Here is a 970,108-nt window from a genome sequence, read left to right as displayed (position 1 = left end):
AGCTCAGACTTTTGAGGTATTTCAGATGCATTTGTCTTTTAAATTAAACAACAATGCATGTGTCAAATGTTCAATGATATCAATTAGTTAAACAGTTTTGGCAAAATCACCTAAAATCCTCCCCTGAAAAATGCTCTGCATTTGCATTTCCTGCTATATACATCTGGATGAAGTATTATTTCCAAAAAGTATTTGAAGTCCAGAGTGCCAACATATACTCAGCTTCTTTATATAAGCCCGACTGAATGGAATCAGTTAAGGATCTTACTGTCCTTACAAAACTCCAAGAGCCTCATTTTCCTCTGTCAGACATAGCAACAGTCAGCTCTCCTATGTACTGTTTTTATTTTTCAGTTAATTCCTATCCTAGCTATTCTACAGCTTTTTTTCAGCGTATAACATACACTCCAAAGTCCAAATCAAAGAAAGGTGGCAATAGTTTTTCTACAAAATGCTCCCATCTGTGCTTTAAGCTATTGAAGGTACTCTCAAAATACATAAACGTCTAGCTTGAGACCAATTTTCCTCGGGCTTTTATTTTACACTCATAGTAAATGTGATGCTCAGCTGTTTCTTAAACACTGCTAGTTTCTCAGCCATTGCCTCTGTATCTAAATATTGTTTAACAGTCATCTAGATTACGCTTTTTCTTGAAAGCCAGGTTTCAATTTTACTTTCTGTGGACAGAAGTGTGTTACAGTTTGTTCTGTTATATAATATTTAGAAGTTACACGGCATTTTTTATTTTAAAATGCTGTACAAGCATTAACTAATCCGCACAATACCCCTGTGAGAGAGGTAAGTATTACTCTCTCCTATTTTACAGCTGAAGAAACAGACAGTTCAAGTGCCCTGGGCCACACTGCATGTCAGCAGGACAGCTGGGATTATGACAAAGTTCCCAGCTCCCAGATCCACGGTCAAACTACCAGTTCACTCCTGCATCCCTGGTAAACAGGAAACAAGGATTCCTCATCAGCCAGGAGAGCCTTTTCTGTGATCAAATCAGTTAGGTTAGAGGCCTTGGTCTCCCGGAAAAGGATCCATGCACATACCTGAAAGGGAAGCACAGCTTACTGTGTTTTAAACTTGCCAACGTACATGGCAAAAGCCTCTGACTAGTTGTGATTCTTTGAATTTTAAGATCTACTGGATTTAAAGAGAAACAATTCATTTTAAAAGCCACAAGTCTTTTTATTAAATGAGACCCCCAGAAATATCCTTAAAGAGAGGCTTCACAGTCTCCTCCTCTTACTACCCGGTGGATTAAGCTTCTTATAGCCTTTTAAGATGGATTGAACTAGAGGCTGTTGTCCAACTTTGTCACATTCAATAATCCTAGAAAGTCTGACATGGCTTTCAGGTGAACCCTAGTAGTTCCTATTTACATGTCTTAGTTAAACCGCTTGGAAAGATAGTTTAACACCATAGACAAGCGAGAATCTTTAGGATTGATTTCCAGGACCACCAAGAAAAAAAGGTATTTGAATCATAAAGCAGTATCTGTAGATTTCTTTTGCATAGCTGCCTTTGACTACTTAAAAACGGCGACATTTCTTTACATTTAGACCATTCTTTTCCACCTCCCTTATTAGTCTGAAAGGGCTTGACTGGCTTCCCTTCCACCATGATTAGCCACTCTTAAGAAGCAGCCCTCTGCTTTCTACATATACATATAATTGGGGAACGCACTTCATGTTGTTGAAATGAAGTCCAGTGAAGCTAGGTTTTACGAGACATGACAACATACTAATGCCAAGCTGACACAAATTCTCATGCATGCATTTTGGCTTTAATGGGTTAATTAGCTTGGCTGGATACAAATTTTAATTATCTGAGTTTGACATTAATGTCCTTGGAGTGTTGTCTGTAAGGATTTGGGGAATCATAGACATTATTTTAGTTACTTCTGGAAACTGTGCGTTACACTGGGATTTAAATAGTAAGAAGAGACAAGAATAGTGAGAACAGGTTGATCTATTTTGAAAAGTCAGACTTTATGGAACAGGACAAAGTGAGAAGAAGCTGAAGCTTGGTCTGCCTTGCTTAGTCCAGTTAGTCTTTGTTACATTATATTCACAAAACTTGCCCAAAGAAGAAAAAGCTAGGAAAGTAAGAAAAAATCTCCTCTGGGGATAGGGGACTCGACATAATTTTAAATTAAGTATATCACAGAACTCTATATATAATTTGAGATTTAGAGTTAAGATCTCTTCATCATCTAACACAGCTTCTCAAGTAGCAGGCAACCAACCTTAAGATGTTTATACATACAAAGTGTTTATACATGCCAGGGAACAACTACCTGCTGCCAGTAGCTTAGTTCCTCCAGAGAGCAAACTGAGTATTTATACCTGAAGGCATTAATTCAATGGGTTCTTAGTCTCCACCTTGGAAAAGCTGGGCTGCCACCACCTCATTTCAGATGCAGAAAGAAAGTTACATGAGGGGACCGCAGAATGGCATCTTGCATGTAAAATCTTTGATCAGCAATGTTCCAGAGGAACTATGATTGACCCATGAACAAAAAAGAATATCTATCATTCTGTTAATGCACACATACAATAAATACTTTTTAGCACTACAGAGGATGAAGGCGAAGTATCATACAATCCAATGCACATATTCCACTTCTGCATTCTTGGGGATGGAAGGCATTTCCTTGTAAAAGTACAGAACTACGGTACAAATACAGCTACTGGAACAAATTATGGCATGCTAAAATAAGTGCTCTATGTATTTTTTTGCTTTTAGGGGTCTACATAAGTAAATTAATCATCTGAGGAATTTAACTGTATTTCAACGAATACATATTTGATCTGCAACAAAGTATTTTAGATGATAATTATCCAACAAACTATCACAGGTTATTTGAAAGAAATGAGATCTGCACTTCTATAGAAAGAATCTATTGAGAGCTTTTCAAAATACCCTTCTATGTTCTATTCTATTCTGCTCATTTTTCTAGGGATACATTAGCTTTAAGATTCAAACGAGAATCCTGATTACTTTTTGTGTATACAGATTTAAGCCCGGTAATTGTGAAAACATTTCTTCTTTTAACCGCAACTGCACTAGTTCTTTAAAATGCAGAACTCTGCAATTCACTCATTTGTACAGTAGCTTTGTAGCTTTTAAACAGACTTTCCCCCAACCTGTTTCATGTGTTTTCTTGATGTCAAAACCAAAGTCATTTGGATTTTCAATTGTAAAAGATTGATATAAATAATTTGATTATAGAAACACTAAGTAAACGTGTCACATATGTCTTTTAGGCTCACGCCCCCATGTAACTAGTAGAATTCTATCATTATAGTTAAATTGTTCCTAAATGTAGCTGGACGGCATTTAGACAAGCTCCTCTGCTGCTCAGTAAGAATTATATAAAAGTAAGGGCTTCTCTGAATCACAATATGCACATAATAGAAAGAAGTCTATTCTCCTTACTCTTTTCCACCGTGTTCTGGTTAAAATATCTAGTCTGTGGTCCTGTGAGAAACTAAACAGCTCCTGGGAACTGCAGAGCAAATTTAGAGCATGCAGCACTTCACAGGATCAGCTCCTAACTTAACAAGGGTAAGTAAGGAAGTGATAGAGGTTATCAAACTAAAAAGTGATAATCTCAAAAAATGGTGTTTAAAAAAAAAAAAAAAAAGGTATTGTGAAAGAATATTCTCCAGGACGCAGAAATATTGCAGAAAAAAAAAAAATTTAATAAAGAAAAGCAACAGGTAGATTTCTTTGTAACGTGACCTGCATCTTTTATTCTTTTCTCCCAAAAAAGTGAGTAGGCAAGTTTGCATTCTGTTCTTTAGAATATAAAGGAAGTTACTTTTACTCTTGGAGGAAACATTAAAACCTCTAAAGACCTCACTCATTCACAGATAGGAAATGGAAAGCTTTCCTTTCATATATTTTGGAGACAATATCCTTTTTTCTGGAAATGCTGATAAGGAACAAATTCAAACTCGTCCTCATCCGCCTGAATCACCTTATTTACTAAAAACAATGGTATCTTTTAAACCCTGTATACGAAGCTATCGGTCAATTTTGATTGACACAAATATTTGTATTAAAGGTTACATACTGCAATTTACAATTGGGAACTATCACAATACTGTATGTTAATGTAATCAGTATTTTCATTTCATGAATTCATTTGCAGCATGACACTGCAAGGGTATTCTTACATATGTTGAAGACACAATTACTAAGTAGTTCAACAATTCTCCTTTAAGTGGGATTTTTTTTATCTGATAATTTTTTTAACACAATAAAACCACTCCTAGTTTTGTGTGCATGTTTTAATTTTTCACCTCTTGAAGTGTTCAGACACTTGGAATACCTAGCATACCAAATTAATCCACAAATATTTATAAGAAAAATCTATTTAATTTCTTTCCATAGTAACTACCACAGGGACTATTGTAATGAAAAATTTCCCATCTTAAAGAATTAATGCGATTACTGATATAGAGAAAAAATTTAATTTATATCATCACAAACACGTAAAAGATATAATCCCATATTCACAAAAAGAATCTTTATTCCCTCTTTGAATTCTGAAACAATACAGTCTTGCCTTGAGGAGAACAGAAATATTATGAAGTACCTTAAGCAAGATAATTGTAAGAGAAAAAAAATACAATTGCATTATTGTTGTGCTAAACTGTGACATACTTAAAAAGCTAATTTCTTTTATTATAATGGAATTTGGTATGTGTATCCTTTAATCTACTTCACTATTCTTCATATTTTTACACACAACCACATGTGTAAAGTGTTTCCCTTTATCTATATTACAATAATTTAGTTCATTAAACCAGGTTACAAATTTAAAATAATTAAAAATATATTTAACCATTCTGTAAAGTTCTGGGTCTAACTGAACATCTAGAGATATCAAAAATGCGTAGTAAATGAGAGAGTTACTGCAATTTGAATACTATACAAGAAGACACCATCAATATTTTATGAAAATGTAGTATTTGACAAGAGTCCCAAATTTTACCAAATGCATTTCAACCCATCACAATGCTGAACATTTTACGTCTAACTCGAAACCTTATCAAACAAAAATTTATCCCAAAATTAGTGCTTTCTATAGCTGTGTCAGTTAAAGTGCATTTACCTTGAAAATTCAGTATGATCATCCTCCAATTATTCATTTCACTTAAATAAATTTCTACTAAGAAATTCATCTTCTGTAACTGAGCATTTCTCTACTTCCCAGAAGCAAACATTTTTTCACTTGTTCTCCTTTAAAAAGTAAATTTAACAAATCTACTAAGACAAAAAGGATGACCTAATTAGTACTAGGTAATATTTAAAATCTTTATATATACTACACTCTTATTGCTACCCCTAACTTACAAGGCCTTGTTCATACTCACTCTTATCATTTTTTGATTATTTGATTTTCTGGCATATTATTTGATTTTTCTGGCACCCGCTATTATTACGTAAGCATACAAACTCATATTGTCCATTCTTGTATTTATCTGACATACATATCGCAAATCAAATTGTAAAGAAATTTTTCTAGGAATCTTGGTTAAACTATTAGGTTTGTGACATCCTCAAAGGCAAACAGGTCCACCCTGGTTAGCACAGCTCTTCAGTGGGTAGACCCCTGCAAAACTGAAGTCAAAGACAGTAAAGGAAACTCCCCAGGAAGAGGTGAGAAACAACATTCAGAAATAAACGCATCACAAGAATCTCCTACCCTTTTCTACCTGACAGCCAGTCCCACTAGAAAAACTAAGTCCTAAACGCTATTCAGGAACAGGTGGATTTGCCATACTTTCCTACTCTCCTATACTCAGAAGAATGAGACATGAAATGGTAAGCAACGAAAATGCGTCTTCTATTTCCTTACAACCCTTAATTTCTGCTAAAGCACTGTGTATCATGCTATAATATTTAAATTCATTTCAGTTATCTGAACAGATATGTTACGAAAGAAGTTATGAAAAAACTAAGCTAGCTATGAAAAAAATACCCAGCTAAATAAAACACAGTAATATTGAATAAAATATGTAGGTCATAGAATAAACTACCAACAAAAATTGCCAGTTTACATACAGCAAGCAATTTCATCAGGAACCTTTCTTTATGCTCTTTAGACCTCCAATTCCTATATATTAAAGCCTTTAAGCATGCACTGGCCTTAAGCGCATGCTTAAGAAAGCTTTGCTGTGTTAGGACCTTCTGACTAGCACACAGGATATTCAGGACTGCTTAAAATGTAATCCCTTGAAGTAAGCATGCCCTCTTTTCCAGCGAGTATGACCTACTCATGAAATTTATGCCCAAAACAAAAAGATTAGGTGCTAAAATTGAACCATGTTGCGTCAATGTAACGGTAATGCCAAATATACGTCACCCTGTAAATTATGAAGCCACTACAAACACAAAATCCCAGTGAAATCAGAAGTCATATCTATTAAAGTAACTACAGTGCCACACAGAAAAGAGACTTTAAAATAATACTTAGGAAATATCAGTCTTTCACATCTGTGCCGCAAATTGCCAATTCACATTATTTATCAATGGTTTACACATCTTTTAGGCATATAACTTTTTTTCTTAATTAGAACAAACAAAATCTCCAAGATTCTCCTTTTATTTGCCCTCCTTTAATGTGAAAGTGGTTGAAAGAGTTTAAGTCGGTTGTATTTTTTTATAGGAGAAAACTGTATCAGCGAAAAAAAAATTACTTTTTTCAGCATCATACATACTAACATGGCTTTTATCATCCAAAACTGACAGTGGTCTTTTAAATAAAAAGTTTGTAGTTAATATCAGTGTTTTGGAGCCTCCCACTGGCAGCCATCACACAGCTGAAAAGTGAACCATCAATTGAATGGAGGGTTTATATCCAGGCATCAATGACCATTTCGCTTTAAAAGACATGAGTATTTCTGAGTTCATATTTTAAATGCAATTTAAAAGATCATAAAGGAAAAGAATCCAGCATTTGCTGTGTGTCTCCCAGCAGACTACTTAATGTTCAAACATCTACTATGCAAAGGTCAAATGATTTCACTGAATGTAATGGTGACAAAAATATTCTGAAGCCCTGAAAAAAAATGTAAGATGATCAAGGAAAGAGATATGGACCTCAGATCTTGCAAGAGTCACAATAAATATTGTAGGTTCAGTTCAATAAGAAAGAAAATTGCTAAGTTATGCCAAGAGAACCAGATTAAGATAGATATAATAGATAAAATACAAATCACTTACTTTCAGTAATATTCTTCATAAAGGAAATATTTTAAAGTAACACAGTCAATGAATTTTTATTAGAAAAAAACTTTTACACATATATTGCTTGTATAGAATTGCAAAAAAACATATTCACAGGGAGGGCCTCTGAGATATTCCAAGGTATTCTGCTATAGGTAGCAACATGAATAGCTGAACTTATAAACAGAAATCCAGTGTAAATAGTTATGCTAGCTGTAACATAAACAGGGTAAAACTGTTGTGAGTAGTCATTCAAGAATAAGACAGATTATAGATTTTTAGGTAAAACTGATATGAAAAAAATCAAAAATTCAAATGCTTATCCAAATCTAACAGCAAAGGCTAATAGGTATCAATTTACTTTGCATTTTACTGTGCTTTCCCTTCCCTGACCTTTATATCAAATATTTTAGACTCTCATTCTTTCTAAGGTAAGTTCCAAAATGCACCATATACAATGCTCACTGGCAATCTAGAATGTTGCCTGGTTTTCCTGGCTCTTCAATGCCAAGATCCCAGTAGCAAGTAAAAAGAGCTGGAAACAAAAAGTAACTGTCAATCTGTCTCTATGATCCTAATTTGCTGCTATCTGAGAAGAAAAATGGTCACCAATGGTACTTGATCTGGAGATCAAGTGGATCTCTCCATACCAATGGAGAGGAATGTCAAGGGTGGAAGGCAAAAATGGAGTTGAGTTGCAAGCCCAGGAGAGCAAGTGAGAAAAAGCCTGAGCAGAACTACCGCATGTATAGAGGGAGAAGAAAGCTGGAAACCAGTACTGACAAAAAAAAAAAAAAAAAAAAAAAAAAAAGGAGGGCAAGGTAGCAAAGAAATAAAAGAAAAGACAAGGAACAGAATATAGAGAACAAAATATAGGAAAGAAACAAATTCAAAACAAAAGTACAATGTGATGTCCACATTCTGGAAAAGAAATGCATTTATCGCATTAAACAAAAGTAATAAACGAAAGGTGCTGTTTTGTTTTGTTTTACTTTTGCATATGAATAAACTAATGAACAAATCTTGACTGATCCTGTATTCTAACATCTAGCATCAAAACCTGCATTTTGGTAACTTAGGTGATTGTGTCATAAAAAAACAAAAGTAAAAAGTTCCAGCAAAATGCTTAAAAAAAAATCAGACAGAATCCATAAAATACCAAGTAAAGATGAAAAATAACATGCTACATTGATACTACATCTAAATGGTATTTCTGCTAGCCAGCTCAACAAAAAAGAATAGTGTAAATGTTACCAATTAATACAAAAATAATAAATTTGACTATTAAATTACGCTAAAAATCATACGTACGTTTTTTTCTGTGCTCAACTAGGGCAACAGCCTGCTTTGCTGAGCATTTTGAAAACCAGTTGTCCCCAAGTAGAACAGTGACCTCATTGGTGTGGACAAGTTTTCCTGGCATGAAGGCAAGAGGTCCAAAAGGTACCTGTCAAAGGCACAGAAGAAACTGCTGAAAATCACTAAAGAAAATACAACTAGATAGGCATTCATGCCTACTTAGAGAGAAAAGCAAAAGTAAAATACAGAGTTAAATACATTAAAATTCTACAGCACTGTTATTTAATGACAAATTCTTCACAAATATTCAAATGACCATATCCATTTGAACTTAGCATTGCACTTACGAAACCAGAAAAGTAGCATCTAACTAGAAAACTTGTTTTGTGGCATTAAATTATTGTATAACTGAATGTCCACATGGAAAACAAACTCACCTTATCCTAACATGTAGGCCTTCGTAATAAAAATACTGTTACTTGTTTAGGTAAGTTAAATATTTATTATACACAGAATATATTCATTTCCCAGTAAAAGGAAGCCTAGCTTTGCTAAAACTTTAAAAATATTTTAGAGGTATGGCCAAGTCAGAGATCAGTTGCTTTTTTGCATTATCTGTCTTGCTGATAATACATACACAGAAACTGCAAGTTTGTGGGGCTATGGGTAAAAAACAGCGGGATCATAAAGAGTGCTTACTCTCACTTTGTCTTATTGTTCACCAGTATGAAGCTTCAAACTTCAAGCCATGCTCCACCAACTACATGCACCTCTTCCAACTTCACTCAAGGCACAGCAAGTAATACATAAAATCTGAATAATTAAGATAGTGATAAACACATTTTATAATTTGAGAGATACTTCTTAAAATGTGTAACCCGCACTTTAATATAGCTTACAATATATGGGATATTATTTTTACGATCCCTTTAAGACACCTTGCAAGTCCACATTTTACTCACAGTCCTATCACTTCAGACTAGCTTCACTCTGACCTCACTCATGCTTCATGTACCAAAGTCCCCTGCATTTTCACACTGACTCAGATGTACTATCACCTGGCTGCCTTTAGCCTCCAACCTCAGAGAAGTTAGGAGGTCAAAATTAAAGTTCAAAGAAGGGAGCAAAAAGCTAAGAACCACAGCCAGCTCCAGTTTCTCTTTCTTATGATAAAAAGAGATCTATCTCAGTCTGTCCATATCTGCTCCTTCTACTTTATTCCTTTGCTGCCTTCCTCATTTCTTTGGGATAGCCAACTGCTTTCTCATCTCATTTTTGCTGAGGCAGAGCATTTGACTCAGCAGCTCTGCTTCCTTGGAGAGATCTTCTCTAGCTTATGTATCAAGAAGGGTACCTATATTTGAAACAATTCTGTAGTAAGCAGGATCTTAAGGTGAGATCTATGCAGAATGTGTTCTTCCCTGCGCATATACTCTTCCTGACTTAGGTTTTCAAGTATCAGGCTGCACCATTTGCCTATTCACTCTTCCTCCAAAATGGAGAGAGCAAAATTAAAAACATATGAAAATATTTGGCTAGCAAGATAGGAACTATTTATATACATTTAAAATAACAGATGTGAGTTGACATTGCTGCTTTAACTAAGAATGAGCAGTATCTAGTTTAAAAAAACAGTATTTTTTCTACGCTTTGAAACAACACAAGATCATTTTGCTTTACATCATATGGCCATGCATATACAAACGATCACAGGATTACACATATAAAACCTAGAGCTGAGCCATTAGCACTAGTAAGGGAAACATTCTCTTTAACAAGGTGGTAAGAAGGATACTCCAATGCTGTTTCACTAAGAACTCAACAGTATACAGGATCAGGTTGCCAAGTAAGAAAGTAGTTAAGCACTTTGCGCTTAAATTAGCCATTCAGTTATTTACAGTATAACTTCCCCTGCTTTCAAAGATATATTTTGAATTGGACATTAAAAAAAGAGCCAAAACAGAGAAGCCAGTTTATCTGGTCAAAATTCTTGTAAGTATATGCCAACAAATTAAAGTCTAAACAGGGAGCTGTGCAGTTGCTACAAAAGATTCAGAGAACAAAAGATTGCTATGTCAATGTGAAGATCAGTGAAACAAAAATCAGCAGCACCTTTTTATGTAAAAATCAATGTTCTAGGGTTTATTTCCATGAATCAGAAAATGCTATGGCTACTTTCTTCTCAGGAAATGACTAAGTACCATAATTCAGTCATAATTATAGTTTTCTATACAATAGATTTACATATCAAACATGTCAGGTTTTGTGTTAGCATTTATGTCATCAGTTCTCAGTTGTCAGTAACATTATAATTTACAATGGAGAAAGGAGAAAGAAACAGAAGCAAAGGTTTAACTATTATCATAATAAATGTAACAGTATTAAGTACTATATGGCAACCTGAATATCACCTCATTGCCAGTGCAGAAACCTGAGGTATTAAAAATTTTAATCTATTATCTCGAATGAACTATACTATACATACCATGATATCATAAGACAGTTTATCAGGCAATGTACTGAGTCGTTCTTGAAGAGCCTCATAATCACTCTCCACCTTCTTCCTGTTGACAAATTCAAGTTGACTCAAATTCATATCCGAAGTAAAGAGTTAATGGTTTTCTGCTAGCAATTCAACAAACTATTTTATTCATAAACATATAAACTTAGAATAGGTTAGTAACTTATTTCTAAAAGACTTTTGGGATGGCCAACATAACAGTTACAAATTATTTTATAATAACGTGTATTAATATAATAATAGCCACATTATTATTTCAGATTATGCATGTATTTCTGAATTTGAACTTTGTATGGCACAAAGGAAGAATCAGTTCCTTCACTGGGCTTTGGCATATCTCACACCATGTTCAAGTTCAACAATTATACCACCATCAGTATTTAGAAATCCACTTTATATTTTAGAAGAGGCAAATTCTTCAAAGTATTATTTTTCATAAAATATTCATGACTTTGATTTGGACTGACATAAGTGGACAAAACTTTAATTAACTCTGATTTTCATATGAACTTTTTGTTCCTACCAAGAGTCAACATTCCTGAAAGATCATTTGACCACTAAGATCCTGCACCCTCTTGAAACGCTGTCAAGCAATATAAATGTGGAATATCCGTTCTAATGTTTCCTTATACAAAACAACATAATAAGGGGGTCATACGCTAGGTGTTGCTATAGAAGACAGAAATGGCTTGATGAACTTGGACAAATTATTCCCATGGTAGATACCTAACTCTTCAGAGAACTTTGCAAGATACAGCATTTTAATTGCTACAGGGATTTTTCTCTCCGTGTAAAACAAACAGCTGTACTCCCTCTAAAAATCCCTCTTTGAAACACGCATTCTGCTGCAGAAAGTCTTTGTAATGGACAACTGTCATTTTGAAGACTGGAGAAATCAGCTTCTACAGGAAGCATCAGGCATACAAACGTCAGGTTCAATGATATTGTGTAGTTGTACTTCAAAATAGTACATATACTATATAAGGTACTAAATTCTGGAATACAGGGCAACTGAAAGCACAGAGCAGCACACTGAACAGTGTTGACCCAGGATGCAAGTTACAGGTTTTCTGAGGCTAATTCAGAAAAGCAATGTGTAAATTTGCTAAAAAGTGAATGTCGTAGTTGACAACACAACTCAAAATATTATCATTGATTTTCTTAAATCTTTTTAGATTCATAAGTAAAGTGAAATCATCTTTGGCATTCACTATGAAATATTGTATGATACCCCAATGTTTGGTCTCATGTGCACCCACAGGTGAACTTTGCTATAATTACACTGCATTAAACCTGTGGTATTTCATATTTTAAGTTGCTGAACTTGTTCTGAACAAAAAATTTAGAATTTTAAAGCACTCAGGCATTAAAACTGTATTCCATATAATTAATTTACAAAAGATGCTTGCTTCTTGTTTGGTTTAATGGTTGCTCAGTTTCTCCACGTCATTTTGTGCAAGTTTTTCTACTCATTGACCAAAATATTTCTCCCTTCCTTCAAAGAGGAAGGCCAAACTCATGAATAGCACAAAACTCACTGAGATGCCTGGAGGGAAAGCAATATGACAATTTGTTGTCAATAACAACTATTAATTACTTAATAATAATATTTACAGAATCCAGTCTTTGCCTCAGAGAGATCTGTAGTTTCAGAGAAATGGACAATGATGTAGTCATACTAACTTTCTATTCCTCAAAACAAATGCTGATTTTCGGGGAGGGAAATTTTTAAAAAGCAGCATGGAAGATGTAGGAAGAATGGAAGAACTCACGCTTTTAACTATATTTCTTGGAATAACATTCCTTGAGAGAACTGCCTGAAGTCTCTCATCCGCCCCCACCCCCAAAGAATAAATAAATGACAGCTTATTGAACTAATTCCACTTGCTTTCTTTAAAAGGGAGGGAAATCTGACCGAAAAAACCTTAGACAACATGCATAGGCTGTCATTAGAAAGAGAAGGCCTTTCTTGCTGTCCTTTGCCTGTTTGGTTAATATGCTGACTAGAGAACTTCAAGTGATGTTAAAAAAAAAGAAGATTTTTCTACAAGTCTGGATTGAGGATTTTCCTGTTTTTTTAGCCAAGTATCTACTGCAAAACTAAGACTTGAAACTCAATAAAGACATGGCATTTTATACATTTCAAGTGTCTAAAGTAATTCTGCAATCTGTAGCAAACTTCAAGACTATGGCTATAGGAGTTTGAAAGGCTACTGTGTTTATTTCGATGCTATCCTGCTTTTTTATGATTACGCATTTGAAAACTTTTCATTTTAATTGAAGAATGAGCAGTCAGATATGTAGCATGAGATCAAACTTGCTGGTTTTGGATCAACCAGAACTGTAGCCAAAAGTGAAAACTGTCTTACATGGAAAAATGGAAAAAATAAAGTACTCACTAAAAAACAAACAAACACCCCATACCAACAGTTTTTTCTGTGGATCAAATACAAAGAGAAGACGCCATAGCAAAAAAACAGTACAAAAATAAATGTTCCCTCCATTTGAAGCAGTATTAAAAACTTCCGTCATTTCATGGCTGGAAGTCACTCTACATTTATGAGATTTCCTCATTTATCTGAGGAGAATATCGTGCCATTAAGGTCCAACTGCTGCCCGTTACTGAATAATCTGATTAGGGTACAGCAGAAATCATTTGCTTCAAATACAGAAGGATTCTATTGCCCCAATTCACCACATTTTCTACTCTGGTAATCTTTGGAAGCAGACTTTCTTACGTGGTTATCCACCCTTCCATGGGAGCAAGGTCAATGGAAACAACACTTGGGAAAGAGCAAAATATGTTTTTTTTCCAGTGGAACTACTGCCCTTTGCTGATCAAATTTCTACCATAGGAATTTCTGAAAGTGCAGAAAAATCCTAAACTGGACCACTGAGATGAAGAAAATAAAAATCAATTTCATTAATTGACCTCAGAGAGCCTTACTTAAGGAAGGAAGCTGCCCTCCCTCTTCATCTACAGCACATGATTATGTGAGCTCTTGGGTATGCTGGTAGCATGCTTACTTGTTATATACAACTAAGAATGCAAGTGAACAGTGAGAATGAATACTTCATACAGGCACTCTATTTTTTAAAATGTTCCTAGAAAGGTAAATACTATGCCTAATCCCATGGCTTTGAAAATATACTTTTAAAAAGCTTACTACATTGAAAAAAGAAAAAATATTTTAATGGAAATGTATTGAAGTTGGATATGTACTGTTATTTACCTGATTCTATTTAGCTTTATTCTGTGTCACTGACTACTTAGAAGGTCTTATATGAACAAATTATTCAGCTGAAACAAGAGCACTCAGCTCTTGCACAATCAGGATCTAAATACAGATACTAAAATGTAGGTTAATTTTCCAGAATAAAAATTGTATGAATGCTCTATAAACTGCCTTTCTACATAAAAGATATCAGTAACTCAAATTTTCCTTTTAACATTCCACACAAAACATGCCCAAACTCAAGGGTCATGGCCAGAGTTTATTCAAAACCAAGCACACAAGCAACCCCTCTTTCCACAGTCAACCCTCCCACCTCATTCTGCAAACCTCACCCTTTTCTATAGAAGGAAATGAAAATAGTTACAATAGTTTCCTAACTTTCGAAGATTTGTTTGAATTTTTAAAACTTTCTATCAATTAGTTTATTTCTGAAAAATAATATCTTTTAGTGAAGGAATGTACATGCAGAATTTCACACCATTCCAAATTGGTATGGACACTGCATAAACTCCTGAAAAAGTATGCATATTATGGAAATTCTGACTGACTTAACTACAGCAGCACCAGTAGGCACTTCAATAATATTTCCCTTATTGAAAATTAATGCAGTCTCTGAATTTTAAACATAAATGAAACATATTAGTTTTAGATTATTTTTTGCAAGCCAATAGTCAGAATTTAATATGATGATGTGTATAGATTGCCTTGATTTTTTTCCTCTTATCCAGTGCTTGCAGCCTATGTGCATTTAAACTAAAAACATTTGATATACACTAAATATAAATTATTTGCTTGGAGATCTTTCAGGCATGAAGAAAAAGCCTCTTAAAATAAATTTAAAATATTATATGCTTGATGGTGTATAACCGAAGGTTTAATCTCACCACTAAAGGGGCAGTTGCTGTGATTCTGCAATAACCCTGCAGACAATAATCAAGACAGCTCCTGTTGTTCTCTCAGTAAAATCATGGTAAACACAGCATGGATATATTGTAATTTGATATCTGTAAGATCAACTGTTATATCTCACAGTAACTCATAATGTAAGATTTCATTCACCATTAAATGTACATTTTCCTCAGATGCCACACAAAACTATTATTTACTAAGCATGTTTTCTATTAACTATAGATTACCAACAGAGAAAAAAGTGCCCAGAGATAATTTTTTTACACAACAAATCATTTCTTTCTAAGCTTTATACACTAAGGTTATATACTTGGGGAGGGGGGGTCAGGACAGAGCGCGGGAGTAACAACAGTGAAAGATTACTTTCACTTTACATTTTAGTATATGTGCGAGAAAAAAGCAAAAATTTCCCTACCTGCTCACAGTTAAAGAGAAAACAACTAAAAATAATTATTTCCACACTGGGAATACCTTTTCACCAATCACGCAAATTCAGCATCGTCCCACAAGGTTACTTGGGGAAAAATGACAAACAAGAAGGGTATTTAAAACAGAAGTATAAACACTAAGGTTCGGTGTATCTGGTAGTTAAAGCAACAGTACCATGGAAAACATATACACTTCAGAGAGAGCAAACTGCAATACTTCTGAGCTATCTCAAACTATAAACCGCTAAACGAGCTAGTAGAATTTGGCTAATATTAGAATAAGTAACAGGACAGTAACTTTACTAAAATATAAATAGGTTACTCATTAGTATTTTAGGCATGTAATCAAACATTTTTCACTTACCAGTGCTGGATTTTTTCTTGGCAGCTAGTGACCACCTGTCATTAAAACAGATAACTACTCATGAAAAAACAAGGCTAAGCACACAGCTGCAATGTCAATGTATCAGAAACTACAACAGAGGCTTTACAGATTTGGTGGTGTCTCTATATACATTTTTATTTGTCAGGACAAAGGCATGTGAATGGTAGTTCTTAAGCTGCACACTTTATCACACACTAATGCAGACTGATAACCACAGAACAAATTACAGCTTTTCAGTTCATATTTTGGTACAATACCTGCTCCATAACTATTAGGTGACACACGATACAAGATAAGTAGTATTTTCTGCAATCTGCAGATCTATTTTCAGTGCTATATGCTTGCAGAATAAGAAAACAATATAATTTATAACAAGACATCAATGTAACATCCATATTCATTCATTAGAAAAAAAGAAACAAAAGAACCCCACAGCACCAAAAACATTTTTCCTTTATCAGTACATCTACAAATGTTTCCACTAGCAGCTCTATTCTGAAAAAGCACAAATGAATTTTACAGTGTTTAAATGCAAGGACATTTGACGCCATTAAAGGCTGTTGGCTTCCTTTCTGCTGTTTCTGGGTGCCAAAAAAATGAAGTTTTAATCTATTTCACCTTTTTTATGCCAGAGGCCTTCCCAAGACATCAAAAATAACTTACAAAATAAAGCACATTGTTAAAATGAAATACTTTTTTCTTTTTTTAACTCTATTTTTTAGACTATGTGGATATAGCAAACAGCCAAGATGATGAAACCTGTGACCTCCTCTGCTATAATTGTGTGGAAATTCTGTCTTTCAAAACATATTGTGATCTCCGAATAACGGTTATCAAAAATATAACACAAACAATTTCATTCAATTACATGAAATGCAATGAAGATATGAGGTAATTTAATATGTCTAGATGTCTTCTCAATGTAAGTATTTTTCAGATTTTTTTTTCAAATTTTGTTTTTCCTATAGCCAAAATAATGCTAACATTTGAAAGCAATTAATGAGAAAATTTGCAGAGAAAATAATAACATACATTGAAGTCCCAGAGAAATCACTGAGGCAGATATATATATATTTTTTTAAAAAACAGAATGAAAGACAATTTTTTTTTAAGTTAGCGTATGTGCAGCTATCACAGAACAGATCCCAGATCCTGTACTTTTTATTCATATAGGAGCAAAAAAATGGGAGTACTTTGTAAGCTAATAATTCTTTAAACTAAGTACTTAAAGAAAAAGGATCAGCTCTGCATTTGTGGCTGCACTATTTCATAATCCATCAGGAAATTTGGCCAGGTAGCTTGTTCTGCTTAAGCCAAGTTTAAATTTATCATTTGCTTTAAACTCCTATAAATCAACTTCCTGTATTTTCCTTAATGTGCAAGCTAACTATTTTTAAGCTTCAGAGTAGAGATACAGACTTCTACAGGACATAAATCCAGAGATCTACTTCGCACTGTTAATGTTAGGCCCATTTTAAGAGTAAAGTTTCCCTACAAAGTATAAACCATACAAAGCAGCAACATTTTGTAACAATGCTAACACACAGGGAGCAGAACACTAACAAATACAAGAGTCAGAATATTCTATTGACACGTTTCATTCTTTCAGATTTGGTGGCGATTGCAAAGTACGCAACATAATTAAGTGCACAAAAATGTTTATGAAATCCTTTAAGAAAGTTCCGGTTTAATTGCCCTATTAAAGATGAAGATGGAAAAAAAGACGGGAGGCTTTCCATTCCCAATACATGACTTTCCATGCATGAAGTGAGCTAAAAGCACAAAAAGAAAAGCCCTGCAAACCATAAGAGCAGCATGTTCATTAACCTCTACATGATAATCCTTTCGTAGCTGCATATTAACTAGTTACATATTCATAATCATTTACATTATTTAGAGGACCTTCTATGAAAATTTTCAGGCTATATCCATTAGCTACAATGTTAAAGGTTACAGCAGATAGTCTACTTAATGTTTCCAGGAAGCTTTTTTTAATTAGTAAATATGTAAATTTGCTACATATGCTTTTTATGTTTTTAAAAAATAGTCCATCAGTAAAACAGTATATGGTCATATGCTGTTTCCATCACCCTTTATCCTGTTTAAAGAAAAAAAATCAATAGCACCAATCAATTTTAATTTAATTCTTCTTCTTTGATATAATCTCTCTTGAAGGGATACTAAAGGGTGGAACCAATAACAAACCTTTTCATTTCAGTGGCCGGGATAAAAATGAGACCTTCTACAGAAGGGCTAAAATATACCACCTTAAAAATGTTTCAGCTTGCACTTCTAGGACTGAACTCTTATTAAAAAGAGAGAGAGAGAGAGAGAGAGAGAATAAATATTGAAAAACAGAAGATCAATTATGCATATATCCTTTATTAGGTCAGCTGCACTGTTTGGATAACAACTGGTTTTATCAGAACAAAGAAACAAACAGATAAATATATAAACAAATTTTGATTCTTTGCCTTTAATCAAACACAAAGAAAATCATTAGTCCATCTTCCACACATAATTTATATCTAGAGGTACAATTAAAGAAAGAAAACTCCTTTCAGGGTAAATAAAATAAATCACCTGTGCATTTAAGTTTAATTTGTCTGGACAGCTAGCACTACCAACAATGCATTACTTTTAAGACACTATAATAAAAGTGGTATCAATAAATTCTGAATTCTCCCCTTCTAGGCATAACAATATATGAATTTGTGAATGAATGAGGTTATTAGTAGTTTATTTGCATAGTAAAATAGTTATTAAACTACTCTTGCGGCAAGCTTAACACTACCTAATCATGGGTTCAGTTATCCAAACAGGATCCACTGGTACAAAATACATTCCACAGTCTTAAAAGAAAACAAATGGGCAAATATCCCATTTCTCTCCTTTTCTCTAATAGTAATGTGCTAAAACTTAGTATTTCTCAAGATCCCAATTCAATAGAAATGTACCTGATTTCAGAAATGCTTGTTAAAACTCAGTTGGACTGGAATGCATGCAAGGTTTACTTCCAGCAGGTTTTACTTCACTTAGGGCTACTCATCCTTCTGGGTAGCCACAAGGGGGCATCACCCTGTGAATCTCCTTTCTAAGTACAGTTGCTAAAAGACTGCATTTTTGTGTGCTTTTAATTTAAAATGTAATTCCTTCTTGATTAAAAACCAAACATTTAAAGTAGGAGATTAGATGTTGGTTCTGCTCTCATTATTACTATTTTGAGCTATTTAAATGCAAGTTTACATTATTGTTTCTAAATTTAACTGGTCCTCCCAAATTCCCTGTTGCAATTGAGATGAGGTAGTAAGTGGCCAGCTCTCAACCCTGGGTGAGTAGCCACACAAGTAAAACATTTTTGAAACCTCCAGTATATATACTTGACATTATCAACACCTATCTATGCAGCAATTTTAATTTAAGTGTTAAATGTTAAAACAAGTACAGCAAAAAAGAAGAGCAGGAAGGATCCATTTCGGAGTTGTGATGCACTTTCTACGTATCCTACAGTTCCAATCTGCCAATCCTAACACACCCCAAAACAATTCATACCATACAGCCAAAGACACTGCTAGCTCTCTAAAGGCAGAGATTTCCTTTTGTCAGCTGTACTTTCTCTTTTTCCCATCTACCAATATTCCATTTTCTCTGGGATATCCCTCTAAAGAAGTCAAAACCCTTCCCATGCATTAATTAAAGCACACAACACTTTTCCAAAGTAGTGCACTGGTTTTACAGACTGAGCAACTGAACCCTGGTCAGTGACAGAGCTAGAAACAGCAGCCAGAGCTCACAACTCAGCAGCCACGCAGTACAACGTACTCTGTACAACGTTTTGTTGGGAATACGTGAAAAGGATGCTGTAACATGAAGCTGATTCCTATCTGTACCTGCCTATGGGTCTCTAATCTGCTCCCCATTACTGTATGCATACTTGCTACCTTTCCTCAGCAGGTCCTCCCCTGGATGTACAAGCACATCACTTTCTTCCATTTCATCTTCTTCTTACCTGTTGCTTCTGCACGTGCCCCATATGTAATAGCTCAATATAAGGCTCTGTGGTGTTTCTGATCGTTCAGGTGGTGCACAAATAGTTCCGCTCCCTTCCCAGATGCAAGACTATTTGATTTTATTCAGGTAGTTCTCTAAGGTAGAGCATGTGCATGTGAATGTCTCTACCAACCAGCTGCACCACCTACAAAGGTGATGTTTTTAAGCAGACTGTGAAGGTAATTCTTACCTATTTCTGATATATTCTGAAGAGTCATAAAGCAAGCTGCTAAATCAGAATTTTATTTATGTCTCAGCTTGGGAAAAGCTATGAACAACGGAGCTGGTATTGGAGTCACATGTAGACAGTTTAGGGTACCAATGCTAAATCTGCTGTACTTGAACCACACAGTTATGTTCAAGATGCAAGAAACAGAAACTGTTATTTTTAGGGTGAAAGTTAATTTCAATAGGTGAAAATAAGAAATCACCATCAGATTAGGAAAAAAATCTAACTGAATGAGAGGGTATCTCCAGGCTTGTGGGCCTGAATGTGCAAATACTCAGCACGTGCAAAAAAACAAAGTTTCCTTTTAAACAAATTGCCAGTCAGGCTTCTAAGAGGCCAAACAAACGTGTGACGTTTCTACATGCATACTTGTATAATTTGCATCAAAACTGTGGCTCACAATCTGGCTGATCTTCTGAAATTAGAAGCCAGGGACACAGATCTAATCCCAGCTCTGATTCTATTTCTTCTATATGGCCTTGAGCAAATCACGACCTCTCAGTCTACATTTCTTCATCTGCAAAATGGGGATAATAGTATTAACCTACCCACCTCAGAGTGTTTAATGATGATTAATTAATGTGAGAAAAGCACTCTAAAGATGTAAGAGCACTATATAAGTGATAAAGCATTATTTACCACTTGAAAAGTAATCTGAATAAAATCAGATATGCAAGTAATTTGTTTACATGTAGCAATAATATAATTTGTGACTATTTAATCTTGAATTAGTCTCACTTTAAACATCCCTTTCAATCACATTTCCAGTTACTTAGGGAAAAATGACAGTATGGAATACTTTTTGTGGAAGCAGAGCAAGTAATGAGGCGGTAATTAAAATAAGGGTCTAATAAAGTCTAAAACCAATGATTTGCCCTCAGGATATTGTCTCTGTCATTTGGGACTGTGCAAAGATCTCAGTCTTGACCTTGGTTCTGTTGTTAAGAACCTTCCAAGAACTACAATAGAAACATATGCCAATTTTCTGAAATGCAGATCCATGTTTACAAGGCTCATGATAAATCCAAACTAATTTCCACTGCTGACCTAATTAGGATGACTCCAACTCTCCAGAGTTTAATTGCTTAACTTTGCACATGCAAGTATTTACTTCAATTGATAAACACACAAGCTATATCCATCTACAAACGCTTGCAGTATCACGACCCACTATGCCATTCTGCTAATATGCATGAGACTTCTCTGTCGCACCCAAAAACTAAGTTTATTGATGAGATAACTAGTTCACAACATGACTTTACATTACAGAAGAACACTAATGGGCAATCAAATATTCCATCGTCTCTTGGTAACAAGGATGTAACACACCATGTGCAAAAAAAAAGTTTTAAATAAATTTTCATTTTTTCCTCTAGAAAACCACATAGTACTCACCTGAAACACAGTAATCATTGATGGAGAAAGACAGAATTAACATTTGCACAATTGTTTTTCCTAGAGCCCCAATTTTCAGTCAAAAAACAAAAGAAAACTATTAAAAAGTTCTTCAGTCTGTTGGCACACAGTGTGAGCTAATGGAAAAGGAAGAAAGCATTTCTGAGCTCTCATATTCATTTATTAAACCATATTACTGAAAAACACTACACATCATCAAACTATTTACATAAATATCCTTTTGGGTGGAAAATTTGGGGGGGGGGTTGGTTTTATTTTCTTTAAGAAATGGGTTTGGAAAGAATATTGAAGGAAAGGAGAGACTGAAAGAAATTTGAATCAATCTTCCTATTTAAAAATATAATCTCAACTTTTACTTCTCTCTATAGCAAAACAAATGGAGATCTAATATTTTTGTATTAATTGTCCACATGCAACTGACTTTCTCAGTTTTCTACAAAAATTTGTACATAATTATTGTTTTTCACTATATTAGACCTAACTTCGGACTGAAATGATTTTTGTGAGCTTAAAAATTCTACTTGAATCATCACAGAATTATAAAGCAGACAAGAAAATGTCTCATCTCTTATCTGCCAACTGTGAAATTCTGCCCCCTTAGACTATTCCATGTTGCAATCACTGCTGTGGTTATAGGTCACGTAGGCAAGTGACTTACTGTTACCTCGCAGTAAGGTGACATATGCACACGTGAGCCTGGTAGCCCACTCCGATAGCCAGACAAGCAGTGTCACATTACATGATACTGCACCCTTTTTCCTTGCTTTCAACCATGAGCTCCCAACACCAGTTTTGCTGTTTGTCAGATCCGAGAGCCATTTCAAATCACAAAACCAGAAAAGAAAATGAATCCAGCAGGAAGTTTTCTGCTAAATTAGTGAGTTTAATTAGCTCTGAACCAACAGAACTGGTGCAAGGGAGGAACAAATTGCAGCAAGGTCTTGTTCTTCCCTGGTAGCAAGTCAGTATCCATGTCATGTAACTTCATTTTAAGGCAGAGCTAAGGAACTCATTTTAGCTTACTTCAGGTGAATATATTCATGTTGCTATACCATACAAGCTAGCTCAGATACCAAGACAGCAGTATACTAATGCAAGCGTTAAACTAGCATGACCTAACTTACCAAACATCTTATGCAGATTTTGCAAGCTTTGATGTAGTCTGTGTTGAAACTACGCTGCCAGCAATACCCGAGTTAACTAGTTTAAAATGTACACGAACTGTGGCAAGTGCCTCATAGACATACCTTTAGGTTGTGGTTCAACATTCAACAGCAGTTCTGAGTAAACTAGTCACCACTCCCTCCCTGTCTCCAGCTACACAGCTCCATCATCTCATCCTTCCAACCCCTGCACACTTGGCTGGCAAAGACATTTGTGCTGCTGTAAAATCAGTCAGATTAGGGAACTGCACTGGCCAAAAAAAAATCCAGAAAAATACAGAAGCAAAAAATGAACAATGAAGTTTGTTTTTAAGATGGATCCCAAGCCAGGTCACTGGAACAGTGCTACAAATATGCCACTCTAAATTGTTCAAAGACAAACAAGCAGTCACAAAAAGAAAGAAAAAAAGATTAAAAAGTTGTTCACCAAACTAAAATCATCTCCTTCCTGGATGGATAATTCTTATAGTCATAAAAGAAATTCATCTCAAAAATTTTCAAAAATCTTGAAGAAGGGACTGAGACTGTTCCTCACAACTGCTCTGATTTTGTTCTGAGCATAGCCACAGCTCAAAGGGGCACCCACCGCTGGCTCTCTGTTTCCCCTGTCACATTTGTGCTGACATCTGACATTACTATTTTGGCTTGAACTACTGGATTCCACTTACCACACAGCAATGTGACCACTGGTGCTGGTACAGAAGAGGTGGATGAATTTACCCTTTCTATGGCAGTCAACTCTTCAGTCAGCCTAAACTGAGAGTGAAACTGCAGCCTAAGGTAAGAGACTAGAGGAGGACACAACAGCTCCCATAGTTTTGCTGTCACTATGCATTTTTTCTACAAATTGCACATTTCTACAGTATAAGAATTAAAATCTAGATTTTTGTTTGTCTGGTAATTTCTTTATATCAGTCCAAAGTAGCTATGAGCCCCACAGACATGGAGATATTCTCCAATCCAAGCATATATTCTGGAAACTCAGGGCTAGTATAATGGTCCCTCACCCCATCGCTACCTTTCCTTGTCCTCACTGGAGGGAATGTGACCAGAGGAAAAAGTGAAAAACTGGGGTATCCTGATGCACGGGAAACCTCCAGATGCTGGCAGTGACATTGTCAGCGCAAGTGAAGCACAGCTACCTTGACGCTGCCATACTTTAAAGACAAGATTTGTGGCTGGCTAGCCCCACAACTGAAGGGAGATTACACGCGCAAAAGTCTCTGCCTCACTGCATCTCACCTGAGTTTCATTAAACACAGCCTTGATACAGTCCAGGATCTGGCTCACTGCACTGTGGTTAGCTGGGGAGAGGGATCACAAAAATACAGCAATTGCACACTGCAGCGCAGCACTCTACAGATGCACAAAGCCTGCTTTTATCTGCTGCTTGCCCTGAGACCCCCACTGATCAACACTGGCTTTTACAGGGGTTCATCCAAGTGCAGTACTTCCAGAACAGCTGATGTGTCCTAATGGCCCACTCTGAAAAACTGAAGTATTAGTGTAGCAGCTGCACTGAGGGTGTCACGATGGCAAGCTCCAAGCTAGTGAATCTTTTTGCAAGACTGGAACTTCAAATTAAAACAAAATACAATTTTGCAGTCTCAAAGGAGGAAAGAAATACATGAGGTAAGCGGTACCCAAGTCATTTTGAGAAGAGAGATTATGTCCATAAACTTACAGAACAGAGATCTACAAAGATGCTTAACATACTAAAAATGATTCCCAAACAGTACTCTGGTCGTGGTATTTACTGACATAATCTGCAGACGACTACTGGAGCAGCACAATTTAGCAACATTTAAATTTTATGGCTATAACTACACACATACATTTTAGTTACTGATAAGGCAAGAACATATACAGACTTGCCCACTCCAGAATAAAGGCAACACTCTTTAAACTCTTTTGTGAATAGTTTGACTTCATAGCATTTCATTACCATAAACATTCAATTTAAGATGCGTTAATTTATTTCATAGTTCTTGACACTCTGTAAACTGGTGGATATTTAATTCATATTACTAAGAGCACAGGCAAATATTGCTATGGAACAGTTACCAGAACACTGACTGAAAAAGTAAAAGAGATGATCAATTAACACTGGAAGAACAACAATTCTTACATTTGAAAGCTTCAGTCTTCCAGATAATGACTGAATTTGTCCTTTTACTTGAGAGCAGCACATGACAAAACACTATCGGAATCCACTAATACAGAAAAAGCACCGGATAGGGTGGAGTGGATGTCATCAAAAATTTCTGAAGTGTTAATTGTTCAGGGACCTTTTAAAAAGGAGTGTATCGAATGAAGTTTCAGACACTATGTTAACTCTCCTCAAATAGTTAGTGTGGAAAGTGAAGTCCTATTGCACTGGCATCTCATACTCTTCCTCTATAGTCTATTAACTTGTATGCAGGCTGAAAGAAGTACAATACCGTGAGAAACACCACCCTGGAAACCACACTCGGTCTCATCCTTTGAGTTTGCTGGCAAACAGCTCCAGTTGCTCTTGCACCAGTGCGAAATGTGCAAGGCCCTACTCAGCATCATTGCTTTTTTTCTGACTGTAAGAACTGCTTTAAAACTGTCAAGTAAGTTCATAATACAGGTATTACTTGAAAAAGACTTAAGCAGAAGCAGACAGCCACTGGATTAACTCATACAGGAAGCTGAGAAAACAGAACAGAAGAATGTAAGTTTAGGATTCTGTATTTTGTTTCCTCATAAACCCTTCAAGTTGTTTAATTGCTAAAAAATTTTAAGTTCCCAGGACCTTGAAAACAATTTGGAAATTAAAGTTCACACAGCCTCCACCAATTAAATTCATAAAAATTAAGAATCTGTCATAATATGCAATGGCCAATGAGTTACCCTAATAGCTGTATTAAACCTAATTGTGCATTGTTGTCATGATAAGTGACAAGAGGATGACTTCCTTGTCCTGATTTTACTAAAAAAAAAAACAAAAAACAAAAAAACCCAAAATGCAGTGCAATCCTCCCCTCCCCCCCCAAAATCTGGCTTGACAAACAACACTGGAATCTTCTGGATTCTCCAAACCTGGGTTTGCACTCTACAAATGTCTCTTGGGTCTAATCAGTTCTGTAATGTCTCCCATTATGCATATCTTCATTGCATTGCTCAGAAACTATAGAACATATCAGCCCATTGTAAATTCACTGTCTACAGAACTCTCACCAAATCATACAGGTCCGACTGGTCAACTTCCTATCAGCTAGTAATACCAATCTTTTTGATTGTAGGAATACACATATATAAAAAATTATGTTTAAATTCAGGTTCCATTGTATGAGAATCCACCTATTTAAATATTCATTTTATAATTCCTGTACTAACTTGCAATAGATTTAACACAATATTTTCAGCTAACATATATTGCTTTTGCAAGTAATCCGTGATACATCCATTATATTCTCCTTACAGAACTATCCAAAACTTTACGCAGGCATGGTGCTTCCAATGATGGTCTTTATCATGACAATTACAAGATATTCTTCTATAATTTATCCCCAAGATACACATTCTAAGTCATGTTTTTATACAAAGTGCCTTTAGTGGGAGCACTGAAAATTGCTTTTAACAGTTTGGTCTTACTATCACTACAAATTAACAAGATGAAATCTGTCCAACAGGCCAGCAGTCCTAAAAAAGAATTAAAATTACTTTTCACCAGGGGTCCTAAACCTGGAAGTTGCAGCTTGAATCAGATTAAAGACAGAAAGTCATGAACATCCTGTTCTTTTAATATTTTTAAACAGGAAGGAAGCCTCAGTTACAGTGTTCTCCGGAGCAGCTCTTTCGCACTTAAAAACTCTAATCCATGGCTAAACTATGGTTGTACAATAGCCTAGATGTTAAAACAATCAACTGTGATTCAAATACTATCCTTAATTTCGCAGATAGATAATTCTGCAGATGCGCTTCACTACTACACTAAAGGTTGCCTTCAGACTAATGGGAATAAATGCCTTTCTATCTACTTAATTAAACATGACTGGGAATAGAACAATATCACATTAATTAAAAAAAATATATGCACCTGCTTTAATCCCAGCACATACAGATAGAGTTCTGACTAAATAACTTTACTATTTGTTATGATGCTCACACTGCTGATTACCAGTTTACCAACGTACTGGATAACTAATTCTCCCTCTCTTGTGCTATGACCAAAACATGAGCCTTCAACTTCAGTAATTTTGTGAGAAAAATATGAATCTCCAAAAAGAGGCAGCTAAAATGAAAAGACCTCCTCCATCTTAAAATACAATATTTTCATAACTGAAAATACTGTTGTAATCCAATTATATATATTCATTGCATAGAGAGAACGTCTACTATATCTTCATCATGACACTCCATTGTAACCAAGATTTGTAGTTCTTTAGTGTAATTTCATATTGAAGCTGAAGTGTTCAATTTTTTTTTAGACAATTTGCAGAAATTATGTAAAGTTTCCCTATGATAAAATATAATGTTGGTACATCAGCCTAACAGAGGCTTAATTTATGGTCTCCTGGGCCTCTTTTCCACTGGATCAGATCTGTTTAAGAGGAGTCTTGCTTACAGAGGGGTCTTACCATGAATTGGGAATAATTCTACATGGTTATGACAGACACCAATTTACAAATTAGGCCCAACTGACAGTAATGTACCAAAGATATTATTCTTCAACAAATTCTACCACCTTGAAAATTAACTGAAGGAGTCAAAGCTGACAGATTGCTATCACCAATTACTGGTATAATAGGTTACTATCCATACAGAACGGACTGTACAGATTATTCTAACAGATCTTCTTACTGTTCATCCACATTAATGGTCAGTTGACTGGGCAGATCTTTTAGTAATCATCTAGTCTGGTATTCAGAAGCAGATACTGTTTTGTACCCAATATTCCAGAGGAGGCACATGATTTACATCCTATGTGCATTCAGTTTCCTTACTCTTAATGAAAGCAACAGCTGACAAAGCAATATACAGTGAAGGCAGGGTGAAATTTTCCCTTATTGATAACTCTTATGCAACTCCTATGCGTATCTTCCAAGCAGCTTTAAAACATTTACTTGTATGAGAAAAATGAACAGAAAAACTGAAAAGCATGCAGACTGTGGGCAAACACCTATTTGTGCCAATGATGGTCAAATACAACCACAAGTTCCACACTGAGACACCTGTACTCACACAGAACTTGCTGCAAGACTGGGACTTTAAGAAAAACAAAAAGAAAACACTACCACCTAAATTGCCAGGGCCTACTCACATTAGATCATGAATGCAATCTGCAGGAGGAGGGATCTCAAATTCTGTACTACAGCCAAACAAAAAATCAGCTTCCAAAATCTGAGGAAGCATTTTTACAGAAGACACTTGATAGTTTGGCTTTTTCAAAGCCACTGCAACAGCAGTTGACTTTCTAAAGACAAGTCATGAACAATTAATTTTTGATGAACTAAGTTTTCAAGGTGGCCCATGAGCTCAAACAGGTCATTGACACCAGCAGGGCCTTGCACAGGCCGACCTGCAGGACTGAGTGTTACAAACGTATCTAGTTACACCGTTGAGCAGAAATACAACAAAGGAGGAGAACAAACAATACCTGTTAAAAATATAGCTGTGCACATGGCTGTAGCACTTACCTAAATTTAATGCTATCTGATACCCGCTATAGCAAGTGTTTATAGAGCAGACTGCAATGAAACCAGAGGTGCGTGAGGGAACGCACGGGTCTCCTCAAGACCTTCACCGCAATTGCTATTCTAGTATTTTATTTTTCTAACGACGTGCTAGCAACAGCGCAAGGACGAAGGCGGCAGCGGAGCTAAGAACGTAGTCACACCTCGCTTCACACCTCCGGCTGCCCTTTGCCCATGTGCTGCCGTCAGCAGGGAGAGCGGCCGGCCCGGCCCCGGGGCCGCTCGGCGAGGCCGCGCCGGGGCCGCCGCTAGGCCGCGGCCCGCCGGGGCCCAACGGCAACGGCCGCGCGTGACGTCAGGGCCGTCACGTGCCCGCCGGCCGCACGCAGGCCCCCGGCGCGTGCCGCCTCGGGGCCGCCGGCCGCGGGAGCGCCCCCCCCCCCGCCCCCCACGCGCGCGGCACGGCCGCCCCCCACGCCGGGGCCCCGGCCGTTACCTTCTCGTGCTCCTGGCGGAGGCGGCCCACCAGCGCGGGGCTGAGCGGCGAGGCGCCGCCGGGGGCCTCCATGCCGCCCGGGGCCCGCAGTCCGTGAGGGAGCCGCGCCGCGCGGCGGAGGCGGCGGCGGGGTGGGGGGAGAGGCGGCCGCGCGGGCCGGGCTGGGCCGGAGCGGGCCGCTCCCCTCAGCAGGGCGAATGAGTCCTATAGAAATGTTTGTGGCGGGCGAAGCGCCGGCTCCAGAGCCGCATCCACGCGGGGGCCGCCGCCGCCTGGGCCCGGGGCGCCGCTGCCGGGGGAAGCATCTCACTCTCGCATTCTGGGCCGCGTCGCCGCCGCCGCCGCCTGGGCCCGGGGCCGGCCGCCCCGGCGGGCCGGGAGAGCGCCCGCCCGCCGCGCCGCGCCGAGCTGCCGCCGCGCCGCCGCCGCTGCCTGCTGCACTCTGGGTAGCCGCGCAGCACCGCCGCCGCGCCCGCGGGAGGCCCCGCCGGCGAGCCGCGAGAGGCGGCGCTCCCCCCGCCGCAGCCCAGCCCCCGCCCGGCCCCGCGCCGCGCAGGCCGCAGCCTAGGCCGCGCTGGGGAGGCGGCGGAGCGGCACCGCTGCTCGCGCCTGTCCCGTGGCGGGGGGGCGGCCGCGGCCGGGGGCCTCGGAGGCGGGGAGAGGGGCCGCGGCCGGTGCGGCCCGCGGGGTGCTGGGTGCGCGGCCGCCGCGGAGCGCCACGCGGTCATGTACGTGCGATGAATTCAGGCGCTGATTTAGCGAGTGGTGTTAGACAAGTCCAAAGGAACATGCTGGTAATGGAAAAGAGCCGTACTTTAGAAGTCGGCGCTACGATACCTGGCGTGCAGGAGCACAGTGCAGCTGGCGGACGGAGTAACGTCCACGGGGAGCTCGGTCAACTGCTACAGCTAATTGTAGTAGTCTTATTTTAACTTCTGCGCTCCAAACACCACATTGAGCGGTTCGCTTATGGGATGACCTTGAGTTTATTACTGGACCTCTTCACTGACTGAAAAGGGGTTTGTAAGCACCCAGCCTGCGTATCCACCAGGGGAGTAGGGGGGTCCGTCATCTCCCTGGCAGGCATGTCGTAAGGTGGAGGGACAAAGGTGCGGCTTCTCCATGCTTAGAGCAGGGTTTTCCCCATCCTGGGAAAGAAAGAAGACTTCCATGAACAGGACTAACTTTGCACATGCCACAAAACAGCTATGGTACATACATGATAAAAAATGTGCTGTGCACTTTTCTGGACACAAGTTCCCCCTAGAGTGTGCATTATAAAAGCTCTACATATGAGGAATTTTGAAAAAAAAATTTGAAGCACAGTTACTAACACTGGGAGCTAGCCTTCAGCCATATTTAATAGGGCTTCCAATACTGCAAATAAAAATTTGCAGCTGCAACTGGGTAGATTGGTTTATGAATAACTACATCCATCATCTTCAAGAATAATTGAAAGTTAGCTGAAATCTCTGGCATATATTTGGCACTGAGGGATTTTGGACCCTCCGAATGGACAGGATACTTTTAGATACTGTCTTGAGAAAACAGCTCACTAGCAAAAAAAATGTTCTAGTTTAAATAGTTTATATACATCTTGTATTCATTCTAAATGTTCATATTAAATAACTCCCTTTTGGTCTGTTTAGAACCTGTTCTAAACTTTATTAGTAATACTCCAATTAACAGGGCTTGCAAGAGAGATACTACAAACAGATGATTGATAAATGTTTTAGTTAGATCCCATTTGATTTCGCAACTTGATCAGAAGACAAAACAGATGCATAACATGAAGATGTATGTAAGATTTTAATTTTTTGCCTGACGTAACAACAGAGAACTAACAAGAGGCTCCCACAAGGTAGGAATTTTATATCACAAAACACATTTTAATATCTAAGCAGAGTGAAAAAGCATGAAATCATTTCTCTTGTATGCCTGTTCCAAAGACTTCACCATTTCGCATGCCACTAGTACATCATTTAGTCACTAGAATGTATTGCGCTGACTTCTGACAGTTGGCCTAAACAAGAGGCTACATCATTATCAGAGTAGGGACTTTATGGGTTCAGTTGTACTGACAATAATCTGGAATAGTTTACTGGATCCTTTTGCACATTTTGTCTTTCATCTGCCAATGAAAAATGTTCTGATAGTGACAGACAGATGGGATACAGCATTTGCCAAGGAGGAACAAGAATCATGGCAGTGGGTCACATTGCTTTGCACTTATAACCTGTACAAAACCATTGTCACCAGTGAAATTCTGTGGAGTAAAAAATAAATCAAAATTTTGGCCTTCTAAACTGCAGATTTTTTATTGCTTATTTATTTAATTAAATCTTTTCTATGCCTTACCAGATGATTTTCTTAATAGTTTGGGGAAAACTCTGGAGAACTGCCTGCAGTTCAGTGAGGAAAAGCTAGTAAGAGAAGTTTGCATACCCTCTTCCAAGTGGATGGGTTAGCTGCCAGCAGGTATGTCTGTACTGTAGTTGAAGATGTGGCTGCTAGCAGAGATGTAACCATAGCGCAAGTTTAGATCAGCTTCCAGAAACTGGTTTCCCAGTTTTGGTGTTGGTATAAACAGGTCACCTAGCCTGCACAAGCTAGCTGCACATGTGAGTAAGAGCAGAGCGCTGGAAGCGAAGTTCTGGAAAGGTCAGGTTAAATCTGCAGCAGAAAAACACACTCCAGGGCTCTGGACCAAAAGACATCTTTCTTTGGTGGAGAAATCCCTGCCTTGCTCCGTATTCCCTAAATGCTGTTCACCACCGCTGCACGAAGAGGGCTAGCACATCAAAAAGGGGGAAAGGGAGAGGACAAGAAGAGGAAACTGGAAAATGCCTAGGCCAGTCTTGCTGCTGAGAGAAACAAATGGGAAACCATGACATCTTCCTTTGGCAAGACCAGAAACTTAGGCCGAGAAATATGGGTTGCAACAAAATGTTGTGGATGAGGACAAGAGGCTTAAGAAACAAGTAGTCTCCGGAGCTTGTATGGGGTGGGGAGGTAGGTGTGCACACAAAGCTCCACTATGAACAGCAGTTGCATTTGGATTGACTCGAAGATGAATACTGGGGAAGAATGATTAAAAAGAGCTCATAGTCATCAAGCTGGAAAATAAGTTATCCTGAGACAGACATCCTGCAAGAAGAATTTATTCATGCACCTTCTCGAAAGAAAGATCTGACCTGCCAAGACCACCTCTATTGTCCCCACATGGAGACAGTCTGGTAAGATGAACAGTGAATGAGCTCCCCAGACCAACAGCAAACACCTCCTCTGTTTTAGGAAAATTTCATCCTCACTCTTCTGACAGGAAATACACATGCTAGAACTGTGGATCTGTCTCTGAATTATGTGTTTTAGGTATTTTTAACCACAACTGCTACAGCATAGTATGTTACTGTGGCTGTAGACAACCTGCCTTCTACACGGGTGACTTCAGGATTTGAATCACAGCATGGCATCAACTCCAATGGACGGTTTATGAAAGATATTGCTGTAGTTCAAATGAAGAACCAGCCTCCTCTTGTTAAAGCTACCTCAAAACAAAAATGTTCATGAGACCAGGTCCAACTTAGATTTTAATTTTATCCGGCTGCAACACTCAGTGAATGCTCCTTTTGAACACTTAAAGAGACTCTCTCAGGGTTTGGGGGGGGGGGGGGGTTGGCTTTTAAAGATTAAAAGCCTTTCTTTGTTTCTGTGACTTGGCAGAAGGATAAGTGCACCAGCAAATATGTAAGAATTTCTTCCTATTTACAAGTTTCACTCTGAAAAAGATCATTGCTAATTTTTCTGATGAACATTCTTCTTCTTAAGACAGGAGATATGTCCTTTTGTCTCTTCTGGAGATTCCTCTTGCAAAGATATATGGATATGAGTAAATAGTAGGTTTATTAAAACTGTTTACTCAAATTGGTAAATAGTTCCACTGAACTCAGTGGAACTGCCTAGACAAGTGCAGTTATTCAGTGTTTGCACAACAGTGGTCAAAGGGTACATCTCCTTCAGTCTAATAATTTGAAACTATCAGTATTTTTTATGTTTGGATGCTGACAGTAGAGTCAAGCTACTAGACTGCCTTTGTTGTCCAGAAGTACCATGAATAAGGTTTTTAAGTGGATGTTGGTCTGACTCAGCAGCAGGTGACACTGACAGTAGCATGCTCAGTGGCACCCTTTAAAGTCTGTTTCTTCTGTCCTATTTTTTTCTCATTAGAGCAAGATAAGAAGCTTGAGGGATAACACTAACATGCTGCTAGTTTTTCAGTTACTTACGTGCCATAACTACCATTAAAATGCACAGTTTAAACTGCTTTAGCTGGGAGCTAAGTATCTGCTCAATGTCACTAACTTCTTCTCTCTCGCATCCATCTGCCCACACACCCACCCTTCGGTTCAGCTCTGTGGCAGGATCACCTGTTAAGTAGGCTGATGCTCGTTTGCTTCTCCTCTGCAGGGAGAACAAGGGGCTGGATTTTCCATCACATTAAGGTTTAAGCTGCTGCTGCATAAAAGGACTTTAAAGTCAGCATGTAGCACTTTTGCATTTTGCATCAGACTGATGAAGAAGCATCTGAATTTGAGTGTGCTTTTGACTCAAAGACAAGATGCAGAAAATAATTGGAAATTTTCCGTACATATACATGCACACATACACATGTCCACACATATCTGTGAGTAGCTATTAAAGAAAAACTGGGACAGACTATAAGCTTTCCTGGTGGGAGCAGCTATAAAAATTCTATTTCCTGATCTAAAAGGCATCTATGTAAAATATGTGGAATATTTGGAAGGCAAGATAGCCAACTGTTAGTGTGCATTATTTTTTAATCTTATTATGTGTTTGCTAATAATAATAATAAAGAAATTAACATAATTTATTTTTATACTACTAGTATGCAATAAAGCTCCAGGCACCTCACAGCAATACAGTTGACTGTATCCTAGCTTTTATACCATAAATGCTGTCCTGGCTGGTTTAATACATGAAACTTGGATGCTTTATTTGTATGCTTTGTAGTTGCTTGTGCCATCTTTGATTAGTATCACCTGGAAATCCCAGCTTTTCTGCATGTAGTCACACCCAAGAGGAAAGCCTGACTCAGAAAAGATTAGTGTCACTTTGCTTTTTTTCCTCATCTTTTCTCTGTAAAGGAGGAGAGCTTTCTGATCATATCAGTATATTCGTAAAGATAGCCTAGATAGCTGAATACCTTAAGGGCTTCAATCTCCTCTCATATGTACCAGAATTAAAGCTGGTGTAACTCTGTTGACTTCAATGGTGATTTATACCTGCATAAGTGAATCAAGGCCTGAGATTTTTATGAGGGATACTGTGAAACGTGTTCTTTTAGCATGTTAAACATACAGTACCAAATTGAGGTTTCCACTGAAGTTAAGAATGTGACATCAGGGATGTCTTTGGCCCAAACTATTTCCTTCTGTATTCATTTGCTGAGTTGGTTATGAGAGCGGCAGAGCGAGAGCTGTATTTACACAGGCCCAAGGAGCAGATTTAAGTCTTCTATATTGCAAATGCAGTAGTTCTTTTATAGAATTTTTACACACAAACTCTCTTCTACATAGGGACTGGCAAACATGCACACACATGCATGTGCACACACAGTCTGCACTTACAAATCGAAACTAGGGCATATATTAAATTTGTATGAAGGTTTTCATTAGACTTTTCCAGCTGAAATAAGGCTTTTGGACTTTGACCCGTGATAGTGTGCTTAATAACATAGGTCTCATATCACTTCCAGACATGAACCACCTGGATCAGACCATGAAGAATTCCAAATTAAAAGTGGCATTGTTAAAAACTCTGCTACTAGATATGTTTTTCTGCTAATTATTGATCAACAGTAGGTTATACGTTGTTATTTTTGCTGTAGCTGAGACAGCCGGTATAACGCTGTTGAACTCAGAGAAAGCTGTTCCTTTGTTTTCCAATTTAAAGACCCAAAAGGAGGTGTGCCTGCTGATTGACACAAGACAGTGTGAAATACCCCAAGTGATAAAAGTGACATTTGTCATGAATAAGTGGATTCTGTTCTTCTGCAAGCCACCATCACAGCCTTAAAATACTTCCCAAACTTTTTACCTGAGTTTCTGGAGCTGAAGTAAAGCTTGTAACTACAAAGGTTGCATTCATCATTACTTAATTGCATCAATTAATAACTTTGTCTGTCCTTTCAATCGTAGTTTCTTATTCACATCAGAGAACTATTTACATATATTTACATATACTTATTTATATACTTTAACAAATGCATTCATATGAAAACAGGGCATTTCCCTCACATGATTAAACCTGTTTCCCATCATCCAAGTTTCCCTTCATTTCACCGTTTGTTTTGTCTCTTGCTGAACATCCTCCTGTATCACACTGCAACTGTTACTCAGGGCATCTCTGGTTTCCTGATATTCCACCAGTTTTGTTTAATTCCTCTCAGTACAATTCCAAATATTATTGAGCGTTATGTTGGTCTTTACTAAAAACAACAACTGGGGTAGGATTATGAAGCAAACTGAAGGAAGCCAGAAACATTGTCCTCTTCTTATGCCGCTACAAAAACAAAAGCAGCATTATGATTCACTCCTGTATACCCTGCCTTAAAGCTGTAAACCCATTTATTGAAAGAGTCCTAGCGGCTTCAGTGGACGTACACTCACGTAATTAATGACCCTCTTCATATGAGTAAGACGCATATGGCTTGCACAGGTAAGAAGAGTTTCTCTGGAGGATCCAGGCTGAGGAGACTTGTACTACTGCTCAAACTCAGATCAAATCTGGCCGTGGTAACAGGGATAAATCATTACCAGCTGGGTTGTAATCCATGGCATATGTAAAAGGGGCTGGGTGGTCTCATTATAACTTCTGGTAGAGGAAACCTCGTCTCCTATAAACCACCACTGCAGGTGGCACTTAAAATGGAGGTCTCTAGGCTCAGGCGTGTAAATCCAGCACTTTTTACAGCTGTTGAGTTCACACAACATTTTTAGAAAAGAAAATACCACAAACAAAGTCCACTAGCTTTACATTTTATGGCTCCTGAAGATTTTTACTAGATGTTTGTCATCATTATTTAGGAGCGAAGTGGACTTTTTCAGTGAGTATTTTGCATGGAATATGTAAACTGCAAGTTTGGATTGATTAGACCCCTTCTATGCAGATGTACAAGCGGGAGCGCCGGCAGCAGCCCGAGCCCTCGCGGCAGAGCCGGAGGGAGCGCGCGCCCCAACGCCCGCCCGGCGAGGCTGCGGATCAGCAGCGCTCGCCAAAGGAAAGGAAGGCGCAGCGAGACAGGCAGGGGGGATTCGGCATGATGCATCCTCCGCTTTGCAGCAAACACATTTGCCCTTGGCTAAAAATAGCCAGACTGGCTTCTAAAACCAAAAGTTTGGGGCATGAGAGCACCACGAGAGGGAAGCGGCTGTTTACATAAAAGCGGTGCTGATGAACAGACAGGATGTTGCACTTCAGTGAAGAGCAGATACTATTTTTACATTCGATTTCAATGTATTTTGAATTTTTTAATCAAAAGCATCTAGAATTTAGGAGACGTGTATTATATATAATAAATCAAAACAAGTGAGTAAGTGACAGAATAAGGATCAGAACACTTCCAATAATATGTTTCCTTTTAAAAATATAAGAGCACAAATGCACAAAACCTTAAAGGCCTCCATCCAACAAAGCACTTACATGTATTCTTAATTTTAAGTCTCCCTACAGTCACGCTTTGCTGGATTGAAGCATAATAACGGTAAACTTCTAGGCCAAATTCTGGACTGAATTCAGTAGATGCAGATGTCTTTAAAAGGAAACAATATGTGTGTGTACAGAGCACATCTCCAGACACGCATGCCTGATCACCGCATTCATGTTCTGAAATTCTCAAAAGCATGAACATTTGTTTCGCCAGATTTAAAATACTTTAATTATTATTTACCACAGAGCCACAGAGGTGCTTTGCTATGCAAGCCGAAAAAATGGTCTCTGCCCAGAAGCACTTGCAGTCTAATTTTAAGACTAATGAATAGCAGGTAGAACATAAGGTTGAGATGGGATGGGAATGGCGGAGAGTTGGAGTAATAAGCTCACACGGTTATTTATTATAGACATGTGCATTCTGTGGCTGCCAAGTTATAAGTTTTAAATATAGAAGTTTACTTTTATGTAGAAGTAATAATTATTAACAGAACACAAATCTTAGCAGGCTCTACAGATCATTTTGACAATCCAGAGTGGATGGGAGCTTTGCCATTCGTTTCAATGGGGTTAGGCTTTTATACTAAGTCGCTCTGATTTAACCCTTGGATCCCAAACGAGAGCGTGCACAGGCCTGTTTGGCGAAATGGCTCTGCCCTGACCTGTGCAGTTCTGAAATTGGGTGTAAAATGGGCCGATTCTCTGCCCTCAGGCGGAGGAAGTGCCTTTCCTTGCACAGCGGCAAACCCTCCACTGCCCTCGCTGTCCTTCCTCCTTCTTTTATAGCTAAACCTCGCGTTTATGCTTGCTGTAACTCAGGAGCAAAGCAGGGGATCGTTGCAAGGGAAGAAGTCGCTCCACAGCATCTCACCTGCAGCTCCGCAGAGCTTTTCCGAGACGACAGGCACGGGGACAGGGGAGCCGTGGCGGCGATGCGCTCCCGCTGTGCTGCCACGTGGGAAGGTGCCGGCGGGAGCTCTCGCCACGCAGCAGGTTCCCGTGCCCGGCACCCTCACCCTGCCCAGACACTCCTGGGACGGCTAATGCCACGCACTCCTGGCTCGCAGCAAAAAAAAGTGAGTTAAAGCTGTCAGGCAGCAACTTTCACTATTAACTTTCAGGTTTTGGAACAGCTGAGAAGTGGAGGCTTTGAGAAAATCTGGGTCCAATTTTTATTTTTAGATAAACTGCCAGGGAAGTAAATCACACATTAATGATTTTCAGTAATTTTTATAGGAGAACTGACAACTCGCTGTGGTGACTCAGTATTTGCTGAGTACTCTGCAGCACTGTATAAGCACTTTAATTTTATCCTTAATTAAAGGAATTCAAGAGATCTGGGCTTTATTGTTCCTTGAGCACTTTGGAGGTGTTTCAGCACGAGATGGGGAAAAGGTAGCAACAGAGAGACTTTGTGAGTCTTGCTGCAGCAGACACTTTTAAGGAAGTATGCAAAGTTACATGGAGTTAATATTTTTCTAATATTTTGGAACTTGTGACACAGCTAAATAACAGAAAATTCACTCATTACAGAGAGATAGAAGCTAACCTCAATGAAGTCACTGGTAAAGTTGGACTAAGCCAGGTCCAAGCCAAGTCCAAGCTCAGGTATCATGGTATCCCACCCAAAAATCCAGTCCCCTCGAAAGTTTTATGTTTGATTGTTTTTTAATCTTACCTGGCAAAAAAGAAATCACGGTGGAAGTAATAGAGAAGGTTATGAAGCCCATCTTCACTCAGGTCAGAACTCCTTTGGGCTCTGAGTAAAGAAACCCAGCGACTGACTAGGCTCCACACTGTCTGAAAGGTCCATTCACAGAGAAGTTAATGCAAAACCTTAGCATAAATTACCTCCTTTTTATCACTACCTCCATGCTATTTAGATATAGATTTTTTAGTTAAATGCACTTGTTAAATTTTAATGTCCTTTTGAAACACCGATGAATTCAAATACCACCGTATGCATGGTGGCTTGGTCCAAAGACTCACACAGTGGAGCAGACCTCTACAGAAGCCATACTGGAGTAGTTAAACTACAGTACAGGATCTCTTTATTTTCAGTATAGGTGTGATGGCATATAAGCCAGCTAATAAGCTTTAGCTTTTTATTCTAATACAACTCCACAGTAAGCTATAGTTGAAATGAGTCTTTCCCCAAAGTGCTGTGCACTGTTTGCTCACTCCTAGCAAGGCAGATCTTCAGTAACTGCAGACACTCGGCTGCCCGCACGAGGCTGACGCGCCCTTGGCCGAGTGACTGCACAGGCAGTTACTGACCCTTTTGCAAATGGACAAGCTGAATGCAGCCATCAGTGGGCACACACAGCTCTAGAGTACACTTGCAATATTGCACAAACTCAGTGCTTTTGAAAAAAAAATGTGACTCAGTGTAGCAATAATAGGAGCAACCAGATATTATTTGGAAATGAGAGGAAACAAATAATGTTAAATTCTTTAATTGCAAGAGTTGTTTGAGTGGGGATGATGCTTTGTTATTTGACTAAAATGCTAGAAAATAGAGGATCCAGTAGTTTCCTCGTGAATTCAAAATAGCACCAAATCTATGTTAAAATTCAGCTGTGATGGACAAGGAAGCCTAACACAGATCTGGAGAGGTTTAGGCAAGCAAGGACTATTGATGATCTATCCTAAAATGCACAGCATAAACTACCAGACTTCACCAAAATACCCTTGCATTAAGCACAGTACTTATACCCTGATGAACAACTTATATATAGCTGAAGAATATTCAGAACAATGTATGATGCCTTTCTGAACACAACATCAAGAAAAGTAGAATCCACCATAAATCCTAGCAGCGAGTTCCAGTGGGTACATCAAAACGCGTGCTTTATTTCTCATTTTGACTTTAGTTTTTCAGATGTCGGTTCTTATGGCACATTTCTCTGCTAGATGAGAGAGCTCTTTAGTACCCAGTATTTTCTTCCCATGAAGGTGCTTATACATTATAATTGAGTCACTTCTCAATCTTCTTTTTATAATGAAATACAGAACAAAATAGCCTGTGGCCTTTAGAGCATAGACAGGTTTCCAGAAGAGTTTATGAAGGAGTAGGAGGTCTTAATTCGACTACTTACAATGCTGTATCAATACTGTTCTCAGTTCTCAAACTTGCCAGAAGCTTTCGGTTCCTTTTGGAAAGAGCTAAATACTCGCATTAAGAAGTATGTAAGCGTGCATCAGTTCAGATAGCCCTTCGTCTCCCAGCCTGTTTTTGTGGGCATGATAATCATTTCTTGTAACAAACTGATTTGGAAAGGCATACTAGGCAGAAGTTTAAATCTTGTTCACATCTAGAACTCGTAACATCAGTGCTACTTCTTCTGGCACTTTGTTCAACAGGGGTATTTGCTTTTCATGTAACCAGATCGCAGATAATCCTTACGACGCAGGTTAGAGAAGAACTTTTCTGAACGTCCCCGTTGCCACGCAGGGCTCACGAGGGCTTGCCACGACCGTCCTCCCCATGGCCAGAGCGCAGGGGCTCCTTCCTCCTGCCGCTGTCCTCCGAGCGCAGGGGCTGGTGCTCACGGGGGGCTGCTCGTAGGAGGAAAGGGCCCTTCGCTTCCTCGACACGCCGCACAACCGCCGGCATCAACAGCATCGCATGTCCCGGCAAGGGTTCGCGCTCTGCCACTGAAACCATACCTATTATTTCTGGATACCCCTTTTTAAAATAAGATGATTGCAAATTAGAAAATACATGTCCTTAAATTTGAAAGTGCAAAAAGGGGTTATAAATATGCTAAGTCATTCTTTTATGTGACCCAAATAATTATAGCAACTGTGAGAGTTGCAATTTAAAAGGATTTTCAGAACACATCATCTTCCGAAAGACACATCAGTAGAAGGTCATCTGTGACCCCTGCATTGTGCATTTTCCTCTGATACAGTGGATAGACCTAAAGTAAGATGACAGTTGCCCTCCCGTAATTATCAAGTAGGAAGCTGAAGTGAACTGCAAGCCACCCAAAATATCAATATCAAAGTAGACTCAAATGGAATCTGCCCAAAGATAAGCATCTTTGTGCTTAAATCTTTACAAGAACCTGTGTCTGAACTTAAACAAAGATGCTAATTTTTAATGCAGACATAATAAGTCTGTAATTATTATATCCTACAATTATTATAGCAGCATATGCAAATCTTATATTTTGTAGTATGAGACTAGACAGCTCTTGCAGACAACTAGTTTTTGCAGTCATGGTAATCATCACACAAGCAAGAGGAAGAAATTGTGTGTGCACTTTTGTATTCCCACATTTGGGAGCTAGGGCAGATCCACCCTTCTATCCTATTAATTATGTGCCCGTCAACATAATGTCTGAACAGTGTTTATATATTCAAAAATCAGGAGTGTCAATTCTAATACTAAGGGACAAGTTCCATTGTCTTCTAGCATATCTCATTTTCTTTGAAATGACTTGTCCTAGATTTTTAAGATTAAAAATAACAAGTATATAATTCATATATACTACAAATTTTATATTAAAAAAAAAAAAAAAAAACTTAAAACCATACCTACAGTACTTTAGTACCTGACTTGTATATTTATGTGACTATTGTTAGAAGTGACTAATTGGGTTTGATTAGCTTCATCATTAATATTCTGTCCATAATTTAACATGCTTCAATAAAATACCCTAAAGCAGTATAATGATTAGATTTCAGGAATATGTGTTTTGCAATTAAGTTGCTCTTGATTTTGATATGCAGATTAAGAAATGGTGGTCTCATTTAAAAAAAACTGCCCTTATTAACTCAGCAGTATACTCTGAAGATTAGGTAAGAAATCCAAGATTTTCTCTTTGTATATGCTAGTTAAAATGTATTTCAATCAAGCATATGTGGGCAAATCAGATTTGATTAGTTTAAGTTCACAGTCATTCTATCTAAATGAATAATGTGTCACCTAACATTGCAAAAATTTGATTAATAGTTTATCAGTTAATTAAAAATGGGGTTTAATTTTTCTTTTTTAGGAAAATGCAAGGTAGATATTCCTTGTCTTCATCATAAATGCAAATTATTTCAGCTTGAATCTATTGTTCCTTGTTCGCTTCTTAGCCAACTGGCAAGAAAATAAAGCTTTTAAAACGATCTCTTTTAGAGCAAAGTAGTAAAACTTTGTTTGCTTACACATATGGCTGCCAGTTGTCTAAGTTGGGGTGGGATAATCTGTGCACATCCTCGTTCCTCCCCCTGTCTCCGCATGGACCTCTGCGGGAAGGCCTCAGAGCAGATTCACTCCGTCCCACACCGCTCAGGGAGGACTCTCCAAGTAAAGCAGTTGTGTAGGACCCCGTAGAGGTTTCAAGGAAGACAGGAGATGTCATCAGCTCCAGGGAGTAAAAATAAAAACCTCAGAGGACGGGAAGTTATCTGCAGTCCTGGGCAGCCCCCTGTGAGCTAAGCTCAGTGATTGACGGTCATCAGCGTTTCCTCTGGTTTTCCACAAAAGCGTGGAGCTTCCCCGTTTGCGATAGCAACGTCTCAGCTCACAAAATGCGATTTTTACAGGCTGGCAGGGGTGGCGGAGCAGGGAGGGATTTCCTCCATCTAAAAACTTAGCAAATTATTCACAAAACCCAGCATAAAAGCAATAATAGTGTTGCAAAATCAAGCATGGAAAGTTAAAAAACAGCAAAGCTAAGGTTGCCCTTGAGACCTCAGTGCAGTCACATCATGTAACTTTATCTATATGGTGCCATACTACACTTTCCACGGGATTTTACTTTATCTGGAGCACAACACAAATAACACTCTCTGGATTAGCAATCGTGAAATGTGTACATCAACACATGGCGTTATCTGAGCACTCCATTTAAGACACCTAGCAAAACCTCTTTTAAAGATGCTCTTACTGGTCACCATTATACCATTCCACTGGTCACCATTGTACCCAAAGGAAAATGACAGCAACTTGCAAGCTACCTAGAGCTTTTTTTTTCCTTTGCACGTAAGCTGTCATGTTAAAAAATAGTCTAGAATACTTTTTAAAAAGTCTACTCCGAAATAACCCACAGAGGGTGTCATACACCTGAGTTCCTTCCTTTTCACCTCTCCCAATCTCGGTCACCTCTGGCGCTCCCTCCCTCCCTCCCTCCTCCCCCTCGCTCAGCTGTGCCGTGGGAACGAGCTGTGGTTGATGCTTTTCCAGTGCTCCGAGTATCCGGACTGTCCCGTCCTTTCTCCTCCTTCTATCCAAGCATTTCTACATCCCACCCTTTTCAGCCTCTCTGCAAATCAAAACTCTTATTTTCGCCCTTCTAATTGACCACTGTGTCACCTACACTTCCCATATTCTCTCTCTCTCTTATTTTAGTGCATAAGGACTGATCTAGACAACTATTATCCTTTCTCCTTCTCTCTAAAGCCACTATTGCTGCCACATCAGGAAGAAATCAGCTACTTAATTACAGCATACGAGACAGATAAAATGCCAATTTTACCTCCTATTTATAATGATCACTTAATTCTGCAGGCATCCCACAAAGAGCAAAATCTACATGCTGGTCCCTCATATTTTCATATTGTTATTAATAATCCAAGCATGAGGGGGTGAAAGAAAGCAGAAAAGAGATCATATCTGCAGGGGTAAAGAGTTCTGTACTATACATTGTAACTGCAGCACAAAAATACTGTTTGTGAGCAACTAAATATATCTATATTAATGAAAAAACTGCAAAGTGTCATGCTTTCCTAACATAAACAGTCCCTTTTGACTTTATAGGCCATCTCCTGGCTGATCAAGTAGAAAGCTGAAAAGAGAAGGAAAAGCATTATTTAATTATCCATTGGAGAAAAAAGGGGAAAAAAAACAGTTAACAGTAATTAAACATAAAAATCTCCAACTGCAAGTAGAAATATACAATTATAGTTACATGCTCAAAGATTATATTATATAGAGGGCTATGAGTAACCCTGAATAATGGATCCATCAAGAAACACAATTGACTTCAACCGAAGCTGTGAGTACTCAGACTTCTAAAATCAGGCCCGTAAAGACTACCACCTAGATAGCTATATCCCTAAGATAGATAGAAACTAATTGGTCATGGATAATAATATAACATGCTTGCCCTCCACCATTAATATGTAGCTATATTAATATATCATAGCTTGGTAACATGGTATGACTAGGATCTATATCAAATGATTATGTCAATGGCCCATTAAGCAAATAGTATATTAAACCAGTAGAAGAGCACAGAGTGTTTGCTCCATAAATGGGGATATAACAGCAGGTTTAGGATTTAACTAGGCTCTCCAATAAATGAAATACTATATAAGCTACAGTTTAGCAACAAATTTGCTCTACTTTATTGGTTTCTATACAGAACCAGATACCAGGAGGCATTTTCTATCCTAAGATTTGTACTGTTGCCAATTAATACGGAATATTTTCCTGCGAAAAGCCACACAAACATGACCACATAATTCCCTTCCAACAGAAGCGTTCTACTAACGTTTCTGACAGAGGTCATCAGTTCCTCTTCGTCACGTTATCTACCCCAGGTCCAGCAGCCATCGGCAACACTGAGGGACCGAACACGCCTCCCGCACGTTTCCCCTTCGACGTCCTCAGGTTTATCTTGCCGCAGAAGCTTAACGATGACGATGAAACCTCCCTCCTCCGAGCCTGAGGAGCCTGTGAGCTGGGCGGGCCTCCTCTGCCGTTGCGCCCCGACGTCGAGAGGCCACAACCTGGGCGACGGAGGGGTGGATTTTCACGGTCGTTCCCTCCGGTGCCTTGCTGTTAGAAACTCGGGCTGTAACGTGGACGTGTGTCCATCAAGGAACGTATTAAAGCTGCGGCCACCCAGGAGCGCTCAGCCCCGGCCAGCGGCCCCCCAGGCTTGCCTGGCTCCTCACTGAAGCTTCAGAGGAGCAAACGCGCGTCCTGCCCGAAGGCTGTGCTTCTCTCTAGCGCTGCCCCAAGGCTTGCGGCCCCTCGACTTAAAACCAGCTGCAAAAGAAGCTCCTTCCGCCTTGCAAAGAAAACACAGGACCTTGTTTCAACCAGACAGAGAGGAACTAGAGCTAAATTATAAAAAGCCTGAAGTGTTTCCCCATGCCCTGAGCCCCCAGCCAGGGCCCAGCCCTGGGAGCCGTCTCCGCGCAGCCCGTCCCGCACCGCGCCGCGAAGCCGCGGCACCCACCGCTCCGACCTCGGAGCCGCCCCGGCCTACCCATACTATATACAATATCAAGAGTCACCTTTTTTGTGTATTCTTTAACAAATTCGTGTAAATAAAAGCCATGTGGGATTGATAGACACTAGTACTCTATAACAATGACTTCAAAACAACAAGCTGGAGAGGAGACACAGAATCCAGGGTTCAGCCTCGTTACTGTAAACTGAAAAGGGATCCAAAAATAAACTAGCGAGTCATTTGGTACAGCCTGCAGCTGCGGCCGGGCAGCGCTCCCCTCCCGCCGCCGGCTAATGGGAAGCAGAGCGGAGCCGCGCCGCAGCCCGGCCCGGCCTTCCCGCGGGCCCCGGGCCCTCCTGCCCGGGTTGTCGGCCCGGCTGAGGCACGCGCGACCTCCGCTAACCGCGGCCTCTCCCCCAAGGGTGCTGCTGCCGCCGGTGGCCCTGCAGCAGTCCCGGCACGCAGGTCTGCTGGTGTCCACCCGACAGCATCGCCTGCTTCAGCTCGCGCCTCCACGTCCGTCTCTGCTGACACTTCGCCGCGTGGCCGCGGGTCCCTGCGATTGCCGTTTCCCCATGTACGGCATTTTTCCCAATCCCACCTCCCTTGTGCGGTGTGTGCGAGTTACTGCCGTGCCCGCTCTCACCTGCTCCGCACACGTTGTTCCTCTCCACATGTATTTGCTGTTCACCGATACACGTTGCTGGTGAAAGTAATCCTCCTCGCTTTCACACTGGTTAATGACTTTGTGTGCAAGTAGAGCTCCACTTTGTGTTTAGCTTTCCGACCTATACAAAGCGAGGACAAAATGTAGTTTTGGACACTTCATGTTCACTGCGCCTGAGAGTAAAGTACTTGAAAAGATGCAAGATAGTGAAAAATCAGTCCGGTGTCTTTCTGCCTCACTCATGCCTGCCAATATCATTTAAAAAAAAAAAAAAAGAAAAAGAAAAAAACCCCAATAGATTGCAATTTGCATTAATTTTAATAAATTTGCATAAACTCAGGCAAATGTATCAGAAGCTTTGTCCCTAACAATTTTAAAGTTATGCTTGAGCAAAACCGGAGCGCAGAGAGCTCATCACGCGCAGCCGTATTGCGGGGCAGGCTGCGGCCGGCCGGTCCCTTCCCTCACACGGTGCAGCCTGGGACGGCAGCGCGCGGCCCGGCCGCCTGCCCGCCTTGGCCTGCGTCTGCACCAAAGCGGCGGGAGCCCCCGGGGCTGCTCTCTTCCCCCCGCCACCGCCCGCCCCGAGGCCTCGGCCGCGCTCGGGTTTGGCCGTGCAACTTGGTGCCGAAGGGCTGGTCGCCCCCGAGCACAGCGAAGCTTTGATGTATGTACGCATCTACGTCTGCCCCAAGCACCACGGCCGGGCAGGCAGAAGTGCAACGGCACGCGATTAGACATAGAGCAGTTTGGCAGCAGAGCAGGAGAGCGGGGCTCGTGTTATTCCAGCTCAGACTTCCTTTAAGTGGCCGGTAAAGACTTCCCTGCCACCCCCCAGTTTCAAGCGCCAGCATTAGCCCCCCGGGGGGTCACCCCGCGCGTTGTCCGCTGGGGCCACAGAGCGGGAGCGCTTGCAGAGCTGCAAGAAAGCGAGGCAGGGCGTTAGGAGGAGATCCGGGCGAGCTCACAAACCCTTCCTTCCCTCGACTACTCCGCTGCTTTCCCACCAGGAGTCCAGGCGCTCCCGACTCCTAGGAAAGATTCGGAGCAGGTACTCCTCTTTTTGAAGAGTCGCATCTTGTCTCCCAGGTTTATAACTGATGAGGCATCAAGTTTGTTGCAAGACATTTTGAGATCGCTTAAACTACAGCAGGTCTCCGGGTGTTCTCCTGGGCCGCTCCGGGTGGAGGGACCAGCCCAGCTCCCTCGCGGGGAATCATCCAGCCCCAGACACCAGGGACCGGAGGAGGCTCCAGCACAGCTGAGGGAGACAACAGGCAACATCTCCCCAGCATCGCGTGCCAGCACCCGGGGCTGGGAGCTTGGCCACAGCGGGGCCAGCCCCACCGCCGGTCCCTCCTCTGCCTCTCGGCATAGACATTCGAGCAGAAACACGACCCCCTCCCCCCCCCCCTTTTTTTTAGGTTGGGTTGTTCTGCAGAACAAATGATGTGCTACGGCTGCCCGTCAGCTGCGGTACCCTTAAATTTCAGTGTTCACCCACAGACAGCAAATCAGCCAGCAAGAACTCTTGTGACACCAGCGAGATTTGAAGGGCAGAAAAATATTGCTGCTTACAGGTTCGAAAAGCAAAATACAAGAGTAAAAACGAAATAAGGCAAATAACCACTTTTCTGCAATACGTGTAAAACACATATCATTGAGAGAATGAAACCAGTTGGCTGGAATATAAACAACAAATATACCAGGTCATAAAAAATTACAGATAAACCAAAAAGGAGCAGTACACTGCAAAAAAAATTCCTGCGCGTTGAGTTCATAGAAGCTGATTTCTGATGTTCTTTAACGCTGAGCTTTGAATAATTTTTTTCTAAGAACTTACACAAAAACGGCAAAGAGGGCAAAATATATAGAAACCCAAGAAATAATGACTTTTTAATCTTTGATGATATCTACTCAGAGGGTAACTATCTGTGAGGAGTGCAAAATTTAACCTATCATTTTCATAGTGACAACAGAATTTATAGATTAAAGATTTATAGATTTTAAACATTTGGAACGAAACCATCTGGCTCCGAGATAGCCGGCCCCAGAATCAGTGCTTCAATAGCTAAATCTCTCCTAACTGAACAAAAGCCAAACCTCAAACCGTCGACAGCATCTGGCTATGATAAAGCTTTCCTCCAGCATAAAACATTCAGAAATACACCGCTAAATTAGCGGGATGCTTCTGAGAAGTCGAGTGCCATAAACGAATAGGTGGAGACTTGCCGTTTGCTCGGAAAAAGGCTGAAGGAGGTATTGAATACGTGCCCGTCCCCGGGGAAGCACGGGACAAGTGGAACCAGGTACCGGCCGCAGCGAGAAGGTGGCGTGCCGGCCGCCGCCGTGAGAGCGCCCCGCGCCTCCCCGTTTCGGGATGCGGGACCCGGGGCGAGCCACGGCGCCTCTGGCGAAACCGCGTCTGCTTTTCCGTCGTAAGGTAGAAATAAAAAACTTGAGACAAATCTCTCTTTGACATCTTATAACTGCATTTGCGCTAACAAATGTAGATGACGCATTTATTGACATTGTAACAACTCCTCCAGGACAACAACATCTTAAGAAAAAAAATGGAAAAGTGAAGATAAATCTCCCGCAGATATTGCAATGAATCTTAGGCTGACATCGTAACAGCTCTGATTCAATACTTGAATAGGGAAGAGCTCATTAAAGATATCTGCCACGGCGGCTGCAGGGCCCGTGGCTCCGGCAGACCCCGCGCGGCGGCGGCGCAGGCGCCGTGGCTGGCACGCGCATCTGGGGGTGCCAAGCGCCGGAGATTTATGGTTTCATGAAATTGATGAAGTGACATATACACTCAGATTAGCATGTCAGGGAGAATTGTAAAGGTTTCAGGCCCAGATTTTGTGAACTACAAGTTTAATTGGCCAACGATTACCCTGGCTGCGTATGCAAATCAGATCACAGCAATTTCGCATGGAGACGGCTATAAACGGGGCGCGCGAAGCCTGTGCGCTGCCCTGCGCAGCGAGCCGGGCACGCGCTCGGTCCCCGCAACTCCAGCGGTCTGCACCTTGCGGGTGCTACGCGCAAGACCCCATCTATGCAGCAATTCCTTCGCTTTACGGTCGATGCTGAAGACCACCATAAACCTGCCTGCAAGCTTAAGGAAAGGCGAAAGGAAAGAGCAGAGGCGCCAACAGCGTGGCCACCGGCGTGAGAGGAGGCACAGGACGGGGCGACGGCGGCACGGGCGAGACAGGGCTCCCACCACGGCGGCTGCTCCCCACCACGCGCAGCGCCAACCTCGGCCTTCACCGCGGCTCACCTGCGCTGATTACTCGCCAGTGGCTAGAAGTGAAATTTATCCTCATTTTTTCCTGCAGATTTGGTTGTTCTTAAGATTTTTCCATAAGTTTTCCAGACTTCAGCACTTTTTCCCTCCATCCCTCCTCTGTCTTGCCTAGAGGCAATGGGGACATGCCATTAAGGCGAGCTGCTGGAAGCAGCTGCGGACGTCTATGCTGAGCCCTTGAGTTTGCAGTGGTTCACAGAAGGTCTGAGCCTGGTCGGACACTATCCAAGGCAATGCCGCAACCGAGGCGCTCAGGAAAGCCTCCGGGAGAGTTGTCCCTACCACATCTGGCTGGAGCCATGACAGCCCCCAAGTTGTTTTCCTGAATATCTCCTTTACACACTGCATTGGTTATTGTTCTTCTTAATGAAGAAAGACTTTAGATGCTCAATTGCGGACTTAAAGCTCCTCAAAAAATTGGAAGGATAAAAGCTTAATATTAATGAAGAAAAACAGAGCAATACAAGCCTGAGACAACTAATAACCTATGCAGAGCTATAAGCTGATAGAGATTTGCTGGTCTCCAGTAAAAACTGAAGTATCAAGTTTTTGTATAATACGCTCTTAAGGAAGACTCCAACATCAGTATATCTGAACAACGTGCTTTTGGCTTAGTTTACTGAAGACTTTTGTGCCATTTATAGACTATTTCTGCATGTAAAACAGGAAATTAGTGCACTAAAAATGACTTATGCACCAAATTAGCCTGTTTTCATACCCATGAAATCCCAAAGCAGCTGTATTTAACTCTGACCCAAGCATTCACCTCAGGGGCAAATTACCTAGAGAAGCTGGAGTCAGATGGAAAAGCACTCACCGCTTTCGGAAGCATGTTTCACATATTCCCCAACACCTTCATGTCTCAGGAAAAAGCACAGATTCAGCACGCAGCGTACCACGGCCCAACGTGGCCACAGCCACCCCCATGGCACCGAATCCCCGCAGCGTTGTCTCGCCTGATCATTTCTGTTTTTTTCCACACCTTTCTGTTTTAGGCGAGTCTTAGAAGCGTACTGCAACTTCAAGGCGGCGGGAAGAGGCACGCGTGGGGATCGCAGCCTCGGCCCGGCAGCGGGTGGGAAGGGGCACGCGTGGGGATCGCAGCCGCAGCTTGGCGGTGGGTAGGAAGGGGCACGCGTGGGGATCGCAGCCTCGGCCCGGCAGCGGGACCTTCTCCTTCGTGCAACCCCGCACGCGGCAGCAGGGGCCGAAAGGCGCTCGGGAAGGGAAGCTGAGCTGGGGCACGTTGTACAACAGCCTCCCGAACTGCAGGGCCCTTTTTGGCCATACGTCTCCTACAAGCACAGGGACCCTCCTGCTGCAGGGGGGCCACTCAAAGTTTTCCCATGGCTGTCACTCAGCCTCCGCTGGCACGCACGGCCCTCGCGGAGGTTGTAAGCGAGAGTTGGAATCACGGCTTACTTCTTGTCTTCCTTTTAACTCAATGCAACCTACTCTATTTAGACCTGCAAGATAGACTCAGCAAAAACATACTGCACAGATGAACTCCACAAGTGCATAATAAATAAATAATAACAATAACAGTTTGTGTTAATATAGCACCTCTAATCCAATTATCTGAAAGCTCTTTGCAAATACTAATTAATTAAGGCTTGCGACACCCCTGTGACGTAGGTAATTATTATTATCCCCATTTCACACGTGATAAACTGGAGTAACATACGGATCCCGCTTCCCTCGAGCGCACAGCTTGCGGCAGGACAAGTCTCTGCCGGTCAGGTTGTCAGCCTGCCGCCAGCACCCGCTCCTGCCTCACCTGCACGCTGCAGCATCACGGTGCAAAAGGGGCTTTGGAGAGATTGCCACCCCCAGCACCCTGCACTCCCGCTGTGGGAAACTTCCCGGGCCTGAGCACAGAGCCGCTGCCCCTCCGCTCCGGGGCTGCTTGGAGCCTACGGAGGAGCTCGGCAGGGAAAGCAAAGGTATTCCCTACCTGGATACTCGAGCTCCTGGGAGCAGCACAGCACGAGGGGCATCACGTTCCTTGGGTCTGCTCCAAGCAGAGCTGCACAAAGAAGAGACACAGGACACAAACTCACCCCCCGAGGCCTCCCGGGCCTCTCTTGTGGCTGGTTTTGGTTCCTTACAGGTGCTGCGAGTGCAAGCGTCTCAGAAACACCCTAATTCTTGCCAGGTGGAGCCATTCCCGGTGCGCTGGGAAACGGCCCACCCCGGGGGGGGAGGCGAGCGGGGTCGGGAGGGGGGATCCTGCCTCCGGACGGCTCTCACGGAGCGTTTCCCACGCGGCCGGGAGGATCGGGCTCCCAGCACTCGCTGCGCAGACATTCACACCCCTCATCTGTGCTCGTGCCTTTTGCACATCTCAGCGATTTCCGTATTCACCGTATTCATCAATCCATTAAAACAGATTCTAACACCAAGAAAACAAATAATTTTTTAACTTGAAAAATTCATCATTAAAAAGGAAAAACAAAAGACACTTGCAGCTCACGCTCTGCTGAGAGCAGGTTGGTTTACTTCAAGCACATATAATGTTGTGGCAAAACACCTTTGAAAACTACCCTTTGCTGTAGTCTCCCGAGAGGGAAACGGATGGCGCGTTTGAAAGGCTCCACCTTCGTCACAGCTGCTCTGCACCCACACTGGCTTTAATTAGCTCCCCGTGGCTGGAAAAGCTCCTCCACCTCTGCGGGCTGCCCCAGGCCAGGGCTGGCCCTCGGCTCCCCAGCACCCTCGGGTGGAGTTTGGGCCCGGGCTGGTGTCCTCCGCTCACCCCAGCCGGCCGCCACGGTGGGCAGCGGAGGCTGCGCCTGGCCGTCGTGCCTCCGGGGAAGGGGCCGCGTCTGTCCCGGGGGAGCAGAGCCGCCAGACGCTCCCGCTCCCGCTCCCGCTCCCGCCACGCGAGGAATCACCGGCCGCTTGATACTACAGGGGAAAAACACTCCGTAGTCGGCAATGAAATCCATCCTCCCCCTTTTTAACATCTAAGTAATAAAATTCACACAGCTAAATGAAAGATGTTGTTAATTATTTTGCAGAGTCGTTGCCAATTCGTTCCCTCCCCTGTTAGACTGAGGTCAGTCAAAAGCTGCAGCTGGTTACGCACTCCACCAGCCGCGCTGTGCCTGCACCGCTGGCAGAGCGGGCAGGAAGGGGCATTTGCTCAAGTCAAACAAGATAAGGCATGTTTGCCAGTTGATTGCTAAACGCAGGAAAGATCAAACAGCTCCAACTGCAGAGAACTGGGTGCAGCAGCTCATAGCAAGCGCTGTGGCTAATTCCAGACCAAAGGGGAAGCAGGATAAGAGGAAATTTATGAGTAAGCTCTTGAAGTAATGAAACGAAAGTAATGCTGATTGGCCTCATTTACAGCAGTTCAAAAGCTGATCGTCATCACTGAAGTAGTGAAGGATCAACCGACAATCACTTCTGCAGTGGCGAAGCGGAGCTCACCTGCGGCCAGCCGGCGGGAAAGGCCCCTCGGCCGCCGCCGCCACGGGTCGAGGCACAGCCGTGGCTGGGGCCCCGCGGCCGCCCTGGCCCCCGCGCCTGGCCCGAGGGCTCTGCGGAGGCGCTCGGCAGAGCTCAGCTAGGAAATGCAACTCGCAATGCTTAATAATAGCCGTAACGAAGGTAGATGCGCCTCCTCGTTTTCTGTCTCTGAAACGGGGGGAGGAGCAGGAGGTGCCTGCGCTGGATGGCACTGGAGGTGGATGATCTTCATTGCTCTGACCCTGTTTTCAGAATTAAGTGTACTTCTCTCCAATGCTTTATAGTACACAGCGTAGAAATGGGGCAGAGAGAAAGAGCATCACATTTGTTACTAATATACCTGCACTTAGAGACTGAATTTGACCCATGTCTAGGTTTGGATTATATCGGGATACGTTATTTGTGAACATTAAGCCATCTGGAAAACACGTGACTGCTGAATTTGGACAAAACCATCTGCCCATAGGTTGCACTGAAATGCTGGTGGCACATGCAGTGTATGGAAATGTGTGCCTCTTTCTGGCCAATGTGCTGTGTTATGACTGATTTTTGGAGACCACACTGCATTGAGTCAGGATGCACAGCGAAAACAACACGCCTGATAAAATCTTATGTCAGACAATGAAATATAATACATAGATTTTGAAACCGGAGAGGAAAATGGCATTTTCCACATACACATTCAAGTCCTAACGTAAGCACAAAGTCATCGTCCATAACCTATAGGGCCAAAAGCAGGGTGTTTTCAGTGGCTTTTCACATACCTGAAAATGCAACCCAAACAAGTGAAGTTTTTAAAGCTTTGTAATTTGAAGCTAAAACCACAGAGTTATTTTAGATTAATATTTATAATGTGGAAAATCCTAATCCCTGAGCATTTCAACGCTCTGCTGGGCTCAAAACCCAAACTTCTAGTCACAGCGAAACAAAATCCAGTGAAACGACCCGAGCTTGTCTGCGTTCGTGTCGAAACACAGCGGGAGCAATGACTTGAGCAGTGGGCAGTCGCAATGGCGGTTCTTCCGGGCGAGACCCTTCGGGGAGGAGCTGCTCAGCGTGGGAACCCCTCCAGCCCGCCCGGCCCGGCCCGAAGAGGCGGTGCCGGTTGGGGCCCGCGGCGCGGGGCTCCGCGCCGGCCCTGCAGAGCCGAGGCCTTGCCCGCGAGATGGCAGCAGAAGCTGGGAAATGCCGGCGCTGGGCCCAGGCGCGGCGGGGAGCCCCGAGCCGAGGACGTGGGCCCAGGCGCCCGCAGCCCCCGTTTCGGGGGGCAGCAGCCCTCGGCGGGCAGCAGCACGGCGGAGCCGAGCGGTCGCACCGCTTCCGCGACCAAGGCCCGGAATGAACGGGAAGCACCCAAAGAGCTGAGGGAGGGTGCTGCCGGGAGGTGCTCGTAGGGCCACACGAATTAGCCGGAGGTTTTCATTCCAGCGTCCCAGCTGCCCCCGACGCCGCACGTCCGTGGCACACAGCTCGCACCAGCGCTCCCGGCGCTCCGCCAGCCCGTGGCACAGCGCGGACGTGTCCACCTCGGACTTCAGAGCAAGGAGGTTGCCTTACAGCAGGTTCCCATCACAGGGATTTTACACCGAGGCAGGACCTTCTTCTATAGAAACTTCTCCCGGCAGGGATTAAGCAGTGTGGAAATATTTCCAGAAGGTAACTTGGTTTCCCTTTGAGTGCCTGAAGATGTTGAGGCAGAAGGAGGGCCACTACAAGCCTACCTCTGCCCGCTCAGGAATAACTTTATTCTCTGTGGTTCTGCCACCTTCCACACAGCCTGCAAGAATTCAGCTGCTGAGGATAAGGAACTCAGCGTCATGGATATCTTCTAAGCATGACAACAGCAGAAAACTCTGTCTTAAATATTTCTGTTAATTTGTCATTTGTGGAAGGAGGGCCTGGGGAGGAGCAACCCCATGAGACTCGGCCTAAATGCAAAGCCAGCTCTGAAACAGTGACACTGCTGGGCCACAGAGACACAGTAGGGCCTGTTCCCATCTCATGTGCCACACGGAGAAAGCAGCTCTTCTCTGATATTTGAAAATTAAGCCATTTACCCCGAGGCGTGCACGTGAACTAGCGAGTCTTGCGTTGCCAGCGCTTCTGGGAGAGCTGGTGTCCCGTGGCAGTGCCCCTTCGAGCTGCAGCTACCGAGCACGGTCAGCAACCCAGCCCCAAACACGGCACCGCCAGAGCTCAGCCCGTGGCAGCAATACCTGGGGACGGCGGGCGGTGGCAGAGGGCTGGAGGAATTTCTCCTCATAAATCGAAAATGTAAACACTGCAGCACTGTCCACGCTGATTTTTCCCCCAAAGAGCTCATGCACTAATAGAGACGGCTACACATCTCCTCAATTAAGCAGTCAAGACGTGCTGAATACTAAATGAGTGCGGAAAGACCTCAGCTGCGACTGGAGCCCAAATCCCCAGGTAACGCAGGCAAGCGCAGCGCCCGAATGAGCAGATCGACCTGGCGAGCCGCGCTGGCAGAAACGCTGCAGCTCCACGGGGCTGCCGAGCGCTCGCCCGCCCGGCCTGGCGAGCGAGACATCTTTTCGATGACTCTCTACGCACAGCTGGCTTGTCCCCCCCAGCCATGGCTAGTCTGAAGGTGCTGGTGGTGAGAGGAGCTGGAGGAAAGGGAGCAGAGACCTGTGACATGAGCATCCCACCGTCCCACCCCAGCGCCCTCCTCCTCTGCTCCCCGCTGCCAGCTCCCTGCCGCTTTGCCTCGCTAACATGCAGACCACTGCCCGCTTTAAACAAATTCTGGGGGGTTGTGTGTCTACAAATGAGAATAAAGTCAAAGCTAATTAAAAGATACGACGTACATCAAGCCCATCATCAAGGCTTTGTTACCAGAAATGAGGTGTATGAGTCTTCAGTTCTGCACTGTTTTAGCACTGATGTTTGGGCAAAGCGCGAGCGCAATGGCATTTTACTCCCACGTTGCGTGGCAATGTACCTTTGTTTAAAAACCTGTGCAAGAAGCAAAGAAGTGAAATGAATGAATGTAGTTCGAGGTTATTGCTTGGGTGGGCAGCAGAACATGAAAATTAAAGACATCCCCGCAGCCCATAGATGTAGGCAAACTCACAGCTGTTCAGGCAACTGATTGTTCAATAAATGCAAATGGACAAAGCAAAGCATCACTGAACTTGAGAGATAAAGGTCCTAACAATACAGGCTTTCTACACTGTGAGTCCAATTTTTTGCCTGTTTATATAAGTAAAAGGCAATTTGAGCAACTGGAGCATCAGCTCTTTACAGTGAAAGATAATTTCACTAGAGCAGCCAATAAGATTGTGTAAGAAAGATCCTCTAAAGAAAGCCAAATATGTATCCTCATTTCTTTAATAAATGGCTTGAATCCAAGCATACAAATGATTTGACTTTAATGGTTTATCCAACTGGTAGCCACATTCCTTGTTTGCTAAAGAGTCCATGTGGGAATGTTAAAATAAGACACCCGCACGCAGGGAGTGATGAAATGGGACCTACCAGCTTCAGCACAGATCAGAGGCTGGAGATTGGGAATAAAATGTTCAAATAAGCTATTCAACCCAAAATGTTGCTGTACCTACTGGGATCTAAAGATCTTTATTTTTTTAATACTTAAATGCCAAGTCTCCATAATTAAATATGGAACCTAATGGAAAAAGCTGATAATTACGATCCAGTTTGTAGCGGAAAATTTGCCTGGATCGTTTAGACCCATATTTTGGCTCAACCCAGGAAACTCAGCAAAATTTAGCATCGCTTTGTGAATAATTCTTTGTGAATTTAACATGCCACAGGTAGGAGCGGAACCATGTGATATGGTAGGTTCTCATTTTTTGCTTCAGTAGACTCATTTTTTATTGAATAGCAGAGTAAATATTTAAGCAAAACTAGTGTAAACTGCTGGCAGGTATGCCATGCTAAGTGGCAGTCATTTACTTTTAAATAATTAAAAGTCAATATACAAGCGTAGCATTCTTGTTTCAGTGTGGAATACAGTACCTCCGCTCTGCCTACGTGTCACTTCTGAGCTTGATTTACTAACAAAACATTTAGCTCAGCTCATTTTGCAAAAAAAAGAAGTTTTCAGACAACAGCCCACTTTATTGCATGATTTCAGGTATTTTGGCTGCACAGACCTCAGCTATTTCCACGGAAGGCCGAATTTGCAGTACTTGTGGGGCTGACAAGGGAAGCCCTGATTTCCGTTGCATTATGCATACTGGAAGTGTCAGGATGGCTCTGATGGTGTTTAATTAAATATTTGGCAGTGTTTAATTAATTAAATATTTAAACATTAAATACTAAATAGGATGTGATATCTGCTTAGCGGACATTATGTCTCAATAGCCATTAGTCATTAAACAGAAAGCAAATTGGCCCTAGAAGACTCCCCTTAGCTAAGCAAAGGTCTTAAGTACATGCACTTTCGGATCTTTATTAATAAGTAATAGAGGCCAATTCAGACTATGTAGCAACACAGATATCCCTATTAAGGAAAATGTTAATGTCTCTGTTTGAGACCAGACAGCAGCTGAGCCGGCGGAAGGGAGCGGCGCAACGCCACGTGCGGGGCAGCGGCCGTGAGCCCGAGGGCGCGTGGCTCCAGGGCTTTCCCAGGGAAGCACAAAGGTGCAGCGCGCGGACGCCTGTGGTCTACCCGTCCCACTCGGCATATATGGGACTATTTTAGGTTAACTTCAGGGGATTTTAAGTTAATTACACGGTTTAGAGTTCGCACACACTTACACTCTCTGCAAGAGCCCTCCTCGCCCGGGGAGCCGGGTAGCGCAGCCTCCGCGCAAATGAGAATCAGGCTCTGCACATCCTCCCTCCGCCAGATTCCCACAGCCGTCCGCTGCAGCTCGACCCAGCCAAACGCGGACATGTGCCAACACTTTAAACGCAGGCTCTTCCCAAAGGCATCAGGAGAACGGCTTACAGGCTTAGAATTAAGCACGCACTTAAGTGCTTGGATGAAGCAAGGTCTATAAGAAAGAGAGGGACTGATGCTTTAAAGATTTTTCCGTGAGATATTTTTAGCAGGGAAACAACATTTTACAGGCCCTTGTGGTTTTGAAATTGCTATTTCATTATTCTCTATTCCCAAGAAAACTACTAGTGGCAAACACTTCATACTTTTCATCTCAGTGATATTTTGGGGAAAGATCTATCATTTTTGCTATTCAGTCTGAATGTGGCACTCAAGAACGTATTCTAAGTTTCTTTCAACACCGCTTTGCTCAGCAGTACTTTCACAGACCACACAGCTGGTACCCACGGCAGCCCTGGCTGCGCAGCATCCCCATCCCTCCAGGGAGATGGAGATGGGTCGGGTAGGGTGAACAATCCCAGAGCCCACCGCTCCCGCAGCCCGGCCCTCTTCGGGGCGCTACAAACTCCTGCAATTCAGAGCAACTCTGAGATCATTTTAAACTACACTAAAACCAAACGAACTCCCAGCAACAGGATCCCTAATCAGCCCAGGGTTCATTTTCTTTGTGGATTTGTTGTATTTTGCCATGTTGTCCATGGGACTTCTCAATTCCAGGATAAAAGTAAAGACTGGATAACAGAGTCACAGCACCTGTTTCGAAGAATACGCCTGCCTCACCTCCAGCCCCGGGCTCCTCTCAAACTTCAGTCTGCAGAGATCTTTTGCATCTCACAGGCTGCACACACGCTGATAATCAAATTGCATTTCTGCCTAGTAGTTTTTACTTCAAGTATCATTGAGTTAAGCTCTTGAGGGATTTGAGTCTGGTGACATATATATTGGGATGGAAGTCAGAGGTCTCCTACTGCAAAGATCTTCTTGATAGAATGATTATGGAAAAAGCCTCTTTTGGTTAGAAGACACTCTAACTAGATTTGGTCTTCTTCCTTCAGCCTCACATTAGCGACTCCTGGTTTCTCTCTCAGTGTTAGCAAACCAATCCTTCTTGTTCTGAATTTCTCCCTTGGGAGCTTTCTATAGACACTTTAATATATCATGTTACTCTCGGCAGAAATCATTTGCTCAATGAAAAAAGCAGATTTTTTTTAATTGCACCATTAGCACCATTCCATAGCAGCCACGATACCCCGTGCCCATGCCTGCGACCGGCTGGGGAGGGCTGATCCTGGATCAAAGCCACATTCCCAGCAAACCAGCCCCTTCTCCACTGTGTTTGTGCAGCACCCGGCTGCCAAGGCTGGAGGAGTGAGCTGGGGAGGGTGAGCAGAGGACAGCAGCCACTGGAGCGATGCTCTGCAGAAGGCGGTCCTCCACCATTTCACTCCATGCAACTCCAGCTGCACCTTCTGTATGTTTTAAGAAATTGTCAGTGATGGGATAGGCACTGTAAAGCAAACAACATATCAAATATTAAGCAGCACAGTCACTTGCTGAATTACTAGCTAACTGCCAAACGCAGATTTATTCTTCAGTTTTAATGCTTCTCGTTTCACGGTGTCAAGTCGTCAGAACACACCATCTGAAGAACACAAAACAAGTATCGGTGCCTCACATACCAATAATTCAGACAACTAGCTTAGCGCCCTCTGCCCACCTCGGCTTCCCAGCCTGAAGTGGGGCGAGCGAGTCCGAATTGCAGGCGGGCTGCTTCCTCCCCCAGCTCGCTGCTCTCCCAGTCATTTCTCATGGAGGCTTTGCATGCTTGTTGCGTGCTGTTAAAAGGCTTTTCATTTCCTGACAATTTATAAATATGTATTGGGCCTGAAGGATGAGGGTAAAGCAACTGCCGTTTCTTTTTTTAAAGAAAATTAAACATGACAAACTTAGTTATTCATGCAAACCATCCGCCTGTTATCTCTGATTATGCAGGATCCAAATGGCGAATATGAGTGAATGAGTGCATTCATCAAAGTAAACTGTCAGAGGCAGGAACACAGTTTTTAACCTAGCCTTACCTATTCTCTTTTGTATTTACGTTTCATCATTTTCAACAGGCAGTTCAGTTGCTTAATACCAAGAGCACCTATTTCACTACTATTTTTCTATTTTAAGGGGATTAATTAGCCTCCAGAGAGTGGAGAAGAAACACTGCACGTAGCTCTCTTGTGCTTTAAAACATCACTTCATCAGGATATTTTAAGCTCACAGGCCAGAACATATGGTATTTCAGGAACAGAAGCTGAAAGTACAGTACACATGTATTCCTTCACACACTCAGCATTAAAGGAGACTAAGTATTTTGTTAAGCCTCTGTATGGATGCATATGTAAGTACGTGTGGGAGAAATAAGCAGAAATAAACTTCACACACAGAAAAGTGACACATTTATTTTCATCCATCCACCAACCTGCCCCACAGCAACAGTGAAAACCTGGGATATGTAAACTTGGGAAAACAAGAAAGATGTTATCATACCGTCTGAAATCCGTGGCAAGCGGCACAGTTCACTTGTCTGTTTTAATCCAGAGAAGCTGCCTCAGAGACATCAATTCTTATAGTAAGGAACAGCTTTGATGTTGTGATGTGCTGGTTGAATGCATCTTAAGGGGAAACTCTCTCTTAACTAGCCCGGGGAGGAGGCTGCCGTGTCCCCAGGGAGGGGGCTCCTCCACGGGTGGCGGCGGCAGGCGTCCGCTCCGCGGCTGAAGGCTGCGGGCCACCTTGCTGCTGCCGACTGATGCCTGCAGCACCTCTTTGGCCAAGCGCAGAAGAAAAAGTGGATGATCCTGAGGAAGAACACTAGGTGCAGGACCTCTCTTCTGGGTCACAACCTTGCAAGGCGCTGATCAAAAATTGCTTGCAGTTGACAATGACTCGTTAACAGTGCTTAGCTTGCTAACGAAGCAGCGGCCCTGTTCACGATTTTTGTTCTAGATTACGTTGTGCAAGAGGGGTAAGGCACAGTATGGCAGGAGCTAAAAACCTCTATGGTTCCTACTCTACGAATCTGCCCCTGTTCAAACATTTAGGTGAACAAGGACTCCAAGATGGTCAAGAGAAAACAGGACAGGTCCTGGAACCCCCTCAGCCTTCCCTTCCCTGGTGCCCCACCAACATAGAGGCAGCCTGAAGACAACAGTCTCTCCGTTCAACATATATGGCCCAGCCCAGACAGACAGGAGAAAGAGCTGAGAAGCAAGCTAGGGGGAAACCAGTTGTGCTTCTGTCCCTACTTCACTGGGTGAGCTGGAAATAGAAACCTAGTCGTCTAGTATTCAAATCTAGAGAAGTGGCCTGGGCACTGCTTGGACCAAGGAGCTACTGGTCTGTCCCTGGCCGGGACCAAACACCGGGAGCTCTGCCCTCGCTATGATTCAATGCCTGCTTTCACGCGGGACCAAACCCAAGGGACTGCCCATGATAAAGGAGACTCAGGTGAAGATAAAATTATTTTGAGCACACTTATTTAAAATAACTCACAGAGTAAAGACAACATTTAGGCAAAAAGGCAGTGTACCCTAATGCCTCACTACCACAAACAACTGATTTGCCCTGTCGTTTCTGTCTGAACAGCAACAGCTTGCAAAAGAAACCAGACTCAAGCACATGTTCACATTAAGAGGCCCACACTACCTTGGGTGCGTGTGTGTAACTCTCAGTAATGTTTTTTAATACCTTTTTATTTATCTCAGGGTGTGCATATGAACAGGGAAGGGCCGATTACTGTTTAATGCGACACACTTGAATCATCTGTGCAAAATTTGCAAGTTAATTAGTTGGTTACAAATCTTCCTTTCTTCTTCCCCCAAAAACATTAACATTGTGTTGAATGGTATTCCTTGCTCGGGTGCTGTTCAAGAGGCTGCTGCAGCCGCCCTGCCTCCCACCAGCTCTGTCCCGCAGGCATTCACCACCAAGCCCGCTCACCTTGGGGCAAGCGGAGGAGCTTTTGGTGGCCCCCACAGCCAGCCCCTGCAGTGCTGATCAAGACACCCAAAGCCAGGGGAATGAAATTGGCCAGGAACTGTCAGGGTGGGGTGGAGAGCAAGGAGGGCTTTTTCTAAATTGAAATCTCTTCTGTGATACTATATGATGCTTCAGCACCAGAAAAAAGCCACAGCACTCTATCCGCCATGATTTACACCCTGGCTGAGTCAGTGTGACAGCAGGACTACTTAATGCTACCCTCCGCCCCCACCGTTACAGAGTTATGACTTGAAACATCGAAAATGAATCAAGGATTTCCTTTCCATTCAAGTCCTCCTTCTGCCCTTCTTATCTGACTCATTTCCAAGTTGCCCACTGACCTTCATGCTAATTGATCATTACTAATAGATAAGGATAACACAGCTTTTGAACTGTACTTATTGGGTGCTCTGTACTTCTTGATTGGCACATACTGCATTTGTTGCCTGGACTAAGATCATCTGAAATTAAATCAGAAGCCAGTGGACAGTACTTCAAAAATGCCAGTGTGTACTAGAGTGAACGATGAAATTGCAACATTCATTACCAGAAATGCCTGGAAAAGCCCATCCCATCACAGCTGTGGATTTACAGGAGGGTGGGTGATGGGGATGGCAAGGTAGCTCTTCTTTCCTCCTCCCTCCTCTGCCATCCCACATAACATGCTTGGTGTCACTGAGCCCTCCTCTTACTCCCGCCACTGCTGGATCCACCCGGAAGGTGCCTGGTTTCACTGTTTTGAGTACAGTCACTCACTGCATTTGATCACTGAATCTTGCAGTGCTTTGCAGGTGCTAGCTAAGGAAGCCACACAACACCCCTGATGCATCCTGGCTAGCCGAGCTAATTTTGTCATTGGATACGATGAACTGTAAAGAATTTAAGTGACTTGTCAAGGGCTATCGGGAGAGCCTGAGGCATAGCTCAGAACGCAGCTCAGCAGTTGCTATCCATAGTCTCCTATTCTAACTATCAGATAATGCCAGCTCTCTGTGATGCAGTAATACTGAAGAGCACATTTCATACACAAATGGATTATTACTGGAATCTTACAGATAAAGCTGTTCATCTTCTGAGGCCCTTGGGAGTCTGAGCAGTTAATACATACCAAGGCAGAAAGATATATAAAGCATGCAATACAAAGACACAGCAAGAAGCACATATAGAAATGTTGGAAAAGAAAGAAGGTAGAGAAACTAAACAGAAATGCAAACCTGCACTAGATATACAATTCAGAAGATGTGCATGCAAGTTGACCAAATAAACCATATCTTCATGCACTTTAAGGCAAGGTCTTCAGAAGTACCCACAAGAGCTAAAAATTTCAAACTGACCATGAGCTGTTCTTAAAATCCTGTCAACAATACAGCAATGTTCATTCCTTATCAGATTTGCATGTGCAATAGTAGTAATCACACATGGAATTAGGTGCATAACTGCATAAAGATTCAGGTGACATAGGTGCATAGTTCATTCGTTTGGAAACCCAGCCCTTTATTCTGCTGTGATGCCTAAAGTGAAAAGCAGTAATCCTTACACCCCGTTTTCACCTAGCATTCATACCCTGGTGATGAGTACAGTGTAAGAACCCATTTCAGGCAGAATAGAAAATTAATGAGGGAATAAAAGAGGTTGAGTCACACATCTTACATATCAAATACGCCTTGCACAAGTCGGCTGTGATGAATTGTTGTATGAAGTCTGTGTAAGACTCGTAGCTGGTCAGAATACAGATAAAGCATGTGTGGGCTTTTCATATGTTATACAGAACCCATTAAGAGAAAGGGGCTGTTTACCCCTTTAGTTCTGACCACATCATTCACTCGTCACCTTATTTAGACCCTATTTTTCCCCAGACTAATAGACGATGTGATTGGCAGTGGCCTTGATGCAACTGCAGCTCCCACTTTGCTAGACAGTCCAGCAAAAGCGACCAGAGCCTTTGTGCTGGTGCAGCTGGGAGAGCCGAGCGCCAGCGCGCGGAGATTGCTCCGCAGCGTGAACACACAGCCAGCATCGAAATAAAACCAGGCAACTTTCAGTCCGTGAATATACATCTTACCCAGAGCAAGAAAGGACAATCTCCAGCAGCAATGCCAAACATGTGAATTAATGACAATGTTTTGCCTGTGAAAATGGCCTTGCTGAGTCCAGACACGTTCTTCTGAGATGCCAGATTTTGTAAGTTAGCAAAACGTTGAGCTGTCCATTTGCTTTAAACCATCATGCCAGCGCTGCAAGTTAAGTATGTTCCCTTGACTGACCCCTCCGTTGTGATAGGTAGGACAGTGTTTAGCTCTCTCTCGCTGCAGCACAGAGATGGGGGACAGCTGGAGAGTTTTGCCTGGGAAAGGGCTCACCCAGCAAAGGGGAAGATGGAGGTGTCAGAAGGGCTGATGGGCTTTTGCAGTGGTGCACTTTATGGTGAACTGTATCGTAGCGAAGCCTAATTCCCCAGCCTGGACACAAGTGCTAGTCAGGCATGGATATACTGAGGGAAGAGAGTAGGCCATGGGCATGAGGCCATTTCCCCCATCTCTGCACCTGCATGGCGTCTTCTCCATGTTTGGATCACATTTCTAGAAGTGCTCAACTCTCAAGAGAAATTTCTCCCCTTCCTCTTCACGAAGGCCTTGACAGAAGAAGGGAAGTCTGCACCGCCAGAGCGCCTCAGAGCAGATGCCATGGAAGAAATCTCTCTAATGTAGTCTTAAGTGCCAAGTGAAAACTGACCTATTTTGAAAAGGCAGCCCTTTAAATAGATGTCATCTAGTGCCACACTTCTTAAAAAAATACAGCCCTAAAATAGACAAGATGAAGGAGGCTATTATTACTCCTCCCCCCACTCTCCCCAAAAGGGGAGTTGCTGCAGAAAGAGATTAAATGATTTATCCAAGGTCAAACAAGAAGTCTGTGGCAGAACTGGGAATTGAAACAAGATCCCCTGGGTGCTAGCCCAGTACATTAAGCACAAACTCAACCTTCTCCTCCATAGGAGGAAGTTAAAGGCCAGGTCAAATAGCCTAGATACTAAAACAGCCTGTCAGCTTGTGTCACTGTGCTGCTGAGCAGAAAAACGTTTGCTGTCAATAGTAAGGGCAGAGCAGCATATTTATATCAGAGCTAATGGAGGCAAACACCAATTGCTTTCTTATGATTTACACCGAGCAGACCATACCCAATCTGCACAGGAGGACGTGGTCCCCAAGGCATCCTTCCAAGGGAGCGCAGGCAGGCCCGCAGGCAGCGGGGAGCTACGCCAGCAGCACTGCAGTGATGTAACCGGAACAGCACTGTGCTGCCAGGGAATTTTTCCCATGTGAGCGAGTGCTCACTTGAATTTTTTCACGTTCAGTAAAATGAATCATACAAATACAGTTTTACCCTAGGGCTGATACTTAATGCAAAACCACAGTAGGCTTCTAGCCTGGAAGACACTGGAGGACTGTTCAGACAAACCTGGACTAGATGGTAGCAGCTTTGAATGAACTGGCAGAGGAAATAAAACTAGAGGGCAACCTAGTGTACTTCAGTGGATATATATGTGTGTGTATACATATACATATATATCTCCTAAATATTTCATTGTTGTTATCTCCAAAGCCCATCTAGGCAGCCTTCTGGCATGTGGAAGATCAGGTTTGTGAAAGCCAGAAACGTACTGGGGTATAATACTGGAACAGTTGATCACAGCACAAGAGGTTTTTGAACAAAAAGGAAGAAATGGTTCCTTCGCTTTTGCCATAGCATGGGAGGGACTGTCAGACTGTGAAGCTCTGGGAATCCCCAGGCCACATGCTTTTTGGACAGATGGTTACTGCACATCCTGAGGGCTCAGGTTGCTCTGCAAATCTGTGATATTCAAATGCAGCGGTCTATCCTGTAACAGGAACCTCACTACAGCTTTCAACTACTAAACCTTAATAAAAGTACTTTCATAGGATGCAACTGTATATAAAGCAAATAGCAATTTTGGTTCAAACACAGGGAAAAAAAAGTGTGCACACAAGGACACAGTGGTTATAAAAAGTATTTCCCACATTATAATCACATGAGGAAAGAACATCAACTGTATAACAAATACAAAAAACTATGATACTTGTCTCTGATATTTCAACTTTCAAGCTATCAGCAGATGAGAGGGCAATATAGCTTGCTGTTTCTAATCTTCAGATACAGTTTGGCATCAAAAAAATCTTTCAGAATGATCACAGTCCAGGAGAATACATCTAATTTCCTCTAAAATAATTTGGAGCTTCACTGGGTAGAAAATTGCTATTTCTGCTCCAATGCCAGAGAATTCCATTTTTAATTATAGAAATTCCTGTTATGCACAGTTATAATATTCTTCATGTTCTCTCTCACGGTTAGTTCAAACATACTACTAGCCTTTTAAACTACCACTATCCATTGAGCAGACACAGGTCACTCTTGATGCACAGAAATTCAGACATACATGCCTGTTGGATCAACTCAGACTGAGTAACAAAGGGTGAAGGAAGGAGAGGGTTTTTGTACATTCTAGGAGAAATTATCCTAAAAATCAGTGACTTTTGGTGGAGACTTGGTTTAATGCAACCTTCAGTCAGATTAAATTATGATATAAAAAAAGTTTAATACCTTTTCCATAGTTCAGATATATGGACTGACAAGGCACTATGAAGACTTAGAGAACTAAGGACCAAATTCTGTAAACAGGCTCTCTGAGAAACCCACATGAAAATTCACAGAAGTCAGTGAAAAGTGACACAAGATTACGGATACTAAACCTTTGCTACTGTGTATGTTTCCAGGATCAGAAAATAAAGGAAGAAATTCTGAACTCCAAAACTGATAAATACAAAGTTATCTTTACCAAAAAATTAATCATCCTGTAGAATTAATCAGCTAAAAAAAAAAGAATCTAATTTCTGAAGAGATGGTTATTCAAGGGCAACGGTCTGAGATCCTCAACTAAAATCTGTCCCAGTTAGATGAAATGAAAGATTCCAAATACACAGAAGTTGGTCAAGACCTACATTCTGAGGATTAGCATTTGTAAAGATACAAAGATGATAAATCAGTTGCTTTAATCCGCTGCTGCATTAAACGGATTGCCTCTGTAAGTTTAGTACTTACTTTTTCAGTTCCTACTGGAATTTAGTACCTTTACTGATCTGAATCGATAACTTTAATTGGTAGTTTATAGTTATAGGCAAGGTGCATTGACACTAATGAAAATTAGTTGCTTAATTCACCAGACGTGCAGGGGAGCCTGCCAAGGGGAGCCACTGCAGAAACGACAGGAGAGCTGCAATCCTTTGCCTCCCAGACCTCATGAGCAGGGGGAAGAGATGGGGCTTGGATGGACGCAAACAGGCAAGCGCAGGAGGACGTACAGATGGCTCACTGCGCGCACAGGGACGGGATGGACTGCTCCCTGAGCGTGTAAGGGAAAGAGAATGACTCGGGTGTAAGCCTGCCGGACAGCCGTGTCTCTGCCTGTTGTCTCTGTAGGTCAGAGCATACAGTATGTGCAGGAGAACATGGAAAAGAGGTTGGTTGTCAAAGAGCTGTCAAACCTGACAGATAAACTGCTATACAAACATTAAGACTTTAAATACACTAAACAGATTTCTTACTCCCAGAGGAGGAAATTTTTCCTTGATATCAATTGCAAAACACAGCTCCCATGGGCAGGAGAGAAGGTAGGGGTGCACCCATCTCCATGGGGAAAAGCCTGACAGCAAGGACAAGCAGCCCTCCAGCTGCAGCTCAAGGGGCTGAAAAAGCTTATGTAGTTTGGACTGTGATACTGTAATACCTCTACCCCACAGACCCCAGCAGCAGCCCAGATCTCTCCTTCCCTCTGGCAGAGCCCTCCTGCCTTTCAGATCTTAACAGATCCACTCTGTGCAAATCCATCTCTCTCTCTCTCTCTAATCTCTTACTGATCCCTGTTCCCACAAACAGCCAGCCCTGCTCGCTGCAGGTGAGGCCCCTGTTGCAAGGACACCCACTTCATCACACTAAAGACCACCTCTGGTGTCTGCTCTGACAACAGCCTCCGCTCACTGAATTGAAGAGGATGTGTGAATCAAAAAAACGGTGTCTTCCAATTAAGCTCTTTCAGCATGGATCAAAATTAAAAGTCACCATGTAGGCACATTTGAAGCCCTCACTAGCCAGCAACTGAAGGGTCCAGGCTGTCCCTGCTTCCTTTGAAACATGCCTGCTGGCTGTAGGTTTCTATAGTGCTCACTTGCAATTACTGCTCTTTTCAACTTTTTTTTCTTTTTTTTAAATTTTAAGAGATTGAGAGGAACTAAAAAATCCTCATCAATCAGATTTATTAAATAAAACTGTGGAGGTAGGGCCAGCTGCAGCTACACATGTCAAACTCAGCTGCAGATATGAAAGGGAAAGCTGTAATTCACGGTTAGGGTGCTCAGCTTTTTAAGGGTTTCACAGTGAAGCCAATATCATTGCTATATTCCTAAACTCACAGACATCCCTAATTCTGTGCTAGATGAAGCCACCAGCCTATGAGCACATGAATCTTGTCTCTGTACCTTGTGAAAGCAGGTGTCTGTGTCCTGGAATTGCTGCCTGAGCACACTCATTTCTCATACTTGCTTGATGGCCCCATTCTAACAGGCTTGTTAAGGACTGAAGATTCGTGTGGTTTCATTCCTTGTCCTTGTACAAGACGTGTGGCTGAGCAGCACAGATGCATCACTTGCCTAAGACAGTAAGCACAGGTTACTTCAGTCATAAGACTTCAAATGAAAGGGGGAAAAAAAAAGAATAATGGCAAAACTTCTCACTGATTTATGTGGGCCAGTATTTTATCAGCCTTACCAAGTTTTGCCTCACCCAGATCTACTTTTGTTGAGTAACATTAGATAAGCAACAACATAGCAACAACAACAAAAAAAAAATCCCGATAAAACAAGTCAAACCATTTTCCCCAGATGCCTGCAGGGGCATCTTCGTGCATGGATGAGAGCTGGCTTGAGGTAGCAGAGCAGGAGAAAACGGAGGGAGTAGGAGAAGAGGATGTTGATTGACAGTGTTAGAGGGGTAAGCAGTAGGGATCACCCCCCAGCTTCCCTCCCACGTGTATACTACAACCCCTAGCTCTTCACTGTCTTAATGCTTCAGAGGTCTGAGCGAGAAGTGCAGCGGCGGAGTGCCAGACTGCCAGGGGCAGCTTCCCTGGGCTAATAGCTTGCAAGATGAAGAGGGCAGAATGAGCTGAAAATGATGATTGGAGATGAGGAGAAATAGATGTCCTGGGAACCGATAAAGTCAGAAATGTAGCAGTCTTCCCTCATATGCTTAAAATTACTGCTACTACCACGTAACCACCCCCCGCCCCCACCGGCCTGGTTCTGGGACAGTGTTTGCCATCCTCTTGCAGGTCCTGCTGACAGCTGCATTTTACAGAGCCTGCTCGTGACCCTCATTCTGCTACGGTGAAGTGTCAGGGAAGCACCTGGAAACCACAGACATCGTCTCCCTCTGCTTTGCCACGGTGCTGCCTGAGCAGCCGACTGCATGTAAAGAACAACTCAGTGATTGCTAACGCTTACAAATAACACCTTCTTCCTGTTAAAAAAAATTTAAAAAGGAAATTCAGTGACAAGGATGCATGTTTTTGCATAAGTTACACACAGGGCTGCAATAGGGTAGAAGTACTTTATGATTTTTCTCATACCTATTTTAGCAAAAAGGTTGTAAGAATGAAGAGATGAAGGGACAGAAAACTTACCCGTCTCACCTGACCTGTCTGAACATGCCTCGCACAGACCCTGCCCTGAACTGTCCAGTACGCAAGCTTCTGCCTTCCCGTGCTAAGACATACACCATCACAGCCTGTATTTTGTAGTACTGTCTTCCTGCACAGAGTGCTCTTCAACACTGTACTCATTTTCCCTTCAGACCCTCCTAGTAGCTTTGCTAGTAGCAAAACTGAGGCAATACAACATGGCCATGACACAGAGCAGCTCTCCCAGAGCATTTTTTGCACCTCCCATACACAAGCACTGAAGAGGGGCAGGGAGAAGGGTTTGTTCCCACCACAGAAGAACCTGGCTGTCTGTGATCCCCACATCCACTCACAGCCCTGCTGTACTTATCCAGCTACTACCTCCATCATTCAATGCAATAATACTCTATGCAGCTCATGCTGCTAGAATAAATGGAGATTATTCCCAGCCCTTGTGGCAGGGAGGAGTCAGAGTTTGGTTATGTGGGTGTCGCACATTTTATTTCCTGAGTTTTATAAGCCTGCGGACTTAAATGTTGCAAAGGGATCTGAGATACTACCAGATAATAAACTCTGCACTATTAAAAGTTCCTGTCAAGTAAATAGCACAAACACAACTCTCTGTCTTCTCCTGCGATTACTGGCACGTTCCTGGTTTAGTTTGACCCTCGGTTCCAAAGAGTCAAAAATACTGTGAAACTGGCACCCAGGTCAGCTCTTCCTGTGACATCATTTAAGCTACAGACTGCCAGAGCTGAAAAGCTGTGTGCTTTCCCCAGTCTATAAAAGGAGCGGTTAGAAAACATCATGCACAGACTTGCGCAGCAAGGCTATTCCTTCTGTAAAGGCTAAGCAACCTGCTACAGGGTCCAAGCACATCTGCTTGCACCGTAACACAGATGCTGCACTCTGTAAGGGGTCGTAGCTCTTGCACTTCTGTCCAGTTTAATGCAAATCCACTAAAACTGAAAAATACCGGTTGACTGTGCTGAAACCAGAGTCGTCCTATTTTCTCCACGAGCCGGGGGGAAAACAGGCAGCGATAGAACAAGCTTTCTCAGGCTGCCCCCTGCCAACTCACTGCTACCAGGGGCACTGCTCACTGGGATTGCCAGCAAAGGTGCCACCTGCAAACGCGGACACTTCCCCTTACACCAACTTCTCCTGCAGAGGCCACCAAACAGCAACTTGTATGGCAAAGGTTTTCAGTCACTCTTGAGAGTTACAAAATAGAGCTGATTTCTTACACTACTGCCAGACCTTCCTGTTCTCCAACAGACTCCAGCTGCTGTTTCCTTATACAAACAACTACTGCAAGGACAAAGTATATTGAGTTAAATAACAGATACTTCATCATCTTTTGCTTCCCTCAGCAAATCTGTGCAACTTTGAAGATATTTGTAAATTTGGATTTATTATTACAGTCTTTCATACTATGGCTACCACAGTGTCTGTAAAGAATTTATTGAGGTAATAATGTATTTAAATAGTCAATTTTCAAAAAAATGGAACCATTGCAATGGATTAATGTTCAAATCATTAATATTCAAACATATTAAGTCACTTAAAGGATCTATGCCTATGTGTCTGCGTGTGTTTGGACATACACATTTTGGGGTATATTGTCCTCCTAATACATGAACAGAAGATATGCTTTACTGTTGACATTTAGCACATTTTCTTTATTGTTTTTCATTTCATTATGAGTAAAAATGTTATTTGTCCACCCAGCCTTTCCCAGGACTAATGCTATCATTTCTGTTTGCAGAGGCAACCAAAAATTAAAGGAAATATTTTAGATGCCAACATTAAATGTCAAAAAATGATTTTAAGTAATTACTAATACGCTGGCATGTATGCATTTTATTCAGAAAATTTCTGTTAAAAATATTCTTCCGGGATATTCAAATTTATTATGTAGAACAACACAGCGTTAACACCCTAGCTTCTATTTAATGCTTTGGTTCATAGCAACAAAGATACCAATGGGAAATCATTAAACAAATATGCGATTTTTGCAGCATAATAGGTCTATGTTTGGTATCATTTGAAAAAACTCACTGAGCTCAAACTGACAGAAAAAATGCAATGATCAGGCAAAGTACAGAAACATTATAAATGTTAACAGATTTCAGAAAGTGATTTTATGTTAATTCAAATGTTAATGTCGTCCGAGGCTGTTGAAAGGAATGCAAGTCTGTGAGACGAGATAGACGTTGCAGTCAATAAGAGAGCAAAGGAAACACAAAAGGACAGCTTTTGGTGTGGGTGGGTTGAGTTTTATTAATTATATTTCCTTTAGAACTGTAACAATAAGGTGTCAGTAATGCACGCATTCTGTACTTAATTGATGTTAATGATTTCATTGTTTTCTTATTTTTGCTGGTAGTCTCCTTCATGTCTGCTCTGGCCAAAGCCCAGCTGGACAAGGTCGTCAGAATCCCTGCCATTTTACATTTCTCTTAATGCTGTATCATATTCCCAATTAAGTAAGTGAGAGTAGTACCACTGAGCTGTTACTGTTATTTGCATGCTCCCCAATCTAAGCCAGGTCTCACATGCACATCTTCCAACCCACTTTTAAAACCTTTTAGAAAGTGCATGAATTCCAGCAGGGTCCCTTACAAAGTGATGTATTCATACTTCCTCCAGCCTGTCCCCAGACCTAAGAAACATGAACACCCAGCACACAAAGCTCCTTTTAATTTTGGTAGCAGAAATGGAGACTAACAAGGTCCATTCAATTTGCTGCTGACACTAAGAACACAGGGAAAAATCAGGGATCTGTCATACGCATGAGCAACACATGCCAAAATATACCTAGCCATCCCAAATGCAAGGCATCTAAAATGTCTACAGTTATCCTCAAGGTGATGACTTGAGTATCTCTGAACACTCAGCAAAATCAAATATACAGTTATGAAGGGTGAATTGATGCCTCTCAAAATTATCCTCAGACTGGATTGCTCTAGTATCACTACCAATCTCTCAGTACCAGTCACCACTGCTAGTCAGCAATACGTCCCATACTGACCACTATTTATCTTCTCCAGAGTTGAAGCTTTTCCGTTATGTTAGTCTCAAGAAATACAGCTTTTGGGCAGGTAAGCTGGTAGGGAGCAAGATCCACTTTGCAACAGGAGGATCCATGTAGCCCTCAAACAGGCCTTTGGAAACCTGAATAGAAACCTATAGGCTTAGCATAGTTCAAGAGCACACACAAGTTTATAGTAACGACAACTATTTCAGACAAACATGATGGCTTCTCAGTACATATAATCAATACATTTCTCATATCATCCTAGCACAGTGGAACATGTAGAAGTGAAGCAAATTAACTCTGAGAGCAGAATTAACAGACCTACTTTTGTGCGTGGCATTCCCTCCACCCTTTGAGCTACTTGCAGTCTCTACTCATCTCCACCACAACCCCATTTCAATACCTTTAGATGCCTAATGTATCTCATAGCTGCCAGTGGAGCAGCCCTGATTCCCTCCCACACCCCTTCATTCCTTCTTTCCATCTTCCTAATGCTTCCTACCTTTTGGGCTGCCAGCTGGCAAGACTGAGCGTGGGCCATGACCAGTCCAGAGGTTCATGCACTGGCTGGCCAGCAGCAGCCAAGGAGAACACATGACAGCAAAGCTTTTATGCCTTTCCTTCTCAGGGAGGACCAGCAGGCTGATTCATTTTTCTTGTTACCTACATAACAGAAGTCAGATCTCGAAGTTATCCAGTGGAAGAAGCTGATGGACAAGCAAATGAAAAAAAATCACGAGCCCAGGTTCAATAGGAAGCCAGGCTAATTAAAAAAGAAAAGAAAAGAAAAGAAAAAGTCAGCACATTCTCTCTAAAAGCAAATAACATCATTTCTATCACAAGAACTCAGGAATAATAATCCTGCAGGACCCTACTGAAATGCCCGAAACGTCTGCAGACCGGGGGTGGCCATGGCAGTGAAACATTTAACAAATTGTTCTCTTGCCACTTCTCAGGGGAAAACATTTGTTTAAAAACAGTCAAATGAATTTAGAGTGATCTATAGGGCACTTTGTTATGTTAATGACTGTTACCAACTGTCTCTTCTTTATATTAAAGTGTTGACTCATTGTCAGTTAGGGTGAGACAGCTTGCTTGTGCCTTGCAGTCCTTTTGCACTCACCCAAACTACTCATGTGAAGACACTTTAATATGAAGAGACATTGTCTGTGACCATTATTAATCTCCAGACTGAAGCCCAGAATGCTAATAAAACCACTTAGGATAAGCAAACCTTTCCTCAGTGCAGTCTTCATTCCGCAAGATTTTGGCCAAAATTAAAACATTTTTCTTTGATCACCCTGGCCTGTGGCTGACAGCCAGACTTCCCAAACCACATTTAAAAAGGTTTGCACTTGTCCTTTACCATGCTAAGACAGCAGCAATGTTCAGGCAGGTGCAACTGGGGATGCCTCCTGCAAGTCTGCTCCTGAAGCATCAGCTTCACAAACACTGACATTTTGCAGGTCTGGCTCAGATGAGAGCACGACTTGTTTATTCTCAGACCAATCTTAAAATGAAGTGTAACAACCAAACCTCACTGTGAGCTGTGCAGTCCAAATATTACATTAACAGCTGGTAAGTACTTGGAAGATGAATGTTAGGATGAAAAGCAATGGTTATCTACTGAACTTTTGTCATGGTCAATAATTCTTAACATACAGAAAAATTGGATTGAGGCACTGTGCTGCAGAGGTTGGCATTTTGCACCCCATTCAAAAAAAAGCAGAATATGTTATACAGAATTATAAAGTAAAATATATTACTCTTTTTGTGTCTGATGCTGTTACTTTGGAATTCAATCCAAAAATGTTCATACCATTTATCCTAGTTACACAGAGGGCACACAATAGGTAGGTTCAAGTAAGTGGAATCTGAACATGCTAATCGGGCAAGTCACCACAGTTACTACTTTTTCTTTCCCCTTGTAGAAAAGGAAACCATTCTGACATGGCTTTATTGCTTCTTTACTATCATTGCAGTGAGTGCCTAATTTCCAAGCCACGGACTTTTAGTTCTACATGAGGTCTCTTTCATTCAGGTTTTTAAAAAAAAGTGACTATATTAGATCCACAGTAATAGCAATTTGTGCTATTTTTTCATACTAATGAGCAGTAGTTTCACCTTCTCGGCTTTAATGGGCTTTGCAACCTTATGTCATCAACATGCAAGTTGGCTTCTTTCTGAAAGGTCATATTTGTGCAAAATACTTGCCAAGAAGTTATTGTGGAACTTCTTGTTTAGAGTTCCCCTAACCCTACTGAAAGTAAAAGAATATGCCTCCAATGGAGAAAAATGACATACTTAGATATGCTTTTAGCACTAGGAAAGTCATGTCTGTGATGCGTTCTTTAACTGCATGATTTTCCAGGAAATATTTAGGCTTGTTGCTTATGTTTTTATCTCTGTGTTGGGAAAATTTCTAAACTCATGACTAAGAACAGTAACTTCAGTTTCAATAAATTTTGTTATATATAGTTTGTTTAAAAAAAAGTATTTGATCTTGCCTTTGCCTTCATAACTCAAGAGAGTCTATTGATATATCAGGCAGAATACTTTGGGAGAGAAGACTTTGTTTAAAAACAAAGTGAAGGTCAACTGAAATAGTGCCAAGGACATTTTTATTAAAGAACCATTTAAAGAACCATTTCCCCACCACAATTATGAACACTGTCAATAAATCCACTAGCTCCTCCTCTTTCCAAAGCTCACAAGAAAAAAACCCAGAACACCACCACACACCCTAAGCTCTTATTTCTGTTGCATAGCCAAGGTGTAAATGTAGCATTCAAGGTTTGTAACGCATCACAAGACGACACACTAAAGTAAATATTCTCCCTCCCTCCAAAATAGAGAGATTCTTGTCCGACTGTCACAGGCTATTCCTCTATCACATGAGCAAAAGTAGGTACGTGTGTATTTGAATACATGCATGAGCAGACAGAACTAAGACCTGAGTCTCAGGCCGGACAGCAGAGAATTTTAACATGTTACATTCAGGTGGCAGTGCTCTTCACAAAGCAGATGTTTAAGAACTGAAATATCTGAGGAGAAGAACAGTTCTACCTAGCAAGTGTCCACTTGAAAAAAAGACCATTGGGGTGAGGTTCCAGGTATCATTTTTCCTTATATCCCAACCAATCACAAATGAAGATAAGCAGAAATTTCTCTTTTTTGGAGTTCGATGACCTGTCAGGTCTTGCTTCTGCCACCGCCTCTAGACTGTGCATCCTCCGAGGCCTGCCATGCCCTGCGCCACGGCAGGCCGTTTCGGGGACTGCCTCCGCTTGCTTAAGGTCTCGCCAATAAAGGGAAAATGACCATTTCCAAATTGGATGCACCAGAGCATATAGCAATGGACCTTAAAGACTAGCATGAGGAAACTTTGTTTTGGTTGGTCTGTTTAATGATGAACCATTGAATTTCCTCCTTAAATATTACTGCAGCCCTGTTGAAACTTCAAAGACCATCACTTTATTAAAACCATTTGCTTTCTTACCATACTTGCTACACAAGAACATATTTAGCCTGTAAAACAAAAATAGTTTGCAAACTATTCCAGTAGACCATCTGTGTCTCTAAATTGCCAACAAGCTTAGGATGAAAGCACCATAGATCAGGAAGGCTTTCCTTTCTTCTCCGATAACAATTTGGTCTAATTTGTCCTCAAATGTACGAGCTTGCAGATTTTTGAAAACACTAGTTTTATTCACAGTCTACAACAATACCTTATTTCTTTTTATAATCTCAAATTCACCATAAACAGAAATAGAAACCTTTGTACACAAGCTTACTCTTTTGCACTTGACTTGAAGTGATTACTTCAGGAGACTGAAAGGAGGCAGATTATGTAGTATTGAAGTACTCAGCAGTCCTAATTAAATTTTTGATAAAATACAAGTGGTTTCAGTAGCAGACAATTCAAAACTTGAGAGAAATTTTTTGTACTTTAAAGGTTAAATTTATTTGAATTGTTTGCAGGTAGCATGGTCAAAGGACCCAATCACTGAAATATTTATTGCTCAAAAAGCTAAGACAAAAGACTGCTTGGCTGAAGTCTTGTTACTTCAAAGCCCAGAAGTTTCATGAATTTTTCAAAAACCAAGTTTAATAATGGCAAAAAATGGACATTAAAATCTTCTCCCCATCACTACTTATCCATCACTTCCTGCCATCTCAGATAAAAGTCTTTCAGTTACTCCACCTTGACTTCAACTAAACCACCCTTGCAGATCTGCTCACTGCAGCACAGTCTAAAACTGACAGGGAAGAGGGAAAGAGGTGAGTAAAACAGGAAGCAGAAGCGGTGCTACTTCCTGTGTGTGCCACATTCGGTCACACAATAGATCTGCATGCAGCATTTCTTTAGTGTGCCAAGTCTGAAGAGGAATGCTCCTCAGCCAGACTACAAAAGCCCAGGTCAAGTTGACTTCAACCTTGAGCACAAGGAGGAGCTATGCTTAACTCCCAAAGTCAAGGCTAGACAAAGTCTCAGTTAGCCTATACTATTTCACAGTAGATGCTAGTGTCCCCCCTCTCTTTTTTTTTGGGGGGGGGGGGGAAGGGCGGGGCATGGGAGGGGCAGAGAAGGAGATTTTGAAAGGTGAGCGTGTGAGTAATTTGATGCTTTAAGTGTATGTTAAATGCCTAGAGAAAGCATGATCCCAAGATAGGAGAAGATTTTTGCCAAAAAGCAAGGTAAAGAGGGTCCACCCCAAGGCAACTAGTGCACTTGCCAATTCCTCCCACTGTACTACATACTGCCCCTGACTATTTACTAGCATTCCTTACCTAATCTTTCAGCATCCTTGATTGGGTGTTATTCCCCTTAAAGACTGGAGGAAACGCAGTTGTGATCTTCAGCAGTCCCCAAGTTCAGGTACCTTGATGTCATCCTCCTGAGATGTTACTGCAGCTAAGCCTTGTACATTAGTACAGACCTGCACTGAGGTCTAGGACTTCGCAGCCTACTAGAAGGAAGAGCCTATGGGTGAGAGACAAGCGAGTTGCTCTATACACAAAGACAGCATCTCCAGCACCCAGAAATAGAGAGAAACCTCAGTTAGCATGTAAGACCTTACAGGACCTATGGTTCTCATGGGCTGCTTGGCTCAGTATCTGTGCAAGCACCCCACTGAGCTCGCCTTGGCCACTTCACCTCATGCAAACAGGGAAGTAATAAAACTCCTCATGTCATAATTCCTGAGAACCAAGATGAGATGCTGATCTGAGATCCAAATACTGACAACCATGCACAGATCATCCTACTGCTTTACAGGAGACAAGCTATGGAGGAGACTAATTTCTATGAACTGTCATTAGATAATTACAATGTTTTCAACAATTTAGTATCTGGCAGAATCACAGTGCAGACCTATGTATTTTCATCCTTTCTGCCCACTGGCACACCTCTTTTCTAACCCAAACTCACTATTTAAGCCTCAACTCACTAATATAGGGCTGTTTGGCAGGGGCAATTTTATAGGAGCAGTAACAAACACAGAATTAGCACTGGAGTCACTTCTCTTGTTCAAAGTTTCACTTATGCACCCAGCTTTCAGACCAAGGTGAGGTTTTGATATATAGCTATGACAAACTTTTCAGAAGGAGGAAGATAACCATAAACCACCTGGCTACTGTAGAATTCAATTTATTTTGCAGCACACTATGCTTCTCTGTAGTTATTAAAAGGAGAGAGAGTTTCAATTCAAAGCATGTACAGCAACGCACAGCTAAATTGCTTTCTCAGCATTCTCCAGAGAGCTTGTAAGCCTCCTCCGTTCCTGCACCAGGAATGGTGTACCATCTTCAATAGCAGTAGCCTAGCACATTTTTCCAGATGCCTTTTTACTCAGAATCCCTCCCTGCCTTTCAGGATAACATACTTTAGATTAGATACAGCTTGGAAAAATACATATTTGATATTAGCTCATCTCTACAGCACAAACTTTGGCCCACTTGTAAACAAGCTAAACATTTTTCTGTATCTAGTCAGGCAGAAGTGCCCTCTTCCTCCTCCCCCAGACAACAAGGAAAATGGTGAATTGTCTTTCCACCTCCAATTGATCCAAGACTAGAAAGAATTTAGGAAAATAAGATTTTCAGGCAGAGAAATAGGGAGGGAACTCCCTCTTTTTGTTTTGGCTCTTGGAACGGGGACAACTATTTTCCTCAAAAATTAGTTGCACTGTTCTTCCCCCAGCTGGTTGCCATCCTGCTGCAACTAGTGCATAATTCTTCAAGCTATGCTAGAAAGAGAGCATGCTTCAAAGACAGACTTGAGTATCCCTATGTATTACAAGACAACAAGATTCTTGAAGTATGATAGAGAAAAGAGACAAGAAAAAAGGAAACATTTCAAAGCAAGTCAGCCTTTTGGAAAGTCCAGTATCTCTGGTGAGTGATTGCATTTGTACCTCAGAAGCTGCAAAGCATGCAGAGATCTCCCCATTCTGAACAGACTGCTTTCCATAGAAGTAAAGCAAGCTGACCTCTGAGGAGGAAGGAAAAAAAGTTATCACTTAGCAAATAAGCCAGACTACCATCTAAAGCAGAGATCCAGTTTAGAAAGAATTCTGTTATACAAAGTTACATGGATTATTTTTATGTAGATATTTATAAGTATATAATGTATATTATTTTATGTATATAATAATTTTATGTATATAATTTGGCAGATAGTTTTCCCACACAGCCCAGAGAACATACAGAACACCTGCATTTATTCTTGAATAGATATTAACCAGCAGCTTATTTTTAGCTTAAACTGAAAGTTAATGTTCATGGTATCTGTAGTGTTATTACAGAGTATTTTCTTTAACAGTTAAAAAAAAAAGTCTTAAATAAAATGCAATACCCATTATAGTGGGTCAGTCAGTTTTAAATGTGATGTGCCTTTTACAAATGAAATGTAGCACTCAAAGCACTCAACAGCAGAAGGACTAGTACTGAAATTTGGCCAGTGATCTAGGAATTAAATCTAGATACTGCCTTTCGGGAGTGCTTTTGTTATTGCCAAAATGTGCCTTGACAATTCCTCCAGTGTTACAAATATTTTCACTAATGGGCAAATATAACATTCTTTTGTCTAGAACCTGTAGCTCTGAGAAATGACAAACTCTCTGAACTAGCACCAGTGAACTTCTTCAGCTAACATTTACACTTGTTCCATTAGCATAGAACTTATAATCATTCATTGCAAGAAAGGGGAAAAAAAAAACACACAAGTAACTACATAATTTGCTTACTGTTACTTACATTAGACATTTTTAATACATCAGAGCTTTAACTTTTATCAGAGAACTGGTTCAGGGAGGAGGGAAAAAATAACCTAATAAAAATAAATACATTTTAAAAAGAATGCCTTGCTGGAAACTAATGCTTACAGACATTAACCAACAGAGCAGGAGCTCCCAGAAATAAGTGTTCTAACATCTAAATAAACTACAGAAGCACATGATGAACACTTGAAGTCTCACAAACATTTTCAGTGTTGGTGATAGGCCTTCAAAGTGACTATCATGACAAAAAACAAGCAACTGTTTTTACATCTATTTCTCTATTCCCCTTTTCTTCAGAACCATGACTTTCCAGCCTTACTGCATATCCTCAGGTGTTGCAAAGGTCAAAAGACCGTATTTCCCTAAGAGACAGCAGATTAAAAGGCACATGCTGTTCCAGACATCAGTTCTGCACAGGATGAGACTAATTGTCAAAGAATACGCCAAAATCCAAAAGTTTAAATGAGTATTCCTTAAGAAAAGGTAGGCTTCTTCCTTCCTGACCACTTCTTGGTATCAAGCATGACTATCCAGACAATCCAATTAAAGACATTCCCAATACACCAGTTATTAGAGAATGTGTTGTGCAAAGATTCTACTATACCTGTCCCCCTTTCCAGTCATCTGCAGCTGGAACAAACAGGAAGTCCAACTAGCACAACATCATAATTTTATTTTAGTACCCAGAAAGGAAGCTTTCATTGGTAAGCCAGTAATGGTAAATAAATAAATAAATAAAGTGATAGCTACTGCATCCTCTGCCCCAATTCCAACCCTGTTAGCAATCACAACTGGAAAAGCTTAGCTGACCACAATTAAATGAAAAATAGGAATATATATAAAACCAGCTGTCTTAGACAGCATTTTTATTAAAAATGGATACACAGAGACATAGCAGCATTTACAATAAAGAATTTTTAAAAGGCATCAAGTTGTAAGCCAACCATTTGAAAAAGAGGCTTTGAAATGTAGTCTTCCACAGCACTTTTATGCCCATTTGTCAGTAGGGGACAAAATGACTCCAGATTTCCAAAGGACAGACAGGCACAGTAACTAATCTAAACTTCAAGCCCTTTTTCTGAACAGTTGGTCACATCAAGCATCACCCTCCTTAGCAGCATTTGGAGCACTCTTCGGTGTTCTTTTAAGTGGCTGGTGTACTTGATCCATTTATTTAAAATATTTTAAAGTTCAATAAAAATATTTCATATAGAAAAATCTTCTGTCACAAAAAAGGCAAGTTTTCCTTTTCAGATTCTATAAAAGCTTATGAACTTCACCGGCAGCATTTCCATAATGTAGCAGGAGTTAGAACCAGCAGAACAGGCACTTCAGCAAAATTGTCTGTCAACATTTTCTATAGTCATATTGGTTTTAGTCCAGCAGACTGTTTCTTACTACTTTGTGGTGGTGTAAGGACACCACTGGGGAAAGGTGAAGTCCTATTTTGCTCAGCCAATATGGCTTGTTTTGCTTGAGCTTTGTCCTAAAAACACAGGAAATAGAGAAAAAATCCTTACTTTGGTATACCAATGCAACAGATCAGTATAATTCAGTGTCTCATAACCCAATAGTCTGCTAAGATGGAAACGCATATCTATATCCAACCTGCTTCATAGTAACTAATAAATATCAATCATACAGTACAAAAACTTAGAGAATACAAGCCCTAGGAGATAAGTATTAACTTTTGGAATCTCACAACCAGCATTATAGTACTTGTGTCTTCAAGACAGCAAAATTCAGCAGCTATTGAACTGCAAAAAGTTTAATCTTTACTACAGTTAAGTAACCTAAAGGCGGGGGGAAGCCTGATATTTTAGACTAACTACAATTTGTTGGACAAATCCTCTGCAAGTTTCTCATCTTAAAAATCACCGTTGCTCAATTTATTGTCAACCACCACTGTCCCTCATGATCAGTCTCAAAGGATTAGTCTCTATTTTCTCCTCTTGATCAGACAAGAGCTTTTAGTACCTGTATTTCCTACAGAGAAAGTTCCAACATGTATCTGAGGTATCCCAAAGGATGCAAATATACTTCCCATTTCTGGAGTAATTATTTGTCCTTTGAGATCAGAGGCTTAAATCATGATCACCTTTTTATATACCAAATATTGTATAAGTCAGGTCTCTGCCCCAAGGATTTTGCAACTGGGATGCATCGTTATGCCATTTATTGTTTGCATATACTCACTCTCAGTGTCAATTCGATAATGTATCACTGGAGTTTACTGCATGTTCTAACCAAAGAAGAAAGAAGTTTTTACAGACAGCTTTTGCCTTTGTTTTCCAAATACATACCAGCAAATCCAAGCTGTTTATGTGCGTCTGTATATTGTGCAAGTCTTCAGGAGCTATGCCTCTGAAGTGTTTGAGTTTGGAGCTTCCTACTTCCCTTATAGCCATTGCAAATGGAACCATCCACTTTACACATTCCTCTATCTCACACCATTCATAACCTGGAAGACAAGATGTGTGCTTATGTGCCTGAATTAAGACAGTTATTAGACTTGTTTGTAAATGCCAGCAATACTTACCTGAAACTTTCTGCATCAACTCAGATGAGGAGAAGTGGTACAAAGCAGAAGCTGCAAGTATTCCATATGTATATTCCAAGCAGCCGATATCCAGTACACAGAGATCCAAAAGCTACAAGGCAACACATGCTTAGTAAGCCTATTGCAAAATGACGGTTCTTCAGATGAAATAGCATTTTAAGGATGAAATCAGTCCTACCTCTGCTATTTGTACAAATATTTGCTGTGGATATTGTGGCAGCAGCACCTCATAAAGCTCATTTAAATAGGCAACTTGCATGTAAATGTTTAGCCATGATACAACTGTCAGTGGATTTAAGTTCCAATTAAGAGCCTGAAAGAGTAGATATGCACAAGACTTCAGTGTTAATAGAGTTCTTAGCTTAGACCACACAACTTTATTTACTCTTGATAGGAAGCTGTATTTCCAGTTGACCATGGCATCTTTAGGACACACAAATCCAATCCTCTCCTGTGCTTCCTCCCACTGATAGGGTGGTGGAATCAATTCATTTTGTCAATATGCACATATTAATGGATGCTTTAAGTCATTTGTTACCTAGAGAACACTGGTCTTTAATTAGAAAGAGAAATGTGCCTCTTACTAGCATACAAGATTAACTGAGGCACTCTGCTTTTAGTCTGATTATGCGCAGCTTTAAAGAGCATACAGAAGTACAGGGCTTTAAAGAGGTACAACTAATTCCACTTCAAATTATTACCTTCATAATGATCAATTCCATACTGAGGATTTCATCTTCTGTACAAGCTCCATCTGTAACATACGCAAACTGGTGCAACTTCGGTGGATAAATTTCCTGAAAGATAGGAGATCAAGTACTTCATTTGAGGAATAAGCAGTAGCTAGTTCCATGTGTTACAACAAAAACACCCCACACCTTCAACATTTCAAGATTTAAACCAAAAAAAAAAAGTGTCCTCCTCTGCCTTTGATGAACACAGGTTTTATTGTTCAACTTTCCTGTCCATACCCTTCACCTTTCACTTCCAATGGATCAGTACAACATGCATTATATTTTACTACAGGGCTACTGCAGTGGTATCATAACTAACATTAAGGGGGTTTTTTGTACATAGTAAGGGAAAGGCCTTTCATCTCTTGTGATCAAGTGTAGATCTAATGGTCATATACACTTGCATAGTCTAACAATTTTTAGAAGGCTGTAGCCTGGCAGATAATGACCTCCAGTCCTGTGAGAAGCAGACCAAAGCTAATTAACTATACGTGTTCCAGTGGGTAGTTAAAAGACATTAGTAGCATCAACACAGCCATTATCTGTACTAGATTTCTCACATTAAGGTTACAGCTAACACAGAGGTTGAGAAATATTGCTGGCCCAAGGTTAGCCTTAAGAGATACTGCGGGGAATGGAAACAAACCAGACAGAGCTCTTTTAACTCTAACATTAGAATTTAATTGCTTTTCAACAATGAGGAGACAGTTTGGCCTCAACTACTCACCAAGTGTAAGTTTCACCTTAAACAGAGAGCTCACTAATGAAGCCTTGTGATTTAGAAGCAAAATAAGAATTTGTGCTTGAGAAGAACAGGTTGAAGACGTGAGTCTCAAGACAAACAGTAAGAACTAAAAAAGCATTACGCATTTTAACAGTTCGATTTGTTCAAGTAAATAAAGAATAGCTCCTAGACTGTTTCATCCAGTAGGTATTCCACTGACAGCATAATTGCAACAAGCAGTCTCTGCATACAGCAGCCAGCCATAAACTCATTTAAAAACAGCAACTAAAAACTTCAGTCTTTTCAATATTAGAATAATTCTTTTAGGATTAAGAGAGAGATATTGTGGTGTCAAGTAGTCTTAACTTTAGCTACTTCTAAAAGGTAGGAGAATTTTTTTTTTTTCTCCTTGCAGCTCAAAAGTCATAGTAACAAGCTCCATAAAGCCTGCCAAAATGCATCTAGCATACAGTAAGCATGCTGTCTGTCCATTCACATTTTTATCTATGGTAAGAGCTGCAGGTACTTACCTCAAGCTTTGCTGCTATGAATAAAGAAGAGATCCCAATAAGCTGCAATAGTGTTTTTACAACATTCTGTTGTGTTGCCATAAACCGATCAAAGAAATCTTGTGCTAAATAAAAAGTTTCTCTATGAAGCTTGTAGACTTCACAAACCTGCAAAGAAATGATAACTTACAAAGGACAGGAAAAGTTTGAGAGTGTCAAAAATAGATGCTATAGATTTATTCAAAAATGCAAGAGCTAGAGATATAATTCATACTGTCTTTCTGATTCATTGATACTGAGAGTTAACATGCTAACTAAGAGCAGGAATTAAACAGTTTCCTTTGATTCACAAGAAGATTGCCACTACAGTAACTCGCCAGAACACAGATCATGAACAGAGTGAAAACCCTTTTGGGAAACGCAAGCATATGTTCTAACAATGTGAGAACATCAGTTCCCTGTTTTCCTCAAACATGCATGACTCCAACACCTCAAAAGAGAAAATTCTCGCAACTACTTTAGAATTAAGAGCAGAGACTATGCCACCATGTCATCCAAACAGCAAAAAATACTCACATACAGATAGAAGAGTTGAAGTATATTCTACATGCCAGTAACAGTGTTAGAGATGTTATGAGATGCATCAGGTCTCTAAGCCACCATGCCTTTTTACAATGACTTTCAGAACCATTTGTACAGCTTTTATCTGCAACATGACCTTAAAATGCTTACACTGTGTTGCTTTATGGACAAATTGATAATTACACATTATCAGTCTAAATGAATATCAGATTAGGCTATCAGTTTGTACACCAACAAATCAAAACATCGTATGCATTTTCTTTTTTAACTTGGTGCCATTCACTGATAAAATTAAGACAAAGATGAGTGTCTAGTGCTAAACCAATTACACAAAGATCGTGAAATGTATTCAGGACAGATAGTTATTAGAACACTTCAACAAAAGCACACTTGAAATACTCACAAGCACAGAAAAGCTCACCTCCATTAGCCAGTCTAGAAGGATCGTTCTCATTTTAGGTTGCAGAAGAGGGTGCCTTTGCATATAATGTTTATCTCTCACATACATCTCCTCTTTACTTATCATATTTTTCCACACATCATCTCTGTTTGCCCAGCTAAGATAGATAAATGCACTTAGTCTCAAACTATCACCAAAACGGAAGGTAGACAAGCAGTAGTAAAATGGCACACTTACCCCAGAATTGGTAGTGGTGAAGCTCTAGTTGGAACAACACTTAGATGAATAAATTGAGAGTAATCAACACCAACTGGATCATCATCTTTATCCGGAGTAGGAATCAGCATATGGGGATTTTTGTGAACATTATTCCAAGATGGCTATTAAATGAAAGACAACATTTTACATTGTGCCTTTCTTCAATAATCATTTTAGCTTTAAATAGAATACAAAAGTTGGAACGAAACTATGACAGAACTATGATTACCTCTTCGAACTGTTCAAATTGCTTATTTTCACATTTGGCAAATTTCGCCACTAAATGTAAAGAACTTTTACCCTGTTCTGCTTTAAGGACCTCGTGTGTTCCATAGAAAAATATCCAAGTCAGAGTCTTCTACTGTCATGTTACATTTTGTTTTCACCAAAAATATTTTGCATGAAAGCAAGCTGCTTGCCTTCAGGTAAGGAATAAACAGATGGAACTTTAAATCCTAATCTGCGATTAGGATTATACAGATAGAAAAATCAGGATTTCTGGCAAGGAATATGCAGATGAAATACCTAGAATTCTTGGTTCCATGCAAAATGTCCTGGGCAATGAACACAGCAAAAGAGTAATTTACGGAACTCTCTTAAACCTCAATTCATCCTGTAATGCAGGGGGGGATGGGGCAGCACTTCAGACAGTCCGATTTTCGGAACAAAGCAAGGGTATGTTAAGAAACTGCCACTAAAGAAAAGAATCATGTCAATCATTTCATATACAGAAATATACCAAGCTCTGCAAACACTAGACATCCAACACTTCATCTATCATATCCTTTTACTCTTACATGGACTATAACACAAGTTTAGGTTTACTTTTCTTTAAAGGTTGCTCATCTTGGCTAACCTGGCTAAAGATGATCCTAGCATACACTGCCTATTATTTTCCTGCGAAATAATATTTCTTTTAATTTTGCTGTAAAATAAGAGACAGATGCCTGTCACCATGACTATGCAAATTAAAATTTAGCATCTCCATCTAACATGGAAGTCAGCCGTCTTGTTGCAAACTGAACTATTCTGCAGCATTGGCAAGACAGAAATCCTTAAAGATTCCTAACATGCTTTGAGAGAGTAAAACAAACAACCAAAGTCAGAAGAAACATTAAACGTTTACAAGTAAAATCACTCTACATGAAATATTACCTCTGGTGAAGAAGCTTCCAAACCTTTTTTGCACTGTCCTTGTTAGAAACAACACCACTTTCCAGCAAGATGGCTACCCTTCAGCACTAGCTTCAGAAACAAAAACCACTAACTTCAGAAACAAAAACCACACTGCACAGTTTACTCATACCTAAGTCAGAGTTACTGAGACAGATAGATAGTTTTTCCTCTTGGAGTCCTGCATGCAAATCTACCACAGCTACTTATTCGTTCTTGTGATCCCGCCATACCACAATTTAATTTGGGTGGTGGAGGAGAAAAAGAAGGAACAGTATCTCTATCTGTAAAAATGACAGATGCCTTATGAACTGAAAGTTTGAATAAAAGTGTCACATCAGCATTACTTTAGGTTAATTTTTGTCCTCCCTCCAAGCCAGACTTTAGTCACACTTTGTCCTCCAAACTGCATGGCAGGCCCAGCTGCCAACAGCCTTTTGCGAAGCACTGGCTTATCAGTTAATCAGCAAACCAATAAAAAAAGCAGAAGATTATATAGTACTGATTTAAAGGTGCCTACTATACCAGGAACTTCTAAAAGCAAATCTGAAGTTCTCAGTACCACAGGGAAGCAACAATGACAGTCTGACTTAAGAAAGATTTCTCCCCCCACTCTTTTACATGGAAATACATATGAAGACTCAGAAGCCTCTTAAGTGCTTTGAAGACAAGCGAGAACAAAGTCTTGGCCTAGATAACGCATCTCACCATGGAGAGTGGGGAACAGATATAAGCAACAAGAGTTATGTACATATGTTAGCTAGAAAACAAAGAATTGGAACAAATACATAAGGACTTCAAAAGCAAGAAGCTACCAAGAAGGTAGAGAGAAGCCTGAACTAGCTTAAGTGAGGGGTCACCATAGCTTTGGCATGTATTTTGGTTGAAGGACTGGGAATATTAATCAGATTCTTGATTCTTTAAAGCCCATTTAGCAAGAAATTCAATTGACTCTACCAAGAGATATCAAGAAACTGCATGACACCGCTTTGTAACTGTATGGAAATAGGACCGCTAAACTGTTTCTTTTTTCAGTGGTAGTTTAATGTAAGGGGGAGGGGAAGGAAGTATCAGGAAGTAGGTGCTTTGGGCTGGCACAGAGCCAACCCTGAAGCTGGGTGCTGCTGTCTCTCCTGCAGCCGAAAGGTGACAAATGCAACAAAATCTGTGCAGCCTACGCGAGGAAATCCTATGGCCCTGGGCCTACCTCAGAGGCAAACGGGACACCTGCAAGAATGCTCAGTGACACCCACAGTCATATTCCAGATACACATACAGGAAAAAACAAAACGAGGACATGCGAAGGCTCGTAAGGAGAGGAACCACCAGGAAGAGCAGAAGGCAGGTGACCAAACAAGTCCATGGGAACGGCCAAGCACCTTAGAGGAAAACAAACAAACAAAAAAACAGACACACACACCAAAACACACACATTCAGGAGTTCAGAGGGAGGGTGTTTTTTCTTATGCCTCAACAGTTCTTCTATAGCATGCCCTTATTCACAAATGTATCAAACATTCATTTAAATGGATCTTTTAGACACCCTTCAAGCACATAGCCAGATACAAAACCAAGCAGGTTTTGGCCATTCAGGTTATTCTTTACACTTAGAGCCTTCAACGAAGCAGCTAAATCCAAGAATGCAAGCTACTGAGACACCAGTGCATCATGGCACAAGTTGAGAGCCACCAGAAGAAGCTTCTGCAGATCCAGGGGCAGGGACAGGCAAGAGGAAGGAGGATTTTCAGAGGATTTTCGGCATGGAAACTGAAGTCAAAGAAGCAGGATGGGGAAAAGGTCTGTTCCTCTCACCCTAAAAAGCAACATCTCAGAACAGACACCACTATCAACTATTACACTATAGCCTTCTTAGCTTACCCATCAGAAATAGTAATTCTAGCCATTTTTCACTCTCAGGAGGCACTAGGTTGAAGTACAGGGCATTTCTTTGCCCTGTTAGAAAGGGGTTCTAGAACTACCAAATAGGAGATAGAAGAACAACTCACATAACTAAGTTGTTCCAACTCTTTTTGAACAGCCTAGGAGCTTGCGGTATTTTTAATCTCTAAAAGAATTTAAGTGCTGTCCTGCCTCACATTAGGGCAAAGACAAATTCTCAACTTTGACAGAGTTCACATTGTTCACTTGTTTGAAGACTTTCCACTTTTTATTTTTAATAGATCTTTCAAACATAACCTAGACTAGTTAAAGAATCTTTTCAGATGATATTATTAAAATGCCTAGGTGGAACATTTTGACAATTGTAAGACTTTTCTAGAAAAGCATCTAGTGAGAAATTAGTAAAAATTTCCTGAAAGCTTGCTTTGTCTTTTTTTTTTTAATCTGATAATGTGGATTAATTTCATCTTAAAATTTCTCACCACTTCTAGTTTCAACTCCCCACTCTAGATTTGGAGGTCACATAACTTGTGTCAAGATTACATGGGTTATGATAATCTAGTTAGAGGAATTTTGTTTTACATGGAGCCTTGGAAGCATATCAGTCCACAGAAAGCAGCTAGAATTAATATGAGAAATACTAGCAGAACTACAGCAGTGCCAGTTCTCCAAAATCAAACACAGAATTTATGCAGTATTCTGCTGTCACAAACCTGATGATACAGCCACACTTTCATCACATAAAGGGTAACAGCATCCTAATTAAGAACTCATGCCTTATGTTCAGCAGAAGCAAACTAATGAATTGAGTATGAAGATGCTATAAAGTAGGATGTGACTATGGTATTTGGCCTCATGTATAAACTAGCGTCAGTAAACAATTTATTTAATGTAGAAGTCACATGGTATAGGCTATACTGATTTACAGCTACTTGCATTTTAGAATTAGTGTGCCACAACAGCATAACTATCTCACTGGCTATCATACAAGCCTGCTATACTGCTGCTGGAACCGTAAACATATTCTCATTAGTGGCCCATGGCAATTTATATCAGAGAATAGCTTGTGTCACGCCATAGACTGAAGAGCTGCTGCTGTGCAGCCAAATGTTAGCTTTTTAAACAGATCTGTAACAATCTGGCTACTTTGTTATGACAAAAAAATCTTCTCCTTGTATGGACCGATACAAAGGTACCCATTTTATTTAGAGTTTACAGAACCCAAGGGCCTAATTCCCACCAGTGTGCTAAACTTAACCTGAAAAATTCCTAAATCTGCATTTTGAAATGCCTACTGCATAAATTATCTAAATTTTAATATTCCCATCCTTCATGAAGTAACATTTAATGGCTGCTAAGCCAGTAATACAAAACACAAGCACAGAATTGGAAGTCTTTGCCTACTTTCAGTGATGAAGATCACTGTACATAAAACATATTTCAAGTTTCTTTCCATTATCTTTCTGAAGGAGGGTAAAATTGGGTCCATGTTACGATTTAACAATACCTTTTATTATGCAATAATCACATATAAAAAGCCATTGCTTAGCTCAAACAGAACGAATCCTTTGGTGAAGGAGAACTGTGGTGAAGGACAGGCAGCTCTTCCTTGTCAGAAGTGAGAAATTAGTTTAATATACAGCACAAAAGAAAGACAGAAGGGAAGGAGAGATCCCCTCATTAAATGCTCACCATTTGAGCCCTGCTTAATATGTTGACTGATAACTAGTATACGCAGTTGCAACAAGCAGAGGCCATTCCAAACAATGATGCCCATCTGTTATGGTAGCACTTTAGTCTTAGAACTTCCAGCTGCCACTTCTGGTTAGATGTGCCACATTACGCATAGCCTTGCGCACCAAATGAGTACTCCCTGTATTCCCCAATCACGACTTCCGCAGTTTAAGTATCACCCCGCATGTGTGTTTACTGGCTGAAGTCCTAGTGACAGGGCATGCATGTGTACACACAAGCACGCAGTCTTTCTTCATGCCCTAAGAAAGGGAATAAACCTATTTCAGAAAGTAGGCTAACCTTGCTGTTTTATTTAGAGAAAGCATCTCAACATCCAAAAGCATCATGCAATAACCAATAGCACACCATGTCTGAAGAATACGAAGAGGACACTAACATGAAAGTGAGTTTTGACTTCATAACTCAGCTCATTCTAAGTAACTTATTTAGGAAGCTGGTGATGGCCATTACCAGCCTCCACTGACTGGCCCGATTTCCACAGCCTAAGTGACTTTATAGGAATTATCCCTCTGCTCTCTAGAGGAACTGAGCACAACATTTCACCACAGCATTAGCATCTAGTATTGTAAACTTTTAAGTCCTAATCAGCAACCTCTTATTTTCTGGCAGCCCGACAGCAATACTAGTGAATGGGAATGGAGCTGAAGGTGAAAGGGAAGAACGATCCCTCCTCTCTCCCAGCTTAAGTATAGACATGGATGCAAACAGGTCCATCTCAAGAGGTGATTCTGTTCATATGCGTAAGTGTTTCACATTTTGGCCTGCGAGGTACAGCACATAAGCAAATCACTGTACTCTTACAGGTCTCCAGAGAAGTCAAAAGGTCTCCCCATGTAGAGCTAAATACATATTAAGGCCTTTGTAAGTTGAACCCTTGCAATCCCAGGATAGCTGGATATGCTGAAGTATTAACGTAACATTTTGGACCAGTACGGGCCTTGTCTCTTGCAATGACTTCAAAGCAAGCTGTGTGAACTGATGAGTTTTGTGCTTTACATCATCCATGGTTGATAGCCCCCTCAACCACTGCTCTACAGCATGTGCAGCTGTGCATCAGCTTTACTGCACTCACGACAGTAATGAAGTACTGTAAAACAATAGTAAAGCTGCACATAGTTATATATTAGCATGACCTAAAGGCAAAGCAGTTACCTGGTTTTCATACTGCTTTTTTCTGTTCATTTCTATCTTGGCAATTTCTTCATCTGGGTCCTGCAAGAACTACAGAAAAGGAGATATAATTTCAGATCACAGCTACGGGGAAAACACGCCGTTCACGACCGCGGCGGGCGCCCGGGCCCCGCGGGACGGACCGCGCCTGCCCACCCGGGCCGCCACCCGGCCACCGGCGCCTCAACAAAAGGCGGCGCGGGCCGGCGCGAGCCATTTTGCCTCCCGGCTCGCACTCACCGTGGCCACATCGGCTTTCCTCTTTCGGGCGCGCATGGCACCGTCGGCACCGCCTTCGCCCCTGGCGGGCGCCTTCTCCTCGGGCTGGTCGCTGCGAGAGAGGAGAAATGGAGGGGGCGGCCGGGGGCGCGGCCCCGCGGGTGCCCTGGCGGCGGCCCGGGCCTAGGCGGCGGCGGCGGCCCCGGCACTCACCTCTCGCGGCGCATGGTGCCGGCGCGGCCCGGGCCCGCGCGGGCGGGAGCGGGCGCCGAGGGCGGGCGGGCGGAGCAGGCCGCCGCCGCCCCGGCCGCCACAAAGGGCCGCGGGCGAGGGCCGGGCGCCGCCGGCCGCAGCCCCGGCGCCGCTGCCCGCCCGCCCGCTCAGCCGCCCGCGCCGCCGAGCCCGCCGGCGCCTCCCGGGCGAGAGGACGGGCGCGGAGCGAGCGCTGCCCGCACGGCGGCGGGGTGCGGGGCAGGGCGGGAGCGCGGCGCGGGCGGGCTCCGCTGGGCGCCTCCTGCCTCACGGCGCGGCCGCTCCCGTCCCTGCGCACAGCGCGGCCCGCGCCGAGCGGGACATTTAAACGCGCGGCGCGGGGCCGCCTCCCCGCCCGCACACGTGGCCCCGCGCCGAGCGCCGGGGGCCGGCGCCCGGCCGGGGCGGGGTCTGCGGGGGGCGCGGCGGGGCGCCGCCGGGCCGCGCCGGGGCCGAGCGGCGCAGGGCGCCGCGCGGCGCGGGCACCCGCGCGGGCGGCGGGGCGGGGCGGGGCCGGGCCGCGCCGGGCCGCGCCGGGGGGAGGAGCCGGCGGCCCCACGCGGAAGCGGCGGCGCGGCGCGGCCGCCCCCGGCGTGTCAGCGGGCGGCGGGGGAGCGGCGCGGGCGGCGGCGGCGCGGGGCGGGGCGGCGCCGCCGCCATGACGGTGCCCCGCTGCCCCGCCGGCCATGGCGCTGCCGCGGCTCCTCGGGCGGCCGCGCTCCGCCGTCGTCGGCGTGGTTCACGCGGCCGCGCTGCCAGGTAAGCGCGGCGGCCGCGCTTGCTGCGGCTGGGGGCGCCTCTGCCCCCGGCGTGGTCCCGCCCAGCCGGTCCGGGGCAGCGCCGCGGGGCGTGGGGAGCCGGGAGGCGGCTCGGCGGGGGCCGGCTCTGCGGTTTGCCGGGCGCTCCGCGCGGTAGCGGCGCGTTTTGAGAGGCGGCGGGAGACGGAGCGAGCGAGCGAGCGAGGGGCGGCCGCACTGCCGCCCGCCGGGCCCCGGGCCCCGCTCCCCGCAGCCGCCCGCCCCGCCCCCGGCTCTGCCCCGGCCGCAGCCGCCCGCCCGGCCCCGCGGTCCCCCCGAAGCGGCTGCCGAGCGCCGGGTCCAGGCCGCACCACACTGCGGGGGGAAAAATCAGACTAAGCATTGCGGGAGCAGCTCTTCCAAGTCCGCACGGCTTGGAGGGCTTCAGGAGCCCAAACGTCAGAAGAGACTGCCGAGTTATCTTGAGGAAAACTCAGCGAATTCAAGCAAAGTCGCTGCTGAATGTGCTTTCCTGTCAGGAAGTCCTTAGACGGAGCATCAGATGATACCAACCTTGCAGACTGGAGTTTAAGATTGCTTGAACTAACTTTCAGTTAGCCTGTGTTTAGCATAGCCCTCCTGCAGACCCAGAGGTCTGTTCTTGCCCTAGGCTGTATCGCGTGAGCACCACTCGTGCAGGATTAGCAATAGTAAGTACAGCAGTGACAACCTGAAAGCAGACGCAGTGCAACGAGATATTGTAATGGATGTTCTCAAGTGTGAGAACTTCGTTTTAGGAGCTGAATGATGAGAGCAGATGTGTCAAGTTCAGCTAAGGAAAGAGAGGCCATTAACATAGGCCGCAACGAGACACAGCCGCCTTTTAGCAAGTTTACCTGTTCCTGCCTGTTTCACTATGCTAATCCCTGTAGTTACCTTGACTGAAAGCTTACTCTGCATGGTTTTGATTTCCCCTTGTGCTGGGGTAAGCAGCATTGTTTTTGCAGGGACACCAAGAAGTTCTCTCCCCCTGGCCCAGATCGTTGATCAAGCTTGTCAAGAAGCAGAAACTTACAGGGATGCCGGAGTTGTAAGTATTGGCTTTCACGCTTCCTGTGGCAGTATTTACATAAAGGTGCTTCTGCAGAGCTAACACTTAAAACTTTGAATCCAAGTATACCTAGAACTTACTGAAAGCATCTTAAACACAGAGTTTAGGAAGAAGTTTGAAATACAAAATGTAGCTTTAATATAGTAAGTAAGCCTCCTTAGGTTTTGAGCCATGTATAGTATGCATGCAGAAACAACTGAGCAAGCTGCACAATTCAAGTTGCTGAAGTAGGAGTACCATGAATTTCTAAGAATCAATTCAAAAAAAGCCAACCAACCAAAAGAAACCAGGTGGAAGTTGACTGCAACATGGAGTGTTGCTAGCATTCTAGTTATCTGGCTGTAGGAGGCTTCTTCCAGTTTGACGAGCCACTCTATTTTTAGCTCTGTGCCACACACAATTTTTGTGAAGTCATGGAGGAATGGCATGTGCACAGGCATAGCTCAGTCACTTGTAGGCAATAGGATTCTCCCACGGTTGTGTTTGTGCTGCTTAGGCCCTTTTCTACCCATTTTAATCCTTCCTTTACAGCCCCCTGGCAGAGAGCTTGCCTACTTTGAATATCTGGAGAAGGCCCAAAAGGCCACTCTCAGCCAGTGGCAAGAAAAGGCAGGTACTACTGACTGAATTGCCATTGGACCTAAGGTGGTCTAGTAATCTTCATAGGTCAGCAGTTTTTAAAGAGAGTGTGTGTCCTTTTGAAAGGTCAGGTATGTTTTAAACCTTTCATTGCACCTTGTCTTCATGCATTGGTGTGCTTTTTTTTTGACCTGCCTGCAGTATTATATAAGTTTGCTGGCATGGTGATGTGGTGTCCTAATGTCCGAGATTCAAAAACGGCTAAAATGGACAAGTAGTCAGTGCTCTAAGCTACTGTTTTCTGCCAAACTTTTATAAGAACAACCTTGCTGAAGTTTTTTTTTTTTATGGTATAAATATAAATTATACTTTACAGTTAGAACAAGATTGAATCTAAACTTAATCTAAATTACAGAAGGCCAAAGTCAAAATTTTTGACAACAAGTCAACGTAGGTTTGAACAGAGCAAGGCTTAATTAGAAAAGAGTCATGAGAAGTCAACTGTTGAAAGGATAAACAGTGTGGAAGATTGCTGTTTACATAGGCAGGTTTAAGTGCCCATGGGCCGGTTGGGCATGTGCAGGATGTCTACCCAGTTAGAATATTCTTTAACTGCAAAATCTATGGAATAAGTCAGCTTTCTTCCTTTTCATACTTTCTGAAAGAAAATATGTAAAGTTGTTCTGCATTCTGTACTGTGACTTTGTCTTTTCTTTACGGTCACAGAATCAATGTGAGGTGTAGTGTGATTTGATCTACATCAGAGGAGTGCCAAGTATGAGTTAGTGGCAAGCACTAGTTAGTCTGTCTTCCTGTGTTAGATGAAGTGGTTACACAAGTGATCTATAATTCTGTCAAAGCCATTGTCACACATTCCATACTTACCCATTTTCCTTACATGCTGACTATACTTTGAAACCTTTAGCATCAGAAAGAAAGCACTAAATATATGTAAAGTCGAGGGAACGTAGAGATGCAGTTACTTTCATTGCTGAAATGCAAAAAGCTGAAACAAGTTTAGGAAAAATTTTAAAATCACTATTACCACAAAATTTTAGTTTCTATTTTTACAACTGTTGAAAAGACAACAAGGTGTATAAAGCCTGTTCTTCAGGGCTAACTGGGCTGTCTCTTTTCTTACTGTATTGCAATGATTGAACTCCAATAGATTTTAGAACTAGCTCCCAGGTAGACAGGTGTGTGACAGAAATGCAGTCATTTCTCCACAGAATTGGAGACATTCAGGACTTAGTTTATACTGATGTTCTTAAGAATGCTACATGAAAAACTCCACAATAGTCATTCTAAAGTTAAGTATCTGAAACTATAGGTCCATACACAATAGTGTTACAGCTGTATGACAAACAAGTCTTTTATTAATGCATAAAGGTCAGAGAGAATGAAGAGAGCTTCCAAAAATATCAGTATGGTTGCCTAACACTTTCTGGAATTCAGTTTTCTAGTTTTTTCCTCAGTACTTAAGAGAAGCATAGGCTTTTGTGACAGATACTTCAAGAGGTTCCTGGCTTTTGCACCAAGATCACCACCCTTCCAAACTAGATTTCTTGCTTCCCAGTGGGAATATATTTGTTTCTCCCCCTCAATACTCGAGTAAACTGTTAAACTGTGTCTGTTTTTCCTGTGGAAGAAGACCTAGAAAGTTAAAGTTCCCCCCGCCCCCATGGATGTATTCACTGACCATAGTTCCAAATGCTGTTTACCATAGCCTTTAAGATCTGTAACCATCTTGTTACCACCAGGAGATGTTAGTATATTGTCTTAAATTGCTTGAATTGGTGTTAACATTCAAAAGAGAAGTATATGGACTCACTCAATATATATTGCGCTTGGCAATAAGTTTTTGTTCAGGAAAAGGTGACTTGTACATTAGCAGTTTAACATAATAAATATGAGAGATCTGTGATACTGGAATATACTAATGAAAACAAGTGAGTGTTCAGATAGGAGGCCATCTGTGCTCAAGACATATATGCTTTGTACTTGCATTGCTGAACAACAAAATTCCCAGGACAAGATTTTATAAGCAGCAAATTACGAGACATTATGATGCCTCCCATTTGTATCTGCTTTTGTTTAACAAGAGTGATGCAAAAATATAGTGCAAGTTACTTAACTTTTATTCACTCAGTGCAGCCTGGGGAAAGCCTGCTTTATAGCCAGAAAAAAAGCAGAGTGAGAGTTCCCCTTAGTTTCACTGATATAACTAGCTTTACTAGTTGCCATTATTGCCTAGTTGCAACTGCTTGAATAGCTGACATTAGAGACTGCTAAAGATACACACTTTCAAAAAGAATTATTTTTATTTGTGCTTTTAAAACGCAGTATTGAGTTCCAAGTATTATGATGCTTCTCACCAAGCAAGATTTTAGGTTTGCTTCTTTTGCCAATACAGTCTGTGGAGATGCCTTTGTTGCTATTCTGATCAACTTGATCCTTGTTTTATCTCTGAACTTGAAAGGATAGTTGCCAGTGTCTATTCTGCATTAAGGTTTTCAAGATAAGATGTTCTAAACCTATCATTTTCTTAACTTCTATGGTAGTTAGTATTAAGATTAGTTAAGATTTAGTAACAGTTGAAACAGAGTAAACCAGCATTTCTGTTGTAGAAACAAGTTAACTTTTCAAGTCTTAGCTGTATTACAGTAGCAGATTAAAAAAAATGCCTATGATATATAGAGAAGAACAGAAGGTATCTGCTTACCTAAGTTAAGACAGAGATCTTTTGCTGAGGTAGTTTTTAAAGGAATTGTAGACTTTGGAAGATATACCTGGGCACAGAAAAATACTTTGTAAAGGTGTCTAATTTCCTTTATATAGAGGCACATGGCTGTGGTGGTGGGAGGGTTTGTAATTATCTCAGCACACACCTGCATCTGTTTAATAGTTGGTATGAAACAAAAAAACCCATCTCTTCCTGTAAGAAACAGCAGTTGTTTTAAACGTACATAGGTTCTTATAAATATGTGTCTATTTGGAGGTGAGATCTTTCTGTTAGGGGAAATATTGAGGTTAAAGTTACCGTGAGTAAGTTATGTTAGATAAGGAGCTGAGTTAACACTTGTATATGTATGTTTGTTATAGATGTTGTGCTTTATAGGGTTATGACTGTATATTTTTCTTGAGGTTTTTCTGCAGTGATATGTGTTTGTGGCTGAAGTGTTTTAAGAAGTCACTTCTATAAGTGAAATAAAGCTAAGGAAATTGTTTTTCTATATAATCATAGAGCTATTTAAATAACCTACTATCCGCTAGCCAGCTGTGATACAAGAGGCACTTTGCACATATGTAACACTTTAGATGTCATTCAAAGTAAGAAGGAAGTATATTGTTTGAGAATTACTGAAAATAAGGCTGTTTTAGCTATAAAATAACACACATATCATCTTAATACTCAATGGAAAAGAAACACAAGAGATATTTGGTAGAGTTTTATCTCTTGCTAGCTAAATAAATTCTCTTTTGGAATGTGCAATACAGTAACTGTTCCCATAGACTTCTGCACTATAAGCTTAAGTTCCAAGAACTTTAATTCAGCATAACTGTTTTCTTTCCACCATTTTAATTAGCTGTCTGATAGTACTGAAATCTGTTTTATATATGTATAAATTCAGTAAACACAGAAATCTGTGGTGTTATATTTTTATACAAAAATATGAAAGAAAGCTTTGAGTTAATGCATCTGTAATTCAGCTCCCTGTATTGCAGAGCATATGTTGTTCTTTTTTAATTAAACAAAACATAATACGCAAAAGAACATAGTCTATCTGATGGTACCAGAAAAATAACACATTATTAAACTAAGACCAGGAGTATTCACTGTAACCCTGGACTTTGGGGGCATAGAAACAGACAAAGTTGAAAAGTGGGTATAGTAAGTTTAAGGGAAGCGTATGAGAGATTCTGGAATCCTCCCATCTGCCTCGCTTGGCCATGCATTTTGGACTAGGGTTCAGTAAGGTGTTTGTTTTAGGCAGAATGGTATGGCTAGTGTTTTTAATTACTTTTTAGCTAACTTAATTCATTAACATGCTATTATACATATCCCTGGGCTATCAAAATAGAAACATTTCATGGAAAGCTCGGTTTTACTGCAGTGCTCCAGTGAAATTCTGTGAGTTGGTTTTGCTGTTTTTGCGGCCCCTCGCCCAGCTCTCTAGGCGCTGGGTGCCTGGAGCCCTGCTCCCCGGTGCCTTGCTTCCCGTGCGTCCTGCTGAGGATGGCTCTCAGCTATCTTGAAAGGCTGGGACTTCTAGTTTGTAGACCCTAAGTCCTTGCCCACGCATTTCCTTGGATGCACAGGTTTTGGTGAAGTCTGCCAAGTTGAGCGTTCTTGAGCTGAGGACCAAAGATTTCCAGGTTTGTCCTGAAGGAATCCCCTGGCTTTGAGGGTTTACTGCTTTCTTTTTGTTTTGTTTAGTTTCAAATCAGAATAAAACCAGGTGTCAAATACTGAAGTCCTACATTAATACTTTTGCCACATATCGCTACTGACCAACTTCACTTTCTCACATAGACTGACCCTATACGTGTGTGTGTGGAGAGGGCACAAGGCTAAGGGACTCCTCTTTCTGTTGGTACCTTGAAGAATTCACTAGTTGGCAGTGAGGTACAGGAAGACCGTTTGGTCAGTGTAGGTTTGCCGGACTACTCCTGACTGCACTCCGGAGAGACTTTCTAAAAGTTAGTGATTTAATTTCTGGAAGTCCTGTGGTTTTGTTGAGGGCAGACTGTCATCTTGTCATCCGCCTGCCTCTGATCCCAGGTAGAGAAGTATGGACATTAAATCGTGCAGTTGAGTTGAATGTGGAAACACAAAATGAAGCGCAGATGTTTTGGCGAGTTGTCACACCTGGTTTTCTTTTAGTTGGTTGAGGTTTCTCAGGTGGGGATTGTGAAGCAGCAAGTGATACCTAGGCCTGATGCTAGGTGCTTGTAGTGTTGGATTACTTATTCCATTATTAACAGGTGTAACCTTTTGTTTTTAAGGGGGTACATATTTTGTGTATATAAATATTTAGCTGTAAGTCACTTGGTAAAAGCAGCTGTACTCTAGTGCATGGTCCTCCATTCCTTGTCTTTGAATGTTTGTGGATCTTGGACTTGGACTCACCATATTGTTTCAAGAGAATATTTACAGTCTCAGTTTTCTTTTCCCCTTCATCCATGTTAGGTGTTCATTTATGATGTCTGTGGTTTAGCCTGTAATTCAGCCATTAAATGCTGACTGCATTTTATATACTGCCTTATCTTTTACTGCCAAAAGGGCTTCTACAGTACAACAAAGATTAAAGAAGCATTATTTATGTAATTTTTAAGAAGTAAATCTTCTTTTTTGCCTTCTTGATTCTCTATGTTATTATTAACCCTACTTCTTTATTTCATCTCTGTATTTCATATTTTGTTGTATTTAATTTTTTTTATATTTTAAAATATTGTTCTTTCTATTCTGATTCAGTTAGAATGTCTTAGAAATGCAAAGCTCTCATTTTAAGAATTAAGATATGTGATAAAACTCCAGAGAGAATAGGATTTATTTTCTGTATATACAATGAGTTTGTCTGTTAAACTTTTCATATTTTTAGATTGAAGCAGGTGAGAAATTTCTAGCTTCTTTTAACATTCTCATTTCAAATGCAAAACATCAGACTTGAAATATGTTCCAAGGCTATATTTTCACTCATGTTATTAGTCCTTGACATAATTATATATGATTTGCAGTTGTTGAGAATTTTCTAGTGCATACTATACAAATGATTAAAAAAGTACAAGGTACCAGATAATGTACAAAGATTTTCAATAAATCACATAAATTATATCAGCAGAATATTTTATAGTCACTCCATTGTTTGCTAAGTATATGCCCATGTGGAGTGAGAGGTACAGTAGATAACAAATAGCAATATCTTCCTTCAAGTAATTTTGAATCCAGAATGGGAGAAATACAAATCGTTAATGCTATGGTAATACGTACATTGGAAATAATAGTCAAACAAAAAATTCCTTTATTTACCCAAAATAACACTTATCTTCTAGCATTAATTGAATTGAAAATTGATTATCTAAACCCTCTGTTATCCAAAAATACTCAATATTCTATATTCTATTTGGATAATTGAAGTTTGACTTTACACTATTTTTAATGAGGTGTATGATTTAACTCATTCGCCTATAGTTCAGGTTTTAGGACAGATCAAAGGAAACCTAATTGATGAATGTATAATTGAAATCACATTTATTTCTCTTCATGTTTTCTTTTCCAAATACCATGCTGTTGATGAAAGCACTTTTACAAGTGGTTTTATGCATCAACACAATTTACTATAGATAATCCTTCCTTTGAAGCAAAATCTTTAAACTTAGTGTGTCTTTTAATACAAATCTCAACATACTAGTAAACTAGCTGTGTTTTTTAAATTCCATTTTTTCCCCCCAGTGTAATCATATTTCTTTATAATAATCTCCACAGGATGGCTTGATAATAGAAAACATGCATGATCTGCCTTACACAGTTTGTCCTGGGCCTGAAATAACGGCGGCAATGACAGTCATTAGTGCCGCAGTGAAACGAACCTGTCCCCGTCTCCCGCTGGGCGTCCAGATTCTGTGCGCTGCAAATCAACAGGCTATAGCAGTCGCTCTTGCGACAGGTAATGGGAATGACTCATTGCTTATTACTGTTGTTTGCGATGGCATTTACTCTCTGCAAATTGTGCATTGTACTAACATAGATACCATGAAAAATGAGACATGAAAAGCTCACTGTACCCTGAAAAAGCAGAAATTAGATTTTGAGAAAGATGCCTACTTGATTATAATAGATGATACTTGTGCACTGCTTCAGTAGCAGGCAGCTAAAAATCCCAAGGCCACTGCCACTGCTTTCTAGGTGAAACCTGTCTGAATGTAATGATTAGTTTAAACCTACTCATGTTTAAAAGCCATCTTTGGCTTAACTCTATTTACTTCAGCTAAATTATATTTGGGGATTAGTTTAACCCACTGTAGTTAAGCATCCTCTTTCAGTGTCTAATTATACATTGTTCCTACTACTGCTATCTGTTAAAACTAAGTTTTATGTTGCTTTTTTTTTTTTAATGAATGAATGGAAAAAAACCTTTTGGTGTGATAACTAAAAGTTGAGTATGCTGCTAGCCAAACTACTTAAAATCAAAATGTGTTTAGGAAAATTAAATATAAATTGATCTATCTGTATTGCTTGAACCCTAATCTTGCTAACCTTTCTGTTTCTACTCCTTCTGAAGGAGCTTTAGTTTTCCATATATAACATTTCCTGATTTAAAGGTGGAGGCTGGTCTAATATGGAAGGCTAGAACTGCTTAAATACTTCATAAATTGAGGGGGTAGTGTGTGTGTGTGTGTGTGTGTTCACTCAAACAGCGTATGTAATGACAGTGAAGTTGCACATTTTTTTTGAATGTACAAATTTTTTAAACTGCAGAATTCTGTAAGAAAGTAAAACTAAAAGATATGTTTTAATTAATTTAGAAACATAATTGATTAAAACAATCTCGATGAACTTATCTGCAGTGGCAGTTTTAATTAGGTTGAATATGTTCTAAAAATCCTGGATTCCTTTTTCTTGGGGGAATTCTTATTAGTAGATGTGTTTTGAACTCAATTTGTTTTGAGTGTTTTTAGAATGAGAAGTTGACACTTTTAAGGTATCAAGCTACTTGACAAACTGACAAAACCAATTTTATTTCTGTAGTAAAACCTTTATGAAAGCTAAACTAAAAAAGCCAGCAAAATCCAGTCATATTTTAGGCTTTAAAGATTGTATGCATGTAGGATACTCAAGATGCTTAGGCATTTGCAAAAGTATTTACACACCTTATTTTTAAAAACCAAGGTCAGATTGTTAGTGGGTTATGTATCCTTTTAGGAACAAAATTGATCACTGAAATGGGAGTGTAATGTGGGGATTATGTATTTCTCTTACTTCTCAGCAATTATTAATGAGGGCGAGAATTCCTGGAGGGCTTGAGTTTTGCTCAGCTCTGCTACTGTTCTGCGCTGCTTGCCCTGTGGCTGGAGAACAGCAGCTAGGAAAGACCGCTGTTTAATGCATTTCGTTGCACTTCTCTAAGAATTATTGTCTCAAGTTCACTGAACAGGAAAGCAAAAAGAAAAGAATCATTTTAAGTAAAGCCATACTAACACGAGTGCTGCTTTGGAGACATCTACTTGTTAAGTTTTTCTGCGGTGACTTAGTAGCAACTTTGATATCAATACAATTTTAATGGTCTTTAGAGGTGGCTATTAATAAAGCAAGCCCTGCAAGTTTTCACTACAAACGTACTTGCTGAAGGTGTTGTACCTGAAAAAGCAGATGTGGCATCTCCTGCTACTATGCAGTCATTTCACTTTCCCTGTGGAAACTCTTGTCTTTGCTAGAAATAACCCTTCCGAAGAGAGCTGCACGGGGAAACAGTAAGTGGTCTTTAGGTGTAGGTAACAACTTTCTTTTGTAAAGGGGGAAAAAATCAGCAAGTTTCCAGTGTATGTAGAAGGAACTCATCATCAGTGGCACATGATTATGCTAATAAACATATTGTGGGTAACCAAATAGTAATAGATTAAATTCTGGAATTTTACTAGCATATTAACAAGTTATTGGGTAAATCTGTAAATTACAATTGTAAAATTGAGGGATGAGGAGCTAAAAGTTTAGAAAATTTTTAGAAAATCTATTTTGTTTCTTTACATTTGGGCATTTGGAAATTGGGCATCTGAAGGAAAGAATACCACCAACAAATGTGTTCTCGTGGGGAGCTTCAGCAAAAGTGTGAGGCAGTGGCTGGAAAGTAGTGGGGGATCTTGGAAGAAAAGAGGAACCTCTGTGTCCTCTGTGTCTCCTACTGACAAGAAACAGCGGTCAACATGAACAGTTCTTCAGGTTATCGAAAAGCCACCATTGGCAACAACTGTTTTGGCTCAATCTCCTTCCTGCCCCCAAAGGTTATTGCCAGCTCTTGTATTGGTGCTGGATGCTCAGATGGCTCAGGATGACCAGAGATCGGGGTTCAGCGAGGTGTTTGCCCCAAAGGTGTCCCACAGGCCTGTGCTTCCTCCTGGCATGGCCTTGCCAGCCGGCTCCACGTTCTCCCGTCACCTGTCGCCCGGACGAGCGGATTAACCGTGGGGAATCTTTCGCTTTCGGTTTTGTTTTCAGGAAGTTCTAGTAAAAGTTCCAGAATTTTCCTTTGGTCCTAAAGGCTAACACGATAATACTAGCCCACATAAAAATTAATATACTAGAAATAGTGAGGCAGATTCATGTCATACCTTTCTTAATATTTAAGTCCTTTCCTGCTCAGTTTTTATACTCTTTTAATGTAGGCTTTTAAACTTAAAATACAATATCTATAAATAACCATAGATCTCAAAACATGGGCATAATACAGAAAAGCACAGTTTTGTATTTATGTTTTTGACTGGAAGCCATCTTAACTTCAAATATTTCTTTTTAGAAAAATGCACCTTCTTAATAGTTAACACAATCTTTGGAGGATGTCTTTATCTTCATTCTTTCCTGTTTTATGAAACTAAAATGCCCTTTGTGGAGAAGCCGATGATGACTGTGTCCGAATTTGTTTGCCAGGGTTACTTTTCAGTTGGTTCATTAGTAACAGGTGTACCATGTGTTTTTAGAGGTGTATAATTTCCTGTTTGTAGATTCTGATTTAATTAACTACATCTGCTTGCGGTTGAAACCACATAATGCATGTAAGTAGGGTCCTATGAGCATTTGTAGAAGAGAGAAAAAATACAAATTCTCCCTTACTTATGTTTTGCTTAGCAAATATTACTGGTTATCATTTTTCAGTGCTCGGGAATGTCCATTTTTCAGTGCTCAGGAATGTCCAATATATGTTTACTGAGTCTGAGTCAGGTTTTGTGCATAGTGTTACCTTTTCTTTACTTATTTATCAGTGTGCCTTGTTTCCTGAAGTTAACTATTTTGTATGTTTGAACTGTCTGCTACATACTCATGCTGTTTGTTGTTGACCTACTTCTAAATTACATGGCTTTTGTTTTATTGAAAGTTTGCTAATTATGAAACACTATTCATATTAGAGAGGAGGACTGTTGTTTCTAAAGGAATCATCCAAAAGCTTTCAGCTGCTATATATATTTTTCCTTGCACTAATGAGATGTTCAGCTTCGCTCTAACCTATCAGTGTAGGTTTTTGCAGAGCAAATGCAGAGCCTTTATAGCACAGGGAAAATATGCTGATGAAATTCCCTTGCACATATTCTGTGTTCTCCATTACCAAACTGTGGCAGTGATTTGAAGAACTAAGCAACTGGCCTGCCATTAATCTAAGGGAGACGAAGCTGATGGTGAAGAGAACTTCCAGAAACATTGGTGTTGTGGAATACGCTGGCCTAGCCCTCTGCGGATCTTTGGGGCATAAAATGGTCCCTACAGCTGTATCTAAGTAACGATACGTGGGAACGCTTCCCATATTCCAGGTATGCCTCCCTGTTGTATCTTGACTCCATGGGGTGGAAAACCCAGGCACAGAGGCCAGAGGTGAGTTACAGTGTCCTGTTCTGGCCACATCTTCAGTCTGGGTGATCGGGAGCAAGGTAGCGCCTGTTACAAAATGCAGCTTCTCTACACCTGGGTGAGCCTGTGTTACATTCTCCGTGAATCAGGATTCAGTCTCTAAAAGTTTCTTCTGCCATCTCCAGCTAACTGTGAAAGTGCCCCTTGTTCTTTGAGGATCATGTTGCTGAAATCCCCTGCGGTTGCCATTTCTGAATTAGTCTTCAGCAGTGATGACGGTAGCTGATCGAGTGAGGCTTCACACCGGCTGATGCCCAGATATCTCCAGGTCTTTTATAATTATGTTCTTGCTGCAGGAGACAGTCTCTGTTCCTCTCTCCTCACACGTCCACCAGGAGAGCCATACTTCACAGGAATTTCCCACTTCCTAGACCCTGTGGTAGTGTTTACAGTGGAGTGGAACTGGGCAGAACTGTATGATGCCTTTTTTGTTTCGTTAGGTATCACCATACTCATGGCTTAGGGGGGAGCAGCTCAGCTGGGAATGGTCGTTAGGAAGAGCGCAGGTGCGTGTTTCGTGAGAGCGTCTGTGGAGCAAGGTAGCAAACACCACGGGCTGTCTGGGCAAGATGCTGCTGAGGACTCAGCTGATGATGCTGCTTCTCCCAGGCCTGAAGTCCGTGCTGAGTGGGGAGGGAGCTGTTGCAAATCGATGTCCTGAGTAGTGAAGGGTCTTCCACAGCATGCAGACTCTGCGCCTCAAGCATCAGTAGCAGGCAAAGTCAGTATTCCTCAGAGTTTTAATTTTCAGCAGCAAATCAATGTTTTTCAGGTTCTTTTTGAATTAGGAAGTCAAGGAGAGTTGGGAGCCAGGATTTACTGCTCATAGGAAATAAGATACCACCAGTAAATTTACCCTGCAACATCTTGCCTTTGCGTAAAGCAGTTCAAAATTTAGCAGCAACCAGGAGCTGCTACCTTGCAGAGGCCAGATCCTATTTCTATGAAGGCAATAAATTCTGGTTCCCAGCTCCTTTTGACTTCATAACTCAAGGAAGGAACATACTCTAGAAAGGCTTTGTAATGATTGTGTGCAATTCACAATTTTGTGTTGTTAAAATGCAGTAATATGCACATTTGTAGTATCTGACAAGGGTAAAGTAAAAGTAATATTTCCTCCATTAAATCGGTCTTGCAATATTTTTTGACACAGCAAAAGTAGTGTTTCAATCTCTGACACATTTTTCTTTTAATCATCAACTGTCATGGGAAGGAAAAAAAAAAGGCTTTTTTGTATGATTGGTAGACCTTCACAGCTGTTCAGGAAAAGCTGTGTAACTATGGTTAAAGTAAGTGTGATAACAATTACTAGGTTTTGAAGAAGAGACAAATTCTATTTGCTTAAAGAAGCCCTGCAACTGCTGGATACTTGGTTCCATGTTCTTAATATAGTCTTGAAGTTTTGTTTATTGGATTTCACTGGCAGTTTCCTGTTCTTGTTTTCCAGTGAGATTACAAGTTTTTTTTCTTCCCATATAAGTCAAAAATGGAACTGCCTAGTAACTATTTAACGGCTATTACTTTTCAACTTGCCAAATGTGAAAATAAGCAATAGTATCATTCTCACAGTTTTATGAGCCTAAAAATTGATTCATTAATGGAATCTGATTATGGCTTCATAAAACAGAAGGGTAATGATTTGGTGCCTGCACCATATTATTGTTGGTTAAAATTTTGTATCTCAGTAGTGCCCAAAGATCCAGATAGAGAGCGCAGCCCTGTTAAACTAAGTACAATTCTAATGTTTAGGAGAAAGTTTCAAATTCCTAAGCTAAGGAAGCTATCAATCATCAACAAAGAGCATACAAGGAGTGATTTCAGTAAATGATATTACTGAATAAATAGCCCTTTTCCCAAGGTAGAGATTGATTGCTGAAAATTGAACAGATTTCTAGACTTGATGGTAGTCTTATAATTGCAGGAGAATTGATTTATCTTATTTAACTCTGAAATACACTGTAAACTTGAGTCATTTGAATAGAATTTGCAGCTTTTGTTCCTAGGTGCAGAAATCTCAATCTAGTTATTTGCACTGCATTTCTTGCCAAGTACCTACTAGTATCTTTATATTTGTGATACATTCTTGTCTTTGGACACTGAGAACACTCCATGCTTTTTACCTGCTGATCTCAAGACACAGGACAGCTCATATTTGATTTGGCATCCATCTGTAATGTATCGTGTGAGTTGGAATCCGTGTTGCTAAGCAATACATACTCTCCTCTCTCGTGCATAAGCCTCTGTTTCTGCAACTTCAGGGCTTTTGGAATGAAACTGAAATTTAGCTTTTAAAATAAACAGACACCTTGTCATTTGATAAATATATTGTAAAGATCTCACTTCTGTTTATATTGGAAATGTGTTAAGATGAGGCCTCTGTTACCTAAGCGTTTCTCTGGGAGGTGGAATTGCACCCCTGATGGCTGCCTTCCCATGTGTTCGTTTCCTTGGTACGATGTCAGCTCTAATTAAGTGTGCAGCTCACTCCAAAACTGGAGAAGCAGCAGAACTTCGGAAGAGCCTGGGAAAAAAGCTCGAAAGCAAGCTGGAAGAACAGCAGAAGCTGCAGAAGATTAGTGCAGAGTCTTTACACATAGGTTAAGTGACAGGTGAAATAAACTTCACGGCTATGGAGAAATTGGAGAGAAGAGTAGAATACTATAAAGGAGTCAAAATTCTATTTTTTTTGTGCCTAACAGCTGTTCATTACACCATAGCCCAAGGCATTGGTGTTTTCAACACAAAAATATTTCAGGGGTGTGTAGTGCTGCCTGATAGTAGGTAAATGGCCTGTGTAAAGTCATTTTCTGTCCTCAGCCTTCCTCTTAAGCATCCATCTCACAAAAGCTTCCTAATTGAAAGAGTAAATGAACATGGTTGAAACTGTGTTGCTAAGTCATGGCAGAGTTGATGCTCACAGTAAGTTTGGTGTGGAGTGGAAAATCTTCCACTCGTTCCAAATATGGTCTTTCTGTACTTTTGCCACAGCACAAGAGGTAATTTGTTAATGTAGTGCTGTATAGAAAACCCAAGCTACGTTCAAACAGAGTCAAATAGGTTATATATAATGCACCACAGGTTGTGTTTTCTTGCCTAATTTCCTAAAGAAAGAAGATCTGTGCTATTCCTCTGTCCGCCTCCATGTCCCAGATGCTTTTTAACCTGTTGGCCAGTTTCAGTCAAATTTAACAGCGGAGAAGAACTTGGGAAGGAGGAAGTGATATACTGAAAGTGAGCCTCTGGGAAGAGGAGAGAGACCCAAGTTAACACCCTTTTTTTGCAGAGAAGCCACATCATTAGGGCAAAGGAGGGGGGTTTTTTTGGCCTCTCTGCTGGCCAGTCAGCATACCCTGTTGATGCATCACGGACAGGGGTTGCGGTGGCGGATGCTGAGCCGCAGTGTATGGACTGATGAGGCTAAGAAAGAGGAAGGAACTGTGTGGGCAGGGAGAAAAACTAGTGTACTGTATGGGAGAGGAATTGGAGGTAACAGGATGGAAAGAAGAGCTCAGAGAGAATATAGGTGAGAATAACGGCTGTAAGATTTAAATATGTGGGAAAGCAAGGTTGATTTGTCCTAGAGCATGTGGAACAATTGTGCTGAGACCAAATAGTAAGGGCAGTAAGGTGTTTGGTTGGTTTTAGTATTTCTGTTTTTCAGTCTTCACTTTTGGCTAAAATATTGCTAATTTTTTTTTTTTCAGGTCTTGATTTCATCCGAGCTGAAGGGTTTGTGTTTTCTCATGTTGCCGATGAAGGGATTATAAACGCCTGTGCAGGCAATCTGCTGCGATACAGAAAACAAATTGGAGCAGAGAACATTCAGATTTTTGCTGACATTAAAAAGAAACATAGGTAAATACAAGCAATATTTTATGTAAATGTTAATGTAAGAGTGATCAGATGTTTTTCTCCATTTTCTGGTTTTTTACATCTATTTTGTGTCAGGAAAGTTAATGATGTAGGGACAACTTTATTGTTCAAGCATAGTTTTGCAGTGCTATTGGGGAAATATTTACAGATAAATTTGCACCTGTAAGCTGCAGGTTGCTGCATCTATGAAGTTTGCAGTTGTTTAACCTTTTAAGATTTGTAAGTGTAGACTGTAAATGTCTTGCATTTGGTATCAGGTGAGATGTTATATCCTTAAATATGTCTGTTATGTTTAATGAAATTTTGTTTCAGGAAGCTGCGCATCCAAGGTTGTTTTTAGTTATGCAAGCAGTTGCCGCACGCAAAGCATCTAAATCATAAGATTTTGGCACTTTAGAAAGCGATTCTCTTTTTTTTTCTTCATGCCAACAATACTGGTTCCTTCTACTTAAATCAGTGCTGTCTGTGTACAGATTATGTTCTATGACTATCAAACAAAAGGAACTTATGACAGATGAATGCAGTTTCTCTTCTGCTCATATTTTATCATAATTGTCACATGGTACTTTTAGCTATTTAGATGTCACTCTTTGGGGTTTTTTTCCAGAAGAACTGTTCAAATGTTTTGTATTATACATGCTAAATAACCTAATTAAAATGTTTATGTGTAGTATGTGGGTAATCATGGGAATAACCTGAAAATCGTAAAAAACTGATTTTTTTTTTTTAATAAACTAATTATTTCAAAATATAGAGGAAACAATGTAACATGATCAAATTAAGGTTCTCCAGAGTGGTTTGTTTCTAATGACTTTTTATTTTAAAAATACATTGCATTACACTTTTTCCCCAAATTGATGATTGTATCATGTGATCTCTTCTTTGTCTTGACAATTGATAAATTGACATTTGGATTGCACTCTTTGTTATTCAAAGGGTTTGCTTTTTGAGAGAGGAAAAGAGTGTTTTTTTTTTGTTTGTTTGTTTGTTTTTTTTCAGTGAGATTCCCAAGCTGAGCAGGAGGGGTTAAAGGACTTGGTGGTGGTTGTTGTTGTTTAAATATATACCTGCCACCAAGAGCTGCTAGCCTCCCATTCTCTTAAATCAAGAGAAACTATTTTATAGTCTGTTTGCTCCTTTATAGCTACCCTCCACATGTTAGTCCTGTTTCCTCATTATATGTATTATATACTTAGCTTAGGCCTGCCCTTCTGCAGCTGCAGAAGAGGAATTAATATCCTTATGCTGACACCCAGCAGCACGAGTGCAAACCGCTGCAGAATGAGCACGTGCTGCTGCTTCATACAGGGCAAAGCACGGGCTGCCCCAGGGCAGTCTGCATCCTGGCTCCGCCACCACTCATCAGTGTGACAGTTTGGCCATAGCCATTGGTGTTTCTCTATTTCTGTTTAAGTAGAAAACAGAAGATAAGGTGTTTAACCTGCAATGGCTGGAATTCTTTCAAAGTTTAGAACTGTTTAAATCAAAAGTTGCTATTGCTGTAGGTTTCGGGCCAAGCGCATCACCCATGTGACAAGGGCTGCTGTTTCAAAGATAAGATGCAGGTAATTGATATTTGCAGTACCTGCTACACGAAGATGATTCCTGTGACTATGTTACAGGTAGCAAGTATACTTCGTGTTAGTTGGACTTCATGAAATGAAGTGGAGGGTATTAATTCGGTGCTAGCTAACGGGTTCTCATTCATGAATAGCCAAACATCCGTAACTCCCGCTTGGAGTCAGAGAAGCTGCGTGCGCTCAACATTTCTGAAGGGCAGGTGCTCAACATGTCTCAGCTATGCTTGGTAGGTCACACTTAGCAATCGTTGTTTAGAGACAGAGCGAAGACCCAGAGCAATAGGTTACTTGGTTATGACACTGATGGAAATGCTTTTCTTTTTTCCCCCTCTCTCTCGTTCATATTGCACTGTTACTTCCCATTTTAAAATAGGACGCTTACCCTCTCTTAGGAAGCCTCCCTTGAGTTGTTCTGACAGCAGGGAAGATGAAGAAATGCAGTCTAAACATTCAACAAGATGGATAACAAATGTGTGTGCCGAAAGTAACCAGAGGGTACGTTCCCGCTGTTTACAGTGCTCACGCTCTGACGGCAGACGTCAGCGTAGCCGAGACCGCGAGGGCGGCTGAGCTCTTCCTGGCCGATGGGGTCGTGTTGACTGGAACAGCCACCGCACTGCCCGCCGACCCGCAGGAGCTGAAAGGTGAGAGCTGTCATACGAAGGTTGGACGACAGGCAGTGAATCAGCTTCTGGATTAATGTAGAGAGAAATCTATATATCTGCTGTTCCTGAAAAAAGGGGAGAAGAAAAGAAACTTGCTTTTTCTAGCAAGTTTGGTTTGTACAGCAAAACTAATGTGACTGAGGTTCTATTTAGTTTGTCTGTGACATGTATGTAAACAACAGTTTGGTGGGATAAAAATGAAAATTATTTCAAGCTTTTATAAAATGGAAGGATACTGAGGTTGACATTTTTACATAATGAGGTTCAATTTCTGAAAAGTTTTAGTATAAGAAAAAGATATGTCATAGCCTTATTAAAAAGTTAACTAACTAAAAAAAAATTCTTTTCTGTGGGAAGATTTAGATCTTCCAAAATGAAGATGCAAGTCCTGCAGGGAAGGGCGCATTTGAATTTGATAACATTCCAGACAGTGATACCAGGGAAAATATTGCTTAGAAGATTTTCAGAAAGAGTGCTACTTCACTGTTAGAAAACTATATGGCATTTACATAGTTTTTAAATATTGTGGACTTCTTATGAAGGGAGAGGCATTTGACTTGTGAGTTCTAACCTTTGCATAAGTGCCACATGATTCTTCATGTTTTTATATCGGCACAGATTTGAACTGTCTTCATGAAAGTGGATTGCTCCCATCCTGGCGTTTTCATTCCAGGTTGGGAGCATCATCATTTAGCCTAGTATGTTTTAAAGTTCTACTGCAGACAGTGGCTTGTATTCAGCTTAATGAGTTGATCGGGGTGAACTCTAAGCTGGGAGCCCAGTTAATGTGCATTAAAGTATATTCATCTGTCTAATCTGGAGTTTTAAAACATGCTAGCTAGAATGTTAGCCAAAACAAGTTCAAAAATACCACTTTTATTCAAGTGTGGCCGATTTACAAGAAATATTGGACATCCACAGCTGCCTTTGAAGGAATTTCTGTTCCAAGTTGCAGTGATCACTGGTAAGGATCAGTCCGCAGAATTAATTAGCGCATGCGTGGTCAAACTTAAAAAATACTAGTACCTTTGGCAAAAATAACTTTTGAAGGAAGAAAGATATTAATATGGGCTCTGTTTCTTTAGCATGTTCTAGTCTAAACCACCCAGTTGCTATTCTTTCTTTGTAATCATATGAAAGAAGAAAGGCAGGTGAAAAACATACTTTACTTACTTGCCATAGAGACCTGGGCCTCAAAAACTTGGAATAATGTGAAATCGTTCAGCTTTTTTGGTATTTACCCATATCATACATGCTTACCAGCATTTAAAAGACATGTTGAACTTGTCAAAATTGATTTTCGTTTTATACGCATTAAACAAGCTGTTGGCCAAAGAACAGATGATAAATGAACGTACTTCACCAATGTTAAAAATAAAATGATGGCTTGGTGTGAATACTGAGCTCATGAATTAGTTGGGATTTTTTCATATCATAAACTAGAAATGATGCATAGAATAGATCACATGGAAAGCTAGGTACATTTTAGAGACTGCAAAATTTCATTAATCTAGAGTTCCATCTCTGCCTTCTATTAATGTTGCCTCACAATTAATGCAGATTAAATTAAAAAAAAAAGGATTTAATACGTTTTAGAGCAAAATCCTAGGTTAAATTCTGCTTTCCAGTACGTGCATGCAACCTCCATTGATTTCATGGATCAGGGAGCAAAACCTGTCCTCTAGGCCCATAGGTTTTTCTGTGATAGGACCCCAACCAGACAACACCACGAATTCTTCTTTTCTTTCCTGTGAAAAAATGTCAGTCTCAGTCTTGTTTTCTTTCTGGGTCCAAAGAACAAAATGAATCAGAGTTGGCAGCTGTAATGAGGTACACATGTAAATTTTATGTTGGATTTGTGCTATGAAGCAAGAATCTGAGGATCATGGGCTCACGTTACTCAGGTCACAGGATTTTGAGACATTAGCAGGCCATCTTGTAAGATTTAAGTTGGCTTGAAACAGTTAAGAGAAGAACTTGAAAATCCATATTCCAGGGTATAAGGAAATGACAAATTAGGCACATCTATGTCTGCAGATTCTTAAAAGGAATCAGATCTACTGTATACAAAAGTTGCTGTTGACATGAGTGAAATTTTGCATTTCACGAGTTTATGCAGTACTGGAAGTGCTGTGTTACGATGATACACACAATTGGGCACCTTTCATCACACTGCAAAGCACCTCTTGAAAGCAGAACCAGAAAGACAGATGAGATTTTGTCATGTCTTTTTTCCAGCTTTGTTGTGCAGTAACGCAGAAGTCTTTTTGCCCTTGCGTCGGTGTGTTAAATTGACTGATTTGTGATGGCGTATGGGAAATGAGTGTTTCCCTGTCAAGCCAGAGAGCTGTGTTCAGTAGGGTTTTGTTTGTAGTTGTTTTGCTACCTTCTCGTAGGCAGCTATTGATGTTACTCCTGATGGCAGCTGGCAGGCTTTGCTCTCACAGTGAGCACCGACCTTCCTGTAGAAGAGAGTTGGTTTCGGCGTGTGTGCCAAGGCACCATTGCTCACGGGAGCAGGAGATCTAAAAATCTTACTACTGCCTTCAGGTCATTAAGGAGCAGGAATTATAGCTGAGCTTCTTGAATTACAATTAATTTGTTTAACAGGCCATCTTTCCATTTAAGAGGTTATATGACTTTGTTCCAGTTTGTTACACTGTAAAAAGGCTCTTTGATTGGAGATTGTCAATATGTCGGGTTTTGCTGTTTGAGCATAAATGCTTCCAGCTTAAATTCCCGATTCAGATCCAGTCCGTATTTAAGTGACCAAAGCCTTTGTATAATGATTGCCTAGTTATCGGTATGAACAAAGTGGATGGTCTCAGCTGAGTAACCAGGGGACATCACAAAAACCAACAGCTGACTGTGGCTGTCACCTCATTTGTAATCATTCAGACAAGGGGCATCAAGACTGATTTGCCCTCCCACATTTTGATGGTCTGTTTAAGTCAAAATAGAGGCTGCTGCCTTTGCAGTACCCTCCTGTAGATAAACAGGAGATGTAAGTCTCTGATCTGTACTTTATGTAAGCCTGAGATTTAATGACAGGAAAAAAGTCCTTTGAATTTAAAAACTAAAATGTGTTACAGTGGAGCGTTACCATAAACAGTGTTGTGTACGGTACAGTGATTACTGCATATGAAAAAGCTGTTAAAGAAGAGTAGTCGAGCAAGTTATTGGGCCGGTGGTGCTTATTTTTATGCTGCTCTTTGCCATTGTTTTCAAGCTAGGAGCATTTGGCCTTTATTTCATGTAACTTGTGCATACCATGGTTCAAATGCTTTCATTGTGCTTTGCAACCAAGCACTATTTCATACGATTTTATTAAAGACATGTCTGCAGATGTACTGTCACAAGAAAGAGCACAGTGCCCTCTAGTTACAGTTTATTGAAGTAGAGAAATGTGCAAGTTCTGTGAATGCTGGGATCTAGTTGTTTTAACATCACGAAATTGTCTCCTTTTCTCTCTGTGTCAAAAAATATTATCAGAGGAAGAAAGCTGAAAAACATTTTAAACAAGGCTCTGTTTAGAGACATGTAACCGTGACTGAACGTCACCGTGTGGAAGCATATCTCACCACTGTTGCTTTATTTTCTTTTACAAGTTAGAATTTGCATTAACAAAGCCAATAGACGAGTCATTTTATACTAATCAACTTTAGGCCTTGATGTGTTTGGAAATGACTTAAAAGTAATTTCTGCGGCATACTTAATTAGGTAACCTGGGCTTATTATAGAGAGGGCGCTCCTGTTGCCATCCTTCACGTTGCCTGTCTGCATAAGACTCGAGCACAGGGAGAGCTGCGTGCGGACAGCGTGTGTCACGCGTGGATCACAGCAGGCGCTGGATCGCTTGCTACGCAGGGAAGCGTGGACGTTTGGGTGCTTTCATACCAGTCTCAGGTTTCCTTGCGGCAGTCTTTGCCCAACAGGGCTGCGCTATTGTCTCACACCCTTGTGATCATGCTCTATTTAATAATTTGGTTCTTCGTTTTTCCTGCTGATGGGAAATAATTATGAAACAACTACCTGCTAATGTGTCTTACATATTGTCATAAAAACAAAGATTGACTTGGGACGCAGTTCCTCTGGGAATGCGGTGAAGTACGGTTGCGCAAATCTTTGGTCAGTTGTAGCACCTTAATTATGGATCTGTGTAAAGCAGATCTGATGTTCCTAAGAGTACATAAATGCTATATAAAATTCTAATTTTTCTAGAACAGGATTTCATTAACAATGTTATAAATAACTCAAAAATGAATTACTTTGCTGCTGTAAAAAGTATGGCTATCAGAGTATAAAATATGCATAGAAATAACCATTGCTTTAATCATATCCAGTTTTGTTTCAAATTCTCCATAAAAATTGTGTTGTATGGTTTTATTCTTTTGTGTTCAAATGTTTGCAGCAAGCAGTTATTGTTCCTAGATGGAGAAACAGTAGGATATGTGACCTAAAGAGAATTCTAGTTTAATTGATCCCTCTTTGGTGAAGTAGAAAGGTGATAAATAATTAGTCTTCCCTGAAGTATCATTAATAAGTTTGGCATCTGATGAAACTTTATTTAAATATAAACAGTGTTTCGAAGCAGACTTTTATATACTACATACATGCTTTCCCTAGTTGCCTCAAGCTTTAACCACCTTACATCGGCTTATTAACCCACTTACAGCAAATTATATGTTTTTAAAGGCCAGATATAGTGTCTCACAATATTTCTTTAAGGAAGCAATGAAGCAACCAGTCCCACCAGAGTGACCCTTAGGATGGTCAGTTTGAAATGAAAGAGTGAGAAGGGTGCTTAGTAACTCGTGAATTGCCTCCCCCCCTTTTTTTCTCCAAAGCTGGTACTGACTTGAGTTCTTCAGAAAATACTAGTTACCTGTTCTTTAACCATGGGGAACCTTTCCATGGTCCAAAAAGCCACCCCCTTTTGTTTTCAGTCTAAAAATGTGAGTTACCTTGACTGAGCTGCATATCAGTTTCTGCATGGTGGGAGGATCCTTCGACATGCATGCTGTTCACAGCAAACATGGTCACTGAGACACTGAGTGAAATCCACCCCTATGGATGAGGGATGAAGGGGGTAATATTGTGAGAGCCCTGTTTTGGTATTTCACCCATTTGTCTTTGTGGAACCAGGTAATTGGCCAGTTGATGGAAAAACACATACTATGTCTCAAAAAATAATCTTTGTCTTTTTTGCTGCATTGCAATTTATAGAAAGAGAAGAAATCTTTATCAGTACTGTTGTCTTGCTTTCCAGTAAACTAGCTGGAGTTATCGGTGTAGTCCGTATGACTACTGTTTGCTTTCCTGCTTCCATTTCCCCTGAAATTTATTATGAAGTAGAGAGCATGTTCCTTTTCATGTGAATAAGGCCTTTTTTTTTGCTTCTTCACTGAAGATCTTCTGCAAGATAACCACATAGCATAAGTTCAGCAAAGAGACCTGGCAGGAATATACACCAGACCAACTACCATTATTGTGATTTAAACTGATGACTGAAGAATTGTAATGAGCATAGCCCTACTGGATAGTTCTGCCACTCTAATAATGTCACCACACACTTGCAAAAGAATGTGAGCCGATACCATAAATGCAAACAAGAACGGCATCTTGCTCTTGTTGCTGTATTTCGATCACTTCATAGGAAGATTTTCAGGGTTTATTCAGTTCTTTTAAGGTGAGAGGAAACTGAGAAGCAGTTAAGAATCCACGGGAGGCAGGGTGACTCCAGCAGGAGCAAATCCTCTGCTAAGGCAGTGGACCTTTTTTTGTCTGGAATCTATACTGGGTGCTACTGCGAAACAAACAGTAAACTGTAGCTCCTTTCCACGTATGTATAGTACTGTAAGTACAGTGGAGCCTGTAAGCATGATGGTAGTAATCACCTTAAGTCAGAGGGCCCAGGATGCAGCAAAACCATGCTAGTCCTGCTGTGCAAAGACTTCCTGCATCCAGCGTCTTTTCTTACCGGGGACGTGGGAGAAGAATGAATTTATGAAGGAATGCAGTTGAAGGCAGTGTGTTCTCTGCCAAGCAATCTTGCTGGACCGTGGTCACCTGAGAAAAAAGAGGGGTATAGCTGTGGGGTTTTTAGACCCAACTTTTCACAGTACTGAAACCATCCTCTGATATGTGGCCAGGAATATTATTTTCAGCCTTTCACACAATGACAGAATGCAAGGCAAAATGGTATTTTGTTAACAGTTGCTCAAAGCTAAAGGTGGTTTCCCTAGAGAAGTTGTTTCATCCTTTAGTAGAAGAAAACCATGATCATGCGTTTGACACTTACCTTGATAAAATTTTAAAGACTGGACAGAGGAGGTCAGAGGACTTAACCCTAATATTGGTTTTCTTCGCTTCAGAGGTTAAACATGCCGTGAAGATTCCTGTGCTGATTGGGTCTGGAGTGACTCTGGAGAATGTGAGGAATTACTTGGAGGCAAATGCCCTAATAATTGGTTCGTATTTCAAGAAAGAAGGTTACTGGGCAAACGGTGTTGATCCTGACCGAGTAAAGAAATTTATGGATCACATAAGAAAACTGAGAAAATGAATTTGTTAGCAAACAGTGTTTTTGTTTGTATGTGTAAAAATGGAGTTTGGTACGTTGTGCAGAATTAAAACACAAATGTGTACTTGAAGGGCTAATAACATTAAGTGAAAACACACATCATCTCCATAGCAAGTTGGGAAGCCAGATGACACTTTAAAATAAACTGATGTTTGTTTCTAGGCAGCATATTTCTGAGGCGCTCAAATCCACAAAACCAAGCTCTCCGACAGCTTGGGTAATATATTCCCTACTATAAGTAAAATGCTTATGGAGTTTAAGAATTTGTAGTAAATATTCATCACAGGATGAGCTGAGTTTTCTTTCACATATGAATATGATAGGACACCCTAAGTTTACAGCTAACAGTATTGTAAATTGGACAAGTTAATTAGCCTTTCAGTTTCCCCATCTGTAAAATGATGATAATAGTACCTACATCACAGGGGGGTTTTAAGACATAATAAATGAATGAATGTACAGCACTTTCATCTCCTCAAATGAAGGGCTCTATTAAAGTTCAAGATCATTATTTTTTCATTAGAATTGTGCATTTATTAGAAAAATGTAGTAATTGTATACCATACAAAAATTTAAGATAATTGGGAAATTGATTTACATATAATACTTATTAGAGAATAAATGTAAATATTTAATTACATTTTAAGTACAGTTGGAATTTAGTCAAAATGTTTTCACAAATTTTTTTTTAATAAAGGTTTATTGCTGTTTTTTCAGCAAGCTCCTACAGCTTTGTACCTCTCCAGACTAGTATTAGGGATGTTAAAAACTGCCAGGTTCTTTCCTATACACACAGGTGTAGTTACGATGGAAGCTTTTCTACCAAAACTGGAAGGTAAATACAGATTTTCATTTTTCCTGCAAAATGTGGATAAAAAAACATGACAGTCTGACTGTGTATATTATAAGCGATTGTACTTCAATTTGATCTTTAAGCTCTGAGGAAGTTTAAAAAAAAAAAAACAAAGAATATCTGCTGTGTCGTGGATGTATAAAGTGTGGGCGTTCCTTGGGACTGTGAGCTAAGTTTGTCCTCTGGGATCTCTTTCTCTTTCCTTGACAGCTGTGCATCAGGTTTCTGCTGATACTGATGAAAGCTATATTGTATATGTCTAAGCAAGTACACAAACACGTTTTTTGTGTCAGCTAGCAGTGTGCCCATCTTTCCCTGAACAAAAGTGCATCCTCCTTCCAAAGGCAGAAATAGCTACTTCAGGAAATTTAGTTTTGTTAACAAAACTAGTGATTCCAAAGCATCGCAGTCTGAGATTAAGTCTTCTGCTCAGGTGCTGTTTCTCTGGACTAGTCTGTCTCCCACCTGGCTGCATCAGAAGTAGACAGGTACCGCTGGTGTGCTGGCCTCCTAGAAGACAGATTCTTTAGAGTCTATGACAGCCTTGGTGTTCTTCTACTTACCTCCTTTTTCCTCCCAAGGAGGCTGACAAAGTTTCAGCGCATAGAAATTCTTTCAGGTGCCTGTTTGTTGTGGCTGGCACTACTTTCTAAGTCCGTATTTACACAAGCATTTTAATCTGCTGTGTGTTTGCACTTCCATCAAAAACTGTGGTTCCATCGCAGCCACTTGTCCCCACCATTTCTCTTCTGGCAGCACTAGCATTTGTGTTTCCTCATAGAGATCAGGAAACAGATTGTAGCTGAAAGCTAACCTAGCCTTGTACCAGCCACATGCATGAAGTTAGTTAGATTTTTTTTCTTTTTCATTCCATTTCCAGCTCTAACTCAAAGCTGCAGGTACAGGCAGTACAGAAATATTTGAGGATCCTGAAGACACTTGCTCGATCATTTTTCCTTGCATCCATTCACCCTCTGCATATTTTGATATAAATATATTTACCAGGTAAAGCATTGATCTGATTTATTCTCTAGGTTCTTAGCTTAAACAATGAGTTCCCTGTTATGTCCTCTTTATTGTGGGAAAAAAAATACAATGAAATAAAAAAGAATGAATTTAGATATTAGTAATATCAGTGTGTTTAAATCAGTACATATTTTTCACCTTTGTGTATTCAGGGCTCTTTTCAGGCCTTTCACAAGTTGTATATATTTCCATAGCTGATTGCACAGAAGATATAATGATGATTGTATCAGCACATATTATCTAAGAGAATTGTCAATATTATCTAAGAGAACTGTCACCAAGTTTGGAAGTTATTTTCGGTAAACCTATAAGCTAGAAAGGCTGCCATGTAAGCAATGAGCACTAGTCAACACTAACGCCGTAAGCAGAGTAAAGATTTTAAAGTAGACAGTTGAAAACTATAACCAATACACTGATAAGGATTGTTCAACAACGATAATTATTTTTAAAGAAACTGGTTACAGTTGCCAGAAGTCATGTTGAATAGTACAAATGTGCAAATGTAAAGTGTTATCAGCATGTTTCTTGTGTTGGTTTATACTCGCACACATCCTAAAATCTCAGAAGTGACTAGGACTCCAGTGGATTTACATTGAATAAAAGTGTTGGTAAGTGAAAACTACTTCAATGCTATATATAAGGCGTAACTGAAATAATGTCATACACAGTAATCTTTGTAAGACAAAACCTTAGTGAGTTGGTGTCGTGCTCAGAACATGCAGCGAATAACGTAGACAGCACTTTCACTCTGCCAGTACTTCATTTTAGCACACCATCGTGTAACGCTTCCAGGAGGAACAGGCCATAATTTAGATCTATATTATTACATATAAACTGTAACTGCAGAATTTAGGGACCAGAAGTAAAGGAAAGCTGTTTTTAAAGCCTGGGAAGGTGATTGATCGCCAAATCTTTATCATTCTTCGTGCAGAAAGTATTTGTCTAGCAGCATTAAGCATCTGCTTGCTTGTTTCACACAGATGCTTTAAATAGAATTTGACCTTTTGTTCAGAAAGTGTTTGAATATTTAATGTAAAAATATTAAGTTATCAGAAAGGCTGTCTCTTTTGGGAAGAGCATTCAGTTTTTATACAGCTGAATTCTTAAAGTACTTTGGAGCATGAATAACTTTAGAGCAGAACAAAGCAGGCAGTGCTAATGTGTAGAAACTCCAGAAGTAAATAACAGCTGTTCAAGAAGACTTCTATTAAATATGTATTAATTAAGTTGAAGTGCATCACTTAAATATGTGAAGAGATTATCTTGTGTTAATTTACATTAAAACACACAGCACTTGTTAGCCTCATTACAGTATCGTGAGTATATGCTAAGCTATCACCTCATCCTACATTGAGCATTTTGTTGGGCGTTGATTGCTTTCGATTTGCCCTTTTAAAATGTCAGGTAGTGGCCTCCCTTTCTTGTTGGATCTCTTTATCTCACGTTTTGCTCTTGCATAGTTACTATACTTATTTGTGTCCATTCTGTGCTGAACATAAACTTAAGAGAAGAATAGATTGTGAAAGTACAACATCCATTGCTTACAGCACAATTCCCTAATGTGCCCACCTGTACTTCATGTGTGGTTCTCACTGTTAGCTTACAAACAGGTAGTAGGAATTTTAATATCTATTTATGTAGCAAAATGAGTTCACACAAAGATTCAGTACCACCTTTAGTGCAGAAAAGGTACCTGGAAAAATGGGGTCTGTTTAGTGAAATTACAAATAAGTAGTCATTAAACTTACTGATAATAAAAATGATAGTACTTTGTGCTTTAAGTCAGTATGTAAATCTTAATAAACTGTCACTCCATTCTTAAAACTTAAATACTTTTATCATGCACTGGGCACAGGTAACTTAAAGAGGTGCAGTCCCAGAAAGTCTTGCTAACCTTGGCTCCCAGTTTGGGGTTTATCTACTAACATGGGCCTTTGCCATCTTAGATCTGACTTCTATAAAAGAGTGCTGGTTAGCCCACAGCACTTTAGATTTATCTGACTGGAGACTTGGAAATATTTTCCACCTCTTGGGTCTAGATATAGGCCACCAGTCATTTTCCAGCTCTTTACCAGATCACTGCCCCTTTGGTGATGGAAAATTACCATGGGCGAGGCAGGAGCAGTGATGCGCTCCGTGAGGTCCCCCGTCCGCAGAGCACACCAGCCCTGCAGTTTGGCCACGGTTGATGGAACCAAATTTTAGTGCAGTAGCCCTTGCTTTCTTCAGCATCGTTACTGACTTTTCCCTGGTCCTAACAGTATAGATATTTTTTCAACAAATTTCAGTGCTGGAAATACTTAGGCTTACAAGATTTACAGATAATTCTCAGAGGTAATTTTCTTCTTTGTGCCACCTAGGCAGCCGATCCAGCTTTTAAGCTGTTCTTTGTGGTACCAGCACATCATCCCATTATTTTGTCTCTCTAGACTTCCTGATTACAAGCTGGATTCCAGTTCTTGTTTTCAATGCCTGTTCCCACAAACTCCTCACTGGGGGAAAACTGTAGAATATAGAGGACTAGCAGGCAGGTTCTGGCAGAGCAGGAAAGGGGAAGGAAACCAAAATATTTTGGCTGTAAGAAAACGTTGAAGTCCTTGATAAATTGCTACATTACATGACACTCTTGAGAGAAGTGAATGGTGATGTTTTTCCTTCTTGACTGTAGTTTCAGGTTGTTTCATCAGTTCACTCCTGGGTTATGTTTCCAAGATCATCTCTGCTGGTATGAGTGCTTAGGGAGACATTTTTGCTAAATGAAAGCTGAAGTTCTGTAGGATAATTGTGGCAATAAGGGGTGATTTCCATAGCACTTGGAATGCACAGCTTCTTGGTTTAGGAGCAGATTTAGGCACAATGTATCTATCTTCAAAAAGAAACCATTAAAAGGTTTTCATTCCAAAACTTCTCTCACTTTCTGCATCTTTGCCCCCGGTATCCACGCAGCACTCAGTGTTTACTGTGCTGAAGCCATTTCTGCCCTATAAACTGGAAGCTCTTCAGAGAAAGAATTGTTTTCAGCTTGTGTTTAATGCTGTAAGCATGGTGTCCTGGAACTGGCACAATAAAGAACTCTTGGAGCCTAGAAATGGAGCTTAGGAACAGAACTATCTGTGTTTTCTTGTTCGTAAGCATTTGCAGTGTGATTGCAGAGTGATCACAAGTCTGTGAAACCTGAAGGATTTATTTTTTATTATCATCTTGTTTCAAAAGGGGTCGAGACTTGGGCTGAGATATTCCTTTTATGGCTTAATGGGCCATGGTGCTTAGTTGAATGTGACTCCCCTACACACACTCCACTCTGGGCTCCCTGCTGCAGAAATACCATCAGGAGTTAAAGTCCTTCAGAGGTTTTTTGAGCTGAGTTTTCCTCCATAGAGTGTCATCAGGGAAATATACCCAACTAGTTCCTTGCTTTTATAGGAATTTGTGCTTGTACTGGGGCTTGCAATAAATTGTTCGTGTTGAAGTGTATGGAACTTTTCTCCTTTTTACATATATATATATACTTCTAACCATTGTTTGACACTCAGTGACAAGGATTGTTTGAGCCTTTGAACACTTGTTTTAGGGATGGAAAGCCTGTTTCCCATATAATAGCTGTTAAAGACCTGCATTAAGTTTAATAACTTCAGTCACAGTATTCTCATATGATGAATGGTTAGAGATCTTCTATCGTTAAGTCCATATTTGCTCAATATTAACTTGAAGATCTTACATCGCTTAATCCATTCATATTCCTGGCTTCATCTGTCACCAAGAAACTTTCAGACACTCAAGTCCAGACAGACCTATTAAATACTTACCTTGGGTTATTCTTCAGTTGGCAAAGTTACTTCTTCCATATACACTATCTCAGATTGTTGCTTTTGGGGCATTGACGTATTCCAGCCTTTACAGATTACTCCCTTTCTCTCCTACGCTTTGTTCACGTTCAGAGAACAGTTGTTTCTTCCAGTCAGACTGTGTAGAATTTGCTGCAAATACAGAAAATGGAGGTGGCAGCTGAAGCAAAAGTGAGGGCAGATAGTCTCCAGTGAAATGTTCAGAGTAATGGATGATTTTTTCCAATCTTTAAGTGCACAGATAATCTTGGGGAGAAAATGAGAACTCCTTCTGCAATGCAGATATGCAAGCCTTTCGCCTGAGGCAAAAAGGCTGCAGTTCACAGCCTACTTTCAGTTTCTTTGCTTACCATTTGAAGTTCTAGAAGTAGTAGGGGGTAAGGGGAGCCTAATATGTTCCTTGTGAAACACTTCAGGCTGGGAAAAGATGTGTGAGGGGAATTATCTTGATTAAAAATTACTAAATTTATTATCAGGTATGGCTATTTATAGATATCAAAAAGTGATTTTGCTGATTTGGACTGGAAGTTGCTCTCTGTGTTTAACATCCGTCTTTCCTGTCACTGTCAAATTTTCATTGTTTCATAAAGTAAATTCAGTGGGCAGTAAGTCTCTATGTTTTGTAATTTCTTTCTCCGGAGGACATCACTCTCCTCGAAATGAAAGGGATGTTGATGCTATTTATTGAGTGGAATGCTGGATTATTTGGTGTTTCTCTGCTAATAGATGCCTTCTGCTATAGGCATTTAATTGTTCTTGAAAATAACATCTGTCTTTGTATCAGCAGAATGAGGAACAGATGAAAAATTTAAAAGAAGGAGATGTCAAAGGGTGCATGATCCTTTTTCTTTAGCATAAACATGGGCACAATTGTTGCCAGGTTAAGCAGAGGCAACTCCATTTTGCCTGTTAACCATAGTTCTTGAATCCTTGTCCATCTTTGATTTCCATTTCATATTTTAAAATGCACATGTAACTTCCACTTCTGTTCTACTCCCTATGCAAAAGGGGTAGGATTTCTAGTCTAGGTGTAGGAGCTGATGAATATACTGGCATTAGCACGCCTTTAGTGCTTTGCAAACAACATTAAGTGCAAAAGTGTAAGTTAAGTGTAAAAGTAACTTTAAAGATCCAAGTTTGCCAAATCTTGTATGAGATTAAGATAGTAATAAAATTCAGAATTGTGTGACTTCAAGCTGTAGTCACTGTATTAGCTGTGTCATGCCTTAACCTCATTTTGTGATTGAGGTCACAAAACAGAGGAGATAGATAGAAATCATGTTTCATGCAAATATAGGAGGAATCCCAAATACAACAGTAAAGAAGGTTGAAAAGAAGGCAGCACAGGATGCTTAAGTTTCCCAGAGTTCCTGCCTCATTGTCTATTGCAGCTTCCTGCTTTTTCATTTTGCCTCTCAAGCCTTTCTTGTGCTTACACATAGATTATAGTATGGAGAACACTAAGCTGAAGGCAGAAACTGACTTAATGAAGACATTCTTGTGATAGAGAAAAGATACTGTTGTCCACAGATGCGCAAAGAAAAATAGAGAAGCAGCTGCCCTTAGAAAAGGAGTAAAAGTAGAGATGAGCTCCGCATCATGATGCTTTAGTCAAGATCTGAACTATTGCAAGTCTCTGCATGGGAGGATCTGTTCTTTGTACAGGCATATAACCAAAAGGAGAAAAAAATAAGCTTCTATTGGAAAAATACTGGAAGTCTTATGTCTTAGATACTGTCCTGAAAGGTGTTGACTTTTTGTCAACTTTCAGCTCGAGAATAAGGATAAAAAGAAGTTGTTTTCAACTGTTGCTATAGGTGACAATATTGAAAATCAGTTTCTTGTCAAAAATTTCTTTTTGCGTATGGTCATGCTGTCATCTTCCCGAGGAAGATCTGCAAAGGCACAAAGGCCCTCATCTCAGTCGTTTCCTCCTTTTGTCTGCAGGCAGATCTTTTGGGTTGGTTGGCTGGTTTCTCAGAAAACCTCTGGGGGCACAGACAGTGCAGAGGTGATGGAAGGAACAAATGCAGCGAGTGGGCAGGTAGGTGAGATGGCATGGAGTTAAGATACAGCAATCAAGTGGAGGCTTCTTGGGTCGCCTCACCTGCAGAGTTAAGAAACTAGGCAATTTACAGAGTACATGCCTCACACCCACAAAGTGGTGAGCAGTGGCATTTAGGTGAACCAGGATGGCCTATTTTAGTCTTTGCACTAGGTCTCATGCAAACAATGCTGCAATTTTGCTGAAGCATTCATGAGAGCAAATGAAGCCACTGGTGTTAGGGCTGGGGGAATTATAATTTGCAATACTTCTATAATAGTAAATTTGAGAGCTTAAATAATTTATGTTTAGTATTCCAATTGCATACTGAAAACCTGCAAGTTTCAGGAAGGAATTCTCTTTTACACAGCCTTGATCAAATAGCCAAGAATACCATAGGATTCCTCTGAAGCAGTGGCCATGGCTGCAGCAACATCCCTGATGAAATAGATCAGTGGCCCAGTCTGCTTTGACAACTTCTATGTAACTAAAAATAGGAAAAATAGAAGAGAAAATTTGTAGGACTGGTAGCGGCTTGTATTTTTCAATAATTTATCAAGATTCGAGAGCACAGATATCCTTTGGGAAATATTAGTTCTTAGGTTTACAAAGTGCCTCAGTTGTAAATACCCATAAAAATGACAATTTGGTAGGTTGTATTTATTCTTAAGCGGGTCAAAGGACATTAGCGTATTCTTACTGTATAAATCTGTCAAGTACAGAATTTCTTTATGCTCCCAAATCACAAAAGCGCCTCTTACAGTCAAGGAGAAAATGTTGCATAATTGCCAATCAAGGACAACAGGCCAGCATATTGATCTCTACCCAATAACTTTTGCCCTGCTCGCCAAGTTTTTATCACTGAAACTGGACACATCAAGGGATTGGATTTAATATATACACACAGTGCTGATTTATTACAAGAGGAGAAACACAGTCTGGCCTTACTCCTAGCTCAGTATTTTAACGCTTATTTTATACCTTGCATGGAAGCTTGCTATGATTTTTCCTGCAGACAAGGTGTGCAACTTTCAGATGTCCCTGGGTATGCACAAATCTTCAGCTTGCCTAGGTACATCAAGTGTTATATATGTATGCACATCTTGCATTTGGTGGTCTTTTAGTCTTGCGTCTAGATTTTAAGTTTCATTTATGCACGTGGAAGTCTGTAGAGAGATTGCTGTTAGTTTCACTGCGGCATGATGAAGGAGGTGCACAGGGGAGAGGAGAGGCAAGACTGGAGGGCATATACCCACAAAAGGCCTGGATGTGGCTTGCTGAACCTGGTCTGAAGATGCATTGGCCTTCATCTCGACTCTGGAGCTGTGTATGTAAAGCCTTATATATAAAGGCTGTTTACCAGTCGCAGATGCTGGAACAAAGCAGTGTGCTAGCATTGTCCTTCCACACCCTCTCTCCTGTTGGTGAAGCTTTGTATTTTTTGGTCCCTTTTTGTTGATAACTGCAGAGGATTTGGCCCACCCTGCACACATAGCACTTCTGCACTCTCACATGGCTTAGGATAGAGATGCCATCTTAAACTCCATGGTATGAACAGTGAATTACTCTTTGGAAGGCAAGGACATCTACAAAACTGAAGGGAAAGATGTTCATCATAGAATTAGAGAGGTTGGAAGGAACCTCATCTAGTCCAACCCCTCTGCTCAAGGCAGACTAAACTAGAGCAAGTTGCTCAGGATCTTGTCCAGTCACGTTCTGAATATCTCCAAGGCTGGAGACTCCACAGCCTCTCAGGTTGCCCTGTTATATGTGTATGCACATCTTGCGTTTGGTGGTCTTTTAGTCTTGCGTCTAGATGTTGAGTGTTTCATTTACGTACGTGGAAGTCTGTAGAGAGATTGCTGTTAGTTTCATAGCGGCATGATGAAGGATGTGCACAGGGGAGAGGACAGACAAGACTGGAGGGCACAACCTGTTTCAGTGTTCAAGGACAAGCTACTAGGGTAAAACACAGGCCACGTAAATCAACAAAAGCAGATATCTGCTTTTCACTTGTATTAAATACATAAAGGAAATACCCTAGAGAGCAGCCAGCTCTCTCTTGTTACTGTATGATTTTAAGTCCTGCTGGCTTTTTTACATATCTGAGCAAAAGACATCAGTGCTTCCTAAGAGCTGGGTGACCGTGCAGCGGAATAGATGGATATGGAAGTACCCCATGGATTTCCTTCTCATGCTCATGATGATGTGGAGCACTGTGGAGGGCTCTGCGAAGGGCCTAGGCCCCTCTGCATTATTACTTGACAGAGTAGGCAGAGGGACTTGTGTAGAATTTCCCCAGACCTGTCCAGCCCCAGCCAGAAATTTTGTGCAGAGGTAATATTCAAGGATCTGTACATTAGTCAAGATTTCCAGATGTCTAGTAATGCTAGCCTCTTCTCTGCACGTGAGTAGATCCTTTCTACAGTGCATATATAGCAAATCTGACACTTACTGAAAATGCCTTCTGCATTGCATGAGGTGTGCACGCTCACCATAAGTCCGCTGTGGCCAGGCCTCTTGTGCATGTGCTATTCTGTTGATTTGTACAAGCACAGCAAGTTGGATGTCTCCCAAACTTTTTCGTTTACCGTGCATGTTCTGACCATCTGTGCAACACATGCACCACAGGTCTGATGATGCTTTAAGAGGCTGGACACAATGCATACGCTGCACAGCTCATGAGGATGTATTTCAATCTGAAAAATGCAGAACAGGAGTATGGCATACCTAGAAACATGCTTTTCACTGGCAAGTTCAAGGAAGAATTCTTCCACAGAGAGAAAGTGATTTTTGGTTCTTTCATCTCCTGGCTTGTCACAGATAATTGTCCAGTAAGCCCTGTCCTTCCTTCAGTGTGTTTTCCTATTGCACAGGTTTTGAAAGGATCTGAGAAGGCAGCACAGTTTTCAGTTTTGAGGAGAGGGAATGTCTTGACTGGAATATATTTTCTTCACCAGTGTGAATTCAAGCCAGAAGAGAAAATAAAAAGTGAGTAAGCAAGGCTGGAGTAAAGAGAGGAAAATACAATCCAGAGTACCCACTGTCTGATCTCCAGCGTCAGCTGGAAATGCTGAACTTTGCCAGCCTCTTCAAATCATCTCTCAGAATCAGGCCCAGATGAGACGGATGCAGTCACTTCCAGGAAATTCTCACCTTTCCAGGTAGATACACAGAACTGTGGTTGCGAGATCAGTGATGAATCATGACATCCTTCCATCCAAAGTGCCTGGGGCTTTTTCTTTCCTCCAAACATTTAACTTACTTGCAGGGTTGACAGAAAAGCAGTAGATTTTTTTTCCAAATATCCATTTGCCTTTCCATTTATCTACTTTGATCTAAAATATAGAACCTGATGGATGCCCTAGGTAAATCAAATATTTTCTGTCTGCCAAAACGGTTTTGCAAATGCTTATTTCATGCCATTACCATTTTTCTGTTTCTAGCTGTAAATCAAAAAGTATCACCCATTCATCCACTTTAAAAGTAATGCCTTTCCTTTGCATAATTACACATACCCAGTGGACATCCGTATGCACAGTAAATCTATTCCTTTAAAAGGTTTTGCCTTAAGTAGCACAGTGACATAAATTGGTGTAGAGCAAATTTATTTATTTAATAGGTTTATTCTTTTAACTGGTCTGATAACTGTTATACTTCCCTTGTTTGATTTGGGTGGGGAGGGCTTTTATTAATGTATCAGATTTATTTCTGCAGCAGTTGTTTATGTAAAAAGGTCTCACTCCATACAGGACTTGTAGCAATTGATATGTGTGTGTAATTTATTCTCATTACAAGTTTATTCTTAACTGGTGTTCAGGGGGATCCTCTCCGTATCTCCAGTAGATCCTTGAGAATTAAATAGCTTAACAAGTGTAATGAGCAAACCTGAAAGAAGTACAAGTGGAGAAGTGTATGTATTTGGACATTGCCTTTCTAAATGTGTGAATAACATAAATCAACCACAGTATTAGAAATGAGTGATAAAAAAAAAAATTGCCAAAAATAAATATCTTCCAGTAATAAGTGCCCTGGACAGTATTTTGGCAAAGTGAAGATTAAAAAAAAAGGATGTGTTCATCACTCTCTTGTAAACTTGTTCATTTTCGTAAGTCATGCGTGTAGCTCTCAGGGGTGTCAAACCTAAAGCAGACAGGCCCAGCTGGTGGAAGCCTGAGAGTGAAATAATGAATTTTTCAGCAGATCCAAATTTATTTTTAGGCTTTATAGAATTATCTTTCATTTCCCTGTGAGTGAAATTGCAGGAAGTATCTTTAAAAAATTAAGTTAAAACTTACAATACCAGAACAGCAAAAAGTAGCAAAACACCACAATGTAACTACAGTTGAGCTCACAAACATATCCTTTGAGTGTTTGAAATTATGGCTACAGTGTAACCCTGCAAACATTTACACGAATATTTGATTTAATGCATATGAGAATTCTCCAGACAGGTACAGAGTCTGAGGATATACAAGATGGCAGGTTAGGCTGTGACATGAGTGATGTCATGTGGAGCTGAACAAAATTTCTAGTGTAAATATATTTTCTGTGGATATATTTTACGTGGCACTAGATAGGAAAGTGAAATTCAAGGTGGCTGTATTTCTTTAGGTTACACAATGAAAACGTGCAGAAACATTTTGGGGAGAATACGGTTCATAGGAAGGTTTCACGTCGTGAATCTCATTTGGTTAATGAAGGTAATTTAATGAAGATGATCAAAATACTAAACCCTGTTATTTCACACTATCCATTTCAAAATGTTACCTTTTTCTGCTGGCATTACAGAGCTGTCAATGCTATTTTTCCTACAGTTGGAAGGGAAATTATCCAAGGCAAACCTGAGAAAATATCATGGGCCTAGGATGGGAAGATGCATATGATAATTACAGATCCAGCAAGGGCTCTACATCAGAGAGAGGAAAGTTATTACATGCAGCTCCACATCTCATGTCCATTAAGGTCACTCTTTTGAGATTTCAGTTAAAGTGAATCTGGCTTTTTTTGGTCTTTTTCTAAAACGTTAACTAGATCAGAGATTGCCAACTGTCCCTTTTTGATCAGAACTGATTGTGGTGGTTGTAACCAGATGGTTTCACAACAGTATTGGGGAGGAGTAACAAATGCTGGGAAGAGGGTCTAGAGGAGCAGGGGAGAATATCCAGCTCAGAAATTAAGTAACAGATTCAGTACTGGTGTTTTGACTTCAGTTGATTTACATACTCTGAAAGTCTGACTCTAATTCTTGTTTTAGGTCATTTCTAGCCATCGCATTTCACACTAATACTGATCTGCTACAGTAAATAGCAGGGGGGGGTCGGTATTTAGGTATAGGCATAAATATATATACAATCTAATCCAGTTTCAGCCAAGCTATTTCTGGAGAGCTGCGTGGCCTGAGTAGGAAGAACAAGCACTCTTAACTGGTTTAAAATGGTTTGAGGTTTAAGGGCAGGATTATGTGATGTGGTTGCCTGCAACAGTGGAGACTGGATTAGTAAGCGGCAAAGATACCTCTTTGACTCCCGTGTTCCTAGAATGAGCTCATGAGAGCTGCTGAGCAGAGCCCTGGGGACTGAAGCTTCCCTGCTGAAAACAGCCTCCCCTCCGTTCCCTGGCTGGGAACCAGTGGGGCCGCCCTAAAGGGGGGAGGCAACCTCAGTTCCCAGATTGGCTCAATCTTTGTCTTCCCATGCTGTTTGCATCGATGCTAATCAATGTTAATTATGGCAGTGGGTCTTGTGATATACTCATTATAAAAGCCATCCCATTTTCCCGTGCTTGTATGGTCTATAACACAATAGGGCCCTGATTGGGGTTCCCTAGATGCTACAAATAGTAATACAAATTGTTATAATAATGAATACATGGTTCATGGTGCAAGACTACCAAACCAGCTCATACAGGCTGCTGAAGCATCACATGGTAATTCTGTTTGCTGTTACCACTAACTGATATACTGGATACATCTTGACAGTTTTGGCCACAGTGCAGTAAACCTTCTAAGCTTGTGCTTGTGTTGAAATAGGTGCTTGTTTTGAAATTTGTGCTTAAGTCTGTGGTTGTTTCTGAATGCAAATATATGCTCAAAGTTTAGCATGTGCTTAAAAGCTCTTCTGATTCAGGATCCTTATTTGCAGGGTTCTTTATCTCACTACTGTTGACTACCCTGAGGGCTGGCAGCCACTGAAGGCTACAAGCCAGATTATATGTTTCTTTCCCACATTCGAAGTTATATGTGCAAGAGCCGACAGATGCTGCAGATGCTCCGGAGTTGAGTGGCTGGTTGGGTGTATGTTGTAGCAAGGCCTCCCATCTCCTGGGATCTGGGCTTGGGCCTGGATGGAAGCCAAGAGCTGGGAGCCTCTTTTCTCAGGAGGCTGCAGGTCCATTCCTGGCCAGTGTCTTTCTGTGCTGGGCACCCTCTTGCTAAAATAGCTGGTATCTGATAGGTGAAGGAAAGGTCCCATTCTGCTGTTATTCTCACTGGGAATTGCAGCTCTATTGTTCATTTACTTTAATTGATACAAATAATTACTATTCAGCCTGTGACTATGCATCCCCAGGCCTTACCCTTGTGAGTTCCAGTGACTTCAATAATATCATAAATTTGTATCAAATAAAGTTTCCACAATGAGTCCCTTATTGCTTGTGGCTTGGCTTGTTACATACATTGGTTCTAGTCCCACTTTTCAGTTCTCATTGGACTGCATTCCTGTTTTTTACTTACCCATGTGCAATTTAGGTCTATGATTATCTGCCTAACTCTAGTTAGTTCTTTCATTGTGTACCACAGTATGTTTACCAAGCCTAGGTAAGAAAAATGTTTTAAATTGTTATATTACCTCTCTTGAGTGTGCATGTTTTTTTAAAAGGAATTTGAGTTGGTGTTGACTGGCTTCTATGTTCATAATTAATTTTAAATATTTAGCATAGCAGCTAGAGTTTTCCCTGTTAGCAACTGTGCTTTACTGAAATTCCATGATCTACAGCACACTCTAGTGAAATCTGGAAATCATGAAGTTAGACCCAGTCATTTTTATTTGCTCTGTGGTGAAACAAAGCTTAGGACCCCACTAAGCGACTCAGTCTATGAAAGGAAATGCCTTCATATCCAAAATGGAAAGAGGGTTGAATCCCTTGATTTATAAGATATAAAGTAGACTTAGAAATTAAGACTACAGTATATTCTTCTGTGAAGAGAGCATTTATTTCACGAGTTCACCTGGTTTACAATCTGAAGTGCTGGACTTGTTTTCATAATAGAGCATGAAGAAAAGCAGCTAGAGTTGTGTAAGAAAAGAGGAGAATATTCATTGAGATTCTTTTTAAACTGGAGAGAGCAACCAAATAAAAGTATTGTGGATGAAACCAATGCAGGCAATCTTTATAGTTTGGAAACTAGAACGATCTTTCAGTGTCTTACCACCAAGATATTAAAATTCATGCTAGATATGCAATTTGTCCTTTTGCAAGTCTTTAGGTCACTTGTTTATTCAGATGATGGTACTTGTACCTATTTTTCAGTGACTAATTTGCTCCTGCAAAGGGATGTGCATCTGTCTTTTTAGGCTATATTCTGCTCCCCTTTTAGTGGATTAGAACTTGCATTTGAATAATTTGATTTCTTTTTAATAGTCTGAATGTATGCCTGTGAAGGGCTCTGAATTGGCCACTGTTGACCCCTCTGGTGGGGTGAGAGGAGAAAGTCAGTTTGAGAAGGACTCTGAGAAAAGTTGACATAAATAGTCAGGGAGGAAGGCAGATATTTCAGCAGAAGTTAAATCAAATTGGTGACATGGATAATAGTGAATTGGAAGTGAAAACAATAGGAATGCTAGGAAAGAAGAGTGTAGGCCTTGTAAGTTATGGTTGTTGAAGTTAAACCTCGTATGAATTCTCAAAGAGAGATAGAGAATTCATCAAAGAGAAACACAAGTGAGCAGCGTCCCAACCTCCCCATGTGCGAAGGCTGCACAGCGGCTCCGTTGCAGGTGCTGTCCAGCCTCCCGAGAGTGCCCACATACTGCAGAGTTGTTGTTGTCGTTAGCCATATGCACTTACCTCCCAAACGACTAAGCTCTCCCAGAAGAAGCCGGTTTGGCCAATGAACATCCCAGCAGTCAAGCAGCCCTGAGGCTGCTCTTGTTTTCACGAAGGGCCACAAAGCCCTGACAAGTGCTAGGTAGCACATACCAGTAGCTTTGACCAGCCCTGAGCTCCAGCTCGGCGCAACTCAAAAATCTGATCCTGTATGTCCGTTACATCTACAGAGGACTAATAGGCTATGTAAGGCAAGGTTAAAGGTGGGGTCCTTTCTTTCTGGCTCATTCATGCATGACAAATCTAATATTTTGGGTAGAGACAAGTTTCCTCTCAAGGACCTCTGCATTTTCACTCCCATCAGGTAATCCAAACAACAACGGAAATGAGTATTTTGTTTTACGTAAATAAAAACAAAAAGTTTGCAATAATTTATGGTGTTTATTTAAATGACATGCAAATTACTTTGTGAAACTTAGGGGAGAAAGCAGCACAACTGAAACAGCACAATTGTTTCCAAGAATGCCTCACATTCATTTCAAATCCACATACAGTATTTCATTCATGCTTAATTATTTCCCCAATGCTAGTCTGAGCATTACTAGTTCCTTTTGTCTCTTTGCTTTTGCATGCAGTGTGATTAGCAAAACCGATTTTGCTCTACCAACTCCTGCACATATGGGGTTTAGCCTCATTGTTCAAGGGGTGGAGCAACAAGCAAGATGAACGCTCATGCTGCCAAATTTGGCACACGTGAGCCCTCCAAAGTATGCAGATATCACTCGTTTCATTTAAATCCCTGTCCATATTTTGCATTGCTACCATAATGGCAACTCCATTGTCTGGGTGTATTATTTGAAGCCGCTTTTCTCCCATTGTTTGTGTACTGTAATCCTCGAGGTTTCTGTAGTCATCGTGAGCAGCTTACTTGAAAGAAATCACTTAGCTCTCACGGATCACTCTGAACCTGCTGGAAAAGGAACAGGCCATGACTAAAGCATGAGACGTGATCTTTCTGAAGAAAATCTCTTCAGTAGAGTTTAGAATTTGTTGCTTTCATGGGGCTCTGTTCTCAGGGTTTGGACTCAGTATTATCTTTCCTCCTCCTGTGGATTTTTCTACAAGGCATGATGGGAGTGTGAGCTGGAAAAAAAGAGAAGTAATGCTAGCTGAGGATGTGTACTCAACAACATCTTACACATGTTTCAAATACTGGCAAAGGGAGACATCTACTGTTTGACAGAAATTAAGGACAGTTATTCATTCTAATTGCAGCAAAGTCTTAGCCTTTTATTCTTCCATGGTATAGAGACTGGCACGTCCTGCTGTGAGCCTTTCAGCAGACTTTGGAGAACTTAATGCCTGCCTACTTAGGGCAGAATAAAAGGTCTCCTGGAATTCATCATAGAAAAGGGGCTGGCCAGTACTTTCCTTCCTAGTATTAGGTCATCTGCTTGGTCAATACCCTCCGCTCCAGAGGCAGTTGCGTCTCATGACTGTGTACATGCAGGTTGTTGTAGGTAAAGCAGTTTGGCATAAAGCAGTTCTTTATAAATTATGCCCATTTTAGGGTTTGAGTGCACATCAATTTACTCTTAAGAGAAGGATTTATTTATGACATTTTTAAGACAGTGGTTCCCAAAGTGGTGCCTGCAGAACACCAGTGGAGGGCTTCTTTGTAGTTTGCAAAAGTGGGCTTATTCCAGTTCTTTCTGTTTCCGAACCCTAGATCACATTGTAAGACGACTGCAGATATGGTATAAATACTGCCCTGCTCTTCATTTTGCTTAGCAGTATCTCTTTAAAGTAAATAATGCTGCTGTAGCCACTGAAGCATCACATGATTCCGACTAGAAACACCCTTGTGATTGCAAGTGAAGCTGAGAGGTGGCCCAGGAGACAGTATTAAAACATTACCTGCAAAGTTGTATGTGAGAGTCCGAAAAACCCTTCAGGAAGCTTTGAATCTTGTCCATCAGTGTACAAAGTGATTCAAATCTATCTTTCCATCATGTTGCCTCCTATGTATCACATGAGAAAACAAAATCAGACAATGAAATTTGTGCCTGTTAGCCTCCTCCCTTCCCACTGTCCTACCTAGCTCAGTCTGAGCCCCCCTCTTGCCTGACGCATTATCTGAATTCAGACTCGAGAAGGCTGGAGACAGTTGTTCTTAGGGTTCCCAGAAGAATAGGAAACTTGGTCTAACAGCTGTGTAAAATTCAGGCTCTCATCCAGCACCCATGAAGTCAGTATGAAGTTCAAAGTGAAGTCAGCCAAGGTCCCTTGGCTTTGATGGGACTTCAGTCACCTTGTTTGTGCTTATTCTCTACCTCCCTAATATATTATGTACTTCAGGTTTGAATTGTATGTAGCTAAACATTTACGGAGACTCCACAAGCGTTAGGTTGCACTAAAAAATTCCCACACCACTGAATAGTACCTGGCATGGAAATATATCACTGAAGTTATCCCAGATACCTTCAAATGTCAGTCATCCATTCTTGATACTAGAATATTGTGTTTCTTAACTGAATTTGCCATACAAATTTTAGATCTGATTTTGAACTTTACCTACTTTATGTTTGCCCTTCAATTAGAGGTTTGAATAAACCTCGGATACACTATTCTTAGATACATGCTACAAAGGAGCGATCAGTGGGAGAAAGTGTTTGTAGGAGACTCTCTTTTTTGCTCCTCTCTGGAACCCCAACGGATATTTTGTGTGTAGCTACTTTTTACCAGGATTTTATTTCCACTTCAGTTGTCAGGCGTGCTGTAACATATAAACTCATTTCAGGACACTGACTTTTATATTCAGATTTGCTCTTTTTCCGAAGAGGTCACAAAATGGTTACTCTGAACCAGTAAACACAACTCTTGAATTAGGCTGCTGAGGAAGTAAAGAACAGCATAAATGACTATTACAGTAAGAGCCTAAAAGAGCAGAAGATAGGCAGACAGTTTGCAGTTAAGGATATACCTTAAATATCTTTAAGAGCTTGCTTGGATAGTGCTAGCTAGCTGGCACTGTGTGCTTTATTCCAAAGCTCTAGCTCATATTTTTGGATCACACTTCATGGCTGAGATGATATAAGGCAATTAATAGTGTTTTGTGACCTTCTGCACCAGTAGTCCATCTTTTTGGCATTGAAACTGATTTTGCTCAGCTTGGCATTTCATCACCTGAGAGTGTGCAGGAGAACACAGAAGCACCTTTTACAGCAGTAGTGGGATGATTAAGTTCTGTCATGCTGTTCTTCAGATTCACCCAGTTTCCTACAAGCTGATGAGGCAAACCCCTTTGCTTAATGTCACATACGGCACATAGAAGGCTGTGAAGGGACAGATGTTCTATAACTTCACTTCCTATGCAAAAACCTGTTATATCGTTTATTTGCATTCAATTAGAAGTCAGACCCTGATGGATATCTAATGCTGAAAATGAGGAAAAGATTTGCCATAAAGCATATGTCGTCTTTGTAGTGAATCTCAGTAACCTGCTATTGTCTTCCTGAAGTGATTGGGTCATTTTTCCTGTATTATTTACACCTACATGTACTGAAGTGAAAAGTATTGATAGGTGAAAATTGGAATTAGGTTCCTGGTTTTAGAAATTGGGTCTTTTTTCATCGTAGAGTTCTGGAGAAAGCACAGTTCCTTTCAAACAGTCATTCTGTAGTTGCATAGTTTTCCTTACTAAATGTTTCTATTTAAGGACTTAAATGTCATAGCATTACTCTTACCTTACATTCATTTTCTCTTTCAGTTTAGGTTTTGCCTTGTTTGATCTTTCAAGTACACCATTTTCTTGATAATACAGAGTATAATATGAGGAATTCAGAAGGTTGAAAAACAATACAGTTTCATAGAAAGGAAGGTTCAATTATAAGTATAATATGAAGCAGAAGTGGCAGATTCTTTCAGAACTGATGCTGTTATTCCTGTGAACCTTTAAAAGCATGCGTGCAAGGGTTTTATCCAGTGAGAGAGAGAGTTTGTCTGGAATCCTAGACATTATAGCATAGTGTAGGAAAAGATACAAGTCTCTTCTCCTCCTAAACTTGGTTATCTATTATTAGAAATCTGTGCTTTATAACTGTTACATCTATCCCTTTTCTTCTCTGTGGACCACTCCATCACACATTCTGGGGAACACATGACATTTCTTTCCTACATGCTTTGATGAATAACATTGTAAATTAAACAATCTTCACCAGTATCCAAGTTAACATTGACACAATGGAGAAATCTCAGAGTATTTTAGGTGCTTTGCAAATTTATGCACATGGATCTATATTACTTAAACATGCTTCAAGCTTTGAAGGGTGTTTTTTTTTCCAGCCATTGTAATAGTGAGAAATTTACAGATTTTAAGAAAAAGAAAGTGCAGCTGGACAAAACCAAAAGTCTGTTACATATGCTTGCTTAACCCTCATGTTTTCTCAGGGAATCTTGGGTGTGGAAGAAAATGTAGGTGAACAATGTCTTCAGCTTTTTCTGTCCAACAAGATTAAGGTCATGGTTTCCTGTGAAGGTAATAGATATTTCACATAATTGCATCAGGTATTTCAGGGCAGCTCCTCTAGCCCTTAGCCTGCTCATGATTGCCATTTTTTGTGAACCCCGTAAGAAGCAGGCTGCAAGCCAGAATGAATCATTTGGTTGGTAGCAACAGCGAATCTCCAGCTGAAATCTTTCCTGGCACCCTTTGGCCTATCTCCTAGTGTGTCAGAAGCTGTGAAAACAGGCACAGTGAACCCAGCACTTTTAAGACAGGCTGGACTTACTGTGTAGTTATTTTGGGTTCTGCCATATGCTAGGGAAGGACTTAGAAAGCTGTAAAGTGGCTAACCAAACCGGAAAGCCTAGGTACCATTACTACAGCTGATTTCTGATGCATGCCTTTTGACAGTCCGCTTGTATATGTGTTTAAGGTTTTTTTGGGTGTACTGGGTTTCTGTTTGGTTTTAAAGGTATAGAGTTTCTAGTAACCTGAACATGGAAAAAGATACTAAACATCCTGATAAAAGGAAATTATATAGTGAATCAATGCTGATAAAGGGGACAAAGAGAACCACTATATACGAATAGCAATGACATCTACTACTTATAAGAGCTTAGCATACTACAGTGAATATGGTGAGATTATCAGCAGGATCTGATTTGCAGCTGGATCACCTTGACCTTCTGTCACTCCAACAAGACTCCTAGAATTCAAAAAGTGCATTAACATTTCTCTCAGGTATGGCACTAATTATTTGTTAAGATTGGATGTTGAAATGTGGATAAATACATGTTAGAATTAGAGTGACAGATCCAACTGGAATACATAATCCTGTAAAAGATAACACAGCTGGCAGAGATTTGTCTGTTCATTTATTTTAAGATCACTTTTTCCCAAATGGCAAGCGTGGACCTGGACCCCAAATACGGCTAGGTGTTCAGAGAGCCACCAGATGGAGCCATCCGTGTAATAAAAGCTGTTTGGAAGACAATCTATTGCACGTCTTGCTGTACGAAGAACAGGACTTTTGCCTGTGTTTTTACCCAGTGCTTACAGAATGTTTGGTGAGGATTTGTGGTGTGGAGTAATACTGTGAACAGATCAAGGCTCACCAAGGAAAAAATAGATGTGCCATCAGATGCTGTCTGGTAACTACATACAGAATAAAATCTTAGTCCAGCTGATTAAAATGGCCAGATTGACTGATGGCCGTTAGCTTCAGCGAAGTCAAAATTTCACTCAGAGTGTAGTATAATTTACAGTAGCACTTGTAACCTTAAGGAATACAGTCCCCATCATCACCTCATATTTTCATTTTAGTAACTTTTACAATATAAAAAAGATAGATCTAGTAAGTATCTGCTGATGTAGCCCTAATAAACTGTACATGCTTACCTTTATTTGGAGTTCTGATTGAATCGTTCAGTCTGATAAAAACCCCCTCCTCCTCTGGTTGGCAGACTTCCTTGCTCGGAAATTGTCTCCTTGGAAAGCCACCTATGGCTGGAATTTTGGCCTGTTACTTTTTAAAATCTACGTGGCATTTTGGTTCTTTGCTCATTTTGGGTATTACATTTGCTTTTTATATCCGAATCATAAAAATCAAGAGCACCAGTAGACCTGTAGCATTTTGAGTTGTTGCACAGAGTTACTTTATATCATCATATAAAGCACGGGGAGGTTAAAAAGTCCCTAGTGCAACCATGGGAAGGAGACAAAAATTCTCATTATATTCCTCCTTTCTTTCCTCATCTCACATTTTCATCTCCTCAACAAGGAGCTGGTGGGAGATGGTTTACTTTAAGTCAGAGAGATGAAATCATAATAAGGACTCAGCAGACAAAGAAACAAAGACCTCAGTTAACGATCCACCCCAGGGAAACAACAGCATTTCTTTAACATTAGGCAGCAACTTTTTAAAGATCGCGCTGGCCTTAAGAAACAGCACGACACTTCTAGAGCCACACGCGACCCGCGTGTCGGCGCCGCTTGGGTTCGCAGCTCGCTGGGCCGCGCGTGGCACGCGGCGCTCGGCCGGGCCGGAGATGCGCCGCGGGGAAGCGGCTGGGTCTCGGCCGCCGGGCGGGCGCTGTGGGCCGCCTTGGGGCCGGGAGCGGCGGGAGCTGCTCTCCGGGAGCAGCCAACCTGCCTCCAAACACGCCGGCGCCTCGGCGCTGCCCTGCGTGAAGGCCCCGCCGGGGCACGCGCGTCCCTGAAGCGGTGGGGAAGCGGGGACCAAGAGGGAAAAGGGGGCTAAGAGATGCGGGGGCGCCCACGCAGCCTGCCGCTCCGGTAAATAAACGCCCCGGGTCCGTGTTTCACTCCACCGCGCGGCGGCTCGGCCCCAGCCGCGGCGGCTGCGGCACCGCCTCGGGCCGCGGGTTCGGCCCGTGCCGGGGGGCGCGGCGCTGCCGGGGCGGGGAGCCGAGCGGAGCCGGGCGCGGAGGTGACCCGGAGGCGGGCGGGCGGCGCAGGGGGTCGCCCCGGCGGGCCGCGCTCCTCCCCCGGCGCCGGCTGCACCGCAGCTGCTTCCTGCCGCGACCGGCGGGCCCGGCTCGGCGCTGCTCGTCCCCGCCGGCGCCGCGGGCCAGGTAGGGGCCTGGCCGCGGCGGGAGGGAGCAGGCCCGGCGCCGGGGGCGGGAGCCGCGAGCCGCGGCCGGGGGAGCGCGGGGTCCGTGGCGGCTGGAGGCGGCGTCCCGGGGAGGGGGGGTGCCCTCGCCGTGGGGCGGGCGGGGGTCGCGCGGCTCCGCTGCCCAGAAAACACACAAATAGTCTCATTTCTCCCTGCCCCCCCCCCCCCCCAGCAGAGATTTGCGCTTGTGGCGGTTGGAGGTGAAGAAAATTCCAGAAAATTCCCATTGCGGCGGCGCCTGGGCGTGAGTAGCGGGGCCGGCCGGGCCGGGGGGGACGTTGGGCCGCGGCGTTACCCGGCCGGGCCCGCGGCGGCTGGAAAGGGAAAGCGGTGCGGTGCCATGGGCGGGGGGGGCGCGGGCCGGGCGGCGGGGAGGGGGCCCCGCGGGCGCCTCACGGGCGGGGCGGGGCGGGGCGGGGTGAGGTGAGGCCGGCGGCGGTGGGCAGCGGCCCCGGCGCAGCGGGTCTCGCCGGCGGGTCTCCGGTACAGCGAGAAGAGCCTTAAAAAAAAAACAGAAAAGATTTAAGTTTTGATTTTTTTTTCCAAGCTACAAGGCGGCTGTATGATCACTTCAGCAATAGCCAGCCTGAAATAGGTGTAGTAGGCAAACTTGAAAAAATCAGAAGTGTAATTAAATATTGCTTGTTCGGAAGTCATAAAGGTTTTAACAACTAAGAGCACGCTGGTTAACGAGTTGAAGTTTGGGTCTTCGTAGCTGAATCAGTGTCACGAACACCGCTTGTGGCCATCGGGGTGACTTGTGCTTTTTTCTTTTAACGCTTCACTGACCAAACAGCCAGGCAGTTATCAGGTTTCAGATATTTATTAAGTACACTAGTATCCTTAAGCAAGAGAGTTTAAACAATATAGCAAGTTCCTTATTTAACAGGGTAAAAATAACACCCTACACTGCATACAGAGCAAGCAGGGGTAATACGACCTGTTCCACGTCAGGCGAGGGTCTCAAGTGTGCAGGACGCAATGGGGGGGGGGGTCCTTACATGCTTCTAAGGCGCATGTCTATTGTGATTAGGTTTCTTGGCATCCTTATCAGTAGCCAGAACCTATGTCACTCTGACACATTCCTCTGGGCTCAACCCGCTGACTGGGTTTTCAAAAGGGAAGGGAAAAGAAATTAATGAAAACTTGTGACAAAGTTTTCCACCCCTCAGATTTAGAGAACTAAATAGTGGAGGCCCCCCATCATGGGTCCTCATGCCTGATTAGCATGTAGTTGTAGATATTAATTCCCCTTTTCACTTGATTTATGAGGCAGCTTTGGTGTGGGTCAGGCTCTTGACATTAGTTTAGGCCACAAGTGGTTGGTAGCAGGTAATAGCGGAGGTGGTGACAAAGGCATTGTTATCATACCCTGCACAAGCTGGGGTGTGTGTCCACAGGCAGGGAGAGACTACCCGGCCTACGCCCGGTCCCACTCCCCATCTGTGAACAGTGATACCTTCCCCTCTTCAGCAGGCCTTTGGAGTAAACACTGCCTTGTCTGTTCTCCACAATCAGGGAAGGCGTCTTTAATCGTCCAGGCCGGTTCAGCTCCTGAAGGCGTCGGGTGCCGCGCTGCGTATCGCTGCGAACTCCGGCAGTTACGTGTTGACCCCCGTCCCTTCTCTTTCGCTTGCTCAGGTGGCAGTACGATCATTTTGGCTTCAATATCAGCTAGCTGATGGAAAAAGACTTTTTCTTTCCTTCTTGACTAGTGCCTTCAAAATGGAGAAGCTGATGTGAGAAATGAAAACTTTCCACTCTTGCTCTGTAAATTGAAAACGAAGTTGAGTGGATCTAATAATTTTTTTAAGCTTTGAAGGACTTGAAGGCTAATCTTTCACTGATATTTAGTGACTTAGAAGTCCAGGTAAGTGGGATATTCAGGAGTGCCTAAACAAGGTAGATGCCTGATTTCCTTTAATGCGAGTGGAAGGCAGGTTTTTTTTTTTTTAATTCCACTGAACATTTACCTGCATTAGGCATCCAAGAGCCTTGTAAAATTAGCTCCTAGGTTGCTAGAAGTAGGTTGTTTGCATAGTGAGCAAATGTGTTGCCTCTTTTGTTAAATAAACCAGTTAAATGCTTTGATAAATGTATGTGTTTTGATAAATGTGCAGAAGAAGAGAGGAAGCAACACCTTTAAGGTCACAGTTCTTACAAAAAACAACATTATAATGCTTTGTGCATTTCAATTGAGTTCAGATTGTCTAGCAAACAAATGAGTTTCTTACCATCTTCTAACATAATTGAAGCCTGAAAAAATTGAGCATCTGAATAAATGTATAGTCAGCAACATCATTATTATTATTATTATTGTAATAACTATTTGTAGATGTAGTGAGTCCTCATGGTTGGGAGAGAAGAGCACCAAGTACAAGGAGAATGAGCTGTAATCAGCATGTTTTAATCCTTATACCAACCAGTAAGAGGTGAACCTTGCCTTAGGAAAAAAACTGAAAATTACAAATGCAGAACAGGGTAAAAACTGGTATATTTAAAGCAAGTTTTATTGGCTATTGATGCTAACCATGATTTAAATCATGCTACCTGTTTGCAGATTTTTAAATAGTAGACTGGGATCTAAAGGTAGGAACTTCAGAAAGTAACGATTTAGGAGCACAAATGCTACTCAAGCCAACAGTGTGCATATGGACTATTGATGAGAATGACCTTTCTCATAGGTGTACCTTGAGTCCCTTCCTGCTCCTCAGCTTTTGTTCAAATAATGTACTTCTGGCCTATTTAATCATCAAGTCACATCTTTGTGCACACTGGTTTGTAAAGATGCGTTCTTCAGTCTGTCTCAGTTGCTGAGTACTTTGTGATTGTTTTTGTCCTGGCTGCTGATCTCATACTTACTCAGAGAAATGTCACAAAGGTTGCTGTACAGATAGAGCTGTACACTCTAAACCTGTGTACAGGTAGAGATGGGAAGAAATTATCCTGGGTTATTTCCTGGATGTCCCTGCCTGCGTATGTAGTTGCTGTTGTCATGGAGTTTCAGTTCGAAGACCTGCATGGATCATGTGTATGCTTCCTAGCAGTTGTATGGAGGTTCTCACTGCAACTTCTTGTTTGTCACTGTGCCCTGTCCACCGCTAGCTCCTGATGGAGTGCTTAGACCTGTCTCTTTATTGCTCGTTAGATTTGGAATTGGCTCTCATGAGCTACAGATGATTTTTGTTCTATGCATTTGCATATTGTAGAGGTGGTTACTGAAGGATATATTCAGTTAACTCAATATGAGATTGTAAGGAGCAGTGAGAAATGGTTCACCAGTATGCCAGGCAGTGTACTGGTTAGAGTAGCTGTAGTTTTAATGTTGTTGGGGCTTGTTTGTTTTTGTTTCGTTTTGTTTTGAAGTGGAATAGTGAATCCAGGGGATAAAATGGCTTTTGTGTATTAAAATCATCATTCCCTGAAGTGAGGGAAGCCTGTCCCTAGGGAAATGAGATAGGAATCTTAAATAGGAAAACGCTGCAATGAGGTTTACACCAGAGAAGCAACTGGAGTCTCTCTTTGGTTGTTTGCATTAATAGGACTTTCAGTGAGTTGGGTATGATATAGTCCTTCGGTTGTTTTAATTCCTTCTATGACATTTTACTTCTCAGGAAGTAGTAATCTTGTTCTTGAAAGACTACACTGTTTAGTAAAACTCACTGGTTGTAGGTTCTGAACTGAGAAACACATGGCGATCTCTCTGGGTAGACAGAGCAAGAGTTGCTCACTTTGCAAGCCTGGTCCCTGGAGTGAAAGAGAGCGCATCATGTAACTTATGCAGACAGAAGTACAGAGTCTGTAACATCTCAGATGAGTTTTTGGGGAGACCACAAAGTGAGGAGGAACACAGCCAAATCTGAATGGCAATAGAAGAAAAAAAGGAAGGTCTGTTATACAATGAGGCTTGGTTTCTCCAGTTTATTTTCTAAAGGACTTGGTATTTTTTGTTTGAAGTGCTGAGCATTCTCAGTGCCACATGAAGGTAACAGGAGGTGTGAGGCCTCAACAGCTCTGAAAGCCAGGCCCAATTTTAACCATGGGCCATCAGTGTGTCCTTCCAACAAAGGAGGCCAGCACATTCTGGGCTGCATCAGGAAGAATACTGCTAGCAGGTCGAGAGAGGTGATCCTTGCCCTCTGCTCAGCCCTCGTGAGGACACACTTGGGAGTGCTGGCTTCCCCAGTACGGGAGAGACACATAGAGCGAGTGCAGATGAGGCTTGTTATCCATGTGTATAAATACCTAATGGGGGGGGGCGGTGGGTGGGTTAAGGGAAAATGGACAAAATGCAATGGCCACAAATTGAAATAAAAAATTCCATTTAAGCATTAGAATAAAAACTTTTTTTTACTGTGAGGGCGGTCAAACGCTAGAACGGGTCGCCGAGAGAGATTGTGGAGTCTTCATCCTTGGAGATATCTCAAAACCCGACTGGACACGGCACAGAGCAGCCTACTCTAGGTGACCCTGAATTGGGCAGGGGGTTGGACTAGAGGATCTCCAGATCATCTAGTGCCTTCCAACCTCAACGACTCTGTGATTCTGTGAAGTAAAGCCAGTGCAAGTGAAGCCCAGTGAAAATGAAAGTGAAGCAAACAGAGCAAATAAGTGAAAGCATAAAGGTTTTAAGCAAGAAGCAAAACTACTAGAATCCTAAATGAAAAACATGTTAAAGGAGTAAAGTTAAAAAGTTGCTGCCTTTCTGAATGAGACCCAGAACATCCCAGATCTGTGTGCTCCTAGTTTTGCAGGTGTGCCTCTATTTCCTGTCCGGAAGAATGAACTTTGGAAGCAGATCCTGAATTTCTTCTTTCCTAAAAGAGTATTCCTTAAGTACCCTTTTTATAGTAGTTAGTTGAAACCTCACTGACATTTGCACCCCTCTATTAGCGCAAATCCAGTATTTTACATTCCTCGTGTTTCTTCATGTCTGGGTGGAATCTGTAAAGACTGATCAGCGCTTTCACTGCTAGCATCAAATTGCATTTTTTTTTTTTACATGTCAGTTACACAATCAAAGTTTACAAATATTTTTGGCCATCTTTTGATTCTGCCTCTGACACACATCAGAATAACAGCCCCTGTTAATCTGGAGAAAGATTCTGGCTCTTTTGTAGTTCACTAACACTTTCAGATATGCTCATCTTCCTATTCTCTTCCTCCAGTGATTCTGATCATTAGATTGATGTCAAATGTAACTTTATATTCTCTCCTCCATTCTTGCAGTTGGCTTCTTGCTGACCTTAGCAGTCTATGTGGTGTTAGGTTTGCAGCTGCAGAGGTTTGTAAGCCTTTGTTTGATTGCCTCAGCCTAAAGCAAGCTGACTGCTGGTATTTTTGACTGCTTATGAAACTCTACTGGAGTCTGTGTGCTGAAACTTGCTAATATATTGTTAAAATAAACTGCTTTCCTAGCCAGCAGTGTATGGTTAAAAAATGTGTCCCTTCTGGAAATCATCCGGTTGAGCATCCTGATCAGAAACTGAAATCATCAGAAAAAATTAGTAATGGTCTGACTTCTTAAAAGATTTCTGGAACTTTGGCCTACTCAACCATATGCTTGTGCTAAATACAGGAATCTGTAGGGTAAATGCTTTAATTGTGTGTTTGTTTTAATATATATTGTGTGTTTTAATGGGCCCATCTTTTGCTCTGTATGTACACTTAAAAAAAACTTCACCATATAAATATAGTTAACTATATTTTAATCCTGCTTACTGAGTGCAGCACTTGATGCATGACGTATGTAAGTTGATTTGCCAAGAGATCATAGAAATACTTTTAAGAGTTGGAAGGAAACGAGTGTGTCTCATAATATCTTTGAGAATTTCAGGTGTAGTACATTTAGAATTAAGCATAAAGTTTACTGGTTTGCCAAGAACCTTGTTCAGTCAAACCAAAAAAGAAAAGAGCACCAAATAAATATTAGCTTTCCAAATGGCAATTCCCTTTGGAAAGGTTGTAGGAAGAGTAAAGCAAAAAAAAAAAAAAAAAAGAAAAAAAAAAACACTATGGAAAAATACTTAAAGTTGCTTGATTTCCAATATGTTTCTTCTTCAGCTTGAGACTAATATATGTTATGAATTTGTATTTTTGCCACACTTTGTATGCCACCAGACAGCAGTGTGATGACTGTTTTCATTATGGCCTGTTCTTTCTGCACCCTTAAGATAATTGCGTGTTGAATCTAGCTGTGAAAGAGTTTGTTTATTCAAAGAAATCCTGGAATAGTTGTTCACCTTTGCACTGCTTGAGATGACACATCATTATGAGAAACTTTCATTCTTACTATTTACTTGCCAATGTGGTGAAAGAACGATGCAGATTGATTTCTGTGGACAGCCAACTACTACATACTGCAGAAACCTGATGCTTCTCATTTGGGTTTCTTTGCTAACAAAACATCATTTTGTATATATTGCAATTAAATTGAGTTAGGAAATTGTGGAAGTCAGTCTGATGGGAGGAAACAGACTGTGTTACTTTCAAACTCAGGTGAGCAAGAGGCTGAACTACACTAGAAGAAAAGTTTTGGACTGGATGCAGGAGAGACAACATGTGTCATCTTGTGTTTCTTGTGGGTCGGTTCTCTATACCCATGAGATTAATTCTCCTCATCTGTGAGGTAAACAGTCCCATTTTCAAATTGTGTTAGAATATGCTGATACTTCTCTCTGGCAGAACACAGTGTTTTCAACTTCTGATGGATATTTTTGAGCCTTGTGAAGCCTTCTGTCATTAAGCCTTCTTAGATGAAGAGTCGTGGGGTTATGATAGATGCTAATGGTTGTTGCAGGTCTGTCCACCTGGATAGTTAGAGAATCTCTGTCACTATGTCATTTGACTGTTAATCAAATATTTTAAAATCAAAATAGCAAATCTTTTCTTTATCCCTTCACAACACAAGGAATCACTGTAGGCAGACCTGTCTGATGGAAGGAGAACGCTATATATCATGTGGAAGTGGAATCAACTTGCCTTTCTTTCCCCTATCTTAATTCTCAAAGCATACAGTGATATTGGAAAACTTGAGAGGAAATCAGCTGGACAAAAGAATTGCTAAGCAGCTTACTGGACATAGGATAAATGTCTTCCATGACAGAAAATGTTACAAGACAGACAAAATCTGTCTGCGAGGAGGATTTCCTGAACCTAGCTTTGATAGCTCATCAAGACCCTGGCTTCTGTTAGGTGTAAAGAAAACCAGGGTCATATAGTTAGCTTTGATCCTCAACGAGACCCTCAGCTAGTCCTTGCTCTGCTGCTGGCACTCCAACTCTCATTGTCTTGTCAGTGCTGCAAACGCTTCATACTGGAGAGCTGTGCACGAGGTGTTCTGTGGATTTAGCCCAAAGGGAAGAACCTAATTCGTTTCAGCACTTAGGCAGTTTGTTTGGTCTGAGATTGTGCTACATCGTGATTGCTGGGACCAAATGCTACATGCAGAAAGGTGATGCAGGACAAGCATGAATGAGCTTCCTTCTCATTGAGAGGAGAAACTCAATTCTACAGCAGTGGTGTAAATATTATTTCCAATTCTTACATGGTGAGGCATCCTTTAGTTACCTTTAGTTAAGTAACTAAAAACAAATATTTAATCATTTCATTTTTGAATGTTACCAGGCTTGGCAGTGTGAGTTCTACAAGTTGCACATTTTGAGGGTTTTTTTCCCTACTGCACTAGGAAGAACAGATCAGCCATTTGTTTATTGCTTTGAGCTTGAATCTTCTCAAATGAGCTCAAAAAGAAATACATAACTTTGGAAACAAATTGTGTCACTTTGCTGTCACCAGCCAGCATGAACCAGTATTCTGATACACTGCAGTAGCAGAAGCCTTTAAAAAAAAAAAAAAGCAACTCTGGTAAAATTAAGAATTTGGACGTTTTCATTAGATTGGCATGAAGATGAAGTAGTGAGAGGAATGCAGGTATTTGAAGAACTTCCTATGATGTGTCTGTGCAGCTATGAAGAGTATATGGTCACTTGCCCAGAGGACATGTTTTTGTTTAGTGTCAGCGGTGTGTGGATACTGCAGTGACACAGATGGTTTTGGAGTCAGCCATTTTAGTGCAAAAGAAAGCTTTCCCTTTCTGAGGACCTAATTTTTAATATGAAAAGTTGTGTGATACCACTTTACTTCGACTTTACACCCAGGAGATCTGTTCAAGAAAGATGAAGGTAAGTTGACTTGGGCTGATTAGGTATTGGCACATGCAGTATGTTAAAAAGTATTCTAGAGACTAGAAAGTTAAATGCTCAGCATTAGCTAGCACTAAGGTGACAACACGTTATGTACAACAATGTACGTACAACAGTAATTCTGTGCCTTTTGTGTATATGTGATGAGTTTGTTTATCACATTATGTACCTCTTTCTGCAAGGCTTCTGCTCATTTGGTAAGCAGAGTGAAAGATGTTCACTTAATGAACAAGTACTCTTTTTCTGACTATGCAGTGGTAAGTCCTTAGGCCTTATTTACTGGACACTCCTCAAACTCTGCTATTTGGATAGAATTATTAATTTCACTTCATGGGTGTTGCTCTAATTTCTTTGGTCTGAAATCAGTGTGTTTCGTAAATATAGAATTTGTTTTTGCAATATGAGGTGAGGATATTTTTAATATCTCTCTGTGTCTGATCTATTATTAAAATAGTTGTTAAATTCAGAAGTATCCACTTGCTTTGCCAAACTTGAAGCCAAAGAATGGATTTTTTTTCAGTGCTTAGCATTACATAACACTATATTCAAGCAGAGCTTTGAATACAGTTGTTGTTTTTTAGGGGTCAGCATTTTTGCAAATGTGTGGTTTGCAAAAATGGTCAAAGATCATATGATGAGTGCCTGGAAAAGTGACTGGTTAGTAACCCCATTTCTAAAAAGTTTAGTTTAAGTGGCTGGCTTAACAACACACAAACATTAGCTGCAAAATGAGGGATAGAATCTAATTTTTCAGGGCAGCATTTACTTTTTTTTAGCAAATAAGCTATACTGTCTCTTCCTGTAGTCTTTTGCCTTGCTCACTCTACTTGTTGACACCTGCAACGTTGAGGCATATATTTTCTTTTATTCTACCCTCAATTTACCTGCTGTGACAAGGCAGACAACCCATAGAAAAGAATATATACTATGCAGAGATTCCAAAATTGTGCCCTATATTAGTATTTCTTAATTTTGAAATATTCATGTGCTTCTTATCACAGGTTTTGTTCTGTGTAATAGTTTTGCTTTCTCTTCCTGTAACATGCAGGATTGTAACCTTGATCTTTGTACGCTCCACTACCCTGTGTGTCACCAGTGGCACCGATAGCAGTAATGGTTAGCCACACTCTGTGTGGGTTTCTGTGGAGAGAAGTGCATTTAGATTGTCAGTGACAGCATGTGAGTGAGTTGTAAGAGGTTTGGTTGCAAAGAGGTCAGTGTCTGGTTCAGTTGTGAGCCAGCTCCCGCATGCTAGCTGATTTCTGATCCCATGGAATGGGCTGAGAGAGAGAAAGATTCCATGGGAGGCAGTGGGTCTGGTTTGGGCTCCTTTAGTGTAGCTCAGCAGAAACCAGGAGCTCCTTCTTCACAAGAGCCAAGGTCCTGCTGATCTGCAGCATGTTGCTGCTTTGAGCAGCAGCATCCCCTGGCCCTTGCTGAGTTTCATGTGGGCCATTTAACTTCCAGCTGGGAAAACTGAATACCCTGAAAGGTTGCTAGCTCGTGCTTCACTGAAGAGAGTTTCCAAGGAAGCATTCCTCTTGTATTGGCCTTTCCGATCTTTCCTATTGTCCCTTTCCTGCCTCTGCCTGATTGTACAAATGAGTTGTTTCACTTGTCTGGTCTAAGTCCTGTCTCCCCACACACATACACCCCTGACATTTCTGAATCCCTGTCTCTCTTGCCGCTTCATTCACATCCCTTCCCAGTGGTCTGTTCCAACTCCTTTTCAAACCTGTTTCCTTCCTCGGGACTCTTCCTGCTTGCTGTCGTCAGTCCTGTGTTCAACCATCCCTGTCTCTTCCCTTCAGAAAACAGCCTGGAGGTGTTTAAACTTCCAGCAAGATGGAGCAAAGAATAGGTGTCTGAAAATAAACAACTGATTTATTGGAAGAATTATGACAAGGAGGAAATACCTGTCAGATTGTCAGTTATGATCCACTAGTTACGTTAGAATGAGGCCCTGCTTCGTCTTTTCCCTGGAGCCATACGCAGTGCTGAATGAACATGGCAATTGCTTGAGGCAAAGACAATACACTGTAAAATTAGACAGAATCTTTCTTAAATCTTTCATTGCTGTTACTTGTCCTTGTTCAGACTTCTGAATTTGTCACAAATACCAGATTTCTCTCGTCTATTTCATGGTTTCATTTGCTGCTTCACTAACCTTTAGCTGTTTGCAAATGGGTTTATCTTTTGGTTTGCCCTGAAAGGAAAGAGAAAGTGATTTCTTTTCATGTATTGACTGTGCCTCTGCTTCTTTAGGCTTATGGACTCCTGAACTGTGTTCTAAAAAAAAAAAAAAATGTTTAGCAGCAAGATTTGGCCCAGGTTGCAGTGATCAAAACATGACTTAAAACATCTTTTTCAGGATCTTAACGAGCCAAGATGCCCATCAGGGTTGATGATGTGATACAACTGTTCTGCCACCTCTCTGAGGTGAAGGGAATGAAAGCTGCTGTTAGACACTCAAGTCGAGGAGCGCTGCTGGCAGGTGCAACAGCCTTTATTGGGGGCTTAGTGGGGGGTCCCCCTGGCATCGCCGTAGGTAAGTGTCTTTTAGGAACAAGAAGAACGATTAACGTGCTGGCTGATGAAACTAGCAAGTCAATGTGTAGCATGTAGGAGTTGAAGGGTAGGGCAGGCAGTGGTGAGTTTCATGTTACTGAGCTATAACAAGATGCTAGTTTGTATTTTAGCTTTTTGTAAGAGTTTTTTTTAACAAGATGTGCATCAGTAAGGCATGTGCTGGTGTTTCTTTCTAGAGTGATGGTAACCTGACTTCAACTACTTTGCTGAAAACAGGAAACTACACAGATATTTGAGGTTTAGATTTTGTTTCCTTTGGAACCCTTTGAACAAACTGTTAAAAACTTGCTTGCTTTTGAGAGGTAGAGTGCTGGTTCCCATCTGCTGAGATACGCCAGCGTTAGAGGTGTGGCACAAAACAGAGAGCAAACTTACAGGCTCTGAGCTTGTTGGTGTAGGCTCTGCCTCAGCACTGTAGCAGGAGTGTGAAGAGGAGGGTGGAGGAGCCAGTGGTGTGGGAGCAGTCAGGGAAGATGAAGTGCAGTTGAGCTCAGGTGCAAAAATGTTGGTTCCCAGTGGTACAGAGAAAAGGAAATTGGAGTGTAAAGGGAGGGTAAGTATTCTCAGTCAAACCTTAGCAAGGGGACAGGATCATCTTCCTAATGATCTCATTAAAAATAATGATTGTTTCTTTATTTTAAAACTACCTGCTGTCTACTTCTGGGTGAACTTGGTCTTTTTCTCCAGAACCTGTCACTTTGCTTTTTTTCATGTATTTAAAAGTTACAGAAAGTCTGAGTCTAATAGGAAAGAGTTGTCTCTCCTCTGTATCTCTCTAACTAAGCAATGTTGTCTAGTTTGAAAACCATCTTGTCACTGAGGTCATGTGGACATCAGTACTTGAATACTGGAGTCATGCACATAACTTTTACTCTTGTAAGCAGCTCTGTGAATTTCAAGGACATAGTGGTATCAGAATAAATTGCAATATGCCTGCCTGAGTGTTAGCAAGGTTGAATTACAAAAAATACCAACTAATCTGTGAGGAACTGTAACAGAAAACACAAAGCAAAGCTGGATGATTATTCTTGTTACACATACAGCACTTAATAGCAGAAAATAATTATTTGGACAAATGTACAGCTGAAGTCAGTAAGAGCTCAAAGTAATCATTTCTAAGAAATTCATAAGCTCTGAATTAGAAGTATAATTAAGAATGTAATTGGTCACCTTCTTGAGTGAGATCGTTAGAAGCACTGAATTTATTCTTGGATGTGTTTTCTCATTTGTTTCAGTGTTTGTTTAAGCTGTCTTAGTTTTCTGTGTCTCCAAGTCAAATTCAGTATTCTTCAGCCGTTGGTAATAGAGACACTGGAACCTGTTATTGGAATTAAAAAAAGAAAAAAAGCTGTGTTGCAGCTACACTGCAACTAAATCAGAAAATCCTCCTTTAACTTTTAAAATTGTAGAGGTGAATGTCCCTGGGACTGTGGGGGGTTTTAGCACAGTTGCAGGGACATTTCCAATGAAATGTACTTTGACTTATGCAAGCAGCCTAGGTAGGTCTGTGACTGCATGGCAAGGATTGGGTTTATTGCTGCCTTCCACAAAGAATTAGAGGTTAAGTTACCTTTCATCTGCAGCAGCCACCTGAAAAACTTGCAGCGTGTCTCAAGTGACTATTGCCTTAAGTGCCCCTGAATCAAATATTTTCATAAAGGTTCCTCACAGATGAATTCAGCCATCATAGGCTTTCAGGTATTTCACTGATATCACAGGAAGAATTGCCAACTCAGTAAAATGTGCAAAGTAGAGAATTTTTGTCTAATAAAAAATGGCATCCTAGTGAGTGTATAAATCACTTTTTAAGAGTACTCTCTGAGGATGGGAATTTTGGAAGCAGAGAGTGAGTTCTGACACCTCAATTTTGCAAGTGCTCCTCCCATCGCAAGATCTGTGTCTCTGGGCTGTGTTGTAAATCACGTGAACTTCCTCTGTAAAAGCACTGCTTGGCAAGTTGGCCTGGTAACTCTTTGAAGGAGAAAACCCATGTAGGACCGTAACACTGATTTCTCAGCAGTAGCAGTCATAATCATCACATCAGCTGTACAGGATTCCTCTGCTGTTGTCTTGATGACCTAGAGCCACTCTGCTTATGAGAGTATTTCTTGGCTGATAAGGGGGTATTGATTTGCTGGATGAAAAGTTGAATATGTCTAAATACCCCCACAAAATTGGTGTTTGTTCCTGCTTAGTCTCTGTGAGCAACTTCTGAGGTGTCAACTTCACAGGTGTGGAAGGCTGCAATGTCCCATTTTACAGAAGCAGAAAGCTTGGATCATTCTGGGAGTCTGTAGTAAGAGATTACATGTTCATGGGCACTGATAAGGCAGCTATTGGTTACGTATTTTTCTTTGGGTAGGGTTTTATTTAGTAATACAGCTTATCTTAAAGAGACTAGTGCCCTAAGGAATGCTGTTTTCTTTCTGAGTTTAGGGCTTCAAGTTATTAGTTCAGATTTTGTAACGAGTTTCTTTGTGATTGTTGTTGATGTAAAAAGCTTTAAAAGTCCTTGGTGCTTTGAAGATCTTGTATAAACCTAGTTAAAAGTAGATGTACCTTGTCCCCACAACTCTGCATTGGTTTCTAATAAAGGTGGGAACATTACTGATGCAGCCTCTGCATAGAATTTCAAGTGGCGACATTAAGTGATCAGAGAGTAACATCTGTCTTTATTTTCTAGGGGGAGCATTTGGTGGATTGCTTGGTGCCTGGATGACTACTGGACAGTTCAGGCCGGTCCCTCAGATTTTACTGGAATTGCCTCCTGCTGAGCAGCAGAAACTGTATGATGAAGCCCTTGTTATTCTCAGGAGCTTAGACTGGACTGATGTTGCTCAGCTGACTGCTCTTCTAATGGGAAATCCTAGTCTCCAGCAAAAGTTGACAGGAGTGCTGATAAATTACCTCTCAAAAGAGCTAAGAGCAGAGATACAGTATGGAGAATAAACCTTTCTAGAGCAGGCTTTTTACATTGTAATGAATTTTACTCTGACACTTGTGATTCTTTAACGTAGCAATTACTAGTTATTACTACTAATGATAAATCTAGGCAGATCTAAGGTTTTTTTGTGGGGGTGAAGAAAGCATTAGATTACTACATTATCCTGATGTTGACTTGCTATGTAATTTTGAATTAATGTGCACTGTAGGATGGAACTGAATTCAAAATCAGTAAAAGGAATTATGCTTCTGTTAGGTTGATGTAGCACGGGGTAAAATTTTCGAAGTCACTGTATTTTACATAGGAGATTTAATCTTGTTTTTCAGAAGTGCTTTAAATTGCTTCTGTAAATGGTGCAAAGGTGCCATAGTGGCTTGGATACTTTGAAGAATTTTACCTACTGTCTATTTCAGTCCTGCAAAGGAAAGTTGTACGAAGGAAGGGACTTCTACTGTGAACTCAAAAATCTCAAGCCTTTCTTTATTCTTTGTTTCATTTTTATTGTAATTCTTGAGTTATTTGTTTCTTTATGTAAGATGTGAAGTAAACGCCTAATTGAGACTTAAAGCAACAGGTAAACAAACTATGCACAATTAGTTGTTCCTGATATCCTGAAATGGCAATGCATGGCATTTCTTTTGTTTTAGAAAGGGATGAGTCTACCATTCTTATACTATCCCTAGAATTAGAATTGTCATTTCAACATTATCTTGACTGAATCTGAACAGAATATGCTAGTTGGTTTTCTATTTTCATTAAAATATTCTCAAGAAGTTATATTACAATCAACAATTCAAAGGGATTTTCTTTAAAACAGATTTTCTTGAGAAAATAATGTTCTGTTGAATTCCTAGGAATCATCATAGTGGCATATGTTTTGCTTTAAAGTAAGTAAAATCTTTAGGTATTGGGTGCTGAAATTTGAAGAAGAAGGCAGCCTTTTATTGGTCAGCCAGCAGTTAGGAGTGATAGTATGGGATGACATCCCAGCCACAGTTAGTGTAAAGTCCAAGTGAAGTGTTGCTTAATGTCCTGCTGCTCAATAACAGTTGTTCCCTGTTTATTTCAAGGCACTTGTAAAACAAGTTCATGAACAGAAAATGTACAGATGTGCCTTCTTTTATATATAAAAACGCAAGTGAAACTGTTCTGACAATTTGTCTTTTGTTTTTCCCCTAAAAATAAAGATTTCTCTGTGTGCGTGTGTGTGGTCAGATTTCTAGAAGTTGAGTTTTAAATGGGGAAGTTTTAAATTAGAAAGTTGCCATTGTACACATTTGTTTAATTTAGTTTACAACTATAATTTGTCATTAATAAATGCAGTTTACTTTCCTGTCTGGAGTAGAAGGCAATTTTTCTTTTTTCATCATTAGAAAATACCTTTTCAGAGCAATGAAAGACAGAAGTGAATGGTAAGTGGACAGTCCTTACCTTGTTACAGTTTTGTACTACCAGGCCTGAAATTGGTGTTTATATAGTTTCACTGACAGATTACACACAGAGCAGTTGGCTTCTTAAGACCTTACATACTCTGTATCTCCATTTTAAAACACTATTTTTATGAAGGCAGTTACTTGTTTCCAGTTTTCTGGTTATTTCACAGATCACATGCACTCTTGCCAAAATAACACACTGCTACCAGCAGCAGGTGATTGAATCATACAATAGGATAGCACCTGCCATCTTATGATCAGCTGTAGAAGCCCAGGCATGAAAGAACTTCACATCTGATTGTAAAGTAGGCCATACGAAAGATGTTGCTGTCAATTAATTTATAGTAGTACACAGTATTTAAGCAGATCTCTTCATTAGCAGATTTCAAAGTGATTTTGGACATCAGTATTGTGACTCCCATTTTACAGGTACTCATAAATTGGGGCCTAGATGTAGGCAGTGGTTTGATTTTTATCGCTCAAATCAGTGTCATAGCCATGAATGGAGCACAGGTTCTGTGAGTCCCAGTCCTATGCTCTCCCTTGTTACCCTGTTTCTTAGGGTATTCTCTCAAATATTTTCTTATTATACACTTTGATAATGTTAAACTGTTTTTAATGTCGATCTTTCAGCCTGCATTTACTGTAAGTGGGTATGAATCATATGGTTACCAACAGAAGTCTGGTCTAAGTACTTTAGAGGTCTATGTGGGCCAGTCTAGCCTATGCTAAGCCCTACTGCCATGACGTGAGTTAGCTCATGAGAAGCTTTATACTCTGTGCTACAGAATATGGCATGCTCTTAGTCATTATAACTTCTAATAATTTGTTTAACTTCTTTAGGTTATCAGACAACTGAGGCAGAACCCTTGCTCAGTCAGAAAGAAGTGAATTGAATTCTGTTTCCTGTATCATTGCTTAGCAGGTTTGATGCACGTGGAGCTTCTTGGAAGACAGCAGGTGCTTGTTTTCAAAGTGGTAGCAATAGGTTTGCAGCCAGGTTTGCAGTTTGATCTGAAACGTGTTTCATTGCTGATAATAAGAAAAGAATCCAGCTCAACTGTTTATCCCAAGTGAGTTTGGAGATATAATTAGGAAATAGTACTTGTAATCTAGGAGACTCTGATACACAGCTGCGGAGGGAGAATGAGCAAGTGACCCCACAATGTTTTTGCTCTTCGTATTTCAGTGATTTATGCCAGTTCTTACTGTTGAATGCTGCAAAAAGATCAAACTCCATTTTTATTCTTCTGACTTCAGCCCTATAGTATCAAGGCCGCCACATTATTCGCTGCTTAGCCTTGTCGGGGGATTTGGGCAAGTCAGAAGTACTCTTCAGCAAATTTGATCATCTGAGGGAAAAAAGGCCAGCTGTAAGAGAATGTATTAATCTCCATCTGTTGCTATTCTTTGGTACAGACATGGCTGTCCACCACTGTGTCCCTTGTTGGTACTGGAAGCAGCCACAGGCAGGGGATGACATCTTCTGAAATCCATTCCAGCCGCATTATGTCTAGGCTGAGTGTAAGACACAGCTATCACCTAGGAAACAAGGTAAAGCAGTGCCAGCAGTTTTGGGAAGCAGCTGAAAGAGTCACTGTGGGGAGATGCACATATTTATATAAAGAAACCATCTGTGATGTTGGTTATTAACCTGGTTTGCTTGTAGACACGATGGAATCAAGCTAGCTTTTCACTGGCAGATGGTGTATTTTTAGTTAAAGTCTTTTTTTTTTTTCCTCTGTGCTTTTTTTTAAGCTGTCTGATTTAAAAATGGAAAGCAAACATGATGGTAAAGTATTATGTTTGTGAAGGGAGGGAATATCTATTTTTTTTTAAAAAGCAACTAATTCTAACATAGATTAGTAATTGACATATGCCATCTAGTGGCAATAAGATATTTCTTAAATTAAATTTGAGCTTGGTATGTGACCTATTAAGGCTGCCTCAGTATATGCATAACACAGTTATTTTTTCCATTAAATGTAGGTGAAATTTCTTCTTTTGCTATTAATCCATCAAACTTCTGGACTTAACGAGTTTTTATTAGATTACAAATATCAGCCCAGCTATGACTAGAATTCCTGCACATTTCCTGCTGAAGTTCATGGCAGTTACCATGTGAGCTATGACTGCATGAATGTTCTTCTGCAGTTGCATGTCATTTGTGATCACTGTGAGAAAATACAGAGTCAGACAAAGGAGGTCAGTTTTACCCTTATGCTTATTGAAGGACAAGTGGTTTTAGTGAGCTGAGCAACAGTGAGTTTGTGAAGAATCACTGACCACTGGTAAATCAACAAGCCACTAAGGAATAATTGCTTGGTCTTGGGGATTCGCCTGTAGGTATTTCTTTCCCAGTTTGATCACCTTCAAGCCTGCACCTGCAGCAGCTCTTCCTGGGCCCGCTTTGGAATGGCACTTACCTGTTGCTTAGGGCTGACTGCCCTGTGTTTAATTACTGTTCACGTGGGCTCTGCTCTGCTTTGGCCTTCAAAGCTCTCATTTTGATATTTGCTACTATAATCTAGTCAGAAGTATTTAAGTTAGAAGCAGCATTAAGTCGTTTCCTTATGAAGTTTACTAGCCATGTCTCATACCGATTGTAGTTAAACTGCTTCGACTCCTGACAGCTTTCATTTTATGTGGGCCCAGTTATCACAGTTCATGTTTTTGCTAAGACAGTGCTGCTTAGAGTTCCCTTGCAAGGGAACTATTTGCTATGAAAGGCAAGTATGTTACAAAGCAATGAAGTGAAATCAAAGCCTGGGCAGCCTCTAAAAACCCGTTAAAACTACTACGCCAATGCATCGCCAGACCAGTCTCCAACAGAAGCGGTGATACAGAAAGCTCTGTGGTGTAGGCAGCTTCCCCCTGTTGCATACTGCTTTGGCAGTATGATGCAGCTTTCTTCTGTGCATCTGCTTCAAAATGCTCATGCCTGCTTTTCCCTTTTGTGTGTTGCCTTCTAGAATTGCTTAGTAAAGTTTCCAATTTCTTTGCTAGGTTTGTTAAAATTTAAGAGTTTGCTCCTCTAAAAAGTCACATAGGAGTCATTGAAAGGATTTGTGTTTGCATGGCAAAAAACAAAATGCAAGCACTCTTTATTGTTAAAATCACTTCTAACAAACAGCAACTTTAACAAGCAAGCATGGCAGAAGCAAGACGGATGACAGGCATCAAGTTGTTGTCCTGGAGAACTGCTTAAATGAACCTTTATTAACTTCCTCTTTAACTCCAAACCAGCTAATTTACATCTGATTTCGTTAACCCTGTGTGGAATATGTGACACCAGCCATTAAACTCAGGATGCTCTAATCCCTTTGTTTAGTATGACTCCCTTTGTTTTTCACGTCACAATGACATTAAATTATAATACCATCTTCACTTAATCTTGTAGATACGAATATTTTCAAAGTCAACATATAATTTCTCATGAATTATATCAGTTATATCAAAGCACATTTTCTTTCTAGTCAAAACACATTCCAATCCCAATAAGCTGACACATCACAAAGTTTATTACTCTGCTACCTAATTAACAAAAAACAAATATCCTCCATGTCAAAGCTAAATCATCCAAATATTTCTAGACCCAACATCCACCATTCAAATTTTAGTTCAGTAGGCCTTTGCTTTGCACAGCCATGTTCCTGTCTTACTGATTTTATCAGAAGTACTGAATCTGTTCATGCGGGCAGTACAGTGCCGTTGCATAACAGTCTTTCTCTCAAAACTCCAGGCGTGCATGTACCAGTTGTGGAGAGAAGCTGAACATTGCATTAGTTCTGGAAGTAGTGAGGCCCAAGAGCACCCTTGTCCTTGGCAGGAGGGAGGCCTTTTCTGGCTGTGAAAATGCTGTCTCTTTTACTAGTCACTGCGATAGAGTGCAGGCTTCCTAAGGATTGTGGTCACGACTGCATCTCAGAGGCTCCTAGGCTCAGCCCTCTGGAGGAATTTGAGAATTAGAGATGTTGTGCTGTATTCAAGATGGAGAGCCGGGTGTTGGGTAGTGCACCACGGTAGCACACCATGGCGACTGGGCCACTAGGCTAATGCGTTGTTGTAGTTCTTATTACCTGGAGTTCTGGCAGGGTTTGTGGCTTTGCTCGAGTTCTGAAATGGTTGAAAACTGAGAGAATGGAGCTATGATGGGCCTCGGGACAGGTGACAACATCCTTGCCATTTGCAGATGGAGGGCATCAGAGCTGTGTCTAGCTGGGCATCTGATAGGACTGAGGACTCCAAAAGCATCCCAGACATGTAGCTCCTCCTTTGTATCCTTCTTAATGTGAGAGAGGCTTTTGGGAAAGTAAGTTTTTGAATAAGTTTCTTTCCTCAAACAAGCATCTCTTCAATTTTGTCTGGCCATAAACAGCTTGTCGAAGAAAATGTACTGTTGGCATTTTGGCCTGGGCTGTCTCACCAGTTATCCTAGTAACTTCCTATGAATTTTTATTAATGACCCATAGGAAAGCACTGAGTGCTGATGAAGTTCTGCTGCTGTGGAAGAGGGTTCCCTGTAATCACCCACTGAAGGACTTATTTTTTTAGACCATTTCAGAGGAATGACCCATTCAAACTCATGGACACATCACTCAGCAGCACTTGTTGCTCTCTTGCCCACCACTGTGGCATCCAGGTTTGCCCCGACTTGGAGAGATTTGGGTGAAACTTGATTATCATCTGTCATACCCAGTAGTACATCTAGCAGTTCCAGAGTGCACAAAGTATTTTAGAAGTGGAACAATTCTGAGATCTCTGAGGCTTGAGACAAAAACGTAACTTACTAATCTTGAGTTAACAGCTGGAAATGAGAACCTAGACAGCAGCAGTAATCTGGTCCAAGGGGAGTTAGTCAAAGAGCTGAACCTCAAGAGCATCTGGCTGCTCTTGGCTCCAACTGTTTCATTGTCTTCGTCACGTCAGCTTTCACCTATTATTCTAGTATGAAAAGTAACGTGAATTAGCATTACTTTGGCTCTTTTTGTCAGGACACCTCCCTGTTCTTCAAGCACTACACACAAGTAGTTACGGAGAGCTTTGCTGGGGAAGATTATTCCCAAACTAGATAGTCTCCATCTCTTTTTTCAAATACGGCTCGTGTGAATTGCTGACGAGAGGGGGTGCTGTGTAGCTGACCATGCAGGACTTCTTACCTTCCGGGGGAAAACAGTAGGTGCATTTACTTGGGTGTGCTGGCTGCTTCCCTCCCCTGCCTGTACTTTAAGTGCCTTCTCATTTTGAATAGAGGACTGGTTTGCATAGATGCTTTGCTAATTGTCTTAGGGCAGTTTGTTTAAGGAGGCCGATAGATCTGCCGCAGCAATAACCTGCTGGATGACTTTGTGCAGTCACTAAGCTTCCCCATTCAGCTGCTTTCATGTGAGATGGCGATGACAATACCAAGCTCCTGATGGAGAGCTGTGAGAGGTGATAATTCCTGACGGTAAAAAAAAATGGGTCATGATAGTATCAGCATTTTGGTTTTATTATTTGATTATTTCTCACCTTTTTTTAAATGATTCCAGTGATGCAGCGTGCTACATTGCACACGGTAGCCTGAATGTAGGCCACTGCACCCTGGCAGATCTGCTTTCTCCTTTCATAGTTTATGGTTTATACTTTTGGCCATACATGCTTCAGTGCATGATACATGGGTGACCTGAAATGTCTGCAATCACCTACTCAGAAAGCACTCATCTCTTTCTTAGAGAGGAAAGCCCATGCGTTCCAGAGGACTCAGGGGTGCTGGGATAGCTCTTCTTTTGAAGGAAGATCCTGTGTAGTAAACACAGCATAAAGCTACTGAGACCCACTGTGTTGACATTTCTTTCAGGTGACAGTTATTTGATGATTACAACCCAGTGACTAAATGATCATGATTAGCATCCCTTTTCTGCCTTTTGATCGGTTTGTAGCAAATTAGTGTAACAAAACTCAGTGAAAGATCTTGTGTAAGGGGAAGGTGATTGTGTTATGCAAGGGCAGTAAGCAAAGTGATTTTACACAGTCATACTCTCATGACAAATGTGTTCAAATGTTCTGATCAGGATTTCTTGTATACAGCATGGAGGACAGGTGAAATCCTCACTTCATCTCCTTGGTTCTTCTTGATTGTCAATGATAAACTAATTGTTTGGACAAATCTTTTATATCCTTTAGGATATCTTTTATATCCTTCCTGCTGGGCTAACGGAAAAAGGAATGACATATGTGATTTGCTGCAACCTCATTGCCATCAGCCTGTTGTCAGCGTGCAAGGTCTTTTGTTAATAAGACATCTCTGCTGTGGTCTTACCAGAGTGAAGGCCTTCTGGGCCTGACAGAAACAACACGTTCCTCAATTTGATTAACTGGAAATGGCATCCTTGCTATCAATATAGGCCTTTTTTAATTGTTGTTCTGCTGCTCTATGTTGTTCTGTTGTTCTATGGTGTTTTAACACACACACATATTTCCAGTCATACTTCATTTATACCAGTCTAAATATTTCTGTTAAAAGTCTATTCAGATCCACACAGTAAGAAAAATTCAGTTCTTCCATCTTTTCATAATAGTGTTGCAGCAGCTCCAGCGGTGGTAATGACAGAAACATGGGCCAGTTCAGGGTTTTTATCCTGCCTAGATGCAGTGGTAGAACCCGCTGAGCTCTGTCTACGCTAGTGGTTTTGCCCCAGTGTAACCAGATGGTGGCTGGCTGGTCATGTAGAAGCAACACTTTTTCCCCTGACCCCTCTAAGGAGCAATAACTCCTTAGAAAGGCCTCTTCACCAGCTGATATATAACTCAAGACTACTACAACAGCAGCCTTTCAGCTGGGTTGGAAAGCTTTTTGCAAAAATTGAAGGCCTTTACATTGCAGTGAACTAAAGCTATTAGCCCCTAATTAAAACATGAGGTTTCGTCTTTACCTTTCTAGAGATCACAGAAATCTATGTATTTTTCAGGCTATAAGCCAGAAATCAAACATTCATCATGTAATCGCAGTAAGTCTGTGCTAATACTTCTCATTAAGTATGATTTATGAATTCCACAAGAGCCTAAGAGGTAAATATATAAAATTATTCTGAAGTCTGCAAAAATGAAGCCATTCCAGTTTTTTCGGATGACTGTTCAGCAGGGAGGATATATGCAAATGTGAACATGATGGCTTTCAACATTTGGTAAAGACATTGCGTTTGAACTTCTTTATCTTTGTGATTCTTTCAAATTGGTGTGGTTTTCATCTAGTATCACTGCTGATCTTTCACCAAAGATAACATTTCAGCTGTTGCTAAAGAAAGCAGTGTGGCTTGGTGGAAAGCCCATTTCCCTGGCACTCTGAAGCAAATTTTGCTGGCTCCTCTGCTTGTTTGCTGGGTGACCTTGAGTAACTCACTGTCTCTTTCTTGAATGCCTTTCACTTATCTGTCAATGGGAAATGGTGTGTTACAAAAATATAATAGTACTATTATGCAGCTAGTCGCTCTCCAGTCCTACAGTCAAGATATCAGCATCAAAGAAGGAAGAATGTAATGAATGTTAGTACAGGTTCATAGCAATCAGGATGAGGAAGAAACTGCTAGATTGTGAAACTTAGCTACTTTCATTGTTCCAGGGGACTGAAAGATACACACTGATGCTTGACCTTAACTAATTAGACCTTGTATAAGAATGTCTAACAATGCAAATATTTTTGTATTCCTCATTTCTTGCTCAGTCTTAGTGGGCAGGAGTGGTTTAGGGTGAAATGAAATCTTTCCCATACTCTGACATGCTGCTTTTGAGTGTAGCACTCAAATATTCCTTTGTATGTGTCTGAAGCCAGCATGAAAGGTTTATTATTGCTGTATCAGTCACTAAGATAGAATGAATAATCTTTGTAATTTGAGGTCAAAACTGACTGAACTGAAGGGCTTATATTTTTACCTCAGCCCTGCTGCAATTCATTGAACAGTCTGATGTGTTGAGAAGATGTTGTGACAAGTTAATCAGAGAATCAGAGAACTGAGTCAGAATCAGCCCCCCAAACACTTGCAGAAAAGAGAGGTCAGTCACGAGAGAGACTGTGGAAGCGACTTTTGTTGTGGGCTATCACAGGTGAAAGGTTTGTGTTTAACTGTGACCATGCTCCCCCACAGATCAGCATTCCCTAGGAGCTAAAGGAGATCTGTAGCTCTTGCTGAACTGTGTGAACCAAAGGGGAAAAGCAAAATGGGATACAAAATTATAGGTAAGCAAGTTCTTCTTATACCTCTATGTATTTCCAATTCAGGTAACAGTGCCAATAGTTACTCTCTAGGGTATGTATTTCTGCTCTCTCTGGCAGGCAGTTCCATTTGATACTAATGGAGGTTTTCTGCACGAAAAAGGCTTTGACTTTTAACTACTATCTGCATTTATTGAAATCTCTTTAGCTTTAACTGTTCTACTCTTTTAGGGAAAAATTAGAAGTTAGAAGAGACCATCTAACTTTTCTGCCTTGCCCTTTCAGATTAATTTTAAGCCCTACATAACCAGATCTTCCAAAATTGTAAGTTAAAAACTTGCTCCCTTTAGAGCAGTGAAGGGTACAAAAAACTCAACAGTAGAATATATTATTTTGTCTCAGGAGAGATGGAGGATGAGAGCAAATGCTTCAACTTAGGAAGGGAGGGGACAGGGCAAAACAGTCTAGCAGATACTGTGCTGGAGGAAAAAACTTGCTGAAGTATCAGTAGGAATCAGCTTCCTGTTCTGCGCCTGTCCACCAGCTAAGTTCATGGAGCAGACTTTTTTACTGAACTGCATTTATATTAATTGCTTATGCAGGAACAGAGTCAGTTATAAAATGCTAAGGGTGATGGAGAAGCAGGCCCTCAGATCAGTTTTGGTCGGTTTCCATAAAAGGCGTTTGCTTGCTTTTTCCCAAGCTTCAGGCCATTCTCTCAAGGAATCTGTATGTAGAAATATTTGTTCCATAACCACAGTGAACAGTCTCTCATTGCCTGGCAGTCGTTTACATACTTGAGGCTTTCTTCCCTCTCTGAAGTTTAACTCTGCAGGAGCTTGTGCTGCTGCTGAGCCTAATCTTTCTTTCAGTCTTTCATGTCCCCAGTCCAGGCCCCATGGGACTCGACTGTTGACAATGGCTGCAGCACATCCCCCTTGGGTAAAGGGCGAAGATTAGCCTTTGCATTGCACTACTGATGATAAGTAGCAATGAGGATAATAAGGAGCACTCTCATAGCGCTTTACATCTTCAAGGTGCTGTACTGATACTAACTAATTAATCTGCCAAGGAGCAGGTGACGAAGGTATGTGTTTCTACTATGCATAACTTTAACTGTATTATATTGTTATGCAATAAAACAAAATTGGATGGTGTCTTCAGATAAGAATGAGGAAATCAATTAACCAACTGCTTTCTGTTTATATTTTCCACACCCCAACAGCTGAGACAACTTCAAAGCTGTCCCATTTCTTTTGGTTAACTTTGGCACGTCTTTAGCCTCCGCCAGCTTTTAACCCTATCTAGAGGGTACAATCCCAGGGCTGCTAGAACCGGGGTTAAACCTGGGCCCTCTGGCTGTGCTGGAGCTGAAGAGCCCCAGTTTCTGTGCTGCTGGTGCCTTATTGTACTTACTGTATTTTATGTTTACTAGTCACTAAGGACGAAAAGGTCGCACTCTGTGCATGTGCTATGCTGACATGTCAAGAAGGAGTGGATATGCTCTATTTTAACTGCAGGATTTCAAAGCCTTTCAGTACAGCTAAGTCACTTGCCCCCAGTACTCCACTGTCTGCAATCTTATGTCTACATGAGCTGCTAACATGAACTTGAGCAACTGGTCAGTAGAATGGTAGGTCATGTTCAGTATTGATAAATGTCCATAGAAAGAAGATAACCCTCATCGTACAGGCATAAAGCTAGGCTTTGAATGACGTATTTCCTCCGAGGGAAGAGCTTGAGGTGATTGTGGATAGATTTCTGAGAATATAAGCAGCTCAGAAGGCGAATAGGACATGTGAGGAAGGAAAACAAGAACAAGGCAGTAAACTTTGTTGTGTCACTGAGTAAATCCAGGCTGCAGCTATATCTCGAATACTGTGCACAGTCTGCTCAATTCAGTCTGATTAGTCCTTTTTGAGTCAGGGAGGGTAGTGTAGAGCTAGGAAAGATACAGAGAAGGATAACATAGTATGGGAGAGCATCTCTGCAGAGAGAGATCAAATAGATAAAACTTCAACCTGGAAAAGACACTAATGGGGAGAGCTTTAATAAAGGCTATGAATGGCACAGAGAAGAACAAGAAGAACAATAACATTACATAAAAGTCAGGGTGTACCCATTGAAATGATTGAGGTAAAGGAAGTATTTTTTCACACAATGTAAAAATGAATTGTGGAGCTTATTGGCACAGGATGTTCTAGATGCCAAAACAAAAATGTGTTCAATTAGCGATTAGGAAGATTAATGACAGAGAGGGCCAGCAAGGATCATTAAACATGTTAATCCAGATGCAACCACTGGCTTAAGAAGTCCCAAAGCAGTGGCTGCTCAGAGACTAAAACTGAGGAAGTATCACTCTGTAGTTGCCTCTTGCACATCTTCCCTAACCATCTTCAGGCAGGTGAACTTTTGCTCTCATTTGTTAAGGCTATTCTCATACTTTATCCCAAACACGTACTGAGCACACATAATTTCTGTAGTGCCGTGCCAGCATATGTGCTACTGCAAGTAAAATATGACATGTGCTGCCAAAGTAATCATACTCTGAAAACAGTACAGCACACTTCATATTTTAAGGAAAGTTTTTCCTGTAACAGGGGAAGACCTGCCCATTTGCCTTTGTGTCTGTTAGCCCTTCTCAGGAATGGAACCTTCCTCCCTGAAAACTTTCCAGTGTACAAACAAGTGATTAAGCAAACCATAGGAAAACCTATCTTCTGTCAGTCCATTGCAGTTATTTCTTATTCTCTAACTAGATTGCAGAATCAGCATAAACATTAAAATGGTCTTTATTGCTTGCTCCAAACAGAAAAGTCCTTTATCATGATGTCTTCATGCCACCTGAATCCAAATCGTCAGACAATATTTTTAAAGAAGCAAAGCTCTTTTGACTCACATGCAGGTACAGTGGAGGTTACATTAAAATACCATCATGCTATTGCTTTGTTTTGCAGAAGGAAAAGTTACTTTACAGAGAGAGATTACATGGGTCGTATACTCATGTAAAAGTTCTTCATATTTTCTTTTTGAATGTTTAATGTTCTCATAGAACTAATTAAAAGTTTGTGTGAAAAACATCCTTTTCTTCACCCATCTATTTTCTTGCTCTCCTTCCAGAAACTGTAGCAGACTCTCAGCTGACAGACATATTTGTCATGCAAGGTTTGTTCAGCTGTAAGAGGCACATTTGGCCAGATACACTGTGCTTTAGGAAGTTAGGAATTTTCCACATTCCAGCATACATTCCACTGGCCATAGCTATGAGAGTTTGACTCCAGGAAAATTCGGCCTCTGAAACACAGGAGACAGACAAACTCTCACGGGGGAGTGGGTGGGAGAGGACAGGCAGGGAGGAGAAAGTTCAAGTGCTGCAGGGTGGGAGGCAGAACTATACTGGAAGTGGATCAGTCTGGTTTGGTCAGAACAGCTATTAATACCACATCTGGTTCTTGAACTGCCTGTGAAAACTTGCCTCTCGGGAGCTGCATCGCTTATGCTGTGTTTAACGGCTAGCTCCTCTTCCAGTGCAGGGCTCTTCCCCCACCCCCCAACTGGGAGGGGATGCGATCCCTGTGGGCTCCCTGCGTAGTTCACAAATTGCCCAGATTCACCACTCAAGAGTGGTGAGGACGCTAAAAGGGGGCAAAGCTGTGTGGAGGAGAAATGCTATGTTAGCAGAGTCTCTCTAACTTGTGATGACTAAAATAAGTACGTGCTTTCAAATTCCTTCTGTGACAGTCATGTGCTGGGCTCTGATTACTGCATGTCTCTAAGGAGAGAAAGAGACTGTCAGCTAAAATGGCAAATACTCTGTGAGCGTATTACTGAAGTGCTTGCAAACGTGAAGCTTCGGGAAGGGCTGTGTTTGAGCAACAGGGCACCGTATGAGATACTGCACTGGCCCTGGGGGCCGAGGCTAGCTGCAACACAGACCCCATTTTTATGAAAGTAACGTACACCTAGAGAATATGCCTCAAATCTCTATAAACCTGCTGTGGTCAAATACAGTGAACTTGTGCCCCTGTGGCTCTGACACATATCAGGAGAGCAAGGGTTAGGAAGTGCCACTTCGGAAATCTCAGCCTCACATCTAAACACTCAGAGCTGGAAAGCAGCCGCCCTGGGTGCGCTGCAGTCTGGCAGCACCTTCCTGGAGGCTCTGCGGGCTGGGAGCTTGCTGGAAGATTTCTCACTGCTCTTTTGTGCCACTGTCCTTGTTGCAAAGGAACAAGACAGAAATGAGCTGGTGTGTCAGACTCCGCAGCTGAGGGCAGGTATGGAGCTGAGATAAAAAGCTGTGTGATTTCATGGGGTATCTGAACCAAACAAACTGGGGCTATGAACACCATTAAGTGCTGGCATCTGGCATTTCTAATGAGCTTTTGAACCAATTTTATTCCACTGTGGTGCAGATATAACAATGTTGGGAAAATCCATGATGTAGATTTAACAGTAGTGCTTTTCTAATGTACCTCTAACTGCTGTGTTATAGGAACACCAATGGTACTGCTGAAGTCTTTAAATAGCGAAGCGTGGCTGTCTCTGTGCGTTGTCCTCCCTTGATTAATACCATAGCTCTTCACCTGTTGGATTTCATAGGACCTCTCATCATTAAGGCTCCTTCCTTGCAAACAGATAGCTGCATTGTGTGATGTCCCATGTGCCTGGTGAGACCCAGCACAGATTTGAGGGGTTTTCTCAGCCTTCTGGTCTGCAAGTGTTGTATTTACGTTGAATGTGGTACTAGTAGAATGAACAAATGCAACATCAGCCTGACATCAGGCAGGCCAAGTTCTCCCCCGGCCACAGGAACGGGATGATTGACACTGACCTGTCACTGCTCAGGTCTGGGGGCTAATGTGTCTCTCCTGCATGAATCAAAGCAGAGAGCTATGCTGCAGAGGCCCTGGCAGGGTTAAACCACAGCTTCACTCCTCCCTCTGCTCCACTGTTGTGATTAAATAATGGCAGCTGTGTTAGGGAGCAGGTGGATCCTGCCAAGCTAGGAAAAAACAGCATCTCCTCTGAGAGAAGAAACACACCTGCAAGTCCTGTGAAGCTTCCTCCTGCTGCAGCTCTGCTGTGGTGGCTGTCCTGGGGGTGAAGATGACTCAGTGAGTGCTTTCTGCCTCTCTGCTCTTGCTGCTGGGGGTGGCTTTCAGTGCTGCTGCTGAGGCTGGATAGGTGTCCTTGTTCCTGGTACCTTGAGGGAGCAGGGTTGGGGGGTGCAAAGGGTGTAAGAAATCTTACAGGAAGACACAAAAGACCTTTTGACTAAGAAAGCTGTACACAATGAAATCTTGCTCGGCTGCCTGGCTTCTAGAGGCTGGTCAGTAAATGGGTTTGCTCAAGTCCCTTGTTTGGAAGTAACTAGAAAGTGTTTTGTTTATCTGAAACTTGCAGCTGAGTAAGCCTTCCTCCAGACAGAGGCTCTGATGGAAACAAAGTGGTTGTGACCTGGGTGCTGGTTGTTCTGGTTTGCCCTTTGGGTTTGCCAGCTTGCTCTATAGTATCTGACCCATTCAAGCTGTTAAATGCTGTCGCAGTATTTGGGGAGAGTTGTAATGGGTCTCTCTGTAAGTGCTGCTTTCCTGACGTGAAGCACAGGGATGGTTCTGCGGGTCTGGTAACATGTAGAAACAGAAGTGGCACATGGACTAATGCGTTGGTCCAGCAGCTCATGAAGAGGTTCCCCCTCAGCATGCACACTCCCCCTTGCTGCTGTCCACTTAGGTCCGTAACTCCATGTGTAGCTAGCTGATCCCTTGTTGGGATCTCTCAAAATGATCATGGCTTAAAAAAAGCTGTTGTTAAACTAACCTGGGCCATTTTGGTAGATTCAAGGAGCAGTCCGAGGGAAGGAGAAAGCTGATGATAAGCAGCTGGGCTAGTTTAACCTACGTCATCCATAGCCAAAAAGACCTGTCTACCATTGACTTGAATAGCAGGTATCTCCAGTGCAATTGCACATACTTGCATTTTAATTTATCCTACGGTTGCTTTGGTCCTGAACAATGTCTGAGAAGGGTTTTTTCTCTATGTAAATACAGGATGGACAATGAATAGCTTCTTTTTGAAGGCCTGTGGGACTGCAGTTGGTGCAGATTCTCCTAACAATAAATGAGCACTGCCACCAGACAGGCAGGAAGTTCAGCTTTATTCATTTGGTACATATATATACTAATGGCAGACCTGGAACAGCATTCAGCACTTGCTGTGACTGAGCACCTTGAAGCAGCATAGTGCTCTAATTGAAGCTATTTGGATAGCTGGAGGAACCTGATTTGGTCAAAAATTCACTTACTGTGAGATAGGATATATTTGATGATTATTTCAGTGTTTTCTTTGATGCCTGAATGATCTATTTTCATAATTGGAAGATACACCCATCCCATAGCAATTAGGGCATTCATCTGAGAGATGAATTCATGTCAGAATAGATCAAGTATCTCGTGAATCTGGGTCTCTGCTGTGCTGCGTGAATGCAGTCACACAGGCTAATGGTTATTTGGGGATGTGTTATGGGAGAAGATTCCTTCTGGTGGCTTTGGATGGGAGGAGGAAAAAAACACACTCTGAAAGGCCTCAGTGTCACACTTTTTCCTCTGATATCTCTGGAAGATTTTTCATATATGAAACCACCAAGGCGTCTGTTTTTACCCTGTATATATATATATTTTTTTGATTTAAAAAAGAAAAGTGACTTTTTATTTCTTGTTGTTCTCTGTTAGAGGAAAAGAGGCCTGGCTGGCCTTGAGTTAATGTTTTTTCCTTCTCAAATCCTGTTTTTCTAAGGCTTCTCATGAAATAGGAACCAAGTGTTCTTTAATCAAAAAAAAAAAAAAAAAAAAAAAAAGGCTAGACAAAGCTGAAAAGAGCATTGCTGCGTCCCCGCTCCACCAGGCAAGTCCTCAGCCAGCTGTGCAGGGCTCCCTTGCTGCGGTGTGGAAACCAGTGCCAGAGCATCACTGCTGTGCAGCAGATGTCTGTGCACGAGTGTGGCTGGACTGTGCAAGGGAAGGCACTACGTGAGAGTGCTTTGTAAGAACCAAATCTTATATTTAGGTCCTCTCCTTTTTCTCAACCCTTCCTATTATAAGAAACAGGAGAGATTTTGTGTAACTTGCTATTGGCTGTGAACCGTTGTCCAAGAGGCTTACGGAAAACCTGCTTATGATTTATTTCCGTTTCTGGGTCTGACTGGAAAGAAAACCAAATGCCAACTTCAAAGGGAGTTTCTCAGTGTTACTCAGTATTAGATACTGTTTCCCTGCATGCCTCTTCTCCTTTGGTTGCTGTCCCCGGAACTGAGCACTGACTGCTCTTTCTGTTTCGGGGTTTTACGAGGAGGTGCTCAGATAGGAAGGGCTCTTTCCCACACACGTGTGCTGCACTGTGATTTCCCCTGCATGTGACACACAGCAAAAACCAGACCTGGCTCTTTGTTGCACGCTCAGTGCTTTACCCCATGATGTGGAAACAGGAACTTGCTGGAGGTCTCTGTATAACCCATTTCACAGGGATTCAGTAAAACCAGGCCAGCGCAGCCTTCACTGTGGGTGGAAAGGATTAACTAAGATTAGAGTGGTGACCTGTGGGGCTCTTGCTGCTGGCACCTGGAGAATCACGTGCCCTCCCACTTGTGTTAGGAGTGGGCTGGACTGCGTGGGGAAGAGCACCGCAGCACCTGCCTCCGTGGGAACGTCTCCTGCCTTGTCATGGACACAACACATTTCCCACTGCTACCTTATTCCCTCTGCCCTCCGCTCTGTACTGGCTCCTGATGGCAGCCCGGCCTGGCTGAGCTTCCTCTCCACCATGCAGCAGTGGAGGGAGGCGCGTACGAAGTTGAGGTCTGGCACTCCTCTGGGACTCGGTCGTGTGCCAAGGAGACTTTGCGCAGTTTCACGATGGGTGTGCCAAAGCGGTGTTTACTCGAGGGGCTTGTTCACCAGCACTGAGATGCGTGAAACCAACCTGCTGACAGTGACTTTTCTGGTATCTAAATGTGACATGAAGAGAAAACTAGCCAATTTCCTTTAAACAGCATTCTTGGCTGCTGCTCCGGTTGGGAAAGCTCATCCCAGCCATCCACGTTAGAAAACTACACTCAGCACAAGCTGAGGAGCTTGCTCTGAGCCGACAGGGGATTCTTCCCAATCACTGCTGCTCGGCCCTGAGGCTGTGGAGAGCATCCCCAGTGCTCAGGTCTTGGTTGTTTGGGCAAGCATTTCTTGGAGATCTTTTGCAATCTTCTGTCTTCCATGGAAGTGACAGTAAATGTAGTTTAACTTCCTCTTTCCCTTAACCCCTCTCTTAAAAATCTAAGGCTTAGAGCAGAAAAAGTCAGAAAATAGAAGCCTGTATTTTTAGTTTGAGACATATCTCTTTAAAGCTCAGCAGTAGTTGGGGCCTTCTGTGCTCATCAGTTCCTTCTGTTAACCAAAAATCCCAAGATGAAGAAAATGAAAAACAGCCTTGCAATAGCAGAGAGTTGGAAGAGGCCATGGGCTGTGGCAGAGCCAGAACTCCTGCTTGGATAGAAACTAAGTGTTTAAATAACTTGGAGCAAGAATTTGACTGTGAAGCTGGCTCACATTACTGCCCTCACACACGTGTGAACTGTGCTGAGTCAGCACTATACTCTTGACTTTGTGGTGTTGCTTGGCTTTGCCCCGGAGAAGGTTGAGCACACAGTTTTCATTGCAGCTCTTTGACCTTTTCTTTTCACTTACTCACAAATCAAATCTCCCAGTTACATTTCATTCTGCTTTTATGATTGGCTGCCCCACTAACAGCATTTTCCTTATCATCCTATTGACTATGGAGAGCTGATGTGGATTTCATCATTGCATGGCCTTTAACTCTGTTTACCTGTCATTTTGCTGGAGAATCCCCAGCAATTTCAGCAGGTCTCATGTTAAAATTGAAGTTTTGTCTGTCTCCTTCAATGCATTAACTTTCTTCTTGCTCCTGACAGCTATGGGGACAGTCCTTTGGCTGTTGTGTGCCCAGCTGAAAAGCAATGTTTTTGCTGAGGGGCAAAGAATTCTTGTATTTTTCTAAAAGTAGCTAGATTCCAACTAGTCCTTCAGTCTCTACTTGTCCATTTCTCTGCTATGTTGTTCCAGGATTTACTGAAATGAAAGATCTTCATAGTACGTTCTTATTCTGCTGCCTTTCCCCGCTAGACAGCCCTCCAGGCTGCAGATCTATAACTTTTTGCCATTCACTGCTTTCCTGATGCAGAAGCTGCACGTTTAAATCGGTCTAAGTCAGGGCTGCTTGCTTTCCTCTAGCTGTGCATTATTATCCCTTCGTTTGCATCATCAGTGGTGCTTGTCCAAGTGCCCTGGCTGGGCCAGCTCAGAGAAGCAAAAAGTTTTCAGCCAGTGTGATTTCCTGAGCCAGCTCATCATGGGCTCAGGCGAGCGCCCGGGCGGGTGTGCAGGAGGGGTGGCTGTACAGCGCTGTGCTGATCACAGCCTCACCCCTTCCGTCAGGAGGCTGAGCAAGAAACCCCTTCTGGCAACTGCTCTCCATGCACCATGTTAGGGAGTCTTTTAGGAAGAGGATACAACTCTGCAAAATCCCCAGCATACATTCCTTCTCAGAGTGAGCACTCAGACTACTCCTCTTCCTAGTCACGTGGGTTTGCAGACTTTAACCAATCTCTAGTAACAGATTTATTTAGCTAAAAAACAAACAAAAAAACCAAACAAAAACAAAAAATGCCCTAAACAAGGAAATGCCCTATTAATGCACTGAAAATGGAATAGAATCAGGCTGGAAAACTCCAAAATGGACTATAACAGCACAAACAGTAATGTAAAACCCACATGTTCAGCAGGCTACGAGCCAGGAGCCCCAGGCTCTAATCCCAGTACTGAGCTCCCAAGCTTGGCTAAGAAAACTAAAAAGGGGAAGAAAAAAAAGAGAGGCTTTGTTTAAATTTCATCATCTTTTCCTAGGCAGACTCCTCTTACCATACATATTAACAATTTAGAAGTCACAGGTTACTTGGGCCTTCCATGTGAAATGTCTTCTGAAATCTCTTCCAGCGCCAGCCTCTCCAGGTATGCCTGGTCATCACTGCACAACAGCCAAGGGTCTCAGCGGCAGCTGCTGAATGATACTGAGGCACTCTGCCTGCACTACTGCGTAACTGAGCGTAACACCGATCCACTGCCTAGCAATGATGGAAAATGTTGTGAGAAAGGATCTTCATGTACATGAAGCCAGTATGTCTGTAAGAAGTCTATGGAAATGCAAGTACGAACGTGCACCCTACCTCCAAAACACTATGATCAGACTGATACTCAAAATGCCAGTGTTTGTGATGCTAACTATTTTACTCAAGAGTGTCACAGCTGTTCTACCCTTGACTCTTCTCCATACCTACTCTGTAAGAAATGGGGAAGTAAGAGTTGCTGGAAGATCTCTGCATTTCAGGAAAGGCTATGAACTAGCACATGCACAGAAGGTGTTTGTTTTTTTCCTGGTTCTCTGACTAAGAAAAGGTCTTGCTCTATAACAAGGCATTTTTTAAAGCTGTGACTGCCTCTCATTAGTGGATGAGAACAGTTCATAGCTCTTTTGGGACCTGTTAACAGTAAGACCTTTATATATATAAGATTAAGAAAAGCTGATCACTAAGAGGACTATGAAGTAGATTGAAAACTGGAATATATTTCTGAACCAATTACTGGGAAGGAACTAGGGAGTTTTGCCTGACTAAGGAGTACAGAACTGGAACTTAAGTTATGGAAGTTGATTCAACAACTGTGCTATTTTTGGCTTGTGAACTGTTCTGATGGCTGTTTATTTTTAAGGTCATTTTCTGTTTGCATAGCATATACACCCTTCTGGTGGGTGGGAGGCATTATAAAAACAATCACTGCTGCTCAGAATTATGAACTAAACTTGAAGAGGGATGGAAAAAACAGAACTCTGTGGACTTATTACTTTAAAAAACAGAACATCTGTTTAGGTTGTGAAGTTTGTTGACCCACTCTCAGCTACATCCCCACTGGAAAAATACCATTTCAATTAACATAAACTACTGCAGAGGATTGCAAAAGACTTGGAAAACTTGGTCAGATGAAAGAATGGGATAAACAGAAAGGAAGCATCAGATGTAGCAATTTTTCACTCACACTTACCTTAAAATAGTAAAAAGAAAACCAGAATATTCATCCCATGACTGAGGAGTTGCTGAAGAATTAGAATTCATGCTGGGCTGGCCATGCTTAAATCAAAGCATGTGTCCTGTTTCTTAAGACTCGTTAAAAAACAACACACTTGACTGTTGTGTTTTCCTGGCTTCTTTCTGTTGGGCATATCTTTATTCACAGTCAGATAATACAAATTCATTGGACAGTGGCAGTTTACAAGAAAGTAACAATGATTATGTTGAACATAAATTTAAAAAACCTAAGTCTGGCCATTTGGCCTACAATGCAGTATTTGGACCAGATAATGGTAGGGAAATAGCCTGTAACATTGGAAGCATACTCTCAGCCATGTTCCTTTTCCAGAATATAAAATACATAATACAAAAATATACTAAGAAATAACTGAGATTTTGTTGTAGAAATGTCTGCTGCAATACAATTGCTGTTGTCTAACTTTCAGTATATTTACTCCCATGCTATATTAGGATAGAATATTTGAATAAAAACAGTTTATTTCTAACCTGACATGAACTTAACAGTTCAAATTAAGTTAACTATAAAGTCTTGGGCTTTGGTCCTGAGAACACATTCAGGATTTTAACTTTTAACTCGGTGAGACTGATCCAAATGAGATGAGCACACAAGTAAGCATCCACTTCCCTGGGGTCTTGCTCAGGAGGCAAGCGGACATTGAAATGCTGCACCTCACAATATCCTAATTTAGGGCATTTTCTGGATCTTCTGTCAAGACTTTTAGCAACTCCTCCCTGGGCTACTCTTTTACCTGATAGACTTGAGTTAATCAAGCCTTTGGTAATCTGGTGAATCCACCTATTTAGAGATCTGAGGCTTGGCACTTAGTTGAGTCAACTTCAGGAAGCTTCTTCCTTACCTCATTCCTCTTTATAAAACCTTACCCACCCTCTTCTCCTCTCCGCCTCCCTCCCTGCTTGCCTGATATCACCAAAATGACTTCTTTCCATGTGAGAGCTGAATGCTCTAGTGCTTTGCTAACGCTGCTCCTGTCCAGCCATACAGAGATGAGAAGCTGTCCAGCTGGGCTTGCACACTTTCAATGAGAATCTTTTAAAGTAGATTTAATGCTTATGGAAAATGCCAGCCCTGGGTGTTCTCTGTTCTCCACAGAGAAAACAGACCACAGGCAGCTAAAGCACCAGGTTTCTGCAGTGCCCCATCTGGAGGTCCTCTAGCCTCAGAAAGATGAACTCATCCCTAGCAGACAAACATATTTAAATGAATGATTTCCTGCTCCTTTTCCTTCCAATTGTGGATCTCAAAACATTTAAGAAAAGAAGTTAGTATTGCTTCATTTTTGCAGACACAAAAACTAAGGCACAAAAGGGTGAACTCACTTGGACCAGCATTGATCTGCAGGTCTCCTCTACCTTAGTCTGCGCTCTTCACTAAGCTGTTTTTCTCCCTGCTTGTGTAATGTGACACAAATGCTCAGAATTACTCGGGGCAACCTCCCACCCCTGTCCCCCAAATAGACAGCACAAACAGAGGCCAATATCCACCTTCCTAGGCATGGCCTCCAGAGAAGGTATCAAGAAGGACATGCATTGGAGGCCAGAAGTTGGCTTCCCAGTTTTCAAATGCCACTTACTCCCAAGGTCAGCTATGGAAAGATGACCAAGATACTTCTGAGGTATAAAACTCTGTGTCTGCTGGCCACTGGTCCACTTTGTCGTCATCAGATTTGTCACTGTCGTCGCCACTAGAAGGTTCGTAGCCTGGCATGGCAGCGTGGAACTGCTCTGGCTGCCTGAGATCAGCCTCCGCTTCCTTCTTCTTTTCTGCCAGCAGCTGTCTGTAGCACAGGTTGCAGACCCTCAGGGGCTTGGGGGACAGCCGCGGCATCAAAAACCTCTGCCTGGAGCAGTCTCCGCACACGACAAAGCCACACTTGCGGCAGTGGTGCCTTCGCGTGAGCGTGGAGAACTTGGTCTGGGTGCAGCGCATGCAGATGTCTGTTGCCTTGTCCGGGATCCAAGGGGCAGCGTGCTCAGTAGAGGGCTGCCTGCCTGTCTTTGTCAGCAGGTGTCTGATGCACTCCTCCAGATGGCTGATCCACTCTTTCCGCTCTGTGAGGGAGGCTGCAGAAACCACGAAGGACTTCTTTGAGGTTTTAATCATCCAGCGGTTCTTCATCTGCAAGGTGTCTGGCAGCGTCTCCAAAGTGACGTCTTCAAGGGGAATGATGTGCTGGGAATTATACTTCCTTTTGTTGATCACTATGCTCCCATACACGAGGATGTCGTTGAAAAGGAAGAATATGCGAGGCTTGGGTTTCTTGCGGCATTCTTTGGTTAAAATCCCTTCCCCTAAAAGGACCCTTCCTGGCACAGCTAAGGGCTGCCCAGACGCTCCAAAGCAGTTTTCCACGGCAGCAATTCGCTGGCTGTTGATCTCAGTGTTTGCAAGATGGTCCACCATCTCCAACTCGCTCTGAAGAGAGGAAAATAAAGGAAGTGGTGATGCTGCGCCAAACAATTGTACCAGCAGGAGACCAGGTAGCAAACTTACGCCCAGGTGAAAAGTTTCTACTCTAAACTGAGATTATGATTAATCTCATCAGTCTTTACTTTGAAAAATTACTTGGGGAATGACGAGGGGAAGAAAAAGCACCATCCACGTGAACAAACCTGTAGAAGCCAAGACCTGCCTCCGTTACCCCAGTTATGCTTGGGCCACTGGTGCTTCCAGTTAAAAGACACATCATTCTGAAAATACTCTGACCTCCGCTGAAGGGGAAGTAGAAGAAAGCACGTTCTTCCTTCCCTACACCTCCGCACCATCATTCTCATAGTAGCTGGGATTTTTTTTAAACATACAGATACTCTGAAGCAAAAGCAAATGTTTTGCTATCCCTAGTTTGTACGAAGGGAAGCAAGTTCATTTTTTCTTCTTTGCCCCTAATTTCTTCTGTGTTTAATGGTATTGCCCCGAGACCATACAGGCGTTACGTCCACGAGAAAGTGAGTCATTTCCTCTTAAAGCGAGGTAGTTCTGAGATCACGAGGTAGCTCAGAGATCACAGGAATGTGTGCAGCCCTAGTTTCTATTAGCTTTTCATAGAATCACTAATACAGAGCCCCTGTCCACAGTTTTTCCAATCCTTTTTGTACTGAACCTTTACAGCTGTGGAGTGTTGGAACCCAGATGGGAAAAGGAAGAGAAAGAGGATAATATGCTGAGTCCTGTGTCTTTAGGATAAAGATGATTTACATTCTTGTCTTGTCCTTCACCCCAAAGCACCCCTTCAGACTGCTAGAAGGGAAACCACAGAGTAGCTGTTCAAGGTTGCTGTGCGCTGTTTTATCTCTTGCCTGAGCCATTTTCTGAGTCCCCTGAATATTCTTCTTTGGAGCTGGTCAGGATGTTCTCAATTTCCCTACAGTCTGCAGAAAGTTAAGCTCTGGTTTAGTCCCGGGAGGGAACCTGAATGAACTGACCTAGTCTGCAGAAAGAGCTTTCACCGGGAAGAGTGTTGTGTGGCCAGTGCTTCTGAAAAGCTGGCTTCTGTAGCTGCACATCTTCGGGATTTCTTGTTAATCCATGGGGACAGCACCTTCAGCAGCACAGGGGCTTGTTCGGAGTCTGCCAGAACGCGAGCATCGCCTCTGCGAGCGCCGTCCACTCTGTGACCATTGGTCCAAGAACTACCTTTCAGGAGTTTGGGGATCATCTCTGGTACCGACATGATAAGGTGAATATGAGCTGACAAATCACTAAAAGGAAAAAACCATGGTCTCCCTCAAATCAGAGGGATGACCCAGGGGCCTTTGACTTCCTTCTGTAAGGATGTATTTCTTCAGGGTCTTGAAGCACCAGATAGATTTGATGGAGTTGAACAGGGCTGAGCATATTCACTCATGTATGTTCTTCAATATGAAGTGCAACTTAAAATTAACTACAATGTAGATATTTACAACAAAAAGCATCAGAGAGACAGTAGCAGTGTAAGAAACTACCTTCAGAGGAAGTCAGAGAAATAAGCAGCTCTAGAGTAGGAAACTGCTTCTGAAAACTTCTTTCTGCTTTCTGAAGAACAAACGGAGGGAAAGAAAGAGGCAGGCTTTGGCATGCTGAATGCAAGAACGAGCCCATGCCCCCCTCTCCTGAGATCAGTGCTGAGTCAACAGTCCGTAGTCACGAGGTGGTCATCAAGAGCACTCCTCCAAGGGGCATACGGCCGCCAGATGTGGAAGGGCGTGATTAGATGAGTAGTGGCTGAAGTAATGCCCTAAAGAACCTTCCATTTCAATACACGTATTCAGAAGCTATATGAAGGGATTTACTGTCAGGAGAGGAGAGAGACTCCATCCCCCTCAGTGATTTGCCAGACTGATTGGATCCATGTACTGAGGGAGCAGCTCTGCTACAGGATCTAAATTCAAATCTGTTTTGTGTTGCACAATGCAGCACATTTTTTCTCCCTCTTAATTGCACAAAATTGGGCCATAAAGAAGTTGAAGTACAAACAAACAGTCAGGGCAAAATACAGTCCACAGCTGAACACCAAACTCCCTGACTTTGAATAGCGAGAGTCTTACCTACCCTGGGATGTGTTCTCCTCAGGTTTCTTACAAACAAAAGCTTGGATGAGGGGCTTTTGAGTGAAAGAGACCGAGGAGCACACAAAGGAATAAAGGAAAAAGAAAAACAGAAATTACAGGTTGGAAAGTTTGGTGTGGAAAGGCAGCAAATGCAACAAAATACTGTAAACAATTTTTGGCAGCAGCAACACCAAATGGGAAAAACCAAGCAGTTAATCCTGCTCTCTCCAGTCTCAGTAAATAAAATTTGACTTCTGGGTTCTCTTCTGAGTTCTGTTCCTGACCCCCACTGTGATTTCTCCTCTCCCCCTGCCATGTTACCCATCTGTAAAGTGGTAAGGACTCTGAAGGCTCTGTAGGACTTATGGGGAATGAAATGATTTAAAAAAGGTTCAGTATATGCAGTGGTTAACAGTCTACAGAAGAGAAGGAGCAGTATGTAAAATAAATCCTGTAGGAATCCTTATATACTGCTGTGGCTCACTTCTCAATTACTAATGCTTCTGGATTATGAAGCCCCAGCTTTTTACATAAGACTGCATCTTTTATATTTATTCCCTGTATTTTAGAAGTATAGTCCACTCTCCCAAGTCAGTGTGGTACATGAGACAACTCTATTTTTAGACATCTCCATGTACCAGCTCCTAATGGTAATGAAAAAGTTTTTTCAGAGATAAAGACTGTGCTCGCAAAAAGCCAGCAAATGTAAGCTGGCTCATTTTCAAACACGAGTGCAATCGAGATTTAAAGTCCACTGTATTTCCTTCATTTTGGTAATATTTTTGTCTGTTTGTCCAAGTTTGTTCTGCCAGGTCAGAAGGACTGTGATGTTTACTACCTAAGTAATACACATATAGGCACATATGATGCTTGTGACAGAAGTTTTTAATGGTGTTGCCCTTTTACGTTTGGGGGAATTGGTTTAAGCTTCATTTCAGACATATCAACTATCTATAACCACCAAATAATAAACTCTTAATATAGCCCTGAGCTTCTGACACTGGGGAAAAAAGACAAAAAAAGATGTGCTAAATGAGGGCAGGAGGATGTGCTTTACTAGCATTCTACTTTTCATAGGAGTTTTTGGCATGGCATAGAAAAGTTGTTTTATTTTGTCATGATGGTTCTTGCATGCAATCAATTATTATGCTGCGAATACATAGCTCAGTGACTATGACTGATATTCAAAGGGAAAAAATATCCAATTTCTTCTGCACTGAACTCCAGCAGTAAGTTACATCTTTTAACAATGAGCACTTGTGAACTTGTGATTATAAACAGCTACGTTGATGCATGACAGGCAGAGCATTTCAGCTTAAGCTCCTGGGTCAGTGAGTCTGTGGTATGTTTTTCAAGTCCGTATGCATCTAAGGCGGATAGCTTAGGTGAAGATCCTTGTGGGTTGCTGCACCCAATTTTTCAGTCCTTGCTGTCAAACTGAATTGTCAGTCTTGGTATTCCTTGCATATCTAATGCAAGGGATGGTCCATAAAGATCAGGGTATGGAGAGGGGATCTGACTGCTCAAGTCAGCCAGCAGAAAACGCCCTGAGCCTCATCCCTCTCCAGGACTTGCACCCTCTTGCTGTTCACTCAGCTGTGAAGTTTCTTCTGGACTTGGGGCTGGCATAAGCTCTTTCTCACACAGCACGGTAAGCAGGAGGCATTCGCTATTTATTTACGCATTCAGTGCCCGTGGCACGCAGCGGTAAGCACTGCTCCACTCCTTTTTCCTGCCTGAGGGGATCTGAACTTGCATCTCCCTCCTTCATGAGCTGCTGTAACCACTGAGCCACGGGGGCCAGAGAGAGAGCAGGGCCCAGGCAGCCCCTTCCTGCCACGCTCATGGGGACCCTGGTTCAGTACACCGGCATTTCGGGAAGGACTGTCACGCTGGGCCCTAGATGGAGAAACGCCACCAGCCCCCGTGGGAAACGGGCTAACAGAGCTACTGAGCTGCTTGCCACTGCCGCTGGGCACGTCCAGGACCTCCGGCACGCCGCTCAGCAGAGCGAGGTGGGAGCTGAGAAGGGGCTTTAGCGGAGCTCAGACCAACACCACCCAACAGCAGCTGGTAGTCCAAGCCCAGCTGCAGCTCTTGCATGTACCACCCAGGCCCAGAGGCGTCCAAACAGCCTCGTGGGGAGGGAAGGAGAACCCAAAAATCAAGTAGCAGCCTCATCCCCTGCCCCTGCCCAGCTCTGTCCACGCACACGTCCTCGAGCAGCGATGCCAAGTGCAGAGCGCGTCCTCCCCTCCGCCACTCATCCCGGTGAGCCTGGCGGCCGATCGCTTCCACAGACCTCCGTGAGAGACTCTGGCATTCGTGCTCGAGGCTAAAGGGCTCTAACAAACCCTCTTTGGTCAGGACACCGCTTAGAGGGGCGCTGATGAGAAATAACGTGTGCAGTTTTGCCGTAAGCGTGAATAATCCCCACGGAAAGAACTGCCTTCGGCATCAACGTCTGAAAGAGCGCGTGCCTCTTAAAGGATACATGTGGCCAGATGTGAGGTAGTCCTCTTAAACAGAGCAACAGGATTCATTTCTTTTGTCTCTGTCACATGTCAAACTAGACGACTTAAGGATCCCTTCCAACCTTAATCTAATTAGTTTAACCAACTTTTAGGTCGTTCAGAAACAGCAAGGTGCTGCAGCGAGCAGTGATCCTGCGCCCAGCGCTGCTTGGGGCACGGCACCGAGCCCGCGCCCAGCACGCCCGGAGGAGCGCGACGCCCGTCCCCGGAGGGGCACAGGGCACGGGCAAACGTGCGCGCCCGCAACCCGGCCCGCGATCCCGGGGCGCCAGGGAGAGGCCCGGGCGGAGGTAACGCGTTCCCGTGTGACGCTCGCGGCGGGGAACGCAGCTTCTCCGCTTGCTGGTTTGAAGCGGGGCTGGAGCTGCCGAGCGCGGCCGCCCAGCGCTGCCTTCCCCGGGCCCCGCGGGCCGCGCCGGACTCCCGGCGGGTCCCGAGCCCGGCAGCGCGGCGGAGGGAACCGGCCTGCCCGCCCCGCGCCAGTCCCTCTCCCGAGCGGGGACGTGACCCGCGCCCGTGCTGACTCCGCGCGCCCACTCCTGCCCCCGGGCAGCCGCCCCGCCCCGCCCCGCGCCGCCGCCGCCGCCGCCGCCGCCGCCCGGCCCGGGAGACAGCCCCCCCCCCCGCGCCCCGGTCCCCCCCGCGTGACCGCCGCCGAGCGCCGCCGCTACCTGGGCGGGAAGGCGTCCGCCGCGTCCTGCCCCGCGCCGGGCACCGCTCCCCGCGCCGCCGCCGTCCCGCGGGCCGAGGCGCCGCCGCCGCCCGCCCCCTCGCTCGCCCAGCCAATCGGCGCCGCGCAGCCTCAGCGCGCCACGCCCCCTCCCCGGGGCGGCAGCCAATCGCAGAGCGGGGCAGGCGGCGCGGGGCAGGCAGCGGAGCCGCTAGGGCTCGCCGGGGTGTGGTGTGGTGCGGCGCTGCGCGCGGGCGCGCCCCCCCCAACCCCCCCGCGGGGGGAGGCGGGCGCCGGGGCAGCCCGGGGCACGGGCGAGGCGAGGCGAGACGAGACGAGACGGCGGGGCCGGGGCGGGTCAGGCCGGCCGTTGCCCGCGGAGCCGGAGCTGCTTCGCGCGGGGTCCCGAGCACTGCACTCCCCTCGCCGGTGGTGCTGAGGGGGGGCCGCTCTCTGGTCGCGTCACGGGTGTTTCCCGAAGTTTCTACGGAGCCCGGAGCTGCCGGGTCCGCGCTGTGGCCGCGGCTCCCTGGAGGTGTTTTAGGGGCGCCTGTGCCGAGGCGACGCAGCCCGCTCGGTTCCGCCTGCGTGCGCGTGTGCGAGCGGCGGCAGCCGGACACCGGGTACCGATACCCCGCCCCGCGGGTCGCCGCGGCCTCCACGGCCGGGCCGGGCCCCTGGCGGCGGCGAGGCCGCCGAGGAGGTGCTCGCTGATGGCAGCGGCTCGGTGCTCAGCGCCCCGGGAGCGGCTGGGGGCCTCCCTCCCTCCTTCCTTCCCTCCCTCCGCGCCTGCCCGCCCCGGGGGCTTGAGCTGGGCCCGGGGGCGCGCACGGCTTTTGCCCCCGCGCGGCTCCCTGATCTGTAATGTAGACACTTGCTCGCTTGCTGTAATAGCTCTTGTATTTTTAATGGGAACTGATGGACCTGTGAAGGTATTAGAAATGTTTCTTTTCCCGGTTTTCGTTTTCTTTGGTAATAATAACGTGGGCTGAGAAGCTCGCGGTACGTTTCGGAGCCGAAGTGCTGGGTAGTCGCAGGAGTTTCCGCAAGAACTTGCTGCTTCGTACGCCATGTCCGCGTCGGGCGGGCGGAGTGGCGCGGACAGGCGTTGGACCCCGGCGGCGCGTGGTCCCCTGGCAGGGAAGGGGCTCCAGAGCACCGCTGCGAGGAGAGAGCCCGCAGGGGAGAGCGACGGGCCGAGCGACGCTCCTCGGCCTGTTTCTGAAGCCGTAGCGTGTTTTCTTGTTTCTCTCGTCGTCCGTGGGGAAGATGCTGGGGACGAGCGCAGGGAAGGCCGGATGCAGGGACGTGGCGTTTGGAGGAGGAGAAGGCGCCTGCCTTTGCGGCCTGCTCTTGCAGCCGGCAGCCGCTTTGTGCCGAGCCTAGGTACAAACCGTCTCCGCTGCCTCGGGGGCACAGCGCCCAGTCTGGGAAGACCTGCCAGGTTAGAAGCTAACCCTTGACAAAATGCTTTTTTGCATAAAAGTAACTGTAAATATACAAAGCCCTGAACTAAATATGTCAGAAGTTGCCTTAGCTGCCAGAATAATTCAGACCTAACCTATCATAGATTATTACTCTTAAGCCTTTTTTTTTTTTGTTCCCCATGTGCTATAATTATTTTGAATCTACTGTGAGGTTATCTTTTTCATAGTCTTTACTACTGGGACCCGGTATCTTGATTTCTTCTTGTTTTCTGACTAGCTATAACAGGCTCACCAGGGCAGTAACCACCAATGTGGTGGCCAAATGAAGCGTTGGGTTATTCATACCGTCTGGGATTTGGAGGTTGTTTTTACTTTCTCCCTCTCCAGTAAAAGGTGGAAGTGTGTTCAGGCAACTGCCGCACGGGGCAAGGGAAGCCTTGAAGTACGTGCTGTGCCTTCCACATTAACCAGTTGCACTTGTTTTTTTTCCTTTTCTTTTTGGAAGCTGCTACATCCTGGTTTGAATGCCTTGAGTTGAAATATAAACTCAGAGTTTAACCAGTAATCTTAAAAGCCGTTTGATAGGCAGGCTCAGGAGCTCTTTTCTTCCAGGTGATAAAAGTTAAACATTTGTGAGACCACTCAGAAAAGCTGCAGCCCAAATTACCAGCTTTTAAAGTCTTTTTACCTTTCTCTGGTTGCATTATCTGATCTATTACCTCTGGCATTTTCTCCAAAACCACTTGTTTCTCAGTAGCAGAAATATCTTGCCCAACTGGGATGCTATAATTTCAAAGCAAGTAAAGGAAACTGCAGCTGCTCAGGCTGAGTCAGCCAAAGGTAAACTCTGCAGGGGAGAAAATGGCTCTTTATTATCTTCTAGTGGCAAAGTTACTACAACAGCCTGCAGGAAAAGATTAGGTTATAATAGTAACAAAAACATCTGTTAAATTCTGAGCACAGTGAATGTTTAGTGCATGTTTAAAAAAGCAGACATTTTATAAAATTATTTTGAATAAAACTCAATTTCGAGATTCAGTTTAGGATGTTAGGAACCTACCATGATCATAGGATAGGTAGTGATTTTAACTAATTGACTACATGTGTCATTTTGTCAGTGGACAAGGCAGTTTTTTAACCGTGGAGATTCAGTGTGATATCAAGGTTTTATTCAAATGAACTTGGAATAGTCCTATTACTTAATGAGTGAATAAGTCAATGTGTTCATTATACATGTTACTTAAAAGAGTGAATAATCTCTGTCCCGTGCTCTTGTGAGAGTGCCTGGAGGGATGAATGTTTGTCTGATCTGGCTCCCAGTGGACTTAGAAACTTTTGAATTGCTGTAATTGATTTGCATCTTTGGAGCCCTGCCAACATCGTATGTATACTTGAAAAATGAGGTGCTTCGAAGTGACTGTGCGAGAAACTACAGATTCATGCACCTCTCTGTCAGTACAGATTTAAACTCTAGACTTAAAATGTCAGTTTGCAAAATATCACCAATTCTAAGGATTGCATTGAAACAGCTGCCCGACAGACCAGTTTCAGAAGGTTGTTGTGTCCACGTTGTTTCTCCTAGACTCAAATACTGGAAGCTGCTTGGTTTTTGAATTGTTCCTAGGAATCTGGCTGCAAAATGATTGTCGGAGTGATGAAAATATTCCTGGAAGCAACCTTGAAACCTACTTGCTCCTCAGCCTTTCATGTAAAGAAATACTGTACAATAAATATGCTTTTCTCTTTTTAACATCACAACTGTATTTTGCACATGTGCAGAGCTTTAGTCTTAGGATCTTGAAGTACAGCGTAAATTCTAATAACCATGTGGTGTTTTATACCCTCTTTACAGATAGTAAAACTGAAACTCGGAGAGTTAGATATGGTCATATGCAGCTCGATCATTGAAGTGGGAATAGCGGATGATTTGCCATCATGTTCAGCAGCAGACCAGCTCTGTCTCAGAGTGAATCACTGGGAGGCTGAGAAGAGCCCCAGGAGCTCCTGACTCATGGCCCCGTGTTCCTCACCACACGGTCGTATCCCAGCTCAGAAATCTCATTGATCATTGAAATTACAAAAGCTGTCGTATGCGAGGAGCACAAAAACACTCACACTTGCAGATTCTGAAGTTGGAAGTTTGCGTCATGAGAGCCTTGGTGTTTGCTGTGCGTTGTCCCTCCCTGCTCAGACCTTCAGCACTGTTTTGCCTGGTTATGTATACTCAGTGCTTAGCACAGTGGAGCCTGGACTGTGCGTGGCCTTCAGATAGAGCTGCGACTGAAGTGCTGAACAACCAGTAATGACCCCAAAGGCAAATTGCGCAGGCTAAATTTAAATGTTGTGTAGAAATGTGTTATACAAAGTGGCTGTCAGTGCATGAACCCATTTTATTTGTAGGCTCTGTGTTTGTGTTTGTACTAAGCTTTGGCAGTTGTCTGTTCATCTTAGTACTGTCAAAGGATAAGGTATTTTTCTTGTTTCTTCTTCATTTTCAGCGATAAATAGTAGTGGTGAAACATAGTGGGAGAGAGGAATGCTAAGGATTTGCCTATTAAGCCAATTTCAGTTTTAATAGCTGTTCTATTCACAATGGCCTGTAATTGCAATCACAGAAATAGTAAGAAGATCTGATCCAAAGTGAAGTTTTGGATCAGCATGGAACTAATTTCATTCCATAATTCCGAATTCCATTGAGCTTCCCCTTCCTAAGTCTAAAATGCTGTGAGTTTTTTATCACTGAGTTGCTCTTTCTGTGATGCCGTCCGTCAGTGTGTACCATGATGCATGGTAGAGTATGCTAAAAACATGAGACATGAAAAAACTTAAGATTTAAAAGCATGCACAAACCAAATCCACCGATTTACACTTGTGAGGTTAAGCAGAAGGTGGGCAGGAGTGTGGTAGATGTGTCTGGAGTGCTCACTGGGCAGTGGTGTGACTTCTGCCTCTGGGAACATGAAGAGGTAAGTGAGAACCTGCTGCTGCCAGGATGTGGACATGCCTTGCTTTGCACAGCAGCCACCCCGATGTCCCACACCGCCATCCTTTACCCTGCTTTTCTGAGCACTCAATGCCACATGCCCTGTCACAGCTATGGGCTGTCAGGTTAAAGGTGGCAACAGCATTTTATAGCTCAAAAGTGAGCTGGTCCAAGCAAGGAAGAAGGGAATGGGCAAACTCTGCTGCTTTGAGGATCTAAGCTGGGCAGTGAGAAGTGGGTAAAATCTGTGTTCCCCAAATTAATAGCTGCATTTATCCTCCACAGCCTTGGTGGACATGAGCATATGCCTGTGACTGACATGCTGCAGAGACTGTGGAGTAATTGCATTAGAGCTGCTGATGTTGACACAGCTGTGGAAGCAACACTCCCGTAAAGAAGCCACCATCATGAAAATGGCTCTGTCAGGTAATAAGAGGTTGTTGCAGTGTTTCAAGGGAAAACAGTTTTGTCCAGGTTCCCTAGTCTCAGTTTTTTTCAGGCAGTGTAACTAACTCGTGGCTCCTTTTGTCTTTAGCAGCACATATGCTCCCTGAACTTCGTGTTCGTTTTCTGAGTGGATCCATCAAGTGGGTCAGTCACCTAGAGTCGGGCCATCTCCAGGTTTCACGTGAGAGCTGCCCGGTGTGGGGATGCACAAGGAGGAAAGCTCAGGAGTTTGCTCTGTTCTGAGGAGCAGGATGGGTGAGTACACAGTGATGAGCAAGCAGTAAGTTGGGCATACTGCCACACTATCATTTCTGGGTAGTGTTTTTCCAGTAACGGGAGCAGGTTCTTATCAAAATATGAAAGGGCAAGGTGAAAAAGAGGTAAGAGTGTATAAAATGCCAGAACTGTGAGAAGATGCAGGCAGCCAGTGCAGTGAGAGGTGTAATGTTAGAGGAACAGCATATGAAATACATATGGAAAAAAGAGACATATCTAAAAAAGCTGCTGAAAGCATTTTGCAGCTTGCTCTGACAGCGTACTGCATCTTTTGGGCTCAGCCTTCCTCCCAAAATAACATTATTCTGTGCATGTTCTTCATCTGAACTCTTTTCTTACTGTTGCTGTTCTATTTAAACAGTGATATTGTATTTGGAGTGTGCTTCTTTGCACAAGATAAACTGTGGTGCACAATTAAGTATTTCAAATACTAAACTTAGGTAGATTAAGGATTTCAAATATTAAAACTGTGGCAAAAGCACAGAAACAAGACTGTGATAATCATCAGTTAATTTAAAAAGATGTAAATGTGTTCACCTATGATTGACTGATTAGTCAAAGACACTTAAAAGAGTTTCGTTCAGAAACCCTCCTTTGCCCATGGATATGGCTTCTGTTTACGTGAAGAACATGCTTTGGTCTCTTCCCTTTGGATCTGCTGCCCAGGCTGAGTGTGCATCTTGCTCAGAAAGGGAGACTCATCTCCGTGCCAGGGACCCGCACCCTGCCCTGCGTCAGTGCCTTTTGCGCAGCAGGGCATCCGTTGTGAACGCCCTGGGCATCTGAGGCAGTTTGGTGCATTGAGTGCATATTGCAGAGAGTTCTGTGAAAGGGGAAGGAAAAAAGTAAGGAAGTATTTATTTCCTTTCATGCTTTTCAAATGGTAAACAAAAAGGCAGTGGGTTTTTCAAGGTGTTCTGCTGACATCCTGGCAATCAGAAGGGCAAACCTCAGCCTGGCTGAGAATCCATTGGCATGTTGGGTCTTTAAATGGAGAGGTGCTGAGGTGAAGGAGGAGCCAGGGAAGTATCTTTTGTGGTCAAAAGAAGTTTATTGGCTTTTAGAGAAACTGTATCACTAAGTGGGTTGTGCAAGGTCTGAGATGTGGCATAGACCAGAGTGCAAAGGATGAGTGTGGAGGATCACATCTTAATCTGAAATGTAAAACTTGTTGCTTATTTGAGAAGTATAATAGGCATTGTGTGTTGGGCGGCTTGGGGACGTCTGAAGGAGGAGTGGAGGACTCTGCTGTGTACTGCGGGTCAAGAGGCTGTGCAAAAGCTGTCTGCACACCTGTAGTACCATCCCCTTTCATGGCCTTTTTGGCAGAGGAAGGGGCCTGCAAGAGTTAATGTTTCCAGAGAGTTCTTTTTCTGGTGTGCTGAGATATGCAGAGGGCTTTGGTTTTGGTTTTGTTCTTCTTCCAGAATGAAATACTTTCTTCTCTAACCTCAACCCTGAAAAGCAGCTGGGGGGAGGCAGGGGAGGGCACCACAATTTGGCTCTCTACCATGAGCTGTTTGAAATTATTAGCTTGGGAGCCCCCACAAATGCCTCAGGCCGTGCACCTCCTCATGCACCCAACTTGGGAGAATCTTTTACCACTACTGCATGCATTAGCCTTCATTAATACAATTAGCATAATAGTGATTAGGATTCATTATTCCCTACAAAAAGATAAAGCCAGTAATACATATCTCAGAATCAAATTCCTCAGCTCTTTGTCTTGGGATTGCTTTATTTTGGAGTTATTTGTCTCTTTATATCCTTCCATCTCCTAGAAAAAAGGAAGCCACTTAATTGTAAAACTGTTTGGGTCAAAGAAATGCACTGAGATGATCTTTCACGCATGCTAAATAGGTAAATTGATCTATGGGACCCACACAGCTCAGACAGCCACTCAACAGTCAAAACTGCGAACTTCATCTTCTTCAAGCACAAAAGCTACTTAGTTTCCCCATGTTGAAGACTTTTTATAATAGCAATAAGACAACTCTAGAGAGAACCATCTAATATTAACTCCAGGGAGTAATCATCTAATCACAATCTGGGGGTGATTTGAAGCACTCATCTGGACCAAATGCCTCACAACACCCCAGGAGTGGTTTTATTGCATGATAGCAGTACCCCATTGAGCCTTATTGCTTAATTAAAAACAAATTCCCAAGTAATTTTTTTTGCCTTTCCATAAAAACACAGTAGTACATAGCATGTATAAAACATCCATTAAATGATGGTAGATGCAAATTTACATTGTGAGATACAATCCGTTTCTTTACCACTTGGGGTTGAAGTTAAATGTAAAACCATTTCCTATAATCTGTGCACTGCTGTGTTTAGAGAGGAATAAATATGGGAAAGAGAGGTTCATTGTAGGATGCCTTGTTTTTATTAAGTGATATGTTTGGTCTCCTTACAAAGGAGTTTGAGTTCCCTTCTGTCTTGCAGACACAATGGTCTGTCAATGGTGTGGCCTCCTCCACTTCCTCCCAAAGGTTTCCTCAGCTGGCTGTCCTGTTTCAATGCAGATCTTCAATGGGAAACCCATACTTTTGTCTGGGATTTCCATTTCTCTCTGGGGAGAGAGAGCGTGAACAGTGAAGGTGATATATTCAGGATACATCTAACACACTGGATGGACCCTGCCTGGGTGACTTGTGTGGGTTATATAGGATGAAGCAGATTAAGCCTGGTAGATATGTGGTAGAGCCACTTTTGGTGTTTTACTGCACGGCTGACCTCTGCCTATGCCATGGGCATGGCTGAGATGTCTCGATCTCCTGCAGTTTGACTGTAGTCGCTGCTGTGGCTCCGGCTGCTCTGCAGGGGATCCAGATTGTGGGGGGGGAAGAGTATGGAGGTCCTTTTTGTTCACTCAGGGCCTCAACCGGCAGCACCCTTATGGCTTTACTGAGCGCTTTCCCAGCTCCGAAGTGATTCCCAAATGTAGTACTTCACTGAGGACATTTAGTATTATCCCTATATTACAGTCAGAGGAAACAAATCCGAACTTTCAGTGATTGTCCAAAAATGATAGAGGGAACTTGTGTGTGTACTGGGGACGCTGTTCAGAAATCCTGGCAACTGAAGTTATAATTGGGCTTCAGGCCATAGCACTGAAGTAAATGGGAAAAGGGTTGGTATGACATTTTCTTCAGATTAGTCACTCAGTGGCATCTTAATTAATTGTTCGAGATGTGCCTGAGCCTACAGTTTTTGGAATAAAACCTGAGAATTATCAATAACTAGTACTCTGGTTGGTCCCTGTACTCAAGCTGCCTTGCGGCATCCATAAACTCCAGATGGAGGATGACACTTGTCTCAAAATCTCACCCAGGGTGGGCTCCACTCAGTGTCACACACACCTTCCTGTTTTCCCTCATCAAATGGTGGTTCCCCAAGGACTGGTGAGAGCTGAGGTCATGCGTGATGTATGAGTATGTACTGCTGACAACAAGTCACAGCGTTTGGGGTTCAAACTGAAGAGGTAACACAGTTTGTCCTGTATATAGATTCTATCAAAAATAAATGCCTTAGTGTTTGGTGAACCATTTTAGCAGAATGTTTTCCTGACTTCATTTTTAATGTCCTTTTAGAGAGCTATTAAGTGGTTAACAGGTTGCACAATGAACTGAATTGGAATAAAACTAGTTGCCTGCTTCTGCTGTCTCAAACCCAGTCTGAAAAGGAGGAAAAAAGAATAATTACATGTGCATATATAAAACTGTTGTGTAGTCACTTGAGATGCTGCCAGGTCAGGAAAGGACTTGAAAGGACCTGTCAGTGTTCTTTAACAGTAAACATTTTTACCTGAGAGATCTCTGCTGGCTTTATTAGGCTTTCCATTATTTTGCTTTGATCTCTAGGACTGGCTGCTCATGCAGCCAAAATGGAGCAAGTAGCCAACAAAGGAAAGCCCTAATAGCCTTTAATACCTTTGCTAAAGAGTTTCTCTTTCACTGAGATATATGTCATTTTACAACAGCTCACTTCATCTTAATATATCATGGTGGTGGCTGTGTGATACCAGACAAGCTCTGGGGGCTGAGGGAAGGGGTCAGCATACTGCCTCTCAGATTTGTCGGCCCTGTGGCACCGGCTCGGCGTGGGGCTGCTGGGGAGTTGGGTGATGCTTTTTGCCCACCCTGCATGTGACGTGGCGACCGCTGGTGCTGGTGCAGTCTGCGTGGGGCTGCGGGGCAGTGGATGGAGATATCCTGGAGCGAGGTCTCAGGAGCCTGGCTGCAGCCCTGGTGGAGCATCTCCCATGGGCTCCATTTGGCAGCTAGGTTTCGAAGCAGAACAGAGAGAGAGAGAGTGTGTGTGTGTGTGTGTGTGTGTGTGTGTGTGTGTGTAGGCGTGCTGGCCTTCTTAACGGTGAGAAAAACAAGCTGTGTCTTACCTCTTTGGCAACCAGCCGTGCTGGCAGGGCTGCACCACGCTGCTGGAGTGGGCAAAGGCATGCCCCAGTGGCATCAAATGTACAGCTTACTCTGAACGACTGCAGCAATGCTGAAGGGTTTGCAGAGCACAGACCTATGCTGTTCTCTCCTTTGGATGTGTGTCTTTAAGTGGTAGGACACAGAGTAAACATAAGATCGTAACTACATTTATTTGGCCTTTAACAAGATAAGAAGTTAGTCTTAGATCAATGAATGATTCTGGGACATGCATGACTTCCTTTAGGAATATATCCCTTCATGAGGGAAAAATAAGGTGTGATATTTTACCAGTTGGAAATGCCTGGCTTGGTTTGGTTCTGTTTGCTGTTTTCATTTTGACACAGAAGGCAATTCAGAAAATATATATTTGCAGTAAGTAATGTTCAATTGTTATGGAAACATCAGAAAAGGCAGGTGACATAGGGTAAGACATACACCAGATTAGCTGTGCACACAGGTGCAGTAAAATAGCAAGCTCATATTAGGTAAGGGAGCAGTTTCTAGGCACTGTCAGCTTCATGGGTGCTTTTGTCAGAGCAGAGCAAAAAAAAAAAAAAATTACTTTGTGAAACTGTGAGTACGTGGCTCCATCTTCTGGTGCCAAGGCAAAATGTGTTATTCTGGGCATTGAATGGATAGCCATGAGGCAAGGAAATTTCTGTAGTACTTTCATGTCAGCTGCAACAAAAGCAACAACAAAATAATAATTATTTTAGGAAATATGTAACAAATGTTAAGAGGAAATACACACTCAAAGCATGATGTGAGGTCTTCTGGGAAGATTATAAATAACATCTCCAGGGTTTTGTTGTTTGCATCATGTTTGGAGCAGGCGTGTTGGATACCCAGTCTGCATGTTGCTGCCTGGCTTAGCCTGGTCCCATCCACTGCTGTTGCATCTTTTAGCTATGTGGCTGCTGCTTTCTGCTGGTACTTGTGGCTGAGGAACAAGCCACAAGGTTCTTATGTAGTTTTCCTGAAGCTACAAACTATTCTGCTGTAAGGGTTGAAAACTGTCTTTTGAAACATGCTCAGGAGTCAGTGGCCCAAAAAGTGACCTGTCTTCCAAAGCACACCTCGCCACACTTCTGTGCAAAAATGATGTTTTGTCAGAGCGTGACCCTTGCTCAGGTGCTAATATTATCTCCTGCTTGTAGCTGTAAGAAGCTTTTCTTTGCCTCTCCCTCCCCAATGATATCTTTGGCAAAAAAACTAAAATTCATGATACATCTTCATGGAACTAGTAGCTGGGTAGAAGGAGAGTTGGGCAGTTCTTTGAGGTAGACTGCCAGAAGTCAAAAGAAAGCTAGTTTAGCACTTCACCAAACAGTGAATGTTGTTACAGTGCATGTTGTGCATGCTTAATTGAGCTTAATTCCTCAATCTGTTCACCTTAGTAGCTCACTTTCTGTTAAGCATGGAAGTAAGTCCTCCCACAGAAACAGAAGATGTTACTGTTCTCTGGGATAAGCCTCAGGTTTCTGAGTGATCCTAAAGAATTACCCCAACTTTTTTTTTTTTTTTTTTTTTTTTTTTACAAAACCAAAAATGAAAGTAATTATCTAGATGCAATGCTGACCTAAAGCTGTCATTCACTAGTCATTGCAAATAAGAGACATTACACTGTAAATATACAATTAAAAATAAGGATCATGTGCTTTACTTATTTTACTTCCATATACATATGGAAATAGGTTTTCCTGGAGATTGAACCTAGGATGTATGAGACTCCATATTCTGTGTATGAAACATTAATTTTGCATGGCAGAACTGTGAGAATGAAGGTGAAGGAACATGAATTTTATGGCCTCACTAGTTCTGCCCTTACTGGTGCAGCTCTCCCACTGGCCCACGTGGCGAGTTACTCGTATGCAGCACTTGTCCGTGGGAGGCCAGTTCAGAGACCTGCTTGGAGACAGTATGTTTATGTCAGTCCCGCTCGTGTATGGCAGGGAGTCATATCACAAAACCCATCCCCAACATAAGCACTAACCAGGGTCTTTCATGGTGGCCTCAGCAAAAGGGCCGTGGACTTAAACCGGAGGGAGAAGCAGCCTTTACGTTTCAGCGTGATGCTTTCAGTCAGTACTGGGCCCCGCTCAGAGGGAAGCATTTTATATGGCCTCCACCTGTGCACATAAAATGAGAAGACTGCACCCAGCTTGCATTTAGCATTTCTGCATTTAGCAGCCAGAGTGCTTTGGTCTTCCGCTTGCATTACCCGAGGTCTTCTCTTGATGCTGCCTCCACCATCTACAGTCTTTCTTTTTTTCTCTCCTATATTCTCTCTGTATTCAGCCTTCAGCTTCATCCTGTTTCATTTCATTGCTGGTTGTAAGCTTTGATTTCTGAGGTCTGTGGCTCTTTCTGTATCCTGGAGATTATTCTAAAGGGATCTATCTACTCCCATTTCCGAAAGGTGTCACAAGGGTGGCACCTTTAACAGTGAATAAATACTACAAACCTCTTTTATTAAAAAGTACTACACAACTCTTTTATTAGAAAGTACAAAACCACAACAAATCCAGCCTGGGGTGTGTTTGATAAATCAGATCTTTTGCAGACATCTGGAGACTGTGTTTGCAAATCCCCAGACAGCTTGTTTCATAGTCAGTGTTACCGTAATTCAGGTTAATGTTGTTGCCACTTTTTACTTGTTAAAACACATGTGGTGCTTTATTGCTGAAAAAAGTGGCTGCCTTGGAACAGAAGTTCTTTTAGAATCCTTCTTGGAGGTTTGCTGTTTGGAGAAACAAATGTCAAATCAATTGTCCTAGCTCAAAACAACCATTCTGAAAATGCAGCTGTGAAAAGAGATTACTTGGATACTGCGATGGGGAGTGCATAAGAATCTAGACTGAGAATTATGTAGCAATAGAGACCTAAAATAACATGCAGAACAAGTAAACTTTTAGCTTTCCCTGCAAAGAACTGCTTAGAAATACTAGATCCCAAGTGGGAATGCTCATGCCAAGTTTTAAATCTTATTTGAATTTTTATAGCTGTTATAATCTCTGATATATAACCCACGAAATAGGGTCTCATAACAGAAATGCCGAGTCCCTTGACTATAGCCTTGCAAAAAAAAGAAAAAAAAAAAAAAAGAGGGGAGATACAGTAATAGGCTGTAATTCCAAGACGAGTTTGCAAAGCTGGCTTATGTCTGCATATCGTCACTCAGATGGGTTGAAGCTGGGCACTTCACGTTATTTGAGGATATTTGTGTGTACATGATCAGTGGTATGCAGCTGTTCCAGTAACATCAGCTTTCTGAGTATAACGGGCGCAATCCAGCATAGCCCTTTGCCACTGAAATGTTGCCACAGTGGGGCCTGGGGATAGGACACGCTGTCATGGAAAGTAAAGAAGTGCTTATTTTGCTCTTTTCTTTTTCTTATTCTTCTCTATTTCTGTGCAAATGAAATGGAAGTTCCCAAGGAGCCCAGGCTGCAGAAGGCTTCCACGTGCCAGAATGCTTTTCCCTCTCATTATCATATGCTTGCAATCAAACTCTAATTTTTGAAATAAAAAAACCTGCAGGATTCTTTATTGGGACTATTAAACCTTCAATCTTCATTATTTAGGATGGCTACTTACCTTTTACTCAATGAAGCCATAATGCAACTGCTCCTATAAAAACTATTGAAATGGCTACTGTGGCAGTGAGTAGATTTTCCTCCGTGTAAAATAATCCTCTGTGAGTGAGACATAACTATCATTTACGTTAATTAGGCAGCCATATAATGGGGTGTTCAATAGCTATTACATCATTTAAATTCTTCAGTGAGCACCTCAGCCACCCAAGAACTATACGGCTGAACATTTCCAAGTCCATAATTTTGAAATAATCCTTTAGAGGAAGAATATGCATGGCAGAGTGTTGCAGACAATTTTACTAAAAAAAAAAGTCATTTTATTCTGATTTATGGGATTGTTTTAACATTTACAAGAAGTGCACAATCCTGTTTTTTCCTTCTCCCCAAACGAACAACGTTATTTAGTGGACTCAGTTTTGGAGCTGATACCGTGCGCACACTAGAGGATGGCCAAGGAGCTTGTATTCAGAGGTCTCCATCTGACAGCTGGTCTTGCACAGATAGCAAACGCCTTCCTCTACACATCCTTGTTACGTGTCTGGGGGCTTTGAGCCACATAGCTTCGCTGGGACTCCCTGGTTCATGGACAAGTGAACGCATAAATTCTGCTTTTAACAAGCACATGAGGACTTCAACATTCCTGTTCAGTTTTGATTATTGACTTAAAAACTGAGGTCAAGTCAATGTCCTTTGGTGTTTCTGGTAATACCACACTTCCCAGAAACTCTCATTTGAGTATTATAATTTCATGTTCTAACTATATTACTATCTGCTGCTATCACATGAAATCCTGCTGAGGTCAGTGAAATACACATATATGTTTTCATGTATTTTAAGATCAGGGTCTCTGTCAAAAGTGTACAGCTATGTCATGAGCCTAGGAACTTATTCTGAGAACTGAATGAAATGGGGCTGAATTTATTAACCAGTATGCCGTGAGGAGATTTGTGCTTGAGAGGCCTGTGCTGCAAATCTTTAACGTGCTGTTCAGCTGCCTATAGAGGGCCGTGGTTTTTAGAAGATTGGTCAGTATCTGAAATGAAAAATAACATGTTTTAAATGACTTGCGTTGGGCAGTAGTTAGGTTCTGTGGAAGCAGTTTGTAGCAGAACTGAAAAAAGTAATAGGTTAAAAATAAAGTGTTGTCTGGAGAGCAGGGCAGGGTAGACCATAAAGTTTTGGCTATGCCTTTTCTTCACCCACCTGGTTCAAAACCATCAGTCATGTTATTCTAGTCAGTTACCTACTGTATTTTTTTCTCCTCTTAATGATTATAAGGTACTGGTCTGACCTAATACGATAATAGCAAACAGCAGGGCTTCTTAACAGGGAGAGCTCTTAATTCAGCGTTGAATGTCGTGGGGATCCCGTAGTTGTCTGCAGCCCACGTCTGACGGGCAGACTGAGCGGAGGTGAGTGTCAAAAACGGGTCTGCCGCAGCACGCCAGGCCCCGTTTGCCCTGCAGCCCGGGAGCTGTGTGTTTGCCAGATGTAACTGCTCCTCTCCACAGCAGTGGGTACTTGAGCCTCTATTTTTCACTTTTGCTAATTAATTTAATTAAACCAGTACACTGGGGGAGATTTCTGTCTTACCAGAAGAATGCATATTCATCAGTGAAACCCTGCGGGGCATGTGACTCGAACTGGAGGTAGTTCCCATAGGAATGGTAGCACTGAAAGAGGGGGAGCGTGGGGCAGAGGCAGGTAAAACCGCCACGAAATTCCATGGAAGGGTCACTGGCGTCATATAACTGGGAGCTGTATTTATTGACCTAGTATGTAGGGCCACAGTCTGGTGAATGTTGTAGTACGGTTAGCTTTGTAAATCTGACTTTTGTTGCTGTTTAACAAGACACAGGAAGGTGAGCTTTTACTGTGTATGTATCAACTAACGTGCTTTACTCACCAAGGCCCCGCACACTAACCAGCTGGCCGTGGGTGCGAGAAGCCGGTACAGGTGGGAGAAGAGGCACAGCAGATGAGGGGTATTCTTTCAAAGTATTCAGGTGTTTTCTACATCAAGAGAGCTTGTTTGGAGTGCTGATGTTGCCAAGGAGCCAGCTGTTGGGCATTTGCCCTCACCTGTCATGGTGTTGGAGGCCTCCCTGAAATAGCTGTTACTGGCTATCGGGGACCTCCTGCTCTGGTGTTCCTGCTCAAGCCTCTCACAGGGCGCAGGCTGAGGAGGACGAGGCTGCTGGAGTGTTGGTGCCAAAAAGGACAGGTGAGAGACTGCTGAAGCCTTTTACTTGCATTACCAAGGGTAATATCCCTGCAGGTGGAAAGAGAGATTAGCTGGGGAAATTTCAGAGTGTGCTGAGGGGAGAGGTCCCGGCAGCGGGAGCTGGGGACGAGCCATGCTGCGGTCTCAGCACGGCCATATGAGTTGTTGCATCAGGGCTCATCCTTGTCCTGCAGGGACAGAAAGTTGACTGGCACTTTCTGTTAATTAGAAAATCATCTGTGTATGTTTGGGGACTTGTAATTGGGAAATGAGTGTGGGCAGCTGTTCTGGGAAGGGGCTGAGGAGCTGCCCTGTTTGGATAAAAGCAGTGCCTCCGTGATTTTGAGGTGACACCGCTCCTTTTTCCTGAAAATGTGCTGCTGATGCTGAGGAGCAAGAAAGTGTCCCAGGTGAGTGTCTGTCCCAGCCCAGTGGGACCTGCCCAACATCACAACTGTGTTTTAAGTGAATTAAGAAAGAGGGGGGGAGGGGATCTGAAAAAAGGAACTGTTGTAGTAATATGAGATGAGGCAAGGGATGCCACTTAAGAAAGGAGTTATAAGCAACAATGCTACTTATTTAGTGCTAAGCCTGTCAGCAGCTTTGTGCGATGTGTGCTGTTCTTGGGCACGTGCTGCTCACGGGGCAGCAGGAAACCCTTGTGGTGTGCGGACCTGGGTTGTTGAAGGAGCTCTGTGGCGAGCTCAGCCCTTCCCAGCAAGGCTGTTGAATGCCCAAGGACAGCATCTGCCTTGCCAAGTGAACAATTTGATAATTTTTAGAAGAGATGTTGTGGCTTCTGTCCACTTCCCAAGGACTTCTTTGTATTTGTTTCTACGGTGTGAAAGGTTATCTCTAAGTCTTCATAAAAGCTTTGTAAATGATAAAAATAAAGAAAGTGAAGGTGCAGAAAACAACCAGTAGCTTCTGGATGGTTAGTGGATAACACATAGTCTGTAACAAAATCAGGGTATTTTTTCCCTAGAAAAATGGAAGCGGGCAGAGGACACGGAGGGCTATCACAGTGCCTAGGCAGACACCAGTGTGTACCTGTAGTTGTGCTCTGCAGGATTTCTTTCTGCTACCAGGCTGGTCCTCGTCCCTCTGTTATTCCTTCTCATCTCCATCTCGCTCTGTATTTTCACCTCTACTCTTTCTTACCCCATGCCATTTTTCAGTCTATTTCTATCAGATGACACCAATGTTTTCGGTCTAGGTTTTTAAACTTAATCTTGCAAATGGTGTTGAAAACTAGCTAAGCCAGCTTTGCCTACACTTTATGTGTATACCCCAGTCAGCTTACTTTTCCAAACTGTATGTCTGGCATAGCCATTCCTCTCCTTTTCTAGCCTTTTGCAGTTCAAAAGGGGCATTATTTTAGTAAAAAATACTAGCACATTAAGCACAATGTGTTGCTATGCAAATCGCATTACAGTATCCAAACTGTTTTGAAGTTTGTTTAACAAGGGTCACTTGGTCAAAGGTTGTCATATGCTTAGAAATGATTTTTAACCTCTTGTATTGACACAAATCCTTCCACATCTGAAATCCTAAAATGGACCCTAGGATAGTCTGTCAGTGGGATAAACTTGTCCAAGACATTAAAGAAAGCTCTAGTCTGAATCAGGACTTTATGCTCTTTTTGTAAAACTTCTCTAAAAATAACCAGTGCAGAGAGGCAGTAGTGTCTGTGAGGGCCTGATACCTAATTTGCTTAAAACAACTCCCCTTCCCCTGAAAACCTAGGCCAACAAGTCCCCCAACACTCTGGAAGGGGATGCAAGACTCATCTTCATTCAGTCAGGTTTATGCAAACTATCTATAGGAAGGCTAAGAAACTTGATTTTTGATTTAAAATTTCTGTGGAAAGCAGAGCTAAGGGGGTCTGTCTGAATCTTTCTTCCAAGCTGGTAAAGAACAAGCATCCCAGCAGGCTTTTTGGGTTTTCATTCTACTGCTGGGAAAGCTGTCTTTTGGAGGAAGCATAAAAACCCTTCTCATCCTCAGATAGCTGGTTTTGTGCATTATCTTGCATATGACTTAGCTTTAATTTCAAGCATCTCCTACAGTGATTTACCTTGGTGTTTCAAACAGAAATTACCTTTCTTTTTTTTCCCCCACTCATCTTAAATATTCAAAATTCAGTAACTGGCTTGACCTCTTTTTGTACCGTAATCAAAGAAATAATCTGAACTGAAACAATTGTATAAATACTTGTGGGGGAGGGGGCAGAGACATGCAAGTAACCTTTGTTCGTTATTCCCTGATTAGCCTTTTCTTTAGAGAGAGGGAGAATTTAGGTATAAAAATCATTAAGAAAAATGTGTCCCCACTCCATGCAATTTTGAGTGCAGCATATGAAGAAGGAAGATGCATATTGGAGACAGCTGTGATTAGTTCTCCAATTTGCTAATATTAAGTCCATTAAGTATTTACTATCTTGGCTAATGAAGAGATGGGGAATGGTCATGAATCAGCAGGGGAACAGTAGTGAGCAGTTATTTTCATGTTAGACAGTTTGTAAGGAAGTTGCTCTGCAAGCAATGGGAAGTTTCCTGTGTTAGAATGCAGGACGCACGCGGGACTCTGAAAGATGCTGGGGCAGGAGTTCAGTCAAGCAGCTGATGGGAGTGATTTAGCTTAAGTGACTTATGGGGGCTGCTTGGACACCTCACCAAGTGGTTACGGAAAGGCTGTTCAGGCGATTTACCAACTGCAGTAAAGGCTTCTCCAAGGCTTTGGCTGTTCACATCCCTTGTTAGTCTCTGTTTGTCATCTGTCTTTATGTGCTGCTAGCATGTGATTGCCTTGAAGAGACTTCTGAACATCTCTTCAGCTCTAGTCACTGTAAAAAATGAATGCCTTGCTGTTATTTATTGAAAGAGAGTGCTAGGCAGTGTTCAGGGGGTGGGGTTTCTTTGGGGGGGAGGGGAAGGTGTCACTGAAATATAGCATAAAAAAGGGGGGGGTTGTGGAGGGAAACACTAGTAGCTATAGGAAGTTGTATCACGTTCATCTGTGCGTGCACATGGGTGGAATGTACGTCCTTCACAGCACAAAGAAACAGGATTGTGCTTAATTCCAGTTGTATGGCATTCCCATTAATGATGTCTATTTAAGACAGCCAGTAAATGTTAATTAACTGGACTATGCCAATAAAGTTCTATTAGCTCCCCCCTATTAATTTAATATTACAGGCATTTAACAGATGTCTTAATAAGATCTTACATTGAAGTCGACGAGTAAAATTAAAATTAGGTCATTGTCCTGAAAGGAAAGTTTGTACTATGGATTTACATTTTCTACCACTTGTTTGTTTTTTCCTTCTGGACTCTCACAAGAAACCAAGGGATTTAATTTCAAAGAACTTTGAGAGGAATAATGTTAAAAAGGCATGAAAATATCTTAAAGTGAACAACTTTCATGCATCTTGTTCACATAGATATGCATTTGCTGAAAAAGCTTGTAATCTTTGCCACTTTCAAATGCTTTTGTCTGTATTGGTCACAGCTTTTCTGGCATTTTCTTCTCCTGTCTTTCCATTGCTGTGAAATGGCTCCTGTTTTGTCCCTATACGAAATGAGGAAAATGAAAGATGCATATTTTAAGGGCAGTACTTCACCTAATTGCAACAAAAGTTTATTTCTGTACCAGCTACTTTATTCCCTGACTTCACAAGGAATAGAGCACCAGTCCTTGCTTTTTGGAAAGCAGCATCACCTGTGCTGTAAGTGCAGCTGGTCAGAGCCTGGCTCAGTGGCGAGTAGCTCAGGGGTGCTGAACCTGGGCTGTGCCAGGCATGCTGGCTGGGAGACATGGCTCTCGCAGCCCGTCCCCAGCAGCGGGTCCCAAAAATGGGCTGTGGAGGCCAAGGAGCTGAGGGCTTACCAGCACGGCTGGCGTGTTTGTAGGACTGGGGAGGGATGGAGGCAGGCAGTGCCGGCTCTGGCATGCCCAGCGCAGGGGAACAGTTGTGGGACTTGCAGCGCTGACTAGTCCACTGTCCTGTGCTCTTGGCTAGAGCTGGTCTACCCAGTGCTAGGCTTCAGTGCGTCGTACGTGTGAGACAACAGCTACTGTCTCACTAAAGGGGCCTCCCTGGCTGGCCACAGGCATTTGAAAGGTGGCAGGGAGAGGTTCTTCTTCCTAAATATGAGTCCTTCATTTGTATGCAACTAATATCTTTTACAAGGGATTTTTTTTTAATGCAGAACATAGCATGACTAAAGATGCATAAAAATGGGCTATAGTAAAGCTAGATGAAGAGAGGTTACATAAATATTCATAAAGCAATTTCTTTTGCTAATTAGAAAGTACAAGATTGAGGGTCACTTCTATTTTTGAATTTCTTGCTTCAAGTCCTTCCCCGTTATTTTGTGATATATGTTCACACACCTGGTACCCAATGCCCTGACATGGACTCAACTTTACCATTTGTTTATTAACAAAAGTGCAAGTACATAGACCAGCTTGGCACCTTTAGCAGAATGGTTTAACTGTGCATAGCTCATGTTAGCTTCTCAATGATTGGCTAAAAACACACTATTTCTTCTAAACTTTGGTATTAAAAGGAAACAAGTGATATCATCTTATATTTACCAGTCTAGACATTTCTGATTTAACCTTAAAGTAGTTTGTTATTAGTAAGTGCCTGTTAAGCAAACAGCCTGAATAGCTGCATTACAAATGCATATATTTTATTTTTAGTCTTTTTTTGTGAAAAAAGGCAATCACAAGTTACAGTTTGTTGTATGCAACTAAAACTTCAGGGTAAGACTGGCAAATGCTTTGTGAAATCTGTAATTTTGCTTTTCAAGTTTCTTGCTATCAGTATGAAATAGCTCACAGGAAAGAACAGGACCTCTCTTCTTATTACTTGTAAAATGTAGTGCCAATTTGTCTGATCAGCACAGTGGTAATACCAACTTCTGTTTTATTTTCTCCTAGCAAGAGTATCCCCAACCCTTCCTTAAGGGCTATTATTCTCCTCCCAACCCTGGTGTTCCCATGACAAGTACACACATCAGGCTACCTGTGACTTTCTCTAATGTATAAAGCTGACCAAACTTAGAGCCTGCCCTGGAAGCTCCAGGAAACTTGCAATCACAAATTCTTGAATAAATATTTTTAAGTACAGAACAGACTGATAGCCTTGTATGCATGAGCACTCCGGCTGGGCATGGGAGCTGTCAGATAGGAGCAGGCTATGGTACAGCATCACCTTCATTCTCCCCAGGCTCAATTTTGCCTTTCCTTGCCAGTGTAATTTTGAAGTTTTAACAATTAAAACTTACATGGTTTTTTTTTCCTTTCTCTCTGTTTTTAAGTGGAACTGAACCATTATGATTTCATGCTGTTTATAAGCTTTGAGTGAAGCATTTAAGTGTGCTGTACTTCAGGAGACACTAAGTGTGACACTACCCCTAGAAAGCACAGCCAGCTATACAATTCCCTTCTGGGGGAAAAAAAAAAAAAAAAAAAGTACAGGCCAGAGACATGGAGGAGATGCTCCAGGGAGCAAGGGCAAATGCAGTTTATTCTTGGACATGAATACTCCTGAAATGGTATTATTTAAGGAAAGAGCTGTAAACAGCAAGAATTGCAAGGCTGCCTTGGAGCAGCTTTGACTTCTGCATCCTTCATATGCTACCTCTGCTTTATTTCTTGTATGGTAAGACTAATGATGAAACCTAAGTCTAAAAATGTATCTACAGCTTCAAGATGTTTAACTGAAACTTATATTCCACTAGATGAGAGTAGCATTAGCAGAGCTCTGCTGCCTGAACAGCAGCTCTGAGGGTCCAGCACAAGGCCAATACTCTTTGCTGTGCTCATCTCCTAGCTAGAGCTAGGTTAGCCAAAATTTACACAGTACCTACAGAGCCAAGAGGGGATGGCAAAGACAAAGGCATGCAAATATTGCTACTTCTGAGTGCATGTTAGTAGTTCTTTAATATCAAAAGGAATTTACTTTTGCATAGTACAGGTGTCTCAGAGCTAGCTCAGACAGGCAGCCAGCATTAACACCCCTACCCATGCAAAGATCTCATCCCAAAGCAGAGAAGTTACATGCTGTGGTCAGTCAGCTCTGCTGTGTCTAGACACTGACTCTTCAGAGCTGAGCTGAACACCTAATAAATTCTCCATATGTTAAAGATCTTTTTTTGAGATAGAATAAGGGACTGCATTCAAGTAGGCCAAGGTATTCATTTCTATTTTGTTCTCTAGTGCTTTTCTAATGATTTAACATTTGATTATTTAACTACTGAGTACTTGTTTCCATGGCACTATTATCATAACCCTGATAACTTGCTCTTTGGTAATGTTCAGCTAATTTCCTATGATTTCATTGTGCAAATATATACAACTGAGGCAGAAGCCAGGTAATCCATAGTCAAGTTTAATAAAGATCAGAATGTTACATACATGTAACAAAACATGCAACCACAAAGCAGTCTCAAACTGTTGCAGTTTAAGACAAAACAGATTCTAGTGATTCTTCAGTATGAAGAAATGCTTTACAAAGAACTTCACACATTAGTCATTTCATTTTCAATTTGCCATAAAACCTGGGCTTTAAACTGCAGGAAAGCAGCGGACTTTTATTAGTAACATTTCTGTATTTCCATGAAATCATAGGTCAATAGTTCCTTTCAACTTGAACTTTTTCGCAGATCGTTCACTTGCTCTAAGCTGGAACTTGCTTCCGTAGATGTAGGAAATAAATCCATCAATCTCCAAGCTAAATACATTGTTGAGTTTGGGAACAACTGAAAATGGAAGAGGAAAGAACTTAAAAGTGGGCTAGTGTTAAACCTCTATTACATCAAGATACTGATGCACTGGGGGATATTATTCACATGTAGAGTGGAGTTTTGCCGCCTTTCAGGGTTTTTAAATTTTAGCAGGAAAGGGAAAATAAATCTAAAGGCTTTAAGTTTTACATGGGATTTACTAAAGTTATTCCTGTTTTCAGGATCATGCAGTAAGCAAGTGTTGCAGAGAACATCTAATGCAAGTCAGATGAATCTAAACCAGCTACATAATATGCTGGGTTCACAGGAAATGAAACTGCTCATCTGAGATATGTGGCAAGATCTTGGGCTGTTATGTGGTCAGGCCTCACATAATGCAAAGAACTAAAAATACTGATATAATGTACTACCATGTACATTTGCTCAGATGTGTAAGATGAATATTGTTTAAGAAATATTTCAGAATATTCAAGTAGTGAAAAATGCTGAAATGTTTGTCTTACATACCTTTTAATTTGTCCTCTTTAGTGATAATTTTGAAGACATGTTTCATTTCCTGTAGAATGATTCCTGTTATCCCAACATAAGAGGGGCACTTTGATTTTGTTACTAGAAAACAAGAGTATGCATATATTAGAATATTTTCTGATGCTTTTGATTGCTGTTATACAGTTGCTTCAGTGATTCTAAAAGCTGGTTTGTAATATCTGGAATACCTGAATTTGTTCTGAAAAAAATATTATCACAGTAATTACTCATAAAACTCATAGCTAATCTTTGTAGCTAGCAACAAGGTTTTCAAGAGCACTTGAAAAGTACATAGCATTGGTAAGTGGAGGAAGAGGTAGTCACAATATGATCTCTACTTTATAATTCTACCATTTATTAAAAGGAATTTAAAAGTAACACCTGAAGTACAGTAGTGTCTACTGAACTTCAGAGAATTTTGTAAAAGAAAAGAAACAGAATACCTGTAACAATAGCTCCATGGAGATCAGCTTTTAGCAGTTTGCTCTGAACCATCTGTGGTTGCCTTGAATAGGGTGGGGTCAGAGAAGAGGGAAAGAAAAACATACAGAAAGGGAGGTTTACAAAACATGACCATTGAGATCATGGTCAAGGCTTACAGAAACAGAATGTATCCTTATCAAATAACTATTACATTTCAAGTAGCAACTCAGTAAACTTTGAAATACCTAGTAAATCAAGAACACACTAATTCTAAAATGTCTCAACTTACGCATCTGGTTTAAGTCCATAACATAGGTCTCTGATATACTGTTTCCAAAGTTCATGTAGTGGTAGAAAGAGTGCATATCTGCAATAAGAAGACAGAAATATTATACAAGAACTTATTTATCAGAAATCTACTGCTTGATGACAGTAGTAATGCATATTTATAGAGTTAAGACTAATATTCAGATACTTTATAATCTGCTCTCACGACTTACCTAGGAAGCAAGCCACTGCAAGCAACACATCTATTACTATAAAAAAAGCAAACCGACATCTACCAAAAGTAGTTATGTATTTTACAGGATGTGGGTGCATCTTGTAAGGCTTAAAAGTTTTTACTCCTGTACATCTATTTCTATTCACAAACAATAAGAGCTTTATTCAATGTGAATTACATGAATCTTATGCAAGGGCTTTATTCAACATGCATTAGTTACAGGAATCTGCTGCTAAGTTTTGATTCTTTATCTGGTCACAGGCATGCTAACCTTTAAAAACAGAATCACAGATGATTGTATTTGGTATTGACTTCTTGTTATATTCAGGTACAGAAAAGGAAAGAACCAGCAACAAACATGAGTTCTCCAAATATACAGACAAGGGAATTGGTGAAATGCCACAGACAAAATAACAAGCTATTATATACTGCGCAGGTACATCCATGTGTACTTGTCATTGCTTCTACATAGTTTCGATGAACTTTCCCACTTTTACTACACTGTCTTTAAGGCCATACCTTCGCTGTTCGGGTTCAATTTCAAAAAGCCGCAATTCTCGCCTTTGTTTGGCAGTAAAACCTTTTGTTTTCTTCCTCTTTCCCTTTTTCTTTTTACTAGAGTAATGCTCAAGAACCACAGCTTTCCGCGTCAGCATGTCCTGGATAGCTTCGTCTTTCATTTTTGGCATACTGCGCTTCAGGAAGGCGGTTACAAACGCCTTGGCCTCTTCGGAGCCTTGAGGCTAACGAGACACAGGGGGAAATAATTAGCTTCAGGGAGGCCGGGGGCTCGCCGCGGGCAGGGGCGCCGGCGGTGCGGGTGGCTCCGGCTCGGCGACGGGGAGGGCGCGCTGCGTGCTGCCCTCTCGTGCCTGCGGGGCCGTCCGCCAATACCGCCGTTACCGCGGGGCTGGCACCCCCGGCGCCGCCCCCGAACCGAGAGGCGGCACGCACACGCGGGACGGGCCGGCCCCGGCGGGGCGGTACCTGTGCGCCCAGCTCCTCCGCCGCGCCGGCGGGCAGGCGGCCGTACAGCAGACCTGCAAGGCACAGAGCGGACACCGCGTTACGCCGGCCCGGGCCGCCCCGCGCCGCGTCCCGGCCCCGCCGCCCGCCCCAGCCCGGCCCCGCCGCTCACCCTCCATGGCGGCGGCGGCTGTGCGACGCTCCTGGCCTCTCCTTGTGGCGGCGGCCGCGCATGCGCAGCAGCGCTCCTCCGGCCCTCCAAGAGGCGGCGCTTGCGCACCGCCGCCTTTTAAGCGCGTTCGGCCCGACCAGGGCAGGGGGCGCATGCGCGGGGCGGGGGGGGGCAGTCCGAACCGGTAGGGGCGGGAAGCCCCGCCCCGCACGCGCCCCCGCGGCCGTTGCGCCACGTGCCGCACGGCCCCCCCCCCCCCCCCCCCCCAGGCCCAACGGCCGCGGCGGTGCGAGGGCCGGGGGCCTCGTGCGGGCAGGACCCGAAAATTAACGGAAACCCGCTTTTGTGCTGGTGCCGGGAAGCCCCCGGGGGGCTGTGGACGGCACAGCTGCGTCAGCCCCCAGCGCCGGGCCGGAGAGGTGAGCGGTGGAGAGCGGCGTGCTGACCGCGGCGAGTGCCGGCGCTGTGTGCGCGGCCCGTAGCGGTTATGTAACCGCGCACGTACATGGAATGTGTGTGTGCGTAATAGATACGTATGTATGTCGCTTCCCGCCCTTTCCTACTGTGATGCTGGGTGTTTGCAGGATAAGCGAAGGATCCATCACCTAACGTTTGGTTCTTTGGCTTTACAAATGGCTGTTTTTGACGGGGGTGCTACATGGCGGGTCCCTGCGGAGCCCATCGCCAGCCTCGCCAGGAAGGGACGCTCCGCCACGCCGGCAGGATTCGCTGCCGCGGTGCTTCGTTCACCAGGGAAGTTTTGTTCACAGCAGTGAAGCCACTTAAAACACCTAAGTTTGCTTTAGTAATTTATTTCTTTGTGACAGTTTAGACAGCAATCAGCATTTCCAGTTCTCTTCCGCCTACACACTGTATGTTTTCATGGTCAATGCGAACACTTAGAGCTTGTTGAAAATTTAGTTCCACCACAAACTGTTATGGGGGCTGTGGGAGGTGAAAGAAGGGATATCATCCTATCACAGATTAAAAACCCCTTTGGAGTATAATATTAGCTTATCCTGAATCATATAAATTCTTCATGATTTTACTGGATCCTTTCTTGTTTGGTCAAAGGTGGAGTTGGTGAACTTTGTGCTTAATTAAGCAGATTATCCTAATAGATAAGAAGCTTCAGGAAGTAAATGAGAAAGTTGCATGACATTAATATAGTTAAACCTATGAATTTTACATAGCATATTTAAAGTTTTATTAATGAAAGATAATACAACTTTGCTAATTCATTTCACAAATTCTTATCACAAAAGAGTGCTTTTGCCAAAATTATCTTCTCACTATGGAGTAAAATTCACTATCAGAAGTGATGGATGTTTTTATACAGGTTATTGTTCAACACTGAACTATTTTCTATAATTACTATGTTCTAAAAATCTCAAGACAGTTACATGAATGTTTTAAACTCTCAGTACTTTTCAAAGATGGTAAACCCTGAGACATGACTGTGAGTAGTGAATTATACATGGTCTTTTTCATCGTAGAGAGTAAGAGCTGAGGCCTTCAGTCACTGTTGAGTTTAAACTCAACAAAAACCCACTCAAAATTAATTTTCACACAAATGATATGCTCTATACAATAACCTTAACAAACCCTTCCGAGCTACATGAGAACATAAATAATTGTCAGTAACTGGCAGGATAGAAAGCAGCTTCAGTAAATAAGGGACTGGTCTTTTGTCTTTCACTGGTATTGCCAGCTGTCGCCAGGAGCAGATGGAAAGGAGTGTCAACACTTTCTGAGCAAACAGGAGCCAAAAAAGAGAAGAATTGTTAGATTCTACTTGCCATAAAGCTTTTTTAGAGAGTTTATGCTATTCAGTATACCAAAATAAATACCATCTTGCTATCTTCTCTACACTGCCAGCTAAGGTAGTGAAGCCCAGTCTTTACCTTGAATTTCAGAGAATACACTGTTAAAGGTAACAGAGCTCTGCGTGTCCTGGAAGGGGGAGCCTTGTAAGCAGCGCCAGCGTTTCTGGATTGTTGCAGTGACTCGATTGCCAATGTGCCTGGCACTGGGTGGCTGTAAAATCAAGGGCCCCAAAGAGCTCAGTATCCCTCATAAATCACAAACTATGCCAGACTGCAGACTAGAGGGGGCTGTGCCAGGAAGCCATTTCTAAGACCCAAATGGAAGAAAGGGCATAGAGCAGAGACATGGCATTGCTTGCCACAACGATGGTCTATACAGGAGGACCCTTTTGGCAGGGGTGATTGTTAAATTTGCCATTTAGGTTAAGCTAGATAGAGACCAGTTAATATCTTTTATTTCTGCTAGATTTGTTTCTGAACACTCACATTACTATTATTATAAAAGTCACAGGTTTATTTCAGCAGAGCTCAAGGAGCAAAAGTAACATTATTTCTAATCAGAGTCAAAGAAACATTCTTACAGAGCCAAATTTGGCCAGCCTTCACCTCTTCTAAACTAACAAATTCTGTGACTTGGAAGAATAAGTTGAGCACCAGATATTTCATGGAGGAATTTCTTTTAAAAGAACTCAATCAATGCACTCTCAGTTACGGATTCTGTAATGTAGGCTCTCATTTTCTTTGGTCATCCATCACTTCAGTATGATCATACACACTTGGCGTACACAACTCTCTTGCTGGAGTGTTGATTAATTAGCATCATTCCCATATTAACAGCATTGCTTTAGATTCTGGACACTGAGTGTCACCCGTAAGTAAGAAGTGACAGGCATCCTTGGCACGTCAGGCCTCTGTTCTTCTCCCTCATCGTGTAATTGCTCACACCCATAGATGCTCAGCCGTCCTCCACCACCATCCTGCAGCCCCCTCACCCTCTTCCATCGCTTGTTGCCACTTTTGTTCTGCAAATACTGGGATTTCCCAATGCAGCGTTTGAGCCAGCCAGTCCGAGCTCCCTCAGTTGCTGCTGCCTGCCTTAGGCTGGGCCAGGCCCAGACCCTCTCTGGCCCCCAAGTGCTTCCCACACCACTTCTCCCTGTTTTTTTTTTTGTTTATTTATTTTTTCTTTTTTTTTTCCCCATCTTAGTCCTAGCCCTGCTTCATGAGTCCTAGCCCTGCTTCATGACCTCTCCAGCCACAGCCATTGCATGCACCTATTCACCTGTTCCCACTGGCTAATATTATGTCAAATTCTACTACATCCAGACTGTGCTTGCACACCCAGTCTGTCCCCGTTTCTCTAATGATCAGGCGGATGCTACTGGCTATGTGATTTGCTGCCTCTGATGCTGTCACTCCCTCTCTCCTAGTGTAAGACAAGGTCTTGTTCACAGTATGACACAGAGATACTTTGAAACCAGAGCAGCTGGTTTCCTTGCCAGCCCAATCCCAATTTATGCTGCCCTCTACTCAGATATGAGGGGTCTCTGAATAAAGATGATGTTTATATTCTTGTCACGGGTGGATATTGGCTTAGCACATGATGAACTGCTGCTTGGTAAAGGATACATAAGGGAGAAAGAGAGAGCACGTTAACTGAGACACTGTATCGGAGAGAGGATGATTTTTTTTGTAGAGGCCTGCTGTAGAGCACAAAGGCACTAAAGTGATACCTAAGAGGGAGTGATGGTCTGAGAGAGAGAGAGAGAGAGAGAGAGAGAGAGAGTGTGTGTGTGTGTGTGTGTGTGTGTGTGTGTGCGCGCGCGTGTGCGTGTGTGCGCGTGCGTGCATAGAGGAAAAAAGGGGCTGGTCTCTCCAGAGTATTAAGCATGAGCACCGGCTGGTTTGTATCAAAGACCTCCCGGCAGGTAAGAACATCGCCACAGCAAGCAGAGCTCTCAGTTTTACAAAGCTTTGACTCCTCGAGTCGTCATTGCTATTAAGAAAACTCAGTTTTCATGAATGGAGTACCAGGATAAGCACTATAGGTCCTTAGGGCCATATGAGTGCTCCTTCACAGGATTTATGCTGCAATTCCTAAGGCACTTAAGGGATTAATAGTCAAATCAGTGTTGGCGATGCTGGTGTTGTAAATCCAATGAGCCAGACTAAACTGGTACCTGGGGAAGCCAGTCCCTTCCAACAGCTCCATGTCTTCATTTCCCAATTTATGTTTAGCTGTAATAGCTGAAGGAGCGAGATCAGTGCATTAGTGTGTGTCCCAACAAAGACCTCTGAGTCAGGAGGCGGGAGTCCCGTCAAATAAACATGAAAGAATAGGAGAAGAAACAGAGAAACCAGAGAACATGCAAAGTCAGATTTTGTAGACAAGAAAGAAAGAGAAAGCTCAGAGAAATGACAAAAGATGTATGAAATGTGAATATAAAACAAAATCAAAGAGGAAAAAAGCAAACAAAAATACGAACAAAATAATTATACTTGTTTCTGAATGTGCCATAGCACATGATGCTCCTGTCTTAGTGTCTTAGAACTGTCAAGTTTTTTATTTCTTCAGGTACATCAGCTTGGAAGCATGATATAGGTTTATAGTGCTATAAACCCTTAATATATATTATTTATACCAAGATATAGGTCCCAACACTGACATTTCTTATTCCATTAAATCTATGCATGGCTTTATTTATTGCTCTCTAAAAATTAGAGAAAAATATCTCTGCAAATAAAACAACATTGGACCAATATAAGTGTCTACACTAGGTGGCCACATTGCTTTAACTGTACGGATTGTAAATTACAGTGCTGTGATCAAAAAAAAAAAGGAAGGGGGGGGCTAGGCTAGGGAGCAGCAGCCTCAAGGGGAAATTTCGGTGATGTGGGAGCAATTATAGAAAGACTTTTAAAAAAGCGTCACAGAAAGCTAAAACTTGAGGTGCAGAGTAACCAAAGACGGTAAGTAAAGATGCATGTATGACACAAGAGTAAAAGATCAGGTTTTTGAAAATCAAGAGTGTAATTGTGAACTGAAGCTGGAGATGAGCATAAGTAAGTGACATTAACTGATGTATGCAAAAAGTGTCTGCGTTACAATCACTGTTATGCTGATTGTATCTGACGCAAGAAATAAATACAAAAATTCTCTAGAGGAGAGCATTTCTCAGCAAGCATTTGAGCTCTCAAGATCAATACATTTTATTCCTCCTGGCCAAATTATATTAGCAGCTGAATTTGGTCCCTAGAGACAACTGTACTGGTGAAAATAATTTCCATTTAAAACCCTCTGATCTGATTTCCTTTTTAGCCAAATGTGAAGCCTTGACTACAATTTCCACCCCCTTTCCCCACTGTTGTGATAAAGCAGTGCACAGTCAGGCCTGTGGAAGTATTGCCGCTATCCCGCCATCTCCTGCCTTCTCTGTCCTCCTCGGCTGCCTTTTCCCAGTGACCTGCCAACATCTCCTTTGAGCCTGGACTGGCAAGGGGCTGAGGTCAGCTGTATGCCAACTCTTTTTTATAGCGCTTAGGCTGACCACAGCCTGACGCTGGGGTTCCTCATACCTCCTGCTTGGAGGTGCAGAAGGATAGGTGGCTCTGAAGGCCCTGCGCTGGTGTGCAAACTGCCTTTGATGGCGGAATTGGACCTCCTGTATCCTACAAATGTTTCTTTTCAGTATGTTTTTAAAAGTTTTCTGCTTTGTTTTATCAGGTTGTCTTTAGATCATTAATTATGATGAGAGTATGTTCTCTCCCCCACCCCTCCCTGGATAAACAGTATTCTTTCTGGCTGAAGGTCTATTATTTCCTTAAAATCCTAGCTGCTTGGCTTCTCAGCTTGCAGCTATCACTTGGGGGGGGGGGGGGAAGATTTTGTAAGTGTGAAGAAGAAAAGAAAATGCTTAGAAACATAATTCAAATATAGATCAGAAATCAGAAGGCAAATAATAACCCAAAATATGTTTGCAGAAACTGTTAATGAGTTGAAAGTTGTTATATGGGATTACTTGCGTTATATTAAAAGCAAACAAGCAAAGATAAAAGCAAGTTTTTTGGAGTAACGTTAGCATGAGGCCAGCATCTCGTAACTAATACTTATTTCGCTAGAGGGCAGTCCAAGACAGGGATTAGGATGACAACTCACAGAGGTCAGATCCTGCTCCCCAGAAAGTCTCCCTCACTCCTTGTGTTGCAGGTGGTCCCTATGGAAGCCGATATAAAGCTGTATTTGGCCGCATGTCTGCCGTGGCCTTTTGAGTACTATCTACTGGGATCATTCGGTACGTATTTCTGAATGTTGTATTGTTGTTGTTCAACTATCAACTACTTGTTTCAAGGATAAGAAAAAAAAGTGAAGTTAAACATTGTTTGCCCTTTTGGAAGAATCTACCTGTTTGTGGCTTCTTTTAGCATCCAGCTGACATATACACCAGCCCTTTTTACATCACAGTAAAAATACCTGTGGAAAGTGGATTTCAAAGGAATTCAATTTTACTGCAAGTTAAGGAGGCCACTTTTTAAACACTGAGGTATTTTTTAGATAAAGATAAGAAGCCAGCTCCTCAGAATAGCTGGAGATAACTACTGCCGAATTACAATTACTTAGACGAAACAAGGCTAAAAAGGCAACATGTACTCCCCAAACCAGCAGCGAGCAGTCAGCGAGCTGAGTCTCTGGTGGAGCACCTTTGGTTCCCCTTGCGTGCTGAGGAAATCACGTATGAGTCAAACACGTCGCTATGAGAGACACCACTGCTACTCTTGACCAGATATTGTAGTTCCTAATTACTACCAGTATTCTGCAGCCATGTGTTATTCCATGACAGTCTGTCTTTCAGTCATCCTGTTCTTTGAGTCTCATTTGGAGCTTAATATTTTAGTTTAAAACATGATTAACATTGGCTTATATTGTGATAGGAGCATATGATGCAAAATGACTATTAAATAAAAATGATAAACTATAATAATAGTCATAATTATAGCAGATTGAATAGTTTAATGTTGTATTTTGTTTGGTCTTGTTTAAACTACCTAATATTAACATAATTCCTTAAAAATTAAAAATGCAAATAAAAAGGTTATTAGACTCAAAAATCAATTATGATTGATTTTCATCAAAAAAAAAAAAAGTTTTATAGACTTTTTTCTAGAAAACAGTTGTCAAATTCTGCAAGCCTGTATGGAATGGTTTCGTTGCCTTGACTTTGTACTTTACCAAAGATAAGTTTTGACTAAAAAAAAAAGGTTACTGCACTTGATTTGTAATAGAGCGTGAGAGAAGAATGATACCTTAAAGTACTTCATGGTAGAATACTGCAGCTGTTTTTTTTTTGCTGTATTCCCCATCAGCCAGGGTAGCTACTGTCCTCAGACCTCCAGTGCCACAGACTGCTCAGGAGAGCAGACAGCAAGCTCCTAAATACAAGTTTTAGGTATGTTTTTTGTAAACTCACCTATAACCCTCTGAAGACGTGAGAAGCACCTGGGGACAGGTAGGGAAAAGCACTTCCCACGCCAGAGCTGTGTTAAAATTAAGCTGTGCATCACTTGTAGCATCTTTTGCTACATTTCCCTGAAACGGCTTTTGCACTCAGAGCTTGGGCAGGGCGGAGGCAGGGAGCCCTCCGGCTTGGCGGGTTCCTCCCCTCCCGCGGGGTCTTGGCGGGAGCCGTCCTGGCTCCCAGTGGGCAGGTGCCTTTTCTAAGGAAGCAGCCTGCTGCCCAGCTCGAAGCCAGCAGACATTTCTTGCTGAACTGCGGCATGGAATTAGGAATTGAGAAGTCCCAAGACATTTGAAAAGGTTTGGTAATTAAACAAACAGCTACATAGTCCTAATTTTTCCTCCGTAATGAGGCTTCTTGCACAAAGGCATCCCTCTTTGGCAAGAGCCTTTTCCTGCCAGACTCGTTCAAAGTAATACAATTAGACTGTCAGGAATGAACCATTCTTTTTAATAAAATAAATCCGCTCTCCCTCTCTCTGAAAGATGCATTTCCAAAGTCCACACAGATGATGGCCTCATTTTGTGAGGCACTGATTATCTTCACGTCCCCCTGTTTTGAGTGTGCTTGTTGCAGTATGCCAACACACATTTACTCCTACCCATTTTACAGGCATGTTAATGCTGATCACATTAATAGAAGATTAATAGATGTTTTAACCAATGAATACAGATTGGTGAGTTGTCAGTCAGGTTACTTACAATAACCTGTAACACAGTCTGCAGCTGTGCTGATAACTATGGCTCTTGTACAGGCAGTATGTCTTTTTAATATTCTTTGTTAATATATTAGCTTTTTATGACCCACTATAAAGTATGTCCCAAAACATTAGGAGGAATTCAGGCAGATTTCACTCACTGGAACCCAACTGATCATACTAAGCCATGCATGCAGGGCTCTTTCTGTGTTTCCACCTGAACTGTTCATATATGGGAGAAAGAAAATGAGTCAAAGCCTCTGATGGTTTTGATTCCCAGACAGGACTTGGGGCTTTTAATTCCCACTGCAGGCAAGGGCTTTGCAAGAAGTGGTCAGCTGCTAACACATAACTGATGACATGTATGTGCTCTCTCTATATAGACAATCTGATGGAGCAGCAAAGGGTCAATGTTCCAGTAGTGCCCTGGTAATTGAGAAAAAACACAAACCCAATGAAGTAAAATCCTGTTTGTGGTCAGTGCTGTAATAAGTAATTTTTAAAATACAATAACCTTGTTCAATAGAAAATATTTTGTCCACTCTGATAATCTTAGCATCAGGTGTCTAAGGAGATAAAAGTAGTAAGTGCAGATGCAATTATGGAGTGAGCTAGCCTGTCAGGCTGTTAATTAAATGAACGCCCTTCTCAGGAAATGCTAGAAGCTAATAGATACACATGGTGATGCCAGTTCATTTGCCTCAGCAATATACGTTCATTTTAGCGTGAGATTAATTTATACATTTTGCAGTGGAAGAAAAGGGGGGGGGGGGGGCTTTTATCCTGGGAATGATTATTTCAGGAGGTAGAGATTATTTAAGCATTTTGTACTTCTTAAAAAAACAGAATAGGAACTGAGAAAAAGAGATCTTTAATTTAAGCAGTGCCTCTAAACAGAATTAACTAATCAGAGACATAACTGATCTGAACCATATTTGCAGACAGCGGTGAGGGGATCCTTTGCTTTGCCGCAGATGAGTAAGCACAGCTCTAGTTAACAAATAGCTTGAGCTTGCTTCACTTCTACGTTAGTGTGGTTTAAAAGGATTTCTGAGAGTTACACTAGTTTGAAATTAGGACTGCTGCAGTGGCAGCTCACACCTACAAGAAAAACAGCTCCAGGGATACTGTCTCGCAGTTCTGGGGGAAGAAAGCAGTGATGTTCAAGTCCTCAGTGAAAATATATCACCTGAAGATTACCGCTTCAATTCTGCTTTGGTTTGGCAGCACCAAAAAAATTTTCTCCTTGGAACGGAGGTGACTACCACGCAAACCACGGTGACCACTTCTCTCTGAGCATTGGAGGAGGTGGTTCTGCCATCCAACTTCAAGTGCATCTTCATACTGCAGCATGGCCTTCACTGCAGCTCCACTCTGAGGGCCTGGTGCTGCCAATAGCTGAGGGTTTAAAACTAGCTGAGCATCCCACATGCCAACATGATTTACTAAACCACTAAGATACTGGGTCAGCCTTGTAAATCATTTTAATTGTATCACTAAACAGGTTGCGGAAATAGTCAGTAGAAAATACGGCATTTAGGTTTACGATACTGTGCATTCACTGTGGGAAAGAAATTGTATTAACTGATTTAGGAAGTAATAATAACTGAAAATAACAATTTAATGGAAGCCTTCCAATCCTGCACTTTGAAGGCAAGATACAGGTGTACACAGGCTACCCGCTTTGATCTCAGTCAAGTATGCATAGCAATTTTGTGACTCTCGGAGAGATGTCAGTCGAGAGTAACTTGCAAACATTCAACATGCCATATATTACATTAAAGCAAAAAAACCCCACCTGTCAACAATCATTCTTACATATTGCCAAGCCTAATGTAAAAGTAAGGCAATACAATATTATAAAGTAGGGGTCTTACACAGAAGAGGCTACGTTATGCTTGCAGTTGCTATTTCTGTGAGACCATGGTTTGTGCCTGTGGGTTTAAAGGGCACTTACTGTTCTCTAAAATGTTGGAGGGTTGGTCTCAAACGTATGGCTATTGAATATAAATATGGATATTAAATATATATATATATACACACCATATATATATAAAGAGGAAGGAAAACAAAACAAAACAATCCTAATCTCCCTGGCAAAAGCCAGGTGATACCATACAGTAAGTAGTTAGGGGCAGCATTTTTCTATTACAGTTACTTTACCGTAGCTAAACTAAATTTGTTTCCCTGTGTCCTGGTTTTCTTAATGCATGCATGGTAGTTACCTGTGCTGTTAAAATATCTTCTCCTGAAATAAGCTCTACATTTTGACTATTTAATGTCTTATCAGCTAATTGACTAAGTACATTGAACCAAACAGGCATGACCGTGGGCAGAGTTTAAGCTGCAATAGCATCCCATTAAATATCGCACCATGTCACCTGCTCTTTTGAAGGTCTGCAGCCTACTGATAGGCAGTTATCATATTAGCTATCTGCATTCTGTGTTGTGCAGGGAAAGTTAAGCTTTTCTTTAAGCCCTTGGGCTAGAGAGCATTTGAATTATGCACCTCATTGGACCCCAATTAGCTAGAGATGCATTGTAAAAAACGATTGTTGGTGAGTTTATTTGGGAAAAGACCTTATTTTGCTATTTGGTTCAGCACATGAAAAAAAAAACAACTTTTTTCTCCACTAAGAAGAGCTTGTTTTAGAGTAGAGTGAAACTGAGCCATGGCGAATCTTGCTGCGCTGCTTTTTCAACTGTATGCTTGAGCTCCATCTGGCTGTTTCAGGCATGTAGGTGTAGCTCAAATAAAAACAGATGATTTCAGCACAGTCGCAGAACTGACTGAGCACGTTCCCTGTGCAGACTGTACAGCACGGCTGTTTCCTACTTTAGAGAAACCACAGCTAATACATTTTACAGTGTTCCCAGGTGAGCAGCCCCTGTAGCTTCCTGCACCATCTCCCCATTTCCCTCGCCATCTTTTAATTGCAATTCCAGCTATAAACAACAAATCGGATGGATGGTTTTTTCCCAAGCCCTGGAAATGCCAGCAGCAACAGATGCGCACTGAATCAAGGGGAACACGCTGTGTGAAACACATGGCGTTTTCATGGCAGTGAACATGAGCAGTGCTTTCTTTAGCACTGCTCTGCTCCAAAATACTGCTATGCTGAGGTTTAAATTACCTTTGGGTAATGATCCTAAACTTGGCTGACTTTTCCATGTGCATTTATGACCAGACTGACAAATACTTCTTGCGCACAGCAAAGCTGTATGTATTTGCTTTTGAGATGGTTCGCTTTAGTGAAATGCAGTAGTCTAGCACAAGTAGCATAAGACCACCTACTTGGTCTCAAAATAATTGACCCTTGGGTTAATAATTAGATCTTATGTTCTTGAAAATACTAAAGAAAGTTTAATTTCTTACTTCTGACACTGTAGCAACCTGGATTCAGTTTCATTTGGTCTTAATTTTAAATCTTGTTACAGTTCAGATTTTGATAGCTGTCCAGTGTGTGTTAAGAACTGCTACTACTTGCTTGGGTTTGAGCTTCCACAATTCTGAAGGCAAAGTGATTCAGTGTTCTTTATCCCTCTGCATGCTGAAAGACTGCCAGAAGGCCAAATCAACAAATCCAAAATAGGATTAATGCACTGGTATGTACTCAGTTTTGTTTTCCTGTCTTGTCAAGCCTGGCTCATCTCCCTGGAGACTAAAATGCCAGTATTATTAAACAAGGTCACATAAGAGATTCCACTATGTAAGTTCTGCTGTTGACTTCAGAGGGACTAAAAGCTAACTTGGAATACAAAGTCATTAGCTCAACCAGCAACTTAACCGTAAACTAAGGTTCATTTTAACTAGGATTGCAATTAGCACCTTGCTGTGCATTTAAGTAAGACTTTCATTCCACTATATTACAAAAGTTGAAATTATATCCAAGCACTCTATAAATGGATTGCACTGTTACCATTATTTGTAGCACTGAATGATTGCATTTTTTTCTGTATTGCACTGAATTGGCATAAAGGAATCACAAATGAGTGCATTTGCTGAAGATCATAAAGTAACTGATGTTTCCTTAATCATATGGTAAGTTTTCATTGTCTCACCTGATTTTGTTGCCTTTAACTTCTCTTGCACACTTTCTTGAGTGCTGCATTTCCATCAGAGTAAATGATATCACTGACAGACACAGCTTGGTCTCGATCATCACTCAGTAGTTATTCCTTGGCCTGGCACTGATTTAGATGTGCACGCTATGTCCTTGTATGAAGATTTATCAATTTTCCCAAGCAAACATAGCTCCCAAGCTCACACACTGCTTAGCTTGCTCATGGCAAGGCAGACAGACTATAGCTTTCCTGCTATAGTCTCTTCAGGATCATGAAGCAGGCAGCTTTTCCTTGCACTCAGGTGCAGCTGTTGCACCTGAGTAAAGCTTGCCAGGCTGGCCTGCACACAGGGAACGGTGAATAAGAGTTTCCTGAGTGATTTAATGAATTCAGCCCAGTAGTGATTTCACAGGTGCTGCAACTATGCAAAGGGCTGCAGTGTGTCACACAGCTGTCAGAAGAGTGGACAGGCCAGAGGTCTGAGAGCCAGGCAGTGCAGCCCCCGCAGACAGAGCACTTACACAGTAGCCTGCTCCTGTGACAAATTGCTCATGAATGGGAAGTAGTTACCTACCCGTGTTATACCACTTTCAGTGAGAGGGGATCCCAGAAAGCTGGGGGGGGGGGGGGGAAGGGGGGGCGGGAAGCAGTAGCTCACACTGGTGATTTTCTGGAGGCCCTACAGGACTAATTCTCTGAGCACGTTTCTTCTGCTTTCTCTAGTTCCTCACAGCACTGACTAGCCTCAGCGATGGGACCTGGCAGCTTGCTTCAAGAGGCACAGTCTGGTTCCTCATGCAAAAGCACTGCTAGCCTAAAGTGACTTTTGTCTCATTTCGCTGCTCTTCCTCAGCTGTACGTCAGCTGGCCTGGCCTGGCCACACAGCCCGCTGCAACGCTGTGAGGCGGCTGCAGGAGTGCTGCACGGTGGCGGGCAAGGCCAGCGGCAAGGGCAGTGCCATGCCATGACGCCCATTGAGAAGGATGCATTGATGGGCGAAGGGTGGAGGATGGAGGGGAGGAAGGGCACCTTACTGTGGTCTGATGCTCTTAAGAGGGCAGATGAGCCAAGGGATAATTTAGCCCCTAGCATTCCCAAACATAAACAGTTATCAAATCCTTTGCTAACATTTGGCCAGGCTACTCATATCTCATTCATAGTGACCCACTGTATCGGTCTTCGTGGGAAAAGAGGAAGAGGCAAACACATTGCGGGTATCAAGGGTAGGAGTCTTCAGAGTCACGACAAGGACCTTCCTCGTACACATCCAGATAGTACAAAAAGTCTTCCTGTGGGGCAGATGACACATTTTTTAAACTGTAAAGACATTTCATTAATGATGTACTGACAGGTGTCAGTCACTTGGATCAACTCTGACAATTCTAGAAGTACTGAAATACAATTGTCCAGAACAGTAAGTAAATAAATTGCAGCATATACATTAGAAAAGACTCTGTTATGGAAATACAGAACTAAATCTTGTGTTTACCATAGACTATGAATATAGAAGCACTGTTTACAAAAAAAAAAAAAAAAAAAAAACCCTCAAAAACTATTATAAAAAAATCACAGTAATTGGAAATCAGAAGTATTCTACTAATTTCTGCCAAAGCAGATAACTTTGACTGACAGGCTAAGCATCAACTCCTGTCTAGACACTATGCAGATCACTCTGAAGACTACACAAAATGAGTCATGATACTCCCACTGGGTTGTCAGAGCCACTTATAACCCTAAGAAATATTTATTAAATCAAGAATACCTATTCTAGTTTAAAAAAAAATTACATATTTTCAAGGAAAATGACAAGAAAATCCAAAAATAGAAGCCCATTTTATGTGGTCATCTAGTTTTCCATCCTGCATAACACCCCCAAAGAAATTTCCTTGTGGCTTCCTATTTCAAGTCCATTAACAGAAGTTAACTAAAGTTTTTATATGGATTTAGTCATGGAACAAAACAAATAGCTTAAAACGCCCTTCCCCAACTTGCACATCTTTCCCAGAGTAAATCCAAGAAATATCTTACAGGAAAAGTGTAATTCTCTTTCAAACTTTATACTTTTTATAGTTACTTATAGAGACCTTGTTCATTTCATACGGACTACAGACGATTTTACATGCGAGATTTAAAAAACATTTTAATAATAACAGGAAATCCTATCTATAGATAACAAACAGGGAAATCCATTAACTAACTCTGCAGCATGGTCCTCTTCAATTCACCTCTTAATTTAACAGAGATTTGTTTAGAATGTCTGTAATTGTTAAAATTAAAAGGCTGGCAGTCACCAGAGGTAAAGTAGGAGATTTCAATCCATTCATTAACATTAGCATGCATCCTTAAAAGAGGAAAAAAGGTAATCTTTTTCAGTACTCTTTTTGGATTGTCATTGATGCAGATCTGAAACACTTATTTTCTCCTGGTGTTTCTATTTACAATAAAATCCATCTTTTAGTCAAGTGACATTACTGGGTTTTAGAAACATGGTCTAAAAAGCAAAAATAAGAATACATTCCCCTTTCCCATCCCCTACAGAACCACATGGCTGTGTCCACAGAAGGAGCTCTGCTCCTGGCTGTGGGTGAAGCAGGACTCCTCCATCACCTCCCTCCTGTCTTGCCGAGCTTCTCCTCGACATGGTGGTCCGAGCGCTCTCCAGTCTTGCCCCCACAGCCAGCAGTGTCACCCGGTCGTGCACCCAGCTCCAGTGAGAAGGGCTGAACTGAGCGCTGGCACTGTGACCTGTCAGGCACTTGTCCCACGGCAGTTCCTGTGCAGCCCCTTCCAGCCCCAACCTGCTCGGGCGGCTTTAGCAGAGCGATGGAGGAGTGCGGCAGAGGGAGCGAGCTGGCTCACCACTCCGGGATGCTGCGGGAGACTCAGGGGTGCGTACCGCCTCCCTCCTGCCCCCATCAGTGACCAGCCCATGGGCTGGCTATAGGGTGGCGTACTGCTGCCATCACGCAAGGAGTACGCCTCCATTTTTTTTTGTCACAGGTCCTAGTACTAACCGTTATCATATATATGATTTCTTTCAGCACCATTTACCTGTGGAGTAATTGTAACTGCTCCTATGTGAACCAAAGGCAAAGGTGTCTGGTCCATGCCGCTCACAGGGCAGCCTCCTGCATTGGTGTTCAGAGGGCTGCAGTACTATGAGACTGCCACGGGACAAAAACACCACCAAAGCCCCAAAACAATGAAAAAATTCCCTTGTCTTTTCTCTGCTCTAAGTGAATGTTTGAACATCTAAACACTCCCTTTATTGATCAGAAATAATTTGCATGCATTGGTATTTCAGCACTCTCCCACGGCCACGTAACACGTTTTTCCTTACCCGGCAGCAGACATCCACAGGGTCCCACGGCGGTGGCGTCCCTGAGGGCCAGCAGGTTGGCCGGGCTGGAGAGGGCTCGCAGCGCACACCTCAGGCCAAGCTCCCTTGGCAGGCCTGGCCTAGCTCCCGGGAAGGAACCGGCTATTCAAAACAAGCAATTTACTTGCTTGCTACAAATTAATATTCTCACAACAACTCCCTCCATTCAGTCTTAATTAATGCTTTTAGCAAAGACTTTAATATTTTTGATCCTATCAATTTTCTGTTCTTTTCTTATTAAATAGATGTACTAGGGAAGTTTGAATAATAACTGCCCAAAGTTTAAGGATAATGAATAAATGAACTTTGCCAGCCTCTGGCTAACATGAAATTTACTGTGTAGTAACAAATACAAGAGAGGCAGCACGTATATTGACCAACCTAGTTTTGACACACAAGTTTGGGAGCACTCTATTTATTTACTTACTAATTCTAAATGAAAAGAAGCTCTAAAATCTTTTATGCAGGAAATGAGAAACGAGTTCTGACAGACTTTTGCATTCTCCATCACAGAGTTAACGAACACACTCTCTTGCCCTTCTTCCCTTTGGTGGGCTTCTGGCCCTCTTGCCAGTCAGCAATATTTTCAGGAATGCATGCTTTATTTTCCTTGGGAGTTATGCCAGAAAAGGAGCATAAGCAGGAAATAGGTAATTTTGCTTTTTCACTGGGTCTTGCCATTTTGAAGGTCATTTGCGTGCTGTAAGAACTATTTTTGTTTGATGTATTTTTACATGTGCATGGATCTAGCATCAGCTGTGTTACACCGTTGTAAATCCATTCATTTTTTATGAAATCCATTAACTTCAGTGAATTTATACCAACTTAACTGTTAGCAAACTATGGCTGATAGTGCAGAGTGGAAATATTACAAGAAAATGTGCAAAGTCCTATTGATTTTCTCTTAGGAAAAATGTGTGTTTCCCTATGATTGTATTACAGATGACTCAGCTTTGGCCCCTAAAAGCTATCACTCAGGCTTCCCAACTCAGCTGCTTCGGCAGCTTGGCTAGGAGGAGCCATTAAACACGCTGTCCTCCTGTACAAGGAGCAGGGGCATTCTGCCCACGTGCTCCAGCACGCAAGCATATCTTACGTGCATGACTTACGCAGCCTACCACTGGTTCTTTGGCGGGGGGGGGGAGGATGGGATGGGACTTTCTGCCCAGCTCTCAGCGGTGACTGCAGGAAATACAAAGCCTTTCTACAACTGTGCAGTCCAAGCACTTATTCCTAATAGACTCTGACAGCACACACCACAAGGAATGCTGAGATATATGAAAGAACAACATTTGCCACTAGCCTCTGTCCATTAAGGGTAAAGCAAAAACTCAGTTTGCCCTTTGTAAATATAATCAGCAGAAGTGAAGCATTTGCCCTTTTCAGAAGAAAGAGCACTCTCAAAGGACAGAGATGTTTTAGCAAAAATCCTTAACACATTCAAAAGGAGTAAGGCTCTACATTCTCTGAATTTTTCCATCAGAGTATTTCTCATTCCTTTAAGTGCTTTTTCAACGATTAAGTACTCCACCAAAAGCTGCAGCCTCCTTTTTAGCTGGTTAAGTCCCCTGCACTACTCAAACACTGGACCAAACACAGGCTGTATATTTGAAGGTGGGGGGGGAAGCTAGCCCAAATTTGGAAACCAAAGCCCTAAAATCTGAAGAATTCATTCTTCAGGTTTTGAAGGCAGAAATAAAGTGAGGGTAGAAGCAGAGCCAGGTTATCTTGGCAATCTGCTCCCTTGCTGAAGTTATCCTGTGAGCTGGGAATGAGTTATCTCTGCGTATGTGCAGATCTTCACTGGAAGAAAAATATGCCTATTGCTGTTGTTAGAAGGGATTTTTCACCAAATCCTCACATTATTGTTTAGTTGTTCTGAGGTTTTGAGTGAATGGGAATATAGGAATTATTATTCCTACAGCAGCACACTTAATTCTGTTCTCAGTGAAGACAGAAACACTGTTCTTAGTTGAAGATTTAATATTTTTTCACCTTTAATGTAAGTAAAGTCTAAAAGACCTTGATAATTCTGCTCCTTCCACTGCACACAAAACTTCCAGTTTTCTGTCAAATTGCTATGTGGACAGCCGTCTAAATATAAAGGGAAGGACAAGTGCAAGATGATGTATTCCATACCATATCCTCAGCAAGCCACACAATATGCCATTCCATGACATAGTCTACTGTTTAAGTGATGAAAGAAAAGTATCACAGCACAGGAGATGACCTGTCTACACTACTTACTAAAGTACTATGCTGAGGTATGGCTGGACTGAAAGCATAACTGCTTCTAGACAGACAGGCTCCACTGCTTGAAGCTTCAGCTACTTATTTAGTTAATTGTTCCCTCTGTTTTTCTTCTTCCTCTTGTAGGAAATTTTTTTGGTTCCCTCCCTTAGAAGGCAGATGAGTCACTGAGAAATATACACTGCCCTTGAGAAAAAGCAGCAGGGATGATGAGCTCACCAAAGGACTTGCAGTAAAAACCCAAGCAGGTTTCACTTTAATCACCAGCCATTACTCAAAAGATTAGTGCTCTTGTGGCATTAAGAGACTCCACACACACTTCCACATTGAGTAATTGTCCTTCAACAAGTTTTCAAACATGAATTAAATGCCTGTATTAATTTAAGCAGAGTCCAACATTCAAATCTTTTTTTCACCTGTCTTTTCATTTCACACTATAAAATGTGCTCCCATGTGCATACGGAAACAAGGAACTTTCTCGTCAGCATCCTGCATTATGATGCACTTCCAGGCTTGGGACAAACATTATCCCCACATCCTTTCAAAGAGCAATTCTGCTCTTGGTGGGATGATTATGGATTATTCCCCAATCCACAGTATACTACAGAAGGCTTTAAGGGGATGTACACTATTATACAGATTTTATCATCTTTGTCCATTAAGGGTAAAGGTATCCCCGTAGTGAGTTTGTCCCAGTGCGCCAGGGCTTCTTATGAGCACAATGTAGTAGCATACATGAAACACTGGAGTTGTGGTCTCGCACTCACTGAGATGTGTGCAGCACAAATCTCTCACTGTGACTGGCAGTCCTAAAAAAGCAAATTCTGACTATCAGAAATTGCAAATCCCTTCCTACCCTCCCTCCTCCTACCTTTGCTATCTGAGGGGACTCAGGTGCACGGTGTGGTGAAATGGGTGCTCCCTGCTTTCATTCCACGGCATCTGCTGACAGTGAATCCTGCTGGCTCCACAGCTGTCAGTTAAGCATTTCCACAATTAAGGTCCTTTTTAAAGTGATATGCAAATGAAAGCATAAGAATCACAGTGAGACACAGGAAACTTCAAAGTACTTCACTAAATTCAGCTAAACAAGAGCATGTTTCTTCAACAAGTCATCCTCATTATCTTATTTAAAAACAAGCATTTTGGAACAAGAAGTTACTGAACTGCAGTATTTACTGTAGAAAAAAAGTTTTTGCTTCATTAAAGGAAAGCTCAACTGGCAAGGCAAACAAGTGGCACAATTATATAATTTATAAAATCTGAGTATATTTTAAACAAATATTAGAGCCAAGTTTGGATAATGAAAAGTTCCAGGTTAATTCATATTTTTCCCCAGGCTGATTGATCTTTTTTCAAAGATGACTGGGGTAAAAAACAAAAAACAGAACAACTTACCTTGAAAGTTTCACACTGTTAAACTCTCCCTCTGCCTGGATACTGTATTAACTGCACAGAGATAACCAGTATCACCACAGTAAAATTTATCCATACTTTGTGATTGGCAGAGTCAGACACGTCAGCACAGTCTGGTGCTAGGTTTGGCAGTACACAGGCGTGAATAGTAAACAACTAATTTCAGTCTTATCCTGTCTGTGATGTACCCATGCCTCAATTCTCTGTGCTGTGAAGAGTCGGGGAATAGCCATGGCCAAGAATCCTTCTCTCAGTGCATCAGAACTCAGGGAAATCCAAACACGTCTCTAAAAACTTTATTTCAAAATCTTTTTATTCAACTGTTATTCAGCAATATACAATACAGTTTATAAACAAATGTCTTACCTTGTTTCCAATCTTTATTTAAAAATAAATATTATCGACAGTGAATATTAATTATGGTAAGGTGTGCCTTTTTAATTAAAATGTCTCAAAAAGAAATAATTTAATTAAAAAAAGAAAAAGGAAATCCAAAAAAACCTAAGCACAATAATCTACTAAAAATATTTCCTTTCTTAGGAAGGGCTTTGACCCAACATTTTTACGTATTGTCATAAAGATAACTGCTCAACAGTTCGTGCAAAATGAAGAGTCAGAGGAAAGGTTTAGAAAAGAAAAAAATATTACATTAAAATAGAGAAATCAGAAGTGCCATGCATAAAGCAGGGCGTTACATCACAGAGTCTGGAAACTAGATGCATTATTTTATGTGGTTTACTTTTTGTGACATCCCCAAAAATATGTTTTTCCCCCCATTCAGAATCTATCATGCTTCTTTCAGTCTCTTTCTGTCCATCTTTAAAACTGTAGTTATTTTTGTCAAAGGTTGGCTCTGTTTTTAAATAGGTTCCTTTGTGTTTGGCTGAGGAGTAGCTGAGGAAGTAGTCCGTCAGTGGTTTACTAATAAAGCTACAAGCTTATGCAGTATTAACAGGAACATATATAGGAGTGGGTCTGTGGCATAAATAGGTACTGTACCTAAAAAAAGAAAGAGACAGGGAGAGAAGAAGATTTTATTTTTTATCTTTTCCAATATAGAAGATTAAATGCAGAAAAAAAAAATATAGGAAGATTTATTTTTATCACTCCAGAGCCAGGGGTCAGAAGCTTAATTTTAATAGTAAAACAGCATCCTCAAGCTATCCAACTTGAATAGCTTTCTCTTCATCCCTCCCCCTCTCCCTCACAATCTAACTCCACTTAGGTCATTTCATTATGCATTACTAATGGTATGCCTCAACTTGGCTTCAGCCAAGTTACCAGCAATTGAGATTTCTATAAATACACCTTAATCTGGTATATAGTTTCTTGAGAAATGACAGGTATCAACCACCCATTACTTTAAAAGAAAATAACAAATGCTGTGGCTGCACTCCTTGATTAACAGGACATGAACCCATTTCATTTGGAATGGGAACAGCAAGACCTTGACATCATCTTTACCTTTTATAGGAAAGAGTAGAATTTTAAATTAAATACATACATAGGAACTACAGAAAACAAGTCAGACGCAAAACACATCTGTTACAATCATACCGTCCAAACCCAAGGAGGGCAAGATTGCTCCCATTCATACAAGCAAGGTTATGTGGCATAACATAGGGCTGCACAGAGATACCTATGTACGTGCTAACCCGGGAAAGCAGACACCAAAGAGCAGGGCTGGCTCAGGGTGCAGCTTCCCTCAGGCCCCGTCACACCAGCGAACAGGGATGGGTTCTGATGCCCTGGTTCACAGTCAAATGTGGCACTGGCACTCAGATGGCAATCAAGAGGGCTGTCCCCACCACATGCCTCTTGCCATGCAGGGCCCAGGGCTGCTTTCCCCTCTTTAATAGGTCACTTCTATTCTGTTGGGCAAGTGTGAGAACCACCCCTTTTCTGCTGAAAAGCTCTGCTGCCTTTGTGCAGTCTGTAGCATAGCTGCAGGGCAAGTAATTATTGCCTTTCACCCCCAGAAGCCCTGCTGAGCCCACACAAATGAGGCTGGATTTGTCGGCATCATCAGCTGCTCAAGTCCGAAGTGCCAGCTGAGGACAGCCTTCCAAACCTACTGAATGCAATAGTTTGTGCAGTTGTCACCAATACTGTAATGTGAAAACAAAGAGCTGCACATCTCTTCCACTTGGCTGTGGAACACTTCTCCCAAGAGCAAACAGAAAAGCAACATGGCAGCCTGACCTGGACATTTCAGGCGGAGTTCATTGGGGCACCAGAAGAAAGATTTCACTCGTGCTGCTTGTAGACTGGATACCCTACATACAGGAGCGATAACAGACAAAATACTGATAGCCACCCAGTTATCAACGCCCAAAATACTGAAAGCCACCCAGAAAAGGGACTATCATTGCCACTTTCCAAAGTATGAAAGTTAAAAGAAAAAAAAAGTTTTTAGTGGATCTCTGAAAAAGAAATCAGACCACTTCTATTTAGGAAACTAACTTCAGGCACCCTGATGTGAATACTTCAGTCTTGGCCTCTAGGAGATAGCAGTTTCTCTCAGCTATGACATGATCAAAGGTAATACTCTGAAAAGTTCTTCTGTAGACCACTGTTCCCAAGTTCAGCGTTCAGGCTGCCTCATAACCTATATACGCCTCACCAGAAAAGCTGGAGTATTATTATCCAATATCAAAAATACTTCATAGTAATGTGGTGTGTGATTGGGGAACTTGAGCAATGTCCCCATAGTATGTTATCTCAGACTCCTTAGACTGTGTGGGGATTATTTAGTTATTAAGGTTTTAATTAAATCCTTGCATGCACATACACACACACGGCTAACAACCTACTTGGCTAACAACCTACTTAGCAACAGCAGGACATTAAAACAAATATAGTGGGTTTTTTTTTTAAGCTGAAAACCATTAACACATACAATTAACTCAGGTAGCTAAAGAAGCAATTTCTTAAATTATTGTAAAAAGACATTAGAGATGCGTACAAGAAAGAGCACAACGGATGCTGAAGCTCAGGTTCCAGGGCAGCAGATGGGACAGAGGATAACCAGCCCCAAACTTCACGTTGCTCGGAGAGGCCACAAAGCAGCAGCTCACAAGCTGGGGCCTGCCGTCATTACTTAGAGCAAGCACGCAGAGGGAGACGCACCCCTGCACGCAGCAGGTAGTCTTGCACAGCAAAGAGGCATGAGGAGCCTCTGCCCTTCTACAGCTGCAGGCAGGACAGGCAATCCCTGCTCTTGCACTGAGAAAGAGGGAAGATAACAGGAGCCTTGTGCTGATGGCAACACCGCCAGCCTTCCCAGCCCCTGTAACAGCATCGGAGGACTAGAGGCTACTAGAGCCATTCCCTAGGCTTGGGGAGCTCGCTCCTCCAGGGATCCTGCACACCTGGAGATGAACCCAACTCCTGCAGTGCTGCCAGGGTAGCAGAGATGTCCTTTGGCAACAATCCCCCCAGCAGCCTGGTGGGAAACACAGGTCATGAGCCAGCCACACACTCGTTCTGAGTGAACAAACCTGCACCAAGTCCTGCAGATCCTCCGCCTGAGCTCTGACGGCCGCTGCACCAATGGGGCTGCTGTTACCAGGCGCAAGCCCTTACTCTTCCCTCCTGACATTTCTTACATCTGTTCTTTGTTACACACAAAACAGTTACTGAGGCAATGGGAGCTGAGATATGAGTAACAAATCTCTTTGGAGATCTTTGGGTTCTCCAGAAAAGGGAAGAGGGCAGATAATGACACAAAAGGAACCTTCCCAGTTACATTTTTAAATACCTCTCCATGTTTCACAAACTTAAAATGCTCCACCTATCAGACTTGCCACACGCGGCAGGGCCAGAGAATTTTGGCAGGCAAGATGAAATTTAGTTCAGCAACAAAAAGAGCAGAGCACCCAGATGAAGTATTCTGAGGCACTGGTGGACCCAGATGGACTTTACATACCGTTACTCAATGGAATTTCCTTTATTCCAGGACATCACTTGTGCAGAACAGAGCACCCAACAAACAGGCCATGTACTATTAAATCTCCAGGGCAAAGCACTGTCCCAATGACACTGCCTGCAGCTTGATGCTTCGCCATGCACACATGGGCCTACTTGTGCAGTCCTCAGAGAACTCTGCTGGGCTCAGCAATCTCTCTGAATCCTTTGATTTGAATCAGATCAAGGATGCTCAGGCTCTCTCAAGTCGAGTCCACTACTGCACCTATCACCAAGCTCAGTTCGGATCGGTAGTAGTCCGGAGCACACAGTAGTTACACAATCTGCTCCAAGTGTCATGTGTTTATCTACAGTGTGTGAACGTTGTTCAGTCCCCTTATTTTTCCTTAAACATATACAGTCAATTCACAAATATATTCTATTCTACAGTAATAGCAAGGATAAAACCCTGACACCATATCTACCTACACCAGAGACAAAACAGTTTGCTGATGGGAAAGGCTGGAAAAGTCAACAGTAAAACCCCATGTTATGTCTGTCTTTGAGACTAACATGCTATATGATATCGGAAGGTACAGTTTATTCATAACTTGCAATCACTGAGACAACAGACCCATAATTCCAATTAACTCATCACTATTTCCAAGCTGTCAGATGGCTCTTCTCACTTCTGGGACATGCCACAGCTGTGAACTCAGCCCCAGGTTAGTGTCCAGATCCCATCACACCCTTCCTCCATTCCCCTGTGACAGCAAGGCACAGTCCAACAGGAGCCCATGCTCCTGGCAGCTACACACCGCTCCCGGGTGCCAAATTCCTGCCAGCTCCACACCTGCACACCACTAAGGTGAAGATCTCTGTTCTTATTTTTAACGGAAAGCAATGTTAATCTCAACTCCATGCAGCAGCAGTGTGCCTTCTCCCCTACATCATTCCTATGGCAATTTTAATTTTATGTACCAGTTTAGTTTAAATTTCAATGCAGAATTGTGAATTAAAATGATAGTCTGGATTTTTTGTCTTTTCCTCTTATAGAATTTGCCATATTTTTACCTATCTCCTCCATCTTCTTAATTCTGCAGGAGAACTTGATATTAGAGCCTGTTAACAGAATTTCAGCAATTAAATGGTAAAATAGGTTTCTAAAATTTATTTTAAAGCAATCATTCATATTGAACACCAAATATAAGCTTCTCTTTTCATACCAATTCAATGAGCTGGTCTAAAATTGTTCTAAAAGTAGAAGCAGATACAAAGAATTTCCGAATTCTCATCCCTCAGAGCATAAGTGCGCCATAAATACCATTTCGATTAATTTCTCTCTTCTTAGTTAAACAATATCACATGTAATGAAAACAGTTATAAACAAGCTGGACTAAAGTGTCCTTAATTCTGCTGTTAATGCAGTAGTGGAAGTCTTGACTTTACCTAATAAATTACTCTGTTTGCAGATGTAAATAAACAGAATGTGGTCTTGACCACTAGGATCTGGACGTGAGACTTGACCCAGATTTGAGAACAGAGAGTTACTATCCAGAGTTTAAATCAGGAATATACAGTTATTTAAGAAATAGACACCTGGAAGAAAACATTTATGTTTTGAATATTCATTTGATATTTTGTTACTGTAAGTTTATTTATCACTCACAGATTTAAAATTTTGTTTCTGAATTATTTATATAAACATGGCTTAAAGGGAAAGTCTACCATTAAGTAGAATGGTAACAAATTATTCTGTTCATGTACAGTGAATTGCTCTTTGACATCACTCATCCTTCTTTTGGATTTACAACATAATAATATCTTACCGTAGTTGTCTACTTAATAATTTGTTTTGCATTGTATTCATCAGTTTGACTTATAACAGTTCATCCAGTTGAAAACAATCATTAACTAACCAAGTGACTTGTGACACATGGAAAAAATGAGATTCTTCTACCAGCCATATTTAACCAGTAGCCATAAATAAAATTTCCAGCAGTTTCCTATCCTTTTTCCTAGAAAGACTCTCCCAAGTCCTTTGATCTCTCTTTCTAAGATGGTGAAAGAACACAGCAGCACAAATAATACAAAGTTGAAAGACATTAAGTCTCTTTGCCATGATGAGGTAACACATAAAATTGGACCTCCCATTCACAAAGGAATCAGGACCCCGGCTGGCAGTAACACAAGGCATTTCTATGTATTGCCTTTTATGCAGTGACACTGTTAGCCTCAGTCTGTTTCCTTACAGACCAATGTCCAATTAAGGCTCTCAAACCTGGCACTTCATGAAGAGGTCAGGGACCAAACCGAACGTACAGACTGATTTATTATCTCAGTCCAGAAATTTTAGGCTGTCCTCGGAGAAACTGCACCTACTATCTTATATCCATGGAAAAACAGATTTTTATATAGGTTGTTGGTCAAGGATCATTACAGGCAAGAAGGTCCTAGATAAAACAAGTTCTCTCTCAGTGAGAGTACTTCTATTGAATTGAATGGCATTTCCCAAACTTCAGATCTAAGAGCTTCTTAGAAGTTTTTAATTAAAAAGACACCATTACTAAAGTCACTATACACCTACTAAAAGAGATAATAAGCTACACATTAGAATTACTCCACAGTTTGAGACATGTTTTTAAGCTGCATATATCCTTATTCCATTCTTAAATACATGTACCACAACCCCCACACAAACCATTTTGCTATCATCATTTTTAATCCACCACTTGTAGTTCGTGCCTTAACCTTCCTAATCACCACCAAGTGCTGCTTCTCCAGGATGGCACACAAAAGTGTCAGAGCCTGTGTTAACTTTAACATACATTCCCAGCTAAACCCTAGGATATGTAGCACGTAACCCTAGTATTTAAAATGAGGTGTTCTTGTTAAAAGAAAGATGTGGTACTATGGAAATCCATGCAAAAATACTGAACTATACCGTCTCCATTGCTCCTGGCTTTTGACTGGTTGTGGACCACCATGCCTAGGCAGAACACTACGGCAGAACTAGAAACAGCTCCAAAGCTGCCTTTTGCTGTTGCTAATTTTGGTAATGGTGACTTCCTGCATATTTACAAGAGATCTGCTCACCACTGAGCCTACATAGAAGGCATGAAGAAGTGACAAAATTAGTTTTCTACCCACTACATACTGTTAAGCATGAATGGCTTCAATTTTGGAACAGCCTTCCATAACTCATCTTTAAAAAGTGCTTCACAGAAGCCAGCATATGCACGGCTGCATAACCATGCAGGTAGAAACTAGTGGTCCTGCTCTCTTCCTTCACCTATGTCACTAAGGTCTGTTACAATACCAGTAAACCTTTTTTGGCAGTTGGGTGAAACTATCAGAATTCCTCTCCACACCCTGCTTATTGAAAAAGCTCGAGCTTCCCATTTCTTATCCATACTGTAGCCTCAAACTCTCCAAGAAACAGAAATCAGTTTTATTGGCTTGAAAACACTAGTAGTTTTGTAAACTGTGTCATCATTTTAGACCTTTTCAATTATGCCCAAGTTTCATGTTTTGTCTACTTTCTCTCTTAAGACATCCATTACTATGCTAAAAACAAATTGCCAAACTACTCTGTAACAAGGGTAACTGAAAGCTACTCCTATCCTAATTTTTGGAAACTCAGAAGGCTTTAATATTTCAAGTAAGATTTGTACTCTCATTTCGAGTATTTAGCACTTCCAAAAATAAAACGTTCTGACACTTGCTCACACCTCTACCTATGTATGTGCTGGGCTGCACTGAAGTGACTGAACATGGAGGCGACATGGAAAGCAAGGCCTGATAATTCTACACAGACTGTACACAGGGCTGCACAAGACACAGATAGAAAAGTAAATATCTTTCTTTGTGAAATAAATTCAATTCTTTGTAGTAACCTGGTTTTTAATGTTAATTGTTCTTTACTTTGCATCTAAAAATCCCATTTTAGATAAAAGCCTTTGGTGGTAACCCATAGCAGGACTAGCAGACAATGCATGGGAATCGCAGCATTTTGAGAGGAACAGTACCACTGTTAACGGAATCAGCTGAATCTTGTTTTCTTGAGACACACAGCACCTTCTAGCTCCCTGAGCATTCCAACTGACATGTTTAACCTCTAATTTGAGAAAGAAAAAAAAATAACGTGGTTAACCTCTCTTGAATACCTGCCAGCCCCTGTTTTAGCACGTACTATGAAAAATGGGTCATGTACATGATACAGTTACAGGCATATTAGAAAACAAGGAAACTGGATAGCAAGGAAAGGGAGGTGTAGTCATGCAAGAAAATGATGAGGAAAGACAAGTTACTTTCTCATATATGCTAACAAAAAGATCCCTTCTTCAGTGTTGATTTTGTAAAGTACTGCAGTGCTTTGCTGGAAGTCAATCTGTTTGAGTGCCTGTGGGATAGGACAGATGCAGGAACTGGTAGAGAAGTGGAGCTGAGTGGATGTTCCTTAAGGCACTTGCAATTATCAAAGTGGATTTCTGATCACATTAGAGCTCATTTCAACTGAGATTAATTAAGGCCAAGTTATTCTCAAAATACCAGGCCTGACAATCCCTTCCAAACATGCATATGGTACACAGATCAGTCAACTGCTCCATTATCCTCTATGGAGGCTTTTCCCTATTCTCCTAGATCATCTGGACATTATTAGAAATAAGCTACAGGATTAGATGGACAATTGATCTGACACAGTTTGACAGCTGCTCTGGCTCTTACACTGCATGACATTTTTTTATTCAACACAGCTACTAACAAACAAAAGGAAAGTTACATTAATGGATTTAGTGAATTTATGGAAGTGCTATCAGGCAAAGAGCAAGATATATTTCTACTTTTTACCAGGTTACCCAAAAAATATGCAAATTCATTGTCAATGGGCTAGTAAAAGCTTGTCTCCCACTAAAATTACAAGACGTACCACAGAACACAGGGAACAGCTGGTGTATTTTCCCTGATATAACCATTTCCCTTTGGGGTAGACAAAGATGTACAGAGCAATCTTACAGAAAGCTTAACTCCACTTCTTCTCAACACCACGCTTGACCATGAGAATCGCTGCATTGAGTAAAGGGTTCCATCCAGAAAGTCGCACAGAGCAGCAGCTGAGCCAGTTCACACTGAGCCTGGCCCCCGAGCGGCTGCTGTTTGCCAATGTGTCGTGAACTGGAAACGGTCTAGCAAACCATCCAACCACTCCAAGTATCTGCTCTTGGAGAAAGTAAGGAAAAGCTACAAGAAAACACCATCTGCAACTAATTTATAACAAGTTCCAATAGGAAACGCTATGATAGACAACATCAGGGTAGAAGAGAAACATGTGTCCTGAATACTCAAAAAGTCTCATTCATTCTATATAGATTATACAGCTTAAAATACTTTCATATTGGTCTGAATTTAAATAAACCAGTAACTTCCCTCTTTTGAGATCTGCAGCTGGTCTTTACTTGGTAGCACACTCCCATTAACAGATTTCTGCTTTGGTATCTCTGATTTGACCTCTCCTCAGTGGGAAGTAAAGACATCAGCTATTTAGTTAAAGAGACCCGAAACATACTACTCTGGATTTGTTTCATTTCTAGAATTTTCTAGAATTCCATGATTTAAAACCAAACTAACAAAATCAAGCACCACTGGTTTACTCCTCGACAGTTGAATAATAGAAGATACAAAACTCTTCATAATGGGATCTGGTGAAAAAAATAATTCTGAACTTAAAACATTTAGAAAATAACTGCATTAGTTAAGATATTGAGTGAGCATCCCACCCTATATATCCTTTTTCAGCACTACTCTGTGAGCAATTCCACAGCATACTGCTAAATACAAATACCCCAAATCACAATTCAAAGTACCCAAATCATGAGGCAGATTAAAAATACAGGTATTGGGGTTTCAGCTACTGAGCTTTTCACTGAGCCTGGGCCATATTCTCAAGTTTTCCATTATAAGCAAGAGAACTAAAAAGCCATGTCGCAAAGCAAGCAAGGTAGTTCCTAACATGGTCACACAATTCCAGAAGCTGACACTTTAAGAAAAGACATGCAATAAAGCTCATACGAGATTTCACAGTAGGTAGATGTGATGCAAGTTGTAAATATTTGCAACCCAGAAGAAAACAAGACACTACAGCTCTCACTTTACTGTCTGTTATTTTCGACTTCATTAGGATTAGCAGGGAGCTCCGAATGTACTTCTAATTATCATTCCAATCAGAATTACCGAAGTTAAGTAGATCCAAGTGTAGATAATCTACGGATTTTTTGAAAAATAACTCTATCTTATCTATACTTAAAGAATAAGTCTAAGTGCATTAGCAGAACACATGATGCTACAAGGTAAGATGCTATATTGAGAACGTGCTTGAAAAAAGCAGACCCTGTGACTTGTAGGGGAAAAAAAAAATCACCTTTTTGCTATGAACGAACAGGGACATTTTTGGTACATAAAATACACTCCCCACCACCACTCTTTCTAAGTGACTGATTTTTGCTAGATACTATTTAACTAAAGACACTGCCATGCCCAAGACCCAAGTGATGCAAAACTTTTTGGAATTTGAAAAACTGTGGACATGGGATATTCCTTAGTGTCCTCTTTATATAAGAAAACTCCAGCTCCCTTGAATAAGGATTCAGATTAGAACACCAATCAGATTAGAACACATTTTAAGTTTTATAAAGTAGCAAAACAGTTCTAGTTCTGCTAGTCTGGCGAATTCTATACATGACCAATAAGGTGACAGACAAACAAGATGATGTCCATTACAGGACTTATTAATTGTGCTCTGCCTCATTGGGAAGTTAGCAACCGTTCATAGCACATACAAGGATGTTCTGCTTCCTATCTATAACCATGCAAGAATATGATACAGCCAGATATTACAGCAGCTACTTGACATCACAACTAAGCTTCACTTCCGCAACTTCCTTCTGCAGCCATGGCACAATGACCTGCATGCTGCAACCACACTGGCTTCTCCACAGAGCACAGCTGCTGTTCTGCCAAACTGCTCTTTCCTGCTAACAAAATTGCCTCCCAACTGATAACAGCTTAGCAATATAAAATACTTGGTTGTTAACCACTGTTGTGACAAATAATACCGTTCTGCTGACAACCCCATTTTTTCCAATACAAATCTCCTTGAATTGTTTATTATTGACATACGGTACTGCTTTGCCATTATCTAATTTTAAAAACACATAGTAAACAGATATTGTGAATCTGCCAGTATTTTCACTGCTTCAGCAAAGCTAAATTAGAACCCGAAACAAACTCATCTTATTAATAATACAGTCCTGACAGAGTCTTAAGTAAAGAAAAACCACCTTCTTTAAAGGACTACCTTAAGATCCACTTCCTAGCAGATCCTGCTGTATCTTTTTTTTTCAACTACAGACCCCAACTACACTATCCCTCTTGAAACAAGTACCATTAGGATTGTATTTACACTCCTTTGCTACAACAGACCTAAGACTACTAAGTATACCACTTAAAATATTAAGGAATTATAGGAATTATAAAATATTAAGGGATTGTAGATTACTGAAACGCAGTTCAAGTTTATACATCAGCAACACTCAATATATTGGATGTACTGAATATGTAACAATTATCTGCCTCTCTTGCAAAATATACAGGCTGTAAGTTACCCAGTACTGCAAACTAAGGGCCCATTTTGCAAAGTACCTACTGAGACTGTACCTAAAGAAATAGCAATATATATTATATTCCCACACTAAATGCTATGCTTGTTCATGCAAAAGGACACTCAACCTCCCAAATACGAGCTTCTATTTTTCACTCACAAATGAATTATTTTGTATGAAAATCCAGCCTAAGCTTAGGTATGACTTTCCACTTGGAAAACTCCTTTCATTGCTTTCAATTATTTTTTATTATTATTTTAATCTATAACTTCACGGTATTAAAGAAGTTCAAGTAATATTCAGATTTCTTCAAGGACACTGCACAGGCTTTAATAGGTTAGTACAGTTTTGTCTATCCTCCAGGGAACAAGCAAGAACAGCTAAACGGAGTTTAGTCAAATAAACTGCATTTCCGCAGTATAAAAACACCCTTGCATGGCTTGTTTCTGCCCTAGCTAATGAGGTGACCTGGTATTGACCTGGTATTGCAGTTGGTACTTTTGTCCAGTTCAAGATTTAATCCACATTACACACACACAAAAGAAGATATTTGACCTCACTTGTCCTCAAATTAGTCTAATTTGCCTAGATTTGAAAGTGTTAGTGATGTGTATTTAATGAGAATTCTTTTTGCATGTTTATTATCCAGTGACATTTAGGAGGTCAGCCTGCTAATTCAGTTGCGGCCTGTGTGTCTTCCTACTGTATTTAATGTAAAGGAAAATGTGATGTGACCCAAGTCATTTTACATTTAACTACAAATAACAATAGAATATGAATTCATATATGATCCCATAAAAAACTGAACAACAAAACAGAGGGATTTTTCATTCTTGCTACTTTGTGAAATGCTCATGTATCGAATATAAATTAGTTCTACTGGCTGTTTCTCAGGCTAGCACCCATCAAGTCATTCGAATTCTCACAATGCCAGGAGAGCCATAGATCCAAACTAGGCCCCTTATCTACAGTTAATCCGGAACTCAGCTCATAGCCAGTCCAAACAGAGGCTTTCCAACATGCTACAGCTCATTACACTCGATAAATAATGTGTTCATTTGCTTTCCTTCTTAAACTCAAAAAAAAAAAAAAAATCTTCTGCTTCCCATTCCCCACAGGAGGTCTAATATTCTCCCACGTAGTCTGCTGCCTCAGCGCAGGTTGCCACAAAGCAACTTTGTGCCAGCATCAAGGGGAGCTGCACATGCACAAGGACGGCAGAATTGAGACCTGACGCTTTATTATCTGAAGCCCTGTAGTCCACAAATGGACTTCCTTCTAAACCAAACATAAAAGGCTTTGCAGGGGAAAAGCCAGGATATAGGCACGAAGCAAAAACTTCTTTTCTTCCTCACTGTGAACACTTCATCTCTGCACAACATATGCATTCCTCTGTCCTTCCTAGAGCACTGTAAGCATAATGAATCAGAATTTCTTGTTTCACACTCCTATTTTTATTTCATTTAAAGCTTTCACTTCAGAGCTTTGTGGCTAGAGATCAAACAAATAAAAGGGAATTTGGAAGGTGCAATGTCTGATCCACATTCACCTCAGAAGTTAAACTAAAAATTGCCCCCAAGCCAATACACAGACACTCATTTTGGACACTATTTCATAGAATACACCCAATTGCCTCCCAGAAGGTCCGTATGAAGATACACCTATCAGATGATAAAGTTAGTCTCACAACTACAGCACTGAACTGAAATGTAAGAGCTTTGGATTTAATTTTTCGTACTCCATTTCACAGCCCCTTGTTACATTCTTAACAAAGTCGGTCATTGCTCCTCCCACCATTTGTCTGTTTGTCCATTTGGACTATGTGAATATCTCCGTCCCCAAAAGATCAGACGTCCGCGTCTTGCTCATTGATGCCCCTAACAACCTCCCCCCCCATCCCTTTACCAAGTCAAAACTAGGAACACTTCTGAACATGTTAGCACTATATGCACTCTCACTTGCTCACTCTGAATTTTTTCTTACAGCAATGAATTCAGTTTGCATATAATTCTTTCAATTGAATGCTAAATACTGTTTTCATTTAGAACCTTGCAGACAACTCCTCCTTCTCTGACAGCATTAAAAATAATGATCTTAGCAACAAAACTTTGCCTCTTTGCAGTCCAAGTAATATGTTTTCAATTTCCACTTCGGGTAATCTACCTTAATGGTAGACAAGCAATGACCTCTTTGAATCTCATGAAAACACAATGCTGAATACAGCAGTTTAGATATTACAGATAATCTTCTATTTTGAATAGCTAATATTTCTGACATATCAGACAAATTTTCTGTCACATTGGATATGTCCACTTATGTATCACGATGTTGCTTACAAATTTGTATCAATACCACTTCAGACTACATGTCCCTAACTATGGATTTTCCATTTATAACTCATTTGTCAGATGGAACTGAATGCTCTTTAGAGAATCTGAATGGCAGACATTTATTTTAGTAAGTTCATGTTTCAGTTCAACTGTAAGATGCAAAGAATCACATTTTTCCACTGCATGCGTGACTGGGACCCCAACTGAAATCAACAAGAGCCCTGCAGGCACATCTGAAAGCAGCATTTGATCTATAATCTCATTTATTGGAATACAGTACACAGAAGCCCTATCTTACTATGCTGAACATATCGGGAAGATTTCTACTGCAAAGAAAATAGGATTAGATCCCAATTAATGAAAGACAGTGGCTAGCATCATGCCATCAGCTTTTAGGCAGAGTTCTCCACTGTAACAAGTGAGGGTGTTTCATAATAGCTGATGGCAAATCAGCTTTTGAGCACATTTTGAGCAGAAACAGTGTTTGAGTGCACTTCTGCTTTTATACAAAGGAAACATTCCCATGTACGATGAAAAGACTTATAAATCCTGCACGCTTCAGGGTATACATATTATTACACATATTTTCATGCAAGTATTTATCCATGTGTTTTACAAAGCTCAGAATAAGATAAATAGGCATATATTATGTTATTACGCATATATATTATTCATATACCAACACAGGTTTGGGTCCTGCAGTTTCATACACCTTATATGGGCAATGACTTGGTTTGATTTGGTGTCCCTACTCTGTGAAAAGTCAGCTATGACACTACCATGAGAAGGTGGACACAAAACAGGGCTTCTAATTTAAACAGGAAAAAAAAAGAGAGAGAGAGAATTGTTTTTTATAAAGAGATTGCATTCTTCATGGAGAAAATTAATCACTGAACCTAAAACAGCTTTAAAGAACATCAGTTTAAAGTACAAACAAGAAATGCTGAAGCTAAATAAGGACACTTTTTTTTTTTTTTAAAGAAATTTTAAAGTAAGTCTAGTGCTTGTCCAAGAAGATATCAGAACAACAGCACTGGAGACCAGAGTCTTCTATTTCTTTACAATAGCAGGCAATATCACTGCAAGTTCTAGTCACACAGACTTCCATATTAGTACTTCATGCATGTGCCTTTATTCCAGGTAGGGAGGGACGCTTTATGTCTAGGGGAGATAAAGTTCATTTCTTGCTGCTATACCAAGCTGCCTTGCTCTGCTTTGAACTGTATGGCACAGTGTCTCTAAAATACGCTGGTCATTGGGATTGTGACAGCAGCCACTTATCTGCTTCAAGAAGCTACCAAAGAGCCATCTCACAGTAACAGCTTCTGGTCTAGAAGGCATTTGAATCAGCAACTTGGAGCACCAAGTCTTCAGAGGCTGCTAATCTGAGCCATGCTGTGGCTGACCTTTCATGGATAGGTAGTTACTGCTCCAAACTGTCACAGATTTGTAAACTACAATAGACCAAAGTAGAAGCCTGTTATACAGGGAGTCTTGATTCAAGCACAGTAAAAAGACATCTTCACAGAAGACAGTATGAAAGAAGACAAAATGTGTTGCCTTCCTTCTATTCAGATGAAAGCAGCTGCTGTGCTATACCTTATTAAGTGAGTATGATGAACAAGTCTCAGGCTCCACAGCGACTTCAACTTCCTCCCTGAAAGGAAACTGCCACAGAGTGGCAGTGTTCACTGATACCAGTGTGCACAAGAGAGATATCACAGCAGAAAATTTTGTTTTGCCCATTTTGTAGCCCTCTTAGCAGCAGTCTCCATCTGGAGATCCCCACAAGATACTTTGTTGAATTCTAGTATCTTTTTCACTGATTTAAATCACTCCATTATCTCCATAGCTCACCGCAATGCTTACATTTTATTTTCAGAATTTAATCCAGCCTAAAAAAAAAAAAAAAAGATGCAGCAGTGACATATCCCCAAACCACAGAAATGTAAAAAATTAGGATGGACAGCAGTTTAGATGATCCGGGCAGGGGGGCTTGCCCTAACAGACTTCTGCCATGCTCTCCTGGCTGCACACACTTGCATCCATCTGTGACGATGGAACTAAGCCCATTACAATTCCATAGTACTGTTTCTAGTTCATATGCACTGTGTAAGCTTTGGATTCAGTAGGCAGGCTGCATACCACTGTGAATCCTAAATATAACTTCTGTGGTCTGTATGGAAAACATTGCAAAATTTCTCATTGTGGAAGAGTGGAAAGAGGAAAACATGAAAACAATTACTAACTCTGGACTCCAAAGATGACAACATATCCTTTCAACAGAAAAAAGACAGGAGATGAGCATTACAATGTTCAGTTTAATTTCTGGTGGTCAGCAAAAGCAAACTGAGCTTTTGCATGTGCTCACAGACACCTGCAATTATTCCTCAGTAATTACCACTTTGTCTTTCACTAGACACCAGTCAATACACACTTTATACTCCGAGGAATGATATGGAGTAAAACCTAGTTTTCATATGTATTTCCACATGAGAAAGAACTAAATTCTCCAGAAAAGTGATAGGTAGTAGCCAGAGAAAGCAGAGCATCTGTAAAACACCGCCATTTCACAGTGACCTATATGCAACTGATTTCCATTACTGTGAACCCAAACCTGCAAACATTTGTTTGTGAGTGTGAACAGGTATCAGAAAGAAGTGTGAAAAATCCTGTGTGAGGATTATGAATCTGCTTCAGAAGACTCTCAGCTGTGAGGTGAGCAAGGGGCTTTCCCTAAGCACAGTCAGTGGCATATGATTGTTTCCCTTCTTCCATATGTATCTTGGCACAGTCATTCGTTTGACATCAGTTAAGTGACAGTGGCCAAGAGAGGACCTGAACCCCAGCAAGAACAGCACTGAATGTCTTTCGATATCCCTGCAATGTAGAATTTTAGGACTCTGTGTCTTTTGCACCAGACTCCACTGTCATTAATGCAAATAAAGATTTACAATGGTCTGCTATAGGTAGTCCATAATTTAGTAATGATGCATTAATAACTTTTTCTTAAAATAGCATTAACATAGTTCAGACACACTATCAGTAATATTTACCATTTGCAAACTATTAAATAGAGTATTTCAAATTCTTATAATGCCAATACTTAAGACGTGGAGCTCATTACACAGCATTTGACATTTTAGAGTTCTTCTTTTCCAAACCTGTATCCTGCTCTGTATGGAGCCACGCGCTTGTCCACAGAGATCAGCTTGTATAACCACTTGCTGATTTAAATTCTCTGCAGAGCAGTCATGACATTTTGCTTACTTCAGGTTGCAACTCTCTTAAAAATACCACATTTGAAAAGCTGCGAAGAGAGCTCTGAAAGTGAGGCATCATATAGCTTCCACCCACGGAAACGAAGCTGGCGCCGATCCCGCTGCCAGGAAGGTTTCTCTGCCCTCCCCCGCCCCCCCAGCTGCGAGGCATGGCAGGCTCTCACACTTCAGCTGTTTGGATGATTTAGGCACATACGCTTACAGGCCTAAGCACAGTTATCTAGCTTTAGCACCGCAGATGTACTTTCCTCCGTGGTAGACCGGGCTGTTTGTGCTTATTTTCCATTCACGCACCCCACCGCCCTGACGAGCACCCGCCGCCCCGCACCCGCCCTACCTGACCCGTGCTGCTGGCGGAGGATGGCGGCCTGCCCCGGCGGCGGCGAGGCCGAGGACGCGGCCCTGGTCCTGGCCGTGGCGGTGGAGGCGGCGGCGGGCCCCGCCTCGGCGGGCGGCGGGCGCTTGTCGGCGGCGGGCAGCGGCGTGGCCCTGGCGGCGGGGCCGTGCCGGCGCGGGGCCGCGCCGCTCTGGATGTGCGACACCGCCTCGGCCGCCTGCACGTCGGGCGGCGCGAAGCGCGAGAGGACGCGCAGCAGCGCCTGGGCCTTGTGCTCCTGCGTCTCGTCGTCGCTGTAGTCCGCCACGCGGCACTCGTACACGCCCTCGTCCTGCCGCCGCACCCCCGACAGCCGCAGGCGGTGCGAGATGTCGTTGCCCTGGACGCGCACCGTCTGCAAGAGAGGGCACAGCCGCGGCGCCGCCTCAGTAACGGCCGCCGCCCCCCCGTGACGGTCGACTCCCCAGCGGCCGCCCCCTAACGGCCGCCCCCTAACGGTCGTTCCTGTAACGGCCGCCCCCTAACGGCAGCCCCCTAACGGTCGTTCCTGTAACGGCCGCCCCCTAACGGCAGCCCCCTAACGGTCGTTCCTGTAACGGCCGACTCCCTAACGGCCGCCGGCCTGCGCAGGGCAGCACCTGCGGGGCACCGACTCCAAGCTAATTCCCATCCATAACTAAGCGCATCTCGCGTTTAAACCCCGTGCCTAGACGTCCATGCTCCCCTTCGGGGTCTCAAGCTGCAATCTCCCATCAAAAGCAGTCACCGATCACGCTGCCCCCCCCCGCCCCCGGCGCCCATCTCCTGCAGCTGGGGCTCGGCTAAAACACCTCCTCCTCCTCCTCCCACAGCACCCCAAGCCGCTCTTCCGTGGCCTTCCTCCTCTCCCTGACGCGCCGCTCCCCGTCCCGCACAACCCCGTCTTCCTAGCAGCGTCCTGCCTGCCCCAAGGCCGCCACCTCAGGGACGCCCAGCGCCCTGGGGGTCCCCGTTTGGGTGCTGCAAAGGACCAAACCCCGCTGGGGTAACTCCAGCCTTTAACACCAGGGATGGGACAAGGGACTCGTCCTCGTCCCCCAGCAGCCTGGCGGGAGGGAGACGGCTCCCAGCCCGCTTCTCAGCCCACGGGAGAAGGGCTGGTGCGAGCGGGAGCTGTATCCTGGCCACACAAAGGCAATTCTGGCCTGCAATCACCGAAAAAGGAATCTTTTTTCCTGCAGGAGGGGGGAAGGAGGAACACTATTGCCACAGGTAGCTGCGGTTTGCAGCCTTGCACAGAGCACAGGGCAAGAAAAAAAAGCAAAACACTTCTCCCCTGATCTGAACCACTGTCGTTTTCAAACGTGGGTGTAAGGCAAACCTCAGCTCCTCTGGATTTGCAGGGAATGAGACGTGATGGCTAAACCAGCACCAGATGGCCACATTTTGACCGAGCCACAACAGACCGAGGAGGGGGACATGTGCCACACTCCCACCGCGCTGCAGGAGCTGGGCTGCCCCTGAAGCTGGCTAAGGTCATGTGTCCAGAAGCAGGGGGCTACAATAAATCCAACATATATGGGGAGAGATGTGTGCACCACCCAGCTTCAGCTGCACTTACGCTGATTTTAGTTGCATCCTTATTTGTTACCTAAAAGAACAGAAAAGGAAAGACATTAGGCTCAGTCCTGCACGCACTCAGCATGCTGCTCGTCCTCCCGCCCCCTCCCCAGGTGCACGGAGCAGGACACAGGCGGATGCAGCTGGCACAAGAGCCATTCACCTGCATGGGGCGGCTGGGGGAGCTCCTTGCCGTTTAGGAAGGCAGCTAACTGCTATTTGACTGGCAGGATTTGCTTTGCTAATTAAGTGAGTTTCTGTGGTGCTACCAGAAAAAGTGCTGTCTTGGCCAAGGATACAAACCACAGGCAAAGAAATATCGGATGTTGCTCATATTCAGTGATCAACAGCGGGAAAGAAGCTTTAAACAGTGGCATTAGCATAGCGGTGAAGTGCCTGGGCAGGCCAGATCCTGCACTGCCCAGGGCAAAGCTATGGTCCTGAAACATCCTGGGAGCAGGTATTGCTCATCAGGGTCCGGGCTTGATTATTTTTTCTGTCCACCGCCAACTACTGTAAAACTAAGCAATGCATCAGATCTCATTGATGCGTCTCCCCAGGGGGACGGTCATCATTCTCCAGGCAAACCTTGTCATCATTTATTGTGAACGCAACTCACGGCTTTTTTATAAGGTTAAAGAAGACATTTAAATCCAAGCGATTTATTTCCCTGTCTGACAACTGACTTGCACTTTTCCCCAGCTAGGCGGCATCGCATTAGCTCAGTGTCTATATGCTTTGCATCTCTATTTGAGCGCTGCAGGAAAACAAGCCAGCCACAGAGACGGGACCTGGCACAGGCGTTAGAGGCTCCTGCCGGGAGCATCCTGCAGGCTGGGTGGCTGGAGAAGGTGACATGGTCTCGGCTGCAGGAAAACGCAACTGGCAGCTCCTGCTTTGCCCTGCTCCTTGCACAGCCCTGCTCAGTCCCCGAGAGGCGTCTTGCGCCGAGGGGGAGGCTGCAGAATAAGCTGGCGAGTCAGGGCAATGCAGCTGGAAAAAATGAAGAATAGAGCCTGCCCTCAAGCCAGGCTGGCTTTTAGGGGGAGGGGAGAGGACATGCAAGATTTAACTCTGCTTCATGCATTTTAATTACTACCTCTGACTGTGTCCTGCAGAGCTCCAGCTATGGACACAGGTGTGTACCAACTCCCCAAGAAACTGTGGGTCTGTATATGCACACTGATACGCTTGTAATGCATCAACAGAGAGCGCGGTGTATCCCCGACTCCTTTAGCTGCTTTATTAGTGAGCAAACGGAGTCTCTCCCACGTTTCACAGCGATGACTAGCTCAGCTCGGAGCAGCACTGGTTTTTGCTTATCACCACTTTACAATACAGTTATTTTTGACCGCCTCTCTGGACCCCCACGGCCAATCTTGCAGCGGGATACTTATTATTTTCTATTTACAATCCTTAAAGTGCTGCTGTTTTTATCCCGGGGTGAATGAGCCCCCGTGCACTCCAGTCCCGGGGAGAGCCCGGGAAGCTCCGAGTCCACCCAAACCACGGGCATGGCACAGGAGAGGCGCCTCTCCTCTGTGGGCATTGCTGGGCTTATTTTATTCACCCGCGGGGCATGTTGCACTCAGTGAACATGTATGTTTCCATGGCACTTCATTACCTTGCTCCTGCTGCCAGGGACACTGATGGCTAATTCATGTGCAAGTTCTCTGGCTGGCTCTTTAAGGTACCACCACTGGATTTCCAGGGAGTAAGAGGTGGATCCGCTGGCTCGAAAAGCACAAGGCATCTCAATATCATCTCCCTCCCTAACAGTCACATCTTTGGGAACTTCAGTAAAGGTAGCTGAGAGGAGAAGATAGAATTACAACGGCTGGTTAATGGGAGAGATTAAAAGACAAGATCAGTCCTTTTCGGTGTAATCTGATCTGCTTTAACTCAAGGGCTAAATGCTGACTGCGACACGAGTTTCTCGCCTTTCGGTGACTACAGAACGAGCTGAGCATCCAGGACCGCGCACCTCCGGAGAGCAAGGATGAGCCAGGTCCTCCTTCCACCCCACAGCCAGGTGCCGCGGCTCCAGCAGAAAGAAAAAGTTTGCAGGGGATCTTAAAAACCCTCCTCCTCCTCCTGAGAAAGCCCTGGCAGCATGTAAGGGCACTAGTGCCCCCCCCCTCCCCAATCAATGTCCCTTCTCCCCCAGATTTCAGGGCGCGGACTCGCCGGGCTGGGGCAGCCGGCACCGCAGGTGCGAAGGCTGGGTGCTGGCTGCTCCGCAGCCGAGCGCGGGGCGGTGAAACGCTGCCGACTCAGCCGGCTGACTCCGCCGCGAACATCTGCAGCTGCAACAGTGCAACCTTGTTTGCAAAAAGCCCTCCCTGGACAGCACTCCCTGCCCCCAGCCATAAAACACTTCCACAGGAAGAAGTGCCAGCGGGGAAGGGATTTAGGCATCACCAGTAATTTTCGATAGAAGCGGGGCTGGTAGGGGTCAGATCCAAACCCGCAGCACAGACTACGGCTAGCAGGGATGCGGGGGACACGGGAACACCTCACCTCACCGAGCCCCGGGCACTAGGCTTCCCTGCCCGCCCCGCAATTCCCACTCGACAGAAGTTTATACACGTCCCTTGTGCCAGTTCTGTTTGCGGTGGCTATTTGCTGTAGGAAGAGGCAAAAGTTTGCTACTTACCGTTCACAACGAACAGCAGAGGTGCATTGAACATCAGGTAACAAAGGGTGCAGAACAGCCCTCGATTTTCCATTTCATATATGTAGACTTTAGAGTGAAGGGCAAGTGGAGAACCGAGAGAGCTCACAAAACAGCTAAGAATTCGTCAATCCCATGGCAAACGGCGGACATGTGTCTTTGACACGGGTCCAGGGTTAGGTCTCTCTCCAAAAAAGCCACAGCCACCCGACTAACCTTTGTTTGTTTGTGGGGAAGCAAATACAGAATCCACAGCCAGCTGCTCAGATTCGCTGTCAGGTGGAAGCGACGTTCCTGAGAATTAAGCAATAAATCTCGTCTCGGCTGTTTTCGCCGCCGCTCAGCAGCAAGCACCATTCAACTCCCCTGCGCCGAGCAGGCTTTCTCGCTGCCCAAAAGCGAGGCAGCGCCGCCGGGCTCCTCTCCAAGCCCCATCACAGTGACAAGTCCGGGCTCGGGTCTGCGGCGAAGCTCTAATGAGGCAGCGCGGATTATTCCCGCCGCTCCGGATCCGGGGCGCGATCGATATCCCCGCTCGCGGCCCGGGCTTTCCCTCCCCGCGCTGCAGACGGCCCCAGCGAGGAGGCGCCTCGGCGCGCCCGGCCCCGCCGCTCCCCTCGCGGCCGCAGCGCCGCCGCCGCCCCGCAGCGCCCTCCCGCCGCGCTGCGCCCTCCCGCCGGGCCGCGCGGGGCCGCCTGCTCGGGAAGCCGGGGCACCCCGGCGGGGCGGGGGCGGCCCCGCAGCCTGGCCGGCTCCCTCCTGCTGCCGTCCGTCTGGCTGGGGCAGCTTGGTCATTCAGCTCGCGCGCCTGTCTTTCACGCTGCGTAGCCTCTTCGGCGCTCTTTAATTATTACTACTGCTTTTTAAAGATTTTAGCCTCAAAGCAACTATAAAGTACCTTAATGAAGAGCCATAAAACTACTTGCTAGCGTGCTGGCCCCAGCCTGGGTCCCTTTTGGGGGTGCGTGCCCAGAGCTGATTATTGAGGCACTGTCACACTTCCAAACTTGCTATGTTTACTACTTGTTAAAATGCATTAAGGAAAAAAAAATAACAGTATTGATTTAGAATACAGCATCATAAAGAGGGAATGTTTCTGTGGATCAGCTGTTTCCCAGGCAAACTTCCCAATTAAAAAATGAAATGCTCACAAGTCAAGTCTTTAAAGTCATTACAGTGAGTTACAATCGTAAACGACAGTTTGCTTTTTTTTGCAATTGAGTAATGAGGGAGCAGTGCATTTTAATAAGTTTGAGGTGCCATTCTAAAATCTTTTTTTTTCTCTGAAATTCCATTAAGAGCCACCATTTTATTCAGCCAAATCTTCATTTAATCACTGGGATGGCACAGGAAGTGGGTTTTACGACCCACAGAAAGTTTACGTTATATTTTTAATGCTTTCATTCTATATCAGAAGGCAAAGCTGGATACGTGAGGACTTCTATGGAACGACTCATTTAGAAACACTCCTTTTTGGAATAACTAAATCAAGCCAGTCTTTAAATGCGTGCGAGTATCTAGCTTCCTAGCTAACTTGGCTTGCCAAAGAGCCTGCTGGAGGCGTACGTGGCTGGGCAGCCCCCCAGCTGCTGGCTCACTGCGAGGAAAGCCTGCCTGCCCGGTTTCCATCAGGAGGCTTCACTAGACTTCACATGATCCTGAAGAACACTGAAATTGCACCAAATCCCTATTTCCTGTTGCAAATTATTTATTCAGAACATTTTCAGTCATTTCTACTGATCCTATCATGATTGAAATCTAGCAACATTCCTCCGAAAGGCCTACAGCAGCTCACCCGCAGAGGCAGAGCGACTCCCTGCTCCTCTCTGTACTCTTTACCCGGTGCTTGAACCCTGCCAGTAGGCACAGCCCCGTTCCCCAGGCAGGTGGAGTCCACCCCGACCAATCACAAAAAGCTTTTAATGTGATAATTATTAAACTCCATTTAGTCAAATAGTCTAATAATCACCTTATATCTTGCTTTTCCACCCAGAAGCTCAGTGTGCTTTGTGCAGGAGATAAGCATCATTATTATTTTTTTTTCATATACTGCTTTAAGTCAACTAGCACTGCAGTGAGTTTTATTACCACTTTGCCACAGTCCCAGTGTAGTGCTTTACTTGCTACACCACGTTAAGGAAGGGAAAGGCTGTCAGGACAGACATACCTGGGAAAGTAGATCCAGCGGCGACTAACCTCCGCAGAAGTAGTTTACCTAGTTTATCCCAAGACCAGGTTAGTTGGCTCCTCTCCTAGGGAGGCAGTTCCACGACTTTGTGTCCTGCTGAACAGTGCAGTGCTTAGAAAACACCTACAGGATAAACAGAATGCATTGTCAGATAATGAAAACTCAAAGACAAGTAATACGTAAGGAATGATAAATGGTGGCTCTGAATAGCTGATGGCTTTGACTTGAGCATTGCTTTCTTCTACTTTCTTAAAAACTAGACTTTGCAAACGGCTCTCTGATTGCCTTTAAGAACCAGATGTTTTGAGAATGTAGTTGGCTTTTTATATCAAATTACTATGGGTACACATGAAATAATGACAAATCACATTTGAAAAACCTTTACTCAATTTAATCTTAAATTAAGATTAATTTAATTTAATATTAAAATTGATATGTTGAAAAAAAGTCTTCTGAAATTGCAGCATTGTTAAAATTATAAAGGTTAGGTATGTAAAAATACCCAGTTCATGTTAAGTGAGTTTTATTTCTTAGATATAAAAAATAAGCAATAAAAATGAAAATGAAAGGCAAATGCATTTAAAATTATTCCTATTTTAATAAATCTAAGGTTTTTATTGTAGTAATTGTATTACTGAAATGAAGACAGTTTTATCTGGAATGTGACCCTTGATTTATACCATTAAATCTTCGGTTCTACTGTATTTACTACTCACCAAAATTGATCATAGATGTAGCACCTGAACAGCCAAGTGATATCTGTGTATGCAGTTAAAGGAAGGAATCGGGAACACAAGTGCATTCTATGTTCTGATCTTCTCCTGAAGTTATAATGGGGGCTATTGTGCTCTAAGCTGACTTGCAAGTGTTCTGCGCAAATCATTTTGCTCTTAGGATTGTAACAACATTTGAAGTCATTTATTGATTCGATCCTGCCAGCAAAAGGGACTTCTACAGCACAGGAGTTATCACCTGCCTACGCTCATGCCCTGAAGAGCTGATGAAAGCCAGGAATATCACAGGGAGAAGCTACCTTTGCAGCTGCTGATCCTGCAGCAGCATCCATGCCAGCAGTTCTCAGTGAAATTAGGGAAACTATTCAGGTGCTTGAAGTGAAGACTGTGTTTTGTTGATTACATTATTTTTTGTTTTAACCATCAGTCAAATATTACATTAGCTGTGTGGCAGATAGGTACTAATATTTTACAGTTGGGCAAGCTGAAATCAGTTGCTTTTATAGAAAAATCCTACAGCATTTCCATAGCTTTCCATTTCCAAAGCAAATTTAAGTAGAGAAGATTCTCTCTGCTGTAGGATAAGTTAAAACATGGCAGCATTTGTTTGGCATTAGGACCTTGAGGCACTCTATCCAAGTAACTCCATCCCTAAGCTGTCCCCTAGGAGATGGTGACAGAGCGAAGCGCTGAAGTCCCCACGCTGCTTTCTAGGCTCCAGACAACGCTCCTTTCTGGGGGAGCCAGAAGGAATCCGAAAGGGACTGTTGGGGGAAACCAGCAGAATTTCTCCCCTAGGACAGTTACTTTTGTCTTCTCTTTAATGTAGTCCTATTCTCATATTCAAGTATCAGCGCAAATCCTCATTTGATATTAAATGAGGGAGCATGCCGGACCTCAGGAGCGCAGTGGCCGTTACCAGCAGATGAGTCTCTGGCCCTTTAAGCAGGCACCAAGAATTACGGGACTCGTAATGCAAAACTGTTCTTGCTGTTGCTGGACCATGTTTTATAGCAACTCATGAAATCCCATAAGCGATTCCAGCACTCGGTAGCTGATGACATTTAAGAACATTTCTCCCTGTAATTTTTTTAAATGGCTAGCAACTCCATTATTTGAATAACCAAAATACTTCCTAATGGCTGTTTCAGGAGCCTTTAATTCCTATCCTGCTGTTTAGAGTTAATCCATTCAAAAATTAAAACAGTGCGGGTCACCTTCGAAAAGGATAAAACTGCAAAAATCATCCAAGTTTTCCACACACAAAGCAGATGCAATACGACATTTACCTTGAGTTGGTGTAAAAGCTCTATAACATACTCAGAGAGACTAAGTATTTCTACCATATTTAAGTAACAATCATCTCTGCCCTAAATCCTCTGGTAGAAATAAGCACTCAGATGCTTGTCACAGACTTTTTTCCTCATTTTTCTCATTACACTGAGGTGTTTTCGCAGTCACAGGGGCCAGCTGTGCCCCTGGTGATGGCCAGTGAATGCTTTTGCAGATGCTGTCCGTGAACGTTCGCGGCACTCGTGGTGGTGCGTGCTCGTCCTGCAGCAGCAAGGAGCGCGATGGAGCGTGCTGCAGAGCGGCTTCCAGGGCAGGGCCGTTTTCATGCAACCCTCTAAAGCTCAGCATGTGTCCCCGGGAAACTGAGCGTGCTGATGGGATGCCGACTGGCTTCTGAAAACTGTATTATCTTTAGAAAATAGGTGAGAGGCAGAAGTGAGCATTGGATGTAAACAACCAAAACCCAAGGAAGAGAGAGAGATGCTAAAATGTTCACGTCTCTGCTTCCAGCACAGTGACCTTCACCATGGAGTTTCTGCCTCAGCGTAGCTCGTAACAATAGACTGGCAACTGCCAGCCTGGTTGCTTTTGAAATGTCACTGGTTTAACATCAAATCAGGAAGTATAATTGCATTTTCCCTTCCTTCCCCTTCCCCTCCCCCTGGATTCCAGTTCTAATCAGGCCCAAGCCAAAATGACAGGATATTTGTATTCCCCTAAGAAGTTTGTAAAAGGTCATAAATGCTGCAAGTTCAAAAGGTCTACACTGTTTTCAACATACATGATTATTTCTTATTTCCTATCTGCAAACAGTGGGCCACACTGTCTTGAGGTTATTTCCGAGTCTAGATGATAGACAGAAGCCTAACACAATATTTGAGAAAGGACTGATTGGTCTTATATTAGGAAATGCAGGGCTAAAACTGTCACACTATGCTATCTCTTTTGCTAGATTTATTCATTCTTAGTTTGGATAAATGAAGTTTCCACCAAAATGCTTTGTTTTACTTTCCATAAAACTGATTTAAGGTAGAAAGCACGTTTCCATATTTTGGCTAGACAAAATTCTTGCTTTATGCAGCAAATGCATTTTTAATTGCCTTTCATTTCTACTTTATCTAGCTTTCTTATCAGATATTCTTTGTTAAACAATCTAACAGTATGAGACACTCATGCAAGAGTATAGAAAGGGAAAGCATCATATATTCAGAATAATGCAGCGATAACTCATCTTCTAGTATACCAAGCTTACAATAGAATCAAAAGCTGTCAGAAACTCCACACAGTAAACTTTATCTGGAAGTTAAGGAGTGTAGCCTGTTTTAATAAAAGGCATGATGCCGATAGTGCAACGCTTAGAGTAAGATGGCAAGAGAAGGGGTATAAATTGCCCCTGTTTGGGTCCGTCCGGGCATGGGGTCACCATGCGTCAGCTCAGAGCTGTTTTAGCTCTGCTGCTGAGCGCGGCGCTGGCGTGCAGCAGCCGCTGCCTGTCCCCGCGGCTTCCCGCTGGCTGGCCATGTCCCCAGCCAGACCATCTTTATTGGCTTTATGTCACCTCAGTTCTGCTAAATGGTTTAGAGATAACAGGCCCAAACACAGCCAACTCACTGGACAATTTTTCTTCAGTCGTTCATGTACACGTACAATATCCCCCAGTGCATGGAGCGGATTTGGTAAAGACAGATCTGGCATGACTGAACTGCGATGTAAACACATATCCTCCCTTAGGCAACCCCAGGGCATGAGAAGGGTGCTAGGAAATTCACTGGGAAGAGCTTGAATAAAGTGGATCACCTAGAGATAGGGTAGCAGAGTAAAAGCCAATTCATCTGAACTTTGGGAATTATAAAAACCACTGTGTTTTGCAGAAGTATACTATATGTGGAGAAGCAGCCAAGTTTCAACATCACAACGAGAAGCTTTGTCTCCAGCAGGTACCAGATGGTGTGGGAAAGAGAGTATTACTTGCCTGTGAAGTGTCTCTACCTAGATTCTGTAGTTACTCCCTTTGAGTAACACATTTGTGTTTAACTTCCATCAGAATCTTTATAAATTATACAAGATTACTGTCTTATTGTCATATTATAATATCTTACACCTTTATGATAATTTTTATAAAAGAATATTTTATAAATTAAAAATTAACACTTGTCCCTCCTCTGGGGGAAAAATAATATAACCATTCTTTAAAGGAGACAAGTTGACAAAACTCAAAATTCTACACATGCAGCTCTAAAAAGTATTTTTAACAATTATTTACCAACGTCCTGATTCATGACTTTCATGAAGTGGTATAATGGAGAATTGAAGCCAAAATATTATTAATAAAGACTAGATAACTTACTAAAAAAAGGTAAGTCCAAGAGGGAACCCCCCTGAGTCAGGCAATGCCCACTTCCCGCTGGGCTCACAGAAACTAGTACCATCTCCCATGTGGAAAATTGACATAGATTTGACTTCAAAGAACTCCCAGCATCTCAGGAGAAAAAAATCCACATGAGAAACCAACAGATCAGATAAGATCTGCTACAAACTATTAAGATCTGCTGCAAACTATTAAAAGCTAGGCCTCGGTTCTGCAAACATTTATGTGTGAACTCCAGTGTAAGTGCCTCAGCAATCCTTCAACAAGTAACGTAAAGGGTGAGGAGATGGACCTACTGCACAAGATTTAAAGAAGAATACGTGTTTCTGTGTACAAAACTGGAGAGTTTGCTTTATTTTTTCAAATAAGCTAAAACTATTTCTCTTTTCTCTTTTATTATTCGCCTTGCCAGGATCTCATCATACTAGGCTCTATACAAGTGCAAAGCTAAAAAATCAAAAGAATCAGAAATTCAGGTCACATCTATCCAGTTTTTCAAGGGAGACTCAATGGATGACTGGAGAATTAGTATAATTACTGCAACAACACAGATACTAACCAAATAAAACCTGATTAACCGGAGGTGGGGAAATGAGTTTTATTTGTTTAGAATGCATTGATTTTTTTCTCTCTTGTTTTTGTTAATAATAAATGCCTGATAAACTATTGGAAGAAAAAAGGTCACTGTTAAGCAGACGTCTCTTGCATCTTTGCAGTCAAGGGCTGAAACTAAAGCTAGTATGAAAGAAAAATTTGATTAAACACTGTTGTATTAGATTTCCCGATCTGGCTGCTAGGTAGCTCCCACAAACAAGCAATGAGGGCAGCGAGAATAGCGCTCTTGCCGAAGAAGTGAGAAAGCAGTGGCAGCTTGCAAAGCCGGCACACCATGAAGCGTCCTCTGCAGCAGGACGGCCTTGGTGTGTTGGCCTCACCACGCTGGATATCCAGAGAGGTGTAGTGACCTTCCTGAGCTTCCTCGTGGGCCTCTTGCCAGGAACAATCACGTTAATCACAGTTTAAAATAAAACACGATACATTTTCTTTTATGTATCTCTCTACATATGCATATATATATATGTGTGTGTGTATTTATATATCACTGCATGAGATTTTGAATTTTCAGAGTTAAAATTGGACTAGGCATTATTGTGCTTTAAATGATTTGTAATACTTTCCATACTAAATACTTTTATAAAAGTAACCTGAGCGCTGCAGATGTTGGGGTATACTCCAAATGGACACAAGGTACTGGAACTTTTAGTTAGGGATTTAGATATGGAGCACGCCAATGTACAAAGTCTTTGAATCATGGATGAGTGAGATAGCAAGAGAAAAGGTGTTGACAGATAGTGTGAACCTGGATAGCTGAGACAGCTAAAATCATGGCCTTTGTTAAATAAGTGCAATCAGAAAATGTACCGAAACCCCATCTTGCCAATTAATACTACATCAAAAAAGAACAGAGGGCAAGGAAAAGAAAAGTGAAGCCACAACAAGAATGTTATGCTATGTATAAAACACACAAACAGAAAAATATTCAGCACAAACATTTTGTATTAAACACACTGTATCTGGGCCGACACTCAGAAAGGCTTCTCAGTATTTAATTAATTTTTCTTTAAAATTCCAGACTTACGTATATGTATATTTTTAAGGAACTATCCTCAGCTGCTCCCTGCCTAAACCACAAAAACCTATCTACTTAATAAAAGAATGCAACACAACTCATTGAAGCCAACAGTTTCAGAAAGCATCCATTAATTTTGGATGCTTCAGGTTTTAGATGTCTCCCTTAATGAGCCTGAATGTAAACATGATCTTAATAATTCTGCCAAAACTAGGCTAATAAGTTGATGTCTTCATTTATCAGCCGAAACACCTGACCTAGCATCGTACAGACAAATTAGATGCTCTGATTTAATTCTTTGTATCATTTTTCTTTTTATGAAGTAAAAAGAAACTTTGGGCCACTCTTGCTCCTCTCAGCAACCCCGGCCGCAGCACGAAACCAGCCTGGACGGAGGTGCCCATCGGCACGTTAACTCAGCCCCCAGGCAGCCAGCCTGCTGGTCCCTGGTGCCTTCCCAACCTCCGAGGGCTCCATGCGTTGGACAGAGGAGGGAATGTGAAAGGATGTGTATTTTTTCAGTTAGCAGATAACCCTTTTATCAATAATATATCTCTTTAGCTGGTTGGTGAATCAACCTGCTACCCACTGTTTCAGGAAGACTGCTAGAGACCGTGGCTCCTAAATTAGAATTGAAATGACTATTTTGTTCAAGCAGGATCAATTACTTGCTACTGTTTCCTCCCTGCTCACTGTACTTAGAAAGCTGCCAGCTGATACAAACGGAGGAATAAGCACTTCTCGGGGAAGCGACACTGTGGGAGCCTGTTGAAACATTAACACCTTATAGCCATGGTAGGAGGGACTGAGATGGAGAACAAGTCCGTCCCGCAAATTGAACTGCTTCTCCCCAAGAACGAGTAGGGCTATCAGAAAGCAGTGAGCAAGCTGTATCAGCAGATGCTGGCAGAGAGATTTGTGGGGGACTATTTCCAGAGCTTGGGAACAGGGAGAGCCCCAGCAAGTGCTCAGAGGAACAGAGAGACGCATCTGCAAGTGGTGCTTCTCTCTCTGGTTCTGAATCCTGGCTGGGAAGGTCAGAGCTTGCTCTTTGACTTACTCAATTTTCTCCTCTGTAATTCATCTGCAGTTTAAAGCAACTCTTCCTAAAGGATACAAAATTGTTCAGCCCCAAAGGAACAACAACATTCCAAGAATTTATGTGACTTAAGTCACTTTCTTGGTCACAAATGGCCCAGGAACAGGGACCCAGGAGACTGTGGCATGAGAAGACATGGAGAGATGCTACCACGAACGAGGAAAAAAAAGATCAGTACTGAAAGGCAGGTGGCTCTTGAGTCCACATCCTCCATGTTCAGTTTCTGATGTCTTCCTCAGTGTTCACAGGGAAATGAGATTAAAAATAATCCTTCCTCACCTCTCTTTCCCCCGATCTGAATTGGTTAACTCCTGATGGGTGTTTGCTGCTTCAGCTCTTTGTAAAGGTAAAAATAGAGAACACTAAAACCTAATCTCAGCAGTGCACTTGGTATGTGCACACTATGAATTCTGCAGTCCAAAGTAGCAACTAATAGTTTTCGGTGGGCAGAAGCTTGTCAAGTGGAAAGACAGTGGGCAGAAAATACTGGCTACAGACAAAGCACAATAGTCAGAGCAGGCATTGAACATATGTGAGGATGGATTTAGTGAAACACTCAGAAGAGTTTGACAAAACTTTAAATCAGGTTTTGCGAGTTTAAAATACTGATAATGACCCCCATAGAACTACGTAAGTTCCAGCAATTTATCTGCACAAACATTGTGGAAAACAGCCCAAGACAAAAGATCTTCATGAACTGAATCAGTGGAGATGAGCAAATAGTTCTGACAAAGTGTTTCGGGAACAAATAGGTCTATATGCAATTTTTTAAAATTGCAACACGTTATTTGTTCACAGTGGCACCCCTTAGGGGTAAGCCTGCTTCTGCCTCCAGATGCTGCCCTCTGAAAGCTCCCCCAGCTGTGCGGGAAGGCTAATTCAGGCAACTGAGTGAGAAAAGTATGCTTGGATGTATAAATAGGTGTCTCCCTACCTTGTCTCTTACGCGGGCAGGAGTCCTGATGCTAAGACATCACCTTGCTTTCATTTAAGCCTTTTATGTGGAGAAAAATTTCATGCAGAATGATGAATTCTCAAGCTGTTTGCTCACGGCCAGTTCACTGTGGACCGTCACTGAAACCCAGAGGAGAGGCACCCGGGGGGACGGAAGTGGACAGGCTTCATAGCACACGAGGACTGAGTTTGTGTTTCGGGGTATCAGACCGTATGGATACGATAACGGGCAGGAAGGCTAACTGTGTCAGGGTCAGACGTGTGGGACTTCAGCTCTAACCCAGCATTGCCAATGCAGAGTCTCTCCCAACCCCGGATAGCTACAGGCTGCTCAGATCAACATCCACGCTCAGCCTATTGCAACCAACAAGCGGTGGATAAAAGTATATTTTTGATTAACCACAGCATAAATTATATCACTAAGCAGGAAAATATTTGAAACAAGCAGTAATGACTCTATAAAAACAACATTAGAATTCAAATATTTACAGCTACTTAAATATTAAGGCCTTTACTAATCTGAGATTAATCCACCATGTAAAATAGATCTTTGTTTAAATAAATTGTCTACACTACTAGTTAGAGATAGTTATTTCCAGTATGCGAAAAGGCTCAGTTTCATTTTGATCTTTTTTAGGAGATAAGCCTCATAATCCTGTATAAAGTTGACTATACTACATGTTCTCCCGTAGAGCTCTTCACATATAGTGGTGACCCCACTCATGCTCAGCAGTTCCTGCCATGGTGGGGTTTAGGTTTTGACGCAAAAACTAGAAAGCAGTTATGATGATGTTAAGAGTGATAACCAGAATTAATTCAGCCACAGTACTGTTAGTGGCTGGACACTGCAAGGAAAACTCAAAGTGCAGATTACAATTTTCTATTCCAGCAAAACCAGTATTTTTCTTGCAGCTGTGGGTGCGCTTTGGTTTTATTCCAATGCCTCCCACTTCCGCCACTGTCTGTGGAAATTCAGTCTGTTCTCCCTGCATTATCATTCTGTGCATGCAACCTCTACATAGGACCTTTCTGCTTACCTGTTTTTATTGCATCTCAGTAACAAAGCCCCTCTGAGCTGGGCTTTATACGTGCAAACAAGTCCAATGGCCAGATGCTCTTACAAGTGGGGAGACATGTCACAGGCACTTCTGCACACCTACACTGGGGAGATGGGCTGCAGGCCCCAAAACCCTGAACCTCACCACAATGCTTTCTGTGTTTTCTCCCAGGATGATACATGTAGCTTTTGCTATTAACATTGTACCAAAGATTTATCAGCCAGCTGTGGGAGCTAACCACAAAATCTCCATTCCTAGTTGCCTTGAAACATCTCAACCTTTGCATGCTTCATCTTATACTGATAATCAACATTATAACATATTATCTGCTTAATCAATTATCTTATCATATCCTGCTGCTGGTTACAATTTTGTAAAAACTGGTTTCTGCTGTCAGGGAAGGACTCTTTTCAAGTCCAACTTCATGGCCTTGTTGTATGGATGAGAAATGCCAAGTCAATTAGGCAGGCTTGGCTGGTTAATGAGACTCTGGTGAACTGCTTCACAGTGAATCATGGATTAGCTAATGATTACTGAAAGTCCTGATAATAACAAGCAACATTTTTCTGCATTAGGAAGCTCCTCTGTTGCCTATAGTTTCTCTGCCAATGTGATACCATCAAGTCAAAGCAGAAGTCTGCAAGTCAGAAGCTCGAAGTTGGCAATGGTGGTCATGGCTAAAAGCATACTCATTCATTTTCAAAATAATTCTCATGTTATAGCATAGCTCTAAAGAGAGAAGTGAGAGGGATCTGTTGGAATAATCCGAGGCTTTCTGCACGTGTCGGAAATAAAGCAAAGAAAACGGTTATCAGCACCTAAAGGGTGCTGACAGGAGAGGGAAGGGTAGGAGGACTTGTGCAGAAACTACAGAAATGAAGCTCTCTGTGTCCCTGGACAATCCCTGGGGCTCACGTGGGAAGAGCAAGGCCCAAGAAAGCAGAAGTGCAGCAGACCCCCCCTGTCCCGGGCTGCATCCCCACGGGCAGCCCAGCTGCCCGGGAGGCCGCGAGCGGCAGGCCGCCACGCGCAGGAGGCTGCGGGCCGTGAGCCCGGCGCTTCTGCCGCGAGCGTGGGCTAACTGCACCCTGCGGCCGAGGGTCTAACGCAGCCTGCCAAAGATCTCGTCTCTGCATGGGTAAAGTTAATACCGGAGACAATTACAACAGCAGGTGGATTTCCCCCTCCAAGGGAGCTGCAGTAATGACTTACGCTCTTAAGATATTGTCACAGTTACTTATCTTTTTTTGCAAGAACTTTTTCTTTTTGTTTTCGCTGTACTTGAATCAACCTCTGTATCCAGCAACAAAGAACTCAGTCTTCTTGCCAGTTATTTTTGACCTTTTCTTGAGCAATAGCTGATACCTTTTCAGACTCTTTGTCTAATGGCAGAGGTTAAGCTAAGACTAAAATGTTCACTCGATTGCACTTGAACTTGTGGCTTACTCAGGTAGAAAAAATAGCTGCACTTTTGACACAGAGCTGCTTCCAAAAACATTGAACAACTGGTTGGGCTATAACTTTACATGCTATTAGATTGTACTGCATGGAAAATTTTCACAATATTCCACACAGACAGGAAACTGCCTTTGTAGTTTATGAAATGTTAATACCACAGTGTGAATTTATATAGGTGCATAATCAGAAATAATAGTCTAGCCTGGGGAAAAAAATCTTATTTACAAAATTAAACTTGTTAAATCAAAAATGCAGCTAGTCACTCACCTTTTACTTTTCAAATATATTAGATGTCTATATTTTTATGAATTCTGCAAAGCAACTGATAGGTTTTAGTATAACATTGATAATACACAAAAGCACATTACACGAGCAAATGTTTTAGATGTAGTGAATCCACTGAATCCACTGTTAATTATAGAAAGGCCTTCTTACAAATCTAGGATACCATCTGTCCTGAAGCTATCTTTTAGATAGCTTTCTGCCTGCATTCTGTGCATCTGTACTTTGCCACTGCACTCAAAATAAATAGAGAAGATGCTACAGTACAAGTTTATGAATAAATGACGAATTACTAAAACTGTCGGACCAGATTATTCAATCTCTTCATCATGAGTCAGAAATTCTACTTACGTTTCTTCATCATTTGCATTTACACGTGTATGCTCCTTCAAAGCATGCTTTTTTGTTGTCATTGTTATTACACATTTTAATGGTTGGTTAGATTTGTCAGATTTTTGCAAATTCAATGAAAGCCAGACAGAGAAAGCACATCAAATGCAACATTGCTTCTAGTAAAGAATTATTGTTATATCAACACTTGACTTGTGCAGGTGTTGAGAGAGAGAGAGGGAAGGGAGGAAGGCTCTCCTGATATTGCATATTAATGTTGCCAAAAATTCTTTTTATCTTGGACTACGCAATAATTTTGGTTTTATACCAGCCTTGGAACCAGAGGTTTTGTGAGTCTTTGGTTTTACAGTCTTTTGAGGAGAGACTGTATCTTACAATCTCCAGGTTAGAGGACCAGGAAAACCTTTGTTCCAAAGAAACTGTGAACAATAACGGAAGTGAACTGGAACCAGCGTTAGTCAGACCCCCTCGCTATGATTATGGAAAGGAAAGGAAATACCAGCTTGGGGTGGCATGAAGCTTGCGGCTTTTCATTCAGCTGCCCATTGCCATGGTCCACCTCTCATGCCCGAGTAGCTCAAATTTTCTGGCAGGTTCTGGCAGACCACAACAACATCCGTGTTTAAAATGGTGCCAATCATTTCTACCCAGCCATCTTAGCAGCAGAAGGCATGTGGGGACTGTGATATTGGTGGACTCCGTGGGGATCTCGTTCCGACTCCTATGTGCCAGGCAGAAGCGCCCAGCATGGGCAGTGGGGCGACCCAGAGCCCCGGCTGGCTGGGCAGCGATGGCCGCTTATGGGGCCCATACAAGTGGCGGCAACAGCAGGTCGTGGCTGGCCCCTTTGGGTCATTCCTTCCAAAATGCTGTGCAAAATTTGATATTTTTCAACAGGGATTTAGAATCCATGGAGCAATCCACATTCAGCAGCCAGTAATCTCCATCCCGCAGATGTGATGGAGAAGCACCTGGGATGGAGAAGGAGCACCAGCTCTTGAGAACGAGTCACCAGACCTAGTTTCAGCCCCTTCATCTCGTAATCCTTTCCATATAACAATGTCTAATCACAGCATGTATGAATTGGGAGAACGCAGCCGTTCTGTCACTAATTTTGTGCTCAGGGTCATCATTTTCTCTGTTCTTTGAGTACCTCTGTAGATGAGACCCTTCCCTGGGGATGGACACAGTGGCACGCTCAGTAATGCTGCTGCAGACAGAGAGTGGACCTCTGCACCACGCTGTCATCTCAGGCTAGCTGTTTTCCATGGCCATCAGCTAAGTACATTTTTATACCCTATTGAAATGCATAAAAATACACTGTCCAGTTTGAGAAAACTTCTAAGTAATTATAAAGTACTTTTTGCAATTTCCTATGTAATAGCCTTTCAAAGTTGTCCTGTTTTCTTTCTCTCTGAATGCATATTCAGAGCAGGCAGATTTGTAGGCACACAATGAGAAGCTGATTTTGAAAAGAGGTAAATAAATTGCACTGGCTAGAAAAGGCCTTGCTGCCGTTTCTGTGATGCACATACAACTTGCTACAAATTCTTTACTTTGCATTTCTATCTCAAAGATAAATGAAATTGTCAATCCTGTTCACATTTCCTTTTGACAGCTACATAAAAGTAATAGTCAGGGTGCCAAAAAAAGGTTTCATTAATTCTTCTATTTATTAAGGTGAAAGGAGGAGGACTCTCTAGCAAACAAAGAAGGATAAACAGACCATGAGTGAAATGTTTGCTTTTTTTCCAGAGGATTCACCTTTTGCATCGTTTCTAACTTTAGGATGACTCTCAGCAGCTCTTAAAACAGACAAAAAACTTTTGGATTTTGGATTTCTGTAATTTTCTCTGAGTACCGCACCACTCCAACACTGAAGGGCAAATGAAGCACTGTACAGTATCATCGCTGAAATTTAATCCTAGGCCTCTGACTGTACTATCAAAAAAAAAAAAAAGAAAGAAAAATGCGTATTTATTGCCCCAGTGATGTCTAGTATAAAAAATGATCCCAGCACTGCTTTTTATATGTGTGTGTATCAATACACGTATATATAGGTATAGATATGGGGGTCATTTCATCAAAATCGTCTTGGGCAAAGATGCTCCTCAGTAAATCATTCCTATTGGGAGCAGTTTGGAGCAGAGGAAACCCTGAGTGCTGTCATGTAGCTGACACAAAGTCTACCAAAACTTACTCTTCTAGGCACCGCACTGAAATGAATTATAGCCCAGCAGGATGGGGACTAGCTACCTGCAGCGCCTGGAAAGTGAAATAGAGAAAGACATTTGCCATCATCACTACTGCCAACGGGAAAAACACGAACTGATGATGGCGGACAGAGAAATCCTCCTAGTGCAGAGCGGGGCTGCTGATGGAAGAAAACACGGAAATCTCCCAACGCGGCTGCCTCGCCAGGCGTTGCTGCCTTGGAGAGGGTCAGCAGAGCGCTGGGCTCGGACTGCCTTGCCTCCAAGGGCTTCCCACTCGCTTGGGTCCAGCGTGGGGCTCTCCCTCGGGAAGCAGCCAATTCCACCAGACTCGAGCTGGCTTGCCCCAGACTGCACCCCAAAGAGTGGGAAAGCAAAGGAAAACGACAGAAGCCGTCACCTGTGGCTAGGGAAAGATGGGCACAAAATGCAGTAGGAGAGGAGGAGGGTAAACAGCCCTCCGAGGAGGACTGGAAGAATCAGATGGTAGTCTTTACACGGATGACTTCTGGAGCCTCTGCACATAGGGTAAATACTCATAATTTCAGGTGCTTATGTGAATTTTGATCCTTTACCTTTTTCCCAGCGCTGTTTTTTTTATCCTGTATTTTTGTTACTGTGGGCAGGGGAGTGGGACTTACTGGATTCAGATTTTGGGAAAACAGCAGGCCTCAGAAGAGAAATAGGGGCTTGTGGTCTCTGATAAAAAAGACTGGTAAATTTTTAAATTGTTTGAAATTCACCAGAACGGTATTCAGCCCTGGCATACCCTAACCTCCTGCCTTGCTTGGGAAGGTTTTGAACACGGAGATCGTAAATGTTTAGGTGAGGAAGAAATCTGGTCCTCTGTGGGACAGGGAAAGGGCAATGTGTCCCTGAGCTCCAAGAGACAGGATCAAGTCTAAATTACCGTGCTAAAATTGCCTTATTTGTCCTCCTTGTGCGATGGAGATGCAGCAGTCTTAGGACAATTAGTTCTGACTCTTTTAGTGTTTCAGCGTGGAGCTGCAAACCCCTAACCTTTTATCACATCTATTTAGTTGTATATCCATCGTTCAGGGGACAATTAAAAATGAGATGCACACTCTGGGTTTGGCAGAAAAACGCAGTACTAATTCATTTTCTGGCTACAATAGTCCAGCTGTATTTAGTTTCCCCTTTCTTCTTGCATTCACATCGAAAGCTGCCTCCCTTCTTCCATTGTCTTTTATACAAATACACAAATTTGCATCTATATATGATTATGTGCCTGCGTGTATCTTCAGGGTCATTTTTACAACACCTCTTATTAGTGCAGAATAAATAAGACTCTCTCTCTAGGCCTGAGTTTTCAGGATATAAAGTTATTTTGTTGGTTTATATTTGGTTCAGACTTCTCTAAATGTGATCATGAAACACTCATTTTTAGACACGCAGAGGTCCATAAAGCACGCTGCCGAAGCCGCTGCTGGTGCACTGGTGTGTGATGTTCTTCACAGCCCAAGTCCCGCGCTACCTTTCTACTCTGCTTTGAAGGAATCACTCTCTTTATCAGTGGAGGAAACGAGCAGCTTGCTTGCTACAACATTCAGAAACCTCCCCTTCTCCCTCTCTCCCTCCCTCGGTGGCAATACAAACATCAGAGATGGGAGGAAAATAACGCAGTGTTTCCCAAAGCAATTAATTTTACAATAGCTCAATTTTAACCTCTTTGGATGTGAGCATAAATGGGAAGAAGAATTAAAGCTTAGATTTACAAAGTCATGAAAAACAGCAGTAAACCACTAGTGGAAAAAAAAAAAAAAGTGTTTCCTTATCATCAGCAAGCAAAGGATTTAGCCACTGGGAGATATTTAAAACTTAGGGTTTTATTTTAAATCTACATAGACACTATTTCTGATTCCTTATGAAATTCAGCTCCAATTGCAGACAAAGGCTCCAGAAAAACCAGGAAGGGAAGCTTGCGATGCAACTTTGAAAACATGAGATATCTGAAAGCTCAGTCTCCCTTAATGAAGCCACAATTAAAATATCAAGTTTTGCATGAAGCAGAAAGATGAAAACTCAAAACCAGCTGGCATCGTGTATCAAAGGTAGCTGTTTGTAAAGAGGGAGCCTCATTTTTACTACTGTGTTTTTTGACAGAGGTTGTGCCAGCAGTGGATGCGGTGTGACGTTAGCCCTCGGCACTAACGCTGACCATGCTACGAATGCCTGCATGCAAGAACTGGGGCCCCGAAGCTTTCCAAGCCAGAGCTTTCCATTGCTCTTTCCCCCCTTTTTTTTCCAATTTTTTTCCTATGACACTTTAAAATCATATGAGTAGCATGGGCTAGATTTATGTCTCTCAAACTTGTAATAATATTGAACAGCAAATGTGTCTGCATTTAGAAACACAGGATACTCACTAGCTACTTAGCTGAGTGCTCTTTGCTACACAAAGGCTATGCAATATTTTCAGTAGTGCCTTATAACGTCAGCTTTCGGAGTGTAATAAGGTATCTCAGCTATTTCATATTGTATCCAGTGAAAACCCAGCATACAAATTACTTGCTCGGGAATATTTTACACAAAATCATAGAAATTTTTAAGCTCTTCTTGTTGTTACAGGGAAGGTGGAATAGATTATAGGGTAACAGAAGCATTTTTAGAAAAGTTTTTACTTTTGGGCAATCACTTAAAAATGGACATGTTATACCTATGGACTATTTTACCTTTGTCCTTTGCTACAATCCCCTCCATCACTCAAAAGAAAAGACCATATGTCAGAACCATCAGCAAAACCCAGGTCTGTTCAGTAATCAGGCTGTATTCAGACCATGTAACCATCAACACACATGAGAGACCTCATTTTACAGGAATATCACCATCTTGCCTGCAGAATGCTCTACACTTGATGTTCAATTGTTATGTTTGTTAGGGAGGAAAAATTCTTCAAGTGTATCGTTCTTTTCAAAAGCACATATGCAACCGTGTGCCTAAAAAGCACAAATAACTCTACTCACACTATGCATGCTTGCAAATTAAAGGCATAATAACCCATTTGCATGTGTGTATATCAGGTGTTAGACCTGAATTTAAAAAATAAAGGAGTAACACACACACATGCAAGGGGAACATTTAGAGTTTGCGATGGACTGGAATGATACACAAGGGTGTCAGATCAATAAACTGGTGATACCACACAGACAGAGCATCGTGCGGCATGCTAGACAGCATGGAAGGCAGGGAAATCTGCCTCTACGTTTAGAGACTTTGCTCCACAAAAGCAATGTGAATATTGTCACTCATCCTTCACTTCTGCAGGATGAGGTTTAGGAATATTTTATAAGTAACTGGAGTACAAAGCTGGCATTAGGTCCTGGAGGCAAAGATATCTCAAGGGAGCTTCTGCTAGGGGGCATGGGCATGGTCCATTAAACTTGCTTCTACAGATCAGGTCTCAGATCCTGGTCGGGAGCTACATTCAATGACTTGAGGTCCGAAATCCAACTTTAGATGAAAATAATTCAGATATCTATAAGGAACACCTGGAAGTCCTTTCTGACTGAAAAAGCAAAGGCATCAGGACTGGGCTCTTTGTTGGTGTGCTTGGTTAACGTACACAAATAGCCTCACTGGCAACCGCACGGATGTATTTGGGAAGAGCTACCAGGAGTGACAAAAGCCTCCTGCTCTCCTCCCGTCAGCCGCACCACGCTTCGTGCTCGCATGGCTCCTACAGACAAACTTGCAAAGAAGCAAATCCCTAAGTGGTGAGGACGACGCCAAAGCCACCGGTCGCCCTGCCGGGGGCAAATCTGGACGTCTTGACACTGCATAGCAACGCTGGGCTGAGTAACCACTCAAAGCTGGACATCTCAGCCTTTTTGAAAAGCACGAAGGTGAAGACTAGTTAAACAAAGCGAGCTGATCTCTGTTAGGACACTTTTGAGGGCTGTCTGAAACTTGCTGCTATGGTTAGCAACGGTGCAGTGAAATCCTGGTAATTTAACAGTGGAAAACAACAGTCTATAGGAGAAAATGAAGTTTGCAATTCAAACTCACTCTACCACTGCTGGGTCCGTTCCTGCCGTCCTCGTGTGCGCAAACGCCCAGGCCGTAGCGAACCTGAAGAGCAGCCGTGCTGGGACAAACGCCGGCCACGGCTCTGCCAGCGCTCCCTGCTCCCCGTGGGGCCGGTGTGGGGGACCCACGCTGGCGAGGACGGCCCCGGCAGGGCAGACCCCAGCGCGGAGCCCAGTGTCGCCCACGGCGAGGAGCCCAGCCCCGCGCGCCACGGTACCCTTTGCATTCGGCTCGTGTCTTGCTGTGGTCGCACAGCTGACGTTAAAGCACATTTGGCTGGTGGATCTGTGCCAAAGAGCACAGGAACATAAGTAATTCTTACACGGAAAGCTACTCACTAAAAATAGGGCTACTGCTTCTGCCAGAGGCAAAGGGATGTGATCGACCCAGGGTCACCGCGGCCGTGCCCACCGGGTCCATTCTGCGCTGGGCCGACTCAGCCGGCGGCGGCGGCGAGGCAGAGTCCAGCCCGACGACAGTAACCTGGGGACAACTTTCGAGTGAGATGAGACCTGGAGGAACTGATTTCTTTTCTCTGCAGTTCTTACACTTGAAGAAGAGGCTTTTGCTGTCCCTATATTTTTTATTTTTTTTAAACTTTTCCTTTAAAAAAAATCTGTTTTTATCTGGTGCTAGGCCAATTAATACTAGTGGCTGTGCAAACCATGAGCAGCATCAATAACAGCAGACATGGTCAAAAATAAAGCTGGTCATTTTTGCACTCTTGTCTTATTTGCAGTTTTAAACCCAACATCTCTGCTCATTAAATAATGCTGGAAAGAAGAGCTTTGGGTTTTTTTTTTTTTGTTTTGTTCTTTTCAAAAAGCTATAGTAATTATTTTTATAGTGACAAGAGGATTATTTGACTTAATTTAATATACAAAATTAAGTTCTTAGGAAAAAAAATCACTGTAGCATAGGCAAGTGAAAAGAAAATGTTAACCTGTTGCTATAGCATCAGAACAACTTCCCCATCCTCCCGCGAGACAGCCCTGTTCTGGGGTGCGCCGCGAGGTTTAACCTGGAGCTAGAGCTAACTGGTTTCTGGAAGCGTGTATTCTCAAAGTAAAGCTTGAAGAGGGGCTTCTATCCTGGGGAAGTGACCACGGTACTTCCTCAAAGACCATTTTTCCCCATCTGGCAGCAAGGTTTTGACAAGAGGAAAAGTAAAGACAGAAAAAAAGAGCAATTCTATAAAACACAGGAGAAAAACAACCCAGCAACAAGTTATTCCTTTCCTCCACGACCAGGCATGCCTCCATTCCCTTTCGACACTGGTTACAGACAAGTCACCTTTCTCATTTCCATCAGTAAAACGCATTTAACTCTTGAGCAATGTCTCTTTTTGGCTACAGATGTTAACCTTCCTCATCACATGCCGGGGAATACGGGGCATTCCTGCAATAGGCTGCTATTAGTACCACAGTCAAATGTCAAACACCAGCATCCGAGACCCCACACCAACTCACAGCGCTAGCAATTCCATGATTTTAAAAATAGTTATACCTTGGAAAGTATCCAGGCTTGCTCCTTTCTAATTCAATTTTTAGAGTTTCTTTTAAATTAAGTTTAGCTGTGAACTAATGGAAATAAATTAGCTATGAAGTATATCATGGTGGTCCTGGTCTTGCAGCCTGTGGTGCACTGATGAATGATCAGCATCATAAAATAGCTGTTAATAGATTTTAAAGCCAGAGGGGAAAATTATGATCATCTAATTCTGACCTCCAGCCCAGCAGTGGCGCCTGGATGCCGCGCTGTCCCTTCTGCGTCAGGTCCACCGCTGCTGGCAGAGCAGGAGCGCTTTTTGCAGATAGACAAGGCCACCCGCCCATTTTAGATGAGCGGGACAGATCCTCAGCTTGTGAAAATCAGCCCAGTTCCAGCAAAATAGCACCAAGTTACACCACATGCAAATGTAGTCTCCTACTTGCACAGTGCCGTGACTGCTATTCTCATCACCGACACCAGTGCTGGTCTTTCCCCCGGCTAGCTTGCTTCTGTGCTATGTGGTGTCTTCTCCTTTCTTTCCCTGATCCTTCTCTCCAAGCTTTCCTCTTGCTAGGCTCTCTTGTCATCCCAGCAAGTTGCCTAACTACACGTCTTGGCCATCCTCCCAGCAAGCTGCCTACCAGGCCCTTCCCCGGGTATATTCTCTCCTGTGGCAGCCTTGACCAAGCCTACAGGTTGGCTCTGCTTTTTAGGACAGATGCCAGTACCTTGGTGATGACAGCCTGATCCACAGAAGGGTCCCTGCTGGCCCTGCCTTGTTTTAGCTACTTCCAGAACCTCCTAGACGTCACTGTGGACAAAAACGAGCACCAAGAGAGCAGACGTTTATGTGGCTCCACAAGCAGTTCTTGGAGGACAGGTTGGGGACCACCACTCGGGAAATGCTTGGCCATTTATAGGCAAAGCATGAACAGAGAAAAGGGTTAAATAAATGGATTAAATAACTGATCCTCTATCAACTACTTTGCTATGTCTACTTTTCGTATGGTGAGCACTGTAATTCTTCTTACTTTTCAAAGTTTATGTTCTGTTCAGTTACTTCAAAATATGAAACAAAAAATAAATTGTTCAGATAGGGAACTGCTGGGGAGGAGCGAGACTGACAGGCACTGAAAGGCGAAAACTCCTGTGTGACAGGGGTTTTGTTTGTGACAGTATTTTGTTAGCGACATGGGTTTCACTTCCAAGTGGCAGCAAACTCTAACATATGAAGCAAAGGTATTTTAGGCTTTTGCTGGTTGACTCTAATCAGAAAGTGGGGTGACTGGAATTGATTCTTGAACGTGGCTTTCCCGGTTATCCCTGTATAATGCACATTACAGCACTGTCAGGCCTTGAGGTGATGAGGGCATAACGCACATTTCAGTTCTGAAGAGTAAAATAAATTACTTGGCTTGGGCAGCTGGAAAAGGACACTTCTTCTAACTGCTATCTAGCAAACCAGGAGCAGAGTTTAGTCCACTGAGATCAAAAATAGTCCAATAAAACCTAAAGTCTGCAGCAATACAGATGGCTTATACCATCTCCTGAGCCATTTACTTTCAGAAGCTGAAAAATAGCACCATGGGAATTTTAGGCGAACATTTCACTCCAGGTGATCATCGTGCTGAGCAATGTTAACTCAGGCTCTCATCTCAAGCTGTACTCTTAGTGTTTAACACCTTGCTCTCCTGCCTCATTCCCCCTGCAAAAAGACCTTAAAACCAATCCGAGGCTTCAGCCGATAGGACCGGCGCTGCTAACTTCAGGAACTCATTTCTACATCTTACAGCACATTGTTGGTGCCGTCAGAAGTGGCCGCTGATTACCACTATTGCAAATATTTACTGTTTTCTAATTCTCGAATAGTGTATATTACGAAAATCTCCATATGCCCAGGCACAGCTTGATCGATCAGTGAAAGACAGCTACTCTATTTTGGGTTCACACTGCTCAGAGAAGAACATTTATTGTACTGAATTCAAACCTCATTTAAAATTGCCTTTACAGATAATAAATCCAAATGTTCCTTTCATAATTATTCTGTATTAAAATTAATGCCAAATAATGTGCAAGCAAGCAGGCAGGCCTTTATGGGTATGATTACAGCATCTACTCCTCTTCGGGAACTGCTGGAACTGTCTACATAAATAATACCATGCCATTATCCTTAAAGCAGCACATTTGTTTTACAGTGAACCCTTAGAGGGAGAACTTTCATGTATATAATACTGTAGCTTTCCATGTGCCTTAATCATCTATCATATCATTTAAGAAAAGATCTTCTAGAAGAGAAGTCTTTTTTTCCCCTTCTACTCCTTGACATAAAACCCTAATGGTTGTTAGGCATATTGGAAATCCTGCTATCTTTCTAAAAGACAATTTCTCTTCTTTATTCATTCTACCTGGTTGCCTCGGTAGAGACAGAAACTTTTAATGTGCCCTGTTTGAAATTCATGCAGTTCATATGTTGTAACTGCGTGCAAACCACCAGAGCTTCCGACGGTCTTTCTCCAAGCCTGACTTTCCCTATTCTTCTGCTGCCGTCTGGCCGTGCTGCAGCCTGCTCTTAATTACATGCAATCTTTTTGCTCGGACACTTGGACTTGCGTAGCGCTGCGCTCACTGCCTGGGGCACTGCCCACAGCGCATTTGTCTCCTGAATTTTGTGTGTTTGGCCAGTAGAAACAAAGCCTGTGCCCAGCGAATACATTTGACATATTATGATCTCATCCTATTTATTGTCATCAGTGGATTCTAAGTCAACGGCCGTATTTTCTGCTAAAGGCCAAACCAGACGAACACGAGGAACTGCAAAGTAGCAAACAGGAGGGGCCCATGTAGCAGTGCGCCCAAAAGCACAGAACTACCGAGCTGCTTCTGACAAAAGTTGTCATCAGAAAGCCAAAAATACAAGGATGAGAAAAAATGGCAGTTTTGTCAAAGACTGCCACTGAGTAGCAATTACACTCTAATCAGAAACTTTAAAAGGAAGAGCAAGAGTAACTCAATTCAGAGGCCTTTTACTGTCAATTACGCTAGACCTTTTCTCATTCGCTTTGCTGAGCTGCTACCGAAGTGATCCCTGATGGAGTGAAATCGCGAGCGCTGCATGCCATTACAGCCTTCAGCCGCAGCTCTTCTCGTGCTACCCAGCTGTACAGTTCATATAAGTCAACCTGTGGCCTGATAAATTATGAAGCAAGGACTCCACAATTCAGATTACATTATCAGTGGGCTTATAGTCTTGGGCCCTTTCTTCCACACACACAGACGAGGCAAAAAGCGTAGGTTGTATTACTTACATTTAGTCTACTTTCACTGCTGGAGCTTTGCTGGAAGAAGAGCTCCTTATCAGGTGACGTATTGCTGCCTTCCTCTGCTGTATTTCTGTGCACAGTTCTTGGAAATACTCAGTCCATCACTGTTCTGCAACAGAAGAAGAAGTTTCAAAAGCTAGAAAAAATGATCGCTTAGCAGCGATGCTAGAAACCAAACCAAACATTGCCACCGAAGGATATCAATGGGTTGCCTGCAAAGGTTGGTCAAAATTGGGATTTTTTTTTCCTGTGTGGGAATATGGGTTCTCTCAACATTTTTTCTCTCCAAAAGAGTCTGCCTAGTCTGCAACAGGAGCAGGGCATGAGGCATCACACACTCTTGAGAATTAACACGGTGTCACTTTTAATAGAGATTTCTAGTGTTTAGAGCCAGGATCTTCCTGGTCCCTGAGATTGGAAATAATTTGGTAGGCATTTCCACTTCCCAATAAAACAAGTAGTCAGGGGCTCTCGTTGGCCTGGTGACATGATTAGCCACCTGACCTAAACCCTTCTTGTGGTCATTCGTGTTATACTTAGGTTGTTGTCATTTAACTCTAATAAATCTGCATGGACTCAGAGAGACCTGCACTGGGCCTGGTGACTCTCACCACGGAGAAGGCCTGGGGCGGGAGGTTTCCCTGGGAGAACCAGCACGGGAGTAAAAGATGTTGCAGCTGCCCGGGCTCCCACCAGCACTGTGCTATGTGCTCCCAGGCGGCAGGACCCTGCGTGGTCCTCCTCCTCGCCCTCTGCCATCCGACCTTTCGGGGGCTTGTGTGCCGGGGAACCACAGGTGCTCTCTCCTGTGGTACTGCTACAGCTAGCGAGAAGCTGAAGGACCCAGAGGAGAATAAAATACGGTTGTACTAAGTGAAACAGGACCAACAGGAGGTTCTTGTGGTTCTTATACGAAGGGCCATGCCCTGAGAGAACATCTCGCTGCAGGATGCTGCCTGAGAAATACAGATACCCCGCGCGGCTGGGAGAAAACAAACAGGAGCTGCCTGAGTGAGGAGGTGAAATACAGTGTGTTAGTGTTGCAGCTGGAAATAAGGGACTCAAAATCCAAGAGGAAATAGTTGGTTCTACTTTGTGAAGCCTGAAGAAAATGGACAACGAGTACAGAGACTCAGTCCAATTAGGAAAAAAGATTTAATTTAATTACTTTCCACAGATCTTAGTCTCTGAGAACCAGTCAAATGCAAAGCCAAGAAAGATAAAGGGCTGCTTTAGGCGTGAACATTTTCAGCAAAAGGCATCTAAAGAAAACATAACTGAACAATGTAGGAAAATCCATGCAGAAGCCGATATATTTCTTCTCCAAGTTTACTTACTCCTAAGTGAAGTATTTGCCAACTTTTTTCAATTAGTTTCTCAGCTGAAAGAGCTCTGAAAACGCGAAGCCTTACAAAGACACATGATTAAATTGACTTGGACAGGTGAGGTTCGGAGCTCGCTAAAAGGTCATACAATTCAAACTGACAGGTATCACAGAAGACAACCTGACTAGTCCAATATATTTCCCCTGCTAGAAAAGCCAAGGACTTGCAGGGAACAGATTAACATGGAAGCTGCTCCCAGAAGTTATTTAACTTAGGGACTAAATAAAAGTTGTGGCTATAGGCAGAAAATGACAGCAGAGCTGGTTGCTGAGCCATCACCTGGGCTTGCCTACACAATGATCCATCATCCCAATTTTTCTGCCCTGCTGTTCTTAAGCCTCTTGCAGACTGTCTAACCCCAGGAACATCGTACGCTAGCCACACTGGTTTTGGATGCAGCATACTTACCGCGAGTGACAGTTACAGAAAATAGCACCACCGGGCCAATGTCTATACCCCAACGACGAGGACACGAGCAAGTCGGCCATTTCAGCCCCCTCTGAAAGGATGCTGACTGATTTCAAAGAGCTCTTCTGTCTCTCAGTGAGCCTGAACTTCAGTAACTGCATGAAGACACACGTCATCAGGACACTTGAAAATATTTAAAAGAATTTCAGGCTGCTTTGCTAGCCCTGCTTTGACCAAGACGTAGAGTAGTCCAGTTAGCCATAAAATACAGTGCTCAGCCAGGATAAGGGCAAACCTGCTCAAGTTTTATTTGAAAACCCTCATTTTGTGAAACACCATGCTTTGTGGAAGATGGTGATCTGCTCTCAGGACAGGGATACAGCTATAACCTTGGCAAAAGAGAGATGGGCACCTTTGTGGAGGCTGGGACGCTGCAGTGGAGCGACAGCCTGACGTCTGCCGACAGCCCCAACAAAGCGAGCTTAGGTCCCCTCTGGAGCTGCACACAAAACTGAAATAACCAGTGGGAAATATCCTTGGAACAGCAAGGATATCTCCTCCTCACGTCACTGAGTGGGGTAACAACAGGAGCTAGCGGGAAGGAGACCTAGATAATAGAAAGAAGCTTCACAGTTCCCCACGTTTTGTATTTTGTGGACAAAATAATCATGCAGAACAAGCACACCTGCTTTCCCCAACTGGAACACAATTTTCATTAGGTGTTTTTATTTATAGACAAATAATACATTTAGCCACTCCAGACCCTGAGTGGCAGACAAAATGTTCTTGCAACGATGAGTCAGACTGAACTCCTTGTAGCGCTAAATTACAGAGGGATTTTCACTACACACCGCTTCCAGCAATATGAAAGGTCAGTACACACATATCTTCAGGTGCGAATGTGAGATGAGGAAATGCTTAAGCTTTTATCTTGTTTCAGAGTGCTTTGGGTTAAGCCTTACAGCTTTGCTGAAAGCTTTACTGGCTTACATCTGCTGAACGATAGTGTTAAATCATGACTGCACTGATGGCCTGCACACCACTGTTCCTGGCCAACTCACCCCCCATCCCCACTTTTTACAGGAGGAGCAGGAGGAGGTGGCAGGATTGGGAAGAGAGGTGCTGCCACCTCCACCTCCACCTCCGCCTCCGCTCGGGGAAACAGGAGCGCCCTTCCACGCAGGCTTAACGTGCTAATGCGCTTATGCCGCTTTGGAGAAGAGGCAGGGTAGGCTGGTTGGAGTCCCAGCAGAAAGAGAGGAAAGAAAGAACGAAAACTAAGACGAGAAAAGGCATTAAACACTGTCAGAGAGACAAATAAGCATAGACACAATACTAGTGGCAAAGCTGAAGGGTGCAAGAGCGCACCAACTTGCTGGAAATTGAAATACCTATGACGGAAGGGACTCAGCCAAACGCACGGGACCAGGCGGGTGGGAGGAACGCAGCGCTCTGGGCATGCGCCAATTTGCTGCTGATACGCAGGTTGCCCTGGGTCAGCAGATGCATTCACTCATCACGTTACCCGTTAGAAGTACCTGTTCTGTGTCTGAGAGGTACCGGGGCTACCCCTCTGCCTCGGGCAGGACAGCCCAGTGAGAGCCAGCCGAGAGACGCTGCATGTGGCAGCTTCCCCTTGGTGTCGGGAAGTCACAGGCTGAAGCTGCTCCTTCTGCCCCGAACGCTCGGCTCTGCCGGGCTCACAGCTTGTTTCTGCGCTGCTGCTCCAGGTCGCGACCACCATCAGGTTACGGGAAGCACGAGTTTAAAACCAAGCGAAAAACTTGTCTGAACTTTGGGAAAGAAGCAAAGCAGAGGAATTTTTCTTCCCCGATCGCAACAGCACTGGCCTTCCCCACCGATCATGCTCACCTTCAGAGACCTTGCTTTGCTATTAGCAGGGTCACTGGCTTTTCTATTATATCTTTTACATTTCAGTTCTGGGCTATACCAGTGGGACTACTCAAAATTTTTGCCTGTTTTCCATTTCATAAATAAACATGCATGTGAGCAAAATCCCCAAACACTCTTTCGATGCATAAAATTGATTCACCAACAAATTACAATCTTGCCATGAAAACGGATATTTATGTCTTTCCGACACTATCTCTGTAAAAATGGACATCAGTGATTGCTTTGTGGAATTTTTTCTCACTGACACCATTTTTCGATGTAGTTTTCAGTAGTTCATTAAAAACTGGCAAGGGCTTACTGCTATTTGTCTTATGGTAATAACACAAGTGATTACACTTTCTAAACATAAATAACAAGCGTTGAGAAGTGTCCTTCTACCTGTCTGAAGAGAGTTCTGACTTGTGAGCCTTCTCCCATCACCAATTCCATGACAAGAAGCAATGCAGATAACTTTCAAACATCAAATTGCATCTTTAAAACTTTCCAGAAAATTAACTGGAAATTAAGGCCACGGACCAAACCTGCACTAGGTATTCAAATGCAAAACCTAAATGTTAGGCTTATCTCAAAGACCGCAGTTTTCAGAACAGTATTTGCTGAAGTGACAGTGGTTTTTAATAAAATACAGAACTTAAAAAAAAACAAATGCACAGGGTCTTCTTCAGAAGGTTTAACAAAAAGACAGAAAAACCATGGGCTGAGGTTTGGTGTTAGGTGCAATCCCAGAGTTCAGTTATCCTGTCACCTTTGAAGTGAAAAAGCACCATACACTAACAGGATTGTTAATGGAATGAAAAAAGACACTGAAAGGAACCAAAACGTGGGAGCTGAAGCCAGACACAGTCCAGTCAGAAACCAGGCCTGACCTTTTAAACATTGAGGGAGATTAAATGAATGAGCAAGCCATCAAGTGATGTAGCAGCATCACTTCTGCAGCACCTGATAGTCCGCGTGGCAGCATGCCGTTTCCTGACAACCTTGGGTTCAGGAGCGAGTCCCTTTCTGGCAGATGCACATTTCAGCAAACCACTGGTCTCTCTGCAGGGGTCACAGCAGAAATACATTCATCTGTGATATGCAGGAGAGCGGGAAAGACATCTCCAAGTGCCTTCTGGCCTTAAACTCCAGGAAGCTTGTAGTGATTTCTGCTGCAGAAATCCAGAATCTGAAGACTAAAGAAAAACTGAGAGAGGAAGGAACAGAAAGCAGCCCACACGGGCAGCAGAGGGCTGATACGCTCTTTGGCTTGGCCACATTGGGTCAATTAATGCTCGTTTCCATTCACAGCGTGGGATCATCAGCGAGGAGCACGAGCGGGTGTCCTGCCATCACACCCCTATCGCTAGGGAAAACCTCACGGTGGCTCCCGAGGGCCCGGAGCTGGCACCGGGGCCGGGAAGACGGGGTGCCCCGGACCTGCCTCAGCCCAGCTGAGGGTCCAGCTGGGTCCCGCCCTGCACCGTGCCACCGCGGGAGCCTCCGCACCGCCAGGGAAGCCTTCAACGCAATAGTCTTCCTCTCCCTTTGTGAAGAACGAACACCAAGATCTGCAATGTAACGCACTCAGCAAAGTCTGAATGATAAATGGCGATGGCATTTGCACTCCCTGTTAATATTAAAAAGCTGGGTAAGACTCCCTCTGCTGAGGTGAATCAGTGCAAATGGCAAATATTTTAAATCAAAGGAGTCTCAGGGCCAGCTTGCAGTGAATGCTAGATTACACTGCATTGATACACGCTGAATTTATGGGTTTGGTGTAGCCCTGCATCATCTGCAGGGGGAGGTGAGGTCTTTCATGCCATGTCACCATTCGATCCTCCCCAATTTCTTTTCGGGCAGGATCTGACAACCCTCATATTCGTCTGTTCTGTGCACAGAACTATTTAAAACCTTAAACAGAATAGAGCTCACAGCTGTCCACATAGCAACCGTATCTTAACAATAACGAGAAAAATAAAAGTTCAAGTTCTTTTTTAGTGGTCCAAGTTAACACTCCTCTTTGTACAGAAGTGGGGATGTGGAGGTACCAAAAGCGCACGTCCTCTCTGAAGAGAGCCGCTCACGTGCTGCATGCAGGGACATATGCTACAAACACGAGCACAAGCAGCAGAGAAAAAAGAACAACTTGAAATAAATGCTGTTGCTATAGATTTTTTAAACTTTATCGCTGGCATATAGGAACAGGTTTTCATCTCAAGGACAGACTGGGAGGTTTTGAAGGTTTTTCCCCCAAGCAGCTGGGAGAGTAGATGAATTTCCTCATCACTCCCGGACATATTAGTTGAAACCTGTGCACAGAAGTCGTCTAGCAAATTTAGCACAACTGCGATGAAACTTGGGGTCCTGCTCTGGGCTCGAGCCCCAACTTCAGGGAGGGCTGAACCCGAGCCCAAACCCCAGGGTCAGTCCAGGCAGCCACCACTGCTGAAAACGCAGCAGGGGCCCGGGGCAATGCTGTGGTGCTGCCTGTAGACACTCCCGATCCCATGGGCTATTCTTGATGTTGGCGCCCAAGTCCCAAATGGCAAGCACAGAATAAATCAACCTGGGACAGCCTTAAGGGCTATGCCTGAGGAAGCCTCAGCTGCAAAACTGGCTAAAACAGACTGTTTTTCCACAGCTGATCCTAAAAGTTAGAGAAGCACAGATGGAAGAATAGAAATCACCGTACAGAAAAAGACTCAGATGTAATATGAAGTAGGTCTGCACAGAGTATGTGCACATTTCATTAGTCCTCTGCCATACAACTTCTATCCAGTTTTGTATGCCTGAATTGTACTTACAGCATATAATATTTACAGCAGACAAGTTTTTATCAGAAAGAGCTAATTAGAATAAATTTCAGGGACACTGCTGAAAAATGTCACGAAGACCTTCAGGTTGCAGTTTAGGAGGCAGTCTGCTTTCAGGAACGCCAGCAGAGCAGGGCAATTCCTTAGCTCGCTGTTATTTCTGTTTCAGACAGTGGCAATTAAGAGTGGAGGCCAAGCTATTACCTCTAAATGGCTGGAAAAGGAGAGGGTGACCTGTGGTGGCATATGTTACTAGTGATGGAGGAGGAGAAAGGAAAGCTGGGCGTCATTATTTGCATAGTAAATCTGAGAGCATGTCGAAATAACAGAGGTGACAGTACTGACATTTTCCCTATCTGTGGAAAGCACAGAAATCAGCTAGTAAATATTCAGCATAAAGGCTTTGGAGCCAATAATTTACCTGCTTGGGAAAAAGGAGCCTGTAAAACTCCCACAATTTGGATCTGTTTCCAAGGAGTAACTTCTGGGCAAAGGAGCGGGCTTGGAGAGAGGAGCTGTGTGCATGAGCTCTAAACCGAGGTGCCTGCGTTTGCAGCGAGGTCCCTGGGAGCCGCGTGGCGTCCCGCACCCTCGCGTCCCCCCCCCGGGCGCCGATGGGCGGCTTTCCCTCGCCAGCAGCCCCGCCGAGGCAGCACAGGCCATCGCTGTCCAGAGTCACCGGGCTGAATTTAAAATGTACTCCGATGACCTGGTCAAACTGTTTTGTCCGAAGAAACACCATTTCATCCGAGTTCAGCCATTAATCCAGTTAGGCCTAATTAAAGCATTTGCACAAGTCTGAACTAATTTCTGTTTACAGAACAGATTGGATAAATATCCCTGTGAGAGGCAGAAAATTCATTACAGCAACAGCTTAGGTCCCTGTATTTCTAAGCTGTCTTGATATGAGGAAATTACTTTGGTACCCTAACATAAATCTATCCTTTCAGTAAGCTCTTAATGTAAAAGCACTGTGGAAATAATGTCAACAACCTTGTGATGACTAATAAATGGACTAATGTACATCCAGCTGCACATAATAAACCTGTAGAGAGCCTAATGCCATCATAAACCACGAGGGAAGGTATCACAAGATCGCAGCTGAGGTTTTACACGCAGGCACGACGTTTACCTCCGGTCCCACCCGTGACCCAGGTAACGCAGCTCCTTCCGCACAAGCGCCCGGCGAGAGCCCCCGCGCGAACCGCCACCAGGCACTCTTATCCTGCACGTCTGGGACAACAAAACTATCCCTCATCAATAACGGCAAAACAACCTTGCTCGCATCGCTTTACTAAAGGCTTGGACACGGCACAGGGGCCAGCCACCACCTCTCGACAGCCCGGACGAGGGCCCGCTTCGCCGCGCGGGCGCCTGCCGCTGCGAGCCGAAATGCCAGCGCAGCCTCCACACGAGCTGCCACGTACCTGTGGCACAGGGACGACGTTTCAGGTCCGTCTCCTGGTTCAAGACAGTTGTTTTAGGCCATCTCTGTGCTCGTTACAAGCAAGACAAAGCAGCTAGTTAAAAACTCAGCTGTGCAATTTGGGTTCTCCTGCAGCAAAAGCAGACTGCCACTGTTTTGTTTCTAAATCGAACTCACGGTTCAGCTGGGGGTGTCAGCGTGACTATAAAAATACTGCACTGATCCACGCTACAAAAGTGTGTAATATGGGCTGTAACCAGGTACAACCACGTGTTGTAACTTCAAGGCCAAGAGGTACAGCAAGGGGAAGGACCTATCTCTGTGCCAACATCCCGAGCATCCAAAAGTGCACTCAGCACAGCTGCAGAGCAGGAATACGAAAGGATACTGGCTGTCAGTTTACATTCTTTAAATGACTGGTATTTTTTTCCTATAAACATCTGCTCGCAAATGGATTTCATTACGGCACAGACTTTTGGAGTGGAGACCGTTCTCAAACCCTATTTGCTTTCCAAGTTTCTGTTGGACGTTAACAAACCTGCATACGTTCCAACCTTATTGGCAAAATCCATTTTAATAGCAATTTCTCCTGTCCTTGCTTTAAAAAACCTTGAATAAATAAATCTACTGTTGCTGATCAGAAAAAAACTTGTCTTCATTTGTATTCTTCCTCAGCTTTTAGTCCTCTAGTTGTTAAAGCAAACTGTAAGGTAGAATAGCTGTAGCTCTTCCTACCAGTCTGCACGCTTGTGCTTGCTGTTTCTGCAGCTCCAGGTCACGTCCCCAGGCCTGCAGACTCCTCCACACGTGGGGCTACACCCAAGGGTGCTGCCTTCCCAGGCTGGAGGCCACCACGCCATACTCCCCGGCTTCCCGAGATCCTGCTGTGCTACTCGATGTGGGACGGTACCGTAAAAGCCCAGACATTAATTGCAGGTGTTTGCAGGTTGGTCATTTAACAGCTGTGGTTCTTCTGACACCCTGTTTTTCCCCCAGTTGTACTGCCTGAGATGTGAACCGGCACCTGAACACAAGCGACTCCTTGTTAGGAGATGCTGTCCTGGAGGAGAACGATTCTGCAGTCCACCAGCGGCCAGATTACACTGCTGCTCAGGCACGTTTGCCATTCCAAAATTACTGTCTCTTTGGTTTGTACTCAATAAACACATCAACGAAAAATACCATAGGCAGAGAGAAAACCAGCAGTGGGAAGAATATGGCACTCCTTGAAGTCCTTGAAGTAGCAACTGCACAACCTCTTCATTTATCCAGCTAGGTCCATCCGTCAGTTCACCACAGGAAGCCTGGAGAATTTTAAGCGGCTCTTGTTAATACACTGGCGGAGATACCGTGATTACCTCGCGCTCATTACAACTGTATGAGCCTACCAGAGATAATTGGAAAGCTCCGTGAAATATTTGCCTTTTTCACGTTGCAAATATTGCAGTTCCTCATTAGTTTACCTTGCTATCGCCCATTGGCTAACTAATCAGAGTTTTGCAACCTAAAAGGACAGTAGATGAATTCCTAATAAAACAGGGCAATGTACTGCTTTTTATTTCTGGATTTCTGGATTTCAGTACAATGTGTGAGGTTAAGCAAACTTTCCAGTACTGTTTTGTGTGTGCAAGACACAGGGCACTGTAAGCAAGGAAACTGATGTAAAAAATGATGTGACTTTGTATCATGTCAACAGCGTAAAAATACTAACAAGGGCTTTGCAAACCTTAAGAAGAAAAGCACCAACTAAAACTGCTCTATTTCCTATTTTTATGTTTCATAATTTCAGTCAGAAGAGCGTGAAACGAGTTTACTGTGAAATCGTTTTGTATCGACACTCTTCTGTGCCCCAAGCCGACACACTCGCGCAGGTTCAAGTGTCCGGAGAGGCCTCGGCACGTCCCCACCACTGCGAACCGGAAGGCACGCCGGCACGAGCACCGCTGCAAAGCGCAGTGCCGCTGCGTGCTGCACCACGTGCTAACATACCGCAGCGTTTCTCTGGGGGAGGCAGCACAAGCCGGCTGGTGCCGGGCAGTGAGAAACCCGCACGCCGTTTCGCTGCTGATGTCCATCGGCCTCCTAAGAGCATCCGGGCGCAGGCGGACCGGCGGCAGGCCTGCCGCAGCGCGGCAATTCAGGCTCCCTGAAGGACCAACTGTTTCATCAGCTGCCCATCCGCGTCTGCAGGAAGCACCAGAGCGGCAGCCCTGCCAAAGCACGGGGCAGCTTGCGGGCAGCGGCAGACCCCCGGGACCCTCGAGAGGCACGCTCCCGCGTGCCCCACCGGTGGGTCTCATCGCTAATGCTGAAGGTAAACACCGGCATCGAGCGCCGCTGGCACTAACTGGTTCTGAATTACAGCAGATATTTGAACAACAAAAAATCTTGATTAGTCTCGGAGCTTTGATAGGGAAAGGCGGGGGTCTCAGCTGAACTGAAAATCTTTGTAATTGACCTGCGGCAACAGCTTTACAATGGGAAATCTTAAAAACAACCCCCAGAAATGCCAGTACCCCTTTGGAAAAGCCTGCAGTTTCACAGCACAATTTAGTTCTGAATGATTATATAATTACATTTGTGAATGTAATCCTGTGGGGTATTATTCTAATTATAGATCACAATCCTTCTTAGCAGCTTTCAGAGAAATAATTTGTGTAATGAAATGAAGGTTTCCAGGTGCAGGAAAAACCAATCTCAAACCTTTTCTGTAAATGACAGGGCACCCTTAACGGTGTGATCAAACTCGGATCGACCTGCTGACAGAACTCCATTTTGGGCTGGATTTGGGGGATTTCCTATTCAAAAGCAGAAACACGGTTGAGGGCAGCATGTCGCCTGCAGGACCTCCAGACATTATCTGTGATGATAAATAATGCAAAAAAATCAGCACTGAGGACACAGCCATTCCAGCCCACATTGCTAAAGAGCAGAGTGGGATAGTGCCACAACTCCACGGTGGTGCTGAACACCAGATTTGAAGACAAGGGACCCCTGGTCTTATGGACATGTTTATTCTGATGATTCCAAAGAAATTTCACTCAAGGAAGCTTCTATCCGTAAATACTGAGCTGTGTCACAGAACAACGAATACAGCCAAAAAGTTATCACATACAGAGTAGCTCCAAAAAAGTGCAGCAGCCTTCGCCTGGCTAAATTGTGATCTTTGTAGATACTAAATGTCTGTACAAGAGTTTCCAGCACTCTCATGTCCCTGAACTGCACTTCGCAAGACCATTATGGTATTTGTGCCATGGGCTAAAATCTTTGCGCTCTCCCAAAGCCACTATCAGTCACAGACCTGTCTCACAGACAGCGCCTACAAGGAGCGCTTGACTACTACGTACCTCCCGACAAGCTGCCCTGCCGGCTTATCTGCAGGCCTCTGGTTTGTCACCTAGATGCTTCCCGAGATTCGGTGTCTTGCTGTCACTCTGTGGCTGTTTACATAACATCTTCAGGACACCAACCGAATCAATACCCCCACCGAAGGTGACAAGGCGTCTCATACCAGTGCAGAAACACAGGACTGCAAGAGCTAAAAATGAGAAGGCCCCGCCTGGCCAGTATATCCAGCTTCCTGCGGGAGTAGGATGCAGGTGTTTGATCAAGGGTACGCTGGGATATTAGGTAGCATAGTTAGTTGGTCTGCAACAAAAAGACCAAGAAATAATTATTTACAAAACAGTCATTTCCCTACATTAGCTTGCTGCTTGCCTGGAAAAACCCAGATTCTGAGCTGGGCGAGCTGCTGGGAAGGGACCATGCTGCTCCAGCCTCGAAAGCGGGCCAGCCAAAAGACCAACGTGCAGCCACCGAGGGCAGGAGTCATCCAAGACTGCCTGTGTTTCAGATAATCAGCTTCTGAGTTGGATTTACTTACAAAATGAACTTTCTCTGAATGTACTGTGCAGAAGTGCAATTTGAAGTAATTGTTGTACTGAGAATCAATCATTATTATTTCTGATAGTAAGATATAATTTTGGCAACTACGCGCTGTTGCAGGATGTGGCCACTACACTCTGAAGTCTACGCGTTAGCACAGCCCACGCGCAGAAAACACCAGTGCTACGAAGTTTCCCGACCGTTCCCCGGGGCAGCACTGGAGTCCTCAGCTCACGTTCAGAGCTCTCAGCACATATTAAAATTAGAGAAACTCAAAGCTAAGGCTATGGCAAGATGCTCCTTGATGCACACACGTGCCTGTACCTGCACACGCATAACACGCGCGTTCACAGTCTAGGTCTGCACACACGACTCTCTCCTTTGCATTTCCTTTGGAAAACGTATGTTCCCCGGAGGGACTGGAAGCAGGAGCAGCTCCTGACACAAGCACACCCCACGCCCGTGGCACAGAATTAAAGCAAGGCTCCAAAGTGGGCTCTGAGAAACGCTACAGCTCCCACCACCGCGCCTGCAGCGAAGCGCGCTGGCTAAGCCGGTCTGCGCCCAGGAGAGGCGCCTGCGGAGCAACTGCTTCAGGGGAGGAAAAGGAACAGGGAGCGCTGAGGATTTTTAAATGCAATTTCTTGCTCTCTTTTTAAAATACCCCCCCGCCACTCCCCCCATCAAATTTGATGTCTGTATTGCCCTGGATTCCCAGTGGTCATGCACTTCAGTGTGCCAACGTTACACAGAACACCGTTTTCAAGGGAAATTTGGTGAATTTTAAAGAACAATTTCCTGTACTGCATTATGTGACAGCACTAGAAGCAGGCTGCAGCCCTGTGGAAACGGCAAGCTGTAAGCGGGGCACGGCTGGCGAGCACAGGCACGGAGGGACAGATGCCCAGAAAGGCAGCTCCCCGGCGCGCCCGACACCGACGCGCTGTGGGCACCCATCCTGGCAACGCTCAGTTGGCACTGCGTGAGCACCGCCACGGAGGCACCGCATCCCAGCCGCCGCTTCCCACAGTGACAGCAGCTTGCAGTTATTGCAAAGCCGTGCGACCCAGTGAGACGAATTACATGCTACATTGGGCCGATGGAGCCAGCATACACGTCCCACTGCCTGGAGCTTGCGTGGGGATGAGGGAAGGTGCCATCACTTGATTTTGTGCAATTGCTCCTTTCTAAAGACCCTTATTCTTATCTTTGATGCTCAGGCGTTTCTCTGTCCTCTTTCTCAGTGATCATCCAAAATTAGGCAAGGTAGGAAGAGACATTTCTCATCATATATACAGCTCAGGGAGGTTTGGGGCTAGAGGATGGGATATTTGTCTGCACATCAGAAAACCGCAGCTGCTGCAGAAATACAAGAAATATCACCCTATTTATTATTATGATCTGGAATATATGGGATTCAATCGGACAATATGGGATATCCCATATTAGATTTGGTAATCCTAGCACTAGCTGATGGGTTTTAGGAGAGCTTTCAGTCTGTGCTCCTAGACCCATGCCTTCCAGTGGCATGACAGATAAATACTGCAGCTGGCCAGGGAACAGATATATCACTGCGGTACCCCACATTGAGAAACCGGGAGCAGGGAGCGCTTAGAGGAACAGAGGAAAATACAGGCCAAACCTACTGAGTGTGACCGACACGTTTTGGGTTGAAGCTTACACATTCCTGTGCTGGGAGACTGCTTTCGATAAGCCAGCTTGCATAAAACAACTCATGTTTCTGCTGCATGACTGCCTGGTTCTTCTTTAGGCTTATTTGTTATTACTTCCCCGAGGAACCGAGCAGTAGGTTATCTAATACCTTTTTTGGCTGAACATTTTCACAAATGTTGGTTTCTGGTATTCATTACTTATGAATGTGTATGCTTATGTAAAAATAGGGGTACTCATTCTAGAATCAACATGCGACTGCCTGCCTGTTCAGTCCCTGGTGAAGGCACATGACATGGGACCATCTGAGAAGGCCTGATGCCTGCTGTAGGTTAAGTCAAGCATGGTTACCAGGCACGGGAAAGAAAACGGGTATGTCTATTTTGTGGGACTGTTCTTTTACTGTAGTAGTGTTTGTGGAATCCGTAGTCAGTTTGCATTGTGTTCTGTACACTGTATTACGTATGTAAATTAATTCCTATTAATCTTTACAATGTTAAGCTACTGCTAAAAATGCTCATTTAAGAACTGCCTTTGTTCTTCTGTCTCCCTAATTTCAATTCCCTTCAGTCTCTTTTCCCTGTATATTAAAGCACTTTATTAATTTTGTCACGTTAATCTGATCAGCTCTAAACACATTGCCGTTCCTAAAGACCTAACGCCTGAGGCTGAGCTATAGCGACACGCAGACAAAAAGCCCCATGTGCAACGGACCAAGCTGCGCTGCCCGCGCCGCCCGCGAGGAGGGGAGAAGCGCTGCCCTCCTTCGAGCCCAGCCCAGCCCAGCCCAGCCCAGGCCAGCCCAGGCCAGCCCAGCCCAGCCCAGCCCAGCCCAGCCCAGCCCAGCCCAGCCCAGGCCAGCCCAGGCCAGCCCAGCCCAGCCCAGGCCAGCCCAGGCCAGCCCAGGCCAGCCGCCTCCGCGGCACTGCGCAAAGGGCGCACGGGAAACCAGAACACGGTGGAGAAACAGGACACGCAATTAAAACCTCATTAAAATAACAGGAGGGTTAAGTGCGTCATCAGGAAGGGACAACGGCAAAACCACCCAGCTCTCCGTGCCGCTCCGCCCGGAGCGAGGAGGATTATCTATGAGCGCTGATTCCCCAGACACGGCATGTCAGAGCGTAGCACCTAGGTCCATGGCAACTGGGATTAACTCTGAAATAGATGGGATTAAAACAGAGAAATAACTAACAAATGGAACTGTCTTTCCCTTTGCGGGAGGGACACGTTACTAAACCAAAGTTGCGCTCTCAGGTTTTATGGCAGTGAAAAAAAGAGCTGCAAAGAAATCAGGATGAAGATTCATAAAACACTATGTATTTACAGGAAAATAAATCCTATTCCAAGATTCGTTTTTGTTCTCAAAGATCTGATAGTCTAAATACAGTTGTATATTTAAATATTTCAACACTTTAATTAAAGATTTGTTTTCCTCTTACATTTATATTTGCCACATTTTGGCAAGATTTTAGCAAGCTTTTCGGCTACTATCTGATGAAAATGCAGAGAATATTCAGTGTTTAGGTGGCACTGAAATAGTGCTGTGCCATAAACCTTGCCTGGGGCCCCAGACAGAAGCAACAGCACGCACAAGCAGATTTCTCTGATCGAGCATCTTTTCTCTCATTATGTGATCTTTGATTAAGTATTCATTATGCTTAACAGGCAAAATGTAAGTGATCTGGTTGACTACTTCAAAAAAAAAAAAAAAAAGGAAAGATTTCATGAGTAAATATGAAAAGTCTGAAAACTAAATTTCAAAACTTGATGCTTCACAAACAATCCATACCTTGTCAGCTTTTTGATGGTAGTACTTGTTAAATATTTCCAAAGGCTGAATAGATCAGGAAACCACAGAACTGGTTCACAAAAATTTAATTAATCCCAAAAGGATTAAATTTATAAAGATGATCAATATCCTCTACAAATTAGCTGTTCTGTGACAAAATTATTTTCTCCTTAATCACAGAACCAAATTCTTATCTTGAATACTTTCAGCCCATTAAAGTCCATTAACATAATTGGGAACTGTACGATATCGGGAAACAAGATTTGCCTTGTAGTAAGGAGAGATATTTCAAGTTCATTTTATTTTCAGGAATGAAAAAAAGAAAGAAAAGGAAACAGAAAATTATATGGCTCAAAGACAGTGATGTCCAGCAAATATAAATAGGACATGAAAAACCAAAAGATAAACTGCAACAGTCAAGTCTGTGTACTCAATATTAAAGAAATACAGAGATGCTCAGAATAAAGTTTCAAAGCCCTGGACATGCCATTGCATGATCTAGGGATGATCACAGAAGAAACAGAGACAGTCCTGCTCCACCGAGCGCACGGCGTGTTGGACACAGAGTTCACCTGCGTAGCTGAAGTCCCCCCACGCAGCCTAACGTTTTGACCTGTTATCAATATCCTTGCTGCCACTTGAAACATAACAGGAAAAAAGGGACAGTATGTGGCAAGGAATTCCCTTCCCCATCTCTGGATCTAAAAGACCATTTGTAACGAAAATGTTTTCAAGTTCAGCTCAAACCAGGAAGATTCACACCTCTTACACAATTTTATGCACAAAACCATACTGACTTAAAAACACGACTCTATCACCTATTCTGCTTCCTGCAAGAGGGCTGAAGTGACCTAGAAAGGTTGTTTCTTGCAAACTTTTATCCCTTAATCAAAAAGTTTTGACTCACTGGACACTGAGAAAAAAGTAGAAATGGGTCTGGACTAGCAGCTGAAGGCTTTGGCCACAGTCCCTGGTCTTGTGGAGTCCCTAAGAGATGGTGGCTAAGGCTGACTGAGAGGCCCTGAATCATTATTTATTCTTGCCTATACTTCGGGTTTAACCAGCCAGAATTGTTCAGCCAAACCGATTGTTTCACATAGCGCTTGACAGAGGTTTAATTCTATGGTTTAGAAGTTGTTTCTGATGCATATGATGAGCGTAAGGGTCACTCATCACTATTAAGCCCAAATCCAGAGCTGATGCAAGCACAGCACGCACCGAGACTGGCACTTTCCCCTTCGGGCTGGGCAGAATACCATCGAGAGAGAAAAAGGAAATGTTTTTTGACAAGCTGCCTAACAACTTTTACTTTTACTTGCAGTTTGAAAGATATGTGAAGCACACTGAGAGCAGAGAAAAGCAAAACACCACTCTGGTTTAGGCAATGCACAAAGCAGGACATGAATACCTAAGCTGTCCAATCTTACACACAAGGATTTTTAATGGATCAAATCTAAAACATATTACTTGCATGCTGCAGCAGAGGTTGTAGCCTCCATGACAAGGAAGCAATGGAATTTCAAACACAGAACAACCAGGGGATTTATTTAAAATTGAACTTGTTTTTTCCATGGTGCTGGATCCCTGGGAGCCAGGTAAAACTGTGCTGCGCTAAGGAAGATGCGTTTCCTCAAAGCAAAAATCATCCTGCCTGCAAACACATCATAGCCACATGAGTGAGAAGCATTTTTCCATTATAATGCTGTGACTATTAATAGGAGGATATTCTAGAGAGATAAATATGAAAAATAGCATCTAGCATCAAACACTTGAAATAAGACTCACTGCACACCTCTCAGTACACTTACAGAAGTACAAGACTACTCCAAACTATGAGACTGCCACAGACACGAAAAGACGGAGCAGAGGTAGCTCAAGCGTTACTGCCTGTTCCTCAGAGGGGCTCCAGCGGGCTTCCGAGGGCTCAGTTTCTGTGGAAACTACGCTACAGATTTCTTGCCTTCTGTCAGTCTATTAGAGACATGGTTTTATCACAGCTTTAGTTGCTTACTGGAAATAAATAAGTCTTACAAAATTTTAAAAAGTTGAAGTTTGAAAACCTTAAAATAATTATCATTAGCTCCATCTATTGTAGACTTACATATATGCAAACATAGGTGCTAGCTCTGTAGCAGTTACTGATACAGCAACGCTAACGATGATGACATTCTCGTCAATCTTCCAGTGAAAAGACTGCAGTCAAGGCATATTGGCCACAAAGGTTAAGCAGCTCTGGACTGAGCTACAAAATATTTACCATCAACGGCGGCAGTGCTGGTGCTGGGCTGGGCCAGGGGTAATCGCCTTCTGCAGCACAGCTGATGGAGATTCTGCCCGGCTCTTCACCTATTTTGGTTGTTTGATTTATTTCCTGGGAGCCCTTCATTTCAGATAGTATTCTACTTTATCTTTTTTGTGCACATTTTAACTTGTTTACTGATTTACTAAGCAACTTTATATTAGCTCCCACCCCAAGGACCACTGAAACTGCTCAAAGTATTTACTTTCAATCAGACAGCTTTTCTCTTCCATTTGTTTTCCTGACATTATCGGTACTTCCATAGGAAAGCAGAAGCTCCAGCAGTGCGCCTCTATCACAATGACGACACATTTTAATCAGAAAAGTAGAGGAAACAAATCTGAAAAAATTAATATAAATAGGATACTTAAACTTCATAACACGACTCTCTCACAGTTTTATGTCAAAGAAACTACAGCTACTGCCATAGGAGAAATTCATACTCAGTAAATAACACTCTTCTGACTGTTTTTTAGAGTCGAGTTACAGAACGAACCCGTCTCCAGCCCCGCTTAGCTCCAAGTCCCTGTTGAACTGGCCAGATTTCTGTCCGTGCTGTGATCTGCCCTTTGGCTCGAGGGACCTCTGCTCCCCTCGGCCAGGCGTGCTCTGCCTCTCGCGGCGTTGGGAGAGGTCCGCGCAGAGCCGGCGGGGAACGCGCCCCTTCCAGCAGCAAACAGCGGGTCAGCACAGGTACGTACTCACAGCGTATCTGACTCCACCGAGCTCAGCTCTGAAGATAGCTATTCTGTGCTGGTTTCTCTGTTTTTCTATCTGCTCTTTTAGCTGTCTTCCCTGTCCTTACATCTCTCCTCACTTCTTCCCTCTTTTTACAGCATCTACTAAACTTCTTGTGGATTTCACTGTTCCCTCATCCCATTTGGTAAAGTAATTAACTCAAATACAGCCAAATGAGAACAAGTAAGGAAACACCACTATGCCTCAGAGCTAAGACACACATGAGACAATTAGATTAAGGAAGCCTGCACTTAACAGATTCAGATGGAGGAAGGCTAAACTGTATCAATTTCCCTGATTCTGCACGGAGAATGTTCTCTTCATAACCTTGAAATATTTCTAAAAAATTACATTTTGTGTCTGCAAACTGCAATCAGCCCAGGTGAGCCAGGTAGTTCCGAGCTAAAAGCAAATTCATAAATTGGTGTCAGTATCTTCTTATCTACTACATCCAGCTGTCAAAGATAACATTTGCCACCCCCTTTCTGAATGTGCCTATCCTATCGGGACCCACTTCTCTGAGTGCTGAGCAAATTAATTAGCCTGGCAGGGTAACCTTCTCATTTGTCATGATCACTGGTAATTTCAAAAACTTATATGCTATTTTTCATTTTTAACCCAGCTAAAATGCATTTTTCTCTTTCTTTCAGTGAGTTTTGTCAATGAGAAGAACGTATGTATGGGGGCTGTAAGTTTATAAAGTAGCATCAGGTGTGGGAAAAAAAGCTGGTAGTTTCTTTTGGGTGCATCCTGCAGGACTTTGCAATTTATAGCAGATTCATCACCGGGGAGGACTTTTCAGTAGACCCATACTGACTCTACCCTCACCAAGGGCCAGAATGAAAACTCCTTCGATTTCATGAGTGACTTTCCAAGCTCTTATCTGGTGAAATCAATGACCAACCAAAGACAAACTCCAAACATAGGTAAATACCAAAGCATGGCACAAACGTCAAACCAAGTATTCACCATCCCCAGACGCTGTTGGGAATGCAATAAGCTTAAAACATATTCGATGACATGCACAGACAGATTAGATAGGCATATTGAATCTACTGATATAAAACTTCCTCTGAGTTCAGCAGAGTCAGAATGGCACCTACCTGGTCTGACTCCAGGCTTGCCTTGGCATCCTACTGCTAGTCCTAATTCAAACTACAACGAAGCCAAGACAAACCTGAGAAGCAGTAAAAGCTTGGCTCCTTCTCCCATTTAAAAAAAAAAAAAAAACCACTAAACAATTCCCATGTTCCTGAATTTTTCTAGCTGACTTATTGCTGGCATTTTTCATCCTGACAGCACATTCAGGAAACATGACAAAATTAGGCAACATGCTCAGACTGAAAAATGTTCCTGTGAACTTTTCCCAGTTAGGCTGCAAAGAATTTGCTTAGCAAAAAAACAAAAGGTTTTCTCCTCAGCTTAGCTTCCAGTTACTTTGATACATGATGTTTCAAGTAGTTTTAAAAAATGGACCCTGCATGAGTTTTGTATTAGTTTTTAAAGCTCAGATCATCTTTCAAGATACCATGCAATTTCTCATTGCTAGATCTGAAAGAGGACTGTGAGCTTTTGTAATCCCAAGGCGCTGTCAGTGCCCACTTCCACAGAGCCTAATTTTCCAAAGAGTCCTTTCAATCTGTAGCAGCAACTTAGCGCATGACATCACCTGGCTCTGCAATGGGAGAATTGCTGCACAACGCGATTTTGTGATTGCCAGATGCTCTGGCTCTGCTTCAGCAAGCTGTGGTGCTCCCCCTGCTTCTTTCAGACCTTCGTGCGGTGAGCCAGGCAGTCCCGGGGAGGTCTCGCGTGGCTGAAATGCAGCCACAACCAGCTCCTGTCACAAAATGGAAATAAAAGCTTTGGCAGACTGCGAACTATTGGAGTGGTTACAGACAGGACAGCAGGATTCAGTGGAGCAGCTGGATGCAGTACCTACGGTATTTCACAAACTATTATTCAAAGCAGAAAACAAAGGCGGGCACATTTGTATTGAAAGAAGAGGAAGCGGGTGACCGATTCCACATTGCAATAGATCTTCAGGAGGCCATTAGCCAACTACGCTCTTGCTCTCAGCACGCAAGTATCTTTTAAGCCTCTCCTGGCTGTGTAACCTGTCTCTACCTCATCAATGCAGCTTCAGCACCAAAACCTTCAGGTCACCTTTCGGTGATGTGCAGCGTCAGAGCTGTGCCTTCTCCACAGCCCTCCCTTGTCCAGGGGACTTGACTAGAACCTTAGACCTGGCCTTCCTGAGGTCTGGAGAAGCGCATGTGCAGGTGCCAGAAGCTGCAACCCATCTCCAATGAGTCCTGCAGTGTAGATACTCTTTCTGTGGTACCTTCCCGCTCTGGTACACAACCACATCACCACGAATCATTACAGCAAACAGGCTTTCTTCGTATTCAGTGCATTACTACAGACCTCAAAGATCAACAGCGAAACTGCAACTTTGAGATCCTTTCAAAACATACCAAAGCCCCCCTGGATACTCCTGATTGATATAAGCTGCCCTTACGCTACACATTTAAGGGCCTCATTGTAAACTTCAAGAGCCTTTGGGGTTGTGCTAGCAGCACTAAACTGAAATGAAAGATGGTTTTGGCTAGACCAGAAAAACAGCTTTTTCTTGTGGTGCCATTTGTTCTCACAGCAAAAACCAGCAAGGAAGAAATTAAAAACGAACTACTATAGCAAATGGGTACAAAAATTATTCCGGGGGGTTAGTAAAATGATAAGAAATGGAAACCAAACTACTGTGGGATAATGTAGGCATTATGCTGTCTGACATCAAATTATCAGAAGCTACCCCGAGCCTGGAACTGGACAAAGAGCACACAAAGGAAAATTTCGCACTACCAGTGTCTCCTACAAGACAAAATGTTGTACAAATATCACATAAATGCCTAACTCTACCCTTGAGAAACAAAGTGCTTCTTGAAATGGGACTTCACCACATGCAATACTAAATTAGTCTTCAGGATCTTAGAAACTTCTAGCTGCAAAGCGCAGGCTGTTGACTTTTGAAACTTCTCCTTTTTTGTCAGATATGGTTAGATTAGCAGCAGACCTATTAGTTTCATCACTACTCATAAAACAACCAGTATGCTGAGCTGTTAAGTACCGTGTCTACGGGAACACTTTGTTTATTCTTGCTAAGCATGGGAAATGCTAGAAGGACAACTTGTAAACAGAAATTTTAGAAGCTTTAAAATGAGAAGATCGGAACCATTGTTTCAAAATTAAACATCTGCTATACATTTATAGGAGAATTAGGTCTTGTGTTTCTAAGAGCCGCAGGTGCATTGGACAGTCTCTGACCTTAGATCTTCATTGCAATGCAGAATTAGGTCAAGTCTTCCATCTGCAAGTCTTCTTAATTTGCATCCACAATTCCTAAACCTTTGAGCACAGACTGCAAGCAAAATGCAAATAGGCTAGGAAATGCTCATCTTTTGTGATCAGAATCTAATGATTAGAGTGACTTGAGTTTGGAGAATACTCATGGAAGCATAATAATGAGACATGGAAAAGACCTGAGGCGGTCTTCCATTTCCTAGGTAGTGTGGTACTGAGCCTGTACTGATTACTTTTGACCAATCTTATTTTACAGAGAATTGTGTTAAGGATCTTCCACTCCTTCTCTTGAGAGCCTTTCTCAGTAAACCAGATCTTGCTTTTAAAATATTTGTCTTCATAACTTATATTTTCATTTTCAGTGGTGTAGCTCATTTTAATACTAGGCACACATCGGCTCACTTAGATTACAGAAAGGTATATTCATCTCTATGAACTATTTATGGACAATCCATCAGCACTTACAGCTTTTGTTTTGTCGCATTGCTCTCCATGTGCTTTTCTTTTCAGTGCTTTAGAACCACAAGGGCATTCCTCTAGTATCTCTTCCACAACTTTGGTTCTCCAGCACATGTGCAAGAAATGAAAAATTTTAATAGAAATAGCCTATGAAATCCCCACTAGACTGCACAGATGGCCAAAAGTCATGATTAGAAGCATTCATACATATTTCAGAGTGATACACTGGAAAAAAAGATACATTGCAAGATAAAAAAATTAAAAAAAAAAAAAACAGGAAAGAAAACCCAAGCTCAGGATACACTTCAGCTGGAGCCAGGTTGGTATTCCTCCAAATGTTCATCATGCAATCTGATTGGAAACATAATACTTGAATTAAAGAGATGCAAGTGAAGCACTGTTAAACAGGACTTTTTAAAGAGCTTGGACTGCTACTGTTTGATTATATATCTTATCTTTAGCCAAATTATTAAATATATGAACAGTGGGCCAATTTCACTAGATGCATACTACCCAGCAGAATGCATGTACATACACAAGTGAATCAACAAAGTCAGGCAGTTAATCCAGACTGTAGGGTTGGGCCTTAATACTCACACAACACTGTAGTTGATATTGTGCATAAACAATAAAAATTAGGATGCTTACTGTGGCTCAGCTAACATGCAGGTTTTGTTTTAATGGCTGCATCAGCCTAGTGTTAATGTCGATGTTAAAAAAAAAAAAAAAAGAAAGAATTTCACAGACTTAAAAAGTGCAAGAAACAGAAAATACATGGAGATGTAGGAACAAAGCTAACTATAGCTTTTCCATCATAGAGATTTTACTGGCTCCAGTAAAGAAAGATTTGCTCACTCTTATCTTTAGGACATTTGTGCCAGTTTTAGTGTTGTGTGCTTTTACACCCCTGTCCCCCTGAGTACATCAGACATTGCCCTCCCTTTGGAGTATGCCTAAGGAAAATGTGCTGCAGTTGCAGGGCTGGGTGATGGATGTCTGTAAGCCAGGGATTCTGCGTTCCTTTCCATTTTTTTCCAAATCCCAGCCAAGACATTGTCTCCATAAGTAAAACAGAGTTACTAAAGCCACTAAGTTCCATAGGCTCCAGCATTCCAGCTTGAACCCCCTATTTCACTAGCCTGAAATACCAGACGTCTTCCAGGGCTGAGGATCTCCATGTGAATAATAACAAAAATACAGTGCAGGCAACCTGCGAGTCCGCACACAATCTCAGAAGCTCTCTGTGAGGACAAGATATATTTCCAGGATCAGGGCCTTAGTTAATACTTTGAAGTGATAATTTGGATTGGTTCTCGTGCCAGTTCTAACTGGTTGCACTCCAGTAGATTTGCTCTTGACTTACATCAGTGGCAATGAAAGGAAAAAAATGGCCTTTGAACATTTAGGTGGCATTTCCCATGGCTTCTTTACCTGCAATGATTTCTGATAATACCACTGTTCAGAGAAGAGAAATCTCTGATATGCTTGAAATAATCTCTTTTATTAAAAATATTCAGCTCTGACGGTTAGCAAAAAGCCAAGTGGCCTCCATTATCCACACAGAGGAAGCCCACAAGGTATCAAGGGCTGTCTTTTCTGGTACCTCTATATGCTTCCTCAACCCAGAAACTGTTCCTGATGCATTCGGCTGAACGAGATTTTCAGACCACTCTTGATTTGCAGCCTGCTCCACGTTTAACATTGTTGTGCAGTCACTCACTGAACCATTTTTAAACTCGGTTCCCTGCTGAGAGCTAAATGCACTGTTTGTATTCTAATTTTCATACCTACTGCAGCTAAAGTAGTACTGTAGCTATAACAGTTCCACAGCTAGAAGGCAATAGATAAAGCAGAGGAAATATAATTAAGAAAAAAAAAGATTGATAGAAAATACAGCATATTGCTCTAGACATTAATTTAGTGCTTTCTGAGTGACTTGAACATCTAATTTATTTAAATTACCTGGTAGTATCTTATGATTACCCCAACATAAGCACTCTTTAATTTGCCCCTGCTTCCATTCTTGGCAAGACAGTCCATGTTTTGCATGCTCGATATTCAAGATGCATGAAAACCAATTAAAGCTGTTGACCTATACAAGCAAGATAACATCTATGGACTTGACTGCCACCAGACAAGCGCAGATAACTGGTAAATGAAGGACTTCATCCTAATTTGTTAAGATGGTCGGAATTAAAACCTGCTGCACTCCCCTGGGCTTCAGTGGAAAGTGTGAAGGCTCAGCATCCCGCGCCACGCTGAGACACCACAACCTATCACAGTGCTGACACCTGAGAAGTTCATTGCCAGCAGCAACTAGAAAACAAACTCATAAGAAGGAAACATGGCTAGAATGAGCAAAACACTGTACCTTCACTCCCGGCTCTAGCTTTGTTTATCCCTCACAATTCGTTCCCTTGCCAAAACTGTCCTTGTGCACTAATGGGTCCTGACTCTCAGGGAAGAGCTAGCGTCATGCCGCAGGCTGTTTCAGGCCATCGCCTCAAGGCACGATTAGTCACAGGTTAGTCTCCTGCAGAGGACAAAAACACTGCAGCAGCTTGGTCAGTGAGTGCAGTAAAAGGCCTTGATTTCACACTTCACTGGAAAATACATTCTGGATTGTAGAACTGACTCAAGGGTGGGGGAGTTTCCACTGGGGTTAACAATGTCTAGCTCACACCTTGCTCCCAGGGGCTTGCCCAGAGACGCTGGCAGCAGCATGAGCTCCTTCAGAAGTCTGAACTGGTTCATCTAGAACAACGCAGAGAAGAGCTTCTCTTGTAAAAGCAAAAAGATCAAGTCTAACAGTTGCACAACTTTGACACCTCTTTAGGGGCACTTGTTTTGGTGGAACATTAAAGAATGTTTTGTTCCATGTCCCTGAGCAGAAAACGGAGTGATATGCAGGTCACGTTCAAGGGACGACAGATGTGTCCCAGGCTGACTCCCTATTCCACTGCTCTCAAATCTAGTGCAGAATATCTGGCCCTGCATTGACTCTGGGGAAGGTAAATGTGATATGTAAGTTGCCTGCGTGAAAGATCTACTGGAGGCGCAAGGAAAATCCCCAGTGATTCACTGCATCCAGCAGAAACTCTTGATTCAGGGTACCCTTTTGCTGCTCTTCCATTTCGGCTCGACGCCATTGTGGCCACGTTTGAGTGGTTAACAATAAAAGATGCTGTTAGCCTCCTCGGGTTTCTGGGTAGATGATCAGGCAGTATATTCTCCCTCGAATTAGACTGTCACTTGAGGCTGCTTATCAAGGCTTGACAGAAAGGCCACATACACTTTTGTCATCCCTCCATGAACAGGATGCCAACAATGTCCAGCCCATTCAGTCATTTCTCCTTTTTTCACCAGCAGTCACCAGATTAAAGCTCCCTCCTCCATGAAACTCAGTCCTGGGTCTCTCAGCCGGCTCCAGATTGTTCTTCTCCCAAATCACTCCCTACGGAGCCCTGTGCTCACCAGCGCTTTGGACAGCCGGGCTTACACCTGCGGGAAGGGCACAGCCTCCTGGTGACAAACGCTGTGGCCAATATTTACCAAGCAAAAATATGGTGTGGGGGGAAGGCTTGCTGACCTCTCTTTTTAGTAACTGCCCCTTCGGTAAAAGGCTCCAACTCATGGAAAGCATGAGCTGAATTTGGCTGTTTGTGTTCCTTTAGCACCACGAACAGGATCACACCAGGGAATGCTTTTAGCCCCTTGTGTGTAATCAGAATATGACAGCGGCGCTGCTGAAGTAAGAACCCACGGCACTGCATACTGATCGCTGTAGGTCAGTGAAAGTCGCATCTTTTGTTTGTATAGGTGTTAGAGCACAGCCATAAAGCCTGAAGTTATTACCTCTGTCTGATTTTTCCTGAAGTTCATTTTCTAAATGAATACCCAGCATATGACTCTCTCAGCCCTGTGTCTGTTCTGACGATTAGTCTGCTTCCATTTCGGGCTACATAGACCTTCCCTGAGTTCATAATGGGGAAGATATTAATTACGTTCAGGGAAAATTGAGCTTCATGACTCCCAGAGGAACACGCTATAGTCTCCATGAAACAACTTCTTTCCACCTTTTTATGTCAAGTACAACAGACTCTGCATAAATGGTGCACGACATTTTTATGAGTTACATCATGAGTGGAAAGAACAGCAACTGTATCAAACTGCCTGGGTACATTAACCTTGTTTCTGAGGAGCTAAAACGATTTTTTGGAAGTAAAGTTAAAGAAGATACTGCACAAAGAGCAGTCTGTTGCTTCGCCTTCCTCCTCCTCCTCCTCTGCCTATTTTTCCTTCTGGCAGTGGCCAAACCCTTGCCCACCTGAAAACTGAAGAGGGTTCTAGCTGCTAAATAAAGTTTGTGAACCCTAAAGCTATGCACTTAATTTCTTATCCTGAGGGACATTTTCAACAGACAGTCATACAGAAAACCAAACCCAGTGTATGCTAACTGTACTGCAGACTCGTTTCAGGAGGCAACCTGCCCTGGAACCGAGTTTCAATAGTTAACCATTTCTTACTGCTCTTACCATGACAGTGCCCTTCAGAAGGAGCTCTCAGAAGCGCTCTCTCAGAAATAAGGGAATTATCTTAAATTCATTAAGACTAAAGTCAGAAATTGCTGTTTGATTTTCCTGGATTTGTGCTGCATCTTGACAACCATGAAAATACATCCGTCTCGATCATTCACCGTTTAATGTTCAGAAGCTCCTCCGTATCAAGGCTATACTTTCCCAAGCTGCGTGACATAGAAGCAACAGCACAGAATTGGGAGAAAAAATACACCAAGTTTTATCCTTGTCCTGACACTGCCACACTGCAGTCCTAGTCCTAGTCCCAAATCCTAGTCTCTCTCTATCTTTCAAAGAAGAAAAAACTGCACTCACTCTCTTACTTCTCAAGAAGGGAAATTAATGACACATATACATGCAAGTTTACAAATATGCTCAAGTAGCATAAATATAAGAATTAATTACACATGCCTGGTTTTTTTTGAAGTAAAGGCATATTAAAGACGTAAAGACACCTCTAAGACCCATGCGAACTACTTCTTATCCCAACAATATTCTTAGTCCCTTAGAATCCATAAAAACCTGTTTACAATGCGTTGAGTATGGCTGAAGAGCCCTCACTGCTGCTGCTGCTGCTGAAGAGCTCGTGGTGCTCTGTCGTCTCAGGCCGAGCGCCCGGGCAAGGCAGTAAGCCCTCCTCTCCGAGGCGCCCGCAGACCTGGCGCAGAAGACGCAGTCCCAACGAAACCCACCCCCAGCGCTGTTTGTAACGGCGGGGAACGAACCTCCGGGCTGCAGGGCAGCAAGCGCAGACCGAGGCGCCGTGCCATGTCCTGGCAGCACCAACGCAGGTAGAGCATCTCGCCGTTCAGCGCAAAGGACCGTCAGCTGAGATTTCCATTTCTGCCATCTAAGAGATAGGGGTCAAATCCAATTTCTCCATCTCACTTTTGCTTCATTAAACAAATGCAAATCATACATGTAGGGACCTTACACTAGTTCAGTGTGCTTTGTATCTCAGAAAGTTAGAAAGGCAAAATATCAATATATAAAGTTCCAGTTCTGTGAGAGTCAGGGGCTTAAAACTCCTGTAAGTATCTAGCCCCAAATCTTATGCTAGCAATTCAAAACATGAAGAGCTTAACAGATTCTTGAAAATGCTGATTCCAGCTGTAGTAAAATCTTATTCTTGATTAAATGCTGTATAACTGAAAGTGGTGTGTGTTTTCTCATCATCATAAATAATCTGCTATAATACCTGTATGGGCTGTCAAACCATCATCAAATTGAAATATTTTTTGCCCATCTGATCACAGATTCCATTTTCGATTTCTCTGCTTTCTCTACAAAGGCTTCTGTGCTCAAGATCACAGAGACAGTTTGGCAATAAAAACATTCAAGCAGCAATACAGACAGATGGGAATTTATTGCATCAGGATTTGTTTTTAAAATATAGGTTTCTCCTGATAAACTAATATTGTCATTTGTTCTGGTGGCAGAGCATACTGCAAACAGCAATTTTCCCCTGGAGAAAAAGTGTCAGATTGTGATTTATGAACAGGGAGCCACTAAAGAGTATGATTTCACCCTAAATTAGTAATCTATCAAGTAAAGAACCACAAGCAAATAGCTGAATATTGGTGCCTTAAAGGGTCAATAGACTTATAACTAACTTTTGCTTCAAGCACAAATAACCAGAGACTCCTCCAAGGGAAAGCTGTTCTAGAAGATGCCCTCGAAAATGAAAACATTTTGGTCTAAGCATTGAGAAAAGCATTCACAACCTGACCTTTACCTTGAGTCTCTGTGCGGGGCTCAGAGGAGCCCCATTCACGGGGTCTGCACCAAGCTGCTAAACTTAGTAAGTCCATCCGAATGTGCTAGTGTAGATGAACAACAGGCACCAGGGAGAAGGAGGAGAAAAGGGGAAAGCTAAGCCATCTAAAAGGGTGAAAGTTTGTTTTCACCCTAATTAATTGCCTGAAGTCAAGCAGTTGATTTTCATGTATAATGAACTGTGAATTATTGGAAATCACTATGACACAAGTCACCAGAATAATTGCATTGTAAAACCCTCTTAACTACCAGGGAAATGAATTTCAGCTGGCACAAGTTTCTAGAAATGATCCTCCTGGGAGAAGGAGGTTGTCTCTATCTCTGTTCAGCTGAGGCAGGAGACATGCACTACCAGTGCCCCAAACCATGGCCACGGGTGCTGAGCCATTGAGCCAGGGCTGGAAGCAAACCAAGGGAGCTCCTCACCCTGTGGTCCCTTTGTCGCTGCCTCGGAAGTCATTTCCCCAGGCCCCCTATCCTTCCTTCCCAAGAATGTCAATGGTTTGTAATTTTGTTGACTTAGCAAACACACAGCACTCAAATTCACACTACTTTCAATGTTACTGAATAAAGTATAAGTCCCAAATACCATACGGCAGACTTAGATGCCTGGATCTGTGCCTATAATTTCCAAAAAAATTAGACAATTAAACATCTATCTGAGGTAGTTTAAGTGCATTTGTAAAACTGCTCCTAGTAGTGTCAGTGGAACAATTTATGCTTCTGTGCTCCTAGATCTGGATTGTTAGATGACTTCATTGGGCATCAATCCATGACTGTCATGAAAATGGATGTTTGTTTTACTGGTTAGACGTCAGCAATCTCTTCCTTTATATCGCCCTTCCTTGGGCAACAGCGAGGTCTCTGCTCTTTCAAACTGTAGTGAACGAACACAGTGGCAACCACATGTGGTGCTAAGGTAATGAGCATGCAAAAGAAGAAAATTGGTAAATCACAGGAAATTTCGTGAGAGACACCCAAAGCCAACCACCTAGGTCAGTGTGAATGATAAATGTGCAGTTCTGATCCTGAAGAGAAAGGAAAAGAAGCCTCATTTCCATTCTAACTTTCTTGAACATTCACAACATCTGCAGATGTTGTATTTTGACTCTAGCAGAAATAATCCAGTTGGCTTATTCAATAATAGAGTTATTTCACAGGTCAAGAACTTTCAATGGCTTTTATGAGTACATTAAATATGTTTTGAAATAAAAAAGTCATAAAAAATTACTACTAAATCTACTTGGAGGGCCTAAGTATTTCTTCTTTAGATACCTCGGTGATTAAAAAATGCAGCTAAGAGACTAGGGTTGCAGTTGCACTTTATGTTTGATCATCAGCTCTCAGCCCTTCCTAACACCCAGACCCACTTGGCAGCCGAGGGGATCAAGGCCCCACAGGCTGGCGGCACACTCTGCCCTGGTCAAGATTTTGGCACAGGAACCCAGTCCAGGGCAACCTAAACCCACAGCACGTGCCTTCAGGGAAGAGGGACTGGGATATGCTGGACACCCGACTTGAGGAGGAGATTCAGCTCTGACACAAATAACCTGACTACAAACAGAGCCCAAACACGGGACAGGCAGCCCAGCGCAGTGTCTGCAAAAGCCCGAAGCGGCGCTCCTGCATCCAGCGCCCGGCACCACTGCACCTGGGCAGCACCATAGCTGCTACAGTTCATCGCACGCAAAACCAGGAAAGCCAGCCAGTTAATGACCACTGTCCACACAGAAAAATGGAAGATGAAAGGCAGTTATTTCATTTTGCTATTCTTCAACGAGGCCACAGCCGAAGCATTTGCAAGGGCTCACTTCTTGCACACGGCCGAAAGGATTCGGCAGCGGTGGGGAGAGCTGCGGCCTGGGGCCTGCTCCCCTGGAGGCAATCAAAAAGCAGAGGGTCAGCGCCAAAGCCAGAAACACATTAGTGTGAGCTGGTCCACCTCATCCAAGGACTTTGGCAGTTCACCGCTCAGTGCTGACATATTTCAATCAAAGCATGTCTGCAGCTTAACTTAATAACTGGCCAGCCTACCAGGCAGCGGCCACTAAGCAATTCCCAGCCACCCCACGAATTTTAAAATGGCAATGACTTACTTCAGGGCTGTCGTGAATGACCCGTCCGTCACATGCAGTTGTATCTGCTGCTGACACGGACGTCAAGATCTCTGCTCCCCTCCGTGAACGCTGCCTTGATGCTGTAAAACGGAGAGGGCCTTCTGGGATCACTGCCCTGCACAAGCCATCCACCAGCTGTCCTACGCAATCTTCCCTGCATTTTTCCAGCAATGACATTTCATCACTTTTGAATGAAATAAGTTCTTTCACAGTGAAATTGCATCTTTTTTCTGTCAGCCAGAGGTCAAGCAGTCTGCTTAAAAGTAAAGTAAGACAAAAACGTCCCCTCTTTTTTTATTCTAGTCTTTTCCATAAACAGAACAAACACTGCAATCATTTCAATTCAACTGTCTAAACTTATTTGCTTGCTCATGAAGACACATTTCTTTCTAGTGAGAACTGCCCTGTGAATTCCTATGGAAATCTCTTAAGTCAACAAAGTAATTTCTGACAATCCCTTGTTTTTAAAACCAGTTCATGCCATGTTGATCTGTACGACCAGACTGTTGAGTGATTTTTGACACATAACACACAGCCTCAGAAGGAACAAAAAGAATGAGTTTCTCCCTGAAGAGTGGTGAAGTGAAAATCCCTTGGATTCACCTGATGTTAAACAATTTAATGTAGACTGAAGTTGCCAGGAGCACAGGCAGCTAAACAAGTACCAAGTTTCACACTTAACATGGGATTATCTGACAAAAGTCACGGGATGGACTTGCATTGCCTGGAGATACAGGAACTCCAACTCCTCTGCTCCTTGAATAACGTCGTCGGAGAGCCGCGACGAACGCTGGAAGTTGCAATGCAACCAACAGACCCCAGATAATTAGCCGAGACTACACCAGCACGGTGCAAGTGTCACTTTACAGCAACTTCCACATCTACCCTCTTGTCTCTCCACATCAGGGCAATACACCACCGTAAAGCCGCAACATCCAGAAAACCTTTGGTGACAACTTCTTCATGATTTGAGCTAAGTGCAAGAAGTATCTAAGCAGATAGTGTCACAGAGGCACCTCGGCTTGTTTTCTGAAACACATACTAGTTAAGGTTTGTAAGATTAACGGAAATCTTTATGCTAATATTAGAGCTGCTCTGTTAGGAGGTTTTGCTTAGGCACAAAAGCAATCAGAAAAAGGGCATTTCCAAGCAGGAAATGAAGCAAGCATAGATGGAGCCTCACTGGATACAAAATGCAGATTTTTTCCCAAAATCTAGTGACAGAATCTGAGCTGAAGGAAGAGACAAGGACAAAGATGGGAGAAAAATCAGCTCCCAACAGAAGGGACTCAGATAACTCTTTTGATACAAAAAGCATTCACTTTTTAAAAGTATGCAAGTATGAGTTTTAAAAAATGCAGAAAGCCAAAGTAAAATCCCAACCAAAAGTTTCTCACGAACGATGACCTGCAGAACTAACCCGCCCAGAAATCTCCACGCAACAGCTGCTGCCCAAGTGCTGCTCCTGACCTGCTGCAGCACAAAACCCTCCAAAAGCCCAGTCCCGCACGGTTCAGATTCGCTGTGGGAAAGGACCTCGGGAAAAGGCACACTTCCCAAGGGAGAGCTTTCTCGTAAAGCCCGTTGCCAGACAGAACAAGCTGACTGCCGTGGGAATTTCATACCGTTGTTGCTGCTTGAGACAAAACATTGTGCAAAGCCTAATCTTTTCCTCAGTCAGTTATAAAACTAATATTTACTCTGTCTACAGTACAATTTTACAGCAATAGAGAGATCTTATTTAAAGCCAGACAGACAACCCTGCTCTCACCCTGCCCTTTTCTTATGATAGAGAGAATCTATGCCTGTATCCACTTTCTTGTATTACAGCACTTATCCCCTTCAAGTTTTATATACCAATTAAATGACAAAGGTAACTCACAGATACTAAATTACAAAAGAGACGCAAAATCAAATAAAGAAACAGTAAAGACTAGACAGTGCAAAAACCCAAGGTAAAAACCACTAAACTGCACAGAGAAAAATAATTAGAAATGTCAGTAATAACCAAAGGCTAATGAGGTTTTTGGTTTAGAGGCACAAACAATAGATTCAGGGAATAATAATAATAAAAAAAGGAAATTCAATATTTAATTATGCAAAATCTCTTCAGATTACAATTCAGTAGTGTATTTCAGTGGCTAATCTTCCCCCCCACATATTATAGGAAATGCTTTTGCATTAACACTTATACCATCTTTTAAGAGCAGTAGTCATGAAACATTAAAACTTGCAAATTTGCATGGTATCTGCAAAGGGCTCTGGTCCGGCGTTACCCTCCGTTTTCCACAAGTTACAAGTATAATCTGTAACTGTTTGTTCCTCAGGCGACACGGGAGCTTTCCTCTTCGCTGCGGGTTGCCGAATGCCCGGCAAGCACCAGGAGCAGCAGGGGCTGGCAGCAGGCGCTCCGGGCGGAAGCACATCTGCCTTAACACGGAGCAGCGCGGAGCACGGCCGGCACCCAGAACCCGAAACGTCCCACGGCTTGCTGAGAGAACCGCGAGGGAAGACAGTCCTACGAATGGGCTGGCGGGTCAGCTTGCTTGGACTCAGTGGGCTGAACTGCCAGAAGGGTCCGTCTCTGCCCCGAGGGACAAAACACCGTGCGGCCCACAGGGGTATTTTTAAAGGAACGTGATATAATTTTGGAAAGGAAAAAAAATCCAAATACTGCTTGAACACCTAGCTTAGGGGTGGGCTCCGGGGATAAGAGCAACAAAAGAACTTGCTTTCTGTTGGATGGCAGAAGAGCCTTGGAGAGTTAAGATGAGGCCTTGGTGTTGGGGGATCCCATCATCTTTTGTTCTTGTGTTGTTTTGGTAAAAGTGGCTAAATCTGGATCAGGATGTGTGTCAGGGTCAGAAGCAGAGCACTGCTGAGTTTGATTTTTGCATAATCCTTAAGGAGTGTGTTAATTAAATCAAGGTGGGCATCACTGGATTATGTGCAGGCTTTGGGGGCAAACGGGGGTCACAACTGTTTTTTAATCTGGTATCACAATAGTCAGGTTTAGGAAGAGGTGGCAAGGCAAAGCTTCCATTCTTGCATATTCCTCAAATGTTTTGAAATTTAGATAAGGACTGATTTCATGGCCTACATTTAATTTCTGGAAACTATGAATCATCCTTCTAAATTTAAATCTGGGAAGAGGGCTTGCTTTTGGAAAGGAAAAAGAAAAAAAAAGCATTTTGGAGCCCTCCTGCTTGCATACTCATTGCAAATATATACATATAAAATTGACTATTCATAAAGTCAATGCCTTCCCCAGTTATCATGGGCTCTGAGGTTACAATAAAGGTTTCAAACAAAAAAGTGTTGTTGATATGCGGCTTGATTTCCTGCATAATTTTGGAATACTGTGACGTTACTGGTTGTCAAGTCACGCAGACTTGGCTGTAGCTTTTTTAACTCTGTGCTCTTCCCAGACCAAGACAAAGACATTTAGCTGCTACCCATTAAATAGGTCCAAAACTAATCAGGAAAATTTCACTAAGCGAAGGAATCTGATGTCCCACCAACTTTTTCAAACACAGCTCAAGTGCAAATGCTGCTTTCATGACTCTTCACTGATTGCAAGGAAGTGGAGTGGCTAAAGATTAACTTCCACCATTCCACAGGTAGGAAGCAGGAAGGAAATATTAAACCCCTTTCTTTCTATAACGATCCTCTGATATCAAGAAGTGTTCTCCTCTTTACAACTAGAAAAGGGTTGTGAAATAAAATGAGTGGAATGAGAACAAGATCAGCTCCACTTCAGTATGCAAATATCCTTGAGAGCTGAGAACTGTGAGATAGCACCGTGAACACAAATACATTTCATTTAAACTAAAGAGGCTTTTTATCAATACAGAAGATAGGAACAAATCCCAAAATTGGGTGAATGGAGGCTCTCAAAATCCAAGGCCATGAAAGTGCACTTGGGGCTTATCTTTATTCTTAATGGCGGTCCCATCCCTGCAGTTTTCAGGGAAATCTCCCAGTGGAGCCGCTCTAAAGGAGCACTGCTACAAGGAGAATTATTATGCACCTTCAAGGTGTAGTGTGCTTTTCAGATAAGTAGTTTTATTGGCTTTTTTCAAGTTACAGAAAATGTTCTCTCCAGAGGCAGAAGAAAAGATAAACGGCTTACATTATTCAAAGCAAAAAAATACCATCCTGCCCAATATAGAATCTCTAAATATACCTGCCTTGCCAGCATATCCCGTCTCAGAGACTAGATCAGATTTCCAGCATCAATAACTTTGCAGGGGTGATGTATTATCTCCTCCTACAACTGTTTACTGACAGGAAAATAATCTATGGGGAAAAAGCATAAAAATACCAGAAACTCAAATACTGAATGCTCTAAATAACAATCTCCACCAATTTTCTCAGTAGAGGTTGCTTTCCTGGAACTTCAGGCTTGGTAGAACTTGTCAGACTTGGACACAGCCCTGCTTGTGACTCTCTATTGCCTACTGCATTCTTACGTTTCACCTAGAAATTTGTTAACAGGAAGTCGGATACGCTTATGCCGATGCTCTGTTCCCTAGCTCAGCAGGTATCTGGATTCTGCAGTCTGATTGTGAACCTGTGAAACTTGCAATGCTTAAACATGTGCAGAGGAAAATGAGGCGTTATCTTGAAATGTTGAGTTATTACTTAATATTATATTATTTTCTGTTACAGAATGATTGCCAGGATTTCACTTGTAATGCATGCCTTTGCTGAAAAAAGGGTGCCTTCTGTTTCACTCACAGTTCTCCAAGGTACCAGTTGCTATTAAAACAGCTTCTTACTCAGGTTGGGTTAAAACACTCTTCCAGGAGGAATTTCAGCCTTTATTTTCATGCCAGATCTGAGTAAAAAGTTGCAATGTCATAATTTACAGAAAAATGAGATTTCAGAAATATTTTGTTTCAGGAAGATCAAACAGCTTTGATTCCAGAAGGACACTTCAACCTTCATTACATAATACTCAAAGCAAAATGCTACCTTCTAACTTTGACATAAAAGGCTCCAATAATTTCCCACAGAGTTCTGATAAAACTGGATGCGCTTTTATGAAATGCTTCCATTTTGCCAGATCAGTATTACCAGATAGAAAATGCAGCGACCAGCACCACTCATTCACCTCTGAATTTGATTTCATTCGTTCCATTGCTGCACATGCTATTTGCTTCTCGCTTTTTATTGACGGGACTTTGTTCATAGGATTTCAAAAGTGTTTTCCCAATAGTATCTTTAGAAAATAGAAGAAAAAAGGTTCTCGGCTGGTGGAGGCTGGCAAAGCTCCAGCGAAGTCAATGGGCCTCAGCTGAGGCACTGGTCCTTTGTGAGCTTTCACAGAGGCTTTTTATATACTGCAGAGATGCTGGATTATGCAGACAAGTCAGGAAACCACACTGTGTCTCCAGTTTGCAAAAATTATAGATATTTTAGCAGTCACCCGTCATTTGAGGCTAACGGTTCAGTGACCATTTTGGATAAAGAGAGACTCAGTAGGCTTTAGGTAACACTGATTGCTTTATTTGACCATACATTTTCTTCACTGCATTTTCAGCCTGTAGTGCTCAGTGAGTTTTAGAAGTGAGAGAGAGAGAATACTCACTTAGGCAGATAAGTATGTATCTGGAAACTACTGAAAGCATGACCTGCTGCTTCTTGCATTCATTTTTTCTCTGGTTCTGAGTAGTTTGAAGAAAGAAATATCTACCACAAGGCTGAAGGAAAAACACTCTGTGGCAAAACAGCAGGAGAGATGAGCCTACCTGCAAGGTTTGCTATCGGAAGGAGGCCTTCGAGCCGCCAGAGCAGCCTATCCAAGGGGCTGTGCAGGGGCTTGATGAACGGAGGAGGGATCCTGAGCGCAGCTTCTGGACCTGAAGCCAATTCTTCTTCCTATCAAATTATCTCAGACCAGCAGAAACCTCTCCATGTTGGATCTTCTCATCTCTAGAACAAGGGCTTGAACTGATGGCATTTCTGCATCACGCTCTGCCTTGGAAACTGGCCAACAGCTGCTAGGGCTTTTGCCTTTATGGCTTATTACCATAACCTTTTATTTCTCATCTATATAGAGTCTGTTATAGATGGTCATTGCTCACAGATTTCCCCAAACACTTACTTGCATTTCACAGCACCCCAGCCTCACCCAGGGGGTCACAGAGAAGGTAAAGCTCATCAGAAACTCCCCTTCACTGCTTCTCCTTTCTTAACCCCTCCAGAGAAAAAACAGTATGCCTGCACTATCCACACTTAAGGCGGCAGTTGCTCAGCTACAGACAATGAAAGAGCCAACAAAGAAGGACGGGGATATTATAAAAGGAAACAGGAGGATCTAATGTGATAGCTGCTGCTGACCCACCCAAACAAGTAACTGGAACCATTGCTCGATTTTGTACGCTGTGAGGTTGTGAGAGGCAGAGGGCAGAAGACAGCGGGAAAGCAAAGCTGTGACAAGAGCAAGAGCAAGGACAAGTCAGTTCTCATAAGAGAGACACTAACGAAGGGTGAATCTGGCCAGCGTGCTGCGAACCAACTGTACGGCAGAGACAAGATAAGATGCTTCTCCTGGAGAAAGCAGTCAGCAATTCCTCCTTTGAATTTCATTTCTTGTTTTCATCTCAATAGCACACTTACACCGTTTTATTATAATGCTGCTTGGCAGTCCAAGGTCAGACCTACACGACAGTGGGCAATTCACTGCTCACTCTGGGATCGCAATGCTCTCTGCAGGGATCCAAACTCACACTGCGCAAGCGGGTGAGAACCACCTCACTGTACCAGCAAGAGTCTCTTGTGCATGACAAGCTGTGGGTTAGAAAGGCTTAGCAGTAAAATTTTTGGGATCTCAGAGACTGAAGTAGCAAAAACGCCTTTTCTATATCGCTTTTTTCTTTCCAAATGCGAGTAACTTACCATATAGACTTTTCTTCTCATTGTTACCAATTCCTCTACTCTCACTAACACAAAATTCTTGGTGGGAAAGAATGTAGAATGAGGGTTTAAAGAAAGAAATGAAAAAGATCGTATATCTTAAAAAAAAAAAAAAAGGAAAAGAAAAAGAAAACAGATTCAGTGTGATCATCTAAAACACCAGCCTATGGCTGCAGACGTTGCTGCTCACTGCAAGGAGAGGGCATTCGTTTAGGAGTTTCTTAATAACGACACTGAGCTCTCCTGAGAAGACCGAGGAAGTTGGTTCCGCAGAACTTCTCATGTGTCAGATGTGGTTTAGACAAGTAGAAAGTTTCTAATTCCAAGACATTTGGAAAATATTTCAGTAAGGGAACGTTTCTGTATTTTAAGAATCATAGGAAAACAATATCTGTCAGATCGTCATGTTAAAGCATAAGTTATTTTATAATTTAATTTCCCTGAAATCCCAGGAACAGCTTGTAGAGCAAAGCACTATTTGGTGAGAGAAAAAGACACAGAAACCAGACCTTTACTACCATGTGAAATTTTGAAAAATTTGGCACTGCACAAAAAATCAACAGGCAGCCTAGTCATCTGGCAATCAGAGAAAGATAGGACCAAAGAAGGGAAAAGGCAAGAAAAAACGTCAAAAAAAAAGAGAAGAGCATTGCACTGGAATCAATTTCTTAATACACAGTCATGCCTCAGCACCCAAGTGTCCAGGAGTGTTAAAAGAAAATTAGAGTCAAAAGCACAATGATTAAAAACCCCAAAATCTTGCTTGAGTGGGACTGCAGGAGATGAAGCTTTAGCTCTGCCAGGAGCAGATACAAACGCAGCTGAATAAGCGCTATCGGTGTGAAAACCGGAGATGTCAGAGAAACTGTTCTCACCAAAGCCAAGCATAGCCTTTTTGAAAGATTGTCAAGGTTAAAAATGACACACTTAAATACTGTCACTTCAGTTAGCTACTCGCTGGGAAAACCCGCCCCGCTGGCAGCGCACGCAGGCCCCACCAGCAGCCCCTGCAAGGGACCGGCCAACGCGCCGCTGCTGCTGCCGCCGCGGCTCCACGCGGGAGGCTGCCCCCGGCTGGGCCCCGCGCCCGGGCGGAGGGTCACTTCGGCCTCTGCCATAGACAAATTAAACGAAAGACTTATCCAAACGCCACCTGAAGTAGTGTGCCAACGGCCAGTCCACCTCACAGCTCTGCAAACGGCCGCTCTGCCCGGGGCGACCAACGCTCCCTCCTCTCCCCAGAGAGGCAGAGCGCGACAGGGGAGTCCAAAATCTGTCGGCTGTTTTTACTGCCTAGTGTTGCCTTGAATCCCTGAAAAATAGCAGATATTAACAGAAACATGTGGGGAGAATGTAGGCGGGCATTCAGAAATGCAATTACCCAGAAAAAAATGCTGGAGTTATTTCGGAAGGCAGTGTGAAGGATATACTACCCTCGCAGGGCAAGGGAAAGGGAAGGAAAAATTGAAGCTAATATACAAGTTACTCTATATTCCTCCAACATTGTAAAATAAAACCTAACATGTAGGAAAGCAAATGGCACGGTAGTGATATCTGGTTGCTGTCAGGCCTTGCACCCAAACGTTAAGGTCACTGGTGGTCTAAAAACACATCAGATACAATAGAAGCATTTATAAATAGAGGGAAATAGAGGGAAAAAAAGAAGAAAACCCACTGAAGTGCGTTTTCAAAAATGGTATAGGAGCCTTGGAGGATAAACCTTCTGTGCAAATGCCACTTAGCGCTTCTCAACATTTCCCATCTTCTGCATTAAACAAAGTTGTACTCTTAAAATACCTTCCCCGTCACTCTAGCAGGGCCCTGCAGAGCCTGGCTGTAGCTGTACCACCACATTTGCCCCTGAACAGCTGGATATTTCCTTCCTATTTCACTCAGTTCCCCCAGAAACAAGAGGCTGAAGCTAATATATGTACACTATTAAAATACCCACTTACAAATACCTGTCTGCCGTAACACTGAAGTGGTTTTTTTACAAGTAAGTTTATTTCAACACATAGATCTCTGTTGAGGCCTTTTCTACATCTAGATGCTATCTGAATCATCACTGAAACATTGCCAAACCACATAATCACAGGTATGATTTAGTTTCACAGTTCCTTAGTTTAACAGCAGATAATTCACGTGAAGCCGGATCGATGCCTACCCAGGCACAAGGCTCTTTCTCCCTGTTATGTCTATGTCAAATACGTCCCTGGCGCAATGTCGTCAGTGGAGATACTCCAGGGTTAGGCTTGACTTGCTGTTCTGTCACTCTGTCTAGTAAAGCTGCGCGCTGCCAGACGTCTATTTATGACATGTTGTTGTAATTCCAGAACTCAGGGAATTGAATAAAATATTTTCAGACTCGAACGGCAGACTACAGAAGAAACAGCAAGCTGGGTTTTCTGAAGTCTACATCAAGCTTTGGCAGCATTTTTCTACCTAACCTTACACAGCAGTGTTGCTGGGATGGAGTGATGGCATTTCTTTGTGTTTCATTTTCTGGAACAAACAAGGCAGCTGTTTTTTAAAATTTCAGAGTGCAGAAGCAAAGACGGAACTAGCAGACTGAAGTGATAATAGACAAAAAACTGCAAGTGTAATCTCATACTTGCAATTAAAATACCAGTAACCATGAACACTGGCAAGGGGCTTGGTTTTCTGACATGGGTCATGGTTATCATGGGTCATGGTTATAGATCATGTTAATTTTCCTGCCCTCAATCTAAACTACATATTTGCTGTCTCAGTAACTAAAGTTGCAGAGCCCACCCAGCCAGTTACATATTCAGTGTTTGCTGGCTTAAGAAAATTTAGTATATTGAATCTTTCCAAATCTTCCTCCAAATTTGCCATTTGCAGAAGAAGGAACTGAAGCTTCACATCAGAGAGGGGAAACTGTTCCTTGAGGCCCCAGCAGTGCTCCTGCAGACCACTAATGGAGATAAACCCCAGCTGCCTCTCCTACCTGTGCAGCGGGGACAGAGGCACAACCTCCAGCCTTCACTCGTGCCTGAAGAGCTGCCTAATGCATCATGCAGCGGGCCAGGCTCCAAAGCCTTCAGCCCACCATGTGTTTTATGATGCAGGTCCTCTTTGCTGTAGAAAAAAAGCATTTAAAGTGATGTAAAATAATCCCTCTCTTGCTAGACTACAGCAGAAGTCTTCCCTTGCTCACTCCCTGTCCTGCTCTTCACAGCAGGTAGCCACTTCTCTTATTTTGCCATTAGGGTAAATTCATTTTTCTTACAGTGGAGCACAGGAAATTCTCCAAAGTGATGCAGAACGATTATACCAAAATAAAAAGCTTTGTTGCAAGTTTTGAAAAGCACGATTTCCTTTACAGCCTGAAATACTGCTTGCCTCTTGTTGAGAGTGCTGGCAAATCCTGGATCCAAGACCTCTGAAATTAGCCATCATCTTTCTTCTGTGTTTTGATCTGAGCTGAAACACAGCCACGGAAATCGCAAAGAGGAAAAAAAAAAGAACTTTGGGGGTATGTTGTTGTTAATATCTGATTTGATGAAGCAGATGTTAAAGCCTATATACTGCATTACTGCTTGGGGAGCCAATGGTCAGGAGAAACGTATTTCAAAATGACCAAACGTTAAAGAAGATTTACAGGCCCTATATAAAAATCAGCATCATTGCATAGGTATGTTTAACAGATCCAGACTTTACCACTTCTCTGAATGTAAAACCTGACTCAGGCCAACTTCTACCTGAAATCATATCTGTTCTGGAGAGAGAGCTTTCCCCCTGCTACGTAAGGACGCAAACGCAGAAGGTAATATAGACGTTAAGTAAAAGCCTTCAGCGGCATTACACGTTATACTCTTAACTCAGCACGTCCATGCTACAACGCGAGTACATGCTCATCGTATGTACGAACAAACTCTCAGCTGAGCAGAGCTAGGGCGCTGATCCGCAGCGAGGGAGATGTGAGGAGAAGAGCCGCTATCCACAGTCTCCGTGAGCGTAAGACGATGTACACAGCAAGAGCGACAGGACGAGGCCAGGTAGAGAGCTCGTGTGTGGATTATCAGCACGCTGCCCTGCTTCCCCCACGTCAACACAAGCGTCCTGGGGAATAACTATCAGAAAGCGACTTGCTTTACTGGGCAGGAGAGAAACCTGGGACTGGGAAACCTGGGACCGGGAAACATCGCTAGGACTCGACCCTCCTCGGCTACTGCACACAGCCCCAGAAACCTCTCACCTGCTTAATGTCATGCAACAACCGTAACTTTTCACAGCAAATACCGTCGGCCGAACCTCCACCTGCAGAGATAGCTATCCTCCTTGCTTAGGATACTGTAAACATTAACAAGCAAACCATTTAAATTAACAGAGTATTTGATTTTCTATTGCTGTTTATTTTACTGTCTTCAAACATGAAAATGACATTTGGAGGATCACCACTTTATAATAAACTAATACCTTTCCTAGTAATTGAGGTTTTCCTGTTATTCCCAACCTGGATCACGCAAAGACTGAGAGGCTGAGTTAATTTCTCAGTGGAACAGCAGCGGAAGAGAGGGATGGGGAAAGAGAAAGAAAAAGAAAATCCAAGATAAGACTGAATAAAACCCAATTTTCTCCTGATTTGGTAAAGCCAGATTGATTGACATGGTACGAATTTTAACCAGGTCTTGGTAAAGAAGAGACATCTGATATGAAAATTAATTCAGCAAGTGATGAAGAAAAGAAAGAGTCCAAGTTAAGTCTCTTTGGAAAGTCATTTAGAAGTGACAAAGGGGCAAATTTGCTGCTTTGGGCTGGTGGATATTTCCACGGGTTTGGTTTTGTTCAGTCACGGCTCGCTGCAGCCAGTCTCTGCGATCTGTTACGGAGAAGTCAGAGGAGGAGAGGAAAACTCTGCACTCGAGCGCCGGGGACCGAGATGAGCCGGGAGGCTCCCTGCCGCTTTAGCTCCCCGCGACACCCATCCCGGGCAATTAAAGTTAATGGGACTTTTGCCCTCAGCTTAACAGGGCCAGACTTACGCACTTACTAAAGACAGGCTTTCCCACATAGTACTATGGAAAAGAGTGTCCTTCAGAAGTGACCTGGAAAAATGAGTGACTTCGTTACAGCCTGTAGCGACATAACGAAAAGCTTTCAGAGAAGCTCACTCGTCCGGGGACCGAAGGAAGCGTGCTGAGCCTCCGCGGCCGGGGCCGCGAGGGGAAGGGCGAGCGCCAGGAACACTTTGCGGCTGACTCCTGGCCACTTAAAATCATCACAATTAACAATTCAGGTTCCTGTTTCTATTTCGAAGTCTCTCTCTTTGCAGATTCCTGCAGTAATATATACCTGCCGATACTTTGGCACTGACCTAAAAGTGATAGTAATACTTCATTATGCCTTTTTTTTTTCCTACTGTTTTTGCAGCTTATTCTTCATAACTCCAGCCTGAAGTAAGGGAGAGTAAAGCACTACCCCCTACAAAAGCCATTACCAGCCATTTTAAAATACAGCTGAAATAAAGTACTAGCAGTGCAGTGTAATAAATGCTACTCCATAACAAACGTGCTGTAACATAAATCAATGACCATAACTCAAGTGTTTCCATGCACAAAGCACTTCTGCAAAGTGCTCCTGTTCTAATTTTTCAGCTAATTCCCTCAAAGTTATCTTTATTCACACTATTTTAAGTTACTTTTCTACTTTAGATTTTAACTTCTTTAGGGTAGAACCCAAATCTTACTTTGTATTCAAAATATCACCCTTGTTTACAGTGCTAGCCAAATGGAAATAGAGAAAATAAATGTGACGATAGCTCGGTCTTTTAAGACTATCAGCTCAATTTTCTGCGGTCTCAGTTAAACACGTGGGCACTCATGGACTCTTACCTGAACCACCCCAAAACGGCGAGGTGCTGGAGCCGAGGGCCCCAGGGCACAGGCAGAGCTCTCCGGCGGGCGGCCGCAGCCCCGCGCCCCCGGGACCCCGCTGGTTTGCAGGATGCTCCAGCACATCGGGGAAGGTGAAAAGGCTCCTCCCCCCGACAGACTTTGAAGTCCCAAGACTTTAAGACCCAAGGAAGCCCGAAGTTACGGCCTGGTGTACTTTGAGATATTCCCTCCCCCTTGCACAATAAAAGCTCGTCTTCCCCTTCATCCCCAAAACAGAAAACGAACCGGCTTGGAAAATGCTGTCTGCTCCTGACCCGGCGGCTTCACGACACCTGGACAAACCCCGCACCCCACGTGCACACCCGCCCTCACCGCCGCACTGCCGCGGGTGCCACCGGGGAGCCGGCTGGCGACGGACGGGCTGGGGCTGCTCCCCAGGCAGCAACGCGCGGCTGCACCAGCCCTGGGGCACGGCGGGGCAGCCGACACCGTAGCCCGTTTCAACATCCATTAGTTTTGTTGAAAATCCTGGAAAATTTCCATTACGATCCTTGCAAGTTTCCTATCCTCATCTCTGTCCCTTGGATCCCTCCCTTAGGCCAGGTCTCACTCGTCCCCTGCACGCACGCGCTTGCGTTAGCGCGCAAGCCGCTCCCTGCCCCAGCCGCCCCGGGAGCAGCTGGAATCAGACCGCACAAGCTAAACACGCTGCCTGATAGCTAAACTATTGTGATCTCAATGGACATTTTGCTGTAATAATAACTTCAAACAGCAATCAAAGTTTCCTTCTCAATTTTTGTTGCTTGCGTTATGTGGCAGCTTAATTCATTGTACACTAATTCCAGTTGTGCATTAATTGTATGCTTCTGCACAGTAATTAACTAATCACTACGGCACTCCCTCCCTGTTATGAATAACCTCATTAATTCAAGACTGAAAGCTTGGTGCCTGCTGCCATTGCTATCAAGTTTTTTGGTTCTTTCTACTGCTTCTTGACTTATAATCAAATATGAAACTCATGTATTTTTAAATACTTTCTCTTCTGTTTCTCCCGCTGAAAAATTCATTGTGCTATCAAGCCTTTTAAAATAATGTTTATTCATTACGCGTTTCTTTGCTAGGCAATCAAAAGCTGTTACAATGAAGTGTGTGACTTGCTGTCTTTATAGCAGCACCTCTACTGTGTCAACATCTCCATTTTAATCCTGAGTTTACTATGAATTAGAATTTAGATGTAAAATCACAGCTCCAAGGTTGAAGTCACCATCAGATATCTCTGCATGAGGGGAAATTTCTTTATTATTATTAAAGGATTGGACGTTTTTAGGTTATTCCGTTGGTTAAAAGCTCGCGGACCCGCTCCATGATGCCCGGGGAAGCTGTGCGTGCACTGCAAGGTCACAGCTTGGCCAACGGAAGGAAGTGCTCGAAGATGCCTCCAGCAGGGACACGCGGCTTCGATTAACGGGACGTTTGCGCTGTTGAGGCCTCAGCCATGTGCAGCTCTGAAGCTGTCGCTTCGCTGCCGCAGTGCACTCTGGCTTCTCCTAAATTTAGACCTAAGCATTGCTGAGGTATTTGCTGCATCAAAGTCTCGCTCCTCTAAAACACTTCCTTTAAAGCAACTTGTATTTCACACACACTATCTAGAGAGTGCCCTCTTGTCCTTATTATGCTTAAGGCAAAGTCTGGGATTTTCTTCCCCCAATACAGGCAATGAACTGAGATTCCGAAACGTGGGAACGCCTGCTATCAGAACTGGATGGGAAATCTAATAATTTTGCATATGCCTATGTCCCCAACCCAAACACCTTGCAAAGCCAGCAGGGGCAAGCACACGATTCTTAAGAACAAATCTGAGTACTGCTTTTTTTTCAAATGGACGAAAAAGCGTGTCGAAGCCAAGGGGCTGGCTTCGCCCTTGCTACGAGTCACCGCAGCTCAAGGGAGATCAAAGGGATAGACGACGATACAAGGACCACTGCTACCGAACCGCAGGGCTCCAGGGCTGCGACGCATGCCCAGCAGCTTCTGCTTCACCACGCCACTGTGCATCAACATTTATCCAAATACACATTTGTACAACAGACCATAATGGTCTGTTTGCTTTGCAACAGTCTATTTGGCTGCCCCTGAATGAGTGGTTTGGGTGCAGAGTGAAAGAAGATACTACCGCCATTGCTATTTTGGCATCTGCTCCTCTCTTATCTACTACCGTTTCTCTCATTTCTGTTTCAGATGCTGCTGCTCTTGTTACTACAGCCATCAAGCTCTTCCTGTATATGGCTTCTGCCTTTTTATGAACATCCACCATTTTCTAGTTGTTTCTTTGGTTGTTCCCATTTTGCCCTCTTTTTGCCCCCACCTTTGCCATTTGTCTGAACTCATTCATTCCTGCTTCTCTTCTGCCCAGCCCCAGCTCTAAGTCTTTAACTCCCAAACTGCATTATTTGTATTGAGAACAGATACAGTTTTGTTCAAATCAGTTAAGAACTGGTCTGTAACACCAGCACTTCTTACACACACATATATAAACACACGTGCACACACACATATATATGTATATAAAAGATGGTAATGGTACCCCTGCTAGCTGAAAAGAAACCTGCATGCAAGTTGCAGGAAGGTCTCTGAGTGCACATCAGCTGCTCACGAGCCTGCCCTGCTCGGCCCGCACCGCTGCTTACGCTGAAGGACGTAGCACTTCTCTCGGTAGCACTAAATGAGGGGTCACAGAGAGGGAACTGTAAAGAGCTGCCATCCTCTCCCTCCCTTTTTCATAGGGGGAATTAAATTGTTAGCAGCGGTGACATGTAAATGATTGCACTGGACAGCGGATTAGCATTGTGCCAGGATAAATAAGGCAGTTTGCAGCTCTCCAAACTATCATAGCAGGTTCCCTTCAGGGTTAGTTGAAATCTTGTCATCACTTAGAACTAGTTAATTTGGAAGAGGCGGGGAAAGGAAAAGTCTTTAAAGCATGACCGCAGAGATTTGGGGCTTGTCTGCAAGGAGGAGTGTGCAGAGCAGAAAAGACGGCGTGCTGTCAACTCGCAGCGCATCTCACTGCACCCCGATTTCCTCACACAGGAAAGCCTTTATACTCCATTTTAAAAAGGGAAACTAAGATATTGCAGAAAAAAAGCAGCTTTGGAATAGTGTCTGTCTACTGCATCGTCATACCCACCTAATCTACGCCCCGCAGACAGCCCCAGGTCCCCAGACTTCAACATACCAGAGGATAAGCTTGCAGAAATTTCAATCCCCCTGAAGCCAGTGCGCCAGAACCATCTGTATCAAACTACCTTCAACAGCAACACTAATGCCCACGTACCGAACGGCCGGGTATCGCAGGAGCACGGGCTGGGCGAAACGCTCAGCGTCCTGCGCTGACCTGCGGGCTCGGGAAAGGACGCCGCACTCGCTGCTCTCCATTAGTGTTTGCATTTGGCTTATCTGCCTAACTGCGTCCTTTTTAAAACATTGTTGTTATAGTTAGATTTGTGGTAGGAAGAATAAAAAACATTGCTAGGCTCATCACATGATGTACAGTAAAGCTCGATGCACCGTAAGGCTCAGAACTAACCTTCCTGATTCACCGAACTGCTTCAGAGGAGGCTGAGGGCGCATCATCTACGTATTGCAGCTGCAGCTTAGCCAAACCTTATCACATGAAATAATAATACTGGGAAAGCCGCTATAGGATTTGTAAAATATTTCACCTCTGTGTGTTTGCCTCGAGGCAAGTTATTTAAAACAATTTGTTGTGCTCATTTTGTTGTGCTCATTTTGGAGGGAATAAAAAGATACACTATTATAAAATCTCTAGGCAAAATTGGGTTATTCTGATTTCAAGAAGCAGCTATTTTGTTAAAATTGATTAATTTATTTTGTACAAGTTGTTATATGTGATTTAGAGTTCTTACATCAGAAAACCCAGAGGAAAGTTAAGGGCAAAGCCTGATGAGAAAAACTGGTATGAAAAATTTCAGAGTCTAAACTGAGTTTTGGAAAAAACTTAATACGACTGTTCTTGGATTCGGGTCCTATTTCACCTTGGCTGTAAGTTTTAGATAAATATCTTTGAGTCTTTTTTCTTTCTTTAATTCAAGTCTTGCTCAACATATATGTAGGACCCAGACGCACTAAAAAAGCCTCCTGTTTTGGACTGGATCCGTATCTATCCTAATTAAACCACCATTTATATCAGTCTTGCTAAACTCTGCTAGCCTGCTTGTCTGCAAGTAGTTTTTCAAATTAAATTAGAACAAAATAATTGTTTCTATTGGCACTGTGTGTCTGTACTGGGCAGGGGAACAGACATTATACATTTATTAAAAAAACACTGCTGGCACTTTTCTCAGCATAACATCACATTTCATTTTATACATTAAAACACAGTTTAAAATTGCACCTGTAGTTGTATCAGCTCCAAATATTTTCTGAAGCAAACCTTGAATGAATAAGATGCAGGCAGCAAAAAATAGGTGAGCAGCTCCCAAAAATGGGGTCTGTGCCCATTCTAGGGAATCTTCACTTAGTGCCTCGCAATGTGAGGAAGAAAAGTCTATCACAGCAAACTTTGGCTGTGAACAGAGCTGTGTTTCTGTAAAAATAATGCCGTCCTTCTGCAAGCAGATCATAGCAGGCTAGAAACAGGCTGGGAGCTGGCCATTGACCACAGAATTTTTATCCCTCAGCACACATATTCTCATTTACCTCTTTCCCCCAAATAACTCCAAACAGAGGGGAGGGAGCAGCTAACCAACAAACTTCTTTAAGGACCACCTTTCCCTTCCTGTGACCCATGCCCTGCTATATATTTGTTGTTAGGACTTGAATGAAGCCTTTTCTTTGTTTTCACTTTACTTCAGAAAACAACATATTTTCCCTTTATTTCTTTTTTATTTAGGTGGACCCACATAACCAAATTCATGGCATATGTGCAATCCCTTCCTCTGCCAGTTCTCTACTCCAGCACATTAAGTCTAATGCAGTATCACAGGTATTTCATCAAAACCAAAGGTTTATGAAAAGTTCCTTTTAGTGAATGGTGTATAATGGCACATCATTTTAGCCCAGTGCCATATGGCCTCATTTAGCATAATAAATGCTTGCTAAGAAATCTCAAGTGAAAAAAATGTGGATTTGAATACCAGGATTGCGTTGTGGGATGGACACTTGGACACAAATTCTGACACAAATAATGAAAAGTTCATTCCTCTGCAATTCAGATTCTACGAGGACAGGGATAATTCTTGCACCTGTCCTGTTGCTGCTCCTGAATATCCTAGATGTCATGGAAGTATTTCTCATCTTACTAACCTCTCAACTTACTCTTCCCTTATGACATGCTCCTTCGGTACCTTCAATACATGCAGATGAGCTCTTATTGAAGCAAAGTACTATAAACCAGAAAAAAACACAAATCATCCAGTCCATCTACTCATCTACAACATGCCATAAAAAACATTAGCCCATATGGAAAAGAAAAATTGCAACGGATATCACTATGGTTGATAGAAGCGAAACGTCACCAGTTTGGCCTAGAGTTAACGGGACTACATCTACCCAGAGCCCCAGGAACAGAAGCCTTACACTGAAGGCAGTGAAGGTGCCGGAGGAATAAATCACTGAATTTCCTGCTTCTTTCCTATCCAGGACATAGTTGATGCTGTATCCATTTCACCAGAGATTAATTCTTTCATGGCCTGTACGATAACTAATTATCGGAGCTAGTAAACACTTTAAACAAAATCAAGGCTGCTCACAGCAAAATGGGTGAAGATACTGGACAACCACTGACCTGTAGATCCCACAAAAATCCAGAAGAACTTGGATGATTTGCTGAACCACAGTACTAAGTCATAATGCACTGAGAATAAAAGTCTCGGTCCTATTGTTGTTCCCTTGATCCTTTTTTTTCCTTCCTCCTATATTAGAAACATATTTGTCTATTTTGCTGGAGGATATACATGCTGTTAAGTCTGCCTGCTTTGTCTTCTATTAAAAGACTTTCCAGTACAAATCAAATTTCAAAATAACTTTGGCAAACCACAGCAAAATGTAGTGAACCAGGGAAGGGGATTGTTTATAATTCATTTTTTGGACAGTAAATTATCAATCAAATGAAAAAAGTTATTTTGAGTTAGAGAGGATCAATAGGGAAATCTAGCGTAGGAGGTACAAGGACTTGGCTAAACCCTAAAGCCTTTTCTTGGGGAGCTTCCCTTCGCTGAAGTGCTCCTTCAGGTAACCACGCAGCCAAGCCTCGCTCAGGCAGCAAAGCCCAGCTCAGGAGCCCTGAGTGATTTTCTTTGGGGCACAGAGTGATTGAGTTAACCAAAGATGAACAGCAGAAACTCAAATCGCAGCCTGCAGTTTCACTGCATCAGTTCTACCAACTTTGGGCATAGTCCAATTAACTTGCCTTTGCTGATCCTACCTAGGCAGTTTTCTATTCCCACCTTACTCTGAGTTCTGCACCAATTTCTTCCCTAACTCGGATCATTTCTCAGAGCATTTTTTCAAAGCGCTCAAAACATTTAAGCCAGCAAAAATCCAGGGCAGAATTTTGCTTGTGAATGTGGATTTTTCTTGTGTAAGATAAAAAGGCAAATTCAATCTCTGTCTTGCTGGAATGACATAACCTTTGGGTTTTTTCTTAAACTTCTATTTTGATAAACTCTCATTCTAAATCAATATGAAATCATTACAAAGAGCCATAAACTTGAAATGTGATTTCAGAGAACAGAGTAACATTGCAAAATTATTAGGTGCTAACATCAGATTCATTTTTAACCTCAATTTCGAGGTCAGTCGATGGAGAGAAAGTCAGGGTGGATAGAAAGAACAGACAAACTTCTCTAGTTACCACCTTAAACCTCCCCGCGCGCCCTCTGTGCCCACGCTGCCAACCTGGCACAGCTCGCTGCACCGCAGCTCGCCGGACCACGCAGAAGGCAAAGCGACGTTCACCCTGCTCTCTCCCGCTCACAAAGGTCAGTTTTGTAGAACTTGTCATCTTGATCACTACTCTAATATCAGATTTTTATAAATTGGTTTGCTGATATATGTAACTGTTGTAACTATATATTGTAACTATATGTAACTATTTGTAGTTGCAGTAGATGTTTATCTCCAGACGGAAAAGACTGAAACGTGCAACGAGCACCAAACCGCTAAAGACTGCCAACGTTTTCCTTGACAAGGGGGATCTACTGTCCCCCCAAAACGAACCACAGCCTGACGAGCCCCAGGGAGCCTCTTCTCCAGGCTCCTGGAGCACTTTGGAGGAGGCGGGAGGCTCTGGGCAGCACTGGTCCCTTTAACTGGCAGAGGCAGACTCTTCTGCCCCCGCACAGGAGTATTCTCCCGACCAGGACGAAATTCTTGGTCAGAACGAGAGCCCGGGATACGCGCCCCTTCCCTGGGCTCGCCAAGATAAGAAACACCTCAGATCAAAACCCCGACTTGCTTTGTTCAGCATGGGCACTTGAACCTGTCTAATCCGTGTCTTAGCAAGTTCCCAGAGCAGAGCTAAATGAATACTGATAAATGGACAAGAAATAAAAAAGGTTTTCGTTTCATCTTGATGTGGAATAGGATTTTTCTCAAGTCTTGACAAAGACACACATTCCCAAATGCCAATCAATGTTAATAAAAACATTATATATTCAAAAAGTGCTATTTCAATAGACTGAGAAGGTCAAAAGGACAGTATTTATTACAGCATTAACTGAATTTGAAATTCTAGGGAGATCTCAAGATTTACTGGAGAAAAGGCCATTTACAACCCCAACACATAATGTATACACACTGTTTTAACATTCTTTAAAATGTTTCCAAGATTTGAACAAAGCACTCTCCCCTGCATCCAAGATAAATCTCAAACTTCTAGACAAGAATTAGCTAAAGAAAACTTTAATAAATATAAAAATACCAGAGGTCTCAACATATTACTTATGTTTTACAGAAGAACACTTTTTTCAAAGCCTTTTCTTGCCTACTTTCACTCCTAGCTTTCATTTTCTAGGCTTATATATGAAAATTTGCTAGGAAAAGGAGAAGGAAAAAAGATTCAGAACACACTCAAGCCAAGTTGGAAAATAAATGTCAAAAGACAGAGGTAAAAATCAATATATTTCAGACGTAAAGCTACATATCCTTTTAAAATAACATTAATTTAAAAACTGGCTGCCGTTCAAGTGAAAAGTAAGTCTCTTTGTCTTCCTTTTTTCCTCATCTCTCTAATCCGTGTAAGGTTTGTTATATTAATACATTGTACCTTTTTCTCTGAGCACTGTCTCAGTGCAAAGCTTCAGCCTTCTTCTGTTTAAGTGTCCTCCTGGAGTCCTTTACACCCCTGTATTGCCTTTGGAAATTACCCTGGATGTATATGCTATTTCTTTCTTCACTACCTTCTAACTGCAGATGTCCCCTAATATTTGCCCAAACAAGCAAAATAACAAGGGAAGTTTCATTTCATCCACGACTACTTATCAGCAATTTTCTGGCGCAGTCCAGCCACTTGCGTGCCTACCAGCGGAAGCGTGCAGCGGTGCCTAGACGTTGCGGTTGCATTCCAAAGAGGTCCTCTGGGTTTGCTGTAATTCATTTCTCCCCTTTCTCCAGCAGAACAAATTTATCAGATCTGTTCTCGGACCAGACATAAATTCCTTTGGACATTTTGAATAAAACATAGGCCAGCTGCTTTCAAGAAGAAAGATAGTATAAAAAAATTGCAGTCTAAACTTTCCCTCTTCTATTTCTAGCAGTTTGTTAGTGGACAGGAATTGCGGTAAGACGACAGCTTTTCCATCTCGACAAAGACCTACTGACTTTAGTTATTTGAGATCAAATACCCTGCTGTAGATATGTCTTTCGACAATCTCCTAAAAGTGGTTTGCTGAAGGCTGAAAAGCCTGGTGTTACATGAGCACACTGTTTTTTCTTATTCTGGTAATGAAGTTTCCTGGTATTCTGCAGCTCGTGCTGACCCTGTTCACATAGGCACACCTTACAAACCTTTCCTTGCATTTGGCAAGCACACACTACCTACGGTTTTCCATAGGTTTACTCAAAAAGCACGATACTGCTCAGAGTATATAACTACATAGCAAAAGTTTTTTCATAGAGTGCTACTGAAAAAAATCTAAACAAGCGGTCTTGTTGAAGTAATACACTGCAGCCTCTAACTTGTGCTACTTCTCAGCGGGAGAGGTGCTCTCTGTTTACATATTTACACTGTGTCCAGCATCTGGACACACTCAAAGCTATGTAGGAGGAGAGCAATTTTGGTGGATTTGGGCCAACAATGACATGTATTATGATGTATGGGAGAGCTACGCTCAGCCAAACCCTGTTCCTGGGAATACAGACAGACTTTACCGTGCTCACAAACACGGGTATCATGGTAAAACACAGAGTCAAGACCCTCTGTCTTATGTTTCCCTAGGAAACAGCAGAATAACATACGTAGTCAACTCAGGGGTTATAAAACCATTTAAGGAGATATTTATGTAGCAAATTTTATTTAGATGAGAAAGATTTATTGTTGCATATTTAAAAATAGATCTTACCTCTGCTTAAGGTATAAAATCACGGTGTATGACAAAACCTTGATTTCCACCAATGTACATGCACTATAAACTCCACTTGCATGCAGAAGTTATTTCGGCAATGTATTTGCTACTCTTCTTTCCTTACTTCCCTTCATGAAGAATGATCACCAAGAACTGATCAGAATCACTTAAAGATTAATGAAACCAATGATTTGTCATTCTCTTTTCCCTTAATGTTAAAGCTGTTGACTCCAAGCTAGATCGCATATCCAGAAACTCCACACGCCACCACGTTCCTAATCAGCACATATATGGTATTTTTTGTTTTTGTTTAAACGTATCATTGACTACCCCTCTTACTGCAAACTAGAGACCAAGAGTAGCATCTGCAATCAGAGTAAGAGTGCTACAGAAAGCATGTGTGTACTAACTGTATGTAGTAATCACTGTGTGCATTTCATCACCGTTTACTTCAAAATAGCTAATTCTCATTAAGATGAAAATTAACTGAGCCACAGATATTTGAAGGAAGAAAGTTCAGGACTCAAGTGTCACCTGTTGATTAGACAGTGTTGGCTCTAAAGTTCCTTTGGGATTTGACTGAGGTAACTTGCTTGGGTATCAACGTAGTATTTCCACGTGTAACTCTATAGTGCTGTTGGGCTGTCTTGCATCGATTGTGAAATGTCCCTGCTATCACACAATTATCATATGAAACCTCGTCCTGGCTTCTGCACCTCTGCAAGGCTAGGCTTGATTCACATTTAGGACACATGGATTCGCAGCAGAGGTTTAGATTCATTCCTGTAACTTTACTGAAAACGACTTTCCCCCTTCTATCCAGTTCCTACTATCTGTTATGTGGCCTGATTAACAACAGCAGAACAGCAGGTGGTATTAAAGCTCATGAGGTTTAGCCAGTCCTCCGTGTTGTATACCTCACCAAAAAGTGCTCAGAAGATGAGCTGGATCAGCAAGGCTTCCTGCTCCTACTATCCACCTTTCAGATGGACAAATTACTCTGGAAGCACAGCTATTATTTTGACCTTTCACAGCAGTGTACGCAGAGAGGTCTCTGTACCAACCGTACATCTTTGCTCCTATGCCTACCCCATAGATGATCAGAAGCAGCTTTGCTGCATGCCTGGGCCTTCAGCAAGCGGGGCTGCCGGCACAGCGACGCAGCCAACGACCATGGCACTTCGCGCAGCGCCGCTGTGGATTCCAGCTCCCCAAAGGGATGCCACAGGAGAGACCACCGGTCCTTCCTCAGGTGTGCCACAGGAGAAATCTCCTGCCCATTGCCACCCTGGATACAGTGGGCAAATCTAGGTCCACTGCCTGCAGAGAAACACTTACTCCCAGAAAATAATCTCTACCCATTTACTTACAAATACCCCTGCACTATTTGTACTGCAAGATATTTTTCAAATTATTCTCTCTGTAGCGGGATGCAAGAAGGAAAGGAGGAATGATGGGAATTGCACTTCAAGTACTGGAATGAATCAAAATCTCTAATCAGCGTGCTAGAAAGCTCGCTCCCCGTAACTATGAACACTGTTCAAATGTACCCCATACCTGCTTTATTCTGGTGGGGAACTGTCTTGCCCTGCCTTCATTCCAATCAGTGCAGAAGTTTTCATGCTAAAGTGCACCATCAATAACGATCAGTGGTGGCGGGCTGAACCTTTCCCTCCCCATTTTAAACTCCTGTGTAACCTCCGCTCACGTGCCTTTCAGTGACAGTCTGCTGGCATCTAATTCCTCACTAAAAATCACTGACTGAGAAGAGGAGGGCAATAACATGGTACCTTTGTTTACTGGATTGAAGCATCCCAAATGACTCGAGCCTGGTGGCTGACTGCTGAGACTTCCCGAGTGCACTTCAGAGCTGGACAAGCACCACAGCAGAGTGGCCAGGAAAGCTGGATTTAGGCTCATGGACTGGGCAGGTATAGTAGATACTTCTATTCCAGCTCAAATGGGATTATTTCTATTACAGATTCAAGGTCTGAAGTCTAAAGCAGCAAGACCCAATGGACAGCTTTCCAAACCTGTTTGCTGCCCTGAATAACAGAAAAGCACTATCCAAGCATTCTTAAAATATCTCCTATCTCAATTACAGATAATACAGCTCCAAGAAAACTATGATTTTTATACACAGGGACAGCACAATATTACTAAAAATTACTGAAGGCACTATGAGCTGCAAACTGTCTGCTTGTCAAGAACAGTTTGTTAGCCCCACACCACATTTTGAGGGATAACCACTGCTTCACAAAATCACAGCTGAAGTGTCAGTCTGAGAATGCTGTCTGCATAATCTATATTTCAGCTGGAAAATGATTATCTACTGTTATTAAATTGCACCCCTTCTGCAGCCAATACCTTGTCTTCTGCAAAGAGAAAGGCAGAAAAAATGTATAATCAAGGAAAGAGGCTGAAGAGGTGAATACTTAACTCTGTTACGGACTTTCTTTAATTAAACCCTCTCTTAACCTACTCTTAATCAAAGCAAATGGCAAGTGGCATGCTCAGCAGATGGGTACAGCTGTGCATAACAACCATGCAGGTGTTTAATTTTATATCTGGCAACTACACTAAACAGCATTCAAACATTTGAGGGCTAGGGGATGGCAAGTGAGGGAGGGTTTCAAAGACACATGTCACTGTAAGATGGGGATTATTCTGCCATTATGAAGTTACTCAATCAACTTCACTACTGTTGTGTTAAGTCCCAGCCTCTGGGGTTTGAATTACAGGGGCAGCTGTATAATCTGGGAGGCTTTCCAGAGTAATCTCTTGCTCTCGCTCCTCCCCCATCCCTTTTTTTAAAGCTAACTGTACTGAACTGCAGTTTTCTGTCTGCTCGAATACCAGAAGCAGTTCTCACTCTTTGTCACCTATTCCCAAAGCAAGAGACACCGAACGAGCCAAAGGAGCCAGAAGCAAACCCACCCTGGGCAGATGTGATCAGTCACCGAGCCTTCCAAAGGAAGGAGCTTTGGCAAAGCAAGGGATCAGCAAAACCCCACAAGCTGAAAGGAAGCATCAGGGAAAGGGAAAAGGGGCAGTACCATTATCGGCATCAACGGCTGTATCAGACATCTATTACAGCTACAGACAAGGAGAGAGGCAGAATATGGACGAGTGAAAGCAATTTTAGAGTGTGCAAGTCAGTGTTGATGTTATAGTGGTTCAGAGAGCGTTGCTATTACTTTTCTACTTGTTTTCACATACTACAATATATTAAAGGTTATATTGCTTTCCTGCATTTCCCCCTGGCATACTATACTCTTTCAAATGAGATGAGAAATATCCACCAAACATCCTCTGTGGTTTTCCATGCACAGAAAAAAGTTCAAATACCTTTGTTTTACAATATGAATATAAAGAGGGATGGAGCTGCTTAAGAATTCCTTCCATCAATATTTGTCAGACTTACTGAAAGTAAAACCCACTTTTGGCTCATCTGTTTCTATCTGCTTGCAAAGTCTGAGATATTTGATAGAATATCTCAAACACTTCTAAAGCTTTTTCTACTACTTTACTCTTCCTTTGGCATCCTTTTGAAGTCTTCAAGAGGTGGGGTGGCACCCCACGGTTTGAGAAACCCTGCCTTGGATGACTGTCATCATCGAAGCACCTGTGGGTTTAACACAGGAATTACTGAACAAGGATCCTTGTACTAAGCTGAAGATTTATGAACAAATGATACTGTTCATGCAATAAGTGGAATTTTATTAAGCTTTCAGTTGCTTAATTGCTGACACACCCAACTCCGTAAGGCTTTTCAGGTGCTCTTGGGCTGAGGAGGATTCCTACAGCAACGAATGAAGCTTCACCCCAAATCCCCTTTTCAAGTCCAGAGCCAGGGATCAAACAAATCTCCAGGTGACCCGAAAAGAGACCAAGTCCTGCAGGCACCACTGTGACCACCTGCCCTCTTCTGCCTTTACTTTTTACATTCCAGGGGGAAAAAAAGAAATCTTCCGCCACTCTAGACAGATACATCTGTGAAATTAAAACAGAAGGCTCTGAATGCAAGGATTTGGGAGACTGAAATCAGGGTATCCAATAAACTAAAATATCTCCTGTATTTCCTTATTGCAAGTGTCACTAAATACTTACTGATGGGAAAAGAAGCTTTCTGAGGAATAATATTATACAGCAATCCATAATCTAATTCAGCTTCACCCTACAGACCCAAAGTAAAAATTTGCATTTTTTTCTTGATATGGTTGGAACTGAAGAGCACAAAACCTTGAAAAACATTTTAACACTATTCTTGTTATTCCTAATAGCCAGAATTCAAATAAAGCTCCGTGAACATTATTTTCCCAAAGAACACTGATTAAGTCAAATGTTATCAGCTAGTCTGGGACATGGAGTATAACCATCTGTAAACTGCTGGCCAGCAATAGGTTCCTCCACTATCAATGAAGCGATTTAGGTAGTACTTCAGGTCTCAAAATACATTGTTTATCTTACATGATTGTATGATCACATTTAAATATTTAGGGACTTTTAAAACAATATTTATGCTCTGCTTTAGCAAGTGCCATTACTATTTTGAATAATGGTAGATTTCCATGGAAAACCTTAAAAGCAAAACTGTAGAAATTCTTATACTGGATAAGCGAATGGTATTTTGTACAATGTTTGCACAGTCATAAATAAGGTAGTAAGCCACACGCACCTGATATTTTTTACTCTGCACTGAGGTCTCACAGTGTTTGTCAGTGACTTCCTGTTGCTGTAGAACAAATATATATCAAAGATACAATAAAGTAGAAAAGTGATTCTAATAAAGGAGGTAGAAGAGAAAAAAACTTCATTCACCTGAGTATTTGCTCAATGGCAGGTCTGGAAACATGAGTTTCCACGAGTCCGCAAACACTGTGAGCGGGGGAACCTGTGCTCTCAGCACAACCCCTGTTGCTTAAAACTCTTTTGTTTTACAGAGAATTTCAATCTGGATGCAAAGAAATACAATATTTAGGAAAAAAAAGATAATACAAAGGATAATCCCAGTTGATATTATGGAAGGTCTGCTCCCACTCTTAAAAAAAAGAAGTCCTAACTGCTGTGGAGGCGGGGACCACACTGTGGCACATGGGAGCAGCTGTTACGGAGAGGTCTGTACCTGCAGGCACAAATGCCCCCAGGAAGGGATCAGGACCTGCACTGCAATATGCATTTTTATCTACAGCCACAACATCATGAGCGCTACGTAACAAAACAGGTGAGGAATATGTGTGCACAAATAAAACCAGTCTTGTGAGGGAAGAAAAATTGGACGTGCCTACATACAGAATGGTTTCCTTTTGATGAACTGAACTGGTCATCCGAGGTCAATCCAACCCAAACCATTTTATATCAGATTTCCAGTACTGGATTTCCAATATTAAATACTACAATCAATTCTAAATAATTGGAAATATTGATAACTTTTTTCCAAAGGATGTATTTTTTTTTAAGTTAAAAAATTGTTAAAAAAAACCTTCCTGGTTTCTAAAGGTTTTTAAAGTCAGTTTTTAATAGCAAGTATGTCTCATGTGGAAGACTGGTTGAGAAAGGGAAAAATTAAATGGTGATGTGACTTTCTTTACCTATAGGCTAAAGACTAAACAAAGTAGAATCAAAGAATCATTCTACCCAAAACATACACATGTGGTCAAAGGACACAGCTGCTAGAAGTCTTTGTTCATCACACATTCCCTAAAAACACTAATTTTATTTAGTCAGCATTTTTATTTCCAAAACCCTTCCTGTTCTATTTTTGCAATCATATCATGATTTTGTCAAGTATTTAAAGGCTTCTTGCTCAGAAACAAGCAAACTGTCTACTTGTATAGCAGATGAAACATTCGCTATACCTTGGAGAATTAGAAATACAAAGAGAACAAGCATTTAGGTCAAAATAAAAATAAAATTAGAATCTAGAAATAATTGTGGGAAATACCAAAATTTATATTTATCAAATTCATGAAGAAATAATTTTTAAGTGGAAGAAATGAGGGCACTCTGTATCTGAAGCTATCCCTTCTGACAACCTATACTTCTATAAATATTAATTATCAATATAGCATATCAAGCCAGCTAAACCATTAAAGCCATATTTGCATTTTAGAGTGATTATTTTTGTAGCTAGCATGTTAATTTCCTTGAAATGAATAATTTATTATGGTTATTTTTCATTTTTCCCTTGTGTGTGTTTTCAAGAAAATGGTGCCCTAAGGCTTGAATAATTACCAGCTAAATACTAGATAGCTACCTTGATCTCTGCTCAAGATACATATGTGTGTTATCAGGGCTTTCTAGTAGTCTTTTCTCCAGTGGACCATATCGGGCAAGTCTAGAAATTAAAACTACAAGATGATTCAAAGTCTCTTTGCTTCACTACCAGCAGCATGCAGTTGTGCAGGGACATCCCTTTTGGACTCTGCAGATTGTTTCAGGCTATAATTTTTTAACTTTTCATATAAGGGGCTGCAAGTCTCTTAGGTAGTCACATGAAGGAAAACCCAAACATCTTTGGATTATTCATGCACATGCATACTTACAAAGGGATACTGCTAGCTCTGACTGAAAAAAGTTCTTCTTAAGGTGACCTTTTGCACAAAGTTAGGGTGCCCAAGTCTGTAAGGGGTTTACGCAAGAGGACCACGTAGCATACTCCCACCTGCCTGAAAATAGTATGTTTCTTTAAATGGAGGACAAAGAAAATAAAAATTTGCCAAGTGATGGATAACATACCGTGTAAATGCTCATATAATAACGTGGTCCTTCATATATTTATAGCGAAGAAGAACATGGACCTTCTGAAGCATGGGCAAGGAATCTCTGTCCCTTTCTGCGTTTCCAGTCCCTGTCTTCCCCTTTCCCTTTTGAGCGGAAAGTTGAAGTTGAGGGATCTTTCCAAGAAAAATATTGTTGAAACTGATAGTTTTTATGAAAATATTTGTGTTTTGATGAAACACCATTTTTAGGTGACAGACTTTTATTAAAAAAACCAAAACATAGCTCTTGATAACTTCCACCATCCACAGATGACTTCTACCAACCTGTGACACTGAAATGCTAAATTTAGGGAGCTCCTGGTTAATTCACTTTGCTTGACATTTCTAAATAGACTAGCTTTCAGCTGTGCTCTGAGCTGGCCTTGCTCAGAAAGGTTTTACTGATTAAAAATAATTTCATATTGAACATTTTTTTCATTATCTATTTTTTCGTAGATGGACATCTACCTGGAATAAGAAGCAGAAATACCTTTGTGAGGTATTTCAGGTTTGGCACTAGCATGTCCCACCTGAGGGGGAGAGGTCTGCCCTGGTGGCACACCATGGCCCGTAACTCCTGCACACAGATGTGCCCACGGCTTGGCAACCTGCACAACCTCCCAGGACCGAGCGACAGCTCACAAATCAGCACATGCCCCTATATATTCAGCAATACTGTATAGGATGGACAACGCTATAGTAAGTCATAGAATTTTAATGGCCTAACACAGTTTAGTCTGTAGTTTAGTCTCCAAGGGGGGCACCAAGAAGCTGCTGGAGATTATGGTAAGACCAGAAAACAAGATGGAAATGGAGTTCTTGTCACAATTTGTTCTTGGTGCAAAGTGAATTACACTTGCAGTTGAAAGCAAGGTGAAAGAGGAGGGAGAAAAAAGAATAGCGAAGGATAATACAATAGGCTGTCTTCTAGGGAGATGTATTATGGTCATGGGCACCAAAACTGTCTACTCTACATATTTTTATGCTGTATTCTTAAAACTCCTTGTTTTTTTCCTCCATGTTTAGGGCAAAATCTGTCAAAACTGTCCCAAATGGGCACATTTGATCATGTCATTCTTAAATTTGCCCATCATTTGGCTCTTGACGGAAACAGAAGCGTGCTCAGGAAGCGTGACAGCAACCATGACACAGACAATAATTGGGCACACGTTGAGTTCTCAGGTGAGCCGGGCCAGTGCCTTGATTGCTCCATCCTGGATAAACGGAGAGTAGCCAAGCCCACACCGATTTTATAAAAGGAAAATCATGTGTCTTAAATCAATCAGTGCCCTGCAGAGGACAGCTGTGAAGGAGACATGGATAAGGATTGTCAGTGATTAAAGGATACCTGGATTGTCAAATGCTTTCAGCAAGATCCCTCAGAAAATAAAGCTTTTATAGGAATGACCACGGGGACCCAAATATAGAACAGCTATGAACTTATAGCAACCCTTTGTTCAGAGATATCCATTTTAAAGGGCAGAAAAAAATATAAGGAAACTCTATGCCTTCCCTATTTCCCTGTCATCCCAGGGTCCAATGTCTGTGTTTGTCCCACGACCACGGTGTCCCAGCTACTCCTCTGCTCCTTTGGCCTTGCAGCCTAAGTTCTGCCTCCGGCCACGCGGAGAAAGCAGCTCCCCGCAGCGGCAAGCTGTGCTGGGCATAAACCGCTGGCGCCTGCTGCCTTCTCGCTGGCGGTGGTGTATCTCCATGCAAAGCAGCCTGCAGGAGGGGAGCAGGAGGCGTATCACAAAGAGGATATGGCCAACAGGACGATGGGCGCTAGGTCTCCCCGGGGAGCACGCTGGCACCCAGCCCTCAATCCCCCAACGGGAGGCGTGAGTGAATTTGATTTGAAAAGAGAAAACAAATGGGAACATCGCAGAGGGCCAGACACACACAGCTGGTACGCGAAAGGGACTGCAAGGGATGAGTGCATAGTATTTCTTAATATAAGACATGTAATAGGTTTAAAAAAAAGGTAAGAGGCAGGGTTTTTTCTTCTGTATGATGCACAATTATGGCAGTCACTGCCTCAAGATACAGTGAAGGCCGAGGAAGATGCATCTGCAGAGGAAAGGTCCACTGGTAACTTTTACAAGTGATGCTAAGGGCAAAATTGAGTATGAGAAACTGCCATATCCTTGACAGCCAGGAGCCAAGCGAAGCATTGCATGCTCCTCTCCCGCAGCATCCATCACCGGCCAGTGCTGGGGACGGGCACCGGGACTGCCAGACCTCGCTGCCGCCCGGCCCCGCGCCGGGAAGGGCGGCGTGGCGGCAGGATGACGCCCCACCTGCGGGACAGGCACGTGGGAAACGGTCACCCTGCTTAACTGTGGGCCTCAACAGACAATAATCTTTTGGGGATCTTCTGAGTGTGAAATAAGCTGCTGCTTACTCTGCTTCAGCTAACCACTGAATGTCAAAATCTTCGGAAAATGTCAGAATCCAAGCATTATTGTAGGTCCGTACAGACGCTACGTTTTGTGTGTAGTATTTGCTATCCCCCAGCTTCAGCAGATAACATACAAACTGGAAAGGATGCACAATAGTCAGCTCTTGCAGAGGGCAGAAAAATGCATTTTCTTCACTGTAAACTACATCTAAATATGAAATGGCAACCACTCAGGCAGTAAATGAATTTATCTTTCCTTTTAAGTATGCAAAACATACACTGATACAGTAACCAACGCAGAATGGTACCAGTTGCATTTCTGCTACTGCTCTTTCTTATACATGAATGTTAAATAGACATTTGCACCAATTTCTGGGCCGGAAACCTGTCAGCTTTCTTCATAATCACCTTAACTGTTTAAAAACAGGCAGAAAATTTTCGTATGAACGACTAAAGAATTAGTAGTTTCAGCAAAAACTGAAGATAGAATTTACTGCTATCCTTCTACATTTAATGTTTGCACAGGACTAATCAATTAGGACATTCCCAGATGGTTTCAACATTTAACAGGATCTATAGAATGACAGTCAGAATTTTCAGTACTCACAGTCACAGAAGACTGGCGTCAATAAGACAAATTATATGAGTAAGTGGCATTAGAATGCACTGGAAATGCACCTAAAAAGTTATCTTTAAGGACTGCGACAAGAATATTCCAATTAGACTAAGTAAATTACCAGAACGTAGCCATCGTTACTGAAAAGAGAATGGCACTTGTTACCATAAAAAGAATTCATCGTATGGACTGGAGAAATATATACTCTTTAGATATATTATTAAAATAAATGTAATACATTATAATTAAATGGGTCTTAAATTGCAATAATTACCTAGAAGCACTGAACAGATGAGCACAGGTGAACAGTACACACATCAAAGCACGCACTGCAGAAAGAGAATAAACGCTCTCTTCCACTTACATGCTGCATCTTCACATAAGCAACCCAATGTCAGCTCAGCCTACCAACACAGTTGATGTAATTAAATAACACAATACAGGTTTATTATATAACCAAATGGAAAGCTGTAGGCAGGTCTGAACAGCACTAAAAGAAAATTCAATTAAGTCTGCAGAAGATCTAATTATGCAATGCTGCAACCAAAGCAGACGAACTGGATTTGCTCAGCTCTGACACTTCTTTCCAGCTTTTTATTCTAGAATTCCAAAGATTACTAAAAAAAAAAAAAAAAAAAGATGAAGGAGGAAAAAAGGAGCAGTTGGCCTGAAATAGAATGCATTTTTTGTATCAAAAATTATTGCAAGAAAGAAAGATACCTTCCAACACAACAAATCCTGTCCGCACCAGAGACAAGCTTTTACACGTAACCTCTCAACACAGACACTATTCACTGCTTTTGATAAAAAGGAAGTGTGAAAATCTAGGCAAACCCCTGGTCTAACGCGTTTGAGGCTGCACACCCAATTGCTCCCCCTCCCCAGAGGAGGGAAGGCCCCCGGGGCGGAGGTGCGAGGCAGGTGCCCACGGGCGCGGGGGGACCAGGCGTGCTTGCACGAGCCACCTCCCGGCTCTCGCTCCTGCCCTCCCGCAGGACTCCCTTAGCCGCCCACGAGGCCACTCCAGAAAAGGAAAATGTCCAAATGTCATTTATTTAGACGCGAAACGTGAGCTCGGCCGGCCGTTTCTAGGATCCAAGAGCAGGATCTAACCACCCAGACACGCTACAATCCCGGCCTTTTCCTCCAAATGGGCCATTTTACTGCCAGCTGCGTACAGTGTGAGCACCGCCAGACAAGAAGTGCCGGTAAGGGTGTGCAGAAAGGAAAAGGGCAGTTTGAGGACAGAAGGGATGAGTTGCGGTGCGGCCGCCAAGGCCGCTGAGCCGGGGGCCCCGGTGAGACCCAGGCGCCGCTGCCACGGACCGGCGCTCCTCCGGCCACCCCGCACTCAGGGCACTTCGGATTTTTGATTAGCTATGATTTAAAGATATCATAATAAATGTTTCTAGTAAATACACAACAACTGACATTTTAAGACAGTGAGAGAAGTAAGTTGGTGTTAAGGCGCACTCTTCGTTCTCTAGTTTTGCCCAGAATACTTACACGAGTTTCTCCACGATTTTCCCCCACTGCTGCCCGCCTCTGCGCTAGATCACTGATTGCTTCTGGCTCCCTCACGTGTTGGCTACACAATTACATGCTTAGGCACATCTGAGAAATTCAAGTGTCTCATCCTCCTCGCTCATGTCTGTCCCAATTCAATTCCCTTTCAGCTCTCTTCTCCTCTCAGACAATTCCTTGTTAGTCTAAATCACCTGTCACTTACCTTGATGGATTTAGTTGGATCCAAACATGGTCCCAGCTTTCTCCAGAGCGCTCTCTGTTTCAGCGTTCTGAGCTCCACAGAGCAATGCCAATTTAAATGCTTTACAAACTTCATTTTAATATCATACATCGTAAAATTATAGTTCTTTTAAAAAGGGCAGTCTAAGGGAGATTTACGACTGCTTGACAGGTGTTTTGAAGTACTCTTTCTAGGCATGATTTCCACTGCCTGCCAAAGAAATAGGTTTTCAGGTACCACTATTACAGGGGGAAATCTAACAACTACTACATGCTGAAAAGAGGTTTGTCCCTAGAGGATCATAATACTGTTCACCTTTACTGATTAACATAAACAGCATGAAACCGCAGTAAAACTTCTTAAAGTTGGGGCTCATCCTGAGAAATCAGAGACAAGGAACATTTCCTAAACAGACTTATGTGGTTTGCTTCAAAATATACAGCCAAAAAAAGTCAGATTATAATTATTAATGAACTAAGAGTAACGTATTACAAATCGCAGTAATATCGTACTTTTGGCCTACAGCATTTTCCAGGCAGGGGTTAGAGTGGCCAGCCCAGGCCCGCGGCGCAGGGAGGCCAGGGCAAACTTTTCACCAGTTTCGGCCCTGACCCTGCATGGGGCTGCTTATCACGGTGAAGTTAAACGCGCGTGTGTGTGTGCGTGCGTGCACACAGAGCAGCTCTATCAATTCGCTTTTCTTCCCTTGCCCTGCTTGTTATAAGTCTTTGCACCGCAAGTGGTGTTTCCATACGCGGTGTCTCCTCCTTTGCGCCCAGCCAGCAGGGCTCTGGGTCCCTCAGGCTGGACCTGAAGTGCGGTCCCATGCCCAGGAGGGGAACCTGCTGGGAGGGACCCCAGCCGCGTTCGGGTGCCCGGTGCCAGGCAGGCCGCCAGCCTTTTCCTCCTGTCCTTCCGATTAAGCGATGAGCTCTGTTTGGATTAAACGGAGGTGTAAACGCCACGCGGATGAGCCCATAGCCCCTAAGAGCGATGGGAGCTCCCCAAGTGATTTCAGAAGAGCTTTGGACCAGGCAAGGAGTGTTTTCACAGGACGGTAACAATTTTGAAACAAGCTACATATATTTAATATTCAGAATATAAATAGCTCATTAATCAACAGATTGACACTACTAAACAAATGAACGAAATAGATGGTAACCATGGGAAGCACACAACTATTCCACATAGCAATAAAAAAGAGCATTTTTGTTAGTATAAAAAGCTGAAGTTCCAAGAGGTTTCCCTTTCCAGAATAAACACTACGAATAAATTATGGATCATTATAACATGATGTGGGCAGACATTAATTCACTAGGCCTTCAGGGATTTGGGTAGAATCCTTTCAGATAAACAGAATCACATCTTTGGTGATCGCACATTCCTAAAATCATGCCACGGTTGTTGGTTCAATTATACTTTTTTAAATGCTCTGCAAATATAGAATGATAAAAACTTCTTTGATGATCTCTTTAGAACCATAGTAATGTGTTATGAAAGTAATTCCAATGCATTCACACTGAAGGCATCTATTTTCACCCTCATTTAATATGCCGTCCTCAAGAGAATTCATTTGAGAGCGAATACGTGCTCTGACAATTGCTTCAAAAATTACACTGCAAGCAATATTGTTAGTTGTGAAGAGGTTCGTTATTTGGAAAAAGGGGATTTAATTATGTATGTAATTCTTAAAATCATTGGCTATTACTCTGTTCAAAATCTCCAAGCTACTAAGGAACAGCAGTGCTCTCACAGCAGAGCTGACAGCACCTGCACCATATGGAGATCATCTTCAATGCAATAACATTATGAACTCAAAGCCCATTAAAAGAAGTGCAGTGAGAACACAGGAAATCCTGAGCTTAAGAGAGGCTAGAGTGGGAAAGATGTTATTTAATTTTAGCTGACATCTTAAAGACAATTAGTTTCCTTTTAAATATCATGCTATCATTTATTTTAATCAGATACTACTATATTAATAAACGCATTCAGCAGTGCAGAACAGCAAAAATACAGAGGGGAAAAAAATGCCAAGCCTCTGTTTTTATATCTAAGAGGCAAGCATCAACTGACTGTAAAACAGTGTGTGCTGACAGTGCAATTAAGTCTAAATTATCTAATATTAATCTTGCACGCCTGTGGCACCTGCCATGCACCAGGTACCGACTCGGTGAGTACACACACAAGACTGGATTTCACTGAGCTGGTCTGGAAATCCGCTTTCTTGACTAGCTGGGCAGCACGGCCATGCTCGCCCATGGGAACAGTCAGGAAAACGCACTGGCAGACGTCAGGCTTGCGAGACCTGCAGAAACACTCGTGCAAGTTGATCAGCAGCTCCCTAACACATCACACAGAGACTTTGTTATTATTTCCAAGTCTATTTTGGGCCACTTCAGGAGCAAAGTTGGACAAAATTTGACAGCCAGCATCCCTGTGAAACACAGCCTTTCTGATCTGACTCCACTTCACTGTTAACCTCTGCCTCTTTGCCATTTCTTTTGCTGTCAGCGCGCACGTCCCAACGCACGTGGTGAAAGTCCTGCAAAGCAGTTGCTGCATATTTGTCTCAGATAACTCAAATGTCTTGTGCACCTCATTAAGTGCATATAGCTACTGATTACCAATATCTATAACAATGACAACAAAACCAAAAAAGTCAGATATAGAAGGGATACCTGTTTCTGAGTGGAAGTCACGTGATAAATGTAAGGACTAGCTCTGTACCGTCGGGCTAAAGACAGCAGGCTTAGGAGACAGCAAGACTATCTCCATCACCTTTTTACAGAATGGCTCTACACAAAATGATGAATAGGGGCACAACATTTCACTCAGCAAGAGTTCTCATGAGATTATTTGAATATTATCTGAGAATAACATCTCAGTAAAAAAAAAAAATACAATCTCAGTGTTGTTAATTTGCAAGAAACGCAGGTTGTTAGCAATAGCACACCCTTCGACCGGCAGAGAAGCTCAACTGACATGTCAAGCGATTTTACACCAAGAAAGAAGAGACCAACAAAAAATAATCTTTTACCTCAAAGAAAGTACTCATCCTGGTATTAAAAAGAACGAGGCAGGATGAAAGATATGATATTGAAACAAAATAGCTATATGTGAGAGCATTTATTTAAAACAGGCAAAAGAAAAGTTTGTATTATTAGCTTAATTTCGAGCCTACAATTTATAAGTGGCTTTGAAAGCTGACCAGGGCAAAACCGAGTTTCATTTTGATAAATGTAAGATCGCAAAAGAAAAAATCACTGAAGAAACAGATCAAAAAAAGAACACTGCAGCACACAATGAGAGGAAAAAAGTGCTTAATAAAAATTCACTATAAGGAGCTTGCAGAAGTTACAGAAATTCCTATCAACCTTAGCGTGTAATACGGTGGAATGGAGGGTATTGAAAACTCCCCATTAGAGACGCTTCTTGGGTCTCAGCATGACATATGGAAATGCCTAAAATTACCATAATAGTTTGAATTCTGCATTGCTGGTAATAGTATTAGAAGTTTATTAAGTAATCTTTAAAACTGCAATTTTCTCAACCTTTTTTTTTGACTTAAAATAATAATTGCTGCGGGTTTTTTTTAGAATATGCTTTCTCATTTTGAACCTTTAATGTTCAAGTTCTCCAGCAGTTCTGAAGTCAGAACACAACTGCTCACCAAAGGAAGGGAAAGGAAAAGCGGCTCTAAAAACACCAGTTTGGGGAGTGAGGTTAGAAAAAAAAATTAGAAAATAAAAAGGATTAAATATTACAAGTGAAATATTACAATATTTATGTAATTCAATGTATTTATGTAATTCAATGTATTACCATTTAGGTGATTTTTTATGATTTCCCAAGATTTGGCAACATGATCAGGTTGGTACCTATGTACTGAACTTTGTTAAGCTTGTGACCAAAAAGTTTACACACTGGAAAATGCAGTTTACGCAACAGGAAAACTTGCCTGAGCAAAGGTACCTGCAGAGGTAACAGGTAGCAGCATTTGGGTCTAAACACCTTGACAGCAAAGCATCACCTCCTCCGGATATCAAAGGGAGCAATATTAGTTCCTTAAAGACAGCACTAAGAGATCGGTCACTGAAAAAACTAATATGCAGAAATACTGAAAACACTGACTGACTAGACGGATAATTCATACCATCTAGTCTGAGGCAGCTAATTTCAGCATCTACACTGGGATCTTGCAGAGTCAGCACCAAGAGGCAGGCTCCTGCAGAGACGCCCCAGAGCGCCCACCCGTCCCTCCCCTCTCTGCTGCCGACCGCAGGGTCCGTAACGTTCACGGGTCAGACTTGTTCCCTCCCTTCTCTCTTCAAACTGCAGGCCAAAACTTTCACAGGCTCGCACCTGAGTTTTGCAAACTCTGCAAGTCCACGGTCAACTCACCATCTAGGCTGCGGTTTTGCAAAGTTTGCTTTCTCTCTCCTTGCTAAGTTATTAAAATAAACAAACAAACAAACTGTATTTAAACAATTACATTAACTGATGTCCAACACTGTGTCTGTTTTAAATGCCAATAAAAATCTTTCAAAGGGATTACAAAGTAAAATACATTTTATACACCAGTAAAATGGCACTTCTGGCTGTAGCTATTCTTAAATGGTAGCAGGTACATAAACCACAAATGCACTTCTACCATTTATTTTATTAAATGCTCTTCAAACAAGTCACTTTAAATTTGGAATAATTACATTTTATAATAGAATTTTACTGTTAGGAGATTGAGAAAACAGAAAGTTTCAGGACAGTTGTAATGGAAAACTACCAATAACACTTTTCTAAAATGCAGAGATATTCCAACCTGTTTTGGATAAAAATGCTCCTGCTGAACACATTTTGTAGTGATGTTAGGTAGCCCCCCAAAGTATTATAATGATGGTTTTAATTCTTTCAGGATTCCACTATTTTTCTGTAATTCTGCCACTTACATTACCTGAATTTAAACGTTAATTCTGCTATGGCTGAGTTGGCAAGAAGCTGAACATTTTGCCCTTGATCCAAGGAAAGGAAAGATATATTACACAAAGTAAGATGTACTGGCACCTCGACAAGTTACCTACATATTTACAGCTAAGCATATGAATTGAACTGATTTGCTAGGTTAAGATACTACAGCACTTCAGAAGATAGACAGTGTCATTCCACCCATTTTACAGATGGAAAAACCACAGAGCAGGTCAATGGAAAACTCTGGACCAGGCAAATGGAGTCTCATGTTCCAGCCAGGTGCCCATCCTACTTGTTTGTGACTGTGCCTTTCTCTTCTCTCTTCTCCAGCAGAAGTTTCACTATCTTTTCTTCCTATAACTGTATTAACCCCTTTTTCCAGTGATTGCTTCCTTTTGATCTGTTACTTACAACTAAAAGCAATTCTCTTCTCTAAATTCAGAGTATGTAACTTGTGGACATATTCTTGATTCTAATATCCCAATCACATAATTCCTCTTTTCTTTAAAAGCCTTACAAAGCGGTCCATGCCCAAACCCAGTCATGTTTTCTGTTGTCTCTGCAACACCTCTTCTACACCAATTATCTTCTCCCGCTTCCTCCCTTGTGCCCCTTTCTAAGTTACCTAAGGCACTGAATGGCCTCCTACTTTCCATATAGTTGTATGGCACCTTCCAGACATCATGGTTTCCTCTCTAATGGGCTGGACACATCCAAATATTAAACACCTTACAAGCTGTCTCATTATGGCAGAGGAGTAAGATGAGAACCACCAGATTACTGGGTCACCTGTGAAGGTCCCTCCACCCGTAGCTGTCCTGTCCTGTGAATACCATCCCCTTGTTTCGTACTCGGTGCACAGATGTTTTTGGTGCTTGGTAATACATAACTTACAGGAAGTCACATGTTCTAGGAAACGCTAGACTGGCTGAAAATAAATAACAAGTTGCTCTGCTACAAGCCTCTAATCTCCATCGTGCTCTCTCTGTCATGCACTATTCCCTCTTTGGCTGGAACTGCATTTGGCTCACAAGAACAGATATTTCTCATTTAAGAGTCTTACCTTCTCCTTGGAAATCTGGCTTGCATTCAGCGGCAGTAGTGAGAAGCGGAGGGGAAATGAAACTCTGGCAGCAGCTCTTCTTCGCTTTTACGTAGCGTTATCAGGAGCAACAAAGTCACGTCCACGCAGATCCCATCGACTCTTACCAGCCGATTGCCCTCTTCATCCCGCCTGCGGGAGGCGAGCAGGGGGATCGAGCCGTCCTTCGCACAGACGGCGCAGGCGCTGCCGGGAGCACTGGCTACGGTCTGACCCTGGCACCACAGGCTGAGGACATCAACACCACTGGCACAGCCCACCTACAACAGATAACAGGTAAACCCAGAGTCATTCTTGAATTTTTATGACCTTGTGAGCACAACAGCAATATGCAAAGGGCCCAGAAGCTTCCTAATATTTTGGGAGAAGTGCACCCAAAGCCTGCAGCGCGTGTGCTGGGCAATTCTGCTAGCCAGAACGGCAGCGCCTCAGAGGGAGCCGGCCCGAAGATGCGGTGACTGCTCCCGCAGGGTCCCGCAGGACCACCAGCACTCGCTTCACAGCTAAGCCAGAACTGTGAACGGAGCGGGGCCTCTGCCACGGACACTGTGAAAGACGCAGCCGGGCCTGTCACTAATGCCCGGAGCGGAGTTTTATGGTGTGCATTCAGTCTGCCTGTAAAAAGAGATGTCACCAATGAAATCAGAAAAGACTAATTCAAAATAACATTGATCAAATTGCCAGATCAGCAAACCATGAAACAGATATCTCTTCCTGTAGGTCTCTGTTCCTGAAGGAGCGGAGAACTGCTAGCGCGAGCGGGCTTTGCTAACGGCTTCGCAGAACGGACCTCCCAGTGACGGTGCTCTTCCTCGGGGCTGGCACAGCCCCAAAGCGCAGCGGACGAAGAAGTTTGGCTGGACTTTGAAGGACAGAGGCAATTTGGAGGCATCCAAACTCCCACTGCCCCGCACCAGACTCCATTTCTCTTTGTAAAGAAAAGACTATATTCGACAATGACTTTTTTTCAATTGCGTCAGTTAATCAAAAGGAAACTACAGACCCCTGACAAAAAGTGGACCAATAAATATTCCCCCTGGTCTTCTGTATTTTGTTTCTCTTTTCCCGTGCGTCACGTAGGCGCCTCTGGCTCTGCACCTCCTCACCGTGACCCCGGCGCGCCGGAGCAGGCCCGCGCCCCACGGGGCCGGCAGGGGATCCTCGCGTGGGTGGGGGGACAACGCGGACTCGAGGTTCAGGAAACGCCGTGAAGAGCCAAAGTGACGCGGACGCTAAACACCTCAGCGACGCGAGCGCGGCGTAACCCTGACAGGGACGAAATCAGCCCTTTTGGGGTGGAACTGCCCCCTCCGCATCCCGCCCGAGTGCAAACCAGAGCAGCGCGGGGCTGCGGCCGGACTGGCCGGAGGAGCCTGCGAACACGCTGAGGCCGCGGCGGGAGCCATCGCGGCCGCTCCCCAGGCACCCTGCGGCCGCTGGCGTGACCCGTCCCGCCGACGCTCACACACGTGAACAGCTTCACGCGCGTGAGCACCCAGCAGCCCTCGACTCGGCCATCCCACCTTCCCTGCGGTCACACAGGGTCAGAGGGGTTGGGGGAAAGGAGGGAAACCCAGCGTAACGGCCGACTGGCACAGCTGAATATCTCCCGCGCAGAGGACAACTGCGAACCTCCGTGCATTCACGGGCTGAGGAATTTTTCAGGGACCCCGATGGGAACTCAGCTAAGCCGGGGAGCAGCGAGCACCGCAGCGGTGCCGGCCGCGCTGCAGCAGGCCCGAGGCCGGGAGGGGACGGAGGCACCGCCACCCTCCTGCCGCTCGCAGACCCTTTGGGGAAACCTCGTCTAGGAGGTGCAGTTCAGTTTAATCCACTGATAAATATTTCTGCATGGACATGACAGATCGTTATAACCTCTGCTCCTAAAATTTAGGAGTAGATAGATGCAAAGAAAATAGAAACTAAACTTCTGCCCTACCAACTGGGCAGGAAAGAAAAATCCTTTTTGCTCTGACGAGAATTCCCCCAGTTACTCTCTCAGCCAGCACCACATGAGCTAGTGGCAGCAATATCACTGCTGCTTACAAACTTCACCAATAAAGCAGATGCGTCTCGAGATTAACTGAGCAGTTACCACCAGAACCCTATCCGTAATTTGTCTCCTGAAGCTGTTTTGTTTGTTTTTTAATACAGCATATTTGTCAGGTCACATACAATTAAAACATAAGATGGATATAATATTACTTTTCCATTTTCTAGTCTGCCATTAAAAAGAAAAAGACATTCCACTTAGTGAGTTCGCTTTTCAGAAATTACTGGAAGGAACAGACACATGATTTTTAAAAGTAAACCCATATAGATTGATCTTATGATAAAAGAAATTAGTAAACACTAATAGTGACCAAGGAGAGTTCAACACAAATAGAATATATTTAAATATAGATTGTAAATATACAGGTGCTTCAATTAAAAAAGTTTAAAAAACAAGTGCATGTTTTGTCTATCATTTTAAAAATGTATTTCATAGTGAGAAGAGTACAGACACGAAGCACTGTATGGTGCATATCTGCTTCCTCACCAGAGTGCTTCTTAAACCAGCCTGCACAGCAAAAGCAAAACACTGCTAGCTCTAAGTATGAATAACTGCAAACAAACATGTTACGCGGGAAATAGGGGTAACAGCTTCCTCCTATGAAATGGGAGGTGGACCATTAATGACAACATAATGTTAAGGTCTATACTTTCAAGAAGTCCTACCCGGAAAATTATTTTTCGATTGATGGACACAGATTTTACCACCTTCCTTTCCTGGTAACAGACCGGCCTGAAGAGCAGGAGATTTGTTGCTTTAACGAAGATCCCCGTGCCGACGCGGGGCAGGCTGAGTGGCGCAGGGGACGGGGCCCCAGCACGCGTGCGGCCAGGCTTCCCAGCTAATACCAGAGCTGCGGCATAAGACAGAGCCTTCTCTTCTCCTAAGTATGAAGCAGAAGGAAAACGTCTTCCCTATTAACACATCTTCCTAACCACACTCTTCTTTGACTTTCCTAGGCTCCTGTATCATGTTAAGTCTTCTACTTAAAAATAAAATAAATAAATAAAAATAAATCACAACACACAAGTTAACCTTGTTCTTAGTGGTGGATTTTTGTCCTTCCTTTGAAGAGAAAGTTCTCAGGGCACTACCAGGAGGACAGGAATCTTTTTACAATCCCAAATCAATCAGTCTCTCCTCTTTCTTTCACTCCTCTTCCAACTCCCTGTCCAGACCATGCTCCTCTCCAGTGAGCTAAAAGAGCAAATAGTTCAGATTTATTACAGTCCCTGCCCTCCTCCAGAAAGATTCCCAACAGGCTTTGCATAATTTGGCTTCACAGTGCTGAGAGCTCCCAGCTGACACTAAAACTAACGGGAAACAAGAGTGCCCTGCACCGTGCAGAATTAGAGCCAGTCAGTAATAGTCCGGCAACATCAGATTACTGTTCTCAGCACAGAAACAAAACAAGCTCCAAGATGAAATGGAGAAGAGCAACATCCTTTTCTTCATCTTATTCTGCATACCTCAAATGGAGCAGCAGACGCCAGGTGGGAGGGGGAGTGTCTGCCAAGTACGCACATATGTCTCTGAAACAGCATCCTGCTTCCAAATCCCACCCATGAGTGACACTAAAAAAGTACAGAAGACCCACAACCTTTGTGTCTAAGTTAAAAAATTAAGCAGCCACGTATTTTAAAATAGCAGATGCTGTACTTATATGACAATCTCTCCAATGAGAAAATGTATCACTATACAAATGATACAATGCAATCCTAGAACAACACAAATAAGATAGATAAGAAACCTGATGAGTTGGAAAATAAATGAAACAAACGACTCTCAAACAAATAAAAGTAGGCTCAGCTGGTTCTTCTCATAATGATTTTGGAAGCACATCAAGAAAATCAGATCAAATACACTATGAAATAGATATCCTACTAATTTAAGAGGAAATTGAAAACAGATATTAAAGGGCTATGTGATGCAGAAAATCATATGGGACTGCTACTTGTAACTCTTCTATTGCTTTGTCTTGTGTGAGTTACAGGTCAATCCCTAGCTCTAGACCTTATTCCATGTCCTCTCTATATAATAGTTGCACATTTGCACTGTTGTAGTAAAGGTTTTGTCAGCACTTCCATTATAAACCTCTTATCAAGAGTTTAAACTTGGTCATAAAAATATGCTTCAGGATGAAAATTGGCAAGAAAAGCCTCAGTCTATGAACAAAAATCACAGAAAAACATTGCAAATATAGAAACATAGAATCACAGAATGGCCGAGGCTGGAAGGAGCCTCTGGAGATCATCAGGTCCAACCCCCCTGCTCAAGCAGGGTCAGCTGGAGCTGGTTGCTCAGGGCCATGTCTGGCTGGGTTTTGCATGTCTCCAAGGACGGAGACTCCATGACCTCTCTGGGCAACCTACTCCAGGGTTCAATTACTCTTAGAGTAAAGAAGATTTCTCTTATGTGTATATATCTTTTATTATATATTACATTTTATATTGAAGAAAATAAGTTTTAAGCTACCAAGAACCAATACCTTTGCTAGATTACCACAATCTAACTACTTAAAAAGAATACAACCTTAATTCATTTCTGAAGTACCTATGCATATGATATAGTCTTCACTTACATGCCCACTCACCCACTTACATTGGACCCCTAACTTTGTCAGTGCTAAATTTGACATGCCCTGCATGAACTTGATTTTTTCAGACACTTAGAACGTGATTAAATTTGAATTTTCAAGACAAAAGATATCGCCCTGATGTCTGAGAAAGCTCTGTGTAAATTTAAGTGCTTAAAGATGCAAAAAATTTCCTTATAGTTGGATCACTCAGAAAATTTGAACAGAAGAACATAATTTCCTTTAATCTCCTTCACATAAACAGTGGAATCATTTTTCTGAAATTTAAGAATTAATAAAAGATGGCCAGACAGTCATCAAAAAAGATTTCAGGCAAGATTGCAAAAGGGCAAAATTACAATACAATAAAACCAGGAACGTATGCATGAATCTCAATGCTAAAGGAACCTGTACTGCTAGGAAACATATTGCCATTTATACACAACACATAATACCACTCTTTTTTTTTTTTTTTTTTTTTTTTTTTTTAAATAAAATTTAACACAGGTCCAAGGCCCATTGGGAAAACTGTCCTGCTCTGGCACTCTTGCAGTGCCTCCACTCATGCAATTTGTTTCAGCAGCTGGTGGAAAAATGATGGCTCACAAAGCATCAGCCGCAGCAACAGGAGCCTAAATCGAGCTGGGGCTGCAGAAGGGAGCAGGAAGAGGACTGGCTGTGATCCACGTAGCCATTCCCCACGTGGCCGCACATGCAGAGCCGTGGCGTGCAGCTCGGTAGCATGCTGCACAGCCGTGGGTCTGCTGGGAATCCCTGCAGCACCCTACAGCGCATGTGTGCTTCTGGGGTCTCAAGGCAAAAGTGGATTTTGTGGCTTACAACATCAAAATATTACATATTTTCCAAAATAAACTCTTTATGAATAACCGGCAGATATGCATAAGAAACATCCTCCTCTTTTCTTGCTGGAGTCTGCGTTCATGCCCAGCTCTGTGCTTCTCTGCAGCCTCACAAGAAAAGCACAAATACAGCAGAGAGAAGCCTTTGCCTTTCAGAGGACTGCTCAACAAACAACTTTTTTTTTTCCTTTGAGTCTTTTTCAAGTACGTCAACTGAAAACCAGGTGAGATTAACAAGCAACAGAGACATCATTGATTTAATTTCCATGTTGCTTTAACACAATTTTGCTATGTTTTAATCATTTCCTCAAGTTGTATCAACAAGGTTCTCAACCTGCTTTTTGTCAATCCGCTATAGAAAAGTTCCTCCTGGTGACAAGCTGTTACAGCTACAGGCAATTGTAGCATCAGCTACGTATTTACTGCCTACCTGTTTCTCTACCACTTCAGTCTCCTTTCCAGGTCTTCAGTTATCTCAAGCAGGAGCTTACAATTCTTTAGTATATAATTTTGGCTTTATCTGTGAAAGGGCAGACCTCTGGTTCCTCCAGTTTTCACTAGCCAGTGCCCAATCACTGGTCACCACTAAAGTTTTGGGGTTTTTAAAGATAGGAATGTTCACATTTTCCCTTTTGTTCCTCTTTATTTTTTGGTAAAGTCTGTACATCATCTCCCTACTCTAATAGTCATTACGTACTTCGAAGACAGACAACACGTTAACTCTGACACTGGAGCAGTAATGCTCCTGGCCCTCCTTTTGAAGTTTCTGTTGAGAAGCTGATGTCTTTTGGTAGGTCAAAAAATTGTTGCCAGGAGCTGATATCAACTGTGCTTTAAATGACCAAACTCTTTCAAGTTACAACATCCTTACCCATTAGGAGATGTTTTAGGTGAACTGCATGACCTGAAGAGTTGGTCAGAAACATGCTGAGATAATCAACATGTCCACCAGCCCGTGCATTTAGTGCTTTTTGCTTTCACATTTCAACCCATTACTCCCTCAATGACTGATTCATTGCACCAGAGTCCCTTTTGACGTCAGTCTGTGTGTCAGTGCTACAGTCTGAAGCAGACATTTCACTCTGTTAAATTGAAGGTTACTTGCTCTCACAATCTCCAGGCATTTTTTTAATCACCACCATATGTCAGTGGCTGTAGCTGACCTCAGATTACTCAGTTTAGTAACGTACACCGATACCTTCTAGGCTTAACACGTGGCTTCCCATACAACGAACTAGTTCCTAAGATGCCCATGTTCCAAAGAGCAATGCCGGGAGTCAGATGCTGACAGCTGATGTCGAAAGCACCTATTTTGAAGCTTTTCATGCCAAGAAAAATCTACTCATGACCTGTGGATATATCTAGTTTGCTGAACAATTTTGCTCTTGACCTCTCAGAGGGGTTTCTATCTTCACATGCCACTGTAATTAATACATTTAAATCTGCTCTAGATACTTTTCAGACTGTCTTTAATATATGTTGTCTTACAGAGAGCAGCTACCCAAGGCACACAGGCCCAGAAGCTGGTGTTTATCTCTGGGTGAAACCAAACATTTACACAGAAACTGTTCCTCTGTTAAAGTCTCCCATATACTCTTTTCACTCTTTCACTTTGGCGTATTATTCACTTCTCACAGTTTCACTGTTCTATCTACTGGCACAGATGCTCCTCTCCTCAATTTAATGTGTGTCACCTGTGCACATTTTAATTACCTGAGGTTCTGAATGTGCAACTGTCCTCTTCTGTAACTCTCCTTAAAGAGCAGTTCTTCCTCTTCAGTACAAGAATCTCATTTGGTATATGCAACTTTTCTACTTTCTCAGCTTGTTGATTAGACTTACCACAGTTTCTGCCTCTGCTGACATTTCCTACATTCATGCCAATTACTACACTTTGCCAGACTGTAACCAGTTTAATTCTGCAAACTTTCCGCTTGCTGATTTAGGTTTATATAAGAATATGCTCTGTGATATAGATGTTCCTGATGAATGCTCTTGAAAGAGTTTTGCTTTTTAGATCACTGAAACTTCACACAAGTAGGTAACAAACTTCTTATTCCTCTTATGTACCCTTGAGAGCATAGCAGATCTTGTAAATGAACACATTAAATATTAAATTATGCCAATATGCATCATCTATGAGCACCAAAGATTTGTATATTTTCAATGTATCCACTGATTTTACATTCCTTCCTGTCTTTTTTCTTATTTGTGACACATCTAATACTACACACAGTTTTCAGAGCACAACCTGTATTTCTGCATACTAGAATATAGTCCCTTAAGCCCATACCCACATTTATAAATATATTGTGGAAAGAGACTGCAAACGTGATTTCATATACAACCAGCATAGCATATACATATGCAGTACAGCACAGAAAATAGGACCATAAACGATTGTATTTGAACTAAAGGTCTACTCAAGACCCATTTGTAAATGTGGTTATTTATGTCATTCCTTAATTCTCTGATTACTCACTTATACTTGGAAGCCACAAAGTCGATACAAAAGCTCACATGCCACATGTTTAATCATAGTGGCACCCTGGGCTGACAGAACCTCTCATCAACTCCCTTGGAAAATGCAGATGCCAACTTTGTTGCTTTCATACAGGACTTGAGACCTTGTCAAAGAATCTGGAATGAAACTGTTCTTTCTTCTAGTCAATTCTCTCATTCACAGGGGAGACAGAGCCTTCGTCCCAAACACAAAAGGCGACACGTTTGCGTTCTGTGCCTGCAAAGCCAGTGCTGCGACAGAGCACTTAATGCAGACTTACCTGGTTGCTTGCTTGGTTAAAAGATTGCTTGCTTGGTTAAAAGATTCATTGCTCTCACATATGCACTAAAGGAAAGAAAACCCATATTGAGAAGGGTCTAATTAACAGATCTCCTTTCAACATAGATTTAAAAAAAAAAACCTCAGATTATATACTTCACGCTGCTGAAGTGCAGAAATGAAACACTCATCAACTTTGGAAAGGCATTCCCTTGCCTGTAGGTAAACCAATAACAATGTTATTGATGTTACAGTTGACAAATCAAAATAAAAACTATTATCTAAGTTTTGGTACTTTAATCATACATCCTATGGTCCTTCACAGGGTTGATAATTTCTCCCTTTCTTTCTTTTCTTTTTAAATTTTTTTTAATTAACCAGACTAGTAAGTATGATGTATGCTCCTAAACATCCCAGAACCGTGTCAGATTTGAGATCTTCCACATCCTCTTGCCACAACATCAGTGTCAGCGCTATCAACTACCTCAGTGTTTAAAGCACTGGGATATTTGTTACTCTGCTTCCCGTTTCTTTGAAACTAGTCATCAATCTCCCAAAAGAGAGAATGTTTTTCATTTGGGGATCAAATGCAAGTTTTCTTCTTACCAATTCACATGTTGAGCTCAACTTTGCCTCTCTATTTTGCTTCCCAAATTTCAGTGTCAGCAGTCCCTCACCACAAGCTTGCAAACACGATGCAAAGACTGCGGTAGGGAACAACAGGGAACATTTCAACTTAAGGAGCATGGACTGTAAAGGTCTCTACCTTTAGTGCCCTCCCTCTAGCAGCCCTTTAAGCTTTCATCTGCCCTTTTGGTACTTCATTCTCCGCTCGCCTGCAGTTCTGCACCGTTTGCCTCTTCCAACGCCCCTTGCAAATCCCTGCCAAAACAGACACAGTGATGCCAAAGCAGACACAGAACAGCCCCATAACCACTATGGTCCTTGTGGCCCAGAGCCTGACACTACACAGAAATATTAAATCACAACAGTTAATAGTCCAATGAGGGCAAGTCCAAGCGGGGCAAATTCACACCTCTTGGGCCTTGCATGACAGCTGCATGACACCAGCTGCGTGAACTGCATGACAACTAGCGTTATACTTAAGTGTCTTTCACTCACTGTGGAAATCATAGACCTTCGCTGGCATGCTCTTCTGATGGATTTGTGGAATGAGAGTCGCTGCAGAGCTGCATTTTTGAGACAAGTTTTATACATCATTAATGCAGTACATAAGCTCTACAATTATACATCCATAGCTCACTGCCAAATTTATATGCTTCTACATATTGTTAGATTAAGTTGGTTTCATTTCATTGCACTGCATATAGACTTTGGAAAGTGTATTTCACTCAAACTTTTGTGTCACACTGACAGGCAAAGCATGTGAAAGACACACTATTTTGGTTTGCTTGTGTAAGTTCATTACCTACAAAATGCCATATAAAAAAATGGCATTAATAAAAAAAACCTAAATAAAATAAAAAAAAAAACATATGGCATTGACAAACACTATATATTTTTATACTCTTACCATAAAGTGACCTTCTTAAAATGTAAGTTGCAGACCAGTGTTCCCTTCCCCCACAGAGAAGCCTGGTTTTAGAGCAAATTGCACTGGATTAGGCTATCATGTGATGCAGCATCTCTTTATCTGACATACTACTTAAAGCCTGATGGGGTTTTGTTTACACTGGAAGACATTTGATCCAAAGCAGCAGGAGATTATAGTGCTGTCTAATTAGAATATCTTTTCAATTTATACTGAATAATGAATACACGCTATTGGGCACTGCTACCTCAAGGACTGGGCAAAGAACCAGCAAATCTGGGTTCTGCCCCTTAAGACAAAAAAAAAAAAAAAAAAAAGGGTGGGGAGGACATGTTAGGTTGGTATTATCCACGTAGTCCTCCATGCAACCTGTTTTACTCCTTTCCTTGCCACCTTTCCCTCCAACATACTGATTTGTTGCACACACTCATACATCGAGACCTCCGACCGTAAGCTACATAGAGGAAGAACTCCCACTTTATGTCTGAGAGTAGACCACAATCGTAACGCAGGACCCGTGGTGATACAACAAACAAATTACAAATAACTCTCTCAGCCTAATTATTGGTGTGCTCTGTAACCTTAAACACAGCACTTCGCATCTTGCATCTTAGTGCTATGGAGTCTGCCAAGACGATGCCCTGCGAAGCCTGAGGTACCTCCAGTCTCCGTCTTCCTAACACTAGTTAACAGTGGGCAGCTAATAGAGGCTGATGGTGCTGCCACTACCATTACTTCCACCCAAGGACAAGAGGCAAATCTGGAGGTACAATCGTCTGCCGTCCCCAGACTAACAGGCAGTGCTACAAATTTCAAAAGCAACAGTGCCTTCACCTTGTTCCTTTTTTCACCCAGGCTTAGGAGCAGCTTAAATGGGCCCCTAAGGTTGATCCATTTGCAAAGTTTATATAGTTGTGGCAAAATCAAAGCTATAGCTTTTTTTATAGAGCAGTTCCAGGAAAGCGTGTGGGATTAACTGATCCTGTAACAATAAATCAAGCTACATATAGGATGCAAGGGAAAAGAACCAGGGAAAGAAAACATATTTCTCAGCTAAAAAAAAAGAAAAAGAAAAAAAAAGAAAGAAAAAAGAAAAGGTCAGTAGTCATCATCTGGAAAACTCAAAGGAATAAGGAAAAATATCCTGGGCAAATTCTTCCTAATTGCTGATGGCAGAATGTCTCTGCTCTGAGCTGTTTTAAAAAAAGGGTTGCATTTATTGCATGTAGCTTGTTCTTATATGAGAGATGAACGGAAATGCACAGAGAGCTGTTGCTGAATGTCACTGCTTACACGTGAAGCTGCATTATATGAATAAAGTTGCATGAAAAGGATCAAAGTGCTGAAATGCAGCTGGCTTAGCACACAGTGATAAACACAGGCAAACACGTTACACTAGTTCAATTAGGGCAAGGATACTATAGTGTATTCAAGATTCAGTATTTAATTATCTTTGGACTGTGTCAGTCGTTAAGCTGTTGGCGGCATGCGCAGAGGGCATGCAGAGGCTGCAGCAGATACTTGCCTACAAATGCCACACGCCAGCAAAGCTGCGTGCCACACGCACCCCAGAGATTCAGGGGCTGGAATTACAGCTATGCATAGCTCTCATAAAGCAGAGTTAAATGACAGCTTGGATGTCACTGCTGCTGGCAGGACGCGGAAGGACAGCCTGCCTTGCCTGGGCTCGCGGGAGCCGCTGCTGCAGGAGCACAGTGAATGCTGGGCTAAGGGAGATGAGCGAGCTCTCTTTAACCCTCCCTCCCGAACCACCTGGAAACCCAGCGCGGACTAAGCTTCTGCATCTCTTGCACGCAAACTGGTATTTTACCAAATGGTAAAAGACCATTCTGGCTTCCAAGTCAAGTCCAGTCAAGCTTAATTCCCTTCCTTTGAACAGATGTATTATGACACTGTCTAATTATATGATCACATTCTCTTATCTCCCCCCAGGAACAACATCTCACAGACAACACTCACAGACAAGTTGCCATAACTGTGTTAGGGCCCTGCTCTTCAGGATACAGCTGCAGATTTCATTTACTACACGTTCAGGTAACGTTACCTGTTCAAAGTCCCCTGCCTGCCCTTTGGGAACTTGCCCACTTGGCCTTGTACCTCCTCCCATGCCTACAGCCTTCCTCCAGCAATTCCACCTCACTTCTTACCCATCTAGCCCTTATTTCAGGTTCCAGTGTCCTTTGCCTGGGAAAAGTATCTCCCTTCAGCTCCAGCCCCTGCTGCATTTTAGTCTTCAGAGTGTATCCTGCCTCAGTGCCCAGGCAGGAGCACTAAAGCACTGGCTTACCCTACATCAGGGTGCCTGGTATCACCCCACCACAAGGCAGCTGCTGCCCTGCAGGTGCTCCTCAGCTGGGCATATCCAGCACAGAAGACATCTTCGCATTGAGAAGCTCCCTCAATCTCCATTGAAACATATGCAAATAAAGTCTGTTGAAGTCAGTAACAAGACTAGATTTAGCTGGATTCTCATGAGAAGAACAAAAGACTCTTCCCCAGCAACAGAGCAACCCTCTAGGCAAAGCCTGTGGTCTGAAATATGGAAGTGTTGGAGTTTTTCAGCCAACAACTAAGAATTTAGTCTCCTTCCAAGAAAAAGGTCCATCATTTCTGCTGACAAATTCTCAAATTCATCCCACAGCAGCCAAGCATACTTCAGTTTGACAAAGCTCAACTCAGCAGACACAAATCTTACAAAAGGGACATGCAAGGTAACCTCAACTCTAGGAAGCACAACCAGCAACGCCTACCCCATATCTCATAGGCTTGCGTTCTTTAGCACTGAACAACGACAGTAAAGCACTGCATAGCTAAGTGCATCACTTTTTAATGATCTTTGAGAAGTTAAAGAGGACAATCAATTTGTTCCTGAGTTGTATGTCTGACGCGGTGAGGGCTGAAAATGGTCACAATGGATTGATGGCATCTTCTTGCCTTCTGCAGCACCTGTTGAATTCTTCACGGCCTTACAATAGGCAAGTTCTAATTTGGATGTGATGATGCTGCACCCTAACTATTCACATGCATCTGTGAGACTGATCAACTACCAGCAATCTCAAGAGCAATGACATGTCTTTCAAGCAGATTTGCTCTCGCGCTGCTACACATGAAACTAGCAAACTAAAAACGTAGGCTTTGTGTTTGCACATTGTAGTCAGTTTGACTTTTGGGTTGTCCAAGTCTGGTGTGATCAGTGATCCTTTTGCCATTGTAAGTCAATATATTTTAACCATCTTTTAGATTGCTAAGTGCACCGGGGAGATTTATGGTGACTGATAATGGAAAAGGTGACTTTGTAGTTTTGCGGGAAGAAGCTGAAACTTTTTGTTCCTTCTGTCAGGTCTCCAGAGTCATTAGGATTTTGTACTGTAAATGAACCTTAAAGATTTGTTTAAACTAAAACTGGATTTGCCTGAGTAATGCTTTTCTTTTCTTTTTAATACAAATCATTTCTTTTTAGTTCTGTTCTACAAGGTCATAAAGTAGTTTAACATAATAGCTTCTTCTGCATAATATTTTTTCACTCTAATTTTCCAGTGTGGGTTAAAGATGCAAATATTAAAATGCAAAGGCAAATACAAGTTATTTTCAAAGCACTAATGTAAAAAATTGTCTATTTTCCCATTTTCTAGACTAATATTTACCATCTTTGACAGCCTGACTGCTGAGCAGATTGCTGCATATTTCAGCATTATCTTTTAACAACTTGACAGATCCACCTATTTTCCTGTGAAATTTATACGAAGTTGGAAGCATATTAGGTCCTTTTCGACACAGTGAATCACAGGATTTGTAGCACAGCATAAAGTCCTGTGATTTATTGTTAATATTTTGATGATACTTTACAGAACAATACTTGCATTTCCAGCCCCGTTACTTTGTTTGGTCTGATCTGCTCAGAAATACAGCCAGCCGCCTCAGCAACCTCAGGATGACGTATTCTGCCAGCACAGACACAAGCCAGGCAACCATCTCAAAGACTTGGATGGAAAACCAGAACCAGCTTCCCACCTGGGAATCCCTGATTACTCATCCTGGCAACAGCAAGGAGTGAGAGCTTTCTTGGAAGAGAAAGGAATCTTGGACAACTCTATATTAGATACTCACTAAATACCAGCGGTTTCTATTGCTACTCATTTCACTCATTTAAACGCATGTCATAGGCTGTCAGTGCATGGGATGGATAGCTAAAATTGCACACAGCTACAGTAAAGACAGAATATACGGGAGCACATAATAAGTTCCGTTATAAATGTGAGCAAAGCATTGTGCTTTAGCAGCACGTGGGCACGTACCCTTCCAAGGAAATGTATCCTGCATGGTCTTGCTGCCCAGACCCAGAGAGGAAAAGACCCTCTCCACTTTATTCTTCAGTTCACTTCAGCTTTCTATTTCTTCCGGTTATAACTGGTAATTTTACTAATTATTTCCAATTGGGTTCCTAGAACTGTTACAGAAATGATTTTGCACCCAGTGAAGCACACAAAAAGCTTTATTTATTTTCCTAATGACTGCATACTCATAGGAAGTAAGACTGGAAGGGACCTCCTGGGTCATCAAATGCAATTCCCTATGATCATGGGCAACCACATAATATAACCTCTTCATAAATGAGCAAGATCCATCTTAGAAGTAATTTAGTTTCTTGTCCCCCCTACTCTAATTGTAAAGTAGCTCCAGAACCTCACCGCTCTAGTGGTTAGAAACCTTCTCTGTGCCAAATTAGATTCATTCATGGGCAGTTTATTTGAGGTGCCAATGCTGCCCTTTAGCTTAAATAACATTTCTACCTTCCATTTGGTCCATTTATAGAGAGCAATCATAACCTCTGCCATTCTACTATTGTATTAGCTTATAAAGTATCGTATATATCCACATAACTGCTTAAGTACTAAACCAGCTTCATTTATTTACAAAGACTCTTTCCAGAGGCCAGGGAAACTCTGTGCCACTTTACTGCACTCAGCTTTAGGCTCTTTCAGAGTAAGTCATCCTGATCTATTGGCATTTTGCTGGCCAGACCACTTTACACTCATTGAGGATGCACGAAAGAAAACACAAACCGCCAGGAACGTCTGACAGCAGGCACGTGAGCGCAGCGGACTCTGCTGAAGCCTACCGATGCCAAAAGCAGTAGTTGTAAAGAGTGGAAATAGTTCATCGCTACAAAATTTTAAGTAGAAGGTGCATTTCTCCAGCTCCCTTGCCATGCCAGCAGGTATGAGAGATTTCCATCAGCCCCACACATTCGTGAGTAGGCAAATACCCAGGGAAGGGTACCTAGAGGGAAGGGGAAATGCATATTAGGGACCCCAGGGCCACATTCGCCTCTCTAGGAACAGAGGCAGAGGACAGGGACACAACACAGTGCCGGCATCAGGAGGCCCCTTGTCCCTGGGTGCTCTCTGAACATCCTGCCGCACTCGATGCTGACCGCAAAGCGGGGTGGGACAAAAGGCAGCGGCCCGACCCCCAGGCACCAACTCTGCGAGTAGGAGCTGTGCTGCGCCAAGCCGTCCAACCCCAACTCCTCAGAAAAGCTGAGCGTTTCACCAGAACGCTGAATGCTTGTGTGCATTTCCTCTTTGCACCTTCACCAGCTCCTCACCACAGCGGTGGGGCTACAGCTTAAAAAAAGCACTTTTAAACCAGTGAAGTTACAGCATAGCCCCAGAGTTACACACATATCAGACCCATAAAGTTTCTGGTTGAAACTCCTATGGGGATAACAGCAAGGAAATCATACCTCATGACTATAAGCTGTTTTGAAGGCACAATGGCATAACTCATGGCAAAAAAACCCCAAATTCTTTGCTGGCTTCTACAGGAAAGTTTGTTTCTCTCCTCTTCTGTTAAACCATTGTCTATGTACTTAGCACAGAAGAGGATGTACACCTAACCAGTTAAAAAATGTGCACAAATTAACACACACTGCCAGTTTTACCAATACATACACACACAAATACACAGATGAGTACAACAGGCAGAAGCAGCCCTCTCTGGGAATGGGGAAGGCGTAGGCATAGTTTAGCAGGCATACAGACTCCCTAATTCAGCAGAGTTAGGTCCCTCTCTAGCTTTAGGTCAGCACTGCTGTTCAAAGCACAGATGTTGCAGATACTTTAGATATTATATAGCAATTGCCCCTCAAAGATGCTTAGTGTGAATTGGGAAGTCATCAAGCTAAAACACTTGTGTCTTAAAAGGGGACAGTGAGTAGAAAACTGCAGTGGAGTCCTGGAGACCTTCAGAAGAGGGAAGATTCATTGAGAATAACACTGACAGAAGTATTTATTACATAGCAAATACTAATTGGCCAAGAAGGGAATTTTGAGGTATCTTTTACAACTAAATGAGAATTTAAGAGATTACGGTTGCAAATACTGTAACATAAAATGAACTATTACATCTCTGAGCAACAAGCTCTGAAAGCTGGAAGAAAAAGATGAATAATGCAAAAGGATTTCTAGATCAATAAAGTCAAAGGTAAATATGGCAGAAGTAAAATACATTACAGAACATGAGATCTGGCAGACAGAGAGTAATTAGAAACCTTAATAAACCTGTTTGTGTCAAGTTAGAACCAGGCAGATTTGAATCAAGATTATTAGGACTGAGAAAAAAAAAGAAAAGAAATCAGACATCTGGGGGAGGAAAGCAGATTTCAGCTGACAGAAGACATGCACAGGGTGAATTTTACTGAGAAGATCACAGCTCAGAATGGGCTATTTCGCATTGAATATTCCCATAGTTTGCTTAACAAAAGTAAATTAACAACAACAGCAGAAATGAAAGATAGGCATTTGGAAAAACAGATGGAATTGAACTGGTCACAGACACTGTGGTAAGATTAAATAATTGTCTTAATATAAAGGCAAGACAATATTATCAGAAACAGCATTAAAAGAACAAAATTAAAGAGGAAAAAAAGAAGAATCACGGAGTTATTTTCTGCTAAGGTAACGTGGGTTTTATTATTTTTTATTTTTTTTATATATAAATCACTACTTCTCCATATACAGAAAAGGTGATGGGGATCCATCAAGAGGAAAAATTTCTCACCAGTCACTACCATCTGCCTACGAAAGCTGACAGCCCGAGAGCTAAGCTCCAGGCCGCGCTTGGCTGGGGGCTTGCTGGAAGGAGCGCAGCTGCAGCACGCAGGGGACACGCGCTGCCTTCGCATCACACCCGAACCGAAAATTGCCTGCCAAGAGGCACCATGCTGGAAGTTGTCACACTCAAAACAGAGCGCCTGTTGCGCTCATGGAGAGTTAAAGTACTGACCTACTCCCTCAGACACTTTCTCATCAGGATATCGACGCTGAATGATAAGATGCTAACTCTGGAGACAGCAATTTAAATTATTTGCTCCGCAACAGAATTCTTAGGCAAGGCAAGAATCAGGCAAGTCGCTGAAGTTCAGGCTTCATAGCTTAGTTAACCAGAAACTAGCACCTGCATCACATAAATCTTCATACAGCCATCCCCACAGCAAAGCCCTCTACATACTACTTCATCTCCCAGAGTATTTTGGTGCATGTAACGATTGGATTTGCCATAGATGCAGTTGGACAAATGCAAAAATGGTGAAGACATTCAACTGCAGGAATCCTTGTCTTCCTTTGCACCGAAATTAAGGGAAATGCCTGGGAGAGCTCTCCGTGCACTTATTCTTCCTTACCTGAAGGTGGGGTCCTAATCATGGAGAGAGCCTAAGTTCAAAACTATAACCATGTGGTCCTGTAAGATATTTGAACTTAACTGAAGTACTTCCAAAGTTTGCTAAGAAGTTTATCTGCATGGATAGATGGGGGTGGGAGGTTAAGCCAATACAACTGAAACAATGCTCCAGAAAAAAACATAAAGTGAAAATGCAGCTCCTCTGCTCTCCATGTCTCAATCTCCATTGACAAAATTGGATATTAATATTGCCTCTAATTCACAGAGAATACCATGAAGTGATCCAAGACTACCATCATTATGAGCTGCTACATAAGCATAGCAAATGGATATATATTCCCACCAATCCTTCATCATCATGCACATAAAGAGCTGGATAAAATACTCTTCCTTACATTTTGCTAAATTGGTGCTAACTATAGCTTTCAGGCAAAATCAAAGGAGTATGGTAGGGTTCCCTCAAAAGAACAGTCAGGGAGGAAAGATATGTTCTTGCAAATCAAATGAATTTTCAAATGTGGCTTTGGTTGAAATTGCACATTTTTGACCAAGATGTTAATGTTTCCACAACATCTAAGAAAGTAGAGTCTATTAGGGTTTTCAGTATCTATATTAACACCTTTGTGATTCTCTGAGCAAATCTAGCTCATGGGTCCAAATATTTGCAATGTATCATAAATGCTCTGAATAAAAATCAATTATGCTTGAGAGTAGTTTGCATATTTAAGGAATAGTGTTCTACAGCTAAAATAAATGATAGATAAACATAGGCCATAATCCAAAGCTTATCTTTTTCTGGAATGGCAGCTATCATCAGCAGACACCTTAAACTCTTAAAAGAACATCTCCCAGTTTTCCCTGAGGCATCTTCAGGAGCAGACGGATGTTATTGCTTCTGAAATGTGCATCTCATTGCTTCTGCCATTCTGCTATCCATCTTCTATGTACCTTCACCATGCTTGTGGGTCTAGGCTACTAGATTACTATTTATCCTCTTAGATTTGCTGGGAGGTTTCCCTGGGGAACATTATCTTTGCAGTTGCAGTCCAAAAACTCAAAGTTGTAATCTCAGTGATACATCTTGCCATAATTATGTTTAGACTTGTGCTTTAAAATTAATCATTTCATTGAACTTCCATTTGGAGCCTGAAGCAAGGAGCAACATCTTATTACATACTGAACGCCTGAAAGGAGAACAGACTTGGAAGTCCTGGATGGATTTCTTTAGACAAAAAAAAACTTCAAAGGGTGCCTTTTCCACACACTGGGCATCAGACCCTAAGTTAAAATATGCAATACATTATTAAGGACTCCTCATCACACAGAAGTGTCCTAAACCCTCACACATTCAGTCCACAACATTATCAAAGGCCTCCGAAGGGAGAAAGGGACAGAAATTGTACAACACAAAGTGAATAAATCTAGATTCTACCAAGACAGATTTGATGCTTCACAGAAGATGTCCTAAATCCAGGATACTTTTCACTCTTTAAGAGATCAATTCATATAGAATAGACAAAATAATTTAGAGGGTACAGAAAGGAAAAGTTATCACATACAAGTTATTATGTAGAATCTAAATCAGAACTTTGATTCTGACCTTGGCTGATCCACAATGAAAAGTGCATTTTTTAGAGCGACCGAAACTATCTTTCCTTCCTCCTCAAGCAGTGTGTGGGTAGGGTGGATGATGGTGCTGAGTCAGCCCTCTTGCAAGCATTGGCTAATGGGCTGCCAAAACCCTCCCGTCTTCTCCCTGTCCCGGCTGCACAGCCCCATCCATCATCGTGCAGCTAATCCGAACATTTCTGAACTTCTAGAGTCAAGTCTCAAAAGCTTAACCTTGATATAGCTGCTGTGCATGGATGTCCCAGGTTAAAAGAAATGAGAAGAAAAAACATTAATCGGAACCCGTTCCCTCTGCTTCCACTAAAATTCCATAACGCGGCACTAAGTTAGCCTCCCTCTCGAAGTTCAACATGCAGAGTTGAATACACAGCGCAGAATTGGGTAAAGTAAGGTAAGAGATTTAAACTTAAAAAAACACGCACAAACTGAGTGACAACCCATTACCACTAACAGCAGAGAAACCTGTCACTCGAGAATTATTTTTTGCCCCGTTTGTGGAGGGGCACATGGGCTCCTGTCCACAGGCCTGTCCTCCTTCCCCTCCAACGGCCCATCTTCCCTGGGGCGCACCAGCCTCGGCCACCCACCCCTTCCCACCTGGCCACCATCCCTCAAGCACCCCACATCGCTCCCCGTTTTCGTCTTTGCATTCCCCACCCGGGTCCCCCTCTCCCACCATCGGCGTTGGTTCAAGGCTCCTGCTGCAGCTCATATCGCAGCAATTCCTGCCTCCTCCAGCGTCACCAATCCCATTTCTCAGTTCACTTCTTTTGGCTTTCTCCTTTCATCCGACTCTTGCCTTCTCTGCTTTCATTCAGCCTTATGCCACCAAGCATGGCAAAAGCATCTCTGCTGTCATTGCCTGGCCCAGGCTGACCCAAACCCTTAATCCCAGGGCAAATGTTCAGTGCTTGCTCACAGCCGCAAACCTGATAGCCAATTCTAGGAAATCTTTTCCACAATGTAGATCTGCAAAGCCGGGAAAACTTTCGCACAAATGGCAAAAGGAACATTTCCTACACGCCCATCACATTTTAATCTTTTCTCATAGGAAGACACTAGGGTTTATTAATGAAGCATCTGCAGTGATTTTTAACCAGGACAAAAATGCATGTCATTCATGCTTTGGAACAGCTGAATCTCTTTCATCCAAAACTGAAACAAAAAAACAACCAATCAACAACAACAAAAAAAAGCCTGACAAAAACAACATCAAAAAAATCCAAGCGACTACAGCGTGGTGGTCAAACAACTGAAAATCATACTCTCAAGGGGCATAAAACTGAGCTAGCTCAACTACAGTCAGCACTGCTGCTCTGCCTAGAAGCTGCAGCGTGGACTCGTGCACATTAACAGCCCAAGCGCAGAGGTTTGCTGTCTGTGCCGAGACGACGAAGGGCAGCACACAAGCAATAGCAGATGAAGATGTGAACCGAATGCACAGCTGAAAATTAAAACAATAATTAAGCCTTATTTTTTCTTTCAAAACTGTGCCAATTTCTTGTGTGAATATGGATTCATACAGAGACACTACACATCAGGGGTATGGCTCAGACAAAAAATAAATTGAATTTTTCTTCTTTTCACCCTTTTTATTTCTCAAAGTGGGCAAAGTTTCTCAAAGTGTAGGGCTAAAGACTTACAATTCAAATCTGAACAATACCAAATCCTATAAGTTGTATCACATTTTAGTCCAATCCTATCTTTCACCAACATGATAAATACTTGAAAATATTCTATAACCACCTCAGTTCATAACATAAACCCACCAGCATGAAAGATGATGCCATGGAAATAGTCACCTTGCATGTTTTTAATCTAACATGAAAATTTCAGATATGCTCAGCACACAATCCTGTCTGGTTTGCTCCTTGGCTTGGATGCATGTCCCCTCTTTTCCATATACTTTCCATAACTGCACAAGCCAATACAATTTGTTTGGTTGTAAAACACACAAAAAAGAGGCACAGTTGGGGTGAAGTTAAATCCTGCAAATGCTTGGTTAATTTTTTTAAATACAGTTTGGAAGAACTATTCTACAAGATCTACTAAAATGCTCGTATTCAGTATTAAACAGTTCAGATAGTATTTGTTCCAAAAGTTTCTGGAGGAAAAACAGGATCTTTACTTACAGAATAATAAGATACTTTCTATGTCACATCAGAACTATGTACTAGCACAGGACTTTATCACTACAGTAATGAGTAAAGAAAGTGATACATTTTTAACTCCACTGTCATTAAAGATTTAAGATTATTGCAATAATTTTCTGCTTCTCCTTGGCTTTATTGAGCCCAGTCAAACTGATATATTGCTGTGTACTTCACTCATTCCTGCTGATGGATGATATGAAGTATGTAGACAATGCCGATGTCCAACTAAAAAGAGGAATTACAGAAAAGAGAAGATAAGCAGTTGTAGATGATGAAGTGCTGATTAATAGATTACCCCCCTCAACAAGTCCAAGCCCATATTTTAAACTGCCAAAGGCATTGCAACTGAACGAACAAGTATTTCTGGAACCCAGAAAACGTTGAGGAGCTGACCTTTCTGAAAATTCATCCTTAACAGCTTCTCTGAAGATTTATTTCTTTCCCTTAGCTTCAGTCAAAACCATGGCCTGAGCTCCATGGTTTCTATCTGTGAGTATGTGAAGTACTTTCTGGCCGAGAGATTTGTTCCTCTTGCCTTACTTTCAACTTAAGCAGTATAGGCAGTACTGCTGGCCTTAGTAATGTTCATTAACTGTGGGTTTGGGCAGGAGGTGACATAAGAGAGCAACCCACCGTAAGGCACTGAACCATTGAATGCTGGCTCAAAGCAGCAATAACAACAACCGAAAGCTGTTATTAACCTACATAGCTTTTAGGAAATGAGATGGGAGGCCTACAAATCCAGTTGGATTTGAGAAAGAAAAGAGAAAGCACACCTTTTGAAGGAACGTGCAGGCTCCTAGATGATGAAACTTGTCAGAAATCCCACAAAACGCGACAACCAGAACGGTTCCTCGGGGCAAAGAGTTAACAGCTATAGAGTTTGCCTCCCGACACATGGGGACATTTGTTCTTTCTTTCTACCAAGGTCAGAGAGGTTAGTAACCCAGTGCGGGACAGTGATGATTCAGGATTTAGAGAGTCACTTGGCACCAGAACATCTGCCCAGAGGTAGCATAGCGTTCAGCAGCCTATACAACAGCAGAGGAAAATGCACAGACTCCCCCCATCCAATTTACACTATAAGCGGGGCAGAATTTGTCCTCAGTCTCTCCACAGTCTTGCTGTACAAATGCTATTTTGAATTTCTCTCAAAAGGAAAGAAAACACAAACCCCAGGAAACATTCAGCATCAGGGTACTGAGAGCAAGAGACAGGACAGCAATGCACTATGAATTATTATTTTTGTTTCTAGTAACATAAGATCGAACTGTTGGGAAGATTATTTGCATATGGATAAAGTCTGTCTTTCACAGGGATTCTTAAAATACCTTTGCAAAATGAGTTAATGATTTCTGGATAGGTATTGTGCTATGCTACACCAGGGCCACCGGTGAAGAACTAGTTTTTTAATTTTAATGCAAGGAATATGACTGCTTTAGACCATTAGAAAATATTCCTAGCGTAGCTAGCTCCGAGAGAGGGAGAAACAGCGTAAAAAGAAGATCTCGTAATTGTGAGTGTTTCGGAAAAACAACAGATGGATCCAGAGCCGCCTCCTGCAAGCCAACGTTACATCTGCTTCAGAGCAGTTTCTAGCATCTACACAGGGTTGTGGCTGTGTAAACTCTCACTAATAATTATTACCAGGCCAAGCAGGACAGGCGTTTTGATCACAGCGGACACCTACACAATCACATGTGCTAAACACCTGAAACTAAAAGGTTTATGAGTGTGAATAAGTATAAATTAACATTTCCAATTTGCTAGCACTTCAACATTTTCCAGTGAAAACTAATTTTCCCTGTAGACAGTAAACCACAAGTAAATTTATTTGTTCTAACTTACCAGATATGTTCATTTTAGCACTCTTAAAGCAATGATGTCAAGCTTCCATCTCATCTTTAAGCTATATGCATGGAGATTTTGGCATAAAAACAATCTGCAGTTCAATCAACATATACAAAAAAAGCTATTAATTACAACAAAGCCCAATCTCTTCCGAAAAACGTGCAAGTGTTATAAGTCTCCACAGTACAGCCTCACTTGGGCTCAGCAGGTCTCTCTTCAGAGCACGGCCACCACGGGGAGAATCGGGGAGGGCAGCTGAGCCCGGCTCTACACACACAGGCGCTCCCTAGCAGAGAGGCCAGGCGCGCTTTGACTCGAGACATCCTCACTGTGCGGTTAAACGTTAAGGAGGGCTCACCTACTCCCCATTGCCTGTAAAGATTTCTAGTGTTAACTTCCATGAGGAGAAAGCTAGGTCAGCAGGGAACATTTTCTAGAGGGAAAAAAGAGAGACACGCAACACACACTCAAGCAACAGGAACAACGCTTCCTTTTGGCCGAAATCCAGCCCAGGCCACTGGGCTAGCACAAAGGCTGTCCTTCTTCAGTCCCATGTAGGATTTGCTCCTCTAAAAAGCTCTGCGTTGTCCTACATGTGGAAGCGAATGGCACCCTGGGAGACTCCGCTGCACAAGAACCAACGTGAACGTGAGCTTGAGGAGCTCTTGGTTAGACTCACCAGCTTCCTACAAAATACTACTCCCAGGCTGGCAAATGCACTCAATCCCTACTGTTAACCTCTGGAAATTTCAACTGTTGATTTTTTTAAATACTGTTTATCATAAATCAAAGGCATAAAGAAAAACATAGATGAATGTGATTTAAGAGGATATGCACGTATAAAAGAAAAACATGACTTTTTTTAGAGTTGCAATTAAATCAACCGTGGTTTACATGAAGACATGTTTATTAAAGTTGGCAGGAAATAAACATTGTTTAGATGGTTTCCACAAGACAACCTGAGACCTTTTTAAGTTGCTGATTTTCTCAGAGTGCCAAGATATTATAACTTGATGGGCTACCGGTCATAAAAGTTGAGGTTTTAATTGAGTTTGGTTTTGAAATGGATGCCTGGAAATATTAAACCAACACTTAGCCCACAGCAAATTTTAGAACAGTTTATAATGAAAACATAGTCCTCCTTCCGATATAATGTTGCCAACAAGATACCATTAACTTGCTGCTTATACTGTAAGGCCAAAAGAAGCAGAGCGAATAACCCTCATTAAAATGTAGTTGCTCACACAGGTGTAATCCTGCCCCCCTGTTCCCCCCCCCGCCTTTAGAACTGCAGCACTCAGAAACTCGCGGCCTCCAGAAGAATGCCTTCGATTCATCACACACCTTAAAAACAAGAGTTGTTGTGGGGTTCTGGGGGTTTTTTTGTTTTTTTAAAAAAAGATGCTTGGGCTCCACGCTCAGCCATTCAGAGTCTAGGGAATTCCAGCTAAACCCGGTTTTGAGTAGGCAAATGAAACACGTCTGGAAAAGATTTCAGTCAAATCATGTGCTCATGTATGCAGTAGGATACGTTACAAAGCACATGTAAAAGTATCTGAAACAGCTTACGCGAAAGCCAGTGAAATTAGCTGAGGCCCTGGGGTAACGAATAAATTGCACCAGTGCAAGACCCCATGTGCCCGCGCTGCTGCCCAAGCCCCGTGCGGGCATCTGCAGCCTCTGAAGCGTACTGACAGAGCGCGTGCCACGCATCACTGTTCCGACCGTTAATTCATGCTCCCGAGGAGTGTTTTATATTCACTTCGCACAGAACAAAAAAAAATCAGCTGTGCACCAAGACTGTCATTATAAAAAGCAACACGCAGGGCTAGAAACAGCTAACGTACCGACGCTCAGCCTCGGACCTGCTCTAGCTGCAGGCAGCACGTTACAGTGGCGCGAAAGCAGCTCTCTCCTTCTCACGTGTACACGGCCATCTCCCCCGACGCCCTGCCCTGACCCCGTCCCTCCGCGCGCAGCCCCGTCCCGCGGCCGAGCTCGGAGCAGGGCGCCCGGCCTGCGCCCCACGCAAGGAGGTTTTTGGCCCTCTCAGAAAACCTGAGGGAAGTTCATTAGCTTTTCACCTTGCGTTTTCACTTGCACGGTCTGACAGGGATAAGCCTTCCACACCGAGACACAGTTCTTGAGCGCACTGTGGACTAATTTTTGGAACACTTTAAAACTTAGAAAATTCTCCGATTAAATTTATAAACTCTTTATACCAAAATGCAACCCTAAGCTGCATACAGTTAGAAATTTCAAATTTATTTTAGTTAAAATAAATTTTAAATTTAATTTTTTCTTAAAAGAAACCGGGGTGGGAATCATGCACTTCCTTTTGGCTGCCCTCTGGTTTCGTAAGCACCCAGAAATCCCATTCTCTGAGCCCCTGGGGTCAAGGAAGGAGCGGCTGCCGCTTCGCCCTAGCCCCCGGACTGTCCTTCCTGCCACCTTCCTGCTGCCCGACGTCTGCATGGACGGATGATAATCAACTGAAGGGGGACAAACCTTGCAGAAACGTTTCCTTTTTTTGCTATATTTGACGTCAAATCCTGATGGTTTTGCCGATTAGCATCTGGTGCTGCTTGATAGAAGAGGAGGCAGTCTGATATATTTTTCACTCACAGGAATAAGGTTGATAATTAGTAAGGTTAAGATTAATATTAATGTCAGCCTACTTACTCCTAGAGTCTCTTATTACCGCTTTAATCATGGTAATGATATTGAAAATAGTTTACAGAGAATTTTGAGATAATTGGTGAGTGATTAAGCAGATGCCCCTGCAGTTAGACCTGACCTTTTCCGTACAAGGCAGCCCCCAGCCCTGTGGCTTTTCCTCTGCGCTGGGCGTGGGCTGGAGAGCCCCCAGCCGCCGCGGCTCCGGCAAGCGCGGGGCTGCACGTCAGCTCCACTGCGAAGCCCAAGGGGCAGCTCCGGGCTCGCAGCCTTCAGCAGGGCACTGCGCAACCCACGCAGGCCGGGCTGCCGCTCCCGCCTTCGCCCCAGGCGGGATTTATACCAGCACCAACTCGTCTCCTCCGTTACGCTTGAGGGGACAGGCAGTCACCGTGCAGAAGTGGCCAGAAACCTGCAGGCATCGTCCTTCCTTGTTGTTTTGGTGCTTCTGAATAAGTTACCTTGCAGGTACCGACTTCTGCGCCTCTGTGAATCGGCTGCCGCGGTCCTCTGCAAGTGCTGCTCAGATGAAGTCTGTCAGTCTTTACGCCAACGTTTCTTACACTGAACCTTCCAGCAGTGAAAGCAGAGTAAGTGATGTCTACAACGGCAAACGCTCACAGAGGTCTGAAGTAACCGCACGACAGATTTATTTCAGGAAATACATTTTAAATGTAAGGAATGGATTAAAAAATTGAAAACTGACACTAATTACCATTTCAGGTCAATAAAAGTTTGCACAGTACATCTCTCTATATCAAACCAGTAAACACTGTTGAAAAGTGCCATAATTACACCGCGCGTGTCACGGCCGCAGCCGTCCGGAGAGGCCGCACCAGGACGAGGAGCGGGAAGAGGCGGGTGCCCGGCTCCCCCGCGCGCAGGGCTGCGGCCCCTCGCCCGCCGCCCGGGCCGACGCAGGGACAGACACTCGCCCTGGATGGCTCTGCCAACAGCGTGAAATCAAATACGACCTATATTTTGAAGCCTTCTTGTTCAAAGGCCTGCTCTACACGTGCAAACCACGGCTCTCCCTGCTTGCCCTCCCACGAGCCTGGCTTTGCGCTGGCGCGTAGCTGGATTTCAGGCAGGCAACAATCCCACACGGATGGAGAAAAGGAAGGTTCTTTTTAAGCAGGTTTTCACAGTTTTTCCTTTTATATGGGAAATACTCTGGGCCAAAGTTTGTTTACGTACCAGAAGAGAAGCCAGACCGCTTCCTTCCTTCACGCGCTTCCCTATCTGCATGAAACGAAAAGACGATGTATCGCTTAGGTTTCTAGGGATGTGACGGACGCTAGTGCAGACCCGCCCTGGGGCCGGCTGCCTGCAAGCAGTACCAAAGCTTCAGCCTTTAAGGGAGGGGAGAAGACCAGAGGTGCTCCGAAAGCCCTCAAATTTAGGAGCCCCGAGTAGCAGGACGGAGGTGTCACAGACACAGGCTTGAGAAACCACTCGAGGCTGGTGCCTAACAGCCAGCGGCAGAGCAGCTCTTAAAAATCCCGTCCAGATACGTGCGAGATCCCTTTCCCTCTACCGGGAGCGAGCACCCAGGCCCCGAAACCTAGCGGGGAATAAAACCAAGGTACTGCCCCCGCGGCCCTGCTCTCAGACGCCCCGAGCTCCGCAGGCGCTGTGCCCCAGGCGCTTCGACGCGGCGGCGGTGCCGCAGCCCCGCTGCCTCCGGCCGGCTCTCGCGGCCCCAGGAACCTGCCTGGGTCTGGCAGCTCAAAGCCCGTACGCGGGAGGGCACGGGCAGAAAGCACCCAGGAGGAAAACACCTGCAGTCCATTCCCAGCAACCATGAGGCGCTTTACGTGGAGAAGTCATTAAAAATACATATGAGGTGGTTTTCTGATAACTCAGATCTTTGTTATTTACAGCCAAATGCTTTTCAGAATACAAACTCCATGCTCCGTGCAAGAGCTGCACTTAATTAAAGCATACAAAAAACCACATTGTTTATAAACTGCAGCAACCCTCAATGATTGATGCATGGTCTTTTCAGACTTCTTTTTTTAATTATCTAAATACAGATAATGAGAATTGTTTAATGCACAGAAACATATACTGGAAGCGGATAATATCTACAGGCTGGAAAACAGCTTTACAACAGGGCAGGAAAACAAGCAAAGAAAATGTAGCTTTTATGTTAAAATTTTTTTTTTTTTTTAATTACAACAGTACCTTCAGCACCCACCAAGTTATCACACATGGACCAGAAAGTGAAAATGATGAAGCGTGAACCTGAAGAGCTTGACACCAGACCCAGCGTAACGCAGAAACACAGAAGGAACCGGACGAACGACTGGAATTAGTTTGGCTCTTTGGTTACTAAAGTACCGTTAAAAAAGTTCTCAAGCTCTGTAGTCTCTGCATGGCTTTAGCTACAGTAATAAAGATAATGACAACCTAGATAAATGAGAACAAGTTTATAAGCACAATCGTGGTAACTGTATGTGCCAATTAAACCCCTGGTTCTGGTCACTGAAGATCAGGACCATATTTTAAATACACAGTGTTTAATGAACATTTCACTTCACATTTAAGTGTTCAGTATATTATCCTGGCATTTTCAGGGCACTTTCTATACTGATGTATAGGCCTGTCCTTATTCTTTAGGCTATTTTAAATAAATCCCTTAAATTCAAAAATTTTTACTCGTTAGCACATTGCTTAGTATTTCTCAATGAGTCGAAAACACTGAATTCCAGTAAACTTACCAAGAAAGCAAATATCTTACTCATCAAATTTAGGCACAGAGAGAGGTAATTTTGTATTTTGTAAAAATAGCTGCGGAAATGACAAAGCTGACAAACTGTAGGAGCACAAGTAACGCTGTAAGGATGCTACTTTGATATCATCTGTTCATATTTACACAGATCATGAACCTTAACAAATCCACAGCAAGAAAACAACCCATCCGAGCCACAAACTTAAAACAGACGGTAGCTGCCACACATCACAGGTGGTTGTCTGAAAAACAGGTCAGATCCAATAGCTGGGGTATAATTAGAGAAAGCCCAGTAAAAAGGAAACTAAGGAGAGGCACGTTTTATGCAGCAGCCCCCTTGCTCCCGTCCCTCGCGCGCTCCCAATGGCACCGCCTGCACGGAAATGTCAGAGCACCCAGTGCCTCCCGCGGGCCGGCGGATCGCTGGGCTCTGGTTGGTGGCGAGAAGAAAACAGACGAGGAAGGAAATGCAGTTTGCCACGAGAAGGCGGATGTTCAAGAAAGGAAAACAGTAGGAGCTGGTCGCAGCAGGAGACAGCCTAGAGGAACGGTAGCTCCCCATTTCTACACCTTTTCTATGCACTTATTCAACATTAACTTATCCTTGAAAGAAAATAATTCAAAATAACACTGACACTGCACTGCAAAAAGGTTGGTTTGTTTTTTTCTGATGAAAAAGAAGCCTTTTATTTAAAAAGACTGAGTATTTCAACCAATTCTAATTTCAGTGCACGAAACGTGCTTGCATAAAAACAGGAACGAGGGTTCGGTGTAAGAGCAGAAAGTAACAGCAGGAGGGATGAAATTGCAAAACACATTCCGATTTGAAAGGAACTCATCTTTTGTTTGCCTCATCTAGTACAAGCAGGCAAAGGACTCCTTAATTTGCATTAAAATCCCCAAGTCTGTAAAGCCACGAGAGCTTGCCGAGGCCGCTGCTGCAGCGTCTGAGCACTACGCCAGCGGTCGCAGCAGCCGGGCGGCCTTGGCACCTCCTGCGCCCTGCTCCCTGCCTCCCCCCCATATTTCCAATCCTGAAAGTCTTCTCCAGGAGCAACCATAGTCAAAAAGAAAGAAAAAGTGGCAATAATCACTCATTTAACACCAAGAGGCCACCCATGGGTACCCGTGCCGGGGGACCATTGGCGCCACCGGGCAAATACTGGAACATTTGGCAGTGATGAGGGGACAAAGCTTGCTAGTGATAAAATCGTCCACGATAGCCAGAAGTAAAACAGACTGCACGGAGCTGCATGGTACTCAGTGGGAAAACAGAAACTGAAATTCAGTGTGGATAAATAAAAAGTAGCCCCTACAGGGAAAAAACCCACCCTGACTACAATTACACAGTGATGGACTCAGCACCTGCTCCCACCTAAGAGCAGCACTCTGGTGCCTCCACGGATTGATCTTGGAACAAATTTGGAGAGGGACAGAAGAGGCAAAGGGGACGTTCAGAATTATTTGCAAGACAAAAAAAACCCAGAAATATCTCCCACTAGATAAATCCTTTGTATGCCTCCATCCTGAACACCAAACGCGGTTCTCACCTCTGGCATCTCAGAAAGATATCTTGGCAAGAGATATCACTTGGCAGATAAAGCTACTCAAAGATCCAGAGTGACTGTCATGCAGAAAGAGATTCATGAGTGGGAGTTTTCAGTTTGGAAGAGAGATGCTGGGGGAGAAAAAGTCCCCCTCCGCCATACCCCAGCATGCAGCGGGATGTCAGAAGTGACGGCTCCTACCGAAAGGATAAGGGAGCAGGTTTAAAAACAAACAAAAGGAAAATATTTTTCATCTAGCATAAGCAAAGTGAAAAACTTATTGCCATAATAAACAGGATTTTTCAGTATGATTGCGCTTGCCTTCTTGCATTGTTTTGTTTTTAATTTTAAACAATGAGCAAAGTTCTGGAAAAAACAATTACAGCCCTGCAAAGAAATTTTATAGGAATACTACAGTTCTATGCGGTATATTACAACAGTACAACTTTTAACAGTTTATAATTTGAAACTAAATTAAAATAAGGATTTTATCCATTTCCCAATAAATGCTGCTGAAAGTCTGGAAGTGTTCTGTACTGAGGAATCAAAATGGTAAATTTGAGTAACTTTTTTCATTCATAATTCATTTTTTCATTCATAATGAAAATTTTCTTTTTCATTATTACAATTAACTTTCATGTTACTAAACATATTTCCAAAAATGTCAAGTCAGAATTGACTGCTTTTTAACTTTTTGTTTTAGTAAATCAGCATTTTCTAAAGAAATGTGCGATCTAAATTTCTAACCAGGTTTACCAAAAAAAATTCTAGATCTCCTGACTAACACAGTCTGGAGGGCGATACTAAAGCTGGGCTTCTCAGCTCTCCTTGGGGAATTTCTCATGGGGCAAATTCTCAACAGAAACAAATCAGGGTCATGGAAACACAAACTTGTGTGGTAGCTGGAAACAAACTGGAACAGTAATAATCCAATAGCAACCCCTTGTTAAGAAATCCCCATAACCAGAAAAACTCTTTGAAATGACCAGTTTCATTAAAAGCTTTAATGAGATTACCAAGTTTAATTACTCTTCTGTGCCACATTAATTTATAAAGGGTGGGTCCTCCATCCAAGCACTTAATGGTTTCCAGAAATAGCAAATCCCTTTGAAAAGAAGCAGAATGGTTCTTTTTTTATTATTATTAATTGAAATTATCTAGCATCACTATAAGTCCTTTAGGCCAGATTTCTAGAAGTATTTAGGTGCCTAAAAAGCCTGATAATTTCCCAGGTGCCTATTTTAATCAGCACATGCCTGCCCAAAGACCTTTGAAACGTTCACCCTCCGCATGTTAAGCGCACAAAAAGAATGAACCAGGTTACATTCAGGCTGTTTCAGTTTTGTAGATGTGATTTTACAAATTACACCACTAGAAAAGATAAGTAGAAGTCATTTTTAATACACAGTAAGGTGCATTTCTAACTAGTTTAAGCAGCAGTTAACGTTATTTTTCTGCACAGGAAGAGCAAAGTCTATATGAACTAGACCTTAAAGGAAGAGGCGATCCCATTTGGTGCCTGCTGTATACACGAGACTTTATTCCCCAATAGCATTCGGGGGTGGGAAGGAGGGAAGAAAAAACTAGATAAGAACATTACTTTCAGCATTAATTCAGACATGCACATTCACAAACACATAATAATTTTAAGGGAATTAGAGGGAAGTCTTTAATAAGCAAGAACAAATGGATTACAAAAATTTAAACTCCAATGCCAGTTTTGTCCATCTAAGAGCAACAGGTGGGTTAAAAAATTAAAAACAGGTGTATGTGGTAGGGAATACGAATGTAGACGTTTACAGAAAAACTGAAAATCTGTTGCTGAGAAAGAAAACTGTATGTATTTCTTGAGAATTTTTTTCCATACCATCGGCACCTTATTGTCCAGCAAGATATCGTTTTGCTGAAACGCAGAGAGTTAAACTGAATAGCAGCTGTTACAAGAAATCCAGCGGCAACAAGAAGAAATGGCAGCCGAGGCCAGGCAAGGCTGACGCGTAGCAGTGCGGGCTGCGAAGGAAGCTCTGAAGAGCAGCCGGGCCCTGTCGGGCTCGGGGCAGGCCGGGTGGTCTCACCAGGCTAAAAGGAACGAGACAACCGCAGTAGGGAAGTCCGGCAACAGGCTCCCTGGTAGCGAAAGCCGCGACACTAGCCAACACAGGAAACACCCAACGGATTTAGTGAATGAGCCTGTTTCTACAGGATTCCTGAATATCGGCTTTCCATGACATTAATAGGGTTATAATTCTCTGGCAGTTAAAATAATTCACAGCGAGGAATTTATTTCTGGTTAAGTGATGCAAGAGCCTCCCAGTCCCGCTCTGCTGCCAGCGCAGCCGCTAGCAAGGGACGCGCGTGCTCCCGCGCCACCCCGCTGCCCCGGCACCCCCCAGCCCGCCGGCAGCCTGCCCGTACACCAAGCTGCCTGCGGTTGGGCACCGGAGGCAAAGTTTCTCCTCTAAAGTGTCTCGGACAACGGCAGCATCACCACAACGCTCTGTCAAAACACCTCCTGCCAACGGAGGGGTGCAGCCTAGCCGCAGCCTTTCACGCAACGGCCAAAATTCCTGAGCTACAGGTCACCTTAGCTGAACACGACCTCTTGACAGTTACCACCCGAAATGCTTCCTTACAGGCAAAACACCTATAGATATTTTCAGGCAAAAGCGCCCACCCGGGGAAGCTCCCCAGACCCTCGCTGGAGGGAGCCGAGGCGGCGCTGGGCTCCTCTCGGCGGTGCTGGGCTCCTCTCGGCGCCGCGGGCACATGGGCGAGCGACGACCTTCTCAGGCAAGACACCTGAGAAGACCTGTGCTGTAATTCACGCATCTTACACCTGACTAGAGAAAACACATCAAAAACTCAGGTTTTGTCCATAAAAGTATATATGAGAATTACAGATTGGAGTCAAATGTTCTTGCCAAACTGTCCCTTCTCCGCAAGGTATGCTGGAAAGGCACTTGCAGAGCAATTATTTCAGAAATTTAACTATGAGCAACTATTAAAGGCTGCAAGTACAATGGCTAACTAATGATGATACCGAAGTTACGCTCCTGCATAACACAGCTTGGCCAGCTCGGGATCACTGTGGGAAACTCCTCCTTTCAGGAGTGCGATATAGGCTATTTGAGGCTAACCGTTAACTACACAGTTGAAATTCACTGAACAGTTTTGCTTCTAGTACAAGGACCTCTGTATTTGCATAGGTCAAAGCACAGGCCGTGCACTGTTGTAATAGCAAATATATAGATACATGCACAGACAGCTTATTATAACAGGAATGAGGAGACAGTATCTCCAGAAAAATGGTGTCCAGAAGTAAGGCATGATTATCATTAAAAAAGTAAATACTGAATATTCCTCTTAATTTTTCTGCAATCTGTGAAGAAAGTTTCATCTTTCCAGCATTTGATAAATGTTCTCAGCACCGGACCAGTGTAACTAAGGACCATCTTTGATTTTGCGAAAAGTTTCAAGAGAAAGAAGAGTAAGCTCTGAACTGGCAAAACCACTACCAAATTGGACTAATCAGCCTCCTACTTGCAGGACTGTTGAGCTCCAGTTAAAAATCAAGAAGAACTGCTGGTTTAGGAATCCCCAAGAAATCAAGTCCCCGAGTCAAGCTACAGATCCACCCGTCGAAGCGCCCGTGACGCGAGGTCCGTGCTCACGCCGGCTCTCGGCCGCAGGGGAAGAGCTCCGAGCGGGCGCCGCTCCGCTAACCTGTGTCTCAGCACGGGTAACCCCTGCGACGCTCCACCCAAGGACACGGCAGTCCAGAATCAGCCGTATACAACAGGAAATCCTGCTGCAAGACACTAAGGTACATCTGTCCCGCTGAAATCCTCTTACGGCAAGACATTCGTCACCGCAGGAGACGGGGCTTACCCAGACAAGATCAGGCCGTGGTGATCTCGCACAAGTACAAATGCATGGAGCCAGCTTGGGGTGAGAAGGCAACACATACTATGCTCTCTAACTTACAACTTTGAAAACAGTTGCTGCACGATAGTTATACAGAACTATTGCTTTAAAACTGGATGAGGAAAAAGTCACTCCAAGTGAGAAAATCATTAAACATCCCAAAGAAACTGCGGAATGGATGACTACTTCAATCAAGTTAAATAATCGCTGCAAAAAGAGATATAGCAATCTTTCTGCACACAAGAACTGTCCAAAGTTATTTTAGTCTTAGCCTACGAACAATTTTTCAAGAACAGAAAGACAATTTCTTAAAGAAGCTGATACATAGTTCATTGCCGTCCACACACTGCAGCCTGCACAGCCTGGCGAGCGGGTCCCTCCCTCCCTCTCATCTCCCAGAACGGCATCAGCAGCCAGATACTCGTTATTTTGAAGTCTTCATTACTTTTAAAACCTATGCCACCCAATCCAGGCTCCAAAATACTATGAAATATAGATAATCTAAGCAAAATGTCAGCTGTCAGCATAAGCAAGCAGCGCATTGGGCTCATTTACCGGAAAATGGAATTGAAAAGTTGATTTATGCCTAAGCTACGTCTGCGCCCGCAGGGCCGCGACCAGCACGTCGCGGCGGGGACCGCGCTGCGCCCGGCCGAGCTGCGCAGCCCAAGCGGCTGCAGCGGGAGCTGTGCGCGGGCAGCCAGGCGGCTCCCAGGGCCTCCCGGGGCGCTCGCAGCGGCCCAGCACCTCGCCCTCCCCAGCAGCGCGGCCTCCCCAGCGCCACGCAGAAGCTGCCCGCGAGAGCCATGGTTTTCCCCAACTCGGCCCCAGTTTCCCAGCTGCTGGTGCAAAGCAGAAGTTTTGTGGTGTACCACTTCATGGTTTGGCACAAAATGAAAGATAATTCAGTTTAAAAGAAGCTTTGTGGTCCTTTTCTCCAGCTAAAGACGAAAACGAGCAAGATAAAACAAAAGGAAGAAAAACCATAACGAGAACAAAGAAACCTGGGTTTCTTTCCTTCCCCCGTCCTGCACTCCCACCAAACGTCAGAAGTAGTTTCCCTTGCTCACAAAAACATCTGTAGATTTCTCTCCCCTGACCAGTCCTCTCCCACTCCTGCCGCCAGCCCGCGCCGCCCCGCCAGCCCGCCGGACCGCCAGTGCCCAGGTGCAGGCCAAGGGACCCCTCTCTTCCAAAAGCAGGGGCTGCTCGGGAAATTTCTTTAGGCCATAAAAGATGAGCCTTCAGCACGATTTCAAGCATCTCCTATGTGAGCTGACTGTCCATGCTCAGCTCACGTCAGGCAGGAGAAACGGAGCCCCAGAGGTGCTCGGGCTCCACCGTTTCCACCAGCAGCAACCTCCAGCAGAGGAAACGCACCTTCCTCTCCAGCAACGCCGGAGGTGCAAGGCAGTCAAGATCAGCGGCAACAGGTCTGCTGAATTTATTTCCTTTAACCTTTCCTTTCATTTCTGCCTAAAACGAAGATTCAAGTAGAAGAGGTGTCCACAGGAAAACCACGGGAAATGGCAGCAGGCACCTCTCCCCTGACCCTTTTCCCCCTTCGGCCTCCCTGTATGCGGCATGGTTCTCCTCGCGGTGCGCTGCCTTGGCAGCGGGAGCCCGAACCAGGACATAAGCCAACATCCTCCTATTTCAGTCCTTGGACACGGATTTGGAATATGTACATTTTTGGCAGCAGGTTCTTTTTATCCATGTTTAGAAATGCTACCTTTTTCTCCTCCCCAGAAATCAAAAATCATAGTGTATATATATAGAAATATATAAACTCCAGGTTAAAGGGGCATTCAAATGACCAGAGTAACACGCGACCCCGCAGAAGCCACCAAGCCGTGCTGCTTCCCATTTTCCATCCCGAGCGGCAACATGCCCCAGGCCCGGCTTGCATCGCGGCACGCGTGCCATCCGGCAGCAACACCGCCCTCGCTCGCTCGCGGGTGCCCAGCAGCAGCGCCGGGTGCCGTGCGGCCGCGCCAGCCCCGACGAGCACGGCCCCAGCAGACGTCACGCTGGACGTCACCGCGGCTCAATGCAAATGTGGGAAAAGAGAAGAATATTTTTGGCATCGGAATCATTTTGATGCAGGAGGAAACAGTGCAGACATTAAGGAAAATGCCTCTGTCATTAATAACTGAGTACTGAAGCTCATCAGCAATTTTATCTTTGAACAGGGTACACAAAATGATAACAAAAACGCTCTTAATTCTTCACTCTTCCCAGTGGCTTTGAAGCACTACATAAGAGTATCTCACTGCAATAGGATGAGAGAGATTCGAGGAGCTCTGGCTTTCTGTAGGTATTTATTATTTTGTGTATTTTACTAAGTACATTTGACTTTTCACTGAATTTTAATCTAAAGCTATGCATTTATATTTATCTACAGAAAGGAGATTTTCATCAAATTTTATGAAAATTCCTGACCAGAACCCACAGAGAATAAGGGCCTTGAGTTATCCCCGTAACACAAAGCAGAACAGAAAACCGACTGTGAAACGCTCCTAAGCCTTGCATTACTTTCTCTTTGAGAGTTTCTCAGACTTATTCCGATCTCCAGTTTCCTACTTGGACTTGGTGCTAAGACTTGTGTGTGTTTGTTTTCGCGAAAGACTTCCCTGTGCTCAGATCAGAGCTGATGCAATTAAATACTTTTTCCTCAATTAAAAAATGCTGATTCTGAAAACTAGAATTTCATCACAGCAACTTCTCATCTTCAGGAAAAGCTTTTGTCAGAAAGGATTACCAATTCGGGATGGGAATTGCTAGTCAAGAAACACAAAGCAAGGGCACTACCGCACGCCAGCTGAGCGTCCTGACCACCAAATCAGCGTCATGCTGTCGCCTCGGGTCCCGGGGCTTGCACGCCTTTGAACAGGCATTGCCACGACCTCAGTTACTAACTATTCTGCAGTCTTCCTCACCTCTGTGAAATATTTTCAAAGGCCCAATTTGTCGCAGTTCAAAGATCCCAAATGCAAAACCCTTTTTATTTTGCACAGTTCTTGATTTTGGCTAAACGCAGCTCAGTTACTCTACAGCCCGCCGCAGAGCACTTCCTCACGGGAACTCCTTTTCTGGCCGTCACACGGAATAGTTCCAAAATCAGGTTAGCTGTTCTAGACTCACGGAAAGTCTATTGAGATACGAGCATTGGCTACAGAACAAGGAAAGGTGAAACATCCTCAAGGAGAAAATACTTTAGGGATATTTGTGTGACTTCTGGCAAACGCCAGCAAGCGGACGGTGGCGCAGCGAGGGCCCCGGCCCGGCCGAGCTGCTGCTCAAGGGCCAGCTCGCCGCAGCACCGCGCTGTGCCGGCACGGGCGCCTCCTGCAAAAACCTGCCAACAGCACAAAGACCAAGTACGGACGCTGTGTGTGTGAGAAAAATGACTGGAAGACAGTGCTATTTTTTTTTTTTTTTTAATATTGACTATTCCTAACGATGGCTGAAATCTCTGTCTTTAAGGATTTGAAGCTACCTAACACCCCAGAAAAGAGTTAGAGAGTGAAGATTTGTTCTTTTGTGTAGGCAGAGTATTTTTACTCACATTTTTCATACCTCCTTATTGCATGAAACTTCAGCTAAGTAAATGCATCAAAATTTGCCCCTCTCAGGAATTTATGTTCCTCTGTTTCACTATCACTAAATAAATTTTACAGTTTGCTGTCATTAAACATCCAGAAGCGAACCAAGGAGCCACATACACTCCTCCAAGGTATTCTGTGCCATAAAAAGATACATCGTGCTTGGAAAACCACTTAAATCTAGAAAGCAGACCATAAGTTAAAAGACCTTCACAGTACGGCACAGAATTACAGTATGTGTCTGACCATCAGCCTGAGCATCGCCACGCTGGCCAGGCCTCACAGCGATACACTGGAAACCCGGAGGGGACAGATGGATGGACACACACACACAGGCATGGCATTACTTATTTTCTAGAGAACTTAGTGCAACTTCTTTCCCATGAGCAAAACTATTGTAAAAAGAGAGATTTTAAAATGCAGGATCCACAGGCTTAACTTCTAGCATATCAGCTTGTCATTTTATCCCAGCAAAAGGCTCATTAAACAAACCAAGGTTGCATTAAAAAAAAAAAATTATTTATTTCTAAAAATTCCACTTATTACCTACATTTTTGTATAGCTTTTGCTTTTTGATTATTCTGCAACACCTATAAGTATTTGTGCTTATATTGTCAAATTTTATGCTTTCAGATATTGTCTTATCTGCCTCAATAAAGCAACTTTTAATTTCATTTTATTAGCAACTATTCTGTCGTGTATGTACGAAACACTTTATATAAAGAATAAAATCCAGCTTCTGAAAACTTTATATAAAGAATAAAATCCAGCTTCTGAAAACTAAGAACAAATTATATCTTGTAAAATTTGCATTTGAATCATTTTTCTACTTTCCCCATCAGCTGATCACAGATAAACTAATTTAAGCAGCATTGTAAGAGTCTGCTACAGTCACCAAAACAGAGTCCTGGGGAGAAATTCACCCCACGGGGTGTAACGGGAGGAAGCGCGAGAGGAGACTACCTCCTCAAAAATGACACTGCAGCCATGCGGCAAACGAACCCAGCAATTTTGTTGTTTGAACGATAACCACACTTCTACGAACCATAAGCATTCTCCGCAATTAACTTTGAAGCATTCTTAATCACATCCAAATTGGAGCTAACCTCAAATAAGAGATGGAAAAATACAGCTCAGGGGAAAGCAGGAATTTGCTTTACCAGCATGAGATTTCCACTCCCCGCCACCACAGCAAGCAGTTAGCAATTGCACTACTTTTGACTGTCTCTGAAGTCCTCATGCTGACCAGCTCGTGTTTAACACCCTGATCAACTCCAAAGGCAGAAAGAGAGAAGCCTTTCCACCCCGCATTATTTTACGGATAATCATTAAAGCTCTTTGAACGCACAGAATAGCAGCAGCAACTCCGCTTATACACGGTGAGCCATGGGTCTACGCAACATGATAGTTTCTTAATGGTCAATGTTTGCTATTTTTAACTCATGCAGTTTCTTTTAGAGTTACCAACAGATGTTACATAGTGTATTAATTTTCACTGAGTCAATATTAGACATACATTGCAAAACACATGAAAAAGTTTTCTACACCTTTTACCCATCTTTCTGCCATTTGAAGTGACTAAGGTACGAGCTGGAGATCTGTAAGGCTTCAAAGCATGTCATTTCTGAAATTACTTTAGAGACAACTCAAAAGAAGGAGGGGATTTGACCTGTGGAGATGGAGTTATTGGTATATTTTGAGCAGAAACACATAAAAAGTGCATTACGCCTCACAAAAATTTCACATCCTTCAAGTTCTATAGGGGGAAAAAGAAGCGGAGTAATATCCTGTTGTAATCGCCCACTCGGAGGCGGCCATGGCCTTAGAAAGGTCTTTATCAAGCTGCTCATAAGAGATTTGTCCAGCAAGAGCAGAGGTGTTACATACTGAGGAATTAACTTCTCACTGAACGGCTGATCACATCCACAGCATTCATTAAGGACCGCAGGCAAACCTTTATAGGTATTTTTGCCTAGTTATGGGGCATATTTTCCTCTGCACATGTTGGGAATATGTTTACACTATTCTCTGTGCCTGAAGCATTAGTAATTGGTCTTGTTTTACTGCTGTCATCCGTATGGTCTATTATGAGATGTTTATGCGTTGTACCTGTTTGTTCTTCTTCCTTACCTCAAGCCTGTTCCTGCCTCTCTGTCAGATAAAAGATCCTTACGTAGTATATGAAGAACCCAGGCTGCAAAATCACTGTCCTCCCTTTTAGTGGATTAATCATGGTTCACCCTGGTTACATTCAATGGAAATGCAAATTGCCATTTGTGAATTGAACCATTTTCCAGAGTTATACACAAAGCATTCAATATTTATTAACAAAGACATGACAGTCCACATTGGTGGACTTTGGCCCTGGAAAATCTCAACCACAATAGCCAGCTTAATTGATTTACAGGCAAGCCGCTTTACACGCTGTCTGTATTTAAAACGGGAAATGTTCCCTGTGCCACTGTCATTTACGTTGGGCAGCCCATCATCCCTCAATATGCGAGTCTGACACCCCTGGCACGCACACCCGCATCCTGTCCAGGACAGCCTGCTCCGTTTTCACAGCGCATTAGCGGAGCCGCGGGTCTCCAAGCACTCCGTTGGAGGGAGATGCGTAGCGATGCAGATTGTTTATGAAAAGGGAGAAGTGGGAAGTCCTATACGTAGCTCGCAGCCGCAGTCCGGAGGGTTTCTGGCAGAGCTCAAGTTTTCAGATTTGGAGGGAAATCTTCTTAGAGGAGGTTCTCCAGTTTAAACACATCCAAATACTGTGAGCAGTGCATCATTAAGAGGAAATTACAGACTAGATATGTGACAGAACTGGAGCTCCAAACACTGCAACACATTCAAGAATTAATACTCTTCTCTTACTTTGGGGGCAGTTGGAAACAGGGCGGCCTCTGATGCAAACTCCCTGTCACTCCAGTGTGTCAAAATTAAATAGAATAACCAACATACGGAATGCAAAAAGGTCTCAGTGAATTTGCATCTGACAACATACTAATTAATGCAGAAAAACAGTACCTTCACCTACTGGGAAGACTAAACCCCTTGAACACACAGCTTACAAAACAGAAGAAATAGGCACTGAGCAGCCTGAGACTACTGAATTTGTTCAGTCTACAGGAAGCCATACCCACTAAACATCTGTGGGAAGTTCATTCACCGCAGAAAACTGCAAACCAGAAATTACCCATGGGCTCTCCAGAAAGGCCAGTTTCAAGAAACACAATATTTCAGTGCTAATATGGACCTTGCTCCTCCTTGCACACAAATTCATTTCTGAATCCGTCTCCCCCATGATCTGTGTTTGGTGTATTTTATCTACTTTTCTTTATCCACACAGCTGCATTTTTAAACTGTTACTTTCTCCTCTTCTTCTTCCCTTACACCTGTTAGGATTATCAGGACTCTTTTTTTTTTTTTTTTTTTTTTTTTTTTTTTACCTAAAATACGTTAGTACACTACTTTGGACTGCGCCGGTAAAGGAATACCCCATACTGCCGGACATCTGTTGGGCTCGAGCGCTGCAGAACACCGCAGGCACAGAGGATAGCTGGCACGACAGCATCGCGCGTGCCACCGCTCCCGGGGGCTCCCCGGGCTGCCGCGGAGCCGGCGCGGGGCAGCGCTGGAGCCCGAGCCTTTCTGCATCACCTGCGATGCACGGAAGCAGCCCTGTAAACACTTCTATAAATGGCAAGGCAGTTTGACAGCCGTTTCACATTATTATCCAGCCCACAGGACAGAGAACATGAAAAACGCTACCAACACTGAAGTAGAGATTTAGAAAGTTTTCCTCATATGTAACAGAAATAGGAATTGTCAGATGCAGATAGAGCTGAGATGGGTTTAACAACGTCACTAACATAAACCACATAGTGCCCAGCTGCTAAAATACAAACAAACAAACACAGGTATCTCACTGTGCCAAAAAGAAATCACTGATAAGGCGTAGAGTAACCAACTAAACACACAGGCTGACAGTAGATGAAACGTCTATGTCTGCAAAATGTACAATACGGGTGTCTCTGTAGCCAAACGGTGTCCGTAGGGTCAGTTACTAGATGGGTTTGGGTTCATTAGTCCTTTTAGGGTGAGAACAAGTTCTAAAAAGAGTATGATGAGCACAGCTAAATGTTGGGATCATGGTTTGCACATGGATCAGCATTAACCGATCTTCTGCAGGGACGCGAACCCCTGCAGGGCATGCACAGACTTTTGAGAAGGCAACAGATTGAAACTCTGCTCTGGGGGACTGCTGGATTCCTAAAGGGTATTTTTAGAGGACTTAGGAGATAAATATACATTTCAAACATGGCGTGATGAGCAACCATCACAAGTATGTATTTTTAATTTATGTATGTGAAGAAGAAATATGACTATCTCTGTGAAGATGACTTCTCTCACACGATGAATATGGTCATCTAGGCCGTTAGGTCCAAGTAGCAGAGAAAAGAGATGTATTGTTCTTTCTGCGTGTACTTCTCATTGCATTTGGAAGCATAATAGAGGTCAGGTACATGGCTTGTGTAAGAAAAGACATGTAAAATTGTCTTTAAAAGTCACCAGTATGACCATAAAGCCTTGTCCACCTTTTTATTTCAATGATTGATTTTGATTTTAATGAGGTGAATGAGTATGCATATGGGATGAAGGCAATGAAATATTTTACTTGTATATAAAATATTTTTCCTGGACAAGTACATTTTTCTTGACTGCATCAACAGTGGCTAATCCTGTCTTTAATAAAATTAAAAGATGAAAGAGAAGTTATAAAAAACATTTCCAAATAAGATGAAGAGAAACTGAGAAAACAAAAGATGAATGAGATATTAACATTGTTCAGCACCATTGCTACTAAAAACGTTCTTATAAATCCTGCTGCTTCAAATGCCCAGGAGCAGGGTTGGGGGAAACCTTTATTGGCTTCGTCCCTGGAACAAGTGCCCCTTGCCGAGGCTGCTGCTGACAGGCTCAAGCAGTTTGTTACGCGGAGCCTCCTCCAACTGACCGCTGCATGCCCGAATCCTGCTGCCTTTGCTTGCTGCAATAGGGAGCAAGGTATCTCAGCTATTCTGTATTTCAGTATTATATTTCTGTAATTGCTTTTAGATTTGACAAACTGCTAGATGCCATCAGAGCCAGGCTCTGTGCTGCAGCTCACTGAATGTTCCCATTAATCTGCCTACAGTAATTCTAGGGGCTCACAGTCCTTTGGACGGAGGAGACCTATTACTGCCAGCCACGACTTTCATTCATCATTGCCTTTTTCCTTCTAGATACAGGTTAGTGGCATTAAGCCTGATAGCCCTAAATGCGGTAATGTTGTTATTGCAAAGCCCAGCAGTGCCACTGTAGTTTAAGGTCTGTTGGTATTACTATTATAAACAGCAGTCTTCGAGAGGCTGACAACTTTGCCATTTGAAATTGCACAAGGCTGAAAGCTCAAAGTAGAGACTACCATTTTCCCCCCATTTTAAAATAAAGCAAGCTCTCACCCAAAATGACAGGTTCTGTTGCAGTTTGACAATATGCCTGTGCTTAGGTACTTTCAGATGCTGCTCTGCATCTCACATACTCTCACATAGAAGACAACCCCCCCGCAGATGCACACAGCTGCCTCCTTGACCCACATCAGTCAGAGCCTCCAAAACCAACTCAGAGCTTACGCCAGCATCCACTGGCCTTGGCAAACACCGTAACTGCTGGTCTTCTGGTCCTGGTCAAATGTATTTTCTTGAAAGTCAACTTCTGTGCAGCTTTGCAACTTACAGAAGAATGACTTCTCTTGTATTCCCCCCCCCCCCCAAAAAAAAAGCAAGCTCTGCATCATGGGATCATTTTTAAGTACTTCTTCCTCTGCTCCTCTCCACCCCCTTCTCTAGAGGACCTTTATAGATAAGTTGGTTTTGTTTGTTTGTTTGTAAAACAGCTACAGCTATGTCCCTACATAATGCTCTGGGCAGATGTCTCAGGAACAAGTATGGGTTAAGAGTCCTTAAATGAGTTCCTCTAACAATAATAAAAAGTCCATGTCCTAAGCAGCAACCCTAAGCAACGATGAAAAGCAGACAAAAAATCCTGCAGCTTAAGGTGGTATCACTTCTGCGCTTTCTTAAAATGCCCTGGAAAAAAGATAGCTTAAATTGTATTGGAGACACACTACATAACCCTCACCCCGTCCTCAGTTGCAAGGAGTCCTAGGGACAAGAGTGGCTGAGGTTTCACACCATTAGCATCTGCAGACAGTGTCAGAAGAGCACCGTGACTTGTCCCAGCTCCTCAAATCTACCCGAAGGACAGAGTCAACCACAAGAAAATTCTTTAAAGATCACACAGAAGCCACCCAACAATGTGCTGTGATACCACACAGACAGTTAAATGTTCAGGGATTGTACACGACTTCTGATTTCCCTGCATAAACTTCCCGTAACAGTTCCAAATTTCTCAAAAGATCCAGTTTTGACATTTTGGTGTTAAACTTTTTGGAACCTATGAACATATGTGACTAACCATAATGAAGCACTGGCAGCTATAAAATGATGGTTATATTTATGGGACAGATTTAAAATTTTCAACACCAGAAGAAAATGGGCATGGGTTTTTAAAAACCACAGCCTATTGTGCGGATAAACTGAAGATAAACAGTAGGCATTCAAATTTGCATATACAGATCAGATAAATGCATGATTTTTATAGATAATTTGCCTTCTTGAACTAGAGTTACACGCTGAGCATGCGGAATAGCACTCCTTTTATTTCTAAGGGTATGAAGAAAACAAAATAACTGTGCAACACTTGGCTTCACATGAAAACTAAATTCAACAGGTAGAAAAATTGATAACAACAAAGTTATATGGTTAAAAAAATATGCCTTGCAATAAAGACAGAGAAAAGCAAGCCTTTAGAAGGCTGCTGATCGACCTTAAAATGACAAAAAAATATAGCAAAATGCATTATGTGAGGCCAAGAAGAAACCATAATGTAATTGGAAGCCGAGGGTCAAATATAGCAGATGTGAGAACTGCAGAGCTATGAGCACCCAAAGCGGAGTTTGGCAGGCTCCTGCAACAGCCATGCTTAGTAACCTCGGTAACCACCACCCTAAACAGACACCTAATCAGAATCGTTGGTACTGCACTTAAGTGCATCTTTCAGGTTGGCTCTAGCTGCTGCCATTTGCACCCTCAAAAGCTTCAGTTTTATAAACTGCACGGAGGGATGTGTGCTCCCAGAGAGGCGCCGAGAACACACACAAGCTGCTGCACGTGTATTTTTTCATGCCTCTGAAGACTGAATCGTTTCTCTTTAAATAAATGAATGAACTCAGCAAGTCTAAAAAGTGAAAGGTTTAATCATTATTTCTGTGATCCTTTCTTATTATTGGAAGAAGTCTTTTTCCCCTCTCAAGATCAAGTCTCTTCCACCTGTCCAGCACATAGGTGAACGGAGCTGCAAACAGTTCTCCATGCTATTGCTTTCTCTGGGACTTTTAGATCCCAGTATTCCTTTAGCATTTTATAGCAAGCTGTTGTTACCACATCAAGAAGTAACTAAATGCTGGAAGCTTAGGAAAGTTACTGAACCTTAGAATTTGTTTCTTTAAAGTTTAACATTTGTTTTCCATGTGAATTTGAACTAGAACATTTCCACAGTTTCTAGCTCATGAAAACTCTAAGTCTGAACGTTGATTAACTGGTTTTGAAGAATGTGACCTCACTGCAAAAGTGTGTTCACTTTTAAAATTATCTGCTTTTAATTTCCTTATCTCTGTTTATGTTATTTCATGACTTGTCAGTGAGAGCGCACAGGACCATATAACCTGCTGCCCAGCCACGTGCTCAAGGGCACAGCTGGAGCACCGCTCATCCTCCGTCGATGAGAACGGCAGTGGTTAGCGCCGACGGGACGTCTTACTGGCTCAAAGTGTCTAGCTGTCCTTTCATTAAAAGATGACTCATTTTCTTGTTCATTGTGAAATAATTATATTTTTCAAAATATTGTTTAAAATTTAATTTTAAGCAAATCTTTTAAAACAATCTCAACTTTTCCACTATAGTGCCAATTTCAAAATTATTTTGAAAAAAGTTCCATTAAATAACATTTGCAGACATTTGATTTAATAAAAACATCATTTTCTGTTAAAAACTTCTGATGAACATTTTCCAGACGGGTGCATTACTGACCTTAATACGGACACCACAGTTTACGAGCTCCCGGGAGTATCCTGTGCATGGAGGAGTTTCCCATACTCAGGTACGTGATACTTTTCAACGAGAAACTACTGAATACAGTGGAGAGAAGAAACGTCGTGCATTTGGAAACTGGTATTTGTAGTTTAACTGCTATATAATTGCATCCCTACAGTTTTATTTACAAAATATGCTAAAAGAAGAGACAGGGAATCGAACAAAGTTACTGCCCTAGCCAGTCATACAGAAATTATTTGCTATAAAATAATGAGTAACTTAATTCAATTTAAAGCATTATTGTTTGACTCTCTCTTTGATACAATCCAGTATGCAATCCTATTCCTAATTTCATAAAGAATGCCTTTCTATAAAGAATGTCCTCGGACTGAAGTCAAGATGCTCACATGTGCTGTATTGCAGGCTAAATGCTTTTTCTCTTTCTATTTGCATAACAAGAGAAAAGAAGAAAATTTGATTTAAACAGGTAGAAAGGAAAACAAAACTTATGCCTTTGCATATGATGAGGATATAGGTTATGTGAACTCCTGTTCACAGCTTAAAAAGCAGAAGGAACCCCTACGGAAACACTCCTATTTTGAGAAAGGAAGAAAAAAAAATCATTTTCCTCTTTCATTTCTTCAATTAATACAAACATTTACATGCAAAAGAGGACCCTTCCGAGGTTTTTTCTGGGGTCCACACTTCTGTGGTTACCACCTTACACAATATGCTAATTTCCACAGCAACCACTTAGAGTCACCAATACTAGAAATATTATGCAGAGCATTAACTGAAATGTCCAGAAACAAAGACCCTGTTTTCATGCAAATTGGGCTAGTACTGAGGTAAGGAGGAGGCTAAGAGGTCACAGATTTCCTGTTATAATAGCCGTAATTTTACCTTGAACTTGAACACCCCATCTATGACCTTATACCAAACTGATCTTGAATTTTCCAAAGTACTTTCTTTAGAAAATGCTGACTTGTCAGAGCCTGTAACTGCTTTGATTTCTCAGGTTTCTTCTAGGAGAAGAGTTCATGTAAAAAGCTGCAAATCCTTCCTGCCACTTCTCTTCCCCCTCATCCAAAACCCAGCGAAGGAAACGAAGTCGCCAGGGCCCTGGGACAGACCTCTCACCTCCGCGGGCACTGTACATATACAAGCTCCTTGCTCCAGATCAGGGAAAATCACCCACTGAGTTAGTTTTGGAAATGGGACTTTCATAAAACATGAACTGGAAAGTGATGATCCTTATGAAAAGGGTTTTTGCCAATGACAAGCTTCAAGACTCAAGACCTGGTCACCGATAACCCCTCCTTTGCAGCAGGCAGACAACGCGACCGCTTTTGTTCCCAGTCTACGTTCGGGAGGAAACTTGACCCAAGTAACGCTGCTGCAGAGTCTGCTCTACCGCTCCTTCAGTTCCGGCGACGTGAAACGAAACGCGGCAGATCCTGGCCAAGCCCCGGCCGCCTCTGGCTGCTTAGCCATCCCGCACGCAGAAGCGGCTCCTGAACCAGACACTCGGGGAACTATCGTTATGCTCAGACTGTGTGCAGCCACACGCCTGGCTTATGCAGAGCTCAGCAGGGCTTAAACTCGACAGCGGAAAAGAAAAGAAAAAAAAAGGAGAGAGAGAGAGAAACCTTTGTCTTGGGCATTGCTAGGGGCACCTGCCCACCGCCGGAGGGGGCACCCAGCGCGGCTCTCCCAGCGCGCGGCTCGTGCTGGGCTCTCGCGGCTTCCCTTCCCGCAGCGGCGCTCGCGTAGCGGAGGGACGGCAGCTGGGAACCAAAACGGGCCCCGTTGCACCGCTCGATAGATGCTTCCCCCAGGAGACAGTTTACTTTCGCTGAATGGCTCACATTTTTAAAAAGGACAGAATTGAGTTATTAAATTGTCCTCGGGTCTGCCTTCTTCTCGGTGCTGAAAATGGGGAAAAAAGTGCTAGGATGGGTAACTTCAAATGCAAAGAAAAAGAGGCAGCAAAATGTAAACACATCCCAACATTTTCTTACTGCTGTGTCTCCTCATTCAAAGACATTCAATCACTAAAAATGACTCCCGGTGCATTGCAAACATACAGCAATGTTAAGATGTATAGTTAGCAGACATTAAACACTTTCAACTAAACACGCAATTTTATACAAGCAAGCCATCAGTTCAGCTGATTTTACGATTCCGCTTTTTTCAGAACACCCGTTGACATTTCTAGTGCTCCATAAGCCACTTCGGCCCAGCTTCAGGAGGCCAGGGACCCTATACCGCAGCTCACACGCCAACGACAGATAAGAAAGGCAAGGGAAAAAAAAAAAAAAAAAAAAAAAAAAAGGAGTGATAAGCACACAGGCAGAGCTCGTTTCCCCTTGTTACAAGGGCAGAAAAGAGAAGTTCCACGTCGGAAAACCTCTCCGAAGCAGAGTTCGGCACTCTCCTCCCGTCTAGCAGCTACGGGTAGGAAATATGCTTCCTGCTTATGTTTTAACACCAGACAGCAGCAGCCCGAGTCTGAAATCCAGGGTATTTAGGATCTTTTCCAGTTGCTGATAGCTCAACCGGGAATCCCCTTTCCTCCGGATGGGGGAGTAACCAGCACGCACATGCCTTGGGCCCTTAAAACACTTCTTTATAAATAACTGATCAACTATCCTTAATATCCTTGCCCAGTTCTTCACACCATTCATTTATTTCCCTGTCTTCCCCTGAAATCCAAGGCCGCAGCACCGGAGGCCTCTCGGGCTCTCTCTGCACCCAGATTGCACCATCAGGCAGAGGGTCGACCCTCGCTCGGGCTGCTGGCCTGGACCCGGCCACGGGCTCTGGAAGAGGAGAGGCTCAGCGGCAGCACCGCGTTTGTATGGCAGCAGCTACTTTCTGCAGAGGCAGTTTGAAAGAAATGAAGGGAAAAAAATGAAGGAAAACAAAATCCAAAAGGCTCCAGACTCACAGCATTTAGTTTGGGACTTAAAATGAGCAAGCACACCTGGGAACTTTGGACAAATGGGCTGTTCTCGGATATTACGAATATAGAATAATATTATGCTTTGTGTTTGCACAGGGATAGTGGATAGTTAGACAAGTTTATTGCTTTCATGTTTTAAAAGACTCTTCTGTAACAGGATAGTTTGGAACTTCACATTTAATGTATTTCATCATAAACCAAAGTGACTCAAATTACAAAGCAAGTAAAGAAAAATAGTTAATGTTAGGCTTGAAGGTATTCAAAAGGGAGGCTGGTATAGTTCTCAATTAACATTTAGATTGCCTGTACAAAGGGATGCCATAAATCCCCACACCTCAGTATCTCACTGCACGGCTGCCAAAGACTCGCCCTTTGCTGCATGTACCATTTCAAGGAACATTTGTGCAGTCCTTGGTTTCCAGAAACCAAACTGGTGCACAGCAATGACATCAGCCAACATATTTCTTTTTGTAATCCACCTATCTCCAAGCTGGTTTCTTCATACAGTACCTGTTTGAGAAGAAGTAGCAGCAGCATTATACAAAATACAAAAAGGTACCAGTTTAATGGCGCTCAGTAGATGCAATGCTGTTAATGGAAAGAGGTAATTTCCTATGTTTCCATCACTATATTCTGCATAATGCACCCACAAAATTCAGCCTCAGTCTGCACTGAAAATGGAATTTGGCTCTGCAAATACACTTCATTTGTTAGACCTGGGAGAGTGAATATTTGAGAAGTTTTTCCATTGCTTTTTGTCTCTATTAGCTCTTTGGCACTGTAACAAAAATGCTATTCTAGGCATTTTTAAAAATGCAGTTTCTAGTTGCAACTTCAAAATAATTTGACTTTCCATGTCATGGAGTTTCTTGGTGGAAGTTTTATTGTACAATCTCCCATTGTGGTTTAAAAAGATCAAAAAAATTGCAAAAGGACCACCATTCCACAACATTAATCTTTGGTTTTACTGCACTATTTGACCTGGCTTTGATACATAGATACAATTTTTTATTTTTAAAACGATCTGGTAAAAATTTGAGGAATCTCAAATTAGCAAAGAATGAATCCCTTCACACACAGACAGTAATTAAGTTCACAACATAGGCAATTCAACGGTCAGAAACATGACTGTCCTGCAGCCTTCCACCTACCCGTGGCAATGACCTGTAACACCAGCAGGAGCCAGTCAGCTCCAAGTTCGGTTCCTGGAGAAAGGTCAAAAAAAGATGGGAACCAGTTGGAAAAAATCCAGAAGAGAGCAGTGAGGATAATGAGCAGGCTGGAAACATGAATCACAACCACAAGCTGAACATGCAAGAGAATAACAGATGGAGGAGAGGAGTATGCTCTTCGGGTATGTAAAGGGCTGCTGCAGACAAGAAGGAAGAAACTGTTCTCTGTGACCACTACTCGTAGAACAAGTTAAACGGCTGCAAAGAAAGACTTAAGTTCTTCATAAGGAAGCTTTAAGGACAGAGAAGCATTGGAAAAGGCAGACTCAGAGATTTTGGAGTTGGAAGTTTTTAAGAAGAGATTAGGTAAGTGTCTGCAGGCGATTGCACCTGACTTCAGGCAAGATGAGCACTTGAGGCCTCTTCCACACCTCTGTTACATGATTACTGTAAAATTATGTCAGGAAGCAAGTCAGTCCTCAGCAGAAGCCGAGTCTGCGGCTGGCACGGCTGCCACAAGGCAAAGGCTTCCCGCTAGCTCTCCTAAGCCTCATCCCTCTGCTCCTTTGCCTCTTGCTGAAGAAGCTGAGGCGAGGCTACTCAGCCCTAAGGAGGCGGATCTTCCTCATGCAGGAAGCCCAAACTCGGAGCTTGCCAGGAGTTTCATGAAAAAAGAACTCAGCCAGGACTCTGCAGCAGCTAATCACCACCGGCCTCATGAATGTAATAACCTGATTAATTATAAAAACTGCAGCAGGTTTTCTAGGGATACCTAAAACGCAAACACTAAGAGGGGAAGAGAGACAAACTGAAAAGCATACAAAATAAAACCAAAACTATCTTGAATACCAGCCCCAGACATTTGATTTTAGAATGACTCTCCATTCGTAAGGAACCCAGAAGAATAAAACCAAAAAATCCTCCTCACACAGAAACCTAACCTTACACCTGTAACAGTAATTCAGACAGATCAAGTGTAGGACAGAAATCAGCCTGAGCTGGCAGGCAGGAGGAGTGCTGCACACTGCGTTTCAACCTGGGCTCTCTGTATCATGCGGAAATGGGTTTCGGCCAAGTCCTTTATAAGATTAGCTTTTCTATTTCCACTCTGATACTGGGCATCCTTGCTTTCCCAGCTAGGCGCCATCATTCAAACTTCACAAGGACCAAACCCATCCCTACTCTGTCCAGCCAGCACCATTTAAAGTAGTCACCCCTTCTTACCTTCTGACACAAAAATGTCATACTCGCAGCGACTCTTTCATTAGCACTGAATGTTTGCAACGCGAGAATGTTCCTGATGATTTTTGTGGTCTTTGGAGCAGGACAGGTGTTTTGCATGTGAACGTATAACTGTGTGTGCATGCAAATAGACAGAATATACGCAAGAAAGAAAATCCACGAGAGGAAAATTCTGATTTAATCCCAGATCATTGTGCCTTGCTGTGACAGCATTCTAGAAAAAAACAGGATTTACTGAAAACAGTTGGTGTTATTCTTGCCCAATAAGTCTTCCCGAGCAATAGACCGCCCTCGATGGGAGCAGAGAATCCCACAGACAGCAACAGCAATGGGAAGTTACACGTGGACAGACTGTAATTGAAAACTACTTTTTTTCTTTTGTTTTAAACCATACACATATAAGGAGGCTGAGTTTAGTCCCTTCGCTTCCCCACGAAAGACATATTTAAGATCCACTGATTTCTGCCCAGAAACAAGAAAACTTGACTCCACTGAGACAGCCAGTGTACAGCTCTGGGAAGAGCAGACTGGCACAACGGTACAGAAAGTCAAGTTGAAAAGACTTAGAAACAAAAAACCACAGACAGTTACAAATTGTCATTCCGGTTAATTGCAATATTCCAACACAGTCTCCAAAACCTCGGGAAGGCCACGGACTTCCTTAGAGAATTCGTTGCACATTTTCATTTTTGCTTAAGAGTGATTTGCTTAAAAGATTTCAAGCAAATCTCACCTGTTTACATATCACACAGTATGGTGTTTACACCTCGCATAAAATAAATCCTACCAAGAGCATGAAAAGAAATACTTCAGACTAGGTTAAATCCCTTACGACAACCACCGTTTTTCACAGCATTTTTAGAAGCAATTGCAGGTCCAGTTACACAGCAGGACTAAATTATCTTTGCCTCCTAAAATGCAGAATGGTGGTATGCTGAAACAAGTGGAAAAAGTTAATGTTTACCCCCGCCCAAGCTGTTTTTCACATCAGGGAAAAAATAAGTAAGAGAGAGAAACAAGCATATTAGCAGTAAAAATGGGGAGCTCTAAAGCTCTGGGAGTTCTGACTGGGGAGCTCCAGGACAAGGCAACAGCAGCAGCTCAAGAGAGAAACATGAAGTAGTCAGGAGAAGGTCTGAAAGAACAAAAAAATCCATAAGTAAACCTAGAGACTGTCTGTATTTTCTCTGCTGTTTCTAGAGAGTGGAGGAAACTTAAGAATCAATTAATGTACTTGCACTTAAGTCTTGGGTCGGGTTTTTCTCACTCATAGCCCACCATGGCGCATGATGGCAGTACAAAAGCTGCCTAGTCCCCGCACAGAGATTGTGGAAACCTGTGACATTACAATCAGGAACTGAAGGAAAAGTCCTGACAGACATCAGCAAGAGGTTGTTCTAGTCTTTGATCCAAACCCAACCTGCACAAACTGCAATTGCTTGGCCATCACCAGGCAGGGCCAGCAGCCCCCCAGTTGAGGGCTGGTTTTATGACAGTGCGTTTAGAAAGCTGAACTGGGAACACAGAGATCTCACTTTTCCTGAAGGAGATGGAAAGCCAGATGGTCCCATGCCAGGTGTCCTGCTCTTCTACTGTGTCACCTATGTTAACAAGGAGGCTCCCCAAGAAATACTGTTGAAGAGCATGAAAATGGATGACCCAAAGAAACTAATCAGATTTATACTCCCCAGAAGAATACGGTTTTCCATCCGTAATACCTGTCTCATTCTCTACTCTTATTACACAATGACTGGCTTAAAATTGAGAATAAAATTATAACAAATCATTGGCTGCATCTCCATGACGAATTCCCTGTACTATTTGGCCTCATATTAACTTCTTCAGCTGCGCTCTGATGTAAGCAAAAGCAAAATCTGGCCAAAGAATTTAGGTTAGTTCTGGTACCAGCTCAGAGCTTTGCTTTCTGAAACATTTGTTTTCCGTTTTTGGCAGTAATTATGGTAGGTTTTACAACAGCTAGTAATTGTAACTAATTTGTACTTACATGGATAATTATGAACAAGAAGAGTGCTGGCTGGCAGTATTTGCTCACATGTGGTGAAGACCAGAGGCACAGCAGCAGCTGTCTGCATGCCGCCATGAATTTGTTGCTATTTATGCCCTGAAAGCATGTTCCTCTCTCTCCTGATGATAAATGGCCTAATGGAACTGCATACATTTACTATCAACTTGCTTCATTTGCTTTAGAGAATTACTGAACAGGCAAATCACATTCACATGACAAAGGCAGTAAACAAAACAACCACTCAATGCATATTAATATTGTCATAATAATCAATGCACATAAGCTATCAATACAGAAAGTTTGCTTTCTTTTTCCCCTGTGAGTTCACATGTAATCAATTGCTACTTCCTACTAGCCTGAAATAACTCTGAAGCACAATGATTGCTTTATGCCAAAAAATAACATTGGCATTACCAAGAAGACATTCGATAGTCTCAATTTAAAAACTTGGTATGAAGACAGACTGCAATAATTAAGCACATCTCTGGCATTTCTGCAGCACACTCATGAGCATTTTAACTGAGTTTTTCCTCATTTTTCTCCCAATATAAAGGATACAAGAATAGACAGAATGAGGCAAATGTTGCCTCAACTCCTTCATTTATAATACCTATAAACTCAAAATCTACTCTACAAGGCACTTTAACCATGCACACACACAAGTATACTTCAAAAAGGAAAGGTTAGTTGAGTTTGTTTTCATGCTTAAAGGTAACCAACAAATAAAAATATGCATGTTGCGGACTTTAACCATGGAAAATAAACAATAGCTCTGAGTTATGCAAGTTTAAAATACTTAAGGTGTATGGACAAAATGCAATGCTTTTCTAAGGCACTTCAACAAATCTCTCTTATTTAGCCTGCAGCCTTTGATGCTGTAATTTGAGCACTAAAATCCCAGCCGCACCGCTCAGGCCTGAAACGATGACTCAAGCTGGCGGAAAGCAAGCTGATGAGTTTTTGCACGATTTTGCAACACATGCAGAAGGACAAGAATAGACATTAGTATACAATAAAGTACATCTGTGCTACTGTTGCTGGTGCAAATATTAGCTTTTATTGCTCTCACCCTCTTTCACAGGTACCATATTCTAATGTATTTTAATTAATCAGGATTTCTAGCCCCCAATTGCTTTCATGCATTTCAATGCACGAGGCACCATCACCAATTTACTACCTGTGATAACTGTGCAAGAAACAAAACAAATCAAAACATTCATAAAGAAAAAGGCACCACTAGACTATCCTACCAAGTGACTTGCATTGTGCAGTCAGAAAAAGCGAGTCTGGGTTTTAAAGACGGACTCCAGTTAAAGATATGCCAGAGAAACTTTCATATTTTACCATTACCAGTGCAATAACATGTGTATTAAGTCCCACATTTTGCTGTACTTAAACAAAAAACCACAAGCAAACAAAAAAGTCAGGTTGAAAATTAAGGAATTTCTGCTCATCTATAAAAAAGAGCAGTACTATTGCAAGAGTCTTTAAAGAGTGAGACCAAGCAGTAATCTTGAACTGAAAACTCAGATACTGTTAAAAATCACTGCCTCTCTCCGCGATTTCCCTAGGGGCCCAAAGCTCCCGCCAGCCTGGGGGGCTCTCTGGGGATTTCCCACCCGTGCGGAGGCGCGAGGCAGAGGCAACTCCGGGACACTCAACAATTTCACCTGTATTGCTGCTACCACTGCGACTTCTTCGGTATGCAAGTACATCATATGGTGTGCTTCCTCTGTGCCCATAAACAAGAGCTTGAGCATAACAGGGCGAACGGAGGAGCTGGAGCCCCCCACTATGATTTCCAACAGTAGCTTATCAGACAGAGGGATGGACAACTGCATTAAAAACGTAGAGCATAGAGCTGATCGCCTCATACAATGAGAGCTCAAGTTTCTAGCGAAGCACACCACAAAAACGAAGAATTGCTACCAGAAGAGACAGGTGTTCAAACCTTTTCTTGTCTTTTCACTCTGAGGGAAACTGTGAGACACAATCAGAATTTCTAGATTCACAGAAACTCCGTGGAAAGCGGAGGACTAACATACAGGAAACACACAGGGTTAAATCTGAAAAAGGCTATAAAATTTCTCCAGCTTCTCTGAAACAGCAGTTGGGCCCAGAGACACTATAAATCCCCAGTGGGTATTAATCAAGTCAACAAAATTAAAGCCTTGTAAAACTAGCAAGAATAGACACTTACTATTTCCTCCACATTTATGTATTTGCAACAAACAGTTTCACCCTAATTCAGACAGTATTAAGGCCTATAATTTACAGGCTACAATACAAAAGGTTTTTATTTTTGTTTTAAAATTACTGTCCAAGCTGCTACAGTACTATAAAATAGTTTCTCTGGGAAGTCTTAGGCTAATAGTACGGTATTGCTTCCTACTGGGTTCATTGCAGCATTAGAAAAAAAAATACTTATTTAAAAATAGCTTCAACCTATATCATCTTGTCTGCATGACAGAATCATTTAGAACTACAGCAGTCTAGGCAGAAACTATAAAATGGGCTTGAATCCACTTTCTCTTCTCCACGTTAAGGAATTACACGTGCAGTTCGATTTACTTATGCTGTCCTCTGCTTCACTAGAATCTTATAAGCCAATTTTTGTCACCCTGTGCGATGGCAGAAGAATCTGCGTGAGCATATTTTGAGCTAGAACAAACAAAAGCACTGAAGCAAGCTGAATACCCAGGGCAGAGCAGCCATCAGCTCTATCGTTTCCAGATGCTGGGAAAACCACTCCGCAGAGCAGCAGCCGCCACCCCAGAGGCCACAGCTGCACACGCCGCAGCGCTCACTGCAGCCCAGGTTACGGTCCCAGCGCTTTCTTTTTCTGGAAGCAAGTTTTCTCACCTTTTGGTGGCTTAGGTAAACATAAAAATGACTAACATTAAATGGCATCATTTTTCTCCTCCACATTCATTTATATACAAACTTTGAGATACTAGTTAAATGAAAGATGATGCTTAATCTGTCATTAAGTTACATATATGTTTGCTGCTAGCACTCACTAAACCCTAAGCAACTCAATACCTGATTGCATTCCAATAAAGTACAAATAAAGTAGAGTAGGTTAAGTTCTTAAAAATGCACTTGTAAAGGAGGATCAAAGTTTAGGCTAATGATATAAGTGTACCGTTAGAGCAAATATATAGACGATACACATCTAGCTTAGCTCACTGCAAATAAAGTGCTCCATCTCTTTGCTTTGGAAAAAAGTCTCAGGATAATACACCCTTCCGACAGAGGAACATTTAGACAGACTCAAATCTCTAAGTCCCAAATCACTTCAGCAATTTTAAATCATTGTTTTAAATGTTGAACTTTAAATGAATAAAACTAATTTAACAACAAAATTATCACTTACTTCCTTAAAGCTGTTTTGTATTTAATTCTCCTCAATAAAATATTTCTCAAGACATCTATAGCATCTCTCTGCAAGGATCTCAAATTTTATGGAAAACGGTAAGTCAATATATTACCACTCCATATGTCTGATTCATCTCTCTTTTAAAAGCAGGGAATAGGCACAGAAATCAAGGTGACAACTGTTTACACGGTCAGCTGGTGTCACTGCTGGTCAGGGCAGCCCAGAGCTGCAGCTGCCGGGAAGCAAACCTGTCCCAGCTACGACTCCCACCTCCCAGGCTGGGGCCAGCTCAGCAGCTGGACGGCATTGCAACAGCTCTATCAGACAAGGAAGAACAGATCAACAGCACAAAGAAATTCAGCCTCTAGGCAGGGGCCAAGATGCTTTGGTTTGGAAACATACAGGTGTGAAGGCCCCCCTAAGAGCCCTTTGGGAACCACCTCCTCACGGGGTAGCTCGTACTATTTAATTCACGGGAGATGAGCCAAGCTAACTCCCCTCCTTACATCAGGATTCATACAGCACAAGCAAAACCACTGAGATATGATGACGCACACAAATGAAGAGGTCCCTACCTGTCGTCACCCACCCTTCCCCAAGTACTGCTTCATTAAAGTCTTGGTTAAAAAGCGATGGGGACCAAGGCCCCAGGCCCGCTGTGTCCTGCTCTATCTCCTCCCAGCTTGGCAGAGCAGACCTAGAGCTGGTTGCTGGCCCCATAAACCTCTCCCACGCGGATGGTGCGGGACTCTTGCATGCCAAGCTACAAAAATTTCTCACCAAGCAAAGAAGTGTCACACGCCAAAACTGAAACTTTTTTGAAGGGATGTATGGTGTTAAACTTTTATGAAAGACTTGACCTCAGTTTTCCCACTCAGAATTCAGCATTGCTGGAAACGTCATCTTCCCCCTCTCCCCAAAACAATGATGTCTCCTGCCACCCATTCCCATCCAGTCTGTTAATTAGGCCTCCTCCACTACCATCATCCTGCAGACCAGCAAGAGAAGAAGGAAGGTTCCTTTCCATTCCAATAATGGCTTCTCACTTTAAGATACGCCAAGCTGAGGACAGATTTTAAGGCACTGATTCGGGCTTTTTATTGGAGCTGGGCAAGAAGGATTTGACTTGGACTTAGTAGAACCTGATACTAAAAATTATTTGCAGCATAAACAATCGGGTTGTATGAACAGTGACATAAAGGATGAAAGTCATATCTCTGTTGGGGCAGGGAAAATGAGAAGAGGAGATTCTTGGTGTATTTATACATTCCTGGTGTGTGTATACAAGAGAATTACACCAGAGTATCTACTGTTCAGAGACCATGCTATAAATAACACCCTGAAAGAAGGAGAGTGCTGTTGTGAGATACTGTATGGATGGCAAAAAACACATCTTTAACTACAAATTTTCAAGAACTTTTTATTGCAAGTTATCAAAACCCACTACAGATGAGATTTGAAGTTTGAATCCAAGTTGCCACATTTAATTACTAAATAAATCTTAGAATAAATCCTCTGAGCCGATTTTAATAACTGCAGAATTTCCTCCTACAAATCCTTCCAAAGGAGAAAACTCGTATCATTTAATATAACTGTGTGGCTTTCTGAGCTCTGCAACATGGAAGCACAAATTATAACTGTAAAACATAACTGTAACTCTGTGACATCTCAGATTTATTTATTATTCATATTTCTGTGACATCCTTTCATTGCCTATCTTGCTGTCACAATTGTCCTGCAGTAGGCACACAGTTCTGGAGAAGTTTGACAGTTTTCAGTGGAGTTAGACTTGAATGAAAACCCCAGCTCTTACCATTTCCATCTTTAAAGATCAGAGTTTGACTTTCAGTAGAGAATGGAGTTTGGGATTTAATAAAAAGCCTTATTGACAGCACTAAGTCTTTAAAGCAGCTGAAATTCTAAGCAAGGGAATGATCTTGCAGGTAAAAATAAATAAATAAATAAATAAATAAATAAATAAATAAATATTAAGCCTAAATTTTCAGCATGGTCAAGCCAAGACTAAGTTATCAGAGGATATTTTGATACAACATGACAAATATTGCTTCTATACTGGTTTTATCATTTTTAAGTAAGCCTGAACTTTGGGTTAGATGTATTCCAAGGCATGTATACAGAAAATGTTTAAGCATGCTAAAAGCTAAGCTATACTTCGGTAAAACATGAACAATTGCTTCCATTTTCTGAAAAATAACAGTTTCCCCAAAATATGCTTCCACACACACACTCACTCTTCTGCTACTGCCAACTGCCTTACAGCTTTTTGGACAAAAATGTATCCTGCTTTACACCATCACCGTAAGAGTCAGTGAATGGTAGTTAACTGCTTAGTCCTGTAGCATGTACAGGTGGAGAGCCAGTAACGTCTGCTCCAGTTTCCCGAGCTTGTCCTAAGCATGTGCTCGTGGGTCCTTCCATAATTCCCTCCGCTCCTTCCTGTGGACACACATACATCTCTCGCAGCCTCCTGAAAGGCTTTGTTCTGTTTTTGATAGCACTTTTGATTTAAGGTAACAATGACTTTTGTCATTGCTCTCAAGGCAGCTGAAAATCTGGTCTATATTCTATCATCTGATTCAGGCATGCTAACGTGCCTGTGCTGAGCCCCCCTGCTTTCCGATAGGGTCTCAATAAGAGGGAGTTTCTATACATACGTATCCAGTCGCAAAAATCAGCATCCATGTTTCCAGCATAGGAATATGTTTAATATTTATGGTGCACAAATGCCTCTTTCAACACCAAGACAACCTATAAAAGCTCCTCATTTCAAAAGAAACATTCCCATAGATACATTAAATACTTCAATGTGCTTATGGATTATTGGGCACAGTATATTTTTCCATTCATTTATATTTGCTAGTCTCAATACTATTTTTACTTCAGAAGATCATCAATAAAAGCAGTGACATGCCAGGAATTTAATGCAGACACACAAAGGTATTTTTAGTGCCCTTTAAATAGTATATTCTAGAAACTTAAAAGGTAAATATTTTAAAATGCTTCTTCATATACCTTTGAAAAATCCCACTATTCAAAAATATTCCTCACTATGTAAGTACTCCTATTAGGAATAAGACTTGAGAATTCACATGCTTCAGGCTCTCTGACAACATAATTTCCATTTCAATAAAAAAAAAAAACCTCCAAGAAAAAAAACATTTTTTTCTTCATGGTAATGCAAGGCTCTAGACAGGACATCAGTACTTATAGTTGAAAATTCATTTGTAAGTCTCATTTTTCTTTACAAAGTCTGAAGTGAGCTGTTCTTTACTACAGCCAGATGTCTGCAATATGGAACAACGCAGGTTAATCATGAGATTTTTTTAATTTTTATTTTACAATTCTCTTCTAGCTTAACTTATTGAATGCAGAAAAACTGGAAAGTCTTTTAACAGCTCTGAAGCATCAGTTAAAAATGAGAGGGGAGAGAGGCTGAATGTGGACATTACTATTAGGCAGTAGCAGTAGTTTGCCCAAAGTACTCATTGGCAAAGAGACAGATGTAATCTTTATGATTCAAAATAAAACAGCTGTCATCAAATCCTTTCCCCCTGAGGTTTTGGGCCGCAACACTAAGGCAACAGAGGGGAATGTTGCAAGTATGTTTGGTTTGGGGTTTTTTTTGTCATGATTAAGATTCCCCTTTAGAAGTTTGGGTCTTGGATTTACTCTCCAGTCTTCGGAAACCTCAATGACAGCCCTCTCCTATTCTAGTGAGAGGGCTCTTAGCGTGTTTGATTAAGCACATCTAACAGGTATAAAAGGGAGGACTCCAGCACCAACGTCTCTAAAGAAAGGAACTTAGAGTGAGATGCTTGTCTCCTTACTTGGCTTCTTTACCTCCCATCTCGAGGTAGCCCTGCGTCCTCTCTCTTGACCATCAGTCACTTGCCCAAGAACAGTATCTCAGTAGTCCATTGCTACCCTCTGATCCCAAGGACTAACACCACTGAAAAGCAGCACAGATGGAACCGATTTCAACTTCACACATTACATACGGGTTATCTGTGTATATGATTTATCCTTACAATATGATACAGGTCAGTTTGCTCCTTCTGCCTTAGCTACAAATCTTAGAATAATTTTACCAGGAAGGGACCTCTAGAGGTCATCTAGTCTAACCTGCCACGTAAAGCAGGGCTAACTTTGAAATCAGATCAGCATGGTCAGGGTCTTGTCCAGTCAAGCCACTAATACCTCCAGCATTTGACTCCCCAAGGCCGCCAAAGCCCTGGCGGTGGCTCTTGGGACCCCCGAAGCCACCCCAGACGCCTCAGTCCCAGGGGCATCTCTTGGGAACCCCAAGGCCACCCCAGGTGCCTCAGATCTGGAGGTGGCTCTCAGGACCCCTGATGCTACAGGGTAGGGGGCAAAGGCATGGAGGCGCTTATCAGCTGCTCATGAAGACCAGGCACTCACCAACTGCAGTCCCTCTAGAAGGAAAGGAACACACAGGAATTGCTACTGTTAGTTGAAGTATGTAATAATTTAGAACTGCATAGGAAAAATATCATGTGCTCCTGAAATCAAACATATGCTTTAGGTAGATCTACTCTGTGTTTGCTGCTCTGCATCCAGAAAAACAGAATGCTGTAGCAGATATGCAAATATATCCTAAAACACACTCCCTCTACCTCGAAGGCAGGGCTGCAGGCTGTATCTAGATTAGTAGGAAAAGCAGGGTAGGGCTTAATTATTCCCTTTGCTGGGATCACAAGAATGGCTGCAGGGGATGATGGCTCGTAGGCAGGCAGGCAGGGCATCATGCAGTGGTATACAGACCTTTTCACCTTCAGCTTGAGCCATTCCCTTATGCCTAGATCAACAGTACAAATGCCATCAGCCACAGGAAGTAACTGGTGATGCCCTGGGGGGGAGAGGGGTCAGATCCATCAAGCTTAATAGAAACCTATGCAAAGAGGTTCAGACAAGGCTTTGCAATACAACCGTGCACAGCAGGGAAGGAGCAGCAGAGATCTGCTGCCTTCACATCAGCACTGTTCTGAGCAATGGCAGATGTGTCATATAGAAACAGGGGGGATCAGGAATCACACTTAACTTCTTAGCATTTGGTTCATTCCTTCGTCAAAGGGGAAAGAATAACTGCAAAAAAAGGATATGCAAGTACACTGCAGCGTTAAAAGCTCTGAAGATAAAGCAGGAACTCAAGACTGGGGTGGGTAGAACCACAACACAGTTGTGCCTAGGAACCCAAACACTTACGTCCCTCACTGACGAAACCTAAATGCGACCCAGAACTTGGAGTTCTGCTGAGGAGGCAATTCAATAGTATAGACACAGCATGTAGTTTGGGTCTCATTTGCTAGCCTAAACTACTCCATCTAAACCCTTAAGCCTGCTGTGTCTGCTTGGCTGGAAGGAGTACTTCTTCCAAGCCTTTACAGAAACTAAGTACGAGGCTGTCTGAATATGCCTGTTCCTGCTTATCTTTTCTTTCTGAACTGTAGGGACTCCTTACAAGATGGCACTGCTGATAAGCAGTTATAACTGCATACACATGACCCACAGGTCCAATTCCACTTTGGTGTTTGCTGCAGGGAATGATACAAGAGGCTTGCACTGTGACGAATTCTGCCTTTTTTTTCAGCAGCTAGAAGCAGCCAGATGCAGGGATTATTTAGATAGCTGGGTGAAAATATTATATGAGATCTTGTAAGAATGTCACAAATATTTGTGACAGGCACAGGCCCTTTCTGCAATACTGACTATAAACTGATCTGAAATACAGCAGTGGAGAAATTATGTCAGCCCTTTACAGGGTTACAAAACCAGAAGATGTATAAATCACGGACAGGAGAAGCAACAATAAGAATCAATAACTACTTACCATAAGCATGTCAGGTATGAGTCATTTTGGAGGAACAGGGGTATCCCCTCTACTCAGGGAACAAATACTTTCTGTAAAAGCTATTAACTATTAGCAACCTAGGAACCATGGGCAAGACAAGCTAATTAATAACAGGTACTCTTGCAGCAGTTGCACAGTGCCAATTACTCTTTTCAAGAGAGACCTGGTTTCAAATTGAGAAAGAACTGGAAACTGGGGAATAAGATCATGTTCTAGCACTTGCAGCAATGATAATAAACCCCAGCACTTTATACTCACATGGTGGGGACGCAGTGGGTGTCCAACAAAATGCTGGGAGGGCAACAGATAGCTTCCATGAGATGACAACAACTCAAGGAATCATGGCCTGCAGGATGCTCACTGGCCAGCCCAGCGTATGCCACGAGGCCACACGAGCGGAGAAAGCTCGCACACTCATTCCTCGGGCGGGATCCCCCAACACGAACAGCAGATGCACCCACGTTGGCATTCTGTTCGGATCGGGACCACCGCAAAGCCAGTCTCACACTTGCATCTGGTTGGTTCCTCCTGAGAAACAGTCTTCAGACTGTGTAAACTGGATTGCTCTGAGATAAAATTAAAATGAAATACATGTCCTAGAAGTGCTTTGGCCACCAATGGGCACTCCCTCTACAGAATCAGATCAGAACGAGTGAGAAGTTCCCCCAAAATGATTGCGGGGAATGAGGCCATCAGCCTCAATGGCTTCACTCTGCAGACCCACTCTTGTTGTATTGCGACAGTCTTTAGCACAGATGGAGCCAGTAGGGCTGTGAGACAAGAGTGTATCTTTTGGCATTGACAGTAGTCACTAGAAGCAGTTAATTATTAAAATGCATTTTAATTCACAACTGTCCTCTTTTTATGTATCTATCAGCTACAAAAATGTTTCCCCAGTAAGAACAGAAAATAAAGGAGTATCATCCACATATCCTAGACAAGGCCTGCACACACATTTGGCATACCTGACATAGTAGGAAAGCACCCACAAAAGCAACCCGTTCAAGTCACTGTGCAGTATTATTGAGGGATTGAATGGCTGGTAGGAAGGGGACCAGGGCACCAGAGGTTCTGCTCTTCACAAACCTTGTGCCAGGGATCTCAGCTAGTAGAAATGGAAAATGCACTTGTCAGGTTTTGTAAAAGTACTGGCACATTAAGAAGAGGAACCCTGAACCCCCCACAAACCCCCAAACTATGCAGTCTAAATTACCACCAGATACAGACCAGGTAGATGTCTTAGTCTGTAGCACCAAAGGTGTTGTACTTGCTTGCATACTTTCTACATTGTTTATTTGGTTTTTGTTTTCCAAGCTACCTTAAAGTGTCTCCCTTGCTGGCAGAGATCATTTATCAAAATGTATGAGGACTAGAAGAGTAGACTGGAAGAGTAATGATCAGTTCTCATTCAGTTCAAGCAGTTTCAGTGGCTGGCTGTGGCTATTTGGTTGCAGTATTAAAATAAATAAATACAAAAATCCACAGCCACATACCTTAGCCCTGCCAAAAAAAAAAAAAAAAAAAGAAAAAAAAATCCAAATCAACTTAAATGACTTTGGAGCATATGCAAATTCACTGGGTCTCAACTCCTAAATTCAAATTCAGTCTTCTGTTTAATCAGAGAAGTATCAATGCAGCACAGCTATTACAGAAAGATGCACTAGGATAATCTAACAGCAATATTCCGGTATCAAATATCTGTTTCAGTCACTATTGTTCAGTAATAATATTAATGTATTATAAATTATGGGTATATCAACCTGAAGTCACTGTTTTGTGTGAAGGGAGCCACCAAAGATAAAAATGTTACTGCAAGTTAAAGATCAGAGGGATTTTTTTTTCAGGTTTATTTGCTCTACTTGATGGACATCACAGAGGTTTCCAGTGAAATAAATTTGCATTAGACTCATTTGATGATTCACTAAAAGTGTGTGCACGCACATGCGTGTGCGCGTCTCTCTGTCTACCCACCAAGTACTTTCAGTGATCTTACATCAGGAAAAATTCAAGGTAAAACTTTGACAATAAAAGAGAAATCCACGCTCAAACTGGTCAGTCGCTGGGAAACAGACCAGCGATGCAAAAAAAACAGGTTCAGCATACGCTTTTAAGAGCATCTTTTTCTTTAAATAACTAATACAGCAGAGATCAAATGGCAGAAAGGACTGAGACACTCTTTCCAGGACAGCTGCTTGTGTAGTGTCTGGTCATCAGGAAATGGGAGACTCCTAAGCAGTTGCCTCCCTGATTTGGCATAATGACTTAAAATTGTGCTTTTCGCTTCCATCCAACTGCCCTCAACCCTGAGCCTACAATTAGTCTGTCTGGGAAGCTAGCTTTTCCAGCTTTTCCACAAAACCTTCCTTTGCCATGAAATCCTTAAAAAGCTAGCATCAGTTCAATTCAAACCAGCAGATTTCCCAAATCTCGTATTACCACAGGATGGAGAAATCTGCCCAGACTGGCATTTCAACCAAGTTGCATCTAGTCATTTCTCTTACTGAGTATTTCTTGTAGCAGAAGCCACGAGAAACTTAAAAACCACCATACAAATACAGAACTATGGCAGCTTTATGACCAGACATCTAACTTACTTTTAATTCCTTTTTTGAGGCTTACCTAATTTCACTTTGATGATAGCTGCCCTCCTCCCCTCCCTACATTTAGGAATCAAGCTCTCCCAAGCTACACCTTGCCAAGTGGAGGTCCTGTCCCTGCTAGAAAAATGCAGCAATTTTTTAATCCTCCAGTAGACAAAAGAGTATTGTCTATTTACAAAGCATGGTTATATCAGCACAAAAGATATCGCATTGACTAAGAATAACCATATTAGGAGAAGTCAGTTTTACACTGAGATAACTCTTGCAATGGTCTTTAACCACTACTATCAATATAATCACATATTTCAGTAGCAAATCAAAAACAGCCAGTATTGCTGCTGTTACTGTTTACCTTAGCAAAGAGTAACAACATTAATGCTTAACATTAGCTTAGCAAATAAAAATTAAGGTTCACATTTAAAAATGACCACAGGAAGAACAAATACTGCACCACATAGCATGGCTGCATTTATGCTGCAGTAGCGACTTAGTTTTTTGTTTGTTTTTACCACCATAATGCTGTGGATACTAACGTTAATTACTTAGCAACCACTTCCTTATTATTGCTTGTTCTATTTCTCCTCTCTCCCAAAATATCCAAAGAGATCAGTATGAACAAGATAGCAGTCTTATTACAGGGCTAGAAGAATAAAAAAAGGAACTGGAGATATGTTATTTGCAACTACTATGAAGAGGCATGTGGAAGTGTCAGCTCCATATACTACATCATTGCTCAGATCAATTATAAGACATATATAGGGAAATGATCTTAACAACAAGCTTTCGTTTTAAAAGCTGTATCTAAATAGGCGTGCTCTGAAGGAAGAGAAAAAGCAGGCTGGAGATGACGACTGCCTGAAATTAATGGCAAACTTGCTCAGGCCTGACATATCGGAAAAACTGCTCAAGAACACTTCACGCGTGCAGACACACAACCTCAAAGCTCCTCCGGGGTCAGCAGGATTGAGGCTGAACAGCTCAGGAAAGGCAGCCTCTGAGGCTATAGCTGTGTGGTCTCAGGTTTCCTACCTACTTTTAAACTTGCTATTTCAGACTTCCAATGTCTGCTTTTTCCTCCTCCTATGGAAGACTGGGAACTGTTATTTACTGCTTTTAGACAGTAAGCTATTTTGAGGTGCACAAGACATTGTTTTGTGCTTTGTATCAACTTTGCCCTCATTTGGCCATTAACTGATTTATTTGTCCCACTTGAGGATCTGAGCTTATTGTTGAGTTCTACTGAGCCAAATAGGTGAAGGATGGTACATGTATTGCAGCCTGGTATTTTTCTAGAAAATACCACTAGGAAAAGAAAATTTCCACTTCACAAAGGTTTTCCAGGTGGAATGGTTAAACAGCTGCAGCCTCTATGCAACAAGAAACTTCAGCACCATAGTAGTCCAACTAGAGCTTATGCACATCATGCTGAAAGCTGCTTATGCGCATCATGTTGAATTGAAGCTTGTAAACACAATTCACCACCAGTGGCGGCTATTCAGTACATTATTTCAAATCATTATGAATAAGGTAGTGTGAATAAACTTATTTCAAATGGACCAAAAAGAAGCATCGGCAACAACCTAGTCAAGATTGAATGATTTTTTTCTGTTTTTTTTCTTCACCAAAACAAGCCCTGAAAAACTTCAGAACAAGAATCTTGTCATTTGAGCAAGAGTCAGAAAGCAGGAGAAACAGACTCAGAACTGATGGTCAGGCGAGCAGCAGACCCCTCTTCTTCCAACAGCACTATGCTTCACGCATTCAGCTAGCACAGGAGAGGCATGCATTAAATTCCCCGTTCTACAAAAAGGCACTTCAGTTATGTCTCCCACAGCCATCTCCCAAATCCACCAAGTCAGTCCTCCCAATTTAAGCTGAAGAGTCCCCCCGCCTTCTTTCTGTTTGGATGTTCACTGAAAAAAGAGATTTTGAAAGAGACAAGGTACCTGAGAGATGGAGGGCTTGAGTTCAGATCTCTGCAGCAACTCAGGCAAAGGGTAGGTACCAACTTGTGACTCCCACTTTCCAAGAGGTTTAATCTCCAGGCCATAGGGAAGAGTTATCTCCAAAGTGCCAGAGGGCATTTGGAACTCCTCTCTCTACTTGAAACACTTCACTATTCGCTGAATCAGATCCTCTTCCCTGGCATTTAGGAGACTCAACAGAGATGCTAGACACCTAGTGCTCATTCCCTGTTCAGGTGAATACTCTCTAGAAGAGAATATTGTCATCGAGATGGAGTGCGCACAAAAGGAAAAGGGGTGCTAGTACTTGTTCTTCCTGTTCTGTATCTAGCCGCAACTTTTTTCACAGATGAACCTCTGAAATTTTATGAATAGCTGCCAGAGAACCAAAACTCTTCTCCCCCCCGCCCCCTTTGGCAAATGCACTATCTTCTGAGGAAAAAATGGGTCCAAGCCTGATGAAAATACAGGAGTCACACACTGAATGCTTGTTAGCCTATTTATAAAACTTACCAAAGTCAGCAGGTTTGTCTACCAGGCATGCCTCAGAGGTTAGAAACTTGTTTGCAGCGACTGGGTGAGATTCCAGCAATAGCTTTTAACTGTTTGCAAGCTTCAGCTATCTGTCATTGGGAATGTCAATACTAGAACGAGGACATTCAGCGGCTCAACTGAGGCATGCAAGAGATATTGTAGCTCAAAAACAAGCCAACTAGATGTTTACACCATAACACTTCTGCCTACTACTGAATGTATTTGCAAGGCTTTGATGCAAAGCCAGAGAACTGGCCGAGATCCACTGTAAATCTGCCCCTGCAATGCTGAGCAGAGGAGCGAGTCTCATCCAGCAAGGGCAGGCAGAAGTCCCACTGCAAAGATGCTGCACTTGACAGGAGGAGGAGGACCATGGCTGAATTTTACCTAAGAAAACTCCAATCTCAAAGCGAGACTGGTGGATTCACTTAGTCTTGGTGGGTCACTTGTCTTGGAAGACAGCCTCCAAACTCGAAGCGAGCAAGCCTGAAGTACCCAGTCTTGGCTATGCTTGTTACAGAGACGTAAGTTAATGAAAGCTTGCAACTCACCAGCGCTCAAACGAAGGACGGAAGGAATGAAGAGGAGGAATCCCTAGCTGACAACTCTAATCTTACCTTTTATCAGTGCACTGGGCAAGGCTATTATTAATCAGCCTACCACAGAAAGAGCTACTACTAACATGCTGCTACAGGAAGCATCTGTTGCTCACCTTTGAGTCATGAAAACAGCAGCGCTTGAGTAGCATTCAGCTTTAGTCAGAAGAGAAACAGAAATCAAAATACTTTAAAAGACATTTACATGAGGAAGGTATTTTAGTCTGGACCATGAAGATTTCCCAGTACTTCAGTTACCTGTTTTGCAAGGATATCCGGTTTTGAGATGAGTCCAGTCAGAATTTAACTCTTGGTGTAACAAAAGCAGTGAAAGATCTGAAAGACCTGTGGTTTCTCAGATCTGCAGCATTCTCAGTCTGCTACAGCACAAATTGTATGCAAGTATTTGTGGGGGTTTTTGGTTTTGTTTTGTTTTTTTACAAAATAGCCACCAGACTAATTTGCAATGAGCGTTTCATTAGGCCTACCTGCACAAAGTCAGGTGACGGATTATCCCACTATCAGACACATGCTACATGATAAGCAGTGAAAAAAATATTGTTTATTTCTTCAGCAACAGTACAGATTCTATGAGCTGCAAAACAGCTGCAGCTCTAATGGAGAACATCAGAGACAGGAAACACCAAATTAATACTATACAACCGTATTTTTAATCTATACTTCAGATAGGGAGTCCAAAGAACCATAGACATCTCCTCTCCTAACAGGTAACAAACAGATGATCTTTTTGTATGCCAGAGACTCAGAGGGAAGTTCATCTACCAGGAGTTTCACCCATTAGTAGTTGCCCATCACATTCCTACTTTTACAGCTCCTGTTTTCTCAAATACATTCCTTTCTTTGGCAGCACATTGCTGTTCGTTTCCTGAGTCTGCCATTCCTATGCACACTTCTACCGACAGCTCAGCTGCACAGCGCTCCACCCTAAGCCATCAATCCGACTGTTCCAACCCTCCAACACCTGGGGAAAGAACACAAAAGAGCACAAAAACACTGTGTTCCCTTAATTCTCAGGACTAACATCAGATCCCATTCCAAGGCTCCAATGGGTATCTGGCATTAAATTAAAAGTCCATCATCCATTGGTCTGGGGAAAAAAGAAATAAGTGGGAGACAGGGAATGAAAAGAAAGGGATCGTCCACAGTGCTACTCAACTGAGGTGCGTGTAATGAAATAACATCCAAACCATTTGCAATGGCAGCAGTTCACCCACGCAAAGCATACAACAGCACCAACAACAATTTCTCTCTGAACTACATTAAGAGAGACAAAACTACATTTTGCAGATCTGTGTAAAATGACAATGGGAGCAATGCTTAGAATTGCAATAAGTCTTTTAATTTATTGCTTCAAACCTTAAGTATTTAATTCAAAATAGCCTTCTTTGAGGCAAGGTCTGTGGCCGTTTGCATTTAGGACTCATCCCCCTATTCATACACAAATACATAATAAGACTAAATTGTAATATTTCATTATTCTTTTTTCACAAGGAAGAATTCAGCGAAATTGAGCAACAGTGATACTCAAAACAACTCAGTTCAGTAACAAAAAAGCTCTACAACATCACAATGTTTAAGGCTAACTGGTGAATCAATGTGTACTTTTTTAATCAGATGTTTTGCTCACTTACTACACAGAGTTATGAGGGAGTTCATCTCACCCTCATTTTTGATGGATAGGTATCAGGTTGGACAATGTATTTGAATGCATTTCTGAATTGTTAGTGTCAAGTCAAGCCGTTGGTAATGAGGATGAAGAGGAGCGGAGGAAAGCCAGTCTCTGTAAGACTTCCTCAATATCCCTTCTCTCTTCAAAAAGTAATTAGGTGTGAACGTTCACAAGTCTATGGCAAATGCCAGATCCAACACTCCCAAACCACATTTGGGGCATTCTGACTAGCACGGTCTTTTACAACCTGAAGGGCTAGAAAGACTGTCATTTTAGCTTGGGTAGAAGATTATTTGTCCTCAACTCTTTGCTGAAGCAGAGAGGATTCAATCACGTGAAGTACTTACTTCTGAAGTGGACTTTGACAAAGCAGAACTCCACCCACAGAGAGTAAATTTCTGCATCACGCTGTGAAGTAATCAGCTGTGCAGTTCAGTTGCCTGTATCCTCCTAAGTCACTCCTGTCAGAGATTCAATCAATGTCTGGTTAATAATTCAGAGGTGAAAAAGATAATGCAGTACTCTCAAAATTCTGCATAATCAGCTCTTCTGATTTAGAACTTTTTGCAACAGGTAGACCCCTGCAATGGTTGGAAATTCTTTGTGATGACCAGCTGCACTTTTTTTTTTCTAATTCTCTTTTGATTAAAAATAAGAAAATCACCAGCTGGGCCTGGGAAAAATTAATTAAGGGGGGAAAAAAAAGCTATGTAATTAACCAGGAAAGATGGCATAGATCTGTTTAAATGATTTTAGTTTTATACTTGAGTAATTATGCTCCCTACAAAATAATATTTTCAGACAGTGACATAAAGCTTTCAAACTACTGCATATAATTTCCCCAGGCATGTCGCATTCATGAATTAGGTGAGCAGTCAAATAGAAGAGTAATCAAATTTGAAGTATTCCTTTAATAATATTAAAGATCAAATATTAAAAAAAATAGGATAGAGAGAAAAGACACGTTCTTCCCAAATGATACGACTGTCATAAATATTGCTTCAATAAGCTGTCTGCATTTGTTCAGACCCAAATTTTAAACACAGCAAAAGTTCCAGACTGATGGGTCAGATTAGGAGCTTCAAAATCTCAGCTGTCAAACTCTGAAAGAACATGTGGAGTAACACTATTAATGAGCATCATAAGGCCAGTGTGTTGTCTAGCTAAAATAAGCGCAAGTATTGATTTGCAATTCAGCCTCCCAGCCTGTGGATGGAAGAAACAAGACTGCTGGTAGAGGGTATATACTGTATATATACCACAGCGGAGCTGTTTGGACTTTGAGTGTTCTTCTTAACCAGCACTTGTTTATATCCTGTTATTTTAGGGGAGAGGAGAGATCTAGAGAAGAGAGTTTGTAAACTGCATCGCCAGTCTGGGATACCACTTGAATGTAACTGAATATAGCCATATTTCTGAAAAGAGACTTACAAAAGAGGAAAGGAGGGAATTTGTCTTTCTGCCACACTTTTCCCTTAGCCCCTTTCAGTAATCTTTTTGTCTACTTCCTTTCTAGCAGCTTGAGTGAAAACAGGTCCCATTATACAGCTTCCCAGAAAAAGAAGAACCTATGACAGTGAAGCACGCAGCATCAAAACAAATCAATAAATACTGTTTTACAGAGCATCGCTAGACGGAATCTATAAAACTGCATCAGAGGTCAAGAAACAGCATCATTAAACTGGAAACCCACAGAACTCAATTTGGCAAAACTCTAATACTGGCAACCTTGGGTGGCAGAGGAGAATCAAACTGTGAACATCTAAATTCAGCATATTAAATGACTATGAGACAAAGATTTAATCTGAATGTTCAACAAACAGGGAAGATGCAAATTACTACTGCTATTTCAAACACTGATGTCATCCAACTATCAAAACATTGCTAGTTCCAAAGTTTTGTTGCAACATTTTATTACTTCTGAGTGATAAGAGCAATGAAAATAGCACAAGAGCTCCTGAACCTATAAAAAACCCCAGCTAATTAACTGCAGAATTATAACCACAAAGATACCCACAGCCTGTTGATGGACAAGCGTAGCTTTAGGCATGAATAGTAACTCACAAATCCTCTTAGATAAATTTCTCTACAAGCTAGGGAGCTCTATGGAATAATGTGAACACCAAATTCAAGAGCTCTGATAAAATGCCACATACAGGTTAAGCCCAGTTTCTGACATGTATCAAGGACCCTTATGTCAATTTTGAAATACAGCTTAGGCTAATTTTTCTCCCATTGTCCCAATTTTTTTTCCACTGTGATGCACCACTGGTTTCAGAGGAGTTTCATCATTCATATGAGTACATACATAGGAACATACCTAGTATATTTAGTTTATTTTCTTCAGTTGGTTCCATGGGAAAGCATATCAAAATTTGGGGTTTTGAGACATGCCTTTGAGCATTTGGGCCTTGAGACATTGCTCTACTGATCGACCAGCGAGACTTCCTGTCAAGACTCTACCTAAAGTATCACAGCATCCCCTTCAAAGTTGGCAATCATAATTCAAAGCCAAAGGGGCACTGAAGGAGGGAGGAAGGGGGTTTAAACTCCTGCAAATAGAGAAATAACCCCTTACTTAAGAAAGGGAACATTTTGTTAAGTTAGTACAATGGGCTCTTGAAGAAGGATTACGGAGGATTACTCTGTTTTGGAGAAAATTCCGACTAATCTATCTGTTGTATGCTTAAGGGACTATATCTACTTGAAACGTCCCCTTATCCACGAACAGTGATGTTTTACTTTCTGTTCCAAGTAACGCCTGTTACATAAAAGAATGTTATGATGTTCAAATTAGAATCTCAGAGTCCATATAAGCATGGAAAATGCATAACCTTCTCCTTTTCCTCTTTGAAGGGAGATGGTAAGACAAAGGATCCTTTAGTTCAGAAGACCACCATCACTTTGGAATCAACCAGGAACTCCAGGTCCTTGTTCCTCCAGCAAAAGTGGAAAGAAAAAGCACAGAGAGGCTATCACTTCTCAGTACCATTTACCAAATAAAGCATTATACAGACAAGCAAGAGACTGAAGATTTGACTGAAGATTTCTATAAATGCTGATAAATAGCTCAGTTAAAAACAAGGAAGCTGTTAAGAGGTGATATTTAATCGTCAAATCCTTTTAAATATATATACATACACACCCATGCACACACATATAAATATACATAAAATTTTATTCCTGCTGATGCAACAGACAGGAACTTTGTGCTTTACTGTGCCTGCTGCAGTTTCTGTGATGAACACACGGCTTCCTTCTCCTGAGTTCATAATTGAACCTGATGTCTGTATAACTTTTATAAGAAGCTATAAAATTCTTCTCCCATGTGTGATTCCAAGGAACGTTCATCTCCCTGAACATTTTGAAAACACAAAATCTGGGCATACATAAGCATATTTTGCCATATTGGTCTGTTTTGCTCAGAAAACAAATTGTCTGCAAAGAGGACTCCACATAGCGCTTTGACACAAAGCCAAGATGCTTCTTTAAGAGGTAGGCTGACATAAGCAGTCAAAAAGTGGTCCCATGCTGCCCTGGATAGCTTTGCTACATATCAGAACACCATGAATTTCAGTTAGCTAATGTTACGTAGTGTAGTATCATTTACTTCTTTATGATTTATACAGAAAAGAGCCAGACCTGACTCAGGACTGGAAACACAGCAAGTGCTGGAACACCATTGCAATGCAGATAGGTACACCTATGTAAATATTATGGATGTAAACAGAAATTGTTGCTAGTTAAAAAGGAAAAATGACTTTCTCTAATGCAAATACAGACCTGTACTGATGTGTACACTCCCATCACTACTGACAAACAACCATTAAAGTACACCTCTTTAAATGTGGTAACAAAAGTGCCCATGGAGAGAGACTCAGATGCAAAGCAAAATGAATCCTTCAACCATTCATCCAAAGACCGAAAAACAAGTACATACACTTGATCATTGCCATAGGGACTGCATACAGGCTTTCAAATCTCTTATGAGCACCATGTTTGTTCAGTGATCTGTCACAAGGTATAGACCATTTCTCTTATTAATACTGTGCCTTTTACATCTTGTCTGCAAATTCATTAAGATGCCACAGCTAAAATCTCTGCTGAGGGCAACAAGGTATTTCTTAAGTACTGTTCGATTAGAAAACAAACATTAAGAACAAGTAAATAGCAATTTTATTTAACCTGGAAAAAAATTTTAATTGCTTTACAATACAATAGCTCATCCTAGAACATTGCAATCCTGGTCTCAGTGGTGTGCAATATGGCATTTACTGGAAAGTTAGATCACAGAGTGTCCAGAGGTGCTGAAAAACTCTCTCATGATGGTAACCCAAGTCAGACAGACTTCTGTCACTGCACCATTTGCGAAGCTGAGACCAAATATCCTTCTGAAATCCGGGGACCTAATATTCATCCACTGACTCTAATAACCGCCCTCCAAGACCTCATGAGCTTTTCCACTTAAACTTTAAACCTTCTTCACCTTCACATGATTCTTCCTACCCAAAAAGCCTGGAGTGGGACCAAACGGGGAACTTCTGTGTCTGCTTTTGCAGCCAGCAAGGAAGAGCCTTCAGAGGCACTGGCTGCTCTCCCTTCCTTCGACCCTCCTCAGAGAGCAGGGATGCACAGTAAAATTGTGGACTCTCTCAGATGATGCAGAGTATATCAAGACTTAATCCATCTTGGGACATTTTTACTCTCCTAAAAGGGAAGAAGTTGGGGAAGCAGTATGTTTTTTAGGTTGGGTTGGTATTCTGTCCCTGTATCAGTATGTGTGGTGGTTCAGTGGAAGAAGTAATTCATGCCGAAGCATGCCCAGTATGTCACCAAGGGGGAAGGAAGGGAGGAGAATTTTTTCGCTGAAGCACAGAATTGTTAGATAGGCTAATATAGGAGATGACGCCTGATCCAACAAAGACATTTGTATCTCCAAGGAAGTGAGACAATGCTTAGTTTAATTAAGATAAAACATCAGATTATATGCCAGATAAGAAAAAAATAGCTTTGGGAAGAAATAGTTTTGTTCAAAAAGTTTGTTTAAAAAGCTATGAGGAATTCAAAATGAGACTGCCTCTAAAGCCAGCGTGTGCCACCAGGAAGAAACCCCTCCGTAACAGATGCAACTGGAGGCAATAGCTAAGCTAAAAGGACACAATCCCTATACAACTGCATGCCAAGACAGTTGAGAGCAAGTCATCTGGAAGAGGAAAAAGCACCTCTTTTTGCCTACTTCATCAGTTTGCATTTTATAAACATTATTAACCATGGTATTTTACTCTATTTCCATTTTACTTTAAGCTGACTTGAAAAAAAGCATAATTTTAACTGAATATAAGCGAAAGCTTTACTCAGCAAGTGCTATAGCAAACCTTTGATCTGGGCACCATATCAGACTGCCAGCACCTTAGCACATTCCCTGGCATCTCCAAATACATTCTCCTGATGGGAACCCCCATAGCAGAGGAATAGGAGAAGAGACCTGATCTCTTCTCCCTGATTATGCAGGGATCAAGAGAGGCATAATTGTCTTTCAGTGAACAGTTATAATCAAGAACACACTTAGTGGCAAATGCAAAATACAAGGAGCATGCCCAAATGGTGAGCAATTCTGTAAAAACTGTTTTTTAGTAGTCGTTGTTCAACTTTCCCTGCACATTCTTTTCAGCAATGCGTTGTTTGTAATCCTGAGGTGCACTCTTGCCAGATCCACTCACAGACAGCTAATTATTTCATCTAATTTTGACCTTTCTTTCTAGCTTCTCACTAGAACAGCGATTTTGTTATCTTTCCAAGTGTTATTATGATTCTTGCCAAAATTGGGACTTTCTACCAAACACCAACAATGAAATAGCAAGATGAGAGTCCCAACTTCCATTTAAAATAATTACATTGTTGGCTCCAAAGACCTAAATGTGTGATCCAAATGAATCTAATAGCTTCAAAGAACAAAAAAGCAGTAATGGAACTTCACTGCATTTCTAAACTCTTGGACTTAGATTAATGGGACTGTACAAAATAATTGTATTGATTCACTGAATGTCTACACTGAAATAATACTGTATATTAAAACATGGCAAAAATACTGAAGATACAGAATCAATTTAGATGTATCGTTGCATAGATACAGCTTCACACTTGGAACAAGGATCCCGGTGACACAGTAACACAGCGCAGACTTGCAGGTGTGTCATCCCTGCAGCCTATGGACGGTCGGGGTAGCGAGAGAGCGTCCGGCGACCTCCTGTCTGGCCGTACGGCACGGTTACCGACTGGGGCACCGATGAACGATGGCCCGCGGGTCAAAGGAAAAGAATTCAATAAGGAGTAGTCAGAGGTGAAGGGAGCTGGGGTGGGAGATCAGCCGACTGAAAGGGGAAAAGGCACCCAAGTCTAGCTACTCTGATCCGATAAGAGAAGGAGAGTTGAGCCAACTATTACGTAACAATGAAATCACCGATGTGAGATTTGTCTGAAAAAAGAATTACGTGATACACATAAAACTGAAATTGTTTATCCCAGTTTAGCTGAAGTTAATGTTCTTCACACTGCTCTACTGACGCCAAAGAACCATAGCTTTATATGTGAAAAAAACCTGACCTTTAAAAACACCAGGTTGCTTTATACACTACAAAAACCTAAACTTTATAAACACATCTTAAAACCAGCTTTATGCTTGCTTTCCCCAATTTACTTCTTAGCACACTGCTATCAAAAGAATGAGGCGCTCTCAATACCATGGTAACAGGCCCGCTGTAAATGCCCAGGTGGAGAGATGTGTTACCGTGCCATCTGGGTATCTTACAGAATATAGTCACTAGCGCTTTTCATTCAGGCAGCCTTGAATTTCTCCAGCTACAACACATTAGTTAACTGAAAACCTAACAAAGCAATTGCAGAACGGTACCATACACAAAGAGACCTTCTACATACTTTTAATAACATTCACCATATGCAAATGGTGTTCATCCTGGTATATTCTGTGAAATAAAATGAAACCAGCTCAGTAACCAGATGTTTTTTGTTTTGTTAGCTATGGTTAGATGGAGTAGGATAACTAAGTAAAATGTTTGTTTTAAATATGCTCTCTGTCAATATTTTTGCACACAGACCTTAAAGTCAAAATACTGGATGCTGATGGAGCTCCTTTCCCAGCATGCAAATGAGATTCCATGCTGGAATCATTGCCACAAAAATCTGTTCTCCCATTGTCAGACAATTTACATAAACACCCAAAACAAAAAATGCCTGCAATGTTTACAGTCATTTATCTCTGCACAACCACAATCCACATAAGGGAGGTGCTGGTGCTTAGCCCTCTGAAGAAAGTCTACAAAAAAGTCTCACATGCCTAGCAGATATAGAGGGATTTTTCATGTCCAAAAGCAGTAGAAGGTCATGCTTTGGTTCTTATGCTCACAGAGTTCAAGCCCCACTGTTTTATTTGCTTAGCATAGTCCCCTCTCCTGTCCTTGTTAGGTTGTATCTTACAACCTTCCTGCCATGACCTGGTGCAACCGGCACTGAGTTCAAACATAAGGTTGTGACAGCAACACTGGATCAGGCTCCCACCCAGAAACCTGGCAAAATTATACAAAAAAACACAGTGATCCAAGAGATACTTCCCACACACGCACTCACAAAGAATCAAATGACTAACAAACTATTCTAATGAAAGGCAGAAAACATTAGCAAGGTAAATGAAAAGACGTCAATAACTAATTCCTAAAGTGTAACAGTTTCAGCTCTCTCCTCTGGGATACAGCTGCTAGGCAGGCTGGCGGCCTTATGCCATCCTGCAGCAATATTCACTCACCCTCTGAAATTACTTAGTCCTGCTGGGTAAGAGGCCTGATTTCAGCTGAGCTGATCTGGTTCTGTGACTTGCTTCTGGTGGCTTCTCCTTCAAACAATGTCAAGAAACAGCACGAGGGAGGGCTAACAGTATCTCGGGCTGCCCTCCAGTCTGATCGCTGGCTCCTGCAGCTCTGCTAACGGTTTGCATTACTGCAGTTCTTGGAAGACTACGTATAGCACAGTCCTCCAGCTCAAAGGAGACTCCTGGGCACTTCCTCCTACCATACACCTTACAAAAGTCTCTTCTGCAATCTCCTGTCCCCTCTTTTTCTATGCTCTTACATTTGTGCCCCAGAGCTGGAAGGTTGTGTATTACACTAGGGTCACTGTCATTCTGGGCACCTTCATACAGAGCTGGTCTGGACTCCTGAACACTGCTATATCTGCCACTTCACGGTATGAACGCCTTTTACCCAAAAGGCCTTAAACTGGTACTGCAGCACACACAAACCAGACATGTTTCATACTTGCTCATTCCTACTTTCTGTTCACCTTCCTTTTGCTCTGCAAAGGACTCTCCACAGTTAGGCTCCCTTGGGATTACTTTGGGGATGGCAGAGGATGTCAAGGGTTTGCTTTCACCATAGCCTCAGGTAGCAGGTTTACATACATGCATTTCTTCTGAGAGTACACAACACCGGGAGGCCCTGGGCCGCTGGAGACTATCACAGCATACAATTCACTAGTGCTGCTGCTAATAATCCACCTCATGTGCAGAAGAACATACACTTACAAGGTGGTCATTATAAATAGCCTGCCTTTTACTAACCCTTTACTCAATTTTCTTATCATTATCTACTCACAGCTGCCTCCACAACTGCCATCTAGCTTGCACATTTTCCCTTTTCCTTTCTCTCCTTCAGAAAGAGTTTTTCCTCACCTTCCATTTCTCTTGGTCCAACTCTTGTACTGCTTATATGAGCACCACCTTTGCCAGGACACTTGCTCTTGCTAGGATAGTCAGACAGGTGATTCACCAAATCTCTGTCCTTTACCTCATTCAGATCTTGCTCTGATTCCTATACACAGCACTGTCCAAAACCATGAAAGAGACATTAGATGCCAAACCAGCTTTCTTTTCTTCTGATTTGTTGTATTCTTTGCCGTACATCTCACTGTGAAAACCTTTCTGCACCACCGCACTCCATAAAGCGGGTCCTGAGGCTGGCCTTCTGATACTACCATAACATAACTGCTTAGTGACGTTCCTAACAGTAAATCACTATCTGCAAGGAGGTGACAGCCCTGAGTACAAACATTTGGAGCATAAGGTCTTCCGTAAACCACAGTTCTAACACAAATGCCTAATCCCACAACCAAAGGATTGTCTCAGTTTATTGCAAATGGTTTAATTAGAACACTGTCTGCCTGAAGTTCTTTTGATGACTAAAAGAGCCTTAAAAGCATATGCTGCTACAACTATGTTAGGATAATAAAGCACCCAAACTTCCACTGAAATTTATGGAAGAAGCTACATTATCCAGTTGCTATTGGAGTCAGAGCATCTGAAGACTGATTTGTCTTTATGAAGTCCACAGAGCTTCTGTTGTTGTCTTAAACAGGACATCAAATATCAAGACCCTAACCTGGTGGCTCGCTACAGCAAGAGATTACTCAGGGGGATGATTGTAAAGAGCTGCCTCAAAGCAAATGATGAACAGTAACACTAAAATATCTCTACTTTAAAGTATTTTATTATAGCTGTCAAAACATATGCCTTGCAAATCTTCATTTACTGCACTCCAGGTTACACAACATACATAACAGACTGAATTAACAGACTGAACCTTACTCCATAAGCTTCCTCAGTTGGGAAGTACTATTACTAATTATAGAATCAGCTAATTAAAGATAGAAAGGTCATGTAATCCAACAACGGAGAACATTCCCTAGAGTACTTGCCTTGTGCTCTTCTATGTGTGGTGTAAGTGTGCCTTGTTAACATTTATGGTACTTCTACATGTACCTATAATGGATGGAAAAAAGAATATAATTATTCATCATCACAAGCATTTTTCAGATCTGTGACAGGGAATTTGTGAGTGTGAATGAAATTGCAGTTTGCAAACTAATTGGGTCAAATTAAAATATTTGCAGAATTTTATAAGAGTAGCCTGCATCATATTAAGGTACTAACATGTACATGTGTTATTTAAATTAATATATGCAGCAAATGCTGTGGCAATTATTTAATGATACAAGGTTTCTGTAGTCCATGAATTGCTGTGCAATGTTCTACATGAAAGAATAACATGTCTAATTTTACTCTGAGGATGAATGATTTGTCATGCAGAAACGTCCATTAGATTAAACCATTACTAAAAAACAGGGTAATAAATCATTATTTTGCATTAAATGAAGAAGCAGCACCTTTCTCAGTTTGGTTGTTCAGTCATAATCATGATAAATGGACATTCTAGGACAGGTGAGTTTTAACGGGCATCCTAATACACTTAATTAGATTTTGGTTTCTCAAAATGTTCCGTTTTACTCTATGAATAGGAGAATAAAGTAACATTAAATATACAAGGACATGTTGTTTCATTAAAAAACTATTTGTTCTTGCAAGGAATCCTATGTCAATGGGACTTTATAAAAGTGCTTCTGGAGAACACAATTAAGCAATTTGGAATAGTTACTGCATCTTCCTTTAAGTTTGTACATCTCTGCCCACGAAACTCCATGTGAGAAAACACAGATACACAGAGCACGCAGAGAACACAAACACATCGGATGTGTCCTGGGTTCATGGCATTCCCTATGACTGCATTGGGCAGTCTGATTTGACTATAAGTACTTGGATATGAGGATGACTTGGTCTAAGACTTCCAAATTTGATACAAATAGTCAAATTCCTCTTCTTCTGACCATTCCAGTTTTTCAAATAGAAAAGGAGAACATACTGAGAGGAACCTGCATTTAAACCAGACCCAGCTTGCCTATGTGGTCTGCCTCCAAACATCCAGAGAAATGGAACATAAGTGAACCACAAAAAAATCCAGCTTCAGTGTACAGAATGCCACCACTGTAAAACTGCAGCTGGTAAGAAAATGCAAGTATTCTCAAAAACAGTTGTCCTGCTGTCCAACAGTGGCTTTCTGATATCAACATCAGCTATTGCTAACTGTTAGCAGATACCCAATCCTTCTGGAAATTATTAATCCAGAATCTGTATATATTCTGCTCCTATGATGGGACTGGTACATACATATAAACAAAAGACAATTATTCCCCTCTTTGAAAAATGTCTCCATGTAAAAAAAAAAAATCAACATAAATTTTTTGCAAATCTACTTTATTATTCTACATCTTGCGTCCAGCCAGGGGTGGGAGAAGAAAAAGAGGAAGGAAAAAAAAGAAGAAAGTGACAGAGAGAGAGAGAGAAGAGAAAAAAGAAAAGAAAAAATAAAACAGGGAAAAAAAGCATACAAGGTCTCCCACATCCTCCACACTATTTTCCAGAGGACCACTGCATAAAAATTAATACCAGAAACCAGTGTCTCAAAAAATCCTTGCTTGCATGTTCTGAAAGAAAACCGGAGGGAGACTCATACCATGGGCATTTTAGGTATGTATATATTATGCTCCCCAAAAACTAGTATATGAAGTTGCTATAGTAGTTAAGGTTAGCCTTTAGCCGAAGCATTCTAAATCCCTCCCCCCATATCTATGCATAATGACGCTTTAGGAAGTATGGCAAAGAAAAGAAACACATGCTGCTCCAGGACACTTCAGGCCTCACAGAAACTCTCAGCCTCTTTGCCTAGACAGTCCCCGGCCCCTTCTCCTGACCAGATCTCCAGTGCCCCAGTGCTGCTTTTTGTCTCCTTATCTCTCCCTAGCCTGGCTCACTTTTAACTCCTTATTCAATTCACATTATTTTCCCTTTGGGCTTTCTGATTTTGTTCCTGGATGATTGCCCTCTATTTTCACACTTGCCCCTAGCGGCCTGGCTTAGTCTCCACTGCTTGCACATTTGACTCCAGTGTTCGAGGTCCCAGAAGAGCTCATGACTTAGCCTGGACTCTGATAGCACTTTCTGTCTTTCCTCTACAATATGTTTTTTGCACTAATGGCCTTAACATAATTTCTTTAAGGAACTGGCAACTCTGCAATGCCCTTTTCAGTTAGACTGGCCTCCCAGGAGGTGCCACCTACCAATTCTCTGGCTTCCTGAAATACGTTGCTTTTTATTTGAACATACTTCCTAACCTCTAACAAGTCTCTACTGAACATACGCAGTCTGAAACCTTTACTGGATGGCAGCTTGGTCAGACTAGGAGTGGTTTTTCAATGAAAGACACATGCCTAACATCACTGACACCTCACTACCAAATTTCAAGTGTCTGCTCCAAAGTACGGATGTGCCAGATTAATTTTTTTTTTTTTAATATACAGGAAAAAAAATAGCATATACCTGCAATCTCAAAACGAGCCATGCCATCTTCTCTGAAACTTCCCTTAAACAAACATCATCCTGAAACATAGATATAGATGTTTTCCCATTGAAAAATTAAAATCTAGCAAGGTTCTAAACAGCTGAAAACAAACTTCTTTCTGCTCCTTGCTGGCAATGCAACAAGGGGACCTACCACCAGAGCCCTGGACCACTACAGTGCCTACTTTAGAGGTGGCAGGGGAGGGTCAATTAACCACAGCTGCCTACAGTCAGCATGTGTCCTTCCCAGCTCTATCTTTGGGCTCCAGCACATTTGAGAAACAAGGGAAAAATCTTTGGCTCTACAGCATATCACTTTTAAACAAAGCTTAAACAGTGTTTGAATTTCAGCAAATTCTATTGACAGGGCAAAGAAAGACAGAAGTCCAGAAGGTCTGAGCATGTTTGAGGGGTAGCAGGAGAAATGGTTAAAAGGGTATTTGCAGGAAGTAAAAGAATTTGCATGATTAGTCAGACCCATCTGAGCTGGGCAATGGGGAAACAGAGGAAGTGGAAGGCCCTTATTCTCAACAGTGGTCCAGCTAAGTAACTTATAGCGAGAAGCCCCACTCACGCATAAAGGCATGAGCACAGCAAAGGTGATGTTGAAGACTGCTCCGACCAGCGCACGTGACAGATTACTTGCAGCGCCAGGCTGCGCTAACAAACATTACAGCTTCCAGCATGAACAGGTATATCTCTGAATTTTTTTACCCGATTATCTCATCCTTTTCTTATGCAGATTCTCAGCAAAACAGGTTGTTGATATGAGCAAACCATATTAAGCTGTTTGGCTCTCTCTCTCTCTTTTTTTTTTTTTTTTTTAAATTTCCTGCCAGGAGCAGAAGCATTAGTTCCTCCAGCAAGAGCTGGACAAAATAGTGCGCTCACCTAGACATAGGGCCAGCCAAACCTGAGGAGCCAAACATGTTGACATCGATACAGGGCTGAGATGTGGGACTGCTGGCTGTGCAGAGAGACATATGGAGACATATGGGAGATGCATGTGGACATTATTCTTCCTTGTTTTATTGCAGTTTCTCTTTTTATCCCTAGATATCACATGGCATATAAAAGCTTTACATAAAGGAATTTCATTTAGCATCTCTTTCGACACCTCTTGAGGCTTAAAAGCTTCTGCTTCTTTCCGCTGTGGATTATTTCAACCAACTGGACAGCAGTTCTCTGCCCTAACTCTTAACTACAATACTTATACATACATACAAACGCCTGTTGCTCAGAATTTGCATTACAAGATTGATGCCTTAACCATTTTATCATTTATATATCCAAATCTGACACTTAAGTACTGCTCTGAGCAGTGAGGTTACACCCCACAAGGGTTAAGTTAACTTACAGAAAAAAAAAGGGGGACTAAAGAATTTGTGTGTACAGCCCTTGCATTTCCAGCTGTTTCTGAAAACCACTTGCATTCTAGCTGCTCTGCAGTCAATCCATGGTCTATTTTATTCAGACTACAGGGCATTCTTTTCTGATAGACTAAAATGTTGATATTTTCAGTCCTCATTCCCTGTGACTAAGAGGAAAAAGAAATGCAGTGAATGCACAAAAACTAGCCACCCTGCCAAAATGTTCTGTGGTCTAAAAAATTAAAGCAACTCGCTGCTGTGTGCATGTGTGTGCATGTGCATTCACTGATTTGAGTGGAATTGAAAAACCCCTGCTTTTTAAGCATTTATAACCATTTATAACCATTTATAACCATTTGGCAGCTCACAAGGATAAAGAGTTCTTATTTTGAAGCATAATTCTTTTTTCTTTAAAACACCTGGAAACATGATGCCTTGAGTGAAGAAAAAAAGTCAGGGAAACTAATGATACAACAGGAAGATAAAAGCATCAGAAAAAGAATGACAGACTTGGGATTGTACAGGGCACTAGGGTTGTGAGAAGTAGAAGAGACCAGAAATCAGAAAAAAATTATATATTGCCAACCATGGTAAAGTCTAACTGCAAAGCAGTGTACCAAGGCCAGTGCTATGCAGAGAAGCAAAAGTCTTATAAAGAATTATGAAGGCTGAAGAGACATCCTAGCAAGCCCCAGGTAGCTGACGGTAACGCTTCATGCCAGTGGCTCCATGAGCCTTCCTGCTCTCCTGCTTCTGTCTTTCCTTGCTCTGGCTCTTCCCTTGCCAGGCATAATACAGACACTTCCTTCCCACCAGAAGAAGCTCCATTCAAGAGGATGACCGATTTAAGTTGCACCGGGATGACTGGTAGAAGCCATCAGGATGACGGGTGTTCACCCACAATCTAAGTGAGCGAGTCCATTGCTAACGGAATGGGTTAATGGCAGCCTTGTGGGGCAGTTTGTCGATACAAGAGCTGACTACAGAAGCGTTTATAGCTGCTGGCTCTCCCAACCAGCTGTCTCAGCTAGCTGCTACAGGCTTCCAAAGCTCTTCTTCCAGTCTTTCCATTCTTAGCCAAAATCCAGTGAGCTGCTCTTGTTCTTAATCCAGGCCATTTGCACCCTGAAGACACCTAGGATACTTTGGAATTGACGATACGCTGCATGCCAAAGCCATCGCACTACAGGCAGACACCACAGCCACTGAAACGCACTCCTTTCTTACAGGCAGAGAACTGTGCTGGGGTTCTACTTGTTCTTGTTTTTCCTCCCCTCCAATACCGTAGAGTTTTCTTGGTATTCCTCCCATCACTAAGTCATTGTGGCATGGGAGAGAAGAATGGGACCAGTAGGGGAAAGACAACTATGGGTGAAAAATCTTAACATTAAATCCAGTTTCTGACCACAAAGGGACAGGTAGGACAGCTGCTCAATAAATCAAGAGGCAATCTGTGAGTGAGCAAGTCTGCATGTTTGGCCACCCAGTGTTTCCAGGAGCTGAGGAACAGTAGTCAGCATGGTTGGCAACTTAACAAGCACAAAGACAGGAAAGTCTGAATGAGCTTGAGGCAAAGAAAGAACAGCTACTGTTGGGGCATCTTATTTTAAATGTGATAATAAGCAGCCATGATGATCTCCCAAATGAGATATTCAGAAGGGTTCGCTGTGAAGAAAAAACCCCCCCACTGAGCTATCTTCAAAAAGTTACATCTGCCTGGCCTGGATAAAATGTGGAAGGGGCCCTGCATCGATATGGGAATGGAATGATTTGTTTTGTTTGAGCCGTACTGAAGAAAATGGACTCTAACGTTCCTCTGTATCTACCAGGCGATCTGTCAGCACAGGAAGAGCAGAAGCAAACTGCTGGCGTTGCTGACAAAATGTTCTGTGTTTTAGTAGCAAGGAAGTAAAAACTAATATCATGCCAGCAACTGTTCTGACTTGAAATCACCAGGCTCAGAAAAGACTGTCTTGGAATACTAATTATCCAACAGAAGAACAGAGATTGTCCTATTAAATACAGTGCTATATACTGAACAAATGTGAACGGAGCTAATTTAGGACTATGCCAAAGGAGCAGACAAGCAAAATCCCTCAGGCACTATTGAAGATGAACATGGTCGGCAGAGTCAGAAAATGTCCTGAAAGGCAATGAAATGGAAGAGAAGGAGAAACAGATAAGTTAAAGAACGCTGATGAGGAACTCGTTGTCCTAGGCCATAAGGAAAACCCCAGTTAAGCTTCACTTGTAATGAGCATGTGTTTAATCACTTACACAGCACAGATACATAATCACCACCTATTCCAGAACATTGGCTAAGAAAAGCATGCTGGAAGCTGGCCAGATACTAAAGTTCCTGGAAAGTGCTAAATAGCTTTTATTACACACACAATATAAATATTAAATAAAGGAGAGAATAAGTCATACACCATTTACAGAACTTCCCTTTGAAATTCATTTCATACATGAATTACAGGGGTTTTATGAAAATTTCCATAACTTCATTGGGAATGCAAAAAGCTCCTTAATTAATATACACAGTGTACAGGAAAAAGAATGGATTGCTGTAGGAACTCCGCCTTTCAAAACAAGCCCTGGGGAACCCCACCTTCTACAGTCATACTGTAGAAGTGTAGTACACTGGTGTTCCCTTTTTACATACACTATATGATCCATTCTGGGCACCCAAGAATCCCAAATAACAACCCTGACAAGGAAGAAGAGTTCTTGATTCCAGTAGCACAATCCTTAAGACAGCGACCCCCAAGCCCCTTTCTTATAAGCACAGGTCAAGGAAATAAAGAATTTCAAGGATAAGCCCTTACCACAACTGACCTCCATCCAAACTTGTATTTTTCTTTTAAATGCTAGACTAGCCGGGGGTGGGGGGAGCACTTAATGAGGTCTGTCTTTCCCCATACTCACTCACTGATTCAGAAGATGGGTCTTACCAAGAAATAAAAATATTCTGACCAGGAGTTAATCTTGAATAGCCCACCAACTCTTCCAAAGAGCCTCTTGCAAAGGGCATGATGGTCACGACCTGCAGCAAAGCCCAGCTCACCGGCAGCTCACTAGCAGGAGCAAACAGGGGCTTCATGCCACACAGGGCTTTACAGGAGGTAACTGCACATCTCACACCAGATTACACTTGTGTGACTACAAAATTAAGACTACAAACCTAAAATAAAGAAACTTGGTATTCAATACTTTTTATACAGGGTAAATGTGAAGTAGGGTTAGCAAAGTGGTATGGCTACTGAAAAGGAAAAATAACTAAGGTAAAAACCAACTAACCAGCAAATCCAAACCAGCCTCTTCAGTCAGCTTCAGTTAGCTATTTCAGTATGAACTGATGGTACCCTGACAGGAGCAAGAGCACTCGTGAGACACCTGCTCTGTTGTAAACTTGTGCACACGTTTGCTTCACCCCTTGGCTTGCAGCTCATCAGAGATCTACATGTCAGCTAAACAGCACTGTATCAGAGGAACTTTGCTCATTTAGTCCTTTCACGTCTCAGAAAGGCGGGAGACTTCACTGAGCCTGGAACATATCCAAACCGCGCGCAAACATACAGCAGAGTTGGGCGCGTGGAAGCAGCCAGAGCATCCTGGCAAGCAGATCCTCGCTCCTGCGCCCGTCCCCGCTGCCTGTGAACGCACACGGGTGAAGACCTTTCTGGAGCCTGGCACACAAACTCTCGCCAAAATAAAGTGTTCTTGGTGCTCTTCTAGGGACTTGGAGAACTTTGTTCCAAGCTAGGATTACAAAGCACAGCCTCCGCCTTTAAACGTACATTTTAAAAATAAAGGTGGCCAAAATCTTCACCGAGGTTCAAATGTGCTGTTTTCAAGATTTCATTTATGTTACAACTTGATGAATGCTGCATTAAAACAGTTGTTTTAAAGGGGTGGGGGAACCCACCCACCATCCTTCCTTCTTCACAGTATCCTGCAAGGACCCTTCACCGCTTATGCAGCAGAGTTTGTTTCCTCACATCAGAGACCTGCTCTGGGACATCGAAGAACTGGTAAGAACCAGTAGTGCTGGAATCAGAATGAAAGATGAAAAGCTGACTAGGAAGAGATATTTTCTCCCTCTGGTTCATTTTTGCTAATATCTGTGTATCACACGGACTTTAAGTCTTTGGAATATCAGAACCATTTGAAAACAGCAGCACTTCAACTCCAACTAACGTCCAAAACTTCACAGTAAATATATTCAATGTCATTCCAAAAAAGAAAAAACCTTAAACCCACCAGATTTGACATTCCTGATGCTAGTATTAAACCAGAAAATGCTGTAACTTAACAAACCCAAACAAAACCGAAAAAGTGATCTTGTGTCTCCCCTACCCTCCCCTTTGGGCAGCTAAAGAAAAGGCAAGAGTCTTCTGCAATTGCCCTTAACAAAGTTACAGTTCTGGTGTATAAAAACAGATGACTCTCTCAACACAGTTTCATGGTTCAGAGCTACATGTGCAAAAAAATCACGAAAATGAGAGTCATTCCCACTATGGTCTAACACAGCTGAGTGAGCTTCCTTGTACACAGGATATCTTTTCCTCTCCTTCAGCTACTGTTATTTTAACTCTACAGGCAGATGTATAGATGAGCAACAATAAGCAGTTATGAAGACTTTACAGCAGAGACTGTTAAACGAGAATTGCGGCTTCACCAGAGTGATGCTGCTTCGCTAATTAACACTACAAAAGGATTAGAGATTTCTTCTGAAGGGAACGCTGAGAAATTAAGTGCATGCAGTTGTCATTATGGTGTTTAACACTGTCACTAGTCCTAACGAAGGACCTGCAAATTTATTTTATCTATGTTAATAATAATTAAGTTTAAAAATCAACCTGCAGGTTTATCTCATATTTTTCTGTTGATTCAATTTAGTTAAGATTCTGCCCCACATGCAAGGTAGTCTGTACCATAAATAGGATGCTTATACCAGCTTAGATATTTTATGGCACTTTTCTAACCTCAATTATCTAGAATTAGTTTGAGAAAATATCAGGATCAAGGTGGTTGGACTATCTATTAACAAGGAAAAACTGTGAGAAATTTCACTAATTATGACGTGTTTAAGGTATGTATTTACTGCAGAAGTGTCTTGCAAAATAAGGGCCAGAGCTTTTCTCCTCTAATTCCCTCCCATCCATAAGCAAAACCTTTTCGCCCTTTCACTTTCAAAGCCTGCCGGTCTGAATTTGCTCTGTAGAGAAGACAGAAAAATGTCCTGAAAATTAAAAACAAATAAATGAAAGTAAAACATAAGGATCCAGAAGTCATTAAAAATATCCCAAAACTCACAGAAGCTGAATTCCAAGTGTTGAGGGGTCTCTGAACATCCCACCCTTAGAAATAACAGGCAGAAAACAGGCAAAACTTCAATAGACACAGCATTCTCCATAGATGAATACAGATGTATTTTCCCATAAAGCCCATTAAAATGCTAATCCAAACTTTTTTTCTGTTATGATGTGCTCCAAAATACAGTAAAATGTCACAGGCTGGGTATAATCATCACAAGATGCTATTTCCACTAAAGATACTAGTAAGTGCATTGTTTTTCCTCTAGACAGTCTTTTCTAAAAAAAAGGAAAGAATAAAATACATCAAAGCACACCTGTCATTCTGCCTCCCTAAATAAAGTCCTCTTGATATTTCACCTTTGCATTTAAAGAAATGACACATACTTAAAAGGATCTGAAAGTCACCAAAAACCTACAGCTTTCAACATCCTAAAGCAAAACAAACCTTCAAGATATTCCAGGAGACTGAAACTAAGAAAAGGCAGCAAGAAAACCTAAGAAATCTCATGTTCCTGTCAATGAATGCAGCATCAGAGTTGTATATTTGTTCACATACCAGAACCACAGAGATGGGAAAAGGCTATTTGCTAATCCCAATTAGTCCACTGTAAACCTGACTGTGTACTTGCTTATGATTTGTATGAATGCAAGCGCTATCACACAGTGATAAGGCAATTTACTATCAGGATGCTCTCATCATTCAATTATCAGCCAACAGAAGTACATACATCCATGAAGCTTCCATTATTAATGTTTCAGTATATTTTATACAAATTAGATTAAAAGCCTCTCCTAAAAACCTTATTTGAGTAAATGCTTTCTTTCTCTCCATCACAAGGGAAAGTTATGGATGGAAAAACCCAGATGAAATTTCCAGAGCCCAAGTTTGCACGGACAAAGCCTCTCCCCAGAGCATTCTTCTATTTGCACTGCAGCCTCTCGCACACTCAGTTTAGAGTGATTATAAACTAGATCGATCCAAGGAGGGGAGAGGAAAAGGGGGGGGGGAACCCCACACCCTACATGTTCATTTCAAAGATCATTATAGAAGTGGCTTGTTTCATGCCACTATCAGAGCTGGCAGCATTAACAATACTTTATGCTCATGTTTTGCTTTGGTGTCACGCTGTCGTGTCCACATACACACACAAGCAATCAGCTTGTATTGGCAGTTCAACGATACGTGCACAGGTTTCTATAATCCTGAACCTGCAGACTACAAACTAGAAAAAAAAATGGATTACTTTGATCACAATAGGTGCATTTGCATGAATCAAGTTTTGATTGTAGCACAACTGTTAAGTCAGGATCCATGAAGAGGGGCAAAGTAATGGATTAGTCACCACAGCTTCAATTAATGGTTTTGGTTCCCAGTGGCAAATCAATGTCCATCAGGTCTGACTTCCTTGTCAAAAGCAGGCAGGCAACAACAGCATCTATAGCACTTAATTTACAGACCTTGTAAAATCTGGGAAGCAAGAATTGACAGAAACATCTGATTTTACCTCAGGACAACATATAAATTATACTCTGCTTTTCTGCTCCATCTTGAATGGCTTTGGCTAGATGGGTAGAATAATTCAGTAGTGCTGACTGCAGATATAAGTTCTGGGTTATCATTATCTTAAATCATGTTTACTGGCTCCAGAATAACTAAATCATCGCTCTCTTTGATTTGGACTAATGATTGCTCAACAATTTTAGCCCAGTAAAATTATGACGCACACGGATGAAAAAGTTTGAATGAAAGAAACTGGGGGCTGAAGAAATCATTGCATATGCAACCTGCAGTGATGTCCAGTTATTTTAAAGAGCTTCCCAATCAAAGGGCACCAGAGAACAAGAAATAAGACACAAACCCGTAAGTCACATCTTATTTCCACATTAAGAACAGAAAAGCAAAAAATATAACAGGGGCTAGAAGAAGCTTTAGGGAAAAACATTAAGTGCTAGATATGGTGTCATATCATATAATTGAGCAGCTTGTTGAATGGTAATAGTACTTGGAGTGAGTCACCGTGCCAAAGCTTACTTCTGCATAACAGCTCATGGCCTGTATAGTAACAGAATGGTGCACAAACCAGAAAATTATGAAGGACTGTTTTCTCTTCAGCAGTTGCTTAAGTTTATTGTAAAAACATCCAAAGACCTCACTACATTCTGTGGAAAGCAAGAGGAACAGAGCTCAATATTATAGAAAAGTCAGTGAATGCACCGAAGGGCAAGAGGTCCAAATTTGGGGACTGCTCAAACAGAAAAGGACAGTAAATCCTGCAAAGTTTCCAGCACTACATCTCTCACGCTAAACCAGCTGCCAAAACACGCAAGACAAGTTTCTTCTCACACCAGCACCATGCAACACTACCTTGAGCTTCCCTGAGCACTGGCGTCCTCACGCGCTCATTTAACACTCGCATCGCTGCTCTGACCCAGGCAAGCGACCAGGACAACCTCCTCCTCGAGCTCAACTACTTCCCAGTGCTGGGTTTCTCTTCTGAATCACAAAAGCAGCAGAACATGGAACTGCCCTACAGTCAGGCTAAGGCAGAATCAGGAAGAACTACAGAAACAAGGTCACTTTTTTTGCCAAGAAATGCACAATTCCTATTGGGATGCAAGAAATATTAAAAACATTCTTTATCCAAATAAAGCTATAAGTAACACTACTAGGAAAAAAAAACTGCTTAAATAAATTTGCAGAGGTAAAGAAAGGAAAATATCGGGCCCTCTTTGGTTCAAAAATAAGCCAACAGCAAAACCTGAATTTGCTTTGAGAAGGACTAATTCGAATACACAAATTTCAAATTTAAGCTATTTCTACCTATAGTGTCTAATGAGTCCTTGAAATGACTGAGTTTACAACGCTAAACTCAGAACGTTACGTCTGCAACAATGAAAACTAAAGTGCAATGACTACAAAGGATTTTTTTTTTTTAGCTCTGCTAGAAAAATTCTAGCCCCGACAGTAAAGTAATTTGTATCCCATTTTAAGAGTACTGTGAGCAGAGTTGTTCTGATAGAGAATATGCCTTTTTTGTCACATCAATGCATTTTTATTTGTATGAAATTTCTACTGAACTCAATGGGACACGTGCACAAACAATATAAGGGAAATCAAAATTTTCAGAGAGGTAGTCAAACTTGACTTTTCTTAGGAACATTTTTTTCCTTCAATTCTCTACAGGTTAGCAGCAGCAATCGTAACTGCTCTCCTCTTCCATCTTTCTACTTCAACCTTTAAAATCTCTTGGATCCTTCACACAAACAGCTTTTCTTCCTAGTCCCATAACAACAGTAAAAAGAGGTGCCTTAGGCAGCCGTCACTTCCAGGTTGAAAGTTTATCAGCAGAGAAATGCTTGAGCTGGCAACTACGAGCACCAGCTATGATGAGATATACACTTCTGTGGCTTTCTGCAGCGGAGAAGGCGCGAGTCTGCGAGATCACAGCGAACTCTGCCCATGTGGACCTCGGCTCAGATGCAAGCCTGGAGGCGCAGGTGGCTGTCGCGGAGGGCACACAGCCATGTCGGCATGCAAGTCCACCGAAACAGCAAGGAGAATGTTCTCGTGGTGCACTCTCACTCAAGTGGTGGGGGAGGTGGGAGGGGGGGCTTTCTGCTTATTATTAATATTAGCATTATTATTATTGAAGCAGCCCACGCTTGGCAAGAGCACTGCACTGAGTGACACAACATACTAATGGGTCCTGAATTAGAAAAGCTGTTTTCATTGAGCAGTCCTTCCGTTAGACTTGGCTTAAAACATTCACATACCAGTGCATTCTAACGCCAAAGCTCAAAAAGGCAAACAAACCCTATTCTATTAGTTTTGTTAAAAAACAAAACCAAACAAAAAAATAGTCAAAATAGCCTTACTCTGAAAGACTGAGAAGACCATCTCATCACCTGCTCAACGTAGCAACAAGGAACGATATAGACTGTATGTAGTGCTGTAGAATGATGCTCGCTGATCTTTACAGAATCTCTACTAAATTTCTTGCCTAATCTCGCCATGGGAGCTTAGCACAGATGTCATGCATGATGAAAAGCAGCTATCAAAGTGCCTAACTGGCATTTTTACAGAATGCTTCCTGCTATTTACACCTGTTTCTTTTCTTCTGGTTTAGCCCATTACCATTTATTGTGTCTGCACTGTCTACTGCAAATAATCTCATTTTATTAATTCCTCTCAGATATGCCCCAGGCTGTTGTCATACAGCACACATTTTTCTTCTAGGCTGTACTAATTTTGTTCTCTTGATAATATAGCGTGACCAATAGTTCATTGCTAGGTGGCTTTCATTACTGTGTACCTTTCCGATCAACCTCTGCTTGTAGAGCACCTCATCTCAAGCCTCCTTAAGAGCTCTCTGTTCCCAATGTTCCAGTCTTAACTGTAAGATACATTATGGTTATATCTGTAATATACATTGCAGTGTAAAACATTACAGCATAACACATTAACTCTGAAGAATCTCACCTGTGGTGGAAAGGCTCGCAGAGTAAAGGCAGAATTCCTACAGTGCACCTATGGTCTCTCTTATTTTTTCTGTGATTATCGACTACTTTTAATCTTTGAAAACAACTGAACAGCTGAGAAAGACCGATAATAACATGCTCCTTTGCTCTGTAACAGTGCCATGATTTAGGCCTCCAGACTACAGTGGAATCCAGGTGACTGCCGCAAAGCCAGACTCAGGCCTGGGACCTCAGTTCCAAGTACTTTGACAGTGCGCAGGACAGGAATAAGGAACTTTCAGGGGAAATGCCTTTGGATTGATGCACATTAGGTTAGCAACAACAAAAAAACCACACCCAAACCCACCTGAAGCATTTGTCTCCATTCCATTATGCTCAGCACCTAGATTTGGTTTAGAAGTTAGAAGGTACTTAAGATAAGCACGTGCTTAAGTTCCCTGCTAACTCAGAACCACCAGGAATGATTCTTAGCTATATTAGAAGTCATCCACGAGTCTCAGTCAGGATGCCCTGCGCTACTGTGTTTACACATAAGCGGAACAAGAAGGCACTTCCAGTTCCAAAAAAACTTTACAATAAGAGAAATGACAAATGATAAAAAAAATGGAAGTGTGAGAAAATAATAAGAGTTTAGTAAGCACTTATCTTATCTTAAGGAAGTCTCCTTTAAAAATGAATTGTATTTGTCTTACACTGCTTTTTGATTGCTTTCCTATTACATAGCAATTGGTAGTAACTGATCCAACAACTTGGCAGTAATTGATTCAAGTAACTTGTTTCTCAGTCTCTACAGTAAGCATTATGTGATTAATTAGAAATACATCATCAGGACTAAAACTATCATTTATCCATAAGTAAAACAAACGTTAAATATGAACTGCCTACGGGAGTTCTATATCCCTAAAGTTAAAATAATGTGAAAATACATTGTAAGGCAAAAATCTAAGCCAAGATTTTTTTATTTAATTAAACAAAAGAAAATGACAAGAAAACCTATACTACAACAATCATGGGACTGCAATGTTTGGAAACTTGACCACACATCTCTTAACACAATCTGGAGGGTTTGCCTTCCAGAAAGCAGTACTCCTTTAAATACTCAAAACATTCTCAGAAAGGATGAGAGAATTGTGCAAATAGGGTGAATTTATTGTTAATGATATAGAAGGCCCAATATTTCACCAATGCAAGTGACTGTGTCAGTAATGGGTATGTATATATTAGTTTTAGACAGCACGTATAGCTGTACTGGATCTAGAACATGACTGTGTTTCTATGCCATCATCAGAACCTATTTTATCACCAGCATTGACACTGTTAATAAATCAAAGCAAGTCAAGGTCAGACTGGATGGCCTACATGGTCCCTTTTGACCTTAATATATAAACAAACAAACCCACAAACATCAACTTTTCTTATTTAAAACTGATTTGAGGAGAATTTTTGCTTTGTCTGCTCTGCTTCTCTCTTTCTGGAATAGACAGAGCAAGCCGAAACAGCAAAAGCATGCCTATGTTGCAAGCGCAGAAGTACATTCAGGCTGGTCGTCGTATGGCTGCACAGCACTACCCCGCAGGGCTGATTAGCCTGGGTAACCTGCCCCACAGAAGCAGCAGCCTGACAAGCTAGCAAGTCTGGCAAAGGCCACAGTGCGAGAACTTACTAACTCGTAACTCCGTCATTTCAAGGAACTATGCACCCTGCTCTGTTACGAGATCCACACACGCCCGACAGCACATGAACAGAATTTCCTGCAATATCCACCACAGTTTTCACAGTCATATCTTACTACAGCGAGGAAGACATCTGTCACTATTTCAATATTTTATCATAGCAATTAAAATATAGTAAAAGCATGAGGCTATAGTCTATGGTAGTAAACACAAAAATAGTCTGAAGAAGATCTCAATAAGTCATCTACTCCATCGCCAGTGCAACCAGGGAAGGGGCAGGGGGAATTCAAGAATACATAGGGAACCCCTGGCAGGTGCTTTTTTAAACTCCCCCTAAGAAAAGGCTCTTTTAAGGACCTTCTCCCATATACCTAGCTGCTGCTTCTACTACTCCACTGTTTTTACACACACAGTGGGTTTTTTTATTAAAAAATATATATTTTTTAAGACCTGCATTAAATCTTCCTTCCTACAATTAAAGCTGATTACTTCTTATCCTACCCTCAGAGGATGGGGAAAAAAAATTACCACAATCATCTTCATAGCATCTTCTACAGATTAGGTATTTGTTACTGTGGTCTTCTATAGCCTTCTTTCTTCTAGAGCAAAAGAATCTGTTTTCCTCAAGCTTCCCCAGAGATTGCATTTCCTGAACCTCTTCTAATTTCTACTGTTTTCCTTTCATATATCTCTCATTTGAGCACCTCTCCCTTAATCTCAGGGCTGTACCCACATTATAGCTGAGGCATCAACAACCCCAAGAAAAAGAGAGCAATGACCTCCCTCCTTTTAGATATGAAACACTAGTTAAGACACCCCAAACTGAAATTAGCTTCCCCCCTCCCTTTTCTTTTTTCATAACAGCATTGCATTGCTGCCACATAGTCCACATATTCAGTTTATGGTATGCTACAACCACCAGATCTGGTTTTGCTGACCAGCTGCCAGGTCAGATATTCTCTATTATTTGTGGGTTACCTTCTTTCTTCGCACTTACCTATGTTTGATGCTTGAGCCCACTTCTCCATTTTAAGATCACTTTGAATTCTGACTTTCGCCTCGAAAATCCTTGTGAAAGAGCATCCCATCCACAGTTCACTATGACCCTCTATTTTTAAGTCTATTCTGTACTATATGAACAAAGTCTGCACTGCAGTAACATAACAGCAAGGCAAAGCTCAGGAGACTCAGGAGACTCTGACAAACAAAGGTAAGCCTGAGAGATTCTGAACAATAGAGGAGCAACCCCAAACAATTTGTTATGCTTTTTTCTCCCCCTTCCACAGAAAATCCCTAATTTTGCCTTCTGAGTAACAAGCTAAATCCTCCAGTTATCAGAGGAGCTAACTACTCAACAGTTGTTTTTCCCTGCTGAGGACAGTGGGAGCAGACGCACAGCTGGTGTGAAATGTGGAAGCCCTCTTCAGCTGTGACGGACACCACCTGAAAGTCTGCCAGGGCCCTGCTCTCCTTAACAGCCAGGAAACTTCTCTACTCCCCACTTCCAAAACACCTAAAAATTAAACTTAACCTCAGAAAATACCTTTTGATTGGTTTCTTGTTGGTGTTCTTTTCGCTAATTTTGTAGTCACTCAGGAGATGCTGCTACAAAAACAAAACAACCTTTTCTTAAATGTACTGATTTCTGTGGGAGTTACATGTACAAGGGCAAAGACTAGCCTACTGTTATAGCTACTCCAAGCAGTTTTGTTAGCACAGTGTGAATTTTAAAAAATTCACCTTGTTTACACCAGAATGACCGCTGGCTTCTGGGCAGCAAAGGATACTGCCCTTCAACACGCACACACATTTTTAAAGTCAATTTAAGCCACTGAAAGCACTGGACTGACACCCCCTGAGGCTGGATCCTGCTCATCTGCAAAAGGAACGCACTGGAACTAGACATCTGGTTTATCCCCATCAGAGGTTACTTCGGTCTCAGGGTCGCTGTTAGCCTCCTCTTCATTCACGCGCCGTATGTAAAGGCTGCGAAGGAGGATACCGTTGTTTTCTGCTTTCGGAGACCCCAACTGAAATTTTACCCTCGTTTTATACGTGCTGCCAAAGAACCTTCCGATTTAAGTCTCTTTTACTGATAAAAAAGGTCAAAAGACTGCTGATTTTCATGGAGAGCTGTATGGCTACTGTCAGCTCCCAAACTATCCGCTTCTTCTCACAATCTAGTTAAACAGAGTTCCTTTGCATAAAAAAGCTCTCTGTATGGATAGGGAAAGAGACAATTAAGCATACCCAAGCCACAGATGTATGCTATCATGTAGATATTAATTAGGTTCACTTTGAATGATATATACTTTCACTGTTTTTTGGCTTAAGATTTTGTCATAGCTCCATCGCTTGATCTCCCTTAGTCTTTGTATTTCTAGGTCAAAAGAATCTAATTTCCTCAAGCTTCCCTCAAAGGCTGCATTTTCCAAAACTCTTCTCATTTCTATTTCTTCCTTTCATATTTCTCCCATTTGTGTATTTGAGTATTGTGTAATTATGTTTAATTCCTTCTCTTGTATGTGATATAAATTCACAGATGTTATTAGTGATGACCAACTTCACCATAATTTTCTTTTCCTAACTGGAATAACCTACAAAACTCTGCATAGCTATCAAAGTGAGACTGCTGACCGTATTAGACCCAAACATAATTAAGAGATTGTTTACCTAAGTACTGAACTACAGGAGTAATTTTACCTGCACAAGAGCTACAAACTTGTCCATTTTAATAGGAACATCTTTATTGTACTTCATCTGTTATTCTAATTACCAACCATATGGCTAAAGATGAAACACAGTTGGTTAATGACAGAGCTGTAAATAGAAATTTTCTATTTCTTACTCCAGAGCCTGGATTCACAGGCCCTTCTTACAGACAAGTGGAAAACTGAGTATTGCTTTGCCATCCCTGCATCATACCTTTGAAAAGGCTCTTGAACTATGATTGCAGACTTCTGGTTATTATGTAGCCCCGCGTATTGCACACTAATGGGATGGGATACAATGCTTGTGATAACACATCCAATGAAGTTTTATTCTTTCATCTGTTCTTTTAAAAATGGGATAGCAAAGAAACTATACTATGCTATACTCATTTAATAGTTCTACTGCAAAAGAAAAACTGAGGTAAATTGTTCATTGCTGTTCCTGACACAGCAGATCCCTTATTGATAAGAGTTTACCAAAAATGCTATACTCAGATACTGGGAAAGAGTGTGAGGGCACATCCTAAATTTATTCCTCTGCCAAAAAGAAAATAAAATTCAGAGGTTTTCCACTATATGCAACATGGGGAAGAGCACTGGTGTCAGTAACTGTTAGAAGAGGAATGAACTTTTAAATATATCTATTCTAAGTAGCAGCTGATATTAGGAATATAGTGAATATGACATTTTCTTCTTTTCTTTGTCAAAACTGAGACTATTTTAATGCAGATATATTTTTATATAACATTGTTTTAAAGATAATCTCTTAACAATGTATTTCCAAACTTTTAAAGCTACATGGACAAATTAAGAAAAAAATAATTTCAACAAATATACATACCTGAAAAGGAACTCCCAGTGTTGACTTTCCTGTATTTCAATCTACCCCATTATTCTGGTGATCTATTTCTTTCACCTGTTATTTGAAGCGTAGTATCTATCCATTCTTGTAGATAATAATGAAACATTAACATGTCCAGATCTGATATATATCTATTGCGAAATATGTTATACCAAGAAACAACATCTAATATGTGTTTCTTTTATTGCAGGAAGTGCATCACGTCACTTATGAATATTTATGTATTATTGAACAGCTGGACCAAGACAGATCAAGATTTTCATTACAAGTTTTGCTGTTGCTTTGGTACTGCAGTGAAGGACGAGGGGGAAAACCACTGTTCCTCCTGGCAGGGCACTGGCTCCTTGTGTTAAGTGCTACACAAGAACAGTGCAGAGTGATGGCTTTTCCCCAACCTCGATATCAATACAAACTGAGAAAACATCAAGTGAAGGCTGAGGACCACAATGACAAGGACATATTGGCTTGAAGTTACTACAATGGTATGGACCAAATTACTGGTGACTGAAGGCAATTTCATAGCTTTTATGGTTCCACTTAGGGAAGGTGATCCAGTAAAATGTCAGTGGAGAGAACAGCATTTGACGGTGCTTAGGAAGAAGCAAACAGCTGATAAAGGCAGCAACATTAGTGGGATGGAGGAGTCAAAGGGAGAAGGGCGTGTGATAAGCTGCATGAGCAGATATGTTAGGAGGACACAAAATAAGGTGCAGAGGATATTAAAGAAGCTTCTATTTGATGTATGGAGAAAGCAGAACAACGGAAAAGACTTATCAAGTCTCTCAATCCAGCTAAACAGTGGGGACCATATTTACAGAGCTCAACAAGAAGGGCAAAATTTGGACATGAAAAATGTCAGAACTGAACACAGGTAAGTCCTCCTAACCACAGGAAAGGAAGTGAGATGTTTGGTCTAAGCAAAAACTGCATAGTTGGATATGTAGGTAGAGGGAAAAAAAAGGAAACAAAGGTGAAGGAGCACTGGGAGCTGAGTGAATACACAGGAAAACAGCCTAATTACCTGCACAGAGGGTATAGGTGGCGTCAACCACAATTCTTCCCTCTGCAGCACTGAGGGAGTTCTGCACAGGTAGAAACAGCTACCCAAAACAGGGGTTATGGCAATCAGGCGGCCAACCACCCTCATTTGCTTTTTGCCTTCACAAGTATTTTTACAACAGGATTGATAAAAGACAACATTGTAAAATGTACCTGCTCTTAGGTAAAGAACTCTTGTAACAAAAGAAGTGGGAACCTCCATCTTATTATTTAAGAACACTTTCAAAGCTGTCGAAACACAGGCTCTTGACCTGTAGCGTTTGCTGAGAAGCACTTCACAGAACAGTACCAGTTCTCAGTAAACAGGCCTTTTATTGCAGCCATACTGTAGTACAACTGGAGAAGAGAATATCGAAACAATTGAGGGCTTTTAAGGGCATTGCAACTGTTATGTAAAAGAAAAACTGTAAATGGATTTCCTCGCTGCAGTACACTTTTAGTAGCAGAGATGTGTACGAAGGCGGAAAACTATTCGTCTCTGACTTTGCAATCGTTCTGTATTATTTTTCTCCTGTGTGCCAGGGTGGTGACCTTTCAAGACACAGTCTTACAGAAAGCAACTTCTGGAAGCAGACTATCAGTCTAGAAAAGTCTTGGAGTGACTTACACATATTATCAATCTCATCAAGAAAAAGAAAAAGAGAAATTGATTATTCTTTAGAAAGACTCTAAAAAATTCATTCATCAGACAGCATGTGTGCGCATAGATATACATATCTCTACAGACTTACACAGGCACACACTGTGTATACATATTTAAAATAAAACTTAAAATTTCTACATTTCAGCTTAATTCCTTAACACTCATGCTTTTTTTCTTGTGACTAAATAAGAAAATGCTCATTTGCACAAGAATTTACAAGAGGTGACTTGGAATGCAGAACTACTGTCAAAAACTTCACTATCACTTTGAGTGATGCTAGAATTTGCTTCCTTCTGCAGAATTGGAGTGATTTATTCTGCTAATCATCATTATACTGCAAGCCCTCATTAGGTCTTGGCATTGCAGATGCTCCAGCTTTAGCCTAAGCCATTGTGCCAACTCTTGGTAATAGAAGAGTCTCTTAATGCTGAACCTGTTATTGTAAATACATGTCAGGACACAAATAAAATAGAATCTCATCTTAGATCTTCAAAACCACTGTCTTGGGGTTCCCAATGAGCTGCTCACTGTCATGTATTATAATAGAAATGTAATAAAATGTAAGAACTAAATGCCACCTTAAGTTACAGCCAACTTACTCTGTCCTACAATCCTGTTGGATATGGCAAGTCATCAGGATGTGGTAAAGTCTGTACTTTATGGAAGACCTCAGAAGAACTGTTTGAATCAGAAACACGCTGCTCAGATGTTGACCGTTTCAGAATTTCATTTTTGCCCCTGTGAGACATAAGGGTGAACACACTTGAACTTCTTTTAGTCACCAAGTGGAGTGTATTAACTACACCAGGCACTTTCTCAAGCTCTAAGAGCTCTGTCTAAATTAAGCACTTGCAGTGCAGAATGCTCTCCAGCAGCACACAGAGGTGAAAACCTTTGGATGAGAAACTGAGTGTGGGCGTTCCTCCTTCTACAGTACTTGGCATGTAATGTTATTATATCATGACCAAATTCTGTCCTGGTTAATTATGTTTTGATTGCCAGACATCCTCGCCACTGCTCCCTCACTGGACACCACTCTTTGCTTCCCATCTCACATGACAGCGTAACCTAACTGTATTTCTAGCTGGTTCTTGTATTTCATTCCAGAGTTAGCCATACTGAAAAGCCCCTTATATAATGGCTTACAGTCAAAGTAAAACTTGGAATTATGTGTGAAATATTATCGTTCTGTAGGACCACACGTATGGAATCAGAGTGAGCAAATACAACCACATTTGAGTAGTATATCATAGGATAAATGAGTCATAAGTTTAAACATAATACAAAAGGTATTGAATCTGCATGAATCTGCATAATCTGCACATACTTATATCTAAGCACAGGATGTGCCAACTTTCTTTGGCCTACTGCACAGAAGGCTTAAACATTCCCTTAAAAAGTAGAAAATTTGACGCAGTATAATTTGGTTATAGTGAAAGAACTAATCTGGGCAACCCCCTGCTGATCATTACATCCAATTTATCACAGCAGATGCAGATCCATAAAAGAGTGGGCTTCCAAATCAAGTATGTGCACTTAAGCAAAACTCCCACCTAGTGAGGACAGAGCGAGTTCTGCGAGGTATTTGAAATTCCCAGACCAGTCTGATTGCTACAGCAGGTCAATCAAGCTGTAATTGGCTCTGATCAGTACCCCCTCATGCTGCTTCATCTACTTCGAAGTCAGCCTCAAAATAAGTGTGACAGTTTCTCTCCTCCATGTGGAAAACCACACAGAAAACCACTTCCAATCTGATGGCTACAACAGAGAGAAAAAGAAAAAAACACCCAGTCAGTACAGGTGAAAGAAAAGCCCAACTCCCACACAGCAAGGCTGCAGTCAAATGACCACAGCGAGCAGGACTGTAACTACGGGGATTACTGACGCCGGCAGTGGGAATGCCCATGCGGTGGTAGGCACTGCTCCAGGTAGCCAGGCAGTTTGACATCAAAAGAGTTCACCATTAAGGGAGCAAAAAGACATACAACACCGTACATTTTAGCCCAGTGAAAACTTGCCCTGCCTTTCTTCCCTTCACTACCTGTCACTTTGCTGTGAGATCCCAAAGATATTAAAAAAGTAGAAAAAGAGCTAAATTCTCAAAGCCAACTGCTAAATTTACTTACATCTGTTAACATGCCACATGCTTTCACAGAGAAAGAAGTTTATAGTGGTGACACGTGGAAACAACTACAGCAAAGAGTAACTAAACCCAGCAGCAGGTATGATTCTCCCTCTTGGTTTAACCCCTCCAAAATCAGCTGCATCTACAAAGAGGACGCGCCAAACCACCTCCGACTCGTGTCCTTCCCCTGCCCTGCAGGCACGCCAGAATCCAGCTCGCTCCTGCCAACGGCAAAACAGAGCACACAGCACTGCTGCGCACGTACAGCAGCGGCATCCCTTGGGGAGGTCAGTGCAGAGGGAAGGAGCCGAGAGCTGTGGACGCATCCCCCGTAGGTACGGCCGTGCTGCTGTTGCAAAGGTAAAGCTTGCTCCAACTAAAGAACGTTACTGGAGCTGTTGGCTATCGTTACACCTGACCTTCTGAGACTGGGTGTAAATAAAGAGCTTAAGCCTTCTACCGTACAAAACTCCACGGCCAAGAGAACAGAGTGCCTATGACGGCACTGATATATACTGATCTTTGTTGAGTCATTTGTCTATAATGATGTGGCAGGAAAGCCAGAAAGCACCAGTATTATTTAATCCCAATAATGAACAATAAAAAACATACTGCTGAAAATTATGCTGCAGAAACTATAAAGAAGAAGCAATTTCATCATATTGTTTTGCTTCTTAGCTTAACTTCAGACAGTCATTAGCCTATTCTCATTTGATACACTTTTTACTTTCTTCACCAAGGCCAATTTTGCACAATAAAACTTTGCCTTTAAAAAACAGAGCAGTTAATTTTCAGTCTTGATAGCTGCTAAGATAAACTTTCTGAACATAAGAGATATTGCTCCTAGCTGAGCTACTGCTTTAACACATTAGGTATGTGAATTATCAGATTCATTTCAATAGAGAATTAACTCTGGGTACTAACGATGCCTTGTTAAGAGTCAGCCTCCACATACTTTCGGCACACAGATGCAGGTAGAAAATGTCCATTTCACTTTTCATCTGTTTATGCAAAAAATTATTCCAACTGCACAGGCAGACTATGCTACTAAATATGCAAACAGCTGAATAAGTAAAGAATACAAACAGTGTATCAACCCTGTATTTACGAGCCTTTGCTCCCTCCTGTAAGTCTTTCCTATTGAAAGGCTGAGTGCCTGAGATGCAGCTCAAGGGGAGTCCAGGCTCCAAGGGGTACTGCTCATCCCTGGGAGGATTGCAAGCACTGTAGTTTTTCTTCCCCTCACACATCCCATTGACATTTGGGAGGATGGACTGACAGTTTCACCTAGTCTGTCTCTGCCTCTGACTTGCCATCTCCCCAGGGCCCAGGGCCGCTAGCTCTAACAAGACTCTCTGTCTTGCATGACAGCAGAAGATGCAGGAACGTTTTGGTTCCAAGCACTGAGGTATCTCTGCAGGGCCACATCAGACCACTAACCTTCGACGTCAGCAGGAATGCATGTGAACTAAATTTGTGGCCCTTCCTGCAGGTCCTAATTAAAAGTGTCATTCTGTCTTCTTGCACAGAATGAGTCTGACACATCAGTGAGAGCACAAAGCACACAGATCAGCACAGGAAACTATTTGTGCTTCTATGTTATAATTCCTGCTCTGTATGAATTCCAAGAATGGGTATATGCAAAGGAAAAAGCAATGAGATGTGCATTTTATAGAAGATGAGAAGGGAACAAACATCTGTCACTTACCTAATTAGCAACTGGATGTGACTGTTGTTCCAGAGATGTATGCCTGAAAAGCCCTTTTTATTAGTGTAAGAAATGTGTGTATGTGCATTAGAGAAAGCAGTTATATCATGAAAGATTTTGGAAGAATTGGCACTTTTCTCCTGAAAACATCTGCACTGTAAGTAAAAGTATCATATATTTGTTTAACTAGCTGGGGAGGAAGGTAATAAATAACGTCCCTGCAAACATCCTAAGAAAACTTAGCATTTCCTGAGGTACAGACAGCATTCAGAGCACAGGGAACCGACACAGGGCAGCACGAAAGCTGGAGGACACAGCCCAGTGGGGAAAAGCAAAATCCAGGTGCTTTCTTCTCCTGTTCTCAGGAGCCTATAGAGCTCACACGGGTTCAGCACTGCTAAGCAATGCCAGCTGCCGTGCCAGGGAGTCGTGGTACTGACTCCCGCACAGCACACAGACCAGCGAGGCAGGCTGACAGGGCTGCTGGGCACACGATTTGTGCTCCTGCAGATAAAGCAATAAAGTAAAAACTGTTGCTATCCCGGAAAACCATTTAATATCACTGCCAGGCAAGATTTCACCTGTGGCTTTGTGGCACATCTTTGTAGAGCAGAAGAGGATTACAGAGGATAAAGCCATTTTACATTGAGTTTTGAAGGCCCACACACATTGTGGAGGACTGGAGACACCTAGAAGCAGATGGAAGCCCACTACTGCAGACCAGGAGGAGAGCATTTGACCACCTATACCATCTTCCAACCTCTCCTACTTGGACGAACTCTGCCTCTGGAAGGGCTGTCTGGAGGGAGTGTGGGCAGCGCTCTCACGAGCAGCTGCAGTGGAGGCTTGTAGTCCTCCTCGCACCTCACATGTGAAACTCTAGGGAAAGTGGCATCCAGTCTGATCCAGCCCCAAACCCAGCAGCTTCACTGAGAAGAACCTCAAATCCCACAACTTAATATAGAAAACTTTCCAGTGAGCAGCACCTCTGAGTTTCCCGCGGTCCAATGCAAGCAGCAGATACTGGTGTATGACAGTGCGTGCTGCAAGAGTATGAGGCAGAAAGTTACTGCACTTGCAATGCCTCTCAGAAGGGAAATGGAGGGGCAAAAGCCAAGTGGTAGCATGGGAGTCTATTCTCTTTAATTAGTTAAACAAACTGTTCAAAAAGCTTCGGGAAAATGAAGACTTCTTTTCTATTACACTTCAGGAGCTACTTGCACCCTTAGTGTCTATTGTCTATTGCCTATTACATCATTCTATTACAACAACCTCAAAAACAATTTAAAACAGCCCTAAGAAAATCCCCAAACCAAATCAAGAACAAAACCTCCCTTCTGACCCACTTCTTTCTCAGACACATCTTCTATTGATTGCTTGGAAAAAATAGCCTCGCAAACCAACTCCAAAGCTAACAAATATAACCTACCTGCTACCAGACTTGGTTGTCCCATCAGGATGAAGACATACCAGCATTCTTTCACTGAAAAAAACCCAACCACCTGCCCTCTGTAACAGAAGCACTAATGTACGCCAAGAGCATCACCTGATCAATCATGGCACACCCACTGTTGTATACAGAGAAGCAAAGGCCTCTTAAAAAAAATAAAAAGTAACCAGGACCAAAATCCATAGCAATTAAAAAATTAATCAAAACCAAACTCTTTATGGTGTGCCTGGGAAATAATGGGAGGAAATAGAAATTCAAGTCACAAAGCAGGCATGAAGCAGATTTCTTGCAAGACCTGCTGCCTAATAAAAAGGTTATCACGGCTGCCCTAGCTGACTTCTCCTGTGGTTTTGGCTGTAAGCTCGGTCCCCTGTGGAGCAGGCTGCAGCAATCCAACCCCCTGACCTGGAACAATGTGGCAACCTCTGCATCTCACACTCAGAGGTCTTACAAGCAATACCAAGTGGAGGAGAAAGCACACATTCTGCAGCCACCCCTTGAGCACTGAACGAGGCCACTCATACGCTGCTTGTCTCTGGCAGGTTTTCTCCACTCCGGAGACTGGAAACCCTCACTGCCATTTAGTCGAGCTGCTACTAGCATTCTGTCAGCTGCCTGGCTCAGCCAGCCTTCATCCAAGCATAAATCTTGTTCAGGCACGATTTAAATCCAGCTTACCATCAAAGGCAGTTCATAAGTAATTGCTCAGAATTTCAATTTACTCTGTTTGTTTACTAGGTCTGCCAAAACTATGAGGAGGCACAGGATTTGAAATGCAGCTCATTCTTATGTTCGTCTGCTAACTGCTCAGCCAATTTAAAATCTTTGTACGTGCAACATGCTTTACAACTCCTTATCTAATGACTAATATAGAACTATACATAGAATACACAGAATTATTTCCTCTAATATTTTCTCCAGATAATAACTGCAATCAAGAAAATACTTCCAAGATAAATCAGCATTTGACAGGGAAAAAAATTGCTCTTGAATCATTAATAAAAGGGAGAGGATATTACTAAGAAAGAACTGCTTTCAACCCTTCTAATTATGACCAAGCAAATGCTTCATAGCCCTGAAATACTTTGGATTCGTAGCAAGCCATGAGAATGATCATTCTGCCGAGACAGTTATCTGCTGAAATCTGAGACATAATTATGGTCAGTGAAACTCCTAATCTTGAAAGACCTTAGATTTAATTCTTTATGCTATCAATATCTCTCTCTCTCTGGATCTCCTCCATGTTACATTTGGCATGATTAACTGTAAGCAGGGAGCAGGTCCGCAGAATTACATGCCATCTGCACTGGGACAAGGAAGGATTATTCAGTGCCTCTTGTAAGAGATACGTCTTCAGTGCTAGCCTTAACTGCTTGTGCGCTGTGATATGAGGCGACAATAGGGGCAAAAATCAGTTTCAGATGGCATAACAAATTCATAAGGCAGGCAGGGGACAGCAGATGCCTGAAACCCCTGTACATCCTACGTCCGCACTGCGCGTCACAGCCACTAAGCCTGTGCTGGATGAGCGTGCAGGTCCAGCAGGGGAGCAGCAGAGGCCACGCCAACAAAGTTTTCTAACCATTTCACTGGCATCTACCCACTGCATGACATGATAGACTTGGGCAAAAACTGCTGGATACAGCTGTGCTACTGGTCGACGTTTCTAAGCACACATAATGCATATGGAAAGAACATTATTTCTGGAGGAGCTTGCTGGCAGCAAGGACTGAACACAAGAGTTGAGCTAAATTATCCAGATCTCGTTACCCAAACCCTGTAGCACAGTCGCAACTCAGTGCTGCTAATCACCAGAGAGAGCAAGAGCTATCAAGCACTCACGGGATACTGTAGGTAGACACTAAGCACTGTGACAAGCTGGCACGTGACAGGTTATATTCCTAAACCCCATGAGTACAAACTAGAAGCCTGAGCTAGTATCTTTGATTTGGAGAAGCTGAGAATGCATGTGGACTCAAATTGTCCATCCTAGACCATTCTATGAAGTTTGGACCCTACATCATTTAGAAAGTGAACCATGGCCTTTTCTGGTAACAATTATCACTTCTCTCAGATTTCAGACTATAATGGAAAAAATTCTATTGTGAGGTTATCTCATCCGGCAAAACATTTCAGCTTTGTCTGGCAGGCATGACAGAAACAGCTTCCGCAAGCATCAAGACCTCTCTAATTCAGGTCTGAATCTAAACCTGGTTTGATCACTTAATGACCCTTGGGACCATCCCTGATTTCGGCATCATTTGTGAAAGGGCCTTTGTTTTGTTCTCATAGAAACCTCCAAGATACATTGCACAAACAGCCAGGAAGACAGAGTGTTCCCATGGCAGAGTATGTAGGAGCACACGCCAAACCCTTTTGCAAACCTGCTTTAAAACACAACTAAATCTTAAGTGAAAGTAATTGGCTTGTCTCCGTCTAGCTCTAGGTGACATTTAGCAGCACTACAGAGGACAACAGTGCACAGGGCAACTGCAGTCTCTGACCGCCGCCTTCCACCAGCACAGCAAGCAAGCAGCATTCAGGTGAACTCTGCCAGAGCCTCTGCCCATATTCAGTATTATCCCAGTTGGTCCTACTATTTTTTCATCTAATAAACACCACAGATTATTACATTTACTAACTGAAAACGTAAGTTTTCAAATCCCTTGCATGTTCTATCTACTAGTGTGAAATACTGCATGTGGGTCTGAAATTTTATTCTAGCTGTAAAAAATCCGCTAGTCTTTTCTCCTCTATTCTTTTATTGAGAGTCACCGTGTCTGCCATCTGCCAAGCACTGAACTGATTTGCTATTGACAAATGCTGAATTATGAAACTCTATAGGTAAAAAAAGCTTCAGCATAAATGTAATTTAGTAGCTGCTACAAGTGTGTGCCAGTATGAAAATACTCATTTTGGCAATCATGCAGTAAAATAATCAATATTTAATATTATTACTAAAAAATATTGGCAAGTTGTATCTTTTAGCCATTTTATGCATTCAAGTAATTCCCATATTTATATCTGATAGGAGAGAGAGATTTTATAAATAAATTGATTTCCTTCCAAATACCCATTTGAAGAGGTTTATTTGGGAGAACAATATAGTGTAACTTCCGCCCAAAAGCAGAAGCTTGAGCTCTTAGATACAGTGCAGGGTTAACTATTTTGCATCTGAAGAAAAGCTGGCTCATTTGTGTATGGAGGTTATGAACATTAATCTGCATAAATATGTAGAAAGCTGTGTTATATATGCCTGCACTTGTTCTGAGAGAAACTTTCATATTCCGGTGCTTTGGGTTGTTAAGTTTCGAGAGCAAGTATCTCCCTCTATTAAACCCCAAACTACCTTCTTTCCTCCATTCTTCCTCCCCCACCCCCCATCTGTCTAACTTGTGACGTTGTTCATGTAAATCTTAGTGAATTTATTGACAAAAATGTTCTGGACTACTGGTGAACTCTGTTATTTGCTGTACGAAGACTGTTTATTGCATTGCAGGTGCTTCAGGGGCATTCCATTGTTTGGTGCAAAAGGGGAGCAAACAGAAAGTACGGCATTCATTAAAATGGACTGCACAACCAAGAAGCAACCTCTGCCTCATTCATGTGGATACTGATTTTTTTCCATTTCTGCTACACTGCGCTTATCACAGGAGAGTGAGGCAGCAGCAGCTGCATCTATGATATTCAGATTCCCTACCAGAGCTGATGAAATGTCTCAGTAATTCAGCGTTTGCTTTTTGCTTCCAAGTGACAAGAATAAAATGTATTGTCTGCCCTCACTGCTTCTAACCACTAAAAGCTTATGTGCACAAAGAACAATTAATTTCTTCTCCTCTCCTAACCCAAAAAGACATATTTGCTCTGTTTTTCCTTTATAATAAAATTAAATCAAACTTAGTAAGGAATTTCATATTAAATTTTGTTTACTTTTCCTATTAAAATACACAACAAAATCTCTCACAGGTATTGATTCTTTGCTGTTTTGAAATGAAACAGTATAAACTTTTCCTCTTTGGTTTCAATAAACAAGTCCAAGCAGGGGCTTTTGATAAAGCGTTAGTAACTGTAAGTAATCCTATTGTAATAATTATTAGTAATCTTATTGCTAAGAATTACAATTATTTTAGCCTCTGTCTGCACAAATTTTAAGAGATCTGTCAGACCGTAACTCTGAAAAAGAAGTCCCCAAACTTCCAAAGTATTTCAGCCCAGACTGAAGCTTAATGCTGTGATAGCTGGGGTTAGCTCATCAAGTCAGCCAATTAAATGAGTAACATCCCTGACTTAAAGCAGAAATGTTGGATAGTCACAAACAAGTTGCATGTACAGATAGAAAGGAAAAACACAGTGGCAATAAAAGATGGGACTTTCCACTGCAGAGAGGTATGGTTCTGTGGTAGGCATGCACAAAACTGGTGGTGACCGACTGCAGATCTGTAAATCCTGACTGCCCATCATGCACCCAGGGCTGGGAACGTCGCAGCCGGCTGCCTGCACAGCGCTGCGCACTCAAGGCTGAGCGCCTTAAAAAGGATCATCTGCCATCCACGCAGGCAAAGCAGTGCAGGACAGAGTACCCGAGTCATTTATGAACAAGCAGGCTTGTTCAGATACACCATCAGTCTAGCCCTGCCAGGGTGCATACTGGTATAAGCTAATTTTCCTCTCTGCAAAACGTGCCTGCAGCAAGTTCTGTGCTTCTACAGGAAAACCCCCAAAACTGCCCAAGTATTTGGCCAAGTGAGGACTCCCTGCAGGACAGCAGTGCCCCTCCTCTGACCCTACGGGAAAAAAAACCTCACAACTCTGTACAATGGGGCGCATTTGTTTATGGGGCTGATTTATTTAATATTAGTGCAAGCCCAAAGGAAAACTCTACAGTAGCTCCTCTAACAAAGGCTGCCAGGAATCTGATAACTGGGCTCTGAACTGGAGAGACAGGACTTTTCGGAAAGGAGAATTTCTATGAGTAGAACAGAATCCGTGCACACAGGATAAGCTGATACCCGGCTGCATCCCTTGAGCTTTGTGCTTACTAAAGAACCGTGTTTGAACCGGCTCATTCCTATAATCCAACGGCAGAGCCTATAATCAAGTCTAATAGCAAACTCAAGCAGTGACCAGGGCCAGGTCCTGCTCCCCCGTTCTCCCATCTCTTGGCCAGACAGACCCATCCTTTCCCTTGCACTAGCTCTGATGTTTACTAGGACTGAATTTAGGAAGCCAGAAGTAGTCTATTCTTTATTTTTGCTGTTAGCCAGCTAAATCATTTCACAAATGTACACTTAATATCAGAATGAGCACAAGGTAAGCAACGGGAATGGGAAGAAAGATTTTTTCCTTCCAGCTTTGCTAAAGCTGTTAGACCATCTCAAGCCCTGTCATATAACTTCAGCCTCAAATTATAGGATCCCAGACACCCTTCAGTGTTTTTCCAATGCTTTCAGCCATTTTCCAAAATGCTTTTTTTTGCTTCCAGAAGGCTCTTCATCCCTGAATCGTGCTGGCCTCAGACTTCTAAAGAGCAGAATAGCAGGAATCCAGTCAGAGGTACACACTAATAAGCAACTGAGTGAGGCAGAATTTGCATGCAGATTCTGCACACAAACACGCTGTACATGACTGGACTTGATCTCTGCCACGGCATGGGACTGAGCACCATGAACTGTGTTGTGAAGTCACCAGGGCAGCAGGCAATAGTCTAGTTAACTTGCTTCCCCTCCCTCTAGCAGGATTATTTTCTTAATGGCCTTATAAAGAAAGGAGGACAAATACATATGATATATGTTGAAGGAACACATACTCAGAAAAAATTAGTGCCTAAAGCATTGATGAAGAAAATATATTAACTCAGCTAATTTCAAGCACCTTCAGTTGTTCCCTGTGGGAGTCAGAGTGAGACAACCTTGGGCTCTGGAGGACTACTTGCACTGGTACTGCTACTTGCTACCTGAGCTAGGACAGGTGTAAGTGAAGCTCCAGAGAAGAAGTGTTTCCATATACTTCAAATCATGGCCAGTAGCGAGAGGATCGCTGTTTTCAAACACTTTCACTCATTAGTTGGTCCAGGCTTCAGGCCTGATGGGTAATACTATCTGCAAATAGTCATGAAGGGCACAAACTCAAGAGCTGCATTTATGCTTCAGCTAGACACCTTAAAAGTGGGTGCAAGTCACTACCAAAAAACCCCAACAAAAACTACTTTTGGTTTTCCTTAAGAGGCTAAGCTGCCCACGCAGACACTGACAAGAGAACTGCTGAGTCCCACCCTGGGCAAAAAAGATGACATGGCACTCAAAAGCAGACGGGGGGTGGGATACTGGAGAAAGGACAAGCAAGTAGCTTGCCTTCTAACAATGATATAGTCCATTAAAAAATTCAAGCCCTGTACCTGGTAACTGTGCATAAGAACAGGGCATCTGATAGCTGGTGAATGACACGGTGATTGTCATGAAGTTCATGATTGACAGCAGAAAGCAAGTGATGAAAGTGTTTGTCCCCCAAAGGTGGTTTGCATCTTGCTCCTGAGCAGGACTTTGCTGAGCTAAGCTGTACCATCCCACCCAGCACAGCTGAAGAGAAGGAGGTCACAGCCCTAGCAATATTTTTAGATCATATTTCTCTGTGGAGTTATTGAGTCCCACCTTTTAAATCATGGCACTGAGAGCATAAGGGATGATCATATTCATATTAATGGCATACTAAGTGCTGCCACCAGCTGTTCTCTATTGAACAAATGCCTCTAAACTCACAAACCTTTTGCCATTTATCTGTTTGACTCCCAGTGAACAGCAAATTAAAAATTGCACCATTGAGTACCAAGATACCAGAAACTTCCCTCTAGGCACCCAGTCAATGAAACTGCTGAAAGTAGTGCAACGAGCAGACAGACAAGAGCTTCAGACTCCTCTTTGAATCAACCTTGTGTGCATATAACCTAGGTCAGAAGGAACAGACCACAGCAGCAGCCAGTTCTCAAAAGAACAAGTGTTCCTCAGTCCTGAGCTGATCTCAGTGCTACCTTGACAAAGTTCTTGTTGGTAAAGCAGAATAATCAGCTGCTTTTGGAGTAGCTCTCTAAGGCTGAGTCTCAGTCCTCATTCCTGCCTGCTTATGGGGTCATGGTGTGGATCTGACAGTGTCCCTGCAATGGTGAACTGCTTTACTAACATGTTACTGCATGACATGCTGGCATCCAGCAAAGGTAAGAACAATTTTTAGAATATGTGGCTCTTCCTTCTCTGCAAAAGAAAGATTAATAATGAGTGCATGCTTTACAAAGCCAGCAAAACAGTATTTCAATGTGTATATTTGTGTATTCAGAAGTAAGACTAAAATAGAAACTTTCACTTTTTTTAAGATAACTTGGGGGAAGACCAAGTATGGCTAGCACCCAAATTCTGGAAGTCTCATTCTAGCCAGAGTCACCAACTCTGAAACAAGAGCAACCACAGGCCTTTTGTCACATATAACTAAATCCAAAACAAGTTTGTCAAATCAAGATGGGCATCCTTTAAAATGATACTATGTAAAGTACTCACTGCTATTAATGGAACTGGCCAGCAACAAAAATTCAGAGCTATATACATCACATATATACAAATCACATATTTAAAAGACAAAGAGAATTGAGCTATCTGTCCAGTTAACAGAAGAATTTGAAAAGGTTATTATTTCATGACACATAGGAAGATACAACAGGGATCAAACTGAACACTGCTACTGAAAAGTGAGGGACATGTTTTTAAATTAAAAAACATGATTGTTCATCTGTGAAGCCTTAGGTTTTGCATTTTCAAGTGTCAATTCAAATTTTACATTCTGTAATAAATCTAAACCATTTGTTCAGCTACATGGCCTCGTGCACAGATTTTAAAACATCCTTTTTATGTAAGTGTCCAGCACATGGGCTCCAGCTAGCATGAAAGACAGGAGTTAAGTGACACTCATAATGAGGTCATGAAGGTTTTATAATTCTTACAGTTACTCCTCCTTTGGATGAAACTGTTAATGGAATTATAAAAAATTAAAATTTAAGCATTCAGCTCACCGGTTGCTGCAGTTGTCCAAATGACAGCTTAGTATTCATCTATCATGCTTCAAAGGTAGCATAAAATTCAGGAGGTAATGTCAGATAGAGATCTAGAAAACTTGGGAAGTAAAGTGTTTTAACAGCTTCAAGCTATTTCTGCATTGCTATGCTTTATCAGTATTGTTGATAAAGAGACGGTCATATCAGTCTTTCAGCGGATATGAAGGTACACAATCAAACAATATAAAATAAAAATCTTAGTAGTTGTCAGTTCACTATTAGTGACTATCTATTAGTCACAGATGAAAATTAAAGTCTAATGGACTACCTTGATCATGCAGATGTAATGTGAGCCCAATTCAAGCTTGCTTTGCTATAGGAATTTTTTACACAATTTCTGAAGCCCGTTCTGAGCTTCAAAGAAGAATTAAGAATTGACCTGAATTGCTGGTTGAGGATGCCATGTTCCTGCACTCAGCAGTAAGACTTTATTGGTCCTACAAAATCTGGCAACACTGTTACACCATCTTGAGTACTGTTAATGGCACTTTAGATGCTTATTCCAGGTAGGCAAAAATAAGAATCAAGTCCAAATCTCTTTCTGATTCAGAAGACAGCTGCCATTACATGTAAAGATTCAGTTAAGAAACCGATGACTTTAATCCTGCTCGGTTTTGTTCCAGGAGTTACTAACATCATTGTAATACAAATATTTGATGTATCTAAAATAGTGTAAAGAATTACTTGGTTGATTTATTATTTTGGTGAAATCTCTCAAGTCACAGACTGAGAGAATATCAGTGACAAAGAGCAACAATAGAAAATGAGTAGCCTGTGGAGAATTAAATGGTTTCTTTGCTTCAGTCTTGATTATACAGATGTTCAGCATGTAACTCTCCTCAGTGGATTTTCTTCAGCTAACAAAGACCACATATTGTTTAGAGTACATCTGCAGAGCCACTGATACACAGCTATGCTGCATCTACTGATATAAGTCAGTTGATTAACCTCAGCCAACTTCAGATAAAAATAGTAGTGAAGACATGCGAAGAGGGAATCGACCCCCCCGCAAGACTTACCCCAGGCTGTGGAAAAGCTGGGCACACGTTCTGCTTCTCCATCTGTACTTGATCCTTTGTTATCCCATTTTTATCAGTTCTATTAGCTATGCTAGCTAACTGCCATCAATACATTCATGCCTTCAATTTACTCTGAAGAAAAACCTCCAAGGAAACAAAGGTCTGGGTAAGATGATACTAGTAGGTGTAGTGTATGGGAAACAGGTAGCCAGAAGTTGAAAAGAGACTCTACCGGGATTAAAAATAGATTAAGAGATAGTAAAAACAAAATGTAGTACAGTGAAAAAACATTCTGTTACAAAATTTCTTTATCTTCTAAAACTATCACTTATCTCAGAAATGGAGCAATCATTCAAGTGTTAAATGAAGGTGCCAATGGCAGTTAAACACAAAACTAACTTCTTTAACAATAACAAATCATACGAATCCTCAAGAGGAACTTGGAAAAGTGAACAGTGAAAACAGCCATGTAGTGAAAGCCCATGCTGACAGAGTTGTACCACACACAGAGAAAGTAGACTCAATTTAGATAATTTCAGGTCTTCTTAGAATCTGCAATCACTGAAAAAAATGACACAGATCTCCTCAATATACAATACCAATTAAAAAAGGAAAATAAAAGTGGCAAATAGTTGCCATTTCTGAAAATTCTGAGTAAAGCAGAATTTCTTAAGCGTTATATAGGATATTTTGTATTAACGAAGATAAATTTTAGATCCTTCCCATAATGGTGTACCCTAGAGGGCTTCAAGATCCCAAGTCGCTGTATGTGACCCCTGACATTGTATCACGACAAAACTAACACACGCGCTGTTGATGCAACCAGGACCCTGGATGTGACAGAACAAACATGGATCAACTTAGATCCAGCCTGAGAGATTTTGACAATATATGTCCCCCAGAGAAAATGACATATAGGGAAATCCTAATACTATTTCAAACTATTCTGCCAGCAAAAATACAGCTGGATCCTCAGCTGGAGTTAAGAAAAGTTCATGCTCAAAAATATCCTGAAAGAAAAAGATATTTCAAGATTATTAAGGCTGTTAAGTACCTTTAACAGACTCATGAATATATTAATAGGAAAGATACTGAAACGGAATAGCACTGTTTTTATTTCCATGAAACAGACCATTATAGCAAAAGGTGATACTCGCTCACAAAAGATAACTATCTATCTTTTATAGATGTGAAAGGCCTATTGCACAATTTAATACAGCACAGGCATCTTTTAGAGTAATGTTTGGTTTATGTACCTTTACAATGTCTTTATATATAAAAATAATAAATAGCTATCTTTTTCGTTTATGTCACACCATTATAAACAAGGCATTTATGGCAAAACCAGCAAATTTTCTTGGGAGGATTAGTATATTTCTATATATTAAATAGTTAGTGAAAAGGTATTTAATTTGTACTATTCCTTTACAAACACAGCTTTGTAGGCTGAGCACTAAACAAACCAATATATTTATGAAACACATAAACTTTTTTTTAAAAAGGTCAAGTATCAAGGACATATTAAAAATAGTATTCCATTTTTCAAGAGGAAGAAAAGTCCTACCCAAGTGGGTTGTTCATCATCAGCATAGAATGCAAACAGGTAAAGATGTAGCAAGAGACAATGGTAAAAACCTCTCTTCTTTGCTTAATGATGCAATCTCCTATTGATTTACATTCTATTTCCTTACTTATGTCTTCCTCCAGGAAATATCAGCTAGAAAGGTATTCTTAAAGAGGTTCTACGCAGAAGAAGAGAGCAAATACACACCAAGTATTTTATGCGCTGCAGAATTCCCAGCTTCCTCTCCACTGCAGGTGCCTGGTCCTAACCAACACTAACCAGAGTCACAGCAAAGAGCACATCCCCTCTTCCCTTAGCAAGTTGGAGCTCTGCTCTTAATTCCCTCTGGCCACATACAATACATCTACTCACTCCCCACTTGTGTATTCTCTGACTTTGGTTTTTCAAGGAAGCTATACACAAAGTCTCTGCTGCTGTGTTCCCCCTTCTCATGTGTGACAGAAATACACGGTTTTCAGAATAACAGACCTCGTGCATGTAAGTAATAGCTTCTTACTTGTTTGACCATAGTGAATAATTCAATTTTATAATTATCTGTCTCCTTCCTTACCTGGCTGGTGTAAGATCCCCAGAACAAGGGCCCAGGCATTGCCAAAGACTGCACTGGTACTGTGGTGGGTTTTGTGCTGCATTTGTTACTCATTCAGAGCAAATACTAACCAGAGAAGCTGGACATATTAGGGCAGTTTCCAGTGCACACCACCAGCAAGCAGTGTAAACTGTTAACCAACTTACTTTCAGAGTTCTTACATCCTAATCAAGCAGCTCCTGTTTTAGGGCAGAAAGAGTGCTGTGTTGTCAGGCCTACGACAGGCCACTCTCACCAGTTTCAGTGTGATCCTTGCCCGAGTTAACGTCACTTCAAACCACGTTTATACCAGCACGATAATGACAAAATAAACACAATGGAAACCCCAGTATGAGCTGTCAAACCCTGATGGAGGAACCTATCTAATGTAAAAAAAGGTCTGATTAAATACTATGGAACTTGCTTACTCATCCAAAAGTTCATGTATTTGGATAAGACTTTGTATTTGATTAAGATCTCAAGATAAACCTTGAGATAACGTTCAATGTTCAAGTCACTGCTGCACAATAAGACTTAAGGACAAATACATTATTTCATGTCAGTAACAACTTTCTGCTTTCTAGTTGTATAGACGTGGCAAACTAAACTTCATCAGTCAAAAAAGTCCTTATGCACTTATCTCTCCTAATGCGCTACTATTCTCCTCTTATCAAGCAGCTTGAAATCACTCCCAACAGCATACTAATAAACCTGAAAAAAACGTCACTGGTAATTTATTGACATTTGTGACAATGTGTTGATTGTTATTAACTGAGCAGCAAAAAAATCCCTGACATCTTAATATCATCATTGTTTTCAACTAATGCTTAATACAGAAACACTCCACACAATTCCTACATAGTTATATCTGAGGATGCTGGAAATTTGCTTTAAGCAGTCACCGTATCAAAGAATCTGCTGTAGTAAATCTGGACATTAGGATGGGAAGGTTAACTCTGTTGACTTTCATATTCAAGTGAGTTTCTCTTGCACTGCAGAACTCACTATCAGGAGAAGCCTGGTTTATAGCACTGTCAGAAGAAATACCAACCTCATAACAGAAATACCAGACAATTATGCAACAAGGGAAAGAGCAGAAAGAAGGTGCAATATTGGCCAGAAAAACAAAGTTACAATTTTATAGAGACTTGTTGGTGTCTTTCTCTTCTGTTACAATTCAAGCCTTGTGATTTCTTTACTGGGGCTTTCCACCTCTCTCTTGTTAACTGACTTTAGGCCTCAAGGCCTTTCTATTCCCCACCACACCACATGGATAATAATAAAAGTGCTGCAAGTCCTGTGGCAGGACAATTTAGTCTCTGAAATTTGGGTTCATAAAAGAGTGGTTGTAGCACTGCAGCCTTCCCCAGGCTGCCCTTCAGCGCATCCCATGCCAGCCAGGGCTATTGCTAAGGGCGAGAAGCTCGCTCTGTTATCTACTGCCCTTCCAGTCCTACCTGTCTGCTGACAATTATTTATTGTGTACTCCATCAATACCCCTCCAGACTTACATGTGCCACTAAGTAAGAGTATCAAAAGTAACAGAAAGGTTTAGATCACCACTATTAAGTACTGTTTTACCAAAAAAATCTCAGCAGAAAGATTTTGAAGTGGGTGCAAAATTCACACAGTTCCCTGTCTCCTCTCAGCTGCTTGGCGGAAAACTCTAGCTGTAGTCACAGAGAAGAAAAATGACATCTCTAGCATTCAGCAAAAGCAATTTACATTTTGAGAGGTAAGTTCGTTTATAGCATATTTGTTTTTATGAAGGATTAAATTGTTTAAAATTACCAAAATGAGACATTTTTATTTCCTTAAGTAAGATTTTTTTCTCCCTCTAGATTATCTTTTCAAAACCATTATCAAAATTCTGGTCTTCTACTGATTCAGGAAAAAGAGGCAGAGAGGAAGGGGATACTCCTCACCCACCTCTATAAGATGCTGTTCTTAGACACAGCAGCCAATACTTCAATGGGTTCTAAGAGAGCATCCTAGGACTGTATATCGTAGCTGGATTCATCTGTATAACATCTCCTGCTACCCTTTTACCAGTGCGAACAGAACATGAAGTATATTCTGTGTGACAAGAAGGGAATGACTTTGCCTTTGCATAACTCTCTTGCTGACCTGAAAGTACAATAGATCAAAGAGGTCTTGGATGGCTCGTCTATTCAAACAGAGGTATTAAATAGATATATTACTAATCTGTCATTCCTTGTCATGCTTCATAACTTGTTAGAACGTCTTTCTACTGACTGTATCCTCTTTTGTTTTTTTCAAAGATATTAAGGGTAGAAGCACAGTAGAACTGCTTATATGTATACCAAAAATTTCATACGCTTGGCATTTTCATTTGACCACTTGTCATATTCACAGTGACTTCAAAATCTGCAAGAAGGGGCCCATTTGTGATGCTGGAGTCACAAAGAAATTCAAATGCCTGAAACAAAGCAAACGCAGCTAATTAAATTATAGAACAAGAAGTAAAACCCCCAAATCATAGATAACGACACTCTTCTTCAGAGAAGTGTACTAAGGTAGGACATAAACCCTCCTCATTGTTATAATAAATGTATAGCATTGTGATTAGCCTACTGGATATAAGCTATGACAGATTTTAGCTATAAAAGATACAATTTACACTTTCGGGGAAAACTATTCAGCTATAATAACAATACTTACAGAGATTTTGTAGAACCACTCAAGTCCAAATGAGGACAATTTGACCAATAATGGTAATTCTGCTATTTTTATAATTACTTTAACTGTACTCAGATATCTAATATCTACAGGAGGTGGACACAGCAAAACTTTAAAATGAAAATGCAGTTTAAAAGATTCAGAACACTAGTTTCATTTTCAGTGATTTCCAAATCAGCACTTTTTAAAAAATTCTTCTTATAGAAACCTTTTGCCCTGCCAATCTAAGAAACTTTTTTCTTGGGTTGGCTCCAAATGCTGTTGAAGTTGTGCATCACTGAGATTAATAGTGATGTAGAGGGAGTTGTGAATTTTATTACAAGAATGTACTGATGTATTGTCTAGGGGCATCAATTAAGCACTGGCAAGTATTTCTATGTCCTAATTCCTGGTAACAAAAATTCAGAGAGCTTGAAACTAGTACTTGGGTAGAATATAAAGCCTGATAGGTTGCGTTTATTTGACCTGGAAATTAAGAGATCTGTACATATCCTCAAGCACCTATACACACGAGTGGTCTCTCTATTCATAGTAGGCTGAAGTTATTTCTGTGCACTAGAGTTTTATCTAGAAGAGAATCCTGCTGGCATTAAAGTTATTTCGCAGAATTCAGCATACAACTTTGATTTTGAAAGCTCTTTTTTTGGCCATTTCATCCATTGCCCCCAAAATGCTTCGGGACTTAAATCCTTTGCAAAAGCAAATCAGCTGGGAAAAGGATTTCATAGCTTACGAGAATGCATCACAGCCACACACAGGCCTGCCACATCACATGGCTTATATGCGGCACATATATATTCCTTCTCCCTCTACGATAACACTCTCTCCCAACACCCTTCTCCTCCTTCAATAATATTACAGTATTACCAGGCAGGGACAGAGGGGAATGGGGGAGGAGAAATACAGGTTATTGTCTGCTTTGAATTCATGGCTTGCTAGTTACATGTTACTCAGCAAATGAAGCATCAGGACACTCTCTGCACAAGAATTTTGAAGACTGCCGTACTTCTCTGTGGATACCCATGTAATCTGTATGAATCTGGCTGGCACTGGGCACGAGTGAGGCAAGAGGCTGGGATATCGCTGGGCCACAGCGCACACCGGACACAGGCAACCTTTCTCGCTGCTGCCGGGCAGAAGCACAGACAGCTTCCATGGGGCAGGACACAATAACCAATATTTATTTTGTTTGTTTTGGATCATTAACAGGGAAGTCAACATACCCGGCTCACACCAGCTGTCACTGGCTATCTGCAGAGTGCCTCATTGGGCACAAACTGTAGAACTTGGAAATAAAAATGAGCCAGCTAGGCCATTTCAGAATAAAATAGCTTTTTACATGGCCTCTATCCACTGCTTCTTCGGTTTCGTTTTAAAAGCCCCAGATAGGAACTAAGTACCTGATTTTCAGCTTATGCTTCTCTTTTTCTTAATTTCAGCTTGATTCTCCTAAGTATGTTGCCATGTACCACACTAATTGGTGTTCACACATGGCCAACTCAGCTACAGCTAGTCCAAATTTATTGTTTCACACACCTAGCACAACTTGGGATCCTTTGAAAGTCCAGTTGTGTTAGTTAATCATTGCCTGCAAAAGGGAAAATGCGATCACTGCACTATTTTCCACAGTTCTTTTTCTTTTTCCACTGGTCTGTGCTAAAGAAAAGACAGGTCTCAACTGCATTTACCCATTCACCTCTCTGCACCTGCTGTCAGTCAGCTAAAACCGCTGCAGATGTATTTGGGCACTGTCATAATGGAAAAACCTCCTGAACGGACAGAAGCCTTCCACTCACTTCCCAGACACCACGCACGTCACATACACACCACCCCACCTCCAGGCACCCAGCAAAAATCTGCTCCCAAGGGCCTTGCTTGTGCTACTGTTGTCAGGTAATAATATTGCACTAAAAAAAAAAAAAAAGCAGCAGTCCACAAATTAAAGACCATGTATGTTTGCATTAAATTCACTATAATGCATTCTATAATAAGCTATAATAATTCCATGATACTAAAGTCTCCCTCACTACTAATACAATCATTTCACAAATATAAGGTACAATTGACTGCTTCTGTGACATATCTGCAATGCAGGAAACTGCTAGCAACCCATTTTACAGAAGAGGAGATCAAGTAACATGTCCAGGGTTACGCCAGCAAATCATATCTCATGCTAGCACCAAGCCACAGAAAATTGCTTTCTCTGAAAATTAAGTTACAGAAGTCTTGCAATTTCTATAACCTGGTGGGCTGGAGTTATAAACAAAGACCTTGCTAATACGCTACCAAGCCAGCACCGTTCTCCCTTCGTCCCTTTGGCAAGAACACTGGAAGCTCCATTTTAGTATGTCAAAGAGCACAGTCCATTTCTGAGAGGTGCAGACTGAGAAAAGGCCTTTTCCATCTACTTCTGGGTACAGGGAGTAACTAAAGTAGGTTAACATGGAGCAATCTTTGAAAAAATCTCTAAAAACACTGACAAGAGAATGACTTTTGCCTGAGGCAAGCATGTGGTTTGTGGCATCTCCCCAAGCACTTCTTCACCTGTCCATATTTCCCTGTAAAAAGCATCTCCTTCATGAGGACAGCTGTACACAACAGGAGATCGGTTTAGAAATTCAAGGCACATCAAACCAGTGCAGCAACACAATGCTGATCTCGTGAGTACTGTATTTTAGCGCTATGTAAATTCACAAAACGGGTCCTGATCTAACTCAGGCTTACGCTGAATTCTGCAGGCTTGAAACCAGGCCAAAGAATCACAAGGCAGAAAGTCCAGTGGCAGGGAAAGTTGCGACGTGAAGCAGCACTACTGCCAAAGAAAAGTGGAAGGTACCAATGGATGGATTTTCATCACCGCGAATGTGATGGTCTTCTATGAAATAGTAAATAAAATTTATTTTTGCTCACCACAAAACATTTGCGTTGAACCAAAAGTCAATGCAAAAAATTATTAATGATTCAGCAGGGTGGTATGATTTCAGTATAATCAAACTAACTTCAATCAAACAAACTAATCAAACTTGCAGAGTAAGTGGCTATAGCACCAGGTAACACTCTCACCTTCCTTTGCCTGACTTTCAAGGATCTGCAACAATCACTTTTCATAAAATTTATAGCTGCCCACCATATTTTTTTAGACTTTGTCCTTGCCTCCACATGCTGAGTCAAACAAAGAAGCCAGAATGGAGGAGCAACACTTCTTTAAACTATTTAAAACACTTTTAAATACTTTAAAAATACTTAAATATCCATCAACTTTCTTTTTTAGCCTGCTTTCCTAAGGAAACAGGGCTTATTTAATCATGCCATCTGTCTGCTGTACCCTACTACTCTTCCCACCCTGCAGCAACTCCTGGCTTACTTTAAGCAAATATAAGTGGTTGCAGGGGAGACTAAAGAAATACTAAGCATGTTCAACTCTTGCAGAAGTAAAGAGATGAACACAAGAAAAAAATATCACTGCTGCCTCTACAGAAGGGAAAAGTCACAGAGCCAAAGAACTGCCCAGCAGAAAGACTGTCCCCCTCCCGGAGGAAGGTCTCCGTCAAAGCTCACGCCTCATCTGACACGGAGGGGCCCGTCATGGGCTCCCTCCCGTAAGGTGTCTAGGCAGGAGGAGCCCACACCAACACCGCAGTATAATCCATGCAGAAGAACATTCAGCTAAGAACTGTAAGTCCATTTGAAGGCAGACTGTATTCTTTCCAGTATTCATCAAACTATTTGTACAAAATAAAGCCCTTGCATCTTTCCTGGAAAACTCTTTAAGGCTTTACTGTTCAATCAGCAGAAAGCGTCATGCAGTAGACAGGGACATGCAGCTGCCATGACTTCCTGCAGATTACACTGCATTTCCCTTCCCAATATGTACATGAACTTAATCAGCATGGGAAGGACCAAAAGACCATCTCATTTTACAATAAAAGCTCTCCTGCCATCCTAGCTGAAGCACATTATCATCGCTTGCTTCCAAAATACTTAATTAGAACACATCACTCTTGAGTACATCAGCAGCAACTACCAAGACTCAGATATCAAATCTGGAGTGCAGACACCAAACTGCATCACTACTAATGCTTCAGACTTGTATGATAAGCTCCCCAGATTTTCACATTCTTCAAGTCAATTTTCACATCTTTCTGAAAACAACCCATCTAAGAAGCAAACAAATGAGCATATCTTAATTTACGATCCTCACCAAACAATTTAATAACTAATAGTGTATGCCTAGGGAAAGAAAAGCAGTGTATCCAACCAAATTCCAACCAAATTTTATTACTCTTAAGCACACTGAGTACTGTATTATACCATAAATCACAGCCCTGCATTAAGCAAAAATGGCAGAATTCAGATTCAATAACTCTGTTTTAGTGCCTGAAAACACTACTAAATAAATAATTCAGCTAATCAAACATTTTTAGCAGACTTACTCAGCCAGAATTATTTGCACAGCTCTGAACTGCTTGTGTGCTAGTCAAATGGATTCAAACACTCAGAAAGTGATCTTTCACTTTCATTTTTTAAAAATGTTTATAAGATGATATAATATTTATTAAGCTACACCTAAGACTCAGTTATATAATACTATTCGTATCTTTTACATTTTATGGCACCATTTTATTGTGCATAGAACCATTTTATCTTTATTTTTTCACTGAAGATGACAATTGATATTACACATTATTACAACAGATGAAATATTCACTGATTTTTCTTTCATGCAAATGGTATTTCCAAATATATTAAGAATATTGTAATTTTGTTATAGATTTCTCATTACTAGCAGTATTCATTACCATTTAACTGTACAGAGAACAAAGAAGGAAGAAACCAATCCACCTTATTGAATGAATCTATAAATCTACTATATTAAAATTAAACTCAAGCTGTGAAACACGAATATATTTCACTTCAAGGAAAAAAACTGGAGGAGGGGGCATAGATACAGGATGAAATTTAAAATAATCATATAAGAAGTGATAATGAAATGAATAAAGGCATGATAATAATAAGCATACTGGCCTATACTCAGCAGTGACACAGGAAATACCTTAAATCTACACAGAACTGCATGGGGAACGGTAAAGTTCCCATCTATATAGGCTATTCTTGGGAATTTGGAATACGAAGAGAGAGCAGAATGGTTATTGGGAGGATCTGAAGAGAGAGAAGGTAGTTAAACAGCATAATTACCACATGAAAATAGGCGGAATTGGAGGTTGCTAAAAAAATTCCAAATTTGTACCAGGCTCCCAAGACTTAAATGAGGAAAGCTGTGCACAGAATTTTCCTCCTGACCTGCTCTAAGCTCACTGAATCCCAAAGCAGATGGGCACCAGGAAAATGTATAAATGCGTGAATCTCATGCAGTTAGCATTTTTTGGTGTTACTGGGGTGGCTATACTGCCTTCAGCTACAAATTCTTCTCCTTATTTAATACAATGATTTCCAACAGAAACATACAGGGCTTTGGTTTATCAGGGATGAGCTCACAACTCCTCCAGGATGGCTTCTTGGGCTGTGGGCGTGATAACTGATGCAATGAAATTTTATCTGCACCTGAATCATCCTCACTTAAAGTATTTTCCACTCCTCTACCTCCCCACGATGTGTCCCTAGACCAGAACAGCTCCAGATGTGAAGTCTGGTTTTGGATGTCTCTGAAGTTCAGAGCTGCCCCAAATACTTAGGTTCAGGGCAGTTAATATTTGTCTAATATATCTTGGTAAAATGTTCTAGTAGACTCAAATTCAACTTTCTGTAAAGCTCTGTTGGAACTGTTTGACCCAGGCTCATTTGAAGGCCCAGTCCACACATTTTTAAAAGAATGCAACTTATAAGTCACATAGAATTGGCAACAGCATGGATGTCAAGCTAAAAGAAAATGGTCAGACCACATTACGTTAATAATGTGGTGCTAGCAAGAACATTTAATTGATTTACAGAGCCGCTCAATATATGATCACTGTGCTATGAGTAAAGCTATAAGGTGGCCCATCGGTTCTTAGCTTCATTCACAAGCCTATTAATTAGCTTGGGTCCTTCAGTGTCCACTGTTCAGATCTAAATCTCTTGTTTCCCATTATGCTGTAGACTGTACACTGCAGGCCCATAAAATCAGGCATTAATACTTCTATCAGTGGGGTTTCTGGAAGTCAGTTGTCATTATTATAGATTAAATCTTCCTAATCCTTGCAAACAAAAAATGATTAAAATGCATTGAAACAGTAGAGTACGTTATGGTTAAATATATAACTTTATTCCTCTTGATAGGAAATAACATTTAAGATCAATATATTTTTAAAATGCCAGAAAACATGGCATAGCTTTTCAAGTAAATTCAGATAGTATATTGATAGGTTCCCAGTTCCTTAAATACTACATTTTTCGTCATACATATTCTAGACTTAGTGATTCATTTCACATGAAAATAAACCAGACTATGTGCATGGTTGACTAAAACTGACAGCAATATTTGCTGAATTTGCCAAATGCATAAAATAATTTAATATAATTTTCTTTTACTAATTATCTATTCAAGTTGAATACATCCCACATAGAATGAATTACTGCACTACTTAATGTCATGTTCTTCACTTACATTTGAATGTGGCTTTGGTTTACATTGCAAATCGAGATGTACAGATAGCCAACCTCAGCTTGAACCAATAAAATAAAGCAAACAGAATAGGATTAAACAATAATAAGAACAAAATAGTCACAAATCACATACTGTTTACGCTCCTGTGGAATATAAACAGCATTTTCCTGTTTATTTTTAAAACATGCCATGTTTTAAATCTGCTTAACAATTTGACAAAATAATTTTATTAGATTTTAAAATATGGCCTGCAAAGGAATCTGACAAGCACTGAAGAAATAATGCTCTTGCTAACATTTCAAATCATACTTGCTGTGCCACACAAACAACAAATTTTGGAATTTCAGTTTTTAACTAGAGATACATAATCATCTGTGACTTGTAACACCTACAATATCAGAGAATAGCAATCTTCCAAGCTCACGTCTAGCTCTGACTGAAATTCATGTTTTTTCACTCAAATTCACTTGTCCATTATTTAGCTACGTTACTTTTTTTAAAGTGAGAACAGCACCACAATAGCAAAAACTGTCTTTTCACCAGCCCTGCTAAACATAAAATATTAAACATGGAATTTTATACCTCAAATACAACATAATCTGTTAAGGGGATTCAGCCTTGCTTTTTGCTTTTATCTATCAGATCAAGATTTATATTACAAAGATTAAATATTGATGCTTTTAATGAGAATTTCCCTGTTACATTTGATAAGATACAAGAATATATTAACACGCCTCCCCAGTGGTTCATATTATGGTATAAACCATCTAGCTGCCAGAGTGAAACTTAAAAACAAACCAACCTGCACTGCCAGGTTACTCCCATTGTCTATCACTACGCATCTTGTGCGCTTCGGGAAGTAGCCGGTGCTTGTCACTCTCGGGGAGAGGATATTGTACGTGAAGCACCATTGTTTGGATCTTCTCTTATCTTATCAGGGCATTGCATGCAACAGCAAGAGAAATGAAGTAATTTAATTTTACTACTTAAATGAAAACAGCATTTTTATCACCTAAATGAAAACCGGATTTCATCTGCAGTGAAATCAACAATTCATTGGGTCAGCACTGTGCTAAAAACAACTAAACCTTACAAACGAGAGGGAGGAAAATGCTTATTGCAATATCTCTGAATTATATAGGATGTATTACATCAAAACACGCTGCTGGAAAACATTTAAGAAAAGCTAAAAAGAGACAAATTGAAAGAGATAAAAAACCATACCCTACTATGGAGTTTAATGCAAAATGCCCATGGATGACAACAGATAACTATCACAATGTGGCAGATTTGGGGCCAAAGGCAGAACTGCTAAAAATGCTTTTACAACCATGTCAGTTTTTGAGATCCCAAAATTAAAATACTCCACAACAGTGACAATGATGAAAAAATTGGTTACATTTTGCAAACTATGTGCGATGAAGCTTACTAAATTAATGCATAGAAGTACCTTAATCTACTATCCCCATTAAAGTCAATGAAAAGCTATCTACTGAGAAAAGTCTTATGGTTCGACTCTAGCTACAGCTTCATTACGCAAAACACCTAGATGACACAGTAAGTAAAAACTACACTTTGGTAGTTGGCAAACCTCCCTTGCACTGTGCAGTAGTGCCCCAGGTTTGTACAGGTAAGTATTTTGCTGTCTTCTTTCACATGCAATTGTAGCTTGTGCTCAATAACAGCTCTGAAAAACTCTGGGACTCTGAAAGCATGAAGCTCCTGACGGGGTGTCCTGTCACAGATCTGAGTGAAGGGTAACTTCACCTCTCCAGATGCCACTTCCCATATCAGAATTGTCCAGTATTCTTTACTTCTGTAATTGCTTCATTCAGGGACACTGAATGACATATTGAATATGCATGCATTTACAATATTTCAGTCAAAGCCTCTAAACAAATGCATGTTAAGCTCCCACACCATTCTTGTAGGACAGTATTCCTTGGTAAGCATTCATGGAGGGCATTTTGGAGGCCGTATCTTTTTGTGGCAAAAAGCCAAGAATATAGTATCACTGTTCATAGCAAATAAGGTCTAGGGCAACTTCCCTCCAGCCAATGTTCTCTTTTAGGAGACTGCATGGTCTCTGCTTTAGAGCTTCAAAAAAAATAGCCACAGAGCTTTAATTAGTTCAGACAGTCATTTTGACGCTGTTGCAGCCTATACCACTGATAAGACATTTCTTTTGCTCCATTCAGGTGGAGGAATCTGAAGCCTGCAGTGGCTTGTACACAATTCCACGTGCTTTCCATCGCCACCTTCCGCAACATAATTTACTGTCTTTCACTCTAAGGGTTTATTAATTTGATCAAGGGCAAAGGATGTGTAACAAGTTCCACCAGGTAATAAAGTCTGTAAAGCACTAGGGGATATATTTGGATGAGAATCATCGCAGCAATGCAAGACTTAATCAGACCAAAAACAGCTCCTAATGCCAGAGAGATGTAAAACTCATTTAGATATGAGAAGGGGTGGCTGAGCAAGCAGACAAAATTGAAAAGTTGTATTATGAGACTTCTAATCTAAGAGCGTCAAGATTTTTTAGGTTCAAGTGGTAAAAAGAAAGTACTGCAAAATGCACCTGAGCTGAGTAGTTTAAAGGATACTCAGATGGATGCGCTCTGCTGACCATACGAATATACAAATGGGGGCGGGAAGGGATTCCAGCAGAGAACGTTTTATGCAATGAAAAATATTTAAACACTGAAGCTTTATCAACATTGTCAGCTAGCAATTACAATAGAAATGATGAAATTAAAGAGCTTTACAAAAGCGCTGTATTATCAAATGATGACTGCAAGAGTAATCTGCAAGCCCGTCGCAGCACACACACCAGCGGTACGACTGTGTGTTCAGAACGGTCCTAGACCACTGACGTGGGCAGCAGCAGAAGGTGACTTAGTAACACTGTATCCATATGTATACTAGGATTCTCAGTGTCAGTAAAGCAGCAATATTTAAAAGGAGCAAACAAAAAAACCACTAACTTTACTGCCCTTCATAGTAATTCCACTATTCTATTTTTTTAGGAAATTGGGTGATGTAACAAGTGTTATCATACCGCCACCTAGTGCGCAGGACGCACGCGAAGGAGGACGCAGGCGAAGGAGGACGCAGGCGAAGGAGGACGCAGGCGAAGGAGGACGCACGCGAAGGAGGACGGCCGCAGACGGTTTCTGCTGCGCCCACCGCCACCATTGCCAGTCCGGGGAACGGGAGAGCCGCCTCCCTGGAGCCCGGGGGGCTAGAGAAGCCCCCCCGCTTCACGCTCGCAGTGAGGGGAGCGGGCTCAGAGAGCGAGTAGACAAATATTTCCACTCTTGCGTTTGGGCGAATTGTAGTTCTGAGCATCAGCTTCACACCTTTACCATTTTCAAGTATCTGGATTACGCACTGGGCTACCTTTCCCCATCACAGTCACTTGCTCTTCCCTCAGTCACACAACTGAGAAAAGCTTTGTGCTGACAAACAGAAAATGCTCCGAACATGAGGAAACCCTGATTTGCCTGAATGAGAAAAAGCTATGATCAGCTTAACAAATAGTAGTCAGCAAAATACTTGCAACAATTCCCAATGCGTACAGACTGCTTCTCGGGCTCCGGCAAACTTTGTCCTTGCTATAGCTTTTTGAGAAGCAGCTGTGACTGCTCACAGATCTAAGAAGCCCATTCTCTCATGATACCTTAAATATTGACAAGGGGATTGACGTATAAGGTGGCAAGCTGAGAAGAACAAAAAAGAAGGTGGTTAGCTGTGAATGTTGCACGTGTTATATTCTAACATGAACCTCTATACCAAATGTGTTTTGCCAACTCTTTGAGCAGTGCATACCAATCCTCCAAAGCCTGGTAAACCTACTGTGCGCACAGGTGAGCCTGGGCACATCTCAATCAGATGCAGATGGGAACTCCACGAAATGAAGCCAGCATTTTGCAGTGGCTCTTACTTTAGAATTTTCTATTCCATCTTTTGTAAAGACAGATCTGCATCCAAAATGAGAATGTCTGTTCACATTTCTGTCATGCAAGTGACACACACTCATTAAATCTGCAGCAGAGTTCCCATGTGAACCCAGGAGACAAAAAAGTTCTAAGGTGCTGCTGCCATACCAGCTTCAGTGCAGTTTTGTTCATTTAACCTCCTTCAGAATTGTACAATCTTTATATAAAATGTATGAAGCTGCTGCTTCACAGGAAAGGGTACCCACAATGCACATGCCCCAGCAGAACAAGTACAGAAGATGCAATTCCACTAAGAGCTCCATGGAGACACCTCCTCCCAGCAGATACAAACAGGTTTGGGTCTCTCCTGGGCTGCTTATGCTTTGAAGATTATGCGAACAACTTTCACCTTCTTGCTACACCCACCACTGCTCACATTTTGTAGTCAGAGCTCTGCAGTGCCTGAGAGATACAGGCAATGAATCAAACTTCAAAGAAAATTCCTCCTGAAACCATCAATCAGGAGCAGCGCACTTCCCCCCCCCAACTAAGCACAAATACGCAGCCATACACATGCCTGCTTTACTGGCAGACAAGTTAATGATACCATTACTACCTAACAACCAGAATGTAGGTAGAATTTTTTTCTGTATCAATTTACTTGCCTAAGATCTTTCATGGAATGATTACATGGCTTCCACATGGCTTCACTGGATGCCCTCAACATTGAAAAGCCAAAATAAAGAGAGAAGATATGTTTGTTCTCATTTCTCTGATCCTGAGCTAATCAGAGACTTGTTTTAGGCTCTGCTCTAACTACACAACCTGCTCTCTGTCCTGGTGAGCCTTGGGCTGGCTAGCAGAAAGCACAAGATCTGCCCCACCTCATATATGACCAGGCATGGCATTTTCTGCAGAGAGCTGCAAGGAGAGGAGGGCACAGGAGCAGTGTAGCACTACTGCACCAGCTGGGAATCCCCCATGTGGCAGATACTGACTCCACCGCACTGCGGTAAGCAGCACAGAGGCACAAGAACTAGTCACGGGTTTGAGCCAAAAGGCTCTTAATTTTGGCCAGGTCTCTGTTCCAGCTATTTACGAAGCATGCAACTGCTGGATACAGTAGGATTTGCAAATTCCACATCCTGTGTGTATGCATTCAGGAGTAGCCCAAGGCAATAAGGAAGAGTTCAAAAAGCAAACTCTTACTTGTTTGGTGTTGGGTCCTTGAAACCATCCTCTCTTGATCCAGCATTTTCATTCATCTCCAGTACCTTCCCCTTAGACATTCTATACAGAGAGGTCCCACATAAATCCCAAGCTCTGTTTTCCCAAATATGGCTCCCCAGAGACATATTACAATAGCTTTGATTAAAATACAAGCTAAGTATTAGTAAGAGTAATTGCAGGCTTTTTAATTTTACAGTGTCAGTTTGTCATTGTAATGGATATGTTGGAACATGAGGGGTTTTTAATGAATTAAAGGAAATGCATATTTAGAAAGACTTAAAGCTGTCCATCACCAGCAACCTTATACACTCATACAAAAATAAGAGAGGGAGAACAACTTTTCTTGTCAGTGACACAGACCCCCAATAAAGCTTCACTCTTCTGTACTTACTTTAGACAGGCCCTTTCATCCATACATATCCATAATGCTGGAAAAAACATTTTTACCATGGAGTTGAGTGGAAAGTAAAAGGGAAAATGTTTAGTTAGTATCATTTGTACCCTCCAATCCATAGCATCCCATCTTAAAAGAGGTAATACTTACATTTCAGGAATGTTTGTTTACCAGGAAGGACATGTTTGTTTTCCCTTCTGCATCCTGCTTAACTATATCACTTTGCATTTCAGAAAAGACACCGTTAGAGGCACATTGTAGTGGGAGTGCCAGAATATCATTTTTATTTTGCTAATGAGCAGATCTAATCACATTTCAATTACCTCTCTGATAAGCAGAATAAACCCAAGTATCATTCAAGAAACTGATGAATTGTAAGCATCTCCTTAGATATTCAATACTGTGATTCATGATGCATATTCCAAACAACTAGGAAATCTATTTTGAATGGTGTTTTGAACAGCGTAAATACATTGTTAAATATTTGTTGTTATTTAAAGGACAAACAGCAGAGTAAACTAATCATCAGAGACTTGCACACATATTACAACAGCAATATTGGTTGGTAGAGAATATTTCATAAGAATGAGGGACCCACTCCCATTGCATTTCTACTACTAGTCATTTAAAGCCACAATAGGGAACAGAAAAACTACATTGTCACTGCTGCAGTCACGCCACAGAGTATTTATGCATTGCTGTCAATACTAGCAGCTATTATTCATCAAATAACATGTACCAAATGTACTTAAACTGTGCCTTCTGCCCATTTTTGATATTCCAAATGTCGCTATTCATGGACTCACATTCACCTAATCAGCTGGATGGCTACATAGCCTCTGGGACACTTCTCAAAAGCATGCCTTACTTCTTGCAATTGTCTGAATAGCTAGGCTCTGTGGTTAAACTCAATTTAATGTAGAACACCACCTTTTACTTCATTTTTTTTCATGAAAACTACAGGTACATGTGTACACACACACACACAGAGCGGTAGATACAGAAATGAATGCAAATTTTATCCCTTTCACAAAGGCATTTCTGGGCACTTGAAAGGGAACAGAGATAAAAAAAAGCCCACACCCAAGTAAAAGACAAAGTATGTAGAGGCTGTATTTCTACGTATTACAGAACTATCACAGTAGCAGCAGAGCTCTCCTCGCGACCCACTGGTCTCCCTGCCAGTGTCTCTTGGTGTACACACACAACTCCTAAAGACTTCCTGCTTTGGTGGTCTCTGCTTTGCCATGGCAAAGCAATTTCTCCAATTGGAAAAGGCAGAAGACAGGAAGACACTAAGCTGTTTAATGCAACTGTCACTCTTACCTAGATGTCCTTGGCAATTTGCCAAGTTGCACTGTCAGAATGACTCAATTTTTTTTCCTGATTTTAACTTAAATCCTCAGACGTGACAAGCACCTGCAATTCATAACTATTAGAAAGCAGAAAGTATTCAGTAACTCTCATGTTCCAGCCCTGAGATAACAACTTACACTCTAAGGGTTTTAATAGCCTTTCCATAGCTTTCATGCATCAGCCTTTTAAGAAAGTGTTTTCAAGTGCAGAGAGATGCATTTGACCAGCAGATTTCCTCCTGCTATCCTCTGGCTGGCCTGGGCAAACTGCACAGGAGGGCAAGGGAGCAATGGATTTGGAAACTGGAAATATGCATTTGTACTCTGCATCTTCTTTCCATAGGGCTCCTCCCACACAGACTAAGCATACTCCAAGATTATGCCATTCTGCTATTTTCTATCCCCATTCCAAACCCTTCTTTTTGAATTTGCTGCTCTTTATTAATAATAGTTTCAATGCCCCTCCACAACAGCCTGCAAATTTCATTTAAATTGCTATTTACTCACATTGATGACTATGTTGAATAAGACTGCAATTCAGCAAACACTTGTGCACCCGCCTGATTTGAAATATGCACATGGTCCAATTGACATCAGTGAAGTCAGGCATATGGAACAAGCGCGGGGTAAGGACTAAAACTGAACACAAAATACCGTTACTGGATACTGCCGTACAATCATACGTATTACTGCTTTACTTATTGTGACTAAACTAGTTTTTGGACCACCAGAATGTCCACATCCACACCTATCAGACCAATTACTCTGAACAAAACTATTCCATACAGTGTCTGTTAAAATTCAGAATGATCCCCTCACCTGCTATAACTCTTGCAAAAATATCTTATTCCTCCAATCATTTTTATTTGGCAAATCACTTATAATACACAATGGAAATAAATATACTTCAACAAATTTATCTCTGTCCACTTGCATATGTTTTTTCTGCAAAAATATCAGTCTTTTTCCCAAAAGCATTATGTGTTTGATAAACATAAATTGACTCTGCTTCCATTTTGTAAGAGAGGGATGTATGTTAAGAAATAAAAATGCAGGCAATTGTTCCTCCTGCTTGCTATTCATTGCTCGAATACTGAAAGTCTTTTTATGAATAACACGAATTGATGTTCTTGTCAGTAGCAACAATATTTACAGAATGTATGTTACATTAAAGAGGAAATTGAAAGTAAAGATGCGATTCCACTAAAAGAGACATTGAAACATGCAGACTATCTCACCCGAGCAAAGTCTGCTCACCTTTTGTCAAGATTTGCTTTGCTTAGTATTCATAAACCTTTTGTATTTGATGTTCACTATTTAAATCAGTTATTATCTGTCAAAGTGGGTCTTTGCAGACATTTGTGATATCAGAAAGAAACAAACAGAAAATTATTACAAAGCATAACAAAAAACTGGCATTTTTCATAAGCAATAGAAAGTTTCCACCATACAACTATGAGGATGTTCCTCATGGGAAACACAGAGGAAAATGTTCTGAAACTGAAATATAGAACTAAAACGGCTAGTCTGATTCACTAAAGTCTTTCAGTGTACCTCAGAAACTACAAAATTGACATAGAGCTGACCATAGTGCAGACTACAAAGCTCCCATCAAAGTTCCCACAAGCACAGGAGGAAAGCTGATTTGAATAAATACATATCCATGGTTTTCAAGCTAGTGGAACTATGGTGGTTTACTCCTTTCCAATATTTTTTTGGTTTTAAAAAACTGTTCATTTTCCTTAAAGTAATTCCTGAACTCAAGAAAGGAGAAGAATGATGCATTCTATATATAGTTCTTAGGATAGACAGAAAATGATCATATTTTGTTATTTACTTGAAGACAAGCAAACACACTTTTGGCCCACGCATTCTAGACTACAACACCCATTAACAATACAATTAAAACTTATTATAAAATCCAAAGCACATTTCCTTGCCTCCACAGATAGAAATACCATCTACTAAAGCATGTCATAAAGCATCCCATTAGACTCTAGCTTTCTCCACGTTATTCAGTATGCGTTTTTGAGAAGTCTTTACTCTGGCCGTCTTTGACCAAGGGAACAGGGAGGAGAATTCCCCAACCAGGAGGCTGGACGATGGTGGGTTTGGCCAGCGGTGCCTCCCTCCTCTGCCAAGGAAACCCCAAGTCCTTCCCAAAGGATGTCTGTTAGCTCAGGAGACCCCGTAAGAGCCTTGCACAGATGCTCTATGGAGAAAAGAAAGTGTAAAATAAGCCCTTTTTTAAAAGTATTTTGAAATGAATTGCTTGACTTGCCAATACAGACCAATTAACAGAATTCACACAGATGTTAACAAAATACATCACTATTTAACCAACTCTCTTCAGCCCTAAAGATACCAAAGCTGAATAATGCAGTGTAGTAAATAACAGTAAAAGAAATGAATTAGATAGCAGAAGAAATAAAATAGGAAACCTGGAAAAGGGGAGAAGATGTATTTATTATTTTTTATTTTACGACACTAATATATGTATTTCATCAAAAAAAAAAAGTTCTTACAAAAAATTGCTGCAAATGCAAAGAAACTCCTAATGATGCTGAATATAGGCAGTAAGGGCCATGCATGAATGGAAGGATGAGGCTTTTAACAGATTTTTCTCTTATAGTTACATTGAAGGCAGACACTTTGCAAATAAAAAGGAAAAATCTGTAAAGGAAAATACTTCTCTCTCACAGGAATGAGAACAGTATTAATTGTATGGCTCTGGGGATTTTGGTATTAAGCACTACTAGTGACAAAAGATAAGAAACAGTAATTCAAATGCATTTCAACTGTCTTATGCATCCATTAATAGTCTTTTATCCTACATTTTACATTTCTCATTTCTTTCCTGAATGAAAGAGGCAAATGGCTTATGAGGAAGGAGGGAGGAAAAGCAAACAAAGCAAATCAAATGGAACATGGACCTGCGACAGGTAGGAAAAGCCATGCTTCAAGACAAGACAGCTTCAGAGATTTGAATGGATTTATATTATCACCCAACTGAAGCCATGTGCCATGATTTTGGACAGACTTGCTGAGAAGTATGTTCCCAAAGTCAAATGGAAAATGCATAGTTGTCCAGAAAATAATGATACGGTAAGAAATGGTATAAATTTGTCCCTGATAATGAAATCCTCATGCTGTAGATGTCAAGCTTTATCAGTGAAAGCAAGAGTTCAGTTTTTGGGGTGTGGGGGGGAGGCGTTGTGGTTTTTTTAAGTATGCCTTAAAGCTTCATGCTTCACCAGACAATTTCTGGAATTGGCACTGACTTCAGTGTCAGGGCTTATAGAGCTCATGGCAATACTTGGTAAACTGGACTGATGCTTAAGACATCCCTTCGCTTGGTGGAGAAACAGATTGTAACTATCTTCTAATCGGACAGTGAAATGATGCACAAGTCAAATGGCAGGATACCTACAGTCAGTGCAAGATGAGAGCAACAGAAGAAAAACCATCCTGAAAAAGGGTATCACTTTTTAGTAACATCTGAAAGGGAGAGCCAAGCTGCCCTTAACTCAGAGGGAGCTAAAGATTCAGAATCACTTTTCTATGGAGCTCTTGACAAATGTACTTTAAAAATGCCATTTTGTTCCTGCAAGCACTTCTGACAACATTAATCCTGGATTCTACCTTTCTCCTCTTTATTTCTTCAAGCAGAGTGTTCTCTTTCAAAATAAAGACAGATACCCATATATATATATGTTACCTCACTGTCATCCTTGCCATTACGCCCACACATCTGGATCAGCAGCATTCATTAAGCACATAAAATCTGGACCTTGTTTACATCTGGTCTTCTTCGAATCATGCTCTCATTACTTCTGATATCTCATCATTTTCATTGCGTTCACATAGATAAATGTGATGGAACCTATTCACTTCTTTCGTACACTGCTCTTCAAGTTATACTGTAAATTAGGAAATGTGTTTCTTTTTTCATTGTTTATATAGCCATCCACATTCCATTTGCTGCTATCTGGCCCCTATATATAAATAAGCTACTTTCCCAACAGAAACAGCATAACGGTCTTTCTTAAAACTTATCTGAAACACCCAATAACCAGAAATCCATATAGTAGCACGCATTTGGAAAGGCTTTTTGCCAAGACTTCGCATACAGCCTGAGTAAAAATTGGACATTGTCCAAGAACAGTTCCTGCAAGAGAGAACACGACTGCTAATTTAGCAATGTATTTCTGTTTTATCAAACCCAATATCTGCTTTATGAAAATCTGATTCCCCTCCTACCATGCTTCTGACCAATATATTCTGTTTCTTTTCACTGAAACTTAGTATCATGCTGTGGTTTCATGTTGAGATGAAAATTGGAAAATAGGTATACAGGTTTATTCTGTCATCTTGACAATCTGTTTTCCCCTTGTGAAATTTTAATCCACTTTCCATACTTTCAACATTAACAACTTCTGACAAACTTCTTCCCTCCTAAAGATCATATCCTCATAAACGACCTTATACTATTGTCCACAGCTTAGAACATGAATTTATTTTCTTTTATTGCTTTGTACTAAAAAGGAAGAAAATGAACCATTATTAAAAAGGGCTTTCCTCCCCTCCTTTTTAAGTCTTGTCAGGAGTAACAGTCTTTTTTCTTTTATACTTTCATTCTGAACTAAAGGTGCAGTCCTATTATATCTCTTGCTGATGCTTTTGAGCATAATATTTTAGCTCAAACACATTCCTCCAGCCAATGAAAATGAATTGAATTAGTACCTGCAGGCAGAATAAATTAAATAAAATGTACAATAACACTATTCTTACTATTCTCCTCTGTTCAAAGGAAACTAATATTCTGTGCCTGACATTCAAATAAACTGTTATCTCACTAAAATAAAAATCCATATTCTTATATGTGTCTTTAATTACTAAATATTAAGATATTTTCAATGACAGTATTAAAACAGAGATGGTAATAATTATTTCTTGCAGAGAAAAGAAAGATACAGGATTCTCTTTTAAAGAATTTCACTATTTATGAAAAATACTGGTTTTCTAGCACTAGAAACAGAACCTCTTTCTTTACCTATAAAACAAAAAAATCCAACAACTGTGTAAAAGCTGATCTACATTGTTTCACAAATATGTCTCCATTATTAACTCAGTATTTCCAGGGGCAAGGAAATATACCTTAGTACAGTTCTTGGCCTCTGCTTGAAACATGACTTAGAATTTGGATTTCTGATAAATAGAGCTACCCAAAAGAAGCAATGCTGAAGACACATACACATTTAAAATGAGACACAGAATATTAAATAACATTGTCATCTGCTATTACTCTAGATAAAATAGAGATTTACATCAGTCCTTATTTAGCATCACCTCCAGCATCTCCACTTACAGTTTCTGAACTGTGTGTTATGGACCTTTCCCAGCTTACCTACAGTGATTCAGAATAAAGGTCAAACTGCATTAGAAACTCTTTAGTCAATTAAATAAATGGTGAAAATGGGCTTTTTGACATCTGCTATTTCCACAGCACCAACAATCCAATCTGCGTGCTAGTCGCAGAAATGACATCCAACAGGAATTAGTTACTCAGGAAGCATTAAGGTTGCACTGGTGCAAGGAATGGCATGGACCCACTGGGTCTACATCAGTCAGTAATCCCACGGATGCTCTACTTCTCCCTCTTTATTCCTGCCAATAACGTAAGAGGAATAGGGTTTACATGTGTCCCAGAACTTATTTTTCTGTGGAAAAATAAGGAATAACAAACAAAAATCAGGAAAGCTTTCACACTGAAAAAAAGCTTTCTTCCCTTCCTTTGCTTCTTTCTGCCCAAAGTCTACCTAATCATCCTATTTAGCCCCAGCCTCTAAGCACCTCATGATTTTTCACATATTAACCTTCTTTAATATTCACAGACAATAGGAAAACACCACTACTTTCCATTTATAAATGCAGACGAGGCACAAAGAGGCCTAGAAATTTGCTCAAAGAGCCACAAGGTGCCTGCAACACAACAGGTTTCTCAAAAGCTAGCCTAGTGCCACAACCAATGGCCCATCCACCAGCTTTCCAGTAGCTGAGGACCTAGTACATTTTTCAAGTGTTCATTTTAAGTTTTATTTTAGCATAGTTAACATCTATTAACATCTAGTTAACCTAGAAGAGCACTCATCTTTCATGAGAGTGCAGGCATCTTCTGCTAAGCAACCTCAGCTCATAGAAGCTCTCAAGCGCCCACTGATGGTAAGTCTGTGGAGAAGCAGGGAGTCCGTGCTGGTCACAGGCTGCATGGCAGTCAACATCCTGCTGCCAAACAGGTCCTGATGCAGTGAAGGAAATCAGGAAATACATCCAGGCCAAAATGAAATCAATGGCAAACACCTTTCCACTGGTAGGCCCTTGATTAAACCTCAAGCCTGGAAGACTTGACAGTGTTTGTAGTAAGCTATTTCTTAAATTTTGGTGGTCATGGTCTCTTCGAATACTGTAGAAGCAGCTCTGCTATTTCAGATTATGTTACTTATAGAAAGTGAATGAACACACTTTTTTACAGGTTTTAAAACAGATTTAAAAATTTAATTTCTTTTTTACTTTTTATTTTAATTAAAAATACCCACCCTCCAGCAGGTGGAAGGACCCTGCCTGCAGGAGCCTTTCTGTTAGCTGAAAACTTCTTTTATACAATCAGCATGACAATTAGTGAGTTCTTTCCTTTTAAAAGGAACTCATTATTTCTATGTATTTTGGTGATTGATCCATACTCATGAAGCATTTTAAAAATGTAAAGAACATTTTGTGAACCTCTTAAAATAAAAACTTCAGTATGAATATTGAGGAAATGTAACTGACAGTTGCCTTTGACTAAACTCCAATCTACAACTCTCTAACAGTTCAAGTTAATCTATGCGGCACTAGAAAATGAAAATAATTACTCCAAGTCATACATTGTTCTTCACTACTTGTCAAATTGCTCTTTGCTATCACAATGAATGTGGCCTGTTAGATCAAGTAAGAACTTACCTCAGACTCTGTGACACTTTCACAGGTAGCCTGGCAATCAGGCAGACAAAATTATCGAGTTCTTGCAAAAGATCTGAATAAAGGAAACACCAAATTCCCCTGCATGACTCTACAACTTACAGTCATGATATTCTTTTCCACGAGGGCTTCTGGTCTGCTTATCATGTCCATGAAACCCTGTTAGTCACATGGAGAGAGACACTTCTGATAAGCAGTTGAAAAGAAAATCACCTTTACTCAAAATTAAGGATTAGCATTAGATCTGAAATTGTTACAATATGAGTTACTTCCTATTTTTTACTCTACCAAGTTCTCATGCCTCAGAAAGATCTGATAAATTATCCAATAATTTCTAATCTTGAAATGCAAGCAAAAAGAATGACAGAGATGACGAGAGAGACAAGTTGTGTTGACTGTTTGCAGGATTTCCCTTATTCAGGGAAACCTCAAGCAAAATTCTGCCTCCAATTAAGTTAATATAAAGCTTGATGAGCTCAGTAGTGCCAGTATTTCAGTCTTGACCTGCTGCCCTGAACTCCATCCTCTAGTGCTTCAAATAGGCAGTTGTTCCCTTCTCCCTGACCAGCTCAGGTGCCACATCATTTCCAAGGGAGCTATGGTCCTGAGGCTGACCCCACTCTTTCAGGCATAAAAAGAAATTGCTTCTCCTTCTGCCAAGGCAATCCAATCTAGTATTCATAGGCTCCACTACAGTGCCAAATAGTTTGACAAACTCAAACGATATCACTAGTCACTGAAATTGATGCTTTTTTTGACAGGTAACACAAGGAACAATAGCTGGCCCAAATTCACTTGCCATTAAAGAAAAAAGCAGACTCCAGTGGTAGCTGTAAAATCATGGAGCACGATCACATAGCAGTTACTGTATGAAGGGAATATGGACTTCAACACAGACTCTCATGTGAGTTAGGATAGCTCACTGTCCTGAAGGGTGAGAGGACAACCACGTTACTCTTCGTGTATTTCTGTGTAAATCTGATGGGAGCTTTGTGTGGAGAAGTGACCTCCATGATTTATTCAGAGAATTTTCATTTTATGTTCTCACATCAGACACACTCTCCTGCCAGCATTAATACTATCAATGTGCTGTTTCAGAGCAATTCCTTCAAGATAATATTAATTTCAACATTTAAATGTCTGTTTCCCTACCCTATTCCTTCCCGCTTCCATTTTCTCAAGAGGAAAAGATTATGCTATTTCAGCCTTTTTGCTCTTGTTTCTTTAGTGCATGGAGTATTTTTAGGCTCCTCTTTCTTCCTTCCACAATGCTGAGTGCTTGTAACATTCATTTTACTTTAAGTTATTTATTCTCTGTTTCAAGCTGCGGAAACAACTCTTGCTGAATATTATTTTTATCTTTCTTGGAGATGGGTGATTTATTTTTAATTGCTTCTTTAGGCCAGGATGCTGCTTACCAGTATGCCTGCGTTCACTGTGTCGATTAATTTAAGCTTTTTAAAAAAGTAGTACAGCAAATCATTTTTTTTTCTCCTGGAAAAGGAAGTCACAGTAGATATAGAGATCAATTATTAATCAGCATTAACCCGAAGTAAAAACATAAGAAACATCCTAGAGACTTGAGCGCTCAGTTCTGAATGAATTTATACCAGATCATACTTTTCCCGTCAGGAGCTCTGCAAGGAAATTAAAGCACAAGGAGATGGAGGCTTAAGTCTTCAGAGACATTGAAGTCCTTCATTTTGATTTCAAGGAAGAAAAACCTACCTAAATAAATTATAACAAAGAAGCAAAGAACCAATCAACTTCACACAGAAAGGTCTACATGAAAACAAAGACCACAGCCAGCTCTTCCAAATATTAAACTCCAGTTACTCCAAATCTAGCTGTCCATCAAAGTTCCTAACTTAGCCTATTCACAAAAGTACAGGATCTTGAACTCAGTAAAACACATGGTATCATCCACAGATTTCAGTAGATGAAAGGTATGGCTTAAAGTAAATATATCCTTTGTCATTTCCTGCAGTTCTATTTAAATGATGTGAAAAAAAGCAGACATGTAGATATGCAAACCCTGAAAAAAGCTTCTCAATCCTATACATTCATTACATGGATCATAGGGAAGAGCTCAAAAACATCCATAAACTGATTTATAGTCTCTTCTGCTAAGAAGCAGTGTATTGAAAAAAAGCCAGCACAGAAATGCTTTGCAAATGTGATTCAGTGATCCTGCATTTGCTGTGTTTTATGCAAAGCATAAAACTAGCTTTTAACTCTATCTAATAATATTACTTTTATCTTTTTATTCTGTACTTGTGAAAGAAAATTCAAATGCAATAATGTAACTATCACAATACTCTGGAACTTTCTAATTGAGGATGAAGTCAGTATACAGATAAGAGTTCACTCATTTCTATAAAGACATAAGAAAAATACTAGTAAAACAAACCATAATTGGAAAGCAAACTCTCTTAACAGTCTAAATTCTAACTTTGCATGACAAATTTTCAAAACCAGACATGCTGAGTAACATCAGCAAACTCTGAGTGTAGTAACAGTGGCCACGGCCCCATACTTGTACCATGCGAGGAGTCCCCTGTCTGGCACTTGCAATGAAATCACGTTCCCAGCTCTGTGTGCACAGCCGTACACCCAGGAGCAGTCAGACTGCTTCAGACCAGGCTAAGAGTTGACCTAATAGCCTATCCCTGAGAGTAGATGCTGCAATGCCCCAGAAAAGAGTGTGCAAACAAGTGCTGAAATTTTTCTGGATAAATGCCATCTTTCACTTTGAAGTACAACATTAAACCTAATGCAGTTGCATACCATCCTGGAATATGCTACTGAGCACCAACCCTTTCCAGTTATTTCCATTTCTGTAAGATACACTTCACATCAGATCCCAGGATTCTTATGATTTGCCAGTCCTCATCTGTATACTATTATTTCCTCAACTATTACATTTTAAAGACTAAAGTAGTGCCTTTTTTTTTAACCAACCACAACCTGGTGATGGAATCAGGGTAACTCTCATTTTAACGATGCAATCAGTAATTTTCTCTCTCCGTTCCCCTTCTCCTGTCCTACTCAGACTATCTTTCTTTTTGCCTGTTTTAACTGCTGTCAGATCCAGCCTTTCCCTGCTGCTGTCTGTGTAGGAATAGGGGAATCACCTCCTTAAAGAACATCACTTATGAACCTTCACTGCTGTACAAACCAGATTTCTGAATATGAACCAGTATCGGAATATGAAAGTGAGCCTACACATAATACAAGACTTTTTTGTTCAAAAGTATTGTTATTTTAAATGTACATAAGAAAACAACTATTGCTACTCCTGTTACACAATGTGCATGTTGTATTTTCATCCTATTTCCAAAACCAAAAGAGTGTTGCTATTTTTTGAAGATTTTAAATGAGATTTGTGATGAAGGTGCCCCACATAAATTAATTATGGCAAAAGGGACCTAAATGCTTGGGATTAGCAGAGCTTATAGCTTTAAGAGTACACTGCTTTCACTCTGGACTGTAAACTGTCTGCCAACATTTTGCCTGCTCCTTCAGCACCTCTTTATAATCCTAATTTTCAGGATAGGTAGTGTTATATCTATTTGGAAACAAGCCACAGCCTGTTCCATTTGCTTTTGGAAAGATCCTTGCAACAGTAGGAACCTCCTCTCCTTACCTTACATAAAGCTCATGAAAAATGGGTTCATGATCAATTACTAGCATTTCCCTTAAACTGTATTATCCATTTTACTTAGCAAATCAGCTTCAAGGTGCATTGTCTTATTTTAAGAAAACTAGCAATATTTTGCTGGGTAAGGCTGTAATACAGATTTAGCAATATGCCTCAGTGAAGGATACTTTAGGACACCAGGTCCACTTTAGGATACTAGATCCACTTGATGTATTACCTTTTGTCTCTTTGGAATTCAGTACACAAATGAAAATTTCAGATTTCTTCTCTCCTCAAAGTATTTGTCCTCATCACAATGCCATGAGACAGTTTGCCACTGTTCAGCATAAATACAGTACCTACACCTATTTCAAAAGAGAGAAAAATGAAAGAAATTATTGTAGCATATAAAGAAAAGAGAACTGACAGATACAGAAAGCCAGTACTAGGCCTCCTTGCTCTGACTAGCACAATTAGATTTTAATTCTAATAACACACATCTCAATAAAACACAGTGTTACCAGTGACAATAACGCAGATTCTGATAACACAGGATAAAATTATATACATGCATTTAAATAAACACTGAAAACTTCCCACTTTTTCGCCTCCCTTCACAGACATTCCCAGACCTGACATCTTTAAACTAATTTATATCCCTGAATGGAGAACAGGAAAAACCTTTTCAGAATTTTCCACTTCCTTTGAATGAGCTTTCAGTCAGAATCTACATTTTTATTCACATTAACACCCTTTGTTATATTTAAGAGGTTATTTATTTCAGTAACTGAAATCCATGTATTTGTTCTTGATGGTGCTGTTAATTCCAGATTAGCAGATTGTGTTACTGAAGAAGGTAGTCCACAGAAACCTGTGATAACCAAGACAATCATCTCACGCCTTATTGTCCTAGTAGCTGTCCTGTTAATTGTCCTCTCAAACACATTTAACCACAAATACAAAATGTAATCCACTAGGACATGTAGTGCCTTTGCACAATAAAATCAGTATTTTCTGAATCTACTGAAAGACTTGATGTGTCCTAGCATCCTACTGATCTGTTTAACAGACACGCTGCACAGCTGTATTTTGATCACCCACCACACATCTAGCTGTTTTCCTCCTCCTGTCACTTCTTATGACAGATCTCTAATTTACGGCAGAAATGCTTGATATGAATCTCTAAGTGTATGACCTTGCACTTCGTGCTATTAGATATCATCCTAATTTTTGAAGTGTTCTAATTCTTTCCATATTATATTTTGATTTTCCTTTGAGTAGAGAATGCCTCCTAATTTTATCTCAGCAGATTTCATTAGTCCATGCCTACTTCTCACACTAAGGTTACTAAAAATACAAAAATATGATCGATCCAAAAATTGGAGGAACTCCACTGGAGGCCATTAGGAACAGCCTCAAAAGCATGATTATTCTCCTAACCATGCATAAATAGACAGGAAAAGCTTCTTATTTATCATTTCTACACAGGAGAGAAAATAAATGCATCACACACAAACAGCAAGACAAAAATAATAATAAAAAAATCTGCATAATAAGCTGGTTTCCACAAGCTACTAAAGCAAGTGCTTAGTAATAGTCACAAGAATGTTGAGATGATTAAGATTACGGTGTGCAATTTGCTCAGTTCAGCTAAGTTTTATACACTTATTGTTCCTTATTTCCTGAGGCACATACGGATCAATACTAGAGTTTGAGACCAAGGCCAACTTCTCTTCCCAGCATAATATTTTTAAACTGGATGCTCCAGACAGTAGCACAGATCTGGAGTAACCCAGCTGAAGCCACAAGAGTTACATATGTTGCAAACCAGTTTTAATTTATTTCACAATCAAGTCTTACCATTCAATTTAGCCACCCAGATGAGAAAGGGCTACACTTAAAGTCTCTGCTTGCCCTTATAACGGACATGAAGACAGGGAAAAAGATATGAGGTGTAGACATTTTCATTGCATTAGCTATTAACAGTATGACTCCTGGTTGCCAGCTACTCTGCATATTAAAAAAAAAAGAAAAGAAAAAAAAGCTCTTACTTTGCCATTATCTGCCTCACGTTGGTTTTAACACGTTTAGAAGCCAAGGTCCATTTGCGGGGCATTTCAACTTCTAGTCGGAGGTGGTCATCAACTTGAAAACATTTTGGTTTTGTTTCCATCTGCAAGGATGATAAAAAAATAAAAAGTATGTAGTGGTGGAGCCAGCTATGAGTCAAATACATGTAGCCATATTGTCTTTCAAGAGGTATAAGTGTCAGGGACTTTTCAGGACATGCAAGACATAGGAAGAGAGAAAGCATGAGAAAGTGTGAAAGTATTTTTCCCTCAAACTGATGTTTCTACTAGCTGTCCTTGATGATCCTCCAGGCAACTTCATTTAGCCTTTGGCTGCTGCCTCGCTGAGCAGCCTTTGATGTTACCTCAGGCAATTGTCATCTAGCCTTTGGCTTTTGCTCTATTGGACACCTTTTTTGCCATTTCTGATTTGTGTGATCAGCTCTTATCAATTTCACGTGTATCTGACTCTTTTTGTCCAACTGGACAATTATGTAAACCTTTCATGTGGTCTTTTTATTTTTATTGAATTCACTTTAAAGATTTCATTATCTTTCCTCTCTATAATAGACTCATAAAATCCCATTCCTCTTGTAGAATGCCTCATCTGCTTTGATTTTTCTGTTCTTTTTTTTGGGGGGGGGGAATATTTATCTCATTTTATACTCAAAAATACAAATGCATCTCTGCCAGACACTAATACTCTGTGACTTTCTTCTCAAGACACTGTATCTTGGCCTTATCAAACAGGGATATAAGAGATTTTAAATAAGACAGGAGCTAAAGCTGCAAACTCCTGCCTATTACTCCTGTACTAACAGAAAGAGTGCTAAAAAGCTGTCATCAGGTTTCTTCTTTGCTCTTGATGCTTTAACTTATTTATTTCTCCCTTGACTAGGAAAAAGCTGAATTTACATTTTGGTTGTAGCAGTGAGGTGTCATCATTTCAATTAATTTGAGGAGTGTAGGGGGCAGGAATGCTTGAACAGCTGAATGTTGGTAATTTTCCCTCATTATTACTGTACATTTTTAATCCTCACTTTTCACGTACATCCTGCAACTTTTCAAAGTGATAGGCCAAATGCTGCTACACCTCAGGAACAACCATATCTAAATATCAAATGGTCTCTAGAAGTATAACTTTAAACAGATTGTATTGCATACAGTTGTACACAAATTTATCTTCAAATTTATTAACAGCTTCCTTAGTTCCACAACACGAGGCACAATTCACTATGGTGAATGTTAATTCTGCAAATGAACTAACTGCAGGCATTTGGAGACACTCTAGCAGTAAGTGCTCATGTTTAAGCAGTGAATGAGTGGGAGAGCTACATCAAATGCCTAAAGGCTGTAAACCCCAACATACACCACTACATTAAAGACGTAGCCTGTTTCAAACTGTTTACACAGGAGAATTAAAACACAGCTATCCAAAGAAAGATTACTGGTAAATAAAAAAAAAATGTATGAATTACTCTTGCTAGAAATAGGTTTTAAAGGAAAGGCTATACACTGGAGAAAAAGCAGGAAACTTCCATCGCAGCTTCCAGAAACTATTCTTGCTCAATGTACTCCCAAGTTCTCACACCCAGGATCAGTAACTACCCCATGCAGGCCCCTGAGCTGGGTGCTGCCCTCTCTATAGGGCAGGAGAGCAATGTTTGGACAACGTCTTGCACAAGAATGCCTAAAAGCTTCTAAGCAAGCAGTTTTCCCCCACTGTAATAAACACATTGGCATGAACATTTGAATGTTCCTGGACAGAGCCAGACTGCACCACAGCACCTGCACTCCCCATCTTACAGACATGAGATCCTGTAAGACAATCAGAGAGGAAAAAAAAGTCACCTGGGCCACATAGTGCTTGTTCGCAATCACCCTTTCCCTTGCCTCAGCACAGCGTGAAATACCTTATCTTCTAGTGTGATGAAGCAGGACATATCCACCGCTTTACTAGCAACTCATAAGTGAACTTAGTTTTTTCTGGGTAAACTTATGCAGGCAAAAACATAAAGAACATCAATGCAAAAATGAAAAGCAAACGCAAACCCTGCAGTCTCAGGTTCAGTAGCGCTGACTTTTCAGAGCATAAAAACAGTGGACAATGACAAAGAACTCAAGGAAACAAAGCCTCTAATAACATCAAATTGCCTGTGGTAACCAACATTTTAGCAAAAAGTCAAACAAGCTCTGCAGCTAATGTTTGAAAAAACATAAATGTAAGAATAAAACAGTATATAAAGCTATATACTGAAGCACCTCCGCACATGCCCAAACTCATTACAACAATGCGCTGCAGCTCTTTTATAGTGCTGCAACGTTGACATCTCATAGCATTTTCATTAATGCAAATGAACTTTAAACTTACTTTAAAATGACAGGGACATTAAGCAGTGTAAATTCAGAGACATTAAGCAGTATAAATTTTCATAATGCTAACACTCCTTAAGAACGCACAAAAGCAATCACAGAGGTCTGCTTAGGCGGTTTACACAATATCGTATTGACATTTAACTTTCAGATTCGGCTGGAAAACGTTTGCTCTGTGTTGATGCTTGGGAACTATCACATAAGTTTAAGAGTACTTTTCAAAGGCAGACCTGCATACCGGAATCTGCTTAGTCATTTTAAAATTAAAATTACTCTTCTTTTGGACTTCGATAACAGAAGCGTACCTTTTTGATAAAACACTTAAATATTCTAATCAACTTCTGAACCACAGTATATTTTAAAATCAGTCTTATGTCTTTAAATCATGTACGACCCTATTTTCCAGTTAAATTACAGCCACCTCATTTTGCCAAAAATCTCTGGGAGTTGCACAGCGCAGTATCACATTAACAGTCAGAAACTCTCAAAAATATCTAGCATAGTTGCTAGAAAACCCTAGAAGCAGATAAGTATATTGTAAAGCGACCTCTGTCGCATATCAAATAGCTGAGATGGATTAGTGAATTCAAAACTTACATCACTGTCGAAACTTAAAACCCATTTAAAAAAAATGGTAACAAGCCCTTCTACAAGTCCTAGCTCAGATCCTGTGATCACTACATCACTACTAACTACAGTTACCAAGAGTCCAGTGTGCTTAACTGGGTAAATCATTATCTACCCAAGTTTAGATGTGACAAATAAACTTGCCAGGAAATAAATAAATTACAGATCAATACTACTAGAATTGAAATGATCCATCCCATTTAATTAGAAGTACCACATTTCAGTACTTTTCAGACAACAATTGAAAGGCTCACTGAACTACTTACAAGAAAAAGTCAACCCCTTAAATAAATCTTAGAAGAGCCAGTCCTATACTACCACTCCACAGAGGCACTTTTTTCAATGCACAATCATAAAATAATACAGCAGTAACAACATTAGCAACAGCTGAATTTCAAAACAATAGTTCCTGACATAGCCAATATGAAGCACCAAATCTTCACTGCCTTGCATGAATGAATAGTTGGGTTGACTAGCAGAGAAAAGGTAGTTAGAGTTTTAGAGTTTTAGCTCAAATGTGTTCATAGCATATCTCTGTGCAAAGTTTATCTTGCATTTTGGGAAAATTTTAGAAGCTTTAGAAGCTAGTGAAGAGGCTTGACAGGAATGGAGATTGCACTCTTTAGTGTATCCACCTAGTATTCTGAACTAAACTTTACCATTAGAAACTGTAACAAGTATGAAACTGATGCAATAAACTAAAATAAAAATTACATTTCAGGTATTTACTTACTTCCCCCCATTATTTGTGGAAGAACAGATCTTTCCTTTAGTCTTGAATTTTACATGTGATATATATGTATTCTCTTCTTACCCTTGCAATTAACCCAAATCCAGTTTTGGGTGAGAATTATACAGTGGTTATTAAAGAGAACTGGCACTTCGCCTTGACAAAAGGATTCATTCGAGAGCTGGGTGAGCGCTTTCATGAAGTCTGAGCCACTTGTACTGGTTTACAGTGCAGCTGCCTGACCACGAGCCTGTCTACGCGTCAAGGCTCTGTGTAGGCAGCCACGTAACAGCTTCCCTGTTGTAAAAGGAGGAAAGACTGGTACGGCATTCTTCCTTTTTGTCTCTTAACAGCGCTGCCTTGTACCTGCCAAGATTAGTTTTAGGAACCGAACTACCACTTCCAGAATAGCCTTTGGAAATAGATTTGCTTTTAACTTGTCTGGAGGATGTCACTTGCTGCTTGTTGCAAGGGCAAAGGGGCTAACAGCAGCATTATTTTGTTTTGAATTATTCTTCAGTGCACTCACAATGGTGAGATCACACATATTATCTAAATAAAGAAACCAAACATATAAATAATTCAACATTTATATCTTGCATACTGCCTGCATACCTCTTAGATGATATATTTTTTTTAAAAATCTTATTTCCATCTGAGAAGTTCCACACAGCAGTATCATCAGCCATTTTAGAACTACTCTGGCAGATCATTCCAAATCTACTGCTGTCTTTTAGATGAGATCTACGGTATTCTTAAGAGAAGTATTTTAATCTACCAAAATATTTTAGTATTAATTATTTTGAAGTATTTTGATTGATTTACATCCACATAAGAACAAGCAGTGTATATGGCCAGAGAAAATTCTAGGTACAGAGCCTCTGGTTTAGCATTTTGCTACTCAAAATACATTAGGAACTTTTGGAAAATAGTCTGTTCTTTTGATCTCCATGAAAGCAACTTTGTATATTCTTTGTACACAACCAAAAATGATTTAAAGATAACCAAACTGCACTGAAATTTCTTCCCGTAATGGAAAAACATATGTGTGTGCAGGGGGTGGGGGGTGGGGGGTGGGGTTGTAACTAACTGTGTAGATCAAAAGGCACAACAATGCAAGACAACGCTCACACATTTATACAGCTGAGTGAAATTGATGATGCAAGTGAAGATGAGAATTGGACTCAAGTGTTTGCCTCTGAGCCCAAGTTACAGGGATAGTCTGTGATCTGAGAATGGAAGAAATATATTTCTAGCAATAATTACACCTGCTGTGTTCCTCCACCCTCCTAATCACTGAGGGTGAGAATGAGTTTCTGGGGAACTACTGGACTTCCACAGAAGTCTGAGTTCCAGACAGCACGTGCTGCTGATCAGCAATGGCAAATACTGAAGCTGTGGACACTGGAGTCTGCTCACAGAAAGGTGATTTCAAAAGTAAATAGTACATTTTGAAACATGCCTTGCATTTTTCAAACATGCCATAGAATTTTTCACTCACAACTTTCCTGTGACAAGCTGAAAAACTGTAAGTTTTTCCCACCTTGTAGCTGATACAGTAGGACTACACAAGGACAAAAATCAAACAGATAAGGTAAGAAATACAGAGACAAAACGAGGCAAAATTGCACACTGCACAAAGAATGGGGGCAGGAGGGAAAAAAAAAGCATTCCTTGTGCCAGAAGTGTCAGTCTTCTTTCAAGTAGTATTTCTGGACAGTATTCACACACATCCATATTGTGTATCATAAGAGAGTGACCAGAGAGAAGAATATGTCAAACCTTCCAAGATGTTTTGGGCTCATGAATCTGTAGCCTGTGGAGGAGGCACTAGCATGTCTCCATGCTCTTTCCTGAAAGCATTTCATGTGAATAGAAAACCTTGGAGTATCAAGCTTGAACTGGCACTATTAACAACATAACTACAAACTTTCCCTGGCCAGTCCCAGATATGCCAGGAACAGGTGAAGACAGTATGACCCTATTACCACCTCTAAGTTACTCTAATTGCACTAGAGGAGAAGCCAGAGATTCTGACCCAGAACTCTTAAGGGGACCATAAGATAAAATCCATCCCTGGGACTCAGCGAGCAAGAATATTTTCAGAGTAACTTCTGGGGAAAAAAAAAAAATCTGTCATGCATTCGGGCTAGGATAACACAGAATTTCTCTCCTGATAATGCCCAGAACTCTGCAAACATCCAGGCCTACTTGTACCTGACATCGTATACAGTTACTGAAAGTCCTCTTCATCCTCTAATAATAAAACAGGTAATATAGCTAAGCCCCTGGAGAAAAAAATGGAGATACGCTGAGATTAAAAAAAAAAAAAAATGCTTGGGATCAGGTCAAAGATTAAGAACAGAGCTGGAAATCCAATCAATTCAGTCACTTCTCCCAATTCCTGACAAAGTGACAGACAATAACTACCATCTTGTCAAGGGAAAAGGCTGTAAACATTTTTTTCTGCTTACCTTCCCACCTCAGCATGTCAAAGCCATAAAAAGCTTGATACTTGTTGCTAAGTCCTTCTATGCTGTTATATTCCATTTTTGGTACACTTTATCAAAACTAACCATTCTGATGTTAAACCTCATGATTTCCACAATCCCATTTTGAGATAACTGGACTTCAGAATTTCTTTTCCTTCTCTCTAAATCACTATTTCAAGATCAGATCCCTTCTGCGAACACAACAGTTTAACGGAGTTGGCATCAGCCTCTCTCCTCTCAGGCATTTCCAGCTTGCTCAAGTAGCCTGGCGCAAGCAGTCGCTTTCTCACAGGGAATGTGGAAATAAAGGAGTTGTGAGTAAAACTCTCCCTTGGAACTTTTTTTTTTTTTTAGTGTAAACAGGAGGGGGGCTAAAACGTTACCTCCAAACCAAAAAAACTGAAAACGTCATTTAAGAACCGTGTTCCCCCCCGCGCGCCCGCTCTGCGCCCTCACGTGACGCCAGCGCGGCGCGAACCGCAACGCCCCCAACGGCCGGCGCGGGCCGTGACGTCACGGCGTGCGGCGTCACGCGCGGGCGGAGCGCCGCCCCTGCGCCGCCAGGAAGGTCGCCGCGGTGACCGGCCGGGAGCGGGAGCCGCCGCCATGTTGTCCGTCGCCGCGCGTTCCGGGCCCTTCGCGCCCTACCTGTCGGCCGCGGCGCACGCCGTGCCCGGCCCGCTCAAGCCGCTGGCGCCGGCCGTGGCGCCGCGGGCCCAGAAAGTGTCGCTGGACCCGAAGCGGCCTCTGCTGTGCCGGGAGTCCTTGAACGGCCGGTCGGCCCGGGGGGGCCTCGTCGCCAGCGCCAGCCTCAACGGTGCGGGCCGGGCCCGCGGGCCGGGGCGTGGGGGGGGGGGTCTGAGCGCGGCCCTGGGCCGGGAGGTGGCTCCGGGGGGCGAGCGGCGGCCGGAACCGGGCCGGGCCGGGCCGGGAGGGAAGGCAGGCCCGGCCCTGCGACGGCGGAGGCGGGTGACCGGGGGAAGAGGCTGTGCTGCCGCCGCCGCGGTTTTACGTGCTCCGTGCGCGACCTGCTTCCCCGTTGTCACCTTCGTGGTAACGCAGTTTGGTAACCACAGAGCTAAGAGCAGGGGAAAGCCTGCTTCTTTTTAACAGCTGGTGGATCTTTGTTTTGCAGTCACGGAAGGGAAGACACAAGAAAGCACTATATAGTTCAATAAGGTTAACTTAAGTGGTTAATTTAGGATTAATTAATTAAAGGTTAATCCAAGGTTAGTTTAACGGATGCAAATCAAAGCAAAGGTTTGCAATGAGAAGCAATAGGGTGATAGATTGTCACAGAAAAAGTAGCTCTCACAGTGACTTTAACTATGTCAAAAGCATTGCTGTTTGGGAATTTCTGTATTTTTTCCTCTGGTTCATGCTATGTTCTGAAAAGCATAAGCCAGGTAAAGTCACTCGTCCTTGTTGATGTTTGTTCTTGGATGTGCAGAACCTAATTTCCAGCCAAAGAAGGGCACTTGGCCTCCATGAAACACAGATACAGTTTAGCCCTTACTCTTACTGTGCTGTTAGGTGTGTTGTTTCATACGTATGGCTTTTTGTCGCTTGGAAATTGCATCTTTTCCCTTGCTCATGTAAAGTGGCTTGCTGACCGTGTAACAGAATAACAGGCACTTACCAATGAATGTGGTAAAGGCTTGGGTTTATCTGTGCTGCCTCCAGAATTCATTTAACAGTCACCAGTTAATGTAAGACTTCAACATTACTATTTGTACCTTCTCTGTTAAGGGATATGATGTTGCCCTTGTAAATGAAAACAGCAGTCTTTCAGAACCCAGACCGCATTCCTGTTGTTTATAACAGGACATCAAATCTCAACCACTCAGCCTAAGCAAGATGATACATACTAGGCCAAAAAAAAAAAAACCCTCTTCTTGGAGGAACAAGGGATCTGCAGTTTGCAACAGACTTGGTATGAGATACTAGAAATACTTCATGAGGGCTACTTGACTGCCCAAAATTAAGGATCTTTTGTGCCTGTTCATATAAATTTTAAAATGTTACCCTTTACTCAATTAATAAAATAATGAAGGCCTAGTAGAAGTAGATGGCCAGTTTGCTTTATTTGATATGATACATCATTGGTCCTTCCAAATTCCTAATAGGATAATTTAAAAAAAAAATTTATATAATAGTTGATTAATAGTCTGATATTTTAAACTACTTTTTTATCTGTTAAATGTCTTCCTCCTTTTTGCAGGAACACAGGAAGGGACCAAAACTCTGATGTTACCACTGATTTTTGAGGCACTTATGGATGTCTGTAATATAGTTGTAGGCTTCCAATTTAGAATTAAAAAAGAAAAAAAAAGGCATATTGAAATCAATGAAGTTTTGCATATTGCCACATTTAAGAAATCAGTTTCCACTTAGGTGATAGAAAGCTTCCTTTTCAGCTGTTGCTACGCATGTAGTAATAGTTTGCTTCATGCTGTTAAATGGGATGTTCACCTAAGTCTTGGAGACTGCAGTTCCTTGTGCAAGATGCGATTACAGCTACATATTTCACCTGACCCTCAACTGTGAAGAATATTTTCAGGTGAAAATTCTACAAATTTGTATTATTTGATGCAGCTGACACTTAGCCTTATTCTTAGCTTCAGTTAACACAAATTATGCATTTCATTGAGTATAATATAAAGAACTGTAAAAACTATAATTTGTGATGCTTATTAGCTTGTTCCTAAATGTGAAATACTCTCTTTTTAACTCCTGATACTAAAATAAGTTATAGTTAGAATTTTCAAATTCAGTTTAATATCTCTGCAATTAAAATTCTAGGGAAAATGACTTCTCTTTTCTGAGTTACTTTTAAATAAATGCATTTATTTCCTCCATCAGATTGTATATGAATCCCTGCCAATTCTTTCAAGTACTTCAAAAGAATACTTTTTGTTAACCTCTGTTACCTTGTGTCAAGTGCTTAAAAAATTAAAACTGAATAGTTCTTTTCAATTAACAGCTGACATTTTGGCTAAGTCTTTAGTGTGTTCTTTAGTTTGATACATAGGGTTTTGTTAATGGAAGTAGCCGTCTTTTACCAAAGAAACTAATGGAAGACCTGACCTCTAATTTAGTAGTCGCATCTCAGTTTAGCGCACTGGTTTGAAATGGGAATCCTACTTACAAAGTTTGGGAACTGAATAGCTACTCACTTTATTCTAAATCCTTCTATGTGAAGTGAGCCTAGCAAATAGAAGACTGGATAGTTTGAAAGGTTTAAAAATGATTTACCAGATCAATTACCTTTGAAAAGAGTTTTACCCCCTACAGAGGGAGACTTTCAATCTTCCGTTTTTAACCTTAAAAGTGCTTAACCATATGCTTAAGCTTATGAAAACATAAAAGTTACTTAAGTCAAAGTAAAGCACAAAATAAGCATTATGCTATGGATCTGCAAACTTACTAAATAAAATTTCTTTGTTGCAATTTGTCAGGGAAATGTTTTAACAGAAAACATGCTTGTCTTTTCTCAGCTAGTATATTTCTGTTCTCAGCTAGCACGATTTTCTGCAGCAGTTCTTCCTGAATTCTGCCAGAAAAACAGATCACTTTAAACCCAGAACTTCTTACAAATACTTCTGCACCCTTATCAGGCTTTGTACAATTTTCAAAGGAAAGGTGAAATCATTCACAAATATGTTCATCTACCAAAAATACCATCTTGAAATCAGTTTTTTACAACGTAAAATTGAAATGGAAGTAGAGGAATGCTACTAAAACTTTGGAATAACTTTCCCATCATCCCAAAAATGCAACTAGTATCTGTAACAAAATACCTTATTACATATTTTAACTGGAAGTGTTTTCATTTCATATACTTTTTCTTGCAGCACCTGCCAGTGTTCGTTACGTCCATAACGATGTCGCGGTACCCGACTTCTCTGCCTATCGTCGTCAAGACGTGTTAGATGCCACCAAATCTTCTCAAAGCAGCAGTGAAGCCAGAAAAGGGTTTTCCTACCTGGTGACTGCAACGGCATGTGTAGCTTCTGCATATGCTGCTAAGAATGCTGTCACTGAGTTTGTTTCCAGCCTCAGTGCATCTGCTGATGTGCTAGCGTTGTCAAAGATTGAGATCAAGTTATCTGACATTCCAGAAGGCAAGAACATGGCTTTCAAGTGGAGAGGGAAACCTCTTTTTGTGCGTCACAGAACCCAGGCAGAGATTAATCAGGAAGCTGAAGTTGATGTGTCTAAACTGAGGGATCCACAGCATGATTTAGACAGAGTAAAGAAACCAGAATGGGTTATATTAGTAGGTGTCTGCACTCATCTTGGTTGTGTACCCATTGCTAATTCTGGAGATTTTGGTGGTTATTATTGCCCTTGCCACGGGTCACATTATGATGCATCTGGCAGAATCAGAAAAGGCCCTGCTCCATATAACCTTGAGGTTCCGACTTACCAGTTTGTTAGTGATGATTTAGTGGTTGTTGGCTGAATAACAAGATACTTGCTCACTTTCATGTTCTGGTGAATGTACACTGCAAAAGGGTAACTGAGATTCTGGAATGCTGTAAAACCAGATGATTCTAAAACCATGTTAGGTGTCTAGATTCTCAACCAAAAGTATGTTTGAATATTTCCTCGTGTTCAATTTTAATAAAAACTTGAGGTGAGTGAACACTTGTTCCGACTTACAATGAAGTGTATTTGTGTACTGACTTCTAATGGAAGTGTCTGGTCCCACGAGATTCCACAGTATACCAAAAGTGTGTCCAGGGAGCCCTCCTGAAGGGATGCTAATTCAAGACAGATGCTAAAATACAAAACCACAGTTTCTTTCGTACCATATGTTTTCATTATTTTTAACTTTTACTGCACTATGGGAAGATACATCTTTTAAAAGATGTTGCTGAGAGCTTCTAGCAGTGGTTGGGGTCAGTTTCCACTTACAGTCCTATTAGATGTAATTATTTTTCTTCTAGTCTTTTTGAATTTCCAAACAGAGTGAAGAGAATCATAAATGAAAAGCTACTGGGAAAAGAACATTCTTTTACATTGTTTAAAGGCAGCTTATAATTGTTTAGCTGCCAGATTGGTAATGTAATTTTATGACGATGTGGACAAAGAATAAATGTGTCAGTGTTAGAATTCTGAAATAATTCTTTTGGTTCTAGGTAAGGCTTGATCTTGTACCTATCTAATCATTAGATCAGGTTCTTAGGATACCATGGAAAACTTGTGACACTTTTCCAGAAGAAATAGGCTGAGAATGAAATAGAAAGGAAAGTTCAAGTTTTCCACACTGTGGAAAAATACACTGTCTGAACTAATCTGTAACATTAAACATAGCAAAGGTTAAGGTGTCATAAGACAGATTTTAACACTCAAATACTTGTGCAAAAATTATTATTTCATATTGCCTATAGATTAAGCTCAGTAAAGGCCCAAACTTTGAAACTTCTTTTATCTTGATACTGTCTGAAGGCAAGGAGGACAAATGCAGCCTGAAACCAGTAAGTCTTTAACCAGCATCGGTCCTGCCAATACAAAGCAAAGCTAGCAACTGAGCAGCCACAGAACAGGTGGAGAAATAAGGTTTGTTGTTTCCAGAAAAAAAAACAAAACAAACTTACTCTCTACTTCCTGTTTACCCGTCCTTTACTGCTATTCCACAAATGCTTTTGTCTTCAGCTGCATTGTGTGCTCTTGGCAGTTGCAAAACAGAAAATATGACCCTCAGAATTCCCTGGGGCTGGGATGTCTTGCCTTATACCCAGTGTAAAGCTCTGATGACAGCTAGGTTAAAGCTGAAGTTTTAAATAGATTAATCAGAATATTGACTGTAGCTTACCTATTGTCAGCCAATTCAAGTGGTGGAAAAAAACGACTATTGCAGAAGTTCTTAGGTATGCATCTCACATCTCTCAAATTTGGCTTTTACTTTAGTCCAGTATGTCCACAAAAGCATTCTCAGGGGTGGGAGGTGTACAATGAATCACACTGAACTAGTACTGAAAGAGAAGTTTGCAAACGTATCTAAGTAATTGGTATTCACGTAGAGGATGGATCTGTCCTCAAGTTCTGTATTTCAACGAAAAGAAGCCTACTAACTCCTTAAGTAGCAATGGTCTGTTGCTCATTAGCTCTCAATATGGCTAGTGTTACCTCATCCTAAAAATGTCTCGTTAGCTCACAGGTCATTACTTGGGATCTCTGCTTACATTACCACTAAGTAACTGCTCTAACAGTAAATACGCCTCCTGTAAAGCAAGGAGGGGCCAGCTCAGTTTCTGAGTTTAGAAGTGAACACAGGGAAATCCAGAACAGCTATGCCCCAGCTGGCCTTCAGGGGCCCTTGTTACATGCATAGAACTACTCGCACCGGAGGCCGCAGAAAAAAATCACCAAGGCAGAATAATGGACTTGGGGCTCAACACTCAGATTTTTAAAACAATCCTAAGAATCTGTACAAACAACATAATACTCCTTAGTGCACAAAGCACACAGCTGGGAAGATGCAAGTGGCCCATTGTGTGCAAGGAGATGCATCATCCTTCACTTACAGACCACTATGGGACTAAATCACAACTGGGTTTAGTTTTGGGTGCTTCCTGACATCCTTGACAATCACCCAAGAGTCCACAGATTGAACAGAAGCTGCACTGCTTTCTAAATAGTGATGTGAAAGTGCATTTCTTCTACCTGTGCTGCATTCATAATTGCATTGACGTGCTATGCCTATCACTCAATTTAGTCCATTTCAAAAAAGTATAAATGAATCTGATTAGAATCACAACTTACGATACTAATGGAAATTTTAAGCCACTTTTGCTGTTCCTATCACAGTTTTTTAAGATGCTGTAAGTTCCATTTATTTGCCAGGTGTCTCTGGAAATCATATTCCGAGAATAGGCACAAGAGATCTGCAGTTCTCCCAGGTATAACTCTCCAGTTTTCTCCCTTCCCTTTAAGTTTGGTGTCAAGAAAGGAGATCCACTGCAGGCAGTGAATATTCTCATATTTAACAGGTATTTAGTTAAGGGCTGACATTGTGGTAGTTTGGTTCAGAAATGTCTGCTCAAAGTTTGATCTTTTTTTTTTTTAATTTAAAAGCAGCAGTTGTAACCATTTTGAAATTATAATCATTTGCAAACACTTTAAAATTATATTCTAGGGAACCACAACTCTGAAAGTCACCATCATAAACATACTTAATGTTACTTTCTATTTCAGTATCTAGGTCATTGTACTTAAAGGTGCTCACATGGACTGGGCCTTATAAAAAATGTCTTAAACAGATTTGCTCTCAGCATCCCTGTAACAATAGACTTGTATCCAAGCCCCTGATCCTAAAAAGGGATATGCATCTGTTCATTTGTGCCTGTGTCATTGCAAGATTTGGGTCTAAAACATCAAGGGACACTCAAAGACCAGAATTTTAGTATTCTTATATTGATCGACAGAATCTGCCTTACCACCTGAAAAAATACATTTTGAGGCAATAAAACTACAACAAAAATAAATGCATCTGTTTAAGCCATTTCAGTGCACAAAACTAATTGTGAGCCATACAGCAAGATCCTGGTGTGCACTAGGTGAGACTCACCGATACCGCCAAAGAGCTCACACGGTTAATCGCTAAAGCATGCCTTTCACATAGAGATAGGGCTGCGGGTCTGGACAGCCCGAAAAAGCACAGCCAGGGGATCCCTGCCGCTGGAGTTACTGTGATGCTGCTCTTCACATCGTGAGTTTCAGCAATTGCTTAACTGATACAAAATCTTGCTTTACTGCCCAGACACAGACTATACAAAACTCCTAACAATTAGTCCCCTTTCAAGTAAAGCAAAAAATTTTATTATAACATAAAGGAATTCAAAGATTCATCTATTTTATTTTTTTCAAGTGTTGAAATTCAGGAAAATTTAAGGATTGAGCTCTACAATACCACAGAATTAGCAGTGCCAGTGCATTCGTCCTTCTACAAGCTCTGTGGTACTTTCACCATGGATTTTATAGTATTAAAGGGCTCAATATACAACTTCCAGTCAAAGGTCAGGAGAAACTGTGAAGAAATGCAATAATAAAGGAAAGTAAAATTTCCTAAAAGTAACGTTCCAGTTGCTGACCGCACAGGTAATAAGGCCAAGCCTTCCATTTGCTCCTGCACCATCACCCCCAGGACAGTAGTTCCAGAGCGCACAAGCTCGCGGCATGAAGAACGGGCTGTCGTACAAACTCGGGCCACGTGCCAGCGCCAGGCAAACTCCGCTATTAGCCCACGTGCTGGGACGCATTCGGATGTCTTACTGGGGGGGAAGGAAACGGCATAACAAGGGTTTGCAACTCTACTGCATAAAGTTGGCAATGATAACAGCCTTTAACTGGCTCAGGAGAAAGCAGCAGTATAGAAGGATACAAACAGAAATCTGCAAGAGCAGAGAAAAATCCTAATGGGACCCTGCGTATGTACTGGCCAACGGGAAGATCTCACGGCTGTGGAGATGCCACATCTGAAGCCAATGTCACTGTCCGTACTGAATGAGGAGGACAACATCCCTTTTCTCCCTGCTGTTCAGGTGTGTTCCCCACATTTTCCAATTATGCCATGAACTACAATTACTGCTCTATTTTGGGTGTCGTTGAAGACAACTATTGCAGTATAGACAGCACCAGAACTGCAAAAAAAAAAAAAAAAAAAAAAACCAATCAAAGTAATATGCTCATACATATCCTAAGTTTTCTAACACAGAAAGAAAACTCTTCTCAATTTCCATTGCCACAAGTCGTGGATACCACTGATAGCAAGCTTTTTACCCATGCTGTGATTTAGGATCATTAATCCCAATGTTGATTTTACTGACCTATTACATTAATGCTTACATTTTGATATTTCAGTTCCCTGTTACATAGCAAAGATATTCTTCATCTTCTGCCAATCTTGCTAATGGAGAAACTGGCACTATTGTGGTGTGGCATATATTTTTCCCACAATAAGTCAAAGTAAAAATTAAACGTATAAATGAAAAAGAACAAGAACTGTTCCATTAAGAACAGTTCTCTAAATCAGGATGTTATTTGCTCCTTCTTCCTCTTTCAAATCTTTGAAAAAGCAGAAGGAAAAGTGAATGTGATTCATTTCTCTCAAAATTCAGACAACATAGTAGATTTATAAATAAAAACATTTCAGTAAATTTCAAAGCATTTGAAATTTATCACATGAATTTGAAAAATACAAGGCTTTTATACAGTCACATTTTTCTTATCTCTTTTTCTAATTTAAAAGCATATTTTTTTCCTGTTATATAGTATCAATTGTTTGCAGTAAGGCCTTGCATTACTTAATGCTCCTAATATTTAACTTAAATGACACTTGCTTTACATCCATTTTGCTCTTGGGCTATCAAGGCTCAGGAGATATGTGATTTTGCCAAAGTTGTTTGGAGAGCTCTTCACAGAAAAAGAGCTAAGTCGGACGTCCCGATTTCTAACCCACTAGAACCACCAAACTGTAGTTTAGATGCTAATAAGCTGCTAATTAAATTACATCAAACTGACTTCAGGACAAAATCTTCTCAATCTAGAACCAACGCAGCGCCATGACATTGAACGCATCTGTGAACAAAAACAGCAGCTATTACTGTAAACACGAGATGCCAGCGACACCTTTTTCACCAGACTCTGGTGACAGACAAAGGTTTAAGGACTGACTCTCGGGCAGTGCAGGTGCGATAGTCTCCATCCTTTCTCCAGTTAAAGGCTTTGCTTTCTCTACAACGGCAAAACATCATCCATCATGGGTCACGTGTGCTTTACAGAACAGTCAGGATTTACCAGATCTGAGTAATCAGGTAAAGAGTTAACAGCCTCTCATCTGCAAAACCACTCCACAGTTTGCAAGGAAAAATATCCAGTCATCTCTGGGACAAGAAACTCCAGAAGACCCAAACTCCTGAATGTTGAAGTATGACTCAGTGCTAAACCTCCACGCAGCGCCGTGCTGATGGCCAGTAGCAAGCTCCTAACGGCAGCCAGAGAAGACTCCAGCCGCTGCGTCCAGCCTATCCCATGAACGACTCCCTCCTGCATGCAGGAAATACCAGTTCTAGTGCATCATTCCCTTGTGCGTCACGGAAGAAGAAAACTATATGATTGCTTTCTCCCTCTCCTTTGCAAATGGATGCAGACAACACAGTGCCTGTAGTTGAAGCAAGTGGACAAGTATAAGAACTGGTGCGTTGCCTGCATTGTATCAGGCTCGGCACATTGGTATGCTTATACTGCCCAGCTCAGTCAGGCACCTAATTCTGCCAGATGAAGTAAAAGGCTAATCCTACAAAAAGACACTGAGATTTTGAGCCTGACTTGGATACTTTAAAGGACCCACAAGATTTTTTCACTGCCTAGTGAGGAAGCCAGACCTGCCCAGGGCTGGGGTTCAAGCAGATGCCAAAAGCTGATCGTGCAGCGATGCCATCAGCTTCCCTCCCTCACCTTGGCCCAGCGTTACAGGAAGATGACACGAGTTTCTGTGGTGGGTTCCAGGAGAGACCATGCTACGAAAAATGAGGGCCATAACTGAGAAATGTTAACTAGCAGCTATTTTTAACATTACTCAATCTTAAATATTCATATTTTAAAGGGAGGAGAATTCTACTTTCCACATATCTAGCAATTTATCAAAGCAATCAGCTATAAGACAGGAAGTCAGAAACACTTGCAATCTGCTTCTAATGAGCAAGAAAATCACACAAGTTACATCAAAAGCAGTGTGGTTTCTGAAAACAGTTTGGTCAACTTCAACCTCCGAGCCTCAATCCACTGGTAACACCCTTGTCTTGAGGTGCACGTCATCAAACCCTTGGCTGGGGTAGAAATAGGGCAAACAGGTGCAGTTTGCTCATTCCCATACTTTCTGGCTGTACCGCACTGATTTGTTGATGGAGGGACGACGGCACTGAGGCCTACAGCAAGGCTGGCTGTATTTACGGCGTTTGTGTAGTAATGGTAAAAGCACAGCAGCTATAACAAGTACTATTACGCACGCAGTCACCTAGGTGAACAGTTATACCAACACTAAATTTTCAGAACTGATGATGCCTAGATTTATTAAAGTATTAATTCAGACTTTGTGTATATTAAAATACAAAATAAAACTGTAATCTTATTTGTAAGCAGCTGGAGTACTACATGGTGGTAAGTAATAGCCTCCATGGATTTATCAAGAGCAAGCCACGTCCATGCAGTCACTTGCATACAGCAGGATAACAGGCCTTAGAAACGGGGAAATCAAACTTACGTCAGGTTTTCACACAATCTCACAAGACAGTCTTACGTCTATTAAGAAACGTGATATAAACAGAAGCACAGTAAAGGACAACTGCTCCCAAACCACTCCTTCCTGATTGACTGCCAGCGGGTCCCTGTTGGAGCGGGGAGAGGCACCGCGAGGAGCACCGGGAGGTCCTGTGCTGCAGGAGGCTGCCGGCCCCGGTACTGGCCGGGACGTGCAGTGACGACTGCGCCGTCACAGGGAGAACAAGCGCTGGAAAGTTTGCATTTGGGGATACACTGGCCAGAGCTGCAAATGTAGAAGAAAAAGGATTAGAATTAAAATATATCTTAACAAATAATGCTCTAAAATTCTGCAATGTACTGTGATAAGAAGTAGCAGTTAGGTAGCAGTTCTGCAGGAAAGGAGCTGGGGCTGATAGTAGATCTCAAACTGAAGATGAGTCCAGAGGACCAGGAAGAGATAAAAACGGCTACCCTGTTGGGATGGAGTGTTTTATGGGAGATTTGAAAACCTACCCCTTCTTCTTTACGGATAAAGCATAAGCTGAACAGGATGCCTAGCTTGAAATGCCACAAAGAAAAATGTGGATCGATTTGAGAGTATTTAGCGGACTGCAACAAGAATGCTTAGATTTACATGACTGAAATATAGGAAGAAAGATTGGAAAGCATGGAGAAGACATGACGACACTTCAAACTTTTAAAATTATTTCAGAACAAATATACAGACAGATAAATAAGAGCTGTGAGCTGTTTCCACTGGGCGTAAGTCATGAAATAAACAGGCTTAAATTAAAAGCACGGAAGATTTAATTGAGGCTTTAGGGGAAAAAAAATAAACTGCATGCAACTGTGAACCCACAAAAACAGAGGAAAGGAAAATTTGCAACACTGCTAATGCATTGTATTTTATCCTTGATGAATAAAATCTGTGGGGATAGACTATAACACTGAGACGAATGGAGGCGATTCTTCACACGAGGAGCAGGGTAAGCTGTGGCACCCACTGCTACGGCACCCTGATGCGAAGGGACTGGACAAAAGTATAGAAGAAAAATCCATCATTACAGGATTGCATTGGCTGTGGAGGGGCAAACTGTTGGAACTGTTGAGGAAGAAATCTGAGGGAAATATCACTATATGCTTGCTCTGTTCTCACCTTCTTCCCTTAGGATCTGCTGATGGCCTCTGTCAGAGGCAGGATGCTGAGCTAGGCGGACCTTTGCTCTGACTTACAAGAGCAGCTCTTAGGCTGGATAACAGCCCATACCAAGTAGGACTAACATCTAACTAAATGCAAGAGAGAGAAACAGATTATAACTTGGCTTGCTAGAAGAAAACACCGAACTGTCGGCATTAACTATCCTAACACAATCTGCAACCAGTTTATGTCACAAATGTGACTTTATTTTCTTTAGGAACTATTTAGTATTACACCAACTTTTTAATAACCTCTCAAGTGAGATTAATCATGACATTGCCCTCTTCTAGTGATGAGTATTCAAAATGTAACATACCATACTGTTCACTACACACGATTTTTTTTATTTTATTTTTTTAAACAGCATTAGAAATTTAAAATAAGAAGCAATTTTGGAATTAAACCACATTACAGAGATACATACTTTACTCTCTCTTTTTTTTTTAAACCTAGTTTTCACAGGAGCTAGAAATGTGAAACAGGGGAGACAGTCCCTTCTGTCCCTAAATGAATGTAGAGTACTAGAGGAAGACAATTTCCACATTTAATAGTATTACACCGTACTGACGGCTGATGTCCTTTGCCAGGCAGTTACAGAATCAGCAACTGCGCTGTGCCTTTGTCCTCCCCCACGCCAAAGAAAAGCGGTGTTCCTACAAATAGGGCTGGGATCAGAAGGCCAACAGTACGAACAATAGTTTTGCTTCAGGACTTAATATGAGCCCGTACTTGTGTTAGCTTTAATGAAAAATCATATAGTAAGATCACCAATATATAGATGTCTGGCACATAAGCTCCTGCAAGCAATCTAAGAGCCACGTCGGTGAAAAGTGGTGGACTCCCACTGCGTCGGAGGCTAACACAACTCAGAGCGGTCCTCTGGGAGCCGTCACATCATTTGCAAATAACTGCAATACATGTCAGCCTCTAATTTCTAGCACAAAAAAAAAAAGCCAGCTTCCTGCAGAGATCTATTGGTGCGCAGGGCCCTGTCTCTAGGATAATCGACAGAGCTACTGATAAATGCACAATTTCCTTAACAGGCGCAGGCAGTTTGTTTATGCATTTATGCAGGTTCTACGGTTAAAACAGGCACTTAAAAGCATGTTGTAAAACACTTCAATATGTGCCTTCGGGCGAGTGGAGAGGCTTTGTATGTACAGAAATTATCCTCCCATGTCTATATTTTAAGAGATTAAAGGAATGGCAAGAAGCAGCTAAATAAGATCAATGTTATCTCATGGGCTAAGGGGCACTGGGGCTTTCTGTTAGTCTGTCGTGGCTGGAGCAGGAGGAGGGGGATAGCAAGTAGCACAGTTGTTAATTTTGCAGCCGCGTCTGCTGTGCATACCTCACGTATAGCAGACCGTGGACAACAGCTCCATCTGGGTAGCTTTGCTATTTGAAAAAATGGAGCTCCCCGTCTGGATGCCAGGCAGCGCGACGGAGCCAGTTTGCCATCCCACCCGCAGAACCCGTCACCCCTCCACGCAGAACCACCTCTCAGCTGGGAAAGGCCACAGGCAGCTTTTCCTCTATTTTCATTTCCAACAAAAGCTGTGATTTTGAATTAAATACTAACATATCAGCAGTTTCAGTAGCTTTTCTTTAAGTTTGCATAGAACTGAAAATATCCTAAAGGTCTAAAGCCAACTGGGGTTTGCTTCAATTAGAACAAAAACCACAAGATTTGTCTCATACATTTCCCATTAAAGTACCTGATACCTATCCTGGCATTGCAACTATTCTTTTCCGATAATGACACCAATTCTGACTACCTGATAAAAGGACTGCATATATTTGTCAATATGATTTTCTCTATATGTTTGGATTTACCTGTTTTTATTTGGAGTTAATGTTTTGAGAAAGCAAAGTCACTATTTACTGTTCTCTCCAGCTCTTTTAATGCATTTCGTTGAAACTGCAGTACAAAATAAAGACATTTCTCTCTTAACAGCTATACTTGACCACATTCATGTTGCTTTTAACTAAATAAAAAATAGCTATTAGTTCTTAAAGCACATCAACATTACGTATCTGGCAGACAAATTCTTGCTTTATGGTATTCAGAAAAGAAAAATACCTATATACATATATATACAAAAACACATATATGTCAGATTTAAAATGCACTCATTTCATCTTTCCTAGGGTATTTTCTATAGCAGCTTTTGGTAAACTGGACATTTGTCCTATGCAATTTTTTAAGCTGTAATCACAGTGCCACTCCTACCACTTGTCCTACTCACTTCTCCTATATAACTGGCTGGAAGAGTTACTCTTGATGAGTTCTTTTCATTTCATTTGACTAAGATCTCACCTTCTGCCAATCATATTTAAGAAACATTTTTTTTGAAGACAGGTTCATCTTTTGACAGATAATCTGTCCTTACTTATAATTCATATCCACAGATTTGGGCAATTCTGACACAGTCTATAAATCATCAACCTGCTCCTGCCTGAATTTCTTGTAATATCTAGACTGCTCCACTGAGGTCACTAAAGGTTGCCACTGCCAGCGCCATTTATCTTCCAAATTTGTTCTCCCCTCTACCTTTTCAGTTCATTTTATTGCCCAGGCAAACATACTTCCACTTATTCCAGCAGGTTATCTGCTCCCTTGTAGATAGCAAATCCATTAGCCTTTCCGGTGGCCAGGAATGACACCCCACAAGTTCTGCCCTGGGAGGGCACTAACCGGCTGCGGGCCCCCCACTTCGGTTGCACTCGAAATCCCGGTGCAAACCATAGGGATTGATCAACAGGGAAGATTTCACTGTATGGAAGATGAGTGGTAACATCATGGAGTCACAGTCCAATTTCTTTTTGCAAGGAAGTAACTTGTGGTTATGGGTTAGGGGGAGTAAGAAAGGAGGCTTTATCAGTATTAGTGAAAATTTCGATGCCGTGATCTTCTCAGCAAGTCAAGGAAACAAAGTCCAGATGAAAGCATGGTGAACTCACTAAAAGACTGTCCTTAAAGAGTAGTTACTGATCACTGCCTGCCATAAATTACCTTCACCAGATGCTAGAAAGAGGCAAGTGAGAGTTTCAAGTCTGGGTTGTGTCAATATTCAGTACTTTCAATAGTGATTTGAGTAGTGGAATAGAAAACGCGCTTCCTAGATTTGAGGATGTAATCAAATTAGCAAAGGACACCAACATCTTAAAAGATAGGTTTAAAACTCAAAACATTCTCCACCATTTAGAAAAAATAATGATTCAAAAAATATTGGATGCAATTCGGTAAGAACAAGTGCAAAGCTCTACTCACGAGAAAAAGCTCCCGTGCAAATGCAGATGAGAAACAACTGTGTGTGTAGCATAATTCCTTGGAAAAGCATCTTGGGATTGCAGTTGCTCACAAACTAAAAACAAATCAACAATGTCATACGGCTCTAAAAAAGGCAAATATCCAACTGGGATGCAAAAATAGGAATACCAGATTCCTATTTCTTCCAGACAATCCTTCATATTAGTTCCCATGAGTTTCACATGGAGCCATACATTTCAAGGAAGACACGGTACCATTGCAGAGACTCCAGGAGGGGATGACAAGAGTAAGTCAAGTTCTAGAAAAGGTGAGCAAGGGCGTGGGATTGAGGGAAATGAGATCTTACCACCTAGTACGCATGGGGCGGAAGCATGATAACAGCCTCAGCTGATACAACTGAAAGCAATCAGCTATTCTTCACTTAGGACAAGTACAGGTTTTAAGTAGTAGTAGCAAGGTCAGTAGAGATGTGACATGAGTAAAAGTAAAAATAGTGAAGCTACCTAGTGATAAGGAAAGAGCAATCCTACAAAAAGTTGGAAGAGTGCGATACTCAAAGTGTAACTGTCTTTCAACCATGTTTTAGCTATTTGCATGTAAATAGAACTGGTTCAGCCTAAGATCCTATGCAAAGACAGTATGTTTGCTGATTCTGTATGCCCTCTTCTAAAGCCATTTTAAATGTTCCTGTTACACAGTGAGACAGGCTTTACATCCAAAACCCACCAATCTATAAATAAAATATTGTCTTAATCCAGTATTTTTCTGTAACAGAAGCATAATATTTTCAAAGAGATCTAAGTCAGCATGAAATAGACTGTTGCAATCAAAGCATACAGCACACGAGGAGGTGTGTCATCCTACGGGCACAAGGGTGGCCTAAATCTAGCTTTTTTTTTTTTTTTAATTAAACCCAATGGTGCCATGGTGCTTCAGCCCTAACTGGCAAAATGAATGCGCACAAGCGTTAATGAACCGCAGTTTCCTCAATGCCAAAATGCCAAGATCCCACCGGAGGACAGCACGGCCAGAATCGCAGCCTCGGTTCCTTCGCTAGGAAAGATTTAGCAATCCGTGAAGGAAAATCTCTTGAATCTGGGATTGCACTTCTTCCCCTCATGTTCATGACACTTAAGCCATTTTCCCTTCCATTTACCTTCCACAAAGCTCTGGCACAATAGAAACTGCCTCGTGCTGTGGTTTTCAGCTGTCTTTCACTCATCAGCAATCTATCTTCAGTGTATTTCTCCCAGGTGAGATACAATCTATTAACAATTTTGGCAGCTTCTTATGTGCTGCTTTTCTGCTGTCTTTCCCTGAGGGAGCTTTAAGGGAATTCTTTTTAGCTGATTCGTATTTGTTTGGACAATACAAAACAGTTTTCTCCATTTCCTTCTATAACTCATTTTATCAGTATCAGTTTAATCTCCATGAGAAAAAGATATCCAAACATTGAAAGTATTTGGTCTCTATATTATAATCTTTAGATCTAGTTGCAAAGCCATCTGGTTTCCTGTGCAGTTTTTGGAAACATCCACATTTATCTCTTCATGTTTCTGTTCTGAAATAAATTACAACTAAAGAAGACCAAAGTCCTTGCCTAGAATTATCTTTAGCAACTCAATTAACTAATGTTTATAAAAATACTTTCTTCTAAGGATCTTAACCTCTGCTATTACTATTATCTTCTCAGCTGCATCCCAGTTGCGCAGCAGTGTGTACTCCCGAATGACAGACTGCTTTGAAGTTTGGAAACTACACCAGAAAGTCATGGCTTAGGGATGTTTTTGACAACTAATTGTTGTTTTTGCTAAAACTCTTCTAAGTCACTCTGGGAGAGTCACATTATTCTTGATTCCTATTTTTTTTAGGGCAAGATGAGCTTGTCACTTGCTCGTCTCTACTCTGACTCCCCGGCTCATGTCCTTCAGTGGGACCACAGAAACCCCTCCACAAGCAGCATAACTTATTTCTGCTTCATTTATGTACTAATCGTTTGATGTTCACTTTACTGCAAACATATCCAACTCATGCTTACACTTGTACATGATATTTTCCAGCTGTGCTGGTTAAAAGACATTTTCTTTCTGCTGTAAGAGATAGCTTAGGTATGACATAACTACTATTTAGATACGACTCTAGGCGCAGTCCTCTGCAGCTGTAGAGAAGACTTTTTCACTGTAGAGGAGATACTGTTCTTTCACTCATGACCATTTTAACTTCAGCAGCAGTCTGAAGAAGGAACGGCAATATGCATAATGCAATCACTTACAGAACAGCATGGATAACCTGAACAACTAAAGCGATTAAGGTCACGTAACCCACCACCAGACAGTACAACATAGAGGGTCACAGTGTCTACAGATTCCTTACAGACTTGCACCTACCTCCCAGCTGCGCCAATACATTTGATCAGTGACTGACCAGAATTTAAACTATTTTAAACTGATGTATCATGCAGTAGAAATCAGATTAGAACAGCACAGCAAGAGAAGTAAGTAACAGAAACCTAAAGGACATATGTTAGAAGCAGGCTATGTGGTCTGCTCGCGCAGGATTTAGCCCCTCGGCTCTCCCAGCTGGTGGACGCCGTTCGGACGAGCCCCGAGGAGCAGTGCCAGTGGCGGGGGAGATGCTCGGGAGGCGCTTTACCAGGCTGCGGGCGCACACACACTCACCAACACTGCTCAAAGCGTTATTGCTCTTTTAAAGACACATTTGAAGGAGCACAGGACAACTTTCCAGATTCAGGATGAAGCCTGCTGTAACACAGACTCTGCTCAGCTACCTGTCAAATCCTGTGATACTGATAGCAGGGTACTTCTCTCTCCAAGTGCACCATTTGGATTATCTCTAAAACTAACAACAAATAAATTAACAAACAACAAATTTAAAAGAAAGGCAAGACTTGTTTACGCAAGGTATCACTGCTTCGGAACGCGTGCAAGCCGGAGCGATACAGGCAGTGTAACAGGGGACTAGGAAATCCATAGCGGAAGGTCCCCTGCGGCTCTGGGACCCAGCGCTCCAGGCTGAGCCTGAAGCCCATGAACATGGGAAGCCGGGAGGGGAAACCCAGAGGAAAGATGACTCTAGTCTTGCTGTTTCTGCCTTTCATTCTGTGAGTCTGTGATGAAGCAACAGAGTTCTGCAGATTTATTCAGGGCTCTCTGAATAAAGTACCCTGTACATAGCGGGTGACAGTTACTGGTGAGGCTATTACTATTACTACTGTGGAAATTTCGGTGTAAAAATATTTCTAGAGCCTGATGTAATACGGCCAAGGTTTATACAGACTGGTCTCCCGTCGATTTCCGAGACGCGGAGCCCGAAGGCTCGAGCAGCGACCGACGGCCCCCGCAGAGCGCAGCCGCTGCAGCGCCAGTACCTGGCCGCTTTCACCCCCCAAACGAGGTAGGAAAGGGCCCGTGAGGACACGCCTCATGAGCAAACAGGTTTCAAACCTGAATACAGACTTCTAAAACTGCCGTGTACTTCAGGTTATTGGTACCTGGCTGCTCTGTCTTGAAAGCTATGGTTGATAAATACCTCTGGGCGAGATAAGGACGATCTTTGATATTCCCACCAGCCAGAGAGAACGTATCGCAGCACAGGGTACTGTTTGCCTTTGCACCGTTTTTTCCATTTTTACGGCACTCTTTGGATAATCTTCTGATCCCTTCTACCCCAAGTACCAGAAGTACCAGAAATACCATGAACTTCCCCCGGTTTTTCTAAAATTTAACTGCAGTAATGAGATTAGCTCATATCCATCGTGGCTTAATTTAATCTCTTTGAACTGTTTCTTTTTAAAAAGAAGTTGTCCCAGCTACAGCCAACGTGTAGCCTTTAATCAAAGTGGCTAGAAAATAACGCACCATTCGTGTAGCACTGCTGCTTGCTCGTGTTGCGCACGGAGGCACCACTGCCTCACCGGCTTAGCTGAGCTAGGTCGACACGTTACGTAATCTGCTTATGGAAAGGACTGAATAAACTTTGGGCCAGTCCTGCAAAACAGCACCAACCTCCAGACCCAGTGGGAGCAAGGTTACATCCAGTAATACAAATTTGCAGGGACTGGACCACTGTTTTGAAAGTAAAATATTTTTTCAGCCATTCATTATTTAATCAAGCCTATTTACTTTGGAATGATTATCTGTTTATTTAATCTTGTGAATACAGCCATTATTCTTCAAGCAATTGTGAAAAAAGTAGGTAAGCTATCTGGTGCCTGTAAATAATATATTAATTAAATTTTCTTCACACAAAATAATTAATTCTGAACAGTAACGCTGCATTATAAAACAGTTCCTAATAAAACACGCACTAATTATAAATCCAAAGCTCATATTATTTTTGAAATTTGTGCTGGCTTTTAGACAGATTAGAGTAAAAGCAAATCACTGTACGTTTTAATAACGCGGTTGTCAAATAACGCCGTAATGCCCAGCTGAGGGCTAAACCCAACGCGTAATTCCACATAAAAGCTAATTGACAATTGATTTCTTTAAACGCAGAAAGAATTCATCATGATTAATGCTATTACAACGAAATCCAAAGGAATTAAAACAGATTTATCACTAATTGAGCATTTCTGCAAATCGTGGCCCTACCGGGGAGGGCGACGCGGGCGGGTGGCGAAGGGCGCCAGGACTCTCACGCTGCCGCCGCGAGAGCCGCCCCCGCCCCCGGCCTGCCCACAGCGCTCGGGTCCTCCCAGGTATTTCGGCATAAACATTTGGCTTTTCCACTTATTACAGCGTGCGTTTCATTCCCAGCTATTGCAAAGCCAATTTCTCTTCAATAGTATCAGAGCTTTTTTTCCTTTTCTGGTTAAAACTAACATTTAAATAAAACCCAATATGGCTTGTTCGTAAAGAAAAGGCAAAGGTGACCGTTGCCATGCTTTCATGAGAAGAGGGAACTGGCAAGCTGAGTCACATACACCAGTACAGCTTGGACAGCAATCTCTCAGTGTAGCTCAATTATACAAAAGTAAAGAGGAATATGAAGTCAGGTACCAGCCCCTAACCTAAGTAATCTAGCTGCGTTGGTTTTACCATGCAGAAACAAATAAACTTAAGTTTTAAAAAATGACATTTCTTTTCTCGCATTCATCTTCAGATGCAATAATATTTACTCAATAGCAGAGCAAGGGATTAGGCTGTTTGGAGTGATTTTCGTACCGAATGCCTTCTGAAGCACGCGCGTCCCGCAGAGGCGGTCCAGGAAAGGCCACCGCCTGCCGCCCCTCGCAGCGGCTCACCTACCCTGAACAGCAGCACTGGCTTCCCTGAGATTTCTTTTCTTCTATACTCATTTCAAAGTGCTACAGCAGCATTGGTGACTTCCTCAGTAATTAATGGGAATGACCGGAGATTTGGGTTTAACATCCCAGCTTCCAGACGGCACCCCCAGAACTCAGCCCCCCCGTCACCCACCCCGGTGTGGCTCGGTGGACCCCGGCAGTGCATCTGACCTGCTCCGACTGCATCACCCTCCCCTCGCCCTGCCCGGCCGCGCGCCCTGTAAAGTCCTCCTGAGCCCATCCCATCATCATCCCTATTTATTCCTCTACTGACTTATTTTTTCCCTTGATCTCATGCAAAGGGCTAACGAAGTCTCACTTCTCTGCTTGAACGTCCACCTCCTGCGCTCCTGCCGCGGTGCGTTCCCCGCCAGATCCGTCTCCACTGCCGCCTGCGCGCGGCTGCAGGGCAACAACCTCGCACGGCGCTGCGCAACGCGAGAGGCGACGCTGGCAAGGACACGGGTCAGGAGCTGGTGGGCGGTTGCTGGACTTTGCGCTGAAGCACGCGCTTATTCACCAAAACAAGAAATTACACAGAAACAGCAGTTTCAAGCAACTCGGGAAGCTACACGGGCTCACCTCGGGGGGAGCGCAGGGCCTCCAAATTGTCAGACAGTGAGCTGGGAGCCTGGAAAGCCGAGACCCAAAAGCCCGGGTCCCCGGAACGGGCGCAAGCGGCTGATACCGAGGCAGCTCAGCTCGGCACGGCGCCGCTCTCGACGCAACAGCCCTTCCGACCCCGGCTCCCCGATAGCTCCCGCAGGTCCCACCGGGGCCGAGAGCTAAAACCCCCAAGGGCAAAGCTGCCCGGCGCCTGGAGGCCGTAGGCTGCGTCATCACGTGCAAACGCACCGACCAGTAAGTTAGGTACCTGAATGCAACACAAAAAGCAAGCAGTAGCCAACTCCATTTTTAAAACTCTGAAAGAGTAACTCAAAGGATGCAGTTCTTCGGCAGCACCGGTCTCGGCGCGCACGTCGGAGGCAGCGGGCTCAGCGCGCACCAGAAGGCACCGTTGTCCGTCTGACGGCAACGCCGGACTGGCAGCAACGCCCAAGGCTGCTAATCCGTTTATCGCCCAATATTCTGTCCAGGACGGTTACAACTGTCAGATCCTCTGGAAAGGGTATAGAGTTTCTTGTAACGCATGTAACTGTAGAGTCCTAACCCTACTTCCTCTTCTCCACGACAGAAGAAGGTGAGAGCAGGTGACCCAAGGGCAGGGCGGCGCATCCCCGAGCCGTGCGCGAGGGGCCGCGGCAGCCAGGCCTCCCTCCCGGCCCTCCCCGCGCCGGGCAGCTGCCCTCGGCGTCAACGCGGCTGAATACCCGCACTGCTTCCTCCCCTCTGCACGTACTTTTGTATCCATCTGTCACTGCATCTGAGGAGAATGACGCCTAGCCTAAATCTATGATTTATCACAAATAGTGTGAAATACTTAAAAAATTAAACAAAAGTAAAACAGCACAACGCAATAGGGATTTTACTGTCGGAAATCAGTAGTGAAGGCAGCAGTTTATTAAGTTTAGTTAAAAGGAAGTCAAACACTGAATAAAACTTCCATCCACGTAGAATCATCTTAGATATTTAACACTATCAATCACTGTATTTCAGGGATCAAACAGTTACCAAATGCAATTGGGAGAATAGTGTTTTTCTTTATTTGGTAAATGAAAAAAGTTTCACTGAGTCACTTTACCATCTCCTACTGCAGGACGCAGATGCTTGGGTGGCCCTACTGCACCCCGTTAACGGAACCACCACCCTGCTCTTGCGAGAAGTCCAGTGCGATCATTTACAGCCAAAACACAAAAATCTTGGGTTTCCATTAAGTTGGGTGCCTAACTGGATATAGTTATTACGTCTGCGTGCATTTATGCACATGCATACCTATAGCTAGAGAAGTCATGTAGCACAGGCATGGTGGTGTTCACGTTGCACTCGTACCACGCGATAAATAGGGATACAAACAGCAGTTTCTAGTTTGTGGATATGGTTGTGTATTTTTACAAGAGGATTTCTAACATCTTGAAATTTCAGACCAGCTATGTCACAGGAATCGCACACGTGACAGTCTGCAGTCACACATTTAGATTCTGTTTTTATTGTTTCATGTAGCTTTTTTCTGGCTATAATTAGAGTTAATCACATTTCGAAGCACCAAGATAATTATCTCCATGTCAAATTAGCTACTTTCAAATGAAAGACCATTGCTGCTTAATTTTTCCCATCCTGAAAGCAAAGCAGTGATCCCCAGATCTTTTATGTTATTTCTTTGTGAATATCAGGTTATGATAAGCTGCTTTCTGAACCACTGCTTGAATGCAATTTATTTTACATAGCTTTGCATAATAAAATGGCATTTTAGATAACATATTCAAAGGGCAGATAGTAATTCTCTGAAGACTTCATTAAATCACCCTTTTCATGTTAATGTGCCAAGTTAATTTTGGAATAAACAAACTAAGCTATACAATTGCTTTGTGATAAATATGCACTGCTTAATTTCATCATTCAGCTTTACATTTTAAGTCTCCATATATTTCTGTATGTCTCTAGAGAGATTTACATTTATATATATTTAGTGTGAACACACAAGATATATTTTATACATCAATACCTCCATAAGCACATCAGAGACAACCTTCTCTTAATGCTAGCAATCAGTTCGTATCTTTGTATCTTCTTCTTAGAAGTCACTTCTAAACAAATTAACGGGAAAAACCGAAGGATAATCATCAGCTTTCACAAATGGGAACTAAAGGTGCAAAATGCAACTGTGCAAGACCAAAACAGACAGCACCAGCCAGAGCTGAACCCAGATCTCCTCCACCTCAGCTGCCGCAGGACCACTCCTCCTCCTCTTTCTCCCCCTTAATTAAATGTAAGGACATGCTCCAAAACTGCCTCACCTAAAATACAGTTGGACGGAAAACAGCTCAACTAACTTCTGAGCCTGAGTTTCAGAAGATGGTCAGCTTTAGGCGCACAAAGTCAAATCAAAGCGCATTGCCACCCCCATTTCCCAGCTTCAGGAGTCCCAAGACACCCCGCGCGATTACTGCTGACGGACCGTGCACATCCTCCTTTCGGCGTGTCCCGCGGGGTAGACAGAAGCAACCCTCACCCCATCTGTGGTTAGAAAGATAAGTACGTACTGCTAAAGGGCAATTAATGCAGAGCTTTAATAAGACGGAAATTTCAATGGGCTTTACTTGTTCAAAATAAGCTGACAGTCTAGCAATGATTATTTACTAGGACTCTTTGCAAGAAGGAAGATTTGACTTGAGATTTGAGAACCAGCAGGTACCTCTGACTGTAACAAGATGGTTAGAGGCATGTTTTACTTCATTCCTCGGTAATAATAATTTATATTATATTTAAAAGATACAAAAATGCAATAAAAGACTATTATTTCATGCCGATTTATGCAAGCGTAATGTTGCAAATAGTGCTCTTTGATGTTTTCTTCTGATAGGGCTGTAAAACATTCTTGGAGCTTACTTCAACCTTTTTTATATCTTCTTTATGAAGAAGAGACTCCCACTAGGCTAGAATAAATTATTTCTTTGGTTTTTCAGCATGTAGTACAAACTGGGGGAGGAAAACCTAAGCTGAACTCTGATGTGGATAGTCATGTTTTTTAATTAGAAAATGAATTATTTCACAGTTTTGTAGCTGAAATGTTTCTAATGACACCTCTACAGGAAGCAAGAGTGATACTTGCCTATACTTACAGAATTATTTTTCTGGCTCTGGAATGAAATGCTGGATTGGGTCTTAGCAGATAAAGGGTCTAGGAAAGCCTCCCTTCCTTGCCTATCTCTGCTCCGTCAGCTGAGCCCGCCACAGGCTCTTTTGCCAGTTCCACCAGCCTGGCTGTGGATACGAGGATGCAGTGCACCTCACCAGCGGCATAAGGAGGAAGGCGAGCCAGAATCAGATCCTCTGAAGATTTATTTATCCTTTTATTTATCTTTTTATTTATTCTTTGTTCTCTACCAGCCTCTTAACAGCTGACATATTACTAAAACTGTTCATTTTACTTTGCTTTTCTGGGTGACATTCACTGTGCTGTACGGATGCTCACCTCACTAACGCCTGCAGGGAACCCTACTGCATAGACCCCACACACGCTTATGTGCCAATCTGCTTAGATCTGGGCTTTTTCAGATGTATTAAAAAGAGCAATGAGTTTCATGACTAATTGCCCTACATTAATGTAAGAAAGCTGCATTATTGCTCCAGGTAAATTGCATTAGTGAAAGTTCAGGGAACTTTGTTAAAGGAGAGGAACGGAACGGAGCAAAGACATTTTATACTTCTTAATAGGATACACACACAAAAGCTATGAAGCACTTTCAGGAACAAATATAATTAGCATTACAATAGATGGCAATCCCCTGCGACAAATGAATCAAAATGTGCTTAATTTTAAGTATGGACTTAAGCCTCACTGAATCCAAGAGCACTAGAGCTGACCAAATTCAAACAGTCAAGAAGGAACAATTCAGTATAAGCTAAACATTGCTGAAAGTGAAGAACCCGCTTAAGTACTTCATTGACTCAGTCTAAATTAATGTATATGGGGAGCTCCCAACTGATAACGCCTTGGTTTTTTACACTATTTGTATGTGTACACAAATACACAAGTACTTGCCAAAATACATTTCTTCCCAGTGGAAAGAATGTGTGCACTTATAACAAGGTGTGCTGCCTAAAACCTGGGGACTGCATGAAAGAGCAAAACCAGCTTCTTCTCCAACCTCCATGTACTGAAGCAGATGGTCGAGTACACCTATGGAAGTACAGTTTATTCAGATAAATCTCTAAAGGGTTAGGGCCCCCATCATGAAAATCCATTTTCAATGGTTTACAGTTGTCTTCTTTTGATTATAAAAGATCATTATTTATCTGAACGAAGATGTAAGAGCAGATAGTCAAAGCAAGAGCAGGAAAGTATACATGCTCAGAAGGAACAGGTCCTGAGCGGCATCCAGGTGTGCGCACCTGCGTTTCTCAGAGGGATGCAAATTTGATGATAGGTTGCATGTGCAATTGAGCAATACAATTACCTTATTCTAAGCTGCACTAAGGGCCCAGGCTGCACTTCTGAAAACATAATTTTTTTCCGAATACACAATTTTGAGGGTCATTGCCCATAAACTGCTGAACATGCTCTCTCTGCAAATCTAGACTTATTTGTTTGGCCATGAGTTTCTATTTTGCAGTGCAAGATAAGGCCTGTTTGCTGCTATTGCCCATCGCAGTGTAATCAGCCTCTGTTATTATCATCAGTTTATATTCATCCTTCTGTAGTGCACTACGCTGGGCTCAAGCTCAAGCAGCAGAGATTTATTCTGGGACTTTGTTTGCTGATGTGCTGCCTCGCCGTGCCTCCCCCCCGTAGCGCACGCGCAGGCAGGCTACGCCACTGCCCCTTCCTAGCCCTGAGTTAACGCAGCTTCTGGAAGAGTCTTTAAACTGAGCCTCAACTATAGGGTCTAACTCTCCTTTTGCAGTGTTGGATTAATTTCTGCCAACTTCCGCCTCTTTGCCCTAACCGAAAGCGTTTCTGCGCAGGGGAAAGGCGCGAGGGGACGAGGGCGCTGCCGGCCTCCGGGAAGCCCGGCCGGGGCAGCGGGGCCCAGCAGCAGGCACCGGCTCACGCGGCAGGTCCTGGCTGCAAGGGCAGCCCTAAGACAGCCTGCCTGAGCAAGACACATTTTTAGAATTTTCTGCTGTGTTTAAGTTTAAAAAACTGTAAACCTTCTTTCCTCTCTCTAGAGCTACCAGGGCACTTTTGGTTATTACCAGAAGCACCTTGGGGGTTGCTAATGCATTGGAAGCACCTTTCCGATAAGCCAACGTAAATAGCTACAGCAATAAATCAATAAGCATTACGCTACTCTGTGATGCAGAAGCCAATCATTTCATTTTGCTGATAAAAAAAAAATCAATGTACATTAAAATACTATATGAAGGTGCATTGCTATGTGCAGAGGAATCTGGGGTACATTATACCATGATAGGAAAGGGAAATAATTACAGTATATGCTGCTCACCAAAAGCAATCAGTATTTCATGACAATCATCGAGATAGGCTTGCTAGAGTGAGCAGCATTAAAAGACAATATGCATTATGAGGAAGGTGGAGGGTGTACTAAAGCAAAACGTACATGCAGAGGGATGCATGCATTACACAGTGACAAGCTAATGCTTCCTGCGAAAACATGTTATTTTTAACAGAGCTTTAATTATTTAATTTCCTTTTTCAAGTGCACAAAGCTCTAGCCAAGAAAGCATCCTCTTCTACATGAGTTTAAATAACACCTTTCCTCTATCTAGCTCATTTGGTAGCTCCAATTTAATACTCTATTGCCGCTACGAAAATAAAAATTAATCACATTATTTAGTAGAAAAGAAATTTAAAAACAAAGCATCTATAATAAAATGAAAAACCTGCCTGAAAAGTTGGATGAAAGTGCTAACAGTCCTACTTTTATTTATTTGTTACACTTGTTCAATAAAAACAGCTTCTTCCTTTAATTAAACACATTTTATACTTTTATTGCCATTGCATAAAGTCCAAAAGACACGATGGAGAATACATTATTCAGCCATTACACCCCTCCTAGAAGACTGAAAGCACAATTTCACCTCAAACCTCACAGTGCTCTAGAGGAAGCGATGACAGCGATGGTTACTAATGTCGGCGATCCCCGACCCAGCGCTGTGCTTTCGCAGCGACAGTCCCCCGGGGGCTCCGGCAGCCCTGGCTCGAGCTCCCCGTATCCCGCGGCTTGGCCCTTGCTGGCGGCGGGACCTTTGCTCTCCGGGGCCGCTGGAGCTGCGGTCCCTGTCCTGCCAGCCCAGGCTGGACTTTGGCAAGACTCTGCACTGGGGCCATGCCTCACGTCAGCTCCAGGGAGCCCTTCATCTACCCAAGTCATACAGATGCTCCAAGAAATACGTCAGTGTGAGCTTTAACATGCACATAGGCAATGCACTGCACAGGACGGCACTACCAGCACTACTATCCGAAACTCAGAGCTTGCAAGACCTTTCCTTCTCCATTGCTTCTTTCTACACCAAAATATGGGCACTATTGAGATTTCTCTCTGTAATACTCTCTCTGCTTGGGATGGTCTAACCAAAAGTTTCTTACAGAACCTTTCTGCTTTCCTACCAGACTCTGCATTTTCTTTGGCTGGGACACAATAGCACAAGCAAGTTTTCTTCTATCCTGCTTTAAGCTGTCCAGTAACCCTGCTCGTTTTCAGAGCCTCGCAGATCTGCCGCTCCATCTCACCAGGGAACGAGGTGCATCCCATGCCAGCCCCTCTAGTCCTCTCACCTGCGCACAGACAGGGCAGGTGTTTGCGCAAGTGCACGAAAGCTGCATTTCCCAGTCACATCAGTAGTGTATGGGCTGACTAGGAGGCATGATGGTAGTAAAAAGAAGAGGAAAAAAATCCAGTCAAATTGTTAGGACTTGGTTTTGGTTAGAAAGAGAATCTCTGAAAACATCCATATCAATTATAATTTAATCCCCACTGTGATCACTTAAAATTCCATCCAATTAAGCCATTTTTTGTGATATGCCTCAAAAAACTTCCTATGTGCATAATTTTCCTCTGCTTATGTTCTCTGGTTCTAAATGCTGCTGCTCTATTGATTACTATAATTCAGCTCTAATTGGACTTTTACCAAAGCACAATGAATAGATTACAGTCGAGCTTGGAGGAAGCCAGACAACCATTATTAATGCAACAAGGCTGCCCTTTACTATGTCCGTATTATTTACCTTGGGGAGTTTAGGAACCTGCTGAATAATGTTTATTCTTGTAAATTAATCACCATAAAATATTTGTTTCCATTAAGAAAACCAACCAGACTAATAAAATATAGTTCCAGCAAATGCAAACCAGCCCTCAAGCGCCTGTAGTGATACACAAAAACCTGAAACTCTTCTTCAGAAGGAGGCAGAGCTGGTATTTCAGAAGCCTGGGCATCTTCTGTTTCTTTGCTCTATTTGGTTGTAATTTTTTTTAAGTATATATATTACTAAGCAAGAAGGAACCTAAGTAATTCCTCTGACCTCTTTCTCTCTGGCTACCTCACCGGCCCTCTGAACAGCGTCACCCCTCTTCTCCCCCGGTGCAGCCGCCTGGCCCGGTGCCGAGCCTGCCCAGCTGGCGGTTCTGCAGCCACACGCACAAGGACGACCAAGAATTTCATCTCTGGAGTGAATTTCAGAACCGCCCATAGGTAGATCACATCACCTACGATGTCCCCTCGGTATTTAACCGCCACTTTGAAGGCAGCTTACGTGGTGCACAGACAATGTGCTTGCTCTGTAGGCAGGGGGGAATTTCCCTCAGTGAATAAATACTGCGTGTTGAAGCCCTTGTTTCTGAAATAAAAACATTCACCAAAGCTAATTCTGTAAATTTCCACTGTCTCATAATCCAGAACTCACTGTACAATGATTAACTAGAAAGCCATTTGCAGCTCGGGCTGAAGGCATCCATCATCTTTCCAAAAGCACACGTACCACCATCTGTAACATCCACCCAGTATTTTGGCTCTGAAAATGAGATAATACATTTAACACATTGGCAGCTAGAGGTTAGCCAATTTATTACAAAACCGTCAAATGTTAATTCTGTTGTGCTGCTCCTTTTAGGATGCAATCCCAGCGTTTGTCGCTATGGTACAGTCCCATCAAAAAGCCTGGAGGAAATCCAACAAAATCTGTGCACAATATTCAACTGCTATTCAGCTGCAAGAGCAGTAATGTAGCTATCTGCTCTATCTGATCAGAGGAAAGCAACCCGTTCTACCCATTAGGCATCTTTTATCTGCTTCTGCGGTATATATGCTTCTATCTCTTAATTCTTTGGAAATAGTACTGGTGCAATAGTAATTTAGTAACTATGCATCTGTGATAAAACCTTAGGACTAGATCCTACCTGAGAAAGCAACAAGGTGCTCCTCATACTTTGATTTATCCAGGAACTGATTAGAAACCCTCTGAGCAACACCATCCTTGGATGTGAGACATCTCACCAAGGAGGAGCCCGGAAGCCTGCTAGCTTGGGCTTGGATCAGATCTCTCCTCCGGGCACACCGGTCACCTCTGAGCCATCCCACTCTCTCCCTGCGAGGAGGAGAGCAGGGGAGCAGCCACGCAGAGCTTCAGCTGTCCCGGGTCCAGGCCACCTACGTTCCCTCCTCAAAGGCTGAACGTGTTACAGACAGACTCTTGGAGCTAAAGACACCCAGACCCCGTTTCAGAGCTACAGCTTTCCAGAATATGCTCCGTATTGTGCAGATACAACCTGCATCGCTTGTTCCTACGTGCATAATTCTGAATTCGGCTGTGGTAAAGCCAAATGGAAGTAGCCTAGCCAGCAATCTATATCAGTAAGTGCTGTATCCTCCTCATTACGTGTATTGATCTCGGGTTATCTGCAAATTTTATCATTGATGATTTTATATTTACTTCTAGATTATCTGCAAAAATGCTGAATGGCATTACTTTCCATATCTAACTCATAAAACACCCACTCACTGATTCATCACTGACAAATATCTGTCACGATCTAAGAGTCTGGCAGTTCTTAAAGCACTGATTCATATTTTAACAATGTTCCACAGTGCTACTTTTTCCTAAGAAAACAAAGCTTAAGCCATCACTGTGTGCGTCTGACAGCCAGTCCCTTCAACAGCTTTTGAACCTATTGAGCAATTTCACAGAAGTTTTGTAGTGTTATAGACCAGAAACATATTAAGAACCTACAATTCCATGAAAACAAGCAAGCACTTTTAAGGAAAAACATGCTTCAGGATGAACTCAACTCTAATAACTATAAAAGAACTCACAAAAGGGATCAAGCTCAAGACACAAATTCATAGGAAGGTAGGTTGCACTGGCTTGACTGAACACCACGTCCTCTAAATCACCGCACTATTGTGTGGTGCTAAGCTAGTAGATATCTATTGTACAGTTAAATAGCTGTATGGTTACCTTTGTCAACCAAATACAATTCCTAACTCAAAGAATGACATCAGGTTTATTTGACGAGATCTGTTCTCCATAAGCCATGCTGACTGGCATAAATTATAAACCTCTCCTTTAATTCTTTGACAATCGAATTCCATATAACTTGTTTCCACAATATTGTCGGGATTGATTTTGGACTAATGATTTTATTCAAATCTTCTTTCCTGTGCTTTTTGAATCCCCACACAGCATCAGTACTCTTCTGGATGTCAGAATTTCTCCCAATATGTAAAAGACATTGAAAAGTAGGATCAACCAGAAACCTCTGCCAGATTCATAAGTTCATGTGTTCTCTTTTTTTTCTTCCTACTCTACTCCCTTCTCACATGAGACATCATTGACTTGATCCGGACATAAACTTTTAACACGTTTTTCCCTCTTTTCCAGAATTCTTCTCCATAAGCCTTAAGGTATTAGATAAATGTATCTTTGTGTAGCAATAACTTTCTTTTACTGTCAAGAAACAGAGATGGATATTCATTCAGATAGGAGAAAAAACTGAAATACTTCTGGTCTTAGCTCAAAGAAGAAACAAAAGAACAACTGTGGCACACCTGTGATTTAAAAAAAAAAGAGAGATGTCTTTGTTTAGGTGTTATGGGAAATGTACTGTACAAACAGAATCTTTAAAGATAGCTATAAATATTCGCTTCCTTGCACGATAGAAACTGCCTTTGCTGCAAGATACAAGTAGCAGCCTGTTATAGCTTGAATAGATACAATGCTATTAATGGCAAATTTCTCTTCCCAAATGAAGTCCTCTCATGAATATTTATCTACATTCAAATAGGAATGTTTCTCATCTTAGGAAAAAAAAATCATGAACTTTAATAGCAACTTCAGACAATTTGATAGGTGTGTGTTTCCTCAAGTAAACAGCTTCACATTAGCATATGAATGTTATCTGTCCTTTAACTTTGCCAGACACTTACTGACCACTTTATTGCATTTTTAATAGCTTACCCATGAGTTTTTTCATTAAACATTTTTGATCTAGTGTTAGCTTTGATGTCAGCTTGAGAAAGAACCTGGCCTGTTTGCATATCAGTGAGCTAAGTTACCTAGAAATACTTTATAACCTTTCTAAATTATAAAAAAGGCCTTACGCAGCTAGACTTACTTCTCTATCATAACACAGGCTGTAACATCTGAGGAAAACACGTTAAGTACTGTGAAGGGTGGGAAGATACTAGAATCTGTACTGTATGTTGTTGGACTTACAAATACATGAGGGCAAGACAGGCAGAAGGTGATCTCATTGATATCTTTGAAGATTGAGGGACATTATTTCTTGACATCTGTCTGTCACCTTTGCAATTATTAACAACTATCACATGCCTGATAGCAGGGGGATGGACAAAATCTTTCCTGTGGGGCTCATGGAGAAGTCCTTGAGGGTGGTGATTACTAATGTCCTTGATGGATACCTAGTACCACAAGAGATTCTGCTCCTCCAGATTCCTGTTCAAAGTGTATTTTGAAACACTTCCTAAAGAAGGGAAAATGCAAGGATGAAAAGACCCTGCTAATTATTCCTCGCAACTTCTTTAAATTTTGTTTTGACCTCGGTTGACTAACCTAGCAAGCAGAATGGGTTTTGATATGAGAACATCTTTATCATGAATTGAGCAAAGATTCACACTGGACATTCATATTTCATCTAAGTTATTGTTTACTCTCAGATAATATCAAAGTATACATTTTTAAAGGCCTGAAAACATCTCTTTTATTTAGTATTTCCATCAGCTTAAAAAGTGATTCGTACTATTTAAGATGTATTTTCTTATATAACACACTTTGTGTTATATTGCTTCAAATCTCAGTCTAAAAATTCAATAAAAGTGCATCTTTGCCATAAGAAGACACCACACCTAGCAGCTCTAAGTAAACAGATGCCTCAAAAAGGTTGACAATAATTATATAATCCACTCTGCTATAGGAAGAGATTTGCATGCCTTTGCTTTTACACTTACTATGTAGCCCTAGAGCTTTCTTGAATTAACGCAATTATTTGTCATCTGTTTATCAGTCTGCTTGTGGCTGAAATGAATTTCAGAGTAAAATAAAGCAACAAGGAATTTGCTACGCCAGTGGACTGAAGGTGTTCACACGACTGCTTCAGCTCCTGGTTTACACAGGACACATGGGAATTGCCATGTGGATCAAACTAATGGCCCATTTCGTCCTTTTTCTCACAGTACCCTAGAAAGGGACAAAATGCTCTGCAGTAAGAAACCGGAGGTGACAGTTTAGAGGGGCAGGTTCCCTTCCTGTCCTGCCCTCCAACTGAGGGGCTGCGTCCAGCTCTAAGTATGAGAGTTTATGTCCCTTCCAGAAGGAGATCTAGGGTTGGTATGTCCTGGTAGCTCTATCACAACTTTGGATAAGAGGCCAACTGCAGTTCGTTCCGAGTCTTTCACACTTGCCAGCTTCCCTCTCCACTGAATACTCCTTCGTAGCTGGGTTCAGCACTGGTCTAGAAGTTAAGACCACCAGGATATAGATCAGGCAGTTCCTTAAGGTGAAATTTTACTCTTTATTTAGGTGTCCCATACTGTCCTTAAAATTGGCAAATTCAAGGCTACAACGTAACAGAAACGCTTGCTGTTTTCTCAGTCAGCTCTGTGCATCTGCGAATGCCGGGAGATGCGCAGGGTGCCCAGGCCTCAGTGCTGTCACTAGCTCGCTCTAACTCCATCCCAGCAAACCGTAGCTCTCCACTGGGCTAGGAGGAAGAACGACACGGCTAAAACTTCTCTACAGTGATTGTAAATAAGTCTGCCACCATCTAAATTATTATCATCGCTACTTTAGGAATTAAATTTCAGCATAAATTATTAAAATACAGAAGCCTGGCAATCATGATCTTAGCCTCAGGGCCTGAGACAGGTTTGACTTGCATTATGCCTGCTGGGCCAGTGGAGGAAAAGAAACTCGGAGATTGCTTCCATTTGGAAGAGGAACTGTGATGCCGCCAAATACTTCTATGATTAAATCCTATTTATCCATCAAGGAGACAGATGTCCTGTCCCTGCCCCTCCAGCCCACCGGCGCCCAGTCCAGCGCGGCGGTCGCTCGGGCAGGCTTTGCCTGCCTTGGCCCCCACGCCCGCGCCTGCCCGGCCGCCCGCGGCTCCTCCGCGCTCGCTCCCACCAACACACCTCGACCGGATAAACGCCAGCGACAGCCTCACGCTCTGCGCGTACTTTACAAACACATCTGTCCAAAATGTGACGGGTGCCTGCTTGGGCTGAGAGCGGCAAGCCTTTAGCAAGTTGACGTTACAGAACCGTGCGACCTTCAACCATTTCAAGGGAGAAAGCAGGTATTCCCAGTCCACAGCTGTATTTCATCAAACCATGAGAAAATCGGACAAGAGCCGAAACAGGAGGGTCTCCAACCAAAGACTTCAGCAAGACGCGCACACGGTAGGCAGCACGTCGGTGACATCCCCGGGGGCGAGCGAAGCCCTCCCGGCCCAACCATCGCCTGGCAGCGGTGGCGAGCGCTGGGAGCCCACTGACCTCGGTCGCGGGTCGAGAGCCGGGTTCTCGTCTTCTCCCGCTCCATGTAGGTTTAGTGACCGATAAGCAGTGAAACTGGGAGCAACTGGGTCACCCCGTGTCTAGTAACGAGTGCGCACCTCGCCGCTAACAGCATCGCGCCAGCCTCACCCCGAGGGGATGCCGCGAGCGCAGCCCCCCCGCGCTCCTCAAGCTCCCCCGCCTGCGCCTGCAGGCAGCCTCGGCGTCTGCTGAGCTAAAAAGGCAGAAAACCGCCGCGTGGAAAAGGCAGGGGAACGAGGGCATGACTTCCCGCTGGATTCAGCCGCTGCTCGTGGGCCGGGATTGCCGCCCCGCTGCGCCGGGCCGCTCGGGCGTTTCCGCGGGGGGAGCGTGCCTCTGGCCGGAGGAGGTGCAGATGCCGCCAGCTGCTCAGCAGACGGATGCAATGCTTTCACCACACCCTGAAGGCCAAGGAAAACCGCAGCGCGGAACGACTGTGAGCATAGTACAAAATTCAAACTCTAAATAAGAGAGTAACAATCTTGGCAGCGGGTTAAATAGAGTCGAATAACAAAAACGTGGTAGCGTACATATGCTTTAAGAAGAATGGAAGTGATATTTTTTCATATTTAGAACTTGGTTCTCTTTTTTGCTAAGCTGCATTTAGTTATACACGTTTTGAAATTATGGGTATTAATTTTAAAGCCCATGTAAGATGAGTCTTTAAAAATTGCAGTTCAAGCTGCAGCATTTAATTCTAAATTGTCAGCAGTGCAGACATTTAGAAAACATGAAGCTCTCCTGTGAAAAAGTGTCACGGCCTTAGAGTAGGGCCAGAGTTTCAGTTTTGCCTGCAGAAACCAAAGAACTTCTATTGTTTGTTTCAAATTACTTTAACATATCAGGATGTGGTAAGCATTAGATTGAACTAATTTCTTCAGAAAGTAATACAAGTATAAAAAAAGTGGGATCTGTCACTGTATATTTCACCAAGAAAAAACTCTGCCTTGTGTAAACAATTTATTACTATTATTATTATATCCAGGCTTCACCTATGATTTATTAACATTTCAGGCACCTGGGACCTGCCCTGCATTGCTTGTGCTTCTTCCCAGACCACCAGTATTATGCATTCACTGGAAAGCACAGTAAGTAACTTTTGTATAGCTGACGCTATTTTTCTCCAGAGTTCTTACTCACCACCATCACTTCACAGTTCTCCCTACAACATGCAGCTGGCAAGGAAAGCTTAAACCACACTTGGAAAAAACAGAACAAATCTTCACCTTTCACAGCCGGGTCTTGTCCAGTAGCTCGGAGTACCGGGTTTGGCAACCACGCCACCAGAAAGCAACGCACGCAGTACACGGCAGTGCTAGTCTATAACTTCATCTTAATGTAAATCATGAGATTGTCTGCAGATATTCAGACAATGATACATACGCCTAGTCTCCAGCCCAGAACCTCTTTCAGATGAGCATTACAATAACAGCTGTTGTACAAACAGATCCTGGCATCACCAGGCCCCAAACACAAGAGTAAAATCCAGCCCGACGCAGAGGATCTGCACCGAAACTCACCTGTACAAAACGGTGCCAAGTCGCTGCACTTCCATCAAGCCCTTTTCCCGAGATAGTACACCAGTATGCAATCCCAAACGTCTGTCTTTCAAAACCCATCTCTAACCACATTATCCTCATGGGCCAATTTTCTACTTTGCTTTTGTGCTTCACAAAAGGGACAGCTGTATTTCAGCAGTAGTTGAGGAAACTCCTTTATGTATGCTGTATACAAAGCAACATGGCATCTTGGGCAAATTATTTTTCATAAGCTTACATTTAAAATGTAACTTTGAACCCCTAAAGTCTTTTCCATCACAAAATGCAGAGACAAGCATTGCCCCATCTCTAATAATTTTTGTCTAATTTTGGGCCCTCTTCTGATTCTGTTATATTAATTCCCAGATATATTTTTCTCATTTAGCAGATACATCTTTATCAGCACAAGTAATAAAACCAAGTCTGGGCATACCAATCCATTACATCCAGGCACCGTCTTGATTTGCATCTTTACACGTGCCTGCCCTGCCTCTGAACTCGCGTGAGGCCAGTTAACCGTAACACCACAGACCTCCCCTTTTCCTCCACTCTTGCACGGGAAGAGCGTTATGGTCTTGCTGGGGCTGAAGGCAGCTCTCCATCGCCCACACGCCTCTCCTTTCGGAGGGGTCTTGGCAGAACCACTCCCTTTTTCCAGAAACCTTTATCTTCTACTTGCGGGCCACCTGGCAGCTGGAGAAATTGGGCTTTTCCATCCACAACTAGTCCTCGTCTGCTTAGCTCGGCTGGGCCCGTTGGCAGGTCCGGCCAGACCTGCTCGCAGCCCCGCTGCCTCCAGAACCCCTCCGGCAAGCGGGTGCCGGCAGCAGCCGCCCCTGCTGCCCGCGTGCTCCCAGCTCTGCCCGTGGAGGCACCAGCTAGCACGCGTGCCCGGGGGACTACCTATAGCGTTCAGAAAATCTCCAGAGGCCGCTTGCCTTTGGCTGTTTATTTTTGCTCCCCTGCCCTGTCTGCGCTCGGCTCCCTGCAGCCAGCCCCGGCAAGCTGGCAACTCCCTCAGAGGGAAAGAGTTATCAGTGGCAATCTTGCCTCTTTAATAACACTTAACAGCACAGCATAAATACTTGAGAAAATACAGAAGAAGCATTTACAGTAGCTGCATATCATAAGAGTGATTTACAGGCCTATTAAGAAGTATTAGGCTTTACTTTTTCACTGACAAAGCTGCTTTCCCAAACTGCTCTTGACAACATATCTGGTGCCTGCAGGATGTTTATTTTCACATTTTCAAAATGTCATATTTCTTTCACCATTAAATTTTATTTTTTATTCTTTAAAACAGCAGTTTCCTAATTCTACTGACCTAGTTTAAAAATATGTATGTTACCCTGGAAACAGTTCAGGCTGGCTAGCATGACTGCTGAGAGTAATGCCAAAAAACATTGTCAAGTGTTTGGTAAAACATTGTCAAGTGTTTGGATAATAAAAACGCACGCGTCACAGACCAAAGCACGCAACTCGGGCACTGAGTCCAGTTTCGGCTGCTGATGCAGAGGACAGAGTGGGCTCGTGGACCTCACCCATGATGGGAAAGTCTTTGCCCCTGAAGCTGGCAAGCCGGGAGGAGAGACCATGACAGTGCCAGGCATTTTCCTGCTGGCTTTAATGCTGCTTCTCACTCTCCCACTCCTCATTACAGCATCATAATCTTAGATTTTTCTTTAGTTGATTAAACTAACAAACCACCTGCAAACAATTCATTGCCACTGAAGTTCTGTGTGCTTTGTATTACAATACAGCAACCGGGAATCGCGGCGGCTCTGATGCATGAACCGTACGTGACACGGCTGGATGAAGAAAGTTAAAATTCAGGAGCAGTTTCACAATTTCATTTTAATTTGCTCAAAGTCAAAAGGAATGGAAGAAATCAAAATTTTCAGAGAGTTTTGTGCTGAAGTGATAGATTTAAATCATCTCACTCTCCAAGTTTCACGTACATTTGCCCGGGCATAAATCAGATGAGAATTTCTCAGTATAGAAAGACCTTTGGCCTTTTTCTACTGACAGAGGCAGTCTTTGGGGTGAAACACTTTTCAATGTAATTTTGTTTGTTGTTCAAAATGAGCTAAGTTTAACTGGAAACCATTACTTGCTTCCACAATTGATAATAAATCACAACACAGTTGCCAAGAGAAGGATTGTTTCTATTTCTGAGGAGGAGACCCAAGTTCTGCATTTGTGGTGTAAGGCACAACTCAGGGCACGTGTGAAGACTTCTGAACATCACATCCAGCAAGTCTTCAGTGCTGCAGGGATACGCGAGGGTACAGCCAGCAGTTATACTCAAGCTATGCTAATGAATTAAACACAAGGCTGTACAGGAGCATATCATAATGTACATGAAATAACAGGCAAAATCTCTGTGGTAAATCAAAATGAGAAAAATGGTTTATTCAGGTTAATCCTAGCTAAACCAGATAAATTTTTCAACATATCCCGGTGGTCTTTTTTACTAAAAAGATTAATGTGACCTGAATAGGAGAAGGCTGATGTCCAGCCTAGCCAAACTCATTCACAAGAAGAGGCAGCAAAATTCTAAGCCAGCAGGCAAAAGGCAAAAAAGGATTTCGAGTTTTCCCTCCGACTTTCATCTCCGTGATGCCCCCATTGTGCAGTCTAACCCGCTGAGACGATTTGGCGACGCCAGCAAATCATCACTGACCACAAAAGTAATTACGATTCAGCACTGCCCCAGCATTACCTGCCGTTTGCCATTGGCTACGGCAGAAAAGATGCTGCAGAGGGAAATACTGCAATACAGCGAAGCACTGGAGTTCGGAGGCAGAATAGCAATGATTTGCAAGACACTTTGCTATTAAACAACAGGGCGTGACCAGTGCCTTAGCTTTTATGGAGCTGAATGCCACCTCAAACTGAATGAAGCGGGGGATCATTCTTTACTGCAACATCTATTGTTTCCAACTCTAACCCACTGGAAAAACTATCAGGCCGAGATTATATAATGTGCGTGCAGCTTTATGAGGCAAGTTCTGTTTTTCCTCTAAATATAAAGGAAAAAGCCATTTCTAGAAAGGTTCTTCTGTGTGAGAGGGAAAACAAGAATAAATTCTTCTTTTTCTGAATAGCTAACCTGGCTAACCTGGAATGGTTTAGCATCAACTAAGAAAATGAGATGACTGGCAGGAGTAATGAGCTTTATGGACATAAACACTATGCAATCGGGTATGGAGCCCTAGGGCTGCATATAATTAATCCCAGTAAACATATTGAGGATGCATGGAATTTCTCACACACGTTTGCAATATCTAAACCCATATTTGTATTTCCTTTCTATACATACACAGATGCACACACACACATATATTATTTTTAAGTGCTGCAGACCTAAAGCTATATGGCAGCTATTCTATGCTAGGTCCTAGGAAATATACCAAGTTTGATAAGATCATAGGAGTGAAATATAGAGAACTATGCTTACTGGATGCCATATTCATGGACACTAGGAATAGGTACCATAACAAACACGCGCAATTAATGCTTCACAGCACTTTCAGACACGTTATGTTTCTGTTTTTCCCTCTGCCTGGAACGCATGCTCAGCTAAACTCACTTTTCTATAAACCTGTGGCAGAATTTTTTGACTGCACATATTGCATCTTCCAAAGTTCAAATTATAATCAGTGACACAACCTCTGTTTGTCTCAGCCAGCTAACAGTAAGGGAAAGAGGAGGAACAATTTTTGAGATTTCAGTACTTTTCTGAGGTACGAGTGGTTCTCTCTCAGTGCTGGATACCCCCGGTAGGGACCAAATGGTCCTCAACAATAACTACGTGTGGCAAAGCTGAAGCCAGTCATAGCATGAAAGGCTCCATTTTGCTGGAGAAGGTAGGTGGTTAACGAAGTCTCTCCTTTGGTGTAAATTACATACTATCCAGGAAAAAAAGTAAAGGGAAAACCACCTACACGAGCAATATGTGAATTATTGTAATTTACAGCCAAAGAGAGCAAGAAAATGTGGAACAGAAGACTAGAAGGGTCTTACTATTGTACCACACCATGACCCATACGTACATCACATGTATTTGATAGGTCCATAAAAGCAGCTTGTGCTTACTTGGCTTTGGGCTAGTATTTAAATAAGTTAGTTAATGAAAGTTAATTAAAAACTACAAGAGGGCCAAATGCAACGAGATCCTGCAGATGGCCTGCAACAGCACGGACTGCTCAGCGCCTGGGGAACAGCATTACGAACAGCGAAGTCCTGAGAAGCATCCGGGCAGCTCTCCAGGGAAGGGGGAAGACTGCAGGGAGAAGCCAAGGCCTTTTGATTCTTTATGCCCCCTGCTTTTTGCTCACCTCCTTATCTGAAACAATTCTTTTTTTCCTATTCCCATCTGAGGCAGGAATTTATGATCAAATACAGGGCTTCGCAGGTAGGGCTTTTTTTCTATTTGCCATGATTTCTTCAATATTAATTACAATAGCAACTACAGAAATAAAGGGAACATTTGTCAAACATTATATTTCTTGCTTATTCTTTCCAAAAAGTATTCTTTCCAGAATATAGTATCAGATCAATATAGATATGGTATGCCTGACAAATTACAAGACGTAGTTAGCTCACAGATACCTTCAAGAGCAGCATAATTTTTCTTCCATTGTCTGCAGCTAGCAGTTAGGAACCTCAGATAAACCATTCCTAGACAAATCTAATAAGACGGTGGCTTTATCTGAATCTGGAGATATCCTCTTTCCCCTTAAGTTGCATACAATTCAAGATCTGACAGAAATGTGCTTTAGCACCTTTTCATAATTCCAGTAATGAAAACTAAAGTCATTATAAACAGCCAAGTGAGATCTGCAATATCAGCACTTTAAGGTAACTTCTGAATACACCAAAAGCTACATAACTTATCCATACCCAGAGTCTCTGAAGAACTAGCGAATGGATAAACCTTCCTAATTAATCCATCTTCCAGCCAAGTGTCGTCAGCAGACAAAGTTTACCTGATCCAATTCCAGCTCTCACAATCAAAACCTTTGCACGCTGAAGCTGGCTTCCTACCTCCGCGCGTTGGTTCCCGAACGCGGTGCTGGGCCACCAGAGCTGCTCGCGGCTGCGTCAGCGGCTCACCTCCAGCGCTGGATGAGCCCTGCGCAGAAGCAGCATCAGCAAAGCATGCAGCTAAGGGAATACAGGGAGAAAGAGCGTGCGTGTTTGTGTGTGCCCATGCGTGCGTGCTTAATAAAGATAAGGGAGCAAAACGTCTACGCTCCAGAAAAGATACTCAGAGTGGGAAGGAGCTAACGTAACAGCTCAGGTGGGTCACTGCGATCAACGCTAGACCACAGCGGGTGGAATAGGTCTGCAGCCGTTCTTGCCCTAAGCTGCAAGAACGGGTGCAGAACCTTAGGAGATACCTGCAGGCTGATCAAGGGACTAACCTAAAATTCCTGGGATCGAGATTTGTTTCTTTCTTCATTACATATCTTCTTGAACATGTAAGCTCATGTAATCCAATTTAAGCTATTTAAAATGCTAGGACTTTGGTTAAAGTTAGCTGAATAAACTGTCTTTATAATCAATGCAGAGCAATGTACAGGTGAGTCTTTTAACATACTTTTAATTAATTCAAATTGGATATTGTTCTCCTAGGTGTTGTCTCTTAGACCTACCTTCTCTGGGTTGCTTTAGATTCGGCAGGAGTTAATTATACTCCATCCCTAGAAGCCAGTGCGGCGTGTTCTGCTTAGGCACACCAAGGCTGTTTGAATTTGACGGGTCAGCTGCCTGCAATGTTTGGGTGCCTGCAAATAGCCCTTATAGACCAATGATACAGCTGTGGCACAACAAACAACAGAAAGAAACCTCAGGCATTTCTGTGGTTTTAGCTGTGTTTTTTAGGTAGGGGGACGGCAGTTTGCCTGGATTATAGACTTTTCACACTATTCTCACAAAGGTTTAGATTTTATTTGGAGGTGTCCTGACCCACCTTCCACAGGCATTTACCAGCCCTGCGTTACTGCCGACCTTTTAAAAGTGCCAAAAGGGTGCCGTAAAGGCAACCAAGTTCCAACCTCAGGGGCCCAGTCAACGTCATTTGGGAAAAGGCCACCGAGTTCGCCAGGAGTCACACGTGCAGCAGCCGAAACCAAGCCGGTCTGTGCCTCCGAGACAAGCCTTGGCAGGACCGCGACGCTGAGCGCAGGACATAAAAGGCGGAGTTCAGCAGAGACTGCTGCTGCGTGCCAGGAGCCGATGCCTTATAGTTAAACACTGACGCACGCTTCCCTTCCCAAAGGGGGTGTATTCATTCACTGCAGTACAAGTTACCCAAATGTGTAACTTTACAAATAAGAACAACACAAAAACTATCTGAACTGAAGCTAAAACCACTGGATTTGGCAAATTATAGTCCAGAGAAATTGTTTGAAATGTTAAAAAAAACCCCAACAAGCCAAAAGGTCCGCTGGGCACTGACCGACACAGCCTCGGAGTAACACGGAGACGTGCGCGGGAAGACAGTGAAAATGTGCAGGAATACAACGGGAGCTGCAGTGGCTGGACCAGCTGCTTTACTGCATGCAGCACTTCATTTGCAAAGTTATCTGAGTAGCATACGAATGAAAAAGTAAACTCCTCCATTGCCTCTCTTAAGTAAGGCCTTTTAGTATCAACAGTGCTGCAACAGCAAACAAGCGCTGAGCAGGGCAGCACACAGCAGGGATGCTGAACACGCAGACTTGCACGTAGTCATGATTTGCAAGGGAAAAGGGGGATCTAGGAAGGGGACTACCAGTAGGGCTTACCAGCCATTCATCCTGCTTTTATTCTGCAGTAGATGAGCTATTACAGCAGTTTAGTCATGCTTCCCCGATCTCCTGATTACTTAGGCATTACACTATTAGTGCACCACACATCATCATTTTTTTTAAAAAAAAAAGGAAAACTGTTTCCCGTTATCTTCAAGTGAACCCCCATGCTCTCTCACAACCAGCTGTGTAGAAACACATATATTTATCCTAATTAAAGGACAAGGAAAAGAAAACAAGCCTTTCCCTAATTACACGTAATACCTGATTTGTGTGAATACTCATTCAACAAATTCACAAGCTCTGCAAATGCTTTTTTTAGATCTGATCTCCTAAGCAGGGTCAAACTCAGAAGGACTACAAGGGCAATTCCAAACGCCTCCTGCTTTCCTTCGCTGGCGACTTCTAGTCGAGGCAGCTCAAGCAGAGCAGCAGGGAGACCTGGTGGCTCTGAGAGCAGCCGACGCTCCACTGCGGGCACTGAGGATCCACTCCGGGCTCCCCGTACTGCCGCAAAGCCAGAAGGGCAGAAAAGCGCGCGCAGCACGCTCTGCCCACCGTCATAACGTCGGTACGTTTTATACTTCTCGGGCCCCTTCCATCCGCGACCCCCCGGCTGCTCCGCGAAGGCTGGGCGAGCAAAATCCCCCGGCCCAGACGGGTCGCAGCCTGGAGCCGCAGTCGCGCAGAACATTTTGAAACAAACTAGTTTGGGGACAAATCCTGCAAAATTAAAATCTCTAAACAAAAAGTGCCTTCTTTATAAAATAAAAACACCCTAAATACTTCATTCTAGTGTTGCTTCCCCCTCCCTTCATATTATAAATGATGTCATATAATGTGTAATAGTATTTTAAAATTACAAACCAAACATGGAGCTTGTCAAAATTCCTCAAAACTTTTTAAAAAATAGTCCTAAGTCATGACTTTTTTTAGATCATTTTGACATCAAGAGAAATGGCATTTTCTAATGAAGAAATCCACCTCATCAGGAATTTTTTTTAGCAAGTTCTTCCACCAGCACTGAAGAGAAGAATAACCCAAGGCGATACAAGCACAGATGGAGAAAAAACCCATCTCCGGACGCAGGTCCCTCGGCGCACACCCGTTGTCACCACGCAGACCCTCTGCACAGCCAGCTGCATCGCCTGCTGGCGTTTTTTCAGAACGGATAATCACTCATGCCCTCACCGCACCAGGGAGCACCGGCTCTGAAAATGAGAAGTGATTGCTCCTCAAGCTTTATTCCCGGTACGAGGAGAGCCCAGCCGCAGCCATCTCCCCGCGCCGCCCGAACGGGCGGCTGACAGCACTGCTGCCGCGCGGGTAACGGCACCGCGCGCTGCAAGCCCTGCTGAGCAGCCGCGCCAAGCAACGACTTCAAAATTGAATTTAAAAATCACCAAATTACCATTAAAGCTATTTTTTATGGGTACCCACTAGGAATGCCCCCGTAGGGGAGCTCGGACCATACGCCGCGTATTTATTTTCTCGCCTGCTCGCGGCTACCCCAGCTCGGGCTGGGGCCGGGTGCCGTCGCTCGGGGACCTCGCTCCCAGCAAGAGCAAAGCACCTCTGCCGTGCTGAAACCCTTCCGGAGAGCCTCAGCCCCACTCCTATTGATTTATCTGTTCAAAGTAATGTCAGGATTTTGTCATTAATATTTGATTGGTATTTTTTAAACACTTACAAGAATTGCACAGACCATAAAGACGCGTTACAGTAAGACATCGAAGCAGAACAGCGTTGTCCTGCACCACAAGGGATGCTGGTGGCACACGCTGCTGCTCCTGACAGCTCTCGCAAGGTGTTAAGGTGCCATGAGAGCATCGTCAGGATTTGACTTCTCAGGACGCAGACATAAAAATGAGATTAAATAAGAAAAAGCTACAAGAGGCAGAACAAAACTAAAATTAAATCTAGAATTGCAGATGTTCGTTCAAAAACAGGACATACGATGTGTACTCATTAGTCAAAATAAATTCAATATAGTTTGTGTGGATGATTTACAAGTTATAGCTAGCTTGTAGACAGATGGAGGGAAAAGACGTATCCAGATGAATGAACGATGGATTTAATAAAAATCAAATATATTTCTGAAACTTATAAAACCTGAAAAGCCTCAGATATCATTAATCTGTATTTTACCAAGGCAACAGAGAGATTCAGAAGGTGCCTTAGAGCTACTATCACTAAAACTACCACCATCAACCAAGTCTTGCACTCCGGTTGAGGAGGAGTATGTTTAGGAGACATATCTGGGAATGTTTCGTTGCTCTCTCAGTGAAGCGTCATTTCTCCTCAGTCTAGCCCAGATTTCTTTCTATCATTCAAAGAAATGTGTTATGAATAAGTTTTAACAAAGACTTCAGGTGACTGGGTTAGTTATGATGCAACTTAAAGCAGAGGGAGCTGCCTAAGTTTACAGAATAACCCATTTAAGAATGTTTTATATTGTTTTCAGTGGATATATCAGGCACCCAACATACTGAATTTCTTTTTCACAGACTTATCCCCTGTTATATTTCCCCACTGGTCATCCAGAAACAATTCTTACAACTCACAACCAATGTCACACTTAAAACATCCTAACAAAAGAGTTTTTGCACCTGCGTCTTCATTTTGCTTAGCCATCAGCGCTCTTGCTGGCCCCCAGCACACAAGCACAGGCAGGAGAGCTGTGGTCTCGTCTCGAGTCCTGCCAGTGATTCCCGGGGAGAAAAAGGCTGGGAGCAGTTTGGAGGCAATTTATTGACTCCTGTGGATGGGACACTCCCCTGCGCGACGCTGGAAAAGAAATCAGCCATCATCCTTGACAAAAACAGAAAGGTCACCACTCTGCAGGCACAAAAAAAGGATAAAGGTGAATGACAGTGAGAGGAAGGCTCTTTAGGCACTGATGCACTGAACATGTCTACAGTGGCTCTTCACAGTTTATTTGTAAAACTTTTCCTTGAATATCTATACAGAGTAATTTTAATATCAGAGGTTAAAAAACAAACTTCATAAAATATGACCAAAGAATGGATTTGTTGACAAGCTCCAAATGAAATATTACGCTAAGAATAAAGGAAAGAAAATAAAAACAGGTCGAAGGATGCTAAATATTTTTGTTCTTACAAAGCATTTAAATTTCAGGACTTATTACAGTGAAACACTTGCATATAAAACATGTACTGTTAGAAATGAAAAGCTTGATGCTGATTTCTTCAAATTCAGAGAAAAACACAACGGAATATGGGGTACTTTAAAAGGTGGCATTGCCCCAGATGTATTTAGTATTCTGCAAACATAACTCAGCAACAATAGGGATTGTGCTTTCAGAATCCAGATGATCATCTTTGAGGAAATCTCATCAGGGAATTTATGCGAGACACACAAACAAAATTAAAATGCATTGGTTCTTCAGAGTGCAAAATAAGTTAAAAATGGTGTCAGGAGGATGCAGCAGCCCAGAAAGCCTATTAGCAACCTATCCACGCTAATGACCTGGAGGCAAATTCAAGCTGCCAACGTAACTGCCCAAAGAATCTGCAAATGAGGCAGATGCCTTTGACGGGGAAGTATCTCCCCCAGGTTGACATCTGAGGCCTTTGACCGTCATCCCAGAATGATTGTTTTGATTTTTTAAATACATTTTCTCATTAAAAAAAAATGACTGTGCTCTTTAAAAGCAAGCAGGAATAAACATTCTTTCCCCATTCATTTCAGTAATGCAAAATACTACAGAAAATGTTTTGTTTATCTAATAGAAGAACATTATGTTGCTATTTTCTCTGACATTCTTTCACTGAATGTGCCCCTAAAATCATACCAGCATAGAGAAGAGGAAAATGCGTCAGAGATGTTAAAAGCAGCAACAAAATCAGAAGGAAAACAGTCATCAGTCTGCCCTTAATATGTGGTGAAATACTAATAAAAGCCTTCTAGAAGTGTTCTCCAGTGAGCCTCTATTCTCACAAAATAACAAAAAACCCAAACATAGTAAGGAATAGAAAACGTAAGCAGAAAGAAAATAAGATGCTCACTTAAATACAAAGAACAAGCAAGAAGTGCCATGCCCACGCTTTAACGCAGCACGACAAAGCAAGTGCCTCTCCCTACCAATTTCTGGCTCTTTGGCAGTGACGTTCCCTGCTCGAGACGCTCCTTTGGGGGTCCCAGGAAACAAGGACTGGTTTGGTGCCCACCTGCCTGCCAACGCTGCCAAAGAAGCATTTCACCAGGTGTCGGAGCAGGACCGTGATGCCCGGAGGTCACCGACAGCATCGCCTAACACACAACGTCACTTGTCCCGAGCAGCGAGACGGGGCGCCAGTACAGGGCTACGCAGGCAGAAGGCTTTAGTCAAGTACCTACAGTGAGGCATTGCTCAGCACCTAAATACAATCACTTATACTTTTTAAATTAATATCAAGAGTTTGTAAGTAGTAATTACGGAATTTACAGATATTCGATTGCAATTGAATGCATAAACACTACACTGTATGTTTTCATGTCGCTCTCCAGGAGCTAAGATAAGTTCCTGTTAAAACAATATATTATTAAACTTTAATTTTGGTCTTATCATTTAAGCATAAACCTACACATAGTTACTGTGAACTATATAAACGTAAACAAGTACTCTGTGTGTACGTACTATCATTTGACTGCAGTGGGGGATTCTGGCTTTTCTGGTTGTGTTTTTTTCACTCGGTTTCTTGTTTCTGCTCAAGTAAACCTCACTTGCTTCACCACCATGATTCACAGTTTAATTCCTACTTGGTTTCGTTTCTTTGTTTAAATACAACATACTTTTATCCAGCTTAAGAGTCTTTGAAAACGGACGAGCCCAGAATCAGTGGAAGTCGGACAGTGAAGATGTCCTGGTTCCCGCGGCAGGTCCTCTGGGGGCGGGACAGGCAGCGGGCGAGCGCCCGCCTGTGAGCCCGGGCACACCCGACACCCCCATCCGCTGCGTCTGCTTTTCTTACGGAAAGCGGTGAGCGCGAATGGAGCCGCGCACAGGCACCACGGGTACATCCTGGGGATCCTCTGCTCTGCCATGCACCTTCCAGGTTTTTTCCTCTCTAATTCCACTGATTTAAAGTTTTCATTCTCCAATATTTTGTTCTGAAGGTTGCACAGCCCAATACTTCTTGAAAGACCAGCAGATACCACCAAATTTTCCAGCATATTTTAAAGGGACTCTTGTGCCATGTACAGTACAGTAGCCTACTGATGCATATCTTCCCTTAAGACTGAAAAGCCGCAAGTTACTGATTGGCACCTTCCCCAAAGACACTTATTCAAAATACATGGGAACCAGGAGGATACACACTTACTGCATTTTCTAAATCAATATTACAACTTGAGAACCAAGTTATGAAAATCTAATATAGAAACAAAATACTGTATTAAAAATTGAGTTATCACCAAGGATTAGAGCAGGACTAGAGGAATTTAAGACAAACTAATTGAGCACCAACTAGATCACTCTGCACGTAGTCCTGAGACAGGCAACAGATCCTGCCCCCTGGATAACAAATTAAGGTTGGCAGCAGGACTGGAAACTCTTGCCAAGTTTAGAAATTCTGATCCCCCCCCCCGAGACTACAAAGCACATAGCCCCGAATGAGAAGCTGCATACCCCTGGCTGTGATAAAACTCCTGATAAAAGAGAAAAGCAGCTGTGGTGGCTTGAATCACTTCTTTAGTTCAGTTTCGAACCCTCTCCCCTCACCCCAGATACTCATCGCGTGTACAATGTCAGTGGGAACTTGGGCACACACCCTGGAGCAGAAGCTAAGCTTTAAGCTACATTGAAAAAAAAAAAGAAGAAAAAAAAAGAAATCATTTCTGTTATCATAGACCCCGAGTCTGCTATTACATCCTCAGCATAAATCAGGATATACACCTCAGAAGTCAGTGGAAGCAAAACTGTAAATACGAAGCTAGCCAAGAACAGAATTAGGTCCTCCACTCTCGGCTCCTCACCATGCAGGTAAAAGCAAAGAACTGGCAGAAACATACATATATATATGTGTGTGTGTCTGTATATAAATTGTCATATTTAAGAATTATACTGCCAAGAAAACCATGTTAACGTATCCATGAATGACCTTTTTATAAAAATCTACTCAGCAGAGAAAGGGGGGAAGAAAAGACACATTTATTGTCCTGTGTCTCTTCACAGCCAGCAAAACGCAGCAGAAAGAAGCGGTAGCGACTCTCCGCAGTTAACACGAAAGGCAGCATCCGCCAGAGCAAACGCCGCCCGGTAGGACAGCGGTGGAGCCCTTCTGACAGCTCTGGTCAAGAAGTGCTCTAGTTAGTATTCACGATGGCCGTGATGATAAATTATATGACTAATTTTTGTCAGGACTTGGATAAGATCTGCCTACAATACATCCCTATCAGTGCATGCCTAGCTACTGAGTAAAGGACAGACTGAACAGCACAAAACTTTTCTACGCATTTTTTATGCTCAGAAAATGATGAGTTCATGCAAATTATGGCATACATTACCAAGGCAAACACTGTGCTGCTTTTTGTTTCTCACTCCTCATCCATGGGCAGCCCACGGCAGCATTCGGAGCAGCTGCCGGGGAGAGAGCCCGTTGCACGAGATTCAAAGCTGAAAAGGACAGGATCTGCGATGATACCAGCCCCAGCACTGAACTTCCAGTTGTGCACACGGAGCAGAAGAGCCTTATCTCATGGTGGTGAGGCAGAAAGAAGCAGCAGAATTCAGATCAGTCTACTTGCAAAAAACTGATAGGAAAAAAGGGTGTGGGGGAGTAATAGGATGACACAGAGACAGCAAATAAACGTCTCTGAATTGTTTCCCTCGCTTCCCTAGGTCAACCAGCAGCTGAGTGGTCTCTGCATAAAAAGGAAGCAAAGTTGCTCCAGAAGAGTGCAAGACAAGCTGGGATCTGACCCTGAGGTGAGGAGGGACTAGTTTTGCTCTGGGGCATGGTTACCTTCTTAAGATCATCTGTGAGTTTTATTTAACATATTCCCAGCCATCTCAGGAGAACACTGGCTTTGAGCTATCTGGCTTCTGGTCTTTCCCCAAAGCGTCAGGTTTGCTGCAGAGCTGGAGATGGCTGTGTGGGCAGCAGCATACGGCGGGGTCTGGGGCAGGTGGTACGTGCACTCTGCAGAGCTGAGCATCTTTTGCACAGTTCCTGGGGAGGACTGGATCAGATGATCAACTGATCATCAGGTTAAATCATTTACCAAATTTGCTGCAGCTGAACAGCATTTCACTTTAATGTATACTTCTTAGGTATCTTAACACTGTGTATTCTCATCACTTTATTGTTTATACAAGAAAACCCAAATTAATGATCAACATATCTGATGTAACAGACCAGGTGTCTGGTACAGAAATTTGAAAAACAGGAGATAAAGACAAGGTGGGGGGGGGAAAATCCAGGTGTTCCTGAAAGAGCTACATTATGATACTATATCTGCTGTGCATCTGTGCAATAGGCACTGTCCTACCTCTCCTGGTGTACAGTAATTGATGCAGTGAACTATTGGGCTGGAAAATTGCTATTGAAAATGTATAATCAACCTTTTGACTTCTATACATCCACAGAGATGTGAGATGCAATTCTGCTCCCTCAGGTCATAAAAGACTAGTCAACTTAGATTTCAACCTCAGAAAATGAAAGTGAACAAACTGCAGACAACCACCCTTATCTAGCATTTCATCATCCAAGACATGTAACATAAACCTTTTCTGGCCTTCAAGTCTTTTGAAGGTTTTCAGATCATGCAGTGATATGGGAACTACAGAGCCTGAAGATTCTCAATCAGCCTAAAAGGAAAGTTTAATTATTAATAAATACATACTTGTATATCAAAAACTAAAAGTCATATATACTATAAAACTGTGTGTGTATATATATTTATATACACACACACTTATCAATAAATTATAAAAATAAAGACTTTTGTCTTTTGATTCATCTGACGACCCAGTTTGATCTGTATCACTTCTGTGTACCAATAGATTTTTGCATAAGAACTGTTACGACAGCCTAGTCTTAACTGGACTACCAGGCTGAGATGCTGTTTTGTTTTCCCCTTTATAGGCACACTATGGCAGGGAATTCTTTTGCATCCAGGGTTAAATCATAGAAGGCAATTAATTATTTGTCATAGATAGAAAAGAGAACTAATAACACACAATTTACTGATCTGTAAGATATCATCCTGCAGTAATAGCTCTAAACCTTTGCCGTTAAAATGCATTCATCTTTAATATAATTCCATAGATAAAATCCATGAACTAACTATTGATTGTAATTTGATGTTTGAATACATTTGTGCAATGATTAAATCTACCTTTATCATTTTAGGAGATCATCAGCTTAAAATTCCTCCTTTTATCCAAACTACTACTGAAATTTATTTGAGATATGCTTCTTATCTGGGCTTCTGAATTGTCTTCTTCAGCGATTAAAATAATTGATTGAAAATATTGATCAAAGGGTACAGTGGTTATTTGCTAGTAGTCTCCCAACGTCATCAGTAGATGCTGAATCTGACCCTAGCGGAAGCACCGGCTTACCGAGGTGAGCGCACTTACCCACTGTACCACCACTGCACTTTTCAAGCACTAATTGCTTCAGAAGGCAATGACTGAGCCAGCATTTTCAGATTATTCACTTAACTTCTTGAGATGTCTTATATAAAGTTTTTGGAGAAATGCTATTGACCCACTAGCAGACAAAGAAAAATCAAAGTGTATCACAGAAGTTTCATCTGACCCTCAAATCTAACACAAACATTTATGTTTCAGATCCTTATAGCTCTTGCTAATAATTTAGGAATACTCACATCACCAGATCAACAGCTCTTGGTGGCATTTTACTACCATCTTACACAGAAACTGCTGTAAGATAGCCATTTAGGGAGTGCAGGATTTCTGCTTCCAGTCGTTATCTCTAGGCAGCCCTACACTGAGAAGAGACACAATTCCGTTTTAACCTACATCCAGCTACTCTTATTCCTAATCTGGGCTTCTTTAAAGTATCACACTTGGTGGCAAATTTGTGATGTGGGTTAACTTTTGATGAAAATTGTTGGCAAAAGTCTCTCCATTTTCATTTGTGCTAAGGCTGTTTTACTGCTCACTATCAAAACCTTGCATTATCTCACTCCACCACAACTTGCTGAATTGAAAAAGCCTTTTTATCTAAAGATAGAGGTATGCTCTGGGTGACAGGCTTCTGGAACAGTAGAGGTAGAATGCAAAGATCCTATCAAGATAAGTATTTTAAGATATAGATGTGGTTCATTCAGTAAACCAACATAAAAGGGTGTTCCCAGCTTAGGGCATGGGTTAAAAAAGCCTGCTCACTGCCTTCTGATCCAAACTCCCCACTAAGTGTTCAGGCTCCTGATTTTTATTCCATAACTTTCTGGCCAGATGTCTGCTGCTTGTTAAGCTCATCAACATCTCTGCTACGCAATTAGGACTTTACTGCCTAGTCACAGTGTCAGACAACTGTAACAGGAGGGGGGCTTGCTTGCCCGTGTGCGTTTGCAGATTTTACCCTTCCTTTCATACTTATATTGTAACATCTCTCCACATTGGCATAACCTGTGGGGCAAATGGCTCTTCAGGCCAGGCCATGCACTGAAGTCACCAGACCGGACAAGATATGCTCCAATTCTGCAGTTTTTCTTCCAAATTCTGCAGATCATAACTTCAAAATGCATCATGCAGATGGATCACACATGCAAGATTTATGCCCATGTATCAAATTATCAGAACTTACATCTGAATAGTTGCATAATAAAATAAAAATGTTCTGGGGTTTGGCTAATTAATTTAAAGGAAAGATGCAAATTAAGACTATGAATTGTAACTACTTTTGAGAAAAAGAGAAGAATACAAAATGCCTGAGGGCAAAAAGACTCCCACCAACTCAAATTTTGGATGAGGACATCGGAACTAGGAAACATGTTATTTTTCCGAAAAGCTGTTCTATTCCTTTAATGGAATTTAGGCAACTTCATCCTCACATTAATAAAACCTCTTAATTTGTGAACACAGGAGATGGTAAAATGAAATTTAGTCCTTCTGTGCACATTTGTTCTGTGCTGCAGGGTGATCACAGAGGCAAACCTATCCCTTCTCCCAGATTAACCCACAAGCAGAGCGAAAATGGAAACATGACCCTGCCACATCCCCCCGGCTGTCAGAGGGGCACGTGAAAAGAGCGTCTCTGTGTTCTCCCCAAGCGTAAGGGCTGCGAACCCGAGTGCCCATGCCTGGGCCCAGCAAAGAGACCCCTGCGCATTTTCTGCTTCCCTAGCTGAGTCCCACGACAGCCCGGCCACAGGACAGCAAGGCAGCGTGCTCCGACACTTCAAGGAAGTGTCAATGGAATAGCTGGGAGTTGGCAGGGCTTTATTATAAAAGTATACCACTTTATCTGTTAAAATCTGTATTTGTTATTATTACACATGAGCAACACATCAAGTGCGGGAACGTTCCCCCCACTGAATTAAGCTGACTGAGGTGAATGGACAACTGAAACTAGGGAACAAAATGCATCATCCCTGCATGTCATCAGCTGAGCTGCTTAATGCTATCTCATCGCGGACCACAATTACACTTTTTTATTCCTCAGAAGTAACTAGGTCTTTCAATAGTAATTGACCATAAAGGTAGGTTTAAATACACCATTTACAGATGAATAGTTACATGAATTTCTTTTCCTTAAGGCAGACAGCAATACTTCATATTCTATCTTCTCTGCCACAGATCATGTCAGTGGCTATACCACCTAGGAAGACAGGACACTAAAAAGTCTATATTTAGTTCATAATGACTGCAGATTGCTACAAGTGAATTGTAGAATGATACATGAATGAAATTTGCCATGTTTCACTAGCAATCAGCTCCTAGCTTTCATAAGTGATTTTAGGGAGGGCATACATTTTATTTGGAAATGCTTAGGAAGGACTAACAGCAATTAAAAACAAGCACACGTAAGTGCCTATATCACCAGCAGTCACTTGAAAGAGAATTTTTTTTTTAAAGGTTCAAGTCAAATTCTTATTAAAGACAATGCTCAAACTCTTCTCAATGGCTGCTTGTTCCGGATCGCAACTAATTTCAAACAAAATCTAGGTTATAACATCACGAGCCATTGAAGTGCTTGACTGATGTTGCCGTGCTCACATTAGGACAGGCTGGCAAGGTCTCCCAGGCTGAGCATGGAAAACAAATTACCTGTGCTCTTCTTCGAGAGGAGGCGGGTAAACAAGACTAACCAGCACATACAAATACAAAAGTCACCCTTACAACTTGATAGCTGTGTAACAGTAGGACTGGGTTTTTTTGTTGGTTTGGTTGTTTTTTTAATAGCAGCTTAGTACTTCTCATGAATTACACAGTGGTGATTCTTGTATATATAATAAAAAGGATTTGTATCTTTTTTCAAAACCTAAATAATTCTGTTGCATACAACGTATGTATTTAGGAGCTTCTGCCTTTGGGCCCTGACAAGCTGACACCACCCAGATAGACAACCAGAAACTTTAAAAAAACTGTAACCAAGGCCTAGTGCGTGGTCCTAAAACATAGTACGAAATCAGATTTTTAGACAAGAGGTAGAAATTAATTTGGTGATTTTATCCTATTCTCTGCTTGTAAGAAAAACAGCTCAGGAGGCAAGAAGAAATTTGGGATACAATAAAAACAGCCAAAAGCCATACCAACATCTTATGTGCAGTATTAGGTCTCCTCTCCCTATTTGTTTAAAAGCATTTCAACGGTTATTCTCCTCCTTACTGAAACGACAAGGCTCTGCATAGGCACAGAGCAGAATCATTACATTACAATTCACTGTGACAAAAAGACTGCCTAGTTTTATGGACCATTAGTGGTTGATTGAATAGAACATAAAACCCAGCTGAAAGGGCCTGCACAACCCAAGAACAGCTGAATTACGCCAGCTACATTCAGAACACCAGCAATACAGATGAATATGGAATATGAGTAAGAAAGAAGGAAACAATTCCGCTTAACTTCTCCATTGAATATATGTTCAGATCAGTAAATTTTGGTGACAACAGACCCTTCAGTACAAATAAACAGGGAGGGTTTATGGGTTTATGCAGATGGGAAGACAGCATGGCTGTATCTTCTCTTTCAAAGGGTCTAGGAAGAGTACTGAAGGATTTTGACCAAGTTCTTTCCTTAGACATCAACACAAGCATTTGGCTCAATGGGATACAAACATATTTGTGTCCGACAGCAGAATCTGACCTTTAAGTAGCAAACAAGTTTGCAGAGAAGGTGAGTATCTAAAAAGCTAATAGTATTCATACACTAGCTAGCTTGCATGATCAAGAAAAGAACTTAATGTATGGAAAAGCTTTAAACAAATCTCCAAAGGGACACTTTACCTTGGGCAAACTTTACCTGGCTGCTCATGGTGAGAGAACTAAGTAGATGGAAGTCAGCTAAAAGCTTTAGGAAAGATGGATACAGTCATCCCAGCAGGGTACCAGCAAACATAGCCCAGGCGTCTACAACGGAGTGGACGGCTGCCACGTGTGCTAGGGGCAGGAGCGTGCCAGGGCAATTCCCAGGCAATCTGAGGACGAGGGGAAAGCCTAGGCATGGTTCAGTTTATCATAACGTAAAACGCTAACCTGAAATGAGCTTGAGAACAGCAGGGAGGGGAACTTGCAGAAGACTGAAAGAGCTCCAGCAAATTGAGCTTAAAGGACATCAGGTACATGCTGTACGTGCTTTGACTAGGAGCAGTGAAACAAGGCCAGCTGGGGAAGGGATACAATCATGGACTGGATTTGTCCAGCTGAAATTATAAGATCAAAGTTGCCAGCGATATATGATCTTCTGAGCCTTTGGCCATGCAAGTATTCTCATCAACTTCGATGAAAATTCTAAATAAATTTGTGACTTTTTGCATAACTGAATACAGAGAATTTGCTGTGCCACAAGGCACCCTTTAGCTATGAATTTTTCCATTCAAAAATTCATATTTGGAACAACTTTTTTTTTTTTATGGGAGCTTCTTTGCAGGATATATTTATCTTGGTTGTTGAGCTGGTGAGTAAAGTGACTTCTGCAATATTTCAAGTATTGTAGAATTGCAAGTATTAAATCATAAAGTGTAAAGAAAAGGCAAAAGGATGTTAAACTAAAATCCAGTACACACAGGTAAATGTGCTACATGTTGATAAGCAAGACTAATATTTGAAGCTGGCTTTTCCATAAAAGAGTTTACAAATATGCGCTAAGGGCGAACTGTCTCTTCTCTAGAAGATGAACCCAAGGTTTGCTTAATGAGACATTTTTTCCCCTAACTTGAGGTTTAGTTGTACTTCAGCTACTCAACATTTAGAATTTATTTTTATAAAATACCTACGTCAGAGCGATACAGCAGGGATGCTACTTTTTGAGAACGTTGCAATTTAGCTGCTCTTGTTGGACAGAACAAAAGAAGAAAGAAGGCGGCACTGGAAAACGGTCAGGCCGGACAAAGCGGCACGCGGCAGGGCGGACGTCCCCCCGACGCGCAGCACCCTGCGCCAGACGGCCCCGGCGCGGCCGGGCAGCGAGCAGGCTGGTGCCGCGGGCAGGGCCGATGCCTGGCCGCCAAGGGCTGAGCCCCCCGGCACAAGGAGCGCGGCAATAACCTACCCTCGTGCTCTCAAACCAGCGCTCCAACTTCTCTGCTTCAGGCTTTCTTCTGATGTTTAGCTGTGATAAATCGCCAGCGGCTCAACGCGGCGGGGACACCCTCCGCGGCCGCGGCTCGCTGGTAGCTGCCCTGCAGAGCTGCTGCACGGGGCGGGCTGGGCCCCGCGGGCACGCCGCCCTCCTCGCTCGCGCCGCGGACTCCTCACTTCTGCGAGGCCTCTACAACCATTCTACCATTTGCGACTTTTTAAAATCGGGACTCTTCCCCACACAAACGCACAGTTTGAAAAGAAAACCTGTTCCTTTTCCACTGCCAGTATCACGTTTTGTGTGGCACGTGCCTCGCACAGGAGGACACCTGAGCGCACCCCACTCACTGGGGCTCTGCCTTGGCGTAAGCTACTTCAGCAGTGTAAGGATCGTTTTAATCTATGATTGCTTTGATGGACTGTATGGTTTGGAAGGAAATTATTTTAAATTGAGGGCAAGAAGCCAACTGAAGTCATAGTTACACTTAATGCACATGCTGCAGACCATAAATATTTTTACCCTCATAAACATGCAGCAATTTAGTTTAAAACAAACTTCTCAACTGGGGTGATCTTAATCATATTTTTCTGCAGCACGGAGATTAGCTTCCTTCTGTAGTTTCTGAAAAAACAGGATGCAAGAATGACCCAGCGCGGATATAAATTAACTGCAGCTGAATTCCATTGATGATAAGCTGGTTTTTTTTAATTATTCCTGTCTCTTCTCAAATGAACTCCGTAGGTTTTCCACCCCATTGTAATCATTTTCTTAAAATTATATTTTAATAAGCCTCATGGCATAGCGGCAGTGCATAAAGCTGCCTTACAAAAGCCTAGCTCCAAATACACCCTTGGGTTTTTATTAACGGCGTTTACAACTTGAAGATTTTAAATTTTGATGGAGGGTGAGAAAACATATCCCCTCCATATTTTTTTAGTATTAAAAAGACGCACTCCAAAACTCTGACTCTGCCACATATACAACAGATAACTGGATCTTTAAGAGCCTGAAGCCTCCATATTCTGGACTGCAGACAGGAAAAGAAATTCAGCCACTTCTTGAAGTAAATGCAAAAATGTAGGCAACGAGCACCCTGGCAAGACACTTTTAGAAGATGCATTTTGTGTATCTGCATCTCAGCAGAATATGTCTGCACCAACACTGAAAATATGCTTAAAGACTATGCAAGTGTAACTCAGCTAAATTTAGCCTACAAGGGCCATCAGTAGCAACAGCAGCAAGGTAACTTTGCTGTGGACTTAGAGACCGGCTGGAAACCTGCCTCTCCAGGTGGTTTTCGCAGCCCGTCCCACGCGGGTGTTTGCATGGAGCCGAGCGAGGGAGGGGGAAAGCTGGCAGGGCACCAGACCACGCCGGGACCACGCTTGCAGCTGCCATGCAAAGGCATCGCTTGGTGTAAGAGGAAGAATTTCATAAAGAGACCATGAAAATACCAGACATTTAAGGGACTGTGAAAGCTAAGGGGATTTTAGAAGTTTTATTCATTCCCGCTTTTGCCCCATACTGGCTCTGCTTGCTCCTGACTTCAGTACAAAATTGGTTCATGCCGAAACAAGTCTGTGAGGAGCCGAACCCCACGACCCTGAGGCCTGAGCAGATGAAAGGGCTAATCGCGTCGAAAATCCTGCCCGATGACCAAACCCAACGTGCTACAGAAGGGCCCATGACCACCCGACACCACGTCTCAAGAACGAGCAGCAGTAACCCAGGAAATAATTCACAAAGGAGGAGTTTGGAATAAAAGCCTCTCCTAAAACTCACCTTAGGTCTTTGCCCACCTCAGGAACCAAACCAGGACTCTCAAAATCCACAGCCAAGCAGTCTTCACCGGCAATTGTTTTTGGCTTGACACAAGTACCTGCTGCTCCTAAGGAAGTCCATTCCATACATCGTGCACACCCACGGGGGCACATTTTGACCTCTTTTACCCTGGCGTAAATCCAGTATAATTTCACAATGGCAGTTCAAAAGAACTAAAACTAGCCTGCAGTTTCTAGTGTGAGTTTGGGCAGGAAAATGAATGCAACACTGGTCCTATGCAAGTTTCTGCACTTAAATGTTCTTGAGAAGTACAAATGTTGCTATTGTCTGCCCACTTTTTCTATGGAGCAGGGTTTTTTTAAAATGAATTATGACTTTTCTTACAGCTATTGGACATGTTTATATATATATGCATATTATCTTTAACTTTTTAACCTCATTTGCATTTAAAAAATATGGCACTGTAGTTTGATTTTCCCAGATGTATCATCTTAATCAATCCTAACAGCTCCCCAGCTTTTTTATATTTCTGTTATCTCTATTTAAGGCTGAGAAGAGACTTCTAATTGATCTAAATTACATATTCAAATTAGCCTTTTATGAGCTGAAATTAACATACCATAGGTATTTTATGTCATTTGGTGACCAAAATGTCACCAAACTAATTTGTTTTTAATATATGAATTAGTACAACTTCACAAATTATAAAACTAATGAATTTCTCTGCCTGAGTTTTCCCCTCAAACAGCACCTTCTATGGTTTTCAAGATTTAAAACGGTGTGAAATATTCCCCCCTCATCCACCCCCCAAATGAGCTGGTAGCCCCGTATGACGTCCTGCATTCGCAATCCGATTTCCTCAGCTGCTTCACGACTTGTTTACGCCTATGCACTTCTGTTTGCCATCTGGCAGCAACCACAAAATCAGAAACATCTTCTGGGATTCCTCCAGCTCTAACGAATAAAATTCACCCAGTTTCACTGACTCCAGGATCCAACCTTCGCCCCGGGAACAGAGCCCTGGAGAGCTGGCACTGGCACTGCGGCAGGCGTCGGGGAAGAGCATCAGTCACTGCGGGGCAGTGCTGTTTACACGACTCAACAGCAAAATCCAGTCTTGGAAACCCAGGAATTTTTGTTAAAAAAAAGGTTCGACTCCAATCTGCGTGAACTGCTGATGAAATGCCATCAGTGACTGGTCTCACAAGGAAAGCTTACGCTTATAGAAGTATACAATCCCACCTCTATCTGTATTCAATTTTAATTTGAACATTTGAGACTCAGTTCAGTTTTCAAGCATAACTCCAGTTCATTATTATGTTTCCCCTGAAGACTGACACTTTTCCCAAAGATTTGAATGATGTATTTTGTTTAGCACTTGGCTTAGCTGAGTGATGGCCTCATCTGCTGTAGTTCTCTGCTCCCAGAGATGAATCAACTGTTTTCTTCAGTAAGTCATTTGTCTACTGAACTTTAGCATTTTTTTTCACTAAAGGATCAACTGTTTATGAAATAAAACCTACCATTTTCTGCATTCCTTACTAGAAGTTACAGGACGCACACTACAGATGAACCTTTTGCCTACTCTGAATGTAATCCTCTGTTTTTCCAAAATTAAACGCCTTGGGCTTTTATTGAGGCTGAAGCATCAATACATGTTAATGACTCCAGAGGGTAATTGAAACCCATTGTATAGGTGTGCATCAATCTCTGCTGCGAGTGAACTTGCCTAGAGGTACAATTGGCCACAATTCCCAGTTCACAGGAAATGCCAACACTTTGAAATTTGGTCTCATTCCAATTGTTTTTTTAGAAATCTATTTCTTACATTTCTTACGTTCCAAACATATAGGAAACTATATGTTTTATGCTTTAGATAAAGCAGAAGTTGGAGTTTTCACAGCAAAGTATGTTTCTTGGAATCAGCAGCTGCTAAAAGATACCACTATGATTCACCTCAGCTTCATTCTTAACCAAGGATCACGCTGAATTCAGAGCTCTTAGTACCAGGTACCGGTACCCCGTGTCTGTTTATTACTAGATAAGTGTGTGGGAAGAACTTGGAAGATTTGGAAGATTTTCTGCATTTATCCAGGAACCTGCACTCCACACACTGTCGTTGGGACGCAGTGTTACGTGAAGTCGACTCTGAAACACTGCCTATTTCACAGGGTGAAGTACCTGAAGAAACAGCAGTTGGTCCAAAAACCCTCAAAATATTGTTTAGGTATGGACTGACTGCAATGCTGAATTGAATTTACTGCCACTCTGTTGTACATGCACAGATAGTTGCCTCGCAAGTCCTGGACAGGAATAGAGATGTAGCTGTAGTCGATAAAATCAGCAAACAAGTCTCTCCATGTCAGTATGTCCTGGGCTCCTGCTCTATTCCTTTCTGTAGAGACAGTCTATACAGGGAGTGAATTTGCTCTTAATGAATACAGTCCTGAAGAAAACCCCGCTTTCTTTCAATATAAAAGAAAAGTATCAATTAACTCAGAGGAGGACTTCCAATGTCAAAGACAGACCTTGTATTAAAGGTCTAAGTTCATCAGTTCAATAAAACCGTAATGGAGCCCTCTCTAGAGCTTTTGCTCATAACATGGAATTTCTCCAACAGATACTTTAACTCATGTACAAATTGTATGTTGACTTTACTGCAGTTCCTCATTCACAGCATCAATGAAAATGTGCACAATTTTAGTAATCCTGCATACATTTAAGATACGTCTTACTTCAAGGAAAGCTTCCCGAGTTCTCATCACGTATCCGAGTTTTATGGTGGAATGAGAAATACAAGCAAACCATAGAAAAATTTTTCACATTTCTGCTATCACTGAATCATAACAAAGAAAACTGCAGTTCTGCTGAAGTAAAGTATACATGCTCTGTAACTGAGGTGAGAGAAAACATCAAATATAAAGCCTACAACGCCCCAAGTCCAGAAAAATCAATAAAGAAACTGCAACACAGAATGATACATATGTTAGCTGATGCTTTTAAAGTACAGAGGTAGAATGTTATTTTTTATATAAACACCTCATGTGGAAAAATACACTTCTCTGCCCACTTCAGGATTATCTTCAAGCTTTCATGAGTCACTGCCTCTTTTTTGGGTTGCTCTCTGAAAAATCTTACTGTTGGGACCAACTCTTGGTCCCAGGATTATCCCTCTCAATTTCAACAAAACCACTACTTTGAAGAAGGACTTGGGGATAAATTTTATACGACTGAATCCTTCAAAAGTTTTGAGCAAGAGGAAAAAAATATCACTGAAGGACAGATACCTACCACACTAGAAACTGAACAGAGATAATGTTTGATTATAGCGTTTTCACAGTGTAAAAAGCTTTTTGCCTTCTTTCTTTACCTACATAGTATATATTTCAAAGTAGATGAAATATAAGGTTAAAAATAAATCCATCAGAAAACCATTCAAAAGAAACACTATCAAATATAAAGCCACAGGGTTCAACCCTGTCTTTGGTTAGCACTTTGTCACGGCTCTTTGATAGTTCCAGGCTGGAAAGGTTTGAACTCCACCAAGCTCTCCACAGCTGCTTTGTAGACTGTCATTCTGCTCACCAGCGAGTGGCAACTCTAAAATTGTCCAGAAGGACCAAAGTGGACGGTCCTAATGAATAAGCCATTTTCTCACACTGAAAAACAATCATCCCTAGGCCAGTAACTGAATATGCTGAGAAGAAACCTGTACCAGTGCAACATATGCTGTACCGTTTTCACAGTAAATACAGATCTTTATTCGCTAGCGTTAGAACTTTCCATAAAATCTGAACTGTTTTAGAAAGGAAAACCTAGTTAAAAACAAGTCTACTCAAAAAGTCTACCCAGAACTTTTAGTAGCAAGTTCGCTTTAAATCATTTATCAACTCACGGCTCCCAAACGAAAGCGCAATTAAGGAGCAGTAGTATTCTGACAGGTATTGCGTTATGATAGCCTTACGGCACTTATATCCAGATATACAGCAGCAGTGCAAATATACTGCATACAGTACAAGCATACTATAAATTCTTGCTAGAACAATGCTTTTTGGAAGTCCGCTGAGCACCAATAAGCCTTTGCAACCTTGAGTTTTAGGAGGTAGGTAACAGCAGTTAATCCGCAGCCACAAAGCTGACACTGGTTATAAAATGATACATATATGATGGTCATTTTATTTCTTATTACAGGCAGTGTTCAAAATTAATTTTCCCCCTAGAAACTAAATTGCCTTAAGATCTTTCTCCTTGGACTACTTTTGGATTTGGTATTGCCCTGACTCACTACACCAGGCCTATTTAAGCAGGTTTAGGAGGAGCCACACCTGCCGCCTCCGCAGGGCTGCAGGGGCTGGGGCAGGAGCCCGCTTGCTCCTTGTCCCCGGGGCCGTGCAACTCGTGCCGAGCCCGAGCCCTGCACCATTTCGCTTTCCTGTGGCTCCTGGGTTGGGAAATGAGCACCTCTGCTTTACTCTTACCAGAGCTCTGCACACTTGGGAGCAATTGATCGACTTTGAATCTGGATAACTAAAACATCAGAGATTTCAAACTTAAGAGACCAACTCTGTTGTGTTCACACCTTCACATGAGTATACGCTAAACGTATGATGCTCTGCAGCAAAGCGGCACGAGAACTTTGCTCATGTCAAAACGCTAAGATACGAGTCGCTTCCACTGGAATACCTACCCTGAGTGACTGCGGCCGCAAGAGGTGCTCCCCTACCTTATACGGCTATACGGAGGGGATCTGCAAGGAGAGAAAGTTAACGTAGCTACGACGCTTTAAATCAAAAAGGATCAGCCTTTCCCTAGAGGCATGAAAGCTGTACCTGGCGTTTTAAAGCCTCCCACAGTACTTGCCAGGTACCATGCAGCCGGTCTAAAGTTCTCTAAGGGAAATTTTACCTTCGGCCAGGCACCTAAGGAAAACAGCATTTTCATACCACTGGATGTTACTAGGTGTGTTTTGTTTTTTCTCATTTCGCAAGGCAGTCCAGCACGTGTTGCTTACCAATTCAATTATGCCAAAATCAGCCTACATTAAATCTGAAAAACAAGCTTAGAATAGTGAAAAAGCTAAAAATCAGCAGATCTGAACATTTATTTTTAAAGCCAAAACCTCAAAAGCTGAAATTACATCAACTACTTATTACTCAAACTTCCCCAAGGTCTGAATCTCTTTCCCTTCTAAAGGGTCTGGCCAGCAAACTAAGTCATTTAATTCAGTATCTGACTTTTCTGATAATTCTAAAACATCCCATCTCATTTTATTAGTTTGCTGTTCCAATATTTGAACGTATTGAGCGTACTTTGCTCGTTATTTACTGTAACAGCATCTAGCCAAATTGATTTACAATAAACAACTTCCTATCCTAATTCCCATAACTTGGCAAAAATCCAGAAGCGAGTTCAATTCTCCTTCTCCAGGCATTGGTTTTATGCTAGTTTAATGAAGTCACACCTGATTTATGCTGACAGACAGCTCTGAGCAGGCAGAAAAGTTGCATCAGTTTATCTAAAGACATTGTTAAATTAGCAAAGGTAGCTTTTGTCAACTCCCACATGTCCTCTTATTCCAGCCAGGTACGCGTGAGCCTAATGCACTGGGATCTGCAGTGTATGTGCATTTTTTTCTGTAAGCAATAGAGGGCTATGCAACAAGTCCACAACTACATCCATAAATAAACACAACTTTGTCAGCTGGATACTGCACTGGAGCTAATTAGGAGAGGTTTGTTTAATTGGGTGACGGGCTGCAGTACCAGGGCTACAGCGCTTCTGGGTGCGGAGCTAGCACCTCTGCTCCGTACTGCACCGATCCCGCGTGCTCCCCGGGCACCGCGCAAACGGGCCGCCAGCAGTGCTGGGTTACGGAGGCTTTTTCTCTTCCCTCATCTGTGACCATTTCCCCCACCTCTGCACCGGGTGCGTTGCCTCTTCACTGGTTCTGACCATCGTTTGTGAGGTTGTGAACTGGATCAGGCAACAGAGCTAAAAATAACCTCAGCAAAAAGGGGGCTCTTTTGCACTGGAGAGTACTGAGGGAAGCAGGGTGGTTCGGCTAGGACGGACGGAAAGAAAAACGCCTCGAAGCTTTTTGGAAGCACTGTGCATTTCTCAGAAACCAGATGCGGGGCAGCGCCTGCTGCACAAGAGGCCTCTGTCCAGGCTGGAGAATCCAGCTCTGTTCGCCTGGGGAACAGAGCAGGGACTCTGTCCCTTAGATACATTAAGCAAAAAAAGAGGGGAGGGAAAAAAAGTCCTTAATGGCTTATGTACAAAATACACTTTTATCCTGATCGGTTTGATTTCATATCAGTGCTTTTGATTTATTCAAAGTGATTTTTCCATTCTGACCATGCATCCTCTTCACTCTCAGATTTAATTAAGATTAGGAAAATGAAAAGGTACTGAAAATTAGTCAGATTTCTGAGACAACATCTGTAACAATTACTCATTCAGGACTAGCCAGAAAAGCTTATGCATATAATGTATTTTGAGGAAAAGGAATACATACCGTACAGCAAGTTCTAATTTAAGGAATACAATGCAATTTTGTGCTAGACAACCATCAAATGTGATTAATAACTCATTTTTGTGGAATCTCACAGGTCCCTTTTCTAGACACAGCCCGTGGAAGAAATGAGTCTCCAAGAGTCCTTGCATCAACCAAAGACACTCTAATACATCACACACTTATTTCACCTTCTTTCTTAAAGGAATCTCCTACCCATAGATTAAGAGCTCCATTTACCTCAATATCATCTACATATTTTTTATTCCAAACATAAGCATCTTGGTGAAAAAAGAACGAGATAAAAGAGACTCAAATTAACTCAACAACAGGGGATATTGCACCTCTTGCACCAATGGGAAGCCCGTCAGAAGAAGCCGTAGTAGGATGGAAGGAGGGGAGAAGACGTGGGTGGAGGAAGGGCCTCGGCTCTCAGGCACCCCTGCTCCACGGACCCAGCGGGTCCAGCCTCTGCAACAAGGAACACAGGTCAAGTACTGTCCTCTAATAGTTCACGGTAATTACAGGCAGCGTTTAGCTCCCTTGAAGTATTATTCTTATCACTAAGACTTCTTACAGTTGCACTTTTGCTCAGAAGGGTTATTCCCCCCCCGCCCGCCCCCTCATATTATGAAATCCTCATGGATTTAATTTACATCACAAAGAAATAAAGATAGCAAATGTTTGCAAGTTTCTTCCACTAGGACCATAATAATTCTATATTATTATTCATTTTCAAGCAGTTTTAAGTAAAGAGGGAAAGACTGTGAACCAATACCTGTTCAGTAAAATTCCCCAAGGAGGCCAAAAATGCCTGTGGCACTAGAATCGGTGCTCAGTTTGGGGGAGCCCAGACTGCGAGAAGGATTAAGCACAGGCTGCATGCTACGGGCCTCGGGCACGTGGGAAGAGGCGTAGGGGACGGAGGGGCAAGGCAGAAGCCACGAGATGCTCTCACACCAGCACATCCCTACCAGGATGCAGGACATACTAACTTCATGGAGAAGTATACCAATAAACTCAGTAACAACCTTGTTCTGTCTTGCAGCTCCTCTCCACTTTGTCCCCACAGGGAAGGATATGGCTTTTCCTGTGAAACGCTAAACCTCTGAGGCCAATCCCACAAAGCATACGTTTTTACTCAATGTAAAGATGCATTAACATGCACAAAGGAAGACAGGTCCCTAAGTACTTTGTAGGATAAGACACAGTGACCAGTACTTTACAGGCTTGAACCTATTTTCACAAAAGCAGAAATGAGTTTTCCAGCTCACAAAGAACAAGAATATGCATTTGAAGAGTTATCACAAGAAAATCTCAATCCTAAAATAGGAATTGAGGCTATTTTCTGATTACTGTCATGTTTGTGGTGATTAGAAAATCTTCTCCACATCTTATATGGGGAAATTCAGAGGTAATGCAGGTCAATTTAGGATTTCAGAATTATGTGAAATGGTGGGCCTATTGCTACAAGGTATCATGGGCACCAAGAGTAGAAACACTCTCAAAAAAAGGCTGGACAAATTTAAAGAGTATATGGCCCTTGGTAATAATTAAAGACAGTAGTCTGGAGGCAACCTCTACTTGGGCAGTCTCTAAACCAGTAAAGATCACTTATATTCACTGTTTCCTATTCTCTTTTCCAGTGCATTTACAACAGTGTCGGAGGTCGGCTACTGAGAAAAATCCACTTTCCTTTAACCCTGGCCTTTCATATACTCGCATGCACCATACAGGAAAGACAGAAGTGTCCATGTGTAGAACACAGCAACGTGTTCCAAAGCTTCTTAGCACACCATCAAGCATAACTGTGGAAGAGGAGCTGGAAAGACACCATAAAATCACGTTGAAAGAAACATCAGAAGAAAAATACTCAGAAAATAAATCCAGAGCAGTGAAAATGCCATGAAGTATTATGCCCTTGTGCACACAAAGCCCCTCTGCCACTGCTGTACACCTCTTCCTCTGCTTCTGGCAAAGCGCATCAGGCCCCCATCAACTGACACGTGCGTGTGCACACGTGGAAAATGGAGATGGAGATTCCTAGTCCTCCCCCGTTCCGCACTGGAGCAATGCCCAGGGTAGCCCTGAGCATCTTTTGACACACCAACTTTTACATTTCTGTTCACAAGCGCATGTAACGCTAGAAAGGAGCAGTCCTCCACTGCTTGGGTGAATGTGGCTATGAGCAGACCAGCTGAAAAGGTCACTCACTCTGTTGAAGTCCAGCAAGGAAGACTTTGGGGGGTAAACTAACTGAAAGACTGCAGATTAAAAGAGCTAAATTTAGCAACCTATACAGTTTAACAAGAATAAAAAATTAATTCTGTTTGACTGCCTGAGAAAATGGCAACTGATGAATATGCTTGAATGGATATGTAAATAAAAAAAGTGAAATACAGAAGTGAAATAGGAAGATGAAAAGAAATATAAATCTCTAAAGCTCTTAAAAGCACTGTTACAAAGATTTATCTTGCAAAATGTGTACCAGTTATAGACTCAAACTACTCCAAAGCACGTGGTTGGACAAGGGTGCCTTGCGTTGCCATTACTTTGCTCTTCTCCTTCCACGCATAGACAGAAAACTTAAAATGGAATAAAAATCCATGGGCACGAGTTTGTGATTGCTGAGTAATCTGTGAGCTGCAAACCCACGAGTTATAAAAAATAACCCAAAATGCTTTACAGCTGAATGAAAAGGCTGAACCGCCAGCCAACACAGATTTGTTAGCACGGGTTAAGCATGACGATATCACATGTGCATTACCAGCAGGTTAATCCTTCTCAAAGTACCAAACAGAAATACTCTCAACAAGAATTATTTAATCAGAGCAGGCTGCTTAGCTGTACATTTAAGTCTGAAAAATCAAGGTCTCACAGCAGAATGTTGTAAACGAGGGGAACTGCATTCAGCAAGCTGCCTTTGGGAAAAGCACTCATGTCCACCATGAACTGAACACCACAGGCCCTTTGCGCTGTTGAGCATTGCTCTCTCCTCCAAGGAAAGAGCTGTTCTAGGAAGTAATTTAAGCCATAATGTTTGCTTCTTAATTTAGAGTGCCCTGTAATAACTTTCTAGAATTGAACTACAAGGCTCCGTAAGCCAGGTACTGACACAATGGGAAATTTTCTCCTAACCTTCTATACCTAGAATATTCCTCACTGCGAGTGATGCCAACAGCATTTTCCTAGGGAGTAATTTCAAACTGAAAAATTGCAAATCTTCTACAGAGGAATAATTTGGTATAGAGGCCTTACATCGTATTTTCCTCCATAACATTCCTGGGAGGTAGGACAGCATCCTCTTCCCCATTTTACAGATGGAAATGCAAGTCCAAAAAGAATTCAGTCATTTCAATTAAAGTGATACATTTAGATACTTCTGAAAATTGCATCACTATCCATCCACATTGTAAGACACCCAAATATCTTCTCTATTTGGAACATAAATAATTTTTCCAAAGCTCCCCCAGGAAACCTGCAGCTGAACGAGGAGTCTCGATCATTTCTCCAAATGAAGACACTGCTACAAGGCAACAGCCTTCATCTTGACCAAGAGCAAAAAGCACGTCTAATTTAAAGTAGCAAATCTAAATCTGCAGCCTTAAGGATTGTAACAAACCCATATGCTCTTTGGATAGAGCAAAGAATTGGATTCAAAATATATGAATAGTAAATTAACAGACAAATATTTTTGTATAATCTTGGTTAAAAACTGCACCGAAAGAAATACTGTAAATAAATTGTATCAATTAAGTCTAGTTTCACTTCAATTTCCTCTAATAACTAGGCAGTCTGAAGACATGCATATATGGATAAGAGCTGCTTATTCTGGGGTTCACTAGTAACAGTTTAATTAGAAAGAGCATCCTACACAAAAACAAGTCTCTGCATCTTTGGGAAGATTATTTCTCTGCATTTTAGTGCTAAATCCCCCTCAGTGATGTTAATAAATACACTGCTGTTAACACTGCAGAAAAATGGCTCATCTTCACATATCAAAATGTGATAGCTTAAGGTAATGGTACGGGCTTCTGTACACTCTGGAGGGGGGGAAAAAAAGGGAACATTAAAATTTAGACATGATGGGTATGCAGAGTCTCTAAAAACCTGGTGACATTTTTATTGGTAAAAGGCCGGAAGGAAGGAAGGCAGAAAGAATGACGGTACAAGAAGAGTCTGTAGATCTCCAAGACTATCTGCTGAGCAACTTTAGGAAAAGCGATTCAAACGTTTAGGTGAGTTAAGAATCAAGACGATGATGTGCACAGCCTTTTGTATTTGCTTTTCATGCACATTTGCCTGATAAATCATTTGCAATGAACAGTTTGATCTGGTGCAGTATTTTGTACACCGAGGGAGACAGATTACGAGAGGAAGTGACAGGGCAGTTCAATAAAGACACTCATCAAGAGGAGGCAACCTAATCAGTGGGCGGATTTATTTTGTAATGTTTTTGAGAGACATAATTTATACATACTCTTGAAGGGACAGATCCTGAGCCTGCTAAAAACTCCAATTAAATAAGCAGAGATCCGTCTGTGAGATTTGTCTATTGTTCAGGGTTCTGACCCATAATTTTCTCCCCAGCTCCCACGCTGTTCAGTAATCACTCGGAGCTAACAAGCCTGGCAGATACCAATTTGCTGCCTGACCCCAGCTTATCAGCACTGAGCAAAACAAGCCTCCATGTGACTCAGGCGTTGGCTTACACGGGAGCCTCTGAAAGCTAGTCTCCTGCATCTGCCCTGAACACTACTGCCCTATAGTCAGCCAGACTTCTTGGACAGGGTACTGGGAACTTATTTTTGCAGTGACAGAGCCAGCAATTGCAGATGTATTATATCACAAATAAACAAAAGAAGAAGAACACACAACACAAAATTCCCAAGCAAGCCTACGCTTCTCTTCTGGTTCTATTTTCAACCTCTTAGCAATCCCCTTTTCCATTCTCCTGGACAGCGTATGTTCACTTTCACTTGAAGATGAAATTGCTGCCATCGAAACTGGGACACGTGCACAACATTTCTATCGTTTCTGCTGCTTACCGCTGTTGAAGCCATGTTCTCCGTAGGCTACAGTCACCTCCTCGACATCGTTACTGGCGTGGGGCAGGTGAGCCATGCCCTGCTCATGTATGTCTCAGCCCTGCACAAGCTCCCAGCACTTCAATGCCAGAGAAGCCCCATGAGCAACCGAGGCACCAAGTCACGTTCAACAGGGCAGCAGATCATCTGCCCATTTCATTTTCTTTTTAACTCCTGTTACACGAACTCCTCTGGGACTCGCTCACTCCGAGTTCAGACAGCTTCTCGGTCAAGTCCTGTGAAATCACCTCTTGCTTCCACTTCTCAGACTTCATCGTCAATGTCGTGGGTTTTGGTGTTTTCACGTGATACATTTCACTTCCTTTTGTAATGATCGTCTTTTTTATTCATCTGTGTTTAACAGCCAAAGGTCCTTCTGCAGCATACTGCTGCCGAGGTGCCTTTTTTGGCTAGGTGAGCACATGTGTTTGTCCAACACCAACACCTTTTCTCAGGCTGTCCAAATCTTTCCTTCCGTACACAGTGTGCTTTCCATACCCAGCCTCTGGTGTCAGGCAAAATACTTGTGTGTATTCCAGTTAAATGTAGTATTTGGTGATGCAGTGAGCAAGTCTTTTTGTTTGTCACTGGCTTTTACTTTGCCTTCAAGGCTCAGCTCCCAACCTGTGCCTTCAGCCAACCTGCCACAGCAGAAGCAGAGGGAAAGAGGAAACGCGGCAGTCGGGCCCAGGCCGCCGCTCCCACCGGCTGCTCCGGGTGTCCAGGGACGTCGCAGCCAGGCAGAAACGGGGGCTCCCATCGGCTGCTCCGTGTGCCCAGGGACGTTGCAGCCAGGCAGAAACGGGGGCTCCCGTCACGCCGCCGCGGGGGAGGCAGCACAGCTTACCGGCTGAAGCGACGGCAATTTTTATCAGCCACCATCAAAAAAAAATTGTGTTCCAGAGTCTAAGAAGATAAGGCTTACGTTATTATTTATTGATACTTAGAATATTTAATATCATATTTGTAACATTTTCAGTAAACCTATACAGAAGAGACCAATACAATATAAACAGGGAGCAAGGGCACCATACTTGAACACACGCAGGACAACGGGCACGTGGCCGGCAGGACAACGAGGCAGCGCCTGAAGGCTCGAGGAGCTAAGGAATACGGCTTCAGCCCCCAGCCAGCCGTATAACCACACACACGCTTCTGGTAACAAATCCCAGCTCCAAAATCTCTTAAATCTGAATGAGATTCCTATCACAAAAAATAGCGTGTTTTTACAGCTTCATGCATACTAGACAGTGGGGAAAAACTGGAATGGAAGCTAGTGAAAAGCTTTCCTGGAACCACTGCAAATATCCACCGTTACCTGCTGGTTACAATTTCTCTGGCTCTACTCTAATGAGTATGATGAGTCTCTAATGACTTATCTGCTCTCATTTTTCACATTATCTGTAAATAGCTTATTGCCACTAGTGTTGCTGTAAAAAACATTTGTCGCAGCTCTAAGAGGAGGAAGCCAAGCTCACTTCAGAAACCAAGAGGAACGCGCAGTTGCCTTTCTCACCATGCAAAGGCCCCTCAACTTCACTCAAGCCCTTTCTTTCGAAATAAAATGGTATCTTGAAATCTGACAGGTACCTCCTCCACCCTCTTTTTCTGCTCACGTTTGCATGTTTAGGATGGTGTGTGCCACTGCATTTACATCCTAATTAGGATGTAAGATTGCAGAAAAGCAAGTAATTTGGACAAGAAATGTGAAGTAGTGAAGTACAGTTTAAAAAAAAATACTGAAACACAGGAATACATAAATAGTAAATAAATATATCAAAACAATAAATGCTTACAAATGTTTGTCATGACTAGAAATTTAATGTTTTTGAATTCTCCTCCTCTCTCCTACCTGTGTAGTTGGTTCACCTTCCACCGACTTATTCTTAGGCCTACCTTGTCTACCTAGATTGAAAACTTTTTAGGGAACAATGTCTTTCCCAAATGTTATGGCGTCCCCCCTTTCAGCTGGAGTCACCTATATATTTGAAACATTGGTGAGAAGAGATATTATGTGTGAGATACCAGCATTAAATTCAGGCATGAAGAACAGGCACTCTTGGAGGCCCTACTGCTGATAAGAACCCTGCTAAGCAATATTTTAAAAGGCTGAAAAATGCTCAGCAATTTGATAATCCGCTGAGTGCCAAACCTTCCTTCAGCTCTGAAAAACTGAAAACAGAATACTAAAAAGTGATTAAAATGAGCCTTTCTAAGGCTCAATCTACTACTAATTGGTCACAATCATCCTGCAGAACTTCATTTGTGACACCAGTAGAACAGAAATTATAATGCAAGTTTAATAACCTGAAAGAACTTCTCTACTAAAAGACTGAATCATTTCTTTAATATTAAACAGTACATTTACTCTGTAAATGATGAACCAGTATCTCAGCAGAATGCACAGTGTTAGCCAGCCAAGACTTTTCCTTATTAAAAGGGAACAGAAATCACTGTGAGCTGAATCCCACAGTCCTTTCTCCTACAAAGCTCTCTTTGAGGTCAGTGGAAAACTTTGCTATTAAAGAATGCCAGATAGTGACCTCTGGAATCACACAGCACAAATCATATTTGGTTTTGAAAATAAAGTCCCTTCTCGGTCCGGAAAGATTTCAAAACAGGAGAAAGCAGTTGTACAGGACATCATTTTTCTATTATCCTTTCCTTAAGTTCACAGTACCTGAAAGGTTACAACACAGAACAGTTTGACAAATCATCTCAGCTTCCTCATTCACTGGCCTTTATTGTTTATCACCTACTTATTTATTCGCTTAGTATGTGTGAGAAGTAACAAAGACCATGAATCTATTTAATCTAGTGAGAGTGAAGAAGCATTTATCATTAGACACGTCAAGCACAGTAAAAAAGAATACTGTCAATAAGCTTAATGTGCTTTACCAAACCAGTCTGACTGCTGGTGATGATGAACAAGGAGAGAATATAAACCAAACACCTTGCTTTTAGCATCCAAGATATTTTAAGTGAACAGCAGCTAAAACTAGACTGAGTAAAGCTCAAAGGTAAAAAGAAAAAGAAATTGATACAGTGGTAACACTCTGACAGAGGAGCTCTAGCATTCAGGATTCACAGGAGAATTTACAGCGCTGTAGCTTTTCTGGTCGGTATCAGTACAGACTAAGCCCACCCCATAGAGACTGTTGTCTGGATGTTGGAAAGCAGAACCTGGCAGACTTAAACTTTCAAAAATTACAGACAACTGCATCTTACTAGATTTGTAGTGCTCATTTCAATATCAAGTACAGAAATGATGCCACTGGGAAAGATTTGCATGGCTTGCAGCTGACAGGTAGATCAGTTCACTCATAAGGCAACTTCAATTACATCTTCCCATTGCTTATGCTCTACGACTTCTCAGACAGCTTTTACTTTGCAGTCAGCATCCTCGTGCATAGCCTCAAGGACATCATTACATACTGTTCAGTACACCCAGGGCAATAGTAAACACAGGCAGGATTCAGACAACATTTTACAAGATGAAGATCTCTCTCACTGAGTAAATCCCCCTGACCTCAATAAGACTATGCTAGGAGACTTGGGGACAGGTGATTTTTAGGCAGAAAGACACAGCAGCTGAAGCCAGAGGATGCATATAGCATCTGAGAAGGAAGGCAGTAGCTTCAAGTTTGAGAACAATCCGTCACACAGACGCATGATTCTGCCATTGAACATACATTGGAGTTGCTGAACCTACTTGCTAGACTTTTATACGACTCTAAAATCACACTTCATCCTTACAAATAGCACATTCAAAAATATTCCTCTGAAACTCCAGTCATGTTTTCTGACCTCCTTTGCCTTCTAATTTTCTATACCTGTTAAAGTACCAGACTTGGTAATACTTTCACATAGCTAAAAACCTTTACTTGGCCATAATATTCAAATAGCTGTGTATTCATTGTTCAAAAATGGCTTTCCATTAAATTTATCTCAGATCAGACAGCCTTTCTATTTTCACATTCACCTCGTGTCAGGTGTCTTTTTTTAAAGCATATATATTTTAGTTTTAAGTTGGTCCTTTGCTCTAATTTTATAGCTTTGGAAAACTTTGCCATGGTATCTATGTACTTCTACTATGCTCAAAATAATAACTTCTACTTAACATGATAAGATAGAACAATTTAACAACACATTCTCTTCAAACGGTTTGTTATATCTAATTAATCTTAGTCCTATTAGATGTGAAGAGTCCCTTAGCTCACCAGTCAGATCCTTTCTAGACATTAAACTAGGGTTTGAAATACATGAAATACTGCTTGAAATGAAACAGAGGCTGGCCAGAACATTTTAGACTTCAATTGAATCCGAGTCATTCATTTTGGTTTAGAGAAAAATCAAGCACGCAGAACGTCAGAGAGGTCTCCTGGCTTTGCTGGAGATCCATTTTGAGTGATCAGATCAGGAATTGCTCTGCTGGATTGAAATGCCAGCCACGTTATAGCAAAATAATGGCTATAGCTTCATGCCCAATTGCTCTGTTCCATCAGGCTTAAAGGGAAGAGCCGTAATGGGACGGGAGTTTCCCACGGCTGTCACTGCTCTCCCCGAGCCTGATCTGCTGAACGCAGTCCTGTCCTGGAAGAGGAGAACTCCTTCTTAACAACCTCTTTACAGTATTTTATGGGACTTTATTCAGCAACAAAACAGTTTTAAAGGGGAAAACAAGTTTTAGAAACTGGTAATGAGAAGTACCTGAAACTAAGTGTTGCATTTGTACCTATACTTATTTTAAATGACAGCATACAACAGTAACCACATTGCAGAAAGCTCTGAGAAAATACAGACCATCAATACAGCAGTACCTAGCAGGTGAGAGTGGGGGGAGGCAAGACAGGGCTTATGGCTGAGAGCCTCCACAACGCACCTTCCACTTCTCATTTCACCTTCTCCAGAAATTGTTTTGTCCTGTTTGTGGGTAATTGACCTTTGCGGTGTGTTTTCTCCTGCACTGTCACTTTGTTTCATTTGACAACTACATCATCTGTCACCCATACATTCATCTGTCGTCACCCACTCTAGTTCAGTTTGTTTAATCTCATTCTTAATTTTATCTCACTTCTTCCAAGCCAATTTCTATTTCCTTCTCTGCTCCATCAAGGCCACAGCAATGAATTACTGAATAAGCTGTCCTCCGATACTTAATCACAAAAACTATCAAGTATATCCTTACAACCTGCCTTGAAAAAAATCCACCACAAAATACAAAATCCAAAACTCAAACAAAGCAGTTCTTTTAACTCCATGTGCAGCTTTAGGAGACTGCACTGACCAGAAGTAATACTGAGGGCCTGGAAAAGTACAATCTATGAATATTTACAACACAAACCAAATCCGGGCCTTTTAAAACAAAAGTGCAACATGCACTTTAAAACTATCCTAAGGCAGCAGGGGGTGACCAGCCTGGCAATTCACTGCACGGTGTTCTTTGCAGCAGTAGAAGTTGTTCATCCAATGTTCCCCATCATAGCCCCATGTGAAAAACTAACCTTACTACATTAGAACCTAGGTCTGAACTACATGAAACCCATGCCCATACCGTTTCTTTCAGCTGGCTTCAGTGCTTAGGACTCTCCAGAAGACCAGGGCGTTGGGTCTTATAAGGCCCAACATTTTTTCTTATTAAGGAATTAAAACAATACTTTTTTAAAACAGCTATTTTCTGTTGGCCCCAAATAATTCTTCTCCAGATTTAAGGGATACTTACAGGTGAAAGACTAGAAATATGATTTGTTCTTTTTTAGACTTTGTATGCTGTGATTAAAAAAAATCAGAAAAGATTCTTCTACATTTTTCACTCATTATTTTCCAAGCTTAGAAGTAACAGGAATGTTAGGTCTGATCTGCATCGACTTCCTTGGACTGCAGATAGGAGCCCGTAGCACTCTCACTCTGTCAGCGAAGGGACACCGAGGGCGTCCTGAGAACAGCCACGAGCACCGTGTGGGTATCATACCAACGGCAGGATGGGAGCTGGAGGAAGGACAGAAGTCCCTGTTATCAGCAGTGCTTCCCTGTACACGCGCTGGTGCGCAGAGCCCCAGTGTACATGCACCTCCCTGCCCCGATATATCCCGGCCTCACGCTCAGAAGTCGCTCCCTTAGCGACGGTGAGAGCACTCGGCGCCCGGGCACGGGGAGTGCCACAGCACGGCCAAGACCTGCCTCACCACCGCTCTGCAGCTATTAAGGCCAATGCAAACCAGCATCGCTCACCTGCCAAGCTAATGCTTTTACAAGTCATCGGTTGCTATATTGCTTGTATCTACTGCCTGGATCCCAACAGCACTTTCCACCAAGGTGGGAGTGGGACAGAATGTAGGGTGTTGCCAACTTTATTTCCTTGAACAAGCGCATCATTAGGTCAAAGTGAAGATCCTGCTCTGTGCAGCTTTATATGGTCATAAGCTGATTAGCTTTCTCTTACATTCAGAGCTGACTGCTTGTATTTTAGAAGCGTGCCCCCTTGCACCTCCTGAGAGTGAAATTCCTATTTTGGCAATTCACACAGCCGCAGCAGATTGCGGCATGCAAAGCGTGTGACCCTGCCCCCATTTTCAGCCTCACTGAGGAAAAGATTTCGATGCTTAAAAAAAAAAACAAAAACAAAAAAACACTTGGGCAACATCTTTTCTTTTTAAATTGTATTGAATCATCCTGAGGTTTTGACCCCAGCTGAAAGGTTTAAAAGTGACATTGAGGTTTAACAGCAGGCTTGCAGCCCAGTTTTATCTTTCTGGTGATAAAGTTTTAAGTGCTGTACTATACAACGCCTGCACCGCTTCCCTTACGGCCGCGTACGGACACAGCAGCGGCACGGCCAGAGGAGCGCCGGAGCGGCGCAGAAAAGCCTTCCTCGCGCCTGACCTTCGGCATCGCCTTCCCAGCGCCCAGCCGGCCCCGGGCTGCCTCTCGGGCGCCCGCACACCGTCCCGCCAACGCCTCCAAACAGCCGGCCCTTGCCGTACGTCGGCAGAAGGCGTCTCCCGTAAGTCCCAGTATTACCGTGCTGCTCTGCGCTGCTCCGGGCCAGGACGCTCCTCGGGCAATCACAGGGCGACGGGAACTGGACGCTGGGAAACTCTAAGGACCAAGGCACTTCCAAACCCCGAGCAGCAAAAGCCCAGCTACGCTGCCCAATAAATCTCTACGCTTCCCCATGCTATTCGAAGTATTTGCAGTTAAAAACCTACTTGTTTAAAATTAAATATGAATAGTTAAGAACATATTATGTGACTACATAACTTGGTCAGATCAAGTACACACAACTTTTTCAATAAATATTTTTATGTTGCAGAAAGCTGCATTTTGGGAAAGGACTACGTAACTACGGTATTTTATGCATTTGTTGACCTTGGTTAATCGTTGGGCCTTAGCGCTGCAGCTTTGTGCTGGTCATCGTCTCCTGCTCCTCTTAAGCCATGGCCATAAGGGTCACATCATCGACCGTAACAGCAAAAAATAACGTCCACTCTCATAACCATCTCCACACTTAAAAACACATACCTTGCGTTTCAGATACGAGTAGTTTTGTACTCCGCGCTCGTGTGTCAGACTCTGGGGCACTGCCGTGGGTGAGGAGCGGTGCAGCCGAGCCGGAGGGGCTCTGCGCAGCCCCGGCCCCACGCTGCCGGGGTCCGGCCGGCCGCGGGCCGCGCAGCAGGAGCTGGCGGCTCTCCGAGCTGGCCGCGAGCAGCTCCGGCTGCAGGCTGCTGCGACGGGGCTGACGAACGCGGCTGGAAACAGCGGCTCTGCCCCACCGCGGGGGGCTGCGCCCGCGGCACGGCCAACGCACCCTTCCCAGAGACTCCCAGCTAACTGAGCGCCGAGCGCCGCGGAGAGGACACGCGTCCCCAGAAGGGACGGGGGATTAGCAAGCCTATCAGGCTCACTCAAAGCAAGCTCAGCAAGCCTGGTGTGCCTCAGAAATTATATTTCTGCTAACTACAATTACATGTTACCTGTACAGCCAAAGAAGGTATTGCTGTGCTGCACATGATACTTCAGGCCTTGCTCTTCACAACGCTTATTCACATGACTGATTACACACGAAAATAAATCCTACTGCAGTTGCTGAGATTTCATATGGATTAGTTGTTCAAAGAACTAGAGACTTGGTCTAAGAAAGAGAAGGAACTTCAACAAGTGCATTCAAAATGCAGAAGATTTAAACCCTTTGTCAAGAATGATTTAGGTATTGAGGAACCTGGCTCTGGAAACTTAACCGTACCAGAAGCACGGCAAACTAGGCTGTTTTTAAAAACTTGAAAGTTTTTAAACTTGAAAGTTTAAAGCTTGAAACTTCTGCTGATGCTCCTCTCAGACTCCCTTCGGCATCTCACGCCTCGTCGTCCTTTCAGAAACCTCACGTTTTAATCCCGGGAGGGAACGCAGGCAGCTGAGGCGTCAGCTATCGGTAATACGATCACCGCATGGCCTACGGCAACGTACAGAACCGACTAACGATCCCACGATGGTCAGGCAGGCGCCCTATAAGCCATGTAGACACCTTGCTGCAACAGACATGAAAAGTAATATATTGGGCAAAGGATAGTCGGCAGTTTCTTACAGGACTGCAAGAGTAAAGGCATTATTTCCACTGCCAGACTCTCTCACGGTTTCATGATTTTGTTAAAAGTTAAATTATTTTAGACCAAAATAATCAATTAATCTCAGTTTTTGCCAAGACGTTCAGAGGATAAAAAGGTTTATCAGCAGGAATATTAAGACATCTCTCCTTGGACTAAGGCCCCTGCCTTCTTCAGCCACCCAACCCCCTCGGCAGGCATAGCCTAAAAAGGACCTTGTTGCTTTGACTGCCGAATACCACTCGCAAGTCCCTCCTAAAGCAACCTCCACATGTAAACGTGCACCCTGCAGCAACTCTCCTCCATATAAAATATGACTTGCTTCCTAACGACAACGGCTCAAACTCTGAAGCACAGCTTTTCCAAGGTCCATCGAAGCTAACCAAACCCACCCAGTGATTCCAGACAAGCCTAGCTCAAAGCTTCCCGACCCGCGCGGAGCGAGGACGGCACACGGGAGCCGCGGCTGCGCCTGCCGGCAGCCGTCGCCCCTCCGAGGGACAGCGCAGCTACGCAGCAGGCACCCGGAGCCCAAAAGCCAGCAGGGAACACCTCTGTGCTGACAGCCCCACAAACGGCTTTGCACTTCTCGCATCCCATAGAGATACTAAGATCTAACAAGACCTGCTTGCAAATCCTGATGAATTCATGAAAAGAAATATTTTTGCTGTTGCAAACTGTAAAATAAAAAATGGTAAAAAGAACTTTTTCTCAAATGGTTCCCATATTATCATCTGCTGTATGAAACCACTCAGCAATAGAAAATTTGTAAATGCACTGCTGTTGGGATCCAGTTTTAGTGAAGAAAACAAAGCAGGACAGCTATATTTAAACAAATAATCACATTACAATCGAGTGGACTGCACATTTGGTGACCTCTAGCTTACACATTATAAATAACAAAACCCAATAATGTGCTACATAATTAAAAATACACTGTCCAGTGTGAACAAAAACCAACAACATGCTACGGTCTATTAAATGAACTGATGATTCTGAATTGTAATTGCTTTATAGACCATTGAATTGGAAAGTGGGGAGAAAAGATTTATTATGAGAGACATTTGAGATCATTAGTAAAAATTAATAATTAAAAGGTTTTTATCTCCAAAGGCTAAAGTCTGTTTCTGCACATATGCACTCTTCTCTTTTTTCCCTAAATTATTAAGAACAACCATCACCAACACCATCACTATTTAAACCCTCTTAAAATATCTTATGTACTCTTAACCACCTTAATCAGATGAATGTAATTCTCTGTGGTCTCAATTCAGCAAAGCATATAACTATATCTTAATTCCCACTGGGACAGATCCTCAGCTGATATACATCACATTTATGGAGCTTCAGCATGCACCTCTATGGGACTGAAATGCTTTCTTAGTAGACTGCTGAACTAGGTTATTAAAAAGAAATTAAAAAAAACATTACTGAAGCTGTCATGTAGCCTTGACAATACTGAAATGAATTTCTGTATGTGGAATTTCATTATAATGACTTTTATGCAATAGGAACATTTAATACTATAGATAAACTTTCACTGATTAACATTTCAGTAATATATTACACTACACCGCCGTTACTGTGCGCTAGATAGTAAAGTAGGGACATTTTTCAGTCTAAGGTAACACAGCACTTCCTAAAAGATCATTAACGCTCCTTGCGGTTATGCAGTCATTTAGCTGGGGATCTCATTTTGTAGCCAAAGCCATTAGGACAATACAAAACTGGTTTCAGGAAAGCACATTAGTTAATTGTATAGTAATCTAAAACAACCCCAAAGGAGAATCTATTTGATTTATTCTAATTGTTTATAGATAGCCTGAATTCTGTGGTTTTCTAACTTGGTATCCTGTCTGGGGGAACTACAGGATTTCACAGGAATAGCAATAATAGGGTTTTAGACTCATTACTTTCCCTTTAAGTGATTTTCTAATGATCTACTTACAGCTTCTACTGGCACGAACTGGTCCCAATCTCACGCCCGATTCTGCTCACGTTGCCAACCACCGCTAGCAGGTGCGGAGCAAGGGTCAACCTTCTCCCTTCCTTTGGCGACTGACAGCAAGCTGCAGTTTCACACCACCTTTCACCAGCTGGTCTGTACCAACAAGCTCACTTGAATTAAGGGTGCAGAATCCTTCCTTAAAAACATACCCACAGGACATCCTTTTCTACCAGTTGCACTGTTTTTCTCTGCAGTCCGCTCTGCCTCGTTCACTGCCTTGCAGACCAGGAGCTCCCGGGGACAGAATTACCACCGCAGGGGAAAACGGGGCTCAATCTGTTTGTGGTCACAGCGGAAATGTTAAATAAATCGTAACAACAGTCAATACTGCATTACAAATATGAACTAGATTTGTTTTCTATTTCACAATATAGTGATCTTTTTGGCAGAAACTGCCTTTAGATTTTGCACTTACACAGAACCTAGCACAGTGGGGTCACAGGCTAAAACTGGGGCTCCTCTGCTCCGACTTAACACGCATAATGACTCCCACTGACTTCTGCCACTGGTCTAGGTCACTTCTCACATCCTGCTTCTTAGCACTAATGTGTTCAGGTACCAATTCAAATGACACCTGATTGCTCATTGCATCTTAAGCTATCAAATCTCATGAGGCAGAAACAGGTACTTATTTTTCATAGCTGTATTTCCTGCACAACATGAACTCTTAAGTCTTTCCTTGTTTACAGGCTTTCATTATACTCGTCAAAAAGTTTATTATTCTTGTTGCAGACAAGACCAAGTACATCCAAAGAGATATTGCAGGTAATGCAGTATATACATTACAAGTCAGGTTTGACACACTCATTTCTGGTGCATTACAGATTGCTAAGGGATAGCCCATAGCTTCATTCTCTAATATTCAGTTTCTGCAAGCAAACGTATTTCTGCCTTAGGCACTTAGCTAATCTAGAAGCAGCTCCAGCATGCCCCCATATGCAGCTGCCATGAAATCTTTTGTAACATCTTTATCGCAAAGTCTTTTTCATAGACAGACGCATCAATTCTTGCTTGGCTTTCCATTGCTTTCCCAAAACACCTACCCTGGATCCAGCACATACTATGCAGATTCTGCCAAGGTCACCAGTTTCTTTAAATGCTGTTAATTATATTAATAATTGGGAAGTGTGAAAGGCTTGGGGAGCTCTGAATTAAACCAAGCAATTGTGAAACTGAGCTGCAGAGTAGCTGCTCCTATCGCTCATGTCTCTCACAGCATAGCTCTTTTAGCCACTGATGTCTAGTGAAGTCCACATCTCAGTGGTTTTAGAAGGGAAAATAGACAATGTTTAGAATGACTTATTTAAGTATGGGCTTGGTGGTCCAGTTTCTATTACAGGAAAATAATTTCTCCAAATGAATTATAGCAGAGATGGAAAGATTCATATTGCTTGTTACTAAAGCAGAAGATTCAAAATGGCTAATTCTCCTAGTAGAGGTAATGCTGCTCCCCCAACGGCAGGAGCTAGCTCCCAGTTTAGGGTCTTCATCTGAAGACCAAGAAGCAGCAGCAGAGGCAACTCCGCTCCAGGCAGGCTGCTGCCGCGCTCCCTCCTTGGCGGCTGCGTCCCCCGTGCCCCCCGGGCAGGCCGGGCTACGCGCAGCCCTTCAGCGCGGCGCGCCAACGCAAGCCGAGCTTGGCAGCACCCTGCTCAATCCCACAGCGCAGAACTGGGGAGGCCTGCGGTTAGCAGCTGCCTAAGCAAACTCATGTTTGCTTTTTCTTTCCTCCACAGATGCGCCCACTTGGCTCCCATATTTAGACAGAAATCGTATCGGCTTTTTGGTGGGAAGGTGGGCAACGGCGACCAACCGCCTGCTGAGTATGGGCTGGTACGTGTGTGCTGGAGCCATAAAAAGAAAAACCAGAGGGAGAGAATAAAAATTAAGGGCATAGTTTTCTGATCAGTTATCTCACCAGAATATATATTTGAACAGTATATATTTTCATGAAAACCACTTAGAAACACATTTTGGTCCCCAGTAAGCCAATGTTTCCATGTTTTGACTGTACATTATAATGCTACATGTGAATGCATGTAAGTAAGTATAACTATCTTTAAACAGGAAATGCACTACTTGACCAGGCATCTTTACTCCAGGAGGCAATCTCTGACCTTTTAGCAGAAAAAGCACAAAACATGAAGCCCTTACTGCTCTAGAATAGCTCGGCCACGTGGCAGTATCTTTTTAACTTCATTGATTTACATTAACTGATACCCTAAACTCAGGCACTTACACAACAGCAAGGGGAAGAGTCCGTCTCCCACGGCAGCGTGGAAAGGTCTCCTCTCCCAGCCGTGACTTCCCAACCGAGTTGCAGAAGGGGGGCACTGCAATGCAGTCCCACGGGTGCCCCTCTGCTCCTGCCCTTGCTGTGGGCTCCCGCGGCACGCTGCTTGGTAACTGCATTTGCTGCCTTCGCTAGCTACTACGCATTTTCCTGGAGCAACACACACCGCCGCTCTCCTACTTTCAGCTGCAATCAGTTTCCACCTTTTTCTGTAGCATATAATGTTCACTCGCCCTCAGAGCCTCAAAGCACGTTTGAGCCAGCTTCCCGTCCCCTCGAGTGTTGAAGAAGCCTGAACACATTACCATGCCTGGCCATTGCCAGGCATTGATCAGCACTGATTTAGCAGGTACGAAGCAAACCTGGCACAACTCGGTATCTCTGCAGGAGACAAAGGTCACCATTTCAATTATAATCCTCATTATTTACTATGATTAAATGAATTTGTTAACAGTGCCAAAACTCAGGTTGTTTAACATAACTGATTAAGCAAGTAGCAGACTATTCTGTTCACTGGCAACACATTGCTGCTTAGTCTTCTGGCGTTTTTCACTTCAGTTAACTGTTTCCACAGCAGACTTAAATGCAGACAAAGCAGGGGAACTGGAAAGTCTAGCAGCATCTGAAACATCTGTCACTGGAGGCGTGGAAAAAAGACAAAATAAAACCCAGTAAAACTGTACAAGATACAGACACATCCAAACCAAGGTGTTTTCTTTTCTGCAAATTAAAAACAAACAACACAAGATACTTAAGGTATGATGACAAGATGCAAGCAGTCTTGAAATGCTCACCATCTTCTGTCAGGAGATGGAAAGGGAAAGAAAATGTTTTGCACAGAGAAGGTAGAACGCCATCTCCACCGCCCTCGCCTATTATTTCTGGCACACAGATGCTAAAGTTCATAGCCCAAAACGGTGCGAATTCCCTATGATTTCTCCTAGCATTTATTATAGAAGAGGAAGGAGGAGGGGTCCCTTTCTCTTGTTCTGACGTTACGGATCAGTTAGGAGAGGAAAGCTGAGGCAGCCTCGGTGCCCAGCGACCCGACCCGACCCGCCAGGCGCACGGAAACTCCGGGCTGCGGCGGGGGCCTGAGCCCCACCACCGCCACCGCCCCCTCCCCGAGGGCCCCGCGCGGGCGCAGCTGGGCGCCGTGGCCTGCCTCCAGCCTCCCCGCGCGTCCGGGCGGCCCCGGCAAGGCCTGCAGCTGCCTGGCCCCGGGCAGGAGGCGCCGGCAGAAGCCGAGGCGCGCTGAAGAGCGCCCGCTCCCTCCGGGCCCTGCCGCGGCACCCAGGCGCCGGGCGCTGCTGCAGCAACGCGGGGCGAGCAAACAAGATCCTGCTTTCAGGATTTGAAAACTGAAAACAAAAACGGATGAGCCCCTTGCTTTAGCGGCAGAGGGGCAGGCCGGCAAGGAGCCGTGCCCAGCAGCACGGGTCACCGCTGCACGCGGCGCATGGCACGCGCCCCTCAGAGACGCTTGCTGCCCTGGCGCCTGCGGGCTCCCGCTGCGCTGGTGCTCTTCCCCCTCTAACGGGGGAACTTGCTCGAGTGCTCGGCCCTGGCCTGTGTTTGCTTCTGCTGCAGTGAAAAGTCAAGATTCAGAAAGGAGCAGAATTAAGCCAAAAGAGAGCCTTGAAAAACCAGTCTTTTTCAGTATATTTTTTGCTTTTATGCATGAGAAGGGGAAGAAAGTAACATTAAAAAGCCCTCTCAAAGCATAAACAAAAACACTTAAATAAAGACATGAAGTCTCAGACAAAACATCTGACTTTTGCCAGGAAAGCTCTCCTCGAAGCTGCTTGCCTCCGAGGCCGCTCGGCCGTTCGGCAGGCGCCGCAGGGCGCACTCGAGCGACGCGGGAGCACCACGGCCCGCCGGGGCAGCGCGCCCCAGCAAATCCCAAACCCGAGCCCGGGGAACAGAACCACAAGGATAAGGAGTTTGGGGCCATCTGAACCAAGCACTGATGTTTCTGGAGAGGATGAGCACCTTTCCTCCCTCTTCCCACACCTGTCTCTCCCCCGCTTTGGCTCGTACTTCCACCCAGCTCGTGCAGACCCGCCGCTGCCGGGCGATCTGGGGGCAGAGCCGCTGCGGAGAGGTGGCGAACGCTCGCTGCGCTCACCGACCCCCATCCTCCCTGCAGGGAGGGAGACTCAAATTTATGCACCAACCCCTTCACCTCAGTCCTACGTTAGACCTTGCCTATAATTAATTGATGGATTACTTCGGAGATCGGGGAACTTGGAAACGAAAAACTCAGATGAGAAAACCCATTAAGTGCTAATTACACAGGGGGGCTGCAGTGCAGGCACCCAGGTGGCAGTTTTTCACTGATATGGCAGTGAATGCTCCACATGCCGTAGCCGTGTCTTTCTCACTGATTAATTAGGTGTAATTCCAAGAAGAATACATGAAATACATTTCCCCAGCATATCCTTTGGCTCTCAAAATGCAGCAATAGTTCTATTTTACTGAACCTGGGAATCGTATGGGGTGCTTTGAGTGCTTAGGACCCTACAAGTTACGTCTACAAAGATCACTCATCTTTCCGGGGGCTTCCAGTTCCTATCACCCCCCAAGCTCCTACGAATAAATATTCCAAACCACCTGGCCTCCTCCAGATTCGTTAGACCTTCCTCCTTCCTTTGAAGGTTACCGGCTTACTCTTTCCCCAGGATTATCTTCACTTTTACCAGCTCACGTCCGAGAGCCTCGGGCAGAGGTTCTGCCCCCGTCCCTGTCCTGCGGCAGAGGGAAAGGGCAGAGCACCGCAGCAGCTGGCAGAGCACCACGGCCTGCGAGGCAGCGCCCGGCTCCTCCTGCCCCTTCCCAAAACGCACCAGCAGCGCTCTGGGCAGACAGCAGGACTAAGGGGGCAGCTGAACGGGGCATCCTGTCCCCCACTACTCACTGATCCGCCCTTAAACAGAGAACTGCTGCAGGAAAACACCACTAAGTAACATGCTGCAAAACACACGGTGCTGTGTCTTGCCTGAGCAACGCACCTGACTGTTCAAGGCAGGGGAAGAACTGGATGCCACTGAAGAGCGTGCCGGAGCTACCTACCCACGAGGAGACTGATAAAAGCACGTCCTGAGCCCTGCCTCTCCCTGCAGGTTGGTCACTTACCTCCATTAGTGATTCACAACCTTAAATCTTCCCTTCAGTTAGGCATCGCCAGCATGGTTACAAGGACGCCTCCAGCCCTTATTTCTGTGGATGCCTACGTGTTTCCTGCAGAAGGACTGAAGCCCCCCTCTTTGCTCTCAGGTGAGTGCCCACCCTGTAAAGCCTGAGGGCTTCAGCATTCGTACGGTAGGAAGAGCACAAGTCTGCATCCCCTCAGACCGAGGTGAACACAACCTGCACCACCTTCATCCTGCCCAAGTTCTCCATCACTGAGCTACTCATTGAAAAGCCAATGTCCAGTCACGGTTTGCAAGGGCACAATCCAGCACGTGCTGACAGTATGTACGACTACTTGCACAAGGTGAAATACCTAACCTATGGATTCTGCCCAACCAGTTGGCATCTGCGATCAAGCCGTTCCAGATCTGCCTCCAAACCCTTTGGAAACTAAAGGCTCAGGAAGAGGTTTTGGTATGGTTCCAGCACGTAAAGGAAGGCTATTAACACCTAGTCTGTATCACCGGTTTATGTTTAATTTCACAGGCCCTTTTAGGCCAGGGAGAATCATACAAACATACTACTCAAAGCCACAGATTCTTTGTGCTTCCTCTCAAAAATATAACATGATAATGGTAAAAAAACTTAACAAGATGAAAGAATTTTTAAAATCTTTTTTAATACCTCATGTTTACTAAGCGTGGAGCATGCTGCCATTATTATATGCATGTAACCACAGGATTTAATAAATGAAAGTAATTAAATGTCTAATTCCATTCTATTGGAAAACTGCACAACTGTGAAACCTTACCACATTTTACCTTCATGTGAATCAATTAGAGAGTAACCCTACTAAGAATTTTTTAGATAGAAAGGGAAGAGAACTAAAGCAACCTTCAAAAGCACTTCATTGCTTTAGTTTATGTAATTAATGTACAAGATGATATCATTAGGTCATTTTTTATTATATGTTTATAATAAATGCAGGAGCAGTGAGATGACATTTTATTCAGTAACCTCCCTTGGCACTGTCCATCAGTAAAGACAGATGGTTCAAGTTACATGGCCGCACAGACCGTCCCACCCTAACAAAATCAGCGTACTCCCCACATTTGTACAAATGGCATGAGGTATTCCTCTCCTGTGAAATGCAATGAGACACAAATATATTTGTTGTGCTAACTAAAAATCAGAAATGTATCAACAGAAAACCAAATGCTTTAAGGTTCCATTTCAGCTACCATTCAAATTTTAGGGTAAACGTTGTAACCTGTTGGATAGCACTTAGCATCTAAATGATTCAAGGAGGCTTCTTTCCTCACATTTAACGAATTTCAAGACTTTATCGTAGATCTTTGCACCTTGGTGCACGTGCAGTGAATATGGCAACTGCAGTCTGGACTTGTGCTTGAAGAGTGGCTTGAAAGTGAGCCAGAAAAAACCCGATTGTTTAAGGATCAGAGCAAGCTGCTTGCCTAAAGAGCAGAGTTCAGAGGTACCTAGCAATAGCTGTAATCAAAGTTGATATTCTAATTCTTGCAGTTCAACATAAAGAGCAAGAGACGTCCCGGCCCTGAGCGCCCTCCCGGTCCTGGGACCCGGCTGCGGTGCGCGAGGCCCTGAGCCGCTCCGGCGCGCGGCCGTGGCCCGGGCTGCTGCGGAAAGCGCTGCGCGAGGAGCCGCGAGAAGCCTTGCCGGGGCCTCCCCACCTTCACGCGGCAGCTGCTTCTAAAGCTCCGCCGCCAGCCGGATTAAGTATATTAGGCATTAGGTCATTTCGCGATCAAATAAAGATGCTTTTACCATGGTGTTCTTCGGTTGTGTCAGAAACCCACAAATTCCTGCATTAGCTTAACACAGGCACTATCGCCTCTGCGTGATTACTATTTTCATCAACTCATTTTAGAGTATACACCTGTGACACCGCAGAAACAGCAAAAACTAGTCAACATGTATTGATATTCATAAGAAATTATACCGATGTATTAAGCAGAAATGGATGTGGGATATTTCAAAGATATGATTAAGCTACAAAGTCTAAGCCATTTGTTTCAACCTCAGCTACTGCAAGGTCAGCAACACAGTTCTGCAATACTGTTCATATGCTTGTATTTCAAAATTTCCTGAAAAATTACCTCTCCAAGTATTCTGTACCCTTCAGTGCAATGTGTTGTACATTAAAATAGAGTAGCTATAAATTACAATAATCACTCATGCTGGGTTAAAGGCTGACAACAGACCTAAAATTATAAAAAATATATTAAATATATTTTTTATATTTTGTTTATAAAATTACACTTCACTACTTGTACAGGCTATACAAAGATGCAGTAACACTCTTCTCCATGCTATTTTCTAAAAAGGTTAAGGATATAGTCTGATCATTTTTCTCCAATATTACAGATGTGACTGTTTGAAGATGCTGACTTCCAGCTAGGACAGAAAATAAAATAAAAATGGAGAGAAGGATGTTCTGCTAATCCAAGTTTTCTGCAACAGCCTCCTGCCTGGCCTGGTTGAGGGCACAGCCCTCCCGCACACACCCAGACTTCAGTAAACTGATTCAAGGGGAGGTCTGAAAAAAGCGCAGACCTGACGTGTCGGCTCCCTGACAGCTAGCCGGCCCTTCAGCGCTTGCTCCGGTTACTTTGAGAACTGTCATGCTAGGCAAGGGAAGAGATCAACTTCTATTTATTGAAAGCAAGAAACTGGAGAAGTGGAGGCAGAAACTGGAGGAAATTAATTCACTAATATTTGACTTGTGTGGCCGTTTCTTCAATTTGTTCTAAGTTATGATTGCAGGAGGAAAGGTAAGTTAACTGCATGTTGCTCATGAGAAGTATAGGGCTTAAGAAAGGCCCTTCTTCCCGTGTGCTGAAGGTCACTAGGAGGTGGTGGCAGGAATGAAGTCCAGATCTTACTTATGCAGCTACCTTTTCTAGTCTTCTCTATTTTAAAAACAGGCTCTGGAGAGTATAGAGTGCATAAATGAACACTTTCTTTTCTACCCCGCAGACGTGACTGGTCAAGAATAAGGCAGTGTAACAAGAGCATTCAGCCAGCTTGTTTGCTTCAAATAAATCAAAAAATATATCTGAAAAAATTTAAGTACATCTTAAGCTTGTCAAAACAATCAAGCAGATAAATCAAGCACGGCTTCTGCTATGCAATGGCTAACATCTATTCGCAGCTGGTGGGGATTTACATGCTCTCAGTCAAGCAGCGGAGTAGTCAGCTTTGCTGCAGCTGAGGCCAAATTCAGCAAGTTGAACACCAGAACAGAGGCTGTGCCTAGCTAGCTGTCCTGGGGGGCCTGAAATGGTAGAAAATCCCTGGGCAAAACCCACTCCCGTAGGTTGCCATCCTCTTCTGTGCCCAGGGAAAATGATATTGATGCTGCTAATGCCCAATAAATTGATATAATCTAATAGTCAGTTTGTTGCCAGTTAGAAATGTCACCTTAGAAAAACAAAATGCCTTAAGCCACCGACTGGCAAAACCATAAACTCCTGGAGACCATTAATCCAAATTTAAGGCCTCGCATTATAGGCTGACAAGACCAACATGTTGCAAAAACCGCCACAAACACAGTTGTTCTTCCATTCCAAAAATTCAGCTTATATGTATAAAAACTATCATGTCATTACGCTCACGCCGAGAGACACCGTCTAGGCCATTGCACATCACCTATTTGTAGCCTGCAGGCTTCACTAACAGTTTTTTCCATCTACATATCTTATGAGATACATTTTTCTAAACTATCCGTGCATGTAAAAAAGCAAGCGCTAGGAGAGCGCAGGTGTCCGGCAAAGGGCCTGGTCTGGGCGCAGGGAGGGCAGGCAGGCAGCCGCCGTCGCAGGGCGCGGGGAGCAGCCGCGGGAGCCACAGCCAGAGCTGCTTCCAGGCTCGGGGAACCCCTGCTGGCAACAGCTCCTTCATCCGCCCCATTTCAGACCATCACCACGCCTCCGGGCAGGCCCCGGAGCCCATCCGGCTCTTGTGCCGCTGTGCTGCTCCTGCAGATCTGCACAAGGTTTAACCAACGAACCTGACCGCAGGAAAAGCAGTCCTTTCCTTTCTTTGTTTTCCATAACTAACCAGTGCTATTTTTTGTAACTGGTTGTTATTCACAACCGGAGCTGATGGGCACAAAACGGTCAGGGTACTGCCGAGGCAGCAAAGCCCCGAGTTACCACGACGCAGCACGTGTGCCACGTGTCCTCCAGCACGGGCAAAGAGTACGGCTTACCCAGAAGTATCGTTAAGGTAGCTCCTTACTGTGTCTAGCTACTTCTGGACACATGGAAGTATATATGTAACAGGGCACCTCATAATTCCAGTGGGTTTATGTCAGCATTTAAAAAAAATAAATAAATAAAATAAGGCATTTTATTGTGAAAATTGCGATTTCCCTTGGTTCAATATCACTGCCACCATGCTCTGTGGAGCCGCTCGGATTGCAACACAGTAGCCTGGAATTGACACTAAACTGGTCCTAAACTTGACCCAGGGAAGTTTAGTCTATCATAAAACTGTACACTCACATGTGAAAAATTTAATTTAACCAGGAGACCTCTACAGCATCCCACCTAAACACTGCAAATAAATACGGTTGATTCCCCAGGAAATTTCATGAGCTATGAGGTCCCATTAAAGTCTCGGAGGCCTGCGTTTATGCAACTGAGGGAAAAAATTGAATCATATTAGAGATTAAATATGAATAAAATGTTAGAGATATAGCTACATATTGAGTTTAACTATTCTCTAAAAGAAAGAAAAGCATCAATCATTGATCGCAATGAGAATCCTGGGAAGCCAGTTTCTTTCTTTCCCTTTATTTTACTTAAGGTTAAAGCAAAAAAAAAAAAAAAAAAAAAAAAACCAAAAAAAAAACCCAACAAAAAACACCTACTTCCCCAGTAACAGGACTGTAACTTTTCAAATTAAGCATTAGCTTCACTAGTTTCTTCTTTTTTTTTTCCCTATTTTGTTTAGGAATTGCTCCAGGCTTTGTCAAAACACTGACCATTCTCATGGTTGCTCTGAACATCAAAAAATGATTTAGAAAAGACAAGTCTGAAGCATTGCTGCATTTAGTTCAGAAATGAAAAGGTATTCAGCAACGGGTATCTTCAAATGTGTCCTAAAGTTACCAGGTTAGCAATTTGCAGTGCTAGAGACAGGTTTCAAATAAACCCTTATACTCTGTGCAGACAAACTGCTGGATTAAAGGGATCACGTATCACATTTTCTTCAAACATTACGATAAAGTATCATAGCAGACAGTACCTGTGCAAGACACTGCCGCTGAAGACGAGGAAGGAGTCTCCCCAAGCTTGATGGCGTTACTGGCACGACAGAACGAGAGCTGCTAACCACTTGCTTTTTCTTATACGAATGCATAAAATTTTGCAACGGACAAAACATTTTAGTAACCTAGCAATAAGAAGCACCCACCGACTGCTAAATGGCAGCCTAGCAGATAAAGAGCAAGTGTATGCAGAGTAGCAGCTGGTAGAGCTGCTGAAAAACTGAAACAGGTTTAGTGAGTATTGCCAGTTTTTCCTACGGACCAGAAGCTCTTAAGAAGGTACTAGGTTGCATATTTAGTTTCCTTTATCCATAATTGCCAAGCCAACTTCATTTAGCCGTCATTATATTTCTATTGCTCTGCACGGACAGATTGAGGAGCTCATGGGCCAGGGCAGTCACTAGCCCCAAGAACCCAGAGGATCAGCAGCTCCTAACTGCCCCGCTGAGAGCACCCAGCCAAGCTTTTCTCCTTCAACTGAGCAAGTCTGAACAGCCCAGATCCATAAGGCGTGCAAGCTCCAACTCATGAACAACTTCACTCAAGTCTTGCAAGTTATACTGGCTTAAAACCTTGGTTTAAATGAATAACATAGACAAACTCAAGCCTGTGTTACACAGGAGCATTCACAAAAACTCACATGTTGCTGTATCCTTTTTTTCAGGATGCTACATGAAAAAAAGTAAAGCTGTCCAAAGCATGTTTTTTTCCCAGTTTGATCTAACAGAGGCACTGATTCAGGGGAACGGAGAGCAGTTTCGCTATTCTGACTCTGTGTTTAGAGGGAAATAATTACGTACTTCCTTTGCTGTGCCTTGGGAACATTTAACACAAGTAACTTATCAGCCCCTTGATAACAGATACCACCACTTAAAAGAAAACATGCTGAAAGAGAAAATCATGAAATAGATCCATTGGGCATTATTTAAAAAATCCTGAATTCCTTATAACTTTTCTATATATTAATTTTCTTCCGTGAAAAGTTGGCCAGGATATACAAATCTAGTCAAACTTTTGGGAAATGTTCGGTTACCTCCAATCCAGTATTTAAAGTCTTCTTCCAGTTGCCTATTCTTATAAGTATAGCAGTTCCATAATGGAAATGATTTTACGCTCTGCAAAGTTTCGTGTCCACCAGTTCACAGAACTTTTAAGTATTTCCCATTTCATTACCATATTCTGATTTTAACTTCTCAGAAAATATAACTTAGGACTGGAAGTACCTTAAAATTTCTAGCTGATTACTGCATACACAAAACAAACAAAAAAATACATCTAAGATAAATTTCCAGTGGACAGCGCATCACTCGCACACAAAATGGATGCAACCTGTTTCTGTCCAGCAAATAAACCATCTCGCCTACAGAAGGAGTCACAGAACCGCACATGAAAACAGAACATCCACATCCCCAGCCACACGTGAAAACAGTGATGTTTGAACATTTGCAGTAAAATGCTGTGAAAGCTATTTGCATCTTTATCTGAGATTCAGCTTCTTCTAACACACCTTTGAATTTGGCCCAAAGCATGTGCCAATGACAAGAATCAGCCACGGATATAAGAAGCTTTAGATTAGTGGTGATTTTGCTATATGTAGAGGACACAGCCCCAACAGATGGGATCAGCCCCCTTTGCGCAGGCCACACTGACGCCACCACGAAGCCCAGAAGCAAGACCCTACCTTCCAGGCTGGTGATTTGCCTTTTGCACTCACGTTTCCTACCAACACACACATGAAACAGCACTTATTTAAGAACTGGGCAATGCACTGTTATACCTAAAATGCAAGATTACACCACATATGAACAGTAAGTAAATACCAGTAGTCAGTTTGTCTTGTAACCTGTAAAAACATCAGTAGTTATCAAAGTATCTCTATTTGATATACTGGAACTGTATCTCATTCCCTTAGGTGGAATCTGATAAAAACAGAGATCCAGCAGATCAAATCCTGTCATGCCTTTTGCAAAATAAAATCTATCCCTGCTTCTTCAATTTCTATATTGTGCCCGCTTAGGTTTTTGCATGTTTTGACTCCTTCTTGCATGATCAAAAGATGATGGTATTTAGGAAAATACTGTGCTTAGTCTTTTCCAGCTTGTATAAACCAGCATGCTCATGTTCCTCATTTTCCTATTTTAATTCTAACGTTTGCCATACCAAACATAAATCCCCTCCTTACCCTCCTTCAGTTTACGCCAAATAATCAATTCTAAAAATAAGCTTGTGTCCTTTCTTTTGATACCAGACTAAACGATCCTGGGAGCCTCTTCCATGCTGTATTTGATTTGCAGCCCATCGAGCAGGCTCTCTTGCAGTCTCTCCCTTCTGATAACCGGGCAAACTGGTGAACACATGCAAGACGACAGCTCACTCCGGGGCTGTCGCTGAGATCACAGCTCTGGAGCCTGAGACAGCAGATCCTGCTTGATGAGGTTCTGACCTGCAGAGTAACTTTGCAAAACCTTGAGGCCTGCTAAAGCAGATTTCATTTCTGTATAGAGCGCCTGTCTTTCTCATCTAATGACCCCATTTGATGGTTTTGCTGTAAACCACCATGCGCAGCAGTTAAAATGCAATAGATGATGACTTCTATAATATAATCAAATGAAAAGCACATAATTCCAGCTGCTCCCAATGAGAGTAACAGTTATGAGGAGTGAATTGCTCAGTGCTGCATTCAGGAGTCTCTGCACAAACCACCTCTCCTGACCCCTCTTACCGCGGTGATCTGGCACAGCGTAGGAGGCTATTAGGAAACAATTATGTAGGCTTATGAATTCAGTCTCCTGAGTAAAAACCATAAATATTTCTTCTTAAAAATAAACATAGCTATAAATATACATGATGCTCTCTAGCCTCACCTACAGCTCCCTGCTGCCTTTCTGGGCCCCAGAGAGGGGCTGCTTTTAGCTATGCCAGCCCTAGATCACGGCAGAGGCCAGAGCAGCCTATGGCCCACCCCGTACAGCTCCTCCGGACGGCTGCTGCAGGGCTGAAACACTCTGATGGCCAAGGCTCCTGGTTTTCACTAGCGCAGCAGTGCCAACGTTTCTGAACTTTGGACCTCTGACAAACAGCAGTGCCGAGAACCTTCGGTACCAAACAGCAAACTGAAAAAGCAACAAGTTACTTCCTAAACGTGGGCAGGAAGAAGATAGATTCTTCCCACTCTTACTACAGGCCTTTGATTAGTAGTTTTCTCGCCTCCCACCTGCCAACTTTTTTTCCCCATACAAAGACAAAGTAGAAGAAAACTAGACGTTATATTCCCCTCCTGAATCTCATAAAGCCTCTAAAAATACATCATCATGTTGGTGTTTATCTTACGTCCTGTAACTGCACATTACAGTAGTCTTGTAAATGTCAAGTCCCTTTCAGAGTATTATTAAATAATTTGCTGTAGCAGACTCTTGTAGCTATGAAGGCCTTTAGCTAACTGCTCAGTATGAAACACTATTTCCTTTTTCCTACATAAGCCTGTTGCTTTCGAACTTCATCAATGTATGAAGGAGTAAGCTGGCATGAGCAGTTACCTTATACCACTCCTTATCTTATATATTTTGTATGCTTCGATCATATATCATCTTATGCTTTTTCCCCACCTCTTATTCCTTAAGTCTTTGGGAGCATGGGGAGAGATACCTGGGCTGCAGTGGGTGGACCAAAGAGAAGCTAGATGAGGAACAAAGTTTTCAATGATATCACTGCAGCATCTTCCATTATGCACCACTTCTGTGGATCCCTCAAAACACAGCCCTCATCTCTACAGAAATGCCTATGGTGGAGCCTATTCCTTCTTCTGCCACTCTTTCAAGCTAACCACTTTGCTGTGTGTTACTCTCACAGTGGTAAGTCCAGTCACCTGTTAGCATTTTGGGGGCTCCCACGCTGTTCCCAGACTCAGTCCCACCACCCCTGCCCGCGGTTTCTGCCTGCTCGCGCTCGGGATGGCCACACAAACGATGTGGGCCCTGGCACAGCAGCGCACCTGCCAGCAGATTCGCTGCAGATTTCAGCCCCGCGCTCTTTCCAGATGGGCTGCAGGATCAACTATTTGAACTATTTGAAAATGTATGTTGTCTTTTATCATTTCTTTCCCAACTTAAATAGCAGCTTGCTTAGGAGCCATAATTAAATAAAGCTCTTTACTGCTCATGACATTTCAAAACTAAATTTACTCAGCTGGATAACTGAATCTGTAAATAGTTTAGGCTGCAAACTGTTGTAATCAAAAATAGTTTATTAATAGAAATTAATTTTTGGTTGAAAGTTATCCTTAAAAAAAAGAAATTTCAGTGGGTATTTTCAGAAAGCCCACTTAGTAGTTTGTAACTGGTGAAACTACTATGCTCCATTCATTGTTTCTTTTCATACCCGTGCACACGCGGCTGTTTGTAAAAGCTCACGCTGTAAGCCTTCTGGCAAACCTCCATTCCTCCCGATATTTTGTTCCCTCTGTTTCCTGAGCCCTAACCAGTACATGATACTAATACTTTCATCCTTGCAAAATCCTAGTGGGTCCGGTGGAACACTGCACGGCCACGAGGACCGGAGCACTAGACCCGCATCCAGATGTTCTTGCTCCATTCTTGCTTCCCGAGTTTAAGCAGTCTCTCCACAACTTCAGGCACAGGTACGCTTTTTTTGTCTACTTCTTCAAAATGAATTACAAAGTTTGAAAGGCTCATAGATGTCCTTCTAATATATACAGGATACCATTACTTCTTCCCCACTTTTCTGTAGCCTCCTCAAATTCTGCTTTCATGAAACTGGGATACCCTCATGTTGCTATAGCATCTGCAAAACCACATACTGCAGTACACTGTTCTGCAAGTCACTTCCATTCCAAGATTCAGAGAAGTTTTAAAAGAGAGAGAAATCCCAAAATGATTCATACTGAAGATGAAAAGGTTACCATTAGTCCTGGATATGCACAATGCATTTAGGTAACAAGAAGTTTAAGAAGAAACTTTCAGTTCAGTGATTCATCCTTCTACTTTTTAGAACTATGTAGCAAAACAGATTATATATGATAGTCATACCCAATGTACACAAAACCCATCACTGTACACGCTCGTAATATTACTTAAAATCCCATTCTCATTGCCATAAATGTTTAAGGATGAAATTCCAGCTTTGAAAAAATATAATGCAGGAAAGATGAAAACTTCTACCTGTGGCCTTCATTGTATAGCATAATTTGGGGGGGGGGAGGGGGCGCGCACATAATTTGACAGAAATTCAGAACTTTTGGATTCATTCAAGAGAAGTATAGAGCAATGAGGATGCTTCTGTCATACCTTCAAGCCTGAGCAATCTACTGCTTCACATGCAGTGTGTAACGTCAGCGCTAAGAGACTGCAGCACAGGTAACCATTTCCCTGGGCTTAGCAGCCCCAAGCGAGAGGCGATCCCTCAAGCCGTGCTTCTCCCGCGCTCAAACGACGACAGCGGACAAGTCCAACAAAATGGGTGACACCAGGGCAAAGTAAAGCCTTTTCCCCCGGTACAGAAAGAAAACCAACGCTTCTGCCACTGTACTTAAAACATTCCTGAAGAGCGTGTAATTAGGAAGAGGATGATAGCTGGAGTACGGAACTGACAGTGGAGTAACCTGGTCACTCTCGATAACAACCCTTTCATGCAAGCAGACATAAGGAGAGAGAGGGAGAGAGAGAGAGAGGGAGAGAGATGTATGCTGATAATCTTTCTTGTGAAAAGCAAACCGATGAGTCACAACTGTACTTTAGCAAACTCTTCTTCCCAGCTCCCCACACTACTGCACTAGCTGACAGTTTAACATTTCTTTCCTGAGGATTTTTAGTTTATTTAACAACCACTACCACCAAAATAAAATAAAATAAGAAGCTCTTACAGCCCATATTACTTGAAACATCCTTAGCAAGACATCAGCATCTGATTTTTCCCTAGCACAAAGCTGGTTATCCCAGTATTATGACCAACATGTGCAAAACTCTCCAGTCCTGATCTGGGGTTGTTCTTTTAGCTATTTGCTCACTCAGCAACAATAGCCATGCCAGCAAAACACTGGATGATCTCCCATTCTTCAGCATGGGAATTTCTACTTTTGAGTCTTATTCTGAATAATTCAAGTAGTTCCAAATAGATTAGTATCAAATTGCTCTTCTATAAAACAGATGCTACAGCAATACTCATCAACACAGAGATCACCTCTCTGATAGCACTTGCTTCCGTGAGCTTTAAAAATAAGAGGAAATGTTGGAATATGGTGGGGAAAAAAAGCAGAAAGGCAACCCTCAGATAGGAACAGGTGTAACAGAACTATGCCCCAAATTTAATTTATCAAATTGTTACCACACTACATGAAATGCTTTAAATTGTGTTTTCCTCTAATTAGACAATGCTTGTTCTATGTCTGTTTTTCCACCCCCACAAAACAATGACACTGATTTGCAATTAGTAGGCTGATTTCTGGCAATGACTAAAGCTAATACGAAACAGTTTCTGCTTTCTAAAGCACTGGTTTAATCCCATCCTTAACAGCCAGCATTATAATTCTGCTTTCTAGAGGAGCTGTGACAACAGTTTAATTGTCTGTACTGTAACTGTTAAGAAAAACAAGTTTGTGCTGCTTGATGCTCTTCCTTGGGCTCCACAGCAAAGGGACTTAGATTGTCCCACCCAATCGTTATATCATTTGCAGGCAGCCTCTATTTGGCAAGACGGGCAGTAAAAAATAAACAGATGTCATTATGCCCCAGAAAGTTGCAAAGTAGGGCCAACAGAAAAAATAAACACAGTTAAGAGTTTTTCTGAGGGGGTTAATTCTAACACTCATGTTTCCTAGAAATGCTTGAATACAAGGCATTTAAAATAACTCAGCGAGGTCCCCATTTATTTCTTGAACAGGGGCAATGTGATTAAACACCTTTTTCCTGTTATTTCTCCTTTGGTGATCTGAAGGTTCCAGTTTTCCCTAAGCTGTTCATTAGAGCTTGCTTGCGCACACTCAAGGGCCCACTTCCAACACAGCTGAACTATCTAAATTAACTCCTGGTCCTTTTGCGATACGATCTCCAGCACGTGCACAGCTGGCACAGGAGCCAGCGTCTGCTGGGAAGAGAAGACCCTGGGGCCGCGAGGTATTCTATTTGCCTGCAAAGAGCAAAGCCCCAGCTGACAAAAGATGCATGAAGATGAAAAATTAGTTGTGAAAGGGGGAGCAAAAATACTATTTTAGAACCTAGAAGAGAAGCAATGGGATTGCTCACCTTCAGTTCAATCATATCCACAGACCTGGTAGGATCTGAAGGATTCAGCAATGCACCTCTTCACCCATTCTTACTTTAAAGGAGAGAGATGTTTTCTTCTCTTCTTTTAACTAGAAGCCAAAATATTACCTCCAGTGAAAGGGTGAAAAATGACAGCTGATAGTGCAGGCGGAATAAACTGCTCTGTACTTACTATAAAAACATTTCAGAATTTTACATGGCCTTCTTAGTTTATGCAAAATTACTTTGAGTACTTTCTACTCTCCTCTTCAAATGTTTTATCAGGTGAAAGGCCACTGTCTTTTTCTGCAGCCTTATCCCTCCCCCCCCCCCCCCCAAAAAAAGGATCTTGATCAAAAGATCACACCTATAATATAAACCCACATCTGGGTACTTACTTTGATAAATGCTTTAATTTATCAAAATGCCTTTTTAAAGGATCAGGTCTTACCAATGTTACTGGGACAACTGCAGGAAAAGTAGAATAAAAATCTAGTACACAGTAAATCCAAGATGTATTTTTTTTTCAGTTCCTATTTTGCCTGCAGAAAGAGAGTGGCGGAAGAGCCTGCCTGTGGGTGTATCTGTGCACTCACGAGTTCTGCCTCTCTTCAGCTTTTTAGCATGTCCTTGGCTACAGAGATCATGAAAGCAAAACAGAAAATACCAAACATGTTTTCTGATAAAATCCTTGTATTTTTCACCGAGAAGCAGTGAAGTCCAAAATTAATTCTTAATTAAGTTTTAGCCTATGTTGAGAGAGGTCAAATATACCATTACCATTATTAACATCAGTGTTTTTGTTTAGCTAGAAAGCTACAAATCTTTTTAGTCATCTTTACTTGCATTTTGCAAGCTATTATTGGATCATTTTGTCATGTGTGGAATATTATCCATCCGAGGACCATCATATTACGAAAAGACGTTAAGATGTGCCCTCATTATGGACACACTGATTATTATAAATCCTTCTTTTCAGGTCTTAGGGTAGAAACTCACTTTAGCAGATGCAATTTATTAAAATACGCAGCAGTCAAAGGTTTCTCTGGAACTAAGAAATGTAATCATATAATGACAGTACTGGAGTCTCTCAGAGAGAGATGAAAAATTCATTTTCAGATCCTTTTGATCATTTTGCCTTGCATGAGAATAAGCCTTGTCACATATTAAAAGCTCTTGTATATTAAAGATGATTTGTACTTAGAGAATCAACATCTTTCATTATGGGTATCCAGTTTTTTCATTAGCCAGTGAAACCACTCTTCTTTGTCCTTCTTCCTTTGGATTAATCTATTAGCATTTGAAGAGACTGATGTAACCAAGCAGAGTAACCAAGCAGAGATTTTTCCTTTCCTACCTTAGGGACATGTGGTGCCCATAGCATCCATCTCATAGTCTTCACTGCACTTAATCCCATGACAGCTCCCGTGATGGCAGAAACACTACCCATCAACAGGGAAATGAAGCGCGGGCCTCACAGCACCTCGGCCCCTTGTGCACTTCGGGATCAGATCTGGTATCTCACCACCTTCCGAGACAGGAGCCTCAGTGGCTCCTCCAAAACCTTCTAGGAAGCAGCAACTGGCACCCAGCTCCCCTAAGCCCTGTGTTAGTGCCTGACCACTGAGCAGTCCTTCTTGACTACAAGCCTCACTGGGTTTCTAAAAACAGAAGTCATTTGATGAAGGGCTTGTATCTGCCATCTCTCTTCCTTGCTATTTTCAGCCTCTTTGTTGTTGCTTAGGTCTGGAATACTGATCACATTGCAACACAGGAAAAGTCTGTATAATTTCTATACCAAATGGATTTTACATCCATTGCCCCATGACCAGGAGTACATGCCTGAGGCCACCTGCATGGGGAAGAAGAGTGGCTGTGAGCAGAGAGTATTATCAGAGTACAGAAACTACAGATTAGTGCAGAGAAAACTCTGGATGTTCCTCTGACTTGAGCTTCCAAAACTCCTTCAAGTTTCATTCCCAAATAGCTCCCCCCCACCCCCCGTCTCCCCGGTAGTAGAGTAGTGACCTGGCTGCTGGGGACCTGCACCATAGGTCAGCAAAACTACTAGTGCCCTACCTTTGTAGGTCACGTTTAAAACGTGTGAAAACCAACTTACTGAGAGTGTCAAAACTTAGTGAAATTTAACGTGTTTGTTGAATTTAACATGTCTGCTAGACACTGTCTACTAGATCCTTTAAGGCAAATTCTTCATTTATGCAGGAAAAAATAATATATTTTCATCAGGCTTAAATTAGTTCTTAGGACTTGTGTGCCTTCATTTGAATTCACTGTAGACAGCCTAAAACTATCTGTCCGTTTTGTTATTATCACATCTGTACAATGCTATTGACTCTCCTCTTGAAAGAGTGCAGAAATCTGCATCTGTTTAGCACACATTTGAAGAGTCCAAAGGAAGCTTTTCAAAAACAAATCGGACACTGATCTCTGCATTAGCTAGGTTATACCCCGAATCCAGATACAGCCTTCCAGCACTTTGGCCTGTTTCTATCCCATGGAATACCGGCAAAGCAAAAGGAGCTGTGCATAGGCTGCTAGTCAGAAAATAACATGACTAGAAAACCCAAACACAATTGAGGCTCAACACTGGGTGCTACAGAAATGCCTTACTAGTAAAGTGGAAGAGTCCACTGACACAGAGAAGCATCAGATGCTTTAGCTTATAGCTCGCATATCCATAGAGATAAAATTCAAATGCTTCTGTTACTTTCTTGATATGTCCTACCATCAGAATTCTTCCTGCCGTTCTTATACCAGCTGTGATGCTCTGGACCTATTCTTTTTTGCCATGTAATAAGAAAGCCTTTGACCAAGGCTGAGCTGATTCTTCTTCTAGCAATCAATAGAGTTACTCCTACCCTACAAAGCTTTCTTTAATATGATCCAGTGTAATTGCCTACAAAGCACTCAGCTACCCAAATTTGTAATTAAGAAAAAAACCTGCCATTATCAACTGATGTACAATCCTACACAAAAAAGATTTGCATTTTCTCCTTAAACTTTATGCCAGAATTACAGTACCTTGATTCAGTTTTTATGCTTATTACAGTGCTTCAAACAAATGCTTTTATGCATTGTTTTCTCCTAGTGGGCAAACTGAACCTTGTGCACGTTACAATTTTTCCCCACATATCCTCTCAGACTGCTGATTACAGTATTTGCCAGTGTATTCAAAAACTAGTCAACGCTTTGACAAATTAGAAGCTGTATTATCTCAATGAAAGAATTGTGGAATATTAAAATGAAAAGCTGTCTCAAAAAAAAAAAAAAAAAAAAAAACCAAACCATGCACTTCAGAGTAATTACTTGATCCTCCGATATTCATGAACTTGTTAACATGTGAAGAATTTAAACCCTTGTAATAAAGGCCAGTAAGGATTTATTACTATAGCAGAGAACACAAATAACGGTTTGGATATACTGCATGAAAAGTGAATGGCAACGTGTTACATTGATCAGCTCTTTTTGGCCAGGCGAGAAATGTAGAAGCCTATGAACACAGCATAGGGAATTTAAGAAAAGCACCACAGTTCATGCTGACAGAAAAGTAAGTAACCCACAACTCTGCATTTGCAGCCTGATTTGAGCTAAAAGATAGAAAGTTACTTATCACAAGGTTAGTTGGAAGTGGCAAATGACATGCAGTTAATTCAATACATAAACCACAATAAAACACAAAAGGCCTGATTCCATCTGCTTGCCATCAAGAGAAGCCTTACTTGTCTTAAGACATAAAAATACCCTATTTGCACAGCAAAAGACATGCTTGGTCTCTGAAATGAAGCTTTTTAAATAGTTTCATCTGCTTTAAAAAAAACACACAACTTTTTTTTTTTTTTTTTTAAACTGTTCCCTCCCACTCCCCACCCCCTTTATTTTTGCTCTCCTTCTGGAAGAAAAGAAAAATATTAGAACCAAAATATTTCACTTGAAATAACACTTCATAGTAGCAGTCACCAAAAAAAAAAAAAAAAAAAAAAAGTAAAGAGAAGAAAACGCATCCTCACTGATCCTTTCCATCTCACAGCCCCAAGCTAAACACATGCAGAGCTGAGGGCTTTGTTTTGGTCCCTGTTCCTGCACTCGGACTCCGCGAGGCCTGAAGGTTTCCATGCAAAGAGCAGCAGCTGCCAGAGCAGAAAGAGAGATGTTCATCTCAGAGCACTTCACTGCCTGCCACACTGTTTGGGCAGTCTGCTGGGCAGCAAAAAAATGGGCTGAGGTCCTTTTGGATTGATCCAGACATTTCATACCTTGAAAAGATTCTTTAGAGATTTAAGAAAAACACATCCTTCTCATCTACTGAACAGCAGATGAACTTTGAACACCACTAGCAGAGGCACTGGAAAGGGACCTGGCCTTCCCAACTGCTTTGCCATAAAAGCTGATCTAAAGTGGGAGACTAAAGCAGCACCACCTGCCAGGGGTGGCCTCACACTACTCGCTACCTCAGCTTTTCTCTGAGCTCCAAGGATCACTCACTTGGGCTTGTTCTAAGAAACCACTTGCCTGCTTATAAGGGAACCACATTTTTCTTAAGCCGGGAAGGACTCAGGGCTGTCCCTCGATGCACTTTCATTCTTCAACACTCAACAGAACATGCCTAAGCTGTACTGGACCACAGCCTTCTCCTCCTCGTGTCTCCAGCACCGAAAGATGACGCTTCTTCCACCACTCTTCTCACTTCAGATCCTGTTGCACAGCCCTGTCTCCATCGTGGAGTTCTCCACCTGCTTTCAACTCTCCTCCCTCTCCTTTATTTTTGAATAGAAAACACCCTTCCTTTCTCCCAGCTGGTTTGATAACTGAAGATGGCTGGTTGAGCTTGGTAACATCTCTACACTGTTCCATCAGTGACTAACAAAACATAAGGAGGCTATTTGTACTATTAATATGGAGAACAAAACAGTGGGCTACCCTCTTCCTTTGAGGAGCAAATTGAGAGTTTTCAGCTGGAAGCTCTTACAATTTCAATACACTCCTTATCTGCCTTTGTCCACAGTTGCTGACGAGAACTAAACTCTTGCATCCGTCCCAGGCTATTACAGGAGTTTAATCAAGTCACTGTGTGATATGTTTGGTGACAGCAGATATAGTTATCCTGCTGTGATAAAGGGTTGATCAATGTACTATTATTTTTTTCTTTATTGGTTTTTCTTTCTTCACGGCAAGCGTAATACTACGATATCAAAGATCAAGTTTTCTACACTTGGGAACTCACCACCCATTTCAAATCCAAAGACAGTATTTCCTGCTTTATCAAAGGCATTTATTTTTCCCCATCTTAAAACTCACTATTTTCTAGCAATCTTTTGCTTTTCACAAAATGGAATAGTTACTGCATTGAACTTTGCATATTGGCCACCATTAATTGGAGAGGTTTTTTTTTTTTTAATAACTCAAAGTAACCGTCTTTTCTGCAATACACAAAAAGAAAAAATGCTTTATGATCTTCCAGTTTGCTGGCACTAGAAACCAAAATATTAAATTGGTCTGTTGTCCCATCACTTTCCAAGCTTGATCCCTCTAGTTCTTACACTAAAATCAAGCTGACCATACCTGGATCAGTGAGCTTCAGTTGTAAAGCCATTGTACTCTGCCTTTTCCAGTGAGGCTGGAGTTAGGCTGGACGACTAGAACACATTTCAAGTTATACTCATCCACAATAAAGCCTCAACCAAGCTCTTAGCTATACACACTTTGTGCAAAGTTGCACAAATACTAAATATTAATTCCTAATTTTCATCACTAATTCTCTTTTCTTTCTGCCAAGACAGAACATAAATCTCCTTGAAAGAAGAGAAGGGAAATAATCAGCATGAATACTGCAGTGGGTCTCCAGTGTCTGGATCTCATGGTAGCTTGGATGCAGCCAACATCAATATTTAGCCAAATCCTCAAAAAAACGTTACAGAAGAAATCAGAGCTCAATTCTTTTGATGCATATAAGAGAATAGGAGTCAACAGATATTAAGTTATTCATGTATTTATGAAATAAGATTTCTTCAGACTTCTTTAATGGTTCTGCTTTTGACTTGGGATTTAACATGTACAACATGCCACAAGCACTGGATGCTTGGTTTATCATATTTTGTCAGCTACCTCACAGAATATGGCTTCTGTTCAATAACGAGATCAAACCCACATTTTTGGTGAGCCTGTGTAAACGTGTTCAAAATACATTTTCTACATACTTTCACTTTTGAAAAATTCATGGAAGTTGAAGATTTGGATTTTAAATGCCTCATGCGAAGCCACTTTGTTCTACATCTCACCTAGGAAACATCATCTTTGGCTGTAAAATGCCATGTGACATCTAATAGGACAGCAAAACAGCACAGCACTGCCAGCAACACTTCATTCTACACCACCTGCTTTACTTGAAGGTCTGCCATCCCAATTGACTTGGAGATACTACAAGAGTGCAACCTTTTGGAGTAAGTGGGCAGATTTCATATTAAAGATGAGTCTGTGCTGTCTGTAGAGCCTGCCCTGCTATTCAGAGCACTGTTATATATTAAAAACATGTATTAAATTTAACTCTACATTTAAAAGGTAACTGAGGGATCAAAAAAGCTAAACTCCCCTTCAGGCTTTTTGCCTTTACTGCCATTATCCATCTTACTAAGCAATGTCTTTATCATGATGTCATTTCTTGTAAGGTAGTAATTGCAAGAAATGCAGAAATCATTCATCTACAGGAGTTTGGAATGGGCACTTAACATTGGAACTTACCTTTACATTTTGATTATAAAAGAAAATGGCCCATATGGCATAAATATCTTTAAGTGAAATGAGAGTCCATGAATTTATAGCAAATGTGATAAGGGTAAAAAGACCTCAAGAGGAAATGCTGCTATAATGGTATTTTAATAGACTTGAGAGGAAAAAATGGCCAACTCTTACCACAGCTGAGCAAATAAAGGCACAAATCAAATGAGAAAAGTTGCCAGTTAAATAGAAAAGAATCCAGACCAAAGCTCATAATAAAGTAAAAAGTGATCTGCCTTCTAAAGTAAGCTAAAAAGTAAAACTCTCTTAATAAAAGAAACCCAAGAGCACTAAAGAGAAATATGAAGACATCTGCATTAGTGAATGTTAAGAGCTTTTAACTTGCTTAGTGACTTAAAGTGTAGAATACAGTTCACACAAGATGCTTAAATGAGAGCTCTGCTTTTTTAAATTAATGTAATGTTTTTTACAACCAATTAAATTACTTCGATGTAGGCAAAAATTCAACTCTGTTCACTGGGGTATTAAAATATCCATTTCTTAAGGAGATAACCTGTGGTTTCAAGCAGCAAGTGATAAAAACACTTCAGAATTCGGTCTGTGTTACTGGTTCTGGAAGCCTACGTTTATACTCTGGCACAGCCCTACCAAGGAAAGAAACAAACTCCTGGTTTGATCCTCGTGAAAGAACTAAAAGGTCACTTCATTCGCTCGACAGCCTGCAAACTGTTATTCACATCCTGAAGCTCCCAGTTGTTTTCTCCAATAGCCCTGCTGCAGACCAACAGGTTCCGTATCGTCGGCAGTTCCTGTGCACCATCTTCAGTCCTCTGCAGTCCTGTAAGTCAAAAGGTAGCGGCTCCAGGAACAGCCAGAAGATCTTTGTAGGTTGAGTGAGACTCCAATAGTCAGGAATTCTGTAAAACAAATCTAGCTTCTGGGAATACCATTTAACTGAACTGCTGTATACGAAATAAAAACAGCTGAAAACATTTCTGTTTTCTCTGAGGTTAGTTTCATTTCATAACTAGATTCCCTGTAAAGTTTAGTGCCATACAGGCAAGTGGAATGAGAACACGACAGCACAGATCAGTAGGACTGCCTCACTGGCTCCTGTAACGCAGGAACACGGGAACCTGATGGCAGAACATGAGTGTATCACAAGTAACAAAAAAAGGCTCAGAAACAGATGCCACTACACATCGGAACCCCATAATGACTCCAAACAAATCATTTAAACAGAAGCATTCAAAATAATGTATTTGTCCAATTTAATTCAGTTCACTTATCAATAAATGATCATTTTTCCGTAGAAAAAAGAATGTTCAGAAAAACACGCACACCCCCCCAGGTGATACATGCACACACCTACTGCAGACACCGACTCCGAGGGCCTCTGCGCCATACGCCAAGTCACTTGCACATTCCAGAAAAATATCCTCCTCCAAAAGTAATGGTGTTCACAAAGCAAATCCTCTTTTTCAGGTAAAGTGAGGCAGAAACTAGAACCTTTGACTGCAGAATTTGGTGCCACTTTGCTGCATAATAAACAAGTATTCTGTTTCCTTTGCTAGAGATGAAAAACTGTTTTTTGACATTTTGCCCCCAAACACAGCTGTAACTAATGGCAACAAAACATGTAAAATTTTCAGTCAGGTTAGCCACTTTAATTTCCTTTTCATTGTCCTGGAGTGAAAGTAGAACAAGCAGATGGACTAGACAGAGTCAGAGATCTTGCAGACGGGAAAGAGCATAAACTTTTCCTTGATCTAATTCTTATTTCTTAGAAGCAGCGTTATACTTGACAAATCACATCCCAGGAGAAAAATGCAAGACCTATGAAAATTTTAAATGGCCTACGGACATAGCTATATACCTCCTATTGATTTCACTATGGTCAAGTTTATCACACAGTGCACTGTATCAATGAGCTTCTTAGTAAAGTAAGATGTTACTCGGTTCCTCCTGATGTAAATTAATGAATGCAACTGAATTAACAGCTGCTCCCACACACAGAAAAGGAGGCTAATTTTGTTGAATAATTATTCATTTTGAGTTATTCTTTACCATGCTCCTGCCTGTTACATGTGAATGTTTGCAATTGTGTCTTGACTTGCATTAGGAAGTTCTTGTTCTGCCTCCATCCTCCTGCTTTCAATCTCCCATTTCTCTTAACAACCACCCTATTCCATAACAACCAACCAACTTCCAAGCAGATTTTCCAACTTTCAGAGAAAGGGGGAAGAAAAGAATCATTCTGCTACATGTTCAACACAGATCACAAGTCCTGAAACAATAAAGCCCAATGAGAGAATCTCTGCAAAGACATATGAAATGATGACATATGATATGCAGTATCATGCATACGATGGTATATATATTATATATTCATATGATGACATATGATATGCAGCTGCAACATAATGACCAGGAAAAGGATTCAGGAGCCTTTGCAGAAGAAGGGGGAGGGGAAAAAAACCAACCAAACAAAAAATCACAAAAAGCTCTTAGCCGAATGAGTCACAGCAAAAGTGAAGATAATGTTAAAGCTGCTGAATTACACTGATGGTTGCAGCTGAAACAGGTGAAAATAAAAATTCAACTGAACTTTCTAAAGCTAGACTTTTGCCAAAATATCACACCATGGATAATTTAAAGATCATCATCTTTCCTCAGCTCATCTAAGTAGTAAAAGCATATGGCCTAAATTCACCATCAGGTTTGTAGGACTCTGTTGGGTGCTGGAGGTTTCCTTCAGCATGAGGTCTGTCCAGCCGGGCAGCTGGAGCCAGGTGACCATGGACACCAGCTTGCCAGGTCATCAGCAACAGCGAGCAGAGCCACTGCCCCTTGCTTCCACTGCAGGGCCTTCTCCTGGGCAGCAAACTCTGCTGGAAACTTCACAGCACTCTCGGCATAATTTTGAAGCCACTTCCCCCAGAGAAAACCTTACTAACCATGTCACCTTCTGTGATGTAACTTCACCTCTGAGCAGAGGAAACTTTTGACCACATATTGCAGCAATTGATGAACTTGGCTTTTGCTCTTTGATTATTGTGCCAGCAAAAAAACACTACATAAACAATACACAAATCAGAATCAAGCCTTCGGCTAAGAAGCATCTCTGGGCTGTCTAGGCAGAGTTGTCAACCACGTTACACCAACAAGGCCCCAGAAAGACCAGTTTTAGGAAATGCAGCTGGAAATGACAGGTTAACCTAAACAAAACACAGGTAAAAAATGTCATTTAGCTTTGATCTAAACTGTTGAAATGAAAAATTGGGGGGGGGGGAAATCAATCAAAGGATCTAATAACATCATAACGTTTTGGGCATTGCTGTGCATGTGCATCAGCTGAAAAGAAACAGAGAAGCATAAAACCCAAACATTTCTAAAGCGCCAAGCAAACTTTACTTTTGCTCAAGCGAACTGTATTTTTCATTGATTAAAGTACTCTCTCTACACCCTGTAGTTGGACAAAATTTGCACTTTGGGTGTTTTACTATTCTGTAGTACCATCTAGTGACATTGCAATGAATGGGAATTGAGCTTCTCTGCAGAGCTACTTTTTGATGGTGCAATCATTGGACCAAATCTTGCAAATCTCACTTTAAACATTTCTTGCTTGGCTTGTCATAAACTGTAGGATGCTCCTAAAAGAACATGTGTGGTTAGAAGATACAACCTGGAAGAGATGAAAACATTTGTGAGGCAGACAGAAGGCACTTTCCACCCACTTCCAATCTGGATGGAGAAGAGAAGATTTCAGTGAATCTACAGGTCTGAAAGATGTCATTTCTGAAACCAGCTTTAAAATCTGACTGGTAAATTCCTTATGTTAATCTGTCACTAATACCTGTCAGACAACTCTGTAAGAATATCTCAACTACAGGGAAAAAACAATAACAAAAACCCTAAAAGTTAGCTGTTTCACTGGTTCCCGGAAGAATTGAGCTGAACCTGCCCTCAGGACCTCTGGGGAAATCTAGGCAGGGAAAGTTATTTCAAAGCACATTCTAATATTCTGTTGTGAAATGAATAAAAACATTCTTATCAAAGTGTTAAAATAGTGGCTGTTAAAAGACTATTTGTTTAAAAAAAATACTTCAGATATTGTTCCTACATACCAAGAGAAATACTTCATTTGTAGACTGCCTTATCTCAGCTTTACTGGGGAGATTGTGAGAGACAAAGATAATGAGTTTCGGAGATGTCACAAAAGGTAAATAGGACCCTAAACTAAAAAAGAAAATACTTTTTTAAACAAAAAGTTTCAACACCTTCTTTATACAAAAGAAGCCCATCAATTCACCCCCACCCAAGCTGTCCTTAGCTCACAAATAAAAACATAAAAGCTCACTTCTTTATATTCTCAGCCAGAACTTTCAATACCTATTCCTAACTACAGTACCAAGTAGCACTGGACCTGCTATAATGTCCATTGAAACCAACTGCATAGCTTAAAAACTTATTTTACGCTAACATGATTTATGCTTTACAAGTTTCAGTAATTTTTGTCCAACTAAACCAGAGAGAAAATTTTTGTGCAATATTTAGATTCAAGAAATATAAAATGATTTGGAAAGAATACTAGAAAAACAGCTGATCAGCAGCAATCCAGAATTACCAGATGTGCTTTTTTTCCTCCCCTCCTCTCTCTCTGATTTTCTAACAAATATTGAAATCATCTATGGTCTGGAGAGATAAGAGAAAGGAAAGTTTTTAAAATAAACTAAAAGTGCTGGCAATCAAAGCCACTGCTGGACAACCACCTATCCACACTTTCATCAGAATAGGCAGGTAAAGCCATCACCTCTAGGCAACATAAAAACACCCCTCATGCAAGTAGTTCATCCCACTATCTCGGGCATTTCAGCGCAGCTACTCCAGGTGACCGTGAGCAGATGACATCAAAACACTGAGGCATGGACAAGCCTTGATGCTACATGTCTTACCAGCAAGAAACGATGCATCACGACTCCAGGCTTTCATCTCCACGCCTCTTCAAAATTAACAGCTAATAAAAAATCAGGCTCTGAAAAAGCACTTCTGTGCATGTCCACAATTCAGATGTTACATCATGTACAAAACTGACATTTTCAGAAATTCTTGGTACTGCTTAATTTTGCTGTCACTGCATCCTACATTCGAATTCAACAGGAGCAAACATGTGAAACAAGGGGAAATTAAAAACTTTTGAAAATCCTCGAAGCACATGCACAGTGGTCTAAATTGACCGAGTCTGAGAATGGGCTCCATAAATTCAAATTATTTCAGCGACCCAAACCAAACCTACTCTGCAGCACCATCTAGTGAAACTACATTGGCTTCACAATAAACCAGAATTCCAGAACTTTTATAGTCATTCCACAACCTGTAAGTATTAATGCATTGCATGCAATTCATGCTGATCATTTGAGAAGCCTTTTAACCAGTATGTTTAGTCACATATAAAAAGCAAACAAACAACGCACATCTGCAAACCTTCAGACCATCATTGCATCAATGGAGAAAAATTACTTTCTCCTTAATCCTTCCATAGGTTGTAATTCCTTAAGTCCTGTCAGCCACATTAATTAAAAGCAGAAACTTGGAAGCCATAGAGTTAAGATGGGGGTTGTCCAAAGCAAGAGAAAATTGTTTTGTCACAATATTTTATTCAAATTTATGTGACAGCTTTGAGACTAGTGGATATCTAAAAGTTTCAGATTCCAGGTAACTCATCATTGTATCAGCAACTCTTCATACAGAAAAAGCTCCTCCTCTTAAGACTTTTGAAGCTTTCTCTTTCAGGGAGGGCTCAGAAACCAACGTTTTAATTTGGACATTAGGGGAGAAAAAGCCTTTTTCACAATAAGTCTTCACTGTTGTATAACAGTACTTCTCACTGTTGTATTAAAGTCACTCAGTCCCATAGCCTTATACCGACGTGATTAAGATTAAACTCCCATGGCAGATTTCCAGCAGCCAAGAAAGAAAAAAACTGTCAGACTATTACAACAGAATCCATCTCACTTGCTTTAGTAACTGCTGTTGTTTAAGGAGACTTATGTAGAAATCATGCAGTAGGAATTTAAATGACTTCCCTTCAGGACGAGAACGAAAGGGGACAGCAATGGCCACAGCACCGAGCCCGAAGCTTTGGACCAACGGCCGCGTTGCGCACTAGCCACTAACGGGCCACCACAAACCAGTGAATTCTGGCAGCCCGCAGCCACCCTTTGTAAGTTTTACTTTACTATCTAAAGCATTAAACTTCCTTCCTTATTCATTAACTGTTTATCTACTAATTATTTTTTAATCTGATCGGCCCTGTTTTCCCCTGCTGTGGAACAGCATACTGATTCTACCCATTTGGGACCTCAGAGGAGGAGTAAGAAAGCACCAGTTAAAAACAGCTGTTTCTGACCAAATATGACTGATCTACATGGAGTAAGTGAAAGAAAAGGACAAGGTGCTAGAAGGCAAGATACATCGGGAAAGAGGCACTTTTTGGCCTCTTCTACCTAACTGGAAAGACACCAAACAGCCTGCGTGACTTCAACTTGTTCAAGCAATTTTTTGGACCTTAAATACATTCAGAGCAGTAGGAGGAAACAAGAGCTACTCTCATGGACTGCATTTGCATTTACCAACGATCGCATCCAGTCCGAGTCCTCACCGTTACACCGCTCGCAAGCGGACTGACCTGGCGACACTCCCCGCCGGCCCCCAGCGCATTCACTGGCATCGCCCCACGGGGCGACACGTGCCCTGCGGTTGAGGCGCTAGGGCTTAACCCCAGGCTCATTTTACTAAACAGATTTTTACTCCTCAGAGTTACAGGAGGAAAGGTTTTGGAAAACATGATTAAGTGCACTCACAGCCTAGATTCAAAAAGGAGAAAGAAATTAAGAATGGGGGCGAAAGCACAGAATATCTTTTTACCTCCCGATTTCTGAACTGGTGTCACAGCCTGCTTTAAGGAACATTTCACGAACGACTTGCATAAGTCACAACACACCTACCATATCTGCATTTTAAGACGTTACTTTTCTAAGAACCCACAAGTGCTTTTCGCTCTACCTCCTTGCTTTTACTGATGCTGCGTTAAGCTCATGAGCCTAAAGAATTTGTTTCATCTAATAACCAGGGTCTGCAACCTTCTCTTATGAACTTAGTTAACTCTTTGTAACAATATTACAATGATTTTAGTATCAAATTCCCAAGAGGAAGATCTGAGAGAATAAAATTTGCAACATCAGTGAACAGCTGCATCATCAAGGTTGTATATGGAAATGATGCGTTAAATAAGCGACTCCAGCGTTACTGCTGAAAGAGGACCATAAAAGGCGGCCTAACATTAACTCTTTGGCTGCCGTGCCAGGCCGCGTGGGAAGGAGACTGCTGCGTACCCAGCACGGCAGACTTGCAGTCAAGGCGTGTGCAGGGTCACGTGCGACTGAGGGCAGAACACCGATGGCCTGAACACGGATGGTTGATGAAATCGCCCAAGTAAACAAATTCTCTGAACTCCACAGCAAAGCTGGCAAACAGGTATTTCAGTCAGGCACACACAGGCTGCTCTGCAAAAGGGGAGAGTCTCGAGAGCAACCCTCGCATGTGATACCACCTGCTTTGGAGAGACTGCAGAGCAAGAGTCCCCAAGCCTCCCTGCTCCCAGGACTACGCCAAAACTACCGCTTGGTAGTTTTATGAAGCATACTCCATATGGGAAATTTACCTGGACTGAGGCTTCTGGCATTACTGGAGTGTTAAGTACCACACTAAATAACAGAAACAGGAAACAAACGAGCAGTCTAACCTGGGAGGCACAAGCAGTGTCATCTGCATCTTCTCTAAAATACTAAAACCAGCATGATTCCCACCCCCTCCATTTTTTCTTATTAAAAGTAATCCTTTGTCTTTGATACCTATATCATTTCTGCCAGAAAGCCTCCTGCCATCTATCCCACTGCCCTACTGATACCCTAGATTTTAAGTGACAGCCTGGGCTACCATACTAGGCCATGCCAAAGGCCCACCTAGCATTATATGTCTATAGATCTCTGAAGGTGACCAGCAGCTGTTTTCACTAGAGAAGAGTTCAAGAACGAGACCAGCGTAAGAGGCACACTACTGCTATACACTATATACATATACGTATATATATATACACACTACACAGCTATACATGCTGGAATCAGTATGAACTAAACAGCAGGTTCAAGCTGAAGTGGTTCAGTTTGCTAGCTAGCCTCACAGTCTGTTTCAAAGGGTAGAGGGTACCTTGCAAAACTCTCAGAGCTGCTCTCTGTGCTGAAACAAAGTGTCCTACTGGATTTTCAAGGAAGACCGAAAAGAGAAATCAAACCATTCGCTACATGGAGAAATTTCTTTCAAAGATATACACCACCCAAAAAGTTTGTCTAGCTACCAAAAATGGGGAAAATAGTCTCACTCCTTAAATGCCCTTTCTTCCTAGAGTTTTCAGCTAGACATCTGAAGAATATATGGAGTTGGTGACTGTAATGCACAAGTCATGTTACAGTATTGGCTAAGACTTTCCACTATCTCCTGTTGAAGACAATACTGACGTCTTCTTGACTCTCAAGGAAGCGTGGAGATTCAGAAACAATTATCATACAACATGGAAGAAATCTTGACTGAACTAAGGTCTAATAGCATTGCTCTCTCCTCTTACCTTACTTGCAACTAGTGAAGTTTACTCAGTATTAGATACATTCACTTGTTTGCCAGATCTTACACTTGCATCAACTGTTTTCTATTGATCACTATCTTAGTGGTGAAAGTGTTACTATAAACAAACACAGTTTACTTCCGTATTTAAGTAGGTCCTTATTAAAAGCAAAAGCTAAAAACTGGGGGCCTTTTGAAGCAAAATGAGGCTTCCAACATCCTTCCTTCCTTCCCTCTAAAATTACTTCATATTTTCAGACAGCAATAACTATCCATATGTGCTATCACATCAAGAGATGGTGCTTTCTTTGTGCTGCTTCTTTCCCTGTGTGCCTAAAAAAGACAGACAAAAAATAGGTGGGATGAGGCGCTATTTAGGCACGCTATGAATAGAGATACTTAAAGGAGAAAACTCCCCCACCATCAGAGGTCTCACAACCTTATATGATACCTCCAGCCAAGAAAGCCATGTAGTACGGCTGCTCCGCAGTTATAGTTACTGCTTAGCCAGGCCGCTAGCCTCTGCCATGCATCTATATCTAAATTGCTGCCTGCCTTTTCCTGGGCAGTGCTAATCCCAGCCTCTCTCCTGCATCCAGCTGCCAAAAGTAGTAAAGATGTTATTTTGGGGACTTCCCCTCCCATCCTCAAATCTGGTTGAAACTGTTTGGGAGTCACTAGAGTGGGACAGATAAACAAGCAGATAAAATACCCATCGCACAGACACAGCTTTTGAGGGCTGTGCGAGGAATACGTAGAAGTGACTGGCTGAGGTAGCAACAACATGATGCCTAGAAGAGATTATTTTTGTGTAGAGAAATAATCACAACAAAATGATAGTTACCAGACCTGCTATACAAACTGTAAATACATCAGGCATAAATAGGATAGCTCCTTCAAGGTATACTCACCAGGGGGAGAGAAAGAAAGAAAGAAAAAAACCACAAAACTTGTTCTTTCTACTTTTATCCTTTGGAAATGCCTTAGCACACTTTATAAACTATGGAAAGAAAAAATTGATGGCAGCCTTAAAACACTTTTCAGGGTGAATTAGATAAACTTAATTACATTTAAACTCCTTAATATAAGGGCTGAAATTACTGGAAATGCTGACCACACACTAATAGGCTCTTTTAACTTTCATTCCAAAACTGACAAACAGGATGATGTCTATTCAAAGTAGCTTTTAATTACATACTACCATAATGTATTGTACTGTAGATTAGAAAAACAACCGCCAAGTGTCTCTAAATTAGAACTTTTACTGTAAACACAGAATGGCAGCAACATGTTCACTAATTAATCCTCAGGAATTATAAAAAGAAGATGATAAAGCAATCGGTGCAAATTAGCTAGAGAGAGAAGACTCGCTCCCGCTCTCGTACAGCCTCTCCCTCACACACAAAACTGGCAAATCCACCAGTACGAGGCCAAAACAGACCCCCAGGGACTGGCTTTACGCCACTGAATTTAACAGCGGGACCTCATGCACTGCCATCAGAGAGCGCAGGAAAGCAAACCGCGGGGCTCGATTTAACACTAGTTGGTTACCTGAGTTACTAGTGTGCAGGTATTTAAGGAATTTAGTCCAAAGTCTCATCTCATCTGTTCAAGAAACTCCTTCATATGACAATCATACAATAAAGGATTATCATCACAAAAACGGTGCATTTTAATTCGTTTCACAGCACAAGTTGCATAATGCAGCTTCTACCAATATTAAACACAAATGTCCAGACATGCAGAGCTCAGCAGCATGGCCCACAGCTCTTATCAGAAGGTTTTCTGCCCTGCGGCTCTTAAAGGGATTCAAAACATACTGGCAGCATAACGGCACAGCACTTCCAGGGCAACGTTGAGTAAGAACGGGCACAGTAGATACAGTCCTCTTTCACAACGGCGCGATTCAGCCCCAGGCAGCTTTGGGGCATGCCAGGGAGCGCCAGCGCTGCCGTGCGCCGTCCCCGGGGTGCCGGCAGCCCTTGGGCCCCGGTGGCCCGAGACACAGCGCCTCCCGCTCAGCCCCACCTGCCTCTCCTCTCGCTCCAACTGCCCGTCAAAATGACGGTCCTTCTCCGAGTTCGGCTACAGGCAGAGCGACTCCCCTGCGGAAGGGGCAGAGGTACCGGCTCCTTCAGGCCGGGGCATCTTTCGTCTTCGTTAGGTTTCCTGGAGCAGATGAACAGCCTAGAGGATGCTCCAAGCCTCAAGACGGTGGGGGTGCATAAAGAAGATTGCAGCCACGAAGGTTACTTTTCTACAGGGAAAAGTCTGTTGCATTTAATTTAATGAGAGGACACCATCCAACTGTTCAGTTGAGATCGGAGCAACATCTTTAATGAATAAAATATAAGCACTAGAAAGTGTGTTTACTCTCTCCTATACAGGAATTTATAAGCAAACCACAAACAAACTATGGCAAATAAAAGGCAACGTACTTGTAAACATTCCTGACACTTTCCATTCCACTTTATTTTCATCCTAAAAATCACTCAAGGCCCAATTTTTTTGAGGGCAGCTGCATTAAAATAGAGTAAAGATACAAAGGTCAGTCTGACCATGCATGATCCTTTTTAATTACAAGTTTATGATACGATGGTTCTTTTTACAAAGGCGAAGGTAATGCCAGAATTAATTAGGATCCATACACTTTAATCCACTACAAGAAATTAATTCATTGTACAAGTGCCTTTGAGATTGCCACTATCTGTAGATTCCCCCCCCCCTTTTTTTTTGAACAAGGATACTCCCATATCATTTTATCTGCAAAAGATGACAAGAAATGCAGACCAACACAATGAATTAATTTTTCAGGGAAGAAGTAGGTAGCCTATGTATTACAGTAGGTGCAAACTTCCAGCATGACTAGAGATAAAAACTGTTTAAATTCCTAACTGAGCACAAATACTCAAAACCAGCATATTGCTGTGGTTGGCAATGGTCCCCCCCATCACAGAACAGAACGCCCAATGCAACAACTGCACGGCATCTTACATACTCCCTAGATACTGTTACAACCTTAGAAATTTTAACACACATTTGAAGGACTATTTTATCTTTTGTAATTTGCATACAGAGTATTTCCCCTTCATAGGGCTTTTTCATTGAACATTACAATTCCATTGTACTGAGTGTACCGATAATCACATATTATAAATGACTCTGCTCATCTTTTTTTCTTGTCATCAGCTATTTGCAAGGAAGAACGCTACTGATACTCAGTAAAGTGCTGCTGTACTTCCATTTCACATTTAGGGTTTTATTTCACCCTGGTAAATACAACACCATACGACACAGGACCTTAGAGGGAGAGGGAAGGGGGCATGTGGAAAAAGACCATTCCACAGGTCTGAACCACTTTGGTTTTGGAAACATTTCTGCAAATTCCAGTGTGCAAGGCACAAAACAGGAATGACAAGGTGCACTGCTCCCCCACCTAATTTCCAGCTAGGTTTTGGAACTGAAGAATTACTCGTGAAACTAATGCTGCACAGAGGTTTCTCAAGCCATGAGAAATCCCATGTCTGCGCTGGGCTGCATATGCTGAGCCAAGCCAAGAAAGCAGCCAACAGCAGAGCCTGTTCGTACCTGGGTTGGTATGTACCGCCGGTGTCTGAGCCTGCACAACCAGAGCTCCTCAAGCGCCCACAGCCCATATTCAGTGTTGTCTTGTTTCATTTGAGAGATTAACCTGTTTCTGAAACCTGAACCTCATGGGATCAAGCATAAACTTGCCAAGTATAAAAACCATAAGCAGGCTTCTGAGCTTTGCCTGCAATGGAAGTGCACGATTACCCTGACAGACAGACAGCAGCCAGCAAGCAGGGTAAAACCCCAACACAAGCAGAGACCTCCAGTGAAATCACGATGACCTCTCCTTGAAACAGGTTATGTTTTCTCCATACAGACAACCCACCCACAGTAGGAAGAGCAGCTGCACTACTAGCTATTCTCCAGCATCCAAAAATCAAGGCAAATTCCAATAATATGCAACTTGAGAAGGCAAAATACTGGGGGAAGAGGGAAGGAGGAAGAGGAAGACATGAATGAGAAGGTAGAACTCTGCAATAGGAAACAGTTTAAATCATCTTAACACCAGAATAGTGCAACTGCGATCCCTCTCATATCTCATCAGTTGGGGGGACACATGCAGCTTTCAAAGCTGCTGACCTACATATGGAGCCCTTGCAGGGTGGGTAAAACGGGCAGCCCAGTACCAGAGGAAACTGAGAAAAAACCTACTTGCCCCATTACGCAAAGCCTCAGGTTCCCTGTAAAAGGAAAGTAGTTATCCTTCTTGACACTAACAATGGTATCATTACTGTCAAAGACAAAACCATAACTGGAGATGCTGGGTAGGCCACGCACTGCTGCCAAACAGCTTCTGCAGCTCACAAGCCCATGCTTCTTGCATTCCCTCCGGCACGGCATCTGCCAGCCCAACCGCACTTTTAACGCTGTGTTGAAAGTTGGTTGTTTTGTGAGCAACTTCCCATGCTTGTTAGACCTTATTTTACGAGAATGAGATGTCAGAATATTTATGCCTCATATATTCTCTGACAGATAGTAAAGTGCACTACTTTGACCTTTCCAGAGTTCTGCAATTTGATTCATTGGCAAATCCTACATACAACACTGTGCACCACGCTCACGTGGACAGTGCAGGCACACAAACACCTCCAAAGGGAGCAGCTGGTGAAAAGGCTCAGTAAGGGTTTCCTGGAAGTTACAAGCTTTCTCCCAGATATTCAGTAAGGAAAAAAGTAAGAGCAGCTCCCAACAAAGAAAAACAAATTACTTTCAGATAAGTACCAGAAAGAATTTTATCTGCTTGCTGTCATTTTGGAGGTCTCAGTCATAGTTTTATGAAGCATTGCTTTTTCAGCTACAGTTAGATTGGAATCAAAAACATCAGGGTAGCTCCTTTGACTAAAGCAAAAGCACAGCCTATGATTTTAAGCAAATTCTCAGACATTAGATGCTGTCATTTAAAGAGCTTTTGTCTTAATAGCACAACAACAGACATCGCCCAGTCATCTTCCACTCTTCAGTGAGCCACCATATGGTGCTTTGGCTTCGGTGTTGGCACAAGAAAGCAGCTGATGAGAGCTGCCCTTCCCTAAAAAAAAAAAAAAAAAAAAAACAAACAAACAAAAAAAAACACACACACACCTTGATCCTGATACCTAATCCAAAAAATCCGCTTTCAATTGAAGATTGGCAAGAAATTATTTCTCATCCTGGCAGACCAAGCCATTTCATTCCCATGCACTTTGTGGTAATTTAGGACAATCAAATTAAGAAGCTATTGCACAGTAACTGGTGGCTGAATTTATAGCATATTCATTATTTCTCATGTGAATGCTTTTAGTAAGTGACAAGAACATCTTTGTGGATATGGTGCAATGGGTTGCACCATTTCATTTCTTCTCTGGAAGTTTATACAGACCTGACATAGCACAGTAAATTCACTTGCTCTTTGACAACTCTCCAGCATTGAGAAAAGCCCACAAACTCTATGTATCGCACTCCATTTACTGATGAGTGAACAGCCACACAACAGTGACATTGCAAAGGTAATATAAGACTTCCAAAACATGAAAAGGTTCAGTAATCAGTGTCACTACTTTAGCATATGTAATAGCATGTTTGAAAAAAATACAAAATTCACTTCCAGTAAGTAAATATGCACTTCAAACAATGAGTAACATCAGCTTTCACAGTTGAAGACACCAGGCTCAACTTCTGCAGTGCACTTCAGACTGTCCTGTATATCGTGTGCTATAGTATACAACAAATCCATCAATTTTTTAAATTCATCTGCTTCTTCACTTCATGAAAAAAGAGAAAGCACACAAACCCATCATTTCAGATTTGTTTAGCCATGTCTCCTGCTTTAACTGCATTCACTACTTCTAAAGCACATACTTTTACAAAGTACCAGACTTTCAATTCCTTTAATAATGAAATCGAATTTCTAAATCCCCTTTTACACTTCTCCAAATAAGTACATGCATTTAGACAAATAAAACAAATCACTATCTCATAATGCAAGTTTGTAACTATATCATTCACTGCAGGCTTGAGTTAGGCAATATTTTTTTCCGTGCTGCAGTGGTTGTTATTAATGGAGTCATACCAGCACTGTGTGCCGTTATATCTTCCATATAGCTAACATACCTTTATCTTCTGTGCCAACAAAAAGAAGCTCCTCGGACAAAGACTCTGATGCCTTAATTGCGTTCAGCTCCACTGAAGACAAGGACGGTGGCCAGTGTCTAAGGTGGGACTATAACTGCCCAAGAACCTTGCTGGTGCAAGTTTTTTTTACAATTTCCTGGAACAGCAACTGCAATGCTTGGATCTACTGGGCAACACAGCTGGTAGCAGGCATTAATAAAGGGTTATTTTCTTGTGCCTAAGCTGCAACTTGTGTCCAGCAGAGACATCTAATTTAATGCTTATGGCTACTTCTACACAAATACAGCAACTATATTAAACTGCTACAGCACTTCCCGCTCTGCCTTCTGCTCAAGCATTTATGCTACTTTCTGCTAATATACCTTTATTATATAATATATATATTATTTATACCTTACCTTTACTTTCCACCAAGATATAGAGCCTGTCTCTTATTAGAGAGCTTTCACAGCTGCAAAGCTACTAGCTTCAGAAGGAATAATTGTGGCTAACAGTTACTTAAGAGTGAAAAAACTGCCTATAAATTCACAGAAATTTTGAAAAAATATATTTCTTTTTTCAGTTTTATAGTGGAGTTTGCACATAGGTGAGTAGTGCGGTGTCTCCTCAGTTATTTCCACCTGCGCTCATGGCAAGGTTGGGGGGATGCAGAGCAGAAAAGGCTTTGTGCTACCTGTGTCCTTCCTGTGGAGGGGTTAAAGAGCAGGGCAGAAATCAGAAACGTTTCCTGATGATACGCTACGAGAATGTTACGTAAGGCAAAGTATAGTTTATGGACATCTCTCCCCTTCAAGACAGGTTTGACATTATACCTGAGATACAAAGCAGCACAGTGGAGTTCCAAGATGTGTGACATCTTGCAGGTAAGTCTAAAGTACTCAAAATTAATCCACAGCAGGTCCCCTTTTGGTACCTGACAATGTTATTGATGACATGCAATAATTTGATGTTCTACCAAGTGGTGGCCATTAAAGCCTTGGCTGAGTTTCTTATTTTCAAACTTGCAGTTTACCACAATATTGTATTCTGTGAATGCCATGCATGAATTATTTGCTAGTAGTTTGCACAAACCATATTCAATTTTCTATCACACTATTTTTTCCTAATCACTTCCAACAGTATAGAATTGACACAAAAATGTATCCTTTAACGTTTCAATTATTTACACATCTGGAAAATGAGGCAGAGGACACGGACTACTACAGAATGACATCTGGTCCTCTGATAAACTAGAAATTATATCGTTATCGTTGGCTAACGATGGACTTTCTCTGGTACCAGTGCATTATTCGAGGGGAAGGGGTATTTGCACTGGCATTTGGCTTATTCTGTTTTAATTCTTTTTCCTCAGTATAATTGTATTCACTCCAGGTGGACAGAGGGCCATCTTTACCAAATTTCACTGTGCTAGTGGAAGACATTACTGTGCCCAGCTGTACCTTGTGACCCGCAGAGCACTGTCAGAGCAGTTTGTGCAAGCACAGCTAACTTCACCTCGGGCACCCGCTCTCACACACACATACACACAACACGTCAAATTATCCTAGCTGATTTTCCTTGCATCGGCTTCGGAAGCTGCTTCACTGAAGGCTGGCAAGGACAGTGTCCTAGAGCATCGGTACAGCTGAACCTGAACCATGGCAGTCCATGTCTGCGGGTAAGACAGTATCTATTCTCTCACAGTCAGGTGGTTCAACTACTGCTTTAAAATATTCTGCCAGGCAGAAGAGTTGCACAGATGAACACAATTAGACTGAAGTAAATGAGATAGACAGTTTGCAGCAGCATACTGCTGTATTATAATAGCTCTACATACAGCAATATACTCCCTAAAAAACAAAGTAATTTAATACTGTTGCATTTAACTAATCAAGTAAGAATTAAAGTTTTAACTTTTTAAAATTCTTTTTAACATGTATTTTAAATGTTTTCCAGTAGCTGAATATTCTCCAATATTTTCCTTATTTATTTACTTGCTGTTATCAAAAGTGGTCCTTAGAGTGCATTTATTGCAGAACTTGCCATTTGTATTACTGGGATACGTACTACTTTAGGAGATTTTCAATAAAGAAAAGCTTACAAATAATTTTACTTCCATCTACAATCTGACTGCATTTCTATGCTCCACATAACTTCCCCAATATTCAGCTACCCTACGCTGCTAGGCTGTTGCCTACAGCGAGTGCCAGGCCTGTCCCGCGTCCCTGGCATCTCGCAGGGAGCCCAAGCCAGGCTCGACGGAGCAGCGGCACGCTTCCGCCTTCCGTGAGCGGTGCGGCTGCAAGAGATCACGACTGGACTGAGACAGAAACATGAAGCTGAAAATTTTCTCCTGCCTGCCTCCAAGCTGACAATAAAATATCAACCTGAAAGATCAAAAAATTTCAGAGAGGTACCCCGAGGCACAAATTAAATTGTCCTGCTCTGACCCAAAGCAATTTCTAAAGCACTCCCAAGTCTTCCACTTTTCCAGAGAACAAACTGGAAATATTAATACCGTAACTGGATAAAGTACTCATTCAAATACCCTGGAACACAGTTTTCCACATCAGCATTCTTCCTTTTCTCAGGATTTCCTATTAGAAACCTCACTGGCAAGTTTACTACAGAGCCCACCTCCACAACACCCAAAACAACGGTTATGGCATAGGCAGCTTCAGGTGAAGAATATGTACTTTTAGCCTCCTGCATGGTCTCTGAAATAACCTTCCACCTTAATGAATACCACAATTTTCACCACATTGAAGATGCAAGAAAAAGGGCAGGCCTCCCTGGAGTTTCCCAGTGAAATTCTGGTCATCCCAGGCCCCAGCTCTTCCCAGGCAGCCCCAAGCACCACATTTAACTGTACGGCTCCGTCCTGCAGAGCCAGCCCTGCACGCCTGCGGCCGAGGCACCGGCACAGCCTCGAGCCCATTTCCAACCGCTAGTCCTCGGGCAGATGGTCTGGGAGGGCAGGCCAGCGAGGGGCTCCACGCACAGCGCTTGCCTCCATGAGGAGGTTGGCTGCATCGCTTCCTTCATACTCAGAGCCAGAAAGTTTCTTTCTGTCAGGCACTTACAGGCTGAAATGTTGCTGCATCAGCTATACTGAAATATGTGACCTTTTCTTTTCAAAATATCTTTCCGCTTCCAAAATTGGACCTGAGTAAAATGAGTATCCGAAAGGCAGGAATTTACAGCCCTCTTCCTCCCACCTGCGTTCCTATGAACCCGAGCTCCTTAAGTGCCCGCTGTGCGGATGACTCACCAAAGCTGCTGTACGAGTAATTCCTTGGTGTTCTCTCCTCCTCTCTCAAAAAGCAATTCAGCAGCTGTACAGCTCTAAAAGAGAAAAGGGAAAAAAGTATTATTTTGGATCCTTACCCAGAGAGGGCAGCACACTGGCTGCACACAGCCAGACATTATCGCTGAGATATTACAAGGGGAAACCTGGACAATAGAAGTTATTTCAGCTTTTGGATCCTTCCCTGGCAAGCCACACCAAGTTCATGAGACACTACCACCATGGAGGACAGAGCATCACTAATGAAGCTGTATCACCTACAGATCCATATCTTAAATCTTTACACTCCTTCTTTCTAAACTCAGATGTAATAAAAGGAGTAATCTGTGCAGCTCTGCTTCACTACTTATACAGAAGCAACATCATCCATCTTAGCAGAGAGAAATTAAAAAACAAGGTTTCTACCAACAAAATGCCACCCCTAATCCAATAACTGGTGATTTCTGAAGACCTTCAAAGCTTCCCCCTCAAGTAAGATCATTAAAATACATTATGTCACCACATCTGTGACCCCTGCCCTAGGATGCACAAAGGGTATTCATTTAATGAAGAGACATGTGAATTAAAACACCGGTAAAACCTAATGGTATTGGTACACATTAGTCATTTTAGGAAAGTAAAAAAACAAAACAAAACAAAAACAAAACCACACACACCCTACCATTTTAACTGCTAGAGGGAGGCAGGGGGAAATTATACAGATCAATTTAAACCATATTTTTTCTGTTCCCAAAGGAATATTCACTGAAGGGCAAGCAACCACTGTTGGGCTCCCACCTAAATAGTCCCAGAGAAGTTATTTAAAAAAAAATCCAAAGGCTCTTTACTAGTTTAACTGATATTTACAGTTTGCTGGAGGAGCTACTGTTAGAGGTTTGCAAAGTTAGAAGAGTTTAAGAAAGAAGTGCATACTCCTGCAGTAGGTTTGAATTATTCATCCTCTTTTATAAACTGAAAGATAATCTGAGCTACTGGGCTGCACATTCCAATTCTTCCCACCTTCTGTCTTCAGTAATACACAGGGAAAAATGGGGGGAAGGCAGGGAGAGAAGAGGTTGAACACAAGTAATCTCTGAAGAAAAAGTCCTTTTTGACAAACGTTTCAGTTTTGTTCATTGAGGCCTGGAGATGAGACAAAGCAGATCCAATATCAGGCTGAAAGATGCCACATTTGCCACGTATACACATGCCCAGGCAACGCTTTCCACGTTAGCGCGGGTACATGCTGCAAGAGCGCGGTGTCAGGCAGCTCAGCTGTCCTTGGCAGCGACAAGCCCCACGGCCACCGAAGGCAGGGAACTACCTGCTGCAGCTGCGCTGTCTAAAGAACGTCGCTTCAGAGACTTACATGGCTTAGCATGCTTCCAGGCCGCGGTAATGAAAACAGAAGCATACCAAGGCACGTCGGGGCAGTGTTTACACTGCTTTTTCAGCATTACTACCACTTCTTGATAATGCACATTTCTGAGTTATTCTATTAAAAACATGTAGAGAAGAAAAGCGCTGACAGTCACCAAGACATTTCAAAAACAACTTTTTTTTTTTTTTTTTAATTCTGAAGTATTAAGAATTTCAAGTGAAGAATGTAAACTAAGTGATGGATATATCATTAACTTAATCAAAACTCTTAAATTTCTAATACATATTGGACAGTTTGTGAAGTTTTTTTTTAAAATCATCTTCTTTTACAGGTGTCTGTCTCTTCTTTGCACATGGATGAATATTGCCCCAGATCTGGAGAAGAAGTCATAAGCAATAGTAGCTTATTACACTACTGCCAGGAACGTGGCATCACCACCTTCCTGAGACCCTGCACTTGTACCGGGAGGCCTTTCAAAGGCTTTGCAGAGGTCTGGCAGCCTTGCTGGATTTTCTTCAGGGTTGATCCATTAGCTTAGCATATGTGCGTGTCCCCCCCACCCGAGAAAAGGCAGAGCACTCATTGACTACATTTTCTTTCAAAGATCAGCAAGTCCAATCCACTCTGAAATCAGTAGTTTTCTTCAACCAACGGAGAAGTAAACCCACCGCAGCAGGACGTGCTGCTGCTCCCCTGCTACCCTCCCCCCCGAGCGCCCCGTGCTTCGGCGGCGGGCACCCTCGCGCCGCAGGGCTCCACGTCGGCAGCCGCAGGCTTCGGCCGTATTCCTGCCCCGTGCTGCCGAACGCCACGGGCCAACGCGCTGCTCAACGCGGCCACGCTCTACTCAAGTCAACGTCATGTGACAGGTGAGAAATAATTTAGATCGTGAACGCCAACAGGCAGCAGCGAGCAAGTGAGTGGAATAATCAAGTATGGTAAAAACTCTAATTTCATGGGTTCCTAAATAAACTCCACTATCCAAAGCCACTACAGGTTATTGCTTACTCTGTCTCACCTGTGACAACTTCTTAAAGAAATTCACACAGTAACCTTCAGGGAAATAAGTCAATTCAAGCATTTAATCTTCCTCTCCAGCCACTAAAACCAGATTTACTCAGCTACCCCAGGAGATTACTCACACCACAATATATAGATATATGACCTTACATTGTTCTTTTAACTGAAGCAACTATTGCTCTATTATGCTAGAAGAAAGGTGCAATTCAAGATTTTGTCTGTACATTGCAGGGAAAAAAGGGAAATCTTCAGTTTCAGTATTCAAGCTCTTGTACAAAATTGTGATCCTGCCAAAGAGCAGACCTCTGTGTTTGGGCAACTTCTATTGCCCCTAGGGAGAGGAGGGGGCAACTTCATAAAATTCCTCAATACAAGAAAAATTAATTTCGTACACATACATACACACCTCGTACATTTGGGGGGTTACTTTCTATTAATATTTAGAGTGTCTCATTAGAAGGAACTCTTCCAGAGAGGCTTATAAAACAATCTAAGGAATCAAATTTCTAAAACTTCGTAATGGAATTTCGTGGACAATGGTAAAAACTCCAAGAAAGTAGTGGAGTCATTGAAACTGTTATGAAATGTATTTAACTGAAATGCATTTATTTCATTCAGTAGTGCCTTATCTCATGATTTTTTTGGGGGAAAATACCTTTGATCAACTCAAACCTTTAAGCTGAAGTTCACATTGCGTTCGAATGCTCATTAGTTTGAATTTCACCTGCTAAGACCGGCGTCATACAGGGACTTCTGGAATATCCACTGAGCATCATGCAGAACATGGAACAAAGTACAGTAGAAAGAAAAGGAGAAGGGAATCAAATGCCACACAAACAGGTAACAGAAGATTACTAAGGTGGCTGAAGTCACTGTAATCTGTATCATTTGTTCTTGAAAGAGGGCAAATAAAAAAAAGTGATTATACAACTGTTCTGCACCAGTTAGCTTATGTGATAGTAAGGCATGTATCAAAGGAATTTATTTTTCATATATGAATACATAAAAAATAACTGGGTATATGTTTGTATATATATTTCACATAGATCATTAATTACATTGAATCCAAATGGAACAGAAATTCTTCTGAAGAAAGAACAAAAGGAACCGCTTTAGTGACGTGGTTCTACCACCACTGCAGGAGTTCCTCCATCCAAGTCTCTCCAAGGATCTGAACTCATGCTCTTATATACATGCATTTCACCACCAGTTAGTGTCCCCATCCACCTTAAAATTATGATAGTTTTTTTCCCCCACACACCTATCTTCATCTTCAGCCAGTCATAGGAAAAAAAGAGTTTGATGTTTAGAAACTAAAAGCACTGACTGTGTTGCGTAGACAGTCCTCTGGCCTTATAATTTTCTTTTTTTAAACTGTCTTAATAAATTTCCTTAAAAGATGGAATTAAAATGGGTTGGGGGGGTTGCTGCTCTTGTGCAATTTTTTTTTTCCACATGCCTTTGTAAGTGGCTGCTCCCTACTGTAATCCCCACAAAAGTGAATTTATTCTTATGCGGACAAAAATTCACTTTGAGCATAGCAGTAGCTGTTGTTTGTGCTCAAGATGACACTTTTCCACCCCAAGAAAGGTTGACTGCGTGTACAGAGGATTACTGACTTGCCTTTGTATAAGAGAGGTGAGAAGAAACCATTACTTAGGAAGAAAGATACAGGAAGGGAGAAGGGGTTATTCGTTTTCTCAAACACTCAAATGAGTGCAGTAAGATGAATTTCCTCCTAGGATATTTAAAAAACTGGCTGATGAGACCCTTAGAACCATCAGCAGTTTATTTCTGAGAACTCAAGAAAGATGGGTACGGTATAAAAGATGAAAGACTGGCAAGTGTGGTGTGCCTATGGAAGAGGAAGAACCGGGTAATTATAGCGAAACACCAGCACAAATAATCAGACTGTTTCACTGCACAGAAGACAAAGGCAAAGAACAGCAACTATGATCCATCACAAAGACATATCAAGTTAATCTAATCTCCATTTGTAGATGGTAACAGGCCTCATAAATAGAAAAGAGCAATACTAATGTTTTATATACATCTTGACAAAGACAAAAAAGCATTAAACCACATTGAAATCATGGTATCAGAATGCCCTCTGAAGAAATGCAGTATATAGCAGTCTGTGTACATAACCAGCCTTTCAGAGAGGGTATCAGCCGTTTCCTGCCCCAAAAGAAAGGCTGCAGTGAAGGGGATTCTACAGCAGTCACACCTGCAAGCCCGTCCTGTTAAGTACCTTAATGACACAACCGATGAGCTAAGGATTTCAACTATTAAATTTGCAAACTTCACCAAAGCCAGGAGGGCCAGGAAACACATTGGAAGCCAAATAGAAATCACTGATTTTAAATTGGAGAAGTGCTCTGAAAAAAACATGGATGAGCAAAAGGTGCAACATTTCAGCAGGAACCATCAGCCACCACGGTACACTGCTGCTGTTCACATTTTTATGCTAAACTGTCATCTGCTCTCGCACAACATGCTGGAGATGGAGGCAAGAGTGTATGATCGCTTTTATGTCCAAGAACACCTGCTGCAGCAAACACTTTGCCTTGGTGCCCTTGTTGAATATAAACAGCGGTGTTCCAAAAACATGGCAAGAAATATTCAGGATAGATGTTCGAGAAATTTTTCAAACTATAATAGTGAACAATGTAATACATCCGGAAAAAGCTTAACGGAGAGTACAGGAAAACACTTGCCAGGAATAACACAGGCCTATTTGATCCAGCTTCACAGAAAAGCAAAGGATGAAAATGTCCTGCAGGTTCTTGCCCAGCCCAGTGGTACCATGACCTCAGGTTTTCTTCCCAGCTGTCTACTGAAATTCCCTTTTCAGTTCTTTTGCTGTCATCCTCCTCTCCTCTGGTAGCTTCTTCTTCATCTTCAATATCAGTTTCACCACATTTGTGAATAAATATCTTTGTCATATCAGCATATCATTTCCTGGAACATCACTGATGCTTCAAAGCTGATCTACTGCTTTCATTCATATCTTATCACAGACACCTTCTTAAGCAACCCCCCCCCCCCCCCCATGAGTTTCTAGCCTTCTGAAATCTCAGCTATAGCACAGCTAGAAAGTCCAGCCTGCTGGGATCAGCTTCGCACATGACTTGCCCGATGTTAAGGCAAGGTGGCAGGAATCCAGATTATCCTAGTACTGTTTCTCCAGCTTGGAGAGCAGCAGCAACAGAAGTTGCTGAATAAATCTGGAGATTGGATCCTGAGAGGCCAGGCCAGCTTCACTCAGCTTGAACTCATCATTTGTCACATGGAAAGGCAGTGAAATCACAGCTTACCACACGAGGGAAAGCTTAACAGAGCATTAGCAGTAAAGAACATGGATATGTACTGCAGAGTAACAAGCACTAAGCTTTCAGGTAGAACCCACTGAAAAGGCTACGCTTTTTCCAAATATTATACTCCATCATCACTTTTCTGTGCTCTGCTAGTTTCTGTTTAGGGCCACATATTAGTTTTTGTGCAGGGATACTAACAGAATTTGAGTAAAAACCTCCTAATCACTAACAAAATTGGCTGAAATTTAGTTTTTAAAAAGTACAACAGCCATAAACACTGACACTGTAGTATTATCTTTGGATAATGCCAAAGGATAGTTAGTTATCATCAATTAGCACTTTATAATGAAGAAATAAAAGGCATCCTAGAAGTTAGAAGGTATATAAAATGAAAGATTAAGGTCTTGAATATCAAAGCTCCCATCAGCTGTAAATGGACTTTAACTGTGACTCATTAATTACTAATCCCTTGAGAGTATCTACTAATTAAGCTGACATAACCCCACATTACTGGAACAGTTGAATGGTTATAAAGAAGCATTTTTCTTTGTTTTAAGAGATATCTTCAGCATTTCTGGCATCTCAGGCAGCTGACATAAGCTGCGCAGCAAACCATTCACTCACCTAAAATACTAAACCAGATACTTTTAGACAGTTTTTCTGAAACCCACTGAAGCCAAAGGGGCAGGGGAAAGTTCTCTGTTGATTAGAGCAGACATAGAAATTATATCTAACACAAAGACACTGGCTCGTTAACGGTAATAAAAGCCATCTTAGTGGCACAAGAGAGAGAAGGGAGAGCAGGGAAAGGAAAAGGAGTCAGCAAAAAGCATTGCAACCTGCCTGGCAGGAGGGAGTTCTGCCTGACGTGGGCAGTCTCACCAGGGCCCCCGACCGCCAAAGGTCCAGGTGGCAGAGGGCTGCCTGTTTGCACTGCAACGTCTTGTTTTTCTTGAAAAGAAGAAATCATAAGGCACTGCCAATATACACATTGCAATCCAAATGAAAGTAATGAAAGGAATCTTCTTGAAGACATCTCTCTGCCATGTCTTAAATAATTTCTCCATGATTTGTCAGTTTTTAGAACCAGATCTCAACAGTCATTTACTTGTACTCTATTAGGGTCCAGAAGCCACATCATAATTACTCTTAGCTTTTCCTTACTGTGCCCTTATGGCATATGGGGAGAGGGTCAAAATGTTTTAGGATCTCTAGTCAAAATGAGAGGATAGCTGCCATCCTCAGATGAAAGAGGCCTGAGAAATTCAAAACGCACATAAAATATCCAATCTCAAAAGAAATTATGATTGGATAAATAGGAAAATGAAGAGGAAAAAACCCAGAGACATTCAAAAGAACAGCACTGACTGAAAAAAAAAAAGGTGGGGGTGGAGGGCAAAGAATCCATCCAGGGGAACTCTTCTATTCCTAAAGAACAGCCTTAGATCTAAGGATCTTCCCTTTCTGATGCCAAAGTACACTGAATTAGTTTAAATGCAGAAAAATATTTCCCAATTTCTGCAATTACCTTTGATGATTTTCTGGGATTTCTACAGAAAGCACCTTGTAATTTTACAAATGCACAAAGGCTCTAAATAATGAGGTCCTTCTCTCCCCAGTAATGAAATGAAGATTGTCATTGCACTCATCTATAATAGAAATGAATATCTTGCCTTTATTACAAACAGATACAGGAACAGACTGATGCAGTTGCTTGCACATAAACAAATGAGATCAATTTTTATCCTACTTGAGGGACAGTATGATTTCACCAGGCAGTATGAAGATTAAATTATTTAAAACAAAGGCAAAGCTAAATATATAGGGAAGATAAATGTGTGTTATTTGCTAGCACAGAAGTGCACTGAGCCTGAACATAAGAATTTCCCCGTGAAGTTTTAGTGAATAAAATTAAGAGAGATGTCTTTGGGGTACGAGTTGGTTTCTCCACAAACACAACTGTGCTCACCTGTTTTCCTCATTAAAACTTTATATTGAGAACCAATGGTCACAATACCTTTTATCATGCAAGGAGAAGCCAGCCATACTGCCATTCACATTGCTTTCAAGTACTCAGGACATTAACAAAAGCAGAGCAGCAGTCTGGATGGGTTCCTGTAGCCCAGGATCTATGACTCAATTCGTCTGATGGTTTACCTAAAATCCGATGAAGTCAGTATGGATCTTGCCAAACTTGGCCTACATACCAGCTATGGATAAGCCAGAAACACAATTTAGGCTTATAGAATAGTTACAGCCTGACAGAAATTGCATCAAGCATTTTAGTAACGTTCTTTCAGCCCTCTCATAACAGGAAGGCCCTTTGGTCTGTTTAGGCAGAGTTTAAGACCCGGTGTACTGGATCCAAAAGGTGTTTTCCTGCAAGGTCTCTCAGTCTGCATCCTGTTGGCCAGACTCCCCCCAGACCTCGCTTGGCAGGCGGTCCCCAGGCTGCCAGGCACACCGGACTAAGCAAAACCCCAGCAGCATCCCTCCTAGACAGCTTCTGTTTCCCTGCCTCAGGAGAAGCTGGAAAACCCAACCAGACAGGCCAGGGCCGTTAGTCTGGGCACTCTGCCACCGCAGGCAATGACTGCCCCCCTGCACCACTCCTGCTGCGCTTTATAATAGAATCAACAGCAAATGAGTTATTTGCTGCCGACTCCTGTTGCTTCAGGACCGAAAGGATTCACAATATCTATTCACAATACAAAGTATAGAAGCAGATACTTTTCTCATGAGATTACTTTTGAAAAGAGTTTCTCTCACCTCAAAAAAACCCAACAAGTTGCAGCCTAGTTATGAATCTCATTTAAACCTGTCATGAGGATGGGAACATGTCCATTCCAGATTATGGAACAGCAATAGCTTTGCCAGAACTGATAGAAGACATTATCAGTAACCTTTAGATTCAGTTGCATCTTTAATGTAGTCGGTCATGGCATTTCTTGTCTGATTATCACCTGCCATGTATCATCTCTGTTATGCCACATAGGTAGAGAAAATGCCAGGGACTGCACACAGCATTACAGAGTGAGGCAACCAAGTGGACTGTGGCAGTAACTCAGACTGACGGTGGGAGAAGAAAAGATATTCCTACTTGAGAATAAAAATACAAAGTTACAGGGAAAGAAAAGAGAAAGGGGAAACTGATGAGACAGCGGAGGTGTAATTCAAGAGTCAGCTGATACTGTGCAACATTTATGTACATAACCTTGTACAGGTGAAGCTTTAATTATTTTTATTTATTTTTTTATTTTTTTAAAGAACAATCAAACTGCTGTCAGCATTGGAAAGCAACAGTCTTAAAATAACTGCCAGGAGAAAGCAGCTTTAACTTTGCTTTCAACATGGTTGTTACACTAGAAGTTAGCTATACTACTGTTACATTACCACTTGAATGCACTGGGCACACCAAATTCATATTTGGCAATTATAAATTTAAAAAAGGCTTAAAATAAAATTCACCAGGCAAATCACTGGCTAATTATTCAAATTTAAACAGCTATTGCCACTCCAACGCATTTAAAGGCTTTAATTATCCCTGCATTGCATACACACATACCCATTAGCAACCAGCATCTACAACGCCGGCGTAACTAGAGCGCACCTACATGCCACCAACACCAAGATTACAGCTTAGGAGATTCTCAGCATAGAGCCTTTGGGCAGATCAATGGACTAAGCATTTCAGACACAACACTGCACAACAACCTGACTACTGACTCAAGAATATTTATATCCAAAAGGCTACTGATTCAACGCATATTTTGTCAGGGACATGAGAACATGCTCAGTGCTTTGAAAAGCAAATCCTCAAGGTTGGGGAGTGGAGGGGGAGGTAACATGCAGAACTTAGTGGCTTCATAAACTACAAATCATTCCAAACAACAGAAGAAGTACTCCAAAAGTATCAGTTATCTGCATCTCTGTAATTATACACTTGAATGATGACTATTCAGACAGGAGGGGGGAAAAAGGTCATAACTGTAAATGGTTCAAAATGACCATTGGAAAAATCAACCAAAATATTTTGGACTGGTATCTTGCCATGACAGTAAGTTTAGACAATATAAAGTCTGGATGATACACATCAGAGCTATTCCCAGAAATAAAACTGTTTCCATTACTCTATGACAAATATCCAAACAGCAGCCAGTTGAGCATCATGTATTTAAATTGGAAATCAACTGGCATCAGATGACCATTTTCCTCTTTGAAAAAATTAGCAGATTATGCCAGGTAGTGTGAAAATAATATTGTAAGAAAGAACAATTGGACGAAATTACATTGTTTCTGACAAAAAAAAGTTTCCCTCTCTTATGAGTACAGAGTTGACAGCCAACTGGCAAGTAGCCTTTACATCTAAAACAATCAACTGGCAAGCATTTGACAAATGTTTTTTGGATGCCATTGTAAATATATTTAAGGCAGGCAATTACTTTATTTCAGTGGCAAATAGGACAAGTTTCTGAGTGAATTTTCAACAAAACGATTGTTCCCTAATCTGTTGTGAATGGCCAGCAGACAGCTGGTGGGCTCTTGTGCATTTAAAACTAAAAGACTGGCTGCCAGGCCTCTCTTTGAAAGTCCAAGCAATAAAGCTGTGCACAAGTTTCAGATGTGAAGCAGAACTGGCATATTTAGACATCTGTATTACAATCATAAAGAGAGAAGACTATACAGGACTTCACAACTTGGGGAATCCGTAGCTAATTGTAGGTTAGTGGCCGAACTTTGTCCAAAACCGTGATGGCAAACACGACATGCTGGTTTCATGATCTAGAAGAGTGTTTATTCAGTTAGAGAGATCTCGCCTGCCCCTCAGGTCCAGCATTCATTTCCCCTCAGTTGTTCTACACAATCTGGATCTCCAAAGGCCGCGCTCACTGCAGAGCACACTCTGTTCTCAGCTACCAGGCTCCTATTGCTCTTTTCCTTTCTACTTAACCTTCAACCTGACTTAGACTGTTTGTCCCCTGGAAGGTCTGAAAAGTGAAAAGGAGTTAGTTGTTTATCGTAACTAAACGTTGTGCCTGGGTAACTCACAGCTGCCCATTTTTCCAGTTTCTCCTGCTGTGAAAGGTACTACCATCAACCCCTAGTGACTATTCCCTCATCCCCTAGAAAGCCCTTGCTGTGTTGAGCATCTTCAACTATACAGAACATCTCTTAATTTTACAGCTCACATCACGTACACGGAAGACTTAAAATACATTAATTGATTAAATCAAAGGTAGTCTAGTAGTATTAAGATGCTAGGAACCTCACTGAAGCACAGAGTCCACACTGAAGTTTGTTCCTTAAGACAGTAAAGCTCTTGTTACTTTATTTGGTAGGATGACGTGGTTAACTAGGTAAAGATTATTTCAAGTTCAATTACATTTTCGTATTCATAAGATGTTTGTATGATACTTACCATACATTCTTCCTGAAAGCACACCTTGTACACAATTGAAATTAAAAATATATATATATTTAGTCCAAGTTTTGAAGGTTGCTGCATTTGTAATTATATATGCTGTATATAGAATTCATGGCATAAAATTTCTGGAAGCCTTGCAACATCTAAGCACAAGAAGATGAAAGAACAAAACCAGATTTTAGGCTTAAGTTTGAACCAAAACATAACAACTCCTAAAGTGCACTGCAATGAAGTGTGAGCTTTTCCGGAAATGTTTAAAATAAGCACTGCAAATCTGGTCTTTTTTGTTGTTGTTGTTAATAAATGGCACAAAAGAATGATGTAGTTGCTTTGTATTTTTAGTTTGCCCACTTTTTCATGCAAAAATGTTTAGTTCCATTGAGATCCATGAACAAGACAGCCACTGCAAAGTAAGTGAGCCTTTGGAAAAGGAAAGCAGCACAGAGTAAGCAGGGAGAAACTTGATTCTAGAAATAAACTTTGGGCAGTAAGACAGCATAACAAAGGATAAATAAAGGAGAATGTATACTTGAAATAGTTGAAATCCATGGAAGTTAGTGGAGAGCTAAGATCAGACTTCTGTAAAAGTATTAGAGTAATCAGAGTCTATAATGACACAGAACAAGACCGGGGGAGGGGAGGGAACAGGACCCAAAGCCAAGATACTCACACCCTCCCCAAACCCACCCTGATCTTATCCAAACACTGCTTGGAATGATTGGGTCAGGAGCTGTAAAACAGCTGCAAAGACACTGCTGCAGACCAGACTGATTTGTATGATAGAAGGACAAAGAGCTGAATCGATTATCTTTCCTCAAGTGTTCTCTACGCTCTTATTTCATTAATGTGTCAGAAGTAGGAATTAACATTCAATGAAAAAAAGTCAAGAAAAAATTATGGCTCAAATGCATTTGCCAAAGCCCTTTTCTTACTGGAATGTAAAGCACCACATTTCTAGAGAAAGTTAAGGTTACTCCAAACTATGCTCTGAAAAAGACCCACAGGATTTTAAGACCTACAGAAAAAGTGGAAAGTGGTTTATTACATTCACTTTTTAGGTCTATTTGTGGTTTTGCCACAAGCTCATTGTGACAGGTCCTACGGCAGCATGGGGCCAGTGTCAGCTTGCTCATAAGGAAGGTGGGAAGAGCCAAGATGCCCCTCAGTACTCCGATTGCCTTGCCCTTCCTAGACTTTCTACTGGAAAGATATTCTGCTTCAAATCTACTTTGTCTACACATAGCAATCTGTGCTACAAGAAATGAGCAGGAGCCTTTGACTCTGCTCTTTCACCTGGGCTATCTACGGAGTGTCACAGATGTTCTGAAGGAACACCCTACCTCCGCGCCTGCAGTCCAGTTCTGGACCCTACCTCCCTGCCTGCAGTCCAGCTCTGGAGCGGCAAATAAACTGGTGAAGCGAATCCCAATAGGAACTATAGCAGTCTCTGACTAATGCTGTTAGGGATTTATTTAAAATGAGCCTAAAAAGGGCAAATTCAGCTTTAAAAGAAAAGTTACATTATGAGATTGCTCTTCATATTCAATCCCATTATCTGTCTCTCTTTGACTTTGTTGTCCTACTTCAAATGTAGGCACTGTGCTGAGCTCTACTCTGTAAAAACCATTTGCCATTCAGCCAAAACATGCTGTTCGACAGATGGACATGGTAAGAGGGAAGAACGACTGGGACGTACATCTGATGCAGCGATATGGGATCCAGTTTGTAGGAGTACTTGCTGTTAATCATAAGGGCAATACCTGGAAGAGTTAGGTGGATCAAAAAACCCCCAAGACCCAGAACTTCATTCTCCTCAGTGGAATCTGGCATGGTTTCAAAAGTATAGCTGGTAGATATCATTAGATATGCATACCTGTGCACTGATGCTGCAGGTGTGCACACAACCACAAAAGCAGTGCCTGGTGCAAATACTATGGCGGCAGGACAGCTAAGACACATCCCACCATACCAGGACTCGGGAAGCTTGAATTCTATTTCCCTAGTCCACTAGGGACCAGGAACACAGAGAAAGTACTCATCATGGCAGGGATAGGAACCCTAACTTACTGTGCAGCCTCTGACCTCTTCATCTTGCTTTTCACAATCTTCAAAGCCTTCCACAGCAGGCAGGCAAGATACTTAGAGGTTGCATTCACTTATACTCCAAGTAAATTCAAGTAAGGCTGGACATGACCAAGCAGCAGACCGAATTATAACAGCAGAGCTTCATTTCAGTCTCAGTATCCTTCTCAGTGCATGCCATCTGTTATTTTTCCTCTTAGCAATCTATATTTATTTTCTATGTTCACAGATTTACAGCTGAGATTAATAGGAAGATGGCCATATTAAACCTGAAAAGGATGGGGCTGAATATTGTTTTAAGCCAGTTGCATTGGCTTTTTAAGCTACTGATAAATTTAGTCTATATAAATACAAGTGTCATGATAAAGTCAGAGTCTAGTGCATTAAAAAAGCACTTCCTAGCCTGCTAGGGACAAAGACGATTAAAATCAAGTTAGTGAAATGAATAATGACAGTGTCATTTTAGCTAATGCACTAGACAAAAGCTTTCTGTCCATATAAGTCTTAAGAAACTCACCATCAGCACAGTGTGATTCACTTTGTAATCACTAATGACTCGCAGGAACGCTGAAACCAGATCTCCAATTCTATCCTTGTCAAAAAAAAATTGCGTCAGTTATCTGAAAGGCACATCAGGAGCATTAGACCTTTACAGCAATGATTCATGGCTTTGTGGTACTTAAGAAAAGCACTGTGACTACACACACAAAATGAAGCAGCTTTACTTCTGATTTTCTTCACCATTTCTTTTGCATTTACTCCAGTAAGTCACACTTCTCCCTGGGGACAGATTAGGTAGAGCCCACAGATAAACTCTACAAGCAAAAGGAGCAGCAAGAGAAATGTTGCTGGTTTTTATTTATTCACTCGTGATGTCTACCACACCTACAGTAGACATCTCCAGCCTACAAACACTACCAGCAGCCACCTGGAAAAGCACTCCTGCCTCCTCTTCCCAGCTAATACACTCTGGGGAGCACAAGCATCCACTGGCTGCCCAAAAGGGGCCAGGCTACTTAGTGCCCTCCCATATATCAATGATCTCCCAGGTCCAGACTCACCAAGTCCCTTCCAAGCTGTTCTTCACGGACAGTTCTCTGAGGAGCCTCCATCCACTACCATTTCCACTATCATACTGGATTTTATTGTACTGCTCTTTCTACATCTAGCACAATCACTTCCATCATAACATTGCACCTTGCCTCTCATTGCATGAGGATAAATCTTAGAAAACTCTACTACGTCCATTTTAAGTATGGGAGAAAGGAGGATGGTGATAAAGTGAACTAAGGGATGACAACCAAAAATATATAGTACACTGGAAAACAGAATCCCCTTCAATCTCAGATTAATGCTTAGTCTCTCTCTTAGATAACCTCATCTCTGCTGTTGTTTTTTATCCTTTCAAAGGCTGCTGTCTTCAGAAGTATTGCCTCATTTGCTCCCCCTCAGTGTTATCCCTTCTGCAGGGCTGGGAAGAGCTCATCTTGCTTTCAGTGATGCATGTGAATAAATACCTTTCAGAAACTGATGCGAGACAGGAGTGATACTCTAGGCCGAACCAGTCAGTCCCAGGACACAATCAAACCCCAAAAGAGCTCTAATGGAGGCACAAAGCCTTCAAATCTCTGAGCTGAAAACATAAAGCAGTGCTTTCCAACACGTGTCTGTAATACCATCTATGTAAGGGATCTTAAAAAAAAAAAAAAGAAAAAGAAAAAAAGAAAGAAAAGAAAAAAACACAGACACATCACACAGTTCACTCATGAAGTTTCAAATGGCTGAAATCCAGCACCAACCCTCACCAACAAGCATGTTAACCAACAACATGGTAAACACACTACTTCCTCAAAAGTGTTGATGAAAAGCCACCGAAGACTTAGGGTACTTAGCCTGATGTTTCCCTGGCCAGAGAAAATATTTAGTCTAGAAGGCCAGATCATTCCAGCCCTCTGCCTATTATTTTTTGTACAGATTACACCTACAAACTGATTAGAGTAGACCCAAAAATTTCCAGATCTCCTGCTGCTGGGATTCCTTCTAGTTTGGGACTGCCAACTTGGTGGAATAGACTCCCCATATAAAACTGAATTATGCTCTCCAGGTCATTAAGAAAAACACTGCAAGCTTCAGTTTGTCACATTCAGTGGTTTGTTGCATACCATGGTTCAAATCATAATAAATGCTTCACTTTATGTTGCTCTAGCTTTGCTCTCTCTCCTCCATTCTTCTCATTAAAACTTTTCCTTAAATCATATTGCTTAAACATAGCATCTGAAATAATCAAAATATTTTAAAATTGATATTGCATCTTCTTTCATTGCTATCTTAGCTATTTCAGCAACACAAATACTATATTTTTAAAAAAATAAATATGATTCACTGCTTATTTTATCTTTGATATCCTAAAGCAGCATCACCAGCAGCTTTCCAAGATATTCTGATTAGACAAAATAGGCTCCAAGATCACAACCACTAAAAGACAGGTGAGGTCAGACAAAAGAAAAATAACTTGTAAGAATAGCTTTCTTAATTCTTACAGCTTTCAAATATATCTAGTTTGGAGCCATGTAAGACAGTCTGGGTTCTCCAGTTCTTTATTGTACAAGCTTTTCTTTCAGACAACATTATAAACCAAGCAGAAGAACTATTCTATCTTCCTTGTAAGTACAGATGGAACCACTTCTACTAGGCCAGGTCTAATTGTCTTCTATGAGACAGCAATTATTGAATTGCAAAATACCTTAAGGTATGTAATACCTGTTTAATTTTCTCATTCCAACTCTCCCTCCATTTGAAGCCAATAGGGCTCCCCTTGCGATGTTGTCCACTGCATTTAGTTTCTTTTTCTTTGCAAAAAAAGTGTGTGAAATCACAGAAATACGCAAGTCAAACACCCCTTCTTGATTGTGACAAATCATTGCCACTCTGATGTCAGCTGTACTACCATTACAAGTGTCACATAGATTTTGTCATCAAAAGTACCTTTGGTAGTAGGATTATCTATTTATTACTCTAATAACTAAAGGGGAAAAAAGGTTACAGGGTGATGAGAGAAGAACATGGTTTATTTGGGGGTATTTTTGTCCAAGTCCCAATCCCAACTGCATTCGCCCATTTACCACTTTGATTTCACCAGCACTTCAAATGTATTCATTCTGGCAGCGCTCCTATCCAAAGGCAGCCTGGGACAAAGCAACTTACTTCAAATGCAACACTGTTCCAGGTGTTCAAGCTCCCCAGGACAGACTGCACTTACCCACCGGGGCTGGCATTCCCTCCAGCAACAGTCATTTACAGCAGACTTTACCCTGTGTAATTCTGTATCACCTGGATCAAGTAGCTCCATGTGCTACTTCCCAATTAAGTTCACCGTGCTTAAAGAACACACTACCGATCAACGAGGGAGCTGAGCATTTTCTACGTTCTGTCAGGTAGTCTCCATCTACGTGCTCCTGACACACACTGTCTAGTACATTCATAGATTATGTCCAGGTTAAGTTTTCTGTTAACTATTAAGTATTTCCAGAAATAAAGCATTGAAGTAACCTCCCTAAGAACTGCCTCTGGCTTGTAAGTTTTACTTTATTATTAAACTCAAAACCCACTATATCACATCACTACTTAAAACGTCTTTGACAGTAAAGCTGTGGTTGGAAAAGTGACTACTAAAACAACTTTTCTCCTCTCTCAATGTATCAAATTGCATATCCATTTACCAGTAAAAAGTTTCCTCCACATCTACGTAACAGGCACAGCTACAGCATATCATAAAGAAATCCTCTCCGATTCTTGTATTGCCTGAGAAAAATAAGCATTTTAAGGGGTGCCTTTTGGCATTACTGGCCTGTTTTCCTCAAACTAATTTCTGTAATATTTTCCTTAAAATAATTCTGGCAACGATGACGATGAATAAGTGCCATGATTACAGCTTGCCTCTTCCTCCTTCCAGTGCATTTTCAGTGAAAAAGGTAGTATAATCCAACTTTCAACTCCCACGGCGAGCACAAAGCGTACCACATCCGAGCACACAGGAACAGAGCGCTCCCCTCATCTCCCCGTTCTCAGCCACCGTGGTTCCTCCGCTTAGTGTGCGCTAGAATTTGACCACATTTAGTAACCGTAGCTGCTTTAAGGGAGAAGCTACTCTATAACTTCCTTCTCAGATAGCCCTAGACACTGACCCCCACGTGGCTGAAGGCTAACGCCCAGGCAAGCACGCTGCCGAGGCGAGCACACGCCTTGCTGGACCCCTTGGCACCTACAGCTCCTTCCACAAACCGACCGCAGTCCCGGAGGCGGCTCTCAGTTCTTCCATTTGTTTTCACAGGCACAAAGTTCTCTCTGGTACTGTGCTACACGCAGGTAAAGGCACAACCCCAGCCACTGTCCACTTCCCTCCCACAGAGTTCAGGTATTTTAGTGGGGTTTTTTGGTTTTTTTTTTTTTTTTGCCACTGGGGGAGGGAGGAGGAGGAGGAAGGGTCAATTACTAAGTGCAACTCAGAAGCTGCAGCAAAGAAGTCTGGACAGTTTTAAAACAAAGAATTACCACCTTTCCTCTTTACTAGGAGCATATCTTTCTCTGACACCTCAGTAACATTGCCCAAGTTTTTCCTGATCTGCAATAATTAAAAACAGCTCCTTGCTCATGGAAAGAGGGCCTTTGCCTAGCCACGTTGACACTAAGCAGCATTAGTTTCCCATGGCCCAAGGGGAACAGCATGCGCTTCAGAGGGAAGGAGGAAGAGGTACCCTCCCTTAGCATGCATGCTAGGAATGGTTAGAAGTTTTCAAGACCTATTAGAGAGAGATAAACTGAAATCATACTGCTAATTAAACATTTGTAGGCCTTGCGTAGTTTAGGCTCAAGTTGACTAGTTAACATTGTAGCAGGTTATACTACAAACCATAGGGTGCTGCTTACCATACGAAGGACTTTCTCCTCCCCACACTGGCCAGACTACTACCCTCACTATAATCAGTCAAACCTCCGACACAGAACTACACTAATTTACAGCACCTGGAAGCCCAGTTCTTGGCCTTGGCAGCTGCCCTGTAGGAAGGAAGTCTCACTTTGCACACATCCTTCTCCCCTGCATCCTTTCCCCTTGCCATTTTTTAAACAAATAAATCAGGCTCTTCTCTCTGAGAAGACTGGAGCTTCTGCTAAACCAGAGGCCCATAAAAAAGGGCAAAGGTTTCATCCAGGATATTTAGCAAATGAATCGGATAGGTGAAGGCAGCACTGACTTTTCTTCAAGATGGGGGGCAGAACAGCACAGTGAGGAAAACCACAGCTGTATTACGGGAACTATGGAAACAGCAGCAGTGGCACTAACAGCAAGTTACTATCATTTAGTGCCTAACATGACGCTGTAACCTGGAGAGAATACAAAGTACTAGGCCAGATTCTCCACTACTTTGTACTTAGGTATAGTTTCCTATTACTGATCAACCGCTACCTAAGTTTAGCAGCATACCAGATTCCACCGTTTCCCACCACCACAACTTAAACAGCTCTGCAAAGGCTGCAGCAGCAGAGAACAAAGGCCCTAGCACACATCTGAGACATCGCCATTACCGCACCTCCAATTATCTACTGTTAAGATCAAACCAATTCACCACTTTTAGAAGCTGAGACCTGCGAAGTATTGATCACTTCCACTGCTTACTGTACATTTAAATAATTTATCCTGTATTCAGGCCTCAGAGTTGAGGGCAGGTCCACTTGATACTTCATCATCCCTACAGCTATAGATTTTGCCATTATTGTATTTGCCTTGTGTTACACTGGACTAAGACTGTATTTTTGATTTATAGCAGCAGACAAGCTATTTATTCTGCTGTTTACTTTTTACAGTTGTTTAGGTGGGAGTAATATATATTTGGAGATACTTCTCCAAGCCACTAATATCTTCTATTAAGTGGTATACATTTTTATTTAAAGAACAAAGACATTTGGCAATTTGAACAGAAAGAAAACAGTGCAAACTGCAGACAACAGCAGCATCGCCACCACCTGCTAAAGGTGCTTAGTTATAGTATTGCATGTCCATGAGAGTCCGGAGACTACTGAGTTGCCTCAGGGCAACTGCCCTGTCTCAGTGTTGAATTAGTCCTGTTAAAAGGCAAAGAGTGAATAGTTACCTAAGCACACAAAGTCAGACTAAAAGGAACCCTGGCAGTAAGTTTAAAACCAAGAACTGTGTTTAGTCTGACATTAGAGAATTTCCATCGTGGCAGGTTTCACTGCTTCCCATTGCATGGAGGAAGGAGCAATCATTTGCCTTTGCTTCTCTTTCCATATTAGCAGCATGAGAGCCCAAGCAAGAACACAATTTAAAAAGCCTTGCCCTAAAGAAGCTGGCCCTGCAGCAACAGCAGGATCACACAAAATTCCTAGAGGCTGCAACCCAGCTTAGACTATAGCAAAGAAGTGCCACGTGCCTGCAAGCCAGGTCAGAACGGGTTGTTCTATGCTCGTGGATAACGGAGGACAAGGTGCTTGTAGTTCCTCCAACTAAACTGCCTAGCTGGCTGTGCAGCTCCAAAGGACAGAGATCACAAACCCCAGAAGAACGTACTGGACCTGTTGCAAACAAAACCTAGCCAGAATTTTTAATCTACAGAAAAAAGGCATTTTTGGTGTTTGATCAACCTTTTCCCTTCTAGTCAGTGCAACGTTGTCACCAGCCTGCTCTCTATCAGCTTTCCTTCTCTAAACTTCCACAAAGCTTTCCACAACAGACTTCTCTAAGACTTGAAAAGGGAGGTAACTGGAAACTTCCAGAATTCCACTTACAACATTCCTGGTGCCTTCCCCACTAGACAATCTTTCAACGATTACAGTGATCAGCTGCAGTACTAGACCTCATGTCAAATGGAAATACTCTATCAGAAGTCCCTACGCACGATCATAATACACAGTCCACATTTCAGAACTGCTTTTGAAAAGACGCTTTTTAAGAGAAATCACAGAAGCATCAAGTGACTAGCGTAAAGAGAGAATGATGAAAACACCTTCAAAAAAAAAAAATCATTGATGCAAATGAAAGATGTATAACAAGCAGCAAACTATCACAGCTGAACACATGGTATACCACTGTAGGAAGAAAGAGACAGATTGATGCTTAGGAATATTCTATCCAAGGGCCCCCAAAATCTTTTATATGAACAGCAGTTTGCCTCATATGCTCAAAAGTAATTCCTGCCTGTCTCACAGTTTAGACACATGGAGGGGAAAATAACATTTGATCAACCTCCCCCCTGAAAAAAAGCACACAGAACAAAACACCTTTTAAAATACGTATGTGCATGTGTTTCCAAATGATGCACAGAAAAAGCCTGATGAGCCTATCAGGCTGTGCACGCACAGAGCAACTGAATTGTACAAGACCTTATGAAAGGTTGCCGTGGTTTATGCGTTCTGAACACACAGTTCATGTGATCCTTTGAACAAGTACATACCTGAAAAGCCAGGGGCTTCAAAACACATGTAAATGCATTTTTTTTTTTGTCATAAGAGTTTCCTTCACTGAAGTTAATTCCTCTGGAGACTTGCTCCAGTGAGGGCAGCAACACTCGGGGTAACCATGTGCAGAGCTCTTATGTTAGCAGCTGGAGGTGTGTTAACTCCTGCTCTTGGCATTCTCCAGCAAAGAGCTAGAAATGCCATGTTTCAAGGAAAAAAAGTCAGGTAAGCAGATGAGACCCAAGCTAGGGGGAGCATTCTCACCAACTCCGCAGCAAGGACATGCTTATTTATTCAGCTATCCCCTCAAAACCTCCAAGCCCTCTCTCCTCTGCAGCAGGAGGAGGTTAGGAGTTGTGGTTTGCACCCCTTTGGGATGAACATTTGTCAGCAGCACAGCTGTCTTCCTGGGCACAGGGGGAAATGCGCTTTACACCAGGTCACTGCTCTAGGAAAGAATCAACCACTGCAACGCTGTTCTGTTCCACAAAGTACACGCTCATGGAGAAACAGCATCGGACAGAACTGCAAAACCTTCAGCAGACAATAAAAAAAGACTTCCTTACTCATATCCTGAAGTATCTTTTAACATCAGAATATAAGAAAACTTGCAGGAGGGTACTGCAGTATCACAGGACTGAAGGAAAAAGAGATTCTCATCTCCCTCCAGAAGGCCCCTTTTCCCCCTGCCCTGAACCAGTGGCATCTGTTCAGTAGCTGCTGGGGGCAGGGGAGGGGGAAGCACTTAACCTCTAGAGTCTGACCAAACAGGAGGGAAAGTGTGGCCCCAAGTGGCAGCAGAGGAGAGTAAGAACCACTTAGCACGAAGCTGAAAAGCCCACCATCAGCCAAAGGCGCTCACCGCACAGCCCAGCCTTACAGGTGGGGACAGCGATTTGTTAGCACAGCAGACAGCGTTGTTACTCAGCTCACAAAAAAGTTACCTATTGGATTTGCCATTTGGAGAAGCAAATTCAAGCTAAGCGTAGCTATATCATAAAAAGTAATAGTGCTCACATACACTACACACATGCTATAAACTTAGTGATTATTGTTATCACCATCTCCTTCCTTCAGCACAGGCAGCGATGGTTCCCGTAACACTAGCCAAAGCTGAACAGGGGCACCGTGCGGTTTGAGGGAGGCCAGGTCAGTATTTTATAGCATGGTATCCTGCAGTTACGTGACACCTACCATCTCCTCCTCCTCCTTGCTGCTGCCTGCAGCCACCTGCCTCACTCAGCGCTGGGGCATCACTGCCTGGACTACCCAGCTGCAACAGGGCCTTACGCCACATCTCATTTTGTTACCAGTAAACGCTCCCCTCCACCTGTGCTTACAGTGCGGCTTTCCAAGGCCACTGCTTGCAACATTGCTCACCAGCACACCCCTTACTAAAAGTATCTTCTTCAACAGAGATATTTGTGTCCATGAGCAGTTCATCTGTTGGACACTGTCTGAAGAGAAGGCAGTAGTTTTTAAACAGAAGTCATCGCTCTCTTGCTGCTGTGGATTTAGCACTCCACACTGGCAGGGAGAGCTCAGTTCCTCTGACTTTGCTCACGTGTTATTTGGAAGAGATTCAGCACAGGTGCCTCACCAAACAGCTCCGGAAGGGCCCCCACACGTCCCCTGATGGGGAGAGACGGACCGATAGCCCAGAGCCAAATGCAGATTCAGCTCCTGTTTAAGAAAGGGGACCCTACCCCCAGAGGAGGTCACTTGCCCAAGAACAGGGCTTGAGGAGAAGTCAGTCAACTAGCAACTCTTAAAAATACTTACAGCTTCTCCCAAACACCTCACAGCAAAGCCCACTCAGCTGAAACACATGCTCTATCCTTGCTTGCCTGCTGCCCTCTTCCTTCTAAAGACTGGGTGCCCCGTCGTGAGGAGGGTAACGGGGTGCAGCTGCTCCTCGCCAGGCCCTGCCGCGGGGCTGGGCACAGCTGTGCCTCCGCGCCGCCTGCTCCCTCGGCGCCCCGCGAGCAGGCGGGCAGGCGGCAGGGTGTGGGGCCCGGGCCGGGGCGCCGCACGGCCCCGCGGGGGCACGGCACAGCTAGCCGGACACATACCGCTTCCAAGTTCCAGTTTCATTGTGCGCTTCCAGCGACAGGCACTGCTCCCCCGGGAAACCCAGAGCCACAGACACGCTGATCCACGCTGAAGCTGCTTTATACCACTGTGATTACCAGGGGGGCTTTAAAGCAGACACTGCCTTCACTCGCAGGCTTTTTAAAACCTCTCTTAGTTTCTCGTAACAGCCTGACCAGCTGCCTTGGCTGCAGCTGTCACAGCTGGTGCTGTGACCCTCAGAGCACTCCCTGTCTTCTTCCCCTTTCTGAAGTGACGCCACCGGAGAAGTCCCCCTTTCCCCGGAGCCTTTGCTGTACTTCTTGGCATAGTATGTGTGTTTAATTACAGACAGAAATACTGCACTTCACAGAGATGACTCATGAGAGGTACATAGGAACTGGTGGGGGAAAAAAAAAGTTGACTATTTTTACAAGTTTCTTGGCTATAGCTCAAATTTACGTGTTGAAATATTTCCATTTAATATCTATAGATGGGATGCTTTTACTCAAGAAGATCAAATCACTAACTCTGCTTCTAATAAGGAAACGTATCTCTGCGTGTCCCTCACGTATTTTGTCTTACTGCCTTCCTTCCCAAGTCCCGTCCCTCCGGTTCTGCTCCGCCAAGATTCACACACACACAGTCACCCAGACTCGGGACCGGGCAGGACTGACGCCCAGGAGCGGGTCCCCATTGCCCGCTGCTTCATGAACCCGCTGGTGAACTTCATCAGGGATTCGGGCCCAAACTTAGCCATTTTTCCTCTGGGAGCCATCTTCTATTTAGAGCACTCTAGCCCCCACAAGTCACTAGAGAAGTTTTTTATTTTTAGTACCAGTAAACAGAATGGTTTCTGACATTTTGTGGGAAGGCTTATGGAGGAATGTCATAATTTTGTAAACCCTTAACAAACATTGATGATAATTCAGTGTCTAGATTGATGTCAATGTTAATTACTACTATATTAACGATATGGCCTTGACATAATACTGCTGAAATCCTTAGCTTAAATTTGAAAATGGTATTTTAACATCAGATAGAATAAAGACATGAAAGCCCATTCTCTATCAAGTGGTAAATAGCAAAAAAATCCTAGAACGGAGAGCTACTATTACCCTGGAGTAAATCCCTGGTAGCCAGTGGAACTAAACCACAGGAAATCAAGCTCTCAATTCTGTTTGAGCTGCACAGACACCATCTCTGATTTGTCTGGTATGGAACTGCAAATAATTATCATCACCACTTTTGAATAGAAATGAGATTTCCAATTCACTGCATGTTTGCCCACTAGGAAAAGGAAAGCCAAAGTAAGAATCAGTTTTTGTGAGTATTCGGCTCAGCAGGAATAAACACATTGCTTGCCGCCCAAACACTTCCTGATGTGGTTCCTGCATACCTCATATCTGTAATGAAGAGCCATCAGAAATTTTTAAAGAAAGGCTCTATTTTTGTTCTGTTTGTATGGAAAAAAAAAGAAATTAACACAGCTGATGGATTAGGAATTCAAGAAGCTAAAAAAATTGTCCTGTCATGATGTATTAGTTCTGACATTTAGAAACCATAACTGTAAAATTTGTATTTATGTGCAACTAGAACGAATTGATTCAGAGCTTCCTTTTTTCCAAGACAACCTAATTTATATTTTAATTTGCTGAAGGTAATTGATTACCATGGTGTAAATGCATTGTACTGAAAACTCTATTAAATCACTGACTTAATGGGAGCAGAATGCTTTTTTCTCTCTTTTGGATAAAGTTTTACATTCCTAAGCATTTTAAAACTAATGTATCAGGCTTTTAAATATTTTATGGTCTGTATTAAGCACTGTTTGGGGTTCATGTCCCTTTGGACTCCAACACAGTACATTATACTATACAAAGCAATTTGCTCAGAGTAATGAGTTCTGTAGCAGCTTCATGAAGACCAGTATTGAATTGCTGCTGCTTCAGGAAAGTATTTGATCTGATATAAAGTATAGTGGGGATGGGTCTGGGAGACTGTTGCTCATACTATTTGTCCTGCAACTAGCAAAGGCATAAATATGCTCTAGCTAATAAGTGGTGGTATGTGCATGGCCAATAGAAACCAATTCAAATCTACAGACCAGATTTTTTTAAATACTCAGTATCAATGTGGCTATAAAGTGTAATCTAGTAGATAATTAGACCGAAAAAACACAGAAAATTGATGATGTGTAACTGAAATAGAAAAGCTATGCATTTCCAGTGACCGATACCCTAAAACTGAAGATCAGAGCTAACTGAATAAAAACTGGAAAATGAATTCAAACAATATCCATGTTTTATTAATCTCATGTCTCAATGTTCTGGTAGTGTTTGTGTATACTGATCACATTTACCAAGGTAATTTTCATTTTATGACCAATGTAATTTTTCCTTATGAGTATCTGTCTAGCTTTTTAGCTGCATAGATTTAAATATGATTTGCAAAAGATATATGTAGTTTAAAAGGTTCAGATTTTACTGAGTATAGAGATTCTTTTAGAATCCAGGCCCAACATTTTTCTAGTAGATGGCTTATTCTTTTGTGAAATAATTACTGCTCAGAAATGGAAAAAAAAGTTCTCCAATTCTTCAAATGTAAATCTGTAGTATATCCTATATAAACTTTTTGAGAGTCCTCCTATGTACAGAATGAATTAAAAACATCTGAGTATAATACTACTGACAGGGGCATTACCTGGTAATTCAAGCTGCACAAGAGGAAGTGCATAAGCTCACTTCTGAAACTGCAGGAGATTAAGACTGAAACTCTCAAAACCTCAACCTGCAACATGCTTCCCCCATGCTATCACTGCGAAGTGATGCAGAAGCAGTCATTCCCCCCATGTTCTCTGTAAAAAACTTTGACAAGAAGCCACACACAAGAGGAAGAAGCTTATTTCTGCTCCCTTAATTTCTGATGTGGTTGTGGAAAGAGTTCTGAATTTCTAACTTTTTACGAGGCACAGAGGTGCTGCATGCGTGTTTAGAAACAGTTGTTAATTTTGCCTTGTAAGCACAATGCAGAAAACAATTTGGGGAAAGAAAAGGGGAGGGAATGAGTAAATAAAAGATGACTACTGATCATAAGCCCTCACTGCAGGTTCCCTGATGCCTGTTAAGAAGTTTAGCTAAAGCAAATCTGTTGTTGGCAGAGAATATTTTTACTTATGCGCAGACACATGTTTATGTTATGCATAAACAGTTCCTTCTCTTTCTCCCCAAACTCTGCCACCCGCTTCTAACATCACCCAGGAGCCTTGTACCCTGCCTGCAGTGCCAGAGGGCCAAGCGATGGTTCATGCAGCCACGCTCTAATGGAGGGAGCAGCAACCTTCCACAGGAGGAGAAGTGAGGCTCTAAAGACTGGAATATAAAGGTTTCTAGTTAACATTAATGAAAACAACGTTAAGTTATCATTTTACAGCGCTACTGTACCACCTTTGCTCTAACTGCATAGCTATAGGCCAGTCTTTTTCTCACCCTGCCTGTGGTCTAAAATGATTCAAATCATAATCCTCAGACACGTGCCTTACCATGTCTCCCACCTTGTCCTCTTTTTTTAATCTGAAATATGATAGTCCTAGGTTTTCTGACCAGCTGCACTCTAACGCATATCTGGAACAATCTGGCATTATTTGAAGCAGGGGACTATAAGGCAAACAACAATAAAACCAGATTTCTGGCCAACTTGAAGGAAACATGCCTGTCCAGCTCACACTTTCCCACTTATCTCACATCTGCTAAAACCTTCACTTTAAATTACTCATTTTCAAAAATCAAACTCTTTCAGAGCAGATTGTAAAATTTTCACTGCAAATTATGCATGCTGCTCCTATTATTTTTTAACAGAAGTCAGAAGCCTGATTTCCTGGACACCTTTCTGATAATTTAACCCATATTGTCCAAGCAGAGAATTATTAAGAAAAAGAACATTCTTTGAAAATGACTGGTAGCTGCAGGCCTAATGCGAGCTGTAAAGCAGACAGACTATGAAACACTTGCAATAAGGAAAGGATAATATATAGACCTATCATTTGGATTCTTACTTCAAAGATTTATAACTAAAATCCTGAAAAGTGCTATGCATGTTGATAGCAAAATGTTAATCCTTACAAATTTTCCAATTAATCTCCATTTTCTCAGGCTTAAAGCCTCATACACAAAATCATGTGCTATCAGATTACAAATCTGATTTTCGCTTTCACTCTAATTGAAAACTGGGGTCAAAATCATAGCTCATTCTCCCATTTTATCTTTCAGAAGTGTAAGTAGTTCCTTCAGCAGAGCTCAGAGCACCATCCGGGACTGATTCTGGGCATTTTCACCTGCCCTGGGATCAGCAACAAAGGGATGATGAGATTGCAGAGGCTATAAAACAAATGCAAATTCAGGAAAGGTTTGTTGCTAAGTAAGAAATTTTCTACGAAGAATTCACTAGTGTTGGGTGGTACTCTTTGCCTGTATGAATAATATCTTCTAATGTTGGAAACCTCTCCTCCTTCGCCAGAGAAAACACAGAAGAGTCCATCAAAAGTCAGTCAGTCAAACAAAAAAGGGAGCAGCATGACAACTAAAAGACATCTTGCAGCTCAGCTTTCTTGTTATAAAACTTTGGCATCCGATAACCTAACAGAACCATTACACCTTGGGAGGCTGCTCCAAAGAGACAGAAGAACAAAAGTAATGCTTTTCACACTGCACTGTCAAATTAAACTTCTTAAATGTTGTGACTTTATTCTTGCTCCATTTGTATATGTCTATATGTAATCTGCTCAAAAACATTGCAGTTTCTATGACTATAGTGATTTATTGACTATAAAGTAATATATTCTGAATGTTTTGGTATAGAGATGTATAGAGATTTTGAAGTATGTGTCACCAGTTAACTTTCTCAAAAACTAGTTTTGAAATGTCTCATTACACACCACTATTAATCTTTCTCTCTCCAAATTCTGATCATTCTGAGAAAGGTGTGAAGCTAAGTCTTTTCCTTTTTTAAAAAAAATATTTCTTTGCACTCAGTTCCAACTCCCAAACTGCATTTCCCCCCTCATTTAGCATCAACAGCATCAAATTGTAAATGTAAACCATGATAGGCTGAGAATAAGCCTCCTTTTCACTGACTAGAGAGAGTGTAGTTGGCCAGGTATCACATCTGGAGAGGGAGCCACGGCATGCTTTTGCTCCCATGTGAATGGAAACACAGATCCTCTGAGGAATACTTTTATCAAAAGTATTTATAAGATACTTGTGATTTTTTATTAAAAAAATCAAGTAGACTCTATTTTATTATGCAAACACAAATGCATTTTATATTATTATTATTTTAAACACTCCATGTTTTTTCAGCCAATCTCATTCTAAGGCCTAACTCTGTTGAGCATAGCTGACAATAGCATTTAAATAGAAATGAAAACAGGGCAGAATTCAGTTTATCAGGTCACCCTTATAAAATGCAAAACAGTAGGGCTTTTGGAGGCTCAAAAGTCATTAAGCCAGGAAATATGCTTTGTATACATGCATGGAACAATCTGGTCTACAGAGGGTTTTGCTAAAATTCAGAAACAGATTCTTTCTGAGTTGAAAGCCATTTGTTTTCTAAATTAAAAAACAAACCTAGCAAACCTCAGTTCCAATGCCATATTTCTCCTCTTCAGTTACCAGCACTTGTCCTGTATTAACATCTATCTTGATGGTAGGGTTCCTAGATCCATCTAGATCCCAGGCAGAATTTCATATACTGAAACAGTAAGTGCCCCATCATTGCTGAATTTATGTAGTGAAGTTACTTGTTATCCCCTTCATGAATCTTGCTTGACTGTCATGTATTTCAGACCTGTCAAAGTACTGGAATACCAAGCACTACAAGAAAAAATGGCCAAGATGTGGTGGTCCAAAACCACTACTTGCTTTGACTGTGGAGATCTTTGTTATTTATCCGCTTAATGTACTAACTCCCTTCCATCCTGACTGGCTATTTATTTGCAGAGTCTTCCCCAGTAAGGCAGTTACCAAGTAGGTCAAAGTAATTAATGGAGTGAGGATATACAGCAATGAGGCCTCTAGAAAGCCGAAGAGGGAGAAATTCATTGTAGATATTAAACATCTGAGAGAAGAAAAACAGACAGATGCATTATTTTTCATACACATTTGCTGCATATTGCTGCTCGTCATTTTGATTGTGTAAGTGTTCTTTGATATAAGCATGGCTCTAAAGATAGTGCTGCGAATCTTGTGCTGTATTATTTAAGTGTACTATCATGAGCATGAGGCAGGAAGCAGCTCTTATTTGGGGGGGGGGAGGGAATAGATTTATGGTTTTAGTGCAGGAATTCCTCTAGAGGCATAATATTGTGCTTAAAATAACAAGAATCCCTCCCTGGAGGTATCTCTTACCAAGAAAGAGTTATAGTCTAAAATCACCATGCTAGAAACACTACTCTAAAGAAACTGAATTGAACAATACAGTGATGAAAGACTGAAATTCATTTCTGCAACATAAGAAAAATTCTACCATGGCTCGAAAATGATGCCATTATAAATCTAGGAACATTTATGCCCTAAAGACAGGCCCTAATATAACAATAAATACTAATAGTGCAATGGTGGAAATCTGGACATGACAGTAGAAATAGAATATTCTCCTGAGAATGACTACCTCCACTTAGGACTAATCAAGATCTGCACAATTTAACCATGATCAATATGACGCTAAGCATCAATGTTTTGAAGGCTGCTCTCTTTCACAGTCTGCTTAATAATAGGTGCATTTCAACCCTTAACACTTCATTCTACAGTGAAATGTGGACGTTGAGATAGTTTAGTAAGCAATGTCATCCCTTCTTTGTGGCAACTTTAGAAAACCATTCATCCTGAAGGACAGTGTGAAAGGCTAACTTGCTACTAGTTACGTTTGAGACTCACCTACCAGGAGAAGGCAGCTCCCATCTAGCAATGATGGATGCACAAGTCATGATGATTTACACTACAAGTCAGCTGAGGAAGCTACCTTGATATCAGAACTAATGGCATCATTCCTTTCCTAAATTGAGATAGTATCTGCAGAAAGGTTTGACCGTAAGCACAAACTTGATCATTTTACCACATGACATCAAGTTGCTCTCATTTATTGACCCTCAAAAGGTTCACAGAATTGAAGAGATTATCAAAGGACAAGTTAGTCTTTTAACAGACTCCAGTTAAGTGACTCTGTATCATGTTCCAAACAGAGGTAAAAGGTAAGACCTAACTTGGAGTAAGTGGAACAGAAAAATGAAGACGGGTTACTGTTTGAAGTATTTGTCCTCTGAAAAGAGACTGGAAGAGGCTGACTTTGTTTAGCCTATATAAATAGAAATTCATTGTGGAGTGGACATGAGGACTGTGTGATAATCTGGAGTAAATGCTGAGAGACAAATGACAGGAGTGTAGTAGAGACTGAAGATCTGGAAGTAGGGTGGGTGCACTGGTATTTTTAGAAGTGTTACAATTCTTTAGAGTGTCTGGTGTGTCTCACCAGAGAGATGCAGGCCAATGATGGTGCCCCTGAATTCTCCTGTTTTTGTTTTTTGATTTTGGTTTTTTTTTTTCTGTGCCACCTTAAAATTTATGGATTTAGTGTTTTAAGTTAACTATAGGACATAGAAAAGTGCTTTATGTAGAACCCTTAAACTGAATACCTATGATATCATTGCTCTGCTCAGTAGGGATTTAACTCAGCATTCCAGATCTTCCCATTCCTTTCTAGTCTTCTGCTCAAAAGTTTAATTCCAATATATTTTCCATCTTTCTGATGTGTGTTTTAAACAACAGACATCCACAGAGTCACAGATTAGTTAAGATTGGAAGGGACATCTGGAGATCTAGTTCAACCTCCTGCTCAAAGCAAGGTCAACTGGAGCAGGTCACTCAGGACCATGTCCAGTCAAGTTTTGAATATTTCCAAGGATGGCAACTCCACAACTTCTCTGGTAACCTATTCTAGTCTGACCACCATCCCAGTAAAAAAGTTCTTTCTTACATTTAAATGGAATTTCCTGTATATCAGTTTGTGCCCATTGCCTCTTGTCCTTTCATTGGGACCACTGAGAAGACTCTGTCTTCATTTTTTGTATTCCCTCCCATCGCATACTTACACACATTGACAAGATTCCCCCCTGAGCCTTCCCTTATCCAGACTGAACAATCCCAGCTCTCGCAGCCTTTCCTTGTATGACAGATGCTCCAATCCCTTAATCACCTCACATGGGGTCATTCATCCCCAGGTGCAGGACTCTGCATTTCCCTTTGTTGAACTTCATGAGATTCCTGTCAGTGCATTTCTCCAGCCTGTTGAGGTCCCTCTGAATGGCAGCACAACCATCAACCACTCCTCCCAGTTCTGTATCATCTGCAAGTACTTCAAGAAAATAAGAAAATGCATAGGATCTTAAGACCTAGCAGCAGTGTAATTAATGAGAAACTATCAAATAGATTGTGGTAATTAAAATAATCTCAGGGAAAAGGTGTTTAATGGGACAATTCAAAGTACCTCCAGGGTGTTTAATCCCTTGGAACTCATTTTACATCCACTTTATTACAAATGAAATGTGAAGACTTAAGCATTGGTCTTGCTTTCCCTGTTCAGAAAATAGGCATTATAATGATCTTCATAAAGTGGGAAAGTATTTAAATATTTTGCCTTTAATGTATAGCCACATAGCTATGGCCTACAATACAAATCCTTCACGGGACTAAAATATAGGGTGATCAAAAAGACAACTGAAAAATAATACTACAACTGTTGTGTAGTTAAGTGTTATATATAAAATCTTATGTACTTAAAAATACAAATTATTTTCCTGTTTAGGAAAAAAATAAAAACAAGAAGAAAGAACTGCCTCTTCAGTTTCAGGGAAACAAACAGTCATTGCCAGAAGAATAAATCAGACAACAGGAGACAACAACTATTACAGATTCGCTGCATGAAAAAGTGACCTCACTGAAATTGGCTTTAGCATTGTGAATGAATGCCCAATGGCTCGAAACAGATCCAGTTTAGTCAACCTTATCTTCTTCAGGAAGAGATATTATGAAACATGTTAGTTATAAGGTCAGCACTGCAAGGTCAAAAGCATGTGTTGTCATGTCCCATGCATTGTATTTTTAAATGCGAATGAAATAAGGAAGAAATAAGGTAATATGTCACCTATTGAGCAACCAGGGACATTTTATAAGAGAAGGTGGAGAATGAAGCAAGGGAAAATGAAATGATTGATTCAATTAATAACTGAAATCAAGAGAGCATGGATTTGTGCCCCGAAATGCTTCACACAGCATTTTAGCTCCCAAAGCTATGTTTTAGCCTGGTCTACCTCTTAGAGCCTTTGCAAATAGCAGAAGTCATCACAGAAGATTGTGTTCAATACAGTAAAATCACCCATACTGCTTCAGTTCCTCTCAACTGTTATCTGCTGGATTGTCACTGTAAATAAGGCATGGCCAAGACTACTGGATCAGTTGCCAAGATACCACTGTGTCTCTTGAGATGCTGAAGCCCGCAGAGGAAACTCTTGTCCTATTTGCTGGTAGCATCTGCATCCTTACGCTAAAAGTAGTACAACACAACAACTCACCTGAACTAACATCTTCCTCATTTCAGTAGGAGCTAGCAATCTAGGAACACTGCCTACTGAGCCAAAGCTCACTGTGCCATTTAGAGTATTACCAAATATCCTATGAGAAAAGGAAAAGGAAAAGTTGTGAATTATCTCTCTATTGCTCTGAGAAAGAGCTGGAAAAACAAAAACTATACCTTTATTTTGAGGAAAAGAGGGGAGAGAAAACAAGTCACTTCAATCACTTCATGCAAAGTTTAATGAAGAGGACAAAATATAGTGTGACAGAAAACGCACATGCTTCTCTTCGACAACTACAAAGTCCTCACAATAAAACTCGCCACCATTTGGAGAAGCTAGGTATATCTAACAGACTGTAAGTAGCACCGTTTCTGTTAAAAATATTAATTAGAGGAGTTTGACCTGGCAAATCATGGCTTTGACAATGTCACATAAAGCACAGTCGGAACAATAATTTGCCTTTTGCCAGATGTCTTCTAACTTGGGCAAGTATTTGCAGAAGACTGCAGAGAAGTGCCACTTGAAGGTTCGGGCCCAGAAACTAGACCCTGAACAGCCAGCTTGTGAAGGATGTAGAGAATCACCTCCCAGTGCTAGCCTTCAAAGACAAACTGACTAAAGAAGGAGTTCTTGTATAACACAATTCCATACCTTAAATGAAATGCATATAGACATGGCTTTTTCACAAGTTCTTGCTTCCTTTCCCAGTGCTGAGCAGCCCATGCTACCTGAGATCCCATGAAAGAACTGCTACACGTATGCAGTTAAAATGTGCATTTCCTTGTTATGCAAGGCTCAGTTCTTTACTGCTTGTGCTACAAGTCTACTCAGATTCTTATAGCACTGCAGAATCGCTCATGTTATGCATGAACTGCACAAAGGTATAAAAGGCCCCTTTATTCAGGACCTTCAAAATCCTCAAGCATTTCCTGCTGCAAAAACGTATAGATGTCCGGCTTCCCAGGCATGAAGCTTGTGCATTGAGTCTCCACAACATAGGTTACTCTACCTTCCCTTAAAGGTTTACAAGGAAAAATTTTGTGTTAGAAATTTAAGGACAACACATGTGGAAACATGAATAGTAGAAAAAGGCTGAACATACTTCAGTTAATTTTTATGTACCAGTGTTACCTCCGTGACTTTCCTGGAATGGTAAGTTAAAGGCCACCCCAAGGACTTGTCACTGCCTGTTATGAAGGAAAAGACAAACTGAATCACAACACAAGAGAACAAAAAAACTCTAAAAGGAAAATAATCTAGCAGAAGTTCACTCAGCCATCCTCCTCTAAATTTACCACTGCTGAATGCAGTGAGGCCAGACACGCGTATTAGCCTCAGGCTTGACAATCTGTCGGAAAACAGTGCTAGTCTCCCATGCCATTTTGCATTTGGTTATAAAATAAATCATGCCGTGTTTTTTCAGGCCTGAAAAAGCTATTCATGCTCTAAAGCATCTAAAAGGATAGGCAGAGTCCATTAATGATAACATTTGTCTGGGAAAAAGCAAATGGGTATGTACTGGGCTGCAGTTCAGGGAAGCATTGCATTTAAGAAGCACTTAAGCACATTGGAAACTGCTGCACTGAGATCTTGGTGTAAAATCAAAAGCCTGACTTCTAGGTCCTGTGATACCTCTCATCTTCAAAACAACTGCTGAGCACTACCTAATCCTCACAGCACCACAGTGAAGTACCTGCCTATTATCACCATCTTTCACAGAAATTGAGTTGCCTCACTCAGACCTCTGACTCAAGAGTCAATTACGAGACTGTAATCCTTGCCTCTCACTGCCTCATTCCCACAGCAAGAACATGCTTCTCTCATGGTTGAACTTTGCTGTTTAACAAGACTTAGGTCTTATGAACATATTGCTCTGTGATAACATAAACAGGTTACCTTGACTGAAGAGTAGGAGAAAGAATTTTACTATGCAGCAGAACTAAAAATACCATTAAATAACTAACCCCTCTTCAATGGGGGGTTCACAAAATAAAACTATCCTGTGCTAAGACTTTGCTTTTTCCTCTGAAGGCACTGTTTTGCTGGACTATTTCCAGAGGGCCAGGTCAGCAGGCTGACTACCAGCACTGCACAGAAACAGCAGAAAAATGGGAAAGCAAACTGCAAAGTGAACTGTGATTTCATGTTAACATTGGGTCTGTTCCTTTAGGGTCTAATGGTTCTTTATTTTCTAGAAGGGCACTGCCAACATTGTATATGTGTACTGTCTACCATTACCCCCAGGTATGAAGAAAATAGTCACAGCTGCAAACCTGTGCTTTCGAGCATGGCAAGAGCAGAGTTGTGAAAATATTTTGTGTTCATGCTGAATGATCAGAAGTATTTTGGAAACACTCTACCTATAGACCAGCACCAAAGAAAACAGCTACTCCTAAGCAGAATGTAGAAATCTGTGCACAAAATAAATTGTGAAATGTTTGGATGTCAGTGCAATACTGTTTCCCAAAAGGAAGTTCTGTACATTTCCATATAGACAGGAAGGAGATTCTTTATCTGAAATGCTGCATATGCTCTCCCTTTAAAGGGACACTACTTACCTGTAAGATGCCAAAACATTTACTTACACCAAAATGCATACTTTTATGTTCCTTATCATTATAAGATCATTTATTGTTTGACAGCAATGTCTTCATGATATAACATTATATACTGCTGCATTTAGAAAGATCTACAAATGAACAGAAAATAACCTACTAAAAATATCTTCAGAATTACTTTTTTTCCAGTCAGTTATGCCATAACTTCTTTCATGCTATCAAAATGATGCATTAAAAAAATTCCCTACATGTGTTATTAATCAAAAATTATGGTGGCTTGTCTGCTTGTTTGCTTGAATTTAACAGATGCTACTTCATGAATTCTCTAGATGCTTTGTTCAGCTTGCATTTCTGAAATCATTTCTTACTTTCTTAGTTCATAAAAAGCTGCATTTATTATCACAAATACTTTCACCTGTGCAGTTGAGGAGATGCATAGGGTACCATACTATAGGCACATTCAAAATAGTATGTCCAGAAATGATCCAGACATCCAAAGAGTCATAGAAGAAGGGAATCAGCAGTGAAAGAGGAAGTGGGAAACAACAGAGAGGAAACATAATGCAGGAATATAAAAGAGAAACTATAAAAATAAACAAAGGGAGATGGGAAGACTTGAGAAATACATAACAAGATAAAAAGCTATAAATAGAGAAGAAAACAAATACCTCTCAAGTAAGCAGAAATCAGGTGAAATACTAAAAGGGAAGCCAGGAGACATTTGGATATTTAATCCTAAAAGACCCATACTGTATTAGAAGAATATTATGGTTTAAAACCTAGCAGCTGCAAGTTAAGAAATGCCAGGAATGGCATAAGCGTACTTCTCTGTGTCCTGTTCTTTTTCTCTTTCCCATGGCCTGGCTCCTGCCCCTGCCTTCCCCTGAGTCTATAAATCCTGCAGTCCAGTACATGCCCACTCCTTTTTACCACTGCTTCTGGTTTTGTTTCCTTCATGTCCTGCTCAAGTTTCCTTCCACAGATATTTGTGTTTCCCATTCAATGCTCTTATCTGTCTGTTGCACATCAAATACTTCAGGTTTCTAGTCTTACCTACCCCTTCCTTCACCAGTAGGTTACTGTCTGCTTCTCTTTTCTTGCCATTCCCTCGCATTCAGTTCAGGTGGTTTTCTACTGTTCCCTCCAGGCTGTCAGCACAGGCCAGACATTCTCCCTGCTCTCAGCTGCTATGCTAGGCAATAAATTGGGATATAGCAGGGAAGAGCTGCTTTTCTGCAAACTTCTCCTGTGTCGGTTGGGGCGTGTTCAGATCGGTCCTAGGATGGTGTAGTTGTAAACCTGTCAGCAGGACTGGTGCTGGATCATGCTCACTTCACCAAGAGAAGCTAGGTCTGACTTGTTAACAAACATGTATGAATCATGTATGAAACTGGGACCTGTTAGAAGCTTACAGCTTGTCCGTATTTTTCACAGAGACTTTGAAGGGCATATCCCTCCCCGCACACTTCAGTTTCCTCAGCCCCAGGCCTGCTTTTCAGAAGTGGTTTGCTGGTTTGGGGGGTTCTTTTTCAGATGTTGATAAAAATTTTTATGTCAGACCAATACTTACAAAATCACTAAAGTTACAAACATTTCTATGTATCACAGAGAATGCTAGGTGAGTTTAATTCTAATCATTCATGGCTTGGAAAAAAAGAGGGTGAAGAAAATATGGTCCCTCTTTGCTACAGGCTTTTTATTTAAATAGAACCCATTACCTATTAGTGACAATTACATGGCAGTAACATGCTGTTGAAAACAGTACTATGATAATTTGCAATTTGTGATACTATGGTGATTTGCAATTTTGGGGATAAAATTGCTGATGTTGTACAATATTTATTAAAAAATGTACTATGGCTACACAGAACACGGTAATTGTTCATCATTACTACTTAAATGTACTGTAACTCAGACATCAACCTGCAACTCCCTGTTCTTCAACCAGTTCCTTGAATAGGAGATCTATCACTTTCTGCTTTATCTTGTTTATTCTCTCATACCTTCGAGCCCCTGTCCTGCAAAAAACTTCTGACAGGTCTTGTTTGATTCTGTTCTGAATGGGGGGGGGGGGGGGGGAAATCAAACTTCAAAATGCTTCACAAAATGAAACTGCTCTCTGGCCAGTCCTACTTGCAATGTTTGTACACAACAAAATACAGGAAAGCTGGTATCAATGAAAGGCATAGCTTACATCTAATCACATTGCTGGCACCCAGTAATAGAAATAAGGCTTTCTAGCTCTTTCTTTTCTCTTTGCAAGAGGCAGAAACCAGAAAAAGGCATATCATCTCTTACATCAATCAGTTCAAGCACATTATTTCTATCAGTTCAAATGCAAGCCTTAAAACACCACATTAGAAGTCAGAATAGTATCAGCATCCTCTCCTGTATGCCTGACACCATGCAAAAATACACAGACAATGCAGACATGGCTATCGGTTGTATACAATCTCTAGAGGCTCCAGTAGTCTGGATCTGCACATCAGAAGCAGATTTATTGGACTGTGACTATGTGCTCTGCATATTAAGAATCAGTGATTCTTGTGTTGGATTGATCAAAATTTTAGCTGTACAATCTCTGTGATCCAAAGAACAAGGAGTCATTTTTCACAGTGAAACACTTAACAATTGGACAGATTCAAACTGTCTGCCTCATGGCATTTGTAACTGTTCTTTACACTGCCACATAAATCAAACACATGTATTTTGACTCACCTACACATAATGCCACCAAATAAGAAGGTACAACAAAAAGAAGAGCGCTGTTTCAATTTAGAATGGCTTTTTCAGAAGAAAAAACAATAGCCAACAAAAACTACTTTTACAGAATATCTGACATGATTTTCATCTAAAAAATACCAAAAAAAGACAATCAGAAATTAGGTTGCTTAAATTGTATCAATATTCTGGTTTTATTACTATGCATAGAAAGCGGGGAGAGAAAAGGGGAAATGCAGCCATATAGATGCCTGGCAAAATGAACAGGCTTATTTCAAAATCAGAATGGAGTAAGAAAAAAAAAGAACCACAGAACTGAATTACCTCCACTTATTTACTTCTGTTAAAACTGTTCATAAGATCAAGACTCGGAAATCCCTTCTCTTCCTGACTAGTAATGTTTTCAGGCAATCAACATCACACAACAGTTTTAAAAGTAACTGTAGTGTCTTCTTTGTCATCCATTATGGTTATGGGGAAAAACACCTAAAGCATAAAGCAAGTAGGTAAAGACACTGTGAAATACCATAGCTTCTGCTAGACCTCCTCAGGAAAGCTACTACAGCTCATGGGCTAAGAAATAGGCGAGAATTAGAGATCATTTTACATTGTTAGTGCTCAGAGTAGTTCTCCACTGTAGCAGAAGAACTGTAAGTATTTATTTCTAGATGACTCAAAAAAAAAAAAAAAAAAAAAAAAAAAACAAACCTATGAAAGAAGTAAAAAAGCCTTGACCCTCAGAAGAAATAGCAACACTTCCAGCATTCAGAAGCTTTTCATAGGAGCGTGCTCTCCAGCTACCGAGACCTCCTATGTTCTCATACTCTGTAATGGACCAGCACAGAACATACTATGACTGTGGTCCCTAGCTCGTTCGGCAGCCACATGGGATTTTCTGATACAGGTCAAAATTATCAGACAATTAATAAGTGTAGGTTGATAAGGGACAGAAGCCAGAACACAGTTCAGAGACAGAGCCTAGGACAATGACTGTCCAAGGGGACAGACTCTTTTGATTCTGATTGTTCAAACTCATTATGTCTTGCAGTTAACGAGTTAACATAGCATCGTATTATTGATTTTTTTTCTCTGAACAATCTAACTGCAATTCAAAGAGCTGCACAGATACCAGGTTAGAGACACATTAGTGACACCTGTGGAACGCCACACAGCTGACCACCAGAGCCCCCCTGCTGTATCTCAGACACACCACACTAAGTCTTCAAACCCCAGTCTGTGCTACAGTCAAACTATGTTAAAATAAAGAAGTTAACATATGAGCAGTCAAAAATAAGGAGCTTCAGATGCAAAGCATCTACCCATTTCAAGCTCATATGCTTTGCTTATAACTCCAACTTCTATTGCCATCTTCGGTAGTTACCTCTGCTGCTCAAGTGACACCTACACACTGAGCCATTGCCATCTAGCTAGTGTATTCACACGCTGCAGGAATCACTCACACCAGGCAGGAGAGTCCTTGATTTTCAGGTCATCCTCAACTAAGTCATTCATGCAGTTCTCCATTTCTTCTAAAGTGATAGGAGAACAAGTAAGAACTGTTTGCTGCTAACTACAATTAATATACAGTTAGCAACAGCACAAACATATATTTTCCAACAAAGAATAGAGTGGCTGTATTTTAACTGCTTCCTCTATTTTATACCATTTGTTTAAATTTAGACACAAAAGACCACCAACCTATAGTATTTTACACAGCCCAATAAATTAAAAGCCCATTCACAGAGATGGGACTGGAAGCACAAAAATTTAGACTGAAAAAAAGCAAATTATTTCAGATAATTTGCAATCTAATATCATAAAACACACCTTTTACTACGAACAAAAATGTTAGGGGACACGAGATCAGTGCAACTACCCTGCCTGCAGCTAAGCTAGAGAGTAGGTCAAGTCATCCAGAGTGTTAGTGAGAGAAGCCCATGCACATCTTCTGCCCAAGAGCCTATGTGAGCATCTGTCAGCTATCTCTGTGCCAGATCTCAGCCTCTAAAACTTCAGTTCTAAAGGTCAACATATTTAAGCCCTTCAAAAATCATGAGGGAAGGGATCATCATGGCCCACAGCATATTCCTCTTTCTTAAGAAGGCTGCAGAAATACTGCTTTAATTAAAAAAGTTGTAGCAGTATGGCAACGCTCAGGCCCCCTAGCGAAATCAAGACTTTAAATTTGACTTTAACACCAACGGATTCTGAAGCATACGAAACCTGTGTTCACAAGCTTCTCCTACAGCATTCACTGTTTTCTGCACCTGAAGCCAAGTGATTTGAAGATACCGTTCAATTTTTCATCTCTCTCAAGAGCCCTTCTTCTGGAAGAACAGAGCATACTGCATTGCTAAATCACTGTATCAATGTCAGGGTCACATGTTTATTTGATAATCGCTGATGGGCTGCAAAGAACATTTCTTGAGATAAAGGTATCACCATGACTGGGGTTCTGTACATTTTTATTACAGATGACAGCCACTTCAGAAGAAGGGGAAACTAAGGCATACCTACTTTTTTAAAAAATATATATTTGCAATCAGTTTTCTTCACTTGAAATTTCTTCCTGTTAAATTACAGCTTGATCCACTCAGGACACTTGCTGGTAGCTTTCCCTCCTGAAGTGACATGATCTCACCCTTGTTCTAGGAGTCCGTTCCTAGGACAGTTAGGAGGGCTGGGTGGGGGGACTGTCAAGGGATGGCTGTCCTACAGGTTACTGTAAGGTAAGGACACACTGTAATGACAAGACAAAGCAACTGGCTATGAAAGATTACGCTCAGCAAAAAAGGCATTTGTTTTTCCTTATAAATATGTAGGAGCTGTTCTGCTTCCATTTTCTGTTTCAGCTAATGGCCACAGGAGTTTTGCAAATTTGCTGTGTTGGGTATGTCTGTGCTCATTTGACTTTCCTCACCAGGCTTCTCCTGGGGATATTCTCCAGAAGTATGCTAAAAAAAGCAAACCTAGAGCCTTTATCACCTGTTGCCATTAAAAGAGTTCCTTGAATATAAAGTCACACGACAAAATGTTTATTAACATATAAACTGTTGTTATAGCTGAGCAACACACACAAATGGACCACTAGAAAAAGCCGCTCAGAGTTTATTCTGGTCATCAGCTCTGTCATTCGCTGCTTTCTGGTGTTTGCTACGGCCAACTTCCAGCTATACTTTTCCATCCACTTTCTGAGAGCAAGTTGAGAACTGAAAGATCATTGTCTACCTTCTTTTACATCAATAAAAACAAAGCCTATTTTAATGGCACAGGGAAAAGAAATGTTAATGAGAAAGGCCATCTAACACTCTCCTCTGTTGTGTAGTCCTGGGATCTCGCAAGAAGAGCAAAGCCCTGGGGAACAGGGGCCATCAATCTTGCAGAATACTGATTTTGTTAAAAGAAAATTCTCTAAGATTTAGAAAAGCCAGTCACATAAAGTATATTATGGACTTCCGGAGTCTTATCCCAGATTACCTCCCAAACAATTATCTGCATATCTGCACAGTCCTGTAGGTCCCATTCTCTGGAACAATGTGGTACAGATGAGAAATGCGACTGCAGTTAGACTTTCCATGAAAGTCATTTTTTTCACTCAAGACAAAGGGAGGTGAAAGACAGTCTTTCTACGAGGAAGAATCTGGGAGAGGAAACAAACCACAAAGCAATTTATAGTGAATATCAATTACTTGGTTGCATGTCCGAGATGTCCATCTGTGTTCAATCTTCCCTACTGTATGCTTAAATACAATACAGCAACAAAGAGGGATGTGGCAGAGATCTGATGGTTCACCTACACTGAGTATTTGTTAACTCCACACGTACCTTAGCTATCTCTAAATGAGCTGCTTAGATCATCAGTCAGCAGTGCAGCTGCAGTAGCCAAGCCCTTAGCAGGAACCAGCTGCCTGAACACTTGTTTGTTTCTTGGTTGAACTTTGCAGCCCGTATTGCTCCATATTGCTTTTCTGTAGCAAGCTTGCTTAAGGGGGTATGGATGGATGGGCAGATGGATACAGATGTACGCATTGGATATGCCTGCCCATACTCAAGCAGCTACGACAGACACACCCAGGTAGGCTGAATATGCAAGATTCACTCCTGACAGTAAAGATTATTGTTACTGTAGGACTCCCCTGGCATTGCACTTAAATATCTAAAAACTGAATCATATTTATTCTGACATTTCCTCTCACAACATAGGAAAAATATGATTATTGGCATTTTCCAGGAAGGGGAACTGAGGCAAGGAGAGACATCGAGGAAGCCTATTAAGGATGACACACTTGGAAGACCGAGGTAAGTATGTGAAAGCCAGACATTCTAATAAGGAAGAATATGAAGAGAATATAAATTTATAAATGATTTAAAGTGGAAGAATAGCTCTCCTCTGGCATGGAGTAGTCATTCATAGTTCCCTACCTTCCTATGCTGATGTGTTTCACCTTTAGTCATGACTGGCAAGAGAACAGAGCCTAAGGGATGCTAACACTGAACACTGAGCTGGCACAAGCAATGCCGGGCAGACAGCTGGAGAGCTGCTGGGAGGGAATAAAGAGAGGGCATTAGCAGGAAGAGCCAGAAGAGACCACACCAAGCCACGTGAATAAAAGAGCACTCCTGTAAAGGTGTATGGAGGGTACTGTTGTTAAAACATGGTCCTACTGCTACCTGAGGATATATTGTTCACATGCACGTTGGAGGGATTCACTTTTCTCATGTGCATTCCTCACATCAACTTAAAGATTTTCTGGGGGGAGTTTGGCCTTCTCCTCGATTTGGTGGATAGACAAAATGGCAAAAATAAAGAAAAACTGCACACATGCGAGACATGCTTCTTGCAGACTAATGGGTATGATTTAGCCTAATCTGGAATAACCTTCAGGATGGCCTTCTCTCCACATATCGCCTTTCTAAAAATCTGATTAAATTATTGATTTTCTTATGACTTTATTGCAAGGCTTTATAGGTTTGTCAGAAAATACTATATGTTGAGGGAACTTAGGTCTTTCTTTTCGGCTATCATGTCTTTTGGCTCTTCCCTTAAATAGGCCATAAGCTCTTAAATCCATTCAATTTCTTCACATAGTACAGTGATTAACAGGTCTCCCTTAAATAGCTGTGTGTGCTTTATGCAATTTTTTGAGACTTCCAATTTTCCTAGTAGACAAGTCAATTTAGGAGAAAATTGTCTTATTTATCCAGAAAGCCTCAAAATCTCAAAAAAAAGAAGAAAAAAAGAAAAAGAAAGTTTTGGAAAGTAATCTTTTCTGTCTGTTTTCCTCAGAGCAAAACATGGATGTTAGTAATTCACACTCAGAACTTTTAAAAATCTGTTTTCTACTCAAAATGGACATGGACAGCTTGAGTTTATTCTGTCCTCCAGACATTGCCAAAGTAAGCCAGGTGCCCTTAGACTTCAAATGAATAAAAGCATCCTCCAAACCTTAGGACATTCCTGCAGCTGTTATTTCACATTTGATGAGATTCAAAACAACACTGCAATGAAAATCAGGGAGAAAGAAGAGAATCTTAAAAAGAGATTTTTTTAATTCAGACTGCATCTAAAAGTCCTGGACTAAGCTTTCTAAAGAGGACCGGCCATTGTCGCCCCCCACCACGAAGTCAGGAAAGCTCTTTGTTTAAAAGCTGATTTACTCTCAGCGGAGACAGTGCAATAAATCACTAAACAGTAGCACACATGAGATTCTATTTTAACAAATCCCATGTTATATGCTTTGCACACATCAGAAAAGAATGGTTGAATTGGAAAAAAATTAATTCTCATTTGTTACTATTCTAGTTCAGGTTAAAAGGGTGAAAAGGTTTCTAGGATTTGGAACAGAAAGGGAGTAAGTGAATGGTGTATCTTCCATCCCTCACAATTTAAGAAAAGCTGCATTCATGATAGAAATTTTATGATATAGAACCTTTTATCATATATACAGATGTATAAAGACACAGTTCTTGTGTTGCAAGCATAAGCAAAACTTATTTACTTGATTTGACTGTCACAACCTGAATGGAAAAAAATTCCTTATCTTGACAGATGGTAAGACATGGTACTCATTCTTCATAAAAAATGCCCCCTTCGGAATTCCATTGTAGTGGGAATGCACTTAAGTTTAGCGGCCTTCCTGTAATATTTTTGGTGAGTAACAAAGGAAAGTACTCAGTATCTCAGGGGAACAGCTGAGAAGTAAGAAAAATCAAACTATTTGTTATTTAGAGGTATTATTTTTAAAAATAACAAAAATTAGAAAGTAGAAATATCTGCGCAAAAAATGAAGTTTTTCAACCAAAATTGAAAAGTCTATCTGCAGCGTTTCTCAGCTAAGCAATATGTCCAAATCTTCCACCATATCTCACTTCTAAGAGATAATACCTTACTGCACATGAGAAAGTCCCATCTTTTTAAACTGAAGTAGAATCCTGCATAACTCCATCAGCCTCTCTGGGCATTCAGTATAGACAAATCCACAACTAAAAAGAGATTATTGTTTCAAAGGCTATTTCTCCAGTCTCTTTTGCAACCTATGTCAATCAAGCCCGTATGATATGGAAGAAAAAGCTCAGGACAGTACTTTCATGTAGTGGAGTCTCTACCTAAATGTTAGTGGCAAATCTCATCATTCTGAAAACTTAAAAAATATACATATGTATTTTTGAATCAAAGACCCACACACAACAAAATGATACAGTTTTTTGAAATGTCCTCCTTTTTTGGTCCTGGTCTGAAATAGTGATTGTTATATTGGATCAAAATTAAGCAAACTATAAGCCATTTTCTGATTTGACCACACATTGAGATGTATCATCCCTTGAGGAAGTAGCTGACCTTGGCTATCCCATCTTCTTCATGTCTATCCGCTTTGAAATAAATCATTATCTGATTATTACTAACCATTTGGGTAGAGCAATGAGAAGTTATGGTCAGAATCACTAGGCAGTCTGTACAGAAATACACTCTGTTGTCATTTCCCATATCCACTATTTTCAAAGAAGAAAGTAGACAATTCTCACAGTAAAAAACCTGAGCCTACAAAGAAAGTCTAGGTAACAGGTAGTACAAATCATCAATTCTTCTAGCTGCTCATTTAATTTTATTACTAAAATGATTTTTTGCAATAGTCTTCAAGTTTTAACAGAAGAAACTGATCAAATTTTGTAAATCTTCTGATTCACATACTAGTTAAGGTGACTGCTGTTGCTAGAAGTACCATTGCTAAAAGTGCTAGAGGTGCATTGCTAGCCACAGTATATCTGACCATGCTGAAATCTCTCAACCATAGCACAGCCCCTGCAAGCCACCACATTTTTAAGGATCAGTTTTGGCTATTCTGGTTCATCACTGAAATACACATTTGCCACTTGCCATTTAGGGTGAAAGCAACAGCTTTATTCTTCTGGACTGCACCCTAATATATGCTATCTTGCTAAGAAATACTGGGCAATGCGAAGCAATGTCTGCTTTGTTGCTTTCACAGTACTATTTTGACAGCATGTCTGGAAAGCTGCAGAGGTCTCTTACAAGTCAGAGATGCTATCGCAAACTGGGCCCAATTTCCAAAAAACTTCCCAATGCATCTTATAAATTATACTTACAATTATAAATTATGTGCATGCCAAACTATTTTGGCCTAGAAACATAGACACATGCATTTAAATTCATTAATCAGAAATGTAGATAAATTTACTACATTTCAACATGAATATTTTTTTCATTCAAATGATTTTTAAACCTGATGAAAATTCAATCTTTAATGGCCAGTAGATAGACACCACAAAAAACTTCCTCTTTAAATGAAAGTGCTTTTGAGATGTACTAGAGAGGTCACACCGTGGGGAGGTGGAGGAGGACAGGGTCATGTATGAGGCACCTCACTATGGGGCACTCTGCCCTCAGATACTGGCGTAGACCCAGCAGCACCACTGCAGTGGACAAAATTTAAACATCGGATCCTAAATGCTAGTGTGTAATTCTTTTGTACACTATCATATATCCCACAGGCATGGCTAAACGTACCTGTTGGGGTAATTCTCTCTAATCCACTGACAATTCCCACGAGTAGTTTAAATTGGGTAGAATGTGACCCTTCACTCCATCCCAAATCTGTACGCAATGTTGTTTTGCCTGATTAATAGATGTTTTATTCTGGTCAGAGGTAACTGACTGCTGTATAAAAGGAAATCTTTAGGTTAAGCTATCTGTATGTTTCTGCCCTGAAACGATATACTTCAGAGGTGAGGACAGAGGAGAGTGGGATCATGAAATATTTCACACACACCAAAACCATATATATAAAGAGGTATTTGTGATATGCAGAACAATGAAAGGCTTTATATACAGGCAATAATAGTAATATTCTATGTAAGTACTAGAATTTGACTGTTTCACCTCTAGATGTGAAGGACCATAGTTAATTTGTACAAAGTAGATAAATGAGATGGAAACTAATCAGAAGAGGGTCTGTTTATCTGTTCTTTGATGATATATTACACTGCAATAATAAGACAGTAACTGCGTGTTCTATCTGGTTGAGAATAACTTCCAACATCATTTCTCATTTTACATATCAGATCCAAAAGCACCTCCCAGTCTTTGAAGTTCAGCAAAATTCAAAAACAGTAATTAAGCCTAGCCAACTGGTAACAAGGGATTTTGACAAGATAAGTAACAACATTAAATTCCTCTGTGTCTGCAATATGTTATTTCTCTCAACTGACTTGAGTTGCAGGTCTTCTCCCATCTCCTCTGGATTTGACAGTCACATTTTAAGAACAATTACCAGATCGTATTAGAAGGGTAATTTTTTTTTGGATTGGGAAGCTCCAAATGTGCATATGTTTTTAATTGCATTTTAATTGAAAAAATACAAAAATATTGATTGCTGTTTGTTAGTACGTTGTCTTATGGTACACAAAAACAATATATTTTTCTGTACACACATAGAGTCTGTAGGCCTGAACATGCCATTAATGATCCACTATAAACTACAAGCTTGCTGGGAAGTGGGAGGATGGGGAGGGTTTTTAAAAGAAAAGTTTCTGTCTTACGCTGAGAATACAGAGGTTTACCAGAGAGCTGAGGTGGTTCAGCAGAAAATAGAGCTATGCTTCCAGATCAAAGACAAGTAAGAAAATAATGTAGTTTACAACGTCAGTTTACATGCCCAAAGGCAAGGGCCTCTCCTTCTCTCCTTTCTGATAAATACTGACATGAAAGCATTTTATGCTTGCTTTTTCTGGGATTCACAACAGTAGATCTGCCTTTGCCCTCCAAAGGACAAGAGCTACAGAACTGCAGCAATGTGACAGAACACATAATGCTTCATTTCTTTCCAATTACAATACACTGCTATCTGGTTTTCCTTAAAGACACCAATTACAAGCTGCATATGTAAAAAAATGTCCAGGCTGGACGAAGTTGATGAGGAGCTACTATTTCTGACAGCAGATTTATCAACAGAGAAAATGATAAAATAAATGAAGAGGAGGAACAAGTCTATTTAAGCAAGTCAAAGAGACTAGATAGAAAAAAATAATGAACTTTACATTGTGATAGGAATTAGGTTTAACAGAATTTATAAACCACACATATGGTCTTTCACACATACATAAATGCAAGCACATGTCTAATACTTTCCCATTTCCTCCTCTGCAGTCTCACTTTCATAAATGTAAAAGGCACTGACAGTGAAGAAAAAATAATGTATTACTTCAGGAGTCTTTAAAAGAAAAGAAGCTGCATTATTATTATGTAGTAATATCATCTACCAACTTGCTATACTTTCTTCTATAAAACACACAAACATTAAAAGCAGCATATGAAAGCTTTGCCTGCGACAGTGAGCAGCTCTTTCTGGAGTCTCACATGCGCAGCCATCCGCAGCTGGGGATTCTCCTGTGACTTCTAGGGAGACACAGAAAAGAGCTTCTGGTAGGCCACAACTCAACTTTGCAGATTCCTGCAAAATCAGAATCGCTGGTAATTTCAGACTTCTTCTAAATGTTTTGCTTGAGAATATAATGCAGTAAATGCATGAGATATGAACGACGTGAAGAATCACCTACACTAGGTGAACTGAGTTGCTTAGTATATGCCAATAGCCAGCCACACCCCTAAATTGAATACACAGTACCTGCATTTATATTTTAGACTGAGCAAAAGGCCTACGTACATTTTGGAAAATCAGACTTTTAGAAGCAAATATACAATATATTGTTAACAGGTCATACAAGAAACAGAGATCCTGTTACTGACAGAACTACCCAGGTATAAAAGTTCTTTTCCAGGCAAGAGAGAGATTATTTTCATGGGTTTACATACAAGTAACACAAATGTTGAAATTCTAAAAATGGCAACTCTATTTCTTATTTTGTTGCATTTTTTTATTTACATATATCTGCAGTGCAGCTAACCTTCCCCAAGAAAAAGTGGGTTATTTTGCTCCTAAAGTTTTAATCGCTCCCTTTTTCCCTAAGAGAAAAGAATGATGCTCTGTGCTTCCCTCAGAATAGTGACTACTGGAGCGGTTAATGGTAATGCTGCTTACAGTTGATCTTACCTACGTGGCAAGTTCTTCAGCGTGCCCTAGTCATTCACAAATAATCTGAAGTGTCCGATGGGGGAGAGATTCCGTCCTGCAAGACCTAGAGCTATATAATGAAAATGCTGTCAGTCTTTTAATTATCAGTGGCACAAGCGGGTGCTACTATAATGACAGATGAATCACAAAACTAATTAGTAGCTTCATCAAAGCTGTCTAGGATCAAAGCTGGTCAAAAAGATTATACAGGAAAAGCTACTCCAACAAAGTTGAATATGAAGACAGTCATTTGGGTATCCTGAAACACCCCAGACTGATAGCTAAATGAGAACGCGCTATAATATTCTGCTGACAAAGAAAGATAATACGGTAAACATATATACACATCATAATTGTACTTTTTTTCCATTTCCTTATATTTATTATGAAAGGCATTGAGTAGGGTAAGCAAAAGGCATGGAACCCTGAAACAGAATTACAATGATAATTATACAACAACATTACAAGATCTTTTCAGTCTCCACTTCATTGTAAAACCAAGCAAATGGATATCAAACATTGCTGACTGGCAAAACAAGGACTCTGGATAGCTACTCCCTCTAACACTAGTGTCAATGATCCACTGTAAGATCATAAAACAAGGCAGTTGATTCTGATAGCAATTACAACCTCCAATAAGGAATAGCAAATTAACAGTCCAGCAAAAGCACAAAGGTTGAAATATATCGATGTAAAATACTTGAATAATTCTCAATAAATCAACTATAAAATATCACAGTATGTTTGCTGGCATGTTAGAAGCAGAAAGAGAGCCATTCATCTTAGAAATCTGCCTTTCTATCTACCATTTAGAAAGCCTGTTTTTCTGACAGAAACGCAGAAATGACCAGTTGAATTCTGGATGCACACAATATAGAGTTTTAAAGCTCCAACACTTATCCCAATAAACTGTAACATACATTTCTAGAGTTGAGAAAAACAATCTAAAATACTACCAAGAGCATCGTATTTCAAGTTTATGCTATTTAAAAGGCTGTTGTTCACTAGAAATGACTGAAAATAATTACAATTTCATTAATATTGTGAAGATAAAACAAATGCAAAGTCCTTGCATATTAAAAATGGGAAAAATAACACTCCTAAAAGAAAAACAAACAGAGAGTCACAAAAATCATGCACTTAGATAAATAAAATATTACAGCAGAGCTTCTGTGACATGGAGATAAAGCATTAATGAGGCAATTTCAAAAACACAAAGGGCATTATGTTGTCCATGGGAACTGCGGGCCAGCCTGCCTTTTCTGACTTTAAAGGCCTTGCCATAAAGCAAGGGATAATCACGGCAATTAGAAAACTGTTAGGATTGTCTAAGTAGCTGTAGGGAAGTATATGGAAAATACACTTAAAAAAACCCAATGGTGATCGGATACAGAACAGCACAAATGTAATTCAACTCCAAACCTGGATATTTGCAAACCTTTGAATACAAAATAGACTGAATTAAGAACTGAAACATTTTGCAAGTCCTATCAAGCCATAAATTGGAAAATCAATACGTATTGTGATTTGCACAAGAAAATTGCTGAAGGTGTTAGACTATGAAATTCAGTTCCTACAGATAGCTTTTGAAAGCATTTGTGTCTCATTTTCAAACTAAAACTTTCCAAATGTCACAAATTTTTCTCCTAACCCCAAAGAAAGCATAGGTAAAAGTTATCTCAGCTGAAGTTCTGAGTTGTCTGGCTTGGTGGCACTTTGTCCTTGATGTCTGCTCAAGCTAGAATTTAAGTAGACCTAAATGATCCTATCCCATAATACAAATACAACAAAGCCCAGGCAAAGGAACACCAGCAAATGGTTTGGATCCAGCAAGCTCAGTGAAATTTCTCCATTTCTGTTTCTTGCAATTCAATCTTCTTTCTTTTCTCTCACAAAAACTGCTGCACTTCCAAATCTTTTTACTTGAATTATGTTCCTAAATACACATATTCTGATAAGTTATTTTTCACTTTTGGGGTAAAACACTGAACTCTTGACTCATTGTATAATAAGCAAGCAATAGAAGTAGTGAAACGTGGATATTTAAGGATTTTAGTCAGGTGAATGGTTTTTTGGAGCCTGAAAAGGTAGCAGCTCATCCAAAATCAGAACATCTGTTACTTTCTGCAGTGAAACAAGACAAGCAGAGTGATGAAGCAGCATACAGAATACCCAGAGAAGTTGCTTTAAGTTCTGCATTTATGTGCAGCATTTCCACAAGAGCAGAATACTGCTAGAGATGCAAAATGAAATGACAAAGCAAGACTTTTCAGGTCTACGTTGTGAGTCCAGATACAACATTCTGGTAACAGCCAGGTAAAACAAACAGACTTTCAATAAGATCTGATTGCTTTTTTATCTTTTTCCCAGGGCACCTTACATGGGAATAGCATCTAAGAATGGTAGAAGTAAATAAGGTCCTAAAGGATGCTGTAACCTATTCAAAACATGTGCTGCATTGCAAGGAAAGTGCATTCTCCAAATTTTTCTGGGATGATTTGCAGACAAAGGAAGATATTTGTTTCTTACAATGAAAATTTACTGAAAACCTTTGAATATGAAGAAAATAATTAATGACAGTACATGCACCATCAAAAGCCAGCCTCCTAAGAGAACAGTAATGTTCCAAGTAAACACAGACTAATTCAAATTTCTATTCACTTCCAGATCAGATAACTTTCTTCAGATCCTCTGTTGTAAACATTTCAATTAAACTTTAAAAATAAAAATGTATTTCCAGGCACAGAACTATTTGTCCATAATGTAGTGACAAAGCTGCTTAGTGACAAAGCTGCTAGATTCATGTTAAGCAAATATTTTTAAAAAGCAATTTTAGTTAACAGATGCTGTAACACACAAACATTTCTTGTATGGTTCCATCCTTGACAGAGATTTACTGTACGGTAGGCTTGCACATCCAAGAACTCCTTCAATTCTCCCACTATGCTTTAAGCACTAACGACAGTCAGGCGTGATTAAGCCACCATCATTAATGATTGAGTGGGATTTCCCCTGCATGAGGTTTATGCTTGATCCCTTCTGCTGTACGTATACGTATCAGCTATGGCCATGACCTAAGCCTAAGACACAAGTAAGATGAAAATTGCTATTAACTGGGCTTGCCTACATTTCTATTATTCTAGGGCTGGTGTAAATGCAGCATCACTTGGGACAAGCAGTTGAGATGAAAGCAAGACTAACCGGAATATTTATTTCATTTCATTCTCTACTTTGATGGACTCAAAAGAGTATTTTCAAAACAGTAAATAGAGTGAAAGAAGCTATTAAAATGTGATACCAACAAATGAGAGCCAAAGTAGGAAAAGGGACAAAAAGAAGAACTAACAAACATGAAATCCAGAATAATAAAGTGAAATGCAAAGAAAAATATTTTTTCAATATGAAAGAGTCCCTGGAAATAAGGACAAACAGGTGAGAAAACAAAGCAGTGAAACCCGGTTTCCAAAAGAAACCAGGGGGTGTTTGGGGCTGATTGTATTTTTAACTGGGTTATGCTGAAGCCAAAGCCTGAACTCATCTTTTTCCGGATACTGAAGACGTATGCATGGGGTCTCAGGGAAGGCATGAACACCAAATGAAACTCTTCTGCCCAGGCTGAGAAATTCAAAGCATCTCTCACCAATACATGTTCTCTGAAGTCTAGAAGGAAATTAGCTGCCACCACAGCACTTTTTGCCCTGGTGCTAAAATATTCTTTCGGCTTTTACCCAGATATCTGCTTTCACATTTTCAGGGAAAAGAGCTTGACTTGTTTTTGTGGGAGAGCCATGAAAGGTCTCAGCTTATCTATACAAGTCAGCATCTCCCAATTCTCTCTTTAATGCTGTGTCCTCCCATGTTTTCATTTCCTTACTGAAATATCTTAAGTGCTCTGAACTTCATACCCTTAATCTCACCCCCACCAAGAGGTCTCCTTTCTACCTTCTAGACTTTTTTTTTTCAACCTACTACCCCTTTAGCAAGCCAGAGTATGCACTGGGGCTGGTCTGATTCACATGCTCTGATTAGCAAATCAGACCTTCTTTCTAAGCTGCCAGGGTAACCAAAATTCACATGAAACACATGTGGTCTTGTGGCTGCTGCCACACAAAATAAATACCTTTCGGCTCCACACAAAGCTTCTCCGCCATACATTGTACTGACTTGCTATAAGAAATTAATTTTTGGAGGCTTCCACATTTTGTCAGATATAGCTGAAACTGGTCTACAAGCCCAGCAAGTCTTAGAAAAAAAGGAATGACACATAGGCAGAAGGTGAGGCAGAAAAAATTCTAAATTTACTTTAAAAGCAAAAAAGAGTTCCTTCCGTATAAATCTCCAACTAGTTTTAATTCTTTTAACCAGTTTAGCACAAATAGGGACACAGTGTGAACAACAACGTGGCCATCTAACTATGTATGTGTTTTTAAAAACGTAACACATACGCATGCATTATTGACACTTTCAGTGAGTAACTCAAAATCCACCTGCGATATTTAAAATACCGTCAGGTTCCCTGGAGCTCTATTATTAACAGTCTTGTTAGCAGTACTGAAATGCTGCAGAATCAATTAAAATTTTGGGTACATCTGCCCTTGTGCGGAGTCTGATACTGGACCGCTGCAGAACTGCACAGGCAATAGCCGTTGCATTAATTGCAACCTATTTTCAATCAGTAAGAGAGATCAACCATTGATATATGATGTAGAAAGGAAAAAAAACCTGAAAAACACTGCAATTGTTACTGAAACACTGACAAACCTTTTCACCAGAAAATGCATTACAGATGTATGCTGGCCTCTTACTGATCTGCTTCAGCTTCGCAAGAGTTCACTTCTGTCTTTTAGATGTAAGCCAACTTATATTGCAATCCTAAATGCTAGATGGAAGGTCTTAAGATTCACTGCTACTACAATAATACATTATTTCCGAAATAGTCTTTCCATTTTGATTTTCTCTTGGCTGCATGCAATGTTGTATTGGCTGCCAGTGTGCCTGCATAATGCATGTTCTACAGTAAATTAATTCCTTCAGGAACTAATAAATTAATTTCCGCCAGGAAACTCTGTGGCTGGGACAAGCTTCAGTTGAATAGCCAGGTAACTGGACTAGGCATTTTAAAGGAGCACTGTAAGTATCTCTTTAAAATGCTCAGTGCAACTAAAACCAAGTGTATCCAGAGACAGTTCTGAGTTCAGGGGAAAGACATCCCCCAAACTCAGCCGGTTGCTCTCTTATTAACACATACGAAGAGAGCAAATCAAAGCTGGATTTGGGGGTACAAGGGGAGGGGAAGGAGATGAAAAAGTGCAGTGACCTGCTCATCTCTCACCACTGCTCTTCCCCTCCTTCTCACTGACCTGTCTGAGAGCAGTAAGGGCAGGCTGCACAGGAAGAGTGGATTAGCCGGTTTTCTGCAGAAAACTTTTCCCCAGCGAATTAAAATGAGATAGTGCTTGGCTCCACAGTCAGCTACAAGAGGCTGCTGGCCTGTGGCGTTCAAGCACTGATGGCAAGAGCTTAAGGCGTATGAGGATTTTTGAGTCTCAGAATAAAGACAACTACCATCTTAGTGAGGGCCAAATGCTCTAAACTCAGAACTCGTAGCTCCCTCAAAACAACCTAAAAAGCAGTTTTCAGAAATAATTGCTGTGAACATGAGAATGAAATTTTTGTTAGTATGGTACAAGGAAGTTCTTGGCACAGGAAACACTTTGATGCCACTAGTGAGATAACAGCCCCCCAGAGCCAAGGCAAGGTCAGTGCCACGTAGATGCTACACTCAAGAAATGGATGCACTGGACTCCAACTAAGACATTCCCTTGTGGTCTGGGAATTCACAAAATGCTATTCTATTCTAATAATCTGCTTTCAAAAGAACATGGTAATGATAAGCAATATAACCACTGAGACACTGCAAAGTTTGGGGAAAGAGATAACAACCACACCATTCTCACGCTGCCAGATGGCTTTAAGTTTGTTATAAACGTAAACTGTGATTCCTTTCCCCACACAGCTCCTAGTGCTGCCTCTGCAGGAGGAGGAGACCTTAAAAGAAAAATCTAGCAGAAAATTTTGTTGTGAGAGCTTCAGAGCCAGATCCTCTTATGTTACCTTGTCTGACTGCTAAATGAGGAACATGACCCAAGCCTGAATTCCATAGGAAAAAAATGAGTTATTTTTCTTACTGTGGGTCAATCTTTAAAAATACGGTTAACTGTATAAAATACTAACAATAGACATCTAACCTAAGCTTATGCAAGGGATCAAACAATGCTGCGTTACATCCAATTGTAGAGTTTTCTCTTGAAAGGAGAGAGCTCTGAATACTTGTGTGTGGTTGATAGTAGAGTTTTAGGTAGTGTTTTTCATAAGATAGTCAAGCTTACAAGATAAAGAAATCTCAAAAGGTATGAAAAGGAGTGCAGAAGCATGTCTGAAGAAAAGTTATTGATAGCAATAAAATGTTTGTCATAATAGGCTGATAAATGAGCTTCCATGCATCCTACTCAGGATACACTGCATTTCAATACACCTTTTTTAAATTACTGAATGTAAATACATTGACCCTGAGCATGACTTGAACGCTGGCTCATGACTCTTCACACGAAGACTCAGTTCATTCAGCAATGTCAGTGGAGTAAATTTACAGTTATTTTGCTTCTGTAGCACATGAGTCATCAGAGGAAGTTAAAACATTTTTGCATAGCACTGTTCTTGCCAATAAACTGAGATTACTTTCATTTTCTATTTCTAGTCTGTGTATGAAGGCTATAGACACATCGCATATGTTCATCACACATGCAAAGTAAAACAGATTTCATAGCAAATATATAGAAAAAATTTACAGAGGACCTTCAATACAGTCACAGCAGAGCTCAAACCAATCAAAACTGTTGTTCTTAACATAAAAATAGTTACATTTCACTTTTTTACAGTAAATCTTCCTCTTTTCCAATAGTAAATTTTTTAACTAGGTAGAATTTACTTATCTTGCTCTCTGCTGGAAACATTATGAAAGCTCAGCTCTGTGTGTGTGTGTCTGTGTGCGTCTGTGTGTTTTTAATGCAGATGATCAACTACATCAAGTACAGTGAAATAATGGTTAGTTTCAGGGTTATATATTTTAGAATTTTTTTCAGGGCTTACTTGGATTCAGCATCTTCAGTTTTAAGGTCTGATTCAAGACCATACATGAAAAATAACTGGAATTCAGCATCCCTTTAAAATGGACAGGCATTAACTTAAGATTCCCCACTTCCTCCTTCAGAGAGGAAATAATTACTATTTTATTGTGCTGTACTAAACTTAGTTTCAAAAATCAAAATCTTAAGATCACAAATGTGAAGAGGAAAAAAAAGTCATAGCAGTGCTTTATCTAACCATTTACACATTTTCCAAAGGTATCAAAACACGAACACCTGCATAGATGCACTAGACAGATATTTCCATACACAAATATCACAAGGCTTAAAAATGAATTTTTAAATTGTTTAAAATGAGAACTAGAAAAAAAAGACATAAGAGTGTGCTTTGGAAAAAATCATAATTGTTTACGAGGTCTATAAAATCCTTCAGTTGTGTTAAAATGAAGGAATGAAAGACTTAAACAATATGGCACATAATCTTGCCATGAATTTTAAGGTGAGATTTCATCACAGGAACCTGCTTTTGTAATGTTCTTCTGTACCTGACACAGCCCAGAGGGCAGAGACTGGTTTGATGTCTTTGCGACTTACACCATCAACTTACTTCCTTACATATATGACAGTAGCTGAGAACTCGATTCCCTAACAACTTGAAAAAACAACTTCTCTCTTCACTGCCCTTTCATATTTCCTGTTGATAATATATTCCAGTCATTGCATTACTGACTCCTGAACTTACATTTATTTGCAATATACCCTTGTCTTACTTTTCCCCCACTTCCAACTAATTCTACCAACTAAGTTCACTGTGACCAGTAAATTAATCTCTTCAGATGCAATCAGGGTTCATCTTCATACCAGCCACATAATATTTCAGAGGCAGAAACACAAACATCTGTTTACAACATCAACTTAAACATAGTAGAGCTAACATCAAGGTGTTAATACTAAAAACAATATGAAATTGTATCTATGAAATATTTCAGTTATATTCCCTAAAGTATTCAGTTGTGGGACACAATTCTATTATCAATAATAATCACACACCTTCACTTCACCTGGTGCTTTCTCGAGATTTCTATAAAGAGTTTTAGAAAAAATACATAGATTTACAAACCCTCTGTAATCACAGACACTGATATTTGCTGTTATTTTATGTCACCCAGCTTCCCCCGTGAAATTACTAGGGTATAAGTAGTGTGAGAATTTCTAGCAATGCAAGAAAGATAAACCACCAGGAGGAATCTAAAATATGCTCTGCAGGCTTCACCAAGAAAAGACCTGAGTGAATTCTTCATTAAATTGTACATGGAAATTTGCCCATAGTAAAAAATCTACATAAAAAGCTAACATTCTGAGTAAAACGATTTCCAAATAATGGAATGAGATTGAGATGGTAATTTTTAGACAAAGAAGATTCTGAATGTGTTCAGACAGGATGAATTCAGGCAGAAAAAAACTGAAATAACTTATCTGTCACTCATGCAAGATGCTGTATGTGTTAGGTGAAGCTGAGGTAACTCAATTGGGAAGTTCCCTAAGAAGTTTTATTGCTGGAAGAACGGACCAGTTCCTACCAATAACATGCTGCTCTGCTACAAGATGATACAGTAGGAAGCAGTTGGTTGGCTGGTTATCACGACTATTATCTAACTATAGTATGTAGAGATTATATCACGACCTTCCCTTGAATTTGATCACAATGAAGAAACCTCCCAAGCAGAGAGTAAAAATAAACTGACTTCTTTACTTACACAATTTTTTTTTTATCTTTTGTTTCCAGGCTCTTGCATCTAAAATACAAACAGATCTCCTAGACACTGGAGGAAGCATGGCTGAAAAGCTTATTCCTATTCAGGAATCACCCCATCATCCCATCCTTTTAAAATGTCTTTTAATAAATGGTCTTCAACATGTCAGAATTTGCTTGGCTTGAGAAAAGAGCCATCTGGGGGGGGGGGGGGGCTTTGTGGCTCAGTATACTCGTATTTCTATTAAAAACTTTTCACTGGAAAAATAATCAAATTCTCCAATATGAAGAGAGAAAACTGTAAAGTTTATAAAAAATAAAAAAGTCTAGAAATAGTACTTTTAAATTATAGATGTTTACAGAGAAGCGTATATAATATCAAATTAAAATAAACAGAACAATCAGTATTTCAGACAAGTTACTTTACATTCTGTAACTGTGGCCTATTGCAGGTGCTCTTGAAATACCTTCCTCTAATTTGCTGTGGTGGTTTGAATTTGGTTTTGGAACAAAGCCATATATTTTATGAAGCAATTTTCTGATGCTCTGCATTTATTACAGCCATAATCTTGACAGTTTCTACCTGACCTTGATTATGATTTGATATATATATATATGATTTGATATTATATAAATGGAATCCTCTGCATGAAGCTGCCACAACAATCATGTATAATGTTGCTTAATTCCGCAGTGGGATTCTTGCTTATTAGCTATATCTATATAGAAATTTAAATCTTACTGGAAAAAAGAGGTGGAGAGGAGACACAGAGGGGAATCATCTGGTAAATAAATGAGAAGGGGACTTGTCCACTCTAATTACTGAATAAATGAAATGCAAAGCCTGCCTACCTAGGTAATTCAACACCCTTTTTTAATAAAAAGTGCAGGCATAGGTTTCCATTTCTTAGGCCAGATATTAAACAGTCTCCTCTTCTTTTAATGAATGACGAGCCAAAGGAAAACTAACTTAATTATTTGGGCTGAAAAAGTAGGCCAAATGCAGCATGACAGAATTCCCAGATGTTGAGGTGGGGCCAAGTTAAATAAAAATTACAATAATTCAGTTAATATTCAGGGTACATACCACCTCCCTTCTTTTCTCAATTGAAAAAAAATGGGTATTAAGATTACCTGCTAAGCACTCAAACTTTCCTTGTTATAGACAGAATTCAGAAATACATTAGCAATTTACAGTAATTACAATAATTTTATCATAACTACTTAGTGTATAATTTTTATACTACTGCATGCACCAATAATGATAAATCTATTATACTGACAATAAAGTTGGTCAAAACCAGGAATCTTATTTCTTACAACACTTACAAAAGCATTTTATTCCAAAATGGAATGAAACATGACAATTTCACTCCCCCAACACTAAGAACTCAAAAAAATTACTCTTTTTACACTGCAAAATGTTACTTTTTTTTTCTTCTTCTTCTTCTAAATCTTCCGTTCAACAGCCCTGTATGCTACACAGCATTAGAGCCAGAGCTATGGAAGCCCAGCAGTCAGTGAGCCTGATAATGCTGCTAAAGAGGAAACTGAGATTTTTAATGGATCTTTATCAACTGAGATGCTCATATAGAGCATTTCCATTTTGAGAATCTGCACTTTTCAGCAGAAAAGCATTTGATCTAAAATAGTCTAATTTAAATACTCATAAATACAAAGGTTTTCCACAATCAGTCTTAGAACAGCTCCCTCTGAAAGCTTTCCTCCCCACACACTACAGGCTCAAATTATTTTCCCATATGATAAATACTACATTTGATATGAGAGGAAAATACAGAAGTTGATTCAGCCACAGAGTAGGACAGGATGAAAAGAAGCCTCTTCCACATAGAAATAGTCAAAATACTTTATTTAATCCATTTTTAACTGTTTTCTTTTAACATTTAAGAAATGTTGGGATACTCTCTTGTAAGACATTGATCTCACCTGTAACTTTATTCCAGAATAAAGTTGCTCCCATCCAGAATATTGCCCTCATCCAGAATATTGAAACAGTTTCTCCCACACCTCTATAATCATCTCCATGATCAGAAGAACATTAACGTTAGCAGACACATAAAACTGGCAGGAAATCTGATGCTATTTTCAGCTGTTGTAAGCATACAGGAGGAGAAGCAAAAAGATATATTAAAAGATATGCTATCTATATCACCAAGAAATGAAAAGCTGTGTTGCAGTGTGTGTGCGTGCGTATGTATGTATACCAAACACAGGTGCTGGCTCAAAGGCTTATTTCATGCCTCGTCATAGCTAGACTCTTTGCATGCCTCAGGTGGCTTGTGAGAGTAGAACAACTATCCCCCACAGTCACAAAAATTTTGTGGGTGAAAATGTTTGTTCAAGAAAACATATATGAGATGGAGACCCCCGTAGAGATTCAAACCTAAATGAAGTAAGCAGAACATACGCATATGTTTATTACCCCAACAAGCTTGTGAAGACAGCCCACTGGAACAGAAGTGCATTAAAGCAAAACTCCCAGTTGACAGCTTTCTATTTTGAGAGCAATCTAGCTGATTCCTTGATAGTGCGGCAGCTCTTCTGACTGACACATATGTTCATCTGAATACTCAAAACTTCATAAACACCACCATGAAACTAGCAAGTACACTTGTCTACTGGTAATTCAGTTATTATGCTATTTTAACTCACCTTATCAAAGTGGAGAGTTCAGCTACTTTACTTGTTTATATTCTGCGCATTTGAATCTTGGCTACCCTCTGAAATCAGTTAGCTTGATTTTCATTCTATGCACTGGGACACTACAAAAACCAAGAACTTCTCCAATCTTCAGGTAAGAGACACAGGATGATTTTAGTAGGTACTTACAGTTGACAGCTACACCATAGCTTTTCCAAATTATAAGCCAGTAAATCAGCTTTGCCCATCAACCACCTGTTATACTACATAACACTTGGTGTAGAATAATTCAAAGCATTTCCACGCTTTGTTTTTCTTTGATTCTTGCTTGCTGGGGAATGCTGGCCGAGCACTCACTGCCAATACCTGGCAAGAGGAAAGCTTCCTCTGAACTGAATTTGACCCACAAGTTGTGCATTATATACCATACGTAACTAAAACTCTTCAATATAGCCTTGTTAATTTGTTCCCTGATTGTCCCAAATCACCTGTCAAGTATTTACATGTACCGAAACCAATGCCCTTTCTAGGTGCCTCAGGAGAAAGAGCAACGTTCATAGCCAGCTCCCCGTAACATTCAACAGTTTGTCATATGAATTAAGACACTTCATAGGAAATCGCAGGAGACTGAAATTTTTGCTCTTTATCCACATAGCGGATGACAAAGTAGATGATGTGAAAAGACATTTCACGCTTCACAATTGTGACTGTCCAGCTAACTCAACACCCGAAATCCAGTTAACAACATTACTCAGCTCCCACCTACAGAATAGTATCTTCTTGTGGACATACCTATCTTCAAACTGAGACTAGCCACAGTGGGGCCTTTCATTGCAGTTGTGCCTTTGCGTATTGTCTTAGTCTCATCTGATGAAAAATATAGTTTTTTATACTCTCCAAATAGTGTATCATTTAAACTATGGTCTCTAGCACCTTGTACAAATGCAGCGCTTGCTGAAAGGCGACAAACTTCACGACAGAGAGAATCCTTTCTACAATTCGCTCTCAACTACTAAAAGCATACTTCATGTGGTTAGCAATCACAGACAAGCACTTGGGAAAGAAGCATGATTAAAATATGCAGAAGCCATTTTAAGCAGTTCAGCATTTGTAATTTTCTATTTCTTGTTACATTTTCCTGCTCAATGAACAGAAACAAAATGTTTTCTGCTTAGAAGCTCACCCTACCACACAAGGTGGGTGCCTCAGTAGCTGTAAATTGAATTACTTTTCTTCTCATTCCTCAATTAACAGAAAATGAGCATTGTCTCCTTTGAGCTTCCAAGTTGGCCGAGTTGTCCACTCTGACCTCCCTGAAATATTGGAGCGCCATTTGGGAGCTTTATTTTAATAGGAGTCAGAAAGGGAGCATCAGCACATTCTGGATGTTCAGGCAAGTTGCTGGGCGGCTGGAGCAACGCTCCCTAAGCACAGCCTCTGCAATCCCCTCTTCCAAGAAAGAGCAGAGGGTGCAAAGGTTCGAGTGAGCACACAGGCTTCAGACGCACTATCAGGATCCAAATGTAGGTGCACATTAATACTCCTTCTTGAAGTGCCAGGCAGCCCTAAACAAACCAGAAGCCTGATTTTCTGATAACTGTGTGAGGCGTGTACTTTCTGTTACGCTGTTGGATTCTGCGATTTTATACAACCATGCATAATCTTTTAACTGACAGGCTTTTCTAGACAGTTTCAAAACTTTCAGGCAAGAGCAAACAGGTATCTCATTATTGGTATATACTACGCTATAATGCATGTAACATTACATTAAATTTTCTATTATGTACTGACTACACTTGGGTATTTTAGACATGCACTTGCTGATCTATTTCAATTTGATGCATTTCTTTTACTGTTCTGGCAGGTGATAGAGCAGTGTTTAAAGACAGGGACATCTTCACTTTTTTGACACAAATTTTGTTATTTTGATTTCCATGCTAATGGGCCGAGCCTGAAATATTTATTATTCTTTCTCTCCTGCCACCTTCTCCCATTCTAAAATGTTTTCACTCTCACAGGAAATTTTCACTTGCAAATTGTGGCACATCTGGTTGCATGAGTTATAAATGTTCATTTCTGTTTTCTTCCTACTGATGATTTTGTAGCATTGTTATTCAGCCTCACTGAAGATTGCCCATGGTTGGTATGACGGCACCACTTCAAAACTCAGTACAATAGAAAAGGGAATTGTTCTAATTTCCTAGCTCAGTTACAGAATGCCTAGTCAATATTTATCCTTATAGTTTGTCCTGTACTCATCTTCAAACTCCAAGACATAGATTCTACTGCTGTTTGCGCCTATTTACAACAAACGAATAATTATTTAGATTGATTCATGTCACCTATCCAATTCAGAAATACTTTAATAGTCTCTGTTCAGTCTGTGTTACTAATTTTGTTGTCATTTTGGTAGAGGAAAGATATGGGCTATACAAGGAGTCTAGGTTATCAAATATGCTTTGCTATCTACAGTGAAGTTGCACAAAAATTTAGCGTGTTATTTCACATATTTATTTATTTCAGACTGCCTCAGAAGTTCTCTGGCATACCGTAGCATGATTTTCATGAGCTGGACCATTAAGTTTTTCCAGTCCAAAGCTTTAGTATTTTCAGGTACTTGATTGTAAGATATTGTTAGCTGCCAAGACTTTTGATAATCTAAAGTTTTACTATTCCAATAAACATGCTAAGAAATCACCTGCTTTATGTAGCCTGGTTGGTTTTGATATCTTTGCAATTTGTTTTTTTTCCTAATAATAAGCAGAGATAATTGCTGTTACACACATGAAAGCAAATTTCAGGATAAATAAAAGGGTAAAGGAAAATACTTAGACAAAATCAGATACAGTAAGTAAGGTGGCAAAGACAGCAAGAAAAGGCTAGCTCTCTAAAGCCAATGGACTCCATGGAAGTAGAGTCCATCTTTTCAGCTCAGTGAACTGGCATCAGTGCAAGGGATCGATACAGAGCATTAGGCTTTCAAGATCAGATCTCAGTGACCAAGTTAACAGGAATTTAAAATTCTCTTTAAGAGGCATTTTGTTTAAAGGCAACATCTTCTCATCATCAAGTTTGGCAGGCTTTTAAGATTTCAGTTCAAGCAAAATATAGTTGTTGTTTTGAGGTACAAAGTACTTCATCAGCCTTCACCTCAGCAACATCAGTGATGCATAAGGTATTTTTTTTAATGAACAGGGTTGAGCTTTTAAGTGTTTACTGTCTTTCTTGGTGCTTACTTGTCCAAGCAAACAAAGTAAAGTTAACAGAACTATTCATGACAATTAGTACCAGACTTGCGTTACCAACTCTGTCCCTGATTTGGCGCATAATTTACAAAAATATTTTGGGATTCTTCTGGATGAAAGTGTACAATATATTAATTTATAAAGGATCTAGATACCCAGAACTATTGCTTGCACAGGGAAAACAAAAAGCTCTGCTTATGTATGAAATACCAAAGAAACATTAGATTTGTCATTCATATTTTCTGGTGTTGTGCTATTGTGTATTAAAATATTTGAACAGCTCAGGTAGCTATGACTACGAGTGAAATACCATCTGTATTTCATGATAATTCAGTAAATAACCTGTGCCAGTGCTGTAAAGAAGACTCATAAACTGCATGATTTATTCGATAATGGAATCATGTTCTTCTCTACAGACCCAGACTTTAAATTTGATTTACCTCCACAGAATTTTTATGAGCATATCTTCACATGAGACTGATCATATTTTAAACATATTTAGTAGGAAAACTAGAGTGGTGTACTTAAGATGAAACTTAAAGTTCATATTTTAGAGTAAAAATTATAGTCAAATATAATAAACAGCAGAAACAGCATTTTAACTCTTGACAGAAAACAAAAATAGATTCAGCTCTTAGTATTACAAACGATTTACTGATGGATAGAGCCTCTTCCTTCTTTCAAAGTAATGCGATTTAAGTTAGTGAAATTATATGCACATTTTCAGATGCAGTTCATCTTCTTGCAATAGTACTGAAAATACATGGCAGGGAAAGGCTGATATAGAGTTGAATCTGTTTTGTTTTCACAGAATATTTCTGACAACCTCATTCTTCAGGAACCTGACCCTTCTGGTGTTGTCCTCATACATATCAGTTGAGTGAAAACACTAAGTTTGATATTATTCCATGACCACTTTTTCACTCAATATAAGGTAAAACATATTTCACAATGTGTGTGGAAAAGAAAGGATGTTCTTACACAGTTTCAGAGCCAAGAATAAGCCAATACAGTAAAGCAACTGTATTCACTTATGTCTGCTGAGGAAAGTATTGACACTAAATCTGAACCTGTTCCACTCCAAAGCATACTGGGGTCATAAGTCCCCACATATCTCTGTAATATCTCTTGTGGGAATATTTACAAGTATTGATGGTTAACCACTGATACAAATAACTAAGTCTCCCAGGCAGAGACTTTTCAAACAATCATGCCAGTCTGGTGAGATCTATCACATTTTCACTCCAGTAAAACTGCCCTTTTGGCAGCACTCAGAAGATTTTAACTGCATTATCTGATGCAGCAATACGTCACTGCAAATAACCAGCTTTCTCTCCTTCCCTTGGTCCATATTTCAATATTGTAACTTACAGTGACTTTAGTCAATGCAGATTTATCATGCAGATAAAGGTATTACTCAGTAGAGGAATGCACTAATCAGCCACCACCATGCCATGTTGTGTCTGTCCACCTACTAATCCAGCAGAGGTTTCATCACTTTATATAAACATTATCCATAACAGAAAAATTGGTCTTGTTACTGTTTTTCTTCACGTAATAATGGATCACATGGGCAGAAAGTAGTTCAGTTTTTTTGTGTATTCTAGCGCAATACAAGTCTACTTGGTGTTGGACTCATCATATCCCATTTACAACATAATTTATAATACAAAGGAATACTCTACGCAACATTCTGCTCTCATTATACACTTTCTCAATCAAATGAATTATTAGAATTTTAATGTGCACAATAGTCAGTGAAGTATGGTCATACGCCTTTGTGAAACACCATTCACTCTTTGTTTAGCAGGTCATTATGCACCTTCTCATGATGAGAATAGGACAGAAACAACCAGATTACTGAGCACTGCAACTATTCTATAAATGAGAGGCATCTTTCATAATTCAGACAATATTACAGGTAATTAAAAATCTGATACCTCATTTTGTGGCAGAAGCAGTAGTGAGCATAGAAAATGGTACAAATGAATCGATCCCATGGAACAGAACGGAATATGGCGTGCAATTGAATAACTCATTTCACTATATGAAGATAATGGTGACAGCCTTATTTAATGCCTATATTAAATATATTATATATATGCATATATACACACACATATACTGTACCTATAAAAGACTCAGGTAAGAAAAAGGGAGTTCCTTACAAATTACTATATGACTACTATATATCTAAAACTAAAGACACCTTAATCTGTAAACTATATGATTCAAGATGTGCAGGATGGAACGGGACATTCAATTGATGTTTAAGTGCAGAAAGGTCCTCATTTTTTACGTTATTTTCACACAGAAAAAAAAATAATCTGACAATGTAAAATTCCTTGACAATAAAAAGAATTAGAGTATTTGCTAGTTAGAGATGATTGCAGACCAGTAAGTGTACAATTTGAAGATGATTTAGAGCTGCCATCTACTTTTGATCTCAGCTTATGAGAAAAATTCAATGTAATTAAATCTATATTAATTAATGGTTTCTCCCTTGCCAAGTGGTTTCCATTTCAGAGCTGAGTAGTTCTCTGAGACCTCAGTAGACTAGGTAAAGTGATATGACAGGATTTCAGTTCACATGATTTCATAGAGTCAGATTTTCAAAACCATGCAGCATTCACAGACTCCCATTTGTCCTTTAGGGACTCAAATCTATAGGCACCAGAGCAGAAGGCTTTATTCCACCATAGCAAAACCTTTTGTTAATCTCTTGGCTACATTTTAAAAAGAGACTCCCAGAAATGCTTCCCATTTTTCTGGCCCCTTACCTTCAGTTCATACTAAAATTCCCCAATCAAACTGAAACTGTTTCTGTAAGGATAGGCACTCTGCTGTAACCTGGGAACAACTTTGCGCTGATAACCCGGTCTCTTGAATAGGGAAGTATCTATGCTAATGATTTAAGTTTCTGAGCATGTCTGCTCTAAGTTCAGACATCTAGACAGAATCAAACTAAACCAGCTGTTCACACAGTTAATGAAAATGGCATAGGCTGCCTTCCCTCCAAGTCACTTCCAGCAGGCTGACTTACCACTTTCAGTGGCCTACTACCTTAAAATTCAGGCCACATTTGCACGTCTGGGGAACAGCTAAGCTGTCTGTGCACATAAAACTAAATAATGCAATTTTCATTTCGCTATCATTCAACATGAAAACAATTTCAATTGAATCTTCCTCTGATATTAGACTCAGCTGAAACTTCTACCTATGCTACAAAGTTTTATGAAATTCTTTACAATACCTGATCCATCCAGATAACATACACTTTCTCTTTTGAGTCTCTACTGAGGTGGATGGACACGTTCAGTCCTGGTTTTGCCACCGTGTTAGACCTTCCTTGGCTTTAACCCTCCTCCTTCTATCTCCAGTACTTTTGACTGAAGATAACTTGGAGTTCATGCTGTTTGTCTTTTCAGACAATGTTTCCATTTTTAATATCATTTGGAGCAATATTCCCCCTGTCAGAACAGGAGTGGAGGGTTTGTAGAACCTCTTCTTTCCAAAAGCAAATTATAATGAGGTACCACAGCTGCACTACCAGCCTGAGAAACAGGAACATTCCAGAAGAAAAGACCCTGATGGATTTCACTGTGACATGACTCTAAACCAGCTATAATACATTACTAAAAAAACTGAATGAAAATAATGCAGGTGTGATATATTAACTGAAGTATCTTACTGGCAAACATCTACAGATTTTGTAGATATACATCCATGGTTTTGACACAGAAATGAATTCAGGTATAAAAACTGCTTGATTTATAAAGACATGAAGCAAAAATAATATTTCAGATGGAATTGCTGCACTTACTCTATAAAACTACTGTGTTAGATTTACGTCCCTACCTGCTTCAAATCTGTACTGGAGCATCCCGCAGCACCTTGGAGCTGAGCAGGACGCAGGCAGCAGCTACTCTGAACAAAGACTTGGCTCCCGACGCGGGTTTCCCCCTCGGCCAGACGCAGCCACATCAGCTGGAGAACAACAGTGGACTGTCATTAACACAGTCTCTCCGGTTTAATTTATCTTCACCTTTAATACAACGCAAGTTTCTGTCAGTCAATTTAAAAATAGCAACAAAGTCAAATACGAATTTGCCAACAAGGCTTTTATTTCTAAAATATGTGATACAGATATGGAATACTTGAAAGCTTAATAACTTCTTCCTAGATTAATGATAGCATATAAAGGAGCATATACTTTTTTTGTCTTTTTAAGGGGAAAAATAAAGGGTTTTGGGCTCAAGTCTCATTTCCTTTTAATATTCCTTCAAAAATTCCATAAACAGAAAGGCTTTGTTTAGTTTTAACAAGGTCAACAGATCCAAGGAAAAAAAAGAAAATGAAAAGAAAAAGCTGGTACAAAAACACAGAAAGATGCAAAAAGCATCATACACTTGAGAATACACTTGAGCTATTTGAAACCTCAACATTATCAACATTTCTTTAAAAATCACACTTCTTTTAAAGTTCTGTGTTTCCTTCTCTTCGGCACATTCTGGATTCAGCCTGTCTAGAGCTCTCTGACTAAGCTTGGACATTCTTTTACTGAGCGCTCCAACACACCCTCCAATCACTACCAAAACTCTTATTTCCAGTTTATTTTTAAAAGATGCTTCCAAAGGCTGCGTGAGTAGGACTCTTGGACTTCCAATATTACCACCACATCAGCACGTGAAGGATTAACAGCATGACACTTCTTAAACAAGTGACAAATTCAGAAACAAAAAGGTCAGATGATCTCAGTAGAACCTAGGTATCAAAATAAAAATTTATTTCCATAGATTTTTTTGATAGCTGTCTTTATTTCTTAGGGGAATTGTCCCAGCTTGCCTGAAATGACACCCTGTGAGACACACAGCAAAAAGTAAAGGTGATCAGTTCCCGCACTTGTAGGTCACCCCTGTCAGATGGTGCTGATAAATGAAAAAGTTTGTCAGCACAGAGCAGAGAAGATCTCCTTCAAATTAAGCACACCCTAGAGAATACTTTCTGTCTGGAAGATACTGAAGTAGAAGATACCTTCTTCCTTAACAATACTGAAAATTCTACTGGGGGCTGCAGGAGAAAAAAAACTGAAAAAAGACCATTCAATTTTATATAGTTTCTAAGGATGGTATATACGCTCTCTCTATATATATGGGTGTGTGTGTGTGTGTGTGTGTGTGTGTGTGTGTGTGTGTGTGTGTGTGTGTGTGTGTGTGTGTAGATATATAAATATAGATGTATATATGAGATATATATATGTATACACACACACACACACACACACACACACACACATCTATCTACATGCATACACAGACACATATCTATGGATGATATATACCTCAGGATTATACCAAAGTATCATATTAATATGTAAACTGTACCTTCAGTTGTAGCCATCATTTAGCTCACTGATTGAGCACACGAGAAAGTTTCACATAAAGGTTTGTTGCATTTTCAGCAGTGGCTTGTAGCTTACTCTAGATGGGTGACTTACCATTTTCAGCCTATCATTTTCAGACAAAACCCCAAGCAAATTGAAATCTGCAGAATGTTATTCTACTCATGTAAGTTCTAGATCAGATTTCTCCTGATAATTAGTATTGGTAATAACCCTTCACATTTCTGAAACAACTTCATCTTTCTAAACCGCTCTCTTTCTAGAGATATAATCCATTCTCACCATCACTATTAATACGGAACCACAATTTGCAGTATCCATTAGTATTCAACCAACATCATCTTATTACATACTCAATGCATCTAGTCTCAAAAATCATGTTGTGTATAAACTTGCAAAATATTTTTATGCAAAAGCAGCAAATGCAAATATTTTTAAAACTATCTTCAAACTTGCCACATCAACTTAAATTGTTTGAATATCCTACCATTGTTACAAAAACCACAATGTAAGCAGTGATTCAAATTATGTTATGTATTGTGTTTTCCAACTAGAGATTTCCTGTCCAATTTAGTGGCCACAGCCCAGTTAAATTACACAAAGTAATGTTTGGATTATGGTTTTTTTCCTACAGTTTCTACTAGATAACGCTTAGGATTTACTACCCTCCAAGCTCAATTTTCATTTCTGTGTAAAAGACGACCTGTACAATTCCTTCTATATAAGCTGCATAAAAGGTAGTGCTGAGGGTTACTCTCCTGTTGCATGCTGGATGCACCATCAAGGCTTCCAGGATACAAACAGGTAGAACAAAGGGGATCTGTCCTCGCCAAATAATTAAAGATAACTCATAATCAGAAACATGTCACACTTCAGGAAAGCAGGCTCTAGCTTTCAGCAAGACCATTAGTGCTAGTTACCCACACAGAGAAATACTCATTTACAGCTCACCAATTCCTAAACAGTTCTGAACAGATAAATGTTTGGATTCCATGTTTATGTTCCCCTTTCACTTGAAAGAAACTAACCTGAATTTGCTATAGCTAATAGAAAGAAAATTCTCTTCAGTTTTGATTAGTTATCTTATTTTTTTTTACTGATAGTAGACTTTAATGGTGTTCTGTATTCTTCTCTTTGTCTGTTTGGATTCTTCAAGATACAGATCTCTTTAGCTCCTCAATAGCACACCTCTCACTGATAGCCTCAAAATGAGCCATACACTTCCACTCAACACCTGTTAAAAAGTCTAATGTTTAATTTTTTTTTTTTTTGCATTTGCATTTTAAACAGTCCACCTCTGTGATATTTCATCAAAAACATTTACAGTCATCTTGGTATTTTTCTCTGTTGTAATATTAAATAAAATATCTCTATTGAAATACTGGCAGAAAGACAGGAATTGTGAAGAGAGCTCCTGGAAACACTCTTATTACAAGCAAAACAAAGTAAACCTTGGAAAGACACCATTTATTGAACAAACGGCAAAGGCTGCAGAGAGAGGGCTGCAATAGTCTTGAGGCTACTGCGGTCTCGTACTGGTGATTACCTGGCAAGGCCTGTAGAGACTTCCTGCATTTTTTTTTTTTTCTTTTTTTTTTTTTGCACATGCCAGTCGGAAATATTCCGTATTATTATGAATACATTAATGAGGATTGCTACAGTGGTTTCATCCATACTGTTTAGCTCTGTGTTGTCAAGGACCTCCCACACAACACACACTTCTAGTAACAGGTCCCATTGCCCTATTTGCCATTGAATAGATGCAGTGGATTAGTTAGCAGATTAGATATAGGTAATTTCATGATCCTCTTGAAATGCATCATGATAATTTCTTTCTGAAGTATGTTGACAGTGTGTATCAAGGCCTTACATTCTGATAAATTCATGTTACACTTAAGATGTTAAATTTAATTTGCCATTAACATTCATACTTCTCATTTTAATAACACATTAAATTCTGAAAATAGAACGCTATGGACTCAGGGTCACGGGGCTTTCCACGGAGCTTAGAACCCGGCAGTCATTCCAAACTTTAGATTCTTAGCGCTCACCAATGACCAGTATATTAGAGATAGATGAGATTGGGCACAAGAATGGAAGACAGGTTCTTTCAGTCTTTATCATGACTTTGTTATACAGCTGTGGATAAAGACTCCTTTTAGCATAGCATCCTGCAATAACAAATTATTACAACACTATTAAAAGCATTAGGAACACAGCTCTTGCATTCGTATGCTCACGTTAGCAAACAAGGCAGAGAAACTGATGAAGAAGGCTTTTCCCTCTGAGGCTGAATGTCAGTCTGCCAGTCTAAAAATTGGATTATTAATCCATCTCTTGGGATCAGTGTGAGAATTATGTATTAACTACTTCAGGCTTTTAAAAAGACATGGTCAGACATACACCAAGGGCAGAACTTGTCCTTTTGGGTTTATTTCACACACTTTTTGCTGTCTTATCTGGATCAGGTTTGTGACTCCATGCCGTAAGCCAAGTTATTGTCTCCAATTAACAGTATTTCCCACAGAAAGAGCAATAATAAGATTCAATAATTAAGAGCACAGGCAATATGGCAGAGAAAATACATCATGATGGTAAACATTCTCCCTTCGGAAGCCACTAGATTAACTATACAATTCATAAGGCTTAATTTTAACAATTGACAAGTATTCTGCATTATTGCTGTTTTAACACTTGCAGAAATTTTTTTAGAAAGAGTCTTCAAAAATTTATTACAAAAGTCATCTAGCAAGATTTTAATTTTCACTATATATGATAGCTCTAAACCATGAGCCTATCAGGCTTCTTTTTGCTTCAAAAAGCCTGCACACAAACAAGATTACAAATATCAAGATAATTGACTTTACTCAGGTTAGCATAATAATAAAGTTTTCTGCTTTATGTAAATTCCTATAAAAAACAGACAGACCAAGTAATCACTGATGATATTACTGAATCTGAGTACAGAAGCAGTCTCGCATTAACAAAGCATTTCTGAGTCCTGCAGAGAACGTAAGTTGAACGTGGATGAAATATATATCAGCACTCAAAGTGGAATACCTAACCCCTTTCACATCAGTAATTCCCCTTTTTATCTAAATAAGGGGAAAAACTATATATAAAAAAGATTCACTGTACACAAATAATGCATTTTATATCCCTAATTCATATCAATCAATTTTAGACAAACATATGGGGTTCTGAGTACCTATACAATTTTAGTTAACAGCAGACCTACTGCTTCAGTGGCAACTGTTCTCAGAATTATCTCTGGTTGTTATGGACCCAACAAGAAGCACATGGACCAGAACGCAGAGAAATGAATTAAGCTGAACGTGAAACCAAAGCAGCAGTTACAGAATGAGATTCTGACGCAGCAGCCTCCCGGACAATGACTTTATAAACTATTAATGGAGTGTGTCCATTGTGGCAACACAGGAAGAATTTATCCCAGGTGAATAAAAAGAAAAGCAGCACCTTCCCATGAGAGGGCAGAGACAGCCTTTCTTCTGTGTCTTTAACTAAGAAGAAATCGCATCCAGTGGTGAGATACCAGCCATCAGATTGTTGCTGTGTGAACACTGGTGGCAACCATTATTGCAAGAAGTCTTTAAACATAATGAAGTAATAACATAAAGAAGAGCGGTAGGGGGAAAGTTTCAGAGCAACTTTGGGTGTGTACTTGTTATTTTTACTGCTTGCTGTGGATATCATTGGGAAAGGTTACTTGAATCCAGCAGTTCACAGCATCATGAACTTCTGGCTCAGATAAAGGCATTAGACTGTGGAAGATGATAATATGTTCCTCCTTCTATAAGACACTAATTTAAGCTATGTATCTTGACTCCTACAAAAGAATTTTAATTTGCCCAGCAAGGACAGCACTGAAAACTATCAAAACACTTTCTTTTGATAGTGTTGCAAAATTACAGAATGCCTTTTAATGAACCGCTTAAATACTACTGTATAAAGCATCCTAGTGCGCCTAAAACAAGACATGCAGTGTAGCCAAGGTCTATCTACAGATATTCAGTAAGCCACAGTATGCCAGAAAGTGGATGCTACCAAAAGTCATGTCCACTACAACTACGTCTGACATGGACATCTGAAAGCTACTTATTAGTGTCACCACATTTTTCATGACTCTCATCACTTGACCAATTGATATGGTAAATACATTGCTGGGTTTTAGTTTGATTTCCCTTTTTACTATGTTTTTAATTCTAGAAAAAACTCAATTTAACACCCTCTGCAAGGAAATGATGACAAATACTCCCTGATACAGTGGGGGAAACATGCAGCCCACGTGTAAGCAAGACGCTGGCAAGGATATTGCACAGACTGTTTCACTTCTTTCACAGCCTCTCTGTACAGAAGCAACAATTCAGAGAGTTAACACCTTGATTTCCATATTAATTTCTGGAGATAAGGCTCAGGTCACCCTTACATTTTTTGGAAATGTAGTTACATTGAACAAGATATCAAAAATACTACTTGTTTTCTGTATATTTAGCTCTGAAGTGAAATCTTTTAATGCAAGATATATTACATACGCACGCACACTCAAAATCCCATGAAAGAAAAAACCCTCCTCCTTGAGAAGACATTCAAGCTTTACACAGCTCTCCTCTGCATTAAACATTCAGGCTAGCACCTGTTGCACTGGCTGCAATATTGCCCAAGCACTCGAAAAAACATAAATCGGGGGGGGAAAAAAAACCCAAAACTCATGGGGCTACCTGAAAGCATATTCCTTAAAGTCTAAAAACCTCAAAGCCAACAAATAAATGAAATGTAGGAATGATTCCTTTTTTTTTCTGGCCTTACTGTTTTTAGATTTTGACAATTACTCCATCAGTATTCTCCCCTGGAGATCCTTGAAAGAAATACAATGTAACACCGACTGCAGAGTTACCTTCTTCCATTCTCCCCCATGTGAAATTTTCAGGATTCTGAGAACTATTGAAACTGTATTTTTGAACTATTTTGAAAATGCTCTTTTTGCCCAAGATAACATTAAATCATGAGAAGGATTTTGATTTTTTTCTCTTAAGCATTGCAAAGTCAGTGAAAGGCTATAACACTAATTAGCATCTGGCTATAACACTAACTAGTATCTCAGACAATATCAAATGCAATAAAAATGTGCTTTAAAGCTTCTGCTTCAGCTGACGGCATATAACTTCACAAATCAATATTGTAGAGATTTACTGACTTTTCTCATTAAACTTTTCATGAAGTTTACTTATAAACATCCTCATGAAGCTTACTTATAAACACTCCTGTCACATAAAGTCCCTTCTTATGGAAGGCCAGAATACATTACTTCACAATTTTTCTGGAAAACGTATTCAGCTCTTCTTTATTCAGAAGTAGCATATTTGTTTGAAACTGGTGATCTTCAAGTCTAGAGAAGAATTCCAAATTCAATTCCAGACTCTAAAGCTTGTATATTTTCTGATTTTAATGTGGTTAGTAATTACTTTTTGATTATTATGTTTATTTGATTTCCATGTGAAATATGTTATAATTACCTCTTTAAAATGTACATATACTTAAAACACTGAAACATCAGTTCAGTGATGCTAGGTATTTCTTCCATTAAATTATCATTTATAAGGAAAGTGCAATAGCTATTTCTGCATGTCTTTTAAACCATCCTAAAATTACAGTGGGACTTACTTTCAGTTTTAGACTGAAAGAATTAAATCATCTTGCATTTCTTTTGTAACTCTTTTAGAGAATAGGAAAGAAGAAAAATAATTCTGAGACAAAAAATTACCAAAAGAAAAGCAAATCATTATAAAGCTGTATAAATCAGAGACTTTGAAATCTGCAAGATGGAATGATTTTTCTTCTTTTCATATTTATAGATCAATTTCTAAGCAAGGTTTAGTTACTGACAGCTGTCCCAGCTTAGTCTTTGTTCAGCAACAGACTATGTGTGAGATATGTATCTTACATAGCAAAGCCAGCCAAAACTAATATAAAGAATCACTATCAGAATTTTAAAGTACTTTTAAGTAACTGCTCCCTGCTCTTTCTTAATATCATAGAAATGACTGAAGGACAGCACAGCATGGCCTTGTTTGTATAGGTACTTGCATCAAGAGCCCTAATTACATTTAATAGAAAAGCATTTGTTGGACTTAAAATGCATTTAAGAAGAAAGGAAAAAGAAATAGGATTGGCTTTCTTGAATTACAACTTGCACAACAGCAGCAATATTCAGGGCAATAGCTGAGGTGAAAGTGCATAGATAAGCCGCAACCTGGATTGTGCTTATCTGAAATTAATCCATTTACATTGAGTGAATTTGAACAACAATGAAATGCTACAAAGTAAAAATCTTTAGGATTTACCCACTGTCAAAAGCCAAATGTGTCAACTGCATCCCTACTCCTAGCAATATTTAAGTACTTACAGACATCAGTGAAATCTCTTTCATATAGAATTATTTCCTGGACACTGCATTTCTGGGATGAGGGTTACACTGTTCACAGTATATCACAGCCAAGATCGACTTGAAGAAAATTAAAAAAAAAAAAAAAAAAAAAAAAAGACCACCAAGCAAATATATAAATTTCCTATTTTTAGGCATACTACAGCACCTTTAAAACCAGGTTCTCTGCAAAAACAATACAGCTATCATACCATACAAAAAAAGGGGGATTTAGTAGTGAGAAGGATCCAGGTATCAGAGAAGTGAACTTCTTCCTCAGCTCTCTTTCAGCAGCTGGTTTATACATGACTTAAGAATCACTCTGTCCTCTGTTTCCCTAGCAGATTGCCAAAACCATCAGGCTGCTACCCACTGGACAGGGACATCAGATAAAGCTGAAAGTAGCCAATGTCAATCATCAGGATGTTTTTACATAATAACAGAGAACTTGGCCAGACAAATCACTTATGCTACAAAATTGTGCTAAGCAGATTTCTAGAAAATAGGCTGCTACCTCCACACGTACTTTGTTGCCTACATCACGGATTGATTTCAATCAGCAGCTTAGTAGCAAAAGGTTGTATGTCCTGTTAACATGCCCCAATGCTGCCCGATACCAAAGCTTATGATGTGTAATACCACATTATATTTCACCAGGTATCTATTACAGAGAAAATCACATAGACACAAGCCTTAATTTAACTAAAATTCTGCATTTCTCTTTATTATGGGAAGCAGGAAAAATGATCAATTTGTTCTTTAAGTGCGACCCCCCACATTATACAGAGCTATCAAATGGCTGAACAATTCAATGATAAAAAGTGGACGCATCTGCTGACAGCTGCAGCGCAAACTGTTCCTGTTCTTAGAAATGATTTGATGGAAACAAGTAATAGAAGTGCTGCTTTTATATTTATAATATTTTCTGCTTAGAAATGACCTTTTATTTCTCAGCCAAGGTAATAAAATACTTGAAAAATCCACGCACACATACACAAACATTTATAGCAGTGTACCTCTTAAGACTGCTGTTCCATTCAAGGTAAGCTGTCTACCAGACTACAATAAATGACTTAGAGTTTTCCAATTCCAGTGATCTTAAAAGAAAACCTATTTTTAGTGCTCTGTGCCTCTTATTATTTTGCATAAGAACAGGTAACATCGATTTGAGTCTGCTAAAGATGTATTTCCTTGAAAGAGAAAATGAACTACTAAATTTATTTCACTCTTTTCTGTCTACATAAGCAATTACTGGGATGATTCTCTTTTTGACTGTGTGTAATATTTAGAGCCCTAATGCATGGAAGTGTTTTCATTATATCCTTAAAATTGTTTACATCTTATATTTTATAGCCAAAACATACATGAATGTCTATAGCTACTATTCAGGTACCTCATTTACTATATGGCACAATGTGATAATAGCATTTTATACTATGCCACAGAATCTCAAAGCATTAGCTAGTTAAATTATACAATTACTTTGTGACCTAGGTAAAGCTCATTTAAAGACAACTTTCTACACTAATGAAATGAAATCATGTTTATGAATAATGTTCTGCTTAGAGAAGAATTTAAAAACATACTAACACTGTCCAGCAGGCACAATGTTATCGTTCAATCAGAAACCTCACTACAGAATATTCACAATGAGACCACTACTCTCAGAAAATGCTGTGGTAAGCATCATTTCATGTTACTCTGATGAAAATCAGTGAGAAAACAGTAAAAAGCACGATGCAATCTGACTTTGGTGTAATACCTTTTGTTCAGCTCCAATGCCTAGAAAATAAACTAGACAACCAAAAAGCTTTCTGAAAAAAACACCCTTGAAAAAGCACTTGAGATAGAGAAGGCTCCTATTCTTCTGCTCTTCTGAAGGTGAGATCTTCTTGCTACTAACATTAGAGGGAACTTTCACATTAACTGCACTGGAAACAGGATACATTATTTTGTACACTGGTAACAACTGCATGTTTTACTGGAGAAATTGCTTATCATAAATCAAATTCTCCATGGAGAATAAGAGTAGGGTAGAAAAGGGACAGTAGGTATTTCTTGCTCACAGCTCTTCAGGAGTCAGAATGCTGATCTTTAACATGATCATTTAACATGATCTTTATCATGTGGTATAGTTATGCAATTTCTAAATAGTTGCTTGTAATATCACCATTAATATAGAGTCCACACATATGTTCTAAGAATATATCATAATATCTATAGAGAAAATGGTTTTGCTATGAGAAAATGTACTTGAGCAGATGACAGTAATGCCAAAGTGCTAGACCGAATCCAAGGTCTGTTGCAACAGAATGATGCAGCACTGAATGCATGTTCTACTGCTGTCACTGCTGTTGGAGGAGGACAGTGTGTGATTTTTGGCTGCTTCTTACAGCTGACGACACTGAAAACAAAACTTAATGCATCTCCCATGACATTTAGCAAAAATGTTGAGAAGCATATTTTCAAATTTGACACTTACCATATGTTCACACACAACTTTCTTCACTGTATGAACAATGTAAACACTTCCAATAAAGGCCCACTAATTAAATCAAAATTGAAAATGGCAAACAGGATGAAGAGCTGGCAGTTTTCATAAGCATAAACCAGACTAAGTATTCATCTTAAATCCTAACAGCACCATCTGATGGAGGATCATCACAACACCACAGCAAAGATTTAAATTGTGCTAAAAGTCCATTAATTGAAAATACTTTCATACATTTCCTTAATTTATGTAATCAACTGTAAATACGGAAAAATATACACAATAGTTGTGATCTGCTGCATAAACTTAATGTAGATACCGAAATATTAATAGAAATTTGGTTTACAATAATGACAGACATTACGAGCCTTTCTAAGTCAATTAAAGTTTTGATTTAGTAGGAAGCAAATCCAGTCTGAAACTGAGCCAAAAGGAAGAGAGTTTTTTCTCAGTACTCTTTACAGACACCTTTTTACAGAACACTGGAGATCAACTTAAGCGTATCCAGTTTCAAAGTCAATTTTTTAAAGCTGGTAGGCACTTAAGTTCCAGATATGGATTAAGTTATAAATGAAGAATTGAATGCTTATGTTCCCTGAAAGGGTACACAGTAGAACCCTTTTCTAATGCAGGGGTGACTGAATATCGGAAACGTTGCAAGAGAGGAAAACAGACACCACAAAGGTAACTCTAACAGGGGCAACTGTGGGGATCAGAAGACTGTATGCAAAACATACCAAATGGTTTCTAATCAGAGTGATGGTATTCTTCACCTAAATTAAATGAATATAAGTAGTTAAACATTTAAAGAAGTTGAGATTATATTTGTTCCAAGAAATTTCGATGAAACATAGTGCCTTCAGGAAAAAAAAAAAAAAGTCATGTGGTTTTTGCTATCCACCAAATGGCAAATCTTACTTGTAATGAAGTACAATCACGGTCAGTGGGGTGAACTTTCCAATGGCTTTCCTAAGCTCACAGTCCTGACAGCCGTTCCGTACCTGAAATTTCTGTTGAGATCAGTGGGAGTAGTGTACTCGAACATTAAGAATCAAGACCTTTATTGCATCTGAAATATTTAGAAATGAATGTCTTCCAGGATGAAACCACTCTGATTTGCATATACAAATTGAACTATTGCATGCATGATCAAGCAGTTAGAAAGGTCATTTATCCAATGTGGATTCTCAGACTTGCCAAAGGAAAGTGCTCACTGATACTAATTACAGAGACTCTTTGAAAATATAACCATTTGAGTCACTCTGTACACTAGAGCTTGTAATCATGTCTGAGCTATTTTAACTAGCTATAACTTCATTTTAGATTTGCAAGTGCATAATTGTCGATGTACGTTTTTACAGACTAAGATGGCTGTCTCTGCAATAATCAAATAACATAAGCGGGATTCTCTGGCAACAACAACAGAAAGCAGTAATTCCTTGTTGTTCTACTCTCCTGTCTTCCTTCAGTTTATTTGTTTTTCTATTTATCCTGTCTTTTTACCAGCATACCACAAAGCTAAATGACACTGAAGTGGCTTAGCCAACTTTAGACTGTGGCATATACTTTTGGTCCTTTCATACTCAACTGACTCACTTAAAGCCTATAAAAGAATATTGAAACTAACACTGCTTCACTGGAGGCATGCGGGAGGGCATAGTTATGCCTTTTTTAAAGGCATAAATGTAATTCATTACATATAATTGAAAATATTTTTGCAGATACGAAAAGTCAAAAGGGGCTATTTACCCCCAAATTGCTGCTTTATAAAAAAAGAACAAAAGTTTCTTGATGAATGAGATTTAGTAAAAAAAAAAAAAAAAAGAAAAGAAAAAAAAAAAAGAAAGACAACAAAAAACTCAGAAAATTAGTCAGACATGGCTGTACTGGGAAAACTTTCCTCCCATTGAGGAGGAAGTGATTACCCACAACATGAGATCTTATTTGATTAAAATAAAGGCCTCACATACTAGCATTAAAACAGATTCAATGATATGTTGCTAGATACTACAAAATCGCATCCCAACTCACCATAAGCATTTCGTTATAATAATCTATTAAAATCAAATTTGTGAACTATCACAGTACTCACTGATGACTAATAACAACGATACTAGAAATAATACATCATTATGATCAAAACACTACTTATCATTCTAAACTTGAAGGATAGTTTTCCTTTTATAAGCAACAGAAACTGTATGGTTTAATTGTCTGATTTTTGAAAGTGAAAGATACAGTGAACGAAGCTTACCATACTCACAGTGATTACAGTCAAGCTACCTATTAATCTGGAGTGCGCATGTCTTTGGCTCTTTAAGCTATAAAGAAGGCCATACACTTCTATAAGCTATTGCAAATTTCTGCTGCAGGATTCTGCCACTTTTTACATCATATTCTTTCTGTTCTCATCTGAAATGATAAACTCTCATGACTGGCCATTAAGGAAAAAGCTGTATATAATCTGCTCAAATGCAGAGAGAGTACGATTTCTGTACATTTTTCTCCCTCTATGAAGTCTTTCCTACACATACAAGATAAACGTACAAAGTAAACTCTGTGACACTGACTGATCCCCTCGGGAGGGGTCTGCTTCGTGGCCACGCTTTCAGAGCAATCAATAAGAGAATGGAAAACTGCGACTGGAAATCAAGTTTAGGCAATGAACACCACAGCATGAACACCATAATGAATAATTAATTGGCACTGGAGGGCAAGATAAGGAAAAACAACACAGAAAATGATTGTAATGAAAGAATTTGTGTCATTTTAGTTATTCCTTTTTCAAAAAAAAAAAAAAAAAGCAGACTCCTACAGGCAAATATAGAAGTAGTCAACGTCAATAGATCTGCTCAAAGCAGCAAGCATAGCAAGTGTTTGGAGCTAAACATACCTGCAAACTCCTCTCCAAATATTTCACTCAGCACTTACATACGTTCTTACACAATTTTCCTTATATAAATACACACTACTTTGCATAACAGGACAAAGGGAAGTGGGACATATTTTTGCAATAAAAACTTAAAAGGCTTATCACAACATTTTTATTGACTTTTATAGGTGTTGATGTTTACACTTCATTACTTTGTTTTTTACTACAGATAGTGCCCTTAAGTTAAGTTGGAAAGCTCCAAGCTTTTGAAACAAGCAGATGTTTCCTTATTGTGAAAAAACACTTTGACTATGTTTAACACCAGGAGTAAATTTTAATTATTTTAATAGCTTTCACCAAAAAAGTCACTTTCTTATATAAGTTGAAGCAGCGGGAAAGACATGAATTATTTAATAACTGCATTGCATTTAGGAGAACCATAAACCTTTCCAGACTCACTGTTAGCATAGTCACTAATGCATCACCAAGAGTATGAATGGGCCAAAATCCTCCTCGTCATGAGTCTGTTGACTTAAGTCCTCTACGAAAGTTTTTCCTGTCTCAAGAGTGTCAATAGCTTAATATTCTCAGTTTGTTTTCAAATTTTACAGAAAATAACTTGTAGAATACATGAAAATACCTCATTTTAGTACCGTAAAACAGGCTAACACAATTTCAATATCTTCAGAATTACTTCTTGGTTTTTAAATTTTACAGCACAGTATCTCGCATTCTGATACCAAACATTTTCCACCCCCAAACAAAAACAATAGGAACTACCTTCCTTCTTCATCTTCATTAAGAGGTTTTTTTTCCCTTTAAAGATGAAATATTGTCTGAGCAAAATAAAACAAAACAAAGGAAAATCAAAAGTAAAATAAAATACATCTTTCCCTAATTTAAAAAACTATTTTGATTTTTAACTGTGGGTAAAAAGTGGCTTTTTCTCAATTTCTCTTTTCACTTCTTACCTTTCCTTCAAACTTCTACTTGAATGAAGGAAAAAGATGAGAGAAACAGAGAAAGAAATGGAAAAAAAGGGGAGAAAAAGATTAATCATTTTGGAGACATATACTGAAAGAAAGAATGTTTCCATATGAAATTTTATTAAAAATGTGAATAATGAAGCTGAATTTTTCAGTGGGAAAACTTAGTTGAAAACGTTTTATCAAACCCATAGACAGGGAATATGCAAAAGGTCTGCTTCGATTTTGTCCCATTGCAAGTATTCCCTGAGGACTTCCTTATTATGTTTCATTTTAAAAGACTTGTCTATAAACCCACATTGGATTGGCAGTGTTAATTAATTAAGCCTCACCTTCAATCCTATCAGATTTTGTCATCAAAGAAAAAAGCCTACCACTGACAATCTCAGTACCTGTTCTGTAAAATAAATTGCAAAGTGAGAATTATGCTTCATGCAGAAGATATGTTTGACAAATGAGATGCATAACTGATTTAGCTCAGCACACTTTCTATAAATCCAGCTATGCCTTTTATACCACCCTATTATCTGACCGATGACATTTTACCTAAGTCACTTCTTCTTAATGTAATCAGTTCAGATTCATGAGCAATGAACCCGCAGGAGCTGTGCTTATCAGAGGAAAATCTGTTCTCACAAGTAAGAGGCATTCAGAAGTCTACAAAGAACCACAAGAAAAAAGTGCACTGGTGAGGACTGTCAAGTAGGCCTGAGAAATGATTGGTATGGAAGGCCAGACGCTCTGCAAAAGCTGTATCACAGTGAATCAATTTTCCTATTTCATATTGACCCTAAAATAACTTGCAAGCTGCTGAACTCTATGCCAAGCAAGTGCCAGAAAAGGGATGGATTTCAGGCATCTAGGGACTTCAGTTTTGATCTGCTGTATCACTGAAGTGGAAAAGGAACATAAGATAGCAGCACGAGCAGCAGAGTGTGTAAGAGACAGGAAAATGAAGAATACTGGAAGAAAACATTTAACATTCTTTAAAGCAATATATTATGGAGACAATTTTTAATACAAACAAGTTTCCAGACATTGTAGAGAAATGTGTCACTTGAATAATTAAAAAATTACTTATTTTTATCTAACTATCCCCATTAGAAAAGCAATATTCATCATTTGGTTGCCACAGTCGGGTATGTGCAATACCATTACTTGTAGCTGCCGGCAACTGCCAGTTTCTGAGGCACGAGCACTGCGCCGTCACCGTGGGCCAGCCACGGAGCTCCGGCAAGGCCTCCCCCAGGCCTACCGTCAGCCATCACAGGAGACGGAACCGTACAAGGTTGCAGTGACGGTTTTTTCAACACAATGAAACAGTCCAACAATCAAATCAGCCAAAATGAAATCTGGACCGTTTTAGCCAAGCTCATTCGCAGTAATTTCTCATTTTGCTGTTACCACAAACAACTCCTTTCAAATAGCTTTGTTTCGGACAATTTTTTAATTTGTAAAATGTACGAGGTAAGTCCTTCAGTAATATTTTCAGGAAAAAAGCCCTCATTTTTTTGTTAGAGTAATTAGGATAAATGAAAACAAATCTTTTAAAAAAATTATAGACTCTCTACTTGAGCAACACAAAAATATTAAAATTTAACCAAATAGTATGACGCAATCGTATTGGCAAACCACAGAGGTGAGTTTTCCCCAGCATCATCTACTACAGTTAACAGTTCTGAAGCTCAGGGCACAGCAGTGCCCTGAATCGTTTTCCACAGAAAACACTTCACTGAATATAAATGTTTTCCTTTTGTATCATTCAGCTGACTTAGAGTCCAAGTTTTTCTTTTCATACAGCCAAGAAAGAGTTTACAAAAGATTTACAATAATGATAAAGAAGCATTTTCCTCAGAACAGAAAGAATGCTGAAGGAACCCAGAGGATATACACAAGTCAGTATCCACCAGCCAGGCCTTAGTGTTTTACTATCCAAAGCAACATGGACATGTGTCAAAACACGCAGGACTGTATTAACAGGTTATCACTTAAACTGTTTACAACACTAAATACATACTCTCTCAGTACCCTTCAGTGCTCATTTATACACTAATTTGAAGAAAAAAATAGATTTTTCCTATGCAAAAATTAACATCTTGTTTTATTAAAGCAATTGCTATGGAATAGTAAAATAATACATAAACATATCTACCTTATTTTTTCAAAGATTTTCTATTTGCTAAGGATTGGAGAATAGATACAGTGTAATTGAATTTATTGTTACAAAATAGTAACTGATGCAACTACTGCTTGTAACATGAAGTAATCAATTTGATGGACATATTTTGTATTGTACACGCTCTATATACTCTTCTTGTAATGCAAGACTAAGATTCGTGACTGTGAAATGCATTTAGAATGTATTTAGAAAATACATTCACATGCTGTCCACTTCGTGCAAAATTTAGGTATTCAGGACTTTCTATAATTAAAGACAAGTCACTTACAAAAATAGTTCATACACTTTCAGAATTACCTAAATACTTTTTAACTTTCCATTTCTTTTGTGAATTAGCAATCTCTGGTTAAGTTAAATATTTAAAAACAAAATATCCCAAGAATCAAAAAACAAAGTAGTCATGTAGTTTATATGCTTTCGTTTTTTTTCATGTCTTCTTTTCCCTACAAAAAAACCCCATAGGACTCACATTACTTAGCTAATGCACAGTGGCTGATGTTTGATATGCTGTTCAGCTTTACTGCCAACACGAGAAACCTCATCCCCGAGCAGGAGACTGAGCACACTGAATTCCCAATATCTTTTAAGGTACCAAGATGTTTAATTTGGTGCATTCCATAGTACAGTGTCACACATTAAAAGCTATTCCCTCAAAACCAGACTATTTTCAAACTCTTCAACATTTTAAATTTCATTTAATATTTTAGAACAGATCAATTTATAATTACCAGCTCTGAAGAAGGTGAGAAAGCCTTGGGAATATAACAGTCTTGCAGAAAAGCAATTACTGTTTATTGTTAAAACCCTTCTGCATTTTTCTAATGTCTGTACGAAATCTTCACCTTTTCAGAGTTCCTTAAGGAACAGTCTCAATTTTGAGTCAAATAATTATGAAGAATATCAAAGACAAGACCACGTAAATAAGAACATATGACCGAAAGTGGGTCTATGCCACTGTCAAGAAGACAGAATACTGTAGTGCACTTAATTTTCTGTCATCTATGTTTCTTCCTAGTTGTAAGTCCAGATGGGAGTATTTGAAATGCAGATGATAGAAGGTGGGTAAAGAAGGAAACAGTAAGGAAGAAACAGATCATAATTCTAAGCTTAATATTCATGCCTTCAGCATTTTACAAGATAAAAATGAAATCTTGATAGCTTGGTGAAATGGTTCTACTTTAATGGTAAAAATGCTGCTGAATCTATTGTGATTAATTTCCATGTCAAACTACAGAAACAGAAAGATGAGGTTTCAAGAAGAGGAGCAAGATGTTCTTAACAAGCTTATACATCAACATATTTTATGTTTATTACATGAAGGATCCTTTTTATGGCTTTATTTTGACTAACTAGTTCTGACAGCAGCAGAGATAAACAAGGAGATTAAAGGCACCCATTTCTGCTTCTTTCAAATCAAGAAGAGTTCAGAAACTGTGTAGATTTTGCCATGTATAAAAGACTCAAATCTCTTTAATGCAATTTATCTAGATAAATCTTTCCAACTTGCAATATGCAACTTAATTCCATTTGTTACGATTTCTTCATAGCATCAAGTAAGAATATTGATTATAAATTCAATTTATTATAGCATTTAATTAAAGACTAAGTGAAATGCAGATGAACGCTAAGTGTTAATCTACTGTAAAAGTCAGAATACTGTCAGTTGAGCTCTATAAACTCCTAGGCATCCATTAGACCTGCAAAAAAGGGAACACTTTTTCATTTGTGGCCAATTCAACCTCAGTTGCCGTACTCAATTTGTGAATGCATCCTAATCCTAGGTGAATTAATTCCCTTTGTACTTTTTCACCTGACCTTATGGAAGCAAAATTTCAGTTCAAATTTTAGGATTATTTTTCTTTAAATAGGTTAAAAAAAATTCTTTATCTCTTCATTATGAGGTAATAAGTAGCTTTTGCTAGTATTCCATAAGCATACCATTATGTAGAAGCATTCCTAAAATGTTGCAAATCCCAGTGGATCTTCTTGTGCTGGGGAGCTGGATATTTTGCACTCCCTGCATGTTGCAGTATAAATTATGACCTGAATCAAAATAAGAGCCATTCCCATCAATAGCCAGGAAAGGGTAACAAGGATCACAAGGATCAGTGTTATGGTTTGTTTAAAGTAGAAAGCAATAGCAAAAGAAACCCAAAGCATTACCTTACTCTGTAATTAATTTTAGTATTGGTAGTCTGACATTAAAGTTAGTTTTTTTCTTTGGTAACACCAATACATACAGGAAACATCTACACTGCTAACAATAGCATAATTTAGAGACTTTTTTTTAAAGCAAGGAGCACAAATACCAGATAAATGAATCAGTGGCAGCAGCAGCACCATTAGTGCAGCTGACCTTCTCTAACAAGGCAACAAATTTCATACTTCTTTTTGGAAAATCCATGCACCAAAATGGGAGTACATGCTCCTGACGTCTGCCCTTGTAATTATAGACAATAATCCTGACTTTCCTATTCTCAGCTCTTCAGTTTTTGTCTAAACAATTCTAATATGAAAGAAAATGACTTGTAATAGCTCAAAGCTTCCTCTAGGAAAGAAACAGATGCAATCCTATCAATTTTGACAGACTAGCTTTATTCTTCATAACAAATTCTTACTTAAACAGACTGTCTTTCCATACTACTAAGCTAAATGTTTGAAACAGAAAGAGCTCCCTATTGAAAGGAGGACTGTCCTGACACGATGACATCCAGGTCTTGTCTTGACCATGGCAGCAGGTGACAAACTGAGGTAGTATTATTTGTGTGCTGACTTACCTGGAGGGTCTTAGAGAAACAGGCTCACAAGCTTTTGGACTGTAAATAAGCTGCCAAGGAAGAAGATATTTTGGTGAAGCTATAACTAGACATGGAACAACCGAACAAAACAGGAAAAAAAAAGTTGATGCCCATTACTGGATTGATGTACTTGTCTTTTGGCCTGAAAAGTTACATATTCAGGGCTTTACTGCATAATTTCCCTGGGGAGGGAGGAGGACTTGACTCCGTAAATCAGACATTTCTGTCATCCAATCTTACTTATTTCCAAAAAAGAAAGATGAAAAGACATCCCATTTCCCTGAGGAAAAAGTAGCAGAATACATTTCCTTACCGGCATTTTTCAAATATGCCTGTCTACTTCTGTCTAACAAGTGGAATTACCAGTTGAATTGTTTGAAAAAACAGTTGTTATTTTTTGTGATGGCCAAATTAAAGTTTAAAGATAGTTAACTGTAATAAAAAGTGTTGGTTCTCTCGCGAACAAAAGCTTGAAAATTATTTAATTTTAGATAAAACCGAACATTTCATTTGACCCAAAATAATTATTTTGAGGACACAAGGACTGGAATTCATCACCTCATCTGGAATAGAATTAAATTAGCTAAGTACCATCTTTTTCAAAATAAGATTTTTTTTTTTCTCCAGATTCTCCCATTCTTCAAGACTAGCTCTTCTCAATCTCTTGCTTTCCAGCTCATGTCTGGTAGTCAGCATTTCTTTATTCTTACATTCTGAGCCAAATGCATTTATTCCATTTGGCCTTTCAGAAATAGCTTTGGTCTTCAGACACTTCATTTTTTTGGCTGAATCAACTACACATCTCATGCAGAAAAGCTTCCAGCTCTTCATCTTCCTCTGACGTACGTTACAGCAATCAGCCAGTGCCCTAACCCTTGCATTTGGAGTCTGTTTGCAGAGAAGTCTCTCATCTCACCTGGCTTACTTTCTGTTCAGTCGTTGCCTCCCGTTTGGTGATTCCTACTGTTTCACTTATTATAACACAAATGGACATATAATTGCAGTAACTTAAGCCAGTATGCAGAACACGAAGAAACAGATATGGCTGAGAACATTAATTAAAGGATCACAGTCCCGAAATCTCCTGGCTCACAAGAGGGAGTCATTAAAAGAGGGAATAATTAAAGTCAGAATACTGCACAGCATGACTTTCATGCTCCAATCATACAGAAACACACAGAGAAACCTCCCTTCAACTTTTCCATACAAAAAGCTAGTGTTCTAGCTAGTTATGTAGCTAGTGTAGCTACAGAAGAACCTCAACAGAAACCTGCATCTGTGATACTTGTGGATTTATTATTTGAGCACATCTTTTGATCTGAAAAATGCTGCACCAAGTTGGACTGATTCTTATAGCACAGTGAGATTAATTCAATTTTTCTATCTTGCTAGCTTGCTTTGATGACCTATTGATTTACTCAAGTGGTTTCCAGAAACACCTGGGGCACACAGATAGGGCACTGAACCATCTGAGGGAGACAGGATTAAAGCCAAAAGTTTAGAATTGACATTTCATTCAGTAAGATCTGAAAATACTGTGTATTTTTCCTTTGACAAAGGTATCAGTGCAGCCCAGCAAAGGGTGGATTAAAGAATCTGCTATAAAGGTACAGTCTTTGTGTGATCTTGAACAACTACTTGCGCCACAGAACAGACAAAGAAACTTGGTGGCAAACAGCTTGAGAGAGCTTTATGCTGAGAGAATGCACAACTAATTTGGAAACTAAACATTCAAACTCACCCATATTACCACGAAGGGTAATGGAGATTATCAGCGTCCTGTCAACAGAAATGGTCTTCAGGAAGGAACAGCTACTGTGCACATATTCATAAGCATAGCTTGAACAGTAAGTCAGGCAAAAGCGCATTACTACATGCTCCTAAACAAGTGGGACTTGCTGTAGCAATACGGCGTACTCCATTCTAGCACAATACGCGCACTGTCTGCTCTCAGATGCCAGGACTAATCAGCATGTTACAACTGTATAAAGTGGTATGCTCCCACTGCATTCAAATTGAATGTGAAAATGTAAATCAAAGCTTTAGAATAAATATCAAAAAGACATAACAATACTAACTACAGACTGTGAAAACAGGTAGTAGATGGAAAAGAGTTCCTACCTAGTGGATTACAAATTACAACACAGTGCCTCAGTATTCAAGAACAAGCTATTCAGCAGAAAATAAAATAAAAAAAACCTTAAAGACCTTCATTTAACTGAAGTCAAACCAGGCACATGGCAACAGAATTTCCTGGAACCAGATTGTTGTTTGTCTTGAACAGTTATCAGGCATTTGCATCAGCATGAATAGGTGGAGTAGCTATCAAACTTGAATGGTGATAACTAATAACTATTTTGAAGTTGAGCTGTGTGAATAATCCATTTGGGTTTGCTAACTAAACTGGAAAAAAGTCAAGAAAAGCTTTAAGTCAGTTTGAAATGAAAAAAAATCATTTTTTTCACCAAAACAAAAATATGAAGACACTACTTTTACTCAGGCAGAAAAGAAATTTCAACCAAGAACTAAATGTTTCTTTTAATCATTTTTCAATAAAAAGTAGCAAAACTTGATCTTAAAATGTAATTTCCATTAACTTTCTTGAAGAAAAACCTTTTTTGAAGAAAAATCCAAATTCAAAATAATTCATTGAGAATATCCTCAGTTTTTCAATGACTTTGATCCCTCCCAAACCAAGTTTTAACAAACTATGTCCAAAAAAATCACCATAACCATATTTTACATTGGTTTAAAAGGTTCCCTGTTTTTCACACCATAGATCTGCAAACATTAAAAAGATACACTAGAGAATGTAATTACAAAGTTAATAAACATAAAGAAAATCCTGAATTTTTAATAAATTTAGTATTATCTAAAAGTGCTGAACCCTCAGAATCAAGAGAGATTGGTAGGTGCATGCTCTTCAGAAGATAATTCTTGATGAGGAATTCACAGTTCAAGTTGCATTCAAGATTTTGAGGATTTTAAAGAAGGAATTATGTACCTCCTCTACCGTTTTAACTTGTGGATGGAGGACTTAGAAGATGTACTGTTTCCACCAAAACATCATATATAATTCTGCAGAAATATATTATGGTAACTTGATCAACAAGAACCAAGACAAAGTGAAAACATAAAATCACAATGGCTTTGATTAGGGAAAGAAAACAACATCAGTCACTTTTTGAGACACTTCTCATAACTATCAATTTAACAGTTGTGAAATAAATACCTTATAAACACTGTATTCTAAAAACATTGCATACTTCAAAATATGGAAGAGAGACATTTATCATAACTAACGTGGGAAGAAGCAGTTTTGCTAATACTTCATATAATTGTGATATAAACAGTACTGATAAAATAAAAAACAAGATCAGTGTACCATCAAAGGATCGTAAATGGTAACAATGTCTCTTTATTGCTGAGCTAGACATGGGCTAAATCTACATACCCTTGAAGAAACTGGTATATTTAAATTTAACTTTATAATGAAGTCTAACTACAGTGTACTTCAAAAATGCACTGCTCCACATCTTTTGAACTCACTGACGTATATATCCAAGCGTTTACCCATCAGATTTAAGTTGAAGCATCGACTTAAATTGATTACATACTCTGCTTTGCAAGTAAGAGAGTCTTAAGCCATTCGCCTGGATCCAGAAAAGATGGCCTTTTAACACTCAACAGGGAAACTGTATAGAAGAGACAACGCAACTTAAATTTGTATTTTGTTTCAGAGCATCCTGGATATGTATTCTCCCTACCTTACCAGTTTTCTCCTCACTTCTCCAGTCTGACTGACATCACCAGACCTGTGCTTCAGCACTTTTTGGGGCAAACCATTCTATTTATCCTGTATGCAAGACCATGTGCAAGGTCCCAACTGTGTATTGCACCAACTTTGGCATTTTTCATTAATTAAACCATCCTATCTCACAGAAGAATAGAAGCCCACACTCTTCTTCCTGCAAGACTGGATAAGTTCTGTTCTCACTGATAGAATGGCATATTACGGGGCCTCCAGCACTGTAAATCAGCATGTCAGAGAATCACTCCTAAAAATCACACTTGTAATCAGTTGTGATTGCTAGCCTTCCTGCTGAACATTCCCTTGTGCTTAGTTTTTGAAGTTGTATCATTTGCTTAAAGCAAAACAATATAAACAGAGAAAGTGATACATTATTCACACCAGCCTAAGAATTCAGTGTCAAGCCTGTAATGCAGATGGATGTAGGGAATATTTGGGGGGCAAATATTTCAGCCTCCATTGCGACCTTCCCTACAGCCATAATTAGCATACTTACACATATTAAAGCATCTTGCTGAAGAAAAAGATCATGGAACTGAAGGTTTAAAAGTTTAAGAACTAAAAAAGAGCGAAGGACTTCACAAAATTTTAAGAGAGGCTTCATAAAGATATGCAAAGTGACATTTTACAGGATCAGTTAAAAACAGAGAATTTACTGAAAGAATTTCACTACAGAGACAATATTATAAGGGCAGTCATGTCTAAAAATATTTAATCATTATTTTGAAACAGGCCCAGCTTGTTCTGGGGCCAAAGACATTCTGCTCCATTTTGATCCATGTTGCTGTCCTCTACACTTTTGGTCTCTCTGCCCTCCCATGGAAAACACTCAGTGGGGACTTCAAGAACTGTTTCTAAACATGCAACCTGTAATTCACCTGTAAAAGTGCTCATCATTTCAGAGCTTGTTAAACTACACTAATAGAGTATTTGTATACTTTCTTTTCAAATTTCATTTGATGACTTGGGAACTTGCTTCTACTTTGAATAGTGGCTCAACGTTCTTTTAAGTTGTCACTCTCAAAGAACATTATTTTTCTCCTCCTATTTATTGTTTTCTTGCTAACAAGATCACTATTTGTCAAGTATTAAACCACTGTAACTTGTGTGGCAAACACACATTCTAATTTTTGTGCAGATGATAAATGAGTTGATTTACCCACACAAAGTAACTTGTTGATACTCATAGTCAGTCGCAGTGTGAAAGCAGATCAGTCTCGCCAGATCTTTAATTTTTATTCATCCCGTATTGAAATTAGCGTTTGCATTAACATTTGCTCTAGCTTGGTTTTCTAAGTTTTGCATTAAAAAGTCTCCTGGAAGTTGAATTATATTTCACTAACTTTCCAACACTCCTAAAAGACAGGTTCTGAAACAGAAATCTCCTTTCTGTGTTTTATGAGAAGATAAAAACTAGTAAAAGGAGAAAGAAAATAACCTCCTTTGGTATTTACCTAGCGAAATAAAGGCATGCAATTTCTTTTTTGATGTTAAACTGATTATTAAGACATGGAATGCTGATATAAAGTTATATTTAAAAGAAAAAAAAATAACTACAGAACTTGTGATAATAAAACCAGATTTGTTTTTTTTACATGTTATGTTTTCCCAGCCCTTTACTGTTAGTAATATGTCTTTAGGTTTTCCTAATACTGGAAGAACCATCCACTGGTGAATTAAGTTGACTTTAGCATTGCTTTGTACTGTCACAGTGAGGCCAGGATTTCATTAACCTCTCACTGATGGAAGCATCTTGTATTTCTGTGAGAAAAATTCAGTTTCTCTGACTGAAGTATATTATCCTATATCATTTTCCTCAGCATAGTGTCAGTTTCAGAATGAATTTATTCATAAAAGAGACAAAATTGGGTTGTTTATACAGTTAACATAGAGCATTTGAGTATTCAGTGAAGTTACACCATAGCATGGAATAGCATGAAAAAGAATCCAATTCCATATTGTGAAGTCCCAAGTAATGTTTGTAATTACAGGGAATGGCAGTGACAGACCTTATTTAAAAAAACTTGCCTCCAATTCTAACTGTTGTATCTTAAGAGAAAAGTTGTAAATTGTAATTAAGGGAATGAGACTGTAATGAGTCTGGTAATGCCAGAGCATAGGGAAGATACAGCTCATCTTCCCAGTATTCCTGTCTGTAAATTATTTCCTCAAGTTGGCAGCAAGTTGGCAGCAGACCTTGCACATTTTTATTTCAGGTCTGTACCCTTTTTTCTGTGCCTTCCATACCTTTTCCTTATAATCCTATTTCTTTTTCTCTTAGACAAATAATACCAGCACTTACAAAACTCCCGTGGAGCACTTTTGGTCTGTAGAGCTCCAAGCACTTTACAAAAGAGGTCATTACCTAGAACTTTGGAGGATGATGGGCATTTCAGAGATGGAATCAGAGAGACACCCAGATAGAAACAGAAAGAACAAACAAAATAGAGGAGAAAAGAACAGAACAGCAAATACTGTTGTGTTCAAGGCCTTTTGCCCTTCATGAAGATGTCCTCGATAAGCTACTGAGAAGAACTGGAGCTGTTTAGAACTCACCTGCATAAAGGCAGAGTGCCAGTTGCTCTTCTGCCAGGTGCTCTTCTTGCAACCACCAACCTGAGTGCATAACTCCACATGTCACTGGGCTGTTAAAGATTTGGATTTGTTTGCAGTTATAGTTGGCACCCCACTATCTCCTTCCTCAATCTAGGTTCTCTACTTTTCTTTTTCCTCTTGCAAAGCATGGATAAATACTTGCAAAATATTATACAGGTCTACTTCTTCCAGTTATGCTTTTGTTTCTTAATATTCTAGTTTTGTCCATTTTTTTTTCCTCTGCAGGTTCAATCTCTTTTTCCACTGGTTTTTCGGAAATTAGAAAAAATACATTTTTAATTTTGACATCTCTACTGATAAATATCTGCTTTTCAAGATGCTCTAGAATTTGTCCCCTGCTGTAAACTGTTGTGGATTGTATGCGGTCTGCATCATCCTCTCCCTTGCATATGACAATTGCTGATTTTAGAAACAAACATTTTTTTTTATCACAGTTTTATCACAATGAGGAGATCACAAACTTCTCCAGCCAGCCACAAAATTTCTCTTCATTTCCCACTCTTAAGTCTGAAAAAAGTCCAGCAGGCACATCTTACTAAATGAAAATGTTCTGTAAACGTTCACAGCACATGGAGACAACTATAGCCTGTCTGAAGGAAATCGCGTTTTCTGAAATAGTCTCAGGAAAACTGGGGAAAATATAACTTGCTTAGTTTTTACCAACATACTGTTCTGAGGGTGCTTCCACTTTTGGAGGGGCAAATGGGAATGACAGAACCAAAATAATAATAATTAAGCTGCATCACCTCCGTGACTGAAACACAGCGATACCTCACCTATACCTATTGTATGGTAGAACATGGCCCTGTGATAAAATGACAGACATGGCCAATTCTGCTTTGCAGTTTTAAAGGCTTAAAAATGTAAAACTGTGCTACTCTAGAAGTAGAATTCAGAATTCAGAATTTTATTTAAATCAACATAAGCAAGTAAGCTAGTTAAAAAATTAGATATACAATCTGAGTGTAGATGATTTTTTCTGGCTATTTTATAGGCTACTGCAGACAGTAAGGAACCACTTGTTAGCTCCTTTGCTGAGACCATTAACAAAAATGTGAATTACTATGGTTTCCCTGAAAAATGATAACAGGTCACTCTGGACTACAGAAGCACATTCATTTCATACAGGTCATCAGATTAGACCAAGTATGGCCCTAAGGCTCTAAGCCTTTGCATTTAAACACCCCTTGAAGGGTTATTAAAGAATATTTTAGACAGTACATTTATAAATAATGTTTATATTCAATACAAATTGGATGTTCAAATTTAAACTGAAATTTTGTGGTAATTTTGACCTTACAAAGAATACTGGGTAGTTATCCAAAGCAGCACAACTCACATTTCCAGATATGCTGAATGATTATTACTTAGTTTCTGACCGGTCATCACAGACATTATGTGAAAACAGAAGAACAAGCTGTATCATGCACTGGTTTTGCAAGGGCCAACAGGATCAAGATGAAGCTACTTTCCAGAAATCATATAATTAACGAAATAATTTTTTTCAGAGATGTGGCAATGAACCGCAAAGAAATGGAGCAACACCCTGAGAAAACCTCAATGATCCCTGTTCACCACATCTGGATACAAAACCAACAAGAGAGCGGACATTGAGACCAAAGACATGAGATGGAGAACATAAGGCTGTATTCTGTTTCCCTCTGAATAGCTGGATGAAAAGGAGTGCTGCTGGGGGCAGCAGCTAGAAGGGTTTATTTGACATATTGCATTTTAAGCTGTTCACATTTTGAATTTCAACAGATGAACCACACCTTGAAGCAAGACCCTGTAAGATGAGGGCAATGACATCTGCTTCCCTTCTAGGTTCGGTTAAACAGCTCTTAAGCTTGTAGGTTTTAAAGCAGTACCTCATCCTATCAACCTCAAACCTTGTAAAATCTCTCCGCCACTGAGAAATGACCAAGTAATCTCTCTCTTTTAGGTTTCATAAGACCTAGGTTTTTGATTAGTTGCTCTGGGTTTTAGAGTCTGTTCAACCTCTAGCATTTTTTAGTCACTGAGTTTTTGGTCAGGAGCATATGACAATGACTGAGAAATTCTTCAACAAAGACAAACCCCTACTACGAGTCGAGATTCTTCTGAATGAAAGTCTTATGGTCTGGTCCTCAGTTAAGACAACTAGTAATTTCAATTCTTGCATTCTGATACCATAAAGAACTCAACCCACCATCTCTCTGCTCTCTATCAAAAAATTACCAAGGGAACAGGTGATCTGCATCTGTTCAGCACTGGGATAACGGATAAATAATTCCAGTACTAAGATATGTTACTTGATCATTACTTCTCCCTAGGTATACTCATCTACAGAAACGACCAATGTTCTTCCCTGTCATTTCACTGTGCTACAATATATCCTTCCATTATTATCTGATGACTGATTGCTTCATAATCTTCTAAATCACAGAGTTCCATAGCGAGGACCCTACAGCAACACTATTACAAACAGGTCAGGCTGTAATTGCATCCCTGTGATTAATTTAATATAAATTGAGTCATTTGACTTTCAATCAGGAAACCACAAGCACAGGGAAAAGTCAATATTTTCTCTACTCCCCCATCATCATTATAACCATCTGTCAGAGCTTGAATCTTAAACATGTCTCAAATTAAACCCCATTCAACTATATTAATAACTTCAAAAGTATGTATTCAAAAACATAAGATAATAAAAGCTACACTGGACAAAGAACTAAAAAATACACCACTGTACTTGGGAACAATCTTGCAGTTGCAGACACGTGGAAAACTGGCAAGAGATAAAAAGACCACTTCAAAGTTATTAATTTTGCTCTTAGAATGCATCACAAGTCCCGCAGCTTTAAGAATGTGAGATGTTACTGTAATCTCTGGATCATCAAAATACAGAATACACAAGTTCTGAAAAGCCCTGTACAAAGGTAGCTTAAAACTCAGCTGTTTACTCCTCCAATCTGGGATGATCAGCATCAGATACAGAGCCAGCTGCATGTTGGCCCTTCACACAGTCACAGGAATTATGGTTTTAATAAATGCAAAGAAGTGTTTTTTCCTAACACCTTCAATTCAGCCTGCTCCCAAACAGTAAATGCCACACACATCCATACTTCTACTAAGTTTTAAGATCAGTATGTACTGGGGTGATCTGTCCTGAAATACTTAATTTTACTGTTTACCAACAAATAGACACTTCACAGCCAGCTACTGAAGAAAAGCACAGGAAAGCACTGCCAAGAGCATCAACCTCTGTGAAATCCCTTTGATCAAATTCCATTTCAGACTCAGACTGGTTCAGATTTTTTTTTTTTTAACCATTGGCTCTTCAGTCAAAAGCCTCTCTTCTTTCTCATACTTCTGCAACACTTTTCAGCTTGTCTATTGCTCAGACAGATCTGTGTTAGTTCAGAATGAATAAAACAACATAGCTTTGCTAAAGTAATCCAGTTCTTGATCAAAGAACAAGTCACAGGATGCATCATTACTTACCAACTAATGGGTACAGTTTCCAGAGTGCAGTTTCAAAATTAATTCAATTTTTTTGAATTTAAATGCTTGTGATCATGAACAGAAAGCAACAATGAATTACTGCATACATGTTTGTCATGTTTCAAGTTGTTATCTTGCTCCATGACAAGGAATTCATTTATTCAGACATCTCAGACAACATTAAACAAGCTTGGCCTCTGCCAGAATCAATCACCAAATATAAAAATAACAGGAGAGAGAACAGCAAGACTGCCCCTTCGTAAAATGCCTCAACAACACTAAAGAAATTTTGGGACCATTGAGGTTGGGTTGAATTGCGTATGCCATCCTCCCTTCTATCTGCTCTGAGACATGGTTGTTAATGTCCTTGTATCCTTGTGGCACCGTTCAAACTCAGTGATTTGTGGATTATGCATAACCTACACCATCATCATCAGGGTTAAAATTACTCTATTCAAATTCTGAAAGCATCGATATTTTGACTCAGAGTTTATACTTGCTGCTTTCTTCAGAATTGCGGAGGATCCTGCTTGGAACAGACATCGCAGTGAGTATGGAGGTCATTACGTGGGAGCCTGCAATGAGACCCAGCAACGTCCGCGTGCTCCAAGCTCTGCTCTAAGCACTACCTCTCTGCCACTCTACAGCAGCAAATAGAGGACAACCAAGGCAAGAAAGAAAATAGCAGAAGGACAGTTAATCCTGACTTAAACGGTGTTATTGTCCATTGTTCACCAGGCTAGGATTGGCTTAGCACTGTATTAGTAGCTGTAGAGCAGTTCTGAAATCACAGAACATTTTCTTCCCTGCAGCTCTTTGTTTTTCTTAGTGTTGGACAAAGGACTGACGCTGTACACTGTTAGCAGTAGGCTACTTGAAATGGTATGCCACAATCCACATTTGGCATAACACCATTGATCTGAGCATGGCCGCACCAAAAAAAAAAAAGGATCTCACTCAATGCAATTTCATTTTTAAAATAGTGTAATGCAACATGCCTATTTAAATAGTTGTACCCTTACTTGTCTTTGCAACAGTTCATGTGAAAAACTGAGTCCACATAGAAAACTGACTAAAAATCATTTCTCCGCCTTTTTCTTTTCCATTTCAAATTGTTACATTCACACAAAAAGTAAGCAATAACAATACCTGTTTGGTCACAGTGGTTACTGAGGTACAGCTCAGCAAACTGCTGTACCAGAAACTCAGTATCTCATACCCTTCCTCCATTAAGGAAACAGTCTCTTTCAAAAGCTAACGAAATGAGAAAGAATTGATTGAGACATCAATTTATTTCCTAAAATAAAATCAGTGAGAAAACGATCTCATTTCTGGCTTGTCAGAAAAAAACTTTCTAACGAGTGGATTTGGTGTCAAATCCACATATAGCTAACCTTTTCTGTCACTCAAAAAATGTTCTTTATCTTTAGATGTGATGCCATATCCAAAAATATCACCATTTTGACTGATAGCTCTGGATGTGAAATATGAACAGAAACAGTTCAAATATATCTGACTTAGTCCAACATTATACTTCTCATATATTGATGTAAAGGGGGAGTTGTCTTCATGACAAGACAACTAGAATTTGAAGTCCTGGCGAAAAATAATCTCAGATTGCTTTCTTAGTTCATAATCCCAGAAGAACCATGGGGATGATTTGCCTTTGCCTAGTATATTTAGTGAATTCACACAAAGCATGAACTATCATTGCAAAAAATATCCTCAAATTAGGCAATCTGGATTTCATAATAGATTCAAAAATATGTCTCTAGATAGTGTTTAAGCTTGAAGCAGCATTCTGATCAGTGATTGGTATCATGGGTTTCACAAGTGCTGAACTTACAGGATTACTGACATGATAGGTTTTTATTCATATCTGACTCTGTTAAGGGAAAATATATTTTATTCAAACATGAGTTTTCAAGGAAGTATAATGACCATATAATACAAAATCAGTTCTTGCACCCTTACCTATGAATTGACATGGTCCACTGAAGCAAACCAAAATAAGCAAATGAAATCAGGAGAGAATTTGATTCAAAGATTACGGTTTCACAGTTCTTACTCAAGCTAAAATTCCTACAGGGGTGGGGAAGCATACCTGGAAAAGTTAGGAAGAAGGCAACAAGATGATACACGCATGCAGTGATGTCCACTTAATTACGGCAGGGACAGAGATCTCACACGCACTCATTCACTCCATACGAATTGCACTAAGATTGCAGCCCTGTTCACACAGTGTGCACTTAGTTGCTTGTCCACAATTAAGTAAGTATTCTTTGCCACTACAATCCAAATTGCTTTCTGATAGTTCAGTTCATCTCTAAAATATTACATAAATCTTCCTGAAGTCACTGAGCTAGGAGGTTTATTGCATACAGTAACTACTGGAGGCATCACTGCATTAGAATGAATCCCTTGTATGCTGGGTTTGCTGTCCTAGGAGCAGGAGCAGGAGCACAATCTCCATTTCGGAGATTGTGTAACAGTAAGTTGCACAGTTGGGCTGGCTTCTGTTATATAGAAGTGTGTGAGCTTTTAGTTTAGTTATGTATGAGTTGGATATATTCTATAATGTAATTGGAGGATTAGAAAATGTCAGGAGTGGTACAGATGCATTTAAGACTGCACAGTGAAGATTATACTCATTGTAATTCAGTATTTTTCAAAGTCGCTGCTTTACTGCACGCTCTTTAAAACAGATTCTCTCATTTAGTCCTCTGTCATCAGCCTCCACTCAAGGTGTCATCCAGTTCCGCTTTTATGGCTTTACCTATCACTTTCCATGGCCTTCTTGAGAGATCCAAACTCTCAAATGCACATTATTTAAATTCTTTTATTATGTCAGTTTTTACCTGTTAAAGGGGCAAAGCTTATTGTCAAAATGAAAAATCAGTAATTAGAACTATGCAAGAATGGCACAGGAACCATTTTCATAACAAACTATTTTTAATAAAACACTGTATTCCTGTATTCCATAAACATTTTGAGCATCTGGAAATTCAAAAAAATCTCATTGTTGGCAACTGCATTTTCATGCGTTTACAGCCATGAAATTCTTGAGATAGGTAAGGGAGTACTTTCAATAAGACATTACTGTGCTAAGAAAAAGTTCTGTTTTAATGTTCTCTTTTCAATTAAACCAGAAGCTGAAATAGAAATAATGCAATAGGCTAGAGCAACCATAGACTGCTACATACATAGCCTATTTTCAAGGGCTTTAAATGTATCCACAGTGACCTTTGGATAGCCAGAAAGGCTTATACCGATTCTGGACAGAGGTTGGGTCCCCTTGCAATTGCCCTCACTGCCATATATATTTTGTTCCACTGCAACAGAAAATACTGATGGAACACACAACTCAAAATTCAGTTTTCTTTTGTATAGCTATAGCTCTTCCTGTTAAAATCTGTTAAAATTTAAAAGAATCTCAATAGGAAAAGATTCAAGTCAATGCACTTTTCCCCTCTGAATGACCTACCTTCAATTTATACAAACAGTCTTATCATGTCTTACCTCCCTACATTCCCCTCAAGTAACAGTAGGAAGAGCAGAGCCATAGTGCCTGTGAAGAGATAAACCAAAAATGTACACTTCTGAACATCCTGGAGGTTTCTGCTCAACCTCTTCTTAGCATCTTCCTATGATAAAAGGAAGTGTGGATACGCAGTCTCCCAAAGAATTCAAAGTCAGGAAGAAAAGAAATTCCTTGCAAAAGAAATAGCAAATACAAGTTCCTATCACAAAATGATGACAGGAGACAGAAAAATAAATTGTTCTATAAACTAAAATTAAATCAGCTAGCATGATCCTTTTTTTCCATCTTCAATAAAAGGAACCAGGAAATATCTGGGTTTAATGTGTTTAAACAAAAAAAATTGAACTTCAGGTACTTGGTCAGACTGCTTCCACATGAGAATGTCATCCTAATTTTCACTATCCTACAACACAATACTAGAAAACTTTTCCTAGCAAACTATCCAAGGGCTTTTTTTAGTATTTTATTAGTTCGCTTTAATGTTTTACTTACTTCTTACATGCACATTTTTTGCCAAACCAGTGGAAAAGACCCCCTTTTTAAATAAAACTATAAAGTTGGGCATTGAAGCTGTCTAGTTGCCATTTCCTTTGTCGGCATTTTCAGAAAAACAGGAATTCAGGTCTAGGCTCTACCACATTTCTAGAGTCACAACTTTGTTAAACAAAACTTCGCAGGATTTTAACCTCGATGCATCCGATGTGATTCTGCCCTCAGTGGCCATGACTTTGCTACTAAAATAATACAACATGCTTGTTATTTATGATCATAGATTCAAAAGTTTTTGCTGTCCATTCCTAAAACTGCGCCTTAACTACAGACATCTCTAGCCAGCTCTGCTCTGAATAAAAGTTCAAGAAACATCATTACTATGTACAAGTGCTCTAAGGCTATTTATTTGAAATGTAGTAACTCCCAAAACCATTTGGGGTAAAATGATGGCAAGAACTACCAGACAGCAGTGAAGTAAAGCAAGGACCTAGACGAGACAGAGAATTCCAGTGTCTGCTTGCTATGCTAAATACTCCCAGAAACAGCAGCAGTTTCAAAAGCTTTCCTACTGTGTTTGCTTCTTTCTGACTCTCACAGAAAGCATTCCTAGTTCTCTTAGCTCAAAATCTCTGCTTACTTACTGCATCTGATGCATCGGTTACATAACAGTCTAAAGCAACAGATCAAAACAATTTCAGCCAGATCTTCAGAGGTATTTTAACCTCCCAGTATGCTTAGTTGCTTGTCAAGAGAATTATCTTCATAGAAGAACGCCATTCTTTCCATGAAGTGATACAGGCCCTAGCCTAACATCCATAGCAGCTGTAGATAAAACACAGTTAGAAGTGTAGGTACAGATAGGTTCATATACATCACACTGGACCAAAGGACTCCATATTCTCCAAGCTGACAAATAAGAAAACTCCTCACAGAATATTACAAAGCAGCCTCCTGGTGCATGGCATCTGAGGACCAATTCCAAGTGGTCAGATTTCCCTACGAGCCCTTTCTGTGGAGGATTAAGTTGTTCCTCCAGAAGATGATTTCACATAAGACTAAAATTTAATTGTAGCTTGAAACAGCAACTCTAAAGATAATTGTTTGGAGGTGAAAGAAAGAGCTACTAAACAGAAAAATAGTATAGAAAGGAGTTTGTGAAAGAAAGGATATTAGGGCTAAGGGTTAACTTGGTTTAGCGAAGCAGAGAAAATGTATGAAAACAGCAGAAGCTAGCAGAAAGGACAGAAGCTAAACCTGCAGCGTTCTGCCCTCCAGATACCATGCCCCCCTTACAATCTTCAGTTCAAACCCCCTCCCCTCAACTCTGCTGGGTGGGACAATAACTCCCTGCATTTCCCACCTGTTTCTTCTGTCCAAAGAGACCTTTCAAAGAAAAATTTGCCAGCACCAAATCTACACAATGCCTTGAAGTGGATGTTTACAATGATATGCCAAACATTTGTAAGTATGCAAATTGCCTTACTGTCACAACGGTGCTGCACAAAGCTTGCCAGCTATATATAAACAGAAATTTTCAACAAAAGGTGTAATTATTCTTGAGTCCCTGCCCCCTACCTCTTTCAGCTGTTGCACTATCCTATATCACCATTTCAGAGCAAGAGAATAGTAGAGAAACTGCCAGAATCGAACGGACGGGTGAACGGTGGCCTCACCTGCGGCAGCTCCCCATTCCCCTCAGGACCCGGTTAAAGGCAAGCTGCACGTGACGCTGGCCCAGGTCGTCATTCAGCTCCACCTGAAACAGGAACGATCGAGTAGCCTGGCAGCCACTATCCTTTTCTCAATACAGATATAATTTGTGGCAGAATCTCAAACAGACAGTAATTCATAAATAGCAACCAACTTAAGCATAAGAAATTTTCCATTTAAAAAAACTTTCTGCTGAAGCTCTTAGGAACCCTCATCCCTCACCACAAGAGGCCTAAACATACAGCTAACCATTTGCCTCATTTTCCAGTGTAGATGCTGCACAGTTTCTAAGATACTGGATAGAATCAGCAGAGCTTAAAGAAAAAAAAGCAACATAGTCACTCACAAGCAGTATTTAATAGGAAATTCTGATTTAAAAAAAAATCAGTAATTGTTTAACGGCAGCTCTTCTGAGCTTTCACCTTCATCTTTTCTACTCCAGGTACGGTGCTTCAGATGTGTGTGTGGTTATAGTAAAAATTAAGCAGACTCCTTCCTGCTATGTAAATATGCAAACAGCTCAGCTGGAGATGCTGTTCAAAACCACAAGTCTCAACACCTCATTACAACGCTGTGTATGTTTTTACCAAAAGAAAGAAGAGTTAAATGGGAGATAGCCTGTAAACAGAAACAGCCTTCCCTGACAATTTTAGGAACTAAATTCCGTCTTGTGTTACAAGACTGCATTATGATGTACTGAATACAGAAGAGGGCAGGTAATCGCCAATGTACTCACAAAAGGCTAAGAAAAAAGACGCTGTAGAATTCCCTTAAGTGTTAAACTAGATCCTTGAGTAAGTTCCTTCCCAATGCTTCCCAGCTGCAAGAGAGAGGTGCTTTGATGGACTAGAGGAAGAGCTAAACAAGCCATTAATCCTGGCTCATCCTGTCATTGCTTGAAAGTAGCCAACTTGGTTTTGTAACTCACATTTAGAATTGCTGCTGAAAATTGTCTGAGATTACACAAGGTGCTCTACCTTGTGTGAGCTGTCAGAGGAATTAAGGAACCTTAACTAACCTACTGCAAGGATGAATGACAAAAAATAGACATATAAATTCAAGTTCTTGTTCTGCCACACAGACCTTCAATTTTATTTTGGGCAAGTAAATGATCCAGAGTTGCATCAGTATATTGGAGAGAACTGCATTTCCCAGTCACGCAGGAAAAACGTGAGATGCTTAGATTTTTCTGTAATGGAGCCAGAGAAATGCTTATTAGGCAGCTTTATCTCTTTAGCTTGGTTTGAAGAACAAGAATTGAACTTTGTTATGTTCTAATGCTGACAATGTTCTTCAGGCAGTTACCCCTCTTTGCAATGGTATTAATTAAATTGATCTTCACCATAATTGAGGCTCTTGTAAAAATCATGGGCCCCTTCCAGTTGGCAAAGCAGGCACATTAAAACAGCCTGACCAGAAGAGGTAGAGCAGAAAAGACAGAGGAAGTGGAGAGGCTCAAGGGCCCACACCACTACACTGGTGGCAATACAGCAGTAAGTGGTCCAGCCACAGGGCTAAAAGCCTACTGCTGTTATGGGACTTCTGTAGAAACATATGCTTCCTCTGCCACTGGTCTCTTGCAGCTGACGATATAAACTTGATCACTAAAGCCCTGCTAAAGATGCAATCACTTAATCAACCTGGAATCCACTATTTTATTTTAAAATGTTTTTTATCACTTTATTTTAAAAAAATACACATTGAAGCCTCTCCCAGTGTTTAAAAATGTGCTTTTTTATTAGGCTGTTTTAAAGTAATCTTGGAATTTTATCGAATATAATTTCACTAAAAATTATACGTGATTTATACATATATTGTAGGCATACATAAATATGCAACAGCATATGAAGTTATGCGTACATGCATATGAGTGCAAGCTTGAGATTTAGTATCTTTTACAATTGCAGTCATTATTCCCTTAAGTCTAACACTAAATGAAGGAATCGGACAGACAAGTGTTCATCAAGTGAAGATCATGATTTGACATTTCTGTAAGTACTATACTGAGTTTGCCAGCCCTTAGAGGCTTTTTTACAGAATATGAAGCTACATAATATGTATTGAGCGAGGATGCTGAAACTCAAACTGCAGTTTATTTCAATCAATATTTCTTTTTTGAAGCCAAGGGCTCTCATGTAGTGCTCATCTGACAGCCTTTGATGCGAACAGCATTAATAAACTTCTTTGACATTTGGGTTGATTACTCTCTCTGAACAAGCATGGACCAGTCGAACACTGACTAATCCCTTCATTCTTACTATCTTAGTTGCTGCTGTTTCTAGCCCACTCGCTACTGTTTAGTTTTATCTATAACTTTCAGTGCACCAAATATACAGGATTAGAAAATTTGACACTAGCACGATGTATGGTGTTACTAAGTACCAGCAGAACCTGTAAAAACCATAACTGGAATTAAAATCAGTGACATGCATCTAATGTCTATACAATGATTCTTAAACTACTATCATCCTGTTTTCATTTCAGTGTAGATAAGCCACACATTTTCAGGCAAGACTGTTGTTTTCTCAAATGACCTGTATATGTAGTAATAAACAATACACCTTCCTGGAAGCAGTAGAGGGAAGGAAATGTACAGAGGAACACAATTCCCTCACAGCTCTCCTGTTGTTTTGTTGTTTTGTACCCTTGAGGTTGAATCAGACGCGCTGACACACTTATGAGTATCATTACAAGACAAAGTTCTGCCCAACCCCTGTGTTCATCCCTAGGCTGAGTTGTAATTAATGAGTACACAGCACTAGCTTGCTCCTCCACATTGCAAAGCCAATGATAGGCCCGAAGGGATGCCTACATCATTTATTACTCCATGATAAACATACTCACAAGATGCCCTTCATTTTTTAAGGTTATCACGGACCACATCAAATGCTCTCCATCTCAAACTGTCTCTACTTCACCATCTTCTATCAGTAAAAATATTCTATTGCTAAACTGAAAATGTATGAACAATTTACTCAGAAAAAAAGGGGTACATAAAAGCCAGCAATATCTTTGGAATCTTATTACAACAGAACTCCTTTGAGAACAGGAGTTTAACAAAAAAATCTCTCTACTAAAAGCTGTTAACTCACCAAAACCTTCGTTCTGATGAGCTGAAAGCCAGACGTTCTATTCAGAACCATAACCCAAATTCTTCATTTGAATCACGTCAGTTTATTTTCATTTCAATTGTATTGGTGTATTTTTTGTAATTCAAAGTATGTTCCTATTCCAAAAATGGATTCTGGCACTTCACGGAGATTTTTTTATCTGACACTATAAAACAACGAGTAATAGCGAGGAAATAATTTCAAAAAATTTAGTAATGAGGATAACCACAATGCAACAGGGTAATCAGAATGCAACAGTGAATGAGGTAGCATACAATGTTCTGAAATGTGAATTATAACTCATTTACAGAGTTTAACACTTTTCCTTTTAAGATACATCAGCCATACTCCAACTCGAGCACCTCCCTTAAAGCTCTCCTAGTGAAATCAGTGAACTATTCATGAAAAAATATTAACAAGAGTGGCAGAACTGGGCTTCACACCTGACAGCCACTAGGTAACTCCTTCACTTTCAAGTCTTCTAAATCAAATCTTTAACGATCAGCTCTGTTCTTAGCCATGGTAAGCACCCAACAATAACAAATGGAAGCCTTCCAGCTCATCAGAAGGCACTTCAACAAGGTTGTGACAAAGTTACAGCAATATCCAGAAAGTGGATACAGGGCACAATGCACATCACAAAGAGATAACTGAGTTGCGAGACAGCACAGGTTACGCCCAGACAGAAAGCCACAGTAACACCGGTTTGCCCACGATTTGCTGTGCAGTGTTGTTCTGTTTTTATTCTGACCTGGCTGACATATGGGAGCTCCAGTCCTAGATCTACCTGGTCAGGTTATGGGCTGTGCTGGGCCTGAGCTAACAGAGCTGGTCTGTTAGCTGGCCTCACGCTGGATTCAGCTCTACCTTAAGGTGATCAGTTGACTTTTAGATCAGAGCCAATTCCCCAGCAGCCAGCTGAAAGCACAAGCCTCTTTAGCTCATATTGTTGCTGGGCTCTCTTATGTGTCTCTCCACAGTCCTGTATCATAGCAGATAGCAGACCAGAATAGCTCAAATGTCCAAGATGCACGTAAGTTATTAGAATGGGGCAACTGGATAAAAAAGAAGAAAATTTAAGCTGAACAATGTCAAAAAATACTGAACTGTTGTTCTTACAACAGTTTGCAGATGTGAGTGGAGAAGGTAAACACTGCCAATGCTATTCTACACATGCAGGATCCGAGGCACAAAGACATCAACTTCTTTGTTCAAAACCAAAAAGCAACTATGGGTAAGGAAAAAAAAAAAGCCCACATCCACAAGTCTGGATTCTGATTTTAGCCACAGGATTAATCTGACTACAGGGAAAAAGCAGACCTGACTAAATAAAGTAACAATGAATACTAGGGTTTCAGATTCTTTAGCTATCCTTGAACTTTGTTGTGGTTTTTGGATTAGCCAACTGTCAAATAATTCCTCCTACTGTAGAAGATTCCACTCAGTTCTGCTACATATAGTCAATACTTTGCATAAATTTAGTTATTCTATTTCCATGAAATGTTGTAATATAGGGAGAAGCACAGTGACTAGATCAAACTTCTCTGTACAGCAGATGTAAGGCTAGTTGACTGCTGTCTAGGCAAAATTTAGTAACTCTGCAAGACATATTTAACAAAAAATAATGTATTTTTAAAAAGAACAACAATTACGTATTTCTTCTTTCACTAATATCAGCAACTCCTGGATTTCATCACTCTTCAGCAGTGCAGCTACATGTGATATCATCCTCACATGAGTAACCCTTAGATTTCACCAGAAATGTTATTGGAGTTAAATACATAAGAAATTAATATACTCTGTGGCATTTCAGACAATCACAAAAACATTTCTGAATGAATATGGGCAGGATTTTCCCTTTGAATGAACCTAAATAATCTATGGAGTTTACATTAATGCATTAATGCAAAAACAAGTTAGTCCCTTGCAAAAATGGCCCCCCTAAAGTGTGTTTGATTTTAAATGAAAAGGCTAAAATTGAATTCACAATGTTTTTTTTCCTGAAAATAGTAAAACATTGTTTTTACCTTGTCTGTTTAATTTTTTTTATTTTTGCTGTTTTGTATTTTTTTAAATACAACAGTACTGGGTGTTTGGCACCTAATTCCATGCCTAAACTGAAGCAGATACCTTATGAAACCCTTCCCCTAAAAGTTTTCAATCCCAGCTGGGAAGAAATTAAACATTCACTGCATATACTCCGTAATTATTTATAGCAATCATTTATATAAGATGTAAAACTATATCATCTCAGCTGAGCAGCAGCCTTATAAATTGAAATATTAAAAGATCACTCCAGCTGCCTTTTCTATCTTTGAAATAAAAATAATTAAAATTTGCCACAGAGAAAATTTAGGATTTATCAAATTGCATGAAAAATTGATCAATACATCTCCAAACTTGGATTTTTATAAGTGTCTGTAGTAGTATACTTTAACACAGAAAGCATTATTTTAATTTAATTGTTGCCAGGAGCACCATCTTTCATTCCCATTAAGGCTGAAAAAGTGTATCGAACAGCAAATCTTTGTGAATGAGCAAGAAGCTCCAGATACCCAGCCCCATCTCAGCACGGGCTAATTGAGACTTCAAGTATTCCTCAAATATGGCAAAGGCTGACAAATCAGTGTGAGCAATATTTCCATAATACCATTACTATGCTAAAAATGACCATGTCCTATGTGCAAGTGAGAACTACAATAATAGTTTAAATAGTGCAACCTAAAGCCTACTTAATACAGATGACTTTTGCCTCTTTCGTTAACTCTCTAGTATCTGGATGTTGGTAGTTCACCTCAGAATTTATTCTCACAAATTCTTATTTTTAAAATCACTGAAACTCACAGACCATCAGCAGTGAGAGGTGACAAAGACTGAGTGAAAAAGCAGACAGATAGTTCTACCATACAGACTGAGCAGTCGGTATCTGTACAGCCACCCCACAAGAAGGTGATTGAATAACATTTAGATTATCACTTTAACCTCTACAATTAGGTAAATTCAGTTCAAAGTGAGTTATTTATTATACAAGGGGAATTTTACCATGGAGTCTCAGATGTTTATTCAATAAAAAAATCTATTTACCAAAGATCCTTAACACCATTTTCTTGAATAGAGAATCACACAAAAAGAGATGGTGCATTTCCCCAGAAATTTCAAGTCTCTCTCATGTCAGCACTTCTCCAAAAGTGCTCTCAGCATTTTTAGAGTGGCACACCCTATGTTTTTCAGGCTGTTCTTGTTTTCTTGCCTCTCTTTCTCTTCTGCTTCTATTTTACAGACATGTAGGCTATGGCTATATCAGCGAGCAGTGCAGAGCAGTAAGAGCAGATCCGTAGAGTGAAACAGCTGGTGCTAAGGACCTCAGTCTATGCTGGCTGCATGTGGGTGGGTCTATTTATTTTATTTTGGAATATCTCTAGTCTGGCCCCATTTGCAGCTAGACCTGCAAATCAGTGATCTCTTGAAGCACATCTGTTTTTTTCTCTTTTTCAGTCCAAAAGGAATCCAGTTCATGCACTCCTAGACTGCTCCATGGTGCAAACCAAAGCACACAGTAAGTGGAGACAACTGGAAGTTCCTCTTGGAAGTACATTCCTGACGAGAACCAACACACTGACACTGGTGAACGCACAGAGACGCCCTCTCACAACACAAGACAACGAAACCCTCTGGCCACATGTACCATGCCTGTTCCTTTATCTTGTCTGAGGCTAAGATATATACCTGTATTGGAAGCTGATATTAATTCGGATACCAGAAAAAAAAAAAAAAAAAAAAAAAAAAAAAAAAAAAAAAGGTTACTGCTTTTACAAACTTATACTTGCACCACAACAATTACATTAAACTCACTCTAAACTCTAATAGAAGATTCAACTGGATTAATAATTCCTTATCATTTTTTCATTGAAATGAGTAACTGTGAAACCAGAGAATTGCACTTGTATCTTTTAAATAATAAGGAAACATTGCCACATATAAACTACCAGAAGAGGATACTAACAGCATCAAGTAATACTCATAGCCAATACCTACATGGCCTTAAGGAAAAACCCTATGGAACTATCCAGATGTTCTAGTTATTGGGACATATGCAAAATCCCCAAACATGCACTACTGAGTTGGGATGGGATGTACTAGAATGGAAACAAATTGGAGCTATCCCGTTCCCAGATATGTTCTGGGCTGATCATACTCTAAACAGTGCATAGAGAGACTGTAAATAAGACTACTTTCTTCTCCATTTTTCTGCATTTCACATCATTTGCTAAAAGAAAATTGTAGAAGACAGCCAGACAGAGACTCTAGTCATTCCCTGGTGCTGAATGTCAAAGAACACCCACATTTGCGTTTACACTTCTTCTGCCCCATACTAATCTGTGATGACCCTACGGAGCTTCCTTTGTCCCTTCTACCTTACTCCATACCATCTATCTTACACACACTAGTCTCCAGCAATTCACAGCTCAAAAACTTCAAGGTTGAGCCAGAAATGGTATCTTTTTATTTAACTGTCCTTCATGGAGCCATCATATCATCCTGTAGTAAGTTCTAAAATTTAGTTACATGCTGCGTGACAAAGTACTCCTTTTATTTGTTTTGAACATGCTCCTGATAACTTCATTTTGATGCCAGTAGTCTTAATATTATAAGACACAGGAAACAATCATTCCTTTTCCACCTGCTCTGTGTTACTTGTGATATGACTGACCTTTTTCATATCCCTCTCTCAGTCATTGCTCTTCCAAACTGAACAGTCCTAGCCATTTCTCATATAGAAGCCATTCTATTCCCTTGCTCATTCTTGTAGCTATACCTTGCTAATTCAACTAACCCTTTTCCAAATGGGGACAAGAACTACATGCGAAGTCAAGAAGAAAGTTCAACATGAATTTCTCACATCACATAAAAATGTTTTCTGTTTTATTCTTTTCTCATTTCCTAGTAATTCCTAACGTTAAATTTGATTGCAGGCCACTACTTAGCACTGAGCAGACACTCATAAAACCATGTATTATAGACTCCAAGATCTCTTTCCTGAATGGTCATAGCTTGTCCAAAGCTCGTTATTGAGTATGTGAAGTTAGGACTGCTTTTTCCCACGTGTTATTCACATTCTTCAACTCAATTTCATCTACATTAATTAGAAAGCTGTCTGTTAACTTACTTTCACTAATGACATTGATATATCAGCGGTGGACTGCCAGGACACTACATCAACCACTGCAGCTCTTAGAAGTGAGCCATCTGAACATCATAGTGATGAAAACCATCACTGACCTGCTCTAGCTGTGAGCTTCAACAGTGTAGGAATGCAAAATAAAGTCATTTCATAGGCTGCAATGACGCTGTTGTATAAGAAGCCCTTGGCACAGATTTAGGGCCAGATTAGCCAACTATTTACCTACTTACTGTATTGCCCCCAAGGAAATTATATTAGCACATCTGAAAAGAAAACTATGGACATATCTGGAGTATAAAGCACACTTCTTGGAGCACAGATAACCTCACAGAGATGCTATAAATAATATTTGCCAAAGGATTCCTCTACGTTGAGATTCAGAAACATAAAGCACTCGCTAAACACCCAGTAAAATTTCCAAAGGCATTTAACTGTATGTAAAGCACAATACAAGCCACACTGAGACACCAGAGCTAGTTAAAAATGAGTTAAAAAATGAGTACGCATGTATGTAAGTGCCTATGCAACTTCAGTGCCACTGGAAGTCATGGGGCTTTTATAGGCATTTTATCTGCTGTTGCTCCAAGAATTTTGAACTGATAAACACCTAAAAGGAGAAACGGTTCAAAAATGACCAGCTGCAAAGTGCTGAGTACCCATAAGTGCCAAAGATACTGTTTCTCCAGGACAGTTTTGTACTTCAAAGAATTGAGTCACATGGATAACCAAATAAATCACAGGAAAGATATACACTCAGTGTAACTTCTAAAAGGAATATTCAATGCTATTTTTGTGCAGGAAATGGATAAAGTATGGAACTAAATTTCTGCATAATTAGAGGAATGTGAGGAAAATCATCCTTCAAAGCTCAGCAGCATGAAGAAAAGAAAGTCTCCTACTGTTGAACCCCTGGTGAACCACTTCATATGTTTACTTTACAGACGCACAAATGTCTATGAGACATTTAGATCTGCTCGCAAAGAAAGGACAGTACAATCTGTATGTTCGAATTAGCTATCATGGTAGAAAAATAACACTGTATTAGTAACTATACACTTCAAAACATTGTTCTCTTTAAGTTAGGACTATGCATATCTGGGAGCAATGAAGACATAACAGAGTGCAACTTGGTTATGTGCAAGAGCACAGACACAAATGAAGAAAAACTAGTACTTATGTGCATCAAATGGTGCAGTGCCATGTGCTGTCTGCTTTGTGCATGGAAACTAGAAGAGTTTTATTTATTGCAAGTAAAAGAAAGACTAAGAAAGGGTAAATGGCCCCTCTAGGTATACAAATGTTACAGTAATGACCATGAATTAATTTGGCTGGTGAATTAGAAGGTTTATAACCATCGATTGTAAGCCAGTTTCTGAATAGCCTTTACCATGAATTGGGAAACAAGAATCTGAAATACTGAAAGAAAGAAGAAGGCAGGATAAATTTACTGAATGTGATTCTTTCTGATGCCTCTCCAGCGTGCTTACACTCCAAATAAGACAACCTGTGCCAGAGCTCCTCCACTCTGTACACCAACAGATACAGACCACCTCTCCCACTGTTTGGCATTCAGAATAGCAGTGGAAAGCATGCAGTGTTTTGCATAAAGATGAATGGCAAGCTCAACACTATCTGATAAAAACAGGCACAGCAATTTCCCTTCTGCCATTATCTTTTAACTAAGCATTTTCTACATTTATTGTGAGAAATTTTAAAAATTCCTCTAAAAGAGGCAAAGTGATCTTTGACAAGGATGTGAGAAGTAGAAATACCAGTTAAATATCAAATGTTCAACAGAGAAAGAAAATGCTGTAAGCAAATCTCAATTAAATAGTATATAGCATAAATAGTAGTAACATTTGTGTCACACTGTTTTATTTCTAATTAATCACCTATGCTTTTTCCATGTTTTATGGCTGATAGTTATATCATCTGTGATAGAAATGATGACTGGACATGGTCTGCAATATGCAAATTTAAAATATTTACTTTAAGAAGAAGGGGTGGAAGGAAGAGTTCACCATTTCTCACAGCTTAAGACCTATTACCTCCAAATAACAGTAGAAATAGACCACACTGATGTGAGCCAATACTGCTGTACTTTGCTGAACAATAATAAAGAAACAACTTGTTCAGTCTCTCTGGGCTTCACAGTCCCTGATGTAGGCTTCAGGGTCTTACTCAAGGCCATGTCTGAACAAAAAGCATTTTTGAAGTTTGGCTGGACAGAGAGATGTTTTGAAACCCCTTTTTCTTCAATGTCCAAATTTTACAGTTTATGCTTGCCCCACTTTATGCATTTTCTATCATGGTCTTAAGGACTCTGGCTTGGGTTTGGTTTTTTTTTTTTTTTTTCTTTGGGGTGCAGGGGGTGAAGGGATTAATACTAGAAGAAAATGGTGATACTGAAAAAAAGAACCTGCAAAATGAAATGGAGTTCGTCAATCCATAAAGAGACAGTGTATGGATTTGTCAAATCCAATTACAAAAGAACGAAACTTCCTCAGGAAAATCTTCTCAGAATCAGAATTCCTTGTTAAAATCAGACAGAGACAAAGTTAGAAATATCAGATGGTCAGGACATTCACCTGGAACATAAATCATTTCAGTTCACGTTCCAGCTCAATATGAGCAGAACCTAGCTTTTCCAAATCTCAGATGACTGCCTGAATCAAAGCTTTTTGCCTAACCTTTCCTGTTTTATGATGTATGGATTACAACCATTTTTTTCTTTTAATGCTAGCATGTGTCTTGGAATTTTTGGATTCAGACTTTTTAAAATATAGCAATAATGAAGTTTTAGACTATCTGTCTTTGCAGATAGTATTAAGAGAGAGACAGTGGCACTGTATCTTCAAGCAGAGAAATTCAAAGAATAACTTGCTATAAATTTGTCATTCATTTTCATTAAAATTAATAGTTTTTATAATTCAATTCTCTTTTTAAAGTCATCACTGCTTGTGAAAGTAATATGAGAATCTCTGTAACAATTACAACCAAAACAGAATCATACATCAAATTAACATCGATCATGTGAAAATCTTACTGATTAGAAAACACTTCATAAAAATTCGCCATTCATGCTTTGTGTAGCTTACTGAGTTGCAGAAACTACTCCATGCTATTAAATTTTACATACTCCTAATACAAAAAATAAGTACCTCCAATGTGTAAAAGATTTTTTTTACCAATTAAAAATTCCTGATGATAGTTACCTAGACACTAGATATAAGAAACACTATTTACCAGAGTGTTATATTTGAGGTGATTTATAGTCCTGTATTATAGTATTATAGAATTATTTAGGCTGGAAGGGATTGCTGGGAGTCATCTGCTCCAAACCCCTATTCAAAGCAGGACTAGCTTAAAAGCAAAGTCAGGCTGTTCAGGACCTTGTCCTGTCAAATACTGGGTATCTCCACAGACAGAGAGTCCACAGCATCTATGGGAATCTTCCTTCCAGTGCTTATCCATCCTCACTGTGAACACACTTCTCCTTCCACCTAATCAGAATTGCCCCTGTTGTAACTCGTGTCTGTTGCCTCTCATTCTTTTGCTGTGTTCCTCCAAAGAGAGTCTGGGTCTATCTTTAAGTCCAACCCTTATTTAAAACCACCAGTTTCTTTGGGCAACAACCACTAAGACATGATAAATGCTCTTAGCATACATGTACAAATGCATACCTTTATAACATTTTTCATTCTACACAAAGGAGCAAGAATTTAATCTCTAGACTTTTTTCACTTGGAGGAAGGAAGACATTCTATTACAGAAATCTCAATATATTTGAAGGACTTAAAGCACAGAGTGCCTAGGGCCCACAAACATTAAACATGTTCTGCATGAAGGAAAACACCACTAATGAATTTATAGGCATCTGTCTGCAAAGCTGAGGCCACCATACTCCTTTACTATTCCCAGTTCTTCTTGACTCTGTAATTTCTTATGCTTAGTGGAGCATAACTTTTGCAACTTCCTTAATGAACACTGAGAAGGAAAGGACAGATTCACTAATTCTAGTACTCTGTTATCACAGAAAACCACATCATAAAATCCTTTTTCTGAACTCATTGAGATCTAGCTTAAAAACACTTACAGTTTTCTGCCCCCTTGTTTGCATTATATTAAGTAGCTGCTTGTTGCAGAATCATTCTCTTTTGATAGGAACTTTATGCTAATTTCCTGCCTAAATGCATTCAAGACAAGACTCAGGATTAAGGGAGTTAAAGGACAATGAAAAATAAATATAGGCTCATGCACAGACATGAGCACACCCATATCTAGCTCACTTCAAGATGCTGAGAAGATCACTTGAGAGATGTTCATGCTGACTATATTTTGCGCTGCCACAGCTGTATTTTATCATGTCTTAGGCTCCTTTCTACCACCTCCTCTAGTTTATAAATTCTTTGTGACTCGGATCTTTTTAGATGGAAACATCTACTTGGAAACATCTATTATCCTACAGAAATACTGTAATAATACATAAAATCTGTGCAATATTTCTAGGTTAACTACTATTATGCAAAAAGGACACAAAGTTGCTGAACATGAATTATTCTTAAGTGAAACAAAGTTTACCAAAGCTGTAAATGATTCAGTTACTAGAAGCAGCACTGTGACTAATAGTTCAATTGCTGTGAGATATTTAATGCCAGAAATGGCAGCATTATTACTGCACGCAAACAGTTTACTGCGATAGAGGAGAAACAACACCATTCCTTGTTACATGCAGAGCTGTAAATTGGGGTTGCCATCACTCTGGAGGTAAACAAGACAGTCCTGATTTGATGAATGTGTCCTGATCAGCACAAGGGAAGCAGCAATCAATCTGATTGTGAACAGAATAAAGAAATCTGAATTCTATCAGCAAATACCCCACAATCTCAATACAAACAGCAGGCAAATGTAGAAATATCTTGTTTATGTGCAATTTAGTATATCCTACCACCCCACCCTAAATTTCATACATGCATATGCACATGCACACCCACGAGCAGAAAAACCTACATATACATACCTATACACTTAGCAGTCTGTAGTCTTAATGAGACCACTTGTTTTTTCCTGCCAAAGTAGAGACCTACAAATTCAAGTTGCAGCCTATCTTCTTCCACATTCGTTGAAGTGTTCAGAAGCTATACACTTGCACCTTCAGACAGGAGAAGAAAACCTTTGACAAGCCTGAATTGCATATTTGTCACATGACATCTCCAATCACTGCACTTTGGACTTCGAGTTTTTTGATAAAGCAATGTAAAAATTTAAAAACCTTTTTTCCTGAAATGAATCAGCAATATGCATAGAGTCTTGTTCTCCTAACTAATTCTACACCATTGAAGACATGGCGTTCAAAATTCCAATGCACAGCTAGATTCTTTTCCCAGAAAAGGGAAATCACTTTCTTTGTGGATTTTGTGATTTTGGCAACGCCAAAGCATGGCTGTCGTTTGCTACCAAGCAACCTCTGAGTTTTCTATATCCCAACAAACGTTCTCCTCAGAGTTACTTTATTCAACCACTTTTTCCAGCTTTTCGAAGAATTAAATGCTTAACTCAAGTATTGTATGTTCTTTAGATACATCCTAACCTCTAAGGGAACTAAGATGCAGCAAAGGGAGAACGCTGGCTTTCCTTCCTGCCACTGTGACAAGAGAAAAGAAACAAAACAAAACAAAAACTTAAGGAAGTGGAAGTGCCAACAAGGAAACATTCACCTTCCTCCAAATATGGCTGCCCATCCATACATGCTCTCCGCAGCCTGGGAAAACAATCTTTGCCCTACGCAGGTCTATTTCTGGTCCTTACTTCTGCGTGCAGATTTCTGTTTAAACACCAGACCACAAACATCAGCAGAGTAAAAACATTCCTGCAGTCAAATCATGGTGGTTTCTTCTTGACTCTCTCAGACTTGGAAAAAGATCACATCCTTTCTTCACACGGGCTCCGAGCTATGTGACACGCAGCTAACCCTCAGCCCTTCCTGGCTCTTGTGCACCAGCTGAGTGCAACAGAACATCCCGGAGAGAACAGACAGAAAGAAGTTTAGTCCTAATTTGAGAAGGGAGCATACGTCACTATGATTAATTTTATGTAAGTAGCGGGGGGGGGGGGGGGGAGGAGAAAAAAACCACAGTAGTTTCAGAAAGTTTAGATTAATCACATATGCTCCAAAAGGTCAATGAAAGTTAGATTCTCAACCAAACTGAGCCTCAAAACTATTTAGTATTGAAAACTACAGCTACTAAAATTAGATTTCATACCTTTATAGCGTTGGAGTTAACTAAGTCCAACATAAACATTGCTTCTTAAATTCTAAAATCAGACTTCAACTGTCCTAAAAATAGCTTAAAATACCAGCAGATACAGTAACATTTTCTTAGCAAAATTATACACAACATCCTCCAAGAATTGCAGAATTATGACTGAAGCAGAAATATATGTCACATCAAAAAGAGAAAACAAGTGCCAATACTCACTGGAGACTCCTCGTAAAACAGAAACCAAAAGGGACAGAAATATTTTTCCAGAATGACAGTAATGTAATAGAACAAAATAGAACTTCAATTTTCCGGTTTCACTTGTTTTCGCACTAGTTTGACTAATTTTAAACTGCTTTGTATTAAGTCAAGACTAAATCACTGCATTCCAGAAGGAAGAAAGGAATGCTAGAAATTCAGATCATTAATGTTGCTCTCTGGGGTATTTTTTACGAAGTGAAATGAGCAAAAGAAACCAAAATAGAGCAGAAAAAGTTGAAAGAGGATGCTCTAATGAAGTGCATGCAATAAGAGATCTACAATTTGTATCTAGGTAGCAGTAGTTTCCTTTCATTTGGGAAAGAATCTAAAAACTAGATTATGACAGATTCAAAGTGGAGAACATTAGTAATTTGGGTATGTAACAAATGGGCAGAAAGCACATGAAAAGAAGAAAATGGAAAGGTGATTATGCTTCCATGAAAAGAAACCTGCAGGGGAAAGATGACAGCAACCAATACTTTTGCACTGGAGTTTTTTTATGTCCCTTTGTCATCTCCCTCCCTCCTGGTTTTCTCCATCTTTCAACAAAATAATTACAACTGTTCACTCTTCTCATTAAGAATTCCAGGAGTTAGAAGCTAGAAAATAAGCAACAGCAGAAAAATAATTCGTAACTCATTTGCAAAATAACCTCTTCTGTTCAAAATGGCCCAGCCAGATCATAAGTTTTCTTGACTGTATTTGAACTTCAGCATCTCCAGGTAGTTGGATGACAGCACATGCATAGCCTGCATACAAAGAGCTGGACTGGACTGGACTGATGGGAACTAGTCCATAGCTCAGGTTCAGTGTATCACCCTTGGTAGTAAATAAAACTTACAAAGCTTTCCAGTAGAAACACATGCTGTCATACATTTAAACCTTAGCTGCTGTAAATATTCTGTAATACTAGGATAAAATTCAGTGTTTCCACTAATGTTTCCTCAGTAGGCTAAGACTAGGAAACTGTAGGGCACATGATTCAGTAGACATACCCTGAGAGAAATGCTTGCAAGAGCAACATATGTCAGAAATACAAAATTAGTCTTCCATCATGCAGACATGCAGAAGGCTGCAGACATATATTCTCTGTCTACCCCCCAAAAAAACTGGAAGTTTATGCAAGTTTATTACTTTGCATGAAAATTCAATTTATACAAGTTTGAGAGCATTCTCCATAATCATTTAATTCTAATTCAAATTGATAGCAAATTTTTGAGGTGGTTTAAGAATGTTGCAAAGCCCAATTTTCTCAGTTTTTTTGAGAGAGAATTTAAAGAATTACTGGTGGGTTTAGGCGTTACCTAAGGCCCTGAAAAGTGACATAAGGAGATTCTGTCAATTAGGATCAAATAGCATCAGCAAGGAGCACTGACAAGAACATACTTTCCAGATTCTCAATGAATAATGTATATCTCTCTGCTTCTGTGGCAGGTGAATTTTCAATTAAGTACGTAAAGCTGCAAGAATTTCCTTATTAACAAAATCCAGTTCCCACTGGGATTAGTCCTGTGGTAACCAGCATGGAAATAACAAGCCAAAGCTCACAAAGTTACACTAACATTAACCAGCTTTAAGGAAATCATGGAGGTGCCTACCAATTTATTTTAACAGATTTAGATATATATCCCTATTGTATTATAATGTTATACTATTTTTCCTTCCATGTTAGTCTTTTGTCTGTTCTCTTAGAACCTTTTAAATTCCATGGTAGTAGGCTGTTGTTGTTGTTTTTGATTTTTGTTTTTTGGGTTTTTTTTTTTTTAAGTGATTGGCATTAAGTACATTAAAATTACATCCCTTGCCTCTGTTTTTCAGAAAAAAGAATTTCTGTATCTTTAAAAGAACTCCAGGTAAAACATGAATTATTGCTTCTGGGATATAAAGTCCCATCCAACAAGCACAAAAGAAATGAATTACACAAGATATTCAGAGATGATACACTTCAAAATGATCAGAACATGACAAAACTGTTAGCTTGCACCAAAGTCCCTATAGCGTTATAGTCAATGTAATCAGGTAGAGATAGCCTGTATTGTTGGCTTGTCGATATCAATTTGGACCACCTGCTGGTTCCTATTTAGTTTTCATCATTGATTCTGCATCTTTTCTGCCCATATCATACAGCTAAATTCCTTCCAATGAGACAAGACCATGAGGATTTATAGATATTTCTCGAGCTGCAATAAATTGCTATTCTTGTTAGCAAGAATAGCTACAAGTTCCATCTACCATCTCCATTGGAAAAATGTTATGAGACAGATGCTATTAAAGCGATCCCCAGCTGCTGAGATAGAAATGAACACAAGTCATTTTTAGTTAAAATCAAAAAGGGTGGTAATGGTAGCAGAGTGAGGGTTTTTTTTAAGTTACAGTCATTTATCAGAAAAAGAGAAAATTAATTTAAAACACGTAACAGTCTCTAAAATTTTAAGGTCTTTAAATCCCTAGTTTAATACTGCAGTTAAGAATATCTATTAATTCATTAATAATATATATCTGGGATGATTTGGTAAGCAATACTCAGCTTTTTTCCTCCAGAAATCAGGTCATATGGAATTATAAGAGAAACTTTAAGAACTAAAATGATTTAGCATCATGAGCTCTCCGGGACAATCCAAACTTTATTATGTTTTTTATTTTTTATTTTATTAATACTGTTGTATTATGTTCAATATAAGCCAGCAACATCAATGGACCTCCATATATCACGATGATATATGTCCAGCACATAGCCATACAGTCAACATTTAGGTACTCTAACAAACAACAACAGCAATTTCTGCCAATCAGAAAATTACTAATTTGCTTCTGTCTTTCTGTCTGTGAAATATTAAGAAAAAGACAGGATTATTTTCTCCCTGACAGTTCTTTAACTTTTAATTGAAAAAACAAATCCTGTTTTTCCCCCCACCTTACAAATAATGGAGAAATATGATATCTGCCTTTAACAATACGAGGCGCTGTTTGCTAAAATCAAGAATTTAGAAATGTATGAAAAGCTTAAAAATCTCCTCTGACTTGAGAATGCTGAGCATTTTCAAATATTTGGCATCTGATGGATAATTGGTATGAATAACAAAGGTTTTGGTTTTTTTCACTTTGTTCATGACTCCAAGAGATCTGCTTGATCTGATCTAGTGAGACTAAATTGAGATAGCTGAGACCCAGTGGCCCTGATTAGAGCTTCTAACAATGATATCCAAACAGAAAGGTAACGCAGGGGGAACCTCCAAAGGAATCTGCTCAGGACAGTTGCTACAAGTGTCTCCATAAAAAACCCAGTGTCCAACATCAGGGAGAAACAACCAGGGCGACATTCCAGACCCACAAGCCTAGTGCCTGCTGTCCTGCTCTCACATTTCCTTTTGCAACCAATATGCTGCCAGTGATCTTCACTTTCAGTTTCCCTGAACTACAGAGATGACATAATATGCTTAAGCAGCAAAGAAGAACAATACAGAGCGAAAGCTCAATGAGGTTTCATAATTCTAGCCCATATCACCTACTTCCAAGCAAGTAATATCCTTCACTCTTCTGGTAAGACTTCCAAGGTTTAAAATGGCTCACTGCACCATACTACCAAAAATAGCCAAACAAAGCAAAACAACAAAAAAAGAAAATTAAAAAAAAAATCACACAAAAAACACAAAACCACGAAAACCCACATTCTCTCTTTAGTTTTGAAGTCATTGAAGCAAGGAGTAAGGTTAAACACTAAGGTCAAAGAACAAAATACATACATTGCTGGTGTGCAAATTACAATAGAAAAACTCATATCTCATGCTTCCAGCCTAACAAAACTAGCCTCCAGAAATCACAAAGAAATCATTTTCTTTCACTGTCCAACCCCTTTCACAATTAGCAAAGCGAAATTTAAGAGTTTAAGGGCCTTAGTCTCTTTTTTCACCAGGTATTGGGAGTCAAGAATGGCACATGAATATCCAATGGATTTAAGAGGAACACAACACAAAATCAAGGCTGCTGGAATCTTGTAAGAGGTTCCCCACCCCTGACCTTATGATTTCAATTACTCTTCTGTTTCTTTCCCTCTACATCTGCCCAAATCTGCTATTCTACTGAATAGATTTTCTTCTTGTTTTTTCCTGTATCAGTTTTTCCACTTCCTTCTACTAAAATGAGCAGTTTGTTAGACAGTCAACATGCTTCTTTAGTACTATTTGTTCCCTCACCATAGGATGCTGGTCAGAGACTGTACTTGTTATATTACAGCTCCTGCTGGTTTATATCATAATTCAGTTTCCACAACTATCAGAACCTGTCCTAGCAATTACCCTACTAGTGACCAAATCAGCAAGAGACTCCACAAAGGCATGAAGTCCAGCACATGAATTTGTCTGTAGAATCTGTCTCGTATTTTTCCTCACTTCTGTGAGGAAAAGGGAAAAGAAAGTAGACAGGAAAGAATCATTCATAAGATTATTCTTAAAAGCATTTGTATCATTTGTTTTTCCATTTATTATTGTAAACATACCCAGCTAGGCAGTTCACTAATTCCACAAACACAAAAAAGAATGACCACTGCCACAAAAGTTCAATATTTCAACACTGGAATAAAACAGGCAGATGAAACAAAAGTTCGCCAATATAATGGGTGGCAGAGGTTGGATAATAAATAAGCACAGCTTTTAGCCCATCAGTAGGAAAAAACCTTGCTTGCCACATGCTTCACTGTATGGAAAGCACATGCTGGCTCTGTAGATGTTGCCATCTCCTCTTAGAAGGTGTATCACAGGGTGTAGAAGGAATAGTGAAAGAAGTAAGGAATTAAGCAACCCATCCTTGTATCATTAAAATGAAAAGGGTGGAGACAATCACGCATTACAGATCAGATTAGAAAAGGAACAGCAGAGATGGTGAACTGCAAGGGCAAGAACCTTGTCTTTAATGAGTGACTTAAATGAGGGACTGACAGAGCGGTGAGCCAGGAGGATGGTATTAACGGCAGTGTTTTAAAAAGAACTGAAGATAGTGAAGTGACAGGGAAAAAACTGCCTGTGAGATTACTGCTGTTGAGGGTAGAAATGATCAGATTAAAGATGAGAGTTTGGACAGGAAGAAGAGGCTGAATTCTGAGATTATGATTATGAAGGCTTAAACACCACATCTCGTGGCTGAAACAGAAGGCTGAGTAAAAGCTAAAGCAGAGTCTGAAGAACTGAGTTGCAGAAAGAAGGGCAATTGTATCCACTTCAAAACTCATGCAGAAGAGAAGTGGCGTGAAAAAAAGTGGGGTGAAAAAAAAGAGAGCAGGGCAGGAGGTCCAAGAGTCAGCTCCTTATCCAGAGATTGGTTAGCCTTGGACACATTTTACCATATAGAGATCTGGTCTCTATACACACACACACACACACACACACACACACACACACACACACACACACACACACACACACACACACACACACGCTCACTCCCTTCTTTTTATTGGTATTTCCTTTACTACAGCTTTCAGAATTTAAAACCTTCGGTCAGGAAGCCATTTTAGAAGAAGATGCCATCATACATCTATCTGTAATTTTATCTTTCATTATACTGCACTTGCATGGTAAAATTTTGGTAACAGGTATTGATCTCTCCAACCATTGACTGTTTGACGCTTCTCATCAAAGATTTCCGAACTGCAATCAACAGAACTGATGCTATATGTACACACATACACACATATATGCAGCACTACAGTGCATCTCTTCTTACAGTCAGTTTTGAGCTTACCTGCTTCCCAGCCCAACATTAGTATCAAGGGCAAGCAACCATATCATAGTTCACTGCAAGAGAACTTCAGCAAACTACAAAATTTACAGCCATTAACAAGGTATATTGAAAAATGCTTCAGAACAACCTGTAAGGACACTACACGTGTGCCATGCATCCACAGCTATATGAGTAGCAAAGGTCTTACTTTAGACTAGCTCTAGTCTGACTCCATGGACCAAAATCCTCCTAGCAGAAAGAATACATTAAGTGTGCTCTTGGAGCAGACGTTCTGGTTTAGATTCACCCCCCAAAAAACCTCTGTGCTCTCTGAGACCACTTTATGATGCAATCTAAAATGCAGTGAATGGGTACCATCCAGAGAGTCCTCATAGAAACTGAAACGCTAAGGTATATGTACCCTACTGGCATCGTTGCCTAATTCCACTGTAGAAGTTCTCTTATTAAATCTTTTGTCTGAAAAATAAAATGAAGAAATAAGTTTAAAATATTAACTGAAAGGCAAGAGACTAGCAAAACACCTTCAATAACTAATCTCTTGACATAAAAAGGGGAGGGGGGAGAACAATCTGGAAAATAACACTTCTCTCTCCTAAACCTCTGGAGTCCTGCAGTGAGAACAGACAGCACTGTGAATGCAACACTTAGCACTGATTTTCTAACACAAAATATTAGACCTTTTTGAATTTTGAGACTTTAAACAACTGAACTGAAATATATTCTGTCTTCTAGCACTTTGCAGTTATCACTCACTCCAGCTGCCAATCTAAAATACCAATGCAAACCACACGGAGACCTTTCTAGTATGACACGGTCATGAAGTCATTGGGAATCACTTTGCAGGATCAGTTTTTAAATTCTATTTTAGTGTTGATTGCTTTTTTAAGGAATTTTGCAAGGATGGTTAGCTTCTAGGTTTGAATCATGCACATAAGTCAGTTTAAGGCTGGGATTTCATTTTGGCCAAAAAGCCCTCAAACCATCAAATGACCATCATTGTGCACCAGCTGTGAACACCCAAAAAAATTGGTAGTCCTATATTTCTGGTAAATTTAAGTATGAATCATCTATTTTGTACATGGAGATTACATGGAGATAGAGACAAAAGAAAAAAATTTGACAATTTATATAACTTGTTAAAAAGTTTATTTTCCTCAAAATACATGTCCTGTGAGCAAGAAAATAAAGAATAATAAAAGAAGAGGAAAACAGCCCAAGACTAGAGTGGCAGCAGCAAACTGAGGTAGACAAATACTTTCTTGGGAGATTTTCTTTAGTATGAATTCAATATAGTTATAAACGTCATCTTCCTTAATGTAATGAGGAAGCCATTCCACTTACTCCAGCAGAGTTTTACTCTGGGGGAATAAAATTTAAGGAAGATAACATTTCTAGCTACATCACAGGGAAAAAAAAAATCCAGCTCTGGGTAAAAAATAGAGCTGCTTAACTAAATCAGATATTACATACAGCATTTAGAGCCATCTGATAATGTTCTAATGATCTTCCAGTTAATAGTGCTCTGAAAGAATTGCCAAGTAAGTATTTCTTAGGTTGACCTACCACTAAAAGAAAATAGGTTTTGCCATGGCACATAAATGCTATCAAAGGCTCATATTGTTTTTATTCACTAAGATGTCGCAGGTGCTATATAAACAGCTTAGAACATAATAATGATACAGCAATAATCAAAGCTTACCATCCTACACTAAAAGGGAATTACTCCAGTTATGCTGGGCAATATAATTCCTTTCTTTAACATACTCCTAAAATTAAAGACAGCCATACTGCAGTGATTTATTTTGGTCCTCATAGGCATTGCAGTTATTTTAATAAAGACAACATGGTACAATTAGCTGAAAATAATTACTGAAATGTAAGCTGTTATTAATGGATAAAAAGAGTTTGTTATCAAATTGGGAAAAAACAGTTGCTATTGTTTATCTATAAATTCTGAGGTTAGTTATTATGTCAACAGGACGAAATAAAAATACTTTGCATATATAAGGGAAGGAAATTAAAAATTTGACTAAAATAAATCACATTTTTTTGCACAGCAGTTCTTTCAGATGAGGTTCTGGTTAATACATTTGATAGCACTGTATGCCTTCACCTTGACATTCTGTTATTGGAAACAGTTTGTAACATTCCCATTTCGTCTGTGAAAAGACATTTTAATTGAAAAATCATTTGCCCATAAAATTATCATCATCAATTTACATGCTAGAAAGAGACTGCATTATGACCATAAAACAATTTCTAAGTGTATTCATTTTACCCACTAAGTCACTTTACATTATGCTGTGAACAGAATGATTAAAGCAGGTTAGCATTTCGTTGGCAAAGTAATTATGCTATTATACATTTCAGCCACACAGATACTTACACTAGTTACTGCATTTATCTTGGTGACAGAACAGCTATACTAATCGGACAGAATGCGTTTTATTTACTTGATGCAGTTCATTTAATTCACAAAATACTTTTAAACTTAAACTAAGTTTTTGTCATTAGAATAGTTTTATTTATTTATTTATTTAGCTTTCTTCTGAATAAATAATATTGTGTATGAGTAGTAATCAGAATTTGTAAATGAGTTTTAAGTTAAAAATAAGGTATCTACCAGAAGGAGGTCAGCTACACAGAGCTTAGATGGCTAGATCAGGAAAACGACACAGTATGAGCTGGAGCAGCAGCCTTCTCCAGTGAATTGTACTCACTAATGAGTTAGAAAAAGGAAAAGAGAATTCTATCTCAGGGAAAAGGTTATGATGTTTCAATATAGCATAAAATACAAGCTGAATGAAAGCTTGCTAGTCGGCTTGCTCACTGTGCTGACCGATACAGGCCATGTAAGTCACTTCCTAATAAGCAGTGAGCAAACTAGGCATAGCTGTATCACAATCCACAAAAATTTGGTTGAAAACTACCTTTTCTCAGGACAAAGAATACAAGAGCTACCAAAGGACACTGCCTCACATACCTCCCACTAAAGTCTCACCTGTGACTTCAGCAACAGAAAACAACCTACTCCCACTCCCCCATCTGAGGTTGGGATCAGCAAGTAGCTCTTGGTATTTGATCCCCCATACGTGCATGCCCACTTCACAACATCCAGGCAAACCCACTGCAACAGTTATACCGTTTATAAACAGCACTGGTATTTTTATACCTCTATAAAATGATCCGGGGACTCCCCACCATTCTGTGATTAAAGGGAACTCTATGACTGCTACGTTTAGTTTAAGGTGCTGTAGGTAAACAAATTCTGTTGTTTACATTGGCAAATATATGCAAATAGGTGAGACTGGACACTTATCTAAGTTCGCCAGCTAGTGAAAAATTTCAAGTTGCAGGAATTCTATCAGTGTAAAAATAACAGGAGCAAGAGACACTATGAAGCCGGATCTGAGAGATGCATCAGTTCTGCGGTCTGTAGTCTGAAGGTGAGAGTACTGAAACGGCTGGTTCAGATTTCCGTAGATGCTAAGAACTCCAAACTCAACTTTTAAAGAAATAGTCAGGACAAACATATTTACTAGAAAGCAAACTAAATCTCAAAGCTTCACAATTTTCTTTAAGCTTTGAGTTCAAAAAGAAGAACACTACTAAGTAAACATGTATATGCAAAGGTATATTCTGCAAAGGAAATTTAACCCTCCATTTTTGTATTTGAAAATCCAAAATCTGCGGAAAACATCACTAAATAACTAATAATAGCTACCTAAAAGTAGGTAAAAATCATTCAAAACTCCTCAGAGCTACACTCAGAGAATGTTTTGTGGATGCGAACAGAGGCAACTCTGTACATTTATTGACAAATAAGTCTCAAAGCATTATTATTAAAAAGAATTAAATGACACTCAGGCAGTGGCAAGCAATCCCTTTGAAAGGCTTTTCAAGGCAAAGTTAGACATGCTGGCTCCTTACTGATTTTTACTGCTTGATCAGACACAAGTAACTTAGATAATAAACTTTTATATAGGTATCCAGTAATTTTGTATGCCTTCTTAATAATTAAAAGAAGGACAAATAACTAAAGATTATGGCAGTACTTAAAGTGCTACAAATCACATTCTAGTTGCTTCGATTTTACAGTAAAATGAATAATTGATTTCATTTTTTTAATAAGATACTAACTATGATATTAACCAAGTTTGCCATACACAGTAAGGCAATGGTAGTCTAAAATTTCATCTACAATTTGCCTGGATCTATATATTACAGAATATATTCCACATAGTTGATCTGGTTCATTGATCTGCAGCTCATTTATTTGATTTCTAAAATAGCAAACTCTTCAACTGTAGAACTGTGAGCACCTTTGTAACTTCTTGAATATTCAAATCATACAGGCCAGCAAAATGCCAGAGGCAGCCTAATCCCACAGATTAACCCAACTACAGCCATACTGGAAAAAATTCACTGCTACACACAAAAAGACAAAACAGTGTCTAGGCATTTACCCAAGTTCCACATTGCCTGCAGTACTACCATCTGTCAAACTTCTTGAGGGGATGAATACTATTACACCTAAAAAATAAGACCAATCATCTTACTTATTTAAGTTACTCTATGGCACTAAAAGGATCAGTGAATTGTTTCTTGACATGTACCCAAAAAGACAGGGAAAAAGTATATAAAAGACTTGGAGGAAAAAAGGTAACTCATCAAGTTATAAACTCTGATCTTTCCTATCCCATCACTACCCCCTTCCTACAGGGGATTAATTTGTACATGTGACAAAAACTATAGATTAGCATTTCCCTAGTATTGCTCCTAGCCCTATTTTTAAAACTAAGACTAGTGAGTAAATGAATTACAAAGCATAGAGGGCAAAGTAAAGCAAAATTATTTATTGAGGTATTATTTCTTAGGGGGAGGAATGGGGAAGAGAAAAAAGAAAAATACAATTTTTCATCGCAATTTGATGAATTTATCATGATGAAATTTAATTTTGTCATTTTAGGCAGCTTTACTATCACATGTTCAAAGCGTTTATTGAGCATTTCTTACTGACAAACATGTCACTTTAACTTTTGTGTGTTATGCACTTTAGGGGTGTATGTGCATTTTTCTTATCCAAAATTACAATTTGTTCACAGCAGCAGCTTGAAATAACACACATGCATTGTAATTCATCATTGCACGTTATTATAATTTAATGATGACACTTTAAGACATGTCCTCCTAAGTGAGCTTTGGGTAAATGTGTTACATTCCATAGGTCTGTCTTTGCCTTTTCCTTTAAATTTTGAGCACAAATAAAGCTACATAAGCAAAATTAAATTTAAGGAAAATAGAAAAATACAAGATTATCATGATTCATCTCTCTTACAAAATTATGACCTGGTCCTGACACATACAAGCTCTTCCATACATACTGACTTAAACTACCACACGGCTTAAACACACAGACTACAGAGGATTGTGCATTTAAACTCTCCTTCAGTTAGCAAAGACTTTCTGTCCTAATTTAATTACATCAAGTGGTTAGGCTAATGGTGAATTTTCCTATTGCATATAATGTCCACACATTGATAACTTCAAAGATACAGCAATTTAATTGATGTGACTGGTCAGGTCAGTGAAGTGGCACAGGTTTTACTTTTATTTTTTGTTTTATTTTTGACAGAAAACCTGAAAAATTTAAACAGAATATCAGTGGTGAATAATGACCTTTCATAATCAACATTTGTTAACATAAATCTCTGATTCAAATTCATAAAACAGTCACGAATATTAATCACTATGCCACTTTTCTATATTATAATACTCAAAATAGCACTAATAAATGGTTGTCACTGGCCTCCATATTTTTCTGTACATGTACAGGCCTCAGTCACAGAAGATATATATTGATCTTACAAATTCAGTGAACTTTTGATCAAAGACCTTTTTTTTTTTTTTTCTTTTTTTTTTTTTTACACAGCGCATTGGCAAGTTACTCATCTGCCAACATGAGCCCTAATTAAACAGCTTGGCATGTAGTATGACCTTCCCAATCCCTAATTTTTATTAAAAAAATACCAATCAGATGTTTTGACCACCTGGTTTACAGAATACTTAATCGTGGTTAACAATCTGTTCCTTGTTATTTTATCATTAGAGCAATTATGATAGAGGTGGAAAACACACAGACTCCTAAGACCTTTGTTCTAGACTTGTCACAGATCTATTAAGATGATTCATCTCCTTTCTGAGAAAACCTGACAGATCATCTCTGCCCTAAACACAGTTCATGTTAGTTCTTCCACCCTTTATCATTTCAAAAGTTACCTATATTTTATGTACACATTTAAATTTAAAAAGAATGCACCTGAACATTCATGATTTGTGTAAGGGTGCAGGTATCTATCCATACAGATGGGTACAGAAACACTGAATAGAATAGGAAAATGAACATTCTTTTAATGCTATGAGCTTACACTTAACGTACTTCGGAGTATGTTTAACTTCACATTGCTGTCCCAATTTCTTCCATGATAAGTTACCAAAGGCCTCAGTCTGCAAACAGGGGGATGCTTCCATTTACAGAAGTCTTGTAATCCCATTGAAAAATTAAGCTACACAAAACTGTAAGTTAATGCAGTCTGATACATAAGCCATACAGAAGTCTATCTAGCTTTTTTGTTCTTAAGAATACATTGACTGCATTTTTTTTCATAAAACACTCTTTTATACTCGGTAAAAAATTACGTGGGTACTATTAGCTTTAAACATTAATACAGCACTTCATTTATTCTTTCTAATATTGTATGAAATCCAAAGTAGACAAATACATTGGCATTGATTTTAAGGGTGAGATTTAGATTATTAATCAAATTTTAGTGCCAGTTACCATTTTAAGAGATAGCTTTATGCAATGATATATCTGGGTAACCATAAGAAAAAAATCCCTGGTCAGTTAAAATTATACCGAGGAATCGAGATCACTGAGTGTGAAGCAATGCTCCAACATAATTATTTAAAACTTAATTTATCTTTAGTTTCTAAAGGACAGTTTTAGCCAGACAGGGACTAAAGACAAATAAAAGGTAATGCATAATAAAAGTGTTTTTCCAGTTTGAATCAAAATATATGCTGACTGAGCACAAAAAAGGACTGCAATTAGACCTTCATGGATAAAGCAAAAGTCATGATCTAAAAACAAAACAAAAAAATCTTATTTAAAAAGGAAAGCAACTTCTTAAAGATATTTATGGATATATATTCAATTGTAATTTTTCATTTTGGAAATTGAGATTTTTATCAGCACATAATAAATGAACTTCAGCTCTATATTAGAGTTGAAAGATTAAAGGTGAAATAAAATCTTGAAACTATATTTCAAAAATCATGCATGTTTGAAAATCCAGTTTAATTTATTTTTTCACAGTAATAGAGATGACAGGGAGAGAAAGGCTCTGTAGTTCAAGGTGAAAACTAAACTCCTGTAGTTCAATGAGTGAATTAATTATTTTGAGTGAGACTGATGCCATATTGAACACAGTGTGATTTTCACAAAAATATCCTAGCTGCTTTGATTTGTGGTAGTGCAACCAATTTCAAGATCTTGCAGAAAAGCAGCATAACCATAAAACTCCTCAGAATTTAGGGAACCCACCTTCATTGGAAAAATGCGTATGATGAAATGGATGGCTTATGGCATTATAAATATGACTTAGAGAATCACAGAATAGTTGAGGTTGGAAGGGGCCTCGGGAGTTCGTCTAGTCCAACCCCACCCTGCTCAAAGCAGGGTCAACTACAGCAGGTTGCTCAAGGACCCTGTCCAGCGGGGTTTTGAATATCTGCATCCTTTGCATTATTTAGATCCCTACATACCTGATTTGGTAGCTCAAACTAAGACTAGCTTACTAGGGCTCTGTAGTCATTTACAATCCACAGTGTAAATGTACAATGTCAGGGCAACGATCTGATGAAGAGACTTGTTACTCTTATCTCAGTCACTAGTTGTTAAGATCACAACTAACAGAAGTGACAAAACTGAACAGACACAAAAGTTGAATTCTTCCTTCGAGTACAGAAGCAAACTAAAGTGCACCACCATTAATGTGCGGAAAAAAAGACATCTGAATTACTTCTCACTCCATTGTAAAAGAATAATAAATGCATTTTCTTCTCCAATATTAGCCCAATAACATTTACACTTACTGAATTCCCTGAAAACATTAATGTTAACTAGTTTTTATTTTACATGAAGACTTCATGGTCAGATCCAATAACCACTCCTTTTAGTGTAAAAGTTACATTTGTTTGGTAGTCACATTGCAGGTAATGTATGGAAAAAACATTATACATATTGCTTTTGTATGGACAAGTACAAGCGCATAAGAATCATCTCTGCAAATATCTCATTCAGTGAAGGCAAGCCATACTGGGGTGTGCTGGTGGCAGGAATGGTAGAGAGCTTCTGCAAACAATGTGGCTCTTAGGTGGAAACCTTGCTATTACTCAGTCAAGCTTTCCATGCCTGTAGCAAAGGATCTTCCTACATGTTCTTTATTTCTGACTCCCCTTGATTACACGTCTGCCCCAGCTAGTGAAATACCACAACTGTCTGAGAAGATTCTGTGACGGACTGGCAACCACCACTCTCTGTGCCTCTACTGACAGCAGAATAAAGAAGGACCGATCAAGAAAGATCAAAGACTGAGCCATGTGTAGGTAATGAATCCTGTTTTGGACATAACACTCAGGTCCAACTGGTTACCAGTATGATCTTAAATCCTCACATAACAAATTATACCAGTAGTTGCAGTCAGAGAACTTAAAACAGCAATTACTTCTCCAGAGCACAAAAAATCAAAATCTGATTATTCAAGTATCTGCATGCGCTAATGTAGAGAGATACAGTACTCACGCAGCTTTACTTCTACCGTGATTAAATATAACCAGCATTAAACAAGAAGAAACAAACACACATGCAGCCGCCATCCCCCTTTCATGACACTCCTATGCCATAAAGAAGCTCTTGACTAGAGGAAAAAAAGAAAGAAGTGCTTCAGCCTCATCATAGCTTTGTTACATCAGCCATATAACTTTCTCAGAAGCACCAGTCAAATTTGTTTCAGGTTACCTAGGGCAACTAGTATGTTTGGATGAGAAACCATACACAAATAGAGAGGCAGGTGCAGTAGCATGTTTTTATTGGATGTTCAACTCATTCTGTAATCTAAAGGAATTTTACCTGTAGCAATACCATTCCTGTTAAAAGAGAAGAACTCACAAACTAGTTTCATTCTACAACTGCACAGCCATTAATAAACTGACAGCAGCATTACAACTCTCCAAACCCACTCCATTTTCATTAAATGACTAATCTAAAATCCATCAACCAAAACACATGGAATAACTGCACAGAATATGAATGTTTTACTTCCAACATGGAACTCAAATTAGAACAAATCCGAAGTAACACCTCAGGTATGAATGACCCACAAGGTAATTTTTCTCTGATATGCTTTGTATAAACTTGAAGATAAAATTAAAAGGTATCGTAGGTTTGAGATCCTTTCTAACGAAGTACAAATCTTTATACATCAAGAAAGTCTGAACTAACAGATGGTCCAGAGGTCAGTTATATCTGCCAGCTGTGCTTGGCCAGTCACAGAACAGCCTATACACCAGCAGCATCAAAAGAGATGACAGAGGGAAACATGTTGGCTGAACACGTGGATAAATAAGGAAAGTGTAATGAATTACTAAGAAGAGTTGTTATTAAAGATATGCTAATTCATTGAAATTGAAACATTTCAGAGACAACCTGACTTCAATGAACTCCAAGAGACCTTTGCTTGTCTGTTGAGGCCATCCTGACACCAAGAACTCCAGATCTTCAAAGATTTCCAGATCCAAAGCAGCTACCAAGCACAGATGATTGCCTTAGACCAGTGAATCAGACACATGGTCATAACAAAATTGTAAAAAAAGCGATGTTCTTAATGAAACAAAATTATTTTTCTAGGCAGATTTGTCTTTCAGAGACTGAAGGTAGCTTTCTCCAAGTCAAGAGTGGGGTATATTATGTAACCGGAACCTGAGAAGGGAAAGTACACAATTCCCTCTTCACTTCTATCCTGAATCTAGAGACGACTGGAGGCTACAGGACTGTCAGCCGGTCACTTCTTAGTGATGTGACTAGAGCTTGATAAACATACATATTCACCTGGAGATGCTACACCTACTTCAGGCTATAGCTCAGTAGCACCAAAAGTTGCAATACTGTTGTGCTTGATCACAAACACTAGGACTCCTGTTAGGTTTCAGTGATTTTTCACCTTCATCAGAGTGAAGAAATTTTGTTGGGCAGCTTCAGAGTGATGGTGTTACAAAAGAGGACAAGAAAGCTAAAGCAACCAGATCTAGGAAAAGTATTTGCAGCAAAGCTTTCGCAGAAAATTTTCATGAGCAGATAAAACTGTCTTGAGTTAATTGCCTCTTTGGTAAAACCTATAATGGGATGTTTTGGGGATCCCTCTCTTCCTGCTGTTTCACAGTGTTTCCTGTTCAGGTTCCCCTAGGAACTTCCAAGCGTATGAGCTAAACGCTTGCTTCGCTCAAGCACAGAACTTGATTACTAAAATGTTCAGGGGCAGAAAAGGCACAATGAAATCATTTCTGAACTAAAACAAAAACACAAGCAGGTGTGTGGTATTTGTTCAATCCTGGATGCTAACATCATTCCTATTCTAAATCCTAATTGATAACATATTTAGTATTCTAAATTCTAGTACCATTTCTTCCTTGATTCACTTTTGTTTAAAATTCACTAATATAACTGTCTGAAAATAAGACTTCAGTAGAGCTGTACAAGATATAACATCCTAGTTTTTTTCAGAGAAACACAAAGCATTTCTAAACTGTATGACTTAGCCTGAGTTTCAGCAAAAGAAAGCTGGTTTTTCCCCTCTGTGACCCACACATTCGCTTGCAAACCTGAGAATGTGAAATTAAACCAGCACTCTAAGCTGCCCACACTGCACGGGTTCAAAGTGACTGCCAGGTCCCCACTATTCTATGTTCCAACCTTTCCATTAACTCATTTTTCATTTGTTTCCTACAGTCCCAGCATTCTTTGCCAATTAGATGCAAGTTTAATCATTCCATCCATACGAATGCTTGGTTTTCTGCATAGCTCAGCACGTTTTGAAGATGCCTATTCCACAATATTAATATTATCTACAGTATTAGTATTATCTACAAAGAAACGACGAAGAGGCCGGAAAGGGGAAAGACCAAGTGGCTAAGCTGTTGGCTGCCCAACTATGCCATTAGAGAAAAGCTAGCAAGCAAAACATGCAAGAATCTCACCTACTAATCCTTACTAGGTAAAGCTTAGGCTTCTGAGAGAGAGTGAGTCTCATTTTCACAACACTATATCAAGCCTGGAAGATACCCTAGCAAAAACTGGGGAGGGAATCTTACGACTAAATAGTACTGCTTAAACCAATTTTAGATCACACCAGTAACTGCACACACTACTCTGGCAGATTTTTTGTCATAAGACTCAGAAGATCTGCTCAAAGTCGGCCCAGGCAACAGCATGGAGATAAAGAATGGCTGTAGCTACAGCCAGGTAAATGGTACTTGTTGTCTTCATCACTGTAGCATAAGTGGGAGAGATTTACAAACTCCTCCGAGTTAAATTACTGTCATGAAGGATGTTATATGCAGCTTAAGTTTTAAGGAAAAGTGATGCTACTGCTCTGCTCCTCTTACCACTTCATTTATTCTCTAACGTATGTTAGAGGCAGATTACAATCACAAAAACAAAACAAGCATACCTCTAGTGAAGTCTACCTGCTCTTAATTAAAAAAACCATAGGACTATGGGATTAGCAAGGTTTATCAAACATTAACACATTATCTCTACATAACTGTGCTCTTCACAGCTATGTTACCCTTTTGGACTGAACTTGAGTCACATTATTTCTAGAAATATGTCATTGTTTCCCACATCCTGGACTATCAACCCTGGACCATTTAAATAATAGTTCACTAAGAATATCACACATTGATCAACTGCTTCCCCATTTTTCATGGCAACTTGCCCAGTCAAAAAGAGAAGTACAAGGATAAACTATTTGACTTATCAGGACTCTCCATTCTGTCATCTGAATTTTCTTCCCTAGTAAATGAACCATGAAAGCCCTTCATGCAGGAAATTAGAAAAGAAAAAAAAAGGGGGGGGGGAGATCGCTGGGCTGGGAAATTTTCTAAATGTCTCTTTCACATAAATTGTTCAATCAACAGGTAACCAAAGTTTTCTTTGGAAAATATTCTATTAAGAGCATGGAAAATTGTCCCTTTCCTTACTCTGGGCATCCACACAGCTGAACTCAGGTTCTGAAAGAAGAATGAACTCAGTGATTTGAGAGTTGCAGATTCCAGACAGCTCATGAACAGATCACATGATGTAGTGAACTGGCTCAAGAGGCCAAGAGATCTCCAATTTTAGATTCCTATGATTTTTGGCAGGACATTAGCTACTGACAGTTTTCAAAGAGCAATCTGTTACTCCATCAGTTTTATTTATTAATAACTTGGCATAGCTGTAGCAAAACAATGGAATGCAACTCAAGCACTGGTGAATAGGTACTAACTAGTATGGGGAAAAACTAATAAGATTTAGGAGCACAAAGAGCAAAGAGTGTGCTGGTCTGGTTAAGAGTATTCCCCACTGGGAAATGAACATGAAATTATCCCACAACAAGTGATGACCATATTTTAAACTTGACCACTCTGCTAGGGAATAATCTCAAAAAACTAAGCAAGAATTGAGGTGAGTGCAGAGACATGGCTACATTATTCCAAGGCATATTTTGCCCAGCAATATCCAGGTTTGAGAGAAAGCAAAAACACCAAGAAGATAGATGCAATATTAAAAGCTTCTGCAAGCACTACTGTGAAAGAGCTATAGTATATATTTATGCAGATAACTGGACAACTGCAAGCATATCTAAACAATTAAAGCTAATGAGCTTCTGGAATCATTACAAAGTTTCCAGTGTCATTTTAAAGAGGACTGAAATAATCTCCAAAAGAGCTGTTTAAACACTGCAACTGTGTAGTCATTGTTAAATATGTGTTTTCATGGTTTGCAAAACCTTTACCTTCTCTGACTGTATCACAGATGATCACACAAATATTAATTGGGCTTACTTTGGTACTTTGTTCTATTTTTTTTTCTATTTTGATTAGACACAAATATAAATTGCTGGTGGTCTCTCCATCTCTTTTTCATTGATATTTAAGTCCTTACTAAACACAAGTCACAAAAATCAAGTTGCCTTACTGGATAGTTTCTCATTTCCACCTTTGTGTGTGTGCAAAGCAACCCTGACACTAAGCAATGGGTCTGTCAGTCCGTCCATGAAAGCTAGTATTCTATTTATCTTTTTAAGAAAGCTCAGATGCTGTTCTGGGCTATGTTCATCAATAACTTTCAATTATTATTATTTCTGCCTAACAACCGTTAATGAAAAGTTTTAATACTCTGTAATAAAAAGACTCCTGCATAAAAATCAATCACTGAATGATTTAACAATGGCAGATGACACTATTCATTTAAGTGTTTTATACAAAAGAGTCATTTTATTGGTAATATTGCAGAAAGACTGCCTTCCACATGAAATTCAGCTGTCAAGCTTTCACACTTCAACAACAGCCAAGCATATCGCTTTAAGACAGCCTCATAGACAATGAACTATGTTATCTCCATAGTTAACTTCTATGGACTTTAAAGGTCTCTCTACAGCCCCTGTATTTTGAGATATGTATTTCTGAACATAATTATGTTGATAGTCTCATTTCTATCTGATATCTGAAAAATATCACATAAGTGGAACTTATAACCTAAGGGTATTAATCTTGGTAATGGTCAGGAATTGGATCACAGTGGCGAAGCCTTCAGTTTATTTGGTGAAATCCATGTGGCATTAACGAAGGAAATAAAAGCCCCTTACTACTTTCATGGCAGACTGTCTTTGTCATTTCAAAACCAGAAATATAATTATAGGGTGATTGTGGTAAAAAAGAGAGAGAGAGAGAGAGAGAGAGAAGAAAAGCCAACAAATGTATGGTTTAATTGGTCGATCACACTTTGCCTTAATGGCCTGACTGCACAGAACTACAATGGAAGCCTTTTGAAAAACTATTTTCTAATGGTCTGAACTTCTTATGGTTTCTGCTCTTCTCTATAATGTTTGATACAGGGGAAACAGAAACAGCTGAAGCCATGCAATACCAGTAAAAGAACCCAAAACATAACCAGAAAACGATAGGTAAAATGACTGTGAGAGGAGAAAACAAAACAAGTAATAAGGCTTTTGGCAAAGTGCTGGCAAAACAAAAAATCTTGGAGCAGGGAAAGTGTCTCCTACTGGCAGAACCTCACAGTCTTCCAAGTAACAGGAAGATACACAATTTTTGGAAAAAAGAAACATGCACAGAACATACGAAAGGATTGTATCCAACACAGATTTTGGAACAAGAAACATCTAATAACAGCTGGAACTTTGGCTAACCATTTCAGTCAAAAAGCTAACAAATTATATTGTAAGAAAATTAACAGGGATATTACTGTATCATGTCCAGTTCATCTATTTATGATAAAGCACAGTGCCATAGCTGAGACTTCAGTGGCATTTTTAGTTCAACTTGGAACTTGTCAACAGTTCAAGTCAACTTGTCAGCAGTTCTAGCAGGTTGCTACCACAAATGAAACATTTCATGCCTAAATCCAAAGCTAAAGTCCTGAATACAAAATAAATAATTAATCCACCTTTTCTCATTCTCTCAGATTCAGCTCTCAGATCACAGCAATTTACACATTACTGTTCTAACTTCAGATAACACTGGAAATTCAGAAGAACTGAAAGGTCTGAAATCTTTTAGGAGTAACAGCGTAAAAGTAGGGACTCAAGGATATGGGAAAGTATGTACTTAAAAGTTTCACAATCCCAACTCTTGTTTACCAAACATTCATGGTTAGGCTTTTTTTTTCCCCACATTAAAGTTCAGTTTAAGGTTTTAAATTTCCCAGAACTGTTCTTGTAACCAGGATTATAAAACACAGTCTAGGAGAATAATAAATACATCTAATAAATACATAATAAATATAAATACTTGTAACCAGGATTAAAAAACACAATCTAGGAGAATAATAAATACACTGGGCTGCTGCTTTAGTGTCCTTATTTGTGATGCCATTTTTTTTGAAGTCACACTTCCACAGCTGGCTCATTTGAACAAGGCTATATAAAGCTTTTATAAAGGTTTGATATTCTGGATTCATGGTGAAAGCTATACACATTTTGGGGTAGGGGGAGAAACTTCGAGAACCTGGGATCTGAAGTTCTCTGCTCATTCTGCTGCTGACCTGCTGCAGAGACTTCCTTGGACAAACCATTTCAGAACTCCATTCTTCTATTTCTCCACATATACAGCAGAGGTTATAAATGATGCCTGTCTTCATCACTAAATCATTTGGAAAGCCACATAGCACATACTGAATAACCAAACAGGACGTACAAATAGTAAGTCATAAACTACATAAACACAATGTGTAAATCAATGCCTACAGTTCTTGTCATGATCTGTTTTGCCCTAGAAACTTACAGCTATGTGGATCTGATTTGTGAAAACATTTCCAAGCACTCCATGCATACTATTTGTAATTTTACATTTGTCTTGTAAATAAACGTCTCATCATATATTTCTTCATTATACTACTAATGGGTTATCTTAAATTGCCCTGTGGCTGCAATGAGGAGTTCCAAACATTTGCAATTACGAAGTCTTAATTACCTCTTTGTAAACATATTGCAGAAACATTGCAAAGAAAGAAAAAAAATTGACAAGCAGCATTTTAGATGAATTTATTTCTCCTCACCCCATCTCTGTTAAGTTTTAATATTTCTACTCAACAGACCCACCCATGCCTTCCTATTAGGATTCTTAAAATAATACCATTAGCGCTTCCTTTATAAAAGTTTCAAATGAAAGTTCAACCCATGGGTCACCACATGATGTAAAATATCTATTCTACCCTGAAATCAATGGAGCAAGATTAATTCACCTCACTGAAAAAAAAATAACATACATTGTTTTAAAACAGGGTCTGCTGTCCTGGAGACTCCAGTCCTTTAGTATCCAGGTGTCCTCCACATTAAATATACTGGGAGAGTATATGCATCTCTATGATTTGATATAGCAAGGTGGCAAATATCAAGCAAACTAGTAATAATAAGTAGGCATATACTGTATCATCACTCGTAAAATCTTTGCTTTGCTAGAAATGCATTTTTTTTAATTAAAGTAAAAAGTCAAGCAGTACCCTCAAATGCAAAGGAGAAAAACATAAAGTAGTAAAGCATGGAATACTTCTATGTAGATGCTCAAAAACTATGCCAAATCATTCTTTATAAAAATGATTTGGTGTTTATTCATTCAATCAGTTATTTAATTATGAATAAAACACACAATGTTAGAGCTGTGAAAAGCACAAATACACTTGGAGGCCTTAAAGGGTAAATACAATTATACACTGTAATAAAACCTAGCACAGATCTTTTCAGCCAATCGTTCAGAGCACTCAGATACGCTTTTGGAGAAGCATAAACAATGCAAAAACCTATAATTGCAATGTCAGTCATGGTGTCCAGACTGAATACCAAGTACAAAATCATATCTTACTTATTTCCACAGTTCTTTGGGAAAATAAAAAACTACAAAGCTAGCTGCAGAAGCACAGTGTCCTCTGCTGGAGGAACCACCACTTGGATTTCTTGCCTGAACATAAACAAAGAATAACACCCAGACACACACAAAACAGTAACTCTTATAACCAACACCGAGCTAGAGCAATCAATCATTGTTACAAAAATCCCATACACACATAAAAGAGTAGGAGACAGAACACCATTCTAGAGATACTGCTTCAGTGACTTCTAACATTTCCGACCTGATTAATAGCTCAATAGTCTTTACCTATATAACTAACCGTAAGTGATCTTAAAATACTTTACTTTCTCATGCATACTGCCATTACTGAAAAGGCTCAGTTGAACCATTTGTCAAAGCTAACTAAAAGGGTTCTGAGCAACAAATGTCCTTAATCTTTTCTTTTTTTTAAAAAAATCAGATTTCAGCTATAATATGTGCCATTTCAGAATGGAACTAAGACTACAGCATAAGACAATAGCACTCTGATTACTGGATGTTACCAATTCAACTATAGATGTAAAGGAGCTGCAGCTTTCTCTGCTACGAAAACAAATAAAGTAGTTCAATCTTAAAACTGAGGAACAAAAAAAAATGTGTAAATAAACTCTCGTTTCTACAGTCAACAGTGCAAGGCAGTTAACTTTACTGAACGAGAAAGCACACTACTATCAAAAGTGTCTCTCCAAACTGAATGGCAAATACTGCATTTGAATATTAAATACAAGATTAGATGAGAAAAAAAGGGATAAATGCATAGAAAAGTAATAAGATAACAGAAGCTTCAAACACTGCTTCGCAGATAATAAACAATAGCTTTTGTATATAAATGAATTCACAAGTCATGTTTCTTATACACTTTGTCTATATTTTAAGACAAGATCAGTAAGAAATATCTCTTTTCAGATAGTAAATGTCTTCCTTTATATTTAAACCAACTGAAACACAGTTAAATTTTTTGTTTAGTTAACCACTGAAGTTAACACTGAAGTAACCTCACAGCAGTGGCATTATGAAGCGAAAGTAACTGTCTTCATGGACATAATGTGTTGCTACCTACTAATTCAGAATGTTCACTACAGATGTGGAGCAAAAACATTCATTTTAGTTTGCAGTGTTAAGACCCCCAATCTGCACTAATAATAAAAAATGGATACATACTCAGAGAAGAAATAATGAATCTCATAATGAGATGGAATATGCATGTGACAGAAGAACAGAGCTTGCACAGATCTGAAACTGCAGAAGGCATCAGGGTTACAAAGAAGGTGAAAGCGTGCAAAACAAATTTGCTTTCTACTTATCACTTGTATCCCTTAAAATGCCACCTGCTCTTAAGTTAAACAGGCAAGAATCACCTCTCGCTGAAATAGGTCGGCAGTGTTTGCTATTCAACAATAGTGTAAAAAAAAAAAAAAAAAAACACACAGATGAACTTTTCATTCTATTACTGAATAACCAACGGATGATGAAAAGACACTCAAAAATGTGTTTATTTGGAGAATTTTTCTCCCTGGAAAAACACTCTATAGCAATTTTTCTATTTTGTTAACTCTTGCAAGTATCTTTTTTGTGGAGTTCTTTTAATGGGCTTGTGTAAATTATAATCCAGATTCATGCAGTTGTTTAAGTGAATAAGCCAGAATTCTTTTTTAAACTAGCCTAGTTTGCATGGCTGTATGTGAACAGTGACTGAAAGGCTTAAAAAGTAGTAGCATGATTTGATCTTTATCACACGTTTCTACAAAAAGTAGTAGCATGATTTGGAATTTCAGACCGTTCAATCAGTGTGGTCTTATCCATCAGTTTAATTCACATGGACACAGTTTATAGTATCTCTTCAGAAAGAGATTCTGAAAGTCTCCAGGTTTGTGGCATGACAGGAACTCACAGATCTCAGTTTTTTCACATTAAAGATCATTAGCGACTATCTTCAATCTGTTCTTGTAATGCATAGGATGATTTTCATGCACAGGTTCTTTTTATGCATCATTTAAAATTAATTCTGCTGTGCATTATATGTAGTTCAGTAGCAAATCAGAGGAAGGCTGTGTTGGCATATCCAGAAGGAAACCCAAAGGTAGGTACTCTAACATACATCAGAAGTCCAATCTGCTCCTAATGAATCAAAATTGCTAATGGCACCACTGGAAAGAGAGATGGTCCCATCTTACCTATTCCCCTCTAACAATAAGAATTTCTGATAGCCATCAGACTAGACTAGATAACCATTACACAGATCCTTACCAGAAATTCTGTACTTCATCATAATATTGCAAATACAGTATACAGCTAGTTTGTTTTCAAAAGCCCATTAATTTGTCTTTATTACTGTAAAATCTCAATAATACATAAATGTTCAAATATTTTACAAAATATTAAATAATACAATTAGGTTAAATAGTCACTGGAACTCACGAATTCCTTTCTCCCAAGCCTGTGTCCAGATTACCATGCTCTGCTTCTAATATTTCTTAACCATAGGTGTCAGCTCCTCTTGGTGGATGAGGGAACCTGACTGAATTGTGGATAAGGAAGAGCTCACATAATAAAAGAGATTTTGTTGAGAAGAGATCATCTTAGTTATGGGATTGGCTAGAGAGAAAAAGAATTAACTGTATGTCTCTTTCTTTATCAATAGTTTGAATTCTTGCCCAAGTGTGTTGAATATCTCATTCTCTTCTACGACTACAGAAAATGAGGCGTGAGGGCAGAGAGAAGATGCCTAATATCCTTTTATTAACAAGAACGTTAGAAAGATTTTTCCTGACTAGAACCAAAATTGTCAGAAAAAACAAATTTTCCAGAGAAAGCTTGATTGTGTTAACTTTCGCAACATCCCAGAAGCACACTTAGATATATAGAAGATGTAAATGTTTAAAATATTTCTAGCTTTTCAGAATGCTTGATTTCATGTATCTTGAATCTAATGATGATATATGACTCCCCAAAAGTAAAGGCAATTTGAGATTTTGCTAGGGGCCTTTAAACTCATGGAGAAGAAGGAGGCCTCCAAGCCAGCGACTCCCTTCTGCTTCCCTGTAGTTCTCCCTTGCTGGCAGGAACTTAAGAAAATTCAAACACTGAATACTAGTGGGAGGTTGAGAAAATTTAATTTCAAGATATCCCCATACTAGGAGGTCTAACTCTCTCTGTAGATATTTGTGAAAAATACCTAGTATATTAACTTATCCAACCCTCAGAACACATCCTATATCTGTCTTCAGTCACATCCATGTCTGCATCTTACCAAATTATATGAAAACAAAGCATGAACACCTTTTGCCCAGAACAGGTATTTGATGCTCAGAGGAAGAAGTATAGCTAGAAAGTTTGGGAAGAAAGACACAGACATTTGTGATTTACATCACCCAGGTATTTCTTCCAATTTCTGTTCATCTGAAGACTTAAATGCCATGCTTTAAAATCATTACATTTTCACATGGTTTGAGGTTTTTGGAGGGGGTATTTTTGCTTGCGGAGTTGAGGATTTAGACATTATTTATCTGAAAGGTAACTTTCTGTCTAAATGTCTTATTATTCAGTCTCTTCTTTATACTGAAAAGACCGCATACAAAAAAAAAAAAAAAAAAAAAAAGTAATTGAGCAAGTTTTCCCATCTCCAAATATATTTTCAATACACTCTTTCAGAAACTTTGCTTTAAAGTCTTCTGGACTGACTCAAAGAATTACCATGTTTTAATTTTATTACAGATACTATCTCCTTGATCTCTAAGATGACATCTACTTAAGTACGAGAGAAACAACTCTCTAAAATTTACAGCTATGCAGAACTCAGTATGCCCCATACAGGGTTATACATGACATTACTCTACTGGGCTTTTGGCTACACAGATCTTTATTCTACATTCCCCTCATCACTGATTTGGCAGGCACTTCTAGACGTATGGCAGAGCCACTATGTCATACCCCACCAGTCTAAGAATTCTTTTAGTTTATTCTCTTTGAGGCATAGCCTACTTCATGTTCTACCTATCATCAGTGAATTTGGACAAATCATCCTATTTGGAAAGCCTATTGAAGCAGGAGTTTCACAGTTGTTATCATCTTAGTTACATTTTTTCAAAAGCAGTTCTGGACAATACAATACTAAAGCAGGCAAAATCAAAAAAGTCTCCTAACAAGTGCTGTGCAAAATCCATTAGCATCAGACTGCTCTGTGGCAATGTGGCTACAAACTACATTTGTGAAACAAATATACAAGGAAATGTACCTTCCTTTCTGGACGTGGACTAGTAATCTCATACGTTAGTCATAATTACACTTTCACAGAGATATACAGAAAACTTTTAAGCAGTAAAGGATGGAGCAAAATATTAAAACAGATCAAAACCTTCAAACATGAGTAATTTTAAATTGAACCACTTTAAGAAGTATGCTCTCACGCATGGAAATGCCAACAGCCCAAAATGTTATTAAAGTTAATGAGATCTGAAGTTGCTAACCACTTATGACGTTCAGGTCCAATACAGAGTGGCCGCAGTAGGGGCCACAATAATGACAAACAGCTTGGGCTGCACATCATCCGGAATCATTCCCAAGGTATCAAAACACAGATCCTTTTTGGAACATCTATGTTTATTTCTTACACAAGCTTATGAAGACCAGTGAGTAAAAATAAAGCAATACTCAGGTTTTCTTCAATCAAGAAACCGGGCTTAATCAGACCCCCTCTGAAAGTATATCTGGAATCTAAAATGTGACTTTCATCCTGTCAAAAGAATGCAGATTCCTCAAACTGAAGTTCATTTCTTCAAGACTAAGACCAGGTTTGTTTGGGTTTTTTTAACCCTGTTCTGAACTGCCATGACAGGAAAAAAAAAAAATCTATTAGTCAGACTCATATATGCCTCCATCAGATTGATACAGATGTCATATTTGCATACTCCATTGCAAGATACTCTGTTTTTCTCCGCTACCAGCTCTATTCTGAGACCTGTTACAGCCTGTTAAATCTCCGGATAGGAAAAACAGTCTTACATTGTATTTGTACAGCACCTACCATAAAGAAAGTCTGATCACTGGCTAAGATCTTATGGAGAAGCACTGAACAGCAAAGATACTAAAATGTTCCATCCCAGATGAAAGGATATAGTTGCATTCTCTCATGAGTAGTCTTTCAAATAGAATACATTTTATGAAAAAAAATTATCAACCGTATGAAATTAATCCTGGTAGTTCATTTTTCTTGTGTTCTTTTTCCTTTTTGTTTTCATCTCCTCTCTAATTTTCCTTCCTATTTAGAAATCATTAAGAATATTTCAGTTTACTACATCACAAATTATGTTAATTTTCATCATCATCTTAGACTAATCAACTCCATACACTGCATATATACTTCTTGATTTGTTTTTATGCAGTCTCCCTCCTTCCTTCTCTTTCTGCCTTCTGTACCCCCTTCCCTCAGTCTGTGCTTCCACTGTTTTTCCCTCATCTTGTTCGCTCTTCCCTTTTGCATCCTGCTTACTCATACAGTACTTCGTTCTCATCTATTCCTTCGCTTTCCTCCAAAATACTTTGCTCTTTCACAGAACAATCTGAGTCCCATTTTAACTCTTCCTTCCATGAAAATGGAGCCAATTTCTATGCTTCGTTTTTATCTATACTCCCTTTTTAGTCAGATAGATCCCATATGGGTACACCTACACTATCAAATAAGCATATTCAATTCCAGGCTTGCCCACTATCAGGAACATTGATATGCAAGTCTGCTAGTGTATGGATTTAGGCTGAACTCCCCAAGGAGAGGTGAGGAACCCATGTCTCACCTTAGTGCCCACAATTTCATGATGCAGTTTGGATGGAGCAGCTACAGGCACTTCATTACAGATCAGCTCACAATATGAACTGTTAAGTGAACCCTCAACTAGCCACAAGGACTGAAAACAGAGATAGGATTTTTGAATTTAAGCCATTCTTAACCTTGCTCTATAATCTTCTTTCTTTTCCTTAAACATATGCATCCTTAAGACTTACACTCTTTCTCACACTCCCATTCTTTCCCATCCACCTGCACAAACTGTACAACATCTCCCCACTCCATATTCTCTGGCAGTGGGCCATGAAGCGCAAGGAGGCAGAGGTCTTTCTGTCAGGCTGGCAGAGCATACCAAGATGCCTACAGAGTTGTCTGTAGCAACAATTTTCTAATCGTTCACATAAGTTTCACCTAGTGGCCCCTTCACTGAAAGGTCATGAAAACACAGCGTATCCTCCTAATTATAGTGTGATAAAAGGATAAAAGCTCAGCATTATATTTCATGAATAATTTTGACCTGCCTCTCTAAAACTTTCAGTACAGATACAAATGCACCAGAAGTAATGAATCTAGCAGTTAAAAACATCTGGAATATGAGAGCTACTCATATTTAGCATTTATAGGCTCATGGGCCTACTGTAACGATGTCTACTGAATTAGGTTACACGTTTTCCCCTTACCCCGGTCTTCAAAAACAGTTTGCAAAAACATCAACTGGAAATATCAGAATAGCATGCAAAGCTCAGCCATTTATGTATCTGATGTGTTTTATGTCTGTTTGTAATTAGAAAAAACAAGAGAGGCCTGAACTACAGACTTCATGAATGTCCTGTGTTTAAAACACAGCACAAGAATTATGCATTTACAGATCCAAAGCTCCCTGCCACTATCCTATACCACTTCATCAAACGGAAGCAGAAATTATCAGTGCTAAAGAAATTTCTTTCTTCGAAGAATGCAAATGATGGATGAGCCTGGATAATGGCACAGTCCACACCGACTGCACACTTTCAAAATGCCAACAATAAAATCATGTGATAAAGATCAAAAGGCCAATTTACAGCAACAGAAGGCTCGTGGAATGAGATGCAGTACAGTAAAATGAGTTGGTCTTGTATTTCTCTAACTGCATACAGAACAGCATAGTAATCGATGTACTTATACACCACCCAAGATGAAGGATTCATCCAAGTCCAAGATATTCTTTTAGCTGCAGTGTGACTTTAAACAAGAATTTTTATTTTGGAGGCTTCAGCTTTTCACTTCTGTAAAAGGGGAAATTCTACTGCCATTTTTAAATGACCTTCCCTTCCCTTCCAAAATGCTTTAAAATTCATTGATAAAAACAATATACTATACCTACATATATTACGTGTTCAACTGAGTGTCTGATTTACAATTACAATTACTACAGTTCCATGTGCACATTGGCCAGTTGTGCATATAGTAATTTCCTTTGCATATGTAATGACCCAATCTGCTTGTGCAACTGTAATCATCATCTGCCTACAGATGTATCTCACTCATCCAAAATATGGCCGTCATGAAATGAACCCAATGACTCTTGTGTGAACTGTGACAGCATTCACGCAACTTTAAGTCAGTTAGGTACACAGCCAAAAATCAAGGACATGTCTATATGGCTAATAATGCTGCTACTTTGAAATGTATTAAAAGCCAGAGATATTTACAGATTCTGCTACAAACAAGAGAATTAATTAAGAACTGTTTGAGCTTAGAGTATTTCTTTTATAATATTTGGATTTTCCAAAGGGGAAAGACTCTCAGATAAGAATAATGAAGATTTTTTTTCTGAACTAGATACCAAAAATATTTTCTCTGAAATAAATGGTAGATTTAAAGAGATAGGAGGAAAAGATAATTTTCTTTCATCACTAATAGTCATTCAAAGCAAGATAACCAAAAAGTAATTCGGTAAGTTGGTCCAGGCAAGATATAGCTGTGAGGAATTACAAAGCATCTATCAGAATTGTACTTAAGCCTAACTAAGACCAACTTGACTAAGAACTATACAGCAAATATGGTATGGTAGACCTTTTTCTTGCCTTTAAAGAGTCAAGTAAGTTTTATCTACAAATTTAGGTAGAAAGACAGAGAGACCAGACAGCAGAAAAAGTTATTCATACAGTAATTATGAAAAAATAATGAATCTTTTGTGTAACAAAATATCCCATCCAAAAACCATGGCTTTTATCTTATATGTTGACTTTGTTTCTGGTTGTTTTTTTTTTAAGTACCCTTTTACAAAATGTTATTGGAAAATCCACCAATATCAATTTATAGTGATCACTATATATATATACACATATATATACATACATATGCACATACAATGGAGCATATATTAATGTGCAGTGACAGTTGTATCCTAACTAGATTTTACTTGTCTCCTAATCTATTAAAAGCCAAGAGCCTTGCACATTTTTTTCTCTTTTTTTTTTTTTTTCACAGAATCTTTATATTCATCCCTGCAGAATAATGGCTTTCACCCATACAGCATTCCTATAGCAGTGCCCAGCTCACTAAAATCTCATTCAAATGTATCACTGCATCTCTAATTTCACTTTATCTTAGGCCATCAAAGCCTAGAATTATCTGCAATTGTTCACTTAATCCATCAATGTACTCATTTTCTGGAAGAAGGAATAGAGAGATGGAGAAGGAATCTTTGTCTGTGTTGCTTAGCTGATAAAGGAGGTTGCTGTTTCAGCCAGAAAGGATTACATAGAAATTTTATGTTTCCAAGTCTACTAATGGAATAAGAGTGTCATCGCTCCTATCTGTTGGTAAGAATAAAGAAAAGCTACCACAGTCATTTAGTTAAAGTCAAACCACTGGCAGTGTGCTCCCCTAAGACTTTCTGAAGCTGGAAATAAGTAATTTTTTCCCCTTTTTTCCCCCCTTTATTTGCTATGCCAAGGAAAGATAAGGCAGCACATTCAGTTGACATTTGTTACTGAAGAATTATCCCTCCAGGACTAATATGTGGGAGTGGCACAGACTAACTAATCAGGAATAGGAATAATCATGGAAGAAATAGAAGTTAAAGTTTAATATTTAAAAATAAAGTTAAAGCAGTAGCAAAATATAATTAAAATACTGGTCTGAGCTACTGTTTCTGCGGCTATCTTGAGTTTGATTTGATCAGTTACCTTCTTGTTTAATTTCTCAGCCTTACATCTTTACAGTACAAACCTACTTTGTATTAAAAGCCTAGTTAGAAATGAGAGCAGCACACAGGGACAGTGGGCTGTGGAGTGCCAGGGAACAGCCCTAAAACAGGAGAAAGTAAAAACTGTGGAGGTAGATGAAGGGAGTGGCATTTATGGTAAGAACAAACAATAAAAATTAAACTAAAATTTTAGAGTACTGTCAAAACAATGCCTTCTGAGCACCAGCAATAAGTGCAAGAACTTGATACACAACACAAAAGAATAACAGTGGAAGGTCAAGTGGCAAGATACACTAAGAGCTACACATCATCTGAATGTGGAAAAATATTCACATTGCAGAAGTTGTATGGCAATCAATTAGTAGAGTGGACTAGTGTGCTTCTTCCCTCCTCCTTCTCACATGTAATACCCATATTTTAGCCAAAAAATACTTAATCTGCTAAGATTTCTTTGTGTAAACCTCAGTGAATTATACCAGGACCTCCACATAATTCTTTCAGCTGCAGTTTTCACTGTCCAACTGTAACAGAACAACAACAAGAAGAAGTGAAATTTTTGAAAAAAGATGTGTGTAAGGAACTGCTGGCAGAAAAACAGTAAAGGAAATATATATTTATTCCATATGTGTTCTATGAATCCTTCTATATTTAGCCCCTACAGTAAGTACTAACAATGATTCCTCAAATTCTCTTCTCATTTTTACCTGTCTGGAAGCTTTTTTCTTACTAGAATCATAGTTTTTTTGTTTTTTTTTTTTCCTATAAATATAGTGAAAAAATAACAATACATACAAAAGTGAGTCTGGCATTCAGCCAGGCATTCAGGAGAATGGCATTCAGCTCTACTAAATTAAATGCTAGGAGGCCAAATTAGCTCTTGTGAGAGTCAAATCAAAGTGCTGAGAGCACTAAGTGATTTATCCAGTTCATATTTTTATCAGACAGTATACTGCTAATTTAAAATATATGATACAAATCAGTACAGATCATGGGATTTCAAAATATTAAAACACTTACTCAACTATGTTGCTATGACTCCATAAAATGAAGAAAGGCAACTTGCACAAGTAAAAACTGACAAGCTTAACATTAACATGTAGTAAATCCAACTGTAGAAGTCTGAGGTGTGAAAATATTTAAGAGCTGAAAGGCTTACTAGCCAAACACAGAATTTATATGAATAGAAAGTGCTCCAATATTCCAGTCCTCTCCTACTTGGAGCACATCCAAATATGACAGAAACAAAGTAGAAGCTAACTTCACACTCAAAAAAGCACAGCCAGCAATTTGAGGTTCTGATTATTCTCCAATATTCAGCACCTTTAAGACCAAATCCTGAGTAGTGGATCTCTTTTGAGGCTCCCCAGTAAAAGAAAGATACTGACAAACCGGAGTGAACCAAGTGGAGGAACACCAAGATGGTTAGTGGGCTGGAGCAAATGAGATACAGTGAGAGGTGGAAGGATGTGGGTTTGTACAGCCTGGAGAAGAAAAGGCTAAGAGAATATAAATGCAGTCTTCAATTACCCACGGGTGTGTGTGTGTGTTGGGGGGGGGGGTGGTGGTGGTCAGGCAACAGTCACAATTTGCAAAAAACAAAATTATGACTAGGTAAAAAGAAAAAAAAAAATTCTTCCCCATGAGGGCGATCAAACCCTGGAACCCAGAGAGGCTGTGGAATCTCCATCCTTGAAAGCACGCAAAACTCAGACAAGTCCCTGACCAACTTTATGCAACTCCAAAGCTGTCTCCTCTTTGAGCCAGGAACCGGACCAGAAGACCTCCACAGGTCTCCTCACTGACTCAGTCTGAGTGCACCTTAAAATGAGTTGATCATTCAATTAAAACAAAGGAAAAGAGTAAAACTCAGTTTCACAATATACTCAGTACTCAGGACAGAGTATGTTAGGACTCAAGAGAAAAACTGGAAATTCTAAATAAAGCTTGAGTCACTTGAAGGTATCCAAGAGATTTTGGTGGATTTAGGAAACTATTCTTCACGCTTACTGCAAAATTCAGGACAGCAAAAATCCTACTAAAAACCTGGACAGCTTAATTATTCAACTAAATCCTCACACCAGCAGGTGGTAAAAGAATCCAAAGCATACTTTAGCTTCAAGGCAGCACAGCTTAATGTCAAGAATTTCTAAGTATAGGCTAAATGTGCTCTTTTGTATAAGCATTCCAATTAGTTAGGGCTGTTAAAACGAAAGGGAAGGAAGATTGCTCCAAGAAGTTTTATAAAGCACTATTTAATGACAACCTTGCAAACACTTAGCAAGACAAACTCCAGGAGCAAATTTAAAACTGAAGAAGTAAAAGAGGGACACAAGAGACAGCAAAATCCCATGAGTTACTCTGCTGTATTATCTGAATTTAAATTGTTATTTAATTACGAAAGCAATTACAACACAGATCTACTGGCTTGAATCAAACCGCGGTTTACAATTGGTCACAATTCAGTTATATCTCCACCTTTAAAAATGGCTTCAATCAAAATAGTAAAGGGTACTGAACAAAATCCAGAAAGATACTTACTTTCTAACAATGAGACATAGCTGTGCATCTAAACCTTTCTAGACTGAGAAAGGAGAGAGATGTAAATCTTTAAAAATGAATTAGTTGGTTATGAAAGTCAGTGGAAGAGACTCGTATGTTTCATGTTCACCAAATACTTTCAAGATTTAAAAATCATCCTTGTTAAAAAAAAAAAAAAAAAAGAAAGAAAATATAAAGCCTTTAACATTTCTATGAAATTCCCATTCTGGTTAATCAAAATGTTTTAATTGTGAAGTTAATATTATTAGAAGTCATATTATTTTTAGCTTGGTTTCTTCTTTCCCACTTACTGAAAATATTACTAGCTGCAGAAAAGAACAAAATGGAGAGGATAGGTGTTAATGCTTTCATTGCCCCTTTCCACATCTCTCTCACTTTTTCTTATTGGCACTAGCAAACACTCCTTTCAGAAAACACAATTACCCTACTCTAACTAAATGACATAGGAAACCTAGTTGTCTTGCAATGCCCCACTGAATATTTTATATTAGAGTAAAACAGTGCAAGGTTATTACAGCGTGCACGCACACACACACACTTTTTTTTTTATGTGAACTGTTGTTACAGAATTCTCTTGCATCCCTGCCTGAACAGAACTTCATCTATTCACATTTTTTCATTTTCAGAAACTTCTAAACAGCTTTTTACATTGTGTTAAGAACAATAAATGAACAAAGTTAGTTCCTCTATGTAACAATGACACCAGACACCTTCCTACTTTGCATGATTTCCTTTCCTATTCAGCTCTCTTTAGCTTTGATTTCAGTCATCAGTACTAGATTATTTTTCCCCCTTTTCATTTCCAACTCCAGTAATCTGGCTAAAATCTCACGTGCAACTCCTTGGAACCATTATTTAGCCTAGATGGACAAATCTTAAAAGTAATTGAAAAATATTAATTGTAGTAAAAGTACAGACATCCATGTTCATGAATACCAGGCTATTAAAACTTTTCAAGATTTCCACATTGAGAAATTTTACTGTATCCTTTTTAGGAGGCACTAACTCATGTTTTGTACTTGGTTTAAGAGCTATGATGGGTCAGCCTTCTGCCTTTGTAACTGCTTAGCTATCTACCCTGGACAGCAGTCAAAATTCATTTCATCATCTACTCAGCCTCCCAAAAGGAAACATACACCTCTTCTGGATATCAGCTTCTGCTACTTTCATGAATTATGAAGTACAGAATTAATTTAAGCTCCTACTAATACCAAGCACTTCTGGATAGATTCCCTTAATAACCCAACAAACTCCTTAGTTGATCCTTTGATTGCTTGAGGTTTGAGGAAAATAAAATTCTATTTGTCCTCAATTTATTTTTTTTTATATCCTATGTTTTAAGGCCAGAGCTAGGAAATCTTTGCCACACCTAGAATTCAGCTGCAAATAGAAATGATACTTTCTTGACAAAATGCTTTTTGGCATAACTATGAATGAGAATTTTTAAATCACTCTTCATACATTGGCTTATATAACAAAACAGAGAGTTATTACCAAATCTTGCTTGTTTTTCAGCTAACATACTAGTGGTCTCAGAAGGCAAATTCCTACTGATACCTGTTGCAATATGCGCCCTGTGAGCAGGTCAGGTTGATCACCAGATATTTATTCTCATAAAGCCCAGAAAAGGCACTCAAGATGAATCAATGGGATACTGTCCACTGTAACACAATACTGCACCCAACCACCCACTTCATGCAAATTGCCACAACAGCACAATCTGATTCTTCAGCTGTGTTGGCTTGTCAAGAAGACTGGAATATATTCCTCTGGGCTCTTTTCCCAACATCATTCAAACTTTCTGTTTCTATTACTAAAGTGCCCTCAGGATACACATAAAAATTACAGCAATAAACTCTGACACTTTACTGGACCTACAGCAGATCAGTTTTATTTTTATTTTTATACTCAAAACAAAATACTCATGAGTGGAAAATTTAGATAAAGAGAAAATATTGATGTTCAGACTGAAAATACTCAGTAAGTAGCAATAAAAACAAACAACTCCTGCTATTTTTGTTTCATTATAGAGGTGAATGAGGCAGAGAAAAATCAAGTTCAATATTACTGCAAAGTTTTGGAATTTAACTGCTATAAAGGGCATGAAATTTTGTTAACTGTGAATCTAAAATTACAGCTGGCTATTTTACAAAACTCACAGCCTTGTTCAGATTAAACACAATTAAAATGCTTTGCTAAGAATACTAACATTTTTGCAATGAAATTGTGCAAATCTTCAATACCGTGGGAAGAAGAAATGTCATGGAAAGTGGAGCTGCTTTGGGAAAGACTCTACATCGCTACAGTTTCACATCAGTAAGTGTTTAGTCCCGCACTGTATTCAATGTTTGCATCAACATGTGGAAGATGGTGTACAGCTTCATGGAATTTTGTGATTTGACACCCCAGTGGTTTCTTTTCCTGAGCATGTAGGAGAGGAGGATGGACCTGTTTCTACCCAGCCTTTTCTTACCACACAAAGATGCAATAAAGATTTTTAGAAGATGTCCTTATGTATGACACATTACAGTTTCACAGAGAGAGGTGGCAACTTTCATTTTCCATTTTCCCTCCCTACTCAAAGGGATTTGGTATAGCCTTTAAGTTATTATTGTTCATCTTCAAATTTAGAGAGCCCTATACTGAAAAAGAAATGGCTTTCATACAAAGAAAAACACAGAGACTCTCTCTTTTATAAGAGAAATAAGCTCTTCATTTTCCCTCCTGTAAGTAAAAGCTATCATAACTGCATCTGTACCATATATGCGAATGTTCTAAGATTACTGTGAAAATGTTAAGGTGCTTAGCAATATACAAAATGATCAAAACAGGTAACACATTATATATTATGCTTTTTTTCTTCTTTGAAATAAAGACTATCTTCAGAACTTAAACATTTTATCATAAAAAATATTTTTAGTAGAAAAAAACAGCATATATGCTAGCCTAGTACAATATAACATTGACATTTTGTCTTTCCAGGCATTGTTAGACTTCATCAAGAGAAGTAAGGTATCCAATCAAACCAAAAGGGCCAAAAACCCTTCCAGTGCTTCAGTTGCATTGCTTAAACACTGAAGCACATATTGACAACATTCCTGTTTTGTTCTTGTGAGCTATTTTCACACAATTATTCAACAGTGTTCAATGAACTTTTCCCATACTTGCAGCTGTGCATAGACTACTTATAGACAATTCACTAGGAAATCTCCTAAAGCATTCACTGCTCTTACCTCTCTTCCCTTAGCAAACCCAAATCCTATTCTGGGGACTCCTACGCAAAATGCCTTCAGCACAGTTTCATGAACACTTAGGATAAAATTCATAGGTTTGTAGTTCTTACACCATTCTTACAAGACATTAGCAGAAATCGGACACAAGGATTAGAAATGTGTTTAAGCAAATGTACTTGTTTACTAGAATAAAAATTTACACATATTACTGTGCAATATTCACCAAGATCTAACTCAAAGCATCTACAAACACTTAGCTTTTTTTCCACCAATAAAGTTTGATATGACAGGTAGAGGTAGTCTTTTCGAGAAATATTCTTTTTTTGAAGTTTTAAGGTGAAATTTTAGGACCATTAGAAACATTGTTCACAGAAGTTTTAACAGCAAGTTCTGTCTTACACATTAAGTACCAAGTCTCTCTCTCCTCATATTAAAGTTCACATTGGGTTCTAGGTTCACAGGTATTCAAATGAAAACATTAAAAATGGAAAGGGGAGCAGGGAGGAGGGGTGTTCTGATTATGTTTAAGGCTACCCAGCTTGGCACACCTTACTGAGACGTGGCTTTAGCAGTACCAGGTGCAAAACCTCAAAATTTAAACAAAAATTATGAAAAAAGGAATTTCTAGCCAATTGAAATTAAAAAAAAAGTATCTATTTTTGGCTAAATGAAAAGCTTCCTTTCAAGTTATTTTATTTTTCATGTCTGAGCATCCCATTAACTGTAACTGAATTTAGCCCAATTTCTAAGTAAACTACTGTCTTCAAACAAGAAGTCAAAACATTTGATTTTGAGAAGTTTGAAACAAAAGGTTCAGCCTAACAACTCTTGCCGAGGGCAACTGTTTCTGGTTTTGCTTTTCCCAGCAGCTGATCTTCATCCAATTCCAACTGAATTCATGAATACTTGTCACTGACATGGCACTGCACCTTTGCATCAGCTGTCACTCAGCCCAAACAAGCACTTCCCCTTTGGAAATCAAGTCTCTTTATCGTTGTCTCAATTTGTGTAACCAAAAACCTATCACAATCATATTTGAAAAATACTCTTATAAATGCCACCTTATAGTTTATCTATAAAACAGGACTGGCAAAAATTCAGTAGTTTCTAATTAACTGAAGAGAAATATTCTATTCTAAAAAGCTTTTGGAATGAGTGAACAAGTTCTGAACTCTGTAAGAGCAGTCATCAGTTATGGCTTCAGTACCAATTGATCACTTTAATGTGCTCTTGCCAGCATTTATCTTGGTTATGCAGCAGAAATATAGAAATAAGGTATCAGTATAGAAAGTTTAGAGAAACTCTGCTTAGTCCTGCTGGGTCAAAATAATAAGCAGGCAGCAACTTAAGATTAACTATAAACATTTCTAATAATAAATAGAAATAATTGTATACAGAAGAAAAAGAAAATACAGCCCTGATCAACTATCACAACCATATGATCTAGCTTCTATTTCATCCTAATTAGGATTAATCATTACAAATCCAGTTTAGAGAATTTCTCTTTAAAAGAGATTAATAATTTTTAGATTTAAGTTCCTTGATTTTTCTCAACACTTGGCCACAGAATTCACATCTCAATCTCTTCAGTCTGTTGAGCAAGCAGAAATCCAAAGCAAACTGAATCTATAACAGTAAGGCACAACTCTTACCTCTCTCTGCCACCCCAGAAAGGAATCAATCTGTAACACGTTTTAGTGCTTTGACATATTTTGTCTCCAATATCTGAGTTCCTAGAAATCATTACTATTCACAGATATATCACAATTGGCTTGTTCAGACTTATTAATGATGTCATGACTAATTGCAATGCTTAATAGGCCATCTCGGGTAGAATTCTAAGAACAGTCATAAAATTATGTTCAATGTGTGAAGAGCGAAATGCTAAGGGAGAAATGAAGATAAAACATAAAACATATATCAAAACTGAAGAATGAGGATAAGTGTCTCAGAAAAAGAGATGAAGATCTGAAGAGAGAACAGATGTTTCCAAATGACTCCCCACTCAAATGGCAAAGCTGCCCTTTCATGAGTAACTACAGCCTTCTCCTTTATCATATGCTTATTCAGACAAAGAAATGGATTTGTGCTTCTAGCAAAAGTACTTTTTAGTTATTTATTTTATTTTTTAAATAACAGTCATCAGATGGTCAAAAGTGTCTACTTCGTCCAAAAGGATCAGTCCCTAGACTATGGAGAAAATATCTGATAAAATGCTTTTTTCATTGTTAAGCCAAGGCTACTGAAACTGAAGATTTTGCAAAAAGTTGAAAGTTTGTGGGAGGTTTTCTCTGTGACAAACACACCAACCCCAGAACAGTCATTTTTTCAGGAACTTGCAAGAGAAGCCAGATTTAAAATTTGCAAATGGCCTCATTTAGAACACGAACTTAAGTTTTTCATATGACAGACAACTGCTCAGTGAGGTTATTGGTTGTTGCCTTTACTCCATCTCTCAGGTTGTCTTTAGCCTGAGCTTAAGCAAATTAGGCAGATCAGTTCATGCTGAATGCAAACGCATTTCTGCATGTGTGTACCTCTGTTCCCCTCTGCCCCAGAAATCTCTGAACTTTTCTGCCAATTTCGATCAAAGATAACTGGATCGACATCTCAAAGGTAATTAGGTTCTTAGAAGTTTATTTTAAGACCGCAGTATGAACTCAACTCATATTACACACCAGAGAATGCATATAGGGGAGGAAGATATGAACATCCCAACTATAGGAAAAACTTTAATCATCATTTGCACCTTTTTAGATAATAGAATCCAATCAGGTCTTATTACTTACACTGATTTCATAATTAATAGTGTGTGAAAAAGTTAGTAAGGTTTACTTTTTGTTTAATGTAGCACAGAAACATCAGAACACTAACTAAAATATTCTAAGAAATGGAAATTACCTTTTACAAACAATTTTGCTGCTGATTTAGACATCCCAGTTTAAATAGCCTTTAAAGCATCAGGGCTTGTTTGTTTGTTTGTTTTTTGAACTTTTTAAGTTTGAAATCAATTGCTTTTTAGATGCCCAGAACTGGGCGCCTAACAGCAAACCCTACAAATCCAAAAGCATGTCTGAAATTTAAGAACTGTATTTTAAACTTTTTATAGTGTTTATAGTCTTGTACACTTAAACTTCCTTTTAGTGTAAACAGCAAATTAGAAACTATTCAAGTGCAAAGTGGCTTTTACCATCAACAAGACTAACATAGTTTAAACAACTCATCACAAGAACAACTAAGTCTTTGGATTGACAACAGAAATAGCAAAGGCTCAAATAATCCAGGAGTCTTTAATGAAAGAATGGAAGGTGTCAGGAAAAATAAACCTAGTCAAAATAGCAAATAAAAATATTCAGCTTTCCCTTTAATCTTCCTTTTCTAAATTTTTAATTGGAAACCACTTTTCACTATTGAAAATTTTATATTCAAACATTACTTTCAAAAATATGTGCAATTTCCATCAGGAAAGCTATAATAAATATCAAATCAAATTAAGATATTCGAAGGACAGAAAGTGACTTAGGGAAATGTAAGAAAAATTGTTAAAATAAAATTTTGGTGCTTCTCCTCTTCTCACAAGGTGTTATTACCATTTCCAATTTATGCATCACAAATTGATAATGACCATCCCATTGAAGTTTGCCATAAGCAGCCCATCACTAATTGAGCATAAACTTTCTTTTTCAGCAATCCTGAATTAACAGAATCTTTCAGTCCACTATTTTGCACCATACATACACTTTTTTTTATACTGTACATTTACCCTGGTAAGACTTACCGTATTGTGCCATCTAATGATGTAGCATACAGATTCTTGCATAACATTCCTTAATATACAAACACGAACTACATGTTCTCAATGAATTATTTTTCTCCCATCTGTAGTTTTAGAGTTAGACATCTTAACACACAGGACTACTTCCTTTTGAAATGCTATTGTGTTTTGTGAGGTTTCTCATATCATCCTAGGGTTTGATCAACTTCCCGCTAACTTTAGTAGGAACTGAATAAGGCCTTACATCTGTTTATACACATGTTCTCTGAATAAATGGAAGAACTTTACCTTTAGTTTTAGAAAACTTAAAACATACATTAAAATTATATGATAGCTTCAGCCTTCAAGTTTAATCAAGCCTCCCTGAAATGCAAACAAAACCTCACTGGAACTGGCTCCCTTTCATCAGAAAGCTAAAGCTAAGGGAATGTTGCTGTTCAATTACAGCTCCAGTTTACATATAAATAGTCTTGGCAGCTCCTGGCAGAGGTGACATTGCCAGAACTGTGTCATGCTCTTCACACTGAACCTGCACAATCCTCACAATGTGTGATCACTCCACAGCAAGAACATGAGAGCACTTTGGTTTCTATCTACTGTTTCTGACTTTGACTGCTACATCAGGATAGTCTATCTCTTCCTGTGTATACTAACACAGCTGCATTTTGTATACAATATAAGAAACAATGAGAATTAATAGAAAAAAAGAAACTTGTACTAGTATTTATTTGAATTTTAAAAGAAACTGTAACTCAAACAGAAATCAATTTCAATTGCACCAGAACCTGCACTGTTTCATCTTTAAGCCTTAATTTTATATTATTTTCCATGTGTTTGCAAAGTACACATTTACTCACTAAAATGAAAAATGTATAAAAATGAAGATAATATTTAATGTCCCTCCATTTCTTCTGATTTACTTTCAGCCAAGGAGGTAAATGTTCTCACAAAGCAGTACTTGATTACTGTCAGAATGTATTAAAGAAGAGTCCAACTGACTACAGAGTAGAAATCAAAGCAGACTTGATCTTCAACATTTTAACCTGCTTAGCTATGCAAATAAACATGCTTGCTAGTGCTTTCTAGCACTATTTGCACAAAGCACAGGCCCTTACCAAATCTATCCCTTCCCTCACAGTCACAGTTTCATTCAAGAATATATAATTTTTAATTAATAATTTATTTCCCTATCCAACAAAGCGCTTAAACATGGATTGGATAGTTTGATGGACATTAAGCAGATGACTGAAAATGAAACATGTGGGAATCCACACGTTAAGCAGCGCGCAGAACAGTACCAGGCTGATTACAAGGGGTAACGAACTCAAGAAGATAAAACACAAATTTCCTCAAATACATTTTGTATCGATCCCTTAGAATAATGTTTTGCATGTAAAATACCTGACATTCCGCTGGAATATTCTGTCAATAATGCTTTGCTCCTGCATCTGCTAACTTGAGAAGCCATGGTCTAGAAACTCCCTTAAACCTAGCAAGAACACATGCAACGTTCTCAAAGGTCAGCTATACCATATATAATTCGTTAGAGTAGAGAGAGTAACAGTAAATTCTTCTTGCTGCTTTTTGTTGATATTGTGGCATTTTGATTAAGATAAATTACCCCATAGCTGAAGCATATTGATAGAAATGTTTCTTTACAACTTTCTACTCTTTTAACAGTGCATGTTCAGTAATACTTAATTTGCGGCTTTCATGAACTCTAAGGGATTATAGAGAGATCAGTGAGAAATTAGTTTAGACATCTTGCATTTCTTTATGAGAAGAAAAAACAAAAAATACATCACCTTTTCTGTAAGCTCCTAACATATAACATCTGTTTTAAAAGATAGAAGTTGTAGACATTCATCCCTGCCCTTCTCCATTTTAAAGGATGAAAATCATAGAAGGTAACAGTTGACCGAATTTTACATCATGATCTCTGCATTCAGTGCTGGAAAAAAATGCCATTTTTTGCTCAGTAACCAGATTGTAATTTATAAAACTGCAAACAAGCAAGTCGATGTTCCAGGAGCAAATCCATACTCATATATGGTGAGGTCACTGAAGATGAACATTTAGGTCTTACAGTAGCATAAATTTAACTAACATTTTGATCATTTCAGGACAATAAAGATACTTACAACTTCTAATTCCAAAATATTCTCTCAATAACAGTGGTGCAAATCCAAACAATTATCTGCATCCAGTTAATCTGGATTTACATCCATTTAACAAGCCAAAACATAGACTAGGTTTGAATAGAAATATGAATTTAAATACATGGTCTCACACTTACAAGAAAGGACTTCTCTCCTGTGGTTTCTTTAACAAAATCGTTTATTCAGGGGTTTGTGTGGCCATTTTTTTCTCTCCACTCAGCTTACTTATTCTAGAAAAAATAAAATGGAAGATACTGTATTAAGGGTTTTAAAAGAGCATGGAGAAGACTAAAACAACAAAGAATGAGACCATAGATTTAATTTGGAAGACAGAAAAAGCAGAAGGTAGATACTGGAAAACGTACTGCAATAGAGACTAGTATCTTTGTTACAGCTCTTTTTACCACAGAGGAGGTTGCTTAAACTTATCAACCAGAGAAAAATTAAGCAATAATAATGTTAGTCAGCGTACATGTATATCTTCAAAATGAACACGAATCTCCTCACAGGACAGAGTGTCAGCCCTGACATCCTTGCTTATTTACTTAAATGCAGTCAGTTCACTCATGCAATAGCACTGCTTTGGAACAGCAGCATAACAGATTACTATTTACTCCAGAAAGTAGTCTTAAAGGTAAATTCTTTGGAAGAAGAATGCTCTGTTCCTTTGGTTCTTGGAAAGTGTTCTTCACTCTACAAGTGATTCATCTCTGTAGGCTAAGAGTGCCACGTAAATTCTGAAGTACATTACAGGCTACCTCATCCTCAACAGCCCCTGCTGGGGCCTGAGATGAACCTGCACACATAGCTTGAGCTCTCCAGCACCCACCAGCCTTCTACCAGTCTCACCGGACCCCCTACGGCACGCTCAGCACCTTCTCTCCCAGCTTCTAACAAGAAGCTATCCTAGAAAGAAACTAACATGCTTTCCCCTCAAAGATCCAGATAAAAACTCCCACTTAGTTTTAAAATCGTCTCCAGAGTACCTTTTGCTTTCCCAGCTTCTGAAACATGGCACATTTTTTGAGTGGACAATTACCAGAATTCACATACTCACCCCTAGTCATAAGCATGATCATGATGCACAGACTTCTCCTAAGTCTTCCTTTGAAAAGGAAAATACCCGGTAGAGTAAATCACATCTCAACTAGTTCAAAGCAGTTAAACCACTACTTTTATACAGGAACATTTACAACATAAGTTAGGGCCTGTGAATAGGCACACTGCAGCTTCAGAAGACTTTATAACATAAATATATCTTGACTTTTTCATTGTTTGAATAAATGACTACAAGACAAGGGCTTTTGAGAGGTTGCTGATTAAAGTGCCCTTTATTGTTAAAAGCATAATTAAATAATACTTGAATTTATTACACTCTTCAGGGAGTCCACGCTCCTAAAGAAATTAGAAAATGGCATAGCCAGAAAGTCATCTACTTATTAATACTTTTTAATTATTGCAGGTAGCCTGCATAGCATTCACATTTGCAAGGTTTTATTTTATTTAAAGAAATTAAATTGCAGATTAAGTCACAGAGTTCTCCTCTCTTATGCATTGTCCAAAGTCTATTAAGCAAAATGGAATTTAAAAACAGCATGGAGTTATAAATAGCCTGCTGTTTGAAACTGCCTGTCGGTCTGTTCCCAATTATACATGTTTAGCTAACAGCTAATTCTCACTTCGGATTCTACAGCTCTTAAAACATTTATATTGGAAGTTACAAATTACTGTCTAATTATGTTGGCTAAATTGTTCCGCATAAAACATAAATAAAATATCTGTCCATGCTGTAAAAATAAAACATGCTATCACCACTGGATGACTATAAAATGTATATAAAATGATATTCAAAGCCTTAGAAAAAATAGTGCTTAATTACCACAGTGTTAAAAAGCACATTAGCAACTTTATTGTATCAAATAAGACTATATTTATTAAGAGAGCACATTGTTTCTGAAATGTATTTTACCTGGAAAATCAAAAATGGAATGGACAGCTCGCTTAAACCTCTCTTTTCGAATGTGCACACTGTCACATTTTGATCTATAGCCACTGGTAATTTGGTGTGAAGGAGTGCTGATCAGCAGTGAGAGGTGAGACGGAGATGCAAAGTGAGGTGAAGACTAGCAAAGAACAGGACAGAAATAGAGTGGGACATGCCAGGGACAGAGAGAAGTGATGGGAAAGCATACTGAAGCCAGAGAATCTGCATTCTTGCAATGACTCATTTCAGTCACTGAAACATGAGACAAAACTGGAGAGAGTTTTAACTTGTATCAGAGGCTGAAACTTCTCCATTCCTGCAGCAGCACCTGAGCCTGCAAAGAACTGAACTTTACTGTCCCCCAAACTCTAGGTTATACTGCTAAATTAGAATCATGGATGGAAAACAAAACTAAGTTATCACTATAAACATCCTCTCCCTCAGAAAAAAGTGGCCAACATCTAAATTCAAGTGATTTATGAAAGAACCCAGACTTTTTTTCTCCTTCTTATGTAGGCTAACGTAATCTATGCACAAAGTTTTCATCTTCATAAGATTTCATGAAGTGGCCTTATCATGAAGTGGTTTGTCAAATGAAAATAACAGTTTCCTTGTGTGATTGTTGTATCCAAATAGTATTTCTTTGTTAAACATGTTGAAATATTTCTTTGGAACAGTTATGAAAGGTCATGCTCACTTACATGCAATACATAAACAACTTCTCAATGAGCACATAACAGTTATTTGTACAGGCAGACCTTGACAAGACATATCCCTAAGCATACAGACCAGGTAGTAAATAATTTATTTATTTTTTTATTTTTTTATTTTGCAATAACATGCTTTGGGTTTTTCCATAAGTTAACACATTTTTTTCCACATTGCTTACCTTCCTTTGCTAGTATTCCAGAACAAGTTCTTTAAAGTGGTATTTGTAACTTGGTTTTGGACAAATCTATTTTAATGTGTTACACTTCTTCCCAAGAGCTTCTATGAATTACACAAAAATAGTTGCTTACAATTTTCATGCAGAGGCTTTCTTTGCTATTAAAAATACTAACCATTTTTGCAATTAGCATGCATTACTTTACAATACTGAATCTGGATCTACTTGTTCACTTTCTAACTTGCTTCATTCTATAATACATAGATACTGACTGATGTTATCACTGTTTTACAACCAATTTAAGTATCTTAAAGAGGCTTACAGCTTAAAATCTATTCTTTTGCTATTTGATGATAAATCGTTACTTTAAAGTAGGGTTGTCCTCAAAGCATCCTCGAAGTTAGAGACTCCCTGAAACTCTAAACAATTTCACTTATGCAAATTCACTAGCTTAGCAAATTGGCATAACCTTGTAACAAATACCAACTAAACAGAGCAGGCATGGAAAACACTGTAAAAGGGTGCATATGGAAAGATCATCCCCAGATCCATATAGTCACATTTGATAGCTTCTAGGTCTCCCCAGGCGTATTGGTGGTACCCACAGGGAACAGCAGCAGGGGTAATAGTCTGAGGACTGGACAAGTCTCAGCAGTCTTTCAGCACCGTCCTGAATCCGAGCCCCTGGCAAGCAGCAAAACTCCCTAGATGACAGGTCAGGTCAGCAGATGGGGGCCTCTGTAACCTGCAGCAGGGAGTCTCCCCATTACTAACACTTGCTGCTTCCTCCTGGTGCTCCTGGCTGGCTTGGGCTCACCCAGCATGTTTGATAGGGCTTCCAACCCCTTGTCTGCTACTATTATATTTTGACATCTACCAGACATACTTCTAGAATGGATAGGAACAGCTGCAAATGGAGACATCCAGAAGTGATGCATAGGCAATAATCATTTCTTAAAATTTTTTAAATCATTTTTTGAAAACTATACAAGGTCAAGCTCATTTCCCTTCCAAAGTTCATTTATGCAGTTAGACTAGAGGCACAGGAGAGGATGAACTGGAAAGGGAAGAAAAAAGGGAGTTGTGCAAGCTATCATTTAAGTGTTCTACTATAAATCAGTACAATCTGTGTAAGGAGGCAAGACCTTAGGGATCTAGCTGCACAGTTTCTATCTGGTGCTTTGAAAATTTCAGCCTTAAACCAGAGCTTAAGGTGCACACAAGCAGTAAAAACAAATGCACAGGAGTGGATTATATTCACAGCAAAGGCAAATGGACCTTAAAAACTGGCAAGTAGTATTTCCAAGGACTCAGAGCATCTGAAGAAGTTTAGAACTTTTATTTATTTATTTATTTATTTATTTTTACTGTTCTCTACAATGAAAGCATTTTATTTGTGACTTCCTCCTTTTCATTACATTATCTTTTAGGATGAGTAAGGCAGACTGGCATAGGATCAATAACATATATAAATCTTTTCTTTGCACTTGCAGTTTACAATGGCAATAAGTGACACACCTGAAAAAGCAGATAACATATTTATGAAAAAGATGAATTGAAGCCCAGTGGGATATTCAATGAAAAGTGGAATATCTGAACAAACAAAAAGGCAATCTCACACCTAAACAATATCCTTGAGAAAAAGAACTAAAGATTCCCCAAAAGACAAAATATGAAAAACATACCAGAGTAATACTAAATATAAATGTATGGAAAACACACAAACTCTCAAATGTGAAGATGCTGGCTTATCTCTAACAAAACTAAAGTTACCCTAAAAGCAGCTTTCCTTGTTTGTAAGGCTCTGCTCTGTAAGCAGCTGGTTAGAGGCAATACCAGAGTTACCACACTACACAAGACAGCAGTGTAATAGCTACAGATAGCAGCCAGAAAAAAAAAATGTATCTATATCTATATATCTTATTTTTACCTTTCATTTCTTAGAAAATTTCTCAGTGAACATATGAGAAACAAGCTGAATTTCTAGCCATCTACATTTTCTTTCTGGCCTTCTTTTTAATTGCTTGCTTTTAAATTTACGTATATCTTAGTGGAGATCTTCAAAGATTTAAGTAGCTATATTCTCTACACTATGGCAAAGTATGAAATTCTCCCTATTTCTCCTTCAAGGCCAATTTTTCTTGGCCTAACAAAAAGCATCCCCACTACAGAGAATCTGGTTAAAATACTAACAATGTATTTAACTGTAGCCCCCTTTCAATCTGCTGACCCACTGCTGTTATGTGACATTTCTATATCCACAGGAGACTGGCAGTGAAGAAGAAACATTTATGTAAAACTGCAACAAACTTTTAAAGAAATTTCTCTACGTTTATTCCCACGTAGGTCTAAACACATCGAACCCTGGGACTTCATCAGTGTTTGTGAAGAGAATGGGGAAGTTAGATGTATGTACTTTCTGAACAGTTATTTCACCATCATTTTCAGCCAGCACAAGCCAGTACTGCCATTTAACCTTTGGCCTAATCAGATCCTCAGCTTTCTGTATCTCTTATTCCCTGTTCCTCCCCTTCCTCCTGTGCTGAGACAGGCATTCATGTAGCACACAAGGAGTTAGGCTGGGGAACTGCTCTAGATTAAAGCCAAACAAAACAAAACAAAACAAAACAAAAAAAAGAAAAGAAAAAGAAAAAAGGAAAAGGAAGAGAGAACTTGTGGTGTCTTGCACTGCAATGTGCATCTCAACCTACCTATTGTAATGTAAGGCAGATCAATTCCAATACTTCTTTAAGAAGTATTTTTCTGTTCTGTATTTCTGAGCAGCTATTCAGCTTTGAAGTCTCTGAAAGTCCTCCATTTTTCTATGGCTAAAACATAGCTCTTCCCAAGACATGACAGCCTGTAATAAAATGAATTGTAAGTCACCACTACTGTACAAGCAGTCACTTTTACCTCCATTTATTTCCAAAGCATTTTTTATCTTGTTACAGCAGGTCTGTGCAATGAAAGCACTGCACTGCACGGCAGGGCTGCACACCACATGTATTATATTCCTCAAATAAAAATAAAACACTGCATAAGAATGTCTACAAACTTTTAAACCACGAAGTGCACAACTTCTATTACCATTAAGAGTGATACATATTTTTGGAAAGTAAAAGAGAACTGTAATTAATAGTTGCACTTAAGGAGGTTTAGTAGTCTTGCCAGTCATTGCCTCACTAGTAAAAAGAAACAAAAACTTTAATTTCTTTAAATGAAACCACATTAGTAGTTTAAATATCTTAAATTTAGAGCACATTAACATCTGACCAAGACAAAAATTCCATGGTTTATTCATTAAAAGATAGAAGGTTTTTATTTAACATTTCATTTGCTTATGATTTGTTACATAGTTGGAGTTTGAAAATACCATGATTGCTATTTGTATATAAAAAAGATCTGTCAAGTTGAAAATATTATGAGAATCATTTCACTTACAAAAATAAGATTTATTTAGCTTTTGAATTATCTTTATTTATCTAACACATATTGAAGACTAACATTTGTCAACAGACATCACATTAAAATATACATCTACAAAAGTCATTTTTCAGAGAAAAGCAGTTGTAGGATTACAGATGAACAGATAGAAGCACCCAAGCAGACTTGTATACCCACCCATCTGATTTAAGATAAAATCCCCCAAATTTTATCTTTAGTTATGCTGTCAATATCCTAAGCATATAGGTGAAAACTTAAACGTCACACTAAGATAACTGAGATTACTTCACTCGATTCAATACTTGATTTTATAGAAAAAGTAGTCCTGATGTAGTCATAATCTTGAATGCCACAATGCTAATGCAGTCTACAATTCTTTAAAATTTGGTCCAATTCTAATCTCAGAGCTTTTTCTTACTGCATCTACACTTCACACATTGAATATATTTTGGCTTACTTTATAATTCCTATCCACAGTCTGCCACTTTGTATCATGCTAGTATTGTCTCACGAGGACAAATATCTCAGCAAGCCATCATATCCACACAAATTGCAGCAACTTAAGGTGCAGTGAGCACCTCTTATGGCCAAACAGTATGGCAACAAGTGAATACTTAATAAATTTATAAAGGTTTCCAGAATACATCAGAGAATGAATCACGTCAGTGCTACTCTCCTCATGTAAATATGCTTTTAAAAATCAGAGCTCTCTCCTGATTTCTGGTATAACACACAAACAAGTTGTCCATGGAAAAAAAAATAATATTACCTGATATTCAATATTAATTACATACTATTTGTATAAAGAAAAAGAAAATAGAAAAAAATCTATTTAAAAAACAATAACCAAAGGCAGTTAACAAGGATGAAGTATCAACTCTCATTGAATTGGACTGGCATACCTAACAAACTCTTGATTTGAAAAGGCCTCACCCTGAAGTATAGCAAAGTGACCTTTTAAGGCAGAAATAATTACAAATATCTGTGCAAACATGCTGCAAAAATATTTTTACTATTAATTTAAAAACTTCAAATTTGGACTGCTGAAAAACATTCAGTTATTGAAATGCTCAAGTGTATACAAAGACGGATCTGTCAAATCTTTTTACAAGTAAAAGAAGAAAAATATGAAGTCTCTTCATACAGCAGTGGCTGGATATTCTTAAATAGTGAACTTTACATTCACCTTAGCTATGTTTTCTGTTCTCAGGTTGATTAAAAATACTCCTGTAATTTTGCAACATTTAAGGAGTACTCTTTCAGGATGGCATAGTGTCCTTTGGTCCTTAGTGATCCAATGTGTACTTGTCCCATGAATTCCAACTTTGGAATTTTTTTGATCAGATGGGTATGTAATGAGAAATCCAGCATACTGTGGATTATTTCTTGGAGGCAACAATGAAGTCACCTTCACTAAATACTGTAAAATTGTTGCTTAATGCTACACCTATGAAATGATTTATGAGGAATAAACACATGGTGATCATGCCTTCCCCTTGGAGGATTTCGTGAGAGATGAAAAACTGAGACACCTCCTCCCATCTTCCTGTTAGGAGCTAAAACAAATGCGAGAATTAGGATACTTTTTGTTTTTCCCCATAAGGAGATAAAACGCAACAGGTAGCCAACTGAGGTAATTAAGGCACCATCACTGAAGCTATTCAAGATAAGGCATGGCGTGATTACTGCCATCTTTTACCCTACTTGATAGAAGAATTTGGATTACATTAGTTCAAAAGAACCTCTCAGTACAATCAGCAGTTGCTGCTCATATGCTAAGCAGAAATATTACTTAAGAAAGCCATACTACATGAAATAAAGTGACTATAAAAAGTTGAACAATAGTTATTGCAAAACCTCATATCTGGAGAATTATCAGCATTTCCTTTTAAGTTTTCAGTTCTATTACTGGAGATACATCAGCATTCTTCACAATTGGATCCAGCACCACTGCCTGTTAACACTTCCTAGTATAAGATGCTTTTTCAGATACTTTTATCTTTGCAAAAGTATTTGGAGTGAAAATTTCTAAGGTGTCTGCTTCTGGCTGAATTTGAGTTCACTGGGGTTTGCGGGAGGGGTGGTTGACATTTTTATGTAAAACGACCCACAATATTCCAATAGTAAAGTAAGAGATTTGCTTCTTCCATTTAAAAGGTTCTACAGACTATTGCTTTGCTCTACAGCACCCATTCTTTGACAAGGGAGATGGCGGTATAAAAGATACCTTTTTATCAGTACAGATTTCTGTCCAAAATCTGGTCACATTTGTACACTGGGGGAAGATGCATCTCAGATGTGATCTGCAGGCCTCTGTCTTCACTTTCTCACAGCCTTAGTGCTACCACTGTGCATCTTTTATTCCTACCAAGCATTTAATAAGCTCCATGCCCTTCCAGCATCTATACGTAGTAGAAGATACACACATCCGCCACATAGAGCGCATGGGCAGTTTTTGCTATGTTTTAATTCTCAGCCAGGGAGCATGAAGGCAACAGCCAACTGACTGAAAAGCTAAAGGAACCAGTTCCTCTTCCATTAGAGAAAAACACTCTAGTGGAAGTAAGTATGCAAACAGGAGAGAAAAGAGTTTGTGAAAATAAACAGATAACTGCTAAGCAGAATGAAACAATAAAAGTTATATTTGTTGTTGCTCTCATTACCATAGACGCAAGATATTAGGAGGGGAAAAATCTACTTACCAAAATCTAGTGAACAAACAAAAGGTTCCTTCTATTATGAACTTCGTGTAACAGATTCCTGACAGCCTGTCCCAGACCAAAACGGCAAGCAAATAGGAACCACATTATGGATGGTATTTCCAAAAGCATTTGTGTTGCTGTAACTCTTGTTCCCATTAAAATCAATGACAGAACCTCAATAATTTCAGTAAGACGTGTATTAAAGAAACACAAATATCCCATCTCATGTCCTCAGGGGCTGACACTGAAAAGTTAAAAAGCCACCCAGCCTTCTTGTGTATTTTCTCTACACAAGAGTTGACCTTCTCTGCCCTTACATTATTCTCTTTTTAAAAAAAGAAAAACAACCTGAAATAGCAGTTCCAATTTCCTCCAGAGCCCTATACTATTTTTAAGGTACATTGTCACATCTCAATACCTTAATTATTAATTTGCTCCCTCAATTGACTTGTTTGGTGAGCTTTCCTCACCAGTACAAACGTGTTTACAAGGCAGCAATTTCCAACTTATAGATGATCCCTCACTATATTAAAAATCTTCTCCCTAAAGACTTTCCTATCACTCAGAAAATTAGCTGTCACACATAATTAGGTCAACTTAGCTTAATCTTCAGTTGAAATGTGAACATGTTATTAACAATGAAAACAAACATATGGAGCAGGTGACCTTGCTGCTGCCAAAGAACATGCTTAGTACAGTCAGCGTTTGGTAGAAATGGCCTTTACCTGATAGTTTTTTGGCCTATTCAACTAGTGAGAGATGGATCGTTTCCATTGATTTTAAACTCATTATGGGGATTAAAGGAAAAAGAAAAAATACCACAACCTCCCATACTTTGTTTTCCTATGTTCCAAACAAGAGAGAAGTTAAGCAGGAACACAGGAAATGATCTTGTTATAAATCTCCATCCCTTGCACAAAAACTCATTACATTATATGTTGGGGCTGAAGATTCCCATATGAATGCAATCTTTGAGGCTCCACTTCCAAAACATTCTATGATCCACTGGTCAGACCAAGGTTTCCCCACTACATGGGGTTTTCAGCTCTTTGTAATTCGAGAGTGAAGTGCCATGACTTGTATTATATAGGATGACCACAGTAGTTCCTTTATATGTAGAATAATTCTGTATTTCAAAAGCATGCAGCTGCTTTACTGATCTCTGATTCACTTCTTTCTTACTAGGATAACACAAGTCCTTTATCAGAAATCACTTCTGCTCTGAGAAATTTCCTACCAGAGAATGTGTCAATTCCAACTTCAGTATAAAGACCCTAAACTGGGAATCGTGAGAGCTTCCATGGGGATTATTTTCACATTCTGTTCATATTCCCCTCATTAATGTAAGTCAGTAGAAATAAAACCATGATGTTTCCAGAGCCATAAAATTTGTATTAGATATTAAAAAAAAAAATTAAGTTATAATTAACAAGCTTTAGATTTAAAGGGCACTAATCCTCTTCAAAAAAAAGAATTTTGCCATAACTACTTTACAGGATATCAAATTCATTGAATAAATCAGAGTGATACAAAAATAGGATGTAGGAATTTCAGACAGAGCCATCAGGAAAAAAAATGCGTTTCCACTTTTTATTCAAACACTTTTTAATAATTTGCACTTGTCACAAATTCCATTAGTTGTATCATGGCTCCCCTGGACCTCAAAATGCCTGATTTCTCAGCTGAACAACTACAGAAGATGCTCTGTGACTTTACTGGCTAAAGATTGCCCACAATAACCAATGAAGAGTTTAAAGTAAAAGACCATCTCTTACTCAGCACTACATAACTCAACTCTGTCTACAGAAGCTCAGTATTTATTAGCTACACATTCATAAGGACTACTTAGTATCTATTCAACAGATTAACTACAAAACTGGTACTTTCCATAAACAGACTTTTAGTTAGTCTCTGCCAAGATAATAAGCCCACCACTTCATAGCATAAATACATTATTAGCATTCATCTCACTGTATTCCCTGAATTTGTACTGCAGCTGACACCATAATGGAAGCTTAAACCCATTATCTGGTTCATGAATTTTTTATTTCCTTCTTGATTCACACTTGCAACTGTCAATTCTCCCTGCTCTTGTGACAGGTCTCAGTGACAAATAGATGTGCCACATCAAGGAGGCAGTATTAAAAAAAAAAAAAAAAAAAAAAGACAGAGTCAGAAAAGAGTTGAAATGTAAGCAATTTCTCTGATGCTTCTTTTTTCAGAGCGATTACCTGTTCATTGAGGTGCAGAGCCAGAGGGAACTGGAAAGAACAATGACCCCTCTCACAGGCTTTGCAAAAAGCCTCGAGTGTCACAAGCACAGCTTTCAAAGTCACAGATGTCCTTACAGAGGGACATGCCCAGCTACTTGCTAGAGTTATGATTTGGTTAGTGCTGTTGCTCATAAGGTCTATTTTCCGTCATCATTTTCCTAGGGTGGAAAGCTTTGATTCAGTAACTGTTTTCCATAGGTAGTAAGTGCAGTCAAATTTTAACAAACTTTAACAAAGTCACTCCAAGTTTTATTCAAATTGATTTTTTATGGTAAATATTCCATTTTAGATTAACTGTGGATAACTTTTAATCTCATTGCTATCAATAGAACTCAATACTTCAGGAAGGAAAATTATGCACTTCATCTGGCTAAGAAAACTTCCTTTGGTTTATGGTTTATTAGGTGTTACTTGCAAACACAGCAATTGCAGCTGAGTTCAGTGAACTGTAAATATCCAGTGCTGGAGGCCTGCAAGTTGATGCAAGAAAGAGAAATACATTCTCTTCACAGGTTCCCTCTTCCCTCCCCCCCTCCCAAATGTTCCCTTTCTCTAACTGCCTTGCCTGAGTGCCTCTTCTGGTCAAAATCGGCTTCTGAACAAGGCAGTACACTTTGTTGTTGTGACTAAGCTGTGTGTAATGCAAGGAGGAGGAAGAACAGCCAGCTCTGCACTATGGAGAAATCTTAGGGCCGATCTGAGCTGACTTGCAAAGTTACAGGTTTCTGTCCATTTTTCTTGGTTCATTTTAACTTCATAATGCAACTCCAATTCACACGTGGCTACTTATGACACCAGAAGATAACTAGTTGAAGATCAACAGGCTGCAGGGCTTCCTAAAGCATGTCTGTCACCTTTATCAGTATAAAAAGGAAAATCTACCCAATTCAAAAAATTTACTCCAATCAGAAATTTTTGCTGTGAGGGTCTGACATGCTAGATTGCTGGTCATTTTTTGACAACAAGATAGTGACAACAAGCCTAACTAGATCAAGAATTAGTTCACACAGTCAGTCATGAATGTATGTTACCAGATGATTTACAAATGTTTTACTAAATGGGGAATCATTCAACAGACTTTGTTATAAACCTGGTTCAAAGGTCGAATAAACATGTAAAGTTTGCAATAAGTGTGACATCTAAAAATAATTTTTTTAAAACTATACGGTTGTTTTAAATTTGAAAACAAATCAAAAGTATACTGTGACTCAAATTATCTCTCTTGCAGTAAATTCAAAAAGAAGCTTTTTTCCCCCACAACTATTACAAATAAATCCAACAACAGCAAAACTAGACCCACCAACCTCAAATTTCCCAAATAAAACTTTATTAAGAAGTTTTTATTACGTTTAATGCTGGAAAAAATGAGTATTTTTTTAAAAAAGCCATTTCTCCTCAAGAACTGGTTCTATGCTTTGCCTCCCTGGAATACGATAATGCAACATTTGTTTCAGTGTGTCCACCGGGCAGGTGGAGGGGAGGAGGACAGAGATCCTGGCGAGATCTTGCAAGAAATTAAGGCGCATTTGTACCGCCTAATGAGAGCAACCAACTTAAAATAGATTGACATCACTAACTCAAAGTATATTAGATATCTAACATTCATTCCTTCCAGGTATTTTTATCTTTGTGTTTCCTGCTTTAATTAGAAAATCTAAATTATTTTCTTGCGTGGGGGGGAGGCTGCAATTTAATGCACTTGTAATCTGGTTTAGATTAACTGACATTTCAGTATTAAACACTGCAAAGCCAGAGAAGTATGGCTGACTGCACTTTAAGACCAGCTTTTAATTCATGAGCACTGAAAATAGACCCTGAGCATTTCATTTTGTTATAGGCAACATAGAATTTATTCTTGACTCTTTTTCATGAGATTTGAATTTCATATAAATCATTATTTTAAAAAAGTGCAAGAAGTTTTCACCAGAACCTTCTGAGAAATATTCAAACATCAAACTGTTCCCCTAATTCCATACAAAAACCCTATATTTCAGACTAAAATGAACATTTTAGCACTAATTATGCCATCTAGATAGATTCTCTATAACCCTGACTGTAAATATCACTACAGATAACCTAATCTGGCGTCTCTCAGCATATGGGTTTATACTGTTAACTACTCATAAGTAATTAAGAATGATCAAGCTTTACCTTCTCTTTGCTGAACAGAAAGGGCAGGTAACATGACAGAGGCTTAAACATGGATGAAATTTCAGGTGATATACACATGGCCATATTTTGCTTATACAGAGAAAATGCAGATATCTGTTTTGAAGTAAAAGCAGTGATCAGGACATACAAATGAAGGAAAGACAACATAGGGAGACTTAAAGTGCAGGCCACAACTTTAACTCAGCGTATCAAAGATTTTAAAGCATACGAAGCAGGTCTAACAGCTTTTCAACCATAACTGAAGGCAGACTCTCCTGTGAATGAGGGTATATGAAGGGTTACCAGGTCAGACAAAACTTACATCTACAGTCCAGGATCCCTTCTGAGCACTAAGAGCAGGGCCAGCATATAATAACGTTTCCACCAAATACTCTTCAAATAAATTGCAGCTCAGGGAATTCCTGAGGAAGAGATGATATCCAGAGGCATTTCTTTCCCATCAGCTTTATCCAATCACTTTTTGAACCCATATATCCAGAGCTTCTAGTGGCTTCTAGTTCCTAAGTTTGTAACAGGTTTTGTGAAAAATCTCCATTTGCTTTGAATCTAGTTCCATCTGATGCCCTTCAGCCCTTATATTGAAAGAGACTGTAATGGTGGCATTATTACTTTCCCTGGCTGAAGACTCCCAGTCTACGTACTCTTCATACCTTTCTGTTACCTTCACTTCAGACTCTTTCCTAATCTATGAAACAGTGTTGGGCAGATTTGTTAAATCCAGGAAAAAAAAAAATCTTCTTCAAACTGCAACAATGTAGGTATTAAAAAATGAACTAGGTAGTGAACAGAGCAAGAGCCTCCAAGAGACCTGAACAAAGGTGCAAGTTAATCAGAGTGAGAAGGCAAGGGGCAATCAAATCTCTTCTCCCACGGGTTCACTACTGGTGAAATGGCTGTGGAAAAGGGTCAGCATCAGCCAGCTTCCCTCAGTCCCTGGAGGTTGACTAAGTCTCCCACACAGCACACTAGAGTGGTGGTACTACAGTAAAGACCAAGTCCTCAGGTTTGGACAGAGCCTAATTACTGCCCACCTGATCCTCACTGGGGCTACAGGAAACATGAAATGCAACCATTAAATAATATCTATAGCTGATCTACTGTTGTCTAGTCTCAAAGTATATAAGCTTGGAAAACCGCTTTCGAAAGAAAAGTTTGCTTTAAGGAAGAATGAATTTTTGATTAAAAAATAATCACATTTACACAGATACTAAGTTCATAGTTGTACATCACATTATAGTGACGTAAGAGAAGGAGTGGTGCACCATAGGTATGAGTCTGACTTGGAAGATCTCAAATTAAAACTTTCTCCATTTCCCCCGACACCTCATTGTGCTTCATCAATTACTTGAGAAATCTGGACTGTAGTATTTCCCACACGACATATAGAAGACAGAACAAAATAAATCTAAGAAAAAGTCTTGCGACAGTATAGTATCGGAGCACAAAATTCTCTAAAAAAACCCAGACAGATTAGAAAAAATAATCACAAAAGCTATTAAAATGTTTATTAAGACCATGATTGGCTTCTAGTCAACTTTTATTCTGAGAGCAGCTATTTTCTAGGATGTTTCAAACATCAATGTTTTTTCTGTTGTGTTATATCTAAAGTTTAGCTAAATATAGCTTTTGTTTTTTCCCAAAGAAAATTATTTCCTCTTTCTTGTATGAGTTGTTCATACGAGTTTGTTTCATCAGTATTTCAGAAATTACAACGATCATTTGTCATTTGCAACATAGATAAAGGTAAGTATCTGCTTTGTCACATTAGAATTTGCGGAATTCCTTAAATCCTCGCATGAAAGTAGTCTATGTCACTGCTTTCCTAACAGCTCATCGGCTTCACTAAATGTCAAGCTTTTAATCTTTCTATGACTCATCTTGTGCAATTCTTTTAAAGGCAACTCTGACTTCTGGATATCAAGCTCTGTGAGCTGCATGCATTCTGCCAGCTCACTTAGCTGAGGAAAGACATCTGATCATAAGCTTTTTCTTTGCCCTCCCTCTCTTCCATCCCTGTATCTTACAGGCACTTCCTGAAAGCAAAGCAGATGTCAAGCAAAAATCTCTCAGCCTCAGCTAACTGCGGATGACGCAACAGTTGTAGAACACAGTGTGTAGTGAAAATTGGTAGAAAACCCTCCCTCCAGGCAGTTCTTTGTTTTCTTGATCTTGCAGGGGATTTGATGGAAGAACATCTCACTTTTCTGTCTCTTGAAATCTTTAAGACAAGATTAGATCTTAAAAGATATGAACAAGCTCAAAGAAAAGTGAGAAGTCTGTGGCTTGGTCCTATACTGCTCAAATCAGTAAGATTTTTCCCCAACATTTCTGCCAAGATAAATATCTTTTATTAGACCCCTATGATATAGCTCTTCAGAAATTACAATTTAAATATCTCCTTTTCTTGACATCAGCCTATGCTCCCTAGAAGATAATGGGATCCAAGACAAAGTCAAATGTGACATCATCATAAACCAGTTTATTTCCTAGAAATTTAACCAGATCCAGATCATGTTGCCCTAGATTCCACTGTGATCCCAGGGATTCTATTGCGGTAAGATCCAAAGATCCCCAGTGGATTTATACGATGACTACATTTAGACTGGTAAGCCTATCTGTTACGGTTCTCTAATCAAAACTAGTTATACTTAAAATGTGAAGGCTTATTTCCAGAGAGTGGAAATGTTGTATATAAAATGCTTTATATACAGCAAGTTTACAAATACCTACCTTCTCCATCTCCTTTCCTTATCCTTATTCCTTTGATTGAAGGTATCTATCTGTTCCACATATCCACATGAAGAGAATTGTTTGAATCTGAATTTAACTATATACAGATCATCTTCCAAAACCATCATGAGAACTGGCAACAAAAGTACATGCATTTTTTTCCAGTTTCAGAAATACGGGATAACACCACAGTGGTAAACACTAAAGCATTGAATTCATATTTATATTCATGTATTTGGAGATACAACAACCATAATGAAGGTTTTGTACCATCAGGCCCCTGATCAGACAACTACATAATTTATATGATGGTTAATAAGGTTGAAAGGTTTTCTTTCAACACAGTAGCGAAAGATATAAATACGCAGGAAATAGGAAGAATACTGCACACGAATATGAATCAAGTTTCTTATTTTCACAGATTCAAACAATTTCCAGGCAGTTCATGACTTACATAACTTAAAAGAGCTGACAGAGTGCTTATGGGCCCCAAATATGGTCAGGATCCTGTTGTGCTGTAGAACAGTCAAACACAAATCCCTATCCTGAAAGCACCACTTAATTATATTCATGGACTAATTGCTAAATCTAATAGGATTCATTCATAGTGCTAGGTGCTTTCAAGAGGGGGCATTCTATCCCCTCCCGTCAGTTACCGTTCCAAAAAAGGAACCATGGAGGATACATTTCACCCTCCCATGCGACAGTAGGGAGCCTAGCTACCTTAGGCCTCTTGAAGAATCTTAGCCCAAAAATAAACAAGACATCCTATTTCAGACTTTAAACATGTTTGTTTTATATTTTATTTAAATTATTCAAACAATGTCTGTGTTCTTCCAAACCCTACAGATAACAAAACTACATGAAAAGGTGTACAGGACATACTTGCACTCCTTTCATACATGCATCAGACAAAAATCACAGTTTCTCTGAGAAATACATGGAGTTTCCTTACCTGCTTCTCCAGTCACACAGTCTTTCCAAGTGAGGAAGGCAATAAGCCCAATAAGCAACTAGAGGAAGAAGAGCAGCCCCGCTGCACTGGAGAGAAAATAGCACAGGCTCCACTTCCTCTTTGTGGATTCTGAGTGACCAGTCTGCTCCATCTCAAAGACAACTGCCATCCCTTACATACTCCAGAGTGGGTGGTCCTTTCCTCCTAAACACAGCAACCAAAAGGTTTTTGCTAACTACATAGGTATAAAAGGTTAGGTACAACCTTGCACTGCTTTGGTACAAAGGTTGGCATGATTTGGATCTCAAAGCACTAATCCTGAAGCACCGTAAACAAGTTATTTAAGCATCACCCCATCACCAGATTTGTAAGATGAACAGCGTGAATGCAACGAAAAAACTACTTTAAGCAAGGACAGGTGGACCAACATTGCCAAAAAACAATAAAGTATTTTATTTGTTGTCTTTCTTCTCACCTTCTAAGTGCTAGATTCCAGAGTCCTGTCTACCAGCACCTTCCCTGTAAATAGTTCTGCTCATTTCAACAGGCTAAATTCTGTCATGTGAAAGACAACTCATGACAGACGTTTAGTATTAAAACTTCCTTTAAGACTTTCATACATGATCTACATACAATTTAAGCATATAGAAGCTTAATACTCATTGAAGCACAGGAACGAATTTCACAGACTGTAAATTTCACTCACAAACCTAAGGATAATCCTTCAGTCATTTCCAAGTATTCCCACAGAGACCTGCACCATGGAATATGTTCAGCATGCTGTGTTAACTACCAATGCAAATCATCTAACGTGAGTTGAGATGAGGAGAAGACAAGATATTGGTCCTTCTCAGGAACCACCCCAAATTCACAGCTAGCAACTCCAAAAAGGTACAAATATCAAAAGTATGGTTTGTGCTAGTCCTTACATACTCAATTATATATGCTTTCTTCAGAAGATAATACTCTCCAAAGTAGTCTCTTTAGACTGCACATCCTCTGTCAACCTAAGCTAAGTCTATGTTTCAAAGAGAGGCAGTATCAAATCCCTTATCTATTTCATTTGCATCCATAGAATAGCAGACACACTAATCCTTCATTACAGGTTTTTAATTTACAGGCTATTTCCACATGCTAGTCAGGACTATCCAATGCCACAAACAATGACTGAACCAGGGTGCAACAAAGTAATTTTCAAGACAAGCACATTCCTCACTTCTGAAATCTCTAGCATAAGTTTCTCAGGGATGACCCTGCTAGTCTTGCCCAGTGCAAACAGACTGCACAGTGAATTCTGTTGTGATACCTCATTTCAAAATAGAGGATAGTGTAACGCTCCACAGGAAATCTCACGAACCAGCAGTGAAAAAAATATTTTCTTCTGCAAACCAGTTGCTTTTAGTCAGTCTTCAAACCCAGCCTTCATTCTGGATGCTATTCTCAATATATTAAAATAGAATAAAACTGCCACAGCCTTTCCTCAGTACTCCTATGCTGGTTCTCAGTACAGCTGCATTGGGAAAAATAGATCCGATTACAACACATGCAAGTGCCAGTTTAATTTAGTTAGCACGGTGAATGAAGCAGCAGTGCCACGGACTTTAATGTATGCTAGCAACCAGTCATCCCCTCCTGAGATGCTGGGTGCATGCTTTGGTTGCTAACTCAAGCCAGAGAGACACCATGCCTACACACTCCTGCCTGATCCTCATTCATGCTCTTACTGTGAATAGAATAAAGCAGGCAGTGCATAGTACACCCCTTCACAAATAAGCGAGCAGCAAGAGTCAGGAGGCCATCACTTTTCAACCAAACTCATAGCAGGCAAGTTCTACCAAGAATATTGAGAAAGTATTTCAGAAAATAAAGGCAGTAAAATAAATAAATGAACAAAAATTGACTCGAGTCACAATTCATTGTCCATTTTGCTCTCCAGAGAGTGCAGAATTAAACTCTTAATTACCCAACAAAGCAACAAAACAAGAAACAAAGCAGCTGCAGACAAACTATTCACAGCTGCTCAAAAATACCAAAAGGGTTTCTCAACCCCAGCTGTCTTTTAAAGAATCCCTCCCTGCTTTCACGGTGAACTTTTAGCAGCCCTGGTATTTTTGTAAGTTGTTCATGTCTGGTAAATACTGGCATGTCTCATCCCCCCACATACACTTTTTTCTTCATTTTTCTTACCATAAATATTCAAAAAGTCTGAAATTTTTCATTCACTGAAAGATGCACTTCTTCTAAACTAAAGGAGAGGGGTTTTGTAAGGTTTTCACTAAAAGCATTACAGAAACCAGAACAAAATGTTTATGGTACTGATATTTTATGCAAAACAGAGTCATTAACAGTCTGTGCTTTACTGAAAGCACATCTCCACACCTGTTTTTGCAACTCATGCCACTAACGATCAACTTTTGCTTACTACGTACAAAATATGACTACTGTTATCTATATTCCCTCCCTCACGTTTTTTTTTCCTCTCATTCTTTCTTGTTTTGCCATGTTTGCTGTAGACCCTAATTGTGCCAATGTTGCAGGCACTCTAACCTTGAACAGTGTTCCACTATCTTTATATGAGACACTAAAATCTCATTATATAATTACAACTATATTTGTATGAAAAGGAATTGTTGGAATGAGGTAGGGAGGGGGAGGTATAAATCAACTTCGCTATGAAAAAGAAACAATTCAAACAGCTTAGAGGCAGTCTTTCATTTCTTGATTCTAATGCCCATTAGATTTACAGAACTCATATTTCTGAAGAGTTGATATTAATTTCTACTGCCCATTCCCAATCTGGAGTCATCATCATCATCCTTCATTTTTGACCCCTGAATAACTTCTACCAAAGCCAGTTACACTATTTCTTCATGAAGAGAAGATAATAAATTCAAGAAAAAACAGAGGGAGAGGGAGAGGGAGAGGGAGAGGGAGAGGGAGAGGGAGAGGGAGAGGGAGAGGGAGAGGGAGAGGGAGAGGGAGAGGGAGAGGGAGAGGGAGAGGGAGAGGGAGAGGGAGAGGGAGAGGGAGAGGGAGAGGGAGAGGGAGAGGGAGAGGGAGAGGGAGAGGGAGAGGGAGAGGGAGAGGGAGAGGGAGAGGGAGAGGGAGAGGGGAAAGAAAACAGTGCTGTAGATGTATTCAGTAATAAAATGAAGTGAAAAAACAGAGATAATATTACATAGGTTTTTTTTTAATTAGAAAGCTTTCTAATATTCTCTCTATGGGATTGGGGACAATTTAAAATTTTAAGTCCTCTTTAGGTTAAACATGCAGTCCACAGCCCAATTAGCAGTTTTGAAAAGTCTACTCTACCATCCTTCCTATTAGGATCATTAATTTCATACTCACACACACAAAAATCCTCACATATAAATCTAGTGGAGAAGGAAAATAAGAACAATGTCTTGGTTTTGCTATATCTATTTTCTTTCAACCTTTAAAGTACTTTAAGTACATGTTTATTATTCAGTTCTGAGAACACAGTATTTAACATCAACTCCTTGGAGAGCAAAAGGTGAGGAACAAGGTCCTCTTTCAGAAATCTGATTCTAAATTCCAGTGTGCAGTTCCAACAGAGAAAATCCATTTGAAGAATTTATTCTAGATTAAGGTAAGGAATACATAATTTTCCCAGTTCCCATAAAACTTAACTCACAAAAGGAACCACAACAGAAAGTCCCATTCATTCTTTTGTCGACATTTTAATGAAAAAAATTGTCAAGTTAAGTGTAATAGAGTTATGCGGTCACCCCAGCAGACAATTTTAAAAGGTTGCTGGTAGATTTTGGGTCTTGTTGGTGTTTTGGAGTTTGGAGGGTGGGTTTTAATGTTTGGAATGGTGTGACTCATTTAACGAAGAAATGACTAAAGTTGCATTTGAGCCAGTTTGTCCTCAACATACAATTCTGCTCAGACATGAAGAAATGAGCATCAGGCATATATGATCCCCAATTTCAAGATTTGGAAGTTGCATACACAGTAGAGATGTTGAGGAGCAGCTATAATTGTTAAGGCTGATGCAGGTAAAGTACATCACAACACAGAACAGCTTTTTTAGGATCTTCTGATAGAAAAAGCACTGCTTGGTTACAGTAAGATCCTCAGGAACTTGGGCAAGGTTCTCAAGGGGTGTTTGTGGCTGGCTCACTGGGTGGACTGACTCCCACAGCCTAGAGACTGCTGCAATTAGAGATATCCTTGCAGCCAGGTGGTCTGCAAGTCCCGATCAGGGTCACCAGTGCTCAAGAGCTGCACTTGCTCTGCAGGGATGGCAGAAGTGAAACAGAAGAAAATCTGTTCATTTCAGACAGCTGATGGGAATCCCACAAGCATAGTCTGTTCTGAATGTAGCATCCCCAGCTTTTCCAAGACAAAATACTCCAGGGTTTTAGCTCTGTGACAGTTTTCAAGACTTCGGCTTTTCATTCCAATTCACAATATATGGAATCAGTAATACGCTTCTGATGTTATGACAACACATGACATTGTTAGAACACACTATTGCAAATCACACTGTTAGAATATGTTTTATGTACAAATATGTAGCATAATTTCTTTCAAAGTAAGTCAAAGAATTAGCCACTTGCAACACAAGTTTCTGCCTAAACCCAAACACATGCAAATCACTAACATAAAGCTACTGCTTGGGAATTTTACTCAAAACATTCCTTCAAAGGATTCAGCTATAATGGCAGTGGAACATTCCCAGAACTCCACTTCACTCACTTCATTAGTATGACATGACACAGCCAAGCCGCTGGCTTTACTTTTGATATTATGATCATCTGAATACAAGTACTGATTATCAACAGCATAAATGCCAAATGGCACTCTAGAGAATTCTTTTAAACATATTTTCCTAATTAGTCCATTATAAAGCATTATATGATTTACAAGGCTTATCCAAGACATCAGTTTTATGAAAAACCTGAAGAAACTAACAAAGGAAAAAAACAACACAAAGCTACTCTTTCCAAATGCTTCTTCACATTCCCAGGGTTGACTTTCGAATAAATGAGGCACAGATAAATGCTTTGGTAGTTCCATCTCTTGAAACTCATACTCAGTCAACTGCCTTTAGAGACCGTGGACTTTACTCCTAGAACAGTTCAGATGGATGGAACAATATCACATCTTCCTTGAAGGGGAACCTTGCAAGAAATGTAATTTCCAGCAAAGACACAGCCTTGACAGACTTCCCAAACTGGCTCCTGCATAGGGAATGGAAGCAGATACCAGGGAAACAGGAAGAGGAGTCTTTGGAAAGGACATTATCTTGAAGGTCACTAATCTTACATCAGCCAACTCCACAGTAGTTACCAAAGTCTGTCAGCATTAGATGGTTTATTAAATGCAAACTAACTTGTGCTGAAAACATACAAAAACATGTACCACAGATATCTTAAGTCTATGTGAAAACCTAAATAGGATCCAAAAGCTTACGTATTTTCTACTGCAAGGTAAGGGTGTAAGGATGATACTTCCTGTCACTGGTTTTTTTTTGGTAAGAAATTGCCACATAAGTAAGGTAGGCCCTCCCAGTGCTATCATTTGGTCTTCCTAAATAGGCTTGGATACCAATCCAGGGCCTGTTTCCAAATAAACATAAGCAAATAGTGTCAACACAAATAAAGCTAAGAAATCAGGACAGTGTGGCTTTTCTCAGACTTTACTTGCTGATAAATTTCTTAAGTATACCTACCCCAAAGTGTTTTGCTTGTAGAAATATATCACAAGACTCTGCTTTTCAAAAGAGTTAAGCTCCCATTTTTCTCCCTTGCTTGCGTGCTCGCTCTCTCTCACCCCGCCCCGATTTATAAGATCTCTCTGCTCCCTTCCTGAAAATCCACCTGTGCTATGTCAAGTACCTAAAAGAGACTAGAACTTTTGTTCAAATCAGACCCACAATACTCAATAGCATGCATATTGAAACCACTGAGATATCTAAATTGTCAATTCCTAGCTGGGACAATACCTCATACAAGTTTCACATATAATATTCATTTATATATTAGTAATGAATGTTTACATTTGACGTAAAATACTGAAATTCAGTTACAGTCAACACATGAATGACTACAAGATATACCAACATAACTATTAATATAACGAAAAACGTCAACAGAAAATCTGCTGCGTCTTGTTATACACAGACGCCGCTGCTCATTAAACTGTCAGAACACAAAAAATGTATAAGAAAGCTAATCCGAAAGAGTAGACTATACTCAGCTTCCTAAGGAACATTATTATAGGGAGATGGTTTCTACTGGATAACTGAGATCTAACATTTCTAGCACATCTAGAAATATAGGCAGAATAAAACCCCCAAAACAAGTACAAAATAACAGTATTTAATATAAGTATATAAGAATAAGAGAGAGAAGATAAGAGAAGGGATCACTGTATGTAAAAATATAACAGCTTAATCTGAAAATATCACCCTGTCAACCTTGCTGAGTTTTATTGGAGTAACAAAAGTCAGTCATGAAGCTTAATGTAATAAAGGCAGTTTTTCCTCAAAAGCCCACTGAAAATTTCATCAATCGAGATGAGTTCTGTAACTTCGGCAATAAGCCAGTCTGCCTCCAGCTATCACTACCCATTTCTGATTTAACAGAAATCTGAATTATTTCTAAATGGTCCATATTCTACCTTAAAGCTCTCCCTGCTCCCAGGCCTTTTAACCTGGGAAGGTAAGTCTTTTATTTATTCTCTGTTTCATGTATGGACTACAGCCAAATTTGTTTATTACTCTTGTTTTATCTAAGAGAGAAAATAGGAAGTCTTATGGTTTTTATACCATAACAGCACAACAGCCCTGCCCTTTTCCAGCTGACTATATCAGTATTCTTTGAGATAGGACTTCAGTTTTTAAATCTAAATATTTATTTTTACATTTATTACCCACATAATCATAAGTTTCATGGATTTACTATTGTAATTCAAATTCCCCTCTCATATCTGTATTACATTGCTCTTTATTTACTCACTGCATTGTGTTCACAACTTAAAAGTAAAATTATTTTTATCAAATACTGTAAGGATCTAGTTTCTTTTGAGTGGGTTCTTTTAAATTTTGATTGTTAAATCATATCTGGGAGTCAACCAAGTATAAAAAATGTCTTGTTTTAATTGGATTTATTGAAGAAGAGTGGGGAAAAAGCTGTGCCAAACAACAATCATAAAACTTCCACAAAAATAATTTAACAATTCAGGAAAGTGTAAAATATTTGCAGATAGACTTGAATTTCATGTTCATTTTGACAAGCCTGTATTACAGAAAATACTGTGTAGTTTAATTAATATTTGCAAAGCATGATCAGACTGAACAGTGCCACCTTAGCAAGATGTAACAGAGGCTTAAATATGGATACTTCCTTATGTATCACATTCCTGAAATACAAGCTCTTGCTGAGGTAGAAGTCTAAAGTAAGCCTAGGGGTTTCTGTTTTCAAAATCTTATTCGAAAGCAGCCTACCAGAGCAGAAATCTGAGAATCAAAATCTCCTATGCATTCTCACAGTCTGCTTCTTATGCCCATTAATCCTCCATTTAGCTTTTGCTTTGAGCCTGAACTCAACCCTAACCGTTATTCAGACCTTAACATCACCGTTTTGGTAATCTTTTAATATTAAACACTCTTCTTTTTCAAGGCTGTTCCTTCAATTTGTGGTCCCTCTCCCACTTCTGATTTCTACCTCCTCACTTGCTCAGTCTTTGTAAGATTCTCCCTCCTTCTCTGGCAGATTCTCTGCACTCCCTTTGCCTGCTCCCCCTCTGAGTTTCTTATGCAGCCCTCTGCTCTCTGACAGCTTCTCTTCTCTCACTGTATCACTGGATTATATTGCCTAAAAAATTCAACAGGCACTCTACACTGATGACAATTTACTCCAAGTCCAGAACTGCTTCCTTCGTCCAAACCAACTTTTTCTCGTGAATACGTAACATATGTGTCAGCTCAAACTCTGCTCGAATAAATCAAAGGTTTTATCCTATCACCTCCTGCCTAGGTTACAGTGAACACTATCACACTCCAGGAAACAGGAGTAATAAACATCATTTATAGTAGTTACATATCTTTGAAGTCTACAGAAATATTTTTAATATTATCTTTCAGTAGAAGATCAAGTTAAACAAAGGCCAGGATGAAAATAAAAGTGTTCACTTCAAAAATGACTTCAATCTTTTAATATACAATCAAAAGGTATTAGAATTCCACAAAGATATTATTATAATACAACTAAATTTGGCAGACTGGCCATCAATGGCAGTAATCTAAGTAATTTGCCCTCCTGTAAGACTTAATTTTCATTAATTTAAAGAAGGCCATAAAAGGTTAAAGTTTTGTCATTGATGATTAATGCCATATATTAAGGATACGTTAGAAGGTGCACTGCATGCAATGTCAGATGACACTAAGCCGTCACTAACTTTGTTTGCTAATATAAATTTGTGTCTGGTTGTGAAAACAAACTCTTGAAGGTTAATGGGGTAATATGGAGTATTATTGTGTTGCATTTTGTATTCAAAGCTGGTAGGTCAAACAGAAGTGGTCATTAAAATTTAACCTTGGAGTTTTAATAAGAAAAGCTATAGGGAGGAAATAAAAAAAAAAAATCACTAATCAAAATCAAGAACGATAAATGATGGAAGTAATTTATTTTCAGATGGATCCTATAAACTTTTATCTCAGCTGATCTTCATGTCTTATGATAGCAATGTAAATATATCATCTTAAAAATTAACGCTAATTTTATAATAGTCCTGGTAATTGCCAAATACAGACAGAAAGAAAACCTTAGAATTTAACCAAATTAGTTAAATGTTGATATCAAATCTTTCCTCAACCATGCTAACAACAGACCTTTAATTTAATTATGTTACACAGCATCAGATGATAAGATTCAAGATAAAAGCAAACTCCTCAGTGCTGTTTGTATGATCCGAATCATACCATAAATGCCCACTAATATCTACTGGTTTTGGATCAACTCAGAGTATGCAACACTAATGAAATAAGTATAATTTCTAAACTGCAATACTAGAAATACGCATCTTCAAGATACAATCATTTCTGTGTTTTACGAGTATTGCTATTAAATCAGCCATCATTGTCGAGGGGGCAGGGGGAAACCAATCAGACATATGTCTCAGGACTTTCTTCTACATTCCTTAATATAGCTTTTTTTTTTTTAATTTGAACTTTGTCAATTAAAGTATAACATTATACTATATGCACATAGATATAATAAAGCCTTTCTTCAAATAGTCTAATTTGTGTTCCTGAATATTTTTGCACACCTCACCTACATTCCTTTTTTTTCACACATGCATTTCTAGTATTAACTTCATTTCATGTTTTCACTCCTTTGGACAGCACCATTTTTCCCTAAGCAACAGATAAAGATAAATAAAAAGATAAATATCTGTTTTTTTGCCATATCACCTGCTCTTTCCCGGAAAAGCTTTCCAATTTAACACCACTTATCAGCTCTCTTTGGAAGTTCTTTTCCCTTTGTATCAGTCCCCGCACAGCAAATGAATCCCATGCTGTTCAGTGTCAGCAGGCAGCGTTACACGCAGAGCTCATCTATAACCTCGGCACTATGCTCAGGGCAGGTCACGCAGCCTTCTGAACCCAGCCCTCCTCTTTGTGCACATAGCTCCGCATGGCTTCACTGGGGGGCTTGCGTTTGCAAGGAATGGAAAATCAGCTTTACTTTCTGGGCTGCTTGACAACAACCTGGCCTCTAGAAGCTTCCAGTAATATAAGCCAGATCCAATAGAACAGTCAGATTTTAAAAGACTATTTTGTACAGCATATAGTGTATTCTCATTCAGCTCATCTGTCTTACCTAGTTGTCTACTCTGCAAGAATCCAATGCAGTAAATATCTTGTTTCTTCCAGCCTGGTTCTAACAACTGCCAGGAATTCGTTCATATTGGCAAAAAATGATGCGTAAAGATTGATAATAATTTTTTGGAAACGCCTATTTCCTTCCAAATGCAGAATCATTCTTGTTACTCCAGAAAGTCACTTTCCATTTGCCAATACACGCTGCAATATTCACTGAATGCTGTTCTAGCACCTGCACTGTAAAATACATTCCCACTGGGATCATCCCTCCCCCCCCATTTTTTTAAAATTGCTTCTATTTTATAGTTTTGAAGATATATAATGAAGATAGGACTAAACTATATACTTTCAGCTTGAAGTATTCATTCTTCTAGAAAGAAAGAGGGAAATATGCATATTGAAGAGTTCACAGAGAAAAAGAAAATCATAGGCTGCTTTCTGGCAAAGGAGGAGAGCAGAGGCATTGCTGAAAAACTAGGAACAGCATCAAAAAGCTCTTATATTTCCCTCATGAGCTTCACTGATCTTGAACCAATTTTTGCTTTCAAAATTCTCCAAAATATAAACAAACAAGTTTAAATGCCAATTTGAAAATAAACAAATAAATGTCCTCTCATCATGCTCAGCTAAAATGGAAGGATCATGCCAGGATAATGTTCAGTTGCTGTGCAAACCAAAGGTACAACTCCAAGCATGGCTAGCACTTATGAAGAGTGTTTGGTGGTGGTGGTGGGGGGAACAGCTGAAAAGGATGCATTTATTCCTAGCATTCCACAGAGCAGCAGCAGAAAAGCACAAGTTGTTTACAATGTCTTTTTATTGAAAAAGATCTATAAGGATACAAATAAAAAAAAAAGAAAAAGAAAGAGATCTTACTTTGTACTCAGAAACTTTAAAAATGGCCTCTGTTTTCCCCCAGTTTTTTTGTTTTGTTTTTACTAACTCAATGTCACCAAGTTATTTAAGACAGCCTGGACTCAGTTAAGACAAAGATTTACTTCTAGGGAACAGTAGTGATACAAATGCTCACCTACAGCCTATTTCCTAGAGCCATTACCACCTCTCAGGAATCAGCACCTAGCTTTAACATCTAGCTGTTTGATTAAACCGCCTTCCTGGCATTGTTCCACGCCAGCTTTGGCCTGACCAGCAGACTCGGTGTACAATTTAGAACGCAAGGCTAGTGAAAAGCTTGCCACGAAGGAGATAGGGTATTTTGTGGGAAACATCCTGGTTCCCTCACTTTCAAGGGAGGACAGACTACATTAGTACATTCACCTCCAGGTCACATGATTATCTTCCACCTCCTGAGAGATTAATTTCTTTCAGGATGGTTTCTGCACAGCTCAAAAATAAATGAAATGGTTTTAACAATTTCAGAGTTACTTGCTGGCAATGTACAGTACTTACAGCAAGGTGCAAAATAAAATGATCCTTTCTCAGCACTAGAATACTGTGTAAAAGAAGGAACATAATAAAGTGGAGATATCAATGGATATACACATTTTGCAGAATTTTGTTAATCCTTTTCTTAAAGAAAAAAAAAAAGAGAGAGAGAGATTTGTATGTACACTTTAAAACATGCCTGCCCTGCTTTGGTTTAACCCACTACTACACCTAAGTTAGTAACACACAAGAACTAACAGCTTATCAGAGTTACCAAGTCTGCATTTCAGTCTTTAAAGCTTCCAGTTCAAAAATATGCAAAACAGACCTGTCCCAGGTTCTCCCCCTATTTCCTCCATCACTGTTTCATTCTTCTTCAGTTGTAAAATGAGGGGGAAAAGAAAAATACTGCTGTTGATCAAGAACAAAGCAAACAGCTCCACAAACACCTTGCTAACATTTCAGTGAAGCCAGGTAATTTCCTGTCTTGTGATAACAGAAATAAAATCAGATTAGTAGTACTTGGTGCATCCATCACTAACCTAAATACACATGCTTCCAAACTGAGCAGAAGATAACTGTTTGCCATGCCTGTTTCAGACTATGCTATGAAAAATAATGTATTCTTCAATTTATACAGCTTGCTTCAAATTTTTAATCCAACAGTGAAACAAAAACTGTTAGAAAAATCTTAGTTTTAAATTAATAAATAATAATTAAATGTAGGTGGCTGTGAATATAATTTGACCATTAGTATGTAGTTCTTGCTCCCATAGTTGAACTCAACTTCAGCTTTAGTGGAGATCTCTGAACAATTTCCTGTTACCTTATAATGACTTTCAGTAAATGCTTATCTGCATCCAACAGATTGCTCTGCTTGAATATACTGTGCTGCAAGAGAAGGAAATAACTGAAGGATTGTCACCATAAACTAATTATTTATGGCTGGAAATGTCACAGACCCTTGCAACTTATTGAAGCATAAAATTTGTCCTGCCTTTAACTTGTTATAGTCTAATGAGATTTCAAGTAATAACAGCACATCCCAGTGCTTTCTCTGATATTGTTTTAATCGGATTTCATTTGTTTTTTTCTGATAGGCTTCTGAGAAAATGTTGTATACTGCACACCTCATCTTAAAAATAGCCTTTACCTGCTGATGACTCACAAAAACAGCTTATAGTGGAAATTCCCCAAGCAGAAAATACTCTATGGGTGCCATTTGCTAAACTCTGCTATATGCTCAATAGACCTAGAAGAGTCCTCTTCCAGCAAGTCCAATGTCGCCTTCTAATATGGTGTTTTGCTTTTGTGTATTACAAGACAAAACAATAAAAGATAATTTTACTAGATTTACATCAATACACCTAAGACCAAACACACACACATCACAGAACAATGTCAAAGGAAAAAACAACCAGAAAAATGGTTGTTGAAAGAAGCACGAAAATAAATACATATATGGAGCAGAAAATTGTCCTACATAAAAATCTTTGCAATTCCAACCTACTATCTTGTGGGAAAAACCTAGGGGCACATCAGCTGCTTGCTCAGTTCCTCAAAGTTGCATGTCTGAGTGAAGGCTATGGTGCCACAGATGCCATGCCAGAAGGGTTTCTTCACATTCAGCTGTTATCTGTTTTCAACTATGTGGCAAGCTGACACTGCCCAGAATGGTTTCAGTGAATATACAGAAAATGTGTGTGCAGAAAACCAGTAAAGTCTTTCAAGTGCACAGATAATCATAACAGTGTTTCTAGATCAATCTTTTCAGTCTACTTCTTTTGATATCCATGCAAGTTTCTAGCTTTTCTTGTACAATGCTGAAAAGGGTACTAAAAATCAGTGGATATACATGTCAATCTTTTGTATGTTTGAAGAAAGCTTGTTAAAATGAAAACCCCAAAGTGGTAGCCTTTTTGATGTTGCCAGCATGCCGATGATTTTGAAATGCAATAAAAAAAAAATAAAGTTTTTTTTAAAGAGGTTCAAAACAGACCTACCTCACGCGGGCATGGCTCAGCTTTCCCACACAGCTCTGCCAACACACTCTTTAATTTCTAACATGTGCATCTGGCCATTCTTCAAACAGTGACTTATTTCCATTACAAGAGCAGCATAAAACAGTTAAACATAAATTGCAGAGACAACATGAAGAGAGATAAAAGCTATCTGCTCACGTAATGTTTAAATTTTGTCCCAGTGTGCCAGGGGATCAATTTTTATTCTGGCAGATGAAGTTAATCTACAAATGTTGTTGCACCCCAGTCGCCCCAGTATCACACTATCAGCTGTACTTCCCTAATTTCTAGCTAGCAAGGAGAGGCACACAAAATTGCCCAGCTTGTGATTTAACAAATCCTTCGTAAGGGTAAGTACTGGGTATACTCACCATGCACCATTCACCCAGCTCTTCAATACAGCACAACACTATCTACAGTAGTGAGAGCTTGCTTTTACTTTCAGACAGCTATTCAGCTCCTGATTCGCAGAAACCAAGCCAGTGATGGTAGGAATCACTGAACCAAGCCAACAAACTAGGTTAAAAGGCAATTCATAAATCCTGCTTGCATAAGAAGGTCCACAGTAGAATCTAATCATCAAACTCAAATGGTTTACTATCCCTATGAAATGGCAATACGATGGTAAAATACGTGCCTCTTGAAGGAAGAATGCTATTCAGAGTTGTTAGGACACAGTAACTGTATCTTTAGCTGTGCAAGATAAGAAGCCTGAAATTAACATTTGCTTCATCCAAATGATGTAAACCTTTCATGGTTTGAAATCGGCAAATTCATTCAATTTTTAATAGTTTCTATGCAGGCTATTTTTAAAGGTAGTAGATGAAGCCAATGTCTCATTCAATAAACTTTACCCACAATTTCCATCACACATCATTGGTTTTAATTGCACTTTGGTTTTAACCTCCTAGCTTTAATTATATTTGAATACATTTCAGTTGAAGTGGCAACATGGTGTAACTTCTCATATTGCAGTATCAGCTGGTTAATTGTACATATCCACCATTCTATTATTTTAGCTCACCATCCTTTAATTTGAGCTGAAGTTCATTTTCATATTGTAATGATATGATGAAAACCTCCAAGATGATAAAATTAATGCAGCCTCCATCTCAGGGTTGAGAGTTGGCCATAGAATAATCATGTAGGAAAAGACATATCCTTAGAAACCGTAGGAATAGAGGCCTTTGAAGCCCAGGAGACACTAGGAGACACTGTAATAGAGCAGCCTGTCTCAGACACAGAAAACAAGCTCTTCATTGTGTAGAAGAGCCAAACACTGGAGTCAGGCTGAAAAGCCTCAAAAAAAACAAAACAAAAAGAACACACACCCACAGGAAGAAAAGAGTAAAGAATAAACCCTGTAAGAAATGGTCTATCCTACAAACAGGCAGCAGAGTTATACAGAAACCTGAGCCAGAAAGATGGGACCAAAAGAGAAGGCTGAGGGTGGCAGAAATCTGGGAAGTTCCCTCTTTGGCACACATTCTTGCAAGGGAAGCCACGTACTTGCACTACGAGTGATAACCGAAGGACCAGAAAAGCATTTGTTCGTTACCTCTGTATTCAATGCATATTCTGAAGGAAACACATTAAGCAATTGCAACATTAGAAAATTCTCTTTCCCACCATGCCAGTGGAAGAATTATATTTCTACATATCTAACAGATCTAGGCACTGCCACTTGAGCCCCATCCATCCTCCACCACTAAAGCCTGGCCTTAAAAAGACGTAACTGCTAGCTAATAGACCAGCACTACACACACAGACAAGGAGAACTCAGCCATAGACATTTTGTGCAGAGTGACAGTTGTCAAGGCTCACTGGCAGCTCAATAAAAATCCTGCATTACAACATGCTCGGTGACTATGTGAGAGCCAGCATCTTTTCTACTGTGACCGTAGGTCACTGTCAGACTACGTCTATACCCTTCTCAAGTACAATGCAGGCTGCTTGCACTGTAAGTTAACTGCACCACCCTTCAACAATCGCAGCACTTTACTGTCAACATCATTTAGTCTTTATGCTTTATGATTTAGTCTTTGGACATACACAATCTTGTGCACCTCAAGGCAATTACAAACATCCAAGCACGACATTAACTGTGGCAAATTACCCCACCTGTGATGCAGGCATTCTTTATACATACCTGTATGTTCTTGTATTTTAAGAGCTGCATGTAATCTGACATACTAAACACAGAACAGTGACCTCTGACTTCAGCATCAAGCCCACAATTTCTTTGAGCACATATTTCTCCTTAAATTCTTTTCCTTCTTGAAAGGCCCAAACTTTTTTTTTTTTCCCCTCCCCTTTTATCGGGCAAAGGATGTTGTGGAAATCTGAAACGACCACAGCCTAGAACCGTTACCTTCTGCCACCAAACAGCTTAAGCAGACAGCAGGCAGAGGTAAGAGGCTGAAAGAGACATAGGCCAACAGTTTGGTCTAACAGTAATCAGTAATGCCTGCCCACTGCTTTCCAGGTAGAGTCTATTGATTTCTAACTATTTGGTTTTAAAGTGTCAGGACTTAAACAAGTAAATGAAAAGCAGGACAGTTCAGGAAATTCTTTTAAGGCAAATCTGACAGTCCTACTGGTAGAAAAGTCTAGTGAGATAACATATCATTATCCTTCCCAGAGAATGGGGATTTGAAGAAAATTTGTCTTCTGGAGATTTTACACATGCAACGTACCCAGAGCTGATACAGTCACATGAGTTATCCCTTCCAAAAATAGTATTATGACAGTTCAACCAACAGAATAAATGACAAAATTCATTAGTTAAAAGAAGGCTTTTATATGCTAAAACTAAACAGTCTAGCTCTCATTTCTCTGGGTTTATTTATCAATCAGAAACTCTTCAAACTATAAAGTTAATCCTTCTCAAGAAGATTAAGATCAAGTCCACTAGGTAGACCATTGTTCCCAAATATACAGTGGTCAGTTTATCACTACTGTACTCAGCCTCCTACTTACAGTTAAGAGATAGTAACCTTGATGCTAGAATGGAACTGATAGAGGTGACAGCAGGCAGAAAATATTAGTATGAAGAGCACTGTCAGAGATGCACAAGAATATTGAGGACAGTGTGGTTCTTTTACCCACGTAAAACATCTCTGACTCAGAACAAGTAACTCCTATGACATGAGGTCACAAAACAGATCCAAGGGTTTGTATGTCTCACACCCAAATAAAGAATATATAAATTAGCAGGTCAAAGCAGTCTGGAAAAAAAAAACAGGAAGTCATAGTACTACAATATAAAAAGATGCTAAAAATAGATTTTGACAGAAAGGAAAGGGTTGCTGTAAGATAGCTATTTGCATTTTACATAACACTGACACTTCAGAATCTCTGGACATACCATACAGTAGTAGGTTTGTCCTATCTTAACAAGTGTGCATCCCAAAATCTCTAGCATATTCTTATCAAACTTACAATAGGCAAACCATTGATTGAACAGATGTATTTATTTACATATATATGAATAAACTAGCTCAGCAAAACACTCATCCACGACCATGTACTTCAAACTATCATTAAGTTCTTTGATAAATCAGAAACCATACTGGCTAAATATAAAGGGCATCTACTGTCAGGACACTAACAGACCTTCAGGCTTTACAACAATTCTTACACCCAATGTATTTTTAAGCAAAGACTTTTTTCCTCTAGACAAATTTATTAGCATTCAGTCTACTTTACTATACATTTAATCTGGAATTTGGAAGGGTGGGATTCTATCCTTCCATCAGGTGCATTGCTTAAGGGGGGGGGGGGGGGGAGGAAATGGTAGTATGTTCCAGTTCAGGTCTCAATTCCAAACTGTTAATGACTGAAATCAATGACCGTTTGTAAAAAGTAAAAGTTATTAAAATAAAATCTCTTTCCCACAGTTAAGGAAAGATACATGAATAGATTTTACTAACAACATGTTAGTTTGTATTACCTTTTCAGAGTTCCTGGTAAACTGTTATTTGTGTATGCAAGGTACACAGATAGTATATATCTATGTATAGAGTCCAGGAGTACAGAAAGGTCATTAAAGCTTTTCAAAAGCTGTTTTATCCAGTATTGATTTTTCCTCCCTAAGAGCTTCTCGTTCTTTTCTGCTGGTTGTGTTTTTCTGACAGACATTCAGGACATCAAAGTTAACCTTGAGAGAGGTACATGATCACAATATTTGGAGACCTTTTCTAATACTTTAACGTGTTAAGATTGCAAATACCTTTTGGATCCAAAGGTCCCCAATTTAATCCCATGCTATATAACCAAACCTTTATATAAGGAGATTTCTAAAACACCGTATTGTAATTGCAGGTGGAGATCTTTCTTCTTTATAAAAGATTAATAAATTTAATCAAAAGGAAAAGAGACTATCCTATCAGCCACTTACTGAAAATAAAGCAAAATAACTACGAGACACATGTATTCTGCTAGTCAAACTCCAGTGCTTCATAAAAATCAGTTTCTGCTACCTTCTGTTGCTTTTGCTAATAACAATAAAATTAATGCATTCCTATGAACATTCAGAACTATAAGAGTCTTTAATTTATTAGTCTGTTTCAGGGTCCATCTCTATTATCAGTATGTGACAAGTTAATGGGTCTTAATTATAAAAGCAACAGTAAAGCAATTAAGCAAACTAAGGGACTATTAAGAATCCTAGCTGTGGCAGCATGATTCTTATCCTAAGATAACAGATGCATTACCTTTAGAAAGTGAGATATTTAATATCCTTAAGCATATTGGAAATCTTGCTCTGAGAAATTTCTCCCATCTTATTAGAACAAACTCTGGTTTTGGTGATGATCATAGAAACAACATGCCACTACAGGCTCTACATTTGGTAACTGCATACAGTCATTTAACTACTGCCCAGTGAGACACAGTAATAATTAGAACAAGTTGTACAGGTCTAAAAGTACCTCTGACCTAGCGGTACGTGCCAGGTATTGTATCGCTTACATAGGCAGAGCCCGATTTCCACTCTCCAGGACCACAGACACAATTCTGGATATATTATAGCCAGATGTGTTAAGAACCAACACCAACCAAGTGCTGATAAACTCTAACTGCACATGCAGGTGATAACAGGTTTAAATGCTAGACATAAAAGTTTCATCTATATGTACATAGGTATTAGTGTATTATGGTGCACACTAAGATGTTAGTCCAAAGCACACACCTTTGATAATGTATCAGCGTACACAGGCAGATTGAAAGTGTACAAAATCATACTTGCTACTGAAAGCCCACTGAAGACCCAGTCATAACTAAACATGCATAGCATCTTTAAGAATAGGATTTGTTTTCTATCTGTAGAAATCCAAAACCTGAAGAGAAGGACTTTTTGGATGCTGCTATGCCACACTATGATAGGAAAAATTGATCACTTCCAGTTAGCTAGGCATTTCAAGATAACCTGAATTGCACTGAATCTTAAAACTTAAGCAATAAAAACGTACTTCCCTACTTTATACAAAACAGTCTTATAATATTAATCTTTAACATGCCTTTTCACTGAATAATGAATTCAGTACACTTTTGCATAATACGATAGACTTCCATTAGCTGCAATAATAGGACTAACAAGAGCATTCATACAACAGGTGTTTGCCATAATTGCTTGCAGTATCCTTGCTACAGTTCAGTTCAAATTCAAGCTAGTAAATGGTCTCTAACAGCAAAATATGAGTCTACGGAACAAACCACTCCATCACTGTCTAATGAAAATAAACTGAGTCGGAAGTACTGAAACTGCTGGCCAGACTTTCAAGAAAACAGAGAAAATATCATTAAAAGAATGGAACGTTTAAATGTCAGGTCTTACATTCCTCTCTCTTGTAGAAAACTCTGCAAAAACCAAAGCTGAATTTCCCTCTACACAAAACATTCAAGCAGAAATTGTCTTCTTTACTATTTATATTCCATGACTTGTACCCATTTTATGCCTCTTCACACAGGAAATCAGAGGAATTAAAGAGGCCACCATACAAGAAGTTCTGATCACAGTCTTCCTCTCTCCTTAGTTAATTTTCCTCAAATTAATTATTTAAGGATGCATCTGATTTGTATAAGAGGAATAATTTTAATATTAAAATCTTAGTTACAATACAGTAGAACAAAAACTATTTTTCCTAATGAAGATACCATTACATTAAATTACCATTGCTATTTATTCTGCTTATACCTGCTGCACTTGTTTTGCTTTATTACTACTTTAGTAGTCACGGTTAACACATGACAAGATATTTTTCGCTTTTCTGATCATTAACAGATGTAGCCTGAAAAGGTACCTCCCTGTACCATCATAGTACAAGTCAAAAGTAAAAACCTGAATGTCCACACACTCTGCAGACTTCAAAATCTGTCACTAGCACTTGAGGCTATCTAAATTGAAATTTCTCATTCTTTTCATTTCCCATGTTTCCATTTTTAATTTGAGTGCTACCACTGAGGACCCAAGATGCTCATACCTACCAGTGAAGAGCTCTGTACCAAGCTGCTGGTAGATCTGTGTTCTGAATGAGCTCCTTTGGGAAGTTCAAGCTTACAAACAAGCCTGATTCATTGAGTTAGAATTGATTTACCATACCTTGTATGAAACATTTTAAAAATCCATTCTGGATTAATCACATACTCAGCAGACTCCCCAAGTGATTAATAAGGTTCCTGACTAATTTTCTGTCTCTCCTGAGCTGCCAGATGGAGTGCACAAAACTCATCTACATCACATAATGCAAACTTTCACAATAATGAATAAAGCTTACAGCTAAAAAAAAGAAAGTGAAGATTTTACCTCTGCTTTTCCCTTTCATTCCTACAAATACAAACAACACTCTACCCTTCTCTCTTCAAATTATGTCAGAAATCTGTTTGTATCGGCCTTTATACAAACAGTACTATTATTCAGTATTTTAAGATGAATAAAAATATATCTTGAACCATTACTCAAAAGCTACCACATTGCTTTTGAATATACATATGTCATCTACAGCTGACTTACATAGCCACCACAATTTCTGGAGTCTCTATGCTTTCCTAAGAGCTGGTTGAGTGGAATTAGTGTCACTTTCCTTTGCTTTTCTCACAAACAAAAAACATGCTGAAGGTGACCTTGCTGTTCTTTTTTTAATTTCACAATGAAAGCAAAAAGTAATCAGAATGAGATAACTAGTGATTCAATTCTTTAGAGAGTGATTCAAATTCATTTGTGCCTTATAAGAACGAAAGAAAAAAAGCCATTATTAATTTAGGCAATTAAGAGTACTTTGAAAGCAATATCCAGTATATTAAAGAACCTGTCCCTTGAGTGCTGCCTACGGTCTATGAAAACTTAATTTTTAGAACATTTCAAATGAAGAAAGGTCATATCCTAGATGTACTCTACAGAAGATTATAATTTTAAAATAGTGACTTTAATGAGAAGTGAGTTTTTTGTAAATATAGAGTGAATGGTTAAGTGAATTAAAAATGAAATTAAAGACATGTTATTACATTCATCATGTCATTTTAAATTAAACTATGCATAATAATATTTGTTGTCTCTTCCACCTGTGTTTCAAAGCAGCTTTCTTCCCAAACATTATACAGTGTACAGTCTAAAAAAAGAAATTCCACACAAGACAAAAGAGTTAAATTTAGATAGCTTTTAGGATGAACTGGTATTAACAAACATTGACAAAAGCCCATATGGACTGTAATTGGGGGGGAGGGGGGCACTTACAGAGAAACCTTCATTCTGCCATACAACTCTTCCAGACACATTGCTCATTAACAGAAGGTAGCCCCACAAGGTATATATATATGTAAATATGTGATGTCAGTCACATAATTAGATTCTCTTGGCTCATCTAGCAATTACCTACCTCATTTTTGTGAATTGCAGAAACAGATTACCTAAGTGAAAACTTAGAATTTACTTAATGTGATGGCATCTATTATTTTACATGCTTCTGCATAACTGTAAAAGGATGTACTTTAAATTACATACAACTCTAAAAAAATTGTATCAAGAAATAAAGCATCCAAGACAGATATACCAGCGACAGTTCAGTAAATTTCCCTCCCAGAAAAGTCAGAGGCAGGACAATACAGCCACCAAGGCACAGGGCTGCATTTCAGGGTCTGTAGTAGACTTTCTCTATGATTATAAGCAATTCACATCATGTCCCTGTGCCTCAATTTCTCATTTATAAAAAAAGATCAATCTTTTCCAGTTATTGGTAGAAGTTTACGCTACTGTTAGCAAGAAGTTTCAGAAATGCAATGAATTTACTATAAATTACAAAGCTGGTCACCACAACAGTAACAAGTTTATATGTGGTATTACTCTTCAGCAAATCGAAGGTTAAATGTACTAGCTTAAGCCTAGGGAAAGATTAAGGTAGTACTGTCCTTCACATTTGCAGAAGACAAAGAGTGAAGACAGTATCAGGAACCATGGCATCGCTGATACACAGTCTTCCCTCAGCTACTACAATAATGAGGAAGAGTGGGCAGAAGAGCCAGGAGAGCCATAGTTTAGTAGTGCCGAACTCTTCAAGGTTCTACAATATTCCTTTTTAACAGAAAACTATTATTGAACTTCATAGAATGGTTTAAACCCCTCTAGAAAACAACACTTTCTGTTAAAACAAAAAAAGTAAAATGAAACAAAACAAAACAAACAAAACCCAGTGGGTTTTTGCCACAGGGACAGAAATCTGCTTTTGTTTCTCAGGCAGATCGCCCGTGTACCGAAACTACAGGTGCACTGAAATCAGTCAATACTGTGAATGAAACAGTTTCCGTTACAGTGTTGCAACTGATTTAATGAATTGTATTTTTAGCAGTGCTTTGAAAACCCAGGCATTGCTTTTAGCTGTTGTTTAAAATCCTCTCGTTTCAGAAAAGATGCATTTGGCCTGATTTGGAAACCTGCTGAATACCCAGCAATTATCAACAACAGAGGAGACAGGGCTCCTGGCGCTGACAGAACAGAGCGTAGTAAGTGCACCAGACAGATCAGAGCACTCATTTTATCACTGTGGCTTTGATTACTGTGTCTATGTTCCCAGCTGTAAAATAGCAATAATGGTATTTGCTTCCTTTGTAAACCACTTTGAGAGCTACTGATACAACATACTATAGAGTATATTCATAAACTATACAACAGTTTATTTTATATTCTCTGATTTTAATGCAAGTATTAAGAAGGCAACAGAACATGATGAAGTTTCATGCATATTCATTAAAACACAGAACTGAACTACTACCACAGAAACCTTTCCAAATTCACATGAATAATACAGCTAGATAAGATAAAAACCATGGGATTTATTTTTTTTTATCATTCTGTATGTCTTCAAAAATTTATTAGATCTGCTTATATCAAGACTGAGATTATAAATCCCCCACTCAATCCCCCCTCTTAAATGATGATAACCATTAAGAATAACTACTACAAAATAGCCTTCAATGCAGTAAGGAAAAAATAGGCCAAAATACCAACAGCTCAAAACACTAACATAGTCTAAAGTAAAGTTTTCTTCACAGATGACATTAAAAAAAAATCATTGGTTTGGAATAAAAAAGGTCTGTTCACAAAGGATTACAAGTACATTTAGAGAAGACAGGATTATCATATACTGTCAAACCAGAAGACAGTGATAACTTTCAATTTGATAAAGCAAAAAGATTTCACAGGCCTAAACCTTACATTCTTTAATACAAAATGCATCATTTTGGGGCAGATATACATACAGATAATAGTTCCAGTAAATTATATTCCCTATCATTTCTGCTACTACTAGAGGAATAATAGTCAACTGACATTATGAAAAAGTTTGTGCAAGTTAGAAATTTCTTCCTCACACACTTCCAAAAAGATGGCAAGGGCAGCTTCAAGGATGGCTTGACACTTAATGAGAACATCACAGACAGCTTTCCTAAAAAAATTCATTTCAATTTCTAGAAATTATAATTTAAGAAATAGCAATGCTCTTTCATGGAATAATAACACTACACCAACAACACAGCTCATAATGAAGTTTCACAGGCTAATATTTGTAAAAGGTGTGCCTTTCTGCATAAGCCAAGTCCATGGAAGCAGACAAAGAAGTTGCAAAGTAGCAGGAATAACTGAAGAAGCGCTGTTATTACCCAAGAAAAGGCACGTTTTGCTTAGCGATGACTTGGTTTTAGATTCCTGCTGTGTTCCAAGAAACCTACTTGTCTACAGTCTTTGTAAATAAACTGAACTGCATTAGAAATAATCAACTTTATCTTTCTTGGCCTAAGAGAAACAACCCCTAGGACACCATAACTCAACCAAAAGAAAGGGTCAGAATGCTGTTAGTGGCAGTAGCTAACTTCATGACAAGGAAAATAAGGTGGATAATGAAATAGAGCAGAAAAGCAGATCTGCAGGGAAGAATGCAATTAAAAACAGGCTGAAAGGGCAAAACAGAGCTAAGAAAATGTGGCTCAAGGTAGTGGAAAAGCACAGATTTGCAAATGAAGTAAGCCATAACAGAAATAAGAAAGAAAGTAAGGAATCTTAAGAATAAAGTCTTGTTCAGCAATCAAAATTGTCGTTAATGTCCTTAAAAATAATTATCTATCTCCTGCAAGTAAAACAAAACTCAGTGTAAAGGGCTGAAATGAATCAAAATGGATCCAAATGGTTCTCTATTGAAATATTAACCCTTTGTCATTCATCTAGCCCATTTTATGTTTCCCAATACAGCAAACAGTAGCCAAGTAGAGTTTTTTACATGACTTCACACAGCAAAACTTGAAGGTAAATGCAACAAAAGAAAGATGTCCATGCTAACTGTAAACAGCACTACAAGGGCTGTTTATTGTGGTTATTAGTTCATGCAGAATCCTCACTCAGTAAGCCCTTGCCGATAATGTAGTTCATCTGTAATGCAGATAGAATCACAAAGTGGTCAAGGTTGGAAGGGACCTCTAGAGATCATCCTTGAGAAAGATTTGAGAGCATCAGTCTCCTCCATCCCTTATCCCTAGTAATAATGCTTCAAATACATTTATCTTAAGCAACCACAGCAGAGACTGTGGTACAGCCCAGTACAAGTCCACTGCAAAGTGGATCAGATTAACTCCTTTTACCAGGAAGACCTCAGAGAATGAGCTCTTTGCTGATGACTTATGAATGGGAGAAAAATACCTCTGCAATCCTGAAATAACTTTGTGAAATTATTTGGTTATTTGCCTCTTCCTTTTTCTGTCTAGAGTGTATCTGAGACTTATCTCAGGACTTCATTCAGAGGGGAATGTGCCAGTCCAGTAAATACAGCTTGGATAACAGCTCGAAGTCCAGTTTATGCAACTTGAAGATGTTCCCTTTCTTTTGTGACACGGCTTGCAAGACTGCACTAAAAATGCCTCACAACACATCTTTGTTTTAGGAGTAAAGCATTTTGCTAGATTCTGTCAGAAGTGATTATTCTGTACCTTGAACAATGAAGGTCAAGTCAAATATTATTTCTTTTTTTTTCATTTAGGCATTGCTAATTACTTTAGTTCATAGGCCACTGACTACAAAGCATATCATGTTTGCGTGTCCTTCTTTAGCACTGTGATAAGTCATTTCGTGATCTGTGTTTCATTTAAAACTAAATAAACACCTTCTGTCTCCATCCTGGCTCTACTTCAGCTTAAGTACTACAACATATGTCATCTGTTTCCCTAAACAATCAACATAAGCGCAGTACTATGGGATTAGTAATTTAAGAAAACGAAAAACAAGTGGCAGTTGGCACACATAAGCAGTCACATTTGATTTGCTTTAAGTAGACACTTTAGTACACTCTCTTCCACTCAATAAACATGTCTATAAATACCATTAAAAAATAACCTTGTTCCTGTAAGCACCATCTTTTCAAATACTGCAGTACATGAGGCATAAAAACCCAAATGAACAAAAGCCTCAAAGCTGTCCTACACGGTTAGAAGAAAACTCCTCTTTCAAACATCCGCTGGAATTGTTCTTTAAAGGTGTACCAGTTCCGTGGAAGTGCTTACCAGGCAGAAAAATGAGTCATTAACTAAAAGGAAAGGCAATTATTCCAAGAGTTGATCTAACCTTCCTTCTCTCACCTGAAGTGGACAAGGTCACCTACATTACTACTAAATAACTGACTGCAAATAAATTTCAAGAGCAGAATTAAACATTTTTACAAAATATTCTTGACTTCTTATGCACTGACAGAAATAGGTAGTGAAGTCTAGAAGATAGCCTACTTCACGCAGGAGCAAAAATATTTCCTTTTTGCAGGGAAGAAAACAGATTAAATCAAACTCAGGGGCGTAAACTTTCATTCTGTATGCCTTCACATGGAAGCACAGAGTCTTATGCAATTTAGTAACATTCAGTTGCAGATATATTCTATCTATATGTTCAGGATATAATACTCTTCAACCAATTTAATTTCACTGAAATCAACAGCCTTACTTCTGAATGATAGTAAATCACAAGTAGAATTGGATTCAAGCTGGACATAGTAGTTTGCTTGTTTTGCCAGTAAAATGCATTCAAAATTCAAATGGATTTTCTGTCAGCTCCCTGTAAGCATGCGGGGATGTCAGCGGAGTTCCTGAACACCACATCCCAGTTGTTGATTACCAGCTCCATCTGAGAGGTCCCACCACCACCTTAAAGTTAGGCTAACAACTATTTGTGGGGCTGTACTACGACCTAGATTAGAGAATGGACCCACCTTGAGAGAGGAAAAAAAAAAAATTGATTTAAAAAATTACTTTAAACAGGGTCTTTTCCCTGTTGTGGCTCACAATACAGCTTAAACGGTAAGGGAGCCACAGAGTTCCTTTAACTGACAGACCCATGTAATATTGTCTCAAGTCTTCACTTGACTCAGAATAAAATACTCATTGGGAAACATACTGAAAGAGAAAGAAAATGACTACAGTGTACTGCTTGGAGCGCTCACCTTGGGTGGTGGCGAGAGAACAGGGAACTAGAGTTCCAGTCCCTGTTCCAATTAAAAGAAACATACTAAAAAGGTAACAGTATTAAGTAATTTAGAAAGAAGAAATTTAAAGAAATCACATGCAACAAGTAAACAGCTAAAGGAGAACTTGCAGGCAACAAGACACACTCCACTTCATCTCTGCTTTGATTGAGAGCTGAAATGGGACTTGAACCTGGGTTATCATAAGCATTTTCAGTGCCAAAACCACTAGGGTAGAAAGCAGCACTATTTTCTGCCACCTCATTTTGAGAGCAATATTGAAATCTTGAAAGTCTGGGCCAGAATTTTCAACATTCTCAAAAAAAAAAACCCCAAAACATAAAAACTTACAGCTTGCATGAAACATTTGTTTTTGCATCAAAAATAATAATTTGGGTTTAGGTTTTTTGTTTTTTTTTAAAAAAAAGGTCCCATGCATCACCACCTGCAAAAGGAAATACAAAATGAGCAAAACCAAAATTATCTCAAGTTTACATTAAACAATGTTTTGAGTTGTTTATTTTTTGCCTCAGTTACCAAACTGAAAAACACATCGTTTGCATAGTTCTACTTAGAACCCATCAGGATAAATGGCCCTGAACAAACACAAGTCAATAATAATTAATACAGATACTTACTGATTAAACATTTCTAGGTATTTTTTTCCTGTGTGTAATGAAAAAACAACTATGCTTTGAATGATCCATATTAATTACGTTTATCCTGCAAATTCCTGTAATCTTCCTAATTGGAAGGGACACCCATTAAGAGATTTTATTTTTTTTTTTTAACTCAATTACATGGATTGTTGACAAAGCCCCAGCGATGTGGTTAATGCTTTCACTTTCCCAGGAACAGCCAGCCAGCAGAAAATAAAGGGCAAAATTTTTCCAAAAGCATTTTGAAGCCAGAGACTTAAAAGCTCAGGACATGTTGATAATAAGAGACTGAAATTATTTATAATCAAGAGGTAAACATGCTTTTTGAGTGCCTTCATGAATATACATATGGGACTCAGTATTTGAACACCTGCATCTTTACAAGAGTCACATTGCAGTAGGTCAGATCATCAGCTAAGCTTTGGCTGCCCTACAGTTGTTAGCTGGCACACCCACGTATCAGGTGTGCATATCTAACTATCAACCCCAGTAAGAAAATACTGCAACAGCCATTGAAAATATGACAAATCACATGTCAGGAGCTCATTCACTTTTTTCCAGTATGAAATATTTTAGACACATAGGCAGCTGTAAAATACCTATTGGCAAAAGGGGGGTGTGTTTGACACGTCTGTTTTTTTACTCTCATGGGCTCCATTTCTTGTAATTGTTATGACACAACACTCCATGTTCAACATGTTTGACCATAGTTTTGTGAGCCTAGATACATGTTATACAACAGGAAGATAGACTCCCTGAATAGTATTAAACTAAGATATAGATTTAAATTTACACACTATATATTTCTGAAAGAGAAATTATATATGTCTGCTTATCAATTTATCCCTTGCAAATTATATCCAATATTATACTATGACATCTTATTTCACACAACAGCTGTGTTAATATCTCCACGTTTCTACATATGTGACCAGCCTTTCATACATGCTTACATGCTGACCACCCACAATATATATTCAACTGTTTTTGACCTATAATATTCAGTATGTTAGAAATCAGATCACTTACTTGGATGCCTATCAAGTAAAACAGCTTAACTGCAGGTACCATACTTTGAAAATGCTGTCTCAACTATCAAGTCACATATGGAGAGAGAACTACTGACTAATTTCAATAAGAAATTTATACTTGAAGGGAAAGGAGAATACGGGAATCAAGTTCACACAGAAGAATCAGAAAAAATGTTGTCATCTAGTTGTAGAACACATCTAGAAGCTTTAATCGCAAAAGTTAATTGTAAACAGCAATCTAAATGTCCCTTCATGTAAGTGCTATATTTGCAATTTTCACAACCAATCCAATGCCTTCTAAACCATATTCTGCAAAGGAAAACAGTCAAATGCTAGAACTGAAGAACTAAATGAAAAAACAGTGTGCTAATGCTAAAAGTCAGACATTCATTAAAAAAAATACACAAATGTCATTCAGCAATGACAACATTAAACATGCCAAAGTAAAGCATGGTATACTGTATCTCATTATGTATTACAAATAGTAGTAGTGTTTTAAAAATAGGCTATTTTGCAAAGTATACGGAAGTGCGATCAGTCAATCTATATATATGAGCTCATACATTTCTGAGTTTCCTCCTGTCTGACTGTAAATAGAAAGCCAGAGTAACCAACGTTATAAGAAAAGCTTGCTTTCTTCTCATGCTATGCTCGGACATTCCATAAGGAAGACTAGAAAAAAAGGGAAAGACATTTCATTTTTCTTGAAGATTTCCTTAAGTATTGACTACACCTCCTGAATACAAAGCTGGGAAATGTAATTTTGATTGCAGCTTTTTTTAAATAGACATTCATTTGGATAGCTTCTAGGGATTACCCAATATTAGAATTTCATTGTGTTGGACACTACACAATAACAAAGCAGTATCTGAATGTAAGAGCTGCCACTTCGCAAGACCAGTCCAGTATCCCAATGCTGACAGGAACTAGTAGCAGATGCTTAGGAAAGAGGCATAACAAATAAGTGTAAAATGTGACTCCTCTCTTTGCTAGTTCTCAGGCATTTCAGAGACTTCATGAGCTATAGGTTCTCCTGGACTACCGTGTTTAAGAACCACAGGTGCCAATATAAACCCACAGATTTTAGGGACACTGGCAACTAAACAAGGATTCATAACACCTGAGAATCTGGCCCTCCACTTTACATCTATTAGCATTACCCATCTTCAGAGAATGTGGTGATTTCATTGTAGTACTAATCTCTCCAATAGTTCTAGACTTCCACAGATGCTACAAGATTTGTGGCAAGCAGCAACAGAACTGCAGTCTTAGGTCATACTGCAACACCATCACCGCACAGGGAAAGAGCGGCTCTTATGGATGCCTTAGTCCTGAATGTATACTACAGTGTGCTGTGACATTTTGGCCATTTTCTTTTTCATGTTTATTAATGAGATTCTCAAAAAAAAGCAGACCTTTTTCAGCTTAAAGCTGAAACTGCTAATGTCACAAACATGGAGAGACTAGGAATCAAAGGTGCATTGCTAGAGGAGATAGTAATCACCAAGAACTATTCTTTCATTGATAACACTATTATTCTATTAACATGCAAGTCACATGAAAGTAGAAAAAGCAAAAGTAAAGAGATCTAAAGGGAGACAACTCTTTGATTGAAAAGAATGACTTCTGTTGATTTTGACTTACACTAAACTTTAAGATGCATCATGCTTACAGTACCTCTACGTCTCTTCTTTCTCAAAACGAGGCGAGAAAGATGAAAAACAAGACATCAGCAAACTGGCTCCATTAGTCAAGTTTTGGAACAGATTTTGTGTCTTGTTTACATTTATAATGGAAGATCCAATAGTTCTGAAAACATTTCCTAGCTAAATTACTCAGAATGTATGTATTTTACATCAGTTACTTTCCTCAGAAAAGAGCGCCAAGTAATCATGAAAAGTAGAGCAACTGTTCCTATGTTTACATATGCAGATTTTATTAATGACATTTCTTAAGTTGCGGTACATCATCTACTTTTTCAGAAGCAGTAAAACTAATGATTAGCCAGGCTTCTAAAAACAGGTTAAAATAAGCACTAACTGCTGCAAGCCACTGAATGGTACCTTTCCTCCCAGCCTGGTTGCAGAATGAAGCAGATCTAGCTGACCTAATACAGGGAAACATTGTTGGAGACTAGGTGTGTTTTCTTTCTTCTTAATACTTGCTGAAAAGTAGCAAACTATTTTGTGTTAAAGAATGTTGTTGCTCTGTATCAGTGCTCGTCACAGATTTCCAAAGAGGCTGAAAACACTTAGACAACTGGTATATGTAGTTCCAGGTTGGAAAGCCAACGATAGTGTTTCAGGAAATGCAAGCACAAAATGCGGAAGACCATGAAGATGCCACTAGCAAGGCATGGCTGCAATTAGGAGACGCTTCTTGGAGACGCTGGAACAACCGCTTCAGCTACATAACAAAATTGGAAATATTTCACTTTCACTAAGGCAAGCACTTTGTCTATTCTTACACATACTGTTCTGACCATTTTCCTGTAAGAACTTCACGTTCTACCTTTAGGCTTTCACATAAGACAAATAATATGTTATCAGTGGAGCTCAAATTAAGCCATATAAAGAATGTTCCAGAAACTCTGCAGAACTTAGTAAGTTACTGTTTTAACTAGATGGTTTTGACATTTAATATACTTTTTTAAATAGTCATTTTAACACTGGAAGAAAGATCCAACTCAAGGAACAAATCTTTGTTGGGGCTTGAAAACAAAACTTCATGACGATCTTGTTGGTACACCAAGCAGAAGCTGTTCAGGTAAGTAAGTAGAAACACTTGCTGCATGCATGAAAGCTTGCAGCAGTTCAGTGCTGATCTCGTCTGCAAGGACATTTCTGCTTAGTCAGGAAAAAGAAAAAAGAAAAAAAGATTATTAAGTGGCTAATTCAATAACTACAAAGAGTGGAGCAATCAGGATACAGTTTACAAATATTTCACAACAGCAAATAAGCTACCATTTTTATAAGGGCCATTCTCACTGATAAATACAAAATAAAAAAACTCAACAGTTGGGGCGCAACCTATAACTACACCAAGTTGCTCCTCAAAGTAAAGTTTTCCTTTTCTGAGTAAATACATCACAGGTTTTTGTGCTACTATTCATTCATCTGAACACTCAAATCACAGTGTTTTCAGAATTTGTTCACGTATCTAAATAACAGATTCCTGGCATTGTCTTTTTTAAACACTATATTGTAAAGGTATGTAAAGGTCTAGAGACAAGTCCTATGGTTTATTTTTCAATCATTCTGATTAGATGTGAGCTACAATAAACATTTATAAAGGAAACTATGGGCCTGCTCATAAAAAGTGTTACAGAGTTTCTGAAGTAAGGAGTATAAAAACTCCAATACAACCAATCACAAGGAGATCACAATAGCTAATTAGCTACTTGCTATTTGTGATATGCTGCCACAAACCCCACTTAAACAGATTTTACAGTATTTTAAACATGGACTTGAACTTCTGACTTTCAGTGTAAGCTCTCTTAAAAAAAAAAAAAAGTACATAATACACTTCCCTGAAGGAAATAACTTGCAGTCTTTGTTAACCCCATTATGTGTAATATCATTTCATCACCCTAATATTCCCTGCAGCTGCAGCAGTCTGGCAAGCCCAAGTAACAAGAAAAACTCATCTACGTATGACTTCTGGCCTTGCTCACTAGAGAAATGTGCTCAGACAAATTATGGTGTCAAAAGAAAGCTCATTAAATTTTTATATCAGATTGTTGCGTTACCCTTAACTCCCTGGGTCTTCATCCCTCCTCCTGCATTTACTTTTCACTCCTTAAGGCTCAAAAATGTTCAAGGGCAGAAGCAGACCAATTATAAAAATAAATAAATGACTTGTTTGCTTACTGGCATAAAATGAAGCATAAAACCATCACTAATTCATGTCTACCAAAAATATAGCTCCATTACCATGTCATACTAGACGCTGTATAGCGTATTTCCACATGCATTCAATTTAGTGCCAGTATTCAAGCTGAGGGAACAACAATTAAACAAACTGAAATGAGGATTAAGCACATTTTCTACCATTTGTCTGTCCATTATACTTGCATTCTTTTTCCCTAATAAAAAAAGAAACCCCTAGTCTACTTACCCAGTGGTCATGTGAATGTTTCATAAGAATTTAAAATTCTTTGACATTTGGAAAAGTTAAAACAACTGTAAGCTTCATCTTAACCTACAGTTACGTTGGATGTTTTCAAGGAATAGCCATTTAAAGAACTGAAGAACATTGAAACTGTTATGTTCCCACATCCATCACGCATCCATAAACTAACTGTTTAAAAGATGGATAATAATTAAGAAAGCTTTGCCTCATTAAAAAAGAGAATGGTATATTGAAAAGTGTTTAATTACCACCAGGTAATTAAAAATCCAGGTCTGTGCTTTTTTATTTTAAATCTGTTCTCTATTTTTAACTATCAGGTATAAAATACGTATTTCACTTTTTTAATATAAAAAGTTATAAATTGTGCACCTGTCCAATATTTTATTATGCATTTCTAACAGTATTGTAGGTGTTACTTTACTCACAGTAAGACTGACATTTTATTCATCAACACTTCATACCTTTTTAATAAAACAGTATCCTATTATTTTATAAAGCAACAGTGATACAACTTCGGGACCAGTTTCAGATAATTTGGAGTGCTCCATACCTGGCTCTCAGAGAAAGATTAGTTTGCTTTCGGGCTTGACACATGCAAGTATCTGATGCAATACAGTGACCCCCTCCCAGACAAAGCCTGCACAACAGCCAGGTAGGAGCCAAATCAAAGCAATTGCTTATGAAACTTCACAGCAGATGGAATTTCTCCCTTCTTACAAGTGTCACAGGCAGCTTGTGTCAAACCTCGCAATGCCTTTCCCCTCAGCCTCAGGGTACTCAGTGTTCTGCTGAGTCAGGATTATACTTTAAATTTCGTACCTATTTTCGATATACACGTTCTCGATTACCAGTAGTTTAGATAGGCAACTAAACCAAAGGAGCATTTAATCACATACAAGTACTCTGTTTTTCAGATGCCTGACTTATGCTTAAGATCATCTTCACTTCTAAGTCAAAAGAAAGGTATTGTATTACTATCCAGAAGAGATGAGAGCAAATTCGCCCTAAATTCTAATGATTTTCTCAGATCCCTGGAAGTCCTCAACATGCTATTCTTTTCCTCAGGAAGCCTGCGGTTTTCTGATGTCAATAAACCAATATTATTTATGCAAATTTCCAGAAATACTCAAAAAGTCCTCACTATCCTTATGGACAGATGCCTACTACAAGGACTGACTGGGTGGACACCCAACAGCTGTCCCCAACATACACTGACAGACTGACTGCACATTCCTATTTGCAGCATATATAGCAATTTATAAACACCAAAGTACATTTGTGTTGCTCTTACATTGTTTTACAGTAAAGTATTTAATTTTACGTTGTTCTTCCTGCCTGGATCTAAGTCAATGGCAGAGCAACTCATTTCACATCTTCTAGGCTATAATTGCACAGCAACAGCCTTTAAAGCCAGAACTGTCTAGAAACTGAAAACAATTTGAAATTTGTGCAGACCAAAGACAATACAGATGAACAAAAATAACAACAGGTATTGCTTAAGTGCCTAAAGCTGTCTTTTAACCTTCCAAACAGAAGCTACAGAACTGAATTTTAATTCCTGCTGCTAGCTCAGTGAGGCAGCTGTTTTATCCAGAACCTGTCAGTCTCCTAAGTTAATTAGAGGCAGTTCAGTGATCCATAACCAGGGTACCTTCTACCATCATTGACAATTGATTTCCATTTAATTCACACTGGGCCAAGCTCTGGTCTTGTGTACAAACCAGTATTCTTTCACTGCCTATGCATTACATGAGGGCAAAATTCACACAAGGAGTTCTAATCAGAAGTCTGTGTCATTTGCATCACAGTTTTCAACAAGCTAATTAGGTATCTGTGAATAAATAACACTCAGAAGGGATTTTCTGGTTTGTGTTTTGGGGGAGGTTTTCTTTTCATGACACCAAATTTTAACATCAATGAGGCAAAATTATCTGAGACACAGTATGCATCTCTCTGGAGCATCTACTCCATACACACAAGTCCCAGTGGCTTTAGCGAAGGCTCCACACACTGGATATGCCACTAAAAGTAAAGACGACAAGAAGAAACAGAACTTTAGTAGAACAATGGCATCTATTGCTAAATTTTAATAAAAGCACATAATTCTTCACTGTTATTCCACCTGAGACTTTGGGATTACACTGGTGTGACACGCTACAGAATGAGACTTTTGTTCACTATGAATTTCACAGGCCTGCTTTTAAGCATGCTCCTTTCAAACAGTCATGCTGATTTAGTGAATTGTGAATTGTGTGTTTTATCAGATTCTGAGATGGACTGAGGTGGACGGACGGACGGCCAAAAAACAATGGCTATGCAGCATATGTCTCAAAGCCAAAAGAAGTATTATATTTTGAGGACTTGAAAAATGGAAATGCTCACCAATTACACAAAGACAGGACAGAATAAGGTTCAAATAAATAATAAGGTATGTTCCACTTTGTGCATTTCCTAAAATCTGCTGACCTGCCATGGAAGCTAATTAATACTGTCAGGCTGGACTCAACACTTAGAGATAATGAGTTCCTCTCTTCAGGCAAGAATTTATGTAATGCATGTAATGCTAAGAGTGAGAGAGTTGTCACCAGCACTTGACTACATTCAGTGTACTGTGAATCTTTGCCTTTCCTAAGAGGTCACCTCCTTTTTGATAGGTGTGAGGAGCATCAGAGAAACAAGAGAGAGATTTCTGTTCTCATGTATTTGTCCCCAGAAATCACATCTGAAATTGAAAAAAGTGCAACATGCTACTACATTAAGGCTAAGATTTTCAGAAACACCAATCTGCCTAAGTCCATTCAGCTTAATAGTCTAATTCACCTTTTACATTAGCACTTATACATTTAAAAACATTAATAATAATGTTACACTTGGACTAGAAGCAAGTGTCTTTTATTTCTTATCATGACTCAGGGGATATTTTTCTGAGTTCCTATTCAAACCTGGCTCATAAAATATGAAGAGTTAAAATTTGAAGCATAATGAATTAAACTTACAGAAACAGTTTTTGCCGTTCGCTTTAAAATCTTTTAAACAACTGTTCACCAAAAGTAAGCAAGCCCTCAGACACAAGAATAAGTTTCTAAAATACAACGCCCACACGAATACACACAAAACAAGCACAAGTTATGTTCATGTTTATAAGACAATGAAGATAGAAATAGCTTGCATAAAACAGCAGCTGCTATTTAGCAGAGAGACTAATTTTGGAAAATATCATTATTTTAAAGTTAAAACTATCAGTCAAATACAAAGTAAGAAACTTTTTTTTTTTCATTTTCCTAGTATTAGTCAATCTTCTTTAACATTTTTTTTCCTGCAAAAACGGATTAAAAATAAATTGGCAATTTTTTAAAAATGTAATTCTTACTAACAAAAATTAAAGGGTGTTTTTGGTTCTTGCTTCTGGTCAGTCTACAAATATCAAGTACCAAGTTCACTTCTAATCAGTTGGCTCAACAGTGACAAAGCAACCTTGAGATAACAGGAATCTATCTGTATTCCATGTCTATTATTCATTATTGACTAATTACAAGGAAAACACTTTCAAAACACTTTGGAATTCCAGTAACGTTCCATCTTTGAAAACATAAACTATCCCAACAAATGAAACACCAAAATAATGAAAGATGCGTGTTATTTGTTAAGCTGTATTAAAAAGGATTTAACCAATTAGGTAATGTTGTTTTTCACAATAAAAATGCAAATACATGCAATGGTGACCAAGTTTAAAAAAAAAAAAAAAAAAAGTAATAAACCTCCCCCCCCCCCCATGGATTCAATAGGACTACAAAGGATTTTTCTCCCTCTTGTACTACAATGTCAAACAAATATTATGTGAATAGTTTTGGTTAATTCATATCAGAGCACTTCATATAGTCCACCACCCAGATGGAAGAGAAATACAATAAGGTTTAAGACCAGCAATAACAGGAAAAGGTCAGAGCCTATTTTTTCTTCAAAAGACAGCAGAAAACAGGGCCCAAAAGTAGTTTCAGTAACTAGTAGTCTAAATTTTTAGCCTCTGAATAGATTCTGAAGTTGGAGAGATCGCCATGATTTAAAGAACTGTGGGCCAAGATTTTCAGACACTGACACCTCAGTGCACGTTTTAGAAATATGCAGTTTTCAAGAATGGGCTCATAACATGTAACATGGCTTGATTTTTTAAAAGGCATTCTTTAAAAACTGCAGTGACAGAATGCATCATTCCCATTCCTTCACATGCATTTCTTACTCTTTCTCACCAGAAACTGAGTATCAAGGGGAACTGACACATGAGAACTTTAGGCCTTACCTCCCTTTCAGATCCATGTCATACTTCTCCCTCTACAACAGAGAAAGAGCATAAAAAGCATAAATACCTATAAGGGTGGGAAAGAACTGCAAAAATACATACCATTTTAAAAACCTATCTCTCTCTCCCTCTTCATCCCTCTCTCTATTATGCGATGCTGAAAACAACACAAGGTAGAAAAGAAATAATGATTAACAAGGCCCAGATTTTGTATCCTTCTCCACAGCATCTTCCTTGGGCATATTCAATGGCTACGGTACTCCTCCTTGTAAGTAAAGGGGTTCAAAATTGTTATTAAATTCTTAGAATCTACATAAAGGGTACACTCTACCCACAGACTAGAAGTTTGCCGTTAAATATACTTCTGCTGCATGGTGAAAGGTCCTGTTCAGTTCTAGATGTATTCTAGTCCTCCAGCCATGATTAAGATGCAGAATCAACCTCTCCATGACCGAAGTTCAACTAAATATTGTGATTAAGTATAAAAGATGGTATAAATCTAAACTGGCTATTTTTCCCATTTATGTCACTTCATCTTTAATTCACAAAACACTCTGTATTTTCTATTCTTCAATATTGATCTTAAATGAACAGTGAATTCTCTCTGAATTGTTTTGAAAAACCCCTTTGCACTCAAGTTAGAATAAACAGTAATTTCACATCAAACTGAAGTGTTCTGCAATAAGAAAACTGCATATCAAAATGTCTAGTTCTATTTTTTTCCAAATAACAGCAGTAAGCAAGAGGAATTGAAGATTTATTTTTTGATCAAGCCATTCACTGGTTTTTGAAAGTCAATAGCAAAAGATTAACTCCTTATTTTTAAGCTTTTCACTGTGGAAAGAGAATTATTTCTTTAAGACATTCTCTATACCAACAAATTTATAAAAGTTCATTTTGCACTTTACTCACAGCCATTTCTGTTAAAAGAAAGTGTTCTGTAAGCAGACCTTAGACACAAATACCATCAACGGCTGTGGCACAGGTATTTGCAATAATAAAGAAGATTTACATCTGTGTTCATTCTTCTGTCATATTTTTTACAGAACTAATTTTATAGCTCCATGCAGACATACTACATAAGAATACAAGCACTCTCTCCTCTTCATGATGAACTGCTATTGGAATCAGAAGAACACAACAGTCAGCTCTTCTGAATGAATTTTACCTACCTGTCCTGTTATTACTGGGATCATCAGCTTTATCACAGCTGCAGTATTATACTGGTGTTGGTGAAGTTTTTGATCACAGAACTCATGAAATGGGAAGGACCCTCCAGAACACATCTAGTCCAAACCCCAAGAGTTAGCCACCCACAGGAGGGCCAACTAGAAGATCAGGTGGCTTAGCGCTTTGTCTGTTCGAGCTTTGAGTATTTCCAAGCACAGAGACATCCCAAACTCTACAGGCAACCTGTCCCAGAGATTGACCACCCTCACAGTGAAAGCTTCATCAGTTTCACGCTTATTAACTCCTTGAGGATATGACAGCTCGACTCTTGCAACTTCAGTTATCTCTGTTGTAAAGGGGCAGCCTCTTCTGTGGTTAAAGCATCAATCAGTAGCGAAGATGCACCAGAATATTACGAGAGGCCTCACCTGCCAGAACACTGGAGATGCAGCAGAGAAGGAGATAGGTAGAGACAAAAAAAATCAAATTCATGGATATCTGAACAGAAATACTTCAAGTTTCAGGCTCTTAACTTTCAACAAGTAGATAATTTTCATGAAGAATTTAATTTAGTTCAAAAACATTTAGAACATTCCAACACCTTTTCAGTCACTGCTAGCTTGTGAATTTCATACACATAATACTCAAAAATACTGAAAACTAGTCCGGAGCAGTGTAAGTAAATGCTGCTTAAGCAGCTAGTTTGTACCACTGGTAGGACCATGCTGGAAGACACCTTTTGATTCTTTCCAAGTACTTACAGGTTATGTTTCTTCCCATCACCACAGTAGTAGTCTAATAGCCAGCAGAGTGATACGGAAGAATAGCTTAGCGCAGAGAGGAGTCAGTTGTATTTTTACTTGTTTCTTTGTTTGTAAAGACAAACCTTGCATTTGCAACAGTTATAACAAGAATCGCCATGGTTAATTTTTTAGTCAGATATGAATGCAATGTGCACAGAATGAGGTTAACAGGAATAAGATTTTGACCTAGGATTTAAGTACTAAACTTCCTCTAACCCACAATAAGCTTATTCCACTCAGACTGTAATAAAACTTGTGTCAAAGTAAAGGTCGTTCCTTCTGACAAAGCATGTATCACATTTATTTCAAACTGCTAACTGGCATGTCTCCTATAATCTTTTAACCCACCAGTGATCCCCTATAACCACTTTATTCTCAAAATGTATGTGTGCTAACCCGATTATTCTGTAATCTATCTGATTTTGTAAAAGAGGAATCCCGGTATCATTTATCACATTGTAGCTGAGCAAGCTGGAGCACTGTAGATCAAAAGACTATGAATATTCTTTAGAATTTCAACATATTAATGTCAGCATTGCCCAAACAGGAGCTAATCTCATTAGATTACTGGGTACTTTTCAAGAACACTTTAATACTATATTGCTATAAAGGCTGGCAGTCACACAATTAAGATTAAAATGAACTATTTTGATAGCGAAACCTCATGGTACTACATCTGACAACCTTTACTGTTTGTAATATAGCAAACCTTTTAAGCAGAAGAATGGTGAATTTATGCACTGCCTCGTACATTGATTGGATGCTACAGGCCTGCGTCTGTGTGGGAGTGTGTCCACTTCAGGAGAATTTCAAAAATTTTTCTATCTGAGCTGTATATTAGAATTCACAGCACATCGACAGTTTGTTATAGGCAGTACCCTTGATACCATTTATTCCAAAGCTGCTTGCTACAAATCCTCTGCAATCAAGTTGTGCTTGTTATTAATACCTTTAATCTGACCTCAGACAGGAGATCTAGTGCAGTGTGATTTTGGCAAACAGACTGAACAGTAATCAGCAGCCGTATCTGATAGATTATTTTCTTTGTACCCTATTTATGATGAGCAAGTAACACAAAAATGTGTGTATGCTCATGCATGTGTGTTTCCATGCATGCAGGCACTGGAGCCGAGACCATTTGTATTCCCACCATTATGTTCTTTGCATTGAGATCAGTTGAAAAGACATGGCATTTTGGGAAAAAGGGATATATTCTCCCTCTAATGAAATGTTCACAACTTTTGCTTTTATCAGCTGAACATAACAAGTGCTGCAATTTGTATATCCTATGCAGTGAATTCCATGCACTGTTGCATATATTTTTTTCTTTTGTATGTTTAACTGCAAGTCCAGAAGTTTCTTGGATTTTAGGGGGGGAAAAAAAAAAAAAAAAAAAAAAAAAGAACAAAAGTTTCTGCTCTCCTCCAGCACATCACTCGTCACTCCAATATTACTTATCCTTTTAAGATTAATTTAAACTGCCATTACAGCCATAATTCTGAGACCTGTGTAAATAAAAGCCAGGCACTGTACTGCTTATTTAAGTTAATTTTCCTTCTGAAGAGCTAGTTTTGACAGATGCTCCTCCCTTTTGTTTATGTAGGGCCAAAGCCAATTCTTCTCCTACACATATGCTATAGACCTAGACTTTTAGGCCCACAGCATCTGAAAAATTCCCTTCCTGCACAAAGATCACATCATTAAAGTTCTGCTAGTTAGAAGAACTCACATGCTCTGGCAAAGGGTACAAATTTAGGAACCACAAAAAACAGTAAGTTTTATTGGTAGAAATTAAATGAAGTTTCATAGCATAGACTTTTCAAACAGAATATCAATCTGCTGAAAATAATATAGTACAATAACGGAAATGTTGACAAGCATAGCAAAAGAAAAGAGGGGGGATTCACTTTGAATAAACACATCTGTCTCATTTGGCTTAGACTACTTCCTCAAAAACCAGGAAATACTGGTGAAAATGGGAGTTAGCTGAACAACCACAAATGTTTACAAAGCATAACTTCATGCCAAATGCCCTGCATCAATTTTTCACAGTTAAAGCCATGTCAGACATGAATTTTGCCAAATTATTTTCATCTACTCAGAGAAACTCTTGCTAAAGACCACTAAAGTTGATGTTCAGCTACACAAGATCCGCATCAAAGTTGCTGAGTTACTTAGTTGCATTCTCTAACCTGAACTTTTAGTCTAAGAACATGGTAGGTAAAAAATTAGTCAATGAAGGAAACTTTCTCCTTGTGATTCAGTCTTACAAAGAACGCAAATAAATCACTAGTTACCACTAAACAAAGCATGAGATTACATAGCAAGGGTCTAGCTCAACTATCGGAATCATTCTTCTTCACCTACAAAGGATGTAGAACAAAACAAGGGTTTTCTTGTTGTTCCAGGCTATCAACAAATATTAGTGACAGTAAATATCACTGGAATGTAATACTGTAAAAACACTATTAAAGGACACTGTCCTACCAATGAAAATCTCATAAAATGAAGTAATACACATGAAATACAATGTCTAGGCATGTTAAACCATTCTCCTAGCATCAGTATGATTAATAAGATTCTACAGGAAAGCATTATTTGCTGCTCCAAGAGTAAAATGTGTAGGCAGGTGTTCAAACATGAATTGATTGGAGGGGGTGTAGCTTCACTTTTGAACTAATCAGAGCCCAATTGTGTTAAATAAATTTCACCTGGAATACACATAGTTAAATTAGAATGCAATGTTGTAAACACGTGCTAATTCTGATTTGGTGATGGTAAATCCTAGCATTTGGAAGTATTCATAACTAATAAAACCATGTTCTACACTTGTATGAAAAACAGTCCAAGCAACAATAAAGCAGTATTAACACTCATCAAGTGTTTTGCAGGTATGGTTTTCACAGGGGTGAAACCTTAACCTTGCCTGACTCACCAATGACAGAAACCAGGAACTGCTCACACAGTGGATGGACCAAGTACATGAAAGTACCAGCAACCGTTTTAGTACATGCAGGGGTGCTCTTGAATAAAAACTTCTAAGGGCACAGCTCCAGTTCTGGAAGCTTGGCCACTACTTCATAACACAGCTTTAGTGCACTCAGCTGTAAAAATCCTCATTGAGGTTTAGTTTTCCTGTTTTCACAGTACTTTACCTCACCCCAAAATAGTTTTTTTAAAACAAATATTAAATGAGATTACTAAGACCTATACTTGTGGAGTTGCCTTTATATAGTTGAGATAAAATCTTGGACATCTCTCTTCTTAGCATCTCCTCAGCCTATCATACTACCTTATTTCAAGCAATCAATAAATACAGAGATATACCAACAAGTATTAAGGCACATACTTAATTTACAAGGCATTTCACACAGTCAAAAAGTTCATATTCTGTTCATATAGTGACTGATCCATCCAGGCATAATTACTCTTTGGGAGAAGGGAAAGAATTGGTTCCAACATGAAAGAGAAACACCTATGTTTTACAACCCTTACAAAACATTCTCCTAGCAAATTTGCTCCATAAATCCAGATTCAAGATTTGAACCCTCCATGGTACCACCATGGCCTTTATAATCAGCAGTTCCAAGTGGGATCTTTATGAACATTGTTCAATAGCCTCTGATCATTCAGCAGATAGGGAAACCCATAGAGACGAGGGCTGCCTTTCTGACATCAGTGCAACAAGACCTAACCCAACAGGAAGCAGGTTTGTTTATAGGATAATTGTCTTAAAATGTTATAGAGGGACTACAGATGGAAACCATCCAAATACTTGGTTTTGTGGTAAACGCAAAGAGCAAGTACACTGGAACAAAGCAAAGGACAAGACAGGTATCGTTTGCTCATTTCTCCCCGTTTCCTGTCTGTTTCTTCCCCTCCAAATCAAATTCATTCACTGTTTGAATTGAAGTGAACAGAGAAAGAATGCTATGCAGGACTTAAATTCCTTCATTTCAATTACTAAAAATAATCCGTCAGTATTTTCTTTGTATTTTTGGTTATCCCATAAATAGGAAAAGAATTAAGGCCCAAGCAGGAAACAAAGAGAAATTACTAATTTCTTTTTAATCATTAATCAATGACTCTTGAGTCTAAGCACCTTTACTTGCATGTTCACCAAGCGGCAGGATTCACTGTACCACTAATCATTTAAAAAATAAAATCCCTGCCATGTAAATTATTACTGAGAAGCAAGCTTTGTTTCATTTCAGAAGGGATATTACTTCTCACCAAGAAGAATGAGGCATCGCCTCAAGAACCCCATTCTAGATTTCTACCAGCAGAGCACTGTTTTCTTCTAGTCCTTCCACAAACTCTTGTAACATACTGGGGGGCAGGTCATGGCACTTCTCTGTGGAGATCCACACACAGGAGACCCATTTCTGTCACAACTTGTCAACAGGAGAAACATTTGGTTAAAATTCTATTTCTGCTCCGTTCCACTGTTTCCTTTATCTGCCAGCAGGTTCAAATCAGATTCAGTCAGACCACACTGAGTAACGTATCACAGAGTGAAACAAAAACCAAAAAAGACAACAGACTGTCAGATGGAGACAGACAGACTCAAAATAGCAAAAGAAGACATAAAAGGAATTGAAGCAAGTACAGTTACAACCTGAGTATCGGGCAAGGGTACGTGAAGAGCAAGAGACAATGAGAACTCTTCTTTCATGACAACCACTACTTACAGCTGTCAAAATATTTCCTCACTGGGACCTAAGAGGCTATTTGCAATATGTAAAATTCAATATGCATTCATTAAAGCCAAATGTAGCTGTGTTTTGTTAATTTGCTTAGAACTAGATTTAAATCACTCTCTTATTCCACACTGGCATCCAGTAAAGGACAGCAACAACCCCTAGACCATGGCTGCATTCAGACATGTGAGTAACTTCACTGGTATAAAACACTTTCTCAAGATTTGGGACCTACTGAATTAATACCTTAAAGTTAGGGAAATCCTAACACCTTATATCCAATTCCCAAGACTATCATACAATAAACAAATAAACCTAAAACACTTAATATTACCACACAGGAATCCAAGTATTGTTTATAATTGTTATCTACACTTAAAAACTGTAAGAGCTCCTGCAACAAGGACATTTTCAAACTCGCAGCCAAGATGAAAAAAAGTTGAGGAATTTCACTGCTTAGATCTGGTGGTACTGTGTACTACCCCAACCACATTTGGTGAAAAAAATACCTAGATTTATTCTTTTTCAGAACAGATTGGTATGTGTCGGTCATTATTAATGTTATTAATAATCAATATCTGCACCCTAGGATTAATACAAGCAAGTAAACACATCTCATTCTCACGACTTCTTTCAAAGCCGCTTTTCCGACAAAGTTTTACTTGCCAGATAATAACTGCCATCACTGACACTTTGAATATATAGTTATTGAATATTGTACTGATCTCTAGAGCCTACCAACTGAGGATGGGGAAAAAAATTGCTCTTACTTTTTTATTTCCATTTGTTTAACAACAGGCTATGTGGTTGTTCTTGCTGTTTTATCTAACTCTAGTGACTATTTTAGCATTTTTCAAGCAACAAAAGACATCAAAAATTAGTACTAGAAAGAGGAACACATCTTGAGAGAAAAGAAACTAATAGTCTAATATTCATGTAAATAAATTTTAAAATGTATTCAGCTACGACAATATACTGTATACTAAGCTAATGGTACAAATAATTACACATTCTACAGCAGAAAAGCAAGATTTCCAGGCCTGATTCATGATCATTTAATTCAACTGCCCACACCCTTCAGCCTATAGATCATGACATTAATTCTCGCATTTACCCTATTATTCTCACTTGACCTGAACAGTACAAAAGCGCTCACTAAAGAAAATTAGCAATTTACTTCTTTTTCCATGTTGCATAGTAAACACTGAATTTCTCTCATCAGTCTTTGAACTATCAAGTTTATGGTCACTCTTACATCATTATCCCATATTAGATGAATTTATTATGTATTTCAGGACATACTGTGTTTAGCAAAAATGAAAAAACATACAACAATTCATGAAATATGCTGGAAGGATTATCTGACAGAAAAAGAAAACAAAAGTATCACTGAGCAAACGAACCTCTGTAAGCTTCTGTTGAAGTCAAAGCAAACCAGTGAAAAACATCCATACAATTCTTTCTTACTGAACACTATCGCAAATAAAGTGTTCCTTGCAAACTTAGCATACTGGTGCTTAAGTTCTTGTCAGCTAACAGTAGGCCTTCATTCATGAAAGAGCATGCTCACCTTCAGAGTTTTTTATTATGGAACTTGTATCATTTTCTGGAGTATTTTAAAGTTAGTTCAGAGGCACACAATGGTTGGAATGGAGATGTATCCACTTGTATCAAGCAAACAGAGATTTTTCCATCATTCAAGATAACAGTGGAAGACTATCCATTACTGAATATGAAAGCATGAACATAGGCTGTGTTGGTGCTCTCTGAGTTTACTCTGCTTTTGCCAAATTACACCATGATCTGCAGTATAGAAATACATTCTGAGAAGTAATGAATGTATGCCAGTAAACGAACTGGACCACTGCCATACTGATCAGGTTGGCAAAAAAATCCCATTAATTTAAACAACAAAAAAAATTGCCCTATAAGTAGCAGGAGAGCCAAGTTCAGGGCAGGACAGATCTCAGCAAAACTGCACCTAAGGTCTTAGCCCAGGAAGCATACATTACCACTGCATGAAAAGCATAAGTAGCTGGTAGAATGCCAACCAGTTCCACCACAACTGCACCCCACTTTGGAGCCAGCAGCTCCGGTCTACTTTGGATTCATTGCTCTTTAGATAATGGGGTCTGACCCATGACAGATACCATTTCCAAAGCATCATTTTGTCAAATCAGTGAAATACTGGAAAAAAATCTGGAAGAGACACGGCTTGCCAGATGACAAACCCAAGAAAAGTGTCTTGGGACAGTACAGAGGCTTTGAACCCCAAGACACGCTGACCTTCCATAAACAAATAAGTAAACAGTGCAGGGACAAAAGCAAATATGCAGAATTTCTTCCCTTGGCCAGAAGGATCAGAGGAAAAGTGTTTATTCAGCGGTACTAAAAAGTTTTACAAGGAAGGCCAGGACTTCTGCTGTTTTAGTGAGTGTTTTTCGAGGTGCAGCAGCTGTGATATAGAAATGCAAAGCTTGAAAACATCTGATCAGCATCCTCAGTTTTCACGAACTCAGTTTAGTACTTGTTTGATTGCAGCCTTTTTCAGAAGAAAAAGTCAGATGCCAGGGAAAGAGTAGGTTGAAGAGTACACAGGCAGATTTAATATTTTTAATTGGCTAGGCCAAATGCATTTCATCCTAAAAACATTAATTTGACAGGAAATCTAGTGGCTATAAGCTCTGAGAATCCATGAGAGACCCATGAGGTGCCAGAAAACTGAAAAATGAGAAATGAAGAGCTGATCTTCCAAAAAGGAATTTGGGGAAGTCCTTGAACAGTCAGCTTAACTTCAGTTCTAGAGAAATTACACAGCTTGTAGATAGCGGAGAAACAGCAGGTGTCATGTACCTTGTCTGCAGGTCTTTGACACCGTTTCATGTGACACTATCTTAAGAAACCTATGGCAACTGGACAAAACTATTGCAGAGCAATAACTAAGCAATTAACTAAGAGCAAAAACAGCTGAAGAGAACTCAAAGACCAGTTATCAGTGATTACTTGTCAAAGACATACCAGGAAGCTTCTGCCAAGGTCTGTTCAATGCTTTTGCGAATGACGTGGATGATGGTATAAGGACTACTCTTACCAAAAGCTGCAGCTGACACAAAGCTAGGTACTGCAGTTATGTTGTAAAACAGGCATAGAATTCAAAATGTGAGTATAAAATGTTATAAGTGGTCTCTATAGAATATAAATACTGATAAGCTCACAGAATGATATAAAACAGGAATAACCAACAGCACAAATACAGAAAGGGGAAGAAGTGGTTAGGTAGCAAGTCTACCTGTAAGTTACAGTGGATCACAAGCTGAACACAGGTTAACACTGTAATGCTGTTGGGTTAAAGGCAAGTATCATACTAGAAAGTACGAACAGAAGTGTGGCCTGTCAGATACATAAGGCAATCCTTCCATTCTATGCAGATTAAGTCTCAACTGGAGAACTCTAGCATCACATTAGGTGCAGAAGGTTCTGCACTTCAAGAAACATATGGACTACCTGGAAAAATCCCAGAAACAGGTCTCTGTGCGATGGGGAGAGGTCAAGGAAACAGTATTGTTATATCTGCAAAAGAAAAGACCATGGTAAGAAAGGAAAATGGTTTTCAAACATTAAAAATGCTACTGGAAAAAGAAGTAATTCACTGGACAAAAATTAACATGCTTAAATTGCAACGGGAAGAATCAGATTAGGAAATGCTTTTTAATGATAAAGACATAGAAACAGCAGATTAAATGACGAGAGATTGTGGATGAAAGAACAAGTGACAGGACTAAAAGGGAGATGGAGAACATGACACATCTCAAATCTTATTTATTACAATTCCATAAACTAGATCTGATACATAAAAGCATATTTTTAATACAGGGCCTTAATCCAAAGAGATATTACACAGGTTCTTACACTACAAAAATTCCTCAGTCTTTTTTATAGTAAAATACCAGGTCCAGGGGCAAGTTTATAGAGCTCCTATGTTCATTGCAAATTTAATATTCCTCTCAATTTGAGTAACATCTAAGCCATAAACCAGAAGAAGCAAAATCTTTAAACTCAGCTGCAACTCACCTGTGGAACATGATTATCAAATTTCTAGTCAGGAAACAAGAGGTACTGTTGATGGCTCACTGTCAGAAGAACCAAGAACATAAAGACTAAGCACACAAAAAAGAATTCATCTTGAGATCTGCTATGTGTACAATTGTAATTTAACCTCTTTATGGTAATGGATCATTGATATTTAAATTGGACTGCCAGCAAATTGCCTATTCTATTCAATCACCCCTTTTCAACCCAAATGCTACTCAACATCATTTCTTTTCAGTTGTAGCTACAGGAAACTCTTAGAACACTAGCTTCAGAATGCTAACACTTTGCTCAGTAAAATTGATTAGGAATATAAAGGTATTTATACAGTGCCCATTTGCTATAGTATCTGAGCATATCATGATCATTAATACAATTGTTCTCCCAATGTCTCTGTAAAGTGCTATTTATCCAAAATTTGTTTACTCTTCACAGAAAACATGCCTAAAATTTTTGCTAGCAACAGAACATTATGTTGATGTCTAAATTGTCAAAAATTAAAGCAGAAAGACAAGAACTGAGCTTTTCTGGGTTTTTCTTTTTTTTTTTTTTTTTTGGCCAATATGTAAGAAATAATCTCTTAAATCTAATCTCTTGCTTAAAAGGACGTGTTCTACTCTTCGTAAGGCAGCCATACATGCCACACAGCCTCCTCTAGAGATAAGTTTGTCGGTAACAGGCTCACTGCAGTCTCCTTCAGGTTGCAACCAAGTTGACCCAGAAGCAAAAAGAATTAAGAAAAATGCTTTTATTCTTGTCCTAGACAATATCAAGTGTACAGCTAATAGTATAATGAAGGAACAGAAGCCAAGTGTACTAAACTTTTAGTGTGACTACAATCTAGCCTTCAAATACAACTTTTCCCTGAAGCTCAGCTTTCCAAACTTTCAAGTCTTCTCAACATAAAAATCATTGGCAAGCAAAACTATGCATTCAGAAAAGCAGGTGCAAAAAGGAATGATAGCCTTACATGTAAAGAGATTAAGAAGGACCAAAACTTCAGCACCAAAGCCAACTGACGGAACACATATGCAGGTTTTGGCAACACACACTTAATAGCACTTTCATATTAAAAAAAAAGAAGAAGAAAAGAAAAAAAAGTACTGTATATTACTATGTACATAAAAAAAATCCATTTTGAAAAAATAACTCATACAAGGGATATTATAAAAATGTGTTTATCCTTAAGAATGGATATGATAATCATATAGAAGTCATCCATCATTTCATAATTCTATCAATCACAAGAATCAGCCAGAAGCTGAGTAATCACTGAAAGACAGACAGCTGTTCTCCAAAATCCAGTCCCAGATGAACATCCTTTCTAAACCAAAAGGGGCATGATAGGGTTAGCCACTTTCAATTAAGTAGTAAGAGAGAAATTGGTTCTTGGAAGACTAAATAGAGAATAGAGAGAAGGAAAAAAAGAAAGAGACAGACAGAAAGAAAATGAAAATAGGGGATATGTCATTCCCAGTCTATAAATATATATTCACATGTTACTATTCCATAATGCAACAGAGCACAGACTACAGGAACTACCTCACTATGAAAGACAGCAATGCTGACTTTATTAGCTTAAATTATTTTTAGAACTGAGAAAAATAACAGCTTCTTATTTAGAATAAATGCCACATCAGAATGAAGAAAAAAAAAGTGTTGCACATAAGCACATTGCTGGCTGCCAACCCTAATGGCACCTTGATTAACACAGCAGTCATTGGTAACAGAGACAAACAGTCTCAACTGGCCATATATAGCAGTTCTGTGACTTACAACTTTGTATTTTTAAATTGGCCTCTCCAGCACCATCCGATAAATCAACACACAAGTCATTAAATGGTTCATTATCCCACTAATATGATTCATTCTCTCTGACAGGAAACACAAGAGATGATGGGCATCTTCTACTTGTAACCATGACTGTCCATCAATATAACAGATTAACTATAAGAGAGAGTTCAGTTTGGTGTAGAGGTCAATGGGATGCTTCACATGTAATAATTTTTCTTCCACAAAGCTTGACCCCTGATCAGGGAATAAAAAAGTATAGATAGAGAGAGGGAGAGAATGTGGTTATCTTGCTGTGTAGACAGCTTTTAAAAATAAAACAATCACTAAATTAAAAAAAAAAAGTGTGACACAGTAGAATAAGAAACATAGCTCTCAGGCACCTAGCTATCTGTTTTCACACATGTGATCAATATAATTAAGACAGATTCTTTCCTTCCTAGGAAAGCTGAAATTAGATGTAGTTTCAAAAGGCAAATAATTCCGGTAGTATCTGACTCTGGCAGTGTCTGAAAATGGTCACCTACAGATGTTTGTCTTCATAGCTTAGCTACCATGCAGTCTGGCACAGCTAGTTGCCTGTTCTTAGAAAAGGCCAAAAGCTACAAACTATGGCAGTATACTACACATCAAAAGTGAGCTACACTGGCAGCATTACACCTGTAGGCTGACACCACACGCATGCTGTCTGTAATCTAACAGGGGAGGGGTCACCAGTTCCTAAGTACTTATTATAATTACTATTTAAGCAAGGAGAAGTCTTAGCCATTACCAGTACGCTAATAGAGTTTCAAATGTCTCCCCAGGCAGTTATAACATGTTCACTGTAGTATCTGAGTATATTAAATATGTTTCTAAATAAAAACACATACATAAAGATTCAAGAGAAATGCAAGCCTGCCTACTGACTACATATGGAAAGAATTCATTATCTGAAGTACATAGGCTTCTGAGAACAAGAGAACAATGGCCAAGTGGGCATAAAACAGCCACATTACACTGACAGCACCAAGTATGATTTTTTTATATGTATTTGTATTTCAGATTGTCCAAAAAAACTGAGACAGCTATAGAAATATCATCACATAATATATTTCTTAGTGAGGAAACTTTACTTTACTAGAAGTCATCTGTTTTATAAAACCATTTGCTAACACATTGCCAAGCCTTGAAGCAAAATGCATTTTGTATCTTCACACAGAGTTACTGTCAGCTTGGCAAAAATCTTCTGCTGTCTTTAACTGAAGAAATGATCACAAAGTACAGATGTGTATGCACATAAAACATACTTCCCTTTTTTGAGTGAAAACATTGAATTCAGATACATTTTTGAGGAGTCAACAGTAATGATATTTAAATTTGTCAGTAGGTCAATAGGAATCAATAGGAATTACCACAGGAATGTCAATAGGAATTACCATACATATATAAAAAACACAAATCTCTATCACTGCCGTGCTACACTTAAGATCACGCAACATACTTCAAGATTAAAGTTCCGTCAGAAAGATAGTTCCTAAACTAAGGAAAAGTAGGAGAAAGCGTGGGACAATCGTAAATTCACAAAAACAATGAACAGTAGCAAGCAGGCATTCATATCTCCATCTGATTCACCATAACCAATAACTGACGATATAGCAACATCTATTACACAATTAAAAAAAGAAAAAAAGACTTGTACAAAGATAGTGTCTTTAACCTTAATCACAGTAGCTCAAAGTTTGCCTTCAAAAAAATGGGAGGATTCTTGCATTGCTTCCCAAGATTTTAATTACAACAAGACAACAAAGTTTGATTTTGTGGGTTTATTCTGATGTCTGAAAAACAGTTAGTAACAATGGCAAAAATACAAGCACTGATTGTACAATACTTGCAGAAGACAGGAAAGACAAGATTTTCCTAAAGATATATGAGTGCTGCGTGAAAACCACAGTGAAAGCCAGAATTTGGGTTAATAAGCTAAGATGTTGTACCAGAACCTTTGGGTGGAACTTTTCACACAAAATTAGATACAGTAAGATGCAAATGATATTTATGAAAATTATTACATGACAGTGATAGTCCTTATGCAAGTTATTTCATACAGTTACAGAAGGGATCAGATCTGTGCCTCAAAGTCAAAACACTTCTAAATTCAGAGATTGTGAACATGCAAGAAAAATAGTGACTTAAGCCTCGATCTTCAGTCTCCCAATAGGAGACAGCCTCCTTCATCTATCTGACCTCCCCACAGGCCAGACAGGCAAAGGAATTTGGGCATGATTTTTAACAATGTTCATGTGCACAAACAAAGGATTTGTTTTTTTGAAACATTTTTTGAAAGTTGAGAGCCCAAGCATTTTCACTAATGCCAGCTGCACTGATGGAACTCCAAATTTCAAGTAATTTGTTGTGTGGATAGCAGATATCAGTTATTAGGCACCTCTGAACAGCTAAAACTGGCCAGAGTGGCAGAACAGCACACTTGAATAACTGGCAAAAACAAGCAGGCATATGGTTTTGACTTTGAAGCTTAACTGAACTGCATTTCTTATGACTCACGGAAGTTTTAACCAAGATCTACTACGGGACAGTACTCAAGAGACCAGAGAGTGGCTGGAGCCTTTGGGAGCCTTTTCCAGTTTCACAAACTCACCACCTGGCTGAACTATGACAAGGTTCAATTTCAAGCACCTAGCTGTGATCACCTTAAGTTAAAATTGGAGATTTGGCTAGCATCACCTACAGCAAAAGTGATACAGTATCCTTCCTGGTACCAACAAATACAACAGTAATACACTCCCTGTGACTACCCAAGGAAATGAATGTCATGGACTGCAGCATTTTTATGAGCTAGCAGTTAGATGCAATTTGTACGTTGTTTGTTCATTAGGCTGAATAAAAAGAACATAAGCTGATGTTCAAGCTGCAGCTCTATTCTCTAACCAGTTAACAGAGATCTCCATTCAAGTCTAAAGCACTCTGGCTGGCAAGCATCATTCTACATTTATCACAGTTTACAACAAAATAATTTATTTTTCTTAATTTGTTTTAAGCTTCTTAATTGATAGAGCACCCAAATATAAAAAAGAAAGGCAGTAAAAAGATCCTAGAAGTAGAAAGAAGGATATTTAATGGTTTAGTTATATTAAACTATATCCAAAACAAAGTAAGAGAATCGCCAAAGAAGCTTTGACAATTTTCAGCAACTGTTAGTGTTGCTTCACACAGGCAAGCACAAACATCTTCACTAGTGATTGGCAAAACACTCCTGGAGCACTTCTGGAATCCTGATTATTTTGCAAGGACGTGAACAGTCTTCAGCTGATGTTGGTCTCAGCTGACTTGCAAATTACTGGGAACCAATAGGTTTTTGTGATTAAAAAAAAAAAAAAAAGAATCACTGTACATTACAGTAATACACTGCTGGATAATGATGCAGTCACAAATGATCATGTTGTCATGAAGACTTACAATAAAATTCTGGCCTCTCTGCAATGAATAGCAGAACTCCTGTTACCCTCAGAGGGACCAGCTCACTTCATTCTGACAAATATGCACCTGGTGTAAGGGACATAAACATACTTTAACTTGGCCCTTAAGAAGTGTTAAGAAATGGCAGTTGCAGTTAAAGATGCCTTAATTCTTCTGGGGGGAAGGTTAGCTCTGTAGTGAGCATTTTGAGATTAATTATTTGGGAACAGAGACTGCAGAGAAGTGGAAGGATTTTTGACATTTTTGAAGAAAGCGCAAGCATACATAATACAGCTCTTCCAAAGCAGATAAATTTCTCTATCTTTCCTCCATCCGCAAAGATTTTCACAGACCAGTAAAATAAGGTATATAAACACACATATGAAAACCTTTATTTTATCGTGAACTTTCATAAGGATACCCAAGGATATTTGGGTAACTTTAATCCTAATACTGAAAAGATACCTGCGTGATTCCCTCCTTCCCTAAGATACAATACAATGTTTGCCTTGACAAAGACTTTTTTTATTCTTCTGATTCATTCCAGGGAGACTATTTTTTTTTTCCAGCAAACTAAAGCAAATACGGTCTCTCCCATGGACATACCACAGGACTTTTATAAACTATTTATGCAAATGACCACTGAACTGGGAATGGTTCTGCGCTGGAAACAGACATCTTTCATAAACCAGGATGCACAGAACTAAGAAGTAATAGGAACTCTTCTGCTTCTGTTTTCTCGACATTCAGTTTAAAAGAAACCATAATTTTCCACTGGCTTCTAATTCAGTAGACAAGTAACTTACAGCCAAACTGTCTCATCAAAATATGCATTATTGATACCGCTACTGCTTAACCCACATTCTTTCTGGGAGATTTACTTTAGCCTTCAAAATTGGCTCAGTGAAAGAAATTAAATTGATCTCTCCTGCAATTTCAAGCATGTTTTTCTTTTCTTTTTTTTTTTTTTTTTTTTTTGCACAAAAGGTGCTACCTGTCAGATTTCTGCCTGTTGACTTAAAAAAAACCCAAAAAAACAAAAAAACAGAGACCTCCAAAGGTAAGACTAGGAGCTATTTGTACATGGATTCTCACAAACTTTCTACCTGAGGTAAGCCAGCCTGCACTTCTGTACGCACACAAGCATTTGTTTTATGTAAACAGATACATTCCAAGCTTATCTAGCATCAGCCTCCAAATACTCACTGGTGAGCAGGCAGACTGAACTTGCCTATCTGCAAGGCTTTGGCTAAGGACCGATTGCCTCACTACCTTCCTTGTTTTCAAGTGTACAGCTTCCAGGGAATCTTGCTTCCTATGCTCTGGTACGAACAGTTCTACTCCAAAAAGCCAGGTTACCTTTCCTTTCCTCAGTTTTTCCTTCCCACTTCCATTGAGTGTTTCCTTGAGAGAAGTGAGGAAAGTTGTTGTTCTGGTTCAGGGTTTGTCTTTCTTTGTGGGTTTTTAGTTGCTGTTGTTGTTGTTTTAAAAACAAAACCCCTGAATTCCCAGAATTCCCTTGTCCTTAAGATAACATAGGTGTTTTAACAGAAGCTCAAACTTACAAAGGCAGAGCCCTCCATCACCGCAAGTCAACTTGACAGAGTTATTTAAGTATGTCTGACTATTCTTATGCTTAATAATAAGTAAATGCCTAAGTTCTGGATTGGAATAGGTGTGTTCAGCATCCTATAGGATCAAGCCTGGAATCCTTGAAACTAAATCAAAGCTAGTAAGGAGCTTTCCAGGCATTTCATCACTTTGGTTCTTCAAGATAGCATATAAGAATTTTGGGGGGTTTCTTGACATATGCTGTACTATTTTATTCCTTGGATTTTATTTTAACTATACTTTGCACTTCAGATTTTTGAAAAAGGCATTTCCAGTAAGGTTTTAATTTTAAATGTCAATGCATTCTAAGCAGTTCTGCACTTCCATAAAAGCTTTGATTTCAACTTTATCCTGCTCACGAAGTATTCCCTTGGAATTAAATGGAAGTGACAGCATCAGAGTTGGTCATAGATAATGTATTTTGAAAGAGATTACATAACTGGTATTATATTTAATTAACAGATGTCTAAACACAGATCTGTCTTTCTAGATTCAGTTAAAGAAAAACAGCCTTATGGCATACCTTTGCAAACCTATCTTCCTACAATTGGGAAAAATATATCTATAAAAGCAATGACATATTCCTCCAGTGCAGAGACACTAACTTTCTGTGAAACTAAAGTGCATGAAGTGAAATAAATAATCATAGGATTAACAACTTTGAAGGACTCCTAATATGCAAAATTATTTCATTCAAATTGACAGCAGTTAAGTTTCTCTCTCAACATGGAACTAGCGATGGAGAACTGTCAGAGGGTGGGGGATTCCAGTCTCAACAACTAATCAGGATTCAAATACTTAATAGAAGTACTGGAATTTTTTGCCACTACAGAGAAGTGTGTCTGGAAAGAGTGCTCAAACAGGACTCCCCATAAGATTCTCACTAGACCAGACATGCTGAGAATAGAAAACAAAGCCCCACAACTTTTCTGGGGGTTTATTTCAGAAACTTAACATCCAGTCTTGGCTGAACTTTGGTGAGCAGACAGACATGAAAAATAGCATCCCTATCTTAAAGTAAAAACTTTGCAATTCAAAATAATTTCTTTTTAATTTCAAATGGAGATGAACTACTGATTATTGTATAAATCACTTCCATTTACACATCATTGACATGAACAGTCTGTTGCATCACCCTGGGACAATGTCAGCATTCCTTACTGCAAAGGCACTAGCAATCCCCAGAAATGATGGAAGAGATTTTCCCATGTCCAGCTAACCTTTACTTTATTGAATAAGCAAAAGTGTTCAAAGTGTCATCATTTTTCCATATTCATTCTTCTGAAATATTTCATCTTTCCACCTTGCCCCCCACCCCCGCAAAGTAAATCTTAGGTGCGGTGAAAGAGAAGTTAAACACCTGCCCAGTCTCCTGAAAAAAATGGTACTTAAAGAGATATTAAAACTTCCTACAAGCATTGAATGTCACCCTGAGATTAGAGTGTCGGTAAATAAAGCAGGAAGAGAGACAAAGTGAACCAGGATGTCAGTCTGACATCAGTAACAACCTACAATCTTGCTAGTCTGCATTCGGCAACGTGCAACCAGGATGAGAACGAAAGAATAACTAGAAGTGCTTGGTGAATTTACCAATCCACATTGTGCTAGATTAATTAAATACCCTTCTTTGAAAAGATTACTGATTACCCAGAAATACATGGGTCTAATTCCCTGAAGAAATGTCAAATGGGAAGTTATTAGCTACAACAGACAAGATGGAAAGGAATTAGATAGAAGAGATAGCTAGCAAGAAGAGAAATCATTGTTCCAGAGAAAAGTTATCCTAGAGGAATTCTAGTAGTAAATTTTGGAATTTATATCATTGAATGTTTTAATTAATAATATTCATTGGCACAAGAACTGGACTTTTGCATACAAAATTTACTAGTGGCATAAAAATGGAAGCCACCATCGGTTCAGAGAAGGCTCAGATCATCAGACAGGAAGAAATTCACAATACTGAGGACTGAATTAAAAGGGATAACAAAATGCAGTATCATTTATCTAGGAAAAATAACAAAAGCTTCAGCTGTAAACTAGGACCATATTGTTTTGAAGCACCTAAGGAGAACATTAGCATATGACTGTCTACAAAGGACTCTGGTCTGCCAATATGGTGTTTCAAAAAAAGAATGCATCTGCAAAGTATTTCCAGGAAATGTAAAGAAATATACATGCTGCTCTACATGGCACTACTGAATATTCATGCAGACTATCCAAGGTTTAAGAAAGATTAGTTCTAATTGAAAATAGGTACTGTAAGATGATACACTGAAGAGCAAGTCTTCTCTCACAAAAGTACAAAAACAGTTTGTCATGGTAAAATAAGCTCTGTGTTCAAATACAATATTATAAACAATCATACACACACATGTACATCAAAGAATGGGGACACACACACACACACACACACACACACACACACAGACAGAGATATAACCTAGCTACGAAAAGGGAAGTTTGTAGGCACCAGTTCAGGAAAGTTCTGAAATAACTTTCAGCTTTCTGAAATAGCTTTTTCTGAAAGTAAAAATCACTACTGGTTTTTAAATGGCTCTTAATCAGTTTGTTAATAGATGATGCGACAAGGCTGCCTGCAGTCACAGGGTACAAGACTTGATAATCCAGGAGGTCATTTCCAGACCTATGCTCCTAATAGCCTGTCAGGCTTTGTATACACGTGTGCATGCACACACATGCAAACACTTTCTGTACCTTCAAGAAGAAAAAACTCCTTCCATTCCTCCACAGAACTTAACTTTTAAACTCTCAAATTGGGGGTGATGGGAAACAGTTCCTCCTGGTGCAACTGGTGCAAATTGACAGAACTGACCTTTTCACCTACTGAATATGTTTCATTAAAATAGTTTAATATTATCATTATTAGATAGGAAAAGTCACTAAGAGAAAGGCTGGCCACCTCTGGATAAAGCAAAACCTGTTCTCCCTGACTAACCACCCAGACAGAGCTTCAGCAATTGGTTTTCAAACTTATAGTGTGCAAATTATATTTTGTTTCAGTGAGAATTTGGAAGGAGAAAAAGGTAAAAATCATCTTCATAAAACACTAAGTATCAGGAAAGAGAAGAAAAGGTAATGAAAAAAAAAATCACAAATGACCCAAGTTCAACATGTCCTATTTTTTTTTTTTACAAGAATCTAAAATAAGTTCTTCATTTTTCATAAACATATATTTCCTTTGCCAAAATATAAAATTTTTACTAAACAAGATGGGAGAACAAGTACACTTTTACTCAAAATAATGTAATATGTAAATGAGAAGAATAACATTTATGAAGTTTCAGATTTTAACATTTAACATTTAGGTATGCTGAGTATCAAGTTTAATATACTATTTCAGTAGGCCTTTTTTCCAATATGACTGGCTTTTCTGATCAGAGATGTATATACTCCTGCATCTCTTTTCATTAAATACTGGCAAGTATCAAATGCACTATAAATAATTTCACAGAACTCTGTTCAAAAAAGTTGAGGCTGGGAGTGCTCTAGTACTGAATTCCAAAGGTTTGGGTGCCTTTAATCTAATATATAATACTGCAATGCATAGAAAATTAGTCAACTACACACAAACAAATAAAAAAACCAAAAATATATTGCAGTTGTTTTCAAGCACTTTGACTTGAAACACTACTGTTTTCCAAAATGTTAACTACACTGGAAACATCTCATAACCTCATAAAAATAGACGCAATTTCCAAGTGCAACTACTTGACATACAAAACAAGTTTGTGTTACTATAGCAACATTCTCACACTTGCAGACTTCTGTTTATTTTAAACTGCGAACCTTAACATTGCATGTGCGTACTTTCACACAAACACAGTTCTGGAGTAACACCATTCCCACAGAAGCCAACAGAGAGATTCAGTACTGAAACAGAGTTTCGCCTATGGAAAAAATCCCATCTGCTAATTCATGTCAGCAGTGTATTTAGCATATATGTGTATAGAATACAGAATATGAGATAATCCAACCTCTACCTCATTTCTAACTGCTGCTATGATGAAACAGTAATAACAATCAACAGACTGATTACTGGGCATACACATGCATGCAATATGTGTGCATCTCAGCATAAGTTCTTCTGGTGTAGCTGGACAAATAATAATTTGAAGGTTATATCTCACATGCGAGTGAACATGGTTATCTTTAGAAGGAAACTGCTTAAAGCCAGTTATGTTTGTTTATTTTGTGTTTTGTCCTTATTTAGATGCAGGTTTGTAAGCTGTTAAAAAGAAGGGGAAGTTTTATACCAGAGTGCCTTCTAGTGGTTAAGGAGCTACAAACCTCAGGTTGAAACAGAAAGTGTAACACTTACTACATAGTTATCCAACAAATGAAATCAACACAAAAATGTATAGATGACCTAATGTAAATATTTGTTGCATGTCTGAACAGCAATTTTCCACGGCAATGCTAGTTATAAATAGAAACATAATTTAGGAATGAAAAGAGATTATTTACCCAATTAACATGAAAGAGTAAGACAGGACAGAAAATACACTGTTCGGCTTTGGGAAAATATTTTGTCTGAATGGCAAGCTTATGCCAGCTGGTAAGTATTAGCAATGCCATGAGTTAGTTTCATTGAACAACTCCATTAGCAGCATTTATCAGAATGATGTCTAAACGTAAAAGCCATATATCAAAAATGTAATAGTGACTTTTTTTAAAAACAACAAAAAAAAGACACACAGAAGTCTATACTTGGATCTGCTTAACATCTTTCAGACTGCTACCTGTCCCTACAGTAGCTAAACATCTAACAGACCACTGCACTGAGCTCAGAAGGGCCAAGCATTACAGAAGCTATAGCATCACATGCTAACAGCCTTCCAGTTTGTAGCACACTCACACAATGACAACTGCAGCCTAGGGATCTCAACCACACACTTACAACGAATATGGTAGTCTTCATTTCTCACTTCCTCCAAATTGTTCTAGTTTTAATAGATTAGTTCCTCTTTACTCATTTCTCCCTCAGAAAGGGGAGAAAAATTTTCTTTTCTTTCTACACAACTTTCTTTTTTAGAACAGTAAATAAAAGCTAGCTGGCGACTGTGCCGGCCACCTCACTTATTTTACACATACCCTAAGCCAACCAATCTTTCATTGCTAGGGGTCTTACTTCATCTAAAGGAAATTACACACACAGTAACAGTACAATCATGTTATCTAAATATCCCTCCTCCTTTCTTCCTGAAAGACTTGCCATGTTTTGAAGTTGTATTTTGGAGGTAAGATTCTCACATTATGATATCCAGTTAACTAGTTAAATCCCTGTTTGTTTAGACTTTTCCTAGGAAGAGAAGTCCCAACTGTGAACCAGCGAACGGATACTGTTGACTCCTATTCAGAACTGCCAAATAGGGGAGTTAATCATTGGAAAGGGCCATAGATCGGGGCAATTGCTGTAGCGCATTCAGCTAGTTTGTGACCACCTCCAGGCTGTAATACTTTAAATGAAGCTACAGAAAACAAGACCAACAATCAGACACACACAAAACATAATTTTGTAAAAAACCTTCTCAGGCATACCAAGCACTATTAAGCTGGCAATGAGTCCTTAACAGTCTACAAAAGTGAGTATTACAAACAAATAGCAAATGACAACCAGAAATTCCTGAGATATAAAGCTGCCTGAGCAGGTAGAAGGTAAATTGTCACTGTTCAGGGATCACTGCGCTCTTCTTGGCCTATCAAGCCCTTCTGTAAGATGTTTTGCAGAGACTTTACAGTAAGACTCTATATGAACTGCAGGTTTAGACCACTGGCTGCTACATGTAATGACGGTCTTTTCACTAACGGCAGTAGACTCTGGAACAACCCTCTAGCTTGAAAAGTTACAGGAAGAAACAGAAGCTACTGGCGAGGGAAAGGAAGGGGGAGGGAAGGGAGCTGCCTGTTCAAACAGATCTGTGCATCTTCACCTAACCTCTGGGCTACCTCACCAGCACAGTACCACACTGAAGTCACTTCTCCAAACAGCTTTTTCTTTTCTGGCAGGGTAACAGACCACTGTACAGAAGGCGGCAGGAAACTGTGCCACACCCAGAGAAAATTGTACAAGTTTGTGCACTGAACTGAGGGTAAATTCATTTGAAGGTTTCATATGCGCTTCAGGAAATGTTTAACGGTTACAGAAAATCTAGGGAGTCCCATTCAGATTACACAGCTGAAAATTAAAAAAGACTCGAAGCCAAATGCAAATTCATTTCTATACAAGACAGATTAACAGGCCACACTTTCCAAAATCACTACTGTGACTAGTAACCAAGTTAGCATATACGTATCACTGATAGTTATCTAAGTCCAAAATAAATGCTGCTATTACCATACTTCCCAATGAAGCCCTCTCAATTGCGCTTGCTTTATTTCTCTCAGATAATGTTGTGATTAACTTACTTACGTTTACTGAAAAACATAACAGGAAAAAACTCTAATAATTAAGGGAATTACACATGTAGATACAAATTCATAATTGTAAACACCAACCAAAATACTAGTCCTGCCGGAGCGCCCTCAGGCAAACTGTGAGCAAACCGCCTCAGAGGCAGAAGAGGCGCGTCCCCCTCTCTCCTGGGGCACCACCACCACCCACAGCCCCGCAGCACTTCCCTCACCAGCGCCCCTCGGTACCACGTGACGCTCTCTCCACACACAAATTTAGGCAATTTACCTAAAACCTCGCAGCGCCCCCAGCGGCGTCCGCGGGCACCGCACAGCCCCAGCGCCCCGCCGCCGGCTGCAGGAGCAGCTGCCGGCGCCGCCTCAGCCCGGCCCGCCACAGCGCCCGCCGCGCGCGGCGCCCGGGAACCTTCTGGAAGCCGCGGGCTGCGCCTGGGCGCGCGGCCGCTGTGACGGTCCCCGCGCGAGGCGGCCGTTTGCGAGGCGGCCGCCGCCGCCATCTCCTCTTACCGCTTCAGGGCTGCCTGCCCCACGGCTGCTTACCCGCTTCCTGGGCACGGTGCCGGGTAAGCCCCACTTAACCCCAGCTGGGAGCGGTAGCGGGGAGGCTGTGTCTCATCAGTGCGGATCCTCCGCCAGGCGCGGCAGCCGCCTGCGCAGCCCGGGCCCTTTAAAGGCTCGGCGGCGCCCGGCGGCCTTGGTGCGCCGCGGATCCGCCGCGCTCAGCGTGCAGCGGGGGCCGCACTGAGTGCGACCTCGCGTTGGGGACTGTAAGAGCTCTGCTGGCTGTGTTCTCCCCTTGCATGCTGATTCTCTGCAAACCTCCGTTAGGAAAGGAGGATCTGGTACCCCACGCACCTCGGGTCACCGTGGGAGCTGCATCCAGCTGCCCCACGCGTACAGAAGCCAGGGCCACTGCAAGCCCGGCAGTGGATGTACCGTGTCACCTCACACCAGTTCGCACTGGCCTGTTAGGAGCCATGAGGCTGTAACAAGCCGCTGCGTGCTTTGTTGCAAACAGTTCAAGCAGCCCAACGCAGCCCTTGTGTGGACTCACTCTGTAGCAAGTTTCAGCTTTGGGCCCTACCTAGTCACAGAGGAAAAATTCAGTTTACACCAGTGAGGCTACTCATACGTGCAAAATCAAGTGCTGCACAAAGTGAAGCCTGATGTAAATAGTATATTTAGCATGCAGTTAATTTCATTGAGACTAAACAGAAACTTTAACCAAAGAAGAGACGTGCCACTGCAATATGATGCATTTCATTATATGCGTTGTTTCTTGAACAGCTATCAAAAAGCCAAGTTACCAGGGTAAGTGCTCTCCTATCAACTTAACATCAGTAATGGAAGGTGTAGCCCACCCCAAGGCAGAGTAAGCTTTGCGGGACCACCCAAACCCTCAATGTACAGCCAGCTACCACTGCAAATGGTACGGGCCCTACAGGGATATACTGTCGTTTTCAGGCCTACAAAAATGACAGGACGTAATAAAGGAAAGAGACCAAATAAAGCATCAGAAAACAAGCGCAGGCTTCTACTCCATTAAAGAGATTTGCATAATTGCAGTCAAGCTCAGCATGTCTGCACTGGAAACCTAAGCCAGTTCAGGTATTGCCCTACCTTCTACTTTGGCAATAGTTGTGTGGATAGGCCTGGTCCTCAGCAGCATCCTCTTGCAGGAGTTGAACTGAGTTTTCATCACACCATTCAGTTTCCACAAGTATTCCTCTCTCCTCTGAAAGCACCTTCTGGTGAATTCATAAATGCAAGAGGTCTTCAGTGTATAAACGCTCCTGAATTGCCTGCTGACATATGTAGTTAAGTGGATCTGACCATACACAGTAATTTCAGGTTAGCATTAATTAGTACACAAAGCCAAGAGAAATACTTAATATATGAGCACACTCACAATTCCATTCTCTCCATTCCACTCTGTTCATCAGGAAAAGAATTAATTTTTACTCCCCCGCAGTGATGTACGTACTGGTGGTAAGATATCCCTTCTAGCTACAGAAAGGATACCAAGATGTTTTACATATCATGGGCAAATACTTCAGTGAAAGGAGAGTAATTTTCTAATCCTGTTTCAGTTTCTCCTCTTTCTTTCAATTTATTTGTGTGTTCCCTTTCATCCGCTCCCCCAAGAAAATATTTTGATTCATGTTTAGAATATGTTATATAAAGCAAAAGAGAAGGTGTTCAAGGTTTTCTTTACATGGATAACATTTAAATGAAGATTAATCCAAACTGAATTTTTCTTTAGTTCAACTGCCAAACAGGAAAAAGTCTATTCTTGTTCACATTTGTTGAAAGCTGTAGAACAAACAGGGAAGCTGCAAAAAATGGCTATGTTGGACCTGCAAAACTGCTTTCTGGGAATTATGAACTCAGCACAGGCCAAACTTCTCTTTCTTGCTTCTTTTCACTGTACAGTTTCAAGAACAACTTTTTTTAAAAGTTATTAAAATAATTTTTAGAATGAAGGGCTCTTATCTCAAGCTACAGTGGCTTGACCACCAGAAAAATAGTTATTAATGAGTGAGCTTGTGGAATTTGTGACAGATTTCTTAAAGCTTCCTGGTGAAAAAGGAAAGGGGGAGGGATGGGGGGGCCAAGCAATCCCTTCCATTCTACAGACTGCTGTTGCCTCGGCTATTTTGTAGAGATGCTAATTCCTTAATAATTTATGCTGTATGTGGATCTCCAGGAGACATTCTTGCCCTGTTTTATAGATTAATCTTTTTCCTTTTTGATGCATTTCGTATCAATAAAGACATCCTTCTACTGATATACTAAGTTTTGAGGAAGAGGTCATTAATTTAATAGATATGCATATTCTTGAGCTTCACTTCTGTTTGACACCTTGTTTTTATATTTCATATACTAACAGCAGGTAAGCGTAATGGTAAAAAGTGCAGGAACAAGGCAATGTTGTGGCAGATTGAACTGTGGTAACAATTACTTCGCAGAGTGTACTAGTATTTTGGGATCATTTAATTTCAAATCCAAACATGTCTTCTGAAGATGTTTGTTTTCTGACTTATTTCAAATACATACAGAACTTTTCTGCATCATCATTGTACTCTGCATTGCTGCTAGAATGTTCAAATGCCAAAGGTACAAAACTGACCAGTAAAGGCAGCTGTCGGTACCAGCCCCAAGCAACAGAAATGTTAAGTGCTTGGAAATGAAGAGATTAACTTTCAGACATCAGCACTTCTAAAAATGGTTCATTATGGTTCTTTTGGTTTTGATACTTAGCAGTGTGAAAGACAGTATCTCTTCCTTTTGTTTGCTCATAGACAATGCAAGTTATATTTAAAAAAGAAGCCATGCAGACTGGTGGTTTGCCTTGCTGTCCTGACAGTAATAAGGAATCATCAAGGAGGAGAACAAGAGAATGCACCTTACCTAAGAGCAACAAATATATTTGGCTAGAAGAACCTCCCGCAATACACACTAAGGTGAGCAGGCAGTGACAGGGCAGCAAAGAGGGAGTCTGCAATGCAAGGTCAGGCTGGAAGACTCCAGGGAAAGGCAGGGAGTCTGTACATAAGCAGAGCCCAGAAGTGATAGAAAATAGATCCTTTTCTTAATGACCCAGAAAATGCTTTTTTTTTTTTTAAATAAAAAAAAGATGTTGAACTAAGGTGATGGGAAGGGCCCACACTACAAGGGCACAGCAGGCAGGGCAGAATTGTTACCCAAATGCTGTTTTCATTCTGTTTGACCCAAATGATTTGATTGGGTTTTTTTAACTTTCCAGCTAGCTTTTTCTAGTTTGCATTCATAAATGGTTTTTAAGATTAGCACATTCCAGCAAAATCTTGCTAATTTAACAAAACAGAATTTCCTGACAGTGGTTCTTCAAAAAAATTCCTGAAAATTCTAACAAAGCTTTTCGTATGCTACACGTGGATAGTGCTTCTAGTAGCATGTGGTGATTAACCAGTGAACTCCCATCCACAACAGCCAAGAAAAGACTGAGCTTGTTATTATTGAAGAAAGCAATCAAATTGCACTGAACACTGAAAAAAGAAAATTGTAAGAAATACAGAACTATTTATAAATACAGAAATAGAAACAATATGTAACCAAGTGGGGAAATTTCAACTAGACAGTAGATGACTTTGGCAAAGCTTTGCTAACGCAAATGAATTCTCTCTCTTCAGAGCATCAGCGAAGAGGAACAGCACTGCTACAGCTGAAAAATCTCCAAAACTTCTGGATTGGATGGTATGTGAATTAGTTTGCTATATCAGTAAAAAAGGAAATGTTTTAGGTGAGGTAACATGCAAAAAATGTAATGTTGGCCTGCTTTACTAAAGTACTTGAAATTCCTGCTTTATGGTTTTGCTCTTTATCAATATTTTTTATTAAATTGCTTCATAAATATTCTAACTTGCCTCTGAAATGATCTAAAGCCAATACTACTACACGTAATGAATTGATGGAATGAATATCCACTTCTGATTGCTGTCAGGTAGACAGCAGTTTAGTAAAACAAATGTTTAAAAGAGCAGCTTAAATCTTACTGGACACAATTATGTCCTTTGGTAAATTTAAGCTGAAGAAAATGGTTGCAGTACCTTTAAAAGGCTCATGGTTATGTTTAACCTTAAGTAACTATCTTAAGTAAGATAAATAGTATTAGTAAAATGTAGTAATAGAGGAGCCTGGACACAAAAACATAGAAGAAAGGTACAAATTAGCTATTGAATATGAGCGTGTTTTATAAGAAAAATTATTTGTTCCTATAGCTCAAACTTGAAACAGTGGATCAGACTGTATATTTCAGTAAGAATAACATTTTAAAACTACCCTTTGCTACATTTTTAGCCATGATGTTGTCTTTGTCTTGATTTCTATATGCTCACCCTAATTTTCATCAAGAGGTAAGTGTGACTATAATAACTGTAAATTCCACTATTTTATAAAAGAGAGGATTTCCGACAAACAGCAGGTCCAAAGCAAAAATTAGTCTGTTGCTTAAAATTAAATTTCAGTTTAGTTCTCAAATTGAGTTAGGCCAATCTAAGCTTATATGACAGATCAGGCTGTAGAGAAACATGACATTAAAGGGCAGACTTTCAAGAGACATCAAGGCTGTAGAATACAGTGCTACCTACATACTACTCTCACAGGATGATCTCACACTTTGTGGTGCTGTTATGCCTTACCTCTGTGCTACTTTAACCATATCAGATGGGATTTAATGTAGGCATCTTTCTAATCTGATACATACGGTGTCTGTATTTTGTGTGACAGTTTTGCCATTCCACAAATCAGCCAGATTGTTTAGGTCTCAAATATTTTTATGAAAACTCTTTTGTTGAGAAGATCCCAGCAAGTTCTATTAAAAGGGCTCAGAAAAACTGTTTACCTTTTTTTTTTTTTCCCTGAGTTTCTGCTGGATGTAATACCCACCTCTGGAATCTCTGAAAATTGGAACTGAGCACTGTGTCTGAGGGCAAAAAGACTTGTTTGGAAGTTGTTTGTGGAAATATTACCTGTCTTTAAGTCTTTGTTTTTACAGAGATCTTGGAACTTACTGGGGAAATGAGTGGTCGTTAGTCATCTCCAGGACTAGATAGGCTTTAAATAAGCCACAAATATCTGGCAAGGTTTTATCTGTAATTGCAGAGTAAGACATTACTACATATAACTAAGGGTATGATTATGACTTCAAACAATATCCAGTATTTCATTATAAAATATTGAATATATTTTTTGAAAAATCACAGCATGCTATCAGTAAATCAGAAAACAATTAAATGGAATGTAGATTTATCCCCATAGTGCAGAAGTATAGAGAACAGAAGTTTATGGTTCTGAAATTAGTAATGGTAGTTTCACACTCAAAAGGTACAGTTAATTGCACACACTAACAGGTTCCCTTTTACTGAAAAGTATTCATATTAACATATTGATCTCTGTTACTGTCCACTAACAATAACTGTATATTTGTTCAAAAGGGTACTTCACAAACCATTTAAGTATAATTCATGACAATAAGGCACCTAGAAACACCTGCTTTCCTGTGTTTAGATACTCACTGTTTATTTTGGCTCCTCTTACATAACGTACTCTTGTCAGCTTTCTGTAACACCTTCTCTTCCATTAGCCTTTCAGAATGCCTTCCCATACCACTTCAAAACTCATGTCCTGGTTGAGTCTGAATGAAGACCACTAACCAAACAAACCAAGGGTCCAGTTTTTTTACTGCCTATTTTTCTCTCCCATGTTCTGTGAGATAAGTCCAGGAGCATATGAAGCAGATGAGCACCCAATCTAAAATCAGCCTGAATTAGTGCGGTGGCATAGTGGTTAACATGCTCAAAAGGAGATGGTCTAGGTTAACAAGTTTACAGTTGAGATTCTGCCACCTCTGATTTCTATCACTGAAAACTCTGGCAATTGCCCTCCACTGCAATGAATTTTTTTGGTTTGTTTATCCCTTTTTTTCCAATACAGAAGGAAAGGCAACTCTATAGCTTCTCTTTTAAAACAAAATGATAAATACCTCTACATGTTTTTTTCCCCTCTAATATCTATTTTCTTCTTCTTAAAAAAAAAAAGTGTACTTGAAAGAGAGATGTACAGGCAATGAAATTCTGTTTGCGATGTTATCAGCTATCCTTCAGGATTCTCTTAACCCTTCAAAATTCTATTTGCAGTGCAGTCTGAAAGCAGCTAACTCCAGGAAGTTCTCATTCTACTTTAAAAGCCAAATACACTTGGAAAGAAAAAAAAAAAAGAATCCAAACTCAAAAACATTTCCATCTTGCAGAATTTTTGCTAATGTATTCACATATTTTGTTCTACTACAGGCTTTTGCCTCATATTTTGTAAACAGTATTTGACAATGCCAGAAAATACATTCATGTGTAATTGACTGGAATAGAACTTTTCAGCCTTAGCAAAGATTTTACAGAGTAACATAGTCAACATTACTCAAACTTTTAAGAGACACTATTCTTTCCAATATTAAAATGAAAGTTCACATAAGTCATCATCTGCAAATTACTACTTACTTACTAAATCTAGAATTTGACCTATGGGAAGTTACTAAATTAATTTATAGTACAGAGAAATAGTGACACAGAAAGCGAAAGCAGATGCAGTATACATAAAAAGCTCTCTCCCATGAATATTCAAGCTTTAATTTTAAGTGATAGTATACATTGTCCTACCGAATAAAAAGACATTCACCATTATCAGCAGATAAGAAAGTAGCAGTAGAGCAGAGTGCAAAGTTGCACTGTCAGGCAGGGCATGAGGAAATTTCACTTACAAAGAGAAGGATGTAGATCTTCCTGGCAACATATATCGTGCAGCAGTTTCAAAATTTTTCCTATGCATTAATGGCCTAAGTGTTCAGATGTGCATCCAGAGCAGGTGTTGGGCAAGATTTGGAAAGCTGCATTTTCCCAATGAGAATATTTGTACAAGATACAAATCTCCTACCCAAATCACAAGTGCATATGCACTCAAACATCGAAGGAAACAGCTGGGAAGAGAATTACTATTTTGTTAATCTTGTTTATTGTTTGGCCATTGATGCCTTTGCCCTGAGAGAGGGAGATGCCTTCAAGGGCAGATATGGATTTTGTTAGTACTGGCTTTTAACAGGAATGTCCAAATTCCATCCCAATTGCATGAATGTCTGTTCCTGCACTGGACCAAAAAATGGGAAGGGGAAACAAACAATAGTTTCATGCACGAGTGGCCCTGTACCACATCTGCTCTAACTTTAGAGTGCATCCATGTGGTGTAAGTGGCTGAAACCTACACTCCCAGAACAAACCTCATATTCAGAGGCGACCTCTGGGGCATTGAAGGACAAAGTCCTATGCACCACTTTGGGCAGCATGAACAAGCCAGGCAAAGACCTGGCCAAGTCCAAATTCTCATATCCCATAATTCCTTGTGAAGACTTCACACAATCAAAATACAAGTGGCTTCTGATGGTCATTTAGACATGTTGGGTACAGGTCAGGGAGTATGTTGCACTTGAGCCCGCTACTTAGTCTGTCTTCTCATGAACAGGATATAGTTGATCGTGCGGGCCCATAGAGGTATGCCACAGGAAGGAGAATGTACTAATAACCTCCCATCATCTTGGAAACCTTGTTACTGCACAGAACACACTGAACACCCCATTTCCGTGACTGAACGGTCCAAAAGTTCTCTTCCCACAAAAGAGTCTGTCTAAAACATTTAGCGTTGGGGGTCAAAAGAGGCCATGTTTCTCAGAGACCCGTTTCACATTCCATTATTCTACCATATGGATTCTCTTCCTTCCCTTAACAAACATAGCTCAAAGTTTCCTTATTCCAGGGCACATGGAGTGGTTCCCTAGAGAATTCTTAGACACTTTGTGACAGATTCATACAGAGGCACCCAGAATAACCAGGAACAGATCATAGAGTACAATATTTTTTAATATGTACTATCAGTTTTGGTTCATCTCCACTAACCCATGTATCAGAGAGACTCACCACAGCCCAGGCTCACGTAGGAAAATTCTGTAGTGACAGGAAAGAAATGCAACTAGGTACAGCCAGCTATTCGTGCCCTTCAGACGGAGAAAAGTGACAATTAACAACAATCTAGAAAAAACTCCACATCATCAAGCAGTGCTTCAGGTAGACAATTCCAGAGAAGCCTCTCTGAATTTTATCACTGGTACTATTTATCAAAAGCAACAGAAGTAAAAAACAAGGCAAACAAACCCCCAGCAAACACCTGCACAGAAAGATTCTGCTAATCCCTTTAAGACTTCAGCTACTGCTGTTTTCAGAAGGGAGACAGAACTCCTAAGGACACTATGGCTTGGCACATTTCATGTAAAGCAAAAAAAAAAATTGCCTTTCAAATAGGTTTTCAGGATATGAGATCTGTATGCATACAGCTTTTCTTTTTTTGTTGTTGTTTTGGTTTGTTTTTTTTTGAGGCAGGAGGATTTTTTTTTCTGACTGAGATTTCACAGTATTTACCTTTCAACAGCATCTAAAAGTAATAAAATGTTGTGTGGTCCTTAAAGCCCAGGAATGAAGGAGAAAGCAAAGGCACTGTCAGATTCACTTTGTTCTGCATTTGCTACTTGAGGGAAGCAGGAAGACATTCCTAGATAAGAAAATAGTATACAACACATGCGACCCTTTTACTGCAGAAGTGATCATGACTGGCAGAGAATCCATCTGCTTGATATGACACCAACGTATTTGCCATCACTAGAGATGTTATTTATTCAGGTTTCATGGTCCCCTGCACATACAGTATTCATCTATGTCTTCACTAATTAATGTCACATTACCAAGGGGGAAGGCAGTTTCTCAGGGGAGTGCACCTAACTCCCTCCTTACATACTACACATTGTTCCACAAACTTAGTCATGTAATGAAGACCTAGCTGTGATGGTGATTCATAAAAACAGGGAGCCCTACCAAACAAGATGCCTTGCAGCCTTCTCTACTTGAGTCATCCCTGAGATAAACAATCCAGAGTAATTCAGGGACGTTCTTATTTCCACAGAGGAAATGTAATTCACTAATTTATTTTTGCTGTCTCAAATGGGAAACTCACAGATTCTATCATAATGGCTGGCACGGTTATTTTGTTAGGAACGTGTTGTATGTATCTCCATCTCCAGGTTCAACACAAAGCATCTGCTGTTCTTACATGGCAGTAATGGATATTTGTCTCTTAAAAGGCGATGGTGCAAATACACTGCAAGTGTGCACATTTCAGTAACTGACACCTGTTGAAAACCTACACTGAGAACAAACAGAAGATTGAGGTAGATGGACAATAGTATGGGGTTCTCTTTGTATAAGAAATCACTTCTGCTTCCCTGCAGAAACCCTTCCAAAGCAGAAAGGCACTCTAAGTCAGACTTTCCTCCACTTATGCATGAGACGGTTTAGTGGGAGTGAGCCCTCTCACTCCAGACCAGAACCATGGTGGATACTGAGCTCTGTGCATGCAGAACACAAACGCTCTCTGGTATGAACTAAGGAGTTCAGCAGCTCTTGCTCTATAGGCCGTCGCCTCAGCATTTTTAAATGAATATTCATGAAATATGGATGATAATTAGGGACAAAGTATGGGTTCTCTAAACACCCAGAAATGTGTAGGATTCCTTAACCCCACTGTTCACTTAAAAATAAGACAACTCCCAGGGGAGTCACTGAGCTATTGAATTCTTTGTGGATTTCAAAGTGGAAGCTGAAGAACAGGGCTCTCTTCACCCATAGTTTCACAATACTCTCCACCACCCATTGGTTCAGAAAGCCAAAATATGTCAAATTCTAGGTTTGTCTTCTTAAGTCCCATCCATTTTTCTCTGGTGCATAAGCACACAAAAGGCATACAGTATACAGGCTACTATTTTAAGGAGTTCTAGTGCGCTGCATCAAAACTTTGCAGTTACAATTATATTAACTTGCATTCATTGAGGGGTCAGGTTGTGAGAACAGGCATGTATGGCAGAGTGATGTTTTGGGTGATTGCAGGGCACCTAAATCCTGAAGTAGGAATCTTGTTCTGATTGTTTTAAAAGTCAAGACTAAGTATTGATGCAATGTAAAGTAACAGGATGTTTTACAAGACTTTATACATTTCTCCCAGAGTGGGAAGGCTCTAAGGATCAATAATCATTATATCAAAAAGGCCATAAAACAACTGGCAGACAATAGATGTTACCCTTAGATGTTTCATCCAGTGATCTTAAGATACTGTTCCCTCTCCAACCCAAAATGTCAAATATAAAACAAAGGTAATGAAATCCAAACAATAGAAATCTTTACTTGAAGAATGTTTATATGCACCTTGAAGAAGCAGAAAGCCAAGTGACAAGGTCATCCTATATAGTTTCACTTAGGAATATTTCTGGATTACAGAAAAACTTTTTATAAAGCCAGAAAATAAATTTACCTTGCTTCCTCAGTGTTACATCTCAGTAACAATTCACTGACAGTATACAGCTGCTATACAGTAGAGCTACATCAGACAGTCACTACAACGCTCTTAGCACTAAAACTAGATGATTTTAGCTCTGTGATGGGCACAAAACTTGAAACGTATTAAAAAGTTGCCTTAAACATATAAATCTTTAAAAACGGAACTAGAGAGTTGGCATCAAAATTCTCTTCACCTGAGCCTGAGAATGTCTGAACATCTCTTACTGGCATTAGCTACCTGGGAAACAAGACTACCAATTTCCTGCAAGACAGGACTTTCTTAAGTACAGCTTTGGTGAGAATGATGAGCCAAATTTAAAAAGACCTAAGATGTACACCTGATGTAACTCCACTGACTTCAATAAATTTACTTCAGCAATTATTTTAGTTCTTCTCTTCAAGTTTATTTGAACTTGAAACTGAGCAAAGGAGAAAATTCTATAACCACAGACCATGCTTCTAGGCAGTCTGCATTTGCAAGATTTAGGGTTCCTCTTCCTCTATCTAAACTGGCCAGGCAGCCTAAACATATTGACCCATATAAGAATAATCAGCACAGCTCAGTGCCTGTACAAACATTTTTCATAATTAGTTTCAATAATGAATAGATTAAAACAGTACTCTATCCGCTAGTTTTCTAATGCTCCTTTCGGTGTAGACCCAACTCTGTCTTAAAATAAACAAATAAATATATAAATAAATACAGAATTACCATGCACACTAAGCCTGTAGCTGAAGAATATTCCACAGGATCTTCACTCCCTTAGAAGTATGCCTTAAGGGCCAATACTTGCCTTTGAAAGTGAATCAGCAAATTGTGATTTGAGTGTAAGTCATGGCAATATTTCACTGCTTGTACCTATGAGCAGCTTAAAACCCTTGTACATAGAGGTAGAAGTTATCCCTTTGTTCCAATAGCCTAAAACTGGCCAGCTTAAGATCAGAGTTAAACATTTTATCACTTTACTGTTTTGGTACAGGCAAAGTACATTTTCAGCAAATTATGCTGCCTTCCAATCTGTGTAAGACTTCAGCAGATCATGAACAGAGCCAGCTAACATCCCATATTCTTTCCACACCCAGCAACTTGGATGATGCAGGTATACTTAACCTCTTTTTCGCAGTCTCAGTCTAATTGAATATCTGGAATACACAGGAAACATAGAATGAAATTTAATAGATTGCATTAATTCAACAAGATTAACCTGTCCAGTTTGCCAGGACTCAAGTGGTTTTACACAGAGCAGAAAAGAATGTATTTCTAGAGTCATTCCCCCCTGGAAGTTCCCAGCATTGATTTGCTATCTTAGTGAACAATTTTACAGCTCCCAGCTGGAAGTGACAGCTACCAACATGTCTGTAACTCTATGAGAGTTGTTGATACTTAGCTAGTAACTGGGGGTGCAGTGGAACTCAGGAATCAGCACGTTTTCGCAGAAGAGAAAGGAACTAATCGTCTTGTGTCCTTCATACACCACATCTTGAAAGAGCACAGAAAATCCACTGCTTCACCTAAATCAGGATCATAGTGAGGCCTGGGTATTTCCATATCAAGGAAAGGGAAAAAATGTTCTTGGAACCAAGGCAGTAGGAGGCTGAGAAAGAACTTGTACTACATTACAGTGCCAATATTGCAAGGTGTGCAAGTAATCTCCATGACTGCAATAAAACTACAAGAGCTCAAGGGAAAAAGGTTGGAGTGTTTGCCACAACTGCTGTACCACATGACCAAGAATATGCAGAGGACACTGGGCAGTGTTAGTCCTCCAGTAAATCCCTCTATCATGTGCTAAGCCGTGTTGGATATCAGCTTTTTAAACCAAGACTGTTCTTTCTAAAGGATATTTATATTATATTCATCTGCAGAAAACGACTCTGATTTGAAAGAAATTCTCACTGATTTTTAGGTGTTAGCTTGTCTTTCCTTTGTATGCATGCAGCACAGAGTATGATGGAGCCTTGCACACCGTATGGTGCTCTAAGATTTAATTGTAAATCGATTGCAGTTAAAATAGATGATTCCTTGACTGATCCTCTTTTCCTGATTAAGTAGAGCTAATGCAGATTAACCATCCAGAGACAGAGACTTTAAATATCCAGTGCAAGAGAAATCTCACATTAAATATTAGCAGTGGCATCACCATGTGTCACTATCATCTTTTAATGTGTTGTGCTGTATGACAGTATAATGTAAATTTGCAACTAAAAATATACTGCTGCACAAAAAGTTTTAACATTATCACTTGTTTCATATATGCTGGCTCACTAAATGGAAGTTTGAATTACAGCAAGAAGTAATCCGTGGGTGTCCTTCTGTCTAAGAACACAGTTGAATATACCCTGCTGGTGACAATGCTTGAACTTTATAGCTGAGTGTACATGCTGCAAGGTTTTTCAAAAAAAATAAATTACAACTTTTAAACAAATCGGTTAATTTACTTAAAAGTAATAATAGAACCTACAATTTCATAATGGGAATTTCAATGTATTTAAACGTAACCGCAGTACTCCTGATAGCAGGACACAAATGGAAAAGTAAGTATTTTGTGAAGTCTTTGGCAGTAGTTTTCTTACTTGGTGATACCTCACAAGGTGACTCTGTGTCCCCAGGGACACACTGGATATCTAAATAAATCTGGCAACATATCACCCAACTTCACATAAATCCTAGCAACTTCCCATGTGGTTCTTGTAGCACAGTCTCTTACCTGAAAGACTTCTGCACCCTGCAGCTCTGTAGTTTTCCTGTGTTTTGTCAGAGTAATATTTAGAGAGACAGTATTTCCACACTAAAGTTTGTATGCATAGGACAGCTTAGGTTCCTTCTCAGAGGTTTATAAGCAAAAGATAGCTACCTACAGGTACAGTAAGAAATAAGTGAAGTCTCATGCTTTTAAAATCCCTGGAGAACAACACCTGGTTTTTTGTCATTTCATCTTGTTTTGCTGTAAAAGCTATTTTTATGTTTGGATATAGTCATGGTAAAGGCTTTCTAAGAAAAGGAAGTAAGCTCAAATAAGATACTTCCATGGTGTTATTTGACTTTGAAGATTAATTTGAAACAAAGCTATTTTTAATAATGATGCCAAAAAAAAATGTTAAACTGAAATACGTATCTTCTAGGGCACTGTTGTATTAATGTTTCCACTATGTGATTTTGGGGGGGCAAAATATTTGTTTCCTGATCATAAGGTGAATTACGATATAGGGAGCAGTTGTACGCTAGCAAATGGCACCTCAGCCTGCCATATGGCAGAACAGAACAAAAAGGGCTGGAGGGCAATGCAGCTCGCAATGCTATTTATTTGGTCCTCAAAGGGGACAGCGTGTATGCATCCTTTCTGTATCTATTATCACTGCTGCTGTGAGCCCAGGAAGGTCAGCCTTTTATCCTTGATTTTCCACAGGAACCTTCTTTTTTGTATGTCAAATATTCTCGTATTTTTACCTCGTATTTTATATATATATATATATTAATTAACCAGCAGTTGCTGAAAGGGATATAGCAAGTCAGAAAACAACAGAAACCTTTTGGCCATGCAAGCAAGTTTGTCCAAATTCAATAGGCTGTTTGCGTTAGTTGGTTTATTATGAAGTGATTTTGCATCTCATTTGTTGCTGACTGACATTTGCCAAATTCAATGCAGACTTAGGTAAGATAAAAAACAAGAAGGGATGCACAATGCATTAAGTACACACATTTGTGTACAAGGCACAAGCAAAAGATCAGGACCGCTAGTATTTTTTAAGGGCACCAAAGTAGAACCAGGAGTAGGACAGTCAAAAGTAGAGCCACAAAAGAGGGGTTATGGCAACCGTTTGCAGTGTCACTGCTTTGCTCTCCTACTTACTTCTTGAGTATCTCTTCATATATGTGTGTGTGATGGGGATGTGGGTGGGTGGGTGGATAGAGAAGCCACCGGAGCGAGGGCTAGCAGAGGGCAGCAGAGAACACTTCCTGCTTTCCCCTGTACCAGTGGCCATTTCAGGTACAGTTGATGTGGTACAATATGACCAGCATAACCATCAACGAAAGGGCAGGAGGGGGTGATAAGGAGCACCACAGTATCTCTTACCTCATCTCAGACACTCCAGGCCTAAGTCTACTTAAGGGAAGGGTTTCTCTCTGAGACTAGGGAATTCCCAAAGGGATGCGTCACCAATCCTCAAGAGCTGCATTCAGCTTATAATAAACTTACTATCTTAAATTGCAATTAGCTAGCATCATGCTTGTAGAATAATAAAAGAGTGTCTTCAAACAAACCTTTTCTTTTCTGCTCCTATGTATCACTGTGCTCTTTGAAATTGTCTCCATTATAAAACATATGCACTTGAAACTCTTTCATCCAAATTGCCAAAGAATAAGCAGGAACCATTCATGAAAAGAGAATGCAGAATATATTCTCAGCTTGTTCTTTAAAAAAAAAATCTACTTGAGAGAAGAACAGTCTTCAGCCTTTAAAAAAATAGAACACAAGACTAGTTTCTGTAGGTGGGCATATTAAATTTCCTCTTCTATCTCAGAAGCATTTGAAGATTTCAATTTTTCTGATAACAGAATAATTTTAATAACATTAAAATAAGCTAAAACTCTTACGGAATGTCAAGGCTTGAACATTGTCTAATATAATCACCTTAAAAGGCATCAAAGGCTAATGATATTCATGTATTATGAAATACCCATGAAAAATGAGACGAGGCTATTAAGTGAAAAAGAGGTACTGGGGAGGCTTTTGATTTTTCACTACATGTAACATCCCGGTTTCTGGCCTGCAGGTCAGATTTGAATGGCGGAGTAATTGCACCCTTCTCACCTGGCAGAGATAGGCATGTCTGCTGTAGCAGCATGTGAAGTACAGCCCAAGTTTCCAGAGCTGGAATATAAAGCTGGCATTCTAATAAATGGTTTAATACTCCCCATTAGCATTTGTCCACCTGACAACTTCTTTTACAATTCTTAAGTGTTCAATACCTGTAAAAAGATGAGCTGCTACGGCAGATGAGCCATCTGGGTTAGGCTTTGGACACTCTTGGTCCACTGATTTTTTTTATCTGCAGTAAAAGAAAAAGCTAAATAAGTGCTACTTCCTTAGGAGCAAACAAAATTAAAAAGCAGTGAGCATGAAAAAGAAGTTCCAGAACGCAGAGAAAAAGGCAGTTCTTTTTGTCACAGAGAACTAAGAATAGAAGAGCGTGACTGAAAGATAATAGATGAATTTATAAATGGTAAGAGAGTCAAGGCTTTTGGAACTGCACTCAGAGTACACGCTTGAGCACAGTGAGGCCAATGTCAAACAATCCCCTCACTAAAATTCACTAGGAGATTTCTGGAGTGAGTGGGGTAGTGCAGGACTCTGGTTTGTAAAGTTGTCACTATGAATTAGCAGTTATGAAAACAGTCATTGAACAAGACTGGAATGAAAGGAGTAGCTAGAACATAAGTTTAGACGATCAAGAGAATACATTGTCACAAAACAAATTCCACATCTGGGCTACCAGAAATGATCAAGAGAACAAGATGACTTTCACTGAATTTTTCTTGTCCCGTTAAAAATCAGTTTGCTGTTAGAGAACAAAACATGCTACATCATCGGTCAGGCTTCTCTCGGCTTTTCCACATTTTATGACCTGTCATCATGGCACTCTTATGGTTTTCTTAGCCCTTAAAGTAAGCATACATCTTAGTTGTGAAAATACTGGCTATGCAAAACATTTGAATCACAACTGAAATGAGGATAAATAGAAACAAAGTAAAAGAAGATAAACGAACAAAACTTTCTCCTTACCCTGCTCACCGTATGAGTACAGAGCAGTTAAGACTTCACTAAAGGATAAGTTCATGGGGTTTTTTGGCAAAGGATTTGTTCCCATCTTAATACCTGATTTTCATTTTCAAAAGAAATATTTTGTGCAGATATATTTCAGGTTCTGGATTGTCTGCATGCAGTTTGCTGTAAGCAGCATTATCTCTTTTAATTCTGATTGGCAGCTCATATTTCAAGTTACAAGGGTTGTTTCCGTTAGGAGGAGAACATGGTAATGAAAGCAAGAATTTCCTTAATGCAACTGTCTTTAATTACAAAGAATATGCCAAGTCTCCTTTTCCAAAGCAAAACAGAAATTGAATAGTAGGATGCAGTTTTGCTCAGAAGTCCAAGCTTGCCATTCCAGCCAGTACTCCATTCAAGTTTTCCCTGTAGGCCAAAACCAAATACTTCTCCAGATGGCTCACTACATGATTTTGTCTTCTTCTGGTTGTCATCTGAAGGTCTATACACAGAAAGCTAAATGTTTCTGATAAATCCAAGTGCTCCCAGCGTTTGCTTGATAATAGACAATATTGTGCTATGACTGCGTAACTTTTTGGTTATTTCTCTTACACCTGGAATACTAGCCATGTCCGCAACATTCCAAATACACTTAAGCTAGTTTCTCTGAAGAGCTCACAGTGGAAGTGATGTGAGGTGTTCCACTTGCCACAGGGTGATTTTATTAAGAAAATAATCTCTTACAATGATGTAGCTTTTAAATGTTTAACCTTTCTGAGTGTTTCACTGATTCTCAAATCTTGGTGCTACCAAGCTGTCCTACAGACCTTGCAAGTCTTGTCCATACTCTCATAACAATTTCCATGAAAGCAATAATAAACAAAAAACACTAAAATTATCTGTGCCAACCAAGTACACGTGACAAAAAGCTCACAGAGCAACACTATCCAGTACAATTCAGAAGCAGACTTAAGCAGTTTTCCTCCTGAAGCGTCCCAAACTAATTGTGTTTTCTGACCCCTTTCTCTCTGCCTTATAGTCCCTACGTCCCAACTCCTTTCTCATCAGCAGCAAAGGCATTCTCAAGGATTTTCAGATTCTTAACCACATGAAAGAAAACTTGTACCTGTAGTCACAAGTACCTAACGGCTGCTGCTGGAGTTAAACAGACAAAGCACAAACATTCAAGAGAACCACCTCAGAAACCAGGTTAAGGAATTCCTTTGGGTCTGTGGTCTTCTGTAGATGCAAGGGCAGGAACATCTGCTAGAACTAAGTCAGAACAGTCATTTATGGAGTTATGCCTCTCTTACATGCCTTACTAACTGAAACCTAAGTTCTGCCTTTGATGCACATACCTTATGACAGCTTCCCTAAACATGTTGTATACTTCTTATTTCCTTCATTCACATTATAAAGAAGTGGAAGCCCCATTTCATTTGAATTATAAAGAAGTGAAAAATTAGAATTGCCCAGAGAGCATAAACTTGACATTTTGTAACTCCTTTACAATCTTGTTTTCAGTTATAGCCAAATGCACAAAATGAAAGAGGTATAGAATATTAGAATAATTTCTGACACATGACAAACTGTCATAGTAGAGCATAAGCAACTTCATAATGACATTCAAATACGTATTCGTTCCATGTGAAAGTATGAACTTGCAATGAATTTATCATTAAACCACAGGTACAGTATCTCTGCTAAAATAGATCTGTTGATTTTGAACCAGGTTTTCTTTCTGCTTTACAGGAGAATTCATGATCAACGAAATGCTGCAGAAGTGAGCAAATAAACAGAATTTGTATAACTTACTGTAAAAAAACACCAGTATTTGTGTGTTTACATGAAAAGAAGCAGCTGGATACAAGAGACTGATTCATAGGGTATTTTAAGTGAAATAAACAGTAACCTTGCTGCATTGTGATTAGTCCTTGCAGATTAGATTGTGAATAGTGATGAGTATCTCATTAGCTCTTGAAGGCATGACAATAAATGCCTATAGAATTATTTCGACACTCTTGCAAGTCTACAAGTTTATTAAATATTCATTTGCTTGTCTCCATTTCTCCTTCAGTGACTTACAGTGGTCAGACTACAGCTATTTAAGCCCTCCAAAGAAACTCACAGATCCTAGCATAAAGGCATGAATGAAGCCAGTGTTAGGGCAAAAGGCACATGTTTTGATTCTTAATCTTCCCAGACATGGATACTCCAGAATTATTCAAACATCACAGAAAGGTTATTCAAGACAAATTAAGCAACACAATGTTTATCAATGCCTCCATAAAAAATGCACTTGCTTAACTATAATGCATTTTCTATCTAAATATTTTAGCCCAGTATTCTGAAAGATCCTTGCCCTCAGATAATTTCATTCTTTATATTTCAGTATATCAAGAAGTCTATTTGCTTTTAAATTAACACAAAAGTATGTCTTAAAGAATTGTCTTGCAACTACTATTTATTTTTTTTTAAGCAAAAGAAGCTTCACTGAGTTACAAGCTAATTCTGCAGAACCATAGGTATGTAGTTCAGCTGACAACTCCTGAAACTCCACTGCCTTTGGGGGACTAAGAAGTGTCAAGAATGCACTAAAATAAATGCGATGACTGCTCCTAGCTGGACTTGCATCAGTGTGAGAGAGTGTCCATGACAGCCATTACATCAGCAGTGATAGCGTGTGTTTGTGCAGAACTGGAAGCAAACACTTTTTCAAACCGTTTGCGCAGGGAAGATTTAAGTCTGATGACATTTTGTCTTGGCTCAGATTTGGCCAGGAATATTAGGTTAACTACTCTAAGCAGGTAGAATTTACTTGACACCAATGTAAAGACTTTGGGTGAAGTCTTAGATGTCTAAGTTATTTGTCAAAGCATTTTGACAGATGCCTATCTCCTACAAGAGGGAGTACCATAGCGCACAGAAGTGCAGCTGCAGTATCCAGTAAGGATTGTAAGGATGCCAGTCTTTTTAGTAGTCACTACACCGTATCATCTATTACTATGCAGTACACGTGGCACACACTGCACACTTGGTATTGTTATTTAATTGCCATCCAGTGCATGAATATAATTTTCAAAGAAGTGTTTGCATGTGGCAAGGAGTTCTGAGAAGAACAAGCAAGTCAAAGACTGTTCTTCAGAACACACTAATTTTATTGTGGCAAAAGGTATGCCAATACCAACAGCAACTCAGAAATCCAGAATACCCCAAAGATTATTATGGCATCTGGTATTTTTAGGCAGATTTTTATTGAAATTTAAAAAAAACAGTCCCTCTCCCTCAAATGTTACATCGTACTCCTTTTCCCTTAACATAACCCTGTGGCTGGACAGCAAAATGACCAATGATAATACCCTTTCATGCTAACAGTTAAATGCAACTTTATAACAGTATAACTGGAGATTAATCCCTACTGAGAGAAGGGAAAGTGACAGATGGCAGGAGATATTACAGTAATTTTACTGACAAAGCACTAAGTATATCACAGAAGAAGTTCAAAATCTATTCATGTTTCCCAGCTGAAGCAGGTTTAACAGGCATTAAAGCAGAATCTTGATAGTGAAGTTATTCAAAAAAAAGAGAAATTATCTACACCTCTGAAAATCTGTGTGTGATTTTTTTCTTCCTGTTTTCCCAATGAAAGCTTCAAAATTCTATTGGTTTGGGAAATAAAAAAGTGCCCATTTAGGAACTATCTTTGTATACTAGAATAAGATTAAGATGCATGGAGCCAAGCTTCAGAGCATTCAAAGAACAGGTTATTTGGGTAGGTGTAATTGGTAGCCCTTCTAGATTTGCTCCAAGTAAATGCTTCAAATAATTCATCCATTTAAACCGGTACTGAGAAATCTTTATATTTTTGTTGACAAATCTGAATTTAGCTTAAAGCAAAAAATGAAATGGTCACTAAATTTACCAGATGTCTTTCATTAAGTTGTTTATTCTTTATGGATAATCAAATGGTCACAGATAAAAACGCTTACACCATATCTTCATAACAAAATACCGCTTGGATTGTCCAGCAAGTGGGATACCGGATCAAGGATGATGGCGTCTGCCCCAGTTCTTCTACAATCCTTTTGCGTGACCTTGGGAAAGACATTTTACATCTCTATTTCTGATTTACCATTTATATCCTCTAATCCCCTTTGTCTGTCTCGTCTACGTAAAATATAAGATGTTAGGTATCAAACTGTAATGCAAATAATCAAATCCTTGGAAGAAAGCTGTGTGGGATGTTGTGGAAAGAGAAAATAATGCAGCAAATGGCTGGCATATTAACACTGCATTCAGGGACATTTGACACAATACCAGTATTGGTTATCTTGAGCAAAAACTCCCACAACAGTGCTTCTGGGCAAAAACACAGTATAAGCCTATAGAGTAAGAAAGGTAAAAAGTAAGGAACTAGGAATGAGGACAACAGAAACAATTTTATTCCAAAATTTCTTTAATTCTACTTTAATTACTAGATTTTAGGTTTAATAGATTTGGAGTGGATAAATCCCCAAGATGTTTTTCCTGCATGTTCTCTACCTTCCAGCTGGCCATACTGTACCTTTGTCACATTGCCAGATCTATAAGCCAGTGAGAGATACCTAACAGCCCAGAAGTAGTCTGATCACATAAATATAAACTGTTAGAGATGTAACTCCTTACACCAAAGCTGAGTAATGGTGATTGTTCTTACACAAATTAGAAGAAAATTCGTATTTTCCCCACTGGAAATATTCCTTCCCATTGGATTTCATGAACAACTTTTCACTCCCTCCTCATTTTTAAATGGCACTTACCCCCCTTAACTGCTTCCAATATTTTTGTCAAAGAATAGAAGGACTGTACTCAGAACTCCTCACCGGCACTACCATTCCATTGTTGAAATGTTCTGATTTGATGAGACATTTTGCTCCCTTCAGAGTGCTAAACACTCATGTGGTGCTCAGTCCTCCTCCTTCTCCTTGGAAGCAGCCATGGATCAAGAATATTGCTTGTCACTTTTTCTCAGATAACAGCAGGTCAAATAAAGGATAGCACATCTTTTGGCAAACTTTATACTTACACCGATCATAGCAGCTCTACTATCCTGGCAGCCATTAACAGCAGATTAGAACCTACCACAGAACTGTTGCTAAGCCAAGAAAAGATGATAGAGGGAATCACTAAAATAACCAGATGCTTTTTTTGAGCTTGCTTAAAGACAGAGTCTACAAACTGTGAAATCATAAAACCTCCTTGGGGGGGTTAGCATTACTTAGATTGACAAAATTCACCTGCAGGTTTTTCCCTTAGGTGTCAGAATTCCTGCTCCAGCACATAGGGCCTCTCTTGCTGAGAGTCACTTCCAGTGACTTTTTGTTCCCGCTGGGCCAAAACAAAAATACATATTTTTCTCCAGTCTTTCAGCTCATGTTGCCTCCTGTTGCAGGCATTCAGCCCTACAAAATACAGGGAAGCCAAGACTAGCTTTTGCCCTTTTGCCTATTTGAGGAACTGAAATTGCTCCAAACTAAAATTTACTTTATTTTGGACGCTAGTTGTGTCCTACCAGCTTTCTCATTCCATTAAGCCCTTTGTTAAGCCATTACTAGAAAAGAATGATCAGCAGCAAGTTATGATGTTCTATCTCAAAAAAGTAAGCCATTAAATTGAAACAATTGTTACTAAACAAAAATTTCATGTCTGGACTTCAGCAGCATAGAGCAACTTCAACTTATTGCAGCACTTTAACTTTCATGGTAGATCAGGTGGGAAGTTTGAAGTTAAAAAAAATGAAAAGATATCCATAAACCCAATCATTCTTCAGCATAAAACACTAATCCCTCATCTTTTTCAAAGAAAAGATCTTGTTAAAAGGAGAAAGCATGAGAAAAAAAATCTGTTGCTTTTAAAATTATTCCATACTGGGAACCTAAACTACTCTTAAAAATTCATATTTCTTAAGAATGTGAGAAGCAAACTTTATGATATATTTTAAGTTAATTCCATCTCTCCAGTAAAACCAAAGAAATGAGAGGAAGAACACAATAGTATTCTTCTAAGCAAACAAGTATCAGAAAGATACCCTTTTATGTAAACACAAAAAATTAGCAGTTTATTTAGACCAAACAAAAGTCAGATCTGCTCTAGATAGAATTTCATTTCAAAAAGTGAACAAGACTAATTTCCTTGGTCATTTGTTGGCCTTGCTTCTGAAACTGTCTCAGAAGAGGCCTGCCCACTCCAAGTATTGTTATGTTGCAGATACAAGTCTGTGACTCAGGATGTCCAAGATCTACAGCCTATTCAGACATAGACTCGCTATGTAGTCCCTAGAAAGCCAGCTCCCCATGAGCACTGGGGGATGTAAGTTCATTCTTTAGGACACTAAGTTTTAGTTCTTCTACATCCACCAAAACAGGACATCAGCCCTACCTGAAGTTGTAAATGAGTACAAAACCATGGAGTTTTTTTTCATGCTCAGGTATCTTTTGCATTTAACATCTTATAATTTAGCAGCAATTGCGATTATACTCACATGCATGTAATCCAAAGGAACATTTACACTGATCCTCCATGTTTCTCACTGCTTCTTCACCTCTCCCAGCTCCTACATCGCTTAATCTTTGCAGATTTTTCTGATGGTGAGGGTTTTCTGAGGATATGCATTTTAGAAACAGTACTTCTCAAGGATGCAGATCATTGGAGATGCAGATCACATACAGGAGATTAACAGAAATATTTATTGAAATCAACTTAAAAAAAGGAAAAAATAAAATGCTGTGATTGTAAAAAAGGAAAAATCTATTCCTAGTTACAGCTACATAGCTGATAGTTTGATTCCAAAAACCTGACTTCAAGAAGTATTGAAAAGATAATAAAATCAGTTAGTGCAAATGGCGATCACAGCTAGTTGGCTGCTTTAGGAATGATAGGAATATTCATCAAAATGCAAATAGAAAGGATATGTTTCAAAATGAATAAAGATAAACATGAAAAAGAAGCAAGCAGCCAGAAAAAAGAAGTCAACAGTGTCATTAAGGGACATGAATGCAGTAATAGTGACAGATGAGGCTGATGTTGCTGAAGACCTGAATAAATTATTGGCCTTAGCATTCATAAAAGATGTTGAAGGACATCTTTGAGACTAAAATACATTTTCCTTTGGGAGGGTGACATGCTGAGTGAAATATGAGAGAGATTTTTATTATTCTAGAGCTGATAGAATAGCTCAACAATTAAGACACTGACATAGCATCAGATTCCAATGAGAATAACAAAGAAAATAACCTGAAATGCAAAAGCTTTTAACATTGATCTGTGGGAATTTACTGATATCAGGAGTAGGGGTAACAAGAAATTTCCAATGTAAGTCAGTTTCTGTAAAAACCATCCATGTAAGGCGTATTTAAATTCCAGGGAAAGGTTTAGTCTAATTTTTTGTTAAAATAATTCCATATGAGAGTGGAGAAACATACTGTGCCTCTTGATTAGCAAAAAGATGATGATATTATATTCTATTTGCTCTTCCAAGAAGCTATTATAACTAGCAACAAAGCAGTAATAGATGATATGCCCACCTAAATTGGTCAAGTAGCCTATGTTGTAGTGTCTAGCAAGTTAATACCCTGCCATACTATTTAGAGAGAAATTCAGTATTAATGGACATTAATAAATTAAGCTACTTCTATCATAAAATGAGGTATTCCTTTGCCACTAAAAATTACAATGTATAATTTTAAGAAAGGTATATCAGTTCCTTAAAATAGTTTGTTCTAAGGTCATACAAGAGGAAAAGCTATTCCTCTTCTAGTTCTAAACAACATTCAAGAGACTATTCAAGAAATAAGTATAGTTGTGTCCATTACTGGCAGTGAATATAGTGGTAACTAAATTCAATTTCCGAGAGGAAGGAGACATATCAGCAACTAACACATCATCCACAAACTTGTGAAGGAGGATATAATACAGGCAATTAATCAATCCAAAAGTCCTTAACGTCAAAAATAAGAAAGTTGCTGTCCCTCAGGCATTAAACTAGGATGTGAAATTACAGTGTATTAGCTACTTTTCACCAGGTCCCTATGTGGATACTCATAGTATAAATGCACAAGCTTTCACAACTTAAAAAGTGTTATGTTTTGCACAGCCATTCTTAGTGTAGAACAAGCATTTGCCCTAGTGCATATAGCTGATAAATGGTAAATTTCTTTGCTTAGTAAGCAGTACCTTCTCACCTTACATTACGTGCTCAGACGTGCCACGCATGACATTTAGAAAAAAGTCATTGCAAAGTCATGCACTCCAAAAAGAGGACCAGGAATGCTGCGGAAGTGCAGCACACAGCAATATGCTATTTGGTGGACTATAGTGCAGCTAGTGAATTGAAGACGGGTCATGCACACTTCTGATAGGAGACTGAGAGGAACCACAGATTGTAACATTGCAACAGATAACATGAAATACTTTAAATACATCAGGTGCAGGAGAAAATACAGAAGAACTAGTGGGCTTGTTTGAATGTCAAAGTAGAAAGAGAGTATTTTAAAAGAATAAATACAGCGAAGGAAAAATGTTCCATTGCTCTGGTCTTCATCACAAGGACTTCTGGGGACCCTGACTTGCTCTTTTCCAATAGGAAAGACTGGAAAATCTTTCAACAGCAGAAACAGAAGCATTAGAAGAAGACCTAGACCTATCAGAAACAAAATGGCTGAGCTGCTGGCTAAAATAGTTTCTCACTAAAAATCTCCTATCCTCCTAGCATGGAGGACAAGAAGATTTCTAGTGCTATCTCTACTTTTTGAGAAGTGTTATGGATCTCACTTATCTCATTTCCAATTAATTGCTTAAAAACTAAAAATAAAATTATGATAACTCTTTAGTGATAGAGACAAACAACAGGGTTGAGCCATACTCCCTGCCTGCCATCTTCAGCCCCAGGAACTTTATCAGAGTAGATAGACAAAAACCAGCTAACAGGATCTATTCAAGCTCTCAAAAAGCCTTTGCCAGAGTCCTTCAACAAGTCTTCTGGAACACCCAAATAACCATGTGATACAAAGCAAAATACTAGCTCAAAACAGAAACTAGCCAGGGGGACAGAATAAAGAGGGAATAATTGGTTTACTGCCAGTATGGCAAAAGAATAAAATGCCTGAATATTCTGAACAGCATGGTTTTGTAGAATTATTCAACAGAAAACTTGAAAACTTTATACTATTTGGCCAGCTTGTTTAACAGAAATAAATAGATCATATGAAATAAAGATGGTAAGCAAAGGCATGCATTTGTGCTTTCTTTAGGTAGACTTGGCCATCCTCTACACAGGGAGAAGCTGTTGGGGTTATTCCTCAAAAGCACAAATGACTTTGCTGTGGAAGTTATGCCATCATTGCTGAAGAGATTCTGACAGTGTGGGTGTTCTCCGATTGCCATGGCTAACATACCTGTTTCCAAGCTACACTCATACTGACTTAATCATAGATTTATGCACCTTATGTCCTGAACAAAGGAAATGTTCAGGTAAGTATAGATAAGTTTTCATAATCGCAAGATGAAATTTAGGCAAACATTAGATTTTCTGTTGAAGAAAATTACTCCTTTTTACAAATGATCAAGGTCATCCAGAAGTCCTCTTTCACCTGCCAGTCTTCTGAATCACAGTGTTGAGCTGGGTTTGTTTGAATCCTACAGGTTACTCTTTTTTTTAGTAAATGAAAAAGCCTTCCATACACATTTCAGCATGAAAGCCACTTCTTTGTACCAAATGCAGCACTTAGATAAGAGAAACATCTGCTAGGGTACAAATACTGCAGAATAACCTTATTTGGATTAGCATTCTGTATTGCTGTTATGACAGGGGTTTTTTTCTAACCAAGGCTATAATTAAAAAATTAAATCAATCAATATCCTATGATTAAATGTTATCCCAATGAAGGACAAAATTAAGATGAAACCATATGGACCACAAGACTTCTGCAGCATCCGTTTCCCTCTTGTATGTGCAGAATAAGGGACTTGCTATGGATGAGAATGAACTGAAGCTTTACACAGACTCTTGGAATATCAGCAAGATCAGCTATGACTTTATGTTCAGTAAAAATATCTTTTCATTACATAGTAGTAGTAAACTACTTTTCAGATGGATTGTAGGCAGATCAGGTATCTAAGTGAATGATCATTTCTAGCAGTATATCTCAGGGTTTTCCAAAATGCTCATTTCTATTAAAATTTTATTTCAGTTAGTTCATACAAAGAATTATTCTCACTCAGGTAAACTTAACATACTGGACAAAATGAGAGAAGTTCTGCTCTATGTAACTGACTCTACAAAAAGGTAGTATTTTCTATAGCTGTTCTACTTTGAAGCATCATTGTGCTATTTTTGTTAATTTCTGGCAATGCTCAACCTAGGTATAAATAAGAACCAAGCCAGGAACATTCCTTTCCTTTCCTTTCCCAGAAAGGACAATATATACTCGCACAGAAACTGTTTCCTTTTTTTTCTTACCTTTGTGGCTTTCACACACAATTTATTGGCAGAGTTCTAAACTTTAGGCTAGGTTTTTTTCTCCAATTTAAAGGTCTTTCCAAATTTGACCATAATTGACACTGCTTATCTTTTTACTGTGGTGGATCAGTTCTAGCTCCTCCATTTGCTCCCTCTGAGCTTTACCAGACCACCTATAGCAATTTCTTTATCGAACATGTTTTCTGCTGGCAACCATCCATCCATCTACTTGTCAATAAGAAATAGTGCCGAACACAAGGCACGTATTCTAACACTTGTTCAAACAGACTTACAGGCATCATCTTCTTTTCTACCATTAACGATCATCCTATAAGACTAATAACTCACTGGCTTAAAAAAATTGCCTTCATATAAAAGTAAATAAGAGTATTTTCAATTGAAAACTTCAGCGATTGCTAAAAATTCATTGCTTATTACAAGAAGTTCTTAGAATAGATTTTGTTGTGAAACAAAAAACAGGATTCTCTCAGATTTCATTTCCCAGAAATTTGTTCTCAGTCTTCAGAGAGAAGTCTCACAGGAACTGCGTGCAAACCCGTTTCTCTGCTTTATTTGCATAAAACACCTTTAGGTTTCTGTATGCAAACATACTGTAAATCATGGGCATTTTTTATCATATTGCAAAATCATTAAATGCTTCCCATCGAGTATTCTACGAAATGCTAGGAAAACAGGAATTAGGGAACAATAGGAAACAATAGGAAAATAAGGTAAGTACAATAAAGGAGTGAGGTACCTCCCAAACTTTGCATAAGAGTATAGTGGGCAAACAGCAGAATTGGACAGAACAGAGAAGGAATGGTCCATTCAGCTCCACCATTGCTATTAAATCCATTCCCAGGTAAAGATTTTAGATCATTCTGCCACAAGTACATGGCCTATTTAGCTGAGTGCTTATGCAAAGCTCACCCACATGCAAGAAAAACATCTGTATTCATCACACCCTCCCTTATTTTGTGGGGAGGCCTTAGTTCAGGTTACACAGCCTGTCCCATTTACCTGTCCACAGTCACCACTGTTCTGATGGAAAGTGCATGGAGCTTTGAAGAGTCAGTTGAGAGCTTTCTCTTGCTGAGAATTGGCCTTGTCCAGTAGCCAAATATTTTTGAGGAGGAAGGCTCAATGCTGATCTACAATCAATGTACCTATCATTCACTCATTTACATTCTTTTCTTCCATTAGAATTTGCCCTACACATACATTTTACTTTTTTTTTCCAGTAAAAGTACTATTTCAGGTAATAACATTTGATCCAGCTTTCGTTACAGCTTTCACTTGAAATGCCTAATCGTGTCTGGATACATGAACCCACCTAGCTTGACAGGACACTACTTTGTATGTCCACTTGCTTTTCCTGATGTTTTCACCTTGATTTAGAACATTACAAAAATAAGGTATGTGCAAGAGGAGGCAAGGAGGACAAATAAAGTACTAGTGGTTAAGACATTATCACTACGGCTTCACACATGCAAAAATGACTGAGGCAACTTGGAGGAATCAGGAAGCATTATAGCAAAGCACTTGCTCAGGTAAGTGATTCGTGAGTGGAATGTGCTGTACTTCCCAGGGGACTGATTTGTGTGAGATTTAAATTGCTTGTGTGAAAATGTTACACCAGCATGTTTCCCTTTCAAAGCAAAATGCAAGAAAATATGAAGCTTCTCCCATAAACTAACAAATTTACATGAGCCTCCTTTGCCTGTTGCTATGGTAACCAGTTGCGGTAAGTGCTATTGCAGAAATTTCAGGCGCAGGCTACATGAACTATTTATGTAATCACATTTTATATGTGGATTAAAAAAAAGGCACTATATCATGGGAAAGATGTGTGCTTTACCGACTGCATTAGCAGACCAGACATAATACATGACTCTAGGATGAATAAAACAAGGGGCTGAATTTCCACTATGAATTTTTAACAACCATGGCATGTCATTACTCTGATGCATCTGCTCTGGGACATGAAACAGTGTTCTGTCTTTGGCACATTAGCTAGCATTACATTCACTTGTAAAACATCTTCAATTTTGTTTATCTTATACAGTAAATATTTTTCAAAATTACAAATATTTTTACATAATCATACAGTTTAGCAAAAATAATAGCCCTGTTAGAAGGGCATCTGCAGTCTGGAGTGAAACCTTAGGAATATCCCCAGAATATATATTGCATAGATACTCTATGTATTTGATATTATATATATTATATATAATTTTTATATGTAATTACATTTTATTTTACGCATATAACATATAATATCTATATAAATATGTGACAAAGTATTCAGTCAGATATGGCTATTTTGTCTGTGGAGAGAATCTGGAATTTAAAGTCCCTTATGGGCTTTTGTTTCCCCTAAACAAACAGAAAAAAGTTGGATTGCTGTAAAACAAAGGATATACTCAAAAGCTCTAGACCCTTCTGCTTAAATCGAAGATGATGTAAAATAGGGAAATTACAGCTATTTGCCTACAATCAAAATACAGTTTTAACTTTTTTACAGCATTGTAAGGAGATTTAAAACAATGCACAATACAAAACAAAATCTCTAACTACAACCTTAATTACAGTAAAACAAAGCCTTTCAGCATTTCACAACCCAAGTGTGATTAATACAGTCAAAAAGACAATTTGCTTATGGACTTGAATACATTTAAACAAGAATAAGTATAATTTTGGTCTGTGTTCATTCTAAGCCCCTTATTGACTTACCTAAAAATATACAGTCTCACAAAGGAGAAGTGAAAAAGCATGAGGAGCACTTTAGTAAAAATGCATCAGAATAGTATTATGTTTATTTTTCTTACCCTTGACTGAAGCATTTCAGAACAAAATTTGTAAGAGAATCATACACACCAGGTTAAGTTATATTTTTAACTCTTGACATAACTTTGCATTATAGTAATGGATTTTATATAAAGTTAGATCAAGCTCTCTGCAAACACTGTGCTTTTGGGACGGTTCAACCTTCTGTTTTAATTATCTGCATATTTTGCACATAAAACTTTGTTTCTCTGGCTTCTCTTCCACATCTGCTTTACTATTTGTTTTTTTGGTTCCTCCTACACACACTTACTGACACGCTTTCCAGGTAAGCAGCTCACTGGCTGTTAATAATTTCATCATCTATCATTTAATTACTTTTCTCTTTTTAAAGAAATTAGACTGCTGTTCCGGTCAAAAAGTTATCTTACTGCCTTAGTTACCAAGAACATAAATTCTTCACAGTCCACTAGCTGACTCTGAAGGTGTTCTCCGTCTCATTAACCAAATCATACCCAACTCCATTGACAAACACAAGACTATGCATTGATTAAATATCTCATTATTTAAGAAGGCAAAGCAGATTGGTTTCTGCTGATTAAAGTCTTTCATACTTGTATACTATTCTGGTCTCTTTTGTTTGTCTCTTTATTGAAATGCTATGCTTTATAGGAATTCTTTCAATTAAAATCTATTTTTTCTATTCCATTTGTAAGCAAGTCTTTTAGATAATCTGTTTCACAAATAGGTAGAATATTGCCAGAAAAATACTGATTTCTGCAATATCACATTGCATTTTTGCCTCCAAAAATACCAGTAAAAAGCTTTTTGCCTGAATTTGTGTTAAACGACCTGGGGATGTTTTATCTGCAATAGTTATTTGATTTGTAGATCTCTATTCTGAATATGCATTTACATGTTTATGTGACTATAAATATATCTATCAGAAAGAATATTACCAAAATATAACCTACTTAGATTATTCCAAAATTCTCTGTATGTTTCTTTCCTCATAAAATAGTTCAGTTTTCAGTCTGAAAAAAAGAAAGGGAAAGCCCTGTAAATCAAGCTCATATAGCCTAAGTATACAGTAATAAACTACTATACAAATGTCATGGAGGGAAAATAAATGAAACAGATGTAAGAGACAGTTTTCTGTTTAGTGTTTCTGATGCATTTTTATTTACTGGAGCTGGATGAAAAATTCATAGCAAAGTTTTTCTCATGTAACTGTGTTATCTTTTTTCATTTCCTAAAACAATACTAACTAGAAATATTGAGCACTTAAACATTATGATGAACATTTACAAAGTAATATTTAGTAGAAACTGTGAAAAATTTGTTCCTGGGGTGGGGGGGGGGGGGGAGAAGAAGGGAATTGGCTGTGGTGGTGCTGCCATTTACAGTATGTCTGTGATGGGTCCCAGCTGGTTGGCAGCTGGGAGGTTATGGGATTGCTGTTGTGACCCTGTTGTTCATAAGCAACTCCTGTGCCTCACGCGCCCTCTCCACCGTTAGCACTATCTGCTGCAGGAAGCCGATCTTCGGCAGTGCAGAAGTGAGACAGGTCTGTCTGAGACACAGCCTGCTCCTGATCATGTTAAATATGAGAAACTCCTAAGTAGTGGAAGGTCATTTGTATGAGCCACCCATGTTATAAAGTCCTAACAGTTGATAGCATCTTTTGTTTCAAACTTATGCAGGATGAAGTACTAACAAACAACAGCTTTTGATGTATATTTTCTTCTGCCAGTTTCCTATTTGGCCCTCTTCCTCCTCCTCACTTTGTGTGTGGCTGGTTGTAGAACCCTGGTGATATGGTACTTTGAAATGATGAACTAGAAATGGATTTGACCTACTTGTGGAAAAAAATTGAAGCTATGAAGACAAAGATTACACAGTTTGAAAAAAGAATCAGCAGAATTTACTACTTTCTTTGCAGTGTTTTCTTTTTTTTAAAAAAATGCCTAATAAGTAAGGAGGAAATACTGAAAAAAAATGCTATCAAATATCTCATAGCTGTGTTCCACAAAAGCTTTCTAGGCAAAAAGGCTTGGCACAGTGTTTCAAAATCACATCAATTGTTACTCAGGAAGTGTTGCGATCCAGTCCATGTTTTTGATCACAGGGTACCAGACTCCACTCAACTGGTGCATCCTTAGAACTGGCTATGAAGACTAAAGATCATAGATCACAATTTTAACACATATGAGAAATACTCTTTTTGTTTCCATTTTTTATATACTGTTGTTTCCTATCCAAACAAGAAGTATGTTTCCCTTATATTTCATTATTTTCAGCTGACATCTTGCAAGTATGTAGATAAAAATGTTGCCACTAGTATTTATACTTAATATTTATTGCAGTATCCTTCAACATAATGAATTTCAAATACACCATTTTGTTCCCCATTTCCTTGTAAAGTCAGATTTCTTCAATCAGAACACATCTTCCAGTTCTTTACTGTATTTTCTTGTAATTTACTCATATTTAAAGCAAATTTTTACTTCTAACCTTTAAAAAGCCTTCTTCCTTTTCACTTTTTAAATTTCTTCCTTTCTGCCTCTTTGATAATTCTAATTTTAAAATTGAGTTTATCTCATTCTTTATGCCACTGATTGAGTTTTTTCCCATTTCAAGTTATTTCTAAATTTGCTATAAAAATAGTTATTTTCATACTTCAGATGCAACTTCTGAAACACTTTACTGGCCTTCTTTGAAACATGCTCCTAAATAATCCAGGCATTTAATGCTAATAGAAACAATTGCATTATAAAAGCAACATGATGAATAAGTCCATACTGCTGTTTCTGATAATAACCAATAGCAGATGCATATAGAAAAATGGAATTAACAGTTTTATACAAAGTTTTGTAGAAATAGCATTATTATAATTGCACACGAGAGAGTACATTTCCCTGTTATGAGAAGATACAGCTGAATTGAAGCTGGCCACCCAGCCTATAATGAAATTCCATTCCAAGTAGAATCCAAATATGTACAAAACATAATACAAGGTGGATTCTGAGAATATGTTCCACAGTAGCTATTTTTTTAATTAGTTTGGGAAGAGAAATGATGTATTTGACCCTAACAAAGAGCCCTTATACAAGTTATAGTCTCATCAGTTTCCTGTCACAGCATTTTATGTGGTATAATATGCATTTATCAGAGTGAAAGATCATTTCCTCTATGCCTTTTCTACAATTTGCCCAAAACATTAACATAAAAGTAGTTTTGAACACATTTTCCCACTAACATACCAATACAGACAAATAAAATTCCATACAGCACTAATAAAATAATTGTCTGTTCAATTTATACTCAGCGTGTGAAGGAAGACAAACATTCAAGATGTTCAGACTTGAAAGCAGGAAAGTAACATCTTCAAACAGTAGCAATCAATGACGATGGCCAGCATTAAAGTGTTGAAATTTGTCATTAGGAGTAAGTGCCATTAGGACAATTACAAGGACTCCTAATTGCCGTTAGGAATAAAAATATAGGTATTTTAGGTACCTAATGAGAAAAAAATTGGATGTTCATCTGTGCATTTTTGGGCAAATTGACTTGGAAGAAACTGCAATTTAAGAAGTCAAAGAGATTCATTTACTGTATGTTAACTACTCTACAGCAAACAGCAAGAGTAAGCTTGGTTTACATGGTCAAGAAGCCAAAATAAACATTACCTTAATGGAATGTCTGTATATAAATGGATACACTGAAATAACAACCAAAATCTGGTTAGTTCAGCAGATCTCTCTGAATTTAAATATTCTAATTAAAATCAAGCATCTACCTGCCACAAGCCAATTATTGGCTTATTTCTTCATATCGAATAGAAAATACAAAGCTCCAGAATTGAAAAGCAATGTATTACTACAGGATACAATAGCAAAAAAAAAAAAGTGATTTTTCTATGAAAATGCCCTAAGAAAGGAAACAATATAAGGAAAACATATTTGAACAGTATACATTTGAGGCTGCCATATGTTTTGCAACATGTTTACACTTAATAAGGGGGCACAAAGGACGGACTTTAAAGACCAAAAAAGCAGTGAGATGCAAGCAAAACAAATTGATGGGATGGTGGGAATTGTTATCACAGCCTACCACATCAACAACTCCTACCACCTCATTTTAAGGCCACAAGGGTCTTGCTTTTTATTCCTATGTTTCAAACAGGTCTAAAAAGTAAGTGATCCTTTCATGCTTACAGGAAAAAATAAGTGACAAAATTGATCTGGACTTCTGTCTGCCCCCAGATAGGATCAAATACCAACACCCACAACCAGGGAAAGGATGGCACACCCTCCCAGGCTGCCTCGCAGTTCAAGAGCCGACCTCGCAACACCTTACTCTTAACTCCACATGTCCTGCCTTGCTTTTTGTGTCACTGTAGCACCATCAGTCAATGTATTACTAACACAACACCTTTCTGTCTTGAGATACCAGCTGGCATCATATCCACCAGATTTTGGATAATTTTTAATGTGAAAATCTTTGTAGTTCTGTTTTTAAATCAAGTGTTGAAGATTTCCAGCTCTTACCTCAATGAAGGGCTCAGCAATAAAAAAGGAAGTTTTTACCAGAGTGTATTAACTCAGTGTTCAGACTGAACATCTGATTCAAAGTGAAGAACTGAGAGCCCAATCTTGTAGGCAAAGTGTATTTGAAGTACAAAAACCTAGAAGAAACCAGAATAATTACTTCCTCTTACATACAAAGGAACCTGTCATGTTCAGTTAGTTTACACAGTTCGTTACTCAGCAGGACAGCAGTAATCACCTCTGGATGCATTTCCGCAGCAGCCTGCTTGTGGGAAGATAGAGCTGCATCATGCACACTGACTGTCTCTCACTACTATTCCTCCCCTAAATAGAAACCTTTTTTATTTGTGTTATAATAACTGTAAAAAAAATATGTATGTGCATATATTTCTGTTGATGGTGGTGAATGTCAGTTTGGATCTGTGTTGTTTAGTAAGTTTATTCTTATTTAAAGCAAACTTTTCCTTGACTCATTTATGTATTTCCTATGAAACTAAATATCGATGAAGTAACAAGACAAATACCATGACAGGTAGGGAACAGATGAAATTTCCTTCAGATTTTTCTCTTGGGTACACTTAAAAATTACTCAGCTCATTACAAGTGGATACTTTAATACTAATATTAGTATATTGTCTGGTTCTCTCTTCTGACTCCCGTGGTACAAGCTGTAGAGTTTCACTCTGTAAGAGTGTTGCCAGGCCTGCAAACATCTTCCAGTTCTGAGGAAGCAGAGCAATGCTAGTTGATTTCATCTCAGATATGAAATCCTGTCTACAGTTTGCCCTTCCTGTCATGATATTATGATGCCTTAAAGAAAGAGAAAAGTGCATTTTAGAGAGGCAGGCTGCAGAAGTGCTTCATGGGAAAGGCAGAGAGTAGAGAGCAGAGCACAGAAGTGGCCATTACTCAAGGATCTTGAGGAGGTTGAAGGGATAGAAATGCAGAAAGTGAGAGGAAGGAAGAAATTTGTTCAAGGAAATATTATCATGGGACATTCACAGAGTTTATTTTCTTATTGCAGCACATGGTAATACTGTCTGTGCCAGTCAGAGAGCAGGCAGAGCAAAAACATTTGTGAACATACATGCCCAGAGATAGGAGAATGATCTACATACCCAAAAGGTTTTTTTTTTCTTCCTTTGCTGTGCTTGTTACATACCCTCTCCACAGAAAAGCTTTCTCGAAAAAAAGAAGGGCATCATGGAATTAATCTGTGAAAACATGATCTCTCCAGTTTCTACAATGCCATCCAAAAAGGGCAGTGGCCCACAGTCATTCCATTCAATGCATCACTCCAGCTAGGGGTCTGAGCTAAATAAAGGCGGCTGTGGTAACGACTGCTCCCATCACATCTTTAATTCAACGTCTCTTCAATGTCTGAAAGCTGACAAGAAAATGACAGTGCAGCCAAGAAACATATGCAAAGGAAGTGAGTAAGCGGGAGAAGTCAAGAAAACAAACCGGGAAACATGTATCAAAGGCAGAAGAAACTGTTGGTTAGTAACTAGAGCTTGTGGGAATATTTCCAAAGAAATGCATTGCTTTGAAGACAAATATGCTGCAGAACAGAGTAGAGTAGAATATGATTATTGTGGAAAGGTTTTTTGAACAACTGCTTCAAGAAAATATAAACCCCATTAAGCAGAGACTCCCTATGCGTGACAAAAACAACTGCCAAAATATCCAAATCGGTTGCAAGATGGAATCAACGTGCTCAAGAGAGAACAAGGGTTTAGAAGATTCCACTGTCAACTGTGCAGCCTAGGGCACATGATGTAGCCTGTGTCTCTCTCTATATTTAAAACAGAAATAAAACACTACAAAAATGTGTACAGAAATTAAGATCAATGGATAAACCACAGATATGCGCTACATATGCTCAGTGTGTCACATCTGTCTAGTGCAGGGAGGTGCATGTGCCAAGCTTTCTTCACTTCTGGCTTAAACATTAAGTTTTGTCCTGGAGGGACAATCATCACTTCTGACATCCTTCGGACATGTTCAGCAGCAGCTAACTGCTAAGTGGTGCAACTACAACACCAGCTCCCTTCATTAGAATCCACCTTAGAAAGGCTGCCAGGTCATGCCGTATCTCTCGCAGTACCACATCCACCACGCGTAGGAGTGCAGCCGTTTCACTCGATAGCTGCTGGAAGACAGATTTCCCGGAGAGCATTTCTGCACTGTGAACTGTGAATTCTGTAATCACATAATCGTGTAACAGGTGGTTATTTGCATGAATAAATGGTGTCGCTTCCTGCACAGAAAGCAGCCGGAAAGTATTTTGGCATCTCACAGAAGTACATTAGCATGGGATATATCTGCTCCCTTTAGTCTTGAGTCAAATCTTGCATAAACTGCCTCTAACCTTAAAGGGTTTAATTTGCCAGATGTTGATATCAAATGCAAACATGTAGCAAACCCAGCTGTGCTGCACTGTGAAGAGAACAGCTGGAGAGCCTGACTGGAGGCCATTTGCACTGTCATTCCTTCAGATGTTACCATCGCCAGTTCTATTGGGGGAAATTCAGACACCACCATCATAATCTGAACCTTAACATGGCAGCATTAGCACAACTATTTATACCACAGAGATAAACAGGTCGGAAGGACAATATATGGTCAGAAACACTCTGGAGAGCTAAAATGGAACTTGATCAGGTCACATTTGAAAGGTTTTGTTGTGCTTTTTATTAAAAAAATCCTTAGGATTATCAAAGTTTACATTCTGCACAGTCTGAATCTGTACAGGGGACTGATTAAGCACCCTGAGCATTTCACACTGTTGGTGTAAATGCTCTGTAAGCTCAAGTCCCATTGACTTAGTCAGCCCTAAGGCAAATTGAAGACAGTGGAACTGTGTGTTAAAGCTGTAAGTACAGGCTCAATATTCACACAAAAAAGTATTTTATCAGTTTGATGGAGTCTACACCAAAAAGAAAGAAACCAGACAGGAGATTCAACTACCATTCTCTGATTTCCCTTTGTATTACAGAACAGACCTAGGCTCTCCATGTAATACCAGTACAGTTGAGTAGAATCTGTACTGTCACCAGTTATTGAGATCTGCACCCAACATTCTTTTGGAAAAGTAGAGAAAGAAAAAAAAAAAGGGGGGGGGGATACTATTTAACAGCCCATTTTATTTGGCACTTGGCACCAATGCCACAAATCCTTACTCTGCTGCACCTGAATAAATCTGACTGCATAAGATATTAAAAATTTATTTCATTTTTCATTAAGTTAATCCAATCTAGAAAATGTCTAATTTCTGTTTCTTAAAAAAATAAAAAATAAAAAAATAAGAGTCTGTAACTCATATTTGAAGGTAGAAACACAAAACTTTGTTTTAACTCTTCGTATTTGCCCTACTGTTTAATATTACAATAGTTGTCATATTTGAGGATTACTTTCTTGTTACTATGTAATCCCATTAATTTTATTTTTACTTTATTCTGATTTTCAGGTCAGAATGCAGGACTGGGTTTGTAAATGTTAGCATGAGGCATACTTTTTGAATTAAAAAGAATAACATAATACAAAAGCTGTTGCTGTCAGGTAGTCATGAAACCCAGGAATGCATGAACACAAGTTTGTAAACAAATACCAAGACCTACAAATAGCTTTAAAAGCATAATTGAAAAAACTTAAACAGCCACTGTTATAGCCCCTCAGAACTTAACCAAGAAGCAAGTCATATGTCACCGTTATGCCTTAAGTAAACCGCACACATTTTCATGTTACCTTCCTCTGTCTGTAAACATGTTATGAATACAGGTTAAGCACGACAACGTATTATGTCCCCCACATCTCTAATAGAATATTTACTTGGTACAAACATATAATCGCAAACATTAATTGCAAATGGTCTCAAACAAAGAATATACCTGAGCCATCCTAAAGGGAGAACAGGATCTGAATTTTTGGATGTATTTTAAGATGGGCCTCACTCAGAATAGCCCAGTCCACAGACCCACAAGCTTTCAGATAGCAGGAATGTTAGCTACAGGATAAGTAGGAGTTGCTAGAATTGTAACATCTTGTACCTCACACACACACACACACACACACGTGTATCAAGCTTTCTTTTTATGTAAGCTCATTGCACTTTCAAATATTAATTTCTATGTTTACATATTCTGCTCCTAAGCACTAATGAAAATAAGGATTATTGTCTACCATTATTGTAAGTATAGAAACTAAGATAAACTGAAAGACAACATCCTTGAGTAGATGAATAGGACAACTCTACTACAACATAGCATCATGGAGTAAAAGGAAGAGATATTTTCAGCGTGCAAAGAGTGTCTTAAGACCACAAACAGCTTGATATGCAGATATGCACACATCTGTATTTACAGATATGGAAACGGTTAAATAGACTCAGATATTGGAAATAATGCCTAAAGTCATATGACAGTGTTTATCATTTTGATACCATTATGAAACCAATCTTCTAGTCATGGTCTCATTTCTCTTTCAGAAAAATCAAAAAATGGTTTGGAAAGCATGACAAGAACAGAGCATTAGCCCACCTCATTTCAGAGAGAGGATACTCAGCCAGCCAAACACAAGCTTCTCTCTCAAACAACAGTGAATAAGCTCTACCCAAGCTGTAGGCACACCAGTGACAAGCACTTTCTTTAAAGATAGCTGCACGGGGTGACTTTGTGAGGGCTAAGAACATGCTAACACAATAAATACCTGTGATAAGCCTCACACTATTAAACAAGCACACCAAAACCTGGAAGAAATTGTTTGAACAAAACAGCATGTTTTAAAATAAGCTTTTGATGGAAAGATCTGAAAGACACTTTGAAGACTCTCAAGTAAAGTGGAACTTCTATTCTACTACTGCTTTCAAGTTTTAATTTTCTACTGACAGTTAAGACCAAGTAGAGCTGATTAAATGGGCCCAGTTGTTCATCAGAAGTTACACGAATGCCTCACACAGTGCCAGTGACTCAAGAACTGTAGTCTACAGACCATGAAACATGCCAGCGGATCCCCGCAGAGCAGTACTTAACCTCAACAGCCTGTCAAGAGGAGCTAGCAAGTATGATGATGAAGCTGGAATTAGTCTGAACACCTTTGTTCACATTTCTGTGTAAGCCATAGGGACAAAAGCCATTGTGAAAGGGAGGAAAAGGTAACTATTCATGCTAGACTACAGGAACTAACTGAATTGAATAATCAATCACTAAGAAATCTGCTTGTCTGGGCATATAAGGAGGAACTCTGAGTGAGTCAAGGAGCTCTTCAGAAAGCTAATCTCTCACCGCTATACAATGAGAAGTCCAGCAAGGTATCAACCTCTCCCCCACACACATAACATTGAAAAGCGCAGTGTTGTGTCCCCTCAATATCTAGCAAGATCTGGCCTGCTATGCATCTTGATCATGTGAACTTCATATTTCAGAGGCTTTTGTAATAGTACAAATACTCAGACACTGATGTTAGGTGCTGCATTGAAATGATATTTATCAGAAATATACATTAACTTCACTTCCCTCAATTTCCTTTTTTTTTCCCCTCTCTCTCTTCTCTCTCTCAATGGATTAATCCAGCAGTTAACTTCTGTCCTATCCAGTAAGGCATCAGAATTAGTAGCCGTCTCTATCTTCTTTCCCTTACCCCCTTTTAATTAATGAAATCCAACAGGTGTTATTGAATTCCATGACTGAGCAATCTCAGTTTAAATCAATTTGTTTCCCATGAATTAGGCCAGTGCAGTAACATTTTGTAATTGTGTTCTACCTGCAGTTCCAGCTGAAGCTTTGGCTTTTTATTGCAAAATCCCAATTTGGGATAACTGTTATCCTCCCTAGGTATGATTTTTAATAAAAAGGGAAAGTTGAAGTCAGAGGGGTACTATTAAAAATGCAGTTTGAAGCCACACAGCACTAAGATGACAACAAGAAGTATTTTAACATTCTTTTGCTGATCTTGCCTTGACAGAGGTTTATTTAGAAACAGCTCTAGCATCTTCATGAGCGACATTTGCTTTTAATGACAACAGTTAGCTCTAAGTGTCACTGTGACACCTACCCTGAAAGCACATCTGAAGCTTTAAAATTGCTAACTCAGATACCTATAACCATGTAGCCATGCAGCAGAGATCAATGTCAGCTGCAAAATCAATCTATGGTATAGGATATTGAAGCAGTTAATGACAACTAAACTGTTGCAACTACCCTGGCTATAGCTTTATCCTCCCTTTCTCATATATCTACACCAGGCAAATCAACAAGAGCTGTAAATGTACATTTGATTGCCCACACAGTCATCAGCCAAGGAACCTTTCTACCTCTGGGCTGTCATCAACTTCTACTTGCTGTGGGAGTCCAGCTCACAGGGATCATCCAGGTAGACCATTCCTTCGGCCTGCTCCCTCAGCCCTTGGCTCAAACTCCCAGGTTTTCTTGTTCTCAGAAATTTTCTAACTGGTGCTTTCACTTTATCAGCAAGTAGATGGAGCAAAGCAAAAAAAAATTTGCACGCCATTGCTCCAAATTACACCAAGCAGAAGCTAAGTCTAGCCTATAAAACATTAAAACCTGCCAGTGTTAGTACACTTTCTATATTTTAACCCTCAATCTTTTGCATAACACTAAGAAACTCTGTGTTTGCAAACAAAAGCCTACACTAATTAGTTTTAACAGAATAGGAGGCAAAGTGTTCCGCTAAAACCCCCTCCAGCCAGCTGACAGAATTCTTTTGCACTAGACAAAATCTTTTCTGACACACAATAGCATGCTGCTCCTGGCAATCCTGCTGCAATGTAGTACTTAATTATCACTTTGATGAGATACATAGACATCATATCATCTAACTTCATATAATAAAGGACAAAGGCCAGATTTATTTCAGCCTTCCTGATAAGAAACTGGCACCTTACAGCATTAATCCCTCATCTAATTGGGTCTTGGATTAGTCGTCATCATACAGTAACTTTTTTCTTTGCTCCAGAAGTTAATTTTATTCAGCTGAGTTTTCATCATGTTTTTTCATAGACAGGATATGGAGTTTGGACCCACACTGTAGTCTGATCTGGCTCCTGATACTGTGAGAATAGTATGACAGAAACTTTAAAAATACTTTCCAAAAATTGCCAGGAACAACAATAAAAGCCAACGACTAAAATTCTCAGAGGCATTCTATGAATGGTCAGTTAGATCCAAACTTTCTTTTCTAAAAATAATTTCTAGATTACATGTGCTAAGGTAGTCTTTAAAGAGCATACTTGCTTGAGCGTATTCTGACTAATAGGGTATTTTGTCAGCTAACGGCAATTTAAGAGTGAAATTTCAGAGAAACATGTTAAAAAGGGTTCTCAGTTGCTGCACAGATTTTTTTCCTAGGAGTGTGGAGAAAACCATTCACTTTAGATTTACTTTCAGATCTGACTCACCTTCAGATTCTTGCTTTGTTCAAATCAAACCTCTCACGCCACCAGCCAACTGCCAAACCCCTTGGATACTTAGAGGTTAAGATATCAGTCTCTCACTTAAGCTATATTGTATAAATAATTAAACATTTATTGGAACAGATTTGAATGCAATTCTCCCACAGTCCAGTGAATGTAATAACCACTGTTTGGACCATTTTTAGTTTTATATTTCTGATTTACTAAAATATGAAATGATAGACTTATGACTTAATCACCACATATCCACAGAAAAATGTGACTGCTCTAAGACAGATAAGACCAAAAAATCCCACTGTGAAGATGAAGGCAATAGGAAAAAAAAGAGTTTGTTAGAATTAAAAAAGTTAATTTCTCTTACACTTTCCAAGCAAACTAAATACACAGCTTGAAGTATTCTTCAAACTACGAATATAAGGCATACCATTCAGTGGATGGCTAAGTAATTCTGATACTTTCAAATCAAGTGTGATCAGTGAGGACTGAGGGAGCATGGTTATCTCCCATCAAATTCTGCATGTTTAAGTAGTGGACAATGTCCAGTTCTGCAGGTGAAGGATTCAGCAGAGCAGCAGCTTGCAAGACATGTTTTGACTCACAAACTGTTTGCTGAAGATTAAATCAAGCTCTGATCTCCCAGGCAGCTACCCCAAGAACTGCAGCTTTCATAGAAAACTTACTGTGGCTTGATTTTGCCTAATTCATGCAAGAAAACATTTGGGGGTTGAAGAGCAATAGTTGTACAATAACAAATAGCACCACCCAGTTTTAGTTGCCTCTAAAGCTTTATTGCTTGCGTTGTGCTAGGTGCAAGAGCCATACAGAACAAAATGCCCATGCCCCAGGCCGTTACGCAAGTACAAGACCAGAGCAGCAATAAAGAGGGAGGCAGGCAAACGACGCTGTTAACCTGAGTGGAAGTAGGGGGCACTGGCCTCATCGCACCTGCTGCCTGATTTGAATCCTGCTTTTTGATATATTTAACCTTTCTCAGTGGAGCTGTTGCTCACTTGCAGAATTGCATTCAATGAGGCAGAGCAGGATTTATTCATTTTTAAGAACACTTACATAACAATTTGGCATCAACTTTCTCTTAGGAAAGGGCTTTAAATAGCAGCTCTTACAATCTCTTTCTTGGTTTAACATGGAGAACATAATCATGCCTTAACAATTACAAAATACTTTTTCCATCGTGGACTTATGCATTTTATATCTAGGAAAAAAATTACAGCCATTGACTCAGTGTAACATGGAATTACAGTGCATTTTAAAGAAAGCAGTTATTCTAAAAAGAGAGAGGACAACTGGATTTAGAAGGAAAATTTCTTTTGAAATGCATGTTGTTCTTGCTGCAGAGAGCATTGGTAACTCTTCCCTGCTGATAGATTTAAGTTAATAAAAAAATATGCTGCGAATTTAACACACATACTGTGATGAAAAGCCAAAATTCTGATTTAACTGTTACATCTGAAGATAGGATTTATTTCACTGTTGAGTATGCTAAGACATAAAAAACAAAATCAGGAATAGATCATTTGCTGAATCTGTTATTAATGAAAAAAATAAAAAGATATAGCAGCAGAAATGACACAAAAATATTGAGATTGTTACAGCTGCAAACATCAAAACATTACTTCAGAAACAGTTAATTTCTTTGGAAGTTAAATTTATTTCTACTTACCAGTCCTGCAACTGAGTCAGCATCCTGCTAGGGTAATAAACCCAAACTGATACCAAGACTGGGCATCTTGTACCCTTTCATAGCGTTGGTGAAAAAAATGAAGTAGATTGGTGCCAACTGTTTCTTCTGGAAAAAGAAATTGTCACAGCCATTATTGGTCTCTGCTCAACACTGGTGAGGCCGTATCATTAGTGCAGTGTCCAATTCCGGGCTCCCCAGTACAACTGGAGTTACTGGAGCAAGTCTAACAAAGGGCCACAAAGATGATTAAGAGACTGGAGAACCTGACATATGAGGAGAGGCTGAGAGTGCTGGAAGTGTTCAGCCTGGAAAAGGGAAGACTGAGGAGACATCTTGTCAATGTGTATAAATACCTGAAGGGAGGGTGCAGAGAGGATGGGAGCAGACTTTCCTCAACAATGGCCTGTGACAAGACGAGAGGCAACAGGCACAAACTGAAACACAGGAAACTCCACTTGAACACAAGACAACACTTTCTTACTGTGAGGATGGTTGAACACCGGAACACGTTTGCCCAGAGAGGTTGTGGAGTCTCTGTCCTCAGAGATATTTAAAAGCCATCTGGACAAGGTCCTGGGCAACCTGCTCTAGGGGACCCTGCTTGAGCAAGGGTGTTGAACCAGATGATGTTAGCTGTTGCATTAATAAATTACTTTCTATTGATCTAGTACCTTTGGGGATGGTGAGAAGCAGTTAGTAAATCCAGAAAACCTAAACACTCCAACTTAACCAAGCTAAATAATATCTATGTTTGAGAAGAGCTAGCTAAGTATCTGGCCAGATCCGTGATGTTGATTTTCATGAACTCTGCAAACTCTGCAGGAAAGCAAGGTGCTACTACTATTGTCAGGCTTTTTATTTTTAAGAATCAACAGGTCTGCCAGTATTAAATCAAGCATTGAAGCAGCAATAATACGGGGCTCAGATAATTAAATGAAAAATGTAATACCAATCAACATGATTTATGGAATACAAATAAAATAAATTTGAGATCATAAGTTTTCTTGATTAAGGTACTTTAGCACCAATGCACTACAATTTTTGTAAAGATAGAACTAGGCAACACAGAACCGAGTGTCACAGATCCCAAGGGAAGTGGTAAATTTTAAAATATTAGTACAAGGAAGTGAAGTGGTTGTTCCTCTCTGATCCTGCTAGAAACACAAATCCTTGGCTCTGTGCAGCTCAGCATCAACAAAGGGACAGGGAAAAGGTTAAAAAACAAAGCTCAAAGTTGCCGAGGTTTGGGAAAGGAATAAATAGTGGAAAGGCCAGACAATAAACTGGGATCAGGGTCAACTAGGCAAGCCATGGGGTCAAGCAGTTTACACAGCATTTAATAGGTGTAAAGTGTAGCAAGTCTAAAAACAACAGGCTAAATATGCAGGATGGAGAAGTCTTATCCTGGGAGAAAATGATTTTGAAATGGGCTATAAGGTTAGCATAGCCAGCTCCTTCCCCATCATGCTGCAGAATGGTTTATGCAATCTTCAGACATACTAATAATGGGGGCTGTTGATTTGTATGTATACTATACAATGAGAAGACACGAACCGTGTACTTGAAAGCCAAAATAATGAAGCCAGTATTTTCACAACTAATTGCAATTTTTAAATCTAGAGCAAACCTAGCCATATTAATACTGGGCAAGTAATATGAAGACACACTTCTACATCTCTGTCAGAGGGTGGGGTTTGGATGGCCTTGAAAATTCTGTAAGGAGCCAATACTCTTCCCCAGATATACCCTCTCACTGTCACTCCTTAGAAGACAGTATCTTAACTCCCCCAGTACAAAATATCTTCATCTACAAACACTTTCAATTAAGGTCCCATTCCGCCCCCTCCTTACTGCAGAGAGGACAGAGCTGTCTAGCTGTATAGGACTACTCCACAAACCAAGTCAGTAAGCCAGAGACCTAAGCCCATCAGATTTTTCAAAGCTTCTGGATACCCATGTTTTTTCTGCTTTTTTTCTTCCTATTTATTATTAATAAGGCTTTTTCAGGGCAACACATCAGTGTCCACATTACAGCAAAAAGTACCTTTAAGACAAGCATCCATTAACAATCCTTTGCACAAGTCAAACAGAAAAGCAGCCACGTAAACACTTCTTGCAAGTCTTTTCATCAGCTTTTCTTTGACGGCCTTGCAACAAGGCATTCGGGAATTAGTTTCTAATTTAAGAAGCAGAGAAAATTTGATACCTTAAAAATTTAGAGAAAGATATTTACGTAGAGCAGAAGCTGCATTTATAATTGCAAACACAGAATCCCTAGTCTAGTGTACAAGATCTAATATTAGCTCCTGCCCTTCATAGTTAAACGTATCTCCCTCTCCACTTCAAAGCTAAATTAAAGCTGCAAAACAAAGACCTGTATTTATTAGCGACACCCCTGATCTGGAAGACCTAACTCAACTGAGATGAGAAGGCTGCATTCAAAGTTTAGCCCTTTGAGGCATAAAAGATGTCAAACATTTAACTATCAGTTACAATACAATTCCTGCATGACAGAATAGCTACAGGTTTTACTAGCAGCCTCTTCTTTCTGCTCCTGCACCTACTGGCAATTTGCACACAACAGAATCACCGTTGGCATCTGGCACAGGAAAAAGCAAAATAGTGGCAGTACTGAAAGCAGATGAAGAGGAATGTTTTAATTTGTACTTTCATAAATTTAAAATTGAATTTAAAAAAGGGAGATAAGAGGCTGTCAAGAGATAAGCCAGCTCTAAAATGAAGTGCAGCAGAAAGAAATGCCACCTACATATCACAGAGGCAACTCACTCAAGAAAATTAGCTCTGAAAAGACAAGAGAAAAGAACCACAAAATTACAATTTTTAGCCCCCCTCCTTTAATAAGGATTACATATCAGGAAATAAAGGCATGACATGAAAGCATGAAACATGGTGTACGACCTGATGAACAGCTTAAGACACTAAACTACTGCCAGCCTTAACATTAGGCTTTCACTTGACTCGAGCATTTCTCCACAGTCACGGAGTGGCAGACATCCATGAGTTCGTGCAACCTGAAGTGCTGTAGTCGCATTTAGGCTTAAGAAAACTTGAAGTTTAGTCCTGAAGTCGAATGTCCTGAGCAGGAAGGAGAAAGAGGATAGTGGGATAGGAAAGCTGCAATAAATTCTCTGCAGTTCAAATACAATATGAAGAGCAAGCACATGCTCTTAAGTTACATCTTTCTCTTTTCCTTATTGTCAGCTGCTCACACTGAAACAGATCATGTATTTAACTGAATTTTGATTCTTACCTCAGTTTAAGAATGACTGAGGTGTAAAGCCTTGGGCAGAAAAATCACATCCACCCATGCATTTCTAATGGGGATATACACTGTGCTAAGCTACTTTCAGAAGCTATTCTGTAATCCATTGCTGTCAACATGCTTTTCCTCTCTTAACATCGTATTTTATTTTTTGTCATATAGGACAACCTGGATCACCTAGAAGTTCATATTTTCTTACATACATTTCACACACCGCTTGAAAAACTGATCTGAAAATCTTGAAGACAATATAAAGAGTCTGAAGAAGGCATGAGGATTTTAATTAAAAATCAGAGAGGCACTAAGAAGGAAAGTCCTCAATCAGGCAGTCCATCCAATTTTTCCCCTCAAGTAAAAACTAATAATACGCAAGGGTGAGCCACTTAAGTGCCTCTGTTCCACAGCTGTGGGCTGATGAGAAATTTCAATGGCAACTCAGGTTTTTAAAGTTTTCCATTCATTTCCAAGGCCTCTATTTGCTGCTACTAGTGGCATAACAATTTAAAAAATTTTCAAAGTATGCACCAAAAGGTGCAGCAAGAATACCACTAATAAGCAGATAAACACATCTACTTCAATTTCTCTTTACTCAGATGAATGAATTTCAGTTAAACACTGTCCTCCCTACGGAAAACGTGCACTAACATTGTTAGCTCTTGGAAGTCAACACCTGGCACACGAAGAAAGAGCACTGAATGATACAAGCGCTGAAGTTTCTAGAAAATCCTTCAAGTACAAAACACGGCAGCCAAGCACTACATCTAAGGAAGAGCATTTCATTAGCTTCTGCTTAATGTACAAAATGAAAAAGTCAGGCAATTTTGTAGAGGAATCAGCTGCCGGTTAGCTTTTTTTTTTTTTTTTTTTTAATGGAGGGAACTGTACCATTAACTGCTGCACGTTTGTCTGTGCTTCCATGGTGGACTTTTTTTTTATTTTTACCATTAGAAGTGAAATAAATACACTCAAAAAAATTAATCAGCCAGCAAAGAACAAGCACGTAGATTAGCAGACTCCATGCAAGGTTTCCATATTAGAGATCTGTTTTTTACCATGTTGTCCATATTTGCAGTAGGGAAGCAAAATTTCCACATGCAATATATATACTGTTAATAAATATTTATCCCATTTTAGTAACATAATGGAAGGCAAATGAAACAGGCCAACTTCTTGGAAAGCAGCAGTGAAATTAATAGCTTGTGCAAATCTTTTACTGCAATGCCATTAAAAGTCAGGACAGTCAGAAAAGGAAGATACCAAAGCTGCCTTTCCCATTCCATTTGAACTGATTGCCCACAATAGAAACAAACATTTCCTGTGACATTAAGTTGTCATCAGCTTCTGTGATTCCCAGTTCACTCAGCCTTTTCTTGTGCATCTGGCTCTTCTTTGCAGAAGTAGCACCAAGTTCATTTGCAATTTCATAGTTGCTTTCAGTTTGCTCAGAAATCTCAGCTTGCTCATAAAGCTCCAGTTCATCAGTTACACATTCAGGTAGTTCTTCATGTCTGAAGCCCTCTACACAGGCTCTCTCATCGCCTGAGTGAGGCTGTGTATTCCCTAAGTCAGGAAACAATGAGAATGTTATCATTGATTATGCAAAACAGCCAAAACAACCTTGGAATTAGTATTTTTTTCAGTCTTCATATTTTCTCCTCATCCCATACCCTTTTTGGAAACTCCTTAGTGACAGGCACATGTTCCAAATACAGCGTATCATGTTTAAGGAAAAGGTTTCTTTAATCCTGAGATGACTTCAATTGACCAATTGATAGTGAAGCACATTAAAGAAAACTATTGTGGTTTACCCATTGCACTTGAGAGCACAACAGGTCTTGAGTAAGACATAATATGGGAAATACAGTTGTCACATTTTGTATATTCTAGGGAACAATTTCTGCGCTGGCAGGATGGGTAAAATATAGCATGTCTCAGCTCTGGTGCAGGAAACTCCTATGAACCAGAAGACCTGTATAAGAAGCCATATCTAATTTCTTGCTGATCGCTCTGTTTTGTTTCTCTATGACCCAATGAGGCCCTCTGCCACACAGCCTCTGCCTATTAGAAAACCTAATATTTAGGTTATCTAAAATTTAGATATTTAAGGACCTTAAAACAAAAGCGCACACACTGCATGGTGCACAGACATTCACAGTATTTCTCTGCAGCAAGTTCATTGTTCTGGAAATTCCAGTATTCTGAAAGTTATGAAGATGTATTTTGGCTAAATCAATCTAGACATTATTAGAAAATATAAGAGACCTTCTTACAAGTTATACAATACAAACCCCTAGGAGTTCGTGGTAAGTCAGAGAAACATACCTTCTCTTCTCTCTGCTGAAACATCCTTTACATCAGATGGGATTGTTGGTTTAACTAGGACCACTCCATATCCTTCATTATTATGAATCATGTTATTGACCATGGTTATCTTGGGGATATCATAATTCTCATCTAAGAAGTTCTACAGCAAAGAAACAGAAATCCAGTATGTTATATCCAGCTAAAGGAATGCAAACTATTGCAGTTTTAGATAGAGTCAGTTCTCTGTACTGGCTAGAATTTTATTACTTCCCTATGCAAGCAACATTGCAAAAGCCATTTTACTTCTGACCGATAAGAAATAAAGCAAGTATATTGCTTTGGTGTACCAAATTAAGGCAAACAACGAGCACCATCATCATCATACGTGACAGATGAGTCCTACCATAACGGCAGCAAGATTACAAGGCAACCTAAACACAAGTTATTTGCATCAACTCTAGCAACTATAAACTTTTAACAAGCACAGTCTGCCTTGAACTGACCTTTATAAGGATTCCCTCCTTGCAGTGGTGTATGCCGTTGTCTAACAGGGTACACGTACTACCTGGATAAATTTCCACACCAGCACCCTGCAAGATAAAGTTGCTGGCAGTCCACAAATAACTCAGGCACACTTCCAATATAATTTGACAACTCCATTGTGGATCTTCTTGCTCATCTACCAGTTGCACAATGTAAAATCGTGTTACCACTCCAGCTTCAGGGCTTTTTTAATTAGCTTGAGCAGCACACACCCAAGGTTGAAGGCTCCACAGACAATACCATTGCCACCACTCAATAAAAGCTTTGATGAAGAGTAACTGCACAGCCTTGCACCATTTTCTGGCTCTTTAGTCATCCACCGGCAACACTCAAAGCCCCATCCTTCTTCAAAATGTTCTAATCAGAGTTCAGATTTGTGTTTATCATCCTTCTGTAAGGATCAATGTATACGATGTTCAAAAAGGGCAATTCATTTGCAAAACAGCTACACAGTTTAATGAAAAACAAAGATATTCAGGGGCAGAAAATAACAGAAAATAATTTTAAAGTTTTTGCAGGACATGAAACAATCCAACAAAGTAGCAACCATTATCTCACAGATGTCCCTTGTTACTATGTGATTTTCATACAGCATCACGCACAAGTCAGCATGAGATACTTCACTAGATAGTATTGGAGCCTAAGAGACCCGTGGGACCACTCTCTTAATACAATAAAATGCAACTGTCTAAAGCAAATTTCTAAAGGTTCTCTCTCCCCTTTGCTGACTGTATTATTTCCTAGCAGAAGCCTTTGTTTTACTTTAGGAATCAAGACAGAGTTGAGAATATGATCATACCTTAGCACCATACAGATCTGAGTTTTTCATTAACAGCTCAGCTGATGTTCGTACTGTTATGCCTGTAGTCTCACACTGTAATACACAGTTCTCCAGGGTGGTTTTCCCATGGTGAACATCTGCATACACAGACAACCAACACTGTTAAACAAATCAGCTATGCAGAGGCAAACCCTTCCTACAGCTAGATGAACTTATAGCATTTTTACAGTGTGGTAAAATTCTGGTTTTAATTTCATCCACTTTAAGTTAATTTATTTTACTGATTTGCTTATGAACACTTTGAACACATACTATTTTTCTAGCATAAACAGGAATGCTGCTGCAAAGGAGCACTAGCTGGATTTGTCTTACCATTCTTCCTGCTGGGGATGGGGGAGATTGTTTTTAAGTGACAACAACAATTTTTTTCTTTATATCCCTAAGAGACCTTTGAGATAAGATACTAACTACCTGTATACAGCTGTTAATAAACATTTTAACATGTTTTAAACCAAGCGTCTCTTGGGACAAAGTGTTAATTAACACCTTCTGCAAGGACAGAATGCTGTGGCCAATAAACTCACTGGATACAGCTTAGGTTTATTTGGACCTCTGTTTGAACATGTTATCAGCAAACAATGATCTATGCTGGTTGAAGAATGGAGAGTTGGTTGGGTTCAGCTAAAGCTGAATATTGCCAAGGGAGTTCTTTTGTAGAAAGAGAAATTTCCTTTTTCAGGCAGTTTGGAATAGACTCTGCAGCAGAGTCAGGTAGTTTTGGCAGGAGAAAAAAATAAGTCAAACAGTCTTACACAAGTAAGAATAAAGCCTGAGAGCCACAACAGCTTGAAAGTACAAAGAGTAGAAGCTATTTTGATCTCCAGATTATAAGCATAAAAATAAATAAATAAATAAAAATCAAACCTTGATATTTATACCTGTACAGTTCCTCTCCACTGTGTTTCAGTAAACTCTAATACTGGATCCCAGCTTTATTTCTACCAGTAAATTATGAAAGCTTCACAAAAAGGTCAAAGTGCTTTTAATACTTACTTAAAATCCCCTCTACAGCATCATGTTGCACTAGCTTCAAACTGGAGATCTTTATGTTGGCTCCTGTACAGTCAACAAAGTTGTCTCCTTTCCCTTGCTTTTCTATCACGATATCATCTGGCAGACCATAGCCTTAAAGCAGAGGCAAAGGACACAACAGGTAACAGTTAGGTGCTTACTACTTAAGTTCTAACCCTCCATGTCTAATTTGAATGTCTGCTTGAGGTCTGGTATATTACCAGGATTTTCTACCCAGTGGTCAGGCCACACCTATTACATCCCCTCAGTACCAGGGTCCAGGCACATAAATAAGAAACCGGAGTCAAAGTTACCTTACTTGAATGACACAGAATAAAATGCAAAGCTATTTTAGACAGCTGAACAAAAGGGTAACTGAGGTCTCGTTTACCAACGCCCAATATCACACTCCCCAAAGTTACAACAGAGCAGGGAGGTGCAGTAACCAACGATACGTGGGCACTTGCATTCTGCTTTCAGAGTACAGAAGTTCCCTAGGGCAAGGCAGAGGCTCCAAAGGGGGAAGAAAGCAGTCAACACCACAGTGCCAGAAAGCAGGTGCGATGGACTTCACGCTGTTAATAAGATTCACTCAACTTCCATGTATAAATGAAACTTGAGTCAAAACTAACGTTCCTGTGTTACGTGGGCTTCCAGATTAGTTCAGATTAAAAACAAACTTCCACAAGCATATGCTGACACTGATTTACTAAGCCATCCAGTTGTCAGCATTCAACCACTTACAGTGAAATTTATGAGCATGTAGAGCTGTTATTGCTTGTCACAGACAAGAATCATGATAAGGAAAGCAATAATGCAATGTCTATTAAAGCAGCACGAGTCCTATCTTTCTCTGAAAATGCACATGAACTCAGCTAGGAAGTGCCTGAGCAGGATGCTAGCTTTTAACCAAGTACATAAATAAATACTCTTATGTGCAAGGTTAAAAAGAAAAAGCTTTTCAAAAAGAGTTGGCAGAAAGTTTTAAAGACAGCAGATTTAAAGTCAAGTTACGTGACTGATACTTCAACATGCTATGCTATCTAGAAATCTTTTTCCACCACTGCTGATTTATGGTCACCCCTAGGGAGTAGGCAAGGGGCAATTTATTGCTAGTATGTAATAGGAGAGCACAATGGGACAACAAATGGCAAATCCAGTTGAACTGCACACTACTAAAGAAACAGAGGTTATCATGCAAGGCAAGGCCTTTATGAATAACTGTTTTACAGGCTACCTGGAGATTTTCTAACCACACTATTAGCTTGTTTAATATTCAACCCCTGCAGCAGCAGCTGGAGCAACAAGCAGGAAGCTGGTGACAAGGCAAGACATAGAGAAAGAAAGATTTACCTGCTATCAAGTGGTGTTCAACCCAGCCTGGTCAAGGACCATATGCCTGCCTGCGTGCTAAACAACTCCACAAGAGCTAAAGCCAACTGCCATCCAGTAAAACTCATCACAGATATTAGACAGGTTGATGACGCAGGTTCCCATGCATCTTAGACAACCCACTGCACAAGCAGAAGTGAAGTTCTGAGGTGCCTTTACTATTCCATACTATACTATTTCCATCAAGTACTAAACCTTAGCATGATTTTCCTGGGCTGCTACTGCTTAAACCTTGCTTAGTTCTTTTAAGTTATTTATCCCTGACTTACTAATCCTCATACTTTCAACCTTAATACTGACTTGCACAGTGAATAGAAAAAATTAAAACTTTACTAAGCAAAGTGACATTATACCTTTGATGAGCCATCCCTTCATCCCAAGGAAGCTACCAAAACAGCCAGCTGTTGAGATTAGTGCCAACAAAATTTCTCTTGATGTTCCTACTTCAAAATATTTTCAGCTGCTACTACTGCTATAAAAATTTCTTTAACAGAAGTCTGTATAAAGAGATTAAATGCCCTGACTTACGTCCATTATTTGAGTGGTTCCTACTAAAGACACTTATTTATATTCCTTACTCTTTAAAAATAGAGCAGCTCATCCTTTAATAGCTGTGCTACTTCACCACTTGTATTAGTTTCTGCGAAGCTAGAAAAGCAGTTGTCACAAATACCACTCCACAGAAGTTTAGAACAATACCATTCTCACTGATAAATAAAACAGTTTGAGGTCCTGTAGCATGCAAGTGCTTTGAATACCAGTATTCATATCTATATAAGTAAGACATACAAAAGAGAAGGCTGAGAAGGAAAGTGATGCTCACAAAACAGAAAAGACAAGATAAATATAGCCCACAACAGCAGGAAATTAAACTCCCAGACATCTTCCCATTAAGAAAAATTGACAAGATAAAGATAAAAAAATACAGCTAAAGTGTCTGAACAGCTGCACAATGCCCACAGTGATATATGGCCTATTACATTGCAAGCTGTAATCTTCACTTGAAACTGTTCAGTAAACCGTTAAGGGGGTGCATGCCTAAAGCCGAGGAATTACTAGAAGAATTCAAGAAACATGAGAAAAAGATAGCAATGTACCCTAAACAAGGCAAATGTATTTCTTTTTAAAACCCAAGTGCACAGAAATATTTTGAGACACAAGAACAATCACATATGTGGTTTCTACAAAATAAATACAGATGTCAAATCATTAGCTCCCTTCTGTACCCACGCACTTCACATAACAGCACAAATTCACACTGGCAGCCCACACACACATAGATGACATGCAACAAGTGCCATAAACTAAATTCCAGTAGCACTTGGCTCTTTTGCATTCTGTATTCACCAGCACCATACAGGCATTGAATCTAACAGTATTCCTCTGAAGTAGATTAAGACAAGCAAGACAAAACCAGAAGAACATCTCTCCCAGGTACCCTTAACTTGCTGGCTGTAATAACTAAAGCCTCACAAGTGTCCCAGAGTGACTTCTGTGCTTGTTAGATTAAAAAAAAAAAAAAAAAATCAAGTCCCTCATGTTTCTGCTAGATCCTCTCTATTAACTATATAATCAGGATTTAGCCAGACAAATAGTTAGGAGGAAACAGTGAATTTGCTATTCATCAGCAAATTTTTCAGAAATAACTATGGCTAATGAAACAGCTTGCTCCATCCTGCATTAGACATGATCTTGACTCTTAAGCAGAGATAGGAATGCTTTTAAGGAAAAAAGCAAATGCTTCAGCCAGACTCCCCCAAAAGTAAAAAAAGAATAAAATAAAATAAAATAAATCTTTATGCAAAATTAGTTTGTTTTAAGGCACTCAGTTTACATTGTTTTAAGAATATTTATGCTAGAAAGCCCCTACCTTCTAGTTCAATTGAATCAGCAATGCAGAACACGCCATCTACAACATAATGACCAGGACAGATGATGACAGTGTCTCCTTCATAGCAGGCATTTACAGCTGCCAGTGGATCACTGTGAAACTATAAAAGACAAACAATATCAACTCCTGAAAAATGTTACAAAAACAGCTTGTATTTGTGTCTCTAGAGATTCTTTGACAACTAAATATTGCTGGTTTTGTTTAAAAGAAACCCTTTTTAATGGCAGCAATAACACACAATTTCTACTTTGAATTCAAGAATCACAGCACTCTCTCTGGACACAATCAGCCTTAAAACATTCCTTTGATGTTTATGTCTATTCCCCCATGAGAAAATCAGGGCAGAGAGCCAGACTGAAGAGCATACACACAGGAAAGCAGACCTCAATATGCCTGGGTTCCAGGCGAACATTTGAACTGTGCCTCAGGTGACTTGCCCTGAATTACCAGGGAAACAGATGACAGAAGGAGGAGAAGAAAAAAAACCAAAAAACATAAAAACAAAACAAACCACCAGACAACTCAGCAACCAGATTTGAGACAGTCTGAAAAGTGACCTAACCCTTTACTCCAAAATAGAATTCAGACACTGCAGTGGCAAATACGGGGTCTGCATGGTCCTTTTTCTTGAAAAAGGCTTCAATACCTAAAGAGGTACTGACATCCTTCACAAATATCACTAGGGGATTCTGCTTTGAAAGACAACAAATAATACAGGAAAACTGTACATTTATTGCTTCTCAGCAATTTCCAGGTTAAGCATAGAAAGAAAATGTTCCAATTGCCAACTCATAAAATTTGATTTATAGCCCAGAATCAATCCAGGTCCCTCCCTCTGGCGCCATTTCGCTCATCTGTAATTCATGAACTTGACCAGAACACAGCAAGCAATTCCATTTGGCCCCAAGCAATCCGCACCAATCCAACCCTAGATCATCACCATTAGAATCAGATCAGAAGACACAGATATCTTAAAATTAAATAGAAAAAAACTACTATAAAAAATATTAAAAAGAAAAAAGTATTATCTCAGCATGTTTCATTACGGAATGTTTACAGGAGATTTATTTCATTATTGCCTACATACAGGAAGGAAACAGCTTGTATAGAGTATTCAGGAGACAAATGTATCAAAAGAAATTATGTGCATCTTCCAATCTTACCACTTTCCGTTTAAATTAAGAGCAATGCTTTTGGACTCAAAATTTACTCATTAACAAAAATCAACACTGCATGAATGTAGCATCTGGCACATGATAAAGTAACTTACTCTTCCACATTGTTTCAAGGAGAAGAGAAAAGTATTAGGTGACAAAAAACTCCTGTTACTGTACCTGTATTTCTAGTTCTTCACCATAAGATTCAGGACAAAGTTTGTCCCTTATCAGTGACTGCAACAGACTTGCCATCATGGTTGAGGATACAACATGAGTGATCTTGGTTCCCGTTGGTCTCAGTCCTTTAGCTTGGAGACCACTGTATTTTTGGTAACCAAACACGTACCTAAGACAAGAGCAACAAAACCATCAGTTCTTTCTTCAGGAAAGAACTTTTTTGCATAGTTTCCCATATGGTCTCTCCTCCTTATACAAACCCAACAAGTACCTCAGAAGAGGATTCTCGATTAGTTTTAGCTTTTGCTTTAAATGCTCTATCTTCTCATACAGCTTTAGTCCTTCCACCATGGAAACGTTTTCTACTTCGGAGTCTGAATCACTGCTTGAGATGCTGCTCCTCAAGTTTAAAAACTTCCTGTAGAGCTCCTCACACTGAGACAACAAGTTCTGGTAATCAGCTACAAGCCCAGAAGGAACACGATGTTCAAGAATGTCGTAATGCCTGCAATTCAGAGTAAGGAGTCAGTATTTTTCACGTTTACAAGTAAAAAGGATTGAATACAAACCCACAGAGAACCTAAGGAGTTCTGGATCAAAACTTCAGTCAAAATTCTCTGCAGTCTGTATCAACGCTGCTCAACTTTTTTGAAAACAGTAAAACCAAAAACCTGAACACAGACACACAAACATACTGCTTTCTCTCTAAAGAGTTCCCCATCCACCCTGAAAGATTACACATAATGATGAGAAACTTGCTCTAAAAACACAAGCATAACTACAAAAGTAGTAAGATTTAGCAGTTAATCAAGATTTAAAAAGTCTACTTTTAAGCATTTATTAGAAAAAAATAGAAAATTATGTCCTAAGTAAAAGAAAAAGCCTATAAAGTGAAGTCTCCATTAGCAACTATCTAAACAACTACCTGGGCAAAAAAAAGAAATTATTCAGGATGAATGAGAAAAGCAGTATCAGGACTGGATGAAGATGTGAAAGCACTGCATAGTATATTTTGCATCATCCCAAAAGGGATGTACAAAGGAAACTGCAGGCCAGAAAAAGCCAGCCTGAAGTTACATTGCCAAAGTCAGAAAAATGAAGACATCTGCCAGCTATATAGTGCCAAGAACTCCAGGGCCAATTATGTAGTACCAATCATGGTCACTACAAAAAAGCTGGACAACAACTAACGATACAAATAAAACAAGATTGAATTATCTCTCGCCATTTTTGTAGGAAAGCAATTGAATGCAGCACAAATAGCTCTATTCAGGACGCTAAATGAAATAAGGCCTATGATGTTCCCTCAACTTTCAGAGGTTCTTCACAGGGTACACTTAAGACATGCAATAAAGAGCAATACAATCTGGAGTCAGAGCAGTAAATATTTATGCAGTTGTGATAAACAAGGTATAGAGAGACACAAGGTATAGAGAGACACAAGGTATAGAGAGACACAAGGTATAGAGAGACACAAGGTATAGAGAGACACAAGGTATAGAGAGACACAAGGTATAGAGAGACACAAGGTATAGAGAGACACAAGGTATAGAGAGACACAAGGTATAGAGAGACACAAGGTATAGAGAGACACAAGGTATAGAGAGACACAAGGTATAGAGAGACACAAGGTATAGAGAGACACAAAAGAGCCTCACAAAATTTTGGCAATCAAGTTATTAGAGGCAACAGTAAGTGAATTCAGGGTGACTAAGAACAAAATAATCCATAGTAATACAGAAGTATAAAATACTCAAAGGATACTGAACGTTGTACGTAATTCAGCCCTGGAGTGCATAGTTTACATTTTAGGGCCTGTCGCTATGAAAGTGCATAAAACTAACGCCCCCACCCACCCCCCCCAAGCTTTGGTGAAATAGTTCATACAGCTTTACTTGCCTCAAAAGACTAGTATAAACTGATGTGCAGCATAAGGATGCTATCTGTTCCAATCAAAACAGTGCACACCAGAGACCTGAAAAGTTTAAAGCATCACGTTTCCATACATTGGAGATGGATGTTACTTAGGAGTTGTCATATCAGTGCATAGATCACAACACAGGATGACACCAACATCATCGCAGTTTAGAGCACAGGCTTTACATCAAGCCTGGTATGGAAGAATGAGAAAGGAAAACATTTATTTTCTGCTTGAAGACATTGTTGAACTATTTTGGATTCTCGCTAAGCAATACTTCTATTCCAATATAAGGCCACATGCTATCTTTAAAAAAATAATAAAAACAGTATCTCTGCACATGATTGCATTTTAGTTTCATTCCATGCCAAATCTTCACAAAGCTCCAGAAACTCAGCAACAGAATAAGCCATTTGCTGGGGGCATGGAAGTATAAACACTTCCTAAACATGTGTGATTTCCTTATGTAACATTTCCCCCTAATTTGCATGATCTCAGAAAAGCCCAGACATATCAAAGGCCTGAAATGTCACATATCTCCTGTTTGAAAGGGAGGCCCATAGCCATCTTTACTGTGTGGGTAATGATACTATTTCCCTTTGTAAAACACCTTAAGATTTAATGCTATATTCTAAATAGCACGTACGAGTTGATTCTAAATATTCATTAATGCACTTCTCCAGCATCATAGCAGCATCGGACCTGGATATGAATGACACAAACTTTTGGATACTCATGCTAAGTTATAATATGCGGGGAACAGGGATAAAAACGGATATGGTGTCAAATCTTAGCAAATAACTTGCAGTGGAAATTGCTTTTCAATTATTCAGTTCAGGTATATTTTATGGTGTGCTTTAGTTATTTAGCATCCTCAGAAATATAACCATATTGCTTCCTTGTGCACTGCTTCAGTTCCATATGGCCATAAGGCATTAAAAACCCACCTTTGGAAAACCTAATGCCAACTAATCCCACTAGGGAAAGAAATACACACACTCCTCCTTCAGCATGACTATTTTTTCAAGTTTTTCTTTACATTCTGCTCCATTCTCATTCTTTTTCTATGCCCAAAGGTATCAGAGCATCCCACGCCAGCCTTAATTAGGACTGCTTACGTACTTACAGGGGACCAGGTCTGCAAGCTGAAAGAGGTTATAGCTGGATCTGGAGCGCCATCTGATGGAAGGTTAAGGATTACAAGGAAAAACAGGTGGATTTAGAAATGAAGCGGCAACCTCAGCTGCCCTCTCTTTCTGTACGTAATTTTGAGTGACAGACAGCAACTGCTGCTAGAACAGACTTGCTTTGATTTACTAATAAAGGGCTTTCTTTGAAACTTATTTGTCTGTCACTAATCCCACATCACCTTTACCTGTGGTTTTGCCTAACATCAAAGAAGTCGCACTTACAATCTCAGACGAGGCTCAACACATCGCACAAAGTAATCAAAATCATCTTCCTCCTCCTCATCCCAAGTCCTCCAGATGCACTTGTAGAAGAACCTTTTGAAACAAAGTAAGCATTTAAACACACACTGAGGAGGCCACATTTACCTGAGCAGAAATAGAACTGAAAATAGGAATGTAATCACAAGAATTCAGCTCCAAACATCACCGCCCTCCAATTCCATGTCACTGTCCTGTAGACTGTTTAGTAGACAAAGAAGTTATCTTTCTCATGTGCTATTTAACTAGATAGAGTTTTATTTTGTCTTTTTAAAGTTCATAATTTGTAACAGCCTGAGTGCCATTGACTTTCATCGAAACAGACTAAAAGTTGGTTTTGAAAACAAGACTTACACTCTTAAGATACTGATACTTTTTGGGTTTGGTCACACATCCTTCAGCTAAGCTGTCCTTAAAGCCCACAGCAAGTTTATCATACTCCTCTTTCATGCTTAGATCTCCACTACTGAGCAATGCTGAACACAGTATGAAGATAGCCTCTCAACAGAATGAGACTCTTCTCCCCTTCTCCTGCACCCACCGCTTCTGAAACACTGCCCATGTTGCAGAAGGCATGGTCCTTCCTCCTAGTTTAGTTTTTCAATCCAGTTGTACTGCTTGTTTGTAAACAGTTTTCAAACAGTAGTACACGAAAGCAAGGGGAGATGGAAGAGAAACAAGATGAAGGAAAATAGAATAAGTAGGATATGAACAGACACCTGAAGAAGAAAGAACAAATTTAGGGGAGGAGGCAAAGCACAGGAAAAGAAGAAATGAGTCGAAGGGGGAAAAAAATCCAACAAAACATTGCAGAAGAGAAAAGAACACTGCACTGGAGCCAACAAGGTGATACAGCCCAAGCTAGGGCATCGAAAAAGGGAGGGAAAGAGAAATGCAGACTTTATTTTTTCGTTTTGACACAGAAAGCAGAATGGCAATAAGCTCCAGAAAAGTCTACTTCGTGCCTGACTGATTATCTGGAGCTGCAGAAGACACCGCAGGTTTTCCATGTGACCAGTCCTTGAAGCCTTCATGGTACCAGGCATCAGATATACTTTGGAAAGCTAGGCCTGTGTAGCTGCCAGCATCACCACAAGAACTCATCGAGAAGGGCACCAAATACTGTATACTACCAGAAGGCAGAAGTTGTTCATGACAAAAATTAAACCTTGAGCATTTTCCTACCTGACATGCTCTATGGCTAGCGCTGTCTGATCAAACTCTCCCGACTCATCATACACAACCCACAGCTCCTGCAGTGGTATCTGATGCTCCTTCAGCTCCAAGAGTTCCCGCATGCACTCCAAAGTAAAGGTGCTAACCTGCGACTCGCACAGGAAAGGCTCGCTGAGTTGCACAACTGCTTTCAGAGCCGAGTACTCCACATCAACAACCTGTTGGAACAGATAACTCTTTGATTCCTCTAGACAGAACCATAGACACAGCTGAGGAAGGCTGAAATGATAATGCTCAACTCAGCAGGCATTATTGTAAGTGCCAGTTGACCCATGCAAATCAATGCACTTTGCATAGTGCAGTAAAGGCCATCTATTCAGCTGAAGTGATAACGCCAAAATTAAGCTTCTCGCACCCACACATGTAGGACCCTTTCCACATTCAAAACATTGTTCAAGTCCCTTGTAATACCCATACAAAGATACTGAGTTACTCCCCTTTTTTGTTTTGTTGTTGTTGCTCTTTGTTTTTCCAATGGGCAAAAGCAGTATCTCCACACTCAAATAAATACTTTACAGTTCCCATGGACTCCTCTGAGGCTCATTTTCCAAAGTACCCACAAGAGACTAAAGCAATCCAAAGAGCTAGGCTGGGCTAGTGAAAGCCGCTTGTACAGAACAGTGAGATCATCTGGTTCAGCCCCCCTGTTCAAGCAGGGTCCACTAGAGCAGGGTGCCCAGGACCACGTCAGTCAGGTTTTGAATACCTCCAAAGACAGAGACTCCACCACCTCTCTGGGCAACCTGCTCCAGTGTTCAACCACACTCAGTGTGGAAGTGTTTTCTTATGTTCAGATGGAAATGTTGTCATTAACTGTGCAGAAAGCTGCAAGGGCTACAAAATTTCCCTGTCTGCAAACATGCAATGAAAGTTCAAGTTCAAACTAATATCCAGGATTTGCGCAAAGAAGCAAGACTCAGACATTGGGATGCCCAGAAAAGCAGGGTCCCACACCTGCAAACCTCAGCAGATTTTCGACAGCAGTACGCAATACTGAAGAGCTATTGTCAGTACCAAAAAGGATTAGAAGGAAGAATTTTACTGATAAACCAGCAGGTAAGGGCCCGTTATTTGAACAAATTAAACAACAACATTCAGCTCTCGACCAGGTACTCATACCCTCTGCGTCTGCAGAGTTTTAACCTCACGGCTCACTCATACTGGCTTTGTGTTCCTCCTCTCCGTATTTCAGCAAAGGCCCCTTTGAAGAGGTTGCTGCCATTTAGGTACAGTCCTCCCACCAAAATACTCAGACATTCCGACATCCCTGAACCTAGCTCATGTGAGACATTTTTGCCAAGTAACCTTCACATAGGTATGACTATACAGGCTCTATATTGCCCCTTTGAGGTTGAAAATCATTTGCCCAGTTCTAGAGAAACTCAAGTAAAGGTGAGTGATTGGCACAGTGCTTTACCTGCTAGGGAGCATTTCCCAGCAGCAAAGCAGAGAAAGCATAAGCAAATGCTGCTTTTTTTTTTTTTTTTTTTTTTTTAGCATCAATAGACCAACCTCAAACAACGCTCATGCAGTGTGCTTCCTGTTAATGATTCCAAGCTCAAAAGACTGTAGATGACAGGCTGACAGTATCAACATAATGGAAACAGACGGATCTAGCTCATTTTAAGCATAACACCACCACTTTATTTTAGTGTTTGTGTCTCAAAGAAAATAAATAATTTTCATCTGCTCACTGACAGTGCTATAATTCAATAGCAAAAGTAATTTTTTAAACAGCAGACAGGCAAATTCCAAAGCTAAACAATGGACCAAAGCCAAAAATAGAAAGTCTACTTAGTGCTTGGTTTTCTGAAGTTATACCATGTGCCATAGCCCTGAACAGCTGTTTTTGAGCAGCGGTGCCTCACTGTAATAGAAGCCTCTTGTGAGTGTTGGTATCAGATCACAGGCTCCAACCCTGTCTTTCCGGGCAAAAGAAACATGCCAGGGTACAGGACACTCAGTGTTTCAAAGCAAGGCTGCCTTTGAAGAACGACCTATTGCTCCAGGCATCACTGGCAACTAGATAGGAAAAGGATACTACTTTCTACCAGCTCATAAACTTTAGTTAAAGATAAATAATCTGCCTGTTAACAGAGAGGTAAATAATGCTAATTGGAGACAAATGACTGAGAAGCTGCATTCTGCTTACCTCAACCAGGACCTCGAACACATTAGTGCGCCAGATTGCCTGCCATCCTAATGGTTCAAGGACCTTCTCCAGGTACTCAGCTGTGAATTCTTTCACCTCTGAAGCTTTGCAGTCAGCTAAAAAGAAATTGAAGACAGTACATTTAATGCAATAAAAGAAAGTCTTCTATATCATTGAAAAATGAAATTCAACACAGTTAAAGCATTCCTCTATCACGTCTAAAATTGGACTGTATTCTGCTCTGCTTGTAACTGCCAGCGCTCTGTCAGTATGGAGAGAACTGGGAGATGTTGCTAGCTTTATGCCTCTGTGAAGGAACAAGACATCCAGTCCTCAACCTTCCAGGTACTGAAGGTCTCACAGTACCAGTGGTGTTAAATAAGTTGTGCCTTAACTTGTATGGTGTTACTACACACGAAAAAAAAGAATTTTAGTAAGACTACCTAAAACAAGGCACAGAATCCAGTATTTACACCTTATCCTATCAGTCATTCAGATGTACTTATAATAAAGCCATTGGCTCCTTGTCCTCCAGCTAGAGCAGCTGAAGTTATGGCACAATAGTCTGACAAGTGATAGTACACTAGATCCTTTCTAGACCCAGTTATTAACAGGATCTTGCAGTGTCATACAGAATTGTGTCTATTTAAACTGGATCGTGTAAAAAGTCAATACAAGAAACATGGCTACATGTTCTTTCCTACTAAGAAATTACTTACCCAAAATGTAATCCTGGTAAGCTTTAAAACGCTCATAAAACAAAAGATGATCAGTTTGAAAAATATCTGGAAAAAGCACATTCCCATCTGGCACAGTCCTTCCTAAAGTGGTTCCTGGTTTGTCACGACTCCCATAATCGCTACAATCATCATCTTCCTGGGGCGGATCTGGAGGGGGGAGAAAGCAAACCCCACAAATAGCCAGTTCAACTCAATCATCACTCCTCCATTCCCAAAGAATTTCTGCTCAGAACAACATCATCATTCACCTGCTTTCAATAATACATCTTAACCTATCCTTGGTGAAAAGACTACTGTCACTTGGTTGCTTACTCTCTTCTTCAGAATATTTATCCTGTCCCAAAAGGGACTCTCAATACTTGTTGCAAACACACATAACTACTGCCCGCTCTCAGTTGAAGTTACATACTTATTTACACTGTTTCACATGTAAGATCTAAAATGCTTTAGTTAATACCATAAGCCAGTCAAGTGCACATTAGCCCATGTTAGTACACTGCCTGCATCACCTAGGCTCCATATCAATCAATAATCGAAATAATTTGGAACATACAAAAAACCAGCTGATCCAAAATAACCTATATGGACCAAATGGGTCTTAGCAAGCTTTTAGGCAAAACTACAGAAGACAAGAACGGTATTTCTGATACCAAACAGAAAAGCCAGTTGTTTACTTCTTTGTAAAGCAGGAAAAACATTTATTTTTATAAAAGCTGAGCATTATCAGCATATCACAAAACTAGAATGGGCATCACGGCATATGATTAAACCAAGAACAAAACATGAGCAAAATGCACGACAAGACTACAGATGCTAGTCTCAGCTAATGAAGCTTGTTCACAGTTGACCATTTCTTTTCCTAAGTCTCTTCACTTTCCTCAGTAGAGCATTATAATGAGCTAATAGATAACATAAAGTCTCAATGCCTGAAGCCTCCATAGAAATTCCAAGCCATATATTGAGACAAAAAGGATACAGTGTTGTAATTTTTCACCTGTTTAAAGGGAAGTGGGCTTACTGCAGGGATAACATCCCCCCGAAAACATCAGCTTAACTACATACTAGAAAAAAGCTATTATGACATTTCCTCTTCAGGTTGGATAAGTGGTGTGCCTGTCACATCTCTAAGAGACAGTCTCCAGAAAGTTTCTCCACTCATCTGTTGCCATTACAAATTCAGTGAACTAGTAGTCACTGTTGGTCTTGTAATATTTCTCAGGCTTGGTCATCCGTAAATTATCAACTTATGGAGGAGTTAACTTTTGAAACGGGACTTATATCCATAGCTAACATAACCAAGTCTCAGCATAGACTTCATGCTGCCTAAATGTCATCTGGCAGCATTGCTCATTTTATTTAGAAAACTATAAAGAGCTTTACTGAAAAAAAATCTCTTATGCTAATGCAATCTGACTCTTTTAGGAGGGTTACTAGGTCAGAAGTAGAACTACAGTAACACTAGCAAGCCCTTTGTATGATAAACAAGGGTTCAGGTAACTAAAAGGAAAATGTTAGAGATGCACAATCATGGTAAATTGAGTGTGATGACAAGTCAGTCTTTTTTTTTTTTTTTTTTAATGTAACAGCTCAAGATGCCCTTATCACAGATGACTTCATTCTTTAACAATTCATAGGCTTCTAGATTTTCATTAGAACACAGTCATCTCTCTGACAAAAGATGATCTATAATCACAAAAAAACTCTATTCCATTTCTAATACATCCTTTACATTTTACTGTATGTTAATGAAAGCTAGCAGATTTGCCCTCAAACTCATTCATGTTCTTATACATCTGGGGCCAAACTCAAACAGCAAGAAAAAAAATCAGCATCAGTGTATGAGCCAATTATAAATGCTTAAAAAGACTTTTCTTTGTAGTTGCATCATTATGATAGCACCTTAATAAAAACACTATTTCCTTTATTTATCAAGTATGATTTATGAAATATTGGAATATATTCTTGTAAAACTGTAGCTATATTACATACATATGGTAGATAAGGAGATTTTTCCCACACATCCATAATCAAATCCAGCAGCTATGTACAAACCAGAACAGGAATTCCAGATCGCAGTATACATTCCAGAAAAAGTTATTTAATTTAGTTTGCTCTTTTGTTTGCAAACTCTAAGACTGTAACTACATATCAGTACTGACCTGGCACTGAGTGATGATGCTCAACAGATACTAAAAGCTCTGACATTCCAAGACCGGGCTATTAAGGCAGAGGGCGGGGGAGACACTGCCAGGAAAGCACTTTTCCTCAGGCAGTACTTCAAACATTTTGACACTTTGCCATACACATTTCAAACACTTTGCCAAACACTGATTTCAATGCCTACAGCACAGACCTGAGCACACACTGTAAGCTCTTCGTCAAAGGAAAAAAGATAATATTTTTACAAAAACAACCCTATGTTCCCTTATACAGCACCGTTTATAGCCAAGCCTCCATCCTGCTTGCCGGAAACCTCAGTAACCGCGGGGCGCCGAGCCGAGCCGCCGCTTGCCTCAGTAGCGGCACCTGCGCGGGGACGCGCTGCGGGCGGGAAGGAACCGTTTCCCCGCGCCGGCAGCCGAGCAGAACAGGCCGCCCCGAGGGGCTGGGCAGTCTTCATCCTTGGAGGCTTTCAGGCCCCAACTGGATGAAGCTCTGAGCAATCCGGTCTGATCTCACAGCTGCCCCCGCCGTGAGGGCGGATGCACTGGGGACTTCCTGAGCTCCCTGAATTATCCTATGACCTATGGAACCCTTCGCACTTCGGCGGCGCCCCGGAACAGAGCTCCGCACGTCAGAGACAGCGGGACCCCTCGGCCTCCCGGGGCGGGGCGGCCGCGCACCCGCTCAACTGCCGCGACGAGCCGCTTGCCGCGCTGCCCGGCCGGGGCTCCGCGCCTCGCCTCCGCCGCAGCCGTCCCGCGGCCTCCAGCGCCGGCGGCCCGCTCACGGATGCGCAGCTGGTTACTGCCGCACCGTGTTAAAGGGGACCAAACGAGGCCACCACCCCTGCGGCTTCCTCTCCCCGCCTCCCCCTTCCCAGGACAGGGCCCCCGGGGCCCCGTGGCCGGCTCGCTCCCCGCCGCGCCGCGGCTCCTGCTCGCGCAGACACCCGGCCCCCGCCGGCCACTGGCCCCGCAGCCGGTCCCGGAGGCTCCGGCGCCGGCCGAGCAGAGCGAGTCCGATGAGGCTACGCAGCAGGGAGGTGCGGAAGGGGCCGGCGGCGGAGCCACCGTGCCGCTCCCTTGGCGCTGCCTGGAGCGCGGCCAGCGGAAGGGGCCGCCACCCCCGCCAGGCGGACGCCCGGGACAGGGAGCCCCTACCTGGCTTGAGCTCCGCTGCGCGCTCCTGCAGGCCGCCCTCGGCCACCGCCCGACGCTGAGCCTCCCGCTGCGCCTCCTCTCCTGCCGCCTCCCCACTCTGCGGCAGCGCGGCCGGCGGCTGCGGCTCCCCGTCAGCCATGCTGCCCGCCCGCCCGCCGCGCCCTCGCGCAGAGATTTCAAACTTTCCCGGGAGCTCAGCCCCGCGACGTCAGCGGCCAGCGCAGCCCCGATTGGCCAGAGAGGGCCGCGGGCGGTCCGGGGCCCAATGGGCGGAGGGCGGGCAGCGCGGGGCCCGCCGCGCGCGAGGCTGCGCGGGGCGGCGCCGCGGCCCCGGCTGGCGACGCTTTTCCCCCGGCTGGCGGCGCTTTTCCCCCGGCAGGAGCCGCTGGGCGCCGCGCCAGGGCAGGAGCAGAGGCTGCTCAGAGCCTAAGGGGGTATTTTCTGCGGTGCAGGCTGTCCCCGAGGAGGCACGGGACCGGGGGAGCGAAGGCTGCAACATGATTTACTATGCCTCTAAAAAGCTCGTGAGCTTTCCCCATTCCATTTCCTTTCCCCTATGTCAACTGGGAGCAAAAGCCAGAGAGCTTCTTCGAAATACTGGATATTTTGAAAATTTGAGATTAAGAAAGTTGAATACAATCTATCTGATAATGGCAACCTGATAATGGCAATCATATCAAGAAATAAAATTGTTGGAGCACCCACCAAACAGAATAAATGTCTTGGAGTATAATTCATAGTTGGACACAGGTCAGCGAAAGACTGAACAGCTCTCAAGTCCCTCCCAAACCCTGCTTTTGGCTCTCGAAATGGATCTAAAGGATGCAGCGATACAAATGGTTTTCTGCACAAAGATGAATCTTTCTTACCTTCAAAGAAATGTCAAGCTCAAAAATGTGCCTGCCAAACATACCTCTTTGGCAGAGGAAAGGCAGACAGCAAAATGCAGAATAGAGTAAATCTCACTTCTCTGGCAGACTAGCAGCAAGATATTGCAAACTTCTAGTGTGGAGGATAAGAAATTAGGAAAAGTTTTCTCCAAATCGGCCATGTTAGGAGTAGGTAAAATTTAGGTTGTACCTTTCTCTTTTTAGTATAAGCTTCAACCTGCAAGTCCTTTCACCAAAGAGAGAGAGAAAGAGAGAGAGAGTTAGCTTATCTTGTAAATGGAAACAAATTTAACCTCAAATAGAAGCAAATGGGACTTTAACTGGTAATCCTGCAACCCACGTTCAGTAATAAATCTCATTCTATGCTCAACCTGTCACAGCTTTCTGTAGCCTCATGCAAAATCCTAGAAGGACTTTTTGGAGCAGATTCTACTTTGGCTATTCTGATCAAGAATCTCAAAGTAATGTTACTGCAAGTGCCGCAAAGGATTAAACTCAAAACAATGTAAGAATGGTTAAGTTAAGTAGTTGGAAGACTTTAGTGTTTAACTGAGCAGATATTTACCAAAGATGAGGTGACCAGAGGTAGTTACGAATTTGGGGACAGGCAGGAGTAAAAGAGAGAAAAAGCTCTTCTTGAGATGCTCTAGGAAGAATACGCAGTGCTCCCTGCAACACAGTTCAGAAGAAAAAGAGAATCTGCATTCTGTGACGGAACGCAACTGCACAGGTTTCGGGTAACACAGGTTTTGCTCACACAACTCCTTCCATCAATGCTGATGCCAGGAATGTAGGACTGCCACTACAGGTAGAGCTTTAGAGAGCTGCTCCTGGAAATTCAGTCATCTCTGACCAATACCACACAAAAAGTATTTTAACCTGTACTGTCAACACCGGTTGCTGATGTTATCGACACCTTTAACAAGTGTAACCATACAAACAGAAATTTCAAAGCAGGAAGCATTTATTTTTTTCTCCAAACAATGGCTATTTTGAAGTGCTTTTTGAAACCACAATTGCGTCAAAACATAAACGGCCACAAGAGGGCTGCGTTAGATTTCTAACCACCTCGCTAAGCAACTGCCAGGCTGGGGTTTCGTCGTATTTGCTTTCAAAATATTAATTACTTTTGCAATGGCAGCACGATGTCTGTAGCAGTTTACACAGGCAGAGTAAACCAAAAGCCCTGTTCATCCCTGTATTACACTTTGTGTAATTACAGCTTGTGCTGCCACAGGTCCACTGAAAATCAACACCCATCATAACCCCAGAAGAAAACAGCATGTCTCAGCCCCCAAGACTGTCCTACAGTATGCTGTCATCATGTAACCACTGTACTGGGCACGCACACTTAGCTACACTCATGCAGTTTTGATCCATCATAATCAATTACAAAATAACATTAAAACATTTACATCTCCTCAAAAAATTATTTCTCAGAAAAGTCAGCCTTCAAAGCAGAGTGTGCAAATGAAGTGTCTGTAAGTTGATAAGCTTTAAGTAATTAATAATTGGGAGTTTGTCCCTAAAAACCACATCTTTTATTCAACATGGTATTATATTTGAAACACTATTCCCCATATTTAAACAGTGAAGTGACACAGTTATTAACATAATTTCTTTGCTAGAAATCCACAGCATTGAGATTCTGTGGCAGGAACACACATCCATTACATTCACATGGGCAACCACCGCAACACGTACTAGCCAAACTGTATTCAGGCTGTACACAGAGCCATGAGGACTACGGTAATGGCCAAAAAGAGAAAAAAACAATATGAAATATTCTATAAAATGGATATATAATGGAGGAACAGAAGTAAGAATTTTCACGATAGAGATGAGAAGGAAGAAAATATATAGAAAGAAAAAGTATTGGAAAAGGGGTATTCCACCAAGATGAAGACGGTCGTCTTCCAGCACTTAGCCCTAACTTACCTGGGTGAGATGTTCCTTATTCTGTGCGTTTTCCAGCTGCTGAAATGGAAAGAGGCCATCAGCATGGAAAGACAGAAATAGCAAATACAGCAAGAAAAAAAACAAAATCCAAATTGAAAGGGAAGAGAAGTAGGATGCCAAATATAGCTTGCAAAACTATGAGAAGCCAAAGTTAGTCTAAGAAAATGTTTTTGTGAGAAGTTTGGAAAAATTAGCCTTCAGCAAAACACAGGAGCTAAATAAAGGATTGAACAAAAAGAATGAGGCACTACAAAAGGTAAGAAAATGGGTAGTAAGTGAAGAACAAGCAAAAAGCTCATTTCATTACATATTTTAGGTATTTGTTGTTAAATATCCACTATTACGTATTTACGCATATAATATCAGGCCCACAAGCCTGCCAGTACGTGTAGCTTTATGCACTGTAAAGTTAAGGAGATGTAGTTTCCCATGGTATTTAAATATTTTGAAAAAAATATTCTGTAAACAGATACAATGTGTTCAGCGAGACTATTTGGGACTGACAAAATTAACTGGAAGGTCAATTCTTTCACACCTAGGTGAAACACTGGCACAACAGGACAAGCAATTTCCCCAAATTTGTTCAGTTTTCAGCACAGCTGGGAGAAGAAACTGTTCCATAAGGTAAGACACAGTTCCACAGTGTTTAGATAATTATCCCTGATCCTTGCAAGGAAGCTGATTTATTTCCAAGAAACATGGTCCTGACAGGATTGCTTTTCCTCTGGTGCTGCACGCAACTATATCATGGACTGGTCAAGCTCCATTGATTTAAAAAACTCCACTACAGTTAGCTTCCTTCCCCTCATATTGGAAATAGAAACTCAGCCCTCTGATTGCTAGAAACCCTCCACCTTCCAGCCTGCATGTGCAGGCACAATGCAGACCACCAGTTCTTGAGTTTAAACAGTTCTTTTTCTCTCCGTGATGTTTATCTACCCAATTTATTTTTAGGCAGGAATTAGCTCTTTTCTGAGCCTCTTTCGTTAAGCCACAATCTGTGTCTCCTTTTGCACAGCAGGCTCTCCATTATCGTAATTTCACTAGTTGCCTTTTCTGCAGTCTCCAGGCTTAATTTTGTCCTGTGTAAGAGTGGCCAGGACTGGCAAGACTTAACCTGGAACTCAGTAACATTAACACTTCTTGAGCCTAAAAAGAGGAAGACAAAGTGGGTGCCCTCACACTTTGCACTCGGCACTCACACTTCCGAATGAAAACTCATAGCTATTGCTCCTGTAAATGAGAGGTATGCACTTTGGTCAGCCAGGTGCTCCAGAAAACCCCAGGCTTGTTTGAAGCCCTGAATGTATTTGCTCAGCTGCCTTTGCCTTGAAATATTAAAACAGTGGAAGAGCGCTGGTACGCAGAACTCTTTTGGAAATCTGAAAGAGACCTCCGCTCAAAGACATGATACAGCAAAAGCAGTTTGTCAATCACACAAGACCATTAATTGTTTTCCAGAAATCAATGCGACTGCAGCTGCCTAAACCTAAGGAAATGCAGAGTAAGGGAGGTCTTACTATGGCAAAGGACAAATTCATTTTCTTTAAGTATTTCACTAGCTTTAACTGGAGGAACACAATGGTAAAACAGACCCCACAGGTGGGAGTTGGCCAGTCTGAGTGCCCTGAAAACTTGCAAAGCAGAAGCAGTCCCATTACGACTCCCGTACAGATGCCATGCAGCCATCAGTGAGATACGGTTGGCTGAAAGGCTGGTGGTAATCCACACCCCCAGCTAAGAGAAAAAGCAGCCAGCAAGGCTGCTGAAGCTGACATATGCAAGTCATCCTGTGTCCCTGTGGAGCAGGACTGACGTGCAGTGGAAAATTATTGCTTTGGAAAATTATGCTGAGCTATTGCTTCAGCTCTCCAAAACATGAGTCTGAAGGCTGTCAGTTATGAAAGATGAGAGCATGAAGTTCATAGGATCAGGATGGCCCTCCCTCTTACATGTGGGCTTATGAAGAAAAAACATCCTCCCACACAAATATATGTAGGATAACAAATGTACTTGGATACTCTGGACCAGAACTTCAATATTTACCACTGATTTCACTGAAGCAATGTCTGTTCCTGCCAACTGGAAATTTGACTCCACAATTAAAAACCTGAAGAAAATAGAGTATTTTACCTGCTGGTCCTGTCCAAAGAAACAATATCTTGATTCTGTTCTGCTGCTGGGAGATAAACACCTTGATACTAGGGGTTTATCTTCTGAGGTAGCTCTCATATTATGAGGCACCCTTAAACACAAAAAGGATCAAAAGATCCAATTATTTTATTACATGTAATGGAAAAATTGTTAGTTAATATAAGACTTGCAAATCTAAAAATGTGTTATCAGCAGTGAATATGTGTGGAGTAAGTGGTGAGACAAGCCAGCAGAGATGTGATAGTGACAGGAAAGAAATAATATAAATGCAGAAAAGACAAAAAAAAAGATCTAAAAAGAGACTGGCACCTAACACAATAAAAAATACTGTGAACTTTTCCTGGTCTTGACACAAATTTACTTTGTCACTGGCAATCACTTTAGTCTCTCTAGGCCTCCATTTGCCCACCTACAAACATGAGGCTAATAATATGTATTTACTGTATATGTTTCATTAATTCATTTGCAAACCACTTCTAAGTTTGGGGATGAATAGTGCCATATAAATGTAGAGTGCTGTTAATTAGGTTATTAGATAAAACTGATGTTCTTTGACAGGCATTTCATCAGTCTTTAAACTTCCTTTAGTAGCTCTATGAACTTAAGCCTTCATAAGCCTAAATAAATTGAATTTAACCAGAAACACAATTAAACTCTTGCAAACCTGTAGAATTTAATTCCCTCAAGAGGATATAATCAGTTATTTTTGATGAACTATTTTAGAGCTTCCCATAGGAGTTTTCTCTTCATCCAAATGTCTACATATATCAAAGATGTAGACATATCACTGAGATCAATATATCTGACTTCCAGAAGTCAGAGAAATTACAGTTGGAAATCACCTGTTTGTATCACTCTTTTCAATAACAGAGGATGCTTTCTCCACCAGTATGATTTGAGTACTTTTCAGAATCTCAACACTGGCTTCTTCAGGAAGGTACTCCATGGCCTTAGATTTGGTCTAACAGACACCTTATTTCTTAAATCCCAGTAACAGCTTTGCTTATTTGGATTTTCCTGTTTATAGACCCTTCCTTTCCTGCAACTCACCTAAACTGCTTCCAAGATTCTTACTACTTTGATTGCTAAGCACTGAGTTACTCTTAATCACAAACATGCCTGGTATTGCTAAACCCTTACTTTTCAGAAGTGCTAGCTTCAGTTGACAGACCTTGTAAACTACACCTTTACTCTTAGAGTGAGCTGGTAAAACACACTTCAGCCTTTCTGCTCATCCAAGAGGATACTGCAGTTCTGTTTACACTCATCCTTCCACATGTTTCCATGATCCACTGAACAGGCCCCGCCATTTTTAGCAGGCAAAGTGTTTCAGTAGGAATAGAATCATGCCCAGCTGGTCAAACTCAGGTGGATTTTGCATTCAGTGCTTTCATTATTTCACATGTATTGAGCTGTATCTGCCTCTCTGCCATGTTTTTATCTCAGAAAATTTTCAATCTAGGTATTGACTTTCAAAAGGAAGCTACATAATGATGGCAAATTCAAGTCTATGCAGATTACAAGACAAAGACTCATGTACCATGGAAGTGCTATTGAGCATGCTCCTTTAGCGTTCGCTAGGCCTCTTCTCCAAATTCTCAGCTCCCAGGAGGAAGGCCTAAAGAGAGCCAAGGAGCAGTCCCTTCTGCAGATGTTTCAAAGTCCTCCTCAAGAGCCCAGGGGAATAGGCCAGAGCATTACAAGGCGTTCCTCAACTGACTGCAAAGATACAATAGCAATACAACCCAAAACAAAATGCTTTCTTCCTTTGGAAACAAACAATAGGCAGGCAGATTTTCCAACAGATGTTAAAATTCAAATTGAATGTTGATGGGAACAAGTAGAGACTTTGGGCAAAAAATGGAAGTTGTAAACAGGCTTTAGCTTTATGACTAACACTACGAGGTTTACTTACCAGGCATTTAACATTGCATAACACAGCAAATGCTGTATTTTGCCCAATTACTTATTATTCCTGTCAAAATTTTCACAGACATTAGTAAGAATAGGCATCATTGCCATCACTGGCCCCTTAACTTTCTGCCCTCCTGGAGCTGCTAACCACATCTCTGAAAGAATAGCAAAGATGTAGTGATTAAAAATAAGGATGAAATCATGATTACTGCAGATGCAGAACACAGCAAATCATTAGCTGCAATTATGTCAGGAAGAAGGCATGCTTGAAAAGAAGGAAAATTGCTTGCACTAGTGATTTTGTATGATCATTGCACCTCTTCGTTCACTGTAAACAAAACAAAACTAAATTTACTAATGATGCAAAAGAATGCAGCTGTTGGTGATGGGGTATGTTTTTTTGATCAATACTTCCTTTCATTTCAGTTAAAATTTTAAACGTGGCTGTTTAAAAATGATTCTCCTATAATTCTGTGATCGTTCAAGTGCTTTAAGTTCTTTTTTTCCAAAGGACAGCTGTGTCGTTATCTTGACGACTAATGTGTAGTAATGACAGTTCTCAGGTCTCAAACATAAGCTACTAAAGTGTGTTAGAAAGGAGATCAATTATCATGAAGTGATTTCTGACAAACACTTGTCAGTGGGCTTATGATTATGTCTTAACAGATGGCAGTTGGAAAGGTTGGAAGTACCTGAAGTGTTCTACTTTCACTGACAGTCAGAACAGTAACAAGGCAGCTAGTTCATTTTGGACATTATAAGCCAGAATAAAGTATGCACACACTCACACTGGACTTCTCTGGTTGTGTATTTCATACTTTTCTGTTGCTGGCTTGTTTTTCTGTGTTCTGCAGCCTGCTCAGCAATTTAGGCATAATCAGTACAATTTTACTACATACTACATAAATATGTGTATGTCTATATTATAATGAAACATATAACTATACATGCATTCAAATGATAAAGTCAAGTCTTTTTCTTATGAAACTTTAAAAATATTTTCAAATTTAAAAAATATTTCAGGGAAAAATACTTCAGCCAAAATACAAGTCTTCTGCTTGATCCAGCAGATACTGGATTATATTCTATGGTCTGTGACCTATAAAAGAAAAGAATGACTGTAATCTGCTAATCTAAACAAAATGTGGATGAATCTTACTTTCTACAGGTAGGATGGCCTACATGTTTGGAGACTTTTTGGACTCATGGGTGTACACATTTCTAGATATCCCCAAATATTAGTAACAAATGCCCAAGATGAAAGACGTTGTTTTGTTTAGTTATCATTGTTTGGGGGCTGTTTTGTTTTTTAAGTAAATACACTAAAATATGGAGCTTCTGGGAGAGCAAAAGTATTCATAAATTTGGATCAAATTCAATTAACAGAACAGCTTGTATCAAAAAAGGATTTTTTGTATCAAAATTTCAAACCATATTTTGGTTATTTAGTGAAATGTTTTAAATGAAACATGACATCGAAAAGATGCATTTTAATCTGTATGTAGTATCTTTAAACTATACTCAAATTAATAAATAAAATAAGGGTTGTCTAAAACCAAAATAAAATATTCTTTTTCTTTTAAAAGAACATAGTTTTATCCCCAAATTACCCCTCTTGTGGCCCTTTAAACAGCTGGAATTCTTACCCTTCAAAAACAGGACCTTGAGTCCTTAAAAAATGAAAAAAGATAAATTCAAATGTATTTGAAACCTCTGTACTTCTTTCCTTCATATACACCCCCACCCTATATTACTGTCTATACTGAAAAACAGATTTCCACTGAAATGGAAAATACATCTTGTCCAGCTTAAAAAAAAAGTCCATGTTCTTGATGTTGTTTGCATGCCTTTTCAGGATATACCTTTCTGGTTTGCAGCAAAGCAGAACACTATGTGCTGAGAATCTGTTGCTATGTCTGTTCAGTCAGGCTTCTTCACAAAGTAACTAAAGATTATCCTTAAAATAAGACTACTGCTAAGGAACTGTCCTCTTTACTAGCTTTCCTCCTGAAACTAAGGAAAAACACATGGAAAATATCCATTACTGGAGGCAGACGTGTAAGTAAACATCCCCAATGTAAAAAAATAATCTTAATTATTTTAAAAGTGTGCAGAGCCAGTAATTTTGCATGTCCTTCTCGAATGAAACGTTACACAGGTAACACTCTACTGGATGATAGGATTTCCACAGACTTCATCCAGTTCACAGCTTCACCAACCCCAAACAGACAGCCACTATCACTATGTAACAGCGCTTAAATGAAATGCAGAAGCATCTCAAAACCATGGCAGATTAATCCTTACTACACAGTTGTGGGAACTAGTAATTCTTACAGATGAGGAGTCAAAGCACAGAGGACCTGATTTGCCTGATCGTCAATCACTCATGCTCCAAGGTCTCAGTTGGTAGAGGCTGTGCTCAGGTAACCCCTGAGCAGTGTTATAAGAAAACCAACTATTATTAAAAAAGAGCATTTATAAGATGTTTATTCTTCAAGTTCTGTGCACTTCAGGCTGGCCATTTGCAATGACAAAAGCAGACAGAAGCAACTTCTAAGCCTCCAAATTCTTCAAAGCAGAGGGGATGCATGAATTGAGTACTTTGGATTACGCCAAAGGACAACAGGCAGCAAAACAGCAGATGAATTGCCCCAGTGACAAATACAATGTAATGCTGATGGAAAGAAGGCTGAGACACTCAGATGCACCAGTGATTTTTCAATGAATTGTAACCAGTCAATAAACTAGCTTCAAAGAGCAGCATGTCACCTTAACTAGGACGTGTGCAAGGAACAGGATAAAAGGCAACATGGAGGAGAGGATACTCCTCTGAAATATTTGTGGCTTCGTCACCATATATTTAAAAAATGAGAAGGGACACAGAAAGAAGAGACTCATTCAGTGAAATATAATTAAACAGAGTTGAGGTCTGGGAAGATCTTGTACCAAAAGAGACTAAATTGAGACTGTTAATTCAGGAATTAAATAGAGGGAGATGTTCAAAGTTAAAATGAATGGCTTTTTTATGCATGTAATAATTTGCACTTATCTATGAGGAGCTGGTCCTCTCTTCCTAGAAGAGATGACTGTGATGAAAAATATATTATGGAAGAATTTACAGCCATCTCCTGAGCTATAGAATGTCACATTACTATTCTAGTAGGAAGAGTTACCATTGAGGCTGAATTTAGGTTTGGCTTACTTATTATTGCCCTTCCATTTAGAAACAGCGATTAACCACTAAGAAGCATTCGTTCTCCGCTTCTTTTCATTAGGATAAAACCTAATTGCTAGCCTTCGGCATCAACTGTTTCTGCATATTTCTGCAGCAAATGCTGCATTCAGGGTTTCTCCAATGGGAAGGCAAATACAGGGGATGCCCAGGATCACACCAATCTAATCCTCCAGCTGCTTGCCAGTGTCCTCAGCATTCCAGGTAGCACATGCCAGCGGTGCTGCTGCATCTGAGCATCCCCTGAGCATGAAAAGAACATTAATAAATAATCATGGGTGTGATGTAAGGACAGCACCAAAGCAGTCAATTTGGTTCAAATACTTGTCATACCATAAGCTAATGTCCCCTCAGACAATGTGACACATGCTTTATCTCCAGTGTAGAGCTCAGAGTGGCTACTTGTGCAGATTTCTGTCGGGGGAACTCACAGCTTGGAGGTTGTGTTTGGAAGGAATCAGGCCCACTAGAGCTTTCAGAGAGGCACGCATTGAATATTTCTGTGAAGTGACAGAGCCTGCAGCAGAACCTGTGTAAGAGCTCCACAGCTCTTTCTTACCTGCACAGTGAGTGGTCAAAAGAACACTCTCATCCTGTCATCTTTCAGAAGGTAAAGAGCAAAGGAAGAGTGAGTGGTTCCTCTTCCAATCAGGCCCATTTTCTACAGCCAACTAGGGACCCAATATTCAGCTGCTGTAAGCTGGCACATCCCTTCCAGCACCACTGAGACTATATGGACTTAAATGAGTTGAGCCCTTCTGTATCTGCCAAGTCCTCTAGGTCAATCTCAGGCCTCCCCTCCAGGTAAGAAACAAACATTTTATGGTCTTTGCTATCTCTGTACTAACAGTGCCAAGCCTTTGTACAGCTTTCACAGTGGTAAAGAGTGGGGAACACATAGGTAGTGCGTATTCAGTACCGTGACTTTCACGAGCTGGGAGATCACTGGGACACTGCTATGGCCTTTCGGCGATGACTTTTGGAGGTAGGGCACAAAATAAAATAGCACTATAAGCGACAATATCCTTGCTGGGGTCAGTAAACTATTGTCAGCTACCACCATAAGCTCTAGGAAGCATAACAGAACAATTGTGATCTTTGAGTTCTTGGCAAAGGTTGCTCAAAAGAAAACAAGTCACAAAACAGAGCTGGAAGTGTCTTCGGCCTGGTAGCATCTAGAGAGGTCAGCAGCAAAGAAACAGTTAATAACTCCAAATAGCAGCAAATAGCAAATGGCAGACATTATCACTGTTTTGCAGTTTGAGGCACCCAAACAGAATCTTCCCTAGCAGAATTGCTTCTGTTAGAGTATTTTCCCTTATGCTATAACCCAGAGCATCAAAATAATGGTTTAAAACAGCTGTGAAGGAGAAGTGACAGGATTAAGCTTTCTAGGTGAGGCATTAGGAAAAAGCTGTCTAATAAGGATACTGAAATCCTCGTGGAGATTGCATGGGGAGGGTGTGAAATCTCCAGCGTTAGGTGCTTTTCAGAATGGGTTAGACAAGCACCTGTCAGTAGTGAAGTGGCTATAATGACCTCACCTTTGGTCACACAGCCTGATGTGGTGCAGCCCTACTCCCTGTGATCCAGCAGAAACTTGCATGCTGTTTTGTAAACTGAGTTTTGAAGGACTTTTCCAACATTAATATTTCCTCCTCTAAAAGATATGAAAGTACATTTCAACTGTGCTCTACAAGCATCTGAGAGAGAAAAAAGTCATGTCCACATTATGTATTGTACAAGTGTGCAGAGGCTCTGAAAAGCAATTTGATCCCAGATTTGCTTGCATTTGCTTTTTGTCAAACCAGTTTGTGATATTAGTACTACTTTGCAAAGATCATATTTTCCCCTCTTTTCCTATCTGCTGCCATGCATACAGAGCTGTCTATCTCTTTGTCAAGGCTGAATTAAAGCAGCTGGAAAGACAAGCCCCAGTCCTCAGCACAAGCTGCTCAGATAGGTGCTGTAGTAACTTATGGGCATACTAACCTTCCAGACAGCATAGCAACGTTGTTGGAGGCTATGCTTCTGCCTTCTGGAATCCAAGCCCCTGAGACCAGTGGGAAAGTCTGGAGTAAGGAAGGCTTGGCTTCGGTAGAAGAGGCTCAGGTAAGGGAACATTTAAACTGGACATACACAAGTCCATGGGACCTAAGGGGATGCATCCACAAGTGCTGATGTAGTGGCCAATGTCATTGCGAGGCCACTCTCCATTATCTTGGAAAGGTCATGGCAACTGAGGGAGGTTCCTGAGGCCTGGAAAAAGCAAACATGACTTCTATCTTCAGGAAGTGCAAGGAGGATCTGAAGAACTACAGGCTGGTGAGCCTCACCTTGATATCTGGGAAGATGATGGAGCAAATAATCCTGGAAACCAGGACAAGAGGCAAAGGGCACAAATTGAAATACAGGAAATTCCAAATAAACATTTTCTACTGTGAGGGTGGTCAGACAGGTTGCCCAGAGAGGCTGTGAAGTCTCCATCCTTGGAGATACTCAAAATTCCACCAGATATGGTTCTGAGTAAACTGCTCTAGCTTACCCTGCTTTAAGCAGGGGGGTTGGACTAGATGATCTCCAGAGGTCCTTTCCAACCTCATATATTCTGTATGATTATGTATACTGGTCCAGTAGCTGGTCCAGTAGCTAAAATAATAGTTGGTGCTTTAGCCAATGCCCTCTGCACAGATATAGACTCTATATAGCTATTTATTAGTGGGTCCTGAGGCTGTCCTGACCCAGTCCTACTTCTGTTCAATGCCAGAAAATCCTGTACACTTTTTGTCACCTGGCAAACTCCCGTTCTGGAAGAGAACTTATACTGCTTCTGCTGCTTTCAAATACTGCAACATCCATGCACACATATCAGGACAGGAAAATGCTGTACCATTATGGGGTTAAAATAAAAATTCTTCTCTTGCTGATACAAAGTCAACCCCATTTAAACTACTACCAATATAAGAAAAACTGACATGATATCGTCAAAGTGCTTTGGGAGAAGCAAACAAAAAAAAAAAAACAATTAAAGCTGCATTAAAACACAAGCAGTAGCAGGTGGCCTACATTCCCACAGCTCCCAGGCAGTATTGTTCTAGTGTACTCAGGACCTGTTCAAAGAACTGGTGTCACAGGGAAGCGTGGATGTGCTCAGCTGGGGTGGGAAGTGGCTGACAGCACGGAGTTCTCAGTGGGTGTAAATAATTTCTTTGTGTTCACAATGGTGCTGGTGAATAAAGCTGACTGGCAAACAGTGTGCCTGTCCTCTATCTCATCTTAAACATACTAAATATGCAGATGCCTGCTAGACAGATGAGACTACAGTACTCCCAATCTTGTCTATAAAAACTCTCTTTTCCTAACCTCCTTATGTGGGTATCGAGCATGCTGCAATACTCATAACTGCACCACTAACATGTGCTTGTCACTGATGTTTTAATCCCCTTATTATCTAACTCTATTCAAACAGAGGTTCATATGTTGTCAGTGGCAACACTGCATCAGTCACTAGTACCACAGAGCGTACTCCGTCTCCTGTTTTCCTGCTGAAGTCTGAAGGAGTGACCCCCTTTCAGCAGACACTGGAGAATAGCAGATGACCTGAAGAGCCTCTGTAGGAATGTCATCAATATACTTGTAATAAATGTGCTCAGTGAGAGATCACACTTCTGACAAGACTGGAAACAGACTCTTCTCAAAGACTTCCATGAAACTGCAGTCCTAATTCCTCGTATGTGGCTTCATAAAAAGGTGCTGCTGTCCAGAGCGTAACAGTGATACCTAGACAGACCTTTCACCTTTGAGATGATGAGAGAGAGACACACACACAGGGAGAGGGAGAGGGCGAGAAGAAGGGGGAGGGAGGGGGAGGAAGAGGAAGGAAGAGGGAGGGAGAGAGACAGAGACAGAGTGAGCGAGACAGCGAGAGAGAACGCATCTCCCTCCCCTCTCCCCCCCCCAAGAGCTCTATTACTGAGAACAGAAAGCAGTTTCCTTTATCAAACCTGGCCCAAAATGGAATACCCAGTATTTACATACATTTCCTTTCTTTATGCCTCATCCATCCTGATCTTCAGCTATTTCTTTGAGTCTACGAAACATCATACTGTATGGGATTCTGTGTAATACCAAGATACAGCCAGGCTTTTCAAAATGTATAGCAGAACAAAACAAAATGTTCCAAACACTCCACTGGCAAGATTAAGTAAGATACCTCACTCGGTGCTTGCCAGTCAGCCTGGTGAAAACAACTTGTCACAAATGCTTTGCCAGAACTGACACATGCTTGAGCGTGATAAAACCCAGTAGCTCTTAATAAAAGGCCAGGGATGAATGTGCTTATTGCCACTGTTAATCACACTGCAATGCCACTTACATTGAGCTATAGTGCATGTGAACCAACAAGTCCTGAAGAAGCTTGCATAGCCAGGACAAACAACTAAAGAATAGGAACAATTGGGGGCTGAAAGACCAAAACAGTAATGCAAAGCCAGACAAAAGCAGTGCGTTTAAAAGAAGGATGGAAATATATACATATACACAGGGAGACCTTACTTAACCTTGGAAAAAATGGCAAAATCAGTATGAAAGAACAGACTGTAGCTGTACTCATGAAAGGACAAGCGATACAAACCTGCTTCTTCTTTAGGTACTAGAAAGAAAAGCATAACAAAAATTATACTTGTGAATAGTAGAAGAGGATTCTGGAAGGAAATATCTGGGGAAGCCTAAATATTGTAGGTATGTGATATTTTGATATGCTTGTAGTGTGACATTATTCATCCAGCCCAGGGAGCCCTGAACTTCTTCACAAATAACTTACAAAGTAAGATGGCTCAAGCTGGCATCACTTTTCTCCTCTAAAGCATCTCTCTTCAAATCAGCTAGTTACCACGATTCCTGGGTAAAAGCGTAACAACGAGCATAACATTCATGTATTATTTCAAGATCATTCTTAACTTTGCATAAGACTGAGAACATGAAAGTACAAATACCTGCTCAAAACAGAAAGCCACTGACAAAATTACTGCTTTGCATAATTTGGTCATCTCGTCTAGTTATAATCCAATAGATACCTTGTGTTTTCCATTTTTAATGTCAGTCACATACCAAATGATAACTCACTACCTTCATCTAGGATGATGTGTCGTAACATTTTTAAACTGTATTAGCTTACTAGTTCATGCCAAGCACAGATGCACTTGCCAGATGAATTCTACACTAAAGTCAAAAACTGCATTGGTTCATACCTAAGATGTAGTTACTGCCTAAAATTAACTTCACGTTGCCCTAGCTATATAATTTACCCAGTTTCTGTCCATTTAGCTGAAACAGCCAACAGCTCCACAGATTACACAATAATCAGCAATTCAACAACTGTTAGGAGATACCGCAAGTTCTTCAGCGCTAATTTATGATGATACATAATTAATTACAAGAACATTAAGCAACAGAATTTAAGTGAATGGCACAGTAAATGATCATTCTGAAGACATAATGAATTTAATTTGCTATTTCTAAGCTTTACAGCTAGAGCAACTAGGCATTGATTTTGTTAGTGATACAAAGGCCTTTAGTGTTTAAGAACCATATATGCTAATTGTACTATATACTGAACATATATGCTAAATAACATTTTGGGCATGTGACAAAGCTAACCTAACAACAACCTTTACACACTGGAAAGGCAGCACATACAGGTGTTCAGGTAGGGAGCCAGATATACTCCCTCATTAGTCTATTTTGTCGCAGCACATCCAAGCCAACTGGGTGGGGTATTGAAGTAGCCAGGACCAAACGAAGAGCATTCCTTTTCAATTAACACTTATTCTAAGTGACTTTGCAGCTCTTTGCAATGAGAATCATGCTAGGCAGTCATGGAAACTCTCCTGTGGACAAAGTATATAGGCAGCATACCACAGAAGAATGTCAAGAAGGTGTGCTTGCAATATAACCTACGTTCTTTATCCCAAACCTCATGACTTATATATCAGTCACAGTATGAGGAAGTTTCAGTGGACTGTCCAGGCCTTGCCTTTCCCTTCAGTGACAACTGAACAGCAGCACACACCATCTTGCCCATTATAGCTGAATACAATATTCTTTTTGTTATACAAACTGCTAAGTAGTACAGTACATTTGCTTGTGGTCTGTGCACAAAGCAGCATGCCTGAACACTTACTGCATTCTGCCTTCGCCTGGCCTTCTTCTATTCTTTTCTTTGACCAGTCCACTTGATTCATAAGGCCCTGAAGGAAAACACTGTATGGTTTCTTGTTTTATTTGTATTGTTAATCGTTGTCCTGCTTTTTTGAAGTGACTGTGACTGGATACTGGATGATTGGCCCTGGAGTTCTTAGCACTACCTAGCTGGTAGATGTCTTAATCTTTCTGATTTTGGCAATGCAACTTTGGGCTGGCATTTCTGGCCTGCAGTTTCCTTTGTACAAGATACTCGTGGGTGACAGTGCAACATACATTCTGAAGTGAATCCAACTGAACCCAGCAGTGTGACTCTTTCTGGAGTAAAGTAGATCAGAAGCCAGCCAGGAAAAGCCAACCTCTGCTAGAAAGAGCCATTTACTGAGAATTGAGACATGCTTTTCAAATTTATATTTTAAATGATGAAGAAATTGTGGTCATGTATAAATAAATACTAGCAGGCTTTGTCCTCCAAGTCACTCAATGTGAGGAAAGAGAGAAGTCAGGACAGAAACTCACTACTGAGTCACATACCGTGTCACAGACTGCTTCTTCAGCTACAAGACGGAGGGAATTTCTGTGCTGCACATAGCACTACACTGCTGAGACACCCAATGCAGGTAGTTGGCTACTGGAAGCTGTGCAGGTATGAGAGGAAGGAGCTCCACAGCTAAAGAAGTCTGTTACTATACCTAAAGCGCTTCCTACCTTATATGCAGTATAGACACACACATATTCTTTCTTTTTTACTTGCCTCTTTTTTTCTTCCACACCAGATCCTTTATTACTCACTACTCCATGCAGGTTAATAAAAACAGCACAAGAAGCAACACTTCTCTTTTAAGCAGGACCCTGATCCCACTGACTTATCTGGGATAAAAGGAAATCCTTCAAAACATGAATGTTTTGTTGGAGCCAAAACAGATGGGAGACGCACAGACTACTGAAGTAGCAGCTGGAAAAGACAGCTGGTTCATTTAAAGCAGGCAGCAGCTCTGCTTATTTTTAAGGATTCTTGTTAGCAAACCAGAACTGAAATGGAGACTGCTCAGGATTTAGTGATGGATGTGCTCTTCTGCTGTCTGTGCAGCTGAGAAGAACAGTGGTTGTTCACAGAGCATCTCTCCTGAGACTAGCTTAGAAGCAAAGTTTGTGTAAGATTTTGAATATGAAAATGAGCAGCAAGCTGCTATCAACATATCAAATAATGGGAGCAAATTAAAAGCAAAGCCTATGTCCACAGGAAACTAATCAACCTTTATTTTTCTTAGTTTCATGTCACAGATGACTAAGTGGAAAAAATATTCTGAGATAAGCCCCTCCAGCCGGTATTATTACCACTAACCTCCTGAGTCCCAGTCATTCCCAGCCATTGTGCATCTTTAGACATCATTCAGAGGTTGCTTCTCACTTTCACATTCACAGAGTGCAATGACTTTTCACAGAAGTAAAGAGAATCCTATGGAAAAAAAAAAGGTGGTGGACAGCCATAGAGCCAGCTTCCACAGATTCTTCTCATAGGAAGGCTACAAGAGCTGTTATGCGTTGGATTCAATTTTCTTATCCCTGCTGTGTAACATCTTACTGTGTAAGTACTCCTGTTAAGGCTGAATTGAAAAAGTGCCTGCAGCCTGAACAGATGCATCAGAACTTGACCCTAACGGTAATGAGCCCTTGAAACCCTATCTAGATGCTGAAGAGAACCTAGCATACAAAAGATTGCCAATAATAACTATTATTAACAATCACAGTATCGTTTGCCATTTACCATAGTGTCACCTCTCATACAAGCTAGCATGGTCTTAATGATGAAGAGTGTAGGGGCAAAAATCTTTGAGTTTTTTTTCCTCAGATTAGGTACTCACTGAATTCATCAGTGAAAAGTTCACTGAAGTTTACTAAAGTAAGATAAAGCAGATAAAAGCAATTGGAAATCAGCTAGGGAACACTTAAAAATAACATATTCTAATGGCCAGCTGGGGAGAGAGGAGAACATTTAAGATAGAGAGAGAATTGTTACAACCTTTTCACCTTGAAATTTCCAAAAAAAGTTGGTCCCGTCCATGGATATAAACAAGGCTACTTTTGACTCTGTCAAACAGATGTTTCTGAAGGGATCTCCAACAGAAGAAAACTCATTAATCTCCACAATAAGACATGACAACTTCAGAAGTGTGGCACCTGTATTTCCACTTCATTTCAATTTTACTCTTTGTACAAATAATGAAAGCTGAAGTCACCATCAAAGGAGAGTACTAATACTTTCTAGACAGTCTTCAATCTACCCTAAGAGCTAGTTTTTTACCTCACAATAAGAACAAAATTACAGAAGCAGAGAAGATAAGGCAGGTACCTGAAAAAAGTCAAGACACAGATTATCTTTAGTGTTAAATTATCCCCCCAAACTTAGACTGTAGTTAGTGTAAATTCAACAAGACAGTATCTGAGTATGTGGCTGATTTTAAGCATGTTGTTCAACTACACTACCTCCATGTAAATCAATGTATGATTAAATCGTTTTGCTGAATAGGGGCTAAACAATTTACTGAACTCAGATCTGAGTAGGACTACGGGAAACCCAGATAGGCTTCCACCCTAAACATTTCTAGACGTAAGATCATCTAGATTTTGCAGAAAACCAAGGTATAGAAAATGCCATCCTATACTGAAGGAAACAGATCATTAGTACATCATTGTTTGCCTTGTTTTAAAGTTCTGTGAATGAACTTGCCTTCATAGGCATTATCCCATCCAGCTGACTGATCTCCAGGGTGCATCTTCTATTTGATCATCAGCAACTGAGAAAGGATGTCTTTTCATCCATGGGTACAACCATATTTCAAGCTGGAAAATTACAAGAAGAAATGTAATATCTGTGATTTGCTTTCTTCTGCCAGCTTGAAGAGAAACAACTCCTGATTCCAGAATAAGAAACCTTAGGTAGTCTGCTCCTGCAACAAGGAATTGCAGAAAGAAATTCAAAAAACACAGAATTTGTAGAAAAGAGGAAAAGATCTGGAGGAAGAAAGATGGTGAAAACACTTTGCAAAAGAAAGGAAGCACAGAAAAAAAGCACGTATAGAGCTATAAAGGTGGTGAGAAAAAGACCAAGAAAAAGGATACAAGAATTACATGGAAAGGACATTAGAGAATAAAGTAAGGCTGTATTTATTCATTTCTTTGTATTCCTTATGTATTTTAGTCAGTCTATTAGGAAATGGGACACCACTGCGCTCAGAACAATATATCCATATATACACACTTAAAAGCCAGTTGCCTGCTCTAAAATGCCTTAAATCTATGTAAGTGTGCTTTTTGAGGAATCAGAGGTAAGATATGGCATGCAGGCAGAGTCTTTTAGTCTGTTACTATTTTGGTGGCCACAGCTGCCACTTACTTTGCCAGTACGGCTCTTTAAACATGGATACCTGAGCTGGTTAGTGGGCCAATGTTACTTCAATAAAAATAAAGAAATTAAACATACATTAAATAAAAAGAATGATAATTGGTGGGAAGTGTCCTCTCACTTCCACTTAGGAAGGAGAAGAATATTTTCTGTGCTTTCTTCTTGAGTTTTTCTGCAAATAAGAAAGAGGATAATGGCAGGAATTAATTCAGGATTTGGGGAACACAAGAAGTGCAGGAGAGGTCATGCAGAACATGGTGTAAGGGAAAAATTGGAGAGACTGGAAAAAGAATGGAGAGGAAGAGGAGAAAGGGCTTGCTAAGTTTTTAACAGTATCATGGACAACAATCATATCTTACATCATCTTTACCAGGAAAATGCACTCTTCTGCAGAGAGTGCAATTGTGTTAGCCCTGTATGGGGCCAACATTTCATCTTTCATGCGTGTGTACCAGACACTGCACTTGAATGGATGTGCCAGTTATGAGTGACACATCAAGCTCCACAACTTCTCTTATCAGTACACTGGCCATGTGAATAACTGTGGATTTTAACATTCTTAATAATGAAGAAACCAGTACTTTATAATCATACAGTACTGGCAAGAGTTGTTTGGAATGTTGGTATGCTTTTCTATGCAATTTTTAAACAATGGTTTAGCTGTGAGAGGGTAATGGGAATGCCAGGGACTTTTTCCCTAAAACTATGAAGCAGCTGCATCTCCATCTCTCGCTGCTACAAATTGCTCTTTTCAAGTGCCCTGTCATTTTTCTGGTTGTCTAGGAAATACTTACACAGCTACAGAAATGTAAAATGAACAACAAAATACTTCACCTGCTCCATCTTTTTTCTTTTTTTAATCTTTCTCTCAACTTAAAATTAGGTTTATTACCTAATTATGAATGTTATCTTAAGAGACCTTGTAACATGTAGTAGGAAAACTGAGTTCATATGCTAAATGCAGGAATTTCATCTATGATTAAATTAGACATAAGCAAGTTTCCCCATCATTTAATACAACACTTTCACTAATACTGATAATGGACTATCGCACTTCTTATTCCTAGTCATCATGAATCTTATCAAGACCAACAACACCTTGAAAAGAAAAATCAATGCAGATTTGACTTTCATATAGCTCTGGAGACAAAAGTAGCCAAAGAAAACAAACTCACAAGAACCCTGACTGCGATATTATGTACCCAGGCAAATCAAAATCCCTGCTCCACACTTACAAACTAGGGCTTCAAGCCTACATTTTGATATGCACAGACAGCATAAGTGTTTGTGTAATACAACAGTAGACAATGCATGGAATATTATTTCCTTGTCTCCTGAAAGGCATTTCCTCACTCCCCAGGTTATATTCAGACCCACAGTGTTTTCACCTCCTCTGCTCTTCAGATTCCTTGCAGGAGAGAACGGCAACACTTCTCTTCCTGCTCAGGAGCACACCAGTGGCAGCAGCAGTCAGGAGCCCACCTTGCTGTGACGATCTAATCTCCCAGAAGTACACACCATACAATATAATCAGCTGAGAAGATGCCTATCAAGTTTAATTATCACAAATCTGCACTGCACTGAGACATAAAACTCAGAGATGATTTCTACAAACCATAGATTAATTTGTTTCCCTTGTTAAACAGTAAGTTGTTAAGGTTCTCATTACCATCACAGTCATGCGGCAGTCAATTAGAATTCTTAACAAATTACAACAGATGACTGAGCATATGCAAGGTAGGCAACAAAAAAAACCAGTGTACATCTCTGATCATCAGTCATCCAGGTCCATCTGAAGGTTGGACTGTGGTTTTCTAAAGACTTGAACATAGAACTTGAGAGAAGACTTAATAGCCAAGCACTCTTCTTGCTCAGCCAGATGTTTCACTTCTAAATCCGCTTCTTCCTCTTCCCATGTCAGGTATGCCATATCCTGACCCATCTTAAGTGGCCTTACACTCAGTCTAAGCTCCATTGCCTAATTCCATTCCACAGTATCTTTTGAGAGCCATTAACAGAAAGCCGTGCCCCAGGTTTCAGCCTAGGAACACAGGACTGGAAAGGACTCAGGACATGGACTATTCACTCCAGCTTTCAGAGGTAACCATAATGTATATGCCTCATCCATGACTACTCCCGACAGTCTCTGAAACTGTCTCTTTTACCTGTATCACACACGAGCTGGAAGGAGGAGGAGCAGCATTTTCAAAGTCCCATTGCCAAACTCCTAGTTTTGAATTTCCATTGCCAAGCAATTTGTGTTGTCTGGATTGCACATCACTGAGAGGCAGCCCGAAGAAATGTTGCATCTCCACTGTACCTAATTAGCAAGTCAACACTTAAACTTTGTTTGGCTCAGATGTGACTGAATAGGATCGAGTTTATGGGGATAAAAAAACAAACTATATGTTTGTATCTTAGTTTTATGGCTTTATTTTCCCAAGGACATGTGCTCAACTTTATGTTATGCTTTCAGTGTCAAAAGCTTATCTCAACAAACAAAATGGAAGCAGTGCTATTTCAACCATGTAATTTCGTCTGAGGATATTAAAACAAATGTCCAATAAGTTGGCTTAATTACATAAATTGTCCAGGAAACAGGAAATATAGTACTACATTGCCAAGGAGACAGAGCTACATTAAATTTCCATTCAGTCTCATAACACTTGAGACCTCATTCTGTAGAAGCTGCAGCACATAGCACATAAATAAAAAATCTGATTTTTAAAAGATAAAGAAAAATAATTATTAAACTGTACCAACAGGTAAATGATATATGTATTCATTCCAAAGAACTCACTCCGTTTCCCATGAGCCTTCTGTTTCATTTTATTAGCTTGGAATTATGTTACCTACTACAATTTGCTGCATAAAGATTACACTGTATTGTTAGCGAGCTGCCTCCTATACTAAATGTTATTAAGTGTTATCTGTATCCTGTTCTGGGGGAGTCAAGCTCCAGAATTCAGAACAACAAATTTCTCATTATCCTTCTCATGAGCAAGATTAAGAATTAAATTTGATGAATCTATGCTATGGTAATAGTCACATCAGCTAGACACAGAGGAATGAGTATTCACACTAACTACAGGCATCTAATTGCAGTTCCTCTCTTCAAAGCCTGGGCCTTTGGGAAGAACAGAACCCAAACTTAGATGTATATATTACTCTTCGGAGGTATCTAATCTGTGATCTCAGTCAGCAAAATTTGATAATTTAGAACAATGATTAGTGCACGAATACCCTTCAGAGCAACAAATGAAAAGATATACGCAATTCAACTGCAACTTATAAACTGGGATCTGAAACCATATAAAGAAAACAGAGAATTCTCACAATTTCTCTAAATTCTAGATCACTTTCTGACCACCACTTTCACTTTATCCTTATTATCTCTTAAATATGTAATTATCAGCACTGAACAAATACTCCACTCAAATCTGGATTGTGATTGTCACAGGCTGCATAGCCAGGTTGCAGTGATGATGATTAGAAGGCTATGAATATGCAGAGCAATGTCACAACCCTTTTTTATGAGTCAGATATAATGAATGCATGAACAATGAAAGGTCAATCCTAGAATTTCTTGTCTGAAAGCGAGAAACGTTTGAGAAAAGCTTAGGGGGAAAAAAAAAAGGATTTTTTGTAAACAGGGTAAGGTCACTCAACACATGGAACGAAGCTTAAATCAAATCAAGAGTAAAAACAAGAATGTTAAAATGAACAGCTGGGGAAAGATAAAAGGGGATGGAATTCCCAACTTTGAATTGGCTCTGAAGACTAGTTCAATCATTATAAAATTCAGTGCAGATCTAAGAACAAGATACTCCCCAGTGACAATAATTACCAGGTTATGGTACTAGCAAGAAAATGGCATTTTTATTATTACATGAGTGTGTAGCAGAAATGTTATTATCCATTAAAGTCCTCTATTACTGTGCTGTCAGTTACCCTGTGTTAATGAAGTCTTCATGATTTGACAACTCTTTCTTTAATTGTCATCCCCTTGCTAGTCCCCAGTCCACAGCCATATTATGAGCAAATTGTACTGAATTTTTCCAGCTTTCACCTCTGATACAATTTTCATCTCTCTAAATGACAATCTCCTATGCGGCCAGTCTCCTAAGCCACCAGTGCGTGGCTTCTCAGGCTGCTCTGTGGAGTAATAAATTACACTCTGGAATCTTCTGACAATAGAAGAGTATCCTTTTTATTAAGCATTTCTTTGATATAGACCCTGAAGTTCGCAAGTCTCTTATGAGAGACGTGTCAACTCTCACGTTTGGCATTAAGATGCTTTGAATAGTAATTATCCCCCCACTCATCAACTCCCTCTCAAGAATATTTTTTTCTCAAGTTCCATAGAGTTCAGATCTGTAGTTCCATTTAATTTTTTCCCGTTCAGAAAATTATGGTATTCATTCCCTCAAGAAAAGGCTGCTTATACCTAGAGATCTGTACAGTTACATTTATGTGCTGCAATGCCTCTTATGCACTGCAACGCACTCTTTAGATGTTAGACTCCCTGTGTGATATGTACCACATTGAGTTAGGTGGTTTGGTTCTCCTATTTTTTGGCACTTTAAGAAGAGATTAGCAAATAGACAGCACACTAAGAGGGAAGCCACAAAAGCTGGCCAAAGAGAAACACTGAAAGAAGCAGAGCTCAGCTCTTACTTTTCTCAATTTTAGATGGCAAATTCTGGTTTACAAGGAGTCATTTATATGCTGGAATTCAGCAACTATGGCATTCTCTTACAAAAAGTGGGCAGGGGTTGTACTTAAAAAACATAGCACATGTCTGAAGAAGCAGGTTGCAGTGCACATTCTCATCCTCCCCACTCTTCATACAATAGGTGTCATTAAAACACAGAGAGATGTGGGGACCCCAAGCTCACCCTTCTCCTCAATCTTCTAGCTTCTTTGAACACATATGCATGAAGAAATGGCAAATGGTGCTAACTCTGTCATATTACAGACAAGTAAAATGTAAGAAACACTGGTCTAAAACCATTTGTAATATAATGCAAGTTTAACCTATGTAAAGATCTTAGCAGAACAATATAAACAAAGATCCCTTAAAAGTTTTCGAAGGTAAGAAAACTTCTGTTTTTTTCCATTGGAAGGAAAGAAATTGCCTTTTAGAAAATATTCAACTGACATATTTCATATACATGGCCCAGCCCTCTCGGAGTAGGAAGAATGTTTTTCACAGTCACTGAAAAAGGTGCATTTATTCACTGACATTTTTCTTCCTCCCCCCCCCCCCAAAATAAAAACTCCATCAAGTCAGTTCTTAAACTTAACAATGCATTTATTCCTATAAGACACATTTCCAAATATTCTTTTCTTCTGTCCCTGACATAAACATGGAAAAAGAACAGACTCTGAACACAGCTACAGTTCAGCTACTATTGCCTCAAATTCCCAGTTCCAAAGTCACCCTCACACTTTTAGCTGTGAATTCAGCCCCACCGAGGACTTCTCATATCTGATAGAGATACAGGCCCAAGTGACAGAAGGGTAAGGGAGAGCTGTTGCATATGCACAACTGCTGTTTGAGGTCAAAGTGTCACAAGACTAGCACGCTATGAAACACCTTCCTCAAACACTCAGCCTTTTAAACTTTGAACGGTCATTCTAGCTAAAGCCTGACATCAGTCCAGATGTATATACACTGCCTCTTTCAACACATATGTCTAATTTTTATATCCTCTTGAATTTTTACAAAATGCTTCTCATATCTTCTCCAACATCCCAGATAACTCTATTTACTACCTTGTGAATGTGTGTTATCAGGATTGAAGAAGTTGATTTATATTATTTAACCTGCTGAGATTTTGAAAATCCAGGGCTAACCTAAGAACATCTAACCTATGTCAGACTAAAGGGCTTATATCCTGTCTCCCACAGAAGCCAATAGCAAATGTTCAGGTAAGAGCATGAGAACAGAGCAAGCACATAATGAAATTAGAATTATTTATTAGAATTAGAATTACTTTCCCCAAAACGCTCTCCCAGTCTACAAGGATTTGCAGCACAGGGGCTTCTTGATGACGAAATTGCATCTTTGTGTTTAATGACCCTCAACAGATAAATTAACGGACAGAAACGCTAATTGCTTTTCAAATTTGTATCAACTTTTGGTGCTATGTCCAATGACAAGAAGCTCCACAATCTACGTGCTGTTTGAGGAAACTCTCCTTGCCTTCTCTTATCTCACCGACTTCTACTTTTATTTGTTGTCCCTCAGTTCTTGTATCGCAAGAGACAGTGAACACTGTTCCCCAACCATAATTGGTATTCCACACAGTTTGTAAGCATCTGTCATATCTCTTGTCAATCTTCTCTTCTCCAGACTAAGGTATTCCAATCCAGTTAATCATTCACGTACAGAAACCATTCCATTTGATCCATATCTTCTCTGCAAGTTCCCCAATTCTATTACATCCCTTTTGAGACGGAGGGAATAGAACTATTCAATGGTGGACCATGGATCTACTTATTGGGATAATAACCATTTTGTTTTCCTCTCCATACTTTCTCTAATCGTTCTTAGAATTCTGTTTTGCTTTCTCCGCCAGTACTGACCACTAAGCTAACGTTTTCACAGAACTACCTGTTATAATCCGAAGTTCTCCTTCCTGTGTAGTAGTAATCAGCTCAAAGCCCATCACTGTGTACATAGGATTAGAATTACTTTCCCCCACCATGTGCATTATTTTATATGTAGTTATATTACATTTCATCTATACTCTATATTAAATCTCATCTGTTGTTTTGTCACAAGTCATTTAGTATCATAAATAGTTCCTGCAATTCATTGCTTCAGCACTCACCCTCAATATATCAGTTTATCCTTATCTTAGTATAGTGGTAAACTTCATCATACTCTTCATCCTTTATTTCACACTGCTGCTGAATATCCTCAGCATCACAGAAGACTCTGAGCATAGCTGAATCCTACATGCTCAAGAAGGAATGAGAGTCAGGTTCAGTAGTTCAGTCTTGGTCACCTTACTACAGTCAAGTCTTTGGAAAAGGAAGAGTGAAGAGCTTGGTTTGTGGCATGGTTTTCTAAGGAAAGCTTCAGGTTAACATTAGAATTTAGGAGGTAGGAGTTGGAAAAAAGGCATAGTTTATTGCTAGAATTTTCCTGGCTGAAAACGAGAGGATGAGAGCACCATTATTTTCTGCAGACATTTAGTTCTAATGCAGATATTGCTTACCAACCAAAAATAAGTTTAGGATTAAGTCTGGATATGGACACTGGATGTTATATATTTGGAGTAAGCTTCATGCTATGGCAAAAAATTGCTAAAAGAAGGGCGAAGGACTTCAGGTTATTACTCATGCCTGTACAACTCTCAGGGCAGAGATATAGTCCATATGATCACAGGAATCAGCTTACATCTGGCTGCAGAGCAGGATTTGGTCTCCTACAATTTTGGCAAGGATTAGGACTTACAGAAGAAGAATACAACATGTACTGGTATATCCTGCATGGCCCATAAAACTTGCACAAAGGCTAACATCAGAACTTTCCACACCTCAAGTAAGGGCAGTAACTCTTAGGGTTACTAGATAGTCAAACAGCACAAACTCTCTCATTCTTTCTTGCCTCACAGATAGAAAGAACAGAATCACACCTTGCAGAAAAAGAGTTAGAGAAAGTTTATTTTCAACTCTAAAGAACAATAAAAGGCTATTTTGAAAACATAAGTTTAGTAGAATAGAAAGGCCACTTACCATTCAGTTTTATTCTTTGTCCCTTAGCCACCAGCACTTTAAGAATCATGAAATTAGGAGCAGACAGGGAAGAAGTATCAAGAGAAAAGAAACAGATCCAGCTGCTACACCAGGAGCTAGAGCTCAGGGGCCAAAGTTGAAACAGAAGACAAGGATTCACAGTAGACTTTGATGCAAGCCTCAGTAAGGGAATGCTTTAGCCACTGAGGTAGAACCCGTTCTATGAAACCACTCACTGCACAGGGTTAATGCTAAGAAAGACCTCACGTCAGCACACACCACACCCTCCAAAGAGGCTTATGCTACAGAGATAGCGGCTTTCTGCTCAAGCTTATTCCCTGGGTTGCAATGCAAATCAGGTGTGTGAGCAACAGCCTCTGCCTCCCTGCTGCTGATTCAGGAGAGGTTAAAACCTCCAGCGCGGAAAAGTCAGTGTTTCTCTAAGTCTAGTGGCAGGTTTGTTCTAGTGGCCTTGTACTGCCCATTAGCAGATAACACCTAAAGGCTATTTCTTTATATGCTAATGTAACTTTTTAAGGGGTAAGACAGCATGCTCTGCAGCATGCTGCTGGCAGGGACCCTTGGGCAGTCACAGCATACCTGATCACTGTTCTCTTCCCTGTGCTCTCTTTTACAGAGCTATTATCCACTCTGATAAGCAAAGCTGCTTCTCCTTTCAGTGGCTAAGAATGAGATTGTTTTTTGAAGCTGAAAGCTATGAAATGAATGCCTGATAACATTAATATATCCATGCAACTAGCATGGGTGGACTTTGATAGCTCTGTGCACCATATTGATTCTCCATTCTGAATGTGCACGAGGAGCAGTAGGGTGCTAAGGAGTGTCAGGTAACTGCTGCTCTTCTGCAGCAAACCACTTTTATTGTTTTTGATAATGGAAAGAATACAAATAGCCACTATAACAACAGCAGAAAAACAGTCTGAATCTGCCCTGTATGTTTTATCAGACAAATAAATTCCCTGGAAATTTCATTTCAATACAATACTAGATTATCTTCTCTAATAAATATAACATTGAATGAGTCCACACTGGAAAAATGACATTTATTTTAATGAAAGGAAGTGCAACAGTACCTACAAATCAATTCTTTGCAAGATGAAGCCTCTGAATGAACAGCTCTTTGGATGTTCACAGCAATCAATGCACTGCTTTTCTAAGCAAAACCAGACATCTGAAGTCTAGCATGTGGCATCCCTCTGTTCTCATTAAAATGCAGTCACACTCAAATTAAGAATTGGCTCCCCATTTGCATATGGGGCGCATAACAACATTCGTACATCTACTGCATTTCCTATGCTCCTGTGGCTTTCTATATGCTGTTTATCAGCATGCAGAATGTATAGGTGAAAATGCGGTGTCTCTATAAGACAGGAGGAGTCTGGTAAATTTGCACTTAATTGTCCAAGCATGACATCATCAGAACCTCTTCTACTAAAAAAGGGCTGGCTTTTAAGCAAGAAACAAAAATAGGCCTACAGCTAATGGCCAACACTTCACAGTTAAAAACAGAGAGCAAAACTCATCTCTGATACAATCATGTGCCAAAAAAAGCTTTTCTTTTCGTTTATGCGTTCGATTTGCATCTTACTATAATTTCCCCCCTTTCTTCTGTGTAGTAAATTAAGGGCAATGAAACAAATGAGATATTAAGTGCATATTAGCAAAATAAGATCATTATGTTCTCTGCCTTCCTCTTTCCTACTAGTGTCTCCAGTAGGGCCATAAGAAATAATTGTGCCTGCACTAGAGTTGGAAGAACAATGGGTTATTTCAAAACTTGTATAACAGAAGAAGAGTGGAGAAGGATTTGGTTTGCAACAAATTCAAAAGTATTTTTTCTGCAGAAAAGCTCTTCCTTTTTTTTTTAGCTCCATGCTTGAGACTTAATTAACAATTTCGTCCCCCCCCCTTTTTTTGAAGTACTTATAACAATTTTGAAATGAAAACTGCCTTTCAAATTGAAATGCTTAAAAATTTCATTAAAAAACAATACTCTCTCAACATAATATTCCAACATAGAAGATAATTTCCTGCTTTTTGGTCAAAACTATATGTCAAATATAGACAGTCCGTCCTGAACAAATAAGCTCAGCCCTTATCCCAAATGAATTTTTAATGAAATTCACATTTGCCAAAATAAATTCAGCCAATTGTGTGCTACACGTAACTCTTCACTGAATCACTGAAAAAACAGACATAGATCTGCTTATCTTTTTAACTATAATTCACAGAACCAATGGTTTTAACATCTGCTACCTAGACCCTCAGACAGGACAGGAATGTGCGTGAAACTAAGTACATAAGGAATGTCAATGACTTATTTAAAAAGACATAAATGTTTGCTGGGTTTTTGCTTGCCTTTTTTTTTTTTAAGGATGATTAAAGGCTATCATTTCCTCTTAATGTTCCATAATTGGTTATTTAACTCCTACTGCCACTAATGGGAACAGCCTGCTTAATCATTGCATGCAAAGATGGATATATCTGAAAATGTGGTGGGTGGAAGCTGCCTTGCCTACTGAGCTTAACTATAAACAGAGAAAAGATATAAAATCTATTGTTCTGTTGACATCATTTTATGAATCTCTCTACTACTGCCAATTTTAAAGCTTTATCTTCTATAACATATTTTCAAAAGAGGACTTCAAGTACCCTGTTCCATGCAAAAACATTAAGATGTACAAAGGCTCAGTGATTTTGTATGATCCCAAATTTACAAGTTTATGGCAAAGCCAAGAACAGAACACAGATTTCTGCCTCCTACTTCTGTGCTGTAATGTTCCCTCTGCAATTAGTTATAACTGATCCTTCTGTGCTTTGCAGCAAAATGTACAATTAGGGGCCAATTCACATACACTGAAGTCAATGGAATTCTGTTTACCTCAGTGGCTTTTCGATCACTTCATATATATTTCAGGTGATACATCTCTTTCTTAAGTTGTTGATTTATAGCAATAAAGACTGCCTACGTACAAGTCACTAGGGGGGAGTATAACAGGGGGAGGCTAACTGCATACTGCAGAGTTTTTGTTTCTCTTGTGCTGCAAGACATCTGTCCTTATACTTTCATCTGTCAGTAGACATGAACAGATTTCATTGCCCTGAGTTATGAATCTGAGGAATGTCCTGCTTGGGAAGGAGAAAATTAAGACAGCTACTGAGCTGCAGTTCAAAAGCACACAAAGAAAACCTAAAGTTACTATGCCTGTTATTGGAGGCTGGATAAATAAACCTGTTCACACTTAGGAGATCTGTTACGATTAAATAACTAACCAAATCAGAGCCTTAATGAATATGAAGTAGCCCTTCATATTCCATTTGTTAACAGTTTGTGCTTTCTGTTCACTAGCATTTTGAATAAAGAGCAAATGACTTTTGGGGCTTGTATCAAACACCTCTTGTCAGAAATATCAATATTTATTAAAATTATATTTTATTTCAAAGTGGTTAGCATTGAACAATAGGAAATCTTGGGTTTTCTTATCAATAATCTGGACCTACTTCATTTGTCTGCAGATGTTGTACAAGTTGTACAGCTAGTAACCTGATTTTCAGTGATTTTTCATAAAGACTTTTTGACTATTTTCTCAAAATCAAGGACTTTTTCTTAAAGATTTCCACTGGTTCTATAGATAATAAGGTCTGGTTAAGTGGCTTGTCAGGCCTAGAAATCACTACTACTGGTTTCCATTTCTTGCTGTCACTAACCTGTTGCATAAGCTTTAACATATTTCCGCCTCAAGTACATAACTGTTTTTTTCCACTGAAAAATAAGCATACCATAAGGATCATGACTTAAATTAATCATACAACTCTTAACTAAAGTTAGGCAGACTAGCAATAACCTCTCACCAAAGAAAATATTGAAGGCAGGTCATTGTCCCAACCCAATTCACAGTGGAATGGGTATATAACAGGCCACAAAGATACGGTATCTCAGCATATTCACAATCCACACCTCTTAATGAACAAGCATTTTCACAATGACCTATTCTCCACATCATGCCTATTTCTGCCTCTTCAAAGATCTCAGTTTCCTTCCTCTAATTCTTTTTTTATTATTATTTTATCTTCATTTTAATTATTTTATCAATACCAATCGTTTTTGTCTTGGTTTTGATCTGTCATATTCGAGACATATCTAACCTAACAAGAAAGTGTCTTTGAAGTGTCCTGTTCAGCTTTTTTTGTTATTTTTTTCTTTTTTTCAAGTTAATTTGTCAATTATTATCTAATAAATCATGGCAATGATTTAGTTTCATTAAAAGTGTTAATTTTCTCTTGTGCAAATACCCTTCTCATTTCACCTTTTCTTCTTACTGAGAAGCCTGATGAGTAAAGTACATTGGGGAGTCTAGTCATAAGCTCATTCTGACCAGAATTAGGTCACTATAGCCCCAGCCCCATGTTGTTGAAAGTGAGCTGGTTTTGTGAGTTCACATCCTTCTGGAGGGAAACACAGCTCCTTCACTGTGTCAGAAATGTAATTACTTTATCGTCACAAAACATACTTGGGAATGACTGCGGGAAGGACTGATGTCAGAGGCTGCACTTTGAGGTCGTTCTCATTTGTGTGCTTTGCTTCTGCCGTTAGATGTCTTTATCTCGACAAGCTGTTAATTCTGTGCTTCTTGCTCTTACCTGCTCCTGAAGTCAGCAGAAGGCAGCACCTTTCTTTTTCTTACCCAAATCCATCTTTTGTGGTCTTCTGAAGTTCTGACTCATTGTTTCAAAGACAAAACGCAGAAAAGCTAATCCTGGTGAGGATTCACCCAAGCACAGCTCCTCACAGACTCTCTCTCCCATTATAATTTATTCTTTGAGTAGATTAAAACTGGTGGAATATGGTTCTGCCCAAGTTTAAAGAATTACATTTGTTGTTACATTAAATGAAGCAAGTCCAGCATATGGCCACCAAGATGGTTAGAAAGCTGGAGCGCACAGTATATGAGGAGAGGCTGAGGGAGTTGGGTTTGCTCAAACTGAAGAGGAAGAGGCTAAGGTGAGATCTAATTACTGCCTTCAGATACTTTATGGCTAACTATAGAAAGAGAGCCAGACTATTCTCAGAGGTGCATAGCAAAAGAACAAGAGGCAAGTTTGCTTTATAATCTAGTTATGCACATAAATTGCAGCAAGAGAAATTCAGATTAGATATAAAGAAAATTCTTTACTACGAGGGTGGTCAAACACTGGAACAGGCCCACAGAGACTGCAGAATCTCCATACATGGAGCCATTCAAAACGCAGCTGGACAGGGCCCTGAGCAACAGATCCAACTCAAAAATTGACCATTTTGTGCTCCAAAGACCAGATGACCTTGAGACGACCCTTCCAACCTAAATCATTCTATGGTCTTTTTTGTCTTGAATTATTCTGCATTTTTCAATGGGCCTTAATATTTCATTCCCTCAGCAATGTGCTGAACACATCACCATCAATTCTGTAAAGAAGCATACAAACTTTACCAATTCAGGGAAAGGTCTAGATCCTTCACTATCTTCTTTTAAAACTTGTGAAAACTAAAGTCCAAATAACCAACTGCCTGGTCTCCTGTCTGCAAGCTAAAATAAAGAAGCTAAATAGAACTGTCATGCTACTATATTACTTTAAGTCAAACTGAATTTACAAATCCAATGACTGCCTACTACTTTTGTATATGGGTACATCATCACAGGTAACATTCAGAAAACTACTGTCAACAAAACTGGACTGATTACAAAACAAATTCTCTACCAACATAATCATGTTGAAGTTGATGAAAATTTATTAGCTCTTATGTTTCTGTCATTCAACCTCCAGATACCTCTATGTGCCTCTAACGGACAAGATAAAAGGACTACTGCAGAGCCACAGAATTATAGAAAATAAGGCTGGAAGGGATTCTGGGGGATCCCAAGGCAGGATCACTCGTGTCTACGTCATTCTTAATAGATGTCTGCTGAACCTTTCCTTTTGGATCTGTAATGATGGAGATTCCACAGCAGCTTCACAAAGTTTATTCCAATTCTTCACTACCATTCGAATAGTTTTCCTAATTCCACCTTAATTATCCTCTGCTAAAATTTGGGCCCACTATTTCTGTCCTATAAACTATGGACATGAAAAACAGTCATCCTTCTTTGCAGGAATTGCTTTGTATTTAGAGACTAATAATGATGTCTTTGAACGATAAATTTGGAGTTGTGAAAATACAAAGCAGGTGCGTCATACAGACTTGTACACTTCAGCAAACTGAGATATACTCTCAATTTTTTAGTTTTCCAACTTTTCTCCAATTCAGAATGAAAATAAATCTTGCATACACAAAATTTCATTCCAAACAGCTGTTCAAGTTCCTACTTGAAGCATAGTGTAACTAAGTCACAACATTAAGTAATAATATCCCCATGTAAGTCTGAAAACAGCGCATGACTATTCCCTTGACAATCTAAATACATAACATAACCAGCTACAATTCGCATGTATATGTCAACTGTTTTGCATTGTAAATTTGCAATATAACACTGACCACGATACAACTATAATTGAGAGCCTAACATCTTATCTACTGATTCAAAAGCCTGCAATTTTCAAAGACACGATAAAGACAAGCAGGCCTAAATATTGTACAGCAGGCATTAACTGAATTCTTGCACAAAGTGAGAAAACAGAGAAATGTTAGAGGATGTATAAAAGGAAGCTCTGAAATAAAGAAAATTAGAGTTCCTTGGTAACAAGATGTATGTCCCTCCCTTCTTCCTTTGTAAGAATTTACACCACACAGATAAAATGAGGAAACAAGGTATCTGCTAATGTCAGAATGGTCTCAATCTATCTTACAACAATGCCTACATGACAATAACTGTGTCACTGATTAGTAACAATGATAAGTCCTGCTCTCTAACACCACTAAATTCATGTTCTGCTGGCAAAACATTCATACATGCTTGAAATTTCACATCCTGTCATTCAAGCAAATATGGATTGATTTCCCAAAGAGTCACAGGCATTAAGGTGACAGTGTTGGATGCTGCTATTCCAGCTAAAAATGAAAAAAGGACAGCCGTGAGGAAAAAAAAATCAAACCTAACTCATCCTCAAAGCAGTAAAAACTACAATACACCCCACTCTACTGATACAGATACGGAATGCAAGTTCAGAGATGTTGGAGAGACTATTGTAAATATATGTTTGCAAGTAGCTTGCTATGGGAAATACCCTCTTGCTTCGGGGTGAAGGGAATATGAAGAAAGCAGACAGGGTTCCAGTTCATTTCTGGGGAATGCCATCTACTGGTGTTAAAGAAAGTATTTTGCAAGTGCATTCAAATGCCAGAAACACTAGTTTTCTGATCTTCAGTATTATTCTGGCTAAAAGATATTATTGCATTTATAGTTACTTAGAAGATTAGCAAGATTATGTTTCTGCACATTACCAGTGCAAAGGAGAGAGGTGAAAGGTCAGGGAGAAAAGGAACTTTTTCAAGGGTTAAAGAAGAGCGAGCTACAAAAGAGAAATGAGTCAGTCTGGGAACCTCTGATTTTTGTAGTGTCCTGACCACCAGTACATTACTAAAATATATTTTTTGGAATTCTGTCCAGCTCTCTCTGAATGCAATCAAAAAACATCCAGTCCTCTGTAATGTACTTCCATCCAAGAGACAAATTTGTGATGTGTGATAATATCCTTTGATGCTGGCAGCGTAAGTGAAACTGCCTAAGTGAAATATTGATGCATCAAGTAGCCAGGATGAGAAAGATACAAATGCCAAATATGTGGCATCACTGAATTGGTAATACAGGGTATTAGTAATAAGTGGTGAAGTTGCTGAATGTATCCATGAGGAGCAAAAAAAATTAAAATGTTTGTAGTGCCTATAAAATACATAGCTATGATGCTTCTCAACGTTAATATAATTTTGGTATAACTTTGAGGCAATTGCCTACAGGATAACTATTTCTGGTATCTCACTTGTAGTCTAACTTTCCAAGTGCATTGGTCAAATCATATTCCAAGTCTCTGATCCATGTTCATCTAGATATTTCAGATGAATTGCACAATTCTTATTTCTTGACACATAGTTATTCGAACAATGAAGCCAAACACAGAGGTGGTCTCAGGCTGATGGTACTTGGATGAATTCACCTGGAGCGTGACACAGGAATCCCAACATCACCCAAAGTGCAGAACAGGCGCAGAACTGAATCAGCCCAGCCTCAGCCCCACCACCTCTCTGCTCCTGCATCCCTGTTCGCTCGTAAGAACAAAGGGACTTCATGAAGCAGCAAATCACACTTAGTACTAATGGAAACCAGCTTATTGATGTCTGAAGAGGTGACAAGCTGCAGCTGCTAATCAAGAGCTGAGTGGATTTCAGCTGTACACTTTCTTTATGACATTAAGGAAACAGCACATCAACTTCTAAGCTCTAACCCTGCCTTTATCAGTGCCTTAAAACAGGACTGGGATACCTATAGACTGCTTCTGTACTGATATCTACCCCAACCGTCGCTATCCTACAAGCCTCATTATGGACTTAATTCTATCAAATGTCTCCTCAGTGAAGAAAAGAAAATGCATACTCATTAAATGGTAACACCGCATACTCTGCAGTGGGTGTCCTTTCCATTGACGCAGATCAAATAAGTGCTATTTCTCAACATGTGCAGGAACAAGAATTATTTTAAAATATGAACTGCATCATTTGCATGGAGACAACTAGAGAACATTAAACAAAACAAAGTGAGTCAGCATGCAAGTAAAACCCTGACTGGCAAAGTGTATAGGGTTAACAGGAAATGATCATAACAGAATTCTGTCTTCCCCATTGATTTAACTAGGATCAGCTCTGTCTGACAGCAGCATTTGATTTACCAGTTGATACAGCTATGTATATATTCTCTCAGACAGTCCTAAATATTATTTCTCTTTTCTGGAACAAGGAAAATTTGTCAAATACCACTCATAACTAGAGAACAGTTGACAACCAATCACTTATAAAGTATTAGACAGGGCTACTAGCAAATAAGTATTTTTTCAGAAATTCGCAAAATTACTACTGAATAGTTTCCTTTAAGAAAGTAAAGGTCTTAACTATAGCATGCTTTTCTATACTTCACTGAAAGGTGCAACGAATGCTCTTCAGTTCACTAGGAAGCAAAGCTTTGGTACCAGCTAGCTTTTGGATCTCCATACTAGCTAATCCTACTGACAGAGAGTTATCTTCTGTGTGGAATATTGGGAATAAATCTAAATACCTTTAAAAGGACAAACAGAGAAAGAAACATTATATACAATATGTTCTTTGGTAAGAGACACGACAACTTACTTTTGAGTTCAGATTCAGGGAAGGATCCAACCTAAGTGTGCTTACCATTTTACTTAATCATACTTCAAAGAAGAAATTAACTGAGGAAGTCTGCTTCATCTTTTGAATCAATAGGATGTACAGCCAGCTAGAATCTACCCCCTCTCAACGTGGCTGCTCAAGACTGGATCTGGAAGCTGAATTTGGCCTGTTCTGGGAAAAGTGGCATCTGTCTGTGGTGTGGAAAAAAACATGCTGTTTTTCTGTCGTTTCTGTAGATACACTCACCCACATACACTAGTCATGAGAAAACAGCATGATTCAGATAGCTCTCTATCTCTAAAAACACTGAAGGAAGTCATATGAAAGTGAAAACAATCATGATTAAAGAAATCATGGAAAAAACCTGAAAAATTCAGTACATGTCAGCATCAATATGCCTTAAAAATGTTGATTTTTTTTCCATGATTTTCTTGTGCTATTGTCATTATTACTTACCAGTTCTAATAAACTGTATTTTGTCCAAGGATTAGATAAGAAAAAAATCAGGAACAAAGTATGTTTTCACAAATTTACAATTCAGTCTACACAAAGACATTCTATGAAATGCCTCTGCATCGCCTAGCGCTTCATCTTATTTCATGTGGCCAAGACCCTGAATCAGTGTTCTCCATTCAGGACAGACTGCTCAGACAGTGGAGCCGAGGCGGTATAGCTCTCTTCTTTCTCACATACATGTTTTTAACATTTTTTCTCACTGTGTGCATAAGCCTAACCACCACAATATATATTTCCAAGTAAAGTGAAGCTCTTCTTACAAGAATTCATGTTCTTAAAAGAAAACCAAAAGAGCTCAGCAGAGTAACTCACTGGATGCAAAAAATCCTTTTTCAGGGAAAAAGAAAATGCTTTAAGTCTGCACTAGTAAAACCTGGTGCTCTCAGAGCGCTGGCCACCTAGTGCACTTTTAGATTCAGCAACTGCAACACTCTCCGGACAGCGCTAGCAGAGTCTTCAGCAGTAAGTCCCCACAATGCAGAACTGTGGACTGGCATTTTTTTTAGAAGAATTTTGTTAGACTTGCAGGCATCATCCCTTGTCAAAGCAGCAGTACAAAAGAAGCATCAGAAGACAATAAAGATGATTATTATGGGTCTTACAGAGAATTTCAAAATCTACTAGGAGGTAATACACTACGAAAGCTACTCCAAATACAGTACGCAAGTGCACATGCTGCAAACTCCCTGAGCTGCTGGAAAGTTACCTTAGAGGAGTTGAAGAATATAGTAATGATTCATGCAAGAACAAATGAATTCTCCCATGTTTTCCTGGTGATTGAGATACTTATTTTCTCCTCTTTGTGTCTCTTGGCTGCCTCTTATTTTTTTTTATTGCACAGCACAATCAGATAGTAATTATCAACAGGCTTGATCCTGCTCAAACTGAAGTGAATGGAAAACTGCCAGTTGTTTCAAAAGGAAGTGGAAATGACTCCCCAAAGAGGGAATAATAATCACAGTGGTAACACGCTAAGGCTTCAGCATTCCTCTCATTTTGCTTTATATGGCTTCACTTACTTGCTTTGGGGATATAATGATATGGGAGTATGTAAAAGGTATTTTGCTACTACACATTGGACATGCAGCTGCTATTTCTGTCTCTGGACTAACATAAATGCAGGGGCCATATCCTAAGTGGTGCAAATTGCAAAATCTCCTCTGTAGAGCTTCTGATTTATAGGTACGACCTGGCCTAAAATTTGTACTTCCAGCATCGACAAAGGCTTGACGCCTCTCTCTGGGAAAAAGGCCAGCCCACAGTTGCTCCGAGAATACACACTAAACCCCAGACAATAATAGATAAGTTACTAAAGAAGGGTTCTTGCTTGCCTTACCTGATGTCCACATGAATAGTCTTCTCTGGTGAATGCTGTTGTAATTGCCCCTGAATTTTGTTATTTCAAACAGCAGATTTATGCAAATCTTCACTGCTTTTATAAAAGAGGAGTTTACCACATGTGAAATAGTGGCTGAATTAAGTAAAGATTATGTGCATCCAATGATTGTTTTTGAGCAAGTTCTGTTTTCATTTAATCGCAAAGGGGCCCTACCGAAGGCAGCAAGTCCAAAACTGCCTACAGTCACAAGGAAACTCTGAAAAGAAAGAAGTCTGTGAATGGCCACATATTTTAGTGAGAAGTCAATCCAGTGGGCCAAATCACAGGAGTACAGGCAGGCTGCACTTCCCCCGTTAGTTCACCCTTCAGTCATAACAGACTTCAGCAGCCTCCCCAGTTCACTGAGCAGTCACTGTGTCCCACTCCTCCTGCCCTGTGCCGCCTCAGTCATCTCCCCAGAAGCTGAACAAAGTCTTAGCCCTTTCCTGACTGCTCATGTCTTTGGTTCCTGAAGTAGATCAGCCTTTTCTGATATAACTTGCTCTCTGGCATTCTTGTCACAACACCCTTCAAATTACTAAAACTACTGCCAGTTTTTGACAGAGAGGTCTCAGAAACACTGCGCTCCTTTAAGCTTTGTGAAAACAAGTAGCCAGGCACAGCAGAGACCTTCTTAGCGCTCCCACGGCAGGTGAGGCAGAGGCCGCCGCAGTCTCGTCCACCCCACGAGGCCGTAGGCAGCAAGCCCACCGCGGAGGTGCCAGATGGCCACCCAGCATATTGCCATGCCACTTTCTCAGCTGGGCCAGCCAAACGGGTAGGTGAGAGGGGGCAGAAAGTCTACTAAACATGGCAGAAAGCAAAGACTGTAGTGGTGACCCTACGGGACACAGGAAAAAGCTGCAGGTATTGTGTGAGGAGTGAGCCAAGTAAAACAAGTGAGGCAGCTGGGAAGACCTAGCCATCAAGAAAGAGTATTAGGGCCACAGGAGGAAACCAAGGATATTACTGGGTGGTCTGTGCTAGGGAACATGAGGAGCGTGGAGTAGTGCCTGGGTGAGACATGACAAAGCAGAGCGGTTCAATGAGGCAAGAGAGCAGGACACACGCCATGCCAGGCCTCTCGAGTTCTGCTCCTCCCAGAGCAAGTCCATGTTCTGCGTGCAGGGACCCCTCTCCTTCACCGCCGCCATTGCCTCGGTTACCCACGGGCCTCGCGAGGCAGATCCTCCTCAGCCTCGCGACTGCCGCTGATACTGCACGTGTCTGCAGGCGCCCTCCTCCCCCTCCTGCAGCAACCACGGGTCGGGCACCTCGCTCAGAAAGAGTCGGTGGGCGGCCGTTGGGAGAGCCCGAGGGCGGCCGTTGGGAGAGCGCGGGCGCACGGGCGGCCGTTGGAAGAGCCCGAGGGCGGCCGTTGGGAGAGCGCGCGCGCCCGGACGGCCGTTGGGAGAGCCCGAGGACGGCCGTTGGGAGAGCGCGCGCGCGCGGGCGGCCGTTGGGAGAGTTACCTCACGCCCCTTGGCAGGCTGGGCTGCTCTGAGGGAGCCAGTGCGTCTGCGGGAACGGGCCCGCCCGCGGCCCGGGCAGAGGCGGGACTCCGGGAAGTTTTGCAGCATCGGCAGCGGGCCGGAGCGGCGCTGGCTGCAGGCAGAGCCGAGCCCACAGCGCGCCCGCCCCTCCCCTCCCTCCGCCCGGCGGAGGCTGCGGCGGGGCAGGGGCGGCGCCAGCAGCAGCCGCGCGGGGCGGGCGCCAGGCGAAGCCGGGCTGTGCGGCGCGGGCAGCGGCGGGGCTCTCCGCCGGGAGCCATGGGCCAGGACCTGCCGTGGCTTAACCACTCCGGCAGCCCGCGGGCGGCGGGCAACGCGTGCGCGGCGGACGGGCAGCGCGGCGGGCCCTTCTCCGCTGCCGCCTCGGCGCTGCTGGCGGCGCTCATGGGGCTGCTGGTGCTGGCCACCGTGCTGGGCAATGCCCTGGTCATCCTGGCGTTCGTGGTGGACCGGAGCCTCCGCACGCAGGGCAACTTCTTCTTCCTCAACCTGGCCATCGCCGACCTCCTGGTGGGTGAGTTCCGCGGCCGGCGGGGGGCGGCGGTGCGCGGCGCTGCACGTGTCACTGCCGAGCTCTGTCCGCAGGCGGCTTCTGCATCCCCCTGTACATCCCTTACGTGCTGACGGGCGAGTGGAGGCTCGGCAGGGGCTTGTGCAAGCTGTGGCTGGTGGTGGACTACCTGGTGTGCACCGCCTCCGTCTTCAACATCGTCCTCATCAGCTTCGACAGGTTCATCTCTGTCACCAAGGCGGTAAGGCTGGGCGAGCGGTCCTGAGCTGCGGAGGGCTGGGGGAGGGGAGAGCCCCCAGCACGGAGCTGGGAGCAGCCACACAGACCCAGGGCGGTCTGCAGGGGGTCTAAGGCTGCCCCTTAGAGCAGGACGTTTTGCTGAGGTCACCCAGCTCCCACCCCGAGTGCATCTCACCCAGACACCACAGGAGATACGGCGTATCTAGATAGTTCCCTTTCATCCTGGAAATATTTCCAGGAACAAAAGGCTTTTGCAGAAGAAAAAACACTTGCCTCTCACTTTCACACTGGAAAGTTACCTTGTTTTAGAAATCGGCAGTTTGTACATGCTTCTAGCAGGGCAAAGGAAGCAGTGTGTATTTATTTCCTTATCAGCCATCCCTTGGATAAACTCAGAAATTATTATCCAGCTGTAAAGGACTGTTACCAGCCACAAATGGTTCAAAAGTGGCAGAACAGTCACTATCATCCTTCAAAGGAAGGAAATGTTATTTCCATTTAACAGCTGCAGAGATAGCTAGAGCCTTGCCTTGGTCATGCAGCACATCAGTGATCAAAGGAGAATTAGATTGGACTTCTCAAATTCAAAGCTAACTTAATTTCTCACATAGATCATACAGCCTCTAAGTATTTTAGATCATGTTGACATAACATGTTTTATCTGCTGATAAGCAGGCTTTAATTTTCTACACACAGCTCTTGGTTATTCTTCATACCCCTGTTCTGCCTACATTTCTTGAAAGCATTTATTTAGCTTCATTGCTTATTACAAATGACACTAAGAAGCAATAATACTTTTTAGCAAACAGTACAAAGAGAGGCTGCAAGATCATTTAAACAGTTTATATATAACTTGTATGCAAAGTGTTTTTACCAGCTTCTTTTTCAAGAGGGAGAAATGACCAGAATAATTCTTAAACTTCATTTAATGCCTTTATTTTCTAGGTACTGTATTAGCCACGAATTTTATCTTCACAAACCAAACTCTCATGACTATACACATAGTACAAATATATATATTTGATAATTTCAGAAACAGGGAAACTGGTCACTTACTAGATGAAGAAGTTCAGTCACTTTCAAATGTTTCAGATCAATAAAAGTCCTTCCCAAAGCAAGAGTACAGAAGCTGCCTATTGTGTTCAGGCAGTATAAGAACAAAAATGTATGAAGTTCTAAATTATTCTCTATCTTAGTGAAAGTTTTAATCTTCCTACAGGGCTGCTCCTGAAATCACTAGTATTTTTGTCATGATTCAGGAAAAAATCTGGATTTCTGAGCTGCATGGGGGATTTTGCCAGAATACTACTGGCTTTGGACATCATGATCTGCAGATTCAGGCAGTGGAAATGAACCCTGAACACAGAATTCAGGTTTGAGACTCTCATGTTTCAACATGTCAGGGAAGCTCACATCTAAAACTGAACTAAGCCAGATCCCTTTCTTGTAAATGAAAGATAGTATTATTTGTTGCTTCAGAAATAATAAAAAAACCCCAAAATCCACAGTGTTGGCTGCTGTAGAGATATGAAGACTAAATTCTGATTCATTATACAAGTATTGTCCAATAGACCAGGGAATTAAAATATTGGGAATCAGAAGATGTTCATTTGTGATTCTACTCAATTCTATTACTTACATAGTTTATTGACTCACAGTTACTGACAAATACTTTTAACCTTTTCACATCTTAGATTCTCTACTTTATAAACAATGGAAATTAATTACTCTCCCTGTAAAGTATTTTGCAAACCACAACACTCCGTCTATGTCTTAACTGCAAATGTGTTCTGCAAATAGAAGAATGAAATTCATAAAAGAATGAAATTAAGGAGATCATAAACAGAAATAAAAATTATTATCCATTAATTTTTTGGTGATTTTCACATCTTAAGTTCTGTATTGTAGGCTATCTCTATACAAAGCAGGAAGATAAGATTTTGCATGGGTATTCTGTGAATTCAGATCCCTTTATAAAAGTTTAAGTCATTTAATTTAAAATACATATGTGAATTTTGAGGGGCCATGTTTTTTTTTTTAAGTATTCTGTAAACAGGCAGCACAGCTAATGCAACAGAATATGTAACAGGTGACAACTGATTCTAGAAGCCGTAGTGGTATTTGCTTTGGAAAAGCCTTTGTTTTCTGGCTTTTAAGATCTGATGAAAGTTCTCAAAACACATCCAGCCACCTTGATGATAATGATACCGTTTGTTGGAATGGACATTGCAGAAACACCTTTTCTTTGGTACTAGTAAAGCTTGGTGTGACCCTCATCCTCAAGCCAATATATTACTGTCAACTCTCAAAAATAAGAGGGGGCCATACTCCAAGGTTCCCATGGAACTGTTTGACATTACTAACATACATGACTTTTCTCTCAGATGAATTACAGGGCTCAGAAGGGGATGACCAGAAATGCAATACTGAAGATGATTATTGTATGGATTGCTGCTTTTCTTCTCTACGGTCCAGCCATCCTCAGCTGGGAGCACATTGCCCAAAAAAGCATCCTCCCTGAAGGAGAATGTCATGCAGAATTCTTCTACAACTGGTATTTCCTAATGATTGCATCTACTATTGAATTCTTTACACCTTTCATTACTGTTACGTACTTTAACTTAAGTATTTACCTCAACATCAGGAAGCGCACATCCCTCAGAAATGAAAACCTATCACCTGGTCAAGAGGACTGTGAAATGAGTTTCCAGGGGAAAAAAAGGGAACACACCATATTTTTTGTAAAACCTGCTAATAGACAGAAACATGAGAAAAGAGCAAACAGCCTTTCTCCCCCTAAACCACAGGCTTCAAAGCTCAGCCTACATAAGCTTGACAATCAGTCACTAAATTTGAATGTCAATCAAGACCTTCCACCACTTCAGGTAGATGTCGAGACCAAACCATATAGGAACAGTTTATACAAAACGACAGAAAGCATATGCAACACCACAAGCAGAGGGGATATTGCTAACACTATGGCAAATAAATTTAGACTTTCCCGGGACAAAAGAGTAGCAAAATCATTAGCAATCATTGTCTGTGTGTTTGGTTTGTGCTGGGCTCCATATACACTCTTGATGATCATTAGAGCAGCTTGCCATGGGCACTGTGTGCAGTATTCACTTTATGAGACTTCATTTTGGCTTCTGTGGGTGAATTCAGCCATTAACCCTGTTCTATATCCACTGTGCCACATAAGCTTTAGAAAGGCTTTTATAAAACTCCTGTGTCCAGGAAAAGCCAAAATTCATCCTCATATTTTGATGTGAAAAAAAAAAAAAAAAAAGGCAAAATACCAAATTTGAAGAAGAAAATGCATCTTGCTTTCAATGGGATTGTGAACTGGCTCAGTGCTCACCTGCAAATATTAAATGCAAGAAGAGCTGAGTACTTCAAGGGAATACTGATAAGTGGATACAGGCATAGATAGATTTAGGAATGCATTGAAATACAATCATCCATGTTGCTGGAGAAACCACAAGTAATTAAAACAAGGCAATTTGTCAAAGTTCTTCAGGAAATTATGCCAACAGTGTAAGTCTAGTGCACCATCACCAGAAAGAAAAGTGCCAAAATGAGAATAAAGCATTCATGACAAAGTTAGATTTCAGGTTCTCCCCCTTTTAATAATTATAGATATTACTAGTAAGGAATTTCACTAAGTTTTAAGCCATATTTTACCTCCAGCCCTGCTCTATAAGGCTCCCAAGGGTGTTAGCTGTGAAGGGGAGTATGCATTTTTGGGAGGCTATTGCCCCAGTCTCTGCAATATTAACAGCTTTCTTCCTGAATGGCAAGCCAGACAAGATGGTTACTAATGGGAAAAACTAAATACTAATGTCCAGAAAAAGCAAGGTACAAGAAGCAACAGAACAGTCAGATTACCAGAGAAGCTCAGCAATTGCAGCAGGTAAGGGAACACAGATTTGGGTGAAAAAGCTGATCAAGAAGAATGAGAGTACAATTTTAGTAGAACCAAAAGATCACAGACAGGAACCTGAAGGGAGTTTGAGCTTTGTGATACAAGGTATGAGAAGTAGGAGCTTGTGTACTAGAGGAGTTACAGGGGAAGCTCCCTCTCCCAGCTAGGACTTCCTGCCTCTTCTCGGTGGAGGGGCTGAGATCCTACATGGGCAAGAATCTGCTCACAAGTCAAACTTTTACTCCTTACAGAACTGCCAGGTATTGTTCTTCTCTTGCTGTAACTACATAGTAAGCCTAATTAACCTATGAGATCTGACAGGGAGGTATCACTATGAAAGAGCTTAAAGTAAACTTCTCTTGGAATAATTTTTAAAACTAAATTTGAAATCTATTATTTCTGTTGCATTTTGAAAGGAACAAACATGTTGGAATTTTTGCCCACCTACTGGATCTATCCATCCAGTCATAGATGGTTTAACAGAGAATATTACTCCAAGTGTTTACACTCGAAAATGATGCCCCATGAATAGCATGGCCCAAAGTCTGTTAAAATTAACAGCCTTCTTGACCATAGACAGGGGGGAGGGAGGAAACACTACTTAGTTGCTTACATTCTGTTTTCTGCTCTTCTGCCTCTGCCATAAGAGTTTCACATAGCTAGACCTTGAGTGCTGTCTAGATTTGTCCCACACAGGAAGTATCAATTTGAACACCAACAGTAAGAGATTTGTTCACCCTCATGAGCATCTTCTACATAGTTTGAGACACTTCCCTTTGCTGACGAGAGGAATGATAGCTATTGAACAGCCAGAGTTGTCCATTGCCACAGCCAAAATGCATGTTAGTACAGTTGATCTCAAAGTTTATACACTGTTTTGAAATTTACTTTGTAATATTTCAATAAAAGTAATTCAGAACTGTGCAAGAGTCTTAACTGTGTAGCCTTAACACATGGTGAATGGAAACAACAAATCACTCCAGCAATTTCACAAGCTGCCTTTTTACCATGTGTTACGATACTTTGCTTCATCTAACAGTAGCTTTTGCGCTGAATGAATAAAGTCAATGGATGTTTCCATACATCATGACTTCTCTGTACCTCCTGAGCTGAGCACTCCTAGCTTAAATTGTCATGTTTTAAAACTAAGGCCATTCCCTGCTTTTGATCACCCTTGCTGCCCACCTTTGAATTTTCAAGTTTTTCAAGTTTTGTATCCTTTCCTGGGAAAAGACCAAGACTGTACAAAAGATACAGGCAGACCACAGATCTACACAGCAGTAGAATAACCTAATTTGTTGTGTACTCTCTAATTCTTAGAATTCATAGGATGGGATTTGCCTTTTCAAAAACAGGTGGTAAACACTAAGTTATCAGGCACCCCCCACCAACATCTCCCATTTCAGCATCCAAACAAAGTAGGATAATTTAACAGTGGTCAACTCAAGGAGCAAGTAAGTTCAAGTCAGTTAGCTTTAGAAATTTAAATTCAATTAAGACAAAAAAAGACATGTGAACTAAGTCTTCAGCAATTGGTGTTAATTTACAGACTAGGTCAGTCTTCACCCAAGTTGCCATCAGTAATTGTTCTGCTACTCCAGTTTCTAGACCTTTGTTGCCACTTGTCTGCTTAGCACAGACCTAGAATCTAGTAGGATTCTCCATCACTCAGAGTACATCAG

General features: G+C 40.6%; 10 protein-coding genes and 5 long non-coding RNA genes across 34 annotated transcripts in view; 7 read left to right on the top strand and 8 right to left on the bottom strand.

Moving 5' to 3' along the window:
- Window positions 1-29,644, bottom strand: part of URI1 (URI1 prefoldin like chaperone) — a 44,793-nt gene extending 15,149 nt beyond the window's left edge. Inside the window, exons 1-4 of one of the 2 annotated variants that reach the window (XM_064519624.1) lie at window positions 29,044-29,644; window positions 16,006-16,040; window positions 11,033-11,111; window positions 8,560-8,695 (exon numbers count right to left, since the gene is read on the bottom strand). In XM_064519624.1, the coding sequence (XP_064375694.1) occupies window positions 8,560-8,695; window positions 11,033-11,111; window positions 16,006-16,040; window positions 29,044-29,115 (322 nt within the window). In that variant the 5' untranslated portion in view covers window positions 29,116-29,644. Of the gene's footprint in view, window positions 1-8,559; window positions 8,696-11,032; window positions 11,112-16,005; window positions 16,041-28,550; window positions 28,706-29,043 lie in introns of those variants that run through there. The other variant, XM_026102189.2, reaches the window with a different exon arrangement.
- A 9,567-nt stretch (window positions 29,645-39,211) lies between these two features.
- Window positions 39,212-42,820, bottom strand: LOC112984358 (uncharacterized). The gene is made up of 2 exons (XR_003259451.2): window positions 41,932-42,820; window positions 39,212-40,459 (listed from the first exon to the last, which is right to left on the bottom strand). It is a non-coding gene; the product is annotated as an uncharacterized LOC112984358 (long non-coding RNA).
- Window positions 42,821-80,176: 37,356 nt separating this feature from the next.
- CCNE1 (cyclin E1) lies at window positions 80,177-91,691 on the bottom strand. 4 transcript variants are annotated; one of them, XM_064519614.1, is made up of 11 exons: window positions 91,538-91,690; window positions 91,346-91,436; window positions 91,088-91,156; window positions 85,088-85,230; window positions 84,872-85,007; window positions 83,890-84,036; window positions 82,603-82,698; window positions 82,080-82,214; window positions 81,881-81,992; window positions 81,645-81,802; window positions 80,177-80,827 (listed from the first exon to the last, which is right to left on the bottom strand). In XM_064519614.1, the coding sequence occupies exons 1-11, from the start codon at window positions 91,549-91,551 to the stop codon at window positions 80,705-80,707; spliced, it is 1,224 nt and encodes a 407-aa protein (XP_064375684.1). In that variant the 5' UTR covers window positions 91,552-91,690; the 3' UTR covers window positions 80,177-80,704. The 4 variants fall into 4 exon arrangements, with proteins under 4 accessions (XP_064375684.1, XP_064375685.1, XP_025958039.1 ...); XM_064519615.1 differs by lacking the exon at window positions 82,080-82,214 and having other exon boundaries at window positions 91,538-91,691; XM_026102254.2 differs by lacking the exons at window positions 91,088-91,156; window positions 91,346-91,436; window positions 91,538-91,690 and adding an exon at window positions 86,415-87,626.
- Window positions 91,692-92,116: 425 nt separating this feature from the next.
- Window positions 92,117-139,040, top strand: LOC112984400 (uncharacterized protein F13E9.13, mitochondrial-like). Of its 6 annotated transcripts, none has more exons than XM_064519616.1 (7): window positions 92,117-92,335; window positions 93,321-93,403; window positions 100,491-100,671; window positions 108,323-108,473; window positions 110,588-110,715; window positions 117,111-117,206; window positions 138,523-139,040. In XM_064519616.1, exons 1-7 carry the CDS (start codon window positions 92,263-92,265, stop codon window positions 138,726-138,728), a joined length of 918 nt encoding a protein of 305 aa, XP_064375686.1. In that variant the 5' UTR covers window positions 92,117-92,262; the 3' UTR covers window positions 138,729-139,040. The 6 variants fall into 6 exon arrangements, with proteins under 6 accessions (XP_064375686.1, XP_064375687.1, XP_064375689.1 ...); XM_064519619.1 differs by lacking the exon at window positions 138,523-139,040 and adding an exon at window positions 124,991-128,041 and having other exon boundaries at window positions 92,118-92,335; XM_064519622.1 differs by lacking the exon at window positions 92,117-92,335 and adding an exon at window positions 92,651-93,023 and having other exon boundaries at window positions 100,534-100,671.
- On the bottom strand, window positions 133,686-139,840 carry LOC112984402 (uncharacterized). Its single transcript, XR_003259490.2, has 3 exons — window positions 139,036-139,840; window positions 135,051-135,154; window positions 133,686-134,276 (listed from the first exon to the last, which is right to left on the bottom strand). It is a non-coding gene; the product is annotated as an uncharacterized LOC112984402 (long non-coding RNA).
- Window positions 139,841-139,964: 124 nt separating this feature from the next.
- Window positions 139,965-155,342, top strand: C13H19orf12 (chromosome 13 C19orf12 homolog). Its single transcript, XM_064519623.1, has 4 exons — window positions 139,965-140,231; window positions 140,448-140,516; window positions 150,848-151,024; window positions 153,749-155,342. The coding sequence occupies exons 3-4, from the start codon at window positions 150,865-150,867 to the stop codon at window positions 154,012-154,014; spliced, it is 426 nt and encodes a 141-aa protein (XP_064375693.1). The 5' UTR covers window positions 139,965-140,231; window positions 140,448-140,516; window positions 150,848-150,864; the 3' UTR covers window positions 154,015-155,342.
- Window positions 155,343-163,123: 7,781 nt separating this feature from the next.
- On the top strand, window positions 163,124-175,335 carry LOC112984396 (uncharacterized). 2 transcript variants are annotated; one of them, XR_010391436.1, is made up of 3 exons: window positions 163,124-163,657; window positions 166,446-166,538; window positions 173,698-175,335. It is a non-coding gene; the product is annotated as an uncharacterized LOC112984396 (long non-coding RNA). The 2 variants fall into 2 exon arrangements; XR_003259483.2 differs by lacking the exon at window positions 173,698-175,335 and having other exon boundaries at window positions 166,446-166,712.
- PLEKHF1 (pleckstrin homology and FYVE domain containing 1) lies at window positions 174,943-182,706 on the bottom strand. The gene is made up of 2 exons (XM_064519613.1): window positions 182,596-182,706; window positions 174,943-177,279 (listed from the first exon to the last, which is right to left on the bottom strand). The coding sequence occupies exon 2, from the start codon at window positions 177,265-177,267 to the stop codon at window positions 176,446-176,448; it is 822 nt and encodes a 273-aa protein (XP_064375683.1). The 5' UTR covers window positions 177,268-177,279; window positions 182,596-182,706; the 3' UTR covers window positions 174,943-176,445.
- A 188-nt stretch (window positions 182,707-182,894) lies between these two features.
- On the top strand, window positions 182,895-223,706 carry LOC112984361 (uncharacterized). Of its 5 annotated transcripts, none has more exons than XR_010391434.1 (8): window positions 182,895-184,038; window positions 185,874-186,335; window positions 187,290-187,430; window positions 187,540-187,706; window positions 213,369-213,453; window positions 218,810-218,977; window positions 221,976-222,325; window positions 222,479-223,706. It is a non-coding gene; the product is annotated as an uncharacterized LOC112984361 (long non-coding RNA). The 5 variants fall into 5 exon arrangements; XR_010391435.1 differs by adding an exon at window positions 214,523-214,605 and having other exon boundaries at window positions 221,976-223,706; XR_010391433.1 differs by having other exon boundaries at window positions 221,976-223,706.
- POP4 (POP4 homolog, ribonuclease P/MRP subunit) lies at window positions 204,369-207,487 on the bottom strand. Of its 2 annotated transcripts, XM_064519610.1 has the most exons (7): window positions 207,336-207,487; window positions 207,185-207,237; window positions 206,717-206,940; window positions 205,985-206,062; window positions 205,716-205,777; window positions 205,252-205,353; window positions 204,369-204,759 (listed from the first exon to the last, which is right to left on the bottom strand). In XM_064519610.1, the coding sequence occupies exons 1-7, from the start codon at window positions 207,340-207,342 to the stop codon at window positions 204,623-204,625; spliced, it is 663 nt and encodes a 220-aa protein (XP_064375680.1). In that variant the 5' UTR covers window positions 207,343-207,487; the 3' UTR covers window positions 204,369-204,622. The 2 variants fall into 2 exon arrangements, with proteins under 2 accessions (XP_064375680.1, XP_064375681.1); XM_064519611.1 differs by lacking the exon at window positions 207,185-207,237 and having other exon boundaries at window positions 207,336-207,484.
- Window positions 223,707-226,777: 3,071 nt separating the features above from the next.
- VSTM2B (V-set and transmembrane domain containing 2B) lies at window positions 226,778-784,531 on the bottom strand. 4 transcript variants are annotated; one of them, XM_064519608.1, is made up of 14 exons: window positions 784,403-784,531; window positions 778,959-779,051; window positions 685,883-686,011; window positions 618,945-619,018; window positions 489,098-489,219; window positions 487,285-487,411; window positions 343,266-343,564; window positions 272,739-272,862; window positions 250,435-250,578; window positions 248,250-248,561; window positions 247,218-247,402; window positions 245,595-245,624; window positions 243,995-244,388; window positions 226,778-227,481 (listed from the first exon to the last, which is right to left on the bottom strand). In XM_064519608.1, exons 10-14 carry the CDS (start codon window positions 248,320-248,322, stop codon window positions 227,393-227,395), a joined length of 771 nt encoding a protein of 256 aa, XP_064375678.1. In that variant the 5' UTR covers window positions 248,323-248,561; window positions 250,435-250,578; window positions 272,739-272,862; window positions 343,266-343,564; window positions 487,285-487,411; window positions 489,098-489,219; window positions 618,945-619,018; window positions 685,883-686,011; window positions 778,959-779,051; window positions 784,403-784,531; the 3' UTR covers window positions 226,778-227,392. The 4 variants fall into 4 exon arrangements, with proteins under 4 accessions (XP_064375678.1, XP_064375677.1, XP_064375679.1 ...); XM_064519607.1 differs by lacking the exons at window positions 343,266-343,564; window positions 487,285-487,411; window positions 489,098-489,219; ... (2 more) ...; window positions 778,959-779,051; window positions 784,403-784,531 and adding an exon at window positions 274,547-274,623; XM_064519609.1 differs by lacking the exons at window positions 272,739-272,862; window positions 343,266-343,564; window positions 487,285-487,411; ... (3 more) ...; window positions 778,959-779,051; window positions 784,403-784,531 and adding an exon at window positions 251,172-251,189.
- LOC112984409 (cytochrome b-c1 complex subunit Rieske, mitochondrial) lies at window positions 495,847-499,990 on the top strand. Its single transcript, XM_026102245.2, has 2 exons — window positions 495,847-496,154; window positions 499,192-499,990. Exons 1-2 carry the CDS (start codon window positions 495,944-495,946, stop codon window positions 499,800-499,802), a joined length of 822 nt encoding a protein of 273 aa, XP_025958030.1. The 5' UTR covers window positions 495,847-495,943; the 3' UTR covers window positions 499,803-499,990.
- Window positions 784,532-859,701: 75,170 nt separating the features above from the next.
- On the top strand, window positions 859,702-874,985 carry LOC135329730 (uncharacterized). Its single transcript, XR_010391337.1, has 3 exons — window positions 859,702-859,844; window positions 860,553-860,616; window positions 874,865-874,985. It is a non-coding gene; the product is annotated as an uncharacterized LOC135329730 (long non-coding RNA).
- A 25,928-nt stretch (window positions 874,986-900,913) lies between these two features.
- SHCBP1 (SHC binding and spindle associated 1) lies at window positions 900,914-923,714 on the bottom strand. Of its 2 annotated transcripts, XM_026102257.2 has the most exons (13): window positions 923,489-923,714; window positions 920,145-920,312; window positions 919,426-919,541; window positions 917,223-917,431; window positions 916,002-916,094; window positions 912,943-913,176; window positions 912,672-912,840; window positions 911,317-911,437; window positions 908,037-908,168; window positions 907,002-907,120; window positions 906,163-906,249; window positions 905,678-905,819; window positions 902,905-904,915 (listed from the first exon to the last, which is right to left on the bottom strand). In XM_026102257.2, exons 1-13 carry the CDS (start codon window positions 923,625-923,627, stop codon window positions 904,596-904,598), a joined length of 2,049 nt encoding a protein of 682 aa, XP_025958042.1. In that variant the 5' UTR covers window positions 923,628-923,714; the 3' UTR covers window positions 902,905-904,595. The 2 variants fall into 2 exon arrangements, with proteins under 2 accessions (XP_064375675.1, XP_025958042.1); XM_064519605.1 differs by lacking the exon at window positions 906,163-906,249 and having other exon boundaries at window positions 900,914-904,915.
- Window positions 923,715-963,812: 40,098 nt separating this feature from the next.
- LOC112984363 (histamine H3 receptor-like) lies at window positions 963,813-969,353 on the top strand. The gene is made up of 3 exons (XM_026102185.2): window positions 963,813-964,264; window positions 964,336-964,502; window positions 966,886-969,353. The coding sequence occupies exons 1-3, from the start codon at window positions 964,009-964,011 to the stop codon at window positions 967,771-967,773; spliced, it is 1,311 nt and encodes a 436-aa protein (XP_025957970.1). The 5' UTR covers window positions 963,813-964,008; the 3' UTR covers window positions 967,774-969,353.
- The last annotated feature ends 755 nt before the right edge of the window (window positions 969,354-970,108 follow it).

Source organism: Dromaius novaehollandiae, chromosome 13 (genome assembly GCF_036370855.1).
Source record: "Dromaius novaehollandiae isolate bDroNov1 chromosome 13, bDroNov1.hap1, whole genome shotgun sequence".
In the NCBI taxonomy this organism is placed as follows: Eukaryota; Metazoa; Chordata; class Aves; order Casuariiformes; family Dromaiidae; genus Dromaius; species Dromaius novaehollandiae.
The sequence above is the reverse complement of the archived record's forward strand: the minus strand, read 5'-3'. Positions and strand labels throughout refer to the sequence as shown.

What these genes read in the sequence shown, in the direction of transcription:
- CCNE1 (XM_064519614.1), bottom strand. An exon ending in GGAAAGCCGATGTGGCCACG is followed by an intron (nt 91,157 to 91,345) that starts GTGAGTGCGAGC and finishes CCTTTTCTGTAG; the next exon opens with TTCTTGCAGGACCCAGATGA. An exon ending in GTTGATGCAGAAAGTTTCAG is followed by an intron (nt 81,803 to 81,880) that starts GTAAGTATTGCT and finishes CTTGTCTTCCAG; the next exon opens with GTTATGAATGGTGTGAGATA.
- LOC112984400 (XM_064519616.1), top strand. Translation starts at nt 92,263, where the DNA reads ATGGCGCTGCCGCGGCTCCTCGGGCGGCCGCGCTCCGCCGTCGTCGGC. An exon ending in AGCAGTCGCTCTTGCGACAG is followed by an intron (nt 100,672 to 108,322) that starts GTAATGGGAATG and finishes TTTTTTTTTCAG; the next exon opens with GTCTTGATTTCATCCGAGCT. An exon ending in CGACCCGCAGGAGCTGAAAG is followed by an intron (nt 110,716 to 117,110) that starts GTGAGAGCTGTC and finishes TCTTCGCTTCAG; the next exon opens with AGGTTAAACATGCCGTGAAG.
- C13H19orf12 (XM_064519623.1), top strand. Translation starts at nt 150,865, where the DNA reads ATGCCCATCAGGGTTGATGATGTGATACAACTGTTCTGCCACCTCTCT. An exon ending in TCCCCCTGGCATCGCCGTAG is followed by an intron (nt 151,025 to 153,748) that starts GTAAGTGTCTTT and finishes TTTATTTTCTAG; the next exon opens with GGGGAGCATTTGGTGGATTG.
- PLEKHF1 (XM_064519613.1), bottom strand. Translation starts at nt 177,267, where the DNA reads ATGGTGGACCATCTTGCAAACACTGAGATCAACAGCCAGCGAATTGCT.
- POP4 (XM_064519610.1), bottom strand. An exon ending in ATTGAACCCGAACAGCGAAG is followed by an intron (nt 206,063 to 206,716) that starts GTATGGCCTTAA and finishes TTCTTATTGCAG; the next exon opens with ATATGCACTCTTTCTACCAC. An exon ending in CCATGGAGCTATTGTTACAG is followed by an intron (nt 205,354 to 205,715) that starts GTATTCTGTTTC and finishes CTTGTTTTCTAG; the next exon opens with TAACAAAATCAAAGTGCCCC.
- VSTM2B (XM_064519608.1), bottom strand. Translation starts at nt 248,322, where the DNA reads ATGGAAAATCGAGGGCTGTTCTGCACCCTTTGTTACCTGATGTTCAAT. An exon ending in AGGATGCAACTAAAATCAGC is followed by an intron (nt 244,389 to 245,594) that starts GTAAGTGCAGCT and finishes CCTCTCTTGCAG; the next exon opens with ACGGTGCGCGTCCAGGGCAA. An exon ending in CCGCCAGCAGCACGGGTCAG is followed by an intron (nt 227,482 to 243,994) that starts GTAGGGCGGGTG and finishes TTCTTTTTTTAG; the next exon opens with GTACAGTACCTATTTATGCC.
- LOC112984409 (XM_026102245.2), top strand. Translation starts at nt 495,944, where the DNA reads ATGTTGTCCGTCGCCGCGCGTTCCGGGCCCTTCGCGCCCTACCTGTCG. An exon ending in CGCCAGCGCCAGCCTCAACG is followed by an intron (nt 496,155 to 499,191) that starts GTGCGGGCCGGG and finishes TTTTTCTTGCAG; the next exon opens with CACCTGCCAGTGTTCGTTAC.
- SHCBP1 (XM_026102257.2), bottom strand. Translation starts at nt 923,627, where the DNA reads ATGGCTGACGGGGAGCCGCAGCCGCCGGCCGCGCTGCCGCAGAGTGGG. An exon ending in GTGAAGAACTAGAAATACAG is followed by an intron (nt 911,438 to 912,671) that starts GTACAGTAACAG and finishes TGTCTTTTATAG; the next exon opens with TTTCACAGTGATCCACTGGC. An exon ending in TTCAGCAGAGAGAAGAGAAG is followed by an intron (nt 904,916 to 905,677) that starts GTATGTTTCTCT and finishes TTCCTGACTTAG; the next exon opens with GGAATACACAGCCTCACTCA.
- LOC112984363 (XM_026102185.2), top strand. Translation starts at nt 964,009, where the DNA reads ATGGGCCAGGACCTGCCGTGGCTTAACCACTCCGGCAGCCCGCGGGCG. An exon ending in CATCGCCGACCTCCTGGTGG is followed by an intron (nt 964,265 to 964,335) that starts GTGAGTTCCGCG and finishes CTCTGTCCGCAG; the next exon opens with GCGGCTTCTGCATCCCCCTG. An exon ending in TCATCTCTGTCACCAAGGCG is followed by an intron (nt 964,503 to 966,885) that starts GTAAGGCTGGGC and finishes CTTTTCTCTCAG; the next exon opens with ATGAATTACAGGGCTCAGAA.